A 1,071,232-nucleotide genomic window follows, 5' to 3' on the forward strand; every position below is an offset into this window, starting at 1 on the left:
ATGGAAAGGGGAAGGTGCCAGAATAAGAAGATGGGGGAGTGGAAGGAGAACAAGCTAGAAAGTGATAGGTGAAGCCAGGTGGGTGAGGAAAGAGGATGAAGTAAGAAGCTGGAAAAGGCAAAGAGCTGGAGAAAAAGGAATCCGATAGGAGAGTGGACCATTGGAAAAAGGAAAGAAAGGGAGGCATCAAGGAGAGGTGATAGGCAGGTAAGGAGACTAAAATGAGGAGTCGAAATCATGGGAGGGGAGAGGAAAAAATTACCAGAAGTTGGTGAAGTCAGTGTTGATGACATCAGGTTGGAGGCTATCTAGATGGAATATGAGATGCTGCTCTTCCACCCTGACAGTGGCCTCATCCTGGCAGAAGAGGAGGCCATGGACCAACATGCCGGAATAGGAATGGGGATAGGAATTAAAATGGTTGACACCGGGAAATTCTGCTTTTTGCGGATGGAGTGGAGGTATTCAACAAAGTGATCTACCAACCTTTGGCGAGGCTCACCAATGTAGAGGAGGTCGTATCAGGAGCCTCAGATACAGTAGACGATCCCAACAGATTCGCAGGTGAAGTGATGTCTCACCTGGAAGGATTGTTTGGAACTCTGAATAGTTGGAGGCAAGGTTGATTAGCTCAGGATGGGTGCACAAAGTAGCACGAACTCAATGGGTCAGGATGATTGCACCTATGGAATCATCAATGTAGTGAAAGAGAGTTGGGGAGGATCACCGGGGAAGGCTTGGTACATGGACTGTTCTACATAGCCAGCGAAAAGGCAGGTATAGCTGGGGCCCATGTAGTTGCTCATGGCTACACTTTGAATTTGGAGAAAGTCAGAGGAGCCGAAAGAGAAATTGTTGCAGGCGAGGACCAGTTCCACCAGACAGAGGAGTGTGGTGGAGGGGAACTGGTCAATGTCTGTTGTGGAGAGCTATGAATCATTCATCTAGGTTTCAGTATCATTAGTGGTTGTTGCAGTTGTATAAAACAAAAATTGTATGTGATGAGTGTTGAGATAGTTCAAGATATAATTAAATGTTAACTCCTCTATTTTGGTAGGGACATTGTCTAAATTACATTTACCAAGCATTACGCTGATGATTTCAAGGTATTTTTGTTGACGTGTACTTTGCCTGTTTTTGTATTAGTCTTAATAATTGCTACATTTGTAATGTTCTGTGAATTATCTTTATTTTTCACTTCTTTAAAATTAAAATACAAGTCATTATTGGCTGGGTCTCAGCCAGTTATTGACTCTTTATTTCCCTCCATAGATGCTGCCCGATATGCTGAATTCCTCCAGCATTTTGTGTATGTTACTCTGTATTTCCAGCATCTGCAGAATCGCTTCTATTTAATAATTATTGACACTGATCTGAGATGACTGTTTTGAGATAAATTCATGCTGATATAAAATCTGGGTGGCAGCAACAGGGTTTAGCCAGGATTTAGCGGAAGATCTACAATGTCGGTTTTGCAGGACATGGAATGAGTAAAAAGACCAGGCTGCTGAAAGAACTCAATGGGTCAGGTAGCATCTGTGGAGGCAAAGGGATAGTTGACATTTAAGTCAAGTCCCTGCATCAGAATAGGTACCTCTTTATTCCTCCCCAGGTTACAGTAGGGTTTCATTCCTGTGAACTCTTCAAAACCTGGACAGTTCAGAAGCTGGAAATATAGCTGTGAATTGAATCCATTGCAGCAGAAGGTACCTGCAGCAGCAGCTAAATCCGCCCTGCTAGTCTCCCAAATGGACTGTACCAAAGTCGGGCATTATAACCTGGAGAGGACCTGTAAATCATGAAGTTTTATGGCGGTAACTTGAGTCAATGAGCCACATTTCAAACTTCTACTCTCAACTTGCAAATCACGGAGGGAATGAAGTATTCCTCAGCCACCCTAGAAGTTGTCAGCTGGCTATCAAACTGCAATATATGATCTTAATTAAACTTCTCCCTTTTCTCTATCCCCACCCTAAAGGGGAATGTATAGGCATATATTTTTAATCTGAAAATTTATAAATCCTGCTTACTGTTGGTTGCTTGTACTTATTCTTATCAGATACAGTAACCATAAGACCATAAGACGAAGGAGCAGAAGTCGGCCATTCGGCCCATCGTGTCTGCTCCGCCATTTTATCATGAGCTGATCCATTCTCCCATTTAGTCCCACTCCCCCGCCTTCTCACCATAACCTTTGATGCCCTGGCTACTGATCAATAACTAGCAAGGTTGCAAAATATGTAAGAATAGTTTCATTGTTAGGAGTTACATCATTGGCATATTATTCCATTTTAATTATTTGGTTGTTCTTATTCCATTTTCTAACAAAGATTCTAATCGGAATTTCTGGAATACTGATAACAGCAAGTATCCATACAGAAATATCTGTTAAAAATGATTTATTTTATTGCACGTAGCATAAATCACATCTAGCAGTCCTATCTATATCAAGTGTTAATACACAAACAATATTCACATTCTCCTAATCTGATCAAAAATTTCAATTTAAACAGAAGTCTCCAAGATAGATTTAACTCCATTTTCCTATAACTCTGCTACTTGGAATAATTTTAGCCAATAACAATAAATATGAACCATAGATTCTTTTTGCAACCATCTACTGATTAGTTCTCAATAGATCTAGAATGATTATTTCACTGGCTGGTTGTCTAAAGCAAATGTCATGATGGATTATGGGCATGGAAGATATCAACAATTGGCGCCTACACTGAAGACCATTGCAGCCACAGAAACTTGCCCCAGAAAATGAAAACAGTATATTTTCTAATGAGTAGACGATACTGCGCGGTGATGTCAAGGATGTAATCAAATCCCAGAACGGGATGACAGCTATTAACCTTTGGAGCTTCAGTCTTGTGGTTTGTGATGTCATCTGAACCACTTGATTAGATTACTTCCTTGTAATCACTGTATTTAAAAGGCTCTCTAATTGTAAAGTGAGTCCCAGGGCACGCTTACTATTTGAACTCCTCTATTTTGTTTGACATGCAAGCAGACTTGACATAAATTTGGATATTTTTAAGAAAAATATTTTCATTGTTTGTTTTAAAAGTTCTCAAAGGCAGTGTGTATGCCCAGTAAATATGCAAAAGGTCACACTTATAACCGTACATTAATAGTGAACATATAAAAATTATTGGTTTTGTATTGTTGCTATAGGCAATGAAAATACAGACCAAGTTGGCATGATCAGAACCCAAAGATAAATTGTGATTGTATTTATTGTGTTGACATGCTGTGTGTGTGTGTGTGTGTGTGTGTGTGTGTATGAGCATTGCTAGCAAAGTCAATATTATTGCTCATCCTATTTTCCCATAAGAAGGGAGCAATGAGCCCCTTTTTGAACAAAAATGCAGTTATTTTAGTAAAGGTGTTCCCTCTATGCTTTAAGGAATAGGCAATTCCAGGGTCCGACCAACAGCAAAGAAATGGCAATATTTCCAGGTCACAGTGAGGAGGGTAACCTGCAGGTGGTGGTGTTCTCCTGAACCTAGTACCCTAATCGTGATGGCAGAGGTCACAGGTTTAAGAGATGTCCTTTGTGCACACAGCTCATGTTACATTACACATGACCAAATTAGAAAAGGAAAATGAAGAGAATTGTTACACTCTAATTAGAGAAATAAATAAGACTATCAGAGTTATTGTTTTAAGATGTTTCAATAATCTGTTTCTCCATTGAAGCATAGAGGAATCCTGTAGAGAAATGGGAATTAAATTCTAAAAGTACATACATCATTCCAGAAACAGTAAATCAGGAGGGTCACAATAGGAGGTGTTGCTAAATCTGGGTATAAATGGTGACATTGATCAAGTAGATGCTCTAATTGCAGGAAAACACCTTGGCACAGTTGCTAACAGTGGATTAAGGTTTAGAAGTTAAAATGCAACCAGATGGATGATAGTTAAGTACAAAAAGTGGAACATCCGTTAAGATTAGCAGAGGTGTTTTAAAGATAGGAACTAGCTGGGTCATTTGAGGTGAAGAAGGAGCAGGCACACAGAAGTATAGAACACAGAACATTATAGCACAGTACAGCCCTTTCAGCCCACAATGTGTCAGCTGACCTTTCAACCTTCTCTAAGATTAATCTAACCCTTTCCTCCTACATAGCCCTCCATCCTACTATCATCCATATGCCTAAGAGTTTCTTAAATACCCCTAATGTATCTGTCCTTACCACCACCACTCTCTGCATAGAAAACTTACCTCTGACATCCCTCCTAGACTTTCCTCCAATCGCCTTAAATTTATACCCCCTTGTATTAGCCATTTCCACCCTGGGGGGAAAAGGCATATTTTAAAACGTTTTAAATGTATGAAACATTTTTATGTTTAAGACATAAAAAATGCTTTAAAAACATAATTATGAAGATACCAGATAAGTGCATTTCAATAAAAATGAAACACGCTGTCATTTTTGAAGTAATATAGATGAATGAAAATGTTAGAAATGAATAGCTTTTGGATGATAAAATATTAATATTGAAAATATAAACATAATTTGAGCAAATTATATTTACTATGGGGAAGGGAAATCTAAGAGGAAATATTAGGAGCTAAATCAAAAGACATCTAAAAGATTTTAAAGTGTTTTGCAAGTGAATTAGTGAGCTGAGACTCCTCAGAGGTGAGGATTGTAACTTTGCAAATGAATAAATAAAAAGGCAGAGGTTGTAATTAATAGTAAAGAGAAGGACATAGGAGAGAAAATAATTCTTAAACATTCATCGGTAAATTTTCATTTTCTTAAGCAAATTTAGTAAATGTAGTATTATTTTGAAAGTTTGGAAAGCTATTTAAGAAGTTAGCAAAAGCAGTGGATAGAAAAAACACAGTCGACACACTACATTATCAAGGTCATCCGGGAGAAGATGGCATCAGTGAACCAGACTACCAAGGGTCCCATCCTCAGGACAGGTCTTGAGTCTGTCAACTCCTTTCACTTCTTCTACACCTTTTTATTTCAGATGTGGATCTGCTACTGTTGGAGCCCGTTATCTACATTCCAGAGGTGTTTTTTTGGGTTGATCAGTGATCTGGTACTTTGTTGTCTCTGACAGGGTACCATGAGAAAAACATGCATACGGCCTGGAGGCCAGGAAGCCCGCAGATGGGGTGCGAGTCCTTGGTTGACTCCATCTCTCCCCAGTTAAAGTGCCAGGGAAATCTGAAAACATTGTGGCGAGTGAGCGTTCAGCGCCCGCTGCCAGCCTGTCACTCACTGCAGTCGGAGTAAGGTGTCTGTGTGTGATCTCTCTCTCCTTGCTCACTGCTCCCAAGGGAATGTCCTTGTGCTCAAATGATCTCTCTCTCTGTCTCTCTCCCTTGATGCTGTCGGAGGATGGTGCGAGGTTTAATCGATGCGGTTTGTGGATTGTAGACCCTCATTCACATTTATGATGTGTTCTAGTTTCTGGTGGCTCCCTTTTTTTGTTGCTAGTTTGAGCGATTTTGAATCAGGGCAGCCTGCCGATAATGAATGTTGAGCTGAACTGAAATATGCAGACATCCCACCCTGCAAAAACTCATTTCAGGGAGGTAGCACCATCAATTTGCGGGCGACTTCCGGGCAAGGTAGGATGTCTGCAATAGAGTAGCTCCTTAGCAGCTAGCCAGCTAGTTTAAATAACGTTAGCTATGCTAATGAATGAATGACACCTGTTAAACTCACCTCAACACGTCTTTTACAGTCTTAACCCACCATGGACAATAGAAAAGTCACTGTTGCAAACAGTGCAGCGAGCAACACTGTCATTACTTTGACCCTTATTAGGCAAGGGTACACTTTAGTGTAGTCTGGGGTGACATATGTTTTATATTTTTTTTGGAACACTCTGCCATGGCGCACTCTCGCTCTCTCTCTCTTGTGGTTGCTCGCACGCTATCACTTGCTTTCTCTCTGGCTCGCTCTCTCTCGCTTGCTCTCTCTCTCACTCGCTCTCTCTCGCTCTCTAGCTCGCTTGCTTGCTCATGCGCTCTCTGTCGTGGTCGCTCTCACGCTCTCTCTTGCTTTTCTCTCGCTCGCTCTCAAAAAAATTGATTTCCGTGATATTGTATATAATTTGCGGGCATCAGGGAGCCACTATTAATATGTGGGAGACTCCCGGAACTTCCAGGAGAGGTAGGATGTCTGAATATGCCTTATGATTTTGTGTTTCATTTCCTGTGTTCTCACTCTTTTTTTGTTGCCGTTTGCACGATTTGTTTTTTTCATGCGTGGGGGGGGGTGGGGTTTGATGTTTTTTTTCTTTGAACGGTTCCATGGTTCTTTGTTTTGTGTCTGTCTGTGGGAAGACGAATTTCAGGGTTGTATACTGCATACATACTCTGATAATAAATGTACTTTGAATTCTTGAGCCCTTTGAATATATCTAAGGGAAGCCTTTGAAGGTTGCACTTGGAAGATAATTATATAGGACCATGGTGTATGGATCAATGTTTAGTGTAGAGACAGACCCTATTTAAAAAGGTTCAAATGGTTCCATTTTAATATCAGAGAATGTCTACAGTATACAACCTGAAATTCTTACTCTTCACAGACATCCACGAAAAACAGAAGAGAACACCAAAAGAACGAAGGACAGAAAAACATTAGAACCCCAAAGCCCCCTCTCACCCCTCCCCCATGCAAGCAGCTGCAAAGCACCAACCTACCCCCTCCCTCACAGAAAAAAGCATCGGTGCCCACCACCCACCACCCAGCAAGCAACAGCAAAGCCTCCAAAGACAGAACATGATGTGCAGTCAACAAAAATTTCTGGTTACCTGACAATATGACATGCCACAGGCTCTCTCTCCCTCTCTTTCTCTCTCTTTCTCTCTCCCTCTCTCTCTCTCTCTCTCTCTGACTAACAAGGGACAGAGAAATATCACCCATTTCACAGCGAAAGGGAAGACCAACAAGCAGTCGCTGTTACAATGTTACTATCTACCTGTTATTTCAAGATTCTGCGCCTCAAGAATCAGCAGCAAACCCTCCCCACCATCAAGAGAAAGAGAAAGAGAGCGAACGTTCGACTACAGAAACCTCTGTCCCCAACATCCGCCATCGCAAAATCCTGACGTTCCTTCCCCCGTGAGTGTAGAAAACCTTCTAGATTGTAGAAGGCAGAGTAGGAGAGAAAGCTGCTTCTAATGCAGTTCTTGAAAGTGGGGAGTGAATTCTGTTCTGGAGGCAATTCTTCTCACTGTACGAATCAGTCATTCAGATGTCTTAGAAGGGAATGTTGATTTGATATGGAGGTAACAGATATAGTTCTGACAAAAGGTCTCCATCCAAAATGTTGACTGTTTATTCCTCTCCATAGATGCTGCCTGACCTGATGAGTTTCTCCAGCATTTTACGTATTATGTAACGATTCTCTGAAAGACCAAAGGAAATTACATGGTTGAGTAAATCTGCTTAAGGAGTGCAGGGAGACATTTCAGCTAAAGAACAGAAACAACACTCTAAGCAGAAATAGTTTTGATATGACGGTATGATTACAGATCACAGTCAACCGTGTGTACGATTATGCAGAAAATTAAAGTCTCTGATAAGATCATAACAAATCATATTGATTTATAGGTTTATTTCATATGGTGCGTAGAATATAAAACTCATGAGGTATCAGTGAACTTATGGAGAACACAAATAAGACTTTAATTAGTGAACTATATGACATCTCGAGCTCCCCATATCTCTGCAGTTCTCATATAAGATATGATATGACTTTAGAGAGAGTACGTTGCAGTTTCATTAGGATGGTGTCTGATATGAGGAAGTGCAAAGATAAAGAAGATCTGGATATATTGCATATTCGTTCATTAGAACCAGGAGACTTCTGAACACCCAGCACAAATTATTTATGATAGGGCCAGTAGCATTATAGTGGTGGCATCTGTTAGTCTCGCGAGACCATGGATCTGCGCCTGAAAGGTGTTGCTTCAGTCTGTGTTAGAGCAGCGTCTGTTGTGGCTGTAGAGGCCCACACAGGAGTGACAGTCTCGGCTGCAGCGGCTGCACTTGAAGGCGCTGTCCTCCAGTGTTATCTTGGTGCTGTTTTTCCGACGAGTGCGCGTTTCTTCAGCAGCAAGCCTCAGCTTCTCTTTTTAGACCTCTGTGTAGTTCCAGCCTCCAGTGAGAGTGATTGCTTACGATGTCCTCCCACCTCTCGACATTCATGTTCATTGACTTCCTGTCTCTCTTGCAGACATCTTAGAAATGAAGATGGGGCCGCCCTTGTGCTTTCTTGCCGGAGGCCAGCTCCCCATACAGCAGGCCTTTCGGGATCCTCCCGTCTGACGTGCGATGTACTTTATACCTTATACTTTATTGTTGCCAAACAATTGATACTAGAACGTACAATCATCACAGCGATATTTGATTCTGCACTTCCTACTCCCTGGATTACAAATATTAAATATTAGAATTAGTAAAAATTAGTAAATATTAAAAATTTAAATTATAAATCATAAATAGAAAATAGAAACATGGAAAGTAAGGTAGTAATGTACGTGGCCCAGCCAGCGGAGACGGCTTTGTTGGAGCACAGTGAAGAGGCTGGGTATCTGGGCACGGGCCAGGACCTCATTGTTGGTGACTCGGTCAGTCCACGTGATGTCCAGGATGCGTCTCAGGCTGCGAAGGTGGAAGGCGTTGAGACGCCGCTTTTGTCTGGAGTAGAGGCTCCAGGTCTCGCTGCCGTAAAGCAGTGTGGTGAGGACACAGGTTCTGTAGACTGCAACCTTGGTTTGCGTCGTCAGCTTTCTCTTCTCCCAATATACTGGTGTATACTTAACTATAAGTTGTGTAAGCACTTTATGTCAACTTTTACATCCACAGATTTGTTATTATTTGCTTATATTATTGTGTTAATATTATTTTACGTGCTGTATGTGATATAAGTACTGTGTTTTGCACATCGCTCTGAGAGAAACATTGTTTCATTTAGCTGTACACACGTGTACAGTTGAATGACAATAAACTTAAACTTCAACAATCTGATAGGAGTGTTACTGGAAGCAGAAGTCCGGACATCACGGGGCAGAGTGAGATGAGCAGGTGCCTTATAGGTCCAGTGACCCAGGTTCAGTTCCTACCTCAGGTGCTGTCTGTGTGGAATTTGCACATTCTGTGACAGTGTTCGTTTCCTCCAGGTACTCTGCTTTCCCTTCTCATTCCAAAAACATTTTGTTTCTGTTCTCTTTCTCTCTTTTTCTTCCTTTCTTTCTTTTTTTTGAAGTTTCTTTCTCTCCCTCTCCCTCTCAGGGATTTAGAACAGAAAATGAGAAAACTTATTCAGACAAATATCAGGTTCCAGTATTCAATATGTGAAACAGTAGTAATTGAATGCAGGAACTAATTAGAAGAAAGTGCAAGTATTTTGATAGGATGGACAGGTAAAAGTTTGAAAGAGCTTTTTTTGAACTTCTCAGATTAAAGACAGATGTAAGACTATGATCACCCACATCATACTTCACGGCACACAGTGATGATGGTCGTTAAAAAGTGTTTACTGTACTGTTGTGCGGATGCTGGAAATCCAAATTAAAACACACAGGATACTGGAGGAACTCAGCAGGTCAGGCAGCATCTGTGGAAATGAATTAATAGTTGACGGTTCAGGCCAAGACTCTTCTTCAGGACTGGAAAGGAAGTGGGGAAGAGCCAGAATAAAAAGGTGAAGGGAGGAGAAGGAGGCCAGCTGGAAGCAATAGGTGAAGCCAGGTGGGTGGGAAAGGTAAAGGGCTGGAGAAGAAAGAATCAGATAAGAGAGGAGAGTGGACCGTAGGAGAAAGGGAAGCAGGAGTGGACTCAGGGGGAAGTGGTGGGCAGGCAAGTAGGGTGAAAGGCTAGAGTGGGTAATAGAAAAAGAGGTGATGGAGAGGGGAAAAATTATCAGAGGGAAAAATTGATATTCATGCCACCTGGCTGGAGGCTGTCCAGACTGAGATGATATGAACAATCAAAGTGTTCATGAGTTGGATGTGAACTGCAGTAAGAAGTAGTAATAGGAAGTGCAATCACTCGAGTTGAGTACGATGTTCTCCTAAGGGGTTGTCTATTGGTGGGTCCTCAGGTGGTCGTAGATACCAGTCTGGGATCCACATACACTGCTGCAGGGTGGACAAGAGTAAGTGGTGGCTGCATTTCGTAGTCGGATCTTTTGGTTGTTCAGTCTCTCCTTTCACAGCTGCTGCTTGCTCTCTGCGGCACAGCACAGATCGTTCTCGCGTGGCTCCCTCTTGAACAGATTTCCTCCAGGTGTATCTCCTGAGTGCAATATCTTCCCAGGTTTTTGATATCATGTTGAAGTTCTTCAGACTGATTTTGATATTATCTTCGAAGGGGCATGCTTGCCTTCCTTCAACTGAGAGTAAAGGATCTTTCAGTACTCCTCAAATACGGGTACCGTCCTCGAAGTGATGCCTCAGCATCAATCAGAGATTCATCTATAACTTCCATTTCTGAGCTATTCCAGTCCTGGTCGCAAATCCCTGATTCTTGAGCAGAGTTTAATTTTTGGTTTATTTTTGTTTTTCACAGTTTTAGATTGTTCAACTTAGCATCGCAGGCTTCTTCCTCATTGCACCTCTCACACCGCACGGTGTTGCCAAGCGAAATGACCTTAAACAGCAGCAGGCTGCAGACCGATCGACGGGGCTCACAGCTCAGGAAGGCTTTTCACACAACAAAGAACAGGATCACGGGAGACTGCAGAGTCAGACGCTCAGCCAGCTCCGTCAAGGGCAGCTCTCCCCACTGAGGAGGACATCTTCGGGAGGCGGTGCCTCAGGAAGGTGTCAGGCATCATTCAGACCCCTCACCATGCACGATATGCCTTCTCATTACTACCATCAGGGTAAGGAAGGCCCACACTCAACAGTTTAGGAACAGCTTCTTTCCCTCCACTCTCAGATTTCTGAACCATCCATGAACCCAAGAAAGCTACCTTGTTATTCTTTTTTTGCACTATTTACTTATTCTTGTAATTTATAAATTTTAATGTTTTCAACTGTATCGCTGCCACAAACCAACAACTTCCATGCCAAAACGTCAGGCAGCATCTGAGGAGGAGAATAAACAGTCAACTTTACGGGTCCAGTACCTATTGAAAGGTATTGGTGTGTAATATCAACTGTTTATTCTCCTCCATAGATGCTACCTGACCTTATGGCATTACAGACCAAGATTCTACATCAGGCCTGTAATATCAACTGTTTATTCCTCTCCATAGATGCTGCCTGACCTGCTGAGTTCCTCCAGCATTGTACTCTGAATTTCCAGCATCTACAAAATCACTTAGATCATTGAGAAATGAAAATAGATGAAAGTAAAAGGAGGCCGTTAGAGAGAAACAAATCTCATGCTGGAACCACAAGTTGTCCTGTCAACAGTTGCTGGAAATCTGAAATAAAAGAGAATGCTTGAATTCCTCAGATAACGTGCGTGGAGGCAAAAATAAAAGAATTAATATTACAAGTGGAATATCAGAACTAATGGAAGTTGAGGTGTTGCTCCTTGACCTTATATAGGGCTTTATTGGAACAGTACAAAAGATAGAAGAGGTCACAATGGGAATGGGATGGAGTTTTATATCGCAGAAGGATGGAAGCTTGGGGTTGCCCTTCCGAACTAATTAAATCAAGGGTTCCCAACCTTCTTATGCCATGGACCAATATCATTAAGCAAGGGGTCCATGAACCTGAGGGTAGGAACTCCTGAACTGAACTGATTTGCAAATTGGTTGCTCAATCTGTGTTTGTTTTCCATGGTGTAGAGGAGGCCACGTCATGGGTACTGAATGCAATAAGTAAATTGGAAGAAGGGCAATCGGTCACTGGAAGGACAGTCCAGAACAACACATTCATAATTTGGTAAGGAAAGAAAAGAGAAAGATGTGTCTGGTAAAGGAACTTCAGTTCTATTTCAGAATTCCAGAATCTGCAGTTCTATGGTTTTCTAATCAGGCAAAATGTTTAAAAACATTTTTTTCTATTTGCTTTCATCAGTTGGACCAAGTTTGCTTCTAGAGGATATCATAAGGCTGAATTTAACTTCACCCCTCCTGCCAACTGGACAAGAACTGGATATAGGGAGGTTGAGTCCAGTCATTTGATGCTGATCACCTTTTTAACAGCCAGCAAGCCCCTCACCACTGTTTGAGCACTACATTGAAATTCAATGATTTCAGTCCGACCTATCCTTTACTGTTGCATGGGCAGAATAGGTTCAGAAGGGGCCTACATACAAATCATTGTTTTTGTAAGTTTTCACATGCTCTGGGAAACTTACCTCACTTGGAATGTCTGCTACTCTACCCCATTCCTCACTCCACTGTCCCTACAACTTCCACTCTGACTGTTGATGAGTATTCCTGCATATTAAATCAAATTACAACTAAGATCCACTCATTGTTATAGTGTGGTTTCAGACTGTCAAAGAAATCTGTGGATTAAATATGAGTAGAACTCTAATTTCTCCAATAACAGGCATGAAAGGGTGAAGTACTTTAAAGGGTGTATACCGACTTAAAGCAAGTGTGGGTATCTGAGTAACCATAGAGAGAACTATTTAAATGATGAAGGCTAGATTTTGCTTATAGAGTCCAATTGTCCAGAATATAACTGGCAGCATTTATCCAATGTGGTAGGAAGTCTAACAAAATTCATAACCCTACATTTTCAAAGTCAGAGTAAATTTATCATGATGTTAAACTGATGTTATACTCCATTTTGGCTAGTTTTCTTAAAAATGTCCATATCTATTTTCATTTTTTACATGCTCTTTTTACATGCTCTTTTCACCTGCAAACCTAAACATTAACCATTCTCACTCAAATCACTAATATAAATGGTATTATATTGTATGGTCCAGTATTGGTTTCAAGTCAAGTCACTTTTTATTGTCATTTCGACCATAACTGCTGGTACAGTACACAGTAAAAACGAGACAACGTTTTTCAGGACAATAGTGCTACATGAAACAATACAAAAACTACACTGAACTATGTAAAACAACACAAAACTACACTAGACTACAGACCTACCCAGGACTGCATAAAGTGCAGGCATTATAATAAATAATAAACAAGACAATAGGCACAGTAGAGGGCAGTAGGTTAGTCCAGGCTCTGGGTATTGAGGAGTCTGATGGCTTGGGGGAAGAAACTGTTACATAGTCTAGTCATGAGAGCCCGAATGCTTCGGTGCCTTTTTCCAGATGGCAGGAGGGAGAAGACTTTATATGAGGGGTGCATGGGGTCCTTCATAATGCTGTTTGCTTTGCAGATGCAGTATGTGGTGTAAATGTCTGAAATGGCGGGAAGAGAGACCCCGATGATCTTCTCAGCTAACCTCACTATCCGCTGCAGGGTCTTGCGATCCGAGATGGTGCAATTTCCGAACCAGGCAGTGATGCCCTGCTCAAAATGCTCTCAATACAACCTCTGTAGAATGTGGTGAGGCAACCTACTGAGTCTTCATTCTTTTTACCTTTCGGACACTGGTGATTAAGGGTAATACATTTCTATATACTGACACACACATTCAATATTTCTCCTCTTGACCACTGCCCATCTACAGGTTCCTATTTAATAATCATTAAGAACATCCTGATAATGATCCATGAAATCCAAGATCTTCTTAGTTTCACTTCACTGGAATCCAGCAGCAAGTGTTGACAGATGGAGGACGGTCCATTAAGTCAGGTAGAGTTTGCTTTTGTAGTAAGGTGCAACTTGTATCAATCAAAGGTCATGTACTTCCAGCTTAAAACGCTTTGTTAAGATTTGAAAGATTTACAGACTAGATCTTAAGGGAGAGACCTGTTTAGTCTGTTTGGATTTGATTATTTTCTCCAGATTTTGAACAGTGGAATTTAAAACAAATCCCAGTGACAGTAAAATATACAAGCAGATGCTTATTAGAAGCTACATAAAATTGTTCTGAGTCAAGTTGTTCAGCTGGTACCTTACCTCAGTATTTATCTTTGAATCTCTCCAAATAAAGTAATAAAAGAAATTCCTGAATAATTGGGCGATTTTATAGCTTTGCGCAGGCATCTTGGTAATTGTACAATTCTCCGGACATATTGAAGAGAAATGTCTGGCTTGAAAGTGGACCTAAGAGAACGGTGCTACTTCTGAGAACCATGAAAGTGAATTAATTGAGGACTTCAGCACTGGGGCATCCTGATTATAAGCAGTCTTTTATCATTCAGATTGATGCTGGAAGGTGGTTTTGGCTGGATCAGAATAATTATGAAAAGATCTTAACTTATCTAAGTACAGGATAATGCTGGGAAGGCTTTTGCTGTTGAGCATTGGAAAAGTAGCATTAATTTTAATAGAATCAGTGCTTACTGGTCATATATCATTATTCACTGATTATAATATAATCAACATGAATAAAATACATTGGATTTTATGGAGTGAATTTCCAAAATGTCTCTCTGTGGTAATTTTGGTAGCACTTCACCATTCTCTCGAGCATCCTGCAACAAGCCACATTCTTCCACAGTCCAGTCTGGGTGGGATCCATAAAAGTGTTTAATTAATTAATAACTGCAGGATTCTGGTTTTTTAGCCCTCAGCAAAGTTAATGTGACAGTGACAAACAATTAGCCCAAAACACGTCCCCTAATTCTAGACTTTGCAAACACACGTCTTATGACCTGCTTTCACACCGTGCCCTTATTAACCCACTTCTGTCTGCATCAGGTACATATGTGATAAGTTATATAATTCAAATATAAGCAGCTTCTGGGTTTTAATCACATATAGGTTTCAATCTTTGCAATCCTTTGGAGTATAAGAAACATTTAAATTATTTTTACAAACACGAGAAAATCTGCAGATGCTGGAAATCCAATGCAACACACACAAGGCAAGGCGGAAGGTCCCGATGGATTACCTGGTAAGGCTCTGAAAACCTGTGCCAATAAACTAGCGGGAGTATTCAATGATATTTTCAACCTCTCACTGCTATGGGCGGAAGTTCCCACTTGCTTCAACAATTATACCAGTGGCTAAGAAGAATAATGTGAGCTGCCAAAATGACTATCGCCCGGTAGCACTCACACCAACAGTGATGAAATACTTTGAGAGGTTAGTCATGACTAGACTGAACTCCTGCCTCAGCAAGGACCTGGACCCATTGCAATTTGCCTATTGCTACAATAGGTCAACAGCAGACGCAATCTCAATAGCTCTTCACACGGCTTTAGACCACCTGGACAACACAAACACCCATGTCGGAATGCTGTTCATCAACTATAGCTCAGCATTTAACACCATCATTCCCACAATCCTGATTAGGAAGATGTAGAACCTGGGCCTCTGAACCTCCCTCTGCAATTGGATCCTCGACTTCCTAACCGGAAGACCACAATCTGTGCGGATTTGTGATAACATCTCCTCCTCGCTGACGATCAACATTGGCACACCTCAGGGATGTGTGCTTAGCCCACTGCTCTACTCTCTATATACCCATGACTGTGTAGCTAGGCACAGCTCAAATAACATCTATAAATTTGCTGATGATACAACCATTGTTGGTTGAATCTCAGGTGGTGACGAAAGGGCATACAGGAGTGAGATATGCCAACTAGTGGAGTGGTGCAGCAGCAACAACCTGGCACTCAACGTCAGTAAGACGAAAGAGCTGATTGTGGACTTCATGAAGGGTAAGATGAAGGAGCACATACCAATCCTTATAGGGGGATCAGAAGTGGAGAGAGTGAGCAGTTTCAAATTCCGGGGTGTCAAGATCTCCAAGGATCTAACCTGGTTCCAACATATGGATGTAGTCATATAAAAAAAAGCAAGCAGCAGCTATACTCCATTAGGAGTTTGGAGAGATTTGGCATGTCAACAAACACACTCAAAAACTTCTATAGATGTACCGTGGAGAGCATTCTGACAGGCTGCGTCACTGTCTGGTATGGGGGTGGGGTGGGGGGGGCTACTGCACAGGACAGAAAGAAAGCAGCATCCATTATTAAGGACCTCCAGTACCCAGGGCATGGCCTTTTCTCACTGTTACCATCAGGTAGGAGGTACAGAAGCCTGAAGGCACACACTCAGTGATTCAGGAACAGCTTCTTCCCCTCTGCCATCTGATTCCTAAGACATTGAACCCTTGGACACTACCTCACTTTTTTTAGTATACAGTATTTCTGATATCATCAGTGATAGGGGACTCGATAGTTAGAAGTGCAGATAGAAGGTTCTGTGGTTGTGACAGAGAATCCAGGATGGTTTGTTGCCTCCCAGGTGCCAGGGTCAAGGATGTCTCTGATCGATTGCATGACATTCTGAAGTGGGAGGGTGACCAGCCAGATGTCGTGGTGCACATCGGTACCAATGACATAGCAAGGAAGAGCGAAGAGGTCCTGGACAGTGAGTATAGAGAGCTTGGTAGGAAGTTGAAAAGCAGGACCTCAAGGGTGGTAATCTCAGGATTGCTACCTGTGCTAGGTGCCAGTGAGGGTAGGAATAGGATGCTCTGGAGGAGGAACAAGTGGCTGAGGAACTGGTGTAGGGGGCAGAGTTTCAGATTTCAGGATCATTGGGACCTCTTCTGGGGCAGGTGGGACCTGTACAAGAGAGACGGGTTACACTTGAACCACAGGGGGACCAATATCCTTTCAGGGAGGTTTGTTAGTGCTATTGGGGAGGCTTTAAACTAGAATTGCAGGGGGATGGGAACCAGAGTGCCAGAGCTGACAGTGTGGCTGGGGTGAAAATAAATGATGTTGAAAGTTTAAGCAAATCCGCTGATAGGTTGTGAGTGGTGGTAAAAATCTTCTGAGGTGTATATATTTCAATGCTAGGAGTATTGCAGGGAAGGCGGATGAGTTGAGGGCGTGGATTGACACGCGGAATTATGATGTTGTAGCAATTAGTGAAACTTGGCTACAGGAGGGGCAGGACTGGCAGTTTAATATTCCAGGGTTCCGATGTTTCAGATGTGATCGAGGCAGAGGAATGAAAGGTGGGGGAGTAGCATTGCTTGTTAGGGAAAATATTACAGCAGTGCTCAGGCAGGACAGATTAGAGGGCTTGTCTACTGAATCCTTATGGGTGGAGCTGAGAAACAGGAAAGGTATGGCCACATTAGTGGGATTGTATTACAGACCACCCAATAGTCAACGAGACTTGGAAGAGCAAATCTGCAGAGAGATAGCAGGCAACAGCAGGAAACATAAAGTTGTGGTGGTAGGGGATTTTAATTTTCCATACATTGATTGGGACTCCCATACTGTTAGGGGTCTAGATGGTTTAGAGTTTGTAAAATGTGTTCAGGAAAGTTTTCTAAATCAATATATAGAGGGACCAACTAGAGGGGATGCAATATTGGATCTCCTGTTAGGTAACGAATTAGGGCAAGTGACAGAAGTCTGTGTAGGGGAGCACTTTGGTTCCAGTGATCATAACACCATTAGTTTCAATTTGATCATGGACAAGGATAGATCTGGTCCTAGGGTTGAGGTTCTGAACTGGAAGAAGGCCAAATTTGAAGAAATGAGAAAGGATCTAAAAAGCGTGGATTGGGACAGGTTGTTCTCTAGCAAAGATGTGATTCGTAGGTGGGAAGCCTTCAAAGGGGAAATTTTGAGAGTGCAGAGTTTGTATGTTCCTGTCAGGATTAAAGGCAAATTGAATAGGAATAAGGAACCTTGGTTCTCAAGGGATATTGCGACTCTGATAAAGAAGAAGAGGGAGTTGTATGAAATGTATATGAAACAGGGGGTAAATCAGGTGCTTGAGGAGTATAAGAAGTGCAAGAAAATACTTAAGAAAGATATCAGGAGGGCTAAAAGAAGACATGAGGTTGCCTTGGCAGTCAAAGTGAAGGATAATCCAAAGAGCTTTTACAAGTATATTAAGAGCAAAAGGATTGTAAGGGATAAAATTGGTCCTCTTGAAGATCAGAGTGGTCGGCTTTGTGCGGAACCAAAGGAAATGGGGGAGATCTTAAATAGGTTTTTTGCGTCTGTATTTACTAAGGAAGCTGGCATGAAATCTATGGAATTGAGGGAATCAAGTAGTGAGACCATGGAAACTGTACAGATTGAAAAGGAGGAGGTGCTTGCTGTCTTGAGGAAAATTAAAGTGGATAAATCCCTGGGACCTGACAGAGTGTTCCCTCGGACCTTGAAGGAGACTAGTGTTGAAATTGCGGGGGTCCTGGCAGAAATATTTAAAATGTCGCTGTCTACGGGTGAAGTGCCGGAGGATTGGAGAGTGGCTCATGTTGTTCTGTTGTTTAAAAAAGGATCGAAAAGTAATCTGGGAAATTATAGGCCGGTGAGTTTAATGTCAGTAGTAGGTAAGTTATTGGAGGGAGTACTGAGAGACAGAATCTACAAGCATTTGGATAGACAGGGGCTTATTAGGGAGAGTCAACATGGCTTTGTGCGTGGTAGGTCATGTTTGACCAATCTGTTGGAGTTTTTTGAGGAGGTTACCAGGAAAGTGGATGAAGGGAAGGCAGTGGATATTGTCTACATGGACTTCAGTAAGGCCTTTGACAAGGTCCCGCATGGGAGGTTAGTTAGGAAAATTCAGTCGCTAGGTATACATGGAGAGGTGGTAAATTGGATTAGACATTGGCTCGATGGAAGAAGCCAAGTGGTGGTAGAGAATTGCTTCTCTGAGTGGAGGCCTGTGACTAGTGGTGTGCCACAGGGATCAGTGCTGGGTCCATTGTTATTTGTCATCTATATCAATGATCTGGATGATAATGTGGTAAATTGGATCAGCAAGTTTGCTGATGATACAAAGATTGGAGGTTTAGTAGACAGTGAGGAAGGTTTTCAGAGCCTGCAGGGGGACTTGGACCATCTGGAAAAATGGGCTGAAAAATGGCAGATGGAGCTTAATACTGACAAGTGTGAGGTATTGCACGTTGGAAGAACAAACCAACGTAGAACATACAGGGTTAATGGTAAGGCACTGAGGAGTGCAGTGGAACAGAGGGATCTGGGAATACAGATACAAAATTCCCTAAAAGTGTTGTCACATGTAGATAGGGTCGTAAAGAGAGCTTTTGGTACATTGGCCTTTATTAATCAAAGTATTGAGTATAAGAGCTGGAATGTTATGATGAAGTTGTATAAGGCATTGGTGAGGCCGAATCTGGAGTATTGTGTTCAGTTTTGGTCACCAAATTACAGGAAGGATATAAATAAGGTTGAAAGAGCGCAGAGAAGGTTTACAAGGATGTTGCTGGGACTTGAGAAACTCAGTTACAGAGAAAGGTTGAATAGGTTAGGACTTTATTCCCTGGAGCATAGAAGAATGAGGGGAGATTTGATAGAGGTATATAAAATTATGATGGGTATAGATAGAGTGAATGCAAGCAAGCTTTTTCCACTGAGGCAAGGGGAGAAAAAAAAAAGAGGACATGGGTTAAGGGTGAGGGGGGAAAAGTCTAAAGGGAACATTAGCGGGGGCCTCTTCACACAGAGAGTGGTGGGAGTATGGAATGAGCTGCCAGACGAGGTGGTAAATGCGGGTTCTTTTTTAACATTTAAGAATAAATTGGACAGATACATGGATGGGAGGTGTATGGATGGATATGGTTCGTGTGCAGGTCAGTGGGACTAGGCAGAAAATGGTTCGGCACAGCCAAGAAGGGCCAAAGGGCCTGTTTCTGTGCTGTAGTTTCTATGGTTCTATGGTTCTATCTATTCAACACAAGTATACTGTAATTGATTTACTTATTCATTTATTTATTTATTTTTCTCTCTCCTTCTTCTATATTATGTATTAAGTTGAACCGCTGCTGCTAAGTTAACCAATTTTACGCAACATACCGGTGATAATAAACCTGATTCTGATTCTGATTCTGAAAATGCTGGAGGAACTCAGCAGTTGAACTCAGTAAACAGTTAATCATACAGGCTGAGGCCATTGTTCAGGATCTGAAGAAGTATCTCGGTCCGTAACGTCGACTGTACTGTTTTCCATAGATGCTGCCTGACCTGTGCTGAGTTCCTCCAACATTTTGTGTGGGTTGCTTTAAATTTTCTTTGCCTGGGCTTTTTTTTTTGGAGATGAATTTTCACCATATCTTGTTCAAATGTCTGGGATTGATCAGGAGAAAGACCTTCAGTTCACTGCACTAAGATTAATACTCAATGGTGTTGTGTACAATTCAGCTTACAATGTAGCTTAGTAGAGCTGATGCAAGTGTTTGTCAATTTTTATCTACCCATGAGAGTTTGTTAAGACCATGTTAACTGAGCTTCTACAGTGTGTCAAGAAACCTGCTCACTTTGCCATTTATATTTAATAAACCTTTCTGTCAGTTTATAGCTTAAGCCACGATCAAGCATGAGTTTTTTTTAATTTTATGGTCTTTTCAAAGTCAACAATAGTTTGATAAAGGCCCATTAAATGAGAAAGGAAACAATGTTAACAGGAGCATTCTGAGTGATCCCTGAACTTGCTACTACTTAACGAAATATCACTCCATTTCAAACAGAATGAAGCTCACTTAAGAAACTACTGAACTGGGAGATCAAAGACTGAAAGATTAATTGTTTCCCTTTCCATAGATGCTTGTTGACCTACTGAGTGTCTCCAGCATTTCCTGTTTTTATTTCAGATTTCCCAGAGCTACAGTTTTCTTTTAATATTCATTAAACCGGTCAAGATGGAGCTGAGCTGTGGTCTCCATCGAAGCCATCGCTCAGACAGTCATTTTTTAAGTTTTTAGGGATGGTTCTGGGGACAGAGAAGGGAGTTACTGGTTATGTTAGGGTTTAGGGACAGGGATGTGGAGGAATTAGTGGTCTAAGGGGTTTGTTTTCTGCTGTTGTTGCTTGTATTGTTCTGCAAACATTGTTCAGGTGCCAACGCTCCTTGTTGGCCCCAGAATGTGTGGCAACATTTGAGGGTTGCTCCTGAACACATCCTTCAATTGTGTTGATTGTTAGTGCAAAGGACACACTTCACTGCATGTTTCAACGTACATGTGATAAATAAATCTGAACCTGATTAAACTAGAACTTAGTGCATGGGACTCAAGAACCTCATCTCAGCTGGGAAACCATGGAAATAGCTTTGGCTCTGTTGGAGTAAAGTCAATTGTATTTTTTTTTGTGGCCAAGGTTAAATCTGTGTGAAATTACTGATGTCCAGAATGTATTTGAAGGACTCTTGATATTAAGTGGTTTTGAAGGACAGCCTGTGAGGTTAAGCATTTTAAAAGGTACATTAGTAAAATTATCCAAGAAATCAAACAAGAACTAGCTTGGACTGATCTCAGGGGTTCCATTGGTCCGCTGCTTAGCTTCCACCAAACAGATTGTGAAGTAGCTGCAACACTAATTTTTTAGTTGCTCTTGATAGGATCTGCATCTCTGTTGATTCTTATCAAGGTAACTAACGTTGTAGTCATGGCTATGGGGTCAGATATGAGCAGTGGAACCCCCTAGGCCAATATTTTCTACTTCCCAGTTTGAGGCCAAAGACAGAGGTAATGCTCTGAGAGAGATGGCAGGCAAGCTCCAGGTGAGCCTTACTCCTGTATTCAGGCAGGTGTGAAGTTGCCTAGATCCCATCAATTTACACTAAATACACTGGCTTCAAACTTTGCAATCAGTGACCAAAGTTTCTGTCTGCATTCTGCAGGCAGGTGCCACTTCAGTGTCTACTTAGGGCAGCATGGGACCGTAGCGGATAGCATAATGCTGTTACAGCACCAGCAACTCACGCTCTGTTCTGCACCTGTTCGTAGGGAGTTCATACAACCGCATGAGTTGCCTTCAGGTGCTCTGATTCCTTTCACGTTCCAAATACGTACGGGTTAGTAGGTTCATTGGTCACATGGGTGTAATTGGGCAGCTGCAGATTCATTGGGATAGGAGGCCCTGTTACCGTGCTGTATCTCAAAATAAATAAGTAAAAATAATAATTGTTAGCCCTGTGAATTCCAGTAGGATCAATACTGCAAAGCACTACTAGGTGTCTGCCTCCCTGAATTCTCCAACTGCAAAGTTCCTTTTTATGGGTATAAATGTGACGCATTTATTCAAGACTTCACCTCTGTCCTCTGGCAGCATGAACAGATGGCCACTTCGGTCCCTTCAAGGCCTTTCCCCTTCCATTCTACCCTCTTGCTCCTAATACGTTCACGACATGCTCTAATTCAGTAATCCAGGCATCAACAGGCAAACCACTTTCAGAGGCTCTCACCGTGAGCACAAATCCCTCCTTTGAGAAGTAGCCTGATCCACTGAGAAGATGATTACAGGTACTTTTCTGATATTCCTTCTTTCTCTTTGGTGGGCCTGTTGAAACCAGTAACAGCACAGCACTGTGTCCACTGTTTAAGATCTGCTGGCAGTAAGCAGTCCCTTTGCTAATGAGTGCATTGTAGAAGCAATCTTGGATGCTGAGTAATTTGGAACCTCATTTCATAGCTGACCGACTTTTCTACGTTATTATATCTAATTAACATAAATTATCAGTACTGATCTCCCAACTGGCTTAGCACATAATTGCAATGTCCAACGTGCTGCTGATCAGTTGAGGAAGTTTCTACCTTTGATCCCACACTTGTGCTGACTTAGCTGTTGATAGAGGAGTGTGTAGGAGGGATTGGCAAGTGATTATATAATTATTCTCAGCAGCATGAAACATCAGATACAGCCATGGTGCATTACCAGCCAAATAGAGTTTAACATCAAGCATTTAGCTAGACACGGAAGATGCATTCACAAATGCGAGGTACCACTTTGTTTTCAGCCTCTGTGGTAGTTAACAACTTAGATTGTTTGCTCTCAGCAAAAGACTATTGCAGGTCTTGATTTAATAGAACAAATGAACTGAAACAGGTGTCGTCCATCCATTCCTTTGAATCTGTTCTACCATTCACCTTCACGGTCAACTTTCTCAATTTCCAACACAATCCAATATCCCTTGATTCAATGGCCAGATCTCTATGGATCTTTGCTTTGAATGAACATAACAGCCGAGCTTCTACAGCCTTCTGGGTGCAGTATTCCAATGGTGCGCTGCCCTTTGAGTGATGGAAGTACCAGATTGTACTAAATACTGAGCTAAACAGCCTTTCAATTTATCTCAAACTTGGCCGATGATACTTAACTCCTCAATCAAGGAAAATATCTTCCCTGGATGTTGGTTTGTCTAGAGTGGCATGGTAGTCTAGTGGTTGGCGCAATTGCTTTACGGTGCTAGTGTTCAATTCCAGCTGCTGCCTGTAAGGAACCTGTACATTCCCCTTGTGACCACGTGGGATTCCATTGGGTGCTTTGGTTTCCTCGCACTTTCCAAAGGTGTAGGGTTTGGGAGTTAGTGGGCTGTGGACATGCCCCCAGCACATCCTGAGATGTTGCTGGTCGTTGACACATTTCATCGTATGTTTTGATGTTTCAAGGTACATTGTGACAAATAAAGCTAATCTTTATCTTTAACCATTTCAGAATCTTGCCATTGTTGATACGATTTCCAGTCATTCTTCCGAACTCTCGAGAATGCATTTCTATTCTAGTCAATTTCTCCTCCGAAAACAAACCTGACATCCAAGAAACCAGTCTTGTGTACCTCTGCTGTACTCCGTCTGTGGCCAGGTCAAGAAAGTCACGGGAACTCTGAAAGCATCCAAGACAAATCTTGACAGGGCAAAGTGACTCGCTTATTCAATCTCACAGAGATTTCACTTTGGCAGCTAATTAATGCATTTCCTGAGCATAAAACCAACAGAATGCCGATCCAGAACAAACACGGTAAAAAATGCGCTGGCTTGCAGCCTGCTGGACCCAGTCTCAAGTTCACCAAATTTGGTAACTGAATCATTCTTTCCATTTGCATCAGAAATGGCCATTCCTACCTGTCAACTAATTGGCTCAGTTTTTCTTTTACGATTCGTACAGTCTGCCGACAAGTCATGTCCCATAGTTCTGCTATTATTAATACAATACAGAAACATTAAAACAGAGTGTGCTTTTAACTGCTACTTCAGGAATGGGAAGTCAAGGAAACATATACCATTCTCATCAAGGGATCTGCAGTTTCAAGTTCCTGGGTGTCAACATCTCCAAAGATCTCTCCTGGGCTCAACATATTAATGCAATTACAAACGTGACGCACTGTAAGGTTTCACTACTAATGTAATGGCCGCTCTGTAATGTTCCACTGCTAAGGTAATGGTTTTTCTATAGCAGCAATGTTTGGGCTATGACTAGAGATAACAGGGCCTTTGGAATGCATTTTAGCCACTGAGCGGGATGTTGTTCTTTCTTGTGGGTCTGGGAGCAGGGATTTTGCTGTCTTTTGCAGGGGAGAGATGAGGAGAGAAGACGTGAATGGAGAGAGTTGGTAGACCGCCAGAAGGAGCGGAGGAGGAGCAAGGGTCCGAGGGTCGGCTACACTCAGGGGAGGTCTCTGGGGAACAAATGAACGGAACCATGAGCTCCAACGTCGTGCATTAGGCTGTTGCCTGAGAATGGGCCCTTTTCTTTTTTTGTTTCTTTACTAACCGTATAGTCAAATTAAGAATTATAAAGCTCATTCATTTACTCGCATATTGTGTACTGTTTGTTATTTCATGGTACTGAGTTGTAACAGGGGCACATCACACAGCATCCACCCAAACAAGATTTCTTAAGTTTGGCTGGGCGGAAGGCTACCTTCCCCTAGATTAAGCCGCTAGCCAAACTGAGAGTTACACGAGGAAGGCATGACAGTGCTATATTTCATTAGGAGTTTGAGGAGAATTGGTATCTCACCTAGATACTCGCAAATTTCTACAGATGTACTGTGGAGAGCATTCTAACTGGTTACATTACTGTCTGGTACGGAGGAGCCACTGCACAGGATTGAAAAAAGCTACAGGAAGTTGTAAACTCAGCCAGCTCCATCATGCGCACTTGTCTTCCCAGCATCGAGGACTCCTTCAAAAGGCGATGCCTCAAAAAGGCAGCATCCATCATTGAGGACTTCCATCACCCAGGACGTGCCCTCTTCTCATTGCTACCATCAGGGAGAAAAGGGACAGGAGCCTGAAGACACACACTCAACATTTCAGAAACTGCTTCTTCCCCTCCACAATCAGGTTTCTGAACGGACAATGAACCCATGATCACTGCCTCACTTTTTGCGCTACTTATTTATTTTTTTAGATTTGTTTCTTATTGTAATTTATGGTCTTTATTATAATATATTGCAATGTGCTGCTGCTGCAACATTTCACAACATCTGACAATGATATTAAACCTGATTTTGATTTTGATTCACTCATTGCCCACATCAACTCAATTGGACTCACTCTATCAGTCTTATCAGTTGGACACACTTTCAAGGATTCTTCAGCTTGTCAATATTTATTGTTTATTTATATGTTATTATTTTGTTTGTTTAATTCCTTTTGTATTTACACAGCTTGTAGCCTTTTTCACGTCAGTTGTTCATCTCTTGTGTGTGGTTTTTCATTGATTCAATTGTGTTCCTTGCATTGATTGTGAACACCCACAAGAAAATTAATCTCAGGGTATTACGGTGACATATATGTATCTTGAATGTACCTTGAACTTTTGAAATTTGTTATTCCCTTTTTTCCACTTGTCCTCCCCCATCTTTCCTGCAGCTGAAAACTACTTGTATATCTTTTCCCCAGTTGTGACAAATGGACTTAGACACTAAACATTAACAGTTCCTCTTTCTACAGATTTATCTGACCCTGCTGAGAGTTTCCAGCATTTTGTATTGAATATTTCCGCAGAATCATCTTCTCATTGAGACATTCTCTGGGGAGTGAGTGAAGTGATCTGTTTCTACTCTAGTTCTATGGATCAAAAGAGAATCTGCATACTCTGCCATAGGTGGGACAGGTCAAGTTTGATATATCAGTCAGCTGGGTGGCTTGGGAAATGGTACCTCACTTCCACAATTTTTGCAAGGCTTTTGGGTACTCCCAATTAACAGATCAAAGTTCTCAAAACTATCCTAAGATGTTCCTTCTCCATTTCCATTGGCCATTGGCCGGGGATTCCCGTGGACTGGATGACTACAGACTCACGTTCATACTCCAGCTATTTTTTCAAGCACTTTTTGCAGAGATTCAAAAGGGCTTTCAGAACATGCTTGTTCATGTGTTTTCTCTGTTCTCTCGATAATCACTTGACAAGTGTTTGTTTCAGGAGTCTGACCTCAGGCATTTGAACAATATGAATTATCCACCATAGCCAGCTAGGTGTGGTTGTAAGCTCAGTTCTGGGGAATGTAGGCTGTGGGATGATGCTGAAGTTTTCTTATACCGTCAATGGATTGAGCGCGTGGCGTCTGCTGAGACAATGATGCTGGGACTTCTGCAATGTTTTGAGTTGTGTCTATTATAAGAATTCTATGTCTCAAAAATATTGGCATCAATTTTGCCTGATAGATCAGAACTTTGTGTAAGGTTTGAGTTCATGATTATGTGATTTTTTTTCACTCAGTTGGAGAAAGGCTTCAGAAGTGGCTCCAAGTCACAGAAGTGGTCCGAGTTTACCCGAGTCTAATTGTGGAACTTTTTGCTTTTGTTGTACAGCTGCTGTACAACAGTGTTTCCCCACCTTGCTCAGCCCAGAGCTCCCCTAAAGCTTCATACTTGCCAACACCCCACTTAGGCACAATATACTTTCTGTCACTCCTTGAGTGTAAAAACCTATCTACCATATGCTAACATTAAAAAAACGATTCTGCTTTAAATTTTTATTTGTCTTTAAACCTACCTTACACATTGCCTGTGCACTGTACAGCAGCTTTGATATCAATGTGATCCTTCAGCTTGATGGTTTTTAGCAAGAGTTGAAATATCCGGTTCAAGCTGACACAACAAAAGCCTCAAGTCCCCATGCGTAACAATGTCCACGCGGTTTCTGTTTTTGTAAGTATGTGGTTCACTGCACTGAAGCCTCTTTCAACAAGGTAGGAGGATGGAAATGCAATGAAGAGCAGTTTGGTTCTTCTCCAAAGACCAGGAAATTTTGTATGACAGTGCAGCCACATGCCACAAAAATCAACATATTTGTAAAGCATTTTTGCTTCTTCATCATTCTGAATTTCAATAATTCCTTCTTGCAAGCTCTCTTCCTCGTTTTCTACCTTGCAAAGAAATGTAATAATTACCCAGTTCAGAATTCCTAGATCACTCAAATCCTTGATTCGATTCTGAAAATCCTTCTTCAGTGACTGCATGTGTAAGCAGTACACTTGCAAATCACCATCTGTGAAAGAGAGTGCCATACTTTCCATGCAGGGAAACTGTGAGAAAACTTTTCTCCCAATGTTTTGCTTATATCTTTCCAATTTTCAGTGGACACTGCACTTTTTACCTAGATTAAATTGGAATTTTCATCCTGCAGTTTCATATTTAGAATGCCCATTTTGTCATACATATGCCACATCTGCACGTAGAATTTCAATCTTGTTTGCCAAGCTCTTGTGGACTTAGAACAAAAAATAAACCACAATGTCAAAAAGATCAAAGAAACATTTTAAGCAGCAGCCTTTTGACACTTCAGTGTGAAAAAGTGAGGGTTCAAACTCTTCATCATTATCTTGGCATAACTAGTGAAATATTCTGCTATTTAATGGATGAGCTTTAATCTTGTCGATAGCCGATATTACAAGAGCCATGCTTGGAAAAAGTCACTGGCTGAGGTTTTTGGCTGTGAGATATTGATGATGAATTACACAATAGATTGCAAACAGACTTGGAATTTCTTTTTTCATAAATGCCACTAAACCAGCATGGCGATCTGTCATATATGGTGCTCCATCTGTTGCACAAGAAATCGTGTTCCTAATTGCAATAATTTTATCCTCAATATACATTTTGAGCTTGTCATAGATTGATTCTCATTTGATATTTGTTTTTAACTTTTTACAAAAGAGAATCTCTTCATAAACTTTTCTATTGTTGATAAACTGTACATATGCCATTAGCAATGCCCCGTTGTCTCACACAGTTGACTCATCCAGTCGTATCCCAAGTTCTGTTTTTTGTAGCTGTGTGCATAGTTGATACTCAATGTCTTCACTCTTTTCGTCAATGCGATGGGCTACAGAGTTATGACTCAGAGGAATTGATTTTAAAATACTGGGATCCATTTTGAGAACCGTGGTGAGCACTTCTGATACAACAGGCATTATTAATCTTTCACCAATTGTATGAGATTTTACACACTTTGCTGTCATTTTGGAAATGTTATAAAAAGAAATGAGACCATTCAAGGTCATTTTTAGCTTTCTTGGCAAATGACTCAAATATGCAACGCTTTTCAAATGCTCTTTCATCTTCTGGAACTGAGTAATACCATAAGTAGCCTTTCGGGGTGTCTTTTATAGAAGTGTTCCTGCAATCTTGATGGTTTCATGGCTTCATTAGACAGTACAGTTTTACAAATAAGACACATGAGGCATCACTGGTCTGTAACATTGTATCGACTCAATTTCTGTAGTTTCTGTTTCTTAGCAGGATTAGAAGGCAAGGCTTCACTGCCTTCAGACTCATAGAGATCGGACCATATGTATTTATCCATTATTAATGGAGCTAAATTAAAATAACACAAACTGGGAATGCCTATTGGATGTTGACAATGGCAGCAGCACACAAAGTAACGGTGAGGTGACGATGAAGACGATTAAACAGCAAAAATTACATTGACAAGGATTCATATTGGAATCTGAATGTTAGTCGGGATAGAGCTGGTGTGCAGCAAGCTATTCCAGTTAGCGTGATTGATGAATCATGTAAGGTCTCATAATACCCAAAGGTAGCTCTTGACCTCATGTATAAAGCCGAGGCTGCTTTGAATACCTCAAGGAATCTTCAGGGTCGGCATGTTCACTGGCTCTATTTCACCACTTGGTTCCAGCCAGCGCCGTACCGTTACGTGACCTGTTTTCCGTAGAGCTGTAGAGGAAGTTGAGAGGGTGTACTTGACTTACCAACTGTTAAATTGCATGAACTTGTTCCGTGCCGCACGACAAGAGGAACTGTTGGGACCCTGGTTGTTAATTTATGCATCCCCAATAATGTCTGTTTGGTTGGTTAGGTGGGATGAGATTGCCAAGTTTCAGACACTCTGTGACGACGAGTGCTCATTGCCTGCAGAGCTATGGTTCTTCTTGTGTTCCAGAGCCTCATCCTTTTTGTTTGAAGTGCCTGCTCCACTAACAATCGGTCAAGTCTTGTGCTTCAAGTTAGGGTGCCGCTTATCGCCCCCCTCTCCAAGAACCTTGAATGTCCCCCGATGACTTCTATTTCCTTTAATGCCCCCTTAGGACACGTAACTGCCCCAGCTGGAAATCACTGCTGTTCAATATGACCATTGTTTTGGCTGACAGCTGGTATAAAATTGTTTGTGCTCCTTAGCTGCTGGAGCTCCCATACTGCCCTCTTCAACCTAATCCTATAATTTTGTTTGGTGGAAAAACTGCAATTATTAACTATGGTGGTATAGCACATTGTACTCAGTACTCATATGATCTATCATTTAGTCATCCAACTTTAATATTGTGGGTGACAACAGAAGAATTGAATTATAAGAAAAGCAAGTATGAAGAAAAGAAAAAAAGTTTAAAACTAGAATCGGAAAAAATGTTGCATTCTTATGTGCTAATGTGTAAACCACATTTTGATCTTGCATCACAATTTTCATCTGAGTTAGAATCAGAACCAGATTTTACTATCACTGGCATATCTTGTGAAATTTGTTGTTTTGCTGCAGCAGTATGTCGCAATATATAATAATACAACAATTATAAATTGCAATAAGTATATGTTTAAAAATTAAATAGTTAGTGTAAAAAGAGAGGGGAAGATGCTGAGGTAGTGTTCATGGGTTCATTGTCCATTCAGGAATCTGACGGCAGAGTGGAAGAAGCTGTTCCTGAGACACTGACTGTGTGTCTTCAGGCCTGGCTGATGGTTGTACTTCATGATGGATGCTGCCTTTTTGAGGCATCGTATTTTGAAGGTGTCCTCGGTGCTGGGGAGGCTATTTTCCATGATGGTGCCGGCTGAGTTTAGAACATTCTGCAGCTTTTTCCAATCCTGTGCAGTGGCCTCTCCATTCCGGACAGTGATACAACCAGTCAGAATGCTCTCTACAATATATCTGTAGAAATTTGCAAGAGTCTTTGGTGACATACCAATTCTCCACAAACCTCTAATGAAATATAGCTGCTGTCGTACCTTCTTTGTAATTGCATCAATATGTTGGGCCCAGGAAAGATCCTTAGAAATGTTGACACCCCAGAACTTGAAACTGCTAACAATTTTCACTTCTGATCCCTCAGTGAGGTTTGGTGTGTGTTCCTTTGACTTCCCCTTCCTGAAGTCCACAAACAGTTCCTTGGTCTTAGTGACATTGAGTGCAAGGTTGCTGCTGTGACACCACTCAACCAGCTGATCTATCTCACTCCTGTACGCCTCCTCGTCACCATCTGAAATTCTGCCAACAATAGTTGTGTCAGCAGCAAATTTATAGCTCGACAGACTGTGCTGTCTTGGTGAGGAGGGCAAGGGTCCAGTTGCAGAGTGAGGTACAGAGGGCTAGGTTTTGAAGATTTTTGCTTAGATTTGAGGGTATGATTACGTCGAACATCCTCATGGATCAAAAATAAAGCTAAAAAAAAGTAGTTGCATTAGGATCATGCTTGAGCAACCGACAGACACTCAGGGTCAGATGTGTCTGAGCAGAAGCTATCTGTAAAAGGCATATGGAATGTTTTCTATTGATAGCTAAAACATAATATTTACAGGTTAGTTCAGAGTCAAAGTAAATTTATTATCAGTGTACACATATATTACCATATAGTACCTTGAGAGTCATTTCCAGGGTCTCGGCCCGAAACATCCACTTATTTCCATAGATGGTGCCTGACTTGCTGTGTTCAAATTTACAGCAGTTTTCACTGTGGCTCTCTATCACATTCTCAAAGACAACTGAGGATGGTCAACGAATGCTGGCTTTGCCAGTAGTGTCTGAATTCTCAAAAACTACACAAAGAAAAAGCAGGAAGATTATTCTAGAACTCTATCTATTGCTTGTTAGGCCAGACTTACAGATCTGATAGTACAGGGAACCCCTGAGTTATAGCCATTCGGATAACAGACATTCACTCCTACAAAATTCACAAATCATCACACAAGAATTTGAGGTAAGAAATAAATTAAGCTCGCACTGAATTTATTGAAAGGAAGTGAAAATAAGTAAGTACAGAATTTATATTTTTCAACTAGCATTTCTTGGAGCGTATCCTGAAGATGTGACTTCACGTTAAGGAAAATTTTAAGAAGGACCGCATTTTTAGGAACACACCCTTCAGAAGGTTGCCTGCACCAGAGATGCCACAACAGGGATTTACGGGGATATTGCTGGGTTTAGATGAGGAAAGACTGTGTAAGCCTGGATTGTTTTCTTTAGTGCTGAAGAGAATCTCAATTGAGGTACATTGAACTATGAGGTGTCTAGTTAGATTAAATAGGTAGCACTAACTTCCATTAGAAGACCGAGTCAAAAAGATAACGTGTACATTAAAGGAAATTTTAAAACTATACATTCTGTAAGACTATAAGACATGGGAGCAGAATTAGGCCACTAAGTTTGCTCCAACATTCCATCAAGGCTGATTTATTACTTTTTTCTTGGATTTGTACTTGGATCTTCAGAAGACCTTTGATGAGGTGCCACACATGAGGCTGGTTAACAAGCTATGTGCCCATGATATTCTCTTATGGATGAAGCAGTGGCTGATTGGCAGGAGGCAAAGAGTGGGAATAAAGGTGACTAGTGGTGTTTCACAGGGGTCTGTGTTGGGACTGATTCTTTTCACATTATGTCAGTGATTTGGATGATGGAATTGATGGCTTTGTTGCAAAGTTTGTGGACTATGAAGACAGATGGAGGGACAGGTAGCTTTGAGGAAGTAGAGAGACTACAGAAGGACTTAGATTAGGAGAATGGGAAAAGAAATGGCAGTGTCGGGAAATGTATGGTCATTCACTTTGTTAGAAGAAATGGAAAGGTAGACTATTTTTGAAATGGAGACAAAATACAAAAAACTGAGTCACAAAGGGACTTGGGAGTCCTTATGCAGGATCCCCTAAGGGTTAAATAGCAGGTTGAGTCTGTGGTGAGGAAGGCAAATGTGATGTTAGCATTCACTTCAAGAGGACTAGAACATTAAAGCAGGGATGTAATGTTGAGGCTTTATAAAGCACTGGTGAGGCCTCACTTGGAGTATTGTGAGCAGGGTTGAGTCCCTTATCTATGAAAGGATATGCTGAAACTGGAGAGGGTTCAAAGGAGGTTTATGAAAATGATCCCAGGATTAACTGGCTTGTCATATGAAAAGCATTTGATTACATCCCTGCTTTAATTACATCCCTGCTCTAACATTACATCCCTGCTTTAATGTTCTAGTCCTCTTGAAGTGAATGCCTCATAAAGTCTCAGCAACACACCCTTACACTTATACTGTATTCCAGTTGTTTCAAAATGAATGCTAACATTGCATTTAACTTCCTTACCACAAACTCAATCTGCAAGTTAACCTTTAGGGAAGCCTGCACAAAGACTCTCAAGTCCATTTGCACCTCAGATTTTTGAATTTTCTTCCCACTTAGAAAATAGTCTATGCCTTTATTCCTTCTGCCAAAGTGCATGACCATACACTTCCTTACACTCTATTCTATCTGCCATTTCTTTGCCCGTTCTCCTAATATGTCTAAATCCTTCTGTAGTCTCCCTCCTTTCTCAATGCTACCTGTCCCTTCACCTATCTTTACATCTTCTGCAAACTTGGCAACACATCAATTCCATCATCAAAGTCGCTGACAAATAACATGAAAGGAGGTGGTTTCAATACTAAACCCTGTGGAGCATCACTAGCTACCTGCAGCCAACCAGAAAAGGTCCCCCTTTGTTCCCATTCTTTGCCTCCTGCCAGTCAGCCAATCTTCTATCCATGCTACTATCTTTTCTGTAATACCATTGGCACTTATCTTGTTAAGCAGCCTCATATGTGGCACCTTGTTAAAGGCCTTCTGAAAATCCAAGTAAACAACATCCTCTAACACCACCTTGTCTATCCTGCCTGTTATTTCTTCAAAGAGTTCCAACAGATTTGTCAGGCAAGATTTCCCCTTCAGGAAATCATGCTGGCTTTGACCTACTTTATCAGGTGCCTCCAGGTAGCCCGAAACCTCATTCTTAATAATGGGCTCCAGCATCTTCTCAACCACTGAAGTCAGGCTGACTGGCCTATAATTTCCTTCTTTCTGATTCACTCCCTTTTTAAAGAGGGGAGTGACATTTGCAATTTTCAAGTCTTCCAAAATCATTCCCGAATCTAGTGATTCTTGAAAGATCATTACTTATGACTCCAGAATCTCTTCAGCTACCTCCTCTTTTAGGTGTAGTCCATCTGGTCCAGGTGATATATCTACCTTCAGATTTTTTAACTTCCCAATTATCTTTTCCCTAATACTAGCAGCTACACTCACTTCTGCCCCTTGACACTCTCAAACTTCTGGCATACTGCTAATGTCTTCTACAGTGAAGACTAATGAAAAATACTTATTAAGCTCATCCACCATTTCTTTGTCCTCATTATTACCTTTCCAGCATCATTTTCCAGTGGTCCAATATCCACTCTTGCCTCTCTTTTACTCTTTATACATCTGAAAAAAACATTTGGCATCCTCTTTGATGTTTTGGCTAGCTTGTGTTTATATTTTATAATTTCTCTCTTTATGGTTTTTTAGTTGCCTTTGTTGGTTTTTAAAAGCTTCCTAATACTCTAACTTTTGACAAATTTTTGCTGTATTATATGCCCTCTTTTTTGCTTTCATGCTGTCTTTGACTTCCAATATCTGTCAAGATTGCCTCATCCTCCTTTTAGAATATTTCATCTTTGGAATGTACCTATCTCCACCTTCCAAATTTCCCCCAGAAACTCCAACCATTGCTGTTCTGCTGTCATCCCTGCAAGTGTCCCCTTCCAATCAACGTTGGTCAGCTCCTCTCTCTTGCCTCTTTAATTCCCTTTACTACATTATAATACTTGTACTTATGACTTTATCTTTTCCCTCTCAAACTGCAGGGTGAATTCTATCACATTATGATCATTGCCTCCGAAGGGTTCCTTTACCTTAAGCTCCCTAATCAAATCTGGTTCATTACACAACATCCAATCCAGAATTACCTTTCTGCTCATGGGCTTAACCACAAGCTGCTCTAGAAAGCCATATCTTAGGCATTCAACAAGTTCCCTCTCTTGAGATTCAGCACCAACATCTACCTGCATATTGAAATCCCCCATGACTATTGTAATATTGGTCTTTTTACGGAAATCTAAAGTAAAAATGGAAAATGCTGAAAACATGCACAAATTAAATATTCTCCATGGAAAGAGAAACTGGGTTAACATTTCTGATCAAATAATAAAGCAAACTCCACGTCAGTACCGTACTACAAAAAGGTGAAATCCTCATCAGTGCTGGCAGTCAGATCTGATGGCAAATCTGTTGACATATGAGGCATTGAAACATAGAAACAGAGAAAGCCGACAGCACAGTACAGGCCCTCCGGCCCACAAAGCTGTGCCAAGCATGTCCTTACCTTAGAATTTACCTAGGGTTACCCAAAGCCCTCTAGTTTTCTAATCTCCATATACCTGTCCAGGAGTCTCTTAAACGACCCTATCATATCCGCCTCCACCACCATCACCGGCAGCCCATTCCATGCATTCACCACTCTCTGCTTAAAAAACTTATCCCTGACATCTCCTCTGTACCTACTTCCAAGCACCCTAAAACTGTGCCCTCTCACATTAGCCATGTCAGCCCTGGGAAAAAGCCTCTGACTATCCACACAATCAAGGCCTCTCATCATCTTATACACCTCTATCAGGTCACCTCTCATCCTCCGTCGCTCCAAGGAGACAATTGATGTTTATGTATTTTCCTTCCACGGCTGAAATTTTGAAAGCAGAAATATTGGACTAGTTTTCACTAAAAAAAACCATTTGTGTTACCATAACAATTGTGCTTGGCAACTCTGAGGTACTGGTGTAAAAATATCTCTGTGCTTAACCTGATGAGGTGACTGTCATCATCAGAAAAACATAGAACTTATTGGACTTCTGAAGCTCAATATTCATTGCATCACACAGCATAGAAACAGGCCATCTCGGCCCTGCTAGTCCGTGCCAAACTTTTACTCTCACCTAGTCCCACCGACCTGCACTCAGCCCATAACCCTCCATTCCTTTCCTGTCCATATAACTATCCAATTTAACTTTAAATGACAACATCGAACCTGCCTCAACCACTTCCATTGGAAGCTCGTTCCACACAGCTACCACTCTCTGAGTAAAGAAGTTCCCCCTCATGTTACCCCTAAACTTTTGCCCTTTAACTCTCAACTCATGTCCTCTTGTTTGAATCTCCCCCACTCTCAATGGAAAAAGCCTATCCACATCAACTCTATCTATCCCCCTCATAATTTTAAATACCTCTATCAAGTCCCCCCTCAACCTTCTATGCTCCAAAGAATAAAGACCCAACTTGTTCAAACTTTCTCTGTAACTTAGGAGATGAAACCCAGGTAACATTCTAGTAAATCTTCTTTGTACTCTCTCAATTTTGTTGACATCTTTCCTATAATTCGGTGACCAGAACTGTACACAATATTCCAAATTTGGCCTTACCAGTGCCTTGTACAATTTCAACATTACATCTCAACTCCTATACTCAATGCTCTGATTTATAAAGGCCAGCATACCAAAAGCTTTCTTCACCACCCTATCCACATGAGATTCCACCTTCAGGGAACTATGCACCGTTATTCCTAGATCCCTCTGTTCTACTGCATTCTTCAATGCTCTACCATTTACCATGTATGTCCTATTTTGATTAGTCCTACCAAAATGTAGCACCTCACATTTATCAGCATTAAACTCCATCTGCCATCTTTCAGCCCACTCTTCTAATTGGCCTGAATTTCTCTGCAAGCTTTGAAAACCTACTTCATTATCTACAACGCCACCTATCTTAGTATCATCTGCATACTTACTAATCCAATTTACCACCCCATCATCCAGATCATTAATGTATATGACAAACAACATTGGACCCAGTACAGATCCCTGAGGCACACCACTAGTCACTGGCCTCCAATCTGACAAACAGTTATCTACCACTACTCTCTGGCGTCTCCCATCCAGTCACTGCTGAATCCATTTTACTACTTCAATATTAAGACCTAATGATTGGACCTTCCTAACTAATCTTCCTTGTGGAACCTTGTCAAAGGCCTTACTGAAGTCCATATAGACAACATCCACCGCTTTACCCTCGTCAACTTTCCTAGTCACATCTTCAAAAAACTCAATAAGATTTATCAAACATGACTTTCCACGCAAATTTATGTTGACTGTTCCTAATCAGACCCTGTCTATCCAGATAATTATATATACCATCTCTAAGAAAACTTTCCATCAATTTACCCACCACTGACATCAAACTCATAGGCCGATAATTGCCAGGTTTACTCTTAGAACCCTTTTTAAACAATGGAACGCCATGAGCAATACACCAATCCTCCGGCACCATCCCAGTTTCTAATGACATTTGAAATATTTCTGTCAGAGCCTCTGCTTTTTCCACACTAACTTCCCTCAAGGTCCAAGGGAACATCTTGTCAGGACACGGAGACTTATCCACTTTTATATTCCTTAAAAGCTCCAGTACTTCCTCTTCTTTCATCATCATAGTTTCCATAACTACTCTACTTGTTTCCCTTACTTTACACAATTCAATATCCTTCTCCTTAGCGAATACCGAAGAAAAGAAATTGTTCAAAATCTCCCCCATCTCTTTTGGCTCCGCACATAGCCGTCCACTCTGATTCTCTAAGGGACCAATTTTATCCCTCACTATCCTTTTGCTATTAATATAACTGTAGAAACCCTTTGGATTTATTTTCACCTTACTTGCCAAAGCAACCTCATATCTTCTTTTAGCTTTTCTAATTTCTTTTTTAAAATTCCTTTTACATTCTTTATATTCCTCGAGCACCTCATTTACTCCATGCTGCCTATATTTATTGTAGGTCTCTCTCTTTTTCCGAACCACCTTGAAAACCATGGCTCTCTCAAACTTTTAACCTTTCCTTTCAACCGAACAGGAACATAAAGGACTGTATAGGCGGGAGGAGAGAGAGCAGCGCGCCATGCTTGCGCAGCCCTCTGGTGAAAAAATGATATTGTATCCGTTAATAAGGGCCGTGGACAATTCCGATTTGATGGAGATGGACATGAAAGCACAGAGGAACATCTGGAAAAATTTCTGAAACGCTAGTTCGTTGCTGTTGTTACTGCGTGATTGGGAATCTTTCGGAGGGAAGGCCTCAAAATCCCCAGCTTTGCCTGCTGTTGGCAACCGAGATGGAAGTCGAATCGTTCGGATAGAGATGGCGCTCAGTACTCGGTGTTCGAGAGCTGATCAGAGCTCGAAGTTTTCGGATGACTCAGAGTCAGACCACGGTCAGGTATAGCAGGGAGAGTTTTTCTTCCTTCTCCCGTCTGCGTGAGATGTGGGACATTTGAGAGACTTTGAACTTTTTACTGTGCTCATGGACTTCTTCATCAAGTTATGGTATTGTTGCACTGTTGTAACTCTATGTTATAATTACGTAGTTTTGTCAGTTTCTTCAGTCTTGGTCTGTCCTGTGTTTTGTGATATCACACCGGAGGAAATATTGTATCATTTCTTAATGTATCATTTCTTAATGCATGTATTACTAAATGACAATAAAAGAGGACTGCGTGCCTTCATAATCTAATCTAATCTAATAAAAGATTCTGTACCCTCAAATTTTCACCTTTAAATGACCTCCATTTCTCTATTACATCCTTCCCATAAAACAAATTGTCCCAATCCACTCCTTTAAATCCTTCTGCATCTCCTCAAAGTTAGCCTTTCTCCAATCAAAGGATCTCAACCCTGGGTTCAGTCCTATCCTTGTCCATAATTATATTGAAACTAATGGCATTGAGATCACTGGACCCAAAGTGTTCCCCAACACATACCTCTGTCACCTGACATATCTCATTCCCTAAGAGGAGATCTAACCCTGCCCCTTCTCTAGTTGGCACCTCTATGTATTGCTGCAAAAAACTATCTTGCACATATTTTACAAACTCCAAACCATCCAGCCCTTTTACAGAATGGGTTTCCCAGTCTATGTGTGGAAAATTAAAATCTCCCACAATCATAACCTTGTGCTTACTACAAATATCTGCTATCTCCTTACAAATTAGCTCCTCCAATTCTTGCTCCCCATTAGGTGGTCTATAATACACCCCTATAAGCGTTACTACACCTTTCCCATTCCTCAATTCCACCCAAATAGCCTCCCTAGACGAGTCCTCTAATCTATCCTACCAAAGCACCGCTGTAATATTTTCTCTGACAAGCAATGCAACACCTCCCCCTCTTGCCCCTCCGATTCTATCACACCTGAAGCAACAAAATCCAGGAATATTTAGTTGCCAATCACACCCCTCCTGCAACCATGTTTCATTAATAGCTACATCATCATATTTCCAGGTACCAATCCATGCTCTAAGCTCATTCACCTTTCTTACAATGCTCCTAGCATTAAAATAGATGCATTTAAGAAACTCTCCACCTCTCACTCTCTGTTTGTCCCTAATGGTGCAAACAACTTTGTTATCTTTTTCTTCCTTCTCTCCTACATCTTCGGTCTGAGTGCTCCCGTTCTCTGTCCCCTGCCTATCCTCCCTTACACACTGTCTACTAGCTTTCTCTATTTGTGAACTAACCTCCTCTCTCCTAATCTCTTCAATTTGATTACCACCCCTCAACCATTCTAGTTTAAAGTCTCCCCAGTAGCCTTCGTAAATCTCCCCACCAGGATATTGGTCCCCCTAGGATTCAAGTGCAACCCTTTCTTTTTGTACAGGTTACACCTGCGCCAAAAGAGGTCCCAATGATCCAGGAACTTGAATCCCTGCCCCCACTCCAATTCCTCAGCCACGCATTTATCCTCCACCTCATTTCACTCCTACTCTCACTGTTGCATGGCACAGGCAGTAATCTTGCAAGCAGTACCTGAAATAGAAAAGTATTATGGTAAACAGTTGTAAAATTGTCAGTTTATTTCATCAGATGTGAAGAACTATCAACAATTGAATAAAGTTATTAAAGAACTGGAATTTTCAGACAAATCTACTTTGAGATTGCTATCTGCCAGCAATTCCCTAAATAGGTATTTGGAAATTATTAATGTTTTTCTTGAAGAACTGGAAAAGACCTATTGTCAGCTTAAAGTTAGTATTCTACGGAACTTGATAGGAGATTCATTTGTACAGATTGCATAAACTCCAGTCGGATAGCACTCTAGCCCACACAAACTTTTATGAGGGGCATGAGGCATATAGAAAGGGTAAGAGCAAGCAGGCCTTTTCCACTGAGCTCAGGTGAGACAAGAACTGGAGTCATGGGTTAAGGGTGAAAGGTGAAATGTGAAATGCTTAAGGGGAACATGAGGGGGAACTGTTTCACTAAGAGGATGGTGAGTGTGTGGAACAAACTGCCAGCAGAAGTGGTGGATGCAGGTTTGATTTCAACATTTAAGAGAAATTTGGATAGGTACATGGATGGGAGGGTATGGGGGGCTTTGGTCCAAGTGCGGGTCGAAGGGATTAGACTGATTAATACTTTGGCATGAACAAGATGGGCTGAAGGACCCCTTTCTGTGCTGTAGTGTTCCTTGATTCTATGACTCTAAGCCAATGTACCAGTTCAAAGTTCAAGGTACATGTATTATTAAAGTATGTGTACTTTATACAGCCTTGAGATTTGCCTCCTTGCAGGCAGACACAAAGAACCCCAAAAGCACCGTCAAACACCGGATGTGCAGAGAGACAGAAAAAAAAACAAATCGTGCAAACAATAAAACATTACTATCCATTTCATTTATATAAGGTAAAACGTATAAAATGAAATTCTGTAAATGCCAGAAACAAAGTTTCCCTGACTCAAGACCACCAGTACATGGTTTGTTTCAATTTTCCAATGGCACGTCCCTGTAAAATTTTGTATTCTGTGAAGAAATTTGAAGCACTGAAACATGGTGCAAGATCCTCCACATCACCTTGACAACGCATCATCTGGGATGGGGACATATCCAGCTCCAGTGGTCCTTAGTCATGAAGCAGGAAGTATGTGTGCTTCTGTGAGGTGGAGGATTAGCCAGTTATGGGTATCTTAATGTTCTCAAATTTCTGAGTAGTATCGCAATGGCTCTGAAGTTCAGGAAGTTTCATTACTACTTTCCAAGAACAGCAGCTAAACCCAAGGTCCCTGTGAGGCACCAGCTCATAGACTGTGAAAAGCTCTGCCAACACTCTTAATGTGTAGATGAATGGTGATATAAAATTCATTGTTTGGACTGATAGATCCCATGAAATCCAAACAGCAGCATGAACACTGGAGCAAAAGCAGACTAAAAAATATTACTGCCTTGTATAGAGCAGAACAAAAATCTCAACAATAACCATATGTATCTTTAATATGATAATGATTTCCAGGGAATCATCAGATACTGATCTTGAGAATGAAAGGAATGCAGTGGCAATGAGAAGGAGGAATTGGTTGAAATATTGATCTCAGGGAAGTGTTTGACTGTGGAAAGATTTAGGAAGAGATTTGTGCACAGGCATGATAGCTGGAAGGCCTTGCTGCCAGATGTGATGAAGATCAGAGGTGAAAGATCAGAGAACAAGACTTGATCACAGGGATGGTTGAGGTTGCAGAGAGTTGTAAATCAGACAAGGAGTTTGAAATTATTGCACTGGGAGATAAGAAAACCTATGGAAATCAATGAGGACAGGGGTTTGGTTGAGCAGGTTTAGTGCCAAGTAAGAAATATGCAGGCAGGGTGAAATGTTCATGGGTAACGTTTACGGAGAAAGAATCCCAGTTATTCTACTACCGAAATATCAGAATCCTAGACAGTTTTCTTTCCTGACAATTTGGCAATGATTAAATAAAAATCCCCATTTTAAAAAAAACACACAGGAACAGGAGACAGTCTAATCCATTGAAGTTAGTCTATCATTTAGATAACATTTTTATAATCCCAAATATGCTACTGTCTCAGTCACATGCAGGAGTTTTAATTCCCAGTTGGCATTAAGTTAAATGACCTCAGCTAAAGCAATTGTGCTACAGTTGGTCTTAGTGCTGCTGGCACTAGTTATAGGAAAATAGCAATTGTCTAAAAAGCCTCCCAACAGCATCTTGAACATTTCATCAAATGTCGCCACCTGGATGTACACAATAAATGACTCTTTTACTGACGCTTGCTGAATCCAATGACACTACATGTGTGAATCTTCGGAGAAAGGGACATGGATATTATGTGAAAGCTTTACCTGATTACTATAAGCAATAATATTTCCTCTCTCAATGGGAGGAATATAGCCACCGAATTTTATGTAAAATGAAGTTTTTGGAATTAACTCATATTGGTGTTGCACTTATCATGGACCTATTAGATTGCAGGGCCTGTCTCTATGCTGTATGACTCTATGATTCGAAATAGACAAGTTAATTTTAATTATTTGTACAGTAATTGTACTTTCCACGTCTCAAGTAGAGTTCTTTTAATCTTATAATGACATCTTTGATGACGGAATCACAGTACAGACTCAAATAGAGGCCGTTTGTGGTGATCACAAACCATTTTAATTTTCATTGCTTGAATGATTTTAGCTGGGTATTTGATTAAGTTACTATTACATAGTGTTTTATTTATTGTGGTATATGATAGAAGGATGTAAGCCTAGATGTTCAGTTACACCTGTGGACAAAATGGCTCATGCCTTGGAGGTGAGAGGAGATGGCATCCTCATGTTCAAGCTTACTGAGTGATACTCTCTGTTTGGTTTCTCCGAGGGAACTTATATTTTGGGGCAACTGCTGGCACAGTTTCAATATGACTATACACTTCCAGAAGAAATGGGAAGAAAAACACCTTTTGGTCTTTATTATGAAAAATGTAGTTGAAAATCAAAACCAAATAGACAAAGTAAGACATTTTCAATATACTCTGGTGCTTTCTCATATTATTCAGCATATTTGCAAAGCATGAAAATCACTTCATATCCATGGCAATCTTATCTGGTGGATGAAATCAATAACTGGTGACTTAGATCAGAGGGAGTTTGTTTATTTGGATGTTTTCTAGTAGAAGAATAAAAATAGTTTGACCACACAACCATCACACATTTCTACATTTTCATTAATATATTTTTAAAAACCTTCCTTTGAATCTTCCCCTTACAATGAGAGTGATCACAATATTTTATCTCACCAAACTGAAGCAGCATACACTTTCTGATTGTATGGGGAGAAGGCACAATAGTGAGGAATCAAATTTGCCTCTTCTAGAATCAACAATTCCTCAATTATTTTTAAACATCATTTCACCACCATTTAAAAATTTCTGCACTGCTTATCTAAGAGAGCTAACCTTTTTTGATGAACGTGATTATAAACTGAGTAGACAGGATCCATTATTATCTATTACTAAATACAGTTTGAATCAATAAAACGGGATCCTGGAAACATGCTTCAGATGCCACATAAACTGCCTTGGTGATAGATGAGGTAATAAATGCAGTAATATTATGAGTGTAACAAATAGACACTCAAATAGGTAGTACTATCATCTGTAATCATTTACATTATAATGGATGACCATTTGCACAGCTCTGGAGAATTGAGGACAGACAGGTCAAATCCTTCAATCAGTGTCTTCAATTCTCCATTACAAAGAAGATGGGTCCATTATTAGAATTAAATTTTACTATTTAGGTGTGAAAACGTTGCCATGGTTGCTGTATTGCTGACTCTCTGTGTACTTTGCAGAGTCCAGCTTATTGAACACCATAGCGAGAACAGCCTCTCTTTGTGCAGCAGTATAAACATAGCATCATTTATTGTTAAAGGCAAATTTTCCCATCAAGCAACGTGAGGGTTTAAGGGGCAGTCAACTAGAAACTTGGCAAAAGGTAGGTTTCAAAGAATACCTGAAAGGAGGATAATGAAACAATCCATAGGTTTAAAGAAAGAATTCCAGGGCTCGGGGCTCTTAGCAACAAAGTTCACAATGTGCATGACACCACAATCAGAGAAACATAGCTGCTGTATTTTAGATACATGTAGTACGCAAGGAGATGTGAAAGACAGTGAGGGGGAAGAGCATAAAGGGATTAGAAAGGTAGGTGTGTAATTTAATATTGAGGTGCTGCTGAACTGGGAGCTAACATGGGTCAGTGAGCAGGGGCATAAGTGAGACTTGGAACTTGGGAAGAGCCAGCACAGCTTTGGATAGCTTGCAGGCTGCAGAGAAACGAATGATTTTATTGACGAGGAATCTATCTGAACAGACAAGTCTTAAAGTTAAAAGAGGCTGGATGAGGATTGCTGCAGAAGATGAACTGAGGTGGAGATGGTATTGAAGGTGGGAGGAAACTGGAGCACCCGGAGGAAAGCCACGCAGTCACAGTGTGTACATACTCGCAGATAGCGGTGGAATTGAATCTGAGCCTGGTGCTGTATTAGCATTACACTAACCGCTGTGCTACTGTGCCGTCCCTAAGAGAAAAGAGAAATCTTTTCTCAGAGAGATGTAAATCTTAGGTATTGTGTATCCTGATAGGGCAATGATTCTTTGGTGGTGGTTATAATGAAACTCGAGATCAATAAAACCTTGAAATGCTAAGAAAATAGACGGGACGAGAAAACAGAGGATGGATTTAATATTGATTGCTCACCTATCTCGCAAAGGCTATTTTGAATCAGTGTGGTAAGTGGCATGACATGTCTTTAATAGTATTAACTGAAATCAACAATCAATCAGTAGTTAAATGTATTGGAAGCAAGCAAGATATTGATACCTTTCAGCAACGAACATCTGTGGTAAGAATTTTCCTGATGCCAACCCCCAAAATCAATGTCAAAGCAAGCTGAAATTTTCGACACTGTACACTATAAAATGACTTGCAGCAAAGCTTACAATTTTGATGGTGATTTATATGTTCTAGTCCACCATAAAGGTTTAAAACTTCATGAACTTACATTTTAATGGTGCATATTATGTATTCCCATTAGAACAAAGATTAGAGGGCGATTTAAGAGAGGTGCATAACTTTGTTATCACCTCAGCAGGTCAGATTCCTTCTTCGGCAGTCTTTTACCTTTTCTATCTATCACCTCCCAGCTTCTTATTTCATTCCCTCCCCCCACCTCACTGAGCTTCCTCCATCAGCTGCCAGCTTGTACTTCTTCCTCTCCTCCCACCGTCTTCCTGCTTCCTTTCCCGTCCTGATGAAGAGTCTCGGCCCGAAACGTCAAATCTATTCTTTTCCATAGGTGCTGCCTGCTGAGTTCTTCTAGCATTTTGTGTGCGTTTCTCTGGATTTCCAGCATCTGTAGAATTTCTTGTGTTTATGTATAACTTTCTTATAGTTTTGATAGCATTAGAGTGATGGATGATGAACAACAGACACATTGGAGATGTGTGGGGGAGAAAGTGTGTTTTTTTATCCAGGGTTTGCAGTTTAAAATGTTGGTGTAAAGAGTTAATCTGGTGTTTCAAAAAAGATGATGGACCATCTTTTTCTCTCTCCACTGAGGCTGACTGACCTACAGAGCATTTTTATTTTGAAAGGGAATCATATAGGCACTTGAGAGTGAACAATTTGAAGAGCTGCAAGGAAAGAGTGTGGGAATGGGGCTGACTGGATTGCTCAATAACCAGCTGGTATGGGCTCGATGGGCCAAATTCCCTGCTTCTGTGTCTTAACATTTTTTATTGTTTTATTTGCTGATGGGAACTTACTGGGAATATAAATCAATGTGTCAAACAACTCATCTTTGTGATTGCGATAACGGCTTAAAATCACTGAAGTATTTCAAGTGTGGTAACAAGATAAAAGTTGAAAGTGGCTGATAAAGTGTGGAGCGTAATTGTTTTTGATCTGAAGGATTCAAGTGCAGCTGTAGACTGACAGTTTGTGAATCTCCTCTCCCAACTGTAGGCCAGACAGCGATTGATTTGGACACCCTCAATCGAGGATTCAGTGGGTGCAAGTGCACAGCACAATGCAATCACAATACTGCATGCATTTCAAGGTCTTCGGGCTGTTTGATGTGAGAAATAAAACCGCCACACTGGCATTGTAGCAGAGGCTGCAGATAAAGTGTTTCATTCAGACAAGTGGGAGGCTGTTTTATCTACATGAAATTATGTTGATGCTTGCCAAGGTTGTCACATTGTAAATGTTTTACTTCTCCATGAATTATATTATTAAGTTCAAATTTTAAAAAATCTCAATTAACACTAACTTTCAGCTGGGAGAGGTACCATGTGCACTGACTTCATGAAAAAAAAAATAGAAAATAGGGATTACTGATAAAAAAAAATGGAACATTCTCTACATTCAGATTTGGGACTTTTCTTTTCCTCACTGTCAGCCAAAAATCAAGCAAAAAGAATGTCTTTAGCTGCATTATTTACTTATTCAGTCCAGATACCTCTTTTAATAGTAAAGTGAAATCTCCACTTAAACCTGTCAGACTGCATTTACACTGTTGTGCCCTGAAGTCTATTGATCTTCATCTAATTGGTTTACAAGATTTTGTATTTACAAAGGTCTATATCCCTAAACCTAATTAGCTCAAACATTTTGACCACAAAACAAATGTACATTTGTGGTTAATAATTCACTGTTCGTACTGAATATACAGTACACACAAAATGTTGGAATTACAAGGAATCTTGTACCTATATAATGCTTTACACTATTTCATGCTCAGTCAAGACACTAAGAGCCACAGTTCCATTTTGGTGATATCTTCTCTGCTGCATTTACTTTATCCTTGGCCTGAGATACAATCGGCAATGCCATTAAATAAGTGATGACGCTTTCATGAAAATCAAAAAAAAAAATTGCACATTGCTGGAAATCTGAATTAAAAGCAAAAAAAATTGCTGGATTCACTCAGCAGGTCAGAGAACATCTGTGGGAAAAAAAAAGCAGATTCACTACTTCACATTGAAGACCTTTAATCAGGATTTTGCTGATTGACTGGTTGAGTGTTACCAAAATTTTAAATATTCATTGATCCTTCATGTTTCTCTCAAAAGTAGGAAATCAATATCCTCCAAACCAAAATTTCTGTTCACTTAAAAATACTTAGTTATTATTGACATCAACATAATTTCAATATTTTATAAGAATTCAATAGTATTTCTATCTTCTGTGCACGTGAATATACAAACAAGCTGAATTTGGCCTCTCAACTTGCTCTGCCATTTATTAAAATGATGACAGACCTGATTTTAACATCAATTCTGCATTGCTTTCTACTATTGGTAATCGTTCTTACCTTTTTTTATCAATTAGCTATCAACCTCTGCCCTAAAATTATTCAAAGGCTCTCCTTCCATTGCCTTTTAAGGAAGGCAGTTTCAAAACTCAGGGCCTTCTGGCGAATAATTTTGCCTCATCTCTATTTTAATAGCGTAATCCTTTATTTTTAAACAGTGGATCTCAGGTTTAGACTGGCCTACAAGAGGAAACACCTACTCCACTCTACTCTATCAAACCCACCAGGATCTTATATGTAGACAGAAGAGACTGTGGATGCTGGAATCTAGAACAACAAACAATCTGCAGGAGGAACTCAGGAGATCAAGCAGTATCAGTGTCAAAACCTTTATCAGAATTGAGGGTGGAGAGTGGAGATTGCCAGCACAGAGAGGAGAAGGAGAGAGGTGAGAAAGGTTTCTGGAGTGATTGGTGGACTGAGGAGGAGTATTAGGTGACAGGTGGACAGTGCCAGGTAGGGAAGGTGAGCGTGACTGGAGTTGGAAGACATTGGTAGGTGAGTGATAGAAGGGAATGGGGCGGGGGGAGAGAACAAAAAACAACAAATGGAGCAAGGTGCAAGGAGGGGACTACGAAGATGGGAGACAGCTGATGGAGGCAGGAATACAAAGTGCTTCCAGAGCTGGAATTGAATAAGTAAGGGAGCTAAGAATGGGAACCATTAGAGAAGGGAGATGAGCAATAGTTGGAACCAGACAAGTGGTGTTGGCGGTGGGGAAGGGAAGAACCTGTGGTGATATGGGTAGATAGAACTAGAAGGATGAGGATTCAGAGACAGGTGAGGTGGGTTTGGAAGGGGTCAAAAATGAGAAGACCGGGGAACAGGGAGTGGGGGTGGGTGGAATGGGGATTGGAGAGGGAAAAATAAGGGAAAAAACAAAAAGGGTGGGTGTTGCCTGAAACTTGAAAACTCAATATTCATGTCATTGGCTTGTAGGCAACTCAGCTGGTGTTGCTCTTCCTGCTTGTGTTGGGTTTCACCCTGGCAGTGGAGAACACCAAGGATGGTGAATGGGAAGGAAAATTGAAATCAGGGGCAACTGGGAGCTTAGGATGGGCAGTGCAGACCGAGCATAGGTGTTCGGTGAAATGATCACTGAGTCTGCACTTGGTCTCACTGATACAGAGAACAGCAAGTGCAGTAGACAAGCTCGGAGGAGATGTATGTGAAACTTTGCCTCACCTGAAAGGGCTGTTAAGGTCCTGGATGGTGGTGAAGGATGAGGTGTAAGGACACGTTACGTCTGCTGTGAGGGCAGGGGATAGTGCTGGAGGGGGGTGGGGTTGGGAGAGAGGATGGGTGTGGAGGGATGGATGTACTAGGGCATCATGGAGGATGTTGTCAGTGATTGAATTGGGGCCTCTACAGAAACTGGTATTAGTATACAAGCAACAGAGATCTTCTGTTTCACGTTTGCATTAAAGCTCAAGGCACTGATGCAGCACCAATATAGCAAATAAACTTTTAATTGTTTGCAGGTGATTTAGAAAATAAATATAAGAGGTGCCCTTCTTCAAATTGCTGATCAAACTGACAGGTGATAATAGATACCATCATTACATTCAAAAAGCTTCATATATTTCAACTTGTCCGAGAAGAGTCAGTTGTGAATTTTAAATTTCAAAGCATCGTTCCTTAAATTTTCATGCTCGCAACACAACGGGAATCTCTATTAATCCAGGGAGCATTTAATCACTTCTGTCTGTACTTGCTAGTGTAACTTTCGATCCTGTTCTCAATGAGATATTATTCATCCAGTTCTTTTCTGAAGGAGTTAATTGACAGCATGAAGCTATTTTGATGCTATAGAGTACTAATTGAAGAAGAAAATCTCTTCTGAACTCCATTTAGCTTGGGGCCTGGCGGATTTGAACTTGTCCCCTCTAGTTCTGTGATCACAGTTTTAAAACATCTACAGACACAGCATTATCTACAGCTTCAACATTTTGAAAAGCACAATAAGATTTCTTTCAAACCTGTTAATCAAAGAAAATAAATGTAAATTAAAGTTCTTTTCACAGAATAGGTTCAAGCTTTGAAAATCATAATTGCCCACAAATACTATTCACTGTATCAATATTGCTTAGAAGATGAGGCATGGAATATGTCAAATATATAGCCTGAGGAAAATAATTCATTTCAAGCTATAGCCAGACATTCTTGAGATGCATTTTAGATTTGCTTAATCGGGTTTGGCATTATTTTTCATTTGCATTCTGCTCTTCAGCACCATCATTAGCTGTCATGTCGTAGACACCAGACTTCATCCCACCTGCAATGATGACGTCTCAACCTCGGCCTGTTGGTTTCCATCCTGTATGAGCCCAGGCAGAGCTGTGATCCCATATCATCTCCACTGCATAGGCCTCTGCCTCTGTGGTATCACCTGTCCCTGTACCTTCCTCAGGTAAAAATATTATCAAAATTTTTGTTTCATCCGTTGTTTTGACCGTATCAGTAGTCTCAAATCTGGACTCTGATCTTCCAGCTATCAGAAAACGAGCATCCAGAAGTCAGCAGCCCATTTGTAAACTCTGCTCCGTTCACCCTGAATTCCTGCGAATTTGAGAGGACTACAATATTAAAGCAAGGAAGTAATGCTGAGGCTTTATGAGGCATTGGAATATTGTGAGCAGGTTTGGGCCCCTTACCTAAGAAAAGATCTCATTGGAGTGGATGTGGAGAGAATGTTTCCTACAGTGGAGCAGTCGAGGACCAGAGGGCACAGCCTCAGAATAGAATGACATCCCTGTAGAACACAGATGAGAAGGAATTTCTTTATGGTCTTAAAGAATATAGTACTCATAGCTCCAACAGAAAACTTTCAAATTTTAAAATTCTCTTTGCCATTTTCAAATCCCTTCATGACCTGTCTCTGGGCCCTGCAGAGTCCTCGACTCTCCTTTCCCCATGCCTGGCAGTATTGACTTCAGATGCCAAGTTCAAAAATCTTAGGTTACATCCTGGAAGTTCTCCTGCCTTTGACTGTAAGACACAGGAGCAGAATTAGGCCATTTGGGCCTTTGAGTCTGCTCAGCTATTCCATCATGGTTGATTTATTACCTTTCTCAACCCCATTCTCCTGCCTTCTTCCTGTAACCTTTGACACCCTTATTATTCATGCCCTTTGAACTCCACTTTAAGTATACCCTCTGACTTAGCCACCACAGCTGCTTCCACAGATTCATGATCCTCTTGCTAAAGAAATTACTCCTTTGCTTCTCATTAATGATGCTTCCTTGGAATCCAACTCAAAAAAAACAAATGTCTAGTCACCTGTTCTAATTTTCCTCCTTTGAATCAATGTCAATATTTGTGTGATTTGCATACCTGTGAAGCTTCTTGTGATATTTTGCTATGCTAAAGCTGCTATATAAAGTAAATCATTGTCAGTGGCATCTGTCTTGTATTGACAGGATATTTTCTGCATGCTGCTTCAATATCCTGTTAAAATACTGCTTCAGACAATATGTTTCCTGATGAAAACCTGTGTCATGAGAGCTGTGCTGAAAGGTTGGAGCCCAAAAAATAAACTATTAAGAGACCACTGCCAATCTTAGGAGTATTATGAACACAAAGGAAAGAAAGACTTGGTTAATTCTCTGTAAGTCAATGACAACAAGTGAATGGAGATAGTGATGTACATCATGTTAGCAAAAAATCAACAAAATAGTAAAAGTTAACAACATGCATGTACAATAAATCTAAACACCGTAGCTAAACACTGGATTTTTGAATCATTTGTTTAAAAAGGAGCCACAAACTGTAAGTTATTATTCCTACACCATGTGACAATTAAAATAGGATTGCATTCTTTCCCTTTATAATTGAAGTGTAAAAACATCCACTTGAATGGAAAGTAACACATACTAAATGCTGACGGTCAGGCGGCATCTGTGGAAAGGAATAAAGGGTCGACATTTTGGGACAAGACCCTTCACTTGAATGGAAAGAGTTTCTTAAAGCAGTTTACTTGCCGATAATAATGACAAGAGGAAATACACACAGACATTATTGTTTTATTTCAAAGACTCATTTTTTTTGGGTTATTTTCTTCATAATTAAGACCACAAGATACAGGAGCGAACTTGGCCACTTGGCCCATTGAGTCTGCTCCGCCATTCCATTATGGCCGATCCAGCTTCCCTCTCAGCCCCATCTTCTGCCTTCTCCCCTTATCCCTTCATGCCGTGACTAATCAACAATCTATCAACCTCTGACTTAACTATTCCCAATAACCTGGCCTCCACAGCTGCCTGTGGCAACAAATTCCACAGATTCACCACACTTTGGCTCAAGAAATTCCTCCTCATCTCAGTTCTAAAAGGACACCCCTCTATCCTGAGGCTGTATTCTCTATCCTGAGGCTTCCCCCACCACAGGAAACATGCTCTCCACATCCACTCTACTGACGCCTTTCAACATTGGATAGGTTTCAATTAGGTCACCCCTCATTCTTCTGAATTCCAGTGAGTAGAGGCCCAGAGCCATCAAATACTCCTCATACCACACACCATTCAATCCTGAAATCGTTTTTGTGAACCTCCTTTGAACCCTCTCCAAAGTCAACACATCCCTTCTGAGAAAGGGGGCCCAAAAACTGCTCACAATACTCCAAGTGAGGCATCATTAGTGCTTTATGAAGCCTCAACCTTATATCCTTGCTTTTATATTCTAGCCCTCTCGAAACAAATGCTAACATTCCATTTGTCTTCCACATCACCAACCCAACATGCAATTCACTCTTTAAACATAAATTGTTTAACTTATCTGAACCAATTCAATCCCGGGAAAGCCTCATTCGTTTGCTGGTGGTGCTCCTTTAGTTGGATGAGCTGGAGGGTGTGGAGCATTAAGATGGTGCCAGCAGGGACCTGCTTTTGAATAGTTCCACTCATCATGGCGATCTCCGTGGCACACTGTGATATTAACCTTTTTTAAGACTTTCTAAGTCATCTGCATTGAATCAGCAATCTTTCTGCTTGCCTCAACCTGACTTTTAATAAGCATTAAACAGTATTTTAAGACACAGGATCTGGAATTTCAATCACATTATTTTTAACCATTATGCAACGGAAATAATAATTTATCACAGAGCAAAACTCAGTTACAATCAACTTCAGGTTATTTCATATTACACTGATCATTCAACAGGGCAATTTTGGGCAGGAGCAGGGGTGCAGTGCTGACCAGAGTGCGTCCGGCACATCTTTAAGAAAAAAGCCAAAATAAACAAGCTAATTAATTAGGTGCTGCCCAGGGTGATCTGAGTATCTCAGAAACTGCTGATCTCCTGGGAATTTCACGCATGACAGACTCTGGAGTTTACAAAGAATGGTGCCAAAAACAAAAAAAAATCCAGTGAGCGGATTTAACACAATATTTTTGCTCACAGAACAGCCATTCGCTGGATTTCTTTTTTTTTTTTGCTTTTGGCACCATTCTTTGTAAACCCCAGAATCTATTGTGCATAAAAATCCCAGGAGATCAGCAGTTTCTGAGATACTCAAATCACCCTGGGCGGCACCTAATTAATTAGCTTGTTTATTTCGGCTTTTTTCTTAAAGAGGTGCCGGACGTGCTCTGGCTAGCATTGCACCCCTGGACAGGAGTAATCCTTGTATTCCTGATGGGATTACATTGCCAAAGATTTACAGGGTATCATTATTTTCTGTGCACCAAGCCTTTGTGGCATTGTGCAGGGCAATACATTACTTTGGCCTGACAGTGACCATTATTGAATATTTCCCAGACAGTTAGTGTTTCTTTAAATTAGGGTCCTTGGGAGATGAGTCTCTGACTTATTTTTCATTATTCTACCCTTCCAACCACCATACTCACTGCTAGTACTCTGAAACTCGCACTTCGTCCCTCCTATCCTCTTGCCCTCCCCCACTTTATTTGTACCAGGCCTAACTCTCTATTTGGAGTCCTTGAACTGCAAATCCTTTGCCTTCCATCTCATTACCACCACTGATCCTGGGAACCCCCTACTATCATCAGCTGTCACAATTCTCCCACCCAACTTGAACCAAAGCACCTGACCCACTTCTTCTTCCCCACCCAGCCTGCTGCCACGGCACAAACAAGAGAGAATCTGCAGTTGCTGGAAATCCAAGTAACACACACAAAATTCTGGAGGAACTCAGCATCTATGGGAAAAAGTATAGTCCCGGATCTCGGCCCGAAACGTCAACTGTACTTCTTTCCATAGATGCTGTGTGGCCTGCTGAGTTCCTCCAGCATTTTGTATGTCCTGCTGCCTCATGTACTCCTTCTCACTTTATCCACCCCAAGCCACAATGCAGGTCTGATCTTTCTCATCCCCTTCCCAGCCAGAAGTCTGATCTCTCTCACTGCCATCACTACTGCACAGACCTGGTCCCTCTACACCCCAACCCTTACCACCCACTCCAATCCCTCTCATTCCATCTCCCACCACAAAATAGCCAGGAGCTCTCCCACCCTGGCATGGACCAAGTACAGGCCTGATTCTCCTTACCCCCAACCTTCCAAGTCACAACACAGGTCCTATTCCTTTCACTCACACACCCCATGCCAAACCATACCATAAACCTGATCCTTTATCTAGTGTCAGCCACTAGATCCCCTCTCTGTGCCTCACTGACTGCAGCAATGGACTAAGGGGAGCTGAGACCTCTGGTTGTTCCAAGCACCCTGCACTAGCCTTAAACCTGGCGACTGGCTGGCAAGATTAACAGTGGCTATCCATTTCAATTCATCTTCGCATTCTCATTCTGACATGGTCCTTGGCCGCCTCTACTGCCGCGATGAGGCCAAACTCAGGTTGAAGGAGCAACAGCTCATATTCTGTCAGAGTAGCCCCCAACCTATTTCCAGTGACATTGATTTCTTCAACTGTTAATTTCTCCCCCTCCTTCTTCCACCTAGCAACTGCCAGCTTCTTACTTCATCCCCTTCACCTGCTTTCCCACCTTCCCTCTCACCTATTAGCTGTCAGTTTGTACTCCTCTGCTCCTCACCTTTATGAAAGCATCACATCCCTTGATACTTCTTGTGTCCAGAGATTGATCCACCTCCTTAAACACCTTTAGTATCTTGACCTCTACTACCTCCTGTGGTAGAAAATCATGCAGTGTAACCATCCTGAGTGAAGAGACTTCTCCTCAAGGTTCAAGTTTAAAGTGATTTCCAGTACATGAGTATACTACTGGCCTCTTCCCCATTTGTTTCCAGTCCTGATGAAGTGTCTCAGCCTGAAATGTTGATTGTTTATTCCTTTCCACGGATGCTGCCCGACCTGCTGAGTTCCTCTAACATATTGCATGTGCATGTGTATGTTATCCTGGTTGGCACACCTTTGTTCCCCAAAATGTCTGTTGCCCCGTCAACCTTTCAGCACAACTGAGGTTTCTACAAGACACGTCCCTCAGTTTAAGTAGCAGCTTACTGCAATGCATTCCCCATCACCGAGCCAATGCACCCACAGCAGCAAGAGGATTAGGTGCACAGTGAGTTAATGGGTTCAGCCTTCATCTACAAGCATGATTGCAGCCAAACTGTATTAGGCCGTAGACTTGGCTCTCTCTGCTGACCATTTGTGTCCTTTAAGCAATGAGCTTGGAACATTTCAACAGTTTTTTTTTTACGGTATATGCAAAGTAACACCATTAACCGTACAAATTGTCATTAAACTGGTTGTATAACTCATTCAGGTAGATCATAACTGGCTGGTGTGGGACGCAGAAAACGCTTAATTGCATTGCAGGGTTGCAAATGAGCCACATGATCAGGCAACACAGGAAAAATATTGTTTATAGCATCAAGGCATATAAATGGCAAGCTGTCCTGAAGGTTGGAAGTGGTCCATTTTCTTATATGCCTACCGAAACAACCAAAACAATTACCTCTAAGAATGCGAAATATTGCACAGAAACACAAACTGATCACATTTTTCCTCTCTTTTGGAACCTCACAGGAACCACGTGGGACAGGCTCTGTGCCTATCAGTGACTCACAGCTCCGGCCTGATGGATTTTCTTGCATCACATTCATTCCTATAACACTGATCAGTTCTTAGCAAAATTTCCAACATCATTTTTGGTACCTGAATCAGGAGGGAAAGAAATATGGAAACACTGAAAATGGGGGAGGAGCAGAACTTTCATCCCTTCTACCTCATTGAAATCATGACTAATTGCCCCAGGGCAATACCATAATCACAGCCTCTTCAAACATCCGTTGATACTTCTTGTGTCCAGAGATTGATCCACCTCCTCCTTAAGCACATTCAGTCTCTTGGCCTCTACTATCTGTGACAGAAAATCTTACAGTGTAACCATCCCAAGTGAGAGATTTCCCACTCTTTTCAGTCCTAAGTGTCTTCTTGATATCCTATGACTTTGACAGCCCATCAGGATAATAGTCTCTGGTACCGTTAGAATTTTGTTCTTTTCAACATGATCTCCTCTCATCCTGAAAGCATGCCTGCTTGACCTATTCTCGCCTCACACAACAGTCCAGCCATCCCATGAATCAGTTGTTGAGCTTCTGCTGCATTGCTTCAAAGGCATGTATATCTTTTATGAGGTAAGGAGATAAAAATTTACACTTAGTAGTTCAAGCAACACACACAAAATGCTGGAGGAACTCAGCAGGCCAGGCAGCACCTATGGAAAAGAGTAAACAGTCAATATTTCGGGCCAAGGCCCTTCTTCAGGACTCTAAGTAGTTCAAGTGTGGTCTTACCATGGTCCAGTATCATGGCAATAATGTTCTTCTGGCTATGAAAAACAATGTATCATTTGCCTTCCTAACTACTTGCTGTACCTCCAAGCTTAATTTCAGTAACTCGTATATGAGGATACCCAGGTCCAATTAAATAACCGTGTCTCCAAATCAATCATCATGAATAATGTTTACCTTTTCTTTTTCTCCCATGTGGAAAATTTCACATTTATTGACATTAAACTGCTTCTGTCATATACTGTACCTGTCCTGAAGCTTCTTTGCATCCTCTGTAAAACTCACAGTCTCAGTCCATTTCTTATCATTGGCAAACTTAGCAACATTATGCTCCAATTCCTCATCCAGATCACTGACATGTATTGTGAACAGCTGGGGCCCCTGCACTGATCCCTGCAGATCTCATAAAAAAACATCAAACTGTTGAAAACACTCAGCAGGTTAAGCAGCATCTATGGAAAGACGAGCAGAGTTCACGTTTCAGATCAACTTGAAACATCCACCAATTATCTTTCTATAAATGCTGCTTAACCTGCTGTTTCCATATTATCTGTTTTGATTTCAGCTTCTAGCATCTTCAGCTCTTTTTCATACCGTTTGTTGAGATCATCAACTATATCTAATGTTCTTGATACGGCCTCCTCTACGCTGGCGAGACCCAATATAGACTGCTTTGTTGAGAACTTTCACTCCGTCTACGAGAAGTAGGATTTCCCCATGGCCAAACATTTTAATTCCAATCCCCACTCCCATTCCAACATGTTGATCCATGACCTCTACTGCTAAAATGAGGTCACTCTACATTTGCAGGAGGCTCCAACCTGGTGGTCTGCACGTCAATTTCTCTAACTTACAGTATTCCCCCCCCTTCTTTCATTACCCACTCTGGTTCCACTCTTACCTCTTCTCTTCTCCTCATCTGCCTATCACCTCCCCATGGTGCCTCTCCCTTTTCTTCCATGGTCTGCTCTCCTCTCCTGTCAGATTTCTCCTCCAGCCCTTCAACTTTTTCACCTATCACCTTCCAGCTCCTTACTTCATCGCCACCTCCCCCCCACCCACCTGGCTACACATCACCCACTAGCTTGTACTCCTTCCACTCTCCCACCTTCCTTCTTCTTCTGGCTCCTTTCCCTTTCCTTTCCAGTCCCAATGAAGGGTCTCAGTCAAAAACATTGACTGTTTTTTTCATTTCTGTAAATGTTGCCTGACCTGCTGAGTTCCTCCAACATTTTGTACGTGTTACTCTGGATTTCCAGCATCTGCAGAATCTCTTGCGTTTACTTCATTGTCATTCTTTTATCTTCCCATTTTTAGTAATATTAACTTCCTTTCATACCTCCTTTTCATTGGTCCCTTTGATCTTTAGCATTTCTTAGATGTCATTTAGATCCCCTGAAATGAATAGAATAATTTATTTTCAAAATTTGCAGGTCCAATGAATAAAGTAAGAAGGTAGCATCTTGGCAAGAAAACCACAGACTGGACAATTAAATGAAGGATGACTTCTACATAAACACACACTAAGGTAGGAAAACAAAAACATTACTTATACCTTCACAATCTGAATGAATTAGAACAGAAAGAGAATTTATGGATAACAGTGTGAACAAAGCACAGGGATAAAGAACAAAAATTGAGAGGTCATATTAATCTAATCTGTTTCCACTGTAAGTACTCTGTGTGATTGTTGTCTACTTACTTCAAAAAGGACATATATACCCACAAAGAAAATACAATTATTAAGATGGTATAATAATCAAATGTCTATAACAACCAGCAAAGATTGAGCAGTCTGAGACATTTTTTGTTTAAAGGAAAGACTATGGCTGATTCACCAAAGAGCTTTGAATTTATGAAAGGAGGTAAGGGGAGGATGCTTTCATTAATGGGAGAACAAAACTGGGGCTATACACTCAGTGGGCACTTTATTAGGTTTCTCCTGTACTTAGTTAAGTGGCCACTGAGGGTATTTTTGTGGTCTTCTGCAGCTGTAGCCCATCTGCTTCAAGGCTCGCATGCATTCACATGCATTAAGAGATGCTTCTTTGCACACCACTGTTGAACCAGTCTGGCCATTCGCTTCTAACTTCTTTCATTAAAAAGGCATTTTTGCCCATAGAACTGCCAATCACTGGATTTTTTTTGGTTTGTTTTTCACTCCATTCTTTGTAAATTTTAGAGACTGTTGTGCACGAAAATCCCAGATCAGCGGTTCTGTAGATACACAAACCACCCTGTCTGGCACCAACAATCATTCCACAGTCAATCAGAATTACTAACACTGGCATATATCATGAAATTTGTTGTTTTGCGGCAGCACTCCCTTTGGAGCTGCATGCAAAGAGTCACCACTTAGCCGCGCCACCTTTGGGACTGGTCACTTAGATCACATTTCTTTGCCATTTTGATGTTTGGTCTGAATAACAACTGAACACGCTTGACAATATCTGCATGTTTTTATGAACTGAGTTGCTGCCATATGATTGGTTGATAAGATACTTGCATTAATGAGAGGGTATACAGGTGTATCTAATGAAGTGGGAACTGAGCATATTCATGGCATTTATTCAAAATTAATATAGCAATAAGGAGAAAATTCTTAACTCAGAAAGTAGTGAGAATATAGAACTCACAAATGCAGGAGTAGTTGATACAGGTTGTTTAGGTGCTAAAATACTAGCAGATATGTATTAGAGGAAGTGTCCAGAAAGCGTTGCTGAAAGACTGAGGAGGTAGATAGAATGGTAACACACAAATAGAATGAACAACTTCCTGTTTCTTTATGGAATACCCCACATTATTTTATGTAGCACTGAAAAGTGGAACACCATTGTACAGGTTTTAATGTTGAAGTGTTAATTGAAATGATATTGGCCATCTTGGGGGTGGAGAGCATAAAAGACCTAAGGCACAGTTTCAAAAAATATTTTCGCCAATACTTACCCCTCAACAACATCACCATAACAAATTATCTTCCCATTATAAACAGCTGTTTTCAGGTTTATTGAGCCCAATTTGGTTGCTGTCTGCAATAATACAGTTAATACACTGCAAACTACTTCACTGGATTCCACAAACTCTTTTAAGACTGAACTTATTGCAGGTACTATATAAATGCAATTTCTTGGATGAACAGGAGATCCAAAAATTACCCCTAATAATGTACACATTTTTGATACGGAAAAAGTCAGCAAATCTGATGATTACAGCCCCACGCTTATTAAGTGAAATAAATACATGAATAGACAAACTGAAACAATATTGTACAGAAGATGTTTTTGGAAATGCTATTTATTGGACAGTTCTCGTGTTACAAATTGATAAGTAATTAGCAACATTTCTTTTCTCATCTGAATTTACAAGATATAGTTTATATTCATTGGCCATCTCTCTAGCAAAATAAATCAAATTTATAAACTATAGGAAAAAATTCATATATAAGAAAATGTCCCAAAGTCATTTGGAAATTCAGCTTTTTCCAAGAACCAAAGCAAACATGAAATAAAATGTGAGATGGCTAATCAATTAAGTACAACAGATTCCATTATAAATAATACTGAAACTTATTAGCCCCGTGAATTACAATTTGTAAATTTTCCCTTCCCTGAAAAGAGTAAACTAAATGAAAGTTTGGAGTATCCGCCATTGCACTCTACATTAATTATTCTCATCCAGTTGTCAGGGCATTCAGTTGTCACAGGACTCATCCCATTAATCTTCATTGACAATACTCATCATTGTAATTCTCAATCTCATTCCAAACCGGATACTTAAGCAGTATTTTTCTTTTAAATAAATGAAGAATAATACTTCATCTTTGAGAACCTGGTTCAGATATCCCACTAATTGGATAGGAAATCCTTTTAGTTTCAAATCCTGCTGAAAGCATGGTTAAAACAATTTGGATGTGAATAAAATTTCTCATAAACTGAATTAAGTGTCTCAATAAGCGATATCTATTGTCCATGCAACATAGTGATTTCTATTGAGTCACTTGGAAATTGTGTATGTGTGTTGAAGATTAGGGAGAAGCTCTTTATCAGTTTCCCTTTTTATTCAAGACACAACCATAACCCTGCAAATGTCAACAGAAGTAATACAGTGGCAGAAGAAATAATAACACAAACCACATAATAAAAAAAACCTGTACCTTTTCAGCATTCACAGGTTTGTAAATTCTGAGAGGACAGCAGAAAATACACATAGAGTGTGTTTTCTCCGCAAACATAACCACTTTGAATGTTTAAAAGGATGTTTCTTTTCCACATACATTTTTCTTTAGCCACACTTCTTTTTGCACCCTTCAAAATATGCAGATTTAAGGTTATCTACAGAACTGTTCAAAAGCTGGAATTTGTTTTTATTACTATTCAAATAATGTATGCAATATGGCATTTTCAAACTCACAAAAGGTATTGAGAATATGTGTGTTTCTATATTATGGACTTACTGCCGCACAGAGACCTGTTAATTATTGTCATCGTTTCCCCTGAGCTCCAGCTATAGGAAAAGGCCACTTATTTCCTATGGTTGTTGGTATTTCAGTGTGACCTGAGCCAATCAACCCAAGGTCAAAAGCTCCACTGGTTGAGTGGTTGCAGTCTCACAAAACCAAGAAATTGTACGTACAGGGAAAGATTAAAGAAAGTGGCAACTATAGAGGTCTGCAAAAATATGAAGTAAAGCCAGAAAATCTTTAAAATTCTTACAGCAGGCAGCATATATGTTAAAAAAAGAATTACATTTTTATCATAAAGAGAAAAAGTTAGAAATCAAACGTTTTAATTTGAAGAAAAAGAGGGTGGGGTGGAGATAACAAAAGGAATTTCTACAATAGGATGGAGGCTAATGCATGTAGTGGTGCTGAAAGAAACTGGTGCTTTCTTATTGATCACAGATGATCTGTGTGGAGATAAATGAGAGAAAAGAGAACAAGGAAATATAAAACACGGAGCTTAAATGGCTGGAAAATTGAAATAAAAGAGAATGCTGGAAGTACTCAGCTGGTCTGGCAGCACCTTTGGAGAGATAAAATGGAGTAAAGGTTACACAACGGTAACCTGTGGTCAGAACAGCCAATTCTGATACAGATCTGAAATACCGCTCATTGAAATTGTTGATTCAGTCATGAGTTCTGAGAGCTGTAATGTGCCTACTCCAAAAATGAAATATTGTTTTTGAGCTTATATTGGGTCTTGTTAGAGCAATGATTGAGGGCAAAAATAGAAAATTCACAGTGGGAGTGGAATGGAGATTTAAAATGACAAGCAGCTGGAAGCTCAGGGCCACCTTTGTGTGCTTAACAGAAATGTTCTGCAAAATCAATCTCTATTTTCTGTAGAACATATGTTTGAGTCCCCAGATTGTGGACCTCTTCCACCATCTGGGATCCAACACTAATTCAAAGTGAAGTATTGATTCATCTTTGCCTCTTTCAATTTAGGATATTATGTTTAGTTGTTACGATGTGGCTTCTCCTCAGATCCTGAGGACTGTATGGTGCCAAGTTGCAAGATGAGAAGCTCTCCCACTGTGCTTTGCTGATACAATGTAAGAGGCCAAAGACAGAGTGGTGAAAGTGGAGGTGGATTCAAGAATGGAAATGAGGGTCAGTTGGAAGCCTGGGGTGACTTCATGCAGACAAAACAGTGTATTCTACAAGGTGGTCACCCAATCTAACGATTGGGGAAACCCAGCATAAATTGGGTGACCACGTTGCAGAACACCAACTCTGTCTGCATGAGTCACTCTAATCGACTCTAATTTATATTCTTGAATTCACTTCCACTTCCAAAACTCTGTCTTTGTCCTCCTACATTATTTCAGCAAAGCACAATGGAGCAGCATCTCATTTTGCAACTAGACACCATACACTCCTCAAGATTCACCTTACAATTCAACAAATTTAGATAATTGCATCATATTTGGTCAGTTCTATATACTTAAATTCCGTTTTTTCCCCCTCCTCTCTCTACAGATGCTGTTCTGTTGACCTCTTTTGGGTATTTTTTCAATAAGTTTCATTTCAGATTTCCAGCATCTGCAGTGATTTGTATTTCATGCCTCCATGTTTCCTTTGCTCTTTCTCCCTGCTCACATACTTCACCCTCTGTGCTAAGACCTCTCGATCCCTATGTAGATCACTCCTGATTTAAAAAGCCTTCACTAATTTCTGGCAACCAGCATTACTACATCTTGTGTCATCGAGTCTTTCAATGAATATGTCATTGCAACATGTCATTAAGTCTTTTCTTCTCTAACCCTCCACTGCTTCTCTGCATCTTGAAACTTTTTTTTTTACAATTTCTAGGACTGAAACGTGGTGAGATGGAGCTACGTCCTGACCTCCACTAGTCTGCAGGTCACTCTTGGGCAAGGTGTAGCAACTGCTTGGCCCTCCAATCAGGGTCACGTGAAGCAGATGATGGATGGTTGTATGAGCAGCTGGTGCAGATCACAAGTCCTGGCTATGCAACCACTGACGCCAGGCAGACAATCTGTGAAGCATATTGATAATGGCTGGGGTCACCTGTCTTATAAAGACACTGCCCAGAAGAAGGCAATGGCAAACCACTTTTGTAGAAAAATTTGCCAAGAACAATCATGGTCTGAGACCATGATCAGCCATGTCATACGACATAGCACATAATGATGATGATGAAAGATCATTATGATTGAGATCTCTGCTTCTTTCTCCACAGATGCTACCTGATCTGTTTATTTTTCTAATTTTATTTCAATTAGAAATTAAGCTCTTTAAAATTATGAGTGAATTGGGCAGGTAAGATGGAAATAATGTTTCCAAGTGGGGGAAAAAGCAAATATGGGGCCATAGATACAAGATAGTTACCAATAAATCTACAGAGGCACAAGGAGATATTTGCTGATCAGATAATTTGTAGGATGCAGAATAAGCTAAGCCAGGAAGTAGATGAAATAAGTAGGTTAGGTGTTTTTAGAAGGACACTTGGTGCATGAGAAGAAAGATAATATGTGGTTTAAAACATGTGATGGATGGACAAGAGTGAAGATATGCTTGTAGGAGAAATAGTTGGGCACAATGGCATGTTTCTGTGCTTTTGGATTTTTTTGTGAGAGAGATTTTAGTAGGTCCAGGTGTCTCCAAACTGTCATCAGTCCCATTTTCCTACCAACAAAATGAGTTGATTTTTGATGATGTGTGAGGCCTCTCACTGTACCAAGAAGAACAGGAACAGCAGCACACCGAGGACAACCTTTCTTGTGTGATTCCCTACAAGTAAACAAGTTTAATGCAAACACCAGGTTATTTTATAACAGTTCACAATGGAAGGATGCCAGACAGTATCTGATGAGAAAGGATTCCCTGACATTCTTGTATCTGGAACAGAATCCTTTGCCAATGGGACTGAATATATGTGAAGTCGATTGCTGTGTAATCTAGGCAAAGCATTAGCCAATGTTAAAACTTCTTCCATAGAAAATACTTCTTGTTGGTACAATCCACACATTAAATCATGCACGTTGACTGTGAACTCCAAAACTCTCAGCTATGTGTGAAGAAAGAAACAGAAAGATACAATACTAAGAAATAGCTGAATCTTACATAAATAACAAGACAACACTGCAAGACCTGAGAAAATCGATCTAATCAAAAATTGACAAATGTATTTTGCAAGAATGCTGAGGATCTGAGGCATGACCCAAAAAGACTTCCATTTAGATACACCATGCAGCTATTGTCAGTTATCTTAAATTGTTCAGTTTCTGTATGGACTCTCAAAGGCTGCATTTACCAAGCATCACTTAAGCTGTCTTTTCTTTCTCCCTGATACCTCCCGCTCACTTTTAGCTCAGACTAAGAACTTTGAAGCAGATCATCTAAACTGGTACGTTCAATTTAAATTTCATAACTATTGCATATATTTTAAACACACATACATTAATATACACATTTTTTTTTAGGTTCCTACATTCTCCTGTAAAACTGTTTATGTGCCCATTGAACATTTTACATTTAAACAAACATAGATTTACAAACTGCATACTACCTCTTTTCTTAACATCTGATTAAAAAAAATAATTCAGAATCTGTTAAGATAATTAATCATCAATCAAAGCAAACAAGAATTGCGTACTTATTCCATGTTCTGTATCTCTTTGGTCAAAGTTGGATAAAATATAACTTATTGTTCTTTGAATTTCTGATGCAACACAATGTGTAGTCTTTTTCCACAGGATATATTCATTTAATGGCAGGTCTTAAATAACACAGTAATACATGTTATTTTTTCACTTTTAATTATTACTTTTCAGGACATTTTCTCATAATAATCAATAAAGTATTCAGGCATGATATTTACAACTGACAAAAATTAGTTTTATTTAAATTTTTGTGTTATAAAAATTATGTCCTACATAGGCTAGTCTGATCAACTGTAAAGGTGAAATAGAACAGAAAAACAGTAACAAAATACATCAAACATTATTGTACCTGCTTGCTGTAGTTAAGTCTGGATTTAGGGGAAAAATACTCCTCCATTGATTCTTCTACCTAGAGTGAAATCATTGCCGTTCTTTTACATCAGTAGTAATTGATTATTTCAAGGATGAAGGAAGCTTAATAAAATGGAATTCAGATTTTAACTAAGCTTCTTAATCAATGAGATGTAATCTTAACAAAGATTAACTAAGGGAGGAATTGTTAAACAAGACCATAACCAGATGAAATTAGCAGATTATTGTCATATTTGAACATTCCCATTACATCCATTTGGGGCTCAGATGCAGCAATGAGCAGAAAGGACGTTGTAGAAGAGACATTACTTTGAACTCGCTGCATATATACTTCAATAGATTTGATTACTGCTGTTTCAAGGACAAAAAGACAAAAGGCATCAAATAATTCATAAAATAAAACCACTGGGGCTAGAAACACTACCTGCTCCTAATTATTACTTATCTTTAAAAATAAACTCCTTCCATGGATAGCTAAAAATCCATGATTTCAATCTTCAAAAGCTAAAGATTGTCAAAACAGGAACAGAAAATGGCAATGTATTGTCTTTTTGTGGTTATCAATTTAGTTCAATACAGTTCATTATTAGTGACAGTCGCTTGCAATCACTCTTTACTGTATTTAAGAATTTGAGACTTACAGTAACCACACAATAAGTTTACACAACATTTTTAACAGCATTATGATGCTGTTGATGTATTAGGAATCCATCCCATCTGATATGCTCGTTCCAGTGTCCGCTTGCAGTCTTGCATTACTGTGCTAAAGGTGATATGTGGGTATTCTTGAACTAGTCGTTCTACCGTATCTTCATTCACCTTGAAAACAGATTTTGAGAGAGAAAAATATTAAAAGAATTGCTTTTCTCTGATGTTTCACTTCTACTCTTGTTATACTGATGTGCAGGCAATGGTAGCTTGAAAGTGGTGATCATGATGAACATCTTCCAAATGATCATTCCTCAGTTATAAACCAGACACTGACTATTTGGAACTACTTTAGTGGAAGATAAAAATCCCAGTCTGCTCTTACCCACATCAAATATTTGCATGTACATGTTTTCTTCTGGGGTCACTGGTTGATTAACTCTTGAAACGTGAGCATTAAAACTCATATCTCTGCTGCAACTCTGCTCAATGTCACCTTGCTATTTCAACCAATGTGATAAAAATTTACAATTCTCACAGAAAACTTAAATTTCAGTGACAAGAAGCTTGTTGTGACTTTCAAATTAATAAGAATTTTGGAAGACATTGAAAATCACAGCTTATTGTCCATTTTTACTTCTGTCATGTATTTATTCACTGAATTCACATCAGCAGAATTTAATGTGGGATTGGAGCACTTAGAACATAGAACATTACAGCACAGTACAGGCACAGTAAAGGCTGACCTTTCAACCTACACTAAGATCAACCAAACCTTTCCCTCCTTTTGAGATCTGTATTTTTCAATCATCCACCCATGTGCCTATTTAAGACCTTCTTAAATGTCTGTAATGTATCTGCCTCTACCACCATCCCTGGCAGGGTGTTCCACCCCACCATTTTCTGTGTGAAGAACTTACCTCTGACATCCCTCCAATCACCTTAAAATTATGCTCCCTGATATAAGGTTTTTCTGTTCCAGGAAAAAAAGTTATCTTGCTATTCACTCTATCTATGCCTCTTATCATCTAGTATATCTCTATCAAGTCATTTCTTATCCTCCCTCACTCCAAAGAGAAAAACCCTAGATTGCTCTAGTATTACAGGAAAGATACTAGCATGGATAGAAGATTTGCTGAGTGGCAGGAAGCAAAGTGTGGGAATAATCTAAGCCTATTCTGGTTGACTGCTGGTGACTAGTGGTGTTCCGCAGGGGATGGTATTAGAACCGCTTCTTTTCACATTACATGTCAACAATTTGGATGGTGGAATTGATGGCTTTGTAGCCAAATTTTCATACAATACAAAGATAGCTGGAGAGGCAGGCAGTATTGAAGAAGCAGGGAGTCTGCAGAAGGGCTTAGATCGATTTGGAGAATAGGCAAAGAAGTGGCAGATGGAATATAATGCAGGTAGGTGCATTAAGACCATAAGATATAGGAGCAGAAGTAGGCCATTCGGCCCATCGAGGCTGCTCCGCCATTCAATCACAGGCTGATCCAATTCTTCCAGTCAGCCCCACTCCCCTGCCTTCTCCCTACCTCTGAGGCCCTGGCTAATCAAGAACCTATCTATCTCTGCCTTAAATGCACCCATTGACTTGGCTCCACAGCTGTTTGTGGCAACAAATTCCACAGATTTACCACCCTCTGACTAAAGTAATTTCTCCACATCTCTGTTCTAAATGGACATTCTTCAATTTTAATGTCGTGCCCTCTTGTCTTAGACTCCACTACCATGGGAAATAAGATCCCCTATCTTGGGAAATAAACATGGGAAATAAATTGTCATGGACTTTGGTAGAAGGAATAAAAGCATACTCTATTTTTTAAATGGGGAGAAAATTCAAAAATGAGAGGTGCAAACAAACCTGGGAGTCCTAATGCAGGATTCCCAAAAGTATAACTTACAAGCTGAGCTGGTGATAAGGAAGACAAATGCAATGTAAGCATTCATTTCGACAGGACTAAACTATAAGAGCAAAGATGAGATGCTGAGGCCATATAAGGCATTGATCAGACAACACTTGGGAGTATTCTGAACAGTTTTGGGCTTCTTATCTAAGAAAAGATGTGCTGACATTGGAAAGGGCCAGAGGAGGTTCATAAGAATGATTTCAGAAGTGCAAAGGTTAACATATGAGGAGCATTTCATAGCTCTGGGTCTGTAATCACTGGAGTTTAGAAGAACGGGGGTGGGGGCGAAGTCTCATTGAAGCTTATCAGAATAGAGGGATGTCCATTTAGAACAGAGATGAGGAGGAATTTCTTTAGCCAGAGGGTGGTGAATCTGTGGAATTGTTTGCCACAGACAGCCGTCAAGTCCAACATTGAGCATATTTAAATCAGAAGTCCTTGATTAGTCAGGTTGTCAAAGGTTATGGGGAGAAGGCAGGAGAATGGGGTTGAGAGGGATAATAAATCAGCCATGTTGGAATGGCAGAGCAGACTCAATGGGATGAGTGGCCTAATTCTGCTCCTATGTCTTATGGTCTAACATTAACTCATGGCTCTGGAACTCAATTCCCCCCACGAATGAAAGCCAACACACCATACGCTTTCTTAACAATCTTATTAACCTGTGACACAACAATGAGAGATCAATGTATGTGAACCCCAAGATTTCTCTGTTCCTTCACACTTACATTTTTAGAATAGGAGTTGTCTGAATTCTAGACTGTAATGAAGTTGTCCAATAACTTAGGCTTGAAACCCAGTATTGGGTTTTAGACAATTCAACAGTTACCCATGCATTTTCTATATGACATTAAATATTTGCTTGCATATTAAGGTATAATTTATGGTCAAGTCATCAACCTATTTACAGTATTTTAAATAATTCACAATTATTAATGTTGATGCATAATTGCAGCCTATACCCAGATCATACCAAACAATTAACTGTTCATCGTAATTAATCCATTTTAACAACTCAGTTTACAAAGTCTAAAATAGTCTTACTAATGTTATTAAAGCAGAGTTCTTAACATTTTTAAAATGCAACAATTAAACTTTGACAAAATACCACATATGGATTTGCTTGAACTGAATGGGCTCATACCTGTAATAGATGATAATATATTTTAAATCGCGCCTGTTAAAGGTGCTCTTAAATCAGTCCCAGACCAAATGGCTTTACACCTATACCTACCTTTACCAACTCTGACATAGTCTCACTCACAGAATCACACATTACAGACAAAATGCAAGACTCCCACCATTACAATCCCTGGGCATGTCTGTGTCCCTCAAATGTGAGAGGCCCCACACAAGGTGGGGGCAAAGTGGCAAAGATGCAAGAGATTGTAGAACTGGACATGACAAGGATATCTGCAGTCTGGGTCCCCCCTCATGCTTGAAGGCCAGTGACGTGGATGGGTGACAAAGGACATCTATAGATTCAGATTGTACCAATTCAGTGGGCCTCAAGATCAGATATCTGTATGACAGACATCCCACCCCTCCCGGAAGTTCCAGGAGTCTCCCGCATATTGATAGTGGCTCTCTGATGCCCGCAAATTATATACAATATCCCGGAAATCGATTTTTTTGAGAGCGAGCGCGAGAGAGAGAGAGAGCGCGCAAGAGAGCGAGAAAGAGCACGAGAGAGAGAGTGCGCGAGAGAGCAAGAGAAAGCACGACAGCAAGAGAGCGAGAGCGCCATGGCAGAGTGTTCCAAAAAAAGAAAATATAAAACGTACATCACCCCAGACTACACTAAAGTGTACCCCTGCCTAACAGGAGTCAAAAATAATGACAGTGTTGCTCTCTGCACTGTTTTCAACAGTGACTTTTCTATTGCCCATGGTGGGTTAAGAGTGTAAAAGACATGTTGAGGTGAGTTTAACAGGTGTCATTCGTTCATTAGCATAGCTAATGTTATTTAAACTAGCTGGCTAGCTGCTAACGAGCTGCTCTATTGCAGACATCCCACCTCTCCCGGAAGTTCCAGGAGTCTCCCGCAAATTGATGGTGCTACCTCCCTGAAATGAGTTTTTGCAGGGTGGAATGTCTGGTATGAGCAGGAGATACGAGGGCCCATGAGTTGGTTCAGGGCTGTCATTGACCTAGTCCAGGGATCAATACCAAAGATGGAAGCCCAACTGTTGATCAGAAGACCACAAGTTGAAGGTTAATGACCACGCTGCAGTCATTTGGATAGGAATACGATTGCTCTGTCAGCCAGCACAGACTGGATGGCTTGAGGTAAAATTCTTCTCTATCACACGGAAATATGGCAGTAAGTATGCTATGACGGAACTGCAGCTTAAATATATTGTGTCCAGTTACTCAAAACACAGAGCAGAGTGGAGAGCACTTGAGGTAGTTTCGAGAACAGACACGAGGTTTGACATAGGAGCAAATGAAGCAGCTTGGATCTGTCTGCTTTGAGATCAGATGTCAACAGCCCACAGAAATCTAACAATAATAATGAGTAAGGTGCTTCACAATAGAGGTAATTACAAGGAGAAAAATGACATTGATAGGAAAGATTATGAAGTGTGAATTAAAACAAGACAAAAAGGTGGATTTACTAATCTATTTTATACAGCTTCAGAAATAGTGCCCAGATTCTTTAACACCCAAGATAGGGCAAAAGAAGGCTGATATTCAACATTCAGAATTAGAGGGGCTAAGGTTACAACAATGGAGGAACATGGATAGGGAGAAACAATACCACTAAGGCATTTAAAAGGAATGATGAACTCAAACTAAATTGGAGATTAAGGTGCTGTTGCATCTGTGTGAGGAACTGTGGAGTAAGATATCTATTGGATAAGCTGGAATTTCTGGAAGCTGCAAGATGGAAGACTAACATAGTTGGCGTGTAAGTAATTGTTAGAGACGACAAAAATGTGGATAACTATTTCAATGACAAAGAATCTAGAGACAACAAAGTACATACATAGTTGTACTGTTCACCGGAATGTGGAGGTCAAAACAGAGTCAAATGGAACAAAAGTTTGGTATGGCTCACACTGACAGAGTAGCCAAGAAAAATGACTAATCAGCTGTGAAGCTCAGAGTTAATTGTAAGGTTTGATGGCAAAATGACTTAGGCCTGAGAAACAGGAGTAGACAATTTAACCCATTAAGTCTGATCTAACAGTCAGTTACATTAAGTGTGATGTGTGCCTCAACTGTGATTCATATCCTTTGAATTGTTACTGAACAATCTATCATTCTGAGTCTTGAACACTTCAAGTGCACCAGCCTCTATAACATCAATATGTTTCCCAATCCTTTTTTGAACAGCCTCCTCTGATGTTAAAATCATGCCTGAGTTACTTGCTCCAGAAGAAGAATTAACCATTTTCCCATTAGAAGAATTAACTTGTCTGTACCTATTTATCATTTCAAATATATTAATCAGAATACCTCTGAACAATCTGAGCTCCAGGAAACAGAAGCCAAGTTTAGATAGCCTGTCCTGTCATGATCATTTTAAGGTCTGGCATCGCTTTGATGTATGTGTCTCATGTTCCCTCCAAGGGGAACAAATCCTCCCCGAGTCACGGTGCCCGAAGCAAAACGATGTACTCCAAATCAGATCTGACCAAAGATGGTCCAAATGAAACATAATATTGGTCAAAGTCAAGTAAGTTTATTATCAAAGTATGTATATGCCATCATATTACTACCTTCAGATTTATTTTCTTGCAGGCATTTATAGGAAAATAAAGAAATACAATAGAATTTATGAAAAACTATACATTGAAACTGATAAACAACCAATTTCTCAAAAGAAGACAGATTGTGCAAATATATTAAAAAAAAATCTGTAGAGTCCTTGAAAGTGAGTCCATAGTTTGTGGTATCAGTTCAGTATTGAGGTGAGTGAAGTTATCCACAAAGGTTCAGGAGACTGATGGTTGAAAGGTAATAACTGCTCCTGAACCTGGTGGTGTGGGACCCAAGGCTCCCACACCTCCTTCCCTATGGTAGCAACAAGAAAAGAGCCTGGCCAGGATGGCGGGGGGGGGGGGGCGGGGAGGGGGAGGTGTCACTGATGATGGATGCTGCTTTCTTGCGGCAGAGCTTCTTGCAAATGCACTCTTCCTGATTTATGGTGTAAAGTATTTGTTACTCATTAAAAAATGATGTGAGACTGAAGCAGACTGATGATGGGTCAGCAGAACATAGACAGGAAAAACAAGTTGCCATATCAATACACCTGTTAATGCTGTAACTGAGGGACATAGCATAGGTGAGTAGGTGAAGGGCCCACATGGATCAAAAATCAGCATGTGGTGCTGTAGGGGCAAACAAAAAGAATCTGTTGATTGGAATTAAACATATCTTCATGTTTGAGGATGTTCAAACAGAAAGGGACTGATATTTGGAAAGCACAGATGTATCAAAACTGAGGGTTTCAATGTCGATTTTAAACAATTGTATAATCAATTTTTAAGTTCCTTTGTGTTTCAAATTCAATTTTATTTGCTTGTATTTCGGAGTGAAATTAGACCATCATAAAATGTAGGTGAAAATCAGAAATCCCATAAAGTGGGCAGCTATCTCACTACTGGTTTGGGGTAATTTTAAATTATTTATTTTTAAAAAGCTGAATTATGTTTTAAATTTTTTTTCTAAATGCACAAGGTTGAACGGACACAAAAATTATGAATTGAACCGATCAGAAATGCTGAATTATATACATGATATAGAACAATGGTAGAATGGAACTTCAAGGCAAACTACAAATCACATCAAGAGCAAAGATACTTCAGAATATGTCAGGAGGTACGGTTTCAAACCTCTAAAGATGCAAATGAAGATGTTCCGAGAACTTAGAAAAGAAACTGCTTAACATATCAATACCTGTGACTCATTAGATGCAAGATTTCATTTTCTTAACTGTTAGAAAGAAATTGCATACAAAATATATGCTGCGAAAAATGGAAATGTAAAATCACTGGTAAAACATTAAGATGAACATCACATACAAACACACCCAGCCCACAACATCACCAGCCCCTTCCCTCCCACCCCCATCTTCAGTGGCAGTACCAGAATTATCCAAATCAGACAACTAAAGAGCATTCTTATATGTAATTGAGGGATTTTTGTTTTCATTCACTTATCTTATGCCAAAGTATTTGATGTATAAACAGCCCAAATAAGAAAACAGAGTCCTGAAATGGATGAATATATTACTCTGTTATGTGGCTGCTGAGAGGACTAATGCAAATTTATCTTTGTGTAACAATAGAATATCACTTAAAGGATGAAGAATAAAGGAGACAGGTTAGGAGGGAAAACCTGAAGTAATATAACAGAAATCTTTATTACTCATTGTGGTTAGGGTCTGGAAGGCACTGCTAGGGACAATAGCAAGGACATATTCAATTGTGGCAAAACGAGCTCCAGCTGGATAAGAAATGGAAACGTTTGCAGGGCCATTAGGAGAAGGCAAGCGAGCGGGATTAGTGGATTACTGTTGCATACAGACAATATAAACTCCATAGAACTAATGGCTTCTCTCTGCTATAACTTTTCTGTTTTTCCATATGTAATGCAGATCTGGAGGTGAATCATTCTCAGCTCTCACACTTCCTCTCACAATCTAAGATTGGCAAAGATGACAAATGACATTTAGCTTCGTCCAACTCATCAATTCAAATTAGATCAGCTGCCCCTTTTCCTATTTTAAGTGGATTTACCTCTGAATTTGCTGTTAGATAACTGTATACAAGGTAACAGTTCAAATATGTCACAGATATACTGGATGAAGTTCCAGTTGTCAATCAGTACCAGAAACTGTAAACCAATATTTATGATTTTAAAACATTCTCAAAAGACTTAAGAGTGGCCCAGTTAATGTGTGTTTACTCTGAATGCCTGATGAAGAATGAAGGTTTCTCATTTCTCTGTGACTGTGTGAGCAGAAAGGGCACTAGATAAAATGAGTGAACACAATACTGGACTTCCATTTACTCATGAAAACTTGTGAAAATAACATGCATAATACGGTACAATGAACTCGGCATCTCTGCAGAAAAGGCACATTGCTAGACATAACACATGATTTACTTTTCTGTACCTAATCTGTGGTAGTGTTCGCGTCTGCATGCTGTAAAGATAGCATTCTCCCCATTAACAAAACTGCTTACTTTTCAAGATTCACTAAAAACATTGAACAATAGCTAATGACGTGTTTGACATTGCAAGACAGTGTTTACATTAAAAAAGTGATCTTTTCCTTGTAGCTGATTATTGGAACACGGCAGTTTAAAGTTATGGCTATCTGCGTTTCAAACTCTTCCATGCACAAAAGGAAGAGATACCATGGGCTATTTGGCCCGTGTCCCAAATCCAGATCAATTCTATGCAAGGTGACCAACAGTCAACACTTTACCAATCTGAGTGACTCATTTCTTTAACTACCTTGTCAGTTCATCTTTTCAGAATCAGTTTGGTATGTAATCTCCCACCTGTTCCCTAATTCCTGACCTTAATAATGAGTCTGTCTGAAATATTATAATAGGGTTGTTTTGAAAATGTAAATATAGTTTAAATATATCCTTTTATATCTTCTTTTGTTATTACTTCAATAAATTCAATTGGGTTAAGAAAGTAAAGCAGCAGATACTTGACTCTGCTGATCAAGTTCAGCCACATCTTATTCCTCAACCATCAGGCTCTTGAACCAAAGAAGACTACTTCACTCAACTTCACCTGCCCCATCATTGAAGTGTTCTCTCAACCTATGGACTCACTTTCGAGGACACTTCACCTCAGGGTCTTGATATTTATTGCTTATTTATTTACCATTATTATTTCATTCCTTTTGCATTTGCACAATTTTTTGTCTTTCGAACATTGGTTGAACGCCCATATTGGTGTGGTCCTTCATTGATTCCATTATGGTTAATATGCTGTTATAGATTTATTTAGTATGCCCACAAGAAAATGAATCTTAGGATTGTATATGGCAACATATATGTACTTTGACAACAAACTTACTTTGAGCTTTACTCTTCTCACAATATAGCCTTCGGTTCTCAACAACCAAAAAAATGAAAAAAAAAACAAAGACCAAGCTCATTCTTATTTTGGTTGTAGTGGATGTTTATTTCCTATTTCCAATGTATAGATGTTTGCTATATTTTAAGAATATCGGTATTATTTTATAGCAGCATTATTTGTTAGATCAGTATCAGTGGGGTGGCACCATTGTTTAGTGGTGAGTGCAATTGCTTTAAAGCCCAGCGAACCATGGACTCTGTCACAGGACCTAAGCACCCTTGCAGGCAGGCTGCTGAACAGGGTCAATAATCACGCCTGTGAGTGTGCATGTTCTAATTAGTGTTTCATTGTGATGGCATTTAACTCCCTTCCTCTCATTTCAATCTCGTTGAGTCTTGACCAAAAGTACAGCAACATCAATGCTCCCTGCTTACTTTTGTCCTTGTTCCGGGAAAGAAGACCACCATTTAAATTGATGCTGGAGTGGTATTTATTTAGTGTTAAGTTACTGCTTCCAAGCCACAGTGCCAGCATTAGCTTTCAGTTTAAGGGTTTTAGTTAATGGCCCTGTTGGCCTAGCATTTATTGCTTTTCCTTTAATTCTGCATAGTTCTTATTAAAAGTCAGTGAACTGTTGATTCATTTTAGTGTCTCTCTCTCTCTGTACTCGGGCCATAACTTCACACCATCATTAATCACTGATCGGGGTTCAATTCCCATGCTGTTTGTAAGGAATTTGTATGTTCTCCCTGTAACTGCATGAGTTTCTTCCCACATTCTGAAAATGTACAATTAGGTTTAGTGAGTTGTGTGCATGCTATGTTGGGACTGGAAGTGTGATGACATTTGCGAGCTGCCCACAGCACATCGCAATCTATGACAGGAATGACTCATTTTGCTGTATGTTTCAATATACATGTGACAAATAAAACTAATCTTTGTCTTTCACATCTGACTTTGCCACTATTCTTGTTCTATTTATGTGCTTTTAAAAAATGTCTTAAAGGAATGTGGATGTTACTGGCAAGACCAATATCAACATGCTTTTCTTAGTTCCCCTTGACTAGATGGTAGTAAATTGTTGTGGTCCTTCTGGTGAAGATACATGGCTAGGATACTGTGCAGATAAAGAAGCAGAGTAAGTGGATTCTGGTTAATTGGGCCATCAGTTAATCAGGACAGCCGCTTATTTGGGACAACTCTTAAAGAACGAAAGCTAATTGAGAAAATAGCCAGGATTCCCTTTGTTTATTTGCTGCTTCATTGATACAAAAGACTGTTCTCAAACAGTTTCTAACTAGCATCCGTCACTTGCAGTTGTGTGGTCGATGACCCATGCTTAGAACAAACAGCTTTTAAATAGCCTGAGGTGCATATGCTTCTGTTTTGTCATCCACCTGGGCCAATTGGACACTGATTCAAAAAGCAGTGATTTTTGATCATTTTGTTTAATATTTTCCACTTTAGAAAACTTGACTCTTGCCAAGATGTCATAAAAAGATTTGACACTAGCTGAAAAAATTACCCAAGCCATCTGTGCTAACTTTGTTCATTTACAGTCATTCAAAAGAACACGGCAGCATACAGTGGATGAATCTTCTGTCAGTAACTACTCAGAACTAATAGTTTCATAGTACTGTAGTAGTATTGGTAATGTTCTAATTTGTTCTTTATTTCATTTAAATACACTATTTGTTACACAGTTAAAAAGTAGTTGGTCTTTTTATACAGCTGTTTAACTATTTCCATGAAATTCGGCCACTTAATTGGGCCAAAGTGTACTGGTCTCGATGTGTCCCACTATAACAAGCAGGTTAGACAAAGGAGAATGGTTGATGTTGTGATTTTCAGAAGGCCTTTGACAAGGTGCCACTCATGAGGCTATTTAACAAGCTATGAGCCTCTGGTATTACAGGAAAGATTCTAGCATAAGTAAAGCAGTGGCTGATTGATAGGAGGCAAAGAGAGGGAATACAGGGAGCCTTTTCTGGCTGGCTGCCGATGACCAGTGGTCTTCCACAGGGGTCTGTGTTAGGACCAACTCTTTTTATATTATATGTCAATGATATGGATGATGGAATTGATGGCTTTGTTGCAAAGTTTGCAGACAATATGAAGATAGGTGGAAGGGTAGGTAGTTTTGAGGAAGTAGAGAGGCTACAGAAGGACTTGGACAGATTAGGAGAAAGGGCAAAGAAATTGCAGATGGAATACAGTGTCAGGAAGTGTATGGTCATGCACTTTGGTGGAAAAAATGAAAGGGTTGACTGTTTTCTAAATGGAGAGAAAATACAAAACACTGAGGTGCAAAGGGACTTGGGAATCTTTGTGGGATTCTCTGGAGGTTAATTTGCAGGTTGAGTCGTGGTGAGGAGGCGAATTTAATGTTAGCTTTCATTTCAAGAGAACTAGAATATAAAAGCAAGGATGTAATGTTGGGACTTTATAAAGCACTGGTGAGACCTCATTTGGATTATTGTGAGCAATCTTGGGCCCCTTATCTTCGAAAGGATGGGCTGAAACTGGAGCGGGTTCAAAGGGGATTCATGAAAATGATTCCAGGATTGAATGGCTTGTCATATGAAGAGCATTTGATGGCTCTGAGCCTGTATTCACTGGAATTCAGAAGAACGAGGGGTGACTTCATTGAAACCTATCAAATGGTGAAAGGCTTTGATAGAGTGGATGCAGAGAGAATGTTTCCTATGGTGGGACAGTCTAAGACCAGAGGACACAGCCTCAGAATAGAGGCGTCTTTTTAGAATGGAGATGAGGAGGAATTTCCTTAGCCATAGTGTGGTAAATCTGAGGAATTTACAGCTGTGCAGGCCAAATCTTTATGTATATTTAAGGCAGAGGGTGATAGATTCTTGACTGGTTAGGGCATGAAGGGATACGGGAAGAAGGCAGTAGATTGGGGCTGAGAGGAAAATTGGATCAGCCATGATGAAATGGCAGAGCAGACTAGATAGTCCAAATGGCCTATTTCTGCTCCTATATCTTACGGTCTTATCTGGAATCCACTGTATTAGTGCAGAAGTACCACTAGAGAAGGTAATAAACCAAATGATAAATCCCCAGAACCAGGGGATCTACATCATCCTTTAGTTTTGAAAGCGATGTCAACAGAGATAGTTGCAGATTTTCTGATAAATTGGTAATTATTGTCACATAGACTGAGGTACAGTGAAAAACCTGTCTCGCACACTGTCCAAGCAGATCATTTCATTTCAACAGTGCATTGAGGTAGTATATAGTAAAATAATAGAATGCAGCATAAAGTACTACAGCTACAGAGAAAGCACAGAGAAAGGAAGACAATGATTTGCAAGATCTTAAAGAGGTAGATTGTGAAGTCAAGAGTCCATCTTATGGTTATAGGAGCCTGTGCAATAGTCTTAACAGCAGGATAGAAGCTGTCAATGAGCCTGGCCGTATATGCTTTCAGGCTTTTGTATCTTCTATACATTGAAAGTAGGGAGAAAGGAGAATGTCTGGAGTAGGTGGAGTCTTTAATGATGGTTATCACCTTCCAAAATTCAACAGCTACTGGGAAGATTTCTGCAGATTGCAGTGTAGCAAGTGTTACCTCACCATTTAAGAATGGAGGGAGAGAGAAAACAAAATCACCAATCTGCAGTTGGCAAAATGCTTGAATCCACAAAATGGATGTCACATCAAGATATTTACTGGGTAATAATATGGCAGAACAGAACCACATGCTTAATTGAAAAGGATTTTAAAAAAATCTATTGGCATTCTCTTCTAATCAAGAAAGTTCACCAATGCACCTAATTTCTGAGGAGCCTGAAGAGAGCTGGATTATGCACATCAATTCTCATGACCTTCTACACGTAGGCAGTGGACAGCATCCTGACGTGCTGCATCACTGCATGGTACGGAAACTACACAGCGGCGGACAGAGAGGTTCTACGAAAGATGGTCAAAATTGTTCCATGCATCACCGGCATCAGCCTACCTGCCATCGAGGACACATATACAGAAAGGTGCCAGGAAAAGGCCCAGCAATATTATGAAGGGTCCTACCCATATGCTCATGGACTGCTTTTCCCACTCACCTCAGGGAGGAGGCTATGTGGCGTCCATGCCACAAGTGCCAGACCGAAAAAACCATTACGTTCCCTGAGCAGTAAGGCTGATCAACACCTCCACCCACTAACCCACTCCTCCACAACCCTCGACCACTACCTTATCATCTCCAGTCAGAGTCATCTTGTATACAGACGCTACTGCGCACAGCATCACTTTATGGACCTACAATCAATCTTAGTACATATATAAGCCCTCTTATGTATTTATACTTGCCATGTTTCTTATTACTGTATTGTGTTTTTTGCGCTGCTTCAGATCTGGAGTAACAATTATTTCGTTCTCCGTTACACTTGTGTACTGGAGATGACATTAAACAATTTGAATCTTGAATCTAGAGTGTGTGTCTGGTAGAGTTCATGTGGTGTTTTTGATTTTTTGGCAGCCTTTTAGCAGGGGGCACATATAACTGAGGGTAATATACCAGTGTGGATCGAAATTGATTTGCAGATAGAAAACAAAGAATAAAAATAAACCACTATTTCTAACAAGTCAAAGCTGAGTGAGTGGGCAACAATATGGCAGGTGGAGTACAATGTGGAAAAATGTGAGCTTAACCATTTTGGTAGTAAAAATAGAAATGCTGATTTTTCTCTAAATGTGAGCAATCAGTAAATGTTGATGCTCAAAGGCACCTGGAGTGGGTGGCGGAGGGGGAGTTTTTGTACACAGATCACTGAAAGCAAACGTGCAAACACAGCAGGCAGTCAGGAAAGTTAGCTTTCAGTGCTGGAGGATTTGAGTTCAAAAGAACAGATATTTTATTTTTTAATTAAACCACAACTGGAATATAATAAACAGTTTGCTCCTTCATCCAAAAAAATTAAGTACCTGCTATTAAGATATTACAGAAAAAATAGCCAGACTGGTTCCTGTCTTTGAAGGAGAGGTTGAGTGGGCAGAATCTCTGACCTTTAGAGTTTATAAGAGTGAGAACTGATTTCAGTGAAGTGTACAACATTCTTGAAGATCTCAGCAGGGTTGACACAGGCTGAGAAGTTTAGAACTAGAAGTCACTGTCTCAAAATAAGATTGAACAACCTACTCTTGCTTCTATTTATTGAGTTCTCGTGAAGGTACTGTTGAAAAAGGAGCTTCAAGATTTCGACAATGAAAGACTTGATATAATCGCTAGACAACATTGTGCTCATCTCAGAAAGGGGCCTGCAGGGATTGAAGTTTCCATCATCAAGGCCCCTATTTTCCTGGCCATGCTTTCTTCTCACTGCTGCCATCAGGAAGGAGGTACAGGAGCCTCAGGTTCCACACCTCCAGGCTCGAGAACAATTATTTCCTTTCAACCATCTGGATTAACCACTCACCCCACACTGAATTGATTCCACAACCAATAGACTCACTTTCAAGAATTCTACAACTTATGTTCTCAATATTTGTTGCTTATTTATATATTTTTTCTCATTTTGTGTTTGCATAGTTTGTAGTCATTTGCATATTGGTTGTTAGTCTGTCTTGGGCGTGTGTGATTTTTCGTTGATTCTATTGTGTTGCTTTGTTTTCTTTTGGTACGAGCCTGCGTGCATGCGAGTCTGTGCGTGTGTGCGTCCATGATGATGTCTTTCTCATGGCTTTTTACAAGGTGCGGCGCGAAGCGAGGGACAGAGAGAGAGACTGTGTGGCGCGTCACTCCTCACACGGACATTTTCGCAGTATTTTTCCCTATATTTTACGAGGTCGAGTTGCAATCTTGACACTCAACCCGGCATGGATGGAAGGCATACTCGGGAGCGGACCCAACTGGTTTCGAACCCGGGAACCTCCGCTCCTGGGTCCGGCACCAATGTCATTGCGCCACCAGCCAGACCTATTGTGTTGCTTTGTAATTACGGTGAATGCCCACAAGAAAATGAGTCTCAGGGTAGTATCTCATGACATATATGTACTTTGATAATAAATTTACTTTTAACTTTGAAGGCCTTCTGCCTTTTTTGATGGTAAAGGTCAGAGCTTTGTAGAAGGCTGTAGTCTAGTGAGTAACTGAAATTAATGTTACAGAAATTTTCTTTCCGCTTATCAATGCATGCCTGGATATTGTTTTAGACTGGCTGCATACAGGTGTGGACTGCAAAATTAAATGAAGACTCTGAATAGAATTGAACATTGTCTTTTCTGATCTTATAATGAATGGAATGAAGGTCATTAAAGAAGTAGTTGAGGGTGGTTGGTCCTAAAAGAGAGCCTTGCGAAAATGCTTCATAAACATACCAAAATAAACTTATGAGAAACATAAGTAGAAAACATAGACTCCTACAAGTAAACTATAATAAATTTAAAGTTGGAAGAAAAGGTTGTGCTTGAAGCAGAACACACCATACATTTTTCACCCAAAGCCATCAAATTAGCAATTTTTTAAATGACGCAAACACGAGGAAATCTGCAGATGCTGGAAATTCAAGCAACAGACACCAAAGTTGCTGGTGAACGCAGCAGGCCAGGCAGCATCTCTAGGAAGAGGTACAGTCGATGTTTTGGGCCGAGACCCTTCGTCAGGACTCACGAAGGGTCCTGACAAAGGGTCGGCCCGAAACATCGACTGTACCTCTTCCTAGAAATTTTTTAAATGACCTGTCCCTAATCTGAACCAAGATTAACTTCTGTAAATGCTTCTACAGAGAGCAGTCCTGATGAAGGGTCTTGGCCCAAACTGTCGACTGTTGATTCATTTCCATAGATGCTGCCTGGCCTGCTGAGTTCCTCCAGCATTTTGTGTGTGTTATACCAATAGATATTCATTTTCTCTCAGAGGGTATGTGTTCACAAGATAGGTTGAACACATTTGACAAATATTTCTACTTTGTTACTATGTTGGATTAAACTACCAAGGATAAATAAGCGAGAGATAGAAAGAAAGTAATCTGTCTGTTGTTATTCTGTGGATGGGCTTTCCACTGCAGATGGTGATAGATGCTCTGACAGTAGTCTCCCTCTATCCAGTCAGGAAACAACCCTCTCTAAACTTATACAAAACAGAAAGATCAAAAAAGACATTGATAGTGGGATATATAATACACCCTGATAAGGGGACTGCAATCATTTCTATATAATTGTTAGCGAATCTAAAAAGACTTCATTCTTCCTTCCTGACATTTACTCTCCAGGATGTGAAAAAGTGACATTTGCTTTTAACATATTTTTCTCTATAATGGTTACTCTGATGATTGCAAATGGGAAAAGAGGCCTTGCCGACACTAATTTGATTAACAATGAATTCTTTTGATGATTTTTTATGGCTCTGATCAATCCATTCTTCTTCCATTGTGGCGGCCTTGCCTGGAGCGAGTGATAATCAATAGAGTCATACAAGTGCGTGGCTTCGCCTAGCCTTGAAAGTGCTCTGATCTTTTATAGTCAGAATAGTTAACAACTTTGCAATTCTGATTGCGCTGAACAGCAAATGATACAGAATGAGAAGAGGCTCTGACTTTACAAAATGGAAAAAATGAAGCCTAAACCACATACAAAAGCCGCAAGCTTGAAAAATTAAATATTAACTCTTATTTAATTCCATGGAATCCCTTCATTGACTCGTGCTTTATTTCAGAATGTACCTCTTTTCCTGATTAGCTGAGTGAGGGAGTTCAAAGTTCAAAGTCTAAAGTAAATTTTCGTCACCACAGACTATCCTGAGAGTCATTTTCTTGTGGGCATTCACAGCAAAACAAAGAAATACAATCGAATCAATGAAAACGAGACATGAAGACTGACGAAAAACCAATGTGAAAAAGAAACCGTGAAAATACAAAAAAAACTAATAATGAATAAGTAAATAGATAAACAAATAAAATAATATTGAGAACGTGAGATGTAAGGTCCTTGAAAGTGAGTCTATAGATTGTGAAATCAGTTCAGCGTTGAGGTGGGTGAAACTATCACTCCGGTTCAGGAGCCTGGTGGTTGAAAGTATAACATTCCGTCATTGCCATTCAAAGTCAAGATCATTTGATCTGCCGTGGTCCTTTAACATCATATAAATATCTTACACACATGTTTGTAAGGTTGCTCACTGAGCCTGGAGGTTAAGTCACAAACATTTCATCAACAGTTGAGGTGACATCATTAAGTGTGCAAATGAGTGTTGGTCTGCTGAGTGCTTACGTTTACATTGGTCAGACTTGTTCTGATTGTTTTCTGCTGCGCTAGCCACTAGTCTCCAATATAAACGTGAGCGCAGCTTGCGTCAGGATGTATGGGCAGATTCAGTGATAGAAAATCCTGTACATTTCATGCAAGTCTGGGATCCTGTCAGAGTGAACTGATGAATGCCAACATTTCTGATCACTGACAGCAAAGTTCCGATTCTCAAAGGTAATCAAGCAAAATTCCAAGTTTCTAAATATCAGCACATTGCCATAATTAAACCAAGCCATTTGGTGCCTGTGATTATTTTATTACCCTGATTGTAAATTTAAATTTACCTTGCATAGAATCAGAATCAGGTTTATTATCACTGGCATGTGTCAGGAAATTTGTTAACTTAGCAGCAGCAGTACAATGCAATACATAATATAGAAAAAAAAAGTAAATTAATTACACTAGGTACATATGTGTATATTAAACAGAGTAAAATAGTGCAAAAGCAGAAATAATATATATTAAAAAAGTGAGGTAGTGTTCATGGGTTCAATGTCCATTTATGAATAATATGGCAGAGAGGAAGAAGCTGTTCCTAGTAACTAATAACTAATGCAATTTGGATTACAAAATGCAATAATGTGTGCTAGTGAAACAAAATAGAAGGCTGAGGTTGATGGTAAACTATTGATTGGTACTAAAATCATCCGAAGGTTTGCTTAAAAATCACATATGAATTAACTTAAAATTGGCAAAACATTCCATATATTTTACAGCTGAATACGTTGGCATTCTGGGCCCTTTAGCTCCTGTCATAGATTTGCATTAAGTTAATAAACATGGTTGGTGCAACTGGTTTTAATTTTACTCCAAATTAATTATTTTGGTCTGTAAAACAAGACATTACTCATGCCTTATGTATATAGCAGATACAATAATTACATGAATAAGCAATTCTGATTTAAAATAATATGCCAAGGAACATTCAGTTTAATTCTTTCATTGTCTTCACATCATGATCAAAAGGATGAGCAAGCTTTATGATGGACCACTACAGTACAGATTTTTGGATTTTTGAACTGTATTATTGAGAAAAGTGGTATTAAATCTTAAATATGATAGGTATATTTAACTTTAAGTCAGTTTTTACCACAATTATCTAGATACTTTTTTTCCAGAATAATTGGAAAAATGCCAACTTAATACATAATGTCTCCATGCAATCAAGCTGCTGATGACAGATGGGTATACTAATTAAGGAGGAACAACACTGGAGCATATTAGGCCCGGAAAAGAAACCACATAGAAAAATCTTAGTTTTCCCATTTCATGGGCAAACTAATACAGCATTTAAATAATTATTCCTTCAAAGATCCTCAATCTTCCACTTTAATTTTCAATTTCATGAGAGATTTGATGGAAGACAATGCAGCAATTCTTTCATGTATTGTCTATGAGAGAATTAATGTGCTCTTATCAAGAGCTGTCTTCACACTGGAGATACAGATACTCACTGAATAACAATGTTTAAGTAAGTGCGAAGAAACTTTTCCCCAGATATCAAGTCAATAAACAAAGATTATGGATTTGAGAATGACAAAAGGGTTGAAGATGAGCTATTATGATCTGGAATGCCAGTATCTAAAAGGATTGGGAATCAGGTGTGAGAGGGGATCTCATTGAAATCTACCAGATACTTCTGCTCTATGCCCACTCTATCCAGCCCCGGATAGAATGGACCTGGAGGGGACATTTCCTTTAGTAGGAGAGTCTAGAATCTGAGAGCACAGCCTCAGAATAAAGGGATGTCCTTTTAAATTGTTATGAGCAAGAATTTCTTCAGCCAGAGAGTACTGAGTCTGTGGAATTCGTTGCCACAGTGGGTTGTGGAGGTCAAGACATTGCATTTATTTAGGGCAGAAATTGATAGGTTCTTGACTATTAAGGGGGTTAAGGGTTATGAGAAGGTGGGAGAATAGCCGTGATTGATTGGAGGAACAGACTCAATGTGCTAAATGACTCAATTCTGTTCCTATAATTTATAATCTTATCATACAAACTTTATATGTATTTGAAAAAAAACAAAATTCTACAATTGGAGTAGGAGCAACAAACCAATCAATTCTTTCAAAGTTCCAGCATGGGTACAACAGATTAAAGAATTTCATTTGTGCCCTGTTCTTGAAAGTTTACTCTAAGAGAAGATCAAACCCTAGGCTGTACTCCAGTGTGCAAAGTTAATTGAATGGTGCCTGCTGAAAGTGTCATCTTTCAGCTGAGACAATGAAGAAAGGTTTTGTAACTTGCTGCCAGATGGACATAGATCTCACATCACCATTTTCAACCAGTGCACAGGGTTCCCTTGCCATCTTAGCTGATATTTAGTCCTAAATCAACATCATTAAATCAGATCATCAGTCACTAGTTTGTGGGACTTCGTTGTGTACAACTTGACTCCTATCTTTAATCCATTACAATGCTCACTGCACCAAAATCATCTCAATGGCTGTGAAAGCTAGTTATTGTACAGAGGGATCCTGAGGTCCATGCCCATAGCTGCCTGAATGTGCCTGCACAATTTGAAAGGGTTATAAGAAGACCATATGGCCTGCTTGCCTTTGTTAGTCAAGATGAAGAGTCAGTTACTTTGCAGCTTTATTAGACTCTGGCTGGGTCATATCTCAACTATTGCATTCAGTTCTTTTCAGCATGTTACAGCAAAGATGTGGAGAATGAAGCCACAGAGTCATAGAGAAGTACAGCTCAGAAACAGGCTCTTTAGCCTATCCACTCCATGCCAAAACCACTTAAATTGCCAACTCCCATATAGAGTCATATGTGGTGCAGTCACCAGGATGGTGCTTGGATTAGAAGGCATGTGCTGGAAGGAAAGGTTAGAAAAATCTGGCTTGTTTTCTCTGGAACAGTGGAGGCTGAGGGGAGATCTGATAGAAGCAGGAAAAAGATGCAGCTGTACATCGATGCTTGTCATATCGGATTATGACAGACATAGATAAGCAACCAGTATATTTTTCCCCAGAGTCAAAATGTCTAATACAAAAGGGCATATGTTTAAAAGTGAGGGGGGGTAAGTTTTTATACACAGAGAGTAGTGGATACTTGGAATGTACTATCAGGGATGGTAGTGGAGGCAGATACGATAGAGGCAATTAAGAGGCTCTCCGTAGACACGTGAATGTGCAGTGAATAGAGAATGGGCACTGTGCAGGCAGCAGGGATTAGTTTAATTGGTTTGGCACCACATGAACATACTATTCTATGTTCACTGCAGAATGATAATGATAACTTGAGGAGCCTGTAGCTGAAATAAACCAAGTATATACAACACAGGAGCACAGGAAACAGTATATAAAATAAGCCACACACATAAACTGCTGGAGGAACTCAGCAGTCCAGGCAGCATCTATGGAAAAGAGTACAGTCAATGTTTCAGGCAAAGACCCCTCAGCAGGACTGAAACATCTTGTCCCAAATGTCAACTATACTCCTTTCCATAGATGCTGCCTGGCCTGTTGAGTTCCTCCAGCATTTTGTGCGTGTTGCTTGTTGCTTGGATTTCCAGCATCTGCAGATTTTCTCTTGTATATGAAATAAGCTATCTAGTCCTTCCTGCTTGCTCATTCAGTAAGATCATGGCTTCTCTTTTACTTCAGTGCTACTTTGCTGTTCCAATCCCAAATACTTTGATTCAGATGCTTTGGAAAATAGCGACTGATCCTTCACAGCCCTCAAATATGGTGAATTCCAAGATTCATGAAGAAGTTTCTTCTCACCTCAGTTTGGAATGGTTAATCCCTTCAACCTGTATTCACTAGTTCTAGACATTATACCTGTATCTACTGTATCAATCTCATAGGAACTGTATATGATCTCACCGACTAAAGTGTCGAGGAAAATTGAAATCAATGACAAGAGTGAAAGGTGAGCTGGTGATCAGCACCATCTGCCTGTGAGTGTCCGGTCTCTCACTCACTCTCTGCTCCTGGAGGAATATACCTGCATTCAATCAATCTCTCTCTCTCCCTCTCGCTCAATGCAGCTGGAGTCTGGGGTCTTAGGCAAGATTTAATCAACACGGTTTGTGGATCGGACTTTGTAGTTCACGTTATTATGTGTTTCTAGTTTCTGGCTGCTATTTTGTGTGATTTTGAATGGGGCGGACTGGCTCTGTGACCTGTAGTCAACGTACGACACAGTGCTAGATTGAACTGAACTGAATATTCCCGGACAACAGGAATTCTGCAGATGCTGGAAATTCAAGCAACACACATAAAAGTTGCTGGTGAACGCAGCAGGCCAGGCAGCATCTCTAGGAAGAGGTGCAGTCGACGTTTCAGGCCGAAGGGTCTCGGCCTGAAACGTCGACTGCACCTCTTCCTAGAGATGCTGCCTGGCCTGCTGCGTTCACCAGCAACTTTTATGTGTGTTGCTTGAATATTCCCGGACTTGTTTGATGACTTTGTGGCTTGATGTTATATTGTGTTTTTTGCTAGTTTTTTTGCTGTTTGTATGATTTGTTCTTTGTTTTGCATGTTGGGGGAGGGGTTTGATAAGAGTTTTGAATGGGTTCCATGGTTTCTTTGTTTTGTGGCTGTCTTTAGAAAGATGAATCTCAGGGTTGTATACTGCATACTGTATGTACTTTGATAATAAATGTACTTTGAATCTTTGAATACTTGTCTCAATGAGATTGTCTCTCATTCCTTTAAACTCGAGAATATCATACCTGCTGTTCTAAAAAGCAATAAATATCTATCATGCAAATTCCCCAAAAGAGAAAAAAAGTTTCTCAACAAAATGCAGTAAGAATAGCACCAAATCCTTACATATAAGCACAAATCACATTGTACCCAAATGATAATGAATCAGATGTCAAAGAAAATGCAGAGCTCTCTCCCCAAGGACGTATGCACATGTACTGACGCTTGGCAATCTTCAAAGTAGACATTGAAATGAAACAGGTACAGTACCTAAGTATATTTAAAGTCTAAACTTCTCTCATCAGATGCAAAAATATTTTTCTGATATTGAGATTTTGCTTCTGTATTGGTCTGGTATTTATGTTACAGGCATTGTATTTAGACTTGCAATGGTAGGTATTCTGTCTGATTTGGAGCAGATGTGGAGGGGGATTTGAGATTAGATGAAAAGAATGGACAATACAACCCTCTATTTACGTGTATAATTTGTTCATGGGTTTGCCCTAGTACAGATAGTATCTATAGTTATGCTTCATTGTCTAAATAGACTAAACCAAATATGAAACTGGATTTTAAAAGTTAGGTTTCAATAGACACTTAAAAAGCATTGGGATTCATGAATAAAGCAATTGTGGAGGAAAAGGAATTTTGGGACAAAAGTATAATAGTGTGCTTTATATATTGGTGTTAATTTGTTTTTTAAACTCTAACCCCCAAAATATAGAACTAAGGTTTAAAGAAACAAATTACCACCAAATCTAAGGTTTCTTTTAAAAATATTTATCAGGTTTTGCAACAGAAAGGACACATTTTACAAGAAAAATGAATAACTGACATTTCCAAATGGTACATGTCCAAAATGCCAGCAACTGGAATTAAAGGGGACTGAATGACATAACATATAACAGCATCGTTTTCAAGTCTTTCACTTTCCCAGAGCAAGTCCACGTGATGGATTCCTGATGATAAGAGTAATGTGGAAAATAGCTATGGCAGGCATATTGAAGTTGTCACAGTATTAGCAGGCAGTAGAATATTGCCTTTAATCTAGCACTAACTTGAAAATCTTCTCTCTTTATGAACAAAGAAAGATTCAGGAAAAATATATAAGACCAAAAGTCATTGGGATAAGGGTGCTAGAGCACTGAAACAGCTCATTTCATTAGCATTAAAATGAATTCACATTCTCACATCTTGTGAGAACATATAATGTCATTTAGGCTGGAAATGGTATTCGAGGATTTCAGTTAAAAACTTCTATTACATTAATTTATAGCATTATGAACAAAAATAATTTGGTGGAAGCTGTTCATCATAATCCTGTTCTCTATTTGATATGTTTCATTCAAGTACTTGAATAACCAGATATTTAGTTTTCTTTATGGGCAGCGCGGTAGCATAACAGTTAGTCCATCGCTTTACAGCTCAAGCAACTGGGTACAATTCCTGCCACTGCCTGTAAAGAGTTTGTACTTCTCCATGTGGGTTTCCTCTGGGGGCTCTAGCTTCCTCCCACATTCCAAAGATGGACTGGATATTAGGATAATTGGACACTTGGTTGAATAGTTCCACTTAATATCAGAGAATGTATACAATATATGACCTAAAATTCTCGCTTTCTGCAGACATCCCCAAAACGGGAAAAAACCCCCAAAGAATGAATGATAGAAAAGAACCTGTAAAAGCCCCAAAGCCCCCTAACCTGCTCTCATGCACAAGCAGCAACAACCCTCCCCCTCCCCCTCCTTATTCTAGCATAAAGCATCAGCGTTCCCACCACCCACCATGCCAGCAACAGCAAAAACTATAGTACATCAAAAACTAACTGTTCACTCCAACATTTCAACATCCCTCAGGCTCGCTCTCTCAGTTACAAAGGAGAGACAGATACCGTTCCTTCCACAGCGAGAGGGGAGACAAACCATCGCTGTTTCGATGTTACAGTCAGCCTGAAGCACGTGCTCATCGGGCCTGAAGTACCTGTTCCCATACTATATCTCTAAATCTAAATTTTGATGCAACTGTACATAAATTAAATCAAGATTCGTTGAGCTGCCAATTCTGAGTCATAATGCAGCTAATGTCTGAGTACAGGCACCAATCAAAAAGTGCAAGCTGGCAAACCTAATTCCTTTTTTATTTACCCACCTGTTTCTGAACAATTCCCTGCTCACTTTCTTTAGCTAAGGGAAAAAACTTCATTTTTTAAAACTTTCTACATAAACTCTTGCTATAATACACGAATTGGGCATCAGCCAACTAGCGTGTCACAGCACTGAATGGAGCATAATGAACCACATTGATGATTTTGAAAATACAGAGTACATGAAATAAAGACAGAGGTCCAGAGACATTTCTCATGACATATTCACTGCTTTATCCAGTAATTCATGGGAATAGAGATTTCAGACTTACTCTAGAAAGAGATATATTCAGCTGAGTCAAACCTTGAACTTGATTCCTTCATTCAATATTATGACAAATGTTTTATGTTTTTTGTGTTGTTACAATGACTTATTGTTTCCAGTTACCCATAATTTGTACTTACACAGGTAACCTAACATCGAAACTGTGTGTAGATTTGGCTGATGCACAAAGATCATCTTTACAAAAGTTCATCAATAATTAGAGGAATTCACTTATTTATTCTTCTCCAAGGTGTACACTGAATTGGTGACCATAATCCAGAATCAGAATCAGGTTTAATATCACTGTTGTGAAATTTGATCATAACTGCTTATAGAGGTGAAGATGGCTTCTTTCCAGAATAGATATCTGCAAGCACAGTCGGGGTACCACTTAACCTATTTTTGTAGCAACTTTCCTAGACCGCTGGCAGCATTAGCGAGCCTTTGCTAGCTTTCTCTCGTTAGCCAGCTTCCATTACATCAATGTTCGAAACACATCAAGCAGACCCGTGTGTGGATCATACATGCTTAATACCAGACTTATAAAATAGACATGTCTAGGCAGAGTTGTCATTGCTTTACCTCAAGAATACATTACCATGGAGTACAAGTAAATCAATCCATGAGGTTGATAGACACCTGCAAGGATTGCTCTTTGCTTTAACACTCTTCAGTACTGACATTACATGTCTGACTCAGCATCAGCCAAATCATATATGACGATGATGATATAGGATTAATTACATAAGTCACCACTACTCCACCTTAACCAGCTGAACACTAAAAAAAATTCAAAAGATTGGTTTGAAATTTCTTCTACTAGAAAGTACATCACTATCCATCGAAATTCAACCTTAACAGTAAAGTTGGACACAACATTTGAGGGCGAGTAAGTGAATCATAGAGATTTTTGTGAGCTACCTAAATGTATGGCTGGACCAGCCCTTCACCTTTAATATTTGTTGATGGCCAAATAAAAGGTGAAGAAATCTTCTGCAAAAACTCTTAAAAGCCACTAGGAGACAGAAAAAAAGACATGTCCTGGAATATTCTACTGTCACGTATTATGCTCCTTTGTGGATAGACAGCTACCAAACCTGAACGCTGGGTGTGGAATAAAACACAGCCACATCTATTGCCAGCAGAACACCAATGTTAATGGCTGTCAGCTGATGCTAGGACACATCTTTTCCCAGATATAAGAGCAGGAAGATCCACCATTCTTTTGCTAAATGATTTTCTACAAACCCAACGTGATCCACCACAGGATGGAAGGCATGCCAAAAATCTTAGACCAGGAGAAAAGTTCCAATCAATCACCTTGTTCAGTAGCAAGGAATAATGGAGTTCTCAAAGGAAGAAAGACCTTATTACCAAACCTTTTTGAACCAATACCTGGACTAGATCTTCAAAGATTCATTTATTATCAAAGCATGTATTCATGTACAACTCTGAAATTTGTATTTCTCCAGATAGTCACGAAACAAAGAAAGAACATAAAAGTCGTTCAGGGAGATATAACAAACCCACCACACCCCTGTACAAAACAGAATGGCATCCCGATCATCAACCCTCCCCAACCCCCCTCCTCCCTCACAAAATGGACATTGATACCCCGAAAAACCACTCCCCCGCACAAAAAACTAATAGAACATCAATCCCAAGCACCATTCTCTCGCACAACAAAATGAAAAAGGAACTGGCAATAACACAGAATATAAAAATCATAAGACTGAAAAAGTCCACAGTCCAGAAATGCAATAGTCCAATCCAAATGCAGAACCACGATACCATCCTATGATATCATCGATATTCATCAAAAAAGAGGGACACCACACGAGGCAGAGAGGCCTACCTGCCTGCCACAGTGAGCCACACAGCAATAGGCTGCTCACAGACTCCTTCTCTGGCAGCGAACAAAAGACAGGCAGTTGACACTGAAATTCTCACTCGCCTTCTGCATTTGCCTCAATGTCTCAGTCTTCCTCGATGCTTTAATCGACAATTAATGGATGCTTTAAACGGTGAAATGGAGTCGAACATCGGCTCGCACCTCGTCTCGAAGTTTCTTTGCATGAGGCCGCCCGAGTATGCGCTTGCTTCCCGGTATCTTCTCAGAGCCAGGAAAGAGCTGGATCACTCAAATTATCTCCAAACTGTAAATCGCGGGGTCCAACAGTCCCAGAAACACATTTAAAGTGAAAAACAGATGTAAAACAAGTAAAACAGCTATTTCCGTTTGCTATCAGGAAGATGTCGACCGAGGGGGCATTGTACACTGGCGCCCTCGAGCTGGGTATAAAAAACTGAGGAAGAAATGGCCAACTTTTGCATTATGGAAACTCTAAACCAGATATATTGGCAGCAACAACAAATCAAACAATGGAACATTTTATCAAAGTCTTCCCCCCTTGATTTTTTTCCAGGGCATATGGCCAACATCAAGCAGTGATGTGAGATGCCTGGTTCCAAGACTTGAAATTCAACATCTGAATTCCTTCCGCTGTCATACATTAAGATGATGATAATTAGAAACAAAATTTTATCATACAAATCACTTGCAGTGGATTCCTTTTGTAGACTTTTAAGAAAAAAAAGTTAAAAAATAAAACAAAATACATACTACTTTGTGCAGCTTTTTAGTTCGACAACTTTCCCAGATGAAGTCAGAATATTTTAAAGATTTAAATCTGTGTTGAATTTGTTCCTGGAAACAAGTTACTTGATCTGCAAGGTTGGCATCAAAGGCAATCAATTCACTTGAATGTGCAGGAGCCTCAGGCCTACCTGAAAGTTAAAACTGATTAATAACATAGTTTCCCATCCAATGGGAAACAAGTACTTTGCTGTGAAGTATCACAAACTCCTTGCAATAAATACTCTGATGTTCCCCATTCCCAGCTTATCTGCTTTTATCTATGTTGAAACATTGTGAGGGATTTGGTAGAGCAGAAGAGTTCACATTACAAAGACTCCATTTAGAGAATCTGGAAAAAGTCATAAAAGGACAGAAATTACAAGACTCAGTTGCTAACATAGAGCATTGCAACACATTCATCTGAAAATACCCATAACTGCAGTTCAATTCCAATTTCATTTGCTTCACCTACCTTCCATTCCAAAAAGATGTCTTACACTTTCTGTTTTTAGTTTGGACTTTATTTTTGTTTATGGAAAAAAACATTCTGTAATATTGACATAGAATTGAGGATTATATGTGGTATATTTTTGTCCTGTGCTTGTATATATTACATTAGATTATACCTTCAAACTGTGTATCTTCCATCCTTTTGAATCTCCAAGATTGCACATCAGCAACAAGCAACCTGTTAGAAGAACTGAATGGGTCGAGCAGCATCTGTGTGGGAAGAGAATCCTATTTGACCCACTGAGTTCCTCCAGCAAACTGTTTGTTACTCCATATTCCAATAGTGCATGAACAGCCTTCTCAGTATTTGCCCAAAGCTTTGTAGTAAAGTAGTACCTCTCATCTGTGGCATAGAAGTCACTTTGCAATAGGCAAAATAATGTGAATCACAAATCACAGAAGTTGAAGACCTGGCCCAACAAAATGGAAAGTTTGCAGACAAACTGAATCATCGCCCTACACTCTGCAGGTGTTATTTACCTATTCCACAACTCCTCAATGTTAACTTTTGGTCACTATTCTAGTCCTCAGCATGGTCAAACTTCATCTTGATGACTATAAAAGCTCACCAAAGAGAAAATGATGGCGAACTAATAACTGTGCCACAGTAATCTACCTTCAGAACTGTTTTCCTTAGGGCGGTATGGTACACATATCAGCAATATGTGTTTATCCTTCTCCACACTGCAGAACCAAACAACTCAAATATGATCCCACTAATCTTAAAAAAATGTTACAAGGAATCACCACAGAGAATTAGCATCATTTTTTAGCGACATTTCTGAGAAAAGCTGGGAGTAATCAGTGGGTATTTCCTTCTATGCACACTGCAATTTGATTTGATAATAAAATGCTTTTTTTAAATGTCTTTTAATTTCTTCAATACAGTATCAAATATTATTATGAAATAAACTCTGGTATTTTTATCAGTTTACATAACACCATAACAAAACTGAACATACCAGATGACTCTGAAGTAATGAATGAAGTATTAACATGATAAGGTTTAATTAATCTTAGCATCTTCAGTGAAGCCTCTTACCTTATCACACCTCATAAGCCCCAAATACCTGAGGGACTTGCTGGTCTGTGAGATTTGGGTTGCTCCTTTATCTGTGATTTCTTTACACCAGCCTACGTCCACAGTCTCTATGGTTGCACTATATTGCCCAATCGCAATCAAAGCTGCAACAAATAAGGACATAGTCAATTAGTTCTGTGTAGACAACCATTATTGTCATTTACTTAAGGTGATAATTACTCTTGGCCTATATTCAGCCAACTGCTGACATTTACTACTCCTGACTTCTGAGATGGGTGTGCGTGTAGTTGGGGATGACATGGTCAATTATTTCGCCCCTTTTCTCAAAAGAACAACACAGCTCAGTTTAAGACCATGAAGGGAATGGCATAAGGCAGCATAATGAGCAGCAGGCTCACCTTACACTATAATTGATTCCATATATAACTGAATTATCCTGAATTGTTTGACTAACCGTCCACCAAATAGATAGGAGGGATTGAGGGAAGAATGAAGTGTAAAATGCTTGAATTACATGTAGGGAAAACAGAAAGAAAAAATTCAGCTATGCCTTAAAAGATTTTGTTATCAAACTAAGAACAGATGAAAGCAAAGAAATAATTTGTATTTCTATACCAGCTAACTACATCAGGTAGAAGAGTCCGTTTAAAGAAATCACATTGTGAAATTCCTGTCATGTTGGTTAATATACCAGCAACTAAAAAAAAACAAAAAATTCCATAAATAGAAATGAGCGTTAATCTGAGTTTTTCATAAGAAACCACAATTTGACTCAATGTTCTGCAAGGGTTTCAAAACAATTGAGTTTACAATGTATTTTTTCTCTCATACAATTGTATTGTAGTCCCTCAGTATTCCACTGAAGGGTCAGTCTAATCAAATAAAATGTGTGGAATCAGTCCTTTACCCATGATGTTTTGACTCTGAGAGTTTATGGTTGAATTAAAAACCATTATTTTTGTTTGTTCAAGACATAGTTAATGGCCATTAGAAAAATTCTTTACTCTCGATGGCCATAACGAAGAGAGTTTTTCTGTTGGATGCCAGCCTGATGTATCAAGATAAACATTCCAGATCTATTACATAGTAATTATTTATATCCTTTGTGCCAAAATAAGATCAATTAGCTATGTAATTTAGATAAATATTTGACCCTTTGATATAGCATGCAAACACCCTAAAGGCAAACATATTTTCTGGCCATTGTTGAAAAAGATTCTGATGAGGTTTGGCAGAGTAATTCAGGTACCAATGTAAGATATGGAGCTTCTAGGTCACTGGTAACACAGCCAAGAAATAGTAAAAACCTAATCCCTCAGATCCATTTTGTATATTGTCTAGTGACCAAGGAATAAGAGAGATTGGGTTTATTTTCAGAAGAAAACAAAATCGTGCATGTTTGGGGGTAGTATGAGAGTGAGACCATAAGACCAAAAGGCATAGGAGTTGAATTAGTTTATTTGACCCATCAATTCTGTTCTGCCATTTGATCACGGCTGATGTATTTTCCCTCTCAACCCCAGTCTCTTACCTTCTCCAATTAACCTTCAACACCTTTACTAATCAAGATTACTATTAACCTCCACTTTAAATATACACTATGACTTAGCCTCCACAGTCATCTGTGGCATTTGATTCCACAGGTTCACCACCTTCTGCCTAAAGAAATTCTTCCTTATCTCTGTTCTAAAGGGGCATTTTTCTCTTCTGAGGATGTGCCCTCTGGTCTTGGACTTATTTAATATTGTTAATATCTTCTCCACATCCAGTCTACCTATGCCTTTCAATGTTCAGTAAGTTTCAATGAGATCTCTCTTCTTTCTTCTAAACTGCAGTGCATATAGGCACCTCCGCTCCGTCCGGCAAAACAGACAGGATCTCCCAGTAGCCACCCACTTCAGCTCTGCTTCCTACTCCCATTCAGATATGTCCATACATGGCCTCTTCTACTGCCATGATGAGGCTAAACTCAGGTTGGAGGAGCAACACCTCATATACCGTCTAGGTAGTCTCCAGCCCCTTGGTATGAACGTAGAATTCTCCAACTTCCAGTGATTCCCTCCCCCTCCCTTCCCCTATCCCTATGTCACTCTGCCCCTCCCCCAGCTGCCTATCACCTCCCTCATGGTTCCGCCTCCTTCTACTACCCATTGTGTTTTCCCCTATTCTTTCTTCACCTTTCCTGCCTATCCCCTCCCTGCTTCCCTTCCCCCACCCCTTTATCTTTCCCCTTAGTGGTTTTTCACCTGGAAACTACCAGCCTTCTCCTTCCCACCCTCCCCCCACCTTCTTTATAGGGCCTCTGCCCCTTCCCTCTACAGTCCTGATGAAGGGTTCTGGCCCGAAACGTTGACTGATCGTTTCCACGGATGCTGCCCGACCTGCTGAGTTCCTCCAGTGTGTTGTGAGTAGTGCATACAGGCTCCGAGCCATTAAACACTCCTCTATGTTAGCCTATTCATTCCAAGGATCATTCTCGTAAACATCCGTTGGACCATCTCAAATGCCAGCATGTGCTTTCTTAGATGTAGTACCAAAAACTGATTACAATACTCCAAATGTGTCTGACCAATGCCTTATAAAACCTCAAGAAGGAGATGAGTGATCAGTAGGAGAAACAGAATTTATATTCAATATACTAAGAAAGTAATTGAATAAACATAAGATTTTATTAAGTCTATATTTGCAGTAATCCAGGGATGGTATAAACCCTCAGTTCATTAGAAATGTCAGGTAACTGACAAATGTCAATTCACTTTATTTATTTACAGAATCAGCACGGAAAAGGCCCTTCTGGCCCTTCAAGCCACGCTGCCCAGCAACCCACCAATTTTACCACAGCCTCATCATGGGTCAGTTTATAATGACCAATTAACCTGCTAACCTGTATATGCCTTTGGAGAACCTGGAGGAAACCTACACATTCCATGGGGAGGACATACAAACTCCTTACAGAGCACACCAGGATTGAACGTGGAACTCCAGCACCCCGAGCTGTAATAACGTCCTGCTAACTGCTACACTACCGTGCGGCTATCCTAGCAGGTTGACTAGAAAGCATTGTCTTCTTGTGGCAAATTTATTTTGCCCAGTATTCTAATGGTCAACACCAAAAAAAAACCTTTGTCTCCTCAGTTGTTGCTGGTTTCACAAACAGTTCAAATCAGGATGTTAGTGAGCTCATCATGAGTCTATCCCTTTAGCGAAGGGGTTCCGAATCTTTTTTATGCCATGGATCAATACCATTAAGCAAGGTTCTGTGGACTTCAGGTTGGGGTAGAGGCTGTAAACCTGTATCATAAAATTTATAAATCAAACTCTGTTTTCAGTGCTTTTAACCAACAACTTGACACTGGAAAGGTCCATGGCAAAGAACATTTTGTTGCTTTATTTAATCAGTTCAGTTTTACACAATAATATTCTTAAGACCCTCTTTAGATGTGGTACTTCATGACTTCAATCGAATTGATATCCCAAGATAGTTCTAAAGTATCACTATAAGAGTATTCCTTCTAAAGATGTTAAATTCAGATCTAAATGCTTGTTCATGAAGAACAAAATGCATTCTTTTTGTATGAGCCAATATTTCTTCCTCAATACACCAAAAACAGATTGTGTTAAAGTGATATTTGTTAATGATGTTCCTAGGTGCTAAATGGCTGTGATGTTTGCCCACTAATCACTCCTGACATTTCCTTGCTGGTTACATTTTAAGATATTTCTGAGAAAAGGCACCACATTGAAGAATGCCATTTTAAAAGACAAAACATAAGGCAAAATTTTAGTATTTGTACATGAAGAAGCTCCATTGTGAAATGAAGGTTTTCATGAATGGCGCAAATATTTTCTCTGAGTAGCCTTAATGTTACGATGTGTTTCATTAGTGATTGCAGAGAAGGCTTGCATTTCAGAAGCAATACAGTGAATGTTTTGGAGACTCACATATGAAGAAGGTAATCTCATGCAGTTTTAAAATTCATAAACCAGATGGACAAAAAATAAATGACTGTATTGATAAGTTATTGATATATCCAGTTCCTAATTTCACATTCCAACATTCACAACACATGAGCCACATACTCAAAATGCTGGACGAAATCAGCAGGTCAGGTTGCATCTGTGGAGAGGAATAAACAGTTGATGTTTCAGATCTGAACCAAAATGTCGACTGTTTATTCCTCTCTATAGATACTACCTGAACCGCTGAGTTCCTCCAGCATTTTGTTTGTGTTGCTCTGGATTTCCAGCATCTGCAGAATCTCTTGTTTATCATAACAGATGTGATGGTGTTCAAAGCTTTGATATAATCCATTGATTCTGAGATCATTTGGGTCTGTTTGTTCCTGAATTTCCTGTCTAGCACACCTATGTTTCAGCTCTCAGACTGATACCTTATGTTTCTGTATGTTCTAAAGTACTTCTCACTGAACCAGGGTTGATCCTCTGGTATGAGAGTTTGATGAAATGGTATTATAGATTGATATGGAGTATTTCTTCCACTGATGATGGCTCACAGCACTTCATAGATGCACAGTTTAGAAAACCCCGTCGTATTCTAAGTCTGTTCCATTCAGAACCATACAACACGATGGACGGTGTATAGAACACTAGACTTTTCTTTGCAGGGTCTCTGTTGTCACTGCTACTGCTACCAGTAGACAGCTCAATATCTAGATTTGTCCCTTCTATAAGCATGCACTCTCAGTCTGACAGCTATATATTTCAGGACGTGGCTCATCCAGTCAGTGATGCTCTTAGAGATAGTCATTAAAGTCTCTCACCCTGAGTACATTCTCGTGTTTGCTATTCTCATTGCTTATTCCACATTATTTAAATAGAAGAGTGATGATTCATCAGAGATTCATGAGGGAGAATGGAAGAGTGCAATAAGAAGGTTTCCTTGACGATGTTTGATTGAAATTTCAAGCAGTCTTGAGTCAAAGTTCAGATCTGAGAGGGCCACCCTGTACCTCTTGTAATCCGGTGTGCTGTGTTCTCGAATGGGTCTGTTCAAACAAGGGACAGGACACACCCAGAGATTGTGATTTATTTACTTATTTTATTTAGAGATACAGCTTGGTAACAGGCCTTTCTGGCCCAATGAGCCCACGCTGGCCAATTCCACCCATGTGACCAATTAACCTGCTAACTCATATGTCTTTGTAAAGTGGAGGAAACTGGATCACCCAGAGGAAACCCATGCAGGTCACACGAAGAATGACAAACTCCTCACACACAGCAGTGGGAACTGAACCCAGGGTGCTGTTGTTCTAACAGTGTTACGCTAACTACTATGCTATCGTGCCACCCCAGGATAGTGTAGAGTAACACGTAATCTTTGGCTGCAAGGTTCAATTCTGGGCATACAGAATTGTTGGTTATCTTGTCTTTATGACTGTCTCTGAAATGAGACAGCAGTCCCAATATATTCATCAGGAGGACTTTACAATGCTGAGTTAGCTATGTGTGCCTTTACCAGGACCAGATTAGGAGTCTTGGATGCTGTCACATGATTCCATTTAATTCTCCTTGTGTTTCATTGCAGCATTTTTTTTAGATATACAGTTCGATGACTCTTCAGAAGGCAGATAAAAGGAAATTCCATTGCTGGGATACCCCACACGCCAATGAGTCTGGTTTTCACCATTTGCTTTGTACAAGATTCCTGTGTCTGCTATTTACTTAGTCAGTTATCTTTTAACCACTTGTGGCTATCTTTTGGATATGTTAGCTGAGGCGTAAATGCATCTAAAAAGCCACGTCTGATGACTGAAGCTAAACTGATCCTCTGTGACAGAACTAGAATTCATGTTTATTTATCTCTTGAGATGATTAACTAACATATTGAATTTCCTAGAAAGCCACACTTGTCATTGAATCTTTGATTTCTCCCACTGATTCCAGATAGCTTTACAACAGTTTAATAGAGAAGAGGCTTGTTGCTGGACAGACAGGCAAAAGAAGGCACATCTGCATTCAGTGCTTCTAAAGTATTAACACATGTAAATTCTTTAGACATGAGTAAGTTGATTGGCAGAAATAGGCTACATAAATAATGTCAATGAATCTATTATTCTTGCGTCCCTTAGCTGGATCATGCTGGGAAAACTGTCAGAGAAACAGCTTTTTTTCCCCAAACAGTTAATTATAGGTAGTATTCATGCTACTCAGCGATGCTGGCATTTTGAAGGATGAGGTGACTGCAGCAACAAAGTTGAACCTCTTGCATTTTATCTCCTTTCCTGTACTGTACGTAATAGAGTGACCAGACACATTAAGCTCACTAGCACATTTGTCACCATTCCAGGTTTGGAGAAGGCAGGAAAGGCTAGCTGGGTTAAGTGAAGCTACTGCAATATTTATGTAAAAGAAACTCATCTGTGGAGAGACAAATATGCTTTAGGCTCACTTAAATGCATGACTCAAAGCCATTTAATATCGTACAGCATTATTTCAATGAAAATGTAAAAACTTCAGGTTTCTAGTTCTGTTTAAGAAAGCATACAATTAATTAAAATATATATTTTATAGACAATTTGCATACCTCTTTAACAAGATCCCAAACTTCCAGCTATGCTAAATTGAATTAACATAATTTGTTATTTAAATCCAAGAAAATTCTGGACTGAAATGAGTCACCTATGATCTGTAACACTACCAAATCCTGGAAATCTAAAATAAAAACAGAAAATGTTGGAAATACTCAGCTGGTAAGGCACCTTCTGTGGGAAGAAAAACAGAATAAACATTTCAGGTCAAAGACCCTTTCTCAAAACTGTGAAGGGGATAAAAGGAGTTTGTTAAGCTGCAGGGAAGGTGGGGGTGGAGATGAATCTGATAGAGATCAGAGGCATCTTTGTCCTCCACCATCTGTGGTGACCATAGGAATAAACTATAAGCAAGGTTATCTGGTCACCAAATGAATATGAACACAGAATAGTACAACGCAATACAAGCCTTTCTGCCCACAATGTTATGCTGACCCTTTAACCTACTCCAGATCAACCTAACACTTGTCTCTCACATAGCCCTAACACCCTTCTTTCATCCATGTGCATATCTAAGAGCCTCTTAAATGTCTCTAATGATCTGCCTCTACCACCTCCCTTAGCATTGTGTTCTCTGCAACCAACACTCTCTGTTTTTTTTACACAACCTTTGACATCCCCTGTACTTTCCCCCAATTACTTTAAAATGACGCCTTCTCGTATTAGCCATTTCTGCCCTGATAAATGGTGTTGGCTGCCTACTGTATCAATGCCTCTTATCATCTTAGGCACCTCTGTAAAGTTAACTCTCATCCTCCTTCATTACAAAAACGGAATTCCTAGCTTTCCTCAATATGCTCTCTACTCCAGGCATCATCCCAGTAAATCTTTCCTGCATCTCTCTGAAGCAGGGGTTCCCAACCTGTGGTCCACTGACTCTCTGGTTAATGGTATAGCATAAAAAAATTGAGAATCCATGCTCTAAAACTTCCATATCCTTCCTATGAAGAGGAGATCAGAACTGAACCCAATATTCCAAGTGTCGTCCAACCAGAGTTTAATAGAGCTGCAACATTACCTTATGCTCTTGAAGTCAACCCTCCAACCAATGATGGCCAACACACCTTACACCTTAACCACCTTATCAATTTACATGACAACTTTGAGAGATCTATGGACATGGATCCTTATATTCCTCCACACTGCCATTAACTCTGTACTCTGTCTTCAATTTTGACCTTTCAAAGAATTGGAGCAGTTAGATAGTGAGAAGTTAGACCAAAGTACAGAGAAAAAAAAAGTCAAAGTAGCAGAAAGGACATACACAATATTATAAAGGGAAAAGTGGCTCAGTTTGTATATTTTACAGCTTTATCTTTTGCAAGCAGGCACACAATTTATTTATTTATTTATTTTTACAGGAACAGTGCAGCGCAGGCCATGCTGGCCCTTCGAGCTGCACTACCCAGCAACCCACTGATTTAATCCTAGCCTAATCGTGGGACAATTTGCAATGACCAATTAACCTACTAACTGGAATGTCTTTGGACTGTAGGAGAAAACCAGAGCACCAGGAGAAACCTCATGCTCACATGGGAAGTACAAACCTGCTTTCAGACAGCACTGGAACTGAACTCCAAAGCTCCAACACCCCAGCTGTAATAGTGTCGCGCTAACCGCTACACTACCTTGACACTCAATTGACTAATCACAAAATAAAATTTAGTCTTGATGCAGAGCCTCAACCCCAAATGTTGTCCATCTCTTTGTTTCCACAAATGCTTGTCCACACAATAACTGTTTGCAAGTGAGCAGCCATATTTGTTAAGGGAACACATGCTTAACTAATTGTGTTTTTGAGGAGTTAACAGGGAGGATTAAGAAAGACCACAGTTTGAAGCAGGTGACAAGGATAAATCTAACCAGCTGGTCACAACAATTAAGACCTGTATGATCTATGGTAGAGTGACCAATTGGATCCAAAGCAACACACACAAAATGCTGGAGGAACTCTGCAGGCCAGGCAGCATCTATGGAGAAAAGTAATGAGTCGATGTTTCGGACCAAGACCCTTCATTAAGACATTCCGTGTGTGTTGCTTTGGATTTCCAGCTTCTGCAGATTTTCCTGTGTTTGTGAATTGGATCTAAACTTGGCTCAGTGGCAGAAAGTAGCAGGGAACAGCTAATGATGCTTCAGTGACAAGATGTCTGTGACTTGTGAGGGTCCACAGGGCTCAGTACTTAGTCCCTTATGTTTTAAAATATATACAGTATATCTAGACCTGGATAGAAGGGACACAATGATGCAAATATTTTCCAAGTGGTTGAGTGTGCGGTGGAAAGACTTAGACTGCAAAGTAGAGATGAGTTAGTCAGCTAAGAAGAGTTGAATTCATTAGCCAAGGTATAAAATGTAAGAACAGAGAGGCTTGCTACAAATGTAACAACAGCTCGAGTACTGTATACAGATTTGATCACTACATCACAGGAAAGACGCAATTGCACTGGAGGTGGTACAGAGGAAGAGTTATGGAGATGTTGCCAGGACTGGAAAACTGCAGCAATGAGAAAAGACTGAATAAACTGAGTTGATTTTTTTTTGGAAAGGAGGGACTGAGAGAAGACATAATTTAGATATATTAAATTATGAGGAAGCCATGATGGAGTAAACAGAGAAGATAACCTACTTCTCTTGGAAAATGGCCCAATAAAACAGTGATGTAGATTTAAATTAATCGACAGAAGGTTTAGATGGGAGAAGAGAGACCTTTGATTTTATACAAAAATTGGTTGGAATCTGGAACTTATTGCCTGAAATAGGGAAAGAGGCAGAGAACCCCTGCAGATTTGAACAGTGTTTGGGTACGTATTTGAGGGCCTATGGACTTAATGCCGGCAATAGGGTTTGGTTGGGTAATTCTTCCTGTTGACTTGCATAGATATGATGAGTGGCAAAGTTTCCTCCTGCATCGCACATTTTCTATGCTTTCTATGAATTGATGTGAAAGACAGACATCTATTACATGGCCACAAGGATCATTTAAAGCATCAGTTAGCTTAATACAGTTCTGTTGTTTATAATGCTGGAGGAGTTCAATAGGTTGAGAACAATCTGTGATGGTGGGGAGGGGGGGAATGAATGGTTGATGTTTTAGGTCAAAACCCTGCACCAGGGCTGCTGTTCAGTTCCACCCCTATTTTGTTTCTTGCTCCACATTCCATCAACTGCATACTCTTGTGTCCGATACCTGTGATTGCTGAGAGATTATCCAAATTCTGTGATTTACCAAATAGTGCATCTAATCAGATACTTACAAAGCCATAGCTCCACCTTATAACTTGTTGTTTTAAATAACCATGGTCTTGGAGATGATTGGAGTTTCTACCTCTCTGAAATGGACTTCTTTTAGGAATGGACAATAACCACCCAAGATCAATCAGCTTATGTAGAGTTGTTCAGGCTCAGAGGTTTAGCAAGTTAAAATTACTTATTGACTCAGATGCAAGTAAGCTTCCTACATAATTCTGCATAAAATTTTTAGTTGAGGGACAGATCAATTGGAGCCTCCAGGTTCAGGAATATTAATTACCCCTCAACCATCAAGCTATTGAACCAAAGGGGATAACTTCACTTGCCCCATCACTGAAATGTTCCCACAACCTATGGACTCACTTTCAAGGACTCTTCATCTCATGTTTTTGATATTTATTACTTATTATTATGATTATTATTTCTTTCTTTTTCTATTTGCACTATTTGTCTTTTGCATACTGGTTGAACGCCCAAGTTGGTGCAATGTTTCATTGATTCTTTTGAGGTTATTAATTTATCACGGATTTATTGAGTATTCCCACAAGAAAATGAATCAGGGTGGTATATGGTGACATATATGTACTTTGATAATAAATTTACTTTGAACATTGAATTGTGTTGATTTTGCAGCAGGTGCTCTTGTTATTTGGATCAAAGTGATGCAGGAATAGTGAGGTCAATCATTAGACTTTAAACTAGTTTAGCTTTATGTTTCATGAAGTAGTCTATTATATGTTTCATGAACATATAATGAAAATTATTTAAGTACATTCACCTATACTGTTGTTATCTTTGTACTTAACTATTCCAACACACCCCTGCCTGATTTACCTCGCAGCAACCTCTGTAGAGAGTCTTCCAATATTCTGCCTCCCCTCCCAGAGTATATACTTGCACCATTCTCTGGTCACAGGCATAAACCGCCTCCTGCTTAACCAATGTTTTGATTTTTCAATTTTCAGTTGAGTTCTATCTCCTTCCTTGATCTCGCCTCTGCATATCTCTACACACATTTCTATACTACCATTATTCAGGATGTCTTTGCTTCAATTCTGGCTTCTTGACCTTCTCCTGTTTTACTAGCTCCAACAACAGGGCATGTGGCTTTAGGTACAAGGGACCTAAAAGCTCCGGAGTTGGCTCCCTAAAGCCTTCTCCCTTCCTGTCACTCCTCTGAAGTTCTTTGAAAACCACCTCTTAGGTTGTTTGTCCTTCATGACGGAGTTTGCTCAACAACACTGCTGGGGAAAGCATCTGATTCTGTTTTAACGGGCATGATCAAAGTTGCAAATGGGAGGAGGAAGCAGGAGAGGAGCTCCAGAGCAACAATCTGGTGTGGTTTCAGTCTCATATTTACATGGTTACCTGGGAACATTAAGGATCCTCACGGAAGTGCTGGTTGATTAGAAGTCTTACAAATGCTCCCATCACACGAAAAATCCCTCCCCCTCACTGAGCACATCCACAAGGAGCACTGCCACATGAAAGCAGTATCTAATGTCACAACCCCCGCCATCCAGGCTGTGTTCTCTTCTTGCTGCTGCCATCAGGAAGAAGGTACAGGAGCCTTAGGTCCCACACCACCGTGTTCAGGAACAGTTATTGCCCTTCAACCATTAGGCTCTTGAACCAACATGGGTACTTCACTCACCTCAACACTGAACTGTTTCCACAACTTATGGACACTAGAGCTCATGTTCTCAGTATTATTTATCTACTTATTTATTATTACTATTTTTTTTGCATTTGCAGTTTGTCTTCTTTTGCACAATGAATGGTTATTTGTCATTCTTTACGTGTAGCTTTTCATTGATACTATAGGAGTTCTCTGTTCTACTGTGAATGCCTGCAAGAAAATGACTTTGGGTGATATATGGTGACATATATGTACTTTGATAATAAATTTACTTTGACTAACTGTTGCAAAGTCATAAGAGGCAATAAACATGAAGGATCTAATAACAACAGCAAGGTACCCAGACTGAAACAAAACCAAGTGAGAGTAGTGCATTGAAGTTTACTGTGGAGAAGAAATTCATGTTGAAGAGATGCTGAATCCTTTTCCACAATCAACTTTATTAAAAGGCCATCACAGGATGTAGGAGAATGAGGAGAAGTGGGCAAGTGCAGCTGAAACCGATGGAGCAGAAAGTCAGGTCAGGTGAATAAAATGCGTTCAACCATATCCCAATAATTTCTGATAGCTGACGTGAATGTTACTATCAGTGAAGGCATAATGAGTATTTATAAAGTGAACTTGATAACGCATCTGTGATCAACTAAAATGGTGTTCACTATTTGAATATATCCAGAATTGCTGAATTACTGATATTAAATTAAGGAAAGAAAAATGTATTGTTAACAGTTTAGCTGGGAATATGTAACAACTGATGATATCAAACCTGCTCAGAAAATAGCGTAAATATGTAAGGATGCTTTAATATGCATAAGTAAACATGTATAAAGGCCTCATCAGATGGGCCTGTCTCCGTCTATGAGATACTTTAAAATGTACTATTCACTATCTTTATGAATTATTTTGGAAGGATATTGTGAGGCATAAGGTCATATTTGCCAGTGCATTTTTTATTGTTAGTGAACCTCACAGGTGTGCTTAACCACAGGTGTGCAGCTTTGAGTGCTATGGCATGAAGGAAATGCACAAGTGATTTCTTTCCCCTTTAAGTATCACACCGGGACTCTCATGAGCATCATGTACAAACGCTAATTGGGCATTACAAAAAGAGCCAATACAGTGGATAAATAGTTCCAACTTTCAGACTCACTGCCCACACTGCTGGTAAACGACACCCTGCAGGTTACAATGGAAATGATCACAGATTTTAAAAAAATCCTATCAACTGCAGAGGTGACCCAGATATACATGTCTTCTTTCACATATCTCAAATTTAATTTCAAAAAGAGAGGGAATGTTTATCTGAAATAAATATTTTGTTAGAAAGTAGGTTCGATAATGAAAATGGATACAAATCTGACTATGGTAGTACTTTTGATTCATCTGTTATTTTCATATCTGAAGGCTACAGAGTGGTTTGTTGTTATAGTAGATTTATGTTTCAATGTATAACATTACAGAGTCCTTCAATACACATTAACATCTGTTCTTCTCTCCCACATCCCACAAGCCAGCCGTGCTGTTAACCCCAGCCTTGTCACTTCAAGAGAAGAGGCCAAGCATTTCTTTTACAAGGGGAATAAACTGGCAAGTGAAAAGCATTCACAGGCAAACTCCTAACTCCTCATGTACCTCACTGCATTACAACAAAAGGAGGAATTGGTTTGGATATTTGAAACAAGTCATTTTCCTCCCCCTTTTGGCTATAATTGGTATCAATACAACACAAGAAGCAGTTAAATAAAATGAATATTTTCTCATAACTTAAAAAAACACAGCAGGCATCATCCTATCAGATTTACAGCAGCTACCATAAACGATAGATTAGGCATTCATGTCCAAAGATCATTGCTCACTCCAGCTTCAAAACACTCCTTACTGATGAATTAAAACAATAGAATTTAATGTTTATTCTTTGAACTTCAAATACAATTATTACATTTAGTTGTTTTAGCAGTACATTTCTATTTTGTGCAAAACACACAAAATCCTAGAGGAGCTCCGGATGTCAGGCAACATTTATTGGAGGAAATAAACAGCTGACATTTTGGGCTGCGACCCCTCATCCAGACTGGATAGGACGAGGGTAGAAGCCTGAATAAGAAGGAGGTGAGGGGTGAGGGGAGTACAAGCTGGCAGGTCATAGTGAGACCACATGAGGGGGGAAAGTAGGTGTTTGAGGGGGAAGGGGGGGATGAAGTAAGAAGCTGGGAGGTGATAAACAGAAGGGGTAAAGGCCTGAAGAAGAAATCTAATAGTGGACCATGGATGAAATGGAAGGAAGAGGGGAACCACATGGAGGTGATGGGCAGGTTAGGAGAAGAGAAAGGGTCACAGGGCAACCAAAATGGGAATGGAAAAAGAGAGGAGGGAGGGATGGAGGGAGGGGAGGGGAGGGGAGGAGAGGAGAAATTCCTATTTCATCGGCCCTTTACATCGTCCACCTTTCTCCCACCAACTTCTTGCTTCAATCCACTCCTCCACCCACCCACCTTCCCCCTCATCTTATCACCTATCACCTGTTTGTACTTCTTCCCCTCCCCCACCTTCTTATTCTGGCGTCCTCCCCCTTCCTTTCCAGTCCTGATGAAGGGTCTCGGCCCGAAATGTTCTTTATTTTGTATGTGTTCAAGATTTCAATCATCTGCAGAATCTCCTGTGTTTATGATTTCTACTTTGTGTGTTTATTTAATCCACTCAGTCCTTATGAGTTTGCTGTATTGAAAGTGGCCTGGGATTTACCGCTGGCAGCGGTTGGAAATGCTATTACAATACCACCATGACCTTTCACCCTGGCTTGAGAAATAATTTTAAATTGACCACACTAAAATATCCACATAATGGCAGCGTGTATTGCTTTCATACACTCAGAGGGCATTCTATTAGGTATCTCCCATACCTAATAAAGTTGCCACTGAGTGTATCTTTGTTGCTTTCTACTTCTATAGACATCCACTTCAATGTTTGAGGTGCTGCACATTCAGGGATGCTCTTCTGCACACCACTGTTGTAATGCGTGCTCATTTGAGTTGCTGTTGCCTTCCTGTCATCTTGAATCAGTCTGGCAATTCCACTATGACCTCTCTCATTAGCAAGGCATTTTTGCCACAGTGAGCCTTGGAGGTTATTTTAGCTTTTCACAACATTCTCTGTAAACTGGAATCTGTTGTGTGTGAAAATCGCAGATCAGCAGTTTCTGAGATAATCAAATCACCCCATCTGGCACCAATGATCATTCCATAATCAAAGTCACTTAGATCACATTTCTTCCCCATTCTGATGTTTGCTCTGAATGGTTTGGCCATACTCATATGCATTCAGCTGCTGCCACGATTGGCTGATTAGATATTTGCATTAATGAGCAGATGTCCTAATAAAGTGGATAATGACTGTAGATATGGCATCACGTTATAAAGCCAGATTCAAGTTTTCTCTTTTAAAAGGCAGGACTACTATGCAGACACTATCAGAGTGAAAGATGCCAGATTAATATTGTGGTCCTAGAAACCTAACATTAATTCTCAGCAGCGCACCTTCCAGTAATAATGGGATAGACGGCGATTTCTTGGTATTTTTATAAATGCCATGCTGAATTACATATCTTCAGTGGTGCAAAAAAAAAATGGGGTTGAAAAGCAATCTGCTCCTGAAAGAGGACTTATTATGAACTGGCAAGCAGGTGGTCTCTGGGAATGCCTTACTCCTCGATTTTCTCTCCTTATCTGTGGAGAGAACTGCACAGTCTCGTCGCTCCACATTACAGCAGATTACTGATTTAAACCACAAAGCTGTGAAACTCCTGCACTTCCTTTTCTGCAATAAATCAAGAGGTTTTAGAAAATCCAATTCTGGTATTACAGGACTCTCCGAATTAAAAGGCATTGATGAAAACAGTTCAAAAATAACCAAATGTTCTGTCACAGATTCTACAATGACAGGCCAAATATTTTACTCTCTTACATTTATAAGTGTCTTGGGCAAATCTATAATGTGGTTTTGGTTCCATTACAAGCAGATTGAAATAGATTTTAGAATGATGACACATTCTTATTATCAGGCTGATCTGGATTCAAAGCCGAGTTCCTGATGCCAAAGACAATCATGCAACTCATAAAGCATTCTAAATCTTTCAGTTCTATTAAAAAGGCATGTGCAGCATGATCAGAAGGTGGACATTGTTCTATGCGTCAGATGAGTGTTTTCTTGAAAAATAACCTAAAGGTAACATGGTGGCCTAGAAGTTTGTTTGCACCTTTGATGTTTTATACAAAAGTCTGGCAGTTTTGTTGGGAGGTCTTTAGGGCACGATAAACAAAGCCAAATGTCACTTTTCTTTGTCCCAAGTTCAAGTCTGTGGCTTGGGCTCAGACAGTGAAGTAAATTTATTATTTAAGTATCTAAGTCACCATATACTACCTTGAAATTCATTTTCCTGCAGACATTCACAGTTCATTCATGCATTATGTGCCACATTGTATGCCGTAGGCGATCATTGTCTTGTCAAACTATCTGCAGACGTGGTTTGCCATTGTCTTCTTCTGGGCTGTGCTTTTACAAGATGGGTAACACCATCCATTATCTATACTCCTCAGAGATTGTCTATCTGGCATCATTGATCGCATAAGCAGACTTGTGATCTGCAGCAGTTGCTCATATGACCATCTTTCATGGCGTCACGTGACCCCGATCGGAGGGATAAACAAGTGCTACACCCTGCCTAAGGGTGACCCAAGAGAGGGAAGGAGTGCCTTACACCTCCTTTGGTAGAGATGTATCTCCACGCCAGTAGAACAAAGCAATACAATAGAATCAATGAAAATCCTCACACAGAGACATTCAATTGCAAAAGAAGACAAACTGATATAAATAAGATACAAATTAAAAATGTAAATAAATTATACTGAGAACATGAGGTGTGGAGTCCTTGAAAGTGAGTCCTAGGTTGTGGAATCAGTTCACAGAAGAGCAAATTAGTGAGAGGGCTAATGACTGATGATCATTTGGGGTCTGGAAGAGACTAAGATCCATGTTAGAGCATCAGAACTAAGAGAAGAGAGCAGATATGAGGAGGCTGGTGTCTCTAGATATCATAAGTGTCTAGAGATTGGGGCTGGATCTCAGTGGCAGCAACTTGTACTCTGCTCATATCAAAAACTCCATTCCTCCCACGTTGGGTACTCACCAATATGCTTACCATTCTACAACATATGGTATAGCACCTGTCATGCATCTGGCCCTGACACAACTAGAAAACAAGGATACTTATGTCAGAATGCTGTTTCTGGATTTCAGTTTGGCATTCAACACTATTGGTGAACAAACTCCTACTCCTTGGTCTAATACATCACTGTGCAGTTGGGTGTTGGACTTCCTAACCAATAAACCTCACGTAGTCAGGATGCATTAGCACTCCTCCCTTCCCATCATCCTTAACACGGATGCCCCCCCAGGGTTGTGTGCTGAGCCTATTGCTACACACTCTGCTCACACATGACTGCACGGCCAAAGACCCAAGTAAGCACATTGTCAAGATCGCCGATGGCACGGCTGTGATGCGGCTCATCACCAACAACGATGAGACATCCTACAGAGAGGAGGTGGAGGCAGGGCATCAAAGGTTATGGTGAGAAGGCGGGGGAGTGGGACTAAATGGGAGAATGGATCAGCTCATGATAATTGGCGGAGCAGACCCGATGGGCCGAATGGCCGACTTCTGCTCCTTTGTCTTATGGTCTTATGGAGGAGCTCGAGGCCTGGTGCCAGGCAAATAACCTCTCTTTTCTTAATGTTAACATGACAAAGCAGATAGTATTGACCTCAGAGAAACTCAGGCAATTCTTTACAATACTGTGCAAAAGGCACATATATATAGCTAGGGTGCCTAAGACTTTTGCACAGTACTGTAGTAATTTTATGTATTACACTGTACTGCTGTTGCAAAAAAATCATGTCATGCAGTATGAGAGTGATGATAAAAACTGATTTAGATATGGGTCTCTATTGCACTTTGAGAGTGGGAAGGGGACAGGGAGAGGGGAATCATGGCTGGGAAAAGGGGGAGGGAGCAGAAAGCACCAGAAAGACATTTTGTAATGATCAATAAACCAATTATTCGGAATCAAGTGACCTTGCCTGGTGTCTCAGGGCTGAGTGTGTCTGTACCCACACCACCCCCGCCCCTGGCATTTCTCTGTTGCCTATCCCACACCTATCCCGCAGTGCTCAACCCTTGTCATTCGCAACATTCTTTGCTCCTTCCAGATCAACAAACTCAGTCTCTGCTCCATGTTGACCAATACAGAACTGTACATGTCAGGCACCCTAGCTATATATATGTGCCTAAGACTTTGTCACAGTACTGTACATAGGCAGCACAGCACTGGAAGATGCAAGCAGTTTCAAACACCTTGGAGTGCACATCTCGCACAACTTCCTAGAACACATTCTACAGAATAAGGAATACTCACCAACACCTCTACTTTCTGGAGAGGCTGAAGAGAGCTGAACTATGCATATTCTTCTACAGATGCATGATAAAGAGCATCCTAACATATTGCATCACTATGTAGCATGAAAACTGCACTGCGGCAGACAGTAAGGCCCTACAATGGGTAATCAAAACTGCCCAATGCATCACCAGCACCAGTCTACCCGGCATCAAGGGCATAAATAGGAAGATGACAGAAAAATACCAGTGACATCATGAAGGATCCCAGCCACCCCGCTCATGGACTGTTTATCCCACACCCATCAGGGAGGAGGCTACACAGAATACACACCAGGACCAAAAACAGTTACTTTCCCCAAGCAGTAAGGCTTCCACCCACTAACTCACCTCTCCACAACCCCCACCAACACTACTTTATCATTTCCTGTCAGAATCACCTTATGTACAGACACTCCTGTGGCTAGTGTCCCTTTATGGACAAATAATCTATGCATATAATCTATCTAAATGTATTTATATTTATTGTTCTTTATTGTTGTGTTCTTTGTCTTATTGTGCTTTTTTGTGCTGCATCGGATTCGGAGTAACAATTATTTCGTTCTCCTTTACACTTGTGTACTGGAAATAACATCTTACTGGAAAAAACAATCTTAAATCTTGCTTTTGAAATTCATTTTGAAGTTGCAGTTACTATGTTATTGGATAGTTATGATTTTTAAATAAGATAAACCTTACAAAACATTTAATGACAATCAGTTATTTTGCAGAAGGAATTGATTAAGAAAAGAATGGAACACTGAGCACTGGAAAAACTTTTTGCTCCTCCTCAAGTTGCTTGGTATTTTTCACATTCAAAGTGCTCTTACAATCCCCAGTGATCTGTATTTTAGACAATCAACATTCAGAGAAATTTTATGTCAGGCACAAATCCAAACGCTCTGACTCAAAAGAAAACTGACAGTCATTCTTGCCTCACCTCTCTGTAGGGTTAAGCCCAACGATTGCTTCCAACTTTATACTACTGAACTTCATGTGTTTTAAAAAAGCTAATTATAGAGAAAGTTTATCAAAGAGCTACCATTTTATGACAGAAATAATGAAAAATTAAGAATGTCCTCAGATGTACATTATAACTCAAACTTTTTTTGTATTAATCATTTCAGAACTCCATCATAACTTAGCCAAGTGTGCTGACCACCTGGGCACACACTCCAGACCAGGAGCTTATCTGCTCATTTTTGTGACACTGTTACTAACTGACACATCTCTTTAATTATCAACTTCCCCGCAAAGTACTAGATCTCATTTTATGCTAGTGAATTGGTTGATAATAGAGAATTAACTGCATTGAATTGTCGGTGTGAACCTCCAGTCAATGGTTCCTTGGTGCTGATATTGAATCCTCAGCTCATCATCTAGGAATAACTAAATCCAAGGCTGCAAACAGATCAATTTTATGATATCATCACTATTTATGCCATAAATGCAGTCTACTGGAAGTGGGTTAAGACAGGCTGATCATTAACAGCTGTCTGAGAAAGGCGACATTCTTTCCATCAGTCTGGGGCGGAATCAACCCCAGTCCAAAATGTCAAAGGTTAGTGCGCTTGTTTACTTTTCCCTTGTTCACCTTAAAAGTTAAGAAAAATCTTATTAGTCCGTTACCATGTTATTGATAAAATGTGTCCTGTTTATACTACTAACTAAAAATGCATTACCTACCAGCTAAACTCAAATGACGTTCCAAAAACAAAGATCCTCTACGAATTCCTGGTGTTTTCCCGAATGATTGGATTTTTTTCCTCCTCTTTTTCTTCAACATAAAGCATACAGTAATTCTGAGGTCTTTCTGGCATAAATGGTTAACAGTATATTTATACAATTTGACAGTAAAGAAACAGCCTTCAAAATTATTCCTGTATTCAATGTTTCAGGAGAACAGCTGATTAAGATTGCAACAAAAATGTGCAGAATAGGATAGCATGAAGTTCAATCTGTACTCCATGACGAGCTATGTCATCTCACATGGGAAAGAGCAAGAATCCACCAGGTTAGTATTGATACTGCTTGACTGCGATAACACCTCTGGGCGAATAATCTGTAACTACTTAGCTCTCTATTTTCACACTATTTATTTTTGTGTTTCTTGATGTAACCTATAGTAACGTTTTATGTATTCCACTGTACTGCTGCCACAAAACAAAAAGTGTAATATATATCAGTGATATAAAAAAAAAACCTGGTCCTGAATCAATGGTGGCAAATGGCTACATGAGAAAGGCACAATGGGGCAACAGGCATTCAAAAAGAACTTTAGTTCCACAACACTTATTGTGGAGGATATTCAAGCAGAACATCAAAAGCAGGAGAAAGAGAAGATTTGTTGAATTTTAAACTCTTAACAGTTAAAAGGATTCAAACCTTATCTACTTGTCATTAATGAATACTTCTTCTGCGTAAATACATCTTTGCTTACATTCGCAGACAGAAATCAGCATGGCAAGCAAGCTAGGGACTGAATGGTACCTAAAGATGAAAGTTTGGAGGTAGGGAGACAGAAAGTGGGTTGTGTCGAAAGAGTGTTATCCCCTATTTATATAATCTTCTCCAGTGCACTCTCAGGACAGCTTTTTCTGTACTGTTAAATCAAACGCAACATCTGAGCATAATGAATTACACCAAAAAACATATGTACAAGCAAGTGACATCTAAATCATTATAATAAGTCTTTTTTTTTAAGAGCCTTTAGCCAATCTCTCTTTGAGGAAATAAGCATAATCTGAGAATGATGCCTGCACCAGTCTGCAATTTCACAAACTGCACTATCATATTAGGCTGAAATTGGGCTCTTTAGGATCCATGCAACACACACAAAATGCTGGAGGAACTCAGCCAGGTCAGCCAGCATCTATGGAAAAGAGTAAACAGTCAACATTTCAGGCTGAGAACCTTTAACAGAATGGGGTCTTGGCCCGAAACGTCAACTGTTTACTCTTTTCCATAGATGCTGCCTGGCCTGTTGACTTCCTCCATCATTTTGTGTGTATTGTTTTGATTTCTGGCATCTGCAGATATTCTCCTCTTTAGGATCCATTCTTTGTTTGCCTATCTTTAACATTCTTTAACATGCTTCTAACATTAAGCTTGCATACACATTTTTCTTCGCAAATTCTGTCATCCATTAACTTGGCAAAGATGGTAAGGATATCTCTCTCCCATATGCCAGAAGAACACAGGGTAGACTGATCATAACATCAATCCTCATGCAATGCTGCCAGATGAAACAGGATGATATAGTTAAAGCCATCTTTTAAGTATGTGAAACCAGTACTTGCAAGAGAAAGAAATTCCTGCACCATTTATCCTCCACCACTCGGCACCACACCTTGGTCCAATTATAGAGTTCCTTAATTATGCACAGGCTTGTGGATGGTTGATTGAGTGGAAAATTGGATGTGCTGATTTGTCAGCCTATGGTTGTTGGAGTTCACTAGATTTTGAGAGGTTTTGAGTAAGTGTTGTGGCTTAAAATTTAACTTGAACCCAGACCAATTGCAACTTAGAGAGATTAGCTTTATTCGTCACATGTACATCGAAACATGTACCTGGTGACAGTTGCAGGCTGCCCCCAGCATTTCACTGTACATCGAAACATACAGTGAAATGCTGGGGGCAGCCTGCAACTGTCACCATGCTTCCCCCGCCAAAATAACATGCCCACAATTTACGAACACTAACCTGTACGCCTTTTGCAATGTAGGAGGAAACCCACATGGTCATGGAGAAAACATACAAACTCTTCACAGAAAGCAGCAGGAATTGTACCCCGATCGGTGAACACTGGCACTGTAAAGCAATGTAAACTGCAAGGCTACCGTGCCACCCCAAATTCAACACCTGGACATGGACTTGAACCCTGGACCCTCAGACTAAAATCAAATGACTGATGGCTCCATTGACTAAGCTATCCAGAATAACAAAATAGAAAGGGAGTTGATATCTGCTCCTTCTTTCTCACAGCATGACAGGATGGAGATGAAAGGAACCCAAGAATTCCTTCCAGGAGAGGAAGGACGGGGCAGACAACATCTCCGAGGAGGTGATTATGTCCAGAATTTCTTTACTAGGAGTTCTATGCCATCAAAGTGACTGAACCTTAATTCTTGAAGAGTTTCTACTTTTCTAGGTTGGCTCTCACATAAAACCAGCCTGATCGTGGCAGTTAAAATCCTTGTGGCACTGAGTTTCACTTCCTCTGGCTGTTACATGAGCGTGGCGGTGGACAAACCCAAGTGCAGAACACGGGCGCGGAGGCAGAGTCGGGAGGCGTTATTGCCATAGCGAACGTGGAATCGGTTTCCAGGAGAGTATTTACCCGAAGTCTTGGGTTTGGAGAGAATCCAGCAGCGATGCTAGACTTAGAACTGCTAGTCCTAAGAACCATGAAACAAGGTTACTCACACCAGAGTCGACCAACAAACTAGCAGCTCCTTGTGATCACAGGGTCTTTATCCTGCATTTTCTGGTGGAAAGCAGGTGTGTGTAGTTAGTGGAACCTGGGAACGACTGGAACTTAAACAAGGGGATTGAGGCCCAATTCCTGAGTTAAATAGCAAGGTGGGGGATTGCCAGAAGGGACCATGACACTGGCCCTTTCCAGGTTGGTGCTGGACACATCTGCGGCTACTTGCAGGAAAGCAGTAGTGGGAGGCCTGAAAGAACTGAATTTATTTCCTTCTCCTTGGGCAAACAATCAAGCAATGTTCTGTTTGAGGATTGTGGTCTTCCTGGTGGTGCCATTGTATTTTCGTTGCAACCACATTAACATGAGGGCAATATGTTGAAATCTTGAAATATGATGGACTCAATCTCCATCTTTTCAAAGATTTAAAGTACATTTATTATCAAAGTATGCACGTAGTATAAAATCCTGAGATTGATCTTCCCTCAGACAGCCACAAAGCAAAGAAAACCATAGAACCTGTTTAAAGAGAAACATCAAACTCCCAACGTACAAAAAAAATCATGCAAACTGCAAAAAAAGAGGGAAAAGCACAGAATGCAAAACACAAAATCACAAAGCATCAAAAGGGTCGAAGCATATTTAGTTTAGCTCAATTCAATTCAATCCAGAGCTACTCGCGATCTGTAGACCGCAGCGTTAGTCTGCACCTATCAAAATCGCACAAAACACCATGTAAGAGCTGAGCGATCAGAAACCAGAAACATGAACTGCAGAGTCCAACCCAGAAACCGCACTGATTAAACCTTACCCAAGACCCGTGGATTCTGCACCATCCTCTGGCAGCGTTGAGCAAGAGGAAGAGAGACACCAATCACATGCTGAACTCCTGCCCACCTTCTGCTCTTGTCCTCGCTGATTTCAATCTTCCTTGATGCTTCAATCAGCGGGTTCAGCTAGAAATGGAGTTGATCATGGGCATGCGCCCCAACTCCAGATTTCTTGGCCTCCAGGCTGCATGCTTCACTCAAAAACTCTCCAAATTCCCTTGGAGACAGCAAAGGCCAGAATGGCCCAAAAACACACACCAAAATGTAGATCACAGGCTCCAACAACAGAACTACTTTTGAAATAAAAAGATGGAAGTAAATGAAGGAAAAAAAGTAGTTTCCTGAACCATCTGAAGGATGTCACTCATGCTTTCGTTGTTCACTGGCGCCATTTTCTTCCATATTGCAACCTTATCTTGTCCACAATCTTGGGTAAACATAATAAAAGTGAAAACCTTAAACTTAGAATAAGCTATGACTTCTTTATCAAGCAGCAGCCTGAATTGGTTCAAGAAACATCTGCTAAACATATGGCTGTTCACACCCTTCTTAAGCCTGCTAGAAGCCAGTATCACATATTATATAACAAGAGGCTCACTTCTATAAGAACAGTATAAAGCAGACAAGCTTGGTTCTTTCGCAACACTTCCCCTGCCTCGAGCACAGTGGAATCATATTGCAAAAAAATCCTCTGTTGCATCCTTCACATAACTGGCAATTAGAAAAGATCAGCCCTTACCTCAAGCTGTGGGAAGGAGATGGTGAGGAAAGAGGACAATGAAACAAGGAATAAGAAATAAGCCCAAGGAAGGAAGCAGGCAATCTCAGAAAGTCCTTTGACTTTCATCAGAACTTGAAACTACCGTGCTTAATCAAATTGCTGTTTCATAAAGAATGGAGCAGTGTGTGCCTGCATGCAAGGAAGAACTGGCTAAATTTCAGCCATGCTAAGTGACAATGAGCAGTGATGTTAAACATCCCAGATAAAGATCTTTCAGCACTGTCTACCAGTCTCTCGCTCACTGCTGCCAGAGAAAGGTGTCTGTGCGTGACAGTCTCTCTCTCTCCCTCCCGCTTTCTACTCCCAGAGGAAGGTGTGTGTGTCTCTCTCTCTCTCACTCGCTCTCCCTCCCCTCCCCCCACTCGATGCTGCCAGATGATTGTGCTGGAATCCTGGATCTTGGGAAAAGTTTAATCGACACGGTTTGTGGCTTGGATTCTGTAGTTCACGTTATTATGTGTCTCTGGTTCCTGGTTGCTCCTTTCTTTGTTCTATTTTAGGCGATTTTGATCAGGGCAGATTGCAGATAATGAACAACAGCGCTAAACTGAACGGAACTGAGTTGATCTGAATATGCCTGGACTCTTTCGTTCTTGTGCTTTATATTCTGTGTTTCTCACTCATTTTTTTGCTGTTGCAAGATTTGTTTTTTTTAAGCTCATGGGGAGGTGTTTGATGTTTTTCTTTGAATAGGTGTTTGATGTTTTCTTTGTTTCGTGGCTGTCTGTGGGAAGACAAACCTCAAGGTTAAAACTGCATACATAACTTGATAATAAATGTACTTTGGGTCTTTGAATCCCCAACAGGAGTGAATCCAAGCATCTCCTACAGACCCTTTCCAAATTTCAAATTAACATACGGGAGTTACCACTGATTAGAAACTTCAGCAGAGCAGCAGTATAAATATTATGATTCCCAGCATGTCAGAAGTTGAATGTTCTTATGTCTTATGAGGATAGGTTGAGCGATCTAGGGCTTTTCTCTTTGCAGAGGAGTATGAGAGGTGACTTTAAAGAGTAGTATGAAATGATAAGTGGACAGTTATTGCTTTTTTTCCCCCCTAGTGGAAATAGCTAATACAAGGGAACATAACTCTATTTGGAGGAAAGTATAGCGGGGATGCCAGAGGTACCGTAGGTTTTGTTTTTAACACAAAGTGGTGAGTGCATGGATACAAAGTGGTGAGTGCATGGAATGCACTGCTGGGAGTACATTAGGGACATTTAAGAGATTCTTACACGGGCACACAGATGAAAGGAAAATTGAGGGCTATGTGGGAGGAAAGAGTTAGATTGCTTTTGAAGTAAGTTAAAGGGTTAAAGGGCCTGTATTGTGCTGTACTGTTCTACGTTCTTCAGAGTGATTCAACTACTGTGTGTGGCATGGAAATGCAACAGCTAGTAGGAGAACGGCACAGCTTGAGGGACATGAGGTTCAACCTAACCTCAGCTGCCATCGGTGTGGAGATTATACAGTTTTCCATAATGGTATGGTTGTCCTCCAGCTGGCCAAGTTTCCTGGCACATCTGAAGGATTTACTGAAAGGATAATTAGCGTTTGTAAATGATCCATGGTGTCACGTTCTATGCTGCTTTTGTTACCTTACCCCACTTATCCTTCTGTTTGGACTTGGGATTGAATTATCGTTGTCCCATCCAGTGAAAAGCTTCTTTTGCATACTGTTCATACAGATCAATTCATTACACAGTGCATTGAGGTAGTACAAGGTAAAACAATAAAAGAGTACAGAATAAACTATGACAGTTACAGAGAAAGTGCAGTGCAGGTAAACAATATGATGCAATGTCATAACAGGGTAGATTGTGACGTCAGGAATCCATCTAGGGATGTACTAGGGATCTCTACCATGGTCTTACAACAGTGGTACTGAAGTTGCCTGGTGTCTGGTGGTAGCAGCTTTCAGGCTTTTCTATTTTCTGAACAACGGGAGGGGGAAAAGAGAGAATGTTTGGTATGGGCGATCTCTTTACCTTATAATTATCTCATCAGCATTGCATTACTAAATGCAGTTGTCCCAGGACAACAGGGTCTAGGTTCTCCCCCAGTGTTTATCGGCAATACACAATGGTAACTCAGATCTCCATGGATTGTCACCTTGTCGTGGTGGAGAAGCTTGTGTGGTCCTGTGATCCCGAGAGCAATGCCGTCTAGAGCTATGCTCCTGGTAGGGTTACCCATGGCGGTAAGGTTGAGGATGAGGTCCCTGACAAAGAACAATCCAACCAAGACCTCAACGGTGGAACAGGCGGACGAAGTTACTTCGAACTCAACGGCTGTGAAGGCGGATGAAGGCTGCAACAAATCCATCAGCTCTAATCGTCGTGGTTTCCATGCCGTTGGAATCAGTTGGTTGATTTGTGAAGTATCCTGTGCTTCTTGGAGTGCAACATCAAGTACACGTTAAACAAATACACCCACAGGCGCCTTCACTCTGTGGGCCACTTCTTCAGAACGAAGACTATCATCCTTGACCTCGAGGGATAGGCACGACGATGACAACTCAGATCCAGAAATACCCAGCCAAATTTTCAGAATGCATCAAAATGGTCAATGTCAGGGTACAATCTACCCCACCATCGAGGACATCCTCAAGGAGATGCTCCATGAAGGCAGCATCCATCACAAAGAAGACTCTCCATCCAAAATATGCCCTCTTCTCATTGCTATCATCAGGAAGGAGGCGCAGGAGCTTGAAGACTCACACTCAGCATTTCAGAAACAGCTTCTTCCCCACTGTCATCAGTTTCCTAAATGATCCATAACCCATGAACACTACCTTGTTATTCTTTTTTTGCACTATCTATATTTATAATTTACAGTAAGTTTGTGCCTTTGCACTGTACAGCTGTCACAAAACTACAGATGTTTATGTCATACAGTATGTTAGTGAAAATAACTCTGGTTCTGATTCTGAGTATGATTTTGGTTGTGCTGTGCAAGGCTGAATCCAGGTTCCTGTCTTCAAAACGACAGGATTAAAGTAAGGAAAAGGGGCAAGTTGGGGGTTGTAGCTGGTAAATCAGAAGATAATGCAGGATAAGGGGGAAGAAATGGTGAGGGCTGCATCTGTCATGCTCTCTCTAGCACTGCGATGCCTCTCCAGTTATTGCCAACATTATCTTCTCCAAGTTGAAGTGAACCACTGGAGCCTTACTTATGCTGTGCTAGCTTGATGCTGCTGTCACCAATTGCGTATTACTTTCTCCTGTAAGAAACAGGGAAGAATACTGAACAAAGTATCTGGCAATGGGAGATTGTTCTGTGGAGCACCTGCACTCGGTCTATCGAGGTGACCCCAAGTTTCCTGTTAATTTCATTCTCGATCTCATTCTATTTCTGATCTGTCAGTCTGCACCCTCCTCCATCAACATAAACTATAGCAACAATATCTCATCTTCCACTTCAGCACATTGCAACCCTTTAGAATGAACAATGAATTTTCCAACTTCAGGTAAACTACTCTATCACCATTTTCAATTAGCATATTTACATTATGTTGCTTTCTCAGCCCACTTCTGGAAAATGTCTTGCTAACAGTCAGAACTCATGCTCCATATCCCCTGATATGTCTTAACCTATCTCCATTTAGTCAATTGAATTACATCAATTGACATTACATTGAATTCCTTAGGTTCTGAAGAAGGATCCCTCACTCAAAATGTTAATTGGTTTCTCCATCGACAGATACTGCTTGACTTCTGCGTTTCTTAATTGCGGTGACTGAAAGCTAACATGGAAGTAGGTGCTCCCGATGTGGCCTTCTATATATTGGCGAGACTCGACGCAGACTGGGAGATCGTTTCGCTGAACATCTACGCTCTGTCCGCCAGAGAAAGCAGGATCTCCCAGTGGCTACACATTTTAATTCCACGTCCCATTCCCATTCTGATATGTCTATCCACGGCCTCCTCTACTGTAAAGATGAAGCCACACTCAGGTTGGAGGAACAACACTTTATATTCTGTCTGGGTAGCCTCCAACCTGATGGCATGAACATTGACTTCTCAAACTTCTGCTAATGCCCCACCTCCCCCTCGTACCCCATCCATTATTTATTTATATACACACATTTTTTTTCTCTCTCTCCTTTTTCTCCCTCTGTCCCTCTCACTATACCCCTTGCCCATCCTCTGGGTTTTCCCCCCCTCCCCCTTTTCTTTCTCCCTGGGCCTCCTGTCCCATGATCCTCTCATATCCCTTTTGCCAATCATCTGTCCAGCTCTTGGCTCCATCCCTCCCCCTCCTGTCTTCTCCTATCATTTTGGATCTTCTCCTCCCCCTCCCACTTTCAAATCTCTTACTAGCTCTTCTTTCAGTTAGTCCTGACGAAGAGTCTCGGCCCGAAACGTCGACTGTACCTTTTCCTAGAGATGCTGCCTGGCCTGCTGCGTTCACCAGCAACTTTGATGTGTGTTGATGGAAGTAGAGAGGTATGGATGTGAAACTTACCAAGGACTTTCGCACTTTAAGGTACATAGAGCTATATAGTATGGAAACAGGTCCATGAGCCCAAGTCGTCCATACCAAGTGAGTTGCCTAGCCACTAGCCCCAGCTGTTCTTGTTTGGCCTTAGCCCTCTGAACTTTCTTATTCATGTATTGAATTTACCTAGATGGCACACCATAGTTAAATAAGACTTCTGACTGAAAGAGGTTACTGAATAATGGGGAAGTGCTGGAAGATGGGATTTGATCACATGTACATTGACTTACTCACAATATCTGGCCTTTAATTCTTTTGTTGCTCCATGTTATTGTACTTTTGTTGGTCTCAGATCCCACCTCACCCCACTCCCACTCAATCACCTCTCTGTGAAATTTCACAATCCCCTTTGTAAAGAGAATCTCTCCCCTCGCCCCCATTTTGTTGACCATGGCAGCCAGGGAGGTCTTGGTAAAATGGGATGCCCAATCTTGCCTGCAATCAGTATTGGCTTCCAACAAGCTTCAAAGATTTATGGAATGACTTCCATTACCAGTTGCAGCCACAAGGTATCTCCCTTATAAGAGAGGGAGGCATGGCTTTCATCAATGCAAGGTAATTGATCCTCACAGTTCACAAAAGTTGACCTCATGGATGTTTCTCTAAGCCAAACAGACTGTTTTCTCTCAGGTGTTGGAGTCTGAGGGGTGATATGAAATAAGTTAGGGTAGATTGTCAGAGTCTCTTTCACCAGAGGGTGGAAATATCAAATACCAGAGAGCATTGCTTTACAGTGAGGGTAGAAAATTTAAGGGAGATTGATGAGGCCAGTTTTTTTTAAACAATGTTGTGCATGCCAGGAACATGCTGCCAAAGGAAGTGGCAACAGATATGACAGCAACATTTGAGAGGCATTTTGACAGAAACATGAAAAGGCAGAGAATGGGGAGATATAGACAATGTGCAGGCAGATACGCAGTTTAAATTGGTTGGACAAGTATCATGGGTTGAACTATTCCTGTGCTGTACAGTTCTATGTTCTGATATCCGATGCATCACAGTTCTGGTTCCCATTTTCCAGTGTTATCTAATACAGCTGTAATGAGGCTTGATGTATAGATTGCAATATATATCCATAATGAGAACTATACCGGAGCCAATTTTATGTGAACAACAGAAATCTAAAATTACATTGATTCCTACTGTAATAATTTTAAGTCATTGCTGTGGGTAATAATAAATGAAACCTTAAGAAAATGAGCAAAGTTACTGTAAGGATGGTACTGCTGCCCTTAAGCATCACTTCAGTTGCATTCAACCTGTTACTTTCACCTCCCTCATAGGAGTTTTAAACCGTTCTTCAGGGCTGCTCTTTGGCTTTATGAATTAAGTCACAATTTCTACCAAGATTTAATGACATTGGCAACAGTTCTGAAAACAGCTTCACCAATATAAATGCAGGACCCTCTGACACTGCAGACCCACTGCTGGGCTTTTTAAGCAGTTTTTAAAAGGGCAGCCTTGCCCTGAAAATGTTTTCTTTTCTTAGCCTGATGAAAAAATCCCAATCCCAGTGACTGATCAAACTCCAGTAGAAATCAAAGTCCCTTTTGCCTGAGAATTCATTTATTTAACTAAAGACTCCCTATAAAGCTCTGTCAAGGTCCCCATCCTAAAATGGTAGCACAACAAAGAGAAAATGGCAAGTAAATTAACAGAAAGGAAAGCTACCTATAGAGTGCATGAATATTTAGAGAGTGGGTCTTTAACAAAGAAACTAACGGAATGGCAAAGTGATCCCTTTCAATAAATGCAGCTGAGAAAAATTAACACAAGATTTGGTCAAAGCTCTTCTGAAGGCACAAACTGAGAAGAAACAAGTGTAAATTGCTTTAGATGGAATTTACTGCCTGGCTGCAGAGTAAAAGCTCAGTCAATATTTTCATGTTCAGATTCACTGATTCTCAGCACACGGACTTTGTTCCCCTTCCAACCAAATCTGAAATGCTAAAGTAGGCGATGAAATACAAGTACAGACATGAGACAGGTTTGCTTTCATGCTGCCCCTTTTTAAATTTATGCAAATACAAAACAATAAATTATAGTAATCAATATTACCAGTGTAGAAACCTTTACCGCAAACTATTTCAGGCAGTGTCATATTGCTGCTTCACTACTACTGCAGTGTTACGCTTTTGTTGTGTGTGAGGCTAAGAGCAGGTTTAATCTACACCAGGTAATTGCTATTATAAAACTGCTTCTAATTACAGTCCATCATTCAAGATAATAAGCCTCATGTTCCAGAAGTTGTGTGATGCACAGATTGAACCTTTAGTCTTCCACTTAGCAGTTCTGGTATAAATTAATAGATTTGAGTTGAGTGAGCTTTGGGTAAGACTCACTACATTTCTGTGATTTTGAACACAGACGTACCCTGGACATCTAAACAAAAGCTAACTGAATAGCATTTTGGAAGAGCTGCTTGAGGCAGGAGAAAGATTGTGTGGGAGATGCTAATACAGCAAAATCAGCTCCACCGACAGCATTTTCAAAGTGGGAATATGGAAAAGTAATCATGTCTGGACATAGGCTGCAAAATCTTTGTTCGCATTTTCACACGGCACAGCTTAAACTAATGCAGCTAAATGCCATAATGTTTTCTTGTAACTACCAGCATTTAAATGCATGACCTATAATGGGAAGATTATATCACAACAGCTAACAACACAAAATTCCCTATGTTTTCTAAGCCAATTTAATATAGATTTAATTTGATCTCAATTTGCCCAAAAAGACATAATTTGCAAACACATGACTCCAGGAATGGAGCTTGAAGTAATTTTCCTTCCTGAGCTATATGGAGCTAAATTCGACAGCCCAACAAGCATGAGGACTGTGAATTCAAATATCCCACTATAATTATAGTGTCTGCTAATTATAATTGTTGTGGTATCCAGCTAGCTCTAATGATATTCTTCATTGGTTTAACACTTCAAAGCAAGGTCAGAGCTCTCAGTGATAGAAGCATTACTTTAAGGTGGTGTTAACTTTTAAAATGTGAAGTTTATTGTGCCTGGAAATGCTGGTGTGTGTTCTCTGACTGGAAACAGGAAAGGATGATGCAACAGTGGAAGCAGATTTTCAGTTTTCTGGCACTGTGCTAGATGTTGTGGTGGAGAAGGTTCCTAGCTGTCTTATATCTGTCAGGTGTTAGATCCCCAGTAGAAATAAGCTCACATAATAGAGGATCCTATAGCCATCAGGAATTAAGTCCTGAAGACATGGCTAAATTTCCAAAATTATTATGAAGAACTCATACAAGTGGTCAAGGTCAATGAATGCATCTTCAAATGTCATACATTATCGATTACAACACCAGACTTTTGTTCAGCTCAATTCATCAGAATCCTATCAACAATCTCCATCAATCAAGATTCAGGAGTTACTTCATTACACCTCCAAACACAAAGCACTGCTGAAAGCTGCAAGCTCACATTTCACATACACTGCCAACTATTCAACTTTAATAACCAGATCATCTGGACAAAATACACAACATTAACTTACACTTTGGTTCCTGAAGGTTAAGCTGGGGGAGGTAGTGGGAATAAGCTCCCACTATCTATTAAATGCTCCTAAAATGGTGTGCGTCTCAATTACCCTCTGACAACCAAATCCATCTCTTGGCCTTCACGTGTGACTTAGCTACTAAGCCCAGCGGAACCATTTCTACTGGCAGGAGAAAGAGCAAAGGTAAGTTACTGGCACCTTAAAACCATTTACTTTGGAAGATGGGGCACATCAGCTATGATTGGTAGCTTATCTCGGAGAAGAAAAATCTGATCTCAAACCTCTGCAGCCTTGCGGCTATACCCTCTCACAGGGAAGGCTTTGGGAGTTAACTCTGAGGTAAAATCCAGAGCTGGAGTCACTAAGGCGGTCCTACGTTGAGTCACTCCTGACTGGCAACTCCTGCGACGCCACCGGTACCAAACTGTATTGATCTCTGCCATTCCTTTGGATTCGTCAGCTGTTTGGAGAGGGGGAGCCGGCTGCTTGCTCTCCATAATGTACTGCCCTGGCTTGTGTATCACGTAGGCAGCAAGGTTACAATATCCATGGTCAACCCTAACCAACAGAGGGCCTCTATACTTACATTTTTCTAGTTTTCTTGCAGTATAGGGTGACACACAGATAGAATAACTAGTTAATGAAGAGGAGGAACTAGTATTTTTGTATGCAATCATCTCCATAGGTGAAATGCTGCTGTTAATCTGTTTCTGTGGTAGTCACCAAAGATTGGTTGAAACCATCAGAGATGACACATGCCTAATATTTACCAATCCCAGGCACTGGCTAAGATCCTGATAATAATTTAGAGCAGGGTCCCCAACCTTTTTTGCACCGCGGACTGGTTTAATATTGACAATATTCTTGCGGACCGGCCGACCCGGGGGTGGGAGGGGATGTTCAAGTTCAACAGTGCGTGACTGGGAATGAGGAAAGGTGCTGCTGACTCATATTGTTTCATATTGCCAAATCATATTGTTTCCTTGTTGCTTTGTGGCCCGGTACCGGTTTGCAACCCGGTGGTTGGGGGTCCACTTATTTAGAGAATGCTGCTAATTTCAGGCTAAATGACAATTAAACCAATGCCTCCAGGTTTAATATTTGATGGATAAACAAAAGAGTTTGTTAATATATTCCAAGCATTATTTCAGGACTACATCAGAACCTGAGATGTCAGTCAGACGTTGGATGAGCATAAATTGCTGCATTGACCTCTTTTTCAGCTCCTGATCCATCGACATTTTGGTGGTAATCAATTAACAGCACCCTTTCTCAGGTGTTGGTTTCTAAAATTTAGTTTTAAAGGATTGCATCGTAAGTAAATGATCATTTTGGCACACATAAAAATGAATTGGAAACAATAATTTTATTAAATGGAAGCCATGCTGGTTTCTGTTACTTTCTGCAAACCTAAAAGCTGCTGCTGGGAATCTGAAATCTGTTTGTAAAACATAGAAACACAGAAAACCTACAGCACAATACAGGCCCTTCAGCCCACAATGCTGTGCTGAACATGTATTTAGTTTAGAAATTACCTAGGGTTACCTCTATTTTTCTATGCTCCATGTATCTATCCAGGAGTCTCTTAAAAGACCCTATCGTATCCGCCTCCACCACTGTCACCAGCAGCCCATTCCACGCACTCACCGCTCTCTGCATAAAAACCTTACTCCTGACATCTCCTTTGTACCTACTTCCAAGCACCTTAAAACTGTGCCCTCTCGTGTTAGCCATTTCAGCCCTGGGAAAAAGCCTCTGACTATCCACACGATCAATGCCTCTCATCATCTTATACACTTGTACTCAAACTGGTGTAGTCTGTAATCTGACACAGTTTTTCTCTCTCCACTGACACTGCCTGATTTGCTGGGCATTTTTTTTACAGCTTTGACCTGCATTTTCAAACCTTAACCTATCAGAATTCTTTCTCTTTCTTTATTAATCTTTTTATTGACTTAAAAAGAGCATATATACAAACAAGAGGAGAATTATCTCAAATATATATATCAATAACAATACAAACAGAAAGTGAAATAGACATTATCAAAATGATACATAGTATTAAGCTAATATGTAGTATATAATAAAAAAGACAACTAATTCTCCTCTTATCAATTCATAGAGAGAGAAAAAAACTTTAAATTTTTAAAATGAGAAGAAAAAAAAACCCACTACACTATATGAAAAAAGAAAAAAAAGGGACTGGGCAGTCCATTCTGAGGATATGACCAAAAAAAAGGAAAGACTTTCTGATCAAATCTAAAACTTCCAAAAAAAAAAAAAATTGGAAGAGTAATAAATCAAATCAAATGAAAATATTGAATAAAAGGTCGCCAGATTTGCTCAAATTTAAAGGATGCATCAAATGTCTGAATTCAGAATCAGGTTTAATATCGCCGGCATATGTCGTGAAATTTGTTGTTTTGCAGCAGCAGTACAATGCAATAGATAAAAATAGAGAAAAGTACTTGAATTACAGTAAGTACATATAAGTGGTTAAATTTAAAAAGTAGTGCAAAAATAAAAAATTTTAAAAAGTAGTGAGGTGGTGTTCATAAGTTCAATGTCCATCCTAAATTGGATGACGGGGAAGAAGCCGCTCCTGAACCATTGAGTGAATTGAATTTAATTGACTTCATTTCTTACATCCTTCACATACGTGAGGAGTAACAATCTTTAGATTACGTCTCTGTCTAAACGTGCAATCAGAGTAATTTATAATAAATTATAATAAATAGAGCAGTCAATGTAACATAGAATACACTCAAATCAGTGTGAGTTAATCAGTCTGATGGCCTGGTGGAAGAAGCTGTCCCGGAGCCTGTTGTAACTGACTTTTATGCTGCGGTACTGTTTCCCGGATGGTAGCAGCTGGAATAGATTGTGGTTGGGGTGACTCGGGTCCCCAGTGACCAAACGGGCCATTTTTACACACCTGCCTTTGTAAGTGTCCTGAATCACGTGAAGTTCACAATTACAGATGCGCTGGGCTGTCCACACCACTCTCTGCAGAGTCCTGTGATTAAGGGAGGTACAGTTCCCATACCAGGCTGTGATGCAGCCAGTCAGGATGCTCTCAATTGTGCCCCTGTAGAAAGTTCTTAGGATTTGGGGGCCCATACCAAACTTCCTCAACCATCTGAGGTGAAAGAGGCGCTGTTGTGCCTTTCTCACCACACAGCTGGTGTGTACAGACTATGTGAGGTCCTCAGTGATGTGGATGCTGAGGAACTTAAAGCTGTTTATCCTCTCAACCCCAGATCCATTGATAGGAGTTAGACAGTCTCCATTCCTCCTGTAATCCACAACCAGCTCCTTTGTTTTTGTGACATTGAGGGAGAGGTTTTCTTGACACCACTGTGTCAGAGAGATGACTTCTTCCCTGTAGGCCATCTCATTATTGTTTGAGATATGGCCAATTTAATTAGCAGATTAGAGCTGTGGGTGGTGACATAGTCATGTGTATACAGGGAGTAAAGGACGGGACTTAGTACACAGCCCTGAGGGGCTCCTGTATTGAGAGTCAGAGAGGTGGATGGGGGTGAGGGAGCTCACTCTTACCACCTGCTGGCGATCTGACAGGAAGTCCAGGATCCACTGCACAAGTAGGGTCAAGGCAGAGGTCTCTGAGCTTCTCGTCAAGCCTGGATGGAATTGTGTTGTTGAATGCTGAACTGTAGTCCAAGAACAGCATTCTCACATAAGCATCCTTCTTCTCCAGATGTGTAAAGACGGTATGTAAAGCAGTGGTTGTGTCGATAGGCAAATTGTAGGGGGTCCTGGATACAATAGAGGCTATTGCCCCTGATGAAACATATTTTGTATTTATTTTATCATTCTCTAACCTTCGTCATTATTCTACAAAAATGGCTTTAGAAATAGCTTACCACTAAGGCAACACTTCCCCATAATTTCAGATATGTTTCTTATTTGCCACCCATCTCTCCCCTTCTTTAAAACTAACTTGCTTTCATTCCTTCCCAGTTCTGATGAAAGGTCTTTAAACTTAACTGTTGTTCACAGATTCCGTGAAAAGAGCTAAATGATTACTGTATTTTTTGTTTTTATTTCTTTACTCTTTCCTCCCTCAGCCACATGATCTTTGTGAATCTCACTTTATTATTGGCTTCACAGTATCATCATGGAACTGTGAATGATACATTAATTCATACATTCAATCACAATCACGACAGATAATGTGCAGACAACTTCAATTCACATTTAAACCACATGACATAAAATGCCCAGTAAGTTATAGGCATACTTTGCTTTTCAATAAGCATCTACTTAAAGTCAAAGATTTTCCATTTTGTCTTCTTATTATTTGCACATTACTGTGACTGATGAATAATATAAAAACAATAGGTACATATCTGGCATTGAGATTTAATACTGTTGTTGAATCACAACCAAAACACTACTGTTTAACTGACAGGATAAAACTAGTCCGAAGGATGATGTAATCATACTAGTCATGAACCTCAAAATAAGGCTTCACCTATCACCTTTTAGCAAGCCTCCTTCCCCTCCACCCATCTTTTTATTCTAGCATTTACCCCCTTCCATTTTAGTCCTAAAGAAGGGTCTTGGCCTGAAATGTCAACTGTTTATTCATTTCCATAGATGTTGCCTGACCTGCTGAATTCCTCCAGCATTTTGTGTGTGTTGCTTTGGATTTTCAGCATCTGTAGACTTTCTTGTGTTTATGTAGAAAATAACCAGTTAACTTTGCTGCTTGACTCATGCACATATACTACATCAGTGTTGCTTTGCAGCACGACTGGTACATTGTCTTTATTATTTATTTGCATTTGAAAATTTAAACTCCACTCTGGGTCCATAGGCAGGGGTGTCATTAGGACACAGACTGCCACAGTAATGAATTGCCACATCAAGGATTCACTCAGATGCACATTTTCCATGTGTGTAACATGCTTACTTCAAAAGGTATCAAATGTAAATTTCCCCACCTGACAATTGGTGGTCGTTGAGGGGCTGGACTTGCATAAATCTGCTCAGCAATGCAGAGGTCCAATTGACAGTTACAATACCAAACCCAGCAATTACTGCTTACATTGTTGTAACTGGCTCCCTGACCCCAAAGACACGTTCACATGCATATTTAACGTGCACTCATACGTAGTTTTCTGAACATTGAGCTTTTATAAATTTGAAGCAGCAACCTGAATGAGAAGAATATATGTCCTCTCCTGAGGTGGCTCCTTTCTCTCTGGGTGGATTAACTCCAGAGTTTCCCAATGATCTACCCTTGACCTTTTCTCCTGCTCTACAAAGATACCCACAAAACAAACTTCCTCTACCAAATGGTCCCTGCTGTATACTGTCCACAATAAAACTCCATAAAGCATTGTGCACTTTACGTATCTCACCTTTCACCAGAGGTATGTATATATTGAAAGATGAAATTCAATGTCACCTTCAGTGTGCCTACTACAACAGACAGAACAAAGTCTTGAATCATTACAGAAAAATACTAACAATGCTGCCTCTGAGAAAAACATGGCAGGATAAGTGAACCTATAGCAGGGAGGTTATCCAAGCCAACATTCTCAGTACTAAGGCTCCAATAACACTGAGTTGGCTTTGATGGCTGAAACACATCCTTCACATGCCTGTGCTGTTCATCAGTTCCTGTGCTGCACTGTTCTGTGTCCTATGTACTCCTCTATGTTCTACATTCTATGAGAGGCACAGATAGGACACACAGTCAGACCCTTTTTCTCAAGATAGAACTGCTTACAGCTGAAGGGTACAGGTTTAGGGTGAGAAGGCAAGAGTGTAAAGCTGAACTGAGGGGCAAATGCTTAACACAGAGGATGGTGAATATTTGGAACAAGGTGATGGGGAGCATATAAAATTACAATATTTAATCAGCATTGAAGGATATGGACCTAATTTGGACAAATGGGATTAGTCTAGATAAACATAGATTCTATGAGCCTATCACACACATGACAGAGATTTACAGGCATCCGTTAGTCTCATGAGACCATGGATTTGCACCTTAGAAGGTTTCCAGGGCGCAGGCCTGTGCAAGGTTGTATGAAAGACCAGCAGTTACCCATGCTGAAAGTCTCCCCTCTCCACGCCACCGATGTTGTCCAAGGGAAGGACATTAGGACCCTTCCTAATTGTGTAATATGTAATTGTGTAATGGCAAGCGGTAATCAGCTGAGCAGAGGAAAAGGTTCAAAGATGTTCTCAAAGCCTTCTTGAAGATAGAAACATTCCCATTAACTCATGGGAATCCCTGGCCCATGACTCCTCAAAATGGAGATGGAATATATGGCATGGGGACTGAGAATTCAGAGGCCATGCATCAAGAACTTACAGATGCTCACATAAACAGTAGAGAACACACCTCCCAAACATCTAAATATTTCCCATATCAAACATCACCTGCCCCACCCGTGACAAGAGTTTGTGGGTCTGACATTGCCCTCTTCAGCCATTTGAGAATGCAGGGAAGTGGACTGGAATCAAGTCATCCTTGATCCTGATGTTTAGAAGATGATGACAACAACAATGGAAACAACATATTTGAATTTCCATTCTGACCAATTTAGGAAATGCATCTAATTCACTTAATTTCCATTGTAATGTTATTACTATTTTAGTCGCTTAGAAAACTATACGAAGTTGAAATCTACCATCCATCAGGAAGGAGGTACAGAAACCTTGAGGCACATACTAACTATTCGAGAACAGCTTCTTCTCCTCTGCCATCAGATTTCTGAATGGACATTGAGCCCTTGAGCACTACCTCACTACTTCTTTCCCTCTCTTTTTGCACTACTTATTTAACACACATACACACACACACCTATCTATATACTTCTTACCGTAACTTACAATTTTCATTTTTCTCTATTGCAATGTACTGCTGGCGTGTAACAATAAATTTCATGACATATGCCAGTGATATTAAGATATTAAACCTGATTCTGATCTCTCAAGCAATTTTCCCATAGGATTTAAGCATTTAAAAGTTACAAAAAAAACCGATAACTGATAACAGATAACTTAAATCTGATCTAAAAACAGAAATTGTGGAAACCCTCAGTAACTCCTGAAGAAAAAATCTCTGCAAAGGGAAGCAGACTTAATGTTTCAGGTTAATAACCTTCTGTCAGAACTTGAAAAGAGATTAAACCTTACAGTTATGATAATTTCTGCAGCATTTTAAAACATGCTTCTTTTCTGATCCTTCATCCTTTTTCTCCAGAGGAAACAGGTGTAGTTGTCTGAGTTTTTCCTTTTGTAATGTGGTGTCTGAACTATTTTAATGACTCATCTCTAAACCTCATTCAATGCCTGCCAGCACTTTCTTCAGCTAACGTTAGGCTAATTGCTATTTAATTCCCAGGAGCTTGTATCATTTTGTTTCAGACGACTGCTAAACATTTTCCCCATAGCTAACAAATAAAGCTCTTGCAACAAAAGAGAAAATACTGTAAACTCCACCAGGTTAGGTTGCACCTGGCATCTGAGAAACAGTGTTAGTGTCTCAGGTTTAAGACTCTTCATCTCTAGTTGCTCTCTGACCTGCTGTATATTTCCAGCATTTTCTGTTTCAATTTCATATGTCCAGTGACTTCAGTTTTAGCAATTTCTGAAGTTCCTACATCAATAGAATAAATAAGTTGTGAACTGAGCCCCAGTCCTGTTGCACAACAGAATTTTAAATATTGCAGCTTCTAACAATGATGTTTAGGGGAGTGGGAGGGTAGCCCAGACAGAACAGTAAGGTTAAGACTCAATCTCTGGATACAAGTAAAGATACCAGCAAGGAAACCACAAATAGCCTCAGCTCCTCTGTGTAAGGGAGAAGGAAATCATTTCAGATTCCACTGCCTATTCACAATAAAATGCGCCACTTCCTGTCAGATAAAAGGCAGACAGGAACTGACAGTAACATGCCATGATGGAATAGGTGTCCAAGGGTTATAGTCAAGACTCTCAGTCAAATGGATGATGTCAGCAACAATATGCATTAAAGTGCGGACTTGTGACTGTAGAAATAAGCAAGATATTAGGAGGTTGACCAAAGATTCAATCAGAGAAATGGGTTTCGAGAAAGGAGGCAGTGGGGTTTTGGGATGAAACTCCAGGCTTAGTTGAGTTATCTGAGAAAACAATCAACAATGTGGAAAGAGGGATGGAGGTTCAGGTAGAAAGCAAAAATTGCAGGAATGTAAAAGGACATCCACAAAACCATAAAACGATTTTAAAGACAAAGGGAGGTTTTTCAATTGTAGTTATGAAGGGATGGGGTGTCAATTTCAACCACATAAATACAGGAAATAAGCATGTGATATTTAACCTAGGAGAGAGGATCAGGAGATTCACAGGCCTTGGAGGATGGTAGCTTGAACAAGAAATTATTGGGTTTGTTAAGTCATGAAGCAGCCAATGCACTGGTGAGGGCTTCAGGAGCAGATGGGCTGAAAAGGAGCAAGTGGGTGGTGAATTTATGGAGTTGAAAGGAGTTAGTATTAATGGGTTAAGAAGGTACATACATGGAAACTAATTCAGGACCAAACAGGAAGTCTTAAAACAAGACAAAAACAAAATACAGGTTTCCTCCGCCATCCAAAGGTACAGCGTTCCTATGAAACGGTTCGTAAGTCAAAATGTCGTAAAGCGAAGAAGCAATTACCATTTATTGATATAGGAAAATTTTGTGAGAGTTCGCAGACCCAAAAATAACCTACCAAATCATGCCAAATAACACATAAAACCTAAAATAACAGTAACATATAGTAAAAGCAGGAATGATATGATAAATACACAGCCTATATAAAGTTGAAACACTTTCCCACAATCATTACTGCACTGTTCTCCATAGCGAAAATCTCACGCAAGCGCCATCAGCAGAAAACCTCACGCAAGCGTCATCAGCAAAAACACGGCGCAAGCGCTCTCCAGTAACCTTTAAGCTATGAAACTGCCAAATCATACCAAATAACACATAAAAATACGCAGCCTATATAAAGTAGAAATAATGTATGTACAGTGTAGTATCACTTACCGGAATCGGGAACACAGCGCCGAGCACACTGATGATGGTATGTTAGACTGAGTCGTTGCAGATTGGGGTGGCGCAGTGGCCCCCACCCTCCGGGCCACCAACCAATACCGATCTGCGAAGCATGCAGGGGTGCAGCAGTAGCCGGGAGGCACACAGCACATCTTTAAGAAAAAAGCCGAAATAAACATGCTAATTAATTAGGTGCCGCCCGGCACGTAATTGTCGGTCCAGATCAGTGCTGATTTCCGATTGCGTCGTCTCTGATCTGGGCCGACAATTACGTGTCCGGCGGCACCTAATTAATTAGCATGTTTATTTCGGCTTTTTTCTTAAAGATGTGCTGGGTGCCTCCCGGCTACCACTGCATTCTCTGCGAATTGGTATCTGTCCGTGGCCTGGGGGTTGGGGTGGTGGGACACTGGGGTGTCATCTCGTCATCGTCTGTTTCCATTAGGGCAGGCAGGTCATCTTCTATCTCTGCCCGCCTCCCCGCCTCGATGTTGAAGGTCGACATTCGTCGTCTGCTGTGGCTGATGTGGAAGGCTTGTTTGACTGCTGAGCCTCACGCATTTTTCTATCACACAGTTCCTTCTAAGGACTCAAACCGTCCTGCAAATAACCCCTAAACCGACGTACCCTTTCAAAATTAAAGTCATACTTTATCATTACTCATTCGGTTTCGATTGTTATCCTTTTCTCTTCGAATTACATCAGCTCTTCATCTATCAGATTTTGGTCACAGGATGCCAAAACCTCCTCAACATCATGTTCGTCAGCTTCCACAGCCACACTCACTTTGTCCTTACTTCGTTCACCACGATCAAAACGCTTAATCATGTCTAGTTTTACGCTAAGTGTAACACCCTTATGAGCTCTTTTAGGCTTTTCCGATACCATAGAACTCATCTTGCAAATGGCTGCTCACAGGCAGGTGTTTAAGCAACACCGGCGAGAATGCAGTTCCGAATCCGGGGAGAGCGGCTGCTCAGGGCGCGTGCGGCTTTTTATCGCGTGCCGATTTTTTCGCGCGCTGATTTTTTCGTAACAGTGAAAACACCTTCTGAAAGCGAAAACAGGGTACTAATGTAGGTCTTTCGTAACAGTGAGGTTTCGTAAAGTGAACATTCAAAAAGCGGGGGACACCTATATGAAGCAGTCATCTTCAAATAGCAGCTGTAGAAGTGGAAGAAATATTTGGCAAGGGTCAATAGCATCAGTTTTCCCATTGCTACCTGAACAAGCAAAAACAGCTGACAGTGAAAGCTGCCGCGGAGGTACACAACTGACTGTTACCTGTCCACTGACCTCCATGTCTTCAGTTCATTGTTAAGGATCAGCAAGTGGATGAATACGAGCAGGGAGCCAAGGACCTATGTGCGTTTGAGTGTGGGGAGAGAGGAGGGTGCTGGTAATGGATTCTCATTCCTCAACCCACCATTTGTATTCTTCCTTTGACTCATATGTTGGCCTTAAGCTAAAAGGATCACAAGTCAAACTGAATAATCAAGAAAGCAATTCAAAGTTCTTTCCTAGAAAGGGAAAATGAAGTTAGAAAGATGACAAAAAACAACAAACTTGATTCCAATCATCCAGACACATTCAAGGAGCAAACAGAATCAGTAACACAAGTCCTAAAAAGCAAATGAGTGTAGAGAATTCTCATTAATTTTCCATCCTTTTGTTTGCCTTTTATTATTAAAATAAGTAAAAATTTTCATCAAGGATGAGGATAACATCCTCCAGGCATGGAGGAGTTACTGAGCTGTCAAGAGCTCAACGTGTATTAATAGCAAGATGAGACATTAATGTGAATATAACTTTAATTTCACCTCGTACATCAGATTCCTCATATTAATGACCTCATAACTTTGGCAGTAGTGAGGCTTAATTTTGGTGGGGGAGGTTTTCAATTGTTCACTATCACTCGAGAAGACAGCCCAGAGAATCTTTGGGGAAATGGACAAGTACTAAAAAAAAATACAACACTAATCCAATCTCTTCTAAAAATCAGTAAGTGAAACATTTTAATTTCAGCAATCTTTCACTTACTGATTAAAAAAAGATTGCTAAATCAGAATTTTTGTTTTGCAATTGTTTTCTCTTTTGAAAGTCACACTAATGGCAACACTAACTGTTGGTGATCACAAGAACTGATGGTCAAGTTTCTCAATTCATTAAAAGCTGGAAAAGAACTAATGATGATTAAGGCTGGGCAGGTGCTGGAATCCAGAACTCCAAATTCTATTCAGAATGCCTCACTCTATGATTGAATGAGAAAGACAATTATAGATATACTATTATCACACAGTTACTTTTACAATGCTAATGGAAGCATAATCTTCTGTTAAAGTAGGAGAGCGGGAGAGTCAAACACGTTTTCATCACGTGCCTTGATTATGCTTGCATTTTGTAGTACTGTGGAAAGGATAATACATGTAAAAACATGTCTTTTGTGAACAATGTTGACAGAAATACGAAATGGAACAAAATAATGTATCTCTGAATTTTAAAAAATGTGTTTCCAAGTAAATCAAACATACAGGACTGTGCAAAAGTCTTGGACACATATATATAGCTAGGGTGCTTAAGACTTTGGCACAGTACTGTATTTGTCAACATGGAGTGGAGAGCGAGGTTGTAAATTTGACAGCAGCAAATGATGTTGGAAATAGCGAGGGCAGAATACTGCGGAAGAGGTATTGGACAGGTGGCAGTAGAGGTGTGCCAGGGCAGGGGCGCGGCCTGGGTGCAGAGACCAACAGCCCTGAGACTTCAGGCAAGAGCATTTGATTCAAAACAATTGGTTTGTTAATCATTACAGAATGTCTTTATGGTGCTTCCCATTGCTTCCTCTCTCCCTTCCCATTTTCCCAACCATGATTTCCTTCTCCCTGCCCCTTCCCACTCTCAATTCACAATACAGACCCATATCAGAATCAGATCTATCATGTCTCACATGTCATAAAATTTGCTTTTGTTCCAGCAGCAGTACAGTGCAATGCTTAAAATTACTATAATACTGTGCAAAAGTCTTACATATGTGCCTAAGACCTTTGCACAGTATTGTACATTCTGTGGTTCTGCACAGTTCACCACAGTGAGTGATGATCTCCTACATGAGAGGCCTTCTCCTTGGGATCACTCATTCCTACCCAAATTTAATACTGGAAATATGAGGGTACGAGAAATCCTCTGCTATCCCTCAGGAACAAACTATCTGCTTTCAAAGTAACTACTTTAGATAATTATTAATGATACAATTCATTCTTTCTTTTGCCCTCACATAATTGATACAAGCAAACTTCAAGCACACTTTAAACATAAACTCCATGAAGAAAATGAGTGAAAATTTGAAGATATCAGAGCTCCAGAAATAACCAATCTTGACAGTTAAGGGGTTAAAACGAGAAATCTTCCACTAGGAAATGCGGGCTTCACATCAAAGAATGCTTTCTCCGCAGCTACAACCCACAACCTCAGGCTGAACTTGCTATTAAAACTATTGAAACATTTGAATGTCTCTGATAATCAAACACTGAAAACTAACTGATCATGCTACTAATTAATTACTAAAAGAATTCAATTAAAGTAGTAATGTACAAAATTGGTAAACTAATATTGGAATCGGCTGAAAACAATTAACTACCCTTAAATATACTGTATATTACTTGAAATGTACAGGACTGTGCAGAAGTCGTAGGCACATATATATAAATAGGATACCTAAGATTTTTGCACAGTATTGTAGTAAGTTTATGTATTGCACTGTACTGGTGCAAAAAAAGGAACAGATTTTATGACATGTGAGTGATGATAAACCTGATTCTAATATGGGTCTTTATTGTGGACTGAGAGTGAATGGGACAGGGAGAGTGGAATCATGGTTGGGAAAAGGGGAAGGGAGCGGGAAGCACCCGAGAGACATCTGTAATGATCAACAAATGAATTGTTTGGAATCAATTGACCTTGCCTGGTGACTCAGGGCTGAGTGTGTCTGTCTCTGCGCCAGCACCCGCCCCTGGCACTCCTCCCCCTGTCACCCGTCCCACACCCACACCTGCCCCGCAGTGCTCCCACCCTCGCCATTCTCAACATCTTCTGCTCCCACTCACTGTCCACTTCAGGTTGACAAATACAGTACTCTCAAAAATCTTAGGCACCCAAGCTATATATATGTGCCTAAGATATCTGCATAGTACTGTACCTGCACAGAAATGCCTGGTGTTTCTAAACTCCTGCCTGGGTTAAACTGACATTAGTTCAGAGCTCTGCAGCAGGAATTTGCTCACAGGTCCTCACAAGACCATGAGGAATTTAAGGTCAGATGCAATTAAAATGACAGGTGAACAGCTCTATCAAGAACTTCAAGGCATTTAAATTCATGTGAATGGCCTGCAGATATGAATCAAGTCTTCAACCTGGGCTTCCCGGTAAAAGAAAATTTCTTTGCATAGAACAACTGTTTCAATTGAACAGTGCTCAACCTCCACATTTACTGGATTTGTTGTTACTTAAAAATTAAGAAAACACCTCTTCATCTTTACATAGCTTACAATTTTATGTTGGTTCTCAATTCGAGAAAGGCTTAGAATACTCTATGAAATGTGGACATGAGGTGGTGGAGGAATGTGGGATCAGGGGTTGGGCTGCCATTAGTTAAAATTAATGACAACATTAAAAGAGATAACAAAATAATGCAATACAGAGAGAACAAATGCCTATTGGCTGAAGGAATCCCTGCCATGGAATGGACAAGAGGAGGAAATTCAATTAAACTGGAGAGGTCAAAAGCAAAACTAGAGTTTCTAGAGATTTTAAATATTGAAACGGAGTGCTAGAAACCACTGACATGGGAATGCACTGATCAGCTGGCCTGACAGAAAAAGAGAGAGAAAAAGCAGATGGGGAAGTATAGAATAAGTTGGAGAGAGACAAGAGGTTGGAGACAGAAAATAAATAAGGAAAATAAGAAGATAGTGTTGAAAGAAAAAAAGGTAAAGAGAGGAAAAGCTGTGTGGTATCAAATGTAAACAGAGAGAAAAACATGGAAGGGAGAGAAGAGAGAGGTAAAAGAAAGGTCAGCTTCTCTTCTACAAGCTGTAGAATTTGTAAAGTTGTAAGCTTACTCTGTTACCTATTTGAGAAAAACTTTCCTCATAATAAAATCAACATTTCTGGCCACTAAGAGTACAAACTTACATGTGTAAAAGGCAGTTATCTGGCCATCGGAAAGCTCAGCCTAGAATCTAACAGCCTTAATGGGGCTGCATTGCCAGTCTAAATGTACTCAATTAGTCATATAAATCCAACACAACAAAAAACAAGATATACCACAAACTGTGAGCACATAAACCACATCCTCTAATAAATCATGACTGCATTGCAAGTAAACAAAACACTCCATAATATGGATAAACCACCCATTATGGTACACTTAGGCCATAACAAGGATACTAAAACTAGCTATCATTCCAGAGACAGTTAAAAATCTTTTCTTTGAATGAATGACAACATATGATCTGCTAACGAACAAGATTCTGTCATTACATTATAATCTTAGTAACTATAGAACATATAAAACTAAAATTAATTACATTATGAATACTCGCTTACAATCAATAAAAGCAGTTTCAGCAGTTTGTGCAGGAAGAAATAGATGAAGCTAGAGAGGAAATCAGAGGTTCAGAAACTACATGCCAACAACATCCATTCTGTTTGGGTCTGCCACTACAAACTTTGCTCATGTCTCTGGTACAGCTAAATGGGCTTGGCATTTTTCCCACAAACAGAAATATCATGCCCATTGAGAGGTGGGGAGGAGACAGCCTGGACAATAGGCCTTAATGCAGCCTTGTTGGAGAAGGGACGGGGATAGAGGGCATGATTAGGGCCAGTACGGATTGGGTCAGGCTGGCAACTAGGTAATGATGTCAGCCATCTGAAGTTAGGGCAGCGAGTGGGACAGAGAGGGTAAGGGGCCTCAAGATGCAGAAGTAAAGACTGAATCCACAATTGTTGGGCTGCAGTTGGGCTGCAGCTGGGCAGATTGGGGATCTTGCCTTTCTGTTTCTAAGTATATCACCTGCTGATATCCAGTGAGGCTGTGAATATGAGTTCAATTGAAAGTACCTCTTGCTATTCAACTAAGACTATTCCTAGTCATGTGTTTACAGTTTCAGTTTCAGCACAGGATACTGTATAATGATCATGAATAAAGACAGCAGATAGCTTCCTTCTTCCGAAACTCTCACTGACTTACCTACACACTGGATAAACTCACTGGACTACTGAAAGACTCATAACCATTTTGTAGAATTGTATCATTGATCAAGCTCCTTTGAACTCACTCTCTGGACTGTGAATTAGACAATCTCAGCCATTGCTCAGTAGAAAGCCAGAGATGTTCTGATCTGAGATAAAATCCGATCAAAACTCTTCCCTAGCCTGTGTGCAGTAATGACTCCTATCATCATCCTCCAACACTCCTAGCACTATCAGGCAAGCATGAGATTTCATTTGGTTGCGGCAATTTCCTTTCTTTCTTGCAACCTTCACGGAGTTTGCCTGGTCTTTGAGTGCTTTAAGATTCATGAGACTGTATTCCATTGTAATGCTTTCTCAACAAACAGAAACACAGAACAAAATGATTTGTGTGTTGAGGTGCACAAGGCATTAAAGTCCGTTAAAAATCAGTTCACAGATGCAAATGTAACCATAAAAATGTGCTTTTTCTGCCCTTTTACGACAAGATTATTAAAATACTGCAATAATTGTTTCCTGAGAAAATGTCACACAAGATTGGATTTTCAGCATGAAATTAATGTTTATACATATTGTTGCATACCAAATCTAATTTAGAATATGCTCAGCATTAGTCTCAGTACCATAAATCCGTGTAAAACTTAATCATATGCATACATAAATTTCTTTGTATTTGAATTGATCTTTTTTCATTTTTTAAAACAAACCAGGAAGTACCTGAAGAGGCCACTAAGCGTCGGTTCGTGGTCTTCTGCTGCTGTAGCCCAACCACTTCAATGTTCGATGTGTTTGCATTCAGCACACACATTCAGCACCAAAGTGTGATTATTTGCGATACTGTTACCTTCCTGTCAACTTGAACCAGTGTCAAGGTTCAAAGTACATATATATCACCACATAACCCTGAGATTTGTTTTCCTGCAGGCATACACAGTAAATCCAAGATACGCAATAGAATCAATGAAAGGCCACACCCAACAGGATGGATTGATGTGTAAAAGACAACAAACTATGCAAATACAAAATAAAAAAAAATAAATGGGCAATAAATATCGAGAACATGAGATGAAAAGACCTTGGAAGTGAGTCCATAATTTGTAGGAACAGTTCAGTGATGGGGTGAGTGAAAATAAATGAAGTTATTCCCTCTGCTTTAAAAGCCTGATGGATGAGGAGTATTAACTGTCCCTGAACCTGGTGGTGTGGATCCTGAGGCTCCTGTACCTTTTGGATGGCAGCAATGCGAAGACAGCATGACCATTCATGGCCATGTCTGGCACTGCTCCTCTGACACTTTCATTAACAAGGCATTTTTGCCCACAGAGCTGCGACTCACTGAATGTATTTTGTTTTTTTTTGCACTATTCTCTGTAAAAACTGTTGTGCGTGAAAATCCAAGGGAATTAATAATTTCTGAGGTATTCAAACCACCCTGTCTGGCACCAACAATCATTACACGGTCAAAGTCACTTAGATCAAGTTTCTTCCCATTCTGATGTTTGGTCTGAACAATAACTGAAACTCTTGACCATGACTGGATGCTTTTATGCACTAAGTTGCTGCCACGATTAGCTGATTAGATAACAAACAATAATGGAGGCCATTACTGGAAGTTGGAGAAATCGATGCTCCTGCCATCAGGTTGGAGGCTACCCAAACAAAATATAAGGTGTTGTTCCTCCAACCTAAGTGTGGCCTCATCCGAAACTTCCGCCACCTCCAACGGGATCCCACCACCAAGCACATCTTTCCCTCACAGTGGCCACCCATTTGAATTCCACTTCCCATTCCCAATCTAATATGTCCATCCAAGGCCTCCTCCACTGTCATGGTGAGGCCACACTTAAGTTGAAGGAACAATACCCTATATTTCATTTGGGTAGCCTCCAACCTGATGGCATGAACATTGATTTCTCCAACTTCCGGTAATGTGCCCCTCCTGCATTTCCCATCCCTTTTCCATCTCTCACCTCATCTCACTAATCAGCTTCCCAGCTCTTTACTTCATCCCTCCCCCTCCAGGTTTCACTTATCCCCCAGTGGTTCCCTCTCCCCTCCCCCCCCAACCTTTTTAATCTGCTCGTCAGAAATTTTTCTCCAGACTTGCCCAAGGGTTTCAGCTCGAAACATCGAATGTACTTTTCTCCATAGGTGCTGCCTGGTCTGCTGAGTTCCTTCAGCATTTTCTGTGTGTTGGCTCATTCGATATATGTATCAACGAGGAGGGGTACAAGCGTACCGAATAAAATGGCCACTGAGTGTACATCTCAATCAAGCCTAAATAAAAGATCGGCCTCAAAGTCCTAATGCTGATCTGCAGCTGAACTGGGGTGCTTCGGGGCAATATGGAACAAAGGAGCATGAGAGGGCTCCTTTAACTCCATAACTTTATTTTGTAACTTAATTAGATGTAGCTGATCCTGGATTCAGCTCTGCTTCTTTGTCTTATATTGTGATACTTTAAGAACCTCTGTCTTGAATGTTTCATTGAGTCAGCATCCACACTATTTCAAATAGGATGAGGTGGGGGGTTGGGATGGGAATGAGGGCCTCAGTTCTTAATTTCCACTGTGCTTTGTGTGAAACCTGGTTTCCTGACTTCCCTCCAAGATCGCCGAGTTTTCATTTTAAGACCTTTCCTTTTTTCTAAGCTGCCTCACTATGGACTGTGGATTTACATCAAAAGAATGAGACAGTTCCTGACACTTCTGGAATCTTAAACAGCATAAGCACAAGGCACAAATATTCAGTAGAGAGTGGATTAAGGAAGAAAAGAATCAAGTGCCAAAAATGAGGAAATTAGTGGAAACTTTTGTGGTGGAGGGGTGTATAAGTGTTTTTAATTCAATGTAAACTGCTGGAACTCTTGCAGCTTAGTGGTACTGGAGCAAACATATGGTGAAACTCTTTATTTAGTTTCAAAGTCTTTCCTGCAGTGCTCTGAAAAGGAGGCTCTAATGCATATGAATCAATCCTTGAAGTATGGGAACATTCTTCAATACAAAGAAACTGTCCAAACTTTTGGTTACAAGAGTTCATAAGTTCCACATATATGCTTTTGGTGGTAACGCAGCAATGAATTTTCTAATAAGTAACTCTATTGCTTTAATCTGCGGCAAACCATGGCATTGTTTTTTTTTGTGGAGGCACAAGAGACTGCAGATACTGGAATCTGGAGCAACAAACAATCTACTGGGGGAATTCAGCAGGCCAAGCAGCATCTGTGAGAGGAAAACTGTTGATGTTTTGGGTCATTAGAAATTACTGTCAGTCATACAAAACGTGTTATGTTTTGTTGATTAAGATATAATGTAGACTTTGATAATTTAATATTCTGCGAACTAGACATTCATCAATGTGTGAATTCACATGAGAAGGAGCTCCCTACAGAGCAAAGCACCTAGCACTAGACAACAAGCTTATTTGTGGAATTGTGTACAGTGATATAATTTGCCATTGCTATAAAGATTATAAAGGAAATACATTGGCACTTGATTGGGAAAGTGGAACAGGGAGATAGATGATCAATGGAAAAGACAAGGTTAGGGACAGAGGATTGCAGGAATATGTAAGAGGTAGCAGTGGAATATGATCAGAGGTGCTGAGGAGACGACCAGCCTTTCTATCATAATTGCTGAGTTTAAACTGAGGACACAAACGCAATAGATTCTTCAGATGCTGGAAATCCAGAGTAACACACATAAAATGCTGGAGGAATTCAACAAGTCAGGCAGCATCTCTGGAGAGGAATAAAAAGTCGACATTTTGGGGTGGAGATGCTTCATCAGGACTCCAAGTTGGACTTTGAAGACTAAATCAGGGAACACCTTTCCCAATTAACACAATGGGAGCATTAGAGGAACTGCAACAGTTTAATATGGCAAGCCATCAAATCTTTCTCAACACATTTGGGGATGAGCCAATAGGATTGCACCTGTCAGCCTGTCTGAACTCTGAGCACCACTGCTATAGCCATCCTCAAGTCTTGCTAAGTACTTTGCACCACTTGGCTAGTTCTGCCCCAGTGATCGGTACTCCCAAATTCCAAGTAGGAAGAAGCTTTATATTTTGTTTAAGGTGGTCTCTCCAGCCAACCCACCTCCCTACCTACTTGGAACCAATCCACAACACCACTGACTAGCATTGCTGACTGACCGACTCTCACTCCAGTTATAACATTTAATGTTTTTCTCCCAGTACATTATCTGTTGGAGTGGGAATAAAGGGGGCCTTTTCTGGTTGTCTGCCAGTGACTACTGGTGTTCCTCAGGGGTCAGTATTGGGAATGCTACTTTTCACATTCTTTGTCAGTGATTTAGGTGTAGAAGTGATGGCTTTGTGGCAAAGTTTGCAGATGACACAAAGGGGTTGGAGGGGTAGGTGGTGCTGAGAAAGCAATGCGATTGCAGCAGGACTTAGACAAATTGGAAGAATGGGCAAAAAAGTGGTAGACGGAATACAGTGTTGGGAAATGTATGATAATGCATTTTGGTAAAAGAACAATAGTGCAAACTATTATCTCAATGGGGAGAAAATTCAAACATCAGAGATGCAGAGGGACTTTGGAGTTCTCATGCAAAACTCCCAGAAGGTTAATTCACAGGGTGAGTCTGTGGTAAAGAAGGCAAATGCAATGTTGGTATTTATTTCAAGGGAAATAGAATATAAGAAAAAGAGATAATGCTGAAGCTTTATAAGACACTAGTTAGGCTGCACTTGGAGTATTGTCAAAAGTTTTGGGCCCCTTATCTTGAAAGGATGTATTGTCATTGAACAGAGTCCAGAGGAGGTTCATGAGGATGATTCTCGGAATGCAGGGATGAACATATGGGGAGCGTTTGGCAGCTTTGGGCCTGCACTCACTGGAATTTAGAAGAATGCAGAGGGACCTCAGAGGAACCTACCGAATGTTGAAAGGACTGGATAGGGTAGATGTGGAGAAGATGTTTCCTCTGGTGGGGATATCCAGAACCAAAGGGCACACCCTTTTAGAACAGAAGCAAGGAGGAATATTTTTAGCCAAAGAGTGGTGAATCTGTGGAATGATTTGCCACAGACTGCCGTGGAGGCTAAGTCCATGGGTATATTCAAAGCGGAAATTGATAGACTCCTGATTGGTCGGGACATCAAGGGATATGTTGAGAGGGCAGGCGTATGGGGTTGAACAAGATCTAGGATCAGCCATGATGAAATGGCGAAGCAGCCTCGATGGGCTGAATGGCCTAATTCTGCTCCTATTTCATGATTTAAAACACAGTTTCATTTGGATACCAGTTCGATGACATTATTGATTTGAATAGCTCCCCTGTGGATGCCACCTAATTGCAGCAAATTTTGGCCAAGGACAAATGCTCACTACACTAAGCCACTTTCCTCTGACAATGGCCCTCGCCGTTTATTATCAAATCCCTGTAACTATTTTCCCCAACCATTAACCAGAAGATCTTTATAAACTATATACTGTATATGTAATTACCATTACCAATACACTGATATCGGACAAACATGTTATACTCATATTGGAAAGCCCAGCAGAGATTGTTCTTCCTACACTAGCTGAAGAAACTAACTATCTCAGGGCATATCCTGATGAATTTTTACTCAAATGTTATGACCTTCCCTAACACCATTTGGTTCCCCCATTTCCTCCTCTCTTTCCAGGTCCAGATTGCAACAAGTGGTCCAGTAAGTGGAGAAGATCATTGGCTGACAGCTACTGACATTAAAAGACCTGTTGATTGCCAGAGCAAAGAGCTGAAAAAAATTACTGCAGACTCCACCCACGCTAGCAGTCAACTATTCACCAAATTGCCACCAGAGAGATGCTACACCACCGGGACTACATGTCAAAAGACCATAACACGTAGGAGCAGAATTAGGCCATTTGGCCCATCAAGGTTGCTCTGCCATTTCATCATGGTTGATCCATTTTTCCTCTCAGCCCCAAACTTCTCCACCCCGCCCCCCCCCCCCCGTATCCCTTCATGCCTTGACCAATTGAGAATCTATCAACCTCTGTCTTAAATATACATAAAGACTTGGCCTCCACAGCTGCCTGTGGCAACAAATTCCACAAATTCAATACTCTCTGCCTAAAGAAATCCCTCCTCACCTCCGTTCTAAAAGGACACCCCTCTACTCTGAGTCTGCGTTCTTTGGTCTTAGACACCATAGGAAGCAAGCTCCAAAGCTACTTTCCTGTAGCTAACCAGCTTCTTAACGAAACTCATTCAGGTGTAATACTCTCAACTGTCCCTGTGCAATATCCATTAAAAAGCCTTTTCTGCTCTCCTTGCTCTCTTGATAATTATTTAATCTGTTCATATGTTCACATTTATTTAAGTTTGATTGCACAAGTGAGCATTCCGCTAATTGTTTATTGTTCATAGTTGTTTGCACTATTGTCTTGTAAGTTGTTGGTTGCTATTGTGTTGTCTGTTACAGTATTGTCCTGTGTTTTATGCGTGTCATCGAACCACAATCAATTCTGGTATGTTCCACAAACTGGCAATAAAGTACTTCTGATTCTGACTTTCTGGTAAGTGCACAAGTTATCATACACGTGAGCCAGTCTGGAGATCACTCATCACCAATGACAGCACATACTATCAAACAGCTCAAACAGACTGAAATACCTACCAGCCTCTTCTCAATCCAGTTATATTGGGCTACATTTTTTATATTATCAACAGGGAATCACTTCATGGGAATTATTATCAACAGGGAATCACTTCATGGGAATTACTATATTTGATTCCAATGATTCAGATGCTGGTTAGACACTTCTTGAGGAACTTTCTCACCAAACATTTCAGTTTTGAAACCTTAAGATGAAACTGCTTTCACTTTACAGCAACTCTTTTATGCTCTGAACAGTCAGGTTGGCAGAATGCAATCAGAAGGCAGTGCTGCAAAATTTGAAAAGTTCTGGCTTTTCAATAATGCAATGTATATTTCAAAAGGGCGGCAACATAGATAGTGCTCAGTATAATGCTATTATAGCGACACTGACCCAGGTTCAATTCTGCCACTGTATATAAGGAGATTGTACGTTCTCCCCACAACCACGTGAGTCTCCTCCAGGTGCTCTGGTTTCCTCCCACATTCCAAAGATGAGTGGGGTCATAGGTTAATTGGTCAACAAGGATATAATTGGGCAGCATTGGGTAGAAAGGCCTGTCATTGTGCTGTACTTCTAAAATAAATAAACAAACAAACAAATGAATCAATAGGTAGATAGACAGATAGCTAGATAGATAGATTAGGTAATATGTGGGAAAAATTGAATGCTTCCTCAAAGTATATGTAGTTTCAGGCATGCTTCTTGACAGAAATATACTTTTAAAATGAGATCAGCTCCATATATAACTCAAGTTAGCCAACAAACAGCATCTGCCAAGTTGAGGTGGTGTAGAAGCAGGAAGTTAAGTTTGCTTTGAAATACAAAAAAGGAATAAAAAAGTGCAAGGACTGCTCATCACTGAAAAGGAGACAAGGCAATTTGTTCAAATCAAGTAAACACAAAGGCAGTAAGAAACATATAATAGATGAAAATAGCTTCAGTAATGTAGCACTAACAAGAGTGTGTGAGTAGATACTGCTGAGTAGGACTAATACAAATACATCAAATAGCACTTGCTGCGACAGCATATTAGCAAGGATGTTGGCACCTGGAATCGAAAGCTGTTGACAAACAGGAACCATATTTTAAATAGGATTGCACCAATGATGTAAAGAGTGTCAGAATTATCTTACTATTTCAGTATATTATTCAGTTTTAAAGGCTTCTCAATAGCTGATTTACCTTGCTGACAGCTATCAAGCATGACTGTCATCACTCACTGGAACTTGTGATAATCCATACTATCACTGAAGTGATCACAATCGTGCACAGTGGCAGTCTACAAAGCAAATCTGATGCTAAGATTGGTATTGGCATTGGTTTATTATTGTCACATGTACTAAGATACAGTGAAAGGCTTGTCCTGCATACTATTTACGCAGAAACGGATACTAAGGGACTGTCTATTTTTGAAGAAGGAGTGATCTGCCGAATAAATTTACAACACTGTGGGAAAAAGCCCAAAGATTTTTATTGCCTTTCCTTCAACATATTTGGTTGAGAGCGGATTCTGCAAGGTAGTTTCCTTGACAAAATCCAGGAACAGAATTGATATTGCAACAAGAGGTGACCTCCGACTGTCATTGTCTAAATTGGAGCCCGATATCATGAAACTTGCAGAAAAGCACCAAGCTCAAGGATCGCATTAGGCCTGATAGATGTTTAATTTCTTACAGTCTTTTTAAAGTTTTATCCAGTATGTTGGAATGTTCAAATTTTCTTGGTGCTCAATAATAAATGATTTTCTGTCTATCTGTTCGTGTTGTATCCCTGTTTGAAAGGGGGGCCCTGGAACCTGAGAAGAGCTCCTAAGGGGGCCATGGCCAAAAAACAGTTGAGAATCACTGTGCTAAGCAATAGCAAAGACACAGACTAGAGTTACCCCAAAGGCCTCGCATTTCATCCGACATTCAACAAACCAAAGGTTCTCTCTCTCCCTGGCAAGGGAGAGGGAGATGTCCTCCATTTTCACAGCAAACAGGAGACATAACAACAAACCGCTGGTTTATGATGCTAAAAGTCCATTGCGTCGCTTTTTTTGAGCTCTGTGTCTGAAGATCGCAAAGACCTCTTGCACTGAGATGTGGTGTGTCATCTGCAAACTTGCAGATGGAGACAGGGCAGAATCTGTCCAGGCAATCATGAGTATAGAGTAGGAAATAAAGTAGGGGGTTAAGGACACAACCTAGTGGAGTACCAGTGTTTAGAATCTTAGAAGGTGAATATTGAGCTGAAATAGTAAGGTAATTCTGCCACTTCATACATTGATGGCATAATCCCACTAAGGATAAAATGAAGGTAGGAACTGCAATAGTTAGACATTTCTTTCTGGAGCAAAATCCAGAAAAAGAAAAGTGATACAGAGATAGAGAGACTACAGATGTTGGAATCATGAAGAGCAACATGGGAGGATCTGGCTCAAGATCGCTCACAGTGGAGGGACACCATCAGAAAAGGTGTGGACACTGTTGAGAACAAGCTCAATGAGGCAACAGAGGAAAGGCATAGGAAGTGCCACAACAGAGCTTCTGCCCCTGCTGTCCCTCCAGGTCTCACCTGGCCAAGTATGTGGCAAGCAGTGCCTGTCTAGGATTGGCTTGTACAGCTACTCCAGGACACACATATCAAACTCCACTAACTGACTGAAAGGAACCATCATCATCCTATGGGATGGATGGATGGACAGAGAGACAGAGAGAAAGAGAGAGAGGGGAGAGAGAGAGAGACAGAGATTCTGCCATCATATTTGACCTACCAAAATGAACCACTTCACACTTATCTGGGTTGAACTCCATCTGCCACTTCTCAGTCCAGTTTTGCATCCTATCAATATCCCGCTGTAACCTCTGACAGCCCTCCACACTACCCACAACACTCCAAACCTTTGTATCAGCAAACTTACTAACCCATCCCTCCACTTCCTCATCCAGGTCTTTATAAAAATCATGAAGAGAAGGGGTCCCAGACCAGATCACTGAGGCACGCCACTGGTCACCAATCTCCATGCAGAATATGACCCGTCTACAACCACTCTTTGCCTTCTGTGGGCAAGCCAGTTCTGGATCCACAAAGCGATGTCCCCTTGGATCCCATGCCTCCTTACTTTCTCAATAAGCCTTGTATGGGGTACCTTACCACATGTCTTGCTGAAATCCATGTACATTACATCTACTGTTCTTCCTTCATCAATGTGTTTAGTCACATCCTCAAAAATTTCAATCAGGCTCGTAAGGCACGACCTGCCCTCGACAGAGCCATGCTAACTGTTCCTAATCATATTATACCTCTCCAAATGTTCATAAATCCTGTCTCTCAGGATCTTCTCCATCAACTTACCAACCACTGAGGTAAGACTCACTGGTCTATAATTTCTTGGGCTATCTATACTCCCTTTCTTGAATAAAGGAACAACATCCGCAACCCTCCAATCCTCTGGAACCTCTCCTGTCCCCATTGACGATTCAAAGATCATCACCAGAGGCTCAGCAATCTCCTCCCTCGCCTCCCTGGGGTACATCTCATCCGATCCCGGCGACTTATCCAACTCTATGCTTTCCAAAGGCTCCAGCACATCCTCTTTCTTAATATCTATATGCTCAAGCTTTTCTGTCCGCTGTAAGTCATCACTACAATCACCAAGATCCTTTTCCATAGTGAATACTGAAGTAAAGTATTCATTAAGTACCTCTGCTATTTCCTCCGGTTCCATACACACTTTCCCACTGTCACACTTGATAGGTCCTATTCTTTCATGTCTTATCCTCTTGCTCTTCACATACTTGTAGAATGCCTTGGGGTTTTCCTTAATCCTGCCCACCAAGGCTTTCTCATGGCCCCTTCTGGTTCTCCTAATTTCCTTTTAAAGCTCCTTCCTGTTAGCCTTATAATCTTCTAGATCTCTAACATTACCTAGCTCTCTGAACCTTTTGTAAGCTTTTCTTTTCTTCTTGACTAGGTTTATTACAGCCTTTGTACACCACGGTTCCCATACCCTACCATAACTTCTCTGTCTCATTGGAACGTACCTATGCAGAACTCCACACAAATATCTCCTGAACATTTGCCACATTTCTTCCATACTTTTCCTTGAGAACATCTGTTTCCAATTTCAGCTTTCAATTTCCTGCCTGATAGCCTCATAATTCCCCTTACTCCAATTAAACACCTTTCTAACTTGTCTGTTCCTATCTCCCTCCAATGCTATTGTAAAGGAGATATAATTATGATCACTATCTCCAAAATACTCTCCCACTGAGAGATCTGACACCTGACCAGGTTCATTTCCCAATACCAAATCAAGTACAACTCTCCCCTTGTAGGCTTATCAATATATTGTGTCAAGAAACCTTCCTGAACACACCTAACAAACTCCACACCATCTAAACCCCTTGCTCTAGGGAGATGCCAATTGATATTTGGGAAAATAAAATCTCCCATCATGACAACTCTGTTATTATTACACCTTTCCAGGATTAATTTCCCTATCTGCTCCTCGATATCCCTGTTCCTATTGGGTGGCCTATAAAAAACACCCAGTAAAGTTATTGACCCCTTCCTGTTCCTAACCTCCAACCACAGAGACTCCGTAGACAATCCCTCCATGATGTCCACCTTTTCTGCAGCCATGACACTGTCTCTGAACAACAGTGCCACGCCCCCACCTCTTTTGCCTCCCTCCCTGTCCTTTCTGAAACATCCAAAACCTGGCACTTGAAGTAACCATTCCAGTCCCTGAGCCATCCAAGTCTCCGTAATGGCCACCACATCATAGCTCCAAGTACTGATCCACACTCTGTTTACAATACTCCTTACGTTAAAATAGCCACATCTCAAACTTGTCTGTCTGTGCGCGTCCCTTCTCTATCACCTGCCTATCCCCCCTCACACACTGTCTCCAAGCTTTCTCTATTTGTGAGCCAACTCCTCTCCCCCAGTCTCTTCAGTTCGGTTCCCACCCCCCAACAATTCTAGTTTAAACTCTCCCCGGTAGCCTTAGCAAACCTCCCTGCCAGGACATTGGTCCTCCTGGGATTCAAGTATAATCTGTCCTTTTTGTACAGGTCACATCTGCCCCAAAAGAGGTCCCAATGATCCAGAAATCTGAATCCTTGCTCCCTGCTCCAATCCCTCAGCCACACATTTATCCTCCACCTCATTCTGTTCCTATACTCACTGTTGCATGACACACGCCCGAGATTACTATCTTTGCAGTCCTGCTTCTCAACTTCCTTCCTAACTCCCAGTAGTTCAGGACCTCTTCCCTTTTCCTACCTATGTCATTGGTACCAATATGTACCACGACCTCTGGTTGTTCTCCCTCCCACTGCAGGATATCGTGGACGCGATCTGAAACATCCCAGACCCTAGCACCTGGGAGGCAAACCAACATCCGAGTTTCTTTCCTGCGTCCACAGAATCACCTGTCTGACCCCCTAACTATAGAGTCCCCTATCACTACTGCCTTCCTCTTCCTTTCCTTACCCTTCTGAGCCACAGGGCTAGACTCTGTGCCAGAGGCACGGCCACTGTTGCTTCCCCCAGGTAGGCTGTCCCCCTCCAACAGTACTCAAACAGGAGTACTTATTGTCAAGGGGTACAGCCACAGGGGTACTCTCTAGTACTTGACTCTTCCCCTTCCCTCTCCTGACTGTGACCCATTTGTCTGTCTCCCATGGCCCCGGTGCGACCACCTGCCTATAACTCCTTTCTATCACCTCCTCGCTCTCCCTGACCAGACGAAGGTCATCGAGCTGCATCTCCAGTTCCCTAACGCGGTCCCTTAGGAGCTGCAGCTCGACACACTGGGTGCAGATATGGCCATCTGGGAGGCTGGGAGACTCTAGGACCTCCCACATCTGACACCGAGCACAGAAAACCAGCCTCACACATGTACTACTTCTTTTCCGCAATTAACACAGATAGACCTACCTCGCCTTGTTACCGTGTTGAGCCAAAGCCCTATCACTCTGCCACCTCTCACTCCACTGCCCGCTGGATATGATGGTCTTCTTTTTAGATTTTTCCCGCTCTACTGGCTGACGTCACGCGCCTGCGCAGTCTTGCCTCTCTTTACCCCGAGTAGCAAAAATGCCCTCGCTCCGGTAATCCTTAGCCATTCACTTGCAGTCTTCTTGCTCCGAATCAAAAACTGCTGAAGATTCCTTGCCATTTTAAACTTTTCCCGCTCTACTGGCTGACATCACGCGCCTGCGCAGTCTTGCCTCTCTTTACCCTGTGTAGTAAAAATGCCCTCACTCCGGTAATCCTTAGCCGTTCACTCGCAGCCTTCTTGCTCCGAATCTTGCTCTTCCTGAAACATCATTTGTCCATTTGAACAGATGGAGGGTCTCAACCTGAAATGCTGACCTTCCGAAGAATGGGAATATAATGCTGCCAGAAAAATCAGCAGACCTGAAAAATGGAACCAGTTTAGAGTTCAGCTCAAAAGGACCAAGAGCTTGATTTAGAAAGGCAAAATAAAGAGTAAACCTGAAAAGAATGTAAATGTCAACTGTACAAGCTTCTAAAAATGTATACAAAATTGTATAGTCATAGTCATAGTCATATTTTATTGATCCCGGGGGAAATTGGTTTTCGTTACAGTTGCACCATAAATAATAAATAGTAATAGAACCATAAATAGTTAAATAGTAATATATAAATTATGCCAGTAAATTATGAAATAAGTCCAGGACCAGCCTATTGGCTCAGGGTGTCTGACTCTCCAAGGAGGAGTTGTAAAGTTTGATGGCCACAGACAGGAATGACTTCCTATGACGCTCTGTGTTGCATCTTGGTGGAATGAGTCTCTGGCTGAATGTACTCCTGTGCCCAACCAGTACATTATGTAGTGGATGGGAGACATTGACCAAGATGGCATGCAACTTAGACAGCATCTTCTTTTCAGACACCACCGTGAGAGAGCCAGTTCCATCCCCACAACATCACTGGCCTTACGAATGAGTTTGTTGATTCTGTTGGTGTCTGCTACCCTCAGCCTGCTGCCCCAGCACACAACAGCAAACATGATAGGACTGGCCACCACAGACTCGTAGAACATCCTCAGCATCGTCCAGCAGATGTTAAAGGACCTCAGCCTCCTCAGGAAATAGAGACGGCTCTGACCCTTCTTGTAGACAGCCTCAGTGTTCTTTGACCAGTCCAGTTTATTGTCAATTCCTATCCCCAGGTATTTGTAATCCTCCACCATGTCCACACTGACCCCCTGGATGGAAACAGGGGTCACTGGTACCTTAGCTCTCCTCAGGTCTACCACCAGCTCCTTAGTCTTTTTCACATTAAGCTGCAGATAATTCTGCTCACACCATGTGACAAAGTTTCCTACCATAGCCCTGTACTCAGCCTCATTTCTCCTGCTGATGCATCCAACTATAGCAGAGTCATCCAAAAACTTCTGAAGATGACAAGACTCTGTGCAGTAGTTGAAGTCCAAGGTGTAAATGGCGAAGAGAAAGGGAGACAAGACAGTCCCCTGTGGAGCCCCAGTGCTGCTGATCACTCTGTCTGACACACAATGTTGCAAGCACATGTACTGTGGTCTGCCACTAAAATAAGAAAATTAAAAAGACAAATAAGAGACACAACAGACTTTGTGCTTGAGTCTGATGCAATAAACAACTTGCTGGAAGATCTCAATTAGTCAAGCAGCATTAACGTTGATGTCTCAGGTTGAAACCCTGCATTAGGGGTAGAAAAAGGAAATAGCCAGTAGAAAGAAGAGAGGGGGAGTGGTGAGACAGGAGTCTGAGGTAACTGGTGGACTAAAGAAGGGGGGAAGGAAAATGAGCATGTCGAGCCAGGTTGAGGAGGGAGCAGTGGAACTAGCAGAGATAAAAAGGTGAGAGAGTAAGGAGGGGGGAAGAGGGAAGGGAAAGGGAGGTGAAGGCTGCCAGAAGTAGAAGACAAAGGTTAGCAGTGCTGGAATCAGATATTAAGCTTTAGACATTCTGCAGATGCTGGAAGTCTTGTGCAACACACACAAATGTTGAAAGAACTCAGCATGATGCTGAGAGAAGGTGCAAGAACAAGTGGGGCAGCTCCTGTGGCTGCAGGTCGGAGAGAGCTGAGCAGACCAGAGAGTCATGGAGGGAATGGTCACTGTAGAAGGCAGTAAGGGATTAGGAAGAGAAGATGTGGCTGGTAGGGCTGCCAACATCACAAAGTTGGGTGCAGTGCGAGTTGTGAGGAGGTTGCAACGAGATAAGTGGTGTAAAGATTAAAGATATATTTTTTTTTAAAGACTAGCTTTATTTGTCACATGAAAAATCGAAAGCTCAAAGCATATTGTGAAACGCTTTGTTTTGCATCAGTGACCAACCTTAGTCTGAGATGTGCTGGGAGCAGCCCACAAGTGTCATTATATTCCTGGTGCCCACATAGCATGCTCAAAACTTACTAACGCTAACTTGTATGCCTTTGGACTGTGGGACGAAACTACAGCACCTGGAGGAACTCACACAGTCACTGGGAGAATGTATAAACTCCTTACAAACCACAATGGGAAATGAACCCCAATTTGACAGCTGGCCCTGTAAAGCGGAATGCTAACTGCTACAATACAGGGCCTTCTCGGGGCAGAATACTATTCAAATTTTGGGGGATTGGGAAATGTTAATGTACAAAGGTGCCTGAATGTCCTTGTACACTAGCCATTGAAAGCAAGCATGCAAATGCTGCAAGCAGTTAAGAGGGCAAATTGTATGTTGACCTGCACTATAAGAGATTCTGAGCAAAGCAGTTTACAATGAAATAGGGCTTTGGTGAAGCCACAGCTGGATTCCTGTGAGCAGTTTTGTTCATCTCAGCTGAGAGATTATATGTAATCAGTCAGTCAGTGGGTGCCGTCCCGAATCCGGGGCTGGCGGCTATGCACCTCCATCTTCTTCGATCTTGTGACAGCACCGAGTACAGCCTCTCCTCCAGTTTATTCTCGCTGGTTGCCGTGGCACCGCCTGCTGCTGCCCCGCCGAACTCGAGCCCGAGGCCGTGTTGGCCTCCAGCCGCGGCCGCTTCTTCGGTCTCAGCCCTTCCTTAGGCGGAGGCCTTGGGCAGGTCCAGGCAAACGGTGCAGCGTTCAAGTTCATCACGTCTCTTCTAACCAGGTGCATAGCATACAATTCGTAGATACGTGGTGAGGCTTTAATCTCTTCCATGGAAGATGGCCGTTGGCTCACAAGGAGCTCATCTGCCCTTTGTCAGGCCTTGTTTTTTCAGTCCTGCTGGGTGTCATCACACCCTCCTCACCAGACTAAGTCCAGTGGGGGAGCTGGCCAAGTCGCGGACCACCTGATCACGGCCCCCGGCCGAGTGCCAGGCGCACGCCCCCCCGCCAAATCTCTCCGAGCGTATGGCGCCCGACCGAAAACCATGGTTGAGCGGCCGGTGACCAAATGAAATAGGAGGATTATAGCAAAACACCACACACTCATTCCTGGGAGTGCAGAACTATTGGGTTGATTAGGTGCAAATTCACAAGAGTTCAGGAGAAAAGCAGGAAATCTCATGGAAATGTACAAAATTCTAGGGCTATGTTTTGGGCAAGAGAATGGGCATTCTAAGGCTGGATATTCCTGTGCCTCTGGCTAGAGAATCTAGAATGAGGAGGTACAATCTCAAGGTATGGGTAAGCCTTTAAAACTATGATAAGAAGAAAATTTTCTTTCATTAAAGGTGGCAGCTCCATCATTAAACATATTAAAGAAGATGAAGATAAATTTCTAGGCAGTAAAACCATCAAGAGGATGGGAGAATGTGAAACTGTGGTAGCAAGACTGAGAACTATGTTGTCAAGTCTGCCATTGAAAATGTATTGCCATGTTTGCTTTGAATGGCAGAGAAATCCCAAAAGGCTGAATGACCCACTGTTTTACCTTGTTTTGGGGTTTAAAACTAATTAAAAGAGATTCAGAGTTATGATTATTTAAAGACTCAGTTATAATTTTACCATGCAGCTAGCAAAATTGTAGATGACCATCCGGACAGGTGGTAAAGTTTGCTACAGTTTCTTCAGAGTCCTGCAAACCCTCTCACTCAGATGAATGGAACAAATAACAGAATATTCTGTTTTGCTGGCAGCCATTGTAAAGCTATATTCCAGTTAGTGTTGTAATAAAATTTCACGTCATGTCACATGATGTACTCAGCCTTTGAAGACCATAAGATAGAAGAGCGTGGTTAAGCTATGTGGCCCATTGAGTCCGCTCCGCCATTCCATCATGGCTGATTTATTTTCTCTCTTGAACCCATTCTCTTGCCTTTTCCCTGTAACCTTTGATGCCCTTCCAAATCAAGAACATAACAACCTCCACAATCATCTGTGGCAATGAATTTCACAGATTCACCACCCTCTGGTTAAAGAAATTCCTACTCATCTCTGTTCTCCTATTCTAAGGCTCTCCACATAAACTCTCTTTAGGCCTTTCAATATTTGGTAGGTTTCAATGAGATCCTCCTATTCTTCTAAACTCCAGTGAGTATAGGGCCAGGGCCCATCAAATGCTCATCTTATATTCAAGGAAAAGGATGTTACTTGCATGGTTGGTGGGGGGTGGGGTTGATGATTCTGCTGGTATGGGTGGGGGTGGAGAGAGGCGTCAATGGTTTTAGCTGCTGCTTATGTGAAGGGGGGACGGAGATTCTTTGTTTTATGGATGTCTGTGAAGTGGAGAATTTCAGGTTGTATACTGGGTACATTCTCTAATATTAAATGTACTTTGAAACTTTTCCTTTCCAGGATCATTCTTGTAAACCTCCTCTGGACCTTTTCCAATGCCGGCACATCCTTTTTTTTAGATATGAGGCCCAAGTTTGCTCATTTTTTTCCAAATGTGGTCTGACCAATGCCTTATAAAGTCTCAGCCTTAACTGATAAAGTCATAAAGATGTACTCACACTCATATATATTTTGAAGGCTGCTATATGAAAGTTGCTTTAGTCGGTCTTGAAAAACACTGATGAATATATATACACATTATATTATAATATTAATATATATTTCAATATATTCCATTTGTTGCTGAATGGCTTGATATGATATCTATTTACATATGTATAATTGTTCCTTCAATTGCCATTGCTTTGCATGAATCATTTTTACCATTCTTTTTAATAAGTATCTTTAGGCATTCTTATTTTCATTTCTTTATTTTCTGACTCCACCAAATGTAAAGTATTTCAGCAGCTCTGCTCCATTTCCAAGACATAAAGGAATGTAGGAAGAGAATGCATGGTGACCTTACAGAGGCTTTTAAAATCACCAGAAGCAATGATAAGGTGGGTGGGAGCAGTCTTTTCCACAGGTAAAATAATGCAATGTACATCTCCTATGTACTATGGTTCTACAGGAGAATGTTAAAAATATCATGGACCACACACACATCAAATGAAGAAGTTCTCAGAAGAGCCCAAGCAGTTCGATCACTCATACCAACAATAAGAGAAAGACAACTCAGATTCCTAGGACACATCATGCGGAAAGATGAACTAGAAAAACTCATACTCTCTGGAAAGATTGAGGGGAGTAAACCTAGAGGAAGACCTCGGCTTATGTACATCAAAAGCATAGCCAGGTGGCTACACATCCAGGAAATGGAAGTCATCCAAAAAACAAAGGATAGATCTTTATGGAAAACCAAAGTCCGCATAGGATACGGTACCTAGACAGACAGATCATTTTCACAGAAAATAATTGTCTGGGAATTTCTTAAGTGTTGTTGCAAGTAAAATTTTTCAAGCCAAGCAACTAATAAAAATCATTCTAAAACCACTCAGCAGTATCTGGCACAATAACAAAGGTCATAGTACATGGTACACTATGTTCTTAAAGGTACATTCGTACTCATATAATCAGCGCGTACTAATTCCTTGTCACACTGGATTGTAACAACGGTTCTCATCAGATTGGGTTGTAAGCATCAAACAATTATGTTGAACTCAGAGTACAGGAAATAAACTCAGAATTCACAAACCTTCTGACAGTCATGAAATGTTTAGAGTTAAGTTAAAAGAAAAACTAGAAACATTTATTTTGTCAATTCAAACGAAGATAAAATTTGAATCCACTTGACTTCAATGGCCTTTTCTGACTTCTCAAACCTCCAAATAAGATACAAGATGTTAAAGTTGACATTTGGTAGTAGGCTTTTTGAAACCTAGTGATTTGCCAGTTTAAAATGCTTTTTTTTTCTCTCTGAAGATATTATGCTTTCAGCAAAATGAATGTTTTTACCTTTAGTTCCACATAATGTTCATGCCAGTATGACAAATGAACCCAAAAGGGGCCAAAACAGTCTCTGCTTCAGTACTAACAACCTGCAAATAACAATCAGTCTGGGTTAACTGGCAAGTCTCATTCAGCTATCTGATGCATTGCCAATTGAAACAGAGCTTGCACCATGCTTGTACAAACTTGTAAAGTTGTATTTTCTGACAGGAGAACAGATACTTGATGCCTTTCAGTGAGCAGAAGTGCAGGATATTTACCCAAAGTCAATTTAATTGAAAACAATGTGTCAAATTGAAGGTCAATCATACTAAATTAAGGAAAGCTCCACGGACACTCGGACCTGTGAACCTTCCCCAAGTTTCTGTGTTTCACAAAATATGTATTCCTCAAGCATCTTTTTTTAAATTCTACAAATAGTTGAATCATTCTTACAATCAGAAGAGGGCTCTGTACTTATTTTAGAGAGCAAGTTAATCCAGTAATTATGTACAGAGCCTGAGAATGCCAGACACTGAGACTGTTTGACTTCAGTACTGAGGGATAAAACTACTTCATTTTTAAAGTATACAGTTTTCCCTCCAGGTGATACTTAAATATTTCATCAATTTCTCTGCAATAAAGCATTGCAGGCAAACCAAAATTTGGTCAATGTAAAAGAGTACTTTCATTATATCCTACAGCACCTTCAGTGCTCATAAAAGCCTAGTTGTGGAACAGGATTGTAGACCTGGTCTACAGTAGGCATTTCAAAGCACTAATAAAATATCAGCAATGTTGTTTCAGCAAAATCCTTCATAGAAGGATGAGGGTTGATGTAGTCTACTAGACTTCAGTAAGTCCTTCGACAAGGCCATAAATTGGGTATGAGCCCAAAATATTGGAGCACATGGGATGCAAGGTATATTGACACAACGGATGCAAGATTGGCTTGCTGAAAAGATGCAGATTGTTAAGGGCTCACACACATGAAAAAATTTGCAGATGCTGGTAGTCCAAAGCAATGCAACACACACATGTGCGCAAGGGTCTTGGCCCAAAACATCAACTGTTTACTCTTTTCCATAGATACTGCCTGGCTTGCAAAGTCCCTCCAGCACCTTGCGTGTGTTTCAGATGGTTAAAGGCTTTTTTTGTGAATGGAAGCCTGTGACTAGTGATATACCACAGGAATAGTGCTAGGGGCTTTTTTATTTGTCACATACATTAATGACAACAAAGTATGAGGCACGACTACCAACTTTGAAGCTGAAATGAAAAATGATGGTACTATAATATTAAAGAGGATAGTCTTCAACTTCAGAATAATATTGATTAGTTGCTAATATAGACAGAACAATGAAAGACACAATTTAATCCTAATCAGTGTGAGGTGAAACGTTCTGTGAGGACTATAAATGTAAAATATGTCTATATAATGAATAGTAGGGCCCAAAGGGATCTTGAGGACCTTGGCATTAATGTCCAAGGTGATGAAGGTGTATGAGATATATGCTTTCATCAGCTGGAAGAGCAGGAAGGTCCTACATCATTGCTCAGGCCACAATTACGTGCAGTCTGGGACACAATCCCTAAGATTGTGGTGGGAGTAGGTATCTGCACAACATTTAAGAAGTATTTAGATATGCTCTTGAATTGTAAGACGGCAGAAACTTCCGGTTAGATGGCAGCATGCTCAATCACAGTGGCCTCTGGGTCCAAACAAGGGTGTAATTGTTCATCCTTTATGCCTTTTTTGCAATTGCAAGATACTGCTTGATATTAAGAGTATCAAATACCGTGGGCTTACCCCATCAGCGAGTTGTTCAATATTAGTGGAGGTGGACTTGTGTGCCGTGTTGCCTGATACAGCCAACCAAGGAGGAAGGCATCAGAGGCAGTGCGTGGTCCAACAAACGGTGAAAATGATTGTCTTGGACATTTTTCTTGTGGTCACAAAACCAGGTTGGACATTGGTAATGTAGAATACTGCAAATCTGGATTACTGGTTCTTTGGAAAGACCAACGGAGGGGGAGCTGGGTGACCTCTGTTGTGGTGCAGAACAGGACTACGCGCTGCGGGGTTGCCTGTTGCAGCCACCCAGGAGAGGAGATGCCGGAGTCAGTGGTGGTGTGCCTGAGTTGGGGGCTGGCCTCTTCCATTGTTGCTAACTTCCAGTGTTCACTCAGTGGGAGACAAGCTGGATTGCATTTGTCTGCGGCTGCACCACCGCGTAAAGGGGAGCTGCTATGAGCTTGTTCTTGTAGAAATGTGGCTCCAGGACCACAACCCATGCACCATAAATCTAGAGGCCTTGACACTCAGAGACTTGGGTTATATTACTGTATGTTTTACTGTGATGGTAATATGTACTATATGCGCTTTGTGCTGTAGATGACTGTTGGTACTGTGTTCTGCACCTTGATCCCGGTAGAATGCTATTTCATTTGGCTGTATGGTTCATGTGGCCAAGTGGTTAAGGCATTGGACTAGCTACCTGAAGGTCGTGAGTTCGAGTCCCAGCCGAGGGAACGTGTGTCCTTGAGCAAGGCACTTAATCACACATTGCTCTGTGACGACACTGGTGCCAAGCTGTATGGGTCCTAATGCCCTTCCCTTGGACAACATTGGTGTTGTGGAGAGGGGAGACTTGCAGCATGGGCAACTGCTGGTCTTCCATACAACCTTGCCCAGGCCTGCGCCCTGGAGAGTGAAGACTTTCCAGGCACAGATCCATGGTCTCACAAGACTAACGGATGCCTATGATTTAATGACAATTAAACTTGAATTTGAACTTGAATGTACAAGGTTATGGACCAAGTGGTGCTAAAAAATGGTCAGCATGAACTTGAGAACCAAAGAGCCTTTTCTATGACTCTATACGCAAATCAACATCAGGGTCCTTTCCCAGACCGACATTCCTGCACTGAGACCCTTGAAACTCTCAGATGGTTATATTGGGCAGACCACTTCATTTCTATACCCAACACAGGTCGCCCAAAACAGGTATTACATTCAAAGCTCTGTCATGAGAGGAGATTACTATGTAGACAAAGAAAAAAGATTCAAGGACATGTTCAAAGGTTTCATGAAGAAATGCAACATTCCCACCGACTTCTGGGAACCACTGGTCCATGATTCCTCAAAGTGAAAAGGGACATTAGGGACGTTAGACGTATAGAAAACCTACAGCACAATACAGGCCCTTCGGCCCACAAAGTTGTGCTGAACATGTCCCTATCTTAGAAATTACTAGGCTTACCCATAAGCCCTCTATTTTTCTAAGCTCCATGTACCTATCCAAAAGTCTCTTAAAAGACCCTATTGTATCTGCCTCCATCATCGTTGCCAGCAGCCCATTCCACGCACTCACCACTCACTGAGTGAAAAACATACCCTTGACATCTCCTCTGTACCTACTCCCCAGCACCTTAAATCTGTGTCCTCTTGTGGCAACCATTTCAGCCCTGGGAAAAAGCCTCTGACTATCCACATGATCAATGCCTCTCATCATCTTATACACCTCTATCAGGTCACCTCTCATCCTCCATCACACCAAGGAGAAAAGGCTGAGTTCACTTAACCTGTTTTCATAAGGCATGCTCCCCAATCCAGGCAACATCCTTGTAACTCTCCTCTGCACCCTTTCTATAGCTTCCACATCCTTCCTGTAGTGAGGCGACCAGAACTGAGCACAGTACTCCAAGTGAAGTCTGACCAGGGTCCTACATAGCTGCAACATTACCTCTCGGCTCCTAAATTCACTTCCATGATTAATAAAGGCCAATACACCATATGCCTTCTTAACCACAGAGTCGAGCTGCGCAGCTGCTTTGAGCGTCCTATGGACTCGGACCCCAAGATCCCTCTGATCCTCCACACTGCCAAGTGTCTTACCATTTACACTATATTCTGCCATTATATTTAACCTACCAAAAGGAACCACTTCACACTTATCTGTGTTGAATTCCATCTGCCACTTCTCAGCCCAGTTTTGCATCCTATCAATATCCCACTGTAACCCCTGACAGCCCTCCACACTATCCACAACTATCTCCAACCTTAATGTCATCAGCAAATTTACTAATCCATCCCTCCACTTCCTCATCTGGGTTATTTATAAAAATCACGAAGAGTAAGGGTCCCAGAACAGATCCCTGAGGCACATCACTGGTCACCGACTTCCATGCAGACTATGACCCATCTACAACCACTCTTTGCCTTCTGTGGGCAAGCCAATTCTGGATCCACAAAGCAATGTCCCCTTGGATCCCATCCCTCCTTACTTTCTCAATCAGCTTTGCATGGGGTATCTTATCAAATGCCTTGCTGAAATCCATATACACTACATCTACTGCTCTTTCTTCATCAATGTGTTTAGTCACATCCTCAAAAAGTTCAATCAAGCTTATAAGGCACAACCTGCCCGTGACAAAGCCATGCTGACTATTCCTAATCATATTTTACCTCTCCAAATGTTCATAAATCCTGCCTCTCAGGATCTTCTCTATCAACTTACCAACCACTGAGGTAAGAATCACTGGTCTATAATTTCCTGTTTTGGAGAATCCCAAGGCCATATGTCAGGAGTACACAAAGACCCCATATGAGCAGCAGAAAGAACAAACTACTGTGACAACCACTTCCTAATGCATATGAGGAAGTGCCTATGATTCTCATTTTGGCCTGATTAGCTACCTCAGAACTCAGAGAACTAGAGTGGAAATGATTCATTCATGATCCCTAGAGACTGTTCAAGGAGGAAAGAGTTTCAGAAATGAGCATTAAGAACAATATGATGATGATCCTAAAAAGACTGTGGTGTTAGGGATGGCTACATATTGAATAAAAAAACTTGGTTGAGCTGAAAGGGGAGGAAGGGTCAGAAAGAATTTTTTCAAATACAGTGAATTCAGGTTAAATGGGACATTGGGACCAGTACATTTTGGCCCATTTAAGCAGTTAGCCGATGATTCATGGGAATTGTTAAAAACATATATAAAAAAGACAAATTACCATTTAAGTGCCAAACAAATTAAGTATCTAACTGAAATACAGAACAAATTAGAAGACTACCAATGCAGTACTATAAAACTTAGCTTTTTCCATCTGTGTTACAAGAGAATGGCAAATTAAAAAAAAAATTTCATTCAGCTTCGCCTGATGTACCACTTCTAAAATGAATGACAAAGTTGGCGAACTTGGCTTGCAATAACTGTCAAGCCCAGCAATGAGGCGCTGACTTAATAACATATCCACAGTGTGTGCACAGCAAAGGAAAAAAATAAGGGCAACAAATGTAAATTCTAATCAAGAAAATTGCTTATAAAAATGTATGGGGCAATCAGACAAAATAACACACATGATTCGTTCCTCAAAAAATCTTCAAAAAGCTAGCAAAGGCTTAAATATGAAACACAGCTTATGCAAGTACTTTCACTGTCTAAATGGTCCATAAGCCCATGAACACTACTGCCTCACTTATTTAGCTCTCTTTTTGAACTATTCATTTTTTCTTGTAACTTAAAGATATTTTTAAGCACTATACTGCTGTCATAAAACAATAAATTTCACAACATACGTCCATGATAATAAACTTGACTCTGATTCTGTTGTAGTCAGGAACCCCTCATCGGTACTACAGTGAAATTAAAGCAAAAGCAGCCTATAGTAGTAGCATCCTCTGTTTCAAATATTGCACTTGAAAATATAAAAATGATACCGAATTGATAGCAGTTCTTTTTATGGTCATCAGTATTCTGCAATGCTCTCAACAGTTGCAGCCAATACACATTGGTTTGTTTCTTTATGTGACGTCTTTTTTTTTTGCAAGTTTAAGCTTGCCATCTATGGAAATGGTTCTGACCTCAAACTTCTGCTTGAAAATATAAGCCTGTAAATCACGCGTTTGCACAGAAAAAGTATGTGAATTCATTTTCCATGTATCAGAAGATTGCAATGCAGTTACTGGGAGTAAAAAGAGCTCAGAAATATGGCTAGTAACACACACACACACACACACACACACAAAATGCTGGAGGAACTCAGCAGGTCAGGCAGCATCTATGGAGAGGAATAAACAGCCAACATTTCAGGCCAAAAGGAAGCAGGAAGAAGCCAGAATAAGGTGTGGGGAGGGGAAGGAGAACAAGCTAGGAGAAGCTAAGAGAGAGGGAGGGTAGGTAGTTGGGGAAGAGGGGATTAAGTGAGGAGCTGGGAGTTGATAGTTGAAAAAAGTAAAGAGCTAAAGGAAGGAAGGAAGGAATCCGATAGAAGAGGAGAGAGGGCCAAGGGAGAAAGGGAAGGAAGAGGGACACCAAAGGGAGGTGATAGGCAGGTGAGGAGAAGAGAAGAAATATGAGGGGAGTCAGAATGGGGAATGGAAAATGCAAGAGAGGGTGTGGGGGGAGGGAGAAATTACTAGAAGTTAGATAAATCGCTCATCATGCCGATCAGATAAATGGTTGTACCAGAATCAGTTTTGAAAGTATAACACTGATATATCACTTGAAAATTATCACTAAGAATAACAGAAAAAGTATGTGAAATAACTTCCTATGTATCACAAAGATTGCAATGCAGTTACTGTGAAGAAAAAGAGCTCAGATGCATGGTTACAGCAGAATCACTTTTGAGAGCATAACTCCAACATAAATCATGAAAATTATCATTGAAATAAATATGTAATGCAATGTCTCTACTGATTATAATCTTCAAGCTTCCATTGGAAAAGGGACAAGTCATCTGTGCCAGACATATTTTAACTTGTTAGTATAATTAATGGGTGAGTTGCTGTGCCAAGGTGAACTTAAACAGAGGAGTTAGTTTAAAATAAAGGGATAGGTTGCCTGGAACAGGCTCCAACAATAGATGCAATTTAAGATAAAATCAAACCATGTTATACTTACTTTAAAATCTAGCAAGGATGCACAAATAACTCTTTGCTCTTGTTGCTGTAAATTCTCAGCTAGCACTCCATGACTTTATTAACTTGACACTGCTGTCAGTTTATTTCTTTTCCCTTTATGCTTGATGTCACCTGGACACCAAAGCTATTTGTTAGAAGCCACATTCATTTGTTTGAAATCAATGACTCTGCTGTGGAAGTGCACAGGAAGTAGTTATTTCAGAGAATTCACTGGGCAGTCAGACAATGAGGCATTTTGGCTGCTTGATATAATTACCTAAGAGCACAGATATTGAGGTTTAAGTGCCTATATTTCATAGAATTTACATTCTTAAGAGAGATCACAAGACAGCCTAACAAGGTGTGATTTAGTTATCCAGAGTGAACTACCATTCCACGCCATTCAGTCATGTCTATTTAAACGTAATGGCTTCATTGCAGGGACATTAAATTCAAATTAAAATGGCAGAACCAGAGAAAAGTACTGGGCACTACAGGCTGAAGGATCACGGATTGGTGCCTGATCCCTCAATTTCACCTATACCTAGGAATTAGAAGCCAACATTCCCCCACCTAATCCACAGTTCACTATCCTATGACCCTGGAAGAGATCACCAGAACCAGAAGCACTTTACAATTGTTGCAGTTCCTTTAATTTGGACCCAGGTTCCTATCTTTCCGACAATCCAAATGATTTTATCATCTGTCTCTCCAACAGTGTCTTGTGGGATAGATTCTGACAGATGCAATCTTAGTTCGGTAGCAGACAGGCATCACAATCCAGCATCTCCCGAAAGGCACCAAGACCACTCTTCAACAAATAGCTAATAATTTTTAATCTCAACTAACATGACCAATCCCCGAGAATGGTCCAGACATATAAAGTGTGTCAAAAGCTCATCTCCACTTTTGAGAGTTCTGTATGTAATATCTGCTTCTATCAGCAAAGATAATACAGAAAAACTAGTAACACACATAAAAATTGCTGGGGAATGCAGCAGGCCAGGCAGCATCTATAGGGGGAGGTACAGTCGACGTTTTGGGCGGAGACCCTTCAACAGGACTATCTGAAAGAAGAGATAGTAAGAGATTTGAAAGTGGGAGGGGGAGATCCAAAATGATAGGAGAAGACAGGAGGGGGAGGAATGGAGCCAAGAGCTGGAAAGTTGATTGGCAAAAGGGATATAAGAGGATCATGGGATGGACGGGAGGCCGAGGAAGAAAGAAAGGGGGAGGGGGGAAGCCCAGAGGATGGGCAAGGAGCATAGTGAGAAGGACAGTGGGAGAAAAAGGAGAGAGAAAAAATATATACAATAATAAAAGATAAATAAATAACGGATGGGGTACGAAGGGGAGGTGGGGCATTAACGGAAGTTAGAGAGGTCGATGTTCATGCCATCAGGTTGGAGGCTACCCAAAAGGAATATAAGGTGTTCCTCCAACCTGAGTGTGGCTTCATCTTGACAGTAGAGGAGGCCGTGGATAGACATATCAGAATGGGAATGGGACGTGAAATTAAAATGTGTGGCCACTGGGAGATCCTGCTTTCTCTGGCAGACAGAGCGTAGGTGTTCAGCAAAACGGTCTCCCAGCCTGCGTCGGGTCTCACCAATATATAGAAGGCTGCATCGGGAGCACTGGACGCAGTATATCACCCCAGCTGACTCACAGGTGAAGTGTCGCCTCACCTGGAAGGACTGTCTGGGGCCCTGAATGGTGGCAAGAGATGAAGTGTAAGGGCATGTGTAGCACTTGTTCCGCTTCCGATAGATGCTGCCTGGCCTGCTGCGTTCACCAGCAATTTTTATGTGTGTTGTTTGAAATTCCAGCATCTGCAGATTTCTTCATGTTTGCGACAGAAAAACTAGTGATGCCTCAAAGTGCTTGACTGCTTTCTGAGCATCAACGGAAAGAATGTGAATTGCATGTGACCTCAAGAAACAGCAGAGTTGTGAAAATATCTCAGCACATCACGGGAACCAGCTTCCCCTCTATCCATGCTTCTTCCTGCCTCAGTAAAGCAGCCAGCATAATCAAAGGCCCCATCCACACTGAATATTCTCCCTTTTTCCTTCACCCACCGGGAAGAAGATAAAAAAGCCTGAAAGCGCTTACCACCAGGCTCAAGAGGAGCTTCTATTCTACTGTATCAAACTCTTGAACTGACCTCTCATATGATAAGATGGATTCTTGATCTCACAACCTACCTCAGTATGACTTTATACCTCAGTATGACCTTACACCTTATTGTTTACCTCCACTGCACTTTCTCTGTAGCTGTTCCACCTTATTCTGCATCGTTACTGTTTTACCTGCTTTTTTTTCAATGCACTATGTCTTGATTTGATCTGTATGAACAATATGCAAGGTAAGCTTTTCACTAAACTTGGTATGTATGACAACAATAAACCAATGCCAATACCAGACCAGTTCTTGAACACCACCGAGGGCAGAAGAATATTACAAAAACATTTAACGTTCAGAGGATACAGAACCGCGAGTTGCAGCTATCCATCCTTGGGTGACAATGAGAAGTTTCTACACATTCTGGTTCTTTCCCAGCCCAAGTAAGTGAAACTCCAGTTTTCCTGCCTATGTTGCAAAGATACACCTTCAGGACAGAAACCACCCCACAATCTAGAAGAATAACAACCACATTCAATGTGAACAATATCTGGGGTCCACGCCCAAAAAAAATCCCAGAATAAATAAGTTATCGATTCAACATTGCTCTGGATGTGCTGGCATATTCCCATAATAGCTATAAAGTCATGAGCCACAGCCACTCCATTACCACATCTTGCAGGGTATATGCTGACAAAACAGATGTCATTATAAATGTGGATATTCAGCAAATCTATCAGATAGCTGTACAAACACATGCATAATCAAACACAAACTCATAAAGTTTATATGATGTACATCTGAGCACACAAAGCTTAATTAAATAAATAAATGATGATGGCTGTATACAATACATTCTTTTATCGTTTCAATAAGTGACATGGCGCACCCCGAAGCAACTGTTCCAATCTGTATCAGTTGGAATACCAATGGCAATTTGGATATATTCCAACTGTGTATTCAGGAAGTGAACCTGAGGACTCTGACCCACAAAGAACGATTAAAGACTATTTAATAGTTCCCTAGTTGATTAATTGGACTCCTGACTTCACAACCTTCCTCATTATTACTTTGCACCTTATTGTTTACCTGCATTGCACTTTCCCTGTAGCTGTTACACTTCATTCTGTGATGTTATTGCTTTACCTTGTTCTACCGCAATGTATTGTGTAATCATCAGATCTGTATGGACAGCATGCAAGACAAGGTTTTCATTGTATCTCAGTGCATGCAATAAATGGTAATAAAGCAATTCCAATTCCAACCCAAAATTATGGCAGAATCTTTTTCCCATGACAGAGGTATCAAAAACAGGAGGGCACATGATTGGGGTCAGAGGAAGGAGTTTTAAAGGAGATCTGAAGGGAAAGTTTTTACACAGAAAGCAATTGATATCTGGGACTCGTTGCCTTGGGAGGTTGTGGAATCAGATTCAATCACTAATTTCATGATACAATTAGACAGGCACTTGAATAAAAGGATACAGACATAATGGGGTAGCGTGGTAGCGTAGTGGTTGGTGATCCCTAAGTTCATGGTACAATTAGACAGGCACCTGAATAAAAGGATACAGACTTAATGGTGCGGCATGGTAGCATAGTGGTTGGTGTAACGCTATGCCTTCGCCAGCAACCCAGGTTCGATTCCACTGATTCCTCCAGTTTCCTCCCAAATTCCAAAGATGTGTGGGTTAGGAAGTTAATTGGTCACAAGGATATAATTGGGCAGTACAGCCTCTTTAGTTTGGAACAGTGCTGTTTATATAAATAAAATAATGCATATGATGCAGTCACACTAGGCCAACTGTGGTAAAAAATTGGTTTCTTAGCCTCGAAAATGGATTTGACTTTGTCCTTGACTGACATCTCTAACTGCCATCATCAATCTATCAACCAGATAGCTTCACTAACAGTTTACCACCACAGCAACTCCAGTCTTAAGAGATATTCTCTTTGGCCCTTCCCTCCCTCCACTGAAACTTGAAACCAACTTGTTTTCTTTCTTTTGCAGTTATGACCAGCAGTCTTCCACTGGAAATGCGAACTCTGTTTCCCTTTCCATAGACGCTACCTGATGTGCTGAATGCTTCCAGCATTTTCACTTTGATTGTTTTCACTTCAGATTTCAGAAACAAAACAATTTATTGACATTTTCAATGTTATTTTCATCAAGGTCACTTTTCTGCAAACTAGATCAAATAAAAGATTCTGTGCGTTTAACAATTTAGACCAAATCTATTCATCATTTTAGCCAGACAGAAATCTATCTGCAGAGCATGGATTAAAATTCCTTCAATGTAACAACACTGTCACAGACCTTTGCTCATACTTTTTTGATCCCTCATGCCAAATTTGTTACTTTCTACTATTTCAAATTGAGGATTAAAATATTCCTCTGATTTCTGTATTATTTTGGCTTTCCATGGATCTAACATAGTATTAACTACGTGCTTGGCCTCAGATTCTCTCTAATGGCACAGTACTCTATGCTTGTGCATTTCTGATATAACCTCTACTCCCAAAATATCAATTGGAGTAAAGAAAATGTTAATTTTGTCTATATGTGCCACAAAGGACTTACTTGCTTATTTTTTTACCTCTCGAGTTTCTGTGCGTGAACGGACATTTTTCCTCACTTCCTTAAAGAGCGACACACATTCAAGATTTCTCTGCACAATGTTAAATGCCCGTGTTTAATTCTCCTGCTTTCAGATAATTTCTTGTTCTAACTCTCACAATACTACTAAATACAGCTATCTTTTTAACTGTCATTGTCTGAACTCAAGATGCACATTTAGATTAGATTTAGATTATAAGGACACGCAGTCCTCTTTTATTGTTATTTAGTAATGCATGCATTAAGAAATGATACAATGTTCCTCCAGAATGATATCACAGAAACACAAGACAAACCAACTGAAAAACTGACAAAAACCACATAATTAGAACATATAGTTAGAACAGTGCAAAGCAACACAGTAATTTGATGAAGAACAGACCATGGGCACAGTAAAAAAAAGTCTCAAATTCTCTTGAAAGTCCCATCGTCTCACGCAGACGGTAGAAGAAAGAAAAAAAAAACCCTTCCTGCCATGAGCTTCCAGCACCGCAAACTTGGCGATACAGAATCCTGGAAGCACCCGCCCACAGCTGACTCTTGAGTCCGTCTGAAAACTTCGAGCCCCCGACCAGTCCTCCGACACCGAGCACCGAGCACCATCTCTGCCGAGTGCTTTGACCCCGGCCCTGGCAACAGGCAATAGGCAAAGCCGAGGATTTGGGGCCTTCCCCTCCGGAGATTCTCGATCGCACAGTAGCAGCGGCAGCTGACTCAATGTGCACCAATGGTCTTCAAAACTTTGAAATTCTAGCCATTTTCTCTTCACTAATTGCAGCGATCTCACTTTCAGTGTTAAATGCTATCAGCCATTGATCCTTGACATGTACTTTGAAAAGTTTCTTAAAAACAATTCATCATTTGCAGACACATCAGTTATTTCCCTTAACTATCTTTTTTGCCAGTGGTTGTGTTAATTGGGAGTTTAGTACAGAATCAGAGAAACACTAGGAGACTTGAGTAGTGCTGAACATGTGTTACTTCTACTTAAGTAATAACTACATGCACACTTTATTAGGTACTCCTGCTCATTAATGCAAATATCTAATCAGTCAATCATGTGGCTGACACTCAATGCCTAAAAGCATGTAGACACGGTCAAGAGGTTCAGTTGACTCAGACCAAACATCAGAATAGAAAAGAAATGTGATCTAAGTGACTTTAACTGTGGGATGATTGTTGGTGCCAGATGGGGTGACTTGACAATCTCAGAAGCTGCTGATCTCCTGAGATTATCATGCACAACAGTCTCTAGAATTTACAGCAAATGGTGAAAAAATTCAAAAAACATCCAGTGAGCGGCAGTTCTGTGGGTGAAGAATGCCTTGTCAATGAGAGAGATCAGAGGAGAATGACCCAAACTGGTTCAAGCTGAAAGGAACTCAAATAACCACTCAGTACAACAGTGGTGAGCATAGGAGCATCTATGAATGCACAACATGCCAAATCTTGATGTGAATGGCCAATGGCATACAGCAGCAGAAGACCACTAACATACTGTTGCACTGGAGGTACCAAATAAAGGGGCCACTGACTGCATGCTTATGTCACGTGCATGACTAACTATTAAATCACATGCCGCAAGTTCTATGCTCATTTTTATAAACAAATATACCATAGCTCTACGAATACTACCTTCATAAAATACACAGAGATGCATACATTCCACCCTCCCCACAAATTTACTTGGTCTATTTTCGACACCTCCCTCTCCTTTCTCAATCTCTCTGTCCATTTCAGGAGACAGCTTGTCTACTGGTCTGTTATAAACCCATGGACTCACACACCTACCTGGACTATACCTCTTCCCACTCTGTTACTTGTAAAAATGCCATCCCCTTCTCTTAACTTCTCCTTCTTTACCGCATCTGCTCTGAGGATGAGGCTTTTCATTCCAGAACAAAGGAGATGTTCAAAGGAAAGGGCTTTACTTCCTCCACCATCAACACTGCCCTCAGCCACATCTCTTCCATTTTGCACATGTCTGTTCTCACCCCATCCACCCCTCACCCCACCAGGGATAGGGTTCCCTTGTCCCCACCAGCCTCTACATTCAGCACATAATTCTCTGTAACTTCTGCCACCACCAAGCACATCATTCCCTCCCCCCCTCAACTTACTGCTTTCCGAAGGGATCAGTCCCTACGTGATGCCCTTGTCCATTCATCCTTTCCCACTGATCTCCAACACCATCACACTGAGCACGGGGGCCCCCCAGGGCTGTGTGCTCAGTCCATTGCTGTTCACTCTGCTGACCCACGACTGTGCTGCCACACACAGCTCGAACCACATCATCAAGTTCGCCGATGACACGACTGTGGTGGGTCTCATCAGCAAGAATGATGAGTCAGCATAAGGAGAGGAGGTGCAGCTGCTAACAGACTGGTGCAGAACCAACAACCTGTCTCTGAATATGAACAAAAGAGATGGTTGTTGACTTCAGGAGGACACAGAATGACCACTCTCCACTGAACATCGACGACTCCTCCATGGAGATCGTTAAAAGCACCAAATTTCTTGGAGAATCTCACCTGGTCCCTCAACACCAGCTCCATAGCAAAGCACGCCCAGCAGTGTCTCTACTTTCGGTGAAGGCTGAGAAAAGTCCATCACCACCCCCCCATCCTCACCACATTCTACAGAGGTTGTATTGAGAGCATCCTGAGCAGCTGCATCACTGCCTGGTTCGAAAATTGCACCATCTTGGATCGCAAGACCCTGCAGTGGATAGTGAGGTCAGCTGAGAAGATCATCGGGGTCTCTCTTCCCGCCATTACAGACATTTACACAGCACGCTGCATCCATAAAGCAAACAGCATTATGAAGGACCCCACGCAACCCTCATACAAACTCTTCTCCCTCCTGCCATCTGGCAAAAGGCACCAAAGTATTCGGGCTGTCATGACCAGACTACGTCAGCTTCTTCCCCAAGCCATCAGACTCCTCAAAACCCAGAGCCTGGACTGACACCAACCTACTGCCCTCTACTGTGCCTATTGTCTTGTTTATTATTTATTGTAATGCCTGCACTGTTTTGTGCACTTTAAGCAGTCCTGGGTAGGTCTGTAGTCTTGTGTTGTTTTACGTAGTTCAGTGTAGTTTTGTATTATTCATGTAGCACCATGGTCCTGAAAAACGTTGTCTCATTTTTATTGTGTACTGTACCAGTAGTTATGGTCAAAATGACAATAAAAAGTGACTTGACTTGACTTCACCTCCCCCCTGGCACTTATCTATGCGAGCGGAACAAGTGCTACACCGGCATCTAAACCTCCTCCCTCACTACCATTCACGGCTCCAAACAGTCCTTCCAGGAAAAGCGACATTTCACCTGTGAGTCTGTTGGGGTCAGCTACTGTATCCGGTGCTCCTGGTGTGGCCTCCTGTGTATCGGAGAAACCCGACGTAGATTGGGAGACCGCTTTGTCGAGCACCTATGCTCCATTCACCAGAAAAAGAGGGATTTGCCAGTGGCCACCCATTTGAATTCCACTTCCTATTCCCATTCCGACACGTCAGTCCATGGCCTCCTCTACTGTCGCGATGAGGCCACACTCAGGTTGGAGGAGCAACACCTTATATTCTGTCTAGGTAGTCTCCAACCTGATGGCATGAACATCGGTTTCTCAAACTTCCAGTAATGCCCCTTCCCCTTCATCATTCCTCATTCACGTTTCCCTCTCTCTCACCTCATCTCCTTACCTGCCCGTCACCTCCCTCTGGTGCTCCTCCCCCTTTTTCTTTCTTCCATCGCTATCTGTTCCCTCCTATCAGATTCCCCCTTTTCCAGCCCTGTATCTTTTTCAGCAACTTCCCAGGTCTTTACTTCACCCCTCCCCCTACTTTCTAGCTCTGTGACTCCTCGTCTTCTTTCCTCCAGTCCTGATGAAGGGTCTTGGCCCGAAACGTCAACTGTACTCTTTTCCATAGATGCTACCTAGCCTGCTGAGTTCCTCCAGCATTTTGTGTGTGTTATATATAACAGCTTGATAAATGCAAATATACATTTGAGCATTAGAAAATATCTGAATCTTAACCGAGTTTTATATTACAGTAAAAAGAAAATAAAATTAGAAGCAGTCAAGAATAAACCATTCTGCCCATTGAGCTTGCTTCAACATTCATTATGTTGATCCATCTTGACTCTTCCCCTGAACATTATTTCCATATTCCTTGGCATTCTTACTGAAACATACTGGGTATCGTCTACATTTAGTAAATTTCCTTTCAGATCATATGCTATATTAAATGTTCGTAGGAGCATCTTACATCAATGGGGACGACAGAAGTGCAGACACTAAGCAAAATGAAAGTAAATAATTTTTTTAAGTTTTCTCTGTTCAGTTTAATATTTTAAATTATTTATATTACTGGAAATAACTGTGAGAAGCATGGAGGAACATCTGGAGAAACTTCTGAAATGCCTGATTCGTTGTCACTGCTACTGTACAATCAAGAATCTCCGGAGGGGAAGACCCCAAATCCTCGGCTTTGCCTATTGCCTGTTGCCAGGGCCGGGGCCATAGCAGAGATGCTGCTCGATGCTCGGTGTCGGAGAGCTGGTCGGAAGCTCTAAGTTTTCGGACGGACTCGGAATCGGACTGCGGTCGGGTTGCTACCAGGATGCTGCATCGGCAAGTTTGCAGCGCTGGAAGCTTCCTTCAACCATCTGCGTGAGATGATGGGACTTTTGAGAGACTTGGAGACTTTTTACCGTACCCATGGTCTGTTCTTCTATCAAATTACGGTTTTGCTTGCACTGTTGTAACTATATGTTATAATTATGTGGTTTTTGTCAGTTTTTTTTAGTCTTGGTTTGCCTTGTGTTTCTGTAATATCATTCTGGAGGAACAAATTGTATCATTTCTTAAAGCATGCATTACTAAATGACAATAAAAGAGGACTGCGTGTCCTCATAATCTAATCTAATCTAATCTATTGATGTTTATTTATATTATTTTATTCATTGAGATACTGGGCAGGATAGGCCCTTCAAGCTATGCTGCCCAGTAATCCCCCGATTTAATCCTATCCTAATTATGGGACAATTTTCAATAACCCACCCACCAGTACGTCTTGGACTATGGGAGGAAACTGGAGCACATGGAGGAAACCAGGTGGTCACGGTGAGAATGTACAAGTTCCTCACCGGTAGCAGTGGGAATTGAACCTGGGTTTCTGATACTGTAGAGGGCTCTGCTAACCATTACATTACTGTGTCACCCATAAAGATATAAAAACTATCAACATTCACTTTAAAATCTTCAATGTTGCAGTAGGACTTTACCAAGTGTTGGCCAATAATAGCATTAAGACTAAGAGTTGGCCAATTCCTTTGTGAGACACACTGCTACTCTGTCCTATAGTTTTGAATTCTCTATTACTTCTGGACATACATTTCTTAAGATGGATCTGAGAGAAACAGACAAGAGGGAGAAACAGAGAGAAAGGATATAGAAAACTTGATTTTATTTTGTCTTTAAGTAAACAATAATGAGAAGCTGAGGCTTTGATATTCCACACCTTGAAGAGTTAACATTTAATTCCAGAGAGCTCATTTACAGGGGGTCTCAAGGTGGAATGAACATTATTTAGTGAGAGTAAAAGTGCATTAACTACCTGCGACTCTATGTATTTATATGTTGATTTAGCTGACAAAGTACCATTATTGCTAAGTGAAGGAACAGAATGTCCTAAACAGCATTTTGGACTTTTCTGTGCTTAAATCGATGTGTGCTTTCTGAATTAGATAGGAAAAGCTTCACAGTGATTTTTAAGGCAAAATTGTGCAAAGCTGTTTGCTGAGCTTATTTTGAAAATTACAAACCAGAATGCAATAATAATCAACAGTCACACACAGAAAATGTTGAAGGAATTCAGCAGGTCGGGCAGCATCTATGGAAAAGCGTACAGTCAATGTTTCGGGCCGAAACCCCTCAAAACCGTCCTGCTGAAGGGTTTCGGCACGAAATGCCAACTGTAGTCTTTTCCATAGATGCTGCCTGGCCTGCTGAGTTCCTCCAGCATTTTGTGTGTGTTGCTCGGATTTCCAGCATCTGCAGAATTTCTGTTGTTTATGATCAACAGTCATCTTGAATCTGGGCCGTGAAGTACATTAAAGCTGTAAACCTGATTAACAAATAGTCTTCTTGGTAATAGGAAGCAAAGCAGGATGAGAAAAGAATTCTTCAAAAATGAGATGCTCCACACTATCATTATTTTAGTAAAATTCAATCCACAGTGACATTTTAGAATATAGTTATATGGGAAGAATATAGAGCCCAGCTGATTCTATATAAAAAGGTGAATATGTGCAAGTTATGAACATCCCTTTAGAAAAGAGATGAGAAGGGTTTCTTTATCCAGAGGGTGGTGATGCGTGGAATTCATTACTACAGATGACAGTGGAGACCAAGTTATTGAGGATATTTAAAATAGAGGTTGATAGGTGCTTGATTAGTAAGGGCATCAAAGGTCACAGGCAGAAGGCAAGAGAGTGGGGTAGAGTGGGATGATGGAATTATGGAGCTACGATGGAATTATAAAGAAGGCTCCATGGACTGAATGCCTTAATTCTGCTCCTATGTCTTATAGTTTCATTGTTAAACTAACAGGAGTATGATAAACAGGACAACAGTGCCCAGAAACATTTACAGAAAACTTTAATATCACTTCGCCAACGATTTTGCCATCAATTTCACAGATCTCAGATCTAATGCTATTTGACAGATAAAATGAAAGCACTCTCCGCCTGTCTCTAGTTCTGCCCATCAATTTCCCGAATAGTAACAACATTCTGTGAGCTGTGCTCCCAACTCAGTGCCTCAGCTTTCGAGTACAAATGTCCATTTTGTCACATTGCTCATCAGTCTTGCTTTAATTTGGTTTCACTGGTAGAAAAGACAATGTGCAACTGACAGATTATAGCCACCAGCAAATGCTTACTGCCTATGAGAAAAATATTAAATTTGACCCTTGAGTTTCATAAATACAAAAGTGAACCACCTAATGATTTCCATTTATTCAAGGGGTGTCAAAATAAACCTGTCATAAACGCAGCTGAAGTTTTACATGATAAAATGTTGGAACATTTACTAATGTTACTAGAGCAAAATAAAACTTCCATAGTTAGTGTTAAGTCTAAGCCTTGCAGTCTTTAAATTGTTTTTTGCAACAGATATTGCCATCTCAAATTATACTAAAGCAGAGAAAATCTGCACCTAAAGCCACATCAAGAACGTTATTATGATGGGTAGTCAAAATTTTGTAAACTAATGATTGAATTTTATTTCATTTCAATGACATTAGGTGTTCTAGTATTCCTCCACATTGGCTGAAATATTTTGATATTATACCAGGCAGTGTCAATAAGTTTCATTTTGAGGTCAAGTTGATCTATGTTGACAGTGAGACAGAAGAAAGCAGCTAAATTTTTAGCGGAGAGAGGAGAGCATATAAGCTGAAATAAATGCTGATATATAACCATAAACAACAGCAGCAGGTTCATTAAAGTTGTTATAGTGGGTGTGGTAGTGGGGATAAACTCCCACTACCTATTAAATGCTCCTAATGCCTTACACCTCAAATAGTCTCTGACAACCAAGTCCAACTACTGGCCTCCTTCATGTGTGGCTTAGCTACTAAACGGCGGAACCATTTCTACTGACAAGAGAAGGGGTAAAGGCGAGTTACTGGCGCCTTAAAACCAGTCGCTTCAGGCAGATGGGGCTTATCAGCCATGGTTGGCAGCTCATCTAGGAAAAGGAAAACTCTGGCTTCAAACGATCGCTGCCTTGCAGTACACCCACTCATGGGATAGGCTTGGGATTAAACCCTGAGGAAAAAATCCGGAGTTGGTATCCCTAAGGCAGTCCTACATTGAGTTCAATCCTGACTAGCAACTCCAGTGACGCAACTGGCGCCAAACTGTATCAGTCTCTGCCGTTCCTGTTGATTCATCAGCTGCATTGAGAGGGGCAGCCTGCTACATGGGCACCAGCTTGCTCTCCATTTCGTATTATCTTGTCTTATGTACTAGCTTGCGTATTATGTAGACCAATGGGACAAGACATCCATGGTCGACCTGGACCAACGAAGGGCCTCACTCACAGTAGCAGAAGGCCTGCAATCTGTAAGGATAGAGAGCAACATCTCTATCATGATTGTTCACAACACTGATGCGCCACAAGGCTGCATCCTCAATGCCCTCCTCCACTGTTCTACATCCATGATTGTGCAGCCACCTTCTGGTCTAACTCTATCGACAAGTTTGAAGCTGATACCACTATAGTGTACAGAATCTCAGATAATAATAAATCAGATTTATAGGAAGGAGGCAGAGAGCCAAGTGACATGGTGTCAAGACAACAAGCTTTCCCTCAATGCCAGCAAAACAAAAGAGCTTCTCACTGACTTCAGGTAGGGTTTGTGAGCAGACCACATGCTCCTTCTTACATCAATAGTGTCGTGGTCTAGAGGGTTGATAGAGCTTTAATTTCCTAGAAATGAACATCATGAATAGATTGTGCTGTTCCATCCACATAGACACCGTGGCCAAGAAATCTCACAGTGCCTCTACTTGTTCGGGAGATTAAACAAATTTGACATGTCCCCTCTGAGGCTCACCAATTTTTATCAATGCAACATAGAAAGCATCCAATCCATATGCAACACAGCATGGCATGACAACTGCTCTGCTCATGCCTGCAGGAGACTGCAGAGAGCTACGGACACAGCTCAACACATCAGAGAAATCAGCCATCCCTTATCGACTGTGTATATGTCTCAGTACTTTGGTAAAGCAGCCAAAATAATCAGAGATCCCACCCACCCTGTACATTCTCTCTTCTCCTCCCCTCTCTCTGGGCAAAAGATACAAAAGCCTGAAACCATGTACCACCAGGCTCAAGGACAGATTCTACCCCACTGTTACAAGACTATTAAGTGGTTCCCTAGTAAGATAAGATGAATTCTTGTCCTTACAATCTACTTCATTATGGTGTTGCACCTTATTGTCTGTCTGCACTGCACTTCCTCTGTAGCTGTGACACTTTATTCTGCATTCTGTTGCTTTCCCCTGTACTGCCTCACCGACCAATTGTATCGACAGTGTGCAGACAGGTTTTTCACTCTACCTCAACAGACATGACAATAACACACAAATTTACCAAGTCACTATTCAGCCTATGGAGTCTGTGGTAGATCTGTTAGTCTCAACTGATACGACAAATACTTTGAGTGCCTCAAATGAAATGGCAGCTACCACATTTACATGGCAATTCAGAATTGCTCACTGCAGAAACATATTCTTCCCCTGTTACCCTGAATATTACGGTATATCTATCAGATTAAATCTCTTTTCTTCAGTCTTTCAACTCTCCGCTAATGGAAGCACTTCTAACCATTTACCTATCTTAAACCTTCGTGGTTTTAAAAGGAACTCGAGCTTTTGTCGTCACAGGCAAGCACTCCCCATGATTAGAAACAGAATCAGGTTTAATGTCACTGCAATGTGATGAAATTTGTTGTTTTGTAGTAGCAGTACATTGTAATACATAATAATAATAACAACTATATATTACAGTAAGAATTATATATAAAATGAATTAAATAATAAGTGCAAAACGAGAGCAAAAAAGTGAGGTAATATTCCAGGGTTCATTATCCATTCAGAAATCTGATGGTGGAGAGAATGAAGCTGTTCTTGAAACATTGAGTGGGTGTCTTCAGGCTCCTGTACCTACTCCTTGATGGTACCAATGAGAAGGGGGCATATCTTGCATGATGGGGCTCCTTACTGATGACACCCTTTTAAGGCATTGCCTTTTTAGGGTGCCCTTGCTTCTGGGGAGGCTTGTGCCCAGGATGCACCTGGCTGAGTTTACAACTTTCTGCAACTTTTTCCGATACATTGCAGTGGCCCCTCCATACCAGATGGTGATCAACCAGTCAAAATGCTCTCCACAATACAGCTGTAGAAATTTGTGAGTATTAATATCAAGTCTCCTTAAACTCCTAATGAACTATAGCCATTGTCTTGCCTTCTTTGTAATTGCATCAATATGTTGGGCCAGGCATAGGTCTTAAGAGATGTTGACATCCAGGAATTTGAAACTGCTCACCCTTTCAATAGCTAATTCCTCAAAAGTGACTTGTGTGTGTTCTATTGACTTCCCCCTCCTGAAGTCCACAATCAATTCCTTGGTCTTTCTGACATTGAGTGCAAGGTTGTTGTTGTGACACCACTCAACCAGCTGATCTATCTCCTTCCTGTATGCCTGAACACCTGAAATTCTGCCAATAATAGTGTTATTGCCATATTTATAGCTGACATTTAAGCTGTGCCTAGGCCCACAGTCGTGGGTGTAGAAAGAGTAGAGCAGTGAGTTAAGCATGCATCCTTGAGGTGTGCCATGTTGACTGTCAGCGAGGAGGAGGTGTTATTTCCAATCTGCACTGACTGTGGTTTCCCAGCAAAGAATTCAAGGATCAAACTGCTGAGTTTTGCATCTTATTGATTAGAACTGAAATTATGATTGTGTTGAACGCTGAGTTATAATCAATAAACAGCAGCTTGACATAGGTATTGCTACTGTCCAAATGATCCAAAATTGAGTGAAGAGCCAGTGAGATTGCATGCACTGTAGACCTATTGTGGCGACAGGTACAGGTAAATTGCAGTAGGTCCAGGTCCTTGCTTAGGCAGGAGTTGATTCCGGCCATGACCAACCCCTAGAGCAATTCACCACAGTGGATGTGAGTGGAACTAGCCAATAGTTGTTGAGGCAGCTCACCTGCTCTTCTTAGGTACTTTTGAAGCAGGTGGGAACCTAAGACTCCAGTAGTGAGAGACCGAAGCCAGTTGTTTGGCACAGGTTTTCAGGGCCGTATCAGGTACATCATCAAGTCCTGATGCCACATGAAGGTTCAACCTCTTGAAAAATGTTCTGACGTTAGCTTCCGAGACAAAGATCACAGGGTCACCAGGAGTTGCAGGAATTTGCACAGATGTAGGTTTATTCTCCCTTTCAAAGAGTGCATAAAGGCAATGAGCTAGCTGTGAGTGAAGCATCACAACCATTTATGGTATTAGGTTTCACTTTGAAGGAAGTAATGGCCTGCAAACCCTGCCAGAGCTGACATGCATCCAATTCTGTCTCTAACTTCATTCAGAATTGTTTTTTTTTCATAATTGAGAACATTTACAATAAGTGCTGTTACAAGGAAACAGCATCCATCTTCAAGGACACCCATCATCCAACCATCCAGCAGGAGGTAGTAGTGAAAAGAGTGTTTGGTTCAGGAACAGTTATTACCCTACAACCATCAGGATCCTGAACCAATGTGGATAACTTTACACACCTCAACGATGAATGACTTTACAACCTATACTCACTGTTAAGGATTCTACTGCCTGTTATATTCCTATCAATCCACAAAGGTCTCTGGGGGCTAATTAGAATTGTTCATCAAATTAAAAAATGCCTGGTGGAAGAAACTTTAAGATGGCATGAAGTTTTTGTTTGGAGAGGCCTATATATAGCATCTGACTCATAGCAACATCCATCTCTATATGATCTATATATACCCCTTAATATGATCAAGCAAGGCAGTCAAATGAAAGCCAATTAGAGTGGGCAATGATTTACGAGCTTTTTACTGACATACACAATCATTAAAAGAAGCAGCCATTTATGATTCTCAACTTTCTGTGCAATAGCTAATTTTACTGCTACCTACCTCTTTTATCTCTAAGCATCAATTTTCCTAATTGTTTAAGTTCTTCTGAAGTTCTGTACGTACTACTACTGTAACTGCCTATGCGTATCAATCTTCTTTGTTAGATCTTCAAAATCTCAATCAAGGAATTTAATGCTAGTCAAGGATAAACTTCTCCTAACAAGTTCTTGCATTTCTTTATCAGCGCTCGGAGTAATTTGTGTCCAAATGCGTCAGTAGGTACACTTCAGAAATATTTCATCAGCCACAGGCACTTAAGAATGACCTTAAGCCACGAAAGCAAGATTTAATGGGAACTTCTTCTTCTTCCATTTGTGTAATGTATTAAAGAAATATTGGAAAAGTATCACCTGCACTTCTATAATTTCTACCCTTACCTTTGTTAGCATTCGATGATATATCCATTCTGCAGAAGATCACCGATTGAGGTAAAAAAGGTGTCTTTAGTAATATGAATAAAATGCAATATTATAAATGCTGTGTAATTTAAAATAAGATTCTGTTAATGTCAAACCCACAGAAGGTTATATGTAACACATAATAACCTTAGTGTAGTCAGACAAGATTGGCTTCATTATAAAGTCCAAGAGAAATTATGACATGTAACACAGGTAATACATATATTAATAAAATTTACATATCATGGAGCATTTTGATAAAAGTAATACAGGGCTGAGTTGGAGGTGGGGGCTTGAATGGGCTAATGGTGAGGGTGGTGGAGGAAGACAACAATGTAAGGTCAATTGCTATGGAGTTCCAGACCATTAAATATGTCCAAAATGGAGAATTAAGCAGCATCACTGAATCTTCTCAGAATGATCCAATTTAAAGTATACTACAACCAAAAAGCCAGTGAAGAATGTTTTCTAAAATTAGAGCATAATCTAGATCAACTGGGAAAGTGGGCAAAGGAACGATAGATGGAACTTAACTCTAACAAGTGTTACATAATGTGTTTTAGGAAGTTAAACCAAGGCAGGAGCTACACAGTAAATGACGTGGCCATTGGGAGTGTTGTAGGGACTCAAGGGTACAAGCACACATTTCCTGAGAGTGACAACACAGACAGACAAAATGATGAAGAAAGTGTATGAAATGCTTGACTTCATCAAATGAGGCACCGATTACAAAGGTTGAGACATTACGATACAGCTGTATAGGATGTTGATGAGGCCACTATTCTGGTTCTGGTATAATGAATCTAGAGATGGTGCAGAAAGATTCATAAGGAGGTTACTGGGACCAGAGTCTTTGAGTCATGAAGAGTGAATGGATCGGCTGGGACTGTTATTCCAAGAAGTGAAGGAAGCTAGGAAAAACCATTATACAGGTTTATAAAATCATGGGGGAGGGGTGGGCATAAATAAAGTGATGGTAACAGTCTTTTCTCTAGAATAGGGGAGTGTAAAACTGTAGAGTATAGGTTTCCATGGAAAGGGAAAGAGGACCTGAGGGACAAGTTTATCCAATAGTGGTCGCTGGGTATATGAAAGGAGCTGGCAGAGGAGGTGGGAGAGACAATTAGAATGTTTAAAATACATTTGGACAGGTGCATGGATAAAACATTTTTAGAGTAGGGGTTCCCAACCTTTTTTATGCCATGGACCCTTACGATTAATCAAAGGGTCCGTTGACCCAAGGTTGGAAACTCCTGGTTTAGAGGGATACGACCAAATACTGGGAAATGACACCAGCTCAGAATAGCACCTTGGTTGGAAAGGATGAGTTGGGCTGAATGTCCTATTTCAATGCTGTAGAACTCTATGAATAAACATGAGTGTTAGTTCATTTGGGCAACTATTTAGCCCAGTAAAATTGCCTTTGCTTTCTGTAATGCAGCCCACACTCAAATGATGCTTTATGAAATCAAGAAATCAGCTAAGGATAAGAAACACTGATTCAACCATGTTCTCAAAACATGGATGGTACTCTTTATCCAGATCAAGGGATATTAAGAATAAAAATGCTCAGTGCTTTGTAAACAGAATGTACTTTGTTACTTACACGCCAATGCAATGCATAGCAAAACACTTAGAAAATGGCCTATGACTGATGTTTCGTTACAAGTGACTTTACTTTTAGTCAGAAATGGGTTTCTTTCTTAAATTCAATCGTTGAAGGAACACATTAATTGAATCCTATTGCCATAACAAAAATTCTTTAGAAATTACTTCAAAGAAATCTCTTTATCAAGTAATTTATTATTCAGTGATATAAAGTGCTAATAGTGAAAGTATTTGAGAAATATAATACCAAAATATCAAAACACTGAATGTTTTACAATTCTACTTCCTAAATCTGTAAGTGACTACGTTGAGCTGGTCTCCAAATCTGTTTAATTTTTCACCACATTTTTTTGAAGAATTACCCACTCTTTTCCCCCCAGTGGTGAATTACTTAAGGCAAATTATCTCTTGCTACTTTGCTTCTCTATGACATACCAGTAAACAAAGTCAATACAAAGGGTAGCAACATGGACAACCAGAAAGGCTTCCTGAAGTAAATCTATTACATACAGTACATAAACATCAATTGATTCATCATTCTGTGATGATAATTTAACCTGAATTCACGTTAAATTATTTCATTGTTGCTATTTTATAACTTCCAACATTCACCTCCCAACCACAGGGAGGTGATGGACAGGCAAAGAGATAAAGTGAGAGAGGGAAAAGGGAATGGGGAATGGTGAAGGGCAGGTGGATTACTAGAAGTTCGAGAATTCAATGTTCATCCCATCAGATTGGAGGTTACCCAGACAGAATATAAGGTGTTGTTTCTCCAATCTGAGTTTGGCCTCGTCGTGACTGTAGATGAGGCCATGGATTGACATATCAGAATGGGAATGAAAAGTGGAATTAAAAAGTGGAAGCTATTATATTCCTCAAAGTCCAGCTGAATAACACCAATAATAACGTTGGTGGAATTCAGATTTATAAATGGAATCATCAGCTTAAAAAAAAGCACAATCAAATTTGAAAAGTAAAACATATTTTTAAAAAATTCGACTGTGGCTTTTTCCAGTGTATTATAATATAGCACAATTCTTATCTCCTGAAAAGTTCACGAAAAGGGTCAAAAAAAGGGTGCAACAGTATTAGCATGATTTTCACCCAAAAGTTGTAGGTAACAAGACTTGCATGGTTTCTAATCAGTTAACATTCACCTGAGTGCAATTCCTGACAGATTACTAGAAGACAGCTATTAAGATCAGACTCTCCTTGGCAACCAACCAGCAGTAACACAAGGAAGATGCCACAGAGCAGGCAGAGGCTGCAGGGAAAAGAGAACTTCAAAATTTAGAGAGAGGCACAAAAGTTCTCATCAGTGTGCCAGGAGGGACATTTCAAGTGCCACAAATAGTCATGAGACGTACCATACATTAGATTAGCTTTATTTGTCACATGTCCATTGAAACATACAGTGAAATGCATATTTGTGTCAACAACACATAGTCTAAGAATGTGCTGGGGGAAGCCCGCAAATGTCATCAGGCTTCTAGTGCCAAATTAGCTTGCTCACAACTTACTAAACCTAACCCATATGTCTTTGGAATGTGGGAGGAAACCAGTGCTCTCAGAGGAAACTCACGCGGTCCGGGGAGAAGTACAAGTTCTTACTGACACTGATGGATTAAACCCAGACCAAGACCAGGTAGGAGACCAAATTAGAGCCAGGTAGGAGTGACCAACAATTGTTTCCTCCAGGAATGAGAATCCTCACACAGCAGAGCAGTCATGTCCTAACGAAACATATCATGAATACTTCTCACATTTACCCAGATGGTTAGACACAAGTTGCTAATAAATCTACAAACTCCACACACTCTAACTTTGCTTACTTCACCTCTACTCTCAATTCTACCAGTGACATTTTATCCCCTCTTCAATCTTGTCACAAGTAAAGCCTCCAAATGTAGTACATTCGTACAGTGATTATGTGATTTGTTTTTGCAGGAAATGAGCACTGGGTGCGGCTGCTCTCTCACTTGGAGATCCAGACAATTGCCAAAAGGGATGGGATAAGGAGAAGCAGCAGGAAAAACAACAGATGAGAACATGGAGGGGATGTGTATTTCTCTAGAAAGGTTTCAGCAACAATGCTGCCATATGGATTGGTTTGTAATTGTCACACGTACTGAGGTACAGTAAAAAGCTTGTCTTCCGTATCATTCATATAGATTAATTCATTACAAAAGTGCAATGCGGTAATATAACTTGAAATCACCAAGTGCCCTCTCAACCACAGCCTTTCTTGCAGCATTCCCCATCACCAACCAACCCAGACTTTTTTTTCAGAGGGCTGGGACTCACAGTACGAACCTGGCCTATATAAGGCAGAGCTCCTTGTGAGTCGTCAAGGAAAATTGGAGGGATTGAAAGAAAAAATGTGTGGCTGTAGCAGCCAGACTGCAGCCACAGAGGGGGGGAAGCAAGTAATATTGTGATGGACCATGAAATCCAATATAAGAAGGGAACAGCACAAAGGTGCTCAACTTGACAGACAAACATGGATTTTTGATTTCATTTTGTTGTCAATTATTTTCAAGACACAAGCAATTTTCTATTGCATTCTCATTTTGGGCATACATCATCATTCAATGTACAGAGAAAAGTCATATTAGTCAGACATTGCAACAAATCTTGTGATGGCTCATTTAGTAAGGAAGTTAATGTCATGCACTTCAGATCAATGTGTGAAATGCCATGCTATCTTTTTGCAGCTACCCATGAGCAGGAGGTACAGAAGCCTGAAGTAACATAGCACCAGGTTCAAGAACAGCTATTTCTCTTCAACCATTCAGGTTTTGAACCAAATGGCCAAACCCTAATGATCACTACAGTTTAGCAAGATTATGATCACTCTGAGTAACACACATAAAATGCTGGAGGAACTCAGCAGGTCAGCCAGCATCGATGAAAAAGAGTATTGTCGATGTTTTGGACCGAAGCAGTAACAGGGAGCAATACAGGCTAAGTCTTCCTAAAGTCCATCATCATCTCCTTTGTCTTACTAATGTTGAGCTGCAGATGATTCAGCTTGCACCTTTTTACAAAGTGACAAAATTATAGCTATCATAAAATTAGACAGGGTAATTTCAATGCTTTTATCCCTGCTAATAATGATAAATTGGACTTGTAGCACTGAGGATACTTCGGTACATAATTCTGTGTATCACAATTATCGTAAAAGAGATTTTAGGGACTTTTTATATACACTACATTTTTAAAATATTGAGAAATAACACATGATCTTCAATGTAATTATGTTGCGAAAGACTGGTAATTTTTTTGTACAGAACATGAATAAACACACATAATCAACTTGCTAAATGGCAATACCTTTGCTTGGCTCCTAATGACAGCTAATTATGTAAGTAATCCAGCTGCAAAACTAGATCATCTGTTTTATTTCACGTTGAGTACATGATACTTAAGAACATGAAAGCAGAAAACTTCGGAATTCGGAATCCCTAATCATTTTTGATGAGAAATTTAGCCAGTGATGGACTAATTGGAAAAAAAGGTTGAAATGGCTTGCAATCCAATTAGCACTTCAGATGGAATGAAAAGCAAAGGTCTTATTGTTCTGAAGAGACTTCTCTTTGATCAGATTTTTTCAAATTGACCGATCCTAAATCAACCATTTTGAGTTCTGTCTATAATTAGCACAGTTCGTTATAAATGTCCACCTGACTTGGTACATACAGCCCCTTTGCCTTTTTGGTGATTTTCTTTCAGAATCAGTCATGCCGACTACTGTGTTTTTATCTTTAAAGACTGACATCAGTTAAACTAAATCAAATTGTGAAAACAAAGGCGACAGCAACCTTTTGTGTAATCTTGTAATTCCCAAAACAAAAGGAATTGGTCTTTCACTTCAGAATGTAAGCTAATCAGGAATCCAATCGTAACATTCTTGGCAGTTCCATTATTAAGAGGCACAGTCTCCTTCCACCTTACTGACACGATACAAAAAAAAAGTCTCATTTGATTATTTTCTTTAAATTTTCCCCCTGCTATGAATAGTGATTATTTTTTAACCCAACCTCTCCACTCAAATAAAGAAGTTTCCTTAGTCACAAAAACAGGCTACTTATGAATTTAAAACATTAAACAGTTTATTTTGCATACATGCTAAATGGATAGGATCATCGACCATAGGTTCCATTGATAGATATAACAAAAGTGGAGTAGTTGGGAATTCAGTGTCATGCACCCTGCTGAGGAAACAGAGGTTTGCCCGCAGAAAGCTGGTGAGGACTAGCTAGGAATGATGGTATCCAGCTACTTGAGCTTCCCTCTCAATTGCTCAACCAAAATGGTTACCACAGTTTAGAACAGCAGAGATAAAATAGTGTAAAATAAAAGCTGTCGATTCTCACTCCATGACACTACTTGTTCGCACTTCACAGCAGCCATCACAGAGTTCCCTTGAACATTTGAACATTTCCATCTCCCAGAGTCTCCCATTTTTAACTTTTAGACCATCAGACCATAAGACATAGGAGCAGAATTAGGCTATTCAGCCCACTGAAGCTGCTTCGTTATTCCATCAAGGCTGATTCTGGATCCCACTCAACCCCATACACCTGCCTTCTTGTCATATCCTTTGATGCCCTTACTTGGATGACCACCTCTTTGTTTTTAGATCTTCCTCCAACCATCTTCAGTTTTAAATTGATGATGATGGCTTAAATTGAAGATTCTGATGATAAGTTGCTTGGAGAAAACTTCTGGCAAATAATGAATGAAATAGTTTTACAAATTCCATAAAGTTTCCCATCTTTTTATGGAACCATGCCATGATGTAGAGATTTATACATGAAGAGGAACAATTACTGTTGTAATCTGCACATTTTGTGAAGAATTGGAATTGTTGCTCCTCTGATCAGTATGGCAAACTTCATATTGAGCCACTCCGAAGGTCATTCCCAATTGTTTCATTTGTAAGCCACTACCTTAAGAATTTCAGTGCAATGGAAAGGCATGCAAATTAAATTTATACTTAGTGCATGTTTCCTGAATTTATACAGCAACCCAAGATTCATTCCATCTAAATGCACAACATTTGCATAAATAAAAATTACTCTTCTGATTGAAACAAATATGGTTTAGCTCAGTACCACTACGTAAAGTGCATTTTAAAGTGACATACAATCTCTAGCTTATGGGGATATCTTGTTAGCAGACTGACAGCCCAATGTTGTTAAAAATACAGCTAAGGAGTCTAATTCTAAATTAGTCTTACCAGGTAATCACTAATGATCTAAATGACATTTGTGGAAATAGGTAATGATAGATCACCACACGTTATTAAACTGCCTTCATAACTTTCTTTTACTTAAATCATTAACATTAAAAGCTTATTTAACTGTTACCTTCAACTATGATTAAAAAGCTAAGAGGATGTTGCTAACTTATGCATTATGTCATGGAACACTACAGCACAGAAAAGGCCCTTTGGCCCATCTACTCATGCCAAAATATTATTCTGCCTCATCCCAATGACCTGCACTCAGACCATAGCCCTCCATACCTCTCCCATCTATCTACCCATCCAAATTTCTCTGAAATATTGAAGATAAATCCACATCCACCACTTCCACTAGTAGTTCATTCCACACTCTCACCACCCACTGAGTGAAGAAGTTTCCCCTTATGTTCTCCTTAAACACTGCACTTTTCATCTATCTGAAATTGCTGGTATTTAGCGATATAATTAATGAAATAGGCAAATGATCTGGACTTCCTTAAGATTTGGTCATATAAATATCAACAAAATCTGAACTATGATATAAAGACAGTCAAAGGAGCCCCATTTAATTATTTCTTATTCCGAACATGAAAGGATACGGGGAGGAGACAGGACAATGGGGCTGAGAGGGAAATGGATCAGCTATGATGAAATGGCGGAGCAGACCTGATGGGCCAGATGGCCTAATTCTGCTCCTATATCTTATGGTCTAATTATTACCAATTCCTTGGCATTTCATTGCGTGGTAAACTCCTAATATTTAGTGACAGAAAGTTAAAATAAGGGATTAAGGAGTTGCCAGATGCTCATGATAAGCTAAACTATGAGTGCATTGATCCTTCTGCCAAGTCATCCTGTGGAAATTCTTGGGCATGAATCTAAAAATTATATTTATAATTTTTTCAAATGTTATTTATTGATTTAATATTCTCAATGTAGTTTCTTTTTGTCCAAGAAAATATTGCTGCTAAAGTTTTATTTAGGAAGAAATAGATACAAAGAAATATGCAGAAAAATAATATTGTGAGAGAGGATTGGATAGCAAGAAGTCCTTGGAGCTGGATTTGTAAAGTCAAACCTTAATGAACTGGAGAAAAAGATGAAGCTAATAATCTGTGAATCATTCAGCATGAGGCAACCTGAGGTCTTATGGCACGTAAAATGACTTCTCAATGTATTGAATCAAAGTGTGGTTTTCTATTCTCATGGGCATAACAAACTTAAAGAAAATATACAAACATTACATTAGTTTGTTTGCATGTTATAATCCCATTCTTCCATTTTTATTTTGCCATTAGAAAATTAATAGTGTCTCATATAAATAGATACACCAAGGTTTTCACAAAAACCCAAATAAAATTCAGTGTCAGATGCCAAATCTTGCCAAGGGAATGAAAAGGGACCAAAGGAGGTGCACAGGATAAATATTAATAAATGCTTCAAATAATGAAACAAGTAAACAGAAGTTTTATGCTGCAATGAAATTGGTTCACACCATCTTTTTTCCACTAAACCAAATGAAATGTTTGATCTTAAATCGTACAGAATTTCAATCTGCCTACAACAAAGTCATGCACAATTGGAGCTTCTCACTACTTATCAATTTGTTCTATCCCCAATACATGGAGACAGGACTGATATAATCCATAGCTGGTCATTAAAAATGTTAATTACAGTAAAATCACACCGTCAAAGGCTATACACCTAAATGATTTGAGCTCTCTACTTGAGTTCCCCAGAGTAAAACTGAGTCAACCCTGGGAGAACTCACTGTTCTTTGTTAGCAAAATGCAGCAGCTTGGCTTAATAATGTCACTGGAAACCAGCAGAAACGAATTGGATTATCAATCAAGAACATTGCTAAAATATACTTACCTTCGTTTTTCGTGCAGATTTTTAATTTTAAGTCCTTTTTAAGAGTAAATTGTAAATAAGAAATTCCACTTTGAAACGTATGTGCCCTTATTAAATATTTACTAAATTAGGCTAATTAAATCCATTGCAGTTTACAAATGATTCTAATAAAGAATCTTGAATTCAATTGTTTTCTTACAGTCTGCCAGCTCCTCATTTTCTTCCCCGATGTATCACAGAGAATTTAGTCCAGCCTTCATAAAGCCCTGTTACCTATTATATTCATCAAATTGTCATTGACAGCAACAAAAAAAATGAAGTACTGGCAGCAAGCCCATTGCAATTTTTGTTTTACTGTTCAATAAATGAAAAAGGGATTCAAATGCCAATGTGCAGGAAATCAACAAGATGTAATGACTGAGAGAAATGATGAGGTAAATGAAGAAGGAGTGAAGAGAGTTATGGTTTATGTATTTATGCAGCAGTTGATCTCCTAAAGCATGTCTTAAAATACAATAATAAGAAAAGTAATACCTAGAAATTGGATTTCACCTATTTTTGTCAAGCTAAGCCATCATTACATTGAGTGCTGCACTAAATTGCATTCCTCAAAGAAATTGGGAAATGGATCAACAATGCAAGATCACGTTCAATTCAAAGTAACTGCCAACACTTTGCTTGACAGTTACTCTAAACTGAGAAAGGCATCTATTCTTAAAAGCACAATCCATATGGCAGCCTGATAGCCGGGACACAATCTACAAGGAAGGGGAGAATGTCTGGGAAAATGAATGCTATCCCAATAAAATAAAATACCTTCTCCACATTACCCCTTCTCAGGGAGTTCCCTATATCCTACTAATAGAAAGCAACAGCTTTAAGTGAAACACATTCAACAATTCATCTGTTACATGCTGAGTGAAATTTGATGCTTCTAGCATTGATACTGCAGTTCTGTTACATTGTATACTGATGACAAATACAATGATTTAAGGTGAATCTCACTCAAGTCTCGTGAGAGATTTCTTATTGTTGAATGATTTTGGACCATTGGCTTGAAATGTTAGTTCCTCCATGCATTTCCCGACACACTGAATGCCAATCTATTCAGTATGTTGTTATGTACATTTTTTCCTCAACTGCCGTTGCTCAATACTAATTATCCACCACTGGGAGTGAGTTAAGATGCTTCTTGGGAAGTATTCTGTGCAGAAGTCATAGCTCTTGAGCAAGGTTTCACTCATCCCATGTGCCAAGCCATTCAAGTTACAGGGTGTACAAATCTTCCTTTTGCTATATAGACTCCACTTCATGGTCCCCAGGCCATCTTCATGTCTGCTTGCATCCCACTCTCTTCAGCATCAGCTAATACCTTCATTGGCAAGGCTGTGTAGCATGTAGCAAATAATAATGAAATCCATTCATTTGCTGAACATATGCTGCAAGGAAAACCCAGAATATGGATTCTCATTCCTGAAAAACCCCATGACATTTTCTACTATAATTCTGGTACTTGCATGGCACTTATATCTGAATGCACTCGTGTGATGAACCAGGGTGTCAGAAGGTGGCCTTCATCCCTAGGATACATCCTTCTGGCCAGATCTGGTTGCCGAAAAAGTTTGGCTATGTAATTTTACTCTGAATGAAGAAGTCAGTTGTATATCAGGAAATACTTCTTGTGATCTACAACATTCAGCATACCTAGGGAGTGGAAACCTTTCCTGTTTAATGAAAGAGCCAAGCTTCTTAGGGAAACATGACAGTTTCATTGGTTGTCAACAACACTGGGAGATCTCACTGCACAAGATGTGGCCTGTTTACTAATGAAGTCAAAGTAGATCAATCAGTTCTTCTGAAAGACAGTGCAGGGGAGACAGCAAATTTTGTTTGGTCAGTACTGATGAAGGATCCTGGACCGAAATGTTGACTGTTTGTTCCCCTCCATTGATGCTGTCTAATCTGCTGAGTTCCTCCAGTATGTTGTGTGTCTGCAGAATCCTAAATTTTGGTCCGAATCAGAACTGTCATATCAAATCTCTAAATGTCAGCAAAAGGTCTCATTAAATAGACAGAAAGGCAATGAGCAGAAGGGGATTCACAACAGTCCTAGCACAGGCCTGTTTTATATTTATATATAAAGGTCTCATTTATATCAGAGCAGGACGGCTGCACATCCGGATGGATGGTGACAACGTTAAGTGCATGACTAATGTCAGGAAACAGTCAGGCAGATTAAAATTGGTAATTGTGCAGCACGTCAGGTAGTGTTGCTGCCTCATAACTCCAGTGATTCAATTTCAGTCCGAACCTCGCGTGTTCTCTGAATGGAGAATGCACGCCCTCCTGTGACCAGGTAGCTTTCTCCAGGTGCGTCAGCTGATTGGATGGTAAAGTGGCCAGTGGGTGGGAGGAGAATAAATTTGGAATTGCTGGACATTTGTGAGGGATGTAGTGGAGGAAGGAAGTTGCCGGAATTGCTCTGAGAGCCAGCACAGACTCGGTGGGCAGATTAGCTTCTTTGTGTCATGAAAAGAAATGAGAAAGTGAAACAGAAAGAGCCCAATATAATTTTATAAGTTACATGATTTCACCCTGGAATGATTGTTAATACAATTTATTTCATGATGACGTCACACTGAAAAAAAATCCTATCTTTTCCAATTCTTTATCTTGCTCCTGAATTTTATCTTGAAGTATTTTTCTTATTTCTGTTATCTCTGTATAGACACAGCTTTTATCACCCTTGTATTTTCTGGTGTGATTCTTCTCATTATATCACTGCTGTGTTTCTTTCCTAATAGTTCACTTTTTCAATTATAAATGATGCACATAACTGCTGTGTTCCCATTCATTGCTCACTTTTCTGCAGTTTTGAAGTGTGGCAGAGAACAGCGTCAGATCATGATGGATAGTAACAGGTAGATAGTACAGTCGATTAGCAAAAACTGGAGGCAATAGGAAATTATTACACCGGCTGCATTTTAATGACACAATGGATATACTTTTGGAATATTATGAAGGGCATGGTAACATAATGGTTCACAGAACGCTTTACAGTATCAGTGACCTGGGTTCAATTCCTGCCACTGTCTGTAAGGACTTGGTACGTTCTGTCCATGACCATGTGTATTTCTTCTGGGCGCTCCAGTTTCCCGCTCAGTCCAGAGATGTACCAGTTGGTAGGTTAATTGGTCATTGTAAGTGGTTCTGTGATTAGGCTAGGGTTGAACTGGGGGATTGCAGGGCGGCATTGCTCGATGGACCACAAGGGCCTATTCTGCGCTGTATTCCAATAAATAAATAAATATTACTAAACTGTGAAAGGACAATAGCTTCTTAAATCTCGTGACTGGAGATACAAAATGTAATTGGTTGGAGGATAGTACAATCACTTACATATTCTTACCTGCCAATGTAGGTGGATACAGTATACATTCAGTGGCCATTTTATTATGTACACCTGTGGACCTGCTCGATAATGCAAATATCTAATCAGGCAATAACGCAGCAGCAGCTCAATACATAAAAACATTCAGGCATAGTCAACAGATTCAATTGTTCAGACCAAACATTAGAATGGGGCAGACATGTGATCTAAGTGACTTTGACTGTAGACTGATCGTTGCAGCCAGATGGAGTGGTTTGAATATCTCAGAAACTGATCTCCTGGGATTTTCGTGCACTACAATGTCTAGAGTTTGCAGAGAATGGTACCAGAACCAAAACATATCCAGTGAATGCCGATTCTATGGGCAAAAACACCTTGTCAATGAGATAGGTCAGAGGAGAATGGCTAGACTGGTCCAAGCCAACAGGAAGGCGACAGAAACTCAAATAACCATGCGTTACAGCAGTGGTTGTGTAGAAGAGTGTCTCTTAATGCACAACACGTTGAACTTGAAGTGAATGGCCTACAGCAAAGGAAAACCACACCGGGCCGCATTCTTGTACCTAATAGCGTGGCCACTGAATGTATATCAAATATAAGTCAAAGCCTGGAAGAATTTGAGAGTTACATGGCAGAAATAATACTCATGTTCACCATTGCTGCTCAGTTCAACTCTCAGCAGCATTTGGATTTTCATACATGCATAGTTTTAAAATAAAAATCTGAAAAATTCTGTTAATGATCCATCAACTCTCCATATGCTGGTTTGTCAGCAGCCATCTCCAACATAATACAACTGTAATTACCTGAACTGACAGATGTTTAAGCTTATTATGGACTCTTCCCAATGGAAAATACTCTGTAAGTCCTTGGTTTAGTTACTTGAGATCTGTTGATATTTATGTATACCAAGCCACAATTACCTGGCTCCAAAATAACTAATTTCATTTAGATGCACTAGAATTTCCTTCGATGAATATTTCACCATATAAGAGTTATAGAATAAAAATGTTATTTAATTTCAATTTATACTTAAATTTTATTCAACATTTCATCCATTGCTTGACAATTCAAAATAGTTTCAATACACTCAAAATACTAGAGGAGCTCAGCAGATCGGGCAGCAGGAATAAAAAGTTGACATTTCAAGTCCTGATGAAGGGTCTCAGCCCTTAACATGAACTTTTATTCCTTTCCATAGATGCTGCCTGATCTGCTGAGTTCCACCAGCATTTTTGTGTGTTACTCTGAACTTCCTTCTGTACCTAATAAAATGGCCACTGAGTGTATGTTTGTGGTCTTCTGCTACGTTCACCCATTCACTTCAAGGTTCGATGTGCTGTGTGTTCAGAGATGCTCTTCTGCACACCACTATTGTAACACGTGGTTATTTGAGTTACTTTTGCCTTCCTGCCAGCTTGAACAAGTTTGGCCATTCTCTTCCGATCTCTATCATTAGCAAGGTGTCACTTAGTGTCACTCATTGGATGTTATTTTGCTTTTCGCAGTTTTGTAAACAATAGAGATTGCTGTGTGTGAAAATCTCAGGAGATCAGCAGTTTCTGAGATACAGGGGGTACCTTATGAAGTGGCTGCTGAGTGTAGAAGAAGGCTATTTCAGCCCACCAAATCCATACCGAATAACAGAGTAATCCCATTCCCCACTAATTTTTCCCGAGTTATGTTTTCCCGTTTTCCTGTCAACTTCTCAACTTCACAACTCATGGTTTCAATGCTTACAGGAAGCTGCCCAACAGGACATGAGCAAAGTGCTAGGTTTAAGGTCTTGGCCTTAGAACATTTCCTCTCCATTCTGATATTTGGTCTGAACAACTGAACCTCTTGATCAAGTCTGCATGCTTTTATGCATTGAGTTGCTGCCAAACGATGACATTTACATTAACAAGCAGGTGTACAGGTATACCTCATAAAGTGGTCACAATGTATACATTGCAATGACATATGATATTTGGTAATAAGTGAACTAAGATTAATATTCACTCTCAGACAAACATCCTTAGGATTGAGAATCTAATTACACTTCGGAAAGCATCCTGGAAGACAATGAACCTCAAGATTCTTCATCAGGATATTTTGAAGCCAAGAGAAAATAGAGGAAAAATCGTGCTACCTTCTGAACTACCAACATTATAAGTCTCACATGAGCCTCATTTGCTACCTTCAAAACAAATCGTCCCTGACCCTGAAATACGGACTACAAAGAAAACCCATGATATTCAAGTGATAGAAGTATGGATCTTAGGAACCAGGAAATTTGAGAATCAAATCAGCCATGGTGAGCATATGAAGGAGCCTACTCCTGTTTCTATTTCTTCTGGTTTCCTGTCTGTGAGAATTTTTTAATGATTGCATCATAACTGTTGGATCCAACAATCTCTTTAAACTCTCATCTTCTATCAGAGGCAAAAGAGAGAGAGAGATTTCTTTGAACCAGGAGGTGGCAGAAAAAGGGTATTAGCAGGAAGCATCACAGCTTAAAAGCTGTCTGCAAATTCTTTGCCACAAATTACATTTATAATATATACAGCCATCCGATTCTTCCAAAGAATTCTACCTAAAGATTTCAATAAATTATTTGCTCTTAAAACGTGCATGTCACAAGAAAGAGGCTTGCTTTACTTATCTGGGTCTTTGAACTTGAATATCAATAAATCCAGCAGAGAATTTAGAAATATATTTATTTTGAACATGGTTGGAGATGTGAGGTACTGCTCCAGCTAAAGGGTGGGAGGTCAGATGTGATGGTATCGCACTTCCAACTTGTCTCTAGTTTTCACATTGTAATACAGTGAAAAAAGTCAAATTGACCTGTCAGCTAAAGGTAAGCATGCTTTGGACAATAACCTCTCCGTGATCAGTGATCCACAGAGACAGTAAAATAATCAGATCAACTAAAATGTTGGTGTTTCTTTAGTATATATGACTTGATGTATTTTTCTAATTGATTGCCCTTTGAGACAGCCAATGCTTTTGCAGTCCAATTTAATTTACCAAATCTACTGATTATGAAATTTAACTTCTATTCAGTTACTTTTAAAACAGTATAAAGCATTTATAACAATAGTATATTGGACATTAAGCAACAATACATGCATTAGCAAAAAGGCAAAAGTTGGATGTGGCAATGAAAATTATCTTTAAACTTCAATGAAATGGGAAAGCTATTTTCACAGTTCTCTTTCATTCAGTACATAATCCCAGTCTTCAGATGCTCCTGAAACTATCCTGTCTGGAAAGACATTGGACCAACACTGGATACACTGTCAATCCTTTGTCAAAGTTGATCCATGGCCAATAGTCAGTTTGTAAGGATGTAAGCAGTTACAGAATTTGTAAGAATTAGAAACAAAAAGTACGCTTTTCGGCACTGTGGGCCTGTTCAGTTTTCATTGGGATCATTGCTAATCTTCTACCTGGGTATCATTTCCCTGCATTATTCCCATATCCCTCAGTTCCCTAAATGCCCAATTTTTTTCAATCTCTATTTTGAATGAACATGATTGAACCTCCACAGCCTTATACAGTGCAGCTTTCCAAAAGTTCACCTTTACAGGGGTGGAAATTTTTCATCTCTATCCTAAACTGCCTACCCCTTATTCTGAACCTTTTCTCCCTGGTCTTAAACCCCTCAGTCACGGGAAAGATCCTCTCTGTCAAACCCTTCCAGTATGCTCTTATCATTCCTCTCAACTCAGAGAATTAGTAACACCATACTCAAGGGGGTTGAGGGATGTAGGAGATCATAGTGTAAATGTATATAAGTAATATCATGGAAGTACTTGAATATAAGGATAGGAATTTTAAACCGAGGCATTCTTACACATAAACCAATGTAACCAGCAAGCCAAGGATGAAGGGTAAAATGGGAACACAGAGATTCTGCAGATGCTAGAAATACAGAGCAACACACACAAAGTGCTGGAGGAACTCAGCAGGTCAGGGAATATCCATGGAAGTTACAAACAGTTGACGCTTTTTGTCAAGACCCTTCATCAGGTTTGGAAAGGAAGGGTGAAGAAGCCAGAAGGGGGGAGGAAGGGAAAGCCTTCTTATTCTGGTTTCTTCGTCCTTCCTTTCCAGTCCTGTCGAAGAGTCTCGAGCAAAACATTGACTATTTATTTCCTCCACAAATGCTGCCTGCCCTGCTGAGTTCCTCAAGGGTAAACCAGGACAGTAAAACAAATAGAACAGTTAGGAGAGCAAAATAAAGGAAGGAAATTAAGTACAATGAGGTAAAAGACAGGAAGCCAGTCATGGGCATTCTTTTATTCAAATATGGTGTTAAGCATTTACTCTCCTTCCAAAATCTATCCTGAAAATTTTTAATGTAGTTACCTCTGAAAACCAGACATAAAAAGCTACTCATGATCTGCAAGGGCAAACACAGAGCACAAGACCTCTGTGGGAAATTACATTTAAATAAGTTGTGAATAAGTTGTACAGGGAAGATATACAGTATTTACTTATATCTAAAAGGATTGATCTGTCTGGAAGGGGAAGCAGATTCACTTCATTTAATTGTTACCAGAGCTTAGAGATCCAAATTATGAGGTCAAGTTGCACAAATTTGTATTGTATTCTCATGCATAGTTCTAATTGTGAAGTGTTTGAATGGGTAGATAAGATTCACACAGAAACTATTCCTTCAGATAGAGCTGCCCATAATGAAGAGCATAATTTAATATGGTTTGACTTAAAAGAAATCAGGAAGCACTTAATAGTGTGAGGGTAATAGAAATTCAACATTGCCTTTCTAAATGGCTATGACTGCTGCAAAAATTGATGCTTCTAAAACTGAGTTCAGTAAGATTTCCAAACATGAGAAAATCTGCAGTTGCTGGAAATCCAGAGCAACACACACAAAATGCTGGGTCAGGTAGCATCTATGGAAAGGCATAAATGGTCAATGTTTTGGGCTGAGACCCTTCATCAGGACTTCGTGTTGTCAGTAAGATTTCACTGGGCAAAAAATATTCCAGCAAGAAAAAAGGCAACGTGTTACAACGTGATTCATGAGTGGCATAAAGAGGCAGAAGAATCTGCTCTTGTTTTTAACTTTGCTATGTCTACAAAAACAAAATCTGATTTCAGACTGTCATATCAACTGACTGCACTGCAAGTATCTGAAACAAATAGCAAAGGTTTTTCAATTTTACTGAAATTAAAAGTCTTCCAATGTTGACATGAAATACAGACAAATATCAGATTCAATCCCAAAACTAACGATATGTGACTAGCGCACTGGCATTAAGAAAAGAGAATCTAAGAACATCAATTCTTTCTGGCTCTTGTGTTTTCTGTGAATGCTCCACTTCTAAAGTTTGTTCCTTGTCATACTAACAAACAACTGCACATTGTTTTCAGCTCTTTCCCTCCTAATGGTTTCTGTCATTTCATAACTCTCTACTTTTATCTGCACATTACTCAGACTATCTTCCTTCTAATCTTAATTGGTATCTACTTCTTCTCAAATTTACAACATATATATAAAAAAAACAAGTCAGATATTCCCATTTGGTTGGTCACGCATAGGTAGATGGAGATTTTCTCAATATTGCTGTTTTGGTCATTCATCTTTATTCACTAGTCCTGCTGCATTAAAATGTGCGACTTGCCTGCTATTAGCAAATATTTCCATTTTGTATATCCACAAGTCTAAAAATAAACATGCATACAGTGTCAAGATCAGCTAAATACGAGTTTTCATTCATCCTTGGTATCTCATTAACATTTGCATACCATTGATGCAACCCTTGGTGTAATAACTTGAAGTTGTTCAAGTTGCAACTCCAGGGTATTAGCAGGCCTACAGCCAAACCAATTGAGATGAAATAACATCCCAGTGGGAATAGCTCCACTGGAAATTCAACCCCAATCTTGCCATGAATGGAGACATAACATGGACAGAAACAGAAAACAACTTACTGCACATGATTGACATCAATCGTGCATTTTTTACAATGAATAAACAATCAATGAATGGCTTATGTCAACTGTGGTATTAACTAAAAAAAAACAAAAGGATGTAGTTTCTTTCAAAGTGTTCAGCAGTTATGCCATATTTGTAATTGCCTAGGACCATCTCCAAGCGTTAACACTTCAAGAGATTTTATTACAAGGAAGGGTAAAGTTCAAAACCAATCCAATCTAGGCCACTGTAGCGCCAGGGAAAGAAAAAGCTCCAATTTTGCACCAGTCTCCTTTAGGATACATGTTTACTCTGAATGCCATCCAATCCTACAACAACTCCTGTTCATCTCCATTGACTTCACATGAACACCAGAGACCCTAGATCTGATTCCTCTCTCTAATATACCCCAGAAATTTTTTTTTTACTGATCTCACAACCTCACTTGAATCAGCACTCTGGATTTCTCCTTGGCTCAACTCCAGTCATCTCTACAATTCCCGATCGTTTCCACCTGCTGATTCATCACTTTTCTGCACAGCACCTCATCACCACTCACCTCCTTCCCAGGCTTCATGATCACCTCCCTATCAACAATACCCTCTATCATTTCAATAGTACTAATCTCCTTCCCAAGCCTCATTATCATCTCTCTATAACCAACCCCCTCTATGGAATCCTTTTTAATCTCCCTGTTACCAATCTCCTTCCAATGTGCTTGTTTATATTTCAGCACCAAGCTTTCATCACAGAGCCCAATCTCTCTCCCTAAGCTCCTTGTTCATTTTTGGCACCAATCTTTTTGCCGGGCTCCACAATCATCTTCCCCATTCCGATTTCCTCACATTTCCCTGAACATCTTGCCAGAATTATTCAGACAGGTGACACAATGGTGTGGCGGGTAGTACTGCTCCCTCACAGACACAGCGTCTCTTGTTCTATCCTAACCTCTGGTGCTATGTGCAAGGAGCTTTGCACATTCTACCCGCGACCACATTGGTTTATCCTGGATGCTCCAGTTTTCACTCACATCTAATGCACATCAACTGGCCTTTGTAAGCTACCATTAGTGCAGGTGGGTGGTAGGAGCATCAAAGGGAAGTTAATAATCATCTGCTGGAAAATAGGCTATAAGGAAATAAATGGGGGGACAGAATTGATGGGACTGCCTTGAGAAACAGCATAGGCCACATTGTCCCTTTCCATGTTGGCAGAAAATGTCAAAGTAAATACTCCACTCTAGGAAACATCCTTCCAGCCTCTGTCGTTTAAACCCCTTCAGAAACTTATTTCAATAAATCATCTATCTTCCTTCTTTAAACCAAAAAGAAGAGGCTCAAGAGGTTCAAGCTGCACAAGTTTTCTGCATTAATCAACCCTTTCATCCCAGGAATCAAACTAATGAACTTAAACATAAGAGATTCTACAGATACTGGAAATCCTGAGCAATGCACACAAAAGCTGCAGATTAGGGGCCTCTTTGTCAAGCACCCTCACTCTGTCCCCCACAGAAGTCAGGATCTCCCGAAGGCTACACATTTCAATTCAACCTCCCCTTTCCACTCTGACATGTCTGTCCATAGCCTGCTATACTGTCATGATGAGGCCAAACAGGTTGGATATCAAAATGTCTTATATTCCATCTGTGTAGCCTGTTGGCATGAACATGAATTTCTCTAAATTCTGGTAATTTCTCCCCCCTCCCCGACCTTCCTCCTCTCTTTTCCTATCTCATTCTGGTTACCCTCTCACCCCTTCTCTTCTCTTTGCCTGCCTATCACCTCCCTCTGGTTCTCCTCCTCCTTCCCTTTCTTGTATGGTCCACTATATTCTATTCCTGGAATCGTGTTTGTGAAGCTCCTTTGAACCCCCTCCAATGTCAGCACATCCTTTCTTAGATAAGAAGTCCAAAACTGCTTAAGAGTACTCCAAGTGAGGCCTCACCAGTTCGTTATAAAGCCTCAGCATTACAGCCTTGTTTTTATATTCCAGCCCTCTTGAAATGAATGCTAACATTGAATTTGCCTTCCTCACCACCGACTGAACCTGCAAGTTAGGGAATCCTGCACGAGGACTCTCAAATCTCTCTGCATCTTTTAGATTATGATACAAAAGCAAAATACAGCAAGAACTGGAAGTTACTATGGAACATTCTGTAAACAGTCAGCAGGTCAGGTAGCAGTTGTAGAGAGAGATGCAGAGTTAATGCTACAGCTGATTCTGCTGACCTTGTTAGGAACACTGCTGGTTTCTAACTGACTAAATATCTTCAGAATTTCCTTTATAATGATAAAAGATCTTGGAGTTTGATTAATTATCAATTCACAGTTTGAATGCGAGAGGCAGCATTGATAAATAACTGAGAGTAAAAGACTGGAATCAAATTAACTTCACACTCAGGCGCAGTATGCTTCACCTGAACAAAATAGCACTGGCGAAACTAGAAACTTGCAAAAATCTTTATGAAAGACTAGAAATTGTTGAAAGCATCAAAAGCCTTTCTCGGAACAATCTCCAGACTATAGTAAATCTGCAACAATTTATAGTGCAGAAAATAATCTACCGGAGAAAAGAATAATGGATATAATGCAACACAATGTCCTACATATCCCATAAAGGGAACTACATTACATCAACAGAAAAAGGAGCATAATGGTTTGAGGTTCTAAGCCAGAGCACTCTTTACTTTATCGCTTCTGATGGGATAACAATAATTCTCAGACACTTAAGTTTAACAAACAAGATTACAACTCCAATATTTATTTGCTATGCTACATCCATTATAAATGATTTTAAACCTATATAAGCACAGGAAACATCTGAACAATACTCGTTTAGTTAGGGGGACTGAGCTGAATAGCAGAAAAAAACTTAAGTAAATTAACAATACATCAAAAGTCATTTCTCTGCAAATATTAGTTCACGAAGTTCTTTTAATGTTAAAACAAAGATGTTGAAAATTCAGATGCACAGGTGGAAAATTAAGCTGATTAGACATCCAGCAACTGAAAACAAAATTATTCCAATGCTCCATGATTAATTCAGCACTTTGATTTAAATTTTGCTCCAGTTCACACTGTAGTATTTTCAACATCTTTTAATAAACAGATTGTTTACAAGTAGATTATTGACAGCAACACAACATACTGTTACATGGGCTTTTGGTCAACTACAGCTTACTGGCAACATTTTCACTTGAATTCAGCATTGTTCTATATGTTTTTCAGATATGACATTGAACCAAGGTCACATCTTACCTCTGTGATGATGAAAATTGATAGGCATCATTCAAAGTACAGAAGAATCTTCCTAGCGTACAAGTCAATGTGTATGTATCCTTAAATCAAGGCCAAGAATAGTTTATCTATCAATTTGATTATTGTCCTTTTGTCAGATCTTAGTGTGTGTAAGTAAGTGCTACAGTGCCTACAAAACACCAGCATTCATGCTTACAAACAGGAGAATCAGCAGATGCTAGAAATCCAAGCAACACACACAAAATGCTGGAGGAACTCAGCAGGTCAGGCAGTGTCTATGGAAAAACGTACAGTTGACATTTCGGGCCGAGACCCTTCAGCAAGGACATTCATACTTATATTGTCTGTGAGGTTTGAAAGAGCAGTTTAGAAATTTAGACATCTTCAGTACAATTAATCCAGTCACCAGTGTCTATTGTCACAATGCAGTAACTTCATTCACTTTATGTACATTTATAGTTTATTAATGCAGTCAGTAATGTTTCAATCTCTTATATCAGGGGTCCCCAATCTTTTTTGCACCTCGGACCGGTTTAATATTGCCAATATTCTTGTGGACCAGCCGACCGGGCGGGGTGGAGGGGTAATCACGACCAGAATATAGGTGATAAGTCAACTATAAGTCACTTACCAGTGGCTAATACACTCAATTTCCTTTCTAAAAGGGTTTATCTAACAAATTTAATATTAAACACACAGCGCATATTTTCTTTGCATGAATATAGTGGTAAGTCAATCATAAGTCATAAGGGAGTTCCTTATGTCCAGTCTATTCTGCAATTCAGTTTTCGTTGCATTCATTGCAGAAAACTCCGCTTCACAGCAATATGATGTTGGAAATGGAAGCAACGTTTTCAGTGCTTTCATGGCTATCTCAGGATATTCAACCTTGACTTTGATCCAGAATGCCGGCAGAGATGTTATGTCAAACATACTTTTCAGCTCACTGTCATTTTCAAGCTCGAGGAGTTGATCTTCTTCCCGCACTGACATGGATGATTCACCGGGAACATTCACAAATGGGTCATGGACCCATTCCTTTGCACGTCTTGAGTCATTTGCGGTTAGGAAGTAACGCTCGAATTCTGTCGACAGTCAAGATAGGTGTTTGCGCACCAGCTGTGAGTCTCAGTCTCTCCCAAATTCCCAGCTAATGTTGGGAACTGTCAAATATACCTCTGTCCACTCACCGTCCCCACAGTTCCAGTTTAGTTGTGAAAGCAGACACTTTATCTGCCAACAAAAATAGTTGTCATTCTCCCCTGAAGTGATAAATTGAGTAAATTGAGCACGTTGAAGATGTCACACAGATAAGTGAGTTTTGCTATCCACTCCTCTTCACTGAAGTGGGCTGCTAGTGGTGACTTTTTTCTTGAAAGAAATCTCTGTAGCTGCTCTCTTAACTCAAAAACCCTAGCCAGGGCTCTCCCCCTTGATAGCCACCTGCCTTCAGTGTGTAAGAGAAGGTGTTTGTGCTCTGCATCCATTTCCTTGCAAAGCTGCTCAAACAGACGTGAGTTAAGGGCTTTTGCTTTGAAGTGATAGATAACTTCACCAAAGCCACTCAATATGCCGTTAAGATCAGGTGATATTTTTCGGCTAGCCAGCATTTCCCTGCGTGTGACATAGTGTGTAGACTGGCATTCAGGAGCAACCTCTCTGACTTGGGTAGTGAAACCAAACTCGTTAAGCCGTTCCAACAGCTGTGCTTCGATGTCCTCCGCTATGTCATTGATTCTCCTTGAAACTGTGGTAGCTGAAAGAGAAACCTGTGCCATCTTGTTAGCTGCAGCTTCTCCCAACAGTTCACAGCACACGTCCTTGGCAGTAGGCAGAATCAATTCTTCACCAACAGTGAAAGGCTTCTTTGCCTTAGCAATATGGCCAACCACTAAGTACGACGCTCTCAGAGCAGCAGCATTTGTGGAGGTGGTGGCTCTCAGCACTTGCTTCTGTCCCGCTTGCTCACGTTTTTTTCTGCCAAAAAACTCAACGGGTTTGTCTTTAGTGCAGGGTGCTTGGAATCAAGGTGCCGAAGCAAATTTGAGGGCTTCATTGCCTCGTTAGACAGCTTGTCTCCACACATCACACGCGGGGCTTGGAGTGTGCGAGTCACCAGCAATAAAGCCATATTTTATGTACGACTCGTCGTACTTTCTGTTGAAGGAAGCTTTCTTTTTTTTTTGCAGTCTTGGCCTCAGCTGTCTCTGCGTTATCATCATCGTTAGGCCTTTTATGTCCCCTACCATCTCTTCCAAAGAAACACTCAAGCAACGTTTGTTTTTTACTCATCTAGTAGTTGCAGGTTAACGACCGACTGATGACCTCGCGTGCGTTCAAGTTCAACAATGGGTGTGACAGAGAATGAGGAAAGGTGCAGTTGACTCATATCGTTTCCTCGTGGCCAGGTAGCACATGCTTTGCGGCCCGGTGGTTGCAGACCACTGTCTTATATTAAATAGTCATTCCAGCAGTGTAGTGTGTACTTTCCTGAAACATTAAGCCTTATTCAATGCCCAGTTCAAAGTGTCCAGGCAGTTAATAATAGTATAAGAGATCTATCAGGTGCAACACATGGAAATAATTGCAGTCAATCCTAGAAAATGAAATAATACTTATCAAATGCCACAGCTGAAATAATTCAATAATGGATGTAAAAAAAATGCCACATTGACAGAGTTGTAATTCAAAACTCGGAAAGCGCTGCCTCACTTCTCTCCAGATTGCATGTTAGAATGATAACAAGACATCTTAATTTGCCAATAAGTCATTTTATTATGTCTTCACTGCTTCTTAACACTGTATGTTCCCTATGAAAATGCTTATCCAGGAAACTCAGTGACAGTTTAAGGAAGGCATGGGGGTCCTGCTGAGTAAATTAACTGCAGCCTTGGCCTAAAGATCCAATGTTCATACTTGCAAGGATTTTACTTCTACTATAGTATGAATGTCCGTTCAGGCTGTCTTTTTCATAAATGTATGTTGGGTGTTTTTTTGCAAAAATTTTGGTATTTCTTAATTTGAGTTCAGCTTATTTCAGTGTAAATATAATAAATAACATCTATGGCAATATTTGAGTACATTAATGGCAAATTCTATTTGCCTCTCAGTTAGGATGACAACAAATTAAAAGCAAAAATTAACTCCAGCTTGAGCAGAGCTTGGGACCTACTGTAATTTGCCTTCTGCCATAATAAGTCTACAGTGAATGCAGCCTCAATGGCTCTCCACTCAGCTGAGGACCACCTGGACAACAGCAATACCTATGTCAAGCTGTTGTTTGATCACAGCTCAACGTTTATCTCCATCATCCCCTCAGTACTAATCAACAAGCTTCAAAACTTGGGCCCCTGAAACTGGATCGCTGAGATCCTCACTCCATTAGTGTGGATCAGAAATAACATAACCTCCCTCCTTGCTGACGATCAACTCAGGTACATAGCAGCATGCTTAGCCCACTGTTCTACTCTCTCTACACTCATGACTGTGGCTAGACACAGCTCAAATGCCATCCATAAATTTGCTGATGACAAAACAAACGGCAGAATCTCAGATGGTGACAAGGACGTGCAAGGGAGTGAGACAGATTGGCCTTTTGTGTTGTCACAACAATAACCTTATATTCATCATCTGTAAGGCCCAGGAAATGACTGTGGACTGCAGGCAGGGATTATTAAGGAGGTCAACAGTAAAAGTGATGAGGAGTTTCAAACTCCTGGATGTCAACATCTCAGAGAATCTATCCTCGGCCCAACATATTGTTACAAATAAGAAGAAAACCTACTAATGACTATATTTCAAAGATGACCTGGGACTCAGGACGGCTCGTGTTTACAGGATTCCCTATGAATGCAGAGCAGTGTTTATTGGCCAGAGGGGAGGCATGGTGAAATCTTGCATCAAGGAGCACAGGAGGTGTATCTGCTTGGGTTACTCTGAGAAATCAGCAGCAGCAGAACATTGCATTCTCAATGGCCATATGATTGACTTCGACAGCACAAAACTACTGTGGCTTTTGGGACGGCCTGGTGAAGGAAACCATTGAAATAAAACTCAAGGAAAAGTATTTTAACAAAGACAAGCATCTTGCTCTAATTAAGTACTGGAATTCGACTGTAAACAAGGTGGGACAGTGTCAACCTGATTGGATGAGGACTAACCAATCAGGAAGAACGGACGATGGGGGTATAAATTCCACTGGACTAGACATACCTAAGCATCATTCCTGATGAAGATGGCAGAGTTTGCCATCAAAATGTCGGCCAAAATTGATATCCGTGCCCAGCTGGAAGCCCAAGAAGAACTTATTTGGGATTTAGTATGTTACCAAAGATACTAGCAAGTTTTTACAGATGCACGGTAGACAGCATTCTAACTGATTGCATCACTGGTGGTATGGAGGGGCCAATGCACAGGATCAGAAAAAGCTGCAGAGCCAGCTCCCTCATAGGCACGAGCCTTTTCATCATCGATGACATATCCAAAGGCAATGCTTACCATATTTGAGTAATAGGGTTATATGTAAGAAGTACTTGAATGGCATGTCATTACACCATCACATCATCTTTGAGCACCACAATGAAAAAAATACTTAGTAGACAAAACACATCCTGGCTCTTGTGTTTTTCTTTCAATTAGTTACTTAAGTTACAAAACATTGCACTCAACATCCAGGATATGCCCTCTTCTCATTACTACCATCAGGGAGAAGGTACAGGAGCCTGAACATGCACGCCCAACATTTTAGAAACAGCTTCTTCTCCTCCAGAATCAGCTTTATGAACAATCTATGCACACATCAACACTAACTCAGTATTTTGCTCTCCTCCTTATATTTTACATATTCTTATTGGAACTTATAGCATTTTCTAATGTATTACACCATACTGTTGCTGCAAAGCAACTTATTTCGTGACATATAAACCTGATCCCAATTCTTCTGATCCTGAAATTGTAAATCACTGTCCTCTGTGAGAAAGTGTGATTGATGAGTGAACCATTGCCTCAAAGCTTCAAATCAAACTGTGCAATTCACTTTTCTGGCTGACCTCTAATCCACCTAGCATATGTGCATCTGGGAGCATAACGCACTTAGAGGTCTGTCTGTATGAATCAATTGATTGCCAAATTGTGATATTTAATTTAATTCCTAAACACTGGTTTTAAATTATGTAGCATATTCCTTGCATCAACTTACAAATTACTGTAAGTTAGTTAAACTTCAAACACTCATAAACCTCAGAACCACCAGCAGTTATCTGTTTAAACAGAAGAAAGTCAGAACCTCTGCTCTTTGCATTGTAAATCATGGGAGTCACGAACTTCTGTGTAGGATTGGAATGCCAAATCTGTCAGTTTGTTCTGTTGCAGGAGTGCAACGTGGAATCCTTCAGCAGAGCTCCCTCTCGCCTGAATGTCAGCACTTACACTGGGAAATTGCCTGTCAGATCCTGGATCACGATTCAAGACACTATGCACTTCAACGGGAATAGTGGGTTGCTGAGATACAGCAACGAGAATTTACAAAAAAAAATTCTCTTATGCTTGCCATCATTTATACTGTGTGTTTTATTTTTAAAGTTATTTAAAAACTATGAAATGGCTCCTGAAAAGGTGAGGGTAGGTGCACTTTGGAGAGGAGGTGTCTTCAGTGCAACATGGGAGTCTCTGCCATCAGTCAGACTAAGCCGATGAGGTAAAACACACACAACATACAGGAGGAACTCAGCAAGTCAGGCAGCATCTATGGAGGGGATAAACAGTTGACATTTCAGGCTGAGACCCTTCATCAGGACTGGTAAGGAAGGAGGTAGAAGACAGAATACAAATGTGGGGTTGGGGGAGAAAGAGGAAGGATTACAAGCTGGAAGAATAGTTCCCCTCACCTGGTCACACCCATCACCTGCCAGCTTCTACTCCTTTCAGTTCCGCCCTTCTCATTCTGCCTTCTACTGAGTTCCTCCAGTATGTTGCGTGCATTGCTCAAGATTTCCAGCATCGGCAGAATATCTCATGCAATTTGATGTGGTACAAGACAACTTGTGCCAGCAAGAAAGGCACCCAACAAGCAAATGAGAAAAGCATGACCATGAAGAACCAACCAGTGACCGTCCTGGCCAGGAAAATGTTCCCAATATCTTTATTTGTATTAAAAAAAAGCACATTTGTTCAGAAATGATAGGACCACAAAATGCAAGTTTGTCATTAAGAGTATATTTTCATGTTATTGATTAAATTGTTACTTTCATTAATTACTGCTAAGAAGCAATACGAGTTCTGAGTCACTTGATATCATGTGTAGATAATTTTCTACATGTTTTGCTGCCTTCTGTTGGTTATTAAAAGCTTACCAGTCCTCTAACTTCCGGCTAATTTTTGCTCTACTATATGCCCTCCCTTTGGCTTTTATGTTGGTTTTGACTTCCCTTGTGTCACCTCGCCTTTAGAATACTTCTTCCTCTTTGGGATGTATATGTCCTGTGCCTTCCAATTTGCTTCCAGAAATTTTAGCCATTGCTGCTCTGCCGTCATCCCTGCCAGTGTTCTTTTCCAATCAATTATTCTGACCAATTCCTCTCTCATGCCTCTGTAATTTTCTTTACTCCACTTTAATACTGATACATCTGATTTTAGCTTCATCTTTTCAAGTTTCAGTGTGAACCCAATCATATTATGATCACTTTCCTCTAAGAGTTCTTTTACCATAAGCTCTCTAATCAATTCAAGAACACCCAGACCAGAATAGCTGATCCCCTAGTGGGCTCAACCATCAACTATTCTAAAAAGCCATCTCATAAGCATTATAGAAATTACCCCCCACCCCGCCAGAATCCTGCACTAACCTGATTTTCCCAATCTACCCGCACATTGAAATCCCTCGTGACTATTCTAACATCGCACTTTTGGCATGCATTTTCTATCTCCTGTTGTAACTTGTAGATCACATCCTTCCTACTGTTTGGGGTTAACATATAAGCGCCATTTTACCCTTGTAGTTCCTTAGCTCCATCCACAATGATTCAACACCTTCCGACTCTATGTCACCTCTTTCTAATGATCCTCCTCTGACCTCTTACACTAATAAGATGTTTTAGCCCACAGAATTGTTGGTCACTGGATGTTTTTTGTTTCTCACACCATTCTTTGTAAACTCTAGAGCAGACCTGGGGTCTACGGATCAAAGATTAAAAGTCTGTCACGAGACTTGTGGCCCATCAGGGTTATGCTGATGCCGGTTTCTGTGGTGTGATGCGACTGAGAGTACGAGACAACCGCCCCCCCCACCCCCCCGAATAGGACGCCAGTCAGCTGGGTAGACTGGAGCATTGTGTGGTTAAGTGCCTTATTCAAGGACACACACGACCTTTGGATCGCTAGTCCAACGCCCTGACCACTTGGCCACGCGCCACTGGGGTCTACAGACTGCTAAGTTAATGGTAAGGCTCCACGGCATAAAGAGCTTGGGAATTCCTGTTCTAGAGACTGCTGTGTGTGAAAATACCAGGAGATCAGCAGCTTCTGAGATACTCAAACCACTCTGCCTGGCACCAACAATCATTCCATGGTCAATGTCACTTAGATCAAATTTCTTCTCCATTCTGATGTTTGTCTGAACAACAACTGAACCTCTTGACCATGTCTGCATGTTTTTATGCATTGAGTTGCTGCCACATGATTAGCTGATCAGATATTTACATTAATAAACAGGTGCACAAGTGTTCCTAATAAAGTGACCACTGAGTGTATGTCAGTGTTTTCAAATAAACCATTGCAAAACTGCTGTAAAAATACAATTCTTTGCTTTCTCATACCAGCAGAAAACTTGATGATGTGGTCAGCTGTATTTGTATTTATGTCTGTGTTGAAGCGTAATAGGTCTGTGTACAGTACATGCAGATGTTTGTGTGTTTGATTTTCCCCTAATGTTACTTTAATGTAGAGTTGTACCATAGTACTTGCATTCAGTCAGAATTCACACTGAGCAAAGTGACACAAACCACCTATGAATAAATAGGAAAACAAATCAGGAGTAAGTGTCAAAACTCAGTCACTATTCCAATATAAAAAGCCACATTTTAAACATCACAGCCCTGGTTATCTGTTGCTTTGAGCACATTGATGGAAGAGTGTAGCAAGTAAATTTCATCCTTTAATTCTTTGCTCCAGCATTGATAAGGGTGTCATTGTACCACAGTATAGCCAAATTTCACAGTGATGCTCTTATTAAAATGTGCAGGCTTTATTGTTGTCACATCCAAATATTGGCATGCTAACCAGAACAAGATAATTCAGTTTGCATATTGGCAACCTCTTGACCCTGCAGTAACTACATGTCGATTCAGTTTTACCTGACTTTCTGCATTCTAATGTTCCACGGCCACTGTGGCTTTGTTCTACACTAACGTGATATTCAGCTGCAGTGCCACATTTAATTTATGCTCACAGTCTGAAGTCATTTTCAAACAGCACTGTATGCTTTGCAATTACAGATTAAAAAAAACAAATAGCAGGTTGAAATACTTTCCACAATGCCTTTACCCGAAGCTTGCTATTAAAGAAAATATTGTTTATTTGGACTAAGTGAACCCAACAGCATGAGATTTTAAAAAAACTTGGATATGCTAAACGAATAAGAAATACTGACATGTAATTACAAAGGATTTTTACATGGAGTGAAAAGCAACTAAACTACTCATTAATTTACCTGTGTTTTGCACTTTATGTTTGTGCCATTTAACTTCACGAGAAGTCAGAACTGAAATACTGAAAGTAAATCACTGCTGTAAAAAACAAACAATACTTAATCAGAATAAATCGGATGGTGATGCATTGTTAATGAGGTCAGCCTCAAAATGGACATCGCTAAATCAGTTATCCACTGATGTACACAATGTTCATCATGTCAAATAAAACAATCACCACTGCAAATTCTTCAGTAGAGTCAAACAGTTCGGGCTTCTACTGACGATAAATCTGTGGAGTCTAAATCAGAAACTAGGGTCCACAATGACTCGCAAGCAAAGTGAACTGAATTAATCACTCAATTTAGGATAAGGGCTGCTTTAGCCTTATCGCTGCTCATGTAAAACAAGGTGAAAGTGTACTGCAACTATGTTGTATGTATGAATTTGCTCACAAATAAATACAGAGAGACAGACAGAAATGCCAATAAATTCATCCACAGTTGGTAATAATGAACACTGTACATCGGAGCATTTCTCTCGATCTCTGAAATTCATTTTTGCTGGCTTCAATGACACCATGGGTTGGAATTGCATGGGAATACGAAGCTGCTACACTGTAAAGCATTTAGCAGTACTGACCAGTGATGCATTTGAGTTAAAAAGAGAGTTCTTCCATCTTCCTAGGAGTACATAGAAGTTATTTATTCTGCTCAGTTATGGCTTGGATTTCAAAGCAGGACCCTTTAATGACAGCAGGTCCTTTAATGTTTAATGACTTTACATGCTACAAACAGGGCTGTTCCAGAAAACCCAGTGTTACATCCTGTCTTGTTCCATTCATTCTCATTTCAGCATAGATCTATTCTTTTTCCCTTCTTTATTTCCGCAATTAGCTCAGAATAAGATCCCGTTCATGAACACAAGAGATTAAATAAAAATAGATCTTGCAGATGCTGGAAATCTTGAGCAACGCACACAAAATGATGGAGGAACTCAACTAGTCAGGTAGCATCTATGGAGTAAATTAAACAGTCGATGTTTTGGGGGGACTAGGTCCTGATGAAAGGTCTCCGCCAAAAACAAGAGCAGTTTATTCCCTCACCCATACTTGCTGCCTGACTTGATGAGTTCTTCCAGTACTTTGTGTATGTTGCATGAGATCCTGTAATTTTTCATCTTTTTCTAACTCATTCTATGGTGTCCAAAGGAGACCATGTGTTTTCCTAAAGAATAGAGGTAGTGTTATTCCAAGTTTGCTCTTCTGCAGCATAATGGTGAAGACCTGGAACTGGATTAGATGCAGTAACTTCTGTTTGATGAAAAAGTTTGGAGGTTAATGCACACAGCCGAAATTGACAGAAAAACTGAAAACAACTTAGAACCAGGAGGGACTAAACTACAATCTCAAGTCCCTGTGTATATACTTTGATGTACCGGATACACTGGTATCATTGTACATGCAGGCTTGAGTAAAGGTATCATCTGTATTTAAAAAATAAAACTTGAATGAAGAACATGACACTTAAAATAATATATTAAAAGTAACATGTATAGTAAGATTATTACTGAATCAAACATTTTCAGTTTTTTTTCCATACATGAATATGTCAGAGGAGAAACCTCATTTTTTAAATGTAGAAAATTAAGGTAGTTATCAATAAGTCAAAAGTCAAAGTAGTTATTACCAAATATGTATACTTTATACAATCTTGAGATATGTCTTCTTACAGGCAGCCACAAAACAAAGAAACCCAATAGATCCCATTAAAACAAAAGAAGACCATTAAACATCAATGTGCAGAGAAAAATATACAGAAAAAGACTTACAAACAATAAAAGTATGCAAATAGTATTTAGAACTGAAGTTCACAACAGTGAGTTCTCACTGTGATAGTTGCAGGGTACAGCCACAGCTCAGTGCAGAGATGAGTAAACCTCACAGAATGATGAGTTGAAGTTCAGCATGGAAACAAGTAAACGTCATGGAGCAGCAATTTGAACTGGCCCATGCCTCACCTCCGGCTCCGACACCCTATCCTTTTCAATCTGGCCTGGTGCTTAAATAGTCCAAGCCTTGCTCACTGACCTGGTCCTTGCTGCTTCGATATGCTCTTGGGGTGGTACTCTGCCACCTCTATTTGGTCCGTGCCTAACTTTTCCAATTCAGCTTGGCACTTAAATCAATGAAACCTTGGGTCTTTCCTCGCTCTTTGACTCAGGTCCAGGCCCCGCTGCCTCGACTCTGCATCGTCTCCGCCCACCTTGTCTCAGTTCTGCCGAATTCAATTACCTCTAAGTTCGCTCCAGGAATGGCCAAACATTGACTCATTCCCTGCTCTCCAGCCAGGACCCTATGGTCTCGGTTCGGCCCATACGCAGCACACCGCAGCCCTCCTGTTCCCACATCAAAAATGCCAGGTCATGCAGGCAGTTCAAAAGCTCAATTCCGACAGGGAAGTTACAGTCTATTGTCTGCAGTGATCGTTTAGAAGAAAAAGTGCCATTAACGAAGTATTAAGTTGTTTTTTTAATTGTTTTATTTACCACCAGCAAGCAGTCGCTGAGCTTTACCAGCACCATCTTAAACCAGAAGTTTGAGAATAATCAATAGGTTCTTCAGTATTATTGTGGTTACTAAGTAATGGGCGAACTCAGTCAGGTATCACAAAAGTGAACAAGTCCTTGACCTATACAGGCAAAGTCACACAGGATTTCATCTCCTACAAGGAAAAGGATCAAAATCCAAGATGTACCTGTTTCTAGACCACCAAAAGAAAATTTGTCAAAGCATAACAGTCTATTCACATTTTCTTCCTCAGGTTTTCAGTTTTCATTTGCATTGCTCCAAGTTGCTCCTTCTTTTAGAAATGTGAAGTTAGGGAAACAAAGAAGGCAGACTAAAATGTTAACGAAGAATTTGTATACTGTAGCATACGAAACTCCAACTCTTTATTCCTCTCCATAGATGCTGCCTGACCTGTTGAGTTCTTTCAGCATTTTGCGTGCGTCACTCTGGCTTTCCAACATTTGCAGAACCTCTTGGGTAGGTACAGTAACAGCAATCAAAAGACACTTGAATAAGCACATTGATCAGAGAGGTTTAGAGAGATATGGGCCAAATTTGGGTGCCAGGGTAGTGTATCGGATAGGGCAAAGCTATTACAACTTGGAGCATTCTGGAGTTCAGAGTTCAATTCCAGCGCCGTCCTGTAAGGAGCCTCTGTACATCCTCCACATGGAATGTATGGGTTTTCTCCAGGTCCTCTGGTGTCCAAAGTCGTACCGGGTAGTTTAATTGGTCATTGTAAATTGTCCCATGATTAGGTTAGGGTTAATTGGGTTTCTTGGGGGTTGCTGGGATGACTCTAAGGGCCAGAAGCATTGCTAACCAAATAAGTAAATGTATACTGTGAACTGACAAAGCAAATGAAAACTACTTTCATGCAATCACATTAAAAACGGTCAATCCGATTCTGTTTCACTGTTCCCTCATGCCATTTACTTGACTTTCATTTATTACAGGAGCTGTTGCTGAAATGTATGGGTATCGTCAATTTCCTTTCCCTTCCTTGCAGAAAGATGTAATAGCAACGTGTTCAACATCACTACTTTGGAATCAGTAATAACTCTTAAGTTACCATCATGGATTAGCATCTTTCAGACAATAGGTCAGATTTTCACAGGCCACAAGAAAAAAGTCTTTGCCTTCTTGCAGCAAGGCTTTTTTTATGGTTACTAATCATGCATCCTTGAAAGTCAATGACCTTATCAATTCTGGTGGAGGTCAGGAGGAGAGAGCAGAGGTTGGGCAGAGGTCATTCTAAATGAGAAACTCAACTGAACTAGTCACAGAAGTAGATAATCTGGACCAACAACATAAATATAGTGGTATAAAAGCAGGTCAGAGGCTGGTTATCCTGCTGTATTCACCTTCTGACATGCCAAAGGCACATGGCACAGGATACTCTTCACTTGCCTGGATTGGTGCAGATCCAAGAACGTGCAGGCAGTCGAGCATAATGTGGATCAAAACTTGAATGTCGTCCTATAAATAACTCTAAAAATTCTTTCCCTCCACCAATGGTGCACTATAGCTACTTGGCCGGGCCAATTCTACAGCACCTCCCGAATCTGCAAGGTGGGTAAGGGCTGTAGACACAAGGGAACCATCATCTTCCATTCCCTCCAAATCTGATATAACATTGACCTTTCATCTTTATAGCTGGGCCTAATTATTGGAAATACCTTAGCAACAGTTTTCTAAGAATACCTTCATGAGAAGCACATTGAGGTGGCTCTCCATCACCTTCTCAAGGACAATTAAGAATGGATAGCAAACGTTGGCGTTGCCAGCATCAAAAATGTGAATTATAAATTGGTTCCAGGAAGTGGGAGAGTCTCCGAACAATTGAATAACTAGAGGAGATGATGTGACATAATACATAACCGCAAGGGTGAAAAGTAAGGGGGAACCTCGTCTAGTGAGAAGTGAGAGTGTGGAGCAAGCTGCCAGTGGAAGTGGTGGAGGCAGGTTTGATTTCAATATCTAAGGGAAATTCGGATAAGTATAGGGACGGGAGTGGTATAGGAGGCTCTGGTCCAGGTGTGGGTCGATGGGACTAAGTAGCTCAGCATGGACTAGGTGGGCCGAAGAGCCCATTTCTGTGCTGTAGAGCTCTAAGACTATAATATTCACTTTCAAATGAATAGTTAATATGTTTCAAATCTAGAAGGATAGTTATCAGCAGGTTTTAATCTGCATTAGAAAACTTTCCATCTAAATCTAATGTGTAGAAACTTAATCTGATTTTATCAAGCCACTCTTTCTTTATGGGTATTCAGGTTTCAAAATGGAATACAGTGGATTTCAGTTAATTGGGCTATTGGTTAGTCGAGGACAACACTTAAAGACAAAAATTAAATCCACAAAATAGCCAGAATTCCTTTTATCTGGGACACTGTGGTTTAACTGTGGCAGGAGACTGTTGCAGAACAGTTTCTAACTAGCATCATTTGTGTGCACTTGCACATCAGTCACTACCTCGTGCTTAGAGGAACCATTTTTAAACAGAGTCAGTTGTGCGTTTTGTGTTCAAAAAGCAGAGATTTTTGTCATTGATAGTTGGCGAGATATAAGCAGTAAGACAATTCAGAACTATTTTCCTTGCCACGGTTTCAAACACTCAGCCTTGGAGCCAGAAACTGCAAGGAATGAAAACAAAATGATTTCATTACTTCAACAAGTTAAAATTAGTAAGGTATCGACAATCACTCTGAATTTCACAATAACAATGAATATTTGGAGGATGCAGTCGTCTAAAACATTGTATGAAGGCAGTACATTAACTGCAACAAGTGTCTGTGCTGATTTTGTTAATTTGCAATCAATCAAGAGAACACAACAGTCATTAAGGACCCCCATACTCCCATCATTCAGGACATGCCCTCTTCTCATTGTTACCTTCAAGGAGAAGGTGTAGAAGGCTGAAGGCACACACTCACAATTTCAAGAGCAGCTTCTTCCCCTCTGCCATCGAATTTCTGAATGGACAATGAATCCAAGCACACTTCCTCAGTATTTTCCTCTTTTTGCACTATTTATTATTTATGTATATATTTTTTATTGTAATCATGAGTACCAAAGTGAAAGAATCACTTCAGAAGATGACAACCAAAATTGCAAGGAGGCAAGAAAAATAACACATTGTTTTCTGAAAGCAGAATTTTTAAAAAAGTTTCAAGGTTCACAATTACTTTTCTGACACAGCAACAAACTTCTAAAGTATCTATTCGGTTTACAGACCCACTCCATCAAAGCTTTTCACCATTCCTATTTAAATTTCTCTTAACACAGTATTCTGTGTCCAATAAATTAGGCTATTTTTTTGTCCATCATTTACAGGTCTAGAGAAATATAGCACAAATCAAGAAGTCATAAAATTGGTAATTCTAGTCACTTAGACATTCAAGAACATAAAGCACCAACAGCAGCCAAATTCATTTTGTTTCTTTAATAGAAATAGAAAATGCAATACCTGCAGCCAATTTTCAGAAGTATGCTACACAACCTTCACACTATATATACTAAATTTCTACGTGTTGACTGACTCATTTGACAGTCTGGGCTTCTAAACTCTTTTCAGTGTGTATCTGTGTGGTTTTATAGATTTGTGACAGTTGTAATATAGCAGGCAAGGTATCTTTTTCTACCACACAAATGCTTACACTTGCTGGTTGGATACAGTTATACCAAGCCCATAAGACCAAAAAACACAGGAACAGAATTTGGTTATTCAGGCCACTGAATCTGCTCCACCAATCGATCACAGCTGATTTATTTTCCCTCTCAAACTCATTCTCCTGCTTTCTCCACATAACCTTTGACATTCTTATCAATCAAGAACCTATAAACCTCCATTTTAAATTTACACCATGACTTGGCTTCCATATCGTTTGTGGCAATGAATTCCACAGATCTACCACCATCTGGTGGATCCTCCTCATCTCTGTTCTACAGGATGGCCTTTGCAGATGATCTAAAGGGAAGTCATAGGTTCACAATCCCTTATCTGAAATCCTTGGGGCCAGTTGCATTTCGGAATTCAGAATTTTTCGGATTTCAGAACCCACCCTCCCCCCCATACCAAAAACACACGTACTGTATGCTCAAGTCCCTTATTTGACCTGTCTCAGTGCGGTGGACTTTAGGACCCGGCAGCGCACCAAACCTACGCACATCCTCCCATATACTTTAAATCATCTCTAGATTACATATAATACCTAATACAATGTAAATGCTATGTAAATAATTGTTATACTGTATTGTTTAGGGAATAATGACAGGAAGAAATTTTATTTCCAACAAAAACATTCAATAAAACATAAAAATATACAGCTTCAAACAAACCGAATCAAACACATGGTAAATGACTTATTGGAATAAATGTAGGATGTAACTGTCACTGTCACTATAAAACTTCAGTAACTTATCTTTGTTTATTTAAATCATACACAGTGGTAGTTCCAACACTATTTTCTTCAGTAAGACGCCGCACAGACACACCACGACCAAGCTTCTGCAATAACTCCACATTCTGCGTTATTGATAATGGTAAGTGTTTCCTTCTCTTTTTCTCATTGTTACCCATAGGGGTATCTGCAGCTCTTTTTGACATTTTCACAGTGAAATTAAACACAAAGTCAACAGTGAACACAAAATATCAGCAAACAGTAAATGCACATGTAACCAATACGAGTGCTGAGCCACAACTGACGCCTGAGTGATGTCAGCTGTTGGTGAAAAAAACTTCGGTTTTCAGAGCTTTTTGGATTTCAGAATTTTGGATAAAGGAATGTGCACCTGTAATACACATCTAAAATATGGGCAAGGTCGTTTTTAATAACCATGCATGTTTCTAAAGATATTCACAAGTCAAATAAATTCTGTTTAGCCTTCTCAGAATTGTAATGCAATAAACTCTAAAATGACTCTCTTACAGAAAAAAAACTGTCCCACTTCTAAATGCCGCAGTTAAAATATACGAAAAGAGATCAGCTTCTTATCTTGGACCTAAGCCCAAAGAGATTTAGATTTTAAAATCTTTCACTAACAGGGCTCTCTTTCTTCACTAGAGTGTGACTATGACAACAGTTCTGAATAGTTCAAGCTGTTGTTTGATCTTAGTAGAATGCAAATAAATATCAAATCTGTTCCCCATGTAACAGAATCATCCAAGCAGGTTTCTACTTTGGAAATGAAGAATAGTCATTAAACAGAAGTTATAATATCAAGACTACAATGTTTAATTGAAGAAAAAAAACTGCAGATGCAAATCTGAAACAGCAAAATGCTGGAAAAACTCATATGAAGAGAAACAGAATTAACTTTTCAAGTTGAGGATCCTTTGACAGAAACTGTATCCTTTTGATTTTTCTTCTCAGGCTCTCTTTCTTCACTGGAAAGCAAAGCTGGAAATCGAAATAAAAACAGATAAAGCTGGAAACACTCAGCAGGCTGGGCAGCAACTGAGAGAGAAAAAAGTAATGTTCAAGATTGACGACCTATCATAAGAAGTATGAAAAGTTAGAAATCAAACAGTTTTAAGTTGCTGAGAAGGGGGAGAAGTGGAGAGAGCAAAATGAATGCCTGTGATGGGGCAGGTTTCGGGGTACTTGGAGACTAATGATAAAATAAGTCAAAGCCAGCATGGTTTCGGTAAAGGGAAATCTTGGCTGACAAATCTGTTAGAATTCTCCAAGGAAGTAAGGTGGACAAAGGAGAGGCAGTGGATGTCATTTAATTGGATTTTCAGAAGGCATTTGATAAGGTGACTCACATGAGGCTGCTTAACAAGATAAAATCCTATAGTGTTACAGGAAATACACTGGCATGGAGGAATGGATGACAGGCAGGAGGCAGCAAGTATGAATAAAGGGAGCCTTTTCTGGTTGGCTGCCAGTGCCTAGTGGTGTTCCTCAGGGGTCCGTATTGGGACTGCTACTTTCCACATTCTTTGTCAATGATTTAGATAGTAGAATTGACAGCTTTGTGACAAAGTTTGCCGATGATACGAAGATAGGTTGAGGGGTAGTGCTGAGGAAGCAATGCAATTGCAACAGGACTTAGACAAATTGGAAGAATGGGCAAAAAAGTGGCAGGTGGAAAACAGTGTTGGGAAATATACGATAATGCATTTTGATAAAAGGAACAATAGTGTAGGCTATTATTTAATAGGGAAAAAATTCAAACATCAGAGGTGCAAAGGGATTTAGGAGTCCTCATGCAAACCTCCCAGAAGCTTAATTCACAGTTTGAGTCTGTGGTAAAGAAAGCAAATGCAATGCCGGCATTTATTTCAAGGGGAGTAGAATATAAAAACAAGGAGATAATGCTGAAGCTTTATAAGACACTAGTCAGGCCACATTTGGGAGTTTCGTCAACAGTTTTGGGCTCCTTATCTCAGAAAGGATGTATTATCATTGGAGAGAGTTCAGTGGAGGTTCATAAGGATTATTCCAGGAATGAAAGGGTTAACACATGAGGAGCGTTTGGCAGTTTTGGGCCTGTACTCACCAGAACTTAGCAGAATGTGTGGGGATCTCACCGAAACCTACCGAATGTTGGAAGGACTAAATAGGGTGGATGTGGAGAGGATGTTTCTTATAGTGAGGGTATCCAGAACTAGAGGGCACAGCCTCAAGATTAAGGGGCAACTTTTTCAAACAGAAGTACAGAGGAATTTTTTTAGCCAGAGAGTAGTAAATCTGTGGAATGCTCTGTAACAGACTGCGGTAAAGGCCAAGTCCGTGGGGATATTCAAAGTGGACGTTGATAGATTTCTGATTTGTCGGGGCATCAAGTGATATGATGAGAGGCAAGTGTCTGGGGTTGAATGGGATCCGGAATGGGATCAGCCATGATGAAATGACAGAATGGGGTGAATGGCCTAATTCTGCTCCTATGTCTTATGGTCTTACGGCAGAGCTGGAGCCTAAATGCAGAAGTTGTGGTGAAGAAAGCTTGTTGAATGTAGGCGACCTGTCTGGAATAAGTGTAAATAGAAGGAGATAAGTATGAGAAGAGAGAGAAAACAAAACAAGACTGGAACTGTGATAGACAAAGCACTGTATGTGCTGGGAAACTGAACAAAAAGATAAACAGATAGATAGATACTTTATTGATCCCAAAGGAAATTACAGTGTCACAGGAGTATTACAAGTACACAGGTAGACAGATATAAGGAGAGAAGCAGGAAAGAATAAAAAATAAATGACCTGAAACAGTCTAATAGGAGAGGGTCATCATTTCACCGACTATATGTTGACTTATTATAGAGCTTAATGGCCAAGGGTTAAGAATGACCTCATACAGTGCTGTTGTCTTAGTCTATTAGTAAAAGCAGAGAATGGCAAAAATACTCAGCAGGTCAGGTGACTGCTGTAGATATAGGAAAATGGTAGAGGAAAATAGCCTTTATGGGCAGACTTGAAACAAACCAGAGAAGTTGGAGATATTGGAAATCGGTGAATTCAATGTTGAGCCCTGCAGAGTGCCAAATGGAAAGTTGAGATGTTACTTACTTTCTCTTTGTTGGAATCTTGTAAATGGCTAAAGGCAGAGCGCAGGGATAGAAGTGGTTAATACATGAGTGGAATAGAAAATTAAGATGATAGAAATCCAGTCCTTACATTTCTTCCAAATTAAAGAACTCAGTTCAGTCATCACTCGCAACTGACATGTCTTCCTATAACAAAGAATGTTATATAGCCCTTGAGTCTATTTCATTCTCAAGTGCAATCCCATCAGTTCTGTTACCCAACCAACACACATTAAAGTTGCTGGTGAACGCAGCAGGCCAGGCAGCATCAGGCAGTGTCCTGACGAAGGGTCTCGGCCTGAAACGTCGACTGCACCTCTTCCTAGAGATGCTGCCTGGCCTGCTGCGTTCACCAGCAACTTTGATGTGTGTTGCTTGAATTTCCAGCATCTGCAGAATTCCCGTTGTTTTAGTTCTGTTACCCTATCGCCTATTCTTTCTCACATGCCCATCAAAACACCACGATTTTTCTGTCACTCACCTTCAATGGGGATAATTTACAGTAGCCAATTAACCTAACAGTTCATCTTTGAGACGTGGAAGGAAACCAAAAGCAGAATGCCCAGAGGAAATCCGCCTTATAACAGGAAGGACACACAGACAGCATCTAAGCTCAGGATCAAATGGGCGTTCAGTCCACAGAACCGAGCTTCTGGCTGCTTGTCACTTTAATTCACCATCCCAGTCTGAACAATCTGGGTACAACCTCCCGAAATGTTACAATGCTGCCCAATGCAAGCTGATGTACTCGCTGGTCATATTGCACTCTTATCAAATTCAGTATCAAATTTGCCAATTTTTGAAGTTATCTCATGCTTCCTTTTCTGTCAGCATCAGAACTAGCCATTTCTCGCCACTACCATCTGACTCAGTTTTATTTGTATGGTTTACCTTCTGGGCATGTCCCATAATCTTGCTATCAGGAACACAAAAAAAAGCAAATAACCCTAGTATGATCAGAATGGTAAAAATACTCAGCAGGTCAGGTGACTGCTGTAGATATAGGAAAATGATAGCGGGTAAATGATACATCAACTGCTACATGAGCTCATTTGGACTCACCCAATCAGAGGTAGCTTCCTTGTCTTTACCCATCCTTTTCCTACCTTCTTGAGAGCCAGCTTATTTTTCTCCTTCCAGGACCTGGACCTAAACATGTTAACTGTTTCTCTTTCTATAGTTGCTGCCTGACCTGCTGAATGTTTTCTGTTTTTATTTAAGATTTCCAGCCATTGTACTGACTGCTACATTACTGTGCTGACCATCAGAGATGTGGAGACACCATCTAGTGACCATCGTTCCATTTATTTAGCAAAGTACTGACCGTGATAAATCGCTACAGAAACCTAATAAAAACAAAGACAGCCTGAAATGCTGAGAAAGACAGACAACATCAGTGGAAAGAGACATACAGCCAACATTTCAGGTGGATGATATCTCATCACAGCTCACCAACACATATTATTAACACTTTTTCCTTCCAGAGAAACTACCTGACATGCTGAATACATCCAGCCTTCTCTGTTTCTATTCCAGGTCTCTGGTAAATGCAGCATTTTGCCTTTTGATCACAGACATTCACTTTGTTTCAAAAGTGATGCAAATAATTATATGGCATGGATTACCACAGATTTGAATTGTTATATTGTTATCCCTGTTTTACTCCCCTATACAAAATGAGATAGAGGAGGGAGAGTCATTTCCCCTTAAAAATAAGGGACACAAGTTCCTTAGGGGGTGAATGACACCATTAAAATCTTAGTTCTAACAGATTAAAATACCTTAGCATGCAGCAGAAATTTTAGAAGGCGTTAAGATGATTCAATAGATTAAAGGGCAATTTGCTAAAATTGGCTTTCTTTTCTTTCAACACTATTGTTTAGGCATTAAAATTTACATTAACAAGAACAAATAAGGGGAGATTAAAAAAACAACGTATTCTGAGTGATAAGAAGATTGGGTAGATCACACTCAGATTCATTACAAAATAGAGGCCATTGTGTATTAGAAACAAGAGAAAAGCTGCAGGTGCTGGAAATCCGAGCAACACACACAAAATGCTGGAAGAACTCAGCAGACCAGGCAGCATCTATGGAAAAAAGTACAGTGGACATTTTGGGTCGTAACCCCTTGGCAGGACTGCCATTAGAGGGAGATGCCCTGCCGAAAGGTTTCGGCTCGAAACGTCGACTGTACTTTTTTTCCATAGATGCTGCCTGGCCTGCTGAGTTCCTCCAGCATTTTGTGTGTGTTGCCATTGTGTATCTGATTGTTCAACAACTTTATCAAAGCAAAATATTGATGACAGCAGCACCTAGTGTAGTAATAAAGCAAAGCTTCTCTTGTCCATAAACATACTCTTGCCCATAAACAATATTTAATGCATTAAAGATTGTTCACATTTTGCCTCTGAAGCTACTTTGCATAATATTTAAAAATCTACAGAATGACAAGACTCTGCCATGAATACCAAATGAAAGGAAGTTCATTTACTGAAGCTGCTACAATATTGTCCAACAAGCTCCACCGTTTCTCAATTAATAGGACAAATACAAATTCTAACCTGATTGTAATACCTTGCTCCAATTCCAACTTCAGCAAAGTTAACGTGTATGGCAAATACCATTTTCCTCCATTCACAGTCCTTTTTATTACGCTCTGCAAAATGCTCAGAAGCAGATTGCATGGTCTGCTAAATTCCTTGCAATCTCATTATATTCCTTCATATTATATTCCCTCTTTGAACCTGGTTGGTATCTCCCAGACCACTTCTGAGAAATTCCTCAGTTATATTATAAGCAATAGCTAATTTCTTGGTCTACATTCTGGGACCTGCTGTTAGACAATTGGTTTATTCATTTCATTCTGGATATTTCTTTTGATCCGTTACAGCAGGAGTTCCCAGCCTAGGGTCCATAGGCCCCTTGGTTAATGGTTGGGGTCTATGGCATTAAAAAGGTTGGGAACCTCTGCATTAGAGGGAGAAGTCATCTTGCACTCTCACCAGCAAAATTAAGTGACAAGGGAAACAATTTTTGAACTTAAGTCATAGACTTTTTGTCACATCCAATTTGCAATGAGATCACCTCTCATTCTTCCACAGCGGAGCACAGATTTAAACTGCTCAATTTTCCCTCATACGACAGACTTCCCATCCCAGGATTTAGCCTGGTGAACCGTGATATCCCTTCTATCACATGTATATTGTTCCTTGACCATAATACTCCAGATAGGGACACTCCAGGGCTCGACATCATTGGTGGAAGTAGTTACTACATGTACTTAAATTCTCCTGCAATGAAGGCCAACACATTATTTGCTTTACTATTTTCCTGCTATAGATGCATATGAATTTCAATGGTTCGTGCACAAAGATACAGAAGGTCCTTTTCAGAAATTTGTTAACTTAGCAGCAGCAGTTCAATGCAATATATAATATAGAAGAAAAAAATTAAAATTAAAATACATAAATTACAGTATACGTATATTGAATAGATTAAAAATCATGCAAAGAAGAGAAATACTGTAAATTAAAAAAAAATGAGGTAGTGTCCAAGGGTTCAATGTCCATTTAAGAATTGGATGGCAGGGGGGAAAAAGCTGTTCCTGAATTGCTGAGTGTGTGCCTTCAGGCTTCTGTACCTTCTACCTGATTGTAACAGTGAGAAAAGGACATGCTCTGGGTGCTGGAGGTCCTTAATAATGGAAGCTGCCTTTCTGAGACACCATTCCCTGAAGACGTCCTGGGTAATTTGTAGACTAGTACCCAAGATAGACAAGCAACACACATAAAAGTTGCTGGTGAACGCAGCAGACCAGGCAGCATCTCTAGGAAGAGGTACAGTCGACGTTTTGGGCCGAGACCCTTCGTCAGGACTAACTGAAGGAAGAGTGAGTAAGGGATTTGAAAGTTGGAGGGGGAGGGATGGAGCCAAGAGCTGGACAGGTGATAGGCAAAAGGGATACGAGAGGATCATGGGACAGGAGGTCCGGGAAGAAAGACAAGGGGGGGGGGGAACCCAGAGGATGGGCAAGGGGTATATTCAGAGGGACAGAGGGAGAAAAAGGAGAGTGAGAGAAAGAATGTGTGTATAAAAATAAGTAACAGATGGGGTATGAGGGAGAGGTGGGGCATCAGCGGAAGTTAGAGAAGTCGATGTTCATGCCATCAGGTTGGAGGCTACCCAGACGGAATATAAGGTGTTGTTCCTCCAACCTGAGTGTGGCTTCATCTTTACAGTAGAGGAGGCCGTGGATAGACATGTCAGAATGGGAATGGGATGTAAAATTAAAATGTGTGGCCACTGGGAGATCCTGCTTTCTCTGGCGGACAGAGCGTAGATGTTCAGCAAAGCGGTCTCCCAGTCTGCGTCCGGTCTCGCCAATATATAAAAGGCCACATCGGGAGCACCGGACGCAGTATATCACCCCAGTCTACTCACAGGTGAAGTGTTGCCTCACCTGGAAGGACTGTTTGGGGCCCTGAATGGTGGTAAGGGAGGAAGTGTAAGGGCACGTGTAGCACTTGTTCTGCTTACACGGATAAGTGCCAGGAGGGAGATCAGTGGGGAGGGATGGGGGGGACGAATGGACAAGGGAGTTGCGTAGGGAGCGATCCCTGCGGAATACAGAGGGGGGAGGAGGGAAAGATGTGCTTAGTGGTGGGATCCCGTTGGAGGTGGCGGAAGTTACGGAGAATAATATCTTAGTGGTAGGATCCCGTTGGAGATGGCGGAAGTTACGGAGAATAATATCTTAGTGGTGGGATCCCGTTGGAGGTGGCGGAAGTTACGGAGAATAATAACCCAAGATAGAGCTGACTAGACTTACAATCCTCTGCAGCTTCTTTTGGTCCTGTGCAGTAGCGCCCCCCCCCCCCCCCATACCAGCCTGTCAGAATGCTCTCCACGGTACATCTATAGAAGTTTCTGAGTGTATTTGTTGACACACCAAATCTCTTCAAATTCCTAATGAAATATAGCTGCTGCCTTGCCTTCTTTATAACTGCATCGATATGTTGGGACCAGGTTAAATCCTCAGGGATCTTGACACCCAAGAACTTGAAACTGCTCACTCTCTCCACTTCTGATCCCTCTATGAGGACTAGTACGTGTTCCTTTGTCTTACCCTTCCTTCTAAACATAAAAATAGTGTATCATTCACCAGTTACAATATAGTTCACCTTTAAATTTTTTAAAAATGTAAACCACTGACTTCAGATTTTTCCACTTTATATTTTATCACTCGTTCTCGTGCATTCACTTAAGACTGTTAATATTTCCCTACATCCCCACTCTGCATCCTTCTCAAACCCACAGTACCTCCAAGAACTGCATCACTCATTAATTAACCCACCTCCCTAGCACTATATCCTCATCAGCTACTCTTTTCCATACTCCCTCTCCATCCTTCATTCCCCCATCTACTGCCATTTTACGCTAACACTCTACACCTCATACCTATACTGATACAGTCACAGTCCTCGTGGGTTTTCATATGCTCTACTGCTACCTGGAAGAATTCGCCTTACCAGGAGTCACTTTGTCACTTTATCATTTCCAGTCATTCACCTTAAGTTCAGATACTCCTGCACTTAGCTTCACTTTATGTATGTACAATCAGTCTATGTATATAAGTATACACATCCACACTTACCATCCTATTCTCAATACTGTGTGCTCTACTTTCCTTCAAAAATTGTGTGGCACCTCATCAAAAAGCTTTCTATACATCAAATGAAAAACACAATATCAAATGCTCAGTCCTTAACTATTCTGCAAAGTACAATTACAAAACAATGGATTTATCAAATATGCTCTTCCTTTCATAAATTTTAGTTGACTCTACTATATTTCAAGTACCCAGTAATCACACCCTTCAGAATACATTCCAGTATTTTCTCTATTGCTAATGTAAGGATAATTGGTCTGTAGCTCTCTGTTTTCTCTCTCCCTTTCTTAAATAGGGAGATTTTATCTGCTACCTTTCAATTTGTGGGAACTATTACAGAATCAAAGTAACTTTAAAAGTCAACAACTAGAACACCAATACTTCCAGAGTTTTCTCTCTCAAAATCCCAATATTCAGGTCATTAGGTCCTGGAAATTTATCAACTTTCAATCCCATTAATTTATCTAGTTCCCAGTTTCCACTAATGCTAATTTCTCCAAGTTCCTCAGTTAATCTAGACTTGTATACCTTTATTATTTCTAATTTTCACTATCTTCTTCCTAGAGGAAAAATGTGCTAGGGACTAATTCAAGAAATCAATACTGACTTGCAGCTGGATCAAGCACAGTGCAGATACAATTAATATTAACAGGCTCTGCCCTTTCTGCACAAGTATTCTGTATTTTCATAGCATTGACCAGAACTTGAGACCAGCAGGGAAGCAACAGCACCTGCTGTTAATCTATAAAAATATCTAGCAATTTCTGGGCAAGTACTTCCTCTTGTCTTTAGCCCTAGAGATTCCTGGCGCAAAGCAACTATGATTTCATCAAACTGGCTTTGGAGCAATGTTTGGCAGGTCCAGACCCAGGGAACTTTTCCTTGACTTAGTAGCCTTTGGATATCTTTGATAAACAATAAATTTATGGGCAAAAAGGAAAATCTGCTGTGGCAATAAAGAGATTTAAATCTTTGAAGTACCAGAGCTTGCAAGTACATCTGTATTAGTTCAGCTGTCACATTAAAGCTGATAAGGCCACTGAAGTATAGTACTGTTCTCAAGAATACATGTATTGAATGGTGAAAGAAATTACTCCTTCACATCCCCACGCTGCCTTGCCTCTCTGTTAAGAAATATGGACACAGTTATTGCACAGCGTTTTAAAGTTCCTATGAAGGTAATATTCTTTATGTTCAGGTTGATGTGATGTGCTCCAAGATCTTCTCTGGGCCAAAATATTATATACATACAACATTAAATGTTCCGACAATTTTTTTATCATTAATGTATACTGCAGGCAAATACCATTAGCTAAAATGAAGCCTGTAACAAATACACTGCTGTGTGAATAAAAGTGATCTGTATTTCATAAACAAGGGCATTCTGTTATTACCCATTCCTGTTTGCCTTTGATAAGATGGCAGTGAAGGGCTGCAACACGTGATGGGAAAGTACTGCCAACATTGTTGTTAGGTTAAGTATTCCAGGATTTTGAGATTTGTTGATGAAGGAATGGTGAAATAGTTCCAAACAATGTTGTATGTAGTATGTTTCCATGTACCACTTGCTCAGTCATGCTGTTGACAGATTGTGGCTGTTTTGGGAGATTTTATTACAGGTTTCTCAGTAAGAAGACTCATTGCATCCTGTAGATCATACACATTGCAGTCACAGAGTGCTGGTGCTGTAAAGTACAAACTGAAATAATAGAATGAAATGTAAAATATCTAACAGCTTAAACTGCATCTGTGGAGGGAGAAGCCGAGATAACACTTCAGGTTGATAACCTTTTACTAGATCTAACAAATGTGGCTAAGCTAATGAGCTGACCTGAGAAACTTATATAGTTACGTCAAAATACTAAGATGACTGGCCTTCAACAAATACCATCTTACTTTGTGCCACTTTTTGTTCCAAAAGATTATTCTGCTTTTTTCTTTTCCTTTATGATACTCCTTAAAATTAATTTCTTTGACCAAGTTCTTGGTCAATGTCTTCTTATTTGGCTTGCTGACAAATGTTCTTTGCTAACACTTGCTTGGAGTGTTCTAAGATGCACTGCAGTGTTAAAAAGGTACTCTATAAATACAGGCAGGCATGGTTACAGTTATTGTCTTATTTAATAGTTTTCCCATTATTTCACTTTTAATCAGTCTCCCTAAAAGTGATCAAGGTGGATTATTCGACTGGTTTCCATTATAACTAAGGATGAGTTTGTATGCGAAAACTCATCCAGTATGTTGACTGGAAAATTGCTGATGTCACTCCACTCTTCAACAAGGGAGAGAGACAAAAAAAAGTAAACTATAGGCCAGTTAGTCTGATCTCAGTGGTTGGGAAGATCTTGGGAGTCAATTATTAAAGATGAGTTCTCAGAGTACTTGGAGGCACATGATAAAATAGGCCATAGTCAGCATGGTTTCCACAAGGGAAAACCTTGCCTGACAAATCTGTTGGAATTCTTTGACAAAATAACAAGCAGAATAGACAAAGGAGAGTTGGTTGATATTGTGTACTTGGATTTTCAGAAGGCCTTTGACAAGTGTCACACATGAGGCTGCTTATTGAGCTATGAGCCAAAGGTATTACATCAAAGCTTTTAGCATGGATAAAGCAGTGGCTGATTGGCAGGAGGCAAAGAGTGGGAACATAGGGAGCCTTTTCCGGTTGGCTGCCGATGACTAGTAGTGTTCCACAGGGGTTTGTGCTGGGACCAATTCTTTTTACGTTATATGTCAATGATTTGGATGATGGAATTGATGGCTTCGCTGCAAAGTTTGCAGACAATTTGAAGACAGATGAGGGGCAAGTAGTTTTGAGGAAGTAGAGAGGCTACAGAAGGACTTGGGCAAAAAAGCGGCAGATGGAATACAGTGTTGGGAAGTGTATGGTCATGCACATGATAGAAGAAATGAAAGTGTTGACTATTTTCTACATGGAGAGAAAATACAAAAAGCTGATGCACAAAGGGACTTGAGAGTCCTTGTGCAGGATATCCTGAAAGGTTAATTTGTGGGTTGAGTCTGTGGTGAAGGAGGCATATGTAATGTTAACATTCATTTCCAGAGGACCAGAATATAAAAGCAAGAATGTAATGTTGAGACTTTGTAAAGCACTGGTGAGGACTCATCTGGAGTATTGTGATCAGTTTTGGGCCCTTATCTTAGAAAGGATGAGCTGAAACTAGAAAGGGTTCAAAGGATTTCATGAAAATTATTCCAAGATTGAATGGCTTGTCATATGAAGAGAGTTTGACGGTTCTGGGCTTGTATTCACTAGAATTCAGAAGAGGCATGACCTCATTGAAATCCATGGAATGGTGAAAAGCCTCGATAGAAAGGATGTTTCCTATGGTGGGATAGACTAAGACCAGAGGACACAGCCTCAGATTACAGGGGTGTCCTTTTAGAATGGAGATGAGGAGGAATTTCTTTAGCCAGGGAATGGTGAATCTCTGGAATTCTTTGACACAGGCAGATGTGGAGGCCAAGTTTTTAAGTATATTTAAGGCAGACGTTCACAGATTCATGTTTGGTCAGGACATGAAGGGATACGGGGAGAAGGCAGGAGATTGGTGCTGCGAAGAAAATTGGATCAGCCATGATAAAATGGTGGAGCAGACTTGATGGGCCAAATGGCCTATTTCTGCTCCTATATCTTATGGTGAACCTTAATCCTCCAGTTAGCTGTTTAATTGTACACCATCATTCCCGAATGAACTGGTGAAATATGATTCAATTAATGTGGGATTAAGTTCTGTCTATTGCTTTCTGTTTCCATTATTTAGCATGCACATATTGTAATTTCATGAAATACTTATTTTTTCACATTATGTTCTTTTTTTGGACATTTTTAGGTATTCCTTGCAGTGTTCCAAGCATGCACTTCTGCTGTCCTCATTGGATCATAGTTGGTTAATGGTTTTATGGAACAAGCAGAATGGGGTATATGTTGGTTAGATAAATAGATTGATAGATTAGCTTTATTTGTCACATATATATCGAAATATCCAGTAAAATGCTTCATTGTGTCAAATTGAGTCAGCGAGGATTGTGCTGGGCAGCCCGCAAGTGTTACCAACTCACTAACCCGAACCAGTACGTCTTTGGACTGTGCAGTCCTGGGGAGAACGCACAAACTCCTTACAGACAGCAGTGGGAATTGAACCCCGATCTTACAGTTGGTGCTGTAAAGCATTGCACTAACCACTACGCTACAGCGCCGCTTCTACTTAAGCTACATAAATTACAGATTAATGTGGAGTACAATTTGGCTGTTGTTGATGGCAGCATGCCTCAGAGAGGTCCCGTCTTAGCTGTTAGATCTAATCTTATGCAATGGATACTCCTGACACAGCCTGAGTCAGATGGGGATTTGATAGGGAGACTGGTAATAACACTTTACAATCTCATTGTGATCTTGCACCTTGTTGACTACTTGTACTGTACTTTATCTGGAGCTAATCTGCATTCTGTTATTATTTTAGTTTGTAATGCAGCATACAATGAATTGATCTGTAAGAACAACATGCAAGTTAAGCTTTTTACTGTCCCTCAGTATATGTGACAATAATAAATCGATTCCAATTCCAATTCCCCAGATTTCTCCCACAATACTGGTTCCTTCACGACCATGTTCAGCCGTTACCCATCAGGATTCAACAAGGTGCATGAACATTGATGTCCCCCCTCGAGAATACACATGTTCTGTGACATTGAATTCCTCAGCATTTTTCTAAATGGTTTTCAATAAAAATAGTGACCTGAGAGAGTACAGTATATGGAAATACCAAGAACAAGAGACTGCAAATACTGAAATCTAAAAAAAAAATGAAATAGAGGAAATATTCAGCAGGTCAGTTAGCATCTGTGGAGTGAGACATACAGGTTTCCTTGTTCATAAATTATATCATCTAGGAGACTTCATGGACTCCTTGTTCAACACTGAGGTGTTCTAGGGCTATTCCCTCCCAACTGTAAACCACAGTGTAACCATGTCTGGTGTCCTGTTCGTGAGAAAGAACACGCCCATGAAGGAAGCAGATGCTGGAATCTAGAGCAAAAAAAAGAACAAACTGCCAGAGGAACTCAGCAGGGGAAGCATCATCTGTGGAGGCAAACAGATAGTCAATGATTCATGATCCTGCATCTGGACCTGAGATGTTTCTGAAACTATTAGCATGTGCGGGTAGAGATACAAATGACAGTAGATACGAGTATCTGGAACAACAATCAATCTACTGGAGGAACTCAGCAAGTAGACAGCACCTGTGGATGGAAATGAAATGTTGACGTGATGGACTGAAACTGCATGGGAATGCTTACCCAATTTGTGACACAGCTTCTGTCATTAAGAAAGGAAGATTTTGAAGAGATAAATGGGCTTGGTGTACATTCATTGTGTCTGGTGCTTTAGTTGATGTCTGCAGTCCATTTCATCAACATTGTTTTCTTGAGCCCTTTCATAACAATTAATTGGTTTGCTTGGATATATCAGAAAGCATTCAAGGGCCAATCATGCTGTCTAATAGATGTGAAGGTCATTTGCATTCATGGTCATGTTATGGCAGTAGGATGAAAGCAACTCAGCAGACAAAACAGTTTTTCTTCAGGGAGTAAAAACCAGCAGAGGACTGAACCTCATTTAGCTTTATGTACCTCTTTTACATAACTTTGTGATAGCTGCATGTCAGTTGTTCTGTATCTATTCCCAATAGTGATACCACATTAACTTGCAGATAATAGCCCCATGAAGATAATACTGAAAAGTAAATCACATCTATCTCAAGCTCTTTCCTTCAATGTCAGACATGTCAAACAAAACCTGCCAATGATGCAAACATTTACTAATAAATATTTCATTTGTATGTTATTAATAATTCCAGTATAAATTATTTTTAGCTTGAAATTCTCAGCAGGAGTGCACTTTAAAATGATTCTGTTGATTATTCTGTTTAGAATTGCTTTTCCCCTTTTGCAGATTTGTTAGGCTCTTCAGCTGACATGCAAGAGTTGGCAGAATTTTCATTGCATCTGAGGAAGAGAGCATTCCAGTGTTTGTTGGATCTGGAACACATTCTTTTAGACTGATGGAATATTGTGAAGAATCCACTGAGTGTCTCAAGTGAGCCTTATCCCATTTCCCCCATTTTATAATTTTGAGACAGCATTACTGTAATTAATGAGTTGAGATACAGCCTGTACAGTGCCACTAATGTGATCAAAGTAACTAATAATTCAGAACAGTGGAATGTACAAATCAACATTTCTGTTTATTTGAATTTATGATATGTGAACAGTTACATCTGATCCCAATGGTACACAGTGGGCCAGGATTGCATTACCGCCTTCGATACATCCTGGTAAGGAACATCCACTAACAGAATTCCTGTTCCAAGAGTTGACAAGGAGATTGTTCATTAGTAGTCCAATTACAGATATACAGTATGCTCACTCTAATTTTGTGGAGTAACACAAGGATAATTCCTGCCAGCAAAAATTAAACAAGTTGCACCACACAGCAAAGGGCTGCTGAATGAACAATTCTGATAAAATGGGTATCTGTTTTAAAAACTGTAATTTTTTTCTGAATTTCAAGCTTACTCATGAATAAATGTTCTTTATCTATATATGTCAATTTATTGAGATATTTCAGGAAATAAATGTAGTTTTCTTCCCCTGAAGAAGCATATGAATATCAATGGGAGAATTTGCATGCAGTGATTGACTAATCGTTTATTTGTATGTGATCACAGATCAGAGGGTATATGTGATAGATACCAATGATTATCAAAATTGCAAGATGACAGAGAAAGACACAATTTCTCAACAACATTTCAAATAAATACTCTAAAATTTTCCTGTCATAATTTGTCACCAAGATTAAAGTATAGGGATTATATTTGTGTGTGAATTTTTTCACCATTGTAAAAAGTTCAAACTTTTGAACCATACATTGACAGAAATATTTATAAACATACAAGGTATAATAAGAAGACTGCCATTGACCCACTAGATCCAAGTATTCTTATCAACCCCAATTTCTCTTTCCTTTTATACCCACATTGTAGCAGCTTTCTTATCTCTCACAAGCCCATTAATTCCCCTTTCCTAATTTTGCTACTTACTTTACAATGAGAGGTAATTTTTCATTTACAATTCATCTTGCAATGCATCTTTGAGAAATGGGAGGAACCTGTGTTCATCCATGCTTTCACAGGGAGAATATGCAACCACGATACTGACTGCAGTCTATATCAGGTCTCTGGATCAGTAAGATACTAGTTCCAATAGCTCGTAACGAGCAAGCTGCAAATCCCTTATCCAGTGTATCATCGTAGGTAACAAGCAAACCCTCGGAGGTCAAGGGCAATGCTGTTCATAAGAATTTCCAGCAATACATACTGCAACAAGTGTATTCTCGTACATCCCACCTTGCAACCTGCCCATCACACTGCCTCTCTTCAAGCATTTCAAGATACTTCAGCATCTTTCACCTCTGCAAGAGCACAGCCCTTTTGCCATGAACTGGCTCAGCAAAGAATACAGCATAAACATCAGGAGCATCATCACCACGGTGATTGTAGGGACACTGTGAAAAGCACGTATGACCAGCATCTAGCACAGATTTCTGGAGACACAACAGACTGCAGATGCTGTGATCTTAATGAAAAGATAATCTTCTGGAGGACCTCAGAGGGTCAGTAAGCACCTGTCGTTACAGAGAGATGGTTGACAGTCAAACCTCTGCACTAGGATCAGTCCCAATGCAAGGTTACGACCAAAAGTGACAATCACCACCATGCCTTCACAGATATTAAGTTCCTCCAGTAGTTCTTTTTTAAAACATTAATATCTGCAACCGCCCCTTGCAATTTCCTATGTTTTCACTAAGTTTTGAGTCACTTGCCCAACCTCTTCTCCGTTTTGGGAGATCTTGTGAAGCGCTCGTAAAACATTCACTGCCAGTGAGAGAGGTTGCTGGAATTGGCACTGACTGCAAAATGAAACCAAAAGGCTGAAGGGGGACTGACTTACACCTCAGTGAACTCTGCAATACTCAAGCCTTAAATACTTATGACCTGGTTTAAGCTTCAATGTGCTACACATATTAAAGCTGTAGCTGGGCCACAATGGGCAGTGCAAATGAGTAATATTAGGCTGTCATGCCCTCATTTCTTTGCATAGCGTGAAATGAAGACCATGTTTGGCAATGAGCACTGCATTTAAATTTCTACTTGTGGACCAAACAAACATTTAAACTTAGATCATGCTGACCATAAATCTGAATATCTGCACCATATAAGGGTTTAAACCAGAGTGCATTTCCAAGAAAGCATGTCAGTTGAAAACACTGAATGTTATGTACTCCATAATGATAACAGAAAAAAGTAAATTCAGAAGGACAATTCAAAAGAGTTGTTAGTCAATATCAAATGTTTTAGGATATTGTAGGAGCATGGTTTTATTTAATACAACCAAGGAAAACATCTTTTAGCAGATGTAACTCTCTGCAATGAAGACAGGTCTTTACAGAATTTTAATCGCTACACATTAGTTGCATTGTGTCATCAGATGAGTAGTTAGTGAATGGACCTCAGAGTCAAAATCTGGTGGGATGTGTGTCAATAAGTGACTGACGGCTTAATACTGGGTGCTTGGTTAATTTTTATGTAGTTAAACCTTGAATATAAATGTGTCATCTGCTACTGGTCTAAACTCTGAGTCTCAATCTAATACAAGTATACTTAATATCAAGCCGACTTGTTATGAAGTGGGAGAGTATGTGTGGTATATTCCAATGAAGCAGATAAAGCAAGGATTCTCTATTCTGATCACTGGCCTTGCTCTTGTTAACTGTACATTATGATGAAAGGTATACTCTGGATTGTAGACAACAGGAATTCTGCAGATGCTGGAAACTCAAGCAACACACATCAAAGTTGCCGGCGAACGCAGCAGGCCCGGCAGCAACTGTAGGAAGAGGCGCAGTCGATGCCTCAGGCCGAGACCCTTCGTCAGGACCTGCTGCGTTCGCCGGCAACTTTGATGTGTGTTGCTCTGGATTGTAGGCAGCTTACGTCATTGGCTTGGAAGCCAAATCTTAGAGAGTATTTACACAACATGCTAAAGCCTGATTTGCTGCTCAAAAATGTAGTTTTTAAACCATGCATGCATGTTACAAAACCTTCACCAGAGATGCTCACTACAGGAGTTTTAATATTGTTGTGACTAAGATAAACCTAAACTTGATCCTTTGATGATTAGTATCTTTTGTTCCCCATCATATCAGGATACATCAATTCAACTGGAAAAGTTGAATGCTTTTCAGGAAGTCAGCAATGTCTTTTTCAAAGTTCATTTAGCAGAGCTTATGAAACAAATCCATCATTTGCAAGCTTGCGAACTGTGGTCTAAGATTATTATAAACTATTTTAATGCCCAGGGAAACTTAATCAGGGATGGTGTTTGACAGGGAATATGAATGCCGCCCCATGGAAAGGATATGTTGTTGCTAGATTTGATATGGATCCTTATGCAAATCTGCCAGCAGTTAATAAAAAGCATTTGTTGGTTGTTTTGGGTCCAGCTAAAGGCCATGACTCCTAGAGGTTTTAGTTTCAGTGTAAGTGGCAGAGGAGCAGGAGCAGTAGTGACTGTATAAAAAGGCAGAAAACAGAGTGAGTTTCCCTTTCCTACTGGTAGCATATAAAAAGGAGGGAAACTCCAGAAGGTGTAGCCATTTTTAAAAGAGCAGTTCTGAGTTTGAAGTGTTGCTGCGGAGGTCATGGTGCGGGCTTTGTGAATGGTAGGCTACAGTAAGGGGGCCAATCAGCATTAAAGAAAGGCAAGGTAAGGTCTTCATGTTTCTTTTCATTCATTAGTTATCAAAGGGTCAGTAATGGCAGTCAGTGGAGAGATATATTCCTCCTCTACTGCCACAATGAGGCTACTCTCAGATTGCAGAAGCAGCACCTCATACTTCATCGGGGTAGCCTCCACCCTGACGGAGTGAACACTGATTTCTCTAACTTCTGGTAATTTCTCCCCCTTCCCGATTCTTTTTTTCCATTCTCATGGCTCCCCTTTCACCCTTTCTCTTTTCTTCAGCTGCCCATCACCAGCCTCTGGTTCCCCTACTCCTCCTCTTTCTCCAACGGTCCACTCTCCTCTCCAACCAGATGCCTTCTTCTTCATCCTGTGACCTTTTTCACCCACGACTTCCCAATTTCTCACTTCAGCTACCTTCCCCAGCACGGGGCTTCACTTATCACCTGCCAGCTTGTGTTCCTTCCCCCATCATCTTGCTTTCCAGTTCTGATGAAGGTTTATTCATCTCCACAGATGCTGCCTGACCTGCTGAGTTCCTCCAGCATTTTGTTTGTGTGTTACTCTGGATTTCCAGCACCTTCAGAATATCCTGTGTTTATTCCTCATCAGATGTGGAAGATCAGGGAGAAATCAAGTGTTCCTGCTGACTACATTTCTAGGAAGTATGAAGGACGCAAAATTGCTGTAGGCAGGAGTTTCATGTATGTGGTCACACTAAAGGCTGATTTATATTTCTGCGGCAAATCGACGCTGTAACCTATGCAAGTGGCCTACGCGCGTTGTCAGCATTTATACTTGTGCGTTGGTGTGTCTGCGTCGCTCAGCAATTTGGGCACATCGCGCATGTGCACACACCTGCCCGTGCAAGGCTTCATGGTCACGGTAGTCTTTCTCGGAGTAAACAAGTTTAAAGCGAGTGTCTTTTTTCGTAAAAGCGAAATGTGTCCTCCATAATTTTGGAGGTCTGTAAAACTTTACGGAAAGTATTGCAGCCAGAGTTCCTTCCCTGCCCTTCAGTCGCCCAATGGGAAGCCATTGCAGCGTAGGAGGAAATGCGATGCTACCAAGTGGACCAATCATACTTGTTGCAGTCTGCATTGCCACGACGTGTAGTTACATTTTGGGAGAGGTGCGTGTCAGGCTACAGCATAGGGATCTGCGTAGGCTCTGCGCAGGGTTCGCGGCTACGCCGTACTTATGGCATTAATTTGACGCAGAAGTATAAATCAGCCTTAAGGCTTCAGCCAAATTGCAGGCAAGTAGTACACCATAATCTCCTGTGGCTGTTTCCCCCCTCCTTGCACAAACATGCTGCTTTAGATACTGATGGGTGAGAGGGCATCTCGGGAGGTGGGGGGAGAGTTAGCAGTTGCCAGGTCAGTGCTTCATGACTGGCTCTATCATTCAGCAGGGAGGGTTGAAGGCTCTCTTCCAGTACTTGTGAGGCATGTTCAAGAGGGATTCAATACGTCAATACTAAGGGGGCACCAATATCCTTGCAGAGAGGTTTGCTAGTGTTACGCAGCAGGTTTAAAAACTTGTGGGTAGTGAAGTGGAAACCATAGCAGCAGTACTTGGAGAGGTGAAGGAGAAGGTAGAGGTTAGCTGAAGTAAGTCTCAAAGGAAGAATAGGTAAATAAACACTGTGGGACTGACATTCTGAAGTTGATATATTTTATTGCAAGGAATATAATGGGAAGGCAGGTGAATTTAGAGCATGGATCATTAGACAGAAGCTTGGTTGGAAAAAGGGCAGGAATGGCAGTAAAACGCTCCAGTTGAGATAGAAAGGGATGTAAAATAGGTGGTGGAGTTGCATTACTGATCAGGGACAATATTCCAGTTGCACGTAAAGAGAATATCTTGGAAAGCTTACCCAGCAAGGCCATATGAGTAAAACTCAGGAATAAGAAAGGTAATATCACTTTGATGTGCTTGTGTAATCTGCCTCCCAAGAGCCAGTGGGAGCTTGAGGAACAGAATCAAGAGTAAGGTTTATTGTCACTGACATAAATTGTTAAATTTGTTGATTTGTGACAGCAATACAGCGCAGGCATAACAAATTGCTATAAGTTACAATAAAATTAAATAAATAGTGCAAAGGAGGAATGGCAAGGTAGGGCTCATAGGTTCAGGTATGCAGGCAGATCATGGAAAGACATAAAAATAATAAGCTTGTTATATAGGTGAATTCAATTTCAGGATCCAGGAGGGTTTCTTGAAACAATATGTAAATTATCAATGTAGGGAAGAGGTCATACTAGATCTTTCCCTGGGAAATGCGTCTAACCAGGTGACAGAAGTTTCAGTTGGGGAGCACTTTGGAAACAGCGATCATAAATTCATAAGTTTTCAGATAGTTACGGATAAGACTTGTCCTCCGTTTAAAATACTAAAATGGAACAAGGTTATTTACAACTAAACCAGGCACAAATTGAGGTGAGTAAATTGGGAACACCTAGATGGGGGTAAATCCACATCTGACAGATAAAAGCTCTTTAAAAGCCATCCAGTTAGGGTTCAGGACCAGCATGATCCTATAAGGATGAAAGATAAGAATCACAAGGTTCAGTAGCTTGAATGACAAGAGATATTACAAGTTTAATTAAAAAGAAAAAGGAAGCACATGTAAGGTTTGTGAAGTCAGACATGGACAGAGAAATAAATGCAAGTGGAAAGTATACAGTAAATAGCATTATTCTCAGGAACATTGATGTACAGAGATATCTGGGGGGTGTAAACCCATAGCTCCCTGAAGGTGGCAATACAAATGGACAGGATGATTAAGAAAGTGTCCACCAGGCTTGTCTTCATCAGTTTGGGCACTGAGGATAATAGTTGGGAAGTCATGTTGCAATTGTACAAATCTTTGGATTGGCTATATTTCGAGTACTGTGTGTGTGCAGTTCTGGTCACCACAATGTAGGAGGGATGTGGAGACTTTGGAGAAACTTGGATTGTTTTTTTTCTGGAATGTCAGAGGCTGAGGGGCAACAAGACAGAAGTAAATAAAATTATGAAGTGTATAGATAAGGAGCCTTTTCCTATGATGTAAATGTCAAATACCGGAGAATATGGGTATTTAAGATGAGAGAGGGAATGCTTTAAGGAGATTTACATGCAAGTTTTTTTTTAGCCTGGCAGCGGTAGATACCTGGAATTTACTGTAACAGGAAATGGTACATATAGTTGGATGGTGCAGACATCTTGGGCCAATGGTTCTGTACTATTCTATCTTCTATGTTCTATTTGTGGTGAGGTCCCAGTAGATTTCCTCCATTGCTCTTTGATGCTTTAAGTCCCATGTTAAGACCACTGAAACTTCTCCACCTTTTAACATGCAGATCTTAAAAATTGGCACGTACTGTCAAGCAACCTTATTTAACTTAGCTTATGATTTGTTTAGAGGGTCTTATAGTGATTAATCTGCTGATGCTTTCAAGGGAATTATATAATCATTACAACACTGAAAGCTATTTAACCCACTGAGTTTGTCTAACAATCTCATGCTCCATTTTACATCTCTTTTCCCAAAGCCCTACAAATAAACTTTCCTCAAATGAACAATGGTATTGCCATTGTCCAATGAAACCTGCTACCACCACTGAAAAATGAGATACTATTGTGTGCATCAACAGGAGAGTAAATACAATTGACTTCTTACACAAGGTTCAAACATTATAGACAAATAAAATTTTCCATAATGCTGCACAGATATACAGTTATCTTAAAACAGGTGCATCCTAAGAATTCAGACTCAATGTACTGAACTGAAAGCATCTTGAACTCAAAAAGTATCTCCATCTGGTAATCCAATCATGATAACAATGTCCTTAGCATCTCAGAATGGTCTAATTATGGTTCCTTCAAAGGATCTAGGCATGGCTTGCACTCAGATTTCCACTGGAATACTATTTGTACACAAGGCCTGCTTTGTCATTGTGAAGAAGGCCACTTGTCCCATCAAGACACTACCAGATCTTTGATAGAGTTTTCCAGTTGCTTCAAATTACTCACACTTTATCCAAACCCAGCAAAGTTTTCTGCTTCAAATATCGAAACAAATGCTCTTTCAAAGATTTTACTGAGTATGCTTTCACCACCATTTCAATGAATCAAAGTTATAAATTGCTGCCTAGACATAATTTAATCTTTATCTTCCCTCTGTATACTCTCATTACCAACATTCTTTGCAGTGAAAATGTTTTCTTCCTTTTTAATTCTGTAAAAAACTCTCATAAATTTGAATATTTCTATTAAATCGGCCATTAACCTTCCCTGCTCTACAGAGAACAATACCAGTTCCTTTAATTTCCAAGAGCCTGACATCCTTCATAAAATGTCATGCCCAGAATTGGCCACGGCACTTCAGCTGCAGCTCAAAGGTATTTGCATAATTTCCTCATTTTTATACTTTATACCCGTCTGCTTTCTTTTTTTCAATTGCCTCATTTGTTCTTGAATCATCACGTACTGCTGTCTGTAAACCTTGTGCCTCTGTTTCTGCAGTCCATACATAATTCTTCCTCACAGCTTCTTCAAAAATGGACTAACCTGAGCAAATACATTATGCAGCCAAGAGATTTAAGTTTTACATCGCTTATGTAGATTCAAGAGTCCACAAGACCAATGAGAGTGGTAATTATCCATTCCACTCTGCCTCTGAAATTCTCCTTATTGTGCTTATTCATGGCTGTGTCCTTCATAGTTCATACCTACAAGTAATCTGCAGCTGTCTAATTAGTAAGTACCTTCAGAAAGGATTGACATCTCCCCAGATTTATTCTGAAGGCTCCAGGAATTAAAGGAGAATCTTCTTGACACTTTCTATGGGAAAATAATCATGTGACATTAAGAAAGAAAGAGCTTCACTTTCAGTTAATTGAATACCTTATTTATTTGGTTATAATTTATTGTAAATTCAGAAAAATAGGCTGCATGACTTGGTGTGTGGTTGGAAGCAGCCGAATAGGTATAAGGAAAAATTCAACAAAATTTGCTATCAATACTTTACAGTCACAATAACTCACAAAAACACATGCAGTGTGCTGAAGGAGACAGTAACGAACCAAAACTGGCACTGGTATACCTAGCACTTTTTTTTGCAGCTTAGGCTAAGAATATAAGTGATAAGATTTAATGTAGCCAAAACACATTGCACTTGCAGAAGTATGTATTCTGTGACTGCAGGGCAGAAATTATAGTTGATGGTTATCAAATAATTCCAGAGATAATATCAAATTAATCCATCTGCTACTGAAGCAGAGATGTTAACATTTTTATCTTATGTATTCATGTTTGCAACAAAAACAATGATGAATTATTTTTGGAGATTTTAAAGTCAGATAATGCCAAAATATTTCACTAAGACAGATGGAACTAAAAACATTGTAGGTACACATTTCTTATGGTGCAATAAGGGGCGCATGCCTTGAGCCTTAAAAATAAAATGTGCGGTTTATTTTTCTTGGAGGCAAAGACTTATCGCTAACTTATCATTCCAACCGCTGCACTCACCCACTGCTGCAGCTCCCGGATACTCTACGATTGTACAGCACAATTGACATTCAAGGTCCTGGACCATACATTAATGCCGTTACACTGCACATTTTAGATCCATGATAATTTTGAAGCCAAAACATTACTTCATCCCACAAAATCAAAACTTCTCCCTAACTTTTTGAGTTAATTTTATTCACTCACATCTCAGAGTGTCTTTCTGAGATAAGACAGCAAAGAAAGTTATTTAGGGATGCACTGGGACTTAAATGAGCTGAAAAGATGGGTGAATTGGTAGTGGATGGAATTTAATCCACACAAATGTGTGTCAATTGCTGGTAGGGCATATGAAGTATTTGACAAGGACTTTAGGAGCATTAATATACGGAGACACCTTGGGGTGCAAGTTCGTAGCTCAGTGAAAGTGGAAAGCACTTAGTATGCTTGTCCTCATTGGCAATGAGTGTACGAATTGTGATGTCATGTTGCACATGTATTAGGCACTGGTTAGACTACACTTAAAGAACTGTGTAAAGTTCTGGTCATTATAACATGATGGATATGATAGTAATGGAGTGAGTATAGAAAGGTTCACTAAGTCACTAGGATGGAATGGAAGGTTGTAGTTATGATGAGAGATTGTATAGGTTGGGTTTATTCTCACTGGAATGTACGAGTCTGAGCAGTGACTTTAAGAAAGTTTATACAATTATGAGGGTCAAAGATAGGATAGATAGAATTCTCTTCAGAGTGTCACAGAATAAAGAAGCAGGAGGTATAGATTTAAGATGCGAGTGAAGAAATTGAAGAGAAATCCGAGGCCCACGTTTTTCATGTAAGAGAATGGTGAATATCTGGAATGAATTACCAGAGGTGGTGATGGAGGCAGATACAATTACATTTAAAATCTTCTGGACCACTACATGGATGGATATATGCCGAATGTAGGTAAACTGGATTCATGCAAGGCATCATGGTCAATATGGATCAAATGGGTCAAAAGGGGCAATTCCTGTGCTGTACATTTTTATTAATCACTAACTGCTCGTGGATTCTTTATTGATCACAGACAAACATTGGTGGGAGGGTATGATAGATGAGTCATCTGACTAAAACTATAATTTATGGCTTATAAGTCAAGGTTTTATATGCACATTTCAGATTCATATTCCACTGAAATATTTGTAAAGCTGCAAATGCTATAGTTACATCATGTATCAGCACTGAAGCATGAAGAAACAATAAAGACACTCAAGTCTACACACCACTCAGAAAGATCATGGCTGAACCTATACCTCAAGCTCACTTTGCCCATCAATCGTCAAACCTGTCAATTCCTTTGTTGTCAAAAGTTTTATAGATCTCAGCCTTAAGTACACTCAGTGACTAAGCATCTATCTCTCTCTTCGATGAAGAATTGCAATGATTTATAATTTTCTAAGTAAATAAATATCACCTCTCTAAATGAAAAAATCTGTTTCTGTACCCCTGATCCTAATTCTCCAGCCTGTGGTAGTACCTCTCTGAATCTTTAATGAATCAATAAGATCACTTATTGTTCAAAACTCTGGTGAATACTTTTCAAACTTCTTCAATTTCTTCTAAGAAAACCAATTTCCTCCCATTTCCCAATTTAGTGAATATATACTCCACTGACCGTGAGACAAGAATTCTCTAATTTCTCTCCTTAGTTCAGGCGTGGTCTACTGAAGTCATATAAAGTACAGTCTGACTTACTTATTTTTGTACTTCAACCACTTCAAAATAAAGTCAATATACTACCTGCCTTCTTTATTACTTTCTGTACTTGTGTATTTACTCTCTGCACTGCATGAATCAACACTTGATCAGCCTCTTAAATTCACCTTCACAAATTACTCATAGTTTAAAAAAAGTTCTATTATTTTATTTTTGCTATCAACACGAGTAACCTTTTTTCATCATACTCAATCAACTAATTTTCCAACTTACCTAATCCATCAAAATCCCTTTGTGGACTGTCTGTCCCCCTCTTAGTTCACCTAGCCTTGTATCAACAAATTAGCAGGTCCTGATGAAAGTCATCAACTTGAATAGATTAAATCTTTTTTTCCTCAGAAATGCTGCTTAACCTACCATGTATTAATATAACAAATGCTTCCATTATTATTTCAGATATTATTTACAAATTAAACAAGCTTACACTCAGTGGACTTTATTAGCTACACCTGTACACCTGCTTGTTAACGCAAATATCTAATCAGCCAATTATGTGACTGCAACTCAATGCATAAAACCATGCAGATATAGTCAAGAGGTTCAATTGTTCTTAGACCAAATATGAGAATAGGGAAGAAATGTCATCAGAGTGACTTTGACTGTAGAATGGTTGTTGGTGCCACACGGGGTGGTTTGAGTATCCCAGAAACTGCTAATCTCCTGATCTCTCTGGGATTTTCATGCACAACAGTCTCTAGAAATACAGAGAATAGTGTAAAAAACAATAAAAACAATCAGTGAGCGACAGTTCTGTGGGTGAAAATGCCTTGTGAATGAGAGAGGTCAAAGGAGAATGGCTGACAAGAAGGTAACAGTAACTGAAATAAGACCACAAGATATAGGAGCAGAATTAGGCCAATTAGCCCATTGAGTCTGCTTTGCCATTTCATCATGGCTGATCCAATGAACATGTGTTCACACTGCTGACGCATGACTGCACTGCTAATCCAGTTCCAACCGAATCAAGTTCTCTGATAACACAACAGCGGTTGGCCTCATCAACGATGACGAGATGGCCTACAGAGAGGAGGTAGAGTGGCTCATAGAAAGGTGTAAGTACAGCAACTTGAGTCTCAACATGGACAAGCCTAAAGAGATGATTGTGGACTTGAGGAAGGTGAAGCTGACTACTACTCACTGCACATAATGGCTCCTCCGTGGAGAGAGTGAGGAGCACCAGTTTTCTGGGAGTGCACATAACGGATGATATTACCTGGTTCCTCAACACCACCTTTTTAGTTAAGAAAGCACAGCAGTGTCTCTACTTCTTGAGAAGATAGAGGTGATCAAACAACCTCCCCCCCCCGCCACCCCCACAATTCTAACCAATTTTTACAGGGGCACAACTGAAAGCATTGTGACCAGCTGCATCACCATCTGGTACAGAAATCGCAAGGCATCTGGGTGCAAGACCTTATAAAGGATTGCAAGGACTGCTGAGAGGATCTCTCTGCCACCTATCTGAGATATTTATCAGGAGCAGTGCATAGTGCAGGGTCCTTAGTATTGCTGATGATCCCTCTCATCAATCCAGCAATCTCTTTGACCTCCTACCATCAGATAGGAGGTACTGTAGCATTAGGACAAGGACAGTTAGAATAAGAAACAGCTTCTTTTCCCAGACCATCACCCAGGTCTCATCAATTTTGAAGCACCAGTAGTATTATACTGTCTATATTTTAAAGTATATTGTAAATACACCTTATTATTTGTTAATTTTTTTGTGGTAGTATTACTATATATGTTCTGTGTGTGTGTAACATGTACTCTATTGTGCACCTTGTTCTGGAGGAACATTGCTTTGGTTGGCCTATACACGTATACGGTTGAATGGCAAAAAACTTGAACTTGAACAAAGGTGATGTGAAGAAGAGCATCTCTGAACACACATGTCAAACCTTGAAGTGGATGGGCTAGATCAGCAAAAGACCATGAATATAGAGAAATACAGGTACCTAGTAAAGCGGCCACTGAGTATATACTATGTAGTTCCCCAGCCTCCAACGTAATTTTTATAATTTCACATGTTCAACTTCCTTACATAAGAACAACAAGTGCTCTTGTCATTTAACTACAATATTGCACAAAACTAAGGCCAGCCAGTCTTCTATGGTATTGTAGATGAGGTTTCAGAGACAGTCCCTAACCCACTGCTACAGAAACATCAACAGAAGCTCCAAGGACCTCACCCCTGAGGGAAGAAGGAAACACTGGCCCAGGACAGAGGACTCTAGCATGTTGCTATTGGTGGCCTAGAGCTGATGACTGAAGAAGAAGAGTAGCAGATATGCCACTGATGGTTAGGAGTGGCATTAATTGGACCTCAGAACAGACACAAGGTTCAAAAGTTATGTTTATTTTACTTCTTTGACAGAAAGAATTAGAAATAAATTACATATGGATGAAGGCATTTGTACTAGAAAACCGCATGCTTAAGTCTGCTTTAAAATATTTTCAGATTGCTGATAGAAATAGCTGATGCATAAAGCTTGTAATTTGGTCAACTTTATCATTCATTCTGCAAGCCAGTCTAAATTAAAACATTTCATCATGCCAAAAATGATTGGTGAACAAAAATCAATCATTTCCAATGTAATAAGCAAGAAAATATACAGAGAGAAAATGGAAAACCAAATGCTGGAAACTGAAATAAATCAGAAAAATACCAGTACTTATGCTGGATTCCACCAAAAGCACTGAGAACATCATACAGAAAAATAAAAGGCTATTCAACTTGTCATGTATTGGCTCTTTGAAGGGTCCGATACCTTTTGATCCCATAACTCAAATTTTCAAATAAACCTGGAAATTAATTCTCTTAATATATTCCTAGCAGTTGCTGTAAGTTCTATGGAATCTGATCCACCAGTCTTTCAGTAGGGCACTTGTAATGACTAACCTTGCATTGACTTTATTCTGATTTCTCCCTCTGTTCTTTTAAAGATTAGTTTAGTTCCTTGACCTCTGGCTTCTTCCCTACCTGCTATTGAACAGTTTCTCTCTATTGCTCTACAAAACCCCTCATTATTTTAATTACGTCAAATAAAGTCTCTCCGTAACCTGCAAGGAGAACACTTCCATCTACCTTCTATGATTTCTCTACTGTACCATATTTTCTCAACCTGGTTAATCTCTTTCATACGCTCTCCAGGTCCTGGAAAAAAGTTCAAATGAAAGTCCAGCAAAGGGGCTTTCAAGCTTGAGCATGATTTCCTGTTCTGATTGACGAAGTCAGAAACATCAAAAACTTTCTTCATTATATTATCAATTTTCTCTGTCAATTTCAAGGATTTGTAGATAGGGCCTGTATGCTCAGGCAATCCCCAGCCCACTGCCACCTATGCAGAAAGTACCCTGTACAGTAAATGACCTCTAGAGTGATGCCCTTGTTTTCTCCAAAGAGAGTACATCAGTTTGAATGGATTAAATCAAATCTGTCACCTGTCTCACACTTCACTCATCGCTCTGTGATCTTCTGTAGTCTCTTTCTATCATTGGTACCATTTGTTACACAGATCGATGCTATATCATCTGCAAACTTCAGAAACGTACTCAGCTGTCTTTTTAAATATATACAAAAATGTGTAACTATTAATCCCTGAGAATCCCACCTGATCTGTCTGAAAAAAACATTCATGTTGCTTTTTATTTGTTATCTTTTAGATATTTTAAAGATCAGCTTTATTCATCGCATTTGCATGGAATTATTGAAACCTACTGTGAAATGCACCATTGGCATTAATGACCACCACAGTCCGAAGATGTGCTGGGGCAGCCTGCAGGTGTCACCATGCTTACTGTGTCAAAATCAACCTTACTGGTATTGTATTCAGGTTAAAGTAAACTTTACTTTTTCAGTTCTTGGAGAAATTTGTATGGGCAACACATCCATGTACTTTGCCCTAATTTTCACCCAGCTAAGAAAATCTTACCGAGAAATTCATAAACTGAATACAACGAAATGAATTTAGGAGACCAAATACAATGCTCTATATCGATATGATAGTATGTACAGTACAGATTCAAATTTGTAGGTTTTTTTAAACACAAGAGATTCTGCAGATGCTGGAAATCCAGAGCAACACACAGAATGCTGGATGAACTTAGCAGGTCAGGCAGGATCTATGGAGGGGAATAAATAGTCAACGTATCAGGGTAAGACCCTTCATCAGGACAATTTTTTAAGTGTACAGTATTTATGACCATGGCAGAATGACTTTAATAGCAATACTAAAATTCAGACTACGGCCTGCGAGTGAGGGCCCTTTGTTAATAGACGATGTACATTTAAATAAACCTCCACTTGTTTACATGAAAACTCTGGTTTGTTTTGGAGGAAGCTGCAACCTTTTTGTGTTTTAACTGGCTGTCTCTGCAGGTAGGGAAAATAGTGATCTTATTTTGTGACTGCCAACAGCACATGCTAAAACAAAGTCTGGAAAGATTAAAAGTGGTTTTAAACTATTTTACTTTCATTTACATTTTAGATTCTCTATTTCTTAAGAGGTGCATATTTCCCCACTTTTTTGTATTTCTTTCCAGTCCTAAAAATAGATTGTATCGTGTTCCACCTACAACTATGATCAATTTATACACCAGAATAACGTACTTGCACTTATCTGTTAGCATAAAACATTTTAAGAGGAATGTTAATTTCCTTTTTTCATTTTACCACTCATTTCTTCTGTTCAATGGAGCTGAGTTATGGTGTAGATAATAAAACAGAAAAGTTATTACTCCCCCAAAATCCCAGCTGTGACTGTGAGCACTGGTTTACCAGCTGCAATAAACATAGGTAGCCATTTACAAGAGCTGCAAGATGGGGAGTTTCAGCAGCCGGGTGACAGAATGGATTATATTTCAGACAGTGCTGTTTTATCCAGAAATTTCAGTAATGGCTAACTAAAATGGGAAAAGGGGTTAACAATCCTTGAATGTGATCCAATAATTGCAACCAAGCAGGGATTTACTTGCTCATTTGATAAAACAGCATAACAAATGCTTCACTTCCAGGCAAATGGCTGCAGTTTGAATTACATGGCTGTCACAGAAATCCATCTGCCATGACCAGAAGCAAACTTTGGGGCCGTGTTCAGGAGGGACATGCTGATATGATCTGTTAACCCATAATGGGCGAAGTCATTCATTCACTGATCAATGACAGCAGATACAAAGGTACAGCTCTCATTCTGCAAAGGAATACAGGACAATAGGACTGCAGTTCCACTGAGGAAATAAATGGAAACAGATTAAAGAGCCAAAAAACAGAAATTATTCTCTTGCTGTCCAATTACTTTTGACCATAAAGTCCAAAGCACATCCAAAAGTTGCTTCAGTAGAATTTTTACAAGCACAACATTAACCTAAATTTAAGTGACTCACACTTCAGACTATAAGACATCGGAGCAGAATTAGGCCCATCAAGTCTGCTCTGAAATTTCATCATGGCTAATTTGTTATCCCTACCAAACCCATGCTTCTACTTTCTCCCCATAGCCTTTGACACCCTGACTAATCAAGAACCTACCAACATCCGCTTTAAATATACACAATGACTTGGTCTTTACAGCCATTTGTGGCAATAAATTCCACATATTCACCACCCTCTGGCTAAAGAACCTCCTCCTCACTCCTGTTCTAAAGGGACGTCCTTGTATTCTGAAGCTGTGCTCTCTTGTGATAGACTCCCCAACTACTGGAAATATCCTCTCCATGTCCACTCTGAAGCTGCTCCAATGTTTCTGATTGTTTTAGCTATTTTCAATAACTATTTAAAAATATTTAGCCATGAATTCATTTTGAAACCATTTAGTGATTTGATAAGATTACTTTGTTTTTCAATGACAACGACTTGCGGCCAAGATTTTGGCTTCAGGATTTAATTGTGAATGCCCTTAAGTGAGTCCTGATGCAGGATCTAAACCCGAAACATTGACTACCGCTTTTTTCCCCAAAACTGCTGTTTGACCTGCTCAGTTTTTTCTAGCAGTTTGTTTACCTTTCTGCTCCAGATCCCAGCAACTGCAGTGTCTTGAATCCCCATATCCTATAAGGAGTTAATTATTTGGTAGTAGCAGATCAGAATGTGCAAACCAAAGAGGTTGAAGCCACTTACAAATCAACACATACTATTGTGTGAAACTAATGCTATGATACTCACTGCAGCTGGCTGGTGGCACGACACAAAGGCTTGATTATAGTATTAGTTCACTAAATACTACAAACAATTGTCCTGTAGTGTGAATATATCATACTTATTTCTGTAATCAGATCTCACAATTCTTGTTATTAATATTCATTCATTAAATCAAATAATAAAATCCATTTCAGTTCATGTCAGAAAAGCAGAAAAGTTGGGGGTGTTGTGGATAGTGTGGAGGGCTGTCAAGGGTTACAGCAGGACATTGATAGGATGTGAAACCAGGCTGAGAAGTGGCAGATGGAGTTCAACCCAGATAAGTGGTTCATTTTGGTAGGTCGAATATGATGGCAAAATATAATATGAATGGTAAGACTCTTGGCAGCGTGGAGGATCAGAGGGATCTTGGGGTCCGAGTCCATAGGACACTCAAAGCAGGTTGAGTGCGTGGTTAAGAAGGCATATGGTGCATTGGCCTTCATCAGTCGTGGGATTGAGTTTAAGAGCCGAGAGATAATGTTACAGCTTTATAGGACCCTGGTTAGACCCCACTTGGAATACTGTACTCAGTTCTGGTCACCTCACTACAGGAAGGATGTGGAAACTATAGAAAGGGTGCAGAGGAGATTTACAAGGATGTTGCCTGGATTGTGGAGCATGCCTTATGAGAATAGGTTGAGTGAACTCAGCAATTTTTTCCATGGAGCGATGGAGGATGAGGGGTGACCTGATAGAGGAGTATAAGATGATGAGAGGCATTGATCATGTGAATAGTCAGAGGCTTTTTCCCAGGGCTGAAATGGCTAACATGAGAGGGCACAGTTTTAAGGTGCTTGGAAGCAGGTACAGAGGAGATGTCAGAGGTAAGCTATTTACGCAGAGGGTGGTGAGTGCATGGAATGGGCTGCTGACGATGGTGTTGGAGGCGGGTACAATAGGGTCTTTCAACAGACTCCTGGACAGGTACATGGAGCTTAGAAAAATAGAGGGCTATGGGTAACTCTAGATAATTTCTAAAGTAAGTACATTTTTGGCACAGCATTGTGAGCTGAAGGGCCTGTATTGTACAGGCTTTCTATGTTTCTAAAGTTTGAAAAACCCAAAGTTACCCAACAACTCTCCACTTTCAAACAAAGTATGGTAATGTCAGACACGTGCTTTTTAAGGCAATACAAAAAAATCAAATCTTTTCCAAAATACTTCAGAACAAAACAATCCTGAGATTCCACAGAAATGAGCAAAATGAATTAAAGCGGAAAATCAAAAAGACAGTGAAACAATTATATGAGAGACTGCTATCTGCTTTGTCAGCTGCACACAATTGCTTCATACTAATTCATTTGACACACAATCTCCTCATAGCTGAAGAAAATTTCATTTTCTTCTAGGACTGTGTAAATAATAACGCACCCTCTCTAAAGGATATAACAAGACATCATCACCTGTTATTTTCTTTGTAATTTAATTCTGTGCATTGCATTTTGCTTTTCCCCTTCACTGCCAGAAATTGAGATCTCTATCCTACCAGTATTACATGAGCAAGAAGGGCTCGGGTTGAAGCCATAGGGCACCTTGAAACTACTTTTGTACTACATGACACATACTTCCCAAAAACAAATATTTGCATCTTATTTAAAAACCTTCAACGAAGGAAACAAAAATGGTCAAAATGTTAATTGCTTAAAAGGGAGGTAATGTACAATTTACGTATTTCTTTAGACTTGTGACCAAAAAAAACGAAGAAGATATTTATCCCAGGGGCTGGATTACAAAGGCACGGCCGTCATATCGGAAGAGCCTTGGTCAAACCATGTTCAAGTACCCCATGAAGGGTATTTGGATTGAATACATGTCAGATTCAAAGAGAATCCTACTTATAAATTCTTATGCATCCAAATAAGGTGAGGTAAACTGGCAATGAAGTGCTATACTAACAACTGTTTTAATTGTGAACTTCCCACTGCAAATTGCAGTTGATGTTGGAGCAAATGAATGGGCATACAGCATTTCCTCCTTACTGACAGTCAACACTGCTGAAGGATGCGCGTTTAGCCCACTGCTATACTCTCTCTACACGCATGGCACTCTGGCTAGCACAGCTCTGATGTCATCTATAAATCTGCTGATGACACAACTATTGTTGACAGAACTTCAAATGGTGATGAGAAGGCGTACAGGAGTCAGATACCTTGCACTCAGTGTTAGTAAGACCAAGGAATTGATTGTGGACTTCAGGAAGGGGAAATCGAGGGAACACACACCAGTCCTAATCAAGGGATCAGAAGTGGAAAGTGTGAGCAGTTTTAAGTTCCTGGGGGTCAACATCTCTAAAGGTCTATCCTGCGCTCGACATATTGATGTAATTACAAAGAGTGTACTACAGCGGCTATGCTTCATTAGGAGTTGAGGAGAATTGGTATGTCACCAAAGATGCTTGTAGATTTCTACAGATGTACCATGGAGAGCAAAACAACAAATTTCATGACTTATGCCAGTGATATTAAACCTGATTCTGATTTTAGGAATGAACAATCAAATCCTTTGGTCATGGAAGGTTAGGTGGAAACATGAAGATGTCACTAGACCAACCTGGGCCAATGTTCAGGAGGAAGACAGGATTTTGTAATTGAATATGCATACCCGGAACCTCATCACAGACCTCTCAGGGTACCGAGCTGAGGTTAGAGGCCAAGTTGTAAGTGGGGTCAGGTAAACACGTCATCTCATTTTATATTGACATAGAAACATGTGTCAATCATGCATGGGTATCTCATGCTCAGAATTTCACCTTCCTAAAGTGATGTAAGATGAGCTGGAATTGATTATTTTTTTCTAATGTGAAATGCATGAAGGATGGAAAATAGCACCATGCAATTACATTTTAAAATAGTTATTCTTTGATAAGAGAATCAAAACACAAATGTGATAGCATGGGTGTGATCTTAAAATTAGAATAGAGACAATTAAGAAGCACTTTGTCATGCAAAAGCTGGTATACATTCAGAATTTTATCCCCAGTAAGATACAGGATCCTAATAGCCAGCTTTCAAAACGGAAAACATTTGATGCCTATTACATTAGGACTTCAAGGGAAGTGGAGCTAAAGTAGCTAAATAAATTTGTTCAAAGTTTAAAGTACATTTATTATCAAAGTATCCATTATACAACCTTGAGATTTGTTATTTGAGCTACATGTCAACCATGGTTCAGAAAGGTAAAATACACACAAGGTGATTGGCATGCTCTGATTCTTGTATTCCATTAATATGAACTGGAATCCAATCAAACACCAAAAGTTGAAATGAAAAGTCAAAATTCAATAGGAGTATATTACTAAAGTGAATATAGGATCCTCAAAATTTTGATGAAGATTCTTTGTACTGAAACATCAACCCTTCTGGGTGTTTCCAATGTTTTCTGTCTTTTATAGATTTCCAGTTTGTGCAGTTCTTCAATTTTCAAATAATTTCTAATTTCTCCACTACATGTTAGGATTGGATCAGAGTTTATGATGGAATACTAATTGCTTGCCCTGATGATTACACCAATACTCTTAGGAAGATCAGCACCTTTTTGAATAAAGGTTTTAGTTTTGTCCCCAATATTCGATGTTCAAACGTGACCTCACCAATGCCACTGCACTGGACTCAGAAATCATTCTCTCTCCATCAAGACAGGAATAGGCTGATATGGTTCAGCTGAAGTTTTTAGTCATCTTACTGTACATATATACAACCTAATGAAACAACTTCCTCTGGAGGGACTGTTTGCTTTGTATAAACATCACTTCCTGTCCATAGGCTTTTTTTTTACATCATTTCCTGCACAGATTAATCTGGATTTCGACCTGGAGCAAACATGGTAGAAGGTCATCCATCTCCATCAATCTTTATTTGCTCTTGAAACAGCAATATCTGTGAGTCTTAAGGCTTTCTTAACATTGGTAAACATTTAGCAGATGTACTTTGAAGGAAGTATTCTATTTATTGTTCATTGCCATTATCGCGTCACGAGTTCGCTCTAATCCATGGCATAGCTAGAAAATTGCATGCGTGTATCACCTTGTTTAATGCTGATTGTGAGAATAACCAATAGTATTGGGGTATTCAGGCATGCAGTAATTCTGTATTTCATCTACTATGTGTTTTACTAATTTTCTGCAGTTTCACAAAGTTTTCTCATTAAAAATCCTGAAAAAAGTTTCCAGCTTAGATGACTTTTGAGAAGGTATTTAACTTCCTACCTAGTTTATGCATGACACATTGTGAAGGCAGTATAACCACAGTGTACCCATCACCCTCCACCTGGCCCTAACCCACCTGGACAATAAAGACATGTACGTTCGAATGCTGTTCATAGACTTCAGTTCAGCATTCAACACAATCATTCCTCAGAAACTGATTGGAAAGCTGAGCCTACTGGGCCTGAACACCTCCCTCCGCAACTGGATCCTAGACTTCCTGACTGGAAGACCTCAGTCAGTGCGGATTGGAAGCAGCATCTACAACACCATCACACTGAGCACGGGGGCCCCCAGGGCTGTGTGCCCAGTCCACTGCTGTTCACTCTGCTGACCCACGACTGTGCTGCAACACACAGCTCGAACCACATCACCAAGTTCGCAGATGACACTACCGTGGTGGGTCTCATCAGCAAGAACAATGAGTCAGCATACAGAGAGAACGCAGAGCCAACAACCTGTCTCTGAATGTGAGCAAGACAAAAGAGATGGTTGTTGACTTCAGGAGGACATGGAGCAACCACTCTCCGCTGAACATCACGACTCCTCCGTAGAGATCGTTAAGAGCACCAAATTTCTTGGTGTCCACATGGCGGAGAATCTCACCTGGTCCCTCAACACCAGCTCCATAGCAAAGAAAGCCCAGCAGTGTCTCTACTTTCTGCGAAGGCTGAGAAAAGTCCATCTCCTACCCCCCCATCCTCACCACATTCTACAGAAGTTGTATTGAGAGCATCCTGAGCAGCTGCATCACTGCCTGGTTCAGAAATTGCACCATCTCAGATCGCAAGACCCTGCAGTGGATAGTGAGGTCAGCTGAGAAGATCACCGGGGTCTCGCTTCCCACCATCACAGACATTTACACCACACGCTGCATCCGTAAAGCAAACAGCATTATGAAGGACCCCACACACCCCTCATATAAACTCTTCTCCCTCCTGCCATCTGGCAAAAGGCACCGAAGCATTCGGGCTCTCACGACCAGATTATGTAACAGTTTCTTCCCCCAGGCCATCAGGCTCCTCAATACCCAGAGCCTGGACTGACACCAACCTACTGTACCCTCTACTGTGCCTACTGTCTTGTTTATTATTTATTGTAGCGCCTGCACTGTTTTGTGCACTTTATGCAGTCCTGGATAGGTCTGCCGTCTAGTGTAGTTTTTGTGTTTTTTCTTACATAGTTCAGTGTAGTTTTTGTATTGCTTCATGTAGCACCATAGTCCTGGAAAACGTTGTTTCATTTTTACTATGTTCTGTACCAGCAGTTATGGTTGAAATGACAATAAAAGGTGTCTTGTCTTGAATATATACGTCACTCGCAGCATATAATACAAAATATTAACACAAATAAGTTAATAAAATATAATTCAAAAAGTATGTGAAGTGCACAGATACGTTTGTGATAATAAACTATATTCTGATTCTTATTCTAATATTGAGTTTTGACTTCACTATCTACCTTGTTTTGACCTCTTACCTTACTGTCTACCTACATAGTATTTTTCTGTAGCTGTTACACTTTATTCTGCATTTTGTTATTGTTTTCCCTTGTTCTACCTCAATGCACCGGTGTATTGAATAGATCTGTATGAACAGCATGCAAGACAAGCTTTTCACTGCTGCTTGGTACATGTGACAATAATAAACCAATTTTGATTCAAAATCCCTCAGCTTTCCTCCAAGTCTGACGCTACCCTGAATTATAAACAAACTCGAGACTTCCTTCATCGTTACCAGACCTGAATCCTGGAAGTCTACAACTGATGTCAATGTATGAAGATGTCAGCAATGGGTCATCAAATTTTATCTAAACGGCAAAAAGGAATAACACTGAGCTGCCATGCCAATCTCTGAGTTGTAGGGAATGTCACATCTGTATTAAATTTTGACTAAAGCAAACTCTACACAGTAAGTTGTAGGATTGCCACTGTTCCCTGCATATTACGAACCAAATTAAAAGGAAAACTGATACCCAATTTGTCACTCCAGCAGAAAACAGTGTAGCATCATTCAAACTCATTTTCAATGACTTAACCTCAACACCAGTCACGTTATTGTGCCAAAACAAATAATTTCATACTTAGTACATATTTTCTGAATGTAAATAAAATCAGCAAATTTAATTGGGAAATCAAACTGAAGTCCTCATTAAAATTAAAACTTTGTTTCTAAATGAGAAATGATTTATTCAGTTAATGACTTATGCTGATAAACTGGCTATCAATCATACTCATCTGCAAACAGCATGCTTAGTACATTCTTGTTGGCAGTCACTTGTAAATGTTTCACCTCACACTGAGACTCAATTATCACAATGTTACTACTGGGATGTTAACAGTTGATTACAGTAATATCTGTAAAGCAGCCAATTAAATATCCTACACAATATTTGTACAAAAACTATATTTTCATCAGTTACTTTCCTTCTCTTTCCTTTTATTCTAAATTATTTCCCAACTACCTATTTTCTTCAATGAAATCAATAAAAAATGAATTAATGTGCTTTTCCATGTCTCAAGAGGATCTTCCTATTTTCAGGCCCAAAGCCATTTCGTTAAAATTATTTCCTGATGGCTTGAAAAACAATTTGGAAGTACTCTTTAATCAATTAATAATATTATGCACATTAGATCAACAGGTTTAAGGCTTTTATACATGATCAATTACTTAAAATTATTAAATTACCTCTTATTAAAGTACTTGAGTCCATGGTTAAGCTCTTTGAAAAAAAAGTCACTTGACAGTTTGCCTGATTGAAAATTTAATGCAAGATTTGAACATTTAACTGAATTCGCAAAATATTGAGGCTATTATGTTTTTTGACTCTGTGCAATAATAGCTGAATTTAAATATGCAAACTTTATGCAGTTCAATGGGCATATGGACCAGCACTTGATTCACCCAATATATATTTATCCTTATTTCATAAAAAAAATCAAAAAACACAGGATAAGATGTTAATATCTCTCGCGCCAATGGGCTGTGAGCACTTGCTCGAGACTGCCTTGACGTTGGGAGTGGCACAGGGTTGACACGCAGGGGTTTTCAAATGAGTACCCTCTTTCCTCGATGTTTTATCAATTAGCCCACTACATCTCCGGAGGGCCCAACAATTACTTCCCCTCATTGTGTCCTCCCACTCTCTTAATACTATCTTGGAGCCCAGGAGAGGACTTTTTGCTTGATCTATAGCCACCGACTGCTTCTCTGCACTGCCTCTGATGTGGCTTTGGTGGTTTGCCGTAGAGTCTGACCATGGATCCCTAGCTCCTTCAGCAATTTGATGGTGGATGTGGCTATAAATACCCACAACCCACTTCCACATGACAAACTTGGGTTTTCCAGCCCCGTCGCCGAGCTTCAGTTGCTACATTCGCATATCGTAGCCTCTTGTGCTTATATGTTTCGGCCACCGGAGCATATAAGCACAAGTATGAATCCTCCCACCGGACTGTGAGTTCAGCAATGTAGATGATCTGTAATAAATTGGACCAGAGAACCAAGTCTACTCTGAAGTTGGTGGTAGCAATTTCTGGTGGAAAGGCGAGTCGTTTATTGACATCCACCAGCATTGTCCAATCACCGGCCATGTTAATCTGCCCTGTTTCTGGCTTAGGAGGGAGATTAGTTGGTCTTTTCCCTCCCTCCTGGACAAATGCTGCTGGTGTCAGAGCGTTAGTCATTCTAGGGGGCCAAGAGTTGGTTGCTGCCTTCTTAGTCCTGATTGCCACTGCCAGACTCTTCAAGACCTGGTTATGACGCCATGTGTATCTGCCTTGTGCGAGGCTGGTTTTGAAGTTTGCCAGGATATGCTTGAGGGTTGCTAGAATCAGGCACAGGGTACAAGTTGGGTCCTCACTGAACCACTAGTGGAGGTTTTTGTGAGGGAAACACATCATATCTAGCTCTGATGAGGTGGCTAAGTCTGTCTGCTTCCATCTCCCATATGTCCTTCTAGCTGATTTTCCTCCTCTCAATGCTTTCCCACCACATCCATTGCCCCTGCTTAGCCAGAGTGACAGCCTTTGCACTTCTGTCTGACTCTCCTTGTCGCCGTACTTCCAATACAACCAACTTACTTCGTTCTGGAATTATGGGTCCATTTGCTGCTAGAGCAAAGCCACACCTGCCCTTTTGGACTTGCCCCACAATGTCTCTATGCCTAAGGGCTGCACCACATCAGCTAGAGTCCATTTCCACCCAACTGATAAGGTCCATGCAGTTTAACTGATTGTCTTGTCAAGAGAGTCTTTGAGTGTCACCTGTAGATGCACCTTAGAACACTTGAATTCCTCTGTAAGGCCAGTGAAAGACGGTTCAACGACTCCTTTATCACAGAGGCTAATGGTATAGATACACCTGAGGTTTTCTACTTTGACTGCAGACAGTATTTCTGCAATTAATAAAAGTAACCCAGAAAGACAGCAGGATTCATATACCAATTTTTCTCAAGGACCTCTGCCTCTCCATAAAAACACAACAGCAACACCAACATATATTTAAAAAATTATGTGTCTAGAGCATTTAAAATATTTGCAATACGGCACTGAAAGTGTCCAGTGAACTTACTACTAGGTTTCAGATGACCACTGTAACTCAACTGAAAATTTATGAGTAACTTAATTTATCTTGGTGTTTAATTGCTTTCTTTATGCAAATCTCCTTTCATCTTTGACTCCTCTTGTCTTATTCCTTTCACTCTTTCCAATGACCATTACCTGTTGTATCACATGGTATCTGTTATGATTTGTATCTTCAAAACTTTAAACTAAATCAAAGGAAGATATAGTAGTCTGAAATGTGGGTCTAACTTTGTGTATACATTAAATGAAGCACCCATGTATTTATATATATATATAAAACCCATAATGAATTATTTAAACAGGAATGCTTAATGAACCAATATATATATACAAAATTATTCAAACATTACTTAAATATTAAATACACAACAGTACCAAATGTATGTATAAATGCCTATTTTTTTATATTTGCCTGTAATCACACATTTTTATCACTTTTCACAGATTCCAAATAGTGGGTAACCACACAATCTCTCCGATGCAACTTCTTATTTTTTCCATTGCACGGACTTCAAATTCTAACTCTTTTACTTCATTGTATTTTCACTCCCTTATGTTTGCTTATTTGCTCTACCTATCGACTGTATGTCTCTCATTTTACTGTCTCCCTTCTTTTATATATAATGCACCTCTAAGTGATATAACATAAATACAAGAATGTTGGAAATCCAGAGCAACACACACAAAATGCGGGAGCAACTCAACAGGTCAGGCAGCATTTAAAGGGAAGAATAAAGAGCTGACGTTTTAGGCTGAGATCCTTCTTCAGGACATCAGTGTCCTGATGTTCATCATTGATGTATCATAAAGGTCACAGCTGTTGATATGAGATCTGGATCAAGGTCACAAGAGAGCAGTGTTGGGTTTCTGATTCAGGATAGTTGGACTTGTACACTGAAAGGTATCTCAGGGTCAAAACTGACACCAAAGGTGTAAATAGTTATACTTATCCTCTGTTGCCAAAGAAGCCATAAGCTACAGGACAAATTTATGACAGGATCCACAAACAATGGGGTAGGACTTCCCAACAATTAGTTGGATTAAATTTTTGCTTACATGTCACCGATTGTCAGTCAAACAATTGAAATTGCACTGAAATCATAGGGTTGAGTGAGGCAGATCTGAGTATCATAAAATACACCATAACTGTGTGTCCAGATTCTGCTCAAACTCCATCTACAAGTTTGTAAGTGAAACCAGTACGACGGGACAAATCTCAAATAACGATGAGAAGGAGTACAAGAAGGAAATGGAAAACCTTGTGGCATGTTGTGAAAACAACAACCTTTCCCTCAATATGAGTTAAAGAGCTGGCTACTGACTTCAGGAAATGGTGTTGAGTACCCTGCCCTAATACATATCTATGGCAATGCAGTCATTCCCACAATCCTGACTGAGAAGTTGCAGAACCTGGGCCTCTGTACCTCCCTCTGCAACTGGATCCTCGACTTCCTAGCCAGAAGACCACAATCTGTGTGGATTGGTGATAACATCTCCTCCTCCCTGACAATCAACACTGGTGCACCTCAGGGGTGTGTGCTTACCCCACTGCCCTACTCTCTATATACACATGACTGTGTGTCTAGGCATAGCTCAAATACCATCTATAAATTTGCTGACAATACAACTATTGTTGGTAGAATCTCAGATGGTGATGAGAGGGCGTACAGGAGTGAGATATGCCAACTAGTGGACTGGTGTTGCAGCAACAACATGGCACTCAACATCAGTAAGAGCTGATTGTGGACTTCAGGAAGGGTAAAATGAAGGAGCACATACCAATCCTCATAGGGGGATCAGAAGTGGAGAGAGTGAGCAGTTTCAAGTTCCTGGGTATCAAGATCTCTGATCTGGTCCCAACATATTGATGCAGTTATAAAGAAGGCAAGACAGCAGCTATGTTTCATTAGGAGTTTGAAGTGATTTGGTATGTCAACAAATACACTCAAAAACTTCTATAGATGTACCGTGGAGAGCAGCCTGACAGGCTACATTACTCTCTGGTATTGCGGGGGGGGGGGGGGCTACTCCACAGGACCGAAAGAAGTTGCAGAGAGATATAAATTTAGTCGGCTCCATCTTGGGTACTAGTCTACAAAGTACTCAGGATATCTTCAAGAAGCATTGTCTCAGAAAGGCAGTGTCCATTAATAAGGACCTGCAGCATTCAGGGCATGCCCTTTTCTCACTGTTACCATCAGGTAGGAGATACAGAGATACACACTCAGCGATTTAGGAACAGCTTCTTCCCCTCTGCCATCTGACTCCTAAATGGACATTGAACCCTTGGACACTACCTCTCTTTTTTTAGTATATATTATTTCTGGTTTTTGCACAAATTTTTAATATATTCAATATACGTATACTGTAATTGATTTATTTATTATTATTATTTAATTTTGTTTTTGTCTTCTATATTATGTATTGCTTTGAACTGCTGCTGCTGTTAACAACTTTCAAGACACACACCGGTGATAATAAACCTGATTCTGAGATGGTTGTGAGTTACAAATTCCTAGATGTAAATAGCTCGTCCTGGTTTAACCACGTAGATGCTATAGCCATGAAAGCACACCAGTGCTGCTTTTCCCTCAGAAAAGTTAAGGAAATTGAGCTTGTTCCCATTGACCCTCACCTACTTTTAGAGATGGGTTATAGAAATCATCTGATCCAGATGACTCATAGTACGGCAATTGCTCTGCCCAAAGCTGCAAGAAATTGCAGAGACTTGTGAACTCAGCGCAGTGCATCACAAAAATCAGCCTGCCCTCTATTGACTCTGTCTAGACTTCTCACTGCCTTGGGAAATCAGGCAACACAATCAAAGACTCCTCTCACCCAGGTCATTCTGGCTTCTTCCCTTTTCTATTGGGCAGAAGAAAAACACATACCACATGGCTCAAGGACAGCCTCTTCCCACCTTTTGCATGCTAAATATAAACACTAGATCACCATCTACCTCATTGTGGTCCTTGCACCACTTTTATGTACCTGTACTGCAATTTCTCTGTAAATGTCACACTGCTTTCCGCAGGGATCGTTCCCTCTGCGATTCCCTTGTCTATTCATCCCTCTCCACTAACCTCCCTCCCGGCACTTATTCCACACCTGCTCATACATCTCCTCCCTCACCTCCATTCAGGGCCCCCAAACAGACTTTCCACTTGAGGCATCACTTCACCTGTGAATCTGCTGGGGTAGTCTATTGTGTCCAGTGTCCCTCCCCTCTTCTTCTATTCCCCACTCTGGCCTCTTACCTCTTCTCACCTGCCTATCTCTTCACCCAGGTCCTCACCTCCTTTCCTTTCTCCTATGGACCACTCTCCTCTCCTATCAGATTCTTTCCTCTCCAGCTCTTTACCTTTCAATCCCACCTAGCATCTTCCAGTTAGCCTCCTTCCCCTCCCCTCATCTTTTTAATCTGGGGTCTTCCCTGTTCCTTCTCTAGAAGGTGGGACTCAGTCCAAAACATCAATACTTTATTTATTTCATAGATGCTGCCTGACCTGTTGAGTTCCTCCACATTTAGTGTGCATTGCTTTGGATTTCCAGCATCTACAAGAATTTCTGGTGTTTATTCAAGTTTAATTATCATACCATACATGAATACAGCTGAACGAGACAACGTTCCACTGGGGCCAAGGTGCAAAAACATACACAACACATTCAAAATAAAGAGCACACACAAAATCACACAAAAAAACATACATGTAGCCCAAGTTCCTGAATGACATGTCCCACAAATTGATGGTGCAGTTCCTGGCAGTACGCAATCCAGACTGTCATTCCACTGATCGAACACTGGAGGGCAGCACTGGCAGGAGAGGCCAGCCGTCAACTGAGCACAAATGCCACATTACTCCCCATCTGATGTCTCCCCTCCTGCAATGCAGCAGCAGGAAAACCCATGGCTTGAGGCCTTGTCCTCGCCACAACCAAGGCCACGCAGCTCCCCTGCTCTCTGTCACGTCACCAAACAAAGGAAAAAAGCCTGCGGCATCTTACATTAACAAAGTCCAACAGGGACTTGCGATTGCAAAAGAAACATTCAGGACAATCACCCAGGGTTACACAGCACGCCGCCTTTGTGCACCGACTCCAATGCCTTTGATGCAATCCTGTAGTAAGCAGCAATATAGTCTGCACACACTCCAGCGCCTCCAAGTGAGTACAGCTCCTCCAACACCCAGTCCAACTACTCCGATCAGCGAGTAGCTCACTGATTGGGTCCCAAAGTTCTTGGAGCCCAGCATTGTCTTACGATTGCGAGAAGGACATTTAAAAAAAAACACCTTTGGTTGGCTCCGAGAGGCCACTGCGTCTGAACAGGCCACCATCTTACAGAATATAATGTCACACTACATTCTGCAGTCTGATATTGTACTGCTTTGGTGTACTTACGTTTTGAAATTATCTATATGGGTGGCATGCAAAACAGCTTTTGACTGTATCTTGGTGCATGTGACCAAGGATGGAATCAGACTAGGATCTTGCTGGATAACAGGAGAAATATTCTGGTTCCATCCTTATTTATTTAGTTATTGTTAGAAAGTTCCCATTGGTGGCTTCTCTCTCACTCTACAAGAATCGATTAGCTTAATTCCCTCATGACAACATCAAGAAAAACTGTAGATCCTGTATCTGGTAATTGGCCTTAAACCACCTGGACAACACAAACACCCACGCCAGGATGCTGTTCATCAACTATAGCTCAGCATTTAACACCATCATTCCCACAATCCTGATTGAGAAGTTACAGAATCTGGGCCTCTGTACCTCCCTCTGCAAATGGATCCTCAACCTCCTAACCGGAAGACCACAATCTGTGCGGATCGGTGATAATACCTCCTCTTTGCGGACAATCAACACTGGTGCACCTCAGGGGTGTGTGCTTAGCCCACTGCTCTACTCTCTCTATACCCATGACTGTGTGGCGAGGCATAGCTCAAATACCATCTATAAATTTGCCGATGATAAATCCATTGTTGAGAGAATCTCAGATGGAGATGAGAGGGGGTACAGGAGTGAGATATACCAACCAGTGGAATGGTATGGCAGCAACAACCTTGCACTCAACGTCAGTAAGATGAAAGAGCTTACTGTGGACTTCAGGAAGGGTAAGACAAAGGAACACATACCAATCCACATAGAGGGATCAGAAGTGGAGAGAGTGAGCAGCTTCAAGTCCCTGGGTGTCAAGATCTCTGAGGACCTAACCTGCTCCCAACATATAAAGAAGACAAGACAGCAACTATACTTCATTAGGAGTTTGGGGAGATTTGGTATGTCAACAAAAACACTCAAAAACTTCCACAGATATACCGTGGCAAGCTCTCTGACAGGCTGCATCACTATCTGGTATGGGGGTGGGGTGGGAGCTAATGCACAGGACCGAAAGAAGCTGCAGAGGGTTGTCAATCTAGTCAGCTCCATCTTGGGTACTAGCCTACAAAGTACCCAGGACACCTTCAAGGAGCAGAGTCTCAGAAAGGCAGCGTCCATTATTAAGGACCCCCAGTACCCAGGGCATGCCCTTTTCTCACTGTTATCATCAGTTTGGAGGTACGGAAGCCTGAAGGCACACACTCAGTGACGCAAGAACATCTTTTTCCCCTCTGCCATCTGATTCCTGAATGGTCGTTGAACCTGTGAACACTACCTCACTTTTTAGATATATATTATTTCTGCTTTTGAACGATTTTTAATCCACTCAATATACATATATACTGTAATTTATTTACTTATTAATTTATCTTTTTTCTTCTCTATTATGTATTGCATTGAACTGCTACCGCTAAATTAAATTTCACGACAAATGCCGTGATAATAAACCTGATTCTGAAATATTTGGAGAAAGATGACATAAAAAATCCTATCAAAATCTGTGCAGAACTTGAGAAGGTTATGATCACAAAGAGGATCATCTATGAATGTAATAAGTTGTTTAGAAACAACTGTCACTTTGGAAAGATGGGATTGGTTTTGGGCATGTTCAAAGACTTTAAAGAAAAAAGTCCTTGAACATGCCCATTGGATATGGAAAGGTCAAATTTGTTAAATTTGCTAGGCATGAAGAAGAAGCAGTGTTTCTTGTTCTTCTCCATAAAATTGTAATACTTAAACACAAGGCTGAGGAAGATGCAAGATGTGATTTATAAAACTAATAAATAATGAATGATAGTTTCAACGGAACACTCAACATTACTATCACAAAATGATAAATTCTGATTTGATGGGGAGCAGATATATAAGAGAATGTTATAATAATTATGAACTTCACTGTATTAAATTAAGTTGAATAATGGTTAAATTTGCTGACCATAAAGATTATTTTCCCTTTGTCAGTGTCTCATTTTTAACATTGTGGAAATGAGAAACTAAAAATAATTTAATCTTGTCGCTGTACTTAATCAGTGACATTGCCAAATCCAACTCTGTAATGCTCTCTCAGAGGATTCTTAATTGTTGAAATGTTTGACTCCAGAGAGATGAGGATCCATGGCTGAAATATACAGACTTCTGGTCTATAGGGGAGTAAAAAGCCCTAATGAACAGGCAGGAAACTGGAGTTAAACATAGAGCATCGAACATAGAACATTACAGTTAGGACCAAGATGAAATCTGCCCCAATCTTCTCAGATGCTGGAGCAAGCCTAAGGGGCATTTTCCCTGCTTCTTTTTTATGTCCTTACGCCGTTGTGCTTTTCAAACACTGCATATTAGTCCAAGGAATAAAAATAAAACAACCATAATCTCTTTGGACTATATTTTCCAAACCTTTTCAGTGAAATAGTTCTAAACTCCCTCTCCACTGCAATTGTACCCAAATGTTGTTACAACCAATGATGCATTCTCAACAAGTGTTAAACAAAGCAACACACACACACATTAAACAAAGTAACACACACTCATGTTAAACAAAGCAACACAAACTCGTTAAAGCAACACACACGTTAAGCAACACACACACACACACTAAACAAAGCAACACACACGTTAAACAAAGCAACACAGAAACGTTAAACAAAGCAACACACACACGTTAAACAACGCAACACACACATTAAACAAAGCAACACACATAGATTAAACAAAGCAACACACATACGTTAAACAAAGCAATACACACACACACGTTAAACAAAGCAACACACACAAAAGTTAAACAAAATTGGTTATAAAATTACAAACTCAAGAGATTGTGCAGATGCTGGTAGTCTGAGCAAATTACACAAAATGCTGGAGGAACTCAGCAAATTCCTCCAGCATTTTATGTGTGTTGCTAGTTATAAAGTTAGCTAGAATAACATTGTCTTTGTTCAAAATCTACCACTTAATGAGGTCCTAGATCAAATTATTTACAGTATAGTTATTTGAAATTATTAATAGCAGATTAACAACAGATAGACAGATTACTAGATTTTGAATAATGACTTGTTTAGATGATGACATGTTTGGACCAAGTGAACCAGGGAACATGAATGAGTCTACTTTATGTTAATCAAAATTATGTAAATGCCGTTGGAGAAAACATGAAATAGTTGCAGTGAGCTCACAATTAATGGGCTCAGAGCCATCATTTATTTTCTAAACTAGAAAACAAGTGGGTAAGATAAATTAATATGACGGACATCTCTGTTAAAAAGCAAGTTAGAGAAATACTACTACTGCAGGAGTTATGTACCTAGAAATTATACAGTGTATTAATGGGGAAGCAAGCAGTGGACCAATAAATGTTTTTTTTTCTGAGGGCCCACTACCACAAAATACGGTAATGCAGAAGGGCCTGTGAATTACTTATCCCTGAAGAGGCTCACTGAATGGTGAAAGATCAGTCTTTCAGGTTCTCCGTCATACATCATACACAAAGTCTGCAACCAGATTTGAGAGGTGAGCAGTAGGGTCAGGATGTTAGGATCAGGAGGCAGTGAGAGGATGGGGGGGGGTGGTTTGTGGTGTTCAGCTGAAGGGGACTAGATTGGATGGTATCTAAATAGAAGGAACGGGGTGGAATGTAAGTGTGGGGTGGAGGTAAGTGAGATGGCAGATTTACTGAAGTGGTGATAGGATTGCAAACAGGGAAAGGGGAAGCGTATTGAACAGCCATGACCAAAGAAGGAAGTGGGCCACAGGGAGAAGGGAAAGCCAAGGAGAGACATCCTACCCATTAGAAAGACTGCAGAGCCTGTGGCCTCCTTGGGCAAGTCTGCACTGAGTAATGGTGAAGGAGGTCCCACAACACTGCTCCTGGACAACCGGCCTGCATGATCCATTGGGCATACTTGCATAATAGCGCACCTACCTGAATGAGCATCCAGACATATTTTAGCTTTTCAGACATACGGAAAAAGTGCAGACTTTGTGGAGCTTGCTGTAAATCCACAGTTTTTCTTTGCAAACAGTTTTTTTTACTTACCACAACATACCAGAATGAATGCAATATAATCCAATTTCAAGACAATGCTGTCGCAAAGAATATTCATCAAACATCGGAATACAGAAGGTGGTAATGTCTAGCCTGAAGACTGAAGTACCCGCGTGGAGGTCCTGAAAGTCTTAAGCCTCAATATTCCACCAATAAAAAACTACGCAATTGCTCAACATTTGACTCTTTTGGAACTGGATTGATGAAGACAATATATTATATTTCTCTTATGATTGCAGCAGATAGTGATACAGTAAGTATGAGTATAGCGTTCACATTCATTTAATACTATATACAGTTACAGAAGCCTTCTAAGCAGACAGCAAGATTACCCTTGAAACCCAGGCCTCTTTGTCCTTCATAAATGCAGCCACTGTCAGGAAGCACCTTGTCAGTCATTGCCTAAATTGTTCAGTGAGCCATTCTGCCTTGGATCATCTAATACACATCCCTGTCATCAGTTGTATGAATCTCCATTGCAGACCAAGACATGATGCATCACCCTTTCTTCCTTACTTCAAGTTTTGTGGAGTCTAATCCAACATAACTGAGCAACCAGTGAGCAGTTACAGACTATAACAGAACAAACTATGAAAAAATGCACAAAATAAATAAAATCTAATTTAGATAAGCAGAATACCCAAGGATTCATCATCAATAAAGTCATATAAACTTCACTAAAAATTATGAACATTATAAACAACGATCGCATAGAAAGAGAAAAGGAAAATAAGATGAAAAAAAGATGAAGGAGAAGAAAAACAAATATTTTTATAGCATTAATAAATTCCTTGTCGTAGATAGAGCTAGGGGTTGGGGATGATTTCTTCCAACTCCATTCTGAGATGACAAGGTTGGGGCAAAATGAAGCCAAAGTACCCCTGATACGTTTTACATCATAAATAATCTAGCATTAAAGTATTTTCATGACAACTTTACAAGCCAGTAGAACTGATCAGAGTAGAAAAACCTCTCATACACATTGGTTCCTTGTAACTTCCGTATTTCAAATATTAATACTGAACTAACTTACACCTTTTTCTATCATGACAACACTGATTATAATATTTAAATATTTTGCAAAAATGCTGTATAATATAAGAGAGATTCATATACAAAACACTTGTTCCAATTTTGAATATGAAGGGAATATTTCAAAAACAACTTGCTAAGTCTGTTGTTATCATTTAAAATTGCTTACTTTCAGTACTTCAATGGCCTAAATTTTAGTAAATATGTAAAAGTTTCCATGGATTCACAATTGAATTTAAAATAATTGACCATTGTTAAGATTTAAAAAATATTACTTCAGCAAAATTCAAAACTGTGCAAAAGACTGAGGCGCCCTAGATTTTTATATGGTTTCAGCTCCACAGAGCCCTGATCTCAACATCATCAAGGTTGTGTGAGATTACCTGGAGACAGAGAAGCAAGTGATAGGGCCAAAGTCAGCAGAAAAACTCTGGCAAGTTCTCCAAGATGCTTGGAACAACCTACAAGCCAATTTTCTTATAAAACTGCATGGCAGTATACCAAGAAAATTGATGCAGTTTTAAAGGCAAAGGGTTGTCACACCAAATATTGACTTGATTTAGTTTTTTACTGTATGCTACTCTTTATTGTAATTTTTTTGATATTTAGAATCTTTTCATTTCATTATTTTTAAAAGCATCTTTGCTTCACAGAATTTTTTCACATGCACCTAAGATTTTTGCACAGTACAGTATGCATCAGCTTTTTATGAATACATTTGAGAGGCCTCAATGCCCTGCACATATTAGATGACCCTATAATCTCAGGTTTGCAGACACAGGCATATCTCAAAGGCAGTAGTGATAAACAGCAGGATACACACCGTAATCAGTGATCTTACAGGATACCAGGTACAGCTCCTTCAGGCTCTTTCCTTCCTTAGCTATAAATTCCACACAGCTAAAAAAAAACAAAATAAGGCACCCACATTAATACAAATTGGAGAAACGGTTTGAACGATTAAGCAAACAGGAATTCCTAATATAATATCTGGAGGAAACTAATGAAATAAGGCAAAATGTCAACTTTTCCCCATTATTGCACATTCTTCCAACCCCAAGTACAGTACTAAGGCAACAATACATCAATGTCAGCTAAGGGTAAGGTGTTGTTTGGCTTAACTTCCTAAAGAAGAAAAGCAAGAGGTTTGTAGTAGCGGAGGATTTAAAATTTCCCAACATTGACAGGGATTGCCTTAGTGAATAGGGCTTGGTTGGGGTGGAATTCATGAAATACAATGGAAGGGCTTTTTGAAGCAGTATGTAGAGATTATATAGATAGGTGCTGTACCGATCTGAAAGAATGAGAATGGGCAAGTGATAGACATATCTGTGGAGGAACCCTTTGGGGCAGTAACTATAGTCTGATAAGATTCAAGAAAAATGCTAATCTTGAAGACAGGAGCCTAGATTGGGGAAGACATATTTCAATAGTGTAAAACAGGACTTAGTAGAAGTAGATTGGGAGCAGCTACTTGAAGGGAAGCCACAAATAATAAATAGGAGGAGGTCAAAGTGTGACGGTAAGAATTTAGAGCCAGCATCTGTCGACATGAATAAGAAGCAAGGATAACAAGTTAAGGGATTATTGGTAACAAAGGAAATTGAAAGTATTGAAGGTTTGATCAGGAAAAAGGAAGAGGAATATTTGAGAGAACTAAAGAAAGAAATTAGAACAGGAAAAGGGGACCATGAAAAAGATCGTGACGTGGGATTAAAGGGAATCCTAAAATCTTTGAAGATAGCTAAAGAAAGATAACCTCAAGGATAACCTTATGAAGATAATCTAGGTGTGGAGCCAGGAGGTCAGAAATGAATACTTTCCAATGGTATTCAGCAAACAGAAGGAAGCAAAGACTGAAGAGTTATGTAAGAGGCAAACTAATATTCTGGAGTATATTTGTATCAGGAAAGAGAAGGAGTTAGAAATATGGGTGTCTATTAGAAGGGATCGATCCTCAAGGTCAGATGGGTTCCATCCCAGGATTCTAAGGAAAGCAAGGGCTGAGATTGCTGAGGCTGAGCCAGAGATCTTTGCATCTTCATTTGCCAGAGTAAGCCATCAGAGGGCTGAAGTACAGTAAGTGTTATACTATTGTTCAAAACAGATGATAGAGAAAGACCTGGAAACTACAGGTCAGTCAGCCTAACATCAGTGTTGGAGGAGATACTAAGGGAGAGGACTGGTTTGCAAGGACTGATTAGGAGGTTAATATGGTCTTATGGTGAGAAGATCAAATCTCACAAATTTGACCTGAGTTTTTGGAGGATACAACTAAGAAAATTGATTAAGGCAGATCAGTATACATGGTTTACATGGAGTTCAGTAAGATTTTTGACAGGTTGCAATCAATAGACTTCCAAACATATTAGAGGAGACAAAAGCCCTGCAAACATTAGGAAAACAAGTAGGTGCACCAATATAAGTAGAAAAATGCATTAATATGGAGCAGACAGATCCCATGAAGACTTGCAAAGAAATATGTCTGCTCACTGTTAGTTTATTTACATGTATTTTTTCAACACTCATTAGAAAAATGAAGTTAGATCCTGGTCATTTGAAATGTTAGACTGGCAATCAGTTACAAGTATATCTATGGATAATACATAGATTTGTGATAATAAATCTAAAATTTGGAACAAATGATGACTGATGGTTAATTAGAAAGAACCGCCGAAGTTCTTGGCAGCAGAAGCAGTCCTAAGAGACCTCGTTACAGTTTACGATGTACTCATAACCAAGAGAAAGCTAATTAGAAGTGTCGCATATTGGTTATCTTTTGCTTTCCAAGTTGAGTGATCTAGGATTACTCAATTTAAAGCAAATTGTACGTTAAGAAACACTTAAATAACCAGGTTTTTAACTGCCCTTGTCCAGATTTTGTTATGAAAGTAAAATCCACACCAGACAAACAGACAGCAAGATAACAATGCCATTTTCATCTACTTTCCTGTCAAAATTTACTTTTCTCAGAAGCATCACAGGTACCATCTTACACCAATCAGTAAAGAGTAAATATGCCTTTGGCGGACTAGTTTAAACAGAAAGTGAAATAGGGGTTTGGCTTTGGTGGTGGTGGTGGGGGGGGGGGCGGGGAGTGGGGACAGGAGCTCCTGAGATAGCAGATTCAAGGGCATCATTTCGAACACAACATCCCATTATCTGGCTCCGACTAAAACTACAAGGCATTGAATTGTAGCTCAAGGAACTTAATCTAAACTAGGATCAAGAAAGGTAAATATAATATTCAAGGTCTGATCAGGCCAGCATTGATGAAAGAATGAAATGTGTGAGGAAACTAAAACTTTACATTGCTTGACAGGATGCAATCCAAAATCAAACAGGTTAAAAATCAGCTACTATTTCACTGTACAAGATCTTTTCTCAAATTCAAGTATTGTAATTTCCATTCAATGTTACATATGAGATGGAATCCATACAACTGACCACTTGATTTTATCTAATCATTACAATTCAAAATTATACTCTTCAGTTAGAAGTAATAAATAAAAAAGACCCATAGAAATTTATATTTAATTTGAACAAAACATATTCTGAGAAAATTCAGCCAAATTTGTTCAAGAATGTTATAGAATAGCATAAACTTGACCACATGGAATTTCTAGACAAGTTGCACAAATAATAGCCTTTTGGACATGGCGACAACCACTGGAAGCATCTTCAACCAAATTAAAACAGTTCAGGCTAGATTTCAAAATCTCTTTTGTCTGACTTTCACAACTAGGAGATCACACTTCTAACAAAGATGAACTGCCTGAGCTGCTTCAAATTCATAATAGAGTAATAGGGTACTACAGCACAGAAACAGGCCCTTCAGCCCATCTAGTCCATGCTGAACTATTAATCTGCCTTGTCCTATCCATCTGCACCTGAACCACAGCCCTCTACATGTCTCCAATCCATCCAAATTTCTCTTAAATGTTGAAATCGAGCCCAGATCCACCACTTCTGCTGGCAGTTTTTCACACTCTCACCACTCTCTGAGTGAAGAAGTTTCTCTTCATGTTCCTCTTAAACATTTCACCTTTTACCTTTAACGCATGACCTCTAGTGGTAGTCTCACCCAATTTCAGTGAAAAAAGCCTGCCTGAATTTATCCTATCTATATCCCTCACAATTTTGTATACTCCTATCAAATCTCCCCTCATTCTTCTATGTTCTAGGGAATGAAGTTCGAACCTATTCAACCTTTCTCTATAACTCAGGTCCTCAATCTCTGGCAACATCCTTGTAAATTTTCTCTGCATGCTTTCAGTCTTGTTTACATTTTTCCTGTAGGTTGACAACCAAAACTGCACACAATACCCCAAATTAGGCCTCACCAAATTGTTATACAACTTCAACATAACATCCCAACTCCTGTACTCAGTACTTTGATTATGGAAGGCCAATGTACTAAGAGATGTCCATATGGACCTATCTACCTGTGAGGCCACTTTCAAGGAATTACTAACTTTGTATTCACTACTCAGTGCTCTACCATGTAAGACCTATGCTGGTTTGTCCTCTCAAAGTCCCACATCATATACTAGTCTGCTTTAAACTCCATCTGCCATTTTCAGCCTGTTTTTCCAGCTGGTCCAGATCCCACTGCAAGCTTTGATAGTCTTCTTCACTGTCCACCATACTCACAATCTTGCTGTCATCCACAAATTTGCTGATCCAATTAACCACATTATCATCCGTATCATTGATATGGATGACAAACAACAATGGAGCCAGCACCAATCCTTACAGGACACCACTAGTCACAGGCCTCCAGAGAGGCAACCATCTACTACCACTCTCTGGCTTCTCCCACAAAGCCAATGCCTGATCCAATTTACCACCTAATCTCTAATGCCAAGCAACTGAAACTTCTTGTCCAACCTCCATGCATAATATCGGGCAAAATTTGAGACCAAGATGTGAGCTTTGTATTACCTGCAATGCTACCATGAAGATAATGTCATAAGGGTCAAAACACACAATTAGTGGGTGTTTTCTGAAAGTAGGAGAGACTGGCTGAGCAGCTTATGAAGGCAATTCAAGAGCTGACTGCATTACTGTTAAGCAAATAAAAACATTGATGTTAAAATTAGACGTAATTAGAGATCGGCAAAACACCAGAACTAGAATACAGAGATTAGTCAGATTAGATAATCAAGAAAAGAATGAATAAGATCACGATAGAATTCAAAAACATCTGTGAAAACTGAGAATTAAACGATAGACACCCAATGGACATCACTAGATAGGAAAACAATTAGGACTTTATGCTCAAGTTAACTGAGCTCAGTCTGAGTGTAGGATGGCAAGCTAGCCAAGAGAATATTTGAACAAACACACAAAATTTTAGAAACACTCCATCAGGCAGCACCTGTGGAATGAAAGACAAAATTAATGTCACTGGTCAAAGACCCAATATTCCTTTTTTCATAGATGCTGCCTGACTTAAAAGATTTGATAAAAAAAATCTTATTTTTCAAAAGGTAATGAAGGCATGGACGAGCATTTCAGCAGCAGATAAGCTAATGCAACATTAGGCATTGGTGGACTGAGTGTTTGTTTTTTTAAAATCTTTTTATTGAATAAGTATACAAAAGGGTAAGCCATATAGGCACTAATACATTGTTAGAATATAATAAAATTACAGGAAATATTAATACAGAAAAAAAAGTGATACAAACAATGTAATTTAAACATAACATACTAAGGTAACATAATAGTATACTAATTTATATATATATATATATATATATCAATAGAGAAAAGGAAAAAAAAAACGCCAAAAAAACCCACCGTGCAACTAAACTAAAAGCAAAGCAAAGCAATGGGCTAACCTGGAACCAAATAGAGTTAAAGAACTTAAAATCACGTCCTCAAACCTGACCTCCATTAAAAACAGTAAAAAAAAACCCAGAAGGGTATATAAATATGGAGCAAAAAAAAGAAGAAAAAAAATTACATTAAATAAAAATATTGAATAAAAGATCTCCAGGTCTGTTCAAATTTAAGTGAGGAATCATAAAGATTGCTTCTAATTTTCTCCAAATTCAAGCATAGTATCGTCTGAGAAAACCAAAAAAAGGTGGTTGGAGCGTTAAGCTCTTTCCAATGTTGTAAGATACATCTTTTCGCCATTAAAGTAAGAAATGCAATCATTCTACGGGCTGAAGGAGAAAGATTACTGGAAATTTTAGGTAGTCCAAAGATAGCAGTAATAGGGTGAGGAGAGATATCTATATTCAATACCTTTGAGATAATATTAAAAATGTCTCTCCAAAAAGTTTCCAGAGTAGGACAAGACCAAAACATATGAGTTAAAGAGGCTATCTGCCCCGGACATCTATCACAAAAAGGATTAATATGAGAATAAAAGCGAGCTAATTTATCTTTGGACATATGTGCTCTATGAACAACTTTAAATTGAATTAGGGAATGTTTAGCACAGATAGAGGAAGTATTGACTAATTGTAAAATCTGCCCCCAGTCATCCACGGAAATAATAGACCCCAATTCCTGTTCCCAATCTACCCTAATCTTATCAAATGGAGCTTTCCTAAGTTTCATAATAATATTATAAATCATAGCCGATGCACCTTTCTGACATGGATTAAGGTTAATTATAGTATCTAAAATGTATGTAGGAGGGAGCATTGGAAAAGAAAAAAGTATAGTACTTAGGAAATTTCTAACTTGTAGATATCTAAAAAAATGTATTCTTGATAAATTATATTTATTAGATAATTGTTCAAAAGACATAAGGGAACCATCTAAAAATAAATCCAAAAACCGTGAAATACCCTTAGTCTTCCAAATTTGAAAAGCACGATCCGTAAAAGAGGGAGGAAAAAATATGTTACCTAAAATAGGAATCGCTATCCCAAATTGGTTAAGATCGAAAAATTTTCTAAATTGGAACCAAATACGTAAGGTATATTTAACTATCGGGTTAGATACCTGTTTAAGGCCTTTCAAATCAAAAGGAAGAGAGGAACCTAAAATACAGCCAAGTGTATAGCCCTGAACAGATTGTAATTCCAATGCTACCCATTTAGGAATGGATAGTATATCCTGGTCAAGTAACCAAAATTTCATATGTCGAATACTGATTGCCCAATAATAGAATCTAAAGTTAGGTAATGCTAAACCTCCATCTCTCTTAGCTTTCTGTAAATGTATTTTACCCAGTCTCGGGTTTTTATTTTGCCAAATAAATGAAGGAGTTTTTGAGTCAACTTTATCAAAAAAAGATTTTGGAACAAAAATCAGTAATGCCTGAAATATATATAGAAATTTTGGCAGAAAAAACATCTTAACTGCATTAATACGACCAATCAAAGTTAAATATAAAGGAAACCATTTAGATGAAAGTTGAATAATATGGTCAATTAAGGGTAAAAAGTTAATCTTAAATAAATCTTTGTGTTTACAAGTAATTTTAATCCCAAGATATGAAAAATAATTATTAATAATTTAAATGGAAAGTTATGATATAAGGGAAGTTGTTTATTAATCGGGAAAAGTTCACTCTTACTAAGATTTAATTTATAACCTGAAAAGAGACTAAATTGTGCTAATAACTCTAAAACAGCAGGGATGGATTTTTGAGGATTAGAAATATATAAAGGTAAGTCATCAGCATAGAGTGATATTTTATGGGACTTTAAGCCCCGAGTTATCCCAGTAATATTTGGAGATTCTCGAATGGCAATTGCAAGAGGTTCTAATGCAATATCAAATAATAAAGGACTAAGAGGACAACCTTGTCGAGTACCTCGAAAAAGAGGGCAAAAAGGTGAGCTTAGAGAGTTAGTATGGACCGAGGCCACGGGAGAATGATATAACAGTTTGATCCAGGATATAAATTTCGAGCTAAAATTAAACATTTCAAGCACCTTAAATAAGTAAGGCCATTCTACTCTATCAAAAGCTTTCTCAGCATCTAAAGAGATAACACACTCAGGAACACTTTGTGAGGGGGTATAAACAATATTTAACAGTGTGCGAATGTTATAAAAAGAGTAACGACCTTTAATAAAACCTGTTTGGTCTTCCGAAATAATAAAAGGAAGTACTTTTTCTAATCTGTTCGCTAATAACTTAGAAAAAATTTTAGAGTCAACATTTAATAAAGATATTGGTCTATAAGATGCACATTGAGCAGGATCTTTATCCTTCTTTAATATTAAAGAGATTGACGCTCTATTGAAAGATTCAGGAAGTTTACCAAGATTTAATGAAGCCTCGAAAACCCTACAGAACCAAGGGATTAATGAAGGTGCAAAACATTTATAAAATTCTACGGTAAACCCATCAGGGCCAGGAGCTTTCCCCAGGTTCATAGAGGAAATAACATTCTTAATCTCATCAGTAGTAATGAGAGTATCTAGCATAGAAGACATATCCTGTGAAGTCTCAGGGAAGTCTAGGTTATCTAAAAAATCATTCATATATTTAGAGTCTCGAGGAGACTCTGATTGATATAAGAAAGAATAAAAATCAAAGAAAGTATGATTAATCCCCACATGATCAAGTATCAGTCGATCATTTTGATTATAAATCTGATTAATTTGAGATTTAGCATAATTAGACTTCAATTGGTTAGCCAACAGTTTGCCAATTTTGTCACTGTGTACATAAAATTCACTTCTTCTTTTCTTTAATTGGTTTACAATCAAGAACGAAAGTAATAAACTCTGTTCCATTTGAAGTTCAGTTCTTTGTTTATATAACTCCTCAGAGGGAGCTATAACATATTTCTTATCAATTTCCTTAATCTTATCCACAATTACCAACTCCTCCTGCTTCAGCTTCTTCCTCAAAGCAGCAGAATACGAGATAATCTGACCACGAATATAAGCTTTAAAAGTATCCCAAAGAATGTTCACAGAAATATCCTCTGTATAGTTGATTGTAAAAAAAAGATCAATCTGTTCATTCATAAAGTTAACAAAGTCCGAGTCCTGAAGCAACAGTGAATTAAAACGCCATTGTCTATTATTTTGTGTATTGGCCAGAATTTTGATAGAAAGCTTAAGTGGAGCATGATCCGAAATGGTTATAAAGTCATAATCACATTTAATCACTGAAGAAATAAGACGAGAGTCAATAAAGAAATAATCAGTTCTTGAATAGGAATGGTGAACATGTGAAAAAAAAGAAAAATCTTTTTCCTCAGGATGCAGAAAACGCCAAATGTCCGTCGACCCAGAATCAGAGAGGAATGAATTAATCAAAGTTGCAGATTTATTGGGTAAGGTCCGTAGAGGAGCCGAACGGTCCAAAGCTGGAGATAAACAGGTATTAAGATCTCCGCCCCAGATCAATGAAAACTCATTCAAATTCAGGAACTGATTGAATAATGATTTATAAAATTCCAGACAGTCCATATTGGGAGCATAAACATTGACCAAAACTACCTTTTTATTAAATAATAGACCACTAACCAGTAGAAATCTACCATTCGGATCAGAAATAATATCTTGTTGTATAAAAGTAACTGAGGAGTCTATAAAAATAGAGACGCCTCGAATCTTAGCGTTAGAGTTCGAATGGAACTGTTGTTCCTTCCAGAATTTAAAAATACGTAGTCTGTCCCCCCTCCGCACATGGGTCTCTTGTAAAAATAAAATTTGTGCTTTAAGTCTCCGGAACACTAGGACTGAATATTTGTTAATTCAGTTTAAGGTCAAGTAGAAGGCAAGGGCACAGACAAGAACACATGACATGAGCAAGAGACTTGCCACTTGCAAATGATTTGCAGCTTTCAAAAAGCAGAGAAAATGATGACCATTGACATGGCTCTCATATTCCCAAATTGTAATAAAAAACATTTTAGAAGAGAAAGAACAGCCTCGTAGCACGAAGTGAACAAAAGAAGTACTTCTTAGAGACTAAACTATCAATCACTATCACAGATCCATAATGCCAGAATCCTGTAAAGAATACTGAATCCTCTTCAGGTTTGGAAGCCAGAAACAATTTCTTTCATATCATCCAAACTCATTTTTTCCAAACCCAAGCTTGATAAGGCAGGCTGTTTTTTCCTTCTCTCTTCAGTGAAAGATTCATTGAATGAATTGTTTTCTTGAGTGTTGGAAAGGAAAAACTTAAACTAGTGGTTCCCAAACATTTTTGGGTTACTGTCCCCTTGGCTTATAAACCACAGCCTCAGTGCCCCCTCTCCCTTTCCGGTCATTACATAAAAACTATAAAGAATATTGATTTACAATGCACAGTGAAGGAAAATAGGAACTGTAAATTCAAAGCAGTGACAAATAATTGCAAAAATTATTCAAATCCATTTAAACCTACAAATAAAATTATTCCTTTAATTACAGTAAAAACTGTTTTCATCAACAATTTTAGAGCATACATTAGTAGTCCAACTATTTACTTCTTCAGTGGTTTTTCACCTTTCAATGAGATGGATGGGCTTGGTGCAATGATATCAGTTCCTCAACATCAGACTGAATTGCACTCAGAGGCAGTGCCAGATCACCACGTTCAGTAATTTGCAGTCTGCTTTGTTGCTTTCAAAGAAGTTGGCTGACTGCACTGAAACCGCACTCCTCTAAATATGATGTTGGAAAGGCAATAAAGAATATCTTGACCTTTTTCCACGGTGCAGCATAGAGTTTAGAGATTTCTTTCTACAACCAAAAGCCTTGATAAGATTATTTGAACTTTGACTTCAGCTCAAAGTCATTTTGTAGCAAGGACAGCTCTTCCTCCATCCTGTTTGTTAATTCCTCATTACAAGGGTTCAGAAATTGATTTATTATCCATTCTGGGATTTGGATTGAGAAAAGATCCTGAAATCTCTCCCACGTGTATTCATGCAGCTCACCAAGGTATACTGAAAATCATCATTTGGTATTCTTTCTTTCTCTTCCAACTCAGAGAGGCTAGGAAACTGGAAAAGGTCTCAAGGCCAATGTTGCACTTAAATAATGTTAACATGGACAGAAAATTGTGATTTGTCTTTGATAGGATTCACATCATTTCCTTGCAATTGAAGATTGATTTCATTAAATTTTGTGAATAATTCTAACAAATAAGTAATAACATGCCTAATATTCTTTAGTTGATTACTGAATGAAGCATTTGAGTCTTCAAAGAATTTTATCACAGTTTCAAAAAGCTCATAAAAATATCTGTTTCCTTTTGAGAGCACTCTGACTTCTGTATGCAACAGCAAGCATTCAAACTGTTCATCATTCTCGAGAACAGAGATTTGATTTTCTTTACTGCTGTGAAAATAGTACTTAATGATTTGTGCAGCCAATCACTTAGGTTTTTTGTGACAAAATGTTGTCGGGAGAATTTCACAGTGAATGGTAAATATGTTAGGTACAGCTTTTACAAGAAAGTCATAACCCCACAGTGGTGTCCTGTCATTGATGGTGATTGATCTGTTGCATAAGCAAGAATGTTTGTGATCCAAATGTCCTTCTCTTTGAAAAATCGCTCAACAACCCAATATATTGACTCCCCCTTCATATCTGTTTCTAGTCTCCTTGCAAATAACAACTTTTGAACCATGCTTTCATCTTTTACGAAGTGAACATAACTAAGAAGCAAAGATTTGCTGCCTGGCAAAGTTGATGCATCCAACTGCAGAGTAAATTCTGTTTCGGTAAGTATGTTGCACAATGAGTCTTCCACATTCTCAAACATTTTTATCGATTTGTCTTTGAACATAGTTGTTTCTTAGTGGAATCGCTGCAATTATTTGGTCAGATGACTAAAACAAAACCGTACACAGAATTCTCCCTTACAAATGGCAGAATCAGTTCTTCAGCAATTGTATGGGGATTTCCAGATTTAGTAATGAGCAAATAAAATATTGTATGGAGCACGCAAACCAACACTGTTTTGTTGTGAAGTGCTGGCAAACAACTTTTGAAGTGTTTTCCATTTCTGCAAGTTTTCACAAAGTGACTGAAAATTGGTCTTGTTTGCCTTATTAGAGTGTATCCTCTGCAAATGTACAAGGGGTCTAGCAGTTTCATTGCTTCATTTGAAAAACAACTTTTTCACACAAAAAACATATTGGCTGCTGTTGGTTGTTTAGTGCTAGTCTGAGTTCATATTTCAGATACTCCACACTGTACTGTCTATATTTCTTTTTCGCTTGGTCTGCTTCTGGCATTTTTGTTAATGGATTAACGACCACGGTCAATTACCTATTGTTTAAGTCCAACCTCAAGTGCTGTGATCAATAAAGGAGAAAGTTATGATGTCATCATAGCTTAGACAAAACCTGACTCTCTGCCTGAAGGTACAAAAAGAGGGGTAGTGATATCTCGGATAGGCAGTGGGCCAGAGAAATATGGTCAAGACCAATTGAGAGGGCAGATTCTGAACTTCACCCCATTGAACACCATGTCCTAATTCACAGGAATTGCGTCACTGCAGGAGTAGAAAATGGGAGTCATACTAGCTAACACTATACTACAGTGGTGAATAAGAATAATGTGCAGGCCAGGCCTGGAATAACACAACTTCTTCAGTCCAGATTTCTCACGATTTGCCAAATAAAGAACCTTCACATTGCTTTTTAACAATTGTAAAGTGTTTCGAGCAAAGCCTGAGAATGGTAGGTTAGCAACAAATGAAGTGATTATGTGATCATTGTAATCAATTATGAAGCACTGCGGATCAGATGCTTATATTAAGTAATACATTTCTTAAATGAAGCCTATAATCCCTCAGCTACCTCTCTGGCTACCAAGTGCAGCCCTCCACTACCCCCTTTATCCTTATCACCCATTTGGGGGAACCACTGACTTAAAGCATATCTCAGTATGACTTGTGGAGAGGAAGAGATGATGGGCATACAAAAGATGATGCATAACGTTAGGTTGTCCAGTCCAAAGCCACATTTGATGATAAATGTGTCTCTCTTTAGGCATCATAGAACCTTAAAAATCTAAAAAAAGTATTCAAGGAAAACAGTTGCAAGGTGGTTCTTGCTTTCACACTGATTTTATCCCCTTATAACATGTGCTTTTCATTAAAGTAATAAGGGAATATCATTTAAGCTTTTATACTCATAGGCTTCCTCGAGATTTTAATCCTGTAGCCATACATTCCTGCACTTCATCCTGAGCCTGTTTCCATGGTAGCAGTAAAAAGCTAATTACTGTGAATTAGAAGTTGCTCAATTCACCTTTCTTGATAAATTTTTATTTTTCACCACCAAAGTTTCACTTGCCCATGCTGTTTATTAATTAAAGGATTAGAAATCTCTGTTACTTCCAAAGAAAAAAAAAAACTTTTGAATGTGAAGAACCAAAACCAAAATACTATTGATGCTGGAAGCCCACAATTAGACATGTAATGCAGGAAATATTCACTGTGTCAAGCAGCTCCTGTGATGAGTGAAACACTTAACTGTTTAATTCTGATGAATGATCATCTGTTCTGAAACACTAAAGTTTTTGTCTCTCAGCTGATGCTATTTAACCAACTGTATAATTGCAGCATCTTTTATTTTGTATTTGAATACAATTTGTTGATTGAAATGGCAAATGTAACTAACTTGACTTTAAAACGATGTGAACCCAAAAATATCATCTACACTACAGAGCCCAACAAAATAAAATATGAGTTCTTTCAACCTTGAATCAAGTGATGACATTACTATCTTTTTTTGTCCTTAACCAGATCTGATGTTGCACTAGGAGACATTACAATTGTACCTTCTTTGGTCTCAGAACCAGAAAAAAAAAATCAGCTGGATGCTCCACGTACATGGCAAGATGTGAGAATGCTAAGGAAATTCAGCATTTCCCCAGCGTCCCTCAACAATTTTTATAGATGCACCACAGAGAGTACTTCATCTGGAGGCAACACCGCTTGGTCTGGAAACTGCCCAAGACCACAAGAAATTGCGGGGAGTTGAGGACACAGCCTAGTTTCTCATAGAAGCCAGTTTCCTGTCCATTGACCCTGTTGATACTTCCCATTGCCTCAGAAAATGAGCCAGCTTAATTACAGACTTCTTCCATCGAGGTCTTTCTCTCTTCCATCAGGCAATATATACTAAAGCATGAAAAAACACACCAGCAGGCTCAAGGACAGCTTCTATCCCACTGTTATAAGATTATTGAATGGACTTCTTGTATGATAAAGGTGAACTCTTGACCTTTCAATCTTCATTGTTACAGCCCTTGCACCTTATTTGTTTCCTGCACTGCACTTTCCTGCAGCTACAACACTCTATTTTGCATTGTTAATGCTTTTCCTTTGTACTACCTCAATGTAATTATGTTGTTTTACATACTATCCAGACAGGTCATTACCAAGTTTTTCACTATATCTTAGTACATGTGACAAAAATAACCCAATTAATTAATTAATACTCTAATGCCAAATCCCTATTTCAGGAAAGTACCAGAGAGTCATTGCCACTTTCAAATCAGTGCTTAACTATAGAAGTTGTTGCTTCTGGGCAAGGAGAACAAATAATATTTTCAGGCATAATTTTATCTATTTTGCCAAAAATAATAAATGTGACATACCAATTTACATGCCACCATTATGATTATTCCAGCACTGAAAAATAAAACAAATGGCATCAGTTCTGAGGAAGGGTTTTGACTCAAAACATCAACTTTCCATTTCCCTCCATAGATGCTGCCTGACCCACTGACACTCTTCCCTCTAAGATATGCAGGTGCACGGCCACGCAGTAACTGAAATGTTCCCGCACACATAGCGTTTGTTGCCGCACAGTTGGAGTTTTCTTTTATATAATGTTTTATAAAGTAGTACACAGTTTTCAGACCGTGTAAACATTTCTGCTCAGAATAACGGTTGGTCTGTGCAGTTGTAAGAAAAATTAGATGGAATATTGCCCACTGTGTTCTTCCAGTATGTAGTTTAGGTAAAAATTGCCAGCAATTCCTTCTCATGGATGCATACTGAAAGAACAGCTTATATGTGGCCACATCTATGAACAGCCCGGGCATTTCCATCATATTACATTTGTACTCAACAGCAGACATGTTCAGATTCAGACTAATTTATCACACATAGATCGAAACATACAATGAATGTGTCAACCAACCCAAATAAGGATGTGATGGAAGCAGCCTACAAATGTCACCTCACATTCCACCATCAACGTAGTGTGCCCACGATGTTCAAGAGAACACAAGCAGCAGCAACAACAACAACGACAGACCAAAACAGCAACAGGAAAACCTCCCCCTTTCCCACTCTTCCTTCTATCCACCATTGACCTTAGGGCTTTGACTTCCAGGCTCACACGGACCACTGACCCTGGTGACTTGGGGTTGGGAGTCCTTGCCTCCGTGATACCTGCCCACAGATGCTACAGAGGACCTCTACCGTAATCAACTGACCTCCTGTTTATATCCTCCAGATATCTTTTACACATAAACTACCTGTATATCAATATTAAAGCGATTAAGCCACCCCTATTGATTCCAAATATTTAAATCCATCCCTCTGTTGAAATTCTGCTACAATCCAATTAGCATAAAGTTAAACACCATAATCTAAAAATTCTTTCACCTCGTGTTTTTTCTTCTCCTTAGCTCTCCAATTATGAAAGTAGGCTATTTCCAGAGTGGCATCTAACCGTGATGATTTCCAGGTCAAATAGTGCCAGTGCAGAAATGCAACCTCGTACATCAAGTTATAAATCATGACTATCACACAATTTCTATGTCAGTCAGATGCATGAATTGTTACAACTTCTTGCGCAACTTTCCCAAGTTTAGGATGTTACTTGGAAAATAAGGTCACATGTCGGTGACGGGCGAAAGGATCATGGTGGGAAGAGTAATGAGACTTGGTAATGTGGAGAAGAAGTATTGGAAGTTGTGAACAACTCTTCCAGGTGAGACAGAAATTCATGTGCACCTCTTCTAACCTGGACAGGAAATAAATGGACTGGGCAGAAACAGACACTGTACTGTAGATTGTCCACAAGGTTGGGGAGGGGGGAGGTGGGGAGAGGGAAAGATTTGACTGCTTGGTGGGATCCCATTAGAGCTGACGGAAGTGATAATATATTAGATGTGGACGCTACTCTGGTAAAAGGTAAGAACCAGTGGAAGCTTATTCCAGTTCTGTTTGGGGATGAGGGAGGGGGGGAAGGACAAATGTCCAGGAATATGGAGAAAATGCGCAAGGGGTCCATCAACTATGGCAGAGAGGAAACCACATAGCACGGAGGAGGAAGATACTTAAAAGTGAAAATCCGCTCTGTCTGTAACAGCATCGTGAAACTATACTCTGCTTTTCTTCTGGTTTGCACTTGGCTTCACTGTGACAATGGAGAAGGCTGGGATGGCTGTGGGAGTGGAAACAGGAGTTAAAATAAAGCTTAGAAAGGCTGCTTTCAAGCCAAAGCCCTTCATCAAGTCCTGACTGATATGCCAACTGCTTATTCCCCTCCTGATTTGCTAAGTTTCTGCAGCATTTTGTGTGCCTTACTCAAGGTTTCAAGAATCTGCAGAATCTTGTGTTTGTGGTTTTCTAATAGTCTCTGTCTCCATCATGGCTCATTAGAGCTCAAGTGCCTAATTCCAACCCCTCGCCCCCATATACAAACTTATCACGTTCCAGCCTCTGAGTTAACACTATCCCTTACCCTTTGCCACCTGGCTCTGTCTGCCTATCATCATCCCGCCTTTCTCCCACTTCACCTCCCATCTGGTTCCACCCATCACTTATCAGCCCCAGCCTCCATCTCATTCCTCCCTCTCACTTCCATGTTCTGGCTATCTCTAAGCTCTCTGTCTTGGCGAAGGGGTTCAGCCCAAAACATCAACTATCCCTTTGCCTCCCCAAGTATGTACAGGTTTCCCCTGCCATCCGAAGGTACAGCGTTCCTATGAAACGGTTCGTAAGCTAGAATGTCGTAAAGCGAAGAAGCAATTACCATTTATTTATATGGGAAAATTTTGTGAGCGTTCGCAGACCCAAAAATAACCTACCAAATCATGCCAAATAACACATAAAACCTAAAATAACAGTAACATATAGTAAAAGCAGGAATGACATGATAAATACACAGCCTATATAAAGTTGAAACACTTTTCTATAGTCATTACTGCACTGTTCTCCGTAGCGAAAACCTTGCGCAAGCGCCGTCGGCAGAAAATCTCACGCAAGCGCTGTTGGCAAAAACACGCTCTCCAGTAACCTTTAAGCTATGAAGCTGCCAAATCATACCAAATAACACGTAAAAATACACAGCCTATATAAAGTAGAAATAATGTATGTACAGTGTAGTATCACTTACCGGAACTGGGGCAGCACTGAGCACACTGATGGTGTGTTAGGCTGAGTTGTTACAGGCTGGGGTGGTGCAGTGGCCTCCACCCTCCAGGCCACCGACTGATACATTGCCACGAAGCATGCAGAGGTCCTGCGGTAGCCAGGAGGCACACAGCACATACTTAAGAAAAAGCAGAAATAAACATGCTAATTAATTAGGTGCCGCCCAGCACATAATTGTTGGCCCAGATCAGTGCCGATTGCGTCGCCTCTGATCTGGGCCGACAATTACGTGTCGGGCGGCACCTAATTAATTAGCATGTTTACTTCGGCTTTTTTCTTAAAGATGTGCTGTGTGCCTCCCAGCTACCACTGTACCTCTGCATTCTTCGCGATTCGGTATCTGTCCGCGGCCTGGGGGTTGGGGTGGTGGGACACTAGGGTGTTATCTCATCGTCGTCTGTTTCCATGAGGGTACGCAGCTCATCTTCTCCTATGTCTGCCTGCCTCGATGTCGAAGGTCGAGGTTCGCCGACTGCTGTGGTTGATGTGGAAGGCTTGCTTGACTGCTGAGCCTCGCGCATTTTTCTATCATACAGTTCTTTGTAAGCACTCAAACCATCTTGCAAATATCCCCTAAACCTAGGTACCCTTTCAAAATTAAAGTCGTACTTTATCATTGCAGCGAAAATCTCACACAGTTGCTTCACGTTCAGTTTGCTACTGCATTCGGTTTCGATTGTTATCCTTTCCTCTTCCAATTGCATCAGCTCTTCCTCTATCAGTTCTTGGTCATGCGATGCCAAAACCCCTTCAACATCATCTTCGTCAGTTTCCACAAGCCAAACTTACTTAGTCCTTACTTCGTTCACCACGATTGAAACACTTAATTATGTCTAGTTTTACGCTAAGTGCAACACCCTTACGAGCTCTTTCAGGCTTTTCCGATACTTTAGAACTCATCTTGCAAACGGCTGCTCACAGGCAAGTGTTAAAGCAATGCCGGCAAGAATGCCATTCCGAATCCGGGGGAGAGCAGCTGCTTGGGGCGCGCGCACTGCTTTTTTTTTCGTAACAGTGAAAACACCTTCTGAAAGCGAAAACAGGGTACTAATGTAGGTCTTTCATAACAGTGAGGTTTCGTAAAGCGAACGTTCGAAAAGCGGGGGACACCTGTATTGGAAACTTAGTAGTGCACTTGCCTACATTTTAATTTGGAGGCTGACAGCTGTATATTGCACAACCAACCTTCAGCTTATTTCCACAGAGCCAATGCATTTATGGCTAGGTTCTCACCAAAAGTTCTATTTCACAATAATGCTAAACTGAAGCTCAGTCAAGGTTAAGCTGAATTTATGATCATTTTATGTCCCCTACTCCAATCATAGCCATTTATTCCCTGGAATTACTAAATAAACTGTGGAGCCAGCTGCGATGATTTAGAGATCAGCATGGGAGCAGGCAGCCTGCGGCTTCATCATTATTAAATCTCCAAGTAAAATGCTGCATCCGTAATTAGAGAGACAATGCCAAAGGGAAAAAGGTTGCATTTATTGTAGTTTTCTTTACCAGGGATAATCTGCAGATGAAGCGAAGCACATTTCTGAAACCTTGATCAGTATACTGCTGTTACTTAAGTATATCTTTGTGTATTTGTTTTGTTGTGTAGCAGCCATCGTGATTTTCTGAAGCAAAACTCTTAAGATGCTCAGATAGAATTATGGTACAGGAGACAAGTGATTTTCAAAGTTCAAAGTAAGTTTATTATCTAAGTACATATATGTCACTATATACAACTATTGAGATTCATTTTCTTGTGAGCATACTTATTAAATCCTTAATAGAGTCAATGAAAGACTGTGCCAACTTGGGCAATCAACCAGGTTGCAAAAGACAACAAACTGAAAAAGAAAGAAAAATAATAAACAAACAAACAAACAAACGAACAAATAAATAAATAAATAAGCAAGCAATAAATATCTAGAACATGAGAGGAAGTGCCCTTGAAAGTGAATCCACAGGTTGTGGAAACAGTTCAATGATGGGGCAAGTGAAGTTGAGTGAAGTGATCCCATCTGGTTCAAGAGCCTGATGGCTGAGGGGTAATAATTATTCCTGAACCTGTTCGTGTAAGTCCTGAGGCTCCTATAGCCTCATCCTGATGACAGCAACAAGAAAAGAGCATGTCCTGGGTGGTGGAGGTCCCAGATAATGGATGCTGCTTTCCTGTGACAATGCTTCGTGTACATGTGCTCAATGACTTTACCGATGATGGCTCTTCAAATAGATATCTGGGAGTAAGTACTGTTCTTTACTCTTACTCATAACCCAATCAGATGACAAGAAAATGGTGGGCTAATGAACCAAAGGTGTACCAGACATATATGTATTATACGCTGTTTTCTGGTGAACGTTTCAGGTTGACCATGTAGAAATGATTTAACCTGCAATGTGTTTGCAGATGATGGCCATAGAAACCTAGAAACATAGAAAACCTACAGCACAATACAGGCCCTTCGGCCCACAATTCTGTGCCAAACACGTACTTACTTTAGAAATTACCTAAGGTTACCCATAGCCCTCTATTTTTCTGAGCTCCATGTACCTGTCCAGGAGTCTCTTAAAAGACCCAACCGTATCCACCTCCACCACTGTCACTGGCAGCCCATCCCACGCACTTACCACTCTCTGCATAAAAAACTTACCCTGACATCTCCTCTGTACCTGCTTCCATGCACCCTAAAACTATGCCCTCTCGTGCTTGCCATATCAGCCCTGGGGAAAAGCCTCTGACTATCCATACCATCAACACCTCTCGTCATCTTATACACCTCTATCAAGTCACCTCTCATCCTCTGTCGCTCCAAGGAGAAAAGGCCAAGTTCAGTCAAACTATTCTCATAAGGCATGCTCCCCAATCCAGGCAACATCCTTGCAAATCTCCTCTGCACCCTTTCTATAGTTTCCACATCCTTCCTGTAGTGAGGTGACTAGAACTGAGCACAGTACTCCAAGTGGGGTCTGACCAGGGCCATGGGGAGTATTTTGTAGTACCATGGTTGTCATGTTTCTTTCCTCCAGTTCATAAACAGAAAGTAGTATCAATTAACTGTTTTAAAAGCTTTCACTATGTATAATGCAGCTGCACTCAGTGGCCATTTTATGAAGTACATCTGTTCACATGCTTGTTAATACAAATATCTAATCAAACAACCACTCAATGCATAAAAGCATACAGACATGGTCAAGAGGATCAGTTATTATCCAGACCAAACATCAGAATGGGGATGAAATATAATTCAAGTGACTTTGCCAGTGGGATGACTGCTGGTGCTAGACAGGGTGGTTTGAGTATCTTAGAAACTGTCTGTCTCCTGGATTTTCACGCACGACAGTCTCTAGAGTTTACAGAGAATGGTGCAAGAAACAAAAAGCACATCCAGTGATGGACAGTTCTGTGGGCAAAAACATCTTGTTAATGAGAAAGGTGAGAGGAGAACGGCCAGCTTGATTCAAGCTGACAGAAAGGTGATTAGAACTCACTTGATTGCCAGTAGGAAGAGGGTGATTGTGTTACAACAGTGTTGTGCAGAAGAGCATCTCTAAACTCACATCATGTCACACCTTGAAGAGATGGGCTACAGCAGGAGAAGACCACGCCGGGTTCCACTCCTGTACCTAATAAAGTGGCCACTGAACATAAATACACAAAATAAGGCTACACTCTATTGTGGCCACTGAGTGTATATATAGCTCAGGGTGCAACAACTGAAAATAAAATGCTGGTGAATTCCATACCACGTTTCAGACTTTAGTTGGATGACTCCACCTGACACAACAGCTGTCTTAAATCTGCAGCATAATCCAAGAATATGATTTAAAAAGAAATAATCACTACGATGATCACTAGAAATTTTAACAGATGTACATTAACAGCGATAGCTAAATTTTATGTCAGCTGTCAATATTTCCTAGTTTAACAGCTATGCATTAGCTCCTTCCCATATGAGTAATGATTCCATATTCACTTAATGTATTTATCATGGGAATTGTGATGTACATTTCAAGTTGCAGAATTCAACAACACGACTATTTACTTAAAAGGAGTGTTAAATGCACCAATTCCCTCAGCAGCTATTCAAGTACTAATCAGGAGGTAATGTAAGGTGGTGCAATGCCTCCTTCCATCTCAAAACTTGAAGATGGTTAAGGATGAAGATAAAGCTTATTCTCCATCCAAAATGACCGCCATCTTTCACCATTTTAATATCCATTTATTTAACTGATTAAAGCGTTCTCATTCATGTAATTCCACATTCACTCCTGACTATATTTTCTCAAAAGAAAAAAAAAATCAAACTGTTGACCTTTTGTTATACTCACCATGAAGTTTCTGGTCACCATTGAGTAAAATAAATTAATTATTTTTATTTCAGAGATACAGCACGGTAACAGGCCCTTATGGCCAGCGAGTCCACAACACCCAATGACACCCATGGGTCTAATTATCCTACTAACCTGTACATCACTGGAATGTGGAAGGCAACAGGAGACCCACGCAGTCATGGGAATAAGGTACAAGCTCCTTAAATACAGCGACAGGATTGAATCTCAGCCGCCAGTGCTGTAATAACATTATGCTTCCATCCTGCCCCTTAAATTGGAGAGAAAACTAAATATTCTTCTAACAAATAGGAGTTCACATTGCAGTATGAAAAACCCAGAACAAAGAATATCACACAGTATTGTTAGTTAATTTTCCTGTCTTTTTCCATATTTTCCAAGTCAAGGAAATACAAATGGAGAATTGTTCTGACAACACTTCTGTGAGTTCAACTAAAGTGCTTTATCACATCAAACATTAATTTGATCTTGTGGTAAAATTGTTTCCCAAAACAAGAACTTATTCAACATTTCATTGTCAAAGTTGTACAGCACAGAAACAGGCCCGTTGGCCTAATTCTTTAATGCTGACTGTGATACTTATCCATACTAATGCTACTTGCCTGCATTGGGCCTGAACCCCTCTATTGCTTTCCTATACAATTGCCTGTCCAACTGCCTTATAAATCTTGTAATTGTATCTGGCAGTTCATTCCACATAGCCACTGCCCTCAGTGTGAAAAACCTGTAACTTAGATCTCCTTTGATTTTTTTCCCTTATCATCTTAAATCCATATCATACATTTTTAGACTCTCCCATCTAAGAAAAACACTCTCCATGCCTTTTATAATTTGATAAACCTCTATAAGGCCACTCCTCAGCCCACCTCAGTTCCAGTGAGAATAAACCTTGCTCATTCAATCTCTCCTTATAACTACAAACCTCCATTCATTCCTAGAAAGATATGACATTCAATACACCCTATGGTAAAGGTACTTTGGATATGGTAACTACCCATTACAATGCAAACAAACCACATCCTAAATGTGAATTGAAAGCAGTTGAAAAACTTGAGGTAAAACCTTTGTTTTCATTTCAATCCCAGTCTGGGTTATGTCAGTCAGACAGATGGCATAAAGACATAGAGTAGCATAGCACAGACATTTGTGTCAGTGCATGTGTGCTTTCTGGAAGAGATATTCAGAATTTTTATCGGCTATTGGTCAGGAAACCTGTGGAAAATGTTACAACTATACACACCTCTGACCCACCCATGCTAGGCTTTTAAATAACCCAACCGGACACAATACCTAGACTTACAGATAATCAATAGTTCAAAGGTTCACTTTATTGTCAAAGTATGCATGTACAATACAACTCTGATATTCATCTTTTCCAGTTAGCCATGAAATAGCCATCAACACCCCCACATGAAAAAGAAAAAGAAACTAAACTTGCAAGCCCCAAACACCCGACCCCCTCCCTCGCACAAAAGCCAACAGATCGCCCACCCAGAAAACAGCATCTAGAACATCTAAAACCCCAAACTCCCAACCCCCTCCCTTGCAAAAAAAAGTGACAATAACAGCAAACCCCAAAACCCTCACTTGCAAAAAAACAGGGACAATAGCATCAAACCCCCAACTCCCTCTGTCACATACACAAACTAACAGATCACCCAGGCAGAAAAACACCAACAGGAACATCAGACCCCAAATATCTTGCACGATAGTTGCTTGAACAAGCTGCTGACACGTGCCAAACCTGCAGCATATATCTTGTAGAATACATGGAAGAAATAACAGGGCCAGCAAATTGGTAGGATGTGCAAAAATGATTTTGTAATTCTGCAGTTTACATTTTGTGGCAATGCTGTGTGTACAAGAACCCTAAACTAGAAAATAAATAATCTAGGCCCTATTTATTCCCAGTGAACCCCTCAGTTAAAGGTAGGGGTCTATGGCATTAAAAGGTTGGGAACCCCTGATCTAGGGTGATAGGGTGACCTATTTTCAGGATAATGGTCAGAACAATTCAAAAAACTCATATCAGTTCAAGTTGTCAGATGGAATCTTTTAAAATCAATTGACAAGGCACAAGGAGTTTTGGTTTAACCCAAAACACTACGATTCTGACAATGCCAGCAGTCATTACTCAGTTCTGCAAATATCAACCTAAATAATAGTCATAGAACAATACAGCAATGGGCAGGCGATTCAACTCATGACATTGTGTTGATCTTGATGCCAATGGATACTAAATGTCCTCCTCCTATGTATCACCAATATCCACCCCCCCCCTCATATTCAAGTTCCTATCTAAAAGCCTTTTAATCTTCACCAAACTTCCACTACTTCCACAACTGCCCCTGCCCCCGGTAACCCAATCCAGGCATCTGCCATATTCTGCATAAAAAAACTTGCCACTTACGCCATATTTAATCAACTCCCTCTAACCTTCAATATGATTTTTAAAAAACCTCTATCCTGTCTACCCCTCAGCCTCAGTAAAGTTGTGAGAATACAAGATGGAGAGGGAGTATAAATTGTAGAAATGTAAAGTTAACCCGGCTGTTAAGAAAAACAGATCAATAATATGACTTAAATTAGGTGCAAATGTTGAATGTTGGTGTTCAGAGAAATATTAATGCCCTTATCCAAGAAACAAAAATGCAGCAAATAATTAAAAAGGCATCTGAGGCATTGGCCTATATCAGTGATTCCAAAATTGGGGTCCACGGACCCCTCAGTTAATGGTAGGGGTCTATGGCATAGGCCCTATATGAATGTAGGATTGAGTGCAAATGTGGAGAGTTAGTGAAGGGAATGGCACGGTGGAACCCTGCACTGTCTGCCTGCTTCCCTTACTTCTCCTGGTAGTCACCAATGTATTACGTCTACAGTGGGACATGAACCCAACTTTTGATGAGAGAATGAGAAAGGTGGGTAGAAACCGAAAACTAGAGGCTAAAGTAAGTGGGTGGAAAGGGCATTTCTTACACAAGAGCACCAAGATTTCTCTGAACACCAACATTCAACAGTTACTTGTAATTTAAATAATAGTATTTATGTTTTTTTTCCAATACATTTATACAATTTACACTCTATATCCTCATCTTGAACCTGTCAATCTTATAGTCTTTTACTCCTCACAACTGGTTTTCCTACGTAAAATCAGAAAAATGGTAATAATGCTCAAAGTCCATGTTTCAGGTTAAACACCCTTCTTCAGATTCCACCTGGACTGTTTAATTCAAATTAAAATTTAGTTCTCTGAGGTTTATAACACAAATAATCTTCAATTTGGTAAACAAGAGTCATAAAGGTTAGTGCCATGACCTCACATAAGATCTTTCTTCAAAAGAACAGACATACTGTCAGACAACAGACGTACTGAACTATTTTGATCATTGCTGTGACAGTGATGAGTACAACTTAATCAATATTTTCAGCCAGCAATACACTCAAGTTCTGTGGCACTCTTGAAAGAATTCATAGATTTAAAAGAAATGAAACATTCCCTAGACAAAGCAGAGATTAAGACTCCCAAACACAGCTGTTTCTTTTCTGCAATTTCTTCTTAATTGGTGCTATACCTGGATAAGATGTATGCAATGAACTTGGTGTTCCTCTTATTGAAAAATGTTCAAATTACGAGTCTGAATAAATGTTAAAGCATAGAAATAATGTGCAGAATTTTATGTTCCAGGATTGCACTTGCATACCAGCAATTCACATCTAAGAATTGTAGGAATCGAAAGGTATATCAATACTAACTAATATCAATGGAACTTTAACAGTCAAGTAGATCAGTGTCACATATCAAAAACACTTGTTAATAAATAAACCACTCTTAGAATTTTCAGTGCATTGCCAGATGAGAAAAGGGCTTTCCTCTTTAATCCATGCTAGCTTGGTTTCCTAAGTTACTGCAACTGTAAAATCAGGGATGTGGGGTCATATATCTTCAGGGAATAAACTTATGTTCGTTGGTAGGTACATTTCAAACTGAGCAGTGTGGTGGCTTACTTCCAGAACAACTTTCAAGTCTTTATTTATTTTTTTCCCTGGAACATAACTGAAATTTCTGTAACAGAGTGCTATGTTATTCACTTACATCAATATGGTAATGAATAAGTCAAATCTCTAATTCTTATATAATTGCAATTTAAAATAAAATGTATCAAACTGAAATACAGCATTATTGAAAAGGAAATCACGATGATGAATAGAGAGACTGCTAAGCATTTAAAGCATCCGGTGAATCTGAAAAAAAATCTGTTAACTAATCTTACTCATATTGAATAGATCATAACACAGACATGCAATATTATTATAAAACGGATATAATGTAAATCAAATAGCAGCAATTATAAATTTCTGCTTTTCCTTTATAAGTAAATTACTTTGGGAAGCAACCGCCACAGCATGGAAGTATGATCAAGACATTGACAATTTCAGGAACAGTTGTACGAGTTTGAGCTTTGAAACAAAACAAAGGATAAAACACTTTGATTTGGAGAACAAATGGCAGCCAGAATATGAAGGCATTCATCTATCCATATCATACTTTAAGTTGTTTTTGACCCAAGCAATCTAAGAGCCACCCAAAATGTGGGAGTAATAATCACATTTATTTAGCATCTTCCAGCATCCTAAGCTTCCTTCCCTTCAATAATATTAACCTGAATACTTGCAGTTTAAATTTAATGTTATAAATAAAAAACACAAAATATACAGGTTATTGCTAAATTGGAAATGAGTGATTTATTCCACATAAAATTAAAATTTACTTCTGCAATGATAAACTAGGATGGCAGTTCATGAATATCCTGCACCTCAGCATTACATGTGTAAAATATTCTACCTCAACTGATGAGATAATTTGCAGAGTGTAAATAATTCCTTATCTGCTTTCCACCTCTACATGTTCCATTAAAAAACTTTAAGTATTTTCTTCTTATAGTTCTAATTTGCCTAATGATCACAACTGATACAGTACTGAAAAATTGTTAGCAAAGATTGGTAATTTTTAGACTTAATATAACATAATTAGACTTTTCAGTAATACCCCTATTCAAAGTCACCACACTGATTTTATGATCCCATAATTTAGAAAATATTAATTTTATTCCTAAATTATTAATATATAAGATGTTTTGAGTTAATGTGCAGCAGTAAAACTGACAGGAAGACAAATGAGAAAAAAAGAGACAGAATGAAACCCCATCAAAGTTCGAAGTAAATTTATTATCAAAATACGGACTGTATATGTCACCATATACTATCCTGAGATTCATTTTCTGGCAGGGATTCACAGTAGAACAAAGAAAAACAATAGAATCAATGAAAAACTACACACAAAGATTGAGAAGCAACAAATGTGCAAAAGAAGCCAAATTGTGCAAATACAAACCAAACAAAAGAATAAAACACTAAATAAAACTGAGAGCATGAGTTGTATAGCCCTTTAAAGTGAGTCTGTAGGTTATGTTTAGTGATAAGTGTTGAGGTGAGTGAAGTTATTCATGCTTCAGGGCCTGATGGTTGGTTTATCCATGTGTGGAACAGAGCTTTTTCGTAGTGTGATGGTATCGGGTTTGCTGACTGCGAAGTTTGAAACTTAAACGAAGACATTAAACCCTATCGGATATAAGTAGCCACAAAGTATTCTCACTAAAGGGAGATAATATTGTAACTACCGAATCTTCAAAGACTTAATTTACTTCCCTGTTTACCTGCCACTACTCACTATTCAAGTGGTCTGTTCCGTCTCCCTGCCAAGGAGATACTTTCAGCTAACAAAGTAATTTAAAATGAGTTTCATTTATTTTCAGCAATACATATTTAAATCCCAAACAACATTCGCAAAACACATTTAAAACTCACGTAGGATTTCTACCTTAAACATTTCCAAATTTCACACCATTTCTAAAACACAAAGGACAAAGGATTGCTAAATAACAGGTAAAATTCCTTAAAAATAAAGACATACCAAAGGTACAGATGAACAAGTCATCCATTGCAGAAACTAAAGCCAGAGGAATAGATTCTAGTTCAACTCATGTTTCTTTCATAGCTTCTTAATGCTCCTTTCCCCATTCCTAACGAGTCTGAATTGCTCTCTACATTTATACACTTTTGCTCCACTTGGGTGACTTATACATTTGATATTTCCTCAGATATCCTTTTAACACAAATGGTCTAAAAGCAGTTTGGAGACATAGATCTCAGCAAATGCAGTAAAGCTAACTTCCTTGAGTACCTAAAATTCAACTTTAATATATCAGTTACTTGATATGCTAAGCGTTTGTTTCCATCAGGTCTGTAAGCTTTCTTGAACTAAGCAACTTAGTCAGCTTGTCTGTTTGAAACAACACAAATTAAATAATCCTTGCCTGTTAATGTATCTCTGAGCAGTAATAAACCTTACTACAGACAGAGGGCCTTCAAAGCTGCTCTGTAGACAATACTTTGTTTTAACTTCAAACTGATTACTACTTGCCATTTATATTTTAAGAACTAAAGACCAACTCCTATTTATGACCAGAATCTAAACAAAACAATATTAGTGGGAAGTTTACTTACATCTGTTTGTGATCTTACAAGGGACTTCTGTGCTTAGAAAGCAAAATTTGCAAAAAACCAAAAAGTAATATCCATCACAATAAACAACAGGAATCTGCAGATGCTGGAAATTCAAGCAACTTTGATGTGTGTTGATCCATCACAATAGTTGGTTTTCTGGAAGTCCTCCTGTATCAAATTCTGCAATCCTTCAGGTAACTTGCTTCGTCAGTTTATATTACACTATTAGCACAGTTCTGCTGGAGGTCACCCAACTGAAACCACAAGGCTACTAAACAGCTTTCTCCCACAGGCAGTCAGACTGCTAAATAGCTGCTCCACCTGACTCTGCTTTGGACACTTTTAACTTGCACTTGGACACTCTTAACATGCACTGGACACTTATAACTGATTTTAACTGACATGTGGCTGTTGTGTTTTACTATTTATTGTTATGTTTATTATTTAGTGTTGCGTTTGTTATGTTGTGATTGCACTGCCCCTGAGAAACGCTGTCTCATTCTGCCCTGCAGAGCTAATGTATGGTTAGAATGACAATAAAGTTTTTTGAATCTTGAATCTTGAATCTCTCCATTAGCATAGCCTACCTTGCTACACAGTTCACACAGATTGACATCCTTTTAATGTATTCTCTCTTTTTATTCATCCTCATGTTGTAGTTAAGTTCCTTTTGCTTTCTATCTCTAACTGCACTCAATCTAGCAAACAATCCTTTCACAGCTTATCAGTAAAGCAGAAACAGTTTCAGAATCAGGCTTAATATCATTGACATAAGTTGTGAAATTTGTTGTTTTGTGGCAGCAGTACAATGCAATATGTAAAAAACTATAAATTACAATAAGAAATAAGTTTGTCATTTTTCAACTTATTTTCATTATTACTTGGGGTGGCATTGGTAACTCCAACCCTACCCCAGCAAATTATAAAGGATGATGCAAACTGCAAAAATTGCATCCATACTTCCCCTCCCCTCTCTGCAACTAAAACTAATTTCCTTTCTCTGTTTCCCAATTCTGAAAAGAACCAGTTAATTCTGCTCCATAGCTGCTGCCCAACTTGTGAGTGTCTCTAGCATCTTCTGTTCAAATTTAAAATTACCAGAAATCTGGCCATCAAGAAAGGGGCATTGCACCAAGAGTTAAAAGTTTATGTACCAAGCTACAGCTCAATGATTGAAATACACCAGCAGTCGCCAGTGGTGAATGGGAATCATGTTGGTGTCGAATACATCATTTGATACACTTGCCTATTATATCCAGAGAAACTTCAATACTGAGCCAAGTTAACAACAGTAGGCATGTTGAAGTAGAATACTGTAGTAAACTTTACAGTATGCATCAGCATTTCATTATTACCTGGCATTAGCACATTGTCATCTGTATCTTCTTGTATGCAAATTAGTGATTGCATTTCTTACAATTAAAAAAAGGTACTGTACTTAAAATATAATTTGTCAATTACAAACATGTTGGATCTGTTATAGTTGTGAAAGACACTTTATAAATGCAAAACATTTCTTCCTTTAACAGGAAGTTTAGCTGCAAATATTCAACCATGCTTAGAAGTATTGTATACTCCAACTGCTTCTTAATCTACTGCATAAATCTCATCCAACTCATGGATCCATTTTGAAACAGCAAAAATGTCAGTTATAAATTTCACTTGAATAATCTTGGAACTTGTACATTCCTCTTCTTAATGTCTTATATAAATCAAATGAATAAAGTCTTAAACTGTGATCTAAATCCTTGTCAAGATAAGTTAGATCTAATGCCAAACCGAAAGGCTTGTCTTTAACCATTATTTGTGGCACAACATAAAACCAAGCTGAAGCAACAGCATCAACCTCAAATGACTGAATGTAATTTAATTTTATTACAAGCAGATGATATCGCTTCATTTTCCACAAAAATGCATAGTTTCAAGGTTACTCTTAGTCAGACTTAGCCAAATCAATTGGTTAAAATATATTGTGGGTATTCTGAACTATTAGGAAGTTCTAATACAATATAAAATACCTTGATTTCTAATTTGTTTGCACAGCATTTTTATTTATCACATCCATGCAAATACGTACTTGTCACCAATAGTGTACTTGACCTTGTTTTAGGGAAAATTGAAAACCCTACACCATTGCACGCATGTTAAATATATAGATCAGTATTATTAAAGTAGACATTGATGCATGACAAAGACAAACTACGAAGAAACTTACTCCCCAAGGTGGAAGAACTGGAATTCTTTATCAAAAACTTTGGTCTTTGTTTAAGAGTTTTCCCCAAAGACGAGTGTACTACTTATGATAAACACAAGAGATTCTGCAGATGCTAGAAATCCAGTGTAACACACACAAAATGCTGGGGGAACTCAGCAGGTCAGGCAGCATCTATGGAAAGGAATGAAAAGTTGAAGTTTCGGGCTGAGACCATTCATAAGGACTGGAAATGAAGGTGGAAGAAGCCAGAAAAAGATGTGGAGAGGGGAAGAAGTACAAGCTGACAGGTGAAAGGTGAAACAAGGAAATGAATCTCAGGGTTATATATGTATTCTGATAATAAATTTACTCTGAACTTTGAAACCAGATGAGAGGGAAGGTAGGGGGATGGGCGAGGGGTGATAAAGTGACATGCTGGGAGGTGCTAGATGGAAGGTGTGAAACGCTGCAGAAGGAGGAATTTGAGAAGAGAAGAGAGTGGACCATGTAAGATGGGAAGGAGGAGGGATACAAAAGGGAGGTGATAGGCAGGTAAGGAGAAGAGAAAAGGTAAGAGGGGAGTCAGAACGTACCACTTATGAAAACTGTTGGGTCACCAGGAGAAAAGTAATCCGGTTTATAAGTGACATTGATACACAAATTGAGACCGTGCAAATATGGGAATTATTCTCCCTGTGTCTTTACAAGCTGTGTACTCATCACAGGATGAAACAGAGCAAGGTGGCTTCAGTTTCAAATCCTGGCTTGTGTGGAGTCAACCTTACTGCCATGGCAGTAAACCTTCTCTGTGCAATATATTGAGATGCAATGAGGAAAAACACCCTGTGCTAACATATCTGACAAAATGAATGATATAGCTTGATTGCAATGACTCATCTGGTCTAGTTGTCCAGAGATACAAACTGTCCAATCAGATGTAAGAAAGGACCACAAGCTATTATACGTGGAACTAAACCCATGCAACAGTCACAAATTTCAGAGGATAAATAAAATAAAATCAGAATGAAATGGTTAAGAAAATTCAGGGATTTTATTTGTAGAACATAAAGCAACACCTTTGGTTTTATGCTATCAGATTGCAAAATGCTTTTTTGAAAAATGTGTGTAACAGATGCTTCGGTATACTGTGAAGATCATTACAGCATTTGCATGGCTGTATGAAGTATTGCTCAACAATAATTCCAATATCCAGAAATTGCTCATAGCCTGAAAGCAAATTTATTTGTCACAGCAAATGAAACTATAACTGGTGGTTAAATTGCAGGGAGGATTCTTAAGAAACCTTTCTACACTGACATCTTTCTTTAGAAACACTTTAAATATCTGTATGTTGAAAGGAATAACAAAAAGGAACTATTTTCTAAACCACTAAATTTTGAAAGATCTATAATTTACAAAACGTTAAAAGTAGTTGACAGAATATTAACTTTGGACTACTAATCATCTTCTTTTGCCAGTTTTAAATATTGATGAAATTAAGACATTTTGTTGCTATACTCCTCATTTTAACTGAAATTTCCTTTAGCAGGAAATAAGAAAACATTATGTTTCCTTCAAAGATTTTTATCTGCACCCTCTCACACTGCCACCAAGTGGCAAGCTTTTTCTTCCTTTGAATAAGACAATATACTTCATTGGTAAAGCGAAACCTGTACATTTCACATTTCTTCTCCCAGAGGATTTTACTGAAGGCAGGGGCATAGATCCATATGTGATATCAATCATCCAATATCTCAAACAAACACTCAATATCCATTGCTGAAGCAGATGTTAACACAACCTGAAGTCAGATCATTGTTCTTTTAATGTACAATTTGCCCACTTAAGTAACTGAATAATTCTCAAAAAACTGTAAGGCGGTAATTCGTTCTTCCTCCACTGCCAAATGTGAGAGAAAAATGTAAGCCACATACCACTATGATTAACTAAGCCAGTGCAAACCACCTCATACTTTGTCCAAGTTGTTATGGTGTTGTCTGTACTCACAGCACTTTCTCTGCAACAATAACACTATATATTTTGCATCCTGTTATTGATTTTCCTTTGTACCACTTCAATTTACTAATGTGATGAAATATACTCAGTGGTAAATTTATTAGGTATATCCTGTACCTCATAGTGTGGCCACTGAATGTATGTTCATGATCTTCTGCTGTTGTAGTCCATCCACTTCAAAGTTCGATGTGCTATGAATTCAGAGATGCTCTTCTACACACCACTGTTGTAACAGGTGGTCATTTGAGTTTTTCATAAAGATGTGTTGGGTGCGTTCCAACTACCGCTGCACCACTGCATTCTGCGCGGCAATGTTTTGGTCCACGGCCCAGAGGTTGGGGACCACTGCTTAAACTATGAAGCTGCCCTCGCCTCAGAAACCGATCAAACCACCCATGACTACCTATAAATTCCACTTTCGCAACACTTTCATCACTATCGTCCAGTGCTTTCTGTTTCAGCTTATTAAAAAGACTGACTGATTTCTCCTTAAGTATAAGAAAACTTAACGGCACACCATGTTTTGTACACTTGTCAATCCACTCAAGCAATAGACTTTCCATTTTATCCATTATTGGATGCCGACTAAGAGAGACCACTTTGCTACGAGCAGAACCAACAGTAACATCGGCAGCTTTCAAAATTCTTTCTCTCTGCGTTCAAATAGTGTGAATGGTGGACACAGGCAAGTTCAACGTGCAGACAATGTCCTTACTTCGTTCACCACAATCGAGATGCTTAATTATGTCTAGTTTTATGCTAAGTGTAACACCCTTACGGGCTGTTTAAGGCTTTTCCAATACCTTAGAACTCATCTTGCTAATGGATGCACAAAATAAATCGAGATAAAGCATGTGTTTAAGCAATGCCGGCTAGAATGCAGTTCCCGGGGGGAGGAGCTTGGCTGTTCAGGAGCACGCTGCCTTTTTTTGTAACAGTGAAAACACCTTCTGTTAGCGAAAACAGGTAACTAATGTAGGTCTTTTGTAACAGAGAGGTGTCGTAAAGTGAACATTTGGAAAATGGAGGCCACCTGTATAGGAATGTCAGCATGTTATACTCTCCATCTGAAGGAGGCAGGATACAATATGCTTCCACCTAACAGATAACTATAGAGCTACCAACCACAACCAAATGAGAGTCAATGAGCTTTGGGTCAACACCCACCATCGAGACTGCAGCCAAATGTCCTTCCTTGATACTTGACTCTACCACTATCTCATCCCATGTGGCTTCCAGGCCTCCCAGTTTAGCTCAGCCAGGATCTCACTCCATTCACTGCTTTGCCAACGGTGCTCCATCTATATCCTATACACGATCCTCTTTGAAAAGCATCAGTTTTTATTTTATTTTCTTATCAGTCCAGATGAAGGTTCTCAAACAGGAACATCGACCATTTCCATTGATGCAGCCTGACCCACTGAGTTCCTCTATCCTCTTCTGTGTTACTCCAGATTCTAACAGCTATCGTCTCTTGCATCTCTAAATTGAATTGAGAGTCCATCAAACCATGCTTGGTTCTCTTTTTCATTGCAAAATGCACAAACCAGTCCCTATGTGTGCTTCAAATCATTGGTGAAAGTCAAATTCCAATCAATTTAACTCAGAAGGGCATAGATTCAGATCCATGGAAACAATTAAGATAGCCTTACCAGCTATCTTGTCAGTTTGCAGGTAAACAATAATCAGTGCTGAGTACTCCCTGTGACACTAACTTTCATAATACACAATGACCATCTGCCACAATACCATATCTAGCTAGATGCACTTGGAATTCCAAGTTTCTCACTATTAGCATCCAAGTGAGTCATCATTGACATATGATTCAACTGGGCCAATAAATGCTGTGTTTACAATAGTAGAGGCCAAGTTCCCTCCTGAGGCCTTGCTATTTTCTACAAGTTACAAGGTTACAGGTCAGGAGTGTGATAAACACCCTCCATTTGTCTGGACGAGTACAGATCCAATTACACTCAACAAGGTCCTACCATCTGGGACAAAGCTGACTCGAACCAAAATTTTTCTTTCCTCTACCCTGGGGCATCGTGGCTTCAGTATGAACCATTTACAAAATTTACTGTAGCAAAATAGCAAGACTGATTCAACAGCATCTGCAAACCCACAAACTGCACCTTGCACAAGGGCAGGAGACCAATGGGAATACCATCACTTCAAGTTCCTTTTTGTGTCACACAGTATTCTGCCTCTAAAAAGATCATCACTTCTGAGCCAGTAACCAGGACTACAGCAGTACAAGAAGGTATTTGTCAGGATCTGCAGATGCACGACACCAAGAAAAAAACAGTTTAGCACAGTAGTTAGTGCTGCAATGTCAGATACAAAGACTCGGATTCGATTTGGGTTTTGAATCCATGTTGGAATTTACATATTATTCTAGTGACTGTCTGGGCTTCCAGCTGTACTCCATCTTCCTCCTAAATGTGCTGATAGGTTAACTTACTGCTGGAAAAAGAGTCAAGGGGAAGTTTGATGGGCTTCAAGGATAATAAATTAGTCAGGCTTTGGGAGTTGGCATGAACTCTTTCTGATCAGAGATAAGACATGTAGATCAAAAGAGGCACAAAAGAGTGCTGTCACAAAATACAAACGTAGTTAACATTCCCATTGTTAAGTAACAATTATATTAATTTTTTTATTGAGATGCAGTGTGGAATAGGCCCTTCCGGGCCTGTGAGCTGCACCATTTAGCAATCCTCCGATTTCACCCTAGCCTAATCATGGGACAATTTACAATGACCAATTAATTCAATTTTTTTTTATAGAACCATAGAAACTACAGAACAGAAACAGGCCCTTTGGCCCTTCTTGGCTGTGCCGAACCATTTTCTGCCTAGTCCCACTGACCTGCACACGGACCATATCCCTCCATACACCTCTCATCCATGTATCTGTCCAATTTATTCTTAAATGTTAAAAAAGAACCCGCATTTACCACCTCGTCTGGCAGCTCATTCCATACTCCCACCACTCTCTGTGTGAAGAAGCCCCCCCTAATGTTCCCTTTAAACTTTTCCCCCCTCACCCTTAACCCATGTCCTCTGGTTTTTTTCTCCCCTTGCCTCAGTGGAAAAAGCCTGCTTGCATTCACTCTATCTATACCCATCATAATTTTATATACCTCTATCAAATCTCCCCTCATTCTTCTACGCTCCAGGGAATAAAGTCCTAACCTATTCAACCTTTCTCTGTAACTGAGTTTCTCAAGTCCCGGCAACATCCTTGTAAACCTTCTCTGCACTCTTTCAACCTTATTTATATCCTTCTTGTAATTTGCTGACCAAAACTGAACATAATACTCCAGATTCGGCCTCACCAATGCCTTATACAACCTCATCATAACATTCCAGCTCTTATACTCAATACTTCGATTAATAAAGGCCAACGTACCAAAAGCTCTCTTTACGACTCTATCTACCTGTGACGACACTTTGAGGGAATTTTGTATCTGTATTCCCAGATCCCTCTGTTCCACTGCACTCCTCAGTGCCTTACCATTAACCCTGTATGTTCTACGTTGGTTTGTCCTTCCAACGTGCAATACCTCACACTTGTCAGTATTAAACTCCATCTGCCATTTTTCAGCCCATTTTTCCAGCTGGTCCAAGTCCCTCTGCAGGCTCTGAAAACCTTCCTCACTGTCTACTACACCTCCAATCTTTGTATCATCAGCAAACTTGCTGATCCAATTTACCACATTATCATCCAGATCATTGCTATAGATGACAAATAACAATGGACCCAGCACTGATCCCTGTGGCACACCACTAGTTACAGGCCTCCACTCAGAGAAGCAATTTTCTACCACCACTCTCTGGCTTCTTCCATCGAGCCAATGTGCAATCCAATTTACCATCTCTCCATGTATACCTAGTGACTGAATTTTCCTAACTAACCTCCCATGCGGGACCTTGTCAAAGGCCTTACTGAAGTCCATGTAGACAATATCCACTGCCTTCCCTTCATCCACTTTCCTGGTAACCTCCTCAAAAAACTCCAACAGATTGGTCAAACGTGACGTACCATGCACAAAGCCATGTTGACTCTCCCTAATAAGCCCCTGTCTATCCAAATGCTTGTAGATTCTGTCTCTTAGCACTCCCTCCAATAACTTACCTACTACTGACGTTAAACTCACCGGCCTATAATTTCCCGGATTACTTTTTGATCCTTTTTTAAACAACGGAACAACATGAGCCACTCCGGCACTTCACCCGTAGACAGCGACATTTTAAATATTTCTGCCAGGGCCCCCGCAATTTCAACACTAGTCTCCTTCAAGGTCCGAGGGAACACCCTGTCAGGTCCCGGGGATTTATCCACTTTAATTTTCCTCAAGACAGCAAGCACCTCCTCCTTTTCAATCTGTACAGTTGCCATGGTCTCACCACTTGATTCCCTCAATTCCATAGATTTCATGCCAGCTTCCTTAGTAAATACAGACGCAAAAAACCTATTTAAGATCTCCCCCATTTCCTTTGGTTCCGCACAAAGCCGACCACTCTGATCTTCAAGAGGACCATTTCAATTCAAGTTTAGTTGTCATTTATCCATATATGAATACTCAGGAATACAGCCAAACAAGACAACATTACTACGAGATCAAGGTGCAAAGACATATTACCAACACACAAGACCACAATCACATAATAAGAGTCCTCTCTCTGCGGGTGCTGAAAAGTAAGTGACCCCACAGCTTAAGGACCGAGTCCATTGAGTGCCACTAAAAATCTGCAGTTGAATACAACAAAGCTTGTCTTCTGCCGAGCATAACCCTGGGAGGGCAGCTCCGACTCCGTTCTGGACACCATGCCACACCGTTCCCGGTGAAGCGCAATGGCTTCGTCCCTTCATTCCGGGGCAGCTGTAAATAGGTGAGCAGGTACTAGTCCCCCTCCATTTGCCCCTGCTTGGATCCAATAAATCAGTGAATCAAACCTGCGGCACGCCAGATTAACAATGTCCAAAGGGGCCCTGCGATCACAAGAAAAGTGACCATGATCGCCACTAGTTATTTATCCTACTAACCTGTATGTCTATGGACTGTGGGAGGAAACTGGAGCACCTGGAGGAAATTCACATGGTCACAGGCAGAACGTACAAACTCCTTACAGGCAGTGGCAGGAATTGAATCTGGGTCGCCTGTACGGTAAAGCATTGTGCTAACTGCTATGCCATTTGAAAAGCCTCTCGAACCAGGTCTACATCCAGTAAGATCTGTCACCAGAATCAAAGTTCCAGACATGTCACAAAAATAAATCTGTGGTACTAAGTAAATCTGAAAACATATTTTTATGGTTAAAGCAGCAGGTCTATAGTTTGGAACCATAAAAATATATCACTCTCTTAATTAAGTTGTCATAGATTTGAATCCCATAGAAAGTCTGATAGCATAAAACCCCTGAAGACTGGAAAAGATATATAATTTGAATGAAATAACAGACTTAGGATTTTTAAATACACTACATAAATACAAGTTGTTGTTGGCGGCATAGTATTGACAATGATGGTAAAAGAGAACTGCTTAATAAGGCATGTTCTATTCTATGAAACATAAACTGTTGTAATTGGTAGGCAGCTGTTTGGTTTGACAATTCAAAATTAGCATTAAAATGTTAGCTTTTGTACAACGCAGGATTTTCTATTTGTACTTGTTCTGACTTTTTGTTATCATTAACTAAATCGTCATCCCCCCTTTGCTGCCAAAGTGCGTGAAATACCTCTTTGGTACTGGTATGTGTGTGTGTGTGTGTGTGTGTGTGTGTGTGTGTGTGTGTGTGTGTGTGTGACATCCCACCCTGCAAAAACGGGTGAAGTGGGGGAGGTGGGATGTCTGCAATAGAGTAGCTCCTTAGCAGCTAGCCAGCTAGTTTAAATAACGTTAGCTATGCTAATGAACAAATGACACCTGATAAACTCACCTCAACATGTCTTTTACAGTCTTAACCCACCACAGGCAATAGAAAAGTCACTGTGAGCAACACTGTCATTATTTTTGACCCCTATAAGGCAGGGGTACACTTTAGGGTAGTCTGGGGTGACATACATTTTATATTTTCTTTTTTTGGAACACTCTCCCATGGCACGCACTCGCGTTCTCTCTCTCATGCTCTCTCTTGCTCTCTCTCTCTCTCTCTTGCTCTCGTGCTCTCAAAAAAATTGATTTCCGGGATATTGTATATAATTTGCGGGCATCAGGGATCCACTATTAATATGCGGGAGACTCCCGGAACTTCCGGGAGAGGTGGGATGTCTGGTAATATATAATTTCACAATTACTGATCCACGGTGTTCAGCAATGATTAAATAGGCCATGTAATGAGACATTATTGTGGATTTTCCTTGATGTGATTAACCAAGGAACCACAGGTGAGTTTTCGATTTGTAGAACTTTCCATTAATAGTTGTAAATCAATAGAGACAAAGAAACAAGAAAGACAATTTTACAGAACTAAAATCTTATCCAGGGACTTGTGATCACAGAAAAATATGAAAGCTGAACATTACACTGGGGATGTAACACGATTGAGAACATATCGCCTGGTTATAAATGTATAATTATCTCTGTTCACAGCTTATCCTATTATGACTAATCTGTGTTCAACTCTGGTTTGCACAATGCATCCACATCTGGATAACTTACAAAAACACTTACTGCCCAACAAAGCACAAGAACAAAATAAATTTATAAGACACTTTACACTAAGCTGCTCTGCTATTTATGGATTTTGAATTTGATGTTTTAATCAATTATAATTCAAATGTACAGTATGGGTGAAATAAAAATGACAATTAGCATACAGAATTCCAAAGAGAGAGCACTGACCTTTTTTAAATGACCAATAAGCAATCCCACTGGGAAAAGTAACTCACCAAGAGTATGGATATACAAAGATTATCCTCATGTATGTACCATACATCAATGTTTTATGTGAGTACAACTTCCCTCTATCTGTATCTAGCTCTTTCGGCATTATTTACACTTTAACTAATCCAATATTATGAAGATATTATGGCAGCTTCACTTGTTAATTTTGCTTATGTACTTTATTAGATCATGTGAAGTACTGAGTTATTTATGTACATATAAAACTAAAGAAGCAAAGTGATTAGTGTTCTGCTAAATGCCAGTAGAAATCAAATTGGTCTGGTATTTGTGCAACAGATAGATTTTCTTTGCTATATCAAGAAAATGTTGTATTTATGATTCATAGGGTGCATCTCAGCATGAATAAATGGTCAGCAATGAAAACATAAGAATAAAGGTCATTGCTATTAAAGTTACAGAATTAACATTATCAATTTTTTAAATCTATTATAGCTTCAATGCCTTTTCCCAGAGGGAATATGGGTAAAAGAATACTTAGACTGGACAAATGTTCTTTTTTATACAAGACAGAGTGTTGATCAAATGCATACATTCAAGAAAATTTCACTTTTATCAGTGCTCTATGGGACCAGATTGTGCTTGTCGGCCTGCCATCCTGTCACGAGACGCCAACACTCACAAGGGCCAGAGGCAGAGGGCAACCTCCAGTCAAGCAGCAAGGATTTACTAATAAGTAGAACTCAGGCAGTTTGGGGTAAGAGCCTGATGCAAAGCAAAATTTGACAGAAAGCAAAGATTTTTTTGGCAACTGAATCGGGAGAGGGTGGTTGAGGAAAGATTTTGTCAAAGCCGAAAAAAATGTCTGACTTTCAGAGACATATTGAAATAGTATTTCAGTAAGTTCTAAAAATAAACTTCCTAAATTAAAATTAGAATAATAGTTCACAAAGATTAAACTAAATTAAAATAACTTAAAGATATGACTTCCCTTCCCTGTCACCCGATTAACAGGATCACAACCCTATTGAAAACGACGGGGTCACATAAGCTATGCCAGATGAACTGCATGGAAATGCACAATGCCAGATATGGTGGCATCAGTCACTCAGTAAATCCAGAGCCTCTGCATTCAATAGCAAAAGGATGCAAGTCTCAGACAAAGTTTCAAAGATCGTAAGTCATCATTTCTGTATGGAACTGCCGACCTGCCAACAAGTATTATCCCAATGTTTCTTCCATTCCTCTAGTCTTTGCAAATACTCATACCATTCAGCACCCTGTTCACTTTACACCTATTGGTCTTCACTATTTCTGTGAGATATTCTAGATTAACATAAAGTATTTGGGTGTATAAGATTATGTAAAGCATAGATAGAGTGGACAACCAGTGCCTTTCTCCCCAAGGTGGAAATGGCTAATACTTGAGGGCATAATTTTAAGGTGATTGGAGGAAAGTATAGAGGGGATGCCAGAGCAGACATCCCACCCTGCAAAAACTCATTTCAGGGAGGTAGCACCATCAATTTGTGGGAGACTCCTGAAAATTCCAGGAGAGGTGGGATGTCTTCAATAGAGTAGCTCCTTAGCAGCCAGCCAGCTAGTTTAAATAACGTTAGCTATGCTAATGAACGAATGACACCTGTTAAACTCACCTCAACATGTCTTTTACAGTCTTAACCCATCATGGGCAATAGAAAAGCCACTGTTGCAAACAGTGCAGCGAGCAACACTGTTATCATTTTTGACCCCTATTAGGCAGGGGTACACTTTAGGGTAGTCTGGGGTGACGTACGTTTTATATTTCCTTTTTTTGCATATCTCTCTCTCTCTCTCCATCGATTTCCAGGATATTGTATATAATTGGCGGGCATTACGGAGCCATTATTAATATGCGGGAGACTCCCAGAACTTCTGGGAGAGGTGGGATGTCTGCCAGAGGTAGTTTTGTTTTTTACAAAGAGAGTGGTAGGTGTGTGGAACACATTCAGCCAAGGATGGACATTTAAGAGACTTTTTGGATAGCACATGAATGAAAGAAAAATTGAGGATTACATGGGAGGGAAAAGTCAGATTGATCTTGGAGTGGGTTAAAAGGTCAGCACAATATCATGGGCCAAAGGGCCTATATTGTAGAGTTCCATGTTCTGTATTTTATTTCACTGGTATTTCCTTACTTCACAACATACATTTTCCTGTTTCAAACATAATGGTCACGTAGTCGTTGACTTTGCTGCCTGCCTCATAGTTCCAGTGATTGGGCTTCAACCAAATGTTTTTGTTGTCTGTGTGGAGCTTGCATGGTTTCTCCTGGGTGCTCAGGATTTCTCCCATATCCCAAAGATGTGCCGATGAATTAAGTGGCCACTATACATTACCCCTTAGAACATAGAACATTGAATAGTACAGCACAGTACAGGCCCTTCGGCCCACAACGTTGTGCCGACCCTCAAACCCTGCCTCCTATATAAGCCCCCAACTTAAATTCCTCCATATACCTGTCTAGTAGTCTCTTAAACTTCACCAGTGTATCTGCCTCCACCACTGACTCAGGCAGTGCATTCCACGCACCAACCTTCCTCTAATATCCCCCTTGAACTTCCCACCCCTTACTTTAAAGCCATGTCCTCTTGTATTGAGCAGTGGTGCCCTGGGGAAGAGGCGCTGGCTATCCACTCTATCTATTCCTCTTATTATTTTGTACACCTCTATCATGTCTCCTCTCATCCTCCTTCTCTCCAAAGAGTAAAGCCCTAGCTCCCTTAATTTCTGATCATAATGCATACTTTCTAAACCAGGCAACATCCTGGTAAATCTCCTCTGTACCCTTTCCAATGCTTCCACATCCTTCCTATAGTGAGGTGACCAGAACTGGACACAGTACTCCAAGTGTGGCCTAACCAGAGTTTTATAGAGCTGCATCATTACATCGCGACTCTTAAACTCTATCCCTCGACTTATGAAAGCTAACACCCTATAAGCTTTCTTAACTACCCTATCCACCTGTGAGGCAACTTTCAGGGATCTGTGGACATGTACCCCGAGATCCCTCTGCTCCTCCACACTACCAAGTATCCTGCCATTTACTTTGTATTCTGCCTTGGAGTTTGTCCTTCCAAAGCATACCACCTCACACTTCCATTTTGGATCTCCCCCTCCCCCTCCAACTTTCAAATCCCTTACTCACTCTTCCTTCAGTTAGCCCTGATGAAGGGTCTCGGCCTGAAACGTCGATTGCACCTCTTCCTAGAGATGCTGCCTGGCCTGCTGCGTTCACCAGCAACTTTTAGGTGTGTTGCTTGAATTTCCAGCATCTGCAGAATTCCTGTTGTCCACCTCACACTTCTCTGGGTTGAGCTCCATCTGCCACTTCTCAGCCCACTCCTGCATCCTATTAATGTCTCTCTGCAATCTTTGACAATCCTCTACACTATCTACAATACCACCAACCTTTGTGTCGTCTGCAAGCTTGTCAACCCACCCTTCTACCCCCATATCCAGGTCGTTAATAAAAATCACGAAAAGTAGAGGTCCCAGAACAAAGTAGAGGTCCTTGTGGGACACCACTAGTCACAATCCTCCAATCCAAATGTACTCCCTCCACCACCACCCTCTGCCTTCTGCAGGCAAGCCAATTCTGAATCCATCTAGCCAAATTTCCCTGGATCCCATGCCTTCTGACTTTCTGAATAAGCCTACCATGTGGAACCTTGTCAAATGCCTTACTAAAATCCATATAGATCACATCCACTGCACTACCCTCATCTATATGCCTGGTCACCTCCTCAAAGAACTCTATCAGGCTTGTTAGACATGATCTGCCCTTCACAAAGCCATGCTGACTGTCCCTGATCAAACCATGATTCTCTAAATGCCTATAGATCCTATCTCTAAGAATCTTTTCCAACAGCTTTCCCACCACAGACGTAAGGCTTGCTGGTCTATAATTACTCGGACTATCCCTACTACCTTTTTTGAACAAGGGGACAACATTCGCCTCCCTCCAATCCTCCGGTACCATTCCCGTGGACAACGAGGACATAAAGATCCTAGCCAGAGGCTCAGCAATCTCTTCTCTCGCCTTGTGGAGCAGCCTGGGGAATATTCCGTCAGGCCCCAGGGACTTATCTGTCCTAATGTATTTTAACAACTCCAACACCTCCTCTCCCTTAATATCAACATGCTCCCGAACATCAACCTCACTCATATTGTCCTCACCATCATCAAGTTCCCTCCCATTCGTGAATACCGAAGAGAAGTATTCATTGAGGACCTCGTTCACTTCCACAGCCTCCAGGCACATCTTCCCACCTTTATCTCTGATCGGTCCTACCTTCACTCCTGTCATCCTTTTTTTCTTCACATAATTGAAGAATGCCTTGGGGTTTTCCTTTACCCCACTCGCCAAGGCCTTCTCATGCCCCCTTCTTGCTCTTCTCAGCCCCTTCTTAAGCTCCTTTCTTGCTTCCCTATATTCCTCAATAGACCCATCTGATCCTTGCTTCCTAAACCTCATGTATGTTGCCTTCTTCCACTTCACTAGATTTTCCACCTCACTTGTCACCCATGGTTCCTTCACCCTACCATTCTTTATCTTCCTCACTGGGACAAATTTATCTCTAACATCCTGCAAGAGATCTCTAAACATCGACTACATGTCCATAGTACATTTCCCTGCAAAAGCATCATCCCAATTCACACCCGCAAGTTCTAGCCTTATAGCCTCATAATTTGCCTTTCCCCAATTAAAAATGTTCCTGTCCTCTCTGATTCTATCCTTTTCCATGATAATGCTAAAGGCCAGGGAGCGGTGGTCACTGTCCCCCAGATGCTCACCCACTGAGAGATCTGTGACCTGACCCGGTTCATTACCTAGTACTAGATCTAGTATGGCATTCCCCCGGTCGGCCTGTCCACATACTGTGACAGGAATCCGTGCTGGACACACTTAACAAACTCTGCCCCATCTAAACCCTTGGAGCTAATCAGGTGCCAATCAATATTAGGGAAGTTAAAGTCACCCATGATAACAACCCTGTTATTTTGGCACCTTTCCAAAATCTGCCTCCCAATCTGCTCCTCTGTATCTCTGCTGCTACCAGGGGGCCTATAGAATACCCCCAATAGAGTAACTGCTCCCTTCCTGTTCCTGACTTCCACCCATATTGACTCAAAAGAGGATCCTGCTACATTACCCACCCTTTCTGTAGCTGTAATAGTATCCCTGACCAGTAATGCCACCCCTCCTCCCCTTTTTCCACCCTCTGTATCCTTTTTAAAGCACTGAAATCCAAGAATATTGAGAATCCATTCCTGCCCCGGTGCCAGCCAAGTCTCTGTAATGGCACTACATCATAATTCCATGTATGTATCCAAGCTCTCAGTTCATCACCTTTGTTCCTGATGCTTCTTGCATTGAGGTACACACATTTCAGCCCTTCTACCTTACTGTCTTTACACCGTTTATTCTGCTTCTCTTCCTTAGTGTAGGTTAAAAGCAAAAATTATCATCTAGGAGAGTTGACCTGCACGTAAGAGCGAGAATAATTTGCCAGGTCGCACAGAAATAATGAAAGGGAGAATGGGATTGCCCCTCTAAGTGAGCATGGACTCGATGGGTTGAATGGACTTATGTTCAAAGTTCAGAGTAAATTTATTATCAAAGTACATATATATGCCACTGGAAGAAAGGAGCTCACATTAAATTTTGCAAATATTTTCATTTGTGTACATCTAAATAATCTTCTAGGCTTCTACTTTCAAACTGTTCTTTCATATTATGATTTTTTGTCCTCCTTTACTAAACTAATCATTGTAGTTTATATTATAGGGCTATGTACAAGAGGTTACTTGGACAGAATACTTGAAATGACTTAAGTTTCAAACAATAAGGAATTTGCAGTGGGACTGTGGAATTATCCTCCAGGATTCAAATGGTTAAATGGAAAGAGAAATTATCTGAGTACAAGCACACTTGTGGGAAACAACCAGACAAGAACCATGGGCTGCTTTGTTTTGTATTATATATTAACTTTGCATCTCTTGGCTGATAAAAGAACAATTTATAATTCTCATGGAAACAACAGATCTACATGAGAAGTTAGGAACAAAATGATGGCACAGATGACCAGCTCATAGAAACACACAGGCCAGGTGACCAATCAGAAACGAATCAGAGGTTAGGTGACCAATCAGAAACAAATCAGAGTTTAAGAGACCAATCAGAAACAAATCATTCGGTCCACTGGAAAGTCCGAACAAAGAGGAGATATGAATAATGGCTCTGTCGCAGTCAGAGGCATCAAGTTGAAGACAGAGGAGTAGGCAAACTCGTCAATTAACTCAAGAATACATATTTGGTACGGACTGACTATCTGTGGAATGTTAGCACACAGCAACTATCAACCACATTGTGTGTTTATTTTATTCTTTGCGGCAAACTGCGCTACTTCCCACCTCAGTTTCCTTCTGCGATTAATTTCCTTACATCTATTTTTGGTAATATAGTTTTTGTCAGGATAAAGTGAACTTTTAGAAGCCAAAATATACCCACCAAGTGATAAGTAATTTGAATAAAAGTTCCATCTGTGAATAAAAATATTTCCAGTCCCTTTTGTTTTCCAAAGTCCCAAATGAAAGCATAAACTCGGTCTACGGGGCTTGACTTCACACTGTAAATTGTTCATGGTCGATAATAATTGACTTTAAATGGGTAACCTTAATGTAACGTGTCAGAAAATTGACTAGGGGATGCAAATCTTATGCATATACATTAGGCATCTTCCTCTGAATACAGGATTGAAGCATTGTGCTGGAATTTCTGTTTGGCTGGTAGAATAGCTAATCATCTTGTCAACAAAATTGAGAGAGTATGGAGAAGGTTTACGAGAATGTTACCAGGGTTTCATCTCCTAAGTTACAGAGAAAGGTTGAGCAAGTTGGGTCTTTTTTCTTTGGAGCGTAGAAGGTTGAGGGGGGACTTGATAGAGGTATTTAAAATTATAAGGGGGATAGAGTTGACGTGGATAGGCTTTTTCCATTGAGAATGGGGAAGGTTCAAACAAGAGGACATGAGTTGAGAGTTAAAGGGCAAAAGTTTAGGGGTAACATGAGGGGGAACTTCTTTACTCAGAGAGTGGTAGCTGTGTGGAACGAGCTTCCAGCAGAAGTGGTTGAGGCAGGTTCGATGTTGTCATTTAAAGTTAAATTAGATAGCTATATGGACAGGAAGGAATGGAGGGTTATGGGCTGAGTGCAGGTTGGTGGGACTAGGTGAGAGTAAGAGTTCGGCACGGACTAGAAGGGCTGAGATGGCCTGTTTCCGTGCTGTAATTGTTATATAGTTATATATCTTAATATTGTTGCACGAATATGCAATATTCTAGCAACACACATCAAAGTTGCTGGTGAACCAGCAACTTTGATGTGTGTTGCTTGAATTTCCAGCATCTGCAGAATTCCTGTTGTATGCAATATTCTATTTTACTTTGAGGAAATATTATTTGTAGTTGGAATGATTCAAACTTTGTGCAAAAAAAAGATGCAAAAGTATTTGGCCTTACTTCATTGATAAAACCTACCAATTAGCAAGTGTTTGCAACGTGGAGAATACTGAAGGAGGAAACCCACATGGCAAAAAGGCTAAGTACAAACTCAATTCAGACAGCAATGAAAGTCAGGAGTGAAGCTGGGTCACTGGAGCTATGGGGTAGCAGCTCCACTTGCTGTGCCACTGTGCCATGCTGTTAATACAAATAACAACTGTTTTGCAGGACCTGAGATATAAGTTGTGTAAAAGTAATTGAATAAATAACTGTTCAAGTTACAAAGTAGTCTACAAAATCTTTCTCAATAGGAAATCTGGCAAATTGTGGCTATATTCATTTGAGAAATGAGATTAAGAAGCAATTTGTTAGATAGAAAGCCTTTATTAGCCAGTAGAAAATACAATGATGATATAATTTTAAGCACATGCATGCATTTTAGTTAAAATGAACTTCAAGTTTATTTATAAAATAGATACTTTGGAATCTTTGTTCCATCAAAGTTGTGTAGCATCTAGGATAGTTTTCAGTAATTGAAGTTGTATTTTAACATCATCAAAGTAATCGCTGAGAATGATGAGTCACTTAATATGACGTTAAAATTTCACCTAGAAATGTACGTAAGTTTTGTAGAATTTGGTTGTGTACTGTTTGCTCATCTGTTCATTATAGATTTGAGCTTGCTCTCTTCTGCACACCTGCCTATGGCAACAGCTGTTTTCACTGATATGTCCCCAGTGCTGAATTACTGTGTTCTGACCCCTGTCACTGTGATCATTGTTATTAAAAAGGATTACCTGCTCAGTACACACTGATATTTATGGGTACTTACTGCAACAAATTTGTATTTTATTAGTGGTGAAATAATTTGGGAAGTCTTGAGTTTGTAAAATCTACTACCAAAATTAAACATTTTTCTCCTATACTCCATGTCACTTAGTAAAAAAAAGCTCAGTGGAGTAACAATGTGTCAACATTGATGGAAAGCCTAAAGATTCATCAGATTCTCTCAGATTTTCCATCTCTGCTGCATCTGTTCTCACCATGAAGCTATCTGAAATATCCTCCTTTATCAGGAAGCGTACCTAATGCAGCCTTCACTCACATCTTCTCCATTTCCCAGACACCTGGTCTAACCGTCCACCAACCCCCCCATCCCCTTTGGTCCTCATCTTTAACGTCAGCAGCACATCATTCTTTGAACTTCCAGTGGTTATAACATGATCCCCACCAATAGCTTTCTGCTTCCTGAAGGGACTAGAAAGCTGTTTCTGTCCATGACTTCATGATTTCCCTGGTTCACTCATCCCATCCCTCGTTGTTCCCTGGTACTTTTTTCTGCATCCGTAGAATTTCTGTACATCTCTCCTTCACCACCATCCAGAGACCTAAGCACCCCTTCATGGTGAGACAAAGATTGATATGCACTTCTTCTAACCTCATCTACTGCAAAGGGTGAGGAAAGAGATAAAAGGAAAGGTGATGAATCTCCTGCATTTACACAAGAACCAGGGAACTACAGAGGGAACAGTCACTTCAGAATTCTGAAAGGGATGGGGAGAGGAAGACGTGTTTGGTGATATAATTTGGTTCAATTTGGCAGAAATAATGGAGGACAATCTACTAAATGTGGAGGCTTATAGAATGGAAGATACGATCAAAATGAACCTTTATAAGTTTTTTAATATTATGTTTATTTTAAACACAAGAATTAAAATAAACTTTATCCTCAGTCTAGATGAGATTAAAGGAGATAAAAGTGTTACTCTAGGAATTGGGACAAACATAATTGAGAGCCCTGTCAGATATAGTGAGAGGGAATTTATGTAAAAAAAAGAGTTTGGAGGAAAATACCATCATCAAAGCAAATGTAGCTGAGCAGGAGAATCTTGGAGAATGGAGTGAAGTCTTTACAGAAAGCAGTGTTGTAGACAGTATAGTCAAGGTAGCTGCAGGAGTCTGTGGTCTTGAAGCAGATATTGATCATTTACCTAACCCTTATTGATGGAGACAGAAAAAAATAAGAAAGGGAAAGCAAAAATCAGAGGTGGGTTATCTGAAAGTGAAGCAGCTTGGGAATTGTCAGCAAAAGTGATGAATCACTTGATTTCTGAAGGAAGGAATTACATGAATGATGATACTGATGTCAGTTACTGCTCTTGCCCCATCAGCTGAGCCTCACAGTTCCAACTCTCCTCCTTTCCACAGCCCAGTTCCAAAGCTACCTCTCTTCTTAACTTCCCTGTCTCCATAAGACCATAAGACCTAGAAGCAGAACTGGGCCATTTGGCCCATTGACTCTGTTCCACATCCCATCACGGCTGATTCATTATTCCTCTCAACCCCATTCTCCTGCTATCTCCCCATAACCTTTGACGCCCTCACTAATCAAGGACCTATCAACATCTGCTTTAAATATATCCAATGACTTGACCTCCAAAGACGTCTGTGGCAATGAATTTCACAGTTTCACCACCCCTCTGGCTAAAGAAATTCCTCCTCATCTCCATTCTTGGGATAGGATGACAACAATTATTAATTACAAGCCCACTATTCATCCCACCATACTTATCCACAACCTTTTATTTTTGTTAGGATTTAATTAATTTTTTTCAGCTTCTCAGTCTCTGTTGCAACTGTACTGGTGATATTATCTTCCACATCAATACTTCAGTTTTGCTTTCTTTTCTCTCAACCAACAATTCCCTTTGACTGTGGGTGGTCTCGTTTCTCATGTTTCACTTGCCCTCTCCCCTTATTTGTAGGACCACAAAGATGCCTTTGAACTGTTCACTAGCCTCTACATTCAACAGATCATCTTTCCGGTACAATCAGAGTGATGTTACAACAAACACAGGATTGTGACACTCTGAATTATATACCCCAACTACCATCAACATTTACAGGAGATACAATATCAACCTTTTCAGTTACTCCTCTCCAATTGTCCAACCCGCCCAAACAATGCATCTAGGTGAGTCAGCATTTTACTTACACATCAACTGAAACAATTGTAATATATTCATTACTCAAAATGCATCTCTTGCTGAATTGGAGAGAAATGGAGAATAAAAAATGGGTGTTCATTCCTCTATCCATGAATATTTTCCCTCAGATGCTGGCTACTTGTTATTTCAGTCCTTTACTGCACTTTCACATTGACCTCTTGGTTCTCAGTCTCCAAACTAGTTCCCATAAATGTCAATGCAGACATGAAATCCCTCTGTCATTTGACTTCCAAATGGACATTGAACCCACAAACACTACCTCATTACTTTTTTTACTTCTGTTATTTTGCACTACTTAAACTATTTTATATATATATACACACACACACACACACACACACACACACACACACATAGACACACTTAATGTATCTCAGATTTTTCTCTTATCAATCATGTATTTCACTGCACTGCTGCCGTAGTTAACAAATTTCACAACATATGCCGGTGATATTAAATCTGTTTCTGATTTTGAAGGACTGCCCCTCATCTTATGAATAGATATTCACAGCCTTCTTGACATCAAAGGTCATTTATTACCAAAGTATGTTTGTGGCATACAAGACATTCGTATTCTCCAGTTAGCCATGAAACAAAGAAAGACCATGGAGTAAATCAAACCCACCCACCCCCATGCACGAAACAAAAGCAGTAACACGATCATCAACCCCTCCAAACCCCCACCCCCACACAAAAAAAGATTAAAATGAAACAAGAACATTGACCCCAAACCCCCTGCCCCTTGCACAAAACATTAGTTTTTGGTCACAATCACTATTCCCTTTGTTTGGAAAGCATGTCTTATTCATAAATCATTTGGTTTATAATTTTATTTTGCTTATTTATCCCTTCTGCCTCTCTATTAATTACCATGCATCATCTTTTTTGTTTTTGAACTTGTTAAGACCTACCCCTTTTCCTCTTTTTTTATTAGCTTATTATTGGATTAAAACCATTATATCTGTGACATTTTCCAATGCTGATGAAAAGTCATCACTCTGAAGTATTGCACGCTGCTCTCTCCAAAAATTCTCCCTGATTTGGTGAGCATTTTCAGCACTTAGCTTTTTGCTAAAGAGCTGGGGCAGATTCAAAGGAATTCTCGCCAAAGATTAGTGCCTTTTAAAAGTATTCACCGCCCTTTGTAAGTTTTCATGTTTTATTGTTTAACAACATTGAATCACAGTGGATTTAATTTGGCTTTTATGACACTGATCACCAGAAAAAGACTCTCGTCTCAAAGTGAAAACAGATCTCTACAATGTGATCTAAATTAATTACAAATACAAAATAATCCATTGCATAAGTATTCCCCCCCCCCCAATGTGACTGTGAGGCCACCATCAGTCAGAGTTGACCACGGATATTGCATCCTAGCTGACTACATATGCAAGTCGGGCAGTACGATATGGTGAACAAGCTGTTGCCCGTGTAGCAAGCTTCCTCTCTCGACGCATCTGATGAACCCAAAGGAACAGCAAAGACCGATACAGTTCAGTACCAACAACATCACAAGAGTTGCCAGTCAGCATTGAACTCAATGTAGAACTGCCTTAGGGATTCCACGTCTGAACTTTTCCCTCAGGGTTTACTCCCAAAGCTTTCCCCCTGAGTGAGAATAGCCACAAGGCAATAGAGGATTGAGATCAGAGTATTCCTTCTCCTTTAATATGACACACAAAATCATCACTGGTGCAGTCAATTGGTTTTAGAAGCCACATAATTAGTTAAGTGGGGATCTGTTTTTGGAGACCTACGTGCACTTAAGGTGTTTTCATTGATTGTAGTAAAAATACATCTGCATTTGGAAGATCTAACTGCTTGTGAGTCAGTATCCTGCCAAAAACGACACTATGAAGACAAAAGGACACTCCAAGCAACTCTGTAAAAAGGTTATTGAAAAGCACAAGTCAGGAGATGGATACAAGAAAATTTCCAAGTCACTGAACATCCTTTGGAGTGCAGTTAAGTCAATCATCAAGAAATGGAAAGAATATGGCACAGCTGTAAATCTGCCTAAAGCAGGCCGTCCTCAAAAATTGAGTGAATGTGCAAGAAGGGAACTAGTGAGGGAGGCCATCAAGAGACCTATAGCAATTCTGGAGGAGTCACAAGTTTCAGTGGCTGAGATGGGAGAGACTGTGCAAACAACAACTGTTGCCCAGGTGCTTCACCAGTCGCAGCTTTATGGGAGAGTGGCAAAGGGAAAGCCACTGTTGAAAAAAAACTCACATGAAATATTGTCAGAAGGCATGTGGGAGACTCTGAAGTCAGCCTGAATAAAGTTCTATGGTCTAATGAAACCAAAAATTGAGCTTGTGACCATCAGACTAAATGCTATGTTTGGCGTAAGCCAAACACCATACATCATCAAAAATACACCAACCCTGTCGTGAAGCATAGTGGTGGCTGCATCATGCTATGGGGATGCTTCACCGTAGCAGGCCCTGGAAGGCTTGTGAAGGTAGAGGGTAAAATGAATACAGCAAAGTACAGGGAAATCCTGGAGGAAAACTTGATGCAGTCTGCAAGAGAACTGAGTTGGGAGAAGATTCGAATTTTCCAGCAAGGCAATGACCCCAAGCATAAAGCCAAAGCTACAGAGAATGGCTTAAAAAAAAAACAAAGTTAATGTCCTAGAGTGGCAAAGCCAGAGTCCAGACCTCAATCCAATTGAGAATTTGTGGCTGGACTTGAAAAGGGCTGTTCACTTACGATCCCCATGCAATCTCAGTGAGCTTGAGCAGTTTTGCAAAAAATAGGGAAAAATTGCAGTGTTCAGATGTGCAAAGCTGAAAGAGACTGTAATTGCTGTCAAAGGTACATCTACTAAATACTGACTTGAAGGGGATGAATAGTTAAGCAATCAAATATATTGTGTTTTATATTTATAATTAATTTAGAACACTTTGTTGAGGGATCTGCTTTCACTTGGATATGAAAGAGCCTTCTTCAGCTGATCAGTGTCAAAAAAAAGCCAAATTAAATCCACTGTGATTCAATGTTGTAAAACAATAAAACTTGAAGACTTCTAAGGGGATGTACACGATTTATAGGCATATGATCATGAATATATTTTTAAATTTTACGGATACAGAGCAGAATAGGCCTTGCAGCCTTCCAAGCCATGCCGCCAGCAACCCCTGATTTCACCCTAGGCTAATCACAGGACAATTTACAACGAACAATTAACCTACAAAATGGTATGTCTTTGGACTGTGGGAGGAAACCAGAGCACCCAAAGGAAACCCATGTGTTAATGAGGAGGATGTACAGACTCTTTACAGGTGACGTCAGAATTGAACTCCGAACTTCAATGCCCTGAGCTGAAATAGTGCCAAGCTAATCGTTATACTACTGCGGTACCCCACATAATCAAGAAGATGCCTCCCGAATTGAAGGATCTGAATCTTAAACAACAATCAGAGAAAAATGTTAATGCATCTACAATTCTCTGCATTCATAAGTATTCTTATGTTAAACATAGTCAATAATGATTGGATATTTGCTTCTTATAAAAAAAATCTAAATTCCTTTACAAATTTGTTCAGGAAACCATTCAATTTTCAATTAACAAATATTTTGTACTATTAGGAAAAACAATTAAATTCACATCACTGCATATCTGTTTAATTCAAATAATTTCAATTCCAAACTAACTGTGTAAATACAGATTCCCTGTACGTATTCTGCTTCAGATTTTAATCCTATCTGCTGTTTTTGTGAACACCTTGAGATTTTGCTTTGAATGTATATGTCTGAAATTATCTCTGCTCTGAAAAGTTTATAGGGAAAACATAGTCAGATCAATTTGATTTCATTTCAAAGCATGAGTGATCCAGAGCATTAACTATTTTAGTAGAGCATAAACCAGAGAAAAAAACTGTTGCATTTAACATCACTGATGTGAATCACGTCCCAAGTAGACCTTGAAAATAAATGATTAATATCCCCTGGAACAGATTAAGAGGCTGAAAAAAAATGATTAACAGCTCAGTGAGCCAACTTACAAAATTTGCCAAATCTTCCTATCGTAACCACAGATACTCAACCAAAGTGCTGACTGTCATGAGCTCTATTATTTGTGAATCTGATGTGATCACTGAATAAAGCATTAAACTTCTTACTCTCCCTTTGATCACCAAATTTATTATATTTGCACAACACATCTCATATGAAACATATAAGAGGACATTAGTTGAACACAAATTTCCGTTTAAACAGTATAGGTCCCATAGCTCCTTATCTAAATACCTCAGACAAAATTACTCTTAAATTTTCGGTGAAAATGGCCTTTCTTCTTTCTCATTCCCAGTTCTTATTTTCCTCAGTTTATATATATGACTCTATGACTCACTTCATTAAATGTAGTCACATGTATAATGGAGGGAAATACAGCAGACAATGAGTACAGCATCAAAAACAACAATTAGGTTAGGAACCAGATATACAAAATGAATGTAGAGTCTGAATAATTGCCCCGAATTGTCAATGGTGGTTCCCCTTCCATTGATGATGCCTGACTTGCTAAGTTTTAGAAGCACTTTCTATTACAATTTCATGTTATTTTATTTTCATTGAAGATAACCTAAACATTCAAAATGTGGTTAAGGGATATATGTCAGTCAGGTTTTGATCTACTTCCTCTTCAAGAGAATTTGGAAGTAACAGGAAGTGTAGCTAAAAAGGGTAGGAGCAATGTTCCATGAAGAAATGAATAATATTGTGGAATTTGGAGGAGACATACAACAGAATCTGAGAAAAGTTGGAAGGAAATATAATGTAGACACGGATGAAACACTACAATAAGAAACAATGTCATGAAAGCGGCAATACAATGAAATCTCCTACTCTTAGAGTTTGCAAAGAAAAACAACATCCATCAAAACGATAAGAAAATTAAAGCCTTACAACAAAGGCTTAATATAGGCTAATTATAAGCATTTTCATCAGTTTTATTATATAAACAATTGTAATATTCACTTAATTATGAACAACTCTGTAAAAGATTAAATAGGAAACTTTAATCTAAATACAAGAAAATATTTGTTCCAATAATCTGAATGGAAACCTCAATGACTGCAAGTCCAGTTCATTCTTGCATTTCATACTCAAACCAACAAGCAACGAGCTGCACCTGAACTAAAGTTCTTCTTGTTTTCATTCATGTGGTTGTATTTTTTATTCATGTTCACAACCATCCAAATACAAATACAATTGCGCCTCTACAAAGCCACAATTATTAAACAGATCTTTTTATGGGTCACTATTTTAAATCTGCAGCTAAAATAAACAGATCTTATACTTTTAAGCATCATCTTTATGGCAAATGTCAGGGGGTCATGTAATCCAAGAAGTCGCAGCGGCTGAATCTCTTCCTCCTGTGAAATCACAGGAAATTCTTTGAAGGCACTTAAGAGAAGAAACCTTCTATGCCAACTAGACTATGTTTGTATGCTTCACTCAGTAGGATATGTAGAGGTTATTGCCAGTTTGTCTTCTGAAAGCAATGCTCTCCAGCCAATTCAAATACAAATGGAAAAGCAAAAAAAAAGATGAGAAATCCAGTTCAGCAACATGTTCTAGAAAGTTCTCAGGAAATTTTGAGTTCTCTCTGACAACTGGTGGAATCACTGCCACAACAGATCTAGCTAGAAAAGCTAATCTAAAGTTACTATAGTCACCATGAAAACCACTAGGGAGTCTGGACCGAGGCCTCTAAGCAAGCCAGGATATAAAGGATGTCCTAATCTCTGTCTGGTGAGCACTCTAACAATTGCCAGCAGGGAAGGTCTATTACACAAACACAACCTGATTGAACAGCAGTACGACTGCCTTTGTGTATCGACTGCCTTTGTGTATCTCCTGCCAACAATTAAGATGTTTGTAGGCCTTTGAATTATGTCAAGGACATTTCAAAGTACTTCTCATGAATTAATTTTGAAATATACTCCCTTCTGTTCCATATTCAGAGAAAAAATGACAATTATTTTGTTTCCACTTTTGGCAAGCTAATGGTACTCCTGACAATACCTCATGACACCTGCTTCCACCAAATTACAAATTGTAATATCAACCTCAACAATTGCACATCCAATGTATGAACAGAGACAAAAAAAAGAAATCAGGACATACCAACAGCCGTTGGCAAGAGCTCAATCTACTCCTTATTGATATCTATTTTATTAAAAGAAGTTACGGATGGAAAAATACTTACTGTACCTTAGCATGAGGCAACAAGAAAATCAGGCCCAGCACCCTTACTACTATAGCATTTGAGAGTTAATTAGATCTGATACCTTACGGCTTAATCTTCCAGACTACTGCACATGTCATGTATCTTGTGCCTGCTAAGCACTGAGCAATTATCTTTACATCTATTTTTTTATTTTCAGAATTGATCCTCCATATATTTTTTACTTGAATTATTGCTGGAAATGTCCTGACTTTAGCCAAGCAGACAGGCCAGTGAAAGACACATCTGTCAACAATAAGTTACACTTACTTAGCACCTTAACCCAAGGATAGGGAAGTGTGAGGTCATAGAAGGATTTGGAAACAAAGATGAGTATTTTAAATGTACAGCTACTAACCAATGTTGATCAGCAAGCACGATAGTATTGGGTGGAAGGTAACATACAAACTGCAGAATTTTGAAAATGTTCAAATTTATGAAAGTGGAAAGTTGCCAAGAAGTTGCTGGAGCATTCCAGTCTGATAGCAAGAAAGTTATGAAAGAGTTAAGGACACAGTCAGGTCATATTCAAGGTTGAATTAGGGGCCATAGGGGTTTAAAGCTCCCCTTGAAGTCAAATATGCTACCAAGATTGTGATTGCTTAAATTCAGCCTCTGACAGTTGCCAAGGAGATGGATTGAGTCAATGGCTAGGGAATAAATGTCATGGCAGGGACCAAGAAATGCCACTTTAAAAATAATTGGATCAGAATTTTTTTCACTCTCGGAGGAGAAGTACTTTGCCTCAACTCAGCATCAATTATGAAGGTATAATTAATAAAAAAAAACTTTACATGAGGAGGATGGGATAACTTAAGTATAAAACCCAAACTGCATCCCTTTGTGCTGGGGCTGCCATCTCATGAGTCAGTTTGACATTGTCCTCGTTCATATTTAACAATTATTTCTACATTTCTCCTGCACTCTATTCTAAACACAACAACTTTTATAATATTGTGCCTTTAATATAATAAAACATGTTATGCACCTCAAGGGAGTGCTACCAAGTACTATTTGACTCGAATGTTCAGGTGAAGTGAGACCAAAGATGGCAGGTGGATGGAAAATCTCTATGGAAGAAAAGAGACACAGAGAGGAGGTGAGTGAATTCCAAAGCTCTGAGAACTGGCAGCTGAAAGAATGGTTTTAAAAAGTGGAGTAATTAAAATCAGACTTATTCCAGAAATCAGAAATGGAGAAGTATGTATATTGGAAGTGTTATAAAGGATGGGTAAACCCAGAGTAATTTGAAAAGAAAAACACACACTTTAAAGTTAGATCTGAGTTCAACTAGGAACCAATATGGTCAGCACAACAGTGATAGTTGAAAGGAACTTGGTTTAAGTTAGCAAACAGCAGCAGAGTTTTAGATGAACTTAAGTTGATGGAAGGTGGGGTGTTTAACAGAGGCAGAATAATTGAATATAGTGGTAACAAAGCTGTTTCACATCAGGTGACCAGAGGCAGAGATAGAATTAAGTGACATTTTTGAGGAGAAAACAGGTGATCCAGAGCAGAGCATAGCTGTGTAGCTTGATGCCAAATATAACAGCATGATTACCAACAGACGAGTTCAGCTTCAAATAGTTGTCAGGGAGAATTATGGAGATAGTGACCAGGGAGAAGAGTTTAGGGCTGGAATTTTAAAAAATATTTGCAGGCAGAAAGACAATTGCCTCTCACAATTAAATCATAAATCCTCTGTTAATAACTGAACAGATTTTAAAATCAGACATCAAACTACATTTCTTACAAAGGTTATTTACTTTGTATACAAACTTTGTAACTTTGCACCATCCGCCACCAAGCAGGACTTCCTGATGGCCAGACATTTTAATTACAATTTCTATTCCCATTTTGACGTGTCGGTTCACAGCCTCCACATGTGGCCACCCTCGGGATGGAGGAGTAACACTTAATATTCCATCTTGGTACCCACCAACCTGATGGTATGAATCTCCTTTGGGTAACCTAATTTACCTCCCACCTCTATTCCTCACTCAGACTTTTTATTTCTTTTCATCTGTCTATTACTTCCCCTTGGATCCCCTCTTCCTTTCCTTCCTCCTATGGTCCACTCTCCTCTCCTATCAGATTTTTACTTCTCAAGCACTTGTTGTTTCCCATCCACCTGGCTACAGCTATCACTTTCCAGCTAGCCTGCTTCCTCACCTCCCCCTCCCCCTCCACCTTTTTATTCTGGAGAAGGGACTCGGTCTGAAATGTCGACTGTTTATTCATTTCAATAGATGCTGCCTGACCTGCTGAGTTCCTCCAGCGTTTTGTGTGTGAAGACTTTGATTAAAAAAAAATGAAATGCTAGAAGAACTCAGTGGTGATAGTTGGTATTCTTGATTTGTAAATGGTGAAGCAATATTTTTCAACATTTAATGGAATCAAAAGCATTGATTAGTGGTGAAGAAAAGAATGATTGATGCTTGAAAATAATTTTTCATTCTGAATTATATAATCAATGCATTTCAAGAAGTAACTGCTCTCCTTGTATCATATGGGAAAATCGACACAGATTACAACACTGGATTCACTAGAGGAGTTTTAGTCATTTTTGAAGACAACAGTCCAAATAAATTGAGTACTTTACTATTTTACTTATGTTTTTTTTTAGAAGATTTACTGGAAAACAATTAGTTTAGCAAAGCACAAATAACACTGTGGCCTTATTAGTTTGTCAACTTTTTCATGGCCAAATTAAATTTAACAACAGCTACCACTCTTTAATGTTATTTTGTTCTTCAATTTGCCAGATGTGGCAAGACAAATCATGGCATAAAAGCCCAAAGTACAATACAGCTTATAGCCTATTAGCTAGTTAAAATGCAATTTCAATCCTCTGAGTCAACCATATTAAGTCATAACGTGACTGGCAAGACCATGTCTTCTTACAACTGTTTTCATAGCTAAGTGCTCAGTTCAGCTGTGGAGCTTTCAGATTATTGCAATCATGCCTATTATTTTCAATACATCAGCATAATACATCTGCAAGCTATAAAGATTAGAGAAATCATTTTGCTTTACTTTAATGTTTTGAATTATTTCTTAGCATTATACATGCTGATCATTATGTTTTTAATATGTAAATGATTTTTAAAATTTAAAATGTTAGACATTTCAAAAACATTTAATTCAAGGACAGTTCCAGTCCCACAACCAGCTCTGTGGTCAAAATATATCCTGTCAAGGAGTATTCCAGGGGTAGGGCTTCCAAATTTATCTCTCCCACCTCCCAGGTCCAGTCTCAATTGAAGCTCACCACTCTAATCAAGCATACAAAGTGCCACTGTGATAGACCCAGGACCAATGTTCCATTTAATACTTTTCATAACTGCGCAGAACAACTTTTGTTCTGAGCAAGAAATTTTTACATGGCCTGAAAACTGCACAGCACATTAAAAAAAATTATATAAAAGAAAATTCCAGCTGCCATGTGTGCAGGAGCATTTCAGTTACTGCACGGCCTCACACCCGTGCAATTTAGAGGGAACAGTGCACAAGACCCTCTGCATCCAGTTCAGGTATGTACAGATGTGCTGGAGTGCAAAGGAGCCTGCGTGATTCTGGGCAGTTGACCCAGTCCACCATGGTCCAACACATTAACTCCTTTACTTTCTCCACAGATGTTGGCTGACCTGATAAGCATTCAAAATGCTTTCTATATTTATTTCAGATTTTCAGAATCTGCAGTGTTTTATCTTGGAAAAAATTGCAAGCAATATTGAATAAAAACTAAACACTTCACAGAAACAATAGCATCACTGAGCAATGCAAATATTACTTAGCTAACAGAATAATAGGATAATGATCTGAGGAATGATCTTAGCCTGATTTGCTCCTGTCAAAAAAGGGCTATCTAGTTTCCACACAGACTGGTAATCCACATAAAACCTCTTTGTTTGAATGGCTGTAATAAATGAGCCACATAGATACATCTGGAACTGCACAAATGAATAAGCTTGAAATTGTTCTTCAATAAATTAAAACAGATGAATAAAATATCAATTTCAGCTTTAAATTCCCATATTGTAGAGTCATAGAACACTACAGAACACAAACGGGCCCTATGGCCCATCCAGTCCTTGCTGAACTATTATTCTGTCTAATCCCATCAACCTGCTCTCCATACAGTTCCCATCCATGTACTTACCCAAATTTCTCTAAAATGTTGAAATCAAACCCACATCCACTGGAAGCTCATTCTACACTCTCACCACCTAAGTGAAGAGGTTCCCCGCATATTCCCCTTAAACATTTCACCTTTCACCTTTGACACATGATCTCCAGTTCCAGTCTCAACCAACCTCAGTGAAAAAAGCCTGTTTGCATTTACCCTATCTGTACCTGTCACCATTTTGTATACGCCTATTAAGTCTCCACTCATCCTCCTACACTCCAGGGAATAAAGTCCTAACCTGTTCAACCTTTCCTTATAACTCAAGTCCTCAATTTTCGGCAACATCCTTGTAAATTTTCCCTGTACTCTTTCAATCTTATTGATATCTTTCCTGTATGTAGGTGACTAGAACTGCACACAATACTCCAAGCTAGGTCTTACAAACATCTTATACAACTTCAACATAACATCACAACTCCTGTACTCAATACTTTGATTTATGAAGGCCAATGGGCAAAAAGAGCTCTTTACAGCCCCATATATTTGTGACACCACTTTCAATGAATTATGGATCTGTATTTCCAGATCCCTCTGTTCAACCACACCACTCGGTACCCTGGTTTGTCCCCCCACAGTGCAAAACCTCACGGCTGCCTGCATTAAATTCCATCTTCCGTTTTTCCAGCTCATTTCTCTACTTGCTCCAGATGCAGCTGGAAACTTTTGATAGCCTTCTTCGCACTCCAAGATGCCCCCAATCTTTGTGTCATCTACAAATTTGCTGATCCAGTTTACCACATTATCACCCAGTTCATTGATACAGATGACAAACAACAACTGACTCAGGACCAATTCTTGGGGCACACCACTAGTCAGAGGCCTCCAGACAGAGAAGAAACCATCCACGACCACTCTTTGGCTTCTCCCACAAAGCCAAATGTTGAATCCAATTTACTACCTCATCCTGAATGCCAAGTGACTGAACCTTTTTTAACCAACCTCACAGCAAGACTTTGACAAAAGCCTTGCTAAAGTCCATATAGACAATATCCATAGCCTTTCCTTCATCAACTTTCCTTGCAAGATAAAATAAAGGACGTGACTCTAAAAGGAATATAAGAACAGGGAGGGGTACATTCATTCTGTGGTTAAAAAGCATACAGAGTTCTGGGCTTGATGGAGAGTTATAGAACACAAGACCAAAGAACTCTTGAAGAACCTACATAAATCATGGTTTTGGACACATACATTCCGATCAGCTTGTTCTTGGAACCGAGAGTCTAGAAGGGAATTTGTTAGAAAACAAAATAGACTGAGAGAAACCCTTTTCATAAGCAGTAGAGTGTTTAGTTCTGGATTGCATATTCAGCATTGCAACTGAGACATACTTCTTCCCATAGCCTTTGCTTCATACAGTATTCACTGCTCATTTACACTCAGTGGTCATTTTATTGGTAGATCTGTACACCTCCTTGTTAATGTGGATATCTAATCAGACAATCCTGTGGCAGCAACTCAATGCATAAAAGCATGCAAGCATGGATAAGAGGTTCAGTTGTTGTTCAGACCAAACATCAGAATGGGGAACAAAGGTGATCTAAGTGACTTTTACCGTGGAATAATGGTACCAGACAGGGTGGTTTGAGTATCTCAGAAACTGCCGATCTCCTGGATTTTCATGTACAACAGTCTCTAGAATTTACAAGGAATAATGCAAATAACTTAAAGCATCCAGTGAGGCAGTTCTGTGGGCAAAAACGCCTTGTTAATAGAGGTCAGAGGAGAATGGCCAAACTAGTTCAAGCTGCCAGGAAGGTGACAGTAACTCAAATAAACGCATATTATAAGAGAAAAGCATCTCCGTATGCACAACACATCAAACCTTGAAGTGGATAGGCTCAGCAGAAGACGACCACAAACTTACACTCAGCAGCCACTTTATTAGGTACAGGAGATAAAATCAGCTGTATTTGCTGATGACTGAACTTTGTGCCCAGGAACATTACAAGACACGGACACAAAAGTCAGTCTGTAAATAGAGAACTAGAGTTAAGATATCAGATTAATAAACTTTTATCAGTTTATTAAAAGGTTAGCAATTTAAAATGTTAGCCCTGCCATCTGTTACATATTTACAGATATTATTTAAAATGGTTCTACATTGGTGTCTCATGAGGTAATTTTTAATAAATGTTTATATCTTCACAACTGTACTGCATTCTATCAAAACTAATTTAATCTTGATTTTTGGATTAATCACATTAGAAAACACTCATTAACCATAATACAATGTTAATTTGAATAACTATGCACAACATGTGTAAACATATAGTATCTACGACTATAACAAGCAAGAACTAATGGGATGTGACTGAAAATTTACAAATGCTTCAGATGTAAATGAATTACTTCTTTTCTCAAGTGAATTTTTGAAGCAGATGCTGTTTCTTTTCACCAAGTCTTTAATTGTCAGGTGTCGCTACTTTGTGTGGGGAGATTTATAGAACAAAGTTCATCAAAGCCCATGGTCCAAATTTTGCCATCGGCAGCAAATCAACAGTTTCTGCTGTTGACCTTAATACAATACATATCTATAGAGTTATCCAAATAACTGATGACTGCTTTTCATGTGTCAATTTACAATCAGTTCCATAAATACTCGTATCATTATGTTCTCATATCAGACAACATTATTGAAGAATTATTACAGACAGCAAACAGCAAGGATAACGGAGGTTTTAATCTATTTATTGTGACATCAATAAGAATGAAAATATCAAAAAAAGATTAAGATGGATGCTGAAATCTCACACACTTGTTATTACAAAATCAAAGGTTCATTTATTATCAAAGCATGCACCCATATACAACTCTGAAACTTGTCTTCTCCAGATAGTCATGAAACAAAGAAAGAACATGAAAGTTGTTCAGAGGAAATCATCAAATCCAACCCCCCACCCACACAAAAAAGAACAACATCCTGATAACCAACCCCACAACATCCCCTCCCCTGGCACAAAACGGAACAGGAACGTCAACATCCCTTTGTGCATTGTTCCAGATTTCCAGCATTTGCAGCCTCTTGTACCTTAATGATGAGGTTCTCATCAATTCAACTGACTTCACTTGACCACGGTGTGGAAGGTGATATAGCAGTACATCCCGTCCTGCCGGGTGATGGCACATTTCAAATGAACATAAGGCTTCCCCAGAGAGCAACTGCTTCCAGTGGTAAGAGGACCAATCATCAGTGAAGAGTAATTGAAGATACTTGACATATTATCAACCAGAAGGGAGACAAGAAGAACCTTATTTAATGCAGCTAGCTATTTTGGTCAAGGAATGCACTCCATGGATGAGTGGTATAAATACACACAGTGGTAATTTGCAAAATGGGATTTTATATTTACACAACAAAGAGGAAAAAAATGGAGGAAGATGGGAAAAGAACAAGGGACCATGGCAAACTGGATACATTCTTCAGTTTGAGCACAAGAATAAAAGGCCAAATGACTGTCCCCTGCCCTCTGATTTAAATCCTAAAACAAGGAGGCAGAAGAGTGCCATACTCTTATCAGTTTGGACAATCGTTGAAGATGGCTGATCATGCTGCCAGAAGACCTACAGGGATACTCATTATGAGTCTAAATCACTATCAAATTACTAGTGTTGAGCAACACTTTCTGAATGATGCCAAGATATGGAAGAATGCCCCTCAAGAAAGCATCTTAGATGTGTGTTCCATTATTTCAAACATTTGCAAGACAAAACCTCAATTCATTCACAAACAAGAGAAAATCTGCAGATACTGGAAATCCGAGCAACACACGCAAAATGCCGGAAAACTCAACAGGCCAGGCGGCATCTATGGAAGAAACGCTTCTGACCGAAATGTCAACAGTACTTCTTTCCATAGATGCCGCCTGGCCTGCTGAGTTCCTCCAGCATTTTGTGTGTGTTGCTCAATTCATTCAGCTTGTTTACCTTTATTTAACCATAGAAAACAAAGAGAATTACTATCTTTTTAGCATTGTATAAAGACAGATGGCAGCAATACTTGACTTCAGGTCATCCAATATTCAGGAGAACATGTGCCCCATGAACCCTATATGTTCTGCAAACCAATGGCAACAAATGTAACTAAATAACTAAAGAATATTTACATCATTCCAGAAGATCTCACCCAGTTTCCATTATCATGGTGCTAACAGGAGTGTAGGCCCCAAATTTTACCATGAAGGTAAAAGTTCAAAGTTGACCATATTCAACTAATTTTTCATAAAGGCTACACTGTCTCACCATAGATGGCAAAGTGTCATTGCTAGATTTTTCAAATTAGCTACTAATACAATGCAACAAAATATTTAAAAAAACATACTGCAACAGAAATCATTGCACATTTGAAGGCTATACATGCATTGATAATCTCTAAACTACTTCTGATGATACCTAAACTCAGAAGTTACAAGCTCAGAGTAACCTCGATTGCATAATATAGTGGATTCTGGTTAATTAGGCCAATGGTTAACTGGGGTCAGCCACTCATTTGGGGCAATACTTGAAGAAGAAAGACTAATTGAGAAAACGGCCGGGATTCCCTTTGTTTACTTTAGACCCTATGTTGTTTAATTGGGACAGGGGATTGATACCAAATAGGTTCTAACTAGTGCCAGTCATGCACACTTGGGTGGCTGTTAGACGCTACACCATGCTTACAACAAAGAGCTTTAAATAGCATTAGTTGCGTATACAAGTGTCCCCCGCTTTTTGAACGTTCGCTTTACGAAACCTCGCTGTTACAAAAGACCTAAATTATTTACCTGTTTTCACTAACAGAAGATGTTTTCACTGTTACAAAAAAAAGCAGCGCATGCCCCGAGCAGCCAAGCTCCTCCCCCGGAACTGCATTCTAGGAGGCATTGCTTAAACACGTGCCTGTGAGCAGCTGTTAGCAAGATGAGTTCTAAGGTATTGGAAAAGCCTAAAAGAGCTCGTAAGGGTGTTACACCTAGCATAAAACTAGACATAATTAAGTGCTTTGATCATGGTGAACGAAATAAGGACAAAGTGAGTTTGGCTTGTGGAAATTGGAAGCTTGTGCGTCGCCTCTGATCTGGGCTGACATTTACATACTGGGCGACACCTAATTAATTAGCTTGTTTATTCCGGCCTTTTTCTTAAAGATGTGTTTTGTGTGTCCCAGCTACCGTTGCATTCTCCACGGATCGGTATCGGTCGGCGGCCTGGAAGTTGGGGACCACTACACCACCCCAGCCTCCGATGACTCAGCTTACCATACCATCATCAGTGTGCTCGGCGCTGTCTTCCCAATTCCGGAAAGTGATACTACACTGTACATACATTATTTCTACTTTATATAGGCTGTGTATTTTTATGTGTTATTTGGTATGATTTGGTAGCTTCATAGCTTAAAAGTTACTGGAGAGAGTGTTTCTGCCGAGAGCACTTGCATGAGATTTTCTCTACGGAGAACAGTGCGGCAATGATTGTGGAAAAGTATTTCTATTTTATATAGGCTGTGCATTTATCATATCATTCCTGCTTTTACTGTATGTTACTGTTATTTTATGTTTTATGTGTTATTTGACATGATTGGTAGGTTATTTTTTGGGTCTGTGAATGCTCACAAATTTTTCCCATATAAACAAATGGTAATTGCTTCAAACAACAGGAATTCTGCAGATGCTGGAAGTTCAAGCAACACACATAAAAGTTGCTGGTGAACGCAGCAGGCCAGGCAGCATCTCTAAGGAAGAGGTGCAGTCGACGTTTCAGGTCGAGACCCTTCGTCAGGACTAACTGAAGGAAGAGTGAGTAAGGGATTTGAAAGTTGGAGGGGGAGGGGGAGATGATTTTGGATCTCCCCCTCTCCCTCCAACTTTCAAATCCCTTACTCACTCTTCCTTCAGTTAGTCCTGACGAAGGGTCTCGGCCTGAAACGTCGACTGTACCTCTTCCTAGAGATGCTGCCTGGCCTGCTGCGTTCACCAGCAACTTTTATGTGTGTTCCTTGGTAACTGCTTCTTTGCTTTACGACATTCTGGCTTACGAACTGTTTCACAGGAACGCTCTACCTTCAGATGGCGGGGGAAACCTCTATTTATTTTCAAAAAGCAGTGATATTTGTCAATGACAGTTGTAGAGAAATAAGCAGTAAGATAATTCCAAACTGTTGTGCTCTCTGCAGTTTCAAACATTCAGGCTTGGAAATGCCAAAAGCATCCAGAAATGAAATGATTTCACGACGTTATCAAGATAGGAGCTGTGGATAATCTACAGGTATCGACAACCATCTTAAATGTTACAATGAAAATGAAGATTTGGAGGGCACATTTGTCTAAAGCATTGGAAGAAGGCAGTCTATTATCTGTACCAGGTGCCTGCACAGATTTTGCTCATTCCATACACTGGATGAATTCCTCTGTCGTTAACTATTAGTAGCAAATACAGTTTTAGTGTTGGTAGTGTTCTAATTTGTCCTCCATTTCATTCAAACACATAACTTGTTTCTCAGTCTGTTTTTTTTATATCTTTTAACTATTTCCATGAAACTTTAACTAATTGGGCAGCCGCTTAATTGGGCCAAAATGTACTGATCCCAATTAACCGAAATCCACTGTACATCAAAAAATAACAAAGTATTTCAACAAAAGATTTTAATTGCTGCCATTAAAAAGAGAATTAGTGCTACTGGGAAAAGTTCATTAAAATAAATTGAATGTAAAGATATTTGAATGCAAACAGCAGAAATAGAAGCGTACATTAAGCAATTGTTATATACATATTTTTCATCTGTACACGTACTTGCTCACCTTTGCTATTTACCCCAATGCCAATCTGATCAACCAGCTTGTGATTTTTGTTTATGTTACTACATAAGTAGATCTCAAATATTAGAGGAATTGTGGACCATTAGTTAATGTTCAAATGCTATCAAAAATATTGGTAAGGTAATAGGTGGTAATATTAGAATACCATAACGTTAAATCACCGTTGACTACTTGGGTCTTTTTATTAGCACAAATAATGCCATCTAATAAACTTTAAACGAGAGCAACACCCACAAACTGCTGGCGGAACTCAGCAAGTCAGGTGATATCTATAAAGAGGAATAAACAGTTGACGTTTCAAGCCATGACCTTTCATCAGGGCTGGGACTAGAACCTAGACCATTCATGGAATATGTACTATATGGCAGGCTGAACAATGGTACATCTTAGAAACAGGAATTGTGAGACAAAAGTAAATATCAAACTTGACTCCTATATTTCTCATAATTGCAGGATACAATGACAATGAGGGTGATGACTAATTTCTACCTGTGAATCTGCAACAACCCAGAGTTATTGACAGATTAGGAGGCATAAATTCAAAGACCTCTGTATACACAATCATATCTGTCAGATCTATATTTATTTATATGTCTGCAGCAACAATGGATTGGAACATTCAAATTACATTCTTTTATTTTACTCGCAGGGACACAGACATTTTTATGCCCAGGCTGAATCTACGGGTAGATCTTTACTACTACATACCCTTAAGATTACAGATGATGGGCTAACTTGAGCTGCATATAGTCCATCATCCAGAGCCACCGCTCATGGAGCCTGCACAGCCATAATTAACAATCAAAATATGGAGTGCTTCTTCTTTGTACCCAGGAGGCTTCCAGTAAGAAGTAGTGATGGGTTCTAGTAAAATGAATAGGTCTCATGACAAGACATCACCCAAGAAATCCCTGACAGCTTTTGACAGATGGTATGGCGAAGGGTACAGTGTCTCCTTCTGTCAAAGCTTTCAGAATTTTGCAGCAGCTTAAAGTCTCTGAGTAACAGAGACTTGACTAAACTCTTAACATTGCTTAAAACAATTTTTAAAAATTACGAAGTTAAATAAACAAGAAACACTTTAAATTCTAGGAAATAATTACTAAATTTAAAATACAGTAAGATAAATAAAATTCAATACTGTATTGAATTATCTTTTCGCACCTTACTACTTGACTAGAAATGGCCATTCATATCAATGATCTTGCGACCGACTCCTTTGCCAGTTCTAACTGGCACTGGATCAGAGAGGTGGAATTCCCAGCACAATCTCAGTTTGCTGTTGCTGTGCTGTGAACTCAATGGGAAGTTTAATATTGGAGTGCAGCAACAGATGCACATGCCACATGTCCCTAATATTGAAGCAATTCTACATAAATCTGAGACTTATTTACCTTGGAGAAGCCTTTGAAACCACCAACCATAGTCAGTTCTATTTGGGTGAATATAAATTTCAACATTTTTCTAGATACACTGCAGCAGTTGTAGAAGCCACTGTGATGTGAAGCAAGCTCCAGGAGGTGATTCACTTGCATAAATATAATTCAGATGACTTTGCAATAACATTATACTTTGCAATATGCTGTAAAATATTTGCATTGACAAAAAGGATAATGAACAGAGAAACTGCTGTTTGGAGTGAAACACTTTTAAGAGCAGTACTGAACAGAAAACATTCACTTGCAAAATAAAGGATGTATTCCAAGGTGAAGGCCACAATTTTGTTAGCAGTAAATTTGTCATGGTACTCTTATCTCCTTTTTCCATTGTATGCATTAACAATGGTACAGATATACTGTACCATCAGAGAACAATATTTCTCTGACCCCTTCCCCTCCAGGACCTTAATATAATGTGGAGCTGTCTTATTATATAGAGCCAACTAAGATATCAGATATACTGTAACACCAGAATCCCTAACAGATGAGTTCCATAAAATGGAACATAAAACAGATAACTATTAGAATAAATGAAGATTTTTTTTTCTCTGAGTTTCCCTTTGCAGGGGATCTTTTCATTTGATTAAAGAAAGCTGACATTGACATGGATTGGGTAAATTAATCCAGTGAACTGCAAAACTGGTGGTAATCCTTAATGAGAAGTTGTTTTAACCTACTCTTGGTGCATCAGGCTGGTGAGGTACTTAGCATTAATGCCTCATTGCTTGCCCTTCAAAATAATTGTGAAATTGGGCATGAATTTTGAATCTTACCAGGAAGGCAAGATGGGATATGCAGATCCCTCATTTGATACTGTTAGTTACATTTCTGCCAATCTGCAAATAAAAAAAAGATTAGCAGAATTTAGCAGGCCAATTTCCACATGTAATCTACATGAAATTCTGCCACAGAATTGAGGGAAAATACAGGGGAGGGAAGGACTTCGTAAGTGACAAATTATGTGGCTATACTCCATGAAGTCTTCTGCCACCTATAAACCAATATCAAGGGAGTTGCTAAGTGATCAAAGAGGCAAAATTTGAGGAAAATGATTGGGAAAATGTTTTGGGCACTATTTATGACCCTGGTGGGTGCTTTGGTCAATAATCAATGTCAGACAAGAGATCAGTTGATTAGAATCTCATTGGGGATTTCACTATGGTGTGCTCCTTGTTTTCATGACTGTGCAATGGACGTCATAGGTTGCATCTCAAAGCTACAATATGTGTTTGTAGAAGCGAAAATGGAAAAAACATGAACACCAAGGTAATCAGATGCAGGTACAATGCCAGGAAAGCACTGGGTATGTGCACACAAATGGCCTGGTCCCATTTCCCATGTGCACCAATGCAGGTGGCATACTATTTTGTTCACATTCTAAGTCCAAATACACAAAACTTTCAGTGAGGCTAGTAACAAGGACAGCGATATGAGCTTCATTGGGTTTGTGCTGTTCCTTAATCCAAGAGTGTAATCCCAAATGCTGTTTTATTTCTGAACTGTGAACACATAGTTCACAGTTCTTACACAGTTGTAAAGTGTCTAAATGATCAGTACATGGTAGGAACTACAGTACAGATGAGAAAACAATGCTAAGAAAAAAAAGGCAATACAATTGTTTTTCTCTTTAATAAAATCCTAATGCATTTTACAATATGTTAAACTGCTTTTGAACTGTCAGAACTGTTGTACAATAGGAAACACAACAAGCAATTAGTGTACAGCATGCTCACATAAACAGCTTCAAGGTAATGAACAGATAATCTGTTTGTGTCATGCTGTTTTAGAGACAAATATGAGCCAGGAGGCTGGAGGTAATTCGCATCCTCTTCTTTAAAATAGGATTGTACACATCCACTACAGGGAATAGAAAGAGCCTATGTTTAACCTCTCATCCTAGAGATGGCAGATCTGACAGGGCACCATTCCTTAGGACTGTCTAGGAGTGTTGCCCTAGATGTCTATGTTTGAGTTTCTGGAATGGTATATAATCCCACTTGTGTCTCTGAAGCATGAAGACTAAAACCTGAGCTAGAAGAAGGCCATTGATACCGGTAACTACTTTTTCAGCTTCTCAGTCCTTTACTGCAACCCTTTAATATTTTTCCTTCCCTAAATACTTATCCATTTCTCATTAAAAGGTAATTATTCAGTAAATACATTCTAATTAACAGCTTACTTCAAACCATTTGATAATGACATTCCTTATTATTGTGTGATTTATACCATTGAAAAATTCAGCTGCTTTTGAATTATCAAGTCATCAGGAGTTCACATAAAGTCCACTTCAATGGACTCCTTTGGTAAAGCATTTCAGGGTTTGTGAACATTACGGAATGGGGAAAAGATGTTTTCTTCTTTAAGTCTTCTGGAGATCATCCCGAATCTAGAACCAAAGAGCTGTTATAGCACAGTCAAACCTCTCCAGTTGATCTTGTTCCTTCAGTCTTTTCCAACATCTTTACAAATGATTTTTTATGGCTATTTAATTGTCTTATGAAATTCCTGATTACCATTAACCCCATGATTACTCTTATTATAATATTAGACAATTGGCAGTGTGGAGGATCTGATAAATTTTGGGGTCCATGTTGATAGGACACTCAAAGCTGCTATGCAGGTTGACAATGTTGTTAGGAAGGTGTATGATGTGTTGGCATTTTGGCATTCATCAACCATAGGATTGAGTTCAAGAGCCATGGGGTAATGTTACAGCTATATAAGACCTCACTTGGAGTACCGTGTTCAGTTCTGATCACCTCACCTCACCTCACTACAGGAAGGATGTGGATACCATAGAGAGAGTACAGAGGAGATTTACAAGGATGTTGCCTGGATTGGAGGGTGTACCTTATGAGAATTGGTTGAGTGTACTTGGCCTTTTCTCATTGGAGCGACAGAGGATGAGATGTGACCTAATAGAGGTGTATAAGATGACAAAGGGCATTGATCATGTGGATAGCCAGGTGCTTTTTCCCCAGAGCTGAAATAGCTAACATGAGGGGGCATTTTAAGGTGCTTGGAAATAGGTACCAAGGGAATGTCAGGGGTAAGTTTGTCACACAGATTTCACACAGTTGAATGCACTGCCAGCAGCGATGGCGGAAGCGGATAAAATAGGGTCTTTTAAGAGCCTCTTAGATAGTACATGGAGCTTAGAAAAATGAGGGTGATGTGCTAGGGAAATTCTAGGATGTTTCTAGAGCAGATTATGTGGTCGGCACAACATTGTGGGCCGAAGGGCCTGTAATATGCTGTAGATTTCTATGTTCTATGTTTATTGGAAGTGAGTTCCAGATTCGACATTGCTACAATTTTTTTTTGCATCTCCACAAATCATTCAGTCAGCAATTTACAGTGCCTATAAAAAGTATTCACCCCTCACTCCCCGGGAAGTTTTCATATTTTTTTGTTTTACAACATTGAATCACAGTAGATTTAATTTGACTTTTTTTGACTCTGATCAACAGAAAAAGGCTCTTTCATGTCAAAGTGAAAACAAATCTCTACAAAGGGTTCTAAATTAATTATAAATATAAAACACAAATAACTGATTGCTTAAGTATTCACCCACTTTAATATGACACACCAAATCAACACTGGTGCAGCCAATTGGCTTTAGAAATCACATAATTAATTAAGGTGTCCTAGCTATATATAAACGTGTGCAGTCAAGGTGTATCAATTGATTGTAGTAAAAATACACCTCTATCTGGAAGGTCCAACTGCTGGTGAGTCAGTATCCCGGCAAAACAACATCAAAGACAAAAGAACACTCCAAGCAACTCAACGGAAAGGTTATTGAAAAGCATTAGTCAGAGATGGACACAAGAAAATGTCCAAGTCACAGCAATGATGTGGATACTTCAGAGAGAGTGCAGAGGAGATTTACAAGAATGTTGCCTGGATTGGAGATTGTACCTCATGAGAATAGGTTTAGTATCTTGGTCTTTTCTCCTTGGAGCAACAGAGGATGAGAGGCCACCTGATAGAGGTTCATATGATGATGAGAGGCATTGATTGTGTGGATAGTCAGAGGCTTTTTCCCAGGGCTGAAATGGCTAACATGAGGGGGCATAGATTTAAGGGGCTTGGAAGTAGGTACAGGGGAGACATCAGAAGTAAGTTTTTCACACTGGGAGTGGTGGGTGTGTGGAATGCACTGCCAGCAACAGGGGTACAGGCAGATACAATAGGGTCTTTTAAGAGACTCTTAGTTCTATAGTAGGGAAATTCTGGGCAGCTTCTAGAGTAGCTTACATGGTTGGCACAACATTGTAGGCTGAAGGCCCTGTAATGTGCTCTAGCTTTCTGTGTTCTACGTTCACTGAATATCTCTTGGAGTACAGTTAAGTCAATCATGAAGTGGAAAGAATATGGCAAAGCTGTAAATCTGCCTAGAGCAGGCTGTCCTCAAAAACTGAGTGACCGTGTAAGAAAGGAACTAGTGAGGGAGGCCACCAAGAGACCTATGACAACTCTGGAGGAATTACAAACTTCAGTGGCTGAGATGGGAAAGACTGCACATACAGCAACTGTTGTCTGGATGCTCCACCAGTCACAGTTTTATGGGAGAGTGGCAAAGAGAAAGCCACTGTTGAAAAAGACTCACATGAAATCTTGGCTAGAGTTTGCTGGGAGAAGGTTCTATGGTCTGATGAAACTAATATTGAGCTTTTTGGCCAGCAGACTAAACACTATATTTGGCGTAAACCTAACACCGCATATCATCAAAAACACACCATCCCTACCGTGAAGCATAGTGGTGGTGTTGTGGGGATACTTCACTACAGCAGGTTCTGTAAGGCTTCTAAAGTTAGAGGGCAAAATTAATGCAGCAAAATACAGGGAAATTCTGGAGGAAAACCTGATACAGTCTGCAAGAGATCTGTGACTTGGGAGAAGATTTGTTTTCCAGCAAGACAATGACCCCAAGTATAAAGCTAAAGCTACCCAGGATTGACTTAGAAACAACAAAGTTCATGTCCTGGATTGGCCAACAGAGTTCAGACCTCAATCCCATTGAGAATTTGTGGCTGGACTTGACAAGGGCGGTTTAGTCATGATCCCCATGCAATCTGACAGAACTTGAGCAGTTTTGCAAAGAAGAATGGGGAAAAGTAGCGGTGTCCAAACGTGCAAAGCTGATAGAGATCAATCCACATAGACTCAAGGTTGTAATTGCTACCAAAGGTGCATCTACTAAATACTGACTTGAAGGGGAGAAGTAATTATGCAATCAATTATCTTGTGTTTAATAACTGTAATAAATTTCGACTAATTTGTAGAAATTCATTTTCACTTTGACACAAAGTTGTAAAACAATAAAAGATTAAAACTTCCAAGGGCAGTGAATACTTTTAAATGGCACTGAATATTGCTGCGTCATAGACTTTTAACCCTCTGCTAATGCAAACAAGTGACCTGTGATTAAATTTTCCACAGTTCCAATAATCATGTGCTGCACCAGGATAGCAATCAAAAATGCAATGCCCTTAATGTGCCAAATTACACAACTATAATTAAAAACATCCGTAAAGTAACTACAATGTTTATGTAATTCCTTTAAACTTTACACACAAAAATAATCACCATAATTGAAAATGGTTGAGATGAGCAGCTTTTTGAATTTCTATGAAATAAAGGATGGCAGTTGTGTGACCATGATATACCCGTCACCACTTCAAAAAACTGACAGACCACAACAGTTTGGAATACTGGCTTTATTGGACATGACTGTTTTTGGTCTGCCAATTTTCTGAAATTATCAGTCTGTATGTGCCAGTTTTCGAGCTTCACTTGGCATAGGTTTAATCTCCTCTGAAATCTGCACCACGCCCCTCCCCCACCACTCCTTTGTGGACCCATCATCACTCAAGTCACGATCTGGTGCCTAAACTGTATTCGCTAGTTATCTTTAGATCTACAACTTAGAAGATAATTCAACCCAGTTTCTAAATCTTCCACACCTTGGAAGATAATTCTGCTCAATTAAGAGGCATTATCAATGAATAATTAAGACAATGATGCTCTCATTTCAGTATCTAACGCAAAGGTAATGGTGGTGGTCAGCGAAGCAGGGAAAGGCATAGGCAACACTTGAATTGACCTAATTCTATGTGTCCTGATGAAGGGTCACCACCTGAAGCGGCAACTGTTTATTCCCATCTATTGATGCTGCCTGACCTGCTGAGCTCCTCCAGCACATTTTGTTTATTGCTCTAGAGCTCCAGCATCTGCATGACCTCATGTGTCTAATTCTATTTGTATCACTTCAACAGACTATTGGTTTTGACTTTTACAGCAAGGGTTGCTGCAATTGCTATCAGAAGTTGATAGCCACCAAACCCCACCCTACACCCAAGTCACCATTTGGTGTATTCTCCAAGTGAAGATCAATTCAAGATAAAAACTACCTTCTTTGGATCATAGTGATTTATTTTCTAAGGCGGCACAAAGAACCTCATAACATAGATTTTCCCTGCAATCCTTCCGGGAACTCTTGGAGGATGAATGGCATCTTCCCTTGAAACACAGACTAATAGGCAGAACCAGAATCAGAATCAGGTTTAATATCACTGGCGCTCGTCATGAAAATTTGTTGTCCTGCAGCAGTAATATATTGCAAAACATAATAATAAAAATTATAAATTACAATAAGAAATATATATATTAATTTAAATAAGTTGTGCAAGAAGAGAGCAAAATAGAAATAAAATAATGAGGTAGCGTACATGGGTTAATTGTCCATTCAGAAATCTGATGGCAGAGGGGAAGAAGCTGCTCTTAAAATGTTGCGTGTGTCTTCAGGCTTCTGCATCTCCTCCTTAATGGTAGCAATGAGAAGAGGGCATGTCTTGGGTCCTTAATGATGAATGCCATATTTTTGAGGCATCACCTTCTCTTTTATTGAACAAAAAATATGCACAATTAGGTTATTATGCATGCTATTTATCCTAATTGTTATTTTTTAAAAGTTTTGCAAAGCTAGTTTCTCTTCTCAACTCGGAAAAAAAAACAAAACAGAGAAGAACATACATATATCGCAAGATAAAGATGATCCTGGCAACCTTAATTCACCTTTCCAATGATGCCCATGCTTAATCTTTCACTTTCCTCACTATCTGCTCTTATCACAAAAGTACTTGCAATGCAAACCCAGGCCACCCACTACTATTTCATTAGCTACCTAGTGTTTATAGATGTTCTGAGGTTATGACACATGCTATTTAAAGCAAATCTATTGTCTCTCTTTCCCTGACATCAATATCTCAAGCCCCAAGCTGTCCTTTCAAACGAAACAATAATTTGCATATAAAGTCAGTTACAGCAGATCACCTTTAATCCAAGACAACCAAAGGCATTTTAGACATGCTTTACTGTTACAGCTCTCATCCCATCCTGCCTTAGACATCCCCAAGTTAAAGTTACAAACTTCTTTTATTATGTTTCTTCTTTATGTTATGCCTTACGTTAATAGCACAATTGCCTTTTATCATCTCCGATTCTGTTCATCCGGAGTTTGTTGCAATTTAAACATCTGACAGACTATCTTGTGTCCACTAATGTTTGGATATATCTAATATTTTCTCTTCCTTTGTCCTTAATTTAAAATGAACTACACTAGTAATTATTTTTCACAAGGATCATGAGGGAATAACTTGATCAGGAAACTGACATGCAAAGCATTTCTTTTTCTTTGCTTTGTAATGAAAATTATTTCTGGGGGGAATGAAATTGTGACAAATTTCAGGTCAAACTGACCACTCCAGAAACTCAACCAGGCATTTCTACTCATGAACTTCACTTAATCATTGCTGTTTAATTGTCACCTTAAGTTAAGATCAGATTCATTTTCTTCATTTGTGTAATGTATTGCTAACAGTATGATTGTGGAACATGTTCAGTGGACAAGTATGCAAAACAAAATGGAGCCAGGAAGGTGATAAGCACAAATGGGCAGTTATGATACAAAAGAAATAGTTATTTAAATGTTGACAATTCAATACCAAGTCTGCAATGTGCCCAAACAGTACACCATAAGATGCAGGAGCAGAATCAGACCATTTGGCCCATCGAGTCTGCTCCACCATTTCCTCATGGCAGATCTATTTCTCCTCTCAACCCCATTCTCCTGCCTTCTCCCTTACCTTTGATGCCCTTACTAATCGAGAACCTATCAATCTCTGCTTTAAGTATACCCAATGACTTGGCCACCACATCAGTCTGTGGCAATGAATTCCACAGGTTCATCAGCTTCAAAAGAAATTCCTCCTCATTTCTGTTTTAAATGGCTGTCCTTCTACTCTGAGGCTGTACACTCTGGTCCTAGACTCCTTCACTTTAGGAAACGTCCTCTCCATGTCCACTCTATTTCAGCCTTTCAATATTCGATAAGTTTCAATGAGATCTCCTCTTATTCTTCTAAATTCCAGTAAGTACGGGGCCAGAGCTATCAAATGCTCCTCATACGTTAAGCAGATGGTGTGCTGTTTCTCAGGTCTGTATTGGTGCAGGAGGTCACAGACGGACAAAATGGGAATGGGATATTGAGTTAAAATGACAGGCTCAAGGTCACCTTTGCAGACTAAATATGAACGTACCATAAAGAAATCAAAAGTTCTTCCAATGTAGAGACAGGTCACATTGTGAACTTTGTATGAAGTACGTGGCACTGTGAGAAGTGCAAATGAATCATTGTTTGACCTGGAAAGATTACTTGGATGGTGGAAAGAGATGAGGTAAAAGGGCAGGTTTCCATTGAGGGGTGATCTTATTGAAACAGTTAAAATCCTAGTGGGGAGCATAAGATAGGTATTGAGCTGTTTCCACCAGTGGGAGAGTTGAGGAGGCATTTTTTCAAAAGTGAGTGGGTGAGAACTCACTAGAGCAGGAGTTTCCAACCTTATTTTATGCCATGGACCCCTACCATTAACCAAGGAGTCAGTGGACGTCGGGGTTGGAACCCCTACACTAAGGGTATTTATTTAAAACCATGTTGGGTAGGATTTTTTTTACCAGATTACTTGCTTTGCTCTAAAAATTCATATAAGCTGACACTGAAGAGATTCTGCAAGACTGGGATACTATGGAGAACTGACATAGAGATGGATTCCTAGTCAAATTGGCCAAGAAGATCAGATGGCCAAATCATTCTCTTACTTTGGAAAGTATTCTTAGAGATAGTATATATAATTATCTGGATAGACAGGGATTAATTAGGAACAGTCAACATGGATTTGTGCGTGGAAGGTCATGTTTGACAAATCATACTGAATTTTTTGAAGAGGTTACTAGGAATGTTGATGAGGGTAAAGCGGTGGATGTTGTCTATATGGACTTCAGTAAGACCCTTGACAAGGTCCCACACGGAAGGTTAGTTAGGAAGGTTCAATCGTTAGGTATTAATATTGAGTAGTAAAATGGATTCAGCAGTGGCTGGATGGGAGACGCCAGAGAGTGGTGGTGGAAAACTGTCAGATTGGAGGCCGGTGACTAGTAGTGTGCCTCAGGGATCTGTACTGGGTCCAATGTTGTTTGTCATATATATTAATGATCTGGATGATGGGGTGGTAAATTGGATTAGTAAGTATGCAGATGATACTAAGATAGGTGGAGTTGTGGACAATGAAGTAGGTTTTCAAAGCTTGCAGAGAGATTTAGGCCAGTTAGAAGAGTGGGCTGAAAGATGGCAGATGGAGTTTAATGCTGAAAAATGTGAGGTGCTACACTTTGGTAGGCTAATCAAAATAGGAGATACATGGTAAATGGTAGGGCATTGAAGAATGCAGTAGAACAGAGGGATCTAGGAATAATGGTGCATAGTTCCCTGAAGGTGGAATCTCATGTGGATAGGGTGGTGAAGAAAGCTTTTGGTATGCTGGCTTTTATAAATCAGAGCATTGAGTATAGGAGTTGGGATGTAATGTTGAAATTGTACAAGGCATTGGTGAGGCCAAATTTGGAGTACTGTGTACAGTTTTGGTCACCAAATTATAGGAAGGATGTCAACAAAATAGAGAGAGTACAGAGAAGATTTACTAGAATGTTACGTGGGTTTCATCTCCTAAGTTACAGAGAAAGATTGAACAAGTTGGGTCTTTATTCTTTCGAACGTAGAAGGTTGAGGGGGGGACTTAATAGAGGTATTTAAAATTATGTGAGGAATAGATAAGAGTTGACGTGGATAGGCTTTTTCCATTGAGAGTGGGGGAGATTCAAACAAGAAGACATGAGTTGAGAGTTAAAGGGCAAAAGTTTAGGGGTAACATGAGGGGGAACTTCTTTACTCAGAGAGTGGTGGCTGTGTGGAACGAGCTTCCAGCAGAAGTGGATGAAGCAGGTTCAATGTTGTCGTTTAAAGTTAAACTGGACAGCTATATGGACAGGAAAGGAATAGAGGGTTATGTGCTGGCTGCAGGTCAGTGGGACTAAGTGAGGGTAAGAGATTGGCACGGACTAGAAGGGCCGAGATGGCCTGTTTCCATGCTGTTATTGTAATATGGTTATGGTTACATGGTTACTTTCTTGTGTTCTTGTTGTATCTCCCTCCAACTTTGGAAAAACCCATACATATAACATCTGTTGAACTACCCTCATATCACCTCTCTGTAATCTCATCAAAAAACTAAATTAGGCTAACACAAACTAGCGCTACCTTGTGCAGTGAAGTAGCCTAACTTAGCCTGAAGACAGCAGAGAGGGAAAGCTTTAGGCCTATCAATGTTGGCAGATTTCCTCATTCTCTACATCCTGCACTTCATCCACAGAGGCAACAAAGTGGCACATTTTCTCTCAGTAGTGACACAGACAGAACCAATGGAAGAAAGGAAATATCAAAAACTTCAAAGTGAAAGGAAAAAAGCTACACAAAGAGCATTATTCAACTCTTAAAATCTATCTGCAGCATTGGTACATTACCCTGTGTGTGTGGGCAGTAAGCACAAATGAAGAATGTCAAGTCAGTAAGCTAGTTTCCATTCTGCAGTGCAGCAGTTGAAGAACAATTTAAAGGATCAAAATCAAGCTTTATGGACTACAATATGCTACTTGTTAACACTTGGTCACAGGTAGGTCTTTCATCTGGAAGAGTAGAAGGCTTTGGACAGAACACTGAGCTTCTTTCAATAGTTGACTGTCATCCATCAATGGATGATAGACATTTCAGTGTTTATCTCTAGGAGAAATGTTGTACTATCAAGGCTGAACTAAGAAGGGTACTATTGCATCTCTCTCCAGTCTTAATAATGAATGTTCCAGACTGATTGGATGACTCTGTTAACCCATCTCGACCTCAGCGGTTTCATCGGAGATTCCAAGGGGAAAGAAAGGTTCTCCTCATACCATACAGTTAGATCACTGTCTCTACTGGTTAGTTCCACTGTTAACATACTTTGCCAAATGCCAATGCCAAATCAGATCAGTCTTTCTATGCTTAAAATGGACATATGAGGAAAGGCTATCATGAAAAGCTACACTGTCTCATTATTTTGTCACATCTTTGAGGTTGTCTTCTGTTTCACTGTGCTATTTAAAATGGTTTATATTGTACATGACCAGAAAACCTTTGATTGGAGTGTCATGGGCTGTAGTTTCTGCCTTATGTTTATATTTTCATGGCAATTTAATTTTGAAAAATAAGTTCACAAAAACTTTGTCACACCTAGTTAACCTTGATCTGTCTTTGAAGGGAAAATTAAATGCAAACTACATGGATATCCACTCCAATGCTTGTTGACATTAGTAAATCAGCCAGAGGGTTATTAGCCTTTTCAGTATTTACATAATCAGGGTAAAATACCTTTCAGGGAAAAATGAGGGATGATTCTGTCTATAGATAGGCTTACACACAGGAATAGATAATTAATTCCACTATAAGTTATGACATATTGGAAACACAATGCCACCTTCCAAAGTCCACATTTGCTTTGAACTGACAGGGATATGTGATGAAATTTCCTGCTTATTTACTTACTTAAGAGTACAGTGCGGAACAGATGCTTTCGGCCCAACAAGTCCACCGCCCAACAACCTATCTATTTAACGCTAGCCTATTCACAAGACAATTTGCAATGACCAATTAAGCTTCTAACCAGTATGTCTTTTGATTGTGGGAGGAAACCAGAATACCTGGAAGAAACCCATGCATTCATGGGGAGGACATACTGAAGAAGGATGTCATCAATTTCAAAATAAAAATAATTTATTAAGATAGCTGATATTTCAACTGGTAAATTGGTATATATTGTCACCTGTACAAGGTACAGTAAAAAAAACTTGTCTTGTATATTGTTCCTACTGATCAATTTATTACAATACTGCATTGAGGTAGTACAAAGAATGCAGAATCGAGTTTTACAGTGACGGAGAAAGTTCACTGCAGGTAGACAATAAGGTGTAAAGTCATAATGAGGTAGATTGTGAGGTCAATAATGCTTATGAGTTTCGCAAACATTCTGTAAAACATCACGGAAAACAAAACAGGAGAACTGTAATGTTTGGTGGGAGGTCAGAGTTGAAAGGCAAATCTGGGCATGATGAATGCAGATTTGCTATTGGTCTCTGAGTGAAGCCCTGAAAAAATACTGCATTCAAAATGGGAATTGTTTAAAAAAAACTTTAAACAAAGTTTTGTGAGAATTTGAAGTTGGTGGGCTTTTGTGTTAAATTGCCAAAATTTAGAGATGCAGACCTGGTAAGTGCATCTTGCAGTTCTCCAGTGCCACAGCATAATGGGATTTAGGCCTATGTTTTGAAATGTTGGACTAAAGAGGAGCTTCTGAAATCCTTAAAACTCGTCTCTATTGTGCAGCTGTCAGCAAATGAAGAACACACCACCAAAGAATTAATGTTCATAGGGGACCAGATGTGTTGCACAGGTCTACACTTTTTTTGACATGTTTGAACCACAGAAGCTGAGGCAGCTTTGGAAATTGCACAAAAGGGTGACTCATAATATTGACTGCTGGACCTAATTAGATGCACTCTTTTTACCAGTATCATCAACCTATTGACCTTGAACTTCTGCCACACACAAATGCAGGATTCATCAATGGGTCAATCATAAATAGTTATATGTTTAATCAACTTAATTTGTAACGAGGCAGTTTAAATGATCAAAATCTTCAGTTTGTCACCAAGCTGGCTTCCCACAAGAGTCAAGAGCAATTGTCTGAAAACATGTGGCAATCAAAGAAACCGCTGATCACACAAATAGATCCATCGATCAGAGGGACTTCCATTCCATCTCAGTGTACTTGGTCTTCTGGTCAGAAGGTGGTGTGCTTGGTCACAGCAGCCTTTCCGGGTCCAACCAATGGTGAAATTGTTCATCTTTTTGTATTTATTACAGTCGCAAGACACTGCTGAATATTAAGAACTTCAAGTACCACAAGTTGCTCTATAGTAACGGAGCTGGACTTGTGTACCATGTTGTTGCCTGGACTTGATGCGTTCTGTTGTTGCGCAGAGGCGGTGTGCAGTCCAACAAATGGTGCAAATAATTGACTTGGATATTTTTCTTGTACTTACAAGATCCTTTTGGACATTGGTAATATAGAATACTAATACTGCAAGTCCGGGTCACTGGCACATTGTCGTAACCAATGGCGCAGTTGCTATCTTGGCCTCGGGTGTTGTGCTGATGAGGTCCTCATGCCATGGTGTCACCTGGTGCAGACGCCCAGGGTAGGAGATACCAGAGGCGTGGTGGGCATGCTGGAGTCCATGCTGGGTTGGGGACTGGCCCCTCCGGTCAGTGCTGATCTCCAGCATTCGCTCAGTGCAAGACATAGTAGACTGAATTTGTCTGCAGCTGAACTTGCAATTAAACTTGGACTTGAAAACCACAAAAATTTATTTCTATAGGTTTCTGGACGACCCACACTTAACATTTTAAGACCAGATTTTACTCCTCAGCCATCAGATTTTTGAACAGTCTATAAACCAATAAATATTACCTTATTGTCTTTTAACTACTTACTGGTTTTGTAACATAGTACTTTATGTTTTTATACTGTATTGCTGCTGCAAAACAAATTTCATGTCATATATTAGCGAACATAAACAAGACTTGCAAGACTTGCGGAGGAGGCCTGTGTGTTGTCATCATTAAGAACTAGTGTGTGAACACCTTGGTAGTAACAACCCACTACTCACTTACACAGAGTTTTAAATGGCACAGTAGAGGCCCTTCTACTTACCAAGGGAGTTCATTACCATTGTGATTACTGCTGTTTACATCCCTCTCTGTTCTAGTGTTGGGGAGGACTGAAGGAGCTCTACAGGACTACCTACAACCTCAAAGCCACTCACCCCGATGGTGTCTTCATTGTTGCTGGTGACTTCAATCATGCCAACTTAAAAACAGTCCTGCCAAAGTTCTAGCAGCATGTCAACTTCACGACCAGAGGACAGAATATAATAGACCTGGTTTACACGGATGTTAGTGGAGCCTACAAGGCTGCAACCCCCTCAGCTCGGATTCTCAGACCACACACCCACTTTGCTAATCTCTACATACAGGATTGCTTCAGAAGCACAGACTGGAGCATATTGAGGGAATTGGCCACCTACAATCATATAACCATACAACAATTACAGCACGGAAACAGGCCATCTCGGCCCTTCTAGTCCGTGCCGAACTCTTACTCTCACCTAGTCCCACCAACCTGCACTCAGCCCATAACCCTCCATTCCTTCCTGTCCATATAGCTATCCAATTTAACTTTAAATGACAACATCGAACCTGCCTCAACCACTTCTGCTGGAAGCTCGTTCCACACAGCTACCACTCTCTGAGTAAAGAAGTTCCCCCTCATGTTACCCCTAAACTTTTGCCCTTTAACTCTCAACTCATGTCCTCTTGTTTGAACCTTCCCCATTCTCAATGGAAAAAGCCTATCCACGTCGACTCTATCTATCCCCCTCATAATTTTAAACACCTCTATCAAGTCCCCCTTCAACTTTCTACGTTCCAAAGAATAAAGACTCAACTTGTTCAACCTTTCTCTGTAACTTAGGAGATGAAACCCAGGTAACATTCTCGTAAATCTTCTCTGTACTCTCTCTATTTTGTTGACATCTTTCCTATAATTCGGTGACCAGAACTGTACACAATACTCCAAATTTGGCCTCACCAATGCCTTGCACAATTTCAACATTACATCCCAACTCCTATACTCAATGCTCTGATTTATAAAGACCAGCATACCAAAAGCTTTCTTCACCACCCTATCCACATGAGATTCCACCCTCAGGGAACTATGCACTATTATTCCTAAATCCCTCTGTTCTACTGCATTCTTCAATGCCCTACCATTTACCAGATATGTCCTATTTTGATTAGTCCTACCAAAATGTAGCACCTCACATTTATCAGCATTAAACTCCATCTGCCATCTTTCAGCCCATTCTTCTAACTGGCCTTAATCTCTCTGCAAGCTTTGAAAACCTACTTCATTACCCACAACTCCACCTATTTTAGCAGCATCTGCATACTTACTAATCCAATTTATCACCCCATCATCCAGATCATTAATATATATGACAATCAACACTGGACCCAGTACAGATCCCTGAGGCACACCGCTACACACTGTCCTCCAATCTGACACACAGTTATCCACCACTACTCTCTGGTGTCTCCCATCCAGCCACTGCTGAATCCACTTTACTACTTCGATATTAATACCTAACGATTGAACCTTTCTAACTAATCTTCCATGTGGAACCTTGTCAAAGGCCTTACTGAAGTCCATATAGACAACATCCACCGCTTTACCCTCGTCAACGTTCCTAGTAACCTCTTCAAAAAATTCAATAAGATTTATCAAACATGACCTTCCACGCACAAATCCATGTTGACTGTTCCTAATCAGATCCTGTCTATCCAGATAATTATATATACCATCTCTAAGAATACTTTCCACCACTGACGTCAAACTCACAGGCCAATAATTGCTAGGTTTACTCTTAGAACCCTTTTTAAACAATGGAACAACATGAGCAATACACCAATCCTCCGGCACCATCCCAGTTTCTAATGACATTTGAAGTATTTCTGTCAGAGCCCCTGCTATTTCCACACTAACTTCCCTCAAGGTCCTAGGGAATATCCTGTCAGGACCCGAAGACTTATCCACTTTTATATTCCTTAAAAGTGCCAACATTGATCATCACATCAACATTGATGAATATGCAGGATCGGTGACTGACTATGTAGGAAAACGCATTGAAGACGTTACCATGATTAATCACTACACCGCCAGCGTAAACCAGAAACCATGGCTGACTGCAGAGATTGGAAGCCTGCCTTCAGATTGGGGAAACAGAGCACCTCTAAGGTCAGCAAGCGCCACGCTACCCATGCCATCAGTTAGGAAAAGCATTAAGATGCACATATAATTCACAAACCCCTTTGTGACACCAGGACACGTGGCACATGTAGCAAAGTATGCAGCCATAACCGGTTACAAGTCCACCTGCGCTTCAATGACAACACTTCTGGTCCTGATAGGCTGAATGCCTTCGATGCACGATTTGATGCATTGAATAATGTGACATCAAAGAAAGTCCCCTCCCACTGAGGAAAAGGCACCCTATTTAGCCGCAGTCGAGATGAGGAATATCCAAGCCAGGGTAAACCCATGCAAAATTGTGGGGTAACCTGCCTGGTCAGCTGCTGAGGGACTGTACAGCCTAGCTAGCAGAGATTTAATGGACATCTTTAATATCACTTTGAAATATCTCCACTGTCCCTGCAGACTTCAAGGCAACCACCATCTTTCTGGTACCCAAGATAGCAACGTTAATTGGCCAAAACGATTACTGTTCAGTGGCATTTGACTTCAACAATCATGAAGTGCTTTGAGCGGCTGGTATGGACCATATGAAATCCACCTTCCAGCTGCATTGGATCCTTGCCAGTTTACCTACTGCTCAAACTAGTCCACTGATGATGCCATAGCTTCAGCCCTCCACTCCATCCAGTCCTTCATTCTAATGACTTTCCACAGGAGCTCCATTAAGAGTGCCCTGTCTGGCTGCATTATTGTGTGATACTGAAGCTGCAAGACCCTACAGAGGATAGTGAAAATGGCCTAGAGGATCACTAGGGTCTCCATCCCTGCTATTCATGACATTTACTGGGAGCATTGCAGAATGAAGGGCCTGAAGCATTGTTGAGGATTCCTATCATGCATCCCACTACTACCAGGAATGAGGTATAGAAGCATAAGAACTAGGACTAGAACTGCCAGACTGGGTAACTGCTTTTTCCCTCAGACTGTGAGACTAATGAACACCCTGCCACTACTGAGGTTGCATCACGAGGACAGTCAGCTGTTTACTGGTTATTGTACCATTTAGCTGTGCTGCGCACTTCATATGCATTTTGAATTCCATTTTATTAAATTATTTATGGTAAAACTTTGATTTATGTCCTGTCTAATATATGTTTTGTGGTTATACTGTGGTCCAGAGGAACGTTGTTTCATTTGGTAATATATATGTACAGTCAGATGACAATAAACTTGAATAATTCAGCTAGGCAGAATTTGGATTGTGCTGTTCTCTGTGAAGCAAACAAAGTAGCCCCTTGTGCCTGCTCCATTATTTAACAAGATCATGGCTGATCTGATTGTAACTTCAACTATGCATTCCTAGACTTCAACTAACTTTTCACCATCTGCTTTCCAATGACTTACTTATCTCTGCCTTAAAAATGTTTAAAGATTGCTTCCACTGCCTTCAAGGAAGAGAGTTCCAAAGACTCATGATTCTCTGAAAGAAAATACTTTGTCTCATCTCCATCTTAAATTCATGACCCTTTATTTTAAAAGGCAGCCCCCTAGTTTCAGATTCTTCTAGAAAAGAAAACAAACTTTCTATATCCACCTTGTAGAGAGCCTACAGAACTCTTAACCCACATGTTCCAAGCAAGCCATTGCTCACTTTCCCAACCTCCAGTGACTATAAGCATGAATGTTCCAACCCATTCCAGTTATTCATCTAGTAAACTTTCTTTAAGCTATTTCCAATGTATTAACAATCTATGTTAAATAAGGAGACCAATAATATACACAGTCTAATTAATCCCGCAAATCACTGAAGCATACCATCCCAATTTGTACAGTCAGTTCCCCTAGCGATAAGTGAAAACTTTTCATTAGTTTTCCTAATTACTTGATGTACCTGAACACTCATCTTCCACAGACCATTCCCGAGAATATCCAGATTCTATGCATCTCAGGACTCTGAAATCTCTTCTTATGTTGGGAAGGAATTTCAAGCTGCAGTCTTATACTTAACACAAGGTGTTACTTCAATCATCTTCATTTGCAGACAAGGATATAACTTATCCATGAAGTGAAAGAAAAGGAAGTGCAGAGAAACACAGACTGTAAATGAGTAGAAAAATTGAAAAAGGAAAATTTACTTTCTTCGTCTGACATTGACTAAACTGCTGTGCACTTTCAGCACTTTCTGGTGTAATTTAACATCACACAGTAACTGCTGCCTGGTTGCATTTACATCCCCTCAAGTGGCCAGGTCAGAAGCAGCATCAGCAAAGTCATTTTCAATATTCAGCCAAGGGCAAAAGCCAAGCCCTTCTGAATACTGACTTAATAAGATAAGAATACAAATGACTGTAGCAGTAAGGTAAGAATACAAATTAATGCAGTAATTATGAAATTATAATAGGACAGACTGTTTTCTATTGCTTTTATTGAATACAACACACTGATAAGCAGAATATTTATAAATCGGGGTTAATGATAAATTTTAAAACACTCTTCCATTAACATATATATATTTTATTGTGTGGTTGTGAGTACTCAACACCTTTGTAGAGATAGTAATAATGGGAATGTGGCAGAATATTTTTAAAATCTCCCATTATCAGACAAGAACAAATGTATAAAGCACAAGAAATTGGGAGCAGAAGTAGGCCACCTGGCCCCTCAAGACTGCTCTGCAACTCAATATGATCATGGTTGATCTACACCGGCCTCATCTCCTCTACCGTGCCAGTTAATTGCCCTGATCTTTCAAACATTTAGCTACTTCCACCTTACATATTTCTAATGAGCTAGTGCACACAGCCTCCTGGGCCAGGGATTCAGCACACTCTGCAAATGGAAGATTAAACACACCTGTTTAAATGACCTGCCCCTAAACACTATGTCTCCTTGTTCAAGACTTTCCCTCTAGTGACAATATCTCAACTTCTATCCTGTCATGCCTTCTCAGGATTCTTTATAGTGCAATAAGGTCACCCCTCATTCTTCTAAATTACAAGGAATATAGACCCAATCTCTGCAACACCCAGAAAATGTTAGAGGAACTCTGCAGATCAGACAGCATCTATGGAAAAGAGTACAGTCGATGTTTCAGCAGGACTGGAGAAAAACAGCTGAGGAGTAGATTTAAAAGGTGGAGGGAGGAGAGAGAGAAAAGCACATGGTGATAGGTGAAACCTTTAAGGGAAGGGACGAAGTAAAGAGCTGGGAAGTCGATTGGTGAAAGAGAGGAAAGGCCATGGAAGAAAGAAAAGGGGGAGGAGTACCAGAGGGATGCAATGGGCAGGCAAGGAAATAAGGTGAGAGAGGGAAAAGGGGGTGGGAAATGGTGAAGGAGGTGGGGGGGGTGGGGGGCATTACTGGAAGTTCGAGAAATCGATATTCATGCCATCAGGTTGCAGACTACCCGATTTCTCTTAATTGAGCAAGAATAACTGGTTCAAGAATAGTTACCACCCCTTAGCCATTCGGCTCTTGAATAAAAGGGGATAACTACACTCAACTTCACTTTCCCCATCACTGAAATGTTCCCACAACTAATGACCTCACTTTCAAGGACGCTTTATCTCATGTTCTCGTTATTTATTGTTATTTATTTATATTTGCATTTGCACATTTCTTCTGCACTCAGGTTGATCTTTCATTGATCCTGTTAAAGTTACTACTGTATAGATTTGTTAACTATGCCCACATGAAGATGAATCTCATAAATGGACCTTGATAATAAAATTTTACTTTAAACTTTTAACTTTGAACTCTCACCCTAGGAAATAGCCAACTGAATCCCTTTCGGTATCTGCTATCAGCAAGTGACAAAGGAAGTTAATGAAATCCCATATATATTAAAATGACGTTGCTGTTTAATTACTTTTATATTTTGGTCCTCTGATTAGAATGGGGAGGAATGTTGGTAAATTAAACACCTTCCATACATTATCCTACTTTATTTGTACCTGGGACTATCAAGGTAAATAGTGGACTTTCTTTATTTTCCTTCGTCATAGAAGTGTATCATTCCCTTCATAGCCCATCATCAGGATTTTCAAAGTGAAGTTGTTCGTTTGGTTCTGATTACTAAACTGAGGTTCAGTAATCTCACCCCACTTTAAAAAGAGAGGGAATGTTTCTCTGCTTTCCAGCACAGGTACTGTGAAATGTTTGGAGGATAGTGCACTCACTACAATCTACAATTTCAGTTCAGAGCAACACAATCAAGGAACGCAGCAGGTCAGGCAGCATCTTTGAAGAGACATGGACAGTCAATGTTTTGAACTGAGACCCTTCATTAGAAGCCAAAATAAAAGCGTGGGGGGGAGGGCGGCTGCACCAGGTGAGTGGGAGAAGCTATATCCATAGGTTACGGGAGAGTGGGAATAATGTGAGAGGCTGGCATGTGATGGGTGGACGAGGCAAAGGGCTGAAGAAAATGGAATCTGATAGGAGTCAACAGTAAACCATGGAATAAAGGGAAGCAAGTGGGGAACCAGGGGAGGAAGGTGGGAGTGATGGCAGGTCATGGAGGCAGGGAAGAAGGAGAAGGGGTAAAGGGGCCTGAGGGATAAGGGAAAACAATTGGGGGGGGTGAAGATGGAGGGGTGGAAATGACAGAAATTGATGTTGGTGCCATCAGACTGCAGATGGTCTAGATAGAACATGAGATGTTGTTCTTCTATGTTGAATCTAGCCACAACTTGGCAGTAAAGGAGGCTATGGACATGCATGTCACTGTGGGAAAGGACAGTGGAATTAAAATAGCTGGCCAGATAGAGATCTGGATTTATGGTGGATTTCCTCATTCTTTCTTGGTTGCCTCCATTATTGATTGCTATCACTGGAGCATAAGAGGCTGACGTGGGAGAAGTATGTAAAATTATAAGAGGCATAAATAGTGTAAATGGTCAGTCTTTTTCCCAGGATGGAAATGTAAAATACAGAAAGGCATAGGTTTAAGGTGTAAGGTGTTAGGTGTTGGGAGGGATGGTTTGGGTAAGGGGGTATAAAGATTTATAAGGCATGTTCTTTTTCTGCGGAGGGTGGTAGGTTCCAGGAACATGCTGCCTGGAGAAGTGGTAGAAAAGGTACAATAATGATATTTAAGAAACATTTAGACAGACACATGAATAGACATATTGCGCAGGGACTCCCAATAATTTTTATGCCATGGACCATTACCATTAAGCAAGGGGTCTATGGACTCCCAGGTTGAGAACACCCTTATATAGAGGGATCCTGATCTTATGCAGACAGGTGGGATTAGTTCAGATTGGCATCATGGTCAGCATAGACATCATGGGCTGAGTGGCCTGGTCCTGTGCTGTAGCATTCTATATTGCAATTAAGCATCAAAATTTTGAACAGTGCTCCACATTTTTTGCAATCTGCTCATCAGTTATTTGATGAAGAGCAACTGAATAAGTACCACATATCAAGGAAATGTAAGCACTTATTTCAACACTCGCTTCTGCCATAGAGATCTCAAGTCATTCAGAATGACAGCTTTGAGCTTCAGCGTGCCACTAGCTCTTGGCACTGTCTAGCATAGTTGTTAAACAGCCACCGGTGTGCACTGCACTGAAGAGTATTAATTCTCGCACTCCATCTTTTTTACTGCAATACAGGTGACAGAAACAATGCGACCTGCTACTGCTTGATTTGTTGCTTATTCAGTGAATCCAGCTGAGCAAGATAATCGCTCTAAATCTGGGTGCCGTCCTTCACTCACTGTGCTAATCTGATTTGCACTAATTTAAATCACTTGTTTTCAGACTTAACCTCTTAAAACACTTCCTGAATGCAAGAGGCAGATGGAATGGCTACATAGTACTGTCAGTTTAAAGATAGTAGCTAAAATGCTGCCTGACTTAATACTAAATGAAGCAGGGTACGCTATGATTAAATGTTATTCTTTGCTGAGTTAGTTTGTCAGGATGTCATCTGCCCTCGTAGATGCTGTATAAGGAGAGTTCAAGTTACAAATGATTATTTGGGGATATTTTTTGCAAGTGTGTTTTTGTAAATGCCTGCATGAGACAGAAATGGATACAATTCTCAGCTGTAACAGTCAGCCAGCATTCCCTATTTGGGGTTCACCCAAGTCCAGCATCACAGATGATGCCCATATATTCCAATTGGAACAAGACTTAATACTGTCAGTAGAAAGCTGGCAAAATGTTATTTGGAAAACCACCCTGCTCAAGCTACACGAACCCATGAACCACCCAGCTCCCTTGATTGCTGGTTGAAGAAAAGCGACAGGAAAATATGACAGCCATTCTCCAGTAGGCAGTAACTGAGAGAGTATTTCAATTATGGTTTGGCCTTGGTTCAATGATAGATAGATATCCTAGCTTAAGAATGCAAATTCAAGCCAAGCTCAGGACCTCACCACAAAATCACACTTGGCATATCAGTGGAAAGTTGCGAATGCAGAGATAGACAACATGAATGTCATTAAACTAGGTACGGTTCAGGTACTGCTGCAGATTTTCAGGTATGGAGTTTTCCTGGTAGTCTGATCAATATTCAACCACCCTCAGTTAAATCCAGAGCAACAGAATGATTCATTTCACAGCTCATTTGCTGTTTGTTTACATGGTCATGAATTGGCTGTTTATTTTTTCTCCCCCAAAAGTAATTATGTGCCAAAATAACTGGTTGCAAAAGTACTTCAAAGTTTTCAAGAAATCAAGAAAGAATCAGTATTTAAATGTCACCTTAAATGCACTGAAGATGCCATAACTGCTTCACATTGATTAATTTCTTAACGACCAGTCATTATTTCATTGGCAATTGTTAAGATAATTTACATGCGTGGAGATAAAATAAGGAATTCTTACTTGTTTTCTCTTAATGCATAAAATAGTCCATTTATGTTTATAGATTGCTAATTAATCATTTTAGCAAAACTCGTTATGTACAGTCATGCAAAACATAACATCCCACACAACACAAAAACAGCATAAGAAATGCAACTATTGCATAAATATTTCAAGAAATTCACCCATCATGTATGATTAAGAAACAGGAATAATGGAGAAAAATGTTTCTTCTTCAAAGACCTCCATATCAGACAATAAGAAACATAGTGGGAGAGTCCAGAACCAGAGCGCACAGCCTCAGAGTAGAAGGATGTCCGTTTAGAAAAGAGATGAGAATTAATTTCTTTAGTCAGAGTGGTGTACCTAGGAAATTCATTGCCACAGATGGCAGCAGAGGCAAAGTCGCTGAGTAAATACTTAAAGCAGAGATTGGAAGGTTCTTGATTAGTAAGGGGACCAAAAGTTACAGGAAGAAGACAGGAGAATGGGATGGAGAGGAAAAATAAATCAGCCATGATTGAATGGTGGAGCAGACTCAGCAGGCAACAGAGACCTAATTCTGTTTCTCCGTCTTATGGTCTGATGGACAAAGCTGAAGTTTCCTTGGTAGATTGGTAGTTTTAGTTCAAGGTATGGATCTCCTAAATTGGGCCATTATCCCTCTTTGGCTGTTCCAATTATCTTATTGACTGAAAGCATTGTTAAACATCCAAGTGAATTTTATACTAATCTATGGATTTTTCCTTCAACAGCCTGGTTTCATATGATCCAATGTTACAAAAGCAGTACTAATATCAAATTAAAGTTAATACCCCTGCTGTATCCTAAAGTGACACAAGTACCATCTGTTAATGATGGTTGTGTGGAATTCAGGTAAATGACGACTTAATTAGTAAATATTTCCAGAAATTATTATGGAGGCAAGCAAAAGTAATCTTTATTGCTTTTTTCCTACCAGATCACAACCTGGTATGAAGGTTCCAATGTACACAGAAAGAGGCTGCAAAGGGTTGTAGACTCAGACAACTTCATCAGCCATTTAGGACAAATTTAAGAGAAGAGACATTGCACATCCAGGACAAGCACTCCTCTCATGATTAGAATCAGGTAGGAGGAACAGGAGCTTAATGATACACACTCAACAATTCAAAAACAGAGCTTTGTTCCCTTTGACATGAGATTTCTGAATGGTCCATGAAGCCATGAATACTAACCCCTTATTCCTATTTTTAATGCACCATTTATTTTTGTAATTTATGGTAATTTTAAGTATTACACTGTACAGCAGCAGCAAAACTAACATTCTCACATCATCCAACATATAGAAGTGAATACAGCCCAGTCCATCACAGGTAAATCCCTCCCCCCTATTGAACAAGGAGCGCTGGCACAGGAAAGCAGCATCCGTCATCAAGAACCCCCATCATCCAGGCCACGTTTTCTTCTCGCTGCTGTCATCAGGAAGAAGGTACAGGAGACTCAGGACCCACGCAATCAGGTTCAAGAACAGTTATTAACCCTCATCCATCAGGCTTTTGAACCAGAAGGGATAACCACCCACCCCAACAATGAACTGTTCCTACAAACTATGGACTCATTTTCAAGAACACTTCATCTTGTCGATATTTGTTGCTTTTGTACTTACTGTTGTTGGAGTCATAGAACACTACAGCCCAAAATCGACCCTTCTGCCCTTCTAGTCTGTGCTGAATCATTAACCTGCATAGTTCTATCAACCTGCACTTGGACCATTGCCATCCATATCCCTCCCATCCATGTACCTACCCAAGTTTCTCTTAAATGTTCAAATTGATCCCACATCCACCATTTGTGCTGGTAGCTCATTCCAAACTCTCACTACTTTCTGAGTGAAAAAGATCCCCCTCATGTTCCCCTTAAACTTTTTACCTTTTACTCTTAGGTTAATTTGCAAGTTGGAAGGAACAGCCTTAGAATAGAAGGATGTTCCTTTGGAATAGAGAAGAGGAGGAATTCCTTTTGACAAAAGAGTGGCGAACCTGCGGAATTTATTGTCATGGATGGTTGTGGATGCCAAGTCACTGCATATATTAAAAATGGAAGTTAATAGGTTCTTGATTAGTAAAGATGTCAAAGATTATAGGGAGAAGGCAAGAGAATGGGGTAGAGAGGGAAAATTAATCAGCCGTGATTGAATAAAGAAGCAGAATTCTGCTACTATGTCTATAATTTTATAAAGAATCTGATTCTGATATCACTTGGATTTTCTATATTTCTTTTCAACAATAATTACGTCACTGATCAAACACACAAATACTTAATTCAAAGAACTAAATAACCTTCATAATGCACTTGAATATTTATGGATTTGAAGTTCATCTTAAGTTTTATAAATTTTTAAAAACTGAGATACAGCAAGGAGTAGGCCGTGCTGCTTAGCAACCACTGATTTAACTCTGGCCTAAGCTCGGGACAATTTACAATGACCAACTAACCTACCAACTGATACACCTTTGGACTGTGAGAGGAAACCGGGGTACCTGGAGGAAACCGATGTGGTCACGGGGAGAACATACAAACTCTTACAGACTGCAGCGGAATTAAATCCTGGTCACTGATACTGTAAGGTATTGTGCTAACCACTAATCTACTGTGCCACCCCAAATATCTCATGTTTGGGCTGTGCAGGGAATTGAACACCAACTGGCGATCACCGGTGCTGTAGAGCGATCGTGCTAGCCGCTATGCTACAGTGCCACCCACAGTACTCGACTTACAGATAATTGGCATTTACCTAATCAACTATTGATTTTCCATCATACGCACGTAATTCTTCTTGAAATAATCCAAAGTCTGGCTCATTAAGTTGAGGTCATAGTACAAAATTCCCTGCAATTCTTAAGGCCTTCATTAAATATACAAGGATATATGATGTGGTAAATCATAAACACAAGAGATTCTGCAGATGGTGGAGATCCTGATGACAGGTCTCAGCCTGAAACATTGACTGTTTATTCCTCTCCGTAGATGTTACCTGATCTGCGGAGTTCCTCCAGCATTTTTAGTGTGGCAGATGCACTCATTACAATATTTACATCATTTTGTATCCTGATACGTAATTTAATGCTGGGAAGTAAAAAGGCTAAACATTAATTTACTTAACTAAATAACAAATAAAACTTCCTGACATCTGCAGTAATTTTGACAATGGCCAATAAGTTATCCCTAAGCTTAGGTTTTAATAAAGAAGACTTGTCTAAAAATGGTCTATTTTTTATGTCAGAACATTAAGCTATACCATTTTTGATACATTACCAGAACTAAAATATAGGCCAAAGAAGATTAAAAGTGAAACAAAATCAGATGATAGGTATGTGAAATAAAAACAGAAAATGCTGGAAATATTAGGGGGTCAAGCAGCATCTATGGACAGAAAAACAGAGACGATGCTTCAGATCAATGGCCTTGTAGAGATAGGGGAGGGTTGGAAAGAAAAATGGGAATACCTAAACTGAGCTGGAGGAGACACCTTTATCACACTCTCACACCGAGCAGCAGCACCAACACCTTATGCCACTTCAACTCTCTTTGTCTCTGTCCTTTCCATTGAAGACATTCCATTCCATCTCTCCAGCTTAGATATTCCATCCTTCCCCTCTGCCATAATGTTTCCTGCAACTTAAAAATGTCTGATTTCTAAGTTTTCCTAACTGTGATAAAAAAAATTACCCATCTACAAGTCAGTCTCTCTCTATTGATACTAACTAACTGCTGCAGTATTTCCTTTTAAAGGGGCAACACAATTACTCAAAACAAATAATATAATGTAAACAGGAATAAATTGTCAATGACCACAATTCCAAATGAACTGCAAATTTATGCTTGGTACTTTTACGGAAAAGGAATGCAAGCATAGAAGTGAATTTTCTGTGTAGAAATAATTATTTGCTGCAGGTGAACTTAATGTGTCAATTAAAGTTAAAATGAATAGTTTCAACTTCACAAAGTGGAAAAGTGTGAGCAGAATACCATATTTTTAGTTTAATTCCATAAAATTACTGAGACTAAAGGCATCAGCTAAGCTCTTATGAAAAGATTTAAACAAAGATCAAAAGTATTCACTTTTTGGTTTAGGACTGCAAAATAATTAACACCATGTTGGACAATTAAAGGAAATAATCACAAATAAATTATAGTTTAATTGGCTAAAGATAATAGAATGCTAAAAAAAATAATAATTTTGTGAGGTCATTAGGAGAATGATTTCTACTCAATAGCTCCAATAACATAATTTAGAATTCTCATCATGTCTATGTCCCTGTATGGGTTTTCCCTTTCCTTTCTGTGTAGCCTCCTCCAATGCAATGGCACTGAAGTCTCTGCAACCGTCCATTTCAAGCTTCTTGCACAGCGCTGATTCTTTCTGACCCACCATTACCAACTATATAGTCCATTATCAATGAACTCAGTTGTAGACAAAATAGTTTTTGTTTTAAGTTACACACTGCAGGGGGAAAGGAACCTTGAGTGAATGGCCTGGGTTGACTGACCCCATCTTCATATGTTCTGCATGCTTGTAAACTGTCAGGAGTCAGCTTCAAGGTAGGATACAATCAGGATCCATTTGCTACCTCAACCCACACTTCGGTCAGCAAGTAGTGACCAATACCAAAGAAGCAAAATCCCTGTGCTAAACTGTAAGGCACCTCCCTCTGTCTCTGCTCTCCCACACTCACCTTCCCACCCTCTATCTTCACCCTACTTCTCTCTCCCCGATCTCTCTGCATACTCCACGCCATCACCCCTGTATTGATCTGCAGTCTCACACCAAATCTCTTCCCAACCTCTCCCCTAAATTGTTCAGCATTCTCTCCCCAAAATCCCACTCATACAACCACAACAAAACAAATGTCTAAGGCGATTTATGAGCTTCATTAAATAAAAGAAAGAATTATGTGACAAAATGAGATATGGAGGCAGGTGACCAAAATCTTACACTAAACAAACAGATTGCAAGGAGTGGATTAAAGTGTAGAGCAGGGGTTCCCAACCTTTTTTATGCCATGAACCAACATCATTAAGCAAGGGTCTGTGGACTCCAGGTTGGGAACTACTGGTGTAGAGAAAGAGATGCAAAAAAGATTCATGTAGCAAATTCAAGAGCTTAGGGCTTTGGCAACTGATGATATATTTAAATAGATGATGCACTTTAGGGGGAGTGATGCTCCATTCACTGCTTGCTGATGCACTAGTTCAGGTTAGAGCACAGAGGAGAGCTGCACCAACATATGGTATGTTATTACTCCACAAAAGGGATACTTTCTCTTTTTGAATGAGAATTACTAGTTCAATAGGAACTCTAGCTTTAAAGATTAAAAAAAATCTAAAGCAATACATTGGGATCAAGGATGAATTGTTTCTGCTTTGGTGTTGTGGGTTCTGAGAGTACTGAATGTACATTCATAGTCTTCTGCTGCTGTAGCCTTCAATGTGCTTTGCATTCAGAGTTGCTCTTCTGCATACCACTGTTGCAGTATGTGGTTATTTGAGTTAATATCATTTTCTTGTAAGCTTGAACCAATCTGGCCATTCTCCTCTGACCTCTCACATTAACAAAACATCTTTGCACACAGAGAACTGCCACTCACTGGATGTTTTCTTTTTGCTTTACATACCATTCTCTGTAAATTATAGAGACTATTGTGCATTAGAGATCAGCAGCTTCCAAGATACTCAAACCACTCTGCCTGGCACCTATATTCATTCCACGATCAAAGTCACTTGGATCACATTTCTTCCCCATTCTGATATTTGGTCTGAACAACAACTGATGCTCTTCACCACATCTGCATGCTTTTAGCATTGAGTTGCTGCCACATGATTGGCTGATTAAATATTTGCCTTAATGAGTACAGGTGTACCTAATAAAGTGGCCACTAAGTGTCGTGTCCCACCAATTCCCTATTTACTTGAAGCACATCTTCCTTACTTTTGTTTTCAATTCTGCAGCAATAAACAGTAACATCTGTTAGCTTTCCAAATTACTTGCTTTATTGGCATACCCCTCTTTTGCAAGTCATCCACAAAGACATCAAGATAGCATCTCAGTGCTCTGTAATTTAATTTTTCCTTCCTTCTAAATCTTTCTGGTATTCATTGTTTATTGAATCCTGACCAGTCTACTGGTCAACTATGACTAAAAAGACAGATTCAAAGCTTAATGTGAAATGTTTATAAATTCAGTTTCCAGGTCATGACACAGTCAAATGAATTCAAAATAGGAATTCTTAACTCCTTCTCCTCTTAAGAGATCTCTCAGTATCAAGACCAATTTGTTTCCATTTCCACTTCGTAGTCTCTGAAATGGCAAATGATGGCCATATGAGAGCCACAGGCTACCTCACAGTTGAGGTAGGAAATGCTGATGGGTGGAGAGCTTGCTAATTTGTGAGGTTATGAAATTCTTCCACCCTCCTGGCACATGGACTTGAGGCTTCGTCTACACTCTGGATGATTATCAAACAGGGTTTCCCAGGAATGAGAATTTTTTTTCAAGGAGGTATTGAGCATAATTGTCCCCTTGTCCCCTCTTTCCATGAGACATGGTAAATGGTTTGGTTTGGATTATTATTTAAATGAAGGTCTGTTTTGGGATTCTGCTTTCAGATGTGGAAACAACATAGCTTCCAATGCAATCGCGATCTTCAAACTTTAACTCTGCATGTGGGCAACATAAATGTCTTCTTGTTTCTGTTAGCATGCAATACACCCATTGGCATTGTGGGTAAGTGCATACAAGTTCCAAGTCTTTTTAGATTTATGTTCCAACTAAAATCTCATATGCATCATATAAAAAGGAAGAAACCTCACTTTTGGATTTAATTCATGCAGAGAAATTATTTAGAGGTTGGACTACAAAACTAGGCCCCTTAGCAATTCTCCAATCCATTTACCATCTTGACCTTTAGCCTCCACTTAACCAAATAATCCTATTGCATTTATTCATCATCTTCCAACATCCTTTCAACACTTTTTCTTTCATCTCTATATCCAATCTTATCTTGAGCATTGGTCCTGAAAATGAATTCCACAGCCTTAATTATGTTCAGAAGATTCTTCAGTTGAAGTCTCCTCTCTGGCATGCCTCACAAATGTCAAATACAAATGACAGTTGAGAGATGGGGAAACAATGATGTCAGAGCTGCATGCTGAGCCAAGGTGACTGCAAGTAATCACCACCTTCCTGAATTATTTTTCACTCAGTTACATCCTACAATGTAATGTTAAAAGTTTGAATATTTCATATTTTTATCATTACTTTGCATGGTTTGGTTATGAAAAGTTCATTTCCATATTCTGTTCTAAAGCCAGCAAGGTGTTACTGTATCATTTGATTCTTTGTTTTTGCTGTCAAGTAATCTCATCCTTTTGTTGCAGGATCTTTGGAAATAAGGTCAGGCTGGTAGCTTCTTAAATGGGAATCTCTTTATCTTTAAATAGAATCAGTGGGGAGAGGGAAAAAACTGAGTTAATGCTGCAGATTGATGTTTTTGCACTGAAGAAACCAAATACAGAATGGATTGCTGCTCTACCCTCCCTCTCTCTCTCTACCTAGTGTAAACTCATGGCACAGCATTATCTTGATCAAAGGTCATCGGTCCGTAACACTAATACAGTTCTCTCCTCACAGGTGCTGCATGATGTGTTGGATATTTGTTGAATTTCTGTTTTCTGCCATTTTTGTTTCTCCGCTATTTTCATTCAACTGCTTCTACTTACATCTCTAAGTAGATCAAAGATGATTATCAAACCTTTGCCACTGACACCATCTGTGTCAAATCTGTCTTTCTTGTTCTGCACTTTATCATAGGCATTCTCTTTGTACTCTCCACTCTTCCACCTTCTGCAAAACATATTCGATTGCCAGCTTTTCTTAGTTCTGGTGGAAGGGCATTAATCAGAAACTTGAATGCTATTTTTCTGAAAACATACTCTGCTTGATCTGTCGGTTGTTTCTCACGTTTTACTTCGGATAAAAGTTGACTCCTGGTTGCAATCAAACATTTTAAGATGCCCAAAAGCTAACTATTTCTAACAGTTAGTAGTTAATAGTTAATGTACTTTACTGCCTTAATAATGCATTTCTAATACCACAATCAGTTTTCTACAACCAAAATATCTACTGCTATATATCGTTTTGCATTGACAAAATTTCTGCTTTAAATTTCATTTTACCATTTTCTCATTCTTTAAGTTCCAGCATTCAGTAATCATTTTTGTATTTCCATTAAATAATTAAAGTCTATTTTAGCATTTTACCACTTTTTTGAGATCAAGAGCGTCATTCTTCCACTCTTGGCATATCAGCAGGTTTATACTATAGTCACAAACATCTCAGTCAGTAGTATGTTCTTGGGCAAGGCAGGAGGAGAGGTCACTTTGAACAGCTAAAACATTCCAGGATTGGACAGGGATAAATGTCCCATGTTTGTGCTTCAAATCACTATCCAATCATTCTAGGAGGAAATATCTAGTTGGGATATCTGCTCTGTACAAGATATTGGCAGTGCCCATGTAACTGGCAAACTTTACTTATGTAATTTCTCACAACATTAGAATACCCACGTCGCCTTGGAAGTCCAAGTATTGTGATTAGTTGTCACAGACTGAGAGAGAGATACATGAAAATATGCCATTCAGCCCATCAAGTCCTCACCAATCATCATATTTTACACAATCCCATTTTATTCTCCCCACATTCCCAGCAGCTACCATAGAATTAACTATTCATGTACACACTAGAGGTAATTTATTGTGGCCAGCTGACCTACCAACCCACATATCTTTCGGATGTGGGTAGAAACCAGGGTATCCAGAGGAAATCCACGCCATCACTGGCTGAACTTGCTAACTCCACACAGGCAGCATCTGAGATCAGGATGGAACTCAGGCCTCGAGCATATGAGGCAGTGGCTCTATTAGCTGTGCCATTAGCGGTGCCTGTTGTATTAGTTATCTCAATTTAAATGTTGAACAACTTCATTTTTCAAGTGGTAAGATTAAATAATAAGAAACATTCTATATGTTGGAGGGGACCTTTATTATGGTTCATACATGAATTATTCAGTTTGAACAAACTAGTGTCAAGACTCGGCTGGAACAGCAACTCAGCAAAGACAACATTCAAAGAGCACAGGAGTGAAAAAAAATATTGAAAACATAAATAAATAATTCCAGTAATTCCAACTGAAAGTTTCTGCCTCAACATTTTCTTCATTTGCTATAGCTCATACCTCAGCCATAAACGCTTTAAAAAAATAACATAACCCAAAACATGTGTTTTTGTACTATTCATGAATATGAAGTAACTAACATAAACTGATGCTCTGAAGCCTTCATGGCTATTAGAACATTTTCCAGCAGCTCTGAGTAAGTACAAGCAAATGATTTTTAAACTGTAGAGATTCAAGTTATGACAGCTCACAGAGAAGACTATGTTCATGCCAGTCTTCACTCAGTCATTGGTAACGGTGGTCTCATAATGGTAAGCAGCTTCTTACCTTTGAGCAAATTGCTTAGCAATCAATAGTATCACCCTGGACAAAAAAAAACATCTCTCTAGATTAGCTGCCAGTGTGCTGACAAACTGTCAGGTAAATACTTACGTTTCCAAGAAAGGCATAATTCATTGCAGACTGAATTCATGCATCTTTTATCAGTGGAATTTTACTTACAGATAAACAAAAACTGACTTTTTTCCTGTCCTTACAATACTGGCACAAGTTGTGGCAAACTAGTTGGTTGTACTTTCTTCTAACTTGCTTGTTCATGCAAAATACAGTCCCTGGGCTGTAGATGATTATTTGATAATGTGGAGTGGGCCAGCATAAAGGGACAATCTTGTCCAACTTGATCTTCTCCTTGCCCACATTAAACAAACACTGCCCTGTCAGAATCACAACTGTCAGGAAATCCAACTCTATATTTTCTTCCTTTTGTAAGGATTCTCTTTAATATTGCATTGCCTGGCAAATAAAATGTGCTAACCCAACCAACTTAGCACGGATCCACTCATAATATTGTTGTTCTCTAGGAATCAATGGAATCTAGAGATAATTTTAAGGAGTGCCTCCTAGTTAATTCCTATGCCTTTCCAATAAAATAATTCTCTTTTACTGAATTTTCTCCAGTCTTCCCTTTCACAAAGCAGCTCCCATCATTTCTGAAACTGCAAATTGACATTGTCATTGTATCTGAAACAGCACCATCGCTCTGGGAGGCTGAGTTCTAACCTTGCTAGTTGCGTGACAATTCAAAGACAGAATTCTGTATGTATTACAATTGCCACAGCGTAATGGAAAGAATTGCAAGTGAAAGGGTTAACATTCCGTGGTTGAAGCATGCCACCTTATTATAAATTGCCCTAAGGGTAGTAATGCTGCAGGATATAAATCCCAGATAGCTGTCAGCTATTCCGCTCGGCTTTTAAATGTTATGCAGCACTTTAAAGTATAGCACAAAAGAGTTCAAGTTGCACAGAGCAATTTGAATTTTATTTCTTGCTATTTTTAAAAGACTAATTGGATAGTGGCAGCTTTCACCGCCGGGGAAAGCCATACGTATGCAGTATTATTCTCAGACACAGTAGTTAGCAGCTATGAAATGTGGTTATCAAGAGAAATAGCAAAATAAATCAGGTACCAATATCTTGATGTGGGCTGAAAATACATCTTATTGTGAAATCAAAAGCACTCACCTCAACTTTACAGTAGATCACATTAGCTTAATTAGAGTATGGGGGAAAACTTAAGTAATTTGTGTCCATGTCATAGATAAATTTATTCACTCATTATAATTTCAAGATGTTATTGGGCAGGTTAGTTTGAAATAACCTATCCATCAACAGCTTACATTCTGCTGAAAGACAAAAGGAAAATAACAGACACATGGTACACTTTGATTGGATTTTTCCTTTATTCCCATTATTGTTGTCTCATCTGAATTATTTTACTGATGTGCCTACACACTGACACACAAATGTGTACTGGAAAGGGCTGAAGTACAGTGCTGAGCAAAGTGAAGGGAAAATTGTTCCGCACTTAGCTGTGCTAATGTTGACTCTGGACTGCTCTACACCAATGTTTGTGTGCCTGAAATAAAACAGCTATAATTCACTTGCATTAGCATTTTTCATCTTGTTGGGTTTACATTTAAAAAAGACTAAGTGACCAATCTCAAAGAGGGATGCAATCAGCCAGCAAGAAAAGCTTTATCTCTATGTCAGGCAACAGATCAATATGAGATTCAGCTCAGATACTGTAAGTAATTTCCCATCACATACCCCTTGGTCAATAAAACATGTCCCATCATAAAGTGCTGATTGTTACCATTTATTTGACTATTATTGGATTTATCACTACCATCACGTGGCTCCAGCATCCCACCAGTAACCAGGGAACTTCAAGTTATTCAAGATCACTATCAACAGCTCCATAGGGCCATAAAGATATAACGAACTAGTTACATGTCAGTACAAGTCCTAATGCCATGAGTTTGTATGAGGTAGGTGAAAATTAAAAACAGATACTGGAAATCTGAAGCAAAAGTAGAAAATACTACAAATACTCAATAGATAAGGTAAACCTGTGTGAAAAGAAAAATAGAGATAATGATACAAATACTTTTCAGATACTGATTGGTGATGATTCGCACACACCCAAGAACAAGACCTGGAGGAAATTTTCCAATGTGGGCGCTGCGGCTGATTGAAGCACATCAACCTTCAAAACAGATGAGATCTGCAGAAGTAGTAAAAATGGCAGTCAACAGGCTTGGCATCACTTGAGCTTGTACATTTGCCAACTGAACCACTTGATAGAGCTCATGTGTTTTCCCACGGCAACAATGGTTAATATGAGAAGAAAGTGACTGGAGAGAAGTATGGGGGGGGGGGGGGATTGTCAGAGGCTATGTTCCCTCTAAACTGCACGTGTGTGCGCACGCACACACGTTTTTCAACCAGCGCACGAAGGAAATTAATGTGCGCACAAAAGGTTAGTTACCTAAAATAATGTAGTAATTAATAATTATACTTACTGAAAATAATCTTTTAGCTAAATGTTTCTGTTAACTAGTTAGCCGGTTTTTCAAATACCACAATGCACATCACTAATTTACGTCACTTGACCTTTCCTGTTCCGGTTTGCACAGCTGCATCACGGCGGACAGTGTTCATATCATAAAGTTTACAAAGATCTGTTTCAAATCCTGTAGATAGGTTTCTAAGTTTTTATTGAAAAAGATCATTCAAATGACCCTGTGGCTAAATACTGTCAAAAGAAATTGATAAACATCACATACAAAGTAGCTTTACAGGTTTTAAGTGATGTCTTTGATGAACTGGCTACACTGTGCAAGATTCTGCAAAAGAGTGGCCTGACATCGATTGATTCACTTCATTTTGCGCGAGGCAAAATTAACAAGATAAGAAAGCAGTATCTGGGAGACAATGTTTCGTGGAGTGACAAAGTTAAAGTTTTGCTAAGCCAACAATGTGAAGAAAACGTCACAGTTGATACAAGTTCGCTGTTGACCTTTATAAATAGTCTTTGTGTTCATTTAGAACGAAGGTTTCCTGAAGATAAGGTACAAGAATGGTCAGCTTTTGATTTCTCCGCAATTGCAGATTGTGACTTCACATTTGGCGATGAACAAGTTAATGCCCTATGTCTAAAATATCATGATTTTCTAGCTGAAAATACTGTAATAGTTAGACAGTTTAACGATTTCAAATTTTCCATGCAATAAAAAATTAAATCCAAACTGATTTCAAACTTTGCTCAAATGGTGGCATTTGTACTTCAAAAGGAACGGTTTTGCAACCTTGCACAGTTGATGGACATTGGGGGAACCTTTCTTGCGTCTAGTGCGGACTGTGAGCGAGGTTTTAGCCTACTGAATCAACTCAAAAACAAGCTGAGAATCTGTTTAGATGAATGTCATTTGGATATGTTAATGAGAATCAAAAGCTATCAATTGGATGGAAGTTCTATTAGTCTAGATAGAGTTTACAAAGAATGGGTAAATGCTAAAGACAGGAGAGAGAAAAAATAACTGAGTGACTTAAATATGTATGTTATTTGGTTGTTATTCTGTGCAGTTTTATGTCAAATATTTTGTAAACCTACATAAACTGTGCCATGTGTGCATTCAGTGCACACATACATTTGTCACAGGGAAAAAAAACTGCACAACATAAGATTTTTTGTGCACAGTGACTACTAAAAATTAGAGGGAACATTGGTCAGAGGTAGGTTTTTTACACAGAGAGTGGCAATTGCAGATACAGGAAGGACATTTAAGACACTCTTAGATAGAGACAAGGATGAAAGAAAAATGGAGTTTGAAGTGTGAGAGTGGGATGGAAAGGTTAGATTATTCTTGTTGTAGGTTAAAAGGTCAGCACAATATTGTGTGCCAAAAGGCTGTACTGTGGTGTACTGTTCTTGGTTCTACTGTATGGTCTACGTTCAAGTGATATTTAACTACTGCCCCAACATAACCTGCAGCGAGTGTCACACGTTTGACATTAACCTCATCATTCAGATTGCATTATTTTAGCATCACAACTGCTGGAACTACAAATTGATAAAATGTCAGGAATGGCAGTAGGAGCATTTATAAATTAATAGACATTAAGTCAGTGGAATTTACGGATTAAGAAAGATCCCAAACATATTGCAGAAAAAAGGAAATGAATGACAGACAAAGGGAAATATAAAACTAAGAGGTAAAGAGGCAGAAGGAAAATAAAAATATTTTGAAAAATTACCTCTCGAAATATCGCTCAATATGAGAGTTTACGATTCATCTTCAAAGCCTCCAAGGTTATATGGCATGTTAGGGTAAAAATTATATGCCTAACAGGGTTGCTGCAACATGATTTACCAGTCATATATGGTGGTGCCAAGATTAATTTATATTTATGGCACAAGTCCAGAGAAGTCCAGAATGTTAATGGTGAGATCAACAGCAGCCTTTCATTTTCTTTAAAATCAATGATGGAGTTTGCAAATTCTCTAGCAATCTGTGCCCATTTGCAATTAATGGATATCTCTCATCACAAATTGCTGTTTTCATGCACTAATAATAGTAGTCAAGTTTAATTTACTATATGCCTACAACAGTTCTGCCTCTCTCCTTAGTACTGAATTAGTTTCTTGATCCATTTAGTTGGTTTGAAGTCAAGGTCTGCTCCAGTTGCAACTGTGGCCAGTCTGAACTCAACCTAAGTAGTCTTAAGTTTTGCTGCTGTTCAAGTTCAAGATGAAGTTTAATTTTCATTCAATCATATATGAATACCCCTGAATACAGCCAAATAAAACAGCATTCCTCAAGGACTAAGATGTAAAACACAGTACCAAAAGTCATACACGGCACAAGGCAATCAAGAGTAAGGCACATATAGATACCAGTAACACATACATTCACATTAAAAAATATATTATAGCCCAAGTCCCTGAGTGACATGTCCTGTAAATTGATGGTGCATGGGTGTTACTGGCAAGAACAAGCAGTTCTCAGCAGTCCAGAGATGAATGCATGCAATTCAGTTTGTTATTCCACTGATTGAACACTAGAGTGCAGCATTCATGGGCATGGCCAGCATAGATGGCGCAATACACCACCTCTCCTCTCCTGGACTACTGCAACAGCCTAGTTCTCAATACAACACAGGCCACGCAGCTCCTCCACCATCTATCTCTCCAACAAACAACGGAAATGGACTTGCAGCATTTTGCATTCGGGTCTTGCAACCACAAGGGAAACATCCAAGACAATCACACGCTGCTAGACTGCATGCTGCCTTCATGCATCGACTCCCAATGAGCAGCTCACTGATGGAGTCGACCTACAGTACCTGAAGTTCTTAATGTCCAGCACCATCTCGCGATCGTAAAAAGGATATTTAAGAAACACAAAAACACCTTTGCTTTGCCACTGAAAGGCGCTGGGTCTGAATGCACCACCATCTTTCTGGAAGTCCAAGTATACCCGTCCTGACCTAAACATCATATATAGTAAACTTAAGCAAGCTATTGATCTGCTTGAGGATGGATCTCTAAATATTGACCAATACATAATATAATTCTAAGCAAAGTCATCCTGACCTCCACAAATACTGAGCCGCAGATATAGCCCAGAATGATCCAATCCTAATGTTTTTGGCTGGGCACACTCTGAAGGTGACATCAATCTGACATATATCAATGTGCCCTACTGGGCTTAGGACCCACAGCCAGATTCTAGTACTCTCCAGATCTCTGGGACTGATTTCTTAAGTCCTGAAAGTTTATTATACCTATCACTGAAATAATTATTTCTGGTGTTTTAAAACAATACAACCCAATCATCATTAAATATTCTGATTTTAAAGATTATAGAAACAAGAAATATCTATCCCATTGACCAAAGGTCATGACCGCAACTGCTACTGAATTAATGGCTTTCCTGGTTCAGTGGAGGTACAATCCCATTAGTCACTGCCAGGCTTCAGAGATCCCCAATCACTCTATCAACTGGCAGCCTCCTCCACCATTACTCCAGGCAATGCCAACATTTCTACACAAAATTGAACTGCTAAGTGGTGGGAGCTAGAAGAGGAAGGGAAGAAAGAGCAGGGTATAATATCCTGTGGGAGAGATTTATTTCCTCTTAAACTCAAATGAAGATCAGTGCATTGCGCTTTGACTGAGATTGAGAGAGAATAATTCCATTAGAGTCTAACCAGATATGCCAAAACTAATCTGCTGGTTTCTGAGGAGTGTAGATGTGCAGCTGGTAGGGCCAGCTGCCTTCATGCTCATTTGTAGATATGTCAATGTTGCCCTACTGGGAGTGGCTTAAGCAGCAACAGGGAGAAGAATAGAAAGAAAGCCCTCAGATTACGTACTTGATATTTTGCTGCCCTTATTTGTAGTGTTATAAACCTGCTGCATCTCCTCATATTCTTGCCCTCAAGGGCTCAATACCTCAGTGGTGGGCTGGTTGATCTTCATTCTTTCTTGTCTATTAAATCTGTTTGGCAATTTCACTGGTGAACACCATGATGAGGTAATGCTATTTATTTGTGCTAGCTTCCATAACTACCTGTGGTCACTTATATTTATTTTATTTAAAGATATAGCTTGGTAATGAACCCTACCAACTGAACGAGCCCATGCCACCCCGATTACATACACGTGACCAATTAACCTAATGACTGTCTTTGGAATGTGGGAGGAAACCCACGTGGTCACAGGAAAAAAGTACACATTCCTTACAGACAGTGGCGGAATTGAACGCGGGTCATTGGTACTGTAATAAGGTTATGCTAACCACTATGCTACCGTGCAGCCCTTATGTTGGAAGCCATATGTATCTGTGTCTGCTATTATCTAAATTTAGATCCTCTATAAATCTCCCACCTCGCATTTTCTGACATCGTTCACCTTTCACTTCAAAGTCAGTCTTTAACTAATCAGAAATGTTTAGGATTTCTATTCCTGAAACCCTCAATGTCTCCTAGTATATCAGATTAATTTGCACAAAAGAAATAATAATTATAAATATTGATAAACTTGGATGAATACAGCCCAAATAGAAGAGAGAGTATCCTGTCCTGCCCCCAAATGTTCTCTTTCAGATTCACCTCTGCATAAGATGAGGCTTTTGGTTGACCTCCTAACTCAGAGGTAACACCTCCAGCAACAGAGCAACAGAAACTGAGGGGAGATCTCACAGAAGTTTAAAAGATTTTGAGAGGCATAGACAGAATAGATTAGTCAGGGCATGAAGAGTTACGGGGAGAATGCAGGAGATTTGAGGCTGAGAAGGAAATGGATCAGCAATGATGAAAAGGAGGAGCAAACTCGATGGGCCAAATGGCCTAATTCTGCTCATATACCTTATGATTTTATGGTTTAATAAACAGGGCTGAAGTGTCTGACACCAGAGGCCATGAATTTGAGGTGCGAAGGTGCAAATTCAAAGGAGCTATGTGGGGTTAGGTTTTTCTACACAGAGAGTGGTGAGTCCTGGAATGGCGGTGGAGGCAAATATGATAGAGGTATTCAAGAGGCTCTTAGACAGGCACATGAATATTCAAGTTCAAATTTCAAAAGTCCAGAGTAAATTTATTGTCAAAGTACATATATGTCATGATATACAACCCTGAGATTCATTTTCTTATGGGTATGTCACCATATACAACACAGAGATTCATTTTCTTGTGGGTATTCAAATAATAATAATTATTATAACATTTATTAACAACCAAAAAAGAACAACAATTGATATCAAAATAAACCAAGGCATTTTCCGGGGCAACTCTCTTAAGCCAACTATGGTTCTGTCTAGTTTTAAACCCACTCTCTAATTCACTGAATCGGACGAAAGGAGGGCATCAAATCAGAAACAACCTAATGAATTATACCTTAACACACCTTCTATACATGAACGATATTAAATTTTATGCTTCATCAGTAAAGATATAGCAATTAATTCAAATAGTAGAACTATTTTCAAAAGATATAAACATGAACTTTGGACAAGTGCAGAACATTAAACATAGAGAAAGGTGCAATAGAGCTAGTAGAAATGGTAGAATATAAAACATAGCAGTTGGGATACAACACAAATGATTGATGAACATGAAACGTGTAAGTATCTAAAATACTGCCAAGCAAAGAAAATAAAATTTACCTCAAGACTTCAGAAAATCTGCTAAACATAACAAAGGCAACAACCTCATATTAACATATTCTTTTTGTCATAATATCTAGGTCCGAAACTGATCTGGAAAATTTACAAATAAAAATAAGAACTGAAATGACAAATTCTAGAAAACACTATGCACTGTACACGCGAACATACTTAGATTAATACTACCTAGGAGGAGGAAGAGGAATAACAAACATAAAAAATTTACACAACAGTCAGATAAAACTTCTAAGGATATATTTTCATCAACAAGAGTCTTTGAAAGTGAGTCCGTAGGTTGAGGAAATAGTTCTGTGTTGGGGTAAAGTGGAGTTGAGTGAAGTTATCCCTTCTGTTTAAGTGCCTAATGGCTGAGGGATAATAACTATTCATGAACCTGGTTTTTAGGGTCCTGAGGCTTCTGTCTCTTCTCCCTAAAGGCAGCAGCGAGAAGAGAGCATGGCCTGGATGGTGGGGGTCCTTGAGGATGGACCCCACTTTCTTGTGACAGTGCTCCATGTAAATGTGCTCAATGGTGGGAAGGGTTTTACCAATGATGGACCAGGCTGTATCCTCTACTTTTTGTAGGCTTTTCCACTGAAGGGCATTGGTGCTTCCATACCAGGACTTCCAAGTTCAAGTTCATTTGACTGTACACATATACAAGTAAATGAAACAACCTCTTCTGGACAATGGTGCACCCACAAAAAACATATCACACACTGCACATAAAACAAAATATTACATATAACAGAATTTGCAGAAAATGGGGAAGTGGACAGATATACAATTTGTGTGAGCAGAAGAGATTAGTTTAGTTAGGCATATGATTATTAATTTAGTTATTTCAGCACAACATTGTGGGGGCAAAGTGCCTGTTTCTGTGCTGTACCTGTGTTCTATGTTCACATTAAACCAGTCAATTCTACACCTATCCTGCAATCTTTCCAACTACTGTATCTCTTCAAATGTTGGGCAGCAATAGCAATGGCTGAAGCTTGTAGCTAACCTCTTGTTCCTAGCCTCAGCAGAGGAGAACTAGATACTATTGAGCAACAATGCTTAAATGGTAAATATATCTGAAGCAGTAAAAATGTAACCAATATATTTATTTTTGATTTTAAACTAAACCTTCCACTCATACAACTGAGTGCTTTACAACTAAAAATATTTCTTCCTTTTTTTACCTTCCATCTAAAATAACAAGATTGAAGGTAACACATTGGAATACAGCAATTAAGCAAAATCAAACCTCTTATTCAAAAACCAATCTTCATAGTGAGCCTCAAAATACAATATGCACACACAAAGGAACAAGTGCTGGTAGCATGGAGAAAACTGACAAGTATCTATGCCCTCCTTACATGAAGGCAGAAATAACTTAAAATTCCAGTCACTTGTGGAATTATTGTACTCTCAGTTATCTATATAAAACAGTTCTCATGCAGACAACAGCTTTTCTTAAACTGAATACATCCTTTCCATAGCTTGAACAGATCGGATTTAATATTGGAGAAATATGTTAGTTTTTACAAAGCTTTGTTTTGATTCAAGGACAGTCTGCAGCACTGTGTGGATGTCAAAGACTGATAATTGGGAATTCTACCGAAAATCATCACCATTTACTTGATCCGCACACCAAAAGATCATGATAAGCCTTTTATCTTAGCACCTTAGACAGAAAAATTATTAAAAAGAAGCCATTCTCTCACATATTGCACAGATGTAATGTATTTGATCCTTTCAGGATATTGAGCATATTTAGCTGAAAGGATTAAAAGGAATAAGTTAATTTGTGAAGCAAAAATTCTACTGCAGATCTCACTACCCTTCTGAAGACTATGGCATATTCTGTAACATACTTCCACAGGGGCTTTACTCAAACTAACAATGTCACACTAAACCACTGAATAAATATGCAGAGTTGTTTGAAAGATTTTGAATAAACACACACAGCTGTAATGATGGGGTACTGTAGCTTATTAAAATCTACCACTGGTGTAAATTGAAGTCCAACTCAACACCAGAATGTTATTCCCTCCAATAGTTTCCTCAATGGAAATATCAGGGCTCAATGTTTATATGAAAACAAAGCAGTAAGTGTTAAAACAGTAACAAGATGGTTACACAGGAAGAGCTCAGAACTAGTTGCCCTTTTCAGAATTGACGGAGCTAAAATGTACAAAGGCTGCTTTCCCAAAAGACATGCCTGCCTGAGGCCAACCTTGTCAATGTTCTGTGTACAATAAAACTCTAATTATGTACCCCTGGGATTTAGGTACTGCTGGACAAGCAGATTTTTTTGACAATTGAATGTTACTCCTATTAGCATCTCAATTTTTTTTTGACTTATTACACATTAGTTTCATAAATTCTCCGGTAAACCCACTGAGTTTAAAAGGAACAGGAAATATGCAAGTACTCTGGGTCCCAGTCCTGCTGCGAAGCTACCCACGTTCCTGACCCCTGATGCTTCCAACCTTAAATCCAAACTTGATGGCACACTATGCTCACCATCGATCCCAATTGCATTCCAGACGTCTGGCTCTGGTCGCACAACCTAATTTGAACTTTGTACCCCTGGTTTACATGCAAGACTAATGAGTGAGAGAGATGCTAGGGTGTCAGAATTTGCAGATAAATGCATGCTTGATTATTGGAGTAGCCTGGTTCTTCAGGCTTAAAAATTTGGAAGGTGATCATTGCCTCTCTTTGCACGAGACTAGACTTCCTGTTGTGGATCATAAACACACAAAATTCTGCAGATGCTGAAAACCCAAAGCAACATACACAAAACGTTGGAGGAGCTTAGCAGGTCAGGCAGCATCTATGGAGAGGAATAAACAGTTGACGTTTTGGGCTGAGACTATTCCTCAGGATTGGAAAGGAAGAGTTATTATGGCTTCTGCCCCCTTCCTTGTCAGTCCTGATGAAGGGCCTTGGCCCAAACCATGAAATGTTTATTCCTCTCCATCGATGCTGCTGAGTTCCTCCAGCATTTTGTGTGTGTTCCGATTGTGAATGCTCGCATTGGACATATGCCCTTGACAGACTGGCTATGAGATCGTAATACATTTCACCTTAATGATGTTATCTTTTCATCTTTAGGTTTTACCATTACCCCGCTCAAAAAGCAAAATCAATAAATCACCAAAGCATGAAGCAAACTTTGTTAAACTACATTAATTCAGAAAATAAATTATTTGAGCCTGTCCTCAAATGCATCAATATCTTTTGCTAGAAATATTCTCTGTGCTCAGATATGTGGAAAAGAAGTTTTGTCATTGTTCATTTATGAATGGTCAGTGTTAATTTAGTTTTATTCTGGGAATGACTGAATATGATGAAGACTACGAGAAAGTACAAAAAGAGGACAGTGTGTTTGCAACACATTCTGCTTTTTTCAGATGCAGAAATGGTGGTGTAACAGTGTGGAGTTAATGTGGTGCAGGAGATTACACTTAAAAAAAACAAACAATAGAGTGGTAAACAAAGGAAGAGAAAGCAGATGAGGTGTGCCATGAAAATTCTGCTTACAGCTCAGAATATTCTCAGACAGACACACTAAAGGGATTAGCGTCTAGCTTTATTAGGTTTATGGAGACCCAAGTCTGACCTTCATCAAAATGTATTTCCATTTTCAACAGATTGAAATGCTCTGAACGCAGCTTTTTGAATTTTCAGTAATGATTCATACAGTCTTCTCTCATTGAAAGTAAAGAACAATAAAAATCTGGAGAGCAAATCAAATCTCTTTCTGATCCTCACTCAGTTCAAAGAGTTAATTCACATTATTCCTATCTTTATAAAACACTTCATATGAACTAAATCCTGATTATTTATCAGTTGAAGAAAATTTAAATCTGAGTACTTTCACTTTTCTGTCCAATTAAAATTATTTACTTAGAAACATTATGGACCAGATCACACTGAGTTGTGGAGCAATTCCAATGGGAACCACAAGATTCCCAGTTCTAGCCAAAGGTATCAGAGTCAAAGAATAAGCAAATTACTTTTTTAAAACTTATTTTGAATTAAAGATTTAAGGATTAAATATTAGTTTTATTTGTCACATGTACATTGAAACATACAGTGAAATGTGTTGTTTTCGCCAACGACTGACACAGTCCGAATCTGGGTGTGGCAGTCCGCAAGTGTTACATTCTTGCACCGCCAATATAGCATGCCCACAATTTACTAATCCAGTTCAAATGTATCAATTATTGTGCAAGAGATAAATGACATGGCTCGAGTGACTGCTTGTCTTTGGAAGGGGAACACCTCGAAGAAACATATGCAGTCACAGGGAGAGCGTACAAACTCCTTACAGACAGCAGCAGGAATGGAATTCTGATCGCTGGCACTGTAAAGTATTAAGCTAGCTGCTATGACTAGTTTAATGCTTTAACTAATTATGTATTTTCATGTATTTTATTAACTTCTGTTTAAAGAATTTGAGCTAATATCTGAGTTTCAAAGCATATAAAACACTGCCCATAGCTTTTTTGCTGTCAGGGCTGCTTTGAGACGATCTGTTCCACTCTTCATTACCATTTTAGCCAGTTTCATTAGCTACATTAGAAATCACAAAGTCAGAGTGTCAGCAAATCACCCTTGATCCCAGCAGACTTCAAAAATTGGCAACCTTTCCAGAGGAAGCCTAGTAGGCTCTATAGCAATGCCAGCAAACACCTGAGCAGCATCACTTAGCTCTGCACAATGATGGTCACAATTCTACTGGGTTAGTTCAGAATCATTTATAACATTAAAAGAATGCATGATTCAAAAATAAAATAAATCATAATATATTGGTTCAAATTTCAGCAGCCCAGACTCCCTCCCATTTCAATATTTTAAACACAGACTTTGAAATCCTGGTGTCCTTTCTGTGTCTGCATATCAGCTCACCTCCTTTTGAACCCACACCGATGTCCTTGATGGTAACAAACTAGTTCTTGCCTGTGATGGCTAACTGTAGAGAGCTGTGTAGGGACCCATCCTGGTGCTGGCTAAAGGCAAGTGTGAGATCTGACAAGCTATACTAAGAGGTGACACGATGCTCCACCAAGGAGTGAAGTAAAATTTTAGCTCTCGCGGGACTGGGGAGACTATGCTGGTAGTGAGAATATTGTTTCAACCTCTAGACAGAGAAGAGAAAATGCTGGAAGCTCTTAGTAAGTCAGGCCGTATCAGTAGAGAGAGCATCTCTGATGTCCTATATCAATGACTTTCCATCAGAATTGGTCCCTAATTATCCTCCTTGGTACCAGCTCAATGCACAATCTGAAGATTGATATTTTTTCTCCCATTTATTTTTAATTTATTTCCTTCTATTTATATTTCCCCCAGATAGATCATCTGCATTTATCAATCTGTCACTACCGTTCTCCATCTTCGTCCTATCACAGACATTCCCTTTGTGCTCACCAGCACTCCTCTTCACTGCAGCTTTAAAAAGCAAATTAAATGATAACTTCTCTCAGTTTTAAGGAAAAGTTATTGATCCAAAACATTTGCTCTGCTTATCTCCCTGCAGATACTGTCTAACCTGTTGATTTCCAATCTGTTGTGTTGTTATTTGTTTCCTAGAAACAAATGAATTATGCAGCAGTAGTTGTACAACCTACTCTGTTTATGAAACTCATTTCCATTTCTGAAGTGGAATGGAGGGCACAGCTATAACATGGAATATACCTGTATATGCCAGCCTAACTTTGCTAACACAATTTGGGAATCAGTCTTTTTGACAAACTACATTACGATGGTGGTAACAATTCAAAATACTTCTTTGTAATACAGTACTTTGAAATCTTGAATGATGCTGTTTCAATTCAAGTTCTGCCAAGACTGTAATATGAAAAAGACATATCCACCTACATGAATAACAGGAATATGAATAAAACTTAAGAAATATGGTAGTGATCTTCCTGCAAACACCTGGCAGCAGGGGAATAAATTAACTTACTCTTAACTGCATTCCATATTACATCATATAATTGCTCATATTGTTGATCAATCAACCAGTAAAGTAAATTAGAGAAACATTAATGATAAACTTAACTATTCAGAACAGATCTAAACATGTGTACTACACTCCCAGTGATCAAGTAAATATAGTAATATGAACTTGCTGAAGTCGTGGCTGCTGCCCACGATCTCCATTTCTGGAACTTCTCTGCAACTGGAAAGCAGATCTCAGCCAGAGCCTGATCAGAGGCCTTGCCTCAACTAATGTACCCAAAGGCTCTTCCAAAAACTCTTCCTGAAACCCTTGGCAGATGTGAAGGCTTCTGCATCCAGCTTTGCATAAACTGATAAAGTTGTTCTTTCTTTTTAAATCTTTTTATTGAATTAGTACACAAAAGGTAAACCATATAGGCACTGATACACTGTTGCAATATAACTTTACAAGAAATATTAATACACAAAAAGAAGTTAGTACAAACAGTGCAGTTTAGATATAAAATAACAGGGTAATATAACAGTATACTAATTTTCATATACGTCAATACGGAAAAGAAAAAAAAAACCCACCGTGCAACTAATCTAAAATGCAAAGCAAAGCAATGGGCTAACTAGGTATCAAGTAGAGTTAAACAACTTAAAACAATCACATCCTCAAACCCGACCTCCATTAAAAACAGTTAAAAAGCAAGAAGGGAATGTAAATATGGAGAGAGAGATAAAAAAAGTTACATTAAATGAAAATGTTGAATAAAAGATCTCCAGGTCTGTTCAAATTTAACTGAAGAATCATAAAGATTACTTCTAATTTTCTCCAAATTTAAACATAATATCGTCTGGGAAAACCAAAAGAACGTAGTTGGAGTATTAATCTCCTTCCAATGTTGTAAAATACATCTTTTCACCATTAAAGTAAGAAATGCAATCAATCTACGGGCTGAAGGGGAAAGATTACTGGAAATTTTAGGTAATCCAAAGATAGCAGTAATAGGATGGGGAGAAATATCTATATTCAATACCTTTGAAATAATATTAAAAATGTCTTTCCAAAAAGTTTCCAAAGTAGGACAGGACCAAAACATATGAATTAAGGAAGCTATCTCCCCATGACATCTGTCACAAAGAGGGTTAATATGAGAATAAAAACAAGCTAATTTATCTTTAGACATATGTGCTCTATGGACAACCTTAAATTGAATGAGATAGTGTTTAGAACAGATAGAGGAAGTATTGACTAGTTGTAAAATATGCGCCCAGTCATCTGCCGTAATAATAAAGCCCAATTCCTTTTCCCAATCTGACCTAATCTTATCAAATGGAGCTTTCCTAAGTTTCATAATGGTATTATAAATAATAGCCATTACACCTTTCTGACATGGATTAAGGTTAATTATAGTATCTAAAATATATCTAAAAGGTTATGCACTTGGCTCCATTTTAGGTTCTTCTCTTCCTTTTGATTTGAAACGCCACAGACAGGTTTGTAACCCGATAGTCAAATATACCTTACGTATTTGGTTTCAATTCCGAAAATTTTTCGATCTTAATCAATTTGGGCTTGCGATTCCTATTTTAGGTAACATATTCTTTCCTCCCTCTTCCACGGACCGTGCCTTTCAAATTTGGAAGACTAATGGTATTTCACGGTTTTTGGATTTATTTTTAGATGGTTCCCTTATGTCTTTTGAACAATTATCTAACAAATATAACTTACCAAGAATACATTTTTTTAGATATCTCCAAGTTAGAAATTTCCTAAGTACTGTACTCTTTTCCTTTCCGACGCTACCTTCTACAGATAAAGTTGTTCAATGCAATTGAATGTTTCATAAGTTAATAAACATTCTAAACATCAAAATTAAAATAATTCAGTTATTTTAGCTGTTAAAATAACTACAAGTAACTAAAACACAAAATAACGTACAAACAATTAAAAAATATACTTTACGTAATTTTTACCTTTCTTCCTCATAGCACTACAATCCCCATTGGAGCAAAGGGGCTCAAGAATTCTCTGTTTTGTCTAAACTGCCACAGGAACTGACAGCAGTTTACCATTCTAAATGCTGGAAAGTCTCTGCTCTATTGCTGAGCTCCATACAGTGTCCAGGGGTGGAAGGCAGTCAGGAAATGACTGCCACTTCTTAGCAATTAAGTCCGAATCTTTCATGTTTACATGCAAGTCCCAAAACTTAGTAGCAACTGAAAACAAAATCTCCTATACTGGGTCAATATCTTACAGAGTCCATCAAATAGCAAAATTACTATGTATATTTGGCATCTAAGATAACTTTGAGCCCATTACAATATCAGTGATGTGACGACCATCATTATAGTTCCAACCAAGAGATACAGCACATTTAAATAAGATATTTCACTTTGTATCAGCTATATTACTGTAAGACCATAAGATATAGGGGCAGAATTAAGCCATTCAGTCCACTGAGTCTGCTCCACTATTCCATCAAGACTGGTTTCTAATCTTTCTTAACAACATTTCTCTTGCCTTCTCCCATAACCTTAGAGGTCCTTACTAATCATCCTCCGCTTTAAATACACCCAATGATTTGGCCACCACAGCCCTCACAGAATTTGAATTCGACAGACTGACCACCTTCTAACTAAAGAAATTACTCCCCATCTCTGTTCTAAAGGGACATTGTTGTATTCTGAGGTTGTGCCCTCTGGTTCTAGACTCCTCCACCATAGGAAGCATCATCCCTCATTCTCCTAAGCTACAGTGAGTACAGGCCCAAAGCCATCAAATGCTCCTCATATGTTTCCGGGATCATTCAGAGTGCACCCCTCCAATACCAGCACATCCTGCCTTACACAAGGTAACAACTTTCTCATCATCCAACTTGGTTTGCACTAGGATAGAAGATGCCTGGAATACTGTTGCAGAGAAAATGATGCAATTGGCAGACTGAATTCAATGAGCCAAGCTTTACTGGTAAATAGAAATAGTTAAACAGATACATTCTCAAGAATAAAAAAAAAAGACAATTAGGCAGGTTCTTTTTTAAACTTTGGCCCTTACCCTCTGTGAGTAAATCATTGTTATTTATGTGCAGGACCATCTCAAATTTTTACCTAATGTATGTTATAGTTTTAGTTTTTATTTTAATTTGGAATAGATACAGTATTTGAAGGAAAATCAATGTATTGGATGACATCTTCATTAAACTGGGAGATGTCCTGCTGAGGAAATGACAACCTATACAGACAGCAATAAATCAGCCTCGGTCAGTTACCATCTACCTTGATCCAGTACCAGCTGGGTATTCCCAACCAGGATTAAAATCAATATCCTGGGATGGCTTGCTTAATACTCATAAAAATACAGCTATGATGAGCCAAAATAAGTTCAAACACATTCTTCACTATTGTTTTGTAAAGAAAGATCTAATCACATTGTCTGATCTGAACTTCAAGAACTGATGACTTTGCATAGTCTAAAAAAGCAGTGTTAAATCTCAGGGGCTTGATTCGTGTTTCACTTGCAGCTTTTTATTCAACTACCACATTTTATTTCACAACCGGCAAGCTATTATTTTATCTGAATATAATTGTCTGTAAACATATATCCAAATTAAGCTGCCAAATGGATACTGAAAGCCACTTCTCCAAAGTATGAAAAGCAGCAGTTCAAAAGCAATTTGCTATATAATATATATTCACCTGTCTAATGTAGGCAACACATTTAATGTGCTTATTGTGGTTTTATCTATGCATTAATAAAATAACATTCATGACCGTCACAAACACTGGGCAGCATTTTGTTACAATCCTGTGTTAACGCAAAATATATGAAGGGAACAAAAAAGACATAGTCATTATTTCTCTTCGTCATCTGAACATTTAAGTCATTCACACTCCCATCAGGGAGCAGGCTACATAGCAACCACGCCAGGACCACCAGACTCAAAAAGTTACTTTTCCTAAGTAGTAAAGCTGATCAACACCTCCACCTACTAAACTACCCCATCACCACTACTTTATCATTTCCTGTCAGTGTCACTTTATTGACAGACACTCCTATGCTTAATGTCACCTTATGGACATACAATCAATCTATGTATATAAGCTAACTTATGTATTTATATTTATTAAGGGTCTTTTTATTATTGTGTTCTTTATCTTATTGTGTTTTTTTGCGCTACATTGGATCCAGAGTAACAATTATTTTGTCCTCCTTTACACCTGTGTACTGTAAATAACATTGAACAATCTTGAATCTTGAAAAGAAAGTTTGATGCTTAACTTAGATCACAGTTGGCATCGTCTGCAATCATGCAACATTCTACGTAATCCCTGCCTTAGAAATGGCCGAATGATATTTACTCAGATTCAACATTAACATCAAAAAGATCAAATGAAAAGATGATGTGAATGGATGAATCATATTAATCTAATGCTCCCTACAGTGACTGACATACTTAAGTATTACATCCCCTGAATCCATATCTGTTTATTGATTTTAATCTTTATAATCGATTTTACTTCACTGGTAGACATATGCACCAGAATCACCATCATAATATCTGGCAGGTATGTTGAGGTCCAGTGAACAGGGCTGATCATAAAAGTTCTGATCAATTTGTTTCTGCATCACAAGAGTCTTTCTGTAGTTAATCACATTTGATAGACAATGAATGTATTGTTGAGGCAGTGAATCAGTCAATTTATTTGACAGGTATTAAATATAACCACTTTACTGAAATGCATTCCTCAATAATGATTGATGTTTCACTGAATAGAAAAGAATATCTTTTAGAAGTAGCTTGCAGTTTAGGATTTAAAGCATTGTTCTGACTTCTTTTCACTTTCAGTCCTGATGAAAGGTCTCGGCCTGAAATGTCGGCTCTTTATTCCTCTCAATGCCTGACCTGCTGAGTTCATCAAACATTTTGTGGGTGTTGCTCTGGATTTCCAGCATTTGCAGAACCTCTTGATTTTAGGATTTTTTTTTGGTTCCTCTTTACAACAATTATGATATCTTCTTGAAAGTACGTCATCAGTACATACAAACAATTGTGAATTAAATCTGTTTAGGAAAAGAAGCAGTATACAATATAATATATTTTCTTTCAGAGCTAATGTTTTTAGAAGTTTTCCAAATGAAGCACTGAGCTCATTTTGCTTTACCTTCTGGTACCTGGCACAAAACTAGCCTAAGCTGATAAAATTAAATTCTCTCTCTGCCCTGGACTTCAAAGGATCCCAACTGGAACGTATTTGGTAACCCAGACAATTTTTAGCAACAGTCTTAAAACACCAAGCCAACCATAATTCAATACTAATTGGCAATAAACTGGCATTATGTCTCAGAGAAACCAAATGATGGATGAAGTGGATATTAAAAGCTACACAAAGAGGGCAGAATCTAAAATATACTGAACTCTTCTATACAAGTGGATGTTTTGCATTTGGTCTTGGTGTGTTCATTACTGTTCATTCAGAAGCATGAGAAATTCTGCACTTAACAAATAAACACGACGCTAGAAAGAAATGAAGAACTAAAAGCTGCTCCTGATCTTCTAAAATAACTCTAAAGAGAGTACAGCTGAGCAATGTAGACACAATAGTTAAAGATATCAATGCAACACACACAAAATCCTGGAGGAACTCAGCAGGCCAGGCAGCATCAATGGAAAAAAGTACAGTCAATGGCTCAAGCCGAGACCCTCCAGCAGGACTCAGTTAAAGGTATCATTAATAATTTTACCATGATTGTCTTCTATAAAATGTTTAGATGGAAATCCAGAAAAATAGCAGGCCATTTGAATATGCTGCACAACTGAAAATAATCAAGGCTGATCCTCAGTTTCAAAACCATTTTAAAAAATTAAAGAAAAAGATTAGCTTTAATTGTTACGTGTACATCTGAACATCGAAACATACAGTGAAATTCATTGTTTGCATCAACGACCTACACAGTCCAAGGATGTGCTGGGGGCAGCCTGCAAGTGTCGCCAACATAGCATGTCCACAACTTACTAACTCTAACCCATATGTCTTTGGAATGTGTGAGGAAACCCACACGGTCACAGGGAGAGCACACAAGCTCCTCAAAGATAGTAGGAGGTTTTCACTCTCTCCCTAAATACATTTATAGACCCAGCAGTAAGCCCAGCTGCTTCACAATTCCAGCACCTTGGGTTCAGTCCTGACTTTGGGTGTGATCTGTGTAGAGTGTGAGAGAAGACAATCTGCTAGTGTATCTGGTAATGCGGTGCAGGATGAGTGGATTTGTTTCCCCAGAAATCAGAATGAACCAGTCAACAAAATAGCATTTTTTCTGTTATGTTATAAATATTACATTTCTCTATCAGTATGAACCAGTCAACAAAATGGCATCTTTTTGTTATGATGTAAATATTGCACTTTCTCTATAACAAATACATCTTTTCTTAGTGAGAAGACCAAAAGTGCACACTGTATTCCAGATTTGGTCTCATTAAGGCACTGCACTATTTGCCTTCTTAATTGCATGCTTGCTTTCATTGAATGGTGAACCACACACATTCTTCATACATCAATAGCTCCCTTTCTATCGCCATTTACATACTGCTCCACCAATTTGAGTACAGTGATTCTGCAGATAACCACATTTATCCACACTGTAATGTATACACACTCAAACAAGCTAATTTGCCATGAAGTCTCTTTGGATCTTTCTCACAGCCTTCTAGTGTTCTGTCATAAGCAAAAAGTAAATATTTCATTCAGTTCCCTCACCTAATCTTTGATTACATGACATTAATACCAAAATCTTGACAATGATCCCTGCAATTCTCCACTAACCACTTCAAAAACTCATTTATTCCTATTCCCCATTTTCAAACAGACAAGCAACATTTAATTCTTGTCAGTATATTACTCCAAATTCCATGTGCTTTATGTTAAATAAACTGCAGATGCTAGAACTCTGAAATAAAAAACAAAATTGCTTGAAATCCTCGGCAGGTCTGGTTGCACCTGTGGGAAGAGAAACAGAGCTAACAGTTCAGGTCTGGCCTGCTGTGTATTTCAGGCACATTCTATTTTTTGTCCATGTGCATTAATTTGTATATGATTCAGGTTTAGTATCACAGTCTTATATGACATGTGATATGTTTTTTTCAGCAATACACTGCAGCAGTACAATTTGGCACAATGACCTTCTTAAGATACAAACATACCATATCTCCCTGATGTATTCTATCAGGTATTCACTAAGATGACATGAACAAGGGCATTGTGTACATGGCAGTATGCAGGTTGTTTTTAAGTATCAATAATATCAGATAATACATCACTGTTTTTTCATCACCATTGAATCTAAGTCCTGGAACATCATACCGAACATAGGCGACATCAGAAAGAAAGCAGCAATTCAAGTTGGTGACCCTCAACACTCTTCTCGCAATTAATTAGGGATACTGGCCTTGTCAGTTATGGCCTAATCTCCCAAAAAATGAGTTACCTGTTCTCTGCCACACACCCCCCCCACCCACCCCGCCAACCCCAGTCTCAGCATGAGTGGCATTGGGGTGCAATTGCTAAACTCAACACTCCCAAGCAACAGAAAGAGCTCTTTTCCAGGGAACCCCTTCCCCCATCTCCTTACACACCTTATAAAACTACTAGAAAACAACAAGACCAGAAAGAGTGATAGATTTATGATGATTAACACAGTCAATCAGATAGGCTTGTGTATGTAAAATGGTCAGCTCAACCAAGTCAACCACTTGGCACCTCTTAATCCTAGACGTATTCAGTGCCTTCAGCATATAAAAAAAATGACAAAATAATTAGCTTTTCTATTAGATATCAACAAAACTTTTGAATTATTATACGCTTTCCATAAAAGTGAAAGTCTTGATTTTAAGCCACCCTTGGCAATATTAATAGTCATGCAACCTTCATTTTTATGCAAACATGCAGGATAGATCAGCATTTTCCTGCTTAGTATTTTCAGTTGTTAATTATGTTCTGTACTATCTGACAACAAACATGAGATTAGTACCAATAATAAAATGTATGCAGAACAAAGATGTGCTACTGAATTACATCCTTTATGCAGCTTTGAAATTATAGACAACATCAAGTCACTGGAGAAGACTTTTTTTAATCTTCTTTTGAGAAGACTAATTATAATTAGACAGTTCCATTGTTTATTTTTACTACTGGGAGCACTACATTCATGACTTGCAATTCAAAAGACTTATTAATTTATTTAATCATAAACGGAAACAAAAATCCTTTTCAGACATCAAATTGTCTTTAAGCTTTGAGCCTGGTAAAGCTAAGTTGTGTAATGGCAGTTTGATACAACAATAGGTCTCCAATTTTTCAACTTTATTATCACTAAAATGATTATTCAAAAAATGTAGCTACACTTATAAGGTTGCAGCACTCAGCACCACCTAGTGACCTATTTCCAAATGTTCCAATAAATTATAGGTTATTTGAGAATCATCATGTGTCAAAATGGTTGCTTTCACATCCCGATATTGTAATTATTCAGCCACTGAAATTCTCAGCCAGGTAACCAAGGGTCAGTATAGGTTAGCTTCTTAGATGAGACCCTGATCATACGTTTTCTACTTACAGTTGTGTTAGGTTGTATGAAGAAAGTTGAAAGCAGTGTATTTGTGGGAAACAAAGGGGTTTGATAGTCAATGAGCTGAGGTAATATGACTTGAGAGAAGTTGTCACTTGTTTCATGAGAAAATGCTGATAATGCTTGCAACATTCCTTCCTCTGAAGAAAACATTTTGCAAAAATTGTTCTATAGAAACCAAATGAAACCCATTCTCCAATACCAATCAAATACATGAACATTTGAAATATAAATAAAAGATAGTGAAGAATTATTGTGAGAAATCACATCCTATAACTTGAATTAAATAGCCAGATAAGTATCAGTAGCAGTCTGCAGCATAAGCACAAAATCAGCTCTATACTTTCAGCATGGGAAATGTGTACACATGTGGATTTATTTGGCATTTAGTATTGTGCATTCATATTAGAAAGGCCATTGTCTAAATGCCAACGTTTTGTTATTTAGGTTGGCAGCCACAGACCAGCTAAAATGACAATCCAGTAATCAGAATCTAAAAATAAAACAAATTGAGGATCTTACAGCTCCTACTGTTATGATGCTAGTGACAAAAAATATCTTTTTTTCAGCTGAGATTAATATTCAAGTGTTTTGACTCACAAGATATCTAAATGAAGAATTAGTGAATACAGATTCAACTGAAGAAGAAGACTTCAATCTACAAAATTGCATATATTACTACTTGTTACATAAAAGGGCCAACCTTCAATCACATGGACAAACTTTACAGAAATATCATTAAGACAAGACTATAACAACCGATGTAAAACAAAAAGAGCATCTTGCTGTGGTTCAGATGAGGAAGAATCAAATACTTGCTATGTCTCAAAACACAGGAAATAAAAACTATATTTTAATTCTATTTTATCTGATTTAAAAGTAAAATGTAAAGTATATGGCAAAATTAGAAAAAGAGGTCAGAAGGGTAGATGCTAACATGGATCACACTTTACTTAATGAAGCAGAAATCAAATTTATTTTTATTGGCAGCTGAGACTTCAATTATATTGATTACATATTTCTGAAAAGTCTCCTCTAACTCCTGTTCCTCATTAAAACCAATCTCTTTGACTTGGCTTTTGGTCACACCTCCTTTGGTTCAGAATCTACTCTTTAATGGTACCTATAAAACTCATTTTGTTAATTTTTCTACATTAAAAAAGCTCACAAAGGGAAGTTGAATGATTTCTTTCATAACAAGTATCTTTCCAACAGGGTGTTCTACAGTCTCCAAGGTAATAAGAAGTCACTGAATCAAGGTAATTTCTGTGCTTTCTATTGCATACTTTTTGAACATAAATCATTAGTTTTCTGAATTTTCTTTGGGTTGTGGATCTATGGCGTATCTTATACGTAAACATACAGGATTCAAGCACCTAGGGTATAAGAGCAGTATAAGCCTCCACCCACCCACACCCTTCATCCAAAGATTCTTGGCCAAGGTCCGTAAGTAAAATAATTTCATTTAAAACTCTGTGTGAACATTAGTCAATTTACAGTTGTGAAAACAGAAGAAAACAACATGGTAAGTTAGCACAGAATTGTACTGGTTTCCATTTCCTCCATTATCACAAGTCATTGCGGCAAATCTGTGAGTTTGCCTGTTAGATTAACATCTGTAGGTCCTCCATCTTTGAGAGGGCTCTGCAACACTTCAGAGACAAAGTGGCAACTCAAAATGTGATGTGTTTCTCAGTGATACTCAAAAAAAAACCCTTGCCATAGAAGATGGAAATTCTATTCTAAGAAGTACTAGGATACCAAAAGCTCAATGAATAATTAGTATTATACCTTCACCAAATAACACATTTTGAATGCATTTTTTTATTCCCTACGAGGTTTACTTTTTTACAAAATGCATTTTTCTTCAATATAACAGCACTAGTTGGAATTAATAATGAATACATTGTTACTCACAATGATTTAGAAGTTTAGTAATATGATCTAAGAAAAGTGGCAAAGCTTCTGATTTTGATTTTGAATAATAAACTCGTAAATAATGAACATTATGCTCTTATCAAAAAGTATACTAGAAATTCAAACTACAGATCCAATTTATGAGTGTGATTTTTTCCCATTCTTTTGACAATGCAAGGCTTAAAAGCACTGAATAATGATATAGGTAATGCCCGTTGGAGATGAAGTCAAGTACAGCTAATCAAAGAACACTAATTGCACCTTTTTTCAAAAGACTACAATGCTACAGAAATTTTGTTCAACAACATTGACATAAATTCAGACATAAAACTGCTAAGGTACACTCACAAAAGCAGGAAAATATTACTAATGCGAAGTGCATATGGAACATATATCTAATCCTTATGTGCATCACTGTAAGTGACAAAGGCTTTAGGTGCTGCATTAAATGATAATATGTGGTTCAAGAAGAATAATCAAAACTGACGATGAAGCATTAGTTATAAAAAATGACTAATTGATTGCTAAACCTGCACGTTAAATTCTAGTGATTCATGTACCAGAACACCCAGGTCTCTCTGATTGTCAATACCTTTCACTCTCTTTTAGTGCTCCGTCTTTCTTCTGCTTCCACTAATGATCTCACATTTTTCCACATAATATTCAGAATCGGAATCAGGTTTATTATCACCAGCATGTGTCATGAAATTTGTTAACTTAGCAGCAACAGTGCAATACAATAATTGATAATATAGAAAGAAAATAAATAGCCATGTTAATCAATTACAGTAAGTACACATATGTACATTAAATAGATTAAAAATAATGGAAAAACTAAATAATATGTACTTAAAATAAATAAATAAGTGAGGTGGTGTTCATGAATTCAATGTCCACTTAGGAAACGTATGGCAAAGGGGAAGCACCTGTTCCTGAATCGCTGAGTGTGTGCCTTCAGGCTTCTGTACCTTCTTCCTGATGGTAACAGTGAGAAGAGGGCATTCCCTGGGTGATGGGCGGCCTTAATAATGGACATTGCCTTTCTGAGGTATCTCTCCTTGAAGATGTCCTGGATACTATGGAGACTAGTACCCAAGATGGACGTGACTAATTTTACAACTTTCTGTAGCTTCTATGGTTCCACCCCCACCCCCATACCAGACAGTGAAACAGCCTGTCAGAATGCTCTCCACGGTACATCTATAGAAGCTTTAGAGTGTTTTAGATGACAACCCGAATCTTTTCAAACGTAGGCCACAGCCCTGCCTTGTTTATAGCTGCATCGATATGTTGGGAGCAGGTTAGATCCTCAGAGATCTGACACCCAGGAACTTAAAACGTGTACTTGTACATCTCGCCATGAATGGTTCCAAGCCCAGCTGTGAAAGAAGGAGGGTTGGGCATGGGGCTAGCAACCCCAACATGTAAAAACACAGAGCTACAGAAACAAAAACAGAAGTTCCAAAGACCTCATCACTGGGAGAAGAAGGATACACCAAGAAGATAGGCTGCACCTGGGGAATAATTGAAATACTGGCCAAGGACAGAGTACTCCTTTGAGTTGCTGCCAGTGGCCTATGCCTCAGTAGAGGTGATGGCTTAAGAAGAAGATGTACTTGTACATACATAGAATCTATTTATATCTCCGTTAAGTCTTGTTGCATTCCCCTCATGACACACACTGCCACACGGCAGACATGGATGATTTCCTCATCCAAATCCACAATATAGTCTGTCAGTCGCTGAGATCCCATGCATCACAGCCTTGCAGCCTAAAAGTAACCCATTTATTCCTGTTCACTGGTTTCTGTCACTGAAACAATCAAACATTTGTGTCAATACTTTATTATATTTTAATAAATACAAACTGTGTCAATATTTTATTACATTTTGATAATATTTTATTAAATTGAGTGGGTGTAGGAGAGAACTTAAGAAACAAAGAAAGACAAAAAGGAGCAATGAAATATCCTTCTTAAATAAGGTTAAGGAGAATCCCAAGACACTCTATAAAGGACGTCAGGAGCAAGAGGGTAGTAACAGGGAAATGTGATAGGGAAAGAGTGGGTCCCTTAAAGACTAATGGAGTAAACTATGTGAGGAGTTGGGGGTGCAGGCAAGGTCCTGAATGAACACTTCTCATCTGTATTCACTAAGGAGAAGGACATAAAAGACAATATGTTCAGGGAAGGGTATTCAGAAAGTCTGAAGCATGTTTGTATCAAGAAGGGGGAATGTGAAAGGCTTGATAAATCCCCGAAGCCAGACTACAACTATCTCAGATATGCAAAGCATCAGAGAAAATAGCTGGACCCCTAACCAAGGTACTTTCATCTTCCTTAGTCAGAAATAGTCAGCAAGGTTTTGTGCAGGGTAAATCCTGTCTTATTAAATTGATTGAAGTTTTTGAAGAGGCATCTAAGAAGACTGATAAAGGGAGAGTGGAAGATGTTGTTTGCATGGACTACACCGAGTCATTTGACGAGGTGCTGGTCGAAGGATCCTTTCCAGATTAGAATTCTGTGATCAATTGTGCACCACCGTGATTGCTTCTGGGGCACTTGTTATTTGCGATATATATTAACAAACTGGATATGAATACAAGAGAAACAATTAGCAAGTTTGTGTAAAATACAAAAATTAGCAGTGTTGTAGATGGCAAAAAAAGATGTTCGATGGAAATTGCAAGATATAGATCAGACAAAAAGTTCGGTGGAATGCTGACAAGTATGACATTAAGTATTTCCTATATAGGTAAGTCAAACAGAGGTAGGACATGTATACACAGTATATGGTAAAGTGCAAAGGAACATTGATTCCATGAAAGTGACAATATAGGTCAATGGGGTAGTGAAAAAGGTAAATAACATGCTTTCCTCCATAGGTCACAACAAAAAATATAAAAGTTGGATGTTACGTTGCATCTTTACAAAACACCAGTTGGACTGCACTTGGAGTAGTATGTATTATTCTGGTCAGTACACTGTAGGAAGAATATGGTTGCACTGGTGAGAGTACAGAAGAGATTCTCTAGGATGTTACCTGGAAAGGAGGTCTTTAAATATGTGGAGGGACTAGATAGGCTGGGTCTGTTTTCTTTGGAGTTAAGGTTGCTAAGGGGTCATCTGATAGAAATAAATGGGCAGCCCCCAGGTACATAAGGTTTCCATTCTTAAGAACTATCCAAAACTAATTTTTCCATAAATCAGAAACATCCTATTTCTGTAACTGCCTATATTATATTACTCTTCATACTTGCTATAATTTTCTTCATTTCATTGAATAATCACCCTAAAACTACACATAGTTAAACAAATATACAGCATACAATCATTAATGAATACCATGAAACATTTTACTATCCTTATTACTAGCTTAAAAAATGCTTTAAAAATGTACTGGATAATTTGTTTCCGTAGGTCTGGTCATTCATAATCCAAGGAGTCTTGAACAACATTAGAAGAGGAATAAATAGGGTATACAGCCAGAATCTTTTTTTTCCCCTCATGATAGATGTATCAGAAAGAATATAGAATAGGGTTAAAATAAAGCAAAAGAAGTTTTAAATGATATTTGAAAGTTAGAGATTTGGAATTTGCTGCCAGAGGAGAAGGTGGAATCAGATACAGTAATTATATTTAAGAGACATTTTGACAGACACATAGGGAGTTTGCCTAACACAGAAATATGGTTGGCATGGTCATGTGGACTGAAGGACCCATTTCTATGCTGTCCACTCTGTGATCCTAGTCCAGGTGCAGCCTCACCAAGGTTGTATAACTGCTAAGACATCTTTATTTCTGTTCTCAAGTCTTTTCATAATAAAGGCCAACATACCATTTGCCTTTATTATCACTTGCTGCACCTGCAACATCAGCTTTCCGTGAATATGGAAAAGAAATTGAATTGCAAATATGTTTTTCATCTCTATGCAACTTAAAATTACATAACAAGACTTTTCAGGTGGTTTCATATCATCGTGGAAATTATACAGGCATTTCCTCATGCAATTTCTGCACCGAGGCACCTAGGTTGTCATCATTGTGCAATGCAACATTCACTCTGCAGAATTAAATGAGGACTTCAACCACACTGTCCTAGATCTGCCCTTTGTTTGGCCCTTGAAAGAATATGCTTAGTCCAGCCATTCGAATTTCTCTAGGGAAAATCCCCTCAAGGTTAATCTGATTGGAGGAAGTAAAAGCGAGAGTTGATGTGGATGGCCACTGGAAACCATTATCAAACAGCCAATAACAAAACACATGGAAAGCTTGATAAGATCAGGCAGAGACAATATGGTTATGAGAGGGACATTGACAAATGTATTGAAACAATGAGGAAGTGCCTTGCAGAATGAATAAAGGGTAGCCAGAGATTGTAGTTTTAGATTTCAAAATGATAATCCAAAATGATAGTCAAAAATGTACCACATAAAAGGTTACTGTTTAGTAGCTGGGCTTGAGGGTAACATATCACTATAGATTGAGGACTGGCTAACAGAAAGTAAGGCTAAATGAATAATTTTCAAGCTGAATCTAGTAGAACATCTCAGGGATCAGTGCCAGGACCTAAGCAATAGATGATCCATTTGAATGATTGACATAGGAGACCAAGTCTGACATGTCCAAGTTTGCTGATGATACAAAGACAGTCAGGAAAGTAAAGTGTGAGGACACAATCTCTGTGCAAAGGAGTTCAGTGAGATCAAGTAAATGAGTAAGATGAGGGAAGACAGAGTATACAGAGAGAAAGTTCACTTTAGTAGAAAAATTACCACAGAAGAATATTATTTAAATCATGTAAGACCATTAAACACTGCTGTTTGGCAAGATCAGAGTGAGTGTGATCAAGAAACATGAAGTGTTCATGAAACCAGAGCAGAAAATTTAAAGGGAAAATAGCATATTAGCCATTGTTGAAAATGAGATTATACTTAACTGTATGTGTCTTTGATGACAACACACCTTAAGTAACATGCAGAGTATTCCTTATTTAAAGATTGACATACTTCCCTTTGTGGCAGTGCAGAGAGGCATCAAATGGATAATTTTTTGTATTATTTACAAGTAAAGACTGAGAGAATGGGTCTTTTATTTGGTGTTGAGAATACAAAGAAATTTCATTGAAATATAAATGATTCTAAGGTAGTTTGATAATATAGACCAAAACCAATCAATATTTTAAGGACTATAAAGGAATCACGGAGAATAAAAATCAAAGATTATATCAGCCACAATGTTGATGAACAGGATCAGGGATTTCTTGTTTTAATCTTGGTCTTCATTCTTATGTTCCTACGTACGATTCAATCTACATAAATTTTAGCAAGGGATCTAACAAAGTCACATGCTATTAACTTTATATTCATCAATGATAGCAAGTGTGTTTGGGAGCAGGGGGTGTGGTGTAAAGGGGAGGGGCTTTGGTGTATGAAGTCAAGAGGCTCGGACATCACTTGTGGTTTAATCATTTTTTGCTAGTCCCACAATCATCCCCAGTGGTGTCAGCATGGACAGAAGGTGCGAAAAAATACCGTCCTCAAGTTGGTTCCTCTTCTCTGTCCATGGATGATGCCAGAAAGCAAGCTCTGCAATCCCTAATGCACATATTGTAGTTCTCCAGTAACTAAAGCATTGACTCCATTTCTCACTCCCTCATTGGTACCTGATCATCTGAAAAATTTCAGCAGTTTCTGTAATATTTTACATTTCTAGTAATTGACACTATGCTTTTAGTATTACGATCCTTGCTTTTCATGTTAATAATTAATACTTAAATTGGCCGCGTGGTTGATAGTGCAATGCTCATGCTGCAGGAAGATACCAATCAATTGGACAGTGGGCAGAACCATGTCAAAGAGAACTCATTACCAAAATGTTTTAAATAAACCATTTGATTAGATTAAAAATACTTTCTAAATTAAGGCAAAAACTGATTAACAGAATGAAATGAAAAGTTAGGGCAAAACAGCAAAAAGAAACTTATTCATGTTAGGTGTAAGGTTCAAACAAGGACCAAAGTTCAAACTGGACAGAGTCGTGCAAACATGTTAAGTTGAACAACAGACATATCTGAAAACTCAGGTATGTCTACTTAGTTCAGACATAAAAACTCAAGTCTGAACCTCAAAATCATGTGGGTCAAGGATAAGGAAGTCAAAAAAGCACATACCATACTTCCTTCCCCTTCCTTTCCAGTCCTGATGATGGGTTCCGCCTGAAAAGTCAACTATTTATTCACTCCCTAGATGCTGCCTGATTTGCTGAGTTTTTCCCAGCATTATGTATGCATGGCTCAAAATTTCCAGTATGTGCAGAATCTCCTCTGTCTAAGGCACTTAGTTTTGATAGCTTAGCCTTTGAAAATAAGAACAAGGAGGTCATGCTACAAATACATAAAACACTAATTTAGTCACAGCTGGATAATTGCGTACAGTGTAGTCATTACACTGCAGGTAGAATGCCAAAAGCACAGGATAGAGCACAGAGGAGAATTATGAGGATATTTTTCAGGGCTGGAGAATTATTGTTGTGCAGAGTCTGACTGAGTTGGATAGATTTTATGTAGACACAGGAGAGAAGATTTAATTAAGGTGAATAAAATTATGAGAGGTCAAGAAAAGGTGAACAGGAGGGACTTAATTCCCTTGGCAAAGAGGCCAATGACAAGAGAACATAAATTTAAGTTAATTGGTATTAGTATTAGAGGAAGTTGAGAATAAAATCTGAAACCAACAGTTGTGGGGTTTTTGGAATTCCCTGAACAAAAGGGTGGTGGAGTGAAAAACATTCATCAAATTTAATATATACCTGTATAAGGAACTAAAGAGCAAACACCAACAGCCAGGAAGTAAAAGTTACCAATATAATTCCAATTTATTCTGCAAAACTGTAGGGGACCAAGTGCCTTCATTCTGCACTGCCTCATGCTATGTTCCTTCTATGAATCAACAAAACAACAAGAGGGTTGATTTACATAAGGCTGTCAGTGATTTGGAAACCACCTTATAAGAGGTGGAAGCTGAAGAAATTGTGACATTCAAAAGAGAATTGCATATATACTTGAAGGGGAGTGGTTCATTTTCATGATCAGAACAAAGAGCAGAGACTAGGTCTAATTAGACAGCTCCTTCCAAAAGCCAGTACAATGGCGGTGAACAAAATAATCTAATTTAATCCATTATTCTAAACTACAGATTCTTAATTCACTGCTGAGGAAACTCTGCTCTGAAGTGTGAAGATCTAAGAGAACGGGACACATAGTTGCAAATATCTAAGAGACTGCCAAATGAGAATAGCCCTGTCAGTGAAAAATACCAGCAGCAATAAATGTTACCTTATGTTGTAATATCAATCTCACATGGTGCAAATTCCTCCAGTGGATTCTCAAATGTAAGCCAATTCACCAGGATAAACTCAAAGCATCAATGGCACAGGCTCAGGATATAGATGTTCTAAAGTAAGCTTTTCTTGACTGCTAGTAGTAACGAGGAACTGGAGATGATTAACATGCTTCACTGTGCCTCATGATTAATTCAGCTCTGTGACCCTTCTAGCATTAAAACATGGTAGTGAAATATTCATTAGTACCACAGTGGATAGATGGATAACCTTTCTCAGATCAACTTGGATAACTCTTGCCTAACCATCAATCAATATGAAATTCAATAATTGGAATTGTTAGCCAAGTGCAGTAGCAGAAAAGAATATACAAGCATATAACGTTTCCACGTAAATGAAAGATTACTCTTTACAGAATTCCTCATAACAGAAAATACACAAAATGCATGTTGTTCATTCTAGAACTCAGAAAACCAAATGCAAGGGAGAAATAAGAAAATATGCACATTTGCTGGAAGGTTCTGCATTGCCATTTCTCATTCAACAACACTACTATTTGACTGCAGCATCCATTTGGACAAACTATGAAAAGCAACCCAAATAAATAGAGCAGCCAAACTGAATTACCATCTCAAACCACACTCCTCTGAAGGAACTTGTTATTTAACAAAGATTGGACATAATTCAATAGCATATTACTAGTGTAACTAAAACATGATTTTTCTTGAACTCAATGCTAAGGGATAACTATTAACTGAAAAATCATATATTTTAATTCTTTTTATGTTGTATGAGCACTGTATTAAGACGGGGTGCTCATCTGGGCATTGAATGTTCCCCTCGCTATTTCTTTGCAGGAAGATATTGGAACAAGAGCGTTCGAAAGATTGAAGGGAAAATGGAAAATCAAACAGCAATATCTATTCCTGAATTATAATTTATACTTCGAAAACTAGTAAACTACAGTGTAAAATGTGGCAGAGAAATTGACAGCATTGGGCAATGATTGAAGTTACTATATATTTCCTTCAAAAAAAAACAATAAAATAGAAATTAAATCAGTTGCTTTACTTGGAATCTTGTAAACAAGATGGAATCCTTTTGTAAACAAAAGCAATGCGGTCAATCACTGGAAGTTATTTTTATCAGCACTTTAAGGAAAGCATCTTCTGCAGATTTTCTCATTTGTGACTGGACTACTACATTGCAAAGTCTCTTCCAGTGATGCCTACCCTGAAGAAGTTTAAATCTTCCCTTTGATGGGAGTTCAGTGAAACCCTCTCTAATTGCTCTCCCTCTGTGATCTCTGCTCCTTGTTACTCTTTTCCAAAGATGCTGCATGGCCTGCTGAGTTCCTCCAGCATTTTGTGTGTGTTGCTTTTTCTGGACTTCGGGACGAAAGGTCCCGAGTTCAAATCCAGCCAGCCGGCTCCCCTGTACGCTTTCCGTCCCTGCTGGGTTATGAGCTGGTGATCTCTTTGGAAACTCACCTGGCAGAAGGCAATGGCAAACCACTGCTGTAACTTGCCTCGTACGCGGTTCCCCCGTCCATTAACCAGAGAAACTCCAGATGCGACATACCTTTCCTTTCACTAACACTTTATAGTAATTATGGACGTATTGATTTCCTAATTTCCATGATGGAACCTTACAAGTTTTCTTAACTTCAAAACTGAAAATACTTGCACGCATCATAGAAAGCATATTATTTACCTGCTCTTGGGACGACCCTTTAGAACAGAGATGAGAAGGGACTTCTTTAGTCAGAAGGCGGTGAATCTATAGAATTCAACACCACAGAGAGCTGTGGAGGCTAAGTCACTGTGTATATTTAAAGCAGAGATTGATAGGTTCTTGATTAGTAAGGGCATTAAAGATTACGGGAGGAGGCAGGATAATGAGGTTGAGAGGGATAACAAATCAGCCATGATGGAATGGTGGAGCAGACTCAATGAGCTGAATGGCTTCATCCTGTTCCTATGTCTTATTGTCTATTGTCTAAAACTGGAGTGTTTAGGGTCTCCTTTAAGAGGGTAGTGACTTTCTGCAATTCTCTATCTCAGGTGGTTTATTCATTGGGGTATTTAAAAAGGAAATACATTTTTGAGAAATAAGACACAGAGATGAGGCCCATTGCAAAGGTTCGCATTATCAGGTCTACACCTACGTGTTTTGTCATGCTTGCACTTTCTTTATGACTTCCAAATCATTTTCATAACACAGCGCAGCAGTGTGCAAAGCAGAGTGTGTCCCTTACAAGTTTAAAATAACTTCCGTGTTGTTTATTTCTCTGAATAGTTCAATAGTTCCATTTAATATCAGAGAATGCATAAAAGAGTAACCCCCCCCACTCCCCTCCCATGCACAAGCAGCAGCAAAGCAATGACCCTCCCCTCCCCTCCCCCACTTACTTCAGCAAAAACGCATCAGCACCCTCCACCCACCAAACAAGCAATAGCAAAGCCCACAAGACAGACCATTCAGTTCTTTTAACAACCAAGTACATAACCATATTCAAGGGCCTCATGCACACTGGAAACTTGCTAGATGCTTTTATTAAAAACTTGGTAGGAGGACACATAGAAAATTGGAATGTCAGCAGGCAAAGTCAACATCAATTTACAAAACTGAAATAGTGTTTGACAAATAAAATAGATTTCTGATAACGTTTGCAGATAAGGGAAACCAGTAAATGTAGTGTATCTCTGTTTTCAAAAGGCCTAAGATTTAAAATGACACTAAAGGTGCACCAAATTAAGGGTCACTGGTTATGGGATAATACATTAACCTGAACAGAGAATTGGGAATAAACCGTTCTTTAGGATGCAAGTCTAACTAAGGTATGATAGGGATCAGCTGTTTATCATCTACGATAATGACTTGGATGAAATAAAAGATTGTGTAGTTGATAGCAAGGAGCAAATTTTAGATGGCATGAAGATGTGGCTGGTCTGATCAGTTAAAAAGAAAAATGGCAAATGAAACTTAAAGTGCAACGAGATGCATTTGTGGAGTTGAAGCACAGCAAGAGTATATTGAGAAGTATAAGGAACATGGGGGCCTTTAAGTTTATACATGATCGTTAAAAGTTAGAAGGTCAGATTGATAAGGTGTTTAATGATACCTACATGGTCTATCCTTTATGAGCCAATACATAGAATATAAATGCAGGGAAAGTTATGCTCAAGCTTTAGTTAGGTCATACCTGTTGTGACATTACTGAAGAGATGCAACTGAACTTGAAAAAATGCAAAGGAGATTAATGACCATGTTAGCGAGATTATAAAACCGTATATAGGTTGAAAGCGGAACTCGTGCTCTTTGGGACAGAGGAGTTTGAAAAAGATTTAGTTTAGATGTATAAAATTAAGAATGCTCAGATTGAATTAATAGGTATGATGTATTTCCTGTAGCACGTATACCTGAAGAGCCCTGACTGCATTGTATTAAAAATCAGAATTAGCTTAGAGACGACCTCTTTATTGAACAGTATAATATGATGGGCCAATTTGTCTCCTTCTGTATCACAAATATCCTGTAATTCTAAGTTTGCTTATGAGAAAACTGTTGGAAAACAGTTTCCTTTTCCTCATCAGCAAACTTAGAATTACAGAATATTTATGATACAGAAGATGACAATTTGACCCATCATATTATGCTGGTCAGTAAGCTGGAAAACGCAGATAAGCTGAGAGAAAGGGGTTAAGTGAGTAATAGGTAATGAATGGCAGGAGTGAACATGGAAAAAATAGGTGGTCATTCATTTCATTTCAGCACAATGTAGAGCTGAACCCAAGTCACCAGTGAATATAGGATAAAGTGCATAGAAGTCATAGGCTGAAGGATCGGATACAGTCACCTTCAGCTCCTTAGCTAGTTATGAATGATTTCCATTATGCAGCCTATTCTAATTAGTTAAATTTTGTTTAAATCAACCTTACCTAATTTGAATGTCTCTTATTAAATGTCTTAAAACATATGAAAAGAATTTTGAGAGCATGATCTGAATGCAGGGACACAGAATCCTGGAACTAAAGACAAGTTGCCACTCTTAAACTGCTCCAGGAAACAACACAGCAACGAGGCCCTGAGCTGGATTAGATCTTTGAAGCTGCAAAAGGTTTATGCAGCTGCAAGGAATCAAGATTACAAGATTCATGTGCATTGAAACATGCAGTGAAAAGAGTTGTTTGTGTTAACAACTAACACATCCAAAGTTGTGCTGGGGGCAGCCCTCAATTGTTGCCACACATTCTGGAGCCAACAGAGCATGTGCACAACGTTCACAATGCAGTATGGGGGAGCAAATGTGAGCCATGATCTGGTCCATCATTCAATCATGTAAACAAAGTACACTACTACTATAAAGAGTGCTACAAAATAAGGTAGTTTATTCAATTTATAAAAGTTGAATAGAGTACAATGATATGACAAAACATCATCTTAATTATAACAAATAATTCCAAAAACAGGAATGGAAAATAGTCAAATCCCACTGGCAGTTCAGAAAAATCTAAGCATCTTTGCTCATACTACTTCTGGTATAATGAGGAACAAAATAATAGATTGAGCTGTTCATATACGAAAAATGAATAACAATGTGGTGATCCTTTACAGCAAGGTTTCTCAACTGGGGTTCCATGAGAGGCCGTGAGGGGTTCTGCAAGGGATCATAATTAAAAATAAACATCGCTTTTTAAACTTCGCGCGAAGCACGACGCTAGCGCTCACAGTGGTGGGCAGTGACCAAGCAGCCCGTTTACAATCTCAATAGAGGTGTCTCAGCCCAGTGTGAGAGTGTGAAGTAGGACCATATTTATTTCGTATAGTCCATTCTCAGTTTTTGATGCAAGATAGGGGATGCTGTTAATAATTGGTGAGTGCTGTATTGTAAAGAGGGGAGGACACTAGACTGATAATTGGTGAGTGCTGTATTGCACGGGGTAGGATAGTAGGCTGATAATTGATGAGCGTTGAATTGCACAGAGGAGAGGAAGGTTGGCTGATGAGGAGAGTGAAGAGTGTTTTCTGAGCATTGAATGGACTTGCCCAACTTGGGCTGTGACATCAACCTCTCCCTCCCGAAATACCTGCCCCAACTTGCCCTTACACACTGCTGTTGACTTATGGGAGTGAACAAACTACTAGTATAGTAGAAAATTGGAAGGAAATTTTCATTCTAAAGACAGTTCAGTGTGGCGATTTTTGAAGACGAGGTGAGATGGAAAAGGAGGATTCTAGGCCTAGGCTTAGGCCTACGGATAATTCTGATAAGGTTAATGAAGAAGAGTTACAATCTTCTGAGTCATTTCACTGCTCTAGTGAGACAACAGACACAAAAAAAGTCCATCTTTACAATGGAAGCTACTTATCAATGGGTTTTACATGGACTGGTGATCCAAGTTGTCCTATTCCATTGTACCTAGTCTGTGGCAAACAAATTACAAATATAGCAATGGCTCCAGCAAAATTGAAAAGGCACTTAACTACAAATCACAGTCATATGACATGTAAAGGTGATGATTATTTTAAATGACTATTGGAATCTCAAAGCAAACAGATTAAAGCTTTTGAAAATAAAGTCACAGCCAGGAAAAAGTTTCAGGAAGCAAGTTATTTGGTAGCTTTATGACCAGTTCACTTGAGAATGTTTAATAAAACAGTGTGAAAACCTGAGCAAGGAGCACACCTATCTCCTGCTACATACAGAAATCTGGTGGCTTTGCATAGGAAGAGTTCTCAACAGGGTGTTTGAGCTAAAAGGTGAATTGCAGGAGTACTTTCATGAAAATAGCAGGCCAGATTTTGCTGAGTGCTTTGAAGATGAAGAATGGCTGTAGAAACTAGCCTTCTTAGCAGACAATTTTGATCATGTGAACCAGTTGGAAAAAGTCTCTGCAAGGACAACCAAGAGAAGATCTACAGATGCTGGAAATCTAACCAATGCACACAAATTGCTGGAGGAACTCAGCAGGCCAGACAGCATCTATGGAAAAGAGCATAGTCAACATTTTGGGCCATTATCCCTTCATCAGGATTGGAGAAAATAAAATGACGAGAAGTCAAAGTTAGAAGGTGGGGGGAAGGGAGGAAGAAACAAGGTGATACGTGATACTGGAAAGTGAGGGGGTGTAAAGCAAAGTGCTGGGAAATAGATTGGTGAAAGAGATACTGGATGGTGAAGAGGGAATCTGATAGGAGAGAATAGAAGGCCATGGAAGAAAGAAAAGGAGGAGGAGCACCAGAGGGAGGTGACGGGCAGGAAAGAAGATAAGGTGAGAGAGGGAAAAGGTATTGGGGAATGGTGAGGGGGGTTGCATTACTGGATCGATGTTCATGCCATCAGGTTGGAGGCTACTCAACAGAATATTAGGTGTTGTTTCTCCAACCTGAGTGTGGCTTCATCGCACCAATATAAGAGGCCATGGACTGACATGTCGGAATGGAGTGGGTGGAATTACAATGGGTGGCTACTGGGAAATCCTGCTTTTTCTGGCAGATGAAGCATAGGCACTCGGCGAAGTGGTCTCCCAATATATAAGAGGCCATACCACAAGCATGAGATACAGTAGATAACCCCAGAAGACTCACAGATGAAGTGTCGCCTCACCTGGAAGGACTGCTTGGAGCCCTGAATGGTAGTGAGGGAGGAGGTGTAGGGGCAAGTGAAGCTCTTGTTTTGCTTGCAAAGGTAAGTGTCAAGAGGAAAATCAATGGGGAGGGATGAACAGACAAGAAAGTCACGTATGGTTTATCTGCAAGGCCCTGGAGAAAATGTTTTGACTTCAAGTGACAAGTTTTTTGGATTTAAAAGGAAATTGAATCCTTAATAAAATCATGTTGCAAAAGGAAATCTTGAAATGTTCTCACTGCTGTTTGGGCTTAAGCGTAAGGAAGGATATCAGAAAGTCTCGAGCCTTATTGAAAACCACCTGGAAGAACTGCAGAACAAAATTGAACATTTTTTTTCTCCCTTTGAACACAGTATATGACTGGGTGAGAGACCCTTTCTCTGAATCTTCTGCTCAGTCTGAGAACTTGACTTTGAGAGAAGAGGAAGAACTTTGTGAGCTGCACTCATGCAGCTGAGGTTTACTGACCTGCCCCTGGACAAGCTCTGAATTTTTGTTTAAGAAGAGTATCCTGCCATTCATAGGAAAACAATGAACATTTTGCTGCAGTTTTCAACTTCTTACATGTGTGAGCAAGCTTTTTCTTGTTTTACAAGCATCAAGAGCAAGGATAGATATCGTATCATTTCAGTTGAAGGTGAAATCCATGTGTGCTTATCTCAAGTTTAACCCAGAATTGAGGAATTTGTTATGTTTGTCTTATGACTGTTTTAAATTTATGAAACGGAAAGAAAGATTAATTTCAAGAAAGGTAAGCTAAAAATTCATTCTATCCTCAAAACAGCATTGACAATTATTATTGGATTATTATATCTACAACTTACTGATCACTCTAACGTACCAGGAGCTGTAGATATAATTTTAATGCAGGGGTTCCCTGAGACCTGAAAATTATTTCAAGGGTTCTTCCAGGGTAAAAAGGTTGAGAAAGACTGCTTTAGAAATCCAAACATAAAATAGGAAAGTAGAATCCATCAGATTATGAGCAACCAAAATGACAGATTAATAAGGTACAAGTTTAGGACTGCTATCTGACACTGGGAAAAGATTTCCCAGAATCATTCATTCGTTATGTGCCATGTCATATGACATAGGTGATAATGGTCTTTCCATGACCTTGATGGTTCTTGGCAAATTTTTCTACATAAGTAGCTTGCTATTGACTTCTTCTGGACAGTATCTTTACAAGACAGGTGACCTCAGCTATTATCAGTATTCTTCAGAGATTGTCTGCCTGGTATCAGTGGTCACATAACCAGGATTTGTGATATGCACCCACTGCTCATACAATCATCCATCATCTGCTTCCATGGCTTCACGTGACCCTGATTGGTGGACTAAGCAGCTGCTACACTTTGCCCAAAGGTGACCTGCAGGCTAGCAGCGGGAAGGAGCACCTTACACCTCCTTTGGCAGAGATGTATCTCCACCCCACCACCCTTTCCCAGAATAGTGGAGAGAAAAAACTACAGAAAAAACTGAATATAACGATGGAATACCTTAGGTCATTATAGATTCAGAAGCCATGAAAAACTAAATATCTTCCCTGTCTGAAATTAGCCAGATAATGATATTGCATTTTTGGACAACCTCTCATCTGTTTCTAGTAACATTTGATCATTTATTCCTCAATTTGTTTGCAGGCCATTAATTCTTCAACTCTTCTGCAAAATGAATGCAAAGAAATTCTTCAATTATTATTGTATAGTTTCTGGAAGGTACATTATTGCACCTTGACTTCTTTCCAAGTACAACTGACTGCTTCAAACAAATCACAGTCTGAAGATGATACGACTTTATTAATAAGAAGAAATTACACTTGATGTCCCATAAACTTTCAATAAATGGACATAGTCACGTTCGACATAGAGAGAAAAAATATTGTTCACACAAATACGATTTAAAACCCTAGTGTAGAAAAATATACTAGTACAATATGGATTTTGTTGGATAGGTGATCAAGAATTATAGTCACAGAAAGTTATCCATCAGTACGAGACATGCTAATAGACAGGTTGCAACAATCTTAATTTTTATGCAAAAAAAAAGTTAAGAAATCCTCAGATTTCAACTGTAGCCTTTCAGGTTGGTTTTTTACAAATCTTCTGATGTGTAAAAACTCAAGGATTTGTTTTCAATATATGCAATCTTCCCACATCATTATACATTTCTCAGTCCAGTATAGTTCAGCAATTGACACTGATGATCCCAATGGAGGTAAGCAAAATGAACTGATGAATATAGACAGAAAGAAAAATGTGCAAAGGAGCAAATGAATATTAAAATTTACCTTTTAGCATTTCATACATTTGCTTACAACATAAGTCCATATTTGGTCCATAGACTCCTTGCTGCCTCTCTTAGCATTTCTAGTAATCCTATTCCCCCATTTTCTGTAAACCATTCTCTTTCACATGTCTATCAACTTCCCACCCACCTGCACTTGGGTGATTAACAGCAGTCAATTAAGCTACCAACATCTTTGAGAGATACAAGGAAACCAGAGCACACAGAGGAAATCCATTGAGTAATAGAGGTCAGGATTGAGCCCAGATGCTAGAGCTGGAATCAGAAGCTATTTCCATTGCTACTGATAGAGTTGCTGTATTAATGTGTTGACTTACTTCGACTTCCATTTGGTGGGTTCTCAGGAGGCTAAGAAAATAATTGTGGGAAGCATAGACTGTTCCACAGACAAGGAAGGGAGGGTGGGTGGATTGTGAGATGTTGTGACCCTACCACATCTTACCCAGGGCCTCTGTATGCTGCCTATGCACAACCTTAAGATTCCTAATATCATAACAAATTTTCCTCCTCCACTTTAAATAGTCCTGACCTGGAGATTCCCAGGAATTACAGAGGATATTGTACGACTTCAGGGAAGCTTTCAGTGCATTGCTAAATCTTTTCTTCTGAACACTTGATAATTGGAATAATCCTGAATATCCTGTCAGGCCCTCTTTCTCCCCTACCAGGACCTCCTCTCTCTCCCCTTGTTCGCCCCCCCCTTCACCTCCAAACCCCAACCCTAACCTCCACACCCCTCTCTCATCCAACCCCTCAGCTCCAACCGCCAACCCTAACCTCCACATCCCTCTTCTCAGCAGTCCCTCATCTCCATTCCCCAACCCTAACTTCAACACCCCTCTCCTCACCAGCACCTCATTTCTATCCCCCAACCCTAATTTTAACACCCCTCTCCACACCAGTCCGTCATCTCCATTCCCCAACCCTAACTTCAACATTCCTCTCTTCACCAATCTCTCATCTCCATTCCCCAACCCTAACTTCAACACCCCTCTCTTCACCAATCTCTCATCTCCATTCCCCAACCCTAACTTCAACACCCCTCTCCTCACCAGCACCTCATCTCTATCCCCAACCCTAACTTCAACACCCCTCTCCACACCAGTCCCTCATCTCCATTCCCCAACCCTAACTTTAACACCCCTCTCCTCACCAGCACCTCATCTCTATCCCCAACCCTAACTTCAACATCCCTCTCTTCACCAGTCTCTCACCTCCATTTCCCAACCCTAACTTCCACACCCCTCTCCACACCAGTCCCTCATCTCCATTCCCCAACCCTAACTTCAACACCCCTCTCTTCACCAATCTCTCATCTCCATTCCCCAACCCTAACTTCCACACCCCTCTCTTCACCAGTCTCTCACCTCCATTTTCCAACCCTAACTTCAACACCCCTCTCTTCACCAATCTCTCATCTCCATTCCCCAACCCTAACTTCAACACCCCTCTCCTCACCAGCACCTCATCTCTATCCCCAACCCTAACTTCAACACCCCTGTCCACACCAGTCCCTCATCTCCATTCCCCAACCCTAACTTCAACACCCCTCTCTTCACCAATCTCTCATCTCCATTCCCCAACTCTAACTTCAACACCCCTCTCTTCACCAATCTCTCATCTCCATTCCCCAACCCTAACTTCAACACCCCTCTCTTCACCAGTCTCTCACCTCCATTTCCCAACCCTAACTTCCACACCCCTCTCCTCACCAGCACCTCATCTGTATCCCCCAACCCTAACTTCAACACCCCTCTCTTCACCAATCTTTCATCTCTATTCCCCAACTCTAACTTCAACACCCCTCTCTTCACCAATCTCTCATCTCTATCCCCCAACCCTAACTTCAACACCCCTCTCTTCACCAGTCTCTCACCTCCATTTCCCAACACTAACTTTCACACTCCTCTCTCCTCCAGCCCCTCACCTCCATCCCCCAACCCTAACTGCCACATCCCTCTTTCCTCCAGCCACTCACTTCCAATCAAGCCCTAACCCTAACTTCCCTCAACTGGCCCACACCTCCACAAACCCTGGCCCACATCCCCCCCAAAACTGATTTCAGAACCCCTTTCTTAATAATCTTTTGTTTATCTATGGATGAGCGGAGTTAATGACAAATAATGTTCTTATCCGAAGGAATAGGACATCCCAGATTTTGTTTTGTGGTTATTTTTAGTTTAGAGGGTTCTTCATAAAATTCTTTTTTCATGTTCAATTACTCAGAGATTGAGAGGCTTGAATTATATATTTTACTCAAATTATGTTTGTATATGTTAACCATTATCAATGTTACACCGATCTCTTTGTATCATTAGTATTGTTATGTATATTAAACTGAAATTTAATAAAAAGATTGAAAAAAGTAAAAAAAAGGAGAAACATTCCAATAAGGGTAAGTAGTATTAGACCAGGTTAATGAAAGTGTGAGCCAGATCAAAGTGGCAGGGTCAGATGACACAGGATCTCTAGTAACTAGATCAAAAAATACAAGAGGGATCATTTTCCCACTTCTCGTATAATTACAGCATTAGGCTGCTGTTTATTCAATAGAGCTCAGCGATTAACGCAATCATTCCTACAGTTCTGATCAAAAGTCTCCAAAACCTGGGCCTCTGTACCTCCCTCTGCAACTGGATCATTGACTTCCACAGTGGAAGACCACACTCTATGAAGATTGGAAATAACATCTCCACCTCCCTGACAATCAACACTGGCGCATCTCAGGGAAGTGTGCTTAGCCCACTGCTCTACTCTCTCCACACCCGTCACTGTGTGGCTAGGCACAGCTCAAATGCCATCAATAAATTAGCTGACAACACAAGTATTGTCGGCAGAGTTCCTGATGGTGACTAGAAGTACAGGAATGAGATAGATCAGCTGAGTTGAGTGGTTTAACAGCAACAACCTTGCACCAAAGAAATGATTGTGGACTTTAGAAAGGATAAGAAGAGGTCCTCATCCAGGGATCAGAAATGGAAATGGTGAGAAATTTCAAGTTCCTGGTGTCAACGTCTCTGAGGATCTATCCTGGGACCAACATATTGATGCAGTCCCAAACAAGTAATGTCAACGGCTATATTTCATTAGGGTTCAAGGAGGTTTGGTATGTCACCAAAGATACTCACAAATTTCTACAGATGTACTATGGAGAGCATTTTAACTGGCTACATCATTGTCTGGTACGGAGGGAGCACTGCACAGGATTGAAATAAGCTACAGAAAGTTGTAAACTCAGGAAGTTCCATCACAGGCACAAGCCTTTCCAGCATTCATGACAGTTTGTAGGTTCTCCCCATGACCGTGTGGGTTTCCTCCAGGTACTCCAGTTTCCTACCACAGTCCAAAGACGTACCAGTGGGTCGATTCATTGATCATTGTAAATTGTTCAATGATTGGACTAGGATTAAATTGGGGGTATTGCTGGGCAGCATGGCTCGAATGGCCAGAAGGGACTGTTCCATGTTATATCTCAACACACAACAAACAAAAGAAATCAGCCATGATTGAATGGTGGAGAGACTCAATGGATCAAATAGTAATTGTCTTCCTATGTTTTTTGGTGGTCGTATGTACAGAAAATTGAACTTAGAACTCTTATATGGTGACACATACAATATGTACGTTGATAATAAATTTACATTGAACTTTAGCTTAGAACGGATTTGCATTACTGCTCTAAGTTTTTATGCTCTTTAGCATTTACTCTTCAATATTCTCCTCAAGTTCTGGCATCTCTTTCATGGTCCTTCTACAAGTGGTATAAAAGATTTTTTTTGAGTTAATTTCTATTAGCTCCATTTCTCTTTTTTCCCCTTCTCTTTTATCTCTCACTCCAAGAAGCTGAAGAAGAATGGTAATGGTACGTCATCAAACAAGAGAAAAACCAGAACTAGGTTCAGACAACTGAGGAAAAAAAAACTCAAGTTCACTGCAATGCATTCGCAAATTGTCATGGATTAAATAATATTTGCTGTACTCTTCAGTGTGGCTTTGTTTTTGTTGTGTCTTGCTGTTTTTATACATCTTCACAATTGATTACTTCCATAATGGTGTAAATCAGAGCGCTGCATTATATAGCACTGACATTTTGCAATCAGTATGACAAAGATCTTCATAGATATGAAGCTGTGTTAATTTCAAATGAAACAATTTTAAAAATAAATTGTCACATGTATAAACTTAGGAAATCTTAATACACATTACATTTATTATTTTCTTTTCTATGGAATTAATTAGTGTGATGAAGGAAAATCATTTACACAAAAGTGGTGTTGCATTCACATTGCTTTGTCCTTAGTGTGGTTTCCTTGGAAATAATACAGCTCCACCAGGAAGAACATGGTGTTTTCACCACTTGAAGTGAATGGCCAATTTACATTAGAAAAAGAAAACTGCTGGCATACATAATCATCAACTATTTGTGTTTTGTGAGGACAGCCAGTATTTCAATTTAGTATGCATGCTTTCTGAAGTTGCTGTTTGAAAGCAATGGAAATTCAAACGTCCGGAGCTATTTCAAGGTCAGCCACAAGCCAGCATCTCATGTACCACCATGTCAGTGGGGCACATTCAACCATTTGTTTCCCAAAGGGATAGTAGTTATAGGTCAATCTTATGTATTTGTTACAAAGGTGCTCTCTCAAAACGAGTCTTAAGTTGCACACCTGACAGTACTCAGAAAATGCAAAGCTATCTTCTTTCCCTGTGGCAAACACAAAATGCTGGAGGAACTCAGCAGGTCAGATAGCATCTATGGAACTAAATCAACAGTCAACGCTTTGATCCGAAGCTCCTTCATCAGGACCGGAAAGGAAGGGGGAAGAAATAAGAATAAGGTGGGAGGAAGTAAACAATCACCCACTCTGGCCCCCCTCTTACCTCTTCTCTTCTCCTCACCTGCCTTTTATCACCCCTTAGTTTCTTACTCATTCCTCCTCCCCCGCCCATCTGGATTCATCTAGCACATTCTAGCATGTACTCCTTCCCCTCTGCCATTTTCTTATTTTGGATGCTTCTCCTTCCTTTCCAGATCTGATGAAGGGTCTCAACCTGAAATGTTGACTGTTTATTCATTTCTTTTGATGCTGCCTGACCTGTTGAGTTTCTCCAGTATTTTGTGTGCATTGCTTTGGATTTCTGCAAAATCTCATTTGTTTACTATTTCAATTCCCACCTCTTGTAGATAACAATGACATTGGAGATCTAAGCATCCCATATGCTGCAGCTAATATCTGTTAAGACCTGCACTTGCAAGCACTGACAATTTCTCATGCCTACTTTGTGCAACACAATCAGCTGAGGTAAAAGTAAATGAAACTTCCTCTGCTGTGTGGTTGTCAGTGAGGCAGGTGTAATAGTTTAAATATCAGACCAGTGTCTGCTGAGGAGAGCCAGCAGTTCAGCAGTATGGTTAATTGTCATTCAACCATACATAAATACCCATGAATACAGTTAAACAAAACACTGTTACTCTGGCGCCAAGGTGCAAAACACAATAACTATGGTCACACACAGCACAAGGCACACATAGCACATATAAAACCGAAAATCAATTTCCCCCTGGGATCAATAAAGTATGACTATGACTATAAGACAACAGTAAAATATAGTCACACAAAAAAATATAGTCCAAGTCCCTGAGTCCATAAATGTTGCAACAGTCTGCAGTCAAACACAATACATCTTGTCTTCTGCCAAGCAAACACTAGAGGAGAGCACTGACTCCAACACCTCTCTCCTGGACAGCTGCAAACAGGTGACACCGCGGTTCAAGGCCTCGACCTCACTGTGACCAAGGCCACGCAGCTCCCCGCTCTTCACCAATCAGCGAGTGAATTGGACTTGCAGCATTTCACATTAACCATGTTCAATGGGGTCTTGCTATCACAAGAAAAGCAACTAAGATGATCACTCACTGTGAGACTGTGCATATCTTTTGTGCACCCCCACTCCGACGTCTATCTGACACAGGCAGCAGCATGATCTGCACCGGGTCCAGCTCCTTTGATTTCTCTGCCAACCAGCAATTCACTGATGGGGCAGACCTGCAGTACTTTAAGTTCTTAATGTCCAGCAGGGTCTTGCAATTGTAAAAAATACATTTAAAGAAGAGAGTAACACCTTTGATTTGTCCCATAGAAGCCAGTGTGTCCCAGTGCACCATCATCCTAATGGAAGACCAACAACCCAGTCAAAAAGCCATTGAATTCATGATTCACCCATGAATGCAGAAGTCTCACACTTGCTGGCTGCTCTTCACCAACAATTCCTTGATTAGAATCTGACATTGCCTTTCTCCTAAGAGAAAATGAACAAGCTGCAATTCCCCAGTAGTTATACTAGAGAATCTGCTCTTGATTATGAATTATTTTTAAATGCTTTTACAAGCATTCAGAGTCCAAAGCTTTCTTCTCTCTCCTATGTGATGTGTTAATGTGCAAGCCATGCCATCTGGGATCAAAATGGCTTCAAGAAACAAATGGAGATCTTCCAAAAAGTTAAATCCATACTTACCATACATGTCAGCAACAAGCATGAGCAGATCAGTTCTAATCCTTTAATTCTGAAACAATGGACAAATTCAATTCAATATTTGTAATATATGCTAGCTCTGGGACTTTGACTCTGATGTTAGAACCATAGAACCATAGAAACTACAGCACAGAAACAGGCCTTTTGGCCCTTCTTGGCTGTGTCGAACCATTTTCTGCCTAGTCCCACTGACCTGCACATGGACCATATCCCTCCATACACCTCCCATCCATGTATCTGTCCAATTTATTCTTAAATGTTAAAAAAGAACCTGCATTTACCACCTCGTCTGGCAGCTCATTCCATACTCCCACCACTCTCTCTGTGAAGAAGCCCCTCCTAATGTTCCCTTTAAACTTTTCCCCCCTCACCCTTAACCCATGTCCTCTGGTTTTTTTCTCCCCTTGCCTCAGTGGAAAAAGCCTGCTTGCATTCACTCTATCTATACCCATCATAATTTTACATACCTCTATCAAATCTCCCCTCATTCTTCTACGCTCCAGGGAATAAAGTCCTAACTTATTCAACCTTTCTCTGTAACTGAGTTTCTCAAGTCCCGGCAACATCCTTGTAAACCTTCTCTGCACTCTTTCAACCTTATTTATATCCTTCCTGTAATCTGGTGACCAAAACTGAACACAATACTCCAGATTCGGCCTCACCAATGCCTTATACAACCTCATCATAACATTCCAGCTCTTATACTCAATACTTTGATTAATAAAGACCAATGTACCAAAAGCTCTCTTTACGACCCTATCTACCTGTGACGCCACTTTTAGGGAATTTTGTATCTGTATTCCCAGATCCCTCTGTTCCACTGCACTCCTCAGTGCCTTACCATTAACCCTGTATGTTCTACTTTGGTCCTTCCAACATGCAATACCTCACACTTGTCTGTATTAAACTCCATCTGCCATTTTTCAGCCCATTTTTCCAGCTGGTCCAAGTCCCTCTGCAGGCTCTGAAAACCTTCCTCACTGTCTACTACACCTCCAATCTTCGTATCATCAGCAAGTTTGCTGATCCAATTTACCACATTATCATCCAGATCATTGATATAGATGACAAATAACAATGGATCCAGCACTGATCCCTGTGGCACACCACTAGTCACAGGCCTCCACTCGGAGAAGCAATTCTCTACTACCACTCTTTGGCTTCTTCCATCGAGCCAATGTCTAATCCAATTAACCACCTCTCCATGTATACCTAGCGACTGAATTTTCCTAACTAACCTCCCATGCGGGACCTTGTCAAAGGCCTTACTGAAGTCCATGTAGACAATATCCACTGCCTTCCCTTCATCCACTTTCCTGGTAACCTCCTTGAAAAACTCCAATAGATTGGTCAAACATGACCTACCATGCACAAAGCCATATTGACTCTCCCTAATAAGTCTCTGTCTATCCAAATGCTTGTAGATTCTGTCTCTTAGTACTCCCTCCAATAACTTACCTACTACCGACGTTAAACTTACTGGCCTATAATTTCCCAGATTACTTTTCGATCCTTTTTTAAACAACGGAACAACATGGGCCACTCTCCAATCCTCCCGCACCTCACCTGTAGACAGCGACATTTTAAATATTTCTGCCAGGGCCCCTGCAATTTCAACACTAGTCTCCTTCAAGGTCCGAGGGAACACCCTGTCAGGTCCCAGGGATTTATCCACTTTAATTTTCCTCAAGACAGCAAGGACCTCCTCCTTTTCGATCTGTACAGTTTCCATGATCTCACTACTTGTTTCCCTTAATTCCATAGACTTCATTCCAGTTTCCTTAGTAAATACAGACGCAAAAAAACCTATTTAAGATCTCCCCCATTTCCTTTGGTTCCACACATAACCGACCACTCTGGTCTTCAAGAGAACCAATTTTATCCCTTACAATCCTTTTGCTCTTAATATACCTGTAAAAGCTCTTTGGATTATCCTTCACTTTGACTGCCAAGGCAACCTCATGTCTTCTTTTAGCCCTTCTGATTTCTTTCTTAAGTATTTTCTTGCGCTTCTTATACTCCTCAAGCACTTTATTTACTCCCTGCTTCCTATACATGTCATACAACTCCCTCTTCTTCTTTATCAGAGTTGCAATATCCCTTGAGAACCAAGGTTCCTTATTCCTATTCACTTTGCCTTTAATCCTGACAGGAACATACAAATTCTGCACTCTCAAAATTTCTCCTTTGAAGGCTTCCCACCTACCGATCACATCCTTGCCAGAGAACAACCTGTCCCAATCCACGCTTTTTAGATCCTTTCTCATTTCTTCAAATTTGGCCTTCTTCCAGTTAAGAACCTCAACCCTAGGACCAGATCTATCCTTGTCCATGTTGTTTGGAGAAGTTAATGCATGAAATGTCTAGAGACTGGTGCCTGTAACTGTGTACAGCAGAAAAAGTAATGTATAAAACTGGTCACATTGTACATATCCTCAGCACCATCTCAGCCCCAAACACTGTGAAAAATAATCTGGTACTAGCAGGGACAGGTCAACTTTTTGACAGCAAGACAAAACCTTTAAATCCATCAAATTTTGAAAAAAGTCTAACTCTTCCACTGATACAATGTCAATCCAAAGGATAGGTAACATAATTCCACCTCTTTTATTTCTGCTTTTTATTTCTTGCGCACTGAACAATTTACAGAGTAAGAAGCTCCTTTGAATGTTAATGCTAGGCTTTGATCTGGCTCACGAAGTTAAATTCTATAAAATGATAATTTAGTCTTGCAAATAAAAATATTTTTCTGAGACTTGGATTTGATCAGTAAGTTCGGTGTCTGGAGTTTGCACATTTGCCTTGTGATATCTTGGGTTTCCTTGAGTTACTTCAGAATCCATTTACATGCCAATGACATGCTGGCCAATGGTTACCCAGCTGTCGTAAGTCACAGTGTAAAAGCAGTGTGTGAATGAGTTACTCAACAAAGAAATGGTAGTCCTCCTTTCAACAAATTCAATGATTTTATGGCCAAATAGTTATCCCACAAAAGTACAGCAGTGGAAGTGCTGCTGCTCTTAAGGTTTATCTGATTCCAATACAAGGTTTGAGCACCAGATAGCTACAAAACTTAAGGGGACAATGCCAATCAAAATGTACTCATGGACATTGTTTTCAGACATTCCTTCATCACATATGGTACATGTCAATGGACAGTAATCAAAGCAGTAGCAGGAATAGATGTGTTAAACAAAAATACAACTGGTTAAGTTTTACTTAACCTCTCCAACCCACCCTTACAATATTGCTGCAACACACATAAAAGTTGCTGGTGAACGCAGCAGGCCAGGCAGCATCTCTAGGAAGAGGTGCAGTCAACGTTTCAGGCCAAGACCCTTCAGGCCTGAAACGTCGACTGCACCTCTTCCTAGAGATGCTGCCTGGCCTGCTGCGTTCACCAGCAACTTTTATGTGTGTTGCTTGAATTTCCAGCATCTGCAGAATTCCTGTTGCTTACAATATTGCTGTCAGGTTAGCAGAAGGATTGTTTACAAATTATAAGAGAGGATGGACGTGCATAAAATATTCCTGATTGACTTCTTTTTTTGTTTGGAAGACCTTCAATATTCTCATACACACCTCTGATTTGTATAAAGAGTACTGTATATTACAAAAAGAAAAAGGCAAGAAACAACCAGGCTTCAGTTTCCCTCCGTCTTCAAAACAAAACAAGGAAACAATAATAACTTCCTAGAATGTTTTATATTGTAATAAGATTAAGGAAAATCTTGTCTGCAAGCCCAGCATTCAAAGATACAACAAATGTTATGTGATAGAGATGCCAGTATTGGCTTTGTACACAATTCATCTATATGGCAATGTAAAATATTTGTCACAAAAAATGTACATCAATAGTAATACCTTACACTGTAGGAAAGTCTATCATTTGTAAGAACTGCAGCAGCACTTTCTTGCCAATGGGGTAAGTGATGAAATCACTCATTTTACAAACTAAAAAAAAAGGTAGCAGTTACCTACTTACACATCAGTGAACAATAAATTAGCAACATTAACCAATGTTCCCTCTGTAACCTGGGAAAACCAAAATTAGAATGTCAAGCTGCTACAATCTTAAGGATCATTACTAATGACATGCAGGCAAAGGGATATCTGGCAAGTGGGAGGCTTTTTAAGGTGAAATGGACAGAGTTCAGAGTCAGCACGTTCCTGTAGAAAGCAGCACTGGCAGGATTAGGGAACCCAATGTGATAGGGGATATTGAGCCCTTAGCCATGGAAATGGTGGCATACGTCAGATATAGGGTGCTGGGCCAAATGAAGGCTCTTGAGGAGTAAGAGGTATAGGAGCACAAATAAGAAGAAATTCAAGAGGGCATAAAGGGGACACAGGATATACTAGGCATTTAGGGTAAAGGAAAATCTTAACAGCTTCTATCAGTATATTAAGAACAAAATGGTAAATAAGAAATGCATAGGTCCTCTTAATGATCAGTCTGGTCACCTTTGTGTGGAGCTACATTAGATGGGCAAGATCTTCAATGAATATTTCTCACCTATATTTATTATTAAGAAGGCTGTGTAAGCTATGAAGCTTAGGGAAAAGGACCAGTATGCCCTGAATCATTTTGGTATTATGAAAGGGGAGATGCTGACCAAGTGTACTCCAGGACAAAAAGAAGTAATTGCCAGGGATTTGGTAAAGATTTTTGTACCTTCCTTTGTCACAATTTAAGGTACTAAAGGATGAAAGGTAACTAATGTTATGTCTCAATATTAAAAGGTCTGCAAAATTAAGTAAAGGAGTTACAGGCAGGTAAACATAACATCAGTGGCAGGAGGTTTGGTCAGGATGTTCGAGTTGGGCCAAAATGTCTGATTTCATTCTGTCTAACTCTAATTTACTGTTCCATGGACAGAGTATGATGGTATTCCACTGTGGCTGGTTTACATCTTTGCATTGTAATATTCTTTATGAACAATGATTGCTACTTTAAGGCCATCACCCCTTAAAGGATTCTGTTACATGACTAACTGCTCTCTGGGTTGCAATAACATTTGTAGAATGTTCCAATGACAGTTTGTGAAGAGCTCTTAAATAAATTACACATGCTTCGTTTGAGTTCTTAATGTTTCATATGTATAAATCTGCATATTCTGCAAAGGTTAAGGGCCCACTGAGCATATATATTTTACACCTTGCAATAGTAGGCAAGATATATTTCCAAGCAATACTTCACTGGCATTTACATCCTGCAAGTAGCGAATATATCCCAAAGTGGCTAGCTGTTAAGCAAAGGGGCTCAGCAGGAGCTCAAAACATTTACTCCCTCATTCTTCCGCAAATTTACTCTCATCTACTTGATGCAGAAAAATGGTTGAAAATTTTGTGTCACCAAAAGCAACAATTCTACAGGCAAGTCATAACCGCAAACACCCAATATACAGGGGAAGCATTTCAAAGCACCAAACTTAAATAAACATTGCAACTGAGACTGCAGACTCTAATGCATCATTTCAATGTAATTACTACATCACTTGTAGGCAAATGCACATCACCCCATCGCTATTATTTCAAATTGAGTTTCCTGATCCCTTGCATATGAAAGTATTCATTATATTCTGTGAATGGGGGCAAGCAACAGACAGAGATATTGCAATCACTTCCATTAATCTTTGGTTAAAGTTAACATTGCTCACTTATTTGGATTTGTTGATGTGGAGGTGACCACCACATTATGGTTGGGACAGGGATTGCATTCCTAAGAACCAGCCCATATCCCAATATTGTGATTTTCTGTAACACACAGCTGGGTCAAGAGATGAGAGTTGAAACAATAAATCTTGTGTGTATTTTTCCACGTAAATTCAATTAGAACAACTTTTATTCTGTAACTGAAAAATTTCAGTGCTGATTTGCGAATTCTGTGAGGACAAATTTCTGTTATCCAAAACCATTAACATGGTTGCCTGCAGATCTATATGTAGAGCAGCACGGTAGCGCCAGGGATCACCAGTTAGGGTTCAATTCCCACCACTGGCTTTAGGGAGTTTGTACATTCTCGCCATGACTGCATGAATTTCCTCTGGGTGCACCGGTTTCCTCCCACATTTCAAATATGTATAGTTAGAGTTAGGGTTAGTAAGTTTTGGGCATGCTATGTTGGTGCCAGAAGTGTGGCAACATTTGCGGGCTGCTCAGCACAGTCACTGGACTGTGCTGATTGTCAGGGCGAAATGGCACATCTCACTGTATGTTTTGATGTTTCGCTGTTATCTGACAAATAAAGCTAATCTCTCTTTTAAAGCAAAATACATAAAAGTTGCTGGTGAACGCAGCAGGCCAGGCAGCATCCCTAAGAAGAGGTACAATCCACGTTTCAGGCCGAGACCCTTCGTCAGGACCAACCGAAAGAAGAGCTAGTAACAGATTTGAAAGTGGGGGCGGGGAGGGAGAGATCCGAAATAATAGGAGAAGACAGGAGGGGGAGGGATGGAGCCAAGAGCTGGACAGGTGATTGGCAAGATGAAGGCACACTCAGGATGGAGGAACAACACCTTATATTCCGTCTGGGTAGCCTTCAACCTGATGGCATGAACATTGACTTCTCAAACTTGTGCTAATGCCCCACCTCCCCCTCATATTCCATCCTTTATTTATTTATATACACACATTCTTTTTCTCTCTCTCCTTTTTCTCCCTCTGTCCCTCTCACTATACCCCTTGCCCATCCTCTGGGCTTCCCCCTCCCCCTTTTCTTTCTCCCTGGGCCTCCTGTCCCATGATCCTCTCATAACCCTTTTGCCAATCACCTGTCCAGCTCTTGGCTCCATCCCTCCCCTTCCTGTTTTCTCTTGTCATTTTGGATCTCCCCCTCCCCCTCCCACTTTCAAATCTCTTACTAGCTCTTCCTTCAGTTAGTCCTGACGAAAGGTCTCAGCCTGAAACCTCGACTGTACCTCTTCCTAGAGATGCTGCCTGGCCTGCTGCATTCAACAGCAACTTTTATGTGTGTTGCTTGAAATTCCAGCATCTGCAGATTTCCTCATGATTACATGTCTCTTTTAAAGTTTAACTCTCTAATCACTGCTGATTGAAAGAAAATTTCTGTTTGCAACAGAGGAGATTTTACATATGTTAAAATATTTCAAAGGAAACGGTATCAGATCTTACAACCTGACAACAGGGGTAATGTACTAAAGTGGATAAAGATGAGTTAAGTAAAAGATTAAAAAAGTGATTACTGAAGTAATATAAACATGAATGAGAATGTTTATATCAAAAATTTGCAAAAAATGATCATAGCATGAATATTTTACATATTTGCACGCTAGCTCTTGGTCACAGACAACTCTATTTTTGATACATTTGCAAGTTGAAGCTTTAATACTCAAGATTTTGCTTCAGGGGCATATGCAGGTATAAAAATAAGATTATTCACTTCATCAGTGTTTTTTGACAAAGATATTTCATGTTGTCCTGATGTACTGTGTGCAGTTTTGATTCGTCATTGCATTTACAAACACGTAGAATGAACTTCATAATAGCTTTAGCTGGAGACTTGACCCATGTCCATAGTTACCAATTAGCCATTGTGGGAATTCATTTGTTCCTTTGTAATGTTGCGGTGGCACATTCGTGGTGTTATGTATACTACAGCTTTGCTGAAAAGCATTTAAAACAAATAGCGAATAAAACATTTACAACCATCAGTATTAAAGTTGGCTCTGCCTCCAGCAGCAGCAGAATTATGAGACAAATAAAGGATTCACCGCATGAGATCATTTCTTCCCATCATACTGTAGACAAAGTGCCTGCAGCATTGAACATAAATGGCTAATGGAACTACACTTTCTCAGCCATTGCTTGGTTCAAGCTCCAAACGTGCGTACTTACACCATCGAGAAAAGAAAACAATAAAGTCCTTATGTGTCTAGCCTGTGCAGATATTACTCCAGTTTTTGAAAAACTGAGATCAGAAATAACGACATGGGAGCAAATGTAATTGAAAAGGAAACAAAACAAAAATTGCAGCTTCTGGATATGTGAAATAAAAGCAGAAAATGTTGTAAATACCCAACAGGTCAGGTAGTAAAAACCCAAACTCAGGAGTTAGCTAAAGGGTGGTGAATCTGTGGAATTCATTGCCAAAGACAGCTTCGGAGGGCAAGTCATTGGTTAAAACAGAGGTTGATTGGTTCTTGGACAGTAAGGGTATCAAAGGTTACAGGGAGAAGATGGTAGAGAAATTGAGAGAAACAAAACAGGATGTAATGATGGAGCAGACTTGATGGGCCAGCTGGCCTACTTCAGCTCCCAAGTCTTATTAGATAACATTTACGGAGGCGAAGGGAAAGGATCAACCTTTCGAATTGAACACTGCATCAGAACTGAAAGTGTAGAGTGAAGGTAGTCAATACTTAGGGTGTGGTGAGACAAAGACTGGCAGATGATAGATGCAACCATACTGAGGAGATGAAGGGTGGATGAAGATAGATGGCAATGGGAAAGGGAAGTAACCAGGTCAGGTAGTGTCTGTGGAAAGAGAAGTGGTATGAACCATTCACACTGATCAACTCTAATTCTCTTTTCCCAGCCCCAGCCTAACCTACTGAATATCTCCAGTACTTCCACTTTTTAAATGACAGGAAAGAAAATCCGTATGTGCATATTTGAATTTAAATGAGGAAAAGACTGAACAAGTTGTTCTTCTCTAACAGACTCTCTCCAAAGAAATCTTTATTTCTCAAACAGAAACATTGGAAGATTGTTACATTGATTTTTTTGGAGAAGGGTCAGAGCTGGCAGGAGAAGAGTTATTATACCCAGTGAGTAGAATTATCTGAGCAAAAATTTAATAGAACTCTTCACTGAAGCAATTAAGGTTAATTACTTATCTAATGCTGTTAATCCAGCTTCTGAATGGATCTAGCTTCATATTCCAGATAGCATTAATTCTTTTTATCGGAGAAGGATTGATCCAGAAATTCTACCACATAATGCTACAATTGCAAGCGCCATCAAACATTTGGTTAGAAAATTTGCACATGATCCCTCTTCCACAGGTAGGTATTTCAGAAAAATACTTTTGATCATAATTCCATCAGATAGTGATCAGCATGGAAGTTCTGCAGGCAATGCAGAAGGACACGATGGATCCTGGAGGATGGTTTCCCAAGCAGAACGTCAACACCATTTGGCAGACTGGCTTGTCACCACAATTCAGCAACTAGCACCAAGACCTCACTTGACTGGCAATAACAGAGCCCTCTCCATCATATACTTCCCATACAACCACAGTCTCACTCCAATGCACAGGATTGAAAAGGCAGCAGAATGTTGCCTTCTTAGCCAGTTCCATCATGGGCACTAGCCTCCCCATCATCGATGACATCTTCAAAAGGCGATCCCTCAAGAAAGCAGCATCAACTGTTAAGGACATGCTTTCTTCTCACCACCACCTTTGTGGGGGAGGTCCTGGAATCTTAAGTGTGACCCACCTTCACCATTTTAGGAACATCGTATTTCTAAACAGTCCGTGAACACGTGAACCCTACCTCACTGTCCATCTTTTGCACTATTTATTTATTTTTATTGTAACAAATTAATTTTTAAATGTTTTGCACTGTACTAATGTCTTAAAACAAATTTCATGTTGGTGATAATAAACCAATTTCTGATTCAGTGCATGTTACCCTTGGGATGGCTGTAATGAGGACAACGTGATTGCCAACCTCTTTGTGGATTGCACATTTGCAAAAATTATTCTGTAAAAGTATATAAGGGTTCTTGCTAATGCTCCTCCCAGCAGCTGCATAACAAAAGACATTCTGATCTACAGACGATTCCCAGAGAAAACCTACCAAGACAACATTAACTGCTGCTCACATCAAAGTTGCTGGTGAACGCAGCAGGCTAGGCAGCATCTTTAGGAAGAGGTACAGTCGATGTTTCGGGCTGAGGCCCTTCGTCAGGATGAAGGGTCTTGGCCTGAAACGTCGACTGTCCCTCTTCCTAGAGATGCTGCCTGGCATGCTGCATTCACCAGCAACTTTGATGTGTGTTGCTTGAATTTCCAGATCTGCTGAATTCCTCGTGTTTGCGTTTTTAAATTAACTGCTGCTGCAAGGTCTCACCCTTCTAAAGTCCTACTGCCACTAGACATCGTGTAGAAACCTCTCAAGCTTGCAACATTCAAGGAGGCCACAAGAGTGGCAATGTGTAGAACTGATTACACTATGGAGAATTGACTGAATAACTCTCCAGATGTAAAGAAAGGCAATGTAGTTTTTTTGCATTTTATGCATAAAGATAACTTTTGTAATATATATATGAAATGTGTGGGGTCTGGGTGGGTAACAAGCTGAAGTTTGCTACTTTTTGTTGTTCATAATAGGTCCTTCAATGATATTCTTGCTGGACTGCAACACAACCAGGAGAAAATGAAGAAAGACTGACAGCATGAGCTTTTTGCCAGAGGAGCTCAAAGAAGAAAGGGAAGAATGGATGGAGATGGACAAGGTTGTGCATGAGAGGAAACTCTCATTACCCAAATCATAACTCTATTACAGATTATGAATCAACATAACTATCAAGGATGCCTAGGAAACCACTTCCCCCCATGCTACCCCCAAGTGCCACACCAGCTCACGTTTCAGCAAATCGGACCACCAGGCTGTATTCCTTCTCCCTGTAAACAAACAGAAGCTGAAACAAAACAATTCAGTACAGAAAGTCATATAGCACTTGTCTGAGAAAATAAATAAACTTCTATGTGACTGCTTTGCATCAGTAGACTGGTCTACATTCAAAGACTCAGCAGCTAGCCTAGATGTATATGTCACCTCTGTCTCAGACATTATCAGCAAGTGTGTCAAGGACCATATACAAAGAGGACAATCCACATATTCCCAAATGAGCATTCTGTTATTGCTTTACCTTGTACTACCTCAGTGCAATGTTGTAATTGATAGAGTGGACATGGAGAGGTTGTGTTCACTATACTGGGAGTCTAGGACCAGAAGCACATCCTCAGAATAGGACATCCCTTTATAATAGAGATGAGGTGAAATCCTTGTACCCAGAAGGTGGTGAATCTCTGGAATTCATTGCTATAGATGGCTCTGGAGGTTAAGTCATTGGGTATATTTAAAGCATAAGTTGACAAACTTTTGATTAGTAAGGATGTCAAAAGTTTTGGGAAGAAGACAGAAAAACGGGTTCAAGAGGGATAATAAATCAACTATGATGGAATGGAGAGAACTTGATGGACTGAATGGCCTAATTCTGCTCCTGTGCCTTATGGTACTGAATTGATCTGTATGAACAACATGCTAGACAAGTCCTTCACTGTACTTCAGTGATAAAGCATTTTAATAACTTTAACTTACCAGTTTATGCATAATGCTACATCACAGAAAATGCCCCATGCATAAGTGAAATGATATTCTGTACTAGAGAGGAAAAGATCAACTAATCTGCTGCATAAATACCAGGGGGAGTAAATTGCACAGGAATGCAATTGGCAAGACTAGGCCTTGGGGCATGCTGAACAGAGAAGTCAATGAGAAGCTGGTCACAGATGAAGAAATAATGAGGATGCAAAGGTAATCTGGAGGTTCCTTTGCCATGTTTTCTTTACGCACTACTCATTTTTAAAAAATTCAGGACACTATTTCTACATGTTATCAAAACTACATTTTGAGATGGCTCTACTATTTATGATTACTGCCCAGTGGCTTTGACATCCAATATTATAAAGTGTTTCAAGAGGTTGGTCATGGCACACATCAAATCCAGCCTCACAGACAACTTGACCAATTGCAACTCACCTACCGCCAAAACAGGTTCATGGCAGTTGCCAGCACCTGCCCTCTTACTTATCTTAAAGACACCTACGTGAAACTATTGTTCATTTACTAAAGCTCTGCCTTCAGTACTATAATTCCAAGCAAGCTCATCTCTGAACTCCTAGACCTGGGACGCAACACCTCCTATTGTATATGGATCCTTGACTTCCTAACTTAAGGATAGGCAGCAACTCATCTGTCATACTTACCCTCAGCATGGTTCCCAAGCCCGCTAATTTATTCCCTATACACTCATGACTGCGTGACCAGATACTGCTCTAACTCCATCTATAAGTTTGCAGATGACACCACTTTAGGGGGCTGAATCTCAAATCACGATGAAGTAGAATACATTAAAGAAATAGAAAGCCTAGTGGTGTGGTGTCATAACAACGCCTTTTCCATTAATGTCAACAAAACCAAAGGGCTGTTCATTGACTTCAAGAGGTGGAGTGATGCAAATGTTCTTGAGTACATCAATGATGTTGAGGTCAACAGTGTTAGAGCTTCAAGTTCATAGGTGTGAACATCAGCACTAGCCTATCTTGGTCCAACCAAATATATGCTAAGGCCTAGAAAGCTCAGCTATGCCTCTACTTCCTCAAGAGGCTAAAGAAATGTGTGGATGTCCCTGTTGACTCTTACCAATATTTATTGATGCACCATGGAAACATCCTATCCAGATGCATCACAGATTGGCATAGCAAGTGCTCTGTCTGAATCTGCAAGAAACTATAGAAAGTTGTAGACACAACTCAGCACATCACGGAAAAACCATGGACACAGCTTTTATGTCTCTCAGCCCCAGTAAAGCAGTTAACATAATCAAAGACCCCACCCCCTACATTCTCTCTTCTCTCCTCCCCAATCAGGCAGAAGATACAAAGACTTGAAAACAAGTACTAGCAGCTGTTACAAGACCACTGAATAGTTAGTATGCTAAGATAAACTCTTGTCCTCACAATCTACCTCATTTTGGTCTTGTAAATTACTGATGTCCTGCACTGCATTTTCTCTGTAACTGTAATACTTTGTTTTCTATTACAGCTTCCCTGTATACAGCATTAATGTATTGTTGTAATTAATGAATGGATAGCATCCAAAAATGGTTTTTCACCATACCTCGGCACGTTACAATAATAAACCAATTTACCAATTATTACACTTAAATAATTAACTTGCAAATAAAATTCTGTCAGTGACATTGTGCCAATTTTTTCCTTTTCTAGAGCTACAACTATGGGAACTGCTTTTAAGAGTAAGAATCTTGGTTACTCAAAGGCATACAAAAGCCAAGATAGTAAATTTGTCAACAATTTAATGGGTTATCGCTTGATGGGAAAGAACACAGTCTGAAAGCCTTTGCAGTACAATTATTCTTCTCTTTCTGTAAACGTTTCAATATCTTCCTTCACCAAGATTTATTTCCTGGCTTTAAAATGCACCTATTGATTCTGTGCGACATTACAGTTTTTAAGTTTTTCTTTAATAATTCAGTCTCCATCCATATCTACTTAAGCTTTGATAATTAAGTTCCACTTTTATAATTTGGTCACTCTTAATATCCATGCGCATTCTCTTTTTACAATATTTCAATTCAATTTATTGATCCTCTAAATTTTCTCTGTAACACTTAACTTCACAGATGCACTTGCTTCATGTTCTTTTTAAAAAGGAATACTGTGGGTGACTCACTCCTCCTTAAAAACAGCTAGTCCGTCTTAGAACTGGTTGAAAGAAATACACAGAGCTGACTAAATTGAGTGATTATTTACATGTCTTCATTATTAAGTCTCTTTGCATGAAGATTAACAGCAGAAATAGAAGACAGCTATAAGTTACATCATCTCTGACCTCTATTTTCAGGATGTCCTGAAAATTGTTTCAAAAACAACAGGGGCACAGAAATGACCACGCTTGTGTGTAGTCAGAATCTGCTATACATGGCAGGAGTTATATTTCATAGGTACAAATTTGCCTTCTACACTAATAAAACAACATTCACATCATAATTATGAGAAGATTATTTTAAAAATAAACTAAACTTTGAATAACACACACAAAATACTGGAGGAACTCAGTGGGTTAGGCAGCATCTATAGTAAGGAATAAATAGTCTTCATTTCAGGCCAAAACCAAATCCTTCATCGGGACCATAGCATGCCCACAACTCACTAACCCTAACCGGACGTCTTCATGAATATGGGAGGAAATCAAGAGCATCCAGAGGAAACCCATGTGGTCGTGGGGATAATGTTCAAACTCCTTACAGAAGGATATTGAACCCCAATCGGTGATCGCTGGCACAGTAAAGCAATTCATTTTATTTGATTAACACACACAAAATGCTGGTGGAATGCAGCAGGCCAGGCAGCATCTCTAGGAAGAGGTACAGTCGACGTTTCGGGCCGAAACCCTTCATCAAGACTAACTGAAAGATGATATAGAAAGAGATTTGAAAGTGGGAGGGGGAGGGGGAGATCTGAAATGATAGGAGAAGACAGGAGGGGGAGGGATGGAGCTAAGAACTGGAAAGTTGATTGGCAAAAGGAATACAAGGCTGGAGAAGGGAGAAGGTCATGAGGCGGGAGGCCTAGGGAGAGAGAAAGGGGGAGGGGAGCACCAGAGGAAGATATAGTGAGAGGGACAGAGGGAGAAAACAGAGAGAGAAAGAAAGGGGAAAAAAATTTAAAAAAAAATAAAAAAAAAAAAATATATATATATATATATATAAATAAAGACATACATACATACATAAGGGACGGGGTAAGAAGGGGAGGAGAAACATTACCGGAAGTTAGAGAAGTCAATGTTCATCATTAACGGAAGTTTTATTTATTTATTTATTTGATATTATTTCTGAATGAAATAAAATTCCAGATGCATTAGGAATGTTGTTTTGATAGTGCTCTGCCTCCCAGCAAAAGAAAATAGCATGGGTTCCTGTTGTTTCTTTTCATGTGGTGACAAAAATCTACAAATGAATTAAATGATAATGAATAAAAACAGGGTTAGATTCCACCTGGAAACTTAAGAAGCAGTTGATACAATTAGTTTAATTTGTATTTTGTTCTATGTAATAAGTGAAATATCTTACAGAATAAAATGGACTGACATTCACTTCACCAATTGTGTCAATATAGTCACTTGGTCAGCAGAATACTCCCTTGCATTTGAAACTTTCGGGCTGCTTCAGTCAGCTCTGCACTTGTAGAAGACTCAAGTTAGAAATCAAGAGTTTGTAGCCTGTGGTTTTCAGCCCACTTTAACGAACAATTCTAGGCCTGTAATTATTAACAGGCACTGCTTGACAAAAACACAAGGTAGAATCAACTTCCATATATTTTTACTTTCATGTTTATTGATTTTCATTTTGTAAAGGCACAGTAGTACAGCAAATCAGACATTGTGCGTTCATATATCAATTGAAAAACTGAAAATAAGTTCAATAAATCTAATGATTTGTGAGCTGAGACCCTCACCAGTCTCACCAATGTGTGCTGAAACCTCATTATATAACTCATTCTTAACATTCTACGGAATTGCCTCATGGACACTTTGCTCTACAAATAAACATCTTTTAATAAAGTCTGTGACAATGCACAATAAATGCAGCATTGCCAATGGAACTCTCATATTAACAATTTTAGAAACTCAACTTCAGCTATTAAACTGGAAAATTGAAACATTCATTTTGATGAAGTTGCCTGAAAACTATTGTTGGTGTAATAATCAGTAATGTTGCACCAATAAATATTGTACATTAAATTGGATTTCAGAAGGCTGAAGAAAGCATTCCACTTCTCAGTACTACCAGCCCTAACAACAGTTCAAATGTTGGGAAAATGTTTGTTGGTGGAAAAATTATATCTTTCTTTGGTACCTTGTGTTCCAAATACTCAAAGGATTCATTCAGAATGCTTAATATTTCTCAGTGTATCACTTCCTTCCACCATGTCATTCTCTCCAACGTTTACACCAACTGAAATTGGTAAAGATAATGGAATGAATAACAAAGAGGATTAATCATTGCATACCAATATTACCACAATTCTGATTGAGAAGTTGCAGAACCTGGGCCTCTGTACCTCCCTCTGCAATTGGATCCTCAACTTCCTAACCAGAAGATCACAGCCTGTACGGATTGGTGATAACATATCCTCCTCGCTGACGATCAACACTGGCGCACCTCAGGAGTGCGTGCTTAGCCCACTGCACTACTGTCTGTATACACATAACTTGTGTGGCTCAGCATAGCTCAAATAACATCTACAAATTTGTTGACAATACAACCATTATTGGTAGAATCTCAGGTGGTGGCAAGAGGGCATACAGGAGTGAGATATGCCAACTAGTGGAATGGTGCCGCAGCAACAACCTGACACTCAACATCAGTAAGGTGGGAGAGCTGATTGTGGACTTCAGTAAGATGAAGGAGCACATACCAATCCCCACAGAGGGATCAGAAGTGGAGAGAGTGAGCAGCTCCAAGTTCCTGTGTGTCAAGATCTCTGAGGATCTAACCTGGTCCCAACATATCGATGTAGTCATAAAGAAGGCAAGACAACGTCTATACTTTATTAGGAGTTTGAAGAGATTTGGCATGTCAACAAATACACTGAAAAACTTCTATAGTTGTACCGTGGAAAGCATTCTGACAGGCTGCATCACTGTCTGGTATGGAGGGGCTACTGCACAGGACCAAAAGACACCGCAGAAGGTTGTAAATCTAGTCAGCTCCATCTTGGGCACTAGCCTACAAAGTACCTAGGGCATCTTTAGGGAGTGGTGTCTCAGAAAGGCAGTGTCCATTATTAAGGATGTCCAACACCCAGGACATGCCCTTTTCTCACTGTTACCATCAGGTAAGAGATACAGAAGCCTAAGAGCACACACTCAGCGATTCAGGGACAGCTTCTTCCCCTCTGCCATCCAATTCCTAAATGGACATTGAAGCTTTGGACACTACCTCATTTTTTTTTTAATATACAGTACAGTATTTCTGTTTTTGCACCACATTTTTTGTGAGTCTATTCAATACACGTAATTGATTTACTTGTTTATTTATTATTATGTTTTTTTTTCTCTCTCTGCTAGATTATCTATTTCATTGAACTGCTGCTGCTAAGTTAACAAATTTCACATCACATGCCGGTGATAATAAACCTGATTCTGATTCTGGTAGTCAGATATTGTCTGTCTCTAATTAATCATGTGACTTGTAAGAGAGTAGGTATGTACAACAACAGGCAGAGATGATCATAATAAATGAATACTATCAAAAATTACCATGCTATAAAATAACTTTTCTCCTTCAAAAAGAGCTCAACTGGTAACTAACAATACAGGTTCTGTGCCACCTCATACAGGATTTATCAACTTCAATCAAAATAGTTTATTATTTCTTCCATTTTGTAAATAATAATGCACGTTTGTGTGAAACCAGGAGGGCATCAGAGAGAGATGAACTTGAAACCATGAAGCAAAATAATAAACCTAGTCCAAATGTTTGCACTTGGAGGACCATTTAGGATCAGAGTATCTGGGGCCATAACCAAGCTCCACAGTCAATTTTCTAGCAGCTAACTTATCTTTTCATCATCTTAAGTTACTGAAACTGGTTTAAATACAACACATTAAGATTACAAAGTTATAGAACAGTACAGCATAGAAACAAGCCATTTGGCCCATCTAGTCCATCTGTTGTCAAACTATCTTTCACAAATTTAAAGTATTCATTTACAAGTTAGCTGCACAATGTTGAAGCTTATTGATATGGCTACTCCTGTGACCCAGGGAGCTTCCCATGTTCGACTTGTTCAAGCTTTGAGTTCTTTAACCTTTGTTTTCCTTGCACCTCCTATGAGTATGCAGTATAATGTTTCATTTCATATCTTCTAATGTTACACTTCATTAGCAACATTCTTTGCAGTTAAGATATATTATTTTGTATTTCCCATCTGGAACAAAATAGTTTCAATCCATTTTTTTAAGTTAACATTCCTATGTGCCCATTTTCTATTTTCCGCCTGGCCCCAGATGTACAAGTATTATTCCAGCATTCTGTGCTTCACACATTCCCTACATGCTCAGAATTAGACTTTTTTAAATTTTGACTGGATGCTTGTGTGATGAAATTATAATCCTGTAAATTTGCTTTTTTTAGCAATATGTACTGAAAAACTGTCATATTTAAATTCAACCTTCAATGGGAACCAACAGTAATTTTTAGTTTATAGCTATTCTCAAGAATATTCCCAAGAAATGCTGTGGGCCACAGTTTGGATATTCAATTCCACAGCAAAGATTAGTGCACAGCAAAGATAAGGTTATTATGTTCTTGGGTTACATCTTTATTCTTTCCTTTCCTCATCACTCTAATTTAATTTCAAAATTATCTGTGTGGTGTCAAATTTCATGCAATCACAAAGTAACTGCAGCAGGTCACAGTAGAGGAGAATAATTACCAACTTCCGTGAGCAATTGTAAAATCACCAATGGAAGCTGTCAACATAACTCGCCCTGCAGCTAAACAAGATATATGCTAATCATAATCAAACTTCACTTTCTCACCATCACTCTCATTTGCAAACTGTTCCTATGGTTTTCAATATAAATACTGCAGTACAATGCTCAGGACCAACATTAATAAATTAAAATCTTCTTCGAAATTTTATACCTTAGCTCATGTAGGTAAATACAAAGTTCAATCTGATGAAATACATTTTCAAAATCTAAGCCTTCAATCTTGAACTGAGAACAAAATAATTCACCAACATTTCCACTGTCGCCTGCTGAACTTACACTCAAAGTGAACAGTGTAACATTTGACTCCTACAGTAATTCCCTTTCCTCCAATGCTTGCTGCATCAAAAAATATTTTACCAATTCTGATAAAAGATTTTGAACTTGAACCATTAGACCTGCTTTTCACTCTGTAGATATTGCAGAATACGTGAAGGGTCTTGGCCCAAAATGTCGACTGCTATTCCTCGCCATAGATGCATCCTGACGAAGGGTCTCGGCCTGAAACGTCGACTGCACCTCTTCCTAGAGATGCTGCCTGGCCTGCTGCGTTCACCAGCAACTTTGATGTGTGATGCTAAATGACCTGCTGAGTTTCTCCAGCATTTTGTGTTTGTTGCATCTGCAGAATCGCTTCTGTTTATGATACTTTATACTTACATTTTATACTTTATTGTCGCCAAACAATTGATACTAGAACGTACAATCATCGCAGCGATATTTGATTCTGCGCTTCCCACTCCCTGGATTACAAATATTAAAAATATTAAAAATAGTTAAAATTAGTAAATATTAAAAATTTAAATTATAAATCATAAATAGAAAATAGAAAAATGGAAAGTAAGGTAGTGCAAAAAAACCGAGAGGCAGGTCCGGATATTTGGAGGGTACGGCCCAGATCCGGGTCAGGATCCATTCAGCAGTCTTATCACATTTGGAAAGAAGCTGTTCCCAAATCTGGCCGCACGAGTCTTCAAGCTCCTGAGCCTATATAGCATCAGCATTTTCTGTTTTTATTTCAAAAGCATTCAGAGTAAGTTGACAGCTGCCAAATGCCAGGGATGTGATTTAGCTGGTTGTCAGTATTTTGTAGTAACTTCTGAATTGAGTTTCTTCTGCCCCTTTCACCTTCTGACAAGATTTACATCTGGATGTAACCACCATGATAAAGGGTTTTGTTCTTGAGGTTAGCACTGTCTAGTTCTCAGCAAGTTGGTTTCATGCCGTCCACAAAAGGTGACACTGTGGCGACCCACTTTCTGGCACACACGAACCGGCTCACAACAGCGCGCGCAGGCAGAGGGCCGGCCCCAAAAAGGGCGCCAGGCCATCTTCACCAGCAGGGGGAAAATCCCGCGCGTGGAAAGGGTCTGGGAATATGCATTCCCCACAGCAGTCCCGCCCCAGGGAGGGCGGGAACGGGAAGGCTTTAAAGCAGGCCGTGAAGTTTGAATAAATCTCTTTCATCGCAATTCTAACTCACCGACTCCGTGTGGTTATTCTAGCGCTGTAAACGCTACAACACCTTCTTTGAAAAATCACCGTCAAGCAAGTGTCATCCCAAATTTATGCCCTATGAAGTACTTCCAAAAAAATATTATTAGATTGAGACAGATTACAATGTCCAAATTATCTGATTTATCGATCCAAATCCATCATAATCTAAAAAGCAAAGAACCGAGGCATTGTGCATACAATCAGTATCAACAAAAGAGATCTGCTTAAGGTAGTGTGTTTATAACATCAAACTTTAAATCAGGAAGGTACAGCTAATTATAGAATCACTAATTAACATCTGAATTAGGAAAGGATAAATCGCTCACATTTTGCAGCAATGGGACCTTTGTGCATTTTTCATTAAAAAAATCCATGATTTTTTTAATATTAAAACATCCTCTTAAACTTTGAATAGAACACTTTTCAAAACTAAGTTAGTAAAAATGTAGTATTCCACATTTAAGTAAATAAGGGAGTTCCATTTCTAATTTCAGATAAAGAGCTCAGAATCAGAATCAGGTTTATTATCACCAGCATGTGACGTAAAATTTGATACTTGATATTTTAGATAACAGAGCAGTACTAAGGAAAGTTTAGATAATACTATTGCATGATGTTCCAACAGAGAAACATGAATTTAAATCTCACAATGCTGCTGTCAATGCTCAGAATTTGTCTTCTACACTGTAGTTATTCAAATATTAGTTGTATTAGGACCAATGGGAGATCAATGAGGCAGTAACATGTTTCTCTGAGTCAATGGATCTGTTTATAAAATACCAAAAAAGACAAATTCCAAATGCACTACAAAATGACCATTACCAACTATTTGAAAGTTTTCTCCATTAGTGTACGTGATTCAAAATCAATAGCAACCAAAGAGCAACACACATCAAAGTTGCTGGTGAACGCAGCAGGCCAAGCAGCATCTGTAGGAAGAGGTGCAGTCGACGTTTCAGGCCGAGACCCTTCATCAGCAACCAAAGAGGTTAGAATGGTTTGATGCGAATGACTATAACATTGAGAAATTACTTAACTTCCTCAAAGGAAGAAAAAGCACTGCATGCAATTGAAAGCACAAATAAAGCAGAAAACCAGTGACTTCAACAAACTGGTGGGTGTAAAGAGTATGCCATGCATGCATCAACAGGCCTACAGTGGCCCATTTCTGTCAATTGGTAACATCATAATACAGTTCCAAATTGCTTTTCAGTCATACTTTTATTAATCCTAAATCAGATTATAACATAACTGGAGAGACAAACTGAAAATGGTCCTTTCTTGGTACTGGTTTAAAAAGTGGACTTTAAGATTTCAATCACAAACAAGAGAAACTGCAGATACTGGAAATCCAAGCAACATACACAAACTGCTGGAGGAAGTCAGCAGGCCAGGCAGCATCTATGGAAAAGAGGATAGTTGATATTTCGGGCTGAGACCCTTCATCAGGACTGGAGAAGCAAAGATGAGAAGTCAGAGTTAGACTTAACTTCCTCCATCTCCAACAGGATCCCACCACCAAGCGTATCTCACTCCCTATGCAAGTACCCTGTCCATTCGTCCCTCCTTACTGATCTCCCTCCTGGCACTTATTCTTGCAAGCAGAATATGTGCTACACCTGCCCCTACACCTTCTCCCTCACTACCATTCAGGGCCACAAACAGTCCTTCCAGCTGAGGTGACACTTCACCTGTTAAGTCTGTTGGGGTCATCTACTGTATCTGGTGCTCCCAGTGTGGCCTCCTGTATATCAGTGAGACCCAATGTAGATTGGGAGACCGCTTTGCCAAGCATCTATGCTCTGTCCACCAGCAAAAGCAGGATCTCCCAGAGGCTATCCATTTTAATTCCACTTCACATTCCCATTCCGACATGTCAGTCCATGGCTTCCTCTACTGTCACGATGAGGCGACCCTCAGGTCAGAAGAGCAACACCTTATATTCCATCTGGGTAGCCTTCAAACTAAAGGCATGAACATCGATTTCTCAAACTTACAGTAATGCACCCCTCACCTCACCATTCCCCATTCCCTCTTACCTTATCTTCTTACTTGCCCATCACCACCCTCTGGTGCTCCTCCCTCTTTTCTTTCTTCCATGGCCTTCTGTCCTCTCCTATCAGATTCCCACTTCTCCAGTCCTGCATCTCTTTCACCAATCGACTCCTAGCTCTTTATCTCACCCTTCCTAGTTTCACCTATCATCTTGCGTTTCTTCCTCCCTTCCCCCCACCTTCTAAAATCTGACTCCTCATCATCTTTTCTCCAGCCCTGTTGAAAAGTCTCGGCCCGAAACATCAGCTATACTCTTTTCCATAGATGCTGCCTGGCCTGCTGAGTTCCTCCAGCATTTTGTGTTTGTTTAAGATTTCAAAAGCTTTTTAAAAATTAAAATAGTAGATCAAATAAGTTTGATCCCACATCTCCTTCACGTTCACTTGTTCTTTGCATTGGGAAGATCCAGATCAAAACAAGCACCAGGAAACACAATTTGAATTATTTTATTATTTTTCATCATCGAATGCCAACACCACTAGCAAAAGAACAGCACTTAATATCCATCCTTTTTATGGATGTGTATTAATAATCCAAGTTTTCTAATATTCAAAATTTTCAGATGGCATAAAACTAAAAATGCAAATACAACACATGGTAAAGACATTGTTGCAGACTTACCATATTTTATAGATTTTTCATCTATAGGACATGAATGTCCTTTAGAAAACTAGAATCTGAGTAGCCTTTTTGAACCATCCAATGAAACTACTCCCTTCATCCCAATATTACGAGAATTTCACATAATCAGGGAACATAAACAGACAGGGTAGTTATGATGAAATGGAATGCAAAATTAATCAGTTGCTTAACTTTATTACAATGTGATGTAGCTTGAAATAGCCATCTAATACCCATGAAGTTAATGCAAATCACATTATGGTAAGATTAACTCTTGCATGTTGAGCTAACACAGATAAATAGCTAGGTCCCATTAAACCTTTGCACAATACTGTACGCAAACAGGAGGAATTCTGCAAATGCTGGAAATTCAAGCAACACACATAAAAGTTGCTGGTGAATGCAGCAGGCCAGGCAGCATCTCTAGGAAGAGGTACAGTCGACGTTTCAGGTCAAGACCCTTCATCAGGACTAACTGAAGGAAGAGCTAGTAAGAGCTTTGAAAGTGGGGGGGGGGAGGGGGAGATCAAAAATGATAGGAGAAGACAGGAGGGGGAGGGATGGAGCCACGAGCTGGACAGGTGATTGGCAAAAGGGATATGAGAGGATCATGGGACAGGAGACCCAAGGAGAAGGAAAAGGGGGAGGGGGGGAACCCAGAGGATGGGCAGGGGGTATAGTCAGAGGGACAGAGGGAGAAAAAGGAGTGTGAGAGAAAGAACGTGTGTATATAAATAACGGATGGGGTACGAGGGGGAGGTGGGGCATTAGTGGAAGTTAGAGAAGTCAATGTTCATGCAATCAGGTTGGAGGCTACCCAGATAGAATATAAGATGTTGTTCCTCCAACCTGAGTGTGGCTAGCTATGTGAGTGATGATAAAACTGATTCTGATATGGATCCCTATTGCAGATTGAGAGTGGGAAGGAGACAGGGAGAGGAGAATCATGGTTGGGAAAAGTGGAAGGGTGAGGAGGGGGAGCGGGAAGCACTAGAGAGATACTCCGTAATGATCAATAAACCAATTGTTTGGAATCAAATTACCTTGCTTGGTGTCTCAGGGCTGGGTGTGTCTGCACGTTGGCACACCCCTCCTGTGGTGCTCCACCCTTGCCATTCCCAACATCCTTTGCTCCCATCAGATTTACAAACTTGTTCTCTGCTTCACATTGACAAATACAGTACTGTGCAAAAGCCTTCAACACTCTAGCTGTATATACGTGCATACTACTGTATTTTGCCACTCTCTAATTGACTACCAGTAATAGGCTTTTGAAAACATAGGCTTTTCCTAAAATATTTTCTGCAAACTGGTTTAAGCCAGTTTGAACTGCTTCCATATCTTCATTTCAAAGAATAAGCAGCAAGAATTGAGTTACCAGACTGCTGGCTTCAATGCTCATCACAGCAGGAACAAAATCCTTATGGCTAAATCATTCCTAGGTCAGAATCCAAGGTGTGAGCTTAGATCTCAGCATGGCAATGGGAGAATATAAACATAATTATCGAGTCTAAAAAAAAGAAAATGGAACCAATGATTATGGAATTGTCATAAAAATTCAATTTTGTTTTGTTTCCTAATAGAAAGAAATATGTCCTAACCCGATATGGGTATATATGACCCAGTACAATGTGTTTAATACACAAGTACCTTCCCTATGCCCAACAAGCCATTCAACTATAACGAACTTGACTAACCATATGGCAATGACATGTGCACTAACGTGGGCATGAGAAAAACCCACTCAACCAAGTTGTCCCTGCAAATTCTAACCCATGAAGATTTAGAGATGCCTAAACTGTCAAAATCAATTCCACAGATATAAAGGAGTAGAAGACACACAGAATCACATATTTCAACAAATACATGCTCCAAATTCTTTCACCCTGATCCCTTGATATACAACCTGCCCATTTGTGGCATGGAGGCATCAGAGGGCTGCTACAGTGGGATAAAATAGATGAACAGGTTCTTAACATATAAACTACAGAACCAATGAAGTCTGATGGAACTAGAAAAGGTCGTTTTCTCCCTCGGCTGCACAATGTTGAACACCTTGAAATATGCACAGAAAAACATAATTTGTGCTGGCTGAGGTCTTCAACATTCATTGTCAATGATGGCACCAGCACAAAAGTTTTGAAGGATTAAGCTGCCTGACAGGACCTAGAGCAGATTGGAAAGAACTGACATTGTGTAGAAGCTCTTAAGACTATTCTATACATCACAAATGCATCTGACCTAAAAGATCTCAATGAGAATGACTCTAGGTAGTGTGCAATTAACTTCCGTACTTCTTGCCAAGGGTGAGCAAAACAAATTTAAATTCCTACTTCTCGTGTCAACCAGAACATATTCAAGCATCTCCCTGGAAATACAGTTACTACATTCTAACAGCCCACCTTTAACATTAAGGCTTCTATGCGAAGCTTGATTAGTTGGGTTAGAGGTCAGAAATTCCCCAGGACCCAGAATAAACAGTCCATATCTCCAAGGCAGAACATTAAAGTGTTAGAAAAGTTCTGGGATACGCTTTAATAAGTGATAAACCAATACAAAGAAATTAGTGGCACTCACACAGCACCTTTATAGCTTCGAAATCCTATGCTTTTGATATTGCCTCCATGAAATACAGTGATTTGTTTCACAAGTGCTACAGATACCAAGTACAGCAGTTGGGGAGAGATAAGTATGTTGACTTAAAATACAGGAGATTTTCAAGACTTTTTTTTACTTGATAAAGTGCTTTCAATAGCACAGGAATGGCTCTATCACTATCAGCAACTCTTTCAAGTATAAATGAAATAGGCTCTGGGAACTTAACAGTGATGTTAAAGATCTTTCAATCTGCTATCCGATCAGACTTTGATAACTTAGGTCTCATAAATGTAAAGAACCAATTGTGTGACTGGAAAGCTCTGTGTCTATATTTCTGGAATGTTCTAATGGAGTGCAAAGTTTTATGTTCGATGGGGCAACTGTACCATTTGACAGGTTCCATTCCTATACCCAAATGATCATTAAATCCCTCTGTTTCCAGACGTCTCTGTAACTCTTCAGGTTCAGCTACTGCAGTGCTGATCTTGCTGACCTCTCACCTTCTACCCTCCATAAATTTAAACTCATCCAAAACCATGTTGCAATTATTCTACTGAAGTTTGTTCCACTTATCTGTAATCCTTATGCTTGCTGACCTATGTTGATGCTGAGTGTCCCAATATTTGAATGGTGAAATTTCAAATTTAAATCGCTTCATTCCTCATCTCCATAATAACTTTTATGTATACAACTCCACTAAACCTTATCCTTCTTTAATGTATTAAGTTGTTGTACTCCATATTCCAAAATTCCTACCTTAAAGCCCTTCATTTCTTTCTAAGACATTTAAAGTTACCTACTTGATCAAATTTTTGTACTCTTCCCAATATCAGGTGATATCACCTTCTTTGGTGTAATGTCTTTCATATAATAAAAGAACAGCATTATTACAGGAGGTGCTCATTCGATCCCACGCTGCTCCTCTGCAACGACAAACTAGGAAACTCACGTCCTTTACCTACCAAGAGTAAACCGGTCCCTTAAGCCATACAGTCTAGACACTTGTTACTTGTGCATATTAAAACTTTTCCTCAAACACCTTAAGATTCTTTTGCCAATCTGTGTCCTCAGGTTCTTGACCACTCCAATAAACAGAGGTGACATTCAAAGTCACAACTGTACAGATCATCTAATTTAAGCTCTTAGTTATTTCAGAAGTGGATGTGAGCTACACAGATTCAGTGACATTATAAATGCCTTCTACATGACTATCAACATTACCCAACATCTTCAAAGAATCTCCACACTTTTTATTTTCAAACAGAAACATCAGCTCTATTGTAGTAGATGCAGGTGAAAAATTAAATGCAGCAGTAGTTCATTCAGGATAGATACAATAAGGCAAATAGGTCCTCTTATCTTCTTTAAGTTTTTTACTGCTGGAGTTTATATATAATTTCTTGGTAATAATAAGAATTTCTGTACACTGCTTTTGCAAGGTCAGCTTCACATCATGTTACAAATTAATCCTATCACATAAATGTGTACAATTGTTTGAGGTAAAGAGATCGAAAGACAAGTAAACAAGCACATGCAGAATGAACTGTTCCTCAACAGAAGTGTTTTATTACCGTGGTAAAGCAAACAGTATTAAAACAAATGTTGCATCCTGTATATTCTGCTGTTGTTGAATGTTAAAATTTGAAAAAAAAGTTGCAGCACAGCTGTTGCTGTAACTGGCATGGAGGAACGAAGAGAGTATTTCCTGTGAATGGATTTGAGTGAGAAAAAATGAAGATTTCCACTCGTATTTCTAAGTCTTTTTGAGTTATACATTGGAAGATTTATGTTGCACTAAAAATCAAAATTAAACTTATGGACTGGGTAATCAATTTAACTCATTCTGCACTGACCACTAAGGGTTGGTTTCAGACAGATCCTGTCACCCATACCAAAGTGGAAATTTTGCATAGCTAAAAGCATAAAGTTCCAAACAATAAGTAATGTTTTCTCCATAAATATACTTCATAAAAACATTGTAACCATCTTATGAAACAATACTAATTCATTAGACCATGTAACTAGCAGTGTGTATTACGATAAATGCAATTCAAATTTGTCCAAAGGCACATTTGCACAGATTGTTTCATGCTCACTCTCCATTCACCCCAAATCAATACAGTATGGTTATTCCATTCAGCAGAGGTCAGTCATAAAAAGAAAATGTCTCTGTCTATTGATTCACTTGTGGATGAAGGGAGCATGAAAGGGAAGTACAAAGGGGCAAGTAACATTTGGAGTATAGCTGTATACGGACATTATTTTTTCCAGAATTTACAGAGCAAACCATAGTCCGAGTCAGTTTCATCACTTCGTTGAAAGAACAGCAGCAAGTTGTCTCTAGGACAACAATGAATCACAAATAAGTGCCCTGCTGCAGGGAGGAGACTGCCACCCCACCGAGTTCACTAACCAAGGTTTCTTTGAATCCAAGGTCTTAAAATTTGATTGGAAGCAGAATCCAAACAATTTACTTCTCGTCTCTGAAGCAGGATGCCCCATTATTAGTAGAGTTCACTGGCTGGAGAATCTTATTCACATTCTCTCTTGGCAAGTTAGCTGCAGCAGGAAACCTGATGTTTTTCAATTGTTTTAATAGACCGTTAAAAGTGCTCTGAAATGTACAGAGAGTTACAGCTGACACAGGATAAGCAACGGTAATCAAATTCAAGCGGAAGGAGGATGAAACATTACATTTCCTACGGTCATCACTCATATTAATTACCTCGCAAAATTACGCAGTATGCCCAATGAATACCAACTGAAGATTAAGTTAGTCAGTGAAGTCATTTTGTCTAACAGACTTAAGAGTGAAAAGTATTTAGATGAGACCATAAAAGTAGGTGCTGACAATTAATAGAGTGAAGGTCTTTAAAACAAAACCACATTAGCTTAGGTTGTAAATTTAGACTGGTTGTAGATTGAGAAGCAATGCTTAGAATTGGAAGTATGGGAACATAGTAACAGTAAGTATTATTCTATTTCTTTTATAATGTTATCATACAATCTTTACACTGAAATAATCAGGGATAACTACAGTTTTTTTTTACCCAGAAGTTTGCACCACGATTGCCCTGCTCTGCACAAAAGGTCTGTTCAGAAGACTGGTAACATAATATCAGACTGGTACTGGTAAGAACATTTGATTTTCATGTGTCATCAATGTCTGCTACTCACCCTTAAGAATAATTCAATTGATTGATCTTGCTGATAACAGCTTCACACTGTTGATAATTACACTGAAAAGTCAATAATCACCTCCAAAATGAGGCAGTGGTCATTACTGAGGACCATAAAGGATGTTCGAAGAGTGAAATTAAATGAGCATGTCACAAATCAGTCTCGGAAAAGTGAACTAAGTTTTCATCATGGAAGAAATTTGTCACACAACATTGAAACTGAGTGTAACGACCATAACAAGAAAATTGGCATGGAGTTTGAAGCAGCTAACTGTACAATGATCTGCAGAAAGAGGCTGGTAGCATAAAGGGAGGCCAGGAAGCAGACCACGGCAGGTATGATGATAAGCTGCGCAAGGATATGGGTTAGGAAAGGCAACCATAGAATTCAAATCCAGAGAGGAAGTTATGAGCAAAGAAACTAAACAAATTGGTCCAAATATTTTCAACATAATTCCAGCTAAGATTCTGATACCAGATTTAAAAAATGTTGTGAATACACAACATGGCAAGCAGCATCTGTGGGAAGCGTTAATGTTTCAGGTTGAAGACCCTTCATTAAACCTAGGAATGAAGTACAGGAAGAATGGGGAGAGATTAGTCATCCCTTGCCACACCCCCACCCCAGGTAAGCCAGCGAGCATTGTGAGGGTCATGTTTTTTGACTTCTCCAGTACGTTCAACACATCCTCCCTGCTCTGCTGGGGGAGAAGCTGACAGCGATGCAGGTGGATGCTTTCCTGGTGTCATGGATTCTTGATTACCTGACTGGCAGACCACAGTACGTGTGCTTGCAACACTGTGTGTCCGACAGAGTGATCAGCAGCACTGGGGCTCCACAGAGGACTGTCTTGTCTCCCTTTCTCTTCACCATTTACACCTCGGACTTCAACTACTGCACAGAGTCTTGTCATCTTCAGAAGTTTTCTGATGATTCTGCCACAGTTGGATGCATCAGCAAGAGAGATGAGGCTGAGCACAGGGCTACGGTAGGAAACTTTGTCACATGGTGTGAGCAGAATTATCTGCAGCTTAATGTGAAAAAGACTAAGGAGCTGGTGGTAGACCTGAGGAGAGCTAAGGCACCGGTGACCCCTGTTTCCATCCAGGGGGTCAGTGTGGACATGGTGGAAGATTACAAATACCTGGGGATACAAATTGACAATAAACTGGACTGGTCAAAGAACACTGAGGCTGTCTACAAGAAGGGTCAGAGCCGTCTCTATTTCCTGGGGAGACTGAGGTCCCTTAACATCTGCCGGACAATGCTGAGAATGTTCTACGAGTCTGTGGTGGCCAGTGCTATCATGTTTGCTGTTGTGTGCTGGGGCAGCAGGCTGAGGGTAGCAGACACCAACAGAATCAACAAACTCATTCGTAAGGCCAGTGATGTTGTGAGGATGGAACTGGACTCTCTGACGGTGGTGGCTGAAAAGAGGATGCTGTCCAAGTTGCATGCCACCTTGGACAATGTCTCCCATCCACTACATAATGTACTGGTTGGGCACAGGAGTACATTCAGCCAGAGACTCATTCCACCAAGATGCAACACAGAGCTTCACAGGAAGTCATTCCTGCCTGTGGCCATCAAACTTTACAACTGTTCCCTTCACAACACGCTAGAGGAACTCAGCAGGTCGGGCAGCATCAGTGGAAAAGATCGGTCGACGTTTCCACTGATGCTGCCTGACCTGCTGAGTTCCTCCAGCGTGTTGTGAGTGTTGCTTTGACCCCAGCATCTGCAGATTATTTTGTGTTTACAACTCCTCCCTTGGAGGGTCAGACACCCTGAGCTAATAGGCTAGTTCTGGACTTATTTCCTGGCATAATTTACATATTACTATTTAACTATTTATGGTTTTATTACTATTTATTATTTATGGTGCAACTGTAATGAAAACCAATTTTCCCCGGGACCAATAAAGAATGACTATGACTATGTAAGAATAGAGGTCTGATCTCCACCTTCCACTGCACCAGCTTGGAATTTAACAGATTATACTTCACAATTCCACCACCTTCAAGAGATTTCACCACCAGATACATTATTCACTCTCTACTTCTTTCAGCATTTTGCACGGATTTGCAACTCCACCGCCCATTTTTAAGTTCCCACCAACCACTCACCCACCTTCTGTTAGTCTTCCCCTTGCAACCACTGGCATCTCAAGACTTGTTCTTTCACCTCTTCTGATCCTCCAGGGATCCGAAATTCAGTCACAGTTATATTCTTAAACAGCAAAAAGCTTCTTGTTACTTGTCAGATATCCGTTTACTTGCTAATAGCCTCTCCCTTTGTAAGTTCCTGTCTAAGGCCTTCAAAATTAGCCCTGCCTTGATTTAGAACTTTAACTTGTGGGCCAGTTCTATTTCTTTCCAAAGCTATTTTAAATCCAAGCGAGTTATGGTCACTAGTTCCAACAAGCTCACTTGTCCAGCCTCATTTCACAATAGGAGGTCAAGTGTTGCCACTTTTTCGTTGGGCTAACAACATATATTGCTTTTGAAAACTTTCCTGGACACACATAATGAATTCTATCCTACCTAATCCCTTTGCACTATGGCATTCACTGGCAATATTAGGGAAATTAAAATTACCAATTGTTACAATCTTAATATTCCAACACAAATCTGCAATTTCCCAACGTATTTGCTCCTCTCTCCCTACAGCTTTTCCAGGTGAAGCAATGATTCCAATCTTGTGTACTGCATTCAGGTACTGCATTTGGAGAAATCAAATACAGATTATGTAATCACTTTGTGAAACACCTGTGTTCATTCCACAGGGGGAGCCCTGAGCTTCGAGTCACCTGCCACTTTAATTCTTCTTCCCACTCCTATTCTGACATATTCTAACTCCTACACTGTCAAAACAAGGCTGAATGCAAGCTTGAGGAATTTGTTCTCATCTTCTGTCAAGCTCATAGTATTGTACTCTTGAACTTCACTAACGTGATCAGTCATCCTTGTCTATACCAATATTTTTCATATTGGATCAGCTTTAGCTCCTGGAGTGAAAGTGCGCCAAATCGAGCCTCAACTACTTGGCACGTCTCTTTGCTTTGCATTTTGCAGCCTCACATTCTATATTCTCACTCTCTAAATGCTCCTAATTATAAGATTAATAAGATAACCTTGTGCACATCTTATCCCAATGGTCATCCTGATTTTAAATGTTTGAACAATAGAGCTACTGGGACTTGATGTTTCAATCCCTATGGTAAGTTGGCACCACTCTCGATGTTGGCAGTGGGTTTGGAGTGGTGACAAGGAGAGAGGGTAGGTATATCATTGGGGTCATCAGGTGGGCATCCTCCTTCTTTGATGTTTTGCTGATAAGCCCACAACGTCTCCACAGGGCTCAACGGTGCTACCTGGCATCCCAGATACACCCCCCTCAGTTCCATACCCTCCTGTTTTCATCTTGCAGCCCAGATGTTGTCTTTCCTTTTAATCCAAATCCAATTGCTGCTTTCTTCTGCTGCATTCGACAAGGACTTGATTGCTTGTTGCAGGGAGTGACCCCTCACCCCCATCCTCTTCAATAGACTGGTCGTAGATGTAGCAACGAATCCCCTGCATCCCACTTCGACAGATATACAATAGGAGAATGATAATAAGCAGAAAAGAGATAGAGATGGAGATAGAGAGAGAGAGATAGATAGAGAAAGAGAGAGAGAACACCTACAGTGACCAATTAACCTATGGATATTATTAGAATATGAGTTACAAACATTTTTACTTGCAGTACTTGTTTTCCCAGATGGAATTGCTAACCTACTCAGAATTAACTACCATTAGTGATCTGATTTGAAAGGTAACTCCCAACACTTTATCTCCTGCACGAAGTGATTCAATACTAGGATAAAAACAAATCATTGATAAAATTGTTGATAAAGTGAATTTTGCTGCTCTGAAAGGTTGAAAGACGATGGGAGAGAATCAAGTAACAACTTTTTTAGATCTCGTTTCTGCACAAATGTGCTTACAAGGAGTTAGGCAGTAAAGTCACACTTGCAGTCTTCACTGATGGCTCAGAAGTCTTTCATCTTCAGTTAAATTTGCCTCTTTCTTGGTGGAAAGTGCTGATGACACCAATACATATCTGTTACTATCATCCACCCACAAATCAAGGGACAAGCCTTCCCCAAGTGGCTCAATTTGAAATAATTGTGCCAGTGCAGGAAACTGCACACCAAGGCTTGTGTTTCTTATATGACTTGGAACTAATGTACAGTTTCTCCGTGATTACATTCAGAAGGCCTCGTATTCTCTGTTCTAATACATATCACACATGGCACATTATTACTTATTAATATCATTCCCCACAGTCTCAAATGACACAGGCTCAGGTCCTTAACACAGCGTTACTTTAATATATTTTAGCACATAGAAGAATTTCTAAGCCAATATATCAAAGAAGTGCTCATTAAGCTTTAATGGATTAACACTAATGTCTGTAGCTAAGAAGATAATATGTTCAAGCCTCGTTCCAGATAATAGAGATCTGGCCAAGATTGACACCTCACTGTAGCACTGACAAAGGCACATTTGAGGAGCAAGAAAATTCTCTGTGTCCTGGTTAATATCCATTCCTTAGCTAACACCAGCACAACAAATTACATATAATTTATTGCAGTTTTCAAGAGCTTTGTTCTGTGCAATTTGCCCAAGAGTAACTTTTATTTAAAAATGCATGATTTTTGTTCAGTTGCATATAGGACAGAAATGCCTGGTGAATAAAGTGAATACCTGCAATTAACGGAAAAGCAAAAAAATGTAGATATTGTGCATCTGAAATAAAAATGCTTGAAAATATTCCACAAGTCAGGCAGCATCTATGAAGAGAGAAAGGTTTCTGATGACTTGAAACACTAGCTGTTTCCCTGTCCACAGATATCCATCTTATTGTATAGAAACAGATGATAATAAGAATTAATACAGGGTCAGATGCATTTAGCAAAAGTGACAACTCCCAGAGACATGCAAAGCATTTTAGAACATTTATTACATCCATTGTAATTGGAATCTCGCTCATGGTTTCTAAACAAACACACCTTGTAGAACTGGGAACATATATAGACTCCAATAAAGAAATAAATACCGCTGACCAAGGACAGGTTTGCTGACATACAATCAATACGTACAACAATGCAATGCTTGTGGCAGTACATGCAGAATGAAGATATTCTACAACACTCCAGCAAAGTAAGTAAATTACAATTCCTACATTAACAACATTAACTATAAGCCCAATAAGACCGCAAGTCATAAGAGTGGAATTAGGCCATTCAGCCCATCAATTCTTCTCAACCATTCTATCATGGCTGATTTATTAACCCCCTCAACCCTATTTTCCTATCTTCTCCCTGTAACCTTTGATACCCTTATTAACCAAGAACCTATCAAACTCCACTTTAGATATACCAATAACTTAGCCCCCACAGCTTTCTGTGGCAATGAACTCCACAGATTCACCACCCTTTGTTCCTCATCATTCCTCCTCATCCCTATTTTAAAGGGATGTCCTTCTATTTTGAGGCTGTGTCCCAGTCCTAGACTCCCACATATTGAAAACAATGTCTATTCTATCGAGGCCTTTCAATATTCAGAACCTTTTAATGAAACTTCCCCCTCATTCTTCTAAACTCTAGTGAGTACAGGCCCAGAGCCATCAACAGCTCCCCATACATTATGTTAACCCTTTCATTCCCAGGATTACTCTCGTGAATCTTTTCTGGACCCTCTCCAATGCCGGCACATCCTGATAAAGGGCACAAAACTACTCACAATACTCCAAATGAGGCCTCAACAGTCCCTTATACAGCCTCAGTATTACATCCTTGCTCTTATACTCAAGTACTTCTGAAATGAATGCTAACATTGCATTTGCCTTCTTTACTACCACCTCAATCTGCAAGTTAATGTTTACAGAATCCTGCACAAGGCCTCCCAAGTGCCTTTGCACCTCTGATTTCCAAATTTGCTTCTCCTTTAGAATTGTCTATACCTTTTTTTCTTCTGCCAATGTGCATGACCGTACACTTCCATACACTGTTTTCCATCTGTCATTTCTTTGCCCATTCTCAAAATCTGTCTGAGTTCTTATGCAAATTCCATTTCCTCAACACTACCTGCATGTCCACCTATCTTTGTATCGTCTGCAAGCTTTTTAAGATATCAGCCAGTCAAGACTTCTTTTTGATTGTGAAGAACTAAAGCATGACAAATGTGTATTACAAAATGAATGGTACTAAATTGAACAGATGGTAAGGACTTAAATTTACAATCTTAACCTGTCTGAAATTTAGGTCCAGTATCACTTTCCCTTTATTCAGTAATTACAAGACTGGTAAATTCAATTTTGAGGGTCACATTCACATGAAGTCTGAACGCCGATTAAATTCAACTACCGTTAATAATCTCATACCACTGAAAACATTGCAATGATACAGAGATGCATCCAGTTCAACGTAAACTTTTAACAATGTGATTAAATATGATGGTAGCTTCAGCAATTAACAGAAAGTACTGATGGTTACCTTTGTTTTGCTGCAACTATTGAGCATGGTGCAATAGGAAGGCAGATTGGACTTACCTCTCTTGGAAAATTATTTAAGACTAACGAGAACAGCATAAAAGTGTACTTAATTGTTTTGCAGACTCATAAATGTAGCCTTTCCTTCTCTAATTGGTGATAACCAGATTGACCTTTCTGGTGTAATTGTAGCTTGGACACAGTAATTAGATAAATCCGCCACTTCATACGTTCAAGTCAAATAAATAACCAAGCTCTGTTACCAGTTAATTCTGCAGTTAACGTTCATTAATCAGTTTTGTCCATTTGGCTAATGTAGGGGGGAAATAGATAGAGAAGCTAAGAAGCTATGAGCTTTACATAAAGTACAAAAATCAATTTTTAAATGAATGCTTAATGCATTTGTAATTTATCTGACCATCAATTTTAAGAATGCGCTAGATGCATATGACAATGAGAAAGTCTGGATTAGAGCATCTTCTTCCAATTAGATTTCTGCTTTATTAATCTTTAATAAATAATTAATGATGAACATTAAAATGAGAAATGCAAATACTTTATTTTCTCCTGTGGTAAATTGTATACCAGTGAATGTAAAAATCTTGCAAAACTTAAGTTCTGCTTTTGCTCCAAACATCAGATTTCTTTAGCACCATTTCAGAAAGTGGCAAGTCATAATAAACAAGTACACATCGATAGATAGATCAGGAAGAATGCTGGCTGAGATAGCTTGTTTTTTTTTAAAAAAAGCAGTTGTGTGATGTACACATATCATATTGCAGCCCAAGTGTAAGCTATATTTAGCTTCAATAATCTTATTAACTTCTCTACCTTTTTGAAATTAATGAGTCTATCAAAGTCTTTTTCAAAATATGTTGAAAATCACAAGCAAACTAATTATAATAGCTAAAAATGTCTACCTATTAACAAAGGAGATTTACAGGTTATAAAACAAAGTTATAAGAGGCGTACAGCACAGAAGCTAGCGCTTTGCCCCAATACATCCATGTCAACCACATTGCCTACCTATACTAATAGCATCTGCCTACACCCCTCTATTCCTTTCCAACGCAAGTACCTGTCCAAGTGCCTTTTAAAAGTTGTAATTCCTCCTGCCTCCACCACCTCTTCTAGCAGCTCGCTCCATTGAACTATCACCATCTGTGTAAAAAACATCCCTCTTAGATCTCCTTTACATATTCTCTCTTCTTATTTTAAATTAATGTCCTCTAGTTTTAGATTCTCCTACCCTAAGTAAAAGAATCTCTATCCTATCTATGCCCCTTATAATTTTACAAACCTCTGTAAGGTCAACCGCCACCCCCCACCAAGTGTATCTCCTTGTAACTAAAGCCTTCCATTCTAGGTAACGTCCTTGTGAACTTTATCTGCACTCTTTCTAGCACCACCTGTTGTGTGGCAACCAGAATTAGATACAATACTCCATGTGCAGCCCAATCATTGTTTCATACAACTTCAATAATTAAAGTTCCCAGGTGTTGAGATTTCTGAGGATCTAAGCTGGTGCCTACATATCGGTGTAGCTATAGAGAAGGCAAGACAGTGGCTATATTTCATTAGGAGTCCTGAAGAGATTTGGTTTCTCACCTAAAACTCTCGAAAACTTATGTAGATGTCCCATGGAGAGCATTCTGACAGGCTGCATCACTGTCTGGCATGGTGGGGGAGGGGTGGGCTACTACACAAGACTGAAAGAAGCTACAGAAAGTTGTAAAATTAGTTAACTTCATCTTGGGTACTAGCCTCTGTAGTATCCAAGACATATTCAAGGAGTGGTGCCTCATAAAGGTGGCATCCATTATTAAGGATACACATCACCCAGGCCACTCCCTCTTCTCATTGTTACCATTAGGAAGGAGGTACAGAAGCCTGCAGGTACACACTCAGCAATTCAGGAACAGCTTCCTCCCTTCTGCCAACAGATACTTAAATGGACATTGAACACATGAATACTACTTCACTTTTTTAAAAATATATATTGCTTCTGTTTTTGCACTATTTTAATCTATTTAATATGCACACACACACACACACTTATTGTAATTGATTGACTGATTTATTTATTCTTTCTTTCTATAGTATCATGTATTGTATTGTACTGCTACTGCTAAGTTAACAAATTTCATGACACATGCTGGTGATAATAAACCCGATTCTGAATTCTGAACTTGATCTCCCAACTATTACACACAAGGCCTCGGCTTATGAAAAGCAAATACCCTAACATATGCAGACATCCCACCTCTCCCAGAAGATCCAGAAGTCTCCCGCATATCGATAGTGCCTCCCTGATGCCCAGAAATTATATACAATATCCTGGAAATAGATTTTTTTTGAGAGGGAGAGGGAGAGGGAGAGCGAGCATCCTGACTGGTCTCTCTTCATGCTAAGAGTGGTCCCCAACCACCGGGCCGTGAGGAAACAATATGATTTGGCGATATGAGTCATTTGCACCTTTCCTCATTCCCTGTCACGTACTGTTGAACTTGAACGCACGCGAGGTCATTACCCACGCATCATCCAAGTCAATGCAGAAAGATCAACTCCTTGAGCTTACAAATGACAGCGAGTTGAAAAGTTTGTTTGACATTACACCTCTGCTGGCATTCTGGATCAAAGTCAAGGCTAAATATCCTGAGATAGCCACGTAAGCACTGAAAACGTTGCTTCCATTTCCAACATCATATTGCTGCGAAGCAGAGTTTTCTGCAATGAATGCAACAAAAACTAAATTGCGGAATAGACTGGACATCAGGAACCCCCTTCGAGTATCGCTGTCTCCAATCACCCCTCGATGGCACCGTCTTGTTGCAGGAAAAAAAGCCCAGGGCTCCCACTGACTCAGCGATATTGGTGTGTTGCAATGATTTTGTATGTTCATACGGGAAAATATGCGCTGTGTGTTTAATATCCAAACGTTACTTAAAATGTTATGATGCTATTGACATCACCTATATTCTGGTTGTGATTAACACCCCCCCTCCCCGCCCCACCGACCGGTCTGCAAGAATATTGTCAATATTAAACCGGTGGTCTGCGGCGCAAAAAATGTAGGGGACCCCTGCTAAGTAGACCTATCAGTTTTCTCTGTGGACGGGCTTTTCAGTTGACCTCAAAAATAATGACAGTGTTGCTCGCTGCACTGTTTGCAACAGTGACTTTTCTATTGCCCATGGTGGGTTAAAATGTAAAAGACATGTTGAGGTGAGTTTAACAGGTGTCATCCATTCATTAGCATAGCTAACGTTATTTAAACTAGCTGGCTAGCTGCAAAGGAGCTATGCTATTGATGTCCTACATGATGAGGCCAAACTCCCTGTAGACTTGCTTAAAGTTGTAATAGAATAAACATGATAATATAAGTACATATTTTAATGTCACATTCGCTGCATATACCCAAATTGGTTTACAGATTAGACAAAATCACTAAACAAAGTATTACACACACCCTTGGAGGTCGACGGGGTGTGGGGGGGAGGGATATGGTGTTGCGGGGGGGGGGGAGGGGGTGCTACCTCCTTGAAATATGGTGATGCCTCCCTGAAATGAGTTTTTGCAGGGTGGGATGTCTGCATATGTCACCATTTTCAGGGAACAATCAATATTGTACTCTAAGATCTCCTTGTATATTAACACTAATACTAATCCACTGTTACTATTACACCAGGAATATTGCATCCTAAAGCAGTTTGTCTACATATCTGTTGTATTCCTATTAACTCTTGGGAGACCTTACTTGAAAGTAATTGTAGATGAGTGTGTCCCGAGAAAATCGCTCAGTCTTCCCCAACCAGAAGACCTGAGATCCACAATCTGATGAGGGCCAGAGGCATTCCAGTCTGGCAACCAAGAGAAATACCAGAGGTTCAGGTATAATCTCCAGAAAACTATCTCATGGGCGAAGTAGCAATTCCAGACTAAACTAGAATCAGCAAAGGATGCTCGACTGTTGTGGCAGGGCTTGAATGCTATCATCTCTTACAAAGTAAAATCAAGTGACATAGGCAACAACAGGGCTTCACTTCCAGATGAGCTCAATGCCTTCTGTGCTAGCTGTGACCGTCAAAACCATGGAGGAACCATCACAAACTCCCAAAAGCCCCGATGATCCTGTGTTTTCAATCTCTGAGGTCAATGTGTGAGCATCCTTCAGGAGGATGAACTGCCAAAAAGAATCCAGTTCAGAAGGGATAACTGGGCAAGTACTAAAGTCCTACGCTGATCAACTGGTTGGAGTGATTTCTGAGATCTTTAACCTCTCACTTCAGGAGTCTGAGGTAGCCATCTACTTCAAGCAGGCTTCAATTATACCAGGGCCTAAGAAGAACATTGTAACTGCCTCAACGACTATCATCTAGTAGCACTTAAGTCCACAGTGAAGTGTTTTGAGAGACTGATGATGAACTATATCAATTCCAGCCTGAGAAGTGACTTGGATCCGCTCCAATTTGCTTACTGTGAAACAAGTCCCCAGCAGATGCCACCTCATTGGCCTTTCACTCAACCCTGGAACATCTGGACAGCAAAGAAGCATATATCAGGATGCTCTTTATGGACCATAGCTCAGCATTCAACACTATCATCCCCTCAAAACTAATCAATAAGTTTCAAAACCTTGGCCTCAATGCCTCCTTGTGCAATTGAATCCTCGATTTCTTCATCTGCAGACCCCATTCAGTTCAAATTGGCAACAGCATCTCCTCTACAATCTCCATCAGCACAGGTGCACCATACGGCTGTGTGCTTAGCCTCATGTTCTAATCACTTTACAATTATGACTGTGTGGCTAAATACAGCTCCAATGCCAGATTAAAGCTTGCTGATGCCACCACTGTTGTTGGCTGAATCAAAGGTGGTGACGTGTCAGAATATAGGAGGAAGATTGAAAATTTGACTGAGTTTTGTGACATAAAAACAACCTCATACTCAATGTCAGCAAGACTAAAGGCTAATTATTGACTTCAGGAGGAGGAAACCGAAGATCCATGTGCCATTCCTCATCAGAGGATCAGAGTTGGAGACGGTCATCAACTTTAAGTTTCCCAGTGTTACAGAGAACCTGTCCTGTTCCAGACACTTAAGTGCAATTATGAAGAAAACTCTGCAGCACCTCTACTTCCTTAGGAGATTGCAAAGATTTTGCATGACACCTAAAACTTTGACAAACTTCTGTGTGGTGGAGAATGTATTGACTGTTTGCATCACACTCTGGTATGGAAACACCAATACCCTTGAACGGAAAATCCTAGAAAATGTAGTGGATACAGCCCAGTCCCTCACAGGTAAAGCTCTCCTCACCATTGAACATATTTACACAGGACATTGTTGCAGGAAAGCAGCATCCAATACCTGGAACCCCGTCGACCCAGGTCATGCTCTCTTCTCACTGCTACCATCAGGAAAAAAGTACAGGAGCCTCAGGGCTCATATCACCAGGTTCGGGAGTAGTTATTACCTGTCAGCAATCAGGTGCTTGAACCAAAGGGGATAACTTCACTTGCCCCCTCACTGAAATGTTCCCACAACCTATCCTAAGGACTCCCTTTCAAGGACTTTTCATCTCATATTCTCAATACTTATTGCTTATTTATTTATTTTTTATTATTATTATTATTTCTTTCCTTTGTATTTGCATAGTTGCTGTCTTTTACACACTGGTTCAATGTCCGAACTCAACTTGACAAGCCCTGCAGTGATGGGGAAGTGGCGAAGCAACAGGTAGAGATGACCACTGGCAGTTGTAGTCACAAACCTGCACGTAGGTGGCCCTTGGACCAGTGGTCGTTTGTCTCTGTACCCCGGACAGCAGAGATGTCCGGCAGCATCCAGGGCGACTGGGCAGCCCTTTTTTAGGACAGCACTGCCCACCCTCGCACGATGGAGGGGGTTAGAAAAGGTGCCCTGAGTACCCTAAACATTGCCTGTCCCACAACATCTGGCTAGCTAACTGCGGCTGGCAGATCACCTCCTTAGTGGTCGACATTCATCAAGAAAAACAAATCAAAGAAAGCCCATCTTTGGAGCCTGGAACGTCCACACCTTGCTGGACAGAGACGAGGTGGCAAGGCCTGAAAGACGAACAGCACTCATAGCGGTCGAGCTTCGCCATTATCGCATTGACATCGCTGCACTCAGTGAGACCAGACTTGCAGACCAGGGTTCATTACAGGAAGCAGTGAGTGGATATACGTTCTTTTGGAAAGGGAAACCACAGACTGACGACAGGATCCACGGAGTAGGTTTTGCAATCAAAACTGCTCTGCTGAAGAACATCCCTACTCTACCCACTGGAATAAATGAACGCATCATGAAGTTCCACTTTCCTCTCAGCAAGTCCCGGTATATCACCATTGTCAGTGACTATGCACCAACTCTCGTGAGTCCAGATGAAAACAAGGAAAGTTTCTATGAGGACCTGGACCAGACTATTCGGACAACCTCCGCCAGCGACAAACTCGTCATCTTGGGCAACTTCAACGCTAGGGTGGGGACAGACAGCGACAACTGGGACGTTGTCCTTGGGAGACATGGGGTGAGAAAACTAAACAGTAATGGCCTGCTGCTTCTGAGCAAATGTGCCGAGCACAACCTGTGTATCACTAACACAAAGTTCAGACTTCCAAACAAGTACAAAACAACCTGGATGCATCCCAGGTCCAAACACTGGCACCTACTCGACTATGTCATAGTACGCCAGCCTGACCTTCAAGACGTCACCATCACCTGGGCCATGCGAGGTGCTGAGTGTTGGATAGATTACGGGCTGGTTCAGTCGGTCCTCAACCTGCACATAGCCCCTTTGCATCGTAAGCAACCAAAGACTGTCAGAGTGTCATTCAACATCAACAGACTGCAAGACCCAGGTCAAGTCCAACATTTTCAAGATGTACTTAATGAAAAACTCTGGCAATTCATCGTTTGTGGGAACCCGTTCTGAAAAGTGGACGCAGTTCAAAGATGTCATCACGCAGACTGCAACAACTGCACTCAAGACTGAAAACCCGTGTGCATCAAGGCTGGTTTGATGAAAACCACGAGACCATCTCAGCAGCCCTTAAGGCCAAGAACAAGGCCTATGCAGACTGGCAGATTGACTGGTCATCTGTCTCAAAGAAAGACAAGTTTAAACACCTGCAGTCCAAAGTACAGGTGGAACTGCGAGAAATGCAGGATGAGTGGTGACAGAGAAAGGCTGAGCAGGTGGAACGCTAAGTAGACATGCATCCCACCAGAGAGTTCTTCAGCACCATAAAGTCAGTTTAAAGTCCCCACTGGGAAGGTCAGATCACAACCTGGTACATCTAAAACCCTGCTACGTGCCTCTGGTGAAGAGTAAACTTGCAACCTTGAGGACAGTGAGGAAATGGTAGGAGGAGGCTTATGAGGCGCTCCAGGGTTGTTTTGAGGTGACAGACTGGCAGGCACTCTGTGAGCCACATGGAGAGGATATTGACGGGCTCACAGAGTGCATCACCGATTACATCAATTTCTGTGTGGACTGCAATGTTCTGACAAGAACTGTCCTTTGTTATTCAAGTAACAAGCCATGGGTGACAAAGGACATCAAGGACATCCTGAACGCTAAAAAGCGGGCATTTAGAGATGGAAATAGGGAGAAGTGAGGGCAATACAGAGGGACCTGAAAGCCAGGATCAGGGAGGCTAAAGACAAGTACAGGAGGAAGCTTGAGTGGAAACTCCAGCAGAACAACATGAGAGAGGTCTGGAGTGGGATGAGGACCATCACCGGGTTCCAGCAAACTAGCAACAGAGGAGCTGAAGGCAGTGTGGACAGGACCAACCAACTTAACCTGTTCTTTAACAAATTTGACATTGTGGCCCCTGCCCATCCCCCACATGAGTCATCTGTTGTCGGCCCCCAACCAACACATATTCCACTCTCCCCTCCTACCCCTCCCCACAGTCCCCCACCCTGCTCTCATGACTATACCCCTTCCTCACACGAAACCACCACGGTGGGCTTCACAGCTGAACAGGTGAGAAGACAACTGAAATGTCTCAACCCAAGCAAGGCTGCAGGACTGGATGGTGTCAGTACCATGGTGCTCAAAGCCTGTGCCCCTTAGCTATGTGGAGTACTTCGCCATGTCTTCAACCTGAGCCTGAGGCTCCGGAGGGCTCCTGTGCTGTGGAAGACGTCCTGCCTCGTCCCTGTGCCGAAGACGCCGCGCCCCAGCGGCCTCAATGAATACAGACCGGTGGCATTGACCTCCCACATCATGAAGACCCTGGAGAGACTTGTTCTGGAGCTACTCCGGCCTATGGTCAGGCCACAATTAGATCCCCTCCAGTTCGCCTACCAGCTCCGACTAGGAGGATCCCATCGCCTACCTGCTGAACAGTGTCTACGCCCACCTGGACAAGCCAGCGAGCACTGTGAGGGTCATGTTTTTTTGATTTCTCCAGTGCGTTCAACACCACCTGTCCTGCTCTGCTGGGGGAGAAGCTGACAGCGATGCAGGTGGATGCTTTCTTGATTACCTGACTGGCAGACCACAGTACGTGTGCTTGCAACACTGTGTGTCCGACAGAGTGATCAGCAGCACTGGGGCTCCACAGAGGACTGTCTTGTCTCCCTTTCTCTTCACCATTTACACCTTGGACTTCAACTACTGCACAGAGTCTTGTCATCTTCAGAAGTTTTCTGATGACTCTGCCATAGTTGGATGCATCAGCAAGGGAGATGAGGCTGAGTACAGGGCTACAGTAGGAAACTTCGTCACATGGTGTGAGCAGAATTATCTGCAGCTTAATGTGAAAAAGACTAAGGAGCTGGTGGTAGACCTGAGGAGAGATAAGGCGCCGGTGACCCCTGTTTCCATCCAGGGGGTCAGTGTGGACATGGTGGAGGATTACAAATACCTGGGGATACAAATTGACAATAAACTGGACTGGTCAAAGAACACTGAGGCTGTCTACAAGAAGGGTCAGAGCCGTCTCTATTTCCTGGGGAGACTGAGGTCCTTTAACATCTGCCAGACGATGCTGAGGATGTTCTATGAGTCTGTGGTGGCTAGTGCTATCATGTTTGCTGTTGTGTGCTGGGGCAGCAGGCTGAGGGTAGCAGACACCAACAGAATCAACAAACTCATTCGTAAGGCCAGTGATGTTGTGAGGATGGAACTGGACTCTCTCACGGTGGTGTCTGAAAAGAGGATGCTGTCTAAGTTGCATGCCATCTTGGACAATGTCTCCCATCCACTACATAATGTACTGGTTGGGCACAGGAGTACATTCAGCCAGAGACTCATTCCACCGAGATGCAACACAGAACGTCACAGGAAGTCATTCCTGCCTGTGGCCATCAAACTCTACAACTCCTCCCTTGGAGGGTCAGACACCCTGAGCCGATAGGCTGGTCCTGGACTTATTTCCTGGCATAATTTACATATCACTATTTAACTATTTATGGTTTTATTACTATTTAATTATTTATGGTGCAACTGTAATGAAAACCAATTTCCTCCGGGATCAATAAAGTATGACTATGACCATAAAGTCAGTTTATGTCCTTCTAAATCAGGTTGCTCCCCCTTGCTGTCATCTGACAAGTCAAGCCTGATCAAAGACCAGGAAGAACTGAAAAACCGCTGGGCTGAACACATTTCCAACCTACTCAATCGCCGTCCACAGTTGATCCTGATGTCTTACAGCAGATCCTTCAGCAGCCAGTCCTGGATGATCTAGACCTGCCGCCCTCTACTGATGAGATCAAGAAAGCGATCTCGCAGATGGACTCAAATAAAGCAACAGGGCAGGATGGCATTCCTGCCGATATCTACAAAGTATTAGGCCCAAACGCCTTACAGGCGGTCCAAAACATCCTGGAAGACATCTGGATCACAGAGGAGATGCCTGACGACTTCCGCGATGCCCTCGTCGTAGCTCTCTACAAAAACAAGGAAAGCAAATCAGTCTGCGGAAACTGCAGGGGTATCTCAATGCTGTCCATCGCAGGCAAGATTTTTGCCCACATTCTCCTGAACAGACTTGTTCAAAACAAGGAGCCTCCCGGAGGTGCAGTGTGGCTTTCAGCCAGAACGGAGTACAGTAGACATGATATTTGCCATGAGGCAAGTCCAGGAGAAGTGTACCGAGCAGAACAAGCCTCTTTACTCTGTCCTCATTGACCTGACAAAGGCATTTGACACTGTAAACAGGGAGGCTCTCTGGATCATCCTGAGACGTTATGGATGCCCGAGGAAATCCGTGAAGATGATTCAGCTGCTCCACGACGGAATGACAGGACAGATCCTTGGCAGTGGTGATACGTCAGCTGCATTTGCCAATTCCAATGGGATGAAGCAGGGCTGTGTACTAGGCCCAGTCCTGTTTAACCTGTTCATCACTTGCATGTTGTCACGTGCTGTCCAAGGTCTGAGGGAGGGAGTGTGCATCAGGTACCGATTGGATGGCTCTCTCTTTGACCTTCGCCACTTGACTGCACGGATGAAGTGCCTCCATACAGTCATTCAAGAAACTCTCTTTGCTGATGACTGTGCGCTCCTGGAGCACAAAGACAGTGATCTACAGTTGATGCTGAACAAATTCTCATCGACGCTGCTACGCCCTTTGGCCTGGCTATCAGCCTGAACAAGACTGAAGTACTTCACCAGCCCATGCCAAACACCAACCCCATAGAACCAAAAATCACTGTTGACAACACCCAGCTGACAAATGTAAACAGCTTCAAATACTTGGAAGCATCATCTCAAGTGATGGGTCTTTGGACAAAGAAATTGACTCCAGGATCAGCAAGGTCAGCCAGGCTCTGGGGAGGCTGTGTACCAGACTGCTCAATCAACACAACGTCCGCATCTCCACAAAGCAGAAAATCTACAGAGCTGTGGTCAACCCTTCTCTCCTACATGGATGTGAGACCTGGACTCTGGACCAATGACACATCAGACAGCTGGAGAAATTTCTCATGCATGCCCTCCGTCCTATGCTTGGCATTCGTTGGCAAGACTGTGTCTCCAAACTGGAGGACTTGGATCGCGCGGAATCCACCAGCATTGAGTCCCTGATCATCAGAGCCCAAAAGCAGTGGGTTTTACTCATCATCAGAATGGACGACCACCGTATGCCTCGCCAGCTGCTCTATGGTGAACTGGAGATCGGGAAGAGACCTCAAGGTCGTCCACACTAGCGCTACAAAGACACTATGAAGGAAACCCTACACTACTGTGACATCCAGCCGAAGGAACTAGAAGCTGCGGCTGCTGACAGAACCCGCTGGCGAGCCCTGTGCTATGAAGCCTACACCAGTTTTGAAGACAGGTGCTGCCAAAAACTGATGGAAAACCATGAGCGGCGTCACAGAACAGCAGCCATAATTATTACAACAACGGATTTCCAGTACCCCCATTGTGCTAGACTCTGAGCTTCCAGACTGGGACTGCAGAGCCACCTCCATGTCCACAGATGAACTGCACAACGGCGTGTCTTCTTTGAATCCGAACGACTACCACTATAGGAGCATTGTATGTAATTGTTTATAACAAAGAGCCACAAACACCTATTTCAAACAAAGGTTTTGAGGGATTACAGGTTGAGAGAGAGATTAATTTTTTTTCAGGGTATCTAAGAAAGAAAATGGGGATTTGAATTAAGGTCTAATCTAAAAGAAGATACCACTGACTGTTCAGCATTCCCTAAGTACTGAAGTAATTGAGATGGGTCGAGTAACCACAAACTTTTGACCTAGAAACTATAGAGTGGTCACTGTGCCACAGCTGACAAGCATGTCAGAAAGGCGATTTCGAGTTAATGGTAGACTTCACTCCAAGACAAAATATTTGCTGCACAATTTTGGGTAAGTGGTAATTAGTGGTGAGAATGGGGTCAATATGTGTTACAATAATCAAATTTGAAATGACAAAAGTTCACACAAGAACTTCAGCAGAGTATGGATGGAGACAAGGTCAGATCTTTGGAACAGTGCACAAGTGAAATAAATTATCTTGTGCTGGAGAGACAGTTGAAGTCAAAACTCTGCACAGGACAAAACATTACAAATGGTGTAGTTTAACAAGACAAAATGACTAAAGCAGTTTACAGAAAGGATTTGAGGCTAACAGAAAAGTAGGACAATGAACATTTTGTGCTTTCTGCACAGGAATTTTCTCCTTTTTGTTTTAACTTCTCTCCTCAAGGTACAGATTGTGCAATTTCAAACATGTCAATAGCTCCAGTTGTTATTTTCATGTGATAATGTAGATACTGAGAGTTGTTGCTTGTCAACATCTAAACAAAACCAGTTTCTTATAAAGAATAGCTATTTTGTGGTTGAGGGATCATTATTCTGCAGAAGAAGCAGGAACCATGGCTGTATTGCCTGCCAGACCCCACAAGACTTGAAGTTAATTGTAACAACTTAACACACTATAACTGTGACCAACCACATTACTATAGGGTGGGCTAGATGCAGTGACTTATTTCATCACATAGTTCATTTTTCAGTCCACAAAAGAACATGCCTGCATTAAATTGAGTCTTAAAAATGTACAGGTTATGTACGAAATAGGTTCAAGCAGGCCACAGTTATTTTGAAGTTACAAATATAGTTTCCATTCATTCGGAGTCAATTCAAAAATCCATTGAGATCAGAGCAAATGAGTTTGCAAATTAAAGTTACCTGACTTCAGTTCATTTGATCATGTTCGAAAACTGTAAAAAGCCTACAAATGTATTCAGGAATATCTGCATTTTTTGCTTGAGTGTACAATTTCACACCACTCCTAACTTCTATCCAACACATTTCAACAGCAAGAGTAATAGAAAGCAACTGTTTTTGGTTCAATTCTAATACAAATTTTAGCCAAGAATACGTCAAAACAAAGACATGAATTGTCCCTCTAACCCTCTTACAAAATTAACTTCCTGCTGCAATGAACTATCAGCTTGGGAATTCTTGAACACCTGGAAGGTTTCCTTCAATTGCTGCTGAGCCATTAAACATTTTTAACTGAGGGACCATCACAACAAATTTTATTGCACAGGGCCCAAGGCATCATACATTTAATTTAGCTTTTCAAAGTTAACAACAGTGAATATGCCTTAATCGAATCTCTTGGCTCTCCTTTCTTCTTTTATTTCTTCAAGACTGTATTATTAAGCAATGACCAAGGCTATTCATTTGTACATAGACTTGTGCAGTAATTTGCTACTGTCACCACCAGGATATACAATTGACAAAATAAATTTAAAACATGACACAACTCTCTGCCTTCTTTATTGCTATATTGGATATTGGTAATGTGGAATCTTGCAGATTCGATTCATCGTTTTCTCGGCAAATGGCGGGGGAGCTGCATAGACTCAGTCATAGTGAGGATTAGCCCTTAAACCGCGGTGTTGCCTCTTTGCAGCCACCCTGGACAGAGGCGTCAGAGTCAGTGTGCTCAACTGGAGGCTGTGTGGCGTGATATCCATGCAGAAGTCCGTGCTGCTCTCCAGTGTTCCCTCGGCAGAAGACAAGATGTACCGTGTTTCACTGAGCACTGCTGCGACAATCAGGGACTCAGGGACTTGGACTATACCTTTTTGTGTGTGACTATATTTTACTGCTGTCTTGTATATGGTCCGTACGCCTTGTGCTGTGAATAACTGTTGATACTGTGTTTTGTGCCTTGGCCCCAGAGTAACACTGTTTTGTTTAGCTGTATTCATGTGTGGTTGAATGACAATTAAACTTGAACTTGGGCTTAATTGTACCACTGATAAATGACACATTCCAACATTTGGCTTTCCTAATATGTCTAACATAGTGGTGGCCTAGAGAACATTTTCACAGTATTTCAAAGTGGACATTCAAAACCACACCTGCATCCCTGTTCAATAGCTTTAATCTCATATGGTTAGCATTTGGGTCTTACATTTTGTTGAGTTTTAGCAGTACTGGAACAAGTTGATATGATTCTGTCACTTAAGCTGACTTTGAACCCTGCTGGAGACAATTATAATGTAGGTCAGAGAAGCTGCAAGATCTACAGACATGCTGTTTAACCCCATTTCCTAGTACAGGTATAATAAACTCAGGATTACATCTATCACTGTAATAGAACTGCAGACAATATTAGGTAAATGGGAAAAGCTCACTGTGCACAATTACTCAACAGCAACTATTTTAGGATTTTGATTCATGGAATGAAGACAAATTCTATTCTGTTTATCAAGCAAGTTTTATTGTCAAAGCAAAATAAATTGGACCACAAAACTGTAAATTACAATCACAGAATGAGCAAGATGGAAAAATGTGACTATCCACTCTGACAAGGAACAGAATGAGCAGCATAAGCTCAATTCCTTTCATTTTTGTTGTTACAAAATTCACCTTTGAATGCTGAAGATCTAGACCTAAGTTATTAAAATATAAAGTAGCCGTTCTTGGAACATTAAAACTGCACCTAGTATTTAATACAGGCAAGTATCACCCTCAATTCATGCAAGCAGTTTTTTCTGTATACTGGCAGTTGTGGGATCAAAGCCCACCTCATAGACAACAACATATATTTTAGACTGTCACATTAATGTTCCATGTTTGAAGAGCTGTTGAACCAAGGGCCATCTGCATTTTGAGAAGGCATTAAGATAACATGCCACTATTCAAAGAGAACATCTCCTTATGGCCAAGGTAACATTTATCAACCAAGGTTAAAACAGTTGTGGAAAAGCAAAAATAACCACAGGTGATGGATATCTGTAATAAAAAGAATGAATGCTGGGAATATTCTGCAACTCAGGCAAATCCGGTCACCCATCTCAGATGTTAACCCTGCTTCTTGCCCCTGTTGTTCATTTCTCGTGTTTTCTGCTCTTTAAAGAAGATAAGCAAGCTTTTTTTACTAGTGCTCGATGAATCTATTGTGTGAAAATTATACATTATACTTCCCTATTCCACAACAATGTCCTCAGTGTGGCACATTGTAGCATAGCTGATTGAGCCATTCACTCACAGCACCAGAGACTCAGATTCAATCCCGATATCCGGAGCTTCCTCAGGGTGTCTGTTTCCTCCCTCAAGCTGGTTGGTACTTTAATAGGCCACTGTAAAATATCTATTATGTAGTGAATAGTAGCATCTGTGTGGTGTTGACAAGAATATGAGGAATATACAAAATGGGATTAATGTGAAATGAGCGTAAGTGAATGACTGATGATCAGCACAGACTTGATGGGCCTGAAGAGCCTGCTTCAAGTAACTTCAGAATTACTTCTATGACTGCAAAAACATTTTTGGATATCATGACTTATTTTTGTGTTAGACATCTTCAACATCATTCTTACCTTTTCCTTAATAAAAATAGGAAAATCAAGGATAAATAATAAAATCATCAATGTTTCTTTTTTTTTATTTACAAGCAGTTCAAAATCTGTCACACCTTAATAATTACCTTAGCTTGCAGCAGGAAATTTACTGTTTGAAAAGAAAAGAACATCAAACTAAAATGACAAACAACTTTTCACAATAGATTAACGTTGCAAGCGTGCTCTATAGTGGCATGAGGTAGAGTCTAATATAAGTTTTCCTCTCCACTGGCTAAATTGTATTCTGGAACTGGAATGGGGATTGACTGCTGAATAAATCCGATGTTTTCATTTCATTGTATACTCAAAATTCTCGTGTTACAGACAGACAACAGCACAATGTCGTTCCATGTTTATTTCTACAACGTAACACTCTCAACCTTTTTAACACTGCCTAATTTTGTTTTTATTTCTGAAGTTTATCATTGTTCACATGCACGTGCGTGTGACAATAGACTTGACATGATTTTCAAGCACATCATAGGAATCTCCAAGTCCAAAAATGAGAGTCCCAAATCAATATGATCTATTGTTCCATACACTCAAAAAATGCACAGAATAGTAATCCCCAGGATCTTGATGGAAAAGGGAGAAACAGTGACATTGAATAAAAGAATGCTTATACAGTTTAATAGGATCACTAGTCAGGATTCACAAAAATAAGCAAGCAGGAAATGATTGGAAGAGATGAAGGAGTAAACATCACAAGTACAGTAGGGAGCAAGCGTGAGGATGTTCAACTATATTTTTTCAAGCAGGATTGTACCTTTAATTGGGTAACAGCAGAACTTTCATCAATTATTGCACAATGCTTTTCTAAAGGATTATTAAAATTACATTTAAGAAATATGAACCAAATCAGTATATTTTGCTTTATATGAAAATAGCAAGGCATTATGAAACAGATACAAAATATTCAAAGCAAGTACAATTGGCAATTGGTTTATTATTGTCACATGTATCAAAGCTCAGTGAAAAATCCCTGGTCTGCATGCCATCCATATGGATCACAGTACCTAGTTAGCATACCAAAAAAATTGTATTTTCAAAGCTTAAGTTGCGACTAGTGCATTCCCAATGTGATAACAATTCTTCAGCTTTAAGCAGAGTTACTCAATGTGTCTGGCGTTACAAGGTTATACTTAAATCATTCTTGATGTAGTGAATGGGAAAAGCTAAAACTGTCTTTTTTGGGAGGGATTACTGCAATAAAGGAACAATATTGGTACAGGTTATTGACCTTATCTAAATGCCAAAAATAAATGCATTTCATCCTAATAAAAAATTTGCGCAGTCCTAGAATGTTTTAAAACTATGAAATACGTAGAGGCCATGTTTTACATTCTTTTGTATTTCTTTTGGCATGCACAGTGAGCATATGGCCTTCCATAGCATAGTCTGGTTTGTGTAGTTTTGACACGAGTTCTAGAAAGATACATGAATAAGAATGATTTTTTTTAGATACAATTCAACCAATTCCCTTGGCGAATTTTTTTTCTTGTTGCTGTGTGAATTTATATATATGTTTCTGTGTGTTCTTCGGGACTCCAAGACAAATTCAAAGTGACTAAAAAATATTCTAGACAACAAAACAAGCAGGGAAATGGCTAGTATAAAAAAGCACCAACTCAGGTTTAAAATTCTTTATTGGCCAAAAAGAAGTAATAGACACAACAGTGGACATTGGACTGCTGGAAAATGATGCTGGTAATAGGGAACAAAGAAATGATGAAAAAACTAAATACGTATTTTACATCAGTCTCCAATGTGAAAGACATGAGCAATGTGCCAGAAATTCGAGAGTGTCAGGGAGGAAAAAGTGAGTGCAGTTGAAACAGAAAGATCTGAAGGTAGATAAACCACCTGGAGCAGGGTTCTGAAAGAGGTAGCTGAAGAGATTGTGGAGGCATTAGTAGTGATCGCTCCAAGATCATTCGATTCAGGAAAGGCTCCAGAGATCTAGAAAACTGCAGACGTCACTCCACTTTTTAAGAGAGGGAGAGAAAAGACAGGAAATCATGGGCCAGTTAGGCTGACTTTAGTGGGTGGCAAGACATTTGAGACCATTAGGTTTCAGAGTACTTGGAGGCCCATGGTAAAATAGGTTCAAGTCAGCAGGCTTTCCTTAAGGGGAAATCTTGCCTGACAAATCTGTCATAATTCTTTGAGGAAATAGCAGACAAAGGAGAGTCAGTGGATGTCGTCTATTTGGATTTTCAGAAGGCCTTTGACAAGGTGCCACACACGAGGCTGCTAAGCAGAGCCTCTGGTATTACAGGAAAGATACTAGCTTGAGCAGAAGATTGGCTGACTGGCAGGAGGCAGAGAGTGGAATAAAGGGAGACTTTTCAGGTTGGCTGCAGGTAACAAATGGCATTCTGCTGGGGTTGGTGCTGGGTCCAATACTTTTCACGTTATATGGTAATAATCTGGATGACAGAACTGATGGCTTTATGATACAAAGATAGGTTGAGGGGGCAGGTAGTTTGCAGAAGGACAGGACAGATTTTGCTATCTTGTTCTTCTCTTATTATTAAGAGATTACACTCTCTTCCTGCTGCTGCTGTCAGGAAGAAGGTACAGGACTCTCAGTACCCACACCACCAGGTTCAGGAACAATGATTGCTCCTCAATCATTAGACTCTTGAACCAGAGAGGATACCTTCACTCAATTTCAGTCACCCCATCACTGAGCTGTTCCCACAACCTATGAACTCACTTCATGGACTCTTCACCTCATGTTCTTGATATTTACCGTTTATTTATTTATTTATTTATTTATTCATTCATTCATTCATTCATTCTTTTTGTATTTGTGCAGTCTGTTGTCTTTTTCACATTGATTGTTTGTCCACCCTGTTGGGGTAGTCTTTCATTGATTCTATTGTATTTCTTGTATTTAGTGTGAATCCCCACAAGAAAATGAATCAAGGTTGTACATGGTGATGCATATATACTCAGATAATAAATTTATTTTGAACTTTGGACTTTGATTAGGAGAATGGGTGAAGTAGTGACAGATGGAATACAGTGAATAGTTACACACTTTGATGGAAGGAATAAAGACAAACTATTTTCTAAATGGGGAGAAGATTCATAAATTGAAGGTGCAAAGTGTCTTGTGAGTCCTAGTGCAGGATTCTCTAATGGTTAACATGCTGGTTGGGTCAGTAGTAATACATGCTAATGCAATGTTAGCATTCATTTCAGGACACTAGAATATAAAAGCAAGGTTGTAAGGCTGAGGCTTTGTAAAACATTGGTCAGACCACATTTTATGCACTGTTAGCAGTTTTGGGCCCCATATCTAAGAAAGGATGTGCTGATATTGGACAGGGTCCAGCAGAAGTTTATGAGAAGGATCCCTGGAATAAAAGAGTTCATGTATTTGAAGCATTTGATGGTTCTGGATCTGTACTCACTGAAGTTTAGAAGAATGAGGGGAATCTCATTGAAATGCTACCAAAAATTGAAAGGCAAGATAGAATGGACATATGGAGGATGTTTCCAGTAGTGGGGCAGTCTAGGACCAGACGGCAAACCCTCAGAGTAAAGGTACTTCCCTTTATAGTAGGAAGAATTTCTTCAGCCAGAGGGTAATGCATCTGTGGAATTCATTGCCACAGACGCTGTCGAGGCCATGACATTGGGTATATTTAAATTGGAGGTTGACAGGTACTTAATATTTAAGAAAATCTTGGAGGGTAACAGGTACTTAATAAATAAGAACATCAAAGGTGATGGGAAAATGCAGGAGAATGGGTCTGATGGGGATAATAATTCAGCATTATCAAATATGGAGTAGATTCAATGGACCAAATAGCCTAATTCTGCTCCTATGTCTTATGTTTGTATGGCCTAAAATGAGCAAAACATAAATGTAAATAATAAATAAATTGACAGAAACATAGCAGACAAAAGACTCCATGATATTTTGAATGGTCAAGCAAGCTTGAAGATCTGAATGGTCATTTTCCGCACTTACAATTTGTAAAAAGCAAAGAGGGTTACATTTATATAGTGTACTAAATCTTTCCTTCATATTTTACACACACAAGTATGCTGTGAGATCCATCATGCAAGCATCTGTTGCCTATTTAAAAAAAATTATAGCTAATTTTAGGAGGATCAGGTCCACTGGTATACAGGGAATGACAAACTAACTAATTTTTTTTAATCACATAGGGCCCTTCCATGGAACTTACACCCATAACTCTAAACAAGCAATTCCTTCATCAATTATTTATTTTGTCATCTAGATGAAAATGGGATTTCAAAATAAAGAGTATCACAGATCTACACTCTTTTAATGAATTACTCAAACATGGAAAGGATTTTCTAATATCCAGTCTTCACATTATTGTGTTTTCCAAATGTTTTAAAACAAGCTGAGATTACTTACTGGGCAACGGACATCTGTGGAAACTGATTACATCAATTGTATCATCGGCTATTGCTTTGAGTAATGTAGGTTTGATTAGTGGCTGTAATTGAATTGTACACAATATTGCACATTCTTCCAGCACAATACTCATCATAAAGTTAAAAAAAAACTTACACGGCACCATTTATATCAGTGTCTTTGGAAGGCCCTGAAGGTTTTCCAAGCAGCCAGTATTTCAGCAAACATAAACCTAATTCAGGCCTTTCATTTCATGTATTATCTACTCCATGTTCCATTTCTGACTGAAATCTAGGTACTGATAGATTTTTGCATTAACAAGTATTATCTGTACATGCATGCATGTTTAACTGCCATTGATCTATATAATTCATTCATTACTGATGGTTCCAGCCTCCAAGTCTCTACCCCAAGAAACAAATAGCAATCCCTTTCAATTGTCATCGGTAGCAGCTCACAATAACGGTTCTTTTATTAACCTGAGTTACATGCCCACAGTTTGATCACGAGACAGTGGGATGATGTAATGGTCTTGTGAGTGTAATGATGTAATTGTCTCATGACTGTTGGGGTGATGTTATGTCACGTGATGGCATGTTCCCTACGGTATTTAAGGATGCCCGTCAAAGTGTGACGCAGTTTTACTTTCTATTTTAAGGTGCAAACACATTGTTGCCAGCAGTTTCGCCAATCGCTGCCAGTTTTTGTTTGTTGCATCTTTGTTTTCCTTTACAGTCTAGTATTGGAGAGTGAAGACCTTACCAAACTACGGGAACAAATGATCCGGTAAAGTTAATGACGTTCGGTGTTTTGGAAGTGATTGACTGTTTGGAATCTGAATCGTCCAGGAAATTGTGCAGGCACGTTTGAGTTAAACCCCTGCAAGGTCAGGATGGTTTGTGCAGTGTCCATCCTCCAGCCTAAAGGTCAATTCCTTTATTCCTTCGTGATTGCTTCAACAAGGCATCGCTCAACTGTGATTGGGAGATTTGTCAATTTCTTCAGAGGAATTGTTGCTGCGGTAAAGTCTCTCCTTAAAGACTGTAAAAAATCTCTTGGACTTTTCAACTTACTACTTTAAGACTGTGCTTGAATGAGAACTCGTTAAGAACTATTTCTAAGTTTGACTGTTTATTCGAGATAGCCGCATAATAGTTAACTTCCGGTTAAGCTAGTTTGTTTACTTTTCTATGTTTTGAGTAGAGGTTAATAAATATCGTTGTTTGTTTATATAACCTGACTCAATTTATATCCATTGTTGCTGGACACGTGACACCTGAAACTCGCAGGAAGAGAAAGTGGAAATGAAGATTCAATAGTATCCAAAGGTTATTTGTTTTCACTTAAAAATATCTGACAGATGTCAGTATCCAAAAGCCCACTGAAAATTATCATACCTTTCCTACTATTGTCAACCTGTAAATAGTGGGAATCCGGCAATGCATAAACATTTGTCAATGAAAATATTCAAATAACAACCGACACATCCGCTTCCAAATCTGCATTTCAACTTACTAAGCAGATACGTTTAGCTGATGAAGTTACCAGATAACCATCTATTTTCACCACACAGAACTGACCTTTACTAGTCACTTACCCTTGTGAATGAACATCACCCAAGGTTATACACCAGTAGAAGATGCTCAAAGGAGTGGAATATTTTTTATTAAGTGTAATTCACTGCCAATCTATTTAAAATCTAAAAATAAAGCACTCTGTGCATGGCAATAAGGAGAGGTGGTCGAGTGGGTGCAGAAGTGGTGGCGGAAAAGAAAGGTCTAAGGAACATGCTATATTAACCAAAAGCATTCTCCCTCTATAATAGAAAGACTAAGCAAGAATTCTGATGGATTTTTATTATGAGGTTTTGTAATTGCCATTGACTACCATGGTGCATATGGCACAGCAACTAAATTAGTCCAAATCTTTGCGAGAGTTATTCGAAGGACTAGACTAATAGTCTAGAGACCTAAATTCAAAACCCACACAGTAGTAATGGGTTTTAAAATCATTTATTAATCTGGAATGAAAATCTCATTAGCAACAATGGCACAAAACCACCATATTGGTAGAAATTCTCATTTATTTCTCTAATGCCCTTCAGAGGAAGAAGTGTTATCCTTACACAATGTGGTCAACACTTAACCCCAGACTCGCAAATGTGGTTATTGTTTAAAAGTCCTCTAGATGTTTCCATTCAAATGCTCACCTTGGCAAAATACCTTTATTTAAAACTTCTTATAGTGTGCCCTATTCTCAAAATGAAATTTGTAATGTTAATGATAATAAACTTCACAGTAAACCTGAAACCTTGATACTTGAACATCCTGTTTTGGAGCTTGCCAAGCTTGAAAAAGTACTCTTCAATTCTGACAATTCAGATTTCTAAGCCCACATTATCTGCCTACGATTTCAGGTAGTATGGGCCTCGGGTAGTCTTAAGTCCTAGGTTTCCTGCTGCTTCCATTCAAGTTCTTCCAAGACAATCCAAATTAACAACTATACTATACTGGTCTAAGGACAATTCTGTCACTTCTTTCAAAAACCGTGTTCAAAAATAATCCCAAGAATCTTTTTTAGAATACAACATCAAAGTGATTTGAACAAAATGCATTCTTTGCACTTGGTTACTATTCCATTAATTGTTCCACGAAAGCCTATTTAAGATTTCTAAAGAATGTCTTCATATAAGGAAGTTATGTTGCAGCTTATAAAACTCTAGTTATCCCACATCTGAAGTACTGCATACAGTTCTAGTCGCCTCATTATAAGAAGATAGGTGACTTTAGAGAGCGTGCAAAAGGAGACTTATAATGAGAGACTGGACAAACTTGAGCTGTTTTCTCTGAAGTGACAAAGTCTGTGGGGGGATATGATAGACGTTTGTAAGATTTATCAGAGGCATAGCTGGGTAGACACAGTATCTTTTTCTCAGAGTTGAAATGTCTAATACTAGAGGGCATGCATTTAAGGTGAGGGAGGTAATTTCAAAAGAAATGTGATGAGCAAGTTTGTGGAGTGGTGGGTGCTTGGAATGCACTTCCTGGGGTTGTGGTGGAGACAGATCTTTGGAGACTTTTAAGGGACATTCAAATAGGCAGACAATTATTAGGAAAATTGAAGGATATGGACATTATGTAGACAGAGGGGATTAGTTTAGTTGTCCGTTAGATTACTATTTAATTGGTTCGGAATACCATAGTGGGCCGAAGGGCCTGATCCTGTGGTGTACTGTTTGATGTTCTGTCTTCTATGTTCTATTACTTCTGCGCTCTAGTAACTAAGAAATAGCACATTAAGGAAGTTAATGGAATCTAAGTGGTTACAACACAGATTTCTCAAATATACAGTAAGAGGGAATATGAGACGTTTTCAAGATGTGATGACTTTGAAAGCAAAAGCACAATCAATGGGATTAAGATCAAGAAAACAGGAATAAATTTTTAAAAATTAGATAAACGGGGAAAAAATTCACCTGCAGACTGGGAACCAGGAAGAGGAACAGAAAATAGGAGGAAGGGTAGGTCACTTAGCTCTTTAGCCCTGCTTAGACATAGAATACAAAACTGTACAACCAAAGGACAGGCCTTTTGGGTCACTATGTCTGCCATGAACATGATGCCAATCTATCTCATCCCATCGGCCTGCATATGATCTATATCCTGCTGCTTCTCTGCCTGATCATGTATGTCTAAATGTGTCTTAAATGTTGCTGTTGTATCTGCTTCCAGCATTTTCCAGTTACCCTCCACTCTTTGTGTCAGCAACTTTCCTCACACATTTCCTTCAAGCTTGTCCTCATGCCTGCTCCCCACCTTAAATGCATATTCTTTAGTATTTGACAATTTGCATTCTGGGAAAAGATGCTGACCATCGCTCCTCTCTCTGCTTCTCATAATTTTATACGCTTTTTTTTTCAGGTCATTCCTCAGCCTCCAAACCGCTGGAGAAAACAATCAAAGGTAATCTTAATAACTAATATTGTTCAATCCAGCCAATACTCTGATGTAACTCTTCTTCACTCTCTTCAAAGCCTTCACATCCTGCCTGCATCATGGTGACCAGAACTGCACACAATACTAAAATGGCTTAACTGAAGTTTCATATAGTTGTAATAGTCTGTCAGGTTCCGATGAAGGGTCTCGGCCCAAAAAGTCGACTATTCATTTCCCTCCAGAGATGCTAACTGACCTGCTGAGTTCCTCCAGCGTTTTGTGTGTGTTGCCCAGATTAAATTCCATCTGCCAATACTCTGCTTAACTTAAAAATAAAAAAAATGAAGTTTAATCATGATATTGGGTGACGGGGTAGAGATACATCTCTACCAAAGGAGATGTAAGGTGCTCCCACCCTCCGCTAGTCTGTAGGTCACCCTTGAGGAAGGTGTAGCATCTACTTAACCCCCCCACCCAATCAGAGTCATGTGAAGCCATGGGAGCAGGTGGTGGAGGTCATATGAACATATCACGTCTTGGTTATGCAACAACTGATGCCAGGCAGACAAACTTTGAAGAGCATTGATAATGGCTGGGGTCACCTGTCTTGTAAAGAGACTGCCAGGAAGCAGGCAATAGCAACCACTTCTGTAGAAAAAATTGCCAAGAACAGTCAAGAACATCATACAACACACCATATAATGAACAAATGAATTTTGATAAAATTATGTGATAAAAAGTAATTCGATTATTTCTGAACACTGACATTTTTCATATGTGTTTCTAAATGAGATATGGCAATTTTTATATTGTATTCCAATCAGCATGATAACCATGTTTTAACTGATAACAACAAATTAACATGTGATCATGCTAATGGAACTCAATATCAGGATGTTACCTGTATATCCTATGGCCATTCAATGCCATATTCAATGCCATTCACAATTCCTCAGATAATAAAGACTCTAGAGACTGCAAATGCTAGAATTGGGGCAACACATGAGATGCTAGAGGAACTCAGGGGGTCAGGCAGCATTTATGGAGGAAAATAGACACTCGATGCTTTGGATTGTCATCATTCTTCATCCTCCATCTGCACTAATAAAGGGAAGATAGCCAGTACAAAAAGGTGAAGGGAAGGAATGGAACAAGAGCTGGCAGGTGATAGGTGGATGGGTCCAGGTTGGGGGAAGGGTGATAGGCAAATGGGTGAGGATAGAGTGGGAATGGTGCCAAAAGCTGGGAGATGATTGGGGAATTGACAAAGCCTAAAGATCACTGAATCTGACAGGAGTCCGACCTCTCTTCCAATTTTTCTTTGTTTCTATGAGAACTTCGCTGTTTTCCTTCGAAGTCCCTCTTCCAAATTATAATCATAAGAGATTCTGCAGGTGAGCATCTATCCTTATGAAGGGTCCGGGCCCAAATTGCCAACTGTTTATTCCCTTCCACAGATACTGCTGGACTTGCTGAGTTCCTCCAGCATTTTGTGTGTGTTGTTCTCTTCCATGTTTTCTTTTTAATGTTATTCCTATTCAGGTACTTTCTTCATTCCTGATCTCAGTGTGCTTTTTTTTGTTTGTTTATCTAATGGTTTCTCTTTTCATTACTGCTTTCATGGTCTTAGTACCATGGATTATGCTTTGCTTTTAAAGTCAAAATAACCTGCAAAATCCTCAGGTTCACGTCTATGTTCAGAAACTCAGCATTATAATATTTCCAATTCGGAATCACCTGGATTCTGATTCCTTCCTTCGTATGTCTATTTCTCAGCTATTAGAGCTCAGAAGTAATATGTAGATATTCCAATTACTTTGCATAATATAATTCCATAATGATTAAACTTCATACTATTTTTACTTTCAATCTAAACAATATTTAGCTTTGAAATAAACTTTCTTAAATCTATTTTGCCTCCCCTCTCAATATCAATAATGAGCATCTTGAACAGTAATGGATTTTCCCTGGCAGTATTGAAATATTCTACTGTACTGAACTGCCTAAGATGTATCTACTGTAATTACGACTTAGCTTGATCATGAACTTACAAGGTAAATTACATGATTAAAAAGTTATACATTCCAAGGAAGATAAAAGAAACATACTGACCAGTAGGTCTTGATAACGTCAAAATATGAAACTGTGTTTGTTAGAGCGATTTCAGGGTTCAGCACATCTAGCAAATAACTTCAGCCCCCAACCTTAGAATCTGAACACAGACTGCAGATTTAATTTAAAATGCAGCTCTGAACAATAGGTTCCGAACAGCCTTGAATTACAGGCCAGACAATGCTGATTAAAATTCATTTAGATCTCTATGGTGTGGGTGTGAATCAGAAGTTATGAAGTTTATGTGTATTGTCAAAGAAACCATTGGGGATGCATTATACATATGGAATTGTCCTTTGATGTTTAGCACATAAAATATCAAGTAACGTGGGCCAGCCAGACCTTTCTACCAAAAGTGCCTCAAGGTGATGCCTGCCGAATGTTATTTTGCTAACAAAGAGGCTGCTTCATAGCTACCAGTACTTTTCTCCAGTGACCGCATTCACACAACAACAGTGTTACAACGAATTATTGTAGAAAAGTTTGTCAAAATATTCAGTGATGTAAACTCAATAAGTTCACACGTCAATTCACCTCAAAGAGGAGTGTATAATAAAATCAATAGATTTAGAAGTGGTAATATACATTCAAAAGAATCCAGTTTAATTCTATGTTTATAATTGTTTTAGATTAAAATACTAGAATCCTGTAGAACGGCAGGTATGTTTTTGAAAATTGTTAAATATCCCAATTTCAAATGAAAACTGGAAACTTACTCTGTCACTACAGAGTAATAATAAAAGCCACATAAATGACCACAATGGATTTGTGCTGTTAACTGTGTACATCTGCACACTTAGTATACTTAGTACACATATGGGTAATGTTTACAATGGTGAGTGCAGTAAATAAAAAAAAGTGATTTAATGGTCTTCAAAGGAATGACAACTCCTATTCCATATATTTGAACAGTTGGCAGAAAGAGGAAAACTTGCAGTATGTACCTTTGCTATTCCAGATAATCTTATGAATTGAATTCCCATGTGAAATTATTTACAGCAGTAGTGTCCTGTCACACCTCTTAAACTCATGTATGATGTGACATCCCAAATGTAAAGCCACTTATGTTCTGGCATAACCATTCTCTGGTCCTTGAATGTACATTACTTGGAAATATGATTGTCTTATGAAAGCATTTAGAAATGAGAGCATTCTGACAGACAAACAAATACTATGCTCATAAAAAGTTTGCATTTGCCCCAGTATGGCTACAAATTTTGTAATATAATGTATTTCTATCAAATATGTTTGAGTAATATAAACCAATCAATTGCTGCCAGAAAATGCTGATAATGAAAAACAAATTGCTCTATCCATAATGGAAACAGTAAGCATTATGCAGGTTTTTCATGTTCCAGAATTGCTGCTGGAGAGTGTCTGCAAGGGTATAATTGATGAATTCAAATAGAGGATATTTAAACCACTAAAGGACATAATATGTATTCAATCTGTCATTAATTATCAGTGTTGATTGATATTACTGTAATAAGTCTTGTTGATAAGTTTTTTTTCAATTACCCTGGATGTTTTCAAGGTAATGGGAAAAAGCAAAAGAAACTTTCCAGGGTATCAGCTTTGTGTACTTTAAAGTTCAAAAGTAAATTTATTATCAAAGTATGTGAGAGTGTGTGTGTGTGTGCGTGTATATTTATTTATGTATGTGTGTGTGTGTGTGTGTGTGTGTGTGTGTGTGTGTGATGTAGTGTAGTGTGTGTATATCACCATATACAACCCTGAGATTCACTTTCTTGCAGGCATACTCCATAACTCCATGGAATAACCATAACAGAATCAATGAAAGACTGCACTAACTCGAGCATTCAACCAGTGTGCAAAAGACAACAAAATGTGCAAATACAAAAAGAAATAAATAATAATGTAATAAAAATATATTAGCAATAAATATTGAGAATATGAGATGAAGAGTCCTTGAAAGTGAATCCTTAGGTTGAGGGAACATTTCAATGATTGGGCAAGTGCAGTTGTGTGAAATTACCCCCTTTGGTTCAAGACCCTGATGGTTCAGGAATAATAATAGTTCCTGAACCTGGTGGTGTGCTCCTGTACCCTTCCTCTTGATGGCAGCAGTGAGAAGAGAGCATGTCCTGGGTGCTGCGGGTTCCTAATCATGAATGCTGCTTTCCTGTGACAGCGATTTATGTAGATAAGCTCAATGATGGAAAAAGCTTTACCCATGATAGACTCGGCCATATCCACTACATTTTCTAGGATTTTCCATTCGAGGGTATTGGTGATTCAGGCTGTGATGCAGTCAGTATACTCTCCATTACAGATCTAAAGAAGTTTGTCAAAGTTTTAGATGTCATACTGAATCTTCGCAAACTCCTACGGAAGTAGAGGGGGTGCCGTGCTTTCTTCCTAATTGCACTTATGTACCGGGCTCAGGACAGGTCCTCTGAAATAATAACATTGAGGAATTTAAAGTTGCTGACCCTCTCCACCTCCAATCCCCCAGTGAGGATTGGGTCATGGATCTCTGGTTTCCTTCTTCTGAAGTCAATAATCATCTTCTTGGTCTTGCTGACATAGAGTAAGAGGTTGTTGTTATGACACCACACAGTTCCCTGCTAAGTGTTGATTTATCACCTCCCTTGATTCAGCCTACGACAGTACTGTTGTCAGCAAACTTGAATATGGCATGGAGCAATGCTTAGACTCACAATTCTAAGTGTAAAGTGAGTAGAGCAGTGGGCTAAGCTCACAGCCTTGTGGTGTACCTGTGCTGATGGAGATCATGGAGGAGATGTGTTGCCAATCCAAATTGAGTGAGGACTGCAAGTGGGGAAATCGAAGATCCAATTGCACAAGAGGTATTGAGGCCAAGGTTTCTGAGCTCACTAATTAGTTTTGAGGGGATGATGGTATTGAATGCTGAGCTGTACTCTTTAAAGAACATCCTGATGTTTGCATCTTTGCTGTCCAGATGCTCCAGGATTAAGTGAAGGGACAATGAGATGACATCTGTTGTGGATCTGTTGTTCCAATAGGCAAATTGGAGCAGATCCAAGTCATTTCTCAAGCCAGAGTTTCATCACCAACCTCAAATAATTTCAGCACTGTGGATGTAACTGTTACTTGATGAAAGTCACTGAGGTAGGTCACCATGTTCTTCTTCGGAACTGATATAATTGAAGACTGTTTGAAGCAGGTGGGTATCTCAGATTGCTGAAGCGAGAGGTTAAAGACCTTAAGTGAACACTACAGCCAATTGATCTGCACAGGTCTTCAGTACTTAGCCAGGTACCCCGTCTGGGCTGGATGTTTTTTGTGGGTTCACCTCCCTGAAGGTTGATCGCATGTCAGTTTCAGAGACTCATAACATCTTCTGCTTTTAATTCCATTATACCTTGCAGTAGATTATTTTCCTTTCATCAATTAGTGTACAGTTTTATCTACATATCTCAATCTCGACATTCCTCTTGCCACAATTGACACAACTATTCAACTAGTTGTTTTATTCTCCTCCTGAAGTTGGATGCAATAAATAGACAACAATTCCTATCCAATCCTGTCTGAAGCCATGAAGTGCTAGATGGGACCACAAATGAATTTTGTAAACAAGCGTCATAGCATGCAAAGCACTTTATAACTACCATTTCTGTGGCTCTGAAAGTTTCCTTGCAATATATATCAGCAGTCAAATAAATAATCTAATTCAGTTACTGCTAAAGAGATATATCACAAAAGAAATACTGCAATATTCTGCTAGAATGCGTAACATGGAGAAGGTTTTTCTCCCGTGAATCAAAATATAATTAGATTGCTGGTACTTTTCATCTGCACTTGTAAAAATCTCAGCTAAAATCATACAAAGCTTTCTAAAAATGACCAATTTCTGCCTGTCATTGAAAATGGCTGAAAGAAGAAGTGCACTTCAATACATTATGATCTCTTAAATCTTTAATCTTCCCTCCAAAATTTTTAAACTGAAAACAATATTCTTGGTTCACTGCAATAAATATGGATGCAAATTTCAGCTCAGTTAGTGGAACTACAGGAACTATATTAGTTCCAATATAACAAATGATCCATAAGTATATACAGTACATTCAGTGGTCACTTTATTAGGTACCTCCTGTACTTAATGAAGTGGCTACTGAGTGTATGTTCATGTCTTCTGCTGTTGCACTCCATCCACTTCAAGGTTTGATATGTTTTGAGTTTAGAGATGCTCTTCAGCACACTAATGTTGTAATGCATGGTTATTTGAGTACCTGCCAATTCTGTCAGTTTGCACTAGTCTGGTCATTCTTCGCTGACCTCTCTCATTTACAAGGCATTGTTGCCCAGATTACTGCCACTCCCTGAATGACTCTCATTTTTCTCACCATTCTCTGTAAATTCCAGAAATTACTGTGTGCAAAAATGCTAGATCAGACCACTCAAATCATCAACAATCATCCCACAGTCAAAGTCACTTAGATCACATTTCTTCCTCATTTTGATGTTTAGTCTGAGCAACAACTGAACCTCTTGCCAATGTCTGAATGCTTTTATGCATTGAATTACCGCCACATCATTGGCTAATCAGATATTTGTATTAACGGACAGGTGTACAAGTATACCTAATAAAGTGGCCACTGAGAGTATTTCAATTTACAATTGTCACTATTCATATCATCCATCCACCCACCATTTCGACCCAACCAGTCAATTAAACTATCAATTGCTTCCAGGTTTGTTGTTGAAACTAACTAACTATGGATACAATTATACAAAGGTTTGATGTTTTCAAAGTAAATTTATTATCAAAGTACATATATGTCACCATATATAACCCCGACATTCGTTTTCTTGCAGGCGTATACAGTAAGTCCAGGATCCATAATAGAATCAATGAAAGACTAAATAAACAAGCAAAAATATCAAGAAAATGTGATGAAGTGAGGCTACTGGTAGTGGGAACAGTTTAACAATGGGGCGAGTGGTTGAGTGAAGTTCACCCACTGGTTCATGAGGGTAATAACTTGTCCTGAACCTGGTGGTGTGAATCCTGTGCCTCCTGTACCTTCTTCCTGATCGCAGTAGTGAGAAGCAAGCATGGCCAAGGTGCTGGGAGACCTTGATAATGGATGCAGCTGTCCTGCGACAACGCTTCGTATAGGTGCGCTCAATGGTGAGGAAAGCTTTAGCTGTCGACACACACAAAATGCTGGAGGAACTCAGCAGGCCAGGCAGCATCTAGGAAAAGAGTACAGTCCGCATTTTGGGATGAGACATTGACTGTACTCTTTTCACAGATGTTGCCTGGCCAGCTGAGTTCCTTCAGCGTTTTTGTGTGCATTGCTCAGATTTCCATTATCTGCAGATTTTCTCTTGTTTGTGATAGGGCTTTTCCTATGATGGTCTGGGCTATATCAACTATTTTTTGTAGGTGTTTCCATTGCAGGCTTTGACGCAACCAGTCAATATAGTCTCCATCACACTTCTCCATCAAACTCCTAAGGAAGGAAAGGTGGTGCTTTGCTTTCTTTGTAATTGCATTGATATGCTGGGCCCAGGAGGGATCATCTGAACTGATACCACTGAGGAATTTAAATTTGCTGACCCTCTTTACCTCATGGACTGGCTTATGGACCTCCAGTTTTCTCCTCCTGAAGTCAATAATCACCTCTTTGGTCTTGCTGATATTGAGTGAGATGTTGTTGTTGTGGCACCACTCAGCCAGATTTGGTACCAGTCTGCCTTCTCCTTCCCACCCTCCCCCCACCTTTTTTATCGGGCCCCTGCCCCCTCCCTCTTCATTCCTGACAAAGGGTCTCGGCCTGAAACGTTGACTGGTCGTTTCCACAGATGCTGCCCGACCTGCTGAGTTCCTCCAGCGTGTTGTGCATGTCGCTTTGACCCCAGCATCTGCAAAGTATTTTGTGTTTACGAACCAGATTTTCAATCTCCCTCCTATATGCTGATTTGTCAACACCTTTATTCGACCAATGACAGTGGTGTTGTCAGCAAACTTAAATATAGCATTGGAAGTGTGCTTAACCTCACAATCTTAAGTATAAAGCAAGTAGAGCAGGGGACTAAGCACACAGCCTTGTGGTGCACCTGTGCTTGTGCAGATTATGGCAGAGATTATGGCAGAAACTGGCTTTCTACAGATCTCTGAAGTTACCAACAACCATCACTCACAAGGAATGATGTGGAAGTACTGAAGAAGCCATTGATGATTTCATCATTCTTTTGTTCGAAAGTAGTTCCAGAAATGGGTGCATTGCTCTGCATTATTTTGCATACCTTTTAAGAGTAACAGGTCAGAAAAAAAAAACATGATCACACAGAATAAAGCTAAAGAAAGAGACAAGCACAAAAGATTTTCAGTTATAAAGTTATCTCTGCCCAGCTGGCTATTTGAGGTTTATTGTAGGAATAACAAAAACAATTTTGTTCAATTTAATGCAAATAATAGCTTCTTCACAATTACAAGAATGTCAAGCTGTTAAAATGTTGTTTATGTTAAAACAAAAACATTATGTCCTATTTCTGCCTCAATGTCAAGAAAGAATTCCATTTAACTTTGCTCTTTCAAGAGGATATTCTTGTAATTTCAGCTTGTAGTGTAAACGGGAAACCATGGAATAGTTGTCCTTCATGTGCTCATGATCAATGTTTCAGAAAATTGAGGTATTTTAAGTCAGCTATCTTCACATGCATCATGCATCAAAATTCTACAAAAAAATTGCATCACTACAATCATAGAAGACACAATGGAAGTATGAAAATGCTAGTGTTCAACATATCATCTGTACGAGGAAATTTTTCAAAATACACAAATTTTTCAAGCATGATTTCACTACAACTCACTTTCCCATCTCAAATAAAAGACGGAATTACTTTAAAAAAAAATCAGTGTTGAGTCCAAGATCATAACTAAATAAGTTCCTCTGACATGAAATAAACAACTTTACTATCAATAATTCAGTAAGTTCACTGTTAGAAACTGAAAGGTGGTAGTATCCAGTTTCCCTCTGTAACTATTCAGATACAATTTCACAAACTACATTCTGTATGTATAATAAGTAGACATCAGCAATCAGCTATTTTCTCTGTTTCGATATTTTCTGCAGTACAACCTTTTCTGGTTTCATATTAAAACCTGTACTACAGTATTTGGCATAATAATCAGCAACATCAGCCTTGAGAATGAACATTAAAAATGTATCAATGATTTACCAGCCTATTTTAAACCTCAGCCATTCTTTTTACTGACTTAACTGGAAAGGGAAGCAGCCAATTTCATTCCCACTCTATTTATGATATAATCAATGTCGCTCTCTATTATTTTGCAAAATAACTAACAATGCTGTAATTTAATTATAAAGAAATAGTTTGGAGTAAACTTGCATGACAAACATACAGATTAATTCAAAATTCAGACAATCTTAGTCACTGAGTAGAACCTTCACGTAATTGTTATAAAATAGCTGCTTTTCCTCATGCTTCTTAAGCTTGTTTCATGTTTTATTTCCAGTAAGAGTTGCCAATAATATATATCTTTACTGCACATACTCTGAATTATACTGTTTACATGGGCGTATCCCCTTTGCCTGTGATGTCACAACATATAGCAATGGAAGAAAGGATTGTTGTGTTATTGTTTGCACTGTTTATAAGTTATTACATGTACTCAGGAAGATGAACTGTACCTGTCATTAATGCTCCAGTTCAGGCATAGATTCAGAGCGCTTAACTTCTTGCACCTCTTCACCACCTCTATTACTGTTTCATTATTCAACTCCGTTATGTGACGTAGATCAAGACTGATGAGGTCCTTCAGCTTAGAATGAAAAGAAAAATAAAAGTTGAAATTGATCATTGTTGCACTATGATTCATGCTGTAAATCACAATAACAAACTGCAATAGGGACCATACAAAATGATCATCTATGGCCTCTCTAATTCCTTCTTACAGTGAGATCACGATTGAATTGTTTCCAATATATATTTATTGTTACTGTATGGATTAACCAAGGCAAATTACACAATGTATTCAAGGGGAAGCTAAATAAATACATGAGGGCAAAGTAAACTGAAAATACAAATTGATGCTGTATTTACTCAAGTGCACAGGGACTCAAACAGAGGATAGGGAAAAGCATAGATTGGACAGGCTGAATGGCTTGTTCTATTGTAAAAACATTCTAAAAAAAAAGTTAAACTTCCACTTACTAACACAATGTATAGGCGTTGAATAAAGAACCAACAGCTGAGACATGCTGCATACATGCATTGACTAAAAAAGTGCTGAATTCTGATAATTATTCACTGTAATTTAAAGCACATTGATTGCAACAGAACTTGCTTTAAGCCTATCTGTTTAACTGATACATGGAGTTTAGATGTAGTTTGTAGACATGATTTTTCTTTATATATAATAAATAGAAGCCTATTTATGTTTGCAGCAATAAGTAATACATACGATGTCACATCTAATTAGTGTCTTTTCAGGAAACTTGTTCAGTGGTCTGTGGGTGTTTCATCAATACCAATCTTTCTAAGAAGATTCATACAGGCTTGGAAAATGGCATGAATTGCCCTGATGTTGCTTCTCCATGGATTTTGTGAACCTTCTATTGAAATTGGGGCATAAATTTGGGAAAACCCCATGAAAATATAATCCTATTGATCAAATAATTTACATTTTCACATCTAACTTTATATTGCATATGGATAAATAATGGTCAGGGAAATGCACCTTTTTAGGATTCACTACACTTATGTCTTGTTATGCAGATTAGATTGTCAGACCATGAGCTTTGGGCACAATTGAGCAAACTGAAAGTTGGTACAACAGAGAAAGCTTTACTGTTTTAGCATCCTTTCGCTTGAAATATAGACAAATGCAATCCTTGAAGAATGAAATTAAATCAAGGGTGCTTTGTCCTGTCTTTCATTTTGCTTCAAGTTTTTAACAGCAGATTTCCTTTGATGAATAGTAATTTATCATATACAGTATACAGAGCATTGAAGAATTACTCAACCCCCACAACTATTTTCACATTTACTGTTCCATTTTCAAAATTTAAAATATTTTGAAGTACAATTTTTTGAGCTAATCTACAAGACATTGTGCATCATGTCAAATCAAAAGAAAAATTCCAAAACCTGTCACACTTTACTAAAAATTGAAAACCAAAATTGTGAGACTGAAAAAGTATTCATCCCTTTTGTGATTACTATGCTAACTTTTCTCACGTGCAATACTGTATATTGCCTTCCCAATTCACCCAATTTGTTTATGCAGAAAATTGAGAGATCACCTGAATAAGTAGTCCCTCTCCCTCGGCAAGATCCAACAGTACGATAGATTTTCAAAATGAAGACAAAGGAGCATTCAAGCCAAGTCAGGGAAATAATACAGAAGCACAAATCTGGGGAAGGGTACAAGATCATCTCAAACTCACTGAACAAACCTCAGAGCTCAAAGTGGAAAAAGTGAAAAAGTGGAAAAATATGAACCTGCCTCATTCATCTAATCTTAGCTGTGAGAGAAGAACGACACTTGTAAGACAGGCTACTGTGACACCAACAGTCACGCTGAATGAGCTGCAGAAGTCAGTGGCTGCAACTGGAGATAAATTGATCAAAATCCCTGGTTGTAATACTCATTTATGTGACTAAAGGGTTTATGTGAATATGCTGCATGTAGAATCATCCTGAAGAATTTTTAATGTAATATATGGAACAGAAGCTCTACTTAATCTATGCATTTTTCAAAAATATTATTCTACTTAAGGAGCAAAACAATTGGAAAAAATATGAACTTTTACAGTATGCAAGGCAAATAATTGGGCAGGGGACCATAACAGCAGGGAAAAGAAGTTACCGGTGAAGAAATTGTGAAACATTACTTTCACTTTGCGAAAATAATAGAGATCATATTAGTGAGCTATTCAGAGAGGTAGGAGGTGTCAGTGGAGAAAATGGTGATGTCAATCTCGTGAAGGTTTCTAAAGTAATCAAAGATTATAAGAAACTCAACAGAAAAAAATGTTTTCACTGCTGGCTCCAATTAGAACAAAGGTGTGCCAAGATACAAAACTGCATTTTTTTTCTTCCATTGCCCTACCCTGAAAAAATAATGTCTTTTTTTGTAGTGAAACACAACAGCAACTATTTTAGTGTTGCTTCCTGTCATTCAATAAATGTAATCAGTGAATGGCATCTGCAACACCCTTGCACTTCTATACCAGATAACATTTCCAATGTAATGTTCCTTTTGTAATGAGGTGGATTTTATCCCCAGAAAGTCATAAGGTACTCTCACTCCCCAAACAGCACCAAATCCCCCGCTATACAGATCATTCACCACCAACAGCTCCAACCTTTCCAAACCCCCAAGAGACCCAATGATTCCAAATTTGCCATCCCAGTGATGCCAGAATCCCACCCAATCAGGCGCCCTATGACCTTTCTTCAAAGGCTCTGACTCCTGACCTACCAGGCTGCAATGCCCTGTCCAAGGCACTAACCACATAAACCGGATCGCCTGCCATAATCCTTCAAATGAAAGATATCAGTGAATAAGTTGCAACACTATTCTACAAATGACATCCCTATTCTGCCCCACCGACCACATGTCAATTTGCCTTTATTCCATTACCCATTACTCTAACAGTTTATCTCACCATAATCATCAGCGCCAGGTTACAATATACTTTAATTCAGCCACACAGTCTAGGAATGGATCACTCACTGCAGTTTAGGCTTGCAGCAAGGCCGATAATTGTTCTGTTACGGTGCTCATCTTCTGCACCCATTAAAATTTTTAGAATTAGTTTATTAAGACAGAAGTCAGAATATTAATTACAAAATAGATTTTAAACAATTAGAAATTGAACATAAAATGGTCATACTTGAAAAATATCACAGGATATTGGTGAAAACCTGAATTGGCAGCCAATTAGGTGATCTCTTCACAGGGTGGAAAGAAAGGATCTATGTCCCTTGGCAGGTATATCAAAACAAGAATAGATTAATTCAAAGTTCAAAGTACATTTATTATCAAAGTATGTACAAGTTTACTATATACAACCCTGAAATTCGTCTTCTTACAGGCAGCCACAAAAATAAAGAAACCCAACAGAACCCAACCTGTTAAAAAAAGACCATCAAACACCCAATTTGAAAAAAGAACAAATCATACAAACTGTAAAAACTAAACAAATAACATCCAGAACTGAAGTTCACAAAAGTGAGTCCACAGCCATAAGGCTAGTTCATCACTGCGGCTGCTCCAGGAACTCATTGGTTTCACGCCACAGCCTCAGTTCAGCACAGGTGTGAGTAAACTTTATCGAGCAGTACGCTGAACACTGGTCTTTCTCTTCCCTCAAAACCTCGACCTTTTTAATTTGGCCCTGCTTAAGTGCACACAGGTTCATTCCTTGATCTTGGACCCCGGCCTGCTGCTTCAATTTTGCCTTAAGTCCACTTCAGCAATGGCCAAACATTGGCTGGTTCCTCACTTTCAGGCATGGGCCCCGGGCCCCCGGCACCACCACAACCGCACTTCACCTTCCAAGGCCCCAGGTCACTGAATCCCCCAGAACACTGCAAAAATACCAGGTCATACAGGTGGTTCAAAAGCACAACTCTGAAAGGGAAGTTACAGGATATTGATTGCAGTGCTCATTGTCCATAAAAAGTATGATTAATAGAGCAGTTAGTAGTTTTGGTTACTGCCAGTAAAGTGTTGCTGTGTCTCATCAGCACCATCTTAAATCAGGCAGAGGGAAAGGAATTTAAGGAAATGAAGAGGTGTAGAACATTTGTTCCTTGTGATATTTCCACCATACAATAAAAGAATGGTTGATCATTTATGTTAATGCCACTTCCCTGCACTCATCTCACTCTTGATTTCCTTTATATCTGTAAATCTATCTACCTCTGATGTAAATACATTCAGCAACTGTCTCCAGAGAAACCTCCAGCACTGAGCCCTACGGCTTCTCATTAATCATAATCTTTCTCCTCAAAATCACCTGTTTGTTCCCACACTTTGTCTACTAACCAATCCACAAACTACTCCAGAATATTATCTCCAATGCCATGTTTAATAATCTGTTGTATGGCATTTTACCAGCTGTGTACATACATCTATTGATGCTTCTGGACACATCTTCAGTGATGTTCCTGGAATCATCGGGTGTTTCGGGATTTTCAACATCATACAACCTCTTCCAGGTGACCCAGCCGGGGCTGATCAGACCCCAGCTTGTGTCCAGATGGCTAGCTATTTATGACTCCATGGCTCCCCTCATTTGAGCCACAGCCATCTTGAGGCCCTCTCTGCCGCATCCGTGGTACTGCGGATGGCTCTCCTCTTCCTCTCTCCCTCGATGCCCAAAATGCTGAAGGCTCTAATTAAAGAACGGGCTACGAATCCCCTACAACCAACCTCCACTGGGAGACACCTCGTTCTCCATCCAGCCTGCTGACAGTTGCTGACTAGTCTTGCGTACTTGGAGAGCTTCCTTTCAAAGGCCTCCTCCAAGCTATCTTCCCATGGGACTGTCAGCTCCAGCAGCACCACCTGCTTAGTAGACTCAGACACTAGGACAATGTCTGGTCGCAGGGTGGTGGCTGCGATATGGTTGGGGAACTTCAGCTGCCCTTGAGGACAACCAACAGCTGCCAGTCCCTTGCAGAGGTCAGAATGCCTGCGGATGTTCTTTTGGCGGGTATTGGCTGCTCGCCAGCTCTGAGAAAGGCAGTGGTCTGCTTGGAGGGTCGGGAACGCTTCGCCCACTCAACTCCTGCGCTGACGGCTTCAGCGATGGTCTTCAGGACCTGATCATGCCTCCACCTGTACTGTCCGTCACCAAGTGCTCTTGCACAGCCGCTGAGGATGTGCTCCAGGGTTCCTCGCTTGGAGCACAGTGGGCATGCAGATGACTCTGCCTTGCCCCATGTGTGCAGGTTTGATGGGCTTGGAAGCACATCGTACACTGCCTGGATGAGAAATTGGATGCGGTGTGGTTCGGCTTCCCAAAGATCAGCCCAGGTCACTTTCCTCTCAACCGCATTCTCCCATCTTGTCCAAGCTCCCTGTTGCTTCATTCCCACCGCCTTGCAGGCTCTCATCTCCTCCACTACTGCTCTCACCTCCTCCTGAACTAGACGACGCCTTTCCTTCCCTCTGGTGTCCATTTGGGGAGTTGGAAAGGATCCTAGCTCAGCTCGGCTTTGTGTGACCACTCCCACCAGCCTCCTGTGACGCAGCCTCGCCTCTGCCTCCTGAACAGCTTCCTCTGCCCTCCACTTCCTGTCAGTACTTACTTGGATCCCTGCTCTAGCCACCTTCCAAAGATACCTTAGGCTAGAAGTCCTAATAATTCCACCCGAGCTTGTTTGCTCTTATCTGCCTGCTAAAAAGCCACAAAAAACTCAAGTGTCCAACATCATTTCTCTTCTGTAAATCCATGTTGATTCTATCCAATCAGAATATTAGTATTTTTAAGAGTCCTCTTATCATTTCTCCACGCAGTTTCTTGTAATTTCTCCACTAACAATGTCAAGATAACTGGTTGCAAACACGAGGAATTCTGCAGATGCTGGAAATTCAAGCAACACACATCAAAGTTGCTGGTGAACGCAGCAGGCCAGGCATCATCTCTAAGAAGAGGTACAGTTGACGTTTCAGGCCAAGATCCTTCATCAGGACGAAGAGTCTCGGACCGAAACGTCGACTGTACCTCTTCCTAGAGATGCTGCCTGGCCTGCTGAGCTCACCAGCAACTTGGATGTGTGTTGCAAGATAACTGGTCTACTGTTCCCAGTTTTCTCTCTCCCGCTTTTCTTAAATAGTGGGATTACATTTTTAACCTTCCAATTTGTGGGTCTATGTAATGTTGAGAATGACAAACATCAACAAAATCCAAAGATGCATCTTATCAGGTTTTGGGAGTTCAGTGCCTTCCAGTCCCAATAATTTATATAATAGTTATTACTTACCATGCTGACATGCAGTATTTGAGCTCCTCTTTCTCTCTAGACAATCTCATAATTTCAGGGAGGTTTTCTGGGCCTATTAATAAACAAACCTCACTGCAAAAGATGGAGCTGGCTTCTCTCAGCCATTTCCTGTTGGGAGAGTTATGTGAGATAGGCATGATCTTTCCATGAAAGACAGCCAATAAATCATCATCATCCCTTTCTAGCATAGACAGGAATACTGGGCATTCTCACACAAATGGTTGCCATTATAAATATTAATAATCGTAACCAAAGCAGGCTCTTCTCTGATCAAGCTTTGAACTTTTCGTAAGTAATATATATTTTTCCTTGTACATACTACTCTAGTTAACCTTTTACCTCAGTGAGATTTCAAGTTTATAGATAAACAAAATGCTGAATTAGGGCAAGTTGAGCATAAGTCTTTCATATTTATTAAACCCAATCAATGATACTAAATCCTATCTGAACCACATTAATCACTCTCTGAACCAAGAATAAATATCTTTATTCCCTTAAGTCTCCATTAAAAACAACTTACATGAACATTTCATATTGATCCCTTGGTGCAGAACGCAGCAATTTACTTAGCATTTAAGGAAATTGCAATGCACAGCATGTTATGAGAGGATTCCAACTGACGAAAACTGTTCACTGCCAAACTATATTTAAATACGCACAGTTGGATAGTCTAATATTGTACGCCTTTCTTCAAAGACAAGAAAAGCTCTAGTGCTTCACATTGCAAAAACTGTTAAAACTGGTATTTTGTACTTGACAACATATAATTTATCCTGTTATATATGAAGAAAATTACCCATGGAAAATAGTTTGCTAAATCATTTTGAAGCTTTGCAACTACAGAGCTACGAAGTGCATTCAAATAAAATGGTTCAGAAATAAGTTTTCAGATACATGGTAACCACAACTATAGTTGAAAACTTTCTCCGTAACTTGTAAGTGCAGCAATAACTTCAAATAAAAGGTTCCTTAAAAAATCTGAGATATAAAATTGGTCTCTATCACCAACATTAAACCTGCTAGGTAACAATGTGGTATCTTATTTCTAAATTCACTTACACTGCTCCCAATGGAACTGAATTTCAGAAGTGAACTGGTAGCTGCTAAAGTACTGCAAAACCAACGACCAAGTTTTGTCAAAAAGATTTAATGAACCATTGGGGACTCCTGTTATCCCAATAACACCAATCATGTGCCTACAGTAGCATGGCTGTGGCATTGTTTCCAGTCTGAGGATTGTCACCTTGTTGTGATGGAGAGGCCTGTGAGTTCCTGAGTAGTGCTGCCTGGAGCTTACCTCCAGACAGAGTCACCCATGGTGGTAATGTCAAGGGGGAGGTTCCAGACAAAGAGCGATCAAACCAAAACCTCAACGGTGGAACTGGTGGAAGACGATGCCACATCATAACGGCGGTGAAGGCAGAGAAAGGGCGACAGCATCAAGGGTCCCCCAGTCATCTTGCGTTTCATGCCACTAGACCCTGGCCCCAATCTGTCAACTTTCACGTGGTGGCTGCCCTTGAATCAGCCTCCCCACGTTAAACAAAGTCATGCACAGGCATTCACCAGTAAGGGAATAACCCCCTCAGAAGAACATCATACTCGACTCGAGTGATCACACTACTACTATTTCTGCTGGTAGTTTAATTCCATGGGCCCAAGTGTATCAATGGGGGGGGAAATTATAAGAAGGAGGATACTACATCTGCACATATTGGACTCATATAATCATTTCAACAGCCGGTTCAGCAGGCAGATTTCCCACACAAAGAGCTGAGATGCCTACAGAGGATCACTCTTCACCATTACATTCCATGAGTAGCATGCCAGCAGCTGCAACTGCAGGAAGATGGAACATCACCACTGGAAAATAGGATCTCTATGGGAAAACCTTGGAAAGGACAGGCAACTTCCCCAGCAATACTCAACGCCAATGCAACACAGCTCTTTAAAGGAATAAAGGCTAAAGCAGGACAAGCTTCACGGCAGCTTTTCAAATACTATCAGTTCCAGAAATGCTGCTGGTGGACGGGGAGACTGATCACGATAGAGTGCTGTTTTGTGTACAGATGAAGGATACACCAACAAACAAAAGGGCAGGCAATGTATTATCCACAGTGGGGAAATTACTGAAAGCAATAATCAGAGAAAGAGTAAATCTTAATTTCAAAAGGCAAGGCATTAAGTCACGGAGAGTCAGAATGGATTCAGGAAAATAATCTCTGAGTAACTACAAGCCATAGGTTTAAGACAGAAGGCAAAGAGACAGAAGGCAAAGAAACTGAAGTCAGCCATTTGGCCCCATCAAGTCTGTTCTGCCACTCCATTTATATTCCTTTGCAACCTCATTCTCCTGTCTTATTTTTGTCTTTGATACCCATACTAGCCTTCGCTTTAAATATACTCAATGACTTGGGCTGCACTACCATTTGTGGCAATAAATTCCACAGAGTTGCCACCATCCGGCTAAAGAAATTCTTCCTGATCTGTTCTGAGGAAGTGTCCTTCTATTGAGGTTGTACCCTCTGCTCCTAGATTCTGCCACTAGGACATCCACTCCCTCTAGCCTTTCAATATTTGGTAGGTTTCGATGAGATCGCTACTGATTCTTCTGAACTCTAGCTTGTACAGACCGAGAGTTATCAAACACTCAACATACTTTAATTCTTTCATTTCCAGGATCATTCTCTAGACCTCTCGATTCTCTCCAGCGCCAGAACACCCTGTGTTAGATATGAGTTTCAAAACTGCTCATAACACTCCAAAGGCTGCCTGATCAATGCCTTATAAAGCCTCAGCTTCAAACCTTGAAGGGAAAGACAAAAGGCAATTTAAGGGCCAAACTTTTCCACACAGTGGATGGTGGGCATATGGAACAAGTTGCCAGAGCAGATGGTAGTGGCAACCACAGTCACAGCACTTCGACAGCTTTTGGACAGGTAGCTGGATAGGAATATGGAGATATGGGCTATGGGCAGGAAACTGGAATTAAAAGGGAGGCATCATAGCTGACATGGACAAGGTCCAAAGGGTCTTCTTCCATGTTCTTTGACCCTATGACTTCAAACATTCCTTTGATAAAATAATAAAAACTATTGATCATGATGAGTTGTGCAAATGGGCCTTCAGAGGGTATTTTTTCTCCAAGATGGTGCCGGTGAACCACAGCGACATGTTGCAGACTGGTTATAATCCAATGCCAACCAGAAAGCTTGTAATGAAGATGGAATCCCATAGGTCTTTATGGATGTAGGAATGGTGAAGTAACCAGAAGCAAAGGGTTGTGACGAATGACTGCTTTTCAGCCTGGGAAAATGTTTAAGTGTGTTACCCAAGAATCAATTTTAGGTCCATTACTATAAAAAAATACTAGAACAATACACACATGAATGGGTCCTTTGACTCACAATGTTGTGTTGAAGAATTAAATAAGTAATTAAAGAACTTTGAAACTAATGTTCCAAGAGAAAATAAAAACTCCAAGGCCGATAATGGTAGAAATTTACAGTGGACCAACCAGCTTCAGGAAGATGGAGACAAATTAAAGAATTTTCTATAACGGTTCTTTGATACTGGTTAGTCACAATCGAACTATCAACATCAATCATCTCCCATAAACAAACTAACTTGATGTGCATTTTCAAAGTTCAAAGTAAATTTATCATCGAAGTACATAGATGTCACTATATACAACCCTAAGATTCATTTTCTTGTGGGCATACTTAATAAATCTATAGTATAATAATCATAACAGAATCAATGAAAGATCGCACCAACTTGGGTGTTCAACCAGCGTATAAAAGACTACAAACTGCGCAAATACAAAAAGAAAGGAATAATAGTACAAAATAAATCAGCAATAAATATCAAGAACATGAGTTGAGAAGTCCTTGAAAATGAGTCCAGAGGTTGTGGGAACATTTCAATAATGGGGCAAGTGAAGTTGAGAGGTTATCTCATTTGGTTCAAGAGCCTGATGGTTGAGGGCTAGTAACTGTTCCTGAACCTGATGGTGTGAGTACTGAAGTTCCTGTACCTTCTTCCTGACAGCAGCAGTGAGAAGAGAGCATGGCCTGAGTGGTGGGGGACCCCAAGGATGGATGTTGCTTTCTTGCAACAGCGTCTCATATAGATGTACACAATGGTGAAGAAGGCTTTAATTATGATGGACTGGATTGTATTCACGACTTCTTACAGGATTTTCTGTTCAAGGGCATTGGCGTTTCCATACTACTGTCATGCAGCCAATCAATATACTCACTGCCACACATCTAGAGAAGTTTGTCAAAGTTTTAGATGTCAAGTCAAATCTTCACAAACTCTTAAGGAAGTAGAGGTGCTGCCATGCTTTTTTCATAATTGCACTTACATGCTTGGCAGGTCCTCTAAAACAATAGCAATGAGGAATTTAAAGCTGCTGACCATCTCCACCTCTGATCTTTCGATGAAAACTGGCTTATGGACCTCTGGTTTCCTTTTCCTGAAGTCAATTATCAGCTCCTTGGTCACGCTGACAAAGGTTGTTGTTTTGGCACCATTCGCTCTCCTATCTGCTGATTTATCACCACCTTTAATTCGGCCTACGACAGTGGTGTTGTAGCGATAACTTTTTAACAACTTCATTTATAGAGCAACTTTGCTGTAGCTCAAACATTCTCAGACTACAAGACCATAAGACATAAGAACAGAATTAAGCCATTGAGTCTGCTCCTTTCTGAGGTGCATGACAGGGTTGTAATCAAAAATTAAGGAACCAATGGAACTAATTACCAAAATCTGAAGGAGGAAAGCAAAATAAATTGTAGCAGAGATATTGATTGAGGATTGCAAGCTTTATGGGATGAAGCAGGACTGATGAGGCCAGTGAGTTTGCAAATGAAGTGTTCACTCTGCTGCTTACACAAGGCTTCTGTGTGTTCTTGATGCGTGACCTCAAGATTCTCAACATCATCCCAAGTGTCGCTTCTCCACTTTGTGCAGCCCTGGATGGGGGTTCCCAGCAGTGGTGGAGATCTTGCACTTTCTTCAGGGATGCTTAGAGTACAATCTTGAAACCTTCTCTGACCAGATATGTGAGAGTGAGTGAGAGAAAGAGGAGGGGAAGAGCGAGGAGGAGAAGAGGAGGAGAGGGGAAGGGAGAGGAGGAGAGGAGTAGGGAGTGGGAGAGGAGGGGGGAGGGTGGAGGGAAGGGGAGGGGAGGGGGAGAGGAAGGGGAGGGGAAGGGGAAAGAGAAGGGGAGGGGGAGGGGGAGGGGGAGGGGGGAGAGAGAGAGAGAGAGAGAGAGACAGACAGACAGACACTTTGGCTGCTACAGGTGTATGATGTTTTCCCATCAGATGATCCTTTGAGGCACAGTCACTCTAGCAACATATTGTGTTATGCAGCTTTGCCTGTGGCTGTGAAAACACTTCTTTATATCTTGGCTATCATGCAAAGCTATATTCCCACATTCCCTACATCACACATCTCAGTTTCAAAAAAAATCTGCTTTAGCCATTCTTCCCTCTCCACAGCCTCCATTTTGTCAGTACAAAACTTTACCTTGCAAAATTCTTATAAAGGGAAAAATATCTATGACTACACTAGTACAAGCAATTCAACTTCTTTTAGGTTCCAAGCATTGTACAAAACCTTTGCAGTCAAGAAAAAAGGATGATGATGGCAAAAAAAATCTATGTTACAGTTTATATTTCATATCTCCAGCATTCATCTTTTTCTTCTTCAAATCATTGTTATCTTTACCCACTGCTTTCCCTGTTTTATAACATTGTTGCACATGTTAACATTTATTCCCAATCAAAATCATGAAACTAAAAATTGCTCGAAAAAGTTGTATACGTATCTGTAAAGAGAAACAGAGTTAACACATCTAATTAAAGAACGTCCCAAAACATTAATTCTTATTTCCCTTTCCACAGATTCTGCCTGATATGCTGAGTATTTTCAGTATTTATGTTTTATTGCACATGTTCAGCATCGACAGCATTTTTTTTCTCAAACTCTTCATGGTTTCAGATCCCAAGCAGTAACTCATAAAATTCTCAGTACTTCCTCTATAGGCTTCTGCCAAAATGACACAAACAATTCCTAAAAAAAAAATTGGAAGCATTTTGTATTGGAACAAATTTTTTACCAAATAATGAATTCAAACGAATTCCAATATACAGTTTTTCAGAGGAATCTGCAACTAACTAAACTTCATGGGTTGGTAGAAGGAAAAGCTTGAGTAGTGAAAGAAGGAATCATAAACTGAAACACAATGTTATGAACATGAATCTTTATTTACTGGAGTTGACAGAGAATGGTGCAAAAAACAAAAAAAATCATGTAAGCAGCAGTTCTGTGGTGAAAACTCATTGTTATGAACAGAAGTCTCTTAAAATCCTCCTTGCATCTCTCTTAAACAATTTTTTTTCCAAATTCCTGCCTTTAAAGTAAATGTCGATACACAATAATAAGAAAAAGTGTGATAGATTTTGCTGGCAACATGACTCTTTCCTCCTGAGGACTGATGAGAGGTCAAATAATAGCCTACAGTAGCATTGGTGTCTTTTGTTTCAAGACTTGGAAGCAGCTAAAAAGTTACACCTGTTTCTGAATCAGTTCAGCAATGGGAGTTCACTGTCAAAAACTCTCCCACCTGGAGAACTTGAAACTTCAGCTGCAAAAATTACCAAGTTATGAGCTTCACTGCACAGTGAAGGTTAAAACAGAAGGGCACATCATGTATCTCTTTCAACCTATCTCTGATGTACCATTGGGAGGCATTATACATGTGACCTCTGGGACCTGATGATCAAAGATCAGACAAATTACTCAAACTGCCAACTGTCAGCTGCAGTTTCTTTCATATTTTTAAAAGTTCTGTAGTGGAATCCAGATGATCATTCTGGCAGGAAGAACGCTCCTATGCTTCCACAGAGACCATGAGATGCTGTGCGAGGAATAGACTGGGATGACTTATGAGCCACTTTTTGCTTTCCTTCATGAGGCCCAATGCCGCCACACTGTTGATATGAAAAAAACATTTTTTTCCACAGGAGAAGTCAAGAAACTGGTCCCAAGGAATACTACATTCAACCATTACACAGAAGAAATACACTCAGTAGCCACTTTATTAGGTTCACCTGCACATTAACACAAATACCTAATTAGCCAAACATGTGGTAACAACTCAATGCATAAAAGCATGCAGACATGGCCACAAGGTTCAGTTATTGCTCAAAGCAAACATCAGAATTAAGCAACTTTAACTGTGGAATTAACCGTTGGTTTCAAAAGAGGGATGTTTTAAGTATCTCAGAGACTTCTGATCTCCTGGGATTTTCACCAATAACATTCCCTAGAATTTACAGAGAATGGTGTACAAAACGAAATACATCCATTGAGTAGCAGTTCTGTGAGTGAAAAAGCCTTGTTAATGAGAGAGGTCAGAGGAGGATGGCTAGACTCGTTCAAGGTGACAGTAAGTCAAATAACCAGTGGTGTGCAGAAGAGCATCTCTGAATGCACAACATGGTGAACCTTGAAGTGGATGGACTACAGCAGCAGAAGACCACGAATATATACTCAGTGGCCACTTTAACATAGAACATAGAACATAGAAATTTACAGCACATTACAGGTCCTTTGGCCCACAATGTTGTGCCAACCATGTAAACTACTCTAGAGACTGTCTAGAATTTCCCTAGTACATAGCCCTCTATTTTTCTAAGCTCCATGTACCTATCTAAGAGGCTCTTAAAAGATCCTATTGTATCTGCTTCCATCACGGCCGCTGGCAGTGCATTCCACGCACCCACCACTCTCTGTGTGAAACTTACTCCTGACATCCCCTCAGTACCTATTTCCAAGCACTTTAAAACTATGCCCCTTGAGTTAGCCATTTCAGCCCTGGGAAAAAGCCTCTTGCTATCCACACGATCAATGTCCCTCATCATCTTATACAGCACTATGAGGTCACCTCTCATCCTCCATCACTTCAAGGAGAAAGAGCCAAGTACACTCAACCTATTCTCATGAGGTACACCCTCCAATCCAGCCGACATCCTTGTAAATCTCCTCTGTACTCTCTCTATAGTATCTATATGCTTCCTGCAGTAAGGTGACCAGAACTAGACATAGTACTCCAAGTGGGGTCTGACCAAGGTCTTATATATCCGTAACACTACCTCATGGCTCTTGAACTCAATCCCACGGTTGATGAATACCAGCACATCACACTACTTCTTAACAACACTGTCAAACTGCACAGCAGCTTTGAGTGTCCTATCGACACGGACTCCAAGATCTCTCAGATCCACTATGCTGCCAAGAGTCTTACCATTAACATTATATTTTGATTTTAAATTGGACCTACCAAAATGAACCACCTCACATTTAAAAATGCAAACAATAGGAATTCTGCAGATGCTGGAAATTCAAGCAACACATATCAAAGTTGCTGGTGAACGCAGCAGGCCAGGCAGCATCTCTAGGAAGAGGTACAGTCGACGTTTCAGGCCAAGACTGACTAACTCTTCCTTCAGTTAGTCCTGACAAAGGGTCTCGGCCTGAAATGTCGACTGTACCTCTTCCTAGAAATGCTGCCTGGCCTGCTGCGTTCACCAGCAACTCTGATGTGTGTCACTTCACATTTATCTGGATTGAAGTCCTCTGCCACTTCTCAGTGCAGTTCTGCATGCTCTCAATGGTCCCACTGTAACCTCTGACAACCCTCCAGACTATCCACTACATCCCCAGCATATTTACTAACCTACCCTTCTACTTTTTCATCCAGGTCATTTATAAAAATCACAAATGGGGTCCCAAAACAGATCTCTGCGGAACACCACTGGTCACCATCCTCCATGCAGAATACGAAACATCTACAACTACCCTTTGCCTTCTGTGGGCAAGGCAATTCTGGATCCACGAAGAAAGGTTTCCTTGCATCCCATGCCTCCTTACTTTCCGAAGGAGCCTTGCATGGGGAACCTTATCAAATACCTTACTGAAATCCATATACATTACAACCACTGCTCTACCTTCATCAATTTGTTTTGTTACATCCTCAAAGAATTCAATCAGGCTTGTAAGACACGACCTGCCCTTGACAAAGCCATGCTGACTATCCCTAATCAGATTATGTCTTTCCAAGTGCTCATAAATCTTGCCTCTCAGGATCTTCTCCAACAACTTGCCCACCACAGATGTCACACTCACTGGTCTATAATTTCCTGGGTTATCTCTATTCCCTTTCTTCAACAAGGGAACAACATTTGCAACCCACCAATCCTCCAGTACTTCTCCTGTCCCTATTGATGATGTAAAGATCATGCAAGAGGCTCGCAATCTCCTCCCCACAGTAGCCTGGGGTATATCTCATCCAGTCCCGGTGACTTACCTAACCTAATGCTTTTGAAAAGCTCCAGCCCATCCTCTTTCTTAATGTCTATATGCTCAAGCATTTCAGTCCACTGTAAGTCATCCCCACAATTGCCAAGGTCTTTTTCCCTGGCAATGAATTAAAGAGGTACTTAATGAATACTGAAGCAAAGTATTCATTAAGTACCTCTGCTACCTCCACCGACTCCATGCACAAGTTTCCACTATCACACCTGATTGGTCCTATTCTCACACGGCTCATCTTCTTGCTCTTCACATACTTGTAGAATGCCTTGGGGTTTTCCTTAATCCTGCTCACCAAGGCCTTCTCATGGTCCCTTCTGGCCTTCCTAATTCCATACTTAAGTTCCTTTCTAGCAACCTTGTAATTTTCTAGAGCTTTAACAGTACCTAGTTTCTTGAACCTTTCGTAGGCTTTTCTTTTTCTCTTGACTGGATTTTCTACATACTTTGTACACCATGGCTCTATAATCCTACCATTCTTTCCCTGCTTCAATGGAACATACCTATGCAGAACTCCCTGGACATTTGCCACGTTTCTGCCGTGCATTTCCTGAGAACATCGGCTCCCAAATTCCTGCCTATTAGCATTATATTTCCCCCTACCACAACTAAATGTTTTCCCAAGTTGTCTGCTCCTATCCCTCTCCAGCACTATGGTGAAGGAGATAGAGTTGTGGTCTCTACCTCCAAAATGCTCTCCCACTGACACCTGACCAGGTTCATTTCCCAATACCAGATCAAGTACAGCCTCTCCTCTTGTTGGCTTATCTACATATTGAATCAGGAAACCTTCCTAAACACACTTAATAAACTCCACCCCATCTAAGCCACTTGCGCTAAGCAGATGCCAATCAATATTAGGAAAGTTAAAATCTCCTATCACAACAACCCTATTATTATTGTACCATTCCAGAATCTGCCTCCCTATCTGCTCCTTGATTTTCCTGTTACTATTAGGGAGGGGTCTACAAAAAACACCCAGCAGTGTTATTGCCCCTTTCCTGTTTCTGACCTCCACCCACACTGACTCAGTGGACCAGCCCTCCATGACTTCCTCCTTTTCTGCAGCCATGGTACTATCCCTATTTAGCAATGCCACGCCCCCACTTCTTTTGCCTCCCTCTCTGTTCTTTTTGAAACATCTAAAGCCTGGCACACTCAGCAGCCATTCCTGCTCCTGAGGCATACAAGTCTCTCTAATGACCACAACGTCACAGTTCCACGTATTGATCCACACTCTGTTCATCCACCTTGTTTATGATACTTTATTAGATAAAGGAGATACCTAATAAAGTGGCTACTGAGTGCAAGTTCCTGCTTTCAAGCCTGATATGAGAACAGAAACAAAATCAAAATGGCAAACACCATTTTGTGTGAAAGCCTCTAAAATGGAGGTTACAATTAAGAATGAACTGGCTACAAGTTAGAGGGTGGGAAAATAACTCTTAGCATTTATCCAATACAATACCAAATTGAAATGGTATCTTCATAACTATTTATTGCAGATGATAGCCATGGCAACTTCCCCCGACATTAGTCTGGGAGAGCTTCCTGCTTAAAGGAATTCAGGTGGTCCAGACAGTTTATGAATGGGCTCAGGAGTTTTCTGATATTTTAGGAACTACAGGGCTTCTAGAGAGAATACTGGCTAAACTATTTTATGGGCATTCATAAAAAGAGATTATTATTTAAAATCAGCACATCTTTTAACAGTTATGCCTCATCAACTTTATACATTTATCTCAAATAGAACACAATTGTGTCAAAGATGAGGTATAGAGAATAGTAGGCGAAATAAACCAAAAACAGCTGCACATATTTGATGAACCAGATGGGCAGGTTCTGCACCATAACATTTTACAATTCTGTACAGATGATCTGTCATATAGTTTGCAAACGTTCATCATTATCATTAATTCCACCTGTATCAATCATGGGAACAGCTCTGGTGATCCATGTGTGAATACCATTCCAGCAGGGAAGATAAAAAAAAAAGGTCAGCTATTAACAGAATCTCCCTTCGTTATACTTAATAAGTTATTCTGGAAATTAATGAATGTCCTTCTGACAACCAAGTGACCTGTTGGTTTTACTGCATTCTAAAAATCTGGTTGCTTTATGGGAATAATTTAAACCGTTTTCCCACTGATTTTCAATATATGGCCATTGGCTGTCCCATGGTTATTACAGAACATATCTTTGATCTCTGTCTTATTGATTCATCATGAAAGCATCCTATCTGGATGCACCATAGCTTGGTATGGTGACTGTTCTGTTCAAGAACAAGAAATTGCAGAATTAAGAACACAGCCCAATCCATCATGCAGAATGGCCTCCCACCTATTGACTCTACCTACACTGCCCACTGCCTCAGAAAAGCAGAGATCATCATCATGAACCATTCCTTCCCTGGTCATTCTCTCTTCTCTCCTCTCCCAGTAGACAGGAGATACAAAAGCTTGAGAACACTTACCACAAGACTCAACGACAACCTCTACTGCACGGCTTTCAGGCTCCTGAACAAACCTTTCATGCTCTGAACTTGATCTCCCAATTTACCTCATCGGGGCTCTTGCACTCCATTTGTCTATTTGCACTGCATTTTCTCTTTTACTGCAACACTGGATTCTGCATTCTGTTTTCTTTTCACTACCCTGCAGTAATTATGCATGGCATGATCAGTCCGCAATTTTGAGCTTGTCCCTCTGATTAAAATTGAGGTATTCATGATGACAAGGTTATGGTTTTCAGGAGAGGGACCCCACTGAAGTTAGCCTATCCTCAGCAATTCAGAAACCACTTTTTTCCCTCCATCATCAAATTTCTGAATGGCCTATGAATACTACCTCATTATTCCTTTTTGATTTGTACATTTTATTTATATTTGTAATTTATAGTAATGTTATGTCTCTGCACCGTACTGCTGCCACAAAGCAACAAATTTTGCGTCACGAAAATCAGTGATAATAAATCTAATTGATTACTTCTTCGGCAATCACACCTTGTTGCTGTTTGTGCGTCTTCCCACCATGCTGTTGAAGTCACCCAGGAGTATCAGTCTGCCTCTCACTGGAAGTGGACTAAGATTTTTTTTCAGGAACACAATAAATTTGGAGCAGGAGTAGGCAATCATGCTCCTTAATTTTGTTCCACCATTCAATATGATCATGGCTCAACTCCCCTTATATGCCAGTACGTCATAATTAGAATTAGAATTTTATTTCTTGCATCCACCTCCCCACATAAGGGAGAAAAAATCTTTATGTTGCTTCACCATCACTATGTACAAACAATAAGGAAGGGAAATGTGAGAGGATATTGCTCAAACACTAAGATTGTATACATAATTGTTTTGTATACGTGTATGTACAGTCAGATAGTCATAAATCTGATGGCCTGGTGAAAAAAGCTGCCCTGGAGCCTGATGGTCCTGACCTTAACGCTGCTGTACCACTTGTCAGGCGGAAGCAGCTGAAACAGTTTGTAGTTGGGAGTGGCTGGAGTCCCTGAAGATACTCCAGGCCTTTTTTACGTATAATCCTTAATCTATTGTCCTTAATTTTTTGATTTTTCAAAATATTTATCTATTTTCACAAATATATAGAAAAATCAGGCCTCTGCCACTCTTACACCAAAGAATTCCAGATATACACTACCCCTGACAGAAGAAATTTTCACACGCCTCAGTTTTAAATGACTGCCCCTTTATTTTGCAGCTATTTTCCTTTGTTCTTGACTGCTCCACTAGTGAAAACTTCTCAGCATCTGTCAAACCTCTTTAGGATCTTATATGTTTGAATATGGTCACCCCAGAAATTAGTGGTGAATATACTTTGTAATGCCTCCAGTGCTACTACATGTTTTTTTAGATAAGGGGACCAAGAACATGCCCTTTATTCCAAGTGTAGCCTCCTCAACAACCTATCCAACAGTAACAAAATCTCCCTATTCCTAACCTCCAATCCCATTGCAATAAAGGCCAATACTGTATATTGTTTGCTATCTTAACTAACTGTTGGACCTGCCTATTACTATTTTGTGATTCATTTGCAAGAACACCGCGATCTCTCTGAACTTCATTCATTCACAGTCTCCTGTCTATGCTATTCCCACCTCTTTCACTCCAAAGCCACTGATTTTTATGTCATGCTTATGTAGCCCCCTGGTAAGCCCCAGGCTCGTTCAGCTTACTTTCGTCTAGGGAGAGCAGCCTTCGGCCCTGCCAAACTGTGTAATCAAGTTTGCGTAGATGCTATGTGATGTATCCCACCGCGCCAAGTAATAGACAGTACACCATATGCGATTTACAGAATACAATTTATAGATCTTACTGGAGCTATGTAATTAATAGAGATACAATACAAAAGGAAAAGTAAAAGGCACCAAACTTATCGGAGTTCAACCACTTTGTGCACAACCGTTGGAGCTCAATTAATGGGGTCTTCTTTCCACCATTCGATCCACTCCGACCCCCTTGACCCGCCGCCTGGGACCAACCACAGTGGTCGACCAGACGCTCCACACGAGTCTGTCCTCGTCTCCTCTCCTTGCCAAAGACCTTGGGCCTTGGACTCCCGCATGGGGTCCGTTCCATCGCCCAGCTTACAGCATCGCATCTCCTCTCTCTGTCCCCATCGCGCCTTCTGCCCCAAAGCCCGCGAAAACAATAGCTTACAGAGACACAAGAAAGAATAAGATCTATCCCAATTGGTTAGCAAATGAATACAATTCTCTTTATCAGTAATTATAATCCAAACAAGCTGCTATAGAGAAGCACTTTCTCAGCAGTTAACATAACAAAGAAGCTACTTTTATTAGCCTTAGCAGTAACATAAAAGAAGAAACCCCTTACACTTATACGGAGGCAGCTGTTCAAAAAGCTTTTGAAATCCCATATACACAACATCAACTTCATTTCATCAACCATTAACCTTCAGCAAATAACTCTATCAAATTAGTTACATCTGTTCTGACCTTAACAAACCCATGCTGGCTTCCCTTAACGATCTACACTTGCTCAAGTGACAGCTAATTCTGTTCCTTATAACAAAGTTTCCCCATCAGTGAGATCAAACTTCAGTTGTTGACTTGTGATTGTAACACATGCTATCTTTGCATGTGTAACATCGACAATTCTTAACTTTTTAGTCACCATCCCATACCACACTATCATTTGTAAGAGAATCGTTCAGGGCAGAAACAGACTCTTTTGCCCATTACATCCATGTCGACAATTAAGTACCCAACTACACTAATCTCATTTACCAACACATGGTCTGTAGCTTTCTATGTCTTGGTGATTCAAGAGCCCATCTCAATACTCCTTCAATGCTGTGAGGCGACTCGTTTCCCTCACATCATTCTGCCAAACACTGAAATAAATATTTCTCATTTTTAGCTAATTGATTGATAGAATTGGCCTTTTGCATCATTAACTTCGGTTCATTACCTTATGATCCATGTGCTGCTACTTCAAATCAAAATCCAGAAAACATGAGTTGTCAGGCCAGGTAGTCCTAAGTAACCTTACATGTACCACTTCAAAGTTAAAGTCAAAGGAAATATATTATCGAAGTAAGTATATGTTACCATATGCTATCTTGAGATATATTTTCTTGCGGGCATTTACAGGAAAATAAAGAAATGCAATAGAATTTATGGAAAACTACACATAACCAAAGTCTAACAAACAACAAATGTGCAGAAGACAATTTGCTCAGATAAAAAATAAATAAATAATACTGAGAACATTAATTGTAGATTCCTTGAAAGTGAGTCTGTTGGTTGAGGTATCAGTTCAGAATTGAGGTGAGTGAAGTTATCCACGTTAGTTCTGGACCTTGATGGTAGAAGGGTAATAACTGTTCCTGACCTGGTGGTGTGGGATTTAAGACTCCTGTACCTCTTGCCTAATGGTAGCAACAAGAAGAAAGCACAGCCTGGATAAATTGTTTACTGTTGCTGAAACTTTTTTGTTCTCCTGCCATTAATCTCATCACTCTTAGACATTAAGAATGTTACGGTCAATACCATAATTATATAAAATGTGCAACAGGTACTTTTGACAACATTCAGCTCAGAAGAAAAGCTAAGTTACAGGCAACTCACATTCCTGATATTAATTCCATTCAAACAAGGATTTACAGGTGCAGAACAACAGCTTACTGTAGGGAGAGAAAACGGACAAGAAAAAAACATACTGAAATGGAAGCACAGGCATAAGAATATTTGGCTCAATAAAACAAATGTATTAAGTGTCATTAAGTTAACATTTGAAAAAATGCTTTCAGGAAATGATTACGCAATGGCAATTGTTTTATTACAGGTTCTTAATTAGACATGGCATCAAAGTTTACGGGTAGAAGGCTGGGAACAGGGATTATGGAGGAGGAAAAAAAGGATCAGCCATGATTGAATGACGGAGCAGACTCGATGAGAAGATAGCCTAATTCTGCTCCTAAGTCTTTTGGTCTTATGGAAATAATGTAGAACAATACTATTTTTTTTGATAAGTATGTATATAAACTAATGGGCAATTGAAACAAAGTGCAAAACACATCATCAACAGACAGATCACAATGATGCTCGTTGTCTGACATTAATATTTACACAAACACGAGGAAATCTGCAGATGCTGGAATTTCAAACAACACACATAAAAGTTGCTGGTGAACACAGCAGGCCAGGCAGCATCTCTAGGAAGAGGTACAGTCGACGTTTCAGGCTGAGACCCTTCGTCAGGACTAACTGAAAGAAGGGATAGTAAGAGATTTGAAAGTGGGAGGAGGAAGGGCCCTCATGGACGCATAGGTAATTATTTTCCAATGTTCTATAGATTCAGGATCAGTTCCTGAGGACTGGAGGGTAGCTAATGTTATCCCACTTTTTAAGAAAGGAGGGAGAGAGAGGAAACTGGGAACTATAGACCAGTTAGCCTGACATCAGTGGTGGGGAAGATGCTGGAGTCATAGCGGCCCATTTGGATAGCAGTATCAGGATCGGTCCGAGTCAGCATGGATTTACTAAGGGGAAATCATGCTTGACTAACCTTCTGGAATTTTTTGAGGATGTAACTATGAAAATGGACAAGGGAGAGCCAGTGGATGTAGTGTACCTGGACTCTCAGAAAGCCTTTGATAAGGTCCCACATAGGAGATTAGTGGGCAAAATTAGAGCACATGGTATTGGGGGTAGGGTACTGACATGGATTGAAAATTGGCTGGCAGACAGGAAACAAAGAGTAGCGATTAACAGGTCCCTTTCGGAATGGCAGGCGGTGACCAGTGGGGTACCGCAAGGCTCGGTGCTGGGACCGCAGCTATTTACAATATACATTAATGATTTAGATGAAGGGATTAAAAGTAACATTAGCAAATTTGCATATGACACAAAGCTGGGTAGCAGTGTGAAATGTGAGGAGGATGTTATGAGAATGCAGGGTGACTTGGACAGGTTGGGTGAGTGGGCAGATGCTTGGCAGATGCAGTTTAATGTGAATAAATGTGAGGTTATCCACTTTGGTGGCAAGAACAGGAAGGTAGATTACTACTTGAATGGTGTCAAGTTAGGAAAAGGGGAAGTACAATGAGATGTTGGTGTTCTTGTTCATCAGTCACTGAAAGTAAGCATGCAGGTACAGCAGGCAGTGAAGAAAGCTGATGGCATGTTGGCCTTCATAACAAGGGGAGTTGAGCATAGGTGCAAAGAGGTCCTTCTGCAGTTGTACAGGGCCCTGGTGAGACCACACCTGGAGCATTGTGTACAGTTTTGGTCTCCAAATTTGAGGAAGGACATTCTTGCTATTGATGGAGTGCAGCGGAGGTTCACGAGGTTAATTCCCGGGATGGCAGGACTGTCATATGTTGAAAGATTGGAGCGACTGGGTTTGTATACACTGGAATTTAGGAGAATGAGGGGGAATCTGATTGAAACATATAAGATTATTAAGGGATTGGACACGCTAGAGGCAGGAAACATGTTCCCGATGTTGGAGGAGTCCAGAACCAGATGACACAATTTGAGAATAAGGGGTAGTCCATTTAGAATGGAGTTGAGGAAAAACTTTTTCACCCAGAGAGTTGTGGATCTGTGGAATGATCGGCCTCAAAAGGCAGTGGAGGCCAATTCTCTGGATGCTTTCAAGAAAGAATTAGATAGACCTCTTAATGATAGTGGAGTCAAGGGATATGGGGAGAAGGCAGGAACGGGGTACTGATTGTGGATGATCAGCCATGATCACAGTGAATGGTGGTGCTGGCTCAAAGGGCTGAATGGCCTACTCCTGCACCTATTGTCTATTGTCTATTGTGAAACAATCAAATAACATAAAATTATAAATGCATTCAGGAAAGATTTAGCAATCTTATTTCACATTCGCACCAGACCAGCTTTAATTTGTGGAATTTTGTTTTAATGCTAAAGAAAGCACTCAGAAGAAATCTGCTCTGAAGTTTTTGAGTCAACTATGATGTCAGGGGTAAGTTTTTTTACGCAGAAAGTGGTGAGTGCATGGAATGGGCTGCTGGCAACGGTGGTGGAGGTGGATCTGATAGGGTCTTTTAAGAGACTTCTGGATAGGTACATAGAGCTTAGAAAAATAGAGAGCTATGGGTAACCCTAGGAATTTCTAATTTAGGGACATGTTCAGCACAACTTTGTGGGCCGAAGGGCCTGTACTGTGCTGTAGATTTTCTATATTTCTATACCTGGACCCACCACAGCACAATGATGTTTAATGAGAAGACTGAGAAATTGATTTTGTTATGATTCTTGAAGCATTTTCAAAGGAAAACATACTGAAAAGGAATAATTTTCTGGGATATGGGGAAAGAACAAGGTAATTGGATAACTTTCAAAGAGGCATCAAACTATGATAGGATGAACGATCTTCTTTTCTACTAATTCTGTGGTAAAAGTCAATTGGAAAAATGCAGGGAACAATAAACATACTTTTCCCACTCATGCATTTGGCTCTGCCCCTGAAAAACGCAACTAATTTTGCTTTCCTTTTAACTAGGCAATATCAACTTCCTTTTGAATAGACAAAAGCAATCCTATAGATGCTGGAAATCTTCAGCAACACCACACAAAATGAAGAAGAAGCAGGTCAGACAGCATTTATGGAGGGAAATAAACAGCTGACATTTTGGACTGAGATCATTCATTAGGAATGCAAAGGAAGGGTCTGCAAGCCAGAATAAGAAGGAGGGGGAAGGGACAGAGTACAAGCTGGCAGGTGATAGGCAGGTGAGAAGAGAAGGGGTGGATTCATTATTCTTGAAACTATAATGACAGCTTTGATGCATGAAGGGAAAACACACTGTTGAGCCAAAACTTTGGGAGGAACACATGTGGAAACAAAAACTGGGTCAAAGACAAAATTCTTGAAGGTAGGAGACAAGACAAAGTGCGAGAATAACAAACCAAGGGTACATCCACACTACGCCGGATAACTTTGAAAACAAAGCTTTTTCTCTTCGTTTTGCCCTCCCGTCCACACTGAGCCGGCGTTTTCAGCCCCCAAAAATGGAGATTTTCGAAAACACTCTCCAGAGTGAATAAATCTGAAAACGCTTAATATCCGGCGTAGTCTGTATGGGGTAAAAGGAGAGATTTAAAAACGTTGTCATGACAACACCACAACAACAATGCTTTTTTCTGCTCTGCTTGGTACTGCGCAAGCACTGCCGGGTGGCTGTTATAACGCGTAGTCGGTGTGAACGGCGTGAGAGTTAAATTGTAAAGTGAGCTTTTCTGACTATTTAAAAATGCTGTCATGACATGCCGGAACAAATGTTCGTTGTTTTCTTGAATGCCACCACCTAACAGTTTCAGAACAGACGGACGAGACTGAAGCCAGAAGAGTTAGAAATGTACTCACCAAATACTTTGACCCATAGCTTACTGAATAAGTAAGTATACTCACTTCGCCGTTTTCTGTCCTTGCTTGTATGAAGGTGGTTCACCTACTTATACAAGTACTTCCCTGACAATAGATGTGTAACAGCCTAATGTAACATTGTATGGAAATACAAGATAACGCTGATGCAGACGTTTTATACATTTAACAAGGTGCTTTATTAATGCAACAGAGATAGTCAGTTTTTCAATGTTCGTCATCAGCTGGGTCATACTGTCCGTGAACTCCCTGTCGGTTGCCTCCATACGCTCCAGTATTTGTTTTTTTTAAGTTTTAAGTCCTCCTGCGCGAGAGCCAAAAGCAATTCCTTTTAAATTTTTCTACTCTGTAACTGGACAAACACGCACTAAGTATACCGTTTCCTCTTCACTTGTTTTCTGTGTGTCCTGCGCATGCCCAGTAGGAGGAGATTCGCCCAAATATCTGTCTAATGAGGACGGAGATATTTTGAAAAACGCTTAGAGTGGACGCCTGTCATTTTTACTCGAAACCGGCGTTTTCAAAATTATCCGGCGTATTGTGGACGTAGCCTAAGTATCTGGAAATAGTGCTGCCAATTGTGAAGGATAGACAATTGGCAGAAAAATTTGCAGATACTTAGACCCAGGCAAGAACTCGAGGAACAGAAAACTTAAGAGGATAAAAGTACAGGGTTAAAAGAGATCACAGACATAGGAAGGGAACGAGTTCATGAAGTATTTAAGAACTTGACAGGTTTAATATTAAAGATTTTGGGAACATGCAGCCCATGCAAGGAGTGAAAATGTGGAGCTAACGAGACATCTAGCAACAGGACAATGTAAGGACATCAATTTGGATAATTTTTTTTAATAAGATGGCAGAAGAGCAGCTGGTTAATTTGTGATTTTATTGGTCAAATCTAAATTTAAATGTGTCAGAAGTGTGAATGACCATTTCAGTGGCTACTGAGTTGAGGGGGAAGGAGGTGGGCAAAATCATGGAAGTCTCTGCTTAAAACTTGTAAAAAACCAACAGCAACAAACCAGCAAAAAATTATTGAGGTATTATGAGAGCAGGGGCTCAGGATCCACCATCAGGGCCTGATTTAAAAGGTCCCTGGGGTCAATTTGAACCACAGAGCCATAAATATTCAGGTATGTGAAATATGAGCAGCAGGCCAAATCAAACACTATCTATCTCTGCCCATTTCTTGATTGTACACAGATATTAATGACTGAATTTGACAAGGTTGTCTGGTATTGCTGTGGAATTCCATTTAGAATACATTTTACCAGTGCTGTAACTTTATGAGGCTAGCATCCATAAATTTTCGATGTTCTTGGCGTGCTTTTTTAAATCTAGAACAGAAAAGGCTACAGAGCACTGAGATTTTTATTTTCTTTTCTCTCTATTTCCTTTCAACATCTTGATTCATTTTACAGTGAGTTATTAAGTTATTAAAATTATTCCTCATTCTGTTTGCAGTGTTTATGGATAGTAGCACTTTGTAAACATTTGCATCAATATTGATTAATCTCTCTATGTACAGATACAAAAGCTGAAGCTAATGTTGTCTTATTTGTAGTCTACAATTGCAAAGATAATTATATTATCTGCTCATTGATGATTGATCTTCCTGCAACAGCACTGGCAGGACAGCTATTCACAGTTCCTTCCAGAGACAAAGCAGCACCCTTAAAATAAGAACATCCTCTGTTATATTGCTTGTCATCACTACTGTGATTTTAAAAGAATAAGAATAGATCGAAATGTATAAAACTGGACATCTATGGGGCGGTAACAGAACTTAATATTAACATAACCTTCACTTTCATATATTTCTGGTTCCTCATTCTCCATTAACACGAAGCCACATGACTAAGGTTCACTTATAACCAAAGCAATGCACACAAAATGCTGGAGGAACTCAGCAAGCTAGGCAGCATCTATAGAAATGTATAAACAGTCAATATTTTGGGCCAAGAACCTTCATCAGGTTGGGAAAGGAAGGGGATGCATCAGAATAAGAAGGTGGGGGAGGGGAGGAAGAAGTACAAGGTAAGTAGCTAATAAGTGAAATCTGGAGGAGGAGGGGTGGAGTAAAGAGCTGGGAAGTTTATTGGTGAAAGAGATAAAGGGCTTGAGAATGGGCAATCTGATAAGAGGATGGAACACCATGGAAACAAAGGAAGGGGGAGGAGCCCCACATGGAGGTGATGGGCAGGTAAGAAGAGAAGGTGTGAGAGGGAAAATAAGAATGGGGAATGGTGAAGGAGAGGTGGGGGGGACAATTATCGGAAGTTTGAGTAATTGATGTACATGCCTTCAGGTTGGAGGCTTCCCAGGCAGAATACAAGGTGTTGCTCCTTAAACCTGAGTGTGGCCTCATCATGGCAGTAGGGGTGGCCATAGGCTGACATGTCGGAATGGGAATGGGAATGGGAATGGGAATGGGAAGTAGAATTGAAATGGGTGCCCACCCATTTATAACCAAGGCTGATATCCACAAGATAATGCTAACAGTACACGGAGAGATGAAAAACTTAATTCAAATTTCTATATCATTGCAGTGTGTCCATATTAAGTCAGTCCACTGAAAGTCAAAAAATGATTCCCGAAATCTGACATAAAAACAGAAAATGTTCAAAAAGTACTAACATTTCAGGTCTGGACCAAAACATGAACAGGTTTTCTTTCTGCAGGATGCCGCGTGATTTGCTGAGTGTTTCCATTGTGTTTAGTAAAATCAGTCCAAAATGTTCAGAGCAGTTGTGCTCATTTTAGAAAAGAAAACTGTCAAATCTTATTTTATATGTTTCATTTTCTCTCTATGATCAATCCAATTCAGCAAGAAAACACACCTGCAAATGAGAAATTATCAAAGAAAAAGAATGCCACAATACTCTGGCTGAAATGTTTAAACAATAAATTCAGTGATCAAATCCTGGCAACTGATAAAAGGCAGTAAGACTAAGGACTATGAGAAAAAAAATCAGTTGTCTGATACTTAATTAGTCACAGACATTTCACAGTTTGCATTCAACTTCTTGTTTATAAGTATTCCATTAAAATACCCACTTTTAACTTCAAGGTTACTATGAAAGGAAAGCTGCATTCTGTTTGGTAAGCATCTGAAAAAGATTGGGCTCACTGTATGTAAGTTGGAAAAATTATCAATTGTATAGTAGGTTTATGAGATCAAAAAGAATATGCAAGTACACGTGTTCCCAGACATGAGTGTTTTAGACCCAAAACCTCCTTCCATTAATGGGAACTTCAAAAATTATAACATGATTATAAAAAGACTAGATTTTGGAAATGAATGATTTTTGAATATGGTATTTTACTAAGAGACAAGTAATTAGAGGAAAAGATGCTTCTCATCATTTTCTTATTTTCATTTTCTTTCTATCCCCTATTCCTCTCCTATTATTTTCTCCCTCTCAACTATATTCTCTGTTGGAGTGATTCGTTATCACTTTTTGTTGCTTCAGATAGATTCGAGTTTCTACTAATTACATTTTACGATCAATGTTCCATCAAGTTGCAACATAACTCCTACTCTTCAATCTAAATAAACCACTGTGTAACTGAGTGTTGGACTTCCGAACCAAGAGACCTCAGTTAGTCACGATGCACAATCGCTCCTTCCTCCCCATGATCCTCAACACTGGTGCTCTCCAGAGATGTGTGCTGAGCCCACTGCTGTACACTCTGTTCATAAATGACTGCACAGCCAAACACCCAAGTAATCACATTGTCAAGTTCACCGATGACATGACAGTGGTAGGGCTTATCACCAACAATGATGAGACAGCCTACAGAGAGGAGGTGAAGGAGATCAAGGCCTGGTGCCATGAAAATAACTTCTTCCTCAAAGTCACCAAGACAATGCAGATGGTTATCGACTTCAGGAGAACTCACACCACTCATAACCCTCTTTACTACAGCGACACAGCAGTGGAAACTGCAAGCAGTTTCAAATTCCTGGGAGTACACATCTCATACCACTTCACATGGTCCCAGAACACGTTTTACCCAGTCAGGAAAGCTCACCAACACCTCTACTTTCTGAAGAGACTGAAGAAAACAGGATTATGCATATCTATATTCATGTCATTCTACAGGTGTGTAGTAAAGAACATCCTAACAGGTCACATCACTGCACGGTATGGAAACTGCACTGCAGCAGACAGGGAGGCTCTACATCGACACCTACGTGCCATCAAGAATATATATAAACAAAGGTGCCACAAAAGGGCCAGTAACATCATGAAGGATGCCGATGCCACCCCCCCTGCTCATTGTTTGTCCCACTCCCATCAAGGAGGAGGCTAAGTAACATCTAAGCCAGGACCACAGGACTCAAAAACAGCTACTTTCCCCAAGCAATAAGGCTGATCAACACCTCCACCAACTAACCCACTCTTCCACGCTACCAACCATTATAATTTCCTGTCAGTCACCTTAAGTACAGATATTCCCACGCTTAGTGTCACTTTATGGCCATACAGTACCATCAATCTATGTATACGAACTACCTTGTGTATTTATATCTATCGTGTTTTTTATTATTATTGTGTTCTTTATCTTACCGTGATTTTTTTGTGCTGCTGCAGATCTGAAGTAACAAATACTTTGTTGTCCTTTACACTTGTGTACTGGAAATGATCTCAAACATTCTTGAAGGAGTATGATGTCATGCCATACATAAAACTTCAATTAATGGTCCTCAATATGAAACATATTACTACGGCCTTGTCCAGCCCAGAGTGTGCTGTGGGAAACATTTGTTGCCAGGAAATGCAGAACAAACTCAAGAAAGGTGGATTGACTGGAATTTCCATTCACCTGCAGAGTCTTTATTGGTGTAATTTGGCAATAGCTGTAACGGGCCCAACAAAGGACCACGGAACTTTGGGCTCAAATTACATTTTGAATAATTTGAGTTTTTTTATGACTTTTGTACTATTTTAAAAATCAACATGCCAGAAATGTGTGGTCAGAAATCTGACCACATTTCTAAAATGAATTAATCAGCACAGGTAGTCTTCAATAATTATGCTTAAACACAGGAGCAGATTCAATGGACCAAATGGCCTAATTCTGCTCCTATCTTCTATGGATTTATATGGCTTAATTTTAAGACCAAAATTACCAAGATATTAGTTAGGCATGCTGTGAAAGGTTTTGAATTATTTTCTGTAAATTAATTAAAAAATTAATGGCTAATACTAAATTATATTAGTAACTGTTTTTAAATATGATATTGCATGTATTTTTAAAACCATTTTCAGCAATTCATTATGATTGATCACAGCTGTTTATTTCTGTGATATACTTTCTCATGTGCATTAAGCAAAATGCACCAGAGAGCCTGCTGTGAACTTCAGTTTCAATAGGTTGAGCAGAAGCTACCATACAATAGTGTCACCTCTCCTACTGTTAAGTACGGGGATGAATCGATCATGCTTTGGGCTTCTGTTGCAGCCAGTGGCATGGGAAACATTTACTGGTAGAGGGAAGAATGAATTCAATTAAATACCAGCAAATTCTGGAAGTAAACATTACACCGTCTGTAAAAAAGCTGAAGATGAAAAGAGGATGGCTTCTACAACAGAATAATAATCCTAAACACACCTCAAAATCCACAATGGGCTACTTCAAGAGGCACAAGCTGAAGGTTTTCCCATTCCATGGCCCTCACAGTCCCCCGACCTAAACATCATCAAAAATCTGTGGATAGACCTCAAAAGAGCAGTGCATGCAAGACAGCCCAAGAATCTCACAGAACTAGAAGCCTTTTGCAAGGAAGAATGGGTGAAAATCCTCCAAACAAGAATTGAAAGACTCGTAGCTGGCTACAGAAAGCATTTACAAGCTGTGATACTTGCCAAAGGGAGTATTACTAAGTACTGACCATGCAGGGTGCCCAAACTTTTGCTTTGGGCCCTTTTCCTTTTTTGTTATTTTGAAACTGTAAAAGGTGGAAATAAAAAAGTAATCTTGCTTAAAGTGTTAAAGAAATGTGTCATCTTTAACATTATGCCTTTTGGAAATCAGGTCATCCTTTACTCGCTTAGTTATTCACAGTAACAGAAATTTTGGCCAGGGTGCCTAAACTTTTGTATGCCACTATATGTGTGCTACATGTCCCTTGTGACGTGTATGACTGTTGGCACTGTGTTTTGCACCTTGGCCCTGGAGGAATATTGTTTAGTTTGGCTCTATTCACGGATATTTATGCATGGTTAAATGACCATTAAACTTGAACTTGAACTTAAATCATTTTTAGTTTGTTTCTGGCAAGAGAACTTTACCTCACTTAAGTTAATATAAAATTGGAAGATTAAATTAGCAAATCATCTTGTAAAAAGACCTGAAAAAAGATGCTATTGTTTGTGTTCTTTCACAAACTTTAGAGATAAAACATAAGGATACCTTTTCTATTGAACTAACAAAGTATCTGTTTCTTCAGAACCATTAATTTGATTTTCTTTTAGGAGCTGTTCCTTTTATATTAAAAGCAAGAATGCCAGAATGGAAAACAAAAAGATCTGAAGTTTTGCTTATATCATTTTGTTGATACCATTTAGTAACTGTTTGGCAATGAATGATATAGCAATTTTACGATTGTCACAATATGCCACTCAAACCTTGCAGTAAAGAAGGGATGTGGTAACGTCAGTGGTACAGCATGGCATCAGCCTTACCTGACCAATACTTTCCTTAATTTTTCTCGCTGGTATGTTTTAAAATACCTCCAACAAACTTGTTGTGGAACTGAAATTAATCCTGAGAACTAAAGGGAAAATGATCAATCAGAACCAAGATCACCTTAATCTCATAAGAACTGAAAAATACCGACAATTCTAGTGATTGCACAGACTTGGAATTCCATGGCATCATCAATTTGTTTACTAAACTATATGATAAAATGGGCCTTAAACTCCACATCCATTAGATCAATGTCCTCCACTAACCTGCTCCCTCTGTACCTGTCTCATTTCAAAGGAACCACTCTCAGCAAAGGCAGACAAGTATAAAAATTCCTATAACTTCACTCTGTTCAGTAAACCAACATCAGAATCTTTTTCTAGCCCATTCCTAGCACAGAGGCCCCAGTTATACTCAATTGACTGTCTAAGGAGACCATGTTATGTCCCTGCCCCACCACAGATTCCCAAAATAGAGACTATACGCTGACTTCTTGTGAGAGCAGAATAAAGAACAGACAGGGAAAATACTTCAAAGTTCTACTCGAAGCTTCTTCAAAAAAATTAGAATGACCCCACCAATCCCCAAGAAGGTGGTGCCCATGGCCACTGAAAAAGCAACACTCAAACTGGTATTGAGGACATTGATGGTATTCAATACCACCAATAAGGACAATTTCAAGAGGTGATGCCTCAAGAAGACAGCATTCATCATTAAAGGCTGTCACCATCCAGGTCATGACCTTATCAGGGAGGAGGTACAGAAGCCTGAAGACCCACACTCAACATTTTAAGAATAGCTTCTTCCCCTCCACCATCAGATTTCTGAATGGTCCATGAACACCACCTTATTATTCGTCTTTTGCACTATTTATTTTTATACCTTAGAATGATTTTAATGTCTTGCACTGTACTAACCTCCGCAAAACAACAAATCATGACATTTGTCAGTGATTATAAAACAGATTCTGATTCTAACCTCAAAGTCATGCAGCAGGAACATTAAGAGGACCTGTGTAAGCAGTGGAAGAAGTGTCCTAGCTTACAAACTATGTACCTATTCTGCCTGGGCTATTGCTAGCTCCAACCTGACCTCGGTGGAAGAGTCTGTGGTTCCAACACTAGATTCATTAATCACCTCAAAACTCACAATTCCAAGTGGAAACAAATGATCCTGAATGCAAGTCACATCCGAAGAAGAACGTTTGGCTCAATCAAGATTCAGACGGGAGATTCTGGTAAAGGGATTTGAACAGCAAAGGCAAAAAAAAATCAGAAAATAAGTCTTAAATGAAATGCAAATATAGCTTGTAAAAGAAAGGAAACAGCATGGACTACAGATGTCCCCCGCTTCTCGAACGTTCGCTTTACGAAACCTCACTGTTACGAAAGACCTACATTAGTTACCTGTTTTCGCTTTCAGAAGGTGTTTTCACTGTTACGATAAAAAATCAGCGCGCAATAAAATGCAGCGTGCCCCCCGAGCAGCCGCTCTCCCCGGGATTCGGAACTGCATTCTCGCTGGCATTGCTTAAACACGAGCCTGTGAGCAGCCGTTTGCAAGAACAGTTCTAAGGTATCGGAAAAGCCTAAAAGAGCTTGTAAGGGTGTTACACTTAGCGTAAAACTAGACATAATTAAGCGTTTTGATCGTGGTGAACGAAGTAAGGACAAAGTGAGTTTGGCTTGTGGAAGCTGATGAACATAATGTTGAAGAGGTTTTGGCATCCCGTGACCAAGAACTGATAGATGAAGAGCTGATGCAATTGGAAGAGGAAAGGATAACAATCAAAACCGAATGAGTAATGATAAAGTATGACTTAAATCTTGAAAGGGTATGTCGGTTTAGGGGTATTTGCAGGATGGTTTGAGTCCTTACAAAGAACTGTGTGATAGTGGTGTGGTATATTTGAATTTTCCAAAGGCTTTTGACAAGGTCCCACACGGGAGATTAATGTGCAAACTTAAAGCACACAGTATTGGGGGTAAGGTATTGATGTAGATAGAGAATTGGTTAGCAGACAGGAAGCAAAGAGTGGGAATAAACGGGACCTTTTCAGAATGGCAGGCATTGACTGGTGGGGTACCACAAGGCTCAGTGCTGGGACCCCAGTTGTTTACAATATATATTAATGACTTGGATGAGGGAATTAAATGCAGCATCTCCAAGTTTGCGGATGACACGAAGCTGGGCGGCAGTGTTAGCTGTGAGGAGGATGCTAAGAGGATGCAGGGTGACTTGGATAGGTTGGGTGAGTGGGCAAATTCATGGTAGATGCAACTTAATGTGGATAAATGTGAAGTTATCCACTTTGGTGGCAAAAATAGGAAAACAGATTATTATCTGAGTGGTGGCCGATTAGGAAAAGGGAAGGTGCAACGAGACCTGGGTGTCATTATACACCAGTCATTGAAAGTGGGCATGCAGGTACAGCAGGCGGTGAAAAAGGTGAATGGTATGCTGGCATTTATAGCGAGAGGATTCGAGTACAGGAGCATGGAGGTACTACTGCAGTTGTACAAGGCCTTGGTGAGACCACACCTGGAGTATTGTGTGCAGTTTTGGTCCCCTAATCTGAGGAAAGACATCCTTGCCATAGAGGGAGTACAAAGAAGGTTCACCAGATTGATTCCTGGGATGGCAGGACTTTCATATGAAGAAAGACTGGATGAACTAGGCTTGTACTCGTTGGAATTTAGAAGATTGAGGGGGGATCTGATTGAAACGTATAAAATCCTAAAGGGATTGGACAGGCTAGATGCAGGAAGATTGTTCCCGATGTTGGGGAAGTCCAGAACGAGGGGTCACAGTTTGAGGATAAAGGGATAGCCTTTTAGGACTGAGATTAGGAAAGACTTCTTCACACAGAGAGTGGTGAATCTGTGGAATTCTCTGCCACAGGAAACAGTTGAGGCCAGTTCATTGGCTATATTTAAGAGGGAGTTAGATATGGCCCTTGTGGCTAGGGGGATCAGAGGGTATGGAGGGAAGGCTGGTGCAGGGTTCTGAGTTGGATGATCAGCCATGATCATAATAAATGGCAGAACCTCAGCCATGATCATAATAAATGGCAAAAGAAGGGCTGAACGGCCTACTCCTGCACCTATTTTCTATGTTTTCTATGTTTCCTATGATAGAAAAATGCGCGAAGCTCAGCAAACGCTCACAAAATTTTCCCATATAAATAAATGGTAATTGCTTCTTCGCTTTACGACATTTTGGCTTACGAACTGTTTCATAGGAACGCTCTACCTTCGGATGGCGGGGGAAACCTGTATATATTTCTAAATTTGGTGAGTGAGAAGAGGGACATGAATGAATTGTGCATTAAATTCTCGAAGCAATGAATGCAAGTTGACCATGGAATTACAGCAGAATAAGGGATGCCATTGTTCATAAACAGAAATGCAATATAGAAAACAAAGAGGTCATTTTGAGCCTTTATACAGCAGTTAAGATATTACTTAAGTATTGAGTACAATCTGCTGATCACAAATTTGGGAGGGATGTCAAAGCTCTTCAGATGGTTCATTTGAGATTCCAAAGGACTATTCTGGGAGAAAAATTACTTTAATTACAAAAACAGTCTTTGGAATTTGGGTTACTCTCATAAAGTTGAGAGGAGATTTGATAGAGATATACAAAATTATGACACATTTAAATAATGTCCTGAAGAAAAACAGTTCCCATCCAAGGAAAGGTCAAGAACAGAGGGCACAAATTTAAAATGAAAGCTAAAGATCTAAGGGTGACACGAGGAAAAACATTCTACAGCAAGTAACAATGATGTGGATTACTCTGATTTCTGATTCAATTATGGTTTTCAAATTCGAATTGTATAAATACTTGAAGGTTTAAAAATTGCAGGCTACAGGGAAAGAAAAGAATTGGATAAAAGGAATGTGCAGACTACTTTATAAGAAGCTTGTACAGGCCTAAGCTGAATGAACTCCTTTTGTGTTTCAGCAATTCTATAATTCGTTGTAAATATGCTAACGTAACACTTAAAAAGTTATATTGTTGAAATGGTGTCCTAGCCTGAAAGAGCTATAAAAAATCCAGTTATCAAAAATGTTACACACAAACAACAGCTCCATCTGTAAAAAAAAGATTCCTTGAAAGATTGACTGATCAAAAACACAAGAACTCAAATAAGTTGACAACAAATCTCACAAAATGTACAAAGAACATCAAAAAAACTTTCATTCCCAGTTTAAAATGCTATAACTGTCAATTCTGGAAGTTATAACATCAGATATCATAGTGCTTATGTTTTTATCCAATGACATTTATGTTGCCTACGTATATAGTCAATCCAATATTTATCTGAGAAAGGATTTCTGATTTCTAATAGAGATCTTGGGACTATAATGCAGAAAAGTAGATGACATATGCTTCAAATAGTGGTTTTTTTCTTTTAAAAATCTTACATTTGATTTCAAATTTTCTTACTATCAGTTATACATGTCAGGTGTGTGACTGATGAATAATGAGAAAAAGCCCACGCTGAGCAACATCTATTCAGAATTCTCCAACATTTGTAAAGCCAAATGAAAAAAGTTCTTTGAATTTTTCAGAAAAGTTATAAGTCTCTGTCACAATGGAGATACACAAATTTGACCCTCTTCCTTGCTAAACCATTCACTAGCCACTGATGAAGTGCACCAGCAGTTGCACAAGAAACAGTCAGGAGCAATAACATACTGATCAGAGTCATTCAATTACAGGAAGTCAGAAAGTGGCTGAGCTATTTTAGTGAGCTGGGCAGTGTCAAAGTAGTAGTCAGTCTAGGTCAATAATTTACTATTAAAACACATGGGACTTTCACTATCAATGATGTTGGTGGTCGTCAGTCAAATAACATATGTACCTTGAGTTCCCAACATTTTATGCATGGGCCCCATTAACCAAGGGGTCAGTGGCATGAGTTTGGGAACCCCTGCAAAGCTTGCCAAAATTCTGATAATTCCAACTTCATTTCAAGCACTAAGCAGCTCTTCACTGTACAAACATTTCTTTATAGTGCTTTTATTCCACAATCAGAATTTCATTGTTTCTCGAAGAAGTCACTCATTTCTTGTTTTCTCCTCCCCTGTACTGATAATCTAACATGTTTTGAGTTTGCTGTTCACAGTAATCTCTCTTTCAATATTTTTATTAAATTTCATATAGAATACAGAATTCATGAAGGTTCATGAATCAATGAGAATAGAATAGTACAGAATGCACTATATCTAAATCATACTATTGCAATCACAGTACCCCATATTCATAATCAAACAAATGAATTAAATTGAATTATAATAGTTTTATTATAAAAAAAATCTAAACCCACTACCAAGACACAGTAATCTAAATCATGATTATAAGGTAACATTTTGTTAATGGGCTCATTAATTGTACTCCATTCTATGAAGACGTTAGGTTAGCTCAGATGATCCAAAATCAACTTTCTTGCAAATTCAGGCAACATACCAATGTAAGCTGAAAAAAATGGCATAAGAAAAATTTCCTAATAGGAGCTGAAATTATTCAACAGACACTAATTTAAGAACATGCCTGGATCTTTGATGAATTCCTATGTAATCCTATGGCAAACCAATCTCAAAACAACGACAAGCCATTCAACTTCTTTGTATGATGGTAATTTGGCTGTTCTAATCACCAAATCAATAATCAATAAACTTCAATATAATTCGAATTGAAAACATTAAGATGTTTCAAAGATGCAAGATAGGAGGTTCAAGTTATTCTTCCTGCACATGTAGCCCAGTTACATTATTTCTCGACAATTGGGATGCCACCTCCCACACTCAATATTCTAGATCTAAATGTTCTTCCTCATCACTTTAACCAATTTTTTGAATAACATATATTGCGCTCTTAAGCACCTTGCACAGACAGAGCTGCAACCAAGGAAATAACTCTTACAGGTCTATATATCACTCCACGGGATTAAAGGTAATTACACACATTATTGCTTCCTCAAGATTTAAAACATATTTAATTTCAGGGCATTCTAATTATAGTTGACAATGAAGGCATTTATTCTGTGTGAGATTGAGCATATTTGACAGAAGGTTGCTGAAGATTACATTTTAACCTGGCTGAACACAAACGATTCAATCAGCACAAATTTACTTTGGATTTTATCCAAAGGCATTTACAATAGAAGCTCAATAGCACACAATCAAAATACTTGGGATCAATTCAGTTTTCAGGTTCTGTTATTATTTGTCCATTTAAGAAACTATTATAACAGAGACCATAGTGAACCCTGCTGCCCAAATCATAAATATACAGGTATCAAATATCAGTAAGGAAAGAAAATTCAAACTAGGATAGAAATGGAAGGACTGAATTTATAGAAACATTTATTTATTATGATAGTTGTAAAGATATCATTTTTCTATCAGGTACAATAAACAACTAGATAAAAATTAATGCTTCATTCTAATATGTAACAATATTCTAATATTATTTTATATAACTCTTTATTATTTATAATTGTTAAATGTTTTTACTGCATGATGCACTAAAACAACACAGCAAATTCCTAATACATATAAGTGCATAGGGCGAATAAAGTTGATCCTTGATGTACACAATACACAGCTACTACAATCAAAGTTAGGTATTGAATGTTCCACGATACCTGACATTGATGGCCAAATTAGTAAAAAAAAACATAGTAGTCCTGATAACAAAGGATATGAAAAAAGCTGTTGACAGACTGGATCTAATTGGAAATCAAAACTAGAACTGATTTGAAGGGAGCTAAGAAACAGCAACACTGCGGGTAGGAGTTGTCTCTTGCTCCCAATCAACCTTTGTAATGTACAAACGTTTGTATGTCCTCTCATAAACCAAGAAACTACACGTTTACAGTAAGGTTAACACAATAATAATGCAAGCTTGAATTCAAATGTAGACTGAAAAAAATCAAATTAGTGATGTCTATAAAATCACTCCTTCTCCTACACTATAAGAATTAAATTACCAATTTGGTAAACTACTCTCCTCAGACCCTCTAGCTGTGGCAACATCCTTGTAAATTTTCTCTGCACTCTTTTCAGCTTAATGTAGTAGTATAATAAAACTGAACCCAATCTTATAAATACAGCCTCACAAAGTCTCATAAAAATGCAACATAACATTTCAACTTCTGTATTCCCCACCAGCTTTCTATCTGTGACGTCTCTTTCAAGGAGCCATGTACTTGTACCCCTAGGTCCCTCAGTTCTAACAACACTCCCCAGAGCACTATCATTCATTATGAAAGTCCTCTCCTGATCTGTTTTTCCACAATGAAATACTGTCCACTCCATTTGTAATTCCTCGGCCAAGAACAAAATTCCTCTGACATATCTGTTATGCAACTTCATCGTCTATGATACTACTTATATTACTGTCATCTATAAATTTACAATCCATGTCTTGTACATTCTCTTCCAAACTACTGATACAGATGACAAACAACAATGAGCTCAGGCAAATTTCCTTTCAAGCAGTGTTGACCACTCGTCAATGGAACCAGGTTAGGACACCAAAATAGAGGATCTCCATTGGTCAGATGATTGATCCTTTCTTCAACCAGCCCCTGGCATGGGAGTTCATCCTTGCGATGGTGAGTCTCTTGAGAGAGTTATCACTGATAGCACACTGGAACTGTCCCTTTTATACTCGTTCCTTACCAATTCAACTCGTGTCATTGGCCACAGGTCATCTGATTGACCTTTAACACCTTTTTATTGGCTCTGCTCTAGGCCAGCATCCATTTATTGCTCTCTTCCCAGCAAGTGGTAGTCAGTAATTTATGGCTATTTGTTCTCTTCAGTAACCAGCTCGAATCACTCCAGGCAGGCACCAACCCCAAAATTCACAAACCTGCATGTTACGTTATATCAAAGAACACTTCACAAATAACTTCTTATTTGGATATGATCTCCAATCCAGTAGATTACCTGAAACATCAATGTGTCTAATTTAAAACACAGAAAGCAGTGTAAAACAGTTCCACAGAATGGTAGCCTCCATCTCCAAGAACATGGCAGGACAAGAGACAATTGATCTGTCTAGAAACATTGAAACCCTAGAGCACAATACAGGCCTTTCGGCCCACAGTGCTGTGCTGAACATGTACCTACTTTAGAAATTACCTAAGGTTACACATAGCCCACTATTTTACTAAGCTCCATGTACCTTTCCAGGAGTCTCTTAAAAGACCCTATTGTATCTGCCTCCACCACCATTGCCGGCAGCCCACTCCACACACTCACCACCCTCAGCATAAAAAACTTGCCCCTGACATCTCTTCTGTACCTACTCCCAATCACCTTAAAACTGTGCCCTATTGTGTTAGCCATTTCAGCCCTTGAAAAAAGCCTCTGACTATCCACACGATCAATGCCTCTCATCATCTTATACACCTCTGTCAGGTCACCCCTCATCCTCTGTTGCTCCAAGGAGGAAAGGCCAAATTCACTCAACTTATTCTCATAAGGCATTCTCCCTAATCCAGGCAACAACCTTGTAAACCTCCTCTGCACACTTTCTATAGTTTCCACATCCTTCCTGTAGTTTGTGTTGGGCACGTGGCCAAGTGGTTAAGGCATTCGTCTAGTTATCTCAAAGTCGCTAGTTCAAGCCTCAGCTGTGGCAGCGTGTTTGTGCCCTTAAGCAAGGCACTTAGCCACACACTGCTCTAGTGTCTGTGCGAGGAGTGGCGCCCCACATTCCAATCTGTGCCTTGTAAGGCATGAAAATGCCCAATGCAGGCCTCGCATGGTCTGAGTCGACGTTCCCCCCTCCCATAGTGAGGTGACCGGAACTAAGCACAGTACTCCGAGTGGGGGTCCTAAACAGCTGTAACATTATCTCTCGGCTCCTGAACTCAATCCCATGGTTGATGAAGGCCAATGCACCATATGCCTTCTTAACCACAGGGTCAACCTGCGCAGCAGCTTTGAGCGTCCTATCGACTCGGACCCCAAGATCCCTCTGATCCGCCACACTGCCAAGAGTCTTACGTTAATACTATATTCTGCCATCATATTTGACCTACCAAAATGAACCACCTCACACTTATTTGGTTGAACTCCATCTGCCACTTCCCAATACTGTATTCCATCTGCCATTTCTTTGCCCTTCTGTGGCTTTACTTCCTCAAAACTCCCTGCACCTCCACCTACTTTCATATCGTCTGAAAGCTTTTCAACAAAGCCATCAATTCCATCATCCAAATCATTGACATATAACGTAAAAAGAATCACCCCAAGAGAACCCTGTGGAACACCACTAGTCACTAGCAGCCAGCCAGAAAAGGCTCCTTTATTACCATTCTGTGTCTCCTCCAATCAGCCACTGCTAGAACCTTTCCTGTAATACCTTGGACTCGCAGCTTGTTAAGCAGCTTCAAGTGTGCCACTCTGTCAATGACCTTCTGAAAATCCAAGTACACAATATCAACTGATTCTCCTTTGTCTATCCTGCTTGTTATTTCTTCAAAGAATTCCAACAGATTTGGCAGACAACATTTTCCCTTGAGGAAAAAATACTGACTACGACGTATTTATTCTATCATGTGCCTCCTAGTAACCCGAGACCTCATCCTTAATAATCGACTCCAACATTTTTCCAACTACTGAGTTCAGACTAACTGGCCTATAGTTTCCTTTCTTCTGCCTCTCTCCCTTCTTGAAGAGTGGATTGACTTTTGCAATTTTCCAGTCTTCCAGAACTATTTCAGAATCTAGTTATTCCTGAAAGATCATTACTAATGCCTCCATGATCTCTTCATCCAGCTCCTTCAGAACTCTTGGGTGTACATCATCTGGTCCAGATGACTTGTCTGCCTTCAGTCCTTTTAAGCACCTTCTCTCTATTTATGCTAACTTCACACATTTCATGCCCCCTGACACCTGGAACTTCCACCACCACTGCTAGTATCTTGCACAGTAAAGCTGATGTTAAATACTTATTCAGTCCGTCAGCTGTTTTGTTGTTCCCCATTACTGCCTCTCCAGCATTGTTTTCCAGTGGTCTGATCTCCAGTTTCGCCTCTTTTTTAAACTTAATGTATCTGAAAAAACTTTTGGTATCCTCTTTAGTATTACTGGCTAGCTTGCTTTTGTATTCCATCTTTAGCTTTTGAATGACTTTAGTTGCCTTCTGTTGGTTTTAAAGAAAGAGTGCACAGAAAATTTACAAGGATGTTGCTGTAACTTGAGGACCGGATTTAGAAGGAAAGGCTGAATAGGTTAGGATTTTATTCTCTAAAACATAGAAGACTGAGGGGAAATTTGGTAGAGGTATACAAAATATGAGGCATATAGATAGGATAAATGCAAGCAGGCTATTTCCACTCTGAGAATGAGTGAGAATAAACTAGAGGTCATGGGTTAAGGGTGAAAGGTGAAATATTTAAGGTGAACATGACAGAGAACTTTTTCACTCATATTGTGGTGAAGGTGAGAAATGAGCTGCCAGTGCAAGTGGCAGATGTGGGATTATTTGCAACATTTAAGAGAAATTTGGATAGGTACATGGATGGGAGAGGTATGAAAAGCTATGGTCTGATTGCAGTTCGGTGGACTAAGCAAATTATTGGTTCTGCAGAGACTTGATAGATCAAGGGGCCGATTTCTGTGGGAGTATTGTATGACCCTATGACTCTAGATCGGAGGAGAATGGCTATACTGGTTCTAGCTGAAAGGAAGACAACAGTAACTCAAATAACCAAATGTCAGAACAGTGGTGTGCAGAAGGGTATCTTTGAATATGCAACACATCAAACCTTGAAGTGTATGGACTACAGCAGCAGAAAACCACATTGGGTTCTATTCCTGTACCTAAAATAATGGCTACTGAGTGTATCTTAGCCAGGACTCCTGTAATTTCTTCTCTAATTTCCCACAGTATAGTATAATATTAAATACAACACTTTGGATACTCACAACAAAGTTATATAAAATTACAGTTGCAATCATTGATTTTATACCACTCTACAGCATAATAATTTGTGAGAAAATGGAATGTTAACAGCTTATATCTAAAAGTGAAAATGATAAATCCAAAACTAATTATTTGAAGCTGAAGGCTAAAAGGAATTTGTCTTGTGAAAAAGACCATCAATCAAGAAGTACAGATTACATATACATGTTCAATTATAGACAATTGATCATTTCTTCCCCCCCTCCCACCAATCTAGCCTGCTCTACTCATTAGAATCATAGGGACTTTTTGCTGCAACTATAACAAATCACAGACTGAGGAAAACACTTAATAAAAGGAACAAACCCATTTTGTGAAATTTATCCCTAGCAAGCCACTTTACCAGACCATGTGGATACACAGTATAGTGTGTTGATGAAACAGGATAGATTTTATTTCTTCAATAACCTAAGGCTGCCTTTGTGAATTCTTAAGTGGCACTCACTGTCATGCAATGACAGGAAGAAAGAAGAAGAAAAATTATTATTTTTTAAAACAACTGGGGGAATAAAAAGCAGAGCACACAATACATTTATAATAAATAGCCTGGAGGAGGTAATCTGCTAAGCTTAATGTAAGATGTCCTAAAGAAGCAATATCCCACTGCCTGCTAAATCCAGATAACTGATCTGCAATCAAGTTATTATGAATTAGACACAAGTCCCATTAGGACCAAGACACAATGGACTCACACCATTGTAACACTGACACTGTTCTCTTTGCTGTTTTCAAAATGTGAGGATTATCTTGCTTCCTCGAAGACTGCCACTAACAGGAAAAAAAGTTTTACCAGGGAACAGAGATGGTAAATAGATTTACTTGCAATTAGTTGGTTCTTTTGCAACCGAACTAAAGACATGTTGATGCTTTGCAACATCAGTAATAAATGATAATCAAGTGAGAAGTTAAAACTGAAGTTTAATGTGAGAAGTGCCAGTGGACTTTTGGATCTTATAAGGCCAAACTGAAATATTTTTTCCTCTGTAACAAAGCTGTGGATGACAGAGGAAATGTTGGTTCAAATGTTGAACTCGTGCCTCTTAGATTCCACGTTCAATTCCCACTCCAAGGATTTGAGTTTAAAAATCTAGGCTAACATTCCACTGCAGTACTGAAGAAGTGTTGCTCTGGATTCCCAGCATTTGTAGAGTCTCTGGTGTTAGTGAAATGACTTATTTTAGATTTCTCATGCTGCTCTAGTAACTTCTGCATATAGTAACATTCACTTTGCTATGTTAAATTCTCACAGCTGTATTTTAATCCAAAACATAAACTTTCAATGGAAGATTTCTATGTTATTAAAAAATAAATTGGAGAACATGCAAAAGTACAGTACGGGAATAAGCCCTTTGGAGCACAATGTCTCTGAGTACTATAATGCCAATCAAAACTTGTCTACACATGGCTTCCTACTTTGACCATTTATAGATCTCTATTATCTAAGCTGTTCATAAATGAATATTTTAAGTACTTAAATGAATCCCTATAGGCTCCTCAATCACCTAATCAGTGGTCTTTGTCTTCTGTCATACATCGAAGTTCCTCATCCATACCAACAACTTGTCTATAGTTTCAATTGATGGTTTCTTAAATTAAGTACTTTCTTAAAGCAGGGGACAAAAAATTCCATCCATTTTTGAAAAAAAAAGTTGATCAAGCAAAATTAATACCACCCTTTTTGGATCTGTTAAAATCTTTATAAAATTCATAAGCTATCTGATTGATAATTCCCTGGTTGATATATCAAACCTGCTATCACTCTTCCTTCCATACAAATAATAAAATAATTAAAATATACTTGCCATTTCCTCACTTTCGTTTAAAATTTTACTGTTACCAGTTTAGGAAGAGTTCACAGACCTCCTTCCCATCATTTATCTTCTGATGAAATTGTAAAATTACTGCTATGTGATTTTGATAATCTTTGTAACATTTTTTCATACTCCTATTTGTGGCAATATCATTTAAAGTTCTTTCTACTTTCTCCCTTCACCAGGAATACTGCAAGTTTTTTCTCTTGTTATTATTTTCTATCAAGTTTTATTTTGTCTCTGTCCTCATTAATCTACTGAGAATGCTTTTTTCCTAAGCATTTGAAACAAACTGGGTGGAAATTGGTTCCATCTTCAATTTCAAAAATATGTTATCAGTTCTGAAATGTGTTAGGACATCCAGCAGCCATGGAAGATTCCACATGAATGAAGGTGGCACTGAATGAGAGCCTGGATGTCCTGTTCCGAACATTGGTTTGGCTACGCCTGGAGAATGGAATGCATTTCTGGTTGCCACACCATAAAATGAATGTGATTGTGCTGGATAGAGTATAGGGGAGATCCACAAGGACATCACCTGGACTGGAGCATTTTCAAAATGAGTGACCAAACAGGCTGGATTTGCTTTCCCTGAAGCCAGAAACTGAGGGAGAATCTGACAGAAGTAGATGAGGGAAACCTTTGTCCTGCAGTGGGGCTGTCTAGTGCAAGAGGGTTTAGATTTAAGATGAAAAGTAAGAGGATTAGAGGGACTCTAAAGGGTAGATTTTCTTTCCACAATGGGGAAAGCAAGAGTCTGGAATGTGTGCTTGAAGAGGTGCTAGAGATAGATACTTTAAGAGCATGCAAAAAGAATATCACCAGGGTGTAAAAGGCTATGGATATAATGCAGGTAAATGGGATAACAGCAGATAGTACAATGGGTGGAATAGACATGGGGAGGCCAAAGAGCCTCAACACTATGACTCTCTACTAGGTTTTTTCTTATTTAGTCCTTGTTTAGCACTGCATTGTAGTGTTATTCAGTTAATTAAAATTAATCATTCAGAATTCAGATCACACTTTTTTTCCTTAAGAACCTTCCTCTCCATTTTTTTTGCAATAGATAGAAACTCACATTTAAATAAGTATAAAAGTAGAGAATTTGGGTGCATTCTCCACAATGATTTTGAAATATTTCAGGATATCATTTATGTACCCCATTGCGTGCATAATGCAGAAGTAAATCCTTAGAAGATATTTCATGAAGTTTTTATCTTACAGTAGTCCAAACCCACCTTAGAAAAGTGAAGTATAGGAGAAATGTTATTTCTGTCCTCATGTCTAACTTCATGTTTCTTCAAAAATATGGCTACAGATTTAGCAGTAATTATAGAGATTTATAATCAATGGTTGTTATCCCTCCACTTACCCTAGTGAGGTGAATGACCCCTTGGGATGTGACAGAGCAGCCCATAAAACCCACATACTGCAGCAGAGGACAATGTTCTGCAAATGTTTTCACCGATTTATCTGTCACCTGCAGGAAGAATGAAAAAAAACAAATTAATGTGACATTTATCCAGCAGCTAAACAATACATTCATCAACAGAAAAAAGTTTTAACCAACTTTATAGTTCAAGTTAATTTGAAAGAACATTTTGCTTAAAGGGCATAACGCTGAAATAAACCATAAAACTGCTCACAATCACTTCATTTTAACTGCTTCTAAAAGCTTTTGTTTTGCAATGACACCCTGAGCAAAAAAGTTCAGATTAACAAATAAATGAAGTACTTAAATGCATAGGAGCCATAAGAAAAGAACAAAATAATTTGCAAATATAGACAATCATTTGCTAAAAATATTATTATATTCAGCCAAGCTTCCTATCATTTTATAAAAGACGCTAATTTTTTAAAAAATCCATCTCTCTATCCAAAAAAAAGACAGCTCTCCATTCTTATTCCACTAAATGCCTCTCTTACACCTTACCCCTTTTCTCTTTACTATTCGTTTTGTTGAATTTCACCATCATGACTATCCTATCTTGAATTCTTCACACAGCAAGATAAACAATGCTTTTAAATCAATAAAATATAGCAGCAAATAGATAAATTTGACAGCCATTTATATTAGAAAGTTATGAAATGAGCTTCCCTGAAGATTCTGTCGACAGAATCAATGACAGGTGTTGTATAAGTACCACACATGAGAGGACAGCCAGGGAAGGAGGGGTTAAGCCACTAAAATGGTGAGCAATGTGAGCGAGATCCTAAATGAATACTTCTAATCTGTATTCACCTTTGGAGAAGGACATAAAAGAATCGGAATCAGGTTTATTATCACAGACATATGTTGTGAAATTTATTTTGTAGCAGCAGTGCAGTACAAGACATAAAAGGAATTTATGACATTGAAAATAAAAAAAAACAAAAATTAAGAATGCAAAAGAGAATTAGGTCATGAACTGTTCAGAAATCTGATAGCAGAGGGGAAGAAGCTGTTCCTAAAATATTGAACTTGCATCTTCAGGCTCCTGTACCTCCTGTCTGATGGTAGTAATGAGAAAGCACCGTATCCTGGATGGTGAGATTCTTTAAAGATGAATGCTTCCTTCTTGAAGTACTGCTTCTTAAGATCTTCTTGATGGTGGGTAGGTTTGTGCCTGTGATGGAGTTGGCTAAGTCTACAACCCTCAACAGCCCTTTTCGGTCTTGTGCATTGGAGCCTCCATATCAGACAGTGATGCAATCAGTCAGAATGTTTTCCGTGGTAAATCTGTAGAAACTTGCCAGAGTCTTTGGTGGCATACCAAACCTCCTCAAACTCATAATAACAAATAGCTGCTGACATGCTTTCTTTGTAATTGCATCAATATGTTGAACCCAAAATGGATCCTCTGAGATATTGACAGCCAGGAACTTGATGCTGCTCACCCTTTTCACTGCTGACTCCTCGAAGAGGACAAGGGTCAGTTCACCTGACTTCCCCCTTCCTGAAGTCCACTATCAACAGACCCACCTTGCTGACACTGAGTGCAAGAATGTTGTTGTGACACCATTTAAGCAGCTGATCTACAGTACTGTGCAAAAGTACTGGGGGTGTGTGTATTCACTCACTATTCCCAATATCCTTTACTCCCACCAGATTTACAAACTTGCTTTCCACTCCACGTTGACAAATAGAGTACTGTGCAAAAGTCTTAGGTACATATATACAGCTAGTGTGCCTAAGACTTTTGCCCAGTACTGTTTTCACTGTTGTATCCCTAAAAGATGGTAAATTCAGGAAAGGGTACGTGGATATTCTAGAGTATGCCTTACTGAGGATGTGTCAGACATCATGGAATGCATAAGAGCAGATAGATGCACAAGATGGACAGAACCAGATGAGCTCTTGCTCAGTTTGCTTTGGGAAGCAATGGAGGAAATAGGTTTGACATAGAGAAAACTTCTGCTTCTTTGTTAAGATGCTGAGGTGCTGGGAGACTGGGGGACATCTAATATGGTTGCTTTATTTAAAATGGGGAAATGCTTGAGAAAATCCTTGCTCACTAATTTAATTGAGTTTTTGAGAAGATAACCAAGAAGGTTGATGAAGACACGGCAGTAGATGTTGTCTCTGTATGAATTTTTGTAAGGTGTTTGCCAAGATCCATGTGGTACTCTGGGCACAAGATTAAGACACATGGGATTCAAGGTGCACTGACTAATTGGATCCAAAATAAGAAGTAGGGCATATGTGGTAAATGTTGAGGCGCTGAGGGATGTTGATGAACAGAATCTTGAGTCTCAAGTCTATAGTTCCTTGAAAATGAAAAGTAGATAATGTTACAGCATCCTTGTCTTCATAGGTTGGGCCATAGATTAAAAAGTTGCAATGTTATATTGCAACTTTACTAAAAAATTACTGGAACACACTGAGTGTGTAGTTCAAGTCTCCAAACTATGGGCAGAATGTGATTGTGTTGGAGAGAGTGCAGGATGTCCCTCAGTTGGAGGACTTTAGTTAGGGGGAGAAATTGGATAAACAAGAGGCATAGGTTTATGGTAATAGGGTAAAGTTTGTTTTACACAGAGTGGTTGATATCTGGAAATAGCTGACAGAGGTGGTGCTGGAGTCAGATTCAATCTTTACACTTAAGAGACATTTAGGAAAACAAAAATTAGAACAATGATGAAAAGTACAGGGATATTCATCCTGGGCAAATTAAGGTTTAAAGCACACATTACCAAAAGTACAATGTTACATGATCATTTTAGCAAGTTCTATCAACATTAATAAGGCAGTTCTTTCAATATGTAAAATGTATATTTTTTTACATATTGTCATCCAACTACTTTTAATAGCTGACGATCAAAATACACTACTGGATTATTTCATTGGCTGCATTCTGACAGTCAACAGCTGGCAAGAAACAATAACTTGAACTTCTATTCTTTTTTGAACAGAAAAATATCCCAATATCCTTCATAAAGGTGTAATCAAAATACGGACCCAAAGTTGAATGTTGATGGAAGAAAGATCAAAAACTTGGCTAAAGGAACAGATCTAAAGCAGGGTCTTAAAGGAGTGCAAGTTGGAAATAGAAGATGAAAAAAGGAGAAAATTACCTCAAGAAACCCAGTGCACGGAAGCTGAAGGTATTGTTGCCAGTTGAAAGTAGGGGGGTTTGTTTTGAAAATCAGAGTTTGAGGAGTGGCCAATCATACAAAAATGAGCTGCTGGATTTCTTGAGGGCACCAATCAAAGGGATGAAGCAGTGGTGGAATTTAAACACAAACGGGGGATTCATTCTATGTGTTCAGCAATGGGGAGCCAAAATAAATTAACAATGACAGACTGGGCAAGACAGATATATTTAGCAGAGATTTGGAAGCTCACAGAATGTGGACAGCATCCTCAAGTCTGGAGCTCATCAAACTAAGATTAAGGTTTCTCCAAAAGCAAACTGAGATAAGGTCACGTGATGGCAAGATTAAGAAACTCTAAGTAAATTGTCTTTTGTATTGGCCACTACACAGTGTGGGAATTACAGCTCATAGTTAAAGAGAAAAGTTTAGCTTAAATCTGAGGAAACAAGTAATCTTGAACCAAAACTAGTAGTTGATACTATAAACCTGGGCCCACATATTGCAATGACAGATTGGTCGACCTAAACAAAGTGGAAAAATTAGTAACATCCTGGAAAGCTGAGCTTCTGAATTCAGTATCATAGACAACAGGACATGGTTTTTGGCTTCCTTCCAAAATTAAAAACAACGGGAGCATGTAACTACCTGAAAATTGTCTCATAGTTTTTGCATTTGTACATGAAGCAGCATGAAACAACATTTCATTTGTGCAAAAATCTCATTATTAAAAATAAATTCCAGTAAAATAAAATGGCATTAAAAGGATAAATGCAAAGGCTTTCTGTTCAATTTATAAGCACAGCCAAGTAGTAAAACTGAATACAGTAAAGTTTGAGCTGGCAATGGTCACCAGGTTAAAACAAAATGATCTGGAAAGCTGCAGGAATGTCATAAAAATCTGTGTTCAGCCACAGAACTTCTAGCCAACAGGTAGATTTGTCATTGCTCAATTGATCAACAGGACAACATGGGATGGTCAGGAATTATCGCTTTACCAGGATCACCTATATGAGAATCCCTTATTGTTTGCTTTTGGTGGCTGCACCTGCTGTAGGCCATTGTGCAGCAATATTAATATTTTTATTTAATTATAAATGAGGTATTTCAGAAAAGTAATCCTTTCCATCATTAACCATTAGTTCATGAAAAAAATAATATTCCAAGGGAAAAGTGCACACACAACGAACAGCAGGTTGTATCTGGCGGTAAGAGGTTCAGATTTGATAGCGGATGATAAAAAGAGATGCAATCTGGATCCAACATCTGGCAGCTGCCAAAGATTCCCTATGCTTCATGTTAACGCATACAAAAGGAATAGCAAAATAGTGGATACAGTCATTTAGACACACAGAAATTAAAAAAGCTGAAGAGCATTGCACTGATGTTATGCAGAGCAACACATCATACATAGATTGTAATAAGCCTGTATCATGCTACCCTGCTGCAGCCAGTTGCAAAAACAAACACAAGCTTACAACATTCCCCACTGTCGTAAGGAATGCCCTTGTAGTCGTATGCTATTCCTTCTGATTTTTCCTTCTTGGCTGAGCGTGGGGCAGGACCTGGCACTGAGCTGATAGATTAAACTGTATAAAGTTCCTCTAAAGTGGGCCAGAAAGGGAAGAGTATTTTTTATTTTTATTAATTAATATTTGTTAAACATGTTTTCAAATATATGTATGATTGCTTTATTTTTAATTATCTGAAACAACATCAATGTCTTTGAGATTAGCAGCCACGCCAGCAAAGCCTCCAGCTCAGCGAGACTGACTGGGGTAGCAGATGTTTAGTTCATTAGTGGGAATTGCACATGGGGCAAGGTGGAAGCATGGGCTATGTTGAGCTTGATCTTGCCCAATATGCCAGAGAGAGTTTGAAACCGAACGCTGGAGGATACTCCTTGAGCTGTATATAATTCTCATAGGCCCTGACAGAAAACTGCTGAGTGAACTTAAATGAACTCCTTGATTTTTCTGAAAATTTTACAACTTTCCTCCAGCAAACTCCTGGGGTGCTTATCTGAACTTCCAGGGAATGGAAACATATCAAACAAGGCAATCCTAAACCATGGTCACATTTTGCACCAGCAGCAGTGTTAATTGCAAAAACTGAACACAAACTTACATTTGATCTAATATTTATAAACCTGATGAGCACACATAATCCTATAGAGTGTCTCAGAGGAAGGCTTTCACTTTGCAATCCTTTTCCTATTAGCACAATGAAATTTTGTGAATGACATGGATGAGCAGGCTTAATAGCAGTAAGTAATGGAAATCTTCTCAAATAAACAATATCCTCCTATAATAGTCAATGATTATGCACAAGAAAGTAGCTCGGCCTGAATATATAACATCACAACCCATAAACAAATTGTACTCAAATATAACATTGAATATTCATAGACCTAGCTGAAGGACCACAGTATAAATTGTCATTAGAATGAACACAGAAAACAATGTTAATCAACAGTAGTGGTTAATCCACAGATTATGTAAATTGCAGAATGGTAACATTAATGAAGTTCACCTAGACAAAGACACTTTCCTTTAACACTTTCATGCATGGACAGATGCAAAACACCAATTATTTTCATTGCATCCTTAACATAGTAAAATGATCCAAGTCACATGGCACACAGCTATACAAGATGGTACTAATACAAGCAAAGAAATGGTTTTATTACATCATCGTTAAGGATTAAAAAGTGAAGTATAAATGCAGAGAGACTAAAGGAGGATATTCCAGAGTTTGAGGCTGAGACTGCTGAAGTCATGGTTGCTAAAGGTGGACGAACTAATACTGGGAATGGAGAACAGGTCGGAGTGCAGAGATCTCAAAAGCATTTTGAATATTATAAAGGCAGTACACAGCAAGGCCATGAAGGGCTTGCAATAAAGGCATGAAAACTTTGCAATCAAGACATTCCTGAACTGAACCTAAATGTACTTCAGAAAGCAGGAGGGTAACGAATGAAAGAATTTGGCAAAAGGCCATCAACCAAAATTATAACTGTTGCTTTCTCCATCGATGCTGCCTGACTTGCTGAGTACTTACAGCGTTTAATGCTTATGCTTTAAACTTCTAGCATCTGCTTTACAAACCTTCATGCATTTTTAAATAAAAGTATTTATGGTTCTGATATGTTTATGTTCAAAAAGGATGGAACTCAATCCTGACAGAAGAGCTATCCAACCTGATTAACTTCACCCTCAAGAAAACAGTGACACCTGATAAGGAGTTAACCAATCAAGTGCTTGTGAATACTTGCTGATATTGGCCAGACAGCAAACTGCATTATTGATTTATAGATTAAGTGCTTTGTGCTTGCAAAGACAAGAAAAATAAGGCATATTATTGCTCTGCACTATCAGTTGTCGCTGGCCATTAATTTAATGCTGAGCTCAGAAAATGTTCACAGTTCTCATGGCAAATCATCAGTACTGGTATTTGATATTCCAGTAGTAGAAAACACATGGAAAAAAATGTAACTGAATCGATTACTTTAAGAAATTATTTTAAATTGTCTGCTTCCCTTCAAGGGCATGGGATTTGGTAGGAAATACCGAACAGAAATAGATGTCAATTACTCTATCTGGGGTTTTGTGTTCCTAGAAAATAGCTCAGCTTGCAATTTTCACTAAAGCAAATCTGTATTATCACCACATGCATCAAGAAATACAAGTTGGAAGTAAAAAGTTTGTGTTTGTTTATTTGCATAAATTCTGGAAGAGCAAATTTTATTCTGCATCTCAAATTTTTGTTGAATGGTTTGGGGATTCTTTAAAGGCAAATTTCCATTACTTCAGCAGGTGTAATGCGAGGCTTGCTATACCCCTTCTGTGTTTTGTTTACATGTAAAAACCTGACTTACCAAACAAAAACTCCGATTTGTAACATCTGTATAGATGTGAAAGATAAAAGAGAGAGGGAGAGTGAAAGAGGCAGGCTGAAAGAAAAAGTAGATAAACACAGAAATGTCAGAAAAATCCAGACAGGTATATTCTTCAATTGTTCTCATTCTTCAGTTATTGCGTTAAAGTTGAACTTTTTTAAAAAAAGGTTTTTGTTGGAAACAATCAATCAACAGGAAATACACTAATAAATTTAAGGAGGAAAGGATCTTAATTGGGGCATCTGACCTATGGTAATATCCTTGTGGTAATGCAAAAGAAAGATGTGAATTATAAGCATAAGAATGAAAGATGATCATTTAATTCAAGTTTTCTCAGCCATTCAATTAGATCAGGATAATCTGAACCTTGTTCCAATACATACACAACTGCCAATGCTTTTGACTTTATGTTCTGACAATTTTCAAAATGAAAAAAAAAATGCCTTTTTGTCTCAGAGTTACATGGGATATAAGGAAGTGGGTTCTGTAAATATCATCAAGAAAAGAACCAGATATCTGAAAAAAAGCAAGCTTAATGAAATCTAATATTTTGTTTTTAAATCACTGAATAACAAATTGTTAGACAAGCTGGTTTGTCTATTTTCAAAAAAACTAGCTTACGAAAGAAGATTACTAATTGAGACTGACAAAAATCCAATAAAGTTGATATGTTACTGTTCATACGTATTCAGATGGGATTAACACTGTGTTATCTGGATTATTTTGGAATCAACTATCCTTTAAATTATTGAACAGATGATTCAGTTGTGGGGATATGTTAAGTTTCAACAAAAATCATATAAATTCCCGTTTAATTGAAATGTTGTTCTTCACTATTTTGTGAGCAAGATATAGTGTAATCAGGTTAAAGCTGAAATGAATAATTGATCATTTAATTATATACTAAGTATTACTTAGTGCCATTCCACCTCTTCAGCACCGAAATTTAACAATGACAAGTTTGGAGTTCCTTGTATGTTTTAATGGTTGAAGGCTTTTTAATATAATAAAACTAATTTTGCTTTCACTTTGGCTTTCACCTCTTTTTTTCTTAATCCAGCCTATTCTTTTGCACTTTCATTGGACATTAAATCTGGCCAATCAAATTAACAAAACCATTCATATCTCCACACTTTTCATTATACAATCTATTTAAGGAGATACATGGTGCAAAAGATCTTAGCTGTGTGACGACGAACCAAGTTATCAGAAGATTGATACTGATGAGAGAGATAAGGGAGACAATGGAGAAGCGTTCAAAATGTTAATGAGAGAGGAGAGAGATTAACGAAAAGAGACACAGTTCCGAGTATTGACAGACCGGTTGCTTTGAACCTGAACTGTTTGAAGTTTGATGGACAGGCGATACCCCAGCAGGGGGATAAAAGGAACAGGTTCGCTAAGGCACGGCACACCACGAGATCACGAGATAACGAGACCCTGGAAGAGCAGTGTGCCCCCACAAGTCGGTGGGAGTTTGGAGGTCTGATCGCGGCACCAACCATAGATGCACAGGGTGAAAAGGTGCAATCGGCGGGAACCTGGTGTGTGTGTCCGCCCTTGCCTGGGTGCCGGGTTCACCGCGGAAGAACGGTCGTATCCAGAACGGAGGGGTCACAGTCGGTGACCACAGAAGACATAAAAGGGTTCACCCAAAAGCTAACTGCGAAGAACAAAGGTCTGTGTGAATCAGAATTTGCATTCTCACTCTCTCTCTCCAACGGCACAACAGCGATTACTGCGAACTCTACTACGCTGAACTGAACTCTGCATCACTTGAGACTGATCATTTTACCCCTAGACTGCGATAGAGCTTGATTGATTCCTATCATTCTAGTTCTGTGTACATGTGTGTTTTATCATTGCTAACCTGTTGCATTTATATCCTTACGATTAGAGTACTGTGTTACTTATTTCTTTAATAAAACTTTCTTAGTTCCAGTAATCCAGACTCCAACTAAGTGGTCCATTTCTGCTGGTTTGGCAACCCGGTTACGGGGTACGTAACAGCTGCCTTGCAGGATGTACCACAATATTCACTGAGCACTCCCTGTAGCTTATAGAAAGAATTGCCATCAACTTAAAAAAGAACTACCTAGTCTAGTGGGTGACTGGGGAGTAAGTAGTTGGGTGTTAGAGTGACTTGTTGGCTACTCTTAACTAAAGTTCAATTAATTGAAATTAGTGCATAAGGAACAGGAAAAGGATCAGCCCATTCCACACAATCCATTTTCCTGGTAACTTCCAACATCCGTTGATTCCTCACCAATCCAGAAATCTATCAGTCTCTGGTTTTGAACGCAAGTATTACTACCAAACCACCTCTTTCGCACTGAAACTTACCACAAATTTTAATAGCTGCATTTTACTTTCCTACGTAGTCTTCATTTTCTTTACATTTTGGCTCTTTGCCTCTTTTCTCCTCACCAAGTCTTTCCTTCTATCTGTTATAGAGTCTAAAAGACAAGGTAGAGGGGGTTGAGAATACTAGATTCATCCCTGCCCTCTGCGTAAAGAAATGTATTTACAGGTGTAACTTTAGAAAAATAGAAAAATAGAGAGCTCTACAGTAGGGAAATTCTAGGCAGCTTCCAGAGTAGGTTACATGGTAAGCACAACATTGTGGGCTGGAGGGCCTGTAATGTGCTGTAGATTTTCTGTGTTCTATGTTCTAAAAACTTACTTTAATTAATCATTTGAACATCAACAAACATCGTTTTTTGCACCTCAAATGAAGAAGATAAACCCCTCACCAGACTTCCATCAATTGGTCACTCAGAAAACAGACAATTTTCAATGCAATTTGCCAAAACAACCAAACTCCATGAATGTATTCAAATAATGGATATCACAAGACTACTTGGAGAAAATTGGCACCCGGTTTATTCAGAGTTATGATATGCATTGGACACTGCATAAGTGGGAAACGTGGCTGCCTCTGCATTCCATGGCCAAGAATGACTGAGGACCAGGATAGTGCACTTTGACTGACACATAAACTACATTCAACAGTAACCAGATATCAAAACTTATCATCCCTATGGTAGTGTTTCTTTGTCTACCAACTCATTAAGGAAATTTGAGGAACACACAGTTAAAATTCAAATGTTAGTTCATCTAATTAAGTTAGAACCTCTAGATAAAAGACTGCAATTAATCGGAAACATGGATAAATTGTACACTCCCTTTTTATAAATAAACTCTCTTATGTATTTTTGCTAATCACAGGAAGCAGTATTTTCCTTAGTTTCAAGCAGTATGTTTCAAATTGCTTGTTGAAATCAGTTTAATGGGCTGATGTGCATTTCTGAAATATTTAATACATGTATTTCTGAGTTTGTAATTCAAGGCTATCGACATTTGAATCCACTACATTAAAGCATAAAAATCATTCATACCTTTAGCTGCATTCATCTCCTTCTGGACAAAAGATTTTGTGTTTCAAATCTTAATGTCAAACTACAAAATACTCCAAATGGCAAAACACTTTGCATTCTCTTCAATCATTAGTAATTTTCTTTTCCAATTTTCTCTTCATGTTCTTAATTCCTTTTCAGCAACTTTCAATTGGCTTTCCAATCTTCTTATTTCCAGTTCTTTCAATCAATGAAAATTACTTGTGCTTGTTCCTTACAAACCTTCAATTAAAAAAATCTGAAGCTAAATCATCAAATTTCTCTTCGCTCCAAATGGAATACATTACATAATGCAATGAAGCTTAAGTATGTGGCAATATTGGCTTTCAACTCGAGCTGAAGTTTAAACTTTTATTCTAACAGGCCAACTCTCATGAAAGGAAGACTTAAAGCACATCTTAGAAGACGTTAGCTAAACAACCAGGTTCTATGCTTGGATAATTAGGCTGGTGGAGCTACATGATTCAGTAGTTAAAATACTTTTTGGCAGGCTTTATATTACTTATAGCCTATCATGACAGTAAATATTGTTACATATTTTAATCTTGCTTATTTAAACTTTTCAGCCATTACACAAGTGAACTTTTCTCAATAGCTTTCCTAATCCAGTCAATTCAAGCAGAAATCTATGACAAGTGGCTGTTAAGATTTATTTTCCTGACACCCATTGTGAAGTAGGTGAGTATGAGAGATCAAAGTTAGAACCTAATTAACATTGGATGTTCTGGGACAGATGCATATATGATGCTTATTCTTGGGGGGGAAATGCCTCTGAATTAGGTAAAATAAAATTGGGAGCTATACAAAATTGTGAAAGACACCGAACTGTGGATAATGGCATCATTACTGCCAGAGCAGGGGACAATTTCAGAATATGACATAAAATCTATATTGCACGTTGGCTTATTTCTAAATTATCTTGCAGAACTGAAGTACCATTATATGAACAGAACCTACAGAAATTTTCTTTATCAGCTCAGCCCTCTACGTGTCAATGCACAGTTTAGGATAAAACAGGTTTCAATATATTGTTTAAGAATAAGATTCTCATTTCAGATTTCAGTTTTTTGCCCTCAAACAAAATCTAAACTTCTGTCACATTATGATCACTATTCCACAGTTCGGAAATTACAAATTAGTCCTATTTCATTATACATCACTGATTCTAAATAGCTTATTACCTGTTTAATTAACAAAGTATGATTTTAGAAAATTATCTTGAATATATGCCATAAATTCATTTTCAAGATTTCTTCTGTCAATTACATTGACCTACTCTAAATGAAGATTCAGGTCCATCATTATTGCAGTACTTCTTGAAATACAACTACTATTAGCAAGATCACAGCCAACTTAAGCAGATCAACACACAATATGCTAGGGGAACTCAGCGGGTCAGATATTAATGGACCCTTTCCAGTTCGCTTTATCGCTCAAATCAATCCACTGCGATACAATAGCCTCTGTCCTCCACTCTGTCCTGTTCCACCTGAAAAATGGGGTCTCATGTGCCAGACTGCTGTTTACAGACTTCAGTTCAGCGTTCAACACCACCATATCCCAGAAACTGGGGGGAAACCATCTTGCGGGGTCCCAACACCTCCCTCTGCAATTTAATACTGGACTTCTTAACAGTAAGGCCACAGTCAGTCTGTGTGGGCAGCAATGTCTCTTGTCCCATTACACTGAGAAGTGGCGCTCCCCAAGGCTGTGTGCTCAAACCGCTGCTGCTCACAATGCTGACGCATGACTGTGTCACAGGATCCAGCTCAAACTGTGCCATCAAGTTTGCGGATAACACAACATTGTTACGCCTTATAAAGAACGATGACCAGACAGTGTATAGAGAGGAAGTGGATTTATGTGAGAAGAACAAGCTATGCACGAACGTGGAGAAGACAAAGGAAATCATTGTGGACTTCAGGAAGGTGCAGATGAACCATGCCCCTCTGCAAATAACATGGCTCCTCTGTACAGAGAGTGAAGTGCACCAAGTTCCTGGGAGTTCACATCACAGATTACCTCACCTGGTCCCTTAATATAACCTCTCTGAATAAGAAGGCAGAGCAGTGCCTCCACTTCCTAAGAAGATTGAGGCAAGCAAGGCTCTCCCTCCCCCATCTTAACTGTGTTATACAGGAGCATCATTGAGAGTGTCTTGACAAGTTGCCTCTCCATCTAGTAAGGGAGCAGTTGAGCATTGGACCGGAAGTCCGAACAAAACACTCTGAGAACTCTGAGAGGATTATAGGAGTCTCCCTACCATCCATCAAGGACATTTGTCAGAGGTGCAGCGTACACAGGGCCCTTGTATTATTAAGGATCCTGCCTATCCATCCAGTATCCTCTTTGACTTTCTACCATCCAGCAGGAGTCTATGATGCATAAAAACTAAAACAGTCAGGATGAGAAAAGTTTCTTCCCCAGGATATTAGGCTTCTGAACTCCCTGCCGCATTGTATTTGAAGTGTCACTGGTTAATCTGTTCTGGACCTTACAATATTTAATATTAATGCACTTTAGTTTGTTGTATATGTGTGGTGCATCTGCGGATTTTATCTTTACCTTCATATCCACTCCCATCCATTACATAATGTACTGGGTGGGCACAGGAGTACATTCAGCCAGAGACTCATTCCTCCAAGATGCAGCACAGAGTGTCATAGGAAGTCATTCCTGCCTGTGGCCATCAAACTTTACAACTCCTCCCTTGGAGGGTCAGACACCTGTGCCGATAGGCTGATCCTGGACATTTCATATTTTACTGGCATAATTTACATATTACTATTTAACTATTTTATGGTTCTATTACTATTTATTATTTATGGTGCAACTGTAACAAAAACCAATTTCCCCCTAGGATCAATAAAGTATGACTATGACTATGACTATAACTTATCATGTGTTATGTGTACTACTGTTCTTTACACTCTGGTTTGAAGAAACGTTAGCTCATTTCCATATACATTATATGGTTATATATGCTATATACTTGTATATAATTAAATAACAGTAAACTTGACTTGACCTGAATTGGGGGAAATGAACAGTCGACATTTTGTCCAAAATCCTTTATGACACAAATATAAAGCCTACACCAATACCATCACCCAGTGCACCATCTATATCTTGGACATTACATTGACCAGAAATTCACCTGGACCAGAGACATAAATACTAATATTTTCTTTGGGATATAATTTACTTCCTGATGCCCCAAAGCTTTTCCATCATTTACAAGGCATGATAGAAAACATCCACTTGGTTTAAAGAGTATTGCTCCAGCAGTTTTCAAGATGATTGACATCAAAATGGAAACTACCCTAATATTCATTTCCTCCACCACCTACATACAGCAGTTTCAGCGTGAAGCATTCACAATATAATCAGGCTACTCCAACAACATCTCAAAGCCACAATCTCTGTCTTCAAGAGCGAGAATGCTAACCTCCAAAGCATACACTAATTAGGAACAGAATCAGAATCAGGTTTATTAGCACTGACGTGTTGTGAAATTTAGTCTTGGGGCAGCAGTGCAGTGCAATCCGTAAAAAAAATACTGCAGGTTACATTAAGAAATATAAAAAAAAAGTGTAAAAAGAGATCAAAATAGTGTGGTAGTGTTCTGACATGGAAATATATTGTCAGGTCTTCATTGCTGTTCAGTTTAAATCATGAAAGTCCTTACTCAACAACATTGTGCGAGTAACTTCACCAGAAGGATTACCCTTCTTAAGGCAATTTAGGATGGCAATAAATTCAGGCCTTGCCAGTGACATTCAGATCCAGAAATAATTAAAAGAAACACACCTGTTCATCCCTGACTACATTCCAATATTCTCTGCAAAAATCCTTTCTTACCTCAGCCTGTATACCAGCAAGTTGATGACCGTGCCCACTCCTCAACATACTTATGCATACAATACACTCAACTTGACATCTATAGTAGGGTTAAATAAAGTTGCCATCATATGGGCTGTTAAGGTTTTTGCAATATGTTACCAATAATGTGAAGGCTATTTAATGTTGTATAGTCAGCCCTAAAGGCACAGACCAAGCATACAGAATATACAAGTGGCAGGAAAAAGGCAAGCAAAAATGGCCAGCCCTGATACAAACAGAAATAAAGAGCTAATTATCTACAGTACTTTACAGATTTTCATTTATTTTAACTAATTTATTTACCAGAAGTTAAATAGCTCTATTTTGATATACCTATCAGTCCTTGACAAAACTTTAAGCAAAACAACTAGGAACATAAGCCCCTGAATGGGCCATATATCCCTCCAAGCCTGTTCTATTATTCAATAAGATTAGATTAGATTATGAGGACACTCAGTCCTTGTTTATTGTCATTTAGAAATGCACGCATTAAAAAAATGATACAATGTTCCTCCAGAAAGATATCACAGAAACACAGGACAAACCAAGACTAAAACTGACAAAACCACATAATTATAACATATAGTTACAACAGTGCAAAACAATACCGTAATTTGATAAAGAGCAGACTATGGGCACAGTAAAAAAAAAGGCTCAAGTCCCAATAGCCCCATCATCTCACGCAGACGGTAGAAGGGAGAAACTCTCCCTGCCATGAAGCTCCAAGCGCCACAAACTTGCTGAGGCATTGGAAGCACCAGACTGCAGCCAACTTTGAGACCGTCCGAAAACTTCGAGCCTCCGACCAGCCCTCCGACACCAAGCACCATCCACTGCCGAGCGCTTTGACCCTGCCCCAGCCGTCCAGCAACAAGCAAAGCCGAGGACTTGGGGCCTTTCCCTCCAGCAATTCTGGATCACACAGTAGCAGCGGCAGCGAAGCAGGCATTTCAGAAGTTTCACCAGATGTTCATCCGTGCTCTCACGTCTGTCTCCATCAAATCAGGATTGTGCACAGCACCCTACTTGACAGATAACAGATATGATTCACCGGAGTGGCCGCTGCAACCTGCGTCGCGTCGCCATCTTCTCCTCCTCCTAATGCTAATTATAGATTAGCGTTATAGATAATTATAGATAATCCAACCTGTTCCCTATTTCCATATTCCTGCCTGAACCAAAGATTTCCTTGCAGTCCAAAAATCTGTCTCAACCTTGAATATCTTCAATGGCTCAGCTTCCACAACTTGGTAAAGACATCCAAAGCTTCATACGCCTCTGCAAGCAAAAAACATCCTCTCCATCCCCATCTTCAACAGACAATCCCTTGATCTAAAACTGTGTCTCCTAGTCTCCTAGTTGTACGATCCCCTTTCTCAGAATTTTATATGTTTCAATAAAACCACCTCACATTCTTCTAAATACCAATGAATACAACCCCGTCCTTCCATTGCATTTAACATGCAGAAAAGGCCAAAATACCCAATTTTATTCCAAACACGAGAAGTACCGATGGAGACACACAGAGTCACCTCCTTCCCCTCTGCATCAAATTCAACGTGTGCTAGTAAAATTAATTTACTTAAGACCAAGGTCTCCAGGTACTAACTTGACCTCGGCTCACAATAATTATCACCCATTACAGGTTATCATTAATTAACTGTTAAATTTTAATTTTAATTTTCACTATCTTATTTACTATGGTTAACATTTGTTAAAATTTAAAAGCTTAATTTCAATGCAAAGTGCAAAACTAAATTACATTTCTAAATGATATTATTCATTCTTTTGCACATTCTTTAAACTACTTTGTGCAGTCTTTTTACCGAAATATACCTCCGCCTTTCTTCATCAGGCATCAGCTGTTTATGCTGAAATATTCCACATCTGATCTTATGCATTCAAAAAAAAACAGATGTTTTCTCTAAATGTGTTTGATAGTTTTAAATCTAAGCCCTCTTGTCATTGTATAATGCGTAGTGGAAATGGTTATTACTTATTTACCCCATCAAAATCACTCAAAATGTTTAAAATGTTCACATTTTAAATCTTGAATGAAAAGCCATAAATCGGAGCATTATAAAGTACAGGCTTTTTCATTATAAAGCTATGGCTTGAACTAATAGTGAATACTTTCAATTATCACTACTTGTGGACTTCCACTGTAATGGACATATTTAGAAACAAGTTATGTTAAAGAACAAGTGTAAGTTTAAAATTTAAACAGACATTTATATTTATGGTTCTTTTAAAAATACTTGCACATCATGATTAAAATTCAATGCAATGCAAATATCAAAGCCTTCTTTCAGCAACATACATCTGGCAGCTCAATCATGTTTCTACTTTCATGCTAAAATGTGTTAAGCATTGAGAGCAAAAACACAGCTGTCAGAATCTGAACAGACAGTAAATCTTTTCCTTTTTAAAGAAGGCATTAGGCTCTCATTCCCAAATACTTCTGCATTAAGGATGCATTAGAGAAGGGGACAACTCATACACATTGTGCACTGTGAAATTCCATGAGGGAAGAATGTTGCAAACTGCTTTCAATTTCTCATCGTGAAATTTTATATCAATCTCCTATTTGGAGTTTTCCACATTTACAGTATATTTGAATCATATCAAATCTGAAGAATGGTATAACAGTCACTGCCCATAAGGCGACCAGATATGACGAGAAATATTAAAGATTTTTTTGCATCATACAGAGTCCATTTTGAAATTAGCACATAATGGTATTTCATCAAATAATTAATTAAATTTAAGAATGTAAAACACAATGTGTAAGCTTCCAAAGGAAGTCCATCTTAGTGCCTTATATTTCTAATCAGTAGAGTTGCTATAATTGTAAATGATGCAGTGAGATTACACTAAACATACAGTATACAGTTATCATCCCCTTACCCAAGAAATGATACAGCAGCATTGGAGGCAAACCTAAAGAGATTCACCAGGTGAATTACTGGAATGAGAGGCTAAGAAGGTTAAGTCTATCTTCTTTTGAGTTTAAGAGAATGAAAGTTGATCTTAAGGAGGCATTACAACATTTTTCATTACTGGGAGATCTTAGCTGAGGGAACATAGTTTCAAGAAAAGGAGCTGATCATTTAAAATTGAGGTACTAAGAAATTCACTCATGCAGAGAATGCTGAATCTGTTGAATTTTCTGCCCCGACAACCTGCGGTAGATCAGCCACAATAATTTTGAAAGACAGGGCAAGGTTTCAGGGGCCGGGAGACCTATAGTTGTTCCCTTTCTCAAGAATAACCACTTCACTAATGTATTGAAAAATATCTTCTACTATGTCCAATATAAAACATTAAATGCTTCCTCAAACTATGAAGTAAACAGCAAGCATACCAAACTCTCAGGACATTTATAATGACATGTCATTGAATCTGACAAAACAATATATATCAAGAAACAATGAATCCATTATTAAGTGAGCATCAAAATTAAACTACACAGCACAAAGCTCTCGAAGAGCAGTCTAAGAAAAAGTTTATGTAGCTATTGAGCAGCTGGCTGTTCATTTCATGGCAGAAAATTACAATTCAAGGAAACAAGGTACCATGCATTAATGACTGCTGCCCAGTGCCTCTAACATATACCATCATGGAATGCTTCAAGAGGCTGGTCATGGCATACATTAATTCCAGCCTCCCAGACAACCTTAACCCTCTGCAATTCGCCTGCTCTCGAAATAGGTCTAAGGCGGATACCATCTTCCTGGCCCTACACTCATCTTTGGAGTATCTGGATAGTAAAGACGCCTATGTTAGACTATTGACTGCAGCTTTGTTTTCAACAATACAATTCCAAAGTCAAAGCTCAAACTGGGCATGGCACCTGATGATGATGAATTCCAAGGAAACTCATTGTCAAGCTTCCAGACCTGTGACCAAATACTTCCCTTTGCAACCAAATCCTCACCTTCCTGACCAACAGACCGTAATCTGTAAGGATCAGCAACACTCAAAATTAGCACTCCACAAGGCTGCATAGTCGCTCTCCTACTCTGCTCCCTATATGCTTATTAGTGCTCTGTCCATCTACAAGTTTGCAGATGATACCACTGTTGTGGTCTGCATCTCATATAATGGCCAGGGTAAGAAGATAGAGAGCCTACTGATGTGGTGTCATGACAACAACCTTTCCCTCAATGTCAGTAAAATAAAAAGAGCTGCTCAATGACTTCAAGAAAGAGGTGGGGGTAGTGCACATGCTCCTATTTACAACAACAGTGCTGAGGTCAGAGGGTTGAGAGTTTCAAGTTCCTAGCAGTGAACATGACCCACTGCTTGTCCTGGTCCAAATATGTTGAAGACATGGCAAAGATATTTCATCACAAGTACCTCTACTTGCTCAGAAGGCTCAATGCCAATTTTTATCAATGCACCATAGAAAGCATCCTATCCAGATACATCAGTTTGGTATGGCTACTGCTCTACATGTGATCACAAAAAACTGCATACTGAGACACAGCTCAGTGCTTCATCGAAACCAGCCTCCCCTCTGCAGACTCCATCAACACTTAAGCAGCCAACATAATCAAAGATCCTGCCCACTCCAGACATTCTCTCTTCTTCTCCTCCAATTAGGTAGAAGATTCAAAAGCCTTAAAGCATTTGCCACCTGGCTCAAGGACAGCTTCTACCTTCTATTATGATGAGATGATCTGTTGACTTCACAATTTGCCTTGTTCTGACTTTGCACCTTATTGTCTACCTGCACTGCACTTTCTCTGTAACTGTAGCACTTTATTCTACACTCTGTTATTGTTTTACCTTATACTACCTCAATGCACCATCGTAATGAAGTAATCTGTATGGATGGTATGCAAGACAAGTTCTTCACTGTATCTCAGTGCATGTGATAATAAGAAGCCAATTTAATTAATCAAAACAAAAAATATACTGTACCTGATATAACTTCCTGAGTAATTTACTTGCTTTTCAGCATTGCTGCCAAGAAAACAGTGATAAAATTGGTCTGAATGTAATGAATAGAAGGGATGCTCTGAGAAAAAAATCAGTGAATTTCACCCATCAACACTGAAAAGTAGTTTAGATGAACTGAATTTATTAGAAGCACATTGGATCCCCCACAGAAGTGTGACTCATCTTGAGAATTGCTCAGTTGAATTCCCAAAGACACGCAAAATGACCTAGCAAAATACATAATTAATATAATAATGATAAGGTCAGTTGCAAATTTAATAGCAAAATAAAAGTTAATAGCAAAATAAGTTCCTGCAGGCACATTAATTGTTTCCAATGACAAGGACACAGAAAATAACAACTATCACATTATCTAAGTCCATTAGCTTCCACCCAGGAATTCGCAATAATTTGATTACCTATTCCACCTTCAATGACATTCACTCTTTGGGCATGGTTTCACATTGGGTTTGCTTGAAGCAAGTCATATAGCTGATGAAAGTAGATTTATAAGTTATGCACTAAAGCTTAAAGAAAAGGAGAAGGGACTGGCCTGGAACTAATGGCACTGATATTTTTCTACCCATTAAAAAAGATCTATGATGGGCCTTGGTTAATATATTGCCCCTATTCAATACACCAGGACACAATGACAAATTACTACCTTGTATCATGAGCATAAAAGTTTTATTTTTATTTTAGATTTAATGTTTCCTTCCCTCGCCCACTATTAAAAGTAAATGGCTTTAGATGTGCAATCTATTTTTACAATGCATCACACAAATAAATAGAATTTCTGATTGAATCATTGTGATAAAAATGTTAAAATCAAATGTATTTTCTAAGTTGTATCAGCATGCCGATTAAATAACAAACTACACTAAAACTTATAATGCAAAAATTATTTTTTTCATATCTACAGCAATAGCTAACTGATAAAATTTGAAATAATTTCACCTTAAACTGCAACTAGACAAAATGTATGATAAAGTCACCAGGAGTGCAAAATGACGCAAAAGCCACCTCTTTAGGCTACCAGACACGAGGATACTCAATAAAATTTAAGTATTTTGTTTGTATTTTTAGCTTTCAAAAAATTTTGAGGACAAATCACATTGATAACTTGTTGAAACAATTTTTAATAAATTGTGAAAAGTAACAAACTTGGAAGAATTGTTAGTTGAAATGGTTCACAGGAAAAAATCAACAGCAAAAATAATAAATTAATGTAAGAATGGAATTCATTTTGTAATTGTGATGTATGTGAAACTGCCAACGCTCTGATCAAACCATAAAGTTTCATCTTTGTTGAGTTAAACCTAATCAATTCACTTCAACATGTTGGGTTCTCACTTCTAATCACTATACAGTGCCCTCTAGTGGAAATGTCTGCAAAGAGTTTGTAGAAGTGAAGAAAGTCACATTCAGTCGGATCTACCTAGTTATTAATAATTGCTATCTAAGTTAACAAAGAAATAACTCATTCTTGAACAAAATACCAATATTCAACAGGTACTAAGTACCAATGTTAGCTGAACCACAGAAGGTATAAGGAATTAAAAAAAATTGAATGAATAGTTCAGGTTCAAGTTGATTATAATTAAACCATACATGAATACCCATGAATACAGCCATACAAGACAGCAGTCCTCCGAGGCCAAGATGCAAGACACAGTACCAACAATCATACATCCATAAGGCACATATAGCACATATAAGATAGCAAGTAAACATACAGTCATACAAAAGATATGTAGTTCAAGTCCCAGAGTGACATGTCCTATAAATTGATGGTGCATGGGTGTTAACAGCAAGAACAAGCAGTTATCAGCAGTCTGCAGACAAATGCATGTATGCAATCCAGCTTGTCAATTCAAAGATCAAACACTGGAGGACAGCACCAATGGGAGGAACCAGTCTCCGACGCTACATGGATGCCGCACTACACCACCTCCTACGTCTCCGCTCTAGGACAACTGCAAGAGGCAAGCCTGTGGCTTGAGGCCAAGTCCTCGCTACAACTGAAGCCACGCAGCTCCCCAACCTTCAGTCTCACCAATAAACAAGGGAAACAGACTTGCAGTATTTTACATTGCCAATGTCCAACAAGTTCTTGTAATCGCAGGAGAAACATCCAAGACAATCGCTGTTAGCAGTGATTGTTCATAGGAGGAAAACTACAGGCTGCAATAAATCTGTGTTTCTTTGAAACTATCTCAAAGTAATCAGAATCAAGTTTAATATCACTGGCATATGTTATGAAATTTGTTGTTTTTGCAGTAGCAGTACAATGGAATACATAACAATAGAGAAAAAAGCTGTAAATTACAGTAAATATATATATTGATACATATATATTTATTCAATAATTAAATTAAGTAGTGCAAAAAATAGAAATTAAAGAAGTAGTGAATGTTCATGGGTTCAATGTCCATCAGAAATCGGATGCCAGAGGGAAAGAAGCTGTTCCTGAATCATTGTGTGTGTGTCTTCAGGCTTCCTGATGGCAGCAATGAGAATAAGGCATGACCTGGATGATGGGGCGTCCTTAATAATGGATGCCTCCTTTTTGAGGCCGCACTTTGAAGATGTCCTGAATACTATGGAGCTGACTGAGTTTACAACTCTCTGCAGCTTGATCCTGAAAATTAGCCCCTCCCCTCCTTCCCCCCTCCCCCATATCAGATGGAGATATAGCCAGTTAGAATGCCTCTACGGTACATCTGCAGAAATTTGCAAGTGTTTTGGGTAACATACCAAATCTCCTCAAACCCTTAATGAAAAAATAGCCGCTGTCATGCCTTCTTTGTAGCTGCATCGATATGTTGGGTCCAGGTTAAGTCCTCAAAGATACTGACATTCAGGAAGTTGAAATTGCTCACTCTTTCCACCTCTGATCCCTCAGTGAGGACTGGTGTGTGTTTCCCCATCATACCCTTTCTGAAGTCCACAATCAGTTCTTTGGTCTTTCTGACGTTGAATGTGAGGCTGTAGCTGCAGCAACACTCAACAAGCTGGTATATCTTGCTTCTGTACACCCTCTCGTCACCATCTGACATTCTTCCAACAATGGTTGTATTGTCAGCAAATTTATAGATGGCATTTGAGGTGTGCTTAGCCACATAATCTGTAGAAGGAACAGAGCAGTGGGCTAAGCACACATTTTTGAGGTGTGCCTGTGTTGATTGCCAGCAAGGTGGACATGTCATTATTTTTTTCATCAGTTATGGTTCTCTTATGGTTCTCTCTCCTATCAAGCTCCATCAAGAAGGCTTCAGAAGGAACACAAATTTTTCAACATCCGAACTATTTGCATTCCCGTTAGTGATCACAACGGCATAAATAATTGGACTCACACTGCCTCATTACAAGGGTCAACCTGGTGGCATCCGTTAGTCTCGCGAGACCATGGATCTGCGCGTGGAACGTCTTGCTTCAGTCTGTGTTAGAGCAGCATCTGTTGTGGCTGTAGAGGCCCACACGGGAGTGACAGTTTTGACTGCATCGACTGCACTTGAAGGCGCTGTCCTCCAGTGTTGTCTTGGTGCTGTTTTTCCAACCAGTGCGCTTTTCTTCAACAGCAAGCCTCAGCTTCTCCTCTCCTCTTTTTAGACCTCTGCGTAGTTCCACCCTCCAGTGAGAGTGATCGCTTGCGATGTCCTCCCACCTCTCGACGTTCATTTTCAGTAACTTCATGTCTCCCTTGCAAACGTCTTTGAAACGAAGATGGGGCCGCCCTTGTGCTCTCTTGCCAGAGGCCAATTCCCCGTACAGCAGGTCTTTCGGGATCCTCCCGTCTGACATGCGGTGTACGTGGCTCAGCCAGTGGAGACGGCGTTGTTGGAGCAGGGTGAAGAGGTTGGGTATCTGGGTGCGGGCCAGGATCTCACTGTTGGTGACTCGGTCAGTCCACGTGATGTCCAGGATGCGTCTCAGGCTGCGAAGGTGGAAGGCGTTGAGACGCCGCTCTTGTCTTTTGTAGAGGCTCCAGGTCTCGCTGCCATAAAGCAGTGTGCTGAGGACGCAGGCCCTGTAGACTGCAACTTTGGTGTGCGTCGTCAGCTTTCTCTTCTCCCAGACTCTCTTTGTCAGCCTGGCAAATGTTGAGGCTGCTCGTCTGATCCGTCTGTTGATCTCGGGGTCTAGGGAGAGGCTGTCTGTGATGGTGGAGCCAAGGTATGTAAACTCGTGAACTACCTCCAGCTCGTAGTTGTTGATGGTAATGGTAGGGGGTGCTCAACGCCTTGGCCCAACATGTTGGTTTTCTTCAGGCTGATGGTCAAGCTGAAGTCCTGGCAGGCTCTTGAGAAGCTGTCCATGAGGCAAATACTCTACTAAAATTTATTTCTGGGTACAAATTTACAATACTATAATTATTGTTCTTATTAAAAGGAGGCAACCATGACTATGCGATCATCTTTTTTTTCTTTATTCCCATGAGAACCATTTGCTTTCTCTGACTCCTAGTTCCTTCACAATGAAGGGAAACGCAAAGCTCCAGGGAAGAAAGGCCGATGATCCCGAGGTTTAAATTTGCATTTTTGCATTGCATTCCAACTAAAGTAGCCATTTTTTAAAATTAGTAATTTAGCAGCTGAAAGAAATATATTTGTGTCATGATCTCCTAACCACACCTTGTAATTTTCTCTTAAAAACTGAAGTGCAGTTGGAAAAGACTTTCATTTGACAAATGATGGAAATGAGGGTTTTGTTCAAAGTAAAATGTATTATCAGAGTACATACATGTCACCACATACAACCTGGAGATTCCTTTTCCTGCAGGCAAACTCAGCAAATATATAGAACTGTAAATGTAAACAGGATCAATGAAAGAACAACAGCATAGAAGACAACAATGTACAAATGCAAATGTAAATAAATAGCAATAAATATCAAAAGTATGAAATAACAAGATAAAGAGTCCTTAAAGTGAGACCAGCGGTTGTGGGAACATCTCAATAGATAAGTGTGGCTATCTGCTTTTGTCCAACAGCCTGATGGTTGAGGTGTAATAACTGTTCTTGAATCTGGTGGTACAAGTCCTGAGGCACTTGCATCTTCAACCTGATGGCAGGAGTGAGAAAAGAGCGTGGCCTGGGTGGTGAGCAACTTTGATAATGGATGCTGCTTTTCCACAACAGCATTTCATATAGATGTACTCAATGGTTGGGAGGGCTTTGCCTGTGAAGTACTGGGGCAAATCCACTACCTTTTGCAGGATTTTCCACTCAAAGGTATTTGTGTTCCCATACCAGGCAATAATGCAGTCAGTCAATACACTTTCCACTACACATATATCAAAATTTGTAGGTTTTTGATGATGTGCCAAATCTCCACAAACTCCTAAGGAAGTAGTTATGCTTTCTTTGCAATTACATGTATATGATGGGTCCAGGGCAGGTCCTCTGAGATGGTGACACCCAGGAATTTACAGTTACTGACCCTCTCCTTCTCTTATATTTTGATGAGTTCAAGCTCATGGACCTCTTTGGTTCCTCTCCTGAAGTCCACAATCAATTACTTGGTCTTGCTGACATTGAGTTAAAAGTTGTTGTCATAGCGTTGCAAAGTTTGCAGACGATACAGTGATAAAGTGGAGGGGCAGGAAGTTTTGAGGAAGTAGAGAGACTACAGAAGGACTTAAACAATTTGGAGAATGGGCAAAGAAGTGGCAGATGGAATACAGTTGGGAGAAGAAGCATAGACTATTTTCTAAATGGAGAGAAAATTCAAAAATCTGAGGTGCAAAGGAACTTGGACTAATTTGCAGGTTGAGTTTATGGTGAGGAAGGCAAATGCAATGTTAGCATTCACTTCAACAGGACTCGAATATAAAAGCAAACATGTAATGTTGAGGTTTTATAAAGCACTGGTGAGAATACACTTGGAGGATTGAGAGCAGTTTTGGGCCCTTTATCTTATTAAAAAATGTGCTGACACTAGACAGGATTCAAAGGAGGTTGACGAAAATGATTCCAGGATTAAATGGCTTGTCATATCAAGAGCATTAGATGACTCTGGGCCTGTATTCAGTAGAATTCAGAAGAATGAGAGATGACCTCATTGAAACCAATCAAATGCTGAAAGGTCTTGAGACAGTGGATGTGGAGAGGATATTTCCTGTGGTGGGAGAGTCTAAGACCAGAGGACATCCTCGGAGTAGAGGTGCCCTTTTAGAACAGAGATGAGGAGGAATTTCTTTAGCCAGAGACTGGTGAATCTGTGGAATTCATTGCCACAGGCAGCTGTGGAGACCAAGCCTTTATGAATATTTAAGGCAGACGTTGATAGATTCTTGATTGATCAGGGCATGAAGGGATCCAGGAAGAAAGCAGGAGATTGGGGCTGAAAGGAATAATGGATCAGCCATGATGCAATAACGTAGCAGACTCGATGGGTCAAATGGCCTAATCTTGCTTCTATATCTCAGGATCAGAGTATCAGAATCACCGTCATGTGTTGTGAACTTTGTTAACTTAGCAGCAGCAGTTCAACGCAATATATAATAGGAAGAAATATATAAATAAATAAATTTCAGTACATGTATATACTGGATAGATTAAAAATCATGCAAAAACAGAAATAATATACATTTCAAAAGTGAGGTAGTGTTCACAGGTTCAATGTCCATTTCAGAATCAGGTGGCAGAGGAAAAAAAGCTTTTCCGGAATCACTGAGTGTGTGCCTTCAGGCTTCTATACCTCCTACCTGATGGTAACAATGAGAAAAGGGCATATCCTGGGTACTGGGGGTCCTTAATAATGGACGCTGCCTTTCTCAGACACCGCTCCCTGAAGATGTCCTGGGTACTTTGTAGGCTAGTACTCAAAATAGAGTCGACTAAATTTATGACCCTCTGCAGCTTCTTTCGGTCCTGTGCAGTAGCCCCCCACCCCCCCTCCCATATCAGTCAGAATGCTCTCCACGGTACAGCTATAGAAGTTTCTGAGTGTTTTTGCAAACACACCAAATCTCTTCAAACTCCTAACGATGTATAGCCGCTGTCTTGCCTTCTTTATAGCTGCATTGATATGTTGGGACCAGTTTAGGTCCTCAGAGATCTTGACACCCAGGAATTTGAAACTGCTCACTCTCTCCACCTCTGATCCCTCTGTGAGGATTGGCATATGTTCTAACATTGAGCGCCAGGTTGTTGCTGTGACACCACTCCACTAGTTGGCATATCTCACTCCTGTATGCCCTCTCATCTCCACCTGAGATTCTACCAACAATGGTTGTATCATCAGCAAATTTACAGATGGGATTTGAGCTATGCCTAGCCACAGAGTCATGGGTATAGAGAGAGTAGAGCAGTGGGCTAAGCACACACCCCTGACGTACACCAATGTTGATTGTCAGCAAGGAGGAGATATTATCACCAATCTGCACAGATTGTGGTCTTCTGGTTGGGAAGTCAAGGATCCAATTGCAGAGGTACAGAGGCCCAGGTTCTGTAACTTTTCAATCAGGATTGTGCGAATGATGGTGCTCAATGCTGAGCTATAGTCAATGAACAGCATCCTGACATAGGTGATTGTATAGTCCAGATGGTCTAAAACCATATTAAGAGCCGTTGACATTGCGTCTGCCATTGACCTATTGTGGAAATAGGCAAATTGCAGTGGGTCCAGGTCCTTGCTGAGGCAGGAGTTCAGTTTAGCCATGACCAACCTCTAAAAGCATTTCATCACTGTAGATGTGAATGCTACTGGGCAATAGTCATTAAGGCAGCTCACATTATTCTTTCCTAGGCACTGGTATAATTGCTGCCATTTTGAAGCAAGTGGAAACTTCTGCCTGTAGCAGTGAGAGATTGAAAATGTCCTTGAAAACTCCCACTACTAGCCTTACTAGGTACTCCATCGGGGCCTGTTGCCTTGCAAGGCTTCGCCCTCCTTAAAGACAGCCTAACATCGGCCTCCGAGACAGAGATCACAGGGTCACAGGATGCAGCAGGGATCTTCACAGCAGTAGCAATATTCTCCCTTTCAAAGCGGACATTGAAGGCGTTGAGTTCGTCTGGTAGTGAAGCATCACTGCCATTCATGCTATTGGGTTTCACTTTGTAGAAAGTAATGTCTTGCAGACCCTGCCAGTGTTGTCGTACATCTGATGTCGCCTCCAACCTGTTAAAAAAATTGCTCTTTGTCCTTGAAATAGCCCTCCACAAGTCCTACTTGGTTTTCTGGTACAGACCTGGGTCACCAGCCTTGAATACCTCAGATCTAGCCTTCAGCAGACAACATACCTCCTGGTTCATCCACGGCTTTTGATTTGGGAATGTACAGCAAGTCTTTGTGGGCACACACTCATCCACACAGCTTTTAATGAAGTCGTTAACAACTGCAGCATACTCATCCAGAGTTGAAGATCAATCCCGGAATACAGTCCAGATCACCGATTCAAAGCAGTCCTGTAGGTGCTCCTGTGCTTCCCTTGTCCATACCTTCTTGGTCCTCACTACTGGTGCTGCAGTCTTCAGTCTCTGCCTATACTCAGGGAGTTGAAGTACAGCTAGGTGATCAGACTTCCGAAGTGAGGGCGTGGAATAGCACGGAAGGCATTCTTAATGGTGGTGTAACAATGGTCCAGTCTCGTTTCCTCTGGTATTGCAAGATATCTGTTGATGGTAATTATTTCGTGATTTTTTTCAGGCTAGCCTGGTTAAAATCCCCCAAAATGATGGTGAATATGTTAGGCTGTGCTGTTTCATGCCATCCATTGCTCAGATCAACTAAAGCCTGACTGACATTGGCCTGAGATAGAATATATATTGCTACCAAAATGATCACAGAAATCTGCCGTGGTAGGTAAAATGGATGGCACTTAACAAAGTCTGGTGAGCAGAATTGGTACAGCATTGATATATTTGTGCACCATTCGCAGTTGATCATGAGCTCTACTCCTTCACCTCTGCTCTTGAGAGACTCTAGAGATCAGTCCTGATGGTGTATAGTAAACCTGTCAATCCGAATCGCTGCATCTGGTACGGAAGGGGTTCTTTAAGCATTGTACAAAATATATAGCTGTTCTAATTAACTGACAGACCAATTAACTGGAATCCTCTATGTACAACGAAAATACTTTCGCAAACAATGATAAAAGTTAATCAGTAAAAGTTAGCTCAGTCTGAAGAACCCATTCCTTCCTCACACTCAACATCGCAGTATCTATACAAGGATACACATAATTAATTTCCTCTGGCAAACTGACAATATGTTAAGGACTAAGTAATAATATAGTTTTCTCTGTCCAAGAAAATGTTGACATAAGGAGAATTATGCTCATGACTGATTTTTATAGACTGTTCAGAAAATTTTATTTCTCCTTCAATGGCTTTTGACATTCTCCACTCCATACTTTTCAATCCAATTATTCCTTTTTCACCATAAATTTCATTTATAAATATTTGGAGCTCAACTGAATTATCAAAATTTTAATATGTGCATTTATTGGACTAAGAAATGAAGATTTGGGACGATACACTTGGGACATCAAAATGCAAATAAAAGACTGCCAGTTGATTGTCACCAGCAAGTTCTGTTGTGCAGTTGATGTCTTGGTATTTGGAGTGTCCCACTCTATTACAACAGAGATCCATTTAAAGGATCAGGATGATTACAGAGGGAGGAAGAACTAGAAAAGCATTATGAAAGAGTTTAAATAAGGACGATAGGGTGAAATTCATTATGCACGGTAGCATGCTTCCTAAATGATAAGGTCAAATTTAATGAACAATTCAGCCATGAAGTGACGGCTCATTCAAAGACAACATTCCTAACCATCAACAATAAATTGGGAGAGAGGTACATGATGATCAAAACTACTTTCAAAAGTGAATCATAATATTTTACCTGAATATGTATCATCATTTCTGTACTAATGAGTGAGGGTTAGTGTAGTATAAAAATGGACACGTCCTCCTCTGTCATCCAGTAAGAACATCAGCCACTCCCTATTTCAACACCATTATCCGATTGAATCCTCCAGATCAGAATAACGTACATCATTGTATTAGTTTGTTCATATTCTTTTTCTCCGATGAACAATTCCTGCAAACTTTTCAGACAACCTGGAAATTGGTCCAAAAGCAATTTGCTCCTTCAACCTACATTTGCGCAAACTACCTAAACTTTAAAAGGTGGAAATAGAGAAACCTAGGTTGATTACAGTTTGAAAATAAAAATAATAATTGCAGATGCTCTGACTTAAGTATTAAGCCAACATATTCAATTGTCACATTCATCTTCTATTTTCCATAAACTCTGATGCTTAGTATAACAAATAAATGTCCAACAGCCAATTAAGCAGATTTCACTATCAAATTTCAAAACATCAGATTATGTATCAGTCATCTTGAAAAACTTTATATTCTTTAAAAGCAAACACATGTTTGCGGTACACAACTGTGTGTACTGTTGGCACATGAAAACAGTCATTCATTGGTCAAATCACTGACGAAGGTAAATTCAAGTTTAATTTTCATTCAACCATACATGAATAACCATGAATACCTCAAACAAAACAGCATTACTCCGGGGCCAAGGTGCAAAATACATTACTAATAACACAAAGTACAAATGGCACATATGAGATATCAGTAAAATACAGAGGCACAAAAGATACATAGTCCAAGACCCTTAGTCCATGAATATTACAGCAGTCTAGAGTCAAACACAATATAACTTGTCTACTATTGAACGAACACTAGAGAACACCACCAACTCCAGCTTGGACACTGCGCCACACCGCGCCCAGCATTGCAGTGGAGCGGACCAACTCAGTGCCACTCTCCTGGATGGCTGCAAGTAGGCAACACCGCGGCTCATGATAGGAAATCAAAACTCATTGATCATCTTAGCTGAACAAAAAGCAAAAGGAAACTTCATATTTATGTAGCCAGTTGAAATAAAGAACATATACATTCAGTGGTCACTTTATTCGGTACAATAAAGGAAACTTGCGGTCTTCTGCTCCTGCAGTTCATCCACTTCAAGGCTTGACATGTGCATTCAGAGCTGTTCTTCTACACACCACTGTTGTAAACCATGGTTTGTTGAGTTAATCTCCTTCTTGTCAGCTTGAACCAGTCTGACCTCCGACCTCTATTAATAATAAGGCATTTTCACCTGCAGAATTGCACCTCACAGGATGTTTTTTTTTGTTTTTCATAAACTTTAGACACCGTTGTGTGTGAAAAGTCCAAGAAATCATCAGTTTTTGAGGTACGTAAGCCACTTCGTCTGACACCAACAACTATTCCACAGTCAAATCACCTAAATCACATTTCTTCCCCATTCTGATGTTTGGTCTGAACAACAACCGAACCTCCTGACTATGTCTACATGCTTTTATGCATTGACTTGCTACCACATGATGGGCCGATTAGATATTTAAGACCGTAAGATTTAGGAGCAGAAGTAGGCCATTCAGCCCATCGAGTCTGCTCTGCCATTCAATCATGGGCTGATTCAATTCTTCCAGTCATCCCCACTCCCCTGCCTTCTCCCCATACCTTTTAATGTCCTGGCTAATTAAGAACCTATCTACCTTTGTCTTAAATGCACCCAATCACTTGGCCTCCACAGCCACTCATGGCAACAAATTCCACAGATTTACCACCCTCTGACAAAAGTAATTTTTCTGCATCTCTGCTCTAAATGGACGTCCTTTAATCCTGAAGTCGCGCCTTCTTGTCCTAGAATCTCCTACTATGGGAAATAACTTTGTCATACCTAACCTGTTCAGGCCTTTTAACATTCAGAATGTTTCTATGAGATACCCCCCTCATTCTCCTGAACTCCAGGGAATACAGCCCAAGAGCTGCCAGACGTTCCTCATACGGTAACCCTTTCATTCCTGGAATCATTCTTCTTGATCTTCTCTGAACCCTCTCCAATGTCAGTATATCCTTTCTAAAATAAGGAGCCCAAAACTGCACACAATAATCCAAGTATAGTCTCACGAGTGCCTTATTGAGCCTCAACATCACATCCCTGCTCTTATATTCTATACCTCTAGAAATGAATGCCAACATTGCATTTGCCTTCTTCACAATTGACACAACCTGAAACTTAACCTTTAGAGTATCTTGCTCAAGGACTCTCAAGTTCCTTTGCAACTCTGCATTTTGAATTGTCTCCCCATCTAAATAACAGTCTGCCCATTTATTTCTTCCACCAAAGTGCATGACCATACACTTTCCAATATTGTATTTCATTTGCCACTTCTTTGACCATTCCCCTAAACTATCTAAGTCTCTCTGCAGAGTCTCTGTTTCCTCAACACTACTCACTCCTCCACCTATCTTTGTATCATCGGCAAATTTAGCCACAAATCCATTAATCCTATAGTCCAAATAATTGACATACATCATAAAAAGCAGTCCCAACACCGACCTCTGTGGAACTCCACTGGTAACTGGCAGCTAGCCAGGATAGGATCCCTTTATCCCCATTCTCTGTTTTCTGCCGATCAGCCAATACTCCACCCATGCTAGTAACTCCCCTGTGATTCCATGGGCTTTATCTTGCTAAGCAGCCTCATGTGTGGCACTTTGTCAAAGGCCTTCTGAAAATCTCCTTCATCTATCCTGCTTGTAATTTCCTCAAAAAATTGCAATAGGTTAGTCAGACAGGATTTTCCTTTCAGGAGAATATGCTGGCTTTGGTCTATCTTGTCATGTGATCCAGGTACGCCATAATCTCATTCCTAAAAATCGATTCCAACAACTTCCCAACCACTGATGTCAGGCTAACAAGTCTATAGTTTCCTCTCTGCTGCCTCCCACTCTTCTTAAATAGCGGAGAAACATCTGCAATTTTCCAGTCATCTGGTAACAATGCCAGAATCTACTGATTCTTGAAAGATCATTGCTAACGCATCTCTCCAGCTACTTCCTTCAGAACCCAAGGATGCATTCCATCAGGTCCAAAAGATTTATCCACCCTCAGACCATTAAGCTTCCTGAGCACCTTCTCAGTTGTAATTTTCAATGTAATCCCACATTCTTCACTTTCCTGACACTCTTCAATATCCGGTATACTGCAGATGTCTTCCACTTTGAAGACTGATGCAAAATACGCATTTAGTTCCTCTGTCATCTCTGCGTCTCTCATTACAATATCTGCAGCGCCATTTTCTATTGGTCCTATATCTACCCCCAACTCTCTTTTACTTTTTATATACTTTAAAAAGCTTTTAGTATCTTCTTTGATATTAGCCACCAGCTTCCTTTCATAATTCATCTTTTCCTTCCGAATAATCTTCTTAGTTTCCTTTTGCAAGTTTTTAAAAGCTTCCCAATCCTCCATCTTCCCACTAGCTTTGGCTTCCTTTTATGCCCTCTCTTTTGCTTTTACTTTGGCTCTGACTTCACTTGTCAGCCACGATAGTGTCCTTCTTCCACTCAAAAATTTCTTCTTATTTGGAATATATCTGGCTTGCACTTCCCTCATTTTTTGCAGAACCTCCAGCCATTGCTGCTCTGCTGTCCTTCCTGCTCGTGTCCCTCTCCAGTCAACCTTGGCCAGTTCCCCTCTCATGCCATTGTAATTTCCTTTATTCCACTGAAATACTGACACATTGGAATTTAGTTTCTCCTTCTCAAATTTCAAAGTGAACTTGATCATATTGTCAAAGTTGCTGGTGAACGTAGCAGGCCAGGCAGCATCTCTAGGAAGAGGTACAGTCGACGTTTCAGGCCGAGACCCTTCGTCAGGACTAACTGAAGGAAGAGTTAGTAAGAGATTTGAAAGTGGGAGGGGGAGGGGGAGATCCAAAATGATAGGAGAAGACAGGAGGGGGAGGGATGGAGCCAAGAGCTGGACAGGTGATTGGCAAAGGGGAAATGAGAGGATCATGGGACAGGAGGCCCAGGGAGAAAGGCAAGGGGGGGGGAACCCAGAGGATGGGCAAGGGGTATAGTCAGAGGGACAAAGGAGAGTGAGAGAAAGAATGTGTGTATAAAAATAAATAACGGATGGGGTACGAGGGGGAAGTGGGGCATTAGCGGAAGTTAGAGAAGTCAATGTTCATGTCATCAGGTTGGAGGCTACCCAGACAGAATATAAGTTGTTGTTCCTCCAACCTGAGTGTGGCTTCATCTTTACAGTACAGGAGGCCGTGGACAGACATGTCAGAATGAGAATGGGATGTGGAATTAAAATGTGTGGCCACTGGGAGATCCTGCTTTCTCTGGCGGACAGAGCGTAGGTGTTTAGCAAAGCAGTCTCCCAGTCTGCGTCGGGTCTCGTCAATATATAGAAGGCCACATCCGGAGAACCAGACGCAGTTTATCACCCTAGCCAACTCACAGGTGAAGTGTCGCCTCACCTGGAAGGACTGTCTGGGGCCCTGAATGGTGGTAAGGGAGGAAGTGTAAGGGCATGTGTAGCACTTGTTCCGCTTACAAGGATAAGTGCCAGGAGGGAGATCAGTGGGGAGGGATGAGGGGAACGAATGGACAAGGAAGTCGCTTAGGGAGCGATCCCTGTGGAAAGTGGAGGGGGGGGGGAGGGAAAGATGTGCTTACTGGTGGGATCCTGTTGGAGGTGGCGGGAGTTACGGAGTATAATATGTTGGACCCGGAGGCTGGGGGGGTGGTAGGTGAGGACCAGGGGAACCCTATTCCTAGTGGGGTGGCGGGAGGATTCCTGTTGTTTGATCATATTGTGATCACTGTTCCCTTAGGGTTCCTTAACCTTAAGCTCTCTTATCACCTCTGGATCATTGCACCACCCAATCCAGCACAGCTGATCCCTTAGTGGGCTCAGCAACAAGCTGTTCTAAAAAGCCATCCTTTAGACATTCTATAAATTCTCTCTCTTGAGGTCCAGTACTGGCCTGGTTTTCCCAATCCACTTTCATGTTAAAATCCCCAACAATTATCATGACATTGCCCTTCTGACATGCCTTTTCTATCTCCTGCTGTAATTTGGAATCCACGTCCCGGCTGCTGTTTGGTGACCTGTATACAACTGCCATTATGGTCCTCCTACCCTTGTCATTTCTTAACTCAACCCATAGAGACTCTACACCTTCCGATCCTATGTCACCCCTTTCTAATGATTTAATATTATTTCCTTAGATGATCAGCTCCCAATGGCAGCCATCCTTTAGCCAAGTTTCAGAGACAGCCACAATGTCATACTCGCCAATCTGTAGCTGAATTTCAAGATCATCCATTTTATTTCTTATGCTGCATGCATTCAAATATAACACTTTCAGTCCGATATTTGTTGCTTTCTGTTTAAACTGCACCACGCTTCTATTGGCCTGTAACTCATCCCACTGGCTGTGATTATGCTTCATTTCCTGCCTGTCCTTTCTATCATCTCTGTTGCATGCCACCTTTGATTTATTTGTGTTCCCCTTTCTCAGCCCTATCACTCCAGTTCCCCTCCCCTGCCAAATTAGTTTAAACCCTCCCTAACAGCTCTATTAAACCTGCCTGCTAGGATATTGGAACTCTTTGGGTTCAGGTGTAACCCATCCTTTTTATACAGGTCATACGTCCTCCAGAAGAGGCCCCAATGATCCAGGAACCCGAAGCCCTGCCCCCTACACCAGTCTCCCAGCCACGCAATAATATGCCTAATCATGCTATTCTCGTGCTTGTTAGCACGTGACACAGGCAGCAATCCTCAGATTACTACCCTGGAGGTCCTGCTTTTCAGCTTCCTACCCAACTCCCTGAATTCTCTCTTTAGGACCTCCTCCCTTTTTTATCTATGTCATTGGTACCAACATGTACCAAGACTTCTGGCTGTTCACCCTCTCCCTTCAGAATACTCTGCACCCGATGCAAGATATCTCTTACCCTGGCACCAACCTGGGAGGCAATACACCATGCAGGTGTATCTATCAGGCTGACAGAATCTCCTGTCTGTTCCCCTCACTATGAAACACCTATGACTACCGCATTCCTCATTTTCCTCCATCCCTTCTGCATCACAGAACCAGGCTCAGTACCAAAGACCCAATCATCGTGGTTGTCCTCCATCAGGTCACCCCCCTCAACAGCATCCAAAACGAGATAACTGTTACTGAGAGGGGTGGCCACGGGGGGTGCTCTCTACTGTCTGAGCTCTTTCCTTCCCTTCCCTGACAGTCACCCACTTATCTAACTCCTGCAGCCTCAGGGTGACTAACTCCCTGTAACTCCTATCTATCTCCTGCTCTAACAAGCAGATATTCAGGTGTACCTAATAAAGTGACCACTGAGTAAATATTTTGTGTGTTCAGCATGGCTGAGTTTTCCAAATAGAGCACCAAGTACTTGGCTATTCAAGTTGAGACAAGCATCAGAATTATCTCTCAGCGCCCTAAGTCCAGGAATGACTGAGAGAGATGGAGGCAGGGTATAAGTATAACACACTGTACTTGTACTCAACAAGAAATCTAACAGATGGGTTCAACCTAAAGTTCAAAATAATTTATTATTGAAGTATATATACGTCACCATATACTACTCAGATTCATTTTCTTACAGGCATTTACAGTTAAAACAAAGAAACAATGAAAAACTGCATACAACAAAGATGGACAAATAAGCAATGTGCAAAAGTCAACAAATTGTGCAAATACAATGAAGAAAATAAAAACAAAATAGCAGTAATAAAAAATAAGTAATAAATCTTGAGAAAGATTTGTAATAAAAATAAGTAATAAATCTGGCTGCACCACATTCTCCCCTTAACATCCTCTCACAACATGTGGAAAACAAGACTAATCTAAATCCTGTACAATTTCACTCAAGGAGTGTGTGCAGTACAATTCATAAAGCATGTAGAATGTCACATTTAAAGCAGGAATAACCCTGAGCTATGCATTGGGAAAAGGATGGTGTACTGGAAAGAATGGAAGATTAAAGGTGTAAATACAGTAGGTGATCTCTATGAGAATGGGATTTTTATGTCATATGTGGATTTGCAGAGGAAATATAACTTAGTAGATAAAGGGAATTTTTGGAAGTATTTACAAGTAAGACATTGCATTAGTAGCATATTTAAGAACGGTGACCCACAAAGTAACTCTTTAACTGAATACATTACCACAGGAAGTTCATAAAGCATCAGTGTTTTAGAACATAGAACATAGAATAGTACGGCACAGTACAGGTCCTTCGGCCCACAATGTTGTGCCGACATTCAAACCCTGCCTCCCATATAAGCCCCCACCTGAAATTCCTCCATATACCTGTCTAGTAGTTGCTTAAACTTCTCTAGTGTATCTGCCTCCACCACTGACTCAGGCAGTGCATTCCACACACCAACCACTCTCTGAGTAAAAAACCTTCCTCTATCTAATATCCCCCTTGAACTTCCCACCCCTTACCTTAAAGCCATGTCCTCTTGTATTGAGCAGTGGTGCCCTGGGGAAGAGGCACTTGCTATTCACTCTATCTATTCCTCTTATTATCTTGTACACCTCTATCATGTCTCCTCTCATCCTCCTGAGAGGCAGGATTTATGAGCATTTGGAGAGACATAATCTGATTAGGGATAGTCAGTATGGCTTTGTCAAGGGTAGGTCATGCCTTACGAGCCTGATTGAATTCTTTGAGGATGTAACAAAACACATTGATGAAGGTAGAGTAGTGGATGTAGTGTATATAGATTTCAATAAGGCATTTGATGAGGTTCCCCATGGTAGGCTCCTTCAGAAAGTAAGGAGGCATGGGATACAAGGAGACCTTGCTTTGTGGATCCAGAATTGGCTTGCCCACAGAAGGCAAAGGGTGGTTGTAGATGGTTCATATTCTACACAGAGCTCGGTGACCAGTGGTGTTCCACAAGGATCAGTACTAGATACCCAAATTAAGGTGCTTCACAGGATGAACAGAAAAACAAGCATCAAGACAGGCAGGAAGATATTCATAAGTGGGAAAAATATCAGTTAAGAGGATTCCTGAAACTAATTTTAAGTGCTAGGAAAAAAGTAAACAAAAGAGATTAGAATCAAAGGAGCTGAAGATCTACAGGGTGCAAAGAATGAAGGAGAGAAAATCAAAATCAGTAGGAATGAAGGAATGACTGAGGTAGAAGAAACAGAATGAAAAGAGGCAGATAAGGCTAATGAAGGATGAGGATCACAGGAGTAATACCATGGGGACAATGTGCTCTGAAGATCATTAGGGATACAATCAGAGATTTCACATGCTTTTAGATTGTGAGGTGTGGAGTAGTCAATAAACATGAAAAAATCTTCTGTACCAGAGAGATTCTGAAAGTCTAGAGGGATAGTGAACCTGCAAAGAGGTGAGGGGAAGCAGGACATGGGGGTGAAAAATGCCTACAGTCCTATGATAAAGTCTCAGCCACATTACAGTATATAGTCAGGGTGCCTAAGACTTTTGCAGAGTACTGCATTTGTCAACGTGGAGCGGAGAGCAAGTTAGTAAATCTGGTAGGAGCAAAGGATGTTGGGAATGACGAGGGTGAAGCACGGCAGGAGAGGTGTGGGACAGGTGGCAGAGGAGTGCTAGGGCAGGGGTTGGCGCAGGTGCAGATACACCCAGCCCTGAGACTCTAGCAAGGACTTTGATTCCAAACAATGCTTCCTGCTCCCTACCCTCTCCTTTTGGTAATCATGATTTCCCTTCTCCCTTTCAGTCCACAATAGAGACCCATATCAGAATTAGGTTTATCATCATTCATGTATGCCATGAAAATTGTTTTTATGGCAACAGTACAGTGTAATACATATAATTACTGCAGTATTGTGCAAAATCTTTGGCACCCTAGCTATATATATGTGCCTAAGACTTTTGCAAAGTACTATAGGTTTTTAGAATTGCTGGGTGGCATGATGGGTAACTTGGTATCTCTGGTTGGATTTATTCAGGTATATGATGGATGACTGGGGACAAGGGAAATTTGCAGATGCTGGAAATCAACGTAATACACACAAACTGCTGGAGGAACTCAGCAGGCTAGACAGCATCTATGGAAACGAGAAAACAGTCAACCTTTCAGGCCAAGACCCTTCATCAAGAGATCCTGATGAAGGGTCTTGGCCCAAAATGTCGGCTGTTTACACTTCCATAGATGCTGCCTGGCCTGCTGAGTTCCTCCAGCATTTTGTGTGCATTATTTCAATGACTGGAGAGAGGGATTCAAGTTATAAGGGTCTGTGAGTTTGCATGGATGCTTGGGGCCATTACCATTTGCCCAAACATGGAAATAAATAACTTTAAGGCTATAAACCAGCTTTAGGAAAAACAGGCTTCACGAGCACTGTGAAGTACAAAACCCAAAAATGGCCTGCATCTAGCTAGTTCACATGGGCTCCCATGTAATCTCACCCTCCAGACAAGTCCATTATGTGGGTGGGACCTTGTCTTTGAGAGAACTCCCATAATATATGGCAGAAACACTAAGAAATCAACAATAGTGACTGCAAATCAACTTGGAAGTTGCCAATATTCAAAAGTAATTTTATCACCTAATGCATAACAAAGTACATGAATGTACTCTGAATCTTTGAACAACATTCTGTTTCTGATTTACTTCGTATTTTTAGTTTTTCATGGGGTGATTTCTGTAAAATTTGCCTCTAAATATTCATGGCTGCATGACATCCTGTGGACTCAATATACAATTGCAAGAGCATTTCAACTGCCAGCTGGAGTTCAAAACAGCTTTTTCTGAAATATGTAGGAAACACTGTGCTCAATTTGTAAGCATAGTAAGGTCTCATTAGAGCAGAAATTAAGAATTTATTTTTGTTTTTCCTGCTAAGACGTAAACATTGGCCTTGACAACATAGAACACCCCAAATAATTCTTCAAAGTAGTGCTACCTAAGATGTAGATGAGGTTTTAGTTTAATATGACATCTGAACACTTAACCTGCAATAGGGAACAAGCTCTTGGTACTGCACTGAAGTCCTGATTTTTTTACACCGAAATCTCTGAAATGGGATTTGAACCCAAAACCTTCTAGCTCAGAGCCAAGACTGCCATTGGTACCAAAAGCACAAGGTTGTTCAAACAGTGCAACATATTATTAGTGCTATTCTAAATATAATAAATAAGTCTCAAAACTTTATCCACCAGATTTTATGTTATAGTTATATAAATCATCACGTGCACTGCCGTAATTTTTGAATTTTGTGCCAGAATTCTGAAGAAATTAAAATCATCCATCATCCTCCTGAAGCAGGTTTTGTATATTTTTCTGCGATTGGAAAGTATTTCTGTCTGATTAGTTAAATGATAGCCAAGCTTCAGGTTTGTAAACAATGCAAGCAAGGGTCGTCCCCCCAACCCCACCATCTTAATTGAATTTTACAGGAGCACCATTGAGAGCATCCTGATAAGCTGCAACTCCATCTAGAATGGAAGCAGCAGAGCATCAGACCATAAGTCTCTACGAAGGACTGTGAGAATGGCCAAGAACATCATAGCAGTTCCCTACCATCCAGCGGTGACTTTTATCAGGAGTACTGCGCACGTTAGGCCTTAGGAATTATCAGGGATCCCCCTCTCACCCATCCAGCATTCTTTTTGCCCTTCTACCATGCATGACTCCAATGCCTAAAGACAAGATGGTCAGGATGGGAAACAATTTCTTCCATTAGGCTTCTGAATTCCCTGCCACAATGCATTCCAAGTGTCACCAGTTAATTTGTTCTGTACCTGACAATATTTAATTTATGCATTTTACTTTGTTTATCTACGTGTAATTCATTTGTAATTTTATTCTTACTTTCCTGAGATATTGTGTGTTTCGCGTACTGCTGTGCTTTACACCCTGGTCTGGAGAAACATTGTCTCATTTGACAGTTTACAGAACTGAATGCATTGAAATAAGTTTGCTAATATGAAACATAATTACAACATATTAATTAATTTATTACAAACACTAAATGATTGCAAAGCTGATTGTTTATGCTTCTCAATTGCGGAAAAAAAAGGATATAGATTATGTGTCTTTATATGCTGAATATGCTTCTCTGGTGTTTTCTGAAAGAAAATGGGCTCAAATTTAACAAAGCACAGCCAACATTTTGCACTTGTAGCAATATTACCGGTCATTCAATATGTTCTCAAAGGGGATGTAGGTTATGTAAAAGGCTGGGAGAAGGAGAAAAATGAGCAGATTTAGATAAAAGCAAAAGTGCAGCCACAGAAGCAATCATACGACACTTTTTTTTGTCCATAAAGTCAATCAAGCCAGCAATATTTCTGGTGATTTTAGTTTTGGAATTTTCTTATCCACACATCAAAAGAAGAGATTTTCATCTTGGGGATGAAACCATTAACAACCAATTTTAACAGCATCTTGGGCCAAATAAAGAAAAACAGACCACATGCAGTTTTCAAGAAACAAACTGAAGTATGGTGATTACTGAATTAGAGATCAGAATAGCTAAATTAATATCCCACAAAGGAACAGAATGGCTTGTCAATATTTTGGATTAGGTCTGTCTTAAGAATTCACTGGAAGTATTGGAAGATACAAGCAGGATATTAAATTGGTGTCTATTTAGTAATTGCAGCTTCCATGAGGGAGTTATTCACATGTTTTTTTCTGCGTATATTATGGAGAAGCATTTCCTTAATTTGCAAGAGCTTGGTTTTGAGCTCAGTTGAACCAACCAAACATCATTATATAATAAAGCGGAATTGTGATCCAAATATAAAATAGATCACTGTAATCCAAAATGAGTTCAAAATTCAAATTGGTTGCAAGTTTTTCACACTTGCTCTGCTGCTTGCTACATTGTCGTCTTTTTATTTAATAATCATAGTTCTTCTCTTAGTTTTCTTGTCATTGGTATTAATTACATCAGGTTTTCATTTAGCCTTTACTTGCAGGCTAAACAGGTGACGCCTCCATGGAACACACACAAAATGCTGGAGGAACTCAGCAGGCCAAGCAGCATCTGTGAAAAAGAGTGGAGTCGATGTTTCGGCCCAGCCCCTTCATCCGCCTGATAAAATTACTCTTTTCCGTAGATGTTGCCTGGCCTGCTGAGCTCCTCCAGTATTTGTGTGTGTTGCTTGGATTTCCAACATCTGCAGATTTTCTCTTGTTTGTGATTGGACTCATCCATGGAGTTGTGCACTTCGTCATAAGTTCATAGAGTCATCAGCACAGAAACAAGCCCTAAGGCGCAAATGGTCCATGCTGATCAAGGTGCCCATTCAAGATAGTCCCATTTGCCAGAGTTTGGCCCATATCCCTCAAAACTTTTATCTATGTGCCTCTCCAATTGTCTTTGAGAAGTTGTTACCTCAGTCAAAAGCTTCCTCTGCCAGCTCATATTACAGATGTTTTCACCTTCTGTGTAAGACAAGTTGCTCCTGAAGTTCCTATTACATTTGTCCCCTCTCGACTTAAACCTACACCCTCTAATTCCTGGTTCCAGATGCTGGGAAAAAGACTGAGTATTTTAACCCTATCTATACCCTTGATGGTTTTATACATCTCTTATAAGATCGCCTCTCATATGCTCCAAGGAATAAAGTTCTAGCCTATCCAACCTCTCCCTATAACTAAGTACCTCAAGTCCTGGCAACATCCTAGTAGATCTTTTCTGAGCCTTTTCAAGTTTAATAATGTCTTTCCTGTAACAGGGTGGCCAAAACTGAACACAATACTCCCACGTTTGGCTTCAGCAGGATCATGTATAACCACACCATGGCCACTAAACTTTTATATCCAATGGCAGCATGCCAAAAGCTTTCATCACTGCCCTGTGATGCCACTTTCAGGAAACCATGTATTTGAACGCCAAAGTCCCTTGATTCTACAACTTTCCCCAGTCCCCATAGCACAGTGAGATTTGATTTGTGTGAAATTTAATGTAAAACTATCAGTTACAAGAATATAGTTACTCATAAATCAGAATACCCAATGAAAACAATTACTTCACCATTAAAATCAGCATGTGTTCAGATATTCTATTTTAACCAAATATGATTAGATATGCCACAGAATATTTTCAGATGAATTTTCAACAAAACTCATTTTTTATGATTAAAGGACACCATGCAAGGTTGCTAAGATTCCTCATCAACAACTAATGTATTAATGCCAGGAGGAACACATATCAAGCACATACAATATTTCCTGTTAATTCAGATGAAGTACAATACCAATATAAATAGCCTTCCATTTATCTTGTTTTAAAGCATTTCAATAAACTGAGTGGTATTTTGGGAAAATATCTGTATCATAATGCAGTGAGAGCAATAAGAGGTGAGAAACTGCCTTTTACATGAAATTCTAATCATTAGGATTTTCTTGAAAATGCTAAGATGTAGGTGTAACTGGCAAAACTTAAGATGGTTTCACATATAATGGAAATCTGCTTTTATTATTCAACCTTCTAACCCATTAAGAACAAACAATACCAAACCCACTTCTAAATTTAAATGACCTGTAAATTAACTAACAGAAACGGTTGTCTCCTTAAATAAAAGGCCTGGACAGAGCAGACATGTGGAGGATATTTCCTTCGGCGGGGAAGTCTATGACAAAAGGGCAGCCTCAGAATGAAAGGGCAGCTCTTTAGAACAGAGATGAGGAGGAATTTCTTTAGCCACTGTGTGATAAATCTGTGGAATTCATTGCCACTGCCGGCTGTGAAGGCCATGTCATTGGGTAGATATTTATAATGGAGATTGATAGGTTTTTGATGAATAAGGATTGTCAAAGATTAAGGGGAGAAAACAAGAGAATGGGGTTGAAAGGGTTAATAAATCAGCCGTGATGAAATGGCAAAGCAGACTTGATGGACCAGAGGGCCTAACTGTTCTCCTATGTCTTCTGGTCTTTTTTAGGACCTGGGCTTGGAAACAATGTTGAAATGGTCATGATATATATATCTCAATAACTGCTATATACAGGTATGCCATAATATCAGAGAATTATAGATTATTTCCATGAAATAATTGCATCCTGTATGTTGTCAATTTGTAATACAAATCTAAACTTAAGAACTGCGATTCAGCAATGCTACAACACAAATGAGAAAAGGCTTCAAGTCAAATTACTGCTTTATATAAATAGGAAGATTTATGCCATTCATTTATAAAGTATTGTTGTACATGCTCCCTAAAGATTGCTCGTTGTGGCTGACAAATGGAATTTCTTAGCATTTAACTTGTATTTTACGAAGAGGGATGTGTGCATGTGGGGATGAGTTGATGAGTTACACTCTAAAAACAGGAAAAATGTTTTCTTTCATTTGATTTATATGAATTGTCAAGCACACTAAATACTTCACGATATTCAGCCAGACCAAATTCTAAACGTTCTGACAGATGCATATGGCTAAACATTATTTCCCCATAGAGCTTCTCAATATTAACTGCATACAGCTGAAACCTTCTTAAAATGCCTACATATATATTGTCTATCATGGTCTCTATTCCATAAATTTGTTAGAAAGACAACAAAACATATGACTTCAGCTGCGTCCTGTATTTTGACTGGGATAGCATAAGATTTTTATATCTGCCACAAACTCAAGCACACTATTTGGGATAAGACCAAAGACATGGGAACTGAATTAGGTCATTCAGTCCATCAAGTCCGCTCCACCATTCCATCATGGCTGATTCCGAATCTCACTCAACCCCATACACCTGCCTTGCCATATCTTTTGACGCCCTGACCAATCAGGAAACTCTCAACTTCCGTTTTAAATATCCCCACGGACTTGGCTTCCACTGCAGTCTGTGACAGAGCATTCCACAGATTCACTACTTACTGGATGTAGATTCACTACTGATCTTCCCAAGAAAGCAGGAAAACAGTGTGCTCACTTTTACTGCTGAAGCTTGGAATATAAAAAGAAGTACTTCTATACTAGAGTACAGCATTGATGAAAACACCTGACAGTCCTGTGACAACAGTAATAAGTCTTCAAGAGTGGCAACAACAAAAAAAGTGCTGGAAATACTCAGTAAGTTACAATGCTTTTGAGGAAAGAGGAGTAGAGTAAACATTTCAGTTGAATCTCGTGGAAAGTCATTGACCAGGCTGTGAAAAAAGCGGATTGAGAACATATGCATATATGTTTGGAAATTAGTTTTACTGGCAAAATGCCACTGGTTCCCAGCTAGCAAAATTTAACCCAGTATCTCAAATTTCATAATGATCTATAAACCAAGCCTTGAATATATTATGAACACTATATTTAACAGTCTAATAAGCATTTTCAATTGGACCAAAGATCTGCATCATATTTTACTTCGGACATAATGTCTTTGAGGGAAGATAAAAGCTTAAAAGCTCATAATGATGAGTTCTAGCATTCTGTGCATGTTAACGATAAATGGTTATAAAAAATGAGAATATTCATTCCAACTGCGCTCATCCAGTTGGAATAAAATAAACCAGCCACATAGTCTTCAATCTGTATTAATTTCCTCTAATTGCTGACCATTGGGCTAGGAATTCAATGCAACCAATATAATTCACTTTAATGGGTCAAAACTTTCCTGCCTTCTTCCAACTGCAGCATTTATGTAGTCTTTTGCATATTTTAGGATATTTTGTATTTTGCAAATTAAAAAGGGTAAATTATGATAAGGAAATAAAATATTTTGCAGTTATTTTGTCTTAATCTGTTAGGATCCCTTATGTCTTCTTTCCTCAAAACAGCATATTCAAATTGGATTAAAACTGCATAAAATTTTAGTTATGGTAACAGTCAATTATGAATATACAGCTATTTTCACAACTTTTTCCCTACAAAGTTTCTATAATTAACTATTCTATAATTCAAATATATTGGGTGTAGCTAATATAATATACATTCTACTGACCTCATGAAGTAAAATACATGCTACCATTCCATTGAACTACTAAATACATGAAATCAATGCCATTCTCACTAATCCATATAATAATCCATTAGTGAATTTGAAAATTAAAATGTATATGCAATAAATACAAAATTAAAATATGCAAACCCATGAAATAAATACAACTCACGCTACTAAATACAGTGCATGCCGGTAAATTGGGACACACTGGGACCAGTACATTTCGGCCCAATTAACCACCTCTCCCAATTCACCAAAGTTTAATGGAGATAGTTAAATAGGTATAAAAATGACAACTACCGTTTAACTGAGTAACAAATTACGTACTTAAAATAAAAGAAAAATAGCAATACTATTACAGTGCTATAAAACTTCCTAACCAGAAGACCACAATCTGTGTGGATTGGTGATAATATATCCCCCTCGCTGACAATCAACACTGGTGCACCTCAGGGGTGTGTGCTTAGCCCACTGCTCTACTCTCAATATACACATGACTGTGTGGCTAGGCAAAGCTCAAATGCCATCTATAAATCTGTTGACAATACAACCATTGTTGGTAGAATCTCAGGTGGTGACAAGAAACTGTACAGGACTGAGATACGGTAACAACCTGGCACTCAGTGTCAGTAAGACGAAAGAACTGATTGTGGACTTCAGGAAGGGTAAGACAAAGCAATCCTTATAGAGGGATCAGAAGTGGAGAGAGTGGGCAGCTTCCAGTTCCTGGGTGTCAAGATCTCCGAGGATCTAACCTGGCCCCAACATATAGTTATAAAGAAGGCAAGACAGTAGCTATACTTTATTAGGAGTTTGAAGAGATTTGGCATGTCAACAAATACACTCCAAAACTTCTATAGTTGTACTGTGGAGAGCATTCTGACAGGCCACATCATTGTCTGTTATGGAGGGGCTACTGCACAGGACCAAAAGAAGCTGCAGAAGATTGTAAATCTAGTCAGCTCCATATTGGGTACTAGCCTACAAAGTACCCAGGACATCTTTAGGGAGCGGTGTCTCAGAAAGGCAGTGTCCATTATTAAGGACCCCCAGCATGAAGGGTATGCCCTTTTCTCACTATTACCATCAGGTAGGAGGTACAGAAGCCTGAAAGCACACACTCAGCGATTCAGGAACAGCTTCTTCCCCTCTGCCATCCAATTCCTAAATGGACGTTGAATTTTTGGACATTACCTCACATTTTTTTAATATACAGTATTTCTGTTTTTGCACATTTTTTTGATCTATTCAATATAAGTAATTGATTTACTTGTTTATTTATTATTTTTTTTCTCTCTCTCTGCTAGATTATGTATTGCATTGAACTGCTGCTGCTAAGTTAACAAATCACACGTCACACGCCGATGATAATAAACCTGATTCTGAACTGCGTATTAGTTCCTGAAATTGAATTCATCCAGTTTGCGCTGCCATGTTCTTTTGATTGTAAATGAACAAAATCAGCGTAGATAACCAATGCAGATAATCAATCTATTATGTGATCCATTAAGTGATTCATTGCTTTCTTTGAACCTGATAGTGTTGCATGTTTGTAACTAATGGAACCTTTCAGCATGACACGATAAAAAAAGGTCTGTTTCATTGGCACTGTAGATACCATCTGCACAAAATTTTTGAGGTAAGTTCCGGAGTTTTGTAGCTCTCTATGTTTCTGCACTTACAGCATCAGTACTATCTTCTCACCATGTGATTTCTTGAATTTAATGTGGTGCCAACAGTTCCATCGAGACAACCAAAGCTTCAAAATGTTTGTGATCAGCTTCTTAGGCCATTCCTCCGCCTTGTTTCTTTTAAACATTGATCCACTGACGTGCACACCTCATCCAATAACAACGAAAATTTTTTGTGATGTTCCTGTTGTCCCTCGTGTAATGCCCACTGCTCTCACAATTTATCCTGCGGATTTATCCAGCAAGCAATTGTAGATTTCAGCACTCCGGTTATCTCTGCCAGCTGACTATGAGTGGTGATAGGCAGGTAGCTTTTAATTTGGTCCAGAAAAATACTTTTCTCGGTTAGTGGCAAATCTTTTTGCGGCATTTTGAAAATTGTTAATGTCAAAGTAAACAAAATTATCAAAAATCACTGCTTTTAGAATTGGCATCCATCGACCCAAACGGATAACACAATACAAGTACATGCAACTGACGCTATTTAAAAACTGTTCGTTCTAAGCATAGTGTGGTCTCTTAAAGGCCACAAAAGTGCATGCAACTGACACCAGTTAGAAATGATTCGCTAACAGTCTCCTGTCCCAATTTAGTAGCATGGTGTCCCAAATGGGAATCCCTGCTATTTTCTCAATTAGTTCTTGGTCTTTAAGAGTTGCCTCAAATAAGTGGCTGCCCTGATTAACAAAATGGGCCAATTAACTGGAATCCACTAAACTAAAGTGAATAGAATGAGACAAATGAGGTGATACACTATTTCAATATTTGATGGGCATCCTGACTTAGACCTTCCCTGTGTCTTAGTGGAAGGAGCCTAAACTGTGGCCCTTCCCCAGAGAGCCTTTGCATTGGTTACACACAGCTTCAGTTCATCCCTCAAGTATATAGTTCTGCAACCTGAAATGTGCCTGTCAGCTGCATTCCCTGACAGATACCTCACTGTGTGAGAAGCTAGATGTTTCAGGCAGACCACTGAGTTGATGAATTACAGCAGCATTTTGTGTGTGATGCTGCACATCCTGTAAATCAGTGAGTCCTCTGTAATGCAGCTGTCTGGACCCTTGCATTCTCCTCCACACCTCTCGGCAAATCCACATTCTGTAATGAGGTGCGTGACTGTCTTTCCCACTGAAATTGTCCCAAGGTCAGTGTACATTAAGGATTTCACCTGATCAAGAAGGATCTGACTAGGACAGTCTCTCTTACCACCAGCCAACAACCATTGGTGAGATCTGGTGATGAGGAATTCTGCCAGATGATTTGGACAGTTCACTCAGAGGACCTCCCCAAATTATTCAAAGAAACCTTGTCCCACAGAATCTGCAGGATGTTCCATGCTGATCACTGTTTCTATTGAAGATTTTTTTTAACTGTTGTGTGCTTATCATGCATACGCAATCCCTGTATAACTCAAGTTAATACAGAGACAAGTCACATTTAAATTGTGGAAGGGCAGTCAATCCTATTCAGCTAAAGCTAATGAAATCCTTATTAAAAATGCAATTATTCCACGAAACAACCTGCAATGTCCATTTTTCCCAACAAACAAATGGATTTGATGATGAAATGGATATGTGTTCAGTTGTAAGCTGATCTCAAAGTCAATTAAAATGTTGCAAAGGAAACTGGTTCAATTTCAGCAATAAATTGGGCATAACAGCACCAACATCAGTAAGGTTAAATGATGAATCCACAACTATGTTCATCTGTAAACTAAACAATGTAATTAATTCTACCTATTGGGGCTTTTAACTGCTGTAGATTAGTACAGAACAGGGGCATGTTCAAATCAATTGTCTATCCTGATATTCACAGAGCAATAATTTGTTTTTTGCAAAGCATCCCTACTGCAATAAAACAGCACAAGGTGACTCATGGAAGCAGTAAAAAAAAACAAAAAAAATTAAACCATTTGAGAATATTGTTGAAGCAAAAAAACAAACTCAATCGCAAAGGTAAAAATTACAATCACTTTCAAAGAGGAGAAAAAATTAGGCAATAGAGATAGAAGTTTAAAGTTCAAAGTTCAAATTTATTATCAAAGTACATACAGTGGCATGCCAAAAGTTTGGGCACCCCTGGTCAAAATTTCTGTTACTGTGAATAGCTGAACGAGTAAAAGATGAACTGATTTCCAAAAGGCATAAGGTTAAAGATGACACATTTCTTTAATATTTTAAGCAAGAAAACTTTTTTATTTCCATCTTTTACAGTTTCAAAATAACGAAAAAGAAAAAGGGCCTGAAGCAAAAGTTTGGGCACCTTGCATGGCAGTACTTAGTAACACCCCCTTTGGCAAGTATCACAGCTTGTAAATGCTTTTTGTAGTCAGCTAAGAGTCTTTCAATTCTTGTTTGGGGGATTTTTGCTCATTGCGGCCAAAAAGTTCTATTTTAACTTCATCAGTCCACAGGACTTGTTTCCAAAATGCATCAGGCTTGTCTAGATGTTCCTTTGAACCTTTTGAGTAGAACTTTTTGGCCGCAATGAGGAAAGGTATGTTTGGAGAGAAAAGGATGCAGAATTTCATGAAAAGAACCTCTCTCCAACTGTTAAGCATGGGGGTGGATCGATCATGCTTTGGGCTTGTGTTGCAGCCAGTGGCACGGGAAACATTTACTGGTAGAGGGAAGAATGAATTCAATTAAATACCAGCAAATTCTGGAAGCAAACATCACACCGTCTGTAAAAAAGCCGAAGATGAAAAGAGGATGGCTTCTACAACAGGATAATGAACCTAAACACACCTCAAAATCCACAATGGACTACCTCAAAAGGCACAAGCTGAAGGTTTTGCCACGGCCCTCACAGTCCCCTGACCTAAACATCATCGAGAATCTGTGGATAGACCTCAAAGGAGCAGTGCATGCAAGACAGCCCAAGAATCTCACAGAACTAGAAGCCTTTTGCAAGGAAGAATGGGCGAAAATCTCCCAAACAAGAATTGAAGGACTCTTAGCTGGCTACAGAAAGCGTTTACAAGCTGTGTTACTTGCCAAAGGGGGTGTTATAAGCACTGCCATGAAGGGTGCCCAAACTTTCACTTCGGTCCCTTTTCCTTTTTTGTCATTTTGAAACTGTAAAATATGGAAATAATAAGTTTTCTTGCTTAAAATATTAAAGAAATGTGTCATTTTTAACTTTATGCCTTTTGGAAATCAATTCATCTTTTACTGACTCAGCTATTCACAGTAACAGAAATTTCGACCAGGGGTGCCCAAACTTTGTGCATGTTACCTGAGATTCATTTTCTTGTGGCCATTCACAGTAATTACAAAGATGCAAAAGAGAATCAATGAAAATAATATACACAAGATAGGCAAACAACTGATGTGCAAAAGACAGCAAACTGCATATACAAAAAGGAAAAAAACAAACAAAATAATAATAATAAATAAAAAGAAATAAATATCAAGAACATGAGATGAAGAGACCTTTAAAATGAGTCAACAGGTTGGTGTTTGGGTGAGTGGAGTGAAGTTAACCCCTCCAGTTCAAAAGCCTGATGATTGAGGGGTAATAGCTGTTCCTGAACTTGATGGTGCAGGTCCTTATGCTCCTGTACCACCTGCCTGATGACAACAGCAGAGAGCCTGGCTTGGAAACCACACAAATAGTAATGAAATGATTGAAAACTAATCAGCTTGTGAAATAATAAAATGGAAGAGTACATAGAGAGAAGAATGCTCTGAAGGTGGTGGAATTACAGAGAAAGGGAGTGTTCATTAAATGCTGAAATTTCAAATAAGATTTTTTTTAAGTATGGTACTGTTGGACCTGAAACCAATGCAAGCAAATGGGTGATGGGTAACCAAGATGTAAGATGTAATACTGGTAACAGAGTGTTGATTATTAAACCATTTTCTGGAGACAAGAAGTTTTTCAGCATGTGCAACTTTCTTTACTTCCTTCGGAGTCTGCAGAGATTAGGCACATCATCTGGCAAACTTCTATAGATGTGTAGTGGAAAGCATATTGACTGGCTGCATCATGGTCTGGTATAGAAACATGGACCTGGCCCTGTACATCATGGGTAAACCTCTCCCAACCATTGAACACATCAACATGAAACGCTGTGGAAGGAAAGCAGCATCCATCATCAAAGATCCTCACCACAAAGGCCATGCATGCACTTTTCTCACTGCTGCTATCAGGTGGAAGGGACAAGAGCCTCAGGAATTGCACCACCAGGTTCAAGAACAGTTACTACCCTTCAACCATCACGTTCTTGAACAAAAGCAGATAACTACACTCACCTGTCCACCTATTCAGATGTTCCCAAAACCAATGATCTCACTTCAAGGGCTCTTTATCGTATGTTTTTATGTTCTCATTATTTATTGTTATTTATTTATATATGCCTTTGCACTCTTCTTGATTTTTCATTAGATCTTGTTATAGTTACTATTTTAAGGATTTGCTGATTATGTCCGCAGGAAAAATAATCTCAGGGTTGTATGTGGTGACATGTATGTACCCTGATAATAAAATTTGCTTTGAACTTTAACATGCCACATTCTACACAAAATTTCATGCATGAAGGCCAGCATGCTCAAAGGTTTGTCCATCTTTGGCTACATCCACACTACGCCGGATAATTTTGAAAACGAAGCTTTTTCTCTTCGTTTTGACTCTCTGTCCACACTAAAATGGCGTCTTCATCCCCCGAAAATGGAGATTTTCAGAAACGGTCTCCAGAGTGAATAAATCTTAAAACACCTAATATCCGTTGCAGTGTGTACGGGGTAACCGGAGCTTTTTAAAACCGCTGTCATGATGTGCCGGAACAGATGGCGGCAGCCCGGCATTTCATTATTTTCTTCTTCTTCTTCTTCTTCTTATTATTATTATTACTACTTTATTGTTGCCAAACAATTGATACTAGAGCGTACAATCATCACAGCGATATTTGATTCTGCGCTTCGCAGAACCTAACAAATTCAGAACAGGCGGCAATGAGACTGAAGCCAGAAGAGTAGAAATGTACTCACCAAATACTTTGACCCATAGCTTACTGAATAAATAAGTATACTCACTTTGCCCTGTTTTCTGTCCTTGCTTATATGAAGGTGGTTTACCTATTTATGCAAGCACTTCTCTGACAATAGATGTGTAACAGCCTAATGTAACATTGTATGGAAATACAAGATAACACTGATGCAGACATGTTTAATACATTTAACAAGGTGCTTTGTTAATGCAACAGAGTTAGTCAGTTTTTCAATGTTCGTCATCAGCCGGGTCATACTGTCCGCGAACTCCCTGTCGGTTGCCTCCATACGCTCCAGAATGCTTTTTTTAGTTTTAAGTCCTCCTGCGCGATGTCAAATTCTTGAGACAACTCCTACACACAAAGCATGCTGTCTATCCCAAGTCAGCCTTGGTTTTTCAAATGCATGTGTTCCTTATCTCTCAGAATTCCTTCCAATAATGTACCTAGCAAAGATGTTAGGCTTGCTGGTCTATAGCTCCCAGGTTTTCTTTGCAACCCTTTTTAAGTAAAAGTACAATATTAGCCATCCTCCAATATACCACCACCTTACCCATTTCTAATGATGACGCAATATCATAAGACCATAAGACACAGGAGCAGAATTAGGCCATTTGGCCCATCAAGTATGCTCCACCATTCAATCATGGCTGGTAGTTTTTCCTCCTCCTCAGCCCCACTCTCTGGCCTTCTCCCCGTAACCTTTGATGTCATGGCCAGTCAAGAACCTATCAATCTCTGGCTTAAATATACCCAGTGACCTGGTCTCCACAGATGCCTGTGGTTAACAAATTCTACAAATTCACCACCCTCTGGCGAAAGAAATTTTTCAGCATCTCTGTTTTAAATGGACATCCCTCTATTCTGAGGCTGCGCCCTCTTGTCATAGACTCCTCCACCATGGGAAACGTCCTTTCCATATCTACTCTGTCTAGGACTTACAACGTTCAAAAGATTTCACTAGATTCCCCACCCCTATCCTTCTAAATTCCAGCGAATACATGCCCAGAGCGATCAAACATTCTTCATACGATAATCATTTGATTCCCAGAATCATCTTTGTGAACCTCCTCTGAACCCTCTCCAATGCCAGCAGGTAGTACTCAAGGTGAGGCCTCACTGGTGCCTTATAAAGCCTCAGCATTATATCCCAGCTCTTGAGTTCTAGACTTCTTGAAAGGAATGCTAACGTTGCATTTGCCTTCCTCACCAACAACTCTACCTGTAAGTTAACCTCTCGGGTGTTCTGCACAAGGACTCCCAAATCCCTTTGCATCTCAGATTTTTGGATTTTCTCCCCATTTAGAAAATAGTCTGTAAAATTTTGGACCAGAAAGAAATGGACCAGAAGAGATACATGGAAATTAGTATTCAACCACTATTATTAATATTTTATATAACAACTATTAACATTATTTAGTTTAATAGAGTGGAATTGCAATTGCACATCAATATCTATTTGAGTGCCTAATTATTTTCTATATTATCTCAATGTGCACTTGTGAATATACAAATTAATAGAGATTTACTCACATAAAAAGGTTATATATGTATAAAAAAAGTTTGAGTATTGCTTGTGAATACCTTATCCAAATAAAAATAAAAATTTTAAAAAAAGAAAATAGTCTGTGCATTTATTTCTTCTACCAAAGTGCGTGACCATGAATTTTCCAATATTGTATTTCATTTGCCACTTTCTTGCCCATTCTCCTAATCTAAGTTCTTCTGCAGCCTTCCTGTTTTTGCAGCAGTACCTGCCCCTCCACCAATCTTCATCTCATCTGAAAATCTGACAACAAAGCCATCTGTTCCATCATCTAAATTATTGACATACAGCATAAAAAGCAGTCCTAACACCAACCTCTGCAGAAAACCACTAGTCACTGGCAGCCAACCAGTAAAGGACCCATTTATTCCCACTCGCTGCCTTCTACCAATCAGCCAATGCTCTAACCATGTCAGTAACCTTCCTGTAATACCATGGGTTCTTAACTTCCTGGCAACTTGTCAAAAGTCTTCTGAAAATCCAAATATACAACATCCACTCCATCCCCTTTACCTATCCTATGTGTAATCACCTCAAAGAATTCCAGCGGATTCATCAGGCAATATTTTCCCTAAAGGATACAATGCTGACTTTGTCCTATCTTATCCTGTGTCACCAAGTACTCCATAACCTCATCCTTAACAATTGCCTCCAACATCTTCTCAACCACTGAGGTCAGGCTAACTGGACTATAACCTCCCTTCTGCTGCCTCCCTCCTTTCTGAAAGAGTGGAGTGATATTTGCAATTTTCCAGTCCTCCGGAACCACGCCAGAGTCCAACGATTCTTGAAAGATCTTATGAATGCCTCCACAATCTCCTTCAGAGCCCTAGGTTGCAGTACATCTGGTCCAGGTGACTTATGTACCTTTATGTCTTTCAGCTTTTTGAGCACCTTCTCCCTTGTAATAATAACTGCACTCACTTCTTTTCCCTCACACCCTTCAACATCTGGCACGCTGCTAGTGCCTTCCAAAGTGAAGACTGATGCAAAAATACTCATTTAGTTCACCTGCCATCTCCTTGTCCCTTGTATTATTTCTCTGGCCTCATTTTCTAGCGGTCCTAATCCATTCTCATCGCTCTTTTGTTTCTTATATACTGGAAAAAGTTTTTCTCTCCACCTTGTTAAAGTTTGCTAGCTTGCGTTCATGTTTCATCTGCTCCTTCCTAACGATTCTTTTAGCTACTTTCTGTAGGTTTTAAAAGCTTCCCAATTCTCCATCTCCATGCTAATTTTTGCTTTGTTGTATGCCCTTTCTTTTGCTTTTACATTAAATTTGACTTCCCTTGTTAGCCACGGTTGTACTATTTTGCCACTTGAGTATTTCCTCGATTTTGGAATACATCTATCCTGCACCTTTCTCATTGTTCCCAGAAACTCACACCACTGATGCTGTGCTGTCATCTTTGCCAGCATCTCCTTCCAATTTACTTTGGCCAACTCTTCTCTCATACCATTGTAATTTCCTTTACTCCACTGAAATACTGCTATCTCAAACTTTACTTTCTCCCTATCAAATTTTAAGTTAAACTCAATCATATTCTGATCACTGACTCTAAAGGATTCTTTCACCCTAAGCTCTCTAATCATCACTGCTTCATTACATAACACCCAATCTAGTTTAGCTGATCCCCTTGCAGGCTCAATGACAAACTGCTCAAAAAAGCCATCTTGTAGGCATTCACAAATTCACTCTCTTTAGATACATTACCAACCTGATTTTCCCAATCTACCTGCATGTTAAAATCTCCCATGACTAGCATAGCATTGTCCTTTTGACATGTCTTTTCTATTTCCAGTTGTAATCTGTAGTCCACATCCCAGCTACTGTTTGGAGGCCTGTATGCAACTGCCATCAGGGTCCGTTTACCCTTTCAGTTTCAACCCACAAGGATTCAGCATCTTCTGATCCTATGTCACGTCGTTCTAATGATTTAATTCCATTCTTTACCAGCAGAGCCACACCACCCCCTCTGCCTACTTTCCTATCCCTCCAATACAATGTGTAACCTTGGACATTCAGCTCACCATCCTTCAGCCACAATTCAGTGATGGTCACAATGTCATACCTGACCACCTGTAACAGTGCAACAAGATCATCCATCTCATTTCTTATACTCAGCGCATGAAGACATAACACTTTTGAGTATTGTATTTGCTACCCTTTTTGATTCTGCATTCCTCATGCACTGATACTCAGCATGTTGGCTGCAATTTTGTCCTATCATCTGCCTGCCTTTCCTGACAGTCTGACTGCACACTACCTTTGCTTTTTTACCACCCATCTACCCTGAGTCCCTTCACTCCAGTTCCAATCCCTTGCCAAATCAGCTTAAGCCCTCCCCAATAGCACTAACAAACCTGCCCGTGAGAATATTGGTCCCCACAGGTTCAGGTGGAACCCATCCCTTTTATATATGTCATTCCTCCCCCAGCAGAGATCCTAATGACCCAAGAGCCTGTACCAGCTTCTCAACCACTCATTAATTTGCCTAACAATCCTGTTTCTACCATCATTGGTGTGTGGCACAAGCAGCAATCCAGAAATTACTACCCTGATCTAGTATTCCAGAATTTCTTCTCCAACTTCCCACAGAATTTTTTGATATATCCAATCAGGCCCCAGAGATTTATCTACTTTAGTATATTTTAAGAGATCCATCACTACCTCTATTTTAATATGGTCTAATATCCAAAGACATCCCCATCAACTTTCCTGAGTTCCTAGACTTCATTTCTTTCTCAAAACTGAAAGAAGGAAAAATAGTCACTGAGGACCATGCACTATATATTGACTAAATAAAAGCACACACATGGAAGATAGCTTTTACTGGTGTATTCACATTACAGCAAGAGAGAGAAAGCGTGCAATGCGCATGTGCACACAACAGATTAACACGTAGTGCTGGGGGGTGGGGGTCATTGCTCTAAAAGAAATAGGTCTATACATTACACTTCCTCCCACTTTAGATTAATGTAACATAAAACTGTATATATTCAAAACATTCAACTTCCCTTTCATAAACTCATATTCCAAATAAACATGCTTTCACAATAACAGTCCATAGTTCTAAACAGTTCTAAAGGTTTAGTCTTTTGGGTAGCACTCTGGTTCTTTCAGAATAACACCTCTGGACCCGTGAAGTGGCATCAAGTTTGGTAGGTCTCTTGTCTAAGACAACGTTCTCAGTTTCCAGTGTCACATTGCTGTCAGTGACATAATCATCACTGAGAGGCAAGTCTGGTGACTGTAATGTGTCCATCTTGTTGGATGCAATCGACTCAGGTGTGTTCTTCAGTGGAACATCCAGTATTTGGCCCACATGACATATCCAAGTCCAACATCCACTGTGTACATCAGTGGTCCAGTTCTTATAGCTATCCTTCCAGGTGTCCACTTGTCTTCTTGGTAATCATACACTAGGACTTCCTGCCCAACCCCAAAGCTCCTTGCTGATTCACTTGGCAAATGGCTGAACTGTTTATTCTGTATTTCCCTCTGGAGGTCTGGTTTCAAGAGTTCACTGTGAGATCTCAGATCCCTGTTCAAGAACAGCATTGTAGATGTTTGATTTGTTATCACATGAACAAAGTTCTGATACACAAAAAGGAAGTTGTCCCCCTTGTGCTGTAGAGAAATAAACCTCCTTGTTCATCATTTTAATGGACTTCTTGAAGGTTTGGATAAATCTTTCTGTTAGCCCATTCTTTGCTGAGTGGCAAGGAGCTGACTTGAAATGTCTGATACCATTCCTCTTCCTGAACAGTCAGAATTCTTCTGACATGTATTATGGACCATTGTCACACACAATTTATTCTGATAAGCCATTTCTGGTGAAGATAGTCCTCAGAGCGGAGACAGTCTTTGCCGAGGTGATTGACTTCATTGGTATAACTTACAGCCACTTCTAATGAGCATCCACAGCAATCTGAAACATGGAGTCCATGAATGGCCCAGCAAAGTCAATATGTACTCTTTGCCATGGTGACGACAGCCACCCCTATGGATGTAATGGTGCCTGTGGAAGTGCTTTTTGAACTTTTTGGCACCCCAAACAGCTTTTGGCCAGCCTTCAATCTATTTACCTATTCCCAGCCACCACATGTAGCTCCAGGTGAGACTCTTCATCTTCATTTGACCCAGGTGGCCTTCATGCAGATTTTCTACCACTCTGGTGTGCAGTTTAGAGGGAACCACAACACAAGATCCACATATCAGCATTATTTGACATACCGGCAGTTGGTCTCGTCTCACAGAGAACTCTGGAAATGTAGGGTTACCATGAGCTGGCCATCCATTCATGGTGATTTATGGACTTTTGACAATTTCGGATCATTCCTTGTTTCCCTTTGTATTTCGGAATTTGTACCTGCAACTGGCCCACCAATGCTGTGTGGAACACTTCTGCTGTGTCACAGTATGAAGACTTTTCTTCTTCAGTTGTCAGTAGTGGAAGATGTGTTAAGTCATCAGCATTGCTGTGTTACTTGGTACCCTTGAACTCTATTTCATAAGAATGGGCTCCTAGGAATAGTGCCCAACATTGCAATTAGGCAGCAGTCATCAGTGGAATTGCCTTCCTGGGATTGAAAATGGATACAAGGTGCTGGTGACCTGTCACTAGCATCAACTTTTGTCCATAGAGGTAGTGGTGGAACTTCCTTTCTCCCCCTGTACTAGACTAATGGCTCCTCAGTCAATTTCTGCATAGCTGCGTTCTGCGCTTGTCACTGATCTTGAAGCAAACACAATCAGGCATTCAAATCCACCTTTCATAACGTGTGACAAAACAGCTCCAACGCCATAAGGGAATGCCAGTCTGATGGACAGTGATGGGTCATCGGATGAGCAGTTCATTGGATGTGATTAGTCTCTTTGTTTCCTTGAATGCTTCTTTCTCACATCTTTCGGACCATTCCCACTTTGCTCTGTAACAGTGCATTCAATGGATGCAGCTCTGTAGGTTTTTTTTTCAGAAACCAGTAGTAGTAGTTTACAAGGCCAGAGTATGACCTGAGTTGTGACACATTTTCCAGTTTTGGTGCCTGTAGCACTGTTTCAGTCTTCTCTTGTGACTTGCGTAAGCGACGCTTGTCAAAGACATGTCCACAATATGAGATTTCATTCTTGAAAAACTCACATTCCTCTCTTTTTGCAAGCAGACCATATCCACTCAGCCTGGTAAGCACTATACCAAGGTTATAGAGGTGCTCTTCATCATTTTTGCTAGTAACAATGATGTCATCAAGGTAACATTGTGTTCCTGGGATATCTTGGAACATATAGTCTATTGCTCTTTGACAAATTGCTGGAGCTCATACAACACTAAAGACCAGACAATTATACAGGAACAGTCCCTTCTGAGTGTTGATTGTGAGGAACTTCTCACTTGACTCCTCAGTCTCCATTTGTAAATAAGCTTGGGACAAGTCAACCTTTGAAAACCTCTCCCCGCCTGCCAAAGATGCAAAAGTATCTTCTATTTGTGGCAGGGATACTGCACAGTACTCAGCACCAGGTTGATGCTCACCTTGAACTCCCCTCATATGCAACCGGCTCCGGCCTTCCCTTTCTTGATCACCAGGTTAATAGGCATGGCCTAATCGCTCCACTCAACCTTAGACAGAATCCAGATGCCTCCAAAATCTGCAGTTCAGCATCCATTTTAAGACGTAGTGTGTAAGGCACTGTACGCGCTTTATGGAATCTTAGTGTTGCTGTTTCATGCAGTTCAAATCTGATCTTCATACCTTTGAGTTTACTAAACTCCTTCTTAAACACCTTCTCACTAGCAATAAGCAGTTGTACCAGTCTCTGGTTAGTGCTACCACATGGACTGCCATTCCCTGTTGATGTTACACTGAGAGCTTTGATTAACTGCCAGATGGATTTTGCTCAACCATTCTGGCCCTACACTTTTAATACATAAAGATCTAACTGTAGTGTTTGGCCTCCATACATCACATTTACTTTCAGTTTGCCTTTGGGGGACACTTTTTTTTTGCCTGTGTAGGTCTTTAGCATCACTGAGGTCTTCTCTAATGCTACTTTTGAAAACAGTCTGTGGTAGGCAGCCTCTGGAATTATGAACAAAGCTGACCCTGTATCCAGCTCCACTTTCAGCTTTCCACCAGACACACCTATTGTGATCCAAATGATCTTGTGATCTGCTTCAGTTATACTATGCAGTTCTAGACATGACAGTTCACCTTTGTCAGACTCTATGTTATCTGATTCTGCTTTACATTCGGTAACTTTATGCATTTGCTTAGTCTTGTGTTTGAGACGCTACACTCGGCTGTGCTTTTTGTCTCCCTTGCACATTCTCTCTCTGTGACACTTTCTGCAGATTTTTTTCTTTGAACCAACAGACATTTGCATCATGGGAGGATTTGCTACATTGATAACATCTTTGGCTTTTTGCACCATTCAGGAACATTTTGTGCATTGCATATTCTTACCTTTTCTGCAGTTCTACTGCATCCTTTGCTGCGGTCTCTAATGATACTGCAATGATCGATGCCTGTTCTAAGGTTAGGTCTCTTTTAGACAGTAGCCTCTTTTGAATCCTTTGACTATGCATGCCACATACAAGACTGTCCCTTAATGCATCTGAAAGTCCTTCTCTAAAGTCTAAAGTCACAATACTGGGAATGTTTGCACAGTTCTGCAATATATTCAGAAATGCTTTCATCTTTTGACTGGTTCCTTTTGTAAAATCTAAATCTTAGCTATTACTAGCAGTTTAGGGCTCTGTGATTTTGTAAAATTGTAAGGATTTCATTGACAGTCTTGCTTGCTGGCTCTGCAGGGGTTACTGGGTTGCTTAAGAGACTGTACATTCTTGGGCACATTAAGCTAAGAAGTGTAGGGGTTTTCTTTTGCTCCTCCACATTGCAAAACTGTTCCACCCTCTTGATATATGATTCCCAGCCTTCACTAGCCCTATCAAATTTGTCAGCTTTCCAAATAAAGCCATCACCATGTTATTTTCTCTTTAAAGTCACCACATCTTTCATTGTGTGCTATGCTGTATTCACGCCTTTGTATCCATGACAGCTTTCTCATGCTATTTAACTTTCACTGTTTTGTCCCATAACTGTCAGTGCAGTTTGTGATATTTTCTGACATTCAGATTTGTACTCATCACCTATTTGTTGTGTCTGTGCACAACCACAATATCGATTAATTAAAAGCACACACATGGGAGATGGCTTTAAATGGTGAATTCCCATTGCAGGGAGAGAGAGAGAGAGAGAGCGAGCGCAATGCACATGCATAGTCAACGGTGCATGCGCAGACAACAGATCAATACATAGTGCTGGGGGGGGTGGGTCATTGCTCTAAAAAAATAGATCCATACATTACACACACCTTGTAAAGCTCCACACACTAATGTCCTCACTGGTCTCAGAGGGATCCTATTTTCACCCTGGTTACTTTTTTCCCTCTCAATATAAAATCTCTTTAAACCCCCATTTAAACCTCAATAATAGCTATTTTCCCTAAGCAGTAACGCTGATCAACACCTCCACCCACTAACCCACCCCATCACACCACCCACCATGTGTCAGAGTCAACTTCTGTAGACATTCCTGTACTTGGAATCACTTTATGCAAATACAGTACAATCCATGTATAAAAACTATGTATTTATATTTATTGTATTTTTTAAATTATTGTGTTATCTTCTTGTGTTTTTTTGTGCTGCATTGAATCTGGGGTGACAATTATTTGGTTCTCCTTTGCACTTGTGTACTGGAAATGATATTAAACAATCTTGAATCTTGAATTAAACCTGTGCTTAGCCTTGGAGGAATTGACTACATTTTTTCTTGTCTCTTAAAACTAATTTCCAAACCCCATCAATTTGTCAACCTACAATGGCTGTTTGTTAGCGCTTTAATAGTATTTCTGTGCAAGGACATCAAAAAAATGTACATTGCCCTGTAATCATGGCCTTGCTTTTTGTATAAAATCATTATTACTTTTTCATTCTCATACATCACATCTCTACTTCTAATGGATTTGTTTTGAATAGCGTTATGTTCCATTTTCAAGGAATTTCATCTCTTAATCTCTTTGATAACTCCACAATGAATAGGATATGGCATAATTTTAAGATGAATTTTGGAAAGTATAGGACCAATGTCAGGTCTTTTACACAGAGAGTGGTGGGTACATAGAATGCGCTGCCAGGATGGGGGCAGAGGCATATACATTAGGGACATTTAAGTGACTTGTAGATAGACACACGCATTAAAGAAAAATGAAGGACTGGGGGATGAAAAGGTTTCTTAGAGGTGGTTAAAACGTCTGCACCTCATTGGCTGAAAGACCAGCACTGTACTGTATATTCTGCTCTCTATTTACTTAATTTACCTAATATGACAACATTCAGTTAAATCCACTATCTATCTGCCATTCCACTGATCTGATTTGATTGGATTCAGCTCATTTGCAACTCAGCAGATTTCAGATCTCACTGTCCACCCCTAACTTCGTATGGATTTCAACTGCATTTTATTCAAACACTATTGTTTTGTTTGGGCATTCCAGAATTTATTGAAATCCAGATTACATTGTCCAATAATATCACATGCAAGCTTTGGCTGCTGGCAATCTGCTCCATCATTTCAAGTTTTGTTAACAGTCTCTGCTCTAGTCCTTTCTGAACCTTTTACTGTACATATGTATTAAATGTTTTTCTACTAATGGGGTGCCTTGTAAACACCTCAGTATTTAGTCACCCAATCTGATTTCACCTTATGATTTAGACTTCACCTTCAAGATGCCCACTACTTTAACAATCCAACACAAGATCCAGAACGCTCTAGAAAGTCCGCAATGTCACAGAACACAAAGGAGAGCTTGCCAGGATCATTCCAAGTGTCATGTTCCACGTCTGCTCATATCAATTAATGTGCAGGCTCATTTAATACTTCTGCTAGATCACATGCATAATTACTTTCAATATATCAACAGTGTGATGAATGAAATTGTTAACACTGGTTTACAAAGAAATCCCAGTTTTTAGATCATGAACTTCATTCTAAATTCAGCATTTATTGCCCATCCCTTATTGCCTTTAAGAAAATGAAGGTTCTGGAATGCTGAGGTTCTTTTGATGAAGATTGTCCCACAGAGATATTGAGTAGGGAATTGAAGGTCTTAAACTCGCGTGTCAGTGAGAATAGCCTTGTCATGTAATTTACAAAAGTGGTAATTTTCACTTAATTTCTTAATTTCAGAATCAGAATCAGAATCAGAATCAGGTTTACTATCACCAGCATATGCCTCCCTTTTACACTTTATGTATCTGAAGACACTTTAGGTATCCTCTTTAATATTATTATCTAGCTTACTTCCATATTCCATTTTTACCTTCTTAATGACTTCTTTAGTTGTCTTCTGTTAGTATTTGAAAGCTTCCCAATTCTCTAAATTCCCACTAATTTTTCCCCTCTCTTTAGCTTTTATATTGGCTTTGACTTCTCTTGTTAGCCACGGTTGGGCCATCTTTCCTTTAGAATAGTTCTTCCACTTGGAGATGTATATATCCTGTGCCTTCTAATTTGCTTCCAGAAATTCCAGCTATTGCTGCTCTGCCATCATCCCTGCCAGTGTTCTTTTCCAATTAATTCTGGCCAATGCCTCTCTTATGCCTTGTAATTCCCTTTAAACCACTCTAATATTGATACATTTGTCTTAAGTTTTGCCTTCTCAAATTTCAGGGTGAATTCAATCATATTATAATCATTTCCCCAAGGGTTCTTTTACCTTAAGCTCTCTAATCAATTCTAGTTCATTGCACAACACCTAATCCAGAATAGCTGATCCTCTCATGGGCTCAACCACGAGCTGCTCTAATAAGCCATCTGGTGGACACTCTATAAATTCCCCCTCCTGTAATCCAGCACCAACCTGATTTTCTACCTGCATATTGAAGTCCCCCTTAACTATTGCAGCATTGCCCTTTTGGCATGCATTTTCTATCTCCCGTTATAATTTGTAGACCAGATCCTTACCACTGTTTGGGGATCTGTATGCAACTCCCATCAGGGTTTTTTTTTTACCTTTGCAGTTCCTTAGCTCTAGCCACAATGATACAACACCTTCCAACTCTATGTCACATCTTTCTAATGATTCAATTTCAGTTTTTACTGACAGAGCACACTGCCCCCTCTGCCTTCCTGCCTTTCCTTTCAATACAATGTGTATCCTTGGACATCTTTCAGCCGTGATTCAGTGATGTCTACAACATCATACCTACCAACCTCCAATTATGCTGGAAGTTCATCTACCTTATTCCGTATACAGCGTGCATTCAGATACAACACCTTCAGTCCTGTATCCACCTTTTTCAATTTTGTTCATCTTTTACATTGCAGCTCATCCTGTTGACTGCAATTTTGCCCTATTAACAGCCTCTCCTCACTAAAGAGACTGGACAGGCTAGACGCAGGAAGATTGTTCCCGATGTTGGGGAAGTCCAGAACGAGGGGTCACAGTTTGAGGATAAAGGAGAAGCCTTTTAGGACCGAGATGAGGAAAAACTTCTTCACACAGAGAGTGGTGAATCTGTGGAATTCTCTGCCACAGGAAACAGTTGAGGCCAGTTCATTGGCTATATTTAAGAGGGAGTTAGATATGCCCTTGTGGCTAAAGGGATCAGGGGGTATGGAGGGAAGGCTGGTACAGGGTTCTGAGTTGGATGATCAGCCATGATCATACTGAATGGCGGTGCAGGCTCGAAGGGCTGAATGGCCTGCTCCTGCACCTATTTTCTATGTTTCTACTACACATTGGCTCTGTTTGTAAACCAGCTGCCTCATCTTCACCACTCTCATCCACCTTTCCTACAATACTCCTTGCATTGAAATTTAGGCAGCTTAGAACACTCATTGCACCATGCTCAATCTTTTGATTCCTGATTTCTGAGATCTTACCAAACTCTGCTTCCACAACCTCTCCACTAACTCTTCTGGCATTCTGGTTCCCATTCACCTACAATTCTGGTGTAAACTCCACCATGCAGCATTAACAAACCTTCCTGATAGAATATCAGTCCCCCTCCAGGTCAGTGCAAACCATCCCTTCTGTACAGGTCCCACCTTCCCTGGAAGACAGCCCAATGATTCAAAAACCTTATGTCCCTACACCAATTCCTTAGTCACGTATTAAACTGTATAATCTTCCTAGTTCTAGCCTCACTAGCACATGTCACAGGTAGCAATCCTGAGGTCACAACTCTGGAGGTCCTACCCTTTAACTTAATTCCCTGAACTCCCTATGTAGAACCTCATCACTCATCCTACCTACGTCATTGGTACCTATATGGACCACAATTTCTGGCTAATAACTCTCCCACTTAAGAATGCTGAGGACTCGATTTGAGATATCCCGGACCCTGACACCCAGAAGACAACATACCATCCGACAATCCTGTTCTCGCCCACAGAACCTCTGTCTGTACCCCTATCTAACAAATCCCCTATCACCACAGCATGCCTCTTCTCCCCATTTCCCTTCTGAGTCTCAGAGCCAGACTCAATACCAGAGACCCAACCACTGTAACTCCTCTCTGTTAAATCAACCTCCGACAGTATCCAAAATAATATACCTGTTGTTGAGGGGGGCAGTCACAGGGGTACTCTGCACTGGCTCTTTAACCCCTTTCCCCTCCCTGACTGTCACCAGTTTCCTGTGTCCTGCACCTTGGGTGTAATTACCTCTCTATATATCCTATCTATCACCCCTTCAGCCTCCCGAATGATCCAGAGCTCATCCAGATCCAGTTCCGACTCCTTAATGCGGTTAGTCAGAAAATGCAGCAGGATGTAGTTCTCGCAGTTGTAGTCATCAGGGACATAGGAAGTCTCCCTGCCTTCCCACATCCTGCAAGAGGAGCTTTTCACTATCCTGCTTGTCAAGCCTGCTGTCCCTAGCTGAGCAGATATAAAGAGAATGAAAAAACTTGAGCTTTTCTTTGCTTTCTCTGAGTGAAGCTTTGAAAACTAAAGCCTCAAGATCACCACTGTGACCATGTCCACTCAGACAATGACCGCTGCACTTGCCTCACCTTTCTTTAATTTGCTCTTAATAATCAATTTCAGATGCCAACTGGTTGCTGCTACTGCTGTTGCTGTTGCCTTTTATCCCTCGGGCAATGGATCTGATCAAAGTCCCTTCCTCTCCAAACTTCCAGCGTCCGGACTAGCCGCTGTTCAAAGCACTATTACTCCAATTCTAAGCTTCACACCAACATAAAATCTATTTTCTTCCTTTTCATACAGAACACAAGCATTTAATTTTAATGTACCTATTGTACCAACTGATAACTTAGCCATTATATTCATAATTTGCCACAGGTATTGGGGGCATCTGTAAAGATTATGGTCTCAATTCAAAGCTAAATTGAAGTTGTAGAAGGAAAATCTGCTAACAATTTTGCTTTCCATTTCACACATTATTTTAAAACCAAATGTAAGAAAATAACCATTTTTATACAATCAGAGAAGGTAATTTTGTTTTAAGTTCCTCTGTGTAAAATAACTTCACAAAGTATAATAATGTCTACAGTAAAATAGTTAACCTTAGATATAATTTAAATCCATCAGGATACAAGCCATATGCAACATTAGCAAAGTTTAAAAGATGTACATGCCAGACTTTAGTGACTACTCAAACAGTGCTTAAGACAAAACAGTCATATAAATTTGAATCGTAGCTTCGAAAACTTTTATCAACTATCATCCAGTTCTATTGGATGAACTAAATTATGTAAGGGATGAAATTAATTATACAAGAAAATTGGGTTTTTATACCACATTTCAGGTTAAACATTAAGGGAATATACTATGACCCTATTGAGATCATTTCCAATAGTTTCACAATGCTGAAACCTGATGAGTTCTTCTCCATTGTTTATCTGGAAATAGTCAGGGAGTATAATGGCTGAAAATGAATTTCATCTGAAGCTCAGTCAAAAATTTCCCTTCACAAAACATGAGCCCCTCAATATTTCCCAACTGAATGCATGCTACATGTATCAATATTTTGTAGTATTCGTTACTCTGCGCTGCCTTGGCTACTAATCTGACCAGCCTCCATCAATGCCAAAAGCATTCAAGTGCTCCACCATTCTTTACACCTGCGGAGTGAAATTCCTTAAGTTTTTTGATACCAATCATCAGAAAATGAACAAGCATTGAAGCTAATCATTCAGATAACTGAACCCCTGAGGTGCATTTCTCAAAGCCAATAGATCTTCAAGGATATGATGCACTATCCTGGGTCTCCAGATTGATATTTGGAGTAGTGTAACAATTGGAGGATCACACTGGAGGCCATAATTTTCAGGCTGCTTAAGTAAAACATCTTTCTCTGGCAACATTTTTCTTGACTCAATCATTCTAATGTGAATCTGTGGCACTTTGTTTCCCAAGAACCAACTTTTATATTTTCATCATACCCATAACACAGGTGGAGCAGTTGTGGCCTGCTAGGCAGATCTCTATTTCCTAGAAGCTACATCTTATATAATTTGCAGAGTTCTGGATACATTGCAAAACAGCTGTGATTACACTAGAGATTCTGGAGAATATTGTTGAACTGGAAAATTGTAGCTACAATAGGATAGGCTTATATTGCTTAAGCAGAGAAGGCTGAGGGCAGATTTAAGTGAGGTGACTAAGATTATGAGGTGAGGTGAATAAAGCAATTGGTGGAAGGATTGAAATGAGAAAAGAAAAAAATATTTTCACTCAAGATGATCTGGGTTTGAAAATGACTACCTGAAACTAGAAGAGTTTTAATCTTCTAATTAAGCGGAATTAAGCGGAATGAGTTCTTACTCTTAATAATTTCTCCTTTGGCTCCTCCCACTTCCTCCAAACTAAAGGTGTAGCTATGGGCACCCGTGTGGGTCCTAGCTATGCCTGTCTTTTTGTTGGCTTTGTGGAACAATCTATATCCAAACCTATTCTGGTATCTGTCCCCCACTTTTCCTGCGCTACATCGACGACTGCATTGACGCTGCTTCCTGCACGCATGCTGAGCTCGTTGACTTCATTAACTTTGCCTCCAACTTTCACCCTGCCCTCAAGTTTACCTGGTCCATTTCCGACACCTCCCTCCCCTTTCTAGATCTTTCTGTCTCTATCTCTGGAGATAGCGTATCTACTGATGTCTACTATAAGCCTACTGACTCTCACAGCTATCTGGACTATTCCTCTTCTCACCCTGTCTCTTGCAAAACTGCCATCCCCTTCTCGCAATTCCTCCATCTCCGCCGCATCTGCTCTCAGGATGTGGCTTTTCATTCCAGGACGAGGGAGATGTCCTCCTTTTTTCAAGAATGGGGCTTCCCTTCCTCCACCATCAACTCTGCTCTCAAACGCATCTCCCCCATTTCACGCACATCTGCTCTCACTCCATCCTCCCGTCACCCCACTAGGAATAGGGCTCCCCTGGTCCTCACCTACCACCCCACCAGCCTCCGGGTCCAACATATTATTCTCCGTAAATTCCGCCACCTCCAACGAGATCCCACCACTAAGCACATCTTTCCCTCCCCCCCCCCCGCCTTCCGCAGGGATCGCTCCCTACGCGACTCCCTTGTCCATTCGTCCCTCCCATCCCTCCCCACTGATCTCCCTCCTGGCACTTACTCTTGTAAGCGGAACAAGTGTTACACATCCCCTTACACTTCTTCCCTTACCACCATTCAGGGCCCCAGACAGTCCTTTCAGGTGAGGCGACACTTCACCTGTCAGTCGGCTGGGGTGATATACTGCGTCCGGTGCTCCCGATGTGGCCTTCTATATATTGGCGAGACACGACACAGACTGGGAGATCGTTTTGCTGAACACCTATGCTCTGTCCGCCAGAGAAAGCAGGATCTCCCAGTGGCCACACATTTTAATTCCACATCCCATTCCCATTCCCATTCTGATATGTCTTTCCACGGCCTCCTGTACTGTAAAGATGAAGCCACACTCAGGTTGGAGAAACAACATCTTATATTCTGTCTGGGTAGCCTCCAACCTGATGGCATGAACATTGACTTCTCTAACTTCCGCTAATGCCCCACCTCCCCCTCGTACCCCATCCGTTATTTATTTATATACACACATTCTTTCTCTCTCTCTCCTTTTTCTCCCTCTGTCCCTCTGACTATACCCCTTGCCTATCCTCTGGGTTTTCCCCCCCCTCCCCACTTTCCTTCTCCCTGGGCCTCCTGTCCCATGATTCTCTCATATCCCTTTTGCCAATCACCTGTCCAGCTCTTGGCTCCATCCCTCCCCCTCCTGTCTTCTCCTATCATTTTGGATCTCCCCATCCCCCGCCCACTTTCAAATCTCTTACTAGCTCTTCCTTCAGTTAGTCCTGACGAAGGATCTCGGCCCGAAACGTCGACTGTACCTCTTCCTAGAGATGCTGCCTGGCCTGCTGCGTTCACCAGCAACTTTGATGTGTGTTGTTAGAGTTTTAATCTACAGGGTGCAGACCTTGTACTAGAAGATACTGTAGAATTATACTGCATAGCACATTGACCCCTGGCTCTGATATGATGGACTGAATGACCTTCTCTACATTGCAATTTTCCATAATACTCCTCTTTGTACATTTATGATCCCTACAATTAGATAGCAGTTTTTGCCTTCTGTCAATAACATACACCATTGTAACAAACTAATGAATAAAAACCAGGTTGAACCAAGTCGTGGTTTGACTCCTTTTGCACACAGGACGAAGAAAGTTATCCAATAGCATGCACCAACTGAAGGTAATCCAAGATGAAAATAGCTAAGTGTTTGTGTGAGAAAAGAATAAAGAATGCAGAGGATGACAGAATCCTCAAAGAAGCATATATGTCATTATGAATTGATTGTGTAGAAAAGAAGATATGGCACAGACACAGGCTATGTACTTCAATAGAGATATCTTTTTCTTTGGACTTATGAGGGTATCAGATAATTTCCTAGTGGCCATTTGAATATTTTATCTTTATGAAGATCAATAGAGAAATTTAAATGACCCTGCAAAATGGAATATGATGAATCTAGAATTGATAATAAGAGAAGATTTTTACCTGCTGTTTAAAGAGAAAATAGATCAGGAAAATTAAAACTTGCAAATGACCACAGAATGGTTGTGGAGGCCATAATGTGAAATCTAAAAACTTAAAAGTTTTTGATAAAATCAATCATGAAAATAGTCACCAGAAAATGATCTCATGCCATCATTAGTCTTAGGACTGTCATAGATTGCTGAAGTTTCAATCATAAACCCAGAGTGAGATGAGCAGCCTTAATACATTTCATTTAAATAGACTTTATCAATGAAGCTGGCAGACATTGCGTTCAGCTTTCACGAAAATTAAAGAAAGAGCCATGAGGACGATTTGGACCACTGTAATTAGCTACCTGCCAAATAATTTTCTTACATCAGCCATGCCTTAGAATTTTCAATTATATCTTATTTAATCATAAGTTCTGACTATCAGCAGCATTTTTGATTGACAATACTAAAGCAGCTTAAAACTTCAATGGTATTAATTTTACTAAACATAATATTGTCAAAAAAAATCTAAAAGAGAATAAATTGAGCAGTAAAGCAAAATATGGTTTGCATGTTCTATTTTAATCAATTAAGATATAAACTTAGGTAATTGATATACTTGAAAAGGGTTTTGGTATTCCAACTTTTACCAAAACTGTCACCAGAGTTAATAAGAATCTCTTTAACTTTGTCCTATTATATTCACCTCAAATTGAAAGTTATACTTTGGTATTTCAACAAAGACAAGCAAATTTCTTTAAATGTACAGTGGAGAGCATTCCCACTGGTTACAAAACTGTCTGGTAAGGGGTTTCTTCTTTTACGTTACTGCGAAGGCTGACAAAATGGCTTCTTTGTTATGTTATATTAAAAATGGCTTTTCTGTAATAATAACTGTGAAGTAAGGAGTTCTCTCTCTCTCTCTGCTTGTTTGGGTTATATTACTGATAAGAGAGGGAACAAACCAATTGGGATAGATGTTATTCCTTCTTGTGTGTCTGTAAGCTATTGTTTTTTGCAGGCTTTGGGGCAGAAGGTGTGATGGGGACAGGGAGAGGAGATGCGATGCTGTAAGCTGGGTGGCGGAACAGACCCTGAGCGGGAGTCCCAGGCCCAGGGTCTTCGGCAAGGAGAGGAGACGAGGACAGACTCAAGTGGAGCATCTGGTCGTCCACGGTGGTTGGTCCCAGGCGGCAGGTCGAGGAGGTCGGGGGGATCGAATGGTGGAAAGAAGACTCCGTTAATTGAGCTCCAACTGTGTGCACGAAGTAGTTGAACTTTGATAAGTTTGGCGCCTTTTACTTTCCTTTTATATTTTATCTCTATTAATTACATAGTTCCAGTAAGATCTATAAAGTGTAATCATTTAATCGCATATGGTGTAATGTCTGTTATTTGGTGGAGTGGGGTACATCACACAGCATCCACACAAACTTGATTACCCAGTTTGGCGGGGCCGAAGGCTGCTCCCCCTAGACTGAAGCAAGCTGAGCAAGCCTGAGGCTTAACAGGGGCCTACAGTATAAACTTCCCTTTCATTGAGGTAATATTCTAAACGCGTTGCCTTAAGAAGGCAGTATCTATCATTCAGGAGCCTCACCACATGGGACATGCTTTTTTCATTACTACTGTCATGGAGGAGGTACAAGAGCCTAATGTCCCACACTCAAAGTTTTAGGAACATCATTTCCCCTCTGCCATAGGACTTCTGGACAGTCTATGAACCTGGGCACACTACCTCACTATTCCTCTTTTGCATTATTTATTTATTTTTATTGTAACTTGTGATAAATTGTTATGCCTGCACTATACTGTTGCAAAAAACAACCAATTTCACGACTCACGCTAGTGACAATAAACCTAATTCTGATACTACACTAGTATTCCTATTTCTATTTTTCATACACTTTCCATGCTATATTTCTGAATAAACCATCCAGTTTCCCACTGGATTAATTGTGGTCAGCACTTTAATGAGGCCATGGTCATTAGCAATGAACTTTAAACTGCCCAACTAAATCTTTGAAGAGCCCTATTTACAGTTTAAAGAATGGATGGGAAAAATATAGCAATATTTCCCTACCTAACATTAACTTCCATTATATCGTTCGAATTCAACACGCGTCCCAAAAGTTAATAATTTTTTGTTCTATATTCTGCACAATCACTTTAAACAATTGATGACTTATCTATTTACTTCTCAAAACAGAAACACACATCAAATCAATTGTACTAAAGACAATTAACTTGCACCAGAATTTTAAGACATGGAAGACAGAATACTGTAGCACTTAGATGAAATATGATTCTAAAAATTAATATTTGTAGACTTTGGCCCCTATCTAGATGAAATAATCATATATATTGACAATGTATCAAGACTTCAGCAGAGCTGAATCCAGAATCTTCATTGGAATGGTTATGTTTTAAGATACACCAGATTTCAAAGATAAATGTATGCTCTGCGAACAATTTCTCATGGCTGAACAAAATAGGAATATTTACATAATTTATCAAGTTGAAACAAAATGAAGAAATTTGAAACCAGAAAGCTCAGGGTGCTATACTTAGTGCAGGGTACAAGTATTTAAAACATATTAACAATTCATGATGTTTAATGACTTTCCTCAATAAAATGCCTGAAAATATTAATTATTAATAGCAATTATGAAACAATGTGCTCTGCTCACAAATAAAAGTAATCAGCAATATATCAGTCTGATAGAATACAAGTAAAATAACCTTGAAATTGGGTACAAGTAATAAAAATAGATTATGCTTATTATTAAAAATAATCATTGAATGAGGCAACAATAAGCATGACTTAACCACAGAATTCAGAAGAAGAAAAGAACACCATAATAATTCACACTTTAAACATCTGCAAAGATTAAACTGTGCCTTACATAAAAGTGCAGAAATTTATGGGACAAGAGTCTATTCAGATCTTCATAACATCAATTACATCAATGATTTTTGGATCTTATGTTCAACGGTTAAATGCAGAGCAGAAGTCATGAGCTGCTGAGCAGTTACACACTGCGTCCTTAAGGGTCAATGCCATGGCTGAAAACGCAGCAGGAGAGGCGAAATTCAAACCAGGCTGATGAAGCGCAGAGGGTTGAGGCCTCCGCTACCGAGCATCTTGTTGGCAAATGTGCAGTCGCTGGAAAATAAGGTTGACGATCTGAGGGCAAGGCTGTTGCATCAGAGGCAAATGAGGCAGATCTCAACTGTTTGTTGCACTGAAACTTGGTTAAAGGTGAATACTCTGGATGCAGTGATGTGACCAGAAGGTTTTACGATCTTTAGAATGGCTCAAATCACAAACTCTTGTAAAGAAAATGGTGGTGGTGTGTGCTTTTTAGTCAATTCTCGTTGGTGCACATATGTTGGGGTTATGTCAACTTCTTGTGTCCCTGACTTAGAACACCTAACAATTAAATGTAGACCATTCTATTTGCCTTGGGAGTTCTTATCCTTGATCTTAACCGCAGTTTACTTATCACCAGCAGCCAATTATAAGCAAGCTTTCATGAAACTACATGATGTTGTCTGTAAGCAAGAAACAGCCCATCCAACACATTTCAAATTATAGTCAATGACTTTAACCAGCCCTGTTTGAAGAAAACCCTGCCCAATTATCACCAGCACGTAACCTGTTGCACCAGAGTTCGCAACACACTAGACCACTGCCACACTATGAAAGTAATGCCTATTGTTCCTTTCCTAGACCACATTTTGGCAAATCAGATCATTTGGCTGTACTCCTACTACCTGCATATAGACAGAGCCTATAAGAGCAAGGTTCTAGAAATCAAGTTAACTAAGAGGTGGTCGCAGGAGGCAGGAGGCAGAGGAACAGTTACAGGACTGCCTAGGGCCATGTTCAAGAACTCATCTGAAGACCCGAATGTCTACACCAGAGTCATAACAGACTTTATTAAAACAACTGTGGGTGAGTGTGCCCCTTGAAATCGTTCAGGGTTCACCCCAATCCAAAACCCTGGATTGAAATCCGGAATCTGCTGAGAGCCAGATCAGAAGCATTCAAGTCTGGAGATCAAGAATGCTACATGAAGTACAGGGTGAAGTATCCATCTCTAGGGTGAAGTAGAGATTCCGGACAAGCCTAGAATCAACAAGGTGTGCTTCACAGCTGTGGCAGGGTTTGAATCCCATAACCTCCTACAAAGATAAATCTTGTGACTCAGGGGCAGCAGAGCTTCACTTCTATATGAGCTCAATGCCTTCAATGCTTGCTTTGTCCACCAGAACAGGGAGGAACCATTGTGTACCCCTATGTTTCCTGATGATCTTTTAGTCCCAGTATCTTAAGATGACTTGCGGGCTACCTTTAAGAGAGCAAACCCAAAGAAAGCATCCAGTCCAGATGGAGAACCTGGCCAAGTACTGTTGACCAGCTGGCTGGGGTATTCACAGATATATTCAGCCTCTTCTTCCGGCAGTGTGTGGTACCACCTGCTTCAAGCAGGCTTCAATCATACCAGTCCCCAAGAAGAGTGTGGTAACCTGTCCCGATGACTATCGCCCAGTGCCACTTACATCAATAGTGATAAAGTGTTTTGAGAGGTTGGTGTTGAAGCATATCAGCTCCTATCCGAGTGGCAACTTGGATCTGCTCCAATTTGCTACTGAAGCAACAGATCTACAGCAGATACTATCTCACTGGCTCTTCACACAACTGTAGAATATCTGGACATCACAGATGCTTACATCCAGATGCTCTTTATTGATTACAGTTCAGCATTTAATACCATCATCACCTCAAAACTAGATCCTGGATTTCCTCACTTGTAGACCACGGTCAGTTCAGATTGGCAAAAACATCTCCACCACAATCTCCATCAGCACAGGAATACCACAGGGATGTGTGCTTAGCCTCCTGTTCTGCTCTCTTTACACCCACGACTGTGTGGCTAACTACAGCTTTAACAACATATACAAGTTTACTGATGATACCACTGTTGTGGGTTGTATCAAAGATGGTGATGAATCAGCATACAGGAGGAAGTCTGAAATTTTGGCTGAGTGGTGTAATAACAACAGCCTCTCACTCAAAAGGGTCAGGGCATGAAGGGATATGGGGAGAAGGCAGGAGATTGGGGCTAGGAGGAAAATCGGGTCAGCCATGATGAAATGGCGGTCCAGATTTGATGGGCCAAATGGCCTAATTCTGCTCCTATATCTTATGGCTTTATGGTCTAAAATCAATAATACCAAGGGACTGAATATGGACAAGGAGAGCGAAACCAGAGGTTCATGAACCAGTAATCATCAGAGGCTCAGAGGTGAAGAGGGTCAGTAACTTTAAATTCCTGGGTGTCACTACCTTAGAGAACCTGTCCTGAGCCCATCATATAAATATAATTGCAAAGAAAGCACACAATGCCTCTACTTCCTCAGGGGACTACAGAGATTTGGCATGTTATCAAACACCTTGGCAAACTTCTATAGATGTGTGGTGGAAAGTGTGCTTACTGGCTTCATTACAGCCTGGTATGGAATACCAATGCTTTACAGCGGAAAATCCTACAAAAGCTGGTGTATTCAGCCCAGTACATCACGTGTAAAACCCTCCAAACCATTGAGCATATCTATATAAAATGTTGCCATAGAAAAGCAGCATCCATCATCAAAGATTCACACCACCCAGGCCATACACTTTTCTCACTGCTACCATCAGATAGAAGGTACAAGAGCCTCAGGGCTCACACCAGCAAGTTCAAGAACAGTTACTACCCATCAACCATCAGGCTCTTGAACAAAAGGGGATAACTACACTCATTCTACTTCTGGTGTTCCCACAACCGATGGTCTCACTGTAAGGACACTTTATCTTGTTAGTCAATGCTTGCTACTTAGAACAATTTTTTTATATTTGCATTTGCACAGTTTGTTGTCTATTGATCCTGTTTACAGTTACTGTTCTATAGATTTGCTAAGTATGCCTGCAGAAAAAGAATCTCAGGATTGTATGCGGTGATATGTATGTACTCTGACGATACACTTTACTTGAACTTTGAATAACCATTCCACTGAAAAAATACCTTCCTACCCAAACCCACTTCACAGCCCTTTGTCTGGATCCTTAACTGGTGGCCACTGAGTATATGCTCATGGTCTTCTGCTACTGTAGCCCATCCACTTCAAGGTTTGATGTATCATGTGTTCAGCGATGCTCTTCTGCACACCACTGTTGTAATGTGTGGTTATTTGAGTTACTGTTACCTTCCTGTCACTTGAACCAGTCTAACCATTCTCCTCTGACTCTTTCATTAACAAGGCATTTTCATCCACAGAGCTGCTGCTCATTGGATTTTTCTTTTTAACACAATGTTCTCTGCACACTCTAGACAGTTGTGCATGAAAACCTCAAGAGATCAGCAGTTTCTGAGATTCTCAAACCACCCCATCTAGCACCAACAATCATTCCACAGACAAAGTCACTTAGATTACATTTCTTCCCCATTCTGATGTTTGATCTGAACAACAACTGATCCTCTTGACCCTGCCTGCATGTTTTTATGCATTGAGTTGCTACCACAAATTATCTAATTAGATATTTGCATTCACAAGAAGGTGTATAGGTGTACCTAATAAAGTGGCAACTGGGTGTAGGCAAGCAGCAATGTCCTGGGGCTGGGATGAACTCCCTCCATTAACCACAGAATATGTGTGGGGCATGGCTGGAGTACTGACAGTTTTTCTTCTATCATCAGTTTCGCTGACTATACCACAGTTTTAATGTGCAATAAGAACAAGTGCTGTTAGTCAAACACAGTTTTCTTTTGTTACGTACCCCCTAACTGGGTTGCCAAACCAGCAGAAATGGATCACTCAGTTGGCGTCTGGATTACTAGAACTAAGAGACTTTTATTAAAAGAAACAAGCAACACAGTACTCTAATCGAAAGGATAATAAATGCAACAGTTCAGCAATGATAAACACACATGTACACAGAATTAAGATAACAGGATCAATCAAGCTCTATTGTTGTCTAGGGGTAAATGACCAGTTTCAAAGTGACGCAAAGTTCAGTTCAATTTAGTTCAGTTCAGTTCGCAGTAATCGCTGCCGTGGCGATGGACAGTGGGGGGAAGGAGAGAGAGAGAGCAAAACGAATGAATATTCAAAACGGCTTCCACACAGACCTTCGCAGTCAGCTTTCGGGCGAGTCCTTTGTGATGTCATCTGAGGTCACCGACCGTGATCCCCTCTGTTTCCAGATACGATAGTTTCTCTGCGGTGAACCCGGCACCCAGGCAAGGGTGGACACACACCAAGTTTCCGCCGATCGTGCCTTTCCACCCTGTGCGTCTATGGCCTGGTCCCGCAACCGGCCTTCCAAAACTTCCCACCGACTTGTGAGAGACGCACCGCTTCCAGGGTCTCGTTACCTCGGGTGTCGTGTGTGTCTTGCCTTAGCGAACCTGTCCCTTTTTATCCCCCTGCTGGGGTATCGCCTGTCCATCACTTCAAACAGTTCAGGGTTCAAAGGGGGAGCCGATCTTGACAGCTCTCCTTCCGTTACTCTCTCCCGTCCCTTCATTAACATCTCCAAATGCTGCTCCATTGTTTCCCTATCTCTCTCTCTCCTGAAGACAGGTGGCAGACCAACTGCTGATCCCACTGGTGCCAGCACAGGACAGCTAACATCTTAATTTATGTGTATTCTTGTCACACTTTATTAACCGTTCCTGAGGAAGCACCTGACAGTCACAAGCTGCTGAATTTGGTAATTCGCCTGCTATATAAGTACTAGCTGACAATATGTAGTTGTTGTATGCTTGAGAAAACTGCATCAAAAATGATGACACATGAAAAAGGTTCAAGGCCCAATTTCCTGATAGTTATTTTAAACACCATATTGAACAATGACAGGGTAGCCCAACCACTTTGATATGCTACGAGAGCTTAAGTGGACCACGCATGTTGCATGCCACACAAGAAACTTCAGGGTCAATTTTGAGAAATGGGTAAGTTGCAATAAAATTCCAGGTCACTGTAGCAAGCAAGCACAGCACTTTTTATTCCGCTTTATCCAAGGTAGGTTTAAGTGTGCATCACCCATCACATTCCTGTTCATGTTCAAATGCATTCCAATGTTTAAAGAGCTATTTGAGGCATAATCTTCTCTAGCAGAAAATTTATCTGTAATCTTCGAAATTCAAGCAAAATCAGATAGGATCAGCAGCTGAGCAAAGTAACAAGCATTGTGCATCTGATCCTTGAGCACACAGAAGATGACACAGGTAAGTAGACATACAGTCAATCACTGAACTATAAAAGATTAACTACTGTAATAATCAAAGACATTTCCACAATAAATGATAGCAGAAGTTAAAACCCAAAATGATGAGTGGAGTTATGTTCCTGCCTCAAGGAAAGATTGAAGGCAGATCCTGGTTTCGAATTTGGAACATGGTTTATTCTGTATAATAGAATCATAGTCATTGGGCAGGAAGCCAACTACTGTCCTATCACATCTATGGCAGTTAATAAGGGGATTATTTCAGTTATTGCACTTCCCAGATCTCAGTTAAAATCACAATCAAGTTTATTATCACTGAATATGCAGTGAAATTTGTTGCTTTGCAGCAGCAGTACTGCGCAATATTTAAAAATTACAAAAAGTTACAATAAGAAATATATTTTAAAAAGTAAACAGTGTAAAAAGAAAGCAAAAAAGTGAGGTATTGTTCATGGGTCAGGGACCATTCAGAAAGCCAAGGGCAGAGGGGAAGAAGCTGTTCCTAAAACATTGAATGTGCATCCTCAGGTTCCAGAAGGCATGTCCTGGATGGTGAGGACCCATAATGATAGTCGGAAAGCATAAATCAACATCAGTCATAAATCTACTCTAGTACACAAGGCATTTCATAAGGAAGCATTATCGAAAATAACAGGTTTGATTCCACAAAAAGTCAGACTCCTTTCACAGTAATATTCAATGAATGACACAGATGTAAACTACCCAAATTAGCATTTCTTTGATTAGTCACTTTCTAAAATTAAAAATCCTGAGCATCACTATGAGTCACAGATGGAACTTTAAAATGGATGGCCATTCAACTTACCTTAACTTACCTAACATTTTGTGTGTGGTGCTCTGGATTTCCAACATCTGCAGAATTCCTTGTGTTTAAAATTTGTATTGCCAATTTTATCCAGATTACAGGTTAGCAAAATACAAGGATAGAATTGAAATGTATTAACACTTAAGTGATCAGAATTGGTACAAAGCAACTTGACTTTAATTTAATTTCTGATCATAATTATGCATCAGCTTTCAAGAAATCGGAATGGATTATTCCACATGGTGATAAAAGATAATTTCATTATTCATTATAAAACAATAAAAATCAACAGAGATCTAATCCAGGTAACAAAAGAATCTAAGGACTTCTGTTACAAACAGTAATATCACAAATATAAAAAAGACTGTGAAAATAAATCCAGTTATACTTTCTGTCACCCACATATAATTACAGGTTATATGCACACATAGATAGAGACAATGACAGAATGAAGAATATTCTACTTTACAAGCAACTACTAAATCTGTAATCACACCCAAGTTAGTTCAAATTCTCAATGTTTATCTTTTATTAAAAAAAGAAAATAACACTTAATCACAAAAATATTTTTCAAGTGCTAAGTGCCTAAGTCAATCTTGAATCACCTGAAAAGATCAGATTTTATAAAACAAAGGCAGGGCTTATTTCCATTTTGAGCTCAAACATATACCTTGCACATCTCAGTCTGCTCTTGAGGTTCGTCATGCATTCAACATAACATTTTAACCAACTTGACTTTTTCATTATTTCACTTTTAATTAAGGCAAGGTAGTAACACGTTGTGATGGTAAGGTACCCTGTGATAAGATGCATCTTATGGGCAAGACCCACTCTCTTCTATAATAAATTCTTCATTACTAATTTGTTCAGGTCAAGGGTTTATTGTTACTGTAGCACTCAAATAATTTCTTTCACCTTAATGTATGTTGAAAGAAATTAAGACCATTAAGGAAATTTTTTTAACCTATTGTCATTTTGGTAATTGATTACAAAGTAATGTGGTTACAAATTAAAATGAATAAGCTGAAGCTGTTTATATTTTTCCCATACCAAGCATGCCAACTAACTTCCATTAAGAAATCCAAGAATAAATAGAAACATCTATCCATATATTAATATTTACTAAGTTTAACAAATTAAATTAGCATCCATTCGAGTAAAAATGATGAAACATTTGTTCCATACTTGGAAAATAGCACTTATCCCACATTGTAACCAAAAATATAAGATTGATCAGCATGAATTTCAAAAGGGATAGTTATGGCTAAGCAAATCTCACTAAATTATTTGAAAATGTAACAGAAAAAAAGGCAGATGTTAATAAGGGATGGACAAGACTGACAACTCAATATTTCTGGATAGGATACAAATGGTACAAGCGTGATAGAGATGGAAGTGAGAGAGGAGGAGAAATTGCTTTTCTGATTGTCTCACCACTTCATTCCCCTCTCTGCTCCACTCGAGTCCTGTTACAGTTTCAGCCCAAAACATCAACAATTTCTTCTCCCTGACAGATGCTGCTTGACTTGCAGAGTGCAGTTTCTTATGCTCCGTTGTATCCAGTGCAGTTTAGAAGAGTCATAACAAGGGAACTTAGTTAAGACAAAATCCTGAGGGATCTTGACAGAGTGAGCATGGAGAGGACGCTCCCTCTTGTGGCAGTATCTAGAGCTAGGGCTCATCGTTTACAACTAAGGGATCACCCACACAAGACACAGATTATTTTTTGCATGATTTGGGGGACAAAAGTTCTTATTTCCTCAGAGGATGGTGAAAGTATAATCTTTGAATAACTTCAAGGAAGAGATTGATATTTGTTTGACAAGCAAGGAGATGCAAGATTACTTTGGGTAGAGAGAAATGAGGAACTGAGAATAAAATCAAAGCAGCTCTGTTATTATAAAATAGCAGAGCAGACTTGAGGAACCAAGTTCCTGCTCTTAATTCCAACATATGTTTGTTCATGCATAATATTTGTGGATTACCAGAAGGCTTCAAATTGGAGATTACATAATGCACGTGATTGACCTTGAAGCATGTGATGTAGGGAACAAGTAGCAATATGAACAAATAGCAAGCTACAAAATAGAAAGTGGATATCAAAAGGTTAAAGATTGAAAACAGTGATCCACAGTTCCAGGACAACCAGAACAACTTATATCAACAATTTCGACTGAAGAACCAGAAATATCATCTCTAAATTTGAAGACAAAACTAGCACCGTAATTCAATCAAAGGAAAAATGTGACCTAATAAGAATACATAGTAAATTATAAAATTAACATCTAATTAAGAAATAAATTAGAATTTAAATAATTGTGAGATGGGAAGTAAAAGGAGGCCAAATAGTGTTTGAATCATAAGAGTCTAAACAGGAAACAAAAGTAAGAGAACCCAGTAAATCATCAAAAATGGAAATACAGGTTAAAGGACAATTGAAAATGTAGCAGCTACAAATGCTGATTTTTCTAATGAATTGAACACCAAATTAAGCTCTTTGGAGTGTCGATACTTTTCACTTCTTCTAGTTGAATGAAACCGTAAGACAACATACTTCAATCTCAATTACCATGCACAGCTACATCAATAACTGCATGGAAAAGCAATAAGCAGAAGGAGTATAATAAAGGGGCAGCATCTGTGTCTGTATTTATGTTTGTTTGTGCATACTGTACATTTGGCATTAACAATAAAATTTCTCTATTTATATGTATTTTGTGTGATAAAACTGATAACCACACAAGCGTAAAAGAGAGGTGAGAACAGATATTGGACCACTGGAAAACAATGCTGCAGCGGTAGTAACAGACATCCCACCTCTCCCGGAAGTTCCGGGAATCTTCTGCATATTAATAGTGGCTCCCTGATGCCAGCAAATTATATACAATATCACGGAAATCCATTTTTTTGAGAGCGAGCGAGAGAAAGCAAGCGAGAGTGCGAGAGAGCGAGAGAGAAAGCAAGCGAGAGCGTGAGAGAGCGCACGAGCGACCACGAGAGAGAGACAGCGCGAGAGCACGCCATGGCAGAGTGTTCCAAAAAAAAAGAAAATATAAAACGAACGGCACCCCAGACTACACTAAAGTGTACCCCTGCCTAATAGGGGTCAAAAATAATGACAATGTTGCTCGCTGCACTGTTTGCAACAGTGACTTTTCTATTGCCCATGATGTTGCAGTCGATTATTAAGGATAAGGTTTCAGGGTATTTGGAGGCACATGATAAAATAGCCCATAGTCAGCATGGTTTCCTCAAGGACAAATGTTCCCTGACAAATATGTTGGAATTCTTTTAAGAAATAAAAGCAGGACAGACAAAGGAGAATCGGTTGATATTGTGTACTTGGATTTTCGGACCTTTGGAGAAAGGAGAGGAGGAGAGCTCCCATTGGGAGGTGATAGCTGGTTGTGGAAAAAAAGAGGTAAGAGGGGAGTCAGAATGGAGAATTGAAAAAGTGGAAGGGGGGGGAACATTAACCAAAGTTAAAGAAATCATACCACTGGAGGTGAACCTTGGTTACCAACTACAATGGACATGGCAGAGAAGGCAAATAAATTATCGGCTACGAAATCCAGGAAAACCTAACAGTTTAAAGAATAAAGATATATTCTATAAACACCTAATACTAAATAAGGCCAATAGCATTATTATTAAAAACTAACAACTCAAGAATGCTCAGAATTACAAGAATAAGAAGTCAACATACTCAATAAGACAAAGGAGATAGCTATCAACTTCAGGGAAACACACACCACTCTTTACATCAGCGGCACAACAGTGAAAACTGCAAGCAGTTTCACACTCCTGGGAGTGCACATCACACACAGCCTCTTATGGTCCCAAACACAATCTGCACAATCAAAAAAGCTCATCAACACCTCTGCCTTCTAAGGAGGCTGAAGAGAGCTACACTATGCACATACACACTCACATCATTCTACAGATACACAGTAGAGAGCATCCTAACAAGTTGCATCACTGCATGGTACAGACACTGCACTGCAGTTGTCAGGAAGACTATACAATGGGTGGTGAACACTGCCTGAGGCATCACCAGCACCTGCCTTCAAGGACATAAATACAGAAAGGTAGCAGCAAAAGGCTAGCAACATCATAAAGGATCCCACCCACCCTACTCATGGACTGTTTGTTCCACTCCCATCAGACTAAAAAGCAGTTACTCTTCCCCATGCAGTAAGGATGATCAACATCCCAACCCACTAACCCACTCCACCACATCACCCTCTACCTGTCAGAGTCACCTCATGTACAGACAATCCTGTACCTGGAATCGCTTATGCACATAAATCAATCTAAGTATAAAAGCTGTCTTGTGTATTTGTACTTATTGTGTTTGTTATTATCGTGTTCTTTATTTTAATGTGTTTTTGTGCTGAAGCAGATCCAGAGTAACACTTATTTATTTCTTCTTTACACATGACTTGATAGAGGTATTTAAGATTATGAGGGGGATAGATAGAGTTGACGTGGATAGGCTTTTTCCATTGAGAATGGGGAAGATTCAAACAAGAGGACATGAGTTGAGAGTTAAAGGGCAAAAGTTTAGGGGTAACATGAGGGGGAACTTCTTTACCCAGAGAGTGGTAGCTGTGTGGAACGAGCTTCCAGCAGAAGTGGTTGAGGCAGGTTTGATGTTGTCATTTAAAGTAAAATTGGATAGATATATGGACAGGAAAGAAATGGAGGGTTATGAGCTGAGTGCAGGTCGGTGGGACTAGGTGAGAGTAAGAGTGCGGCACGGACTAGAAGGGCTGAGATGGCCTGTTTCTGTGCTGTAATTGTTATATGTTATATATGTGTACTGGAAATGACATTAAACAATCTTACATAAAATCAGCCTCCCCACCACCGAGCATATCTCACGGAGCGTTGTCACGGGAAAGCAACATCCATCATCAGGGACCCCCACCCCCTAGGTCGTGCTCTCTTCTCTCTGCTGTTATCAGGAAAGAGGTACAGAAGTCTCAGGACTCACACAACGATAAGAAGCAATTACAAAAATCCAAGAGCCACAAAAAGAAGAAACACCAATGGCAATCTACTTTTAAAGGATCACACTGGAAAATAGAGTAAAGTACTAAATTAGGGGAAGGCTAGTTACACCATTATCAGGCAGGAGCAGGGGAAAGTCGATTGGGAGAGGCTGTTATTGGTTAAATCCACATCTGGCACGTACAATTCATTTAAAGGCCCGCTCATCAGAATTTAGTGCCTACATTTCCTGTGAAGAATACAAACAAGGATAGGAAGATTTGGAAACCTTTAATGACAAGAGATGTTATAAATTTTATCAAAGAGAAAGGAAGCATTAGGTACATGGAAGGGAGTGATATGGAGGGCTATGGTCTGGGTGCAATGTGACTAGGCAGTTTAAATTGTTTGGCACAGACTAGATGGGCCAAAGGGCCCAGTTCTGTGTTGTACTTTTCTAAGACTCTACGTATTAGGAAGGTAAAATTGTTCAGAGCCCTTGAAGAATATAAAGAAAGCACGAAATAGGTTACATAGGGAATCAATAGAGCTGAAAGGGCCAAGAAATAATCTTAACAAGTCACGTTAGGGAAAATCTAAAGGCATATTATGCATAAATTAAAAACAAAAGAGTGTCTTCAGAGAGGGTAGGTCCGCTTAAGGACAAAGAAGGAAACTGATGCTTGGAGCCAAATGAAATGGGTGAAATATGAAATGAGTAATTCATGATATTCACTAAGAAGGAAGGGATTACTATAAGGCTTCGGAGAGAGTGCAAAAGAGATTCATATAACCATATAACAATTACAGCATGGAAAAAGGCCATCTCGGCCCTTCTAGTTCACGCCGAACTCTTACTCTCAACTGGTCCCACTGACCTGCACTCAGCCCATAACCCTCCATTCCTTTCCTGTCCATATACCTATCCAATTTAACTTTAAACGACAACATCGTACCTGCCTCAACCACTTCTGCTAGAAGCTCATTCCACACAGTTACCACTCTCTAAGTAAAGAAGTTCCCCCTCATGTTACCCGTAAACTTTTGTCCTTTAACTCTCAATTCATGTCCTCTTGTTTGAATTTTCCCCACTCTCAATGGAAAAAGCCTATCCACGTCAACTCTATCAATCCCCCTCATAATCTTAAACATCTCTATCAAGTCCCCCCTCAACCTTCTACGCTCCAAAGAATAAAGGCCTAACTTGTTCAACCTTTCTCTGTAACTTAGCAGATGAAACCCAGGCAACATTTTAGTGAACTTCCTCTGTACTCTCCCAATTTTATTGACATCTTTCCTATAATTTAGTGACCAGAACTGTACACAATACTCCAAATTTGGCCTTACCAATGCCTTATACAATTTCAACATTACATCCCAACTCCTATACTCAATGCTCTGATTAATAAAGGCCAGCATACCAAAAGCTTTCTTCACCACCCTATCCACATGAGATTCCACCTTCAGGGAACTATGCACCATTATTCCTAGATCCCTCTGTTCTACTGCATTCTTCAATGTCCTACCATTTACCATGTATGTCCTATTTTGATTAGTCCTACCAAAATGTAGCACCTCACATTTTTCAGCATTAAACTCCATCTGCCATCTCTCAGCCCACTCTTCTAACTGTCCTAAATCTCTCTGCAAGCTTTGAAAACCTACCTCATCATCCACAACGCCACCTATCTTAGTATCATCTGCATACTTACTAATCCAATTTAGCACCCCATCATCCAGATCATTAATATATATGACAAACAACACTAGACCCAGTACAGATCCTTGAGGCACACCGCTACACACCGTCCTCCAATCTGACACACAGTTATCCACCACTATTCTCTGACGTCTCCCATCTAGCCACTGCTGAATCCATTTTACTACTTCCATATTAATGCCTAACGATTGAACCTTCCTAACTAACCTCCCGTGTGGAACCTTGTCAAAGGCCTTACTGAAGTCCATATAGACAACATCCACCGCTTTACCCTCATCAACTTTCTTAGTAACCTCATCAAAAAATTCAATAAGATTTGTCAAACATGACCTTCCACGCACAAATCCACATTTGACTGTTCCTAATCAGACCCTGTCTATCTAGATAATTATACATACCATCTCTAAGAATACTTTCCATCAATTTACCCACAAGGTTGCTTGGATTAAAGAGTATTGGCTCTGCAGAGAGGTCAAACTAACTTGGATTGTTTTCAGAGCTATCTTTTATAGCTTTAGAAATTGCAGGGGGATATGATGGAAATACATGAAATAATGAGAAGCGTTGATGGATTACACAAGAGTCATTTTTCCAGGGTGGAAATCTCAAATACTAGAGGACAGATTTAAAGTGATGGGGGAATGTTTATGGAAGATTTGCAAGACAGTAGAGTGATAAGTGCCTTGAATGTACTGCCAGAGTAGGTGACAGAAGCAGATATGCAGCAATGTCAGAGTAGGTGACAGAAGCAATGCAGCAAGAGTCATTTAGTCAGGTACCTGAACAGAAAGGGGATGGGAGGATATAGTTAATACACACAGCTTGGATTAGTTAAAACCGGCATCACGTCAGCACGGGCATCGTGGGCCAAAGGGCCTGTTCCTGTGTAGTAATGTTCTAATGTTCTATAGGATCATTAGCAAACACCTTGTGAAGGATGCAGTCCATCTTGACTAAAATGAAACAGGAACATTTTGTTAAACTCAGTCCAATACCAAACTATCCACTGAAAATTAGAAGATATATTTCTGCAGGTGTAAATTGGTGTTGATCAGAACAGAATGAAAACGTATGAGACAAGCTCTTGCTGACACTTGGCATTATATGCTCCCAAAAACTTTAAAAACAGATCAAATGGAGGAAGCAAACAATAGAACTGTAACACATTTCTTCAGGCATTTTGCCTGAAGCATTTAAATAGACATTTCAGAATCTATGGAAAGTGCTTAATAGACTATACAGAGCTAAAGGATATCTGGGTATTATGGTTAGGATAAAAATATGATGATATGAGAGCAATTTAAGGGGGAAATTCTTGAGAACTTAACATAAAGAATCAAGGTGCCCAAGGCATTAGATTAATACAGATGGTGGGGGTGGGGAGTCACCCTTTGGCTTCATAAACACTTTGCAAAGTGTAAAATAAGTGCAAGACCAGAATACCAGTCTTTACACGTTGGTAATCAAGTTCACAGGTAATAAACCAGTCTCCACAGTTAGAAACAGAGGAAGTATATTTAATGAAGATATTTTTCCTGAGATCTTGGCAGCAACTCTAATGTAAATAGTCATAGTCATAGTCATACCTTATTGATCCCAAGGGAAATTGGTTTTCCTTACAGTTGCACCAACCAAGAATAGAGTATAAATATAGCAATATAAAACCATAAATAATTAAATAGTACTATGTAAATTATGCCAGGAAATAAGTCCAGGACCAGCCTATTGGCTCAGGGTGTCTGACCCTCCAAGGGAGGGGTTGTAAAATTTGATGGCCACAGGCAGGAATGACTTCCTATGACGCTCAGTGTTGCATCTCGGAGATCTTACGGAGTTCTTCCAGAACTCTGTGAATTTGACAATTAAGGGAGGAGAAGATAATTCCAGCAGGTAACTGCCCTTTAAAGCTCTACTGGTGGGCCAGGAGAAGCAAGAGTGCTTAGCCATCACATAATAGTTCCCAGTTTCTTCTGTTCCGTACTGACAATTCCTACCCTCCCAATTATTCTTCAAAGCCTCCTATTTCTGCAGTGGCTATACGATCAAGTGCCAACTCCACATACCATTTTCTTTTCAACTGCTCCTACATACGAATATAAGAAATAGGAGCAGGAGTAGGCCATCTGGCCTGTCGAGCCTGTTTTGCCATTCAATAAGATCATGGCTGGTCCGACCATGGACTCATCTCCACCTACCTGCCTTTTCCCCATTACCCTTAATTTCCCTACTATGCAAAAATCTATCCAACCTTGTCTTAAATATATTTATATTTTTGTTATATTACATACCTATATCCTCCTTTGAAAATGATACCTACGAGTTCGCCTAATCTTTCCTCCTGCCTGTTAGATGGTTCAACACTCACCAGTAACTCTATCACACAGGCTCTCTTGATTGTCGCTTTGATAATTGCTACACCAGACATAATTCTCATTCCAGGTATTACTTCATGAATTGTTGATGCATGTTCCCAATATTTTATAACGTATTTTATACCTGCTTCACAAAACTCAGGATTTGAAACACACGAAAAGAAAAACAAAACTCTTACAGGTTGGTTTGGTGGGGGGGGGGGGTTGGATTTGGACTGTGGGAGGGAACCGCAACACCAAGAGGAAACCCACGCAGTCACAGGGAAAATGTACAAACTCCTCAGAGGCAGCAGTGGTAACTGAACCAAGGTCACCTGTACTGCAAAGTGTTGTGTTAACCACTATGCTACCATGCCGCCTCTTTAATTTGTTGCTCTCCAAATTTTATTAGCCTGATAGTATGAGCAAATGTAGAAATATGCCATTTATTTGCAGTGCCGTACCAACTTGCTTTAAAAATCTTTTTCACTTCACTATAAGTTTATGGTGTTTGATTTCAGAAGAACTGGCTCGTGCCATATGCTTAAATCAATAACTGTTATTGATAAGTGGTAATCTATCAATATTGATAATATGACAGTAAATTTGACTTTGACTTTTCAGGCATCAAGCTATATATGCTTTTTAACTGAAAGTATGGATTAGTTCCAAGGTTGTCAAGCTGAGGAGTGGTAGTGGGGACAAGCTCCCACTACCTAAAAGTGCTCCTCACAGCATGCGCCTCAAATGACCTCTGACAACCAAGTCCAACTCCTGGCCTTCTCATGTGGCTTAGCCTCTAAGCCTGGCGGAAATGTTTCTACTGACAGGAGAAGGGGCGAAGGTGGGTCCTGGCGCCTTAAAACCAGTGCTTCGGGGAGATGGAGCTCGTCAGTCTGGGAAGGCAGTCCAGCTAAGAGAGGGAAAACTCTGATTTCAAACCTCCGCTGCCTTGTGGCCATACCCACTCATGGGAAAGGGTTCAGGAGTAAACCCTGAGGACAAATCCGGAGCTGAAGTCCCTAAGGTAGTCCGACGTTGCTTTCAACCTCGTTCTGGCAACTCCTGCGACGACACCGGTGCCAAGCTGTATCGGCCCTTGCCCTTCCCTTGGACAACTTTGGTGTTGTGGAGAGGGGAGATTTACTGCATGGGCAACTGCCAGTCTTCCATACAACCTTGCCCAGGCCTGTGCCCTGGAGAGGACACTCCAGCGTTGCCTCACCACGACGGCACAGCAGAAGCAAGACTTTCCAGGTGCAGATCCATGGTCTCGTGAGACTAATGGATGCCACCAATGAAAGGATTAGATTAAAATAAAAAATATATATATTATACCTATGTTTTAATTCAAGTAAAGCTGCTATTCAATGTACAAATGTATCAAAAATAGAATGGAATACATGGTACAATCTACTCATTTCCCATTACACTCTGCCAAACACCCTGCTTCCCTTTCACATGCAAAATTCCTGATGGTATAGAGAAATGATTTGCTCGTGTTTTTACTATTCAAACCATAAATAGATACAGTCGAACAGGAACAGCGTCCTGCTGGGGCCAAGGTGCATAACATACATTCAAAATAACAAGAAAGAGAAAAAAAACACACATTACGCAAGAAAACACATGTATAGTCCAAGTCGCTGAGTGATATGCAAATTGATGGTGAGCTCCCGCAATCCAGCCTGTCCTTCCACCAATCGAACTCTGGGGGCAGCACTGATGGGAGAGGCCAGCTCCCGAGTACGGACTCCATGCTGCACCACCTCCAGCATCGTCTCACCTGCACTCAAGCAGCAGGCAAACCTGTTTGAGACCTTGTCCTCACAACAAACAAGGCCACACTGCTGCCTCGTCGCCTGTCTCATCACCATACAAAGAAATGGGCCTGTGGCATCTCACAGTACCAATGTCCAACAGGGTCTCGCAAGAGAAATGTCCAAAACAGTATCTCATGGTTACACTTCATCCTGCTTTTGTGCACCAACTTCGATGTCTTCCAAGTAGCAGGCAGGAGCACAATCTGCACCCAGGTCAGCTCCTGCAACCCCAATCCGGCCTGTCTGCCAGCTTCTCCTTCTCCTGGACAACCGCCAGCTTCTCCATCTCCAACCCAAGCATCAGCTTCTCCTTCTTCCACCTGAGCAGTGGCTTCTTCTTCTCCAAATGAGCGCCAGCTTCCCCTTCTCCTGGCCATCCGCCAGCTTCTCCTTCTCCAAGCCAAAAGCCCGTTTCTCCTTCTCCCACCCGGGCACCAGCTTCTCCTTCTCCAAATGAGGGCCAGCTTCTCCTTCTTCCGACCAACCACCAGCTTCTCCTTCTCTGAGCAAATAATCGGCTACTCCTTCTCCCACCCGAGCACTGGCTTCCCCTTCTCTGATCTGAGTGCCGGCTTCCCCTTCTCCCGGTCAACCACCGGCATCTCCTTCTCCGAGCCAAGCATCGTCTACTCCTTCTCCCACCCGAGCTCTGGCTTCTCCTTCTCTGACCTGAGCGCTGACTCCTCTTTCTCCCACTCTTCCGTCATCTCCTTCGACACCAAGCAGATCACTGATACATTAGACCTACTGTACCCGTAGTACTTGGAGCCCAGTCCAGTCATATGATTATAGAAAACACATTTTAAAAAGAAAAGTGCACCTTTGGTTGGTACCCAAGGGGCCGCTGCATTCGAACCCGCCACCATTTTACCAGAAGACCTTAAGTCTATGGGATGCAAGTGATCACAGGTAACTTCCAAAGCTGAATCAACAACTTAATACATTAAATTTAACATATATGAACAAAAATATTGAAAGAGGAAAAAAAAACAGGATATGCAGCCAGTTCTGGCTGAGGAACATTAACTGAATGACATTTTCTGTGATGTGCTGTTATGATCAAATATTCAAAATACAGTATATTTTAAATTCCTATGTTCACACTTTTGTTGCATTTCTGGTCAATATTAATCTTGTTATTTCTTTTGCTCTTGTTTGAACCAGCAATTATGTACAAAACTTCATTACTAGACAGTGGGTCAACGGCAATCATTTTGTATTTTCTTAAATTTCTCAGCCTCCATTCAGGGAAAGTGCTAAGATGCAATCTACGAGAGTGAAATCAAAACATACTAGACACTGGGCTTCATTTAAATTAGACAAGTGCTAACATCAATGCATGTTCAAGCATCAAGGTCTCTACTGGTTGTTGTGGTTGTCAGGTGAAATTGGAAGTGAAGAGTGAAGAAAAATGGGGCCAAGCAGGTCAAGCAACCCACTTTAAAATTCACATGGTAAAGGGAATAGCATTCCATTAGAGGTAATCTTAAAATTAGGCTGCTATGTAATCAAATTATCATATTCAAGACAGTCCACTTAAAGGCGGAGCTCCTGACACAGGTGCCTGACCCCATTTTCATATTTACCTACCTTACCAAAGAGAAATCTCTGGGTGCCTTTTGCCATTGCCTTGGCAGACCTTTAGCAAGGAATGCTTTAGATAGATAAATAGATAGATACTTTATTGATCCCAAAGGAAATTATAGTGTCACAGTAGCATTACAAGAATGGGGGGTGGGTGGGGGATCACCACTTTCCCGGCTATAGGTTGACTCATTATAGAGCCTAATGGTCAAGGGTAAAGATGACCTCATATCGCGTTCTTCGAAACAGCGCAGTTGTCCTAGTCTATCACTGAAAGTGCTCCTCTGGTCAGCCAAGGTGGCACGCAGAAGGTGAAAAACATTGTTGAGAATTGCCAGGATTACCTATAGGGTCCTTTGTTCTACCACCCCTCCATGTATCCAGTTTGACTCCTATAACCGAGCCAGCCTTTCTAATCAGTTTATTGAGCCTGTTGGCATCACCCGTGTTGATGCTATTGTCCCAGCACACCACTGCATAGCACAATGTACTGGCTACAGCAGACTGATAGAACATGTGAAAGAGAGGCCTGCATTCTCCAAAGGTCCTCCTCAGGGAGTAGAGACGATCCTGGCCCTTCCTGTACACAGCCTCTTGTTTCGATGCTCCACTCAAGTCTGTCATCCAGGTGCACCCCGAGGTACTTGTAGGTCCTCACCACATCCATGTCCTCACCATCAATAGTAACTGGGTGCAGTGCAGGCTTAGTCTTCTTGAACTCCATCACCATCCCCTTTAACTTTATTCAACATTTTATTCAAAAGTTTCACATCTATGCAAGAATTAGAGTCAAAACCTGACAAGAATATCTGCATGACTTTCCAATTAATTACAAATAATACCATATTAGCTACCAGCAGTTTATCTAATTAAGAGCATAAGGAAAAACCGAAGGCCACTCAGCCCCTCAAGCCTGTTGTTTTATTCAACAGCTTCATAGTGATTGCAATATTCCTTGCCCAATTTCCTGCTCTTTCTCCAAAATACATGAAATCCATCTAAATAGATAGACAAAGAGTAAATATTGGGAATTAAACCTGGAGAATCAACTGTGTGGTAGGGAATCACTGACAATGAGCTTATCTTAAAAAGTTGAAGGAGTCTTATACCTCAAGTGAAAATTCACTCTACTGCACTGGAATATTGGTCAAGAATATGACATTAATATTTCAGTATACTTGTACAGGCACAGAACAATAACCTGAAAAATTGTGAAACGTCAGATAGAAATGAATTCGCTATGCATCTACAATAACATCAAATCTTCCTGATAATTTACTACTCTCTACAGGTCCATCTAAACTCACAATATTCACAGTGCCCTAAAGGATATATGGTTTCTCCAGATGTGCTAGTTCAGAGCTCTCATCAAAGGTGCAATCCAATGTTCAAGGAAACATAAAAATCTCAATGACACAATGAAGTCATAACTGTGGATAAACTAATTTGCAAGGGGGATGGGACCCAGAGTGATAGAGCAGTGAAAGAAGTGCATGGAGTAAAGCCAGATCTAACATATACAGAGCCTTTGAGGAAAGAGAAGCAGAATAAACGGTGCTAAGTAAGGTACAGTAAGGGACAGTAAGGTAGAAGGGCTGAAATGTGTGTACCTCAATGCAAGAAGCATCAGAAACAAAGGTGATGAACTGAGAGCTTGGATAGATACATGGAATTATGATGTAGTGGCCATTACAGAGACTTGGCTGGCACCAGGGCAGGAATGGATTCTCAATATTCCTGGATTTCAGTCCTTTAAAAGGGATAGAGAGGGTGGAAAAAGGGGAGGAGGGGTGGCATTACTGGTCAGGGATACTATTACAGCTACAGAAAGGGTGAGTATGTAGCAGGATCCTCTTGAGTCAGTATGGGTGGAAGTCAGGAACACAAAGGGAGCAGTTACTCTATTGGGGGTATTCTATAGGCCCCCAGGTAGCAGCAGAGATACAGAGGAGCAGATCTGGAGGCAGATTTTGGAAAGGTGCAAAAATAACAGGGTTGTTATCATGGGTGACTTTAACTTCCCGAATATTGATTGGTACCTAATTAATTCCAAGGGTTTAGATGGGGCAGAGTTTGTTAAGTGTGTCCAGGACGGATTCCTGTCACAGTATGTGGACAGGCCGACTAAGGGGAATGCCATACTAGATCTAGTACTAGGTAATGAACCAGGTCAGGTCACAGATCTCTCAGCGGGTGAGCATCTGGGGGACAGAGATCACCACTCCCCGGCCTTTAGCATTATCATGGAAAAGGATAGGATCAGAGAGGACAGGAAAATTTTTAATTGGGGAAGGGCAAATTATGAGTCTATAAGGCTAGAACTTGTGGGTGTGAATTGGGATGATGTTTTTGCAGGGAAATGTAATATGGACATGTGGTCGATATTAAGAGATCTCTTGCAGGATGTTAGGGATAAATTTGTCCCGGTGAGGAAGATAAAGAATGGTAGGGTGAAGGAACCATGGGTGACAAGTGAGGTGGAAAATCTAGTCAGGAGGAAGAAGGCAGCATACATGAGGTTTAGGAAGCAGGGATCAGATGGGTCTATTGAGGAATATAGGGAAGCAAGAAAGGAGCTTAAGAAGGGGCTGAGAAGAGCAAGAAGGGGGCATGAGAAGGCCTTGGTGAGTAGGGTAAAGGAAAACCCCAAGGCATTCTTCAATTATGTGAAGAAAAAAGGATGACAGGAGTGAAGGTAGGACCGATCAGAGATAAAGGTGGGAAGATGTGCCTGGAGGCTGTGGAAGTGAGCGAGGTCTTCAATGAATACTTCTCTTCGGTATTCACCAATGAGAGGGAACTTGATGATGGTGAGGACAATATGAGTGAGGTTGATGTTCTGGAGCATGTTGATATTAAGGGAGAGGAGGTGTTGGAGTTGTTAAAATACACTAGGACAGATAAGTCCCCGGGGCCTGACGGAATATTCCCCAGGCTGCTCCACGAGGCGAGGGAAGAGATTGCTGAGCCTCTGGCTAGGATCTTTATGTCCTCGTTATCCACGGGAATGGTACTGGAGGATTGGAGGGAGGCGAATGTTGTCCCCTTGTTCAAAAAAGGTAGTAGGGATAGTCCGGGTAATTATAGACCAGTGAGCCTTGTGTCTGTGGTGGGAAAGCTGTTGGAAAAGATTCTTAGAGATAGGATCTCTGGGCATTTAGAGAATCATGGTCTGATCAGGGACAGTCAGCATGGCTTTGTGAAGGGCAGATCGTGTCTAACAAACCTGATAGAGTTCTTTGAGGAGGTGACCAGGCATATAGATCAGGGTAGTGCAGTGGATGTGATCTATATGGATTTTAGTAAGGCATTTGACAAGGTTCCACACGGTAGGCTTATTCAGAAAGTCAGAAGGCATGGGATCCAGGGAAGTTTGGCCAGGTGGATTCAAAATTGGCTTGGCTGCAGAAGGCAGAGGGTCATGGTGGAGGGAGTACATTCAGATTGGAGGATTATGACTAGTGGTGTCCCACAAGGATCTGTTCTGGAACCTCTACTTTTCGTGATTTTTATTAACGACCTGGATATGGGGGTAGAAGGGTGCGTTGGCAGGTTTGCAGACGACACGAAGGTTGGTGGTGATGTAGATAGTGTAGAGGATTGTCAAAGATTGCAGAGAGACATTGATAGGATGCAGGAGTGGGCTGAGAAGTGGCAGATGGAGTTCAACCCAGAGAAGTGTGAGGTGGTACACTTTGGAAGGACAAACTCCAAGGCAGAGTACAAAGTAAACGGCAGGATACTTGGTAGCGTGGAGGAGCAGAGGGATCTCGGGGTACATGTCCACAGATCCCTGAAAGTTGCCTCACAGGTGGATAGGGTAGTTAAGAAAGCTTATGGGGTGTTAGCTTTCATAAGGGATAGAGTTTAAGAGTCGTGATGTACTGACGCAGCTGTATAAAACTCTGGTTAGGCCACACTTGGAGTACTGTGTCCAGTTCTGGTCACCTCACTATAGGAAGGATGTGGAAGCATTGGAAAGGGTACAGAGGAGATTTACCAGGATGCTGCCTGGTTTAGAGAGTATGCATTATGATCAGAGATTAAGGGAGCTAGGGCTTTACTCTTTGGAGAGAAGGAGGATGAGAGGAGACATGATAGAGGTGTACAAGATAATAAGAGGAACAGAGTGGATAGCCAGCGCCTCTTCCCCAGGGCACCACTGCTCAATACAAGAGGACATGGCTTTAAGGTAAAGGGTGGGAAGTTCAAGGGAGATATTAGAGGCAGGTTTTTTTACTCAGAGAGTGGATGGTGCTTGGAATGCACTGCCTGAGTCAGTGGTGGAGGCAGATACACTAGAGAAGTTTAAGCAACTACTAGACAGGTATATGGAGGAATTTAAGGTGGGGGCTTATATGGGAGGCAGGGTTTGAATGTCGGCACAACATTGTGGGCCGAAGGGCCTGTACTGTGCTGTACTATTCTATGTTCTATTTTCAATTCTTTTTAGAACATAAAATGAAAGATCTTATTCACTATACTCCTGCTTGCTGTTTGAATAGAAGCAAAGGGAAAAAAATCTAAGACAGCAGGTCGAGAGTGTAAAGCATCACTGATGAGATCAGAAACAAGCACAGAAAGTCCATGGGCCTTGACTAATAATTGAGAGAAGTCCCAGTGGGTGACTGCACATAGCTTGCAGCTTAGGAGGGCATCCATTCAGTCATGTGTTACTTGGTCTCAGTCAGAGAAATTTTCTCCCCAACTCTGCAGTCCTTCGCCTTCCATTTTAATCACAATTAAACCTTGCCAGACAATCATGATTTACAATTACTAAAAATTCTGGCACAGGCTGAAAAGATTCACAACAACTTTGGCATAATAGTTGTGGGAACTGGCAAAATTTCAAATCCAACTTCCAGAATCTGAAGTTGGTTTGAACCTTCATGGTGTTACCTTTGAAATAAGCATTTAATTTTGTTTTGCACAATGGACTGTTTTCCTAATCTAACAACGCTAGCTTTTGTTATTAATATTTTATTTTGGCAGTTACCTGGGCATTATTTTCACTAAAATGTCTATTCTGCTAATTGCAAAAATACATGAGGTGTGAGAAAATGAACAGCATTAAGAGAAAGTAATTGGGCAGAGAAGTCGAGATGGTTGAATGAAAAACTAATGGGATGAGAAAAAGAGGAAGATATTGAGAGCACAGAAGAGGGTATCTGGGGAGTGAGAACACAAATGATACCTTGAAATGGCAAGCAATCATTTTTTAATATGCCAGTCAGTCACTGGTCTGTCAGCCTATTGATACAACAGTTAAAATCTAAGCAGCAACCCATGAAAATGCATACCATTGACCAACATATCCTCACACTTGAGAGGTCCCACAGATGTTGTCACCAGAAAAAAAACTCCAAAACCTCTGGCAAGATCGGTGAATCAAGGACAGATAAATGTATACATTGGATTTTAGAGCAGATTACTGTTAGGGAATATTCTGGAGTTACAGTATGTAGTAAATATAAACTTCAGCAACCAATCTTTAGACCTGAATTTGGATTGTAGATTAAACTTAAAATCCTGCCCTAGCCAATAATTTCCTAGAGCTGTGGATATCAGTTAATTGAAAAAGAAAACAATGCTGATTAACATTCCTTCTGGGTGTCTAGAGTGTAGGTGTGAAGAAGGAGTTGTGAAAAATTATATGTAATTCAAAGGAAGCATTGTAGATATATTGTAACGACAGAATTGACCTATTGCTACCCTTAATCTTCAGCATATAAAATGTCATGGAGCATTGGGTCAAACAGGACTCCTCCGCCAAGAGTGCCTCATTTTGTCAACTCTATATCAACTAGCTTCAGCATCAAAATCTCTCCAGTGACTTTGTTCATGTTACAACAATTACACCTGCCAATAACTACAACAAAAGTTCAATAAGCACATTGACAAAAGCACTAATTAAAGAGTTTTCTTTAATCAACATTATGAAAACTGGTCTACTCAATATAAAACACCTGGACTAGCATGTACAAGGAAAATACAAATTGGCTCAAGCGCAGTGCTGGTTAATTATGAACAGTACTGCACATAATTTATGAAAATATAAGCAAATAGGTAGGTGGACCATGCATAAACAAACCATGTTAAATATAAGTTATCTTTAAAGTAACGATCGGGGATTTTTTTTTAGAAAGGACACTTACATGAACAGAATTTAACACAATTTGCATTATTTATTATACATGCACAAAATAACAAGACAAAATTGCCTTCCATCTCTGATTTTGGCACTTGAAGGCAATATGTGGCAGATCTGGAGATTGACAGTGACCTGTACAGAATATCACAGGCATTAATATGTACATGGTATTCTTTTTGATCTTCAAGATCCTAAATATAATGGCTGGAGGGATCCTTAAAGCTCCAATTTATTTTTGTCCTTTCTGAGTATAAAGGTTAATTGGGTATAATCCGAAGTGTTAACACTGCACATATTTTGTACTCAGGATTCAGAAACCAAAGGGAATTAATTATTCCAGAATTATATTCTCCCCAGAGTTAAAATAGTCATCTCAAATGTAAAGTAGAAGAAGACAGGATCAAAGATAATTTTCTTTTTTTCCCCAAGAGGAGGCGTATGGTATTCATGGTATTCTCCAACTTTAGACAAGAAAAATTTCCAAAATACTTTACTATTTTGACAACATTTTAAATCACCTTCTCTCTCACATTCTAGCAATAGTTTCACAAATAGTAACTAAATATCATGTATTAGAAAGCAGATATTTAACTTTATTGAACTTTGGATGTCAGGGGCAGTACAACAACATCTAAAAAAAATCATCATCAGCACAGGTGCTTAGCCCTCTAATCCAATAGCTTTATACTTATGACTGAGAGGCTAAGTACAGCTCCAATGGAATATTCAAGTTTGTTAATGACACCACTGTTGATGGCCAAATCAAAGGTGGTGACAAATTTGCATATAGGGAGATTGAACAACAACCTCACTCAATTTCAGCAAAACCAAAAAGCTGATTATTGACTGCAGGAGAAAGAAATTGGAGGTCCAAGAGCAAGTGCTCATTAGGGGATTGGAGGTGGAGAAGATCAGTAACTTTAAATTCCTGGTTGTATTTATATCTGAGGATCTGTCCTGTGATCAGTACGTAAATACCATTTCAAAGAAAGTACAGCAGCACCTTTACTTAGAAGTTTGCATAGATCTGACATTTCATCTAAAACTCTGGCATACTTCTATAGACACGTTGTGGAGAGTATCCTGACTGGTTGCATAACAGTCTGGTATGGAAACACCAGTGCCTAAGAACAGAAAAGCCTACAAAAAGTAGTGGACACAACCCAATTTGTTACAGGATAAACCCTCCCTACCATTGAGCACATCTACAAAAGGTGCTGCCACAAGAAAGCAATATCCATCATCAAGGACCCCACCATCCAGAACATGCTCTCTTCTCGCTGCTACCATCAGGAAGAAGATATGTGACCTAAAGGTTCCTGATTCAGGAACAGTCATTATCCTTCAGCCATCAGGCTCCTGAATCAGTGTGGACGTCTTCACTCAACACAACTCTGAAATGATCATTGTATAGACTCATTTTCAAGGATTTTGCAACTCATATTCTCAGAATAAGTTATTTACTCATTTATTATTATTATTACTTGTTTCATTTTTGCATTTTCACAAATTGTCAAGTCTTTGTGTGCTTTTAATTGACCTATTGTACTTCTTTGTTCTACTATGAATAACCGCAGGAAAATGAATTTCAGGGTATTATTCAGTAGCATATGTGTACTTCGATAGTAAAATTTACTTTACTTACTTTGCAGTGCACAGAACACATTACACAACATATGGCCCACATGATACAGTTGATCTCAATGAGGAGTGAACCTGCTTGCTTATAACTCCCTTACCAACATTTACCTGTAGAGACCTGAAACTAGTTTATAAATAGCCACGGGGCCTTCCACCAGAAATGCAGTCTCTGCCCCAGTACTTCTCTGATGGCATAATAACCATCAAAGTGCTTTTAATGAATGCTTATTTCTGACATAAGCAAACTGTGAAAAGTTACTCAAGTACTTAAAAAAATTAAAACTATTATTTTCAAAATTAATATATTTCAATGGCATGTGCAGTTTTGCAATATAAAGAAAATGTTTGCAAATAGAGAATTTTTTTTATCAGTTATCTATAATATTCTTTAAAATCCTATGAAGGATACAATTTGATCTTGAAGTCTATCATTATTCGGTCCCATTATTTACGTTTTACTATTATTTTCCTGTAGTACTTCTGGTGAGATCACATTCCTACCTCAGTACCAGCTTCCTTACAGGTCTGGTGTACTAGTAAGCAGCCTTCGATCCCAGGGGATCATGGGTTTGCGTCTCTTATGGACTGTGTCCTCTCCAGGGTGCAAGCCTGGGGGTGAAGACTTGAACATTCGGCTGTTGCCCATGCAGCGGGTTCCCCCTCTCTACGTCACTAATGTAGTCCAAGGGAAGGGCAAGCGTCGATACAGTGTCGTCGCAGAAGTTGCCAGAGTGAAGTTGTAAAAAAACATCAAACTGCCTCAGAGACCCCAGCTCCGGATTTCTTCCTCGGGTTTTACTCCCAAAGCCTTTCTCATGGGTGGTATGGTCACAAGGCCGCGGAGGTTCAAAAATCAAAGTTTTCCTTCTCCTAGGCGGGCTGATATACTATGTTCTTAGAATATCAACTTGAAAGCAAACATTCAATATATCAGCATTTCTTTATTGTTAATTGCATTATTGACTTTTTTTGTGAATGTAGTTGCAAAAGAAACATGGTCATTGTCATATCCCTTCCAGATTATCTTTCATATTCTGTTTCTGTCCTTCTTTAATGTCCTGCAAGTGTGCTTTTGGCAAGTGTACCCTAGCCCCAGAGGAGATAAAATTTGTTTGAAATGTACCTCCCACTCAATTTTGTTATTTTTGTCATTAACAACTTTGCTTAGTTAATGATGTACATTTTCTCTTTACTACTGCATTGAAATTACTTATTTATAACTAGAATCATTGTAAAATGGAGACACAAGAGACTGCAGTGATGGAATATGGAGCAAGAAACAAGTTGCCCCCACAAGAGCAAAGGAATTGCTGATATATCAGGTGAAAAGCCCTGCATTATTTTTCCCTTTCATGTGACTGATATTCAATAAAGACTCAGGACATTCCTAGATTTTTAGTGGAATCTTGCTTATTACTCACAATTGCCTGTCCTGGGGCATAACATCACAGAAAATCACGCTGAACTGAATTACTGAAATGTGAACCAATCCATTTATCTTAAGCTATGTTAAAGTCCTTCTGCCTTTTCTACATGCCTGTTCAATCTCTGTTTCTATATACTCACCTGTGTTTTGTCTTCTGTCAGTGTGTCTACTGAAGTTCATTCACCTCCATTACCAGCATTTATCTTCTTATATTTTCATATTTTTGAACTGATTTCATCTTGAATCACTAAGGCTAGACCTCCCCCTCTACCTATCTCCCTATCAATCCATGAGACAGATGAACTAATACATTAAGAATTCAGATTTACATCTTACAGTGGTGGTCAAAATGACTTCACTCAAATTTGAATTTATCCAGCATTTCATAGAACACTGAAAATCTAGTGCAGAAAATATTCCTGCATTACAAATTCCTACTTGTAATGAGCACAACTAACTAATTACAAAGTATATTTGTGCTTTGACAGTTATAATTCAAGCATTCTGATTTTCATATCAACTCGCTGTTGATTATTACCTTGAATGCATTTTTGAGGCAATCCACAGTCATTTTCCAATCGCTACAGACAATAGAATATAGTAAACAAGAAAAAGCATAGTGCTAACTGGAAAATAATCAAAAGTACAATTCATTCAATCTTGCTGCATCTACATACAAGTTTCAGCTCTTCAAAATAACTTTGTAAAATGTACTTCAAGATATTGCCAAATTAGGGTAATTAAAATTATGATCAACACATATTAAAATTACCAACAAATTAACCAAATACATCAATATACTCCACAAGTTCGTATGTGGCATAAACAAAGAAATCAAAGTAGGCAGGCTTCAATGAATTCCTCCCCTTCACCACCACTACCAACAATTTTCAAACGTAGCTTTCCAGCTCTGGTATGAGAAATGAAGCACAGTAGCAAATGAGAAAAATAGATTTGATATTTCACACCCTTCGTTTAGAACAGGCTTATTTTTTCCAAATGTCTTAATAGAAAGCTCCAATTTTAATTTTCTTTCCTAAGCTTTTACAAAAATTCCTTTACATTTCCATTTACCAACTTTAACGTCTCCTTTGGGAACGCCCGAAAGTCACCTTCATTTTCAATACATATTTAAGTGAAGCATTCTACAATAGTATTAAAATATTCAAGCACTGGGGTTCAGAAAAAACCTTCAAACAACTTGCTACCAGTTCCTCTCAAAGCACTTTCCAAAGCCCTGCTCAAACTGAATTTGTTAATGAATTTATTAACAGAGATTTTCCTCACGTAACACAAATGTTGCAAAACATTTTTATCATCTCTTAATGCATGCATTACTAAATGACAATAAAAGGGGACTGCGTGTCCTCATAATCATAAAACGAAAGATTATGAGAATATTCCAAACACTGATCAGAATTAAGTTTATGATCATTGAACATAGAGTCATAGAACATTACAGCACAGGAACAGGCCTTTGGCCCACCTAGGCATGATGAACTATCAATCTGCCTAGTCCCAACGATCTGTACCTGGACCACAACCCTCCATACCCCTCCCATTCATGGACCAATCCACATTTCTCTTGGAAGTTGAAATCGAACCCGCAACCACCACTTATGCTGAGTACGTTGTGAAATTTCACACCCATCAAAGTTGCTCGTGAACACAGCAGGCCAGGCAGCATCTCTAGGAAGAGGTACAGTCGACGTTTCGGGCAGATTTCCTTGTGTGTCGATGTCGTGAAATTTCTTGTTTTGTGGTAGTAATACAGTGCAAGGCATAAGTTATTTTAAATAGATAGACATACAGCTAGACAGACAAATAATACAAAAGAGGAAAAGCAGGGTAGTGTTCAGAGGTTCACAGATCATTCAGAAATCTGACGGTGGAGGGGAAGAAGCCATTTCTTGAAAATTGAATGTGAGTCTTCATTCCTGTACCACCTCCTCGATGGTAGTAAAGAGAATAGGACATGTTCCAGATGGTGAGGATCTTTACTGATGGATGCCACTTTCTTGATTCACCATCCCTTGAAGATGTCCTCAATCGTGGGGATAATTGTGACTGAACCTACAACGCTCTGCATCCTGCTTTGGTCCTGCACACTGCAGCCTCCATACCAAGCACTGATGCAGCCAGTTAGAATGCTCAACATCATACAGATGCAGAAATCTCCTTCAAGTGACATACCAAATCTCCTCAAAATCCTAATGAAGTACAGCCATTGGCAGCCTTTTATGTAACTGCATCAGTGTACTGGCCCAACTTCCAAAATTCTTTCAGGACTGGAGAAGAGTGATTGCATCCCCTAACTAGGAAATCTACAACAAGGAATCATGGGCCCCAGGATATATCCTCTGAGATCCTGACACCCAGGAACCTGACTCCTCAACTGTGCAAGAATTAATTTAATCCGGCAAAAATATACAAGGTCAAACATCTAAAGCTATTAGAACTACAGCAGAAAGCAGTAAACAGCTGGCAAAGACAGTTAGGTCATGAATATTACATGTCTTAATGAAAACGATACTAACATCCATATAATCCCTTGGTAAGTAAAGGTTTTATAAAACACATCATCTAGTTGTAATATGCATGACAATCCAATCTCTGGTGTAATGCTATGTTACACACTAATTAAGTGATAACAAAGCCGTGGTAATTTACAAACAAAAGTGTAGCTACTCTGCTCTGAAATAAGATTGCCTGCAATTAAAATTTAAAGTTTTAATAAACTTACTCCATCAGTCACAAATAAATCAGATTCTGTAAATGCTGCTCAATTCTTTCCTGGACTAACTTCATGGTAAGAAAAAACAGCGGACCCTGGTGAGATAACATTTTTAAAACACAGAAACATAGAAAAGCTACAGCAGAATACAGCCCTTCGGCCCACAATGTTGTGCCAAACATGCACTTACATGTATTTTAACAGAATAAACGGAGAGATAGCTTCATGAGGGGAATATCTTCACAGGCATCTTGCCATTAAAAAAAAGTTTAAGATATATTCTTGTCAGAGAGGGATGCCGTGAAGATCCACTTAAATGATTGGTGGGAATGCAAGACTGTTCTGTGAGGAAAGATTGAGGCACTCTGTCTAGATTACATGAATGAAAATAGATTTCATTGCAACTTACAAAATTCTTTCAGGCTGGAGAAAACTGATTGTATCCCCTGACTAGGAAATCATGGTCTCAGAATAAGGGGTAAGGCAAAGATGAGGAGAAATTTGTCTCTGCTTCATACCTTCTAAAGTTAGAGAATCTATGAAGTTCTCCACCTTAGCGGGCAACAAAGGTTCAGTAATTGAGTTTATCAAAACGGATACTGATAAATTTCTAGATGTTAAAAAAATTAGGAGACATGGAATAGCGTAGGAAAGTGATATTCATCAAGATTCATTGATAACTAAGCTCACTCTGGCAATTTCAGACGCAGTGTTACAGCCCTATGGATTCATCTTTCTCCACAAAGACAGGACCGCTCAGTCTTTTAAAGGTAAAGGAGGTTGAGTATGCTTTATGGTCAACTCTTTGTGGTGCACAAACGTCTGCCTCAGTCTTGCTCACCTGACCTGGAAAATCTAGTGGTCAGACATCATTCATTTTATCTGCCGAGGGAGTTTTCCACCATCATCCAGGTAGCAGTGTACTTTCCACCTTAAGTAGGCACTGGAGGAGCTGAGCACTGTTATCAGCTGGTACAAAACTGATCACCCTGATACCTTCCCTATCACTGCAGGAGATTTCAACCCAGCCAGCTTCAAGAAGTCTGTGAACTACCACCAACATACCACCTATGGAATCAGAAGAGCCTATACACTTGACCATTATTATACCACTATCAAGTATGCTTTCCATGCCATTCCACGCCCACACTTTGAAAGTCAGATCAGCTAGCTGTACTTCTAGTACTAGTGTGTAGACAGAGACTAAAGACAGCACAACAGTGGTGAAGACCAAGGAGGCATGCTCAAGGGCACTTACAGATCTGCTCGAGTCAGTGGACTGCACAATATTCATGGGTTCATCTTCGAGTCTGAATGAATACATCACAGTTGTCACCGACTTCATTGAGACCCGTGTGGATGAGTGTGTGCCTTTGATAACATACCGGCCGAGCCCAAGCCAAAACCGTGGATCAACCAAGAGATTCATGAGTCTGCTGAGGGCTAGATCTGTGGTATTCAACACCAGTGATCCAGAACTATATAACAGATCCAGGTATAACCTATGAAAGGTTATTTTAAGAGCAAAAAAACCATTCCCATGAGGTTAGAGACGGAATCAGCTGCATGTCAGCACTGGCAGGATTTGCAGGCCTTTACTTCCTACAAAGGAAAACCTTACATCATGAATGGCTGTGATGCTTCATTCTCAGATGAGCTCAATACCTTTTGAGCACACACTGAAAGGGAGAATAAAACTACACCTGTGCAAATCCTTACAACATCCAGTAACCTTGTGATCTCTGTCTTGGAGGCCAACGTCAGAACATCTTTGTAGAGGGTGAACCCTCACAAGGCATCAGCCCTGATGTTGTACCTAGTAGGGCTCTGAAAATTTGTGCTAATCGACTGGTGGAAATGTTCAATCTCTCACTGCTGCAGTTGGAGTTTCCCATCTGCTTCAAACGAGCGCCAATTATACCAGTGCCCAAGAGGAGCAGTGTGAGCTGCCTCACTGACAATCACCCGGTGGCACTCACATCTATTGGAATAAAATTCTTTGAGAAGTTAGTCATGGATAGAATCAAGTCCTGCCTAAGCAAAGACCTGGATCTGCTGCAATTTGCCTATTGTCACAATAGCTCTGCAATTGATGATGCAATCTCACTGGCTCTCCACTTGTCTTGGATCGCCTGGATAATAGAAATACCTACATCAGGATGCTGTTCAACACAATCATAACCTCAGCTCTAATCAACATGTTCCAAAACCTGGGCCTCTGTACCTCCATCTGTAACTGGATAGTTTATTTCCTTAGTGGGAGACCAGTCTGTGCAGACTGGAAATAACATCTCCTCACTGACGATCAACATTGGCACACCTCAAGGATGCATGCTTAGCCCAATGCTCGACCCTTCCCATGATTGTGTGGTTGGGCATAGCTCAAACTCCATTCATAAATTTGCTGACAACACAACTATTACTGATAAAATTTCAGATGACTGGGACACAGAAGGAAATCCAGGCACGCATTGGAAATACATTGGGAAAAAATTGCCCTGATCTCTCTGATCTAACTTTACAAAATTTTTAGGTTGTCACTCAGATTTCTAACATCCACAGTATTTTGATTTTCAGTAAAATAGGCTGAAGATATTGGAACATGAGATCACGTTTCTATAGTCCTTAATCTACAAAAAAAAAGCTGTTTAATTGATTTTTATGGGTAATATCTTCAACTGAATGCAAACTTAAGAAGCAGAATTAATTATTTTATCCACCGTCAGTGCTGGTGCAATGCAAAGCTCTTTTGTGCAATAATCATCTTAATACCTTGCATTAAGTTCCTTCTGGATGACTCAGTTGAATAAATTATATTTGTGAATGCAAAGAAAAAACAGTATACAGATGGTGGCTGAAATTTTATAAAAGACAACAACTAATTTTGTAAGCAAAGGCTGAGACGTTCAGCAGCAAGTTCATTCATAGATTCATTCAAAACAAAAACAAGAGATTTCTGGATATTAAGGAAATGGGGGATATGGACATAGTGATGGAAAATAGCTTTGAGATAAAATATCAGCCATAATCTCAATGGATGGCGGAACAGCTTGAAGGGCCAAATGACTTACACCTGCTCCTATTTCCAATGGTTTTTTTTTTGTAAACTGGTAGCTCAACATCTCTTCAAAGAACAAAGACATCAGAGAAGATATAATCAATGGAATAATGTAAAATTCTCCTTAATTTATCCAAATACTCGGCCGGTTTTTGCCATGATCAGTTCAGCAATACAGGCAAACAGCTTGAAACATGATTCTTGCTACTTTGGTCATTTTCAAATAGCTTTGCAATAAGGGTCTAGTATACTTGTTCTATAATGTTCACATTTTACTATACAGGCTGTGATGCATCTAAAGCAATGTATCTCTATTTTTAAAAATCCTAATTGCTGACTTTTAACATAAAAATGCTTTATTTTATTTAATGGCTTTTAAGTAATTTCTTCTATATTTACCATAGTGCATTCTCCAGATCTCTTCAATAAGAATACTGAGTTCTAAAATTACTGAAGAGTTTCAAATCCTTTAAGATATTCAACTGCGTTGGACTGAAACGTTCAGTAATCCATCCAAAACTTAAGGGTTAAAACATGTTTGTCTTTATTCAGCTTTAAACATATTCAACAGATTTCTGAATGAACAATGAACCCTTGAACACAAAAGGATTGAATGTCTTGTCATATGAACAGCGTTTGTTAGATCTTGGCCTGTATTCACCAGAATTCAGAAGTATGAAAGGTGACCTAACTGAAACCTATCAAATGATGAAAGGGCTTGATAGAGTGGACCTGGACAGGATATTTCCTATGGTGGGAGAGTCTAAGACCAGAGGACACAGCCTCAGAATAGAGGAGCATCCTTTTAGAACAGAGATGAGGAGAATTTCTTTTAGCCAGAGAGTAGTGAATCTGTGGAATTGTTTACCACAGGCAGTGGAGGCCAAATCTCAAAGCATATTTAAGGCAGAGGCTGATAGATTCTTGATGGGTCAGGACATGAAGGGATACAGGGTGGGTGGGGGGGCGCAGGAGATTGAGAGAGGAAAATTGGATCAGCCGCGATGAAATAGCAGAGCAGACTCAATGGGCCAAATGGTGTAATTCTGCTCCTATATCTTACAGTCAGTTTCTGAAGACCTACTTTAATTAACAACTAACAATAATACTTCATACGAATTGTAAAGAAATGGAACAATAAGCAACTAATTTAAGTATTCCAGATCAGATCTGGAAGTGCTAGAATGCTAAGGTGAAACTCATGCTCGGCTAATCCCTGTCTGTATCTTCAAGTATCTTCAAATTGCTCTGTACACTTTGTTTCATGACAGACAGCATGCCCATATCATATTTATCTTAATAATTTTGGAAGTCTCCTTGCTTTCCTATTGCCCGATAATTTAGCATAGTTAGCACAATATAAGAACTAACTATTCCCTGGATGAATTAGCTAGGCAATTACTGCTGACTTTAACACTTAGCATGACACTCCAGTATTTCCCAGAGTTCTGCAAACAACTTCTCTGAGAAGTCTGAACAAACCTCTGATATCCTAATAGCCAGCAGTTTTATAATCCCAAACCTCAAGCATTTAACTATTTAAAGTCATAAACATTGTACTCCTAGGTACATCGTTATTGGGTTGTAAACTTTAAGCATATTTCAAATAGTTAACATTTAATTGTTCCATTAGCTTAATTATATAAGATTTTTGAGAAATTTCATATCAGAAACTATCAAAGGGATCCCAAAACTTTCTATTCCTTAAAAGAAAACTGATTGTTCTCAGTAATTGCCAAAAATCTGCAAATAGGTGCAACAAATGACAATTACTGGATTTCTGAAAATAAGATCAACAAACATCTGGCAGTCAGAGGTGCTAAGCAGTTTTAAGGCAACAGCATGGCTTTGTGTACTGTCATTTGTTACAATACAAATTAAAAGTTGAGGTTATTGTCATGTACACAGTACATTTCTTAATTTGAGTTAGTTTCTCAAGTAAGGTCTCCATAATTACATAATAAACAGCTAAATGGATGTGATCATGTGACAGTGGTCTGAATGAAGTAGCTTATATTTCACTTTGAAATTAAAACAAGCTGGTACTGGAACCCAGAATAAATTGTTGTGTACAGTATACTTATTAACTTTATGTGGAAGGTGTATGTTTTCCTTTCTACTTAGTTCAAACCACATCTGCACCATTTGCACCAAGTGTAAGGGCATTTATCCTTTGACCGATTATTGTGCTTTAACACAACTAAGCGGAATAACAACTATTGATTATTCTTTGTTGAAACCTATACTTGACATCAATGAATGAAAAATGCTACAATTATTAAACAATACATTTCAGCATAATGCAATACCACTATACCCTCAAATTTTCCTACTTCTCCATTGAAGATGAAGCATCACTTGGTGGAATTGCAGTTTAAAACATTGGGCATTCTTACAGAAACACAATAGTGTGATGTCTTAAAGGGAATTTGATTTTCTGCTGGTAAAGATCAACCAAAATAACATACTCACACTGGCGGTACTCTGAATCTGAGCAGATCTATTAAAAATATTAATAATATATTGCAACAATTTTATTTTAACAATTCAGCTGTTAATACTTATTCCCATGCTCATCCTTCTGTGAACTTAAACTGTATTCTATTTCACAATTGTTTTTCTTATTAATCATGCTATCAGTATGGTTCTTACAAACCACAATTAATTACTGAAGGTGAACATTTCCAAAGCTTTTTGCAAATAAATTATCACGCTTCTCTTTTGTACAACCATATGCTATTCCCAGATTCAGTCCTGTATTGTAAAATACAAAGATTTTACTCCAGCAAAACTTTCAAACAGACCACTTTTGCAAAACTAATATTTACCCATTTCTTAAAACGAGAGAATAAAAAACTTAAGTTATCACTGACCTTTCTTGTGCCAATGGAAACTCCAAGACTGTGGCTTTTTGAAAGAAGAGCAAATAAGACTTAAAAATGCTTCTATATTTAGCTATAAGAGCTAAGGTTTTCTTGTAAAAGGAGAAACAAAGTATTTTAAACCACAAATTCTTGAATGCATCTTCCTGATGAGTTAGCAAGTTTAGCAAAGACCCTAGTTTTTACTCTTGTCCACTTGAAGTGGACTGTACATCAAAGTACATCAATACAATCTAATGTCTGATGCATTTTCCCCTCCATGACCAGTGTTGAGGACAGAAAGAAAAGCTTCTCACATAAACCCCTTGCCTCGTTTGATCATTGGGAACTTTTGATCTGATGCTGGCCAAGTTTTAGTAATTACTTTGCTTTTCCAAACATTTCCCTCATGTGGCAGATAGAATAAAGGCCATCAAACAGACCTCCAATACAGCCTGTGGGTCATGACATGAAATCAGAAGAACAGCCCTAGCTCTCATCATTTCCAATTCAATTTCTTTTGTTATGAGATGTTAGGCCTAAGAACATGCAGTAGGAGTAAAGGATTATTGTGGCTAGTGGACCAAGTCATCTTTATTCCTCATTATATTTAGCTCTTTTCAATATAATCAGTTCTTAAAAATTTTGTTAATTTAGTTATAACTACTACTAGATGATTAACTTCTATCTGCATTGGCTAATTTTTGAAAAAGAAATCTAATCAGTTGAACAGAGGTTATTAGAAAATTCGTAATACAATAGCAACCCTTTCTAAACTATTGTAAACTTGGAACAAAAGGTTTTCAAAGAGGTTTTCTGGCAGGCATCATCAGGCAGACACAAACATTTAAATTCAATAGATTAATGAGAATAAACTATGGATAGTTTTCACCAAAATGCCAGGCTCTCCTAAATTTCTAAAATCTTGTCAAAACCGTTTTTGAACTTGAAAGATTTGTCTGCAGTGTGAAACAAATTACTAAGCATCCAACTTTTCAGTTTTCTTTCAACATAAATTTGACTTGCTTCGTCAAAGCATCATATACAGACAAAAGTCAGTTTATACCAGAGGAGTGTGATCCTCACATGTTCATTAACCAAAAAAAGACAATCTTTCCAGTGACCAAGTCAATATCAATCCATTCTAACAAGAGATTTTTTATGATCTTTCAGTGGGACATTGCAAAAATATGATTTAAATTTTATCTCAAATTTAACAAACAAATTATATCCAATTGTATTTCCTATTTATTGAAGAGATTCATCAGTTGGTTCAATGGAATTGAAATATGTGTATCTTGGTAACTTGGAAATATTTCTATAATTTCAACATTTTTAAAAATTAAGATATTGAGTACACTACATTTAGATACAGTGTCAAATGCCCAGGTAGTTATAAAATAACATACAAGAAATGCATTTATTTTAATGTAATGTATTATGTATTTCACTATTACTGTCCTGCACCAATGACATCTATCGCACTCCACTGTTCAAAGATGGTAATTCTATCAAATGATACTGTAGCCAAATTTGTAAACAGTACAAAAAAAAACAAGTTTTAAGGAGGGCACAAACAGCCTTCAAAGGAATATAGATAGGTTAAATAAAGGAGTAAGAATTTGACCAGTGCAAAATAGATAAGTCATATTGATCAATATGATCATAAGAAAAACAGTATGGTTTATGAGACTACAGAACTCTGCCTTACGTGCAGATAGTGTAGCATTCTGAGGACACTACAGATCTAATTAGTCATAGTCATACTTTATTGATCCCGGGGGAAATTGGTTTTCGTTACAGTTGCACCATAAATAATTAAATAGTAATAAAACCATAAATAGTTAAATAGTAATATGTAAATTATGCCAAGAAATTATGAAATAAGTCTAGGACCAGCCTATTGGCTCAGGGTGTCTGACCCTCCAAGGGAGGAGTTGTAAAGTTTGATGGCCACAGGCAGGAATGACTTCCTATGACGCTCTGTGTTGCATCTCAGTGGAATTTGTCTCTGGCTGAATGTACTCCTGTACCCACCCAGTACATTATGTAGTGGATGGGAGACATTGACCAAGATGGCATGCAACTTAGACAGCATCCTCTTTTCAGACACCACCGTAAGAGAGTCCAGTTCCATCCCCACAACATCACTGGCCTTACGAATGAGTTTGTTGATTCTGTTGGTGTCTGCTACCCTCAGCCTACTGCCCCAGCACACAACAGCAAACATGATAGCACTGGCCACCACAGACTCGTAGAACATCCTCAGCATCGTCCGGCAGATGTTAAAGGACCTCAGTCTCCTCAGGAAATAGAGACAGCCTCAGTGTTCTTTGACCAGTCCAGTTTATTGTCAATTCGTATCCCCAGGTATTTGTAATCCTCCACCTTGTCCACACTGACCCCCTGGATGGAAACAGGGGTCACCGGTACCTTAGCTCTCCTCAGGTCTACCACCAGCTCCTTAGTCTTTTTCACATTAAGCTGCAGATAATTCTGCTCACACCTCATGTGACAAAGTTTCCTACTGTAGCCCTGTACTCAGCCTCATCTCCCTTGCTGATGCACCCAACTATGGCAGAGTCATCCGAAAACTTCTGAAGATGACAAGACTCTGTGCAGTAGTTGAAGACCGAGGTGTAAATGGTGAAGAGAAAGGGAAACAAGACAGTCCCCTGTGGAGCCCCAGTGCTGCTGATCACTCTGTTGGACACACAGTGTTGCAAGCACACGTACTGTGGTCTGCCAGTCAGGTAATCAAGAATCCATGACACCAGGGAAGCATCCACCTGCATCGCTGTCAGCTTCTCCCCCAGCACAGCAGGGCAGATGGTGTTGAACGCACTGGAGAAATCAAAAAAACATGATCCTCACAGTGCTCGCTGGCTTGTCCAGGTGGCATCCTCAACTCCCAGTCGGGGCTGGTAGGTGAACTGGAGGGGATCTAAGTGTGGCCTGACCATAGGCCAGAGCAGCTCCAGAACAAGTCTCTCCAGGGTCTTCATGATGTGGGAGGTCAATGCCACTGGTCTGTAGCCATTGAGGCCGCTGGGGCACGGCGTCTTTGGCACAGGGACGAGGCAGGACATTTTCCACAGTACACGAACCCTCCGGAGCCTCAGGCTCAGGTTGAATACATGGCAAAGTACTCCACATAGCTGAGGGGCTCAGGCTTTGAGCACCCTGATACTGACACCATCCGGTCCTGCAGCCTTGCTTGGGTTGAGACGTTTCAGCTGTTTCCTCACTTGTTCAGCTGTGAAGCCCACCGTGGTGGTTTCGTGTGGGGAAGGGGAATAGTCATGAGAACAGGGTGAGGGACTGTGAAGAGGGGTAGGAGGGGAAAGTGGAATATGTGTTGGTTGGAGGCCGACAACAGATGGCTCATGTGGGGGATGGGCAGGGGCCACAATGTCAAATCTGTTAAAGAACAGGTTAAGTTCATTGGCCCTGTCCACACTGCCTTCAGCTCCTCTGTTGCTAGTTTGCCAGAACCCAGTGATGGTCCTCATCCCCTTCCAGACCTCTCTCATGTTGTTCTGCTGGAGTTTCCACTCAAGCTTCCTCCTGTACCTGTCTTTAGCCTCCCTGATCCTGGCTTTCAGGTCCCTATGTATTGCCCTCAGCTCCTCCTTATTTCCATCCCTAAATGCCCTCTTTTTAGCGTTCAGGATGTCCTTTGTCACCCATGGCTTGTTATTTGAATAACAAAATACAGTTCTTGTCGGAACACTGCAGTCCACACAGAAGTTGATGCAATCAGTGATGCACTCCGTGAGCCCATCAATATCCTCTCCATGTGGCTCACAGAGTGCCTGCCAGTCTGTCACCTCAAAACAACCCTGGAGCGCCTCATAAGTGCCTCCGACCATTTTCTCACTGTTAAACGTGCTCGGCCAATACTGATAACTCTTCAATAGTCTACAGTGGATGTAATATCATTGGCTCTCCACTCAGCCTTCGAACATCTGGACAATAGTGATACCTACGTCAGGCCACTGTTTATTGATTACAACTCAGCGTTCAACACAATCATACCCTCAGTTCTAATCAACAAACTCCAAACCTAGGTCTCTGTACCACCCTCTGCAACTGGATCCTTGACTTCTCTCACTGGGAGACCACAGTTTGGGCGGATCAGAAGTAACATCTCCACTGCTGACAATCAACACTGGTGCAACTCAAGGGTGAGTACTTAGCCCACTGCCCTACTCTCTCTACACCCATGACTGTGTGGCTAGGCACAGCTCCAACACGACTCATAAATTTGCTGATGACACAGCTATTGTTGGCAGAATTTCAGGTGGTGACAAAGAAGCATACAGGAGTGAGACAGATCAACTGGTTAAGTAGTGTTGCAGCTAAAACCCTGCATTCAACATCTGTAAGACCAAGGAATAGATTGTGGACTTCAGGAAGGGGAAGTCGAAGGAACACACACCAGTCCTCATCGAGGAATCAGAAGATGGGAAGGGTGAGCAGTTTGAAGTTCCTGGGTGTCAACACCTCTGAGGATTTATTCTGTGCCCAACATATTGATGCAATTATAAAGAAGGCATGACAGTGACTATATTTCATTAGGACTTTGAAGAGAATTGGTATGTCACCAAAGACTATTACAAATTTCTTCAGATGTCTTCAGAAATTTCTTCAGATTTCTTCATGGAGAGCATTCTAACTGGTTGCATCACCACCTGGTATGAAGGGGCCACTACACAGGATTGGAAAAAGCTACAGAAAGTTGCAAATTCAGCTCCATCAAGAGTACCAGCCTTTCCAGCATCCAGGACACTTTTAAAAAGCGATGCCTTAAAAAGGAGCATCCATCATTAACGACCCCCACCACCCAGGACGTGCCCTCTTCTCAATGCTGCCATCAAGGAGGAAGTACAGGAGTCTTCAGGCTCAACATTTCAGGAACAGCTTCTTCCCCTTCACCATCAGATTTCTGAATGGGCAATGAATCCATGAACACTACCTCAGTATTTCTTCCCATTCATCCCGCACTATTCATTTAATTTAATTTATCTATGATTCTATTATTAAGCTGTGTGCGATTGGAACCTGTGATTTACATTTTGATAATATGTTTTTGGGCCAATTGAGTGATTTAGCACTTTGCTGTCTCCAAGGGACTTTAGTGAGGTTTGGAGCAGAGTATGCGGCCTGGAGGCTTGGAAGCCTCAAGAAGGGGAGTGAGCCCATGATTGACTCCATTGCTTCTCTCTGATTCGGGCATCAAGCAAGGTTGAACTCCATGAGGGCGAGAGCAGAGGACAGGCTGGTGTTCGGCACTGTCTGCCTGCATTTGATCAGTCTTCCTCTCCCCCTCGCTAGCTGCTGTTGGAAGTAAGTGCAGGAATCTTGGGATCCATGTTGCAAGGATTGATCAGCAAGTTATGGACTCATTTTGGGGTCCTTGAGCTTCATGCTTCATGTTTTTCTGGATTCTGGTTGCTCTTATTTTTGCCGTTTTTGAGCAGTTTGATTGGGGCGATCAGATGATATGTTTTTGAACTTAAGAAGCTTTTCTTTTTGTATGTTTTTTTGAATGAAAGCCTGAGTATCCTTGCCTTGAACTCAAATTTTAAAATTGAAGAACACCTCTGATTGCTTTGAATTGCAGTCACATAGTGAATTATTTTTGCAAAGGCCTCTTAATTTTAACTGACTCAGCATTCATGATCGCAGTGAATATAAGCTTCATTACTGGCTAACAGCATATATTTATTTCTTATAAATTTCAAAATACAGAAATGCAATTTATTATGAAGAGAGAGCCATTTACCTGGAATAGCCATAATGGATATAATTAGGACTGTTTATGATCTATCTCATGCAAATGATTTAACAGTATATATGAAATTAATTGAAGTAAAACTCTGTAATTTACACAATTGTTGAAGAATCTCTGCCTGCATTGCTCTAGGCATCCCTTTGTTATATTCTCATTTTTCAAAAGTTAAGATTACTAGCATTCTACAAAAGCAGATTTTAATATTACAAAAAAAAATGACATATAATTTTCCTTACAAGATTTTTCAGATACTATTTTTTTTGAAAAGGTGATATTCCCAAATAATAATGGAAATAATAATAATAATACACACTGAACTTCCAGCAACATGGACATTATTTTCAATTTCATTTACTTGGAATATAAGGAATAAGGATACCAAAAGCTACCATGATTCCTTTTTTTGTGTTTGAGGTGCAAAACATAGAAATTGCATCCTGAATCAAGCAACAATTCTGTGTCAATTCTACTCAGAGATTTAAGAGAAGACTAATAATTTGGCAATTAAACAATGTAATACTTTGATTGTTATAATAGCAGTTATTTTGCATTAGTTTTTACATTCAATTATAAACTATAGCTGAACTATAAAATTTCAATCATAGAAGTTGGAACCCTGGTGCTCATAAGATGTTCCAGTTTTAAGAAATTAAGTTTAATCTAAGGAAAAAAGTAAAAATCTGAGCCTAAATGACTCTCAATCAATTCCTAGACTCTGTCTCATTGTCGCTGCCACTAATATTTGAATATCTCCTTTTTTGTCAAGTGATCTGAACCTAACAGTTTCACAAGGGCACTGTAAATTAATCCCATACATTCTGCTTGGCAATGATTTCAACATTCAATGATTTCTTTGAGTATTACTGAGCAGTGGTAAGCCACAAGTCCATAAAGATTCCAGGGACTCTTTCATCCTCAACTTTAACTATTTTCATTTTATTCACAAACATTTAAATCACCACACTTATCTTTCTTTTTCCACTGTATAGAACTGAAATTGCATTATCTTCCAACCAATTCAAAAAGAGGATTAAAAGAGAGGCTTTCCCAGTGAGTGCAATGTGCCATAATGTTAATTAGACATGAACTTGAAAGATTAGGAAACAAAAGACTTGACAACATTAAAAAGTAGCAAAGCTTGATATAGAGATTTTCAGTAATTTCAGAATTCAAAAAATCAATTTGACGATATGCAGAAATATGAAAACTGTATCATTTGAAATCTATTAGTATCTCAGTATTAGAAACGTCAAATAAAACTGGAAACTATTTTTGCATCAGTGAGTTTGCAGCGACAGTCCTAACACAGTGCATGTTTTAGTTAATTCAAAAAAAAATTATTGAAAGAAAGCCAATCTCTACAAACTGTTCTATCACAGAAAAGGAAATTGTAGATACATTGATCATAATTTCTGAAGCTCTTCAAACTTTAATATCATACCTTCAATTCAAAAGTCACATGCATGACTGCAGAAACAAATGACTCTCAAACTCAGTTTAGCATCAAGTGTAAGATACTGAGGTATTTCATTAAAGTCACTGAGGACAGACACAAAAAGATATAAAAGCTTACATTCTTCTAACGTCTTTCATAGCTTCAATGCAACAAATTATGTACTTTTAAAATGTAGTCCAGGTTCTGACATAGAAGACATAGCAATTAATATGTGCTAAGCAAGCATCACCAATAGAAGTGTGATCACAATCAGTGCATCTTTTTTCTCATGAAATGGATTTCGAGACACTGATCTAGGAAAAAATTGGAAATTTATTACACCATTCAGCACCTGCTGCTTACTCTGCCATTCAGTAAGATTATGGTTCTTTTTTTAACCTTAATGACAGTTTCCTGTCCAAATCCTATATATCCTGTCACAAACAAGAGAAAATCTGCAGATACTGGAAATCCAAGCAGCACATACAAAATGCTGGAGGAACTCACAAGACTACGCAACATCTATGGAAAAGAGTACAGTCGATGTTTCTCGTGGAGACCCTTCAGCAGTCCTGCATCTTGTGTGTTCCTATAAATCGTTTGATTCCAATAATGTCTAAAACTCTGTTTTGAATATATTCAACAACATAGCCTCTACAGCTCTGTTGGGTAAATAATTCTAAAGAATCACTTTTACCTGAATAAACAAATTTCTTCCTGAACTACCTTAATTTTCACACTGACCCCATTTTAGATACCCCACACAGAGAAAACATAATCCCCATTTACCCTATCAAGCACCATAAGAAATCAATACAATTTTTTAATGTTTTAAATCATGCCATGAAATATGTGAACTTTGAGAGCATTGCCTATGAATTTGACTTAAATATCCTGAGTGTAGAAGATTAAGTAATCTACATGCATTAATTATAATGAGTCAAGGATTCAATAAAACAGATGAAAAAATAAAATATTTCCTCTAGTGTGGAAATCCATTTTATAGCAGCATAATCTGAAAATCAGAGGAGGACCTTTCAATCATCAAATTGAGAACATTGTTCTCTTATCTATAAAAGGGGGAAATCTGGAATTCACTTCTAAAAATACTTGTGGAAATAGAATCGACCTGAAACTTCAAGGCTTAGTCTTATATTAGTTATGAAGTAAATGGCACTGAGGCACAAATTCCCTATGTTCTGATTTAAAATTAAACAGTCTTGTGGTGATGAATGGGCAAATTTACTTAGGTTATAGCAAGCCCCTGGACTGGGACATACTTGAAAAGACCATAGCATATGGACATTCTAAGAAATTCTAAATTCTAAAAGTTTATATTTGTGATCAAAATCTATTTTGATCCATTCCATGAAAACAGGAACTATATATGACAATTGAAATATAACTTTTACAAAGTGATTGATGGATTATATTTCTAAAAGAAGCATTACAAAACATTTAACTAAGTAGCTGTAGAATTAAGGTCAAGGCTATAACAAACTGAAAGTGGCTCTGTCTAACATTATCTTCTCACTCATAACAGACATTGATTTTCCTCAAGCTTGTACTATTACATGACAAATTGATTTTCTTGAAAGCAAGGCAGTACTTGTCATTTATCAATCAAACAGGTAATGCAGGACGAATGTGTTTTAGAGTAGACATTGCCCTGTACCGGGCTTGTAAAAAATGCTTCTGATGGATTAAGAATTTCCTATGAAAAGAATATGGGCACCTGTATAAAATGTGCTTGTGATTTTTCAATATATAATACATGATCAACTTCATTAGTTTAGTTTATGTAGAATGATTCGACATTTTCATTTTTAAGATTACCACAAAGCTTCTGGTGACTTTATGGCCACTAAGGCACCTTAACAAAAAGAACAATTTTGCCCTTTTAGTCTAGCATTTTGTAAACAGAATACATATTGCACAAGAATGACATACTAATTATGATAACTCTGTCACTACTGATGTGGGAGTTAATTGTACTTTATGATTTGACGTTATCGAATTGCAAGGTAATGCAGAAATCCAAAGGGTAGAGACAGATTTCTTTTCATTGTAATAATAATTGGCAATCTATATTTGACATTCTGAAAATATCCCAAGTTAATTGTTAGCTAGTGAGTCATTTTCTAAGTGAACTTCCTGTAGTTAAGGCAAATATAGTTACCACTTCTCACACACTAAAATCCCACAAGTTGTCTGCAAAGGTGACCGAGAGCTTTCAGCTGCTTGTGACTTTAAACCTCTATCCTACTCCAACTGAGAGGTACAGCAGTTAGGTTACCAGGCCTGCAATGCAGTCACTTGAAAGATCATTCCAAAGACTGGTTCAAATACAATCACAGCAACTGGAATTTCAATTCAGTTAGTGAACTGAAGTTTGAAAAACACAATCGTCTCAGGAATGATGATGGCAAAAGTGACCAGGTTGTCGCAAGTTCACTTATATCGTTAATGAGAGGAAACCTATATTCCTACGAGCTTGGCCGTTATGTGACTCCATACTTCACCTTGGTTGCCTCTGAAATGGCCATGCAAATCATATACTATCGCTAAGTTTGGTTTGACCACCTCAACACCAAATTCAGAAATGAAGAAGCTGCTCCTAGCCCAGTGCAACATAAGGGATATGATGTCTAAATTCAGATAACTGTCACAGAATCACACCTGTCCCATGATATGGTATCACAGACTCACCTTAGTGACACGTACAATGTCACCAAAACATGCATTAAGATTCTTAACATCAGATCTCAGAAAAGTAATGATAACACCACCTGAATACAACCTGCCATTATACCTCAGCTGATGAATGAGAGCTCCTCTATGTTATAAAATACTTGAAAAAAGAACTGAAAGCAGCAAAGACACAGAATGTACTCAGGGTAAGGGACAAAACTGTCCATCACCAGGAGTGGCTGGATAAAAGACCAATGACCAAGCTGTCTGAATCCTGAAGGGGATAAAAAAAAACAATTACAGTAGGTAATCAGTGCACCTATATGACAGAAAAAAATTACATCACCTGTAACCATCTACCTGTGACAGATTTGTTTGCTCATGATAGAAGTGATCAGTGCACAGTCCTTTAGGGAGACAAAGTTCTAACTTCACATCAAGGAAACCCTCAATGGTGTTGTACAGTGATGTTCTACAGCACTGTAATCATGCAAAATTGTATAGACTCAAAATAGCTCCAGCAGCTTAAAGTTGGGTATCCACGAGGCACTTTGGATTTTCAAAGCAACACAATAAACACTACCACAATGTGTAACCTTCTGCCTCAGCGTAGCCTTCACTTTATCATTATTATCAACTCTCCATCAAATTGTACTGATCTTTATCAATGTACTGTAGAAATCATTGTATCTGGACACATAACAACTTGGTATGGCAACTGTTCTACATGTGACTGCAAAAAACTGCAGTTATGGACACAGCTCAGCACATCAAAGCAAACAGCCTCCCATCTCTGAATTCTGTCTCTACTTCACACTGCTTCGGTAAAGCAGCCAGCACAATCAAAGACCCAACCCACCCAAGACAATCTTTGCAACACACACAAAATGCTGGAGGAACTCAGCAGGCCAGGCAGCATGCATGGAAAAGAGTACAGTCAATCTTTTGGGCCAAGATTCTTAAGCTGGACTGGAGGAAAAAAGATAAGCAAGCGGAGTTAGAAGGTGGGGGGAGGAGAGGGAGAAACCCAAGATGATAGATGAAGGTGAAATGGGAAATGGTGAAGAGGGGCAGGCATTACCGGAAGTTCAAAAACTTGACAGCAGGTTGGAGGCTATCTAGACGGAATATACGGTGTTCCTTTCCAATATGCCCATCGCCTGCCTCCTTTACTGTCGTGATGAGGTCATACTCAGGTTGGAGGAGCAACAACTTACGTTTCAACTGGGTAACCTCCAACCTAATGGCATGAACCCATCGATTTCTCAAACTTCCGGGAATTCCCGCCCCCCCCCCCACCATTCCCCATCCCCTTTTCCCTCTCTCCTTGCCCACCCATCACCTCCCTCTGGTGTTTCACTTTTCTTTCTTTCATAGCTTTCTGTCCCTTCCTATTAGATATCCCCTTCTCCAGCCCTGTTACTTCACCACTCCCCTTCCCCCACCTTCTAACTCTGCCTGCTCATCTTTTTTTCTCCAGTCCGGCTAAGGGGTCTCAACCTGAAGCAGCAACTGTACTCGTGTCCATAGATGCTGCCTGGCCTCCTGAGTTCCTCCAGCATCTTGCGTGTGTTGCTTGGATTTCCAGCATCTGCAGATTTTCTCTTGTTCGTGACTAGACAATCTTTCCTCTCACCTTCTCTCATACGGTAGATGACGCAAAAGCCTGAAAGCACATAGGTTCAAGTACAGCTTCTATCCCACAGTTATCACTCTCTTGAACGAACCTCTTGTATAATAAGATGGACTCTTGGCCTCACAATCTAGATCTTACACTTTTCTCGCACTACACTATTTCAGTAGCTTTTGCACTTTATTCTGCATTGTAATTGTTTTACCTTATTCCAGTTCAACGCACTGTGTAATGATTTGATCTGTATGACAGTACGCAAGGCAAGCCTTTCACTGCATTTTCATATCAGTGACAATAATAACTCAATACCAACTCCAGTTTCGTATCACATCAAGGGAGGTGGGCATTAAGCGCATCATGCCCCTGCTTGTCCAAAAGAAGAGCTCCCAGATTTATGCCCAACCTCTTGCACTTGCTTAAAAGTATTCACCTAAAATCTTTTTAACTGTAGAGGATTTCAGCTCTACCACCTTTTCAGGCACCGACCTGCAATCCCTAACTCCATTTGGATGAAAGCAATTTCCCCATCTTCCTGCCAATCCTTCTACTAATAAATATACCTTAATTGAGTCTCCTTTCAGTCATTTTTCCAAAGAAAATAATTTCAGTTCAATCTTTTTGTATTGCTGCCATTAATGTCTTTCTCATCTTCCTCAATCTTACATACAAATTGGGGAATCACTGAAACATCAGTTATAGCTCTGCTCTTATATTCTATCATTCCGCTAATTACGGAAAACATCCAATTGTTCTTTTAAACACTTTCTAAACCTATCATGCTACCATTAATTACCTATGGATGTACATGCACTTCAAGGTCACTTTAGTTATCCAGACCACTCAATACCCTCTTTCTGTCCTGTATTTACTTAACCTTTTGAACCACCTCTAATGCACTGCAGCACATCTGTAAACTATAGTTACTGTTGTAAAAGGGGGAATTGCATTTCTGTAATATGTTTTCAATTATTCAAAGATTACAAATTATGATAGTCCAATTTCATAAACAGTAACACGAGCAAATGACAGGAGTATTTATTAAAATTTGTGAGCTTTGATAAACTGTGCTAATTATGCAAAATTGCCACCTTATCTAAAAGGGAAGGCCAAGAAGAAAGCAGTTTATAATTAACCTCACTGTTGAGGGTGCAGTTGTTAGATATTGTATCAGGAATTGCAAAGGTCTGGACCAGCTTGTTCACTTTTCATCACAGCTCATGACCTCTCATTACAGAGAGCAAGAAAATTAAGATATGGAGCATCTCTATATAAAAAGTTAACTATCTCAGGAAGCCCAGAGTTATTGTCAAGCTCATTAATTTGCCTGGTGTTAACATGAACACAGAATTGCAATGCTATGATTTTCAACATAATAATATTTATTAAATTTTTTAAAAAGATCAACACACTTAACTTGAAACTTCTGGTTTGCAAGACATATTAAGGCCCCTCATGGAAACATTATTAAATAAATTTTGACATCAAGCTGCTTCAGGAGATATTACAGCACATGATTAAAACATAAGATGAAGAAATTGGTTTAAGGAGGAGAGGAGAAGATGGCAGCACGACACAGCTCGCAGCGGCCACTCCGGTGGTGATGTCAGTTATTTGTCAAGTACGGTGCCGTGCACAATCCTGATTTGATGGAGACGGACGTGAGAGCACAGAGGAACATCTGATGAAGCTTCTGAAATGCCTGCTTTGCTGCTGCTGCTACTGTGTGGTCCGAAATCTCTGGAGGGGAAGGTCCCGAGTCCTCCACTTTGCTTGTTGCTTGGCAGCCAGGGTGGGGTTGAAGCGCTCGGCAGAGGATGGTGCTCAGTGTCGAAGGGCTGGTCGGAGGCTTGAAGTTTTCCGACAGACTCAAAGTCCGCTCCGGGCGGGTGCTTCCAATGATACTGCATCGGCAAGGTTGTGGCGCTTGGAGGTTCATAACAGGGAGAGTTCCTCCCTTCTACCGTCTGAGTGAGATGATGAGGTTATCGGGATTTGAGACTTTTTTTTACCGTGCCCATGGTCTGTTCTTTATCAAATTACAGTATTGCTTTGCACTGTTGTAACTATATGTTATAATTATGTGGTTTTGTCAGTTTTAGTCTTGGTTTGTCCTGTGTTTCTTGTGATATCATTTTGGAGGAACATTGTATCATTTTTTAATGCATGCATTTCTAAATGACAATAAACGAGGACTGAATGTGCTCATAATCTAATAATCTAATCTAATCTTCAAAGAAATAAAGAGTAAAAAGAAAGATGGTGAACTTCAGAATGCGATTGACAATGATAAGGTAATTTAATAATTTCCAGGATTGGAAGTGTTGAGAGATCTGAGAGGACTGCATGGCTAAAGGAGATCAAAGAGACCAATGGAAACAAACTACTGAAAAGATTACAGGAGAAATAAAAAGAAAGACTCAGGGGAATATCAGAATCTGATGAAGAATGTTTAAAGGTTCATTCAATATTAGTGCAGCTAACATTAAATGCAATAAATTAAAGAGCATAAAAGGTCAAATATGTTAAAAACTTAATTTTACCAGTGACAGAGGAATCAGAGATAAAATAGTCAAAACATTAAATGAGCACCAGGCCACGAGGATAATACAATATGCTTATTACATTTCCATAGTTCCATAAATTTTCAAATAAATTCCTGATACAATATTTAACAAGATTACTCTTTGACCAAGACAATTATTGGCATCAATGACCTTGCATCAAAAGGTAACAGAATTTGTAAATGACAGACCTAAATGGTAACCACACACTGCATCTTAAAATCAATGAATAGATCACTCTTATGCAGTTATGTCTAAAATTCCTTTAAAGCTGCTTCACAAGTTTTGATATTCCTTGTGACTTTCCTTTTTCATCTCCACAGTTGTCATTATTAAATCTTCAAAATGCTTTGATATAATAGAAGCAAAATTCACTTTCTTAGTGCATGCATGTTTATTTCTGTTCGAATAGTCAATGTCAATAGATTGAATCCTGCAGAATTTTGCCAGGGTAGAAATTCCAATTAAAACCACTAACTTTCAGTCCTAGCTCCTGGATTTCTTTCCCTGCGTCATGCCATGTAGAAATATGAGACATTAGCAGAACCAGAAGGTCTGGGTTATTATTACCAATAAGGTGTTGCACAAGGTTGGACCTGATGTATGTAAAGCACTAACTCAAAATACAAGTTAACCTTAAGGGAATCCTGCACAAGGACTGCCAAGTCCCTTTACACCTCTGATTTTTGAATTTTCTCCCAGTTTTCAATGTTTTTCCTTTTATTCCTACAAAAGTAGAGTTGCCTACACTATATTCCAACTGCTAATTTCTTTACCCATGCTCTCAATCTAAGTCCTTCTGCAAACTCCCTGCTTCATCAACAACACCTGCTCCTTCACCTATTTACACATCATCTGCAAACTTGCACCAATTCCATCATCTAAATCATTAACATATAATGAGAAAAGAAGCGGCTCCAACACTGACCCCTACAGGACACCACGCGTGACTGGCAACCAACCAGCCACCTTTATTCCCACTCATTGCTTCCTACCAGTCAGCCAATCTTTTATCCATGCTAGATAAGGTCGTTTAAATGGTTTTGCACATATTAGATGGGCTGAATGGCCTGTTCTGCGCTGTACTTTTCTATGACTCCATCACTAGTACCTTTCCCATAATACCATGGGCTCTTATTTGTAAAGTAGCCCTTAAATTCAAAACTTTAAATTGAATGTTCCCGACATGAATTGAAATTTATTAAAAAAATGAAATCATAAAGTTAAAATTAACACGCTGATAATACTTGAAATAACTTAAACTTCCACAATAAATTGTTGCTTACCTTTCTCTTTTTTAAATAATCTCACTGTACTTAAACTACATTTATCTATTTATGAAACAGACAGAACTCTCAGTCTGTTCTCAGACTGAGAGTTCTGTCTGTTTCATAAATGGGTAAAAACGTTGAATTTTGCACTGCCTGTTTGGACTCCAGAAATCACGTGCGCAGCTGTGATTTTCTTCAAAATGTTTCCAGTGGCATTATGCATAGGAAGCCAAGACCAATAATAAAACTTCTGACAACCCATTCATGATTTGGATATAATGTCTGAAACTTTTCTAGATTTTTCCCGTCTTTCAGGTAGTACATCAATGCTTTTGTTTCGTACCATCTCCACTGCTTTCGAAGTTGCTTTTTTATTTCAACACATCAAAAATTACATCAGGCTACTCCAGGTAGTTTGCAAGTTAGTGGACATCCTGTTGGCAGAAATAGCCTATGGTGTCCAGCACATGCAACTTCATTTATGTCCTTCACTGTTATACATTAATATATGGACTATAAATTTCAATTACCTTTTGTTGAGGATTAGCACTTATTATTGCTTTTATTATTCTGCTATTCCTAAAGCTTCATCTTCTTGTCTAATAGGTTAAAACTGACCTTATCAGTCAATACAACTGCTTTCCCATTGTCATTAATTTTGGCAAGATGAAAATTGTGTAATTAAGTTATTTTATTATAACACAAAATAGCAATTGCACAAGATAAACTCAGGGGGAAATGTACACTTTAATTCAATGTACTGATTGGAAGCTCTCAGATAATCTTATGTGCAGAAAAAAATGCTGATTTCAAGGTTGAGAACCAACTTACTGATGGTCAGTAATGCTACTTGTTGATTTATCCTTCTCTGTCTACCACTGAATAAATTCCCATCAAATAAAATCCTTAAAGTGAGGATACAGATCCTGCACAGCTTATGAATGCCTGACTTACGGACACCCCACACATATGAACAAGCATTTTGGAGACAGCACAATGGATGGGGCTACAGGCATCTTCGGTCAGATGCATATGAGGCATTACCACATGCCTTCTCTCCCGTCCCCACCACCCACTAATAGGAGGCTGGGTCGATCCAAGCAGAGCTGGAATGCTCAGCAGACTCACTCACTCATTGAGTCAGCGAGGCTAGCTGGCAGCTGTACTTCCTGTGCTTGCTCACTCTTCCATCTGTTCATTCCCGACTTATGAATGATTCTAAGCAATAGAATCCTGTGTTAGCCTGAGTTAACCTGTTGAGTTTGGCTGTAGATACAGAAATGTCAAAAGCAGCAGATTTTTCATTCATAATTTGTAGTCTTAAATTGGCTTAAATCTTATTAATTGGATCAAAGATGCTCCCAGATGCAAAGCAACAATGAAAGTGCATTGTTCAAAATAAAGCAACTTATTGGGAATTAGTAATAATTTTCAACCTAGGTACTGAGTATATTCAAGACAAACATCAAGACAATTTTAAGCATTAATGCTAATGATAAGATACTGTGGAAGTGTAAAATGAAAATTCAGTTATCATTTTGAGTTGTGGCACAGGTTAGAAGAGCTGAATGGCATACTCCTGCTCCAACTTCTTGTAACATAATATATGATTTTTTGAAGCTCTGTTGGACAGTGCCTGAAGGAGGGCATAGATGCATTGTTAAATTTTCCAGTACAATGATTTCTTTACCACTGCATCATGGGATAAAGTTGAATGGTGCTCCACCATGTTCACACAAGCAGTTATTGCAATGAGAAAGGAAGACATGTTGGATAAAAGGAAAGCACTGGTATCCTGGCAACCATCGTGGATAGCAATGAGACACAATGCTACAAGAATCCCTTTTTGTAAATTGAATTCTAAAAAATGAAAACAGTCAGACAGAAAACGAATGGAAAGTCTGAAAAAGTGAAATCTTTTTTTTAATTTACCCATTTGATTTTTTGACCTTTTATATCATTTGGAGAACAAATAGGAAAGAAATTCATCCCATATGATATAGAACATCATCGTTATTTAGGCCTATTTGAAAACCTTAAAAATGAGTTAGAATTGTATAATGTATGGATATGCTTACATAACTTAAACTAATGTACATCACAACTAACGCCTAAATGTGTTTGAGGGGCCCAGATAATCCTCCTATATGATAAAATGCTATCCATTTTATTGTGTTCATTACAACATAAGATAGAACTATAAATCATTCAGACAAGATCAATGCTTCTGAAATTAAAAATAAGGATATTATTAACGTCAAATTTTTATGGTCCTATATAATCCTTCTAGTCAAATTTTTTTTAGTAATTGCTGAAACAGATAAAAAAAACATGACCAGTGCTGGAAATCTGAAAAATCCAAAATGCAGAAATATGCAGTAATATGTGAGCATCCGCAAACATGTAAGTGATTAAGACCCATACCCAATATCGATTCAAGGAAGATGCATAATCTGAAAAGTTAAGCTGTTTTATTTTTCTTACAAGCTCTTTAGTAAGTGCACCACAATGCTGGTTGATCCAGTATTACACAGGGCATTATTGACCAATCTGTACTAACACATTTTAAAAATACATTGATTCCCAAAATGTTGATAATGAATTAATTCCCATGATAAATATTTGTTGATTTCAAAACCTCCTTCAGAGTTGATTACTACGTCCTAAAGCCACTTGCTGTAACTGCACCCTGCGTTTCACACTGGCAGTTTACTATGCAGTTACAATTCTGAGAGAGAAAAAAACCTATTCAGTGTGGGATGCAATACATAATGCATAAATTCAAACATTTAACACCTCAATTCAGTAAAACAAAGAAAACAGTGGTAGTCAAAAACTTGAACACAAAACTTGTGTTGTAAAAAGTATGCAGAGTAATTTTCACTAGCATTCTCAACTAACCATTTTCATCGGATTAACAAATAAAATCACAACATTTTAAACAAAGCAAGTATGCATCTAAGTGAACAGACATAATGTTTAATTCATATAAATTACATTAATATTTCTATTTGAACTATCTCTGTGCTAATCAGTAGAAAAATATACTAAAATACACAGCAACTAGCAGAAAATCCACCACAAACTAATAGAAGTTTTTATTTTTAACTTTGAAAGGTTACAAACTTCAGAATCAAGAACTAAATTCTGAACTATAGAACATAATTGTATCACTTGTCAGCTCCTCCAAACCCAGAAAACAATAATCTCTATCCAAAAAGCACCTCAGAAATAAACCTGACATCCCCCCGTTTTGAAAATTCATCACAAATAGAAAGGCAATTTCCTCTTCAAAGGACCATGTCTAAGGCCAAGCAAGGTCCATAGCTAAATCAAAAGAGCAACTGCATCAATGCTTTTTATCTATGAGTTACCAAACAGCCACCTGCTGTCTCCTCTCGTGTTTCCTCAATACAGCAATAGCCTTTGACCTTCATTTTGAAAGAAATTGCTAGCAACTTTCATTTTACTAAAGGACTTGTTCATATACGAACAAGCTTACACATTTCATTAACAAATGCAAATCCATAATTAATAATTCATGCTTAACTATGCAGCTAATTTTTGAACGTATCTATTAACAACTGTTACAAAAGCATCATTGAAATAGTTTAATTTTTATGCTTTGATCTTGATTTTTATTTATTAGAACTACACCCAATTCTGCAGTTTCTGAATATATTTTAACATGCAGAAAATTATGTGATAGATATGAAATAACATATGTACTGGCATGCTGAGAATATTTACATACAAAGAGCTGCTCAACATGCTTCACAACCACTGATTATCAAAATCATTCAAATAGAAAGACAAATATCCTTCCAACTAGTTTTAGGGCTAGTAAAGAGGACACAGTGCTCTCCGGTGATGAACTATTCAGTATCAAAGTTACAATTCAAAATATATTGCCAATGGCAACTCATCACTTCTTGTGTCACAGAGTTCTCCAAGATTCTTCTATATCCAACCCTGATGTAATTTCAAATTTCTCAATCCCATCTCTCAATGCCAAATGCATCACAAAATACCTAAGAACATAAGAATTAGAAATAGAACCATGTCATTTGAACCCTCATGTCTAGTCCAACATTCAGTAGCTCATAGCTGCTCTTTCACCTCTCTGCAGTGTTCTAAAACTGATACATAGATACTTTATTGATCCCCAAGGAAATCAGTGTCACAATAGCATTACAAATGCATAGATATGCAAGTATTAAAAGAGAAGTAAGAAAGAATAAATATAAGTTACCTTAAAAATAAGATGTACAAGATTTACAAGTGAAATATTACAAGATCACTTCTCCAGCTAGCACTACAGAGCCTAATGGCCAAGAATAAGAATGATTTCACATAGCGCTTTTGAAGCAGCACCGTTGTCCTAGATCTGTTCCTCTGTTCATAGGCTGAGAAACATTGTCCAGAACTGCCAGGATTTTCTGGAGGGTCCTTTGTTCTAAAATCTCCAGTATGTCCAGTTTGACTCCCATAACAGAGCCAACCCTTCTAATCAGTTTACTGAGCCTATTGGCATCACCCATGTTGATGCCACTGCCCCAGCACACCACCCCATAGAAGAATGTACCAGCGACAACAGACTGGTAGAACACGTGAAGGAGAGGCCTGCACTCCCAAAGGACCTCAGTTTCCTCAGGAAGTAGAGGCGACCCTGGCCCTTTTACACAGCTTCTGAGTTGGTGCTCCACTCAAGTCTGTCACCCAGGTGCACCCCCAGGTACTTGTAGGTCCCCACCACATTCACATCCTTTCCATCAATAGTAACAAGGAGCAGTGCATTTTCCTTTGATATCTATAACTCCTATTAACCTCTTCTGTAATATAATTGAGAGGGAGAAGTGGAGAGTCCGCCATCGTGATGTAGAAGTAGTAATAGAATTGAATTTACAAAGTACATGTTCATCACCATATACAACACTGAGATTCATTTTCTTGCGGGCATGCTCAATAAATCCAATAACTATAGAACCATAGAACACTACAGCACAGAAAGCAGGCCATTCGGCCCTTCTAGTCTGTGCCAAAACTTTATTCCACTAATCCCACTGACCTGCACCCAGTCCACAACCCTCCAGACTTCTCCTGTCCATGTATCTATCCAATTTATCCTTAAAACTTAAGAGTGAACCTGCATTTACCACGTCAGATAGCAGCTCATTCCCCCTAAACCTTTCCCCTTTCACCCTAGAGCCATGTCCTCTCGTATTTATCTCTCCTAAGTGGAAAGAGCCTACTCGCGTTTACTGTCTATACCCCTCATAATTTTATAAACCTCTATCAAATCTCCCCTCATTCTCCTACGCTCCAAAGAATAAAGTCCTAGCCTGTTCAATCTTTCCCTGTAACTCAAGTCCTGAAGACCCAGCAACATCCCAGTAAATCTTCGCTGCACTCTTTCAATCTTACTGATATCTTTCCTATAGTTAGGTGACCAGAACTACACAAGATACTCCAAATTTGGCCTCACGATGTCTTGTACAACCTCACCATAACATCCCAACTCCTATACTCAGTACTTTGATTTATGAATGCCAGGATGCCAAAAGCCTTCTTTACAACCCTGTCTACCTGTGATGCCACTTTGCGGGAATTACGCATCTGAACTCCCAGATCCCGTTGTTCCTCTGCACTCCTCAGTGCCCTACCATTTACTGTGTATGCCCTACCTTGATTTGTCCTTCCAAAATGCAACACCTCACACTTGTCTGCATTAAATTCCATCTGCCATTTTCTGGCCCATTTTTCCAGTTGGTCCAGATCCCTCTGCAAGCTTTGAAAGCCTTCCTCGCTGTCCACAACACCTTCAATCTTAGTGTCATCAGCAAACTTGCTGATCCAGTTTACCACATTATCATCTAGATCATTGATGTAGACAACAAACAACAATGGTCCCAGCACAGATCCCTGAGGCATACCACTAGTCACAGGCCTCCAGTCTGAGAAGCAATCATCCACTACCACTCTCTGGCTTCTCCCACACAGCCAATTTCGAATCCGGTTTACAACCTCTCCATGGATACCTAGTGTCTGAGCCTTCTGAATTAACCTCCCATGTGGGACCTTGTCAAAGGCCTTACTAAAGTCCATGTAGACAACAACCACAGCCTTTCCTTCCTCTACTTTCTTGGTAACCTCCTCGAAAAACTCTACAAGATTTGTTAAATACGATCTACCACGCACAAAGCCATGCTGACTATCCTTAATCAGCCCTTGGCTGTCCAATACTTGTATATCCAATCTCTCAGAACACCTTATAATAATTTATCTGCTACTCTGGCACCATACCCGTGACTAAGGACATTTTAAATATTTCTCAGGGCCCCTGCAATTTCTATATTAGTCTCTCTCAAGGTCCGAGGAAATATCATGTCAGGCCCGGGGGATTTATCTACCTTTATTCGCTGTAAGGCAGCAAGCACCTCCTCCTCTTTAATCTCTATATGTTCCATGGCACTACTGTTTGTTTCCCTTCCTTCCATATACGCTATGCCAGTTTCCTGAGTAAATACTGATGCAAAAAAATTCTTTAAAATCTCCCTCATCTCGTGAGGCTCCACACATAGACAACCACTTTGATCTTCTAGGGGACCAATTTTATCCCTTACTATCCTTTTACTCTTAATATACTTGTAGAAACCCTTCGGATTTACCTTCACATTATCTGCCAAAGCAACCTCATGTCTTCCTTTTGCCTTCCTGATATCCTCCTTTAGTATTTGCTTACATTTTCTATACTCTTCAAGTACCTCATTTGTTCCTTGTTGCCTACACCTGCTATATACCGCTCTCTTTTTCTTAACCAGGTCGCCAATATCCCTTGAAAACCAAGGTTCCCTATGCCTGTTAACTTTGCCTTTAATCCTGGCAGGAACATGCAAACTCTGCACTCTCAAAATTTCGCCTTTGAAGACACTTACTGAACACATCCTTGCCAGAAAATTTATCCCAATCCACCTTTCCTAGATCCTTTCTCATTTCCACAAAATTGGCCCTTCTCTAATTTAAAACCTCAACTCGAGGACCAGACCTATCCTTATCCATAAATAACTTGAAACTAATGACGTTATGGTCACTGGACCCAAAATGTTCGCCTACACATACTTCTGTCACCTGACCTGTCTGGTTCCCTATTAGGAGATCAAGTATTGCATCCTCTCTCGTAGGTACCTCTATATATTGATTTAGAAAACTTTCCTGAACACATTTGACAAACTCCAAGCCATCTAGCCCTTTCACAGTGTGGGAGTCCCAGTCAATATGTGGAAAGTTTAAAATCCCCTACTATTACAACTTTCCGTTTCTTACATCAGTCTGCTATCTCTCTACAGATTTGCTCCTCCAATTCTCTCTGACTATTGGACGGTCTACAATACAACCCTATTAGTGTGGTCACACCTTTTCCGTTCCTCAGCTCCACCCATATGACCTCTGTAGACAAACCCTCTGGGCTGTCCTGTCTACGCACAGCTGTGATATTTTCCCTAACTAGTAATGCCACTCCTCCCCCTCTATCACATCTGAAACAACGGAACCCCAGAGCATTAAGCTGCCAGTCCTGCCCCTCCTGCAACCAAGTCTCACTAATAGCTATAATGTCATAATCCCACATGCCAATCCATGCCCTAAGCTCATTTGCCTTACCTACAATACTCCTTGCATTGAAATAGATGCACCTGAGAATATTTCTATCACGTACAAACCTTTGATTTCTGTCTATACATGCAGTCCTCACGTGACCTTTATCCACCTCCACCAAATATCTGTTCTAACACTCTGGTTCCCCTCCCCCTGCAAAACTAGCAAATCTACCCGCACGGATGTTAGTCCCCCTCCAGTTCAGGTGCAAACCGTCCTGTCGGAACAGGTCCCATCTTCCCTGGATCAAAGCCCAATTGTCCAGAAACATGAAGCCATCCCTCCTACACCATCTTCTTAGCCACGTATTTAGCTGCATTATCTTCCTATTTCTAGCCTCACTAGCACGTGGCATGGGTAGCAATCCTGAGAATGCAACCCTGGAGGTCCTGTCTTTCAACTTTGCACCTAACTCCCTAAACTCTCTTTGCAGGACCTCTTCCTCCTTTCCATCCACGTCATTGGTCCCTACATGGACCACGACATCTGGCTGCTCACCCTCCCTCCTGAGAATACCAAGAACTCAATCCAAGATATTGCGGACCTTGGCACCACGGAGGCAACAGACCACCCGAGATTCTCGATCTCTCCCACAGAACCTCTTATCTGTCCCCCTAACTATCGAATCCCCTATCACTACTGCTCTCCCCTTTTCCCTCCTTCCTTTCTGAGCTGAGGGTCCAGTCTCGGTGCCAGAGACGCGACCACTACAACCTGTCCCTGGTAGGTCGTCCCCACAAACAGTATCCAAAACGATGTACTTATTGTTGATGGGAACGGCCACAGGGGTGCTATGCTCTTTCTGTTTATTCCCCTTCCCTCTCCTGACAGTCACCCAGCTACCTGCCTCCTGACTTTTAGAGGTGACTGTCTCCCTGAAACTCCTGTCTATTTTTGCCTCTGCCTCATGAATGATCTGAAGTTCATCCAGCTCCAGCTCCAGTTCCCTAACTCGGTTTGTCAGGAGCTGCAGCTGGATGCACCTTTTACAGGTGTAGTCATCAGGGACAATTGTCCTGTCCCAGACTTCCCACATACTGCATACAGAGCACTCGACTGCCCTAACTGCTGTCTCCATTACCTACACCTAAGTTAATTAAATTAATTAAAGGAACTTACCTGGCCTTACCTCACTGGGAGCAAGCTTGTCCTGAGCCTCTGCTCGTCAAAGCCTCTAAGCTCCACTCCTACCCTGAGCCACTCACACACTGGCCGCTCCTCTTCAGTTACCCCTCCTTTTATTTGTACTCACTCCCTCTAAATCAACTAATCAACACTCTGTTTAACCCTTCAGTTGCCCTCCACAATCCTTTTAAAGCACACTCACCTCAGCTGCTTCCCAGCACTCAGCGCTCTCCCAAGCCCCTCACTCCTCTTCCTGCTGCGACAGTCGCGCGATCACACCATCCCGAGTCCCCGCTCCACACTCCTTTTAAAGCACACTCACCTCAGCTCCTCAGCTATTTCCCAGCACTCAGCGCTTAATAGAGTTAAGACCATAATACAGTCAATGAAAGACTGTCCCTACCAGGGTGGACACCAAGTGTCCAAATAACAACAAACTGTGCAAATACAAAAGAAAAAAATTACCATAATAATAATCAATAAATATGGAAAACATGAGATGAAGAGTCCCTGAAAGTGGGTTCACAGATTGTGGGAACAGTTCAGAGATGGGGCAAGTGCAGCTGAGTGAAGTTATCCTCTCTGGTTCAAGAGCCTAATAGCTGAATAATTGCTCCTGAACCTGATGGTATGATTTCTGAAGCTCCTCTATTTTATTCCTGATGGCAGCAGCAAGAGAGCATGGCTTGGGTGGTGGGGGTCCCTGATGATGGATGCTGCTTTCCTACAACAACGCTCCATGTATATGTGCTCAATGGTGGGGAGGTCTTTAAACATGATGGATTGAGCAGTATCCACTACTTTTTGTAGGGTTTTCTGTTCAAGGGCATTGGTGTTTCCATACCAGGCTGTGATGCAGCCAGTCAATACATGCTCTACCATATAAGCTCAAAGTTTTAGATGCCATGCCAAATCTTCACAAACTGCTAATAAACTAGAGGCGCTGCAGAGCTTTCTTCATAATTGTACTTACGTGCTGGGCCCAGAATAGATCCTCTGAATTGATAACACCAAGGATTTTAAAGTTGCTGACCCTCTAGACCTCTGATCATCTGATGAAAAATGGCTCATGGACCTCCAGTTTCCTCCTCAAGTCAATGATTAGCTCCTTGGTCTTGCTGACGCCGAGTAGGAGATTGCTGCTGTGGCACCACGCAGTTGGATTTTCAATTTCCATCGTACATGCTGATTCGTTACTACCTTTGATTCGGCCTACAACAGTGGTGTCATCAGCAAACTTAACTATGGCATTAGAGCTGTGCATAAGTGTAAAGCGAGTAGAGCAGGGGGCTGAGCACACAGCCTTGTGGTGCACCTGTGCTGATGGAGTTTGTGGAAGAGATGCTGTTGTCAATCCAAGCTGCCTAAGGTCTGCAGTGAGGAAATCGATGAACCAATTGCACAAAGATGTATTGAAGCCAAGGTCTACAAGCTTATTGATTAGTTTTGAGGGGGTGATAGCAGTGAATCCCAAGCTGTAGTTGATAAAGAGCATCCTGACATATGCTTCTTTGCTGTCCAGATGTTTCCAGCTTGAGCGAAGAGTTATCCACCTTTCCAGGGTTTTGTATTATTCAATGAAATTACTTATTATTCATTGGCCAGTCTGCTTGATCTTTTCTCACATGATAAAATATTATTTCCAGGAATTAATCAGGTAAATCTGCCTCCCTCTATCACTAGTGCAACCTTCCTGAATTAGAGTGACCAGACCAGTACACAATACTCCAGGAGTTCCTCCAGGAACCTATGTAATTTCATTCGGACATCCATCCCCTTACACTCAAATTCTCTTACAGTAATGGTCAATGTACTGTTGTGTTTCTAACTGCTAGGTACATTCACATGTTAAATTTTAGCAATTTATGTGCAAGAATACCCAGATCTGATAGAATGCCAAAAAAAATCAACTTCCCACTATTTAAAAACAAAACACAACTCATTTTGATTTACTTTAAGTCCAAATAGATTACCTTATATTTTTCTACGTTACATGCTATTTTACAATTCTCTGGAATTCACTTTGCCTGTCTCTATCTCTCTTAAGTCTATCTGCATCCTCTTCACCTCCCACACTACTACCCAGCTTTTGTATCATCAGGAAACTTGGAGATAGTACAACTGGTCACACAGAAGATTAAAATAATCCTTTTTTTAAATTTCCATCTGGATTCATCTTTACAAAATATAACTGCAGACAAGGCAGTTAAATAAATGGAGGGAAATAAATCAAACAGATGGAAAATAAGCCCAAGAAGAGAAATGCCAAGTATTTTTTTCCAATTTGGATATTTTTCCAACATTGGTCAGAAAGTGAAGGTGATCACACTGTACTAAAAGAAGCCAAGGTTTAATCTGTGCATCTTTTAATTGTGCCAACTAAGTGATAGAAAAACAAATTCATGTTTTATACTAATACAATGTAGTTAGATGCTACAGATGCTGGAAATCCAAAGCAACACACACAGAATGCTGGAGGAACTCAGCAGGACAGTCAGCATTTATGGAAAAGAGTAAACAGTTGACGTTTTGCGCCAAGACCCTTCAACAGGAATCATATCTTACACTTATCTTTATAATTAAATTGTTAACTTAGTTAAGATTATGAATAAGATATCTCCAAGAATATAAAACACATTAACAATTCACTAGCAGCAAAGCTCAAAATATAAAGCTAATGCTTCCTTGGCTTCTCTAGACCAACACTGCTGATTGTTGAACTTTGCTGATACATACACTCCCTCTTCTGGCCTGTGCATTTCTCTGTTCTACTATGAGAATTTTTAAAAGCACACAGATGATATCATCTACAAAATGTAATACTTTACAGAGATCAAAATACCACAGCCACTTCAAAAATTACCAATCAACCTAAATATTTTCCAGCCGCTAAATGTTTTTACTGTATGTTATCACACAGGGCATCATTCAATTGTTGCATTTTTTCACACCATCCACCTTTCCTTAACTATTATCTGAAAACAGACATAACAATTAAAACAGCATTTGTTATTTAGATGTCAAGCGACACTCATTTAAAAAAATATTTACTTGTGTCTCTTACAACATCAGAACATCCATTAATACTTTAATGACAATCAAGTACATTTGAAGCTAATATTGCAATACAGAAAAGCACTGCAGCTGAAATGCAAACCAAGGCCTACAGGCAGTAATAAGAAAATGTCCCCTTAATTTGCTTTAGTGATGTTATTGATGCATTGCATTTTCACCAGAACACTGGAAGACCACATTCAGCCATTCTTTATACAGAGTATGAAACATTTTACCATGAGAAACCATATTCATTTTAACACATTCTTCCATAAATTATCTTTTAATAGTATAGTATTTTCTCTCAAGAGTTCAATAAAATAGCAAGTCACTGAAATAAACTTCCCATTCAGGGGCAGAAACACGCTTTGAGATAATCTGGTTGAGTGCATGTTCAAGAAATGTGAGTCTAGTGTAATATAGTAACTCTTTTGTACCTATCAACTGGAGTAGGCCTGTGAAATCATGACACATTTTCCAACATTGTCCCTGTAAATGGGACTTGTCTGGAGGAGATTATTTCCGTACAATTCTATCTCCTCTCAGAAAATCTTATACTCCCTCCCCGCTTCATGGCAATTTGTTCAATAAAGTTAGAAGAGACTGGAAATTTGAGAAGCAGATTGTTTTAATTAATTGTTTATAATCAGAGTGGAAAATGGGAGAGGGGCCCAGCAATTAAGATTTAGGGACTTCTGTTTCCATATGTTCATCTGCAAACAACTTAAAATGGAAAAAAGAACTTTCATGAGAAAATATGTGATTTCATTGGAGATTGCAGAGATTCTGATCTTCTATTTCTTGTCTGCCTTAAATTACTTCTCTGCATGATAGCCTGCACAACACAGAGGAATAAGACTAGGAACTTAAGTGAAGCTTGGCAGAGATTAATGACAAATGAAATGTAAAAATTGTTTGCTATATAGTATCATTACCTGAACCTCAATTGACTGGTTTGGATGTAACATAACCTCTTTAATGCACACTGACTGTTTTATCTCTCTGTCTGAAACAGCATTTTAAATGACAACTTAATATTAGATCATAATGGTAGTGAAAATGGTTCAAAGGTAAAGGCAGTCTAAAATGGTGAGAACTCTGTACAATTTCTTTTCATGATATTCCCTCCTCAAGATCAAAGATATCACCCAAAAAATGTTTCTTTTAAGTAATATGTCTGCAGGACAGCCAGTCCCTCTCTTAACAAGTAACAAATACTATTAAACATAATGTCTTTGCTTCAGAGCTAAAAGCAACAGTGCACATGAAAATATTTGGGGTTTTAGATCTTTTAATATATCTGTAGGATTCAATTGTTCAGACAATTGTTTTCAGATGGTGATGAGGAGGCATACGGGAGTGCAACAGATTGGTTGGCTGAGTGATGTCGCAACAACACCCTTATACTCAACATTAGTACAACCAAGGAACTGAATGTGGATTTCAGTAAACGGAAAGGTAAAGGAACACATGCCAGTCCTCATCAAGGGGTCAATAGTGGAAAGGATGAGCTGTTTCGAGTTCCTGGGTGTCAACATCTCTGAAGATCTATCCTGGGCCCAACATATTGATGCAATTACAAAGAAGGCATGCCAGCAGCTATATTTCATTAGGAGATTTGGTACAGGTTTCCCCTGTCATCCGAAGGTACAGCGTTCCTATGAAACGGTTCGTAAGCCGGAATGTCGTAAAGCAAAGAAGCAATTACCATTAATTTATAAGGGAAAAATTTGTGAGCGTTCGCAGACCTAAAGATAACCTACCATATCATGTCAAATAACACATAAAACCTAAAATAACAGTAACATATAGTAAAAGCAGGAATGATATGATGAATACACAGCTTTTATAAAGTAGAAATACTTTTCCACAATCATTGCCGCACTGTTCTCCATAGTGAAAATCTCACGCAAGCGCTCTCGGGAGAAACACGATGCAAGTGCCATCAGCAAAAACACAGCGGAAGTGCTCTCCAGTAACCTTTAAGCTATGAAGTTGCCAAATCATACCAAATAACACATAAAAATACACAGCTGACATAAAGTAGAAATAACGTATGTACAGTGTAGTATCACTTACAGGAATCGGCAAGACATCGAGCACACTGATGATGGTGTATTAGGCTGAGTCGTCAGAGGTTGGGGTGGTGCAGTGGCCCCCACCCTCCGGGCTGCCGACCAATACCAATCTGCATTCGCCTCTGATCTGGGCCAACATTTACGTGCCAGGCAGCACATAATTAATTAGCTTGTTTGTTTCAGCTTTTTTCTTAAAGGTGTGCTGGGTGCGTACAGGCTACTGTGGCATTCTCCGCGGCCCGGGGGTTGGGGTGGAGGGACACTGGGGTGTCATCTCGTTGTCGTCCGTTTCCATCAGGGCAGGCAGGTCATCTTCTTCTATGTCTGCCTGCCTCGATGTCGAAGGTCGAGGTTCGTCGTCTGCTGTGGCTGATGTGGAAGGCTTGCTTGACTGCTTAGCCTTGTGCATTTTTAGATCATACAGTTCTTTGTAAGCACTCAAACCATCCTGCAAATATGCCCTAAACCGGCGTACCCTTTCAAAATTAAAGTTATACTTTATCATTGCAGCGAAAATCTCATGCAGTTGCTTCACGTTCAGTTCCTGGACGACTTCACTTTCCGTCCGTTCACTACTGCATTCAGTTTTGATTGTTATCCTTTCCTCTTCCAATTGCATCAGCTCTTCCAATCTATCAGTTCTTAGTCATGGGATATCAAAACCTCTTCAACATCATCTTCGTCAACTTCCACAAGCCAAACTCACTTTGTCCTTACTTCGTTCACCACGATTGAAAGGCTTAATTATGTCTAGTTTTACGCTAAGTGTAACATCCTACGAGCTCTTTTAGGCTTTTCCGATACCTTAGAACTCATCTTGTTAACAGCTGCTCACAGGCACGTGTTTAAGCAATGCCGGCGAGAATGCAGTTCCGAATCCAGGGGAGAGCGGCTGCTCGGGACGCGCGCTGCCTTTTTTCCTAACAGTGAAAACACCTTCTGTTAGCGAAAACAGGTAACTAATGTAGGTCTTTCGTAACAGTGAGGTTTCGTAAAGCGAACATTCGAAAAGCGGGGGACACCTGTATGTCACCAAAGATTCTAGCAAATTTCTACTGATGTACCGTGGAAAATATTTTGAATTGTTACATCACTGTCTGGTATGGAGGGGCCATTGTACAGGATCAGGAAAGGCTGCAGAGGGTTGTAACTCAGCCAGCTACGACAGCGGTCCCCAACCACCAGGCCGCGGACCGGTACTGGGCCGCAAAGCATGCGCTACCGGGCCGCAGCGAAACGATATGATTTGGCGATATGAGTCAGCTGCACCTTTCCTCATTCCCAGTCACGCCCTCTGTTGAGCCATTACGCACGCGTCATCCATGTCAGCGCGGGAAGGAGATCAACTCCTCAAGCTTGCAAATGACAGCGGGCTAAAAAGTGTGTTTGACATAACATCTCTGCCGGCATTCTGGATCAAAGTCAAGGCTGAATATCCTGAACAACAGGAATTCCGCAGATGCTGGAAATTCAAGCAACACACATCAAAGTTGCTGGTGAACGCAGCAGGCCAGGCAGCATCTCTAGGAAGAGGTGCAGTCGACGTTTCAGGCCGAGACCCTTCGTCAGGACTAACTGAAGGAAACCTTCTGAATATCCTGAGATAGCTTACGGAAGCACTGAAAACATTGCTTCCATTTCCAACATATCTCTGCGACAAAAACTAAATTGTGGAATAGACTGGACATAAGGAACCCCATTCGAGTATCGCTGTCTCCCATCACCCCTCGATGGGACCGTCTTGTTGCAGGGAAACAAGTATTCAGCCCAGGGCTCCCACTGATTCAGCGATATTGGTGCGTTGCAATGATTTTATATGTTCATACGAGGAAAATATGCGCTGTATGTTTAATATCCAAACGTTACTTAAAATGTTATGATGCTATTATAAGTGACTTATATAACCATATAACAATTACAGCACGGAAATAGGCGATCTCGGCCCTTCTAGTCCGTGCCGAAAGCTACTCTCACCTAGTCTCACAGACCTGCACTCAGCCCATAACCCTCCATTCCTTTCCTGTCCAATTTAACTTTAAATGATAATATCGAACCTGCCTCTACCACTTCTACTGGAAGTTCTTTCAACACATACTTCAAGCTCCCCGTCCTCCCCTGATGATTGACTTATCACTATATTCATGTGAGGAAAATAAGCGGTGTGTTTAATATTAAATTTGTTAGATAAACCCTTTTAGAAAAGAAATTGAGTGTATTAGCCACTTATTACCAATATTCCGGTCGTGATTAACACCCCCCCCACTCCCACCCCCGAACAGAATCGCCAAAAAAGGTTTGCAGAGAATAATATCCGCAGGTACACGCATGTGCAGGTCACGCATGTGCAGGTCACGCATGCGCAGGTCACACATGCGCACTGGTGCCCGCACAAGGCTTCATCGTCATTGTAGTCTTTCTCGGGGCAAACAATACTCTTGTCAGTTGGCAACCCTACCCCCCCTCACCCCCGGTCGGCCGGTCCACAAGAATATTGGCAATCTTAAGCCGGTCCACAGCGCAAAGAAGGTTGGGGACCCCTGAGCTACAATATGGGCACTAGCCTCCCCACCATCAAGGATATCTTCAAAAGGCAATGTCTCAAAAGGGGGCATCCGTCATTAAGGACTCGCACCACCCGTGAGGTGCCCTCTTTTCATTACCATCAGAGAGGAGGTACAGGAACCCAAAGACACAGACTCAACATTTAAGAAACAGCTTCTTCTCCTCCACCATCAGATTTCTAAACCCATGAAAACCTCTCTTACCTTGCTCCCTTTATCCACTTAATTTATATGAAACTCCTTTTTATTGGGCGTTTCTAGATTTGCAGCTCATTAGCCTCTTGCAAAACGCCACTGGACTCAGCAGTGAGAAAACCACCTTTCACAGACTCTGTACGTCTAGGGTCAATATGACTTGGGTCCCACCAAACCCAGGAGGTTGAGTTATCTCACTAACCCGGACCCCGATCTGAGCAAATACTGTGTTAATGCTGGCCACTTGCAATTACCCATCGACAAGAAATAAAGATCAGATACTGCATACAATTATAAAGAAAGTATATTTACAAATTGCTGCTTTATCCAACAGTTAGTAGGAAAGAAAAAAAATAATAAAAAGGGCCCATTACAGTTAACCTAGTCCAAATGTGTACATAAGTTGGAGCTCATCTTAAAGTTGTCTTTAACTCGTGCACTGGACACATGGTCTGTGTAAAAGCACAGACCACCTTTCAACTGTCGCTTGAAATCCATCTCGAACAAACGGGCTCTCCAATAGGAATATTAGTCCATCCTTCTTCAAGCCATTCATCTACAGAAAGCACCTTCTGCAACAGGGATGGGATCCTCAGCCATCTCCCCGTCTTCTCCCAGCTCCTGCCAAAGAGACCTCAACCCACACCAGAGTCCATTACCAAAATCCTCTTCACCTAGCGTTCTCTAGATCTTTCTCCCAATTCCACCACCCTGACTGGATGACACTACATTTCTAAGCATGAACATCACAACCCTTTATCTTTAGCTCAAACTCAAACATGCTGAAAGCAGAACAGACACTCTTTGAGACTGCTCAAATGAAATACCTACAGCATAGCAGTAAAAATCTTAACCAGGGCATTATACTCTCCCTACCAAAAATAGTCAAGCCATCATTAATAGCACACTTTTGAAAAGAATTTTGTAATGTCAGGACCTCTAATCCATTTGTAAATGGTAGTGACATATTTCACTAGGAGTATAGACCCAACACTCAAAAAGTTATCTCCACTTCTCTCCTTGTGTGCTCCCACAAGTCTTCTCACAACTGGAGTATTCGTTCCCACAAGAATAGAGGCACCACCCTTTTCAACCAGGTCTGGGCAGATCAACAGTGGTGTGTCAATAGTCTCAGTTACTCCAACATCTGCTTCCAAAAACTCCAGTTTCAACGACAGGTAACCATCGTATGGATACTCATCAGTACCGAGGCCCCGAATCTCAAGGGTATCACTTGGTGTCAATGGTAAATGCGTCAAATTCCAGTTGTAAAAGGATCTACGAAGCAAAGTAACTTGAGAAACTGTGTCTAGTATGGCTCTAGCATAAATACCTTCAATTCGTATGAATACATCACAGATCTAACCCTTCAGGAATAGTGTTTTGTACTTTAGTATTTGCCTTGATACACTGATAGGAACATATCCTTTCCTAAACACCAGCCTTTTCCTTTACTGGGTCCCTCCATAGTTCTACTTCTTTTCGTCTCTGATTAACCGCTGATTTACTTTCTGAAGATTTCTGTCCTTCACTCTCCCACTTGAAATGTCCACCTTCTCCACAGTTTAAACAGAAAATATCAGTCATTTCCCTGGTCAAGGGACCCCGGTTCAGTTGTCCTTTGCCTCAGTACATCCAACCAGTGGGTTTGGCTTCCTATCAGCATTATCATGCTTGGTGGCAGCACCAACTGATATCATCCAAAATACCTTGATCCTCAGATCTTTCACAACATCCTGCAAAACCCCTGCTTGTGTGGCATCAGGGATCACTTTAGCAACAGAGGCTACTACTGATGGAGGCCTCCTGCTCCTCCATTGCATTTTCCTCCTCTCTAGTAAGGGTATCAAAGGTTAAAGGGAGAAGGTAGGAGAATGGGGTTCAGAGGGAAAAATAAATAAGCCATGATTGAATCGCAGAACGGTCTCAATATCCAAATGGCTTCAATGCTCCTCTGTCTTATGTTATTTTTAATCTTTGGCCAATGCTTGTCTTCAGTCTACTGGATTTCAGCTGATCCCCATTTCTATCTCCGAGCTACACAATCAGCAGTTAGCATAATACTATTACAGCACCAGCAACCTGTGTTCAATTCCCACAGCTGCCTATGAGGAGCTTGTACATTCTCCCCATGACCGCGTGGTTTCCTCCAGGTGCTCCGGGTTCCTCCCACATTCCAACAGACAAAAGGGTTAGGAGGTTAACTGGCCACATGGGTGTAACTGGGTGGCACTGGCTCCATTTGCATCCTAATTCTGATAATTGTACAATGAACAAGCAACAATAACAAAAATTGGTTCAGGATCCCCTAAGGAAACAAATACACCTTATTTTATGTGATAAAATTTTGGATAAAGCTTGTATGTGAATACCTAGGGCCCACGACCAGGATCCTCATCTTAAATAGGTTCAATTACAGTGGTATGAAGCTAGAGTTATCTGAGGTGGACTGAGTAAATGGGCTGGATGATCAGTGGATGAGCAATGCAGATACTTAAATAGTTAGTTCTCAACACTCAGCAGAAATTTAACCCAATTAGAAAGGTAGATCGCAGGAGAAAGGTGAGCCACCTATGGTTAACAGAAGTCAAGGAAAATATTAAAGACTGGAATATAGAAAATGGTAAAGGTTACTGGGAAATCAAAGACCGAGAATCTTACAGACCTTGCAGTGAGAGTCTAAAAATGTTAATAGGAAGAGGAAGATTGATTTTGAGAGAAAAATGGCAAGCAATATCAAAGCAAACAATATAGGCTTCTATGGATATATTAAAAAATCTTGGTAGCTACAACTGGGGTTGAACTCCTGGAGAAACCAACATAGGTTTCACATAATATCAGATAAGGTCATGGTTAAAAAAAAAGTGTGAGACAGCTTGTGGGACACATTTTCAGCCAAGCCATCAACTGAAAGTGCTTGAATCTGAACCTGTAATTTCCTGACTGCATGAGGAATTCCACAGAGCTCCAAAATCTAACTTGTTTTCTAATAATTAATTACATGGAGGAGTAGAGTTCTACAGTACAGAAACGGCTCCTTGACCCATTATGCTGTTACAAACACTTTTGCCCATCTCCACCAATCCCATTTGCCTGCATTACATCCATATCCTTCTCTTACTTGTTATTTAAGTGCCTGTATAAATGTCTCTTAAACATAATGCTCCTATCTGGCTCTGCTTCATTCCCTGACATCGAGTTTCAAATATCGAACACTCTCTGTGTAACATCTTTCCCCTCAAATACCCTTTAAAACTCTTCCTTTCTCCTTAAACCTAAGACCACTTGTTTTTGATACCTCTACCATGGGGGATAAAAGATTCTGATTATTTACTCTATTTAATGCTTCTTATATTTTTATTTATTTCTTAAGAGGTCAAAACTTGGTCTCCTTCATTCCAAGGAAAATAAACCCAGCCTATCCAATCTCTGTTTATAACTAATGTTTCCACTTGTGGAAGGAAGTTGTATAAGACAACATGATTACGAGATCAGGGGATGTTCAATTAAAACCAAGGTGCCTATGGATTCATTTTACAGACGATTGTGAATCTTTGAGATTTCCACTACCTGGAGGCTAGATCATTGGAGGTGAGCAAAGAGGAAGTAGGTAATTTTTTGAAAGACCATGGAACTGATGGAGAACTGGTACACAAGAGGAAACAAACTCTGGAGCAGATCAGGCATGGAAGTTCTGACTTGATGGCACAGGGTTAATAGCAGGATCTTCGCCTTCATTAGTCAGGGGATTGAGTTCAAGAACTGTGAGGTTATATTGCAGCTCCATAAAACTCTGATTAGACCACACTTGAAGTATCTGTTCAATTCTGGTCTTAATATCATAGGAAGGAGTGAAAGCTTTAGAGAGGGTGTAGCAGATATTTACCAGGATGCAGCTTGGATTACAGAACATGACATAAGGATAGATTGAGCAATCTAGGGCCTTTCTCTTTGGAATGAAGGAAGATGAGAGGTTATTTCATAGACGTGCAGAGCTGATAAGAGGCATAGATAGAGTGGACAGCCACAGACCTTCTTCCCCAGGGTGAAAATGGCTAATATGGGAGGGGGGGGCATAATTTTAAGGTGGTTGGAGGAAAACATAAGGAGAATTTCTGAAGGAGGTTTTTTTTAAACACAGAGTGGTTGGTGTGTGAAGCATGTTGCCAAGGGTGATAGTAGAAGCAGATACATTAAGGACATTTGAGAGACCATTAGATAAGCACATGGATGAAAGAAAAATGGAGAATGAGGGAGAATAGGGTAAGATTGACCTTAGAAACACAAACAAAAGAAAATCTGCAGATGCTGGAAATCAAAGTAATAAACACAAAATGCTGGAGGCCACACAGGGAGAACCAGTGCCATCTACTGTTTCCAGTGCTCCTGGTGTGGCCTCCTGTATATCGGTGAGACTTTGGATTATATTGATTGGGAGAGCACTTTGCCGAGTACCTACACTCCATCCACCAGTAAAAGCAGGATCTCCCTGTGGACATCCATTTCAATTCTACTTCCCATTTCCATTATGTCGAGTCAGTCCATGGTCTCCTCTACTGCCTCAATGACGTTACACTCAGGTCGCAGGAGAACACCTAATATTCTGACTGGGTAGCCTCCAACCTGATGGCATGAACACCAAATTCTTGGATTTCTGGTAACTGTCCCTCCTCACCATTCCCCATTCCTATTTCCCTCTCTCACTTTATCTCCTTACCTGCCCATCACCTCCCTCTGGTGCTCCTCCCCCTTCCCTTTCTTCCATGGCCTTCTCTCCTCTCCAATCAGATTCCCTGTCTCCAGCCCTTTATCTCTTTCACCAATCAACTTCCAGCTCTTTACTTCACCCCTCCTCTTCCCAATTTATCACCTACAACCCTGTACTTCTTCTTCCCCTCCCCCCTCCTTCTTACTCCTGATTTCTTTTTTCCTGATGAAGGGTCTTGGCCCGAAATGTCAACTGTTTACTCTTTTCCATAGATGCTGCCTAGCCTACCGAGTTCCTCCAACATTTTATGTGTGTTAATTAGATTGACTTTAGAGTAGGTTAAGAGGTTGGGACAACATCATGGGCAGAAGAGCTAGTTCTGCACTGTACTGTTCACATTAATCACATTGAATTGTCATGCAGGTTTTTGGGGTCAAACAGCTTACTCCTATTTTCTTATTTTCTTTTCTGCTGTGACCAACAAATTTGCTACTTTTTCAAGTAATGCTTACTATCCCATTGAAAAGCTTTTGGTCAGCATTATTTTAAACATAATACATTGTTTTTTTCCCATTACGGAACCAATTCAATGATGAAATAAGTAAAATTGTAGTGTTGCATAGTGTACTTACAAAACACATTGATAGAGTATACAAAATGCAAACAAACAATTGTTTTTGTACTGTGCATTTTATTCCTGAAGCTTACATTATAAGGCAGTTACTCATTCTCAAACCTAATTACAAATCTCCTGTGACAACACGAGGAGGCAGTAACACAACTGTTGTAAAATAATTGCTTTTATGATAAAGATATCAAAAATGGTTTAAATTTAAAATGACTAAGAGCCTTTTTTTCCAATACCAAATCTCATACTTGATGAATTATTTGGCACTAAATAATATAAATGTATCTCTCTCACTCATTTGTAAGTAGGTTTGAAATGTTTATCTTTCTGACTGTGATTTAAAAAATGGTTAAAATCAACAAATATTACAAGGCATGTTGGAGTAAATCACAAACATGACAAAATCTGCAGATGCCAGAAACCCAGAGCAACACTCACTAAATGCTGGAGGAACTCAGCAGATCAGGCAGCATCTATGGAAAGAGTAACAGTCAACGTTTCGGGCCGAGAATCTTCATCAGGTCTTGGCCCTGAATATTGATTATTTGCTCTTTTCAATAGATGCTGCCTGACCTGCTAAGTTCCTCCAGCATTTTGTGTGTGTTGCAAGGCATTTTGTAGTTCCTGAATTTATTCATTTTAGCAAAATAATTCTCCTCAGATCAAAACATAATCTAAACCTTAAGAATCAGAAAACATCAGCAGTAAATTGACAATATGGTTGTTAAGATATAGATCAAATATTTGAGAAATGATTTGAAAGTGGTTTTACAAACTATACTGTATAGCTAAATAAGTAAGTGTTTATTGAGGGCCACAACACCAGCTTCTTGATGAATTTTTGTGCAGTTATGTGTGATGCAGGAAACTTGAGACGTTACACAACATGAATGTTTTCTGTTGGGGCAGCAAATAGTGAGGTACTGCTTCTGAGAAAAGTGATTGCTTATGTCATATCATTAATGCAGTTTGCCAAAACAGATACTTCAAAGATTAAGATCAGGTTTGACACTTCTTAATTTTTCATGGACAGTTCTCATAATTAAATCAATTAGAATCTTAAAATTAGAAACCTCAGCATTCAGTGGTTCTTGCTAAAATTCTTCCAAGATTAAAACTGAATTTACTATGATCGCCTTTCATCTAACAAATTATCAGTGAAGAAAATTCTCATGACTTTTAGCTGAATGGCCTGCTTCTGTGCTGTAGTGCTCTATTATTCTAATAATTTCCAACATCTGTTCTTAGCCCTCATTTATCTACTATTTACATAAATGACCCAGAGGAAGGAACAAAATGTGAGGTTTCCAAGTTTACCAATGATACAAAAATGGAAGTTCATGTTGTGATAAGAACATTGTCATTCTAAATCAAGGTATAGATAAATTAAGGTATTAAGTGAATGTTTGCTAAACAGAGTTTAAAGTGGGGAAGTGGGAGACCATGTACTTAAATGGGAGGAATCATAAAGCAGATTGCTATCTAAACAGAAAAGAAACTGCAAGCAATTAAAGTTTCGTGATCACAAAAAAATTAGCAGGAGATCCATTTGGTAATTAAGATAAATTGTGTGTTGGCCTTTATTGGAAAGGGAGTTGGATTTAAGAAAGGAGCCATTTTATTGGTTGTACAGAGACTTGGCAAAGCTACACCTGGAAAAAACCGTTCACAGTTTGGTTCTCCTCACCTTAAAAAGGGATCAAGTCCAAAGGAGATACAAGGCTATGCCAGGGATGAAAAAGCTGTCCTATCAAAAGAAGCCTGACAGCTTGGGGCTGCATTCCTTGGAGCTTAGAATAATGAGGGGTGATCCTACTCAAGTTTCCAATGGGGATGGCAAGATAGATATTGAGATATTTTCATCAGTGGGATAGAAAATGGTAAGGCTACAAAATGTGGGGCCAATTATTTAAAGCTGATGAATGTGAAATTTCTTTGACCAGAGGGCAGTGAGTATCTCCCGCTCCCCACACCAAATACAATAGAGGTCAGATCATTTGATATATTCAAGGTCAAGACCGATAACTATTTAAAAGATCAAGATATTTGAAGAGGATTTGAATCCTGAGCCATGATTACATCGAACAGTTGGTCACCTATCCCTGTTCTTATTTTCTTGAGGATTTATTTCAAGTTTAACTTAACAGTACCTCACCTTCCACTCATTTCCACTGAAACCAGTCAGTGCTTAAAAGGGAAAATTAAATTGCAAAGATTGATGAATTGTTATTGAACTTAATGAAACATCAACAATGACAAACATTTATTCAACCTAAATCAGATAAGGAAATCTAATTTTACATTTAAGACAAAGCAGATTTTTTTTCACAATTCTAATTCCAAAACCAAATCAGTTTGTACTTGTATAGCACTTCCAACCCTGCAGTTCATTTCACAAAATTTCACTGGACAATTGAACAGGTTTGATCAATTGAAATGTTCAGGTTCCAACACAAATCAAGAACACTTTCCCACTTGCTCTGACATATCATCCATTGCTTTCAGTACTGACAATCCACTTCACACAATGATCCACACATAACATGATGACAGAACTTCATTTCTACAATTAATGGTACTGGCCTCTGCTATCATGGGCAATTGTGCAAGAATCAATTATAATTGTAAGAACAAAATGAAGTATTAGACATCCTTGTGTTGATATTTGCAACACTGCTTCACGACCAATCCATCAACTATGTCTTCAAAGATCAAACCGTTTTGGTAATGGTATGGGACATGCCCATGGTGACGATTCTGAGTATTGGTGATAGAAGTCACAACACCGAGAATATATTTTTGTGTTAACCTAGGAGGTTCTAAAGGTGCTTGACATGAAGGAGTAGTGATTATTAAAGAGAATAGTTTTTGGAAATCAGCCCAAGACATCAATGACAGGATGATAATTTATCTGGCCCAGGGTCAACAACCACTCCATTAATTTTGTTCCTCTTTCCTCAGATACTGCTTAGCCTGCTGAGATCTCAGGATACAGATGATGAGGAAGGGGATTCATTCTCAATAAAGTGAAGCTACGAATATTGACCTTGAAGACCATTCATGAACCAGACATGTTTATATGACAGAGGTTTCACTTTTAATCCTATGGACACTCATTTTTATTACCGTGTTGGTTTACTGATTTTAAATTCACAAAATCTGATGAAGTGATGGTCAACCAGAACATAAACAGAAATGATGTGTAGAATAATACAGTATTTCCTAAAATATGACTTTTCTATCAATTGTCAGAGCTTCCATTTCTAAATCTAGAATTGGGACATCAGCTTTGTGTTGATTCCACGAGTAAAAAGTCTTTAACTACAACTATTCCTACCTAAGTGAAGGTTACTTCTGAATCAAAAATGCCAACTCCATATGTTGGCTAACAGCTACAACACTAAACCTAAAAACAATTTTCCAGAAGGTTTAGAAGTGGATGCTCTGATATTATCCTCAGCCACCCCTGAAATCTGAACATACCAGTTTGTTTTCCTGCATGTAGATTTTCTGCAATCTGGGACAGCCCCGTGCCAGTGCCATCATGCCTTCATCTGTGATCTTGTAACATTGACCAAAATGAATATCCAAGACTTCTGGACATTTCTCTCCCAGCTACAACAAGAAGTGAGAGAATTTACTTCTAATATTACAAATTTACACCCAATGACATATGAATACTATATACTTTTCTTTGTAACTCACTCTTTTCAGTTAACCGACGTGGTTATTTAACTGCATGTAAATAATAATAGAATAAATCCACAACTTTAAAAAGATCACATAACCATAAGCCAAAATAATATTTTATGTCAAAGTAATCACTTCCATGACTGCACTTAACTAACATTAAGGAATATCATTGCGGTGATTTTGGAAATACTCAAATCACAATGTCTGGCTCACCTTTCCTCCTATATTACTATTTTTTAGATCAAATGAGAATTTTATTAAGTAGATTTTAATGATAACATAAACATGGTAACTAGTATCATTTATCTATGTCAGTTTAAGTTATGACGCCAGACATAGCACAGAAACAGACTCTTCAGCCCACTATGCTATGCTTACTGATGCCAATCTAATCAGCCTGAACATATTTCTATATCCCTCTATAAACCACTGGATCTAACTTTATACAGTACAACAAACACATAGAAAGAACAAGTAGAAATAACTCCCAGTACACCAGCACAACTTTCAGACAACTGTTGAAAAAAATAAATTTTTACCAATTTTTCCATTATCTACCAACATCTTTGTTTTGCTTCAATGATTCAAAAAAAGCGAGTTCCGAGCTCTTATGCAAAATAAACATCAATCATTACCCTTCGTTTCCTGCAAATCAGGTCACTTTGGATCCAATTTGCCACTGTACCTCAGATCCTCTTGGATTTTATTGCTTAGTGGGGCATTGTGAACAGCCTTACTGAACTTAGCAAAGACACTGCCCTCAGGAACACACCTCAAAAACTGAATTAAGTTAATCAGGCTTAAACTTCCGTTACACTCCAAACCACACTCTGTCATATTGGGGGGGGAAAAAAAAGCATGGTGAGTTCCAGGCTCCGCAAAACTCCTTTGATCACAAGTTTCCAGTCACAAAATATAAATCTGTACATTTTTGAAGATTTCTTCTCCCCTTTAGAATAGATCCCAATAACCTGCTCACCGCAGAAGATAAACTAACTGACCTGCAATTAATTAATGGATCCCTTTCGCCATTATTAAACAATAGTGTGGCATTCACAGGTTCTTCAAAACCTCTGACCTCACTCCAGTAACAAGTGAGGATTGAAAAGTGATGGTCAAGCCTCCATAATTTCCTCTGTGCTTCTTCTAATGTGCTATCGCGTACTTCAGCTGGGCCTGGCAAATTATCCACTCTCAAAGAAGCCATATTCATTAACAATCTTTCATTAGACCATAAAATGTAGGAGCAGAACTAGGCCATTCAACCCATCAAGTCTGCTCCGCCATTCCATCATGACTGATCCCATATCCCACTCAACCCCATACACCTGCCTTCTCACCATATCTTTTGATGCCCTGACCAATCAGGAAACTCCACTTTAAATATACTCACTGACTTGGCCTCCACCGCAGTCTGTGGCACAGCATTCCACAGATTCACCTCTCTGGGGCTAAAAAAAATTCCTTCTTACCTCTGTTCTAAAAGTTGACACTGTGCCCTCTAGACTCTTAATCTTGACACTGTGCCCTCCAGTTCTGGATATCTCCACCACAGGAAACATCTTCTCCACATCCACCCTCTCTAGTCCTTTCAACATTAGGAAGGTTTTAATGAGATTCTTACCCCCCCCCCCACATATTCTTCTAAATTCCAGTGAGTACAGGCCCAAAGCTGTCAAACAATCTTCATATGTCAGCCCATTCGTTCCCAGATTCATCCTCGTGAACCTCGTCTGGACTCTCTCCAAAGGCAACACATCCTTTTGAGATATGGGGCCCAAACCTATTGACAATACTCCAAGTGTAGCCTGGCTGGTGTCAGCATCATCATCTTCTTGCTTTTATATTCTATTCCCTTTGAAATAAATGCCATTTGCCATCTTTACCACAGACTCAACCTGTAAATTAACCTTCTGAGAGTCTTGCTTGAGAATTCTCAAGTTCCTCTACACCTCTAATGTTTGAATTTTCTTACCATTTAGATAATATCCTGCACTATTGTTCCTTTTACCAAAATGCATTATCATACATTTCCCAACACTGCCACTTTTTTTGCCCATTCTTCCAATTTGTCTAAGTCCTGTTGCAATCACATTGCTTCCTCAGCAGTACCTCCACCTATCTTCTTATCATCTGCAAACTTTGCCATAAAGCCATCAATTCCATTAACTAAATCATTGACAAACAATGTGAAAAGTGGCGGTCCCAATACTAACCCACTAGTCACTGGCAGCCAACTAGAAAAGGCCCCTCATTCTCTGTGTTTATCACATTGTTGTCTTATGCTGCAAGAGTTTGTGTAAAGAAACACAAAAGAAAGAATAATTCAGCATCAAACCTATCAGTGCACTTTAGTTTGTCTTCATACCAAGTGGTCTATTGCATCAGATCTACATAATGTTAATTACATCTAGTGAAGAAAATTCTCATGACTTTCAGCTTTATCATACAAGACTCAACTTCTGAAATGGTCACTACATCTTGTGTAGTGGTTAAACTGGCATGTAAATTTCACTTCTCAGTATTGGGTATGGTACCAAGCTATGGTGGTTTCTTGGTTACCACAGCCAGGGCAGGCTGTGAGGATAAGCTCCCATGACCTATTAAACGCTCCCAATGGTGTGCATCTCAAATAGCCTCTGACAACCAAGTCCAGCTTCTAGCCTTCACATGTAGCTGCACTACTAAGTCCAGTGGAACTGACAGAAGAAGCAAAAGCAGGTTATTGGCAGCTTAAAACCAGTTGATTTGGGCAAATGGGGTTCGCCAGATGTGGTTGGTTGTTCATCTAGGAGAAGGAAAGCTCTGATCTCAAACCTCCACTGCCTTGCAGCCATAACCATTGATGGGGAAGGCTTCAGGAGTAAACCCAAAGAAAAAATATGGAGCTGGAGATCCTAAGGCAGTCCTAGATTGAGTTCAACGCTGACTGGCACACCACTAGTCCAAACTGTAAAGATCTCTGCCGTTCCTTTGGATTCATCATCTGAGTGGAGAAGGGGAGCTGCTGCACAGGCAACAGTTTGCTCTTCATTTTGTATTGCCCTAGTTTGCATATCACATATTCAGCTCAGATACAATATACATTGTCAACCCCCACTAACAGAGGGCCTCATGCATCAAGCTTGGAAATCAACATCAGCAGTTTATTGAAACTAAAATAATGGTATGATGCATAGTTTATTTGATCAACTTTTTGGGAATGTTTAAAACATATATAAGTAAGCATTATACGGTCAAACTTCAACATCTTTCGCAAAAAAAGATAACAATCAAACCTTGCATCCAGTGCTTGCTTAAAGACTAGATGTAAAGAACTTCCCACTGTTCCCACTGATTACAAGGGGGTCCTCTACATGGAAGGATCACTCTGGTGGGGCTGTATTACAGATTCCACCCCCCCCCCACCATAGACTGGGAACTTGAAGAGCATAATTTGCTCATAGTTGTAAAAATAATCAGGTGGAATTAGTGGGAGATTTTAGTTGCCCTAGTATTGACTGGACCTGGATGAGGTGGAATTTCTGAAATGTATCCAGGAAAGTTGCCTGAGTCAATAATATAGAGAGTGCAATACTGGACTTCCTCCTAGCGAATGAGGCAGGGCAGGTAACTGAAGTGGCAGTCAGGGAGCACCATCTTGGCTCTCGTGACCATAATTCTAATAGCTTTCAGATTAGAGTGTGATATTCAGAGTTCAGGGCAGCCTGTTCCTGTTAGGTTGAAAGGAAAAGCTGGCAAGTTTAGGGAATTCTGGCTGACAAGAGATATTGAGCTTGGACAGGAAAAAGGACAAAACCTACATTAGGTTTTGGAGGTCATAGAATAATGAATCCCTCAATGACAGAAGAAAAGATCAAGTGTACATTTAACAGGGAAATCAGGAGGGCAAAGAGATGGTATGAAATGGATCTGTCAGGTAAAGTTAATGAAGATCCTTAGAGGGTCTTTATCTATATTAAGAGTAACAGAATGGCTCAGGAGAGATCCCCTTAGAAACCAGCATCTCAAGCCATAGGAGATGAGTGGTGTTTTTAATGAATGTTTCTCCTTGATGTTTACAGAGAAAATCATGGTTATTCAACAGATGAGGGAAACAAGCAAAGATGGAGTGAATGACATTCATATTACCAAGGAGGAGGTATTTGCAGCCTTACAGCTGGATAAGTTAAGATAAAAAGGTGACCCAATACTGGGCCTGACCGAGCACATCCTCAGACTTTGTGGGAGGCTGGAGAAGAAGTTGAAAAAGGTCTTGCAGAGATACTTGCTTCATACAACACTTTCCACTCTTCAGGAACTTCACCAGTTGCTAACGTTGTTCCATTGTTTCAGGGTAGCAAGGATAACTCAGAGAGCTACAGGCAAGTCAGCCTAACATCAGTGGCGGGGAGGGTACTGGAGGGAATTCTGGGGGACAGGATCTGCAGGCATTTGGATAGACAAAGTCTAATTAGGAGCAGACAGTATGGCATTGCGTATGGAAAGTTGTGTTTGACAAATCTTCTTAGAGGATCAGAATCATTATCAGCAGCATGTGTCATGAAATATGTTAACTTTAACAAATTAACAAACTCTATTAATTTTAAAGAGATAACAAAAAGGGTAGATGAGGATAGGGTATATTTGGACTTTAGCAAGTCCTGAAACAAGGTCCTACATGGAAGGCTGGTTATGTCCTATAGAATCCAGGGATAGCTGGTTAGGTAGATTCAAAATTAGCCTTGAGGGAGGAAGCAGAGAGTGGCATTTGGGGGTTATTTCTCAGAATAGAGGCCAGTGACTTGTGATGTGCTTCAGGGGTCGAAGTTGGGACCTTTGTAATTTGTTAGTTATCAAAATGATCAGCTTGTGGCTGACATGAAATTAACTCTCGATAGTTTAAAAAAAAGTTATAGATTATGGGCCAATCTTGATCAGTTAGGTAAGCAGGCTGAGGAGCAGCAAATGGATTTAAATACAGATAAATGTAAGATGATGCATTTTACAAAGTCAAACTTATACTATCAATGGTGGGACATTAGAAAGTGTAATGGAACCATGGGACTGAAGAGTACAAGTTTATAGTTTATTGAATGCAGCTTCACAGGTGGACAGAGTGATGAAAAAAAAAGTATTTTGCACGCGGGCTTCATCAGTCAGGGCAGTGAATATAGGACTTGGGATATTATGCTGCAGTTCTATAAGTTATATATTTTTTTGTTACCCTACTATAGGAAAGACATGGTTAAACTCAGTCCTGGGTATGACTCTAAACTGCAACCAGTGATGAGGCTCTGATTGGGGACTTTCAGAGCTTTGGGGAAAGTGGAGTTACCCCTTAGTCATTCATTGCTCCCAGGGCCGCTCTGACCCAGCACGGCAGCACCTGCAAGGGTTCCTGCTCAGGATACGGGCAAAGGCCAACGGCAGACCTGGCAGGTTCAGTAACTGCACATGACGGAGAAAGCAGATGAGCTACGACCTCAAATGTCAATGGCTATAGTACAGGTGGATGAACATTTGGGAAGAGAAATGGCGATTTCTTTAGCTCGCCCAACGGTAGGCAACAGCAAACCACCGTTGCAATTTGCTAAGAAAACCATGGTCAAACTCACAAAATGTATCACACAACAACAGCGTCAAGAGGATCTTCAAGACAACTCTGAAGATGTTTCGCTTGGTAGGGTTGATTCTGGCCAGCAGGGGTTCCCCGACCGTCATCAAGCTACTGCTCATAAAATTAAAGTAATACAAAAGAAAATTATTGCCATTTAGAATGTAAGAACCCTATATCAAGCAGGAAGATTGGACAATGTGATAAATGAAATGGAAAGACTAGAGATTAACATCATGGGAATTAGCAAAGTTCATTGGATAAGTGCTGGAACGTGTCAGAATAGAAATAAAACACTAGTTTATCTTGTGGAACATCCCATACTAATGGAGTAGGAATTCTTATGGATGAAAACATGGCAAAAAGTGTTTTAGGACATTGGGCAATATCAGAAAGAATGCTCCTTGTTAGATTCACAGGACAACCATTTGATTTAGCACCAACAATAGATGGAACAAATGAAGATATAGATAAATTCTATGAAGAGCTTGAACAAGCAAAGAATGGATGCAAATCTCAAGACATTGTTATTGTCATGGGAGATCTAAATGCTAAAGTAGGACAAGGTGCTGATGGAAATACCATAGGAAAATTTGGACTAGGGAAAAGAAATGAAAGAGGTGAGAAATGGGTAGAATGGTGCAAGATGAATAATCAGGCCATTATGAATACCTACTTTAAAACCATCCAAGATGCTCGTGGACCTGGGAAAGTCCAGGTGATACCACTAGAAATTAAATTGACTTTATTACTATAAACCAAAAATTTAGAAACTGAGTGACTCAGTGCAAAACATATCCAGTTGCAGACTGTAATATTGACCATAACCCAGTAGCATGTCATGTAAAAGTAAAACTTAACAAACTAAAGAAGCAAAAACCTGAACAATCCCTTGACTACTTGCAATTAATTAAAAGAAAACTTAAGACAAAAACTTACAATTGAAGTAAGGAATAGATTTCAAAGTCTAGAAATAGAATCTGTTGAAGATGATAGCTATCATGTAGAAAAGAAATTTAACTCTCTAAAGGATGCCTTGGTAGAATCAGTGAAGTCAGTGATAACAAAAAAAGAAAAAAGCACAAAGAATAAATGGATGACAGATGAAATTAAAAATCTAATGGAAGAAAGGAGACGGAAGAAAGCAAATCCTATAGAATATGTCCGTAGATAAAAAAGTTAAAAGCTTATGTCAAAAAGCCAAAGAAGAATGGTTAAACCAGGAATGTGAGCAAATAGAAAGAATCCCTATTACTGATCCAAAAAAGTTACATCAACAAATCAAGAATATCACTGGTAAAAAGCTCCTCTGTTCTTCAGGTGGATGTTTGAAAGCAAAGGACGGTACCATTATCATGGAAAAAGATGAGATTATGAACAGATGGACTGAGTATATTCAGGAATTGAAGACGATCCAGGCGAAAAACCAGAAATTAAGAAAAACATTGAAGGTCCAAGCATTTTAAAATCTGAAGTTCGTAATGCAATAAATAAGATGAAGAAAGGAAAGGCAGCAGGTTCTGATGAATTAGTAACAGAACAAATTATTGCTCTTGAAGATTATGGAATTGAAAAAACTTACTGATTTAATCAATGACATTTATGAGATTGGAATAATACCAGAAGAGATGAAAAAAATCAGTATTTATCACTCTTCCTAAGAAAGCTGGAGCAATAGAATGTGAATTACATAGGACCAGAAGTTTAATGAGTCACTAGACAACCGGGTGACTCATTGGGGCACCCTTTGATAGAAGGGTAGTGCAATCTGATGTGACCAGAATGAACATTAAATGTTCCTGAATGCTATTACTCTGCCATAGTTGGATGCATCAGCAAGGGAGATGAGGCTGAGTACATGGCTACAGTAGGAAATTTTGTCACATGGTGTGAGCAGAATTATCTGCAGCTTAATGTGAAAAAGACTAAGGAGCTGGTGGTAGACCTGAGGAGAGCTAAGGTACCGGTGACCCCTATTTCCATCCAGGGGGCCAGTGTGGACATGGTGGAGGATTACAAATACCTGGGGATACGAATTGACAATAAACTGGACTGGTCAAAGAACACTGAGGCTGTCTACAAGAAGGGTCAGAGCCGTCTCTATTTCCTGAGGAGACTGAGATCCTTTAACATCTGCCGGACGATGCTGAGGATGTTGTACGAGTCTGTGGTGGCCAGTGCGATCATGTTTGCTGTTGTGTGCTGGGGCAGCAGGCTGAGGGTAGCAGACACCAACAAAATCAACAAACTCATTCGTAAGGCCAGTGATGTTGTGGGGATGGAACTGGTGTCTGAAAAAAGCATGCTGTCCAAGTTGCATGCCATCTTGGACAATGTCTCCCATCCACTACATAATGTACTGGGTGGGCACAGGAGTACATTCAGCCAGAGACTCATTCCAACGTGATGCAACACACAGCATCATAGGAAGTCATTCCTGCCTGTGGCCATCAAACTTTACAACTCCTCCCTTGGAGGGTCAGACACCCTGAGCCAATAGGCTGGTCCCGGACTTATTTCCTGGCATAATTTACATATTACTATTTAACTATTTATGGTTTTATTACTATTTAATTATTTATGGTGCAACTGTAACGAAAACCAATTTCCCCCGGGATCAATAAAATATGACTATGACTATGATTATTAGTATCGCTTTGCTTTGGAAATTGAAGAAGAAAACCTCAGTTTATTAAAGAAGAACGACACGTAGCAAGGCAAATATAGCTCCTCCTCATTTAACGAAGGACACTTGATGGCATCATTTCTGGTTTATCTGCCACCCTTGTGCTTCTCGTTGTCATTCTGGAGATGTGCAGACCTTTCATCCCCTGTCTCTTCAGCTCTTCTGCTGTTTGTTCTTTGTCTCTGATCCTGGAGACGTGCATGCATCTCCTCCTTTGTTTCTTCTTCTCTCTTCTTTTTTTGTCCTGACTCTTTCATCCTGGAGTCGTGCGGCCCTGGCCTCATCATATTCTTGTTCTCTCCCTCTCCTCGCCACTTCCTGATGACGTCTGGCGCCACCTCTTGACCATAATGTCCCTCTTTCCTTTCCACGCAGCATAATTAGGCTGACCATTTTTTTTTACCCTAATGCTGGATAGAAGATACAAAGCACTAACACCAAAGGATGCTGATTATTCTTGGTGATGTGGCATAGAATCCCCAATGATTCTATGGGCCCTTTTTTCACACCGGTCTTCGTAAATGTCCTGAATAGTGGGAAGTTCGCATCTACTGATGTGCTGGGCTGTCCACTTCATTCTCTGCAGAGTCCTGCGATTCAGGGAAGTACAGTTCCCACAGCAGGCAGTGATGCAGCCAGTCAGGATGCTCTCAATTGTGCCCCTGTAGAAATTTCTTAGGATTTGGGGGCCCATATCAAACTTCCTCAACCGTCTGAGGTGAAAGAGGCGCTGTTGTGCCTTTTTCACCACACGGCTGTATGTGCAGACCGCGTGAGATCCTTGACGTCTATAGAGGTTAGCCTGTCTCCATTTATCCTGTAGTCCACGACCAGGTCCTTTGTTTTTGCAACACTGAGGGAGAAGTTGTTTGCTTGACACCACTGTCAGGGTGATGACTTCTTCTCTGTAGGCTGCCTCGTTATTATTTGAGATAAGGCAAATCAATGTAGTATCATCAGCAAACTTAATTAGCAGATTGGAACTATGGGTGGCGACACAGTCATGAGTATACAGAGAGTAATGGAGGGGGCTTAGCCCTGAGGGGCACCTGTGTTGAGGGTCAGGGGGGTAGAGGTAAGGGAGCCTACTCTTACCACTTGCTGGTGACCTGACAGGAAGTCCAGGATCCAGCTACACAAGGCAGGGTGAAGGCAGAGGTCTCTGAACTTTTTGTCAAGCCTGGAGGGAATTATGGTGTTGAGTGCTGAACTGTGGTAAATAAGTGAATCTCAATCTGAAACAAAAAGATCCCAAGAAGGTTGAATACATAAATGCTGAAAGGATGTTTCTTCTGATAGGGAAAACTGGAAATACAGGCAATGCTACAGTGTGAGGGATCACTCACGAGAAGGTGACACAGTGGTGCAGCTTGTGCTTCCTCAGAGCTCCAGAGCAGGCGTTTGACCCTAAACTATGGGGTTGTCAGTGTGTGCTTGCACATTCCCCCAGGAACGAGTGGGTTTCCTTCAGTGATCCGGTGGCAAATTGGTTTATTATTGCCATATGGACTGAGGTACAATGAAAAATTATTTTGCATGCCATCGATACAAATCATTTCATTGTAACAGTGTACTGAAGTAGTAAAAGGAAAAACAATAGCAGAGTGCAAAATAAAGCAATAGTCACAGAGAAAATGCAATGCAGACTGACAATAAAGTCCAAGGCTGTGAAGTTAAGACTCCATCTTATCATACTAAGGGACTGACTTACATCAATGGGACAGCAACAATACTTGAGCTGATGGTACATGGAGGTTCCTCTCACAATTCAAAGATGTGGGAAGGCTGTTTATTTAGCCACTGTAAATTGGCCCTATTGATCAGATGAGTAATAGAGCCTTCAGGAGTGTAGGGGAAGAGGTTGATGGGAACACTAATGGGAAGATGTTGATGAAAAATAAAATGTGATAGTGTAGGCTCAGTGTTAAACAGGAGTAGATGATTCACACAGACACAGTGGGGTAGATAGGGTCGTAAAGAGAGTTTTTGGTACATTGGCCTTTATTAATCAAAGTATTGAATATAAGAGCTGGAATGTTATGATGAGGTTGTATAAGGCATTGGTGAGGCCGAATCTGGAGTACCGTGTTCAGTTTTGGTCACCAAATTACAGGAAGGATATAAATAAGGTTGAAAGAGTGCAGAGAAGGTTTACAAGGATGTTGCCAGGACTTCAGAAACTCAGTTACAGAGAAAGGTTGAATAGGTTAGGACTTTATTCCCTGGAGCGTAGAAGAATGAGGGGAGATTTGATAGAGGTATATAAAATTATGATGGGTATAGATAGAGTGAATGCAAGCAGGCTTTTTCCACTGAGGCAAGGGGAGAAAAAAACCAGAGGACATGGGTTAAGGGTGAGGGGGGAGAAGTTTAAAGGGGACATTAGGGGGTGCTTCTTCACACAGAGAGTGGTGGGAGTATGGAATGAGCTACCAGACGAGGTGGTAAATGCGGATTCTTTTTTAACATTTAAGAATAAATTGGACAGATACATGGATGGGAGGTGTATGGAGGGATATGGTCCGTGTGCAGGTCAGTGGGACAAGGCAGAAAATGGTTCGGCACAGCCAAGGAGGGCCAAAAAGCCTGTTTCTGTGCTGTAGTTTCTATGGTTTCTATGGTAAAGGGCCTGTTTGCATGCTGAATCTGTGACTTCACTATGAAATAGCAGCAGGAGCCTTATATGAGGCTCATTATAGGGGGCTCTATAATGAATCAACCTATAGCCAAGGAAGTGACTTTTTTTTTTATTCTTTCTACTTCTCTTCTAATATTTATATCTGTGCACTTGTAATGCTACTGTGACACTGTAATTTCCTTTGGGTTCAATAAAGTATCTATCTATGGTCCACCCTTGGTCCTATTATGTTCTGGCTAACTGTTGCAATGCAGTGCATTTAACAGATCATTCACAATCCAGAGACAGTGACCATTTAGTATGCTGAATGAGGAGCTTTGCACTGAATGCTTTGCAGCTTCTGAAACATGTAGTAGTTGAACTCATCCAGATAAGTACAAGGTATTCCTTCACATCCCTGACTTGTGCCTTGTATTCATTTCCCATTGCATTATCAGGTCTCTTTGACGCTACGTTCAGTGAAATGCTGGCATCATGACACAGAACACTGATTATAAGGGTGGCAGGAAAAACACTGATCAGCAATTTCAAAAGAAATTTTTCCTGAGAAAATTTAGTTAATTTAAAATTACAGTTTTTTAAAGTTTATTCAAAACACTGTCATGAACTCAGTGAGTTTAAGAGCTTTGCCATTATGTCACAAGAAATCTCAGATTATGTAATGTTATTCTAACCTTACCTTGAAAACTCAACTTTTTTTATTGTGTTGGACTGAGTGTAAAGAGGTCAGAAGACAAGCCACTGTCATCATAATAAAAACTAAGAATGAAGATTCAACAACCAAGAAAAAAATCTACAGATGCTAGAAATCCAAGCAACACACACAAAATTCTGGAGGAACTCGGCAGGCCAGGCAGCATCTATGGAAAAGAGTACAGTCCCGATGTCTCAGGCAGAGATATATCAGATATTCACCACCATCTACAAAGTAATTCCTATGGACTTGAATTTTAAATCACCAGTCCCTAATCTGGTAATTATGTCTTATAATTCAAGATTCTCACACAAGTGGAAAGATCTTGACATTTATTGTCATATCCAAGTGTCGTGTACATATACCATCATTCCTCATTTTTCTAAATTCCAAAGAACAAAGATCTAATTTCTTGAGTTGTTTGTGGTAAGACAAGACTCTCATCTGAGGAATTAGCCAAGTAAATCTCTTTTGGATTGCATTCAATGCCAGCATATTGTTTCAAAAGGTTCCAAAACTGTGCACAATACACCAGGGTTCACCAGTATCCTATCCAATTCTAACAATATATTTCTTAACAAAACCCTCTTACTAGCAAATGTGTATAGGCCAATCTCCTGTACTGTGGATAGATTGGATTACAGAAACCTTGATGAACTCCAACCATACCATCAACTTTGGACAGTGGGGATGGGAGGTCATCAATGAACTATGCTCCACTGGGAGCTAAAGACTCAAGAAGAAGAAATAAAAGCAAAAACAATTGCTGAATCTGTGTGTTGAATTTTTTAATTCATGCACAAGCACACTCTGAACATGCTCTCTCACTTACTTTTGGAAACCTTAAACTCTGTCACTTTCTCCAAGTCATTACTATAAACTGAAAATACTGATCTTGGGGGCTCTCCACTAACTACATCCTTCCCGTCGCCTGAACAAGACTAGTTTATTCTGTATCATTTTCTTCCACATGAAAACTAATCTTCCTTCCATGCACACTTATCTGGTCTTTTCTGTGGCACCTTATTAATGGCTTCTAAAAACCCAAATACACTAAACACTGCTAGCTACGTCTTCGAATAACTCTGCCAAATTTGTCAAACAGAATTTATCTTTCATAAAGCAACACAGTGAAAATTCTGGAGGAACTCAGCAGGTCAGGCAGCATCTATGACAAGAAATGAACAGCTGAATTTCAAGCAGAGACCCCTCATCAGGACATTCCTCTTTTAAAAGAAGCCAGTTCACGTGATATTGATATGGACCACAGGTAGTTTCCCTCATACTGTCTCTAGAAATCAATCACATTGTGATCACTGGTCCCTCAGTAATCCAACATCACATCTTCATCATTAATCCTACCTCATTACACAAGTCCGAATTAATATAGTCTGTTCCTAAGTATGTTCTGCAACATACTGTCCTAAGAAATAAATCTTAGCATACTTCACAAATTCCTCATCCCTGGTACCACTGTCTGCTTGCTCAGTTGAATCAATATGGAAATTATAATCAGCAATGATAATCTATTCTTACGTTTTCTTGTCATTTCCCAATTAATGCTTTGCTCTGTCAAAAAGGAACATCTTGACAGCCCAAATCAGTTCTAAAAGGACGTCCTTCAATCCTGAAGTCGTGCCCTCTTGTCCTAGAATCCACTACCATGGAAAATAACTTTGCCATATCTGATCTGTTCAGGACTTTTAACATTCGGAATGTTTCTATGAGATCCCCCTTCATTCTCCTGAACTCCAGGGAATACAGCCCAAGAGCTGCCAGATGTTCCTCATATGGTAACCCTTTCATTCCTGGAATCATTCTCCTGAATCTTCTCTGAACCCTCTCCAATGTCAGTATATCCTTTCTAAAACAAGGAGCCTAAAACTGCACACAATACTCCAAGTGTGGTCTCATGAGTGCCTTGTGGAGCCTCAGCATCCCATCCCTGCTCTTGTATTCTATACCTCCAGAAATGAATGCCAACATTGCATTCACCTTCTTCACAACTGACTCAACCTGGAGGTTAACCTTTGGGGTATCTTGCACAAGGGCTCCCAGGTCCCTTTGCATCTCTGCATTTTGAACTCTCTCCCCGTCTAAATAATGGTCTGCCCGATTGTTTCTTTCACCAAGGTGCATGACCATACACTTTCTAACACTGTATTTCATTTACTGTCTGGGTCTCTCTGTGAGCTCTCTGTTTCCTCAGCGCTATCAGCTCCTCTGCCTATCTTTGTATCATTAGCAAATTTGGCCAGAAATCCATTAATGCTGTAGTCCAAATCATTGACATGCATTGTAAAAAGCAGCAGTCCCAACACCGACCCCTGTGGAACTCCACTGGTAACTGGCAGCCAGCCAGAAAAGGATCCCTTTATTCCCACTCTCTGCTTTCTGCTGACCAGCCAATGCTCCACCCACGGTGGTAACTTCCCTGTAGTTCCATGGGCTTTCATCTTGCTGGGCAGCCTCATGTGCGGCACCTTGTCAGGGGCCTTCTGAAAGTCCAGGTATACCACGTCTACTACATCTCCTTTGCCTGCCCTGCTTGTGGTTTCTTCGTGAGGTTGCAGTGGGTTTGTCAGGCAGGATTTTCCTTTCAGAAGGCCATGCTGGCTTTGGCCTATCTTATCGTGTGCCTCCAGGTACTCCGTAATCTCATCCCTAGCGGTCAATTCCAATAACTTCCTAAACACTGATGTCAGGCTCGCAGGTCTATTGTGTTTTTTTCACATAGTAAAGGAATTAGGGGTTATGGGGAAAAGGCAGGTAGATGGAGCTGAGTACAGACAGATCAGCCATGATCTTATTGAATGGCGGGGCAAGCTCGATGGGCCCGATGGCCTACTCCTGCTCCTATTTCCTATGTTCTGATGTGTTCTTATAAACCACAATGAAGTGTGTCTTAGTTCCTTTGCTTGTCAATATTTCTACCCAAACCAATTCTACAACACTAGTCATATCTTCATCACACTCACCATGGTAGTATTTCCTTACTTAGTTTAAAAAAGGCTACACCCGCCATGTTTTCTTTTACATCTATTCTTTTGAAATGCTGAACAACCTGGGGTACTAAGTTCTAAGTCTTGGTCACACTACAACATCTCTGTGATACTCGTATGTTACTATACGTGCCATCAATTCAAACAAATGACTGAGGTAACTGAGAACAGATGGGCGTGGAAGTAATCAGACAAATTACATTTGTTCTGTTTGGACAATTTTCCACACTATTACAGTTCAAGCTAAGACACCTTCAACGCTGACAAAGAAGAAGGATTGTAGGCAAAATATGGAAAACTTCAGGTATTTCAAAGTTGATAGGTGCATTTCCCATCAGGTTCATGAAGATAGCAATTCTAGCTAAAGAAATTGTGTGTAATGGCGGGGCAAGCAGTTATGAAGGGGGAAAAGTTCAAGTCAAGGAGTCAGTTCTTTTTGGGAAGAAAATGAATATGATGGGAATTCATGTGGTACCTTCAAACCTAGCTATTTATGGTATTCCAGGTTATTTAAAGTGTACTTTCCAATTGTTATATCACATTTTGCAAAAAGTTTAAAGTATCAATGGCGGACTGAAAAGCTTGACTATGTAGATACTAAGAAAGAGTATATGCTGGAGCTTTTGGAAAGCGTCAAGTTGGATAAGTCGCCGGGACCAGACGAGACGTACCCCAGGCTACTGTGGGAGGCAAGGGAGGAGATTGCTGAGCCTCTGGCAATGATCTTTGCATCATCAATGTGGACAGACGAGGTTCCGGCGGATTGGACGGTTGCGGATGTTGTTCTATTATTCAAGAAAGGGAGTAGAGATAAACCAGGAAATTATAGATCAGTGAGTCTTTACTTCAGCTGTTGGTAAGTTGATGGAGAAGATCCTGACAGGCAGAATTTATGAACATTTGTAGAGGCAAAATATGATTAGGAATAGTCAGCATGGCTTTGTGAAAGGCAGGTCATGCTTTATGAGCCTGACTAAATTTTTTGAGGATGTGACTAAACATGTTGATGAAGGTAGAGCAGTAGGTGTAGCTTATATGGATTTCAGCAAGGCATTTGACAAGATACCCCACGCAAGGCTTATTGAGAAAGTAAGGAGGCATGGGATCCAAGAAGACATTGCTCTGTGGATCCAGAACTGGCTTGCCCACAGAAGGCAAAGAGTGGTGGTAGATGGGCCATATTCTGCATGGAGGTTGGTGACCAGTCATGTGCCTCAGGGATCTGCTCTGGGACCCCTACTCTTCGTGATTTTTATAAATGACCTGGATGAAGAAGTGGAGGGATGGGTTAAGTAAATTTGCTGATGACACAAAAGGTTGGAGGTGTTGTGGACACTGTGGCGGGCTGTCAGAGGTTACAGCAGGACATTGATAGGATGCAAAACTGGACTGAGAAGTGACAGATGGAGTTCAACCCAGATAAGTGTGAGGTGATTCATTTTATAAGTCAAATATGATGACAGAATATAGTATGACTCATGGCAGTGTGGAGGATCAGAGGGATCTTGGGGTCCAAGTCCATAGGACACGCACAGCTGCTGCGCAGGTTGACTCTGTGGTTAAGAAGGCATACGGTGCATTGGCCTTCATCAATCGTGGGATTCAGTTTAGGAGCCAAAGGTAATATTGCAGCTATATAGGACCCTGGTCAGACCCCACTTGGAGTACTGTGCTCAGTTCTGGTCGCCTCACTATAGGAAGCATGTGGAAACCATAGAAAGGGCGCAGAGGAGATTTACAAGGATGTTGCCTGGATTGGGAAGCATGCCTTATGAGAAAAGGCTGAGTGAACTCGGCCTTTTCTCTTGGAGTGGCGGAGGATGAGAGGTGACCTGATAGAGGTGTATAAGATGATGACAGGCATTGATCGTGCGAATAGTCAGAGGCTTTTACCCAGGGCTAAAATGGCTAGCACGAGAGGGCACAGTTTTAAGGTGCTTGGAAGTAGGTACAGAGGAGATGTCAGGGGTAAGTTCTTTTTACGCAGAGTGGTGAGTGCGTAGAATGGGCTGCCGGGAATGGTGGTGCAGGCGGATACGATAGGATCTTTTAAGAGACTCCTGGACAGGTATATGGAGCTCAGAAACATAGAGGGCTATGCATAACCCTAGGTAATTTCTAAGGTAAGGACATGTTCTGCACAAGTTTGTGGGCTGAAGGGCCAGTATTGTGCTGTAGGTTTTTTATGTTTCTATCAGCTAAAAATTTTTAAGTTCAAAGTAAATTTATTATCAAAGTGCACGTCACCACATACTACCCTGAGATTCATTTATTTATTGGCATTCACAGGAGAACAAAGAAATGTAACAAAATTAATGGAAAAATTACACATTAAGACTGATCAACAGCCAATGTGCAAAAGACAGACTGAACAAATACAAAAAAGAGAACAGTAAATCAATCTATAGTAAATAGATTTATACTGAGAACCAAGATGTAGTGTCCTTGAAAGTGAATTCATAAGTTGTAGAATCAGTTCAGTGTTGAAGTGAGTGAAGTTATCCACACTGGTCCAGAGTGTGATGGTTGTTGGGTAATAACTGTTCCTGAACCTGGTAATATAGAACTTAAGACTCCTGTTTTCCCTTCCCAATGGCAGCAGTGAGAAGAGAGCATGGTATGAATGGTGGAGGTCCTTAACTATGGATGTTCTTTTCTCATAGCAGCGCTCCTTGTATGTGTGCTCAATGGTAGAGAGGGCCTTTCCAGGATGGACTGGGCTGTATCCCCTACTTTTTGTGGGCTTTTCCATTCTTGGGCATTGGTGTTTCCATACTAAGCCATAATGCAAACAGTCAGGTTACAAAAATCCTGTTTTTTTAAAATTTCATTAATTGAGGTCTCTGAGAATTCAACGTGTTCAGATGCTTAATGAATTACGATTGTTGTACACTTAGCACTGAAAGAAAATGACTTAAAGTTCAAAGCTCAAAGTAAGATTTATTATCAGAGTACATACATGGCACCACATACAACTAAGATTCTTTTTCCTGCAAGCATACTTAGCAAATCTATAAAACAGTAACTGTAAACAGGATCAATGAACAACAAACAAATGCAAATATAAAGAACTAGCAATAAATAATGAGCATGAAATATCAAGATAAAGAGTCCTTAAAGTGAGACTATCGGTTGCAGGAACACCAGAAATAGAATGTGTAGTTATCCTCTTTTGTTCAAAAGCCTGATGGTTGAGGGGTAGTAACTGTTCTTGAACCTGGTGGTGTGAGTCCTGAGGCACTTGTACCTTCTACCTGACGGCAGCAGCAAAAAAACAGCATGGCCTGGGTGGAGAGGATATTTGATGATGGATGCTGCTTTGCTACAGCAATGTTTCATGTAGATGTGCTCAATGGTAGGGAGGATTTTACCTGTGATGTATTGGGCTGAATCCCACACCAGACTGTAATGTAGTCAGTCAGCAAGAAGTTTGCCAAGGTTTTTGATGACATTCTGAATCTCCACAGACTCATAAGGAAGGAGAGATGCTGCTGTGCTTTCTTTGCAATTATATTTATTTGATGGGTCCAGGACAGGCCTTTTGAGATAGTGACACCTAGGAGTTTAAAGTTACTGCCCCTCTCCTCCTCTGATCTTCTGATGATTACTGGCTCAAGGCCCTCTGATTTCCCTCTCCTGAAGTCTACTACCAGTTCCTTGGTCTTATTGACATTGTGTGAGAGCCAAATTTTCTATCTCTCTCCTGTACGCTGATTCATCACCACCTTTGATACAGTCCACAACAGTGGTGTCATCAATGAACTCGTTTAAGGTGTTGGAACTGTACTGAGCCACACAGTCATAGGTGTAAAGTGAGTAGAGCAGGGGGCTAAGCACACATCCCTGTGGTGCTCCTGTACTAGTGCAGATTGTGGAGGAGATGCTTATGCCATTCTGAACTGGCTGGGGTCTACAAGTGAGGAAACTCAGGATCCAATTGCACAAGGGGGTATTGAAGCTCAGGTCTTGGAGCTTACTGATTAGTTTTGAGGGGATGATGGTGTTAAATGTTGAGCTTAATTGATAAAGGCCATTCTGATGTATGCATCTTTGCTGTCCAGATTTTCCAGGGTTGTGTTAAGAGCCAATGAGGTGGCATCTGCTGTGGATCTGTTGCTTCGGAAGGCAACTGGAGCTGATCCTTCACCACTCAGAGAGGAGCTGATATGCTTCAACACCAGCCTCTCAAAACATTTTATCACTGTGGATATAAGTGGCACTGGGTGATAGTCACTGAGGCAGATATTGGGCATTGGTATGATTGAAGCCTGCTTGAAGCAGGTGAGTACAACTTACTGCCTGAGCGGGAGGTTGAAGATATCCGTGAATACACCAGCCAGTTGGTCAGCATAGGTCTTCAGTATTCAGCCAGGCAATCCGTCCGAACAATATGCTTCCCTTGGATTCATTCTCTTGAAGGCAGCCCACAGGTCACTTGCAGATATTGAAACCAAAGGATCATCGGGAGACATGGGGATGCGTGATGGTTTCTCCTTGTTCTGGTGGTCAAAGCAAGCATAGAAGGCATTGAGCTCATTTGGAAGCAAAGCTCTGCTGTCCCCAATGTCACAAGATTTAACTTCGTAGGAGGTTATGGCATTCAAAGCCTGCTACAGCTGTCAAGCATCCCTCATAGATTCCAGTCCAGTCCGGAATCCCCACTGCCATGAGATGGATCTCCGGAGATCATACCTGTACCTCACGCAGCATTCTTGATCTCCAGGCTTGAATGCCTCTGATCAGAGAATGGCTCTCAGCAAATTCCAGATTTCATGGTTCATCCAGGGTTTCAGATTGGGGGAAACTCTGAACGATTTCAAGGGGCACACTCATCCACAGCTGTTTTAATAAAGTCTGTTATGACCCTGGTGTAGACATTCAGGTCTTCAGATGAGTTCTTGAACAGTCCACTGCCTCAAGGTTATCCTATAACCGTTCCTCTGCCTCATACATCCACCTCTTAGTTGTCTTGATCTCTGGAGCCTTGTTTTTTAGGCTGTCTGTCTGTCTGCTGGTAGTAGGAGTACAGTCAAATGATTCGATTTGCTGAAATCTGTTCACAGAAAGGAATAACAGGCATTCTGTATCATAGTGTAGCAGTGGTCTAGTGTGTTGGGACCTCTGGTGTAACAGGTTACACGTTGGTGATAATTGGGCAGGGTTTTCTTCAAACAGGCCAGGTTAAAGTATAATTTAAACTATAATTTGAAATGCGTCAGGATGGGCTGTTTCTTGTTTGAAGACAACATTGTGCAGTTTCATGAGTGCTTGCTTATAATCGGCCACTGGTGATATGTAAACTGCAGCCAGGGTCACAGATGAGAACTCCCGTAGCAAAAGAATGGTCTATATTTAGTCGTTTGGTGTTCTAAGTCAGGGGAACAAGAAGTCAACATAACCCCAACAAGAAATGACTAAAAAGCACACACCTTCACCTTTTACCTTACCAGAGGCCGTGGTTCAATCCATTCTGAAAATCGTAAACCCTTCCAACTGTATAGCGACATCCAGAGTATTCACAGTTAACCAAGTTTCAGAGCAACAAACAATTGAGATCTGCCTCATCTGCCTCTGAAACAGTAGCCTTGCCCTGAGATCGTCAACCTTATTTTCCAGTGACTGCACATTAGCCAACAAGATGCTGGGTAGAGGAGGCCCAATCCCTCTGCACTTCACACTGGTTTGAATTCTGCCTCTCCAGCGCATTTTGGCCATGGTGTTGACCCTTAAAAAGTGCCGTGCATAACTGCTCCACTGGAACTCATAACTTCTGCTCCACGTTAACTGTTGAACATGAGATCTGAAGATCATTGATGTAATTTCATAGTCCATTGTTAAGAGGAAATTTACATGCTGCAGAATGCAGCGAAAGTAATTCAAAAGGAATAAATTTAAGAGGAAAATTGGAACAATTTTCTGCAGCCTGCAGGAAGTCGCCGATGTATGCCGGCACTATCTTGAGAAACTCATCAAGTGTTCATGCTTGTCATAATTAACTTCTGAGACCCAAGCATCTACATGGAATGATATGCTACTCTGAGGTTGTTAAATATGTATTCAGACTTGATGCAACTTCGAATCAGACAGTTAGATCATCTCCTGCATATGCAGCAACTTTAAGCCATTCAGTCCATCTCAACAATAAGCAGTGGCAAGATGCTACTTCTATAAACTAGCAACAATCAAACTTAACAGCTTTTACATTTCTACACTGTACAAGAACTTCTTGCAGCACCTTGGCATAAATGCTCCAACTATCATGATTATTTTAAAATGTTTTGGCTGGTAGTTAGGTTACCAAGTACAGAATTCAGATTTAAGAGATCAGAGGTAAAGAGGGATAAAAGTTATTGTTTACAAAATTATTAGTTACAATTTGAAACAGTTCACATGTTAGTTTGGTGGAGAAAATTCAGTAGCTGCTTAGATCATTAGAAGTACATGTTTATGGTGCCATAGATAACTATTGGATAGAACAAGGAATTGAGAACATGAAAAACTGCAATAAGTGGAGTTAACTAGCATAAATCCTTTTGTGTTCCTCCCCCTTCCCTCTCTTCCATTTCTTCAACACTCTCCAATCAGATTCCCCCTTCTCCAGTTCTTTATCTCTTTTACGTATCAGCTTCCCAGCCCTTTACTTTATACCTCCCCATCTCCCGATTTCACCCATCACCTTCTTGATCTAACTTATTCACCTTTTTTTTCCCAGGCTTGATGAAGGGTCTCAGCCCAAAACATCCACTACTTACTCTTTTCCATAGATGTTGCCTAGCCTGCTGAGTTCCTCCAGCATTTTGTATGTGTTGCTTGGATTTCCAGCATATCTATAGGTTTTCTTGTCATATCTATACATCTATTCTCCTGAATTTGCATTTCTCATATTCCTTACAATTTAGGAAGACGATATTTGGAACATACTTACATGTAGTTGGGATGTGGGAAGAAACCACAACATTGAGAGGAAATCTATACAGTACGACAAGATCTATTACATTACACACGACGGCATCCAGCGTCAGAATTAAACATGGATCATGGCACCTAATAGTATCGAGGAAAGGGGAAGTCTAAAACAATCCTTTGAATTCAGAAGAGATATATTTGCTTTACATAAGAGAGCATGTTCTCACTATACTGTTGTAGAGTTACTTAACCATTAACAGTTTCTCTAATAAAGGAATGTCAATTTGCCATCACAGATCTCAATCTTGCCTACAGGAAGTTTAGACTGCCATTTGAATTAAATGTTATATCAAAAGTCATAGCCATGATTTACTAAAGCTATCAGAAGATCTTTACATCTAAATAATCTCTTTATCTCTTTAAATTAAAATCTCTCATGCATACAGTAGGCATAATGTGCTTTATAAAACATGTGGACAAATGCCTCTTTCACTTCAAGTGCTTTCTGCACTTGCCAATTAATCTTTCTGTACAATATTACAACACTGTTTGTAATGTCTCTGTGCATGCTGACTTATGGTAATGACTCTAAACAATGTCAACACTGTCAATAATGTCACTGTGCATGCTGAATTATGGTAGGTACTGTCTCTAAATAATTCCCAACAGCATCAAATTAATATTGATTATTTGTAAACCCAGATTTAAAAGGGTTATAAATTTTCTTTGGTCAAATGTTGTATTCCATCACTCACCCAAAAACCTTACTTCTGCATTAATTTCCTTCCAACCTCTGAAACACATTCAGACATTATCCCACGTTTAACTTACAAATTGAACACAGCTTAAACATCAAACCCAGGTTTCCCATACTATATCAAGTATTAACTAAATGAGAACACACAACTCACAAAATTTCAACACCCATAAATTTGTGCAAAATTTGAACACTGATAAATTTGTACAATCTACAAATTTAAGAAAATGAGCTAATATTCATTTACAAAACAAGACACAAGAAGTTCAGCCTTTCATTTACAAGTTTGTAAATTACAAAACAAGAACAGATCAAGTCTAGAATTTGAAAAGTGAAGTTCTTTAATAAGGAAATTTAGTTTGCAAACATGATAAAAGTTATTGGACGTTTTCTAAAATATTTATAATGAGTGCATTTCCTTAGAACAAAAGGTGAAATAAGCTACATTGTCTCAGGCATTAAAAAAGAACTCTTGATATCCGGAAAAACATTTCTTTGTTTGGCTACATAGTGTACCATGCTTTGTAAAATCAGCTTTCCTTCTAACCAATGTACAGAGTTCCTTTTGATTTACTGGCACCAACTCTTAGGTGCTTTTCTACTTAAAACTTGTTATTTCAGGGAGACCAAAAACTTGGGTCACTTTCGCACACAAGCTCTCATGGAACAACCCAGACCAAGCATGTCTGTTGCTCCATCTGAACAAATAAATATTAGTGGGATAAGTTTGCAAAAGAAGGCAAACTGGATATCAAGAGCTTCTGTGATTTTTAAAGAGGAAGAATGGATAAAATAAATGCTGGTTCCTTAAATGGTAGCACAGTAGCTAATGCAATACATTAACAGCGCCAGCAATCACCGATAGGGGTTCAATTCCCACCTCTGTATGTGATGATTTTAAACATTCTCCCCATGACCACATGGGTTTCCACCCAGGGCCTCCGACTTACTTCCAAATTGCAAAGATGTATAGTTGGGGGTTAGTACATAGTGGGCGTGTTATGTTTCCGCCAGAAGCAATATTTGTTTGCTGACCCCAGAATGATCCTCGCCAATTTGATTTGAATGAAAACAGCACATTCCATTGTATGTTTTGCTGTGTCGATGTACATGTGACAAATAAAGCCAATTTGTTTACAGGATAAGACAAGGAAAAAGATCTTGGAAAGCAGAGAAAAGATTCTAAATTATTATTTCCTACTAGACCCAGAAGGAAGACACTAATAACAATGATATCAAAACATAGTGGTTTGGAAGGAAGTTAACAATAGTGATTTAAAAGGGAAAAATACCATATGAACTGAAGCAAAAAAATACAGAAAATGCTGCAAAACCTCAGCAAGATTTTGTTTCAGATTTTCAGCATCTGGAATTTTTTTTTTATTATCCTTTGATAAGCTAACTAAAGGGGCCAAATGCCAACTAAGCCGAGGCACCCAATGGTCTGCATGCTTGAATCTTAAAAGAAGTATCTGTGGAGATAGTAGACATCAAGTTTTTCTTTTTTGTTTGGCGTGTGCCTGCGTGCATGCGAGTCTGTTCGTGTGCGTCTGCGCGTCCATGATGATGTCTTTTTACGAGGGGGAGGGGGAGGGGGAGGGGGAGGGAGAGGGGGAGGGAGAGGGGGAGGGAGAGGGGGAGGGAGAGGGGGAGGGAGAGGGGGAGGGAGAGGGGGAGGGAGAGGGGGAGGGAGAGGGGGAGGGAGAGGGAGAGGGGGAGGGAGAGGGAGAGGCCACTCCTTACACAGACATTTTTGCAGTATCTCCCCTTTATTTTATGAGGCCGAGTTGTGATCTCGACACTCAACCCGGCATGGATGGAAGGCATACTCGGGAGTGGACCTGACTGGTTTCGAACCCGGGAACCTCCGCTCCCAGGTCCGGCACTGATGTCATTGCGCCACCAGCTGGCCCGACATCAAGTTTTTCAACTACAAAGTTTCCTTGTATTCTGCGGAGATCCCAGAGAATAGAAGAATCACGTGTAAAATTGCTTGTCAAGAACAGGAGGCAAAAAAAGAGCAAATGGCAAACCAGTTAACAAAACAAATAGAGTCATTGTTGTAAGAAAGGAAAATTGTATTTGACAAATCTGCAAAAAAAGTCTAAAGACAAAACAAATGGAAACAAGTAGGTACAGTGTACCTTGATTTCCAGATGGTGTTTGATAAAGTGTTGATTGAAAGGTTACTTCCCAAAATACCACCATTAGAGATAATATACAGAGGATTCTGGTTAACTAGGCCATCAGTTAATCCGGGCAGTCACTTGTTTGGGAATAACTCTTGAAGAACAAAGACTAATCAAGAAAATAGCCAGGAATCCCCTCATTTATTTGGGACACTATGCGATTAATTGGGACAGGAGAAAGTTGGCAAAAAGTTTCTAACCAGCATTAGTCACATGCACTTATGTGCCACTAGACACTATACTGTGCTTAGAGCAAACAGTTTTTGAAAAACATCAGCTATGTGTGTTTGTGTTCAAAAAAAGTTATTTTTGTCACTGATAGTTGGCGAGAAATAAGCAGTGAGACAATTCAGGACTGATTTGCTCAATGCAGTTTCAAGCATTCAGGCTTGAAGACGCCAGAAACAGCTGGAACTGAAAATAAAATGATTTCACTATTTCAGAATTTGAAGGTATGAATGTTACAATGAAAAAGAAGATTTGCAGGATGCAATCATTGAGAGCATTGTATGAAGATAGTCCATTTCTGCACGAGAAGTGTGCACTAATTTTGATCATTTACAGTCAAAGGAACACAGTAGCCAGTTAACAAATTGCTGCCAGAAGTCAATGAAGGTCAGATTTGCCCTATCAGGCAGGCCCAAGGTGTGACGAGCTCAGCAGGAGCTCCGGCCGGCACGTCGCTAACTTAACTCATGCAATTTCTGTACGGGTAGTCACAGCTGATTAATGAGTTGTCCCCAGATGTATTCCTCTGTCAGTAGCCATTAGGAACTAATACACAGTTTCATAGTAAACACAAAATACTCTGCAGATGCTGGGGTCAAAGCAACACTCACAACACGCTGGAGGAACTCAGCAGGTCAGGCAGCATCCGTAGAAACGATCAGTCAATGTTTCGTGTCCTGACGAAGGGTTCCAGACCGAAACGTTGACTGATCGTTTCCACGGATGCTGCCCGACCTGCTGAGTTCCTCCAGTGTGTTGTGAGTGACACAGTTTTATAGTACTATAGTACTATTAGTCATGTTCAAATTTGTCTATATTTCATAAAAATAAATAATTTGTTTCTCAGTTAAATGGTAGTTTGTCTTTTTTTTAAAAATACTTTGTTAACTATTTCCATGAAGCTTCAGCTAAGGAGGGAGGAGAAGATGGCGGTGCAACACACCGTGCGTGGCCATTCCAAATGATATCGTATGTGTAACTAGGGGCTGTGCACAATCCGGATTTGATGGAGACAGCCGTGAGAAGCGCAGAGGAACATCTGGAGTAACTTCTGAAATGCCTGCTTCGCTGCTGCTGCTACTGTGCGATCGAGAATCTCCGGAGACGAAGGCCCCAAATCTTCAGCTTTGCGTATCGCCTGTTGCCGGGGCTGGGGTCGAAGCGCTCGGCAGAGATGGTACTCAGTGCTCGGTGTCAAATAGGTGGTCGGAGGCTTGGAGTTTTCCGGATGGACTCGGAGTCGGACTGTGGTCGGATGCTTCCAGGATGCTGCACCAGCAAGTTGGCGGTGCTGGAGGTTTACCATCTGCGTGAGATGATGGGACTTCCGAGAGACTTTGAGACTTTTACTTGTCTGTTCTTATCAATTTACGGTGTTGCTTTGCACTGTTGTAACTGTATATTATAATTATGTGGTTTTTGTTAGTTTTTAAGTCGGTCTGTCATGTGCTTTTCGTGATATCATTCTGGAAAAACATTTCATCATTTCTTAATGCATGCATTACTAAATGACAACAAAAGGGGACTGTGTGTCTTCATAATCATAATTGAGGCAGCCATTTAATTGGGCCAAAATGTACTGGTCCCAATGTGCCTCAATTAACCAGAATCCACTGTATTAGCATGATTAGAATAGTGGAAAAACAGAAAACAGTTTCAGGACAAATTCTTAAATCAGTCAGCAATGACTAGTGGAATGCCACGGGGATCAATGTTGGGGTTTTAACTATTTATAATTTAGGTCCGAATGCGTTGCCACTAAATGATACAAAGAAAGATGGGTTAGGTAGTTGTGAAGAGAACACAAAGAACTTACAAAAGACAAAGGCTCAGCAGATGGTTAAGAAATTAGCAGGTGAAGTACAAAGTGGAAAATTGAAGATTATCCACTTTTAAAGTATTAAATATCAATTATTACTATTTTTGGTTGCACAGTAACACAATAGGCTGCTGTTTTCTGGTTCTGATGACCCAGGTTTGACCCTGACCTCCAGTGCTACCTGTAAGGAGTTTGCACATTCCAATTATTGTATCAGACTGCTTAATTCATGCTGACGCAACTGCACTTCTATGAGTCAGGTCACTCGTCTGGGTACTACTGGTACCATGTAACCCAGTACTACAAGTCACATGGTCGGGTGGTCGGCGACTAAACCGGCTCCCCCACCAGGTGAGGAGGGTGGCTAGACATCCTGCAGGACCGAAAACAAGACCTGTCAAAGGGCGGATGAACCCTCTCGTAGGGTCAACGGCCATCTAGCAAACACATGCCGTGAAGTGCGAAAAGGGCACCCCTTGCATCGAAGCTTGGTCTGGCCATTCACTGCAACAGAACTTCCCCCAGCCGTCTTGGACCCCACCATGCCGCTGGATCCGGGAGGGGATGTTGAGAGGCTGGGTCTGGACCTGTGCAGCCCCCGACTCACCTAAAAGCCATTCATACACACGCTGTTCCTTTCTAAGGAGTGGGGTCAACCCCACTAACTGACTGAAAGGAACCATCATCATCCTATGGGATGGATAGCCAGAGAAAGAGAGAGAGAGATTTCTATGTTATATTGTCTATCCTATTGTATAAAAGGCATCCATTAGTCTTGCGAGACCATGGATCCACGCCTGGAAAGTCTTCACTCTCCAGGGCGCAGGCCTGGGCAAGGTTGTATGGAAGACTGGCAGTTGCCCATGCTGCAAGTCTCCCCTCTCCACGACACCGATGTTGTCCAAGGGAAGGGCATTAGGACCCATACAGCTTGGCACCAGTGTCGTCGCAGAGCACTGTGTGATTAAGTGCATTGCTCAAGGACACAACATGCCGCCTTAGCTGGGGCTCAAACTCACGACCTTCAGATCACTAGTCGAACGCCTTAACCACTTGGCCACGTGCTCACACAATGCTGTTGTACATAATATTATAAATTACTATAAATTGCACGCTGCACATTTAGATGGAGATGTAACTTAAAGATTTTTACTCCTCATGTATATGAAGGATGTAAGTAATAAACTCAATTCAATTCAGTGTGTTTTCTCCAGATGTTCCAGTTTACTTCCACATCCCAAATACGTACTGGTTGATAAGTTAATTGGCTACTGTAATTTATCCCTCATGTAGGTGATTGATGAGAGAAAAAGGGTGGAATTTAGATGCAAGTAAGAAAAATAAGGAATTTCAACTGTTCCAAGAATCAACATAAACTCAAGGTCTCATTTCACCTCCTTCTATGCCACAAGACCACAAGAGATACAAATTCTTGCAGTACAAAGGGATCTTAGGGGTCCAGCTGCATGAAGCATAAAGGGTTTCATGCAGTTACTGTGTGTAATTAGGAAGGCCAATGGGGAGCAGGCCTTTAACACCAACAGACTTAGAACAGAGAAGTTGAAAAGTTTTGATCCAACTTTACACTACACTGGTAAAAAAAAACAATTATGGTCTCTACATTTAAAAGAAGGATGTGCTTGCATCAAAAGTTGATTCCTAGTGATGAGCAACACACATAAAAATTGCTGGTGAACGCAGCAGGCCAAGCAGCATCTATAAGGAAGAGGTACAGTCGACATTTTGGGCCGAGACCCTTCATCAGGACTAACTGAAAGAAGAAATAGTAAGAGATTTGAGAGTGGAGGGAGAAGGGGAGATCTGAAATGATAGAAGACAGGAGGGGGAGGGATGGAGCCAAGAACTGGAAAGTTGATTGGCAAAAGGGATATGAGAGGATCATGGGACGGGAGGCCTAGGGAGAAAGAAAAGGAGAGGGGGAAGCCCAGAGGGTAGGCAAGAAGCATAGTGAGAGGGACAGAGGGAGAAAAAGGAGAGAGAGAAAAAATAATAATAATAATAAATAAATAACGGATGGGGTACGAAGAGGAGGTGGGGCATAAACGGAAGTTAAAGAAGTCAATGTTCATGCCATCAGGTTGGAGGCTACCCAGACGGAAAACAGGGTGTTGTTCCTCCAACCTGAATGTGGCTTCATCTTGGCAGTAGAGGAGGCCATGGATAGACATATCAGAATGGGAATGGGACGTGGAATTAAAATGTGTGGCCACTGGGAGATCCTGCTTTCTCTGGCAGACAGAGCATTGGTGTTCAGCGAAACGGTCTCCCAGCCTGTATCGGGTCTCACCAATATATAGAAGGCTGCATCGGGAGCACCGGACGCAGTATATCACCCCAGCCGACTCACAGGTGAAGTGTTACCTCACTTGAAAGGACTGTCTGGTGCCCTGAATGGTGGTGAGGGAGGAAGTGTAAGGGCATGTGTAGCACTTGCTCCGCTTACAAGGATAAGTGCCGGGAGGGAGATCGGTGGGAAGGGATGGGGGGGGGGGGGGGGGAAGAATGGACAAGGGAGTCGCGTAGGGAGCAATCCCTGCGGAAAGCAGAGAGGGAGGCTACACATGCCCTTATACTTCCTCCCTCACCAGGTGTGAGTAGAGAATTTCTTCCTTCAGGAGGCTGGTATTTTCTTTCCCAAAGAGCTATTTATTGAAATGTTTATAGAACTGTGACAGATTGACCGATACTTGATCCACAAGGAAGTTAGCGTACAGGTGTCCCCAGCTTTTCGATCTTTCGCTTTACGAAACCTCGCTGTTACGAAAGACCTACATTAGTACCCTGTTTTCGCAAACAGAAAGTGTTTTCACTGTTACGAGAAAAGGCAGCGCGCGCCCCGAGCAGCCAAGCTCCTCCCCCGGAGCTATAAACACATGCCTGTGAGCAGCCGTTAGCAAGATGAGTTCTAAGGTATCAGAAAAGCCTAAAAGAGCTCGTAAGGGTGTTACACTTAGCATAAAACTAGACATAACCAAGCGTCTCGATCGTGCCGAATGAAGTAAGGACAAAGTGAGTTTGGCTTGCAGAAGTTGACGAAGGTGATGTTGAAGAGGTTTTGGCATCTCATGACCAAGAACTGATAGATGAAGAGCTGATGCAATTGGAAGAGGAAAGGATAACAATCGAAACCGAATGCAGTAGCGAACGGACCAAAAGTGAAGTCGTCCAGGAACTGAACGTGAAGCAACTGCATGAGATTTTCGCTGCAATGATTGCAGAAAAATACGACTTTAATTTTGAAAGGGTACGTAGGTTTAGGGCTTATTTGCAGGATGGTTTGAGTGCTTACAAAGAACTGTATGATAGAAAAATGCACAAGGCTAAGCAGTCAAGCAGGCCTTCCACATCAGCTACAGCAGACGATGAACCTCAACCTTCGACATCGAGGCAGGCAGACATAGAAGAAGATGACCTGCCTGCTCTGATGGAAACAGACGACGATGAGATGACACCCCAGTGTCCCACCACCCCAACCGCCAGGCCGCGGACCAATATATTGCCGCGGAGAATGCAGCAGTAGCCAGGGTGCACCCAACACATCTTTAAGAAAAAAGCCGAAATAATCAAGCTAATTAATTAGGTACCGCCCGGCACATAAATGTTGGCCCAGATCAGAGACGATTGCTGATTGCGTTGCCTCTGATCTGCGTCAACACTTATATGCCGGATGTCACCTAATTAATTAGCTTATTTCGGCTTTTTTCTTAAAGATATGCTGGGTGCGTCCTGGCTACCACTGTACGCTTCGCGGGTCAGGATCGGTCGGCGGCCTGGAGGTTGGGGACCACTGCACCACCCCAACCTCCGACAACTCAGCCTAACACACCGTCAGTGTGCTCGGCGCTGTCTTCCCGATTCCGGTAAGTACTACACTGTACATACATTATTTCTACTTTATATCGGCTGTGTATTTTTATGTGTTATTTGGTATGATTTGGCAGCTTCATAGCTTAAAGGTTACTGGAGAGAGTGTTTCTGCCGAGAACGCTTGCGTGAGATTTTCGCTACGGAGAACAGTGCTGCAATGACTGTAGAAAAGTATTTCTACTTTATATAGTCTGTGCATTTATCATATCATTCCTGCTTTTACTATATGATAATGTTATTTTAGGTTTTATGTGTTACTTGGCATGATTTGGTAGGTTATTTTTGGGTCTGCGAACGCTCACAAATTTTTCCCATATAAATAAATGGTAATTGCTTCTTCGCTTTACGACATTCTGGCTTACGAACCGTTTCACAGGAACGCTCTACCTTCGGATGGCGGGGGAAACCTGTATGTGGGAACTGTGGGAAAGTGGCTGTCAACCCAAGAACTCAATGGCATCAACACATTAGTTTGCAGATACAACCTAATCTATTCTTTCATTTCATGAAACAGCACACTAGAAACATTCCTTGTGCCCAGTAATCATATCAAACAATGTGTTTAATTTAATTAAGCTAATGCAGTACCAAGTGAATGAAATACCCTTTTATTGCCAATCAAACTACTACTATACTGTGAACATGCTCACCTAATACCATGGTTCTAAAATGCCTGGCAAGGATTAAAATATAATTAAAGCATATAATAGCTTAAGGAAATTCATAAAAAAGATTTCAAATTGAAAATTTAATAATAATAAAATTAATACCTGTTTTAAAGATTCATCTGTAAGCTTGTCCTGGTTTCCAACATGCACTTTCTGCAAAAAAGGGCAATGGCATGCTATTGCAATGAGGGAAATGTCACTAAGTTGCTTGCATCGATATGCTATATATTTCTGCAGACCTGGGCTCTGCATTGCTATGGAACTCACTCCAGTGTCGGAGATATTTCGACAATCAGATATATTAATTTGGATTCTATTTCTGTTTTTGGATGCAATTCGCTTGAGTACATCATCAGTGATCTGTTAAGAAACAAGAAAAATTTAATTTATTTTAAACATAAGCAATCAATGTAGAGTCCAACTATTATCTTTTCAATACAAGTTTAAGAACAAATATAATCTGCTTAATTTCATTTTGGAACTTCTCTTTCCCAGAGCTTAAAGAAAACATCTTCAAGGACAAAAAAAAACCCATAGTAAAACAAGAACAACTGCTATCACGTGAACATACAACATATTACAGAGCTATATTTTTAAAGAAATAACGTATTATTTCCTGAAACCAAAAAGTTCATGTTGTTGGTGAAGTCAGACAGTTAAATTCTAGAACAAGTTACTATTAAAATGGAAGAGGTATCTTTGTGGATAAATCCCCAGGGCTTGTTCAGTTGCATCTGAGTCTGATACACAAGGATTCTGTTTCTGTTTTTGGGAGGAAATTGTAGTCATTTTAGCAAAGAATTTTAGCCTTCACTGGTCTTAGGTGAGGTCCAAACTGCAGGAGAGTAGTAGAGGTGTTCATTTCACAGAGAGCTGGGACAAACCAAAATTATATAAACAATATAAGCGCGCGCGGCCTCTCCGGTGAATGATATCTGTAATCTGTCAAGTAGGGGACCGTGCACAATTCTGATTTGATGGAGATGGACGTGAGAGTACGGAGGAACATCTGGAAAACTTCTGAAATGCCCGCTTAGCTGCCGCTGCTACTGTGTGGTAACTGGAATCTCTGGAGCAGCAGGCCCTGAATCCTCAGCTTTGCTTGTTTCAGCGGCCGGGGCTAGGTTGAAGGTGCTCATCAGAGGATGGCGCTCAGGAGGCTGTATCGGAGGGGCTGGTCGGAGGGTTGAAGTTTTCGGATGGACGGACTCAGTGTTGGCTGTCGTCTGCTGCTTCCAAGGCATCGGCAAGTTGACAGTGCCCGGAGGTTTATGGCAGGGAGTTTCCCCCTTTCGCCACCGCTATCGGGGACTCGGGGACTTTGAGACTTTTTTTTTTTTTTTTTACCATGCCCATGATTTGTTCTTCATCAAATTATGGTATTGCTTTGCACTGCTGTAACTATATGTTATAATTATGTGGTTCTGTCAGTGTTAGTCTTTGGTTTGTCCCGTTTTCTGTAATATCACTCCAGAGAAACATTGTATCATTTCTTAATGCATGTATGCATTTCTAAATGACATTAAAATAGGACTGAGTGTTCTCGTAATCTAATCTAATCTAAGTGTCTACTTCCGTGTCAAGAAAGTTATAGGAAAATTTTCCTCACAGACAAGATTAATCTATAGATTGAAAGACAGGGATTAATCATAATCAGCATAACTTTTTATTATGCAAAGGATCTGTCTGACCAATCAAAAATAAATCTTCAATTTATTGATTAAAGTAGGGTTATATATGACGAACTTTAACAAAGTCCCAAATGAGTACATAGGATTCAGGCCAAGTTAGCAAATTGGATATAAATTTGAGAAGATGGCGGGGCGACGGCAGCACGCGCAGCCTCTCCGGTGATGAATATCTGTTATCTGTCAAGTAGGGGACTGTGCACAATTTTGATTTGATGGACATGGACGTGAGAGTACGGAGAAACATCTGGAAAACTTCTGAAATGCCCGCTTCGCTGCCACTGCTACTGTGTGGTAACCGGAATCTCCGGAGCAGAAGGCCCCGAAACCCTCGGCTTTGCTGGTTTTAGTGGCTGGGGCGAGGTCGAAGGCACTCGGCAGAGGATGGCGCTTGGGAGGCTGTATTGGAGGCTCGAAGTTTTCGGATGGATGGACTCAGTGTCGGCTGTGGTCAGCTGCTTCCAAGGCATCGGCAAGTTGACAGTGCCTGGAGGTTTATGGCAGGGAGTTTCTCCCTTTTGCCGCCTGCTATCCGGGACTTGGGAGTCAATCGACTCGGGGACTTTTTAGACTTTTTTTAAAATGTGCCCATGCTTTGTTCTTCATCAAATTATGGTATTGTTTTGCACTGCTGTAACTATATGTTACAATTATGTGGTTCTGTCAGTGTTAGTCTTTGGTTTATCCTGTTTTCTGTGATATCACTCCGGAGAAATATTGTATCATTTCTTAATGCATGTCTGCATTTCTAAATGACAATAAAAGAGGACTGAGTATTCTCATAACCTATAAAAAATTGGCACGACAAGGGAGCCAGGAATGGTAATGGAGGATTGTTCTTGTGACAGGAAGCCTTTGACTAGTAGCGTAGCGTAATGATCAGTGGTGTGACCCTTAATACGGGATGTATACATTAAGATGCAAATATAAAAGGTGTAGTCAGTCAACATGAACATAACACAAAAACATGCATCACTGGTTATATGAGGAGAGCAATACAGCAGCCAGAGCAACGAGAGCTGGAAATTAACCCTGACAAATGCTCGATCATGAATTTAAAGAGGATTAACAAGGACAGGCTAGCCCAATCAATGACAGAGCCTCAAAGCATTGAGAAACAGAGAGATACTGATACACAAGGTCCCTGAAGGCAGTAAAGGTAGATAAGGAAGGCATGCCTTCATTAGCCAGGGCACAGCATATAAAAGCAGGGATTAAGTGAAACTTTCATTTGGCCACTAACAGAGTAGTGTCATCACCACACTATAGGAAGTATACAAATGCACTAGAGCAGCCGTCCCCAACCACCAGGCCGCGGACCGGTACCGGGCCACAAGGAAACGATATGAGTCAGGTGCATCTTTCCTCATTCCCTGTCACGCACTGTTGAACTTGAACATAGGGTTGCCAACTGTCCCATATTTGCCGGGACATCCTGTATATTGGGCTAAATTGGTTTGTCCCATACAGGACCGCCCTTAACCCGTATCTCCCCCGCTAAGGTAGAGCGTTCCTATGAAACCTTTTGTGCCGAAATGGCGTGAAGCGAAGAAGCGATTACTATTAATTTATATTGGAAAAATTCTTGAGTGTTCCCAGACCCAAAAAAGAACCTAACAAATCATACCAAATAACACATAAAACTGAAAATAAGTAACACTAACATATAGTAAAAGCAGGAATGATATGATAAATACATAGCTTAAATAAAGTAGAAATAATGTACGTACAGTGTAGTCGGGAAGATGAAGGCAAAACCAATTTGTGGCGGGGAAAAAATCGGCATGTTACGCGCATGTGCCCGTCACATGCACATGTCACGCATGTGCACACAGGTGCTCGTGCAAGGCTTCATGGTCGTGGTAGTCTCTCCTGGGGTAAAGTGTCCTGGGACTTGACTGCTACTTTTGTCCCTTATTTGGGAGTGAGAAGGTTGGCAACCCTAACTGTGAAAGACATGCTGAGGTGAGTTTAAACCTATTGAACACCACCGCCGCCCCCCCCTCCCCCAGGTCGGCCGGTCCGCAAGAATATTGTCCATATTAAACCGGTCCGCGGTGCTAAAAAGGTTGGGGACCCCTACACTAGAGGGATTGTGGAGGTGACAATGCCTAAGATGGAATGTTTGAGAGACTGAATAGGCTGGGTTTGTTTCTTTCAAATAGAGGAGACAGTAGCAGAACCTAAAAGAGGTTTATTAATTTATGAGGAGCGCAGATAGAGTACATATTAAGATACTTTTCTTCACAGTAGATGACCAGAGGACATAGGTTTAGGGTAAAAGAATGGGGGTTCAGAGGTCTTCATCCAAAGGTGGTCAGAATCTAGAAAGCATGTTTCAGCGAGTGGTAGAGCACTCTCACAAGTGTCTCGAAGTAAATTGGATTGAGTATTTTTCTCCCAAAAGTTAACCAAGAGGATCAACCAGGGTAGGGTAGTACACTTTGTCTACATGGACTTTAGTGGAGAGTTGCTTTTCAGATAGGAGGCCTGTTAGTAGTAGCATGCTGCAGAGAGTGGTGCTGGATCCACTGAAGTCTGTCATATATATTAATAACTCTGGAGGAGTTACAAGCTTCAGTGGCTGAGATGAGAGTGATTGCACATATCGTACAATAACCGTTGCCCGGATGCTTCACCAGTCACAGCTTTCTGGGAGAGTGGCAAAGAGAAAGCCACTATTGAAAAAAACACATGAAATGCCAGAGTTTCCCAGAAGGCATGTGGGTTGAAGTCAGCTGGAAGAATGTTCTATGATCTGATAAAATCGAAATTGAGCTTTTTGGCCATCAGACTAAACAGTATGTTTGGCATTAGCCAAACACTGCACATCATCAAAAACACACCATCCCTATCGTGAAGCATAGTGGTGATGCTTCACTGCAGCAGGCCCTGGAAGGTGTGTGAAGGTAGAGGGTAAAATGAATGCAGCAAGATACAGGGAAATCCTGGAGGAAAACATGATGCAGTCTGCAAGAGAACTGCGACATGTGAGAAGATTTGTTTTCCAGCAAGACAATGACCTAAGTATAAAACCAATGCTGCACAGCAATGGCTTAAAAACAACGAAGTTCATGTCCCAAAGTGGCCAAGTCCGAGTTCAGACTTCAATCCAATTGAGAATTTGTGCCTAGACTTGAAAAGGGCTGTTCACTTATCATCCCTATGCAATCTGACATAGCTTGAGCAGTTTTGTAAAGAAGAATGGGGAAAAATTGCAGTGTCCAGATGTGCAAAGCTGATAGAGAGATCTATCCACAGATTCAAGGCTGCAATTGCTACCAAAAGTGCATCTACTAAATACTGTCTTGAAGGGGGTGAGTACTTATGCAATCAATTATTTTGTGTTTTATATTTGTTATTAATTAAGATCACGTTGCAGAGATCTGTTTTCACGTTAACATGAAAGATTCTTTTTCTGTTGATCAGTGTCAAAAAAGCCAAATTAAATCCACTGTGATTCAATGTTGTAAAACAATAAAACATGAAAACTTCTGGGAGGAAGGGGTGAATACTTTTTATAGGCATGTACACCAGGAAGAGTTGTGGAACAGGAAGACCAAATATACAAGTATGTAATTCCCTTAAAATGAGACAAGGTCAAGGTAGTTTAGAGAATATGGCACATTTGCCTTCTTCAGACGGGATATCATGTACAAGAATTGGGACGTCAAGTTACAGCTGTACACCATACTGGTGAGACTGCGTCTGGAATATTATGTATAGTTTTGGTCAAAGAGGGCATATGGTAATCATGGAGGGCATATGGTACAGATAGGGTAAGTAGTCACTTTCTCCATTTTAGGGAAGTCTAAAATTAGAGTGCACAGTTTAAAGGTGAGACAGAAAAGATTTACAGGGGATCGGAATGGCACAGTAGTGTAGTGGTTAGCACAATGTTGTTGGTTCTCTCTGCTGTTTGTAGGGCAGGGGTTACCTCCAGCTTCTCCCCACATTCCAAAGATGTACAATTAGGGTTAGTGAGCTGTGGGCTTGCTATAACGGCATTGGAAATGTGGCAACTCCTGTGGGTTGCTCAGCACAATCCTCAGTAATTTGATTCAGAGTAAGTGATGCATTTCACTGTACATGTATTAAATAAAGCTAATCTTAATTTCACCCCCCCCCCCCCCCCACACACACACAGAGGGTGATGTGTAGCTAGAACAAGCTTTCAGGGCAAGATACAGAGGTAGGTACAATTGCAACATGTTAAAGACATTTGGACAGGAAACATTTAGAGGGATGTGGGCCAAATGCATGAAAGTAGGACTTGCTCAGTAAAACACATTCATGGAAAAGTTGAGTCAAGGATCCATTTTTGACTTGTGCAAGTTTATGAAGCTCTCAGGTATAAAGGGGTAAGCATAAAGTGATGGAAAATGGGACAAATCGAGATAACTACTCGATGGTTATTATGATCATGGTGGGCTGAGATGCTAGTTTCAGCATTGCATGGTTCTATAACTGACTGTGTCACTGATGTCGTCATTAACGTATTTCTTTTCTTGCTCCCTCTTCAGTGCTTTACTCTGCCATTTGCTTTGGTTACACATTCCTTAGTTGCCCTTCCAATTTTCTTACTCTCCTTCCTGGATTCCCACTGAGGCACTCATCCTATTGCCTCACTTGGCCTTCCCCATTAGCACTAGAAAACTAGCTCCCCAACCCTCACCACCCACCCCTACATAATGTTCTAGTTTCTTCTCCCTTTCTAACAAAATATTTAAGTAAATGAATGGCATGTTCAAAAACATTGCCAGTTTTGGATTAACTTTTATATTCCAAAAATATGTCCTCTTTTGTACTCTTTAAAGAAGAGTACAAAAGAGTAAACAAGGAGTACAAAAGTATTTTAAATCCAATTTGGAATGGAATAAAATTAACTCAATTCTGGAATGGTTGAAAGAGTTTGTTTATTGAATTTCACAACATGAACATAGAATAGAAAAGCCACAAATATTTTCCAACACAATAGAAAGAATAGGAAAGCCACAAATGAATATTTTCATTTCTTGTCTGAAGGCAACATAAACCACCGTTTAAAGGAAGCATATCATACTCTCACTTATGGGAAGCCTTGGAAACCTACATCTCGTTCTTTCTTTTCAAATCTTTTTATTGTTATATTATACAGAAAAAATAACATGAGTACATTGAAGTAACAACACTTACAATGTCTCAAAAAAGACATTATCTTAAAGATTGAAAAAAAAATCTGTGATAACAAAACTAACCTACTAAGCAGAAAAGTGAGAAAAATAAAAGAACCCGTTAAGTGTACAACCCCAGAGTCATGCGTCATACAAAAAGCTTCTAAAAATAAACATCAAACCACCAGCAAGAAAATATACTAAAAACATTTACAATTAGATCGTGGGAAAATTATATCAATTAGCTCAAATGATAATAATGAGCAAATGAGCCCCATCTTTTCTCAAAATCAAATAAAGGTTCAAAGGTTCAACTTCTAATTTTCTCAAAACTAAGACATAGCATCACTTGAGAGAACCATTGTGACAAAGTGGGAGCTGATGTATCCTTCTACTTCAACAAAATGGCCCTCCGAGCTATCAATGTAACAAATGCAATAACATGTTGGTCAGACACAGAAATACCATGAATATTTTGAGGAATTATTCCAAAAAGCACAGTTAATTTATTAGGTTGTAGATTAATTTGAAGTGCTTTAGAAATTGTTGAAAAAACCGACTTCCAGAACTGTTCCAATATAGAACAAGACCAAAACATGTGTCAGTGTCGGTTTCTCAGTTTTACATCAATCACAATGACTAGCAACATTAGAAAAGGTTTCAGAAAGTCTCTCCTTCATCAAATGATAATGATGTACAATTTTAAATTGAATCAATGAATGGCTAGCACAAATTGAAGAAGAGTTAACCAGCTTCAAAATCCGCATCCAATCTTCCGCCATAAAAGTCAAATTAAGTTCCTTTTCCCAAACCTGTTTAATCTTAGATAAAGAACGCTTATCCCATTGTAATAATAAATTATAAATTCTTCCGATAGAACCCTTAATCAAAGCATTCATACTCATAATAGTATCTAACAGGTCAGCCTCCAATATGTAAAGAAAATTACTTAAATATTTTTGTAAAAAAAGTCTAACTTGAAGGTATTGCAGAAAATGTGAGTATGAAAGAGAATATTCATCAGTTAATTGTTCAAAAGACATCAATCTATCTTCTTTAAATAAATCCAAAGAAGAATTAATACCTTTATTTTTCCAAAGTAAAAAAATTGGATCACTCAAAGGCGGCTTAAAAAAGTAATTTCGATAAATTAAACTATAAAGTTTAAATTTTTTAAGATTTAAAAAATCGTGGAACTGGAGCCAAATTTATAAAGAATACTGCCTACATCTCAAACCACGAATCAAAACAGAATTCACAAAGCTTCCCTCACCCTAATTTTGAATGTCTTATAAATCAACTCCACAGTACCTTTCAGCATTTTGGAAACAAATATTTGAGAATTTCAACAATTTCAGTATGTCTCGAACCATTTCATTTAGCAACGTCAGTTTAATTATTAATTTCCTTAAGACAGTTCCTTGACAAAAAAATCTTGGTCGCTTTCACGTACATTGAGTGTAAGTGGTCAAAATATTTATTTTGCATTTCACTAGCATATTTTATTCAAATGCAAAAGAACAGTGAAAGCATTTTTTACAATTAAGTTGTTTCAAATCAGGAATCTCACAACTACTGTGATCAGAATTCAAATCTGGCCTCCAGTCCTATCTGTACAGGGTCTGCACATATTCTCTGGGATGGTAGAAGTTTTCTCTGGTTTCCCATTTCTTCCTAAAGATAAGTTAGTTGATAGCTAGCTGGCAACTGTGAATTATCCCTGGTATAGGTGGTGGGTATGAGAATCAAAAGAAATGTTAATGGGCACATGTGAGGGAATAGGTTACAGGGAATTTGGTAGCACAATAAGATAATGACTGAGTGAAGGGCTCTCAATGGACTTTTCTACAGTGAGCCCAAAAGGGCCAAATTAACCTTATGCCCTTCTTGTTCATAAGGATTCCACAATTCTTTTTTAAAAAATGCATCATGACCACAGTCCATGTGATACACTATAGCTAATCACCAGGGTATCCTGTACTCCACCAATCAGATAAACAAGGACAGTAGGTACCTGAGAAGGATAGTCTGATTTGTATGTTAATCAAATCTGATCATCCCTTTGCCAAAAACCTGCACATCTCCATCCAGCAGGACTGCAGGTATTTTCCTGTGCAATAGTTCACAATGATAGCCTAACAGAACTACTAGGGTAGCACATACAAAATGCCATTGGAACTCAGCATGCAAGACAGCATCTATCGAAAAGAGTAAACAGTCAATGTATCAGGCTGAGACCCTTCATCAGAACTTCAGGCATAACTTGATTATACAAGTTGATTTTAAAAAGATATTAACTTATTCTCAAGGATCAGTACCATTGCCAAGCCAATATTTACTGATGGGAGCACTGAGTGGCTGTGGGGTTGAACACATACTACCTTACCGCAGACAATTCACTTTTCCAAATGAAAAAGATGATCAAATATTTAGTAAGAACAACTGAAATACTACCATTTTTAAAATTATTTTCCAAGATGCATAGAAAATACCTTGCAAGTAAATAAGTCTACCTATTATTTATTACAAATGTCATTGGTACATGAAGAGCACATCTTTGTACAGTAATTTACACAGCCCTTCTTGATGTAAAAGCTTATTATATACACCCTGCAAATCTAGTAAATGTTTTTCATATGCTACATTCACTTGGCCTCCAGGATTATATATATATATATATATATATAAATAAGACAACCAAGTCCATACCTGCTGTCGTCCACTAAGATCCAGCTGCTTCCAAAACTGGAAATCTAGACCAAGGTCACGCCAGTACTTGCAAACCAACGATGCTGAAAGACATCTTTCCTTCAAAGATAAGTGAGCAAAGACCTGAAATTTTTTAAAAATAGGCAATGATCAGTTAATATTTAGAATGTTGGGTGAAGCTTCCAACATGTGTTCTAAAATTGTGGGCCGAAGGGCCTGTACTGTGCTGTACTATACTTTGTTCTAAATTTTCTGGAAGATAATCAATGCTTTCATTCAAAGTTCAAGCAAACAAAAACACATTTTCTAGATTTTTCAACTTCATGTGTATTTTTCTAAAAGATTAAAAATCAGTATTTTCCTCCCTTAGCAGACTAGTGTTCACATGAAGCATATGGCTCCTAAACATCAAGATGCACAGAGAGAAATTTAGACTGCAAAAACAAAAAGTATACCAAGAATGGTCCCACATGATTAGTGCCACAGCAGCTAGCATTAAAAGCAATAATTTAATATGCACTTTAAAAATATTCTTCGATTGAATTCAAAATACAGACCACCAACATCAAGTTCCTGGAAAGACCCAAACGACTGTCTGACACAGTCAGAAGAGGCAAACTAAAACAATGCTCAAAGATATTAGAAAAGTTGGATGACTGAAAGGCACCAAGATAAATTTTTACACAATAGATCTGATTATAAAAAATGTTGGATATGAAAGTTAAAAATTAAACTGAACTATTCTGAAGAAATGAACAAGTTGAATGGATTTTCAGCTACACCCAGTGGACAGTTTGTGAAATAACAGTGTAACATGTTTAAAAAGAGCATTGTCTTTTTCAATACACATGTAGGGAGTTGTTCTTAAAAAAAAACAAAAAGCACCACAAATTACAGAAACAAATATTTGCAGATAGTGAGTACAAAACTAAGTCAAAGTCAATATCCCAGCACACTGCCACTCAAATTACATGTTTCTGAGTTAAAGGGTTGGAAAGAAGGGTAATTGGTTTATTCTTGTCGAGTGCACAAAAATAGTGAAAAAACTTTGATTTGCATAACCATCCATATTGATAATTTCAAAGCACAGGTACATGGAGCAGTACAAGGAAAAAGCAGTAACTGAATGCAGATTATGGTGTTACAGTTAGAGAAAGTGCACTGCAGATAGGCAATAGGTGCAAGGACAACGCTGAAGTAGATTGTACAAGAGGTCCACTGAATAGCTTCTAACAGCTTTCAAGCATCACCAATTCAGCACAATTGATACACATGGGGGGAAGTGTATATACACTCAGTAGTGACTTTATACATTGCATCTGCTTGTTAATGCAAATATCTAATCAGCCAATCATGCAGCAGCAACTCAATGCATAAAAATATGCAGTTAACATCACAATGTTTAGACCAAACATCAGAATGGGGAAGAAATGTGATCTAAATTACTTTGACTGTGGAACGATTGTTGGTGCTGGACGGTCTGGATTGAGTATCTCAGAAACTGCGGATCTCCTGGGATTTTCTTGCACAACAGTCCTTGCAGTTTACAGAGACTGGTGCAAAAGACAAAAACATCAAGTAGTAGTTCTGTGGGCAAAACACCTTATTAAGTGGGAGGAGCAAGGAAAGATTGCACCAGTGGATCTTGCAGACCCAGGCGACGACTTCCAGTTTGTCCACAAAACAGCTTATTTTTCTTCTTTTATGTCCTTCTTTTCCTTTCAAAATTGTTGTGGATCAGTCAGAGTCCATGACCTACATTTCAAACTATGGTTCTTCACAAGCGGTGTTTTTGGACTGACTATGCAGCCTAAAGCTTCACTATCTACAGGAATGGCCTGGAAGACATGCACCCTTGGGGTTGGGAGGTCAGAAGTCAGGGAGCAGCCCTGTGGACGACCTGGTTCCTTGCCGGTTTCGCTGACTGAAACATTGTGGGAGACTGAAACACCAAGAGAGCAGGCAGTATGTTTGCTAATCGCCAGCTGCTGTCAGAAGAACGCCTTTGTACTCAAGCGATTCCTCTCTCTCTTTTCATGGAGAGTGAAAGCTTGACAGTCCTCAAGACGCGGACCTTGGAGAAGCAACACTTAATACTGTATCATTGGAACAGCAAGTTGTTAGTCTGTGCTTTTGTTGTTGCAGAAGCGATATCCCTCTCCCTCCCTCTCTCCCCCGCCCCCCCGGAGGAAGACAGCCTATCTGAGATACCAAAGTGCTGGGTTATTGACTGCTGTTTTGATGGACTCTATATCAAGATCTCTTTGGGAGGCTTCTGCAGTTGCTTCCATAGTGGACAGGGTTATTGCTTTTGCTGGCACAAGTGAGGGGGAGGGAGCAGGGAGGGGTTGCTGCTTTTGTTGCTACTTGTGTGAGGGAGGAGCTTCAGGGCTTCAATGATTATCATTTATTGTACGAGGTTTCTTTTTTCATGGATGTCAGCGAAAGTACGAATTTCAGGTTGTATAGTGTATACATTCTCTGATATTAAATGAACTTTTGAACCTTTAATAAGAGAGGTGAATGTAGATTGGCCATTCTGCTTCAAGCTCACAAGAAGTCAGCAGTAACTAAGATAATCATGTGTTACAACAGTAGTGTGCAAAAGAGCATGTCTAGTTGTAACCCTCAGATTCTATCAGCTGCATAAGTCTAGGGAAGACAATCTCTGGCCCCGCCAAACGTGTGAAATTGAAGTGCAAAACCTCCTGTTTGTGTGGATGCTGAGCAATTTGTTACCCTGTTACAAATCAGTACCACAAAATATCAAACAGTACACCATATGCAATTAAACGGTTTAGCTTTATAATTCTCAATTTGACTAAAGGGTTAGTAAAGAAAAGGGCCCATTTTAATGAAACAGTCTACTGTGCACAAGTTGGAGCTCACATATTTCCCTTTCACTAATCTTCCATCAATTTCCCCGGGCTTCGTCCACTTCCGGCCCTACTCCAAGTCCACTCCTTTCTGGAATCTACGACCTCTCTCTATCTCCCGCCGAACAAAGGACCCAGATCACTTCGGTGTCAGGCACACGGCACGAGAACACACTCCTCTCATTGGACAGCTCACATTCCAAAGCACCCCATTATCTCTAACCATAACCCAAACACTGCTTCTACAGAAAGACCATTATGTTAGCAGTGAAACCTTTCCCAGGGTGTTACATAAATGAGGGCATGTTAATCAGGAACTTTGCAAATGTGTGACTGGGTTATGGCTGGAGATAACAGGACTGTGGTATGTATGTGAGCGAATCAGGATTTTGTTGCTCTGTCTTTTGAATCTGGAAGGAGGTTTCTCACGGCTTTTGCCGGGGAGAGATGAGGAGAGAAGACGCGAATGGAGAGATCTGGTAGACCAGCGGACAGGTGGTCTCGGAGCGAGGGTCCGAAAAGCAGCGACGATCGGAGGAGGTCGATGGTGAACGATCGACTTATCAGTGAGCTCCAACTTTGCACCACCAACTGTTTAATAAGATTGGGCCCTTTTCTTTTTTTTCGTTTCTTTACTAACCATATAGTCAAAATAAGAATTATAAAGCTTAATTGTTTAATCGCATATGGTGTACTGTTTGTTATTACATCGTGCAGCATCCACCCAAACGAGATTTCTTAAGTTTGGCCGGGCTGGGGATTATCACCCCCTATATTAAGCTGCGAGCCAAAGCGAAAGTTACAATTGTGGGGGCTATGTTCAGGATTGATTCCATTGGATGCTGTGTGATTACTCTGAGCAATGAACCAGTGGGGCAAGATATTTGTACTTCGGATGAATTGTTAATTCCAGTGTTAAGTACTGTTAAAGTTGCGATTGTGAGCAGGGGTTAGATAAAATGACTGGTGCAGCTCTCATTGTAAAGCAGACCAGTACTGAGGGAGGAGCTGGCCAAAGTTGACTGGAAAGATACCCTAGCAGGGATGACAGTGGAACAACAAGAGCAGGTATTTCTGGGAATAATACAGAAGGTACAGGATCAGGTCATTCCAAAGTGGAAGAAAGGTTCTAAGGGGAGTAAGGGGCGACCGTGGATGACAAGGGAAGTCAAGGCCAGTATAAAAATAAAAGAGAGGAAGTATAACATAGCAAGGATGAGTGGGAAGCCAGAGGATTGGGAGCCTTTTAAGGAGCAACAGAAGATAACTAAAAAGGCAATACAGGGGGAAAAGATGAGGTATGAAGGTAAGCTAGCCAAGAACATAAAGGAGGATAGTAAAAAAGCTTCTTTAGGTATGTGAAGAGGAAAAAATTAGTTAAGACCAAAGTTGGGCCCTTGAAGACAGAAACGGGTGAAATTATTATGAGGAACAAGGAAATGGCAGATGAGTTGAACAGGTACTTTGGATCTGTCTCCACTAGGGAAGACACAAACAATCTCCCAGATGTAATAGTGGCCAGAGGACCTAGGGTAACAGAGGAACTGAAGGAAATTCGCATCAGGCACAAGATGGTGTTGGGTAAATTGATGGGACTGAAGGTTGATAAATCCCCAGGGCCTGATGGTCTGCATCCCAGGGTACTTAAGCAGGTAACTCGAGAAATCGTGGACGCATTAGTAATCATTTTCCAATGTTCTATAGATTCAGGATCAGCTCCTGAAAAGGAGGGTAGCTAATGTTATCCCACTTTTTAAGAAAGGAGGGAGAGAGAAAACAGGCAATTATAGACCAGTTAGTCTGACATCAGTGGTGGGGAAGATGCTGGAATCAACTATAAAGGATGAAATAGCAGCATATTTGGATAGCAGTGGCAGGATAGATCCGAGTCAGCATGGATTTACGAAGGAGAAATCATGCTTAACTAATTTTTTGAGAATGTAACTATGAAAATGGACATGGGAAAGCCAGTGGATGTAGTGTACCTGGACTTGCAGAAAGCCTTTGATAAGGTCCCACATAGGAGGTTAGTGTGCAAAATTAGAGCAAACGGTATTGGGGGTAGGGTAGTGACATGGATAGAAAATTGGTTGGCAGACAAGAAACAAAGATTAGGGATTAATGGGTCCTTTTCAGAATGGCAGGCAGTGACTAGTGGAGCACTGCAAGGCTCGGTGCTGGGACCGCAGCTATTTACAATATACATTAATGATTTAAATGAAGGGATTAAAAGTAACATTAGCAAATTTGTAGATGACACAAAGCTGGGTGGCAGTGTGAAATGTGAGGAGGATGTTATGAGAATGCAGGGTGACTTGGACAGGTTGGGTGAGTGGGCAGATGCTTGGCAGATGCAGTTTAATGTGAATAAATGTGAGGTTATCCACTTTGGTGGCAAGAACAGGAAGGTAGATTACTATCTGAATGGTGTCAAGTTAGGAAAAGGGGAAGTACAATGAGATCTAAGTGTCCTTGTTCATTAGTCACTGAAAGTAAGCATGCAGGTACAGCAGGCAGTGAAGAAAGCTAATGGCATGTTGGCCTTCATAACAAGGGGAGTTGAGTATAGGAGCAAAAAGGTCCTTCTGCAGTTGTACAGGGTCCTGGTGAGACCACACCTGGAGTATTGTGTACAGTTTTGGTCTCTAAATTTGAGGAAGGACATTCTAGCTATTGAGGGAGTGCAGCGTAGGTTCATAAGGTTAATTCCCGGGATGGCAGGACTGTCATATGTTGAAAGATTGGCGTGACTGGGGTTGTATACACTGGAATTTAGAAGGATGAGAGGGGATCTGATTGAAACATATACGATTATTAAGGGATTGGACACACTAGAGGCAGGAAACATGTTCCCGATGTTGGGGAGTCCAGAACCAGAGGCCACAGTTTAAGAATAAGGGGTAGACAATTTAGAACGGAGTTGAGGAAAAACTTTTTCACACAGAGGGTTGTGGTTCTGTCGAATGCTTTGCCCCAGAAGGCAGTGGTGGCCAATTCTCTAGATTCTTTTAAAAAAGTGTTAGATAGAGCTCTTAAAGATAACGGAGTGAAGGGATATGGGGAGAAGGCAGGAAAAGGGTACTGATTGTGGATGATCAGCCATGATCACAGTGAATGGTGGTGCTGGCTCGAAGGGCTGAATGGCCTACTCCTGCACCTATTGTCTATTGTTTCTGAGGAGTGAGGGGAAAGAGTGGTCAGATTTGGAATGTCTAATCAGTCCACGTCCCCCGGGTGAAGAGTGAGAATTCAGAGTTATTATCCGCTCTACTTCTCTGGCGAATAAATGGAAAAATCAGGTTCAAAGTCCCAGCTATGGCAGGCTCTGCCTATTCTCTGGAATAACGCCCACTCCTAAAGGGGAGGAGTAATATGAGACTTGGGCGGAGCAGACCTCTCAGTTGTTAGATGAGCGGCAGTGTTCTGATGATAAAAAGCGACAGAGATTGGGTGAAAGTTTAAATGGGCGGGCCGCTGATGTTGTGAGAGCCGTCAGGTTAATGTGTCCCGTAGCGACAGCTATCAATTATCTGCAAGCACTGGACAATGCTTTTGGTCTGACTGGAAGCCCAATGGTGCTCATGGTGGGGTTCCAGAAAATGAGTGAGGAGAAGGGGCCTGCAAGGAGAAGGCTGGCGAGAGCTTTCTGGGAACATTGTCTGTGTACCCGGGGTTTCGAGCTGCTTGTGAGGAGGTGAGTGGCAGCATTGGGCCGGATACTCAATTTAAACAAGGGACTATGTGGTTCACCCAGTCGAAGCCAATCTGTGACCACATTTTTATGTGGGCTTATTCTATGAGTAGCCAATAATCCACTGCACCAGTCAGTTTGGCCTTTGTCTAGCTTCGAACTCCATCCTTTCCCTGGTGCATGTCATGCTGTTTGCAACATTATAAGACTAGATGTCCTTGATATCACTAAGGCTGCCTGGCAACAAATTACATAGAATAAACACCACTCCATGAAGAAATTGTCCCTCATCACAATTCAGCATTTCTTTCCCTGTAACCTGAGAGTCTGATCACTCATTCCAGACTCCCCAACCAGGCAAAACATCGAGTCTGTCTACCTTTGTCAAGAACTAAGTATTTTTCAAAGTGTTACATAAACACAGGTTGATGTGACTGCAATGCATACAAGCTAAGAATCAGGAAACTGTGTCAGGTCCATCAATTGCTTCGTGGCTGTCTGTGGGGAAGATGGATCTCAGGGTTGTATACTGCATACATACTTCGATTAAAAAAATGTAGTTTGAATCTTTGAAAATCTTTCTGTTTGCAAAACTGTCAGAACCTGAGGTTTTGTTTCTCAATCTTGCAATGTAATACATCTGTAAAATTCTGAGGGTATGTGAATCAGGAACTTTGCAAACGTGTGACTGGGTTATGGCTGGAGATAACAGGACTGTGGTACGCATGTTAGCCAATCAGAATTTTGTTGCACTGTCTTGTGAATCTGGAAGGAGGTTTTAAGCAGGCTTTTGCCAGGCAGAGGTGAGGAGAGAAGACGTGAATGGAGAGATCTGGCAGACCAACTGACGGGTGGACTTGGAGCGAGGGTCCGAAGGGCAGCGACGATCAGAAGAGGTCGATGGTGAACGATCGACTTATCAGTGAGCTTCAACTTTGCATCACAGACTGTTTAATAAGATTGGGCCCTTTTCTTTTTTTTCGTTTCTTTACTAACCATACAGTCAAAGTAAGAATTATAAAGCTTAATAGTTTAATCGCATATGGGGTAGTATTCGTTATTTCGGGGTACTGATTTGTAATGGGAAACACATCGTGCAGCATCCACCCAAACGAGATTTCTTAAGTTTGGCCAGGCCAGGGGTTATCACCCCCTATCTTAAACCACGAGCCGAAGCAAGAGTTACCTACATGAATTTTGTAACCCAAGTTAGCTGCACCTATTTTTCTGCATTACAATCTGAAATTCCTGAACATTTACAACACCAACAGAAATATAGTTGATTCCGGTTAATTGAGCCATCAGTTAATCAGGGCCACTGTTTACTTGAGACAACTCTAAAGAACAAAAACTAATGGACAAAATAGCTGAGATTCCATTTGACCATAAGACCTTGAGACATAGAATCAGAATTAGGCCATTCCATCACAGCTGATCTTGGATCCAACTCAATACCATACACCTGCCTTCTCGCATATCCTTTGATACCCTGACCAATCAGGAAACTATCAGCTTCCGCTTTTTTTATACTCATCGACTTGGCCTCCACTGCAGTGTGTGGCACAGCATTCCACAGATTCACTGCTCTCTGGCTTAAAAAAATTCCTCCTTACTTCTGTTCTAAAAGGTCCGTCAATCGATTTTGAGGCTGTGCCCTCTAGTTCTGGATATCCCCTGCCAGAGGAAACATCCTCTCCACATCCACTTTATCTAGTCCTTTCAACATTTGGAAGGTGTCAATGAGATCTCCCCGCGCACACCCCCCCCCACCCTGCATTCTTCCAAGTTCCAGTGAGTATAGGCCCAAAGCTGCAAGATGCTCCTCATATGTTAACCCCTTCATTCCCAGAATCATCCTCGTGAACCCCCTCTGGACTCTCTCCAATGACAATACATCCTTCCTGAGATATGGGGCCCAATTCCCTTCATTCATTTGGGGCACTATGCCTCATAATTGCGACAGGAGACTGTTGCCGAACAATTTCTAACTGGAGTCAGTTGTGTGCATTTGAGTGGCCATTAGCCACTACACCGTGATTAGAGTGAGTGAACAGCTTTTAAGCAGCATCAATTGCATGTGTTTCTGTTCAAAAAGCAGTGACTTTTTGTCACTAACATGAGAAAGCCTACAGATGCTGGAAATCCAAAGCAACACATGAGAATTGCCAGAGAAACTCAGCAGGTTAGACGGTACCCATAGAAATTAAAACTTATTTATTTCCATAAATGCTGCCTGACCTGCTGAGTTCCTCCAGCATTATATGTGATTTTTGTCACTGACAGTTGGTGAGCAATAAGCAGTAAGACAATTCAGAATTGATTGCTCACTGCAAATTCAAGCAAGCAGACTTGGAGATGGAACAAATAGCAAAGAGTAAAACAAAACAATTTCACTACTTCAAGTTAGGAACTACGAAGAACTTGAAAGGGTCAACAATCATCTTGAATGTTACAATGAAAATGAAGATTTGGAAGATGCAATTGTCAAAAGCATTGTATGAACGCAGTCCACTATCTGCACTAGGTGTCTGCACTGATTTTGTTCACTTACAGTCAATCAAAAGAACACGGCACTGGATGAGCACATCTGTCGATAACTATTAGGAACCAATACGCAGTTTCATAGCATTGTGGTAGTATTGGTAAAATGTTCTAATTTGTTCAGTATTTCATTTAAATATATAATTTATTACTCAGTTAAGCAACAAGTTTGTCTTTTTATACCTTTTTAACTACTTCCATGAAACTTCAGCTAATTGAGGTAGCTGCTCAATTGAGCCAAAATGTACTGGTTCTGATGAATCCAAATTAACCAGAATCCACCATATATCTAAGCATATGCAATATAAAAATTTTATTTTAAATAAGGTCTTGCAGTCAAGGCAGAATAAAAGCTATTTTTTAAAATGAACATATTAATAATGTTTTAGTACTACTACACTTAACCTTTTGTCAATCTTCACAAGCAAGGATGGCATATAAAAAAAATTTTTAAGTGCCCACCATAACCTTTTCTGCCATTCTGTTTTACATATTCAAATAGCCCAGCATTCTTCAGAAGGGAACTCATGTCCTATGTACAATACTCGACCTTGCAACATTTCTAAAGCTAGATTTTTCTTCTAAGGTTATTGCAAGCTCACTTATGCCTCAAGTTATCTGGAGATCCCAGCAGAATTAAGCTGTTACAATCAGATCAATCATTATGGAAAATCTAGCACATGTACCACCTCATTATAAACTATAGAATCTTCCAAACCAACTATAATACTATTCAATTTCTTGAACAGAAAATTCCAAAGTGTTAGCACATAAAACGTACAAATGAAAAGCTATCATTATACCCATGACATTTTAACATAAGGAATAAAACATTTGACCCTCATGCCAAGCTCAATACAGGATCATGGCTGATCTTTTGTGTTCTAACCCTGTATCCCTTGCTTCCCTTAATACTAAGTACCTTTTGATCTCTTATCTTGTTTACACTCAGCAACTCAGCCTCCAAAGCCTTCGAGTGGAGAAACCCAAGGAGTCACTAGCCTTCAGAAAATGAAACTTCTTCCCACAGTCGTGAACTTTGAGATTATGTCTCTAGGATATGCCAGCCAGGTGAAACATCATCATGACATCAAACCTTCAAGGCCTGTAGGAATTCTTCATTTTTCATTAGGATCATTCCTCATTTTTCTAAACACAGAGCATAACCCTCCTCTGTCCAATCTCTCCTCATCAGACAATGTATCCCCTCACCCCAGTCTAAGGTCTCAACCTGCTGAATCTTCATTGCATTTCTACTGTTGCAAGTAGAGCTTTCCTTGTACAGGAAGGCAAAATCTGCATACAATAGTCATTCCAAGTGTTATCTCCTCTATAAATGCAGAAAGCAAAACTCTAGTTTTTTTCAAATTGCATTATGCTTTAGTACAATATATCAAAAGAAATTCTTCATAAAAAGCTCGGGTCTCACAGAGATTTAATTCAGAGGAAATGTCAGCTGAAAATTACATCAAGTTGCCAAATGAGACTCAAAGTTCTGCTAATAATGGACCAAATGAAAATCATGCTGCAAAAGGCCAGAACTGGAAGAGCAGGGAACTCTCGAAGGAATGTCAGATCTTGAAAAGAAACAAGACCAACTTGGAATTTAATGAAAATTTGTAGGCAGATTTAATGCCAGATTAGGTCACCAAAAGAGATGGAATAATAATGAATCTAAAAAAAGGCATGGATGAGTGTTTCAGAAGCATATAGGGATGGTAACAAAAGAGACATGACACAATTCCTTTCAACACACCATAGCCAGCCTCTCTACATCTCTGCATTTTAGAACGTTGACTTCACAATTGGAAATACGTGTGTCGATCGAGAGCAAAAGTAATGATTTTTTTCCCCTAAACATTTCAGCCTCTTCACCTTAGGTGCATTACAATAATTATCCATTTATGCTTCAGTCATTTCTTCTAAGCTGAAAGAACCACTCAAAAGAAAGCCAGAAAAGACAGAATGTGAGACCTTGGGAAAATAAAGTTTTCTTAACTTTGATGGAAATCTATCTGATCACATGAATGGACGTTTTGCACAATAGCATTCACAGAACAACTGACAACTCTTAAATTTGTTTACTTTCTCAATCAAGTTTAATTCACACCATGCATTGAGCTGGAAATGATGACATTTAGCTTTAAAATGGCAGCAAGTCTCAGAGCTCCACACATGTGGATGTTCTGAATAACCCAAACAAATGGCATCTGTGGCATCTGTTGTGTTATGCTACTGAAATCCAGTCTTGCATCATATCAAGCCATATTTTTGAGCTAGAGCCATCAAGCAAAAGGCAAAATTATTGTACTAAAATTAAGTGTTCAGTTTCAAATTATTTAAATGTTTATAAAACTTTTATCTATCTTAAACATTTTTAAAATAAGTAACATTAAAAGTTAATTGTTAACAGCTATTAAATACCAAACAGAAGAGATTCTGCAGATGCTAGAAACCTAAAGTACCACACAAAATGCTGGAGGAACTTAGCAAGTCAGGCAGCATCTATGGAAAGAAGTAATGATTGATGTTTCAGGACAAGACCAGAAACATCAATTCTTTAGTCCTTTCATAGATACTGCCAGGCCTGCTGAATTCCTCCAGCATTTTGCATATGTTACAGTTATTAAACAGCCGGCCAGTGGTGTAGTGCCATCTGCAGCGGACCTTGGATGTGAATTCAACCAGTTCCTTGCACGCTTTCCATCCACTCTGGGTTGAGTGTTGAGCTAGCAACTTGGCCTTGTAAAAAACAGACAAAAGCTAAAGAAATGACAAGGTTTCTGCCAATGTACCACAAGACGTGGAAAGGAACAACAACAGTTATTAACTGCCTCTGAAAAATTACTGAAATCCCTATTAGCTTTCACGGGCACAATACTACAACTCAGATGAGCTATTACACATAAAAGAATTTTTCTCTCAAATCGAACACTATCCTGAGATCCATGATGCAAAGAGAAAGAAAATCTGTAATTCCAATGATGACTTAAGTGCAATACATCGAACTTCAGCAACTGAGTTTTATATAGAACATCTGACACAGAAGCACAAGGTGATTCATGGTGTGTTATCACATGATGTTTGTTACTGCGCCACAAGGAGAAAATTAGGACATAGAACCAAAAACTTAGACAAAGTATATTAAGCAAGAAAACAGAGCCAGAGATTTCAGAAACAAATTCCAAAGCTTCAGGCCTTTGAATGTGAAGTTATATCTGCCAAAAGTGAAGCAATTTAATTCAAAGTTAATCAAGGAGTTAAAATTGCAGGAGTGTGCAGAGGTCTCAGTAGCTCCGGAGAAAATTAAAGACCTACGAATGGACAAGACCACAGAAGAGATCAAATGAACATGATAAGTATATCAATGGATTGCTTAACCATAAGCCACCAATGGCCAGCAAACATTGTGTATTTAAGTAAACATGACTTCATACAATTAGAAAACTGGCAGCCATGTTTTGAATGATCAAGTTCACACAAAAATACTCTGCTGAAAAGCAATCAAACTGAAAGGTTAACTCTTATTTTTCTCTCCACAAATGCTGCTTGACCTACTGGATATTCCCGGCATTATGTGCATTTATTTCATAAGAGAAAGAAAAAACAAGCAGAGTGTATTAGAATAATAAGATACAAAAGGCATTGCTTTGGGTTTCAGCAAAAAATCAAATGAAGCAAAAGCACAGTTGGATGGTACATTAAGTCAGTCATGAAGGAGCAAGTTGATCACACCGTTAACAAGATGGTTCACAAAATGATGACTTCAGTCTGTGCTTCTTAATGACTGTTATACAAAACAGATTTGCACTTGGGCTATACAAAACTACAACAGTTTCTATGATTAGAACATTTTTTCAACGTTAATCTATTAATACTGAAGGATTGTTAAGCAAATCAGAATGATTGCAATAATATCAAAACTTTGAATTTTGAAGCAGAGGCTCCAAATTAATAAGAAATGGGAGCAGACAGACCCAGTCTTGACTTCACCATTGTTTTTTTCAACTCTTTCCTTATGCTCAGATAGTGTAATTTAAATGTCTCTCTATCTTAGAGAAATCTGAGATTCATGATTCTCAGAAAAGAAATTCTCATCTGCCTGAAATAGGTGATACCTTAATCGGAAACTATGACTTGTAGCTTGAAATATTCTCATGAGGATACTTGAGTCCCCAAATCATCCTGCACAACCATATTTTATAGTCACAATCACTTTCTTGACCCATTTGTATCCCTTTTCATATTCTCCATCTCCTCCTCCTAATTTTGGTTGATGGCAACCATCACAACCATCATCCCACAGCTACTTCCTGTCCAATATCTTCAAAGGCTTTTGTTTAATTTAATGCATTTTCTTTAAATCATTCAAACGAGATCAACGCAAGTCTTAAAACAATCTGCTGGGGGAAATACAAACACACAAAAGAAGAAAAAGAAATGAAATTGAATCAATTTGCCATGTTTTTTTGAAATGAAGTGATTGTTGGAATACAGGTATGGGTTTCATGTTGCTGAAAGGTTTTCTCAAGAATGTATGTAAGTAACAAAAAGATGTTGACTAATAATTGCAAAGTTATAATTATCAAATTTACTTCTCAAAAGTAAATTGTACTCTTTAGGCAAATAGTTTCAACTGACCAAAAATAAAAGCAAAATATTGCCACAGTGTGTTAAACCTACTTGAATATTAATCTGAGTATATCTACTGAACAAGGTAGATTACAATATTCTAGAGTTTACAATGCTCAGAATGGGTTTGGTAAATCTGCAAGCAATATTGATAGAACAGGTACAGTACTATAGGAACAATATTAATATCAAGTCAAGTAAAAGTTTTTGCAATGACTTAGACAGAAATCATAGCTTTGTAGCCAAGTAAACACAAAGTCAGAAACAAAGATGAAGTTGGTCAAGGAATTTAACCATTCCCCTCCCCCCCAACATAATCCTTTGTAAATGGCTAGTAGACAATTTTTTAAAATTGCTAACAATTCAGATTTGTTTCTGTGTAAATGATACTATATTATTTCATGTCATAAGTAATATCCTGTATGGTTATTAGCCTCACCTTAAGTAGTATAGAGGACGGAAGCTCATTAATATTTGGTGGTTCAGATTCCATTCTTAAATCTTTAAGATTTTCTTGAGGAATTATTTCACTGTCTTCAGATCCCAATGGGGACAATGGATGCTGGAGAAGAGATGAACTGTCACCCACGTTCCCATCATGTCCCATGTTTGCGCATTCTGCTGTGGATGTAGGCAAAGTACATACAGACACAGGACATTGTGCTATGTCATTCTTTAAACCAGTCTCAGGAATTCTTCCAACTGCAGAACGAGGTAGTTTGCAAGGTGTACAAGCTTGTACCCCAGCACATTTACGTTTGCAAACAGGCATCTCGGAATAGTCTGAACAGACTGTCCTAAAAAGAGGTGGCCCAATAAGTTTTGCTGGAACACTGGAAAGTAAACTTTTACCCTGTTCTTCCCAGATACTAAGTTCTTTTGGAGAGAGAAGAAATTTAGCACACTCTTCTGTAGTAGTCAATGCAGTGTATCTTTCTGCTAGTTTGGATGCACTTTCAAGCTGATCCTCATCAATAGCAGAAGTATTGTGAACAATGAAACACAGCATACAAGGCCCACGAAGAAAGCAGTTTTTTCTGACTTTCCGTCTTCGTTTCTTCAGACGTTTACCATTTTTTGAAAGAAAATGGCCCATATAGAAGACTCAGACCGTTCTCCAATATGAAGCTTCTATAAAAAGAAAATAAAATAAGTGTAAAGTAAAATATTATGTGAACAGATCTACAGAGATAATTCAACTGCACATTTAACTTCAAATCATTATTTTGAAAGTGACAAGTGATTCATGGGTGAAAGAATGTTGTACATTCCTCTATAGTGAATTGTATGGATTAGCATTCTGCTAGTGTAATGAAAAAAACAGACTGCAATGCACTTTAATGCAATACAAATACATTTACAATTCACTTAAATCCAGCATAAATTTATAACATAATTTAAAACCCTATTACATAAGGGATAGGTAACTCAAACATTTTGAAGTTCACTGATACTGCAAAATTTCTGTTGCACAGAAGTTGACAGCTATTTAAAAATTGAAGGAAAGGCTTGATTTACAGCTAATTTTAACTGTAAATTATAGAAAATGAAGTCATAGAATTAAGTTTTATTTTAAAAATTGCTTCAAAAATCTGTTTTGTATAATCAAATGTTTGTTAACATCACCAATTTTTCACAGTCTCAACATGACTATTTTATTCAAGTTCAAATCTTCTACGTTGAACTTTTGTTTACTAGTCTGAAAATATTCGCAGAGATATAAAACTGAGTCAGAACAAACTATTAAAATTGGGTAACCTATATTTCAAGACTAAAAACAAGTTACATTATCAATATTTAATTGTATCTGTAAAACCTCAGAACTTGCCTTTATACAAAAGAGAAACAATTTATTTCAACTGCATTTTGGAACAGCAGATGCAATGCATCTCAAATAGTTTTAGTTTAATTAGTTGAACTTTTAGTTAAATACTCCTCCTCTTAACAACTGAATACTCATCAGTATGTATATAGTAACGACATGTCATCACCATTCCTCACTACCCTCTACAGTTACCAGGTTCAGACAGATTGCCTGACATTCAGGACAGATGAACAGAATGTTATCTATTGCTGAATGGAAATTTGAAATTTGCTCTTGCACCAAGTATTGCATATTGCCATCAAAAATAACTTTGAAACAATCCAAATACTAGATATTTTTGCAAGGCTTATTGCTAGATAAATTTCATTGTTTAAAAAGTTTTAACCAATATTTAAGCAGAACCAAATCTGTGGAAGCATACACAGAACATAAGAACAAAGGAAATACATCCATGATAAAATTTGGTACGTCATATGTATACTCTTTCATCCAGATATGGTCATGGAGAGATACAGTACAGAAACAGGCCTATTGGCTCATTATATCGACATCAAATATCAATGTCTCAGAGGGGAGCCAGAATGGGGAATGGAAAAAGGGGAGGGGGGGAAGGAATTACTATAAGATAGAGAAATTGATGTTCAAGCTATTAGGTTGGAGGTTACTCAGACAGAATCTGCTCCTCCAACCTGAGAGTGGTCTCATCATGGCCGTAGAGGAGAACATGGACCAACATCTCAGAATGGGACTGGGAAGTGGAATTAAAATGGTTGGCCATTGGGAAATTCTACCTGTTGCAGGTGGAATGAAGGTGCACAACAAAGCCACAACTCTTGTAATTAAAACCGAATTTTTAAACAAGTTCTGTCATAGGTACTTGTATCTATCCCTCACACATCTCTAGTTTTGGCCACTCCCGCTCAAAAAAAGTTGCCCATAAGTAACTAAGGCATTTATTTTGACTATGGTGGTATTTCATTATTGTGAGGCCCTCCGTTGTCAAATGTTGTGTCCCATCTATCTACATGATACGCAAGCCAGGGTATTAAAATATGGAGAGTAAGCTGATGCCCATGTAGCAGACTCCCCTCTCTGCACAACTGATGAATCCAAAGGAATGGCAGAGACCAATATAATGTGGCACCAGCAGCGTTGCAGGAGTTGCCAGTCAGTGTTGAACTCAATGTAGGAGTGCCTTAGGGACTCCAGCTCCAGATATTTCCTCAGAGTTTACTCCTGAAGCCTTCCCCCAAATGGCTATAGCCACAAGGCAGCAGAGGTTTGAGATCCGAGTTTCCCTTCTCTTAGATGGGCTGCCAACTACAGCCAATGAGCTCCATCTGCCCAAAGTGACTGGTTTTAAGGCACCAGTAACCTGCCTTTACCCCTCCTCATGTCAGTAGAAATGTTTCTGCAGGGCCTAGTAGCTAAGCCACACGTGAAGGTCAGGAGCTGGACTTGGTTGTCAGAGGCTATTTGAGATGCATGCCATTGGAAACATTTAATAGGTAGTAGGAGCTTATCCTCAATACCAATCCCAGCTATGACAACCTTGAGGAAACTCCTTCAATACATTAATGCTAAAAAAATAGTCAATAATCTAAGGTTTTGCTCTTGGCTCTCACTTAGATCCTCTCAAGGTGACAATATTTATATGTAAAAAGCTGCTGACACCAAGACATGCCTCTTAATCCCTTTATAGCCTCTAAATTATTATATATTTATTGTGGAAGAATGAAGCTCAACTTCCCTGCATTCCTTTGCAAATTACAGATCCAAAAGTCTACTATCTATACCGAGTGCCTTTAAAAAGTATTCAGCCACCACAATTATTTTCACATTTTACTGTCTGACTTTCTAAATTTAAAATATATTAAAGTAGGATTTTTGAGCTAAATCTACAAAATATTGCACATGTCAAATACAAAGAAAAATTCCAAACCCTGTCAACAATTTACTAAAATTAAAAACTGTGAGGCTGAAAAAGTATTCATCCCATTTGTAATGACTACTTTAACTTTCCTCATGTGCAATTCTGTGTATTACCTTACCAACTCACCCAATTTGTTAACGTAGAAAATTGGAGGATCACCAAAACAAATATCCCCCCTCTACATAAGGTCCAACAGTATGGTAGATTTTCAACAGGCCAAACCACAATGAGGACAAAAGAGCATTCAAAGCAAGTCAGGGAAATGATAATAGGGAATCACAAATTTGGGGAACAGCATAAGACCATCCCAAAAGCACTGAACATAACTCGGAGCTCAGTGCAATCCATCAAAAAAAAAAGTGGAAAACATATAAAACCACGGCCACACCGCCTAGGTCAGGCTGGATCTCTAAACTTAGTCACCTGAGAAGAACTTGTAAGACAGGCTACTGTGACACCAACAGTTACTCTGAGTGAGCTGCAGAAGTCAGTGACTGCAAATGGAGATGAAGTTCATGGCTGCACTCTCTCTAAGGCCTTGCACAAAAAAGGGTATTTATAGAAAAGTGACAAGGAAGAAACCCTGGTTAACAAAAAACAACATATCCTTGCCTATAAAGACTTTGCAAAGCGTCGCTGAGAAGATACTGTAAAGATGTGGAAGAAGGTCTTGCGGTCAGATGGGACTAAAGTAATACTTTTTGGCCTCAACACTAAGCGGTGTACGCAGCGTAAATCTAATACTGCACATCAGCCAGGTAACACCATCCTTACTATAAAGTATGGTGGAGAAGGCAACATGCTATGGGGATGCTTTTCAGCAGCGGGAACTGGAAATGTGGTCAGGATTAATGGGAAGATCAATGCTGCTAAATACAGAGAGATCCTGGATAAAAATCTGCCCGCCTCTGCCAGAAAGCTTACACTGGGGAGGAAGTTTGTCTTTCAGCAGGATAATGACCCAAAGCATACTGCCAGAACAACCATGGAATGGCTTCAAATGAAGAAAGTTGATGTCCTTGAGTGGCTCAGTCAGAGTCCTGACCTTGACCTAATCGAACAAGACCTCAAAATTGCCATCTTCTACCGCTCCACAACTAACCTAGCACAGCTTGAACAATTTTGCAAGGAGGTATGGGCAAATCTTGATCCATCACGTTGTGCAAAGCTAATAGAGACTTGTACAAAAAGACTACTGACTGTAATAACTGTGAGAGGCGGTTCAGCTAAGTACTGAATAAAGCGGTATGAATACTTTTGAAATACTGACATCTCAATTTGTGAAATTTTAGCTTTTTATGCTTTACGAGTTGCCCTGTTTTTTGAGCTCTGCTGTGAAAAACAGCAGCATGTGATTCACAAATAAAAATTCTCAATTAAATTTATCAAAATCCCTGGCTGTAATACTCATTTAAGTGAACAAAGGGTTGGGAGCTAAATAATTTTACAAGGCACTGTATCCCATACCATAAAGATACATCTAAGAACACTGCACACAGCAAATGTTATGGAACTGAACATCATACCTGATGCAGCACTGAAGACCTGCACGTTAGAACAAGCTGTACCCATGGCAATGATGCTTTAGTAGCTACAACAATGCGTATCTGGCAAGGTGAAAAATTACCAACGTACATTACGTAGATAAAAAAAAAAGCAGGAAAAATCCAATCGTGGTAATTACCTCTCAATCAAAGCAATGTAGTTAAAGCTTTCCATTGCTATTAGTAGCACTTCCTCATCAATAACTCAATCAACGCAACTCGTTTAGATTTCACTTGGAGCATTCCAAATTGGATCTCATCACAGTCTTGCTCCAAACGCAAATGAAAGAGCCGAATTCCAGCAAGAGTGACTGACCTTGATATCAAAGTGAAAAAGAAATACTCCATATATTTCTACGGTATCAAGAAGGCATGGGAAAACTGAAGTCAATGTACTTGGCATCACTGCACAACTTTTTCTAGTGGACCTAATAAAAAGACGAAGAAACTGATGATGTAATAATATCCTTCCTTCAATGACAAGACTAGAAGTGATGTTTGTTGATCAGACAGGTTTCAATGAGGTCATCTCTCATTCTTCTGAATTCCAGTGAGTACAGGCCCAGAGCCATCAATTGCTCCTCATATGACAAGCATTCAATCCTAGAATCATTTTCGTGAACCCCTTTGTATCCTCTCCCATGTCAGCACATCGTTTCTTAGATAAGTGGCCCAAACCTACCCACAATACTCCAAGCAAGGTCTCACCATTTTATAAAGCCTCAATATTTCATCATTGCTGTTATATTCTAGTCCTCTCAAAATGAATGTTAACATCACATTTGCCTTCTCTACCAGCGATTCAACCTGCAAATTAACCTTTAAGGAATCCTGCACGAGGACTCTCAGGCCTACTTGCATCTCAGACTCTTAAATTTTCTCTGCACTTAGAAAATAATCTATACTTTCATTTCTTCTACTAAAGTGCATGAACATAAACTTCCCGACACTATATTCCACCTACCACTTTTTTGCCCATTCTCCTAATTAAGAAGTTCTGTAGCCTCTCTGCTTCCTCAAAACTACCTGCTCCTCCACCAATCTTCATATCATCTGCAAACTTGGCTACAAAGCGATCAATTCCATCATCCAAATCATTGACATACAACATAAAAATAAGTGGTCCAGACACAGAACCCTGCGGAACACCACCAGTCACCAGCAGCCAACCAGAAAAGGCTCCCTTTACTCCCACTCTTTGCCTCCTGCCAACCATGCTCTATCCATGCTACTATCTATCCTGTAATACCATGGGCTCTTAACTTGTTAAGCAGCCTCATGTGTGGCGCCTTGTCAGAGGCCTTCTGATAATCCAAGTAGCGCACAATGGTTACTTCCATTCACAATTCCTGAACAGATGAACCAATCCTTGCCTACATGCAGTAATATCGAGACAACATTTAGACATGATAAACAGTAGGTAACATTCATGCCACATAAATACCAGACAATTATCATCTCCAAACTGAGAGGATTCAGCAACATACCCTGGACATTCAATGGCTTTACCACTGTGTAGTAACCCAGCATTTCCATGGCACAGTCAGGTGAAGCTACAGAATACACTTTTACATATCTGGATTACTGCACATCCAATAGCTCTGAAGAAGCTCAACACAGCTCAAAACAAAGCAACCCTGCTGATGGCATCACATCTACCAACCCAAACGTCCACTCCTTCTATCAGCAGCACAGCATGACTGCAGTGTATAACAACTACAAAATACATTGCAATTACTCACCACCTCACAAGTCTTTTATCTCTACCACCAAGGAATACCACCTGTTGTCAGCTTCCCTCATAGACACCATGAATTCTTGGTCCATACTGTCATTCCTTACTTTTCTAAATCCTGAATCGCCCTCCCCATAAGCCCAGTGCGAGTACCTTCACCATGAAGGACAGTTGCTGCTTATCACCACCTTCTTAAGGGTAATGAAAAAAGAGCAAACACTGATCTTATCACAAACAAGAGAAAATCTGCAGATGCTGGAAATCCAAGCAACACAAACAAAATGCTGTAGGAACTCAGCAGGCCAGGCAGCATTTCTGGAAAGGAGTACATTCGACATTTCGGGCCAAGACCCTTCAGCAGGACTGGAGAATAAAAAGATGAGGAGTAGAGTTATAAAGGTGGGGGAGGGGAGGGGGAGAGGAGGGAAAAATACAAGGTGATAGGTGAAACCTGAAGGGGAAGGGATGAAGTAAAGAGCTGGGGAGTTGGTTGGTGAAAGAGATACAGGGCTGGAGAAGGGGGGAGTCTGTTAGACCTGAAAGAAGAGGCCACGGAAGAAAGAAAAGGAGCACCAGAGGGAGGCAATGGGTCGCAAGGAGATAAGGTGAGAGAGGGAAAAGGGGATGGGGAATGTTGAAGGGGGAGGGGTATTACTGGAAATTCAAGAAATCGATATTCATGCCATCAGGTTGGAGGCTACCCAGACAGAATACAAGATGTTGTTCCTCCAACCGGAGTGTGGCCTCATCACAACAGATCACAATGGGAATGGGAAGCGGAATTAAAATGGGTGGCCACTGGGAGAATCCGCTTTTTTCTGGTGGACGGAGCATAGGTGCTCGGCGAAGCGGTCTCCCAATCTACGTCGGGTCTCACTGATATACAGGAGGCCACACCAGAAGCCCCAGAGTACATGACCCCAACAGACTCAAGGTATATCTTACAAGTGTTGCCCAGATCGCAAAACATGGATCAAAATATGCTTGCTATATTGTGATACTTTGTGACTTTGGTAAACATATTTTGAAAATATTAGCTTTAAATGCAATTGTCATTTTATCATAAATTCTGATCAACAACTCTATATACTGCACATATCTTCCAAAATGCAAAATACATTTGAATGTTTTTCATTTATGTACAAAATAAGTTTCAGACTGAAAAATCATAGTTGAAACACATCAGTTAATGTTTTATTTTAAAGGATGCCTCTCACTAACCGAGTACAAAACCATTACACCCCAGTTAATTTTGCACTGTGTTCAACCCTGATACATGTACAGTATATGTAATAAAGAAAAAGGCAGGGATTTGGGCATCATTTTGGAAAAAAAAACACGGACTGCAAAAATATCTCAAACCAAAAATACTTTCAAATACAATGTGTAATATAATCTATCATTTTAAATGTGAATACTGTACAAAAACATGTAAACACTGCCATTTCAAATGACTAATCTAGGTGAATTACAAGTAGTAGAAACTGCATCATCAGCCACTAAATCTATAAACCCAAAAAGTATTTATAATCCTAGATTTGAGGCTAATGTTTTCCTATAGTTTGCACTGTTTACACCTGCGATATATTCCTTAATATCAGAAAATACTTTAGTTTAAAAATCACTTCTAATTATACGTTATTATAAGGCTTTACAATCAACCTTTTCTTTCAGGCTGTGAACTGAATGTGATGTTTTAAAAACAGCAGCCTCTGTTATCAATATTTAAATCCCCGAGAATTTCAACACCAGAGCCATCAATCTCGAGCCCCATGCCTGTATCACCCCTTGTTTCCCCTCACATAGTGGGGATATTCGTAGAACTAAAATTTCAGCTGCAAAACTGCTATTGACACTCGTTTAAAACAAGGCCTCAGCTGCCCAGTGCATGTCTGAAACCGTAAGTAAGTTACCATAAAGTACGTGCTACCTACCGGCGACTATTCCTCCCTAGCTTTCATGCATTTGCAACCTTGTACAGGGAGGTGTCATAATTTCTATATTTACCAAAAAAAAAGCTATTGCCAGTTTGAAAGAAACAGCGAACATAAACTGCTAGGGAGCTTCCTATTCTGCAGGGCCTACTTCTTCTACTGAGCACGGCAGTGACGACCGCCGCAGTTCATTGGCGCCACTGATCGAGCGTCACTCGACGGCTGGGGCCGCCCTCTGATCGCGGTTTGTGGTCTCTCAGTGCCGGCGCCGACCGGGGTCACCCGTTCATGTGAGGGTTCCTCTGCCCAGAGTTTGAAGTAACGTCAGACAACGTATCGGTAGTTTTTTTTTTAAAAGCTGATATTTTTCCTGAAGCAAACTTTGCGTGTGTTCAAAGTTTGCGAGGCTGGACTTTTGTCTCACGTGAAGGCGTGAGGTGAGTGGGGATTTGCAGTAATAATTTTAGTACAGAGCCATTCCCAAGGATGAATTGCACATTATAATGCATTTCGTAATATTCATAGGTCTATAAATATAATCGAGAATACTTCACAACGTAATGCTCCGATAAATGTTCTTCTGTGTTCAAACATATTGTAACCTGCTTCAAGCCAGAAGCAATTAAACATCAGGGATCGAAAAGGGGAAATCATCAGAATTGCCCCTTCTCTAATTTCAGCCAGTTTATAACCAACCTAAGGTCACACCCATCTGTTGATAAAGAGCCAGTAACTTCCTACGGCCTCCCACCCAAAATGAGTAACAAATCGTTGGAAAAACAAAAAAAATCTGAAGTTAAATCAGAAAATGTTGGAAATACCTGTACTCTTTAGGACAGGTAACAACCATGGAAAGTGAAAGAGAATTTGTGTTTCAAGACCTTGGTCCCTGTTTCTATCTTTCTCTGATCAGATGCTGCTTGACCAGCTGAGAGTTTCTAGTGTTTTTTTTTCTTTTACTTTGGAAACCACCCAGATCACAGCCAGCTCACTAGCCTGCTCCCACATATCTTCCGATCACAATCAGGTCAGGGCAAGTTTATTGTCCTGAACACAACTATAATGAAAACTTGCTTGCAGCAGCATCACAGGTACATAGGTGCAGACAACACCATAGAGTATAAATTCCATTGTGATGAATCAGCGATTGGAAGTGTGAGAAGATGGAGCTCACTTAGGTCCGCCGATTGAGTACATAAGGCATTGATTCACGGCAGTTTGGTGTTTGAGCAGCAGCAGATCTGTGATCGGAAGTGTTTGGCAAGAACAAATTAAAATAAGGCAGGGGCAAGCAGAGTGGCCATAGCTGGAGTGGAAAGTTTTAGAGTGGTTATTTAAGGCTTTGGAAGCCTGATCGTTGGGTGTATCCAAGACTGAGATTGATAGGTTCTTGATTGGACATGGCATCAAAGGTTACAGGGAGAAGGCCGGGGAAGGGAGTTGAGGAGGGGAAAAAAGATCAGCCAGAGGATGGGCATTTATTTTTATACAAACATTCTTTCTCTCTCCCTTTTCTCCCTCTGTCCCTCTGAATATACCCTTTGCCCATCCTCTGGGTCCCCCCCCCCGCTTGTCTTTCTTCCCGGACCTCCTGTCCCATGATCCTCTCATATCCCTTTTGCCAATCACCTGTCCAGCTCTTGGCTCCATCCCTCCCCCTCCTGTCTTCTCCTATCATTTTGGATCTCCCCCTCCCCCTCCAACTTTCAAATCCCTTACTCACTCTTCCTTCAGTTAGTCCTGACAAAGGGTCTCAGCCTGAAACGTCGACTGTACCTCTTCCTAGAGACGCTGCCTGGCCTGCTGCGTTCACCAGCAACTTTGATGTGTGTTGCTTACATTAGCAGTGAAACCTTTTCCAGGGTGTTACACTGAAAAGGCATATAAGCTCAGAGCATGGATCAACACATGGAATTATTATATTGTAGCAATTCATGAGACTCAGTTGCAGGAAGGGCAGGACTGGCAGCTCAATATTCCAAGGTTCCATAGTTTTAGATGTGACAAGGCGGAAGGGATTAAAGGGGGAGGGGAGGCATTACTAGTCAGGGAAAATATCACTATAGTGCTCAGTCAGGACGGACCGGAGAACTCGTCTAGTGAGGCTTTATGGGGGAACTGAGGAATAAAAAAGGTATGACCAAGTTAATGGGGATATATTATAGACCACCCAACAGTCTGAGGATTGGACTCCAACATTAAGAGGAACAAATTTACAGAGAAATTGCTGATTGTTGTAAGAAACAAATTTTCCACATACAGTATTAACTGGGACTCCCTTACTGTAATTGGACATGAATTGTCAAATGTGTTCGGGAAAGGTTCCTTAATCAGTACATAGAGGTGCCAGTGAAAGAGTGTGTGATATTTGATCTGCTATTAGAGAATGAAACAGGGCAGGTGGCAAAAGTTTGTGTAGGAGAACACTTTGCATTTAGTGATCATAATGCCATTAGTTTCAAAGTAAATATGGAAAAGGATAGGTCTGGCCCACGGGTTGAGTTTCTAAATTGGAGAAAGGCCGATTTTGGTGGTATCAGAAAGAAGCTGAGTCAATGGCTGAATGGTGTAATTCTGCTCTTATGTCTTATAGTCTAAGGGTGGATTTACTGGCAAAGATGTACTTCGTCAGTAGGAGGCTTGCAAAAGTGAAATTTTGTGAGCACAAAGCTTCTATTTGCCTGTCAGAATAAAAGGTAAAGATAACAGGTGTAGGGAACCTTGGTTTTCAAGAAATATTGAGGCCCTGGTTAAGAAAAAAAAGAATGTGTATCAGTAATAAAATTTCCACCTCACTGAAAATCAACACTGGCGCACCTCAGAGATGTGAGCTTCGCCCACTGCTGTAATCTCTAGACACGCATGACTGTGTGCAAGACACAGCTCAAAAAGCATTTATAAATTTGCTGACGATACAACCATTATTGACAGAATTTCAGATGGAAACAAGATGGTGTACAGGAATGAGATATATCAGTGAGTTGAATGGTGTCGCAGTAACAACCTTGCATTCACTGTCAGTGAGATTAAAGAACAGATTGTGGACTTCAGAAAGGGTAAAACAATAGACAATAGGTGCAGAAGTAGACCATTCGGCCCTTCGAGCCTGCACCGCCATTCTGAGCTCATGGCTGATCATCTACTATCAATACCCGGTTCCTGCCTTGTCCCCATAACCCTTGATTCCCCTATCCATAAGTTACCTATCTAGGGAACACACACCAGTCCTCATAGAGGAATCAGAAGTGGAAAGAGTGTGCAATTTCATGTTCTTGGGTGTCAATATCTAAGGATCTAACCTGGTCCCAACATATCGATACAGCTACAAAGAAGCATGACAGCATTATCACACACAAAATGCTGGTGGAACACGGCAAGCCAGGCAGCATCTATTGGAAGAGGTACAGTCAACGTTTCAGGCCGATATCCCATGATCCTCTCCCTTCTCCAGCCTTGTATCCCTTTTGCCAATCAACTTTCCAGCTCTCAGCTCCATCCCTCCCCCTCCTGTCTTCTCCTATCATTTCGGATCTCCCTCTCCCCCTCCCAACTTTCAAATCTCTTACTATCTCTTCTTTCAGTTAGTCTTGACGAAGGATCTCGGCCCGAAATGTCGACAGTACCTCTTCCAATAGATGCTGCCTGGCCTGCTGCGTTCCACCAGCATTTTGTGTGTGTTGCTTGGATTTCCAGCGTCTGCAGATTTCCTCATGACAGCAGTATATTTCATTAGGAGTTTGGGGAGATTTGGTATGTCACCAAAATCACTTGAAATTTCTACAGATATACCGTGGAGAGCATTCTAACTGGCTGCATCACCGTCTGGAATGTGAGGGGGCCGGTGGGGAGCTACTGCATAGGATCAAAGTAAGCTGCAGAGAGCTGTAAACTTACTCAGCTCCATCATGAGTACTAGCCTCTGTAGTATCCCGGACATCTTCAAAGAGCAATGCCTCAAAAAGGCAGTGTCCATCGTTAAGGACCCCCATCACCCATGTCATGCCTTGTTCTCATTGTTACCATCAGGAAAGGTACAGAAGCATGAAGGCACATACTGAATGATTCAGGAACAGCTTCTTCTCCTTAGCAACCAGATTTCTGAATGGACATTGAACCCATGGACACTACTTTTTTATTTCTATTTTTGCACAACTTATTTAATTTAATTATTTTATATATATTCTTACTGTAATTCACAGTTTTTTCTATTATTACGTATTGCAATGTACTGCTGCCGCAAAGTCAAAAAAAATTCACAAAGTATGCCAGTGATATTAAACCTGATTCTGATTCTGCTAAGAGCAAAAGGATTACAAGCGACAAAATTGGATCTCTGGAAGATCAGAATGGTAATTTATTCACGGAGCCAAAAGAGATGAGGGAGATCTTAAATGGAATTTTTGCATCTATATGTACTCGTGAGACAGACACAGAATCGGTAGAAGTGAGGGAAAGCAACAGCGAGGTCATAGACCCGATAGAGATTACAGAGGAGGAGGTGTTCGCTGTCTTGAGGCAAATTACTGCGGATAAATGCCCAGATCCTGACAATGTGTTCCCTTGAACCCTGTGGGAGGCAAGCGCAGAAAGTGCAGCAGCCCTAGCGGAGATATTTAAATCATCCTTAGCAACAGGTGAGGTACAGGAGGATTGGAAGATAGCCAATGTTGTTCCGCTGTTTAGGAAAGGCTCTAAAATTAAGCCAGGAAATTATAGGCCGGTGAATGTGACATCAGTAATAGGAAAGTTATTTGAAGGTATTCTAAGGGACTGGATATATGAGCATTTGGATAGACATAGACTGATTAAGGATAGTCAACGTGACTTTGTGTGTGGTAGGTCGTGTCAAACCAATCTTATAGAGTTTTTCGAGGAATTTAGTAGGGAAGTTGATGAAAGCAAAGCAATGGATGTTGTCTACATGGTCTTTAGCAAGGCATTTGACAAGGTCCCACGTGGGAGATTGATCAGGAAGGTTCAGTCACTTGGCATTCAAGATGAGGTAATACACTGGATTAAACATTGGCTTTATGGGAGAAGCCAGAAGGTGGTAGTAGATAGTTGCCTCTCTGACTGGAGGCCTATGACTAGTGGTGTGCCGCAGAGATCAATGCTGAGTCCATTGTTGTTTGTCATCTATATCAATGATCTGGATGATAATATGGTTAACCGGATCAGCAAATTTGCAGATGACAGCAGGGTTGGGGATGTAGTGGACAGCGAGAAAGACTATCAGAGCTTGCAGCAGGATCTGGACCAGCTAGAAAAATGGCAGATGGAATTTAATGCAGACAAGTGCGAGGTGTTGCACTTCAACAGGACCAAGCAGGATAGGTCTTACACAGTGAGCAGTAGGGCACTGCGGAGTGTCATGGAACAAACGGATCTAGAAATACAGGACCATAATTAAGTTAAGGTGTTGGCACAGGCAGATAAGGTGGTAAAGAATGTTTTTGTCACAATGGCCTTCATTAATCAAAGTATTAAGTACAGGAGATAGGATGTTATGTTGAAGTTGTATGAAACATTGGTTAGGCCTAATTTGGAGTACTGTGTGCATTTTAGGTCACTTACCTACAGGAAAAATATAAGTAAGGTTGAAAGAGTATGGAGGAAATTTATAAGGATGTTGCCAGGACTAGAGAACCTGAATTATAAAGTAAGATTGAGTAGGTTAGGACTTTATTCCTTTGAACATAGAAGATTGAGGGGAGATTTGATGGAGGTTTACAAAATTATGAGGGGTTTCATCATCATCATTATGTGCTGTGTTGTGTCGTATAACATGGGCGATCATCTGTCTATTATCTAAGAAGGGATCGTTGCCCCTGGGGAAGACCCCCACTGTCACCCTCATTCTCCTCGCCGCCCCCCCCCCCCCCAATGACCATAGAAAATTCTTGGGAAATCTTTCTAGTAGTTTGCCATTGCCTTCTTCTGGACAGTCAGTATCTTTACAAGACAAATGATCCCAGCCATTATCAATGCTCTTCAGAGGTTGTCTGCCTGGCATCAGTGGTCGCATAAACAGGACTTGTGATAAACACATGTGCTCATACAATCATTCACCGGCTGCTTCCATGGCTTCACATAACCATAATTGGGGGTGCTAAGCAGCTGTACACCTTGCCTGAGGGTGACCTGAGGGCTAGCAAAAAAAAAAGGAGTGCCTTACACCTACTTTGGTAGAGATGTATCTCCATTCCACCACCCATATAAGGGATATAGATAGAGTAAATCAATGTTTCCCAACCTTTTTTAGCCAAACACCCCCATAAAGCACCTTCATACTTGCCACTATCCCTCTTAGGCACAGTATACTTTCCAGCACCCCCAGTGTAAAAACATGTCTACAATATGCTACATGAGAAATATGATCCTGCTTTCAATTTTTATTTGTCTTTAAACCTAGCTTACACAATACCTGTGCTCTGTGCAGCAGCTTTTATATCAATCTGATCCTTGAGCTTGATGGGTTTTAGCAAGAGTTGAAATATCTGGTTAAGCCAAAGCCTTAAGTCCCCATGTGTAATAATGTCCATGTGATTTCTGTTTTCTGTGAGTATGTGGTTCACTGCACTGAAGCCTCTTTCAGTCAGGTAGGTGGATGGAAATGCAATGAAGAGCAGTTTGTCTCTTCTCCAAAAACCAGGAAACTTCATATGACAGTGTAGCCACATTCTACAAAAGCTGACATTTTTGTAAAGCATTTTTGCTACTTCATCATTCTGAATTGCAATAATCTCTTCTTGCAAGCTCTCTTCCTGTTCTTCCACCTTGCAAAGAAATGAGTTAATTACCCAGTCCAGAATTTCCTGATCATTCTAATCCTTGAATGGATTCTGAAAATCCTTCTTCAGTGACTATAGTCTTGCAGACCACCGTCTGGGAAAGAGAATGCCATACTTTCCATACAGGGAAACTGTGAGAACATCCCTTTCCTAATGTTTAGCTTATGTATTTCCAATTTTCCGATAAAAGTGGACACTGCACTTTTTGCCTGGATTAAATTGAAATTCTCACCCTGCAGTTTCATATTTAGAATGTTCATTTTGTCATACAGATTGGCTAGATATGCCACATCTCCACTAAGAAGTTCAGTCTTACTTCCCAAGTTCTTGTCAACTTTGAGCAAAAATTCAACCATAGTGTCAGAAAGATCAAAGAAATGTTTAAAGGAGCAGCCTTTTGACAACCACTGTGAAGAAGCAAGAGTTCAAACTCTTCATCATTATCTTGGCATAACTAGTGAAATATTCTGCTATTTAATGGATGAGCTTAAATTTTGTTGACAGCAGACAGAAAAATGTCATGGTTGAAAAAATTCGCTGGCTGAGGTTTTTGGCTGCGAGCTGTTAGCAATGTATTACACAATGGACTGCCAACAAGCTTAGAATTTCTTTTGTCATATATGCCACTAAACCAGCATGGCGAGCTGTCATATATGGTGCTCCATCTGTTGCACAAGAAATCGTGTTCCTAATTGCAATACTTTTATCCTCAATATACATTTTAAGCTCATTGTAGATTGATTCTCCATTGATATTTGTTTTTAACTTTTACAAAAGAGAATCTCTTCATAAACTTTTCCATTTTTGATAAACTATACATATGCCATGAGTAATGTCTCGTTGTCTTGCACAGTTGACTCATCCAATTGTATCCCAAATTCTGATTTTTGTAGCTCTGTGCATAGTTGATGTCTTCACTGATTTCATCAATATGTTGAGCTACAGTTATTATTCAGAGGAATTGATTTTAAAATACTGGTATCCATTTTGGTGAACACTTCTGATGAGCATGTATTATTAATCTTTCACCAATTGTATGTGATTTTCCACACTTTGCTATCATTTTGCAAATGCAGTAAGAAGCAATGAGACCAAGATTAAGGTAATTTTTAGCTTTCTTGGCAAATGACTCAAGTGTGCAACGCTTTTCAAATGCTTTTTTCACCTTCTGGAACTGAGTAATATAAGTAGCCTTTTTAGGGTGTATTTTGAAGAAGTGTTCTGCAATCTTGATAGTTTCATGGCTTCTCAACTTCCTTCCTAACTCCCTGTAGTCTTTTTTCAGGACTTCGTCCCTTTTCCTACCTATGTCTTTGGTACCAATATGTACCACGACTTCTGGCTGTTCTCCTTCCCACTTCAGGATATCTTGGATGCGATCAGAAACATCCGGGACCCTGGCACCTGGGAGGCAAACTACCATCTGTGTTTCTTTCCTGCGTCCACAGAATCGCCTGTCTGACCCTCTAACTATAGAGTCCCCTATCACTGCTGCCATCTTCTTCCTTTCCCTACCCTTCTGAGCCACAGGGCCAGACTCTGTGCCAGAGGCATGACCACTGTTGCTTCCCCCAGGTAGGCCGTCTCCCCCAACAGTATTCAAACAGGAGTACTTATTGTTAAGGGGGACAGCCACAGGGGTACTCTCTAGCACCTGCCTTTTGCCCTTCCCTCTCCTAACTGTTACCCACTTATCTGTCTCCCCAGGCCCCGGAGTGACTACCTGCCTATAGCTCCTCTCTCATCACCTCCTCACTCTCCCTGACCAGACGAATGTCATCGAGCTGCATCTCCAGTTCCCTAACGCAGTCCCTAAGGAGCTGCAGCTCGACACACCTGGTGCAGTTGTGGCCGTCCGGGAGGCTGGGAGTCTCCAGGACCTTCCACATCTGACACCGAGCACGGAAAACTGGCCTCACACACATACTTTCTGTCTGTATTCTAAACAAGTAATCTGCCTTGCCTCGATCCCTTATTGCCAAAGCCCCGTTGAGCCAAAGCCTTCCTACTCTGTCCCCCTCTACTCTGTCGCCTGCTTCTCCGACACCCACAGTATAAATCTGTCTTCTCGCTTTTAAACTCTTTTCGCTGTTCTCACTGGCTGATGTCCATGCGCTTGCGCAGTTGTGCCCCAATCAAACCGCTGAAGAAATAACCGTCACCTTTTGAACTCTTCTCGCTTTTAAACTCTTCTTGCTGTTCTCACTGGCTGACCTCCACACGCTTGCGCAGTCATGCCCCGATCAAACCACCGAAGAAATAACCGTCAACGGCGTTCAGAGAGGCGGGACTGCAAAGGCGTGTGACGTCGGACAGTGCAGCGCAGCAGATTTAAAAGGGCAGAAATCGTGCTTCGGTTTTGATTCGAAGAAGGAAGTCTGAGAGTCGCCGCGGGAGTGCGGAGGAAGACATTTTTGAAATTTTCGGGTTTTTTTCCCGCAACGGCGTTCAGAGAGGCGGGACTGCGCAGGCGTGTGACGTCGGGCAGTGCAGCGCAGCAGATTTAAAAGGGCAGAAATCGTGCTTCGGATGTGATTCGAAGAAGGAAGTCTGAGAGTCGGAGCGGGAGTGCAGAGGAAGACATTTTTGAAATTTTCGGGTTTTTTTTCCCCCAACGGCGTTCAGAGAGGCAGGACTGCACAGGCGTGTGACGTCGGGCAGTGCAGTGCGGCAGATTTAAAAGGGCAGAAATAGTGCTTTGGGTTTGATTCGAAGAAGGAAGTCTGAGAGTCGGAGCGGGAGTGCGCAGGAAGACATTTTTGAAATTTTCGGGTTTTTTTTCCCCAACGGCGTTCAGAGAGGCGGGACTGTGCAGGCATGTGACGTCGGGCAGTGCAGCGCGGCAGATTTAAAAGGGCAGAAATCGTGCTTCGGGTTTGATTCGAAGAAGGAAGTCTGAGAGTCGGAGCGGGAGTGCAGAGGAAGACATTTTTGAAATTTTCATTTTTTTTCCCCCAACGGCGTTCAGAGAGGCGGGACTGCGCAGGCGTGTGACGTCAGGCAGTGCAGCGCGGCAGATTTAAAAGGAACAGAGTCTCATACAGCGGGCAGCATAGTTTGCGGGCGGCGGAGTGAGCCGGGAGCAGAGTGAAGACTTAAGGGCTTCGGCTCAACGAGCTTAGGCGGAAACGGGCGAGGCGAGGAAGGTTTGGTATTCATTTTCTGTTGTTACTTGAGGAGAGGGGCAGTATGAGTGTGAGGGCAGTTTGTTGTTGTCGGTGTCGGATGTGGGAGGCCCTGGAGTCTCCAAGCCTCCCGGATGTCTACATCTGCGCCAAGTGCATCGAGATGCAGCTCCTAAGGGACTGCGTTACGGAACTGGAGCTGCAGCTCAATGACCTTCATCTGGTCAGGGAGAATGAGGAGTTGATAGAGAGGAGTTACAGGCAGGTGGTCACACCGGGGCCACGGGAGGCAGACAAGTGGGTTACGGTTAGGAGGGGGAAGGGGAAGAGTCAGGTAATAGAGAGTACCCCGGTGGCTGTGCCCCTTAACAATAGGTACTCCTGTTTGAGTACTGTTGGGGGGGACAGCTTACCCGGGGGAAGCGACAGTGGCCGTGCCTCCGGCACAGAGTCCAGCCCTTTAGCTCAGAAGGGTAGGGAAAGGAAGAGGAGGGCAGTTGTGATAGGGGACTCGATAGTAAGGGGTGAGATAGGCGATTCTGTGGACGCAGTCCAGAGACCCGGATGGTAGTTTGCCTCCCTGGTGCCAGGGTCCGGGATATTTCTGATCGTTTTCAAGATATCCTGGAGTGGGAGGGTGAGGAGCCAGAGGTCGTGGTACATATAGGTACCAATGACATAGGTAGGAAAAGGGAAGAGGTCCTGAAAGGAGAATATAGGGAGCTAGGAAGGGAGTTGAGAAAAAGGACTGCAAAGGTAGTAATCTCGGGATTACTGCCTGTGCCACGCGACAGTGAGAGTAGGAATGCGATGAGGTGGAGGATAAATGCGTGGCTGAGGGATTGGAGCAGGAGGCAGGGATTCAAGTTTTTGGATCATTGGGACCTCTTTTGGCGCAGGCATGACCTGTACAAAAAGGACGGGTTACACTTGAATCCTAGGGGGACCAATATCCTGGCAGGGAGATTAGCGAGGGCTACTGAGGTGACTTTAAACTAGAATGGTTGGGGGGTGGGAATCAAATTAAAGAGGCTAGGCGAGAGGAGGTTAGTTCACAACAGGGGGATGGGAACCAGTGCAGAGAGACAGAGGGGTGTAAAGTGAGGGTAGAAGCAAAAAGTAGTAAGGAGAAAAGTAAAAGTGGCAGGCCGACAAATCCAGGGCAAGCATCAAAAAGGGCCACTTTTCAACATAATTGTATAAGGGCTAAGAGAGTTGTAAAAGAGCGCCTGAAGGCTTTGTGTGTCAATGCAAGGAGCATTCGTAACAAGGTGGATGAATTAAAAGTGCAGATTGTTATTAATGATTATGACATAGTTGGGATCACAGAGACATGGCTCCAGGGTGACCAAGGATGGGAGCTCAATGTTCAGGGATATTCAATATTCAGGAGGGATAGACATGAAAGAAAAGGAGGTGGGGTGGCGTTGCTGGTTAAAGATGAGATTAACGCAATAGAAAGGGAGGACATAAGCCAGGAAGATGTGGAATCGATATGGGTAGAGCTGCATAACACTAAGGGGCAGAAAACACTGGTGGGAGTTGTGTACAGGCCACCTAACAGTAGTAGTGAGGTCGGAGATGGTATTAAACAGGAAATTAGAAATGTGTGCAATAAAGGAACAGCAGTTATAATGGGTGACTTCAATCTACATGTAGATTGGGCGAACCAAATTGGTAAAGGTGCTGAGGAAGAGGATTTCTTGGAATGTATGCGGGATGGTTTTTTGAACCAACATGTCGAGGAACCAACTGGAGAGCAGGCTATTCTAGACTGGATTTTGAGCAATGAGGAAGGGTTAATTAGCAATCTTGTCGTCAGAGGCCCCTTGGGTAAGAGTGACCATAATATGGTGGAATTCTTCATTAAGATAGAGAGTGACATAGTTAATTCAGAAACAAAGGTTCTGAACTTAAAGAGGGGTAACTTTGAAGGTATGTCGTGAATTAGCTAAGATAGACTGGCAAATGACACTTAAAGGATTGACGGTGGATATGCAATGGCAAGCATTTAAAGATTGCAAGGATGAACTACAACAATTGTTCATCCCAGTTTGGCAAAAGAATAAATCAAGGAAGGTAGTGCACCCGTGGTTGACAAGAGAAATTAGGGATAGTATCAATTCCAAAGAAGAAGCATACAAATTAGCCAGAAAAAGTGGCTCACCTGAGGACTGGGAAAATTCAGAGTTCAGCAAAGGAGGGCAAAGGGCTTAATTAGGAAGGGGAAAAAAGATTGAGAGAAAACTGGCAGGGAACATAAAAACGGACTGTAAAAGCTTTTATAGGTATGTAAAAAGGAAAAGACTGGTAAAGACAAATGTAGGTCCCCTACAGACAGAAACAGGTGAATTGATTATGGGGAGCAAGGACATGGCAGACCAATTGAATAATTACTTTGGTTCTGTCTTCACTAAGGAGGACATAAATAATCTTCCAGAAATAGTAGGGGACAGAGGGTCCAGTGAGATGGAGGAACTGAGCGAAATACATGTTAGTATGGAAGTGGTGTTAGGTAAATTGAAGGGATTAAAGGCAGATAAATCCCCAAGGCCAGATGGTCTGCATCCCAGAGTGCTTAAGGAAGTAGCCCAAGAAATAGTGGATGCATTAGTGATAATTTTTCAAAACTGGTTAGATTCTGGACTAGTTCCTGAGGATTGGAGGGTGGCTAATGTAACCCCACTTTTTAAAAAAGGAGGAAGAGAGAAACCGGGGAATTATAGACCGGTTAGCCTAATGTCGGTGGTGGGGAAACTGCTGGAGTCAGTTATCAAAGATGTGATAACAGCACATTTGGAAAGCAGTGAAATCATCGGACAAAGTCAGCATGGATTTGTGAAAGGAAAATCATGTCTGACGAATCTCATAGAATTTTTTGAGGATGTAACTAGTAGAGTGGATAGGGGAGAACCAGTGGATGTGGTATATTTGGATTTTCAAAAGGCTTTTGACAAGGTCCCACACGGGAGATTAGTGTGCAAACTTAAAGCACACGGTTATTGGGGGTAAGGTATTGATTTGGATAGAGAATTGGTTAGCACACAGGAAGCAAAGAGTGGGAATAAACGGGACCATTTCAGAATGGCAGGCATTGACTAGTGGGGTACCGCAAGGCTCAGTGCTGGGACCCCAGTTGTTTACAATATATATTAATGACTTGGATGAGGGAATTAAATGCAGCATCTCCAAGTTTGCGGATGACACGAAGCTGGGCGGCAGTGTTAGCTGTGAGGAGGATGCTAAGAGGATGCAGGGTGACTTGGATAGGTTGGGTGAGTGGGCAAATTCATGGCAGATGCAACTTAATGTGGATAAATGTGAAGTTATCCACTTTGGTGGCAAAAATAGGAAAAGAGATTATTATCTGAGTGGTGGCCGATTAGGAAAAGGGGAGGTGCAACGAGACCTGGGTGTCATTATACACCAGTCATTGAAAGTGGGCATGCAGGTACAGCAGGCGGTGAAAAAGGCGAATGGTATGCTGGCATTTATAGCGAGAGGATTCGAGTACAGGAGCAGGGAGGTACTACTGCAGTTGTACAAGGCCTTGGTGAGACCACACCTGGAGTATTGTGTGCAGTTTTGGTCCCCTAATCTGAGGAAAGACATCCTTGCCATAGAGGGAGTACAAAGAAGGTTCACCAGATTGATTCCTGGGATGGCAGGACTTTCATATGAAGAAAGACTGGATGAACTAGGCTTGTACTCGTTGGAATTTAGAAGATTGAGGGGGGATCTGATTGAAACGTATAAAATCCTAAAGGGATTGGACAGGCTAGATGCAGGAAGATTGTTCCCGATGTTGGGGAAGTCCAGAACGAGGGGTCATAGTTTGAGGATAAGGGGGAAGCCTTTTAGGACTGAGATTAGGAAAAACTTCTTCACACAGAGATTGGTGAATCTGTGGAATTCTCTGCCACAGGAAACAGTTGAGGCCAGTTCATTGGCTATATTTAAGAGGGAGTTAGATATGGCCCTTGTGGCTACGGGGATCAGGGGGTATGGAGGGAAGGCTGGTGCAGGGTTCTGAGTTGGATGATCAGCCATGATCATAATAAATGGCGGTACAGGCTCAAAGGGCCGAATGGCCTACTCCTGCACCTATTTTCTATGTTTTATGTTTTTTTTCTATGTCACCTTTTGAACTCTTCTCACTGTTCTCACTGACTGACCTCCACGCACTTGCGCAGTCGTGCCCTGATCAAACCGTTGAAGAAATATATTAAATAGTTAAGTTAAAAATAGTGCAAAATGAAATAATAATAAAAACAAGCAAGGTTGTGTTCATGGGTTCAATGTCTATTAAGGAATCATTATGGCAGAGGGGTAGAAGCTGTTCCAGAATCGCTGAGTGTGTGCCTTCAGGCTTCTGTACCTCCTTCCTGATGGAAACAATGAGAAGAGGGCATAGCCTGGGTGATAGGGATCCTTAATAATGGACACTGGCTTTCTGAGACACCGCTCCTTGAAGATGTCTTGGATACTATGGATACCCAAGACGGAGCTGACTCATTTTACAACTTTCTGTAGCTTCTTTCGATCCTGTGCGGGAGCACCCCTCCACCCCACCACCACCATACCAGACAGTGCAGCCTGTCAGAATGCTCTCCACAGTACATCTGTGGAAGCTTTCGAGTGTCTTAGACTCCCAATGAAATATAGCTGCTGTCTTGCCTTCTTTATAGCTGCAATGATATGTTGGGATCAGGTTAGATCCTCAGAGATCTTGACACCCAGGAACCTGAAATCGCTCACTCTCTCCACTTCTGATCCCTCTATGAGGATTGGTTCGTGTTCCCTCGCCCTACCCTTTCTGAAGTCCACAATCAGCTCTTTGGTCTCACTGACATTGAGTGCAAGGTTGTTGCTGTGATACCACTCAATTAGCTGGTATACCTCGCATCTGTACACTCTCTTGTTTCCATCGAACAACAATGGTTATATCATCAGCAAATTTATAGATGCTATTTGAGCTACACCTGGCCACACAGTCATGGGTATAGAGAGAGTAGAGCAGTGGCTAAACACACATCTCTGAGGTGTGCCTGTGTTGATTGTCAGCAAAGAGGAGATATTATTACCAGTCCACACAGATTGTGATCTTCTGGCTAGGAAGTTGAAGACCCAATTGCAGAGGGAGGTACAGTAGCCCAGGTTCTGTAGCTTATTAATCAGGATTGTGGAAATGATGGTATTAAATGCTGAGCTCTCATCAATGAACAGCATCCTGACAGAGGTGTTTCTATTGTCCAGGTGATCTAAGGCCATGAGAAGAGCCATTGAGATTGCATCTGCCATAGACCTATTGTGGCAATAGAAATTGCAGTGGGTCCAGGTCCGTGCAGAGGCAGGAATTGATTCTAGCCATGACCAACCTCTCAAAGCATTCCATCACCACAGATGTAAGTGTTACTGGATGATAGTCATTAAGGCAGTTCACATTACTCTTCTTAGCCACTGGTATAATTGTTGCCCTTTTGAAGCAGGTGGGAACTTCCAACGTAACAGCAAGAGGTTGAAGATAACCTTGAATACTCCCACCAGTTGGTTGGCACAAGTTTTCAGAGCCTGCCACCTTATGAGGGTTCACCCTCCTGAAAAGCAGCCTGACGTTAGCCTCCGAGACCGAGATCACAGGGTCACTGGGTGCGGCAGGGATCTTCACAGCTGTAGTTATAGTCTCCCTTTCAAAGCAGGCATAAGAGGCATTAAGCACATCTGGTGGTGAAGCATCACTGCCATTCATGCCATTGGGTTTTGTTTTGTAGGAAGTAATGTCCTGCAAACCCTTCCAGAGTTGATGTGCATCCAATGTCACCTTCAACCTTGCTCTGAACCATATCTTTACCCTTGAAATAGCCTTCCGCAAGTCATACCTGGTTTTCTTGTACAGACCTGAGTCCCCAGGCTCAAACACCACAGATCTAGCCCTCAACAGATGATGAACCTCCTGGTTCATCCATGGCTTTTTCTTTGAGAATGTACAGCAAGTTTCATAGGCACACGCTCATTCACACAGGTGTTAATGAAGTCAGTAACAACTGCAGCATACTCATCCAGATTTGAAGATGAATCCCTTTATACAGTCCAATCCATTGATTCTTGTAAGCGCTGCTGTGCTTCCCTTATCCATACCATCTTGGTCCTCACTACTAGTGCAGCAATCTGTTGTCTCAGCGTATACTCAGGGAGTAGCTGTACAATCAGGTGATAAGACTTCCCGAAGTGTGGGTGTGAAATAGCACTGTAGGCATTCTTGATGGTGGTGTAATAGTGTTTTGGTTCTTCTGGCACTACAAGTGATTTGTTGATGATATTTGTTTGGTGACTTTTTCGAGCTGGCCCAGTTAAAATCCCCCAAAATGATGGTGAAGGCATCAGGGTGAGTTGTTTCATGCGTGTTGATCACATCGCTCAGATCATCCAGAGCCTCTTTTACAGCAGCCTAAGGCGGAGTGTACACCACTGCCAAAATGATCACTGAAATCTCCCTCGGCAGGTAAAATGGCTGACACTTCATTGCGAGATATTCCAGGTCTGATGTGCGGAATTGGGACATCGCTGACACTATGAGCACCAACAGGAGCTGATCACGAGGCATTTACCTTCACCTCGGCCTTTGAGAGACTCGATAGGACTGTTTGTAGTTTTACTATTTGCACAAGGTTGTGATTGTGGGAGATTTTAATTTTTCCACACATAGACTGGGAAGCCCAAACTGTAAAAGGGCTGGATGGTTTGGAGTTTGTAAAATGTGTGCAGGATAGTTTTTTGCAGCGATACATAGAGGTACCAACTAGAGAAGGGGCAGTGTTGGATCCCCTGTTAGGGAATGAGATAGGTCAGGTGACGGAGGTACGTGTTGGAGAGCACTTCGGGTCCAATGATCACAATTATCACCTAGCAATTATCGGCCTGTGAGTTTGACGTCAGTGGTGGGTAAATAGATGGAAAGTATTCTTAGAGATGGTATATATAATTATCTGGATAGACAGGGTCTGATTAGGAACAGTCAACGTGGATTTGTGCGCGGAAGGTCATGCTTGACAAATCTTATTGAATTTTTTGAAGAGGTTACTAGGAAAGTTGACGAGGGTGAAGTGGTGGGTGTTGTCTATATGGACTTCAGTAAGGCCTTTGGCAACGTTCCACTCGGAAGGTTAGTTAGGAAGGTTCAATCGTTAGGTATTAATATTGAAGGTGTAAAATGGATTCAGCAGTGGCTGGATGGGAGACGCCAGAGAGAAGTGGTGGATAACTGTTTGTCAGATTGGAGGCCAGTGACTAGTGATGTGCCTCAGGGATCTGTACTGGGTCCAATGTTGTTTTCCATTTACATTAATGATCTGGATGATGGGGTGGTAAATTGGATGAGTAATTATGCAGATGATACTAAGATAGGTGGTGTTGTGGATAATGAAGTAGGTTTTCAAAGATTGCAGGGAGGTTTAGGCCAGTTAAAAGAGTGGGCTGAAAGATGGCAGATGGAGTTTAATGCTGATAAATGTGAGGTGCTACATTTTGGTAGGACTAATCAAAATAGGACATACATGGTAAATGGTAGGACATTGAAGAATGCAGTAGAACAGAGGGATCTAGGAATAATGGTACATAGTTCCCTGAAGGTGGAATCTCATGTGGATAGGGTGGTGAAGAAAGCTTTTGGTATACTGGCCTTTGTAAATCAGAGCATTGAGTATAGGAGTTGGATGTAATGTTAAAATTGTACAAGGCATTGGTAAGGCCAAATTTGGAGTATTGTGTACAGTTCTGGTCACTGAATTATAGGAAAGATGTCAACAAAATATAGAGAGTACAGAGAAGATTTACTAGAATGTTACCTGGATTTCAGCACCTAAGTTACAGAGAAAGGTTGAACAAGTTGGGTCTTTATTCTTTGGAGTGTAGAAGGTTGAGGGGGGACTTAATAGAGGTATTTAAAATTATGAGGGGGATAGATAGAGTTGACATGGATAGGCTTTTTTCATTGAGAGCAGGGGAGATTCAAACAAGAGGACATGAGTTGAGAGTTAAAGGGCAAAAGTTTAGGGGTAAAATGAGGGGGAACTTCTTTACTCAGAGAGTGGTAGCTGTGTGGAACTAGCTTCCAGCAGAAGTGGTAGAGGCAGGTTCGGTATTGTCATTTAAAGTAAAATTGGATAGCTATATGGACAGGAAAGGAATGGAGGATTATGGGCTGAGTGCAGGTCGGTGGGACTAGGTGAGAGTAAGTGTTCAGCATGGACTAGAAGGGCCAAGATGGCCTGTTTCCGTGCTGTGATTGTTATATGGTTATAATACTGCATCTGCTGAGGTTCGTTAGAGAAATTGATGGAGGTCAAATCTTAAGTTTTTGAGAACTTATCAGTATTGACATGCCTTCTTTGTGGTCATCTCCAGCATTCAGCTTACCATCAGTTCTCAGCTTGCTCCCACCTGCAGAAAGCCACACAAGCAAAGCAAAGGATCAAGTCTTTCCAAGAAAGAGCCACGAATATCTAAAGAAGTAGGGCCAAGGCCAGAGTTAATTTTCAAAGTAGGAACACCAATAGTCAAATGGCTGACCTGATTTTGCACAACAGATTTCTTCAACTTGTAGTTAAATCTACTAACTGTACAAGTGTTGATCTTTTGTCTGTCACATTTAGGGAATAAATGTTACCCCATGTGATCCACATAGGAAAATGAGGCAGATGCAAGTTAGGAGAAAAAAGGAAATTAGGAATCTTGCCTATGTCCTCTTTAACACTCAGATAAATTCCTTGGTATTTGAGGCTTTTTACTGTTTTGCATCGTAAAGTTTCCCATAAAGAATGAGAAGCTATGTTAGTGGATATTGTATCCAAATTCTTAACATTAAATTCTGTTTGGAAGTGAAGTCATCTGGATTACATGATTGTACCAGCCAAAAAGAATGGAATCAATAGAGATTAGTTTCTAACTGAAGTTAATGAGAAGCATTTGTGTTCTTAATTTGCAACTGCACTTTAACATGGCAGGATCATTTTACACTATCAGAATATTAAAAACAATATTAATGTTTTTATTATATCACAGAATCTGGCAGTAAACTGTTTTGAAACAGATCACTTAGACATAAAAACTGGCCCTCAAGAGGAACTTCTGCATACACTTCCCATAGGCCCCATAAGCAATGTATACTTGTCCAAATGGGATCACTGTCAAAACTATGGTTAATACTTAAAAATTCATGAGCCCTCAATAAATGATGCAAGCTACACAAGAATCAACCAATCAACATCTCAAATGCTTCCCCATGGCAACCCACAACTTAGGGAAGTTAATGAACCTGCCCAAGATTAGAATGCACAATTCAAACTACAGCTTGGATACTTTCAACTATAATCTTCACATCATTCAACTCTGTTTGTTTCAACCAAAGCCATATTATTTATTCATGTCGGGAAAACTACAGTTGAGAATACCTTGTTTGTTGACCAACATTGGCTCCAAAGATTAAGGATCTAAAAGTGATTAGCTTTATTTGTCACACGTATATCAAAATATGCAGTGTCAGCGAGGATTGTGCTGGGGCAGCCAACAAGTGTTGGCACGCTTCTAGTGCCAACATAGCATGCCCACGTATATCTTTAGAATATGAGATGAAACCAAACCATCCAGAGGAAACCCACACAGTCATGATTACAGAAGGCAGCAGAAATCGAACCGTGATCAGTGATCGCTGGCACTATAATAGGATTTGTGCTAACTGTGCCATCATGTTAAGCAACATCTCAATTGCTGTTGAATTTTCAGGTTCACTTTGTATTATGTGAATCAACAAACCAAGATTTTTCTAGGCACTAACTTTTACTGATTTCTCACCATCTGAAGATGCTCTGTTTTCTATTCTTCCTGCCTAAGTATGCCACCTTTATACTCCACCTGTCATTTCCCTACTCCACTTGTTTCATCCGTTTGCAAACTCTATGTCTTTCTCAAAATGCACTTTCCTAACTATCTTTGTAACATCAATAAACTTGACTATGTTATACATTGTCTTTTAATCTAAATTATCACTGGTTCATCACGTTCAAGATTCAAGATTGTTCAATGTCATTTCCAGAACACAAGTACAAAGGTGAACAAAATAATTGTTACTCCGGATCCAAAGCAGCACAAAAAACACAATAATAAAAAAAACAACAAAATAAATACCTAAGATAGCTTACAGTATATATATAGATTGATTGTATATCCATAAAGTGACACCAGGCACAGGAGTGTCTATACATAAGGTGACTGACAGAAAGTGATAAAGTAGTGGTGGGGGGTATGGAGGGGTGGAGGTATTGATCTGTTTTTGAAGCTGGTGGTCCTGGATTAGATACTCCTCCCTGATGGGAGTGGAACAAACAGTCCATGAGCAGGGCTGGATGGATCCTTCATGATGTTACTGGCCCTTTTCCCGCACTTTTCTATATGTCCTTGAGGGAGGGTAGGATGGTGCAAATGATGTCTTTATGTTTTTGGTTAGGTTCTTAATATATTCAATTTGATTTGGTAGATATGATTTGCCCTTCATAAAAGCCACATTTGACCTTTCTGTATTTTTAATGATTTTTCTAAGTTTCTTGATGATTTGTCTTCTGGAGTTGAGAATTTTCAAGTTCAAAGTTCAAAGTTAAATTATTATAAAGTACATACAGTATAAGTCACCATATAAAACCCCAAGATTCATTTTCTTGTGGGCATACTAAATCCAATAACCATAATAGAATCAATGTTAAGACCACACCCAACAGGGCAGACAACCAGTGTGTAAAAGACAACAAACTGCACAAATACAAAAGAAAAAAATAATAATAAATAAATAAACAATAGATGTCAAGAACATGAGATGAAAAGTTCTTGAAAGTGAGTCCATAGGTTGTGTGAACAATTCAGTGATGGGGCAATTGAAGTTCAGTGAAGTTATCCCCTCTGGTTAAATAGCCTGATGGTTGAGGGATAATAATTGCTCCTGAACCTGGTGTTCTGAGTCCTGAGGCACCTGTACCTTCTTCCTGATGGCAGCAGTGAGAAGAGAGCATGTCCTGGGTGGTGAAGGTCCCCGATGATAGATGCTGCTTTTTTGCAACAGTGTCCCATGTAAGTGTGCTCAGTGGTGGGCAAGGCTTTACCTGTGATGGTCTACAGCTTTAAAAACGCAAACACGAGGAAATCTGCAGATGCTGGAATTTCAAGCAACACACATAAAAGTTGCTGGTGAATGCAGCAGGCCAGGCAGCATCTCTAGGAAGAGGTACAGTCGATGTTTCGGGCTGAGACCCTTCGTCATGACGAAGGGTCTCGGTCCAAAATGTCGGCTGTACCTCTTCCTAGAGATGCTGCCTGGCCTGCTGCATTCACCAGCAACTTTTACATGGTCTACGGCTATACTTTTTGCAATTCTTTGTCGTTGCATCAATGTGTTGGGTCCAGGACAGATCCTCAGAGATGTTGATGCCCATGCATTTCAAGCTGCTCACCCTTTCCACCACTGTCCCATCATTGACAACTGGTGCATGTTCTGCCAACTTCCCCTTCCTCAATTTATTGTCAATTGCTGACGTTGAATGTTAAGTTGTTGTTGGGACACCACCCCAACAAACTGATCTACCTCATTCGTGGATGACTCCTCAGTGCAAGATAAGATTTTACCAACAACTGCCATGTCATCTGCAAATTTTAAAATGGCATTTGAGCTGTGCTAAGCCAAATAGTCCTGAGTATGGAGAGAGTAGAGCCGTCAGCTAAGTAAGCATGCATCATGAAGTGCCCCGTGTTGATTGCCAGCAAGGAGGAGATGTTATCACCAATCCATACTGACGGTGGTCTCCCGATAAAAACCAAATCGAGGATCCAGTTGCAAAGAGATTATGTTTGCTCTTTTTTCCAGATATATTTGTCAGCCATTGCATTTCATGACAGAAACGATCATTGGTCATATACATGCACAGGGTAATTTGTACAGTCTTATTGTAACTTACTAATGCTCAATATGGAATCAGTGGGTGTGATACACTTGGATTTTCAGAAGGCTTTCAATAACCTCACACATAGAAGGTTGGTCAGAGCATGCAGAATTTGAGTAGTATACTGACCTGGATTGAGAATAGACTATCCAATGGAAAACCAAGATTAGCAATGAACAAACAGGTTGAGTTGGCAGCTGTGTCTATTGGTGTTTCACAGAGATCTGTGCAAAATCTATATCAATTATTTGACAAAGGGGCAAAATGTCACATTTCCAATTTTGCTGGTGATACAAAACCAGGTGGAGCTTCTGAGCAAGGAAGAGGGTAAAAAGAAATTTCAAAGGCAATAGACAAAACTAAATGAGTATGAAAGAATATGAAATCATGTGTAATCATTTGTAAAATGGTGAGAGACTGGCTAATCTTGATGTTCAAAGGGATCTAAGTATCCTTGCACACAAGTCATTGAAAGTCAATGTGGAGATGCTGCAGGCCATGTGAAGAGTAAATAACATCCTGCCTTTAATTCAAAAGTCTTTGATTACTGGAGTAAGTCTTTTTGCAATTGTGTTAGGGTTTGTTGATACCACATCTGTATTACTGGATCCACTTTTAGCCTCTTTACCTTCAAAATAACATACTTGCAAATAAGGTTCATTAGACAGGTTCCAGCAATGGTGGATTTTACTGTATTCAGTAGACCAGGCCTACAATCTCAGTAATTTAGAAAAATGAAGGCAGTTCTCATTGAAACGTAGAAAATTGTCACAGGATCCAACAGGCTGGACACAAGGAGTCTAAAACCAGGGGGTGCAGTATCAGGACAGTTGAGGTTTAGTCATTGAGTTAATTTAAAACTGAGATCTGAAGATTTCTGAACATAAAGATAAGGTTCAGTGCAGGGAAATACAGTTGAGGCTTGAAAAATGGTTGAGCAGGTTCCTGTTTTCTTTGAAGAAAACTGCTGAAGGGAGGTTTGATAGAAGTATTTAAATCTATCGAATGGTGAAAGGCCTTGATACAGCGGATGTGGAGAAGATCTTTCCTATGGTGGGAGAGTCCAGACCAGAGTATACAGCTTCAGAATAGAGGGTGTCCTTTTAAAACAGAGACGAGGAGTAATTTCTTTCGCCAGAAGACTGTTGAATTGGTGGAATTCATTGCCACAGTCAGCTGAGAAGGCCAAATCTTTATGTTTATTTAAGGCAGAATTTAAATAATTGTTTTAGATGCCAAAAAGGAATGATTAAAAGTCAGTGCTCACTTAGGATCCCTGTCATTACAGATCACAAACGAAGCCAGAAATCTTGGTGTTATGATGGACTCCGACTTAAATTTTCACAGCCACATTAAGACAATTACAAAGTCAGCCTACTACCATCTTAAAAATATAGTGAGATTTAGCGGGCTCATGTCTCAGCAAGATCCAGAAAAACTCGTCCCTGCATTTATTTTTAGTTGGCTTGACTACTGTAATGGTGTTTTTACAGGTCTCTAAAAAATCCGTCAAACAGCTGCAGCTCATTCAGAACACTCCTGCTAGAGTGCTCACTAGGATCAAGGAAGTAGAACATATCACTCCAGTTCTCAGATCGCTACACTGGCTTCCAGTCCATCAGAGGATTGACTTTAAAATATTACTACTGGATAATAAAGCTCTGAATGGCCAAAATACATCTCTGATCTCTTGCTGCATTATGAACCTTCCTGAGCTCCCAGGTCATCTGGGGTGGGTCTACTTACTGTCTCCGGGGTCAAAACTAAACATGGTGAAGCAGCTTTTAGTTACTATGCTCCACATACTGGAATAATCTTCCAGAGGATCTGAAGTCTGCCCCAACTTTAAGCTCTTTTAAATCAAGGTTTAAAACTTTTCACTGTAGCTTTTAATTCAAATCTCTGCACTGTAACTTCTATTTATCATATCTATTTTTTGTATGATTTTATACTCATATATTGTCTGAATTAGATGTTTGATTTTTAATCTTGTTCATATAAGACACTTAGAATTGACTTGTGTTTGAAAAGTGTCGTACAAATAAACTTGCTTGCTTTGCTTGCAGAGGTTGATAGATTTTTGCTTGTTCAGGGCATGAAGGGATATGGGGGACAGCCAGGAGATTGGGGCTGAGAGGAAAAATGGATCAGTCATGATGAAATGGTGGAGCAGACTCAATGGGCCAAATGGCCTATTTCTTCTCCTATATCTTATGGTTTTAAAATGCTGAGGGGTTTGGAGAGAACAGATAGTGGGAGATGGTTCTCTTTGGTGAAAGGTTGAGGACTGGAGGTCACAGGTACTAAAGAAGGGGAAGAGAATTAAGAATGACATAATGAGGAAGTTTTCTTACACTTCCTGTGGTTAGAATCCAGAATGCACAGGTTAAGATGTGGTGGAGGCAAGTTCCATCATGATTTAAGAGGAAATTGGATAAACATATGGTGAAAAATTGCAAGGCTACAGAGAGAAGACCAGTGGGTGGAACTAGAGAGCTGCTCTGGTAAAGGAGCTGGTGTAGACAAGATGCACGAAATGGCCCCCTTCTCTGTATTCTCTGTAACCATTCAATGATTACAATGACTTATCACTTGTAAAATTATTCACCTAGTTTTGGGTCATGCATTATTCTAAACTTTCTTGTTGACAACAACCTTCATTTGTAAAATATTGGTCCGGATTGTGCTGGGCTCCACCCACTTAACCAGATTCACTGCATTCACCCCCCCCCCCAATCCTTTTCCCAGACGCAGAGAGCAGAATATCCTGACTCCCTACCCCTGAAAGCCGTCCCTAAGGTGCTCCCAGATATATAAAAATACCAGATCTACAGAAGTGTGCCACCCTGAGAATGCCCTGACAGCTTGGTATTGCCAAAGCCAATGAGCAGATAGTCAAAGCATTTAAAACAGCATTCGTAGAGATTAAATAGGTTTAAACATCAAAGTAAAATAAAGTCTGTTGGGAAGACGAAGGTCAGAGTTGTATACCTCAATAATAAATGTACTTTGAAACACATCATACACTGGTCTGTATTTACCTTCTTCCACAGCTGTAGCAGCACCACTCAGATGATTTGGGTCACTACCTGAGGGACCAGTCATCTGTCCACACTGTCCACACTGAAAATGAACAGTTCAGCTACGTTCTACTATCTTTTGTTTTACCGCAGGTCACTGAATAGTACCCCCAGTTCTCATTCTGGATGTTTTAAGGATTTTCACCAAGACCATTAGACATAGGAGCAGAACAAGGCTGCTCCAACATTTATAAAATACAAATTGTAATTCAGCTCAGTATTGATTGCGAAGCATCATTTGTTGAGACAGACTTGCAGTTGAAAAATATAATTCCTAACTGATAATGAATTGGATGTTACAAATCTGGAAGCTTACAATCTTAGTAATGGTATGGGAGAAGTTGATAGAAAGGTCACCTTGTCTCAAATACAATACAATAGGGAGGTCCCCAGTGGAAATCTCTTTATTCAGGGGTCCTTCCCCTCTACACTGGGGCCTTGGGGTGGAAAGTGTTGCATAGGGCAGTACCATGCAACAAGTTTTTAGATAGGTTCACAGATATCCCATTCTGTGACCGGGAGGAGTCAGTGTCTGTGGAATGTGAGAGGTTGCAGCCCCCGCTTGAATATCTGAAGGGGCTGCTCCTCAGGTTTTGGTTACACTTCAGCCCCGTGCTCCTAATATATGGACATCCAGTACAGAAGGGAGCGTGTTGCCAATGGGCTGGGCTTGGGCTTGGCCAAGATGGCCATTTACAGGCCTGGGCAGCAGACAGTCGAGGGCTCTGACAGGGCTGACTGCCTGCCCCTCTTCCAGGATACATACTTGCCCAGGGTATCCTTAGAGAGGGAGCATGTGGTCACAATGGGTACAGAGGGGGATTTCTGGAAATGGTGGGCCCCACAGGGAATTGAGTGTTTTATGGAAAATAATGATCGTATTTTAATTTGAATTTGTTCGCTGTCTTGTCAGTACTTTTGTAGTTTTGTAAACAAAAATCAACACCATAGTTGTAAATTGTGTAGCCTCATAATGGTTTGGGAGATGAATGAAATTTGTGACTAAAGGTTAAATATTTAAATTGGAGCAAATAGCTTCCTATGCAATCCTCAATGTTGTACAAGTAGCCAAACAATTTAGAGCGAGTTCAAGGGTCAGAGAGGTTGTGGTCTTGTTGACTGGGATGTTGTTTTACGAGTGAAAACAGAAGCTGTGTTTTGGGTTATGTCACCAACAGCAGCTTGTAGAAGGGAAAATGGAGAAATAGGAAATTAAGCACTCCTAATTTCCCAATTGAACAGAAGGGACTAATAAGCAATATATAGAAGACATACAACACTGCTTCTCTTTTAGAAAGGAACAAACCATGGAAACCATCAACTAGTTACACACATAAGAGATTCGTTCGATGCTAAAAATTGTGAGCAACATATACAAAATGCTGGAGGAACTCAGCAAGTCAGGCAGCATCTGTGAGAGGAAATAAACAGTCACAAACACAAACACGAGAAAATCTGCAGAAGCTGGAAACCCAAAGCAACACACACAAAGTGCTGGAGGAACTCAGCATGCTCAGCAGCATTTATGGGAAAGAGTAAACAATCAGCATTTCAGCCCAAGACTCTTCTTCAGGACTGGTGATAGATATGATAGAGACAGGAAAGTTGTTTCCACTGGTAGGTGAGACAAGGACTAAAGGACATAGCCTCAAGATACGGGGGAGTAGATTTAGGAAGGAGATGAGGAGGAACTGCATTTCCCAAAGAGTGGTGAATCTGTGGAATTCTCTGCCCAATGAAGCAGTGCAGACTACCTCAGTAAAATATACTTAAGACAAGGTTACGTAGATTTTTGCATTGTAGGGGAATTAAAGGTTATGGGGAAAAGGCAGGTAGGTGGAAATGAGTCGAAATCAGACATGATCTTATTGAATTGAATTGACTTTCCCTGATGGTAGCAGCTGGAACAGTTTGTGGTTGGGGTGGCTCGGGTCCCCAGTGATCATTCGGGCCCGTTTTACACACTGGTCTTTGTAAATGTCCTGAACAGTGGGAAGTTCACATCTACAGATGCGCTGGGCTGTCTGCACCACTCTCTGCAGAGTCCTGCGATTGAGGGAGATACAGTTCCCATACCAGGCAGTGATGCAGGCAGTCAGGATGCTCTCAATTGTGGCCCTGTAGAAAGTTCTTAGGATTTGGGGGCCCATACCAGACTTCTTCAACCATCTGAGGTGAAAGGGGCACTGCTGTGCTTCTTTCACCACACAGCTGGTATGTACAGACCATGTGAGATCCCCGGTGATGTTTATGCCGAGGAACTTAAAGCTGTTCACCCACTCATTCCCAGATCCATTGATGTCAATAGGGGTTAGCCTGTCTCCATTTTTCCCGTAATCCACAACCATCTCCTTTGTTTTTGTAACATTGAGGAAGAGGTTGTTTTCTTGACACCACTGTGTCGGAGAGATGACCTTTTCTTTGTTGGCTGCCTCGTTATTATTTGAGATTAGACCAATCAGTGTAGTATTGTGAGCAAATTTAATTAACAGATTGGAGCTGTAGGTGGTGACAGAGTCATGGGTATACAGAGAGTAAAGGAGGGGGCTCAGTACACAGCCCTGAGGGGCACCTGTGTTGAGGGTCAGAGGGGCAGAGGTGAGGGAGCTCACTCTTACCACCTGCCGGCAATCTGACAGGAAATGCAGGATCCAGCTGCACAAGGCAGGGTCAAGGCCAAGCTCTCTGAGCTTCCTGTTGAGCCTGATTGGAATTATGGCATTGAATGCTGAACTGTAGTCCAAGAACAGCATTCTCACATAAGCATCCTTCTTCTCCAGATGTGTAAGGATGGTGTGTAGAGCTGTGGCTGTTGTGTCATCTGTTGATCGGTTGTGTCGATAGGCAAATTGTAGGGGGTCCAGTTTGGGTGGTAGCATGCTGCAGATGTAGTCCTTGACCAGCCTCTCAAAGCACTTGCTTATTGTTGAGGTGAGTGTGATAGGAGGCCAGATGTTCAGACATGTGACCTTGGTCTTTTTAGGTACAGGAACAGTGGTGGATATTTTTAAGCAGGAGGGCACTCTACCCTGGGAGAGGGAGAGATTAAAAATGTCTGTAAGCACACCTGCCAGTTGTGCCATGCACACTCTGAGTACCCACCCTGGGATGTCGTCTGGTTCCGCAGCCTTACGACTGTCTACTCATTGAAAATACCCGCGTACTTCAGCCTCACAGATGGCCAAGGTGCAGGTAACTTCAGCGGCTGTCCTCAGGGGCATCAAATCAAGCATAAAAAAGATTTAGCTCATCTGGGAGAGAGTCAGCAATGTTGGAAACACCACTACATTTAGGTTTGAAGTCTGCGATGGTGTGCAGACCTTGCCATAAGCTGTGTGTATTGTTGGTGGATAGTTGTGTCTGGATTTTGTTCCTGTATTGAATGGCAGAGCAGGTTCAATGCACCAGAGGGCCTACTCCTGCTCCTATTTCTTATGTTCTTTTGTTCCTCCAGCATTTTATGTGTCTTGCTTTGGAAATAAACTGTTGACGTTTTGGGCCAAGACCCTCCTGCCCTGAAATGTCAACTGTTAATTTCCTTCCATGGATGTTGTCTAACTTGCTCAGTTCCTCGGCATTGTGTAAGCATTGCTCAACTAATTATAATTATTTACACAAGATTAAATATTTTCCTGTGAAAAGATGGTAATGAACTCAACTTGGTATACATTTACTCAATCTGTGAAATTTCAATTACCATTTGTCTTTGGCATCCTTAGGAATCCACTATAGATGCCTTCAGTTTTTTGAAGGCTGGAGCCGTCTAAAAGGCACCCCTGGCCCAACACACAAATTCCTCCTACAGTGAGAGCCAGATTAGAGAAGCGATCAATGCCCTCTGGAAGGGACACTTCAACAACTTATTTTTTTCTTGAAGTGAGTGCACGTGACACAATCTCACAGGGCTTTGGAAGCAGTCAGTGTTTCTATGGAAATCCTAACATTCAGTGAATGGACAGCTTCAATGTCCACACCTAGGCAGGAAGTATAATCCAGAAAACTCAAACAAACCTACATCTGTGGCCATCTTCAAAAGAAAGTTTCATCCCATCACAGGAACTACAAATGTTTCTCCCTGCTGTGTGACACATCTGCCACTTTGCAGCAAGCAAGTCACAGTATGGATTTTGTCCATAGAGCAGTACAGGTTCTTTAGCCCATGATGTTGTGCCAACCTTTCACTGTGCTACAAGATCAATCTAGCTCTTTCCTCCCACATAGTTCTCCAGTTTTCTTTTGTCAATGTGCCAGTCAAAGACTGTCTTAAATCTCCCAATGTATCTGCCTCTTCCACCACCCTCCACAATGTGTTCCTTGAACCTATCACACTCTGTGGGGAAAAAAAAAAACCTACTTCTGACATTCCCCCCTGTGCTTTCTTCCAATCATTTAAAAACTATGCATGGCTTTTCTTTTAACCTCACTAAAGCCTTTGGTTCCTTCAATCAGGTGGTAGTGTATAACACCTTCTTCCAGTGTGAGACCCAAAGAAATTTGTCTCTATCATACACTTGCTCCTCAACAGCATACAAGGCATAATATTACTCAATGGGTCTTCAACAGAACCATTCTCAGTGAGGACTGATATCAAACAAGGCTCTGTCACCATTTTTCTGTCTTTGCTGCCACAATATTACATATTATCTCCAACAAATTTCATTAGGAAGGGAGCCAATTTTCAGAACTGACGAAGAGTCATTCAATCCACTTTAGTCAAAGTCACCAGAACCTCACTATTCAAGCTGGATGCAGCTGGTATTGTGTTTGTGCATGCTCAGAGGCTAAGCTACAAGCTTCCTTTGATGTTTTCATTGAAGGGTACAGGAAGGTGGTCTGAAATTCAGCATCTACAAAAGAAAAGTTTCCACCAACCTGAAAAGTTCCAAAGTTTATTTATTATCAAAGTATGTATCAGTACACAACTCTCAGATTCATCTTCTCCAGATAACCATGAAACAAAGAAAACAATGAAAGTCTTTCAAAGACAAATATCAACTCCCCCCGCACAAAAAAAACTTACAAATCACCCCATATTTAAATTGCAATAGCGAAAGGAGCATCAAACCACCCCCAAGCAGAAAAACAAACTGGCGAACTGCAAGAGCATCAAACCCCAATCCCCCCACCCGTACAAAAAAACCTAACAAATCATGGCAAATTTAAATTGTGCGGAGGGAGCAAGAGCATCAAATCCCTGCCGCCATGCAGAAAAACAGAAATCAGTTGAACTGCGAGAACTACAAACCCCAACCGCACCCCCACCCCACGTACAAATTGTGCCAAAATTAAATTGGTCAGACAGCAACGGGAAGAATGGGTGAAAACACAGAATATGACCCACAGAGATCTTATCCAGCAACAGCAAGTGATAAGCGGTCACACACAGACCCCTTATCCAGCAACAGCGAGCAACAGGCCGTCACCCACAGACTCCTTGTCTGGCAGAAATCCGTCACAGCCCGACGAGAGCAGGTAGTCGGCGCTGAACACTTGCTTGACTTCCGTCCTCGCCGTGGTGTTTCAATCTTCCTCGATGCTTTAATCGGCGATTAACGGGCACCTTAATCAGCGAAATGAAGTTGATCATGGGCTCGCACCATGTCTCTGAGCTTCACCACGAGGCCTGGAGACAGCAGAGCGCGAGGTCACTCAGTCAATCTCCAAAATGTAAACTGCAGGCTCTAACAGTTTCAGAAGCACATTTAAGATAAAAGAGAAGTCACACAAGAAGTGAAAGAAACACTTTTGTGGACAATCTGGAAGACTTTGCCTGAGGAATTGTTCACTGACACTATCTTGACCTTATTCTGCCACACCACACTGCCTCTGACAATAGACGTTTCTGGTGCCTCCTCTATTTCAAGGAGATTAACACCAGCTTTTCCATTTGATCTATATAATTTCCACATTGGGAATGGTACGGTGAACCATTATGTTCAATGCACCAACACAGTCTTTGGTCTATTGAGGAAAATGGTATTTTGAAGATCAATACGTTAGAACTGACACATAACATATCAAGCAACTATAATTCCTGGCTTCCTATATGCTTCTGAAACATGGACCACTAATAGTAGGCATCTCAAGAAACCTGCAAAACACCAGCTATGACAATCCTCCTGATGACAATGATCCAACCTCCCTAGCCATGAAGTCCTAATTTTGTAAAATCAGAGATGCTGCGAATGCCATATTATTTGCATGGCAAATACCAGACTCCTGAAACAGACTCTGCTCTGAGTGACACTGATAAAGATCATCAGAAAGAGGAATTAGTTAAAGCATGTGTTCAGCCTCTATAAAGAAATGCAGCATCCATCCCTGCTGACACTTTATATTAATATATTATTTGGGCTTGTGTGGACAGGACATAATTTTCGTATCTGCTAGAGGGCAACACTTGGATGAGTACTGACTGTAACGAAGACTTCAGATAGATATACATGGGGTGGTAAATTGGTGAAAATCGAAATTTAATACTGAGAAATCTAATTACTACATTTTCACAGGAAGAACAAGAAGAGGAACTATAAATTAGAAGGCACAAGAACAGGAAGAAAATGATGCAGAACAGTGTGTTTGAAGTGGCAAAGTGAACTGAGAAAGTGGTTAAGACAATAAATAGCATTCTGTTCTTCATAAATAGAAATATTGTAAAAACAAGGAAATAATTAAAACATCCATAAAATACCAATTGAATGACAAACAAGAGAATATTTGCAGATGCTGGAAATCTAAGCAACACACACAAAATGCTGGTGGAACTCAGCAGGCCAGGCAGTGTCTATTGAAAAGAATAAACAGTCGACGTTTTGGGCTGAGACCCTTCATTGGGACTGGAGAAAAATGATGAGAAGTCATGAGTAAGAAGGTGGTGGGGGAGGGGAGGAGGTTCAAGGTAATAGGTGGCAGGTGAAACTGGGACAGGGGGAAGGGTGAAGTAAGGAGCTGGGAAGTCGATTGGTGAAAGAAATAAAGGGCTGGAAAAGGGAGAAAATGATAAAAGAGGACAGAAGGCCATGGAAGAAAGAGAAGAGGAGGAGCACCATAAGGAGGTGACGGGCAGGTAAGGAGATAAGGTGAGAGAGGGAAATGGGAATGGGGAATGGTGAAGGGGGGCCAATTATTAGAATTCCCATTCTGACATGTCAGTTCGTGACCTCCTCTACTGCCACGATGAGGCCACACTCAGGTTGGAGGAGCACCACCTTATTTTCTGTCTGGGTACCCTCCAAACTGATGGCATGAACACTGATTTCTCAGGCTTCTAGGAATTGCCCCCCCCCCATTCACCATTCCTTTACTCACTCCCAGAGTCATGACAGGATACACTTACGTGACGTGCATTCAGCAGATGTTCCTCGCCATTGCTCTATCTGTAGTAGTATGCCACAACTAAATCTGATTTCCGTTTCATTTAGGATTTGAAAGAACCAATTCCCTTCATGGCAAACACGTGGAAATCTGCAGATGCTGGAAATTCAAGCAACACACACACACACACAAAATGCTGGTGGAACGCAGCAGGCCAGGCAGCATCTATAGGAAGAGGTACAGTCGACATTTTGGGCCGAGACCCTTCGTCAGGACTAACGGTAAGACTTTCAAATCTCTTACTATCTCTTCTTTCAGTTAGTCCTGACGAAGGGTCTCGGTCCAAAACGTCGACTGTACCTCTTCCTATAGATGCTGCCTGGTCTGCGGCGTTGCACCAGTATTTTATGTGTGTGTCCCTTCATGGCATGCTGATCCACTACCTGTTCAAAAATCTAATCCCCTTTCCATGCCTTCCTATCCCAAGAATCTGGCAGCTGCTCTTTGTTCCCATCATCACTGGATTTAGAAGAATGACGGGGATCTCATTGAAGCCTATTGAATATTGAAAGGCCTAGATACGGTTAATGTGTAGAGGATGTTTCCTATAACGGGAGAATCTAGAACCAGAGGGCACGGCCTCAGAATAGAGGGACACTATTTACAGCAGTGATAAGGAGGAATTTCTTTAGCCAGAGGGTCGTAAATCTCTGGAATTTATTGCCACAGTTGGCTGTGGAGGCCAAGTCATTGAGTATACAGTTGAAGTCGGAAGTTTACATACACCTTAGTCAAATACATTTAAACTCAGCTTTTCACTATTCCTAACATTTAACCGGAGAAAACATTCCCTGTCTTAGGTCAGTTAGGATCACTACTTTATTTTAAGAATGTAAATTGTCGGAATAATAGTAGAGAGAATGATTTATTTCAGCTTTTATTTCTTTCATCACTTTCCGAGTGGGTTAGAAGTTTACATACATTTTGTTAGTATTTGGTAGCATTGCCTTTAAATTGTTTAACTTGGGTCAACCGTTTTGGGCAGCCTTCCACAAGCTTCTCACAATGAGTTGCTGGAATTTTGTTCCATTCCTCCAGGCAGAACTGATGTAACTGAGTCAGGTTTGTAGGCCCCCTTGCTCGCACACACTTTTTCTGTTCTGCCCACAAATTTTCTGTCGGATTAGGTCAGGGCTTTGTGATGGCCACTCCAATACCTTGACTTTGTTGTACTTAAGCAATTTTGCCACAACTTTGGAGGTATGCCTGGGATCATTATCCATATAACCATATAACAATTACAGCGCGGAACAGGCCATCTCGGCCCTTCTAGTCCGTGCCGAACTCTTGACTCTCACCTAGTCCCACCCACCTTCACTCAGCCCATAACCCACAATTCTTTTCCTGTCCATATAGCTATCCAATTTAACTTTAACTGACAACATCAAACCTGCTTCAACCACTTCTGCTGAAAGCTCATTCCACACAGCTACCACTCTCTGAGTAAAGAAGTTCCCCCTCATGTTTCCCCTAAACTTTTGCCCTTTAACTCTCAACTCATGTTCACTTGTTTGAATCTCCCCCACTCTCAATGGAAAAAGCCTATCCACGTCAACTCTATCTCCCTCATAATTTTAAATACCTCTATCAAGTCCCACCTCAACCTTCTACGCTCCAAAGAATAACGACCCAACTTGTTCAGGCTTTCTCTGTAACTTAAGTGATGAAACCCAGGTAACGTTCTAGTAAATCTTCTCTGTACTCTCTCTATTTTATTGACATCTTTCCTATAATTCGGTGACCAGAACTGTACACAGTACTCCAAATTTGGCCTTACCAATGCCTTATACAATTTCAACATTACAACCGAACTCCTGTACTCAATGCTCTGATTTATAAAGACCAGCATACCAAAAGCTTTCTTCGCCAGCCTATCCACATGAGATTCCACCTTCAGGGAACTATGCACCATTATTCCTAGATCCCTCTGTTCTACTACATTCTTCAATACCCTACCATTTACCACGCATGTCCTAGTTTGATTAGTCCTACCAAAATGTAGCACCTCACACTTAGCAGCATTAAACTCCATCTGCCATCTTTCAGCCCACTCTTCCAACTGGCCTAAATCTCTCTGCAAGCTTTGAAAACCTGCTTCATTATCCACAACACCACCTATCTTAGTATCATCTGCAGACTTACTAATCCAATTTACCACCCCATCATCCAGATCATTAATGTATATGACAAACAACATTGGACCCAGTACAGATCCCCGAGGCACACCACTAGTCACCGGCCTCCAATCTGACAAACAGTTATCCACCACTACTCTCTGGCATCTCCCATCCAGCCACTGCTGAATCCATTTTACTACTTCAATATTAATACCTAACGATTGAACCTTCATAACTAACCTTCCGTGTGGAACATTATCAAAAGCCTTACTGAAGTCCATATAGACAACATCCACTGCTTTACCCTTGTCAACTTTCCTAGTAACCTCTTCAAAAAATTCAATAAGATTTGTCAAACATGACTTTCCATGCACAAATCCATGTTGACTGTTCCTATCAGACCCTGTCTATCCAGATAATTATATATACCATCTCTAAGAATACTTTCCATCAATTTACCAACCACTGACGTCAAACTCACAGGCCGATAATTGTTTGGTTTACTCTTAGAACCCTTTTTAAACACTGGAAAAACATGAGCAATACGCCAATCTTCCGGCACCATCACCGTTTCTAATGACATTTGAAATATTTCTGTCAGAGCCCCTGCTATTTCCACACTAACTTCCCTCAAGGTCCTAGGAAATATCCTGTCAGGACCTGGAGACTTATCCGCTTTTATATTCCTTAAAAGTGCCAGTACTTCCTCTTCTTCAATCATCATAGTTTCCATAACTTCCCTACCTGTTTCCCTTATCTTACACAATTCAATATCCTTCTCCGTAGTGAATACCGAAGAAAAGAAATTGTTCAGAATCTCCCCCATCTCTTTTGGCTCCACACATAGCTGTCCACTCTGATTCTCTAAGGGACCAATTTTATCCTTCACTACCCTTTTGCTATTAATATAACTGTAGAAACCCTTTGGATTTATTTTCACCTTACTTGTCAAAGCAACCTCATGTCTTCTTTTAGCTTTTCTAATTTCTTTCTTAAGATTCTTTTCACATTCTTTATATTCCTCGAGCACCTCATTTACTCCATGCTGCCTATATTTATTGTAGATATCTCTCTTGTTCCGAACCAAGTTTCCAATTTCCCTTGAAAACCATGGCTCTCTCAAACTTTTAACCATTCCTTTCCAACCTAACAGGCACATAAAAATTGTGTACTCTCAAAATTTCACATTTAAATGACCTCCATTTCTCTATTACATCCTTCGCATAAAACAAATTGGCCCAATCCACTCCTTCTAAATCCTTTCGCATCTCCTCCAAGTTAGCCTTTCTCCAATCAAAAATCTCAACCCTGGGTCCACACCTGTCCTTCTCCATAGTTATATTGAAACTAATGGCATTGTGATCACTGGACCCAAAGTGCTCCCCAACACAAACCTTCGACACCTGACCTATCTCATTCCCTAACAGGAGATCCAACACTGCCCCTTCTTTAGTTGGTACTTCTATGTACTGCTGCAAAAAACTATCCTGCACACATTTTACAAACTCCAAACCATCCAGCCCTTTTACAGTATGGGCTTCTCAGTCTATGTGTGGAAAATTAAAATCTCCCACAATCACAACCTTGTGCTTTACTACAAATATCTGCTATCTCCTTACAAATTTGCTCCTCCAATTCTAGCTCCCCATTTGGTGGTCTATAATACACCCCCATAAGTGTTACTACACCTTTCCCATTCCTCAATTCCACCCAAATAGCCTTCCTGGACGAGCCCTCTAATCGATCCTGCCAGAGCAACGCTGTAATATTTTCTCTGACAAGCAATGAAACACCTCCCCTTCTTGTCCCTCCGATTCTATCACACCTGAAACAATTAAATCCAGGAATATTTAGTTGCCAATCACACCCCTCCTGTAACCATGTTTCACTAATAGCTACCACATTATACTTCCAGGTATCAATCCATGCTTTAAGCTCCCCTACCTTTCTTATAATGCTCCTAGCATTGAAATAAATGCATTTAAGAAATTTTCCACCTCTTACTCTCTGTTTATCACTAACGGTGCAAACAACTTCACTATTTTCTTTTTCTTCCTTCTCCCTTACATTTGTTCCTAAACTCTGGTTCCCCTCCCGCCTCGTATCTAGTTTAAATCCATTGGAGCCTCTCTAGCAAACCTACCTGCAAGAATATTTGTCCCCCTCCAGTTCAGATGTAAACCGTCCCGCCAGAACAGGTCCCACCTTCCCTGGAAAGGTGCCCAATTATCTATAAATCTGAAGCCCTCCCTCCTGCACCATGTCTTCAGCTACATGTTGATCTGCGCTATCTTACTATTTCTAAACCCGCCTGCATGTGGTACTGGTAGCAATCCTGAGATTGCTATCCTGGAGGTCCTGTCCTTTAACTTGGTGCTTAACTCCCTAAACTCACCTTTCAGGACCTCCTCACTCTTCCTACCCACGTCATTGGTCCCTACATGGACCACGACATCCAGCTGCTCACCCTTCCTCTTGAGAATACTGAGAACTCGATCCAAGATATCGTGAACCTTGGCGCCAGGGAGGCAACAGACCATCCGGGATTCTCGATCTCTTCCACAGAACCTCTTATCTAGTCATGGTCATAGTCACAGTAATACTTTATTGATCCCGAGGAAAATTGGTTTTTGTTACAGTTGCACCATAAATAATAAATAGTAATAGAACCATAAATAGTTAAATAGTAATATGTAAATTATGCCAGTAAATTATGAAGTAAGTCCAGGACCAGCCTATGGGCTCAGGGTGTCTGACCCTATGGGCTCAGGGTGTCTGACCCTCCAAGGGAGGAGTTGTAAAGTTTGATGGCCACAGGCAGGATTCACTTCCTATGACGATCTGTGCTGCATCTCGGTGGAATGAGTCTCTGGCTGAATGTACTCCTGTGCCCACCCAGTACATTATGTAGTGGATGGGAGACATTGACCAAGATGGCATGCAACTTAGACAGCATCCTCTTTTCAGACACCACCGTGAGAGAGTCCAGTTCCATCCCCACAACATTACTGGCCTTACGAATGAGTTTGTTGTTTCTGTTGCTGCTCCAGCACACAACAGTAAACATGATAGCACTGGCCACCACAGACTCCTATCTGTCCCCCTAACTATCAAATCCCCTATCACTACTGCTCTCCTCTTTTCCCTCCCTCCCTTCTGAGCTGAGGGTCCCATCTTGGTGCCAGAGACGCGACCACTGCAACTTGTCCCTGGTAGATCGTCCCCATCAACAGTATCCAAAATGATGTACTTATTATTGGTGGGTATGGCCACAGTGGTGCTCTGCTCATTCTGTCTATTCCCCTTCCCTCTCCTGACAGTCACCCAGCTACCTGTCTCCTGACTCTTAGGGGTGACTGTCTCCCTGTAACTCCTGTGTATTTCTGCCTCTGCCTCCCGAATGATCCGAAGTTCATCCAGCTCCAGCTCCAGTTCCCTAACTCAGTTTGTCAGGAGCTGCAGCTGGATGCACCTTTTACTGGTGTAGTCATCAGGGACGATTGTGCTCGCCCTGACTTCTCACATACTGCAAACGGAGCACTCAACTGCCCTAACTGCTGCCTCCATTGCCTACTCTTGAGGTAATTAGATTTATTAAAGGCACTTATCCGGCCTTACCTGACTTGGAGTGAAGCTCTTCCTCAGCCTCTGCTCACCGAAGCCTCAGGAGCCAAAGCCTTCCTATTCTGTCTCCCTCTACTCCGTTGCCCGCTCTGTTAATCTTCTCGCTTTTAAACACTCCCGCTGTCTCACGGTCTGACTTACACGCGCTTGCTCCGTAATGCCCCGTTCAACTGCCGAAGAAATGGCCATTTGGAAGACCCATTTACGACCAGACTTCCTGGCTGCTGTCTTGAGATGTTGCTTCAATATAGCCACATAATTTTACTTTCTCATGATGCCATCTGTTTTGTGAAGTGCACCAGTCCCTCCTGCAGCAAAGCACCCCCACAACATACTGCCACCCCCATGCCTCACGGTTGGGATGGTGTTCTTCGGCTTGCAAGCCTCACCCTTTTTCCTCCAAACATAACAATGGTTATTATGGCCAAACAGTTCAATTTTTGTTTCATCAGACCAGAGGACATTTCTCCAAAAAGTAAGGTTTTTGTCCCCATGTGCACTTGCAAACTGTAGTCTGGCTTTTTTTTATGGCAGTTTTGGAGCAGTGGTTTCTTGCTTGCTGAGCAGCCTTTCAGGTTATGTCGATATACGACTCATTTTACTGTGGATATAGATATTTTTATACCTGTTTCCTCCAGCATCTTCACAAGGTCCTTTGCTGTTGTTCTGGGATTGATTTGCAGGTTTTGCACCAAAGTTCGTTCATCTCTAGGAAATAGAATCCTTCCTGAGCGGTATGATGACTGCGTGGTCCCATGGTGTTTATACTTGCATACGATGAACGTGGTACCTTCAGGCATTTGGAGATTGCTCCCAAGGATGAATCAGACTTGTGGATGTCCACAATTTTTTTTTCCCCGAGGTCTTGGCTGATTTCTTTTGATTTTGTCTGTAAACATCTGTCCCACTGGAATTGTGATATAGTCAATTAAAAGTGAAATAATCTGTCTGTAAGCAATTGTTGGAAAAATTGCTTGTGTCATGCACAAAGTAGATGTCCTCAACGTCTTGCCAAAACTATAGTTTGCTAATATGAAATCTGTGGAGTGGCTAAACAATGAGTTTAAATGACTTCAACCTAAGTGTATGTAAACTTCTGACTTCAACCGTAGGTGTTTAATTAGTCAGGGTGCCAAAGGTTACAGCATGAGAATGGTGCTGGGAAGGATAATAAACCAAACTATTAAATGACAGAGCAGACTCAATTGGCCAAGCGGCCTATAATTCTGTTCCTATGTCTTCCGATCTTATCGTCACACACACTGTTAATCAAATTAACTCCACATGTACAGTTAATATCCTGAATTTGTTCTTGCCTCTTTTGTAATTTCTAAAAGAATCTCATTTGCATTCTGTTTTCAGTTTGGAAAGAGGATCTAATGAGAAAGTATTAATTTCTGTTCCCTATTCAAATGTTGACAGTTTTCTGTATATTTCCTGTTGCTTTTGAGATTGCCACAGAATGCCATTGTAATAAGTGCACTCTCAATTTACATTGCCGATAATATAAGAATAGGATCTAAAACAACTACATTCATGGATGAGAGATGTGGGTCCTCAAATGACAAAGATGAGAGATTACAGAAAATGTATTTCCATTAATATAGTCAATGTTCTGAATGTATCTGCATCTGCCATAACTCCATGTACTCACTACTGTCTGTACAAAAACCTACCTCAGACACCCCCTCCCATAAGCACCTTAAAATTATGCCCTCTCTTATTAGCCATTTCTGGCCTAGGAAAAAGACACCGGCTGTCCACTTTATCAATGACTCTTAACATCTTATACGTCTCTGTCAAGTCATCTCTCCTCATCCTTTGCTCAAAAGAGAAAAGCCCAAGCTCACTCAACCTTTCCTTATAACATATGTTCTCTAATCCAGGCAGCATCCTGCTAAATCTCCTCTGCACCCACCCCTCCCCCCCCACACACACACACAAAGCTTTCACATTCGTCCTATAATGAGGTGACCAGAGCTGAACATGATAGTCCAAGTGTGGTCTAACCAGAGTTCTATAGATCTGCAACATTACCTCACAGTTCTTGAACTAATCCCCTGACTAATGAAGGCCAACACACCATATGCCTTCTTAGCCACCCTATCAACTTGCATGGCAACTTGAGGGATCCTTTTGTTCCTCCACAGTTGGATTCAATTGCCCCTGCTGTGTGTCTGGTCTGTGGGATGTGAGGCTCATGCAGTGAGTCCAAGGGACAAGTGGTGCAAAAACCTGAGATATATGTCTGTCCTGGTCCTTATCCAGCTGTAGATCCAAGGGTACAATACAGGTATATTGCTGGCAGATACAGATTTGTAAAGTAGAATACTGGGTTAGAGTACTGGTTGGCACATGTCTGCCACAGTATAACACTGGGTAGAGTACTGGTGTGGTCATCGATGTCCATTTACAGCAATTGGATACAATAATGTAGGTAAGTTTTCACAGGAGCCGATAGACAGAATGGGGTTAAAGATTCCTTGCAATACACACAAAATGCTGGAGGAATTCAGCAGGTTAGGCAGCATCTGTGGAAAAGAGTATAGCTGACATTTCAGGCCGAGACCCTTCATCAAGACTGGAGTAAAAAAGATACAGAGTTAGAATTACTCTGGCCATCCTTTTCCTGTAATTCAGACCATCTAGTACTGGCAACATCTTTGTAAATATTTTCTGTACAAAGCCTTTACATCTTAGTCCTAGTCTCATTTCTGGAGTCAGTAAAGACATTACATTATAATATTGCAAACACGAGGAATTCTGCAGATGCTGGACATTCAAGCAACACACATCAAAGTTGCTGGTGAATGCAGCAGGCCAGGCAGAATCTCTAGGAAGAGGTACAGTCGACGTTTCAGGCCGAGACCCTTTGTCAGGACTAACTGAAGAAAGAGTTAGTAAGAGATTTAAAAGTGGAAGGGTGGGGGGAGATCCAAAATGATAGGAGAAGACAGGAGGGGGAGGGATGGAGCCAAGAGCTGGACCATTGATTGGCAAAAGGGATATGAGAGGATCATGAGACAGGAGGCCCAGGGAGAAGGAAAAGGGGGAGGGGGGGAACTCAGAGGATGGGCAAGGGGTATAGTCAGGGGGACAAAAAGGAGGGAGAGAGAGAAAGAATGTGTGTATATAAATAACGGATGGGGTATGAGGGGGAGTTGGGGCATTAGCGGAAGTTAGAGAAGTCAATGTTCATGCCATTAGGTTGGAGGCTACCCAGACAGAATATAAGGTGTTGTTCCTCCAACCTGAGTGTGGCTTCACCTTTACAGTAGAGGAGGCCGTGGATAGACATGTCAGAATGGGAATAGGATGTGGAATTAAAATGTGTGGCCACTGGGAGATCCTGCTTTCTCTGGTGGACACAGCATAGGTGTTCAGCAAAACGATCTCCCAATCAGCGGCGGGTCTCGCCAATATATAGAAGGCCACATCGGGAGCACTGGACACAGTGTATCACCCCAGCCGACTCACAGGTGAAGTGTCGCCTGACCTGGAAGGACTGTCTGGGGCCCTTAATGGTGGTAAGGGAGGAAATATAAGGGCATGTATAGCACTTGTTCCGCTTACAAGGATAAGTGCCAGGAGGGAGATCAGTGGGGAGGGATGGGGGGACGAATGGACAAGGGAATTGCGTAGGGAGCGATCCTTGCGGAAAGCAGAGAGGGGGGAGGGAAAGATGTGCTTAGTGGTGGGATCCCGTTGGAGGTGGTGGAAGTTATGGAAAATAATATGTTGGACCTGGAGGCTGCTGGGGTGGTAGGTGAGGACCAGGGGAACCCTATTCCTAGTGGGGTGGCGGGAGAATGGAGTGAGAGCAGATGTGCGTGAAATGGGGGAGATGTGTTTGAGAGCAGAGTTGATGGTGGAGGAAGGGAAGCCTCTTTCTTTAAAAAAGGAGGACATCTCCCTCATCCTGGAATGAAAAGCCTCATCCTGAGAGCAGATGCGGCGGAGATGGAGGAATTGTGAGAATGGGATGGCATTTTTGCAAGAGACAGGGTGAGAAGAGGAATAGTCCAGATAGCTGTGAGAGTCAGTAGGCTTATAGTAGACATCGGTAGATAAGCTGTCTCCAGAGACAGAGACAGAAAGATCTAGAAAGGGGAGGGAAGTGTCGGAAATGGACCAGGTAAACTTGAGGGCAGGGTGAAAGTTGGAGGCAAAGTTAATAAAGTCAACGAGCTCAGCATGCGTGCAGGAAGCAGCGCCAATGCAGTCGTCGATGTAGCGAAGGAAAAATGGGGGACAAATACCAGAATAGGTTTGGAACATAGATTGTTCCACAAAGCCAACAAAAAGGCAGGCATAGCTTGGACCCATGCGGGTGCCCATAGCTACACCTTTAGTTCGGAAGAAGTGGGAGGAGCCAAAGGAGAAATTATTAAGAGTAAGGACTAATTCCGCTAGATGGAGCAGAGTGGTGGTAGAGGGGAACTGATTAGGTCTGGAATCCAAAAAGAAGCGTAGAGCTTTGAGACCTTCCTGATGGGGGATGGAAGTATATAGGGACTGGACATCCATGGTGAAAATAAAGCGGTGGGGGCCAGGGAACTTAAAATCATCGAAAAATTTAAGAGCGTGAGAAGTGTCACGAACATAGGTAGGAAGGGATTGAACAAGGGGGGGATAAAACCGCGTCGAGGTATGCAGAAACGAGTTTGGTGGGGCAGGAGCAAGCTGAGACAATAGGTCTATGTTATTATAAAATTGTTTACTGATTACATCTCGGCCTTCAATGCTATATTTCCAAGCTAACTTAACTCCAAATTCCTAGACCTGAGATTCAACATCTCCCTTTGCGATTGAATATTTGACATCCTGACCAACAGACTGCAATCAGTGTGGTTAGCAAGCAACAACTCTGTCACAATTATTCTCAACACTGGCACCCCACAATGATGCACCCTCAGCCCTCTACTCTGCTCCCTGTGTGCTCACAACCTGCAAGTTTCAAGTTCCTCAAAGTGAAATTTTCCTGGCCAAACCACATTGACTCTGTCTACAAGTTTACATATCGTACCACTATAGTGGGCTATACTGTATTTCAAATAATGATGAGTGAGAGTGCAAGAAGAAAATACAGATCCTGTTGACATTGTGCCATAGCACCAACCTTTCTCTGAATGTCAGCAAAAGAAAAGAGCTAGTCATTGACTTCAGGAAGGAGAGTGGTGTGCATGTTCCTGTATTTATCAAAGATGCTGCGGTTGAGAGGATTGAGGGCTTCAAGTTCCTTAGAGGAACATCACAAATAGCCTGTTGTGGAACCACATTGATGCCATAGCCAAGAAGGCCCACCAATCCCTCTACTTTCTGAGGAGCCTAAGGAAATATAGTATGTCACTTTGACCCTCTTTTTTTTTTATCAATGCACCATAGAAAGTATCCTTTCTGGATACATCACTGCTGGGTATGGCGACTGATCTGCTCAGTTCATCACAAAAAACAACTTCCTCTCCACAGATTCTATATACACTGCTTACTAGCTCAGCAAAGCAATCAGCATAATCAGAACCCCCCCCCCCCCAACGCCAGATATCCTTTCTTCTCCTTCTCCCCCCTCACATTCGGCAGAAGATACACGTCTGAAAGCAGATACCACCAGGCTCAAGGATAACTATGCCGCTGTTATAAGACAAATGGTCCTCTAATATGGTAAGATGAACTGTTAACCTTGCAATCTTTCTTGTTATGATTTTGTGCCTTATTGTTTACTTGCATTGTACTTCCCTTGTACTGTAGAACTTCATTCTGCATTCTGTTATTGTTTTGCCTTGTCCTACCTCAATGCACTGTTGTAATGAATGGATCCGTATGACTGGTATGCAAGACAAGTTTTTGACTGTAACATGATGGATGTGACAATAATAAACCAATTTACCAATTCAGTTTGTTTGTATATGTTCTTTCCTTTCCCTTTTCACTTGTTTAAGCTAATTCCACACCGTGTACACAATTGTGAGACACTATTTAGCTTACTGACCTGCATCCTTTAATATCTTCTGTAACATCCTGAGGTTTGTTGTGACCCTGACTTGTTTCCAACAGTTGACCTGTACTATTCATGGCCCTTCTGTTTCTAATGTGTGAGAGTCTACACATAGAAGATTCAAAATGCTCAAGAGAATTGCATGTACAAATGAAAATATGAGAAGGACATACTGTAAATCCTAGTAGAAAATCAGAAAAAAGGAAAATGTTTTACTTATTTGTGAAGACCACATGATTACCGTTGGTCAGTTAATTTGTTGGAACATCGCATGCTCCAAAATAGGGTATGAGGTTAACTAACAAATTAAAAGCAGAGAGAGGAATGTAATTTTTACTCCAATATTAATATCCCAAAGAATTCTCTATGAACAACCTATTTTGCCCAATTCATTTTCCCAATTGAATACTTGAGTGGAACTGGCATGAATTGATTGGCAAGCAGATAAAAAATATGGGACAAATAATACATTTCTTATTTTGAAGCAAAAGGTTAACCACATAACCTTCCTATTGGCAGGCATCAGATTACATCTGCGATAAATATAAGCCTGGGACATGCTCACACTGTAGCTGAAATCCCAATTTACAGATTTTGGACCCCTCTATTTCCATTACAAATACCTGCTCATCCCACCACCCCCACCCACCCCTTCCATCTTCAGGGAAATTATATTTGGCATGATTAAAAATGAAGTCTTAAGAAGAAGGTAATTTTACTGAGAGGTTCAAGAAAATGCTGATGTTGAAATAGTCCATACTGAATATGAAGATTTTTCAGGTTGGATTATTTTGCTTGGTTGGTATCCCTCTTCCAAACCTTTAGAAGCTGCCAAACCCTTGTTGCGTTAATTCCTGCAAAAGTTGTTTCTGTCACTAAAAGGTTTTACTGTGTGTGATAAATTAAAATGTGCAGCCTTCTTAAAACTCACCATAGTCCTTTATTCAATTGTAATCTTAAACTTTGAAACTAAACCCAATCCCTTTTTACTCAAAGTCTATTTTAATTTATTTTCCATCAAGATCACCAAGTGCCAATCAGTTGTGTAAATTATTGGTAATATTTTTTCTGTCTCTATATCACGATGACTTTTTCAACCACCTGAATCGGGTCACTAAACTGAAGATAAAATAAAGATCATACCTGTATTTTAACCATATTCTAGACATGAACCTACCTGTTCAGCTTTCTTGATACTAAATTTGCTTCAGTGTTAACATACTTGCTGCTAAGTTAGAAAGTCATGTATTCAAGACTAATTTTAGTCCACGATCTGATTTGAAAATGGGCTAAATTAGGGCAGTTTTTCAGATCAGGTGTTAAGTCAAGAGCCCATCTGCTCTCCTAGATGGAAGTGAAAGATTTTATGCCACTTTTGAGAAAGAGTTGTGTCCAAGTATTCTCATCAAATTGCAGTATTCACCATTACAATACACAGTTATCATTTCTTAGCTTGCGCTTGGAGATTGCTGTGCTAATTGTCTGTATTTTCTGCTTTAGAGCAATGAGTCACAGAGTCATGCCACACAGAAAGCAGAGCTTTGGGGCATTTCCCAGCACTTGAACCATGCCCTTCTGTGGTTTGGTGATTGGAGTGCTTGTCTGGAAGCTTCTTAACTATCTCTGCCTCTACCACCTACTCAAACAGCACATTCCAGGTTCCAACCAATGGGTGAAGAAATTGATTCTGTCTAAACCTCTTATCCCTTCTCTAGAGGATATAGCCCTAGAGAATTCGAGCTATATTCTCTAATTTCAGACTCTGCAGGATGGGGGAAAATGTTTTTTTCTATCCATATCCCTCAAAATCTTTTAATATTTGAATCGGTTCTTCTCTCAGCCTCCTCTGCTCCAAGAAAAATGAACCTAGCGAATCCAGTCTCATAACTGAAACATATGCAGGTGCCTCTCCATTGCACCCTCACCAGTGCAATCCTTCCAGCAGGATTGTACTGGAGAGGGTGCACGATCTATGCTGCTGTGTGTGATGATATAGAAATGTTTTCGCTGATTATCATTATTCTGTGCTGGTGATGGTGTGGCATCCACACCAGACTTCGGAGTTCCAATCCAGCCGGCTCCTTGCACAAGTTCTACTTGTGCTGGGTGGAGCATCGAACTAGCAACTCTGCCTTGCTAGAGAGATTTAGGCCAGTTAGAAGAGTGGGCTGAAAGATGGCAGATGGAGTTTAATGCTGAAAAATGTGAGGTGCTACATTTTGGTAGGACTAATCAAAATAGGACATGCATGGTAAATGGTAGGGCATTGAAGAATGCTGTAGAATAGAGGGATCTAGGAATAATGGTGCATAGTTCCCTGAAGGTGGAATCTCATGTGGATAGGGTGGTGAAGAAAGCTTTTGGTATGCTGGTCTTTATTAATCAGAGCATTGAGTATAGGAGTTGGGATGTAATGTCGAAATTGTATAAGGCATTGGTAAGGCCAAATTTGGAGTATTGTGTACAGTTCTGGTCACCAAATTATAGGAAAGATGTCAATAAAATTGAGAGAGTACAGAGGAGGTTTACTAAAATGTTACCTGGATTTCATCTCCTAAGTTGCACAGAAAGGTTGAACAAGTTAGGGCTTTATTCTTTGGAGCATAGAAGGTTGAGAGGGGGCTTGATAGAGGTGTTTAAAATTATGAGAGGGATAGTTAGAGTTGACATGGATAGGCTTTTTCCATTGAGAATGGGGAAGATTCAAACAAGAGGACATGAGTTGAGAGTTAAAGGGCAAAAGTTTAGAGGAACTTCTTTACTCAGAGAGTGGTGGCTGTGTGGAACGAGCTTCCAGCAGAAAGTGAAGTGGTTGAGGCAGGTTTGATGTTGTCATTTAAAGTTAATGTGTATAGATATATGGACAGGAGGGGAATGGAGGGTTATGGACCGAGTGCAGGTCAGTGGGACTAGGTGAGAGTAGGAGTTCGGCATGGACTAGAAGGGCCGAGATGGCCTGTTTCCATGCTGTAATTGTTACATCGTTATATTTGGTTATATGGTGACTAGAACTCTACACAGTCCTCCAACTCTAACCTAACAGTATTTTATAACATTGCATCTTAACTTCCTTCCTCTGATAGCACGTGTCCCAGCTGATAAAGCTGTAACCTGTATGACTTCTTCACCACTTTATTTCCCTGTACAGTCACCTTCAGAGACCTTTGGCTTGTACACCAAGACAGGGGTATTAAGGAATTATACTTTATAGTCACCAAACAATTGATACTAGAACGTACAATCATCATAGCGATATTTGATTCTGCGCTTCCTGCTCCTTGGATTACAAATCAATAGTAAATATTAAAAATTTTAATTATAAATCATAAATAGAAAATAGAAAAATAGAAAATAAGGTGGTGCAAAAAAAATGACATGCAGGTCCGGGTACTTGGAGGGTACGGCCCAGATCCGGGTCAGGATCCGTTCAGCAGTCTTATCACAGTTGGAAAGAATCTGTTCCCAAATCTGGCTGTACGAGTCTTCAAGCTCCTGAGCCTTCTTCCAGAGGGAAGAGGGATGAAAAGTGTGTTGGCTGAGTGGGTCGTGTCCTTGATTATCCTGGTAGCACTGCTCCGATAGCATGCGGTGTAAAGTGAGTCCAAAGACGGAAGATTGGTTTGTGTGATGTGCTGCGCTGTGTTCATGATCTTCTGCAGCTTCTTCTGGTGTTGGACAGGACAACTTCCATACCAGGTTGTGATGCACCTTAGAAGAATGCTTTCTATGGTGCATCTATAAAAATTAGTGAGGGTCTTAGGGGCCAGGCCAAATTTCTTTAGTTTTCTCAGAAAGTAAAGGCGCTGGTGGGCCTTCTTGGCAGTGGACTCTGCTTGGTTGGACCAAGTCTGGTCAATTGTGATATTGACTCCAAGGAACTTAAGGCTTTTGACCTGTTCCACTTGCGCACCACCGAAGTAAATTGGGTCGTGCGGTCTGCTACTCCTTCTGAAGTCAACAACCAATTCCTTCATCTTGCTGACGTTGAGGGATAGGTTATTGTCTTCGCACCATGCCAACAGGTTCTTAATTTCCTCTCTGTACTCAAACTCATCATTACCCAAGATACGGCCTACAATTGTTGTGTCATCAGCAAACTTATATATTGAGTTCGATGGAAACCTGGCTACACAATCATGGGTGTACAGTGAGTACAGCAGGGGGCTGAGTACACAGCCTTGTGGGGCACCGGTGCTCAGAGTGATTGTAGAGGAGAGCTTGTCCCCTATTTTTACAGCCTGGGTCCTGTCTGTGAGAAAGTTGAAGATCCAGCTGCAGATACGAGTGCTAAGGCCCAGGTTCCGGAGCTTAGGGATCAGTTTATTTGGAATGATGGTATTAAAGGCAGAGCTGTAGTGAATGAAAAGGAGCCTTCCGTATACATCTTTATTCTTCAGGTGTTCTAAGGAGGAATGTAGGGCCAGAGAGATGGCATCTGCTGTTGACCTGTTGCTCCGGTAGGCAAATTGCAAAGCGTCGAGGTTGATCGGTAGGCTGTGGTTGATAACCAATTGCTTGAAGCATTTCATAGCAATTGATACCAGAGCCACAGGTCGATAATCATTCAGGCATGCCACCTTGCTCTTCTTCAGCACTGGGATTATCATTGCCTTCTCAAAACATGAGGGGATCTTAGACTGAAGCAAGGAGCAGTTGAAGATGTTAGCAAACACTCCAGCTAGCTCGCTTGCACAGGCCTGGGGAACCCGTCCCAGGACGCCATCTGGGCCTGTCGCCTTCCTTATATTTATCTTCAGGAAGGCCCTTCTAATATCCTCCTCGGTGACGATGAATCTCGATGCCACCAGGTCCGGTTCATCCGGAGGGAGTGGGACGCTCCTCTTCTGTTCGAATCTTGCGTAGAATACGGTAAGTTCGTCAGGAAGAGAAGCGCCACAGTTATTGATATTCCCAGCCTTTTCTTTGTGCCCAGTGATCTCATTTAGACCCTGCCATAGTCTACTGGCATCCCTCTGGTTAGCCTGGGCTTCCAACTTGGCTCGATATTGCCTTTTGGTGCCCTTAATGGCTTTCCGGAGTTCATACCTGGATTCCATGTAGCGACTGGTATCCCCAGACTTAAAAGCCGCAGCTCTAGCCTTCAAAAGGGACTTGACCTCATAATTCATCCAAGGTTTCCAGTTAGGGAATACGCAAATCGTCTTGCGAGACACATAGTCCTCCCTGCATTTCCAAATAAAGTCCGTGACGGCTGAGGCATACTCATCAAGGTTAGCTGCCGAATCCTTGAATACTAACCAGTTCACCGTTTTAAAGCAGTCACGGAGGACCTCATCCGTTTCCTCCGTCCAACGCGACAGTACTTTTGACACCGTGACCTCCGGTTTCAGTTTCTGTTTGTAAGCTGGGAGGAGGAGTACGGCCTGATGGTCCGATTTTCTGAAGTGAGGTTGTGGGACGGAACGGTAGGCATCCTTGACTGCTGTGTAGCAGTGGTCAAGTATATTTGGGCCTCTAGTGGGGCAGGAGACATGTTGGTATAACTTTGGCGGCGCCTTTCTGAGGTTGGCCTGGTTAAAGTCCCCGGCTGTAATGAGCACAGCCTCCAGATGCCTGGTCTCAAGTTCACTGATGTTGGCATACAGTATGTTCAAAGCACACTCCACATCCGCCTGGGCGGGAATGTAGACTGCTCTCAGTATGACCGAGGTGAATTCCCATGGCAGATAGTAGGGACGACACTTCACTGACAGGTGTTCCAGTTCCGGGCTGCAGGAGCTTGTCAGTGCCACTGTGTCCGAGCACCACACAGTGTTGATCAGTAGGCAGACACCACCTCCCATCGCCTTGCCCGAAGACGCTGTGCGGGGTCCATCCGATGGATCGAAAATCCCTCCGGTCGGATGGCACAGTCGGAGGTGGCAGGGGAGAGCCAGGTCTCGATGAAACAGAATACACAGCAGTTCTGCATCTCCCTGCAGTAGGTGAGTCTCCCTTTAAGATCATCCACCTTGTTCTCTATGGCTTAAGTGTTTTCTAGTGGGCCAAGAACCCTACTTCTGCTCCAATGCACACCAAAGTCTCTCTGTTACTTTATACTCTCTTGGAGTGTGTCCTATGTTTATTAAGACCATAAGACATAGGAGCAAAACATAGCCATTTGGCCCATCAAATCTGCTCCTCCATTCCATCATAGCTGATTCATTATTCCTCTTCGCCCCATTCTCCTGCCTTCTCCCCATACTGTAACCCTTGATGCTCTGATTAACTAAGATCCTATCAATTTCTGCCTTAAATATACCCAATGACTTGGCCCGTATGGCTCCCTGTGGGAAGATAGAGTGAGCACAGATGTTCAGGAACTAGAGGAGATGCTGGTGAGGGCAGCATCAATGATGGAGGAAAGGAAAATGGGGTTTCTCTGTTTGATGTTGCCCCCACTCACATCTCGTCCATTTGCCGGACATCCGCTTTCACCCTATCTTCCCGTTGCCTTAACAGTGAGATAGAGATCCTCTTGTCCTCACCATGTGCCTCCACATTCAACACATCATTCTCTGCAACTTCTGCCATCTTCAACGGGATCCTACCATCAAACACATCTTTACCTCCCCTCCTCTCTCCACTTTCCATCCCTCCATGATTCCCTTGTCCATTCATCCCTCCCTACCAATCTTCCTTTTGATGCATACTCTTGCAAGTGACCAAAATGCTATTCCTGCCCATTTATCTCCATTCAGGCCCCCTAGCAGTCCTTCCAGGTGAGGCAACACTTCACCTGCAACTCTGTTGGGGTCATCTACTGTATCTAGTGCTCCTGATGCAGCCTCCTCTACATTGGTGAAACTGGAGGTAAATTGGGGGATCGCTCCACTCCATCTGCCAACAGTGGAATTTCCCAGTGGCCAGCCATTTTAATTCCTATCCGCATTCTCATTTCGACATGTCGGTCCATGGCATGAACATTGATTTCTCCTTCTGGTGAAACAAATTTCCCTTCCCCTTCCCTCTTCTTCATTCCCCAGTCTGACCGCTTACCTCTTTTCCTCACCTGCCGATTACCTCCTTCTGATGCCCCCCGCTTCCCTTTTGCTCATGGTCCACTCTCCTCTCATATCAGATTGCTTCTTCTCTAATCCTTTACCCTTCCCACCCACCTGACTTCACCAATCATCTTCTAGCTTGTCCTCCTTCCCCTCCTCCCACCTTTTTATTCTGGTGTGCTTCCCCTGGAGAATGGTCTCTGCCCGTTGACATTGACTGTTTATTCATTTGCATAGATGCTTCCTGATTTGCTGAGTTCCTCCAGCATTTTGTGTGTGTTGCTCTGGATTTCCTGCATCGGGAGAACCTCGTGTTTAGAATGTTCATGCCATCTGTAAACTTACTAATGATGTAACAAGCACTAATCATATGCTTCCAACAGTCCACTATCTGCCTTGTATACCAAGCAAATTTTAGATATAATTTGCCAACTTGCCTGGATCCTATGGGCTCCAACCTTTTGTACCAGTCTCCCATTGTCAAAGGCCTTGCAGAAGCCTCGGAAAATACAAGGGGTGATTGATAAGTTTGTGGCCTAGGGTAGAAGGAGTCAATTTTAGAAAACCTAGCACATTTATTTTTCAACATAGTCCCCTCCTACACAGAAAGTTTGAAGTTATTAACTCCTCAGGGGTGATTGATAAGTTTGTGGCCTAAGGTAGAAGGAGATGTCATTAACTTCAAACTTTCTGCATAATCACTCAGAGTTGACCTGCATGTGCATGTAATGAGAGCTGTATAACTCATCTCCTTCTACCTTAGGCCACAAACTTATCAATCACCCCTGCTGTGGACACCTTCTAAAGGTCCAAGATCCATATGCTCCATGACCGCTGGATTAAGTGTGTAAATGTAGGAAGGGACTATGTTGAAAAATAAATGTGCTAGGTTTTCTAAAAGTGACTCCTTCTGCCTTAGGCCATGAACTTATCAATCACCCCTCGTACAGCAACATCATCAATATGGACACAAGGGACTATAGATGCTGGAGTCAATAAACCTTGTACCTACGTGTCATTAATACACTTTGTTACCTCATCAAAAATTGATTCAGCTGATCAGACAGGATCTGCCTAATAAAACTATTCTCACTGTTATTGATTGTCGTATAATCCGGTTCCACGATTTTTTCTAATAACTGCTCCGCTACGGACATTAGACTCACGTACCTGACTGACTCTGCTTCTTCCAGCTGGTACTTTACCTACAGTTAGCAGAGATTTAAAAGACTCAGTCACAGTCCCTGCAATATTTGGCCTAACCTTGCATTGTAGCTTGGGATACATCAAACAGGTCCTGGCAATTTACCCTCCTTTTTAAATCTAATAAGATGTAGGTAATTTTGCATTAGATTTGCACTGTGTTCCTTGCTGAATTCTCCACCACAATGATGAGAAGTATTCGTTTAAGATTTTGCCTATGTTCCCTGGCTCCATGCACTTACTGCTCTTTAGTCACTTGATATTCCTGTGTTCTTAATATACACTCAGTAGCCACTTTATTAGGTTCTTCCTTTATCTGATAAATTGACCACTGATGTATTCTTGTGGTCTTCTGCTGCTGTAGTCCATCCACTTAAAGGTTCAACGTATTGTGCATTCAGAGATCCCCTTCTGCACACCACTGTTGTAACACATGGTTCTTAGAGTTACTGTCACCATTCTGTCAGCTTGAATCTGTCTGGCCAATCTCCTCTGACCTCTCTCATTAACAAGGCATTTTCTCCCATAGAACTGCCTAACCGGATCTTTTATTTTGTTTTCACACCATTCTCTGTAAACTCTAGATTTCGTTGTGTGTGAACGTCCCAGGAGATCAGCAGTTTCTGAGATACTCAAACCACACTATCTAGCAGCAACAAACATTCCACCATCAGATTTGCTCAGATAAGATTTCTTCCCCATTCTGATGTTTGGTCTGAATAACAACTGAACCTCTTGACCATGTCTGTGTGCATTGTGTTACTATCTTTGTGATTGGCTGATTAGATATTTGCATTAATGAGCAGGTGTACAGTTTTACCTAATAAAGTGGCCACTGAGTGTACTTATAAAATAATTTGTGATTATCCTTACTGTTGTCTAGCATTGATACCTTGTTCATCCTCTTTACTCTCTTGTTTTCTTTTATGAACTCCTTTCTCCAGACCTATTGAGTCTTCCCTTTTTTTTGTTCTCTATACATTGCATATACCAGCGGTCCCCAATCACCAGGCTGCGGACCGGTACCGGGCCGCAAAGCATGCGCTACCAGGCCACGAGGAAACGATATGATTTGGCGATATGAGTCAGCTGCACCTTTCCTCATTCCCTGTCACGCCACTGTTGAGCTTGAACGCACGCGAGGTCATTACCCACGCGTCATCCATGTCAGCGCGGGAAGGACATCAACTCCTCGAGCTTGCAAATGCCGGCGGGCTGAAAAGCATGTTTGACATAACATCTCTGCCGGCATTCTGGATCAAAGTCAAGGATAAATATCCTGAGATAGCCACGAAAGCACTGAAAACGTTGTTTCCATTTTTAACATATCTCTGCAATGAATGCAACGAAAACTAAATTGCGGAATAGACTGGACATAAGGAACCTCCTTCGAGTATCGCTGTCTCCCATCACCTCTCGAAAGGACAGTCTTGTTGCAGGGAAACAAGCCCAGGGCTCCCACTGATTCAGCGATATTGGTGTGTTGCAATGATTTTATTTGTTCATAGGGGGAAAATATGTGCTGTGTGTTTAATATCCAAACGATACTTAAAATGTTATGATGCTATTGACTTATATAACCATATAACAATTACAGCACGGAAACAGGCCATCTCTGCCCTTCTAGTCCGTGCCAAACGCTACTCTCATCTAGTCCCACCGAACTGCACTCAGCCCATAACCCTCCGTTCCTTTCCTGTCTATATACCTATCCAATTTTTCTTTAAATGATAATACCGAACCTGCCTCTACCACTTCTACTGGAAGTTCGTCCAACACTTACTTCAAGCTCCCCTGATAATTGACTTATCGCTATATTCATGCGAGGAAAATATGCGCTGTGTGTTTAATATTAAATTTGTTAGATAAACCCTTTTAGAAACGAAATTGAGTGTATTAGCCACTTATCACCTATATTGTGTACATGATTAACCACCCCCGAACAGAATCGCCAAAAACGATTTGTAGAAAAAAATCGGCACGTATACGCATGTGCACTGGTGCCCGTGCAAGGCTTCATGGTCATTGTAGTGTTTCTCGGGGTCAACCCAACGTATTTGACTGCTACACACATCAAAGTTGCTGATGAACGAGCAGGCCAGGCAGCATTTCCAGGAAGAGGTACAGTCGACGTTTCAGGCCGAGACCCTTCGTCAGGACTAACTGAAGGAAGAGCTAGTAAGAGATTTGAAAGTGGGAGGGGGAGGGGGAGGGGGAGATCCAAAATGATAGGAGAAGACAGGAGGGGGAGGGATGGAGCCAAGAGCTGGACAGGTGATTGGCAAAAGGGATATGAGAGGATCATGGGACAGCAGGCCCAGGGAGAAGGAAATGGGGGAGGGGGGAAAAAACCCAGAGGATGGGCAAGGGGTATAGTCAGAGGGACAGAGGGAGAAAAAGGAGAGAGAGAGAGAAAGAATGTGTGTATATAAATAAATAAATAATGGGCTACGAGGGGGAGGTGGGGCATTAGCGGAAGTTAGAGAAGTCAATGTTCATGCCATCAGGTTGGAGGCTACCCAGATGGAATATAAGGTGTTGTTCCTCCAACCTGAGTGTGGCTTCATCTTTACAGTAGAGGAGTCTATGGGTATTATCTTTACAGTAGAGGAGGCTGTGGATAATATCTTTACAGTAGAGGAGGCCGTGGATAATCTCGGCCCGAAATGTCGACTATACCTCTTCCTAGAGATGCTGCCTGGCCTGCTGCGTTCACCAGCAAATTTGATGTGCGTTGCTTGAATTTCCAGCATCTGCAGAATTCCTCGTGTTTACGTATTTGACTGCTACTCTTGTTCGTTGGCAACCCTACCCCCCCCCGCCCCCAAGTCGGCTGGTCCGCAAGAATATTGTCAATATGAAACCGGTCCACGGTGCGAAAAAGGTTGGGGACCCCTGGCATATACAGTACTATGCAAAAAGTTTCAGGCACGTATATATAGTTAGGGTGCCTAAGACTTTTGCACATTACTGTAGCAATTTTATGTATTCCACTGTATTGCTGTCGCAAAAAACAAACACATTTCACGACATATGTGAGTGATGATAAACCTGATTCTATCATGGACTGAGAGTGTGTGGGAAGCAGGCAGAGAGGGGGGAATCCCAGTTGGGAAAAGGTGAAGGGAGAGGGGAGGGAGCAGGAAGCATCAGCGAGACATTCTGTAATGATCAATAAACCAATTGTTTAGAATCAAATTAGCTTATCTGGTCTCTCAGTGCTAAGTGTGTCTGCATCCGCACCACGCCCCCGCCCCTGGCACACAGGAATGGGAATCAGAATTAAAATGTTTGGTCAAAACATTCCCATTCCCATTCCTGTTCCGACGTGTCTGTCCATGGCCTCTACTGTGCCAGGGCGAAACACATTCCGGGTGGAGGGGCAACACCTTATATTCCGTCTTGGTACCCTTCAATCTGATGTCATGAGTATTGATTTCTCCTTCTGGTAACCAAATCAGAATCGGATTTAATATCACCAGCATATGTGGTGAAATTTGTTAATTACTCCCCCTCCACCATTCCTCTATTCCCCACTCTGACCTTTCACTTCTTCTCACCTGCCTATTTCTTCACCCTGGATCGCCTCCTTTCTCCTGTGATCCACTCTCCTCTCATATCAGATTCTTTCTTCTCCAGTCCTTGACCTTTCCCACCTCCTTGGCTTCACCTATCAGCTTCCAGCTAGCCTCCTTCCCCTCCACACCAACCTTTTTATTCTGGCCTTTTCTCCCTTTTTTCTCAGTCCTGAAGAAGGGTCTTGGTCCAAAACGTCAACTATTAATTCATTTCCATAGATGCTGCCTGACCTGCTGAGTTCCTGCAGTATTTTGTGTGTGTTGCTTTCATTTCATCTGCCATTATTATAACCATATAACAATTACAGCACGGAAACAGGCCATCTCGGCCCTTCTAGTCCATGCTGAACTCTTACTCTCACCTAGTCTCACCGACCAGCACTCAGTCCATAACCATCCATTCCTTTCCTGTCCATATAGCTGTCCAATTTAACTTTAAACGGCAACACCGAACCTGCCTCAACCACTTCTGCTGGAAGCTCGTTCCATACAGCCACCACTCTCTGAGTAAAGAAGTTCCCCCTCATGTTACCCCTAAACTTTTGCTCTTTAACTCTCAACTCACGTCCTCTTGTCTGAATCTCCCTGACATTAAATGGAAAAAGCCTATCCACGTCAACTGTATCTATCCCTCTCATAATTTTAAATAACTTTATCAAGTCCCCCCTCAACCTTCTACGTTCCAAAGAATAAAGACCCAACTTGTTCAACCTTTCTCTGTAACTTAGGTGATGAAACCCAGGTACCATTCTAGTAAATCTTCTCTGTGCTCTCTCTACTTTGTTGACATCTTTCCTATAATTTGGTGACCAAAACTGTACACAATACTCCAAATTTGGCCTCACCAATGCTTGTACAATTTCAACATTACATCCCAACTCCTATACGTAATGCTCTGATTAATAAAGGCCAGCATACCAAAAGCTTTCTTCACCACCCTATCTACATGAGATTCCATCTTCAGGGAACTATGCACCATTATCCCGAGATCACTTTGTTCTACAGCATTCTTCAATGCCCTACCATTTACCATGTATGTCCTATTTTGATTAGTCCTACCAAAGTCCAGCACCTCACATTTATCGGCATTAAACTCCATCTGCCATCTTTCAGCCCACTCTTCTAACTGGCCTAAATCTCTCTGCAAGCTTTGAAAAGCTACTTCATTATCCACAACTCCACCTATCTTAGTATCATCTGCATACTTACTCATCCAATTTACCACCCCATCATCCAGATCATTAATGTATATGACAAATAACATTGGACCCAGTACAGATCCCTGAGGCACACCACTAGTCATCGGCCTCCAATCTGACAAACAATTTTCCGCCACTACTCTCTGGCGTCTCCCATCCAGCCACTGCTGAATCCATTTTACTACTTCAATATTAATACCTAACGATTGAACCTTCCTAATCAGCCTTCCGTGTGGGACCTTGTCAAAGGCCTTACTGAAATCCATATAGACAACATCCACCGCTTTACCCTCGTCAACTTTCCTAGTAACCTCTTCAAAAAATTCAATAAGATTTGTCAAACATGACCTTCCACGCACAAATCCATGTTGACTGTTCCTAATCAGACCCTGTCTATCCAGATAATTATATATACCATCTCTAAGAATACTTTCCATTAATTTACTCACCACTGGTCTCAAACTCACAGGCCAATAATTGCTAGGTTTACTCTTAGAACCCTTTGTAAACAGTGGAAAAAACATGAACAATACGCCAATCCTCTGGCACCATCCCCATTTCTAATGACATTTGAACTATTTCTGTCAGAGCCCCTGCTATTTCCACATTAACTTCCCTCAATATCCTAGGGAATATGCTGTCAGAACCCGGAGACTTATCTACTTTTATATTCCTTAAAAGATCCAGTACTATTTCTTCTTTAATCATCGTAGTTTCCCTTATCTTACACAATTCAATATCCTTCTCCTTAGTGAATACCGAAGAAAAGAAATTGTTTAGAATCTCCCCCATCTCTTTTGGCTCCACACATAGCCGTCCACTCTGATTCTCTAAGGGACCAATTTTATCCCTCACTATCCTTTTGCTATTAATATAACTGTAGAAACCCTTTGGATTTATTTTCACCTTACTTGCCAAAGCAACCTCATATCTTCTTTTAGCTTTTCTAATTTCTTTCTTAAGATTCTTTTTACATTCTTTATATTCCTCGAGCACCTCATTTACTCCAAGCTGTCTATATTTATTGTAGCTCTCTCTTTTTTTCTGAACCAAGTTTCCAATATCCCTTGAAAACCATGGCTTTCCCAAACTTTTAATCTTTCCTTTCAATGTAACAGGAACATAAAGATTCTGAACTCTCAAAATTTCACCTTTAAATGATCTCCATTTCTCTATTACATCCTTCCCATAAAACAAATTGTCCCAATCCACTCCTTCTAAATCCTTTCACATCTCCTCAAAGTTAGCCTTTCTCCAATCAAAAATCTCAACCCTGGGTCCAGATCTATCCTTCTACATAATTATATTGAAACTAATAGCACTGTGATCACTGGACCCGAAGTGCTACCCAACACCAACCTCTGTCACCTGACCTATCTCATTCCCTAACAGGAGATCCAACACTGCCCCTTCTCTCGTTGGTACCTCTATATATTGCTGCAAAAAACTATCTTGCACATATTTTACAATCTCCATACCATCCAGCCCTTTTACAGTATGGGTTTCCCAGTCTATGTGTGGAAAATTAAAATCTCCCACAATCACAACCTTGTGCTTACTACTTATATCTGCTATCTCCTTACAAATTTGCTCCTCCAATTCTCGCTCCCCATTTGGTGGTCTATAATACACCCCCATAAGAGTTACTACACCTTTCCCATTCCTCAATTCCACTCAAATAGCCTCCCTAGATGAGCCCTCTAATCTATCCTGCCAGAGCACCGCTGTAATATTTTCTCTGACAAGCAATGCAACCCCTCCCCCTCTTGTCCCTCTGATTCTATCACACCTGAAGCAATGAAATCCAGGAATATTTAGTTGCCAATCACACCCCTCCTGTAACTATGTTTCACTAATAGCTACCACATCATACTTCCAGGTATCAGTTCATGCTTTAAGCTCATCCACCTTTCTTACAATGCTCCTAGCATTAAAATGAACGCATTTAAGACATTTTCCACCTCTTATTCTCTGTTTATCACTAACTGTGGAAACAATTTTACTGTTTTCTTTTTCTTCCTTCTTCCCTGCATCTGTTCCTGCACTCTGGTTCCCCTCCCCCCTCGTATCTAGTTTAAATCCACTGGAGCCTCTCCAGCAAACCTACCTGCAAGAATATTTGTTCTCCCTCCAGTTCAGATGCAGATCGTCCTGCCGGAACAGGTCCCACCTTCTCTGGAAAACTGCCCAATTATCTATAAATCCGAAGCCCTCCCTCCTGCACCATGCCTTCAGCCACGTGTTGATCTGCGCTATCGTACTGTTTCTAAACCCGCCTGCACGTGGCACTGGTAGCAATTCTGAGATTGCTATGCTGGAGGTCCTGTCCTTTAACTTGGCTCCTAACTCCCTAAACTCTCCTTTCAGGACCTCCTCACTCTTCCTACCCACGTCATTGGTCCCTACATGGACCATGACATCCGGCTGCTCACCTTCCCTCTTGAGAATACCGAGGAATCGATCCGAGATATTGCGGACCCTGGCACCAGGGAGGCAACAGACCATTCGGGTTTCTCGATCTCTTCCACAGAACCTCTTATCTGTCCCCCTAACTATCGAACCCCCTATCACTACTGCTCTCCTCTTTTCCCTCCTTCCCTTCTGAGTTGAGGGTCCCATCTTAGTGCCAGAGACGCAACCACTGCAACTCGTCCCTGGTAGGTCGTCCCCTTCAACAGTATCCAAAACAATGTACCTATTATTGGTGGGAACGGCCACAGAGGTGCTCTGCTCATTCTGTCTATTCCCCTTCCCTCTCCTGACAGTCACCCAGCTACCTGTCTCCTGACTCTTAGGGGTGACTATCTCCCTGTAACTCCTCTGCACATATGATGTTTACCTCATTCTGCATTATTGGTCTACTTCTTGCAAATTCTTTGCCTCTTTTCAGATATCATCCGCAATATTAAACAATTTGCAGCACTGTATTTCTCTCCGAAGATATAGTCAATAGCTTCCACTCAATCGGTTCTCCCACCAGTCACCTATATGGATAATTTATTGGTGGTTATATTATAGATAATCAGTAGTAGCTCAGGTAATTTGTAGTAGCTAATCAGTTCAACCAGTATATTCTTGAGGAACCAGAATAAGTGGGCAAACTTATACAAACGCAGAGAACACATAAAACTCTATGAATACACCACTAAAATTCAAAAGCTTTGAATTTCAGGTTATCAGGCAATCAATGTAAGTTAACAACAGTAGAGTACCAAAGTAAAGCTTTACACCATCCACAATTTTCTTCCCTTTTCAATCCTAACAATATATTTTGCTTTCAGCTTTTCAGACTCCTTCTCCCAACCCAATTTTTTTCTGAATCTACATAACGTTAGGCACACCCAATTTGAATGTACAGTTAAATTAATTGTCACTTCTTCAACAAAATCTAGGTGGTTTGTCAGACAGGATTCAGAAATTGAATAACAGTCTTATTAAATGAGCCTTACAAGATATGCCAGTCAAATCAATCCTGTTCTGAGGCGTGCTTCACCAGGACCAGACCTGCACTGTAGCAGGCAGAAAAGTTTCTGATAGCTCAGACACCCCACCCTGCAAAAGCTCATTTCAGGGAGGTAGCACACCTCACCCCAGTCGACCTCCAAGGGTGTATGTAATACTTTGTTTAGTGAGTTTGTCTAATCTGTAAACCAAGTTGGGTATATGCAGAAAATGTGACATTAAAATATGTACTTATATTATATTATTATGTTTATTCTATTACAACTTTAAGCAAGTATACAGAGAGTTTGGCCTCATCACATAGGACATCAATGGAGTAGCTCCTTAGCAGCTGGCCAGCTCGTTTAAATAACTTTAGCTATGCTAATGAACGAATGACACCTGTTAAACTCACCTCAACATGTCTTTTACAGTCATTGAACCCACCATGGGCAATAGAAAAGTCACTGTTGCAAACAGGCAGCGAGTAACACTGTCATTATTTTTGAGGTCGACTGTAAAGCCTGCCCACAGAGAAAATTGATAGGTCTACTTAGCACGAAGAGAGACCAGACAGGATGCCCCCCTCCCCTCCTCCAAAAAATCGATTTCCGGGATATTGTATATAATTTCCAGGTGTCAGAGAGCCGCTTTCAATAGGCAGGAGACTCCCAGAACTTCCGGGAGAGGTGGGATCTCTGATAGCTTTGCACTGCTCATGAGTGTGATTGCCCACGTGTAGACAGTGGAACAGATGGTTGCCTAGTCTGCTCAGACCGGAAGAGCAAGTTTAATAGAATTTAGCACATGTACAGGAGGGGTATGATTCTAAAATCGACTTTTGGATGATGTTTAAAGTTGACTATGATACTTCTGTAGAGTCCTCAGTAGTATGGTCCAAATTAATGGTGAGAAATCGAAATCTTCCCTATCAAATTTGTTGTCAAGACTATCCTCTCTCCTCTTCTTTTGAGTGTTGTGTTGAATTGAACCTTTGCTAAATCCATCAGGAAGTATACATAGACAGCATAAGAGGCACTCAGGGGAAATCAGTCTTCTACATTGATGATGTCATTATCTTCTGCCCAGAATCATATCAGTTGAGAGATTGATGAATATGTGCAATCAGTCTGAACTGGCCTCCAAGGCCAAAAGTCAGGATGTGTTCGTAGAGAATGGGTACAACCAATCCTTTTACCTCTTCGCTGAATTTTCATGAAGGTGCTGGGTGTATGGTCCCGAGACAAAGCACACAACAAGAACTGGCTGGAGTGAATAGTTAAGATGAAACAGAAGCTAGGCTTGAGGAAATGGCTCTTCCTATTGATTGCGGGAAAGAACCTGGACATAAGATGCAAGGTGATCCCAGTTTCACTGTACACTGCACGGGTGTGAGCCATGCCTTACTCCTTCTTGCTGTGGAAAGTTCCATTCAGCTGGAATGTGTTGTACCATTATCCCTCATTAGGAATATTTCTGCAGAAACAAGTCCATCAGGCAGCAGTCAACAAGGAATGTTCTCAAAGCTCTGCGGAAAAAGGAGACAAGGGATTCTGTTGGAAGGTTACCTTCGCCAGCTGATAAAATCATTCAGCAGAAGGCATCCTCACTAGGACTCCCAGCTAAACACCAAGAACTTGCTTGGCTGGTGATGAGAACAGCCACCTCGTGGTGGCTACAGTGCAAATGAGACGATGATCCACTTCCTTTTGAAGAATGTATTTGCCAAGAAGGTCATAAAATTCAGAAGTGAAACACAGTTTTCAAGCTGAATATTTGTCAACCTGTTAAATCTCATGCAGCAGCAGAAACAAAGACTGGATTTCCAATTTGAAGTTCTACAAGCTTTAAGGTTGTACAACTTGCTGTTTTTGTTTCTTTGAGAAATGTCTTCAAATATATTGCAGCCATGTTCCTTTATAGCAATAGACAATTGTTTTATCACGCGGGTTAAATGGAATTCATTTTTGACAGCATGTTAAAATTACAGAAATCTATAGTGTTCCTGCAAAAATAGTAACAGTAATATCTGACTATTGTTGTACAGGAAAACCTCAGCTCAAGACATGCATGTAGAAATGAAAATGCATGCGGTACGCATAAAAACTAGCTCGCAAACTTAAAACAGTTTTATGGCGTACCTTGTAAAATAATTAAGTTTGGAATTCATAACAAATACCAAATGTACTTTTTTCTGGACATTAAGATCAAGTTTGCAGTGCTTAACCTGATTAGAACGATATTTTAGATTTTGGCTCAGAATTTCCTAGAGTACAGCTTCATCCAGTTTGTGCCACTTGTAATTATTTTCTGTTCTTATAATTCAGCCCAAAAATTATTTCTGCTTCCACTTATTGGAAGCGTAAATTTAAAATAAATGTGCAGGCGAAGGAAAAGTAGGTGAATTATAAAAAAGTATAGCTTCGGATTCAGAACTGGGTTTATTATCAGCGTCTTTCATTGTCGTAGATGATATGAAATTTGTTTTGTGTCAGTAGTACGGCACAAAGACATAAAATTACTCTAAATATATAAATAAACAGATGAATGATTGTATAGGTCAAAACAAAAGGAATACTGAGCTTCACACATCAAAGTTGCTGATGAACGCAGCAGGCCAAGCAGCATCTGTAGGAAGAGGTGCAGTCGACGTTTCAGGCCGAGACCCTTCGTCAGGACTAACTGAAGGAAGAGTGAGTAAGGGATTTGAAAGTTGGAGGGGGAGGGGGAGATCCAAAATGATAGGAGAAGACAGGAGGGGGAGGGATAGAGCCAAGAGCTGGACAGGTGATAGGCAAAAGGGGATACGAGAGGATCATGGGACAGGAGCTCCGGGAAGAAAGACAAGGGGGGGGGGACCCAGAGGATGGGCAAGAGGTATATTCAGAGGGACAGAGGGAGAAAAAGGAGAGCGAGAGAAAGAATGTGTGTATAAAAATAAGTAACAGATGGGGTACGAGGGGGAGGTGGGGCCTTAGCGGAACTTAGAGAAGTCGATGTTCAATTTACATCCATGGTGAAAATAAAGCGGTGGGGGCCAGGGAACTTAAAATCATCGAAAAGTTTAAGAGCGTGAGAAGTGTCACGAACATAGGTCGGAAGGGATTGAACAAGGGGTGATAAAAATTTACATCCATGGTGAAATACTGAGCTTAATGACCTCTGCAAGTTGACAGTTTTTTAAATAAACTTTATTATTAATAGTTCCAAGTACTGGAAAATAAGAAAATTTGAGATACTTCATAGTGCATACATCCAGATGTTTTCTGAAATAAATTAATTCATTCTGCTGCAGAATAAAACAAAACTGTTCAATCCATCACTGAGTGGAATTTGAGGAGAAAATTATAATGGTACCCTGTGGCAACTTTTTTCCTGATCATTTATCAACCCATCAACTCATAATAGCTGGTTCCAATTAATTTTCTTGATGAGATGATCAAAAATCACTATATAAAACAAAAATAACAAAACTTGGGATTCTTTGGTAATGAAATAGAGGGGGTGAGTGTGTATATGGAATTTAATAATCAGTTTCATAGAGCAGTACATCATAATATTTCTGAACAAAGTTAGTGTATTTTGGTAAGAATAAGAAGCAATATTAGTTAATATTAACTAAACAGTACAGTATCAAGACAGGAATAAAGAGAGGTTGTAGTGTATAATCTCTGAAGATGGCAGTACAAGTTGAAAATGTCCAAAGAATCCTTACCTATATTAAAATGTGTATTTTAGTGCAAGAGAGAAGAATTTGGGCTAAATCTTTTTAAGCACTTGATTTTAAAGGCACACAATTTTTTTGTTTCTTATAAATGGGAAACCAGTGTGAGACTCAAATTTAGTACTGTATGTGAGCCACTGGAATTTCAGATCATCTAGATATTAGCAAGGCAAAACACATGTATCCTTTACAATGAATTCTCAGTGACAACTGTGAACTATTTGGGGATTTAAAACTTGTGAATTGTATCAAGATACACCATATTAGTTTTGAAAAATCTTGATTTTCTTTTGTTTTGTATTTGCTTTGAGATTAGTCATTTACACTCTTTTATACCTACATTTATAAGTACCATGTATGGTATTTATAATTATACCTACATTTATAAGTACCATGTATGGTATTTATAAGTACCATATATGGAAAAGTTAATATATTCATTTGTTTCAACGTTATTACTTTCAAAGATACGACATTGTCTTTAATATATTAAAGCTTGCTAACACTAATTATAGGAACACTATCAAACAAAGTCCAACACCAAAACACATTAAGATAAGCAATTAGCCTTAACAGGCTAGTTTTAAGGAGCATCTCAGAGGAAAGAAAATTGAGAAGGGAATTCTAGAGCTTTGAAGGCATGACCACCAATGAGTGAATGATTAAAATGAGGGATGATGGTGAGCCTGGTACAGGAGGAGCACTGGAGTATTATTGAAATGGAAAACCTGAGACCATGAAGGAATTTATAGCAGGGCATCTAAACTTTGGATGATCTTAAATTTACAGACAGTAAAGCACGAAGTGGTGACCACTGGTTAATTCATTAGGCAAAGTGGCGCAAATTTCAGTAATGAATGAGTTGAGCAATATTTTGGAAGCGTTGTGCATTTGTGGTTGGAGGATAATATCATACAATATGAAGAGTGGAAGCAATCTGGTCTGGCCTCAAGTTGATGGTTAAGGACGGAACTTGTGGAATGGTTAAAAGCTAAGGTCAAGAGGTAAATTTGGGTGGTGTGAATGTACGTGCGGAAGCTGATGTTGCAGTTTCCATGAAACAGCAAACTATCAAGCTATCCTCTGAAACATTGTACGATGTCTTTATGCTTATAAGATATTACGTGAGGAAATACAGATCACGAACTACAATTGAATATATAAATCTTGGCAAGTCGCTCAGTGTGTGTGTTGGTGAGTACTAAGTAATCTGTTTCTGAAACTCCATGCATTTAATTTAATTTGATTTTGTATTAACTTCAAACTTGTAATTTCTCTTTGTTTTTCTTAATACTAAACAAAATGCCTGCCAATGGTACTAAATTAAGTGCAAAACTAGAACTCAAAACTGAATTCAGTAAAAGATTATCACGTACTGTAGAATCAAATACACTTCAGTAACCAGCATTTTGAAAGGGAGCAGCTCAGCTGAGGAAATGTCAGGGGCAAGACTGGGGCAGTACCTGGGGCTGTTCTGAGGGAACACCCGGGTTAACATTGGGCTAATGTCAAAGGAGAAACTGGGCTGAAGGAGGGACTGCATTGTCAGGCTAGTCAGGCTGACTCCCTGTCTAACTATTATATGCCACAAACTGGTAGCCGTCAAGTCTATGTTCTGGATAACCAAGCTTTTGCTATAAATAGCAATTACTGCCATAAAGGGCTGAATCAATACTTAGGTGCTATGAATGAGGCTAAAATAATGTATATGCATAAGGGCTATGCTGGCATAGAAAATATGAAATCAGAGAATGAAGATTCCAAATTGAATTCAGACGGTATTGGAACTTGGTGTAGGAGGGAAAGTGAGGTCCCTAACTTAAACTGGGAAGCTTATATTTTATCCATTGAACTTTTAGGTAATCTGCCATTCCTTTCAGTTAAATAACCTTCCAAAATAATAATTAATACAATCACTTGATAAAAAGCAGACAAAAAGGGAGTGGCAATACACACCAATGCAATCATCTGTTTGACTTCTTCCATCTGGCAGACGTTAAAAGATTTTCTATGCTCACACTTCAAGACTGAAAAATAGCTTTTTTCCCAGAGCTATAATTGCTCTGAACCAATCGACCAAGCAACATCCATAAATTTGTTATATTGCTACTTTAATACTGGTTTTATGGCTGTCATGCATCTGAGTTGTGCTTTTGTACTGCTGGACATTGCTTGTACTGGCTGGTTACTTGATTTTATTTATTGTTTATTTATTTTATTTGTTGTTTTATAGCATTGAGTACGAGAGTTACAATCTCATTTTCGCTGTATTGGTGCATGACAAATTGTACTATGCAATGACAATAACGATATTTCAAATTAATGATTTTTGTTATTATTATACATGAAGTTGAGACCTACTTCTTGAAATTTCCAGGAACTTCATGATTCTTAATATGATCTGGGGATGAGGTGCTTAAAAAATGTCTCCAGTTGTTTAATTTCAAATGCAGAATTTTTGAGCTTGAAGGACAGCTGAAGTTACTGTGGAGCAATAGGGAAGCCAAGTTTCTTGGAATCTACTTTTCTGGAAGTAGTCACCTCACCATAGCGTTCAGGACATTAAATGAATGGTCATCCAAATGGGAAAGAAGAGAACATGCAATAATCTTCCTTCCAAGTGCCTTTCTCAAACCAAAATTGGCCTTACAGACTGGTGGGCTTGACCTTGAGGAATGTAGTCCAGTATTTGGTAGCATGCATCCAACACAGAAACGAGAAAAGCTTTGCCTCATGTGCTCTGTTGCCTCCCCAGTAGAACAATAAAGGGTATCACAGCATGGGTGCAGAACATTTTGAAGTTGATGAAGAAGGCAAAGCCAGGCTTAGAATGCATTTGTTAAATACATAACACATGTTTGATAAAGTACACGGATCAGAATATGAACACTACCTCATTATTACTTTCTGTTTGCATGATTTATATATTTTGTAATTTATAGTAATTTTATTTATTTGCACCATACTGCTACTGCAAAACAACAAATTTCACGTCATAGAAAGCAGTGGTAATGAAGCTAATTCTGATTACGAAATAACCACTTGATAGTATGAAATAGCACAAAAATATAGGATTACACAATGAATATACTTGCATATCAGTTCTTCAGGAAGGACTGGCAAGGAATTAGAGCTGGAGTGGCAGTCCATTAATTATTATGGTGCTGAAGAGAAAGGATGTTCTTGTGAGGTCAAAGGCTGAATCCAATTAGTTGGTGGTAAGAAGCAAGGAGGAAGCTGTCTATTACTGGCAAGAAAAGAGTAAGGGGGAAGATAGAAGAGTGGATGTGCAGGAAAATTATAGAACTATTCAGCAACTGCAGGATGCCTTGTAGAATTTTAATGTTGATCCTCACTGTTACTTCTTGTTTGCACTACTTATTTTGACATTCATATTAACTTTATGTAAATGCACTGTATTGTTGCTGCAAAACAATTAATTTCATGACATACAGTATACATCAGTGACAATATACCTGAGTCTGATAACGTCGATGTTAAGAGTAAAGAGTGAAGAAAGGGAGAAGTTTCTCAAATGTCTTTATGAGAACTTGTTAGCTCAATGAAAGGGCTAACTCCCATGGCTGTGTGGAGCCACAGGAGATGGGCAAGGTCCAATATGAATACTTCTCATGTCTGTTTGTTGTAAAGAAGGTCATGGAAGCTTGTGAGTTCAGGGAAGAGAACGATGACCTGGAACACATTGCCATGATGCAAGAAGATGCTAGTGGCCTTGAAGTGCATAAAGGTGGATAAAAACCCTGGGTCCAAACCAAGTGTATTGTTGGAAGCTTAATATAATCTAATCACATCCTACCACTGGCATGATGACCTGATCTGCACACAGAACTCCAAGAGAGGTCTCCCTAACATCTTGAGTATCTGAAGCAGATTTTGGCCAGGTACCTTCTCAGATTTTCAGAACTTTACATTTTATACTTGAGATTCCTCATAACTTGAAGCCACAATGTTAAAATTTCAAGAAGGTTCAGAATTTCACAGTGGGTTTGGTTTGTCCAATTTCCAGCAATTGTTTCCACTTATTTTTTCTGTATCTCCTTCAAGTGGCAGCCAGAGACTGCCAAATAATTAAATTGCTTCTTTCTTCCTGATTGTAGCTTGTGTGTCCTCCTTTGGGGACTGCACACATGCAGAGAAGAATATAACTGTGTATTTTGGAAAGGGTGTGGTAGGGAAGGAGTTAAACTATCAAAACTGATGGCATGTCAGAAACCTGACACAAGCATGTCGACTTCCAGATTTTACACAAACAAGTGAAGCTGCAACGTGGAATCTCATATAAGGAAAGGTGGTTGCCAGTTTCAGTATGTTAATCTGCTGATTATGAACAACAGTATTGAACATTTGGAACTCAACTCAAGCTTACCAGAGCATTTGTCAAGTCAAGCAAAATCACAGTGCCTGAGGAGACCTGACAATAAACGCAGGTGCCTTATAACTGCTGTCTTGAAGGATCTTGTAAGCCTTTTAAGATAAAGATAGAGAACAAATCTGAGCTCTTTTTTTCTCGATTTATTTTGTATCTATCCTATTCAATAAATTATCAATTGTAAGTTTCAAAACAATGAATTTGTTATTACTTTTTATCCCATTGATCTGAATGTAGGTTTCTTAATTTCTATCCCACAACTTTAAATGCTTAACACAGTCTAAATAGCACAAGATTATTTTTAATTCTTAAGCTTTGATCATACTGACTTTTCAACACCAGACCTCGATATAATGGTCATTTAAACAAGGTTAACACGAGGAAATCTGCAGATGCTGGAATTTCAAGCAACACACATAAAAATTGCTGGTGAATGCAGCAGGCCAGGCAGCATCTGTAGGAAGAGGTACAGTCGATGTTTTGGGCCGAGACCCTTCGTCAGGACTAACAATTTGTATGTGTGTTGATTTAAACAAGGTTGTTCGTTTTGTTTGTTGTCTTTTATATGCTTAAAACCATAAGATCATAAGATATGGGAGCAGAATTAAGCCACTTGGTCCATTGAATCTGCTCCACCATTTCATCATGGCTGATCCATTTTTCCTCTCAGCCCTAATCTCCTGCCTTCCCCCTTTGTACCTTCATGCCCTGACCAATCAAGAATCTATCAACCCTTATAAGACTATAAGATATAGGAGCAGAGAAATGTACTACTTTTATCTTCTGTTCTTAAGCCATTTGTTTTATTAAGTTCAAATCTCTTCGAACAATAACTGCTCCAACTTCTCCAACTGACTATAGTACAGCAGTAGCACAATGGTTAAATTACTGGAATTGTACTTCAGTAAGTTGAGTTCAAATGGTGTCATAACAGCTGTGGAATTTAGATTCAGTTAATAATTTGGAATTTGGTTGGCCTGGATAAATTCTTTATTTACATTTTCAACACAGGGAGAGTTCTACAACTTCTTGCCACTCTTTGCATAAAGGAATGCTATCAGTTGGGACTGGTGTTAAACCTTTGCATGACACCAAAAGGGAAGTTCCTGACAGTCTTATCCTTCCTCTGCACTTCCCTCTTCAACACCGCATGTTTAAATTTGTCTGCAGAGGAAATGCTATCATTTGCAAGATGGTTAGATTCTGCATATGTCTACAGAAAATTGTCAACTTCCCTATTAAAACTGATGCTACGTTTTCCATTGGCATGTGTCATTTTAGTGCCATTGGTTTCCCTACAAGTCTTGCAAATAAAGCAGAAGCCCCAAAGCAAACCTACAGCAAGCACTCATGCCAACAATTATTAAGGGGGCTTCAGTAAAAGAAATTTCTGATTTTTGACTATTTAGTAATCACCAGGTTCAAATCTATTGAAGCAGCTCTTCTTGACACAGTAATTCTCACTGTATCCTGTTGTTATCCCAATTAGCATGACAAAAAAATTCACTAGTCCAATATTTACTTCTAGTGCCAATTTGTTAAAGAACCCACACCAAAATAAAAGCTTTTACTAATATTAATATGAAGTTAATATTAAAGGTGACCTTTATGGTTTGAAATTAACTTTAACAGACAAAAATGTTTTTTTCTTAAATTCAAATCATTACTTTTATTACTATTCCTGTTTTTGAGTGCTATTTTCTCTTCTCCTTTTCATTTATTTTCCACTGAACTTCCTCTGCTTTATCTTCACTTTTCCTTATCCCAATGCTACGCTGTCAAATATGGTTACGTTATCTAAATGACTTGTTTAAAAAATAATAACAATCAGGTAGAACCCAATAGCAATTAGAATTTAATCTATTTTGAATTTATATATGGGGAGAAACCAAACATGATTGAATGTAATAAGCTTTCCTTTTAAACACTTTCATGAAAAACAACCACCTAAATGACAGTGAAAATGTAGTATCTCGATCTTGCCATTGGGTGGCGGTACATTTATTTCTCTCATGAGGAAATCGAATATACAATATCTAATTGAGAAAAGAACCTCCAAATTTCTTCATAATTCTGCCACAGAACAGTAAAATGTTGCACTTGCATATGGAAAATGATAGAAAGGAAAAGATTTGCTGTATTATGTAACATAACATGGCAACTCTGCGTCCTACCTGAAGTCATGAAATTACTTGGCAAAGGGAAAAAAGATAAACATTTAAGCCAATTGATCGGGGCTGGAGGAAGATTTTTAAAGTTTCTCTCTACTGGGAAACAAAATATAAACAGGAAACCACCTTAGACCTGAGCAATAACCAGGTACATTATCGTGGCTTCAAATAGAAATAGATTTCCAGAGTAACTTGAAGTAATTCAGTACACTCAACACAGCCCATTACACTCTCAGAAAATAAATTATTTTCATTTAATCTGATTCCTTCAGTGCATGTGACCTCTGGTCCTTCCTTACCATATAGCTGAAACAGCAATAAGAATGACAACCACCACCATTTATACAGCAAATCTCCTCACACCATAGAAGACAATGCTGAGTCTATGACTGTGTTGTCAGAGCAAAGCTATCAACCCAACTATTACATGTATTTTCTCCTGCATGCCCATCAAATCTTCTTTGATTTTCCTTATACCCAACTACACTAGGTGTAATTTAATCAATTAATCTACTTTGGGATGTGGAAGAATAGCAGAGCATCTAGGGGAAACCAACATGGCCACGGGGAGAACATGGAAAATCACACGCACAGCACCTGAGGTCAGGATAGTCTCCAGATCACTGCAGCTGTCTGGCAAACACACAACCTGACGCATGACTGTTCCATTAGTTTTAGTGAAAATCTTCTGAAGCATTTATTTGGAACAAAATGATGCAATAAAAACGGCCACAGAGCCCCAAAAATAGGGATTATACCAGATGAATTGAATTGACTTTATTTCTTACATCCTTCACATACACAAGGAGTAAAAATCTTTACTTTTATGTCTCCATCTAAATGTGCAATGTGCAATCATAATAATTTATAATAAATAGAACAGGCAATGTAATATAAAGTACACTCAAATCAGTGTGAGTTCATCAGTCTGATGGCCTGGTGGAAGAAGCTGTCCCGGAGCCTGTTGATCCTGGCTTTTATGCTGCGGTACCATTTCCCAGATGGAAGCAGCTGGAATAGATTGTGGTTGGGGTGACTCGGGTCCACAATGACAGATGCTGCACCTGTCCTTGTAAATGTCCTGAATCATGGGAAGTTCACAACTACAGATGTGCTGGGCTGTCCACACCACTCTCTGCAGAGTCCTGCAATTAAGGGAGATACAATTCCCATACCAGACAGTGATGCAACCAGTCAGGACGTTCTCAAATGTGCCCTTGTAGAAAGTTCTTAGGATTTGGGGGCCCATACCAAACTTCCTCAACCGTCTGGTGCCTTTTTCACCACACAGCTGGTCAAATACTTAGTCAAAGAGGTAGGCTTTAAGATTGCTGGCAAAGAAGTTTTGAGCAACAATACCAGAGTTCACAGCCTTATCAGTAGAAGGCGCAGCTGCCAGTGCTGGAATGAGTAAATTCAGAGATCACAAGAGTCCAGATGAAGTTATAGAAGGAATTGTCAAAGAAACATGATCTAATCTCTTTGGCATTTTGTAGAACTCAGTCCAAATCAACTGCAAATCTATGTTTCTCTGAAGTTCAGAAATCCATCTATGCAAATATGTCAGAATAACAATGATAATATAAATAAACAAGAGAAAATCTGCAGATGCTGGAAATTCAAGCAACACACACAAAATGCTGGAGGAGCTGAGCAGGCTGGGCTGCATCTATAGAAAACAGTATAGTCAATGGTTCAGTCCAAGCCTTCATTAGGACTGGCAAAAAAAAAGATGAGCAGGTTAGAAGGTGGGTGGAGGGGAGGAAGAAACACATGTTGATAGGTGAAACTGGGGTGGGGGAGAGTGAAGTAAAGAGCTGGGAAGTTGATCGGTAAAAGAGGTACAGGGCGGGAGAAGGGGAAATCTGTTAGGAGAGGACGGAAGGCCATAGAAGAAAGAAAAGGGGGAGGAGCACCTGAGGGAGATGATGGGCAAGCAAGGAGATAAAGTGAGAGAGGGAAAAGGGAATGGTGAAAGAGAGGAGTGAGGGCATTATCAGAAGTTTGAGAAATTGATGTTCATGCCATCAGGTTGGAAGCTACCCAGCCAGAACATAAGGTGTTGCTCCTCCAACATGAGTGCGGCCTCATCTTGACAGTAGAGGAGGCTATGGACTAACATGTCAGAAGGGGAATGGGAAGTGGAATTAAAATGGGCGGCCACGGGGAGACCCTGCTTTTTCTGGCGGATGGAGCGTAGGTGCTCAGCGAAGCTGTCTCTCTCCCAATCTACATTGGGTCTCACCAATATACATGAGGCCACACCAGGAGCACCGGATACCATAGAACACCCCAACTGACTCACAGGGAAAGTGTCACCTCACCTGGAAGGGTTGCTTGCAGCTCTGAATGGTTGTGAGGGAGAAGGTGTAGGGGCAGGTGTAGCACTTGCTCCACTTGCATGGATAAGTGCCAGGAGGAAGATCAGTGGGGATGGACAAGGGCGTCACGTAGGGAGCGATCCTTGTGGAAAACAGAAAGTGGGAAAGATGTGCTTGGTGGTGGGATCCCACTGGAGATGGTGGAAGTTACAGAGAATTATGTGCTGGGCACAGATGCTGGTAGGGTGGTTGGTGAGGACAAGAGGAACCCTATCCCTGGTGGGGTGGTGGGAGGATGGGGTGAAGGCAGATGTGCGCGAAATGGAAGAGATGTGGTTGAGGGCAGCATTGATAGTGGAGGAAGGGAACACCCTTTGTTTGAAGAGGGAGGACATCTCCTTCGTTCTGGAATGAAAAGCCTCATCCTTAGAGCAGATGCGACAGAAATGGAGGAATTGAGTGAAGGGGATGGCATTTCTTACAAGTAATAGGGTGGAAAAAGGTATAGTCCAGGTAGCTGTGAGAGTCAGTGGGTTTATAATAGACATCAGTAGATAAACTGTATCGAGAGATGGAGACAGAGAGATTGAGGAAGGGGAGGGAGGTGTCAGAAATGGACAAGGTAAATTTGAGGGCTAGTTGGATGTTGGAGGCAAAGCTAATGAAGTCGATGAGCTCTGCATGGGTGTAGGAAGCAGCAGCAATGCAGTCGTTGATGTTGATGTAGATGTATATATAATATGAATATGAAGTTATGTTGTGCTTTTTCTCTACACCCTTTCCAATTGGCTCAATGTAATTCATTGCTTAAGGAGAATAAAACTGGATACAATATTTGATTCAAATCTAACCATGACTTTGTTCAACAAAATAGCAGAATTATTAATAATGCATGATTGTACTGCATCCAGTTCACTGGAGCAAAAATTTCAGAGTATCAGTCATGAACTTCAGAGATCTATGATGCGGCAGATAACCTCTCCCTGCAGTTACCATCTCCCTGGCACTGCACTCATCGCTGCAGCATCTGGATAACAAAAATACCTGTGTCGCAATATTATTTACTTTACCCTACTTTATTGTCGCCAAACAATTGATACTAGAGCATACAATCATTATAGCGATATTTGATTCTGCGCTTCGTGCTCCCTCAATTACAAATCGATAGTAAATATTAAAAATTTAAATTATAGATCATAAGTAGAAAATAGAAAATGGAAAGTAAGGTAGTGCAAAAAAAGAAACTGGGAGGCAGGTCCGGATATTTGGAGGGTACGGCCCAGATCCAGATCAGGATCCGTTCAGCGGTCTTATCACAGTTGGAAAGAAGCTGTTCCCAAATCTGGCCGTATGAGTCTTCAAGCTCCTGAGCCTTCTCCCGGAGGGAAGAGGGACAAAAAGTGTGTCGGCTGGGTGGGTCGTGTCCTTGATTATCCTGGCAGCACTGCTCCGACAGCGTGCGGTGTAAAGTGAGTCCAAGGACGAAAGTTTGGTTTGTGTGATGTGCTGGGCTATGTTCACAATCTTCTGCAGCTTCTTCTGGTCTTGGACAGGACAACTTCCATACCAGGTTGCGATGCACCTTAGAAGAATGCTTTCTACGGTGCATCTATAAAAATTAGTGAGGGTTTTAGAGAACAGGCCAAATTTCTTTGGCTTTCTCAGGAAGTAAAGGCACTGGTGAGCCTTCTTGGCAGTGGACTCTGCTTGGTTGGACCAAGTCAGGTCATTTGTGATACTGATCCCGAGGAACTTAAAGCTTTTGATCTGTTCCACTTGCGCACCACTGATGTAAATTGGGTCATGCAGTCTGCTACTCTTTCTGAAGTCAACAACCAATTCCTTCATCTTGCTGATGTTGAGGGATAGGTTATTGTCTTCGCACCATGCCACCAGGTTCTTAATTTCCTCTCTGTACTCAAACTCATCATTACCCGAGATACGGCCTACAATTGTTGTGTCATCAGCAAACTTATATATTGAGTTTGATGGAAACTTGGCTACACAATCATAGGTGTACAGTGAGTACAGCAGGTGGCTGAGTACACAGCCTTGTGGGGCACCGGTGCTCAGAGTGATTGTAGAGGAGAGCTTGTCCCCTATTTTTACAGCCTGGGTCCTGTCTGTGAGGAAGTTGAAGATCCAACTGCAGATCTGAGTGCTAAGGCCCAGGTTTCGGAGCTTAGGAATCAGTTTACTTGGAATGATGGTGTTAAAGGCAGAGCTGTAGTCAATGAAAAGGAGGCTTACGTATGCGTCTTTATTCTCCAGGTGTTCTAAGGAGGAATGTAGGGCCAGAGAGATGGCATCTGTCGTTGACCTGTTATTTATTGACTACACTCTGCTTTTAGTACCATAATTCCAAGCAAACTCATCCCCAAATGCCAAGGATTGTGACTGAACACCTCCCTTTGCAAGTGGGTCCTTTACTTTCTGACCAACCAATTGCAGTCAGTAAGGATAAGCAGCAACACCTCTGCCACGATCACCATCAGCACTGCTACTCCATGAGGTCGTCACCTCAGCTCCCTTTTTTGTTCCCTGTGCACTCATCTCTGTGTGGCCAGATTCTGCACTAACTTCATCTATGTGCTTGTAGATGATACCACTGTAGCGGGCTAAACCTGAGTCAAACAAAGAGCTAGTAAGAGATTTGAAAGTGGGAGGGGGAGGGGGAGATCCGAAATGATAGGAGAAGACAGGAGGGGGAGGGATGGAGCTAGGAGCTGGAAAGTTCATCGGCAAAAGGGATATAAGGCTGGAGAAGGGAGAAGATCATGGGACGGGAGGCCTAGGGGGAAAGAAAGGGGGAGGGGAGCACCAGAGGAAGATATAGTGAGAGGGACAGAGGGAGAAAAAGAGAGAAAAAGAAAGGGGGAGATAAATAAGTACTAAATAAACAAACAAACAAACAAATAAGGGATGGGATAAGAAGGGGAGGAGGGGCATTGACGGAAGTTAGAGAAGTCAATGTTCATGCCATCAGGTTGGAGTATACCCAGACGGAATATAAGGTGTTGTTCCTCCAACCTGAGTGTCGCTCTGTCCGCCAGAGAAAGCAGGATCTCCCAGTGGCCACACATTTTAATTCCACATCCCATTCCCATTCTGATATGTCCATCCATGGCCTCCCCTACTGCCAAGATGAAGCCACACTCAGGTTGGAAGAACAACACCTTATATTCCGTCTAGGTAGCCTCCAACCTGATGGCAAGTTCCCTCTCTTGGGATCCGACACCAATCTGATTTTCCCAATCTAATCTGTATTCCACCTCCTGGCTACTGTTCAGAGGCCTGATATAACTCCCATCAAGGTCTTTTTACACTTGCAATTTCTTAACCCTACCCACAAGGATTCTGCATCTTCTGATCCCGTATCACCTCTTTCTAAGGATTGATTTAATTCTTTAACCAACAAAGCCACTCCAGCCCCTCTGCCTACCTGTCTGTCCTTCCGATACAATATGCATCCTTGAATGTTAAGCTCCCATCTGTGAACTTCTTTCAGCCATGACTCGCTGATGCTCGCAACGCCATACCTTCCACTGTCTAACTGCACTACAAGATCAAGCAACACACATCAAAGTTGCTGGTGAACGCAGCAGGCCAGGCAGCATCTGTAGGAAGAGGTGCAGTCGACGTTTCAGGCCGAGACTTTGATGTGTGTTGCTTGAATATCCAGCATCTGCAGATTCTTGTTGTTTGCACTACAAGATCATCTAGCTTATTCCATAGACTGCATCCATTCATATATAAGGTCCTCTATTCATCACCTTTTTCGATTTTTGCCCCATGTTACGCTTCAACTCATCCCATTGATTGCAATTTTGCCTCATCATCTGCCTGTTCTTCCTTGCAGTCTCGCTGTACACCACATCTACTTGTATTCCAACTGCTCCGTCTTCACCCGATCATTCTGGTTCTCATCTCCCTCAGCCATACATTCATTTTCCAAATCATCGTATTCTTACCCTCACTGGTGCATGGCCCAGGCAGCAATCCAGAGATGACTAGTTTACTTCCTCAAGATGCTAAGGATCTTTGGTTTATCTCCATTGACATTCACCAGTTTTTATAGAAGCACCGTGATGGTAAGATGGCGGCACGTTCCATTGCATCGGCTTCTATGGGGTCAAGCAAAGGTGTTATTGTCCTTTATAATTTTTTTTTACGATTACAAGATCCTGCTGGACATTAAGAACTTAAATTAGTGCAGATCTACCCCATTAGCGAGTTCCTTGTTGGTGGGAAAACTGCAGGAGCTGGACTTGGGGCAGATCGTGCTATTGCCAGTATTAGCAAAGACTAGGCCCTAAGCCATGGTATCGACTGTTTACAGCCGCCAAGAAGAGAGGCGTTGGAGTCGTTGCGCTCGACTGGAGTGCCAGAGATGGTGTGGTGTGGCGTCCAAGCTGGAGTCGGCGTTGCCCTCCCCTCAGCTCGGCCGAAGACAAGCTGTATTGTGGTTGACTGCAGAATTCTGCAACATTCATGGGCTCAGGGTCTTGGACTATATTTTTTTGTCTGACTGTATTTTACTGATATCTTATATGTGTTTGCTGTCTGTGTGTGACTGTTGGTACTGCGCTTTACACCCTGACTCTGGAGTAACATTGTTTTGTTTGGCTGTATTCATGGGCATTTATGTATGGTTTAATGATAATTAAACTTGAACTTGAATTAGAAAGCATCCTATCCAGGTGCATCATGGCTTGGTAAGGTAACTGCCCTGCCTGAGACTACAAGAAACTGTAGACAGTTGTGGGCACTGCCCAGACTTCATAAAAAACAGCCTCCTATCCATAGATCCTTTTTTATGATTCTCGCTGCCTCTGTAAAGCAGCCAACTAAATCAAAGGCCCCACCAAACAACCTGTACATTCTCCCTTTTCTCTTCTCCCATTGGCAGAAGATACAAAGACTACACCACCATGCTCGAGGATACCTTCCATTTCACTGTTGTAAGACTATTTAATGGACATCTTGTACAATAAAGTAGGCTCTTGATATCACAACCTACCTTGTCATGGCTTCGCACCTTATTGTCTACTTACTCTGCTTGTCACTGTAACACTATATTCTGCTCTTTGTTTTGCTTTTCCCTTTTACTACTTCAATGTACTGATGTGATAAATGATTGATATGGATGGCATGCAAAACAAAGTTTTTCACTGTACCTTGGTACCTCTGACAACAATAAACCTATTTATGAAATGAAATGCTCAGGTCTCTTAACCGTTCAATATATATCCTCTCTAAGGTAGATGTTTGTGTGCCTATTCAGGATTTAATGCGCCTTCGTGCACAATGACATTATTTCTTCCGCAATCAGTGCAATTTTCTAATAATGCCTCCCCCCCAATACTGAAGTTGATAATCTTTAACACCGGCAACATCTATATCTGGATCAATAGAATAATAAATGACAGATGTCTTGATTCTGATTCCCTTTGGTCAGCAGATCATTGCTAATCAGATCCATTTATATAGAGAAGAGCATCAAAGACATCACCATTATTAAACATATCTCTGTGAGGGCAAATCAGAAGACATGGTTGACAGCAGAGGTCGGGGAACGGCTGAGAGATCGGGATGCTGCCTTTATATTGAAAGACTCTCAAGTCTGCAAGGGCTCAACTTTCTGTGCCATCAGGAAAACATAACGTGATTATTCACAGAGAATTTACAGCCTTTTCTGTGACACCAGAGACATATGGCAGGGCATTCAGACCAGAATGGACTACAACAACACTGATGACTCTCTTCCTGATAGACTGAGTGTCTTTTATAGTCGGTATGATGCACATAACAATGTGCCGGCAAGAAATGTACTTCTTCCCCTTGGGGAGCAGTCACTCTTTAGCTGCAGCTAATATGACCCACGTAAAGCTGTGGAGCCTGATACCTGGTTGGGTGCTGAAGGACTACGTAGCCTAGTTAATAGAGGTTCTTACAGATATCCTCAGCATCTCTCTGGAACAGTTCACTGTTGCCGCAGGCTTCAGGGCGGCCACCATCATCTCAGTGCCCAAGGGGTAGCAGCAACCTACCTCATGGACTATTGTCCAGTGACAATGACTTTAACAGCTTTGAGTGGCGGGCTATGGTTTGCATTAAATCCCATCTTCATGCTATATTGGATCCTTTCCACTTCGCTTATCATTCATATAGAACATAGAACATAGAATAGTACAGCACAGTACAGGCCCTTTGGCCCACAATGTTGTGCCGACCCTCAAACCCTGCCTCCCATATAAGCCCCCACCTTAGATTCCTCTATCTACCTGTCTAGTAGTCTCTTAAACTTCACTAGTGTATCTGCCTCCACCACTGACTCAGGCAGTGCATTCCACGCACCAACCACTCTCTGAGTAAAAAATTTTCCTCTAATATCCCCCTTGAACTTCCCACCCCTTACCTTAAAGCCATGTCCTCTTGTATTGAGCAGTGGTGCCCTGGGGAAGAGGCGCTGGCTATCCACTCTATCTATTCCTCTTATTATCTTGTACACCTCTATCATGTCTCCTCTCATCCTCCTTCTCTCCAAAGAGTAAAGCCCTAGCTCCCTTAATCTCTGATCATAATGCATACTTTCTAAACCAGGCAGTATCCTGGTAAATCTCCTCTGTACCCTTTCCAATGCTTCCACATCCTTCCTATAGTGAGGTGACCAGAACTGGAAACAATACTCCAAGTGTGGCCTAACCAGAGTTTTATAGAGCTGCATCAGTATATTGCGACTCTCAAACTCTATCCCTCGACTTATGAAAGCTAACACCCCATAAGCTTTCTTAACTACCCTATCCACCTGTGAGGCAATTTTCAGGGATCTGTGGACATGTACCCCGAGATCCCTCTGCTCCTCCACACTACCAAGTATCCTGCCATTTACTTTGTACTCTGCTTTGGAGTTTGTCCTTCCAAAGTGTACGACCTCACACTTCTCTGGGTTGAACTCCATCTGCCACTTCTCAGCCCACTTCTGCATCCTATCAATGTCTCTCTGCAATCTTTGACAATCCTCTACACTATCTACAACACCACCAACCTTTGCGTCGTCTGCAAACTTGCCAACCCATCCTTCTACCCCCACATCCAGGTCGTTAATAAAAATCACGAAAAGTAGAGGTCCCAGAACAGATCCTTGTGGGACACTATTAGTCACAATCCTCCAATCTGAATGTACTTCCTCCACCATCACCCTCTGCCTTCTGCAGGCAAGCCAATTCTGAATCCACCTGGCCAAACTTCCCTGGATCCCATGCCTTCTAACTTTCTGAATAAGCCTACCCTGTGGAACCTTGTCAAATGCCTTACTAAAATCCATATAGATCACATCCACTGCACTACCCTCATCTATATGCCTGGTCACCTCCTTAAAGAACTCTATCAGGCTTGTTAGGCACGATCTGCCCTTCACAAAGCCATGCTGACTGTCCCTGATCAGACCATGATTCTCTAAATGCCTATAGATCCTATCTCTAAGAATCTTTTCCAACAGCTTTCCCACCACAGACGGAAGGCTCACTGGTCTATAATTACCCGGACTATCCCTACTACCTTTTTTGAACAAGGAAACAACATTTGCCTCCCTCCAATCCTCCGGTACCATTCCCGTGGACAATGAGGACATAAAGATCCTAGCCAGAGGCTCAGCAATCTCTTCTCTCGCCTCGTGGAGCAGCCTGGGGAATATTCCGTCAGGCCCCAGGGACTTATCTGTCCTAATGTATTTTAACAACTCCAACACCTCCTGTTCCTTAATATCAGCATGCTCCAGAACATCAATCTCATTCATATTGTCCTCACCATCATCAAGTTCCCTCTCATTGGTGAATATCGAAGAGAAGTATTCATTGAGGACCTCGCTCACTTCCACAGCCTCCAGGCACATCTTCCCACCTTTATCTCTAATCAGTCCTACCTTCACTCCTGTCATCCTTTTTTTCTTCACATAATTGAAGAATGCCTTGGGGTTTTCCTTTACCCTACTCACCAAGGCCTTCTCATGCCTCCTTCTTGCTCTTCTCAGACCCTTCTTAAGCTCCTTTCTTGCTTCCCTATATTCCTCAATAGACCCAGCTGATCCTTGCTTCCTAAACCTCATGTATGCTGCCTTCTTCCTCCTGACTAGATTTTCCACCTCACTTGTCACCCATGGTTCCTTCACCCTACTATCCTTTATCTTCCTCACCGGGACAAATTTATCCCTTACATCCCGCAAGAGATCTCTAAACATCGACCACATGTCCATAGTACATTTCCCTGCAAAAACATCATCCCAATTCACACCTGCAAGTTCTAGCCTTATAGCCTCATAATTTGCCTTTCCCCAATTAAAAATTTTCCTGTCCTCTTTGATTCTATCCTTTTCCATGATAATTATAAAGGCCAGGGAGTGGTGGTCACTGTCCCCCAGATGCTCACCCACTGAGAGATCTGTGACCTGACCCGGTTGATTACCTAGTACTAGATCTAGTATGGCATTCCTTCAGTCGGCCTGTCCACATACTGTGACAGGAATATCAATCCATAGCCTCTGCACTTTATTCCTCTTCTCCCATTTGATAAAATCCCAATAAGCTTGCTGAAAAGTTGATTCTGATTGAATGTTACAATGACATGGAAGGAAATTTTATCTTTCTTTCTATGTTGGCTTTGCCTGTAATTTCACAATCTCAATGTGCTGATAAATATAATTAACTTAAAAAAGGCTCTGTTGGCAGTTAGGCTGAAGCAGCAGCATAAGAGATAATTTACCCACATTGAAACTGGTAGTATTGGTTTATTATTGTAACACATTCTGAAGTACAGTGAGAAGCAGGTCTTGCATCCTGTCCATGCAGATCAGATCGTTACACAGTGCTTTGAGACAAAAACCAATAATAGAATGCAGAATAAAGTACAACAGCTACAGAGAAAGTGCAGTTTAGGTAAACAAAAAGGGGCAAGAGGCCATAATGAATTAGATTGCAAGGTTAAGATTCTATCTTATTGTACCAGGAAATCATTCAAAAGTCTTGTACCAGTAGGATAGAAGCTGCTCTTTAGCCTGGTCATATGTGTTTTTGTTTTTTTTTATGTTCTACTTCACGGGAAAGGGGAGAAGAAAGAATGCTCAGACTGGGTGGGGTCTTTGATTATGATGGCTGGTATACTGAGGCAGTGAAAAGTATAGAGACTCCATAGAAGAGAGGCTAGGCTTAACAATGTGCTGAGCTATGCTCAATACTGTACAGTTTCTTCTGGTCATTAATAGAGCTGTTGGCTTACTATGCTATGATGCATCCAGATAAGATGCTTTCTGTGCTGAATTGATAAAAATTGATAAGGGGCAATGGGGACTTGCTGAATTCCTTTAGCCTTCTGATGAAGTTGAGGCGTCACTAAGCATTTTTGGTTGTGGCATCTATATCGCTGGACCAGGACAGGCTTTTGGTGATGTTCACTTTGTAGAACTTAAAACTCTCAACCTCAACACCATTGATGTAAACTGAGCATATCCACTGTTCCCTTTCCTGAAGTCAATGACCAGCACCTTTTAGTTTAATTTGATTCATAAAAATTTTCCAATAGCAACTTTTCTACAATACATCTTGCATTGGTTTTATTCTTTTATCCATTTCTATTACCACTGCATGCTCTTAGACCAAACTCATGCCTCAGCAAGGACCTGGACCCATTGCAATTTTCCTATTGCCACAACGGTAGATGCAATCTCAATGGCTCTTCACAAGACTTTAGACCACCTGGACAACACAAACACCTATGTCAGGATGCTGTTCATCGACTATAACTCAGCACTTAATACCATCATTCCCACAATCCTGATTGAGAAATCGCAGAACCTGGGCCTCTGTACCTCCCTCTGCAACTGGATCCTCGACTTCCTAACCGGAAGACCAAAATCTGTGCGGATTGGTGATAACACCTCCTCCTTGCTGACATCTCAGGGGTGTGTACTTAGCCCACTGCTCTACTGTTTGTATACCCATGACCGCGTGGCTAGGCATAGATCAAATATCATCTATAAATTTGCTGATGATTCAACCATTGTTGGTAGAATCTCAGATGGTGATGAGAGGGCGTACATATGCCAGCTAGTGGAGTGGTGTCACAGCAACAACCTGGCACTCAACGTCAGTAAGACGAAAGAGCTGATTGTGGACTTCAGGAAGGGTAAGACGAAGGAACACAAATCAATCCTCATAGAGGGATCAGAAGTGGAGAGAGTGAGCAGTTTCAAGTTCCTGGGTGTCAAGATCTCTGAGGATCTAACTTGGTCCCAACATATCGATGCAGTTATAAAGAAGACAAGACTGTGGCTATACTTCATTAGGAGTTTGAAGAGATTTGGTATGTCAATAAATACACTCAAAAACTTCTATAGATGTACTGTGAAGAGCATTCTAACAGGCTGCATTACTGTCTGGTATGGTGGGGGGGGGGGGGCTACTGCACAGGACCGAAAGAAGCTGCAGAGGGTGGTAAATTTAGTCGGCTCCATCTTGGGACTAGCTTACAAAGTACCCAGAGCATCTTCAAGGAGCGGTGTCTCACAAAGGCAGCGTCCATTATTAAGGACCTCTAGTACCCAGAGCCTGCCCTTTTCTCACTGTTACCATCAGGCAGGAGGTACAGAAGCCTGAAGGCACACACTCAGCAATTCAGTAACAGCTTCTTCCCCTCTGCCATCCGATTTCTAAATGGACATTGAACCCTTGGACACTACCTCACTTTTTTAATATATATTATTTCTGGTTTTTTTGCACGATTTTTAAACTATTCAATATACGTAGACTGTAATTGATTTACTTATTTATTTATTATTATTATATTTTGTTCTCTTCTTCTGTATTACGTATTGAACTGCTGTTGCTAGGTTAACAAATTTCACGACACATGTTGGTGATAATAAACCTCATTCTTATTATAGCAATTTTGATCCTGTCTCTCATTTATCATTGATCTAACAGTTTTCTTTCATCATCCAATTCCTTTTCCTTTATCCAGTACCTGGCCTTTTTCAGCCTGTTTTTGACTCACTTTCAATCTTTTCAATACTCTGTGTATTGTGTTGCAGATTCGGAAGTTCTTCACAAGTCTTATTCCAGTCCCTCTACTGTACAAGGGTTGGAGGATTTTCTAAGGACATCTACAGAAAGCTTTCACCATATAGAATCAGTGAGGACAGGAATATTTTAATTGGGGAAGGGCAAATTATGAGGCTATAAGGCTAGAGCTTGCGGGTGTGAATTGGGATGATATTTTTGAAGGGAAATGTACTATGGACATGTGGTCGATGTTAAGGAATCTCTTGCAGGATGTTAGGGATAAATTTGTCCTGATGAGAAAGCTAAAGAATGGTAGGGTGAAGGAACCATGGGTGACAAGTGAGGTGGAAAATCTAGTCAGGTGGAAAAAGGCAGCATACATGAGGTTTAGGAAGCAAGGATCAGCTGGGTCTATTGAGGAATATAGAAAGGAGCTTAAGAAGGGGCTGAGAAGAGCAAGAAGGGGGCATGAGAAGGCCTTGGTGAGTAGGGTAAAGGAAAACCCCAAGGCATTCTTCAATTATGTGAAGAACAAAAGGATGACAGTAGTGAAGGTGGGACCGATTAGAGATAAAGGTGGGAAGATGTGCCTGGAGGCTGTGGAAGTGAGCGAGGTCCTCAATGAATACTTCTCTTCGGTATTCACCAATGAGAGGGAACTTGATGACGGTGAGGACAATATGAGTGAGGTTGATGTTCTGGAGCATGTTGATATTAAGGGAGAGGAGGTGTTGGAGTTGTTAAAATACATTAGGACAGATAAGTCCCCAGGGCCTGATGGAATATTCCCCAGGCTGCTCCACGAGGCGAGGGAAGAGATTGCTGAGCCTCTGGCTAGGATCTTTATGTCCTCGTTGTCTACGGGAATGGTACCGGAGGATTGGAGGGAGGCAAATGTTGTCCCCTTGTTCAAAAAAGGCAGTAGGGATAGTCCGTGTAATTATAGACCAGCGAGCCTTATGTCTGTGGTGGGAAAGCTGTTGGAAAAGATTTTTAGAGATAGGATCTATGGGTATTTAGAGAATCATGGTCTGATCAGAGACAGTCAGCATGGCTTTGTGAAGGGCAGATCATGTCTAACAAGCCAGATAGAGTTCTTTGAGGAGGTGACCAGGGATATGGATGAGGGTAGTGCAGTGGATGTGATCTATATGGATTTTAGTAAGGCATTTGACAAGGTTCCACACGGTAGGCTTATTCAGAAAGTCAGAAGGCATGGGATCCAGGGAAGTTTGGCCAGGTGGATTCGGAATTGGCTTGCCTGCAGAAGGCAGAGGGTCGTGGTGGAGGGAGTACATTCAGATTAGAGGGTTGTGACTAGTGGTGTCCCACAAGGATCGGTTCTAGGACCTCTACTTTTGATGATTTTTATTAACGACCTGGATGTGGGGGTAGAAGGATGGGTTGGCAAGTTTGCAGACGACACAAAGGTTGGTGGTGTTGTAGATAGTGTAGAGGATTGTCAAAGATTGCAGAGAGACATTGATAGGATGCAGAAGTGGCAGATGGAGTTCAACCCAGAGAAGTGTGAGGTGGTACACTTTGGAAGGACAAACTCCAAGGCAGAGTACAAAGTAAATGGCAGGATACTTGGTAGTGTGGAGGGGCAGAGGGATATGGGGTACATGTCCAAAGATCCCTGGAAGTTCCCTCACAGGTAGATAGGGTAGTTAAGAAAGCTTATGGGGTGTTAGCTTTCATAAGTCGAGGGATAGGGTTTAAGAGTCGTGAGGTAATGATGCAGCTCTACAAAACTCTGGTTAGGCCACACTTGGAGTACTGTGTCCAGTTCTGGTTGCCAAACTATAGGAAGGATGTGGAAGCACTGGAAAGGGTACGGAGGAGATTTACCAGGATGCTGCCTGGTTTAGGGAGTATGGATTATGATCAGAGATTACTCTTTGGAGAGAAGGGGGATGAGGGGAGACATGATAGAGGTATACAAGATATTAAGAGGAATAGATAGAGTGGACAGCCAGCACCTCTTCCCCAGGGCACCACTGCTCAATACAAGAGGACATGGCTTTAAGGTAGGGGGTGGGAAGTTCAAGGGGGATATTAGAGGAAGATTTATTACTCAGAGAGTGGTTGGTGCGTGGAATGCACTGCCTGAGTCAGTGGTGGAGGCAGATACACTGGTGAAATTTAAGAGACTACTGGACAGGTATATGGAGGAATTTAAGGTGGGGGGCTATATGGAAGGCAGGGTTTGAGGGTTGGCACAACATTGTGGGCCAAAGGGCCTGTGCTGTGCTGTACTATTCAATGTTCTATATCTCTTGGAGTATCACTTCATCAAACCACCTGAAGACAACAACATAATCTCTCAAATTCATTCTTCATTTCGCAGATGTGTTTTATGCAGGAATATTTACTGTTAAAAGCTTATTTAATTTTTACCAATCATTCACGAGCCAACAAATGATCAGTTTTCCTTAAGGATGTAAGGTATGTCGCTCCTATTCTCATGTTTTAATTCCAATGAGGAATTCTTTTTCCTAACGCGCATGTTCCATTCAGAAGCCCCTGACAGCCGTGCCCACGACCAATATTTTATAGGGAGTGGCAAGGACAGTTTACAAGGGAATGCCTTTTGTTGTGCGTTATATGAAAAGTAACAGAGTTTTACAAGAAGTACATGTTAATACTACGTCAAAAAATATCATTAAAAAAAGGAGGAAAGGTCATCTGAAGCAACGGAATACTGCAAAGTGAGCTCCAGCCCAGCTCTCCAACAAACCTTGACACCCACCAGAGCATGCGCAGTAGCGTCGGCCGGGACGCTCGGCGCCTGCTCACTCCGGAAAATTATCCCGCTGGAACTCTGCCCTTTTCCCCAGCAGGCACTTGCACAGCACCGCGCATGCGCGCTGCCTGGGAACGGTTGGACCTCGACGACCGATTATTAAAAGTTTAAAAAAAAAGTAGATCGGTTCGAACATTAATCAATGTTTCCGGTTCGGAGTCTAACCCATGGTCACTCCGTACTCCAGCGGGCGATTACTCCCCTTCGCGTTGGTGCTGATGAGGTAGGCGAATCTTGGAGGAGTGTGTGTGTGTAGAGTGACAAGACCCCGGCTCCGATTATTGCCATCTCTGGTTATCGCAGCCCCGAGCCCAGCGGCGCGACCCCGACAACCCCACATCTGGGTTTCACGGCGACGTTTGCACGCTCCATAACTCCTGCCCGCTTCCTCCAGCCCGGCATTGTATCCTCTGAAATCAAAACAGGAAATAATGGAACAATTCGGGATAGGCAACATCCTCGGAGGGAGAAACGGCTTTTCAGTTCTTTTAAATTTCGTTAAAATATCGCGTTCTGTAATATATCGGTTATTTGTCATGACAGCAATTGACTTCTGCTTGTTTATTCGTAATCGGAGCATGCAGCTGTTTTCACTCGAATAATTTGAACAATTTTGTTGAGACGCAAATCGTCTTCAACTGTAGGTTATTAGTTCATTATTGGAGCAGATAGGCAGAGAAACAGTTTATAATATATTGATATTTAGAGCATTACTGCACATAAACAGCTCTTAATAGTTTGCAGTATTTGCGCTTATAAAAACATAAATGAAGTACAAACGTTTGTAACTTAGTTTACCTAAAAATAAATGATGATATAGTAACTGTTTTGTTTTAGACCATGAGACCATCAGATATAGGAGCAGAATTAGGCTATTCGGCCCAAGGAGAGTCTGTTACGCTATTCGATCATGGCTCACTTATTTTCCTCCTTAACCCCATTCTGCCCGGTAACCTTTTGCGAATTGAGAATCTTGTAGTTACAACCATCAGACCCCCTGAACCACCGTAGATAATTTCACTCAGCTCAACGCTGAACTGATTCCATAGCTTACAAACTCACTTTCAAGTACTCTACAGCTCTAATTTACTAACTTTTTTATTATTTGCATGATTTGACCTCTTTTGCATATTGGTTGTTTGTCAGTCTTTGTTATGTTTTTTCCTGTAAATGCCTGCAAGGAAATGAATTTCATGATTGTATATGGTGATAAATATGTACTTTGATGATAAGTTTACTTTGAACCTCCACTTTAAATATACCAAATTACTTGGCTTCCACAGCTGTGGCAATGAATTCCACAGATAAACCATCCTTTTGCTAAATAAATTTCTCTTCAGTTCTGTTCAAAAGGGATGTCCATCAATTCTGAAATTGTGCCCTCTGGCCCCAGACTCTCCCACTATGAAAACATCTTCTCACGTTCACTCTATCCAGCTCTTTCAGTATACAGTAAGTTTTAATGAGACCTCCCCCCACCCTTCTACCTTTCTTCTAAACCAGTAAGCACAGGCCCAGAGTCATCAAATGCTCCTCACACATTAACCCTTTCATTCCCAGGATCATTCTCATAAACCTCCTTTGGACTCTGTCTAATTCCTTCCTGAGATACGTGAGCAGTTTTGGGTTCCAATACTCTAAATATGGTCTGATCAATCCTTATAAAGCCTCAACCTTATATCCCAGCATTTATGCTGAATCTTGAAATGATTGCCAATATTGCTTGCCTTCAACCTGTAATCTATTGCTATCTGAGCTTGCCATAAGAATCAAAACTGACTCAACCTGCAAGTTAACCCGTGGGGAATCCTGCACGATGACTCCTATGTTGCTTTGCATCTCCAATTTCTGAAGTTTGCTCATGTTTAGAAAAGTCTATGCCTTATTTATTCAACCCATATACTTCCCTACACTGTCACTTCTCTGCCCATTATCCAAATCTGTCCAAATCCTTCTGCAAACTAACTACTTCCTTAACACTGCCTGCCCCTCCACCTATCTTTGTATCATCTGCAAATTTGGTCACGAACCCATTAGCTCTGGCACTGAGATCATTAACATATAATGCAAAAAGCAGTGGACCCACCATTGACCCCTGTGGAACACCACTAGTCACTGCAGTCAACCAGAAAAGGCCCCCTTTATTCCCACACTTTGCTTCCTGCCAGTCAGCCAATCTTCTATCTATGCTAGTATATTTCCTGTAATATCATGGGCTCTTATCTTGTTAAGCAGCCTCATGTGCAGCACCTTCACAAAGGCCTTCTGAAAATCCAAGTAAACAATAGCCACTGACTCTCTTTTGTCTATCCTGCCTGTTATTTCCTCAAAGAATTCCAACAGATTTTTTAGTCAAGATTTTCCCCTAAGGAAACCATGCTGACTTTGGCCTACTTATTTCATCATGTACCTCCAAGTACCCTGAAACCTTCATCCTTAATAATGGACTCTAATTTTGCTGCTTTTTGAACATTTTATTGAAAAAGAGATGCCATTTTGCCTCAAGGGAACTATTGCAAAAGTGGGACTGATTTTATCCGCAGTAGCTACTGATAGAATATTTTAACAATGGATCAGGTTTATTTTATTTTAAAATAACTAGAGTAATATTGTTTGTACCTCTAACTTTAAGGTACTTCTCCAATTCTCCTTTTCTCTTATTCAAACCACTTTGATAACAATAATTGAAAGCAGATGTAATCTGCAGCATTTGAAAGAAAATTTGTGGATTTCAAATGGATTTTATGTATTATTTTAAGATAACATACCTTAACAAAATCACGTTGCCAGCATTTTTATTCTAAGTTACAGTGTTTGTATGACTTTTTAAAATTGTGCATACTTGAAGTAGTGCTTTTTTTCTGATATTTCTAAACCCTTGCAATAAGCCAATTCTCAAACTGCTGTAAGTTCTGTAGTTTCACTATTAATAGAATAAAGTTACTGTCTGAGTCTTCGCCACTTTAAAATGTAGCTTTTCATAGAGATGTACAGCACAGAAGATGGCCTCTCAGCTCACCACATCCATGCTGACCTCATCCCATTTGCCTATATTAGGACTGTATCCCTCTGTGCTTTGCCAATTTAACTGTGGGTGAAAATGCCTCTTTCGCATAGTATGTGTTTCTGATTTCGCTACCTCCTCTGTCAGCAGTTTCCAGCTAACACCACTCTGAGTTTAAGAAAAATCTTGAATCCTCTTTAAAATTCTTCTCCCTCACTTTAAACATATGCCCCCTTGCTTTTGACATGCCCTTCATGAGAAATGATTTTAACTGTAATCTATATGTATGCCTGTCATCTTGTATATTTCTATCTGGTCACTTTAGATACCTCCATTGCATGGAAAACAAGCCAAGCTTATTCATTCTCTCTCCATAACTGAAGTGCGCCAATTCAGGAAACTTGCTGGTGAATCTTCTCTGCACTCTCTCCAGCACAGTCATATCCTTATACAGCCTAGCATTCAACAGGAATTCTGCAGATGCTGGAAATTCAAGCAACACACATCAAAGTTGCTGGTGAACGCAGCAGGCCAGGCAGCATCTCTAGGAAGAGGTACAGTCGACGTTTCAGGCCGAGACCCTTCGTCAGTCCTGAAGGGTCTCCGCTTGAAATGTCGTCTGTACCTCTTCCTAGAGATGCTACCTGGCCTGCTGCGTTCACCAGCAACTTTGATGTGTGTTACAGCCTAGCATTGTCTTTTTTTTATTTCTGATTTCCAATGTGCAATGTTTCACTTTTGGTTTTAGAGCCTGTACTATTCTTAAATTTCAGTTGAAGATGTGCACTGAAATTCAGTTTTCCAGTTTTTAAAAAATATTCTCTGGTTTGAAAATGCAAACCAAACCTTCTTTGCAGAAATGCAGTTCTGTAGCCTGATAATTAGAGTAATGGAGCAATAAACCACAAGCACTGACGAATAATCCAGAAGCACAAGGAGAACTTTCACCATATCTTGAACTACCTGTATTTGTAGTAAAAGACTACTATCTGGGATGTAAATCATTTCATTTCTGGATTGTCATAAAAATCCACCAGGATTGCTGATAACCTTTGGGTAAGGAAAACTGCCATCTTTGTTGAGTCTTGTTCACGTGGGACCCACAGCAGTGTGATTGACACATTACTGCAACCAACTCAGTTGAAAGGAATTTGGAGCTAGTCATAAATACTGGTTTTGACAGCAAGATCCAGTGACTAGGGAAAATGTAAATAGATGCCTTGGGAAATATTTGAGAACTGTAGGGAGATTTATTTGATAATTGTCAAGCCTTCACTGATTTTATAGTGTGTGGAAAAGGTACCGCTCGCCTCCCTCAACAAACTGCTTTTGGAACCTAGAATAGTATGGGAATACACAGGAGCACTATCTGTGCTTGCCATAAAAATCATAACAAATCCCATCTGCCTGCACAAATTCTCTGTTCCCTGCCTGTTCTTGTGCCTTTCAAAGTTCCAAGTAAATATATTATCAAAGTACATACATGTCACCATATACAACCCTGAGATTCATTATTTTGTGGGCAAACTCAATAAATCCATGATAGAAATATGACTGTAATAGAATCAATGAAGACCACACCAACTTGGGTGTCCAACCAGTGTGCAAATGTTTCCCATTATATTTTAAAAATTAGTATCATATCTGCCTCCACCACTTTCCAGGCACCTACCACTCTCTCTGCTTTGGAAATAAAAGCATCTTGCCTTTTACATCTCTTTTAAACTTGCCCCACTTTAAAACTCTGACCTCTAGCATTTGACATTTCTGCTCAGTGAGGGAAAAACTCAGACCACCTATCCTATTTCTGCCTCTCAAAATTTGCTTGCGACACTCCAGAGAATTTGTATTGTGTCATCATGTAGAAGAACATCCACGGAGACAAAAGAGACTGCTGATACAGGGAAATGGAGCAGCAAACAAACTGCTGAAAGAACTCAGTGACTCAGGCAGTATTGGTGGAAGGGAATGGACAGGCAGTGCTTCCAAACATCCGAGGATTCAGTACAGAGGAAAGATTGAAGAAAGGGGGACAGAAGAATTTGTTTTGTTGGACCTGATTTTGTTGTTTGATTTTGTTAAGAGTGAGAGTTTGAGTTAGAGGAATTTATTTAATGAAATAGTGTATGTCTGCAAGGAAAGTGATAATGAGTAAGGAAATATTCATGTAGTGTTGGTGAAAAATTTTGAAATTTGCTGAGTTCAGCCAGTCAATTCTGGTGGTAGCAAAAGCATTCTCACTGATTTCAACAAATATTGGTTGAGTACTTTTGTTATAAATGTTCTGAATGTTATTTGCTTGCTTTTTAGTTTACATGATTTGTTTGTTTTTTTTGCACATTGGGTGTTTGATGGTCTTTGTAATGGGTTCTATTGGGTTTCTTTGTTTTGGGGTTGCCTGTAAAGAGAGGAATCTAAAGGTTGTATGTGGTATAAATACTTTGATAATAAATGTACTTTGAACTTTTGAACTTGTGAATATTTCAGAATTTGTAGTTGGAATCTCAACTTCTGATCAAATGGGGCATTGTTACTTCCAAACTATCAACTGAGCTATCCATCATGTCTCAATGTTGCCATGAATGGAGACAAAATAGGTGACAACTATAGAAGTTAATTTAAGGCATAAAGCTGGTGGCTTTGATGGTGGTGTTTAATTGAATGAAATGGTGACTCATTCATGCCTGGATATTTCCACAAACTGTTTTAACGTTAGAGATGGATGTGGGTTCCAAATAGGTGTGGAAAAATTACAGCTAGTTATTGTTAAAAGCCTGTCCTTTGTCTTTGCTAGTACCAAAGGAAATGTGAATCAGGATGTATAAATTTGCAAAGGTAGACTCTTGCAAGATTGCAATGGCAAAGATAAAGTACTTGTAGAAGTATTCAGCCCCCAACCCTTTGTTCACATAAATAAGTACTACAACCAGGGATTTTGATCAATTTAACTGAGCTTTTTTTTTATCTGTGATTTACATGTTCCTTTTTTTCACAGTAAGCCTAAAAGAAAACAGGGAAAATTGTAAAGCATGGAAAAACTAAACATTCAGAAACTGAAATGTCAGCAGTGAAAGAGTATTCATCTCCTTTTGCTCAAAGACCTCTCACAACTATTACAGCCAGTGATCTTTTTGGATAAGTCTCTTTGAGCTTTGCACATGAAGAATGTGCAAAGCTCAGAGAGACTTATCCAAAAATCTTGATGAAGCAAGATTTGCCCATTCTTCCTTATAAAATTGCTTAAGTTAGTTGGAGAACATCAGTAGACTGTAAACTTGTGCTCCTGCCAGAGATATTCAATCGCCTTGTCAGGACTGTGACTGGGCCATTCAAGGGCATCAATTCTCCTCATTTGAACCCACTCTGTAGTTGCTCTGGCAGTGTGCTTTGGGTTGTTGTCCTGCTGAAAGAAGATCTTCCTCGCTAGTTTAAGCTTACTGGCTGAAGCTAGCATGTTTTCATCCAGGTTCTCTCTATATTTAGCAGCATTCATCTTCCAATCAATCACAAGATCACAAGACAAAGGAGCAGAAGTAGGCCATTCGGCCCATCGAGTCTGCTCCGCAGCTCCCCCATGAGCTAAACTATTCACCCATCTAGTTCCAATTTCTGGCTTTTTCCCCATATCCCTTGATACCCTGACTAATTAAATACCTGTTAATCTCCTCCTTAAACACCCTCAATGATCGGACCTCCACAGCTGTATGTGGCAACGAATTCCACAAATCCACGACCCTCTGGCTAAAAAAATTTCTCCTCATCTCTGTTTTAACTGGGTACCCGCTAATTCTAAGACTATGGCCTCTTGTCCTGGATACACCCACCAAGGGAAATAACCTTTCCAGATCTACTGATTTCAAAATGATTTGAAATCATCAATCCTAACCATATTTTCAGTCCCTGCTGTTAAAAAGCATCTCTATAGCATTATGCATTCTCCACCACATTTCACAGTAGGGATGGTGTTACCTGGCTGATGCGTAGTATTAGATTGATGAAACATGTACCATTTAGTGTTGGGGCCAAAAAGTTCTACTTTAGTCTGATCCGATCACAAGACATTCTTCCACATCTTTACAGTATCTCCTAAGTGACACTTTGCAAAATCTTAATGGTAAGGCTATGTTTTTTTTTTAGCTAAGGCTTCTTCCTTGCCACTTTTTCACAAATACCCTTTATGTGCAAGGCCCTAGAGTTTGTGGAGCCATGAACTTCATCTCTAGTTGCAGCCACTGACTTCTACAACTCACTCAGTGGCTGTTAGCATCACAGTAGCTTCTCTTACAAGTGCTATTCTTCTCCAGAGACTAAGTTTAAAGGGACAACTTGACCTCGGCAGTGTGGCTATGGTTTCATAATTATTTCCACTTTTTCATGATGGACTGCACTGAGCTCCGAGGTATGTTCAGTGCCTTTGAGAAGGTCTTGTACCCTTCCCCAGATTTGTGCTTCTCTGTTATCATTTCCCTGACTTGCCTTGAATGCTTTTTGTCTTCATTTTTGTTTGGTCTGTTGAAAATCAACTATACTGTTGATTCTTACAGAGGGAGGGAGTATTTATTCAGGTGATCCTCTTATTTTCTACATCAACATATTGGGTGAGTTAATAATTGCATCTGATGAAATTTAGTATAGTAATTACAAAGGGGATGTATATTTTTTCAGACTCTCAATTTTAATTATTAATTTTTAGTAAGTTGTTGACAGGTTTTGGAATTTTTCTTTTGATTTGCATGCACAATGTTTTGTAGATTAGGTCAAAAATTCTACTTCAATATGTTTCAAATTTTAAAAATGATACAATACAATGTGAAAGTAGTTGTGGGGGCTGAATACTCTTTCAAGGCACTATATATAGGGTGGGAGAGAAACTGTTAGAAATTTCAACAGTAGGTATGTCAGAAGAGGATAGCAAACTGGTGGAAGGTAGGTTTGGTGAGGTGACAAGACCAAAAAGGAAGAGAAGGTTAGAAATGGTGCATGTTTTCAGGGACTAAGAGGTTGAGGCAGGATCTTGATGTTGAGGGAGCCTGTTGATATGTGTTCAAGATCATCCTTCAACTTATTTAGAGCTCAAGATCTCTTCTTCTCAGCGATGTACTGTTGGACCCCGGACTTCCAAACCTATATTAAATCCATCATAAAGACCAACATTATCTACCTTCATCACAAGCTCCAACTTGACCTATCACAATGTTTGACTTTTGGCCCATAGTGCTCCTTTTGCCATAGTTTTCTGCTAGCCCATTGCTGATCCACAAAACCTTGCCTCATCGTCATTCCTGATCCTTTGCCACCAACTCATCCAATATGAAATGCTCATCTTCATGTTTATGTCATTTCATTTCCTTATCACTCCTTATAGTTGCAGTCAACACAGCAGCTGGAGATGTTTTGGATTATGAAATTAGAAGAATAGATCTAAATACTCTCGTGTTGAAGATTGTGAGGTAATCACATTGAAAATGAAATTCTTAGAGTGCTTGATGACATGCTGAGAATCTGCTTTCCTTGGCAAGGCATTTGAGAACTGGAGATCATAGCCTTAGGATGATGATGCAATCATTTCGCATTAACGTGGGAGGAAATGTCTTCAGTCAGGACAATACATTCTCAGTTTTCTACCTGGATAGGTGATGAATGCATACTTGATTATTATGTTCAAAAGAATGATCTTTTTGGACACTGTGGTGGCTCACATGGATAAAATGGAACAGTTGAACATATATAGCAATGATCTTAATGCACAGCAAAGCAGTTTTGCTGGAATGCAATTTTCACATTTTTGTTTCATATTTCTTCAATCAACTCTTGTCTACGTGCTTTGCTAGTTCAGAATGTGGTCTCATTAGAAGGGATTTTATTTTCCTATCTCAGCTGAACTATTTCTAGCAACATCACTGAGGAGAAATAAATTCTGTATTTTACTAATTGTGAATTGGTTATCTTGTTATATGTCTGACGATGTGTGCCACCTTCTGTTGCATTTAAACCCATTGAATTTGGACATTTTAAATATTTTTATGATATTCCAATTAGACATGCAGTTCTGAATATTTGGTTGTCAGTTTTAGATCAAGAAAAAATAGATTCAGTGTGATCCCTTGTGTCAATGTGTTTGTTTCTGATAATGTTTTGACAGAGGAAACCATCAGTTGCACCAATCATTATTGTCAGCATTATTATCTTAACCAAAACCAAATTTAAAACCTGAATTTAATAAATAATATACTTTATTTAAGAGGGATAACTGAGAAAAGGAGGTTACAATCTGAATTTTGATTCTTTGAAATTTTGAAGGATTGGTGTTAAAATCTTCAATTCTATTACTGGTACCATTTCGGGATGGACCTCACATCTTCACATTTACTGATGCTGCTTAACTTGCTAAGTTCTGCCAGCATTTTGTGTATGTTGCTCAAGATTTCCAGCAACTACAGAATATCTTGTGTTTATCTGTCAACCGCCCGCAGAATACAAGCCTCCAACCTTCGGTGTCTAGCCTGGTCTTGTGTGATTCTTCTCCATTTTCTCTGATTCTGTTATCTGTCTGCATACCTTTTACACAATTTTATTGTCATAAACCAGCTTATTTAGCTTTTCTGGTATTTGATGTGGAGTCATTTTTTGATATTTTGTATGTCAGTATTTTAATCTTCAATTACTACACAATTTTTGCTGTCATTTTTTGAAATTTCTTCCTCATCCAAGTTGTTTTTACTGCTCGCCTTTCAAAAGGTTTCACATATTTAAATTTGCTGTGCTCCACATTTCTGCCATTTCAAAAGTTGAAATTGTCTCCCTTAATAAACAGTCTTTTGCAGCAGCCCATGTCATTAATTCCTTTTAGGACATGAAGTTATTTGTGATTCATATTTCAGATTTCAGGAGATGAGTTCAATAGCAAAAAGTTGCCAATAATGTTTCATTTGATGAGAGAAGACTTAAGTAAAAGTGGAAAGGGCTAATAGGATAGGCTTTTCTGGCAAGCCCTTTCCTCACCTGGATGTGAGGAAAAAAACTTCTTGTCAAAGTGTTGTGATCTGTGTAAGTAACTTCTGGTTAAAATAATACCTTGATGCATTAGAGAGTTTAGTTTATTTTCTTTAATTTAGTGATTACAGAATTTGAGCTGGTTGCATTTACGCTATGTGTGCTAGCCTTTCTAACCTCCTTGCTCTGTCTGTTGCCCAGAGCATGTCAGTTAGTCCTGAATAAAAACATGTTTGGAAACATTTCCTGTGTAATTTGCAATTATCTGCATTGTATTTTTATTCTGCCAGTAACCTATTTTAAAGATGGTTATGAATTCCTTTCAGAAGCTCCAAGTGGCTTTCTGCCCTTTTGAGTCCATGGACTTAAAGGTTCACAACACCTCGCCAAATGCTTCTCATCCACTTGGAGCAATAATAGACCAAGGATTTCGGGAGTCCTTGACTATCTGTTTATTTTTCCAAGGAGCTTTGAAAATATTCTTGAATTGTTTACTGTGTTTGCATGAGCTCAGAAGAAACTGTTCCATCTTGGGAGGATTCTTCAGGCATTTAATTAGCGTGGCAAAGGAGCTGATTCTACATAAATAGTCCCAATATTCAGGATATTAACCTGGAAGAAGACACTGGCATTGCTCTGTTTATCCTAGCAATGGATGTTGGAGGGCATTATAGAGACAGTAGTTGCATCTTCCCAGTAGCATGAGGGATCTGGTGTAGGTAGTCTAAATGATATACTGTAGGTATAAGGTGAGCATCCTAGTGGGAATGAATCTTGTGGCTATTTGAAGTCTTGCTCCTTGCACATGTTGTAGAAGACGATGGTAAATTTTAACAGTACTTTCTACAGTCACTGAAAGGTAGTTTCTGAGATGTGGAAACTGATTCACATTTTCTAGGATCTCACTATGAAACTTGATGGTCAGAATGTGGTTTGTACAGTGGAATCAGGCTGTTACAAGACCACTATTTTGTGGATGTTGTGTATAAAACTCATTTTCATATACAGCAAGTTATTAAGAAAGCTAACAATGTTATTATTTGCACATTTTTAAAAATCTATTCAATAAATGTAATTGATTTGTTTGTTTATTGTTTTTAAGTTAACAAATTTCACGTCACATGCTGGTGATAATAAACCTGATTCTGATAGGAAACATTTCTTATAATAGATAAATAAATTACTAGTTAAATTAGGTAGATAAGTTGGCCACCGATAAATTGGTCAGAGTAGGAAGGGAAATTTTAAAGGGCAGGTACGCAGAATCTCTGGGTCATTCCTGAGGACTGAATGCAGATGAATTCACCCAATTTGTGATTTGTTGGATCTGGTGTAAGGAAGACCATGTTTATGAATACCAGTGTAATGCACTCAATTAAGAGCAAGTTTATCACTTGGAAAATTTAGCTCACTGGGTGACAGCAAGTGAAGTTAAAGAAGAAGCTTTGCACCTTTTGCATGGAAATTGTATAATGTTAGAGATGGAAGATTGGATCAGGGTGTGCTGAACAATGGCTTTTAAACTAAAAACTAAGGAACTACTGAATAGGAAAGCAGTAATCTATGAGTGTACATAATCTCTTTTTAAAAAGGCTACACTCAGATAACAGAAAACTGAAGATAGAGAAAGATTAGGTTGAGGCTAATTAGACTGGGTCATCTTGTAACCTGTTACTGAATATAAGGTTTTAAAGAGATTAGCTTTATTTGTCACATGTATATTGAAGCTTACAGTGAAATGTGTCATTTCTATCAAATCAAATCAGCAAAGATTGTGCTGGGAAGCCCACAAGTGTTGCCATGCTTCTGGCACCAACATAGCATGCCCACAACTCAAAAACCTCAACCGTGCATCTTTAGAATGTGAGAGGGAACTGGAACTCCCAGAGAAAACCCACATTTGGTGAATTTGCAGCTACAGAGTACAACTGCAAAGGGTGAAAGGTTACTGCATGTTGTCTGAAATGCAGAGTTGAGGTTCAAAGTTTGAAGTAAATATATTATCAAAGTACGCATCTGTCACCATAGACTGAGATTCATTTTCTTGTTGGTGTAAAGAGGGAAATAAAGAAATACAATAGACCTTATGGAAAAGCTATACGTAACAAAGACTTACAAACAAACCAATGTGTAAAAGAGACAAATCATGCAAGTAATAAAGAAAGTAAATAATACTGAGAACATGAATTGTAGAGTCCTTGAAAGCCAGTCTATAGTTATGCAGTCAGTTCAGCATTGAAGTGAGTGAACCACGCTGCTTCAGAAATCTTACGGTTGTAGGGTGATAACTGTTCATAAGCCTGGTTTTATGGGACCAAAGGCTCCCATACTTCTTGCCTGATGGTGGTAGTGAGAAGAGAGCATGGCTTGGATGATGGGGATCCTTGATGATGAACACTGCTTCCTTGTGTCAGTGCTCCTTGTAATGATGGGGAGGATTTGCTTGTGATGGACTGGGATGTATCCATCACTTTTTGTAAATGTTTCCGTTCCTGGGCATTGTCATTTCCATACTGGTCCATGATGTAATCAGTGAGGGGTGCTGGCCAATGTGAATCTGTAGAAGTTTGTCAGAGTTTTAGATGACATGCTAAATTAATGCAAACTTCAAAGAAAGCAGTAGTGCTGATGTGCCTACCTTGTGGTGGTACTTGCTGTACTGTGTAAAAGCCTAAGGCACATGTAAAAAAAAATCTGTAAAGCAAAGATGGTTTCAAAATAATGAAAAGTTTTTAAATATCAAAATATTACTATAAATAGCAGTAGACAGTAAAAAAAACACAAAATCAAATCAATATTTGGTGTGACCATCCTTTGCCTTTAAGATTGCATCAATTCTCTTAAGTATACTGTCATACAGTTTTATAAGAAAATGGATTGCTAGCTTGTTCCAAGCATCTTGGAGAACTTGCCACAGTTCTTCTGCAGACTTGGCTGTCTCGCTTGTTTCTGTCTCTCCAGGTAATCCTAGACAGCCTCGATGATGTTGAAATCACGGCTCTGTGGAGGCCATACCATCTGTTATTCTTCTTTTCACTGAAGATAGTTCTTTATGACCTTGGCCATGTGTTTCGAGTCATTGTCCTGCTGCAGAATAAAGTTGGGACTGATCACTCAGTACCATGATGGTATTGAGTGATGGATGGGAATCTACGTGTACTTCTCAGCATTGAGGTTTATATTAATTCTGACCAGATCACCAACTCCATTTGCAGAAATGCAGCCCCAAACCTACAGGGAACCTTTGCTGTTCTTAACTGTTGACTGCAGACATTCATCCATGTAGCACTCTCCAGTTCTTCCACAGACAAACTGCCTCCTGTTTGAGCCAAAAGTATCAAATTTTGACTCGTCAGTCCAGAGCACTTGGTGCCATTTTTTAGCCCACCAGTTCTTGTGTTCTTGTGCATAGGTGAGTCTCTTGGCTTTGTTTCCACTTCAGAGGAATGGCTTTTTGGCAACAGCTGTTCCATGAAGACCACTTCTGACAAGACTTCTCTGGACTTTAGAGGTGTTCAAGTAGTTTCTGTGAGCTCAGAGCTGATAACAATGCTGGATTTCTTCCGATTAAGAAGGGACATCAGTTTGATGTATCTCTCAAATTTCAAAGTAAATTTATTATCAAAGTACATATATGTCCCAGATACAAAACTGAGATTCATTTTCTTTTGGGCATACTCAATAAATCCACAATAGAATAATAACCATCACAGAATCAGTGAAAGACTGCATCAACTTGGGCATTGAATCAGTGTGTAAAAGACAACAAATTGAGCAAATGCAACAAGAAAGAAGTAATAATAAATAAATAAGCAATAAATATTGAGAACATGAGTTGATGAGTCCTTGAGAGTGAGTCCATTGGTTGTGGGAACATTTCAAGGATGTAGTAATTGAAGTTATCTCCTTTGGCTCAGGAGCCTGATGGTTGAGGGATAACAACTGTTCCTGAACCTAGTGGTGTGAGTCTTGAGGTTCCTACCAGGTTTTCCAACACAGCCTATGAAGTAGGAGCAGGCATGGATCATGCATCTTTTTGAGACTGCATTGCATTTTGTAAAGATCACAGCTGAATTTCTCCTTCTGTATCATTTTCCTACCATTATCCCCAGATCTATTGGTTCCTTTAATTCCCAAAAATCAATTGATCTCTCTTCTGAATTAAAGTAGTGACTTGCTTTTCACACTGGTCCAGGCCAGAGAATTGCTAATGTTTGCTACCCTCTTAGTAAAGTATTTTTATTTGTCATCTGTTTGAATGTCTTCTCCCAATTGGTAGAACAATTTTCAATGCAGGACTGTCAAGATCTCTTTAAATAAAAATTGTAAATTTCAATGAGATTTCCTCTCATTCTTTTAAACTTTGGAGAGTACAATCACTGTTTACATGACCTCTCCTTGTATGCCAAGTTTCCCATATATGGAACCAATAGAGTGAATCTTCACTGCAATTCCTCTATGATAAACATATCCATTCTTACATGAGGAAACAAAAACTCTGCATTGTTCTTCAGATGTGGTAACATCAAGGCTCTATACAATTGCAATGACTTCCTTAGTCTTATAATTAAATCCTGTAATAAGAAAGGCCAGTAAACCATTTGCTTTTCCAATCACTTGTTGAATATTGGGCTTTAGAACAAATGCACGCAGGTTCCTTTGAACATCAACACTATTCAGTCTCTTGCCATTTTATAAACATTCTGCTTTTATGTGAACTGAATTGAATGACATCACATTTTTCCATATTCCATCCACCAATCTATCTCCTACTCACTCTGCTAATATATGTCACCTTCAAGCTTCTTCATCATACCCAACTTTATAATTATAATCCCAATTAATTTTGTTTTTAATCATTGTGAACTTGAAAATATTACATTGCGTAGCTACAGCGGAAGCATTGATGTAGATTGTGAATTGCTGGTGTTTGAGCACCAATCCTTGTGGTACTTATTCATTACACCCTACCAATCTGAAAAGGAACTGTTTGTTGTGACTCTCTGCATTCTGTCCAATAACTAATCCTCAGTCTATGTCTCTATGTTGCCCTCAATTCCATAAGCCCTAACCTTGCTAATCCCCTACAAGACCTCACCAAAGTACTTCCAAAAATCCAAGTATGTCATTTCTACTGCTTTTCCCTTTTTCTATTTGTGACAGTCAAAGAACTCCAGAAGATTAGTCAGATATGATTTTTCCCCCTTCATACAAATATATTGACTTTGTTTAGTCCTGTTATTATTTTGTGGTATGCTGTTACAACATTCCTCTTGATAGATGCCAATATTTTCCCAACCAATTACATTCGGTCAATAGGTTAGTAATTCATTTTTTTTGTCTCCCTCCTTTTTCAAATAATGTGGACACCTTTGTAATCCCCAAATCCACAGGAACAATTTAAGGATCTGGAGAAATTGGAAAATGGTATCCAGTTTCTTGGTCTTCCATTGCTGAGTTCAAAATGTTAATCCTAGGCCTCTTGCTATTTCTTGAAATTTAACTGGCTTCTCCTAATTACCAAGGAAATCATTATCATATTGAGTTTGGGATTTTATTCCAGAGTATACTTGGAAAGCTAGGTAAGACAACTTCTTGGCAATGATTCCAACATTTTATTAAAATATTGAGGCATTTGCTGTTTCTGGACCTACACTTTAATTCAGGATTGGAGGAAGGATCTCATTGGAACCATTATTTACAGAAAGGCGTGGATGTAATGGATGTGGAAAGGTGCTTTCCATTAGTAGGAGAATATAGGACATCGCAAGCGATTGTTCTCACTAGAGGCTGGAACTACACAGAGGTCTAAAAAGAGGAAAAGAGAAACTGAGGCTTGCTGCTGAAGAAAAGCGCACCCGTCGGAAAAACAGCACCAAGATAACACTGGAGGACAGCGCCTTCAAGTGCAATCAATGCAGCCGAGACTGTCACTCCTGTGTGGGCCTCTACAGCTACAACAGACGCTGCTGTAACACAGACTGAAGCAAGACCTTCCAGGCGCAGATCCATGGTCTTGCGAGACTAATGGATGCCACCACCATAGGATTCTTGGGCACATGCTCAGACAAAAGGGATCTCCCTTTGTAACTGAAATGTGGAGAAATTTCTTCAGCAAGAGTGTGGTGAATTTATCAAGTTTATTGCCATAGAGGGCTGTAGAGGCCAAGTGGAGGTGAACTTAAGGCAGAAGCTGATATGTTATTGATTTGTAAATGGGTAAAGAGTTCCAGGGAGATGGTGGGACATTGGAGTTGAAGAAAAAAAATTGGCCATGTTTAAGTGATCGATGGACCGATTGGCCTAATTCTGCTCATATAAGAATGGTCTCGCCAATCAGGACATCCATGGCTTGGCCTTTTCCTCAGAACATAAGCATAGTTCATTTTTGTTGTCATCTTGGTTAACCAAGATCACCTAACTCTCTCCTCTCCAGTTAAATATTGGTAAGTCCAAAGCTATTTCCTTCAATCTGCTATTTCATAGCTCCTGACTACACGAGAGGGAGCCTCTAATTTCATTTGTGTAGGTAAGGTGGCAAGGCAGCAACAATATTTACTGCCCTAGTTTATGCACAAATAGCCACTTAAATGGGAGCTAGTTCAAGTAACAGATTTAACCAGCTTGCTTTACTCTACAAAATACAAAACAAAATTCCAAACATGGTGATAACACTATTGTGTAGCACTAATACGCTCTATCTTTAATCAATTGTCCAAGTCAATTTTTTTGTACCTAAAGGTGTTCATAAATAATCTATGTATTTGTAATCAGTTGTGTATTGACACCACTTTGTTTATAAACCAGGGAGAGTGTTTGAGGAACTTGTTTTGAAAAATCTTATGGCAAAAGTAAAATTTGAATGCTCTTTCAAATAAAGGAAAAGGGTCCAGCTAGCCTAGCCACTCAGATGTTTTTTTATTAAAACTTACAGGGAATGGCTCACCTGAAGAGAAAAGTAAAGTGTGGATATTTAATAATGATGAACAGTGGTTTCTCCAAATTCTGGTATACAGTACAGTATAGTACAGTTGCAAGAAAAAGTTTCTAAACCCTTTGTAATTACCTGGTTTTCTGTATCAATTACTCATTAAAATGTCTGATTGTCATCTAAGTCACAATAATAGACAAACACAATCTGTATAAACTAATAACACACAAACAATTTTACTTTTCATCTCATTATTGAAAACATTGTTTAATCATTCACAGTCCAGACAGGAAAATGAACGTGAACCCTTGTATTTAATAACTGGTAGAACCTCCTTTAGCAACAATAACCTCCACCAAACGTTTCCTGTTGCTGTTGATCAGACTTGCACAATGGCGAGAGGAATTTTAGACCATTCCACCATACAAAAATGTTTCAGTTCATCAATACTTCTGGGATACATTCCATGAACAGCCCTCTTCAGGTCATGTCACAGCATCTCAATTAAGTTAAGGTCTGGACTCTGTCTTGACCATTCCAAAAAATGAATTTTATTCTTATTAACCCATTCAGTTGTTGATTTACTCTTGTCTTTCAGATCATTGTATCAATTGTATCATCTAATTGCTATTAAGCTTCAGGCGATGGACTGCTGCCCTGACATTTTCCTGTAAAATGTCTTGATACAATATTGAATTCATTGTTCCCTCAACGACTACAAATTGTCCAGGCCCTGAGGCAGCAAAGCAGCCCCAAACCATGATGCTCCTTCCACCATGCCTCACAGCTGGGATGACGTTTTGGTGTTGGTGTGCAGTGCCCTTCTTCCTCCATATATAGTGGTGTGCATTTCTGCTAAAAAGTTCAACTTAATCTCATCTGTCCACAGAGCATTGTCCCAGAAGTGGTGTGGAATATCCAGGTGGTCTTTTGCAAATCAGTGTTATTTTTGGAGAGTAGTGGTTTCCTCCTTGGTGTCCTTCCAAGAACAGAGACTTCAGCAACTTCTTGAGATTTCTGCAAGTCTTTTGCTGTTCTCCTTAGAGTTCTTTTTCACCTCCTTCAGTATTGCACATTTTGCTCTTGCCGTGATCTTTGCAGGATGCCTACTCCTGGGGAGAGTAGCAACAGTATTGAATTTCCACCATTTGTAGACAATTTCTCTTACTGTGGACTCATGAACACTCAGGTCTTTGGAAATGCTTTTGTAGCCATTTGTAGTTTCTTGCATCTCTACAATTCTTCTAAGGTCCTCTGAAAGTTGTTTTGATTTTGAGGCATGGTTCACATAAACAGATCTTCCTTGAGAAGAGCAGGCTCTGTCAGTAACCTGACTTTATGGGTCTTTTTTTATAGGGCAGGGCACCTCTACAACCCACATCTCTGGTCTCATCTCATTAATTGGAACACCTGAGTCCAAATAGCTTTTGTAGAAGGCATTACATACTCTTTTGAACCTAGACTGTTATTGTTCAAATGGTGTACTCAGTATTGATGAGAAGTATAGTTGTGTGTGTGTTATCAGTTTAGGCAGATTGTGTTTGTCTATTATTGTGACTTGGATGAAAATCAGACCACATTTTATGAGTGACTAATGCAGAAAATCAGGTAATTACAAAGGGTTCACAAACTTTTTCTTGCAACTATATATAATACCTATTGTGTTCATTTTCTAAACAACAAACACAAAACCGTAATTAATTGTAATGCATTTTGCTATGCAAGTAGCGTCTTGTTTCTGGAAAAATAGGTCATGTAATAATTCGAAAACATATTCATCTGGTTGGTTTTAAAGTTTTGAAAATCAAACATTGATGCATTAACAGTTGTAGGTCATTGTTTATAGATTACTGAAAGGATGTCTTGCAATAGAACCGAAGTTATTTTAAGCAGTGTTACAGATTCCTCAGAAAATTCTGTGGGAAATGAAAGGGCCGCATCATTTTCACAGTTTATAGGAAGCTTTTTGGGTAAGGTAAAGAAGAAAAATCTAAATACAGTGGATTTATTAAGAAATAAACAGTAGATTCTGGTTAATTATGCCATTGGTTAATTGGCTGCTTATTTGGGACAACTCTTAAAGAACAAAAATTAATTGAGAAAATAGCCGAGATTTCCTTCAATTATTTGGGATACTGCTGCTTAATTGGTACAAGAGACTGTTGCTGAACAGTTTCTTACTAGCATTAGTTCATGTGCACTTGTGTGGCTGTTAGACACTACACCATGCTAAGAGTGAACAGATTTTAATAGTGTCAATTGCATGCATGTCTGTTCAAAAAGCAATGATTTTTGATACTGATAGTTGGTGATTAATAAGCGGTAAGACAATTCAGAATTGTTTTGCTTACTGCAGTTTTAAGCACTTAGGCTTGGAGATGCCAGAAGTGCCTGACAGTGAAAATGAAATGATCTCACTACTTCGACAATTTAGGAACCACGAAGAATTTGAAGGTATTAACAATAATCTTGAATGTTACAATAAAAATGCGGATTTGGAGGATGTAGTTGTCGGTAGCATTGTAGACATTATCTGCACTAGATGTCTGTGCTGATTTTGTTTATGTACAGTCAATCAAAAGAACAGGTCAGTGTACACTGGATGAATTACTCTGACAACTAAGAATGAATATACAGTTTCATAGCACTATATTAGTATTGGTAGTGTTCTAATTTGTTCTGGATTTCACTTGAATGCATAATTTGTTACTCAGTTAATTGGTAGTTTGTATTTTTTTTTACATTTTTAACTATTTCCATGATACATCGGCTAATTGGGGCAGCCGCTTAATTCGGCCAAGATGTACTGGTCCCAATGTGTCCCAATTAACTGTGTTGTCAAGTAAGGATATTGTATTCATAATTTCCATGACCAAAGTGTAATAATAAAAAACACAAATCTACCACATTTCTTGCCTCTGAAGTTATCCATTTAAACTAATAGAAAGATTATGTATGACTGACTTGTGGACAGGACAAATTTAGTTATGCCGCTTGATAGTTCAAATAGCCTGACAATGTTCACAACCCTGGTAACTCAGTTAGAAACTAGTCCAAATCACAGCCATGGTCCTTCTTTAACCAGCTTACTGAGTATGTTCCAAGAACATTCGCTCGGTGAAATATCTTAATGTTGTGTGAGGCATGTTTATTAAAATCTGTTTGCAGATGATCTCTTTTAAATAGTCTATTAATTGATTTTGTTCATTTACAGTTCTGCGTTATCTATTCAACTGATACTATACTAGGCCGAAGTTCCCAATAAATTTAAAGGTTATTTTATGGAACTGTAAGGAACTTGTTCCTAATTTACCAGGACCTGAAGAAGGGTCTTGGCCTGAAACGTCGACTGTGTACACTTTTCCGTAGATGCTGCCTGCCCTACTGAGTTCTTCCAGCATTTTGTGTGTGTTGTTAATAATGAATTATGTTTTCTGGCAATGGGACTTAAGTATTCTCACCCAAATAAGGGAGCAATTATAGCATTAGTTTCTCATTACTGTAGGCTGAAAGTTATTCCTAAATGCTTTTAATTCTAAAACTTCGTTTCTTTTACCTTGCTTTCCACCTATTTTCGTATCTGGCAACCTTGGAAGCCTTGCATTTTGTCCACTCCAGATGATTTAATGTGAATAGTAAACAATTGAGAGCCAAGAACTGATCTCTGGGTACTCCACTAGTTAAGTCCCTGCAGAATATTTTGTTTCAAACTTTAGTTTCTCAGTCAGAGCTAATTTTCAATCCATGCTAATTTACTTCCTCCAGTACTTTGGCACTTAATTTATACACCAGCCTCTTATGTGGCATAATGTTAAATGTCTTTTAGAAATCTAAGTACAATATCCACTGGTTTTCCTCTATTAATTCTCCCGGTTGCATCATTAAAGAAATCACAAAATTTGTCAGTCGTGATTTATCTTTCATAAAACAATGTTGGCCAGATTTGGTTATATTCAGCTTTTGTAAATGATGACTTATTTCCTGTTTAATTATTGACTCTAGCTTCTTTCCAAGGATCGATGTTAAACTAGCTGGACTATAGTTCCCTGCCTATTGTCTTTCTCTAAGACTATTGGCTTTTTTCCAATCTTGTGGTACTCTCCTAAAATTTAGTCAGTTTTGAAAAATTTCAAATGATAGATTAATTGTCTCTGCAGTCACTTCCTTTAAAATCCTTGAGTATAATTTTTCCCAGACTTTGGTCCTGTGAGTTTCTCTAATATTGTATTCCTTGTGACTGATTTTTTACAAGTTCCTCTCAGTTGTGTGAAATTAGCTTATTTGTTATTTTAGGGATGTTTACAATGTCCTCCATGGTAAAAACTGATAGAAAGTATTGGTTTAACAAAGTGCTGTTTCTTTGTTTCCTATTATTAATTCAACTGGAGATCCCACACTTACTTTAGTTGCCTTTTTCTCATTTTTATATCCATAAAAACTCATGCCGTTTGTTCTGATATTATCCACAAGTTTTACCTCAAAATCAGTTTTTCTTGTTCTTACAAATTTTCTGTTCTGTGTTGGATCCAAAAAAACATCCAAGTCAACCATATCTTGCCACTTTCTATGCTTCTTTTCTCAATTTAACATAGTTCTTGATCTCCTTTATTAAACAAAGTTTGCTCCTCATTCTCATGGAATTCCCCTCGTTCTAATTGGGTTAAATTCCTACTGAGTCTTATAAACCAGCTGTTTGAATGTTTGCCTCAGTTCACCCACTTAGCTTATTTTCCTACTGAACTTAAGACAACTCAACCTTCATATCAGAATAATCAGAACCAGGTTTAATATCAGTGGCATATGTTGTGAAATTTCTTTCGCAGCAACAAAAGTTTGCAATACATATTATTATAAATCACAGTGAGAAATATATATGTATGTGTGTGTGTGTATCTGCATACACACATGAGGAGAGTGTATTGTTTATTGCTCTTGTCCAAGGCGAGTGGAAAGCCAGTGAGTTTGCATCAGTTGTAGACCTATTGTGGCAATAGGCAAATTGCAGCCGGTCCAGGTCCTCGTTTAGTTTAGCGTTTATTCTGGCCATGACCAACTTCTTAAAGCACTTCACAGTAGTCGTTGAGGCAGCTCACCCTGTCCTCAGGCAATAGTATGATTGTTGCCCTTTTGAAGCAAGTGGGAACCTCTGATTGCAGCAGTGAGAGATTGAAGATGTCCTTGAACACTCCCGCCAGATGTTTAGCACGGGTTTTCAATGCCCCAGCAGGTATACCATCAGGGCCTGATGCCTTGTGAGGGTACACCCTCTTGAAAGATGTTCTGATGTCGAGCTCCGACGCATAGATCACAGGGTCACCAGATGCTGTGGGGATTTGCACTTGTGTAGTTTAATTCTCCCTTTCAAAGCATGTATAAAAGGCGTTGAGCTCATCTGGGAGTGAAGCATTTTTCCATTCATGATGTTAGAATTTGCCTTGCAGGAATTATGGTCTGCAAACCCTGCCAGAGCTCTCGTGCATCCAATTCAGCCTCTAACTTCAATCAGAATTGGGGTTTATTTGCTCTTAAAATGGCCTTCTGTAAATTCTTGATGACCGGTCTTTAATGCCACAGATCTAGCCCTCAGATCTCAGCCATCACCTTTGGTTTGGGTATGTCCGATATATTCTCGAAGGCACGCACTTATTGACATAGGTCTTGATAAGATCAGTGACAATTGTGGGATGTTCATTCAGATTTGAAGTTGAAACCCTGAATATTGTCCAGTCCACTGACTCAAAAGTAGTTCTGAGCTCCTCCTCCTCCTTTGATCACACCACCTTGGTCCTCACCACTGTTGCTGCAGTCTTTAGTCTTTGCCTGTATGCTGGGAGTAGAAGTGTAGCTAACTGATTGGATTCTCCAAAGTATGGATGTGGGGTGGCATGGTAAATGTTCTTGATGGTGGTATAACAGTGGTCAGGTATGTTGGTTCTTCTGGTTCCACAGGTGATGTGTTGGTGGTAGTTGTTCAGAGACTTCTTTTGAACTGGCCTGGTTGAAATCTGCTGCAGTGATAGGGAAGGTATCATAGTGCGCTGTTTTGTTACTGCTGTTCAGTTTTCAGCTCCTCCAGTGCTTGCCTGACATTTGCCTGAGGTGGAATGTACACCGTTACCCGGGTGATGGCAGAAAACTTCCTTGGCAGATAAAATGGATGACATTTGACTGCTAGATGTCCCAGGTCAAGTGAGCAGGACTGAGCCACGATCACCATGTCTGTCCACCGTAATGAGTTAATCATAAAGCATACTGCATCTCCTCCAACTTTAAAATACTGAGCTGTCCTGTCTTCGTGCAGAATGGTGAAAGCATTGGGCTGCAGCACTGCGTCCAAAATAGCAGGGGTGTGCTGCAGTTGCAAGAAAAAGTTTGTGCACCCTTTGCAATTACCTAGTTTTCTGTATTAATTACTCATTCAAAAAGTGGTCTGATCTTCATCTATGTTACAATAGTAGACAAATACTATCTGCCTGAACTAATAACAACAAGCAATTGTATTTTTATGTCTTTATTGAACCTTGGTTAATCATTCACAGTCCAGGGTGGAAAAAGTATGTGAACCCTTGTATTTGATAATTGGTAGAGCCTCCTTTAGCATCAACAACCTCCACCACATGTTTCCTGTAGCTGCTGATCGGACTTGCCCAATGGCAAGGAAGAATTTAAACCATTCCTCCATACAAAACTTTCAGTTCATCAATATTTCTGGGATATATTGCATGAACAACCCTCTTCAGGTCATGCCACAGTATCTCAATTCCATTCCAAAACATGAATTTTCTTCTTTTTAAACCATTCTGGTGTTGATTTACTCTTGTGTTTCCGATCATTGTCTTGTTGCATCATCCAATTTCTTTTAGGCTTCAGTTGACAGACCGCTACCATAGAAACATGGAAAACATACAGCACAATACAGGCCCTTTGGCCCACAAAGCTGTGCCGAACATGTCCCGACCTTAGAACTACCTAGATTTTACCCGTAACCCTCTATTTTTCTAAGCTCCATGTAGCCATCCAGGAGTCTCTTAAAAGATCCTATCATTTCCGCTTCCACCTCCACCGCCACCTCCGGCAGCCCATTCCATGCACTTACCACTCCCTGCGTTTAAAAAAAACTTACCCCTGACATCTCCTCTGTACCTACTTCCAAGCACCTTAAAACTATGCCCTCTCGTGCTAGCCATTTTAGCCCTGGGGAAAAGCCTCCATCTATCCACACGATCAATGCCGCTCATTATCTTGTACACCTCTATCAAGCAACATCCTTGTAAATTTCCTCTGCACCCTTTCTATGGTTTCCACGTCCTTCCTATAGTGAGGCGACCAGACATTCTCCAGCCATTACCCTGACATTCTCCTGTAAAATGTCTTGATACAATTTTGAATTCATTGTTCCCTCTTTGCAATCTGTCCAGGGATTCTTTGGAAGCTGTCCAGGCCCTGAGGCAGCAAAGCAGCCCCAAACCATGATGCTCCTTCCACCATGCTTCACAGTTGAAATGAGGTTTTGGTGTTGGTGTGCAGTGCCCTTTTTTCCTCCATATGTAGCACTATGCATTTCTGCCAAAGAATTCAACTTTTGTCTCATCTGTCCACAGAACATTGTTCCAGAAGTGTTGTGGAACATCCAGGTGGTCTTTTGCAAATCAATGTTATTTTTGGAGAGCAGTGCTTTCCTCCTTGAGTCCTTCCATGAATAGAAAGTTTAGCAAGTTCTTGAGATTTCTACAGGTCTTTAGCTGTTACTCTTGGGTTCTTTTTCACCTCCTTCAGTATTACACATTGTGCTCTTGCTGTGATCTTTGCTGGGCGCCCACTCCTAGGGAGAGAAGCAACATTACTGAATTTCCTCCATTTGTGGGCAATTTCTCTTACTGTGGACTGATGATCACTCAGATCTTTGGAAATGCTTTTGTAGTTTTTTTGCAAGTTCTTGCATCTGTACAATTCTTCTTCTAAAGTCCTCTGAAAGTTGTTTTGATCGAGGCATGGTTCACATAAACAGATCTTTCTTGATAAGAGCAGGCTCTGTCAGTGGGCTGACTTTGTGTGCCTTTTTTGTAGGGTAGGGCACCCCTCTACAACCCACACCTCCAATCTCATCTCGTTAATTGGAACACATGACTCCAAATAGCATTTGTAGGCGGCATTACCATGGAGGTTCACATACTTCTTTGAAATTAGGCTGTGATTGTTCAAATGGTATCCTCAGTATTGATGAGAAGAAGTACAGTTGTTTGTGTGTTATTAGTTTAAGTAAATTGTGACTCAGATGAAGATCAGACCACGTTTCATGAATAATTAATGCAGAAAGCCAGGTAATTGTAAAGGGTTTACAAACTTCTCCTTGCAACTATATGCTCCCATGAGGCAAAGTATACAGCAGTCTGTGATGTCCCTCTGATACAGCAATCTTTTTCTGAGATTTTCACTTTGATGATGGATGCTGAGTTCTTGTGGCAGTGCTCCATGAAAAAATATTTTCAATGGTGGCTTGTGCTTTGCCTGTGATGGACTGGGTTGTATTCACCACTTCCTGTCACCTTTTCGGGTCCTGGGCATTGGTATTTCCATACGAAGCCATGAGGTAACCAGTTAGAATACTCTCCAGTGTGCTTCTATAAAGTTTGTCAACATTTTTGGTGACTCACCAAGTCTATGCAACCTTCTAAGAAAGTAGAGGGGCTATCAAGCTGCTTTTGTGTTGACACTTATGTGCTGGTCCCATACAGATCCTCTGATATGTTGACACCAAGGAGATTGAAGCTAATGACTCTTTCCACCTCCATTGCCCAGATGAGGGCTGGTTTATGGACTTCTGGTTTCTTCATCCTTTAATCGATACTCAGCTCTTTGGATTTGCTTACGTTGAGTGAAAGGTTGTTGTTAGACCAATCAACCAGATCTTCAATCTCCCTCTTGTATGCCAACTCATTACCACCTTTGATTTGGCCAATAACAGTAAAGTCATCAGCAAACTTAAATAGTCATAGTCATACTTTATTAATCCCAGGGGAAATTGGTTTTTGTTACAGTTGCTCCATAAATAATAGTAATAGAACCATAAATAGTTAAATAGTAATATGTAAATTATGCCAATAAATTATGAAATAAGTCCAGGACCAGCCTATTGGCTCAGGATGTCTGACCCTCCAAGGGAGGAGTTGTAAAGTTTGATGGCCACAGGCAGGAATGACTTCCTATGACGCTCAGTGCTGCATCTCGGTGGAATGAGTCGCTGGCTGAATGTACTCCTGTGCCCACCCAGTACATTATGTAGTGGATGGGAGACATTGACCAAGATGGCATGCAACTTGGACAGCATCCTCTTTTCAGACACCACCATGAGAGAGTCCAGTTCCATCCCCACAACATCACTGGCCTTACGAATGAGTTTGTTGATTCTGTTGGTGTCTGCCACCCTCAGCCTGCTGCCCCAGGACACAACAGCAAACATGATAGCACTGGCCACCACAGACTCGTAGAACATCCTCAGCATCGTCCAGCAGATGTTAAAGGACCTCAGTCTCCTCAGGAAATAGAGATGGCTCTGATCCTTCTTGTAGACAGCCTCAGTGTTCTTTGACCAGTCCAGTTTATTGTCAATTCGCATCCCCAGGTATTTGTAAATAAGCAGTGGAGCTGTATTTAGCCACACAATCATAAGTACAAAGTGAATAGGGTACAGTGGTAGTTCTGGACTGACCATCCAGAGACCCAAGTTTAAATTCTGTCATGATGGTTGTACAATTTAAATTTGTTAACTTGGAGTTTCTTTAATAGAGGCAAAAGTGAATAGTAACAACTGTCATTAGGATTGATGTTAAATCTCATTGGTATCACTTGTGTCCTCCAGGCACTAAATTCTGGCATCCTTACCTAGTCTGCTTCCACATCTCTACCAACTTGATTGACACTTAAATGCCCTATGGACAAAAAAAAAGACAACTGTTCAGTTTTAACATTCACTGTTAAATCATGAAAAATACAAACTCTAATTGGACCACCAACACCAGTCTAGGCATCAAATTCAGATGTGGCAATGTGGCTCTCAGCCCATTTGACCAAATGAAGATCTCCTAACAATGGAGTGTAAATACTGATGAACAACTGTCTTGCAGATTAATTGAGGAATAGTCTGAAACAGTTACATTCATAGTCACGCCTTACTGTGACATCAGGGAGAGAGGGACAGTAAATTGGTATCCAGCTAGTTTGCAAGTTGCTATGGGAAAATCTGCCATTGCATGAAAGTCTCTTTGCAATGGGTCCAGTGTTGACAAGGAAACTTCCTCCTCATTGCTAACTCTTGTCCTCCCTTGATTTGTGTATTCTTTGTATTGGAAGACACAGTGAAAGTAGCAATGTATTCTGATTTGGCAGCACCACCAGTGTCTGGTTAGCATGTGATGAAGCAATGTCTGAATTGGGATGGTTGGTAGTAAACCAAAGGGAGGATTAAATCTTCTTAACGTTTTTCAATTTAACTCAATTCAAGTTTAATTGTCATTTAACCATATATGAATACAACCAACGAGACTGCATTATAACAGGGTCAAGGAGCTAAAACATATTACCAACAGTCACTCACAGTAAGCACACACAAGATCACAGGCACATAATAAGAATCTCTAGGCCTACCTCCCCCCACCTGTCGCACAGCGACTTGATGCATACAAGCCAACAAATCCATATAGAGTATCAGTAAAAATACAACGGACCAGACCACCCAGCGTACTGATATCATCTGTTGACTGGCCCCCAACATCTGCTAGGCGACATTGTGGCTTTGAGGCCCAGTCGTTGCCCTGACATCTGACTTCCTATAGGCGAATGCATGGCTTTAACCTGTGCATATAGAATATTAGTTAAAAACACAACCAGACAAATATATATGTATATCACAAACAAGAGAAGCTCTGCAGATGCTGGAAATCCAAGCAACATGCACAAAATGCTGGAGGAACTCAGACAGCCAGGCAGCATCCATGGAAAAGAGAACAGTCGACATTTCGGGCTGAGATCCTTCAGCAGGACTGGAGAAAGAAAGAGGAGGAGTAGATTTAAAAGTTGGGGGGAGGGGAGAGAGAAACACAAGTTGAGAGGTGAAACTGGGAGGGGGAGGGATGAAATAGAGCTGGGAAGTTGATTGCTGAAAGAGATCCAGGGCTGGAGAAGGGGAAATCTAACAGGAGAAGACAGAAGACCATGAACAAAAGAAAAGTGGGGAGGAGCACCAGAGAGAAGTGATGGGCAGGCAAGGAGATAAAGTAAGAGTGGTAAAGGGGATGGGGGACATCTCTGGAAAGTTCGAGAAATCGATGTTCATGCCATCAGGTTGGAGGCTACCCAGTCAGACTATAAGGTGTTGTTCCTCCAACCTGGTTGTGGCCTCATCACAACAGTAGAAGAGGCCATGGATTGACATATTGGAATGGAAATGGGAAGTGGAATTAAAATGGGTGGCCACTGGGAGATCCTGCTTCTTCTGGCGGAAGGAGCATAGGTGCTCGACAAAGCAGTTTCCCAACAGAGGTACCAACAGCTATACTTCCTGGTGCCAGCACTTCAGTTTCAGAAGCAATAAACCATCCAGCCATTCAAATTCCTCTCTCAATTGTTGAGTCATTTGTGTACAAAATTTGATCTGGGTTCAATAGAGCTATTTTCTTAAAATGATTTACATCTTCATGGCATGTTATTATTCTTACACAGTCGTGGTCACATCATAGTCTAAAAAAATTCAGAACATTTATTCCCAATCAGTAAGTTAACATATAAGCTATCCAGTTTTTATCCTATCAAGGCAAGCAGTGGCTGCAGGGAAGGGCTTAGTCATTTTTGTTTTGCCTGCAACAATATGTCCATTACATCCAACGTTGGTTGTTGAAACCAACACATCAAATTAGAATCTCCTGTCTTTTGTGATGTAGGGGATTGAACTTGCTATTGAGCTCGTTTCTGTTGTTCACCTTGGCTAACAACTTCTAGCCAAGTGTCCTTTCTAACAAAAAAGTGAAATTTTGTTTAGAGGGATTGGCCTCAGAGGTGTGGCTCAGACTAAGATTACTGAGATACACACAGTAAGTTCCAGTCCAGCTTCTTCTGTTGGTTAATAGGTGTTGGCTGTTGTCTCACCTGCAGCAGCACTGGCTGTTGAGTAATGAGCAATGACTGTTGACCCATGGTCAGTGGCTGTTAATCAACAGGTAACTGACCACCTTTAATGATCTTATTTAGATTTCAACATCTCCTTCCACTTATTTGGCAGCCTGCAGTAGCTAACTATATGGATCTTAGATTCAACATTGATGGTATATTTCATCTGGATTTTTCTATTATTTTCAAATTGAAATGTTTTTTTAGGTAAGAATTCACACCCTCAGTCATCTGTTCACATAAATGGAGATTCTGTAGTAGGTTTCATATCTTTGGCCATCACAGAACACTTAATTTGTATTTACTTTTTATCACTTGGACTACGATCAAAATACGATTGGGTTGCATTAAAATATACTACAACTACTACGTCGAGTCAGGCCTAGGGGACCGGCGTCAGGCAAAAAGCATTAAAATATAACTGGATTGCAATTGAAATATCATAGGATTGCAATTGGAATTATCTCTGAATTGTAATTGACATATTTTTTCTCAATTGATTGCAATCTAAGTTTTTTTAAAGCATTAGCTTACAATCAGATGTTTTCTTAGATACTCTGCCACTTAGCATGATTTCAATTTAGGTACGAATGTTAATTTAGTGCCAAACTGACTCTTCCAGCATATAACGTACAATAGAGTTCTCCTTCACCCTTAAACTTCCATTAGATGGTGTATTAAAACAAGAACTAGCTCTCATTCAGGTGATTAGAAAATTAAGCATGAAGCACATACCACTTATTGGAATAATGTGTGCCCAAAGTTTTCACACCATTTCATATTATTCTGAGTCCTCAAATCTTCGCAGTCATCCTGTTGGCTATGATAAAAAATTGTTGGATACTGAAGTTTTTGATCTGAGGTTCTTCAGAAGTCAAGGTAGCCAACAGGATGACTGTTATAACACCTGTTGCTTGCGATTATTTATTAAGCATTTCAAGAACAAAACAAGACCTCGGCCTCATTACCTCCTTGTGCGTTTGGATCCCAGATTCCCTCACTTGCAGACCCCAGTCAGTTCAGATTGCCAACAATATCTCCTCCTCAATCTCCATCAGCACAGGTGCACTCAAGGCTGTGTGCTTAGCCCCCTGCTCTACTCACTTTATACTTATGACTGTGTGGCTAAGCACAGCTCCAATGCCAATTTAAAGTTTGCTGATGACACCACTGTCATTGCCCATATCAAAGGCTGTGACAAATCAGCAGAGAGGAGAGAGATTGAAAATCTGGCTGAGTGGTGTCACAGAAACAACAATCTGTTACTCAATGTCAACAAGACTAAGGAGCTGGTTATTGACTTTAGGAGGAGTATATGCAAAGTCCATGAACCAGTTCTCATCAGAGGATCAGAGGTGGAAAGGGTCAGCAAGTTTAAAGTTTCTTGGTGTCATCATGTTGAGAGACCTGTCCTGGTCCCAGTGCATAAGTGCAATTATGAAGAAAGCACAGCGGTGCCTCTATTCCCTTAGAAGTTTGAGAAGGTTCGACATGACCTCTAAAACTTTGACAAAATTCTATAGGTGTGTAGTGGAGAGTATATTGACTGGTAGGGAAACATCAATGCCCTTGAACAGAAAATTCTACAAATAATAGTGGATACAGGCCAGTCTATCATGGGTAAAGCCTGCCCTACCATTGAGTACATCTACACGAGTGTTGCTGCAGGAAAGCAGCATCCGTCATCATGGAGGTAATGCTCTCTTCTCGATGCTGCCATCAGGAAGAAACTACAGGAGCCTCAGGGTCAGGAACACTTATTACCTTTCAACCTCCAGACTCTTGAACCAGAGGGGATAACCTCACTTGCCACATCACTGAGCTGCTCCCACAACTTGACTCGCTTTCAAGGACTCTTCATCTCATGTTCTTGGTAGTTGTTTCTTATTTATTTATTTGTTATTAATATTATTATTATTGTTGTATTTTTATTTTTTCCTCTGCTCAAGCTGGTAAAACCTGAGCCAAGGGCATAGCCAAGCACACTGATTTTTCAAATTCCCATATAAATTAGTGGTAATTGCTTCTTTGCTTTACGCCATTTCGGCTTACGAAAGGTTTCATAGGAACGTTCTACTTTCAGATAGCGGGGGAAACCTGTATATTTTTTTCTTTGCTTGTTGATATCCCAAATACTTATATGTTTCATATTCATCCATTAATTGTATCCTGCTGCTCTGTTTTATATTCTACTCACTCTGTTGCACCATTCTTTATATTTAATGTTCTGCACTTAGTTCAAAGTTCATGTTTCTATCTTTTGGAAAATAGTTCTACTATTTGAATTAATTGCTTTAGTTTTACTGATGTATAATTTCAAATCATCCATGTATAGAAGGAATGTCAAGGTAAAGTTTGTTTGGTTGTTTCTGATTTGATACCCTATTTTTGTCTGATTCAGTAAATTACAGAGAGGGTTTAAATCTAGACAAAACTATTGGCCTTAGGGAGTTGCCCTGAAAAATGCCTCTGTTTATTTTGATAATAATGTTTTTTTTGGTTGTTAATGGATAGGGTGATTATAGTATGCTAATGCTTCAAATGTTGTAGGAATTTCATAAGTATTGGGTGCAGTTTATATACATATCTATATTAATATTTTATATATAGTGGGTAGTCAATGTAGCAACATGAAGTATTTCTGCTTTTCCTCCAGGGTTGATTTAGAACTATAGAATCTATTATCAGTTGTTCTTTACATCGATTCATACCCTTTCAGCATCCTTTCTGCTCTTTTGTAAGTATATTGTGGTATATTGTGACTGATGATTAGTTACGAGATGCAAGATGTTAAAATTTCATATATAGTTTGTAAACAAGTTAGAAGGCAATATTTTGATTGGTCATTTGTGATTTTTCCTTAAGGTAAGAGATACGTTTCACTTTCTGTCAAAAATTCAGACACAGTTTCAGGACTTAAAAGAAAATTGTTCATGTTTATTAATAGGTACAGATGAAGACGAGTAAATTCTTTATAACAATAATTATGAATATTATAATTGCCGGTACTTCTCCGGTTGTTGGTGTTGGGCACGTGACCAAGTGGTTAAGGCGTTTGTCTAGTGATTTGAAGATCGCTAGTTCGAGCCTCAGCTGTGGCAGCATGTTTGTGTGTTGAGCAAGGCACTTAACCACACATTGCTCTAGTGTCTGTGCGAGGGGTGGCGCCCCACACAGACTTCCAATCTGCGCCTTGTGAGGCATGAAAATGCCCGACGCAGACCTCTCATGGTCTGAGTCGAAGATCCCTCCCCCCTCCAGTTGTGGGTATTTTCTTTATAACTGCTTTTAGCATATCCATTGTAACTTCAGGTGTTTGCATGTCTTCAATTATGTGAGTGTGTTCTTTTTCCTCCATAATCCAGCTTGCTTCTTGATTGTGTATCACCCTGTATGACAAGATATTTGACCAAAAGTTCATTATCTTTGTGTTTGTTGCTAATTCTGTTCTAGGGTTGGTGACATTTTGGTGCGTTGAATTTAGTTTATTATTATTAGTTCTTTTTCCTTTTTGTATTTGCACAGCTTGTCCAAAATATTGCTATTATAGCTGCCTCTGTCGAAGTTCAAAGACCTCCATGTGTGCTTAGCCCCATGCTCTACTCAAGCACAACTCCAATGCCATATTCACGTTTGCCGATGACACCACTGTTGTGGCCGAATTTAAGGTGGTGATGAATCAGCATATGGGAGGGAGATTGAAGATGTGGCTCGGTGATGTCACAGCAACAACAACCTCTCACTCAATGTCAACAAGACCAAATCACTGATTATAGATTTCAGGAGAGGGAAGCCAGAGGTCCATGAGCCAGTCCTTATTTTAGGATCAGATGTAAAAAGTGTTAACAATTTTTTCAATGAGAGCAAGGCATGGTAGAGCAAAGTTGATGCAACTGCATTGCAACTCTAGTAACCAGAACTTAATCCAGACCTTGGGTGCTCCCTGTCTGGAGTTTGCACGTTCACTGTGTAACGTGGATTTCCAGTGGGTGGTCAGTTGCCACCTTAACTTCAAAGATGTGTCGATAGGCTAACAGACTGCTTAAGGTAACTTAAGCTTGCAAGAATGAGATAGTGGTGTGGCAACAACAACCTTGAACTCAACATCAAGACATGCAAGAAGTTGACTTCAGGAAGGGGAAGTTGAGGGAACACATGCCAGTCTTCATCAAAGGATCAGAAGTGGAATGGGTGAGCAGTTTCAAATTCCTGCGTATGACCATCTCTGAAGATCAATCCTGGGTCCAACGTTGATGCAATTATAAAGAAGGCATGACAGCGGCTACATTTCATTAGGAATTTGAGGAGAAGTGGTACGTCATTAAAGGTTATTCGCAAATTTCTAATTAGTTGTATCACTGTCCGGTATGGAGGGGTCACTGCATAGGATCAAAAAATGCTGCAGAAAGTCATAAACTCATCCAGCTCCATCATGGGCACTAGCCTACTCAACATCGAGGACACTTTGGTAAGGTGATGCCACAAATGGCATCCATCATTAAGGACCCCCCTATCATCCAGGACATGTGCTCTTCTCATTGCTACCATCAAGGAGGAGGTGCAGGAGGCTTAAGATACACACTTAATGTTTCAGAATCTGCTTCTTCCCCTCCACCATCAGATTTCTGAATGGACAATGAACCCATGAACACTACTTCTCTATTTTCTTTTGCTCTTTTTTTGCACTATTTATTTAATTTATTTTATCTCTCTCTCTAGTTTTTTAATATTATATATTGTAATGTACTGCTGCTGCAAAACAAAGTGCAAGTGTACAGGGAAATAATGATGAGGAAAATGGGGTTGATACAGTTACTTTGTTGAGAGCCATCCAGGGGTAAATAGCCTCCCGTCTTATAATTATTAACTTATAGAATTCAATCAAACATGCCTTGTTCAATCCACATTGTTCAAATGTAAGCAAACGTTTGCAATTTTATGGAGCAAAAATAATAACTTGTACTCTTTCTCTTGCTATTCAGGAGAGGGGATATGCTTTGAACAACAGACGTTAAAGTCGCTCTGAACGCTGGATATCGTCGCGCCTTATTCAACATGGGCTTTGGAAGTGACCTTCAGAATTCTCATGAGGCTTTGCTAAAATTGCAAGAATCTGAGCTTAAATTAATGGAGACACTAAAAAGGCTGATGTCTCTGAGAGTTAAAAGTGACAAAGAGTATGCATCCTTCCTACAGAACATTTGCCAGCAAGTGGAAAAGCATGAAGCATCATCCCCAGTGGATTTTGTTAGTAATATCTCAAAGGTGAATTGGCAATAGATACTTTTTCCTCCTGTCCTCTGCCACAAACCCTTAACCCCACATCCTCCACAAATCCATCAATGATTTTAAATTAATATTTCTGCTTGTTTTTAGCTAATTGTTAGGCTTCAAAATAAATTATGTTAATGATTTAAAAAATACCTTGACTTCTTTGGTTACAAATTGTAGTATTCATATTTGATCTGCAAATACATAATGTAATTTTACTTTTCATAATGGTAAGGAATATAAGGTGTTTTGATTGTATTTTACTCATATCTCTGCCATTTTTGAGAGACTGTATTTTTTTATTTCTTTATAGTCTTGGTCCTGTGTGGTACATCAAACAGAACAGTTGAGCAAAATAATGAAGACACATGCAGAAGACCTAAATGTAGGACCCTTGTACAGATTGACCATGATGATCAAAGATAAGCAGCAAGTGAGAAAGAATTATCAGAGTATGCAGCAGCACTTAGAAGCTGAAATGTGCAAGGTAATTCAAAGTGTATGAGTTTGTTCTCAGGTATATATCTAGCCTTTGCATTCATTTTATCATGTGCCACTGTTAAGTTACTTCTTTCTAATTGACAGAGGGACTTCTATTATGTTATGCCTTTAGAGAGTGGTTTAGTGCAGCATTACAAGACATACAGGAGCAGGTTGCTTTCTGATTCTGGTGGCTCGTCTGTTGAGGAACTACCCACGATAATGAAGAGTGAAATTAAAGGATATCTTTAGACTCATCTGAAGTTGCCCTATTCTAGCCTGTATTTTGATGTACATGTGACTTTTTCATTTTATTCTTATATCCCCAGTATCATTAGGCCGTTCTCCATTTAGCAGTTGAGTTGGGGTACTTGGCTAGTAACAGGCATGACTTCGATCTTTCATTGTGCATGACATCCACCATCCTGGGAAACAGTCTTGTGAATCTTTGTTGCATTCCTTCTTTGGCACATGCATCCTTTCTTGAATTAAATGATCAAAACTGTACATCATACTCCAGCTGTGATTTCACCAAGGCCCTGCAAGAAACTTAATCTCTTGCAGTCAAATCCTCTTGTAATAAAGACCAGCATGCCATTTTTCATTCTGCTTAACAAGTAAAGAGTCAGTGATCTGAGACCCATATCTTTCACGTTTGTAGTTATATTTGAATTAATCAGGAAGGATGTGGTTTCACATTCTTCCCAACTGTTGAACAATGAGTTTGTCTGAAGCATTTGTCAGTTTCATCTTCAAGCAATGTACGAAACATTTCAGCTATTGTAAAATTAAAGAGGGTTTCTGTGTGATTTGCAACACTTGGTGGGTAGTGAGTGATGGGGAAAATACATCAAATCCTTGTCTGTAACAGTTAATTTTGTTTCAAGTCAGTAAAAATATGGAGTATGACTGTCAGGCAAAAATAATTTTGGCTATTTGTCAAAACTTTGCAGAGCCAAGCTATGTAAAAAAAAAAAAAAGTTTCATTCCTAAATTTGGTTAAAAAGAAGTTCCTTGGAGGTCCAGATTGTATAATATTTTCATATCTATTTCTTACTCTTTGGCATTTATTTCTCATTCATGCCAGGCTCTATGTTAATACTTCCTTGCAAACTGTAATTGGACAAGATTCAGATCTTTTCTGTACAGAAGTTGCAGCTGGGCAGTCTTTTACATTGTCAGGTAAATGCCGGTATCAGTCGAGCTAGAACCAGTTCGATTATCACTGTCACAAAATTTGTTGTTTTGTGAAAGTCCCTTTTGAGTTTGTCTACAAAATTTGGTGTTTTTTTTTTGACACATCTGAGCTCTTCAGTCAATTTTTGCACTGTGATTTTGGTATTGCAATTGTTTTCCACTGTTTAGAAAGGAATTATTTTTCTGGTGATGTTGGAGTCGGGTCGAGGAAGAATAGGAGAAGACCTGTGCTTCAACTACATAACAACTCCCAAAAATAACAAGAATCTCAGCTAAGCTGTAATAGTTTCATTTTCGTAAATTAACCTGAGCATCCCACCCTTATGAGATGCAAAACATTATGTACTGTATACCTCCATTTCCTTTCCTAAAACCAAATATTCTTTTTCAATCTAATGTTGACCATGGTCTCAGGAAAGCAGCTTTGTTGTGATGTAGTGGCCATTACAGAGACTTGGCTGGCACCAGGGCAGGAATGGATTCTCAATATTTCTGGATATCTGTGCTTTAAAAGGGATAGAGAGGGGGAAAAAGGGGAGGAGGTGTGGCATTACTGGTCAGGGATACTATTACAGCTACAGAAAGGATGGGTAATGTAGCAGGATCCTCTTTTGAGTCAGTATGGGTGGAAGTCAGGAACAGGAAGGGAGCAGTTACTCTATTGGGAGTAGTCTATAGGCCCCCTGGTAGCAGCAGAGATACCGAGGAGCAGATTGGGAGGCAGATTTTGGAAAGGTGCAAAAATAACAGGGTTGTTATCTTCCCTAATATTGATTGGCAGCTGATTTGTTCCAAGGGTTTAGACAGGGCAGAGTTTGTTAAGTGTGTCCAGGATGGATTCCTGTCACAGTATGTTGACAGGCCGACTAGGGGGAATGCCATACTAGATCTAGTAACGAACCGGGTCAGGTCACAGATCTCTCAGTGGGTGAGCATCTGGGGGACAGTGACCACCGCTCCCTGGCCTTCAGCATTATCACAGAAAAGGATAGAATCAGAGAGGACAGGAAAATTTTTAATTGGGGAAGGGCCAATTATGAGACAATAAGGCTAGAGCTTGCAGGTGTGAATTGGGATGATGTTTTTGCAGGGAAATGTACTATGGACATGTGGTCGATGTTTAGAGATCTCTTGCAGGATGTTAGGGATAAATTTGTCCCAGTGAGGAAGATAAAGAATGGTAGGGTGAAGGAACCATAGGTGACAAGTGAAGTGGAAAATCTAGTCAGGTGGAAGAAGGCAGTATACATGAGGTTTAGGAAGCAAGGATCAGATGGATCTATTGAGGAGTATAGGGTAGCAAGAAAGGAGCTTAAGAAGGGGCTGAGAAGAGCAAGAAGGGGGCATGAGAAGGCCTTGGCGAGTAGGGTAAAGGAAAATTCCAAGGCATTCTTCAATTATGTGAAGAACAAAAGGATGACAGGAGTGAAGGTGGGACCGATTAGAGATAAAGGTAGGAAGATGTGCCTGGAGGCTGTGGAAGTGAGCGAGGTCCTCAATGAATATTTCTCTTCGTTATTCACCAATGGGAGGGAACTTGATAACGGTGAGGACAATATGAGTGAGGTTGATATTTTGGAGCATGTTGATATTAAGGAACAGGAGGTGTTGGAGTTATTAAAATACATTAGGATGGATATGTCCCTGGGGCCTGACAGAATATTCCCCAGGCTGCTCCACGAGGTGAGGGAAGAGATTGCTGAGCCTCTGGCTAGGATCTTTATGTCCTCGTTGTCCACGGGAATGGTACCAGAGGACTGGAGGGAGGCGAATGTTGTCCCCTTGTTCAAAAAAGGTAGTAGGGATAGTCGGGGTAATTATAGACCAGTGAGCCTTACGTCTGTGGTGGGAAAGCTGTTGGAAAAGATTCTTAGAGATAGGATCTATGGGCATTTTGAGAATCATGGTCTGATCAGGGACCGTCAGCATGGCTTTGTGAAGGGCAGATCATGTCTAACAAGCTGATAGAGTTCTTTGAGGAGGTGACCAGGCATATAGATGAGGGTAGTGCAGTGGATGTGATCTATATGGATTTTAGTAAGGCATTTGACAAGGTTCCACACGGTAGGCTTATTCAGAAAGTCAGAAGGCATGGGATCCAGGGAAGTTTGGCCAGGTGGATTCAGAATTGGCTTGCCTGCAGAAGGCAGAGGGTCGTAGTGGAGGGAGTACATTCAGATTGGAGGGTTGTGACTTGTGGGGTCCCAGAAGGATCAGTTCTGGGGCCTCTACTTTTCATGATTTTTATTAACGACCTGGATGTGGGGGTAGAAGGGTGGTTTGGCAATTTGCAGACAACACAAAGGTTGGTGGTTTTGTAGATAGTGTAGAGGTCTGTCAAAGATTGCAGAGAGACATTGATAGGTTGCAGAAGTGGGCTGAGAAGCGGCAGATGGAGTTCAACCTGGAGAAGTGTGAGGTGGTACACGTTGGAAGGACAAACTCCAAGGCAGAGTACAAAGAAAATGGCAGGATACTTGGTAGTGTGGAGAAGCAGAGGGATCTGGGGGTACATGTCCACAGATCCCTGAAAGATGCCTCACAGGTAGATAGGGTAGTTAAGAAAGCTTATGGGGTGTTAGCTTTCATAAATCGAGGGATAGAGTTTAAGAGTCTCGAGGTAGTGATGCAGCTCTATAAAACTCTGGTTCGGCCACACTTGGAGTACTGTGTCCAGTTCTGGTCGCCTCACTGTAGGAAGAATGTGGAAGCATTGGAAAGGGTACAGAGGAGATTTACCAGGATGCTGCCTGGTTTAGAGAGTATGGATTATGAGGATTAAGGGAGCTAGGGCTTTACTCTTTGGAGAGAAGGAGGATGAGAGGAGACATGATAGAGGTATACAAGATATTAAGAGGAATAAATAGAGTGGATAGCCAGTGCCTCTTTGCCAGGGTGCCACTGCTCAATACAAGGGGACATGGCTTTAGGGTAAGGGGTGGGAAGTTCAAGGGGGATATTAGAGGAAGGTTTTTTACTCAGAGTGGTTGGTGTGTGGAATGCACTGCCTGAGTCAGTGGTGGAGGCAGATATACTAGTGAAGTTTAAGAGACTACTAGACAGGTATATGGAGGAATTTAAGGTGGGGGGGTTGTATGAGAGGCAGGGTTTGAGGGTCGGCACAACAATGTGGGCCGAAGGGCCTGTACTGTGCTGGACTGTTCTATGTATCTATGTTATGCTAAGAGTACTGTGACAAACGTTTCAGCATCTGTCACAATAAAATGGAACAGTGGCATGGTAGGTAGAGTCACTGCCTCACTGCTCCAGCAACTCTGGTTAAAATCTGAATGTGAGTATTGTCATTGTGGAGTTTGACATTCTCCCTGTAGCTGTTAGTGGTCCAGACTCCTTTGTCATCCCACATCCTAAAATTGTGTACATTGTCCACTGTACTTTTTGCCTGATATGTTATTAAATGATAGGTTCTGGGAAGGAGTTGATGAATATGTTCCAGGGAAAATTGGTTGGGAAATGAAATTCCTTTGTGAGTCAGTATAATCTCGATCATCTGAAATGGTCTTCCATTTTGCAAGGAAATATGGAAGTAAGTCCTATATGTAAGAAAAACATATGGAAATCTCCAAAATGATTGCTTCCTGTTTTTATTTTGACAGATTAGAGTTCTTAAAACTACACCCTACAATTTGATATTGTCATTGTAAGAAAGATAATAAATTTAATATTAACAAAGAACCATTTGTATAAAGCTATGCCCAGCATGCTTAGAATTCAGATATTTATAGTAAAACTTCAACAATTAGGTGTTCTGCCAGCCGTGCAGATCTTGCAGACTATTGAAAGTTACTCTTTATTAATATCCCAATAAATTTTTAATTTGCTCTTCTAGTATATTGCAGATTATAATAAATATCACAATAAACCTGATAAGTTTAAAAGAACTCTAGGAAGCTGGACATTAGACTCTGTAACGAGATGTGGGAAAATTCCAAGTGAGTTGAATGGGAGTGTGGGAACTAGGGCCCCCACGAGTCAGAAAGGAACAAGAGAACCAGGGCCCCAGTAATAGGGAAGAGAACATGATAAATGTCAAACGGTAAAGCAGGTACTGAGCAATTGAGATTTCTGAATGGTTGGATATCAGAGTTGTATACTTATACCTATGCAAAACTTCATTTAAAGAGTGTCCTATTAAATTTGTTTGAGAATCCAAAATAGATCATTTCTCGCAAATTAGCAGAAGGGTAAATTCTCAACTAATTTATGGAAAAATATATATCCCACAGTTTAAATATTTTAATGTTTTGTAAAATATTGTATGGAAGACTTTGACTTTATATAAGTGTCCTTGGCCAACTCACCATTTAGAATTTTGCATACATTATCATACAACTTCTTAGTTTAACTTTTTAAAATTGTGTTAAGGTGACAAAGACTGAACTAGAAAAGTTGAAATCGGCCTACAGACACCTGGCAAAGGAAGCCACAGCAGCTAAGGAAAAATATAAAGATGCCCTTTTAAAAGGTAACTTAAATTAAAATGTGATAAATACATTTATTTTTTGATCCTTTTATGGTATCTTGAAAGTGAGAAAAACATTGAATTTGCACAGGAAAATAAAATGATTATTTAAGAATAATGTATGTTATATTATGGCACAGGATTGTGCAAGTAATTTACATTGTTTTGAAAATTGTTGGTCTTACTTCAAAGTAAACCAAATATTCTTCTGAGGACACAGTGTTATAAATGAGTGTAATTTAGTAAATTTTGTGAAAAACAGTACGACTTGATAATGTGTTATGAAGATGCATACTTATAAAATAAGCATTGTATTAACTAACTGCATTAAAATCTGCTGTGAAATTGTATAAATTTGCACTAATAAATAGTAAACATAAGCATAGAGTAGTTCATTTAATTGATCCATAAGATCTATTTCTGCTGTATAAAGTTCAAATGATAGATTATTGCTTCTGAGCTATACCTGGCTTATACCATCACAGTTATAAATTCCAAATCTGATTCATAGTTACACCATCAGGAAGAAATAATTGAAGAGTTTTAAGTCTTTAAAGTTAATTTACAATGAACTAGTAGGGTAATTTTCCTTGCAATTACTGCAAGACTGGCAATTGAATGTGCAGTAAAGGAAAACACAGGACGCTTCTTTATCATTCACTCTGAAGGACTAAAACATAAGTATCAGAGCCCAATTCAATTTACTTTAACCTTTGAAATCTTTGAAATTAACTTTTTATAATTGCCAGGTAAGAATGTGATATTTTGCCCACAGAAATAAAGTCAGTAGAATATAGAATATAGAACATAAAACAGTACAGCACAATAACAGTCCTTAAGACAACAGAATTGTGCAGAAGTAATAAAGCAGGTGATGCCTAATTCACTAATCTCTTCTATCTGCATAAGTTGATAACACTCCATTCTCTGCATATTCATGTGCCTATGTAAGAGTCTCTTAAATGCCTCTAACATATCTGCCCCCGGCAGTAAATTCCAAGCATCCACCAATCTCTGTAATAAAAAAAACATGCCTTGTATATCTGCTTTAAAGGGAATATGATTTCAAATTTACTGAATGTTTTTATGAATTTACTTCAGTTAATAAAGTACAAAACTGATGACTCTTACCATGAGACTGAAGTAAAACACCTACAAATATACATTTCATGTAATTGTGGGTTTCCAATGTGATGTGAATGAATTCGTTCTATAAAAGCACTCCAAGTTGTGGCAGGTACATGAATAACTTGCTTCATTTTCATCACAATCCCAGACTTGCAGAAATATTTTATGTTTTGAGTTGCTTCAGGCTGTGAAGGATAAAATTAATGATGGCAGCCAGCCAGGTTACATAAATATGAGCCTTTTAAGTTTGTTGAAGTTGTGGATATTATCTTCGGTTTGCAAGACTTTGTACTTGTTGAGAGTACTATAGCAAGATATTCAAGCCAAAAAAAGCTGTTAAAGACAAATGTACGTATTGCAGTGACGTATTGGAATTGTCCTTGTTACACAACCTGTGAAGCATGTAAAATGAAATTTGATGCTATTACTTTAAGAAATATTTAATCCTACTATGTTCCAGCTAATATTTCTTATTTTTGGCAATATCAGTAAACAAGAAATATTTCATTCAGTAGAACAGGCAAACCTTACATTACATTATGGAGTTGGTCAGCAAAAAAAATTCTTTATAGTGCCAGCTACCTACCTGGCCAAGAGTTTGCCCAAATAAAATTCAACACTGGTACCATTTGGAAATAAGAAGTGGAGGCAGGCATAAGCTATTACCAACATAATAGATGCCACGGTGACGTAACAGCAGGATGTTGTTATAGCTCAGGACATTGGAGTTTGGAGTTCAAACCCGCATCCTCTAAGGAGTCTCTGTATCTCCTTCCCCTGGAATGTGCAGGTTTTATCTTGGTGCTCCACTTTCTTCCCCCAGTCTAGAAATGAATGAGATAAGTTAATTGGCATTGTAAATTGGCCCTTGATTAGGTTAGGATTGAATCAGGGTTGCTGGGCAGCATGGCTCGAGAGGGCAGAAAGGCCTATTCTGCACTGTATATCTGAATAAAATAAAATATAATTCAGCATCTCAAGTCTGCCTTAATATTCATCAGAATTCAGCCTGATCTGATCTTGGCCTCAACTGCACACTCCTCTCTGTTCCCTATAACTGTCAGCTATCCCTGTAGTAGTATAAACTGATAATTTGTCTTTTCCAAAAAAATTCTTGCTCAGATCTCCCAAGTACAGGTTGACCATAAATAAGTAGTTGAAGTGAAACTGATATTCTCCTTAAAAACATGCTGCAGAGCACAGATTTGTGTTAGTGGTTAGCATTATATTCCACTTTGTTTTTAATTAATTGCCAACAACTGAAAGTTTGTTTTCGCACGTTTTTGGAATCTACTCTAGGAAGGAAAATTAACTTTAATTCTCTTCCATTGCCATCAATTTCTACCCAGTGCTTTAAGTCCTTGAATCAGGATTCCCTTAGAACAGCAATCTTAAGTGTCCAAGATGAAAATAAGTAAACTTTACCATTACTGACAAATCACAAAACACATATTTTGTTCAGATTATTGTTAAAAATTTTCACTAAGCAGAAAGTAAATCGTTTTTAAAAAATTACAACACCCCACTTTGTTCCTAGAGTCTATAGCTTTTGCAGGTATGCTTTTGATTTGAAGAATTGATTGACCATGCAGAGTCAATATTTGAAGAGTTTCCTGTTTATCTTAGAAAACAATTGAGTTTCTGAGGTTTGTACTTGTGTTTTCTGTCCTCCTTCAGGTAAAGAGACTGAAAAAGCTAAAGACAGATTTGACAAGGCCACAATGAAACTTCATAATCTACACAACCAGTATGTGCTTGCAGTGAAGGGCGCCCAGTTACATCAGGAACAATACTATGATAAAGTTCTTCCTCTACTCCTCGATTCTCTTCAGAAGATGCAAGAGGAAATGATTCTTGCATTGTAAGGCATATTCGAGATAATTCATCTATCACTTTTATAGAAGATTGTGTTAATTTATAAGTTTTTGAGCATTATATTATTTTGACAATCTAAGTGGTCAAATAAGGCACATGTTTTAATTTAGGGACTGACCTTTTAATAAAAGTTGTTCGGCATTTTTGTATGCAATGTTGCATGCTATGAGTACTGTTATTAAAAGTAAAAAAAATACAAAATGCAGATTCTGGATTTCTGAAATAAGAACAGAAAATGCTGGAAACACTGAGCAGGTCAGCCCATAACTGTGTAGGAGAAACTGAGTCAATGTTTTGGGTCAAGCACTGTCAGAACTGGGAAGGAGACAGAAGGGGTATGTTAAGCTGCAAGGATGTTAGAGGAGTGAGTATGTGTCCCTTCTTGCATTTATCAAAACCAAAACCTATATTCTTTTGACTATGCTCTGGCTCTTTCACTGTTCCCAGTCAGTTATTAACCAAAAAAATCTTGTTTGTAGCACATCCATTTGGTCACTGATTTTCTCCTATCAGCAAATGCTCCATTACCACCACTCATTCCCCCCCCGCAAGTTCCACTCTCTGTAGCTTAATAAGATCTTCTCTCCACAGTTCTGGTGAAAAAGTGTTACAATGCAATGCAAATTTATTTCCTTCTACCCAAGATGAAGTCCCCCCTCCATTATCCCTAAAGCTGTTGTCAATTTTAGACAATGAAAGAAATTGACCCTGAAGTTGGAGACATTAGTTAATTTGACAGTGAAATTTGTAAGGGAAGAAGGTGTGAGAATGAAGAGGTAACTTAATGGATACTTTAATTTCAGCTTAGATTTATTGGAGAGTATGAATGCATAGATAAATCTAGGCATTTATTCCTGCCACTACTTGCAATGAAGAGAAGAGCTGAATTAGAATAATAAACCGAAATTTCTTGAATAGTTGGAATACAGTAATGGTTCATATACAGTAATCTCCACTGGGTGTGCAGAAGTTCCAGTCATTTAAGATGGTTTTATATTATATTAATTTTTAAATAGTAATGAGTTTTCCTTTTTCACTTATGCTGCTCTACATATGAAAATTAAATTTTAGGGCTCTGCTGCCATTCAAGATAATGACAAAGGCAAGTTTCTTTCAGTTGCATTAGTTTTTGTGTTATTTCAGTAAAAGGGAGTTGTAGAACATAGAACACTACAACACAATACTGGCTCTTTGGCCCACGATGATCTGCCAACCGTTTAAACTACACTAAGATCAAACTCCTCCTTCCTTCCTACAAAGGAGGATTTTTTTTGTATCATCCATGTGTCCATCTGAGAGTTACTTAAATGTCCCTAATGTATCTGCCCCTACCATCACCCATGGAAGGGTGTTCCACACACTTAACGTTCTCTGTGTTTTTAAAAAATTATACCTCTGACTCTTCCTCCCCCCCACCTTATACTTTGCTACAGTTATCTTAAAATTATCCCTCCCCCTCCCCCAGTATTAACCATTTTTGCCTAGGCTGCTACGCTTAAACCTAACCTCCCTTTATTGGCCCTTGCCAAGTGCCTAAATACTCAATGATCTCAAGCCCATCAATGACCTGACTGGACCTACTCACTTTTTCAAAACTCATGCTCAAAATCCACAAACCATCAGCTCTGCTGACTGCAAGAGCGCCAGAGAATGTAGTCTTCTAGCTTGAAAATAACAAGTTTGAAATTGGATGGTCTTGAAAGGAACTTGGAAGAAAGTTAAGATTTGGTTACACTCCTGTCACTGACTTACTGCTGAATTTATAAAACCTGTTTGACTTCTGGAATATTGAATAAGTGAAGAAGTAAAATAAAAACACAAGCAACCATTTAAAGGGTTGGATCCATTTAAATCAGGATACGGCTAGTTGGTAGTTTTTTCTTGTTAGGTTACATTTTCTTAAACCTCTTGTTGTGTGTATATCGGAATTTTCTGTGAGAGAAAACCTTGAGTTTTACACGACTGGCTAAAAGATCCTGTTATTGTGACTAGACATAAACAAAACATGCATAGCTGTCTTAAATACCATTTGGCTCTATGGGTAATTTTTCTTTACATTTGCATTGTTTTTTAAAAATTTGGCATTGATAGTGTGATTACATGTTGAAATATTGCTAGATTATCTTATTTAGTCTGATAGGAAAACCCCTCAAAGTAAAACAACCAATTTATTTTTCAATGTCAAAAGTTTAAAACCAATTTATTATCAAAGTACCGATCGTTACCATACACAACCCGGAGATTTATTTTCTCGTAGGCATTCACAGTAAACACAAGAAACAAATAGAATCAATGAAAGACTGCCCCCAACAGGACAAACAACCAGTGTGCCAAAGACAACAAACTGCAAACATGAAAATAAAAAGATAGATAAAAGATTAAGCAATAGATATTGCAGACATGAGAAGAATCCTTGAAAGTGAACATGGGTTGTGGAAACAGTTTAGTAATGGGGCAAGTGAAGTTGTTCCCTCGGGTTCAAGAGCCTGAAGGTTGAGGGATTATAGCTGTTACTGAACTTGATGGTGTGAGTCCTGAGGCTCCTGTACTACATTCCTGATGGCAGCTGTGAGAAGAGGGCATGGCCTGGACAGTGAGGGTCCTTGATGATGGATGATACGTTCCTGTGACATCGCCTCGTGGTGGGAAGGACTTTACTCGTGATGGACTGAGCCGTATCCAAGACTTCTTGTAGGCTTTTCTGTTCGAGGGCCTGGGTGTTCCCATACCCGGCTGTGATGCAACCAGTCAATCCACCACACATCTGCAGAAGTTTGTCAATGTTTTAGATGACATGCCAAATCTTTGCAAACTTCTACCATGCTTTCTTCATAAATTCACTTATGTGCTGGACTCAGGACAGATCCTCTGAAGTGATAACACTGAGGAATTTAAAATTTCTGCCCCTCTCCACCTCTGATCCGCGATGAGAACGACTTATGGACCTCCGGTTTCCTCCTCCTGAAGTCCATTATAGCTCTTTGATCTTGCTGACATTGAGTGAGTGGTTGTTGTTATGGCACCACTCAGCCAGATTGCAGTCTCCTTCCTGTATGCTGATTCATCACCACCTTTGATTCAGTTCGTGGCAGTGGTGTCATCAGCAAATTTGAATATGGTGTTGGAGCTGTGCTTAGCCTCACAGACATAAGTGTGAAGCGAGTAAAGCAGAGGGCTAAGCACACAGTCTTGTGATGCACCTATACTGATAGAGATCGTGGAGGAAATATTGTTGCTAATTCAAACTGTCTTGGGATCTGCAAGTGAGGAAATCGAGGATCCAGTTGCACAAAGAGGTATTAAGGCCAAGCCGTGAAGCTTTATTGATTAGTTTTGAGGGATTGATAGTACTAAATGCCAGGTTGTAGTCAATGAAGAATTTCCTGATCTCCAGAAGTTCCTAATCTCCATCTACGCTTTCCAGAAGTTCTGTATTTGAGTGAAGAGCCAATGAAATGGTATCACTTGTTGTGCCCGTAAGCAAATTGGAGTAGACCCAAGTCGCTCCTCAGGCAATAGTTGATACGTTTTATCACCAACCCCTCAAAGCACTTCATCACAATGTATGTAACTGCTACTGGAGGATAGTCATTGAGGCAGGTTACCACGTTCTTAGGCACCAGTATAGTTGAAGCTTGCTTGTAGCTGGTGGGTATCTCAGACTGGTAAAGTGAGAGGTTAAAAGTATTGGTGAACACTCCAGCCAGCTGATCAGCACAGATCTTTAATGCTCGGCCAAGTACCTTGTCTGGGCTGGTTACTTTCCGTGTGTTTGCCCTCCTGAGGGATGCTCTCCTTCAGCCTCAAAGACTCAATTCACAGGGTTATCTGGGACTGTGCAAAGTTGTGAAGGTGCCTCCTGAGCATAAAAGGTATTGAGCTCAGCAGGAAGCAAAGCCTGTTGTCACTTATGTCGCTTGATTTCACTTTGTAGGAGGTGATAGACACATTAAAGCCAGCTGCAATGACAAAATAAAAGTTGAAAGAAAATACTACTGTATCTTGGTGCATTAGATCTTTGCAGTTGATTGCTCAGAATCACTGCTTATGATATGAATGTTGATTTGATATTGAAATGGAGGCATTAACTTGTTTACAATAAACTGGTTAATGTCTCTGCTAAAATAATAGATAAGCAAATATCACAATAATGTATTCATCATCCTTAAGCAAGTACTGGAAACCAAAGTCTGTGTAGTCAGCTCCTCTATTAATTAGTGTTTGTAGCAGAGTGGCCATTGTTGTTCCTTTGTTTAAGAAGGGCAATAGGGATAATCCAGGAAATTACAGGCCACCAGTAGAAAGGAAAAGGCCTTGACAGAGTGGATGTGGAGAGGAAGTTTCCTATGGTGAGAGAGTCTAAGATCAGAGGACAGAGCCTCAGAGTAGAGGGGCGTCCTTTTAGAACGGAGATGAGGAGGAATTTCTCTATCCAGAGAGTGGTGAATCTGTGGAATTCTTTGCCACAGGCAGCTGTGGAGCCCAGTTCTTTATGTATATTTAAGGCAGAGGTTGATAAATTCCTGATTGGTCAGGGCATGAAGGGATACGGGGTGAAGGTAGGAGACTGGGGGTGAGAGGAAAATTGGATGAACCATAATGAAATGGCAGCACAGACTTGATGGGTCAAATAGCCTAATTCTGCTCCTATATCTTATGGCCGTATGGAAACTATAGGCGAGGATACTTAAGAATAGTATTTACTCACATTTGGAAAAGCATGGATTTATTTAGAGATGGGCCTACACTGCCTTGTGTGGGAGGTGATCTCTTACAAACTTGATGGAAGTTTTTGAGAAGGTGACAAAGATGGTTGAAAGCAGGGGAGTAGATGTTGTTACATGGACTTTAAAAAGGCATTCATCAACGTCCATCATTGTTAGCTGATTCAGAAGTTTCAGATGCTTGAGATCCATAGTGACATGTAGCCTGGATTAAGATTGATTCAGCCTTAGAAGTCACAGGGGTAGTGGCCAATGGGTCTTAATCTGCGTAGACATCTATAACCAGTGATGTTTTAGGGATTGGTGCTGGGTCCTATTGTTTGTGAATTACTTGGATAAAAATGTAGATGGATTGATTTGTTAGTTTGTAATGAAGGTTGTTAAAGGATCAGCAGGATTTTGGTCAGTTACAGATATGAATGAAAAATTGGTAGATGGAGTTTAATTGAGTCATGTCTAAGGCATGGCACTCTAGGAGGTCAAATGCAAGTGGTGAACATACAGTAAATGACAACTCTTGGCAGAATTGATGTATAGAGGGATATTGAGGCTCTGGAAGGATGATAAAGAAGACATATGGCATGCTTGCCTTCATTGTTTGTGGGCATTGAATATAAGAGTAAGGAAGTTGTGTTGCAGTTGTATCAAATATTTTGGAATATTATGTCTGGTTTTGGTTGCCCTATTACAAGAAGTATGTGGAGGCTTTCGAGAATGTTTAGAAGAGGTTCACCAGGATGCTGCCTAGATTAGACTCTATTAGATAGAAGATGTTGGGAGAAGTTGGATTGCTCTCTTAAAGGTGTTGGAGGCTGAAGGTGGACCTGCTAAAGGTTTATAAAATTATGAGAAACATACATAGACTGAATAGTTATTTTTCCCCAAGGTAGAAATATCAAAAAACTAGAGGATGCATCTTTAAGATGAGGCAAGGAAAGTTTAAAGGAGATGTGTAGAGTAAGTTTTTTTTTGACGTAGCAAGTGGTACATGAGTTGAAAATGCTGCCAGGAGTGGTTATGGAAGCTGACACTATATGGCATTGAAGAAGCATTTAGGTATATAAACATGCAGAAGATGTGGGGAGTATTGATAACGTGGTGGCAGACAAGTTTATTTCAAATTGGTATTGTGGTCAGCATGATGAGCTGAAGGGCCTGTTTTCTTTGCTGTATTGTTCTATGCCCTCTGTTTTGCCTCACCTTGTCCATGCCAACAGTGATGTCCATCTAGTCTAATCCCATTTGCCTTCATTAGGCTCGGAGTCCTCTATGCCAATCCTGTTCAAATATCTTTGTGCCTCCAACATTTCCTTTAGCAACTCATTCCAGGTATTCACCAACCTCTCTGTGGGAAAAATGTACCCCTCTGATATCCTTTAAATTCTCCCCTACCACCTTAAACCTGTGCCTGGTAGTTCTAGATCCCCCTGCCCTAGGAAAAAGATTCTAGCTTTCAATCCTATATATGCCCCTCATAACATTAAAGTTACCCCTCAGCCTCCTACGTTCCAGTAAGAATAAACCCAGTCTACCAACCTTTGTTTATAACCACAATTCCCCCCCCCCCACCATCAAGGCAACATCTTAGTGAATCACTTCTGTGTTCTCTCTGTTGTTATCACATGCTTCTTGCTCTGTCGTTTCCAAAACTGCACAATATCTAAATGCGTTCTAGCTAATGTTCTGAACAAATGAAAGGTGCCATCTCAACTCTTATGCTCAGTACTTCATCCTATGAGGGCAATCTTTTTTACTACCCTTTCGTCCTGTATTGCGACTTTTCAGAGAGCTATGGATATGCACCCCAAGATCTCCATTATCAACATTCTCAAAGTCCCTAGCATTTGTTCCAAATGTCTTATCATAAATTGACCTTTCAACTCACATTCCTTCACAACTGTTTGCTATCTATGACTCCACTAATTTCAATGCCATCTACAAAATTACCAATCACACCCTTGACATTCTTATCTATAGTAAGTCATTTATATATTAAAATGCAAACAACAGGAATTCTGCAGATGCTGGAAATTCAAGCAACACACATCAAAGTTGCTGGTGAACGCAGCAGGCCAGGCAGCATCTCTAGGAAGAGGTGCAGTCGACGTTTCAGGCCGAGACCCTTTGTCAGGACTAACTGAAGGAAGAGTGAGTAAGGGATTTGAAAGTTGGAGGGGGAGGGGGAGATCCAAAGTGATAGGAGAAGACAGAAGGGGGAGGGATAGAGCCAAGAGCTGGACAGGTGATAGGCAAAAGGGGATACGAGAGGATCATGGGACAGGAGGTCCGGGAAGAAAGACGGGGGGGGGGGACCCAGAGGATGGGCAAGAGGTATATTCAGAGGGACAGAGGGAGAAAAAGGAGAGCGAGAGAAAGAATGTGTGCATAAAAATGAGTAACAGATGGGGTACGAGGGGGAGGTGGGGCCTTAGCAGAAGTTAGAGAAGTCGATGTTCATGCCATCAGGTTGGAGGCTACCCAGACGGAATATAAGGTGTTGTTCCTCCAACCTGAGTGTGGCTTCATCTTTACAGTAGAGGAGGCCGTGGATAGACATGTCAGAATGGGAATGGGATGTGGAATTAAAATGTGTGGCCACTGGGAGATCCTGCTTTCTCTGGCGGACAGAGCGTAGATGTTCAGCAAAGCGTCCCAGTCTGCGTCGGGTCTCGCCAATATATAAAGGGCCACATCGGGAGCACCGGATGCAGTATATCACCCCAGTCGACTCACAGGTGAAGTGTTGCCTCACCTGGAAGGACTGTTTGGGGCCCTGAATGGTGGTAAGGGAGGAAGTGTAAGGGCATGTGTAGCACTTGTAAAATAACAACAGGAATTCTGCAGATAAAAAGCACTTCCCGTTTCTGCCTCCTACCCAAGATCCACAAACCTGCCTGTCCTGGCCGACCTATTGTCTCAGCTTGCTCCTGCCCCACCGAACTCATTTCTGCATACCTCGACACTGTTTTATCACCCCTTGTTCAATCCCTTCTGATCTATGTTCGTGACACTTCTCACGCTCTTAAACTTTTCGATGATTTTAAGTTCCCTGGCCCTCACCGCTTTATTTTCACCATGGATGTCCAGTCCTTATATACTTCCATCCCCCATCAGGAAGGTCTCAAAGCTCTATGCTTCTTTTTGGATTCCAGACCTAATCAGTTCCCCTCTACCACCACTCTGCTCCGTCTAGCGGAATTAGTCCTCACTCTTAATAATTTCTCCTTTGGCTCCTTCCACTTCCTCCAAACTAAAGGTGTAGCTATGGGCACCCGTATGGGTCCTAGCTATGCCTGCCTTTTTGTTGGGTTTGTGGAACAATCTATGTTCCGTGCCTATTCTGGTATCTGTCCCCCACTTTTCCTTTGCTACATCGACAACTGCATTGGCGCTGCTTCCTGCACGCATGCAGAACTCGTTGACTTTATTAACTTTGCCTCCAACTTTCACTCTGCCCTCAAGTTTACCTGGTCCATTTCTGACACCTCCCTCCCTTTTCGAGATCTTTCTGTCTCTGGAGACAGCTTATCCACTGATGTCTACTATAAGCCTACTGACTCTCACAGCTATCTGGACTATTCCTCTTCTCAACCTGTCTCTTGCAAAAACACCATCCCCTTCTCGCAATTCCTCCGTCTCCGCCGCATCTGCTCTCAGGATGAGGCTTTTCATTCTAGGACGAGGGAGATGTCTTCCTTTTTTAAAGAAAGGGGCTTCCCTTCCTCCACTATCAACTCTGTTCTTAAACGCACCTCCCCCATTTCACGGACATCTGCTCTCACCCCATCCTCCCGCCACCCCACTAGGAATAGGCTTACCCTGGTCCTCACCTACCACCCCACCAGCCTCCAGGTCCAACATATTATTCTCCGTAACTTCCGCCACCTCCAACGGGATCCCACCACTAAACACATCTTTCCCTCCCCGCCTCTCTCTGCATTCCGCAGAGATCGCTCCCTACGCAACTCCCTTGTCCATTCGTCCCCCCCCCCATCCCTCCCCACTGATCTCCCTCCTGGCACTTATCCGTGTAAGCAGAACAAGTGCTACACATGCCCTTACACTTCCTCCCTTACCACCATTCAGGGCCCCAAACAGTCCTTCCAGGTGAGGCAACACTTCACCTGTGAGTCGACTGGGGTGATATACTGCATCCGGTGCTCCCGATGTGGCCTTTTATATATTGGCGAGACCCGACGCAGACTGGGAGACCGCTTTGCTGAACATCTACGCTCTGTCCGCTAGAGAAAGCAGGATCTCCCAGTGGCCACACATTTTAATTCCACATCCCATTCCCATTCTGACATGTCTATCCACGGCCTCCTCTACTGTAAAGATGAAGCCACACTCAGGTTGGAGGAACAACACCTTATATTCCGTCTGGGTAGCCTCCAACCTGATGGCATGAACATCGACTTCTCTAACTTCCGCTAAGGCCCCACCTCCCCCTCGTACCCCATCTGTTACTCATTTTTATCCACACATTCTTTCTCTCACTCTCCTTTTTCTCCCTCTGTCCCTCTGAATATACCTCTTGCCCATCCTTTGGGTCCCCCCCCCCCTCCGTCTTTCTTCCCGGACCTCCTGTCCCATGATCCTGTCGTATCCCCTTTTGCCTATCACCTGTCCAGCTGTTGGCTCTATCCCTCCCCCTCCTGTCTTCTCCTATCATTTTGGATCTCCCCCTCCCCCTCCAACTTTCAAATCCCTTACTCACTCTTCCTTCAGTTAGTCCTGACGAAGGGTCTCGGCCTAAAACGTCGACTGCACCTCTTCCTAGAGATGCTGCCTGGCCTGCTGCGTTCACCAGCAACTTTGATGTGTGTTGCTTGTATATATTAAAATGACAGTTCCATGACTGATCTCTGCAGTATACCACTTATTACAGATTTCCAGTCAGAAAAATACCCATTTACCACTGATCACTCAGTCATTGAATCCTTGTGCCTTAACCTTCTGGACCAGCATACTATGTAGGACCTTGCAAAAGTCTTACCAATATCCATGTAAACCATGAATACTGCTTTGCCTTCATCAATGTTCCGTAGCATTTCCTTTTTTAAAAAAAACCTCGTCAGATTTTTGAGATATTGGGATCTCTACTTTCTCATCTCCATTTTAAGAACCTCTTAAACATTAGGTTCCAGCATTTTCAGTTTTGTTTCCCATAAAATTTGTCTATGAACAAAGTTTTGTCTTATCCCTAATAGCTCCTTTGATATTTGGCTTCATTGTGAAACTGTGTCTTAAGTACTTTAAAGGCAGTACATAATGTAGGTCATTTAGCTTTATCAGCTGTATATTTAATGGCAGAAAAGAAAGGTTGATTAAAATTCCTTCAGGTTAATGAGGTAATATTAGAAATATGTGACCACATTACCTATTCTTTAATCAGAGAGATGTAGATATTTCTTGGATGTGAATGAAACAAATTAGAACAGTTTTGTATTCAAAGCTGAGGAAAATTAGTTTAAAATCGAATAAAGAGATCTGAGTGATATGGGAGGATGGATCAGTAAGTTTGTGATGACATGAAAAGGGGCAGAATTATAGTGCAGAGGTTAATCTTAGACTGCAGAGGGACGATGATGTTTTGGTGACGTGTGCTGAAAAATAGCCGATAAAGTTTAATCCAGACAAAAGTGAGATGATGCCTTTTGGGAGTACGAATGAGGCCAGGATATATACCATGAATGGTAGGGTCTTGGGGGATATTAAGGAGCAAAGGGACATAGGAGTACAAGTTCATAGATCCTTGAAATTGGCAATGCAGGTAGACAATGTGGTTTGGAAGGTAAAGGGAATACCTGCTTCCATTATTCGGTGCATTGAATGGAGAAGTAGAGAGGTTATGCTCCAACTTTATAAAAATCCCAATTAGAACTCAGTTGTAGTATTGTGTACAACTCTAGTCACTGAAGTATAAGGAAGGGATCTAATAGTGATGGAGTGTGTGTGGAGTGTATATGCCACTGTGTTGCCTATAGGGTGGAGCTGTTCAGTTATTAGGAGACACTGGGGAAGCTAGGTTTTTTTCTCCCTGGAGCAGAGGAGAATGCAAGCAGAAATGATTGAGGTATATAAAAAAAATCATGATGGATATAAATAGGATAGATTGCAGGAATCATATCAGAGGTAGTAAAGACTAGAGAACATGGGTTTAGAGTAAACGAGTGGAACCTGCTTCACCTAGAGAGGCAAGTACCTGCAGTGCACTGCTTGAGAATGGTTGCAGCTGTGTTGTTGGCATCACTTAAGAAGTGTGTGGATTCATGTTCATTTACCCCATTAATTTTTTGTTTTATTTCTATGTAACATTCCATAGTTTCTATTTGTCAATTATTCCTTGTGAAATTTCCTTCAAACTTTGGACAATATATTTATGCAATCAAAGCTAAGTACTTAATTAAGCCCATTACCTCTACTGAGGCATATGCAGTCGACAGCATCTCGCCTGGGCCAGGCTTTCAAGATGTCCTCAGGTGTAGCCCATCTTGGTGTCAGACCGTTTCTTTCTTAGGGGTGAGGTCTTTGGAGCTTCTATTGTCATTTTTCTAGCTCTTTTTTTTTCATGGGATGGGGTTGCTAGCCCCATTCCCAACCCTCCTCCTTTCACTGCTGGACTTGGGACCTGCATAGTGGAGTTTATTGTTTAAAAATAAGGGGTGGATCTGATATGCAGCAAGTCTGTGATTCAAATAAGAGATTATTGGAAACCACAAACAAGAGAAAATTTGCAGATGCTGGAAATCTGAGCAACACACACAAAATGCAGGAGGAACTCAGCAGACCGGGCAGCATCTATAGGAAAAAGTTAAATTGACATTTCGGGCCGAAACCCTTCGGCAGGACTGGAGAAAAAGAGCTGAGAAGTAGATTTAAAAGGTGGGGGGAGGCCAGAGAGATCCACCAGGTGACAGGTGAAACTTGGAGGGGGAGGGATGAAGTAAAGAGCTGGGAAGTTGGTTGGTGAGATGAAGTGAGAGAGGGAAAAGGGGATGGGAAATGGGGGGGGGGGGGTGTTGGGGCCATTACCAGAAGTTAATGAATGTACAGAGATTAGAGTAGGGGGCTGAGGAAGCAACTTTGTAGAGCACCAGTGTTTAGAGTAATTGTGGCAGAGGTGTTCCTTCCTATCCTGACTGATTGCATTCTGTTGGTCATGAAGTCAAAGGTCCATTGTAGACTGAGCCGTTGCCTCCCAGATCTCAAGAGTTTGGTGATGAGTTTGCCTGGAATTGTAATATTGAAGATGGCGCTGTAGTCAATAAACAATAGCCTAACGTAAGTGTCTTTACTGTCCAAGTGTTCCAGAGATGAGTGTAGGGCCAGAGAGAGGGTGACATCCGTAGACCTGTTTCAGTAGTATACAAATTGCAATGGTTTAAGATAGACTGAGAGGCTAGAGTTAATCACTGCCATGACTGCCTCTTAAAGTATTTCATCATGGTAGATGTTAGAGTCACTGGACGATAGTCATTGAGGCAGGTTACCTGTTTTTCTTAGGTACCAGGATGAAAGTGAACTTCTTAAAAGAAGTGTGAACCTCAGATTGAGGCAGAGAGAGGTTAAAAATATCTGCAAATACTCTTGCCAGGTGATCTGTACAGGATCACACAAGACGCAGCTGGTGATGCTATCTAGGCCAGATGCTTTCCCCAGGTTCATTCTGCGGAAGACTGATGTCAGGTCCACAACGATGATAGTGGGTTCAGCTGCATTGGAGGCTGTCTGAGTGGATGAGTGTAGAATGTTTTAACCTCATCAGGAAGGTATGTGCTGTTTTTGGTGATGTTGCCTGATTTGTTTTGTAGTCTGTTATTGCACGTAACCCTCACCACAACTGAAGGCTGGCCTGGGACTCAATTTTGGAAATAGTTTTATGCTGGGCACGTAGCCAAGTGGTTAAGGCGTTCGTCTAGTGATCTGAAGGTCGCTAGTTCAAACCTCAGCTGTGGCAGTGTGTTTGTGTCCTTGAGCAAGGCACTTAACCACACTTTGCTCTAGTGTCTGTGCGAGGAGTGGCGCCCCACACTGACTTCCAATCTGCGCCTTGTAAGGCATGAAAATGCCCGACACAAGCCTCTCATGGTCATGAGTCTTGGCACTCCTGATAACTTTATGGAAATCATAACTCAATTTCTTGTAAAGGTTAGGGTTTGAATGCTACAGAACTAGACTTCAGTAGGGAGTGGATCTCCCGGTTCATCCATGGTTTCTGGCCTGCAGCTATCAGGATTGTCCTCTGTAGTGCACAGTCCTTGACACACTCTTCTGAGTCTCAGAGCATGGATCTGTCTACTAACTCTAAGCAGTCACATAGAAGCTCATCTACTTCAACACACACCCATATGTATCATCGACATATAATAACCATGATATATATAGTAGATGGTTACATTGTAGTCATTCGGCAAACCAAAATTGCTGTACTTTGCCAAGCCAAGAACCAGTGAAAGCTGCATCATTACCTTGAAGATGATCCTAAATCGAACATTATTGCTTTATCAAGTATGGGCCAATGTCTAAGATCTCTTGGTGTCATGTTCTGGCCATAGGATTGTTGTTATATTTAAAGACCAAACTCCTACCCCTCCTCACAGTCCCCCACCCTGCTCTCATGACTATACCCCTCCCCCACACAAAACCACCACGGTGGGCTTCACGGCTGAACAGGTGAGAAGACAGCTGAAACGTCTCAACCCAAGCAAGGCTGCAGGACCAGATGGTGTCAGTACCAGGGTGCTCAAAGCCTGTGCCCCTCAGCTATGTGGAGTATTTCGCCATGTATTCAACCTGAGCCTGAGGCTCCGGAGGGTTCCTGTACTGTGGAAGACGTCCTGCCTCTTCCCTGTGCCGAAGATGCCGCGCCCCAGTGGCCTCAATGACTACAGACCAGTGGCATTAACCTCCCACATCATGAAGACCCTGGAGAGACTTGTTCTGGAGCTGCTCCGGCCTATGGTCAGGCCATACTTAGATCCCCTCCAGTTCGCCTACCAGCCCCGACTAGGAGTTGAGGATGCCAGCGTCTACCTGCTGAACCGTGTCTACGTCCACCTGGACAAGCCAGCGAGCACTGTGAGGGTCATGTTTTTTGACTTCTTCAGTGCGTTCAACACCATCCGCCCTGCTCTGCTGGGGGAGAAGCTGACAGCGATGCAGGTGGATGCTCCCCTGGTGTCATGGATTCTTGATTACCTGACTGGCAGACCACAGTACGTGTGCTTGCAACACTGTATGTCCGACAGAGTGATCAGCAGCACTGGGGCTCCACAAGGGACTGTCTTGTCTCCCTTTCTCTTCACCATTTACACCTCGGACTTCAACTACTGCACAGAGTCTTGTCATCTTCAGAAGTTTTCGGATGATTCTGCCATAGTTGGATGCATCGGCAAGGGAGATGAGGTTGAGTACAGGGCTATGGTAGGAAACTTTGTCACATGGTGTGAGCAGAATTATCTGCAGCTTAATGTGAAAAAGAGTAAGGAGCTGGTGGTAGACCTGAGGAGGGCTAAGGTACCGGTGACCCCTGTTTCCATCCGGGGGTCAGCGTGGAAATGGTGGAGGATTACAAATACATGGGGATACGAATTGACAATAAACTGGACTGGTCAAAGAACACTGAGGCTGTCTACAAGAAGGGTCAGAGCCGTCTCTATTTCCTGAGGAGACTGAGGTCCTTTAACATCTGCCGGACGATGCTGAGGATGTTCTATGAGTCTGTGGTGGCCACTGCTATCATGTTTGCTGTTGTGTGCTGGGGCAGCAGGCTGAGGGTAGCAGACACCAACAGAATCAACAAACTCATTCGTAAGGCCAGTGATGTTGTGGGGATGGAATTGGACTCTCTCACGGTGGTGTCTGAAAAGAGGATGCTGTCTAAGTTGCATGCCATCTTGGTCAATGTCTCCCATCCATTACATAATGTACTGGGTGGGCACAGGAGTACATTCAGCCAGAGACCCATTCCTCCAAGATACAGCACAGAGCGTCATAGGAAGTCATTCCTGCCTGTGGCCATCAAACTTTATAACTCCTCCCTTGGAGGGTCAGATACCCTGTGCCGATAGGCTGGTCCTGGACTTATTTCATAATTTACTGGCATAATTTACATATTACTATTTAACTATTTATGGTTCTATTACTATTTATTATTTATGATGCAACTGTAACAAAAACCAATTTCCCCCTGGGATCAATAAAGTATGACTATGACTACTATGACTATTACCTTTAGTGCAACCAAGATAACAAGGCCTTACAAATTTAGAATTTGAAATTTAGAATTCTGAGTGGCTAACAAGAATGAATTCTTTGGAACTGGAGCAAGATGTTCTTAATTATCTGTGGTTCACATTGGCGTAAAACTCATTCCAAGCATGCTGAACACTCCTTTTAATTTTGAATTTATTACTACATCGCGCACAAAGTGAAACTGATCTTAGCCACTGTGAATTGTTTTCTGCTGTGAAGATTTCACTGGCAAACTATTTGATCTCCTTGGTCACCTGTCTATAAAGAATTCCTTACTGATAATTTAAAATTAAATCTCTTTCAATCAGATTATAACAGAAAACTTGATATGCTCAAAGATTAATTTCCCTTAAATGTGCAACTATAAATTTTATTTATATACTTTAAATTTAGTTAAGACTATAGTCTTTGTTGTGCTACTTCTTCAAATTTTCATCCTAGGGCTACAATGTGTTGGTTGTTCACATTACTGTTCTTCCACTAATTTGAGTTCAGTTTGTTGTGAACTTTGCAGTAGCTCTTATGGAAAAAGTGTGGGGGGGGAGGATTAACAGAACAAAATGCATCGTTTGCCAAGCATATTTGTATGAAATCAACTGACTGCTTCCGAGCAGGCCTAAATTATAGTCTAAGGGAGGAGGCTTTGCATGAGGCCTTTTGTTTTGTACATTTATGTAGATGCTGATTCTCCCTTTGAACTTTGTGGGGTTAAAATGTTTCAGAATTGTCTATACTAATATTTAAAATGTCCAGTTTCTATACTGTTATGTGAAATATTCAGTTACTATGCTAATATTTGAAATAGTCAGTTACTCATCTAATGTTCAGATGAATTTCTTTTGCTAATTCATCTTCCACGTCAGAACAGATGTTGCTGTTTTGTTGGGAGTAACAGCTATATCAAATACACCAGAGAAATGCTAAATGGCATGAAAATAATGGGAATTCAGTGGCCAAAGACACTGTAGCAATGCATTTTTTAAAACCTTACACATGTGGTAGATTTTAACACTGGTCTGATTCAGGTGGATCTATTCAATTATATTAGCTCCTCAATGGATCGAGGCAGAAAGTAGTCCAGTGATTCTAGTGCTAATACAAAGCAAGCTCACTGATATACGAAATGATTTATTACACAAGTAACATGGGAGGTCGGTGTTGTCAGTGGGGAAAAGAGCAACACTTAGACTGGAAACAGTCAATTCTGATCTCTCCTACAACTGAATGAAGACAACATTTAAAAGGCAACTTCGACAAATAAATGTAAAGAGATATGGGCCAAACATTGGCAAATTGGACTATCTTAGATGGGCATCTATGTTGATAGGGATGAGTTGGACCTGAGGACCTATGTCCATGCTGTTACTCTTGACTAAAGATCACCAAACACAAAATATTAAATTTTAACACTTGACATAACTAGAAGTAAAAGAACTAAAAAAAAAATCCATTTTCTCACTTGGCCACAGATAACTTACATTTATGCAGCCGTTTTATGCCTATTTGCAGATGGAGTAGCAGTTTGAAAAATGCTCTGGATTTATTTCTAACACTATTAATACTATCACAAGTGGTCTAAGGGATTTATTGGAGATGGAGGTCTGTAATTAGTGGTGTACCACAGGTATCTGTGCTGGGACTCCTGCTGTTTGTGTGTACATTAATGACCTGGATGAAAATGTAAATGGTGAGTTAATAAGTTTGTGGATGATACCAAGATTGATGGAGTTGTGGATAGTGTAGAAGACTAGCAAAGAATACAGCGTAATATAGATCAATTGTAGACATGGGCAGAGAAATAGCAGGTGGTGTTTAACCCAGATAAATGTGAGGTGATGCACCTTGGTAGGGCAAATGCAAAGAGATGGTACACTGTTAAGGGCTGAGCAGAGTGATCTTGGGGTCCAAGTTCAAATACTTGCTTTTATTAGTTGAGACATTAAGTTCAAAAGTCAAGAGGTTATGTGGGAACTTTATAGAACTGTGGTTAGGCCACACCTAGAGTATTGCATACAGTTGTGGTCACCCCACTATAAGAAGGATGTTGAGGCTTTGAAGAGCATGCAGATGAGGTTTACCAGGATGTTGCCTGGTTTAGAGGACATGTGCTATCATGAGATGCTGGACAAACTTGAGTTGTTCTCTCTGGAGTGGTGGAGGCTGAGGCGAGATCTGACAGAGGTTTATAAGATTATGAGAGACATAGATAAAGCAGGCAGGAGTTTCTTTTTCCTAGGGTAGATACGTCTTATACCAGAGGGCATGCATTGAATGTGAGAGGGGGTAGGTTCAAAGGGGATGTTTTTTTACTCAGAAAGTGGCAGGTGCCTGGGATATGGACTTTGTGTAGGTGGGAGGGAATAGTTTTTGTTTTCTCTATTACTTTTTAGCTGGTTTGGCACAACATTGTGGACCAAAAGTCCTGTTCCAGTGCTATACTGTTTTATGTTCTGAGTGCTGATTTCCAATGGGACCATTTAAATATGCTTTAAAAGACAAATAGTACAGTGGATTCCAGTTAATTGGGCCATTGGATTCATCAGTGCAACTGCTTATTTGTGATAACTCTTAAAGAATAAAAACTAATTAAGAAAATAGCCAGAATTTCATTTATTTATTTGGGGCACTTTTACTGCTGAATTTGACCAGGAAGCTATTGCTGAACAGTTTCTAACTAGAGTCAGTCATATGCACTTGTGACCTGGACACTACACCATGCTTGGAGCAAGCAGATTTTAAATAACATCAGTTGTGTGTGCTTGTGTTATGTTATCCATTTGGGCGGACGGACACTAATTCTTAAAGCAGTGATATTTAATAATTTTGTTCTTTATTGTGATTTAAAAAAATTTCAGACCCTTGCCAAGATGGCATGAAAGGATTTGAAACTAGCCAAAAAATTACCCTGGGTAATTTCTAAAGAACTTCTAGGTCATTTCTAAAGAACACGGCAGTGTATAATGGATGAATTCGTCCTTTGATAACTTGAAAACTAATACAGTTTTATAATACTGTGGTAGTATTGGTAGTGCTCTAATTTATTCTGTATTTCTTTTAAATACCTAACTTGTTACTCAGTTGAATTGCAGTTTGTCTTTTTTATGCCTTAAGTACTTCCATGGAACTTTGGCTAATTGGGGCAGCCTCTTAATTGGGCCAGAATGTATTGGTTCTGATGTGCCCCAATTAACTGGAATCCACTGTATATCTGGTTAAGGTATGTCTATAATATGATACTGAAATTTGGTTCCTTTTGGAACAACCGACTCAGTATCCCAGCAACAGCTGGGTCCTCTTTTTGCAGAAATAGACCAATACATTAATTTTCTGATGCTGGCTCCTGATTAAAAGTTAGGCACTTGTATCTTTTATAATATTATACCCAGAGCAAAGAACTGATTGTGCCGTAGTTCCAAAATCAGTCATACCCTGTAACAAAGAAAGTTTCCGGTTCTTGAATTGCAAGTGATCACAGTCATGGTATGAAGCTAGTTTGTGTGTAGCTTCTTGACATAATTGTCTTTTCTTGATCTAGCCTTATGATTCTTGTGGAGACTGACCTTTCAGAAACCAGGACACAATAAAATGAAATTGGACTTATCATAAACAAGAGGAATTCTGCAGATGCTGGAAATTCAAGCAACACACATCGAAGTTGCTGGTGAATGCAGCAGGCCAGGCAGCATCTCTAGAAAGAGGTACAGTTGACGTTTCAGGCCGAAACCCTTCATCCTGACGAAGGGTCTCAGCCCGAAACGTCGACTATACCTCTTCCGAGAGATGGTGCCTGGCCTGCTGCGTTCACCAGCAACTTTGATGTGTGTTGCTTGGACTTATCATAGGCGTGCATTTCTGGTGCCTGACAGATCTGGTATGGTTGGATTTGCCTGAGCTTGGATTTAGTTTTTTATCGTGTTTTTGCACATTGCAAAATTCTGCGGGCCACACAGGAGGAAATAGAAAAATAAGATCAAGATAGTCTTAGACGGCTAAGATAGTCCTCTGAAAGATCAATTCTCAGTGGTGGTTCCAGATCTATGAAGCATTAAATAAATATTCTCTCATGCAAACCTTTCCTTGCCATTGCAAAACTCCCAACATAAAATTCACTATGTTCACCTGCCTGATGTCCACCACCTCTTCCAAATGGTATTCTTGCAGTGTTTCTCTTATATCAGTACAGATTTCGGTGCCAGACAAATGTAATCTCTCAATGTTACATTATGGAGTTTACTACTTTGTTCTTATCAAAGCGGAACCAGAGTTAAACAAATGCAATCTACCTATGCAGTCTTGATGCAAGGTTTTGACCCAAAGCATCGACAATTTCAATCCGCTAAGTTTCTCCAGCAAATTATTTATTCCTATATATGACAAGCTTTTGTTCATGTTTGAACACTCCTAGAAGATGACTCGTGATTCACAAAAACCCAGAGATAGAAATCTGGTTGCCACCTGAACGGAGGCCATCAGCATTATAGGCTTAATGCACATTAGTTCTGATTTTCCTTTTAATATGATTTTTAAAAATAGTTCCTTGTTGCCAGCACATACTAAAAATTGCCCCCACACCCTTAATGAGCAGGAAATGCGGTTGATATACAATATATTTCATAAGATTCTTACAGACTGAAAAAAATCGTAACAGGCAATTTTTGCTATCTAGTTACAAGTTGTTTACTGTTAGTTCCAGGACAAATAATGGACTCTGGACACCTGTATACGACCTTATCAAAAGCCTTCTTAAAAACCCAAATACACCTCATTCACTGGTGTCCAATATCTCTTCCACTTATCAACTGCTCAAAGACCTCCAGCAGTCAAATAAGATTTTCCTTTCATAACTCCAAAATCTGTAATAAAGCTCGAACATTAGATTTTGGTTAATTGGGGCATATTGGGACCAATATATTTTGGTCTACTTAAGCAGCTGCCACAGTTACCCAAAATTTCATGGAAATAGTTATAAAGGTATTTAAGGAAAAGACAAACTGGGTAACATATTATGTACTTAGAAGAAATACAGAACAAATTTACCAATATTACTCCAGTACCATAAAACTGTCTATTAGTTTCTAATAGTTATCAAAGAAGGAATACATCCAGTGTATGGTGCCCTGTTCTTTTGATTGACTGTAAATGAACAAAATCAGCACAGACTCCTAGGGCAGATAATGTTGAACTTGTTGAAGTAGTGAAATTGCTTCATTTTCACTTCTGGTCATTTCTGGTATCTCCAAGCCTGAAAGCTTGAAAACATAGTAACACAGTGAGCAAAACAGTTCCAAATTGTCTTATTGCTTATTTCTCACCAACTACCAATGACAAAAATCACTTGTTTTTGAACACAAACACACTTAACTATTTAAAAATTGTTTACTCTAAGCACAGCGTAGTGGTGACAGCCACACAAGTGCACTCAACTGACCCTAGTGAGTAACTGTTTGGCAACAGTTTCAATCATACAGCTATTTTCTCAATTACTTTTTGTTCTTTAAGAGTTGTCTCAAATAAGTGGCTGTCCTGATTAACCGATGGCCCAATAAAACAGAATCCTCTTTATTTTCGTGTTTCTGCCAATAAACTGATGGAGTGGTACTACAGTGGATTCCAGGAGCAGCTCAACACGTTTGGGAAACGCAAGCATGAATTCTTTTCTGTGATGACAAAGGGCTGAGATGATCAGCCTCCAAGAAGTACAGTCATCTTCCCTTTGTGGGAGATGTCATTCTGGCAAGGGAAGATTTTCCCTCTGCCTTGCATTTATTTCAAGTTAATCATGGCTCCTTGCTGGATCAAGTATTATGCTGAGGGTAATCTCTCTCACCACACTTCACCTTTGGATTGATATTGTTTGTTGATGATGTGTGAACCAATGAATGAACAACATATTTATTACAACCTATCAAATATTAGAATATATATTATATTAATTTAAAGCCATCTTCATACCACTTTGTGGATCGCTAGTCAGACTTCATTTGTCTGCATGCTTGGATATGCAGTGGTTTGTGACAGTGGATGCTAAGAATTAAAATTCAACTATGTTCATGCTCCCAAGCTCTGTTACTCCATGATTCTCTTGTGTGTTTGTTGGAAATTGTATGCGTTATTTAACTTGCCTTAATGCTGTCAGTGGTAAGATTTGAAATACGTGAAGGATTTGAAGAAACTCACACTGACTAAAGAAGATGGTGCAAGTTTCTTTAAGGAATAGTAACAATAGGCTATCTCCCACTAAGGGGTTTTAATGCATTTGTACAGTAAATTTGAAGATTTGTGAAAATATGTTGTACATGACAATAATCTTTTTTATTTTCACTTTCCTCCATAGAAAGGGAATTCTAGAAGAATATGTAAACATAACTAGCCTTGTAACAGAACAAATAGTAACTATCCACAAGGATGTCCAAAATTCTGTGGAACAAATCGACCCCACTTCAGAGTATAGCCACTTCATTGAAAATCACAGGTAATGTATTTATTATTAAATCCAATACTAACAAAACAAAGTAATTGTAATGCATACTATAAATTTTCCAGGGTAGCCAAGATTCCCTGACCTGATTATTTTTATTTTGATGAAGTTTTTTTCTGCAAAATATGGAAATGTATATCTACAAATCAAAGTATAGAATATATTGAGATAAATGGACAATTAATTCATTATAATTATCATAACTGTGGATGAAGCATTGTTCCAGATACTTAGTTGCTCTTGTTTGATCAACGTTGAAAGGTTGAGTAACATTGAATAAACAAATTTGAAGATTGTACTGTCCTGAAGTGTTAGCCCAGATTGTTTCGAAGTGGTAGCTTTAGGAGTTGGTTCCAAAATCTTATGATTCTGAGATGGAAAAAAAACTGAAAACTGGAAAACTAAGGAATGCTGTTTATAAAATGAACTTTTGAAAATGTAAATATTGCTTTGGGGTGTGTTTGTAAGTTCTCTTCATTGGTAATGAATTTACATTTGTAACTATATTGTTTTTCTGATAGTAATTCTTTTTACATTTTTATATGTAATACAACTCCATGGGCAATTTAATTTAATAAGCTTTTTTAAAAAAGCATCAGTCAAAGGTAGTTTAACAGATGCTTGCATATTGTTTTCAATACTTGACTTTTTTTTGTAGGTCACAGCCAATTAGGGAAGCATGTATTGAATTTGATGTTCTATTATTGGAAGAAATAGAAAATGTTCAGTCCAGTGATATCTTGTGGAACAACTTAACAGCAGAAAGTTTACAAACAACGTAAGTTTCGGAAATAGTTCTTATGCCTTTGCTATGTGGTTTCTCAACATTTTAGACAGTAATCTTTTGGGCCTTCAATATTTAACGGCAGCCGCAAAGAAAGTATTTGCTTTGAGTTCTGAGAACAGTTACTAAAATCAGTGCACATTTTGTTTATAACAGATACCTAAAAGGATGTTAAAATGTTCAAGTTTGCTGAAATTGAGAATGTTAAACTGAAAGAAAACATGTTGAGCCTTGGGTGCAAATAGCAGATTCTATCAATTATTATTAACAATAATTGCAAAGCAAATTTTGAAATTCAGAGAGGAAGGTTAATTTCCAGTGTTTGGGGTTTATTTTCTACCTGTGTTCATTGTTCAACTGTAGGCCTTCCAGATGATTGTTAATGTGTCTTAAATATGGTGGTATCATATTTAAGCCTCCAGCTGCACCCTATATAGATTCGGGACCATGTGGGGTATGTTTTAATAATATTTGAGGACAGGAATCTTTTCTGATTTTCCATTCATAACTTAAGACTCTAGAGCACAGATGTGTGCTATTCATATTTTCAGAATATGATCCAATGATGGGAATCTGAATCTTGAATTTTCTATTTAGTGTGGCAAGGCTCATTGTTGATCTCAGGCATTTAAAGGATCTGATTGTGACAGTTTTGATACCTTTGCAGATAATTTGTATAGCTTTTCTTTAGCAATTTGGGTCAATCACTTCTTGAAATTCTTAGATTATCTTCTGCTCTTTCAATAACAGGCTAAAAACAACAACTGAAGACTTAATCCAGACTCAACAAACCATTACCAACAAAGAAGAAATCATGATAGAACTTGAGAAAAAAATTCAGGAAACCACAATGGCATGTGAAAAGAAATCTGAGTAAGTATCAATATGCAAACTCCCAAGTTACTATTTTGATAAAATTTTTGTAAAAACTCAAAGCAGTGATTTAAATTCCAGATCCTATTACTGGAAGACAACAGCTAGAGCTATACCTCTTAAAAGATCCTGTGTTGTTTTTGAATTGCAATGCATATTTACAGTGCCTTCCCAGAAGTCTTCATACTTTATTGTTTTACAACATAGAATCACAGTGGATTTAATTTGGCTTTTTTGGCACTGATCAACAGAAAAAAACGTTGGCGTCAAAGTGAAAACCGATATCTACAAAGTGATCTAAATTAATTACAAACATAGAACACAAAATAATTGATTAATTATTCACCCCCTTCAAAGTGTTTAGTAGATTCACCTTTGGCAGCAATTATAGCCTTGATTGAGTCTGTGTAAATAGGTCTCTATCAGTTTTGGACAGACACTGCAATTTTTCCCCATTCTTCTCTACAAAACTGCTCAAGCTCTGAGAGATTACATGGGGATCGTGAGTGAACAGCGCTTTTCAAGTCCAGCCACAAATTTTCAATTGGATTGAGGTCTGGAGTCTGATTTTGCCACTCTAGGACATTAACTTTGTTGTTTTTAAGCCATTCCTGTGTAGCTTTGGCTTTATGCTTGGAGTCATTGTCTTGCTGGAAAATACAAATCTTCTCCCAAGTCGCATTCTCTTGCAGGCTGCACAGGATTTCCCTGCATTTTGCTGCATTCATTTTATCCTCTAACGTCATAAGCCTTCCAGAGCCTCCTGCAGTGAAGCATCCCCACAGCATGATGCAGCTACCACCATGCTTCACGGTGGGGATGGTGTGTTTTTGATGATATGGGGTGTTTGGCATAGGTCAGTTTTTGGTCTTATGGCCAAAAAGCTTAATTTTGATTTTATCAGACCATAGAACCTTCTTCCAGCTCCCACATGCCTTCTGGCAAACTAGCTGAGATTTCATGAGAATTTTTTTTTCAACAGTGGCTTTTTTTTTGCCATTCTGCCACAAAACTGTGACTGGTGATGCACCCGGCAACAGTTGTTGTCTGCGAAGTTTCTCCCATTTCTTCCAGAGTTGTCATAGATGTCTTAATAGCCTCTGTCACTAGTCCCCTTCTTGCACAGTCCCTTAGTTTTTGAGGATGGCCATTTACAGGCAGATTTACAGCTGTGCCATATTCTTTTCATTTCTTGATGATTGGCTTAACTGTACTCCAAAGGATATTCAGTGACTTGGAAATTTTCTTGAATCCATCTCCTGACGTGATTTCAATAACCTTTGCGCAGAGTTGCTTGGAGTGTTCTTTGTCTTCATGGTGTAGTTTTTGCCAGGATATTGACTCACCAGCAGTTGGACCTTCCAGATTCAAGTGTATTTTTACTATAATCATACACCTTGACTGCACACTGTGATCTCCATTTACCTAATTATGTGACTTCTAAAACCAAACAGTAGTGATGATTTGGTGTGTCATATTAAAGGCAAAGTATTTATGTTTTCAACTGAGAACTACACTGTCATTTAAAATATTCTTTGCAGACTGATCACAGATATCTTTGTAAAAGTGATTTACCAAATTGCTGCTATCTTTTAAAACATACAACAAAACAGATTTTGGTTGCATATTATTTCTCTTGCAACTTCCCCCCCGGCCGGCCAAGTTTAAAAAATCTCGTTTGGGTGGATGCTGTGCGATGTGCCCCCGTTACAGATCGGTACCACGAAATAACAATCAGTACACAATATGTGACTGAACAATTGAGCTTTATAATTCTTAATTTGACTGTATGGTTAGTAAAGAAACAAAAAAAACAAAAAGGGCCCATTCTCATTAAACAGGCACAAACATTGGAGCTCACAGTGTCATCCATTTGTTCCAATTCTCCTCCGAACATAACCGACCCTTGGACCCTCACTCCTCAGTCCACTCCGTCTGGTGGTCTACCAACTCTCTCCATTCATGTTCTCTCTCTTCATTGCTGCCCAACTAAAGGCCACAAAATCCCTGCTCCCAGACACACAAGAAAGAACAACATCCCGCTCGTTGGCTTCATGCCACGTTATCTCTAGTTATAACCCAAACATTGCTGCTACAGAGAAACCATTACCTTAGCCTGAGCATTGACACATTACAGAGAGGCCATTACATTAGCAGTGAAACCTTACAGCGTGTTACATTATTATTAAATCTGTTAGGCCGTAAATCCCAAATCACGATTAGCTGTGTTTAAAAATAAAAATCTTTTTTGATCAAATTCCATTTATCTGCATTTTCTAATTTTTGAACCATTTGCTATTGAAAATTCTTTACACATTTGCACCAAAACTTTAGTGATTTTGGCAAAAGCTCTATTCAAGCAACTGTTCCTTTTCTGCTCCAAGGACTAATGGCTGTAGCTTCACTGGTTTCTTCATCTAACTGAAATGCCCCCAGTTGCTTTCTTGGCATCTCTAGTTTTGGCTTTAACACAAATAATGAAAACAAACCACTGGTTTTATCTTTTGAAGAATGTTAACTCTAATGAGTTGTTTTCAGAAAAGGTTATTTTTCTTGCTTACTGGCGTGCCGTTTCATTATGAAGATGGAGAACATATAATTAATTCAAAATTTCTTTCTACCAGCATTGTGCCGCTGCTGAGTCAGAAGCAGGCGTTGGAGGAGCTGAGGCAAAATGTTCAGCAGATGAAGTGTACTGAAGCTAAACTCTTGGCACAGAAAGATTTATTGGATCGAAAGGTCAAAGAAAATGATGGGAAGGAACCACCTCCAGTGTTGGCCTATGAAGATGATGCAAGATCTGTTACTTCAATGGTACATTTAAATATACATAGTACATCCTGCAGATATTCATATTTAATAACTGTAACAAAAGTAAACTGAAAGAAAAATATAAGAAAATATGACATATGTTTGTCTGATATTTCGGATGTATTTGGGAGCTAGGTTATGTCAATACATTCTTACTGAACAGGAAAAGTACTATGAATATAAGGTGCTAAAGACTATTACTTGGACAAAGTTACAGAGAAGTAAAAAAATAATAATTATAAGTCATCATTCAAAGTTCAGTACACTGAGCAGGTCATATTGCACCTGTGGAATCTGAAAAAGAGCTAAAGGTTAAGGTTGAAAATGTTTAGAACTGGGAAGGAGAGAAAGTAAATTTTAAGTTTCAGAAAGTTGGATGGTTGGACAAAAGAATTTTTTCTGATAAGATGAAACTAGGGCTATCATGGACAGAGATGCAGTTGAAACCAATTGTATATTAGATGAGTGTCTGTGTGTGTGTGTGAGAGAGAGAGATAACTGTGTGTTATCTCCTAAGATGAAAGATAGTGTGTATTATTCAGGGTCTTGTTGTGAAACTATGTTGTACAGCTGGGAGTCTTTTGGTTGCGGATCTTCGATTGTGTAAAGCCTGTCTTTTGAGATTGAGAAGTGCAGAGGGGATGGTACCTTGGTTTCGAAATAGAGGCAACACAGGATGAAGAATTTCCCATTTGTCCTATAGATTAGTTCCACTTCTATGTTAAGCTTGTTGGAGGTAAAGTGCACCGTGGTAGTGAGAAAGATTGATGAATAAAAGGCATTGAGAGACCTCTGAATCCATTCATTAGGAACATGGTTTGTATGCCATCATGAACCAGATGCAAGATAAATCAAATTTCTGTGGGTAATGGGATTTGAAGGGGATATTTACACAGTTCCTCCCAATTGATAGAGGAAAAAGTATCTGTGAGCTTATATAATTGCTGGTGCTGCTGACAGTATTTCTCTTGGAGTTGTCATGCAGTGAAGAACACATCCACTGTGCTTATTGATGGATGAATTTACGCTGATTGGGAAAGCAAATCTTAAGCCTTTGGGAGGCGATGCTTGATAGGGAACTTGGCAGAGAGTGGGGGGAATTCTTGTAGTTATTCTAAAACTGGACATTTGGGAGGGATGATCTCCAAAGAAAATGAATCACTCTCTAGCAGACAATGCCCTGATTTTCAGTGATGGGACCATCCATGTGTTAGAGAGCTGATATATGGTGTATGGGAGATAGAGGTCAATTCAGCAAACTACAACAGTACTACCCTTGTTAGAAGTTTTCAAGGCTTCATCAGAGTTAGGGAGCAGAATGCTGCAAGTTGTGAGAGAGTTTTGTTGAAGTGAGTTAGAGAGATTGGGGGGGTAAAAGAGAGTCAACGTTATGTTGGCAGTTAACAAAGACAGCAGAAAAAAAGAGCTTAAATGTCATGCTGGACTCTGAAATTGAGATCTCTGTTCAGAACTGATAGTTTAGAATTCGAGCGGGAAGATCAGAAGGGATTATGGAAAACATGGCAGGCGGTGGAATTGAGTGCAATATGGTCAGAGCAATGTGAAGGGGAAGGAAGACTGAGAAGTCTTGAATGCATGAGCCGTTGAAGGTTGTGAGTTTTAATATCTTAAAAAAAGACAAAGTTTCTTGCCTTGCAATATTTAGTGTGTCCAGGAACTGTGGATCAGAATAATTGCTGTGAAATGCATCGTTGGCAGTAATTTTCATTTTGTACTGCTGAATTAGTATCAATAGATGGCAGCAAAATAATTTGCTTTACATTTGGCTTTTTGCACATTTGCACCAAGCAGCATTTCAAAGATTGTGCTTTTCTAGCTTCCCCAGCAAAATGGCTGAACATGAGTATTTTTCTTAAGGATTATCCAGCAATTAAAAAAAATGACTGTGATTGATTGTGCAATTTTTATACAAAAAATAGTTTTAGATACAGTTCCTGACAAATATATCTCAGTCCAAAGTGGTTCCCTTGTGTGACCTCGGGTCCTAGAGTAGCCCACCATCAGAAATATAAGAGTAATTTTGAATAGATTGGGTGTGAAGGGAATGGGCAAGCAAACAGATGGGCTTCTGAGCTTTAAACTTTCAATTTGAAGGAACAGAGCCTCAACTTTGCTGCAGTGATGCTAGCCTTTCGCTGCATATATTTTTTCTCTCCCCCTTTCTCTCCCCCTCTCCCCCCCTCTCCCCCCTCTCCCCCCCTCTCCCCCCTCTCCCCCCCTCCCCCCCTCTCCCCCCTCCCCCCCTCTCCCCCCCTCCCCCCCTCCCCCCTCCCCCCCTCCCCCCTCCCCCCTCCCCCCTCCCCCCCTCCCCCCTCCCCCCCTCCCCCCCTCTCCCCCCCTCTCCCCTCCTCCCCCTCTCCCCTCCTCCCCCTCTCCCCTCCTCCCCCTCTCCCCTCCTCCCCCTCTCTCCTCCTCCCCCTCTCCTCCTCCCCCTCTCCTCCTCCCCCTCTCCTCCTCCCCCCCCTCTCCTCCTCCCCCCCTCTCCTCCTCCCCCCCTCTCCTCCTCCCCCCCTCTCCTCCTCCCCCCCTCTCCTCCTCCCCCCCTCTCCTCCTCCCCCCCCTCTCCTCCTCCCCCCCTCCTCCTCCCCCCCTCCTCCTCCCCCCCTCCTCTCCCCCCTCCTCTCCCCCCTCCTCTCCCCCCTCCTCTCCCCCCTCCTCTCCTCCCCCTCCTCCCCCTCCTCCTCCCCCTCCTCCCCCTCCCCCTCCCCCTCCCCTCCCCCTCCCCCTCCCCCTCCCCCTCCCCCTCCCCCTCCCCCTCCCCCTCCCCCTCCCCCTCCCCCTCCCCCTCCCCCTCCCCCTCTCCCCCTCCCCCTCTCCCCCTCCCCCTCCCCCTCTCCCCCTCTCCCCCTCTCCCCCTCTCCCCCTCTCCCCCTCTCCCCCTCTCCCCCTCTCCCCCTCTCCCCCTCTCCCCCTCTCCTCCCCCTCTCCTCCTCTCCTCCCCTTCCCCTCCCCCCCTCTCTCCACCTGCTGTGTTGCCTCTGTGTGCTCATGCAAATCCTCGATCGTTCCTATTTCCTACTTATGGTGCTGTCTCTTGTTTTTGCTTGCTCTCGTGTCAAACTCTGTCTCATGCTCTTGTGTGCTTAGAAGGTGATTTAAGTACATAAGTATGGAAACCAGGGCTACAGGTAGTGCAGCATTCTCTGATTCAATATTCAATTTTGACTTCCATTGCTGACTGCGTGGAGTTTTAACCCAATGGGTTTCCCCATTTTCTGGGGAAGCCAGAAAAACACAATCTTTGAAATGTGGCTTGGAGCAAATTTGCAAACAGTCAAACAAAGCAAATTATTTTGCTGCCATCTGTTGGTACTAATTTCCCCAGAGAAATTATAGACAGGTGTATGAACAGGAGTAGGCTATTTGGCTGTTTGAGTCAGCTATTCAGTATAATCATGGTTGATTATTCAAATGCAATTCTCAATTCATACTTTCTCCCCAAAATCACTTGCTCTCGTTAGCCTTTTGTACTATATTTTCTTACAAGATGGTGCCGTGTACGACGGCTGTGTTGCAAACTCCGTTCCAAATCTACAGTATACTAATAGTTTCTACAATTGTCTTAGCACTTTCTGTTCTAGCAGCTGATAGTCACATTAGATACGATAGACTGACCCTTCTGAACATCGGAAAGACAGCACTTCCCCACTGGGTGCTGCCGTTCCTACACTGGGATCCCCTGCTTGTGCAATCCATGAGAGACTCATCTCTTACACCACCACTACCTCGGAAGAAAGGCTGGAGACAAGGGAGAAGGGCCGGCCTCCTGGTGAGGCTGAAATGACGTGCAAATCAGCCGCCGCTCCCTAGCATACCCCTGGCTAACATTCAGTCCCTGGAGAACAAGCTGTGTGAACTGAGAGCCATAATCTCCTACCAGCAGAAAACAAAGGAATGTAACGTTTTGTGCTTCGTGGAGACCTGGCTGACTGAGGAGATATTGGACCACACTAACGAGCCCTCTGGGTTCTCCCTGTTCTGGGTGGACAGGTCAGAAAACCTCTCTGGGAAGAGTAAAGGAGGAGGGGTATGCTTCATGATCAACAATGTTTGGTGTGACCCCCAGAATGTACGTCCTTTTGTTCCCCAGACCTGAAATGCCTGATGCTTCTCTGCAGACCCTACTGGCTGCCTAGGGAGTTCAGGGCTGTTATCATCACAGTTGTGTATATTCTGCCGCAGGCTGATACTGACCTGGCTCTCAAGGAACTATATGAGACGATCAGCACCCTGGAGGCTGCACGCCCAGAGGCTGCCTTCATCATCGCCAGTGACTTGAATTGAGCGTTGCTGACGGAAGTCTCTCTGAAGTTTTGTCAGCACATCCAGGTGAGCACTCGTGGAGATAAGACACTTGACCACTGTGGTTACACTCCCTTCCGCAATGCTTACAAAGCTCTCCTTTGCCCAGTTTTTGGAAAATCAGATCATTCTTCGATCCTGCTTTTGCGGACATACAGGCAGAAGCTGAAGCAAGAGGTGGCCATGGTTAAAACTGTCCACTGTTGGTCCAACCAGTCGGCCTCCGTGTTGCAGGACTGCTTCAGTGGCATCAACTGGAATGTCTCCCATGATGAGGATGTCTCCAAGTTCACGGGTGGAGTCACGTGCTTCATCCAGAAGTACATCGACGACATTGTCCCCCAGAAGTCAGTTAGGGTCTTCCCTAACCCGAAACCCTAGATCAATAGTTCCATGTGAGCAGCACTTATCGCGTGACATAGGGCTTACATTGCTGGCAATCAGCAGGGGCTCAAGAAAATCAGCTATGATCTGCGCAAAGCTATCAAGGCTGCAAAACAACAATCCAGGGGCAAGTTTGAGTCAAGATTCACACGTGACTTGTGGCGAGGGCTGCAATACCATTGCAGACTTCAAAGCCAAATGTAGTGGTGCCGCCAACATCATGGCCTCTCTCCTGGATGAGCTCAATCGCTTTTACGCTTGTTTTAATGTCGCTAACTCTGAGCCTCCGAGGAAAGCCACTGCTGCAACCTTCAACTGGTCATCTCTGAGGCTGAGGTATGCAGATGTTTCCAGTGGCATCCCAGGGCGAGTACTCAGGATGCATGCAGAACAACTGTTCGGTGCATTTCCAGACATTTTTAATCTCTCCCTCTCCCAGTGAAGAGTGCCTTCCTGCTTCAAATTATCCACCATTGTCCCTGTACCAAAAAAGACCAAAGTAACATGCCTGAACGACTGACGTCCTGTTGCACTCACCTCAATAATACGCAAATGCTCCTGAGAGGCTGGTCAGGGACTACATCTGCAGCATGCTGCCACCCAAACTGGACCCCCTACAATTCGCCTGCCGACACAACCGGTCGACAGATGACGCAATAGCCACTGCTCTACATGCTGTCCTTACAAATCTGGAGAAGAAGGATGGTTATGTGAGAATGCTGTTCTTGTACTACAGTTCAGCATTCAACACCATAATTCCATCCAGGCTTGACAGGAAGCTCAGAGACCTCGGCTTTGACCCTGCTTGTGCAGCTGGATCCTGGACTTCCTGTCAGATCGCCGGCAGGTGGTAAGAGTGGGATCCCTCACCTCCACCCCTCTGAATCTCAATACAGGGGCCCCTCAGGGCTGCGTGCTGTCCTCTTCTTTACTCCCTGTATGCCCATGGCTGTGTCGCCACCCACAGCTGTAATCTACTAATTAAATTTTCTGATGACACTACTTTGATTGGCCTTATCTCAAACAATAATGAGATGGCCTACAGGGAAGAAGTCATCTCTCTGAGATCGTGGTGTCAAGAAAACAACCTCTCCCTCAATGTCGCAAAAACAAAGGAGCTGGTTGTGGATTACAGGAGGAATGGAGATGGGCTAACCCCTATTGACATCAATGGATCTGGCTTTGAGAGGGTAAACAGCTTCAAGTTCCTCAGCATCTACATCACCAAGGACCTCACGTGGTCTGAACACACCAGCTGTGTGATTTAAAAAAAGGCACATCAGTGCCTCTTTCACCTCAGACGGTTGAAGAAGTTTGATATGGGCCCCCAAATCCTAAGAGCTTTCTACAGGGGCACAATTGAGAGCATTCTGACTGGTGCATCACTGCCTGGTATGGGAACTGTACCTCCCTTAATCGCAGGATTTTGCAAAGAGTGGTGTGGACAGCCCAGAGCATCTGTAGTTGTGAACTTCCCATGATTCAGGATATCTACAAAGACAAGTGTGTAAAAAGGGCCTGTAGGATCACTGGGGACCTGAGTCACCCCCAACCACAATCTATTCCAGCTGCTACCATCCGGGAAACGGTCCCGCAGTATAAAAGCCAGGACCAACAGGCTCTGGGACAGCTCCTTCCACCAGGCCATCAGACTGATTAACTCATGCTGATTTGAGTGTATTTCTATGTTACATTGACTGTTCTATTTATTATGTTATAAATTACTAGGATTGCACATTGCACATTTAGACGGAGACGTAACGTAAAAATTTTTACTCATGTATGTGAAGGATGTAAGAAGTATTGAACTCCTGGAATAAAATTAATAATTTGGTCTCAACAACCTTCTGGACTAGGAATCTGGAGGTTCCCCCTTTTTAAGTGAGGAGATTTCTCTTTATCCTGAATGGCTGTGACCCTTGCTTCTCGACTCCACACCATTGGACACGATTTCCTGCATCTTGTTTGTCCAAATGTCATCAGGATTTTAATAAGGTGCTTGCTTATTCTAAACTCTAATGAATACAAGTCCAATTATCCCAGTCCTTCGGTCATACAGCTCAGAATAGGTTCTTCAGCCCAACAACTCTGGGCCAACCACCGAGAACTTTTTCACACTAATTTTAATATCTCTACATTCCCATAACTATCTAATTTCCTACATCCACCTGCATCCTGGAGACACATTACAGTGGCGAAATAACCTACCAGCCTTGGCATCTGTGAAAATTAGTATCCAAAGAAGACCTGCATGATCACAAGGAGAGCAGGAGAGCATACCAGCTCCACGCTGACAGCATCAGGGGTCATAATTGAACCGGAGCCGTGAGACAGCTGCTTTACCATCTCTGCCACCACTTTATATGTCATGTATCCATATTTCATATGTAAGTCCTATCATCCCTAGATTCAATCTGGCAAACTGTTAATTATGCTCCCTCCACAAGAAAGACATGCTTCCTCAGATCAGGAGATCAAAACTATGCAAAACTATCCTTCTCTTCGAAAACAAGTTTTTTTTCTCTCTCTCTTTTCTAGTTCTGACAGTGTTTGACTGAAATGTTAACTGTTTTTCACTTTTCGTTGGATGTTACTAAATGTCCTCTGTATCCATAATAGCACAGTATCCAACCCCTATCCCATAAATTTTATCTTGCACGCTAATCTGTTATAAAAAGCTTTCTGAAATTCCAAATGCATTATATAAACTGTCTTATGTATTTATGATTATTATGTTTTTTAAAATTATTGTGTTCTTTATCTTAATTGTGTTTTTTGGGCTGCATCAGATCTGCAGTAACAATTATTTTGTTCTCATTTACTGTTGTGTACTGGAAATGTCATTAAACAAAATTGAATCTTGAATCCACTAGTTCTTCCTCACAATCCAAAAATCTGCTTACTGTTAGGTTAATAGGCTGCTGTAAATTCCCTTGGTGTAGTTGGCTGGTGGGAGAATCAGGATATTAATGTATGTGTATATGAAAGTGGATGATGGGGAAGCAGAATTGATGGGTTTCCTCAGAGAGCTGGCATGGAAATAACAGGCTGGATGGCCTACATTGTGGGTAAATACTATATGGAATACAGATTGTTTGCCTTGTATCCAACACAGGAATAAAGCAATTTCACAATGTCCAATGCTGTGGACATCTGAACAGCAATTTTGTTTATCAGCATTTAAGTGCACATCTGCCCCTTAGGTCTCCTAAAGTTGCTGTTACACTTGCACAGAAACAATGATAAGCAGCAGTAGTATTAAGCTTATTTTAACAACCAAATGTAGTCTGTTAAACTCAAGTTCCACTTTTAAAGGAGGAGAAGCCAAGAAAGGGGGAAGGTAGCAGTATTGCTTAAAGAGAATATAACAATTCTGGAGAGAGAGGATGTTACAGAAGGTCAAAGAATCAATCTCTTTTGTTCAAGCTAAGAAACAATAGAGAGAACACTAAACTGCTAGATGTAGCCTTGGATAGTTAATTTCGGTGCCTTTAATTTTGCCAAATTTTGCTAGTGTTAAGAATGGACAGTGTGACGATTTTCTGAAATATGTCCAGGATAATTTTCTGGTTACTTGTACATGAAGGAAGGTGGCATTGTTGGAACTCTTTCCAGGGAATGAGGTGGGTCAAGTAGACCACATTTAACAGGAAAGACAGTGATCATAATATCACTAAAGTTTAAGTTAACTATTGAAAATGAGAAAAGGGCAATCCAAATTAAATGTAATTAATTTTCAGGAAGGACAATTTCATTGGGATGGGAGTGTATCTGACCTAGGCAAATTCAAGGTAAAAATTGACAGGCAAAATTGTAGCCGAACTGTGGTAAGTCTTTAAGGAAGGGAGAGTTCAGATGCAGGGAAAACAAACAAATTCAGAACTCCCATGAATGATGAAAGAGATGAGAGGAAGATAAAGTGAAAAATAATGTTTATGATAAAAACATTTTGTTTATAGAAGAAGCAGAGGAGAAGTAAAAATTAAATTGCGAGGGAAAGAGTTGAGTATGTGAAAAAGATATCTGCTGACATAAACAGGAACCCTGAAGTGTTCTGCAAGCTATAAAGATAAAAGGGCAGAAAATAGAAAAAAATTGGGGGCCTCTTAAAGTCAACACATTTTAAAATACTCATCTAGTACAGGAATAATAGAAATTAATTAAGGCAAGCCAACTCAAAATTTGTTAAGGGCAAATTATGTTTTAAACGGATGCCTGTCTTTTTGTTGGCTTTGTGGAACAATCTATGTTCCAAACCTATTCTGGTATCTGCCCCCCCACTTTTTCTTCGCTACATCGACGACTGCATTGGCGCTGCTTCCTGCACGCATGCTGAGCTTGTTGACTTTATTAACTTTGCCTCCAACTTTCACCCTGCCCTCAAGTTTACCTGGTCCATTTCTGACACCTCCCTCCCCTTTCTAGATCTTTCTGTCTTTATCTCTGGAGACAGCTTATCCACTGATGCCTACTGACTCTCACAGCTATCTGGACTATTCCTCTTCTCACCCTGTCTCTTGCAAAAATGCCATCCCCTTCTCGCAATTCTCCGTCTCCGCCGCATCCACTCTCAGGATGAGGCTTTTCATTCCAAGACGAGGGAGATGCCCTCCTTTTTTAAAGAAAGGGGCTTCCTTTCCTCCACCATCAACTCTGCCCTCAAACGCATCTCCCTCATTTCACGCACATCTGCTCTCACTCCATTCTGTCACCACCCCACTAGGAATAGGGTCCCCCTGGTCCTCACCTACCACCCCACCAGCCTCCGGGTCCAACATATTATTCTCCATAACTTCCGCCACCTCCAACGGGATCCAACCACTAAGCACATCTTTCCCTCCCCCCCCCCCGCTTTCCGCAGGGATCGCTCCCTACGCGACTCCCTTGTCCATTCATCCCCCCACCATCCCTCCCCACTGATCTCCCTCCTGGCACTTATCCTTGTAAGCGGAACAAGGATAAGTGTTACACATGCCCTTACACTTCCTCCCTTACCACCATTCAGGGCCCCAGACAGTCAGCTGGGGTGATATACTGTGTCCAGTGCTCCCGATGTGGCCTTCTATATATTGGCGAGACCCGACACAGACTGGGAGACCGCTTTGCTGAACCCCTACGCCCTGTCTGCCAGAGAAAGCAGGATCTCCCAGTGGCCACACATTTTAATTCCACATCCCATTCCCATTCTGACATGTCTGTCCACAGCCTCCTCTACTGTAAAGATGAAGCCACACTCAGGTTGGAGGAGCAACACCTTATATTCCGTCTGGGTAGCCTCCAACCTGATGGCATGAACATTGACTTCTGTAACTTCCACTGATGCCCCACCTCCCCCTTGTACCCCATCCATTATTTATTTTTATACACACATTCTTTCTCTCACACTCCTTTTTCTCCCTGTCCCTCTGACTATACCCCTTGCCCATCCTCTGGGTCCCCCCCCTTCCCTTCTCCCTGGGCCTCCTGTCCCATGATCCTCTCATATCCCCTTTGCCAATCACCTGTCCAGTTCTTGGCTCCATCCCTCCCCCTCCTGTCTTCCCTTATCATTTTGGATCTCCCCCTCCCCCTCCCACTTTCAAATCTCTTACTAACTCTTCCTTCAGTTAGTCCTGACGAAGGGTCTCGCCTGAAACGTCGACTGTAACTCTTCCTAGAGATGCTGCCTGGCCTGCTGCGTTCACCAGCAACTTTGATGTGTGTTGCTTATGTTTTAAACAGTTTGATGAAAATTTTTGCTGAGGGGACTGGTAGAGTCGATGAAGGTAATGAAGGAAATCAGGGTTTCCAGAAGGTTTCTGGTAAAGTGCCTCATAATGCATAACTGATTAACATGTCCTTGGCATTAGGTACTGAAGTCATGAAGACATCTTAGAGAGTTTGAGACTGTTTTCTTCAGATAAGAACATATTTAAGGAAGTCTTGATAGAAATATAAAATGTGATCAAGGTTTTGGACAGAATGATAGAGAAAGGCAGTTCCTTTTTGCTGAGGCATTTGAGGACTAGGGAAAAGAATTTGCCATGATATAAAGTAAAATGTTTTCATGCCCTATATGGTTACAATCTGGGCTGCATTGCCTACATATGCGGTGAAGGCAAGTTTCATTTTGGCCGTAAGGGGGAAACTGGATAAATACTGTATATGGTGGAAGTAAAATTTCAATACTACATAGGGAGGGCAAGAAGTGTTGGAACAAGTGAATTGCTCTGGTTGAAAGAGACCAAATTGCTGTCTTTTGGGCTGTAGCAATTCTATTATGCTGCCCTTTGACCTGCTGACTCAAACGTCTTATTTGCTGTACCATTAACAGCTGGCATTTTGATGTTCAGTAGTATTTTGAGCTGGTGCATATAGGGACAAGTTTAACTAATGACAGTTGCCTTTTGATTGCTCTCACAAAAATAGATGTAGTTTTTACTGTAGCTTTCAGGTATATATTTAAATTTAATTAATTAAAAAAAATTCATTCATCTTTCTAAGGGATTTGAACAGAGATGATTTCAATTAACAGCTCTTACTTGTAGTTTGCAGAGAAAAGCAAAATGCATTAATTCTTTCTATAGCTCAGGTAAAACTGAAAGTTGGGCCAGATTGTGCTGCAATCACCTCCCATAATACCTGCCAGCCAGCCACACTGAACTCATCTGGATAGAACCAACCTGACCCTCTACACTCAAATCATCCTGGCATATGGATTGCATTTCCAAAGGCTCATGGAACTTATGATGTTCTGTTGCATCCATGATCTAGGAATACTTTGATAGAGATATTAAAATTATTTAAATGTAGAGGGATAATATAATTATTTTTTAAAATAATGAATCATGTATATAAATAAATAGACTACCATAAAATGCTAATAATTAAAGCATGAACATAAAGTAAAATAACTTAAACTCAGCTCCACTTCGTTTTTCCTAAAAGGTCCCTGATCCCATCCAAATGCCATCTGGTCGGCAAAAGAAATCCAGCCCTTTTCTCCAGCACATGGGTGCTCTTCAGCTGTGCTCAGTGGTGGAGTGGCTGACGCCCAGCAAACCACACTAAACTAATAGGAAAGGGAAAATGAGCATAAATGATGGCAGACAGAAAGAAAGAACAAGTTGCCTAATGTTGGAGGTTTCAATGTTGGGTCCAGTGGGCTGCAACATATCCAGGCAGAAGATGAGATGTTGTTCCTCAGGCAGCCATTGGGCCTCATTATGATAGTGCAGTAGACCACAGACAGGGAGATCTGTGTAGGAGTGAGTTGGGGATTTGAAGTGACAATTGAAAAAGTTCCCCCTCAAGTCCCTTTTAAATCTTTCCCCCTCACCATATACCTATTCCCCCTAGCTACCCTGGAGGAAAGGCTGCTACCATACACTTTATTTATGTCCCTCATGATTTTATTAACCTCTATAAGAACACCCCTTACTCTCCTATTCTCTAAGGAATAAAGACGTAGCCCCATCAACCCGTCTCTATAACTCAGACTGACAACTTCTTCACAAATCTTTTCAGTACACTACATGGGAAGAAGTGCAAGTGAGTCACTGCTTCTGAAGAAAGGACTGCTTGGGGCCCCTGCATAATGAGAAGGGAAGATGTGTAAGGACTGCTGTTGCAGGTCTGCTGAGTGACTATATCATTTTCTGTCTTTATTTCAGATCTCTACCATCTGTAGTTTGTTGATGTTTATATTCTGATCATCTACATTATCTATTGTAAAGCTGTGCCCCCTGGTTTTGGATTTCCCTACCCTGGGGAAAAGATTGCTGCCATCCACCTTAGTTATGTCCCTCATTATTGTTGTTGCAATTCACTAGGATTGGTGATTGAACCATTTTCTTTAGTCTTTATGTGTTTCATGTGAAAGTGAGACTAGTTACTATGGTAACATGAACTGTTTTATTAAGCAGTTTAATTAATGGATTAAAATACTAACTGCATAGAATAATGTGGGTTATTATTAATATGTTTGTTATGTTTTTAAAAATCATCTGATTATGAATATTCTGCATGATAGTTGAACTAAATTGAAAACAGTTGTTTGGAATGTATTTATTTTGGCATTATTTTGCTATTGTCAGCTAAAGCAGTTTTTCCCCTTTTAGGGAGAGTTGTGATGATATGAGATTTAATTTGCATTGTATGGTTTAATTTAGTCTTATCTTTACTGCTGACGCTTGCTGGCATTGCGCTCAGTGCTGCACAATATAATCCTATAATTGAAGCTGAAAGTTATAAGATATATGAAAGAAAACTAGAAGCATTGCTATGTTTAGGTTTATTCAGCTCCATTTTCAGTCATACCAGGCAGCCTATCTGTCCCTCTTTGTTTTTCTTTCTGTCTTTTTCCTCCACCTCACACTTTTTGTCTCTTCTCTGACCTTTGATTCTCTCCCCATTCTCTCCAACTTTGTTTCTATCTCTCTCCTCTAATAACTTTACATCTGCCTCAACCCCACAAACCAAAACACTTATGTCTGCCTCAGATCCATCCAGTCTTTGTGTCTGTCTCCCATATTTTGCCTGTCTTTGCATTTTGATTAACCAATTCCTTAATCTAATTTACTAATTTCTTTTTAACATTTCTTCTTCTGTACTCTCATAATTCTCCTTTTACAAATTCGGATTATGAACCTTGGATTTCATCAAAGTAAAATATAACATTTACTCATATTTATCATCTTTAATACCCAGGGGCATCTCCACATTGACATAATTAATTAATCCAGTCATATTGTACGGTACCAGATCTTGCACAGCCTATTCTCTAGTGGGTTCCAGATTACTGTTCTGTGAATCTATCTGAAAACACTCTCCATAAATTTATCATCTTAGCTACCCTTGGCCATCTACTTTCTGCAATCTCCATGTAAATTAAAGCCTCCCATGTTCAGAACTCCACCACTCTGTCAAATCATGAGATCACAGTTAACGGACAGCTCTCCCACAGCAGCCTGGCCTTTTATATCTGATTTTCACCCAAACTGCTCCTGCATCTTGCTTTTTTGAACTTGTGCAATCCCTGTCTGCTGGACTAAGTCATAACTAATTTTCATAAATGCTGCTCAACTATTTTCTACATTTCTCTCTTTCCTTAATGTCATATACCCTTAAATATTCAGATCCCAATCAATATCTTTCTGAAATGTTATCAGATCATATCCTGCCGAAGAGTCTCTGCCCGAAACGTCCAACTGTACTTTTTTCTATAGATGCTGCCTGACCTAGTGAGTTCCTCCAGCATTTTATGTGTGTTGCTTTTTTTTTGTTTGTGCCATCAGTTCATTTGTTTGAGCACTCCATGCATTCATGTTCAAAGCCTTTGTATTTATCTTTATATTATTTCTGAACCTTTTGCTTTATCTGTTTTGCTCTTTGGTTTGTGCTCTGTCTGCTTTTTCTGTCACAATTTCTTTATCATTTCCCACATTAGTACCTTTCCCTCTAGTATTAGTGTCTGATAAATCCCTGTGATTTATGTCATTCTTGGAACTTCATCCCTTCTTCCTACTCTTGGATTTAAACTCCTCACAACTCTAATGTGAGTGGTTAGAATACCAGTTAAATGGCTGGTTAAAATACAGGTTCCATTGCAACTCAGAGATAAACCAACCCACCAGTACAGCTACTGCTTTCCCTCACTAGTAAACACTTACTTTTTCTAATATACTAGACATGCCTAAGTTTTCGTTTGGTGAGTTTAGAAAATATTAATGATTTATGTGAAGCTTTTTGCATTTTGCTTTATGTTTACATCTATAAATCCATCTATAAATAATAGTTGAGCACGATATCCAGAGAAGCTGCACAAGCAAATTTATGATACTGCATCGAACTCTACTTGTGTGCTTATGAGAGCCACTGATGATCTCACAATTAATTTGCTGACAAATCTGGATCATAAGTTTGACAACATATCTTTTCTGAAGAATTATTTCTCTCTGCAAAACAGGCACTACACTCTTTCACAACTCTTGTGTTGACTGGAGATCACAATGCACGCCTTCCTCATGAGAAAACAATTCATGTGGACTTTTTCTCCTTATTTCTTAGCACTAATGCAGATGAGTTAATCAAAAGTATGATGTCCGCAACTTTTAACTTGCTGAAATTTTTCATTCTGTTTTCATCCCTATCTTTTCGTTCCTGCTTTGCTCTTTTAGATAAGCAGTTCCCAACCTTTTTTTATGCCATTAAGGCTTGCCATTAACTGGGTTTGAGATGAAATCTTCAAGAAGCTCAAGTTCCAAAAACTGCAAAACTGCCTTCCACTCGAACACCCTATTTTTGTTGTTAAAATTAATTTCAGTAACTTAATGTGTTAATATTTCAGTGTTCTTCACAAGACTTGGAATAGGTGGGTGTATTGAGGAGAGATATGGTACCTGTGAATTGGAGTTGCTCTTTTTCGGTCCATCAAGGGAGCAGACAATTTCCAATTTTGGCCTCTAGTTCTGGTTAAATTTCATACCTGATCTGGAGACTTTAAGACAATTTTTTTCATTCTTCATTATCTTTCATTCCCCTCTTGAAATTTTTACCACTATTTTTCCATAAGACCATAAAACATAGGAGCAGAATTGGGCCATTCGGCCTGTCGGGTCTGTTCTGCCATGCCATTGTGACTATTTTAACCTTCTCAATCCCATTCTCCTGCTTTCTCCCCATAACTTTTGACACCTTACTAATCAAGAACTTATCAACATCCACTCTAAATATACCCAATGACTTGGTCACCACAGCTGTCTGTGGCAGTGAATTCCACAGATTCACCACCCTCTGACTAAAGAAATTCCTTCTTATCTCTGTTCTAAATGGACGTCTTTCAATTTTTCCATGCAGTTGCCTTGTTTTTTGTCATTATTAGATATAAATACCACTTCAAAGTTCAAAGTACATAAATGTCACCATATACAACTCTGAGATTCATTTTCTTGTGGGCATACATGGTAAATCCAAAAAAGATATTAGAATCAATGAAAAACCACAACCAATGTGCAAAAGACAACAACTGTGCAAATGCTAAATAAATAAATAACTAGATAGTTAGTTAGTTAGATAGATACATACATACATGCATAAATAGATAGAATGAAAGAACATGAGATGAAGTGTCCCAGAACAATTCAGTAATGGGGCGATTGAAGTTATCCCCTTAAAGAGCTTGACGTTTGCGGGATAATAACTGTTCCTGAACCTGGTGGTGTGGGTCTTGAGGCTCTTGTACCACCTTCCTGTTGGCAGCAGTGAGAAGTCAGCATTGCCTGGATGGTAGGGTGATGGTCCTTGATGATGGATGCTGCTTTCCTCAGTTGTGCTCCATGTAGATCTGGCTCAATAGTGGGGAGGGCTTTACTGTAATGGACTGGACCATATCCACTACTTCAATCTTCTATCTAACGTCTGCTCTCTACAGTTTGTGAGGATTTCCAGTTTTTTTTCTGTACTTCCCCTTGCCACTGATCAGATTCCTTGAAAGTATTTTAATTGAAAGAAATACTTTATGCCAAAATTGTTAATATATCTGTTCACAATAACGAACAAAACATTTTTTTCTAGCAATTTCTGTTTCTGTTTCAGATTTACAGTTTTTGTTTGCTTTATAACTAATAATACATCATGGTTTATCTTTAAATGTTCTGTAATTTTAATTTCTTTCAATTAATCCTGATGTAATTCGATATGCATTTTTTTCTAATTGGCAGAAATAATTCGCAATGTTTCCCAGTGCATATTTTAAAAATTATTCTGTGCATAGAATTGATTGTTTTTGTGAATTCTTGAAAAATTAAAACATAATCATTTACAAATCTTTGGAAACTCTATTTAATGTAAACTCATGAGGTAATAAAGCTTTGAAACCGTACTGACCATCAAACACACATTTACACTAATCCCATTTTATTTTTCCCACATTGCGATCGACAGTCCCAAATTCTACCTCTCATCAACATACCAGGATCAATTTACAGTGGCCAACTAAACTACTAACTTGAACATTTTGAGGATGTAGGAGAGCAAATCGTACCTGAGTAGAAAAACACACAGTCACAGGAGCAATGTGCAGCTCTGCATAGACCAGAACAGGAGTCAGGATCAAACCAAGTTCACTGGTGTTGTATGTCAGCAGTTCTGCCAACTGTGCCACTGCACTGTCCTAATTTAATATAAAATAGCAAATCATGCTATTTGATACTGTGGCTTCTGTAAATGTTGTGTTACTTAATATGATGTATTCTATATGGAATGTAGAACAGTCCCCATATCCTACCATATCTGTAGCAACTATGATGCCATTGCAAGCTAATCCCATCTACTTGCACATGGTCTACACCCCTCTATTATATAGCCTGTTCTTCTTGTCCAAATGCCTCATGAATTTTGGTGCCATATCTACTTCCCCCTGTCTGTTCCAGGCATCTGCTACCCTCCATGTAAAATATACACCCTATCCTCATTATATGTGGGGGATGCGTTCCAGAGGGCTTCCTAAATATGTTTTATCTGTAATTTATTCACATTTTCATACCAATAAGAGACAAAAGCAGTACCACAAGACAACATTTGTATTATATTTTATCAATTTAAGGTAATATTCAATGTAATAAATCATAGAAAGTTAACATCCTAGGGTGAACAGTACTCACCAACAGTGGCAGGTGTGTTTGCTCCGGGAAATGAGTGGTTGTTGTGGTGTTGGGCAGCTTTACATGGATAAGGTGGATGGTTGTGGTCATCAGGATCATATCAAGCACAGCAAGGGGTGAAGGAAGACTCACAAAACTCTTAGAACTGCCGGCAGCAGAAGATGATACCGATTTGAGTAAAGTGGTGAGAGTTGTTTGCTTGGCAGCATTTTGTTTTTTTAGCATAAATTTGCTTGTAGGGAAGAAGGGTTGACGGCAGGGAACGACTGAAATGCTGACTCCGTTCTAAACGTGGGTCCATGTCCATCGCCATTTGTGCCAAGTGTTCCGACTTCCACCATTCCCTCACCATTGGTAAACTCCTGGGATTTTCAAAATCGTCTATTACTTGCAGCATCTGAGAGATAGTTCACCATAAAAAAAAAAACGCACGCCTTGAATGTGGATTACACCTTGGTTGAGTGGTTGAATCAGCGATGTTGTGTTAGGCGGCAGGAAACACACTGTTATGTTAGGATGAATGCTGTCCAAGTGTTTAGGATGGGCTGGCGCATTGTCAAGCAACAAAAGAACTTTAAAGGCAAGATTCTGTTCCTGACAGTAGCGTCCCAGAGCTGTGTTAACTTCAGCTGATGCCGCGCTGTTTATAATTTCCAACTTTTTTTCAAGTGTTAAAGCAGTTTTTTGTCGCTCAGCTGATGGGCCAGGGCATGGCATCGGACGCTTAGGAGGCATAGTTAAGTATTTCAAGCACAAAATCACTGCACCGTAGGTAAAACCAACAAAAGTTTAACAGCGCAAGATTGCGCATCCACACCTTGCCAAAGCCAATGCGAGGCTCGCGGGAGTGAAATTGTGAGGCGCGCACACCTGTCTTGTATTGGCAGGAAAGCAGTGCTTCTCATCCCAACAGTGAGACTGTAACGCGTGCGCACGTGACTTGTACTGGCGGAAAAGCAGTGCTCCTCGCATAACTGTGAATCCGCATTGTCTGAAGACGCATATAACGAGGATAGGGTGTAATTAAAATAAACCTCCCTCATAAAGTTCCTTTAAACTTTCCCCCTCTTATTTTAAAGCTGCACCCTCTAATATTTGACATTTCTGCCATCTACCCTATCTATCTCTCACAATCCTATATATCTTGATCAGTCATGCCACAGTCCCTGAAGCTACAGAGAAAACAGTCTAACCTTTCCCCATAGCCAACACTCTTCAGACAGTGTCCTGGCAAACCTCCTCCATAGTCCCCACATTCCTCCTGCAATATAGCAACCAGAACTGTACACAACACTGCATATATCAACTTATAGAGCCTTATTGTATAAAACAGGCAGTTCAGCCCATCTCCTCCATGCTGACTGTGTTGCCCAGTAAGCTAGTCCTAACTGCCCATGTTTGGCACGTAGCACTCTAAAGCTATCCATGTACTTACCTTTTTGGTTTTTAAATGTTGCAAATGTGCCTGCCTTAAGCACCATTTCTGGCAGCTCGTTCCAAATATGCACCACCCTTTGCATGAGGAAGATGCCCCTGATGACCTTTTAATTCTCTTGCTTCAGATCTTAAACCTATGGTCCCTTGTTTTTAGCACCTCACTCTGCTTTTATCCAGTCCACGCCCCTCATGATCTTATATACCTTTGTCAAATCACCTTTCATTCTGTTCCAAGATATGTAGCCCAACTCAAATTCCACACAGATATATGGGGTACCCCTCCCCATCACTTCCCAATGCTCAACATCCTGAGTTTGACCTCAGCTATATTGAAATATTTAAACATTAGTATATGAATTGAACAAAGGTAACCTGATTAAATCTTGATTAGGCTACGAATCTAAAATCTAGAATCCAAAAGAATGTGTGCTTTATTGTAAATAATTTGTATTCTTATTTTCAGGATAAAGGAAAAGATAAGATTTCAAAATTTGATTCCATTCGACATTCCATTGCTGGGATCATGCGATCACCAAAGAATTATTTGAGCTCATCTGTAAGTAACAGTATTTTCATATGCATTATTTGACATATAATTCAGGCAAATTCCTTGCCTTTTTTTTTAACCATTAATTTTCAGAACAATTCTAAATGTTTCTGCAAAGTATGGAATTTATTGTTTTCTGCCTTGTTACCCAGAGAAGTTGGAAGTAGACAATTTGTATTGCTGCTTTCATATGCGATTACTATGATAACCTGATGCATTTTGTTTCTGAGGCAAGTAACAATGAATCATTTGAAGTTAATTGTGTTCCATTTCCTTTATTGAAATGCATTGAATAAGTAAGTTGCCCCTTTTTTTAATTATAAGGGGCATAGAACGAATATTATTATTAGAGATACAGTACGGTAACAGACCCTTCCTGCTCAACAAGCCCACATTACACCCATTAGCCTGCTAAACGATAATGCATTTAGAATGTGACTGGAAACCAGTGGAAACCCACTTAGTCCCGGGGAGAATATGTAAGCTCCTTAAACCAACCATCACTCAACTTTTCCCCTTAACAGAGCGTCACAAGACCAGTTTAAGCAAAATTTTTCACACAAAATGTGGTTACAATCTAGAATTTAATGCCTGCAAAGGTGGGGGAGACTGGTACTCTCACAGTATTTTAAAAGTATGTGCACGTGAACTTGAATTGCCAGGACATTGAAAGCTCAAAGTCAAGTTTGTCATGTGCACAAGTACATATTTACACAGTGGTAATGAAAATTTACTTGTAGCAGTGTCACAGGCACATAGCATCAGATAGCCACTCACACAAAAGTAAACATAAGTTTTTCACAACTTTTACAAGAAAGAGCACAATTAGAACAAAAAGAAAGTCAATTGTAGTGCAAAGTGGTCATAATGTTGCTACACTGAGATAGTGATTGGGGTTGTGCAGATCAGTTCAGGAGCTGATGGTTGAAGGGAAGTAGCTGTTCTTGAACCTGGTGGTGTAGGATTTTAGGCTCTGTATCCCTTGTCCAGTGGTAGGTGCAAGAAGATGGTATGGCCCAGATGGTGGGGATCATTAAAGACAGATGGAGCCTTATTGAGGCAGCAGCTCATATAGGTAGTAATGATGGTGGGGAGGGATGTACCTGTGATGCACTGGGCAGACTCTGCTACTCTCCCCAACTTCTTGCATTCCTGTGCATCTACTGCAAGCTGCAGCAAATTGTTTTTGTATACATGAGTATATGGTGCTTAGCATTGACGTGTTGAGCTGAAGGGCTGTTTTGTTTTTGATTTTGTGCCTATCTATGATACTTAATTTCTGAATGTGGTAATTTAAAAAAAATTTATTCGTATGTTCATAATGGGGAAAATTTGGCAATGTATTAAAATATCATTGATTTGTTATTTTTCTCCATAATCAATTTTCTTAAAAACAAATATTTTAATATTAAGGAATCGAGTGTGATTGACATTATATATATATATATATATATATATAGAGAGAGAGAGAGAAATAATTACAGGAATGAATCAATATAATGTAAGTGTGTGATCCAATTCCTTTGTAATTTGAAATAGTTATTATCAGTGTTTGCTTTCTATTTCTTTCTTGATCTCTCGCTCTTTCTTATACGTATACAAGATGGCAGCAGGCTAAACCAAAAAAACAATTTTTAATTTCATATAACTTAACTTTTGTTTGGACAATTGTGTTTATTAAAGAGAGATCACAGAATTCAGCTTTTGGTCATTTAGTCTACATAGACCAGGGGAACACCTTGTTTCTGCTGGTCTGTAGTTTTGTATTTTAACTAAACATAGCATAACATTTTCTGTCATAGTGGTAGCTGTCCTATCATTAGTCACCAGTATTGTACAGTGATATGGCTTTTGTATTAATGTACATGTACTGAAATCTTAAAGGTTCTGCAGGAATTCATTATTACTTAGCAGGTCTTGCAAAGGAATCTTTTCTACCATAATTAATGTTAATTATTGACATGATGATAGTTTCGTGTGTTAAACTTCTCATTATAAAATATCTTGGAAATGCTACAGCATTCCATCAAAATTTAATACTTTCTAAGCTATTATTACTATTTAGAATACTCAATGTTCCTATTAACTGCCTCATTTTTTTACATGTGGAATTTCAAATATAATTGTTTTAATGTATTATAGATTGCTTGGACATTTTTCAAAATTAGGAACATTTTATTTCTTTTAGTTCTTTGATGTGATGCCTTCCAGCGAGAAACCTTTATCTGAACAGGACTGGTATCATGGAGCGATTCCTCGGATAGAAGCCCAGGAGCTGCTGAAACAGCAAGGGGACTTTCTAGTCCGAGAAAGTCATGGCAAACCTGGTGAATATGTCCTTTCTGTTTACTCAGATGGGCAGCGCAGACACTTTATCATCCAGTATACCGATGTAAGTAGTTATGGGGGAAAAGAAAGCTTTATTCATCCACTGATAAATTTTTGTGCAAGTTTAAGTTGAAAACATGAACATTTCATCCTGCTGTGCTGCAACATCACTCCTGAGGGATCAAGGATTATTCTCTTCCAGTTTAGTTCTGAGCATTTGAAAGAGCTGAGGAGGCGAATGTGGACTCTGCAGATTCTGGCTTTAGAGATGTTTGACAATGAGGGGTTGGTTTATTTGGGAGCTGAAGCTCTCTTACCACTGAATTCACTGGACTTTTAAGTACTTCTAATGAAGTGCCCTCACAAATATTCATTTTGAGCAGAGAGAGGTAAGAGATCCCTTGAGCCTATGAAGGTGTTACATTTTCTCGGGGAAGCTTTGAAAATCTCCTTTAATCAGTTCCACTGTCTGTCTAATAATTGATTTCAAGATAGGCTGTGTCATGATTGTAGTGTCGTGATGTACCAATCAGACTGAAATATGATTACAGTCTTGATTCTGGGCTGGTTGACTTGGAACAGAATTCTGATGTTGATTTATATAACCTGCAAGTGGATTTGAAGGATTTTGCAGTGTCAGTGTTGGCAATACTTCTCTAATGCTTTGAGGTGCCTCTCCATCAGTAGTCCATGCTTCAGAATTATACAGTGGGGGGTGGGGTCAGGATCACTTATCTAATGTTTTCTTACACTTAGGAATTGTGACTTGAAGTAAACAGTTAGCTTGCTTTCTGTGTGTAAATTAATTATTGGCATGTTGAAGATTGAACGTGCACGCCCATCCCACTCCAATACCACCAGCTCCAACGCCGCTTTACATAAAGCCTCTTGATATTCTCTTTCATTGTGAGAGGGTTATTTTGAAATAACAGTCTCTAGTTTCCAGTTAACTAAAGTAATTTATTTGATTTGCCTTGTTATTTCTCTAAACATATGAAATTTCCCGAGCATCTCTTCAGTTCCTTGCTTACTCCTGGTGGATTTCTTTCCAGTGTTTGTCCCATGTAAACATATATGCTCCACAAATATTATAAGTGCAGAATTTTGCAACACAAGTGGAAGCAGTTCAGCCTGTACAGAGCCCTATTTATGTTCTAGTTTATCAGTGTGTTAAGCTTTCCCTGCTTTTCTGCAGAAGTGCAATTTATTTTGATTCTCCTTCTAAAATATGCGTATACCTCAATTTATCCTGCTGAATCTGTTCTTAAAGTAGGCCTGTCATCTTATTTGGCATGCCGGTCTTTAAAAAGGAAATAACTGCTCAAGGGACTGCAGAAAGTTTCCAGAAGTTCTGTGTCTTTCCAGTGCTGCTTCTCCAACTCCCATCACCCTGTCCCTCAACCTGGGGCTTGCTGCAGGGTGTTCAGTTATAAACAAGAAGCCATCTGCCACTAGCTTTCTTTTGTTTCATATGCTTGTTATCTCTGTGCTAATTATCATTCCTAAAGTACATCAAAAAGAAAATGCAGCAAACATTCAGAAGGTCAGGCAACATGTATGGAAGGAGAAACAAAGTTAACATTTCAGGTTTGAGGACTTCATTAGGTCCTTCATTAACTCTGTTTCTCTTTCCAAAGATGAAAGGGAACTTGGGCCCCATATTTAAGAAAGGATGTGATGATTTGGAGAGGGTCCAGAGGAGGTTTACGACAATGATCCCAGGAATGAAAGTGTTCGAAAGCTCTGGGCCTGCACTCATGGAGTTTAGAAGAGTGAAGGGGGGGATCTCATTGAAACCTACCGAATAATAAAAGGTCTGAATATAGAGTGGACATGGAAAGGTGTTTTCAGTCGTGGGACAGTTTAGAATCAGAGGGCTCAGTCTCAGAATATAAAGATGTCCCTTTAGAAAATAGATGAGGAGAGATTTCTTTAGGCAAAGGGTGGTGAATCTGTAGAATTCATTGTCACAGACAGCTGTGGAGGCCAAGTCATTGGCTATATTTAAAGCAAAGTCTGATAGTTTCTTGATTTAAAAAGGGCATCAATGGTTACAGGGAGAAGGCAGGAGATTGTACTGAAGAGGGGAAAAAAAAATCAGCCATAATCAATCAGCTGGTGGAGCAGACTCAATGGCTGAATGGCCTAATTCTGCTTCTGTGCTTTATGGCCATATGATGGCTGAGTGTCCTCTGTTTTTATTTCAGATATCTAGGATCCACAGGTTTATTTATTACTTGTAATACTATAGATTGTTAGGCTGTTGCTACTTGGCTTGCAAAATATTTTCTTAAGTCCATCTATAATTCTATGTACTTTTTCTAATCTCTTAACGCAGAATCAATATCGATTTGAAGGAACTGGATTTCCCACGATACCTCAGCTTGTAGAATACCACTACAGCACAAAGCAAGTAATCACAAAAAAATCAGGAGTGGTCCTCTTAAATCCTGTTGTTAAAGTAAGTGTACTCAGGCAACTAGATTAGAGTATTTCACTTTAACACTAGTTGAAATTAGTTGATCTGAGCAGCACTATTAAGCAAGCATTGAGTAATTCAGTCAGTATTTTGTAGCTTTCCCTTCTGAAGCCTGCTGCTAAAATGGTTACTTTATTCAAGTCTTTCACACTATGTAATACAAATAATAAAACCAGTAAATCTAGAGCTTCTGCACTTAACTCTTTCATGATTGAAATATTAAATCCGAATTATCTGATGAGTTTTGTACTAATAGTCTAAAATAGTAAATAGAATATTAGGCTGGCAGATAATAGGATCGCTGTGAAATGGATAATCTCCAGTAAGGATCTGAATCAGAATCGGGTTTATTATCACTGACATGTCATGGAATTTGTTATTTCGAGGCAACAGTACAGTGCAGTACATTAAAAAATACAGCAAGTTACAACAATAGTAAAGTAAATAAATCATGCAAAAAGAGCAAAATAGGAATGTAGTGTTCATGGGTTCAGGAACCTTTCAGAAACCTCACAGCAGAGGGATAAAAGCTGTTCCTAAAGCATTTGAGTGTGCGTCTTTGGGCTCCTGTACCTACCCCATTGATGATAGCAATGAGGAGAGGGCATGCGTTGGATGGTGAGGGACCTTCATGATGGATGCTGCCTTCTTGAGGCATTGCCTTTTGAAGATGTTCTTGATGTTCTTCTGCCCATGTTGGATTTGGCTGAGTTTGTAACCCTGTGCAGACAAAGCCAGTTCTGTCATGGGCATCAATCACAAGCATCACCTGTCCCTATAGCTTCCTGTTCTACCCTAAGTAAAAAAAACGTTTTACTTAAGGTATATTTTCTGCTTCATTGTAATTTGTTTTTCCTGTTAAACGCATTTGAAGCTAGCAGCTCCAGCACAGTCCAGCCAAGTATCTCTGACACCTCACCAGTCCTGCTTTTGTATCAGCATTCGGGTAAATCTCAACAACACTCCAACTACCAAAGGTACACTTGTTTATTAGAGTCTCTGCAGCAAGATAATTGCTTAGATTTACTTGGTGGGGCTCATTGCACATACTTGCTGTCCACAAGTCAAATTGATCTGCACTTGCTGGGCAATGTCCTGCTGGAATCCTGCGGGGAAACCCAGCATAATAACAGGCCTCTCATAATCTGGTCACAAAAGTAAGCCAACATGCCCTCCCCTTGAAACTACCGAAAAAAACCTTTGAAACTCTCTAGTGTCATGTTTATCAAAGCTCTAATTCCCCCCCCCCACTACATTGATGTTACCCTCACACGTATCTCTTCCATTTCCTATATATCTGCGCTCACCTCACCTTCCCACCACTGAAATAATATTAGAGTCCCTCTTTCCTTCCACCCCTTCAGCCTCCGCATCCAGCACATTATCCTCTGCAAGTTCTGCCATCTCCAGTGGGATCCCACCACTAAACATGTCTTTCATGTCTTTACGCACCCCCCTCCCCACTTTCCACTTGCTGCGGAACTCCCAACACAATTCTCTTGTCCATTTGTTCCTCTCAACTAATCTCCCTCCCAGCACTTATCTCTGCAAGTAACCCAAGTACTACACCTGCCCATCTCCCTCAACTCTGCTAAGGTCCTTCCAGGTGAGGCAACACTTCACCTGCGAATCTGCTGGGGTTATCTATTGTGTCCAGTGCTCCTGATGCGGCTACCTCTACATTGGTGAGACCCTTTGAAAATTGGGGGACCGCTTCGTCGAGCACCATCTGCCGCAAGTGGGATTTCCTAGTAGCCAAACATTTTAATTCCCATTCCTGTTCAACATGTCGATCCATGGCCTCCTCTTGTGCCAAGATGAGGCCACCCTCTGGGTGGAGGAGCAACACCTTGTATTCCATCTGGGTACCCTCCAACCTGATGGCAATAATATCAATTTCTCATTCCGTTGAACAATCCTCCCGCCCGCCCCCCCCCCCCATTCCCCACTCTGACCTTTCACTTCTTCTCACTTGCCTATCGCTTCCCCTGGGTCCCCTCCTCCTTGACCTGTCCCACCCACCTGGCTACACCTATCACCTTCTAGCTATCCTCTTTTCCCACCTCCCACCTTTTTTATTCAGGCATCTTGACCCCCTTCCTTCCCAGTCCTAAAGAAGGGTCTTGGCTGAAACGTCAAATGATTATTCTTTTCCATAGGTGCTACCTGACCTGCTGTGTTCCTCCAGCATTTTGTATGTTTTGTTTTGGATTTCCAGTATCTGCAGACTTTCTCGTGTTTGTGATTTTAAAGCTCTCATTTTTTTAATGCTTTTAAATTTCCCTGAGGTTCAAAGGCCTTTCGAAAATAGTAAGAATCAAATAAGCAATTGATTTTTAAACTGTTAAATTGTTTCATATTTTATAAATATCAAAAATACTTAAGGATAATTCACATTATTGTAAACTCAAATGATGAACTTTGCTCTTTTCTTTATTGCAACTATAAAATCCCTATTCAAATGATTGGACGTCAGGATTCTAAACCAGGACTAACTTGGTCCAGGCTCCAAAAGGAGATCCCACGGTTTAAATGTTAAGGTCCTGTTCCATTGCCAGACCTCATACACAATCCAGTGATGGAGATTGGTGATGATTTATCAGCTGGAATCAGTCAGCAGTTCTGGCCCTCAATTCTAGAACATACTGGCAATTTATACTAGTGAATTCTGGCAATACCCACCATCATCTTGGCCAATAATCCCTCTTGTTGTGGACTACCATGATCAACATTTCAAGGGTTTCTCATTGACATTAGGATAAGCTCAGCTCCTGAGCATTTCTTTTTTTTTTGACCCAGTGGCTCCTGCATTTGGAGTGAATTTTAAATTTTTGTGCATATATATTTTAATTTAAAACCAGCACATCATTATTTCCAGATTCTTATATAAAAAAAATAAAAAATTCCACAGAGTAATGTAACCACTTAAACTACTTCAATTTTTATTCATTATGTGCCAGTACCTACGAGGCACAAAAATGGGTGAACAGAGTACCTGAATTTAATTATGTAAATGAATTAAATGAGGTCAAAAACCAGGAGGCATAATTTTATTTTCACTGGTAGAAGAATTTGAAGGAAAATGAAGATTCTCTTGACCAGACAGTGATAAGGGCTTAGAATTCACTGTCAGAAAGGGAGGCGGTGACAGAAGCTCTCACCAAATTTAGTCAGTGCTTAGATGTTTACTTGAAGAGCTGTGATCAGTAATGAAATGGAGCAGTTGCTAAAAGGTCAAAATTTCTACATGGATTTTGAGAACGTTTAGTTTGATTAGCACCAACATTACAGTCTTAATGGTCTTTGTTCTTGACCTTCAGTCTTAGGTTCTTGATTAGCTAGGGCATCAAAGGGTATGGGGAGAAAGCAGGGGAGTGGGGATGACTGGAAGAATTGGATCAGCCCATGATTGAATGGCGGAGCAGATTCGATGGACCGAATGGCCAACTTCTGCTCCTATGTTTTATGGTCTTGTTATAAACTTAGATGGATCTATAAACTGCTTCATTTAATGGCAATGGACCAAAAACAGATCCCACATTTTAAATGTTAAGTTCCAGTTAAGATCCCCCATACACCTGCCTCAATGACTATCGTCCAGTAGCACTTGAATACACTGTGATGAAGTGCCTTGAGAGGTTGGTGATGAAAAATATAAACTCCTGCCCGAGAAACAGCTTGGATCCACTCCAATTTGCCTACTGTCTCAAAAGGTCAATAACAGGCTTAATCTTGGATCTCCTGGACAGCAAAGATGCATACATCAGGGTGCTCTTCATTAACAACAGTTCGGCATTCAATGCTAAGATGCCCTCAAAACTAATCAATAATGCTTCAAGACCCAGGCCTCAGTACTTCCTTGTGTGACTACCTTAGTCATGTCTTTTACTTTTTTGTCCTTTCCATCAATTTATCACATTTTCTTTGCAGCTTCTTTTGTGACACTCATTGTTTACTACACTTCCTGTTTTAATGTAATGCGGAAGTTTAGCCACTGATTGATCTAAATCTATATCCAGATTAAATGTTCGCAGTAAATCTAGCGAAAACATTTGAACTTTGCAGAATACTGCTACCAAGTTCTAACTGAATGCCCTGATATTGGCTGTTTCAAGCTATCTCTGTGTTTCAAAGGTCAATAGTTTATGACTAAGAACAGCATTGTAATGAAAATGATGAATACGAGCCTTTATCTACATAATGTGTCCATGATATTTATGGTAAAAATGGTAATCTGATCACTTGAAGAAATAAAATTCCAAAATGCCTGTGCATAAATAATGTGGGAATTTCTAATATACTCCATTCCTTTGTATACATTAAGAATGAGCTTTGTAGAAGATGAGTTTAATCAAGCACTGTATCCCTAGAGTGATTATCCATTTATTTCTATGTTGTTGTTGCATCATGGTTGATCATTAGAATTGCATTTTGTTGATTAGAATTGCCTGCTGTTTATATTATTAGCAATTAAATAAAATATTTTGCGTAATTGTGCCACCATATGCCAATTTTTCTGAAATATGCAGCTTGATTTAAATCATGTTGCATCCAAAATTTTAGAATCACTGTCTCATAACATTTGAATTATTCATTGATATCTTTGCTACTTTTTGTACATAACATTCAATTTGCCTAAAGTAAAACATGTGGCTTATTAAAACATGCTTTTTTGCTTTGGCACAGGACAAGAAGTGGGTTCTCAGTCATGATGATGTCACTCTTGGAGAATTGCTTGGCAAAGTAAGTGGAAAAGATAACTTTCACTGATTGATCTTACTAAAATGTACAATTCCATATGTTCATTTGTTGTATTTACAGATGTTACTGGTATTTATTACTTCAACTGAACAGTATAAATGTGTTCAGTTGATCAACATTTTTGTCTTATTTTGATTAATAAAGGTTGTTTTTTAAATTCTTAATTAACTCATTTGATGCATCTTGTGTGTGTTGCTCTGGTTTTCCAGCATTTGCAGAATCTCTTGGGTTCTTAATTCATTCTTCTGGCTAGTTGAGCTCAGTTCTCAAATCAAAGAAGCAAGTTTGGAATTGAGCTCAATGAGTAATCAGGCAATTTGATTCCAGTCCTCAGTCCCTGCTGCTGTTCCTCATGTGAGCAAATGCTGGAATGACTTCACCTAAGTGCCAAAATTATAGAAACTAACATAAATCCCTAAGACCTAAATCCCTATAAGGACCTAAGTCAGCAATGGCCAATGCAAGAAATAGTAAATCTAGATGCTGGCTTCCATATACAGAGTATTTTATAAAGTAATAATATATTTAGAGTACATATAATTTAAAATTTTTTTTGAAATTTTCGTTTAAGAAAACATGGTTAAAAGCTTTAACTAGTAAAGAATCTCCACAGTGCAGATAAATGGAAAATACTGGAAATCAGATAATAGAAATGCTGAGGCAACCTGTTTCAACATTTCAGATCTTGTTTTAATGTTTATTCCTGTAAGCAGACTTAAGCCAAACCTGGAACTGTCCTACTATTTATGTTTACATTGCAAAGAATATTAAAAATACATGGAATGCTGTACTTGCTGTGCCCTTAAATTGTATAGTGTTTAAAAATACTTCAGAGTGATCCAAAAATATTCAAGAAATTCACATTTGGAAGACATATTCAAGATTCTGTTTTTTTAAAATCTCAGACAGTTTGTTTCACCTGTAATATCAAGAGAAATATCAAGAATATTTCTGTAATATCAAGAACAGGGAGATAATGAGTCTGAATGTGTGGCTGAGGAACTGGTGTAGGAATCAAGGATTTACATTCTAAGACCACTGGGGTATGTTTCGGGGTAAGGATGAATTGTACAAAAGGGATGGGTTGCACCTTAATAAGTGGGGCACCAGCATTCTGGCAGCCAGGTTTGCCTCTGCAACACGGGTGTGTTTAAGCTAAGTTGTTAAGTTGTGGGGGGGAACAAACTGGAAACATAAGGATGGAGATAAAGGGAAAGTGAGAATAAGAAAATTTAAGAATGACAGCAGAATCAACAGAGCAGAAAGCTCAAGAAGGGTTCGTACAGTATGGCCAAGTGATATAGGAACTGATATGGGAGGTCAGGGGAGTAATGAATTAAAAGTATTGTATATGAATGCACGGAGTATAAGAAATAAAGTGGATGTGCTTGAGGCACAGTTGAAAATTGGTAAGTATGATGTTGTGGGAATAACAGAGACATGGCTTCAAGTGGACAGGGCCTGGGAAATGAATATTCAAGGATATACGTCCTGTCGAAAGGACAGACAGGTGGGCAGAGGGGGTGGGGTGGCTCTGTTGGTGAGGAATGATATTCAGTCCCCTGCGAGGGAGGACATAGAATCAGGAAACGTAGAGTCAGTATGGATAGAACTGAGAAATTCTAGGGGTAGAGAGACCCTAATGGGAGTTATCTACAGGCCCCAAACAGTAGTCTGGATGTAGGGTGTAAGTTGAATCAAGAGTTAAAATTGGCATGTCGCAAAGGTTATGCTACAGTTGTTATGGGGGACTTCAACATGCAGGTAGACTGGAGCAACCAGGTTGGTACTGGACCCCAAGAAAGGGAGTTTGTGGAGTCCCTCCGAGATTCTTAGAACAGCTTGTACTGGAGCCTACCAGAGAGAACGCAATTCTAGATTTAGTGTTGTGCAATGAACCGGATTTGATCAGGGACCTCTAGGTAAAAGAGCCATTAGGAGGTAGTGACCATAATATGATAAGTTTTAATCTACAATTTGAGAGGGAGAAGTGAAACTCGTAAGTGTCAGTATTACAGTTGAACAAAGGGAACTGTGGGTGCTGTGAGGGAGGAGCTGGCCAAAGTTCAATGGAACAATACCCTAGCAGGGATGACAGTGGAACAGCAATGGCAAGTGTTTCTGGGAATAATGCGGAAGGTGCAGGATCAGTCCGTTCCAAAGAGAAAGAAAGATCCTAAGGGGAGTAAGGGGAGGCCGTGGCTGACAAGGGAAGTAATGGACAGCATAAAAATAAAAGAGAAGAAGTATAACATAGCAAAGATGAGTGGGAAGCCGGAGGATTGGGAAACTTTTAAAGAGCAACAGAAGGTAAATAAAAAGGCAATACGCAGAGAAAAAAATGAGGTACGAAGGTAAACTAGCCAAGAATATAAAGGAGGATAGTAAAAGCTTCTTTAGGTATGTGAAAAGAAAATAAAATAGTTAAGACCAAAATTGGGCCCTTGAAGACAGAAGCAGGTGAATTTATTATGGGGAACAAGGAAATGGCAGAGGAGTTGAACAGGTACTTTAGATCTGTCTTCACTAGGGAAGACACAAACAATCTCCCAGATGTAATAGTGGCCAAAAGACCTAGGGTAATGGATGAACTGAAGGAAATTTATATTAGGCAGGAAATGGTGTGGGATAGGCTGTTGGGTCTGAAGGCTGATAAGTCCCCGGGACCTGATGGTCTGCATCCCAGGGTACTTAAGGAGGTGGCTTTAGAAATCGTGGACGCATTGGTAATCATTTTCCAATGTTCTATAGATTCAGGATCAGTTCCTGTGGATTGGAGGGTGGCTAATGTCCCTCTCTTCAAGAAGGGAGGAAGGGAGAAAACAGGGAATTATAGACTGGTTAGCCTGACGTCGGTGGTGGGAAAGATGCTGGAGTCAATTATAAAAGATGAAATTACGACACATCTGGATAGCAGTAACAGGATCGGTCCGAGTCAGCATGGATTTACGAAGGGGAAATCGTGCTTGACTAATCTTCTGGAATTTTTTGAGGATGTAACTATGAAAATGGACAAGGGACAGCCAGTGGATGTAGTGTACCTGGACTTTCAGAAAGCCTTTGATAAAGTCCCACATAGGAGATTATTGGCAAAATTAGGGCACATGGTATTGGGGGCGGGGTACTGACATGGATTGAAAGTTGGCTGGCTGGCTGACAGAAAACAGAGAGTAGCGATTAACAGGTCCCTTTCGGAATGGCAGGCGGTGACCAGTGGGGTACCGCAGGGTTTAGTGCTGGGACTGCAGCTGTTTACAATATATATTAATGATCTAGATGAGGGAATTAAAAGTAACATTAGCAAATTTGCTGATGACACAAAGCTGGGAGGCAGTGTGAAGTGTGAGGAGGATGTTATGAGAATGCAAGGTGACTTGGACAGGCTGGGTGAGTGGGCAGATGCATGGCAGATGCAGTTTAATGTGGATAAATGTGAGGTTATCCACTTTGGTGGTAAGAACGGGAAGGCAGATTATTATCTAAATGGAGTCAAGTTAGGAAAAGGGGAAGCGCAACGAGATCTAGGTGTTCTTGTACATCAGTCACTGAAAGCAAGAGTGCAAGTACAGCAGGCAGTGAGAAAAGTTAATGGCATGCTGGCCTTCATAACAAGGGGAATTGAGTATAAGAGCAAAGAGGTCCTTCTGCAGCTGTACAGGGCCCTGGTGAGACCACACCTGGAGTAATGTGTGCAGTTTCGGTCTCCAAATTTGAGGAAGGACATTCTTGCTATTGAGGGGGTGCAGCGTAGGTTCACAAGGTTACTTCCTGGGAAGGCGGGACTGTCATATGTCGAAAGATTGGAACGACTGGGCTTGTATACTCTGGAATTTAGAAGGCTGAGAGGGGACCTTATTGAAACATATAAGATTATTAAGGGATTGGACACGCTGCAGGCAGGAAGCATGTTCCCGCTGATGGGTGGGTCCAGAACCAGAGGCCACAGTTTAAGAATTAGGGGTAGGCCATTTAGAACGGAGTTGAGGAAAAACTTTTTCACCCAGAGAGTGGTGGATATATGGAATGCTCTGCCCCAGAAGGCTGTGGAGGCCAAGTCTCTGGATGCTTTTAAAAAAGGGATGGATAGACCTCTTAAAGATAGTGGAATCAAAGGTTATGGGGATAAGGCAAGAACTGGATACTGATAGTGGATGATCAGCCATGATCACAGTGAATGGTGGTGCTGGCTCGAAGGGCCAAATGGCCTACTCCTGCACCTATTGTCTGTTGTCTATTGTCTAAATACTGTAGATAACTTCAATGAAGATACTTTATCTGCAAATAAAATTTCCTCTGAAAATTTTAAATGTGGATAATGAGCATGCAGAAAAATTTACAAATCTATTAAACAAGGAAAGGGAAAATCAGAAAGAAACTGTGCATGCCTTGTTGTGATGACTTGATTTAATTTAGTATGATTATAATTAAATCTGATGTTACATATTTCAGGGAAACTTTGGAGAAGTTTTCAAGGGAACATTAAAAGATAAAACTCAAGTAGCTGTAAAAACATGCAAAGAAGACTTGCCACAAGAGCTGAAAATAAAATTTTTATCAGAAGCAAGGTAAATGTTAATACTGAGAGACACAGAAAAGTATATCGCATTTACTTTGAAATTTGTTTTTTTTTTCATTCCATTTATGCTGACAAATAAATCTGAATGAACTATTTAATGAACTGGTGAGAAAAGGTAATGTAAATTTCTATGTAAAAGTCTGTGATTGTATACAAGAGAAAAGGAAATGGTTCTTGCCTTCCTTTACTCTCATTACGTTCTACTTCCAAAGCATGAATTGCAGCGAAGATAAATATTCGTGTATTTCCATGTGTCTTCCTATGTCTATGAAATAAAATTACTGTTTTATTAGATTTGGTTTTGTTTAAAACAGAGTGATATATCTGTTGATTGTGATGGATCAGATTACAAATTTGAAATCTGCCTTTGATAAGTATAACTGTTTTTTCTCCAGTTATTGTTAATTTTCTATGATTGGGATACAAATCTATAGTGATCTCTTGTGTTAGAAGTCAGACAATGTGCAGATTACATTCTCTGAATATGCATAACTGTCTTCCAGCTCTGTTCACTTTATGTGAACTCATATTAATTTGAAAGGTAGCCTGCAATGGAAATCAAAGATGAGGGGCAACTATATAAAACTTTGGTACGGCCACATTTGGAGTATTGTATGTAGTTCTGGTCACCACATTACTAGAAGGATGTGCTGGTTTTGGAGACGGTGCAGAAAGGGTTCACCAGGATGCTGGCTGAACTAGAGAGTAGGCTGGACAAACTTGGATTGTTTCCTCTGGAACATTGGAGGCTGAGGGACAACATGATAGAAGTTTATAGAATTATGAGAGGCATAGATTTGATAGATGATCAGTATCTTTTTCCCAGGGTGAAACTATCAAATATTGAAGGACGTAGCTTTAAGGTAATGGAGGAAGGCAAAAGGAGATTTACAAGTCAAGCTTTTTTTAAACAGCATTAGGAAGGTGACTGCTGGGGATGAGGTGGAAGCAGATGTGATAGGAACATTTAAGAGATCTTTAGACAGCACTTCAACAGGCTGGGAATAGAGGAATATAGATCATGTGCAGGCAGATAGGATTTGTTTAAATTGACATCATGGGCCATAGGGTGCATTGCTTGTACTGTACTGTTCTATGTCAACTACAGATGTGTGAAACTGAGTCTTACTTCAGTGGTTGGTAAGTTGATGGAGAAGATCCTGAGAGGTAGGATTTACGAACATTTGGAGAAGTGTAATATGATTAGGAATAGTCAGCGTGGCTTTGTTAAGGGCAGGTTGTGCCTTACGAGCCTGATTGAATTTTTTGAGGATGTGGCCAAACACATTGATGAAGGAAGAGCAGTAGATGTAGTGTATATGGATTTCAGCAAGGCATTTGATAAGGTACCCCATGATAAGGTACCCCATGCAAGGCTTATTGAGAAAGTAAGGAGTTATGGGATCCAAGGAGACATTGCTTTGTGGATCTAGAACTGGCTTGCCCACAGAAGGCAAAGAGTGGTTGTAGACGGGTCATATTCTGCATGGAGGTCGGTCACCAGTGTTGTGCCTTGGATCTGTTCTGGGACCCTTAGTCTTCGTGATCTTTATAAATGATCTGGATGAGGAAGTGGAGGGATGGGTTAGTAAGTTTGCTGACGACACAAAGGTTGAGGGTGTTGTGGATAGTGTGGAGGGCTGTCAGAGGTTACAGCGGGACATTGATAGGATGCAAAACTGGGCTGAGAAGTGGCAGATGGAGTTCAACCCAGATAAGTGTGAAGTGGTTCATTTTGGTAAGTCAAATATGATGGCAGAATATAGTATTAATGGTTAGACTCTTGGCAGAGTGGAGGATCAGAGGGATCTTGGGGTTCGAGTCCATAGGATGCTCAAAGCAGCTGTGCAGGTTGACTCTGTGGTTAAGAAGGCATACGGTATATTGGCCTTCATCAATCGTGGGATTGAGTTTAGGAGCCGAGAGGTAATGTTGCAGCTATTTAGGACCCTGGTCAGACCCCACTTGGAGTACTGTGCTCAGTTCTGGCCGCCTCACTACAGGAAGGATGTGGAAACCATAGAGAAGATGCAGAGGAGGTTTACAAGGATGTTGCCTGGATTGGGGAGCATGCCTTATGAAAACAGGTTGGGTGAACTTGGCCTTTTCTCCTTGGAGCGACAGAGGATGAGAGGCATCCTGAGGTGACCTGATAGAGATGTATAAGATGATGAGAGGCATTGATCGTGTGGATAGTCAGAGGCTTTTTCCCAGGGCTGAACTGGCTGCCACAAGAGGGCACAGGTTTAAGGTGCTTGGGAGTAGGTTCAGATGAGATGTCAGGGGTAAGTTTTTATGCCGCGAGTGGTGAGTGTGTGGAATGGGCTGCCAGCAATGGTGGTGGAGGCAGGTATGATAGGGTCTTTTAAGAGACTTTTGGATAGGTACATGGAGCTTAGAAAAATAGAGGGCTATGGGTAACCCTAGTAATTTCTAAGGTAGGGACATGTTTGGCACAGCTTTGTGGGCCGAAGGGCCTGTATTGTGCTGTGGGTTTTCTGTGTTTCTATGTTTTTAATACCTGGTATTGCTAAAATGTCAGATTGTAAAAAATGACTATCTGTTTTTGGTCTAAACTTCATTTGGGATGTTATTTCTTTTTCTTATTGGATAGAACTTATGTTATTTGTAAAATTTGCATTGAATACTAATAATTGCAAAGCTGACTTTTACAAGTTCTCTGTGCATAAATATCTCAATTTTAAACAGGATACTCAAGCAGTATGATCATCCAAACATTGTCAAATTGATTGGTGTCTGTACCCAGAGGCAGCCCATTTACATTGTTATGGAGCTTATACAAGGTAAGATCCATTTACATGGCTAATGTGTTAAATAGATGTCCTTACAGCAATTTATTGAAATGCTTCCCTTCCATTTAGAATTTTTTAATGTAATGTCTACAAAGTGCTGTGCTTGTTTGTTGAACTGTTGGCCTTCTATAAACATTCCTGTATGTGTAAAATACAATGATTAGGTATCTTTCCATCTGTCCACTGTACAAAAATATATTTAAAATATTAAGGAGGTTTTGCCTTTTAGTTTATCAGAATATCCACTATCCTGAGTTGTTGTTCTTTTAAACGATTTACACATATTTCTCACCTTCTTTAATTGTAGATTTAGCAACTTGATTTTTTGTTCAATTTAATAATGACCACCTCATTATTTCCCATTGTTCAGTAAAGACTTGTGCTAATCTTTTATTACACAGGGAGATACTCTTGAAAGTCTCATTGCCTTGAAATTCATGCCTAGCTTCTGTCCAGCACCTTTTTGCTACATCTTATAACAAACAACAATTAACTCAGAGTGGATCAATCATAAGCTTGTTTATTTTACTTGCTGCAAGGGAAGACAAGCACCGCACAAGAGCTGGTGATAGCTTCGAAAAAACAGACAGCATAGTTACTCCTGTATACCCAAGTACAGTTTCAGTTCAAGGACATTCTGTATATCTGTTTAATCAGTCTACTTGGCATTCTAAAAGTAATCGAATCTGCTGGGTCTGCAGTTTGTCAAGGACTCAAGTTCCATTGGCGTAATGTTACACGAACACTATTAGCAAAGCACTCTGGTACAATACAGGTTCCATTTTGTAACAGACAAAAATGCCATCTTGTTAGTACAAAAAAGGACATTTCTACACTTGTAGCACTAAACAGGCAGTCCTCGAAGCAATGAAGCAGTATTATGAGAAATGGCCTCTGAACCCAAATCCATCAAAAACTTAAGTATGTGCATTCCACCTGAGGAATCGAGAAGCAGCTCAGAAACTCAAGATCTTCTTGTGTGGAAAGGAGCTCGAACACCATCTGACTCCAATTTACCTGGGCATGACTCTGGATAGGACGCTCTTATTTGCCACCCACATCCAAAAACTCTGAGAGAAAGTTGGCTCTTGCAATTCTCTCTTGAAACAATTAGCAGGCACGAAATGGGGAGCTAATGCTCACATACTTAGATCAACTGCCCTAGTACTCTGCTATGCACCTGCAGAATACTGTGCACCTGTGTGGGGCAGTTTAGCCCAAGCGAAGAAAATAGACCCGTTTCTTAACGAAGCCTGCCGAATAATCACGGACACACTGCACCCCACACCCACTAACATCATTTACAGACTTGCAGGCATTGCTCCCCCAGAGATCCGAAGACACACTACAACAAAAATTGAAAAAGGCAGACAGAACTCAGATCCACGGCACCCACTACACCATCATGTGCCAGTTTCCAACCTCCTAAAATCAAGGAAAAGCTTGATTTCATGGGGTAGTGGAGGTATAATTTGTCCATCTGTGCTGATCACCCCATCCTTGACTAAGCTGTTCCACCGTGAACATGACCTGTTATGAGTCAACATGATGCTTTCAGATCAGGTCATGCATAGCACATACCTCTGTGGGACCACTCAGGTGTGTTTCTGGGGTACAGGGGCTAGCGACCCTTGTGCCTGTTTTGTGTTCTATCGCTGAGCAGCAGTGAACCATCTGATTGGCTTATCAGAGTTGCCTTTGGGAATTACTTGATCAGCATTTCTGATCTGGCTATTGTTCACAATTGCACTTAATTTTTTAAAAAAAAAAGCAAGCTTTGCTACAGTGGAGGAACTACCGCACGGAACATCTCCCCAAACATACAGGATTGACCTCTGGCAACAAACAGAAGCCAGAACCCCACCAAACAATACAGCGCAAGACCCCACAGAAATGTTGCCATACGGGGCACTGCTTGACAGACGGAAGTGGTGCACTCTCAACAGAGCGAGAGCAGGAGTTTGTAGGATGGGAGACAATATGGTGAAGTGGGGTTTAAAGACCAGTGAATCCTGTGCGTGTGGCGTACACGTTCTGCGCAACTGCCCACTCTCACCTGATTTAGCTGACTCTGACCTGCTCAACATCAACCAAGCAACACTAGAGTGGCTGGCTGTCTGGTGTAACAAGCTATGATGATGACCTCTAAACTTGCTGCACAGTAGAGACAGCAGTTGTATTCTGCTGCCAAATTCCATTCCAGTGACTTCAGTGGAAGATAATCCTAGGCATGGAGTACAACCTGCTGTTATAATTATGTAATAACTTTACCAAATATGACTTACCAGACAGAAACTTGCTGCTTCTGTCAATATATGATCAAGAAGGCTGATACAGAGCAAATAATTAGAAAATTAAAGATGCTTTGGAGAACAGAATGGTATATATTTCCTTGATAAAATGAATGGATAACCAGTTTGAGTGATCTAGTATTTTAAGATTTGCTCTTTTGGATCACAGCTTTATTTGTGATTTCAGATCAAAACTTGCATTTTCCTTTCTAAAAACACAAATTAACTGAATATTACTACTCAATTGCATCTTATTTTCTGTTCAGGAGGTGATTTCCTTACTTTTTTAAGGAAAAAGAAAGATGATCTGAAAATGAAACAACTTGTGAAGATGTCTTTGGATGCAGCTGCTGGCATGGCTTACCTTGAAGGGAAAAACTGCATTCACAGGTGAGGAAAAGGCTATAATTTTTCACAAATAGTTTAGCAATATCATCAAATGTTGCTTTTCACATCAACGATCAATGCCTCTCATTTTTTAAAATTACATTATCTGTAAAGTGGGTCCTCTCCAGTGATTTAAAACTATGTGAACTTCAAATCATTTTTTTGTGTTAACCAGGCTGCATGCCAATAAGGAGCTAACTTGACTTGTCTGTAGATGTGAGAAGGTATCAAATGAAAGGGATAATGTATGTAAAGCACTTTCTCATTTGAATTTTTTTTTTCTACACATTGTTTTCCTTGACTTTTAGGGTTTTGTTCATGGACTATGCATCAAGTAAAGACAAATGAAATGTATAGGCAGTTCCAAATATGCAAATATATTGGGGAAAAAAGTAGCAAAAATGTTATGCCAACTTTAAACTTTAGTGAATTGTTAGCCTTCAGGATGCTGTACTTTGGAAATACCTTGCAATCTTGCTTCAGCAACATAACAACAATGTATCCAACCTTCTGAATTCCATCGGTGAATAAGCAGGTCACAAGTCAAAAATAATAAATTTGATGTTAAAATGTTGAGAGTTAATTATTGGCGAGTTGTTTTAAAATCAAGTTACTATATTGCAGCAATGGATAATCCAGCCTACAATCCGATATTACATGCTTATTTGGTATCAATTTAATGATAGACCATTTTGTCCATAAAGTTAGCTCCATGTGGATTAAAAAGAAAAGTCATTTCAGCAGACGAAGAAGAGAAAAACTCATGCTTATCTTGATTCCCATGCTCTACAATTGCCAGCACTATTGACCTAAGCAGTCACTTTCTTTGTCTGTTTCCAGATCTCATTTTCAGTGTGGCTCTTGCTTGAATTGATTGCAGTACAGGGTTTTAGAGCAACTGTTAGCATTACTCAATTATAATTCTTAATTTCTATTTTCTGTTTTATTGTATACAATCTTAAATCTTTTATCATATTCTAACATTCAACTGCATTATTCCAAGGTTAGGATAAATTGAATTTGCAATTCTGACTAAAGGTGAGTCTACTCTGTGGAACTTGATCTTTACTGGGATCCCCAGCTTTTCAGTATCTATAAATGTTTTTAAAAAGTTACGAAAATTAGTCTTTCCTGTTCTTTCTAGTGCAGAACGCTAAATTTCTTTCTCTTGATGCATCTTTATGGTGTTAAGAATATTCAGTGGATTATATCTTAATCTACTAGTCAATATTTAAAATATTTTAAATGAATTTCAGCTTTAGAAATAATTTTAAGTTTTCTTATGGTGGAAGATTCTAGTTCATTCAGCAGCCACAGGCTGGTTGACCTTCATGTAAATTACCATTTCCTGTAATTTATCCAGAAATGTTTAAATCTGACATATCCTCATGGTACTATCTATTTGTGTCTTTTAAGGAGGTCACCAGCTGCAATAAATTTAGCATCAGTAACTATTCTGGTAATCCATAGAGATTTGCTGAAGAAATGAAACTATTTAAAACACACAGCATGAAACTGATGAATTATGTACTATATATTAAGAATTGATTCCTCTTTCATAACTTTTTGAGTTATCAGTGGCCTTTTCTCATTCCAGTTGTCTTTCCTCATTCCAGTTGTCTTTCCTCAGCTTGAACCCATCCAAGTGAGCTAAAACAAGTCACCACCTACAGAGCAGCACAGCTGTTTTCTTTTAATTTTTATTGAAACTAAGTAACACAACTCATAAAATAATACAAAAAAATGTAGCATATTACAAGAAACTAAAATGAATTATGTAGGATTTTTATGATAAAAATGTCATAAACTATAATGAACTATACAGGTTGCCATTTCTGTAATTTAAATTGGCCTGTGCTGTTTATAATTCTTAAACCATAACCTTAATTTCTATGTAATTAACTCTAACTTCATGATTCTGTGGTCAGCTCATTCGACTAATCAAATGAGGTAATTGGTCCCCTTGATTTTACTGACTTATCATACCTGCATACTGTTTCTTTGCAAATTGCCCAGGTTTACCCCCAACCTTCCTTTTTTTTTATAACACAAAACAATCATGCCGTGGCAATTAGTTGATGTCATCTCTTCCCCTTAATTATTCCTTCCGTGCCATGTTCATTCTTCATAAGGTCAATTAACCCCAGAAAAAATGTATTCGTTGTAGTTTTACATTAGTGCCACTTAGGATTAGGCATTATTCACCAATGCATTGTAGCTCCGTGAGAGCAGTATTTCACAAATTATTACAAAGCCAAGTATTGGCGAGGTTTTGCAAGGAAGTATTATCAAGCAAAATTTGACTACAATTTGGCCACAGGAGATATTTAAGCTGTTTAAGGAAAATCTTGGGGGGGGGGGTGAAAAGAATTCAAGGGTAGAGAAATTATGTTTGGTCATAGGAGGATTTAAAAAAGGATTAAAATTTAAAATTGAGATGTTGCTTAATGAATAATAGGCGTATATCTGCCATCATGGCTCAATAAGTCAACGGGACCTGATGTGAATTAGAATATGGGCAACAGAGTTTAGGAATGACTTCAGGTTTATGAAGTGTAAGACATGGAAGCTGGCTAAGTTGTGTTTGACTAATTATTCCTAAACTAAAGAAGAATTTGGGTAAGATTCCAACAGCAGGTGAGCTGTGGCAGGAGTGGAGTTACTTAATGTTGTAGAGGTGGAAGCAGTTTTTCTTAATGACAGTGTGAATGTGTGATTCCAAAGCTCATCTCAGAACCAAGTGAATTCAATTCCAAATACATATCAGAGAGATTGTCAGTATCCAGGAAAAGACTTTGCTAAAATGACCATAGACAAATAATTTGATTATCCAGTAATGACAATGGAATGATTGAGAGAGATTATGGTGAGTTGGATGTGAACATCTAATGCATGTAGTGTCACTTATGGAGCATGGAAGCAGGCAAGAGGAAGATCAAGTATTATCATTATTAGAGTGAGGAAAAAGAAAGGTGAATTTTACACAGGTGGAAGGAGGAAATCTAAATAATTGAATAGTTCCATGGAAACAAATCTACCTAGGAACAATTACTATATCTGATGTGCACCTTGTGTTGGTAAGTGCCATAGACTGGGACTTTTAATGAAGTTTGCATTTGAATCAGATAAAAAGGTGAGGGGACTACATACTGTACACTGACCAGTTAACACAGGAATTAGACCATTTCTACAAGTTAAACATTTTATCTATCATTTTAAATAAGATTATCAGATCTATCAGAGTTATTTGTCCTTTTTATCTTTAACAGAGACCTTGCTGCCAGAAACTGTCTTGTTGCTGATGGCAATATACTAAAAATCAGTGATTTTGGCATGTCAAGACAGGAAGATGATGGAATTTACTCATCATCTGGTTTGAAACAGATTCCAATCAAATGGACAGCCCCCGAGGCTTTAAATTATGGTAAAGGTTTTTATGTGGTGTGTTTGGAAATGTTTACATGTGAATGTGAGCAGTGAAAGAAACTACTCAACTCATGGAGTCTGCATGGCCTTCTTGCTGTTTAATCATATCTTCCTTTTCCCAAGTTCTTTCTCCATCCTGCAAATTGATTTACCCCCAAGGGCCTCTCCAAATCCTTTGAAGGCTGTGATAATTTTCTTACTGCCTTTGAGGCAGTTTCAGACAGTAATTCATAGCACCTGTTTGCTAAATCAAAATCTACCATTAGCTTTTAGCATTTTTCAAATATCCTTTCAGCCTCCTTGGACCAACCTGGTTACACCAGTCTAACTTTGCAGATTTCAGTCCTTATGGGTGGAGCCCTTCCAGAAAATCTAGACCAGAACTGGATGTGTTATTGACCTAACTTTTCTTTTAAATATATGTTTAGGTAGCCTCCCTGTTTTTGTACTGTTTGTCTTGTTAAAGGGACAGGACCCCATCTCCTTCCTAAATTCTTTCAAAGATTTATGGTCCTTGTAATTATGTTGCTAGTCCTAATGAAAAGTTTTGACCCAAAACTTCAGTTGCCCATTTTCCTCCATAGATATTGCCTGACCTACTGAGTTCCTCCAAGTTCCTTTTTGTATTTACAAGAAACTTTTACAGTTGAGATTCAAATTAGTAGGCTACATCATGCAGCATGTAATCTTTGTTTTACTCATTTTACTCTAGGTAGCTGTAAATATCCCCTCTGTATTTGCAACAAGTTTTTCACTTCTATTAATTAGTTCAGCTTCAAGAAAGAGATTCCAAATAAATCTACAATGGCTAGTTGGTAGGTCTGTTTTTCAGAGTGGAACTGAATCACAGACTAACGTGTCTGTAGTCTTGGTTCTTCATTGAGATAAGTTAACTCAGCAGAGACATTGATATAATCTATACTTTTATCATCATCTGAGTTAGCTCAATAAGAGGTACACAGCTAACCTCAGCACCTGAAGCTAAGGGCAGAAAATAACACCCAGGATTCCTGTTCTCCATTAGCAGCCATGCTTGGTTAAAGTCAATAACAGGTAATGGACATGTCAACACTGATGTCTACAATTAGGTAAAGAAGAGCTACCTGTACAAATTACTAGGGGGAGAAGTATAATCAGCATGAAGGGATAGAGCATCTTTGAGAAAAGAGATAAATCGTGCCACACTCCCATCCCTTCTCTGCAAAAAAAAGCAAATGCGGGCTTTGCTAGAGCTGCACAATAAGCTCAGGTTTATCTACTTCTTTTCAAAGTTCAAAGTACATTTATGTCACCATATACAATCCTGAGATTCATTTTCTATTAATGTTTATGTTAAAATACTACAAACATATTTCCAATGTATAAAATAGATGAAGAGACATTTGACATGTTGTTCTGTTGCAGGACGATACAGTTCAGAGAGTGATGTCTGGAGCTTTGGGATACTTCTATGGGAAACATTTAGTTTAGGCGTGTGTCCTTATCCTGGAATGACCAATCAACAGGCACGAGAACAGGTTGAAAAAGGTAAAGTTATGAACAACAAATCAAGGGTTTATTAATGGGGAACAGGCCTACGTGTCTGGCAAGCTATATATTAACTTTGCCTTGCTTCTTGGAATATTGACTGTGTGTAAGTCTTTCCAAAGTCTTATGTCTTCCTTATACTTAAAATAACAATTCACCAGTTGAGGCCATGTCAATTCCCAGGGAATCAATCCCATCAGACTCATTCCTCTTTTTTTTCCTTATACCTATTATTCTCTCTCACATATACCCAATGTTATTTTTGCCATTAACCTACAATAAAGGTCAATTAAAATAGCCAGTTAACGTACCAGCACATCTTTGGGGTGTCGAAGGAAACCCATGGTCTGGAAGAGAACATCCAAACTCTGCCCCTTCATGATCCAAGGTCAGAATCAAATACAATTACATGAAGCTAAAGGCAAGTGTAATGTCTGCTATTCCATTGTGTTCTCATTAATATGGGAGTTATAAAAGATTGTATCCAAGCAAATTCCATGAAATTTTTACTCTAAACCAGCCTTTCTCAACCCTTTTGCCCTGGAGAAACCCTTGAAATCATTTTCAGGTCTCAGGGAGCCCCTGCAAAAAATTACATCTACAGCTCGTATGTTAGTATGATCAATAAGTTGTAGATATAATAATACAAAAATAATTGTCAATGCTGTTTTGAGTAGAGAATGAATTTTTAGCTTTCTTAAAATTAATCTCTTTCCTTTTCATAAATTTTAAAAACTTATAAGGTAAACATAATAAATTTCTCAATTCTGGGTCGAACTTGAGATGAGCGCACACAGATTTCACTTTTAACTGAAATGAGACTCTTTCTGCCCTTGCTGTTGATGCTTGTTCTACAAGAAAAAGCTTGCACACACATGGAAGAAGTTGAAAACTGCTGCAAAGTATTCATTACTTTCTCATGAATGGCAGGATACTCTTCTTTCACAGAAATCCAGAACTTGTCCAGGGACAGGTCAGTAAATCTCTTCTTGAGTACATGATCAGAGTGTAGCTCACAAAGTTCTTCCTCTTCTCTCAAGGTCAAGTTCTCAGGCTATGCAGAAGATTCAGAGGAAGTATTCCTCACCCAGTCATGAATTTGTGTTGAAAGGGAGGAAAAATACTATTCAATTTTGTTTGAAGTTCTTCCAGGTGGTTTTCTGTAAGACTGAAGACTTTCTGATATCCTTCCTCACTCTCAAGCCCAAGCAGCAGTGTAAACTTTTCAGAATTTCCTTTTGCAATATGATTTTTCCAAAAATTCATTTTCCTTTTAAATCTAAGAATCTTGTCACTTGAAGTTAAAACGTTTTCTCCAGGACCTTGCAGAAACTTGTTCAGCTGGTTCATATGATGAAAGATGTCAGCTAAGTAGGCTTGTTTCTGTAACACTCCTTCATCTTCAAAGCACTCATCAAAATCTGGCCTATTATTTTCTTTAAAGTGCTCCTGTAATTCACCTTTCAGCTCAGACACCCTGTTGAGAACTCTTCCTCTGCTAAGCCACTGGATTTCTGTATGTAGCAGGGGATTAGTATGCCCTTTTCCAGGTTTTCACTCCGTTTTTTAAAACATTCTCAAGTGAACTGGTCTTAAGGCTACTAAATAACTTGCTTCCTGAACCCTTTTACTGATTGTGATTTTTTTTTTAAAAAAAGCTTTAACCTGTTTGTTTTAAGATTCCAGTAGTCATTTAAAATTATCAGCATTTTTCGCATTCTTTGGCTGTGATTTGTCGTCAAGTGCCGTTTCAATTTTGCTGGAACCGTTGCTACATTTGTAAGCTGTTTGCCACAGACCAGGCACAATGGAATAGGACAACTTGGATCACCAGTCCATGAAAATCCATTGATAAGTAGCTTTCATTGTAAAGACAGACTTTTTTTGTGTCAATTGTTGAACTAGTGCAGTGAAGTGACTCAGAAGATTGTATGTTCGTCATTAACTTATCAGAACTGTCTGTAGGTTTAGAATCCTCCTCTTCCATCTCACACCTCCTCTTCAATAATCACCACACTGGACTGTCTTTAGAATGAAAATTTCCCTCCAATTTTCTACTACACTGGTAGTTTGTTCATTCCCATAAGCCAGTCAGCAGTGTGTAAGGGAAAGTTGGGGGAGTTATTCGGGAGGGTGAAGTTGATGTCACAGCCCAGTTGGGTGCGTCCATTCAATGCTCGGAAAACGCACTTCATGTTCCTCATCAGCCAACCATCCTTTCCTCCGTGCAATACAGCACTCATTATCAGCATACCGTCCACCCCTCTGTGCAATACAGTGCTCATCAATTATCAATTGCTTCCTCTACCTTGCGTCAAAAACTGAGAATGGACTCAACCAGATAACCGTCGTCCTACTGCGTACTGCTGTACTGGGCTGAGAGACCGCTAATGAGATTGCTAACGGGGCTGTTCGGTCACTGTGAGCACTAGCATCGCGCATTGCACCAAGTTCAAAAAAAGATTTTTTTTCTTTTAAATCGTGTTAACACGCGGAACCCCTAGCGACCTCTCACGGATCCCACTTTGAGAAACATTTCAGATGACGTTTTACTTGAGACTGAATCTGACGTTGTAGTTTTATTTATAATATTCCCTGTAAATATTAAATTCACCTGGAATGTTTGAAAATTATAATTACTTAGACAGCATTATTATTATAATAACTGCTTGTAAATGACTTTCAAAGGTATTTATGAAACCAAACATATTGTTTAGTTGAAGAATGATGCATCTAAAGATCCTGTACGAGAATAGTAATTCAAAAATAAGTACCTGGAAGTTATGTGGACATCTACGGTGCACAAAAATGAATTGGCCCTTGTATTGATTAGGCTGTCTCAAAGTCATCATTGCGAATAAATTTTCTTTCATTGAGAAAGCGAACAAATCTAACATTAATTTCAGAACATGTTGCCAATTAGTAATAAAAATGATTTCTCAAAGTGGGAGAGTGCAGGATGTTGAATCATTTGAAAGCTGGAGTAAACAGAATTTTGATCTTTAGGAAGCAGGAAGAACAGTAAAAGCTGATGCCAAGATCCAGTCAGCATTGTTCTTACTGGAGAGAGAGGGGAGCATTGCAAATATTAAAATATACCTTAACGCTTCCTCAGGTTACAGGATGTCTGCACCGCAGAAATGTCCAGAGGATATCTACAACTTAATGCTGAAATGTTGGGAGTACAAACCAGAAAACAGACCAAATTTCAGTGATGTACACAAAGAACTCTTGGGTATCAAGAAAAAGGTAATATAGTGGAACAGAGCAAATGCTGATTGTAGGAAATTCAGTATTCAAGTACTGAAACAAAAAAGATCAGGAAATTACAATTTTCCTTCCACATTGTAATTAAAATTATGTAAACACATTAGCATATATTTTATTTACAGTTTATAATCATTTATTTCCTGTTGTTATTCTGGCCTGTAAATAATGATAAGGTACATTATGGAGAAAGGCCTTTCCAACGTTTTATTAAAAAAAGACTAATTGCAAATTATTTTCACAACTACCTTGCAACTCCTTGTAAAGTTCTGTGGTAATCATTTTCTAAAATGTAAGTAAAACAAGGAGATTTGGTGCATTTACTTGGGGTGTTACTGAAATGCAATACCAAGAATTTCAGTGGAATTGATTTAAAGCTGGTGTATTTTAAATTTAGTATTGTAGAAATCAGATTCGCAACATTCCAAAGGGGAAAAAACATCCTGATCGGGGAATATTGATATGTTATAAAAAGCACTGAAATGACTAAATTGCATATATAAAACAAACACCAGCAAAAGAACTTTGATTTATCTCATGCTGTAATTGATTGCCATTACCTATAATTTTTGGTGTTGCAAGTTGTTGCAGATATTAGGGAAAACAATTCTATAATGTACCTGATATTCCAATAATCTAAACTCTGCAAGGTCCCTCTCTCTTTGAATGAAATGTTAAAACTGTTCTTCCATTTATTTCAATTTTGAGACCTTTGATCATTATGCTTACAAATGTACTTTGCAGCTATTCTTAAAATGTTTGAGTATTTTCTAAACAAAACTGGGCATTTGGCCAATCTTTAACAGGGACAAGATTGTTTTTCTGTTTAAATATTCACTGCTGAATGTTAACTCTTTGAATATAAACTGCCTTTCCTATTTTCTAAGGATCTGAATTAATGATTTCTCACAGTGAATTACAGTAACTATTTAAAAATATTAGAGAAAGCTTGCAGACGCAATGGAGTATTTCCTAATTTGTAACTGTTCAAAAATAATCCATATTAAAACTGTATGACTTTGGAGAACCGTCATTAGAGGTAGAAAGACCATCCAGTGGCTAAAAAGCTCTATGTCTTTTACCCTGATACACATTTAAAAAAAACATTTAATTTCTTAAATTGGATTTACCATATTATTGCAGATGTACTGTATGATTCTCCTGCTTTAATATACAGAGAATTTCCAAGGGCACCATTTGTTATTAAGACAGCACAGACTTGAGTATGGCTTGCGAGAAGTAAGTCAGCTGGAGATCACTGTTAAGAAACAACGTTTCCTTAATGCTGTGCGAAAGTTTTATTTCATTATTTCATACCGGCGCCTGATCCGGTTATGGTTTATAAGGAAGCTGTGATGTTTTCAAAGCATTATTCATTTGCCAAATTTTTATTGCTTAGATACTTGCCACAGATCTTCTAACTCCAATTTCAGTTTCCTGTATTTATCTCTTGTATCTTGCTGAAATTAGATTGAAAGTTGTGATAAGTTTCAGGACATAGGCTGAGAGAATCTCTGTTTCAGAAAATTATTTCTGAAATAAAGATGCATAAAGCAACCATTGCCGAATAGCTGAGCTCCTGCATGCTTTGCTAATTACGTGTTGTTTCACATCTGAATTTTTTTGCAATAATAATTTTGTCCCTTGTGGTATTTGAGTATGAGAACAGTACATTTGCCTACTCTCACTTACTGATTTGTAATACTGAACTCAGTACCTACAATTATATAGCTAAAATAATGAAACAATTTGAAATACTGTACTGTAAATGATGGTACCATTGGTGATACTTCTAAATATTCAGGTCTAAAATCTCCACTGTTCCATTTTTCAAATGTTTACAAGCCTGAGTTGATGTGTTACACATCAGTTTGCTTAATATGTTTAGGCAATATTGGTCTTTGACAATTTTGGAATTTACATAAATAAAGTAATTTACAATTGTTTTAAATCTAAACCTATCTTGTAAACATCAGTACCATATATAGGAATTTTATGAATTCAGATTCTAGAGAATTATTGTATTAATAGAAACTAAGCTGTGCTAAGTATATTTTGAGTACTTTGTGCAGCATTTACAAAAAATTTTGTAACATTATTATTTAACAGCTACTGATCTTATTGTTTTTTTTATATAACTAATCCAATATAAGGGCTTTTGTTTTAAAAAGAATGAAGTTTACATTTGTAACCCAGTATTCCACTTAGTAAATATTTAATTGCTTTCATTGCACTGTTTCCAAGGCAAACTTAGCTTTGCACATGAAAAATGAATGCTTGGCAAGTTCCACAGAAAAAAAGCAGGTTTTGGTGCAGTAGTGTGTTTACAGAATTCTCAGTATTTTTAAACCAGTGTTCTTGGTTGCTCAATGGAATTTTATTTTTTTTTTTACCCCATCAGTTTCACACTGTTCTGTTATCAATTTTGTAAACCGAAACTAGTCACAGTAAGATCAGTAAATTCCCTTAAACTGGGTGGAAAAAAGTGTTTTTGCCTGCAAAAAAAAAAGGTGATTACTTTGACTTTATTATGGAATTATTGATAGTGTGTTGTTTGTACTGTGCCCACAGTCATGACTATACATTCACCTATGATGAAATATCACATAGCCACATTATCCAGCCATGAGTGAAGATCACAAAAATAATCCTAATTTAAATGCATTTAAATTTACTATAATCAGTGCATTATGGAATCAGTGGTGTATTTTGAAATTCACATGGCTTTTACATTGCCACTAAAAGCTTTTTCTCACTGCCTATAGATTAGAATCCTAGGAAAGATGTTTCACAGTAGAGGAGACTTGCAATACCAACGTACCTGTGAAGGGAACTCCTAACAGAGATACAAACAGAAGTTTGGTTTAATCTCTGACGTCAGATGAGATTTTACATTCAATTGGTAAATGTAAACAGAAGAAAAATATGGGAGATGGTTTGTATTCTGCCAGGCCCCAGTAAATATTGTAGCCATTTTTTTTCAACTGGTATGAGAATTAACAGAATTGGTCTTGCAGCAATATCAAAAATTTAAAATCACCTTCAAGTAATGGGATTTAACGCTTTTCTCTCAGTGCATGGTTTTGATAGTTTGACCCCTTTTTTTTAGTTGGCACAGGCCCATAATGTTTATAATAAGAAGAAAATACAGGAATGCTCAGCACCTGCAGAGAAAGAAATGTTCACCTGAAAACTTTAACTTTGTTGCTTTCTACAAAAATGTGGCCTTCCGTGTTGAGTAGCTCCTGAATTTTCTGTTTTCATTTTCAGTTGCCCCACAATCTTTAATCATCTTAATTGCATTCTCTCTAACCAAACTATACTTGGCCCATTGCTGTTCTATTACTGTGACTATATTAGAATGCAGAATGTCCAGTTACTTTAAAATCAGTGATTTAAAGTAAAGGTCTACCTTGCCTCATGTCCCATGGTTGATGCCTTTCACGCTGCCACAGCCCAGTGGCTATAACCCTCCACTTTCCTGCTGTGTGCCATATACATGCATTACCTTTCTACTAACCAAATTATATTTTGCTGCCATTTAATATAATTGCTGCCACTAATAATAACAAATAGCAAGTCGTATTTTACTTTTCAAAAGCTCCATTGCAGTGTTATTTGGTGCCATAATTAAGACCAGAATTCTATTTTTTTTAAATGCACCTTTTCTTTTACTAATATTAAGCTTCTATCTTTTTCAAAGAAAGTAAAACAAACTTTCAACACTGGAACTATGTAATTCATAAAAATGTTTCAATCTTTCTGTCAATGTTTGCTTAAATTTAAAGTCTTATTTTTAATGATGTACAGTATAATATTTCTACCCCAAAATAATTAAATGAAATTTTTGCTATGTCCATTGGGGGAAATCATGTTCAAAATACCAAACAGAACCTTGTCTTTTGTACTTTTTTAAAACAATCCTGTGTTAACATTTATTTATTTTGTACTTTTGTTTTTACAGTGAATTTACAGGGATTTTGAAATGTCATGTTATATTCTCTGAATTCTGTGCTATTGTGAATTGCAGACTTGTTCCTGAACTGCTTCTGTGTCATTTTAGACCAAATACCACTAATAAGTCTGTTGATATTTATGTAATCCTTTAATAAAAAGAATGGAGACTCTGTATTGTTGTTGTTTTTAATCAATACTGGAAAACTGTAAAGTACACTATCAGGACCAGGCCTTGGACATTCCTGTTTATTTCACACTAATTCTTATACTACTTAGTTTTACTGCTGACCTAATGTCAGAAATGTGTCAGAATAGATTTTTTTTGTGTGTGAAAACCCATAAGGAGTCATCCACCTTAATTTAGAATTTATTGTGTTGGTCATTGCAGCTGTAACCTAAGGTATAAAAATCTCCAAATATAGTATCAGCAGAATCAAATGACAATTTTAATGTTATTGACTGTGTATGTCAAGGTACTATTGCCTTTACCTGTACTTAGAACTGAATGCCAGCTGAAGTGCTTCACTACTTATCTGAACCTTCTTGAATCTGGAGGGTGAAGTTACCCATTTCCTTTGTTTAATGGTTTCAGAAAAGAAAGGATTCAAAACAGAAGGATTGGGCTTGCAATGCTCTTTTAAAAAACCGTCCACTGTGAGCACAGACACTACGTTTGGAGAATAATCATATGAAATCTTCGAATTGAACCAAAGGATAAAATTCACTACTGAGAGGGTAAAGAGTTTGACAGAGAAGAGAAAAATATTCAAGCGCATTTCTGACCTATGAAAATAGGTCAGCAAAGTTTCGATGAGTTGTATTACCTTGATAGAATTGATAATAGAAGGTATATAATTCTATATTCATGAGTTATTTTAGCTGATATGCAGTCTATCCAATATAACAGTTCAGGAAATAAATCTGGGCGTGGTAGAAGTTCCATTGAAATACATTGTTGATGTTAGACCTTAAGCAGTGAAGTCCAAGATAAAGATTAATTAGGAATAAAAGTTCACTGTTGATGAATGGCCAGTTTTATTAAGGAACCAGAGAAAAGGCAAAGTGAAAACAACTACAGGTAAATACTTATAAGATCACTGGAGCTTCTGATCTTCAAAAATCAATGTATTGAGTACAGGAGATGGGATATTATGTTGAAGTTATATAAGACGTTGGTAAGACCTAATTTGGAGTGTTCTGTGCAATTTTGGTCACCTACCCACAGGAAAGATGTGAACAAGATTGAAAGAGTACAGAGAAAACTTACAAAGGTGTTGCCAGGTCTGGAGGACCTGAGTTATAAGGAAAGATTGAATCGGTTAGGACCGTATTCTTTAGAACGTAGAAGATTGAGAGGAGATTTAATAGAGGTATACAAAATTGAGGGGTATGGATGGGGAAAATACAGTCAGGCTTTTTCCACTGAGGTTGGGTGGGACTACAACCAGAAGTCATGGCTTAAGGGTGAAAGGTGAGAAGTTTAAGGAGAACCTGAGGGGAAATGTCTTCACTCAGAGGGTTGTGAGAGTGTGAAATCAGCTGCCAGCACAAGTGTTGCAGTGTGAGCTTTTAAGAGAAGTTTGGATAGGTACATGGATGGTAGGGGTATGGAGGGCAGGTCAATGGGAATAGGCAGTCAAAATGGCTCCACAAGGGCAAGATGAGCCAAACGGCCTGTTTGTGCTGTACTTCTCTCTGACTCTAGTTAGTGATAAAATAAAATTAAGGGATTGAGAGAGAAATGGGGAAGGACACTTCGCACGAGATAACTACTGGAACAGGTGAATGGAAATGATATAACTAAATGTAGTTGAATACTCAATATGTTAAATTAAGTTTGTGAATTACAGGTTCAGACAGCCACATTGGAATATGATATGTAGGTGACTAATAAAACTTGATGACAAAAGTGAAGAACTAGGTGTTAAATGTTCCTGGATAGAAAGTGGTCAGGAAGGAGAAGGAAGTGGAAAAAGGAGCAATGATGATTAGAAAGAATATTATAATCCAGGTGTAGAATGATCAAAGGCAAAATCTAGTTGGAGCTAAGAAACAAGAGAGGGAACACTATATACACACACACACACACACACACAATGTACTCTAACAAGTGGGATAGATACAAAAAAAAGTAAGTGGAGATATTACAAAAAAAAAGGCAATGCTGATGGGGAACTACAATTATCCCAATGTAAATTGATTTATTATTGTCACATCCACAGAGGTACAATGAAAAATCTACCTTGCATACTGTCCATACAGATCACTTTCTTGTAAATGTATTGAGGTCGTACAAGGTAAAACAATGACAGATGGCAGAATGAAGTATTACCGTTGTTACATAACCGGCAACAGTGAATATCAATCGAGACAGGTTATATAAAAGCAACCAAACATTTATTAAACATGGATAAACAATAATAAAAATAAATGAAAACCTTAACCGGAAGTTAACCACTATGCAGCCGTTCAACAAATCGTCACTCAGCACTAGTTCTTAAAGCGTTAAATGCAAAAACAGTTCTTAAAGCAGTGAAGTCAGATATAGTTCTTAAAATGGTAAATTCGAAAGTCTAACAGATTTATACATTCAATTGGGAGAGCCTTCTCTGGGGAAGGATTTTTTCATAGACGCGACTTTCCTGTTGGTTCTGTCCAAAGGATTCACGATGCAGGAAATAAGCAGTTTAAAACAACTGACCTTAATTTCTTTTAGAGAGAGCAAACCTTTACATGAACTTCCTTGCTCTTTTGGCAAGAGTTATCTTCGATGCAGGTCGCTACTTCTTCAATGAAGACTCAATAAGGTCGATCCTTTATTAAACTGCCGAACATTCCCGACTTATTTTAATCCTTCATATCCCGTACTTGGATGAAGTCTTCACTCTCCAATACTGCTGGAAAAAGGTACATTAACACATCTGGCAAAAATTGCCAGTCCAGCACTCTTGTACCTTGCAACAGAACATAACACTCCGTTTTAAAATCAAACTGCGTCATAAAGTAAATACGTAACAGAAACGGAGACACTAACGTTCTAGCTGAAAAACTAAAAACTAACTGCGTCATCTGAGGTCTTCCCTTATATACCTGTGGTGCACGTCATCACGTGACCTCACATCAGCGGGAAAATTACATCAGGTGACCTCCAAAAGACCATTACGTCATTCTCACACAAAAAAAAATCAGATCTCCTTGAGATATGTAACATCGTACAGAGAAAGTGCTATGGGTAGACAGTAAGATGCAAGGTCACAGTGAGATAGACTAAAGTCAAGGCTGTAGGTCACTGTAAAGTCAAGACAAGGTCACAATGAGATAGACTGTAAAGTCAAGAGTCCATCTTTTTGTTCTAGGGAAATCATTCAATAGTCTTATAACAGCAGGGTAGAAGCTGTCCTTGAGCCAGGTAGTACATACTTTCAGGATATTGCCTATGCTTCTGCCTATCCGTATAGCTGTCAAAACGCCTTTAATCATAATAGTATCTGCCTCTTACACCTCCCTGGCAGCTCATTCCACATACCCAGGATTCCTGCTAGAAAAACTTGGCTCAGATCAAATCTTTATCCTTTACCTTAAATCTATGCCTTCTTGTTCTAAACACACTGACCTTGCAGGGAAAAAGTGTGACTATCTAATTTCTCCTTATAAGTTCAGCCCTCTGGCACTCTCCCTAGCTTTATCACATCCTTCCTACGGCATGCTGAAGCAACTGTGCACAATACTCCAAATACAAGCAATTTATACTACTGTAACATAATGTCCCAACTTAGGTATTTAATGTCTCAGTTGATGAATGAAATATGCCTTTCTCAGTGCATCATCTACCTGTGTCACTGTCAGGGTACTACAGTGCTGTGCAAAAATCTGAGGCACATGTAAACATTTTCTGTAAAGTGAAAATGCTTTCAAAATAATGAAATCAATACTTGGTGTGACCATCCTTTGCCTTTAAGACTGCATCAACTCTCTTAGGTACACCGTCCTGCAGTTCTGTAAGAAAATCAGCTGGTAGGTTCTGAGCATCAAGGCGAACTTGCCATAGGTCTTCTGCAGATTTTGGCTGTCTTGCTTGCTTCTGTCTCCAGGTAATCCCAGGGAGCCTTAATGATGTTGAAATCAGGGCTCTGTGAAGGCCATACCATCTATTGCAGAACTCTTTGTTCTTTTCACTGAAGATAGTTCTTTGTGGCCTTGGCCATGTGTTTGGGGTCATTGTCCTGCTGTAGAATGAAGTTAGGACTGATCAGATGCCTCCCTGATGGTACGGAGTAATGGATGAGAATCTGCTTGTACTTCAGCTTTGAGGATATCATTAATTCTGACCAGATCACCAACTCCATTTGCAGAAATTCAGCCCCAAATCTGCAAGCCTGTTTAATCATGCACTTGGCTAAGTACCTACAATGTTATCAAGTTTTTATTTGAAAAGTGGTCTATTACTTAATTTGTTACTTTCTTTAACAAAATGCAGAAATTTCTATAACTTTTTTTAGAAAATGAATGTTTGGAAATCTAAAATTTGCTCTTTTCTACTGACACGCTAATGCAGAAGACAAAAAAATGAACATTTGAAACAAAATTTATGTTAAAAATCCAGGGTGCCTTAGACCTTCGCATGGTACTGTATGTACTTGTACCCCAAGGTCTTGTTGTTCATAAACACTCTTCAGGGCTTTGCCATTCATGGTTTTTGGCCTGGCCTTGTTTAACTTCCCAGATGCATCACTTCAAAATTGTTTGAGTTAAATTCCAAAAGGTATAGCCTTGCCCACTTTTTCAGTTGTATTCAGATCATTAGACAACTTTCTTCACTGTCCACTATATGACCGATGTTGGTATCATCTGCAGATTTACTAATTCTGCCATTAACTTTCTCTTCTGTGTCATTTATATGACCAATAGTAAATAGCCCAGCACAAAGCCCACTGGTTACAGGTCTCCAATTAGTAAAGGACCCTCCACTTTGACTGATCACCAAGGCAATTTTGTATCCAATTTGTTAATCTAATCTTCTGGGCCTGCCTACCATTTGGGATCTTGACAAAGGCTTGCTAAAGTCCACATAAACAGCATCCATCTCCCTAACCTCATCAATCCTCTTGGTCACTATTTCAAAAACCTCAATGGAATTTGAAGGATGTGATCTCCTAGGAACAAAGCCAAGCTGACTATACAAATCAGTCCCTGCCTTTCCAAAAATAAATACATTCTGTCCCTCCAAATCCCTTCCAGTAATGTTCCAACTACTGACACAACACTACCTGGCCTATAGTTCTGGGTTATGTCTGCAGCTGTTCAAAAGTAAAGGCACTACTTTAGCCATCCTCCAGTCTTCTAGTACCTCAGGGCCCTGGCAATCTCCTCCTTTGCTTACCACATCATTCTAAGATGCATCTAGTCAGGTCCTAGGAACTTATCCAGTTCTATGTGCTTCAGGAGTGCCAGGCACCACCTCCTTCATAATATCAATATGTTTCAGGTTATCACTGTTATTTTTCCTGAACTCACTAGCCTCCGTGTCCTTCATAATAAATACAGATAAGCTTTTGTTCACAACCTCATCCAACTCCTGCAACTCCACAAAAAGCTAAGCACACTGATCCTTCAGGAGACCAACTTTCTCTCTAGTTGTCCTATTGCTCTTTGAATATAGTATTCCAGGTGTGCCTCACCAACACCACATACACTTGTAACAAAGCTTCCTTGTTTCTGAACTCCAATCCCTTTACTGTTGTAAAGCCCTGGTTCACATCTTTACTGTTATGCTGTAGGTATTTCATTTAGCAGTTTTGTAAGAGTAGTCTGCTCTGCTTTCAGCCTGTTAGGGTTATTGTTGAAGATAAGGGATGATGTGGAATGTGTGCCATCCAATTAGGGAGAGGTTTTTCTGGTGAGGGACACTAAGGTTGGTCTTGGGGGGGGGGGGGTTGGTTCGGCAGGGGATGAAGAGAGAAGACACTGGGGAGAACCAGTCTTCCCTAGACTTACGCAGCCAAGGAAGCTAGGGAGTTTCACTGTGGAGAATAGTATGTCATTTGCCTATTGACTATCTGCTGCCTCTGCTTGCTGGTACTACTATTCCGTAACTCCTGAAGATGTTTGTATTTCTGTAACTAACTCTGCCATCTTTTTAAAAATTTTACAAATTTTATGGGTGAACTAAAGTCAGATTTTTGTAAATCTGGTCTTACACAGCCCCAGGAGCCTGTTTTGTTTTGCAATTCAACACACTATAAACACTAGCTTGTCTTTTGTTTATGTCGCTCTGCTTACTGAAAAGGATTATGCAAGATCTTGTCTACTGCTCTGACTCCCGGCCCCAGTGCTTCCCAGGATTTACTCTATCTGAATGCAAGTCATTGACTAAACTGACTTTCCACACCTAAGAGCTAGGTCAGGTTTCAAGCCGCATACAGGCCTTGATTCTTGAAGCCTCAGCTCCACCCTCAGAACACCCCACCTGCTTTAAACAACTTGCTGCCAGAGATATTTAAAAAACATTCAAATAGATTTAAATCATTTATAGTTACAATTAAAAATTCCTCAAAATCCTTTGAAAGTAAATACATACCCTTACATGCGCTTCTGCAGGATGGTGAGCCTAATCCCAGGCCAGCTATCTCTAACAGTTTCACCAGGACCACTTGGTTCCAGACAAATTGAGACAAATCTAAATTTCAGAGGCCAGGAAAATCTCACTCAAGTGATATCAAAGCAACGTTTGACCAAGTCTAGCATCAGAAAGTAAAATAAGAATGAAGTCAATTGAAATTAGCAGCAGAACTTTTTAGTGGTGAGACTCATGCAGAGCAACTGGGCAAATGTAGTTATGGGGATCATAGAGTCATAGAAAAAAGAAACAGGCTCTTTGGCCCATCTAGTCTTTGCCAAACCATTTAATATGCCTAGTCCCATTGACCAGCACCCGGACCGTAGCCCTCCATACCCAGCCCATTCATGTACCTTTCCAACTTCTTTTAAACGATGAAATCGAAATTGTATCCACAACCTGCACTGGCAGTTCATTTCACAATCTCACCACCCTCTGAATGAAGCAGTTCTCCCTCATGTTCTCCTTAAACATTTCACCTTTCACTCTTAACCCATGACCTCTAGTCTGATCTCACCCAATCTCAGTGGAAAAATAGCCTTGTTGCATTTACCCTATCTATAGCCCTCATAATTTTATATACCTCTATGAATTCTCCCCTCAATCTTCTACATTTTAGGGAATAAAGTATTCAATCTTTCCTTATAACTTAGGTGCTCCAGTCTTGGCAACATCCTTGTAATTTTTCTCTGCAGTGGAATGGTGATGGGCTAACCCCTATTGACATCAATGGATCTGGGGTTGAGAGGGTAAGCAGCTTTAAGTTCCTCGGCATCCACATCACCGAGGACCTCATATGGTCTGTACACACCAGCCGTGTGGTGAAAAAGGCACAACAGCGCCTCTTTCACCTTAGATGGTTGAGGAAGTTAGGTATGGGCCCCCTAATCCTAAGAACTTTCTACAGGGGCACAATTGAGAGTATCCTGACTGGCTGCATCACTGCCTGGTACGGGAACTGTGCCTTCCTTAATCGCAGGACTCTGCAGAGAGTGGTGCAGACAGTCCAGCGCATCTGTAGTTGTGAACTTCCCATGATTCAGGACATTTACAAAGACAGGTGTGAAAAAAAGGGCCCGAAGGATCATTGGGGACCCGAGTCACCCCAACCACAATCTATTCCAGCTGCTACCATCCGGGAAACAGTACCGCAGCATAAAAGCCAAGACCAACAGGCTCAGAGACAGCTTCTTCCACCAGGCCATCAGACTGATTAACTCACGCTGATTTGAGTGTATTTCTATGTTACATTGACTGTTCTATTTATTATAAATTACTATGATCGCACATTGCACATTTGGACAGAGATGTAAAGAAAAGTCCTCATGTATGTGAAGGATGCAAGAAATAAAGTCAATTCAATTCAATCTTATTGACATCATTGCTGTAGGTAGGTGACTAAACCTGTACACCACATTCCAAATTAGGCCTCACTAATCTCTTATACAACTTCAACATAACATCCCAACTCTTGTACTCACTACTTTGATCTATGAAGGCCAATGTGCCAAAAGCTTTCTTTACGACCCTATCTACCTGTGATGCTACTTTCTATGAATTATGAACTTGTACCTATTGAATGAATACATTTAATGTCAAGAGAAATGTATACAATATACATTCTGAAATTCTTTTTCTTTGCAAACATCCACAAAAACAGAGGAGTGCCCCAAAGAATGAATGATAGTTAAACATTAGAACCCCAAAGCACCCCCAGCTCCACCTCCCACGCACAAGCAGCAGCAAGATAACGATTCCACCCCCCACCCCCATCGAGCGCTCAAGCGTGCAGCAAAGCAGTTCTATGATCTATCATTGTTATGGTATCAGAAATCATGAAGCAACTGGTGGAGCTTAAATCATGAACGTCAGGGAATAGGGGTTAGATGGATAGGTCTTTGGAAAATGTTGAAGACATTGATCTGAAGGAAGGTAGACTTCTCCCTCTCTCTAGTGGCAATCCAGGCAATTTAAATAATGAACAAGCACATTTTAACCCTCTGCTCGTGACCAGCTTCAGTGATCAAAGAATGAATACATGATTTTTGTACATGGAGTTCAATTTATGCAAATGACATTAAACAAATATAAAATCCTTAAAGATATCACTGTGCTACCCAGTGGCCTCTTTACACAAGAGTGAAAGCACATTAAGTGCTAACCCTAATCCAATCTTGTACTCAAAGCTGAAAATGACCCTGCAAGGTCTAACATAAAGGCTCTCTACCTTAATAGGTTTGAATGAAAAATTCTGAGAAGCAGAGAAAAGGTGAAATAATGCTGGTCATCTATGTAAAACACAGGCCACTGAATGTACAAGACAAAGGATAAATGTCTACCTTTGTCTTTAATATAGCATTTGACAGAATCTTAGAAAAGGAAATTTGAAGTGTTGGGCTGTATATGTGAAGTAGTACTCACAGCACAGCCAAATGTAATGTTATACAGTAAAAAAAAAACAGGTATGTTTGTTAGGTTCTACATTTAATTGACCTGTCCCCAACAAAATCTGTACCTAGTCCTGTTGAAATTAATCATCCAAACATGGCCTCAAGTTTTAGACCATAAGATATAGGAGCAGAATTAGGCCACTCAGCCTATCAAGTCTGCTCCACCATTCCATCATGGCTGATCCCAGATCCCACTCAACTCCGTACACCTGCCTTCTCGCCATATCCTTTGATGCCCTGACCAATCAGGAAACAATCAACTTCCACCATAAATATACCCACTGACTTAGCCTTCAACACAGTCTGTGACTGAGAATTCCACAGATTCACCATCTCTGCCAAAAAAAATCCCTCCTTACCTCCATTCTAAAAAGTTGCCCCTAAATTTTGAGGTTGTGCCCTCTGGTTCTGGGTACACCCAGCATAGGAGATATCCTCTCCACATCCACTCTACCTAGTCCTTTCAACATTTGGTAGGTTTCAATGAGACCCCTCCAAATTCTTCTAAATTCTGGAAAGTATAGGGCCAAAGCTGCCAAATGCTATAGAGTGAGTGTGTGTGTGTGTGTGTGTGTGTGTGTGTGTGTGTGTGTGTGTGTGTGTGTGTGTGTGTGTGTGTGTGTTTTCTCCCTCTGTCCTTCTGACTATACCCCTTGCCCATCTTCTGGGCTTCCCCCCTCCCCCTTTTCTTTCTCCCTAGGCCTCCCGTCCCATGATCCTCTCATACCCCTTTTGCCAATCACCTGTCCAACTCTTGGCTCTATCCCTCCCTCTCCTGTCTTCTCCTATCATTTTGGATCTCCCCCTCCCCCTCCCACTTTTAAATCTCTTACTAGCTCTTTCTTCAGTTAGTCCTGACGAAGGGTCTCGGCCTGAAACGTCGACTGTACCTCTTCCTAGAGATGCTGCCTGGCCTGCTGCGTTCACCAGCAACTCTGATGTGTGTTGCTTGAATTTCCAGCATCTGCAGAATTCCTCGTGTTTGCTCCTTATATGTTACCTCCTTCATTCCTGGAATCATCCTCATGAAACTTCTCTGGATTCTCTCCAATAACAGCACATCCATTCTGAGATATGGGGCCCAAAACTGTTGACAATACTCGAAGTATGGCCTGACTAGTGTCTTATAAAGCCTCAGCATTATCTCTTTTGCTCATTCTTCTAATTTGCATTGCTTCCTCAGCACTATCTACCCCTCCACCTATCTTCGTATCATCTGCAAACTTTGCCACAAGGCCATCAATTCCATTACCCAAATCATTGACAAACAATGTCAAAAGTAGGGGTTCCAATACTGACCCCTGAGGAACACTACTAGTCACTGGCAGCCAATCAGAAAAGTTCATTCCCACCCGCTGCCTCCTTCCTGCATGTCAGCCATTCCTCTATCCATACCAGTATATTTTCTGTAACACCATAAGATTTTATCTTGTTAAGCAGACTTAACAAGCCTCATCTTGTGTGGCACCTTATCAAATGCCTTCTGAAAATCCAAGTAAATGACATCCACAGTCTCTCCTTTGTCCACCCTGCTTTTTACTTCCTCAAAGATCTCTTAACAGATTTGTCAGGCAAGATTTCCCTTTGCAGAAACCATGCTGGCTTTGACTTATTTTATCATTAGCCTCCAAGTATCCCGAAACCTCATCCATAATAATGGATTCCAGCACTTTTCCAACCACTGAGGTTAGGCTAACTGGCCTATAATTTCCTTTCTTTTGCCTTCCTCCCTTCTTAAAAAGAGGAGTGACATCTGAAATCTTCCAGTCCTCTGGGACCATGCCAGAATCAGGTGATTGTTGAAAGACCATGACCAATGCATCCTTTATCTTTTCACCAAATTCTCTCAGGGCTCTGGGATGTAGTCCATCCAGTCCAGGTAACTTATCCACCTTAGGACCTTTGAGTTTGTAATAGCAATGGCACTCATTCCTGCTCTCTGACACTCATGGACCTCTGGGACACTGAAGACTGATGCAAAGTACCCATTAATTTTTGCTTCCTCAAATCCAAGAGGTCTGAGAAGGTGTACAAAAGACTTTGTTATTCACTACTGTATATCAAACAACCTTACTTTGGAAAAAACATTACTCCAAGATTATCCCAAACATCAAAATAAATCTGATCCCTTTCCTGTTAATATGCACTTCACTGAACTCCTGTTCACTGTTCTGTTGGTTTTCTATTACAGGAAGAGTGAGGTGTTTCTTGGCCAATTGATAAACATGTTGTCACAAGAGAAAGGATGTGACAGACAAATTTAGAATTCCCCTGGAAATAAGATGATTGAGAGTATGATAAATCAGTAAGAGCTTACATCAGACACCAGAAATTTAATAGTACCGAAAGTTCAGAACAATGCAGGGAGTGGGGAGGGGGACACTAAGAGAGAAATGAGTAAAACAAAGAAAAGGCATGAAAATCATTGACAAGAAAAATGTATAGAAATACACATAAGCTCCATAAATATATGAACAAAAGAAAAACAGAGGAAGACTTATTAAACACCCAAGAGGTAACGTACAACTGGAAATACAGGATGTATGGGATGTTTATAATGGATACTTACAGTGTTCTTCAAAGAAGTTGGGGCAAAACTTATGGAAGTGTGAAATATTAGATGGGATAGATACAGCAGAAGAGGGAGAATTAAGGAGTGAGCACACTTTAAAGTGGAGAAATCATCAGGCCTGGGTGACACTTATCCCAGCTTGGCAAAAGGTTTCTGAAAGGGCATTGAACCAATGAACACTACCTCACTACTTTTTTTGTTTCTATTTTGCACTACCTATTTAATTTAACGATATATATATATATCGTTAAATTAAAAAAGGTATATATATATATATATATATATAAACTTACAATAAATGTGTACATGAGTGTGTATATATATATTAAATAAGTAGTGCAAAATAGAAACAAAAAAGTAGTGAGGTAGTGTTCATCAAGGCAGTTCTCCTAATGTACTGAAACTGTTAGTCCAAATCCAGTGCTTCTCCTATAGTCTAATGTAGTTGAAATAGATGCTATATTAGAATGCACTGAAGTGTAATGCTTCCTTGTCATTTTGTAACATAAGTATGCCAAATAACCAAAGGGAATATTGCAAAGAATCAGTAATATTTAAATTGACATTATCTTTCAGTGATTTATTAATAAAAGATCTTACCTGATCTTACCATGGGTAGCTGCCATCAGCTGGAAGATGTGAGAGCACATGTAATTTGCATTTGCACAGAGTAATAGGAACCTCAATGGGATGAAGAAAGGATCCATAGAAACAGATACTATACAACAGACATTTTGCTATCTGTGAGTACAAGGATAAATGCAATCAGAAAGTAGGTTAGAATATTGGTTATTGCATCCAAGAGCAAGCAGTCAGGAAGATGCAAAATGTATTCTTATACTTGCTGGGAATCAGTCAACAGGGGTCATAGATTGGCCTTTGTAACAAAATTAAGAGTGCCATACATTGGTATAATTCATCACAGAATGAGTCACACCTCAAACTGACTTGAAGATATATTAGAAAGTATCATATTGTTAAGGTCTATTTTAACTCCTGTGAATGAGGTTTGTCTTAAATTCCCAAGTTCCTGCCCCAGTTCCCAAAGACAAACAGAGCTATAATCTCTGTATTATTACCTGAGCCACATAGAGAATGATGCAAAGTTAAAGAGGTACTTGTCTGCATTAAATTCCATGTGCTGCTCTTCTTTTCATTTTTTCCCAGCTGATCCAGATCCTGCTGCAGCTTTGATAACCTTCCTCATGTCCTCCACATCCCAATCCTGGTGCCATCCACAAATTTTCTGATCCAGTTTCCCACATTATCATCCAGATCATTGGTATAGATGACAAACAACAACAGACCCAGCACTAATCCCTGCAACACACCACTAATCACAGGCTTCCAATCAGAGAGGCAACTACCACTTTGGCTTCTCCCACAAATACAACGTTTAATCCAATTTACTACCTCATCTTGAATATCAAACAACTAAACCTTCTTGACCAACCTCTCATGCGAAACCATGTCAAATCCCTTGCTGAAGTCCATGTAGACAATATCCACTACCTTACCTTTATCAACCTTCCTGGTAACTTCCTTAAAAACTCTATAGAATTGGTTAGACATGACTTAGCACACACAAAACCATGTTGACTGTCCCTGTTCAATCCCTGTCTATCCAAATACTTATATATCCAGTTCCTTAGAATACCTTCCAAGAACTTGCATGCTACTGATGTCAGGCTCACCGGCCTATAATTTCTTGGTTTATTCTTAGACTTTTTCTTAAACAATGGAACAACATTAGCTCTTCTCTAATCCTCCATCACTTCACCTGTGTCTAAGGATGTTTTACATACCTCTGTCAGGAACCATGTAATTCGTTCCACCTTACCAGGCTTTGGGGATTTATCCACCCTAATTTGTCTCAAGACTGCAAACACCTCCTCCTCTGTAATACAATTGGCTTCACTGCTGCTTTTCCTCATTTCTATCTGTGTCAGGTAAATACAGATCCAAAAATTCAATTTAAGATCTTTCCCATCTCTTTCAGCTCCATGCATACAACAGATGACCACTCTGATCTCCCAGGACTAATTTTGTCCCTTGCTATTCTTTTTCTCTTAATATTCCTGTAGAAATCCTTGGGATTCTCATTTACCTTGCCTGCTAGAGTAAACTCAAGCCTTCTTTTCCCCTCTTGATTTCCTTCTTAAGTGTTCTCTTATAAGACCATAAGATCTTAAGATATAGGAGCAGAAATAGGCCATTCAGTCCATCGAGTCTGCTCCATCATTCAATCCAATTCTTCCAGTCAACTCCACTCTCCTGCTTTCTCCCCATACCCTTTGATGCCCTGGCTAATCAAGAACCTATCTATCTCTGCCTTAAATGCACCCAAGGACTTGGCCTTCACAGCCGCTCGTGGCAACAAATTCCACAGATTTACCACCCTCTGACTAAAGTACTTTCTCTGCATCTCTGTTCTAAATGGATGTCCTTCAATCCTGAAGTCATGCCCTCTTGTCCTAGATTCCCCTACCATGGGAAATAACTTTGCCATATCTAATCTGTTCAGGCCTTTTTACATTTGGAATGTTTCAATGAGATCCCCTCATTCTCCTGAACTCCAGGGAATACAGTCCAAGATCTGCCAGACATTTCTCATAGGGTAACGCATTCATTCCTGGAATCATTCTCGCAAATCTTCTCTGAACCCTCTCCAATGTCAGTATATCCTTTCTAAAGGAGGGAGGAGAAGATGGTGGCACGACGCTGCACGTGTGGCCGTTCCAAATGAATATTGTTTGTGTAACTAGGGGGGCCGTGCACAATCCGGATTTGATGGAGACAACCATGAGAATACGGAGGAACATCTGGAGTAACTTCTGAAATGCCTGCTTCGCTGCCGCTGCTACTGTGTGATTGAGAATCTCCGGACGCGAAGGCCCCAAATCCTCCGCTTTGCCTATTGCTTGTTGCCGGGGCCGGGGTCGAAACACTTGGCAGAGATGGTGCTCGGTGTTGGAGAGGTGGTCAGAGGCTCGGAGTTTTCAGATGGACTGACCCTGATGGTTAATGTTTAGAGTATCCTGCACAAGGACTCCCACGTCCCTTTGTATCTCTGTATTTTGAATTCTCTCCCCATCTAAATAATAGTCTTCCCGTTTATTTCTTCCACCAAAGTGCATGACCATACGCTTTCCAACACTGTATTTCATTTGCCACTTCTTTGCCCATTCCCCTAAATTATCTAAGTCTCTGTTTCCTCAACACTACCCATTCCTCCACCTATCTTTGTATCACCAGCAAATTTAGCCACAAATCCATTAATCCCATAGTCCAAATCATTGACATACATCATAAAAAGCAGTGGTCCCAACACCGACCCCTGTGGAACTCTACTGGTAACTGGCAGCCAGCCCGAATAGGATCGCTTTATTCCCACTGTTTTCTGCCAATCAGCCAATGCTCCACCTATGCTAGTAACTTCCCTGTAATTCTATGGACTCTTATCTTGCTAAGCAGCCTCATATGCGGCACCTTATCAAAGGCCTTCTGAAAATCCAAATACACCACATCTACTGCATCTCCTTTGTTTACCCTGCTTGTAATTTCCTCAAAAAATTGCAGTAGGTTAGTCAGGCAGGGTTTTCCTTTCAGGAAGTCATGCTGGCTTTGGCCTATCGTGTCTTGTGCCTCCAGGTACTCAGTAATCTCATCCCGAACAATCGATTCCAACAACTTCCCAACCACTAACGTCAGGCTAACAGGTCTACAGTTTCCTCACTGCTGCCTCCCACCCTTCGGAGTAATATTTGCAATTTTCTAGTCATCCAGTACAATGCCAGAATCTATCGATTCTCAAAAGATCATTGTTAATGCCTCCACAATCTCTCCAGCTACTTCCTTCAGAACCCGAGGATGCATTCCATCAGGTCCAGGAGATTTATCCACCCTCAGACCATTAAGCTTTCTAAGCACCTTCTCAGTCATAATTTTCACTGCACATACTCCACTTCCCTGACACTCTTGAATGTCTGGTATACTGCAGATGTCTTCCACTGTGAAGACCGATGCAAAATATGCATACAGCTCCTCTGCCATCTCTGCGTCTCTCATTACAATATCTCCAGCGTCATTTTCTATTGATCCTATATCTACCCTCAACTCTCTTTTACCCTTTGTATACTTAAAAAAGCTTTTAGTATCTTCTTTGATAGTCACCAGCTTCCTTTCATAATTCATCTTTTCCTTCCGAATAACCTTCTTAGTTTCCTTTGCAAGTTTTTAAAAGCTTCCCAATCCTCTATCTTCCCACTAGCTTTGGCTTCCTTGTATGCCCTCTCTTTTGCTTTTACTTTGGCTCTGACTTCACTTGTCAGCCACGGTAGTGTCCTACTTCCATTCAAAAATTTCTTCTTATTTGGAATATATCTGTCTCGTACTTCCCTCATTTTTCACAGAAACTCCAGCCATTGCTGCTCTGCCAGTGTCCCTTCCCAGTCAACTTCGGCCAGTTCCCCTCTCATACCATTGCAATTTCCTTTATTCCACTGAAATACCAACACATGGAATTTAGTTTCTCCTTCTGAAATTTCAAAGTGAACTCGATCATATTGTGATCACTGTTCCCTAAGGGTTCCTGAACCTTAAACTGTCTTATCACCTCTGGATCATCGCACAACACCCAATCCAGCACAGCCAGTCCCCTAGTGGGCTCAACAACAAGCTGTTCTAAAAAGCCATCTCATAGACATTCTACAAATTCTCTCTCTTGAAGTCCAGTACTGGCCTGGTTTTCCCAATCCACTTTCATGTTAAAATCCTCAGTGAATATCATGACATTGGCCTTTTCTATCTTCTGCTATAATTTGTAATCCACATCCCGGCCGCTGTTTGGAGGCCTGTATACAACTGTGATTAGGGTCATTTTACCCTTGCCATTTCTTAACTCAACCTATAGAGACTCTACACCTTCCGATCCTATGTCATGCCTTTCTAATGATTTAATATTATCTCTTATACACAGAGCCACACCACCCCCTCTGTCCACTAACCTATCTTTCCGATACACAGTATATCCTTGGACATTCAGCTCCCAATGGCAGCCATCCTTTAGCCAAGTTTCAGAGATGGCCACAACATCATACTTGCCAATCTGTAGCTGAATTTCAAGATCATCCATTTGATGCATTATACTTGATGCGTGCATTCAGATATAACACTCTAAGTCCAGTATTTGTTGCTCTGTGTTTTAACTGCACCATGCCTCTATTGTCCTGTAACTCATTCCACTGGCTGTGATTATGCCTCATTTCCTGCCTGTCCTTTCGATCATCTCTGTTGCACACTATTTTTGATTTATTTCAGTTTCCCCCTTCCTCAGCCCTATCACTCTGGTTCCCATCCCCCTGCCAAATTAGTTTAAACCCTCCTTGACAGCTCTATTAAACCTGCCTACTCAGATATTGGACCCCTTTGGGTTCAGTATAACCCGTCCTTTTTGTACAGGCCTTACCTCCCCCAGAAGATGCCCCAGTGATCCAAGAATCTGAAGCCCTGCCCCCTACACCAGTCTCTCAGCCATGCGTTAATATGCCTGACCGTGCTATTCTTGCGCTCGTTAGCACGTGGCACAGGCAGCAATCCTGAGATTACTACCCTAGAGGTTCTGCTTTTCAGCTTCCTACCCAACTCCCTGAATTCTCTCTTTAGGACCTCCTCCCTTTTTCTACCTATGTCATTGGTACCAACGTGTACCAAGACTTCTGGCTGTTCACCCTCTCCCTTCAGAATACTCTGCACCCGATCTGAGACATCCCATATCCTGGCACCTGGGAGGCAACACACCATGCGGGTATCTCTATCAGGCTGACAGAACCTCCCCTCTGTTCCCCTCACGATGGAATCCCCTATGACTACCACATTCCCCATCTTCTTCTCTCCCTTCTATTTTCCAATGTTCTGTAGATTCAGGATCGGTTCCTGCGGATTGGAGGGTAGCTAATGTTATCCCACTTTTTAAGAAAGGAGGGAGAGAGAAAACAGACAATTATAGACCAGTTAGTCTGACATCAGTGGTGGGGAAGATGCTGGAATCAATTATAAAAGATGTAATAGTGGCATATTTGGATAGCAGTGGCAGGATAGGTCCGAGTCAGCATGGATTTACGAAGGGGAAATCATGCTTGACTAACCTTCTGGAATTTTTTGAGAATGTAACTATGAAAATGGACATGGGAAAGCCAGTGGATGTAGTGTACCTGGACTTGCAGAAAGCCTTTGATAAGGTCCTACACAGGAGGTTAGTGTGCAAAATTAGAGCAAATGGTATTGGGGGTAGGGTATTGACATGGATGGATAATTGGTTGGCAGACACAAAACAAAGAGTAGGGATTAATGGGTCCTTTTCAGAATGGCAGGCAGTGACTAGTGGAGTACTGCAAGGCTCGGTGCTGGGACCACAGCTATTTACAATATACATTAATGATTTAGATGAAGGGATTAAAAGTAACATTAGCAAATTTGCAGATGACACAAAGCTGGGTGGCAGTGTGAAATGTGAGGAGGATGTTATGAGAATGCAGGATGACTTGGACAGGTTAGGTGAGTGGGCAGATGCTTGGCAGATGCAGTTTAATGTGGATAAATGTGAGGTTATCCACTTTGGTGGCAAGAACAGGAAGGCAGATTACTATCTGAATGGTGTCAAGTTAGGAAAAGGGAAATACAACGAGATCTAGGTGTCCTTGTTCATCAGTCACTGAAAGCAAACATGCAGGTACAGCAGGCAGTGAAGAAAGCTAATGGCATGTTGGCCTTCATAACAAGGGGAGTTGAGTATAGGAGTAAAGAGGTCCTTCTGCAGTTGTACAGGGCCCTGGTGAGACCACACCTGGAGTATTGTGTACAGTTTTGGTCTCTAAATTTGAGGAAGGACATTCTAGCTATTGAGGGAGTGCAGCGTAGGTTCACGAGGTTAATTCCCAGGATGGTGGGACTGTCATATGTTGAAAGATTGGAGCGACTGGGGTTGTATACACTGAAATTTCGAAGGATGAGAGAGGATCTGATTGAAACATATACGATTATTAAGGAATTGGACATGCTAGAGGCAGAAAACATGTTCCCGATGTTGGGGAGTCCAGAACCAGAGACCACAGTTTAAGTATAAGGGGTAGACAATTTAGAACAGAGTTGAGGAAAAACTTTTTCACACAGAGGGTTGTGGTTCTGTTGAATGCTCTGCCTCAGAAGGCAGTGGAGGCCAATTCTCTGGATTCTTTCAAAAAAGAGTTAGATAGAGCTCTTAAAGATAGCGGAGTGAAGGGACATGGGGAGAAGGCAGGAAAGGGGTACTGATTGTGGATGATTAGCCATGATCACAGTGAATGGTGGTGCTGGCTCGAAGGGCTGAATGGCCTACTCCTGCACCTATAGTCTATTGTCTTCTGCAGCATGGAACCAGGCTCAGTGCCAAAGACCCGATCACCGTGGTCATCCTCTGTCAGGTCACACCCCTCAACAGCATCCAAAATGAGATAGCGATTACTGAGGGAGATGGCCACAGTGGTGCTCTCTACTATCTGAGCTCTTCCCTCACACCCACTTGTCTAACTCCTGCGGCCTGTAGCTCCTATCTATCTCCTGCCCACTTACCGTAACAAGCTGCAGCTCATCAAGCCGCAGCTCCAGATCCCTAATACGCTCTCCCAGGAGCTGCATCTCACAGATGTGGCCATCTGGGAGACTGGAAAATTCCCAGGACTCCCACATCTGACACCCAGAGCAAAGTACTAACCCTACAGACATGCTCTCTATTCCTCAAAAAATGCAAGGAATAAAGGTCCACTTACCCACTTGCCTCGCCAAAGCCCTACCACTCTGACTCAGACGGCTCCTTTGATGACTGCTCCATTGGGCTGTGTCTTCCTTTTATGCCTGAACCTTCCCTGCTCTCCAACTCACAACCGATTACAGCTGAGTTCCCACGAAGCTATCCCCTTTTAAACTTCGTTCCCGGACCTGTGCATCAACTCCTCTCTCATTTGCTCCTTCTTGCCTAATATCTGCTATGACCTCCTCCTTTTTCTTAACCTGTGCCTCAGTATCTCTTGAAAAATCAAGATTTCATATACCAGCTACACTTGCCTTTTTTCTAATAGCAACATACAAACTCTGTACTCTCCAAATTACACTTTTGAAGGTCTCCCACTTACCAAGTACACCTTTGCCAGAAAACAACCTGTCCCAAAAGACCTTGCCAGATCCTTTCTGATGCCATCAAAATTGTCCTTTCTCCAATTTAGAATCTCAACCTGAGGACCAGGCATATCATTGTTCATAATTATCTTGAAACCAATGACATTATGATCACTAGGTGCAAAGTGCTGCAATCTAATGATATCACAAGGAAAAAATGAAAAATATCATTAAACTGGAACAAAAAGTATATGCAACTAAAATTACAAGTAAGTGCAACTTGTTTTTATAAAACTACACGAGAAGAGAGGGTCTAGGTAGTATGAACTGGAACAGAGAAGTTGTGGAACATCAGCTTATCTTGAATTGGAATTTACAGTGGGAGAAGAGTACTGTACATACTGCACATTATGAAAATAAATACTGAATTAAGAAAACTCAGTAAATTTTATGACAAAAGTATGAAGAAATAGCTGTAAAGATTTTCAGTCATCAAAACAATTTCTATTCCAGAATTTCAAAACAAATGCTATCATTGATATCCTTGCTCAACTATAAGCTTATGAGGTTCCAATTTTTTATAAACCGGAATTTCAGTTGGAATTTTCTCAGTCCTCTGTTGGATTACAAGTTTGAACATGGTGCTCGGTCTGCTGTCTAAGAAAGGCAAAAAAAAGTGCATTATGGATCAGTTGGACTAACAATTTTTGTTGGAAAATTTAAGAGTTCATAATTAAAAATAAAATTAAATGTGAATATTTTCATCTGATAAACACAGGTGCATTAGATTTGTAGAGAATAGGTTGAAGAAGTTTTGTATGGGCCCCCAAATCCAAAAACTTTCTACTGGGGCAAAATTGAGAGCATCCTGATTGGCTGCATCACTGTCTAGTATGGGAACTGTACTTCCCTCAATCACAGGACTTTGCAGAGAGTGGTGTGGATAGCCCAGCGCATCTGTAGATGGGAACTTGCCACTATTCAGGGCATTTACAAAGACAGGTGTGTAAAAAGAGCTCAAAGGATCACTGGGGACCTGAGTCACCCCAACCACAAACTGTTCCAGCTGCTACCATCTGGAGAATGGTAGCACAGCATAAAAGCCAGGACCAGCGGGCTCCAGGGCAGCTTCTTTCACCAGGCCATCAAACTGATTAATTCACGCTGATACAATTGTATTTCTATGTTATATTGACTATCCTGTTGTACATAGTATTTATCATAAATTACTATAAATTGCACATTGCACATTCAGATGGAGACATAACGTAAAGAATTTTACTTCTCATGTGTAAGAAGGATGTAAGTAATAAAGTCAATTCAATTCAATTCAGTTCAGGTTTGATGAAACCTGTTGAATTCGTTGGACTTAATGGAATGGGAAGATAATAATTAACAATATTTATATACATACATCTAGAAGGGTTGCATTTAAATTCTCTCTCAGAAACTATAACTAAACTCAAAAATGACCAATATAGCTACAATGGAAAATAATGCAATCCATACTTCCTGATACTACCTCTCTCTATAGCCATGATGTGTGGCTAGGTATAGCTCAAATGCCATCTGTAAATTTGCTGATGATACAACCATTGTTAGTAGAATCTCAGAAGGTGATGAGAAACCCAAGCTACAGAACCTGGGCCTCTGTACCTCCCTCTGCAATTGGATCCTCAACTTCCTAATCAGAAAACCAGACTATGTGTGGATTGGTGATAACATCTCCTCCTCGCTGACGATCAACACTGATGCATCTCAGGGGTGTGTGCTTAGCCAACTTCTCTACTCTCCCTATATTCATGATTGTGTGGCTAGGCATAGCTCAAATACCAAATATAAATTTGCTGATGATACAACCATTGTTGGGAGAATCTCAGATGGAGACGAAAGCGGGTACAGGAGCAAGATACACCAACTAGTGGAGTGATGTCGCAGCAACTTCCTTGCACTCAATATCAGTAAGACGAAAGAGCTGATTGTGGATTTAGGAAGGGTCTGACGAGAGAACACATACCAATCCTCATAGAGGGATCAGAAGTGGAGAGAATGAGCAGTTTCAAGTTCCTGGGTATCAAGACCTCTGAGGACCTAACCTGGTCCCAACATATCAATGTGGTTATAAAGAAGGCAAGACAGCAACTATACTTCACTAAGAGTTTGAAGAGTTTTGGTATGTCAACAAATACACTCAAAAACTTCTATAGATGTACCGTGGAGAGCATTCTGACAGGCTGCGTCACTCTCTGGTATGGGGGCGGGAGGGGCTACACACACGACTGAAAGAAGCTGCAGAGAGTTGTAAAATTAATTGGCCCCATCTTGGGTACTAGCCTACAAAGTACCCAGGACATCTTCAAAGAGTGGTGTCTCAGAATGGCAGCATCCATTATTAAGGACCTCCAGCACCCAGGGCTTGCCCTTTTCTCACTGTTACCATCAGGTAGGAGGTACAGAAGCCTGAAGGCACACACTCAGTGATTCAGGAACAGCTTCTTCCCCTCTGCCATCTGATTCCTAAATGGACATTGAACCCTTGAACACTACTTCACTTTTAAAATATATATTATTTGTTTTTGCACGATTTTTAATCTATTCAATACATGTATACTGTAACTGATTTATTTATTTATTCCTTCTATATTATGTATTGCACTGAACTGCTGCTAAGTTAACAAATTTCACGACACATGCCGGTGATAACAAACCTGATTCTGATTCTGACACAGTGATATACACTTACTCACAATATCATTTAAATTGGGACAGGCAGACAGTGAACTGTAGACTAACCCTTGGCTTGGCTTGGCCCAGAGGATTTACATAAATTTACTGTGTGATCTGTCATCATAAAAAGACAATCATATTGAAGCAGTAATGGGAGAGGAGTATGTTGGGATGGGGAATCATAGGGGTTTGCTGCAAATGATAGATGGCAGGAAGATGATGGAAGTAGAATTGACAGGCAGTTGGCAGAGGTGGACATGGAGGTAAGTGAAGAATAAGGAAAAGTGATTACCTGGAGGACGACTGACATCTCAGATCATCACAAAGCAGGCTGAGTGAAGACATTTCACTAATAGTGAAACAGATATTTGCCCACCATTTAAGATCTCTCTTACTGCATTCATTGGCCTTGTATGCATGGCAAAATTTGAAAAAGTGGGTCTTAAGCTGCTTGACATCTTAACATCCTCTATTTATAAGTCAGTCAAATGAATTGCAATAATTTTGATTCAGATTACTTTGACCTGAAAATAGATCACAATAATTGAACATTTTATCTAGTGAATAGAATTGAAAATCACATCTTCAAGGTTTCCAGTAAAGTAAAAATGGATATGGTATGGATGGAAACAATTATATTACACTGTTTAATAGTTTACGTGAACAGGCAAAATACTGGATAATGGATTGAAAAACGGAATTATTTCAAAATGTTGAAATTCTAGAAATGATAGTGGTCTAAAAGACACTCATATGAAAAAAAAATTACAATGATCAAGATAACTAGACAAATGGAATGCTATGTCCAGACAGGTAGAACAGTGAGGAGTGTAAGTTATGAAAGGGCTGTTCTAAGCTTTAGTTAGACATGCAGTGTATTAGGAGCAATTCTGAGCATACATTAAGAACCACACATTGGATGGAGTGCTACAGCGACTTACAATAATGGCTGGCTGGGGAGGGGGGAACCAGCACAGTCAGAAGCTTTATAATCCAAATCAACATCTACAAGATTTTAACAGTGCAGTTACAAAATGCTTAACAATTTGGTTCTCTTTCAAAAGCAACAACAGTTGATTGTCAATCCAAATTCTGAGATTGACAAACTTTTGTTAACCAAAGGCATTAAAGGATATGGAGAAAATGTAACAGATCAACCATAACTCACTGAATGGAGAAACACACTGAAGGGGCTAAATTACCTATTCCACTTCCCATGTAGAAACTGAGATATTTTGTTATTGAGACCAACAGCAAATTTCCGGCACACCAACCATGGTTTCCAATACACAGTGGACAGGCCCCATCTTGGGAAAGTCATTTTCCTTACAATATAGATACTATTCAAATTATGTTATCTGAAATGAAAGACAGTTGTCATGGGGATAATTTTAGTGAAAATCTGTCCAGAGATGGAGGAGGATGGGGTGATTGAGAGCAAATCTTTTAAATTTTCCAAATAAAGTACCTACAGATGTACACACATATTAAAAACCAGGGTGAGTTGTATCCAGATACCCAGTTAGAGCTAATCATATTAAGCTGGTTATTAAAGAGTTAAAAGCTGGCGAGACTAAATAAATAAAAGCTTTAGCAATGCATGGTACTTCCGGAAAGCTTGTAAGATTGTTTATCATAAAGGATGTTACAGGAAGCTACAAGAGACACGTTCTGCCCATCATAGTATTGTACTTTACATTTGTAGTTATACTAAGTTTCAACAAACTTGTTGAAAAGTTGGTCCAAGTTACAGCTGCTCTGAGTATCGGCTGACATTAATCAACCTGGTTGAGTTCAAGGCCAAACAATGCTAATAGGAATCAGCGCCTAGGGATACTTAACAGGTCACTGAAAACGTGCCAACCTACTGGCAGGAGTGTTCAAAGGCATCTTCGGTCTCTGTCTGCTGCAGTTGTTATACCAATATGTGCCCTGCCCCACTAGAGGCCCGAATATACTTAACCACTACTACACAGCAGTCAAGGATGCCTACCGTTCCGTCCCACGACCTCACTTCGGAAAATTGGACCATCGGGCCGTACTCCTCCTCCCGGCTTACAAACAGAAACTGAAGCGGGAGGTCACGGTGTCAAAAGTAGTGTCGCGTTGGACGGAGGAAGTCCTCCGTGGCTGCTTTGGATCGGTGGACTGGTTAGCATTCAAGGACTCGGCAGCTAACCTCGATAAGTGTATCTCAGCTGTCACGGACTTTATTTGCAAATGCATGGAGGACTGCGTGTCTCGCAAGACGATCCGGGTATTCCCTAACCAGAAACCTTGGATGAATTATGAGGTCAAGTCCCTTTTGAAGGCTAGAGCTGCGGCTTTTAGGTCGGGGATACCAGTCGCTACACGGAATCCAGGCGTGAACTCCGGAAAGCCATTAAGGGCACCAAGAGCAATATCGAGCCAAATTGGAAGCCCAGTCTAACCAGAGGGATGCCAGTAGACTATGGCAGGGTCTAAATGAGATCACTGGGCGCAAAGAAAAGGCTGGTAATATCAATAACTGTGGCGCTTCTCTTCCTGACGAACTTAACGTATTCTACGCCAAGATTCGAACAGAAGAGGAGCGTCCCGCTCCCTCCGGATGAACCGGACCTGGTGGCATAAGGATTCGTCGTCACCGAGGAGGACGTTAGAAGGGCCTTCCTGAAGATAAATCCAAGGAAGGTGACGGGCCCAGATGGCGTCCTAGGGCGGGTTCTCCGGGCCTGTGCAAGCAAGCTAGCTGGAGTGTTTGCTGACATCTTCAACTGCTCCTCGCATCAGTCTAAGATCCCCTCGTGTTTTAAGAAGGCAACGATAATCCCAGTGCCGAAAAAGAGTAAGGTGGCATGCCTGAATGACTATCGACCTGTGGCTCTGATATCAATTGCTATGAAGTGCTTCGAGAGATTGGTTATGGCACACATCAACCACAGCCTACCGGTCAACCTCGACGCTTTGCAATTCGCCTATCGGAGCAACAAGTCAACGGCAGATGCCATCTCTTTGGCCCTACATTCCTCCTTAGAACACCTGGAGAATAAAGACGCATACGCAAGGCTCCTTTTCATTGACTCCAGCTCTGTCTTTAATACCATCATTCCAAATAAACTGATTCCTAAGCTCCGGAACCTGGGCCTTAGCACTCAGATCTGCCCCTGGATCTTCAACTTCCTCACAGACAGGACCCAGGCTGTAAAAATAGGGGACAAGCTCTCCTCTACAATCACTCTGAGCACCGGTACCCCACAAGGCTGTGTGGTCAGCCCCCTGCTGTACTCACTGTACACCCATGATTGTGTAGCCAAGTTTCCATCAAACTCAATATACAAGTTTGCTGATGACACAAAAATTGTAGGCCGTATCTCAGGTAATGATGAGTTTGAGTACAGAGAGGAAATTAAGAACCTGGTGGCATGGTGCAAAGACAATAACCTATCCCTCAACATCAGCAAGACGAAGGAATTGGTTGTTGACTTCCGAAGGAGTAGCGAACCGCACGACCCAATTTACATCGGTGGTGCGCAAGTGGAACAGGTCAAAAGCTTTAAGTTCCTCGGGGTCAATATCACAAATGGCCTGACTTGGTCCAACCAAGCAGAGTTCACTACCAAGAAGGCCCACCAGCACCTTTACTTCCTGAGAAAACGGAAGAAATTTGGCTTGTCCCCTAAAACTCACTAATTTTTATAGATGCACCGTAGAAAGCATTCTTCGAGGGTGCATCACAACCTGGTATGGAAGTTGTCCTGTCCAAGACCGAAAGAAGCTGCAGAAGATCGTGAACACGGTGCAGCACTTCCCAGAAACCAATCTTCCGTCCGTGCACTCACTTTACACCACACGCTGTCGGAGCAGTGCTGCCAGGATAATCAAGGACATGACCCACCCAGCCAACACACTCTTCGTCCCTCTTCCCTCCGGGAGAAGGCTCAGGAGCTTGAAGACTCGTACGGGATTTGGGAACAGCTTCTTTCCGACTGTGATAAGGTTGCTGAACGTCTCCTGACCCGGATCTGGGCCGTACCCTCCAAATATCCGGCCCTGCCTGTCGGTTTTTTCGCACTGCCTTACTTTCCATTTTTCTATTTATGATTTATAATTTAAATTTTTAATATTTACTATTGATTTGTAATCCAGGGAGCGGGAAGCACAGAATCAAATATTGCTGTGATGATTATTCGTTCCAGATCAATTGTTTGGCGACAATAAAGTATTTCCAAAGTAAAGTTGGAGGTTCCCACCTGTTTCAAATGGGTGACAATCATTCCAGTAGACAAGAAAATTAGGGTGAACTACCTTAGCGACTATTGTCTAGTTGTACTCACATCTGCTGTAATGAAATAATTTGAGGTTGGTCATGGCCAGAATCATTTCCTGTGCAGCAAGGACCTAGACCCACTGTAATTTGCTTATCACCACAATAGGTCTATAGTGGATGCAACCTTAATGAATCTCCACTTGGCTTTGATCACCTGGACAATAGCATTATCTGCGGCAGGCTGCTGATTGATTACAGCTCAGCGTTCAATGCAATCAAACCCTCAATTCTAATCAACAAGCTCCAAAACCTGGACTTCTGTACTTCCCTCTGCTACTGGATCCTTGACTTCCTCACCAGGATACCAGCCAGTGTGAATCAGAAATCACATTTCCTCCTCATTATCAACACTAGTGTACCTCAAAGATGTAGGCTTAAGCCACTGCTCTATTCTCTCTGAATCCACAACTGCGTGGCTAGGCACAGCTCATATGCCACGTATAAATTATCCAATTGTAACAGTCACCATCATTGTCGATTTTTTCAAATTGTTCACAGTTCTTAACTTGCTGAGATAGTGAAATGGTTTCATTTTTGTTCCCGGTCGTTTCTGGCATTTCCAAGGCTGACTGTTTGAAAATGCAGTGAGCAAAACAGTTCTGTCCTGTCTTACTGCTTATTTCTCGCCAATTATCAGAGACAAATTCACTGTTTCTTTAAACACAAACACACCTGATGCTATTTACAAGCTGTTCGCTCTAAGCACGGTGTAGTTAGTGTCTAATGGCCACACATATGACAGTTGCTAGTTGGAACCTGTTCTGCAAGTCTTTTGCCCCAATTAAGCGTCACAGTGTTCCAAATAAATGAAGTAGATCTCAGCAATTTTCTTGATTAGCTTTCATTCGTTAAGAGTTGTGCCAATTAAACAGCTGCCTGATTAACCCATGGTCCAATTACCCAGAACCCAATGTATATTTCTCATTGTAATTTATAGGCTTTTAAACGTGTATTGTAATGTACTGCTGCTGCAAAACAACAAATTTTCATGACTTATACCAGTGAATTTACACCTGATTCTGATTTTCATTTTCATAAATCAAAAGGTTGGGCAAAATACATTTTGGTGAAGTGTCTTATGAATAGTGTAATTTGTTAATAAAGTTCCATGAATTGAAGATATGTATTACAAACAGTAAATGTCATAATAGCAAAAATTCAAATTACTGTACTAAAAACCAAAATGGCCCAGCTACAAACTAATTTTCAGTATCTTTTCAACATATAAATTCATTATGGAATAAATTAGCAAAAATTGCAAAGCTGTTTCTCAATGGCTTTCTTCATATTTCACACAATACTGTGTAAACTACAATAGGCATTTTTATGATTAAGTATTAAATTTTGAACTGCATATTAAATTTAATTTTCATAATTCTTTACGTGAAGGGATCTGAAAAGAGAAAAATCAGATTTATTGTTTGGCCCTTAAGACAATGAAATGATTATAAATGCTCTGAAAAATATAATGAAAGTCGTCCTCTATTTTTTTTTGGAAATTCTAATGGTTTAACAAATGACTCATCTAATATCCACATTCCCCTTAACACAGCAGTGCTTTGTTCCCACACTCCCAAAAGGGGCCTGATCGCGAAGCTCTTTAAACTCACTGGGGCCAGCTTCTTGTTCTCCCTGTAAACACACTTGAACATTTATTACTGTACTCCCTTGAAACTCATCGGGACCTCTTTTTGTTTGCACTTCCACTAAATTTACTGGAACATTGTTCTCTGCACTCCCTTTAATAAGGCAGTCTAATATCACCAAAGACCCAAGTGCATCAGATTAATGGAATTTTAAAGTTCATAAACCTCACAATACTATGGTTATGCTGATAATCATGCCTTACCTGGTCAAATACCTGCCCAGATGTCTCTTATTACAGTTCCTCCACATATAGGTTACTATGATCACCCTTAAGGAGACCTGCAATCTCCCTATGGTTTTTACTAATAGAATCTTCCAAATTTCTCCTTTATTTTACATGACATTGATATCTCATTGCCCCTTTTTGCTCTCCCCATTACTTTTCAATGCATGATCAAATCCTTCACAGTTTGAGAATTTAAATAAAAGTCTAGAAAAATTTCCAAGTAACCGATTTGGATTTGCAAGCAACTTTGAAGTTGTTGGACAGCTGTAAGATTCAAATGGTTCACAATCTTCTCTTGGGGAAGGAAAGCTGTTCTTACCTGATTCAGAATTCATGGAGCCAAAGCTACATAAAGATGATATGACTCTCAACTGTTTTCCTCAGAGTTTAATGTGAGGCAAGTCAGAAATAGTGTTCTTCCTAACAATACCCCCCTCATCCCAAGAATACACAACAACAAAAAATGAAAGCTGTATCCCATGAATTGAAAACTGAGGGTTTCAAAGGTACTGTTATTTTAATATAAAGCAATTTCATTGGACGTTCACCCTTCTGACATAAAAGTGAGACATTCTGACCAAAATGTGTACTCGACATTTTCTACTATTATACAAGACCACCTGACAATTCTCACTGCTTGTATTATGGATAAATACAGTAATAGATTCATTTTAAGAATTCACACTGTCTTGCTTGAAAAATATGGAAGGGATTCTCTATGTAAAAATCTATCAAAATTTCAATGTTGCTAGCTGCTAACTATAAAACTTTGTTACATGTGCTTTAATTTTAAATGTTGAAATAAATTATTTCCAGAATTTTGATTCATGATAACATTCCATTTAGAGAGTATGGCAGTGGTTACAGTTTTAATGATGCACTTTATTGGAGGTGAAACAATACTCAATGCTGTTGTGATTTCAGATGTTGTCTTCATTTATGGGTCATTATGCTGGTCACATTGTAAGAAACTAAACAATGTTATCCAATGGAACTAAGACAACTTCCTCGCGCTCCATCACCCAGTGTAAAGTAAGTGTGTTACTGCGTTAAACAAAAAAAAACTTAGAATTAAATTTCAAAATAAACCTCACAGTACATTTGTGCCCCAAAGCTCTTTGCAAATACAATTATCAGCATCAAAATACATGATTATTTAAAAATAAAACACTTAATCAGAACTACACTTAAACAGAGAAACAAGTACATCATAAATCTAACCCCACAAAAATATTTACAAGATCTATTTTTCTGTCACAAAAGAACAACCATTAATTGAAGATATTTTACATAAAATAATAATGCAGAATTAAACTCCTCAATAGTAGTAAGACAGTTTTGTCAGCCTTTAAACAAAATAAGCCTACAGCAAAAATCACAAATATATGATTCATACTTTTTGATCCTATTTAAACAGTGCAGGTTCCTTTGACATTCACTGGGTAAAATCAGACTTTATCGTATTGTCGGACCATCACGCGTAGGCGGAGGGGTCGCTGGTTCGGGCAAAAACGTAGCAGCTGCAGCAGCTTCTGGAAGTGTCGATGTGAGAATGTGACGACAAACAGGGCATGTGCCAGACTGAGAGAAAAAGCAATAACAATAAAGTCAATGTAATTCCAACAATTCCATTCCTCCTTCTACTCCATTCTAGTCAAAATTTATTAAGGAATGATTAAGTACTGAAAAATGGCAAGACTACAGAAATTTAAAATTCTGCCATAACAGCCATGGTGCAATGATGAATCTAGAAATTCTTGCAGCAGCTGTTAATATGCATACTTTATCATTCTGACAAAGTCAATGGATCACAACACATTTCCATTTACAATACATTTACTGGCCTTTTACCTAAAGTAGTCGAAAAGTCAAGATCATCATATGCACAAGCAACGCGTATGCACAGGCTAATGAAAACCTTATTTACAACATCAACTAGATTTTCCTTTCAACATTCGTACACATAACACAAATTTTAAAAAGTGACCTGCTTTATTTCAGCATGATTATTTAAAATTTCAGTGAGTTTTTCCAAGAGTGCTGGCCTATACATGATTATGGGGATGTGCAGGCCAATGGACCAAGAGCTATCCTGAAAAATAATTCAAAATTGGGAATAGACGTTCTCAGGGAAATGTACGGCAGAAATGTGGCAAATGTTCAGGGGATATTTGCGTGGTTTTCTGCATAGGTATGCTCCTATGAGACAGGGAAATGATGGAAGGGTACAGGAACCGTGGTTTAGAAAGGCTGTTGGAAATCTAGTCAAGAAGAAGAGCTTACAAAAGGTTGAAAAAACTAGGTAATGATAGAGATCTAGAAAATTATAAGGCTAGCAGGAAGGAACTTAGGAATGAAATTATGAGAGCCAGAAGGGGCCATAAGAAGGCCTTGGCGAACAGGATTAAGGAAAACCCCAAGGCATTCTACAAGTATGTAAAGAGCAAGAGGATAAGATGTGAGAGAATAGGGGGACCAATCAAGTGTGACAGTGGAAAAGTGTGTATGGAACTGGAGGAGATAGCAGAGGTACTTTATGAGTACTTTGCTTCAGTATTCACTACGGAACAGGATCTTGGCGATTGTAGGGAGTACTTACAGTGGACTAAAAAGCTTGAGCATATAGACATTAAGAAAGAGGATATGCTGGAGCTTTTGGAAAGCATCAAGTTGGATAAGTCACAGGGACCAGACAAGATGTACTCCAGGCTACTGTGGGAGGTGAGGGAGGAGATTGCTGAGTCTCTGTCAATGATCTTTGCATCATCAATGGGGGTGGGAGAGGTTCTGAAGGATTGGAGGGTTGCAGATGTTGTTTCCTTATTCAAGAAAGGGAGTAGAGATAGCCCAAGAAATTATAGACCAGTGAGTCTTACTTCAGTGGTTGGTAAGTTGATGAAGAAGATCCTGCGAGGCAGGATTTATGAACATTTGGACAGGCATAATATGATAAGGAATAGTCAGCATGACTTTGTCAAAGGCCGGTCATGCCTTATGAGCCTAATTGAATTTTTTGAGGATGTGACTAAACACATTGATGAAGGTAGAGCAGTAGATGTAGTGTATATGGATTTCAGCAAGGCATTTGATAAGCTACCCCATGCAAGGCTTATTGAGAAAGTAAGGAGGCATGGGATCCAAGGGGACCTTGCTTTGAGGATCCAGAACTGGCTTGCCCACAGAACATAAAGAGTGGTTGTAGACAGGTCATATTCTGCATGGAGGTCAGTGACCAGTGATGTGCCTCAGGGATCTGTTCTGGGACCCCTTCTCTTCGTGATTTTTATAAATGACCTAGATGAGGAAGTGGAGGGATGAGTTAGTAAATTTGCTGATGACACAAAGGTTGGGGGTGTTGTGGATAGTGAGGAGGACTGTCAGAGGTTACAGCAGGACATCAATAGGATGCAAAACTGGGCTGAGAAGTGGCAGATGGAGTTCAACCCAGATAAGTATGAGGTGGCTCATTTAGGTAGGTCAAATATGATGGCAGAATATACTATTAATGGTAAGACTCTTGGCAGTGTGGAGGGTCAGAGGGATCTTGGGATCCATGTCCACAGGACACTCAAAGCTGCTGTGCAGGTTGACTCTCTGGTTAAGAAGGCATACAGTGTATTTGGTCTTCATCAACCATAGGATTGAGTTCAAGGGCCGAAAGGTAATGTTACTGCTGTATAGGACCCCACTTAGAGTACTATGCTTAGACCCCACTTGGAGTATTGTGCTCAGTTCTGATCACCTCACTACAGGAAGGATGTAGAAACTATAGAAAGGGTGCAGGGGAGATTTACAAGGATGTTGCCTGGATTGGGGAGCTTGCCTTATGAGAGTAGGTTGAGTGAACTTGGCCTTTTCTCCTTGGAGCAACGGAGGATGAGAGGTCACCTGATAGAGGTGTATGAGATTCTGGGGGGGGGGGGGGTATTGATCGTGTGGATAGTCAAAGGCTTTTTCCCGGGGCTGAAATGGTTAACACGAGAGGGTACAGTTTTAAGACGTTTGGAAGTAGGTACAGAGGAGATGTCAAGGGTAGGTTTTTTTTTTAAAATGCAGAGAGTGGTGAGTGTGTGGAATGGGCTGCCAGTGACAGTGGTGGAGGCAGATACAATAGAGTCTTTTAAGAGGCTTCTAGACAGGTACATGGAGCTCAGAAAAATAGAGGGCTATGGGTAACCCTAGGTAATTTCTAAGGTAAGGACCTGTTCGCCACAGCTTTGTGGGCCAAAGGGCCTGTATTGTGCTGAAGGCTTTATGTTTCTATGTTTGTAAAAGCAGCAATTCCAGGCATTGCATTGACTATAAACAAGTGTAGACAGGAGTACATTTCACACACAAATTGATGTTTTTGAAAAAGCATAACTAGAAGGTTCCCATTTTCTCAAAGAAATTTTCAGTCAATTCTCCCTTGTTATGATTATGCACCCCTTCTTCCAAGCATGTTTGAACCTTGGTGTCAATTTAATTACATCACCAATGACGCTATTTTCTTGCAAAGAAGTCACAATTATTTTGTTAAGCAACACACATCAAAGTTGCTGGTGAACGCAGCAGGCCAGGCAGCATCTCCAGGAAGAGGTACAGTCGACGTTTCAGGCTGAGACCCTTCATCAGGTCTCGAAGGGTCTTGGCCTGAAACGTCGACTATACCTCTTCCTAGAGATGCTGCCTGGCCTGCTGCGTTCACCAGCAACTTTGATGTGTGTTGCTTGAATTTCCAGCATCTGCAGAATTCCTGTTGTTTGTAATTATTTTGTTACCTCTTTGGAGCATTCAAGCCCCAAGTGCAACAGACACTGCTGCAGCAACAGGTTAGATGGCATTGATTTCAGCTTGTTAGTATCCTTAACATGTTCATAGCCCTCCTTAGATGCTATTTGACATGCTCAGGCATAAACATGAAGAATAAAAGTTTAATTGTATAAATAAAATTGTATCAGTCAAAGTTTAGAAATATATTAAATTTAAATAACACTAATTTCTGAATGAATATTAATCAGACTTCAGAAATACATTTCATCACCAGCACTACCCTACCTGCCATCAAGGACATACATACAGAAAAGTGCCAGAGAAAGGTCAGCAATATCTTGAAGGATCCCACTCAACCTGCTTCTGTTCTGTCTGTCTCACTCCCAGCAGGGAAGTGATTACGTAGCATACAACCGAAGACCACTAGGTTCAAAACCAGTTACTTTCCCCAAGCCGTCAGGCTGATCATCAACCCCACCCATTAACCCACCCTACCACGTTTTTTTGAACAAAATATTCTTTATTCACAATGAAATTATTTACAATAAACCATTCAATAACCCTGAATGCTTTACAGACATTACCATTACATTCTATGCAGTTTACCAATTTCAGCCACTCACATGGTACTCTGCTGGTTCATACTGTACAACCATTGTTGAGGGGTATACACCCCGCCACCCAACCCCTCCCACTCCCACAGGAGAAGAATCCTATACCGTAGTCCTTCTCCACCGGGCCCTTGGGGTGGCTGCACCAAGTTTCAGCGCGTCCCTCAGCACGTACTCCTGCAGCCCAGAATACGCCAGTCAGCAGCATTCTGGCACGGCCATCTCAATGTGCTGGTAAGACCATCAAGTTTCGGGCCACCCAAAGAGCGTCTTTCACTGAGTTGATGATCTGCCAGCAGCCCTGGATGTTTGTCTCTGTGTGCATCCCTGGGAACAGCCCATAGATCAGAGAGTCCTCTATTACACAGCTGCTGGGGATGAAGCATGACACTAGCCCATCCATCCTCCTTCACACCTTCTCCACGAACTCACAGTGTGCAAAGAGGTGGGTCACTGCCTTCACCTCACTGCAGTCCTCCCATGGGCGGCAGGGTGTGGAGACGACGTTCTGGGCGTACAGGAGGGCTCTGACTGGGAGGGCCCCTCTCACCGTCAGCCAGGCTACATCTTGGTGCCTGTTGGTGAGATCTGGCGATGAGGTATTTTGCCAGATGAACTGGATGGTCTGCTCAGGGAACCACCCCACTGTGTCCATCACGTCCTTCTCCTGCAGTGCCTGCAGGACATTCCGTGTTGACCACTGCCTGATGGCCCTGTGGTCAAAGGCGTTGTTCTGGAAGAACTTCTCCACTAAGGACAGGCAGTGCAGCAATGTCCAGCTGACTGGGGCATTGCGCGGGAGTGAGGCCAGACCCATCCTTCTTAACCAGGGTGACAGGCAGAACCTGGGCATGTTGTGGTTCTTGGTGCCCACATATCTGGATTCCACACACAACCTGAAGCAGCCACACACGAAGCTGGCCATCAGGATGAGGGCAACATTGGGGACGTTCTTGCCCCCATTGTCCAGTGACCTGTGCATGGCAGCCCCTCTGACCCACTCCATCTTTGACCCCCAGATGAACCTGAAGATGGCTCGGGTGATTTCCGAGCTGCAGGTGCGGAGGATGGGCCACACTTGCGCCAAGGGCAACAGCACTGAGAGCACCTCACACCCGACGACCAGCTCCTTCCCTGTTATCGATAGGGAGCACCCTCCCCACAGTTCCATTTTCTGCTTTACCTTGGCAGTCCACTCCAGCCAGTTCTCATTACTCACCTCCGCCCCCCTCCCCGAGCCAGATCCCCAACACCTTCACATAATCAGACCAGTTGCCGAAGAGCATGGCTTCACTCTTCACATGGTTGACCCAGGCTCCTGACACCAGTTCAAACTGGTCACAGATGCTAATCAGCCTGTGAACTGATCAGCCACTCCTATCCACAGCTCCTCAGCACACTTCATCCCTGTGATCCACTGCCACTTTACCCTTATACTTTACACCTCATACCTACTCAGACACAGTCACTGTCCCAGTGTGCTTTCATATGTCCTGCTGCTACCTAGAAGAATTACTATCACCTCAGCATTTCTTTAGTATTATCAGTCACCTCATGTACAGAAACTCCTGCACCCTGTACAACCTTATACATATACAAACAGTCCACGTATGAAAGCTCGGCAGCATCTACGGAAAAGAGTACAGTTGACATTTCGGGCTGAGACCCTTCATCAGGACTGGAGAGAAAAAGATGAGGAGTCAGAGTTAGAAGGTGGGGGAGGGGAGGAAGAAACACAAGGTGAAAGGTGAAACTGAGTACCGGGTGGGGGCACAGACGAGATGAGTTGGGAAGTTCATTGGTGAAAGACATACAAGACTGGAAGGGGAACCTCACAGGAGAGGACAGAAGGCGACGGAAGAAAGAAAAGGGAGAGGAACACCAGAGGAAAGTGATAGGTAGGTAAGGAGATAAGGTGAGAGGGGGAAATGGGAAGGGGAATGAACGGGGGGGGGGGGGAGATTACCAGAAGTTTGTGAAATTGATGCTCACACCATCAGCTTGGCGGCTACCCAGATGGAATACAAGGCATTGCTCCTCCAACCTGAGTGTGACCTCATCGCAACAGTGCAGGAGGCCATGGGCTGACATGTCGGGAAGTGGAATTAAAATGGGTGGCCACTGGGAAATCCCACTTTTTCTGGTAGAGCGTAGGTGCTCAGTGCAGTAGTCTCCCAATCTATGTCGGGTCTCATCGATATACAGGAGGCCACACTGGGAGCACCGGATACAGAAGATGACCCCAACAGATTCACAGGTGAAATGTCGCCTCACCTGGAAGGACTGTTTGTGGCCCTGAATGGTAGTGAGGGTGGAGGTGTAGGGGTGGGTGTAGCACTTGTTCTGCTTGCCAGGAGGGAGATCAGTGGGGATGGACGAAATGACAAGGGAGTGATCCCTGGGAAATCAGAGGACGGAAAGATGTGCTTGGTGGTGGGATCTGTTGGAGAAAGCAGAAGTTACGGAATCTTATGTGCTGGACCCAGAGACTGGAGGGGTTGTAGGTGAGGACAAAAGGAATACTATCCCTGGTGGGGTGGCAGAAGGATTGGGTGAGGACAGAGATGCACAAAATGGAAGAGATGTGGTTGAGGGCAGCGCTGATGGTGAAAAAGGAGATTTCCTTCATTCAGGAATGAAAAGCCTCATCCTGAGAGCAGATGCAGTGGAGATGAAGGAATTGAGAGAAGGGGATGGCATTTTTACAAGTAACAGGGTGGGAAGGGATATAGTCCAGGTAGCTGTGAGAATCAGTAAGTTTATAGTAGACATCAGTAGATGAGCTGTCTCCAGAGATAGAGAGAGATTGAGGAAGGGGAGGGAGGTGTTGGAAATGGACCAGGTAAATTTGAGGGCAGGGTGAAAGTTGGAGGCAAGGCTAATGAAGTCAGAGAGCTCTGCATTGTGTAGGAAGCAACACCAAAGCAGTTGTCGATGTAGAGTAAGCCTTGGAACATAGAATGTTCCACTTAGCCGCCAAAAAAGCAGGCATAGCTAGGACCCATGCAAGTGTCCATGGCTACATCTCCACACCCCTCCCCTCCCAGTTTCACCTATCACCTTGTGTTTCTTCCTCCCCTCCCCCCACATTCCAACTCTGACTCCTCATGTCTTTTTCTCCAGTCCTGATGAAAGGTCTCAGCCCAAAACATCGACTGCTTACTCTTTTCAATAGATGCTGCCTGGCCTGCAGAGTTCCACCAGCATTGTGTGTGTGTGTTGCTTTGGATTTCCAGTATCTGCAGATTTCCTCACGTAAGCAAGCTAATCTGTGTATATACAGTCACACTCCGTTACTTGTAGTGTTTTAAAGGATTGCTTTTATATTTATTGTAGGGCTTTTTTGTTTCTTTTGTGTTCTTTGTTGAGAAATTTTTATGCTGCATCTGATCTGGAGTAACAATCATTTTGTTCTCCTTTACACTCTTCTACTGAAGAATGACAACAAACAATTTTGAATTCATGGGATAGTCGCTGCCCGCATCTAACTGACAAAGAGCAGCTGCTGATGACCCATTTGCTATTTCTGAACTACCTTTTGGTGAAGTTTCTCCCACAATGCTTCTAGATGTGAAGTTCCAGTATTTTGACACAGTGACAACGCACGAGTATTCTGATTCAGAATGGTAAATACCTTTGGGGAGGGAGCCTGTAACGTGTGGTGCTCTGCTCCAGTCAAAGTCACTGTTCTTAGGAAGAAGTCAAAGGTCTGGAAGGTATTATCACTGCAATCCCAACAAGAGTGCATTTGCTTATGGTATCCAAGGCAACTACAGTGCTCAATGGTGAGGGCTGATGCGTTATCATAGACAGTGAAAATATTCTGGGATGAGAGTTGGTGAGTTACTGACCGGAGGGTACACAGCCCCAGGTTCACTCCTGTTATGTATTAATATGGTTGGTCCAGTTCAGTTTCTTGTCAATGGGCATCTTATGATATTACCACAGAGCCATAGAACACTACAGCACAGAAACAGGCCCATTGAATCATCTAATCCATGCTGATCTATTATTCTGCCTAGACCCCTTGACCTGCATCTGGACCATAGCCCTCCAACCCCTTCCCTCTATGTACCTGTCCAAATTTCTCTTAAGTGTTGAAATTGAACCCCCATTCACCACTTCCTTTGGCAATTCATCCATACTCTCACCAGACCCTGAGTAAAATCGCTCCCCCTAAACATGAGAAATAGGAGCAGGAGTCGGCTATCTGGCCTGTCGATCCTGCTCCGCCATTCAATAAGATCGTGGCTGACCTGGCCATGGATTTATCCCTACCTACCTGTCTTTTCCCCATAGCCCTTAATTCCCCTACTACACAAAAATCTATTCAAGCTTGTCTTAAATATATTTACAGAGGTAGCCTCCATTGCTTTCACCCTTAACCCATGACCTCAACTTTTTGTTTCACCCTACCTCAGTGGAAAAAGCCTGCTTGCATTTACCCTGCTATATCCCTTAAAATTTTGTATACCTCTATCAAATCTCTCCTCAATCTTGTACGTTCTAGGTAATAAATTCCTAGCCTATTCAGCCTTTCCCTGTAACTCAGGTTCTTAAGTCTTGGCAACAGCCTTATAAATTTTCTCTGCACTCTTTCGATCTTATTGACATCTTTCATGTAGGTAGGTGCCCAAAACTGCAAACAGCACTCCAAGTTGGTCCTTTCCAATGTCTTATACAACTTCAACATAACATCCCAACTCCTGTAGTCAATATGAAGGCCAATGTAGCGAAAGCTTTCTTTACGACTCTATCTACCTGTGATGCCACTTCCAAGGAATTATGTATCAGTTTTCCCAGATCCATTTGTTCTACTGCACTCCTCGGTGCCCTACCAGCAACAGCCTAAGTCCTACCCTCCATCTGCCATTTTGCAGTCTATTTTAAGGTTAATTCAGATCCTGCTGCAAGCTTCATCACTGTCCACTGCACCTTCAATCTTAGTGTTATCTGCAAATTTGCTGATCCAGTTTACATCATCATTCAGATTGTTGATAATAGATGACAAACACTAATGGACTCAGCACCGATCCCTGCACCACACCACTAGTCACAGGCCTTCAGTCAGAGAGGTGAACATCTGCTACTGTGAAGCTAATGTCTAATCCAATTTACGACCTCATCTTGAATGCCAAGCGACTGAATCTTATTGTCCAACCTCCCATGCGGGACCTTGTCAAAGGCCTTGTTAAAGTCTATGTAGACTACATCCACTGCCTTGCCTTCATCAACTTTCCCCGTAACTTCCCTGAAAATCTTGGTTAGACATGAGCTCCATGCACAAAGCCATGTTGACTGTCCCTATTCAGTCTCTGTCTGTCCAAATACTTATATACCTTGTCGCTTAGAATACTTTCCAATAACTTATCCACTACTGATGTCAGGCTCACCAGCCTATAATTTCCTGTTTTATCTTTAGAGCTTTTCTTAAACAACAGAAAAAACATTAGCTATCCTCCAATCCTCCTGCACCTCACACATGGCTAAGGATGTTTTAAATATTTTTGTTAAGGCCCTGCAATTTCTGCACTAGCCTTCCACAAGGGAATAGCTCTACAGGCCCTGGGGATTTATCCACCCAAATTTGCCTCAAGACAGCAAACATCTCCTCCTCTGAAATCTGTTTACCGTCCATGACCTCACTGCTGCTTTGTCTCACTTCTATAGACTCTGTGCCTATCACCTGAGTAAATGCAGGTGCAAAAATATCCATTTAAGACCTCACCCATCTCTTCTGGCTCCATGCATGGATGACCACTCTGATCTTCCAGAGGGCCAGTTTTGTCCCTTGCAATCCTTTTGCTCCTTTGCTCTACCAGTGGTGGATTTCACAATGGTAATGTCAGTGAACAATGGGCATGAGGTACAACTACCCAGTTCCTGGAAATTGGCAACACAAGTTCAGTGCTGAAGATGACTTGTCGAAAGCATTCAAGTGTTGAAGGTGGGATGTCATTTGTTCAGCTTTACTTGGAGTAACGTGTGCAAGTTTGAATGCAGAAAAATTCACAGAAATGTTGCTTGGTCTGGAGGGCTTAACAGACTGGTTAGGCTCAGTCTGCTTTCCGTGGATTCAAAGAGTGTGAAAGGTGAACTTAACAGTTTTATAAAATTACCAGGTTTGCAGACATTATTTCCCTGGGTAGGGCATAGGTTTAAGGCTGGAGGGTAAGGGTTTACAAGGGATCTGAAAAAGTTTTGTATATAAAGTGTGATGGGTATATAGAATGAGCTGCCAGGAGACTGTTCAGACAGGTACAATATTTACAAAAAGACTTTTGAATAGATATATGGATTGGAAGAGTGTACAGCAATATGCGCCAAATGTAGGCAAATGGTATTAGCATAGATGAGCATCCTGATTGGCATAGATGAATGGAGCTAGAGGACATGCTTCGAAGTTGTTCAACTCGATGAATCTATAGATATCACCCAGGTGCTAAATTAATAGTGGACATCAAACACTTCTGATCATATGATGGAAGGAAAATCATGTTGAGGCACACTTGCAGTAATGTCCTGGAACTGGGATGATTGTCCTCCAATAATGACAACCAGCTGCCTATCTCTTCCATTTAGTGGAGTATGTTCCTCTGAAAAGCCACTGACTGTAATTTTAAACAAGATTTTTGATGCCATATTCTTATGAATATTGGGAGAAGTCTTTTCCACCTCACTGGAATTCAGCCTGTTGGCTCATATTTGGCTTGCCAACCCCTGACAGCACCTTGAAGGAGGATGGTGGCAGCTGTACTGTTGATGTATGTTAACGGACCAACCTCACAAACTTCTCCATATGCCATGCTATCGACTGGGAATTATATTGTCATTCCTTCACCATCATGAAATTCTGGAATTCCTCCCACCTCCTGCCCAAAGCACAAGATCTTCAACAGTTCAATCACCAGCTTGAAGGCAAACAAAGACAGGCATTAACTGCTACCCTTACCAGTGAAGGGCAGGATTGACAAATAAAGCCTTCAGATCCAAAAAATGGTGGTTTGTGCAAATTAGGTTGTCCCAACTATCCTGAACAATGGCAAGAAAGATCTCTAAAAAAATTTTGGAGAAACATACCTTCTGCAACCAGAGGGTCACACATGGTCTATGAAATATATGATGACAGGGCAATTCTGTAACCAAATCTTCTTTCACGTATTCACTGCAACAGATAGCACAGGATTGTTCCAGGCCTGGAGGATCAAAAGAAAACCACTCATTCATTACAGCACAGATCCAAGACAGCACAACTGAAAAAAAAAAAGGTTCTATATTAAAAGCTCTCCATAGAGCCTTGACTAGCAGTCAACCTGCGTTTGGGATTGATTAGTTAAGAGCAAATTAAAGGAAGGCAGGGGCAAGTGCAGCAGCTGGAATGGACGTAGAGTGGTGATCTTACGGCTTTAGCTCTGAGGTTTCAGCAAAGAAAGGCTTCACTCAGAGAAAGCAGAGGAAAGAAAAGCTCAAGTTTTTTTTCCTTTTCTTTATATCTGCTCAGCTAGGACAACAGAGAGGTCAGGGCAAAATAGCACAATTCTCCTCTTACGGGATGTGGGAAGGCAGGGAGACCTCCAGTATTCCTGACCACTACAACTGCGAGAAGTGCATCCAGCACCTTCTTAAAATAAAACGTTAAGGAGCTGGAGCTGGAACTGGAGGAACTCCAGATCACTTGGGAGGCTGAGGGGGTAATAGATAGGACACAAAGACAGGTAGTTACACCGAAGTTGCAGGACACAAGAAACTGGGTGACAGTCAGGAAGGGGAAAGGAGTTAAGGAGCCAGTGCCCTGTGACCGCCCCCCTCAACAACAGGTATATCACTTTGGATACTGTCGGGGGGCGGTGCGGGATGACCCAACAGAAGAAAGTCACAGTGGGACGGATCTCTGGCACTGAGTCTTCCTCTGTGACTCAGAAGGGAAGGGGAAAGAGGCAGCAAGCTGCAGTGCTAGGGGATTCATTAGTTAGAGGAACAGACAGGAGGTTCTGCGGTATGTTGCCTCCCGGGTGCCAGGGTCCGGGATATCTTGGACTGAGTCCTCAGCATTCTTAAGTGGGAGGGTGAACAACCAGAAGTCGTAGTCCACGTAGGCACCAATGACACGGGTAGGATGAGTGGCAAGGTTCTGCATAGGGAGTTCAGGGAGTTAGGTGGCAAGTGAAAGGGTAGGACATCTAGGGTTGTGATCTCAGGATTGCTACCCATGCCATGTGCTAGTGAGGCCACAGCTAGGAAGATTATGCAGTTTAATACATGGCTAAAGAGCTGGTGTAGGAGGGAGGGCATAAGATATTCAGATCATTGGGCTCCCTTCAAGGGAAGGTGCGACCTGTACAAAAGGGACAGTTTGCACCTGAGCTGGAGGGGGGACTGATGTCCCAGTGGGAAGGTTTCATAACAGTGGGGGTTTAACTGGAGTTATAGGAGGATTGGAACCAGAGTGCCAGACCAGTTAGTGGAGAGACTATGGAGGCAAACGTTGGTAAAATCTCAGACAAAGTCAGGAATCAAAGGATTGAGCATGGTGAAACAAATTCCAAAAAGATGAATACAGAACTGAAGGTGTTGTATCTGAATGTGTGCAGTATAAGGAATAAGGTAGATGAACTTGCAGAACAGTTGCAGATTGGCAGGCATGATGTTGTAGCCATCACTGAATCATGGCTGGAAGATTATAGCTAGGAGTTTAACGTCCACGGAAACACATTGTATCGAAAGGATAGGCAGGAAGGCAGAGGGTGTGGCAATGATCTGTTGGTAAAAATCAAATCAAATCACTAGAAAGTGGTGACATAGGATTGGAAGGTGTTGAATCATTGTGGATAGAACTAAGGAGCTGTAAGGGTAAAAAGACCCTGATGGGAGTATTATTCAGACCCCAACATCTACAAATTACAAAGAGCGATAGAAAATGCATGCCAAAAGGGCAATATTACAATAGTCATGGGGTCTTCAATATGCAGGTAGATTGGGAAAATCATATTGGTACTAGGTTATAGGAGGGATAATTTCTAGAGTTCCTACAAGACGGCTTTTTAGAGCAGCTCATGGTTGAGCCCACAGGAGGATCAGCTATTCTGGATTGGATGTTGTGCAATGAACCAGAATCAATTCGAGAGCTTAAGGTAAAAGAACCCTTAGGGAAAATGATCATAACATGATCAAATTCACCCTGAAATTTCAGAAGGAGAAGCTAAAGTCAGATGTATCAGTATTACAGTGGAGCAAAGAGAATTACAGAGGCACGAGAAAGGAGTTGGCTAGAATTGATTGGCAAGGAACATCGGCAGGGATGACAGCAGAGCAGCAATGGCTGGAATTTCTGGAAGCAATACATCTCAGAGAGAAAATAAGTGTTTTAAAGGAAAGCTGACACAACCATGGCTAACAAGAGAAGTCAAAGACAACATAAAAGCCAAAGAAAGGGCGTATAGTACAGCAAAATCAGTGGGAAGTTAATGGATCGGGAAGCTTTTAAAATCCCCAGGAAACAACTAAAAAAGTTATTATGCAAGTAAAGATGGAATATGAAAGTAAGCTAGCCAATATTAAAAAAAAGGATACCAAAAGTTTCTTCAGATACAAAGTGCAAAAGAGAGGTGAGAGTGGATATTGGACCACTAGAAAATGATGCTGAAGAGGTAGTAATGGGGGATAACAAAATGATGGATGAACTGAATAAGTATTTTGCTTCAGTCTTCACTGTGGAAAACACTAGCAGTATGGTGGAAATTCCAGGTGGCAGAGGGCATGAAGTGTTTGAAATAACTAGACCGAAGGTTCTTGAGAAACTAAAGGTCTGAAGGTATATAAGTCAGCTGGACCACATGGCGTACACCCCAGAATTCTGAAAGAGGTGGCTGAAGAGATTGTGGAGGCCTTAGTAATGACTTTTCAAAAATCATTAGATTCAGGAAAACTGGAAAATTGCAAACGCTACTCTACTCTTCAGGAAAGGAAAGAAGCAGAAGAAAGGAAACTATAAGCTAGTTAGTCTGACCTCAGTGGTTGGGAAAATGTTGGAGTCAATTATTAAGGAGGAGGTCTCAGGATACCTGGAGGCACATGATAAAATAGGCTGTAGCCGGCATGGCTTCCTTAAGGGAAAATCTTGCCGGACAAATCTGTTGGAATTATTTGAAGAAGTAACAAGCAGGATAGACAAAGAAGAATCAGGTGAAGGTGGTTACTTAGATTTTCAGAAGGCCTTTGACAAGGTGCCACATGAGGTTGCTTAACAAGCTACAAATCCATGATTTACAGGGAAGATTCTAGTATGGATAAAGCAGTGGCTGACTGGCAGGAAGCAGAGTGGGAATGAAAGGAGCCTTTTCTGGCTGACTGCCGATGACTCGTTGTGATTCATAGGGGTCTGTGTTGGGACCGAGCCTTTTTACGTTATATGTCAATGATTTGGATGATGGAATTGATGGCTTTGTTGAAAAGTGTGCAGACAATATGAAGATAGCTGGAGGGGCAGGCAGTTTTGAGAAAGTAGAGAGGCTACAGAAGGACAGACAGATTAAGAGAATGGGCAAAGAAATGGCAGATGGAATACTGTGCTGGGAAGTGTATGGTCATGCACTTGGGTAGAAGAAATGAAAGGGCTGAATATTTTCTAAATGGAAAGGAAATACAAAAAACTGAGGTGCAAAGGGACTTGGGAGTCCTTGTGCAGGATTCCCAAAAAGTTAATTTGCAGGTTGAGTCTGTGGTGAGGAAGGCAAATGCAATATTAGCATTCATTTCAAGAGGACTATAATGTAAGAGCAAGGATTGTAATGTTAACACTTTACAAAGCACTGGTGAGGCCTCACTTGGAGTATTGAGAGCAGTTTTGGGCCCCTTATCTTAGAAAGGATGTGCTGAAATTGGAGAGGGTTCAAAGGAGCTTCATGATAATGATTCCAGGATTGAATGGTTTGTCAAATGAAGAACGCTTGACGGCTCGGAATCAGAATCAGGTTTATTATCACCGGCACGTGTCATGAAATTTGTTAACTTAGCAGCAGTAGTTCAATGCAATACATAATATAGAAGATGAAAAATAAATAAACAAATCAATTACCGTATACATATATGGAATAGATCAAAAATCGTGCAAAAAAACAGAATATATATTAAAAAAGTGAGTTCGTGTTCACGGGATCAATGTCCATTTAGGAATCGGATGGCAGAGGGAAGAAGCTGTTTCTGAATTGCTGAGTGTGTGCCTTCAGGTTTCTGTACCTCCTACCTGATGGCAACAGTGAGAAAAGGGCATGTCCTGGGGGCTGGAGGTCCTTAGTAATGGATGCTGCGTTTCTGAGACACTGCTCCCTAAAGATGTCCTGGGTACTTTGTAGGCTGGTACCTAAGATGGAGCTGACTAAATTTATAACCCTCTGCAGCTTCTTTTGGTCTTGCGCAGTAGCGCCCCCCCCCCCCCCCGCCCACCACCATAACAGACAGAATGCTCTCCAGGGTACATCTATAGAAGTTTTTGAGTGTATTTGTTGACATGCCAAATCTCTTCAAACTCCTAATGAAGTATAGTCGCTGTCTTGCCTTCTTTATAACTACATCAATATGCTGAGATCAGGTTAGGTTCTCAGAGATCTTGACACCCAGGAACTTGAAGTGGCTCACTCTCTTCGCTTCTGATCCCTCTATGAGGATTGGTATGTAGAAGAGCAGCATTGCTATGGAATCACCATCACCAGTATCTCAAGTTTTATGGAAGACATGAACCTGGCATAACAACTGCCATTTCCACCAAAGCTAGTCAGAATTTTGCAAGCACACTAAAATATTAAAAGAGTCATCACATCAAGAATTACACTACAAATGAAGGACATCCAGAGATGGCTATTAAAGGTGGCCTCCCTGTTGTTACTCGCATGCAACAAATTAAAATATTGAGTGTTTCAGTCTCCCCTTTTTGAATGCAGTTCAATAATGAAAGCACAAGGGTGTGATCAGGGCTTCAGACAAGATCCTCCCATTAGACAAGGAGTAAATGAACTCATTTACTACCAGTTTATGGTCCCAGTTACGCACACCAAGCCATCAGACTGAAAAAACACCGCCACTCAGTAACCCACCCCACTACCCATTGTGTTTTATAGGACTGCTTTAATATTGAATTTTGTTTTGTATTTTATTCTTATTCTGTTTTGTTGATGCTGCATTGGATTTGGAGAAAAAAATCATTTCATTCTACTTTATACTTGTGTACTGAAGAATGACAATAAGCAATCTCGAATCCTGAATGTACTTACCATTATTTGATTGAACAAAAGCCAATTATCATACCACCTTTTTGGTTCAACAAATCCAGTCTCCTAAAAGGAACCTGATTTGGGACTTTTTTTGGCTCCATCTGGCCCAATAAGCCACACCGATAAGGAACCCACCCCAACCTAACCTAACCACAGGTCAATTTAAAATGACCAATTAACTTATCCGTGTAAGCAGAACAAGTGCTACACATGCCCTCACAATTCCTCCCTTACCACCATTCAGGGCCCCAAACAGTCCTTCCAGGTGAGGCAACACTTCACCTGTGAGTCGACTGGGGTGATATACTACGTCCGATGCTCCCGATGTGGCCTTTTATATATTGGCGAGACCCGACGCAGACTGGGAGACCGCTTTGCTGAACATCTATGCTCTGTCCGCCAGAGAAAGCAGGATCTCCCAGTGGCCACACATTTTAATTCCACATCCCATTCCCATTCTGACATGTCTATCCACGGCCTCCTCTACTGTAAAGATGAAGCCACACTCAGGTTGGAGGAACAACACCTTATATTCCGTCTGGATAGCCTCCAACCTGATGGCATGAACATCGACTTCTCTAACTTCCGCTAAGGCCCCACCTCCCCCTCGTACCCCATCTGTTACTTATTTTTATGCACACATTCTTTCTCTCGCTCTCCTTTTTCTCCCTCTGTCCCTCTGAATATACCTCTTGCCCATCCTCTGGGTTCCCCCCCCCCCCCCGTCTTTCTTCCCGGACCTCCTGTCCCATGATCCTCTCGTATCCCCTTTTGCCTATCACTTGTCCAGCTCTTGGCTCTATCCCTCCCCCTCCTCTCTTCTCCTATCATTTTGGATCTCCCCCTCCCCCTCCAACTTTCAAATCCCTTACTCACTCTTCCTTCAGTTAGTCCTAACGAAGGGTCTCAGCCTGAAACGTCGACTGCACCTCTTCCTACAGATGCTGCCTGGCCTGCTGCGTTCACCAGCAACTTTGATGTGTGTTGCTTGAATTTCCAGCATCTGCAGAATTCCTGTTGTTTCAATTAACCTACTAACTGGTACATCTTTGGACTGTGAGAGGAAACCCATGTGGTCATGGGGAGAACATACAAACTTTTCTGGAGGGAAGGTAAACATTTGCAGCATCAAAATAAGAAACGACAGTTCAAAAGATCTGTCGTATTTCTGAAGATGAGCAAAAGCATGAAGGAAATTTCCAATGAATGTTTTCAATGGCTTTTTTCAAGATTATATTAGACTAAGAAACAAAAATCAATGTGTATACTGCTTACCATGATGCTCCTCAGTGATTGGAACTTGTGGTAAGCATTCAATTGTCTCACTGGATGCTGGAGGTGGAGCCTGCTCCCCATCTATGGCCAAAGATTCCAGATGTGCTAAAGCAGCCTTTAAATAAACAAATTTAAATTTAAATTTCCAGAATATTAAAATGTTTTCCTCATATATACATTTTACAAAACACCTTCAGAATACCAGCCATTATTTTAGAAGTGCAGTTGTTAATGGTTTAAAACTGGACTGGAACCCAAAACTTAGTATTGAAAGGCTAAGACATTGTTACTCATTCCTTCTCCTTAAATACAATTATTAATCCATTAACAAGGATAGCTAGAGTAGTTAAATTGTGAACTTTTCAATCAACTATTGAAACAAGTTCTCTAAAGGCCATTTCTAGGGTTTTAATAGTACAGATATAATCTAAGATCATAGTTCATCCAAATACAAATGCCTGGATTTCATAAATCAGTGAAGATTTACCACCTCCATTGCTTGAGCCAATCGCTCTTCGAGAGCCATGAACGAAAGGAGCTGTGGATTAACAGATGATATAGCTTGAGCAGTAAGTCCTTCACCAAGTTCATCGAGCAGTCTGAAACAGGCAATATGAAAGCATTTGTCAAACACTTTCTAAAAAAATTATTAAAATATTAACTTTGAGACCCCTGTACCATAAACATTAATTGCTACATTTTCCTGCTTTAAAGTTATCCTCTAGCAAGTTTTAAAAAAAAAATTCACTCAAATATTTGTGGCAATTAAAGTGTACATGCAGAAGCCACACTGAAACCAATAGCTTGTTTTAACTTGCCTCTGAAAAGCAGAATATTCATCAGTAATTTAAAGTTGGTCTTCTCTGCGCCTTGTGGTGGTTTGGGCAGTTCAACCTTGCTGTTTCTTCAGCATTTGCCTGGGTTTTTTTAAAACCAAGCTAAGTTGCTATCTCGGCACTCAACCCAGCGCAGATGGAAAGCATGCAAGGAGCCAGCCAGATTCGAACCCGGGACCACTCGCCTTGAAGTCTGTTGCAGGTGCCACCACATCACCGTCTAGTTATTAGTAATTTAGCTGTTTGCAAATACAGTTCACAATTTGGATATTCTGCTTTTCTAGAATCTAACTTATTTTTTAGTCTGCAAGGAAGCAGTAACTGGGGGTTATCATACCAGCTGCAACAGATACCTGGATACCAATAAAGAAATTAAAGTCTTACAAACCTCCATTCCATATCCAAGTCTTCACTGATGCTGGAATCATCTTCAAAGTTGTTGCTGTCATTTAGAATTAAAAGCCCTGATTGCCCAAGTTGATCAAGTCCCTCAGTCTCATCAGTGCTGCTGCTGCTGCTGGTACTAGTGCAATCACTTTCTTCATTAAATGCCACCCAGGGAATCTCTCCTTCTTCTAAGGAGGTTGGTTCTCTGGAAAAAATATAGTTACAAGAACATTTAAAACAAATGGAGCGGGCCATTTGTACTTGACTGGCCATTCAATAAGACCATTGCTTATCTTTTACTTCAGCACGATTTTCCATTCATGCACCCTTATTTCTGATTCTCTTAATATCCAAAAATGTATCAAAGTCTGTTTAGAGCACAGGTTCCCAACCTGGGATCCAAAGGCCCCTTGGTTAATAGTAGGGGCCCATGGCATAAAAAGGCCAGGAAGCCCTGGGTCTAGAGTATACTCAATAACTGAATGTCTACACATCTTTTAGCTGGAGAATGCCAAGTAATCACTAACCTTTGAGTAAAGAATTATCTCCTCACCTCAGTTCCAAATAGTTAGCAACACACACAAAATGCTGGTGGAACTCAGCAGGTCAGACAGCATCCATAGGAAGAAGCAGTTGACGTTTCAGGCCGAGACCCTTCCCCCACTGGTTCTAACTACCAAAGTCACAGGGGAACCATCAATGCTCTATGTCAGAACTTCGTGTTTCATTGATATCATCTCATCTTTATGGACGAGGCACGAGATGAGTACTTTGCATCACTATTCACCAAAGAGAAAGATTTGCAGGACCGTGAAAGCAGAGTGAGGTATGCTAATATACAAGCGCATTTTGAGATCACAAAGGTGGTAGCGCTGGTTCTTTTTGTTACATACCCCGTAACTGGGTTGTCAAACAAACCAGCAGAAATGGAACACTCGTTGGAGTCTGTGATTACTAGGAACTAATAAAGTTTTATTAAAAAAATAAGTATTACAGTACACTAACTGCAAGGATATAAATGTAACAGGTTAGCAATGATAGTATACACATATACACAGAAATAGGGTAATAGGAATCAACCAAGCTCTATCGCAGTCTAGCGATAAAATGATCAGTCTTAAGGTGAAGCAGAGTTCAGTTCAGTCTAGTGTAGTTCGAAGTAATCGCTGTTGTTGTACCGTTGGGGGGAGGGGGAGGGGGAGGGGGAGGGGGAGGGGGAGGGGGAGGGGGAGGGGGAGGGGGAGGGGGAGGGGGAGGGGGAGGGGGGAGGGGGAGGGGGGAGGGGAGGGGGAGGGGGAGGGACACACACACACACAGAGTTGGTTTCAGGAAAACCTTTCGATGCCTTCTGATCCCGCTGTGGTCACCGACTGTGACTCCTCCATTCTGGATGCGATCGTTCTTCCGTGGTGAACCCGGTACCCAGGCAAGGGCAGACACACACCAGGTTCCCACCGATCGTACCTTTACACCCTGTGAGCCTCTGACCGATTCCCGTGAATCAGTCCTCCAAACTCCCACCAACTTGTGGGGCACAATGCTCTTTCCAGGGTCTCATGGCATGTGTCCCGTGCCTTAGCAAACCCAGTATTTTTATCCCCCTGATGGGGTATCACCTGTCCATCAAACTTCACACTTCCTATTGTCTCAGCAGGATTTGTTAGTGAACAGTTCAGGTTCAAAGCAAACTGTCTGTGGCAGATGCCACATACTGAATTAGGTGTCTCTCTCTCTCTCATTAATCTCTCTCTTCTCTCTTATTAGCATTTTGAATGGTTCTCCGTTGTCTCTCGTTATCTCTCTCATTAGCATCATCCGTTCTGCAGCTCTGCTTGGCGTCACACATGACATTTTAAAAAGCATAGTGGATAAATCCCAAGGGCCTGAAGGGAGAAATCCCAGATTTTTGAAAGAGGCAAGAGAGGAGATTCATTGATGGAGACTTGACAAAAATTTTTGTATCCTCAGTGGCAACAGCTGAGATCCTGGTATACTGGAGAGTAAACAATGTTATTCCTTATTTCAAGAAGGAAAATATGGATAATACAAAAAATTAAAAGCTAGTGAGCTTCCCATCAGTGGTAGGGAAGCTAATGGAGAGGATTCTTAAGGAAAGGATTCAGACCTTTTGGAAAACGTGGCCTGATTAGGGACAGATCACATTTTACAAATTTGATTGTTTCTTTGAGGGTGATGAGGGCAGTGGATGTTATCTACATGCATTTTAGTTAAAGCACTTGACAAGATCCTTCGCAGTAAGCTAATTCAGAAGGTGAAGAAGCATAGGATCCTTGGCGGTTTGGATTCAGAATTGGCCTGCTTATACAAGTCAGGATAGTGGTGAAATGGTGTTATTGTGGCTGCAGGTCTCTATGAGGGTGGTGTTCCACAGGGATTGGTGCTGGAGCCCTTCATGTTTGTGGTATAAATGACTTGGATGAAAACATAGATAGTAGTAAGTTTGCAGACAAAGACTAATGAGTTCTGGACAGTGTGGAGGGCTGTCAAAGGATAGAGCAGAAAATAAATCAGTTGCAGATAAGGAGGGGAAATGGTAGATGGAATTAATCGAAGCAAGTCTGAGGTGTTGCAATTTGGGAGGTTTAATGTGACTGGAAAGTAGACTGCTCATGATTGTATATCTTTCCCTACAGAAGGAGATCAGACGTGTTCAAAATATGCCAGGCACAGCCTTACCACAGTCCTACATAATTAGAGGGAGACTTAACTCTTTTACAATAAAAGCCTGCCTAATACCTTTCTACTGACTATATACAGGTTTCCCCCACCATCTGAAGGTAGAGCATTCCTATGAAATGGTTCGTAAGCCGGAATGTTGTAAAGTGAAGAAGCAATTACCATTTATTTATATGGGAAAATTTGTGAGCGTTCGCAGACCCAAAACATAACCTACCAAATCATACCAAGTAACACATAAAACCTAAAATAACAGTAACATACAGTAAAGGCAGGAATGATATGATAAATACACAGCCTATATAAAGTAGAAATACTTTTCTACAATCATTGCCGCACTGTTCTCCGTAGGGAAAATCTCACGCAAGTACTCTCGGCAGAAACACTCTCTCCAGTAACCTTTAAGCTATGAAGCTGCCAAATCATACCAAATAACACATAAAAATACACAGCCTATATAAAGTAGAAATAATGTATGTACAGTGTAGTATCACTTACCGGAATCAGGAAATCAGCACCGTTGATGATGTGTTAGGCTGAGTCATCAGAGGTTGGGGTGGTGCAGTGGTCCCCACCCTCCAGGCCGCCAACCAATACCGATCCGTGAAGCATGCAGCGGTAGCCGGGATGCACCCAGCACATCGTAAGAAAAAAGCTGAAATAAATAAGCTAATTAATTAGGTGCCGCCTGGCACATAAATATCCGCCCAGATCAGAGGCGACACAATCGGCAATTGCCTCTGATCTGGGCTAACATTTACGTGCCAGGTGGCACCTAATTAATTAGCTTGTTTATTTCGGCTTTTTTCTTAAAGATGTGTTGGGTGCGTCCCGGCTACCGCTGCATTCTCCGCGGCAATGTATCGGTCCGCGGCCCGGCGGTTGGGGTGGTGGGACACTGGGGTGTCATCTCGTCATTGTCTGTTTGTCTGTTTCCATCACGGCAGGCAGGTCATCTTCTTCTATGTCTGCCTGCCTCGATGTCGAAGGTCGAGGTTTGTCGTCTGCTGTGGCTGATGTGGAAGGCTTGAAAAACGACAATATGCTTGACTGCTTATCCTCGCGCATTTTTCTATCACCTCATGCAGTTGCTTCACGATCAGTTCCTGGACGACTTCACTTTCGGTCCGTTTGCTACTGCATTCGGTTTCGATTGTTATCCTTTCCTCTTCCAATTGCATCAGCTCTTCATCGATCAGTTCTTGATCATGGGATGCCAAAACCTCTTCAACATCATCTTCGTCAACTTCCACAAGCCAAACTCACCTTGTGCTTACATCGTTCACCACGATCGAAACGCTTAATTATGTCTAGTTTTACGCTAAGTGTAACACCCTTACGAGCTCTTTTAGGCTTTTCTGATACCTTAGAACTCATCTTGCAAACGGATGCTCAAAGTAAATCCACATAAAGCACAGCTGCTCACAGGCATATGTTAAAGCAATGCCAGCTAGAATGCAGTTCCGGGGGAGGAGCTTGGCTGCCCCGGGCGTGCGCTGCCTTTTATTGCATGCTGCCTTTTTTCATAACAGTGAAAACACCTTCTGTTAGCGAAAACAGGTAACTAATGTAGGTCTTTCATAACAGTGAAGTTTCGTAAAGCGAATGTTCAAAAAGCGGGGGACACGGGTACCTCAAAACCAAACCCTTTCAGATTCTATTTGGAAAAAAAACTCTGCCATTGCCTCCCCAAAAGAGTTTGTTTATAATCAGCTGGGATTCCTATCCCAATAGAGGCTGAGTCACAGCCTCTCAATCCAGAAATGACTTCTTTATTCCTATTGCTTGCTCTTCCATTATCAATATTCAATCAACACCACAGTATATCAGTATATTCTCTGATAATCTTACAAGTTATTAAAGAGTTCTACGTTATTTAAGGCCTTCTGATAGCCCAAATACATAACCATTGTTCACCATTGTTTTGGGAGATTTTAACCAGGCCAGTCTGAAAAAAAAATCACTAAGCAATTACCATCCACAGATCACTTGCAATACCAGAGGAAAAAACATACTGGACCATTGCTACACCACCATCAAGAATGCCCACCATGCTATTCCACGTCCTCACGTCAAGAAGTCTGATCACCTGGCTGTGCTTCTAGTTTCTGAGTATAGGCAGAGACTGAAGACTGCAGCACCAGTAGTGAGGACCAAGAAGGTATGGACAAGGGAAGCACAGGAGCGCCTACAGGACTGCTTTGAATCAGTGGACTGGACTGTATTCAGGGATTCATCTTCGAACCTGGATGAGTATGCTGCAGTTGTAACCGACTTCATTAAAATCTGTATAGATGAGTGTATGCCCACAAAGACTTACTGCACATTACCAAACCAAAAGCTGTGGATGAACCAGAAGGTATGTCGACTGCTGAAGGCTAGATCTGTGGTATTCAAGTATGGCAATCCAGGCCTGTACCAGAAAACCAGGTATGATCTACGGAGGGTTACTTCAAGCGCAGAGAGACAATTTCAAACGAGGTTGGAGGCGACATCAGATGCACGACAACTTTGGCAGGGCTTGCAAGACATTACTTCCTACAAAGTGAAACCCAATAGCATGAATGGCAGAGATGCTTCACTACCAGATGGACTCAACGCCTTCTATGCTCACTTTGAAAGGGAGAATACAACTACAGCTGTGAAGATCCCTGCTGCACCCGATGACCCTGTGATCTCTGTCTCAGAGGCCGACGTTAGGCTGTCTTTAAAGACAGTGAACCCTCACAAGGCAGAAGGTCCCGATGGAGTACCTGGTAAGGCTCTGAAACCTGTGCCAACCAACTAGTGGGGGTATTCAAGGACATTTTTAACCTCTCACTGTCACGGGCAGAAGTTCCCACTTGCTTCAAACAGGCAACAATTATACCAGTGCCTAAGAAGAATAACATGAGCTGCCTTAAAGACTATCACCTGGCAGCACTCATATCTACAGTGATGAAATGCTTTGAGAGGCTGGTCATGACTAGACTGAACTCCTGGACCAGTTGCAATTTCTTTTGCACCACAATCAGTCGACAGCAAATGCAATCTCAATGGCTCGCCACATGGCTTAGACCACCTGGACAACACAAACACCCATGTCAGGATGCTGTTTATCAACTATAGCTCAGCATTTAATACCATCATTCCCACAAACCTGATTGAGAAGTTGCAGAACCTGGGCCTCTGTACCTCCCTCTGCAATTGGATCCTTGACTTCCTAACTGGAAGACCACAATCTGTGCGGATTGGTGATAACATCTCCTCCTCACTGACGATCAACACTGGTGCACCTCAGGGGTGTGTGCTTAGCCCACTGCTCAACTCTCTATATACACATGACTATGTGGCTAGGCATAGCTCAAATACCATCTATAAATTTGCTGACGATACAACCATTGTTGGTAGAATCTCAGGTGGCGATGAGAGGGCGCACAGGAGTGAGATATGCCATCTAGTGGAGTTGTGCCACAGCAACAACCTGGCACTCAACGTCAGTAAGACGAAAGAGCTGATTGTGGACTTCAGGAAGGGTAAGACGAAGGAGAACATACCAATCCTCATAGAGGGATCAGAAGTGGAGAGAGTGAGCAGTTTCAAGTTCCTGGGTGTCAAGATCTCTGAGGATCTAATCTGGTCCCAACACATTGATACAGTTATAAAGAAGGCAAGGCAGTGGCTATACTTATTAGGAGTTTGAAGAGATTTGGTGTGTCAACAAATGCACTCAAAACTTCTATAGATGTACTGAGGAGAGCATTTTGACAGGCTGCATCACTGTCTGGTATGGGGGGGGGGGGAGAGGGTTACTGCACAGGGCCAAAAGCTGCTGCAGAGGGCTGTAAATTTAGTCGGCTCCATCTTGGGTACTAGCCTACAAAGTACCTAGGACATCCTTAGGAAGCAGTGTCTCAGAAAGGCAGTGTCCATTATTAAGGACCTCCAGCACTCAGGGCATGCCCTTTTCTCACTGTTACCGTCAGGTAGGAGATACAGAAGCCTGAAGGCACACACTCAGTGATTCAAGAACAACTTCTTCCCCTCTGCCATCTGATTCCTAAATGGACATTGAATCTTTGGACACTACCTCACCTTTTAAAAAAAAGTATTTGATTTTTGCTCAATTTTTAATGTTTTATATATGTATACTGTATAAAGTATACTGAATAAGATTTACTTATTTATTATCTTTTTTCTTCTGTATTATGCATTGCATTGTACTGCTGCTGCTAAGTTAACAAATTTCACATCATATGCCAGTGGTAATAAACCCGATTCTGATTCTGACATCTGATTTCCCCCCATCTGTTTTGTTAGTTGCATCCTCAAGCTAATTAATATAGAAAAATGGAATATTACACATCAGTAGAATGAATAAGGAGAGGCAGTATGAATTAGAGAATGCAATTCTAATTAGTACAGAAATTGAGATTGGAGTTGCATAACTTACTGCTAGCAATAGCGTAGAATATATCAAATCAAAAGAACAAGAAAATCACAAATGGATGCCCTAAAGTACCAGGTTAAACTGCATCTCGGGTTCTGTGTCAGTTTTCAGTGCTACACTTTAGAAGAGTGCAGAAGAACATTACTACTATGATTCCAGAGATGAGGGAATTGTACTGTGATTATAGGCTAGACCACTTATTCAACTGTTCCCCCATCATAAGTACCAGTCACATGAGCCTTTGTTGTACTCCATCGATGACAATTTTTTTTTGTTCAGTAAGCTACACACAACACCAGAGCTGTTCTCTCACCAAGGACTTTTGTTATTTTACAAAGGAAAAATCTAGTTTATTATGCCTTTTCTACAAGGGGCTGATTGCTGAATGCAGAAAACAACAATATCAAAATACTGAAGTGATAGGCTTGAAGAAAGGTGAACATAACTGAAGTTGATTACATACCCTACAGCGAAACAGTGTTCAAAGGCTTCTTCATCCAGGCTGCTACTGTTTGGTTCAGTTAGCTGTTCATCACCGCCTGATAAAGTTTCCCAGCTTTCATCACTAGAGTGCATTTTTTCTAAGACAAAATCAGAGGTCCATAACGCTGACCACTCCTCACCACTGCTTAATGAGCTGCTTTTTAAGGTGGGTGAGTGGGAAGGGGACAGATGGAAAGAGCTAAATTAGTGCCTTGAAATACAAGCCATTTTTTCATGTGGTTAACAATGACCAAAGTTTGTTCCTTTCACTAAGATTCAATGTTAACTCAAGCTATTTAGAATTTTCAAATGACAAAAGCAAAACTATAAATCCAGTTGAAGGACAATATTACAAAGTTCATCAACAGAAAGATAAGGGGACTATAAGCCACCAGATTCGAAATTATTAACAGCAGTAATAAATTATCTTTTATTCCTTCAGTAAACCATTAAACTAAACATTTCCTTACCTCTCTTCTCCTATAGTACAATCATTTTCAAAGTCATCCCAGAAGCTGTCATCTGTGGTATCATCAGAGTCTTCCTGTTGGTTGGTAGCCTGTTCTATGTGAATACCAGTTGTTCCCTTGACGTCAGATTCAGATCCAAGTTTTAAATCATTATGGATTTTATCCATGCAATTCCTAAGGGCAATATTTGATCCACAACATCCCATGTTACTTTTCATTTCTTTTGTACAATGGCTGTAAATATCATCAGGTGAGTGCAGATCTCTCATAGAATTGGTGTCAATTCTCTGCTTCCTATCTTTTGGTCTTACTACCATCTCTGAGGAGCTTGGTTGCTCTAACATACAACAGAATATGTTTCCTTCAGTTTGAACACCCAGTGAGTTCTTGTCGAGATTCCTTTCTGTTTTCTCCTTAATCTCCTCCATTTTGACATGCTCATTCATTTCTTCCACATTTTCTAATGTTGGTAAAGGTTTCTGGTGCTCTTTCAATTCACTTTGATGTTCTTTAATGGCAAAGTTCATATCCGGTAAATTATCCATTGCCACAGAACACGGTGGCTCAATTTGTTGGTTGCTACCATCATGGATTACAGCAGAGAGGTAGGACTGTAACCCATTAAGATAGTCAACACCTTTTTCTAACTCTGAAAGCATTGTGTCCAACCTTTTCTGAAGTTTTCCTTCTTTCTGTAAGCAGGAATGAGTAGCTGAATCTTCATCCTCTCCTTCACTACTTTCTGGTTCATATGAATCCATGCTTACAAGACCAAAGCCAACCTGATTTCCAGAGGTAGTCTCAAAAATATCACTAGGAATTGACCACTTGGAGGGTTCTGCATTCCTGCTATCCAAATAACCAACTGATGGTTCTGTAGCACAGGGTGAAACAAATTCATTGGACTCACATTGAGCAAGTCTTTGATTCAAAGGTGATAACAAAAATCCATTCTCTCTTTGAAGCTCAAAATCCTCATCGTTTTTGGGATCCATAGTTTGGTCATATCCAGTGCGTTGTGAAAGCAATTCATTTGTTGATAAGATTCCACTAGCAGCTATGAAGAAACCAGAGAAAAAAAAAATCACCAAGTACTTTAAACAAGCCACTAAAAATACAATCTGCACCTTCACAGGCAACCGGAGTTGCTCTGACAGGATGCTGACTCAAGTAATCACAATTAGATTTTAATCACAGTACAAACATTAAATAACCTTTGCCCTTCTTCTTTGGCATAGGACACACTTTCAGATTCAGCTTAAAGTTTGAAGTTAATAACTCAGCTCCTTCTACCTTAAGCCATGAACTTATCAATCACCCCTGCTGTGGACCACTTTCTGGAGGTCCAAGATGCCGACTTCTACAAAGAAGGGATTTGTATGCTCCACTACCGCTGGACCAAGTGTGTAAATGTAGGAGGGGACTACGTTGAAAAATAAATGTGCTAGGTTTTCTAAAATTGATACCTTCTACCTTAGGCCACAAACTTATCAATCACCCCACGTACCCTTAATAATTATTAAATCTAAACTGTATGCATATTGGTAAGTACAAGAGCATTATACTCATGTTACTGGAGTCAGCCCAGACATCATCAGTACAATAACTAAAAAATTATTTAGTAAATCTAGCAATGAGGTAAAAGCAGAAATCAAAATATTAAATGATAAACCCAAACACAAGGAAATCTGCAGATGCTGGAAATTCAAGCAACGCACATCAAAGTTGCTGGTGAATGCAGCAGGCCAGGCAGCATCTCTAGGAAGAGGTACAGTTGACATTTCGGGCCGAGACCCTTCGTCAGGACACTGTCAGGAGTCCTGACGAAGGGTCTCGGCCCGAAACGTCGACTGTACCTCTTCCTAGAGATGCTGCCTGGCCTGCTGCATTCACCAGCAACTTTGATGTGTGTTGTTTATTAAATGATAAAACTTGGTTAATCTGCCATCCAAATTACCGCAAGATCTAATGGTGTGGCATTAGAATCATTCAGGCCTTCTTTTTCATGTTCCTTTTAAACTCATAGGCTTAAACTTAGAAAGCGAATATAAAGTCAATTGTATTGCACAGACTTGTTACTTCATGGTATAATTTTGCAAGAACTGTATTTCATTGAGGAACTGTATAGAATTTTAATAGAAAAAGCTTAGCTTGAGATAAATAAGCCTGACATCTTGTCAACTTTGACCAGCTCGATGCAAGTCCAGAACAATCCTTATCATTCCCATTAATTATATTCCTCATTAGGCTATTATTTTGGTGATGTCCAACATAATATGAATTTTAAACCTCTGCCATCTCAAACTTCATTGGGCAAGATGGAAAATTAACAGCATATCACTTTAAACTTGTCTTACAAAATCCTTGTTTACACATTGTTAAATACTGTTGTAAATATCTGGAAGATTTAGACTTTGTGTTATTATGTGATGATAGGAGCATGAGACAAGTTTCTTTATTTGGACAAATTCCTCATTCCTCAATCTTTCCAAAGATGGTCAATAAATCAGCAGCATTGACATGAATATACAAAATGAACTCAAATCTTTAAATAACACTACGGCTCTGGGCCAACTGGTGGAGTCGTGGCATCAGCACTAGACTTCAAGGCAGATGGTGCTGAGTTCAAACCCAACTGGGTCCCAACCTGGGCAGCAGCAGTTTCTGCACAGAAGGCCTGGCAATCTACATCCATATATTGCCATGAAAACCCTATAGACCCTACGTCCATGAGGTCATGAAGAGTTGGACTCGACTTAACAGCTGAAAGGCTCTGGATGACAGGTAAACGGGAAAGATAAAGGAACAGCATTCCTTCCCCCCACCCCCAGTCAGTAAACCACACAGATGAGGATGTGCGGCTCAATAGTTAAGCGTCACTTAGTCTGAGGAACCAGAAACTGCTGCTAAAACTATGAGCAAAAATGAAAAATAAAAAATGTCATTTATGTATACAAAGTAATAAATTTAAAATTTTATCTTAAGCATCAACTTGCATTTACTATGTAGTATCCAGGACAAGTCTTAAGTATGAGCCAAATTACAATTCAGCATCTAAACTGATTTCTCAGTGTCCACTAAATTCATATTTATCATCCACAACAATGTACTCTCAAAAATCAGGCAATAAGAGTTTTTAAAACATAACCCATAAAGTTGTGTATCGGGCTTTAATTAAACTGCAAATGACTTTTCTACAAGTTTTCAAATACTAAACAATTCAGTACCAATGTACAAATCAATCTTCAAGAGCACCATGAAAATTTTGCAATGTACAGATTATCAAACTAGAATTTTTAATGACTGTTTGCTCTCTTCACTGCCTCAAAGACAAAACTTGAATTTTGCTGGAAATGGTGAGATGATAGCAGTCACTGCAGAACTCAAGGTAATGATTTCACCTTTTGTGAAGGCAGGAGTCACCTACAGGAAATCCTGAGAATTTAGTAATAATGACATCATCAAGTAGGCAGAGCAGGCAGCAAGCCAGATTGTAAAGCCCCTGATACCCTACGAACATTTTAAAAATCAAAATGAAGATTACAACATACACAAGATTGCCTTTTAATACTAAACATTTATTTTAAAAGGTTGAGAAATCTGAAATAAATCTGAGATGATGACAAGGCACTTGAATAACTGTTTAAGGACTGGAGAAAGTGTTAATTAGTAACTACATCTTAATTAAACTATTAAAATTTTAAAACTCAAATGACAATGCTGTATATCTTCACAGCATTTTGCAAAACAGTAAGAATAGCTTGCAAATACTTAATGCTAATGTGATCTGAGTTCAGGACAGGGAAATCAGGAGAACACACAGCAGGAGATCAGCAGTGGAAAAGACGAGCAGCTCATCTTAGGTGTCAATATCTCTAAAGATCTGTCCTGGGCCCAGCATTATTCAAAGCGTATTTATTATCAAAGAATGTATAAATTATACAACCTTGAGATTTGTTTGCTTTCGGGCAATTACAAAGCCAGGTGCCTGAAAGAACCCAACTTTATAAACTATGACCAACCCCCAGTGCCCACAGAGAAAGAGAAAAAAACACAAAACAAATCAAGCAAATAGCTGTGAGCAGCAACAACAAAAGCATTCTGAACCAAACTGAGTCCTTGGTCCAAATTACTGGAGCAGGCCCAAAGCCTCGGTATCAGTTCATCATATTAGCGGGCCAAATCACTGTAAAGTTCGCAGACACAAAGCACAGCAGCCAGGGGCAGTCTCACAGCCTTAGCATCAGAGAGAGAGAGAAGCCCCCAGTCTATGAACAAGGGATGCCAGAGGCTATATTCCATTTGGAGTTTGATACACCAAATCCCACCAAAGACTTAAGCAAATTTCTACAGATGTACGGTGGTGAGTATTCTGACAGGTTGCATTACAGTGTAGTATGGAGGCACTAACGCGCAGGATCATAAAAGGCTGCAGGTCGTGAACTCAGCCAGTTCTGTCATGGATATTAGCCTCCCCACCATCATGATGCCTGAAGAATGCAGTATCCATAATGAAGGATACCATCCAGGACATATCCACTTCTCATCCCTACCATCTATTAAGTGACACAGGAGCCTGAAGATGTACATTCAGTATTTTAGAAATAGCTTCCTCCCCTCTACCATCAGATTTCTGAAAGGTCCATGAACCCACAAATAGTACCACACTATTATGCTCTTTCTGCTCCATTTATTTTTTAGAAAAGTATTTTAAAATGTATGTTGTTATTTGTGGTAACTTTTGAGTATTGTACTGTACTGCTGTCACAAAATAAAATGTATGACATACGCAAGTATAACATACCTCATTCGAGTTCATTAATTTCAGGAGATTGCTGTCGAGGTGGCTGCGACACAATGCAGCCACATAAAACTACTGAATAGTCAGAGGCTTTTTCCCAGGGCTGAAAAGGCTAGCATGAGAGGGCACAGTTTTAAGGTGCATGGAAGTAGGTACAGAGGAGATGTCAGGGGTAAGTTTTTTTTTGATGCAGAGAGTGGTGAGTGCATGGAATGGGCTGCTGGCGGTGGCGGAGGCAGAAGCGACAGGGTCTTTTAAGAGACTCCTGGACAGGTACACGGAGCTCAGAAAAACAGAGGGCTATGGGTAAGCCTAGGTAGTTCTAAGGAGATGTTCGGCACAGCTTTGTGGGCCGAAGGGCTTGTATTGTGCTATAGGTTTTCTATATTTCTATGTTTACTTCCAAGTTTAAATGTGAAGATTGAACTTTAAAAAGTTGCTGCGATTATTCATCATAACACTGGCCATCAATTCTCACTTCACGTTCCCTCTTTTGATTCCCATGATCACCAATCTCTTGTTAATTCAACCAAGAGAATTTGAGATCTAGTAATTGGCGGAATTCAAGTAAAAGCACTAGGGTCAAGTCCTGGGATGAGAGTGCTTCCTTGTCGTGAGTAGCTCAAGAATTTAGATCTATCTTCCTTGACACTTAAAAGTATGTGGGTGACATTATTCAGGCGTAAAAGATCCTTAGGAGACATAATAGAGATGTTTTCAATTTGAGAACAACTCAAACATGCAGACATAGCAAAAAGATTAGGGGGCACTTATGCAAAACTGATATGCATGGAATTTCTTCTCATAGAGAATGGTCAATCCTTCAAATTCTCAAGCACAGAATTGTGAAGGCTAGATCATTTGGGGTACCTAAAGAAAATACAGATAGATTTTTTGCAACATCAGGGAATTGAAGGCTATGGGAAATTGGCACAAAGAAGATGTGTTACACATTAGCCATAAGAATACTGAATGTCAGGGACAAACTAGAGAAAATCTGCAGGTGCTGGAAATCGGAGCAACACACACACAAAATGCTGGAGGAACTCAGCAGGCCAGGCATGATCTATGTAAAAAGAGTATAGTCAATGCTTCAGTTTCAGCCCAAAATGTCCAGTGTACTCTCTTCCATAGATGCTGCCTGGTCTGCTGAGTTCCTCCAGCATTTTGTGAATGGCAGGGAGACTTGAGGGGCTGAGTGGACCAATCTTGCATCTATTTTCTTATGTTGTCTTAAACTTGACAAGCCATTTCTTATCATCGGCATTGTTCAAATCCTATTCCATCTACCCTGTCTTAGACATATCATGGAAATTTTATTCAAATTTGCCCAGTGAAAACCAACATAAAGAGCTTCTGTCTTACATCCCAAATGTAATTTTCTTTTACTACACAAATCAACCCCAAGTTGCATTAATTGATTTCTCCTCTGAAAAAGATCAAAATCAAGATAGTTCTGAAGCAGTTGAAGAGAATACTATAATTCTCAAAGGGCTGAAAGAACATTTGACTGGGTAGCAATCTCCTTCATGTTGCTGAAAACCTAACCAAGGATATGATAGGATAATATGTGCCAATGACATACTGTACAATTTTCATCACTTATAATGCATTTATGTTCATGATGGTGTCGATATTGCCCTGGAGAAGTAAGGCAAAGGCCTTTTTAAGAGAGTTCAATAAGTTCTTAGAAACTTCACTGACATTACATTAGAAATCCTCCAAAATATCTTACTAGAAAACGAATTAAGCTAAAACAGTGTTTATATTTTTTATAGCTCTAACCGCAAAGGTATAGATGCCATTGTTACCGCAGGTCAGCAATTACTTCTAAAATTCTATTCCCAGTAAGAGAGAAATGAGAATGAGAAAGGGAACAAAAAATATTCAGTGCATTGTTAGTTTAATTCAATATTAGTTTCAACTATTTTCTATGGGGTAGAAGGCCAAAAATATTTCCCTTTCAATCTCATGAAAGAATGAACCTAGGATATGAATCAAACACTGAACCTAGCAGAGAATTTACTTTGACAACTTCTCTATCACATCTGAATAAAAGATTTCTTTAAAAACATGTCAAAATTAATATCTGTAACAGTACTGGTGAAAATTGAAAGGCTGATTCTAATAGTCACAGATTTGATCTGGTAAAGGTAAAACCAAATAAGACAAGTTATTAGACTCAATGAATACATATACCAAAGGCTTTCAGAAATTGTATTAATGTATCATTACAAGATGTGGTTGACAGAATTGTGGTTTAAATCTGATGGCTCTAACTATTTCAGCATCTATTATTTTCTCCTATTTTTGAAAGCCCAAATCTACTTAATTCTTCTGAGACAGCACATATTATATTTAAAATGCAACACACATAAACCATCATCTTTCATAACAGTGTTTGGCTCCATTCTTTCCCACTGGTGCTCATTATGTTTCCATGGCTTGCCAATGGAGGGCCGAAAGCTAACATAAGCATGCCTTCTCCCATATCTTCTTCCAGTAAGAGTCTGATAACCTCCTGCTGGTCTGGGCCATGCTGCCTTCCCAGATTCTTGACCCATCACTACAAACAAAAACAAACAAAAAAAATTAGCTAATACTGCTGACACAAATTTTTAAAAAAAATTTCAGTATCTTTCCATTGTCTACACTGAAAATTAATAATTAGATACAAGTTCTCAGCATATCTTAAATTACAGAAATGAAGTTGAAGTTGGAGCAGAACAAAGAAAGGAAGTGCTATTTTTTACATGTAGGTTTAAAGTAATTAACAAAAGACCAAAACAATTATTTTTAAACAGCAAATTTACCATATTTTTATTTTAACTGCATCACATGTCTGAGAGCTTTATTTTACAGTCTCAATCAAAACAGTGATTTCTGTTTAGAAAATAAGTTACACAGTTTGATATCTTTGAGCTATTTTAAATCTGAAATACAGAGTTCTGGTTATAATTCTCCACTTTCCACATGGACTGCAGGCTAGCTGCACACCTGAAAGTCTACACCAAAGACTTCTTTTCTTGTTTGTGTTTAGGCATTATCCAATGTTATTTTGATGGCCTCCTCAAACACAGAAGTGATCTGATTAATCTGCCATGAATTTACAGGTTCATAACTCCAAAGTTCACAAGTACTCAGTGCTTAAAATCATTCCAACTTGTTCATAGATTCAAACAACTTCCTCATTATTCAAACTAATAAGCCTATATTAATTAACACTGGTGACATTTGCAAAAAAGGCGTTGTTTCTGAATCTAGAGTTTAACATTATGAAGGGGAAACAACAGTGAAACTTAAATAAATATAAAGTCCTGGAATTACACAACACAATTTGGAGATGATAGCAGATCAAATGGATGAAGCTGTTTATATAAGAAGTTGTACTTCTTAGGGATTACATAGGTTGGGTCTAGTCTCACTGAATATTAAGACTAAAAGGTGATTTCATAGACATATAGAAAATTATGAGAGGCAAAGATAGTACAAAAGGGCAGTCTTCTTTCTCAGGCAAGTGAGTGTAGAACCAGAGGGCACAGGTTTAAGGTGAGAGGGCGGAAGCTCAAAGGAAATCTGAAGGGGTAGTTTTTCCCGCACAGTGAATGGTGGCCATCTGGATTAAGCCACCAAAAGTGGTAGAGGCAGATACAATTATAATGTTTGAAAAGCATTTGGACAGGTACTTGGATAGGAAAGTCAGAGGGGTATGGGCTAGTTCCAGGGAAAAGGGATTAGCACAGACTAGCATCAGTCAGCATCACATTTCTTTACGGTGTAACTCAATCATAAATAGTATTAAAATTTGTTAAACTAACAGCTTTTTTTACTGCAGGAAAATGATGACCAAACAATAACCAAGTAATTTTACTGAAGCATTAGATTACAAAGTTCACAAGTATGATCATGGCTTATGTAGTTTTAAGATACTTCATTAGCTAGTGAATGCTAAATGCGAATACCTAACCTCCACCACCTTTTTGAAATACCTGATCAAACTACGTAACATGCTCGTGTTTCACTTAATTCATCCTTATCTGGGTGAACCACATTTTGTTTCTTATTGACAAGTAGAACCATGCATGAAAGAGTGGAGAGCTGGACATACTAGACCAGCTGAGGCAGCCTAACTGATTCAGAAAAGTAGCACCATGTTGATATTGCTCTCATCCAGAGAGGGAATGGTAGAAGTATGCAATTAGTTTTCAAGAGAAATACAGACAAATCTAGGGAGGAAAACCTATTTGCACATTTCAAAAATTACAACTACTAGGTTGTCAAACATGTTGTTAATGCAGAGTGGAACTAATTTTCACATATTTCTGCATCCACTGATAATATCAATTCATTTTGTAATCAAAAAAAGAGTAACAAAAAAAAACTATTGAAATTGTTCATTGCAATGGTCTTGGAAAATGAGTTCAGTCACAGCACTTTCTGCTTTTACAAATGGTGAATTGAGTTGGGAGTGACCTCCCTTGACACTAAGTCAGCATTTAACTCTCTGTGGTATTGAGGGGCTCTGGCAAAACTAAAGTATAGCTGTGGCCGGCCACAGGAGGTCAAACATTCCATCCCTGCAGGAGTTCATCAGCATAGCTTCCTTGGCCAAACCACATTCAACAGCTTCAATGATCATTACATCAGAAGGGGAGATGTTCACTGATTAATTACAATTCTATTTGCAACTCCTAACGAAACTGACCACATCTGAATGCAAAATTACCCATGAAAAACTCCAGGCATTGGGTGATAAATGGGTATTGTTATTACAAGTGCACAACCATCTGGCCCAAGTATTCAATGGGATGACCATGGCTATAACATCCTGGAGATCATCACTAATGTACCGGGAGGAGAAGATGGCGGCACGTCTGCATGTGCGCAGCCCTCCGGTGAAAAATGATATTGTATCTGTTAAATAGGGGCCGTGGACAATTCTGATTTGTTGGAGAATGGACGTGAAAGCACAGAGGAACATCTGGAGAAATTTCTGAAACGCCTGTTCGCTGCTGTCGTTACTGGGTGGTCGGGAATCTTTCAGCGGGTAGGCCTCAAAATCTCCGGCCTTGCCTGCTTTTGGCGACCGAGAAGAAGGTCAAATCGTTCAGACAGAGGTGGCGCTCAGTACTCGGTGTCAGAGAGCTGATCAGAGCTCAAAGTTTTCGGATGACTCAGAGCCGGATTGTGGTCGACATGGCAGGGAGAGTTTTTCTTCCTTGTCCTGTCTGTGTGAGATGTGGGACACTTGAGAAACTTTGAACTTTACTGTGCTCATGGACTTCTTCATCAAGTTACGGTATTGTTGCACTGTTGTAACTATATGTTATAATTATGCGGTTTTGTCAGTTTTTTCAGTCTTGGTCTGTCCTGTGTTTTGTGATATCACACCGGAGGACATAATTTATCATTTCTTAATGCATGCATTACTAAATGACAATAAAAGAGGACTACGTGTCTTCATAATCCTAATCCTAAAATTGGGCAGCACATAAATATTGTAGTTGATATGCAAATTGGAGTTTCGCTTTCCTGTGCTGTGATTCACTTGCTGACACCAAAAGTCTTGGATGAGTGCATCTCCAACAACACTCACCCATTCCAGTTAAAGCAGTCCAACTGACTAGCAACCCATCCACGATCATGGCCAGAATGTCTCCCATCACAAAATTCGCTAGTTACACACCAGCCTACTATGACGGTACCTCCTTAACCTGTGACTGCTGCAATCAGGGATGACAAAGGCACCAAGTTTCTGGCTATTTCTCCTGCAAGTTAAACACTATTACTTCTTGGAAATGTATTACTGTACCTTCACTTTTATGGAGATACAATCTCAAATTTTCTAACCCAACAGCATTGTGGATGCACTGTCAAGAGAACTTCTGCAGTGGTGGCTTATAGCTCAACATTTCAAAAGCAAATGAGGATGGGCTATTAATGCCAGCCCTATCAGTGACATGTATATTGGTAAAGTATTTAATTTAAAAAAACATTAACCCCTTATCTGCATTTATAGCCTGGCTGTTATAATCTGCAGATTGTCAGCTCACTTCGTGCACACTCACACTGTAGTTTGACTCTTTCCTTGCACCTCGGAAAATAATGTGACATCCAAAACTAATTAATAATGAACATCTGCCTAGAACTAGCAAAGATAAGATGGCAGCACGTTCAGCCACAGAGGCTTCTCCAATACCAAACAAAGGTTTAATTATTCATCCTTTGCATCTCAAAGGTTCAATGGTTCATTTATTATCAAAGTACACAGCTCTGAAATTCTTCTTCTCCAGGTAGCCATGAAACCAAGAAAGAAAAGAAAGGCAGCACGATCATCAAACCCCCAAATGCCCCCTCCACTCAAAAAAACGAACAAAAATGGAACAGGCATACCAACCGAGAAATCCTCCTCCCACACAAAAAAAAATGAACAAAACGAACAGGTACATCAACCCCCAAATCCCTCCTCTCACATAAAAGAACAAACAAAATGGAATAAGCACATCGACCCCCAAGTCCCCTTCCAGTACACAAAAAAAACCGAGAAAGATCAGGCGAAAAACACAGAACATAAAAACTAAAAGACTGAAAAAAATGTTTATCGTCCAAACCCATATCCAAAACACAGTAAACCTGGGTAACATTCTCCGGGCACAGCGGCAGGCTCTCCCCTCTCTGGTAGGGTAAAGGACAGCCAGATGGTGCTCACTATCCACATTCACCTCAGTGCTGCAATCTCCCATTTCCCTTTAATCAGTGGCGTGTGTCTGTCCACCCCAAGGTCCATGCACTCTGCCTCTGTCTCCCTGAATCCTCTTGGAGACTGCAGAGCACTGGAACACCCAAACTATCTCCAAACTTCTCCATTTGTCTCGATGTTTGTCTTCCTCATTGCTTTAATCAGCGAAATGGAGTCCAACATCTTTTGTGCAAGTGCAAGACACTGCTGGATACTGAGAACATCAAGAGCTGTAGGTTGATAGTGGTGGAGCTGGACTTGTTCTGCACTGCCTGCTACGGCTGCCCAAGGAGGAAGGCGTCAGGGGTGGTGCGTGGAGGCAGTGCACGGTAAAACGGATGGTGCTAATGATTGTCTTGGACACTTTTCTTGTGATCACAAGACCCCGCTGGACATCAGTAATATAAAGTCCAGTTCACTGGTGAAACCCACAGTAGGAGAGCTGCATAGCATCAGTTGTGCAGACCAGACCCTTGTGCAACAGGATTGCCTGTTGCAGATGCCCAGAGAAGATGATGCCGGAGGCGGTGTAAGAGAGCACTCAAGTCTGTGCTGTAGTGGTCACCAACCTTTTTAAGCCCAAGATCCCCTACCTCAACCTTAGTGAAAGGCAAGATCCACTTACTAAGTCATTAGAGAAAACACAGCTCAGATTGTACTTCCAATTTGAGGCCTTTTATTTGGGCTAATTGTATTTGAATTACACAAAATACTTTTGTCAAACTTTCAAATTAGTTCAAACAAGAAAACACTGTAACTAGCATATCAAACAGGCCATAGCTGTCTTTCTTTAAGAATATTACAATACTTCACACCTTTAATTCTACGTTTCATTATTTAGTTTTATTTCAACACGACAAATAAATGAATAAAAATTGACTGTTGCACTCAGTGTGATGACTGGGGCTGAATACTTTCTGCAAGTTCCTTGAAATTTGGCTCATAACTACAGACAGCCAGTCTGAGACCGTCTGTGAGGTGTCTGTCAGTAAGACAGCTCCTGTACTTAGATTTAATAATTTTCATCTGTGAAAATGCAATTTCACTCAGATAAGTTGACCCGAAGTAGGCAATGACTTTCAGTGCACATGTGGTGAGATGAGGAAACCTCTCCCTGCTGACAAGCCCCTAGAAGCCACCAACCCTTGATCTTGCTTTAAGCTTGATGTCATTTTGCAAATCAATTATTTCCATTTCAGTATCATTTGGCACACCAAATACTTGCTGAAATTTGGCTGCTATCTGTTCTTTATCGATCGGCAGAAATGGGTTTGAAATAAATGCAGCAATATCTTTCATGACGTTTAACTCCCCAAAATGCCGATCGAACTCTATTGCCAGTTTGTCTAGGTGAGCACAGTACTGCTCAGAGCAAAAAGTACTTTTTTCCTTGATGGCCTGTAACATTTTTTCCAAGTTGGGAAAATGTGTCAGCCTCCCATTCTTTAAATTTGAAATCCAAACACCGAGCTTGGCCTTAAAACGCATTTACTGCGCTTATCATGTGGGTTAGGTGTTGGTCTTTTCCCATGAGCTCGTTGTTAAGTGCATTTAATTTAGCCGTTACGTCTGTCAGAAACCCTAAATCCAGTAGCCACGCATCATCTGAGAGCTCGTGCTCCTCGTTTCTTGTTGACAGAAAAGTCTTTCTCTCAGGCAGCAAGTCAAGAAATCATTGCAGCACTTTGCTGCAACTCAACCACCAAACATCAGCATGAAGAATTACATCTCCGTAAGCGGCATCGAGCTCATCCAATAACGCCCTGAATAAGCGGTGCTGAAGCACTTTTGCTCGAATCAAGTTTATCAGTTTGACCACCAGTGCCATTACATGAGAAAAGTCCACGACCTCCCCAGCCAAGGCCTGCTGATGAATCACACAGTGATAATCCAGGAAGCTGGGAAAATCAGGGTCATTACGGCACAGTGCTATAAAACCAATGCACACGCCGCGCATTGCTGGGGCCCCATCAGTAGTAATTGCCACCAGTTTATGAATGGGGATGTCATTTTCACAGATATATTTTTTAAACTCATTGTAAATATCCTCACCGCTCGTTCTCTCCTTTAATTGCAAAAGAGTGAGGAAGTCCTCCTTTGTTGTAAAATCCTGGAAAGCCATTCTGACAAATACAACAAGCTGAGCTGTTTGCATTACATCCAGGGATTCATCGAACTGTAGTGAAAAATATTCACAGAGTGGCAAGTCCTTTAACACTTGTTGATCCACATCCTCTGACAGTGACTCTACCCTCCTTGTCACTGTTGCAGGGCCAAGCGGTATATTATGTATTGCGGTTGTGATGTCGTTTTTGTTTTTAAAGCATTAAAAACAGTCTCTGCGGTGACGGCCATTGCTTCCTTGAATAAATCGCCATCTGTAAAAGGCTTCTTGTGTTTAGCCAAAAGGTGACTTGCACGAAATGATGCTTCAATAGCAGCCTTATTTTGAGCAGCATGTTTTGAGAAAAATGATTGCTGGGCCTTCAACCCCGATTTCAGCTCCTCAACCTTCCTGGCACGAATTGTGCTCTTTGGGGGATAGGTGTCTTTAAATTTCTGCTGGTTGGTGTTGTGGTGCTGCTCCAGATTCCCCCTTTTAGTCAGTGCTTGTGTTTGGTGGCACAACATACATACACACTTGTCTTTCACCAGGGTAAATAGAAATTCTTCTTCCCATTCTGGATGGAGGTTGTACGTTTTCGCTTTCTTTCGTGGAGCCTCCGCCATGCTAGCCAGCTACCTTGCAGGATATCACCAGCAAGTGCCGTATATTAATATTTGCGACAGTCTGTACTATTATCTAACCTAATTGGTCACTTTGATGCAGCACAAGCTATGCAGAAAAAATGGCGGGGGAGCTATACACACATGCGCACAGGGCAGAAAGAACGGAACTAAAACCCCACAACCCGGAAACAATCTCTCTTTACAAATAGTTTTCAATAGCGAAAATACTGCTATATTAGCATTATCCTAATTAGTATTACTTATTTTATAATGCTCACATTACAACAGTATTTGTGTATTTATTTTTCATTTTTTTCGGGATCTACTGGGAAAGTCTCAAAGATCAACCGGTCGATCACGATCGACGGGTTGGCAACCCCTACTGTGCTGGATTGAGTGCTGCCCTCCGGTGTTTGCTTGGTAGAAGACAAGCTGGATTGCATTCATCTGCGGCAGCACTAGCGTGTGATGAGGACTGTTGCGTGCTTGCTCTTGCAGAAACATGGCTCCAGGTCAACAACCCCATGCATCATCAATCTGCATGCCACAGCACTTCGGGACGTAGGCTATTCTTTTGAGACTGTTTTCCTGTTATCATAACCAGATGTGCTGTATGTGCTGTGTGTGACTGTTGATACTGTGGACGAAGTCAAGCTCATTCAAACATCTTATCACCTCGAAATCATTCTAGTCCACAACTACTGATAAATGCAATATTTGGAGGAGTGAAATCTGTTGATGCTCAAAGGGAGCTACCCATGCACGCAGTCCAAGTTAACATCAAGTTACAGACTGCAGTTAAGAACACAATTAGCATGCTGGCCATTATAGCAAGAGATTTGAGTCGAAGATATTTAGCACCTGGTGAGAGAACAACTGCAAAATGAGGACTAAACATGACTCCCTTCCTAAGAGGGGTATATTTGCAAATCAGGGGGTATAAAAGAGATTCACCAGTCAGATACCCGAGATGGGAAGTTTATTGTCCAAGGATAGATTAAACAACTTGGGCTTGTACTCTTGAGAGTGAGAGGTAATCCCATTGAAAAGTACTTGATTCTAAAGAGAAGAATTGAAGCTCTCTTTGCTTTTTTCTCTCCTGTCCAATTTGATTTCATATGCCCTTGGTTTGTTTTCACACTAACAGCCCTGTTTATTTGATGGTTTCAAAAGTTTATCACAATGGCAATCCTAGACCAAGACTTCCATCATCCACTTCCCCAACCTTTTTTACAACTTAAGACTAACTTTTTTTCCTCCCTTTTGCAGTTCCAAAGAAGACCCTTTGAGCTAAAGTGTTACTTTTGTCTCACTCAACACAGTTGCTGGCTGACCTGGTGAGCATTTTCAGCATTTCTTGTTTCAATTCAAAATTCTTTTGGAGCTTGACAACACAAGTGCAAAGATGATATTCCGCAAAGAGTGGTCACAATCTCAAATTAAGATGATAGCCATCCAGGACAAAAGTGGGAGAATTTCTTCATTCAGAGGGTGGTGATTTTTTTTGGAACTCTCCATACAAGATGGATAAGGATACTTAGTTGCTTAATTCATTCAAGATAATTATACTTATCTAAGGGAATCAAGCAGTTTGGGGCTCATGCAGGGAAGTGATGTTCAACTTATGAATGATCAAACAAAGACGATGCTTTATTCCACAATGTAATCTGCTGCACAAAACATAATATTGCTATTAGACATGCTCAGTCACTGCCTATAAAAAGTGAGGACCACAGCTGGGACAAAAGGAGCAACAGGGCAAAAGCTGCACCATGACAACCACAAGCTGCTAAAGGGAAGATGACAAGGGTGAGGAGTCACATAGTCCACACTCGTCAATTTCATCAACTTTACTTCTAACTTCCACCCAGCCCTCAAATTCACTTGATCTATCTCGGACACTTCTCCTCCCCTTTCTCGATCTCTCGGTCTCCCTCTCTGGAGACAGACTGTCCACTGACATCTTCTACAAGCCCACTGACTCTCATAACTACCTCAACTATACCTCTTCCCACCCCGCCATATGCAAAAATGCCATTCCCTATTCCCAATTCCTCCGTCTCTGCCGCATCTGCTCCAAGGATGAGGTTTTCCGTTCCAGGACATCTCAAATGTCCTCTTTCTTTAAGGATCGTGGTTTCCCTTCTGCTGTCATCAATGATGCCCTCACCCGCATCTCCTCCATTTCCTGCACTTCGGCCCTCACCCCATCGTCCTGCAACCACAACAGGGACAGAGTTCCCTTTGTCCTCACCTACCACCCCACCAGCCTCTGGATCCAGCACATTATCCTCCGTAACTTCCGCCAGCTTCAGCAGGACCCCACCACTAAGCACATCTTTCCCTCTCCACCCCTCCCTGCATTCTGCAGGGATCAGTCCCTCCACGACTCCCTGGTCCACACGTCCCTTCCCACGGATCTCCCACCTGGCACTTATCCCTGTAAGCGCAAATGCTACACCTGTCCCTACACCTCCTCTCTTGCCACCATTCAGGGCCCCAAACAGTCCTTCCAAGTGAGGCAGCACTTCACTTGTGAGTCTGTTGGGGTCACCTATTGCATCCAGTGCGGTGTCCTCTACATCGGTGAAACCCGACGCAGATTGGGGGACTGCTTTGTCCAGCACCTCCACTCCGTCCGCCAAAACAGACAGGATCTCCCAGTAGCCACCCACTTCAACTCTGTTTCCCTCTCCCATTCAGATATGTCCATACATGGCCTCCTCTACTGCCATGATGAGGCTAAACTCAGGGTGGAGGAGCAACACCTCATATACCGTCTAGGTAGTCTCCAGCCCCTTGGTATGAACATAGAATTCTCCAACTTCCGGTAATTCCCTTCCCCTCCTTTCCCCTATCCCTATGTCACTCTGCCCCTCCCCCAGCTGCCTATCACCTCCCTCATGGTTCCACCTCCTTCTACTACCCATTGTGTTTTCCCCTATTCTTTCTTCACCTTTCCTGCCTATCACCTCCCTGCCTCCCCTCCCCCACCCCTTTATCTTTCCCCTTACTGATTTTTCACCTGGAACCTACCAGCCTTCTCCTTCCCACCCTCCCCCTACCTTCTTTATAGGGCCTCTGCCCCTTCCCTCTACAGTCCTGACGAAGGGTTCCGGCCCAAGACATCGACCAGTCTTTTCCACGGATGCTGCTGACCTGCTGAGTTGCTTTAGCGTGTTGTGAGTGTTACATAGTCCACACTGTCAGCATCAGGAATTTCATGCCATGTTTCAACCTTTCAGGATATACCAAGAATAGATCACCTGGGCTGCTAAACACAGCAGAGTGCAGCCCAAGTGCTCTTCATTAACTGCTGATGGAACTGCGATTATGACTGCTGACTTGCTGAATTTCTAAATAGATTGAGCAGGGATTGGGTCTTTTCCTTGAAGGATTGATTTTGGGACATATGTAACAGCTGTGACTGGCTAAAAGTAATAAGTTCTGCAACTTCAAAACACTCAGAAATATTCTCACATCCACAATATCCACCCTTGCTCATTATCAAATCACAGAGACTTGCAGGGGTATTTAAGCCCAAACAATACCCTGATAATGATCTCCAGTAAGTTTATCATTTACTGCCATTTTCACAATGCTGTCATACTACAACCATTGCTTTCCAGAAAGTTACTTTGCTTAAAATGCACAGACTTTCTCTCAGTCTTAAGTTCTGATTCAGCTTCCAGTCGCTCCAAAACCTTAAATAAACCATCTTCAAATAGACAATATTTGAGAGAAAATCATTATCATAATTGAAATAGACAAATATGTTACTCAACATTATCTGGTGACTGCCTCTACTTTTCACAACAAGCACCTGCTCTATCTTTGTGTCAATTCCTATCATGGTAAGCAGCTTCCTAATTACAAACTTCAGAGATGTTTGAACTGTCTAGTTCAGCAGTCAATATAACGTCAGAACAATTACAAAGTATTAAGGATCTGCAGTGAGGTCAGGATGGCATTTAACTTCCTCTTGATTAATAAAGGCAGCATTGTGCCAGAACCAAAGGTGCAGCCTCACAGCCAGAGACCCGAGTTGAAACCTGACTCAGTTGCTGGCCTTGTGGAGTTTGCACGTTCTCCCTGTGATTTGCATGGACTTCCTCTGGGTGCTCTGTTACTTCTGCTGTCCCAAAGACAAGCATTGGGAAGGCAATTAGACACTATAAATTGTCCTCATGTAGGTGAGTGACAGAATCTTTTGAAATGATAAGAACATGGAGAAAATGGAAAATAGGATTAAAGTAGGATTAATATAAATATGCAGTTGATGGCCAGTACAGAGTCAGTGGGCTGAAGGACCTGTTTTCAATGCTGAATACCTATCTCCAAGACTCATAGTTCTTGGTTTACAAAAGAGTCGTAATTTCTCGATCAAAACACTCCTGGTCTCATTTGAAACTACAATGGTAACTGCAACCAATTTGACATATTAAACTACACAATTAGAAACACAACATCGCATTCTGAGCAACACGTTGCTGGTGAACGCAGCAGGCCGGGCAGCATCTCTAGGAAGAGGTAGAGTCGACGTTTCAGGCCGAGACCCTTCGTCAGGACTAACTGAAAGAAGAGCTAGTAAGAGATTTGAAAGTGGGAGCCTCTCCCCCTCCCACTTCCAAATCCCTTACTAGCTCTTCCTTCAGTTAGTCCTGACGAAAGGTCTCAGCCTGAAACCTCGACTGTACCTCTTCCTAGAGATGCTACCCGGCCTGCTGCGTTCACCAGCAACTTTTATGTGTGTTGCCTGAAATTTCAGCATCTGCAGATTTCCTCGTGATCGCACTCTGAGAGGCACACTCAGGCTCGATAAAAGGAACGCGATATTGGTGCTATTGAAAGATGTGTTTCAAACAAAGGTCCATTTTTCCTCTTCTGAATTCTCTCCCATTAATGACTTGAATATTAAATCATTTCTCAAACAGCAAGCCATGGAAAATGGCACGAACTGTTGATGTTGGCATCCCGTAGTGAAATCAACCGGGATCATCATCACATTTTCAGAGGGATCTCATGGGCTACTGGGTCAGCCCAGGGAGTAGAATGTCAGAGTCACTGCGAGTTTTTGTGGAAGCCCTACCTCTACAATATATCATGATTATTTGCCTTTGGACCACTTAGCTATTACTAGTAAGTATAAAGATGACAGGGACTCCAAAAGCTGCAAAAAGACATTGTATTTCACTGATGTCACACTTGGTAAAGTAGCCTGAGTAACTCCACGTGGCCTCATGAAATGGCATCCAGGATTCCTATTTAGAGTTAGGTTAATTTGATCTTTACTTTGAATGAACAGAAGACAGTTATCCAAGAAATGGAAGAGCATCGCCCAAGTACAGAAAGTTATGTTCTCGCAGTACATAACGACAGAGTGCAACGTGCATTCTTTACACTGATAGTCATATTGTTCTGTACTGCAGTTTGACTGATGAAAACAATGAGCAGAATCTGGTCAGATAAATTCAATGACACCAATCAGCATGAGCTGCACATGTAGACTAACATCTTTAAATTAAACAAAATATTTGTTGCAAAGGAAACTAACAGAAGCAATGATTAAAAATCTACTCACCACCAATTGTACCTTGGTTGCAGTGATTTTCCAGTTAGGTTTAGAATCCCTACCATGGTGCTTCCCATGTCTGATGCTTGGCTTCCTTCTTGGTTCAAATGCAGATGGTTCTGTCAGAACATCAATGATGAGCTTGTGCCATTGATGGACCAGCTCCAGACTAAAAGATAGCAAATGGTGCACCTGCAATCTGCAGGCTTAAGTGCCCTGGCAAGAATAGTACCTGACAGTTGAAGGCTGCAGGAGGGATCCTGACTTCTGAAAGGACAGAGTTTTCAGTTTCTGCTCTGCTAACAGGACTCCATGGCACCTGGCTGTCTTTAAAGCATCTAGAGACCAGCCAATGGGCCAATGAAACAAGGCTGTCCTCTTCATTATAGCAGTACTAACGTCTTGCAGAGAAGCAAGCTGCAGTACCAGTGAATCTGCTTGCTCATGGTTAGCAGAGCTCTGAAGGTCTAGGACTATGCCCCAAAAGAACCTTTACTCTCAGCCATGGAACTTCCTTGGCATTGGCATTGCCTGGCACAGAAGCAAAGATCACTCTCAGAGTGAAAGCAAGGTTCTCCTTGCTCTGCACTAGCTCCAGACAAAACATAGGCATAGATTAGCCCATGTTTCCATTCATCTCATGGAGCTAACTTGGCTTAATAGATACTGCTCCAAAAATTTAGAATGCCTACCAAAGACTTTCGCCGAAATGCTTCCTTTTCATGGACTTCATTCGATCTTTGACTCAGCACTACTGACAGGGCTCGACTTTGTGAAGCTGAGATGGTAGGTCTGATTCTCCTCTTGCCCAACTATAAGCCACTGATGCCACAAACCAATTCCCTTCAATCCATTCCCTTGCCGTTCCAGTAACTGGACTGTTGCTGTGCAGGAAAAGGTGAAGTGGAGTGCTCTTCTGCAACAGGGCTTCCTTTCTCACCACAGGAAAGAAACCTTGAAAGAAATGGAGAACATTAGATTGTCTTGCAGCAATAATCACCAGGAAATATTTATTCTCAGCACTAAGCCTGCCTTTTATCTGCAAACACAAATGTATGCTCTTCTGCAACCTTCATTTTCTTGTGAGCACTGACTTGCATCTTCTAGGTTCTTGAGCTTAAGTTGGAACTGAAGATGCCACAGCCAGACATTTGCACAAGACAAGGTTTTCAATGAAAGCTGTAATGACTCATGAAGACATCCAGGTCACAGCAAAGAATAACTTCACAGAATTTAGGATCCTTATGCTCAGAGTTCTGCATTACACTTCACAAACATCTTTAATTATTGATCTCTTTATGATAGTTGTACAGAATTGATATCTCATTAGATGATTAGCTTGGTTGTCTGTCATAAGCAAGATTACATATATTGGATTACATATATAAACAAAAGTGCTGATAAAGGACTATTGATCTGTCAACATATACATCAAGGAAAACATTGACATATGGGTAGCACATGCATTTACTTTTAATTTAAAGGTGGTGACTCCCTTTTCAAGTTCAACTCTGATATGTACTTTGGCCAATGTTTGCATCTGGCTAATAGTAATGATTAATAACAGCTTGGGTGGTACAGCAGTTAGCACGACACTATTACAGCTAGGAGCATTCCGGAACTCGGAGTTCAATTCTGGTGCCGCTCTGACAGGAGTCTTTGTACATCCTCCCTTGAAATGCAGTGGTTTTCCCCGGGTGCAGTGGCTTCCTCCCACAGTCCAAAGATGTACCAGGTAGGTTAATTGGTCATCATAAATTGTCCCATGATTCGGTTCGGCTAATCAGGGTTGTGGGGTTGTTGGGGCAGTATGGCCCAAAGGGCCTACTCAGCTATGCACTGCTCAATAAATTAATTAATGAATGCTCTAGTCTATGATTTTGCTTGAAAATGGGCACTTATAATGACAGATATGCTATTTGCAATTCAAAACACCTATACTGATGAGCAAGCTGCAATAAGATGCAATTAGCTCATACCCAGCTGCCCCTGGTAATGCTCCACTTCTGGTGCCTGAGGAAATCACTACTCCATTTTTCCCTCCTCCAGGGGTGTCTCAAAGTTGGTGTCTTTGGTCTGCTGAGTCAGCCATCTGTTTTTTTTTGTGACTGTCACCTGCAATAGAGAATATTGCAAGAAGTTTTTGAATAGAAATAACATACTGTGGTCTTCTCAGGTGATTGTGTGAAACGGGTGTTAACATTCAAGATCATAGTTACCATCAAGTCCAACAAGAAAAGAAGAAATGGAGCACAGTCTGTGTGTGTGTGGGAGAGGCATGTCAATGGACGTCAGACAGACCGAGTGACACAGGGAGGAAGAGCAGTGGAGATAGGGAAATGGCAGTAAGAGAGAGAAATACAGACACAGTGCAGAAACCTGGGAAAAAGGGAGAAAGTGGCAGGACTGGAATAATACAGGTGAGAGACCATATATAAGAGATAGTGAGGTGAAAGGAAGGGTGTCAGGATATGTGTGGAGGTAAAGACAATAGATGGAAGGAATTCTCAGTTGCCAGGGCTCACCTTGTGACAATGTTAGGATATCATTTTTGCAATACTAACCAATAATGCTGAGAATGCTGCTTCTGAGACCAGTCACCTTTGGCCCAATATTGCCTGCACATTGCAACTGGAGGGCCCAAATTAGTATAATTCTGTTTCTGAAACTATATGGCATTGCACTAGGAAATCAAACAATGCTTCATTTAAATAAAACTACACTCACTATATACTATCAAGAGTGTCTAGAAGTCACACATACCACTTTACCCTGAAAACTCCTGCCTCGTCCCTGTGCCGAAGATGCTGTGCCCCAGCGGCCTCAATGACTACAGACCGGTGGCATTAACCTCCCACATCATGAAGACCCTGGAGAGACTTGTTCTGGAGCTGCTCCGGCCTATGGTAAGGCCACACTTAGATCCCCTCCAGTTCGCCTACCAGCCCTGGCTAGGAGTTGAGGATGCCATCGTCTACCTTCTGAACCGTGTCTACGCCCACCTGGACAAGCCAGCGAGCACTGTGAGGGTCATGTTTTTTGACTTCTCCAGTGCGTTCAACACTATGCACCCTGCTCTGCTGGGGGACAAGCTGACAGCGATGCAGGTGGATGCTTTCCTGGTGTCGTGGATTCTTGATTACCTGACTGGTAGACCACAGTACCTGTGCTTGCAACACTGTGTATCCGACAGAGTGATCAGCAGCACTGGGGCTCCACAGGGGACTGTCTTGTCTCCCTTTCTCTTCACCATTTACACCTCGGACTTCAACTACTGCACAGAGTCTTGTCATCTTTAGAAGTTTTCTGATGACTCTGCCACAGTTGGATGCATCAGCAAGGGAGATGAGGCTGAGTACAGGGCTATGGTAGGAAACTTTGTCACATGGTGTGAGCAGAATTATCTGCAGCTTAATGTGAAAAAGACTAAGGAGCTGGCGGTAGACCTGAGGAGAGCTAAGGTACCAGTGACCCCTGTTTCCATCCAGGGGGTCAGTGTGGACATGGTGGAGGATTACAAATACCTGGGGATAGGAATTGACAATAAACTGGACTGGTCAAAGAACACTGAGGCTGTCTACAAGAAGGGTCAGAGCCGTCTCTATTTCCTGAGGTCCTTTAACATCTGCCAGACGATGCTGAGGATGTTCTACGAGTCTGTGGTGGCCAATTCGATCATGTTTGCTGTTGTGTGCTGGGGCAGCAGGCTGAGGGTAGCAGACACCAACAGAATCAACAAACTCATTCGTAAGGCCAGTGATGTTGTGGGGATGGAACTGGACTCTCTCACGGTGGTGTCTGAAAAGAAGATGCTGTCCAAGTTGCATGCCATCTTGGACAATGTCTCCCATCCACTACATAATGTACTGGTTGGGCACAGGAGTACATTCAGCCAGAGACTCATTCCACCGAGATGCAACACAGAGCGTCATAGGAAGTCATTCCTGCCTGTGGCCATCAAACTTTACAACTCCTCCCTTGGAGGGTCAGACACCCTGAGCCAATAGGCTGGTCCTGGACTTATTTCCTGGCATAATTTACATATTACTATTTAACTATTTATGGTTTTATTACTATTTAATTATTTATGGTGCAACTGTAACGAAAACCAATTTCCCCCGGGATCAATAAAGTATGACTATGACTAAAATGATGCCAAAGAATTTCTCAGATGGAATCACTTCCATTTATAACAATCTGAGAACTGCTATGGAGTTTCTAACCAGCTTCAGTTAAGAGCCACTAAAGTTCTCAGGTTTGTGGAACAAAATTCATACACTTTTCCAGTTTGATCAATCTGCCACTGCTGTATTAAAAAAAAATTAATCTCTTCCTGAAACAGCTATAAAGTTCAAACCCTCCGATTATAAAATAAAACACAATGAGCAGTACAATGTTAAAGATCTCCACAAAATCTTATTAAATGTAGCTGAATTAAGGCAGGTCGACTCATCGTTTCTGACTGATGCTGCCCGACCTGCTGAGTTCATCCAGCGTACTGAAAGTGTTGCTTTGATCTTTTACAGCATCTGCAGATTATTTTGCATTTACAATCAACATAGCCAACTCAAAACTTATTGTATCACCTAATGGGTAACATGGGGATTTAGAAAGTAGTTTCATAAAAAGTGATGTGGAAAGTACTACATAAAAGCAAAAATTACATGTGCAATTGACAAAATTGTCTACACAAGAGTCAGAATATTCAAGAGAACCCAAAGCTATGCTCGCAGCTATTTTGCAAGATGCAGTTTGACACTTTTCATGAAATTTGGTAAAGGAACCCAACTCTAATGGAGGATCCCCACAAACTTCCTGTACCTGGTTGATTCTTCTCTATTGATATCAGTGAATGAACACCAAGTGTAGATACAAGTTACTACACTTCTTTTAGCAAGGTGTAATCAAAGAAGATTTTTAAAAATATATGCTTCAATAGCTTTACTAGGCTAAGAATTTCAGCATGTTACTAAAAGAAATTCGGAGCTTTTGATAAATTTGATCACAAAAACAGTTTAATAAAACACTTAACTTTTTGATGGTTGAGTCTCAATCTCCTGCCTAAAAAAGTCACCCATCGTTAAACTGAGTAAGAGTCCGCTGACGTGCAGGGCCTTGTTGCAGTGGATCAAGCTGGCGCCAAAGCACACTGACCATTGAGTATAAATTCTAGATTTATGTTGAAAGAAAGTTTATTTGTGATAACATGAACAACTGCTTTTTGTTTGCTCTCCAGGTACAAGTAACTAAACTTGCTCTTCAGTCCTACACATCCAAATACAGTAAAATCAATAATCCATTATGTTCTGCATTTAAGTGCTCCTGGACGATTAGATTTTCTGCATTTATTTCCTTTAACCACCAAGCACTTTGTAAAACCTAAATTTTTTTAGTTAATCAGATGTGTTTAAAAGAACGGAAGAGCCTGGAAATTGTGGTGCCCATGCAGAAAGAGGGAGTACAAGAACTCTGACCTTGCTGAGTCTGAAGAGAGCAGAGCATATGGTACCTGGTGAATAAATTGCCAAACTGTTGTGATATCTTCACAGGCAGATAATAGATTACTGGAGATCTACTGTGGTTTAACTTTTATTGTGATAGTATTCATTGCTATATTTAGAATCATCTATTACAATGACACATATTTCAGTAAGGATGAGTAGTAGATCAATAGCTTTGTGTAGCTTACATTTAACTAATCCAAAGGATGGGAAAGCGATCCATATTTTCCAGAATCTCAGGATGGACCTTCATTATCAGAAAGCAGTGCTGTGCTATGGGGATAGATTGGAAGGTAATTTTTTTTTAAATGCATAGTTAATGTATGATCCAATCCCCTGCACACTTCAAGTGCATAAATTAACCAAAACCTTGTCTATCACAGATGACGAAAGTTGGCTCTAGATTGAAATTGATATCAGATGAATACATTCCCAACCATCCTGAAGATTAACTTCACTCCACTGGGAAAGTGGGAAACATGGTAGAGGCCGAGTATAAAACTGCTATGAGAAAGACTGAGAAAAACAAAGTAATGACACACTTTGCTTTAACCAGATTATACTGGATCTGAGGTGGATTGTTCAAAGTAATGGCTTGCACCCCTATATTGAGATGTAATAGAAGATATAAATTTCTGAGGGCAATCAATTTTAAGAGTTCTTTCAACCGACAGGCTGAAAAGCTCCATCCTAGGTCGTTATCCCTGACATTCAGTTCTAACGTCAAAAAAGTCCACATATAGTTATTGATGCTGCTCCCAGGCTCTTACAAGTTGCTGCACAGTGCCTATTGTCCTTCTAGCTGGATGGAATTCAAACTGCAATCAGTGGGTGAGCTGTCTGGCCATTGAGGCAATTAAGCAGGACCCGTGGCAGACGGTATGAACAGCCACAATCAGATTAATTTAGATTAATCAGATTAACTTCCTTTCTAGAAAAAGCATGAACTAACTACGGCAGGTACCTCAAACTACGGCCAACATCATTTCAGCAAATTCCTCCAAATCCAGTGGCAGGATAAGTAAACCTGTATTACCATCTTCTAAATGAAAAATTGGAAGTATGTTGGAAATATAAAATAAAACCAGCAACTGTTTCTTTCCACAAATGCTGCCCAATGTGCTCAGTACTTCCAGAGGAAGAAATGGGCTGCTGGAGGAAATCAGTACGTCAAGTACAATCTGTACAGGGAAAGGTACAACTGGCATTTTACGCCAAGACCCTACATGCAGACAGAAAATACAAGAGAGATATACAGTACTAAGAGAAAGCTGGAGTGGAAGTGATCCAATCAATTACTTGGAACCCATTTTGCAAACCTAGATTTCCTTCAGATGTTCCCAATAATTTTAGATCTACTTCGTCACTTTCTATTCCTTAGCCCATCTATTTGAAAATAGGAATCTCACAGTTCAAACCAATAAACTTTTCTCACCAATGCCTCTTAACAGTTTAAATCAATCATATCTCGTCTAAGTAACAATCTTTCTTCTGCAACTCCAATAAATTCAACTGAGTCTCGTCACCCAACTCCGTTTCACAAAAACCTCACACTGCAAAGAATGCTTTTCAGCTAATTGTGCTTTAACCAGTTATCTGAAACAGTTTGCTCTCTATTTTTTGTTCCCTTTAACCAAACCCTTCTTAACCTTCTCTAGCATTATACAAAAGATAACTTTTCTAATTGTACTTCAGAACTAAGAGTTATGACAATCTCTGTACGTCTTTGGTGTTACTCGTAAAACAGGTGCCCAAATAAACAGAATAATTATTTGGAGACACAAGAGATGCAGTCATTGGAAAGCAGGTTCCTTGGATCTTTGATGGAGCCAAACAGGAAGGCCTGGATTTGAAAAGACTTAGGATGGTTTCCTAACGTTTAGTGTTTTTTTTTAAAAAGCTCCTGAGGCTTTCAGTTTGTTTTCATGTTTAACTACAAAAATTCTGTGTCATTTGCAAGCTTTGAAATGCTACTACTACACAAGAGTTGTATCATATGCCCTAAGTGACTAGTGAAGAACACCAGTTTAATTTCAAGACATTAACATGAATCACAATATTGAATCAAAAACTCTACATTAATATTTCAAGTTGCCTTATCTATTATATATAACTCACTTCACCAGTCTTCAATACATTAATGCCTACTAAATCTACATGATATTCCAAATATAGCACTATAATCATAACAATTACAACCAAATAACCTCAAAACTGTCCTGAAGCATTTACTGAATCATTCATAATTACTCCAGATTAATTTCCATAACTTATAATGGCAAATTGACATTGCTAATACTTTTCACATCTTAACCATCTTATGAAAATTTTAACCTATATATTCAGAAATATAGGCTCCAACAAAATTGTGAGAGTATTTCAGGTTAGCGATTTAATGATGTAGTAAACAAGTGATTTCCTTACTTTATTTTTATAAATTAGAAAATAGATTTTTTCCTATATTCAGAGCAGGCATAACAGCAGTATTGTAGATTCAGCATGGTGGTAAATAATAATGATATTTTGCTTACTAAGAATTCTGTTTGGACATGAATTACAAAAGTCAGAATGACAATGTAGCATATTGGCCTCAATGGTATTTATTTCCAAATGTGATATTTGTATTATACTCTTCTTCCAGACTTATGAAGACATGTCAGGATTTGACATTTTAATCATCTTACATTAATGTCAAGTAAAAACAACACTCATTTTGATGCCAACATCATTCCAACTTTTACTGTACTACCTATTTCAGTTTAACATTGGCATCATTCACATATGCGTAAACTTTCTGGAAGTTAAGTCACAGAAAGGCAGAAAGGTATATGCTATTTCCCATATGTCAACAACCAAGAGATTAATTCTCCCCCCCCAGTGAAAAGGAACAATAAAACAAGACATTCCTAAGTTCACAATAAAGGAAAACTTGCCAAAGGTTTAAGAAAAAATATTAACGGTGGAGTGGAGTTTGTCCTGGAAAGTGTATCTACAACCAGAAATTAGAGTCTGAAATAAGATTTGGCCATTCAAAACAGAGATGATAAGATACTTCTTCATCCAGACTGGGAGGCAGTGAGGTTAGTGCAGGGAAGTAGAGCAAATCTTGTTGAATAGTGGGCCAGGAACAAGCAGCTGAGTGCCCTATTTTTGCCTTTTCTTATGTTCTTAGGTTCAAAGCAAAGCACTTATGGAAACATTAACCTTAAAAAAAACTGGAGATCTGAAATAACAGAAAATGCTGGAAGCACTTGGCAAGTCATGTTATTTATGTGAAAGGAGAAACAGGTGTGACCTGACTTGAATATTTCCAGCATCTGCTGCTCTTTTCGATTTATATGTAAATCTTTCTCCTTCAACTTTTCCCTCACAAAAATACAATACTATCAGGTAATAAGCAGTACACATTTTAAATAGAGGAATTATCTCAGTCTCCTTAGACGTCTAGGAATGCTGGCTCCTACAAAGGTGATTTGACATTGAACTCAAATCTGTCCTTTTAAAAACACAAAGCCTGATGGAGCAGAGCAGAAATCTAATTGCATTACTGCCCTTGGGAAGGAACAGCTTACAATACAGTAAAGGTAAATATGGCAGCAGACAGAAGTCAAAACGTAACATCCCTAAATGATTTACAAGTAATTAAATAATTTTTGAAGCTCTGCCTCTTTTAAATTGAGACAAGACACCAATGGGCACACAACATATTACCTCACTGAGGCACAGCTTACCCTTACAAAACCTCATTTACCTTTTAAACATTTTTCTCATAAGCTTATTTAAATACGTTGAGAACATTCAAAAATATTTATGTACCAAAACATTTAAAATACTACAGCCAGAGATCCCAAGTTGGGGAAATTAAAACAAAGCCAGACAACACATCCAAGGTACCACCTGACTTCAAGGTTTGAACCAAATTATGTAACAATTACAAGATATCTGCACATTGGTTTTAGCTGGAGATCAACTTGTCCCCGATGTTTTGTGTCCTATATAATGCCATGAACCTTACTCGATAGAAATAACCCAACCTCATAACCAGCTAAATAAAAAAGTAAAATGAATTTCATCAGAAAGGTTCCAAAGTTCTATTTGCTTTTTCGGGCAACATCGCCTCAGCGTATCCGGGTCACGCAAAACTCATTTGGAATCGCCATTGAGACACGGCGGCCATGATCAAATTGAACAGCTATCCTGTCACTGCACAGATCTTCAAAGCGACACAATTCGGTGCAGTCGCAAGCCATTTGCGCTCATCTAAAATACGTACAGAAATAGAAACCTGTATTTTTCCACGACTGAAGTTTTATATTATGCGACACATTCCTTAGGCTCTGCTGGTAGGGGTCCAGAAGCTGAGAATAGACTAGGAATAAGTCAGATTTCTGGAATTCTGAGCATGTTACAGTGGATCATTTTTGCAGTTGTTGCGGCTCATTTAGCTATTTGGAGCAAGCATTCAATAGTAACGACAGCGGACAACCAGTTACCCTCCCCGTCCTTGTCTCCTCTTCCTGGATATCCAAGTAGCGTCACTCTTTCAGCAGAGGAAAAACACTGCGCGAGACCCGCAATAAATAATCACGTCACTGAGGAAACACCAGCCAATCAGCGCCCACCCCACAACGGACCCGGACTGGGAGAGGGAAAGTAAGATAGGGATGGAGGAAAATAGTTTGGTCGCAATAGGCAAGGTGATGAATTGTGGCTGGGAGAGATTGACTAACAGGGGGAGAGGAAAGTCAAATGAAGAGGATAATAAAAAAGCATGGAAATGGGGAGAGAGCAACTAATAGAAGTTAGGGAAAATATCGATTTCAAGAGGGAATGTCACAACACAAGGTAAAGGGCGGAGGAGTATGGATAAGGTAGATAGTCATAGTCTTTTCATCAGAGTTGAGGTGTTGAAAATTAGAAGGATAGATACATGAAACGAGGGGAGATTTAAAAGATCTGAGGTAACGTCTTCGCACAGAAGGTACTAAGTACCTCAAATGAATTGTCTCACTCTACAGCTGTTGTCATGAAGAAGGGTCTGGGCCTTAGATGTCAATTGTTCATTTCCATGGATGCTGCCTGAACTGCTGAGTTCCAACAGCATTTTGTGTGTTTCCTGCTGATGAGATTATTAACTGCCTTTCCAAACCTTGCTCTCCTTTTCTCATTATTCTATCTTTCCTATAACCTTTACCTTTTTTTGTAACCTCTTCCTTTATTACTCTTTCTCCTTGTTTCTCCCATTTTGTGGATGAGTCATATTTCAGTATATTACATCTGCACGTTTTGCCAATTTACTTGCATGCTTATTTCCTACCATAGTCCCTTTACACATCCTCTTCACTCTTCGACTCCACCTAGTTTTGTATCATCAGCAACTCCGGAAATATGATACGTGGTCTCTTCATCCAAATAGTTGATATAGATTGCAAATAGCTAGGGCCCAAGAAATGGTGCCAGAAGTATCTCATTTGTCATAGTATGCCAACCAGAGAATTCTTATTCCCCATTCCTTGCTTTTAGTCTGTTAAACAAATTGTGATTAATGCCACCACAGACAGTTCTGAAAAGTGGCCTCACATATGTAATGAACAGAAATTAATAAAAAATAGAAAGTCACTGCATAAAATGAAAAATGAAGATCTTGATTATATTCTGAAAGAGTGGATTTGTCAGCATTGGAGTGAACATATACCAATTAATGGTATGCTGATCATGAAACAAGTAAAGATCTATCATGACAAACTGAAAATTGAAGGTAGTTGTGAAAATTCAGCAGGCTGGTTGCAGAAATTTAAGAAAAGGCACAGCATTAAATTTTTAAAGATTTCTGGTGATAAAGTGTCTGTTGATTACGAAGCAGCAGAGAAATTCATTGATGAGTTTGCCAAGATTGTCGCTGATGAAGATCTAACACACTCGTCTGCAGCATCAGTACAGATGTGATAAACAAGAGTAAGACAAAGACTACTTACCAGTAGCATATCAATTCAGAGTTGGAAATGATGGCAATCACCAGCTATTATTAAATCTCATTATATGTATTTTCTAAAATCCAAAACACTTGTGGCCCCAAACGTTTCGGATCAGGGTTACTCAACCTGTACATGATATCCACTGACTCTGTTTTCTTTTCTACACGGCATGCTCCAATAGATCAGACAAACAAACTTCAGCTTACGGTTTCACGCCAATTCTGCTTTGCAATTTTATAAGTATGCCCTTTGTGCATCTTTCATTGCATCTTTCTGTATTTTCCTTATTATGTCTTTTACTCCTTCATCATTTCTTAAATAGTGAGGTCAGATAAACCACCCTTCAATTTACAATCATCATTCAAGAATCAATATCATTTTGAACAATAATAACTAAGGCCTCTTCTATCACTGTAGCTACTTCTTTCAAAAATCTGGGATGTAGATGATTGAGTCCTTGAGTTTTAGTAGCTTTCAGTCTCACAAACCTCCCTTGTACTTTCTATTTACTAATGCTAGTTTTCTTCACCTACTCATTCTCACTTGCTTTAACACAATGTGTCAATGATAAGGAAACCTGTTTTTTGCTCAAATTACTTGTGGGTCAAATATTGGCCAGACTACCAGTTTGGAAGCATAAATTGGGAACAGATGTTCTCTGGGAAATGTGGGGCAGAAATGTGGCAAATGTTTAGTGGATATTTGTGTGGTGTTCTGCAGAGGTATGTTCCAATGAGACAGAAAAAAGATGGTTGGGTACAGGAACCGTGGTGTACAAAGGCTGTTGAAAATCTAGTCAAGAAGAAAAGAAAAGCTGACAAAAGGTTCAAAAAACTAGGTAATGGCAGAGATCTAGAAGATTATAAGGCTAGCAGGGAGGAGCTTAAGAATGAAATTAGGAGAGCCAGAAGGGGCCATGAGAAGGTCTTGGCGAGCAGGATTAAAGAAAACCCCAAGGCATTCTACAAATATGTGAATAATAAGAGGATAAGACATGAGAGAATAGGACCAATCAAGTGTGACAGTGAACAAGTATGGAACCGGAGGAGATAGCAGACGTACTTAATGAATACTTTGCTTCAGTATTCACTATGGAAAAGGATCTTGGTGATTGTAGGAATGACTTACAGTGGCTTAAAAAGCTTGAGCATATAGACATTAAGAAAAGGGATGTACTGGAGCTTTTGGAAAGCATCAAGTTGGATAAGTCTCCAGGACCGGACGAGATGTACCCTAGGCTACTGTGGGAGACAAGGGAGGAGATTGCTGAGCCTCTGGCGATGATCTTTGCATCATCAATGAGGATAGGAGAGACCAGTAAGTCTTACTTCAGTGGTTGGTAAGTTGATGAAAAAGATCATGAGAGGCAAGATTTACGAACATTTGGAGAGGCATAATATGACTAAAAATAGTCAGCATGGTTTTGTCAAAGGCAGGTCATGTCTTACGAGCCTGATTGAATATTTTGAGGACGTGACTAATCACATTGATGAAGGAAGAGCAGTAAATGTAGTGTATATGGATTTCAACAAGGCAGTTGATAAGGTACCCCATGCAAGGCTTATTGAGAAAGTAAGGAGGCATGGGGTTCAAGTGGACCTTGTTTTGTGGATCCAGAATTGGCTTGCCCACAGAAGGCAAAGAGTGGTTGTAGACGGGTCATATTCTGCATGGAGGTCAGTGACCAGTGGCGTGCCTCAGGGATCTGGTCTGGGAACCCTTCCCTTCATGAGATTTTTATAAAGACCTGGATGAGGAAGTGGAGGGATGGGTTAGTAAATTTGCTGATGACACGAAGGTTAGGGGTGTTGTGGATAGTGTGGAGGGCTGCCAGAGGTTACAGCGGAACATCAATAGGATGCAAAATTGGGCTGAGAAGTGGCAGATGGAGTTCAACCCAGATAAGTGTGAGGTGGTTCATTTTGGTAGGTCAAATATGATGGCAGAATATAGTATTAATGTTAAGACTATTGGCAGTGTGGAAGATCAGGGGGATCTTGGGGCCCAAGTCCACAGGACACTCAAAGCTGCTGCGCAGGTTGACTGTATGGTTAAGAAGGCATACGGTGCATTGGCCTTCATCAACCGTGGGATTGAGTTTCAGGGACGAGAGGTAATGTTACAGCTATATAGGACCCTGGTCAGACCCCACTTGGAGTACTGTGCTCAGTTCTGTTCACCTCACTATAGGAAGGATGTGGAAACTATAGAAAGGGTGCAAAGGAGATTTACAAGGATGTTGCCTGGATTGGGGAGCATGCCTTATGAGAATAGGTTGAGTGAACTCGGCCTTTTCTCCTTGGAGTGACAGAGGATGAGAGGTGACCTGATAGAGGTGTATAAGATGATGAGAGACATTGACCATGTGGATAGTCAGAGGCTTTTTCCCAGGGCTGAAATGGCTAACACGAGAGGGCACAATTTTAAGGTACTTGGAAGTAGATACAGAGGAGATGTCAGAGGTAAATTTTTTTCGCAGAGAGTGGTGAGTGCATGGAAGGAGCTGCCGGCGGCGGTGGTGGAGATGGATATGATAGGGTCTTTTAAGAGACTCCTAGATAGGTATATGGAGCTTAGAAAAACAGAGGGCGATGGATAACCTTAGGTAATTTCTAAAGTTAGTACATATTTGGCACAGTATTGTGGGCTGAAGGGCCTGTATTGTGCTGTAGATTTTCCATGTTTCTATGCTTCTATCCTCCCTGAATTTTTTTAAGCAACCATAAATGTGTGAATTTGGCCCTGATTTCACATTTCATCAAAAAGATAGAATTCTTTTAGTTCTTCTTGGAACAGCAATCTCTACTGATGCTTCTGTATCCTGGAATTAAAATCTTAAATCTAATTTAGATGCCAGACAGCTACTAGAGCTGACAATAGTACTTGAAGTTAACCGTGAATTCACAATCTTCTGAGAAAAATGTGCAGTACCTTTCCAAACTTGACAGCATTGTTCATATTAGTTGTCTAGAAGGGTCAGAGCCGTCTCTATTTCCTGAGGAGACTGAGGTCCTTTAACATCTGCCAGATGATGCTGAGGATGTTCTACGAGTCTGTGGTGGCCAGTGCGATCATGTTTGCTGTTGTGTGCTGGGGCAGCAGGCTGAGGGTAGCAGACACCAACAGAATCAACAAACTCATTCGTAAGGCCAGTGATGTTGTGGGGGGATGGAACTGGACTCTCTCATGGTGGTGTCTGAAAAGAAGATGCTGTCCAAGTTGCATGCCATCTTGGACAATGTCTCCCATCCACTACATAATGTACTGGTTGGGCACAGGAGTACATTCAGCCAGAGACTCATTCCACCGAGATGCAACACAGCGTCATGGGAGGTCATGCCTGCCTGTGGCCATCAAACTTTACAACTCCTCCCTTGGAGGGTCAGACACCCTGAGCCAATATGCTGGTCCTAGACATATTTCATAATTTACTGGCATAATTTACATATTAATATTTAACTATTTATGGTTTTATTACTATTTATTATTTATGGTGCAACTAAGGAAAACCAATTTCCCCCGGGATCAATAAAGTATGACTATGACTATGACTACACATATGTAAAAATCTGTCTTTGGAGTGATTGCAACTGGACCACATGCTATTGCAAGCCCCTAGAGGAGATGCTGTAAAGCTTCAGGCACTACTTGGTCACAAGCAGTCAGTGAAACAGTTCAAATATAACAACACATAAATTATAGGGAACTGTTAGGAATAGAGAGGAGTTGAAGAAGTAAAAAAAAGTTGACTCTAAATGGTAACGGAAAGGAACCTACTACCTTTTAGGGTACTGGAGATAGAAAACCTCTCTTTTGCTTGTTGCATACTTAAGCACCAAGTTGAGCCATTGAAGAGCTGTAACCCTTAAGACTAGAGACAAAGAGCTGTGAAGTGGGATTAGTCTACAGCAGTGGTCCCCAACCACCGGGCCGCAAAGCATGTGCTACCGGGCCGTGAGTAAACGATATGAGTCAGCTGCACCTTTCCTCATTCCCTGTCACGCACTGTATATTGGGCTAAATTCGTTTGTCCTGTACTTCCCCCGCTAAGGTACAGCGTTCCTATGAAACCTTTTGTGCCGAAATTGCGTGAAGTGAAGAAGCAATTACCATTAATTTATATGGGAAAATTTTTTGAGCGTTCCCAGACCCAAAAAATAACCTAACAAATCATACCAAATAACACATATAACCGAAAATAAATAACACTAACATATAGTAAAAGCAGGAATGATATGATAAATACACAGCCTATATAAGGTAGAAATAATGTATGCACAGTATAGTCGGGAAGATGAAGGCAAAACCGATTAGTGGGGAAAAATTCGGCACGTACTCACATGCGCACACAGGTGCCCGCGCAAGGCTTCATGGTCATGGTAGTCTTTCCAGGGGTAAAGTGTCCCGGGATTTGACTGCTGCTTTTGTTCCTTATTTGGGAGTGAGAAAATTGGCAACCCTAACTGTTAAAGACATGTTGAGGTGAGTTTAACCCTACTTGAATATCCCCCCGCCCCCCCCCCCCCGGTTGGCTGGTCCGCAAGAATATTGTCAATATTAAACCAGTCCATGGTGCAAAAAAGGTTGGAGACCCCTCGTCTACAGTATATAACCTTTTTTATGTTGACAAAGGCACAATGTGAAATAGCATCAATTTGTGCTATAAATTTCTATGATTCTACAAAAAAGAATTTGAATTCCCAATTGTTTTTACTTTGTTTACAGATGTAATACTGTATTGTCGTCGTGGCTATCCCTCGAGGTCGAGGATGATGGTCTTCGTTCTGTTGATCTACTTATGGGCTCTCAAGTAATATTGTATACAGATAGGGTTAACCCTGTTTTTGCACATCAAGCACTGTTATTTGTCCCTTAAAACCACTACAGCTGTCACAAACAACAAATTTCCTCTAATAAATAGAAGTTGAGCTTTGTGTTTTATTTGTTGGACATCCTAAACAAAAGACCTGAGAGTCGGTATGCACAACCGCTCCTCCCTCCCCATCATCCTCAACCCAGATATCGCCCCCCCCCCACCCCAGGCTGTGTGCTGAGCCCATTGCTGTACACACATGACTGCACAGCCAAACACCGAGTAATCACATTGTCAAGTGGCCGATGACATGACAGTTGTGGGGCTCATCACCAATAACGTTGAGACAACCTTCAGAGAGGATATGGAAGGGCTTGAGGCCCGGTACCAGGCAAATAACCTCTCACTTAAAGACAACAAGACAAAGGAGATGGTTATTGACTCAAGGAGAACTCACACCATGCGAGCAGTTTCAGACTTCTAGGAGTTCTCGTGCAACCTCTCATGGTCCCAGAACATATTCTACACAATCAGGAAAGCTCACCAATGCCTCTACTTTCTGATGAGGCTGAGCAAGCCAGACTGCACATCTGTACTCACATCATTCTACAGATGTGCGTTGGAGGGCATTCTAACAAGCTACCTCACTATGTAGTACAGAAACTGCACTGCAGTGGACAGAAAGACTTTACAAAGGGTAGTCAAAACTGCCTAATACATCACTAGCACCAGCCTATTTGTTTTCAAGAACATAAGTACAGAAAGGTTCCAGAAAAGGGCCAGTAACATCATGAAGAATCTCACACACCCCGCTCATGGATTGTTGTCCTACTCCCATTATGATGCTACATAGCATCCAAGCCAGCACCATCAAACTCAACAATAGTTACTTTCCTCAAGTAGGAAGACTGACCAACACTTTCATCCACTTACCCAACCACCACTACTTTATCATTTCATGTTAGTCACCTCATGAACAACACTCCTGTGCCTAGTGTCACTTTATGGGCATACAATCAATGTATATAAGCTATCTTATGTATTTATATTTATTATGTTTTTATTATTATTGTGTTCTTTATCTTATTGTGTTTTATGTGCTGCATTGGATCCAGAGTAACATTTATAAGGACGTAGCATAAGAACATAAGAAATAGGAGCAGGAGTAGGCCAACTGGCCCGTCGAGCCTGCTCTGCCATTCAATAAGATCATGACTGATCTGGCCATGGACTCATTTCCACCTACCTGCCTTTTCCCCTCAACTCTTAATTCCCCAACTATGCAAAGATCTATCCAATCTTGTCTTAAATATATTGAGGTAGCCTCCCCTGCTTCATTGGGCAAAAGATTCCACAAATTCACCCACCCTCTCGAAAAGCAGTTCCTTCTCCTAAATCCTAATTCCTAAATCTACTTGCCCCAAATCTTGAGGCTATGTCCCCTAGTTCTAGTCTCACCTATCAGTGGAAACAACTTTCCGGCCTCTATCTATCCCTCACATAATTTTATATGTTTTTATAAGATCTCCTCTCATTCTTCTGAATTCCAGTGAGTCGTCAGATTGTTGGAAAAAAGGTGCCCCTTGACCCTAAATTATGTATTCTGAATATTTATCCAAAGGACGTTGTAACCTCCAAAATTGTAAGGTCTCTGCTTAATATTTGTTTTTTGGAAGCCAAATGCTGTATAGCCTATTCATGGAAGAAAGCAACAACCAGTGGACTCTCACAATGGCTGAAAGAAATGACTTCTTATCTTGCTCTAGAAAAGATAAGCTACATCACAAAAAACAAACTTGGCAAATTTCGGGAAATTTGGGACATTTTCTACAAGTTTCTGGAGAACAATATTCATGATGATGAAAGTAACGAACTGAATTGACTGCTTTTTTTTAAATGGCGAGGTGTTTGCTTTTTTGTGTGTTTTTCTTCTTTTGATTTCTTAAGTATTTTATTTTTTCCTTTTCTTTAACTTTGTTGTACTTTCAAACCTATGGATGATCTAATGCATTTTCTTTTCATTCTGTAAAAGCAATAAAGAGATGTTTAAGAAAAGAACTTCAATATCATTAGATGTTTTATACTTTGCTGCATTATTGAACTTGATGTTTTTACAGGATTGCTTCACAACAAATCTACTCAATGCAATCCCTATTAACTCAGTTTATCATTGTGTAAATATGCACTATTGAACTAGCCAAAAGCAAATATGACATTGTTCAAGGACATGTCAACAACAAAAAAAATCAACTTTTATGTGTGTAGCTTTTCTTCATTGTTTTTCCTTCCCCTACCCCTTCCCACTGTTACTGGTATCCTCTCCCCCATACTTCTATCTGCCCAATGTTTTGCTAAACCAACAATGAAATTGTGAAGAGTGTTAAATAAGTAAAGAACCATGCTAGATATTCTACTTGGGTATAATTTTACCATTCTCTCCTCCATATGTAGACTCTACATCCTATAAAATTTAGATGATGTCAATGTAAACCCCAAGTCCGCACATACAAAATCCATATCTACTTATTAGAAAACCCTGTCACTGTAAAGCAGCTTACAAAAGCATTGTATTATTTTCTTTTTCCAACAGATAGATTGAAGCATTTAAATTACTTGAGAAATGAACCATAATCTGTGTAATAGTATATTTTAAAACTCTGTTCTACTTCACAAAAAAAGCAAGAAGGACACTCCTCTGTCAAGTCTTTTGAGTGAAATTCTAGCAACACAATCTCATTTCTTTTTGGTTTTTTTTTTATCTTGGATAGGCCATTAGATCAAAGATGACTATTTAATTTCTCAGATAAAGTCAAACACAGAACAAATATGCCAAATTCCTTGAAACTTTACTGAAATTGCTAAAATGTAAAACTTGGTTTGGATGGACATCAGTCACAAACTTACATTGTCACCTCTCACACCTGGGAGGAGGAGGACCTATCAGAAGTCCTCAGGAGATACTAACCATGACATCTTCAAGGTGACAAATCCAATGGCTCAACTTCACAGCAGACCCTGGTTGTTTGACACAAGGAAAGTGACGTTTCCTTAACCTCTTCTTCCAAGTTGATGAAGAACTGCTTCCCTCTATCAGTGAGGATTCCATCCATTTAGCAGCACAACAAGAGACCATCACTAATGAAAACTACTAAAGAAATACATGGAGTAACATCAATATACATGACCTTTTTTCCATCTTATTAGACCTTTAACACCATCAGTTGAAAAGGATTCTGAAACTTCCTTCTCAAGTCTAGCTGTTTTAACTTACAATCTGTTTCAGAATGCTAGGCAAGCCAGAATCCAAAGTAATAGGTCTACAACAGATTCAAACACACTGGACCACTGTCAAGTAAAGCTATGTAATTATACAAACATCCATCTCAATTTTCCTCACCACAATGCCGTACCTCGCTTTCCCATTGGAGTAGGATTAATTTATGAAACAAAGAGGCAACTTCATTTCATGTCACCTATACTCCAGAACAAAGGTCACTCTGATCTAAGTCACAGAACTGCACATATGCACACTTTGAAGCTGAGAGCCAAGTCATTGTCAACTTATTCACTGAAGCATCAAGAGAATGGGCTATATACTAAACATCTGCAAAGCAAGACATGCTCTGCCAACCTGTGCTCCCATTGTATAACACAAAGCTTTGTCAATGAAGGTTCATTGTGAAACTGAAAACTTGAGTAATATCTCAAATTGTGAGATCCATCTTTCGTGAAATATAGATGTAGATGATCACATTCATTATCACCTTTAAAGTGACAACATAGCATTTATTCATAGGAAGAAAGAGCTTTCTAACATGAAGATCTTAAACCTGCACATAGCTCATGTCCTACTACCCTAATAGCAGTGCACTCACCCAGCCATGTCCAAACAAAGAAACAGAATACTACCTCCTAAACTACCCACCTGTTACCTCACCTGTGACAAAGACTGTGAATCAGTTAAAACCCACAAAACTGTAAGAAAACAAGTCATTCTTGATCCCAAGGGATTGCCCCGAGAAAAGGAAAGATTTGCTTTAAGTACCGTTTTTTTTTGGCAAATTCTTTGTGTATTTAGTTCACTCATTCCAAGCACAATACTTCCTTTGTGGTTTTCAGCAAGATTCAAGTGTCCTCATGCAAGAAACACAAGTTAGACTTGCAGGCTGGAGAAGTAATTAGGAAGGAAAATTGGATGCGAAAAAAAACAAACTGGGGGAAATACAACCGATTAATTTAAGCAGAATCTGTGAAGGCAATAGGATGATTAACCTTTAAGGTCAAAACTGCAAAACTATTGAGAGTATACAGTGTAAAGAGGGGACAGAGAGGGTGAGACAGGGGGTGGTAGATGATAGGTGTAATCAGGTGAGATGGGGGTATTACACATAGATGGAGCCATGGTTTGCAGGGGTTAGTTAGAAGACTGGTAGATTGTGGCAGATGGGGGAAAACATTTTTTTGTGGCCGATGAAGCAGTTGGAGGTGCAAAGGGAGGGGAAATCAGAGATAGCTGAAAGGACCAGATAAGGGAGGAATTATTGAAGATAGAGCAAGTGGGTGAGGGGGAGTGTGGGTTACCAGAAACTGGAACTGGATACCAAAATGGAATAGGAGTTGTTGTTCTTCTAGTTTGCATTATCCTCACTGTGGCAGCAGAAAAGGCAAAGGACAGATAGGTCGATGTGGAAATAGGGAGGAGAGTGCAAATGATATGCAACTAGAAGCTTAAGGTAGCCAATGTGGGAAGAGCACAGGTAGCCTGCAAAGTGGTCACCCAGCCTATGAAGAGAATTAGGATAATGCCTTTTACTACAAGTGGTGTAGAATATACAACTGTATAGGACTGATATGCTGGAGTACAGTGTACAGTTTTGATCCCATTATTTGGTATTGGTATTGATTTATCATTGTCACATATACCAAGAGACAGAGAAAAACTTTTCTTGTATGCTAGTTATACAGATCAAATCATTCCAGTGTGTTGAGCTAGAATAAGGTAAAACAAGAGAAAAGTGTAAATGCTACCAAAAGAGTACAGTTCAGGTTAACAATAAAGTGCATATCATAATGAGGTAGAGTTCATCCTATTGTACAAGAGATCCATTCAGAGTAGGATAGAATCTATACTTGAGCCTAGTAGTACGTCCTCTCAGACTTTTGTATCTTCTGCTTGATGGGAGAGGGCAGAAAAGAGAATATTCAGGGTGGGTGGGGTCTTCAATTCTGCTGGTTGCTTTATTGAGGCAGCAAAAAGTGTCGACAGAGTCCATAGAGAGGAGGCTAGTTCCTGTGATGTGTCCATTACTCTGCAGTTTCTTGAGGCCACATGCAGAAGAGTTGCGTATGAAGCTGTTATACATCAGACAGAACGTTTTCCATGGTTATTTGAGAAAAATAGGTAAGAGTTGATGGGGACATGCTGAATTTCTTTAGCCTCCTGGGGAAGTGTGGGCATTGGTGAGCTTTCTTGACCATGACATTAACGTGGTTGGATCAGGACAGGCTACTGATAATATTCACACCTAGAAACTTAAAGCTTGCAACCTCAACACCATTGATGTACCACCTTACAACTACTCCCTTGGACGGTCAGACACCCTGAGCCGATAGGCTGGTCCTGGACTTATTTCATAATTTACTGGCATAATTTACATATTACTATTTAACTATTTCTGGTTCTATTACTATTTATTATTTATGGTGCAACTGTAACGAAAACCAATTTCCCCCGGGATCAATAAAGTATGACTATGACTATGACTATGACCATGTAGACAGGATTTAAAGGAACAACATACTTGAATTGGAGATAGAAACGCTTACTAACTCATCATCAAGCTTCAAGACCTGGGCCTCTGTACCCCCATCTGTAACTGCATACTCAACTTCCTCATTGACAGACCTCAATCAGCTATGTGGATCCCTACGGTACCCAATGACCCTGTGATCTCCGGTTCAGAGGCCAACGTCAGGCTGTCTTTCAAGAGGGTGAATCCTCGCAAGGCAACAGGCCCCAATGGAGTACCTGGTAGGGTCTAAAAACCTGTGACAACTAACTGGCAGTGGTGTTGAAAGACATTTTCCATCTCACATTGCTACAGTCAGAAGTTCCCACCTGCTTCAAAAGGGCAACAATCATACCTGCACCCAAGAAGAGCAGGGTGAGCTGCCTTAATGACTATTGTCCAGTAGCACTTACATGTACATCTATGGTGATGAAGTGCTTTGAAAGGATGGTTATGTCTAGAATTAACTCCTGTCTTAGCAAGGACCTGGACCCACTGCAATCAATACTGGTGCACCTTAGGGATGTGTGCTTAGCCCGCTGCTCTACTCTCTCTGCACACGTGACTGTCCTGCTCAAATGCCAACTATAAATTTGCTGACAATTGTTGGCAGAATTTCAGATGGTGACAAGAGGGCATACGGGGGGTGAGATATATCAGGTAGTTGAGTGGCGTCACAGCCACAACCTTTCACTCAATGTCAGTAAGACCAAAGAATTGATTGTGGACTTCAGAAAGGGTAAGACGAGTGAACATACACCACACAAGATTGAAGTAGGGTGCAGAGTGTTGTAAACTTAGTCAGCTCCATCATGAGCACTAGCCTCCATAGTATCCATGAAATCTTCATGGAGTGATGCCCCAAAAAGGGGGCATCCATCATTAAGGACCCCCATCACCTTGGTTTCATTGCTACCATTGGGAAAGAGGTATAGAAGTGTGAAGATACACACTTAATGATTCACAAACAACTTCTTCCCCTCTGCTATTCGATTTCTGAATGGACTTTGAACCCATGAACAGTACTTCACTATTTTTTATTTGGATTTTTGCACTACTTTCTATATATACTGAACTTAATGTAATTCAGTATTTTTACATATAGTTATGTATCGCATTGTACAGCTGCCACAAAGTCAACAAATTTCACAACATATGCCAGCGATATTAATCTTGATTCTGATTCAGGATATTGTGCAAAAGTTCAAATTTATTATCAAGGTACTGTATATATATATATATATATATATATATATATATCATATACAACTTAGAGATTCATCTTCTTGCAGGCACTCACAAAACAAAGAAACATACCTAGAACTCACTAAAACACACACACAAGACCGCCACATTTCTAATTTGCAAAAGAGGACAAGTCATGCAAAAATTTAAAAAAATGTAACCAAAAACACTTGAACATGAACTACAGAGTCCCCAAAAGTGAGTCCACAGTTGCAGTGTCCATTCGGTGCTGAGGCAAGTGAAGCCTGTCCAGGAGCCCAGTGGCTGCAGGACAACAACTGCCCCTGAACCTGGTGGTTTGGGACCCAAGACGTCCACACTCCCCACCCAATGTAGTTGCGAAGAGAAAGAGAGAATGCTCAAATGCAGGCAGATGTCACTGAACACTGTTTGTCTTCTGCTCTCTCAAGATTTTAATCTTCCTGGATGCTTTAGTTGGCATGCAGTAATGAAACCGACCATGGGTTTGTCTTCTGCTATCAGGCCTTGACACAGCATTCACCCAAGCAATGGCACTCTAGCCATACCTGCACCCTTAAGAGTACTGAGTCCCCCAGGAGATTGCAAAAGCACCAGATTGCTTAGTCGGTTCAAAAGTACATCCTTAAAGGAGAAATTACAGGCTGCAGACTGCAGCAATCGCTGTTCAGAAGAAATGTATGTACTAGAATATTTAGTAGTTTTATGAGCTATCTGCAAATCGTTACTTTTGGTTGCTGGCACCATCACGCTCAAAAGGAATTGAGACCAGCTCATCAGATCAGCCATGACCTTATTGAATGTCAGAGCAGGCTTCTGTGACTGTATGGACTTCTCTGTTATGTTCCAATTCTCCTAAAGGGCTGGGCAGTAGAAAATATTGTGACTTCTTTCAAAAAGGGAAATCAGATTAATCCAAGTAATTGTAGGCCAGTAAGCCTTAAGTCAATGGCAGGAAAGCAAATGGAGAGGATACCAATGAATAGGATTTGCGCACATTTGGAAGGAAAGGTATTGCCAAAGGAAGGGTCTCCATAGCTTTATGCAAGGCAGCTCACGCGTTACAAACTTGATCAAGGTTCTTAAGCCAGTGACAAAGGAGCCTTTTTAGGGCAAGGGAGTGGACATTATCTACATGGACTTTAATTAACTATTTTTCTTTTGCACCATTTACATTTTTTAGTAACTTATAATAATTTTTATAATACTGTGCCAAAGTCTTAGGAACATTTATACTGTATTGTTAGGGTGCTTAAGACTTAGGCACAGTACTGTATGTTGTGTCTTTACAGTTACCAATAACACTTAAATGGAGTCGAGTTGAGGGCCTCTGTCAGTCAGAGTTGACCATGGATATTGCGTCCTAGTTGTCCAATATGTAAGCCAGGGCAGTATGATATGAAGAGCAAGCTTATTGCCCATGTAACAAGCTCCCCTTCTCCATGCATCTGATGAACCCAAAGAAATGGCAGGGGCAGATATAGTTTGGTACCAGCAGCATTGCAGGAGTGGTCAGTCAGCATCAAACTCCATGTAGGACTGCCTTACGGACTCCAGCTCCAGATTTTTCCCTCGGGGTTTACTCAAGAAGCCTTCCCTATGAGTGGGTATAGCTGAAAGGCAGTGGAGGCTTGAGATCAGAGTTTTCCTTCTCCTAGATGAACTGCCAGCCACGGCTGATGAGCCCTATCTGCCTGAAGCGACTGGTTTTAAGGCACCAGTAACCTGCTTTGCCCCTTTTCCTGTCAGTTGAAATGGTTCCACCAAGCTTAATAGCTGAGCCACACGTGAAGGCCAGGAGTTGGACTTGGTTGTCAGAGACTATTTGAGTCGCATGCCATTGGGAGCACTTAATAGGCAGTGGGAGCTTGTTCCCATTACCACCACCAGCACCCCCCTCCCCCCGGCTATAACAACCTTAATACTACTTTTAACACTTAATACTACTGAGCTAATTCAAAACTATGTACTCTTATTTCTGTTTCCCATCCTTCTTCCAATTTTAACTAACATGTATTACTGCGCAAAAGTCTTATGCACCTTAGCTATATATGTGTGCACAAGACATTTGCACAATACTGTATGTCTTGCTGCTGCCACAAAACAAATCTCACAACATGCCACTAATGTTAATAACCCTGATTCTGATGTTGCTTCACAGGTGCAAAAGTACTAAAATTAGTAAAAATGCAAGTGATTGTTGGGTAAAATGATATCTTGACTCTAGTAAACAGAAAATTGAACTCTGATGTTGTTCGTCCATTGCGTTGATGAAGACCTCAACACCATTATGATGATGATGGTGTTGAGACTAGCACATGATTTAGATTTAAGTGAGAGAGAGTTGCGCAGCATCAGCCTCACTCCCTCTTCCCAATTCCCATCTGGATCCAGTGGCAAGACAAGAGTCGAGACGACTGGAGATGGGACTAGGCGCAGTGGATGACCTGGACGTCTTCTGTGTCTTGTCCTGCTCTACACGTTCCACAACGCTTGCAGAGACTGCCTTCTTGACCATTGGACCTTTCATTGGTCTCGTCCGCTCAATCCGCCGGAGTCTGTCTTCACATGCTGGGATAGACAACTCCCTATCTTTGATACAATCAAGATAAAAGCTACACGTAGGAATAAATCCCTGGCATTTACTGTCTTCTGTCAAATTGGTCTGAAATTTCATTTATTGAAGGATAAAGTTACTTCATTGCATCTGCTTTTTAAATAAAAGCAACTAATGTAAACTAAACATAAATATTATATGTTTTCTAAAAATATGAGAATACAACTGTTTGCTTCATTTGTAAATGAGACAAATTATTAAAAGCTACCAATATGCAATAAAAACATATTTTGTAGACTGAGAAATTGTAACACACTAATAAGAGCTGGACAGAAAGCAAGCTCAGCTCAAAACTCAGCTGATAGATGATAACAACAATGGAATAATTCAATCTACTTTTGTGGAATGGAAAGCATGTTTCTTTCAGGAACAGAGTATCTTTTTTGCAATAGTTTTTTATTCAACCTCCTCCACACCACAGACTCCACCTAATGTGCTAGATTTTTTCAAAATAGAACAAGCTGTGTAATTCTCTACTGCACAATAAAGACAAATAAAGCATAACCTCTCATCTTGCTTTCTATGTCCAAGCCAATTAAAGCAGGCATTGCTTCTTCATCCCTTGATCTACTTAAACTTCCATTCTCAAGGATCCTTATATACCCTCTTTTCCTTAGGGGTTCGTCTTTCTATCCTCATTTGTCCTTGAAAAGTGAATTAGTTCTCATTTATCTGGATTAATTTCCATTAGTCTTTGCTATACCTATCTTACCAAGTGATCAGAATCATTCTGTAAATTTCTAGAAGATTACTTAGATAAAAATATAAATGGAATATTTATTTTCAAATGGGAATGAAATTGTCTGCAACTGCTGGTCCAATTTTCCCACAGCATAGCCTTTACTAGCCTAAACAAATGAGTCTCATGTTTAAGTGGACTGGATATTGATCTGAGAAGTTTATGCATACCATCTTTATTTCCACTTGTTTCTTCAATTACCACTGCAGAACAAATTTTTATGAAAGTGTTGCTTCCTCAGAATCTTTTTTTGTTTATAATAGACTTCTTGATGCTGAACACAAATATAATTTCAGACTACTAATATCATATAGGAATTTGGAGAAATAGTAAATTAACTTTTATTGAATATAATGCATTTAATTGCATAACAGTGCTGATGCTTTGCAATAGTTCAATTAGGATAAAAATGTTTCATTGATGATTTTCATTTGTACTCAATGACAGAGGCTTCTCGCTTAAGTGTCCAACACTAATCAGCCAGCATTGATGGATTCCAGTTGCCCTGGTACCATTTCTCTATGACCACAATGTCCTGGTGAAACCTTTCACCATGTTCGTCACTGACCGCGCCAAGATTTGCAGGGAAGAAATCTAAATAGGAATGCAGAAAATGAATCTTTAGTGACACGGTGCGCTTAATGGTTTTGCATACTTGAAGCATGTTGTCAATCAACTGCACATATTTTAGTGCTCTGTAGTTGCCAAGAAAATTTTCAACAACATCCTTGAATGCCTTCTATGCCATTTTCTCTGGGCCCACTAGAAGTTCTTTGAATTGCCTGTCATTGATGACCTGTTTGATATATGGACCAACAAAAGTGCCTTCCTTAATCATGGCATCAGTTATTCTGGGAAACATCTGTCTCAAATGTCAAAATCCTTCATGGGAATTTTTATGCCTGGTGATGGCAGATTTCATCCCTGCAGTCTTGAACCCAGTAATTCTGCTTTTGCCTTTGACAAACCCAAGTCTCTGACATGGTCATTTAATTCAGACTGAGTTATCAGATGAGGCTCTCTTGACATAAAGGGTTCAAAATCTGTATCAGTATCAGTGCTGTTTTCCATTCCTGGCTCATGCAGCTTTGTCTGCCTCCTTTATACTCCATATTCTGTTTTTCTAAAATTTATCCGGGCATGCTTAGGCAAGGCAAATGCTCCATGGCAGGACAAGATAGAAAACTTTTCAGCTTTCATTGTGGGCAGCATTTTAATTGACTTGAATTATGAATTGAAATAACAAATAAAGGCATTTTTTAAAAAATGGTGTGAGACAGGGAAATTTCATGGCGGTTTTCATAATCAGCAGCCCAAAACCTGTACAATACACCCAAATGTCTTCAGGAAGCAAAATCTTTGTCCAGTATTGCACCTTATGTAATATAATAAATTGCCTGGATCCAGTGCAAGGAGGAAAATTGAGCAGTTAAATTCACAATCTCAAAATGCCCATCTAATTTACTAAATTAGCATAGTATAGTTCCTTTCCATCAATGAATCAAATTCTTTATAAAACAAAAAGTACTGGCAGCATCCTCTGAAGTGTTTTTGAGTTTTTAAATAAGGCTATATTGTGTGGTAACACTGCATCTCCTGACCCTGATGATTCTGTTCTGCCTTAGCCAGTTACATGTCATTCAGTTTATTTAAAATACTTCTAAGTTCTAATACATTTCAGTTCTAGAAACTCAGGTTTGACCCTTTACCTCGTGCTGTCTGTTCAGAGCTTGCTCAGGTCTCTTTTAGGTCTACTAACTTCCAGTGTTGGTTTGTTGAGTGGCTATTTGCAAATTGCCTGTTTTGTGAATCCAAGTGGCAAAAGAATCAACAAGGAGTTGGTGACCATGTGAGCGAAAATAGGTGGACTGGTACAAGGAAGCAGAGATGGCAGAATATGATTGCCCTGCTGGGAGTTGGCTTTAACTTTTATGTATGAATCCTTTGTATTGTAAAAGGGACAGGAAACAGAAAGTTCTTTCACAAATTACAATACAGGAAAGGCTACATTATTTCATATACATCTATTAAGCAATGTTCAGTCCCAGCAGTAGATATTCATAACAATGACCTAAAGCTTGTGATAAGAGGCTAGCTTTAGTAAATAAAACTAACATTTGTAACATGTTTAATGTAGTAGAACATTATCAAATAATTAATGAGAACAAATGATCACAAGCTTGACGAAGTACACTAGTTTTAAGCATCTCAGAAGAACAGAAGTGGAAAGGCAAAGATATTTTGGAGTGAATTCCGGGGTTTGGATTTTCATAAAAGGCAACCATCACTAAGAAAATATTTAAAGTATCAACACCTAAAAGATCAGATTCATAGGATGCAGGTACTTGAAGGATTGGAGGAGTTACAAAGAGGTCAAGGAGCTGGTCAAGAACGAGAAAAAGAAAGGGAAGGGATTTCAGAAAGAAATTTTGTTTTGACATTTTTGCAGAACTACAGGTGCAAAAGAGAGAAAAATAATCAAGAGGCCCGAGGAAAACATGTTCGGTATATCGGCAGAGAGCTTGGTAGTGATAGGAAGGATGAAAGAATGAGCAAGGAAACTGGGAACCAAGGAAATTCAACAGGGAAAGCCTAATAGTTAAGGTTGTTAAACCACCTCTAGTCTAACCAAAATAACATAGTTGCAAAATAAATTGTAACATAAATTATGTAAATCATAAATACAAGGTGGAAACTCTGGAAATGACCAGCCACAATCTGGGTAGGTGTGGGGGTGTTTGTTTGGTTGTTTGTTTTGTTTGTTTTGGGTGGAGAGGGACAAAATTTAGATTGATAACTTCAACAGCTGCAACGTTATATTTAATTTGTTTCATGACCTGTTGAACTTCCAGCAATTACGAATTTTATTTAATGCTATGAATAACCCATAATACTTGAAGGGTTGAAGCTGATAATAAATCGAAGGTGTTTATTATAACAGTAGAGGGCAATTACTTAATCTTGACGTACAGCTGCATAAAATTGCAGTTTATCCAAAACTGGATGTCAGAAAAGCACAGAAAATAGAAAGGTCTAGAAAGGTGGCAGGCAGATTGAATTACATGTTCTCAGTAGATAATAGTACCATAGGACACAATGAAGAGGGCAATAATAACTCTGACTCCCATACCTGACTGAACCGCTAACTTCTCTATTCCCACCACCAATGCTACCAAAACCTACAGCAATTTTAACATAAGAAAGGTTTTGAGAAGAACAGGCCATTCAGCCCAACAAAGCTTGCCAAACTCTGATTCACATTGTGTGTTGAAATAACTACCGTGTTTAGAATCGAAAGTCTCTAAGGTACTACTCTCAACCACACAATTAGGTAGTTTGTTCCATGTGTCCACAACTTGCTGTGTAAAGAAATGCTTCTTGATGTTAGTCTGAAATCGCCCTTTAACCAGTCTCCACTTATGGCCCCATGTCACTGTTGATGTACTAATTTTGAAGTAGCCACTGGCATCTACCTAACTTATACCCTTAATGATTTTGAACACTTTATATAGCTCAAGATTCTATGAGCCTTCTTGGTCACTTTTGAGCATTGTTTCGATGTTGATACTGATGAGTCTACCAGGATGTCCAAATATTTCTCATACAATGCACTTTCTAATTCAAGACCACCCATTGTATATTTGTATCTAATACAGTATTTCTACTTCCTACATTTCCTATCCTTTGACAGGCACTGCAGACATGGATATTGCTCTTCCCCCTCACCCCACTGTTCATTTAAACTGACAGTGATGGTACTTCCTGTCAATTATTTAGCCAGCATCTACCTACATACTCTGCTACCCAAAATGATCCTACCCCAAGAGTTGAACATCTTCTAGTCTCCTAAGCTTGTAAAGTTTAATAGCAGTTGGCAGGCCAAATAAGGTGCATTACCACCACCTACTGAGTTGGAGTATGGAGCAAAGAGACAGGAAGTATACCCATGAAATTCTACCCCCTCAAAAAGAAAACTCAAACTCAAATAAAATCAAAAAATTTATTCAGAAAATCAAATACACATTTGTACAAATCAAATGTACATTACAGTGGCAGTGATATCCCAACAAACTTTCCATGTTAAACTGCATTATGTTCCAAAGATCTCAATTTAGCAATTAGATGTTTCCTTTGCACTTCATACAAACGTGTAGAACTGCATTCAAATGCTGCATTGGTTCTTGATAAGTGCACTCTACAGATGTCTGTATTATGCATATTAATTCTGAACAAGGAGTTATTTAACCTCGTATGTCCAATATGTAAATAAGTATAACTTCTTTCCTTTTATACCCATGTCCCAGTTGAGTTCCCACCATCCTTAGAATAGGGTCAGAGAATGTTGAATTGCAAAGGTAGAAAAACAATTATGTCAGATCATAAGAGAGGGAATTTGTTGAAGGCCTACGAGATGGCTTTTTAGAGCATCTTGTGCTTGAACACGCTCGGGGAAAGGCTAACTTAGACTGAGTGTTGTGCAATAACCCAGATCTTATTAGGGAGCTTAATGTAAAGGAACCCTTTTAGGAGGCAGTCGTCATAATATCATTGAATTCATGCTGCGATTTGAGAGGGAAGAGTATAACTCATACATATCAGTATTGCAATGGAATAAAGGAAATTACAGAGGCATGAGAGAGGAGCTTGCCCAGGTGGACTGGAGGAGGATACTGACTGGGATGATGGCAGAGCAGAGATGGCTGAAGTTTCTGGGAATAGTTCACAAGGCGCAGGATAGATACGCCCCACAGAGGAAGAAGTTCTCAAGTGGCATGAGTAGGCAACCGTGGCTGACGAAGGGAGTTAAGGACTGCATAAAAGCCAAGGAACGGGCATATTAGGTAGCAAAAGTGAGTGAGAAGTTGGATGATTGGGAAGCTTAACAAAAGGCAACTGAAAAGCCATGAGAAGAGAAAAGATTAAATATGAGGACAGACTAGCCAAAAATATAAAGCAAGATACCAAAAGTTTTTTCAATTATATAAAGAGTAAAAGGGAGGTGAGAGTTGATATTGGACCACTGGAAAATGTTGCTGGTGAGATAGTAATGGGGGACAAAGAAATGGCAGATGAATTTAATGGCTACTTAGCATCTGTCTTCACTTTGGAAGACACTAGCAGTGTGCCAGAGGTCTGTGGGTGTCAGGGAGCAGGAGTGAGTGCCAATGCTATTACAAAGGAAAAAGTGCTAGGTGAACTCAAAGCTCTTAAAAGTGGAGAAGTCACCTGGGCCAAATAGACTACATCCAGACCCCTGAGGGAAGTTGCTGAAAAGATAACAGATGCATTGGTCATGATCTAGAAACACAGAAACATAGAAAACCTACAGCACAATACAGGCCCTTTGGCCCACAAAGTTGTGCCAAACATGTCCCTACCTTAGAAATTACTAGGGTTACCCATAGCCCTCTATTTTTCTAAGCTCCAAGTACCTATCCAAAAGTCTCTTAAAAGACCCTATCGTATCCATATTGTATCGTATTCTTGATCTTTCAAGAATCACTTGATTCTGGCATGGTCCCGCAGGACTAGAAGATTGCAAATGTCAATCCACTCTTAAGAAGTGAGGAAGGCAAAAGAAAGGAAATTACAGGTCAGTTAGCCTAACCTCAGTTGGGAAAGTGTTGGAGTCTATTATTACGGATGAGGATTCACGGTACTTGGAGACTAATGATAAAATAAGTCAAAGTCAGCAAGGTGTCTGTAAAGGGAAATCTGGCCTGACAAATCTGTTAAGAGTCTTCAAGAAAGTAACAAGCAGGGTGGACAAAGGAGAGGCAGTGCATGTCCTTTACTTGGAATTTCAGAAGGCATTTGATACGGTGCCACACATGAGGCTGCATAACAAGATAAAATCCTATGACATTGCTGGAAAGATACTGGCATGGATAGCAGAAGGGCTGACAAGCAGGAGGCAGTGAGTGGGAACAAAAGGGGCCTTTTCTGGTTGGCTACCAGTGACTAGTGTTGTTCCTTAGGGTTCAGTATTGGGACCAGTGCTTTTCACATTGTTTGTCAATGATTTAGATAATGGAATTGATGGCTTTGTGGAAGAGTTTGCCAATGATATGAAGATAGGTTGGGGGGTAGATAGTGCTAAGGAAGCAATGCGATTGCAGCAGGATAAACAAATTGGAAGAACGGGCAAAAAAGTGGAAGATGGAATACAGTGTTGGGAAATGTATGACAATGCATTTTGGTAAAAGGAACAATAGTGCAGATTATCTAAATGGGGAGAAAGTTCAAACATCAGAGGTGCAGAGGGACTTAGGAATCCTTGTGCAAGATTCCCAGAAGGTTAATTTACAGGTTGAATCTGTGGTAAAGGTGGCAAATGCAATGTTCGCATTTATTTCAAGGGGAATAGAATATAAAAGCAAGGAGATAATAAGACACTAGTCAGGCCGTACTTGGAGTACTGTCAACAGTTCTCGGCCCCTGTCTCAGAAAGGATGTGTTGTCCTTGGAGAGAGTCCAAAGGAAGTTCACGAGAATGATTCTGGGAATGAAGGGGTTAACATACGAGGACCATTTGGTAGCTTTGGGCCTGTACTCACTGGAATTTAGAAGAATGCGGGGGGGGGTGCATTTCATTGAAACCTACTGAATATTGAAAGGACTAGATAAGGTAGGTGTGGAAAGGATGTTTCCTATTGTGGAGGTATCCAGAACAAGAGGGCACAGCCTCAAAATTGAGGATAAGGAGGAACTTTGGAGCAGAGGTAAGGAGGAATTCTTTTTAGCCAGAGGGTAGTAATTCTGTGAAATGCTCTGCCAGACTGCGGTGGAAGCCAAGTCTGTGCATATATTTAAGGCAGAAGTTGATCGTTTCCTGATCGGTCAGGGAACCAAAGAATATAGTGAGAAGGCAGCTGTATGAATTTGAGTGGGATCCAGGATCAGCCATGATAGAATGGCAGAGCAGACTCTATGGGCTAAAAGGCCTAATTCTGCTCCTGTGTCTTATGGAATTTTGAATTTTATATAAATGCATTCATTCTTTTCCTTATCCCAACTTTGTTGCCACAGTGATTGAATACTTTTTTTTAAAATGACTTTCATTCCCCCTAATGCAAAGGCACCACTATAGCTATATCCTTATTTTTAAGTGATTACTTCACAAGAATGTCTGCCACCTCATTTCCTTCAATCCCAACATGGGCAGGAACCCATATGAAATGTATACATAGACCTAGACTCTGGAGCCTCAACAAACGTTATCCAATCTCAAGAAGAACGTCTGGGTCTACAGTTTGAACTGCAATACCTGCTCTAATAGAAGTCAAGACCGAGAACAAATCAGAGCACAGAAGTACATGATCAGGGTATACTTCTTCGATGCATTCCAAGGCTAAAATGACAGCCACCATCTCAGACGCAAATACTTTGCTGGATAGTCTTCTCAGGTGACTATTAAGAAACTTTGGAACATAAACAGAAACACCTGGACGACCAGGTGGATAGCTTGAACCAACTCTGTAGATATGTAAGAATCCATAATGACCACCTTGCATGTACTGCTGAACATCCTGTGCCACTGATAAGCTATCACTCCTCATCTTGATCTTTTCTTGAAGGTCACAGGCAAAGGGAAAAACCATGGAGGAGTGAAAGAAAGGCGCACACTGACACCATAATGCACATTAAACCACCCAAGATTTTGTGCCAAATCACTTCTCATCCACACTAATGAAAACAGTGCTCCTAGCTATTAACGTTGCTAATATTGGATGACCAACTTTATGTCCTCACAAGTTAACCCAATAAATCATTGCTAATTGTAATCTATGTAGATGTAAACGTACTTTACCCATTTCTACCAGTAATGCCAAAATTGGAGATGATCTAACAGCACTACGACATAATCTATCAATGCTTGAACTTGAATTTTATTTTGGGGCTCGAGGACCACTGCCGAGTCTGACCCATAAGCAAAGACAGTTCTGATTAACGCAATATACCTTCTATTCACAGCCCAATCACACCCAACTAAGCACCTGAGCACATTAGGGTTTTTTTAAAAAAACATTTCTCTAAAATGTTATGTAAGGGGGTTTCGATTTTTATGTTACTGCGGAGGCTAATTAAAATGGCGTCTTTGTTATGTTAATCTGGGGAATGCGGCTTTGTTGTGTTAAACACTGAGAAAGTTTGCGCTAACAGTTTGTTTTTGCTTTAGAGTCTGATAAGAGGGTGCTATTAACCAAATGGGATAGTTGTTATGGTTTTGGTGTATTTGAAGATACTGTATGCGCGGGGTTTTGGGGCAGAAGGTGGGAGAGCGAGACAGAGGATGGACGAGGTGCTGTGAGTCCGCTAATGGGGTCGGACCCCGAGCGGGACGTTCGGCGAGGAGATGGAGACGAACTCGTGTGGAGCGTCTGGTCGACCACCGTTGTTGGTCCCAGGCGGCCGGTCGAGGTGGTCCGAGGGGTCGCAGGGTGAAGAAGAAGGTCCTTGAGCTCCAACGGTTTTGTGCACGAAGAGATTGAACTTTGATAAGTGTGGCGCCTTTTATTTTCCTTTTATATTTTATTCTCTTTTAATTATATAGTTCCAGTAATATCTATAAACTGTAAATCATTTAATTGCATCTGGTGTATTGTCTGTTATTTGGGCGGGGTGGGGTACCTCACACAGCATCCACACAAATGAATTATCCAGTTTGGCGGGGCCGAGGCTGTTTCCCTAGACGACAGCAAGCCAAGCGACCCTGAGGGTGGCCGGGGGGGGGGGCTACAGTTATTCACGTGCACCTTCCATGTCAGCCTTGTATCCATCCTAGAAACTTTACCACTGACTCTTGTTTAAGAGATTTACCATACAACAGGAAATCAATTGTGGGTGTAATGTTTCTTTTAGAAAACCAAGTAATTTGAATCTTTGCAACAGAAAGTGTAAATTCCCACTGACATCCACACTACTCTACTTCATTAATAGCCTGCCTGCATTTTCCCAACTGTGTAATTTATATTTTTGTCTGTCTTCTACACTATGCCATCAAGAGCTCAGGAAATGTCTGAGCTAATACTTAAGAAAATATAATTAATCATAATATTAAAAAGGAGTAGGCTACACACACTCCCCTGTGGAGTTCAATTCTCTATCTCATAATCCTTAGAGAATGTTGTTCCCACCCTAAATTGTATCTTCCTATCATATAAAAAATCTTGAATCCAACTGAACATTCTACCACCTACTCCCCTTTTCCACTTTAATCAGCAATTTTTTCTGTCCATTACATATCATAAGCTTTCTCTCAAAGAACACTGCTACCACTGATCAAATTGGGCCTTACGAATATCAGTGCTATGTGTATCAGAGGAGAGATTCTCATATTCCCAGATGGAACTTTAAAAAGGCAGATTGGGAAATATCTGATGATTTTTTGTGAAAGTAGATTTCCTGACCATTTTGTTTTGGAGGATATTGAGCTGTATATAATAATATCTTGCATTCTGTACTCAACTCAATAGCTAAGGAATCAACATCCAGATCACCGGGAGAGAATAAAAGGAAAGCTGTTTCCTGGTTGATAGATGACTATAAAAGAGCCGTGAAGGAGCAGAGTAAAGCTTTTAGGAAAGTTAAGCAGCCCATCATTCATACAATATAAAAGAGCTCAAGCTATAGTTAGAAAAGTAACGAGAAGAGCAAAGAACTGCTTTTCCCCAATGCTATCCCATTTTTGACAAAAGTGGCCACTCCTCCTCCATTACCCATTTTCCAATTGCATATTATATCAACATAACCTTGTACCTTAAAATTTAGACAAGATTTCCTGTACGCATATAAGTTCAGGTTTATTTGGTAAATCTTCAATGTTTCTTAAACTCTTGATCATTAGCTTACCGGCTTCTAGTACTCCATTGTAAGAGTGGACAAACCATTAACCTTGTAACTTCTGGAGTTAAGTCTTCTATCTCTAGATGTTCTTCTGCAGTTTTTAATATAATTTTATTTTTTATGTTCCTTTAGTTTGTGCTGTACAATATACACATATGCCAAAAACGTGACAAACTTTAGTTATCAACAATCACAGAATCCTTTCTTATATAATCATACATTCTTTAAATTATCAATATTATGGATATTAATAGGTCTCATTGACTCTGTCTTTTGTACTTCCTGCAGAGTCTCTGGATATGATATGCCAATTTCCACCCAAACATGTTACACTTCCACAGCTTTCTTATGTACAGGACACCCTGCATAAGCAGAGCTATGTTCTCCTCCACAGTTGCTGCAATTTAGCCTTACACTCTTTCCACAATTGCCATAATCATGCTCTCCTACCACACCACTTTTTACCCTTACACACAACTACATGACCAAACTTCTGGCAGTGAAAACATCTCAGAGGGGGCAGAACATAGACTCAAGCCTTGTAACATATAACCTAAATTAACCCTATCCGGCAACATGTTTTGATTAAATTTAATCAACACAGATAAGCTATGTGCTCTCACTGCATCACAAAATATTTTAAACATTTAGTATCCAGAACTTTTACCACAACTAAATTATTTTTAACTGCAAACACAAGGAAATCTGCAGGTGCTGGAATTTCAAGCAACACACATAAAAGTTGCTAGTGAATGCTGCAGGCCAGGCAGCATCCATAGGAATAGGTACAGTCCACTTTTCGGGCCGAGACCCTTCATCAGGACTAACTGAAAGAAGAGCCAAATATGTTGTGAACTTTACTAACGCTGGCAGGGTCATAGTCATAGTCATACTTTATTAATCCCGGGGGAAATTGGTTTTTGTTACAGTTGCTCCATAAATTATAAATAGTAATAGAACCATAAATAGTTAAATAGTAATATGTAAATTATGCCAGTAAATTATGAAATAAATCCAGGACCAGCCTATTGGCTCAGGGTGTCTGACCCTCCAAGGGAGGAGCTGTAAACTTTGATGGCCGCAGGCAGGAATGATTTCCTATGACGCTCAGTGCTGCATCTCAGTGGAATGAGTCTCTGGCTGAATGTACTCCTGTGCCCAATCAGTACATTATGTAGTGGATGGGAGACATTGACCAAGATGGCATGCAACTTGGACAGCATCCTCTTTTCAGACACCACCGTCAGAGAGTCCAGTTCCATCCCCACAACATCACTGGCCTTACGAATGAGTTTGTTGATTCTATTGGTGTCTGCCACCCTCAGCCTGCTGCCCCAGCACACAACAACAAACATGATAGCACTGGCCACCACAGACTTGTAGAACATCCTCAGCATCATCCGGCAGATGTTAAAGGACATCAGTCTCCTCAGGAAATAGAGACGGCTCTGACCCTTCTTGTAGACAGCCTCAGTGTTCTTTGACCAGTCCAGTTTATTGTCAATTCGTATCCCCAGGTATTTATAATCGTCCACCATGTCCACACTGACCCCCTGGATGGAAACAGGGGTCACCGGTACCTTAGCTCTCCTCAGGTCTACTACCAGCTCCTTAGTCTTTTTCACATTAAGCTGCAGATAATTCTGCTCACACCATGTGACAAAGTTTCCTACCGTAGCCCTGTACTCAGCCTCATCTCCTTTGCTGGGGCAAACGCCTGGCGGATCAGGCTCTACTGCACGGACACGGCGGTGTCACCCGCCCGAGAGATACCTCACCCAGGTGGACACGGACCTGCTGCCCCCATCAATCAGTGGGGAATGGGAATGGTGTTGGGCTGAAGATGGGCAATTGGGATACAAGTCAATTCAATGTGTAGTGAGACTATGAGGGAGGACAGGCAGATAATAGGGCAAAATGGTAGTTGGTGGAATGAGCTGAAATGTAACATGGGATAAAATCAAAAAGGGTGATGAATACAGGACAGCAAGTGTTATATTTGAATGCACACAGTATATGGAATAAAGTAGATGACCTTGCAGCATAGTTAGTGATTAACAGACATGATGTTGTGGGCATTACTAAGTCATAGCTGAAAGAAGATCATAGTTGGGAGCTTAACATCCAAGGATACATCTTGTATCGAAAGAACAGGCAGGCAGGCAGGGTATTGGGGTGGCTATGTTGGTTAAAAAAAAAACAAAATCAAATCCTTAGAAATAAGTGACATAGGATTAGAATGTATAAAATCTTAGGGGTAGAGTTAAAAAACTGCAAGAGTAAAAAGGCCCTGATGAGAGTTATATACAGACCCAGAAACACTTGCCAGCATGTGGAATATAAATTTCAATGGGAAATAAATAAGGGTTTTTACAATAGTCATTGGGATTTTAATAAGCAGCTAGATTGGGAAAATCAGGTTGTGCTGGATCTCAAGAGAGGAATTTGTAGAATGCATTTGAGATGGGTTTTTTAGAGCAGCTTGTGGTTCAGTCCACTAGGGGAAAGGAAATTATGGATTGGCAGTTGTATAATGAACCAGATTTGATTTGGGAGCTTTAGGTGAAGGAACTCTTAGGAAGCAGTGATCATAATATGATAAAATACACACTGCAGTTTGAAAGGAAGATGATAAAGTCAGATGTATCAGTATTCCACTAGGGTAAAGGAAATTACAGCGGCATGAGAGAGGAGCTGGTCAAAGTTGATTAGAAAGGGACACTAGCAGGGATGACGACAGAACAGAAATGTCTGGAGTTTCTGGGAACAATTCAGAAGATGCAGGATAGATACATTCCAAAGATAAAGAAGAATTCTAAAGGGAGGATGAGGCAACCATGGGTGACAAGGGAAGTCAAAGACAGCATAAAAGCAAAAGAAAGCAAATAATAAAGCAAAATTGGTAGAAAGTTAGAGGATTGGATGGCATTTAAAAAGCAACAGAAGACAACTAAAAAAACAAAAAGGTGACAAAAGATGAAATATGAAGGTAAGCTAGCCAATAATATCAAAGAGAATACCATACGTTTTCTCAGGTATATGAAGAGGTAAAAGAAAGGCGAGAGTGAATATTGGGCTGCTGGAAAATAACACTGTAGAGCTAGTAATGGGGTCAAAGAAATTGCAGACGAACTTAACAAGTATTTTGCGTCAGTCTTCATTGTGAAAGACTCTAGCAGTATGCCAGAAATTCAATAGTGACAAGGGCAAAAATGAGTCTATTGCTAAGGAGAAAGTGTTTGGAAAGCTGAAAGGTCTGAAGGTAGATAAGTCACTTGAACCAGATGGACTACACCCAAGGTTCCAAAACAGGTAGCTGAAGAGACTGTGGAGGCATGAATAATGATCTTTCAATAATCACTAGATTCTGCAACGGTTCTGATGGACTGAAAAACTGCAAATGTCACTCTAATCTTTAAGAAGGGAAGAAGGTAGAAGAATGGAAATTATAGTCCAGTTAGCCTGACTTCAGTGGTTGGGAAGATATTGGAGTCCATCATTAAGGATGAGGTTTGGGAGTACTAGGAGACACACGATTAAGTAGGCCAAAGTCAGCATGGGTTCCTTAAGTGGAAATATTGCTTGACAAATCTGTTGGAAATCTTTGAGGAAATAACAAGCAGAATAGACAAGGAAATTCAATGGATGTTGTTTACTTGGATT

The 1,071,232-nt window shown here is 40.2% G+C and overlaps 3 protein-coding genes and 1 long non-coding RNA gene across 24 annotated transcripts; 2 read left to right on the top strand and 2 right to left on the bottom strand.

Moving 5' to 3' along the window:
• Positions 1 to 58,547: 58,547 nt before the first annotated feature.
• Positions 58,548 to 755,796, bottom strand: fbxl17 (F-box and leucine-rich repeat protein 17). Of its 8 annotated transcripts, none has more exons than XM_072281357.1 (10): positions 755,700 to 755,796; positions 738,215 to 738,906; positions 724,036 to 724,158; positions 714,588 to 714,845; positions 683,205 to 683,336; positions 533,467 to 533,574; positions 486,974 to 487,104; positions 270,873 to 270,949; positions 92,887 to 93,029; positions 58,548 to 64,570 (listed from the first exon to the last, which is right to left on the bottom strand). In XM_072281357.1, the coding sequence occupies exons 2-10, from the start codon at positions 738,869 to 738,871 to the stop codon at positions 64,433 to 64,435; spliced, it is 1,767 nt and encodes a 588-aa protein (XP_072137458.1). In that variant the 5' UTR covers positions 738,872 to 738,906; positions 755,700 to 755,796; the 3' UTR covers positions 58,548 to 64,432. The 8 variants fall into 8 exon arrangements, with proteins under 8 accessions (XP_072137458.1, XP_072137457.1, XP_072137455.1 ...); XM_072281356.1 differs by lacking the exon at positions 755,700 to 755,796 and adding an exon at positions 746,820 to 747,068; XM_072281354.1 differs by lacking the exon at positions 755,700 to 755,796 and adding an exon at positions 746,747 to 747,067.
• Positions 747,002 to 771,618, top strand: LOC140211545 (uncharacterized). Of its 3 annotated transcripts, none has more exons than XR_011889507.1 (3): positions 747,002 to 747,183; positions 761,919 to 762,067; positions 770,137 to 771,618. It is a non-coding gene; the product is annotated as an uncharacterized lncRNA (long non-coding RNA). The 3 variants fall into 3 exon arrangements; XR_011889505.1 differs by lacking the exon at positions 747,002 to 747,183 and adding an exon at positions 755,921 to 756,683; XR_011889506.1 differs by lacking the exon at positions 747,002 to 747,183 and adding an exon at positions 755,921 to 756,352.
• A 62,143-nt stretch (positions 771,619 to 833,761) lies between these two features.
• Positions 833,762 to 954,481, top strand: fer (fer (fps/fes related) tyrosine kinase). Its single transcript, XM_072281363.1, has 20 exons — positions 833,762 to 833,947; positions 867,797 to 868,079; positions 868,399 to 868,572; positions 874,149 to 874,248; positions 877,051 to 877,234; positions 898,564 to 898,701; positions 899,366 to 899,485; positions 900,242 to 900,364; positions 902,989 to 903,178; positions 922,424 to 922,516; positions 924,696 to 924,899; positions 927,174 to 927,296; positions 932,001 to 932,057; positions 936,525 to 936,640; positions 939,361 to 939,455; positions 942,022 to 942,145; positions 945,412 to 945,566; positions 946,973 to 947,095; positions 950,211 to 950,344; positions 953,128 to 954,481. Exons 2-20 carry the CDS (start codon positions 867,870 to 867,872, stop codon positions 953,200 to 953,202), a joined length of 2,538 nt encoding a protein of 845 aa, XP_072137464.1. The 5' UTR covers positions 833,762 to 833,947; positions 867,797 to 867,869; the 3' UTR covers positions 953,203 to 954,481.
• Positions 954,482 to 983,515: 29,034 nt separating this feature from the next.
• On the bottom strand, positions 983,516 to 1,041,118 carry pja2 (praja ring finger ubiquitin ligase 2). 12 transcript variants are annotated; one of them, XR_011889508.1, is made up of 12 exons: positions 1,040,840 to 1,041,118; positions 1,033,045 to 1,033,180; positions 1,031,758 to 1,032,019; positions 1,018,399 to 1,018,590; positions 1,011,224 to 1,012,280; positions 1,010,734 to 1,010,910; positions 1,003,146 to 1,003,349; positions 1,002,412 to 1,002,520; positions 1,001,922 to 1,002,036; positions 995,461 to 995,576; positions 984,414 to 984,598; positions 983,516 to 984,061 (listed from the first exon to the last, which is right to left on the bottom strand). XR_011889508.1 is itself a non-coding variant. In XM_072281366.1 (11 exons), exons 4-11 carry the CDS (start codon positions 1,018,586 to 1,018,588, stop codon positions 984,473 to 984,475), a joined length of 2,094 nt encoding a protein of 697 aa, XP_072137467.1. In that variant the 5' UTR covers positions 1,018,589 to 1,018,590; positions 1,031,758 to 1,032,019; positions 1,033,045 to 1,033,180; positions 1,040,852 to 1,041,118; the 3' UTR covers positions 983,516 to 984,472. The 12 variants fall into 12 exon arrangements, 11 of the variants coding, with proteins under 11 accessions (XP_072137467.1, XP_072137476.1, XP_072137465.1 ...); XM_072281366.1 differs by having other exon boundaries at positions 983,516 to 984,598; positions 1,040,852 to 1,041,118; XM_072281375.1 differs by having other exon boundaries at positions 983,516 to 984,598; positions 1,010,734 to 1,010,907.
• Between the last annotated feature and the right edge of the window lie 30,114 nt (positions 1,041,119 to 1,071,232).

The sequence above is a fragment of the Mobula birostris genome, chromosome 17 (genome assembly GCF_030028105.1).
Source record: "Mobula birostris isolate sMobBir1 chromosome 17, sMobBir1.hap1, whole genome shotgun sequence".
NCBI classification, from domain to species: Eukaryota; Metazoa; Chordata; class Chondrichthyes; order Myliobatiformes; family Myliobatidae; genus Mobula; species Mobula birostris.

Coding starts and splice junctions, on each gene's coding strand:
- fbxl17 (XM_072281357.1), bottom strand. CDS start 738,871: ATGGGCCATTTTCTTTCAAAAAATGGTAAACGTCTGAAGAAACGAAGA. Junction 270,950..486,973: donor AACTGGAGCATTAATGACAG/GTACAGTTCATC, acceptor GTTTTTTTTTAG/CTGTGTGGAATTTATAGCTA. Junction 64,571..92,886: donor GGCTTATGAGGTGTGATAAG/GTAAGAGGCTTC, acceptor TCTGTTTTCAAG/GTGAATGAAGATACGGTAGA.
- fer (XM_072281363.1), top strand. CDS start 867,870: ATGGGCTTTGGAAGTGACCTTCAGAATTCTCATGAGGCTTTGCTAAAA. Junction 868,573..874,148: donor TAGAAGCTGAAATGTGCAAG/GTAATTCAAAGT, acceptor AATTGTGTTAAG/GTGACAAAGACTGAACTAGA. Junction 922,517..924,695: donor AGAATTATTTGAGCTCATCT/GTAAGTAACAGT, acceptor TATTTCTTTTAG/TTCTTTGATGTGATGCCTTC.
- pja2 (XM_072281373.1), bottom strand. CDS start 1,018,588: ATGGGTCAAGAATCTGGGAAGGCAGCATGGCCCAGACCAGCAGGAGGT. Junction 1,003,350..1,010,733: donor GAACACTGTTTCGCTGTAGG/GTATGTAATCAA, acceptor TATTTTTTCCAG/AGAACCAACCTCCTTAGAAG. Junction 1,002,521..1,003,145: donor GACTTGGATATGGAATGGAG/GTTTGTAAGACT, acceptor TGCCTGTTTCAG/ACTGCTCGATGAACTTGGTG.